This window comes from Stegodyphus dumicola, chromosome 4 (genome assembly GCF_044657685.1).
Source record: "Stegodyphus dumicola isolate Sdum_Otavi_A_Nest chromosome 4, ASM4465768v1".
Lineage (NCBI taxonomy): Eukaryota > Metazoa > Arthropoda > Arachnida > Araneae > Eresidae > Stegodyphus > Stegodyphus dumicola.
This window is the reverse complement of record NC_140771.1, coordinates 104,523,091-105,628,204: the sequence shown is the minus strand read 5'-3', so window position 1 is coordinate 105,628,204 and position 1,105,114 is coordinate 104,523,091. Positions and strand designations below refer to the sequence as shown.

Here is a 1,105,114-nt window from a genome sequence, read left to right as displayed (position 1 = left end):
GTACTAAGCGTTGTTCTGATTATCTGCTTTAAATTCTGAACATAATATTATGCACGGTTGTTTCTGCTTACGCAATATATTGAGATGTTCTCTATTTTACCAGGGGCTACTCTGTTTTTGAGTGTGTTAGACGTCCACATTGCCCAGGTACAGTCCGCTGGTTTCTTTAAGTGCCAGGTTCTTGTATGTATATAATGAAAATAATAATGGTCCATGTCGCCTTTTTCTCCGCATTCGCCGAATCCTGAATCTGTTGGAAGATCTATGACCTGTCAAGATTCATGTTTGGCTAGCACGGTGGGTCTTTATTTCCATGTTCACGTTCGGAAGTAAGAGAAATTTCCTTCGTCCTACCTCAGCCTCTGTCTATCTACTTTGCCAATTTTGTAGCAAACTTGTCAGTGTAATGTGAGACTAAGGAAGTTTAGTCGGTTGTTTTAGTAAATCCGTTCAATTGGCTGCTTGCTTAGCCAGTAGGTCAGCAGCTTCATTGCCTTGAATCCCTGTATGAGCGGCAACTCATTTTAAATGGGTCTTTGTGAGACAGGCATTGCCAGAAGCTATTTTTGAATTCGGTATACCAAGGGACTCCGGCTGTTTGACCTGCGATAGTCTCCAGACTTGATGCCGAATCGCTGAGTACGGAGAATTTCTGCTGTTGACATGAGTTCACATACCAAATTGCAGCACTAATAGTTAGAAGCTCTGCTTGGAATACCGAGTTGTTCAAGACTAGTTTCCTCTTCCATTCAAATATTACAATGCCGATTTTCCAGTCTGCGGAAAGCGCTGTCCGTGCCGTCTCCGCTTTAGAGCCACTTGTAAAAATATTATTGTCGCTTTGAATTGGCTCGTCGTTTATGCTGACATCGTCGGAGAGATTAAAAGCAGCTGGATGAAAGTTATTGCAGATGGTTTGCTCCTCATAGTCAGTCCTATTGGTGTTAACTATGACCCCAGAGTGTTGAAGTTTGATGAATAATCAAAATGTCCAGAGGAACGAGGGGGCGAGACACATAACTCACGCTAGCAGATGCTAATACATATCCCTACATATTCCAGCTGGCAAAATATTCGCACCAAGCAAATACTGATTTCTACATGCTATTTTTCAGCTGTTCTTTAAATAGGACAGTGGGATAAAATGGGTTAAATCCAGTGTCATGTACAGTGGTGATATAACAACACATTTCTGGAAATGTGCTACTTCTACCTGGCACTTGTGAATATCTGTCCACTGTCCACCTTCTAGTAGTGTGCCTTGAAGTTTGCTTCTAAGAATATAGAGAAGAAGCAAGGTTTGTGAAAGCACTCTGAAGTCTCATCAGAAATGCCATCAGTTCAAAATCTCTAGACACTTTTAATTGTATGCAAGATCCCTAATGGATATATCAGAGCAGGACTGTGGATTCCTTTTAATATGTATCTTTTTAATTTATCTGGTATCTTCTTTCTTACGGCAGCTGCCTCCCTTTCAACTATCAAACCTAGGGAAGGAATTCCTGCCAGTTGCTGTAGGGCTAGTGTTGACGTGGTGCGGTAGGCTCTGCATATTTGAAGTAGCTGCTGTTTCTGAATACAGAGTAGGGATCTTCTCATGTGAGAGGTACGTTCACCACCCCAGATTGCCGCTATGTAAGTGATGATTCTTTCTGTAATGATTCTATGCCAAATTTTTAGTAGCTTAGATGAGATATTCCATTTATGTGAAGTCATGCGTCTCATGCTGTTGCTTAAGATGCTCATTCGCGTCTTAATCATACACTCTTACTTAAACTTAACACATGAAACATTCTTAAGCTAAGCATTTGGAGTAAGCAAATTAATTTAAGAATGAATCACCAAGAAATTAAGAAGTAGTATATAAAGCCTGTCCTGCGGAGATCTGCATACTTATGTAATAAATAATATGTACAAATGTTATGTAACATTTTACATAAGATTTACACATATAATATTATGTAATTTGTTTCATACGATTTGTATACTTATGTAACAAGTCTTAATTATGCAATAGATAGATATGCATTTATTTCGTTCGCTCGTTTGTGCACAAAGCTTGAAAAAAATATTTCTCCCAGATGGAAATAATTTCTCTTTTGCGGGGATGGGAAACCCGCAAACTGAAAATAAATGTCGCATCCCATACAAGAGGTTTTCTTTGAGTTGTTTAATAAAAGAGGTATGTCAAATGCTGTATTTAAAAGGTATTTATTCTATTTTATCATTTACTAAAGAATATATGCAATTTAAGTTTTTAAAAAATTAATTTTTACGCCTGGCATTAGTAATACATATAATTCGCGAACCCCTTCTTTCATTTAAGGTAATATTAAATAGTTATAATTCACTATGTGTAATCTATTTAATGCAAAATGTATGACAAAGAGATTATACGTTATGCAAACAAACAGCATACAGTTAATTATCAATATTTATATATATTTATTATAAAAACTCCTTGACTTCTTTTTGATTTTCTTATTTTCTTTTTCTAGGGTTTCTTTCTTTTTAGTAATGCATTATCTGGTATAAAAAATGTGCTAATTGTGTTTTGATTCAGAGTACTATTTTAAAATGGGTCTATTGATTGCAACATTTTAAAAGATCGCATTTGTCATTTAAATTCTTTCTTTCGTATTTTTTCGTATAAGGAACAAAGCATGAGAACAAGGTATTAGCATGTCGTGGAAACTAAGTATGCTATTAAATCACACTGTAAAAATATGGATACTATAGCATATTCTTTTATTATATTAAATATCAATTAATTTTAAATAAAAATAAATTATAAAAATATAATATTTATTATAAATAGTATAAGTTATTCCTATGTACACGCTTTGTCAAGAACAGAAACAGTATTTTTTAAGAACAGCGTCATTTATGCAAGATGACTGGCTGCCGTATAAATTTAAACGAGATATAGTTCCTAGTAATTCACATTGCTGATGAGGAGGTGACATTTTCACAGTTCCTTCAAACACAGCATTACCTGGTTTTGTATGTATGACCACAGTGAAAATATTATCTTCAGCCGAATGCCCCTCATGTTCAGATGGTGGCTGCCAGAGACGAGCATCGGATATTGATTCCAGTTTCAAAACCGCACATTTCTTTTTAACTGCTCTGAGCAAATTATTAAGATGGGAGACTAGATATTTCGCAGCTTTTTTAACATTACGATTGTCCGTATCCACAGGAAGCGAAGCTTCACATGTGCACCAGTGTTCCTCAATAAATGCGTCATCACATGATCTATCTAGTGGTACAGGTTGGAACAACGATTTGGAGCGCATTGTGAAGTTGACTGCTAACTCTTCACTGACTTTGTCAGGATTCACTAGGGTCCATTTTTCCTGAAGATGAAGTATATGAACCAAAGTAGCATGTAGATCAAAAGGTGTCACAAGTCTATGAGAATTTATGTTTAGCACCCGGGTTTCTGCTGGGTATTCGCGCTTGAAATCCTGTGGTAAAGCTATCAGTAACATAGGCAGTCTTTCCTCTAATCTGCCAATATAAGTTTTCCTGATCTCACCCCATCTCATTCCATGATCTCCCATGACTATGACAATGGTTCTGTTTAAAGAACCAGATTCGTAAAGAGAACGGAAGAAGCGTTCATACATATGATCTCCAGAAGATCCCATGTTTAAAAAGTCGTGTGTTAAGCTATTAATCCAAGAAAAAGCAAAATAAGAACGATCTCGAAAATGAGAGGCGAATTGCTCTGTCCAATGCAGCACCGCTTCAGTTTCGGATACAGAACCCACACACAAATGGCAGTTGAGTGGCTTTATACGGCCTAATGCATCTTCATAAGCTAAGATGAAAGGCCGAAAGTAATAATCTGTTGGTTGATGGTAAAAACCTCTTTTTACGTAATTAAAGGAAGAAATATAGGGAGCATCTTCTGCATAAAATGTTCTGTACCCTCGTTTCGCAAAACGTTTCCACAAGAAGTTACATTTATCCAAAGGCTCTTTTTTAGAAGACTCCCAGCAAACTTGAGATAATTCTCTTTCATCGTAACCTAAAAGAAGCGGAACAAGATTTGGAAATGTGTTATCTCCAACTTTGTTGAATCCAAACATTTCAGTTGCTCCCATGTTGTTCAGCAAGTAATGGTATGTTTTATTTAACTGACGATGCATATTCAATCTCGAAACAGCGTCAATTCCGATAATAAGCACACTGTAACGTGACTCTTTACTTTTTCTGCAACGCGTCTCTACATTTTGCTTATCGTGAACGAAGCTATGAAATTCTTGATAGAATTCAGTTTCATTATGGTATCTGCAAGTGACTTTTATGAATTCTTCTCCTATTTCTGCTTTTTCTTTGAATGGGGTACATTTCTCACTAAAACTGCAAAGAAAAGAGAGATTTGTATTAAATTACAAAAACTGCGTTACAAAAATATGTACAGTACTTTGCTATATTTATAGAATACTTGCATCTTTTCTACTGTAAAAAATAAATAGCATCAAAAGTTTCAGTATTGTAATATCGGATTAATACAAGGTAATTTAAAGACACCAAACTGTTTTAAATGATTACAGCAAACAATTTGCTTGGAGTAACCTACGATACATCAAACTTTGACTATCCAAGTTTAGTGCTGCACATTACAAATGCACTACGCGAGATCTTTTTGTCACACAACACTTACCTATTTGCAGTCCATTTGTGACACGACTGGAAAATTCAAAATGTCAAAAACTATCTCTCATGGAGCATATGTAATGTGTTGCAAGAAACTTGGATAAACAAAATTTATATGGTGCATATCACAGGTATCATTGGTTCTTACATACACTGCAGATTACATTGCCTGCTATAATTATTTGTAACACAACGGCTCGTTTAGGTTTACCTCGTAATACACGCAAATTTATCTCAACCTTAAATATTGTTTTAGGTTTCTTCCGAGTGCCAGAAATATCAGTATCCATTGTACATTTAAGTAACGGAATTTAAGTTAACGGAATCTAAGGTAACTAATACAGATGCTACATTGACTAGCATTTGTATTAGTTATCTTAAATTCCATTAGCAAAAACCAAACATAAAGTTTGCATTTTTAATAGAAACAGATAAATATAATATAAAATTTTATAAATAGCTTAACTTTAGAAATGCAGTATTGCAAATAATGTAATTTGAAATGTTATTTATCTCACATACTTCTTCATAGTGAAGTAAAAGCAGTATTTTCTGCAGCTCTTGATTCTACATGCGTAGCTTTTCTTTCTCAGAGGCTTTACTTAAAACTGGGAATATATATTGAAATCCTTTTTCTGAGATATACTTTTAATGTTTAGAAACTGTATTATTGCTACTACTATTTATATTAGATACTATAATTTTCCTTTTAACGAGGTAATTTTGTAAGGAATAAAATGCATTAAAAATATATGGCAAAATGTAGACGAACTCAAACGCAATTTCTAAAAATAATATTCTAAATACTGCTTCAAAGTATGTTATTTGAAATCCCAAATAAGCATAGATGACAGAAACAGTGTTTCAGCAGTTGAAACATAAATTTAATCCTCATAAATTACAATATAGAGTACCGTAAGTCAAATATGTAAGACAAATTATTTCTGAGTGCTGTGTAAAAGCCGATCCTAGTCATATTAAAGCAATTATTAACATGCCAACACCAAAATCAAAAGCTGAAGTAAGGAGGTTGTTAGGAATGTTAAATTTTCTGTCAAAATTCATATCTAATGTATCTAAAGTGTTACTGCTCCTTTAAGAGAAATCATTCAAGAAAAGGTAGAATTTAATTGGGGAGAGACTCAGGAAGAGTCATTTAGCAACATCAAACAACTGCTAACCAAAGCTCCAATTTTAAAAGTTTTCAGTGGTAATGAGGATATAATTATACAATGTGATAGTTCGAAGGATGGCCTAGGATCGTGTCTAATTCAAAAGGGAAAGCCTGTATCATTTGCGTCTCGCAGCCTGACTAACAGCGAAAAAAAAACTATGCACAGATCGAAAAAGAGCTGTTGGCCATAGTATTTTCTTTTGATAAGTACCACAATTTTGTTTATGGACGAAAAGTCACAGTACAGAGTGATCATATACCTTTAATGGCAATATTTAAGAAAGCATTGCATAAAATCTCTTCTAGAATGCAAAGGATGATCTTAAAATTACTAAAGTATGATTTTGAGATAAATTATGTTCCAGGAAATTAAATGCTTCTTGCTGACACTTTGTCACGTGCATATCCTGTGAAGGAAACTATTAATGATGATCCTGAAATGTTAAATGTTGTTTACATTATTTCAAAATATTTGCCTATGAGTGAAAGAAGAGTGGTGCAATTTAGGAAAGAAACTGAATCAGATCCAGATTTGCAAATAGTTATGAAATATATTTAAGAGGGTTGGCCTAAATGTTACAAAAAAGTAGACAGCAGTGTAAAAACATACTTTAAAGTTAAAAATGATCTTTATATTAATGACTATTTGTTATTTATTAATGAAAAATTATGGTTTGAGAAAATATATGTTGCAGTTAATTCATGAAGCGCATTTTGGAATAGAGAAATGTAAAATTAGAGGCCGTGAAATATAGTGGTTAATTACATTTATTCAATTACAGTACCTAATATTAATACGGTGATACAGGGACAGTACCAAAATGTCGCTAAATGGTCTCCAAGTTTGGCGATTTTAGGCGATTTCCCAACATATCGTTATCAGCTTGGCGAAATCTTGTGAGAAATTATCCGTACACCCATTAACTCAATGTAAAATGCACTTGCCTCTGTATTCTTACGTTTCCGGCATAGTTTGTCTTATTTAGATTTTTCATGTTACATTATAAAGCAAAATTCAACAATTTCACAAAATGATTTCATTAGAATCATCTACCCTATGTACAAAATTCGTAACAATACGTTACTACAAAAAAATTGATGATGATTCGGTTCTTCTCTCCATGTACAATTACTTAAGCTATAATTTACTTTCTCTAAAATACTTTTTAATGACTAAATTAATTGCATCAAATAATACATTCCAATATAATTACGCTTTAGTTACTGAAACCTCGCTCATAACATATCCTGGATTATTAAAAAGTAATTGTATCACTTGATGATTACTCCAGGTTTACTATACATTATTTGGTTTATTTCAGCAAACTTTCTTCAAGCTAAATCTCAACATTTTCGAGCAAAATTCTTGTAATAGGAAATGCACTGCGATACTAGCCGAATGCTGCTGCTTTACCTACAAATAAGCCCATTAGCTGCAGACGTATCTCCATAAATAATATAACACATAATTTTCTAACTAAAAGCTGACATTTCTCAATATCTGAAAACTTGATATTTAGTAGCGATTAATATTTAATAGTAATATTAATATTTAGTAGTAATAATTTAATATTTAGTAGTAATATTCAGTAGTGATCGGTCTTTATGCACGTTTAAACATGTATCTTTTACTGCGAAGTCTACGTTCAGTGATGAATATTACTTCCAATTTCGAAGATAATATTTCTTTTGTGCTATGTACAATAAAATCTTCTTTTGGTAAAATGCTGTAAATCACACTATAATTTTATAAAGAATTAGGTCTCATGGAACAGAGTTTCAGAAGAACAAGTTTACAGCACGAGTGATTAAGTACTAGTGCAGCAAAAAAATATGGATTTTGGAGCAAAAAGTTAGTTTACTAAGATAAAGGTATTCGTATAAACACGCTACTCGTGCTAAATGCTATTTGTAGTGAAACAAGCGAAAATAAGCATAAAGCTACAGTATACTGCGTTCTGTGTTAGTTATTGTATAAAACACTCAAAAAAAAAAAAAAAAATGGTACAGCTCCATATCTCCTGTTCTACTGGGCCGATTGACGAAATTCAACTTGCGTTTTTCATGTCACGAAAGCGCGACTTAGGATATATATTAGATTTATATATAAAATTGTTCTAATATAGGTATTTTGGCACAAAATAGAACTTTCTTTTTGAAATGCGAATAATTTTTATAATTTTTTCGAAGAAATATTGAATTATAACTTATAAAAGTTTTGCCTTCATCTTAAAGTAGATATATTTTTAAGCATACTTGCAAAAAATTAGAGTTTTTAATTCAAAATTTCCTAAGATGTACGTGAATTTACATTTTTGGTGCGTTTTGAAATTTGGCGTATTTATTATAAGCGATAATAACGAAAATGTGGTTTACGCACTTTGTTAAAATTACTTGAAAGTATGAATGATGACTTTTTTTTTCCGCTCGTGGACCATGAAGAAAAAGTAAAGGAAAATAGGTTGCTATAAATTTAGAAGTTCGCCAAACGAATTATTCTTGGCGCAAACTGGAAAAAGTTCGGCAAGATAAATTTTTAAATTTCTCCATAAAGTTTTCACCAAAAATTATATAATTTAATATCTAGGCATAATTTGAGTCGTAGAATCGAAATATGGAAAAAAAATTGATATGTTGTTTCAGAAAAAGTCCGATGTTGTGTTAAAACACTTATGTTAGAACTACATATAAATCTAATATGTATCCTAAGTCGCACTTTCGAGACACGGAAAACGCAATTTGAATTTCATCAATCGGCCTAGTAGAACGGGAGATATAGAGCTGTCCTTTTCTTTCTTTCTTTTTCCTCCCCCCCCCCGCAGTGTACATATTCTTTGTGTTTACTGCCAAAGCTTTCTATTCACAATGGGGTGAGGGCAGCGAGTATCGGGCTGAATATCTAATCGTGAACGGTTCATCAGTCCATTTAAATGAGGAATGCAATAAAACATGATTATACGCGGTTTTTAGTTATTTTTTATTGTGTTCAGAGCAGTAGTTTGAATTTTAAATTAAAGAGATTTTTCTATTTAAAAAACGACTAGTTATATTGGAATAGTTGATAGAACGTAGAGAAAAGTTATGACATCTAAAAATAAGTTAAAATTATTGAGATGCAATGTAGACGTTTCTAATCGTTCCAGTATTCAATTATGAATTTGACTATAATGCTATATATCATGCGAGTTTCATGAGGATACTTTCATCAATGTATACACTGTCGAGACAGATTTTCTTTCTGCCATATAAGCGACGTCATCATTTTAAGTACAGTGGCAAAACCACTGTAAATTCTTAGTTTTGTGGATAGGTTGAAGTGAAGTTTTCCTTAGTTTGTGAAGAGGATGGCTTCCTCTGGAATGATCTAAGAAGAAGGATTTCTTCTTGCTGCATGACAATGCATCCGCTGAAACGGCTTCAGTTCTGGTGCAGTTTCTAACGGAAAAAAGCATGTGCCTTTTCTCAACCATCCTCCATATTCCCCCGATCTAGCGCCGAGTGATTTTTTTTTATTCCGGAAAATCAGTAAAAACCTGAAGAGTAAGCGCTATGACGACGTAACCGATATTCAAGCCGCTATTACGCGCAAGTTGGATAACAACACAAACAAGGCCTGAGTTTCATTTGGTTTCATGAACATTCTATGCATTTTACTCAAGTAGCATAAGACTGTGTTATATAACATTCGCTCTAATTTTCTTAACAAACATTAATGAACTACTTTATTATTGAGAAGGCTACTGTAAACAGGAATGAGTATACAGGATATTAGGACTTAGTCATTAGTATAGCAAATGCAGTATTGTATAGCAGCATTGTATTGCAAAGCACAATGTAGGGCAAGAGACAAGTGTATAGATCTCCTGCACTGTACTGTATTTCAAACTGCATGCTTAAATAAGTTCTTGATGTTTGCAGATTTTACAGCTCATAGGAACCTAATGATTCCGTGCAAACTGCGACGTATCAGATGTCATCAGCTGCATAATTAGTGCGTAGCATATCATAGGTTTCTGTCCCATTTTGTCACGCATCAGAATTATAGATACGCTTCTTTATTATTGTATGAACCGTTTCGGCTTATTATTGTGGTAACATATTATCCACAGGGTATGTTAAAGATGTTTACATGTCGTTAAATTACGAAACGTAAAATCTCATTTCTAAACCTTAATACAAATGAGAACACCCTTCAACTGTGGGCACTATAATAATGCAGAGAGGTGTGTAACCGCGATGAAATAGTGATGTATCATTAATAAAACTAAATTTTGCGTTGTGTAATTCACCAGACAACCCAAAAAAGTTTAGCTGGAGAGAAATCATAGAAAGTGAATAAAGCAAGCCAAGAGATAAGACATACATTCTAACTTAAATAACGCAGAATTTATTTCCATGTTAGCTAAATATGATTTGACAATTAACAAATTAATAACCTATAATCTCCCTAAAATAGGAATCTAACATTCTAAAAAAAACATAATACCAAGGCTATGTTGCATTACAATTTAGCTGTTCAGATACCAATTATTCAATATACATTTTTATCTTTAAAATAACTGGACATATGTATATATATATATAATTTCTTAAAAATAAAATAAATGTTGCACATTTTTGTCCCAGTTCCTTTAAACTCATCAAATATTCACCGAAAATAAAAAAAAAAAAATTCTTTATCAACCATAAAGCTAATGCAAGCTGATATTGCACCAATTCACTAAAAGACCGCATACGGTAAATTTAACATGAACAACTTCAGGTATTACAGTGGTCAGTTCAGTTGAACATAAATTTAACTAACATCCCTTACTATGTAATTATTGAACTAAACCGGGAATGAGGTACGCATCTAAAACCGGGATTCAGAAAATTAATAATAAGATAGGCTACCTCAAAAATGCTAAATTAATTCTGGTAAAGAGAAGAGAATTAATTTCAAGCTTATAACCTTTTTTCTAACTATTACGAATTTACTATAGGAAAGAATTTAAATGACTTTTCCTTGTAATCTTATCAAATTAATTAAGTTTAATACAAAAAGTATTGGCTTGTCTGAGTCTACAGGAATACAGGGCTCCCAACCGCGAAGGAATGGAAGATGCCAGGTTCCTTCGGAGCAATGCGCTCATCACAGTCGTCTCCGCAAGTAGAAAAGAAAACTGAAACTCTGGGGATGACGTACTATTTCCCTCGAATTTCAAGGATGGAAGTTGAAGCGTCTCTAAAGATGTAGGATTAATTTTAGCCGTCTCGACATCTTTGCTGGTCCAGGGCTACTCCAGCCAAGGCAGCAAGTGAAGTCGACCAGTGATATGGGCATTCCACACTACTTTCTAACCGCAGCCTTCCCTGCACGAAAAGGGGCTCGCTAGTCGCAAGGCGAAGAGAAGTCAGATAATTTCATTTCGTTAGTGATGTCTATGGATTAGTGTCTAAGGAATACTGAAGAAACTGCATGTCTATGTCGACCAGGAAAAAATTTCTGTAGATCTTATATCAATAAGTTATTGCAGAAAAGATATTGCAAAAACCTAGTTAAGTAAAATCAAGCATTTTCATGCTAATGCTTGAGGGAGCAAAAATCTGCCCCTCTTCGCTACTACGAAGTTATTGCACAACAAAACCAGAGAAAGAGAGAGGGCGAACGGAGGGCTGCAACTGGTTTCTAATCTGAAGGGCTCTGATATTCCTAAAAATTCTCCAATTTGGGGAGCAATACCGCTCAAAAACGTCACGAAAAAAATAGCGCAAAAATTTCCACTTTTTTCCCCTCAAAAGTTCAAACAACTTCCCCCCCTTAATCGCCAATCAGCCAAAGAATGTAGTAAACCCTTTTTCGTGCAAATCACCCCACCCCAAAACAGGGAACGTGGAAGTGACCTTGTCCTTCTACCGCCATCCAAACTGACTAATTTAAATACTCTAAAGAACCTAACCGGATTTACAAAATTTAGATAATTAATCGGGCATAACTCTAATTCTATTGAACATATCTTAATTTTTCTTCTTAAGTAATTTAGGTTCTATATATAAATAATTATATTAAGTAATTTTAAACCTCAATATTACGTGGAAATTTGACCAGCTGCCAAATGTCTCATTCGCTCTAGCTCAGAAAATAAATGAAAAATAGAATTCAACTTAACTTACAGGAACCTCAAGTAGAAAAATGGAGCAATTAATTCTTTGACTAAATAAAATAAGCGTTATGTAGTATAAATTTAGAATAATTGATAAATTGATTTTGAATGAGTTCTAAGTGATACACAATAGCGTTAATTAATTAGAACACTTAAATTCACTACGCAGCAGCCCTCCGCCGATTTCAGGGAGAAAATAGCAAAAGATTTCAGGGAGACAATAGCAATTCTGCCGAAATACAAAATCAAAAAAATAGACACCGGTTAGCAAAGTGAAACCAAAAATAAATAAGGCTTATGGATACAACTATGTCTGAAAAAGTTCACGGTGATCATTGATAAAATAGGCACTTTATAATCAAATTACACACACACACACACATACACACACACACACACACACAAAAAAAAAAAAAAAAAAAAAAAAAAAAAGATGAGTTTAAAAAAAAAAAAAAACTAAAATCATTAAATACAACTAAACTTATCCAGAATACACAACTGATTACATTTAAATTATAAAAAGGAGCAGTGACTGATTCCCAAAGCTTTATTCTTCCAAATGTAGCCCAGACAGTATAGTGGTTAGGGGAGGTAAACCGCTGAGTTGGCTTCCGACCCAAGCATAGATATATCCATGCCATGCAATTGGTTACCAACTTGGCGGGAGTCAACCACTAGCTACCAGGCCGCAGCCCTGGGCAGCCCCGGCTGAGCAGACGACTTTTATAAAATGCAAAAATGAGATATACATGTGCATACAAGACACTTGAAGAAATATATACATGTGTATACAAGGCACTTGAAGAAGAGTACAATCAAAATATGTGTACATACATATAAATACAAACTCATATACAGATATATACACACTTACATACATAGATATTACGAAACAAATAAAAGTATACATACTCTCTTTCATATTGATATATACACCCATACATATGCGTTATCATGATAGTTAAAGTTTACAAGAAGCATGCCATTGAGGTACGCGAGATCCTTAGTATAAATTAGATATCATAAATAAAAGATATAAACATGTACAGATACATTATCATAAATAAAAGATATAAACATGTACAGATACATTACAGCATTCAGATACAGTACGAACTTTATGTATGAGAACCTGGCACAGCATAAATACAAAATTACATATTGAACATACATATTACATACTCTGTTGCTGACATATTGAACTATCTTTATATAGATTTTTATGACTATTATCTTCCAGTGTCAGAAGAGTAACAGAAGAGATTCACGAAAAGTTAACATCGACTCAGAAGACTGCATCACCATGTACGATATCCCTGTTCAGTGGACTAGGCAAGCCCGATACCTAGGCATTACTTTAGATAGGCGACTCACATGGACCCCACACATTACACAGCTTATTGCCATGTTCCGTGCTCGTAAACGAACATTTACCCCTTAATTGGCCGGAACTCCGTTCTCTCTATAGATAACAAATTGCTCATTTACAAAACCCTTTTGCGTCCCATACTTTCTTACGCCTGCCCTGTTTGGGGATATACCAGCTGTATAAGAAAATCCAAGTGTTACAGAATGTAACACTTAGGCAAGCTACTAATAGCCGATGGTTCATTCGGAACACGGCAATACATGAGGAATTAGAAATTCCTACTATTTATACTTACTTTGCCCTTCTGGCTGAGAAATTCTTCAATAATATTCCAAGTATAAACAATAGCACAATACCTGTCATGCAGTACGACTTCACAAATGATACAAACAGTAAACGGCCGCTTGCGGTCTTAAGATATTTATTGTAATTTAATATATAAATTATTTATGTACACTCTCCCTACTATTCTGTGCTTTGATTTGGATTACTGTCTGATGTATATATTGTATATAGTGGTCTCTTGTATATTTTATTATTTCTTATTACTATATATATTGATATTTATTTATGTAAACATGTGGTCACCACTTGGACTCTGAATCTCAGCGAGAAATAGGCAATTTCTTTTTATCTAATTATGCCATAGCCATGCGTACTTATCTTCGCCAAGGCCTAGAGTTACTGGAGTATGTTTTTTCGGACTCACACATCGTTTCTCCCCAGACATTTTTTTGTTATGAACTCAAATTTGAATCTTCGAATTTTTTCTCCAACTATTCGTAACCACATAGATTCGAAAATCGTAAAACATCTACGCCGGGATAGCGTCATAACGCGGGTACCCGTACAGCGATAAACTCGTCGAGTTTGCCTGAGCCGAAGAGTAATTGCTAGTACAATAGTCAATTATTGTTTTTAGTTTCCGCTGGGCAACTCTGTTACTTTGTAGATTCTGGAACCAATTTGGCCAGAATCTGACTCCTGGTTGCTTGAGACTGTTAAGTGCTGTGTGTGAGCAGGAGAACACAAAATGATAGTGGTTAGGGGAGCCTATTACGGTACCGAAAGGCCCGAGTTCGAATCCCGGAGAAGACATGGATGTTTGTATATGTTTAGTGTCGGTACGGCATTGCGGCACTCTAACTATGAGGTGAGCCGAAAGTTCTCTCTGTCGATTCGTCAAAGGAAAGGGGGGTGAGAGACCCCATATCCTTCCCCGGTGTGCTGTCCTTCAAAACTGGGGGTGGAAAATAGAAGTCCAACCTTTCTTCGGAGTAGGCTTTGGCAACCATTGTTCCATGTAATATGAAAAAGACAACACCAATCCTTCAAATTAAATTCTCTGAATTACATTACTTTAATTATTAAAGTCCTTAAACAAGGGCTTTAAAGAAAAAAATGCAGAGCTGCAACAAATTTGGATGAAAGATTACTAGAAAAAGCTTTATTTACATTTATATTATATTTACATTTTATTAACGAAATAGTGAGAGAGAACAGAGAATTAATTTGAAATACAATAAATGTCTTATTCGTAGTAAGTACGAGGTAGCATTTTTGCACAAAACCTGATGCATTTGTATCCAATTTAAACTTAATTTTTAAACGCATACGTGATTTTAATCTCTGATTTTCAGAACAAACACAAAACATATTGCGGTATGTATTAAAGCAGACAGGTCCAGTAGATATCGTTAGCATCATTTTCGATGAAGCATGAAAGAGAAGAGCTGCAATCACGAGATTAAGAACTCCATCAAGTAGAAATTTTAAGTACAACGAATGCTTTAAAAATGAGGTCAGTAGTTTAAGAAACCTTGTAAGGTTTATCCTAATTTTATAACAGTTATTTTAAGTTTATCACACTTTCCTGTCTCTTAGTTTCAGCTTACGATTCCTTGCCGGAATGAGTTTTTAGAATCGCGTTATATGCAAATGAGTAGTAGAGAGTATTTAAGTCGAAGTTCCACTGACTTCGAGAGAGATTAGATTTCCTGAAAAGCGCGCGTTTGCCTTTTGGCTACGTCTCTCTAAGTTGGCACTACGCTCGGCCGTATCACGTGCCCTTGATATTATAGCTTCGCTAGCTGATTTAATATTAGGTTTAATATTTAATATTAGGCCAACTAGTTTAGAAATTGTGTTAGCTTCGGTTAAATCTCTTTAATTAGTCAGTCATTAGTTAAATTCTTATTTCTTACATTTTGAGTTCAATCCCAAGTGAAGGCTTTGTTGTGCGTCCTGAGAAAGGGACCATCTGTCAACTTTATTTTGAGAAATAAAAGGTAATTAATCCTTCTTGAGTCTACGTTTCTGTTTTCGGACTTAAGCGATTATTCGCTTAGTAGTTCATTAGGCTCCTCAGCACTTAGTTAATAGATAAATGGGAGGATTCCTACAACCTAGTCACTCTTTCCTGGATTTTGCCACGTCCATAAAATGTAATTCTTATTCTCTGTGAGAAATTTACTGCTCGCATCTACCCATTTCATTTGATCGAAACTTCGCTCCAAAGTTTTGGAAACATGTTAACATTTTTTTGGCATTATTTTCAAGCTTTAAGCAACTGTTTTTAGAATAATCATATATAAGAAATGTTCTTGGGATGCAAGTTTAGCTTGCGTTTCTTACTCAGTTTATAGACTCCTATGTAATAATAATAAAATGCCCTTTAGACGTTACTAGACTACTAAGTGAGAATGAACGACAAAATGTTTCGATAGTTTTAAATAGACTTTTTTATTTAAGCTTGAACTTAACAGAAGGCACTACTTGTGCATACTCCGTTATTTGCGTGTATTAAAGTAACATACAGTTAAATTCAAAATTTAAAACTCCACCCTTAAATAGAAGTGAACCAACTTTAATCCAGGTGAGCGCTAACGAAGGAAGAAGTTACATTATAGATCAATAGTGTTTAAACTTTATCGACTCACGCAATTCTTAAAACTTTTCTGCGAACAAAATCACAACCTTAAAAAATATATCTTTAAATATATTTAAAGTAATTCAGTATGTTATAGGTATTTTATGTAAAGACAGTTAAAGAAAAGTATTGTACTTTTTATCAAAACATTTTAACATAGCAATGTAATTTACCTATTAGTAGCAATAACTCGCGTTCCAGGTGTCACCTACTCTTGCATTATATTTAGTGCCATGGCTGTGCTTGCACCTTTTACAAAAACTCTCGAAGTCTAGTTCTGTTAATGTTATCTGCGATTGTATTTCATTTTCAGTATTTAATTTGTTTTCATATTTTGTATTTGTTGCCACGTACGTTGAGAAAGATTTTTTATATAAATTCGTTGTTCCGAATGGCATTAAAATGTTTATAATTGTGGCGGGAGAACCTTCTATGTATTCTGCATGAATCTACAGCCAAAAATTTAGTAGCTGATCTTGCTTAAATTTGGATTTTAACTTCAAATTTGTTGATATACAAATAAGTTGTTCCCTTCCTTTCACTGATAAGACTTATGATTTATCTTAGTACTGGAATAGAATTTTTATCCAGTCATACTTAGTTACTTTTCTCTGGGAAATAATCTTTCATAATTTTTTTTCAATTGAAAATGATGCTTCATTGCATAATTTTTAACGCTGTGGTCTAAATTTAATTCATTTTCTATTAAAAAATACTATAGTTTTGCAAATCATTGCACGTCGTTCTCTTTAACACGTGATGACTACCTGTTAAGTTTTAAAACAAGCTGTAAAACGATAGTCAACTAGTGTCAGTGCTTTAAAATTTTCTTATCGAATTATTATTTTGACTGGGGGTTGAATTGCTGAACCGCGAGATTTCGCCGAGAAGTAATTATAATGGAATTATCGAAATGTAAATTACAATTGAGCATCTCGCTTCTTATAATCATGTAATTTCATCTATCTAATAATCATGTAGAAAAGCAGGGGTCAATTTCGGCTTCTCAAAGGGCCAATTTAAGTTGTACCTTCAGAAATTATAATAAATTTTGCTAATTTAGCCGTCGGTCGCAGAAAGAACTTCAAGGATCGCATGAGATCCCCCACAGCACCAGTTGGCTATGACTGATTGAAAAAGTCAAATGATCAGTGACAATGATCAGATTTTTACGGTAATGCAGAATGGCCAGACTTTTACAGCGAGTAGTATTTGAAAAACAAGTATTTGATTATTCCTTTCCTCTCGCAGCGACAGGATTCACTCCATTGTTAGCCATATTTCCGTCTTGGACCCAGTTTGCTTGCTTCTGGAGAATTGAGGGCAACGATTGAAGACCATATTCTTACAATGTAGGGATTTCGTCACTGTGAGATGTTCCTAATCCTTCCAGAAAGGAATACATCAATGCAGAAGTTTCTTTATCACCAAAGTAAAGGCAGAAATGGACTTATAGTGCCATGTGAAACCGAGAGAATTTTCCTTAGAATGTCGTTTGCGAAAATATTCCTTCCGTTAGGCAGGTAGCTTTCGCATGCTTAGTTACAATAGATTAAGCAAATAAAGTTTCGCATCCAATGGTTATCCAAAATATAAGAGATCTATTCATTAAAATTATATATAAAACTGTTAATAAAAAAACTAATAAAAATGCACACCAAAACTGTCTGAATATTTTTAAAAACTTCATTAACTTCCTGAAAAAAAAAAAAAAAAAAAACTTAAAAGATGAGCAAGCTGGTTTTCATAAAATCTTGTCCATATAATTAGGAGGAATTACTTTAAATCATTTATAACTAATTTTAAAACGTACCAAATGAAATATTCAAAGGGTTTTTTTTTGTAAGCAGATGTAATTTAAGATAGTACTTTATAATTTTTCCTCTTTTACCTGTATAATTTTATGTCCTTTACACCCATAAAACATACATAATTTTTATAGTAGTTTCTACTATTTTAAAAAGCACCGGTGCGTTATTCAAATTAGTCGCTTTACTTTTTCATATAAAACATGCGAGATTTTTTGAGGAAGCTTACTTTTTTTAAATGGAATTTTCATTCAAATTTTATTAATAAAAATTAATAGTAATGAAATTTTTCAAACATTTTCCCTGCTAATGAAATATAAAAACGTATCCTGTTTCCTTAAAAGACATATGCTTCGAAATAAGGAAAAAGCTGTGGTAAAACGTTCAAAAATGTTTTATATTCTTAATAGTCCTTAAAAAAAAAAAAAAAAAAAAAAAAGTTCAAAATAATTTGTGTCTTTCCTGTGATTCACTTTGCTATTTCAGTTTGGGCAAAGAGAAGATGATGCTTGACATCTGATCACGCAAAACTATACATCATTGAGTGCGAAGGTAGTCAGACAGATGTCTTCAATTGTTGAGATAAGTCTACAGGAAACATATTATGCCAGAAAAAATACTTTTCTGTATGCTCTTATTCATTTTTTAACAAAGGAAGGCTTCAGATGACTCAAAGAAAATTATTTACAAAGCGAACCAAGAAGGAAAATGCAGATGGAAAAGGGCTGGGGAATTAGTAAAACTGCATTAAAATGACCCAAATTTAATTGGAGTAAAAGTAAATTTAATTGGAGGCGGAAAATCTTACACAGCTTAATGAATCATTAATTGAATCATTAATTGTTATTTAACTGACCTGCTAGTTAAGACATAACCGTAGAAGTTTGCATGTCTTATCCGGGAATATATGTAGTACAAGATTTTCATTATGATGCATTCAGGCTTTAACCGTTCGATTAAAAAATTAGTTTAATATACTAATTTAATATATTATCACATAAATCGATAAGTAAATAAGTCAGTATGTCTGGTACTTGCGATTTCACACTGTTACGGTCAAAAGAAATGCACCAATGTATAACATGCATAACATGTACAATGTACCCAATGTAACATGTACCCAATGCATAACATGTACTAAATAATGCAAAAAATTAATTAAAGGCGTGTTTGAAATTGAACAATTCTCCTAATAGCAATCATATAAAGGAATTAAGAGCTAAAGCATCTTTCAGGTAATAAATAATAGGAATTCTGATATCACGAATTTTTCATTCACAGAAATACAGAAAATCACAAATGTTGCCCAGCAGAACATTTTTTATTTGGATGAAAGCCATTAAGTAAATTAAAAAAATATTTCGAAGAAAAACATACTAACTCACATCTAGATATATAAAATTTAATTCAGATAATCAAGTAAATATCTTTAATGCAGTACTGTTTCTAAATTAATGGCCTTCGTGCCAAGAAAGTTCGACTTAGATAAGTGCAACGTATGGTTGTTCGAATTTCGAAAAAGGAAAAGACACAAGCTTATTATTTCAACTAGTGGTGAAGCTGTTTCAAGATGTTGATAACAGGTAAGAGATTTAGAAATTGCTGCGAAATATTTGCAGAGATATTGAACCAAATAAAGCAGAATATAAAGAATGTTTGAAATTAAGACTAAATAATGGTGTATGATTAGAATTATAGCTTGATAATATACACTGTCCTTCGAAAGTTAACAAGCAGCATATTTTTTGTGTCTAACTTGAAAATGAAGCAACATAGAAACAAGAAATTTACCGGATATGTTCACTAAACAATTCTTTAATGAATGCAACATAGAATGACTCTTAAGTTCAACACAAATATGAATCACAACAAAAAATTGCACTCTTGGCAGAGAAATCCAGTCTTGGAGAAACAGCATATCATAGTTTTTTGAGGAAAAATGGGGTTGTAACATTACAAAAATGCGTTATAATAAGGAATGTGTATACTCCTAGCTGCAATACATTGGAGACAGCGACGTTCCATGCTATCAATTAAGTTGTCGGTCAGTGAAATGGGAACCAATGACCAGACACGGAGTAATCATTGTTCAAGCTCATCTAACGACCTTGGTGGAGGACTTAAAGCAGCGACCTCTCTTCCAAGCTAGACCCAAAGCTGCTCTATCCGATCCATATCTGGGAAGTGAGCTGGCCATTCCATCCGCTCCATACCGCGACCCTCAAGATATTCTTCATTAACCCGAGCTCGGGCACCGGTCAAAGTTCCTTCATGGAACACATGCAGGTAAGTGGGACTACTGAGAGAGATCCTAGCCCAAACCATCACTTCACCACCTCTGTAACTGTGTCTTTACACAATGTGGGATTGATTGTAACTAGTGCGTTAGATCAGTCTACCTGTAACATGCCTTCTAAACACAGAATCCTCGGATTCAAACTAATCAAGGGTGCTCCGCAACCTGTGTGCCGCGTCACACTGGTGTGCCATGAGTAGGATATAGGTGTGCCGCAATCAAATACATGTATTTGACATTTTGCAATTTTTTTATCATGTATTTAATACACAATGACAATTTTTTCCCTTAATAATGTCTATTTTAAATGTTTTTATATATTTCACTGTTGTGTGGTTGTGTGTGTGATTGTAAGTGTGTCAGCATTTGAATTTTTTCGGCACTTCCTTGATAACTCGGAACTCTTTGGTGTGCCACGAAATTGCAGAAAGATTTTTTGTGCGTCGCAGGTGAGAAAAGGTTGCGGAGCACTGCCATAGTCGGTGGACAACACTACGAGAGACATTGAGACGTCTAGCAGCATCAGCTTGTGACATCCCCATTTCCATCCATCCGATCGTCTGCCACCTCAACGAATCAGGCAAACGACTTCTCCTGGACATTGATAGACTGTCGTCGATATGGTTCACGAAATTGTAATAACAATTGAAGATCAGCACTTGTGAACAAAAGTTAAACTCCTATATAAGTATTTATTTCTATAAAATAAAAGTGGTAGCTATTGTTTTTGCATATATTTTCGTAAACTTCGTTTGCTGTCATGCATATGAACTGTGAATTTAAACGTTACTGACATTTTTGTAATGGTGAGCTTTGAAAAACATGCTGTTCATTAACTTTTGGAGGGCAGTGTAGTTTTAATCAAATCTTTCTTCATGCAACAATATCTAAGATCAAACAGAATAGTTTCATTTTTGAAAACGAATTGGAATATCGTATTGACCAGAACATAAGACTCACCACATGTAAGACGACTCTGCTTTGATGATGGTTTATACTGATACGAAGGGAAGAGTTTGCATATGAAACTAGTCTTACATGAGCTTGATGCTTAAAACGCGCTCTGAAGAACAAGATAGTTAAATTATTGAACTATTATATTTTGTGCTGAAGCTAAAAATATATTTATAAATATACTCCCTTCCGCGTGCATTGGGAGCTATCTTTAACTATGAATTTACGGAAAGCAATATTTCTGCAGTGAATAGGTATATTTTAAAATAAACTGCACAGAAAAAGCCATCTATTAAAAAGTATATGCACCATTAAGATATTCTTGAGAAGAGAGATTTCTTACACGTTTGGACCTATTATATGACATACAGGAAGGGAATGCAGGAATTGTGTATAAAACAGCCATAACCAAATTTTGACTCATTAGGCTATTATGAGGCACAAGTAGTATTATCTCATTAGGTTCATAAAATGAGGCAATTCATGAAATGCCGTAATAGAAAATAGTTTTATTTTGGAAGTAACATCCCGACTTCCGATCATAGGAGTAGTGCTATGAAGAGCTTTAACACTCGATAATTTCAATTTTAAATTATGCGCACAGCAATTTTAACAGTTTCAAACTATGTGCTATTTCTGCGATGTATCACCGTGACAATACTAGTTTTAGAGCAAGTAACAGCTATCAGAACAGCGGAATAGACTAGTCTTTTCCCAGCTGAGTTAAAAATATACCTCCAATCTTACTGAATGGCACTACAAAAATGTTGAATTGTAACTTGCGCTGAAAAAAATACTCTACTTCTTTTCATATTTTCTCCTCCTCGCGTATTTTTTCCCGCATATTTAGTGCTAGGTTCTGAAAATAATAATAATAATAATAAAATTGCGTAATTTTCTCCTTTCTCCATGGTATAAAAGTTTTTCTTCTATCGCCCAGTTTATTGGTAAATTGTATTCCTTTGATTATTTTTATATTTGTTCAGTGTATTCAATTTGTATTTGAATAGTGATATTGACTATTTTATTTTACCTTGCATTTATTATTTGAAATGTATTTTATGTAAATTTTTCATTAAGTTAACCGGAAGTGGAAGGTGTTCTTCCCACACATAAGAAACTTTCCTAACGTGCTATTTCACCTTACTTCTATTACTTACGTTCCAGCTCATTGTAGCCTTGTCTCCTGTTGATGCCTTCAATCTTTCGAAATCCTAGTGTTTTATTCTTTTCACATTCTCTTTTTCTTCACTAATGTCCCTCTTGTGAACTGCGATCAGGTTTCATTCATGTGAGATTCCGTGGGACTTTACAAGGTAATTGAGTGGCGTGACGTGCCCGGTTCAGTTACTGTCATCAACTATATTACAATAGTTGATGATATCGGCTCAATATCATCAACTATTGTAATATTAATATTGTTGCGTGCGTACGGGTTCGTTATGAAATGAATGCACAAGTCCGATGAAAAATGAACAAAAATTTATTATTATCACAACAAAAATGCTTAAATTTTCTCAAATTATCATGCAGTATTACAATATCTCACAGTAGTTATCTTTTAACTATTCAAATGTCCAATAGAACTTAATTCAAAACAGCTAAAGAAAGCTAATCCGCGAATTCGCTACAATCAACAAGAGCAGTTTTCTAAACAATAACAAACTAAGCAACTCCTACAAACTGAGATGTTTTCCTCCTTTTATAAGATTTTAAAATCACGCGCTAGTACTTTCCAGTACTTTCTCGAAATCAAAAAGAGATATTTATTAAATGTTTAATGCACGCGCTCTTGTATTTTCAATTTTCCGGCTTAGCTTTCTTTTAATATTCGTCACGCGCTGCACAGCGCGAGAAATAAGACCATTTAATTTATAATTGAACTAACATTAGCTTTTTAAATACCAAATTCGTAACACTGCCCCCTTCCCAAGGACTGCACGTCCCGGGCAGTACAATCCCTGGACAGGAAGCCAAACTTACAACTAAGGCATGAATACAATAATAAACATTACATTAGAATAATAAACAACATGAACAATAAATAAAACAAATCAAATGCTATCAAATACAAATCAAATACAAAATACAAATCAAATACTAAATACACATTTAGAAACAAAAAGAACCATGGTCTTACACTATTTACAATTATTTATATTACGTACTATGGCCATAGTAATTAGCTAACCTGTCGTAATGAACGACTTTAGGTTTAGAGTTCGAAGACTTACGAATCCGAACTACGAGGTCATTCAGCCTGTTTAGGACTGTGTGCGGACCATCCCAAGGTAACTGTAATTCAGGCCTGACTCCTTTTCGTCGAATCGGGTTCCACAACCACACCTTGTCTTTGTTGAATCTATGTCCAGTAGCTCTTGCGCTGTATCTGGTCTTCACTTTCTCCGTCGCTAAGTTCACTCGCTTTCGTGCGGAACGGTGCATCACTTCAAAACGCTCCTGGACATCTTGGATGTGTTCCTCAGGCGATGAAGGCGCATCCGTATGGCGATCAAACAGGCGGTCACAAGGCAGACGAAGGTCTCGACCGGAGAGCATCTGTGATGGTGAATACCCGGTAGTCTGGTGTTTCTCTCCGACCCTAGTAGGATTTCGGCAGCTTTTTGAATAGGGTCTTTCATATGAGACGTCGGCATTTCCAGGCGATGATTCCTTTTGAAGATGGATCGTCATGTCTTCAGATGCTGAGAACAGCTTATTGTTTTTGAAGTCTAAGGAAAAATTGTATTTCCTTAAGAAGTCCAATCCGAGTATGCATGGATCTGTGATATCCGCCACATAAGCCGTGTGATGGTAGGCGGCACTTCCAAACGTGATGTTTACGTTTAACTTCCCAGTTATGTCGATCTTATCACCAGAAGCAGTCTGAAGGGTAACACAGGATGGCGTCTAAATAAGTTTATCTTTAAACTGTTCAGCTAAATCTTTCCTAATGATGGTAACATTAGCTCCTGTGTCAACGATCATATTGCAAGGAACTCCATCGATATTCCCATTAATGGACAGTCCGTTACGGTTGCCACTCACTGTATAAATTTTTAGCGCTTTAAAACAAGATTTTTCATTATCTGGCAACCTCCGTTCCTCGATATGGTCACTAATTTGTTTACTGCGTCGTTGCTGGGAAATGGTCTTATTTTCCGTACCTCGGGGTGTTCTGCAGTTTCTTCGTATGTGGCCTTCAACTCCGCAGTTCCAGCACTTTAGAACTACTTTCTTCTCAAGCCACTGACTTGTCTGGTAAAATCATCTGCTTTATATTCCGTACCCTGGGGTGTTCTGCAATTCAGTCTTAGGTGACCTTCACTACCACATCTTCAACACCTTAGAGCCACTTTCTTCTCGCTCCTACTCCGTATTAAAGCGTCGACTTGTCTGGCTAAATCATCTAAACGAGCCATCAGTTGATCCACTGCCTCATGAACTCGCACAGCTCTAACTGGGTAGCGGTCTCTACTAGTTGCTTGCTGGGCTGCCTCGAACTTCATGGCGTACAACAGAGCGCTTTTTATGTCCTTTACATCTGCCATTCGAAGAGCTTTCTGTATTTCAGGATCCCGGATGCCATCGATGAAATATTGCAGCGACAGGATTTCTCTTGTTTCTGTCGGGCACTCCGAAAAGGCGTGATGTGACAGCCTTTCAACATCCGTGGCGAGTTCCTGGAGTAATTCGGTGGGCTTCTGTTGACGGAATTTTAATTGAAGCCTGATGTAGTCTTTTAAACATTTCTCTCTCGCCGAAGCGCAGCTCCAAAGCGCCGGATAGAGCTTCGAAATCTAGCCTTTGATTTTCGGGAAGCGTCTGCAGGATATCCGCTGCGTCTTCTCTCAGAGAAGCGGCGAGATGGCAGGCCTTAGCTTGGGAGTCCCATCCATTCGCATCCGCAACGATAGAACACTGGGTCCTATACACTTGCCAGGATGTCTTCCCATCATATGTGGATAGCTTCAGAGATGGACGAGCAGGTATCGGTAAGAATTTAAAATCATCACATCCGCTCCCTGCCGACGCTACGAAGTATCCATTTCTTTGGCAACTGCAGAAACTCTCTCATCAATTTGTTGTTCGATTTGTTGTTTAACGGAACAAACTTTTCCTTCGATTTCTTCTTTGACTGAATCAACTCTGTAACCTATTCGTTGTTCCACGGCCGAAACTCTGTCTTCTATTTGCGCTTTCACAAAAGAAACGTTTTCTTCAATTTGTCCAACTTTAATTTCAACCGCATCTATTCTGCCTTCCATAGCCTCAAATTTATTTTCTATTACGCAGGTAATTTCTCTTTTCATTTCGTCCTGACCTGCTTTCATCTCGTCTTTAAGGGATTTCATCTCTTCCTTAACGCATTCCTGGCCCAATTTCATTTCTTCCTTAACGGATATTTGACCAGCATCCATTTTCTCTTTAATTTCTTCTTTAAAAGATGTTTGGCCAGCTTCCATCTTTTCTTGTACAGCTTTTATATCTTCCTTAACGGAGTTGACGGCTCCTTCCATCTTTTCTTGGAAAGCAGCAAATGCAGTCATCATTTGCCTGAATTGTTCTTCCATCGCTCTTGTTATTGGCATTCAAATCCCACTTCTGACATAAAAAATTGTTGCGTGCGTACGGGTTCGTTATGAAATGAATGCACAAGTCCGATGAAAAATGAACAAAAATTTATTATTATCACAACAAAAATGCTTAAATTTTCTCAAATTATCATGCAGTATTACAATATCTCACAGTAGTTATCTTTTAACTACTCAAATGTCCAATAGAACTTAATTCAAAACAGCTAAAGAAAGCTAATCCGCGAATTCGCTACAATCAAGAAGAGCAGTTTTCTAAACAACAACAAACTAAGCAACTCCTACAAACTGAGATGTTTTCCTCCTTTTATAAGATTTTAAAATCACGCGCTAGAATTTTCCAGTACTTTCTCGAAATCAAAAAGAGATATTTATTAAATGTTTAATGCGCGCTCTTGTATTTTCAATTTTCCGGCTTAGCTTTCTTTTAATATTCGTCACGCGCTGCACAGGCGAGAAATAAGACCATTTAATTTATCATTGAACTAACATTAGCTTTTTAAATACCAAATTCGTAACAATATTATTATGTATTTTTGTTGGAATGTAGGTTTCTCTTAAAGATGTAATATTGTGACAGTTATCAGTATTTTATCCTTGACTACTTTTGACTTGCTATGCTCTTACTGTAACCCTGTTCTTCGAAATTAAATTACTCGTACAATTTTCCCCTTTCAATTTTAGCACGATAAAATTAGTTAAAAAAGAGAAACTGAATACACGAGAGAATAAAGTATGTGGCCATCTAGTTTTATATTTAGTAAATTAATTAGATGATGCACACGTTTTTATCTCCGCATGTTGGTCCTTATACTAACTGTGCATGAAAAATAACCAATTATATTCCTTTAAGTAAAAATAAACTATTATTTTTTATGGAAAAAATCGTGATTAATTGCCAGCCCTTTTAAAAAAACGTTTCGCACATCGAATTGCAATTTCTTCGCAGAGTGCACTGCTCTTCTTACTTATCAGTCTAGTTCATAGTGACAAAATATTGCTAGTTCTGTTTTTCAAATCAGTTCGTTGTTCCTCACTCGAAGAAAGATTATTTTAAATTACTGTAAATGCATGCTTCATTCTTTTTCCATTCACTTTTATGAAAAAGAATAACAATATACTCAGAAACTGAAAATCTAAAAAAGAGAAAACAGTGTTTGGTTTTCTGTCTGCAAAAATAGGTGCATTTCATTGTTATCGAAGTAAAGTTTAAAATTTTGGTTTCATAGTAATAGAATATATTTTCCAGAATGCAGTTCAAGAGCAAAAATATTAAATAATAATTAATTGTTTTTAAGTATGTATGCTAAATAAACACATTCTTTATTAAATCAAATATCGTATGGAAACCGTCCGGATCCTGAGATAATTCAAGTGATTTTGCCGAGGTTACTTCCCCAAGTACAAGACTTTATTGAATTAAGGAATCCGACTACACTGGAAAAGTTATTTGAGCTAGCAATCCAGTTTGAAAGTCGAAGAACGGCGGACATTGAAAGAAGACGCCAATATCAACAACGAAACCAATTTGGTGAGCCAAGACCACAGCAAAGTCAAGTACACGGCTACGGAAGCAAAGCGAATCAGTGGGCAAGGAAACCCGAGCATCCAAAAACAGCCGGCGAACGTCGACAGTTCAATAGCAATCCAGGAAAAAAAGTCTCAAGGCCAGTGGAAAAAGAAAGAAAGCATGGAAATGAAAAATGATTTAAACTAAAACGGATTTCTGCTGACGGGAGGGTGCGGAAATCCGAAGGCCAAGAAAACCCCTCTTCCTTCAAGTTAAATACAGTAATGGTGAAAAATTTGACTTTTCCAAAGATTGAAGTGTTGGTGAATAATATCCCAGCCACCGCACTCCTGGATACAGGCGCGCAGTGTTCCTGTGTGGCAGAAGATTTTTTTAGGAAGTATTTTCGTAAATATCGCATATATAATTCGGATAATACGACAGTGTTAGCTGCGCAAGGAGAAAGATGTAAGTGCATAGGTAAATTACCGCTATACGTTCGTATCAAGGACGAACAAGTAAAGGTTACGTTTTTCATAGTAAAGAATCTTCAAGCACATATTATCTTAGGAATAGATTTTCTTTCAGAGGCAGAAGCAACGCTGGATTTTAATGAAGCGTCCCTTAAGCTGACGATGAAACCAGTTCGAGAAGAAAAAACGGAACCGCCGATGTTAAACCTTGATCACCTGCCTAAGGAAGAGCAACAAAGAATCCGACAAGTGGTAAGTGAATTTGCTTCGTTATTTAGTGATATTCCAGGATTTACTCAAGTTACTAACCATAGTATCGACACCGGGGATTCAAAGCCAGTTCGCCACAAAGCATACCGGTATGATAAGAATAAAGAAAAAATTATAGAATGGTACATTAGCGATATGCTGCGTAAAAAGATCATAACACCCATCTCAAGTAGTTATGCTAGCCCGGTGGTTTTATGTAAGAAAAACAATGACTATCCATTAACACATCCAAAAAGGTGGCGTTTCGCGATTGACTATCGTAAATTAAACTCCATAACTAAATATCCGGTATATCCGTTACCTATCATTGAAGAAATTCTAAGGAACATAACATCTACCAAATATATGACGACTTTAGACTTAACGACTGGTTATTTTCAAATAGGGGTTAGACCGGAGGACGTGCCTAAGACTGCTTTTATAACCAAGTCTGGCACTTATGCATTCCTGCGTATGCCGTTTGGCCTTTCAGAGGCACCGGCAACATTTCAGCGATGTATGGACATTGTGCTAAGGCCTGTTCTTGGAAAGTCCACATTTATCTATTTAGACGATATCATTATTACTAGTGATAATCTGGACCAACATGTACAGGATTTAAGACAGGTGTTTTCATTATTAAATTAGGCCGGTCTAAAAGTTAATGTCGAAAAGTGCAAATTTGCAGCCCTTGAATTAAAATACTTAGGTTACAAAATATCTCAGGAATCGAGACAGACGAATCAAAAATAATCGCTGTGCAAAAATATCCGCAGCCAAATACGGCGAAGAAGCTCTCTTCTTTTCTAGGACTTTGTTCATATTATAGGTCCTTTATAAAAGATTTTGCAGCTATTGCTGAACCATTGTTAAAATTAAAAAGGAAAAAGGCAAGATTCTCGTGGACGGCCGAAGCCAATAGTGCTTTCGAAAAATTAAAGCAAGCATTAACGCAAGCCCCTGTGTTGAAATGTCCTGAAAAGGATGAGAATTTAGAAATTTCAGCGCATGCTTCGGATTATGCGGTAGGAGCGGTACTTTCGCAAAATCAGCAGCCCGTGGGATTTTTTAGTCGAACTTTAAATCAAACACAAAGAAATTATTCCGCGACTGAGAGAGAGGCACTTGCAGTTCTGTTAGCAGTGCAAAAGTTCCGAGTCTATTTTGGAAGAGCGCCAATAACAGTGTATTCTGATAATGCGGCGGTAACTAGATTGTACTCAGGGAAAAAATTATCCCTAAGGTTAATAAGATGGGCACTCAAGCTACAAGAATATAATCTGGTAATCAAGCATACCCTCCGGAAAGGAAAATATCGTAGCAGATGCCCTATCCAGAATAAAAATAGATGAAGAAGGTAATACTGTAAAGGTGGCAATGCTCACAGCATGTACAATAAATTCCCGAGAAACTGTAATAACCGAACTAGGTAAGGATCCTGAGTTTGGAAACATTTATGAGTATTTAAAGGATCCTGAAAATTTTAGCCACCAAGATATTGTGGCGATAAGAAATAGGGCGGCCCATTACGAACTAATAGATGGTCTATTATTTTATACAAAAACTACAAATTCCAACAACGAATTTCGACCTGTTATCCCAGCTAGTCTTAGATTAAATATCCTGCAGGAGTTACATGACAGCCCTTTAGCTTCTCATGCTGGTATTCGAAAAACTATCCAACGCGTACGCGAGGCAGTCTATTTTCCTGAACTGCAAAAGTTAACAAGGGCGTATGTCCAGTCCTGCCCAACATGTCAAGCAGTTAATTATATTAATTTCCGCCCGGCCGGGTTTCTAAATAGTATTAAATCCGATTTTCCAAATGAAATAATTGGCATCGATTTATTGGGCCCTTTCCCAAAAAAGTCAGTTAAATAAAAGTCGGTATCTCCTTGTTATGGTTGATCATTTTAGTAAGTGGACCGAAATTGTTCCCTTAAAACGAGCCTCCGCGAAATTAGTTACTGATTCTATTTTAAATAAATATATTTTAAAATACGGGGCGCCCCTAAAAGTTATATCGGATAATGGTCCTCAATTTGTAAGTAATATATTTGAAGACATGTGCCAAAAACTGGGCATACGTCATTTAAAAATGGTCCCGTATCGGCCGCAATCAAATATAGCGGAACGGGTCAATAGAAATATAGTGAAAATTATCCGTAGTTATGTTAAAAATTTTCATAAAAGCTGGGATAACTATGTCAATGAATTTGCTTTCGCCCTTAGGACCGCAAAACATGATACAACGGGCAAAACTCCTGCTGAGTTATTTTTAGGCAGAAAGATTATAACGCCGTTAGATAAATTATTTTATGTTCAACAAAGAGCCCCAGAATTTAAAATGGGTGACATAGAAAAATTAATTAAAGAAGCAAAAAAGAACACTGAAGTAGCACAAAGAAAACAGAAGCTGTATTATGACATGAAACGACGGGGAGTAACTTATAAAGTAGGAGATGAAGTATTAAAAATTAAGCATTCACTTTCTTCAGCACCAGAAGATAAAACCGCCAAATTTTTTCCACGATTTGAAGGACCATATGTCATAGAAAAAATAACTCACGTTGTAGTGGTGTTAAAAGCAAGGAATGGTGAAACATGCTCCGCAAACATTGACCAAATAAAACCATACTATGACCGTAATAAAATGCAAATATTTAAAGATCTTTTGAAGGATCCGGCATGGCAGGCACTGCAGGCACAAGCTCCAGAGGTGGAACAACGACAAGCACAACGGCAAGCCATTAGGAGGCAGGAGCAACTGAAAAGAAAATTTCTCCGTAGGAAAATTGAAGGTAACAAGAAAAAGAAGCCGTTCCACCGACCAGAAAAGAGAGCTCACGACCACCCCCAGAATAAAGAAGGGAGAAGTACGACGAATGCAAAGAAAGCCAGGAGAAATAACGGCAACTATAACCCGGCTCCCAAACGGAAGATCTACTCATCGGACAGGACTCTACGCAGCAAATGTCGCCGAATTGCGGAAGGACCACCAGCGGCGGAGGAAAAGATACAAGGAAAATTTGAACGGCCAGCAACGAGATCCAAGCAGGAACGAGAGAGAAGTGTCCCGGTTCCGCCAAGACCAGCGGCCATCAAACGGCCAAGACCACAGGCAGAGGCGAAAAAGAAGGTATTCAAGGGTGACCGAACTGGAGGGAAAAGAAAACTCCTAGAGGAAGGAACTGAAGGGCGAGCCCGCACAAGAAGGAGGATAAATCAAACACGAATCTTTGCTACCTTCCAGGACTGGGCAGAGAAAAGAATGTCCGAATACCACAAAGATAAGTAAAATTTTATGTTACTTTGCAAACTTAAGTTAATCTTTCATTCTTACTGCAAGTGGCAGATTTCAAGACGTTTTACCTCATGTGAGGTCTACCTTTATCGCCAAAAAGGCGAGAAATGAGTTGTTACCTATTTTGGTATTATGTTTTTCAATTACTCGCGAGTAAAACTAAAGTTGATGTATAATAGGAATGTGTAAATACTTGAATATTGTAAGAGTTATTGTATAAATTTTATTTAAAACATTCTGGCAAGAAAGTTTTAGTCTGAAAGACTTTTGAAATGTAGTATTTCAATGTAGAAGAATTGGCACTTGCTTGGAAAAGAATAGAAGTTAACAATGTACTACTAATGTATGTTTTAAAATGCGTAAAATTAACGGCATGTTAATATGTTCTTATATACAATGTGAACTGTTATTTTAAATGTTAAGAAATACTGTGATATGGTAAAAGTGAAAGAAATGCCAAAAATTTTAAACTTATTCGTGTTACTGAAAAAAAAAAAAAAAAAAAAAAAAAAAAAAAAAAAGAGAGAGAGAAAAGTATTGTGAAAAAAAAAGAGAAAAGTAAGGTTGAATGAATGTAGTTAGGCTCTCTGACGCTACACTTCAGAGTTAGCCACTTTCAGAATATTACCTCAGGGTTTAGAGTTGAAGATAAGGTGTGTTACGAGGTCTTGTTATGTTGAATTTTAACACGTTAGTGTTTTGATTGTAGGCGGCAGTGTTGCACACGTATACATAAACACATTCGTGTTTGGTGTTTTCTTTTACAACACATGTCAGAGAGCACGGGGAGAGATAATTAAAATAAAGTCATGAATGAAATAAGAATGTTAAGAGAAATATAAATATTCATGTTACTTGCCATTTCATTGTGTAACATTTCATTAAACTAGTTTTCCTTCCAGAGAACCAGATTTCAACTAAAAGCTCCTGTTTAGATGCAGTACAGATGAAAAGTAATAATCCATGGAGCTGATAATGTAAAAACAAATTTTTTTAAAATTTCTAGTTTCTAGAGAGGAATGTTTGTAAAAGATTGGCCTCGTGTTAGATTCTAGAGCTAAAAGTTTTCAACAAGGTCGTTTTAGACCTGAGTTTCAAACTATTAACTCTGGCGGGAAGTATGTAAGGATCTTATGTTTTACGAACGTTTATTTTATTTTAAATCTTTACTATCACTTCTTATTTTCTACTTCCGGCCAGAATTAAAAGCTTTAACTTATTTATGCAAATTTGTCTGGCGAACGCCAAGTACTACTTAAGTTGTGGCTTTTTGCCAAGCAAGAGAGAGGAAGGAGTTAATAGAAGCAGGCCGCTTGCCTTAGCAGTTTTACTCGGTTGCTGGTTGCCTTCCAGGCCAGAGATTTAATCCTTTTAATAATTTTAAACGTATTGTAGTGTTAACAGTTCTCTGTACTACATACGGCTTCCTGTTAATATACGGCCAATCTTCCACGTAGGCCCTTGTTTATTATTCCAAAGTTAAGTTAGAGTTTAGTTAATATTTTTATATTCTTACGTTCAGACCACAAGTGGTTGGTCTCTGTATTCCGAAGTCCGGAAATTATTGTAAAGAGTGAAAAATAAAGGGTTTCGTATACCCTTCCTGTGTATCTTGTCTACTTCCCACATTTATTGAACATAGCTTTAGTAAGCTCCCTGTTCCGAGTCAGGTTCTTGAATGTTGCCCAAGCAAGTAAGGCGGAACACTGAACCTGATAGTATTACAGGAAGATAAAAAGAATGAAGTCATTTTCAGCCAAACGAACTACGCCAAACTGCTTATCTATTTATTTATATACATTATTTTTGCAAAACATTGCTTTTTCTAATCATATAAATCAGTACTACAATAACAGCACTTATTAATATAATTGTTTTTAAAAATTCGTTATAAAGGTTATTTTTTAAAAATATCAATAGTCGCAGTAAAACTTACCTGTCCTCCTCAACAATATGAATCTATTCAGATCTAAATGTAAATGAGGCTGAACTGATTTCTGAGAAAAACACATACTTAATTAAAAAGTATGAAACATTAAACTAATTAATTTTGATATAAAATCCACATAAATTTCACTTTCACTCTTCCTGTAGCTACGTGTAGTACGTAACTATAATATTAAAAGTTACATAATAAAATGTAAAGGAATTACTAAATACGCACCCGACATCATTATCTGTAGAACCGTCGTTTTCTCTGAAAACCGTTTGATAGCAACATGAGTAGTTGTCCTTAACAAATTTTTCAATAGCTTTTACATCCAAAATCAGTAGATTACCTTCTGTTTTCGTCAAAGGTTCATAATCTTCCTAATAAAGTAAGATGATTAATTTACATGTAGTTAGGAGCAAATATATAATGTATAAATAAAGTAAATATTGTTTGTTTTCGTATTTTTTCTTCGAACTCTTTTACATATCACAAAGAAGAAAAAAAAAAAAAAAAAAAAAACCTTTTACGAACGAAATGCAACAATATAAAATAAAAATTGGTATTAAATTAAGATTTATCTTTGGAAGTTAACAGCATATTCTAAAGTGACTCTGGGAATAGGTGAAAACCAGTTAGTCCTTTTTCTTGTAAAAGAGACGCAAATATCATAATGTGAAGACAATCCAACTATACTCAAGGTGCTCTCGTTTTCAAAAGAGATAGAATGAGGTTCTTTTGTGAATGTTAAATACAACTTCATTTGAAGCGTTGTCACCTAGAATGTAAGGGGAATATCTTAGTCTCTCTAGTCCAACGGCAGCACTTACTGATCTGTACCACAGCCGCGGAAGCTCTAAGGTTAGGTGATCTCACGTCACGAACTCCGTCTGCTCAAAGAACGTGTATACGACATCATGCCTAGAACCTGTATGTTGGCTGTCGATACTGTCGATGAAGTTCTTTATACGTATAAATCGTTAAAATGGAACTTTGAAATTGTTTTATTTCTCATTAGCATTTGCCTTTCAATAAAGCCAAATCGATGCTGAGTTTCAGGATGTCAAATTATGACACAGGTGATGCAGACATTTCCGTACGCAAATTATCTAAATGCGCTGGTAAGAAGTGAACTGGTGCAAGAAAACTCCACAGAAAAAATTGGTTGCTATCTGCAAGAAGTGTATTTATTGCGTTTGAATCGGATACGATAAAAATTGATGAAATACTAGAAAGAGATCTCACTATGTTAAAAATACCAAGAAGATGCCCGAAACTTTAAAAAAAAATCCATTTATATTTTCTAACTGGCCCAAATATATGACAGAAAAAAAAAACCTATTGCAAAAGCAAGTAGATACAGAAATCTACCAAAATTAGACAACCTCTCTTTTCAGCAATTTATAGATAAAGATCAAATCAAACGTTTTATTGATTTTTATCAAAACTTAGAACAGCAGGTAAAATCATTCAAGTTGATTTCAAAACCAAATGTAATTAAAAATAAAGAGCATGTATTTTTTGTGAATTTAAATTTATTATTAGCACCAAGCACAGAATAATAATATCAGTTCAAATATTTTTTTCAGTGATACATCTTACTGTTGCTACATCTTACTTCAAAAATATTCTACATAATTCACAAAATAATCCTTTATGATGAATTGAAATGGGAAATATATTAAGTTTCATTAAAAGTATACAGAAAGATAATTTCAATGAAGCGCTTTCTAGTGAAAGTCTTGCGTATTATTGGAAAAAAAAATATTTCTCCAGATGAAGATATATATGATAGAAAATTCATTTTATAGCAAATAATCTTGTGTGATAAATTTAAAAATGGCTCAAAGGTATGTACAGCAGTGAACTTTAAGTTTTTGCATATTTTTTATAAGTGATATTATTTGCAAGTTATTCTTGACTATATGGTATTAGTTTATTGTCAATGCCTTTGATCGACCATTTAATTAAAATGACGAATATTCTGAATCTTGTTGTGTCGCAAATTTTAATTGTACTTATGTAATTTAAATAATCACTATTTAGGCTTTTATTTTACTGAAGTTGTTGTGAACAGAGTAGTGGATATTTTTTTTAGCAGCTAAAATCTTTAGCTGTATTTATTTTTCGATGCTTAGACTTTCTCACAAAACAGGGACCGGTTTTTCGGAAACTGTCAAGTAGAAAAAACAGAAAGGTAAATTTTAAAGTTGCTTTTGCAAATTTTTAATTTAATCTTATTGTGAATCATTGATAACACTGAGACTACTGCTGCCGAATACATAAATTAAAATAAACATTTGTTCTATCTGAAATCTCGACACTGGTGAGACAGAATGAGAAATTATCACAGAATTATTACAGAAATGAGATAATATCCTTCATCACCTTTATATAATAAATAAAAGGGAAGAAACAACTCCATTTTCAAAATCAAAAGCACTATCTCTCTTTAAAATAAAACTATATCCTCTGAAGTTCCTGAAAACACATGAATCTCAATACGATGATTCCTAAACTCAAGAGTAGCCAGAAACTACAAACACGGAAGACTTCAAAACACTATCGAAGGATTAACCAAAGAAGTAAGAGTTCAATCACCAGTTGAAATAAAATTATTCATCCGATCGTATAGTTCAAATACATATAAAATTAATTTCGCTACTACACATCCTCAATAAAATTACCCAGGTTCGTTTTGAAAGAATCCATGCTTTCCTTAATGATCACATAGGGGACATGAGTAGACTATTAAAATAAACATAAGCAAAAATTACAAATAAAACACATTTACTAATGAAGGATCAGTATATATTAAGATAGCTGGCCAGACTACCCCTACATTAAATTGGTTAAATAACATTTCCAATTATTCCTAAAATTCATGGGAAAAGAGAATTGCCTACATAAGCATAATACATTAGTGTACAATATTTTGTTTGATGCTTGAAAGATATTCGCTTTTCTTAACTAAACTTCATTTGAATTTAACCCTTAAAATCTCACATATTCAAATGTTTCTACAGGATACCAATGCTGAAGATCATTTGATCATTTTCAATGCTTACAAATCATTTTCAAATATTGCAAGAAATTACAAGTAACCAAATTATCTTTTCATTCATAAATTTTAAAATAACCTAGTACAAACAAGTTCTCTGTATTTAAAATTTTTAAATACCATTTCTACCAATTAACTTAAGATAAAATAAAATGATCATAACAAGATAAACAGATACACTAGAAAGTAGTGGAAAGAAAACTCACATACTGGGTCGTATAAAAAGTCTCCGCCGTTTTTGGCCAGTAGATGGTGTTGATGCCTATATATCCGGCAACACTCACCCGATTGTTTCAAATGAGCATGTGCTTAAAAGGTGACATTCAGCTTCCATTGTTTGTGAAGATAATTTTCTAATTCGTTGTTTGTGTAAAAAGTTACAGTGATTTGAAGATGGGTGAAATATCTTAAGAAATACGCTATGTGATGCTTTTTTACTATAAAAAAGGTAAAAACGCTGCAAAAACATCCAGAAAAATTTAGAAAGTCTACGGTGAGAATGTTGCGAGTGAACGAAAGCCCCATAAATGGTTTGCTCGATTCCGTTCGGAAAATTTTGATGTCAAAGGTACACCTTGCTTTGGTCAAATACTGGCGAAACCATCAATTCGGCCCTGTACTGTGCACAACTCGACCGTTTGAACGACGCAATCCGGAAAGAGCGACCAGAATTGGCCAACAAAACGGAAGTTGTATTCGATGTATTATAACTGTTCGCGCCTGCGCATCTGTAATGTAATCCACGCATGCGCATCTGTAATGTGATGATCAAAGGAGTTTGAGAATCGCCATCGACGGTGTAAGAGGGATGGTCACACCTATGAGTTAATGAGTGATTGTAATTAATTATGAGAATTAATAAAGAATCGAACCAGCGAATTTATTTAGTGTGTGTTATTTGGGACGAGACCCAAACATATCTGGTCGTAGTCGACCGGAGCGTGAGTAAATAGTGTTTCGTTTTTGAGAACACAGGAGTGTTTGTGTTTGCCAATATTCCCAGCTTGTTCTTTTCAACGAATATCGCTGATTTTGGATACGGATATTCATCAAAAGTGAATCACTGCAGAGGTAAGTGATTCCTCTCTTGTTAATTCTGTACTTTCTGTGCTTGTTCTGTTATAAATAACAATGTTATTTAAGGGTGCTAAAAAAGAAAATTTAAGGCTTATTGCCTTAGAAATAAATCTAAATGTTGACGAAAAAATGACTATAGCAGATTTGACTGATATTGAGAATAGTGAAATTTTTAAAACTAAACAAGATTTAGTAAAAGAGATAGCAAACTCTATTATCGAAAATAGAAAACAGGAAGAGCAAAAACTTGTCGAGTTAGAAAAAATAAAACTTGAGAGATCAAAGAATGAGTTAGAGTTGGCTAAACTTAAAGCAGAAACTAAACTTGATGGTGTAAGCGAAACCGAAACAAAATCAGAGTCATTAGATAAATTAATAAAAAGTATCAGAACCTTAACTGTAAAAATTCCTATACGGCCTGAGAGTTGGGGATTTTTCTTTTCGTCATTAGAACGAGCGTTTATTACAAAAAATGTTTCGGAGGACTATAAAGCAGAAATTCTGTTAAATCTGTTAGGAGACAAAGCTTCGAATATAATAACCTATTTACATGATAAGGATATCGCGAATTATGAAAAAGTAAAAGAAGTAGTTCTGAAGGAGTTTCAGCCAACACCATATTCCTGTTTAGAAAACTTTAGAAAAACTGTTAAACAACCACATGAAACTCATGTGCAGTTTGCTTCTCGCTTAATAACTGCCTGGGATTATTATTTAAAATTAAGGAAGGTAACTGACTTCGAGACCCTCAAACAACTAATAGTTTCAGATAGGTTATACCAATCTTTAGATACGGGAACAGCTTCTCACATTACTGTGAGGCAAGGTGATTCATGGTTTTCACCTAGTGAGTTAGGTAAAGAAATAGATTTATATTTCACGTCACGAGGAAAACCTCTTACTGAGAATTCTCATGTTAATCGTAAGTATAATAGCTCAAAAAGTGTAGCTAAAGTGTTTTTATCAGACGTTAAAACAGAGAACTGTATTTTATGCCACGAGAATCACGGATTGGAAAAATGCCCATCGTATTTAAAATTACCGGTACAAGAAAGAGTACAGGTTGTGAAATCTAATAAATTATGTTTTAACTGTCTACACATGCATTCAGTATCAAATTGCCCATCGAAATATTCTTGTTTTTGTCAAAAACGGCACCACAAAACTATTCACTTTCCGAAAGCAAATAATTTCGTAAAGGAGAAAGAATGTTCTTCATCGGAACAAAATAAAAACAAAACAAATGTATCTGACTGCAACGTTCCCAAACGAGATGACTCATCGACCTTGTATGTTAATGCGCAGGAGTTCGTTCAAAAGGCATTTATTAGCAATTATTCGAATAAACAGAGTACAGTTCTGCTTTCAACAGCCGTATGTTTTCTAATTGATAACGAGGGAAGGAAACACAGAGTGAAGTGTCTATTGGACGGGAGCAGTATGTCGAACTTTTTGACACGGAATCTTATTGAACTTTTGCAGTTAGAGAAAGAAAAAACAAAAATTTCCGTTTCGGGAATAAATGATGCTACTTTAACAATAAAGCATAAAATTAATGCTCCGATATGCAATAAAGAAGGAACTTTTATAAAGAATTTGGACTTTTTAGTAATTCCAAAAATAACTGCTGATTTAACACCTTCGCGCAAAGTTAAAATTTCAGTGCAAGATCTTCCTAATTTAAAATTAGCAGATGAAGGATTTAATGTTCCAGAAAGGGTAGATATGTTGTTGGGAGCGGGAGTTTTTTATGAACTTTTGAAACCGAGTCAAATTCGAATGAATAATCCTGATCTTATTTTTCAAGATACAGTTTTTGGTTTTATCGTGTCTGGAAGTATTCCAACAGAGACTGAAAACAGGGTTCATTGTGGGTTGATAAAGGAAGAAGACAACTTAGATAAAGCTCTTAGAAAATTTTGGGAATTAGAAAATATTGAAACTGATAAACCCAAAAACAAAGAATTTTTAATTTGTGAGAAACATTTCGTAGAAACTTATACACGAGATAAAACCGGTAGGTACGTTGTTAAAATGCCATTAAAGGAGAATCCGGACACTTTAGGAAGTTCTAAACAAATTACAACGAGTAAATTAAATTCCTTATGGAAACGCTTAATAAAGAATCCCGAATATTTAAAATTATATTCAGATTTTTTAAAAGAATATCAACAGTTAGGACATATGGTTGAGGTGAGTGAAAGCGAGGAGGAACGAGGTTCATATTACATTCCTTATATTGGAGTATATAGGGGAGAAGAGAAAAGTAAGTCGACTCCCTTGAGGGTAATATTTAACGCTTCTTCTTTGACAAACAAAGGAAACTCTCTAAATTCTATACAGTATAATGGAGGTGTGATACAAGATGATTTATTCTCAATTATGCTGAGATTCAGGAAATATATTTTTGCTTTCACTGCTGATATACAAAAGATGTATCGAGCTATTTCTATCCATCCAGATCAGTGGAAGTTGCAAAGGATTTTATGGAAAGAAGGCATTGATAAGCCAGTTAAAAACTTTGAGCTAACTACTGTTACCTATGGAACTGTGAGTGCACCATTTTTAGCAATGAGAACACTTGTACAGCTGTCAAAGGACGAAGGAGATAAATTTCCTTTAGCAGCACCTGTACTGAGAGAAGACATGTACATGGACGATATTTTATCTGGAGCTGAGTCACTAAGTTCTGCGTTAGAACTTCAAAATCAATTAATAGGCATTTTGAAGAGTGGAGGCATGTTACTCCATAAGTGGTGTAGTAATGCTACTGAACTGTGTCAAACAAACGACAAAACATATCCCTTTGGTAAATCAGAAGAATCTAAAGCATTAGATATTTTATGGAAGTCAAAAGGAGATTGTTTGAGCTTCAACGTTAAAATCGAAGACAACGTAAAGGTTACGAAACGGCAAGTGTTATCCGTCATATCTCGCATCTTTGACCCATTGGGTATAATTTCCCCAGTTATAATTGTAGCAAAAATATTTATGCAGAAATTATGGCTGTTAAAATTGAGCTGGAATGATGTTTTGCCAGAAAAGGAGGCTAAAGAATGGAAAGAATTCTCCAGTACCTTGCAGCTAATTAACAACATTGAAGTCCCTAGATGTATTTTGTTACCAGATAGAATCAAGATTGAATTACATGGTTTCTATGATGCCTCAGAGGCCGCCTATGGAGCATTTATCTACTGTAAAGCAACATCAGCAACAAACCATACATCAATGAGGTTGGTGTGCAGTAAATCGCGTGTCTCACCCCTAAAGAAGACTACAATCCCAAGACTTGAGCTTTGCGCAGCAGTGCTATTAGCTAAACTAATGCATCGAGTGAAATCATCGTTAAAATTGTTTACTACTATCCACCTTTCGACCGATTCTATGATTGTGCTGTCATGGATCAACAAAGAGCCACACCTGCTCAAGACATTTGTCGCAAACCAGATTTCAAAGATACAGGATCTGACTGAAATAGCACAGTGGCATCATATAGCTTCTGAAGAAAACCCATCAGATCTCGTATCTAGAGGTATGTCTGCCAAAAAACTGCAACTAAGTCAACTGTGGTGGAACGGGCCTGACTTCTTAATGAAGGATGAGTACCCTATAAGAGTTATACCTGAAGCAATTGCTGAAAAGGACAGTAATGAACTTAAAAACTTTGCTGATTCTGAACTATCTACATGTTTAAATCTGAATGTGAATAATTTTGTTAATGATTTATTGAATTGCAGTAATAAGTATTTAAAATTAATTCGTATTATAAGTTTTTGTTTTAGGTTTTACAAGAATTGTAAGCAAGAACAAAAGCAGGTAGGTAATTTACAAGTGGGAGAATTGAGAGCAGCTGAAGAAACTTTAATAAAATTAGTACAGGGTGAGTATTTTATAAATGAGATAAATTATCTTAAAAAATCAGGTATTGTTCCAAGAAATAGTTCTGTAAAAGGTCTTAACCCTTTCATTGACAGTAATGGACTGTTGAGAGTTGGAGGTAGATTAAAAAATAGCAATTTAACTTATGAGAAAAAATTTCCTATTATTCTGCCTTCTAAACATAAATTAACAGAGTTAATAGTTAATTACTATCATTTAAAATATTTGCATGTGGGTCCTCAATCTTTGTTATATCATATAAGACAAAAATTTTGGATTGTAAGTGGTAGAAATGTTTGTAGAAAAATTGTAAAATATTGCATAATATGTTTTAAAGCTAATCCCATTGTAGCTCAGCAAATCATGGGTGATTTACCCAAGCAAAGAATCACAGCTAATCTTACATTCAATTGTACTGGAGTTGACCTCTGTGGCCCATTCTTAATTAAGTACAAAAACCAGAGAAAAGGTACATATCTAAAAGTTTATGTGTGTATATTCATTTGTATGGTTACTAAGGCCATTCATTTAGAGCTGGTAACAGACCTAACATCTGAAGCATTAATAGCTACCTTGAAACGTTTCTTTGCACGAAGAGGTAAAAGTTTAACACTATTTAGTGATAACGCTACGAATTTTGTAGGTGCAAATGCAGAATTAAAGAGATTAAACAAAGTTTCAAACGACCAATTAGCAAATTATGTGTCTTACGAATACAAAAATGAGTATTGTCTTTATAGTTATTGTACAGTATTGAATGTGTTTCACATAAAATGTCATTATGTAACTGAAATGTTATATTGTATTGCTTTGAGTTGTACGCTGATGTATATGGTAAATGTCTAATTATAATAATGATTTTATGTAATAGTACTTATTCAAAATTGTTTATGATATACTTGTTTAATTTTTTATGCTATATCTTAATTACAATAGTTGAATGCCAAGCATTGCAACGCGGGGCGGCATGTTCGCGCCCGCGCATCTGTAATGTAATCCACGCATGCGCATCTGTAATGTGATGATCAAAGGAGTTTGAGAATCGCCATCGACGGTGTAAGAGGGCTGGTCACACCTATGAGTTAATGAGTGATTGTAATTAATTATGAGAATTAATAAAGAATCGAACCAGCGAATTTATTTAGTGTGTGTTATTTGGGACGAGACCCAAACAATAACAATACGCGGCCACACACATCTTTGATAACTCGGAACAAATTGATGGAACTTGATTGGGAAGTTTTGATACACCCACCGTATATCCCGGACCCTTGCGCCCTCTGACTACCATTTGTTTCAGTCTCTGCAAAACTCTCTTGAAGGTAAAAAGTTGGCCGACTGAAGTGGCACGGAAAATCACTTGGCCAAGTTTTTAGACGGTAAACCACAGACGTTCTACCCCCATGAAATTATGAAGCTACCTGAAAAATGGCAAAATGTCATAGATAATAAGGGTTAATATATACTTGATTAAAATTGATTTTCAAAAAAGAAAACTTTTGTTGAAAATGTAACAAAAAAACCGCAGAGACTTTTTATATGACCCAATATAATACCCAATTTGATAACCCTGGTAAGAAAAATAAAATAATCCGACTTGATAAGCCTGGAAAGAGTCTGATGTATATCAGTCCCTAAAAGAGGGAACGTTTTTGCTTGTTGCTCTGCCAAAATCAAATATACCTCACCATTGGTTCTCTTTGCGAAATTCCATTATGTCCATCAATCTCTGAAGGAAGAAATGTAGTTGCATGGTTTACTGTTCAAATCGCATATTCTTCACCCTTATTCTCATGTCAGCGACACTCTAAATTTTGCTTCAAAAGAGGTACATATTAGTAGCTGGAAAGGCCATGAAAAAAACCTATATTTCTAGCACAAAATTCTCAGCGGCTAGCGAAAATTTTCTGGACCGTCGAAAAGAATTCATCTTGTCGGCTACTGGAACTCATTATTCTCATACTACTATTCATACGTGGCCGGGACGGCTGTGAAGAAACGCGCCCATCAAATTCCTTATCGCCGAATAAACTGGACTCACAGACGGCGGTCGGGCCGTAGGCCACAGGGCTTCGGTCGAAACCTTATTTCTCTCTCCCGCTCTCTGCCATTTTTTTTAATTCTTTTTATCATTTTCAATAAGGTGGGAAATTATGCTTCTGCTTTTCGTGCAGCAATATTTAAAATCTCGGTATTTCTAAACTACGGACGCCTCTAAACTCACTATTGACTCAAATTAGCTATAAATTAATATTTATCCAATCAAACACTTATCTTGAACTCTCTCCAACCAGCGAGAAAAAGAGTAAAAATTTACCTCCAAATTTCCGAGAAAAGTCTAACCGCGTTTTAAAAGTGACATTTCCCGTTCTCACGCTAAACTTCAAGGAATGCTTTTAACTGTATTTCTGTAAGACGCGACGCCAGTAGTGATAAACAGATCACAAAGCTCTTTTGGAAAAGTCGAAAAATTTCTCGCCTCCAACGAGCGAAACATGTGTGCAGCCCAGAAGGGGAAGGAAGCAGCTGTTTGCCGAACTTTGACCCCCAAAACGGATAGCCTGGAAAGAAAATCCCATTCTTTTTAGCTGTACAAAATTCATTTCTAGCTTATTAAGAGCTTTACTGCATTCAAATGAAAAAGCGAGTTTAAATAAGAATATATTCAGAATTAGTTCACAAACATTCGTAAGCACTGTAAATTAATACACAACACGTTTATAGTGATTCAACGCAAAATTCCGTTTTGAGACTAATAGCCCTTCTAGGCTAACACCCCTTTCGGCTAGAAGGTACATTCTATCTGGAAAAATAGATGTTTAAATGTAATTTTATACAAAATTACAAACATATTCACATGTTTTTGACCATTTGATTTAATTTAGTGCTTTAATCATATTCACCTTAGTCAAACTTTACTTGTAATTGCAACAATTCTGCAATGTAAGAGTGTTAATACATTTTTCATTCAACATTTTCATTTATTTGATGGAATAATTCTTTTTCGGCTAGCCTTCTATACCTGTGCCGACACTATGTACTATTTATCCGCAGTGCTACTTAGCTGTTCTTGAGACCTTTTGATATACCCCTCCCCTTTTAAAATGAAGGAGTAAAGTCTGTGATTTTTGCGTGGTATTTTATTTTACTCTGTAGAATCTAAGAAATAACATATTCGCTAGTCTTATTTTCACCAGCCAAATCCCTCATCAAAGTTATTTTATTTTTGTGAATTAGTTTACAAATAACATGATCAATAAATAGTTAACATCGTAGCAAAGAATGAAAAAAATATAAGAATTAAAATTAAATCTGGAACTTACAAATGATAAAAATTCAAGTTTTAATTGAAAGATTTATTTAGAATTCTATTTATGTTCTAAACCTGTATAAATACAAACGGTAATCATATAGTTACGAAATACCTAGCCGCGGTAAGATAGTTTAGAGGGTTTAGGGTTGTCAGTAATTGGCAAGGAGAGGAGGGTTGACATATTTGACACGAAGTCGCCCATTTGGTGATATTTGGAGACAAAATTGGTGATAGCCATAGACGGAGCCAGAACATTCTGAAATGAATTCTTACCGGTTTACCCCAGAATGTTCTCAAAGGCAGGTCAAGAGCTATATAAACCCTGCCTGTACGCGGAATAGCAGTGCATCGTGAGAGAGTAGCAGAGTACGCTGAGTTCAGTAGTAGTGTCTTGAGCTCCGAGAGCGATCGGCCAAATCCGCAGCTGTACCAAAGAATGTACTTTAGTGCTTTGCCGCCAAGCTCTCTTCACCGTTATAGCCTGAAGGCTGTGTTGCTGACTGTTTCAGCGTACTTATCGCAGTTTTTCGACGACTGTAAACATATTTTTGGAACTGTCCTGATTAATTTTCATCAAGTGTTGTCGTCAATCACTCCAAATCCGCGAACCCGTAGAACGCAACACTGTATATTCAGAATAAAATATAAAGCCTTCTGTTAAGTATTGATTAGTCAACACTAATTGCTGTTGCGAAGGAAGGGGACTTTCCTATGATTTGCTGCCGAGTTAGTCACTAGCTAACAGGACTTTCTATCTCATATACCAGAGAAGTAATTACTCATGCCTGCGTCATTTACACAGTGTGATGTAATTTCATGATGCCGTTGGCGAACAACATAGTAACATCGATATTTCAGAAAGCCTTTTTTTTTTTTTTTTCATTTGGTTTTGTATCTTAATTTCTTTGCTACTGACTTTTAAAATTATATGTCGTATTATTTTAATATTTTGTATTTATTTTGCTTTTCCAAGATGGCAACACAATAAAAAGATAGTGAAAAAAGGATCCTTCATTAAAAAAGGCGAAGCGAGAGAACAGGGCATGATGTGGACGCAGTCAGGTCATCAATGTTCACGGTTATTAAGTATTAAGTGACATCATATTTTTTTAAAACTCATTATACTATTTATATTTGGGGTATAAAGTGGCAAATGTACCCAAATGCTGAAAATTTCCTTTACTTTGGATTCCTTTGTTTTGGATGTCTTAGCCTGTAAAAATTCTTATTGCTTGGACTTGTAAAATACGTTCCAGATGTTTGGTATATATTTTTTTCCTCTTCTGACACATTTATTGACAAAGTTTACAGAAACTATTAACAAATAAAAATACTGACTTTATTTGAAAACTAAAAATGTTTCATTTAATTTATCTCGAAGCTGTGTTTGACAACAATTTATAAATAAATTTAAAATGGAGTCGTAAGTTTTAAAACTTTTATTTTAGAAAAAAGATAAAATATTATTTATAAATATTTAAAATTGTGAATTTTCAGATTTCAATAATAGAATAGATAGGATGTCTTATTATCATGATCTAACTCTGTAATTTGCATTCTGCGAACAGTTTCGATGTTAGTTTTAAGATGTTACCAGATGAATGAGTTTTGAGGCATGAATTGCCTATTTATTATATTATTGCCTGCTTCAGTTACTATTTATTGTTATTATTACTTTAGTTATTATTTTCAATGTTAGCGGTAACATCAGCATCTTGCTGAATACGATTCGAAAAGGCGAAGAAAAAAAGAAGGGTGAAGAGAAAAAAAAAGAGTGTAGACTGGGATTCACTCGACGGACCAATGTATACGTTTACAAGAAATATTTTCAAAAAGAGAGTAATCAAAAACAGTTTGAGAGAGATCATTGAACTTTCAAAATATTTTACTTCTTTACGTGCGTTCAACGAGTTAATATTAACACATCAAAAAATTATTCTACACAGATCACTAGGGATTCAAAACAAAACTTGAAATTTAGACAAGACGCAGGTACGTCGGTGAGTCATTTTATGTTAACACATAATTGAGTTCGTTAGAGAATCCCAAATTTATTAGTAGATAACTAAAACTTCATGAAAGCATTTTTTAGTAAATAACTAATGCTTCATGAATATGAAGAAAGGAAATAAAAAAAATTTTAAAGATATTAATGAAAAGTCTTAAGGTCAGGTGAATCTAAGTATGAAAAAGAGTACATGTATGTAATAGGGATGTGCTCATTAGCATTAAAAACATTTTCATTAGTATTAAAACCTTTTCTATATCTCTTTGTAGATAATATAAAATTATTCAAGTTTTTGAAAGAAATAACCAAAGAAATATTTTTATAGAACCTTAACATATTAATATAAAACATTTCTAATTAAAAATGCCCTCTGAGTGACGCAGCATTTTAGATCCGTCATGAAAACCGGCATTTAAACAGCATTTATTAATTGAGTTTGTATAATTACTTATTTTAGTCTGTATTTTCATAAACTTACATTCATTAAGATGATATTTACATTATTAAAGAAAGTAAGAAAGCAAAATATCTTAAATTATAAGCTAATATATTCCAAGTAGCAAAACTTCTGATGACCGGATAAACCGATCATAACGCTCAAAGCGTTAACTCCTTGTTTTACACGAGAGACACAGTAATCTTGAACCTAAATTATTCTAAACCAAACGATTTTCTACACAAATTTTAAAAAGACAAAAAAAAAAAAAAAAAAAACTACCTCAGACCTTTAACGAATAATTCTTATTTTAATTTAAATATATTCGCAAAGCAAACTTTATTCATTTGTTAAGTTTATATTATAATACGTTTTAGCCTGGACAACTGAATAAAATTCAAAATATGAGTGAATTGCAAAAACAGCCAATATTAAAAATCCGAATGAGTAAATTATCTTACTTCGGTGAGCCATATATTTAATACTAGAAAGCCCGGCGGTCATAAATGACCGCTGTTCTAGATATAAATTGTAATTAAAAGGATTTGTGTAAAGGTGTCTGCTAATTCAAACTGAATTACCCAGAGCAGGCGGAGAGGACGTCCCTTTGCTTACTGTCCCACGGAGTTTCTCCCTTTTACTTGCTTAATTGCTTAAAGTAGAGTGCAATGAAGGAAACCACTGGCGGTATATTTTTTAAGAGCCACCGCTAGCTCAATAAATGAAGGTGATTTAAATAATAAAATGCTAATTCACATGTCAAAGATCTCTTGTACACAACATTTCTTGTGTAGATCTTTCCATCGTTCTTAAGCTCACCTTGCAGAGGAACATCCATTATTTTTAATCTTACGTCCTTTCTTTCAGAAACTCTTGAACAGGCAGCACAAAGTTGAGCGTGTCCAAATGCAGGCTCAGGTAAAAAAATGGCTGAGTGTTTGGCCCTGAGACTTATGGATGGTCATAGCAAATGCAAGTTTTACAGGAAACTGTCAACGTCTCAATTGAAATAAGGACAGAATAAAAAAATTCTTTTCCTTCAAAAAAATTATAAAACTGCTTTAAAATTAATTCTGAAGAGAATTTTTCGTGGCGTCTGTACGAACGTATGTACGTACGTGCGTACGTACGTATCTCGCATAGCTCAAAAACGAGTAGCCTCAGAACGTTGAAATTTTGTATATAGGACTGCTATAACATGTAGATGTGCACCTCGTATTTTGGTTGCAATCGGCCGCACCAAACGTATATTATATATATATACTTTCTATTACCCGGCTCAGTGATCTCAGTTTCTTTACTCTTATATGTTTGTAAATTGTACATTTTTTGCTTTAAAAATGATTGTATTATGTTGTTTTTATCTTCCGGTTAAGGTTTTTATGCCTTTAGTAAATCTAAATGCAATATTTTTAGAATTATCAACAATTTTAAAGTTGTCTAAGTGCCGCTAAGCCTTTTTTTAATGGCGGCCATTGATGTTTACATTTGAAACAGGAGACTAATGGATTTGTTGCCAATCTAGAGAAACTTAGCTTCGCAACAACAAAGATAACGCATTCATTTATTATTGCCAATTAAATCATGCTTAATTCTTTCTGGAATTTTTTCGAGGAAATAAGTGTTTGAGATTTACTTCGTAATTTTTAATATAGATATTTTGAGTTTTTATGTATTTTTGCCTTCTCGCGAAGTGAGAACTGAATTAATGAAACGAGAAATACTCAATCGTCTGTGAAAAACTGTTTCTTTTTTGTTTTGTTTGCTTAATTTCTTTTATACATCATTCTAGCTTTATTATAGTATTTGAATAGAACATGTGGCAACGATTAGATAATTCTATTCTTTAAATGATATAAATTTTGTTCATTATGAGTTATAATATCAACGAAATATATAATTTAATTGTTATATAATTATTGGATTATATCACAGTTAACTTAGTTTCCGTTATATAATTATTATATAAGTTAACTGTTATATAATTATTAATACTGTTAAGTGAATCTAGCGCCAGAGTGTCGCTATGGTAAACAAGTACTAGAGTGAATTTTAAAGAATGCATTTATTCTATTTTGGTTTATGTGATTTCGGCGAAGTAGATTTAATTCAATCCAATAAGTTTAAATGAAATGCAAGAAAAAATGCGTATAATTTAATATTCCGTACAAGGAAGTCATGTGGTGTACATATCAGAATTTTTTAAAAAAAATAGAAAGTATATAATCGAAAGATAAAAAAGAATTTAGTGAAAAAGAAAAGAATAAAAAGGAAATAAAATAAAAAAAGAGAAAAAGTGATAAATAAAAAATAATTTTCTTGTAGTGAAAGAGAAAATAAAAAATTGATCGTAAAAGCAGCGCGACATGTAACAAAAGGTTAACGGAAAGTAATCGTTTGCAGATGCACATTGTGAGATAAGAATTCTTTGCGTTTCAGCAGACTTTACACGATGTCACTGCGCTTGTTTAGGCCGTTTTTAGAAAAGGAGTACTTCGTATAAATAAACACTATCTCAGCAAATGAAGAACAGCAGGCTTAGCAGTACAGTATGCTTTTCTCTTCTATTAACATTTAAAAGCATTGTTACAGGCAAACATATAGGCATATAGTCAAATATTTTAGATTAGCTTTCATGTCTAACGAATTCATCTAAATTAAATAATTTCTCTTAAACATATGCATTTAGTTCTCATTTCGTATCATTTAAATCGTCAAAAATGTTAAAACATGTAAATAAATTAACAATAAATTTTATTTTATAAGACAGGAGAATAAGAAATCCAGATAATTTTGCTTTCAGGTATAAGCAGTTGGGATAATTTTCAGTTTACTTAGTCTAAATAATATGGATCCTTCCCCGAAAATTGTATTACAAGACCTTATTTTTAGGGTTTTTGACTAAGGAGCGGTTTTCTGTCAAGGCAATAATTGTAGAGGCATTAGGTATTTTGAAGCAGGAGAGATGAAAAATGCGCAGTGCCCTCGGCGGAACTCGAACCACGGATCTCTCGAATACGCGCCGAGTGTGCTGACCACTACACCACGAAGGCATGCTAAGAAGGCGGGAGAAATATCTTATACACGCCCCATTTTAAAGAGAGACTGGGGATTAGGGGAACAATCGCCAAATCCTGGTGGTGGAGAATCATCATCCACTACCTTTCTTAGTTCGAGTGCCACTGTAGAGACACTAGGTTATTTCCAAGCAGAAATCGTGAAAAATGAGCAATGCCCTCGCTGGGAATCGAACTGCGGACCTCTCGAATACGCGCCGTGTGTGCTGAGCACTACACCACGAACACATGCTAAGAAGGCGAGAGAAATACCTTATACAATAAGCGAAAATAATTCACGTGGTATTTTAATATTAAAACTGTGTATTCGGCAACAAATGTAAATACAAAAGTGTGAACAGTGCACTCTAATATTTCAACTTAATAAAATCATGCAATAAATTAACAGTTTCATTTAATTTTTATATTATATTAAGCTTTTCAAAAACATTCTCCTACTGTAAATCTACATTTTTTTTTTATCGCAGTCATGCTGCATGTATCTCAAAAGTGAAAACATTATAAAGTATGGCATTTCCTCAAGCATAAAGTATGTTACCTCGACCATGACGTCAGAATTTCCAGGACCTTGACAATGAGTCACCATTAGCAAATTTAATAACTTGATTCTTTCTTGGAGAAATGATAGTAGAGGAAGTTATTTTTAGCAGCGACGCGCGGGAGTGGTGTTGCAGAACTAGAAAAAAATTTAAAAAATAAAAACAAACTACCTTCTTTATCCCTCCGTCATATTAGCGCTTGACATGCAGAAATGCTGACAATACAAAATAAATGATGATGCAAACAATGAACGAGGAAAGATGTTTGCGAAATATTTAGCATATGTTTAAAAGGAAAATTATCAGCTCTGCAGTTTATCGAAAAGCTTCTTTGAAACCTGATGGCGCAATAACAAGCTGTGAAGTCCGTACTTACCTTTTTTGTTAGTTTTTAAGGGTACAAAGAATACATACAGCATGCCAGATAAAATTTTTAATCTGCTGAAGACCTGGAGACATGTTATTACGCTATCATCAAAATAAGCAGAGCTGCTACGTTAAAAGCAAATAAATTAAACGTATATTCAACTTCTACTAGAATGCATGTGTTATAAGATGTAGTAGCTAAAGTTCTAATACTTTTAATTTAAGAAAATGTTTTCAAATTTTTGAAAATTGTTTTGACCATGCTGTTTTTAATAAAAAATTTTGAAAATAATTTAAAATTATACTTAAGTTAATTTTTTATAGCTTAAAAACTCGTCAGATTTTAATATTTACAAATGTTCCAAGTAAAATTACTAAACTACATTGTTCTCGACTTTTGGATCCTGTAATAAAATTGAATTGTTTGTTCATTTTTCCAATTCGTGGTAAATATTTCACATTTTCCTCATTCAACGAATGGATTTGATTCGGAAACCGAGATAATAAATATTATATTTTCTCCTTAAGAAGTGGAATAAATATTTAGATCATAGAGTGCCCAAGGTTCTGCTGCGTTTTGCAGTATATTATTGAGTAAAGTCATTAACTAATACCGCTGAGAAGCCGAATTATCCTTTCAAACATTCTAAAAATACTGTTGCGTGCGTACGGGTTCGTAATACATTGAATGCATACAGAATCATTGATAGTTTGATAAAAATAATTTTATTCCCCCCTCCCGAAAAAAGTGCACAGCTCTGGAAATGTCCACAAATATACTCGTACAGCTCTTCGCAGAATCACAGAGTACAATGAGTTGTTATATTTCACATTACTAGGAACGTTAAACACAAGGCAATGCAAAACGCTCCTAAACAGCGAAGGTCACACAGAGAGATCTTAATACTCCAAACTCAAGATGAACTAATAAAACACTACTCAGAAACAGATCCTCTCGGCGTACAGTACAATCCCTGGACAGGAAGCCATACTTACAACTAAGGCAAAATCAGCGCAATATTAAGATAATAATTTTAATATCTGGTTGTAATGAAAGTCTTCTGCCAAAAAACGTTCTTAAGAAAGTCGGGGAAAAAAAAACATGAAAGTAAATACCTTTAGTGAGTAGTAGCGGGTAGTAATCACCACCCAAATCTATAATTTTCCGCAAACGCTTTGGTAGTTTTTTCAAAGCCTTCGGCCCAGAAACTTGGTGGCCGCGAGTCCAAAAACAGATCAACCTCATTTCGGACATCTTGTGCAGAATAGAAGATAGCACCAACAAGATGTAGCTGCAGGTGTGAAAAAGTAGAAGTCCAAAGTAGCGATGTCGGGGCTATACAGTATTGTGGATAAAGATCCCAATTTCGAGTCTGCACAGAGACCAACCAGTGAATGCAGACACATGTGGTCTTGTATTATCTTGATGGAAAATTCCCTTTTCGTTCCGGAACTCCGTTCGACGTTTTTCCTTGAAGCAGCGTCAACATGGACTAGCATCTCGCTGTACACCTTACTGTCAAAGGTTTTACTTTTCTTCCAGATACTCTTTGTGAATAATATCATGGCAATCCCACCAGATACAAAGCATGATCTTTTTATTAGTCAAATTGCGCTTTGCGATGCTGCCGACGGGCTCACCGAGTGAAGACCAACCTCCTTTCCGTCCTGTGTTGTTAATGTAAATCGACTCTTCATCACAAATGACGATCCGATCCAGAATGTAATCCTTGCGTTGATATTCGAGCAGATTACTGCAGGCCTGAACACGTCTGTCCTTATCTTCTTGAGTCAGCTCATGCGGGAGTGCTCTGCTTTGTGAATGTCATTGTACTTGTTTTTGAACTTTTTGTACCGAATATTCACAGTGTCATATGATACAACATTAATATCTAAAATTGTACACATAATTTGGTAACATTTTGTAGCTGACGTTTTGCATCAGAAATGGAAGTAAATGATGATTCTAATCTGGTAGCAGGATAGTTCCATTGCAGACACTTTGTTCTTAATAATAGCAATATTTAAAAACCGCGTCGAAATCTAGTGGCAGCAAAGTAATAGCTGTTACGCCACGTAAACCGGCAATGACTACAGAAATAGAAGCTCGCGCTACAGAGGTGACGACGATTGCCCACACTCTCTCACTTTACTTCGAGAACTCGTATTTAAACTTTTTCTTCTCAAGGTAGAATTTGCATTACTTCAAGCGCGCCACCTACTTTTAATAATTCTGACACTGATAATTAGGGAAATGAAGGCTTATAAGAAAGAACATAAATTAAATCGGTTATTTAAAATGAATGTTACCCTGAATTCCCTACAAGTTAATTGGAAACAATTGGCAATAGGTCTTTAAATTCATAATGTTTAATTAAACACGTCCCGTCTTGAGGGATACGTTTTGCGCTGTTTGGCGTCATTCTGCAGCATGTTACGTCACTTTTCTCTACAATTTCTCTGCACTGTGAAACGCTTTTTTAAATCACCGTTCAGGATTTAAAGGACTTTACGAGCTGATAAATACTACTGCAGTTATTACATATCATTTTTCGCCTGCTTGCTCTGCCTAGAAAAGTCCCTTCGATAATTTTTTTTCTGTTATCTAAAATGTAATCTGCGTACATAGAAATTGTGTGTGGGGGGGGGCTGAGCTTAGCATCCCTAATGTTGTACGAATTTAAGCAGAAATGTGTTTCGCTCCTGTTCAAAATGAAAGTGATGTTTTAACGATCAAGCCAGTTGTGATGTTGCCTTCCAGTCATACCTATGCAGCGGTTTTCTCAGCCATGGCTAAAAAGGCAACTGGTTTCATCTTCATTAGTGAGCTCTCTACTGAATTCTATCAACTTACCACCACTGCGAGCCTCTGAAATATCACATATATATCTAGGAGCTTGAGAATAAGGACATAACAGAGGGGCTTGAATTATATGCATAGGTGTATGTAATTAAGTAATTGTTATTTACTTCCGCCCCATTCATGATAGGACATTGATGATATTTATTATGAACGTTGTCGCAAAGCTTGAGATTTTAATGCATGTATTTTATATGCATTAATATCTGTTAATGGTAGACTCGTATATTTTGAATACAACGTGTTTTTGAAACACAATGTAATATTTTCTACTCATTGCATTAAATGCTGTAATATAAAGAAATATATGCAAAAAAGTTACAGCAGAACATTTTTAATAAGTATACTGAGTTTTTTAATATCAGAGCATCTTTGTTCATTTGATAAATGAGGCAATAACTGCAAAGAATATGTTCCAGTTATTTGTCTGGAATTTTTGTTCTAATTTTCTTTCTTACGTACTCCATAAAGGGAAAAAATTTGTTTGCGATGTATATATGCTTTCAAAATGAGTCACCATGAACAGCGAATGATCAAATTCTTCTTGAATAAATGTAATTTAGGCTATTTACATAAGTTTACTTTATGTAAGTGTATCCGACTGTAAATCTAGATACTTCATTTTTTTAAGTTGGCAAATAAATTTAGTGTCAAATGAAAATGTAAGAAATAACAAATATGGTAAAATAGAGTTAGTGTTTTCTAAAAAATCTCTATATAAAATTTTCTGATAAAATAGTAATTAGTGTCTCAAGAATTTTGCTGTTTAGATGACTTTTAAGACAGAGTTCCAGAATAAATTAATTTTATGTCACACTGCCGTAATTTGTTATCAGTTGTTTTTGGTTTAAAAGACACATATTAATTTTGCTTATACAATCAATCAATATGCATACAAAATCCTTCAACAGTATTTTATTGCTTGTGTTTAATTTGCCTCAAGTTGTATTCGCCTGTCTTAAATGAAAGAAAATAATTTCTGTTTGTTACACGAATAACTTTAGAAGCTGTTTTTAAAGACTGAATAATTTACTTCAGCCAAGTAAATTAAATATAAAGAAATTTTCTTCGGCGCGTACACTGTGCTTGTTGTCAAAGAACGTAACATATTTTTACTACTGTAGAATTGTTATTATTAGTCCAAGGGAGCGTTACACCTAAACGGAATGGCTATTAGTCTCAAAACGGCATTTGCATCGTTTCACTTTCTGCGTTGATTCACTTTTCAAACTGTTGCCACTAGATATTATTACCCTGTATTATATTTAAAGAAACTAAATAATGAAGAAGCTGCATGAATGTTTCTCGCATTGTTAAAAAACAACGGTACCTAGAGCCATCAAATTTTGAATAACTAGTTGTTCTCCAATCGAAAAAAAGCACTTGGAAGCCCGAAGTTTGAATTTTGAATTTGTTTTATTATTTATTTCATATTTTGTAAAAACTTTAACAAATGTTTAATTAAAAAACTCAGCGAGTTCAAAGCTAGCAATGGCAATACTGTGCGGAAAAAAACAATTTTATCTCCAGCGCGCAAGACTGTGTATCGGAAATTCTAAAAATATGCTGTTTTTTTAAATATTTTATGATATTGCTGTTGAACTGAATTTTATGTGGTTTAAGTACGAAGAACATGATATTTAATAAATAAAGGTAACATACAAAACATTAAAAAACCGCTCTTTCGGGGGTAATATAAAATCTGAAAACTTTCATATTTTCCTTTTCCTTTCTTCTTTTCTTCTTAATATTTGCATCTTATTTTTCTCTAAAACTTTTTTTTCGCACTAATTCGTTTCTGTTCTTTCTTACATGAATTTGTTTTGATATGAGTTTTAACTAATCCTACGGGCAAAGAAATTTAAACCTTGCATATTTTTGAATCATAACTAAATCTGAAAGGAATTAAGTTATAATTAAAATCTATTAAATTACAATAAAAGCGCATTCTTGCCAAACTCATTTATTGTTATGAAGCAAGAGCAAGTGTGATTTTGAAATGAAAACTTATTTGAAATTCATACTTGATTAAATAAAATTTGTAATTATTGAACTAACACTTCTTTTGGTCACATTTCTCATAAACCAGAAATGCTTTATCGAAAATTACATTCGAAAGTCACTAGAAAGCATGATCATTATGTCAAAGTGAGAACAACTGATATTTGGTGATGCAAACTTCATGTTATGCATTGTAACGCAGAGAATGGAATGTGTGAAAAGTCTAAACAATGACAGGATTTCTAAGCAGAAAAAAATTCAGAAAGACTATGATAGCTAGAAAAATAAATATGTATAAATGTATAGTAATGGATGAAACAATATTCATTCTTTCATCCATTACTATGGACTATGAATAAGCATTGAACGCATAGAAAAAAGTGTTGCTTATGCCCATCAGCATTATTTACAAATTAGTAAGGACTGCACACATTGCAGTGGTTCTCAACATTTTTTGTCCCGTGCCCCCTTTCACCGTTGCTAGACGATCATACTCCTTTCTTTCCAAAGCTCCGAAAATAAGTAGATAATTATTTTAATTTAGATTTTTTTTAATGCGTTTTATAAATTAAACAAGAAAAGGTGTAGAAAATTTTGATAAATAATAATACAGGCTGGCATTTCCCCTCTGAAACAAATCGCCCTCAAAGGGGATTTTCCCCGATTGTAAGCCCTTGGTATGTTATATGGTTAAATAGTTCATAAGCAGTTGGTATTTGAAAAAATAAACATGAACAGCGTGTTGTAGAACCAATGATTCCAATTTAAGAACTGTATTTTTTAGTTTACGACGGTTTTGGTGAAGTAGCCTATTTTGGTAAAAATGTGCAAAATTTGAATTCCTATTCGTTATTTCTACAAAGAAAATGTAGATCACTGTATATCATCTTATCCTGCTGAAGAGCATGAAATTGACCCTAAATTTCTATATTTAGGCGATGTGAACCACATTTTCCAGTTAGACAAACAGTCAAGCACAGAGATTTTAGAATCTATGTAAGAATCATATTTTGTAAGATTAGAAATTTTTGGATTTTAAGCATTTCTATAAATGACAATTTGAATCCCATATTTACATATTTCTTTTAAATTACCATCTAAAAATTTGTATTCTAAGTTAGCAGTATTGGTATATGACTCACTTTTAATTAGAGATATCTTAGTTAATTTTGACTACATGAGTTTCGCCCTATCCGAAATATTTTATCTTGTTCGCATTCTTTTCTGAACGAGCTCTGTATGAACTTAAGCTTCACATATTTTTCTAAACAATATCTTAAGAACAAAACTGTCCTACAGCGAAAGCATACAAAGCATACTTTGGGTCAGTACTCTCAAACTCAAATAGTATGAGGACCAGTTGCACGATCTAAAAACAGTTGATGAGCCAGAACGATTTTTTTAACAGTTAAAATTATTTATTAATGAAAGATAAAATATTTCATACAAATTTTAAATTTCGCTAACTAAATATTTAATCCAAAAAACAATAACATTAATATAAAAAATCATACATAAACTATAATATTAATAAAAAAAAGTGAAAAAAATTCAAATTTATATTTATTTTCTGAAATATAAAGATTGGTACCCGCAAAACACTTTTTTTTTGGGGGGGGGTTAAAATTTGTAATTTAAATCGTTTTGCAGTTAAATGTTAATATTAATAATTAAATATATTAATATTATTAAAGCATTAATATTATAATTTCATAAAGCTAATCAATTGCTACAAACTAAAGTTATAACAGTTATTTTCATGTTTTTAAACTTATATTCATATACTCTCTAGCGCAACAAAGTTAATCAGAAACCTACAATATTTTGTAAAATCAATCTAAATCAAATGGCAGATAAACAGCTCATCAGTTTTAAAATAAAATGAAATTCCACTCAGAAATAAATTATTCGTTGAATTTTAAGCATATTTTTATTTAATTTGCCATTATTTTGCGGAAAGCCTAAAAATTCCCTGTAAAGTTTATGAATACTAAAATGTGTGCTTAGTTATTTTATGAATAGTATCATGATCATAAATAAATTAAGAAAACACTTCAATAAAAATTAAAACGCAAGGCACAGGTGAAAACTCCAGAAGTTAAAAAAAAAATTAATTATCTAACACAAAAGCGATTATCTAACACCAGTCTGTAACAAAAATTCTTTATAAAAAACGCTTAAAAGTAAAAGACGCAGTTGAGAAACTCGTTTTGTACGTGTCTCTTACAATATTTTATTTTTTTAGGGGTGGGGGTAATAAAAAAGGAAATTTAGAATTTTTAAATGAAATTGTATAATTTGGATATCTTTTGTCCGTCTTAAGAATGTTATATAAAATTTCTGCCAGCAGAACTTACCAGTTTCAGTAAAACTCATCGAGCATCAATAAAGGGAGTGCACGCGTTATTATTACTTTTTTTAATAGATCGATTTAAAAGTCGAAAACCTTGATACGTTTAGCTGAATTGCTGGAAGAGTTCAATAAACTAGTTTCTGAGCATGATTAAGAAAAAGGAAATAAGTAAAGGCATGCGTGACGAAAATCATTCAACTTCTCCCCAAACGAGACCTTTCATAGCGCTGTCGACACGGAAGTACTCATACGTATGTACGTTTCAACGTACGGATCCATAATTGAAATTACCTTCACTCATCATAATTTCATTGATTATGTTCACGGCCAAAAAAGGCAAAGTCATAATGAGCGTTCTGTTCTAAAGCTACAGTTTCCCGTCCTTCAAAGGTCTTGTTCCCATAGCATAAATTTTTAATTAATTAATTCATTAAAACATTGTCTGCTTGACGTTCGGCATTCTCAAAATACTTTTTGGCTGTGTTTTTGTATTTTGAGCAAACATAATGAAGCAAAACTTCCGCATTTAAAGCAAATTTTTCTGCGGTAACTGCTTATGCATATGTAGGTTTTTAATACAGTTTTGAAAGTCATTGATATACGATATCGATTTTTAGTTTTACAAAACTGCTTTCGATATATTTATGAATAGTTAAGGAATGAAGCTTTATGGATGATTTTGTCAATTTACATGTATTAATTGTGCTAATAACTTTAAGACGAAGTAAGCGAGTCTATCTGAGTAAAGAGAAGAGTGCCTTCATGAAAGACTTTCTAAGAAAAACAAGCTTTCATTTGCAAGGTTCTGCTATGTATGTAAGTTATGTCAATATCCTGCAGATCCCACTAGACTAGAAGCGAGTTATCGCTTTAGTATGAAAAAATAATTAAGTCTTAAGAAGGTTAAAATAATCTTTACATTTAACTCTTAAATGAACCTCTGCTACTTTCGGTATTTAAATTAGCATAAGAAAAGTTAAATTCAAATGTAGGTAATGCAATCTGAGACTACATATACAACAGACTACTTAATTTGGCTCAAGATAATTAATGCGCGTGTTTAAAATGTTGGCTAGCAAGACGTTAAAGCCGGAATAAAATTTCTGCAAAACTGCTATAATATGTAACTGGCAGTAACTCTAACCTAAAACATTCAAATCCTCGACTTAAGTACACAACAACTAATTCGCATTCCAATGAGGACTGCGGCATAATAAAAGAGTCATCTTGCTAAGAATCTTTACTAAGTAAAGATTCAACTCGTAATAACTACTTAATTAACATAAAATGCTACACATTCACATTACATATGTTCAAAACAATAAAAAAGACACATACAGCTAGTCCGCTTGTCGGAATTTGAGGCTGAGTGGAACTACCAATATTAGAGATTTTAATTCTCGGCCACTAATGGGCTCTATGTTTGAATGGAACGCAGTACCAGTTTGACCAATGTTACATTAATATTTTTTATTAATAAATTAATTGATCTATTTTTAAATTTGAAAAAAGAAAAAATTATTGCGAATTTAAAAAAAAGTGAAAATATTTTTCTATACTCGTGTAATAATTTTTAATCTGCGATCATTTTATGAAGTATAAATTACTTTTTGCTTTAAAAACTGTATTATTGTACTCTACAGAGAGAAGTCGTGGATTCACAGATTTTAATTTTAGAAACAAGTTTTAATGCTTGATGCTTAAAATTCTTCAATGCATTTTTTAAAGGCAAGTCTTCAATGATTTTTTCAATGCATTTATTTTTTTCAAACCCTAAATTTATACATTAGATAGAAATTGTATATAACGTCATAAAATAGTACTTCATTCGATTTGCTATTGAGCTTTTGCACTAAAAAAAATCAGTGAAGAAATTTAATTTGAATCATAAATTTAAATTTGGGATTTAAACCTCATATATTTGTTATTTTGGTGACAGCTAAGACGTTAATAAATCTCAACAATTATATTTAAATACACATTTATATATGAAAGACAATTTAAAACAATAAAGTAAATCAAATCTATAGACCATTACAACGGATTGCAAATCCATAGAAACTGCAAATTTATTGCTTGGATGAAAAGGAAATATATTTTGAGAATAAAATAATTTTCTTTAAAAGAAAAATTGTACGAATCAGAGTTCCAAATTTATTATCTTTAAGAAACTGAAATCTAGAAAGTAGATTTCTTATTTTTATGCATTTTTTTATTTTGCTAAGAAAAATACACTTGTGAGATGCCAAAAATTCCTTTTGTCTTCGCAGATGTCCAACTACTCAGAATAATGCAAAATAAACTGAGAAACTTAAAATCTGTGGCTCGAGAAGTAATGCACGTTAACTAATGAACCATTTTGGAAGCTAAATAAATCGTTGTAAGAAGAAATACTTGATATATTTTTACGAATATAATTAGTCGACTGAATACACAACTTATTCATTTTTATACTTATTATTAGTGAAATGATTTTGCTTAATCATTGAGTGGATAATTTAATTATCCACTCAATAATTATAACAGGTGATAATTTAATTATCACCTGTTATGCACTGCATCGTCGCCCAGACGGTACACTGGTTAGGGGAGTAAACCGCTGAGTTGGCTTCCGACCCAGGTATAGATATATCCATGCAGAATTGGTTACCAACAGGCCGCAGCCCTGGACAGCAGAGCACACGACATTTATAAAACGCAAAAAGGAAACATACATGTCCATACAAGGCACTTGAAGAAGAATACAAGAATGTACAAAGAAATATACATGTGCATACAAGGTACTTGAAGAAGAGTAAAATCAAAATATATGTATATACATATAAATACCAACACATATAGATATGTACACACTTACATACATATACATTCCGAAACAAATAAAAGTATACATACTCCCATTCATATTCATATATACATCTATATATATAAGTTATCATGATAGTTAAAGTTTACATGAAGCATGTCATTGAGGTACGCGTGATCCTTAGTATGAATTCGGTACCATAAATAAAAGATATAAACATGTACAGATACATTACAGCATTCAGATACAGTACGAAGTTTGTGTATGAAAACCTGGCACAGCTTAAATACAAAATTACATAATGAACATATATATCACATTGCTGACATATTGAATTAGCTTATATAGACTTTTATGGCTACTATCTTCTAGCGTCAGAAGAGTAATTGCTAGTGCAGTAGTCAATTATTGTTTTCAGTTTCCGTTGGGCAACTCTGTTACTTTGTAGATTCTGGACCCAATTTGGCCAGAATCTGGCTCCCGGTTGTTTGAGGCTGTTAAGCGTTGTGTGTGGGCAGGATAACACAAAATGGTCTGGATGGCCCTTCTTCCCACATTCACAGTTACCATTCTCTCTCAAGCCAACACAGTTACCATTCTCTCTCAAGCCAAAGCGGCAGAGGTATGAAGGGAAGAGCCCATGACCAATGAAGAAATACGTTATGTAATTGCTTTTAGTTTGGATTGTTGTCTTGACCTTGGGAATGAGATTGTAAACACGTCTCCCTGTGGAGACTTGATCTCAACGTTCTTGCCATATTCTTAGGAGCTGATGGAATGTCCGACTCTTTACGTCCGAGACTGGCCTAAGGGTCGGGACTTCTCGCAAAGTGGATGAATCCGCTGCTTCCTTTGCGACAAGATCTGCTCTCTCATTTCCTTCTATTCCCGTATGAACGGACACCCAGATAAGTGAGTGTCTTTGCGAAGACTGGTTAGGGGAGGTAAACCGCTGAGTTGGTTCCGACCCAGGTATAGATAAATCCATGCAGAATTGGTTACCAACTCGGCGGGAGTCAACCTCTAGCTACCAGGCCGCAGCCCTGGGCATAAAATGCAAAATTGAGATATACATATGCATACAAGGCACTTGAGTACAACAATGTACAAAGAAATATATACATGTGCATACAAGGCACTTGAAGAAGAGTGCAACAATGTACAAAGAAATATATACATGTGCATACAAGGCACTTGAAGAAGAGTACAATCAAAATATATGTATATACATATAAATACAAACTCATATACAGATATATACAAACTTACATACATAGATATTCCGAAACAAATAGAAGTATACATACTCTCAATATTGATATATACACCAATACATATACGTTATCATGATAGTTAAAGTTTACAAGAAACATGACATTGAGGTACGCGTGATGCTTAGTATAAATTAGGTACCATAAATAAAAGATATAAACATGTACAGATACAGTACAACATTCAGGTACAGTACAAACTTTGTGTATGAAAACCTGGCATAGCATAAATACAAAATTACATATTGAACATACATACTCTGTTGTTAACACATTGAACTAGCTTATATATTTCTAACGCGCATACTGCTAGGCTTTGCAGAGCAATTATTCTGTTTTCAGGTTAATAAATGTCCCATTTCAAGAAGAGTTAATGCCATACTGAAGATGCAATGTCTGTTTCTAAGAGAACTGTGCTTAGAAATATCATTGTTAGAACTTAATGTGTATTAGATACGACTCAAGTATGTACTATATGGCTACTATCTTCCAGCGTCAGAAGAGTAATTGCTAGTACAGTAGTCAATTATTATTTTCAGTTGCCGCTGGGCAACTCTGTTACTTTGTAGATTCTGGAACCAATTTAGCCAGAATCTGGCTCCTGGTTACTTGAGGCTGTTAAGTGCTGTGTGTAGGCAAAATGATCTGGATGGCCCTCCTCCGCACATTCGCAGTTACCATTCTCTCTAAAGCCAAAGCGGCAGAGGTATGAAGGAAAGGTCCCATGACCAGTGAGGAAATACGTCATGTAATTACTATTAGTTTGGATTGTTGTCTTGACCTTGGGAATGAGGTTGTAAACACGTCTCCCTGTGGAGGCTTGATCCCAACGTTCTTGCCATGTTCTTAGGAGCTGATGGAATGTCCGACTCTTTAGGTCCGGGACTGGTCTAAGGGTCGGGACTTCTCGCAAAGTGGATGAATCTGCTGCTTCCTTTGCGAGAACATCTGCTCTCTCATTTCCTTTTATTCCCGTATGAGCGGGCACCCAGATGAGTGAGGGTCTTTGCGATGCAGGCATGTGTGTTAGAATGACTCTAATGCTGATGACAATAGGACTGCGAGAACGAATTCCAGCTATCGCAGCGAGGCTTGAGGCTGAGTTTGTGAAGATGGTATTGGGCACTGTGGGATTATTATTCAGGTGGAGAAGAGCTGCTCTGATTGCTATGAGTTCCGCCTGAAAGACGGAGTTTTCAGAAGCGAGCTTTCTTTTCCACTCATACGTTAAAGCTCCTCCAGATAGTATACAAAATCCGCTTCCCGTGCCCCCTGGAGTTTTAGAGCCATCAGTGAAAACACCATTTGCAAATCCCAAGTCTCGTGTTCTATTAAAGTAGATATTGTCCACAAGGTTATTTTTAGCAGGGTGGCAGGTAGCTTGCGGTGTGTGATAATCAGTATGGATATAAATTTGTCCCCAGAGACTCATGGTGTGTCGTAGTCTGCTTACGTTAACCTCTCGTTCAATTAACAAGTCCAGTGGCGGCGTGCCTGCGATAATTTGTAAGGCTGCCGTGGACGTGGTACGATAAGCCTTGCAAATGAGAAGAAGCTGGTTTCGCTGTATGGAGAGTAGTGAACGTCTCATTTGGGAAGAGATGTTAGTTCCCCAAATAGCAGCGGCATATAGAATAATTCTTTCCACTACTGTCTTGTACCATATTCTAAGCAAGTGACATGGGATACCCCATCTTAACGAGGTTGTTGATCGCATGGAAGTAGTCAGTATATTGATTCTTAACTTTAAAGAAGAGATGTGTGGTTGCCAGGAAAGTCTATTATCTATTACTACTCCTAAGTACTTAAGTTGTTTAACACATTTAATGGAGGACCCCAAGAGTTTTAGACAGGGATTTCTACGTAATGGAGAGCCTCGACTAATTATGAGTGCTTGTGTTTTAGGCACCGAGAGTTTCAGTTTATGTTCTCTCACCCAGTCAGCAAATAAATTAAGGCTATCCTGAGTTCGCATTTCAAGGTCGCTTCGGCCTGCTACAATGAGTAAACATTCGTCTGCGTATGCTAAAAGCCTTACTCCTTCTTTGTTTTCAAAGACTGAAAAAACTGAGTTAACAACTATGTTCCAAAGAACGGGTCCAAAACAGGAACCTTGCGGACATCCTCCCTTAAGACCCTCCTTACCAATTCCCTGTATAACGTCATTAAAACTTGTCTTTTGTCAAGATAGCTGCGAATCAGGTGTGTTATGGAAGCAGAGCATTTGAGGGTATCCAAACTGTTCATGATGTCGGGCCACCACAACGAGTCGAAAGCTCCTTGAATATCGAGGGATACGACTGCTGTGTGCCTATCTTCCATTTTGTTAGTGAGTATTATATCCAACAGCTGACTCAATGCGTGCTCCGTGGACATACCTGGTTTGAAACCGAATTGATTCTGGTGAAGGCTTTTAGATCGTTCAATGAAGTACACGAGTCTGCCGAGTACAACTCGCTCAAGTAGTTTACCCAGAGCAGGCAGGAGACAAACTGGCCTATATGAGGATGGAAGGAAAGAGTCTTTTCCTGGTTTTAGAAAAAGGGCCAGTTCAGCCGTCTTCGTACCAGCGGGAAAAAACCGGAGAAGCCAGCATGCAGTCAGAAAAGCCAAGATTAAGACTGGGAATTTTTGGAAGATGATTTTAATCACTTGATTATCGACTCCATCCGGACCTGGGGCTTTACGAGGTGAGAGTGCTTTTATTATGCGGTCAACTTCTGCTCTAGATGGAGGATGTTCTGTGTCTTGCATACGAAATGTAGAGTAATTCTCAAAATTTTGGCGTAGGGAACGATGTTTTTCTAGGTCTTCATCCGGATCGTCATCAGGAAAGATACTGTCAAGGAGAAATTTGGCTACCTTTGCTGTTGAATTGGCAGTGGGACGGATACTCCGTGGAACTGAGGTAGGCCTGAACACTTTATTCATCGAGATTTTGTAAGCTTGTCCGTAAGAATGCGTAGTTTCTGTACAAAAATTTCTCCATGAAGAGAGCTTCGCTTGGTATATGTGTTTTTATAGATGGCACGCGCCCTCCTAAAGTCCTGCATACGTAAGTTTCTAAGAGCTTGTTCTTGGGTGACCTGCGCACGCCTTCGTAGAGCTCTTAGACGGCTTCGTTCTTTGTGTAGGTCTTGGGTCCACCAGTATGTTCTAAGGTTGCTCTTATACGCTTTGGTTTTGTAAGCTGTACGACAAGCTACGTCAATCGCCTGGATGAGTTGATCATAAGCTTCATCGAGGGTTTGCTGATTGTAGCTGTTATTGAGCAATACAGTAATGTACGGGACTCTCGGTGCAAGACAATCTAGGAACTTTTTGTGACCTCCATATATAGTCTTGTAACGTTTTCTCACCAAATAGTTGATTGGTATATCTATGCTATAAGTAATTAGGCGATGGTCACTTGCTGTGGGGATATCTTCGACCCTCCAGTTCTGAATTTAAGGGGCCATGAGGGCCATAGTGATGATAAGATCAGGCCAACCTTCTGATCTGGTTGTCCAAAAGGTTGGTGGAGAGTCTGAATCGTTAATTTGGATCAAATTGTTAGTGGCCATGAAGTCAATCATGTGGGTGGCTCTGGCATCCTCTCTCCTGCCTCCCCATAGAGGGCTCGTGGCGTTGTAGTCTCCCGCAAAAATACCGTATGATGCTGGAAATGGTAGTCTTTCCTCAAGTTCTCTGATTGGTACCTCAATATCCACACTCGGAGAGAAATACGATGAAGTGGCTGAGAGTTTTTGATTGCAAGTCTCCAGGATAATGGTGACTGAATGTTCAGTGCTCAGGAGTAATGTTGGAGAAAGAGGACCTTCGTATATGATGCCTGCTAAGGAGTTTCCAGACAAAAAGCAATTGCTTGTGTTGGGCAAACCTATGATCTTGCCGTAGGTGGTATAAGGTTCTTGAACCATGAGGAGATCTGCCTTCATCTGTCCCATAATCTGAATAATATTCAGTGTAGCCGCACGTGATCGCATTTCAATCCTCGTAAGAGACGAGGGAGAACAAATCCCTGCTGGTGCTGGTCTATGAATAGACTCGAAGTTGTTGAAGAATTTCTTTGTACGTGTGGCATGTTTTTGCGTTTGCCTGGTGATTTAAACTGTAATTTGTGCTCTTGAGAGCGTTTGAGTCAGAGCAGTTGTTACAATGCTCTGCCTCCGCAGTACACTTCTCAGTCGAGTGCCCTGGCGCACACCGGATTGGACTTGCACGTTCTAGTGATATGTCCAAATTCCTGACAATTATAGCACCTGGTAATATTAAAGAATTTTTTAATCCGGCAGGAATTAAAACCCAAGTAGATTCTACGTAGAGAAAGGATAATTTCCTCTAGAGCTGGATCTATATCAAGAATCCAATTTTGGCTCTCTGAGTCTCTACTCTTGACAGACTTACGAGAAACAATAGCGTCTTTCTCCGTGTTATGTACCAGTTGAGAAATCGCGTCTGCTACTTGATCTCCCGTGATTTCTTTTGGAGCTCCAAATAGTATAAGAGCACGCCGCTTTGGACGTGGAAACCTGAGAGAAATGGAACCTTTAAGTAGAGGTTGTTCCTCTATGGCGTTCTTGATAGAGATAATATCAGAAATGGAATTGCACCTAATGAGCAGTTCCCTGCTGTGCGTAGGGCGTATTTGAACAATTTTAGTTCCGAGCTGCGCTGCCTTAAGTTCAGTTGCCAACTGGATCCTAACGCTTTCAGGCGTTCTGGAGGAATCCTTAGGTCGAAGAAGGAGAACGTGCTCTGGTAAATTAAGTTTAGGATCTGTGCGTAAGATATTATTGGAGGAGGAGGGAGCAGAAATCAGGTTAGACTGCTATATTGCCTTTTTCCTTCCTCGTCGAACTACTTCAGTGAATGGCGTAGAGTCTTCTTCAATAAGATCAGGCTCCTTATCTTTGGCTGTTATTGTCCTAGTGGAGGGGGTTTGAACAAAGATGTTGTTGCGTGAAGCTGCAAGCTGCCCTTCCAAATTAGCTATGTAAAGTTCTTGCTCTGTGAGCAAAGATCTAATGTTGCTGAGGCAGATTTTAAGGGTGTTGCAATCAGCTTTGTTTAGCCTGTGAGTCGCGTTCTTGGCAGTAAGAAATGTAATTACTCTATCGCAGATCTTATTGAATGCGTCAGCTCTCTTTGGGGCTTCTGAGTTTGATGTTGCTGGTTGTTCAGATGAGGGGGAAGTAATCAGAGAGGTGTTAGTAAGAAGCGAGGTAGTCGATTTTACCGGCGATATTGACTCATTTGCCATTTTGAACCCGGTACATGCAATAGAGAATTGCGGCTCTAAACCGTGAAGTGAAACTATATTGTGCTATTAGATGCTTTGTCTAGTGATGACGAAAAAGAATTACATATAGGTAAATACAAGCATAGGTAGTCAGTAAATATAATTACTAATTATTTCAGAAAACAGCTAGTCTGATAAAGACAACAATAGAAATAATAATAATAAAATTCACGAGTACAGTATCTCATCTGAATGGGGCTAGAAAACTGTTAAGTTAGTTACTACAGTATTAACATAAGTTGCAGACAATGACAGTTAATATACAGAATTACAATAAAAAGCGAACAGCTACATAATCTAAGGCAGTACAATTAAATATAAGTGCGTGCAATGGAAGCGCTGCCAACAATTAGCGTGCACGGATACAAGGTGACAAGTAAATGAGAAGTGCATGGAAGTTACAGAAAACTCATTAATTTCCGTCACAAATGCCAAATGTATGGAACTGAATGCTGTGAACAGAACCTATTACTTATACAATGCATACAATACACAGAATAATTCCATATACAGAAATAAATCCTAAACGAACATAACAAGGTATGGAAACAGAGTACAATAGATGGCTATCAGTAAATGAGCACAAACAAAAATTTACAGGAAAATGAAATTAAATAAGTATAAAAATTATAATAATAATGAAAATGTACTAAAAAAGTAAATATAATAGAATAAAAGTTAAATGCACAGTGAAAAACTAGATCAATGTTAAAAAATTTGGGTGTACTAAAGGCTGGCTAAGTACCGTGCAGCTAAGTTCAAAATGTAAACAAAAGCACGTGCAAGACTTCTAACAACTGCACTCTATTATGCGCGCATGTGCATTATTTCGTATCTAATAGGACTTTACGCAAGAATTTGAAAATTGAAACTGTAATAGAGCATCTTCATCGCTTAAACTCCAGCTTTTTCCAGAAAGCAGTTACATGCCCTCACATGCCAAAATTACATGTATTTGACTACATTCCACCACTGGAAGATAAAGAGTTACGACCGCTGGCAGCCCACCTAGCCAGAGATCTGAACTTTCCTACATAATGTAGAATATTTCTGTATATAGTTGTATATATTGTGTATAGCTTTTATGAATACTTTTTTTTCATTATTTCATCGAAACTTTTATATGATATCTGATCTTGCAAACTGCACTTTTCTCACTATAACTCTATGTCTGCAAATGGATGCTTTTGAGAGTTTGTATTCCTACAAACTCGTTCTGTCATGTAGTATATTCTCACAGTAGCTTATCATAAAAACTCATGATTGCTTTACCTTGTACTGCTCCGTCTGCGGGGCGTCTTCTTGTCTGGCCTAGGCTTGCGGCATCTTGCTCGCCCCCCATCTGCCTCACCTCATTCTCTTAACTCCTACCACGTCAGACTTCCTACCGTCATGTGCCTACTGGCTCTCCTCATGAGCTGGAAACAGCGCGCTTCGCGCGCTGCTCCAGCCATACTTGTTCGGATCGGATCGGATTGCGCTTGAAGAGGTTGACAAAAACGCTGTGTCGTAAAAACGAGCCGAGTGAGTAATACCGGGGAAAGAACAAGGTCACACAGAAAAAATGCAATTAAACCTTACGGCGCTCAGTCACTAATTAAGCTAGCCGGACAAATGATACACTAAAAAAAAGGTAATCTAAAGGCCTACCTTATCGTCTAAGAATGGTGTCGATATTCCTACTTAGACCGGAGATAATTGTAAATTAATCCAGAAGTAAGGCACTTTTATGTCGCACTATAAAAACACTATAATAAATCGCACAATCACTTCACGATCACAGCACTGGTATCAATGAAGAGATCATATCTTCCACTTTCCAATGGTACTAGGATTGAAATTGGATGCCTGTAGGTACCAGAGAAATCTTAATAGATGTAAACACCACAAAACGGCACTTCACGGGGTCACGGTAACCCTCAGCAGATATCACGAGGTCGCGATACGAACAATGACTTTTACCATAAAGACTTAATTAATCCACCACTAATAAACGGAATCGCTTCAGATGTATATCAAATTGCTCAGCTTTTGAAGAACTTTAAATTGATATAACTCTTGTGTAAACTATATCAAAACTAACTTAAAATAAAAAGACGAAAAGCGAGCTCGCGAAAACACGTCGTACAGCGTTGACGAGCCTGACTCCCGTACTGGTTAGGGGAGCCTACTACTGTACCGAAAGACCCGGGTTCGAATCTCGGAGTAGAAACGGATGTTTGTAAATGTATAGTGTCGGTGCTGCATGGCGGCACTCTAAATTGCGTCTAGCCAAAAGTCCTCTCGTGTGAACTGGTGGAAGAGAAGAGGGGTAGGAGACTCCCGGATCGCCTTTCGGGTGCTCTCCCTCGAATTTTGGGGGTGAAAAAATAGAAGTCCAACCTCTGTTCGGAGTTGGCTCTGGCAACCTTTATTCCATTTAATGTGGACAAGATAACTACAATAACATGCACTGCATTACCTCAATTGCGAAACTGTTGAGACACCTAAGGGTAATAACTAATCTTTTAGAAGGCAGAATATTATAATTTATTAAATCAAGGAATAATCAAGATGTGTATTACAGAACCACCACCTCAACAATATAAATAATGTTATTTAATTGGCTTCCTTAATAAAAGAGTTTTACTCACTATTTTGAAAGATTTTTCTGAAGTGAACGACACTAGAAGATTTCACGAATTTGAAGATGTCAAGATTAAAATTAATATAGAAAATATAAAAGCATAACTGGGAAATAGCTCCAGATACTATAGAATTTTGATACTACATGCGCTAGGCAAAGTGAGACTGAACATTAAAAGACGATGTAAGTTGATGCCTAAGCAGTGAAATGTTCTCTTCCATTAAGTACATTTGTTATAACGCTACCTTTTATTTTCACGTTTTCTTCATAGTGTTTGAGTTAGAATTTTTTTTTATTTCAGATTAGTTTTGAGATATAATGGTACCGAAATAGTAACCTGTAATGCCATGCTTGGTACTGAATAGAATGCTTTAGAGATGCTTAATATTAGAGATGCTTTAAACTTTTTGCAATTTATCAGAGACCTTAATTGTATGGTTTCATTTTCACAAAATGGTATATTCGAGTAGTGCCAATATTTCTGCTACTTTTAAATTGAAGATTTTTTTATTATTTTACCTCTTACCCGAAATAAATACGGCATAGTTCTATTAAGATTAAAATCTGTACTGTATTTCTTATCTCCATCAGATGAAGATCCAAGATATTTATCAGACATAAATCCTAGATACATTAATGTGCCGTATGTTTGATTTCTTGAATTATTCCATTTCATCCGAGGTGAATTTCCTATTAGTTTACCGCAATTGCAGAAAAGAATAATTTTTGTCAATGTATAGAACAGAGTCAAAGAATTCAAGCAGAGAAAAAAAATCCAGAAAATGCAGATTATTTTTTAAAAGATTCCTTTGAATTAATGCTTTCATTGGCATCAAAATTAAAGCGAAAAAGCAGAAAATGCAAGATTTTTCATATAAGTCAAAAATCGAATTAAAAATTATAAAAAATCGTTTTGCATTATAAAAGTAGAAAAATTTGGTTATAAAGTTTAAAGGTTGTAAGCAAAATTCCGAAAATAAATTCTGTAAGTACTGAAGGACTGCATTGAATACACTTTTTACATCGCCTAGACGAAATTACATGAAATATTGTACTGAAATTAATTTTTCAAACCAAAATTCTATTTAATTGGAAGAGACGCAGCGCACTGTAAATTTTAAAATAATTCTCAAGCCCCAAGTAAAAGGTAACATTAAATTGGCTTATATTTTTAATAAAAACTATCGATTTCGAGGACCCTCTTCTTCAGCGCCTGAAGCTTTTTGAAGCCTCTCAGAAAAATTTCAGAAAAATGTTACTGTGCCATTTTTAAAATGTTTCTTAAAAGGAGTATAATATTTTTCATGTTGTTGTTACCGTAAAATCTAACGGGCATTACTTCTTGTAGCCTACTTTATTTTTTAAGTACAGGTATTCCTATTATTTCACGGTGGTTAGGTTCCTAGAAAATACCGTGGTACAAGAGACTAAAAACTAATATAAAATGGAAAAAGGGGTTCTAAATCTTTAAAGAATAAAATATGTTTTAATGCTTCTGACTGTTTCCTCGTTTAAATCTAGACTTTTTTCGATGTCAGATGACTTTTCTCTTTTTTAAAGAAAGACTTAAATTTTGTATTTTTATCTCCAGAAAAATAAATTTCCTTTCAAAGTCACTTTCAGACATAGTTTGGAACTTAAACATAGTTTCGAAATAATTGCTCCTGAAAAGGAGAAAGCTAATTAGTAACGCACACCCGAAAAAATTTTAAAAAGTGTGTCTCAAAATCACAATTATGTATTTTATGGAATCTAACAAATGCGCATTGAAAGCACAAGATAGTTATTGTTTTAATGATGGAAAGGATTCAACTTCAAAAGAATTTCGATGGGAGAGAATGCGGATTTTCTGGAATTTATTTTATTTTTCATGTATAAAGTTCGTTATTGCGTGCTGCATAAGCTAGCATAGCAAGTAATTTAATTTTGTAAATGCTTAAAACAAAATCGGTTTTAAAAGTAATTTCTTCACAATATCATATATTAAAATGCTTAGTTGCATTACTTTTCAGAATATAAATTCAAACTAAAATATTTTTTCTGTGCTTGCGAATATCAATAAACTTTCGTCTGCATTCGTTCCCTGGTTAATGCTTTTTTCACTTGACAACTTTTACAGCCGTGTCGCTAACAGGTAGGTAATCATTCCTATGTCATTATATGAACTTTAACTAACTCAACTTTGAAAGTTTAACCTATAAAAGGCTGTTTACTCTTATAAATTGCACAGTTGTTTTACGTTGATATGATTATCTTTCTTTAATAATTGGCTTGAGACAAATTTGCATTTTACTTTTTTTACACGACAATTTACAGAGTATTTTGAGATTTTAGAACAGGAAAATGAGACAATCAACTATGTCTTCTCTGGGATTCGAACTGCGGACATCCCAACTACTGGTTGGACGGGCTCCCAATTAAGTGCAAAGTTCACGAAAAGGATGGAGAAAATTCCTTAAAAATTTTATCAAGAATTTTCACGTATTTTCTATGAAATCTTGGGAAGAGACTCACTGAGAAAGTTGAGAAATCATAATTTTTGTGTAATTGTAAAATAATAATGTGTATGTACTTTCACTGAACACAGTCACATATATGTGACCCATTACTTCCATTATTTATGTAAGATATACTTTTAAGCGTAATATGTGCATCTTAAAATTCATGACATGTATCAACGTGAAATAAACTAAAATGTTTAATTATTCAGTTGCTGAATACAAACCTCTACAGAGAAAATTGTAACTGTGTGGTAGTTATAAGTTAATTTTTCCAAAATTTCAGTTATTTATGTCTCAGTAAAAGAATCTGATGTAATAAGTACATAATTTGCACTACTTGGAACGGATATAAAAAGAAACATATCGTGCAAAAACTGTTAACGATTACAGAATTCCGTGACATAATGGACTGAAAATAGCAGCGTGATTTTCATTCATTCGATAAACTGCGTAGACGAAGATTTCGCTTTGAACATTTGTAGGATTGGAAAAATGATCTTCAGTAATCTCAGTTTTGTGTGTGTATAGATCTTTCAAAGATATACGTATCATTTGCTACCAATTTCAGTGCAAAGTGAACTGAGGCGTCTTTTTGCCTCTTAAAAAGAGTTTTAAAAATTTCTCTAAATTTTGAGAATGTGATGATCCTCTATAGTTGTGATTCTTATGTTGAGTTTGCTAATTAAAGTAAAATAATTTCTGATTTTATAATTTGCTGCTATGATATTGTCCAGTTAGGTGATATATCAGAGGTTCCGTACAAGTTGGAATGGATCCTTGGGGGCAACGAAGTCAATGATGATCAAGAGTTCGAATGGGTTGACAGCCGAATGCATATTCATTGGCAACTGATAGGCATAGTCAAGATTCCACTGATTACAAAAAAGTGTATTAATAAAACTGATAATCAGTTGTTTATTGATACAAAACTCTATCATACAAACAATTCTTATTCAGAACACATGAGTACGCTAAGTTTTGGAATTTAAAAGTTATTTGAGAGAAATATTCCAAAATTGAAGTTATTACAGAACCAAAGTTATTCATATTTTCTCTTCTGACCCAGTGAAAGCAGGCTTTAAAGTCAAGTCAACGACTTATTACGAAAAAAAAAAAAAAAAAAAAAAAAAAAAAAAAAGGAAGAGGCTGAATATTTCTGAATGAGTTAATTTAAGAACTAAGTTAAGCAATTTTTTAAAGCATAGCCATCGTATTCATTGGAATCGTAATTTTGGGCAATTAGAATCTGTTATTTTGTATCTAATTACTTACATGTATTTGTTAAATTAAAAACAATAAGAATACAAACCCTGATTGTTGTTGTTTGATTTCTAAATTAACATTATTTCGTTAAACACTTTAACAGACAAACTTTAAGAATTTACTCAAGTACTTTCTCATCTTCTTTTATTTTGTACTCGGAGCTGTAATTGATATTATATAGCATCTTTGAGGATTTTGAAGAAGGAAAAGAAACAAAACGCGTTTTTTAGTAGGCATGAAAAGTTCTTTATCATTTCATATTGCGATGCAGTGTCTTTTGAACGAATGTTCACATGTTTGAGTCAATCCCAAGACAAGCTTTTTTATTTATAGATCTGGATATATTCTGAAACAAATGAGTGTTTTGTACGGATTACGATATTAAGTAAGTTTATTTTAAAGGTCATACTGAACGCGTAGAATTTCTTAGATGCCGTGGAACTTCAATAGTAACACACAAAAGTTCACACAGCAGAACTTGAATATAATATATTGCAGTGCGAGATACGTTATTTCCAGAGTAAAATAGCAAAGGACGGATCCTTGTGAGATACAAAAATCTTTTGTTTGCGATGGAAGGTCCTGTTTGTATGAGGACAGAATAACTCTTTAAATGGACGAAAGATTCTTAATATAAATAAAACATTGATTCTGTTCACATGAGTACCAATTTGATTTGCCTATGAAAGAGCTCATATAATATAGGGAATGAGACAACTATCTTGAGAATAAATAAGTATTACAAAATGCAGTAGACTAATTATTCTTTTACCTGAATTTTGTGTTATACTTTGAGAGTGAGTTGCGGATTTCAGCAATATGACTGCACTGTTTCCAAAGGCTCATTTTGGAAAGTGTGATAAAATAGAAAATTGCATTCACCATGCGTGTAGTATAGAATTAGGTAAAAAAGTATCTTAGTTCAGCTCAAATGCTTTTTCTGTTTAAAAAAAGCCCTCAGAATCGATGGAAATTAACTCTAAATCTATGAAAAATTAAAGCAGCATTTTTGTCTAATTTTAAATTTTATATTGGTGTTGTCTCTTCCAACCTGATGCGTGTACTGCCCAGATCTTTTTAATAATCAGAATTACTTAAAGATAATTTTCCTAAAAATAAGCTTTTAACAAATTTCATAGGAAACAGAAATAATATAAATAAGATTGTTAGACTGTGCTGAATTTTGCAAATGAAAACGAATTTCTCACACTTTCCGTGTACTGGAAAACAAATTCAGTAAGAAATTGTCAGAGTAGCTTAAAATGTTTGTCGAAAATGCTTAGCATTTCATGTAGAACTACATAACATTTATAAATATAAAGAAAATAATCATAATGGTATTTGAAAAAGTAAAAATTATAAGCAACAGCTTACCGAACAATTCAACGGAGGAGTATAATCCACTAGATGTCGAATACTTGGATGCATCGGGTCAAGATCTGGAATCCTACATTTTTCGGAAAACACCAAGAATCCTTTTTGGACTGGTGCTTCTTCGTCTACCAACAGACTTTCTTTTGACGCAGAAGAACTTACTTCTTCCTTTATCGAAGAACCGTTTATCCTACTTGTATTTAAATCGTACTTAGCTGTAGAAGAAACTGTGGATGAACTGTTTATCACAGAAATTCTTTGAAGCGGTGCTTCTGAATATACAGCTGGATTGGAGGATATCAGTTGTATTGAAATTGGTAAGCTATTTGTTTCTTGTGTTGAATTCAATTGCTCAACCCTTGTAATAAAATATTCAGAGTAATTCCCTTTATGGGGTACTGTAATTGGCCTATGTGAACTAGTTAACAAGTGGGCTGGCGAAACTGCTGTTGTCTCTCGTAATTTTGCATCCGCTAGCTTTATATTCTCTTCCTTTGAATAATAAGAGTTTTTCTGATCAGTTGATGATATTGCCCGATCTTTATTATTTTCTGGACTGATAAAATTCCATTTTTGAGTTAGAGGGTATGAATAGAAATAGATGAATACTCCAGTGCATAGTATGAGAGAAACGTACAAATAAATCTTCTGTCTAGGACCTTTCTCCGATTTTAAAGGACCTGCAAATATAAATTTCTTTATTATGAAGATTATAATGCAATAGCGTCTTGATATATTTTGCCTGTTTGCTTTAAACAGACGACAAGAAAAACATTATGAATAATAAAATTAACGTTATTCAAGACGACAGGTTCTCTGAATTAGTTTTAACACTTCAGCTTACAGAGACATTAGGTATTTTTTCAAAGCAGGCAAGATGAAAAATGAGCACTCGCCTTCGCCGGGAATCGAACCACGGATCTCGGGATACCGACCCAACGTGCAGAACCACTACACCCCGAAAGCACGCTAGGAAAGCGGGAAAAATACCTTATAAGCTTTTTTAAAGACTCTGATTTTCAGTCAAAAATTTTAGGTAAAAGCTAAGTAACTAATTATTATTTAATATTTACAGAAAATTATGAAAACTTATAAATTCCAACTTCACTTAAAAGTTAAAACAAAATAAATTTTATATATTAACACAAAATTAAACACATAGCACAGGTTTAAAATTAAAAGGATGGACGTATTGTAGATCAAACTACATTATGAAAGCTTCGAAAAACTATTATATCCCATATTTAAAATGAAATAATAATCACAGACTAAAACAAAGATGATATACCTTACCTTCGAATCTCAACACGATGAATGAAAATCTATAGACTTGAAGAAGGATCATTTGAAAACAATGAGATACGCAAAACAACATCAGTTTGACTGTGCAGAATATTAAGATATTAACAGTCATTAACAATACACTATGCAATAAGTGCTTAAAGTGAGCCACAAGTAACTGCATATTATCCTACTGTAAAACGGTCTCAGTGTTTCTTGGATTTTTGGCGATAACGTAGGATCCGTAATCAAAATGATATATCATCGTGCCATCAAATTGTCTGTAATATCTGCTAGATATATCCATTGACGATTTGAAATGCCATACCACTCATTTAGGTCTAATGCTTGTGCGCTTTTATTCCTGATTAATATATTATTACTGCAGCACTGTCTTCGAAGTCACCAAATCGTTCTGCTACCAAATGTTTGTTGAAAGCAGAAGCGGGGGATGTTAGTATAGAAAACTTGTCTATATTGAGATATTCAGTTCTTTCATATTTGCCCCGCCGTCCAGACGATATAGTGGATAGGGAAGCCTACTGTGATACCGAAGGGTCCAGGTTCGAATCTCGGAGAAGACATGGGTGTTCGTAAATGTATAGTGCTTGTGCGGCATACTTTAAATATGCGGCGAGTAGAAAGTCCTCTGGAGAGGCTGTGGTAGGGGAAGATGAGTGGCAAACTTGCATGAGATCCGCGTTTTATCTCTATCTCGGAATAATTAATTGCTGATTGTCGAACATTTATGACTTTCTAAGAATAGTTCATTTCGAAATATCACGTGAAGCACAAATAAGCAATACATCGCAAGATAGAAGAAACACATTTGGTAGGAACACATCATGAGTCCGACGGAGAGCATGAGACACTACACCTAACTGCAACTTATGCTTGATGACGGTAGTAGACAGTGCACAATTATATGTAAAAGAAATGCCGGAATCACAAAAAAAAAACTGTTCTTAATAATGTGTTAGTGTAATGTGAGCTTAGAAACTGAAGCAGTAATGTATAAACAGGTGTAAAAGAAAAGACATAATTAAAATGCAGTAAACAATGCAACAGATGAAGATTTACATTTTTAGGCCGCGGAGGACCGCAGGCTGCCTTCTCCTATTTTTAGGACTATTGACATCATAATTTAGTACTGGTATGGTGCTATTTTGCACATCAGGAATTTTATCATAGAGTATATCGGCTAACATAGCACATGTGTTTCACTAATTTTAAGCTCACTGTGGATTGCCGAGTTGGACATTTATCTTTGGATTGCTCTCCATCAAAACTGAGGGTGGAACTGAGCAAAGTAGTAGTGTCATCTGTATGGTGCTTAAGGTTTGATACAATACAAGGCTGCGCCAACGACAGGCGAAATCTTGCACTCCTTGCCCCGATGAATTTCGTGGACTTATTTTGATGTTACTCTCAGACAAGTGAGATAAGTCCCAACAACATATTTGCTCCAGTTAAAGCACCATTGTCGGATAGTTAAAGAACATTTGCTGATTTTGAGTTCGTAATTCTATCTTTTACAACGATATCTGATAGTGACGTCGTTTGAGTATGCTTTCATGTGATTATATTTTCATTCATTTATTGTCAAATAATGTTTTACTAAGATTTGATTTTTGAAGATAGATCTCACACAGTCTAATGCAAAAGTCAGTTCATTGAATAGTGCCTTTTTGAGTTTCGTCTTGCTGTGTTCTTTTTGATGATTACTCTATAGTAGTAAGCAAAGCTATATTGCATATATATTTTTCTTCAAATGATAATAACCACGCGGTTGTGTTAACTTGTATCATATAGCTTGATAGCATTTATCTTTCTAAGTAGTACTAAAGTCTAGGTAATGACTTCCTGTACCATGTATGTTCACGGCGCCAATGTCTTCCGAGACCTTCCATTTCCATTGAATATTTCTTTTCAAACAACTCCTAAAACTCTAAAACTGCTTTTAAAATCCGACAAGTTTTCTCTTCTTTAATATAATACCAGCTGTGATCTATGAGTCTCAAATTTATCATCTGCATATATCACTCATTTCTACCATTTCCGTTATCTGCATAAGTCTACGGAACGTTTTTTTCATGCATTGCTCCTCATTTGTTGAGTAGTGTATTGGTGATATTTTATATTAGAAACTAGTCGGTAGACTAGTTTCTAATATAAAAATCTGATGTGTACACCCCATGACTTCCTTGTATTGGAATATTAAATTATACGCATTTTTTCTTGCATTTTATTTAAACTTATTGGATTGAATTAAATCTACTTCGCCGACAGCGCATAAACCACAATAGAATAAATGCATTCTTTAAAATTCACTCTAGTATTTGTTTACCATAGCGACACTCTGGCGCTAGATTCACTTAACAGTATTAATAATTGTATAACAGTTAACTTATATAATAATTATATAACGGAAACTAAGTTAACTGTTATATAATCCAATAATTATATAACAATTAAATTATATATTTCGTTCATATTATAACTCATAATGCACAAAATTTATACCATTTAAAGAATAGAATTTTCTAATCGTTGCCACATGTTCTATTTAAATACTATAATAAAGCTAGAATGATGTATAAAAGAAATTAAGCAAACAAAACAAAAAAGAAACAGTTTTTCACAGACGATTGAGTATTTCTCATTTAATTAATTCAGTTCTCACTTCGCGAGAAGGCAAAAATACATAAAAACTCAAAATATCTATATTAAAAATTACGAGATAAATCTTAAACGCTTATTTCCTCGAAAAAATTCCAGAAAGAATTAAGCATGATTTAATTGGCAATAATAAATGAATGCGTTATCTTTGTTGTTGCGAAGCTAAGTTTCTCTAGATTGGCAACAAATCCACTAGTCTCCTGTTTCAAATGTAAACATCAATGGCCGCCATTAAAAAAAGGCTTAGCGGCACTTAGACAACTTTAAAATTGTTGATAATTCTAAAAATATTGCATACAGATTTACTAAAGGCATAAAAACCTTAACCGGAAAATAAAAACAACATAATACAATCATTTTTAAAGCAAAAAATGTACAATTTACAAACATATAAGAGTAAAGAAACTGAGATTACTGAGCCGGGTAACAGAGTGGATATATATATATATATAAATATATTTATATACGTTTGGTGCGGTCGATTGCAACCAAAATACGAGGTGCACATCTGCATGTTATAGTAGTCCTATATACAAAATTTCAACGTTCTGAGGCTACTCGTTTTTGAGTTATGCGAGATACGTTCGTACGTACGTACGCACGTAAGTACATACTTTCGTACAGACGCCACGAAAAGTTCTCTTCAGAATTAATTTTAAAGCAGTTTTATAATTTTTTTGAAGGAAAAGAGTATTTTATTCTGTCCTTAGGAACAGATATCACGCAAAAACATCGTTAAATTGCATTCGGTAGCGGTCAAAATGGATATTTTCGCCATTAAAATACTTCCTTTTTACTTCGTACAAGGAAGTAAAAAAGAAATTAAATTAATTAATGCAGAAATTTATTTAAACTAATTAACAAATTTGTGCAAAGGTTTCAGAAATAAATTCAAGAAAAAGAATCAAAATTACTTAAAATTACTTTTGAGAAAAATTCTACTGATGAATATTTTATTCCAGCTGTTTTATATCAAATTCATATTTTATTGCTTCAAGTGGGTCACACGCAGAAGAGATTCACTATACCTTATATAACAATGATTTTCAAAAACAGTGACCACCAAAGATATATTTATTTCAGTCTTTGTTGAGAAGGGATGAAATAATATTACTTTGAATTTGCTCATTAAAGTCTCTAAACCAGGGGTCGGCAACGCAGTACCCGCGAAACTATTTTAAAGTCGCCGAAGTTGAAATATATAAATTACGAATTTAAATATTTGGAAAAAAAGCACTAGCAATTGTTATGAATAATGAAAGAAAAAATTCTTATTTTATCTGCGGCACATTAACAATTATACGAATTGTACAATTAAACTTGACTCTTAGCGACATCTAGCTAATATTACAGGACTAAATAAATCAATTTTAGATCGTCAGAGAAATCTGATTCCGCAGACAGTAAGATATTTTCTGTTCCCATTGTTGTTGTATATTCTGTCCAACCACGAAGTTTCTTCGGTCAACTGGTCGGAAACTGGTCATTTCATGAATTTGTATTTGGGTTCAAAACAGAGTACCGCCATAGGAAAAGAAATAAAAAGCAGAAGACATATCATATGATTGTTGAGATTTGAAGAATTGTCTAAATTGCTAGCCAATGCTGCGAAAACTGTGTTTTCCAAACCAAAACTTAACAGAAGTTAGTGAAGAAAAAGCCAAGATAACTACTAAGATGGATATCTAGGAGCCAGGAAAAATGTACGATGCACTCTCCGAGATTCGAACACTGGACTCTAGACGTTAAATAGATGTACTATCCAATTAAGCCATGAAGGCACGCGATAATAAGGGAGAAAATACCTTAGAGCTGAATTTATATTAGGTGTAATGCTAGAGCAAAACAAAAGTAAACTGATTTATCTCGTTAAAGAATGCATTAAAAATGTCGAGTTCTTCATAAAAGCCTTTTTACGATTCTCTTTTAATACTCTGCTTAAATAGCTTTTGTCGTTCTGTACACTGCCTTTCTTTCTTTTCGCCATTGAGAGAACAGCTGGTCCACTGGGTTAAGTGTTCTTATATGCTTCTCTGTCTCTGCTTAGCTGACTGTTGCTTGCTGCAGTCTTCCCATTGCAGTTATATACCAAAAATGTAAGTGCTATGTTTTAGAGCTTGCAAGATTAATGTGTCAAGATATTTGCAGCCACAAATGACAATAAAAATAAAATGAAAATTTAAAATTTGCTCATTTTCTTATATTTAAGTTTATTCTTCATTACGAATCTTTTCTATATGATTCAATAGTTATATACGCAATCAACATTCCCAAATCATCATATGTATATATACATATGATGAGTTTAGAGGGTGTGATGAGAGAACCAATTGTCGCAGCCGTGGTGGGGACGACTATGATGTTACAATATAATAACGACGCAGCTGCAATCCGTTATAGTCATCATGAAGGTATAACATCCACTTTTATTTTCTGGAAGCTAACAATTCTTTGGAAGCGCATTCTGCAGACATCAAATAGCACAATGAGTGCAATATGCACCTCCCAAGTCCATACACTCATGAAATCCATATACAAGTCCATACACTAATGAGGAAAGCATTTCTTTAAAAATAAAGAATTTAAAGGGCTATTGTCAAGTTAGAAAATTGTTCCAATAAAATTTAATTTGTTAATAACTTTATTCCATATTTTCGTTTTTCACTCACACACATTTCAACTGCATTTAATTTATTAATAATTTTTTTTCATATTTTTATATTCAAAAACACGCAATATGTGTGTATCTTATTAAATATGAGGATATATATAAAATATATATCCTCGTATTTAATAAGATATATTTTAATATTACATAGTATTTAATTTAACAATATGTAAGTTATTTATAAGATAAAAAACGTATAAATAATAAACAGAATAAAATGTTTTATAAGGAAAATAAATTTATATTCAATTTAAACTCTCAATTTCAAGTTCTGTGAGTTATGAAAGTCACAAACGCTATTTATGCAATGCTATTTATTGAGTTGCAATGCTATTTATTAAATTTAAATTGTATTGCTTTAAAACTCTCTAAACCCCATGAAAAAATATTAAAAGTAAAAAAGTGACGTTAAAATCAATATAAAAATATAGTTTAAAAATTATAATACTTCACTATTAGCACTGAAATTTTTACTTCATTTAGTCCATATTAGCTTTATTCATTAAAAATTTTATAACATTTATTTCGTAAATGCCATATAATATCTTTAAAGTTTTTATTACATATATTTAAAGCAAAGAATTTATATATAATTCATAATTCAGTTTATAAATGAATTATCATAAAAAGAGTTATTTTCTACTGAATCTATTTTTATGAAATTGATAATTATTAGCATCTGTCTGCTCTTTATATCAATTGGCACAGTATGTGGGAAATATACAATTAGAATAACGAAAACTAATTTTAGACAATTCTTTCTTGCCCAAATCAAAAAGAAGAAATACAGTAAAGTGAAAGCAAATTTTGATAAAATCATTAATAGAAGATAAAAAAATAATAAAATAAATATTGAAAAGTAATTCATATGGTGGTTTAAATTGTTTAATGTTGAAAACTATATGAAAGGAAATTTTAATTTGCTAAATATTTTAATAGTAGCTGTATAACGATTTAACAAAATAGTCAGTGTTAACGTATAAGTCGAATCAACAAGAATGTATTTCACTTACTGCTATAGTTGCCTGAGTAACGTTTTTTGTTGAGATTACATGACATACTTGATTTTCTTCCTTTTACAATATTATACAGCTGCTCATTAAAATAATGAAGTTTCATTTCCATTGTAGGCGAAACATTCTCCGCCTTTAAATATTTATAACAATGATAGAATGATCTCGTTTCAGTCTTTTAAGCTAAGCAATCTTTATTTTTGAGCTAGTTGATTATTCAGTTCGGATGAAGTTTCTAGGAACTTCAAATCTAACTTTTATTTCTCTCAATTACCGATTTCGAATTTCTTCTTCAGCACCTTACATTTTTTTGAATCAGAGAGATTTCAAGTACTTTAAAACATAAATAATTATGTAGTATTGTTAATTTTACTAGAAGTAACAAATACATCTGCCGTTAGATAAAACTTTTGCAAATAACAGGAGCAGCAGTATGAGCACTTCGATTATGATAATTACCTTTCTATTCTAGTTTCTTTCTTACGGAATGTCTGATGGCAAAAAGCCTAAGCAGCATCTTATCTTCTCTTATCTATTCTTCAAATTGCACAGCTGTCGTTTTCATGTTCAATTTCATGTTTTATTTGCTTAAACTGAGAACGACATTGTTATTAGCGTGACTACATCTTCAAATGATGATAAAATGCCTAATTATTGCGAAATTTAAAGTAATAGTTTACTCTTCTTACGAATAAAGTTATAGAATAATATAAGAGAAATTTTGGAGATGCATATCTAAATTCAGAATTCCTATGAGCTTTATTTTTCACACTTCAATTTCTGCTGTTTTGTTTTTTAAAAAACCTTTTGTGGATTTCGAAATAGACAATACCATCTTAGCAATCTGTTTGGTTATGGAAATATGATTTGCATTGCTGAGATGGTAAGACTGGCCTAACTCCAATGATGGTAAGACTAAAGCCTAACTCCAATGATAAGAGATTAATAAAATTCTGATATTAATATTATTTGCTTCAAATAATGTAATATACCATGCTAGACTAGGTATTGATATTAATATTATTTGCTTCAAATAATGTAATATACCATGCTAGACTAGGTATTAAAAAAGTATGTGTTTTCATATCCGAATATCTTAGAATATACAAATTCTATTTGATTAATTTGCTGTTTAATTATGACGAAATATTTCACGGCTGTGCGTCTAAGAGCGGGTGATTTTTTAAAGCTCTTCTTTTTTGGAAGCGGGGGGGGGGGTTCTCATATTCCTATCACTTTTAGAGAAAAGTGTAAAATTTTCATGCAAACTGCAACTTGATTTGCGGGGAACCGAGTGAAGAATTAATATCGATGCTTCTGTACTTAACTTTTTAACTCCCAATTTATTTAACTTTTTGGAATATATACGTTCCATTAGCAATCTAATGGTTAAGACACTTATCTTTGATATTCTAAGCACAGTACCCTATGCACCCAGTTACTATTGAAGTAACGCAAATTGTTTTCCCAGATTAATCATTTGACATTAGATAATAAAATATATAAAACTGAATTTAGTTGTTGTACTTATTTTTAGCTTAAAATAACTTTAATAAAAAATGAAGTATATGTTATAAACATGTCTTACTTAAATTTCACTTATTAGGTTCTTTTGATATTCACTCAAAATGAGTTATACAGTTAGCATTTTAATGCATTCTTTAAAACAAAAGAAAGAGTTTGGAGAAAATAAGTCTCTTTGATTAGGTTTCTGTACTTTTTCTCTTTCTTTCAGTATCCAAAAAGCAATAATTTAGGCAAAAAGAAGTTGTTCTATTTCAGCAAATGTATGAATGTTCTAAGATGCATGTACAATAACTATGCATATACATATGAAGAATGATATACAATGTACCATGAAACTGCAACAATTTCATGCAACACCATAGTGCAGCTGAATTATGTAGTATATAATAGGTAATCTAATATATTTTTCGTTTTGTTATTAATAGGAAATTAAAGTACATTGTAAATTATTAATATAAGTTTATTACAGAACTATGACCCAGATATAGCAGTACATATGAATAAATGAAAATGCAAATTTTAAAACACATTTTAGAATTTTTCTCTTCCTTTTTGCATAAAAAACGCAAAAAATCAATTTTTAACATAAAAATTTAAAAAATATAGAGCTTACTTAATTTCCTGTATATAGATGTAATAATATATAAAATAACAATGTATTTATTTTAAGGAAAAGTTCCTTAGAGCTGAAAGAGAGACGAAAAGCTAAATTATAAATTCAAATTAAAAAAATAAACTTGTACAAGATACAGGAGACAGAGATTAGATGTAAGAATAATAAAATATGATATTACTATAAAAAATCCCAAAAATGTTTTTATTCTCCTTAGATTTTTATTTAAAAGAACTGAACTGAGATTTCTTCTTTTAATAAACTTCAAAATGAATTAATCATCTAACAAATTATATCAGATCATTTATTTTATATATAACTTCAAACAAATCTTAACTGTATTCATGTGCTTTATATTCACTTAAATCTATCTGTAAGTATGAGGAATTGGAATTTGAATTTTAATAATAGAATATCTATTACTATCTCAGAAAGATTGCCTTTTCATGCATATAAAGAAATTTTTTTTTCTAATTAATCAAGCCGCACCCTGGGGAAAAGAAGTAATTTTATTAATTAATCACGTTAACTAATCCATATTTAAATAACAACAAAAATCAGCAGACATTTTAAATATATATATCTCTAAATGTTATTCTAGTAATCTGTAAAACATCCGAGATTACCTTGATCAAAAGTTATAGATTTCTGATCTTTATTTGACAGTAAAAATTGAACAGCTCTTATAGTTTTCCCACACTATACCTGTAAATAGCAATAATATGCGTAGAAAATACTGTACATATACCTATTGTGATGTATATTTATTTACATGTGAAAGTTTTTTGACTTTGTGCAACTCAGGTGGCATTTCGTGAGTAGAACTTCTTATATCTACGGTTCAAAACAGTTCTTAAATTCACGACTACCCTCAAAGTCTGTGGAAATAATTTGACATCCAAATCATCCAAGTTGTTGACCATTCCATTACAAAACTTCATAAATTACGGATGAGTACCGCGTTGTCATATGACACAATAGATTTAAAAGAAAATATTAATGTTAGAAGAAGAAGCGCGTATATTTATTACTAAAATGCATGTCTGCATCTAAACACGCGCACATACTTTATGACCAAATCTACTGGTCTTTTGTCTTTGCAGTTACAGTGCAGTCAAGATCGTAATTCTACTTAACGAACTCTAGATGATGTACATCTATATCAGAATAGGTGAACAGAGAGATCATTCTCATTGATCTGCTATTGTATTACTGCTATTGAGGACAAATAAGTTTTCGGTTTTATCCCACATTATTTGTAAAATGTTTGAAACTGATATCTTGTTGTCACTTTCCATTTATGGTATTGTTTTATTCCTCCATTTTCTCTGAATACATAGCTCAGTTTTCCAGCTGTAGAAAACTTAATTTGAATTATTCTAAGTATCTTTTTAATGCCGATCTTCAGCTTCATTGAAACATTCTAACATTGAAATAATGAGCAAATATCCGAATTTGTAAACGTATCTTAATAATATTAAGCAAAAACTTACATCAATAATTTTATTGCAGTGTGAAAGGCCTCCTTATTGGATGCTATGTAAACACAATTGACGGGAAAAAAGGATGTTTTTCCCTTCAAATATATGTTTATATTAGCATATTTGGTTATATACAGGAAAACAGTTCTTAAACATTTCGTACGAGGTGAACAGGTACTTTTCCAGATCAGTATTTAACTTTAGTACTTTAATCTGTAACGTTCATTTGAGCCAACATCTTTTCTTATGTTAATTCATGTCTGTATCTTCAATCTCTTATCACCAGAATGCAAATTAGATCAAGCAAACTTTCGTTAAAAAGCAAGCAAAATAAATAGCGAGAAAATTTGTATTTGATCGAGACTTGGCAACTTGTAAGAAAATTGTTTATTCCTCAGATGTTGACCTGCAGGCCGATCTTGATCTTGTGAGTGATTTTGTAATTTTGTAGCGCGCATTTTACGAGCTGCGGTAATTAGAGCTGGATTAATGAATAACTGAAAGTAACTTTTGTGTTTTAAATATTTGAATTTCTGTGACCCCACAATCAGCAATGGTTAGGTTTTCCTAAATTTTAATTGTACTACAAAACGTACGTTTCATAAAACTTTTAGTCAAGTTTTGCCTCTTCTCTATCTTCTTGGAGTTTTAGAAGTACAAAAATCTGAATTCTCCTAACCATAGGAAGGTTAACAGGTATATTTTAATAGTTTATTAGATTTAACCTTTCAAATCAATTTAAAAAATTACAAATTTTCACATCAGAAATTCATATTTACATATGTGTGTATGGTGTGTTAGTGTTTACGGGAAAACAAATTAACTAGCATCATATGTATGCATCTAAAACCTGCTTTAACGTAGATTAGGAAACATCGTTACTATAAATCATAAAAATAATTTTATTTATTTTTTAATATATTTCTGACAATGAGTAGACAATTTCCTAAACTGAAACCTCAACTCATTACTGTACTTAAGGAGATGTTTGCCACTATTGGATTTTTGTATACAAAGAATGAAGACTAATGAGTACAATAATAGTGAAAAACGTTCTGATGGATTTATAAAAGCTGGATAAAAACAGGAAGTCAAATTAATTTTACTATAATAAATAAATAGTGCTTTTAATCTGGTGGATGTCGAAGAAAAATAAATAATTAGTTAAAAACATTTTATCTCAAAAAGAGTACTATACCAGCAAGACAGATTACCTTTTATTAAAATCGCATTTCATTTTAAAATTAGTATTTCACTTTGGCAGAATGTGTATAATGTTTCAAGTTTACACTGATGAGAACTTGGGAAATAGATCTATCTTTTCTCATTATTTTTGTATCTTTAGATAATATATTGTCTCCCTAAAATACGATACACAAACAATCTAGGCCATAGGACTGTGCTTACTCACAATTCATGAGCGTGTTGTTATAAAACGCTGCCAGAGGTTTTCAGTTCATGCTCTGAAATGACTTCTTGTGCGTGGCCTAGCTTTTCATACACCTTCCCTTTCATCGTTTAAACTCGGAATATTTCGTCAATAAACTTTATTTTACATTATTTCACACATCATAAACACACTTTCTCGAAGACGAACTAAGTGTTGAATGAATTTTGCTTGTAAGAGTCACGAGAAAATTATAGCATATCTAAAGCACTAAGGGGAACAGGTGAAAGCTAGCTATTACTTTCTCGCATAGAAGTGGCAAGACTCAAGCTTATGCCAGGCCCGCAAAACACGATTGCAATCGAATGACGCGTGTTTTCATAATAATAATAATAATAATAATAATAATAATAATAATAATAATAATAATGTTCTTTTAATGCTGTTATAATAAATTAGGTGAAAATTTAAGTGTTAATGCATATAATATTGGGGCACTAGCATAATCCATTTAGTCCATTGACGGCACACCACTGATTGTGACTTATATGTTCCCAAACTGTAGTATATTTCATAGTCAAGCAAAATGTAATTTTACTTACTTAATGTTACTTTGGTTGGTTTGTTTCTTTATTTTCAAAACCCACATGTCATGAGAATAGTTTCTAGACTATCGAAAGATAAAGAAGAGAAAAATACTTTTTTTGAACGTTGTGCTAAACATGAAATACAGGTTGGTGGAGGAGGCATAGCTTATTTTACTCATTATGCTCGAGTATGTATTGCGAGTTTCTCATACATTTTCAACGAAGATACTTAATTATGTATGTATCAAAATAAACTATAAAAGTGTAATTATTATTTTTTTAATTAATTGCAAATAAATAATAATTTGATTAAATTAAATGATGTAAATTAATTAAAAATAAATAATAATTGAAAAGTTTTTAAGTTACATAATATATTTTATTTAGTTTATAAAATAAAAGTTAAAAAAAGGGATTTATTGGATCTAAAATTGCTAATCTAAAAATCGTTATCAGATTGTTATTCGTTAAAATTTCCTGATGCGATATTAATTATGTATTTTTTATGTGAATTCCTTTAAATACATAAGGAAGTAAACTGTTATACAAAACTAAGTTGTTAAAAAGGTATTGCTATAGACATCTATTTGTTTAAAATTTGAACTTAGAGTTCCTGTTATTAAAGTTTTAAAAAATAGAGAATTTTATGAACACAGTTTCAAAATGATGTATATCATGATTCTACAAATTAAAGCCTAATTTCTTACATGGCCTTCGTAGGCAGAAGTTACCAATTGGCGAATAGAGTTATAGAGTTTGACTTTGTTTGAGAGCATAAACTGGATCTAAACTCTTAACAGAGTAAATTATTGCTGTGTCTTAAGTAACAGTAAAGACTTGAAAAGGTTTAAAGCAAACCTTTTTATTAAAACAGAACTTGAAAATGAAGGCACCTCTTGTGTTTGACAAAATCAACCACCAATTTTGCCGATGTAATTAAAGTAACAATCAAATTTAAACTTAAAACGTAAACTTATAGTCAAAGGCTTCACAATTAAATTTTGAACTAAGTTGACTCAAAACTTCTAATCGGAGTATCAGATTTAAACGTCGGTAGCAAATAACGCAAAGCCGAATAATTTCCAAACTTATCACAGCTGGTAGTAACTACGTAACGTGGCCATGAGGAGCAGAAACACGTTGTCTTACAATCCAAAAAGCTCAGCTTAAAAACTCTCTAATTCAATTTGCATTCTGTTACAGAAACGGAAAAGAGGAGTTATAGTAAAGATCTAAATCATAACTCGTTAGTTTCAAATAAAATCGCTACAACTCTACGTAGTATTCATATCCTATGACTTAGTACAAGCGGTTTAACTTAACCGCGGTTCAGAGCGGCAGACTGGAGAAAAAAAGTGATTTCCGTAAGTTTTGAAATGCAAGCGAAGTTACAAAGGTCGGTAATGTAAGAAAGTACATTCAGTTCTTTCTTCCCGGGTATTTGCATGCTCATTTCCGCTCAACTAAATAAGGGGAATGTAAATAAAACTGTGAAATCTTATGAGTATTTTTATAAACTCTTATTTAGCTAACTTATAATCCCTGTAGTCAAATATTATCATCGATTTTAAAATTAGTTTCTGATAAAGTTATCGAGCTCAAATTTTGTGCACACGCTTTTTTTAATGGTAATAAAATATGATAAAGAGACAAATTTTCAAAAATTGCTCGATTTTTTAGGCTGTATTCGACCATAATTATTTTTAAATTTCAACTTCTAAATGTGTATCTCTTATAAATTTTTGATTTTTATAGATTAGAAAATCAACTTTTTGCCATCTTTTAAAACGAAAATGATTAAAAGATATTAAATGGGAAATCTTTCAGAAGTTTTTAAAGATATACTGCACTAAGATTTTAAGCACAAGGGAAATATTTCGCTCTTCCTTCAGCATTACAGGATTTCCTTCGCCAGCACCGTTTCGAAGTTATGATGTCTGTGAATGAAAATGCAGTGCGATGCAATAATATTCCGTTAACATTTTAGTACATTTTTTGCAATACATATGTGATTTTGCTGCGTATACTTGATCAACTTTACTTGCATATCAAAGTACTCAGATTCATCCTGAAGGTGTTTAAATTATGAAACCCACGTATAAGATCTCCATTCTCTGGAGAGAGGGAATATGGCATCTAATCCATTCTGTTTCGTAAATATTAAATAGGTTCAAACTTGAATGCGTGTTCGTACTCATAGCTTCGCCTCTTGTACAAAACTATAGCAGAGTCTTCAAATTCGATCGAGGCTGATTATTTACAAACGTTTAGCAGGACTTCCTTTTTCCGATAATTAGTGTCAATATATAATTAGTGTCAATAAATAATTTTTATATTAAAGTTTTAAAAAATAATAAAATTTCTGGAAGTAAAAAGCAAGATTGTTTTCTGTTAGAAAAACGTTTTTTTTTTAATTGTATAATTTGACTGAGAGCTAGTAAAAACTAAAAAGAAGAAAATTTAGAAGGAAAAAATCTGAAAGCTTTCGGATTTTATATTAAGCCCAAATGAGCATTTTGGTTTTCATTTCCAGACACATACGGTGTTTCGAGAGCATTTGGGCTAATGCCACCTTGGGCTAAAAATATTTAAAAAGGGAGCATACCTTTAGAATTTCTGTTACACAGTCTCGTGCACTGGAGATAAAAATGTTTTATTCCCTACAGTGTTGACACTGCTGTCTTTGAAACTGTTGAGGTTTTTAATCAAAAATTCCTTAAAGGTTTACAAAATATGAAATAAACAATAAAACAAGTTCTAAATTCCAAATTTGGAATTCCAGGTTTCCGAATGAAAAATTTGATAACTGTAAGTACTGTTGTTTTTCCAGTATGAGAGAAATATATATACATTCATGTAAATTCTTCATTATTTAGTTTCTTTAAATATAACACGGGGCGATAATATTTGGTGACAACAATCTGAAAAGTGATTCGACGCAAAATGCCGTTTCGAGACTAATAGTCCTTCTGGGCCATTTCGGCTAAAAATAAACGCTTTCGTAAAATAAGCTTTTATTTAAAACTATAAAATAATTAAACGAACCAAAGAGAGAAAGGTAATTTATCATGTAGTTTAATAGGACAAGATATTAGATAGCTTTCTTTACAACATTCCTATGCATTTTTATATCGCGAATAATAAAAGCGTGGGCGTCTGATGAAATCTAATAACTTAATTGAATTGTCAAAAGTATAAAAGCTATTATCTTTCTAAGTTTATCAAGGGTATCCCATGCTTTTATTATTCGTGATATGAAATTAAAATGAATGTTTTCGTAAAAATAATTACCCTCATTTTTACTGACAACAGAAGTTCTTTGATTATAGAAAACATCAAGAAGCACTTAAAAATTGAGTCCCATCGTAATACGTTTGTGTAATTTTCAAAGTTAAGAATAAAAATAAAATTCATTTGGCAGGTATATATATATATATTGTATGATCTTAAATTCACTTAGCTCGAAAACAAGTTTTTCTAATACTTGCGCAATAGCTGCAAAGTGAGATAATAATAATTTATTTACTAAAGAAATATTGATATATTATCTCCTAATATAAATTTAGTAGAAGTATCAAAAAAGAGTGAACCTATATGTAGTTTAATTCCGAAAATTGTGTTTTAAAGTAACTTGAATATAAATTATTAAAAATGTTTTACGGGGACTTGAATTAAATCATGAATAACAAAATTTCAAACTTTGAAAAAGAAATTAAATTAAAAGCAAGTAATTATCGCTATTGATCGGAAATTAGTTGACTTTTCAAGGGGAACAAACCAACTCCCGTTCAATGAACAATAATTAATAAATACGAAGGTGTTTCGTCTTTTACTCAAGTAAGAATGGTTATGCCAAACTGGCAAATTAAGTTAGACCAAATAGTTATGTGAAGTGATGGGATTTAGAACCAAAGTAGAGTACCAAAGAACTCATTCTGAATTAAGCATTTTCGCTAATACAGATTTTGAGTGAAAAACAATTTATGTAGTAATATTTATAAAATACTTGAGTAAATGTCCCCCGATACCTTCGCTTTTATGCATGTTAATTCAAAACTATTTGTATAAAAATTAAGCAGTGGTGATCTTAATTGGAGTTATGAAATAGAACTCAAAGTAATTGAAATAAACATTAGAAAATTAAGAAACATATGCTATATTTGCAAAAACAAATCAAATAATAAAAATGGAAAAATTAATATCTATATAATAAGAAAAAAATATGAAATGTATATGAAGATATAAAAGGCCAGAAAATGTATTAATTAACTTACGTTCTTTCTAGTGGGATGTTGGCAAAGTGTTGTCTTCGGTGTCTTACTCAGAAGGGGTGTGTGTCCGAAATTCCGTTATCGGCAGCGGGGATACTTTGAAATATTTCAGGCGGCGAAACTTGTGAGAAGCAATTTATGGGACATGGGAGGGACTAGGAATGCTTGAGGGATGGTTGTTGCTGAGTTCTTATGTGAATGAAACGTCTGTTAAAATTTTGAATATACTAACTAGTGAATGGAAATTAATTAATTTCTGGCTAATTTTCGTGTCGGAACGAGGAAGAAATTTAGAAAAGGAAAAAAGTAATTTTCACTGTCAACGAGCTATTTGACAGACTAAAGATTATGAAATAGGCTCGTTTTTTTTTAGTAATAGCATAAGAAAAGTCTGAAAACAATTAGCTTTTTACATTATATACTATTTCCTAATTACAACTATGTACAAATCCTCCAACTGATAGTCATCCAACTTATACCGCCTTCTCAGGTTTAGGAACAAATTATCATATCCCTATCAGTTAAATGATTTAGAGTGAGTATTTAACGCCTGCTCTTTTAAGACAATGGTTAATAAATCGATTAGGTATTAGATTATTTTTGAGAATTTTAATAAGGAGCAACATTTCGCGTTGTAGATCTATCGTATCTGTGCAAATATTTTTAATATGTTGTATTTGATTTATTATTGTATTACTAATAACATTTTTTGGAGATGTTGGAAGTCCAATTTATTAATTTGTTAGTATTGAAACTGAAGTTTCTTGTTTTGTCAAACAGTAAAAGTTTTTTGTAGTTAATGATTTGAAGATCGAGATAATCGATGTTATTTTGCGAATTATTACTTTTATTAAGTGTAAGGCATTCTGGATAAATCTCGGAGTATTCAATCTTATTAAAATTATTAAATGTAATAAGATCATCTATATATCTGTAAGTGTGCTTGTAGTAATTTAATTCTTGCTGTTGTAAACTTTTTTTGGAAGTTAAATTCTTTGATAAATAAAAAGAGATTACAGATGGGGGTACTGGAATGGGAGCCCATTGGAAGTCCTCTGACTTGTTTAAAAAGTTGATTTTGAAATTTAATGTAGTTATGAAAAAGTGTGCATTTTAGGTAGGTTTTCCATTTACTAAGATTCATAATCGTGAGCACAGCAGGGAAGAGTTTAGGCATATCTAGTAGACTAGTATAAATATCTTCTAAAGGAAGTGAGGTATATAAGTTTCTGAAGTCATAGCAGTTATTGTTTTGGGTGTACTCCAACTGCGCTGATGAAAATCCCCCCCCTCGTCCTGCTATAGTCCAACTGCGCCGATCAAAATTTCTTTCCCCCGTTGCCTACAGGTTTACAGTTTTATTTTTCGAAGCCAACTGTAGCCAAGAGGAAAATCAAAATAAAGAAATATATTTTTTATAAATGAATAGTGGATTTGTTGCCAATCTAAAGAAACTAAGCTTCGGTAACAACAAAGATAACGCCTTCTTTTATTATTATTGCGAATTAAGTCATGCTTAATCCTTTCTGGAATTTATTCCAGGAAATAAGTGTTTAAGATTTACTTCGTAATTTTTAATACAAATATTTTGAGTTTTTATGTATTTTTGCCTTGTCGTGAAGTAAGAACTGAATTAATTGAGGAGAAACACTGAATTGTCTGTGAAAAATGTTTTCTTTTTTGTTTGTTTAATTTCTTTTATACATCGTTTTAGATTTACTTTTGTTAATTGCTCTTTAACACAAAAGAAATTTTCAGAGGCCTTGCAGACGGTTTCGTAAAACTCTTGCAGACAATAAATTCATCTTTGTAACAACATGTGGGGCTACAAGGCATTCTTCATGAGCAAAACTATTGGCTCTGACCTTTTTCACCCCTACAACCGGAAGTCCGTGTATATTCCTTAAATAGCTAAATTTTCAATCAGTTCCGAACGATTCTTTGACTATCTTGGTGAAAAATATATTTGCTTCTGTTATAAATTCAACCTTAAATTGAAATTGGCGTTATTTAAGCATATTTACCTATGATGGAGTTTATTCGCAGTCAGAGAGGAAATATTCTCGTTCTTTTTTCAGGACATAAATTTTATAAGGACTGTGGAAAAGCAGAGTACCAAAAATGGCATCGTACAGGTAAAAAATGCAAAGCAACACTTTATCTTGATAAGACAAATAACGTGTTATCAAAATCTTATCTGTGTCACAATCATGAGCGTTGCAAGACTATTTCTAGGCAAGTTGTTTCAAACGGTATTAAACAGAAAGCAGCGAAAGATACATCTGAAAAACCTCAGAAATTAATCAGGAAAGAACTGACTAGTGTTGCAGCTCATCATTCAGATATTGTTAGCAGCCATGATGTCCACTGTATTCGGAGAAATATGTACCAATAGAGAAGGAAAGTCCTGTCTCCACTTCCAAAATGTATTTCTGATGTGCATTCTGCATTAAATGTAATGCAAGTGATATCTTATCGACATGAAAATCTTCTTCAGATTAATAACGATAGAAATAATGTAGTTTGTTTCTCAACAGATTCAAATTTAAGGATCTTATGTGACAAAAAAATTTTCTTTGTTGATGGCACTTTCACATTTTGCCCAAAATTTTTCTTTCAGATGTTTACGTTTCATACAGTGGAAAATGGACATTATACCCCACTTGTATTTTTTTTTTTTTTTTTTTTTTTTTTTTTTGCTACCAGGAAAGTCTACGGCAATATACGAAACTATGTTTCAAAAACTGAAAGAACTGTATTCTAACTTGCATTTGAATTTTCAGCCAGAAATTGTGGTGGCAGATTTTGCATATGCAATCCATGAAGCTGTGAGAAAAATGTGGCCTGAATGTTCTATTACAGGATGTAGATTCCACTTGACTCAAGCTTGGTGGCGAAAACTTCAACAGTGCGAATTGCAGCAACAATATAGGAATGGTAATTCAGAAATTGGCAGATGGCTTCGACTGGTATTTGGATTACCCTTTTTGGATGCTGCTGAAGTTTCGGATAGCTTCGTTGAAGATCTGATGTCAGAGCAACCACGGGATGCAAACATCACACGCTTTACTGATTACATAACCGAGAACTACCTAGATGAGGATGCAAAATTTCCCCCGATACTCTGATATTTCATAACAACTAATGCATGTGAAGCATTTCATTCAAAATTCAGAGCGAATTTTTATCATTCCCATCCTAATATATTTGTTTTCACAGATGTAATTCGTCAAATTCAGATAGATATATACGCTGCAATAAATGGTGTGAAGCAGCATAAAAAAATAACAAACAGGAATTACGCAAACAGGAAGGAAAGAATCGAGGATTTACTTAACAAGCGCAGGTATGGAATGATTTCACGATTAGAATTCCTAAGACTTGTTTCATGTTACCCAAAAATTGTAAGTTAATTATTGCAATCCATTGTATTCAAACAAATTAATGTGAAATATCATAATAAATGTAATAATTTTAAATTACAAAAGTATTGAGAAAAATATTTAAGTTAGCATGATAAAGAATAAACTTAAAGAAAATGCTAAAGTATGAATAAAATAAATAAATAAGTATAAAATATTAAATCATGAAAACGATTTCTAGAGTAAATTTCTTAGGGGTTGAAATTTAAAAAATACAGTAGAAATGAGAAGAGAATTTAGATCTCTTTCATATCATAAGTTTATTAAGCATTATATACCCTACACGGAGCACGCATTCCTTGAAACTGAAATACGGACATAGCGGCACAGAAAAATATTTTTTGAAAAGAACTATGTAGTAATGCATAAATGAAAGAAATTAAATAAAAACTATCAAAGAAAATATATAAGAATTATTACATCAAACACTCTCTTGACCGCAAGTGATAGAATTTTGTTTTCTCGTTTATCTTTCAGCAAAGCTTATGCAATTAAATAATCCCTTTCATTCGCGTAAAATTATAAACAAATGTAAATTATTATAGAAAAGGCATAAAGTTAAACACTACAGTGTGAATGGAAAATTCTGGAATAAAGAGAGAATTAGATGGGAAATTAGATGGGAAATTAAGAAAATTAGATGGGAAATAATCCATAATTTATTGACATCCATATAAACTCTATGCTTTTGGAAAAAGTTACACATAATTTGCACTGAGTTATCAATCACCGAAACCAAGTTAATTTCTTTCCTTACTTTTTCTTATCAGAGGGATTTGTAAAAAGATACGCTAAAGTGAAATATTTTGCAATATTTTTAAAGAATAAATTTTAAAAGTATTTTTACTTCATGAACTGAAATTTTTACTATAAATTTTTACACAGTAAATAAGTTCGAAAAAAGAAAGAGCTAGGGGATCACTGGGACTAGAAACTCGTGTCGAACTACTAATGTTTAGTGACTTTTCCGCTTGATCATAAGACCTTTTGATATTAAGCTGAACAATATATTAAAGAAAATAGAAGATACAGCACACGTAAGAACAAAAGTGGGATGAATTAGAGATTTACATGTTTAATGAATAAATTAAACTTACCTGATTGCCATTTTGAAATATTAGGAAGTAGCATAAAAGCATGAGTGAAGAAGGCAATGGCAATCTAAATCATTGTAATCTAAATGTTTAAAATTATCTGCATCTGCTATTAATTTCAATACTGCTGAAAAAATTATAAATGAAATTTATTATAATTCGTATGAACTCGTTGCATTATAAATTACAATAGTTAGAAATATTATTAGCGTGATTTAGCGACCATCTTTGTTAACAAATAATTTCAAGTAACTAATTTTACAAATAATTCAGCCTGAAACTAGGTTAGCAAATAAGCTACATGCTGAAGATTAAGCTTTGCCAAGGTGTTAGAAACATCTTCTGTTAACTAGAGTTATGAAGCAAGAATTTGTAAAAATTATCATTTAAATATAAATTGGCATAAACACAATACAAATTATATAAATTTTACATACATGAAAACTTGAGTACAGTGCAACAATATGTAAAAAAGGAATGGATTAAAAGGGAGACTGAAAATCCCAGGATATGAAATATAAGGGAGTTTTTTTTTTTTTTTTTGGTTAATGATAAAAATTCTGATGACGCTCATAATTATCAATTTATTAATTAAATGTGTATTAGAAATTAAATGTATGCCAAAGTACATCAGGTGGAAAACAGAATAAATATTTAAACGTTTCTAGTATTAAAATATGGAATTTGTAACAAAGTTAAATAACTTTAAAATAACTTCAATGATTAAAAATGGAAAGCTTAATACGGAAATATATTGCAATAATATTAGTGTGAATTTAGAACGACTTAAGAAGTCCAATTTTTAGAATTAATAAAGATAATTTTTATAATTAAATTAGAACTGTTTACCTAAAATGGTAAATTTGAAAGTTAAAACCATTCTGCTATCTAAGAAAATTTGTTAATATTTATCTAGACAAGAAACTTCTTTAAGGTGAGCTACAAATCCGATATTTGATACGTTGATTATGTATCAGTTTTGTGTATGTCATTAATCTATCAATTTTACTATTCAAAACTGATATATATATATGTGTGTGTAATGTTTTCAGTTATTCTAACACATCGTGGGTGAATGGTGAGGCTATTCCATTTCACGTTTTGGCAGATGATTGAAGCACGGAGAGAAATGACGACTCAGGACTTTTCACTTTTAACAGCAAGCATATCTTTATTTTAATTTAGAGCAGATGACTTTTTCTAGATGAAGTTAATCAAATAACATATTCAGTAATTGAACTATTAGATACGACTGACTTTAATACGTCATAACGTTCTAACAAAGAAGAGCATAGCGGAAGCGTTAGCAGGCCGAAGGCGAGAAGGCATCTGTGTAGGAGACTTTGACTTAGACTTAGACTCTATAATTGACCGAGCTATTGCGAAGAGCAATGTTGCCGGTTCCAAAATTAAAGCCCAAGGGCATTTGACATAAATAAATCCGGACGTGGAGAAAATCTCAGATGAGAAAACGGAGATAAGGGGAAGAAGAGAAGTATCAAAAGGAGCAAGACAATCCAATCGGACAAGTTCGCAAAAGGTGACGAGCGATCATAGCTTTCAAGGAGGACCCAAGACAATGGAAATCAATGACAACAATACGAGAAGATACACTACAGCAATAGTTCCAATGACAAATTCAAATATAATTAAACAACATCAATCAGTAGTGCTAAATACAACACAATACAAAACAACTATACAACACAATTTAAATACAATTATTCAACGAAGCAACAGAAGAACTTCAATCAAAATCAGATGCATTGGAAGTGTAAATAGCTAACAATTGAGGATCTAAGTGAAAAAGTTGTCGTCTCCTCCCATGAAGGTGTGGGCTGCAAGTGGTCTGACGCTTCTATCTTCGAAGAGAATTTCATAATTAAAAACTTGGGAGTAATTAACAAAGTCACATTGCACAGCTTTGTTGAAGAATTTTTCATTAGATCTTCTGATGTAATCTGGAATCGTCTCAAGTTTTAAGTCTCTATGTAAAAGTTTATTGCGGATAAGATAGTGAGAATCAGTAATAATGCGCAGAAATTTGTTTTGCACACTTGTAATTGATGCAGTTGAGTTTGAGTGACCGTGTTCCAAGCAGGAGCAGCATAACAAAGTATCGGTCGAATGCAAGTGGTATATATATGTTTTTTGGTACGCAAGCTAAGATTTGAATATTTTCCAATGACCGGGAGAAATCTGCATATTATGCCCATGGCTTTGCTCTTGACACTATTAATGTGATTAGACCATGTGAGCCTTTGGTTCAAAATAATTCCTAAGTATTTGGCCTTTGTGACCAGAGGAACAGCTTCCTGAAAAAGGTAGAGGTCATTAAAAGCAATGTTTTTCTTAGTTTTGCTAAGAATTAAAAGTTGTGACTTGCTCGCATTGATTTTTACTCGCCAATTTGTGCACCAGTCTTCTACGGCATAGAGGTAATTTTGCATTTTGTCTATTGCATGATTAGCTTGAATGGATTTAATTGCAATCGCCGTATCGTCGGCATAACATGCTAACAGAGAGTAATTGTCCAAACCAGGGTGAGGAAAATCTGATATGTAGAAAAGATATAGTACTGGACCGAGAATACTTCCTTGTGGGACGTTGGATCTTATAGGTCTTGAATTGGATTTTTCATTTCCTTGAGCGACGAAGAAAGTGCGGTTTTGCAAAAAGGAGAAGATCAGAAGAATGAGCTCTCTAGGAAGTCCCAAGTTGATAAGCTTGAAGACGAGCCCCTCATGCCAGACGCGGTCAAAGGCTTTTGCCACGTCCAGCATAAGGAGCGCAACACTTTGCTTGTTATGGAATGCAGATCCCACAAATTCTACAATTCTTACTAGTTGTCGAGTAGTACTGAGGTTTTTTCTGAATCCGTACTGATCATTAGGTAGCAGGTGAAGAAAAGGTTCCAATCTAGTGAGAACTTATGACGCAGCATTTATATGAGGAGGTTATGTAATAGGTGCGAATGTTCTAGAAGGTACTGGGTTAGGGGACGATCCTGAATTGCAGAAAATTAATTAAAGGTTGCTGGTTCGCAAAGAGCAAAGCCATCGTATTTTTTTTATATTTTACATCTTCCTCCCCCCCCCCGTCAAAAGGAGAGGCCGGGGTGAGAAAAGCATTAGTACAGGAGTGAAGCAAAAGTATGAGAAAAGACATGAAAACATCCAGAACATAGCGTACAAGCTTTAAGTATGGCCTATCATAGTTCATGACTTTCTCATATAAAATTTTGACTTTATAGCATATGAAATTTTGAACATTAAAACTATGAGTTATAAATAAATATACAATATATGACTAATTTTAAAACTATAACATAATAAATATGGAATACTGATAAATAAATAAGTTATAATTACAAAAGTCCTCAATTTTGTTAAAAATGTCCATTTTGTTTTTTGAAAGTCCTTTTCATAAAAAGAGTTCGAATAGAATGAAAATATCTGGTAAAATCTCGAAATGCCAGATAGTCTACAAATATGATGCATGTTGATAGTTCACAAATATGATGCATTTTTTTGCGCTGAATATGTTTTCATAATAATAAGCTTTGATTAGAAAATATGCTAAATTTTTCTTCCTTCAGATAAAATTTATGAATAATATGTGCATTTTTTCCTCTCATCGTAGGCAATTAAAGATTGACATATTTTACAGTTCAATACAAAATATTATAATTATTCAAAAAACAATTCAATATAAATAATACGATTACACACTGGAACATGACCACTCTCACTTTAAAACTATGGCATGTCCTCGCCAACAGATCAGCGTGATTACTTGCTGATGGTTGGGGGGTGCTAGGTACAAGCCTAATACAAGGTAACTGGTTTTTGGCATTGTACATTACCTCAAAGTGGTTTTAGAAAAATAAAAGATCATATAAAATCAAAATTATAAGACAGATAACTTGTATAATCAAGTTAAAGTCTTTTTTATAATTTTGTAAATTAGAAACAAATATTATCCTACAATAAGAAGAAAATTTTTGCTACAAAATAATTCAAATTATGTGAAAAATATAAAAGGTCAAGATCGGGAGAATAATTTGTCATAGTCGGGAAAATAACTTGTCATAATTAGGGTTTAAGTTTAAATCAGGTATTAAAAGTCATAATCAGGAAAATGTTTAAAAGAGAATTTTGAAAAAATTAATTTTAATTTTGAACAAAGATAGGAATTCTACTATTTCTGACAGTTAACTTAAACTCACTTGCTGGATTAAAAGCTCTTAATCTAGTTGAATGAACAATTTCTGATTTCTTTTTAGTTAAAGGATTAGGTTTATCTATTTCATAAGTAACTTCAGAATATTGTTTTAAAATTTTATAAGGTCCTGAGAATGGAGGAGATAATTTACGTGTATTAGGGTATTGAAATTCTTCATACATTACTAAATCACCAATTTTAAAATTACTAGGTTTAAAATGAATATCATATCTTTCTTTATTTACATTATGATAATCATCAGATCTCTTTTGAGCTATTTTTCTAGCTTCTTCTATTGACGGATACAATTCTTGATTTTGAATTAAGGAATCATAAGGTAATTTTCCATACATTAAATATGATGGAGGGAATTTTGTTACAGAATGAGGGGTATTATTATACTCTTCAGTTACTTGGGGTAATAATTTTGTCCATGCTATATTACCTTGATAAAAATTTAGTTTACATTTTAATCTAGTTATAATAGTTTGATTAACACGTTCAATTTTACCATTAGTTTGGGGTCTATTTTCAGTAGTTAGCAATTGTTTTACATTATGATTCCTTAAAAAGTGCTTAAATTTTGAAGATGTAAAAGCAGCGTTCCTATCACTTAAAATCTTTTTAGGGACCTGAATTTGGAAAATTTGTTTTAAGCAATTTATATAAGTATCTGTAGTTACACTTTTGGAAGCAAAAGTCCAGATATATCTAGTTGCATGATCAATAATTATGTGAATATACTTTTTAGTAGAATTATAATAATTTAAACCACCTACAGTATCAATAGATAATATTTCAAAAGGTTCACTAACTGATGGTAAATTTTGCATTAAACAAAATTTCTTTTGTTTACTTTTCTTATTAAACTGACATACTTAATACAATGTTTACAATAATACTCAATACAATGTTTACAATAATTTCTAACATCTTGAACAATTCCTGGCCAATAATATTGTGGAGATAACAAATTTAGCATAGATGATACACCAATATGACCAAATTGTATATGGGACTTTTCAAGTAATTTCGTACGTAGAGACATGGGTATCACAATTTTGTACAATCCCTGTTTTTTAACAGTTAAGACATCATTCATTTTCCTATACTTAGTATTACAAACATTATCTAAATTTTGATATTCTTTTATTTCTTCTAATGATAATAAATTAACTTGCAGTCTTAAATGTTGACACATAGGATTTCTAGAAAGCATGTCAGCTTCAACATTAGTAGATCCTTTTTTATATTTTATATCAAAATCATACATAGATAATTTTAAAGACCACCTAAATAGACGACCTGTAGGGTGTTTTATATTTTTAAGCCAAACTAAAGCAGCATGATCAGTATGTACAGTAAAATGGTTACCATGTAAATAATAATAAAATTTATCAATTGCATCAATAATAGATAAACATTCCAGCTCAGTAATGGCATAATTTTGTTCATAAGATCTTAATTTTCTAGAATGAAAAGCAATTGGATGTAAACTACCATCAAGATGTTCTTGTTTTAAAACAGCACCAGCAGCATTTTTGGACGCATCAACAAATACACGACAGGGATATTTAGGATTAAACAAAGTTAAAATAGGTCTAGAAATCAATGCATCTTTTAGTTTTTGAAAAGCATTTTGACATTCATCAGTCCAATTATAAGGAGTATCTTTCTTAAGTAAATTTGTTAATGGGGCTACCGGCTAATTAATAACTGTAATGTTTTCAGTTATTCTAACACATCGTGGGTGAATGGTGAGGCTATTCCATTTCACGTTTTGGTAGATGATTGAAGCACGGAGAGAAATGACGACTCAGAACTTTTCACTTTTAACAGCAAGCATATCTTTATTTTAATTTAGAGCAGATGACATTTTCCAGATGAAGTTAATCAAATAACTTATTCAGTAATTGAACTATTAGATACGACTGACTTTAAACTTTAATACGTCATAACGTTCTAACAAAGAGGAGCATAGAGGAAGCGTTAGCAGGACGAAGGCGAGAAGGCATCTGTGTATGAGAACTTATGACGCAGCATTTATATGAGGAGGTTATGTAATAGGTGCGAATGTTCTAGAAGGTACTGGGTTAGGGGACGATCCTGAATTGCAGAAAATTAATTAAAGGTTGCTGGTTCGCAAAGAGCAAAGCCATCGTATTTTTTTTTATATTTTACATATATATATATCAGCGACTAAAATGTACAATTTGGAAATTTTTTAATTCTTACAGAGAATAAAAAAGATCTGGCTCATCATTCCTCTAAGCATCATAAAACTTCAAAATGAGTGTAAAAGAAATTTATTTTTTAGCACACGCCAGACTTTAAATTAATATTTGTTTTACATGCACAATTTTTACAATATTGATAAACGAAAATAAAGGCTTGCAGTCTCAATAGAATGTCCCATTAATGGCGATAAACGACTTTTTGTAGCACCCAATCTTCTTGGAAAGAAATGGGAGACAGTTCGTGGATTAAAAAAGAGGGGGACGGGGATTTTCGATCAAATTTGGCGCAGTTCGTTCCCTACCAATGTTTTATATGTCAATTGTTTGAATGGCATTAATGACAGGGGTGTTATTATGAATGATCCAGCAATAGTTATGATTAGTGTTACAATCGTTGAAAATAAATTTACAATTTTTTTTAAGTTGAATTAAAAAATAATAGTCTACATTTTTCTTGTAGTTATTAGTTCCATTTGCTATAAATCTGAATTTTAATGGTGTTTTATGGAATTTGGAAACTGCATAGAGGTTAGTAAATCTGTTGTAGCTTGGATTTAAAGAGATATTTAGTTTTTTATGAAAAGTATTAATTCTGTTTATTATAGATGTTTCTGTAAGGTTTGCTAATTGATAAGTAGTTGCGTTGAAAAGCTCTTTATGAATAATTGCTGCGTAGAATTGTTTTCATATAATGCTAAATTTATTATTTGCTTTATCTATTTTTGTAATAGTAAAAAGTTTTTTTAATTTTTTATATCAGACAGAAGTTGTGACCAAATTAATGTACTTTTAAACTTGAGGTGATTGAGTGCGGTGGATATGCGTTTAAGTATTGCATCTTTCCATTTTAAAAAGGTATCTATAGGTAAATTCAGTTGATAGCTTGCTTTAACTATAAATTCGTTGATGCTGTTTTCGAAAATCTAGTAACAGAAATTTTTATTTGTGTGTCTTATGTCTGACTTGTCTAAATTTTACTCCATAACTCATTAGTGTTTTTAGTTGATCGTTTTGTATGGTATTCAGGTTGCCAGTAATTATGTGCTGGTGATGAGTACTGTAAATTGAGTACATAAGTACTGTAAATTGTTAATTTGCAGTGTCATTCTGCTGACTCATCTATTTCATGGAGGTTAGTAAGCAAATTGCTTAACGTCTTTTGATATTTAAATGCTACTATTGGTATGGTGTCTACAGCTGGGAAGTAAATTTTACAATCGTTGAAGATTCTAGAGAATCGAATATTGTCAACTGCAGGTGCAGAAAATTGACTTAATAAATTTTGCGTTGAGCCAGACAATCAGAAAGTCTGAATTTACAAAAATCGAAAACCATGTCTTTAATAATTTGTATTTCGTTGTAGTTTTCATGAATGACCTTTTTTTAGTTTCATAAGGAATTTATTAGTATACAAGTCTCTAGTATACTTTTGTATACAAGAGTGTAACCAGTTGAGAAGTTTCTTGGGGAAGTTTTCAGAATCAAAAAAGCATTTCAATTGTTTTTTCAATGTAATTGTATCCAAAGTGGGTAAAAATCTCGTATTATTTAATTTGCTTCCTCTTTTGCCTCTTCGCGTTTTGTTGCTGTAAAGCTTAAATTGTCTGAAAATAGATTTATTGGAAGGATCTCTGTGACTATGTATATAAGTGTTAAGTCCATAGGGATAAAGTGGTTTGCAATTGTGTCCTTTTTATGCTGTTTTTTTTTATTATTTTGGGGAGAACATTTCGTTTATTTATTTTTAAAGGCATATTTTCCATTTTAAGAGCATTCTCAATGAATTTTTAAATTATTAAAATACGAGCTGTATTTATAATTTTACACATAAAATTTTCTTAACATAAAAGTACTGATGAGACCCTCACTTTCTATTCCACATTTCCTTCTAAAATACGCATTTATTGTTATGAATAAGCATCAGCTGCGATATCTGACAGCTCAGTTAAAGAAGGGAACTCTAATGAAGGAACTAATTCAAACTCTTTATTTCAATGGATAGATGATTTTTTGTCTCTCTGCGTGACACAATAGAATCTCCTGAGACATGTTTATTGCGTGTCTTGGTTTTTCAAAAACTTAGTGTTATACCTGCCTCAGATATTGCTTTCTTTAGAACGCAGAAAAACTTAAGGGAGGATATAAAAAAACAATAACCTAAAAAGCGTTGTAAGGTATTTCTCCCGCCTTCCTAGCGTGCCTTCGTGGTGTAGTGGTCAGCACACTGAGTCGGTATTTCAGAGGTCCGTGGTTCGATTCCCGGCGAAAGCGGTCGCTAATTTTTCATTTCTTCTACTTTCAAAAATTACCTAATGTCTCTACAACGTAATTAACCTAAAGGCGGACGCCTCAGGCCTTTTAGAATGGATTTAAGGATAAGCTTTTTTTTTTTTTTTTTTTGAAAATTGACTTAATTCTGGAAAAACGTTTGAAAAATGTAAAATATCTTTAATCCAGGATGCCCACAAAGTTCGCTATATCTGGTTCTCGTACATTTGGAAGTTCGCTGTAGCTGTATAAAATAACATTATGTGTATGGGAAGTTGGAGGGGCTAAAATGTCCTTTCGTTATTTTCGAGGGTTCATTTTAAACCTTGTTCGCCATAGCAGGTACTAGTAGAACTATTGTACTCAGAAACTACGATGTGCTACGAACAGAAAAAGTGCTAAGTATGAGTATGTTGCACTGCATTGAACAAGAACTTAATTTACCACCTTTTGACGTTTGAATTAAAATATGATATCAAATCCCTTACTTTTATAAGTGTGAGACATTATACTCCAGTGTACATTTACTTTGCTTTATTTAGTAGTCAATATGCACTGTAGTGTACACAATAATTTATTACTATTCTAGTGTTAATAATGTCTTAGTTTCATACTTTATCAGTGAAGTTTAAACGTATTAATATATGCTACTCTAACATGGTGTTTTAAATAGGGTTCTCTATTTCCACAGTAGCCTACCAGTGGCGAAGTAGTAAAATCGCTGAATACTGGTAGTTTAATCTAGGTTCAATTCCATGCAAAAGGTCTGGCTGTGTGGGCATTTTCGGCGTTTTTCCCATGTGTAACTTGGATAGGAGCAACTTCCCCTTAGATAGTCCTCCATGAAGGCATCCCTTCCCTGAAGCAGATAGCCCTGGCGTGTTTTACCATAATCAAATAAACCAAACCAACTATTTCTGAGGAAAGTCCTGGAACGTAATTCCCGAAGATTCCAGGCAATATATTACGTTCATTATGTTTTAATAAGTTAAGTAAAAATATTTTACACTTTTATAGAAAACATTTCTGAAGATATTTCAGATATTAATATTGTATTGTCCATTACAGATAAATTTTATCGGTGTAGTGGTTATTGCTCTTGGCTGCTGCAATCACTGGGCTCGGGTTCGAATGCTGGAGAAGACGTATGTGATTGCAAATATATAATTTTGTAAAGTTTTGCATATTTTGCATAACAAAGTTATTTTAAGTTGATACCTTTAACTAAACTTCTCAACTTCCCCTCACATTCTCTCACCAGGATGTAAATTTAAAGAGGTGAAGTATTTTGTAAGGATTATGCTAATTTTATTAACGGTTAAATTTTGAGTTAAATTTCCTTTCTTATCGATTCTTAATTTCAACTTACCACTTACGGCCAGAACGTAGTTTTAGAATCACGTCTGAATGCTAATGAGGAAGAGCGGTATTTAACCGCGAAGTTCTACAGTCTTAGAGAGAGAGATACCAGATATTCTGGCTGCACGCATCCGCCTTTTTAGGCTACTCTCTCGTAAGCTATTATTACGCTCGGCCGTACTTTAGACCCTTGATAGCTTCGCAGTTAATTATCGTTAAGGGGCCAACTCTGTTAGAATTTTGATAGCTTCGGCTATATCTCTCTAGTTAAGATTATTTTAGTTTAATTCTTAGTCTCTTAAGTTCAAGCCCAAGTGTCGGCTTTATTGTACAACTCCAAGACCGAGTTTCGTTAAACTTTAATTGGAATAATTAAAGGGTTATTTCACCCTTGTTGTTTCCTGTACACAAACTCAAGCGATTATTCGCTTACTAGTTCTTAAGATTCTTCACTTTTAACTGTAACTTAGAATTACACAGTGGGGAATCTTACAACTTATTTAAACGGGGGAATCTGTGAATTTATTCAGAGCGTGGTTTCGCTAGCCAACGCATGTTACGTTGTTGTTTCGCTGTTACGCTAGTAAGCCTCTTGGCCATATCAGAATTATCATCACGCCTGTTAGGTTTTTGTGACTCCACCTGTTAGGCGTAACTTAAGTGCTATTTAGCACTACTTACTGTAGGTTTGACTTGAATTATTTTCTACGTTTTTAATTTCACTGCAAATTTGACGGTGCCTTTGTAACGAAGACAGTGGCCTTCTGTTAACTATTTTGAATTAATAAAGGGTTATTTTTAAATCTTCTTCTGCGTTGGTAGTTTCTTCACGCCTATGCGAGAATTCGCCAGGTCATTGTAGGAGCTAACCTAGTTTATGTGGAACAAGAGAGAACGACCCTACAAGTGACATCCGAATTTTTCTGAACTCTTGGGTGACAACAAAGCTGCAGCTGAGCTAGCTCCACGACTTCGCAAACTCCACCGGCTTCTGGCAACATTATGGAAGGCTTTGGTTATCTCGTTGACACAATGAGGGCCTCCATGAAACCCGCAGTGATATTTAACGGAAGAACGTCGGTCACTTTAGTTTCCTATGAAATTTAGATAACCATTTTTTGCTTTATTCCGTTCCCGAAGTCCAGAAGATTACGATAGCAACGACCGTCTTAGGATGGCAGAGATGACAGGCATTAAACTGGTTTAAAGGCATCGGTAAATTTCGTCTGGGAGAGATAGCAAGCCTCACATATACGTTCGGAAATTTTAAAGCTGCTCTGGTAAAAGCTTTCCCCGTAGTTAAGGACAGAACTAGGCTAGTGGCCAAATTATACGCCATGTACCAACTTAAAATTGAAGAGTAGTCTAACTTCATCTTACGCAAGGTTCAAGTCGCTAATTTGTTATATGGTAAGAAGCCCGACGAAGAACTAATACAAATTACCTTGCCTCGACTCTTGCCGCAAGTTCAGGATTATACTGAATTGAGAAACACCCCATCACTCTAGAACAAATGTTCAAGCTGGCGGTGAAATACGAGAGTAGAATGGTAGCAGAAACTACGCATACGAGAAGTTTTGGTCAAAGACCAAACGGACAGTTTTCTACGACATATGCGGATCAATCAAAGGAATTCTATACCAGGAATAAATTTCAAGATAAAAAGAAAGGCAATTGCTAAAGTAGATCTCCAAAAAATTTTATTTCTGGATAAAATAATTCCTGAAACCCATATTCTGATCACATCATTATGGACTTAATAATGCCCCCAACATTTTTTAAGTTTAATAAGACATACAATAAATAACTTAATAAGTACAGTAAATAACTGACAGAATTGATTCCTACTTGCTAGAGGCAAGCAACCGAAAAACTGCAACGCATTCAGAAGAAAGCCGGGAAGAGTATCGGAAGATTATGGTTCTGAAAAAGTTTTGATTTCAATTGAAATCATTTTTGCTGATTGCATTTCAGCTTTATGTAAAACCATTTAATAGGGATTAATTTGAAAATTATGCAGTTTATATTGGACGCAGAATCCTTTTTAGGACGAAAGAGAGAAATACCCGAATTAAAATAAAGAATAAAAGGAGCTACAGTCAATTAAATTCAGAAGTTTGCTTTACATACTTTTATATTGCATATATATATATAGGATCGGTATTAACACTTCACAAGCGGAAGACTGTAATCGCAGTCTATAGAACAAACTTTGGAAACGAGAGATTTAATCTTAGTAGCATTCTCTGAGTCTAGTGAAGAAAAAGCGGAAATCTTTAATCTCAGTTGCACGACAAGCAGTCGTGACAAGCAGTTTTCATCTCCTCTGCTCCTAAAAATACCTAATGTCTCTACAGTGGCGCCCGAACTAAAAGGGTGGTGGATGATCATACTTCACACCCAGGATTTGGCGATTGGGTTCCCTAAAATCCCAGTCGCCCTTTAAAAAAGGGAGTATATAAGGTATTTCTCCCGCCTTCTTAGCGTGCCTTCTTTGTGTAATGGTCTGCAAGTCCGTGGTTCGATTTTCGGCGAGGGAGTTGCTCATTTTTCATCTCTCCGGCTTCCAATAATAAATCTTAATGTTTCTACAACATTAGGCCTGAGTTACTGCATACAGTCGTCGAAAGCTGGGTTCATAGAATTCGCTTATTTGCACTATGTCGAAATGGATAGTTAAATAATGTTTTATTCAGATCATTATGTCATAAATTGTATTTCCAAATAATATAAAATGTTTGGTTATTCTGAAATATTGTTTCTATTTTATTTTATTTAAAAATCATATTCTTGTCCGAGTGCTATTTACAATCTGAACGCAATTTTTTTTTTAGACAATCGTACTTTCCATCAAGACACTTTTTCTTTAAATGAAATTTCCATTGCTACTTCTAGGGAAAAGTTCAGTGTCCCGCACTCACAAGCACCATACAATAAAGTTGAGTAAGAACACAGCTTAGCGGGTTTTATTTACACCTTTTTAGAGCATAATAGCTTATTGGGTATATTCCTCCTCAAACTTTGTACTTTTTTATTTACATTAATTTAAAATTAAATAAATAGATTTTTAAAAAATATTTATGTACAACATATACACACACTTTTTAAATCTCATTATTCTTTTTCGGCCTAACCAGCCGTTCATTTATCGTTTTAAAATCTTTACCTATAAAGCCAGATGAAACAGAAAAACACTCCATCTTTCAATTCAGATTTCTTATTATTAGCCCACAGTGCGTTAGCCCAGAATGGCTATTAATTTTTTTTTTTTCATTTTGCATTGAAAATTTTAAATGTCACTCAATTTTCAAATTGTTGCCACCAAATATATTGTTACATTTAAAGAAATTAAATAATGAAGAACTGGACAAATGTATGTATGTTTCTCGTATTGAGGCAAAACAACAGTACCTAGAGCCATCAAATTTTGAATAACGTAATCTTCCACCGAATATAGGCATCTGAAAGCCCTAATTTGGAATTTGAAATTTGAAGCCATGAAAAATTTTTTGTGCAATATTATATTTTTATACATTTAGAATATTAATATTTTTTGCACTTTATATTCACTTAGTATCAACTGTTGTATTTATCCATATTGCATTTAATATGAATGATTTTTTTTGCATAATAAATTATTATAATGTGATTTAGTGTCCTTCAGTCAGACGAACAAAATTAGGAAAATATATTTTAAATTATCTAGGATTATCGAAAGGTTCGAACGTTAAATTTATAAAATGAATTTCTTTAAAAGGGAGTGAGGAAAATTGTAAAAAGAAGGGAAAAGTCTAGAAAAGATTTGGAAACTCGAGTAAAACAACTTTAAAGTTATAAAAGAATACTCCACCTACGTATGAGATACCGTCAGCTCCACTAGATGTAGAACCATTAACTTATGTTCTGCTGAAAGCTTTTTGCTTTATTTTGAGAAACAATGATTGCGGGGTATATTCGCTTGGGTAATTTTTATGAACCGTACCATCAGTGGGGTTAACCACCTACAAACATAGAACTTTCTAAATATAACACCACTGAAGAGGGTTCCAGATATAGCAAATCTGAAGCTAGCGGATATTGTTATCAACGTCAGTAGAAACCCGTCACATCTCCGCTCACAACCATTTTGCTTTAGCAAACTTCAGAGAAAACACAATTCTGATTTATTGCACCAGTTACATTTATTAATGTTAAAGGACAACTGTGCATAAAAAGCTGGCAAATCCTTGTTTTAGAGTACATCATACCAGAATAGGTTATTTGGTTTGAATAGATTTATTTCGTCTTTCAATGAAGTAAATTCAGTAAAAGTTTTTTTATTAATATCTTAGAAGTCTGTTATTTTTTTAGAAAAGTAATAATGGTATTACATAACGATTAAATTTTATTTGACTATTAATCGTTATGCAGCGTTTTAGTATTCATCAAAATGCAGTAATTGTAATTTAAAAAAAAATACCGAACTCTTCATAAACTTTTATCAGAGTTAATTACGGAAACATTTGAAACATGCATCAACTATCCAGAAATAAGTTCAAATTTTAAGCTGATAAATTTGAAAGGAATAGAACGTTTTATCTTAGAGCACTCCTTCAAGCTCATGTTTCACATGAAAAGCTACGAAGAATTTAAAAAACAAATATATAATAAGGAACTCTTTTACGCGCGATATTATCTGCATTTTCATAAATTTAAATGGGATACATAAATTCAAATTCATTTAAATTTGATTATAATTTTTAAAAAATTACCTCTAATTGTTAAAAAATTGTAAACAGTAAATATGGAATACAAATTTCATTCGATTCGACTTTGGCAGATGGGAAATCTAAATGCTGATTGGTGAATATTTTATATTTCACCAAACAGCATTTGTTTCGAAATAAATGTAAAATTGAGAAGCGAGTTATCACTTTAGTCTGAAGTAAAATGGCAGAATCTTACGAAGGTTAAAATAACTTTCACGAATGTTAAAATAACTTTTAAAGTCGGAATAAACGGCAGAGCTAACGGCAGAACGAACTTCCAGAAGCTGTGAAGCAAGGATAACAAACTCGCGGCCCGCGGGCCGCATGCGGCCTACAACAAATATTTTTGCGGCCCGGCCAATATATCGGCAAATAATAATATATAATAATAAAATAACATGTCGACGAAGAAAAAAATGAAATGTTTACTGCTAAGTAATTAACGATAATATATTCAGTGTTGTTAGATTACTCACAGCGAGCTGACACACACACTACTTAAATTACAAATGCGTGTGAGTAGCTTGCGTTCAGCTACCTTCGGCTTTTGGTGGACACGTGCTCTCAGAACTTGTACGCATCCCTCGATAGCCGAATGTGGCCGAAGTCATGGTCTCAGTTTTCCAATCATAGTTTTGTACGATATATTGGTACATGCATGTGCATGCACTTTGCTTTATTATTAATTATTACTTAATTCATATTGTTACGGATTTCATAGTTATTTATTTATTTAGTTTATTTTATTTAGAATTGTAATTAGATTTGCTTCATGTTGCCTTAGCAACGCAGACGATTTTTGAAAAGACAGCTGCGTTGGAAGGTTAAAAATAGAACAGCGCGTGCATTTAATACCTAATAAATAACCAAACACTTAACCGATTTAAATTTATCGTTACAAGGAAAAGATCATATCTTTACGAACATGTTTGACATAATTAAAGCATTCAAATGTCAACTAGTTGTTTAGGAAAAACAACTTAAAAATGAAGATTTGACGCACTTCTCGACGTGCAGCATGAACAAATCAAGTTTAGATGATACTTGTTCTTATCAAAAATACGCAGAAAAAATTACAAATTTAACAACTGAATTTGAAACGAGGTTTAATGATTTTAGTTCCCTCGAAGACAATTTTTTTTTCCTTCGATTTTTTTTTTTCAATAAGTATTGACTCAGTACCCAGCCATATGCAAATGGAGGTGATCGAGATTCATTGCAACTCAAATTTGAAAGCAAAATTCATTGAATTGGGCGTGCCTGAATTTTACAAATATTTACCAGCCAGGTTTGAAAATACTCGAAAATTCGCATATGAAATTATTTCCATGTTTGGTAGCACTTATCGGTGCGAGCAGTTATTTTCAGTCATGAAAGGTAAGAAGTCTCCTATTAGAAACCGTAATAATGATGCTCACCTTGGGTCAGGGTTGAAAGTTATCACTGCAAACAAAATTTCTCCCGAAATAGGAAAGATAATAGCAGAGAAGAGATGTCAAGTATCAGGACGCAAACATTAAATTTTTCTTGTTCTTTTCTATATATATATATATATATTGTTGTATTATTCGAAATAAATCTACGTTTCTATGAATATTGATTTTTTTTTTTTTTTTTTTTTTTTTTTTTTTTTTTTTTGCCCGCCTAAAGTTAAACCTTGTTTGTTTGACCCAAGTGTACATATGACTTTGACATCCCTGCTGTAAAGCACTCAAACCCTCGGTTTAAATACTCTACAACTAATTTGTACTTTCGTGAAGACTACGGAACGAAGAAGTTATAGTTTAGTGTAAGATCATAATATTGAGTTAATTAACATAAAATCCTACAACTTCACTTATCTTCTAAATATCGAGGTAATAACTAACCTCCAAAAGAATCAAAGCCAATACTATTTTGAAGATAATCTTTTGATATGTCATACAAATTTCAGGTATTAAAAGGAATTTATTAAAGGTATTAAAAGGCCTGAAATTATAAATTAAAAGGCCTGAAGAATGCTGAAACATAAAATAAAATATAAATTCTTCATCGAATTCTTATGTATTTTAAGAGACATTTATTTAAAACTTATCTTTACTCAAGAAATTATTTTGTAATTGCCTGATCTTTTTCAAAAAGTTCTATTTGGTCACTATATAGTAAAGAAAAGCTTCACAATTTTTCGTGGTCAAATAATTCTTTATGCTATGCTTCTGTTATTAAAAAAAAGGGAACTTATTTGCTCATTTTTCAAAAGATAATATTATTTATTATCGTTATTCTAAAAAATATTTCATGAAAATGTCTGAACAAGTGTATTTAATAATAATACTATGGATACTTATGATGGTATGGACAAAATGAAAAAAAAATAAATTATTTAACTGCAACTTGATTAAATGATCCTAAATTTAACATTAAAAGAATGAGTTGATCTCTATACGTTTTCAGAGACTATAATGATGAAATTGTGAAATTTTAGAAATACAGTGGTACCTCGATACACGTTATTAATTCGCTTCAGATTTTTGGTTTTATACCAAACTAAACATATACCGAACAAACTTTTCCAGTAAGAAATAAAAAGAAAACAATTAATCTATTCTTTGAAAAATTTCTGTTGCTATTATTATAACACTGTCAAATATTAAATACAAATTCTGTAGGTGAAATACATACTGTACATGAATGAAAATTTATTAAATTTACCATCCCATTTCTGTATCTTTTCTTCTTTCAGATCCCTTTGGATCTTGTTGAGAATTACCAGGTATAACCTTTACTAAACATCTGTTCAAAGAATTTTGCTTTTGCTTTCCTCTCATAATGTTTCAGAAATATGATATTATCTGACAGTGCTGTTAGACCTAGACACTATTGCTACGATTTATTTAAGCTTTGTTGAACTCATTTATTTGGCAACATCACACTAACATCAGAAGTTACCGCATATTTACTATCTCGCTTTGTCGCCCAAACGGGAGAGCGGTTAGTAAGTCTGACTGCTCTACCGAAGGCCCGGGCTTGGGTCTCGGAGAAGTCATGGATGTAAATTGTTTGTCCCTTCATAGAAGGTAACGGTGGCCGCCCATTAGGTGCCTTCTTAATAAATAACCACCGCTTCTGACCTTAATAGCGGCAAAAGTTTAAAATAGCTAGTGTTCGCCATAAAAAAAAAAAAAAAAAAAAAAAAAAAAAAAAAAAAAAAATCTGAAAGGTAGATTTTAAATTACGTTCAAAAAGGCGTTTTTTTAACATTTTATCTGTTACCTCTATTTATTAAATATCGCGTTCTTCGCACTGAAAACATAAAATTCAGTTGAAGAGCAATATCGCAAAGTAGTTTTAAATTGAGCACATCTTTAGAATTTCCGATACAGAGTCTCACGCGCTGGAGATCAAAAGGCTTTTTCTGTACAACGTTGCTATTGCTCGCTTTGAAATCCTTGAGTTTGTTAACCAAAAATTCGTTAAAGTTTTACAAAATATGAAATCGATAAGAAAACAAATTTCAAATTTGGGCTTCCACATGCCCTTATTCGCAGTCATGGACCTTATAAGAAATAGACAAACCCAAATGGGTTTTCTTCCTCGTCTGGGGCGTTCCCGGTTGTCACCTTGATCACATCCGGAGGAGTAGGGACGACTTGCAGAAATTTAACAGTGGTTGTCTATTGCAGCGTGTATAATTGTCAAGAAAAAGTCTGTTTGTAGTGCCTCATTTCATAAATTCGAATTTCTACATATGTTTATTTTTTAAATTGAGATTGATTTTTAAAAATTTAGCATATTTATCGAGCATAATTAACGTTCCAAATAGTTACAAAGCTATTGCATGCTTTCAGGGCTGGATACGTTTTAGCTTTTCCTATGCTGTAAGGAAATTTGTAACTACTTCTTTTAGAAAATAATATTTTAAATCTGATCTAACAGAAAATTTCAAACAAGCAATTTTCTCTTGCAATTTTTATGCTTTTTATTGGTGTAAATAAGTAAATATTTAAAAACGAATTTTTGAAAGTTTCGTTTAAAATTCTAAATTATGTTGCTTTTTTAAAACTATATATGAGTATTATAGCCCAATTTCTATAAAGGAATTTTATTTTTTTGCGCTGTTTTACTATAAATGTCCGTGTCTCCTTGCACCTTGTTGTTACCAAATATTCTCGCTCTGTATTATATGTAAAGAAATTAAATAATGAAGAATATGTATGTTTCTCGCACTGCGACAAAAACGACAGTATCTAGAGCCATAACATTTTGAATAATGTAATCCTCCACCTGGACATGGGCATCTGGACGGCCGAATTTCGAATTTGTCTTAATCTATTTCATATTTTGTAAAACTTTAATTTTGTAAAACTTTAAATTTGAAAATGGTCATTATTTTTTTTAAAAAGTTATCAGGTCTTGTTTAATTTTACCTTATTTATTTCAAAGCATCACGTACTATCAATCTTATTTAATTCTACGTTATTTGTACGCAAAATTAAGTTCATAAATTTTGTGCCCAGAGTTTTACCGTTTTACCAGAGTAAATATGTTTGTAGAAGAATTATGCGTGAAAAAAATGCGCGAAATGCAGTAAAAAGTGCTTTAATGAAATATATTAAATCCTATTTGGAAAAAACTGTCGCTTTCATAATCTGATCACTATACAACACATCACATTTAATAATTAAAAAGAGTTATGTGATACAAACGCCATAGGTTTCAGTGTTAAAGTAAACCAGATCGTCCCTACTCTTTCTTGCCGACATGTCAGTGACGCGCGCCCCACCCACTGGGTTAGACTATCTCTTATAAGGTCCATGTTCGCAGTAGGATTACGTCATTCAAAATTCGATGGCTCTATGTACCGTTGTTTTATCACAATGCGAGAAATATAAATACATTTATGCAGATTTTTCATGATTTAATTTCTTGAAATATAATGCAGGACTCTAACATTTGGTGGCAACAGTTTGAAAAGTGAAACGGACATTTATAGTGAACCAACGCAAAATCACAAAACCAAAACAATAGTCCTTCGGGGACAAAGCCCCTTTGGACCTTAAAAAAAAAAATAAATAAATAAAAATAACTACCGCGCTTTTGTGCAGAATTGGTCGCAACATTGTTTTTAAAGAGGTTAACAAGGGTAGTTCGCGCAGTGAATCCTATTTCAAACAGATGTCGTATATGAACAAAAATTTTCACTTCCAGACAGAACGTATACCAAGTTAAACTTATTCTAAAACGGACGTACACCGAGGTATCACTGCATTACTAAACTTGCTATATTGCAATTAGGAATTTAAAGCTAAAGCACTAAAATTGCTATTTGATTCCAGTTTTTGACTCTCAGGTTTTGAACATGGATACATTCAATTTTAAAGTATCCCCAAATAATCAAATTTTAATTTACTTTTTAATAAAATGCAATACAACACTCTTCCTCTTCAGAAATTTATTTTCCTAAAAACCCTTTTAATTGTTTAAATTTTCATTTCAAACTATAAGACAGATTATAAAATTTTACTACTTCGCTGTTTCTACGTGACAAAAGATAAGGGAAAAGCAGTTCTGTTTACCTCAGCACACCTGCTCTTAAGGAGCTGTACAAACTTTCACATGTGCTTTTTAGCTTAATACGTACTATCTTCCAAAAACGATATGGGAAACAGGTGTTCAGTTCCAATTGCATTAATTAAACAAGCTTCTGAAATGCATTTTAGAGAAATCCAATTCTAAAATGGCATTTTTGTTGGAATGGAATTTAAACATTCTTCTAAAATGCAGACGACATCATTAAAAAAAATTATGACCTTTTAATTGATTGAGATTTTATGAAAAAAAATGTATTAAATTAACTCTCGTTATTATTTAGGGGTAAAATCATAACTACCACATGTCAGAAGGCCCTTCGCATTGTGATAAAGTTGATCTCAAGGAAGTAAAATCAAAATCAAAATTTAATATTTATTTTAGAATTCACGTAGATATCCTCTTTATAATATTCTAAAATATTTTTATGCATGCCAGTCAGCAAGTTATAAACTAAAAATATTTTTAATAAAGCTAATTTTTGATGCACGTCAGAACCAGTTTTGAATCAGTTATTTTTGCATAATCTTCCTATATAATTATATTCTTATTTCTGCATTGCTTCAAATAAAATTTGCACTTGCATTATCACAAGAAGAACAGTCTGAACCATCATCATTATCATACTTACACAATATTAATATATTTGCTTAATTTTCAATTAGTATGTTTCTAAAAGGTATCAATTTTAAGCCTCTCTCCCTTTCTTATTGAAACTTTAAACACATGTAAAAACTAAATGTTTTACACATTTTCTACGTTTTATGTCTTATTTAAAGATAAAACATGCATATAAATATAAATTTCAAGTGCCTTCAAAAAACTTCCTCCTGAAATGTGCAAGGGCTCCAAGAGTATGAGACAAATAAAAGCGGATCTGAAATAGACTGCTATCTAGTTATGACCTTGAGATAACGATGGCTGCTCAGTACGCAAAAATTTCCTGGTTTCGAGATATATTCTTACGCTTATGATTATTTAACAGGTTATTAAAATCATAATGCATCAATTTATTATCGGCAAATTCATTTAAAAAATTCGTGTGGGGTATTTAACAAATTAAAGAACTATATTATGTTGCAACGGTTTTTCAGTTTTGACGTTTAAAACTGTGTTATTAGGAGGGTCTATCTAAGTTTTTCTGCTCTGCTACATTACATTACTCGAACTAGAGTATTCATCACCGCCGCCTCGTTAAGTAGAGCCGTAACAACAGAATCAGGGTCTTTAGTTAATTTTATATGCAGTTCGAGAAATAGCGATCTATCAGAGTAGCCATTCGATGTGGCAGAAGATCTTTGATTTATGTTTTAAATTTTAAGTGTAGTTACTAAACAAACTCTGTAATTTAAATGCAATAAACGAGTTTTTCTGTAACTTGTATTGCTATTTTAGTATTTAAAACATAATGATATTTTTAATTCTATAATTTGTAGCATTTAACTAGCAAAATTTACAGCATAATCAAGTGATAATTTTCACAAGTATTTACACCATTATTAAAATCAATAGCAGATGCTTCTAGCGCAACATACAGTGCGTTCGCTTTAAAACAGGTGCGAAGCAGAACTGTTACTTTTAGAATCTTGTATTTCTGTTATTTAATTTAATAACTCAGCTCTGTCCATTGTTACATTTGTTTTAGATACTCTCCACTCTGTTTTGTTTTCTACTTTTTGCTCTTTCCCTAAAACAACTGTAGTAATGAACAGAACTAAACAATAAAATCAAATAATAGAAATATAAGACTCAAATAATGATCCTGTTTCTTACTTGTTTTAAAAGAAACGCACTGCATTACGTGCTTTGGTGCAAAATAATTACTGTTTGCGTAGTTTCATAGTGGAATTAACATTATTCTAAATACAAAAATAATTTAACATTTTTTTAACAAATTTATTTTCAACCTTTTGCAGACTTTATTTTCGATGAAGCAGCAAGACGAACGAACGATTTAAAGTTCCGAAACTTCATCACCATAGCAACACGGGATTGTGAACAATTATTATGGTAGATTGCGCAGAACAATTTTCCGTGCTTCTAGTAGTTAATGGGGAAATGCAAATGCAATCTGAGGTACAATTTTTTTTTCGGCATAACATTTATGTAAAAAACAGGATCCAGAGGAATCTTTTACAAAGCTTCATAAATAAAAAAAAGACTAAAAATAAAACCCATTACATCAATCCAAGTATTATACAAAATATTTATGCTCTTATATATATCATTTAAAGTAATTCCTCGGTAAATAATATTTAAGTATGTTTATTGATGGTTAAATACGTATTTTATCTAATTTTCGTAATCAAGAACGAGTTACTCCTATAGAATGATGAATGCTATATACGTTTCCAGGAAAGCCTTCGTTTAAAGTTGCTTATCATTTTATTCAATTAAAAATTAACTAGATAATATAAAAAATTATTTTTATTAGAAAAAACAAGGAATCTTCACTAGACACATTTTAGGAATTCAAGATATTAATTAATTGTAGAACTCACTTAGTTAGCTGACTAATTATTACGATTCATATTTTAATTTTTAATAAAAACAGAAAACGAATCCTGTCGAAAAAAAGCTTCTAATTCTAAATTTATTCCGCACATGGTTTTTTGAACTTATTTAATTCTTTAAGGATTTAATATAGTGCTTCTGTTCACATTTTGTATTTACTAATCTCATGTAATCTTCAGAAAAAATTAATTTCTTCGAGCTATTCGTCTTCAGTCATCTCAAGAAATATCTTTTTAAAAAGTAGTCTAGCAATTAATTTATCCATTAATTGACGATTTAATTTATTAAGTTTCCGAAAAAGACATTCTTCTTTAGAATTCGAGAAAACAATAAAAATCTTGTCGCCAGAATGTTCTCGTAGCTTCTGCTGTAAGGGCTTTCTACAAAAGTATATGAAGCTGCCCCAAAAAGGCAGTCTACTTAAACTCATCTTTTAAGCCTGAATTCTGCAAAATCATTTCTTCAAGACAGTCTGCTTTTACAGCTTCAAATTTTCACTGCGTGTTCCTGCATCTGGTTGCTGTGATGATAGCGTATTCGGAAAGCATCTAAGAGAAGACTGAGATATAAACTATTAGTTCATACAAATCGAGATGGCAGTAGTGAGTTTTTTGGGCCTCATTTAGGACGGCATTTAGCTGTGGTTCCGTAGCAGATACACGTAAAATTCTGAATGAGCCTTTCACAAATTTTACAGTTATGCACTGTATTAATGATTGCTAGCATGTCCTTAGCTTTGGAAGAAACCTAAAGCAATGGGATGTTTTATACATTTTCAAGTCGGCCAGCAAAAGCCACTGCTTCTTTAGTCTTACCTCCAAACCGAAACTTGACTGGATTCTGTCTTCATGGTTATAAAAGAAGAGAATTCATGAATGTGAAGACCATGTGAATGTAAAAGAAGACGCTAGACGTTAATGTGCTGCTAACTCATTAACTGAAACAAAGAATGCATTTGTATAAAGTGATGCGGTATTTTCGTTCGATTTATATGGCGTAATATTTGAAATTCCACTCTTAAAATCGAGCACCATCTCCATTCTTTACTGTTAGCAGCTACAGCCTACCACTGACAAACTTGTTGCACCTGCGTCTGCGAAATAAGCCTTTAAGATTTCTTCAAGGTGATTCTATAGCTCCCTGCGGCTTGAGCGACCCTTACCTATATTTCAGAAGTTACTGAGACTCCACTGGGAAATTTTGCATAGTTATGCTGCGTAACCCAAACCTTGCATTAATAGGCGGCAACACTCCACAGTCACTAAACTAAGGAATATATATGTTAAGAATGAAAGCTTCGTGAAAGCAGGGAGGGGGGGGGGCTCCGGCAGACCGCAGAAGGAAGATAAAAAGCTCTAAGTTTAATTTACAGAGGCTATCCATCCAGTCTTAATACTTATTTTTGCTTGCGCGAAATAACTGTCGAACCGATGTGGATTCAGAACCAGCCTTTATGCGCACGTGGGAAATAGCTGTCGAGCCGGTCTCTAAAGTCGAAGGTCATTTTTTCAAGAGTTCAAAGCTCTGCGATACCATTTTCTTTCCTGCCGTATCGACATATATTAAATCAGTGATCCTCGCTAATGGATAATTTATTTTCAGTTATAAAATGTACTAAAATCGGAATTTAAATTGTCGAAAAAAAATTTGTCAAAGAACGAATCCAGTAAGTTCTTTTTCCTCAATTTCCTGTGGAGTTGGGGATTTGGCAATAAGAATTTGTCTCTCAGCGATAAAGCAATAGTCAAACTGGTTTACATTACGTCTATGGAAGCTTTCCTTCTTTATATATGCATTCTTTGACTAAATGCCACTATTGAAAGACAGGTACATTGTCAGCGAAACAAAGGTTAATGAGGAAATGTCAGTCGTCAGGCTACTAAGCTATTATATTCTACAGGAATGAAATAAGAAATCTTCCTAGACAATGAGAGAAGTTCAGTGAGTATAACACCTAATTTCTGCAATTTGAATTTCTGCAAAATAAGTGTTCATCGTTTGCTTAGAAGCAAACGATTCCCTGCAATTTGATGTTAAGGATTTTTTCCCTCGGTTAACAATAAAAGGAATCCAGTGTATTCTGGATAGTTTCATATCTAAATTTTGATTAATATCGGCATTTAGACGGAAGAGTTTCCCACCCTTTCCTCTATCAAAGCTCTCCCAAGAACTTTCGTCTCCCCTCTCCACACAGACACTATACGCTTACAAATATCCATGCTTTTTCCGAGATTCGAACCCGAGCCCGTCGGTACGGCAGTTAGCCTTACTAGCTACTGTACCTGTTGGGCGGCCTTCGATAGGCTCTTGTTGTTACGATAAAGAAATGCATCTCTAGAATAAGCATGGAGACGTATATTTACTATTTTCTCTACAAATAAAAGCTGAGGACTTATGGGTAAATGTGTCAGGACAGATTCTATTTTCATTGTAGTGTTTGTGAGTTCCTGTTGTTCTTGACTTACTGTGTCGTACTGTGAAATCAGCACTTATAAATTTTCCATATGCACGTAAATATTTATTTTATTATTGCATTAGTAATAATTTACATATATAAAACAATAATGATTATTTGAATGTATATGTTTAATATTATGCTGTATATCTTAGATATATATATATAACTAAGAATGCATATATTTAGTACTATTTAAATAATTTTAATAATTTATTGACTAGTTTTGTTAATTTAGAAAATTTATAAATGTATGCTATGATGAAATTTTGCCACCTTCCGAGGGATATTTATGTAGAGCCAACAACATACTGTTATTTTGCGATGTGCAAATAAATCTTTTTTCTCATTTCTTTATTTAAGAACTAAAGATAATGTTTTAGATTTCTACATATTTGTCAAATAGCTCTTTTGAAAGGGTTAAGAACCTTTTCTAGGCAATTCCTAAATTAAGGAACATGCATTCACTCTCCATATTCATCTCAGACCATATCAAGAACGGAAATATATTTCGATAGATGCAGTTTAAAATTGTTCACATTATCTCCTAATTACAAAAAATTGCAGCTTGCAGTTGCAGTTTTCATACTGACTAATAAAACTTCGTGTAATATGACAAGCGACTGCCCTAGGTTTTTAAAATTATCAGTAGTAAAATATTCCGATACATGCAGCATGGCTTTTTTCAAAGAAAAAAGCGAGTATCAATATGAAAGATGTAAGCACTGCCTTATCATTATTGTGAAGGCAGAAAATATATTTAAAAAAATTAATTTTAGCGATATGCGCATTTACTGGCACTCGTTATTGCAAATTTTGGATATTTTTAGCGTGTTTCCTCGCATACTTTCCCTCTTTTTACTTCCTTGTGAGAAGTAAAACAAGTGTTATGTCGTGGAGCAAAAACAATTTTACTTTACACCTGACTGCCACTGGCTCCGACATAGCAAAGTGAATACTCTACATCTAAAATTTTAAAACACCATTTCAGAATTTTAAATGTTTACTTAATAGAATTCTATTCATATATTTGCAAGTTATACACTATAAATACAATAAACAAAATTTGAACTTATCTGCACCAGCGTGAATAAGCCTGGCATAATATTCTGAACTCGACGCAACTTTAGGAAGAAAAATACTGCAAATTCAAACACAAGGTTTCATCCTTTCCAACGCAGCTAATTTTCTAAATATATTTTAATAATATCCGCAGCGGGGCAGCGGAATCATTTCATTCACCCAAAACTCAAATGTTTTTAACGCAATAGTATAGCAAAGGAAAACATCGACTCAAAATCAAAAAAAATTATTAAAATCTATAGAATATCATCCGCTGTTGCCATTCCAGCACTGCCAAGTTTTTCTTCCTGTAGCTATTGCCAGACTTATCCTCGCTGTATGATGAGAGGTACAACATCCTCCCACCCTGATTTTCTCAAAATCAGACATTGCACAAAGTTTTCTAACATTACGAATAAAACAAAACAGTACTATGCATTAGTTTAGAAAACACATAAAAGAAACTCGGTTAACATACAATATATATGACAGATCATACTAAAATGAGATCAATAAAGAATAAACTTCTAATTAAAGTCATTGATAAAGAAAAGAGGATATAAGTTCAAAACGTCTATATTGTACATTATTTCTATGAGCATGTCCTTGATTTTAAGAGTCTACCGTATCTAGATCTGTTTTCGGTTGCCAGAGTTAGCACAGGATCACTGGTAGTTGAAACTTCTAGTGGATACAGTTTTTTGATTGGTCTTACCAAATATCCACTGCTTGTTTTTACCTGTACCACTCTGGTAGCCCCATCTCTGCTACTGAATACTTTTACAATTTTGCCCATTGGCCACATTACACGTTTTTTATTGTCTAGTTCTATGAGGACTACATCCCCCACCTTTAGGTTTTGACATGAAGCGCTTGCCTTCTGCACTAGTTGAGCCAGATATTCCTTGCGGAAGCGACTTCTCAGTTCTTGTCTCAACGTATTGCAGTAATTTACACGCACATTCAGTTTCTGGGAATCGATGTAATCCAGATCTGGTACCCCCACTTGTTTTATGTCTTGCAAAAACAGGGAAGGTGTCAGAAGTACGAGCTCTTCCGAATCATCATACATGTATGTTAAAGGACGGTTGTTTAATGTGGATTCAACATCACACAGGACGGTCAGTAACTCCTCGAAATTCACCGACGATCTCCCTAGAATTCGCACGAGAAGAGTCTTGATAGAACGAACTAAGCGCTCCCCCCACCACCACCACGCAGCCGTAGGGGGGTGAATTTCCATTTTATTAGAAAACACTCGTTTTCTGTGATTATTCTCCAATCCAGGCATCTCAGAGCATTGTTTGCTCCGGTAAAATTGGTTCCGTTATCTGAATACACTGTCGCAGGACAGCCTCGTCTGGCAATGAACCGTCTCAGAGCCTGTAGAAACGTTTCGGTACTCAGAGAGGTGATAGGCTCCAGGTGAATTGCCCGGTATACGGTGCAGGTGAACAAGACGATCCAAGCTTTACTCTTTGGTCTCAGAAGTAAGGGTCCACAAAGATCGACTCCAGTTGTTTCAAAGACTGCCGAATCTCTTATTCTGTCAAGGGGTAACTGGATCGAAGGGGTAGATAAAGTCTTAGCGGTAAATCTCCTGCATACTACACATCGACTTACGTACATTACGTTTCGACGAAATGATCCAGTATCGCTCTCTTAACTTAGCAGCTAATATCTGCACTCCCGCATGACAGTTCTTTTCATGATACTCTCTTATGAGGCATTCAGTTAAATAATGCTTGGCCTGAAACAACATGGGATAAAGGAAGCAAAATTCATCATCACGTTCAATGATTTTAGTTTTAACTCTGAGGACTCCGTCGTTGTCTCTCACTACCAATAATTCCATGGACGGAATCTCCTTTCTCTTGAAAGTGCTTCCCTTGCTCTAAACTACACAAAAATGTTTCGGCGTTAGTTTTTTTCTTCTACTGTTAAGGTATCCGAAGAATACGAGGGCTTCTTTAGGAGTTTATTAGTAAAGCGTAGAACCCAGCAGAATACTCGAACTATTTTAGAAAAACTCGAAAAACGTTTGTACCACTCAGAATATTCTAATTTTATACTCAAATTGACAATTACTCCCTTCGTAATTTCTGCTGCAACAGAATTTTCGTCTGGAGTAAACTCAAAGTCTGGCCATTCTTTCGGAGAGCTTTTCAGAAATTCGGGGCCCTCCCACCAATTGCATTGCCGCAAATGTTCAGGCGTACAATCACGAGATTCCACATCTGCCAGATTCAATTTTCCAGGGATATGTCTCCAACATTCCTGCTTCGAGAGTTTCCGAATCTCCTTTACTCTATTATTCACAAATACTCCCCAGTTTTCCTCTCGTTGTATCCAGCTAAGAGCCACAGTAGCGTCTGTCCAGTAATATATCGGGACATCGACTAAGCACAGGGTTTTAACAGTATACCTTGCCAAGCGTGCACCTAGAACACAGGCTAGCAACTCCAAACGCGGAATAGTTATTTTCTTTAAGAGCGATACCCGTGATTTTGCTATGACGAATTTTACGAAAACTTTGTCTTCTTCCTTACTTCGTAAGTAAATGACAGTTGCATAAGCAGCTTGACTGGCATCGCAAAAGACGTGTAAAGTCCATGAATCCTTAATTACATGACCCATGCGACGAGGTAATTTAAGACTGGAAAGACTGGCAACCTTTCGTACCATCTCTGAAATCTTGTTTGAAGTTCATCCGGTACAGAAAGAGGCGCAGCCTCCCATCCACCTAATCAATTTGATTTTATGACTTTTCCAGGGGGGCGCCACGTTAAAGTTCGTCGCCAAGTAAAGTTCATCCGGTAATGGCTTATCCCAGGTCGATTTTGTTGCCCAAGCCTCTTGAAGAATTAATTTCGCAGGTAATATGAAGGGCACAAAGAAACATAGCGGGTCAAAAACAGCATGGATTAGAGACAATAGTCTTCTTTTTGATAAGTCTCTTTTAACGATTTCTCTTTGAACGGATATTGTAAGGCTGTCATCTCGTCGGTCCCACTGCAAGCCTAGAACTGCGGAGACTGGATCACTATCTTCAGCTGCTAGCTCTTGATCACCATATTGATTAAAAGTCCACATTGGAAGATCCATTTTGGCTTCTGCCGTAATAGTAATCGACTGGCTCATAAAAACCTGACACAATTGTCAACATAAAAGGATTTGGCAAGTTTATTCACAACATCTTTGAATTCAGGTGAAACGTGGGACAAATGAAATGAAATCACAGCTGCCAATAAATAGGGGCCACTAGTTAACCCAAAAACAACCTTCTTGTGACGAAACACTTCAATTCTATTATTTACCCACCACAAAAACTAAGTAATTTTGATCCTCACGCTCTACCTCAATCTGTAAAAAGGCCCGCCTAATATCGGATGTTACACCAATTGCCTTTTCCCTAAACCGCATTAGAATGGCTGAGATTTCTTCTACAAGGTTTGGACCTTTTATCAAGCAATCATTTAGCGAAAATGAACCAACGACTTTGCTCGACGCATCGAATACAGCCCTAATCTTGGTAGTGAGGCTACCTAATTTTATTACTAGATGGTGTGGTAAATAATGCCCTCCGTCATCCTTTACTGATTTTGGGACAATTTCTATGACATCTTCCGCTACCAATTCGTTAAATACTGTACTATACTCATCAAATTTATTTAATTTTCTCAAATTTCTCGTAGTATCAAAGAGCCTCTTTTCTGCAATATGCCAGTTAGAGGGAATATCAGGAGGGAATTTTAGAGCCCAAGGTAAACTCACGCAATATCTACCATCTTCGGTTCTGCAAAGGCCCCTAAGAAACTGCTCTTTCGCTGCTTGATCTTCTGCGACCCTGGAAATGCTTTCCGCATCATCTGCAATGCCGATAGTTTCTAACTTCCACATAAAGGAAGGTTCCATGTCTTGAATAAGATTAGTTACTAACATAGATGGGGTACCCTCAAAACTTTGGATAATCGTTCCTTTCGATTCGCCGCATAGCGTCCATCCCAGTTTAGTATTTATGGCAGTCAAACCACCCTCAAGCTGAATTACTTCACCAGTAAGTATTTGCCCATAAATATCACTCCCTATGAGGATTTCTATTTCCGGGTGACCCTCACCGACATCTGAAATCCAAATTCTGTGTCTTTTTAATTCCTTCAATAACGGTCCTTTAGGTATGCGTGGTATGCCTCCACAAATGGTATTTTGATCCAGAAAACTAAATTGGCACACTTTGTTTTTCCCAACCGGGCTTAGACCTATAGAATATCTCTTGTGAATTTTTGACTCAGTCCTTGTTCCGCCAAATAACGCGTGAGTTAAAGTTTCAGAGGAAGTGCTTTTCAGATTTAAAGCTTCAGCTGTGGATTGTAAAACGTAAGATCGTTGGGATCCACAATCCAAGAGGCACCTGACCACCTTCTTTACAGTGCCTACAACTATTTCAACCATTAACGTCATAAGAGTGACTTCATTCATACATAAGGGAGAGGACATTGTACTTTGTACCATTACTGACTCGTTTCGTTTTTCCTTATTGTCAGCATTGTTTTCTGATACCTCCGGGCATAAAATTATAGGGTGAGATCGCCTACACAAATAGCATTGAATAAACTGTGGACACTTCTTCGCAAAATGCCCTGATTTAAGACAGCGGAGGCAGCATTTTAATTCTCTTAATTTTTCCAATCTTTCCTTTAAGCTCATCGATCGAGCTGTAAAACATTCTTTGCTTTCGTGAGATTTTCCGCAAAAAACACATTTTTGTTCTTTGGCAGCAACTAGACTTGCTGCGCTAGCGATTGGTTTTTTGGTCTTAACTTTTACATCTTTAGAATGTTCATTGCGCGAAGTAGAAGAAATTTCAAATCCAGACCTAGCTAGTTTAACTCTCTGCTCTCCTTCGACCTCTTTACGCAAAAATTCCAGGAGATTTGTGAGACGTGATCCTTCTTTACTGAACAAAACGCTTCTCTGCCATACTCGAAGCATCTCAGCAGACAGACAAGACTCGACCATGGGATATAACCAGGAAACATTAGTATCCAGGGCTAAGCCTAAAGACTCTAGAGATCTTAGATGGGATTCGATTTTGTCAAACAGTGACACTAGCGGCAACCGATCCTTCCCTTGTGAGCGTACATTTTGGATAATTAATTTTAACAATTCCCTCACATATATCTCAGTTAAAATTTCCTTGTTTCCAAAACGCTCCTCAAACGCAGAAATAGCTTTCGGGTAATTTTCAGCCGTTAAAAGATAACTATCTATCAACTCACTAGCCCGAGTTCCGGGTAACATTGATTGAGCTAAATAATGGAATTTGTCAACGTCATTAAGCTCTTTATCCTCATGGATCTTCTTAAATTGACCCCAAAATGTAAGGTAACTTAATAATTGTCCATCGAATTTTTTAATTTGAATTTTCGGCAACTTGTACCGTTTTCCATTAGAAGCACTTATGCTACTATCCGTGTTAGAACTCGTATTGACACTACAGTCAACCGCATTATCTATATTCTCTTTCACCCGACGATTAATTGTGATAAACTCATCTGAATATTCTTCGCAGCCTATGACCTCTGTTTCCAGATCATCTTCAGTGGCTTTTCCCTTAATCATTGAATCTAGTATTTCTGAATCGCAAGATCTCAACTCAGCAATTATCATCTGCAACTTCAAAATTTTGTCTTTCAATACATCTCTATCCGCTTGAACATCTTTACAAAGTTCGGTTTTTAGAATCTTAGCCGTCCTAGTAAAGGCACTGCGTGCCGTTGCACGCTTTTTCTTCAACATATCCACGTCCATTTTATCTTTAAATGCAGACCCACTTAAAACTCAAAATCTGTAATGTTATCATCAATCCGACAAATCCTTAAAAACGTCTTTACTCAGCAATTCCAAAAATATAACTCAGTATAATAAAAATGAACAACAATATGTCATAACATTCATAATACAACAAAACAAAATTATTTTGAATATCACAGCAGAAGATTTAACGCATAACCTTTTCTACGTTTACGCTGCAGACGATTTAACGCATGGCATTTCGATTGAAAATTGAAACTACTTCGAATACAAATGCGAAATTCAACATTGCAGACGATAAAACGCATTGCGTTTCCAAATAACACTTAAATTAATATTTACTTCTACAATAATATAATATAGCAAACACAATACTGTCTCAACTATATTAATATAATAATCCCAACACATTCGAATCAGGATCGCAATCCTGGCTGGCTCGCCATTTTGTTATGTCGCGGAGAAAAAACAATTTTACTTTACACCTGACTGCCACTGGCTCCGACATAGCAATGTGAATACTCTACATCTAAAATTTTAAAACACCATTCCAGAATTTTAAATTTTTATTTAATAGAATTCTATTCATATATTTGTAAGTTATACACTATAAATACAATAAACAAAATTTGAACTTATCTGCACCAGCGTGAATAAGCCTGGCATAATATTCTGAACTCAACGCAACTTTAAGAGGAAAAATACTGCAAATTCAAACACAAGGTTTCATCCTTTCCAACGCAGCTAATTTTCTAAATATATTTTACTAATATCCGCAGCAGCGCAGCGGAATCATTTCATTCACACAAAACTCAAATGTTTTAACGCAATAGTATCGCAAAGAAAACCATCGACTCAAAATAAAAAATTATTAAAATCTATAGAATATCATCCGCTGTTGCCATTCTAGTACTGCCAAGTTTTTCTTCCTGCAGCTGTTGCCAGACTTATCCTCGCTGTAAGATGAGAGGTACAACAACAAGTACGGTAATCGCGAAAAATTTCGGTTTTCAGATTTATACGGAAATATAAATTTTGATTGTTCCCGAACCCAATTTTAGTATTTTTGTGTGCGTGTGTGTGACAGAGAGACAGAGAGACATCTGCACGTAACGACAGAATAAAGGACTCTTATTCCAAAAAAAGATTGCAAAATTGATTTCTTTCTAACGTCTGTATATACGTATGTATCTCGTATAACACAAAAACGATTAGCCGCAGAATGTTGAAATTTTATACAGAGGCTTACTATAACATCTAGTTGTCCACCTCTCTTTTTTATTGCGATCGGCAATACCAAAGTATATATATATGTATATATGTATATACACACACACCTTATTCTTCTTTTACACACACACACCTTATTCTTCTTTTATTTTCTCAGTCTCTGGTTGTAGACTTCCAAATAGAAAAGTGTTTTTAAATGACGAAAATATTCGTTTTGGTAATTTCAAATAAATTTTAAAAAAATAATTTTAGGCAAATAACGAAATGCAGTTTTTAGTGCGATCGCCCGATTCTTTTATTTATATTTGGGAGAGATTTATACTCGTTATGAAAAAATAAAAGGGCAAAAAGTTTGACTCGCATGGAACAAAAATTGACCGGGAAATTTATTTTCAAAATTTGCAATTTTTGATGTCTTTCTCAAACTGGCTTGAGGAATCAGTTAATTAAATTAGAATAATTACAAAAAATAAGTTTAAATGAAATGCAGCAAAAAATCTTATAAATTAATAGGCTTGCAAGGAAGTCATGTAGTGTCCACATCAGATTGATTACAAATTTTATCGTCCAAAAATCGAGAAGGAAAAATTATGTGTATAACTTAATTTCCGAAGAATGCCGTTACAGTACGAACATAATAAATGAAAAGCAGTCATAGCTAAAATACAGGTAACTATTAGAATGTTGTGTCTTTAAAATAAACTTGTATTACGTTAAGAAGGCATAATACGAGTAATATTAACATTACCTTGTCCAATAAGCTGCCTTCTTTCTAATTTCCTTAACTCGAATGTCAGCCGATCTTATTCTTGCGTTTGCTATTCCTTAGGATTCAAATCATACATAAATAATTAAAGAAAGTAAATGTGCAGCTGACTTAGTGAAATTGTAGACCGAATGTCAGTTCGTGTTTGCTTCTGTATGATGGGACTGTTCTTGTATTAGACTGTCATAGAATTTAGTAGTTCAAAAAGAAAGTTTCGGCGTGACCTTTGAAGGCATTTTTCGAGATTTGTCTCTGTTAGTAAGACAAAAACAATCACTACGTGGACAAATCCATTTTAAAATTTAGAAAAGCTCTTTCTCTGAACCCATTGTAAAATTTTGCTAATATATTAAAAATTTTTAGAACTTAACTAAAAGGTTAGAACGAAAAGATGAGCGAGGAAATTCAATATTTCGGGGTCTACAGCTTGCACTGTAAAAGATTTTACATTTGTTTCGAAAGTGTGTTGTTCAAAAATTGGTTTCTGAGATTTATTCAGGGATATATTGATAGAGGGAATACCCGCTGTGTATGTCGAACATTATAAGTGATAAATGTTATATTAATATAACATTTTCGAATATATGCATGTACGTAATAGTAGAGTTTTAAAAATGAATTCATAAAAAGTAGAAAACTGAAACAAATTAGTTTGATAATTATACTTAGGCTTTTATATATATATCCTTATACTAGTACTGCACGTTTTCGGTACACGAAGTTTCTAGTTTCGTTACATCATAAGTGTGAACTATAAGGTACGATTTTCCATTAGGGAACAGAAAACAGATACATCGTGATAAATCTGACGAGTAAAAGGATAATAAAAAAATAATTATAGTTTAGTTTTTGAAAAGCTGATTGATAATTATTTCATAATACAAAGAAAACTTTCTTGCTTCTATCGATTCAACTACTGAAAGTGACAGAAATCTGCTGCATAAAATCAAACAAAAATTTCTATTCAAATTTTCCTCCCTATCAGAAATTGTAATGGAAACAAGTTGATGTATTTTATTTCCATTGTCACTAGTTATCATTTGACAGGTTCACTGAGACTCATCGAAAGGTTTAGTTTAAAACTTTGAGGCCATGAGTAATGATGTAACACATGGTATCGTTGAATAGGAGTTATCGTTGTTATCTTCATAAATAAAACTGCGTATTCTTCGTTTACTTTTTAGGCATTTATCATTGTTTTTCAGTGATATCTAAAATTTTAATTCACTAAATTCATATTGTTGTAATTGCTCATTCGATCATAGTAAATTATGGGAGGCTGTGATATAACATATTACAATAAAGAAGTTAGTCGCACTGATTTTTTCTGGAATTTTTCCTTGAATTTCTTTTACAGTAGAAGCCGCTTACTGTGATCGCAATTAATGTTATCAGTCGGATATTGTTATCGAATTACTGAAGTCCCACTCGTTTGTATACGAAAACACATAGTATGGAAACAGTATGGAAAACACACAGTGTATTGTGATCAAGAAATCGGTTAATATAAGCAAAATATTATAGAATGAATTTTTAAAATTAAACTAAAGTCGCAAAGCAAAGTCGAAATAGAATAAAAATTTTCCCAGTGATACAGAATGTCACCAAGTAAAGAATTAAATCACCAAACAGTTTAGTTTTGATTTCAGTAAACAATATAAAATTACGGAAAAAAGAAAACTCAGGAGGGCGCAGATTTTGAATTCGGGTTGCAACATTCATGATAGAAGAAGATATTTGCAAGTCGTTTTCTGAAACAAATCCAAGCACATCACGTAATAATCTTTTTGAAGAAGAAAATGACCAAGACGTTGAAATCCCTACAAATGCTGAGATAAGAGATGCCCTCTGAATGCTATGAGTAATGGTGTATCATTGGACAAATAATTTCCAGGAACATTTTGTTCACAATTAAAATTATGGAGTTCAGATTGCCACCAGGCTGTGCCATGCCCTAGAGCAGGGGCCCTCAAGCCTATGCCCACCATGGCGCCCGCCGCTGTGCGATCACAATAAAAATGTTTTAGTTTTCAATAAATATGTGAAAGTTTTCTCATTTTTAATGAAATAGAAATTGCGTCCAACACAGATACCAGCACAAAGCGAAATGTGACATATCTCTTTTTTATATGCATGAATTATTAATGCTATCAAACTATAAATTCACCTTGAAAAAGTAAATGATGCCCGCAGTCCAACAGATATTCTAGAATGTACTCTTGTAGACAAAGAGGTTGAGGACCCCTGCACTAGAGGACACATGGATTTTAGCAATTTATATAGCATGTATCCACTACTGGATGCATGGAATGCAAAGGGTTAAGAAGTAAAAAATTAAGGGCATCATCCTGCTTCGCTCTGATAATGCATCCTCTCATTTAGCAAGACTGACAGTTCAATTTCTTGAACAAAAGCACATTAAAGTGATAGTACATCCACCTATTTTCTTGATCTTGACGTGTATGACTTTTGGCTAATTTTTAATCTAAAATTATGTGGCCTCTGTTTTCATTCCGTGGATGTGAATGGTGAGGCTATGAAAGCCCATTCTTCAGCAGTTTAAAAAAATGGGTGACTTAAAGCCATCCTTTTCTTAGATCATTGGAAAATTCGGTCTCTGGGAATTTTTCCAATCTTCGGAAATTTTGCTTACAAAATTGCATCGATGTTGGAAGATACTACTTTGAATACTCCTAAAATTTGGTAAGTTTAATTTGCACCATTTAACTGTTTGTCGGTATAAATACTTTGCACTTCAAATTTGAACAAAACATTAAACTACAAAAACATAGTAACAGTTTTAAGTTTTCAATAAAACGAGAAAAAAATCAGTTTAATTAATGCATAATTATTTAGCGTTTCATATCCCTTTTATAAAAACCTTGTCCTTGATCTCTGTTCTGAAATATCAGCTTTATTATCATTACCTGTCTTAATAGAATTGGAAAGATAAGCACAAAAATTATTATACGTTGTAAACATGGGATAGCAGAGATAAAGAAATTTAAGTCACATTTGGCAGTGGTCTATTCTTTTATAGTTCGTTTTAAAGTGTCGGTAAGTTCGCTTTCATATCATATCATTAAATTATTGTATTTAAAAGAAATGGAAGTAAATATTTTGTTACAAATCATCTATTTACAGCTTCTCATGAGCATTTTTTCAGAGTAAACAAAATAGCTTCCATCTAATGGATTTAGGGAGAATGAAGGAAATTTCAAAAGATTTTCTAAGCTTTCAATTTTCCCCCATGATATATTAATTAAATAATTTCTTAAAATTCTATATGTTGAGTTTGCTAAGACACTTGGGTATTAAATTACATTTTTTTAAATTTAAAATTTTTCTTTCTTACATTGTCTTTTATAAACATCAAAACAAGTGCACTTTTAATTAAAGCATTTTAGACATCAAAATAAGTGCACTTGTAATTTAAAAACTTTGGTTAATTTAAGTATTTCTTAAAATATGTTTCTCTACCTTCGATGGCCCTAAATTATACTTGCAAAACAATTTGAAAAGGATTTGCGTGACTCGGCCAGTGAACTTATCTCTTTTCGTTAAGTCCATGCTTCTGTTGTTTGTTTTTGTTCGTTTAATTTAAGGATGTAATATTTAATGTTTTAATTAACTTACTTTGTAAATGCCATGATGAATATTTGTAGTGCAAGGGGAGATTGTATGTGTTCAAAATATTTAATAAATGAATAGGGGTATTTTAAAGCATTTTAGTGATGTTATGAAATATTTTTAATAAATTTAAGATACAGTTGCAGATCTACGAAAAAGGCTTTATTATATGAGTTTATTATCTTTTTTCTCTTTTCAAATATTTAACAATTTTTTTAGATGTATGTTATTTTTACAAACCGGATCTTATGTTCTAACAAAATAAAAAATTTTGCAACTGGAGGGAAGTATTTTTAATGCAAGTCTCGTGCGCAAGAGATCCAGTGAAATATATGCAGAGCTACATTCTGAGTAATGAAGGCCCAAATCTTTATTAATCTTTATTAAATAAGTGCCCAAATCTGCACGCGGTGCTAATTTAAGATGAAATAATATAATTTCAGATATCTTTCTACTACTCGGCCTTTGTCTCTTGAACAGCTAGTTTTAAATAGGAGATTCTATGTTCTTACATCTTTAATTTCTGGAACCCGGAATTGATTCTTAAATTAGTAGACCTATCATAACTTTTTCAAGTGCATTTTTTCAACTTTTTAAAAGTGTTTCAAGGTGTTAAACTGTAATCTAATATTTTCAGTTTGTAATTTTTCTCCTGTCTTTTTCTAGGGAGTAAGCAGTTTCTTAACTATTAATCTGATAGTGTGAGAAAACTATGACCTTGTAAGGGTTATGTTAATTTTATTAACAGTTAAGTCTTAAGTTAAAGTTCCTTTCCTGGCAAATTCTTAACTTCAACTTACTACTTTCGGCCAGAACGTAGTTTTGGAATCATTCTAAATACTTAATGAGGAGGAGCGGTATTTAAACCGCGAAGTTACTTGCAGAGTTAAAGAGAATCAGAGTTTCTGATTTGGGCGCGTCTGCCTTTTGGCTAATCTCTCTCTCAAAGCTGTTATTACGCTCGGCCTTACTCAGGCCTTTGATAAGCTTCGTAGTCAAATAGAGTTAAGGGGCCAACTCGATTAGAATCTTGATAGCTTCGGCTATATTTCTCTAGTTAATCTTAGTTTTAGTTTAATTTTTAGTCTCTTACGTTCAAGCTTAAGTGTCGGCTTTGATTGTACACTCCAAAACGGAGTTTTGTTAAATCTTATTGGGATAATAAAGAGTTATTTACACTTCCATCTTGTTGTTTCTTGTTACACAAACTTAAGCGATTATTCGCTAACTAGTTCTTAAGATTCATCACCTTCTACAGTAACTGAGAAATACACTAGTGAGAATCTTACAACCTATATTAATAACTCTTTCTACTTACGTTGCACAGAAGTGTAAGAGCCCGTAACCGATTTAGTTTAATCATAGGCTTGTTAAAACTTCAATTATTTTTGGACAGATAAATAATTGGAACAATTCATTCTTTTTAAAATTATATACGCTTTTATCAGAGGTTTTCGAAGCTTTACGATCTGCATTAAAATTATATTTAACAGGAATAAGATAATTTCATAATAATATGCGAAGAAAAATAATTTAACAGATGTTACGGATCAGCTCTATTGATGAATTATCTTTAGTTTGAATTCGATTCTAAAATTAAATTTTTTTATTACAAACCTACAATTGATTTACTATTTATTATTTTTTGTTAAAACTGCAAGCTTAAATTAAATATTGTAATTTAGAAAATAAATAAAAACAATAAGGCACGAAGCAAGATTTTTAATATTTACAAAAATTTATAATTTTTTGGTAATTTAAATAGATTTCTTTTCGTGTGTATTAAAAGCTAACAGAAAATTTTAAAATGATGAATTAATTTTCTTTATGAATGTAGGTAAATTTTTTGAAAAAATGCTTAGTAGCATTCACTGTAATAGCTTACTGTTTGTGCTATATAACTCTACAGTTGAGGTTAAAGCTATAAAGCAGTTTTTTATTTAATTGCATAAACATAAACATAGTTTACTGTACTTTAGAAAGACCAGCTTTTAGACAATCTTAATAATCAATAATTTTTGCTAAATTCAAAATTCTATTCATTCTGTTGGATTCAGAAGTGCATCTTCTTTAAGTGACTTTAAAATTCTAATTTTTTCAGAATATGAAGGAAGTGATGAGAAATGATGATTATATTATACAAAGTTTTTCTAGAAACATTTGCTATTTGAATGCATAGCATTCTGCTATAGGTGTTACAGCTAACATTCATAATTAGATAAAAGGTCGTATTTATTTACAATAAATACATGAATTAGAAAAAAAAATGGACAAAAGATCTCAGAAAAAATGGACAAAACATTTATGATGACAGTTTAAATATGACGGAATTATAACTAAAACAAAGTCTTTTTTAAGATTAACAGTTTTAGAAAAGTAGCTGTATCGTTTTAATTGGCAGTATTATTCGGTAATATCAGTGACATCAAGGGAATCAAACAGTTCTATATATCTAATTCATAGTATCCTCAATAATACTTGATGATATCAAGAGACTCATAAAATTTTTATTGCAATATTAGTACTAAATTTTCCCAAACTAAAGTTGTGCTCTAAATGTTTAATAGAAAACTCTGAGTTTAAGCATTTTTGAATTTATAAAATTTTTTCCATTTAATAAAACATATAACAGATCGATCTAAGACTGAAATAAAACAGTTGAGAAGAGCAGTAAATATTAATTTTTAAACGATTCGGCATTTTATTCAACAAAAAATATTAAAAGAAGCACTAATACAAAAATTGGGCCCAAAAGTTTAAAATTTTTAAAACATTAAGTAGCATATTAATGGTACTTACTCTCTGATATCATGATGTCTGCTGTCTCATATTTTAATAACTTCTCTTATCTTATTTCTATCTGTCAATATTTCTATAATAACATTCCGGAGAATAAGATATTTTACACTGTCTTGAGTTATGGCTTTGAACAGTAAAATACCTTCACAAAACAAGAAAAAAAGGTAGGAAAGGGAAGAAGAAAAGAAAAAAGCTGAATACACACAACCTACTTTACCCAAACACAGTTTCACAAGTTTCAGCTTCAGAATCTACAGCCATTGCGAGAGCCGTTTCTTATCTTACACTCCTTGAAAACTGATACATAAAATCTATGACGACACAAAGGTGAAATGAGAGAGAGAAAAAACATTGATAAAAGGAATTGTCCTATCATTTATAAAATGCTAAAAATAAAGCGTTCGATATTTGATGGCGTGGCAGGATTAATACTTCATGAGATGATAATTCATACCCAGTGATATTAATTAGGAGGATTGGTATGGATATGGTTGACAAGTTTTTACGCACTTTTCTTCTTAGCAATGATCCAGTCATCGAAAAACAATTTTCAGTCCTAACCAAATTAAACTTTTAGCATAACTGATGTTTAATGGACATTGCTAAATTTGCTGAAACATTCGGCTGTAGCTTAATAAAATTTTTTATACCTTTGGATGTTCTATAATGTTTTATACGACACTGCTTAAAAGAAGAAATCGGTCTCCATCTTACATCTACTGATTAAAGACAATAATTGCACAGCTAGACTTAAAAATTCTTGTCTTTCTCGTCATTTAGTTGCATTTGACAAGAACTTGCTTTAATTCATTTTGATTTATTATAAGTATTTTATAAAAGTGATGCAATCAATATCTTTCACTTACGTTTTTAATGGAATATCTTCAGTAGATTGCTTCCCAAATAACGACTGTTGTATCGCCATTGAAACAGAAGTAAATTACTGTTTGAAACAGTGATAAAAACCATGTTTAAATTAAAAAATAATGCAATTATTGGCTTTAATTAAGTATTTCTTTAACGAATTTTCATCGAAACCTACATTTGTTCTTGCCTGTAACTGATCTCTGTACTAAAGCTGTTACTGCTCCAAAATATCGCTGTCATTGAGTTTAAAATGGTTTCCAATGTACTGCCTATTACACTACAATAGCGAACGATAAGAAATTTTGAGTTCCTTGCATTCTTTTCTACTTTCATGGTAACGGAGAGAAACCAGACGACGACCAGTCGGTCTGATGTTTAGCGATGGGTTAACTTCAACTGTTTTAGTTCCAAAGCTAGTATAAGGATGTGTCTGAAATATTATCATCGGGAAACAGACCGCATTTGTTCCAGGAACTGAACTCGAAATCTTTGAATTGCAAGATCAATTTGTTAACTTTTACGCCGTAAGAACATGCAGAAGTAATGTATTTAATTCTTTACAGGATGCCCATATCTAAATGGGATTACCGCAATTTTTAAAACGTTTTTCGAAACTTCATAATAAGAATTATGTCCAACAGGTATAATAATCTGCAACAGTGCAATTGAACTCAAAATATCCGGACTAACTGATAAAAGACTAGATATTAAAAAAATTATCTCTTTTTTTCTTTTTCTTTTTTTACAAGCCAAATGTGCATTTATTAAAGTACAGATGAAGACATTTTATTTTTCACTTTATGATTATATCATATTTCATACAACAATTTATGCAGATGTCAATGCTTTTATTTCAGTAAAACAAACTTTTTTGGCTTCTTCTCGGTGCGATTCAATTTGCTTTCTCTTCGGTGACATTTTAACCAAAAAAAAAAAAAAAAAAAAAGTTTTTATAATCAAGCAAACAAAATACAATAAGCTCAAAATAAAATATTACGTATAAACAGGTGAGAAGAAAAGGGATATACTATATATAAACAATTAACTGCCTCTACTTATGCTGCGGAATTACGTTGCGTAGTGATAAAAATTCTAATAGACTAAATCGACTTAACAAACAACAAAAGAAAGAAGATGTCACCACGTTTTTTTGGTCTATTTTTCAAAACATATTTTCTCATGGTTAAGCAGTGTTTCTGTACGAAAAAAAACAACAATAAATATTTATGAATGAACTCTTCTTACGGCGTAAATGGATACATGGAATCCAAACAGTGGAAATTCTAATTCTTTTTTTTTTTTTTTTTAGTCCAAAGGGATTTGAATCCCGAAGGACTATTAGTTTCGTTTTGGCATTTTGCGTCGGACTCATAAATGTCGGTTCACTTTTCAAACTGTTGCCACAAAATGTTAGAGTCCTGCATTATATTTGAAGAAATTAAATAATGAAAAATCTGCATAAATGTATGTATATTTCTCGTATTGTGATAAAACAACGGTACATAGAGTCATCGAATTTTGAATAACGTAATCCTCCAACGAATATGAGCATGTGGAAGACCAAATTTGAAATTTGAAATTTGTTTTATGATCGATTTCCTATTTTTTAAAACTTTGACGAATTTTTGATTAACAAACTCAAGGATTTCAAAGCGAGCAATGGCAACGTTGTGCAGAAAAAACATTTTTATCTCCAGCGCGTGAGTCTCTGTATCGGAAATTCTAAAGATATGCTCGTTTTAAAACTATTTTGCGATATTGCTGTTGCACTGGATCTTATGGTTTAAGTGCGAGGAACATGATATTTAATAAAGAAAGGTAACACACAAAATGTTAAAAAACGCCCCTTTGGACGTAATTTAAAATCTAAAACATTTCAGAATTTTTTTTTTTTTTTATTTTATTTTTTTTTTTTTTTCAAAATCAGATATTGCATTGCAGTATTTAACAAAATTTTTAACTTCGCCACCCATTTGCGGTTAGTTGCGATTTCTCACCGTCCTCAAATTCATGGCTAGATTTAGTAGCCAACAGTTGTTCGAAGATGATAACTCCAGTGTTAGCATCTTGATGATATAATACTGTTCTGAACTTAATGTAACGATATGTTATTTTACAAGGAATTAAGTTATATCCTTCTTTTTACATTAGATACCTATTGATGCATCAAAGTATTTAGTCGAAAATAACACGTTCCATTTCTTGGAAATGCACGGAGATTTTTTTCAGCATTCCTCACTTTTAAAGTCTTTCCTTTACTATGGAATTACAAATTTATCTTATTTACAAAAAAGGTAATAAAAACAAAACTGTATTAAAGTATTTGATCTCTGCTCTAAGTGATTTATTCAGTAATGTCCATTCTTTTGCTATAATCCTTTCAAGAAATGATTTAATATAAATGACATATTTTTTACAAATACTTAATCTTTTAAATTAGAAAATTTTAGGGATTGCATTAGGAGCAATACAATTAACTATTTTTTAGTAAAAATCTGTTTTTGTATAGTTATTTTTTTTTTACTTTAGTATTTTCATTTTAAAGGGTAAATGATTTCTATTATCGAAGTAACTTATTTTTCCGAACTTTGTTCTTTTCAATATCCACTTTTCCCTGACTAATACTCAAGAATTACCTAATTTCCTTCGTTATAGAACCATGATCTTAAAACAATGTTTTTCTTTACGCAAGGGTGCTCGTCGTGATGAAATTCGGAACATTGCGAAATCATCGTCTTAAAAAATTAAACTCTTTTTTTTTTCTAATCTATTTAAAGCATATTTTCACAAAGTAGCTTGAATTATTGAAAATCCTATTCCAGCCTTCTTAACGAAATAAACTACACATGATTTTGCAGCTCCTTCCTAATTCAATTTAAAGGCTGACTATAGTTATAGAACCATGGTGGAAGCGTGGTTCTATAACCTTTACCTATCCTTGTAAAGCGTTTCTTTCATAAGAAATGAAGATTTTTCAGAACATATCATAATTTATTTAGTGTTAAATTCATTCAAGTGAAATTTCCTTTCTATAAAGTTGCGGCTCCTTTTAAGTGAATTCAAAGATTTCACAAAGAGTACAGGAAATTTTATGCTCTTTCAGCGTTTCATACAAAGGTGAAGTCATTCTTTACGCAAATCTCTTTGTTTTCATAAAAGTGCCTTCGCCTTTATGCAAATGAAATAATTTTTATGGCTGCTCATTTGTAAGAAATGCTTTTTGCCATTTAGAAGCCTATCTACATAAGAATGCGAAAACTTTCGGGCCAAGAATCCTTATGAGGATTTCTGTCTTTTCGACCAGTGGTTGATTTGCATTGAAGTCCGCATAATTTTTCTGTGGCAATACTTTGAAGGAAAGAGCTATAGAGATAATTCGCATGTATCATAGAACTTAAAGGAGAACATTATAAAGATGATTAAGAATATCAATTTGTACAAGAGATGATCCATAAAGTAGCCTCAGGCATTATAAAATGAAGGAAAAATTGCATTATTGAAGAAAATTACCATTTCAATCATGAAGTTGTATACATGTGGTTTCATGTTGCATTGGTCTGGCGTAAGGAAGTAAAAATTAGTAATAAATACGTATTTCACACATTGCAGTTTGTGCGTTTAAGCAGCATAAAGTTACCAAGTCTGATGAGCGTGACAATAGATAGCTGTCCGATCCTAAAGTAAAATTAATTAAATCATTGAAATGGATTCAAAATATCATAATGTACAATCCAGACTGAAGTGGATAAATAAATAATTAAAGGAAATTTAATATACATTTTAACAAAAGTAACGCAAAAGTAAGTTTCGTAATCCTTACTGTCTTTTAAAAGAAATAACCGAAGAAATGTCAACGGAGGGGAGTTTCTGATATGATAGCTGGATGAATTGCTTATTCAAAAAAAAAAAAAAAAAAAAAAAAAAAAAAGTTAATAGTTAATTTTAATATTTTTACGTATTAAACGATAATAATTTTTTAAATATATAGTATTTATTAAGCTGCAGAAAAGCTCTGAAGCGAAGCTAATTGACAATATTGTTTTAGATTTCTAAACAAAAATATTTAAAAAATAAAATAAATAATGTTATGCTTGTTATAGGTGAAAATATTGAAAATCGTGAAGAATTTAAGCTTTACTAATTCAATGCGCAAACAGATCCGAAGCTAAATTTAAAATTCTGTATTCCATTTCCATTCAAACGCGCCACAATAATTTTAAAAGCTGTTAAGAAAATCGTGAATGTTTAAAACACGCAATTTTTGTATATAAAAATATTATACCATGGAAAAAGTGAAAAGTAGCGAAATTTTTATGATAACTGTTTATTTCTTGAAATGGATTTAAAAACGGCGCAAAGTATCACTATGTGGAATTCAATGACGTAATTAATACTAAACCGAAAATGCTAATTTTTTTTTTAATTTATTTATTTTATATGATACAACAAGATTGCCAATGGCCGCTGCGTCGAGCACTTTTGGGCCTTATTGAGTTCTGCATTTTAAAAATTTTAAAGTGCGAATTTCGTAATTTTTTAAAATTTTATCATAAAATATTTTTATGGAAATTAGAAATTTATCCAGTTATAAGATCAGCAACGCGGTTGTACTGATAATTTTTTAGCTGCTTTTTCAAAAGATATTAAGAATTTGGAATTTAAAATTTCAACTAAATTTTTTTAATTATTTATTTATTTACTTTCTAATGATTAATATCTAAGCATTATTATGTTTTCAGCCTTTTTCAGTATTTTTCGTAATTGTTCTTTAAATTAGAGAACTATTAGCTACTTACTGTGTAAAGGATAAAAATTCACAGGTAATTTATGAACCCAAAGGGACAATTTGCCCAGAAGAGCTATTAATTTCGTTTTGGCATTTTGCATCGTCGTCTAAAAAACGGCGTTTCACTTTTCAGATGATTCCACCAAATACTAGAGCCCTGCATCATATATAAAAAATTTAAATAATGAAGAATCTGCATGAGTGTATGTACGCTTCTCGCAATGTGGAAAACAATGGTACCTAGAAACATCAGATTTCGAATAACGTAGTCCTCCACTCGAATATGGGCAACTGAAAGCCCAAATTAGAAATTTTGAAATTGTTTTATTACCTTTTTCATATTTTGTAAAACTTTAATGAATTTTTTTATTAATAAACTCAACGATTTCAAAGGGAGCAGTAACAATACTGTACGAGAAGGAAAAAAATATATATATATATCTCCAGCGCGCGAGACTATGTATCGGAAATTCTAAACGTATTCTCTTTTTTAACATTTTGTGATATTGCTGTTGAAATGAATTTAGTGGGAAGAACATGATATTTAACATGATAAATAAGGGTAATATACGAAACGCTAAAAAAAAAAATTAAAAAAAAATAAATAAATAAATAAATAAATAAAAAAGAAGAAGAAGAAGAAAACGCCCCTTTGGGCGTAATTTTATAAAATCTGAAAACAAATTAGAATTTTGAAAATTAGAACTAATGAGAATATTGAAATTCTGCAGTATGATAGAGATTCAAGCTCCTATGTATTTTCTTTGTTGCTTCATTATTTTCTTTTAATTTTAGTACAAATGGGGCTATTAGTCTGGAAATGTAAATTTGCGCTGGTTCATTATAAACGGCGTATTTTCATATTGTTGTCATCAAATATTATTGTCCTGTATTATATTTAAAGAAATTAAATGATGAAGAATCTGCATGTATGTACGTTAAGTTCCTTGCAATGAGAAAAAAACGATGGTCCCTAGAGCCATGAAATTTGAATAACATAACCCTCCACCCAAACATGTGCACCTGGAAGCTCGAATTTTGTATTTCGAAGTTACTTTGTTATTTATTTCATATTTTGTAAAACTTTGTTAATGAATTTTTGATTAAAAGACTCAACGACTTTGAAAGGGAGCAATGGCAATATTGTTGGAAATAAAACATTTTTATATGCAGCACGCAAGAGTAATGTCATTCAGAAAAATGTAAGATATTATATTCCAGTTTTAATTTACAAACTCGGATTTATGAAAACAATGTGTTGTCGTGGCCGGAAATAAAATACATTTATCTTCCCCGCGCCAGCTTGTTGTCATCCAGTAAAGCCTAAGATACTTTCAAATTTAGTGAACATTATTGAGTTATAAATTAAGCGTTTTAAAAGCAATAAACACAGTTTTTTGACACAATTTCTATTTCTTAATGCGATTGACTTAAATAAACATGTATTAAAATCATGAGATTAGAAATATTCAATAATTTTATGAAATTACACTACCCGGACTCATCGTTACATACTTTTTCTTTTTTATAATAGCTACTTTAGACCGCTGGCAGAGCTAGCGGCTAGTTTTTAAAGGAATAATATAACAAATGTAAAAATATGTATGGATACCTCTAATACACAAGCAGGAATTCTAAAGATATGCTGTTTTTAAATATTTTGAAATTTTGCTGTCGAATTAAATTTTATATGGCGTAAGTTTGAAGAACGTGATATTAAAGAAATAAAGTTAACACATAAAACTTTAGTAATGAAGAGAAAAAAAATTGTTAGACGTCTTACTAAGAAAATTTATTATTGATCAGGTGAACTGAGAAAAGGCGAAAAAAAATTGTATATATATATGTATGCCATTCAACACTGAATGCTATGTAGCATTTAAAAATATTGTGATTTTACTGTTGAACTGTATGCTTAATGGTAAAGCTAAGACAACAACAAAACAAAAAAAAAAAAAAAAAAAAAAAAAAAAAAAAAAAAAAAAGTAGCAGGAGTAAGGTAAGTGCGACGATAGACTATTAGACTACGAGATCAGAGGCAGCATAAAAAACCTTAACGAATCCTTTTGTTTGACAGTTAAAATCTGAAATCTTTCAGAATTTTATTCACATTAATTTCGCAACTAGTTGCCTGACTTTAATAGATTATATTTTTATTTTTATTTATTTATTTATTTATTTTGCTTTCTTATCGATCTGCGCACATACATACACACACACATATATATATTTCCAACTTTTTTAAACATTACAGCATTATATCTTCTGCATTGTTTCTTATAAGTTTTATTTTGCATTATGAGCTATATATGTACAGAAAGTTAGATATCATTTAAAGTGTACTTCAGAAGCAGTATAAATTAAACGTACATGAACAATTTTATTCTTCTAGGAGTGTTTTTAATGACATGAAGAACAGGAACTTAGTGAACCACATAAGATGCTAAGCTACTGAATGAAGAAAACAAAGCAAAAAAATAAATAAATAAACTTTTTACTACATTTGTAAATTTTAGATTTCCATAAATCTGTAAATGCATTTGAATATATGAATTTCTGTACTTTTATTTACTGAAGTGTGGATTTCAAATTTATTGCAGAAGTACACTATTCCTTATGATAGTATCGTAAGATAATTAAAATCTAATAAATATGAAATCAGAAAAATATGTTTTCAAATTTTTCGAAAATTCTTTTCTAAATGATAATTGTCTGTGTGAAATACTAATTTGGGGTTGTGTTGCAAGAAGATGGTAAATTAACAGCTCTAGTATTTCCCAATAATCAAGTCTAAGCTCTGGATTTACTGCAATTTTGGTGACTGAAAATTTACACAGAGTTGCAGCTGATCAATGGGTTATAAACATAGGCACTAATTCAACTTGCTTTTTAGTCCAAAGGGGCTTTACTTAAGGACTATTGTTTTCGTTTTGAGATTTTGCGTCTAATCACTATAAACGGTATATCACTTTTCAAATTATTGCCATAAAATGTTAGAGTCCTGCATTATATTTGAAAAAATTAAATAATGAAGAATCTGCATAAATGTATGTATGTTTCTCGTATTATGATAAAACAACGGTACCTAGTGTCATCTAGTTTTGAATGACGTAATCTTACTGCGAATATGGGCATCTGAAAGACAAAATTTGAAATTTGGTTTATTATTGATTTCATATTTTGTAAAACTTTAACGAATTTTTGATTAACAAATTCAACGATTTAAAAGGGAGCAATGGCAACACTCTAAGGAGGAAAAGAACCTTTTTATCTCCAGCGCGCAGAACTGTGTATTGGAAATTCTGAAGATATGTTCATTTAAAATTTATTTTACCGCATTGCTGTTGAACTGAATTTTACGGTTTAAGTGCAAAGAACATGATATTTAATAAATAAAGGTAACACACAAAACGTTAAAAAAACTCCCCTTTGAACGAAATTTAAAATCTGAAACCTTCAGATTTTTTCTTTTTTATATTTCTGTCTCCTAAACCTTCCTTTACAAAACAAGTAAATGGAATTATCATATGTGTGTTATAATTACATCGCTCAAAGATAAAAACGCTTTTAAGTTACATAAGTAAATCCAAGCTTACCTGTAAAAAGCGAAGAGTAAGTGCTGAACATGGTGTGAAGGGCTAAATTCGAAGTATTTTTAGATTAATAAGAAGTCAACTTTCATCAGTTTGGGCCTTCTATCTTAGAATAAATACTATTTGAAGAATGAAGAGCTTTTTAAACACATTATGAAAGATTTCCATTGTAAAATAAAAATATCCTCTTCTAAAGCAAATTAATCGAAATACGAGAAATCAGGAGCCGGATGTAAGATTTAACAAGAATTTTCAATTTCCTCTATCACTTTGTTTTCCAAAATATTGCTCTCCAATGTATTTGTACTAGTATGTACAAGTAATATTATCTAGAATTTTATTTGGTACTACTTACAAAATTGATTTGAAACTGTATAGCAACGGTCTTCAAACAGTGTTTAATGTAGTTTAGTGTTGTTTATTAACTAAAAAATATAAAGACGCATTTAGTTATAGACTAGTTTCAAAACTGAGTATGTGGTCATCATATGCCAAAGAAAATAATGTGCAAAACTGAGTATGTGGTCATCATATGTCAAAGAAAATATTGTGCAATGCTTTGGAAAATTAGACAGCGTTCTGATGAAAAATGCACTGAATTTAGATGACTGTGTTAAAAACTAACAACGAAGCACTTTTTTTTTAATTCAACAAAACTATAAAAGGGAGTTTCCCAGAAGAAAAAGAACTAAATATGAAAATTCGTTCGTGTACAACGATAAATCAAACGGTCTGCCGATAAAGTAAAGGGAAAACATTTATCGACATATCAACAGATTTTACGTTCAAATCATATGTGTGTTATAATTACGTAGTTTAAACAAGAGTAGCTCCTAAATTTTTGGCTGAAAACACAGAAGTTTCTCACACAGCTATAAACATTTTAATGCCATTCGAAACAACGAATTTAAGTGAGAACTCATTCTCAACGTACATGGCAACAAAAACAAATTATAGAAAGAAATTAAATGCAGAATTTAAAATGCGATTGCAAATAACATCACTAGATTTAGACTTGGACAGTTTGTGTAAAGCAAGCAAGCACAAAATCTCACAAAATATAATGCAAGGGTATGTGGCTCCTGGAGGACGAGTTAATGTTATTAATGAGTAAATTACATTAATTTTATATTAAAACTTTTTTAATGAAAAATACAAATTTTTCTTGTCTTTACATAAAATGCCTATGACATATTGACCCACTTTAAATATTATCTTAAGATATATTTTTCTTAGGATGGGATGGGATTTCCCGAAAAAAACCTTAGGGTTCTAAGGGTTTCAAGAGTCAACAATGTTTGAAGACCACTGCTTTACATTAAATATAAAGCAAGTATCAAATGAATAATATACATCTAGAGACTTCTTCATAATGGTGCCTGAAGCTTTATGCAATCAATTATTGTTCAGTAAAGCAGACCATCAACCGCAGTAAATCAACTATTGTTCAGTAAGGCAGAAATTTTCATAAGGATGCCCAGCGTAGTTTTTAAATTGTCCCGCACCTTAGTGAACATCAGTTTGTAATAGGTAAAAAACAGTCTTCATAAAAATGTAGGCATAGTAAAGACCGCTATGCAAGTGGATTTTAGTTTACTATTCTGAAAAATAAAAGAAAGTGAATGAAGTAAATTAATACAGTACTTGCATATTGCTGTGCCAACATAAAACTGTTCGCCCCTTTACGAAATTAGCTTTGTATAAATTAGAAACTGATCTTCATGACACGACGAGCACTTTTATGCTGAGGTACTTTTATGGAGGTTTTTCCCTTCGAACAGTGGAATATTTGCGTTAAAAGTATCAACATCTTTATGAATGAGTCTTATACACAGAATAGAAATTTATTGGGAATTATAAACTTATTGTGCTTCATTTTTTTAATAATTACTCAAACAACGTTCTCTTTACTGTTTTTTAGAATTTTATTATTTTCTTTCTTTATCATTCAAATAAGCTCTTTTTTATTTTTAAAAGAAAAATTGTATTGCAGGAGTTTGGCCCAGTTTAAATTTATTCTGAATGCATAAGTAGAGAATGATAATTTCATAAATAATCAGCCGGACTGCAAAAATGTCTGAAAGAAATAGATTATTTATCTATTAAATGGTATCGTCATAGAGAAATAAAAACATAAAATAAATAAATTTCCGTTAAAAGCTACATTTATATAAGCTAACAAAGAACTTATAATTATGACAGTGACTTTACCGCAAAGAGAACTTCCGCGATTTTTTGAAGAGGGGGGGAATGTTCTTTGGCACTGCGAGTACTAAATCGTTTCAGCATGCCGAATAAATTCTTGAACTTCGAATTTTTTCCCTATTATATTAAAATTTTTACTGTAATTGCTAGATTAGAATTTCCGCAAAAGTATACAGCAGATTAAACTTATTCCGAAAGTCCAATTAGAAGAATGAATTACCATTATAATTAATACGTCTATAAAGTTTAAAGGCTTACTTTTCGGTCGATCTAACTCTAACAAATTAGTGATTACCAGCGCTCATAATGTTGTTGTAGAATTCTGCAATGCCTAGAATCTTATAACAATGTCCTGCAGACCTATTAGACTGCAAAGTCAGTTATCGCTTTCGTCTAAAGCAAATAACCAGGTCTTAAGAAGGCTAAAATAACATTTTATTTAACTCTTAAGTGAGCTTGGGCTATAGACTTATATATAAGTGAGCTTGGGTCACTACTTGGGCTATAGACAAACCCCCGCTACTTGCGTTAATTTAACACAATATAATATGAAATTAATTTCTAACGTAATCTGAAACTACACACTAAATAGACTACTTAATTTGGATCAAGATAATTAACGGCATATATTTACATGTTGAATAATAAGGTGCTAAAGCTGTAATAAAACTTTGGAAAAGCTGGAGATAGTACGTAATTGAAAGGCGAGGCTGCCAGATACTGGTAATTTTAAAATATCCAAACCCTCGGCTTAAGTACACAGCAACTAATTAGTGACAACGGAAATAAGAAGTAAAAGTTCAAATCATAATAACTGGTTAATTAACATGAAATTCTAGATTGTTTCTCATAAAATATTACTGTTTACTTAAAAAAGTTTCTGGAGAATTTGATAATTGATCTTATGTTCTACATACTTGATACTATGGATGCAAAGCTTAGAAAATAGGAAGTTTCTTCGTACAATGCAATTAACGTTCAGCAGTTTATTTCGAAGAAAAGAGCAAATGTTCTTATTAGCCTCTAAATGAAACTTCGTCTGGAACAGCAGCTTTCTGAGAGTATTTTTGAAATTTAGGAAAATGCAATGAGTATAGCTGATTTCGAAGAACGCATCCAAAATCTTTATGACTATTCCAAACAGAAGGTAGTATCTATGAAAAATTTGACAAGTTCAGTAGATATAATTAGATGACTAAACAAATGTAAAGTTGTTTCTTTCAAAGCTAGCTTTTTTTTTTATCATTTCTGTCTTAAAACGCTGAATGTAGACTATTGTGCATAATAATAAATCTCTTTGAAATATAGTATTACTTAATCACCTTAGTCTTGCTGAATATAGAAGAAAAAAGGCTAATGTAAAAAACCACATTTGCCCTTTTCTTTTCTGTATGGTTATACCTGACTCATAGTATAAATTTATTAAACATGAAACTCTACGTAACTCTACATAACAAATATGTAATAAGTTTTAAAAAATTATTTTTTTTTAATATGCTGTAACTAAATTTTTAAACAAAGTCGAGGAAAAGCCTTTTTAATTAATTTTGTAGGAAAGGATACGTAAATGTTTTTCGCATCAAAAGAATAATATGTTTTCTTTCCTTTCTTCTTTATTTAACCAACATTTCAGTTATATAGTGCAAAATCGGGAAAATAGTTGAGACAATTCGCAACGTTTTCAAGAACCGGGTGCCAGAGGAACATTTTGAATTGTAGATTGCCCCGTTCAAAATTTCGACACCCCTCCTACTTGTTTTAAACACTTTGAAGATGCATTATTGATTTCTGTAAACAAGAAAATGTTTTTTGTTATTAATCAAAATAAGAAGCGAGAGAACTCGTTGTTACCAGTCGATGAAGAAAAACATATTTTATTTACTTTAGGATATTGTAAAAGCGCTTTGCTCATCAGAGTAGGAAACTTAAAAATTAAAATGTTACCTAATTTGCATTTCCGAATAACATTTCAATAAAAGTTATTTTATACCATAAGTGTGATAAATATGTTTTAATGCCTTACAATTATTGTCATCGTTTGCAAAGTTTCTGTCTCCATTTTTTCGACACTAACGTCTCATCCAAAATAAAACCGATTGGTGATGACTTAATTTTGTTATAATGAACAGTTCGCAATACCCTCAATCTCTCTCGCTCTCTATATGTAATACATGTATCATGTATTTTTTTAATTTAACTCAAAGAGGATTTTTAAAGAATATTTTGATATTATTCAGTTTCTACCATTTCACATGGCAAAAAACAACAGATATTTTAAATCAGAAATTCTTTTAGAGCTTATTTCACTCAATAGGAAATATTTAGTTTTATGAATTGGCGAAAGTAGATATTATTATTTAAGAAGAAAAACATTAAATAATTGTAATTTTTCATGTTTTTAGCCTAAAAAGGCTATTATTCTCGAAGCACTATTTTCCGCTGTTTCATTATAACACGTTACTTCACTTTTCATTCGAATCTGCTGTTATTTGGAAAAGTTTACGACGTTGTTATTCTTCCGTACTTAATCTGTCGGTTATTAATTAACAAACTGAACTATTTTTTAAATGATTTTACTGATTGATTTAGATAAAAATGTATTTAATTTGTGATATATCTAATTAAAAACATTAAATATTTTTATAAAACTGCGTTACATAGTTTTGCACTTTTTAAATATACAGAAGGTATATAACATTAAAGTGTCTAAATACAGTTACACATAATATACCTACATAAATTAGTTAAATACATAAATCAGTCTAAATACATTTTCATTTAATATTCTATGAAAAACTTCACTATTCCACCTGAACCATTTCTATCAATGATCTATGCTGATAAACCATATTAAACTTTATCATATTTTGTCAAAGGATTCTTGGCATATGAAAGGAAGAGACTTGCTTTAGAACACTGTGTTGTGAAATATTAAAAAATATATATTTATCATTAAGTGCAAGGTATTTGAATTGGAAGTATTACGTTACCAGATTAGAACCAACATTTACTTCCAGTTCTGTTGCAAAAAGTCTGCTACAGAATGCCATCAACTCGTGTGTACAGCTTTAGGTGCTAATGTTACATTATATGACACTATGAAGGTTTAGCACCGGAAATTCAAGAACAAGGACTAAGACATTCAAGAAGCACAGCACTCTGGTCGGCTTACTGATGTTGATGAGGCCCGCTTGCGAGAACTTGTGGAAGAAGACCAACGTGCAACCAGTCGAGAGCTTGCTAAGGAGTTAAACGTTAGTGCCATGCCCATTAGTCGCGCTATGCACCGCATAAACTTGACGTGCAGTTTCAATTGCTGGGTGCCGCATGAGCTGATTCAAGCAGATCAAGCAAACGTGTTCGGGCCTGCGCTAATCTGCTCGAATATCAACGAAAGGACCAAATTCTGGACCGCATCGTAACTTGTGAGATAAGTGGATTTATTTCAACATTACAGGTTGAAAAGGGGTTGGTCTGCGCCCGCTGAGTTAGTCAGCAGCGTCACAAAGCGCAATTTAACTAATAAAAAGATCATGCTTTGTATCTGGTAGCATTGTCGTGGCATTATCCACGAAGAGTATCTGGAGAAACATGAAACTATCGACAGTAAAATGTACAGCGAGATGCTAGTCCGTGTTAACCCTGCTATTAAGGAAAAATGTCGAGCTGAGTTCCGGTGCAAAAAAGGTAATGTTTCATCAAGATAATGCAAGACCACATGTGTCTACATGCACAACTGGACTCTGAATGGACTCGAAGGGGATCTTTTGCCACATCCACCATATAGCCCCGACATCACTCCTTGGGACTTTTACCTTTTATCACACCTCAATTGCATCCTGCTGGTGCTATCTTCCATTCTGCACTGAATGTCCAAAATGAGGTTGATCTGTGTTTGGACTCGCGGGTATCAAGTTTCTGGGCCGAAGGCTTTAAAAAACTATTAAAACGTTGGCAGAAAATCATTGGATTAGGGTAGTGATTACTACTTGCACTAAAGATACTGCTTTATTTTTTTTCTAATTCTATTAAGAATGTTTATTGCAGGAAAAATTTCCTTGCAACCAGATATATACTGCTTCTTTCGCAAGCGATTATATGAAAAAAAATTAAGCAGTTAAGTCTTGAATGATTAATTATTTTCTTTAATATAATGTTAAATAAATTATTTGCATCTTAAGTAGTCCCCATTTAGTTATAATTTATTATGTAATAATATAATAGTAAGTTTTTTCGCCTTACAGTTTTGCATTACTACTTTTAATAACTAGTCTAAATATAGGATTTCATATTCTATATCTTGGGACTGATTCTTAAACTAATTATTTATCATAGTTATTTAACTTTAAATTATTTCAAAACTTAAACTGGAATCTAAACCCGATGGTCACTTTCCAAATTTGTCGACTGTATGAAATTTTTAAAGGTTAATTCTTTGAATGGTTAGACTGCAAGCTGAATTGTTTTAAAATTACACTTTAATTTTTCCTTAATGTCCCTTAAATAAGTTTATCTAAGGATGCAGTTTGCTGCATGCCTTTTTTTTTTTTTTTTTTTTTTTTTTTTTTTTTGTGTGTGTGTGTGTGTGTGTATAAATGTTTTGCAGTTGTTCTTTTCACTACATTTTTTATAATTTGTTTTCTCTTACTTGTTTTTCCATTTCAAGTGCAATTTATAAGTATTATAAAACTTCTAATAATTACGCATTTCTGTTAGCAGAGTCCAGTTCTGCTATCTAAATCTCTACAGCACGGGGAAAAATTCCCGAAAAATGTTTACTAGAAGATACGGTTTTCGAAATGATTTCGTAACTGCAAAGTTACAAAATAAAATCCCATTATTTTGACAATACTGAGTAAAAGAATATAAAAAGAATCCTCTTGTTATCTCTTTTGCCTTTTCCTTTTCTTCCATTAGCCAAGAAAGTGGGGATGGGGGTGAACGAAATTCCTTTATTTTTTCCGATGTTATAAAAATGCTAGATTATTTGATTGCAAAAGCCTATCACGTACCTCCAAAAGTTCTTACGTAGTCTAAAGATGCTCACGTCGATTCATTGGGGTTAAATGAAGTAATGAATCTTTCTTAATGGGAGAAGAATATAAGAATCTAATTTAAGAAAGGTATACTTAGGACAGGATTTACCATGTGTTCTACAAAAGATATGAAAGATTTCTACTCAATACATAGTACCGTATTTACTCGCGTACTTCACCCACTTTTTTTTTTTTTTTTTTTTACATATTTTAACATACGAAATTAATGAGGGGAAATATGCGAATGATTTCTTTTCCGAAGAACAAAGTTACAGTAATAATATAACAGATGAAGAGTATTCGTGGATAAACTACTAGTAACTATCCTAAAATTATTAATTTAAAAAAATTAAGGGAAACTTACTTTCCAATACGAATATTAACATTATAATACCAAATAAATAACTTTTTCTATTTCTCAATATCTCGCTCCCTCTTATTGGCGCCTACTGATATTACTCAAGCCTCATATCACTTATGCTGATAGACCTGCGGTATGCACCGTCTGCTACAGCTTACGTGTCGTCGATGTCATCACTATTGTCGTCGCCTTCGTCATCATTCAGTCTGTCTTGTCCCGTGTATTGATCTTCAGAACGATCAAGAGCGTTAGATATCCCCGCTTTCTTAAAACTTTTCACGATTATTGCTTCATCATTCACAGCCCACACGTCCAAAATCCACGAGCAAATAAATCAATTATGAAGTGAAAATTACGAGGACGAACTTTTTTTTAAATTTAAGAGAGCTCTCTTCTTGAAAGTCTTGACGAAATGGATGTAGGGATTTATATTAATTTTAACTAATAATTTAAAGTTTTATTTTAAACTTTCCTATAAGCCTTCATTCCCCTAGTTGTCAGTGCCAGAATAGGTAAATGTTGTAGCGCGCGTGAAACGATTGCAAATTTTCTACTTTGAAGGAAGAAGTTAAAAGCCGAGTTTCGGTAGGAGAAAAGAAGAGTTAGGCTCTAGCCGCCGTCTCTGCCGTAGGTACGTTTGCTTATTTCTGGTTCAAGTGGCTTAACTGCATTTATCTGCTGCCACTAGCTTCGAAGGTGGTTTAAGTTACGGGATCTCGCTGAGCTCTGTAGTCGAGTTCTATCGCTTGTTAATATCTTCAAATTTTTAGTTTAATTACGTCATTTTCAATTACCGCCCAAGCAGAGGCGAAGTTTGTTAGCATCGAGTTGACGCATTGTAAATTTTCAAAAGGTTTAATAAAGGGTATTTTAACCCTTCTCTTGTGTAGTTTCCTGCTACTCCAGTTTCAGATAGAAGTTCACCCACCTGGACTCTACAGGGGAAATTACGTGAATGTTTTTTAAATGTTATGTGGAAAATCACGCGAAAGGAAAAAATAAGCGAGTAAATATGGTAAATTGTCAGCAATGTATTGTAATAAAATCATGAACGCGTGTATGCTTTCTTCATCTAAATTCGTTTTCTGCGTTACTTATAGTTTTTTACACACTATTAAAATAGATATAAGAGAGAGATGCATACTCTCTGACGTTCACGCAAAAATAATTATTATTATGTGCTTTTCTTGCTTGCACGACAGACCTCATGAGCTCATATTTGCACCACCCTTGATTATTTCTAAATGTCAGTTTATGGTCAAAATTATACGGTCGCCTGACGATTTAACTTGTGCACTAGGGACAACAGTGCCCATCCACCCTTTCAAGGTCGTGATGGAGGAGAACATGGATCAGGAAAAACAAATATTTTTTAATGAAATTTACTTAGAAAACTTTCAAATTACGATGCGTTATACATGTGTGCTAAAAATAATCATGAAGGTAAATTTTATGATGCAACTGAAAATTTTAAACGAGAAGATATTGAAAGAGAAGATATAAATTTTAGAACCGATAAAAAGTTTAAAAAAAATTGTTATGAAAATAAAATGAATATAACAAACCATTCTTTGCAGCTGATGTCTTAGTAGAATTTGTACAATTAGAAGATTTAGATCTGAATAAAAAGAATATAATTGTATACCATGATTGCCTTGCTGAAATCAGACAAATATTAAACAATCATACTTTCGCGGTAAACCGGGAAAATAAAAAAAAAAAAAAAAAAAAAAAAAAAAAAAAAGGCGCCCATCATTTATTTAACTCAAGCCTATAATAGCGTTCCTAAAAAATAAGAATCAACTGTAATTATCATATTTTTTTATGTACAACCGAAAGGAATGCAACAGACCATGGAAGAAATTGATGGAAAATTAACAAGAGAAAAATTTAATGAAATGTATAATAGGTGTATTAAAGAATCCATGGTTTCATTGCTGTGATTTAAAAAATCCTTTATGGAACAGAGGAAAAATTGTAATACTATATAGATGAAAAAAAATTGTATTTATCCTAAGAGCTACGAAGTTTAATAATGGTAGCTTATCGTTCTCACTCTCTGAATTATTGTTTAGTTCAAGTTCGTTGTCCGCATTCGAGTTTTTGCCTGTTGCTGCATTACGGGGAGAGAAGAATTTTCCCCGGCAGTCAAGTGGAACTACTTCAACGAATGTGTGCGTCTCTGCTTCGCCGAGATATGTGAATTTGTGTACTCGCATCTGTACTGTGCTCTGAATTTCATAAGCCGTTATAATGTACCCGGCAACTGTTACTTTTCCTTATTAAATTTGATTATTAATTGTAACATGTCTATCTTAACTAAGATTTCGGCTTTCCTAGTTAATGTTAGGGATATTTTCGTATGCACGTGTTACTCACACGTACATCATTGGTGACCCTGTCCCTCGCTCCTTCTGTTTCGATCCCTAATGACTATCTGTCTCAATCTTTGTTAAAAAACTAAAAATATGCCTTATTTTGATGCCAATGCTCTTCCTTATGACTGATAAAGGCTCCACCCTATTTATTTCCTCCTCATTTTATCGTACGGATTACACGTGGTTTATCACACTTAAGGAGGATTTACAGGTATGTGGTCAAAAATTTTTTTAATTATCTGTGATTGGTCTTAATTATGTTTTTGTGATATGTTTTGCTCTAAAATTATAGTTTTAATTTAATTATTGATTGTTTAAAATTGATCTTTGGGTAATATTTGTGCTCACACTTTTGTTGAGATATTGAATGTCTTCATTATTTTATTCTAAATTGATACTGTTTTGATAAGGTATAGTGCAAAACATTAAGTTTACGATTTACGATATATTTATAATTGGTAACCATGCCAGGATCGGAAGGCCAAACCAACGTAGAATCGAATATGGCGGTTCAGGAGCCACAAATCTCACACTTGGCAGTTAAAATTCCCCCTTTATGGAAAAAAAATGTTAAACTTTGGTTTATTCAAGTTGAAAGTAACTTTGCTTTAGCAAAGATTAGTAGCGATAGTACAAAATACAACCACGTGGTTTCTTCGATAGACCCTGAAACTCTTTCCGCAGTATCAGATATTTTATTTAATCCCCCAGCGACGGCTAAATATGATGCCCTTAAAGCTAGGTTAATAGTAGAATTCTCAGATTCGGAAAGCGAGCAAATACGCAGACTTATTTCTGAATTGCATTTAGGGGACGACAAACCATCTCACTTATTGAGAAAAATGAGAGAATTAGGTGGAAACTGTATAACTGACGAATTTTTAAAATTATTATGGCTGCAAAGGTTACCTTCCGAGGTGCATGCCATTTTATCAATAAGTTCGGAATCCTTAGACAATTTAGCAAAAATGGCTGATAAGATAGCTAAGTGCGCACGCCAACGAACAACAGTGTGTTCGCGGTCCAGGCAGCTTCGGCGAGTTCCCCCAGAAACCCTAACGATTCTGGTGCCCCCCCCCGAGGAGCTTAAGGCCTTAAGGAGTGAAATCTCTGCCCTAAGTAAACAAGTCGAGCGACTCTCCCCGTGGCCTTCGAGATTAGATGGCCTGGTCAGCTGCAGATTCACGTGATTTGACGTCACGTAAGGCGTCTGAACTTTCACCCTTCGCACTGCATTGTGTGGACACTGCAAGCGAAGACTTCTTATTACGTTGATTGCGTGCTGTATATTTTTATTATTCGTGTCTTTTTTATTGCTAAATTTAAGTAATGTTGTTAAGGATATTTCGTTTTTAAATTGACATTACTAGTTAACTTATTTGTTAACAAGAATAACGATCGACGTCTACGTAGAGCTGTCTTCATCATGCCTGCACGATGTTGCGTTCCAGCATGCAAATCCAATTACGATGGCACTAATGAATATGTATCAGTATTCAAATTTCCAAAAGATACAGTAAAATGGGATTTATGGATCAAAAACATTCCAAGGAAAAATTTTATTTCAAGTGATCGCAGCGTTGTCTGTGAAAAACATTTCGAAAAGATGATATTATTCGCTATGATTATTTACCAACAAACGAAGGTACTTTTATTCAGATGTGTAGAGAGCATCCTAAATTAAATAATGATGCTTACCCATGCATTTTTTCTGGTTGTCCAAAATACTTATCTGAAAGTCCAACCCCTCAGAGGATGAGCAGGGAGGAAAAAAGAGCTAAGATGGAGAAGCATATTTTTAATGAATTTTTGAGAAAGGACAAAATAACATCATTTGAGGATTTTTCTTCTATATTACCAAATAAATTAAATATTTCAGATACTTCAAATATTATTTTACACAAATCTGCTGCTGGTATTTATATTTTATTGCTCAGTTTTCATACATATCCTAAAATTGAGAAAAGTATCTTTGTATCGCTTCATATAGATATAGCAGTTTATCTAAAAGATAAAGTTGTTCCAGTTGAAAGTAAAGAAGAACCAGTAAAGAAGTTGAACAGCATTCTTTACTGGTCAAACTTACCGAGATATATGTACAAAACATTAACATGTTTGATGTTCATGCAACTTGTTTAATGTGTGGAATTCCCTTTTCTAGCAGATTTAAAAAAATAATGAGCACCATTTCAAATATTTGTTTAAACAATTATACTAAAGTTCTTCAAAATAATATGCATACAAAAATCGATGAAAGGAAACTTAAAAAAGTCAAGAATACGTGATGAAAAGATATGAGTATGTAAATGACATTGTTTTACTTTTTAAAAATAGTATACTAAATATGATGCAGTTCAAATATATTTTCAATAATGTATCTTTTACATTTAAATTTATTAATCCTTTTGCTGTTTCCTTATTTGATAATACTTCATGATTTTTCAAAATGAATTATCAATTGCGATTAATTATTGCTTCAGTATACTAGTGCAACTTGCACAGTATTTGCTAATTAGACAGAAATGATGGTTTGTTCTATGTATAGTTGTTTTGAGGTTTTCGTTGGCAAATTTATTGATTTTACGCTTTTGTGAAACATTATATGGATAGCTTTTATTTGTAAATATATTATTTATTATGCATCTACGTATAACTAATAATGTAAATATTATTAAATGATGTAAATATTCTTATAATTATTGCTATAGATAACATATAAATATTTGAAAATTATTCGTTTTCTCTAATGTTGCAGCAAAATAGTAATTTATTTAATTTACAAAGTTTTGAGATTTAAATTTTTTCTGTGGCTTTTCTGTTCATTTTATTAGATAGTAATTTAAATGAATTAAAAATACATTTGCATAATGTTTGGAAGCTCTGAAATATTTATAGTTTTAAGGAAAAATTATTTTTTATGTCTTTTAATTTGCTAAATTATATTTACTTTTGTTAGTGAATTATTTATGTTTCTAAATCTTTTCATTCCTTTCATTCCTCTCCTTCTCAAACTGTAAAGACATTTTTATGTTAATAAATAACAGCCTTTTTATTTATTTATTTCAAAACTTTCTTTTTTGAGTGTATCCTAACAAATTATTACAAGACAGTGTAAAAAAAAATGCACAAGATAACCTAAAACATGGCATAGAAAATTTCGTGAATATTTCTTAAAAAATAATATTTATTAAGTTATTAATCTTAACTGCAAATGAATATACGACCTTTTATATACGTTTTCAAGTCTCTGGAAGTTTAATTATTATGCATTATTAAAAACAAAACACTCTAAACATCGAACGAAAGCTCGCATTCAAATCTGAAGCAAAGAAAGTCACGGAAGGATCGGACGCCTTTCGTGACGTCACTCGTAGCTAACCAGGCCATGTTATCTCGAAGGCCACGCTCTCCCGCGGAAAAACGAGGAATAATTTCCCCCGGGATCAACATAACAAAGTACGTAGTTTTTCGCGTGGGCATTCCCGAGAGCGTGTGAACAATTATTGTTATTTTCATTCGCGATTCGGTAATAATGCACGAAAATGTCGAGCACCTTGTTCCTTTTCTCAGAACACTACGGCCCAGGAAAACTAGTAGTAGCGGCTGTCGATCGAAATTCATCGGCAGTCGCGCATTCATGTCGTTTACATGTTTACGATAACAGATTAAATTTAAACTTTTTGATTGATTCGGGCTCGGATGTTTCATGTGTGACACCGACTTCTAAGTTTAAGAAAATGCATCCTGATTCGCTTCAATTATTTGCCGCGAATAATTCCAGAATTTCTACGTTTGGAACAAAATTGTTAACTGTGAATTTAGGACTTAGACGAAACTTTTCTTGGAAGTTTTTAATCGCCGATGTACCAGTGCCTATAATAGGAGCCGACTTTTTAAGGCATTTTGATCTTTTAATCGATTTAAAACGAGGTAGGCTTATCGATAATACTACGAAATTAACTCGTATTGGTTCTCTTTCCGATTCTAAAACTTATTTTTCGGTAAAGTTAATATCTGGTGATTCACCATATCACAGAATCTTGAAAGACTTTCCGGAAGTACTGAAGTTAAAATCCGATTCGGGTAGAGTAAAGCATAGTACGGTTCATTACATCGAAACAAACGGTCCTCCTGTGCACAGTAAACCGCGTAGGTTAAGCCCTAAGTTATACGAAGCAGTAAAAAAAGAATTTCAATTTATGATAGATCAAGGTATTTGTAGACCATCAAAATCAGCATGGTCATCACCTCTTCATGTAGTTTCTAAAAGTTCAGGCGACATACGGCCAGTAGGAGACTACCGAAAACTAAACGCGTGCACCGAACCCGACAGATACCCTATCCCGCATTTACAAGACTTTAATAATACGCTTAGCGGAAAGACAATTTTTTCAAAAATTGATATCGTTCGGGCATATCATCATATACCAGTCCATCCAGATCATATACCGAAAACTGCAGTTTGCACCCCATTTGGTCTTTTCGAATTTCCGTTTTTAAATTTCGGACTGTGCGGAGCAGCTCAAACCTTTCAAAGGTTTATGAACGAAATTCTTGGAGATCTAAAATTCGCCTACGTCTACTTAGATGATATTTTGATATTTAGTGATACGGAAGATGAGCATAAATCTCACCTACGTACTGTTTTTGAAAGATTAACTTCATATGGATTGACAATTAACGCTTCGAAATGTGTTTTCGGCGTTCCGGAAATATCTTTTTTAGGCCATATAATCAATAAAGATGGTACCAAGCCTCTGACGAACAAAGTGGAAACGATACTTAACTACCCACTTCCTAAAACGGTAAAAGATTTGCAGAGATTTTTAGGATTTTTAAATTTTTACCGTCGATTTTTACCCAACGTAGCCCAGAATCAAATACATTTAACTTCGTATTTAAGAGGGGCTAAGAAAAATGATAAGACAATCCTGAATTTGTCTGAGGAAGCGCGGAGTGAATTTCAAAAGTGCAAACAGCTAATCGCTAATGCTGTTCTTTTGGCACACCCGAAGAAAGATGCCCAGTTGGTTTTACAGGTTGATGCGTCAGACTTCGCGATCGGTGGAACGCTATCACAAATAGTTGATAGAAATTTACAGCCTCTCGCATTTTTCTCACGAAAGCTTTCGCAGGCGGAAAGGAACTATAGTGCGTATGATCGAGAGCTATTGGCAGCTTATGCTGCTATTAGGCATTTTAAGCATATGTTGGAAGCACGGAACTTTTCTTTAATCACCGATCACAAACCGCTCACGTATGCATTCCGACAGCGTTTGGATAAGTGTTCACCTCGTCAGGCTAGGCAGTTAGACTTTATCTCACAATTCACCACTGAAATTCGCCATATAAAAGGTTCGGAGAATATCGCTGCCGACGTACTTTCGCGTATAGAAGCAATAAGCATGCCTAACCCTATCGACTATGAGGAAATCGCTAAAACGCAAGAAATCGACCCAGAATTACAAACATTGCTTAAAGAGTCAAAAGTTCTACATCTCAAAAATGTTACCTTACCGAATTGTAGCTTACCGATATATTGCGATGTGTCAACAGGTAACGCCCGTCCTTACATTCCTCCGGCATTCCGTGAGAAAGTTTTTACCACCTTGCACAAATTGTCTCACCCCGGCATTCGCGCATCAACAAAGTTAGTATGTTCATGGTTTGTTTGGTCTTCCATCCGCAAAGATTGCGCGAAATGGGCACGGCAGTGCATTCCGTGCCAGAAAGCAAAAGTAAGCAGGCATACTAGAACCCCGTTAATGAAGTTTCCAGACCAATCACAGAGGTTTGATCACGTCCACCTTGACCTTGTTGGTCCCCTACCTCCTTCTCAAAATAACTATTACTGTCTAACTATGATAGATAGATTTACTAGATGGCCCGAAGCAGTACCCATACCAGACATAACAGCACGCACAGTAGCACAGGCTTTCTATGACCACTGAATTACTCGATTTGGTTGTCCGACTGTTATTACTACCGACCAAGGGCGACAGTTTGAAAGCGGCTTATTTCGAGCCCTTTCCCAATTATTGGGAATCAAGAGGATCAGGACGTCTCCGTACCACCCACAGGCGAATGGACTGATCGAGGAATTCCACCGTCCTTTGAAAGCTGCCTTAAAAGCGTACGATACCGGTGACTGGGTGGCTGCCTTTCCAACGCTGCTGATGGGTTTCCGCGCCGCTCTCAAAGAGGACATAGGAGCAACCACTTCTGAACTGGTGTATGGAAAGACTATCCGTCTCCCAGGAGAATTTTTCAATCCGACACCTCCGGATGCGTCCCCCAAACAGTTTGTGGAGGATTTAAAATCTCACTTTGCCAGTGTCCGCCCGACCACGACTTCTAGCCACGGCCAGCGAACATGTTTCATTCATCCACGCCTTCACGAGTCCACATATGTGTTTGTTCGACACGACAGAGTTAGAAAACCACTTCAAACTCCTTATGATGGACCATTTAAGGTGCTAGAAAGACAAGATAAAACGTTTGATCTCGAAATAAAAGGGACTAAGCAAACGATCTCCATAGATAGACTGAAACCCGCTTTTGTAACCATGGACTCTTCTCAAGTTGCTTCCAAGAGTGTGAAAAAAACTTCGGACATTTGTATCACCCGTTCTGGACGATTAATCCGACCCCCGCATCGGTATGTCACATTTCGTTGACACTGCGGAGGGAGTATGCAGCGGCAGCGCCAAACACGGACTTAAAAACTGTACAGAAAAGCGCCAATTGGCGAAACAGTAAACCCGTTTGGCAAACCTACAGGCTGACGGGGAGAGAAGAATTTTCCCCGGCAGTCAAGTGGAACTACTTCAACGAATGTGTGCGTCTCTGCTTCGCCGAGATATGTGAATTTGTGTACTCGCATCTGTACTGTGCTCTGAATTTCATAAGCCGTTATAATGTACCCGGCAACTGTTAATTCCCCTTATTAAATTTGATTATTAATTGTAACATGTCTATCTTAACTAAGATTTCGGCTTTCCTAGTTAATGTTAGGGATATTTTCGTATGCACGTGTTACTCACACGTACATCATGTCTATTTCGTTTACAGGAATTTGAGAAGGAAAATATCTGCCAGGTTGACAGTTTACAGTGTCTCAAAAAAGTGGTGGGACACTTGTGCTTTACAAAAGGAAACTGCAATAAAATAAATTTAAAAAACATGTAAAATTTTTTGTGGGTGTGTTTCATACTTAAATTTAGTAACAATTATTACATAACATACATTTTCTCAAAATATTAAAATATTAATTTAATAAAAATACAATTGTTTAGAACGGAGCAGAAAATGGCTCACTTAAGTGATGGGACACTTACTTTTCCATCAAATATTTATGCAAAAATTTTACTTTTTAAAAGGTTTTAATATTTTGTCGGATTTCCTTTTACTTTTATAACATGATTTAATCTTCTTCGGATGGATTCGACTAATTTTTTTGTGATTTCTGGAATGATTTTACTCCATTCTTCTTGAAGCACCGATTTTAATTGTTGTTTTGAAGAAATGGTGTGTTTGCAAATTCTTGATTCCATTTCTTGCCGAATATTCTCTATGGGATTTAATTGTGGAGATTGTGGGGGTGTTTTTATTATTTCAGGACAGTTATACAGCAGCCAGAGTCTAACGTTCAAAGCCCTGTGCTTGGGGTCATTGTCCTGGTAGAATTTAAAATCGTTATGGAGGTTCAATTTTCGTGCTGAAGATTTCAAATTTTGATTTAAAATGTCAATATACTTGTACTGATCCATTATACTATGGGTAACTATGGGTTTCGGCTTCCCTGTTCCGAGTAACTAAATCTCACTACAGGTCGACTCTGCCTTCGGGCACGTCGTGGAGGTTCAACCTCCACTATTACCCTCCAGCAGAGCCGCGCACCACCTGGATACGTCACCAGGCAGCACCGGTCGTCAATTGCTCCTGCCAGTCGCAGCGGGACATTACCCAGCGACCCCGGGGGAAAACCCCACGGGTTACTAGCACCACGCCGCGCTAGGACGTGCCAGACTCCGAGGCCGGCCAATAAGTGACCTTTCCCAGAGCCTTCAGAACCACCAAGTTCATAAATTTTATACCCCCGTGGCCGAGACTGCCTAGGTACAGATCCTAGCCAGTAGCTTCGCAGAGTTCTCTACGTCGACCCCCGGGGGGTGATCCATTATACTGTCAATAAAAACAAGATTACCAACTCCAGCGGACGACATACACTCCCATACCATAACTCCTCCTCCAGCATGTTTTACTGTTGGCACGAAGTTCTGTTTGCGAAATTCTTCCCAGGGTTTTCTCCACACCAAGATTCTACCGTCAGAATCAAATATATTAAATTTACTCTCATCAGCAGATATAACTTTATTCCAGTAATCAGAATTCTTATTTATGTTGGATTTTGCGAAAGCCAGTCTGAGTTTTCTTTCGTTTCACTTACGAAGAATTTTTTTCCTGGCTGCTCTACCGTGATATCCAGTAGCCAGTACCGTGATATCCAGTAGCGAAAGCCAGTCTGAGTTTTCTTTCGTTTCACTTACGAAGAATTTTTTCCAGGCTGCTCTACCGTGATGTCCAGTAGATGGAATTACTCTTCTATTAGTTTCAGGATTAACAATTACTCCATATAATTCTTGTAAATCAGCAGCAACTTTAGGAGCACTCATTCTTGGATTTTTTTAAATATTTCGAACAATAATTCGCTTTATTCCATTGGATAGCTTTGATGGTCGGCCAGGTCTTTTTTCATCCTGAATCATATGATTCTTTTTATATCGTTTAATGATATTGTAAACTGTTGAATGACTCGAGTTAACTGTTTCAGGAGTTTCTCTAACAGATTTTCCACGTTCAATATTGTACGTATCCAAATGATCAGAAGGTTGTTGATGCTTGTTCCTTGATCTATTGCACCAAGATATTTTACTGTACATTTATTTACAATTTATTTACAAGTCGTATGCCACCTGGCGTATTTACAAGCGTTATGCCTCCTGGCATGTACATGATAGACATATTCTGCCACCTGGCATGTGACTTGATATATCATACTAGTTTTCTGCCACCTGACAGATACGATGCAATTACCTCAATTAGCGGTAATACGCCCGACATTTTGGCGTGTCCACTTCCCTTACGTTCTGTAACGCAACTAACTTTTTGTGCGGTGCGCCCTCTGGGCACAAATCACCGCAATCACCGAAAAGGCCCAAAACATCCTCCCCCCCCGATGAATTACATTCATCTTAATACAATCTTCAATATATGCAAACAAGTAAATGCAAAATATAGAAACTGAAAACATACAAAGACCTTCAAAAAGTATAAAATTACATGTTACACTTACCAATCTTCTAGCAAAACATCTTATATATTACTATATTGAAACGTTAACTATGAGGGTTAAACTAGAACAAACAAATAAAATTATTAGTACAATAAGAAATAAAAATAATAATAAAACATATTCAATATAAACCAAACACTTAAGTTAATGTTCTTCAACTGGTAAAAGACACAGTTTGGTAATAGGACGTTTAATGTCCCCGTGCACAGTTTTTAGTCTAACCACTCGGACATTATTGTCTCTTCCAGGAAACACTTCTATTACTCGCCCGAGTTTCCAACGTAATGAAGGCATATTATCTTCTTTAATGAGAACCAAGTCATTTAGACGAATATTTTTGCTAGGCTGTCTCCATTTGCTACTCTGCTGTAGTTGGCACAGGTACTCTTTAGACCACCGCTTCCAAAACCCTTGGAACATCTGCTGTGTTAGTTGCCATCTTTGCAATGGAGACACTCGTACTTCGGTTAAATCTTGTTCCGGAACAGCTGTTAAAGAAGTCCCTGTAATAAAGTGTCCAGGAGTCAAAGCTGTCAAATCATTGGGATCACTGGAGACCGGTGTTATTGGCCTCGAATTTAAGCATGCTTCAATTTGTGCAATTAGAGTTAGAAACTCTTCATAAGTCAAAATTTGAGTTCCAACACATTTCTTTAGATGCAGCTTCATAGATCTAACAGCTGCCTCCTATATACCACCATGATGTGGAGCAGCTGGCGGGTTGAATATCCACCTTATGTTTTCATTTGCTAACCACCTTTGAAATTCTGAAGCCTTCCGTAACTCATAGGCGGTAAGCATACCAGATTGCTTTTCACGAACGGATTTACAGTTGTTCACGAAGCGCAGAACATAAGCCATTATTCCCAGTATTTTGTTTAAATTTCCGTACAGTTCAAGATTTAGTAACGGTTCTGTAGATTCCACAAGTGTTTTCAAAGTAACACATTTACGTTCTTCACTAACGTTTTGCAAGTCAGCTTCGGTATTCATTTCGTTTATGTGATGTCGAATATCTACTTCTGAAAGTCAGGGTGGCCCAGAAAACCAATCACTATCATTAATTAGAGCTTCAGCATCCATGCCCCTCGTAAGTTTATCAGCAGGGTTTGTCTTCCCACTGCAAAAGTACCAGTTGTTTAAAATTGTTTTCTCTTTGATTTCTACCACACGATTTCTAACAAATTGTTTCCACTCGTTGGCAGATCCCTTGATCCAGTGAATGCAAATTTGGGAATCAGTCCAGTAAAATATATTTCCTTTATCCAACTGCGGAAATATCGATTGCAAATACGAACCTAATCCTTGCAGAAATTAATGTTCCCAAAAGTTCAAGCCTAGGGAGTGTTACCCTTTTTAATGGAGCCAAACGGGATTCGATACTATGAAACTTGTTTTACATTTATTTTTCTTCTTAAATCTAAAATATGCTACGGCACCATAACACTTGGGACTGGCATCAGAAAATATGTGAACTTCTATTAACTTCCAACACATATCACTGAAGTACTGTCTGGGAATTTCGAAAAACTTTATTTTTTCAACTTCTTTTAACCATTCCTGAAATATGAATTCTGTATCAAGGGGAACATTTTCGTCCCATTGAATACCCTTTTCCCACATAGTTTGCATTAAGAGTTTAATTCGAACAGTAAATGGATTCATAATTCCTAAGGGATCAAACAGCATACCACATGCTGCTAAAATGATGCGTTTAGTTACTTTGAGATTTTGTAATTTCTCAAAGTGAGATACATCTATTTTCAAATTATCGTTGACATTGTCCCAGATAAGACCTAAAACTTTCAACGGTACCAAAGAGTCTTCAGATGTTTCACGAGAGTCAATTCCATTAAGTTTCCATAGTTCATTCAGCTCAGGTGAGTTTGAAACCCATCTACGTAAATTCATACTGGCCTCGCTAAGAATGAAAATCATGTCCTTGCTTACATTAACTGTCCCAGAAATTAAATCATCTACGTAAAGCTCTTTTAACATACTGCATGCCTCTTCGTAGGCATCTTCATACTTTTCTAATGCAGTCTTACTGTAGCTGTTAATAAATAAGGTGAGCACTTGACCCCGAAAGGAACTCGATTGTGTTGAAGAACTTGTAAGTTGGGATTAGTGTGATCGAGATTTGACCCTTATTCATTTATCCACAAAAACTTTAAAAAATCCCTATCTTCTTTAGCTAAGCCTACCTCTAAAAATGCACGCTGAATGTCGGCACAAAACGCAATTGAATGTACCCTGAATTTAATTAATAATATTTAGCAAATCAGGATTTAAATTAGGTCCGCTTTCCAAACAATCATTAAGTGATAAATTTCCCTTACTTTTAGAAGAAGCGTCAAAAACTATTCGAACCTTTGTAGAATCCTTCTGCTCGCGCACTACCGCGTGATGAGGCATGTAATACCCCGTTTTCAAACTACTATTTAAATATGTATCTACCCGTTCCACTATACCATCTCTCAAGTGTTCATTAATTATCTCATTATATTTTAAATATAGCTCGCTATTTTTCTGAAACTTATTATTTAAAAATTGTAAACGCTGTTTCGCGATTTCATAATTGTTATTTAAACCTTCAACACCCTCTTTCCACAATAATCGAGTTTCATACCTTTTATTCTTGTAAGTTGTATTTCATTCAAATGACTCTAAAATTTCTTTATCTGATAGAGATATTTTTTTATCCGAACTTATCCCAATTGCTTCTAATTCCCATAATTTTTTAACTCTTTCATAATCTAAGTCCTCATTTACAACGGTTATATGATTAACTCTTGCGTCCTTACACTTTAATCCTTCGTCCTTGCCTTGAATCACAAAACCGAAAGTGCTTTTTGTTGCGACTAATTTTTTACAAATCTTCACGTTTCGTTCTCCTAAAATTTCCCAAATATAATCCGAACCTATTAATACTTGAATTTCGTCACTCGTACCAGCATCTGCTAATTCTATTCCCTTCTCAAACGCCATCTTTCGTATCCACCGAGAAGGAACATTTACTTGCCCTAGTGTTATAGAATCAATGACTATTGCGTTAATTTTTATCTTTTTACTGGGATGGTTTACATTTTGCAATACGATTTCTACGATATCATACAAGCGCTCTTTTGCATCTTTGCATCCAAATGTGAAAATAATAAGCGCTTCTTTATTAATAATTTTCAACCCCAGTAAATCAACCACTTCTCGTAAGATGAATGACTTTGTTGACCCTGAATCTAGCATACAACGTAATACCTTTTCGTTCTCCCCTTTACACCTAACTGCTGCCGAAAACGTCTGTAAAAGAACGGAAGTCGGTGGTTTAATTTTGTTATTATTTTCATTACATAAGAGCGAAAGAGAAGGTTCAGGGATTGGCGTTTGTTTTGTCTGATTGGAAGTATCCGTCTCTAAATCTTTCGATGCGGCGTCACATATTAACGAATTATGTAAACCTTGGACATTGCACAGTCTGCATTTTTCATCTTTATGAGCACAGAAACGTCTTGGATGCCCTTTCGAAAAGCAAATAAAACATAAACCTCGATCCATTAATGCCTTTCGGCGAGCCTTTAAATCAAGTGCGCAATCATGATTCATATGACAAGCAGATAAACAAAATATGCAGACATTTTGATTCTCTTTCTTAGGCGGGGTAGAGAACTTTCGATTTGGATTAAAATGCGATTTTTGAAAGTGTTTAGAGGGAGTTTCGCTTCGACTAGTTAATACTGAAGCATCTTGCTTATTCGTACTGTAAATATTTCTTTTAGAATGCATGTAAGATTTATTTTGATAACCTTGATGGGAACTTTTGTTTCGTATTGATGCTTCATTTACATCAAGATTCTTAGAACGCGCTAACATCATTGATGTTTCCCTACATTCCACTTCCGTTTTCAAGAACGTTAGTAGTTCATTAACATCGAAATTTTGTTTATCACTTCTTTTCCTAGTGAATTCTAGAGTTAAATTCTCGGGTATTAACTTTAACAAAATAGGGGATAATAAATGTCCATAAGAACCACTAGTAACATTTAAAGAATTTAAATTCCTTATTTGTATTTCTATATCGTCATAAAGCTTCCTCAAAGAAGCCGTATTTCCGGAATATTTTACAGGTTCTAAACTCAACAATTTATTCATATGCGCATTAATTAGCAGGTCATCTCTGCCGAAACGGTTTTTTAGTATATCAACAGCCACCGTATAGTTTTCACTAGTAAATGTTAATCCACTAATAGCATTTAAAGCTAAACCTCCCAAAAGCGATTTTAAATAACAAAACTTGTCAACCGAACTGAGACTTTCGTTTTGGTGAATGGAATTACTAAACTGATTCCAGAATTCAAGCCAAGAACAAGGATCACCGTAATATTTTGTAATCGTTAGTTTTGGCAATTTTAAAGTATTAACTTCACAAGTTTTCAACTTCGGAGATATAGTTTCCTCACTAGAATTTCTAGATTCAACTTTACACGCGTTTTTTCTTAATTTTTCCTGAATTTTACATTTAAAACTTATAATTCTTTCCTGATATTCCTGCGCGGAAATTACTTCTGTTTCCAACTCCTGTTCCGTAATTATAAGTTTTTCAATCTCATAATCGTATTGTTTCAACAACTGCGATTTTTCAAGTAACATTTCGAGTAATTCTTTTAATTTCTCATCCGCGGTTTCACCCTCTTCTAACAATGCAGAATCTATTTTACTCATCAACTTAGTAGTTAAGCTACGCGTCACCGTACGCAACTTCTTTGCCTTATTCATAGCCTCCATTTTACCATTAGATTCTATCAACTATAATAATCACCAAGATTTTTATTCAACAATTCTATTCAAAACTGGAAAAATGAAAAAGGGCCTACCTCGAATTTCTTCGCGTTAAATCCTGGCTTTTCAGTCATGAACTCACTAATTTTCTTCGTCCATTCTTCATCTCCACAAATCAAGTCCGGTGTCACCAGAAAAAGTGTGTACGTATCCAAATGATCAGAAGGTTGTTGATGCTTGTTCCTTGGTCTATTGCACCAAGATATTTTACTGTACATTTATTTACAATTTATTTACAAGTCGTATGCCACCTGGCATATTTACAAGCGTTATGCCTCCTGGCATGTACATGATAGACATATTCTGCCACCTGGCATGTGAATTGATATATCATACTAGTTTTCTGCCACCTGACAGATACGATGCAATTACCTCAATTAGCGGTAATACGCCCGACATTTTGGCGTGTCCGCTTCCCTTACGTTCTGCAACGCAACTAACTTTTTGTGCGGTGCGCCCTCTGGGCACAAATCACCGCAATCACCGAGGAGGCCAAAACAAATACGCAAATTAATAACTAATTTTCGAATTTTAGGCAAAGTTTCTTTTCGTTTAGCAATCATGGCTGCACAGAGCTAAAAAAACACAAAAATTCCAAAACAAACTGGAGAGAAATACTGCAGACGATTTTATAAATTATTGCCAATTGCTTTTGAGTAAAAATAAAAAAAAACCAAAAATATTTTTATTGTAGTACGTAGCGCAGTGGCTAATCGCACCGACGGTGCGAATAGCTAACAGGCTATTCACACCTCCTACGTTTGCGCATGCGCACAAGCAGCCCAGCTACCAGCATTTTACTCCGATTTCCGTAAGGCAGGCGGTAGTGAGAGAAAAGGTTGTTAAACCTAACTCAGCAATAAGTAAATGGTTGTTAATAGTTCATCATCAAGAGAATAATTTGCAAGTAATAATTATCAGTTACAAAGACGAGGTCAATCTATATACATCATAATGTTCAGAAAATGATTAGATAAAATAGGGATTTAATGATGGTTGTAATTGTAAGCGAGGACGAGTAATTAGTTAAAAAAATCTTTAGTGTATTGACAAAAAGGCTACAGAAATTACTTAAATTCTTTTATTTAACAGAGGAATTTTTATGCAAACTTAGACCCTATTCTTATAGCATAGGACTATCAGAATTTATTATTAAATAAGAAAACTTACTGAAAATGATAATATTCTTATATATTCATCTTTTTCAGTATCCACACAGGTTTATAGGTTCAAATGCCATATTTCAAAATCAAAGTTATTTATGAAATAAAACCATGCAAAATATGATAAATCATTTGTGTGTGCACATTTTTAAATCAAAATCTCTTACATTAAATTATTTCTGTCTTTTAAATTACATCCCATTATTTATTTCAATTTAATTGATTAATGTGTTTGTTCTAATATTTCAAAGTTCTTTAAAGCACTTTTTGTGTTCTGAAAATGCCAAGTATTTCCATCAAAAAAATAAGCAGGCATACAGAATAATTAATTTAATAGTTGATATAATCGCTTTTAACTTATTTCATGTCTAAATTTTCTACACAGAAATCCGCTGTCTAATTTTTAGTATCTTTTATCGGACGAAATTTTTCAAAGACGAATGAATTAAAGTCTTGTTTGCGCAAAACACATCTTTAAAGCTAAATGTATTGTAAGAAGTAAAAAAATGTAAACAAGATTTTGTCCCCCCCCCAAATCAGTCATTTAAACTATTCAAACCGTTCAGGAAAGGGATAAACATTGCGAACATAAAAATCTGCCCCTTTTTATATACATTTTAATAAAAGGAAAGGTGTTCCTTCTTTTTATAAGAAAAGGAACCCATTTTCCTTTGTCAACTTTTGAAAGTCGCCAACGTTTAAAAAATGATAAACTACGCCAAGGTAGAAACCCGCCTTTGACAACTTAATGCGCGTGCGTGCTTAATATTGGTGCGAATAGTTTAAGCGGCTAATCGCACTGGTGGTGCGAATAGCATCGGCCTAGTACGTAGTAGTATCTAATGGTGTCCCATCACTTATGTGAGCCATTTTTTGCTCCGTTCTAAACAATTGTATTTTTATTAAATTAATATTTTGAGAAAATGTATGTTATGTAATAATTGTTACTAAATTTAAGTATAAAACACACCCACAAAAAATTTTACATGTTTTTTAAATTTATTTTATTGCATTATCCTTTTGTGAAGCGCAAGTGTCCCATCACTTTTTTGAGACACTGTACTTCATCCATAGCAAAGAAGCTTCCTTGCTTGGGCAAATTGGAACTATGGTTGTTTCGAACGACAATCATAAAATCATATTTACCTCCGAAAATTAAAGAAAGGGGGGATTTGCAGGTTTATTAAAATTTTTGTTCAAGAGTACCAACATAAGAATTTGGTTTAATTTCAAATAGAAAGGAAACTTATCTGTTTTGGAATTTGGCAACGAACCGGAAGTTTACCCTTTGCGGACGAAATGAGTACCTTTCTCAGCTGGTTTGAGAACGTTAGATGTGTCCTCTAAATTTTTGAAAGAATTAATGCTAATTCCGAAATTTGGAATTCTAAGTAAAGATTTCTCATCCAATTTCAGCTTTTGAGGTATTTTATATCTTAGTGAAACACATGGAGATTGCGTTTGCAAGTATGTTACATGTTTTTCACGTAATGTTTTGAGTTACTTATAATTAACGTTTACTTATAATTATTACTGAAATTTATTTTTATTGTTATGATTGCAACATATAAATTGTAAATATATCTGAATAAAATAAACTGAGTTATGGAAATGCAGGAAAACATTGTATCGTCTCATTTCCTTACAAATCGAATTTTCTCTTAAATAATACATTGCATGCTGTTATAAGTACTTTTATTTAGTTGAGATATCGACTACCCCTTCTCACCTCTGTGAATTTATTTCAGTTTATACATATATTAGTTTAATAAATGAACTGCTAGATCAGATTAGGTTTTTATCTTAAAAGCGTGTTAATGATTTATGTAAATATGCCTTTATATTTTCTCTTTATTTTCATTGAGCATGAGTTAGAAACAATCTGAAAATGTTATTCACGTGAAACTTAAAGTAATTTGTGTAATTTTTTAATTGTTTGAAAATTTTATTTGCTTTTTTTTACATTGAATATATATATATTTTTAATATAATATCTTTCTGTGGTAAAAAGATCCAGATTATTATATATATATTTGGGATTCAATTACATAGACCTATAATGAACATTGTCTAAGAATTATTTTATTTTTTAAATCTTTTTATTTATTTATTTTATATTATTATTATTATTATTATTATTATTATTATCTTTTTACTTTGAGTATATTTTTATAAACATCTTTCTTTGGTAAAAAGATCCTGCTTAGTGTGTATATATATATTTGGAATTTAATTACATAGGCCTATAACGAACATTGTCTAATAATTAAGTATTTTATTTAATTAAATGCCATTGTTCTTAGGTTAAGGCCTTTGAATCTGAACAAAATTTCGCAGAAAAAATTCACTTTTTTTTTAGCTGAATTTCTTTTTGTGTCATATAATTCTGTTTAATATCAGTTTTTGGCATCATATTATTATAACAAAACAAAAAAAATTCTTTCTTCCTTTCATGAAAAATTTGAAATATTAAGCAAAATAAATTTTTGTAAGTGTGATTAAGTTTTTAAAGAATATGTTAAAGTTCATACAGTAAATGCTATTTCTTTTCAAAATTACACAGCGAGTTTTTAGCTGCTTATTTAGGAATAATTATGACTTTTTTTATGATTTAATAAGTATTTTAGGTTAGCAGAATTTCCTTGATATTTTGGATTAAAGATGACTAATTTCTATTTTCAAATGATTTTCTAGAGTAATAAAATACATATGGAAATTTCAAAATAGTAATTTTTATTAATTTTGAATGATTTACATCACGTCTATAAATTATTATGTAGGAAAAATTATATGAAGTAGTAGTTATTTTTTATACATTTTTGAAGCCAGTGTTTTATTTTCAGTCAGTCTACTTAATGCGAAGAAATATAAAAGATTATTTCTCTACCAAATAATCTGGAGAAGATAATTTTGAATGTCTAAACTGAATACTGTAGAAATATTAATGACTAACCTTTGTTGAAATAGCTTTATGAGCCTTTGAATGACTAAACTAAACATTGTAGAATTATTAATCCTGTGATGAAACAGCTTTATGTTCTGAGGATATTGCCATTACAATAGATAATAGATATAACTTTAAACTGTGTGGTTTCTCTATATTTTATAATGTTTTCATTTGAAAAACAGATTTTTTTTACACCGTAAAATTATTTATTCCTCTGTGTTGAAAATTTATGTCCGAGACTATTTTCCTTTTTTTTTTTTAATGTAAACTCATAATTCTGTAATTAAAATCTCAAGATTTTTAAAAACAAGATCTTTTTTAATTTAATTTTTCCATGAAGTTTATTACACAGAATGCAAGATTAGGAATCCGATTATAAAAAAAAAGTAGCATTTTTATGCAAATAGCATCAACACTGCTCTTTATGCTAACTATATAATTTTGCTACATAATCTCTCATATTTTCTACCAAGCAAAATTTGATGCAAGTAGTTTTGCATTTTTTGTTATTCAAGAGAAATACCATTGTTAATGCATATGTTTATTTTTTGCTATATTATTTTATATAGCAAAAATGTATACTGAATTAGTTTATTTAATATTGCTGTTTGAACTTGTCATGTGGGAACATTTATTTGTGAATATTCACAAAACATTGGTTAACTGGATTTCAAGTTTATTCCTAGCAGCTCAAAGCTTGCCTAAGTTGATAGTTTCTGGTTTCCCACATGTACACTGTAATTATAAATCAGTTTTTCTTAAAATGTCTTTCATGTGTGTTTTCCTTTTTGAATAAAATTTTTCGTATTTTAAATCTCTCTTCTTATTTTCTTTTCCTTTTGTAATTTAAATGTGTTTCTTCTTCATTAGTAGACTTATGTAGTTCATTAGCAGACTTATAGCTGATTTAAATAGTGAAAATTAATAAAATAAAATAAATTTGGATTTTAGAAACTTCTTTTTATCTATAAAATCTAACATTTGAATGAAGCATCCTGCAAGATCCAGTCATGGCCAGTGTCGTGTCTTGTACACAACTGATGACACTCAGATTAACTTTCTCATTTATTTGTAACACACCATGTGGCTTATATATACTTTGTACAAATAGAAAATATATTAATTAGGGTAGAATTGCTTGCACTGAACATCTGCCTTCTCCCACTGAAAGCTAATTTCCAACTGTTTTCTTCTACCTAGAGATACTTACTTTCAGGATTGAAGTTTTCAAGCACTATACATAAATTAGATTCAGATAGCAAGATTATTTTCTAAAAAGCATTGTGGATACTTTATTATTTGATAGAACAGTTTAATAACTTTGAAATTTCAAAACCATCATTCGAATAAAAAATTTTTAAGCAAATATTTTACAACATTTGATAATTTTTAAAGATTGTAACAAATTCATGATGCTTCTTAAGTGAGGCAAGTAGTCTTGTGTAAAACAATACTTTGTAACAGTAACTGTGTAAAGCAGTACTTAAGTGTAAAAGCTGTTGCAGATATATGTGTAATACCAATTTAAACTTTGTTACGTATATGTATTCTATCAGGAATTCATAACAAATATAAGATGTTACCATCTGGCTTCACAGAAGTAAGAAGATATGTATTTCAGCTGTCCAAGAAATATGATTTATTTGCATATTTAGATAGAAAATATAGTTTTTCCTAGGTATCAGATACCATAGCTGTATGTATTCTATCAGGAATTCATAATAAATATAAGATGTTAGCATCCGGCTTCACAGAAGTAAGAAGATATGAATTCCAGCTCTCCAAGAAATATGATTTATTTGCATATTTAGATGGAAAGTATAGTTATTTCCTAGGTATAAGTTACCTTAATTGTTTGTCTGAAATTGAAAGCTTATTTGCAAGATACTGAACAAGCACATAAAATAACATTCAAAACTTTGGATAATGAAATATAAAACTTTTGTTGTTTTTATTGGCTTGCAACTAATCCATGCAGTTAATACTGAAAAATTATCCATCTGTTGGTATGTAGAAACAATATTTTAAATGCCACATGTTGTTAAAGGATGGTTTTATGTAAGTTTCTGATTTTTGGATATTAGGCATATAATGCTGATGGCTGTCATTTTATTATAATCTGATCAAATACTTATAAAATTATTATAGAAATGAGAAGATATGAAAGCTGTTATCTGATAATTTTTAAGCATCATGTGGAATTTTAAAGGGTTACTTATTTTTGTTATTTTATTTATTACTTATTTTTGTTAAAAGGAAATGGAAGTCATAATATTCAGACTTCCTAAATGAGCTATGAATTCAAGCCAGGTAATTAAAAAATATTGCTGACAATATGAAGAAAAATTCCCATTCATTTTATATATATTTAAGCTAATTTAAGCATTAAGCATCGTTTAAAAAATAACTGAATGTCTACCAATTTCCAAAAGGATAAGACTCCCGAGCTCTGGTAGTTTGATTTGGGTTCAAACCTGGTTAATGGACTGGCTGCATGTTTTTTTTCCTTTTGTTTTTGTTTCCCACGTTGATATAAACTGGATATAAATATGAGCCAAATTTTCCAAGAACATTCTTTATAAAGACTTCTGTTCCTGTAAGTCATTACCTGTATACATTACTAACAATAATCATAATTTTTAAATGATTACAAGTCACTTAAATAATTATATATTTTAATTAAAAATATTCACATTGATTATCATTAAATCTCTTCAGTAATATACTAATTTTTGTAGCTGCTGGTTTAGAAAGTTTTAGATTTATTACATTGCATTTAGGTTTCTCACATTCCCTTAAAATGATATCTGTTTGAGTGTGTGGATGTCTCAGGGTAGTTTAACCGAGGCCCCAAGCTGGAACCCCATGTGGAAGCTACAATCTTTCATAGTTCCGAGACTAGTGAGACGCTTTCGGAAGTTTATAAAAACAATCTTCAAGATGAGATGACTGAACAGCCAGTCACACAGTTTAGTAACTCATCAACACTTACAGGTAAAATGAATTCTTTACTTCAGTAATTTACATCTGTAACATGCATGTAATTAGCTTTTGATTTTCAACACACCCATCTGTTGAGATACTGTTGGTAACCATGTCTGAATCATTAGCGGGGCAGCTTTAAAAATAATTATCTTTGTGCGTGTTCTTTAATGAGCAGTCAGGCTGTTGGGAGGGGGTAAATGACTGCTACATGCATGAACACAAGATTGAATATACTTGCATTGTAGCTATAATTCACTCCCATGTTTTATCTTTCAGCTGAGTGGTATGAGAGTTCTAAGCTTAGCCTTTTAAAAATGTTGCAATTATTTTCTCGTATTGTAATTTTTTTAAATTTAGCATTTTGATGATTTGTCATTTTTGAATGAAATGTTAATATTAAAACATTTCATTAAAAAGAAAGTGTCATTGTGTTAGATATATAATTTAAATTTCTGGAAAAGTTTTGTTTATCAAAGTATATTTTATATCAGAATATAAATTTTAAATATATTTGTATGAACATAGCATGTGTATGTCTATATATTCTTAACAAAATTGCAGAATACTTCATTATAAGTTTATCCAAAAACCTTTAACTTTAAATATAATAACTGACATTAAGTAATTATTGCTATGTATAGTTTTTACTCAGGACTTATAGAAGAACGGTTAACTCACTTGGGTAAATAAATGAAAAGCCAAAGGCTCATTCACCTGTGACGTCACTGAAGTTTTCTCTAGCCCCTTCCTTGTAATGATGATTTCATGTTTCCGTTTAAGATATATTTTGCTATTTATTGGCAAAATCAAAATTTGAATATTTGGAGTTGAAATGTATCTAATGTATTGTTGACTATGAAGAATAAGTCTTAATTATGGATATCTCGTCCAGTAATTTATTATTTCACCAAAAATCTCTCAGACATAGTACAGAATTTGCCATTTAAGATTTAGCTACTTCTAAAGGTACTCATTTTTAGTTGTAAAAGTAAATTTTAGAAGAATTGGAAAATATGTAGTATAGTAATATTTAAATGTTGAAATAAAAGAATTTCAAATTAAGGCTATTTATTCTTTACCTAACTCTCTGTCTGACTATACTGGTACTGAAAGCTGCACCAGCTTGTCCCTAATCTTTGGAATCTAATTTGGTAAGATCCAAATTTATTTATTTGCTAGAGCCCTACAGATGGATTGCTTCTGCAGTACTCGTTTCACACAGAAATCTTAATGAGTGTCTTGTGTGTTTATTTAGATGAAATCCCAACATTTCGTCCTGTTTATGTGTAAATAATTTAATAGTAGCTCAAAACAGAAATGGCATAAAATTTTGAGTCGCTAGTTTTTAAATATGTTTGTAGTTTCTTAGTGTAATCAGTAAAGCAGTAATAGCATTAAAGTATTTAAATAGTAGGGCTGATCTTTAGAATATGGTAACTGGTAGTTTGGCGACATTTTGGAGGCGATAAAGGTTACTACCCGGGACTTTGGTAATAATGTGAGCAGTACTCAGTTCCGATTACGCATTATTTTGTGTGAGGGAAATGAGAGATCATGGGATATGTCATTTGATATTAATGGACGAATTACAGTTCTTTAATCGGAAAAGGGGGGGGGAATCGGGAAAAAATCTGGAAATTTTGTATTTAGCTTTATTCTGTGTTGTGTGAAACAGTGTTCGTTAATTTTTGGATTCCATGGCCCTAACTAAAGTGAATTCGAAATGGGTATTTAGTGGGATTGAAAGGGGTAGTAATAAGTGTTTCTTTAAAGTTGTGCGAGATAGAAGTAAAGATGTTTTATTAAGTTATTTATTTTACCTGGTACCTTGCTGTGAACTGTAAGTATGATTTTAAAGATCCTGAAACAGGCGCACATACGCTTGCTTTTTATTTAGCAGAGGAAATAAGAAAAGTTTATCGGACACGTAATCAAGATTCTGAAGAAGATTAGGTAAGTTAGTATTTTTAATTATTTGAGGATATTATTTTTATGCATTGTTCTAAATGTAAGGAGTAAATAAAATAATATGGTATTATTGGAAAATTGTTATTAGCAATGATTTTTATATTTTAAGTAGTGTTTTTGAATTTAATTATATTTTAATTAAATGATAGTTATTTTGTGAATTTTATGTTTGTAGCAATTTGGTATACGTTTCAGTTGAAGTAAACGTGCATGGAAATAATTTAAATATTTGACACTAAGTATTTGTAACCATTTGTAATGTTTGCGGTATGAATTAGTTGGTGACGTTTGTAATATAATAGATAATGTAGAGGTAAAAGTTTTTGGATATTTTATTTATTTTATACAGGGAAATGTTCATATTTGGAAAATATTTAAATATTTGCAACCATTTTTAATGTTTGCGTTATAAATTCGCAGGTGACGTTTATAATAGATAATTTAGAGGGAAAAGTTTTTGGATATTTTATTTATTTTGTACGTGGAAATGTTCATCCTTGGAAAGGGTATATACTTTTTCGCGATCAGGTAATTTCATATATGTTCTTTTTACCGGGTTTAAAGATTTAGAAAATTGTCATGCATTTTCGTGAAATTTTTCTAATTTATGAGAAAATAGCAGTGTACATGGATATAGTGAAGAGTGTGCGCAATGCCATTTTTGTGCAATTCTGGGATGTTTTTTTAAGTAAAAATAAGTCGACGTGTACATGGTTTATGTGTATGTGTTATTTTGAAAAACGCGCAAGGAGTTTGCTATTGTGCACTTTTCCCAATTTTGCAGTGAATATTTGTCATGATTAAGCAGTTTTGTTAGATAAAATTTCTAGCATAAGTGTAATTCGGCTAGTAGATTGTTGGAAGAAGTGTTCAGTAGATAAGAAGAAAAGAAACATGTCTTTACTTCATGAAGAGAAAATGGCGGCGGGAAAAAAAAAAAAAATAGAAAGTTGCTGTAGGAGAGTTGGTCGCCAAATTTTCGCCAAAAAATCGCCAAGTTACCATAATCTAAAGATCAACCAATAGTAGTGCTATGTATGATAGAAAAGTATTTTATATTTATGGTCTTAATGCATGTTTTATGTATTAATCTTTGCATGTATTCCCTGTACTTGAAATATTATGTCATTGGCATTTACTGTAAGAGTATTTAATGTTTTAAGGTTTTATATGTATGTTTCATAAAAATAGTAAGTATTTATATATCGAATATTTTATGTAATAGTGTCAAGTTTAAATGCATGCTGTGTATTCCTTTATTTGGTGAATAATATAAAAGAAAAAAAAAAGCATTAATAATAAAAATTCGGATTCCAGAAGAAATTGCTTACTACCTCTTCTAAATTATTGTAGCTAAGTTATCCACAGCTGATAACTTTAATTATAATAATGCAATTGAATGATTTAGCAAGGTGAATTATGGATTTTTGACATGTTGCTTTCTGTATAGTGTACTATTTTTATTTTCTTTTATTGCTTACACATACCACATATGCTATTGATATAATATTTCTGGTATGTGTAGTGCTAATAATTCAACAGGTTCCTTTTCTTAGTAGTTAATGGTGTCCACCAGCGACTTATTTCCCACCACTTTCCTCACCATTAACTTTGACGTTTTCTTTTAACCAGTTTTAAGTTAGTTAATTTTAATTTTTTAATTTGTATTTATTATATAGTTTATATGGAACTACACTGATATGCACCCTCAAGTCGCCAAATTTCTCGCCAAACATTTTTGGCGAGAAAATTCACGCTGCCATATTACTATCTAAATTTTTTGTCTATATTTCGAACTTTAAGCCTAAAATGTCTCCAAAAACACGGTTTTCGTACATGCAAAAACAACATTTTGAACACACGATTTAAGCTAAAAATCCGAAACAAAAACAAAAAATTTAGATGGCAAAAACGTAAAGTTTCTTAACAACAATAAATTTCAAATTAATTAACGTGACAATAAATTTCAAAGAATACCATGTACACAGCATCCTGTTTAAACTTAAAAAAACATCTACGAATTGCACAATTTAGGCAAGGAACGAATCTACGATCTACGCACACCTTGCTTTAGTAAAATAACATAATAACAATAAATTTCATATAATACCCTGTACACAGCGTTCTGTTTCAAAAACAACAATAACGACAGAAATTCATACTAAATAACCAATGAACATAACATTCTACAAAATAAGGGCAAGAATAAAATAAAATGCACTTACCATGAATTAATGCTTTTTCGAGCAGCAGAAATACCAATTTCATACCGCCTTTAACATGCCGCCACGTAATCACTATCATATTTACATGACAGCCAGACACACTCCAGAAAATTAATACTATGGTTCACAAATAAATAAAATCAGAAATCCCTACTTCTATCATTCACAGCCATTAAAAATAATCTCCCAGACCCTCTTTCCACACCTCCAAATACCCACTACCCCTCAACAGGATGGCCACAATGATATTTCCTTTTGCCGAACTTCAATTCAACAACTTCTACCATTTTATCTGTCCCTCCCATCTTCTTAGACACAGACGCGAATCAATGAGCTCCAGCGAAAGATTGTTCAACGTCAACAGGGTTGCCATAGAACACGCAACCGCGCTAAAACCCAGCACAGAACACATATCGCCACATTTGGTGAAATTAGAGCATATATCAGAGTTGTACCATTTATATATATACAGTCAAAAGTCGTTAATCTGGACTCGTTGGGACTTCGGCGATTCCGGATTATAGATCATCAGTTTAAATCTGGTAAGATGGTATGCAGAAATTATAAAATTAAAAATATGAAACAGTAATTTATGAAATAAAGAACAATTATGATCTAAAGGGTATCAAAATTTACAAAAAAAAGCTTAATATTTATTTGTTTACTTTACTTTCTTTGCTATCGGAAGCCAATTATAATGACGAGAAATTTAATTTAAATCATATCAAAGACGGAGTACATCGAGATGAAATACTACATTTAGTAAGGAATTATAAGCCAAATAAAATAAAAACATCTGCTCTGAAGATAAGGATAGTGCTGACAGATCAACTTCCAATTCATCGCGCGCCGCGGCGTCCCCCCGCCGCAGAGCAGCGTGAAATTGATAAACAGATTTCGGAATGGTTAGATAAACAAAGGATATGCCTTTATCCATTTTTTGCAGCAATTCCACTTTTTGTTTAATGGACTTCGAAACATACTTTCGTTTTGTAGATCCTTTACATATTAGTAAATATATATCGGAAATTCTATTTGACATAATCGAAAGTTCAAGCTTACTTTTATAAAATTGCTCTAACAGTCTGCAAAAAATAATAAGCCGGATCCAATTCAAAGATTAAGGAACAATGCAATCTGCAACATTAACTGAATTAGATAATTTTAGCTTAGCTTATACCTTCCGTTATACATTAAATGCGCATGCGTAAACGTATTTTGGGCCTGCACACATGCATATTCGCAGCCGTAAAGGTCTTAAGCCTCGTTTCCACTACTGCGTATTAATGCGTTGCGTCAAATGAAGACACGCCTACGGCATCCATACAAGTGTTTCCACTGCCGCGTATCCATTAAATATTTTCATTTTCCGCCACTAGGTGTCACTGTAATATTTTGGCGCCAAACAAGCAGTTCGCAAATTACGACGCTGAACATCAGCACTTTTCCCGCTTAGGCGAGTATTGTTTGTTTTGGATTTGATATGGATCCTGACGTAAACGCATAAAAGTTTTGTTTACTAAATTTCATGTTACTGGAAATTTTTATTTCTGCTTATGAACTGCGAAAGTAAAGTACGCTAGCAATTTTTAGATAAGTAAGGTTAGAATGCATATTATGAACATTACTAATTCCATAGAAGCTGAAGTAAATTTAAAAAAAAAAAAATGTGTTTCTAGAAACCTTAAACATTAATGAAATAATATATATATTATTAAAAGTAAAATGTACTGTTAGTGAAAAAATAAACAAATAAATAAATAAAATAAAAAAGTTAAAGGAATTAAAAAATAGTTGGTACGTTAAAAATACAGAGCAACTGTAAAGAAAGGTTCACAATATTTACACAAAATTTGCTATGCTACTAAACCACTGACTTCAGGGTCATAGCTGGACAATTTGTTAGAAATCTCGTTTGTTTTAAAATGCACTATGGGCAGTTATATTTTATGCATAATCCATAAAATATTATTTTTAATTTAAACATTTTTAATTCATATCTCTTTTTATAGAAGAAGTTATAAAAATAAGATTTTTCTCTTTATATAATACACACATTAGGTAAAGAAAATGGAAATATTTCATTAATTCCTGCGCTTCTGCTGGAGAGGATTGAATTTAAAAGCAATTATTATAGTAATTTTTTGTTAAAAAAATGTTTAGGGCATTAATAGTGTCTCATGTTAATTGGAATGAAAGTTTAGAGACACAAACATCCCAAAGTCTGAGCACATGTATATACATTCACATAAAAATGAAACGAAGATATATATATATATATATATATCTACAGGGTTTCAAAATAAATTAAATTTAAACAATTCTCTTGCGCCATTGCTGCAAGGAATGAAATTTGAATTTAACAAACATTTTCTGTTCGTAAAAAGCACATTTAAAGTTAATTAAATTTAAATGAAATTTAATGCAAACAAATAAATGATTAATTATTGCTGCGAACTAATATACAATATCATTTAAATTATTCATGGATTTTGATACTTGCACTTGATTTACATATGCTCTCAGAATTTAAATGATATTGTAGATTAGTTAGTTCACAGCAATAATTAATCTTTTATTTATTTGCATTAAATTTCATTTAAATTTAATTAACTTTAAATTTGCTTTTTACGAATAGAGACTACTTGTTAAATTCAAATATATATGTACTGGGTATACTTTAAATTAGTATTATAAAATTTTCAAACATTTTTGCGTGGGGAAATTTAAATAAATAAGCATAAATAAAACAATATATTTAACGCATATAATAATAGAAATAAATTATAAAACACGAATATAGATCAAATTGGAACAAAAAGCTGAGAAAGTTGCAGACAGGGTGCAAAAAGCGTACGGGATTCTAACTCACGACCCCCAAAACTAAACATTATTACTGTCAGCTTTACCACTAAGCTAGCATCACATGGGAATCATGTATATTTTGGCTTATATACATAATTAAGTAAATCAATTCTTAAAACTAAATTTTTTGGTCCTATTTCAGTGTGCTATTGTCTGAAAAATTCCCCAGTTTGTTCTTCAGCTTCTAGTACATTTTTTACAAAAAACATTATCTTTTAAAGTGGCGTTCCGATTGAAGTTAAACAGGCTGCTAAAAATATATTTCATGTGCTTACAAATATATGTTAACCAAAAAGATATATTTATAAAGGAAAATACAAATTTAACATACTCTTTAATGCAGTGGAATATTTAAAAGGCTATCAAATTTAATTTGTAATTAACGTTTTTAGATTTTACCTGTTTCAAAAGAAAAAAATAACAAATCTTTTAATCATATCTAATTTGTTACAGCAGTTTGATATAGTCAGACATTCATTTTCATTAAAGGTAAATGAGTATGCAGAAATAGGAAATAATTGTCAGGACAAATTTTGCTATTTCATGGACTTGAAATTATAAGTTTTGGCTGCTGATTTTCTTGAAGTGAATTTCTTGGCCGCCTGATTTTATCTGCGAACAAGTACTGTAGTTGCAGTTGTCTTATTTTTCTTATCTTTTTTTAACTGAATTCAGCTGATTGCTGACTTTTTCAGTACGCAAATTTCTCTTTATAATGTTAATTCAGCTATAATGTATTTTTTAGTAAAACATTCTTTCTCTAAGCCAGCGTACATCGCTACTTCTGCCGCCATTAATTGTTGGTGACAACACCTGATTGCTCCTTTTTTACCACGTGACCACAACGCATCCGCAGACATACAGATAGAAGTTGAACATTGTTGAACTCGGGTCCGGATTATAGATCATTCCGGATTATGGGTGTCTGAATTAACGACTTTTGACCGTATATGTTTATTTATAATATATATATATATATTTGGGATTTTTGGTTTTTAAGTTTTTGTTCCTTTATAATTAGGGCTTTTATTTTATAAAGAATTTTTAAACATAAACCAAATAATGGCAATAAAGATTTTTATCGGCAAGTGTTGCCAAGGTAGTCCTCATAGTATGTAAGTACTATAAGAAAGGCCAAAGCATAAAGAATTATGATAGCCTGGCATTACATTAATCATACACAATATTTATAATTCTATTTTTTAACACTCATTGCATTTTATATGGATTGCATAACTTTTATTTAGTACATTCGGACTCATGTGTAATGTTTTTATACATGTAGCAATGCTGTTTGCATTATACAAACAATGCATAGTATAACTTACCTGCATTTACTGTACTGAAGGAACTGTATCAGTTATTTTCATTTTTATTACATATAATAATACTTGTTGTATTTTATGTAAAGAGTGTTTTTGAATATAATTTATTTGTAAGTTTGCACATCAGTTAACCAATGCCCACCAGTGGCGAGTTGTTGAACGCTGATGGTTCAGCCCAGTTTCAATTCCTGTTGAATGGGTTGGCTACATGGGAGTTTTCATGGTTTTCTTTATGTATCATATGGATACAAGGCAGTTTCTCTTAGAGAATCCTTCATTAAGGCATCTTCCTCTACTTGGTGATACCTTTGTGTGCATATACAAAAATTACCAATACTCTGTGCATCTTTAATAGTTTTGTACTTATAAACCATAGAACTCACTCCATATCTCTGGTGAATTTAAATTTTAGCCTTGAATGCAATTCTAATCAGCATGTTACTGTATTTTTAATATCACATAAGCTGAATTTGATCAAATGTGATATAGATTTGATTATCAAATGTGATATAGCTGATATAGATTCAAATTTCAGGGTCACTCATGATATAGAGTTTTTTATGCATTACCATGTTTATGGTATTGTGTATATTAGATTACTTCAAGTATATGTAATATTATATGATTGTATTCTACCATATTTCTTGCATGATGTGTTTTGATGCTTTTTATTTTTATAAAAACTGATGCGAGTTCTAAAATTATATGCAGAACGACTGGAACTTGTAGCTGATGTAACTTTTTAAAATGATTCAATAACTGCTATCTGGACTACCATCTCAGCCCCTGGCCATAACTTTGACTGAAACAGAATAATCCACTGAAAAGCACCAAAGCTTTTTGGTTCACTTTATGGAGTCATGACCTGGAGTTTCTTCAATGGCGAAAATGATATTTGATAATTAGTGCTTTATAATGCCAATTATTCAACATGTTTCAAAATCCACAGCTGTATTCAGAATGTTATTCTGTCCATTACCGTGCAATTTGAAATTTTACTGTGCAGTTTTTAAAGCCAAATCCTTTTGCATTAGCAAAACAGTAATATGAGAGACAGAGTGCAGTAAGTTAGAGGAATTATTTGATTGCTTTTCCTCTGTATTACATTACCATCTTTCTAAAGATGTAATCTGGATATTCAATAAAATTATTTTAAGATGAAAATGTTCAAAAATATGTAATGGTAGTTATAAAACTCTGAAACACTTCTATTGCTATTTTTTTTTACAAAACATCTCTTAGAATTTATAAATATAATAAAAATAATTACGTGAATAGCTGTATTGTTGATGTATTACATATAATGTTCTATGATGAATAAGTAACTGAAATGGATAGAAATGACATTTTTAATAATTTGTGCTATTTTGTGTTTTAAGAAGTAATTAAATTATTTAAATAAAATTTGCATAAAATTAAAGCATATATATGTATTTTATGTATGATAATTTAAATATCCTTGCAGAGAAGACACCTAAAATTCCATCCATAAAAAATATGAATGAAATTTAATGCTATAATATATTATTTCATTCCAAGTTATTTTCACATCTATCTGTCCATCATTCTCATTTAAATGTGAATGATGCAATTGAATGCATAGAAATTTGTACATGTATTAATTAATTCAGCATCTGTAAAATTAAGTAAACTGAAAATTCAAAATTAGTTGTGCCATTGCTATTTAAGCATTAAATCAAAGCAATATGCATTATAGAGTTCTGTATCTGTGAAATGATATGATTTGCTGATTATTTTATGGTTTTGCCTACGTTATTGGGACGGATCAACCTATTATAGGGCCCTAGACATTTTTTTCTGCCTGGCCTCCTACGTCTGGGGTGTTATATAATTTTTAAGAGAACTTTCTAACAGAATAATAAATGATAGGTGTATAATAATAATTAACTAAAGTAGTCAGTTTTTCAAAAATCTTTAATACAGTTTCCATTGTTAGTATAATTATAAACATGCATTTGAATATGTATAAATACAATCAATAGAATTGGAAGCTTTTGTTTGTATGTCATAACTTAAGAAAACAAAATGTATTCTGTTAAATGTCAGAACCATAGTTTTGAAAAAAAATAATTATGAAATTAATTCAAAAACCTTTTTTTCTGGCTTTCAGTTCTGCAAATTTATCAATTATTTCTTCATAATTAATGTTCTCCAATGCATTTTGTTCTTTGTTTAGTATAACTGAAGAAATTGTTTGACTTGATGAGTTTTGTAAATAGTTTTTTACATGTTTCAACACCGAAAACGATATTTCACCAGATGCATTCGATGCAGGCAAAGTTAAAAATATATGTCATATGATTTCAATATTTGGAAGTGTCGATACAGTTTTTTGTAGTCTTTGTAAATCGTAGCATATCAGATGGCAAAGTTAAGTTTCGGCTTTTATAAAGTAATAGAAATTGTAACAGTTCCTCATCCAATTCTTTTGCATTAATATTTTCACTGTACCATTTTTTTAGTAATGTGGTATCTTCAGATTCAATTGATACATTTTCATTTGAATTTATATGAAATATTTTGAAAATCTCATTAATGTCTTTGTAACTTTTGCTACATAGTTTTAGTTCAAAAGATATTTTGTCACATATTATGTAAAAGCAATTTCGTTAAAAGGCTTCTTGACCCTGATTGCATGAATTTTTGTCGTCCTTATCATGATGAACTGTATCAAAAAAATTCTTTCCATTTTCCCGACATTTAATGAGTATTGGAAAAAGCTTTTATTTCTGACGCATGTAATGTCCCCATTCCTATTTCCAAAAATAAGTTTCTTAAATCATTAATGTAATTAAATAAATTGTCAAAAATACTTGCTGCAAACAAGATTGGCATAATAGCGTCTTATAAGGATATACTGCTTGCATTTATTGTGGACATATTTTTATCCCAAATAGCTGTTCAAAAAATGAATTCTAAATTATTAATTTTGTTTGCTATTTCTCGTTATTCCAGTTTTACAGAACATTTCTGAGATTCATCTTAAGATATATCAAGTAGAGCATTTTTTTTCATTGAACCCAGATCTAACTGCTGTAACTGTATCAGCTCTAAGAGACCACCTTGTAGTCCATATTTTTTTTTTTATTGTAAAATGTTTATTATTTGCTGCAAAACATTTTTTTAAAGTACTGCAACTAGGAGTAGATGCCGAAAAAAATGTATAAACTTTCTCCAATAAATTAAAATATGTTATTGCTTGCAAACATGATTCATTAGCTCTACTTACTATCAGATTTAACGAATGTGAATATTTATGAACAGTAGAATTTTCGTGTTCTTGCATTTTTCCAGTTCGCATTTCCTTCTGTAAAAGTTCTTCATTTGATCGAAAACATCTTGCAGGGGGAGAAACGCTGTGGCATGCAATGAATTGTAAGTTGATCTGTCAGCACTATCCTTATCTTCAGGGCAGATGTTTTTATTTTATTTGGCTTATAATTCCTTACTGAATGTAGTATTTCATCTCGATGTACTCCATCTTTGATATGATTTAAATCAAATTCCTCGTCATTATAATTCGCTTCCGATAGTGAAGAAAGTGACACGGAGGTTATTGAAAACGAAAAAATTTCGATTGACAAATTAGTCGGTATTCTCGACACAGCAATTATAGGACTTGAACAGCGGAACTTTGTAACTGAACAAGAAATTATGTCTGTTTATAGAATTAAGGAGAAAGTATTATCATATAAAACGAAGCAACTTAAAAAACTTACATTGAAAGAAATGTTTAATAAAGTAAACAAATAAATATTAAGCTTTTTTTTTTGTAAATTTTGATACCCTTTAGATCATAATTGTTCTTTATTTCATAAATTACGGTTTCGTATTTTTAATTTTATAATTTCTGCATGCCATCTTACCAGATTTAAACTGATGATCTATAATCCGGAAAAATCGATAATCCGGAATCGCCAAAGTCCCGACGAGTCCGGATTAATGACTTTTGACTGTAGATACTTTATGCATATTTATGGAATTATGATTCATTTAAATAAATGTATTTAAAACATAAATTATTTGATTTTATGCAGTTAAATTCATATAAAAATATGATTATTTTCTTCGTTTTAAGGAACAAAGTTTTTAAAGAACAAAGATTTTATTAAACATGCATGAAAATATGTGACTTAATTAATTATTACTGTCAATTAAACAATAATTCTACAACAGTGAATTTAATTATTAATAAGTATATCTTTGTTTACAAGGATGAATCATAAGATGATATATAGTCAAAACACATTTTTTTTGAGAGCACGGAAGACGCACTGGTTCCTTGCATTCCAAGCATTTGTATGCTGTTTTTCTCTCCTTACAAGGTGGGCATACACTACATGTGTTTCTTTCTTTTAATTTGTCTTCTTGATTTGATAAATCCATTCTCTTAATTTCCTTCTGTCCATGGATTCTTCTAATTGTTATTTTCAGTTCTCTTGGCAAAAAAAAGCTGGAGTTATCGCAACTTTCAGATGCGGTTTAATAAATTGATTAGCTAATAAAAGGATACAAGTTTCTTCTTTTCAGTTTTGTAGCATCAGGATATGACTCAAACAATATGTATGAACATAAATTGCAAGTATCTTAGGGCTCTGCTCTAGAGCCTATTTTTGCAGGATGCTTCAGACCAGGGGGCTGAACTATTATGGTATGTTTTTGTGTTCGTATCGTCCGACTTGGATCTTTCTTGCTGCATTTGAAGTGCTTTTTTCCATAAAAATTATCATTTTGTTCACAGTCATTAGAAAAATTATGATATTCATCTGCAGAAACTTTTGCTTTTGCTGTGAATACTACATGATTCTTCAGAATCAGAGTATTCTATGTCAAAAATACTAACAAGATATTCAATTTCTTTTTGAGTGAGATATACGGGATGTTTTCTTGTGAAATCTGAAGCCATATCTATCACTTTTACAAAAAACAAGTATCCGATAAATAACATCTGTCGTCACTAAAACTGGTACGCATCTGCTGTGAGCGATCTCCCAGACACCTTAAAAAGTAAAAAACGTGATAACTGAAACCATAATAAAGCTAGTAGTGTGAAACTGGATATGTGACCTTGTGGGATGGGTTTGGGAGGTAGAAGGAAGGACAGTCACCATTCACCAATTTAGGGGTAGAAACGACATTAGAAAATCCTCAGCGGTCTCTCAGACCACTCACAGCAGTTAGAGGGTTAATCAAATAATGTTGCATGTCGGTTGATGTCGGTTGTTAAATTTCAAGGCCGCAAAGAAATGTCCAAATTTTCCAAAACTAAAGTATCATTAATGGTGTGAGGTAATCTATTCTATGTTTTGAATTTCTTCTTCGTCACTTGCATTTTGGTTTTCGTGTACAATATCTGGTATGCCTTCTATGTTTTTCAATTCTATTACTGCAGTTTTGGTTTCATTGCTTTCTGTCATTTCTCCGTGTACTTCCTGGTTTCCAGAATATTCACCAACTTGTAATCTTTGCTTCAGACTTAACTTTCACATCAATGATATCTCTTTTTGTATTTACTGTTAAACAAAGCATTTTTCTTTTGTTTGTTTATTTGTTTCTTCCTGCATTTTCTTTTTATGCTTTGTTTTTTCGTCACTGGAAGCATGACGATAATTCATTTTGTATAAAATATTGATACAATTTATTATATAAAAAGCTACTTCAACTAACTAATCACTTCCAGAAATTTAATATTTAGAGCCAAAAATCGTCTCTCTACCAAAGAACATCTATGTTCATATTCAATACATATTCCTTGTCTTTTACTGTTGCTGTGTTTAATATTTTTACAAGACTTCTGCTTTTGACGTGTGATATTGGGTGTAATACACATCCAATATCACGTGTCACACCTCACCTACAGATCATCTAGTTAGCGAAATGTTGTTCATGTACAGTGGACCATTTATATCAGTGCATCTTTCAAAAAAAAAAAAAAAGAAACCAGTAAATTTAGATTAAATTAAAATTGAGCATATGGATAAACTTTTATTTATTTTGTGAAATAAAAGGAAACTTTTATTTTATGTTTACATTTTTTTTTTTTTCAAAGTGGACGGTTTTGACTGGGCCCTCTAAAATCTGGGCTCTAGATATTTGTCTATGCTATGGTCCGGCCCTGGTTATTGGTGCATAATTCTATTTCAAAATGTGCATCAACTATTATGCTATTACACTAATAATATTTGTTACTGAAAAAGACAGTTTTGCCACACCTATGAAAGTGTTGCATTCAGCTCAAATCAGTGAAGATTCCTATGCTATTCTGAGAAGAAAGATCTTCACTGATGTCAATCAATAGATACATTTTCATTTGTTTTACCATAGTGAGCTAATGATACTCATGTGAACTGTTCTTAACCTTGGTTTTTACTGACTGTGTAAATTTGCCTTTTGTATCTGTTGTAATTTGGAGAAAATTACTTTTAATTTTGGCACTATGCGGCTTGTTAAAGAGTCTGAGGGAAGTTCATTATTTATCACTAAATGCTCATTTTAATCATTGACAGAAATCTACAGAAGTGTTATAAGATTCTTGGTGAAAATACAGCAGATTGCTTTAAAACTTTGACGCGCGGTGGTCGCACAGTGAAACCACCATTCTCTGAATTTTTTTTCTCCTCTTTTTTCCGAAATTTTTGAGTGAAAAGGAATTGATTACTGATCTTTTACATCTAAATAACACAAAATGACTGTACAATCATATATGTTTTAGGTACAGTCAAAAGAGGTTAATCCGGACTCGTCGGGACTTCGGCAATTCCAGATTATCAATTTTTCCGGATTATAGATCATCAGTTTAAATCTGGTAAGATGGCATGCAGAAATTATAAAATTAAAAATATGAAACAGTAATTTATGAAATAAAGAACAATTATGATCTAAAGGGTATTAAAATTTACAAAAAAGAAAGCTTAATATTTATTTGCTTACATTATTAAACATTTCTTTCAATGTAAGTTGTTTAAGTTGCTTCGTTTTTTATGTGATAATACATTCTCTTTAATTCTATAAACAGACATAATTTCTTGTTCAGTTACAAAGTTCCACTGTTAAGTCCTATAATCGCTGTGTCGAGAATACTGACTAATTTATCAATCGAAATTTTTTCGTTTTCAATAACCTCTGTATCACTTTCTTCTTTATTGGAAGCGAATTATAATGACGAGGAATTTGATTTAAATCATATCAAAGACGGAGTACATTGAGTTTAAATACTACATTTAGTAAGGAATTATAAGCGAAATAAAATAAAAACATTTGCCTGAAGATGAGGATAGTGCTGACAGATACAATTCCAATTGATTGCGCGCCGCGGCGTTTCGGCGTTTACCCGCCTGGGCCGTAGAGCAGCGTGAAATTGATAAACAGATTTCGGAATGGTTTGAGAAACGAAGGATATGCCTTTATCCATTTTTTGCAGCAATTCCACTTTTTGTTTAATGGACTTCTAAACATACTTTCGCTTTGTAGATCTTTTACATATTAGTAAATACATATCGGAAATTCTGTTTGACATAATTGAAAGTTCAAACTTACTTTTATAAAATTGCTCTAACAGTCTGCAAAAAATAATAAGCCAGATCCAATTCAAAGATTAAGGAACAACGCAATCTGCAACATTAACTGAATTAGATAATTTTAGCTTAGCTTATACCGTCCGTTATACATTAAACGCGCAAGCGTAAATGTATTACGCACATGCGCACGCGCATATTCGCAGCTGTAAATGTCTTACGCGCATGCGTCAATGCGACGCATGCGCAGAAAGTTTGTAGCTTTGAAATCCGGATTATAGATCATTCCGGATTATGCGTGTTCGAATTAACGACTTTTGACTGTATTAATACTTCAAATCAGATGCCTTATAAAACTCGTTTTCGATGAGAGAAAATAACTTCCTTTTATTAATATAAACAACTTTAAATTTTAAAAGTTAGTCATCGCACATGATGATTTCTATCATAAACAATAAAAAATTGCAATAATTAAACTGCATATATAGAAAAAACCTCTCTATATATGGCATTTGCTATGTGGTTTCAGGGCGCGACCATTGTTCCACTAGAGCATTGTGTCACAATGCTTACAATCCTCTAGAGGCTCGGTGGTCGCGCCTTGAAACCACTGGCATTTGCTTCTCAATGGCATTCGCTTGCTTTTCAAATAGGAATGTTTATTTTTACCCAGATATAGATAAAGAGCTTTGAAACCACAGAGTTATTTTATTACTAAACAATACATGCACCTGCTCAGTGAGAAGGTCTTTCTTTTCCAAATACTTTTCTATGGCTTCAACACACTTGCTCCCCAAGCTAGTATTGTGATTTTATAAATTATTTCCTGTGGTTTAAATTTAATACAAATATACTTTGCTATAGTTAAAAATAGAAATTGCGTAAAAATTTCATTTAAATTAAAAATATTTTCTGAATATTTTGGGACGAAATACGAATAAAATAAGTATGAATGGGAAACGAACGATCTGTACAAAGCCAAAAAGATCAAGACCCCCCCCCCCCCATTAACATAAAAAACCACAAATTTCATGTGCCAGATGAAAAGAAACTAAATAACGCTGGACATATACCAGTGAAATTTAAATCCAGGCAGTGTACATTTTGTAGCACAAGGAAGAAACCTCATAGAACAAGATGTATGTGTGAAACGTGCAGTGTGGGTCTATGCATGTGCCAAAAAGACAAAGCATGCTTTGAACGGTGTCACACAAAAAATATGTTCTTTGAAATTAAAAAAAGAAAACACTGAGTTCTTTTTTTATCCTTATTTTATTTTTTCAATCCATTTATCCAAATGTCCTTATTATGTAGGTACTTATATTTTCACTGTTATAGAAAAATTACATAAATGTTTATTTTTTAATTTTTTCTGACGATTTACTTTGTAAAATAATGTAAAAAAATTATATATAATGCAATTCTTACATACATTTTTTTTTTTTTTAAATCCGTAAATTTCGTCTTTTATTGGAAACACGTGTGGAAAATGGTAAGTTTTTTCCTCCTACTACATCAGTAAGTTTCAAAGTCCTAGACGCGCGGTGGTTTCCCAGTGCGACCACCACTCACAGAACAATGGGCAAGAGTAGATTTTTTTAAATTCATATATTATTTGTCTCTAGGATCATAATATTCAATTTCTAGAGTTTTTAGTTAAAAAAAATTATAAAAATAATATCGTGCGCGTCAAAGGGTTAACATAACACTATTTCTGCCCATCTTGAAAGAGAAATTTGCAGTAACTTAAACAGATTTAGTTTGATGGAGAAAAATTCTGGTTAGAATAAGCATTGATTTTGGTTGTTTTGAAATCCTTCACTGAAAATAATAAAAATCCAGGAAATAAAAATGTACCCCTTATCTTTATTGTATCTTATATTGTTACAATCTGTAATTATTCTTTTGTTATAGAAAATAATACACATTTACAAAAAGCAGAGTTGATGACAAATACACGAAAAGTGGATATGAATGGCATGAGCTGAACATTAATTAAAATTTGAATGAAAATGCTTAAAATGTGATTAAAAAACACATGGTTGGCTGCCAACCATCTCTGCATAATTCTGCTGAGTTGTAAGATTTGCGAAAAAATGAATACAGTCATCATGAGAACCTATGGATGATTTAATCTTATATATGCCAAACAAGTGTTTTATGATTAATATTGCTCACGTGCATTCTATGTATTAACTGCTAGAAATGTGTGATTTATTTTTGACATTATAAATTTTTAACTTATTCTTGTAAAGTAAAAATTTCAGATAAACTGAGTAAAATCATTAATACTAAGGCATTTGTTTTTCTTTTCTTATATCTGACACTGATTTTTCTCGGAGAAACTTTAGTTGTCTTTTATCCATTTTTATTACATATTGGTTTATCCAATAATTTTGTTAAAGATGCATATGTATATGAAATGAAAGTATTTTTAGATCATGATGATGTTGTTGTATGGAGAAGTAGATGCAGATCATCTTTTATAAAAGCATATTTCATTGAATGACCCACAGTAAAATGGTAAACAATACTTGCCATTTTTGCTGCTGATCAGAGCACCTAGGGGAAGAGTTCTTCAAGTTTAAGTAAGATACACCCCCTGGGGGAAAAAAAAAAGAAAAAAAAATACACCTTTAATTAATAAAACTAAAATTCTTAGAATACAAATTACTATACAAAGAAAAAAAGCTGTAATTTATATTGTAAATGGCCATAAACTAGTAGTAACAGCTTAATGATGTCAAGAATATGATTTCTAAAGGAGCAAACCAGTTTTCAATGCAAAGGCCTTTCCAGTACTTTTTTATTAACCCTTTGAGGGGCGGTGGTCGCGCCCTGAAACCACCAATTTTCGAAATTTTTTCCGCTCTTGTTTCCAAACTGTTTGAGTGAAAACCGATTGATTACTTATCTTTTACCTCTAAATAACGCAAAATTACTGCAGAACTATACATTTTTTAGGTCTTAGTATTTTAAATCAGATGCCTTTTAAAATTCATTTTCAGTGAGGCAAAATAACTTCCTTTTATTTATATTAATAACTTAAAATTTTAAAATTTTTTTATCGCACATCATTATTTCTATCATAAACAATAAAAATACAGCAATAATTAAACTGCATATATAAACAACCTGTGTATATTTATGGTATTTCCTTTGTGGTTTCAGGGCGCGACCACTGCCCCACTAGAGCATTGCGTTACAATGCTCACATTCCCCTAGAGGCTCGGTGGTCGCGCCCTGAAACCACTGCTCTTTATAGTAATGTTTGCTGCTTTGAAATAGAAGTGTTTATTTTCACAAGGATATAGATAAGGGGTTTTGAAATCACAGAGTTATTGTATTACCAAACAATACATGCACCTGCCCCCATAAAATATTTTTCGTTCCAGAGATTTTTCTCTGCTTTCAACATGCTTGCTCTCTATGCTAGTACTGTGATTTTCTAAATTATTTTGTGGGGTTCCAAAAAATTGCAAATATATTTTTGAATAATTAAAAATAGAAATCGCCAAAAATTTAATTAAATTTAAAATATTTTGCCAATATTTTATTTTCTACTGTTGAGATTCAAAATGCCTCACAAAGGGTTAGAAATAACTGATGCATTAGCGTTACTTGAAGAATTACCTTCATATCCAGAATCAGTGGTCTCTGAGGATGAAAGTGAAGGAGAAGGAAATACTCCTTTACCCCCTTCCCTCCTGCTAATGGAAATATAGAAGATGAAAGTGATGATCAGTCAGAAAATGATGATATAAATTTACCAGGTCTTTCCAGAATTGCAGATGTAACATGGAATAAAATGCAGAATGTAGTGAAATCCATTCCCGAATTTTCTGAGGATTATGGCCGAACTGGCGAAATTACCTCTATGGAAGATGCAAAACCCATGGATATATTTATGGCTTTTATCCATCTATTTATCCCAATTTCCTTATTCTGTACGTTCTTATCTTTTCACTGCTTCAAAAAAATTACATAAATTATAATTTTTTTCCTGATGATATACTTTGTAAAATAAAGTAAAAAATTTATATTTGATGCAATTTTTAAATGCATTTTTTTTTTTTTATTCGCAAATTTCGTCATTCATTGGAAATGCGTACGGAAAAAGGTAAGTTATTTTTTCCTACTAACTCAGTAAGTTTCAAAGTCCTAGACGCGCGCTGATTTCACAGCGAAACCACCACCCACAGATTAATGGGCAGAAGTAGATTTTTTTAAATTCGTATATTATTTGTCTCTAGGATCATAATATTCGATTTCTAGTGTTTTTAGTTAAAAAAATTTTTTAAATAATATAGCGCAAGTCAAAGGGTTAAAGGGGTGCCAGTCACCAAATGTGACAGCCTGTGCATATTGCATCATGAATAGTTGCGCAGTATTTAATGTGCACGATGATGAATTTGTCCAGTTCTCTGAAGTGGTTTTCAGGTGGAAACAGATGATTGTGTTCATGGAGAGAACTGTCCTCCCCATGTCTGCAGCTATCTATTTATGCTAAAAAAAATGAGAGAAATGTACAAAAACAACATTGTTTACATTGAACATTATTATGATATACGGTACAAAGACCATAATCCGGATTCGTCAGGACTTCTGCGATTCCTGATTAGGGGTTTTTCCAGATTATAGATAATCAATTTAAATCTGGTAAGATGGCATGCAGAAATTATACAATTAAAAATATGAAACAGTAATTTATGAAATAAAGAGCAATTATGATCTAAAGGGTATCAAAATTTACAAAAAAAAAAAAAAAAAAAAAAGGCTTAATATTTATTTGTTTACTTTATTAAGCATTTCTTTCAATGTAAGTTGTTTAAGTTGCTTCATTTTTTATGGTAATACTTTCTCTTTAATTCTATAAACAGACATAATTTCTTGTTCAGTTACAAAGTTCCACTATTCAAGTCCTGTAATTGCTCTGTCGAGAATACCGACTAACTTGTCAATTGAAATTTTTTCGTTTTCAATAACCTCTCTGTCACTTTCTTCACTATCGGAAGTGCACACTGGTAAACACTTTACGTGCATGCATAGCGGACAAGCGCATTAAACGCACATGCGTAAGTTTGTGGCTTTGAGGTCCGGATTATAGATCATTCCGGATAATGGACTTTGTTCTGTATTATTGTTATTATAATTTTTTTCATGAAGCTTTATGTACTCTTATGGTTGCCGCCATCTAGTAAGATTTAACACTAATACTTATGTTAGGTTCTAAGTTGCACCATGTTTGCAGAAAATAACTGCCTTTTTTTCAATCAGTTTTTCATATTGTGTCTCCATACGGCTTCTACCATATGTAACTTCATTTCATAGCGGTTTTTACTAATTTAGATGGAGGATAAAATATCTTTCCTTAGAAGAATGCAGTGACTTTATTTTAATTTTATGGTAAATTTTAAATTGTCATAATTTTAATTTCTGATTTCTCACGAATGAAAAATTATTTCACAATCCTTGTTATTTGAATTAGGTTAAGGTTTTGGTTTCAATATATCATTCGATAATAAATGCCACCAAAAACTTTTTAATAGTAGGGAAAAATAAGTCATGGTTCTACTTTATTTCTTGGCTAAAAGTGCTTATTGCCATTGTGTAAGTAAGGTCAGTCAGAAAGTTTGTTGCACTACTGCGTAAATATGTTGCGTCTAAGACTATTTGGATGACACTGTGTGGCAACACTTCAGACGTGTAACTTTATCCCGTGACATAGTGGCTTTCCCGAGGCAAGTTTAGTTTTTCTGATAATCAGTCGCAAACATGTCTCGACAACTGCAAATAGCGTCTGTTGTGTAATTTGAAGAAAAAGGCTAGAGGGCGCTGTTGCTCGCTTAGTTGTAAGAGAATAAAGTTTGTTCATGTTGAAGGCGGCGGCCTAAGAATACGCTCTGTATATAGTAATTAAAATATTGTTTTAAAATGTAAAAGTGTTAAAATTAGTAAACCCACTGAACCACCATCATCTGATCTGGAGATGCACAAAATTATTAGATGGTGCATCGGCGTAAGGAATTAAGGCTTTGTGAAGATTTTAGGTGTTCGATCCAAGTGTTTCGATTTCAATGGATATTTCATATTCAAGTGACAATGGAATTCCAAATAAAGGTAGGGAAATCTTAAATTAATTATTTAGTGATTATTTGTAGTACATTAGTAAGTATTTATTATTGCTGTCGTGGGTGTATTTAAATTAAATAAAATGGAAGAGAAGTTAGATAGATTGAAACGTAAACGTTCCACATTGAGATCGTCTGTTACTAGGTTAATTAAAGTGATTGAAGATAAATTAAAAATTGAAGGGGAGGAAAATTTGATTAAAGAATTACGAGAATTGTTTGAATTATTAACCGAAAAGAAAAATAATCTAAGAACGCTTGATGATGAAATACAAGAGTTAATTGATGTTAACTTAATTGAAGAAGATTGTAGTATAAGCGAAGAATACAATGACAAATGTATAATTGCTTGTAGTCAAATTAAGCAGTTTCTAGGTGCGGTTACCGCAGTACCGCCAGCGAGGAATCCCCAAAGTTCTGATTTAAACCAGTCTAGTGGTAATGGAATTTTGCATGTAAGTTCCAGTTCTAGTGGGAGTAGTACGCTGAAATTACCAAAATTAATGAGTGATAAATTTTGGGGAGACCCCAAACAATGGAATGAATTTTGGAATAGTTTCGAAAATTCGATACATAAAAACGAAACTCTTTCAAAAATACAAAAATTTGTATACTTAAAAACATTCTTAACGGGACAAGCTTCGAATGTTGTGTCAGGCTTTGAGTTAACAGAAAGTAATTATGATAGTTGTGTAGCATTACTAAAGGACAGATATGGTCGAAAAGACCTGATCATTAATTCATTCATGAATAAAATTCTCAATTTGGAAGCCGTTAAAAATTCTGCTAACGTAAAGGCTTTACGTAAATTATATGACGAATTAGAAGTTTCGATTCGTAATTTGGAAACTTTAGAAGTAACTTCTGGCTCATATGGACATTTATTAATTCCAATATTATTAAAATTAATTCCGGACGATTTAGTTTTGGAATTTAATCGGCAAAGAGGATCGAAAGATAAAGTTGAAGTTTCGGAATTAACACAATTTATTAAAACGGAAATAGAATGCAGGGAAGTTTCAAATCTAGTATTAAGCGAAAGGAAAAATCCTGTGCCTCCGCGAGTCGATCAATCAAAATATGAAACTAGAAAATATGTAAAAAATACACCCACGGCTGCATTTCATACTGCAGTTAACCGAAAATGCATCTTTTGTGATAATTTGCACGAGTCATTTAAATGCAAAGTGAATGTTTCTGATAAATTAAAGAAACTAAGATCCGAAAACCGCTGCTTTTCTTGTTTTAAAAAATTCCATACTTCAAAAAGGTGCAGAAATAAAACTAAATGTAATAAATGTGGCGGTATGTATCACAATGAATCGATTTGTACTAATAAATCCCTTGTAAACAAAAAGTTGGAACAAGGTTATTCCAAAAATGAAACTGAATCTCTGACTTTGAATTCTGAGGAAAGAAATAAAGTTCAAAACTTAAAATTGATTGCTTCTGTTCCTCAAGGTGATAATAATAATGACTGTAATGCCAGGGAAATATTATTACAAACTTGTACAGTTTATGCTTGTTCTAAGTATAAATCAAAATTAACTAGATTAATTCTTTATCAAGGCAGTCACAGATCCTTTATAACGAAAAAATTGGCCGACCATTTAAAACTTACTCCAATCCGTTATGAAAGACTTTCTGTTTATTCATTTGGTGCGACGAAGGCAATGAATCATTCCTATCCGGTCGTTGAAATCGAAATTCAGAATTGGAAACAAAATAATAAAATAAAAATTGAATGTTTGATCTCGGATGTTATTTCCTCGGTGTCCATCAGTGTGCCTAGTAAACAAATTGCAGACTTCATGGAGCATATGGGGTTGCAGATCGCCGATTGCGCAAGAAAAAATAACATAGATGTTGAGATATTAATTGGAGGGGATGAATTCTGGAATGTAGTTTATTCTGAAAGAATTAAAATATCTGAAGGGTTGTACGCAGTCAGTTCTGTGTTTGGTTGGGTTGCCGCAGGAATCGAGAAAAATAAAACAAACAAAAATTGTTCTGAAAATTTAGCGGTAATGACAAACACTGTTGTGTTGAAAGATTTAAAAGGGTTTTGGGAATTAGAACATATGGGAATTAATGATTCTGATGATTATTCCGATATTGACTGCGAAATAGTAGACCAGTTTGAAAGAAATTTGCAGTTTAAAAACGGAAGATATGAAGCAAATTTAATCTGGAAATACAGTCCGAATAATTTAGGAAATAATTTTGAGGTAGCTAAGAAACGATTCGCAAACCTTCACAATAAACTAAGTAAAACTCCGGAGATTTTTTGGGAATATAAAAATATAATTGAGAACCAGATATTAGAAGGAATTGTGGAGGAATGTCCAAATAATGATACAAATTTGGGATATTTTATGCCGCACCGAGCAGTAATACGACCTAGTGAAACTACTAAGGTAAGAATTGTGTACGATGCTAGCTCAAGGACAGAGGACAGGAATTCGTTAAATGACTGCCTTGAATCGGGACCTAATCTAAATCCAAATATACTAGACATTATGTTAAATTTTCGTAAGTTTAAGATAGCGTTTTGTGGAGATGTTGAAAAAGCCTTTTTGATGATAGGAATTGCTGAAGGTGATAGAAAATTTCTAAAATTTCTTTGGTTTAATGAAAATAATGACTCCTTTAAGATTATGCAAATGTGTCGTGTAGCTTTCGGTTTGACTATATCTCCTTTCATTTTGGCCGCCACTATAAAATATCACATTCGAAAATATAAAGATAAAATGCCGGACAGTTTCCAAATGTTAAATTCTTCTGTCTATGTCGATGACCTATATTTTGGAGCAGGAACGGTTGAAGATGCATATCGGTTATCTGTAGATGCGGTTAATATATTTAAGGATGCTGGGATGAATTTCAGAAAATTAAGAACTAATTCTAAAGCATTAAACGATTTATGGGTCTCAGATGGGATTAAGGAATCAGACAACAAATTAACTAGTGAATCGAATTTCTTAGGCATGATTTGGAATTCCATTGAAGACGATATAAAATTAAATTTAAAAAATTTAATTGACTTTTCTACTGGAAACGATTTTGCTACAAAAAGGAAACTTTTGCAAAGCATCGCCCAAATATACGATCCATTTGGATTTATTGCACCCTTTGTTATTCGGGCAAAAATTATTATGCAAGAAATCTGGTGTTCCGGTTCTGACTGGGATGAGGTCCTTCCTGCAGAGATTAAGGACAAATTCAACATTTGGCGGGAGGAACTTAATGATTTAACTGAAATATCGATACAGAGAAATTTCTTTGATGACGATCCAATGAATATAAGCCTTCACCTATTTTCGGACGCTAGTCCTAAAGCATATGGGGCCATCGCATATTTCAGATATTGTACGAGTGATTCTAAAATTAAAACTTCCTTTATCATGTCGAAATGCAGAGTTGCACCTTTAAGAGCAATCATGAGGATGTTTATTTTTGGAGTGATTCCGAAATCGCCATTACTTGGATTAAAGGTTCGCCAAATAATTGGAAACTATTTATCGCCAATCGTGTTACAGAAATACAGAGTATATGCAACAAAAAATAGTGGAACCACTGCGAAGGAAAACAAAATCCTTCCGATTTACTAACTCGAGGAATTAGTGCTCAGTCACTAGTTAAGAATGATCTGTGGTGGCATGGGCCACACTGGTTACGTTTTCCTATTGAAAACTTTCCAAAGCAAAAGAAATTAAAACCAAATTCAGAATCGTTGGAGTTAAGAAAAAGTATTATTTTGACTGCACCTGTAATTAACAATGAATCCCCAATTTTGCATATAGAAAAATTCAGTTCTTTAGGAAAATTACTTCGAATTACTGCCTATGTATTTAGATTTATTGGGAGGCTTCGGAAAAGGTCTACAGAGAATGGACCTTTAAGTGCTTTTGAGATTAAAGCAGCTGAACATTATTGGGTAAAAATTACGCAACAAGAATCGTATCAAGCGGAAATAATTAAGTTATCAAATAAAAAATCAATTCTCGATTCTTCCATCTACTCCCTTAATCCAAGGCTTGATGAGGAGGGAATTCTTCGGTTGAAAGGTCGCATTCAATTTGCAGACTGTCACGAGAATTTAAAACATCCTATTCTATTACCCTCAAAATGCAAATTTACCGAGTTGATCATCATGGACTCGCATGAAAGGGTATTCCATGCTGGAGTTAATTCGACACTAACTCAGATCAGAGACAAATATTGGATCATTAAGGGAAGACAGCGTGTTAAGACTATCATCAGAAAATGTGTGATATGCAAACGATATAGTGCTCGTCCTGGGGTACAGGATATCGCTTCACTTCCTCCAGACAGAATTCAAGAGTCGCCTCCATTTGCTGTGACCGGGTTGGACTTCGCCGGTCCATTTTTTACGAAAGACAGGCAAGGTAAAGTTTACATGCTGTTGTTAACGTGTGCGGTCACTCGTGCCTTACATATAGAGATAGTAACTGATCTCAGCACTGAAAGTTTTTTGCTAGCTTTCCGAAGATTTTTAGCTCGCCGAGGACTGTGTACCACCGTGTACTCCGATAATGCCAAGACTTTTAAAAGAGCTTATAAAGAACTAAAACATATTTTTAAAACTTTGAGTGACTCATCTGTGAAAGAATTATTTTCTGCTAGAGGCATAAATTGGAAATTTATTATTGAGAGAGGTCCATGGTGGGGAGGGTTTTGGGAGCGTATGGTACGAACCATAAAATCCAGCTTGCGAAAAATTATTGGTCGATCATCCCTTACTGTGAAAGAGCTTGAAACAGTGCTCATTGAAATCGAAGCAATGATTAATTGTAGACCAATTACCTACGTGTTTACCGATCCCAATGAACCTTCTCCACTAACGCCCTCTCAATTTCTGGTTGGTAGATGATTACTATCTCTGCCCTGCTAATCAATTAACATCCCAGAAATCTCTGGACAATAGGGCAAATTTTGGAATTAATGCCAGGCAGAGATGGTAAAATAAGATCTTGCATAATTAAAACACCTACTGGTACCTTAAAAAGGCCTATACAATTGTTATATAATATGGATCTTAACTAATGTTTGTATTTTGTATTTTTAGGTTTGATTCTCCTGACCTTGCTGATAGGTATTATTTAATGTTTTGTAAAATTTTATGTGCTTATAATTATGTATGCATGTTTGTTATATCTAACCATTTCTCCAGGATTTATTGTCGAAATATTAATTGAATATTCTAGAATATATTATTGAAAGATGAACTCTCCACTGAGTTCAGGTGGGGAGTGTTGTGTAATTTGAAGAAAAAGGCTAGAGGGCGCTGTTGCTCGCTTAGTTGTAAGAGAATAAAGTTTGTTCATGTTGAAGGCGGCGGCCTAAGAATACGCTCTGTATATAGTAATTAAAATATTGTTTTAAAATGTAAAAGTGTTAAAATTAGTAAACCCACTGAACCACCATCATCTGATCTGGAGATGCACAAAATTATTAGAGCGTCCAAATTGGAAATGCGTGCAGTGATTTGTTTTTTGTGGGCAAAAAGGTGCATGAAGTGTATGGTGAAAATGCAATGTCATGTCAAGCTATCACGAAATGGTGCAACATGTTTGAGAATGGCCGTACGGATATTGACGACGTTGAGTGTGATGGAAGACCATCAATCGCAACAAATTTGGAAATCGCTGCTCACATGAATGAACGCATTCTTGCAAACAGACGCATAACAATAGACAAAATCTCAAATGAACTGGATATTTCTCATCGAAGTGTGCATAAAATTATTGCCGATCACCTTAAATTTCATAAAGTTTGTGCTCGATGGGTGCCACGTCTATTGATGGAGGAACATAAAGGGAAGCGTTTTGAAATTGCATTTGCAATTCTGCAACATTACCAAATGGAAGGAAATGGAGGAATAATGGAGGAGTTTTTGGACAAAATTGTGACTGGAGATGAAACTTGGATTCACCACTTCTCACCCAAAATAAAACGCAGCTCGCTCGAGTGGAAACATTGCAGTTCCCTGACATGAACGGTGTTGAACTGTTCCACCTGCTGGAAAGGTGATGTTGATGCTGGATTTTGACAGAGAAGGCGTGGTGCATACAAAATTTATGCCGAAGGGTGCCACAATTAATGCATCTTCTTATTGTGAAACACTAACACGATTGTGACAATCACTTAAAAATCTACGGCCAGGTAAACTGTCGAATGGCATTGTGCTCCTGCATGATAATGCAAGATCATATGCAGCAAAACAAATGTGTGACCTTCTGAAAAAGTTAAGGTGGGAACTGGGGAATCACCCTTCTTATAGCCCAGACCTTTCACTTCCGGACTTCCATACGTTTGGTTCCATGAAACAAGAACTTTCAAAGCGACAGCACTATTTGGACGCCGAAGTGAAAGCTGCAGCCGAACAATGTTTATCGAACATTGGATGGGATTTCTTTGCAGAAGACATCAAAAAACGAGTACCATGCCTCAACAAATGCTTTAATAATGGAGGTAATTACGTTCGAAAAGTAGATTTTGAATGGAACTTTAAGATATAATAAAGTTATTGGAAAATTGTGCTCCTGTTTTGTTTTCTTACACAGTGCAACTAACTTTTTGACTGATTCTCATACATCTATCATAAGCAGTATATAAGAAGCATAAAAAAGAGATTAATTATGAAATGATGCACTCAAGATATATTTATTATAAGAATATTGTTATTCAGAGGATAAAAAGGGAAATAACCTAATTAAAAAAAATTATCAGGTTATTACTAATTGAAGACAGAATTTTATTTCATATTGTTACAAATTTGGTATTTAAAAAGCTAAAGTTAGTTCAATTATAAATTAAATGGTTTTATTTCTCGCGCAGTGCAGCGCGGGATGAATATTAAAAGAAAGCTAAGCTGGAAAATTGAAAATACAAGAGCGCGTGCATTAAATAAATAAATATCTCTTTTTGATTTCGAGAAAGTACTGGAAAATTCTAGCGCGTGATTTTAAAATCTTATAAAAGGAGGAAAACATCTCAGTTCGTAGTAGTTGCTTAGTTTGTTGTTGTTTAGAAAACAGCTCTTGTTGATTGTAGCAAATTCGCGGATTAGCTTTCTTTAGCTGTTTTGAATTACGTTCTATTGGACATTTGAGTAGTTAAAAGATAACTACTGTGAGATATTGTAATACTGCATGATAATTTGAAAAAATTTAAGCAATAATAAATTTAATAATAATAAATTTTTGTTCATTTTTCATCGGACTTGTGCATTCATTTCATAACGAACCTGTACGCACGCAACAATATCTTCTTCATCTAATGTACGTACATATTTGAATTAAAGTAGCATGCCAAATAATGATTATTGGAGGAGTTAAAGCAACAAGAATCAGCGTAACATTCATAAATTTTCAGAACTAGTTCTGAAAAAATAAATATAGAACCTTCTTCAGCTGCAGAAGTGCAAATGGTGAAAGAGAAGCCAGAAAGAATGAGATAAGGCAGTAAAAATGGGAGGAAGGAAATCAAGCTACTGGTGTCATCTATTGATAAAAAATGAAAAGAAAAACTACGAAATAATTTTCTTAAAAGCTCAGGGTAAATATGGATTGGAGTTGGGATTGTTAATGAAAACTAAAAGATTTTTATGAATGCAAAATTCCTCTAGAAAATCTAATTCACCAACAGAAGATTTTTTTAAAAATAATTTTGGCCACAGAATGATGGAAAATGTGATTTTCTAACCAACAGTTTTGGGCAACAGCAGATTTATGTACTTCTTTTATACCAACATAGGCACCTAACATTCACTTTTCACCTAACATTTTTGACCAAATGTGAATACATTATACATTTATACATAAGGATCCAAATATTTTGATAAAAATGTATTTTATAGGGAATATATTTGCAGGAATTTTTTTTCTGGAAGGGGGTATGTCAGGTTTAATAGCCAAACAAACAAACAAACAAACAAACAAACAAAAAAAAAAAAAAAAAAAAAAGCCTTTGGATATACCAAAGTGGTATTTTACACTTCAAGATCTTTATATGGTGATTAGTGTCATTCATGGAGCAGGAAGTTTTGAAAATTCAGTGGTCTCTGGTCTCTGGTCTTGATTTGAGAGGATCTTAGGTCCATCATGGCCTAGGCATAGTGAGTGCTTTTCATTTACTGGAATCTTGGGCATCTTATAAGTGACACATCAGCTTTTGCCATATTATACCCAGTTGCATTTCAGTTTTGATGATGAACACCAAAAGTATGGATCCAAGAGTGGCCATCTTATAAGTGACAGTTCGGCTTTTGCTTAGCTACATCCCAGTTTTGATGATGAGCACTAAGGGTATAGATCCAAGTGTATCCTATCCCTTTTCCCATACCAATAGTCTTTCAAGAAGACTTTTAGCCATATATTATTTTAAATGCACTTATGATGCAAAAGCATCATATAATTTGCTCAGAAAGTATTTAGCGAAAATGAAAAGGCAGATAGTGGAGGCCAAAACAGTGGATTTGGTTATGGAATGTGTGTGCTAAAATTATTGCTTTGAAGTGGTACAGAGTGCTGTTGAGTGGAAGATAAAATCATTCAACTGGTGATGTCATTCCCCATGCAGATTTCAAGTAGTATACATTGCTTTACAAACACAGAGGTGGCTGGCATGTATCTGGTTGTAATGAAAGTTTTCCAGTAAATGTAATGAAAGTAAGTTAGGAAAAAAAAAAAAAAAAAAAAAAAAAAAACATGAAAGCAGTACCTTTAGTGCAGATAGTAATCACCACCAAAATCTATGATTTTCTGCCAAAGTTTAGGTAGTTTTTCTGCCAATGTTTCTTCAGCCCAGAAACTTGGTGGCTCCGAGTCCAAAACATAGATCAACCTCATTTCAGACATCCTGTGCTGAATGGAAGACAGCACCAGCAAGATTAACTTGCAGGTGTGAAAAAAAGGTAGAGGTTCGAAGGAGCAATGTCGGAACTATGTGGGGAAAGGACCCCATTCAAGTTCGTGCAGAATCCAGCCAGTGATGGAGACACACTTTGTCTTACATTATCTTGATGGAACGTTACCTTTTTGTGCAGGAACTCGGAAGTTTTTCCTTGATAGCAGCATCAAAATGGCTTCTTGCTGTGCACCTTACTGTTGGAAGTTTTACCTTTTTCCAGATACTCTTTGTGGATAGTACCACGGGAATCCCACCAGATCCAAAGTATGCACTTTTTGTTAGTCAAATTGTACTTTGTGATGCTGCCGACAGGCTCACCGGGTGGAGACCAATCCCTTTGTCAGCCTGTATTGTTGAAGTAAATTCACTTATCATCACAAGTGACGATCCGGTCCAGAATTTTGTCTTTACATTGATATTTGAGCACATTAGTGCAAGCCCGAACATGCCTGTCTTTATCTGCTTGAGCTCATGTGGCACCCAGCGATTGAACCTGTATATCAAGTTTATGCTATGCATAGTGCAACTAATGGACATGGCACTAACATCTAACTCCGTAGCAAGCTCTCGTGTGGTTGCATACTGACCTTCTTCCACAAGTTCTCACTGGCGGGCCTGATCAACATCAGTAGGCCAGCCGAAACGCTCTGCTTCTTGAATGTCATATTTCTTGGTTTTAAACTTTCGGTACCAAACTTTCACTGTGTCATATGATACAGTGTTAGTATTTAAAGCTGTACACATGATTTGGTGACATTCTGTAGCTGAGTTTTGCAACAGAATTGGAAGTAAATGGTGGTTCTAATTTGGTAGCATTATAGTTCCATTTCAGACACCTTGTACTTAATGATAGATAAGGATATCTTTTTACAAATTTTACCACACAGTGTTCTAATGCAAGTCTCTTTCTTTCAAATGCCAAAAATCGTTTTGACAAAATATAATTAAACATGCCAACGTGAACTGTTTGCGTAGACGGTATTTGCGGTGGCATAAAACTTTCATTAAGTTGCTAAAACAAAGCAACAACTAAAAAGGAGACGCAATAAACGATTCCACTGTACATCTTTTTAGCAACTGCTTTATCTCCATATGTAGCCTTACAAGTAAAATGCATGTTAGTGAGCTGTGCTTTTAGGTAATGATGCATAGCATTTGAAATTTGTGTTGGAAATGGTAATTCATGCCAGTACAGCACTTTTTTATGACACATTTCATTAGAAAATCTGTTTATTCTACCCTTCCTGATTTTAAAGATTTTTTTTTTCACATATTTTCAGATGTTTTCTTTCTTCTAGATATTTTCTAAGCACCATGTATACTTACAAATATCCATACCTTCTCTGAGATGTGAATTGGGGTCCAAAACTATGGAAGCCTGCTCCTTTATTATCATGACAACAGGAATAATAAATCTCAGTGATATTTTTGATGGGAATTAATTTGAGTCTTCTAATTTACTAGTTGAATGTGCTGGCAACTATATCCCCAAAACACATGGGAGGAATGTCTGCCTTTCTTCCTACTTAAAATGTGACTGGAAGAAAAAGAAGGAATCTAAATGAAATAGATATTGAACTATGATTTACCATTCTCCTATGCCATTCTAGTCGTTAGGAATTTTGGAGCTGAAAATCTTAAATGCTGCTGGTTCCCTGCTTTGAGAATTGAATTGGAAGTTTGCCAAATTGCTAGCTGAATATGCTGACAACTGTACCATAAGAGCATATTCAGAAAATGCTTTAGTTCTTCATGGTGTGTGAAAGTTGACTGTAGTTTCAGAATTGCTGAACATTTTAATTTAAGGCATGATCTTATTGTGTATAAGTTCAAATCTAGTTTAAAGTTGCATAACATAAGATTGTTTTACAAGAACTTTTGATGTTTTAGTCTTTATCAGATTGAATGAAAGTGCATGATGAATGTATGATGCTCTTGTTTAGTATTTGAAGTGAAATAATTTTGTTTCCCCTATCTCTTTTACAGATATATGTTGTAGAGCTGATACAGCTGAAGTTGAATTAGTTAGTTTAATAGAAGAGCACATCCCTCATTATAAACTTAGAGCTGACACTCTTACAGAGTTTTGTGGTATTTTCTTTTATATATATGAAATATTGAAATTAAGTTACATTTGTTGATGATTGTGTATAATATTTTATTATTTTTTTAAATTTCCTTTATCATTTTTGATTTAGTGTCATAGAGATATTATCATGTATCTTTTTTTAATCACTTGCAAAATGCATAATGTGTTAATTTTTATGCAGAATGTTAAATTATTGATATGTAGAAAATCTTATGAATAGAAATTTGCTTTGTAAAAAAGTTCTGCAAGTAACAAATAATTTTTATAAAATTTGCAAAGTATAGTGTTTTGTGTCTATGTTATTGTGTAAAATAAGACGTAGAAATCTTTAATACTTTTTCTGAATAAGATGTCTTAAGCCATGTGGGAACTAAATATGTCACTTCTTAGTGATAATAAAGCAGAAAACTCAGTATCAGCTAATTGTACTAACAGTACTTGCAACAGTTAATTTCCCTTGCTACTGCTGATTTCTCCCCCCCCCTTGTATTCCTATTGTTTTTCTAGCATTTACTAAATTTTCATTATGACTCATTTTTATTTTGTTTATTTATTTTTAGCTCTTTTTTTTCCTTTTAAGTTGTTTACACCTGCTTATGTTCTTTACCATTAATTCATTAATTTAAGACTGAATTTGAACTGATTTCATTGGTCAGAAGTAGTAATGAATTTTGTATTAAGAAACTCAACAATTTCAAAGCAAGCCATGGTAACACATTGTATGAAATAAAATATTTTTATCTCCAGTGTGCGAGACTGTTTCTCCAGCATGCGAGACTGTTTATTAGAAATTTTAAATGGTATGCTGTTTTTAAATATTTCTAGCCCATATGCTCTTGAAACGTATATGCATGTGTAAATGAAAGTAAGGAAAAAAGTCCCTTTGGCCATAATATAAAATCTGAAAGTTTCGTTTTCAGTTTTGGGGGGGGGTGAGGGATGATATCATTTTAAATAATAATTATTATGTTGACAAGAAAGTAATTTCGGTTTTTTAGTGTGAAATAAAATTCAATTATTTCTATACAAAAGATGAACTCTAATTAGTCAAATAACTTTATAATATAATTAGTTATTCTGTTGAATGACTTTTTGTCATCTTTCTGGTACATGATTTTGTGCTAATAGAACTTCTGATATTTAGTGCTATTTGAAGTCATTGTTATTGCTGAAATTCTCACCATCAAGAAGTTTCATAAACTATGAAATAAATGATAATCCAATCATGTAAGGTTTAGGCTAGAAGGGGGTTGCGACATCATTTCCCATCCAAGCTCCAGTAATTTTGTATAGTTGTTAAAGATGTGTGATTGTCGTGGTGGAACACAATTCTTTTGCGATTAGCAAATTCTGGCCTTTTCTGTCTGATTGCTTCCTCTAGCTTTGTTTGTTATTGGCAGTAAAGATTTGAGTTAATCATTTGGTTGTTTGGAAGCAGCTCAAAATACACAATACTTTTTTAATCTCACAAAACTTACAGCATGATCTTTTACTGATGCAATTTAGCTTTTGATATGATTTGTGCTGATTCATCATGCTTTTAGACTATGATTTTTTTCAATTAATGTTTTTGTAGACATTTACATTTTAAATTACCAGTGATAATTCATTTAAATAAAGAGTCGGTACATTTGAAATGCATATCGCAAATATTGAGTCATTATGTTAAGTGAATTTCTTTCAGTTTATATGAAACTCAAATATCAAGGCTCTTAACACGTCCAAGATATTTTATGTGATTTTCAACTGTTGTGTGTGATACATTTGACCTTTTTGTAATCTCTCATGGAACTATATACCGATTTGATTCAATTGTGGCTTTAATTTTGTCATCATCTTGGTCATCTTCAAGTGAAAAATCTCCCAAAATTTTTTTTTAAAATTAACTCTGACACATGTGTTCTGGTAATCAATTCAGTACTATAAACTTCACATATTTCTTTGTGAGCCTCAGCCACTTTCTTGCCTTTATGAAAATAAAAAAGTAAAATTCATTGAAAATATTAATTTTTGCACCCCATGCTAATTCATCGTAAATTAACAGTTGTAAACAAAAATACATGGAATTCATTTCTGTAGCAACTTAAAAGTGTCAGCTGCCAAATCTTAAAAGAATATATATATAAGATTGACAGAAGACTAGCAAAATGAACATGTTATCTATTTCCGCACACTGAAATTACTTCCAGTAATACATCAATTTTTTTTAAAAATTTTTTCAATTGATTTGAGGTGTTAGCAAATAGGTTATATAGTATTGCAGATGCACATTTTTCACTTGATTCTGGTGCGAAGTGCCTTGTTTACTCATTCTGAATTGGATGCCTATCTTCAAGATCTATGATGTCATCATAGAAGCATATAAACAGTATTGTGCAGTGTGTCTGAACTGTTTACTGCTAATGAGCATATGAATTTATTCGCCCAAATATATACAAAAAGTGCCACTAAAGGGCTGTGGTGTGTAGGTAATGATGTAACATACACCCCTCCCCCCACTGAAATCTCAATTTCAATTTTACATTTACATTACAGTTCAAAATTTGTACAATTTACAAAGAAATGTTCTTTTTTTTTAAAAAAAAAGTAAATAAGGAGATTAAGTAAATAAAATTCAAGTATGTATAAAAAAACATATACAGATTCAAATACACTATTTACAATCTATGCAAAATGGAAATTCAATCTGTTCTTCCAAACTAATTGCACTGATTTGGTTGTTCTTTGCCATCTAGATAAATAAGTATCTTATGTGTAAGTTATATTGGGCTGAGGAATAGACAGTAATTAATGACCTATTAAGAAATATCCATGTGTTAAAACTGAATAATCATTGGTATCTGTTGACATTGGTACAAGGGATCTACTATTTAGTATGCCCTCTATTCCTGTGGTTACAGTTAAAGATTCTTCTAACATATGTCTGGCTGAGCCTACAGCACATTTTAAATGGTGTTTAAAAGATTTCCCCCCATATTCCCATAGTCCACTGAAATTTGGAAATATCAAGGAAATAAACTTCCAACTAATTTTTTCTTAGCTTAGATAATTAGCTAAACTATCATGGATATAGCTCATTAGATTAAGCAACCTCTTTAATTCTAAATTTTTTGCCAGCAAAGTTATGAGCATTATCAGAGTATAATCAAGAAGATTTTCGTGATGTGAAGAAACATTTTAAAGCTGCAGTTAATGTGGCTGTAGATAAGTCTGTTATTAACTCTAAATAATTCACTGTAGTGGTAAAGCGTACAAATATTGAAACATTTTTTTTTAATTGTACCTTTGTATTTAATCAAAAAATGGGCCATAGAAGTGGAATTCACAGTTATAAAATGGGGAACTAGGGTTAACTCTCTGTGTGGGCAAATTTCCCTAAAGTTGCTTAGAGGATGTGGGTTTATTTTTAAAGCATTTTATAAATTCATTTATAATTTTTTGAGCTAAATTTCTTCCTCCTATTAGTAAAAATTCTGGCCTGATGCAATGTAACAATGTTTGAGGACCTATATGTAAATATCTCTTATGGAAGGATTCCATAGTAAGTTTGTGCTAAGGAGGCAAATGCTTGAGATGTTTTTTATTTTGATAAAAGTCTGTAAATGTCCACCTGCATGGAGGACTTCATTCTCATCTAAAAAGGAGTTCGGATTACTTAATTTACAATTCTTAATATCTTTGTTCCGTTTTAAACAAGAAATTTCTTCACAAAATTCATTCATTTGTACTAATTTTGCCAATACATCTGAAGCTTGGTTCAATTGTATGCTTAATTTGCCCTTTTTGGGTTACGTAAGGTGTTTCGTATTATGGAAAAATCTGAAATTAAAGCTTAGTATTCAACAAAGTTTAGTGAAATTATTATTTATAGTTAAAAAATTGTCAATAAAGTCACAGTATGAATTTAGTAGAATTGGTAAGCTACAAAGTTTTAGTTCTTTTTCAAAGTTCTCATCCACAGGTGTTGCACAAGCACCTGGTGCAGGAAGATCAAAAGTCAACCAAGCCGTTCCAATTCACCATTAGGAATTTTTCAACAATTCTGTAGCTGAGGTACCTCTCAATTTGATGTCAGCAACGTTATCGTTTGTTGGAACTTATTTCCAGTCAAAATTTGGGTGCAAAGAATTGGATCATCATAACCCAGTGAGACACAAAAGTTTCCAGCCGTTCAAGAAGAGACTTGATCCATGCTAACATAATTGTTTAATCACTTCACAGATAAATGTGGTTGAATTAGACGTGAAGAACCGGAATTACCTTTGTTACAAGGCGGGCTAAAAAGCAAAGCAGCTCACATCTGGGGAGGGTTAAAGATTTGAGGGGAGCTATTCTACTTTTTGCCATTATGAAACGGGTTTTAATTTCCTTATTTTCATCCGTGTGTCTAAAATATGCCACTGCTCCAAAAGCTCTAGGTGTCGCATCACAAAATATATGAGCACTCAGCTGCGTGTAATTAATTTTACAAAATAATTTTCTAGGGCATTAAGGAGTTTTTAAGCATTTCATTTCTGCACACCAGTTCATCCACCTTTTCTTGATATCTGTGCGAAGTGCAGCATCCCACTCTAAACCTAGAAGACAAATGTCTTGTAAAATGATCTTAACCCGAACTATAAATGGTTGCAGATATCCAATAGGGTCAAATATTTTGGTGACAGTTTTCAATATCAGTCTTTTTGTGTTGCCTTCACCATTTCCAATTGACTCCTGGTTTCATGTTCAAATTTATTACATTGTTACTAGGATCCCAAATCATGCCCCAAAATTTTGTTTCTTTATTGAAATTATCTTGCCCTTTAATATTTGACTTCATCCATAATGTATTTAATTCCTCTGAATTCGATTTCAGTTTTCTCAAATTCATACCCGCTTTGTGAAAAATATTTACAGCATCTGCAGACAATCGGTATGCATCTTCTACAGTTTTACCTCCATAAAATAAGTCATCAATGTAAATTGAAGAATTAAGCATTTTAAAACTCTTGGGATGGTCCTCATTATACCCTTTGATGTGATATTTTACTGTAGCAGCCAACAGGAAAGGACTAACCGCTGTTCCGAAAGGAACCCGACACATGCGCATAATGTAACATGATTTCTCATCTTTTCCAAACCAAGGAAATCTCAAGTAATCCCTATCTTCTTCTGCAGTGCTAATCATTAAAAATGCCTTTTCTGTGTCCGCACAAAATGCTATTTCAGATTCACGAAACCTCAGGATCATGTCAAGAAAATTCAAATTTGGACCGGTGTCTAGGCATTCATTTAAGGATTTGAAGTTTCCAGGTCTTCGAAGAAGCATCAAAAGCTACACGGACACTAGTAGTCTCAAAATCGCGAATTACAGCATGGTGCGATGTATAATACTGTGAAAGTTTAATTTCATTAGGGCATTCTTCAACTATATTTTCCCTTAACTGCTCTTCAATAATCCCCCTATATTTTTGCAATATTTATTAGGGGTTTTCTGTAATTTTTCCTTTAAAAATTCCAATCGCTTTTTTGCGATATCAAAATTATTTCCTAATTCTTCCGTAGTAGATTTTCACAATAATTTACATTCGTATCACCCATTTTTAAAATTTATATCTCTTTCAAAACGGCTGATTAGATCGTTATCAGTTTTATTGAATTCATTTTGCCCTTCATTTATTATTCCCATTGAATCGAGTTGCCAAAACACGCTTAAATCATCTGACGAGGCATTCCCTACCATTACTGCTAGGTGCTTTGAATCCTTTCCTTCCTTCCTTTCGTTTATTTTTTTCATTTCCCTCTAACAGCCATCCAAAAATGGAATTTACAGCTTGGATGTGTTTATTTATGCATGACTTGTAAGTACTACATCCCAGAATCGGTCAGCTCGGCGCCAATTAATATTCCCACATGTTGTAATTCTTCATTGTTGTTTACACTTAAATCTGCTGAATGTAAACCAAACGTTTCATTTTTTCGAGTGTGTTATGTCTGGGACTTTTTATGGGACAAATATGGTGATATCGTGTTAGTCACTAGGCATTCCAATTTTATTTTATTCTTTTGATTTCTATCTCTTAATTCAATTAAGACCACAGGATAATTCTGAATTATTGGTTTCTTAGTTCCAAATGAAAAAGCAGACAATTTTTCATTTCGGATAGGTTCTAATTTTAAAGATCTCGCTAAGGTTATCTTTAATAAACAATCTTTCGCTACCTTGATCAAGAAGGATACGAACAACTTGAGTTTCGTTTCCGTTGCAAGCTAAACCATTACATGTTTGTAGTAAAGTATTTTTTTAAACAGAAATATTACACTGAGAAACCAAAGTGTTATTACTAACATTTGACACTAAAGGTTCCTTTTTTTGAACTCGTGGCAATTGATTCATTTTTAGATAAATTACATGAATTTGATTTTTCCTCATTACCTTTCAAACAGATAGATTCCTGATGATTTCTGCCATTACATTTACTACATACATTTTTATCTCTACAAAAATGACACAAATGAAATTTCTTAAAATATTTAAAACATCGATTATGCACTTTGAGAATATTTATTTTCTCAGTAACCCCTTTACAGCATTTAAAAGAATCATGATGTATCTCACAGAAGACGCATGCTCGCTGTACTGTAGTGTTAAATGCACTAGCTGTGGGTGTATTTCTGTTGTGTCTTTTATTTACAGCTTTTTGATTATAATAATTAGTAAACGTTTTATTTTCACCGGAAGCCAATAAAGTACTTTCGTGACATTCGACCTCTTTCTTTAAGAATAAAATGAATTTAGAAATGTCAACTTCGCCCTCATCTCTTTGCCTGTTAAACTCTAAAATTAGATCGTGGGGCAAGATTTTTTGCAAAATAGGCATTAACAAATGTCCAAAAGAGCCTGATGTAACATTTGTTGCTTCTAAATTTCAAATAGATGTCTCAAGCTCATCTACTTCTTCCAAATTTAGTATTTTATTCATAAAGGAATTTATAATCATATTTCTTTTCCTGCACCTATCTTTCAGAATTTTTACGCAGTTGTCATAATTATCGTTAGATAATTCGAATCCTGAAACAACATTGGCAGCTTGACCAGTTAAAAAGGTTTTAAGATACGCGAATTTTTCACCTTTAGAAATGCTTTTGTTTTTATCAATCATACTTTCAAAGCTATTCCAAAAATTTTGCCAGTGTTTCAGATCTCCAGAAAATTTTTCAATTGCTAACTTTGGCAATTTATTTGAACATTGATTTTTTAAATTTTCACTTAAAGAAACATTTGTACTTTGATTATGCAAATCACTTGAAGCTGACTCAATCTTAGTTTAGCTTTCAAGGTAACGTAATATTCTACTTGAGTATTTCAAGCATTTCGCTTTATATTCCTGACTCTCCGTAACCTCTTTTTCCATTTGATCAACTTCAAAGGAAGTTTTGATTTCACTGTTGAGAGCTTTCAGTTTGTTACTTCTTTCTGTTAAGAGCTCGTAATCGTCTCTTAAATCTTGTTCATCAAGCTCCTCTCCTGACTTTAACCTCTCGAAGCCGGCTGGTACAGCAGTTGTACCAGGAGAATGACTTTCTCAGACGCCGGCATTGGTACAACTGTTGTACCATCCATGCTTTCCCCATTTTTAGAGAATCGCCTATCTGTAGATCTTTGGGTGGTCCATTCTCGCTGCTCAGAGTAGCCGCTGGCTACGCATTATTTCCCTCTTCTTATCAGTTTGGGTACATTTTGGCAAAAACCGCAGGTTTCGTCTCGCGCCAATATACTTAAATTAAATAGAGGCCATCTCTTTCTCAATCTGTCTCATAATTTTAATGCTAATTTTTTTAGTACTGACTTTTGCTATGATTAAAACGTCAGCAATTTTGCATGCTCTTTAAGCATATTTAACATATTTAATGTTTTTTAATCGTAATAAATAAGAATATTGCTTTCAATGATTTTCATTGATTGTAAATTAAATAAAATCAATTTATCTTTAGACTCTCTTTTAGGATGAGATCTGCCAAAAAATATTTAAATATCAGTAAAGCTCACGTTACTTCTAAATTGAATCAAAACATCAATTACATTTTATAAAATTTCAACCAGTTTTATTTGCTGAAATTCTTATACTCCTCAAGAGATAAAGGGAATTCAGACAAGTTGATAAAAAAATATCTTTAAAAAAGGTTGTTATTTTGTCTGTAATAAGGTGTATGTCAACTTACTATTAAATGTATGAAAATTATGATTGGATTACGAAAAAGCACACGAACGCTATCTGCTTAAGGGGATGGATGCTTTCGTGTAAACCTTTTTAAGAGAAAATTACTCGCATTTACGTTCCTGGTGGAAAACTCCACATGTAATCAACCCGCTCTTCGGTATTGATTGGATTAATTTTGCTCACTTACTGAATTACATCAAAGCTCACAACAATTACCTGTATATGTGGAGTTATGCCTTCGCGGAGGACTTTCTAAGAGAAGCTGGCTTGCATTAACTTTACACAAAAACCGTGAATCCAACTATTTAGCCAGGATTCAAACCCAAGCGAGCTACAAGTGTTCAGCCACCTGTACCGCTCTACTGAAGAGCCCGTAAAAATATTGATAAAGGAAAAGTACTGAAATAACCGGTTTAATTTACTAACCTACAGTGTCTCACAAAAGTGATGGGACACTTGTACTTTACAAAAGGAAACTGTAATAAAAGAAATTAAAAAAACATGTAAAAATTTTTTGTGGGTGTGTTTCATACTTAAATTTAGTAACAATTATTACATAACATACATTTTCTCAAAATATTAAAATATTAATTTAATAAAAATACAATTGTTTAGAACGGAGCAAAAAATGGCTCACATAAGTGATGGGACACCATTAGATACTACTACGTACTACAATAAAAATATTTTTTGGTTTTTTTATTTTTACTCGAAAGCAATTGGCAATAATTTATAAAATCGTCTGCAGTATTTCTCTCCAGTTTGTTTTGGAATTTTTGTGTTTTTTTAGCTCTGTGCAGCCATGAATGCTAAATGAAAAGAAACTTTGCCTGAAAATCGAAAATTAGTTATTAATTTGCATATTGAACGTGAAAATGTATTAGAGAAACTCCTGAAACAGTTAACTCGAGTCATTCAACAGTTTACAATATCATTAAACGATATAAAAAGAATCATATGATTCAGGATAAAAAAAGACCTGGCCGACCATCAAAGCTATCCAATGGAATAAAGCGAATATTTAAAAAATATTTAAAATTTCGAAATATTTAAAAAAATCCAAGAATGAGTGCTCCTAAAGTTGCTGCTGATTTACAAGAATTATATGGAGTAATTGTTAATCCTGAAACTAATAGAAAAGTAATTCCATCTACTGGATATCACGGTAGAGCATCCAGAAAAAATTCTTCGTAATTGAAACGAAAGAAAACTCAGACTGGCTTTCGCAAAATCCAACATAAATAAGAATTCTGATTACTGGAATAAAGTTATATCTGCTGATGAGAGTAAATTTAATATATTTGATTCTGACGGTAGAATCTTGGTGTGGAGAAAACCCTGGGAAAAATTTCGCAAACAGAACTTCATGCCAACAGTAAAACATGCTGGAGGAGGAGTTATGGTATGGGGGTGTATGTCGTCCGCTGGAGTTGGTAATCTTGTTTTTATTGACAGTATAATGGATAATTACAAGTATATTGGCATTTTAAATCAAAATTTGAAATCATCAGCACGAAAATTGAACGTTCATAACGATTTTAAATTCTACCAGGACAATGACCCCAAGTACACTGCTTTGAACTTTAGACCCTGGCTGCTGTATAACTGTCCTGAAATAATAAAAACACTACAATCTCCAGACTTAAATCCCATACAGAATATTTGGCAAGAATTGGAATCAAGAATTCGCAAACACACCATTTTTTCAAAACAACCATTAAAATCGGTGCTTCAAGAAGAATGGGGTAAAAGCACTCCAGAAATCACAAAAAAATTAGTCAAATCCATCCCAAGAAGATTAAATCATGTTTTTAAAGTGAAAGGAAATCCAACAAAATATTAAAACCTTTTAAAAAGTAAAATTTTTGGATAAATATTTGATGGAAAAGTAAGTGTCCCATCACTTATTTGAGCCATTTTTTGCTCCGTTCTAAACAACTGTATTTTTATTAAATTAATATTTTAATATTTTGAGAAAATGTATGTGATGTAATAATTGTTACTAAATTTAAGTATGAAACACACCCACAAAAAATTTTTACATGTTTTTTTAACTTATTTTACCATAGTTTCCTTTTGTAAAGCACAAGTGTCCCATCACTTTTGTAAGATACTGTATATTTCTCAATCGACAGTACATAAATTACGCATATGAGGGGGATTATTTGTGAATAAATAAACTGTATTGCACTTTTCTCCACTATTTCATATTATGATGGAATTATTGCATTTCAAAGTTATTTCTCATGAATTAATTTTGCTCTTCATAATTTTTGATATTTTCAAAGAGAAAATTCCACACTTTAAATAAAAAAATACACAAGAAGATACTTTATGCAAAATTTGGCGTAAACGGTTTTCTTAATTTTGCTCTGAAAATATTCCAGGGTAATCGTTTTCATTACTGGAAGAAATATGAAAAACAGATTTACTACATTTTGTCAACATCCAGTATTTCCTTATTCTTTTGAAAATGTGAAAGATTACTCTTTCTAAAATAAATTAGAAAATATATTATGTGCAAATAGAATATTCGTTGAAAATGAAGTAGACTTCAACTTTTGGATATAACGATGGTTTTAGACGAAATTTCTACCTATGAAAAGAAATTGACGTATAATTAAGTCTTCATGAACATTTAAAACTGTTCTCAAAATTCTTTTGATGATTGCATGTATAGGTCACGGATTTTTTTCTCTGCTAACATAAACAAAAGCCAATTTTACAAAGAAAAATTCTCATTAAAGATATACCTTCTTTGCCTGATAGTCCAATGTAATATTTGTTAAAGTTAAATGATTAAACACAACCAGTGTATCTCAGATTTTGATTTTTATATTATAATAACAAAATTATCGAAAAAAGCAGATTTAAATCTTTGTTATTGTTATGTAAAGCTTTATTATTGCTGTAAGTTCATCTCAAAATCTAATTGTATTGAATCTCATTCTAATCATCTAATGGTAATAAATATTATTATTATTATTTCATTAAATTAGTCATTACCAGTATTTTATTAATGAAAATATGTTATTAAAAATCGCATTCCAGCCTGCAGACTTACAAATCTAGTCCGTATTTACTATATTTTGTTAAATTTTGTTCTCGCTTTCTAATTTCTAATACGAAAATAGGCGAATATAAATGAAGAGTGAAAACAAAGTTAAAAAATTCACAAATTATTTACGAGATTGATTAGAAATAGTGAGTGAAATATAAACATTGCATACATTTTGTTCTAAATAAAGTGTGCACTGGATATGCGTCCAGTACTGCATATTTCTTCTTTAGAACTTCATTTAAATGAAAGCAAAATAATCATCGAAAAAATTGCAAATCTAGCAACCCCTCTACTATGGGACGTAAGCGTCCGACAAACATGTAAATTTTATTTCATCCATGGAGGGGAACTGACGACTTTTCTCATTAGGAAAATGTCAAAGAGGGGGCAAAACTGTTTCGGATCGTGCCGGTCTGAAGGCTATATTATGAGAATTTCGGCCCGATTTTAGAAGGTTAATTTAGCATCAATTTGATTAATTAACTGGGTTGTTAATTTTTGAACTGTTATTCTTTTAGCTTTTGCTAGTTCTAATGCTGCCATTTTCTTAACTACAGTACAACAGAAATACATCCAAGGATAAAAAATAAATGCAAAATGAGATCCTACCTTTTATTTCCTCCCGGGCATGATTTAGTAATCCAAAATATAATGGCCTAATAGTCCCGGAATTCTTTCACTGACGATGCACCTTGTGGCGTTTTTACTAATCCAAAACTTGTAACTATCTTGGTGGTTCAGTTTGTACGTCATGGGCGATGAAAGGCTCAGTTTTGAACACAACAACAATGATATTTACTTACATGATTGCTGAAATAAAGTGTAATATTAATTGTGCCGCGGTGACTCCTTAACAAGCATTCTTACTCATAGTTAAGGAATTCTACACTAAAGAAACAGGCGGGGTACAGCGCCCTCTATAGGCGTTTCTCAACACACAGAATTCAGTAGCCTTTTTCTATGAATATCTGGAACTGTGGTGCATGAAATCATCATGAAATATCTGTTGTTCTGGAAATTGTACACCAGGTGGATGGCAAAGAACCTTGCACCCAAATAGCGAATGAAACGCATAGGTGCAGCAATGACTTTTCTGCAACAATACCAAGATGAAGGCCATGAATAGCTGAACAAGATTGTTACGGGTGATGAAACATGGGTCGCTCACTTCACCTCAGAAAACCTGCAAAATTTGATGCATTGGCATCACAGTGAACCTCCTTGTTGGACCAAATTCAAACAGACTGTATCTGCATGGAAATTGATATGCATGGTCTTTCGGGACAGGAAAGGCATTCTGCTCGTTGACTTCTTGTCAAGGGATGCTCAATCTTACTGTCCAACAATAAAAAATTTACAATGAACCATTCAGAACCTGGTGTTACTTTGCTCCAGCATACACAAAAAATCAGCTGTAGAAGTTTTTCTGGGAGGTATTTGTCATGATCGTGCTCCACTCGACTCTGCAGCTGGAATTCCTGTCTGGGCATTACTTTCCCACAGATGAAGACTTGCAGACAACTGTAACACACTGGCTCCATTCCCAGGCACCATATTTTTGTAATACTGGACTACAAAAACTTATCCCACTGTATGATAAGTGTTACAATTCCAGTGGTTATTGTGTGGAGAACTGAAATTTTGCTGTACACTGTGCAAAAAAGGGGGAACAGTTCTATATCTCCCATTCACTGGGCCGGTTGACGAAATTCAAATTGATTTTCTCATATCTTGAAAGCACGACTTAGGATGTGTATTAGATTTTTATATAGCATTACTCTAAAATAGGTATGCTGACACAAAATCTGACTTTTTCTAAAATGACATGCCAATTTTTTTCCATATTTCGATTCTATAAGTCAAATTATGCCTAAATATTAAATTTTGTGCGAAATTTATGGAGAAATTGAAAAATTTATTTTAGAACTTCGTTTTTAGTTTGAGCCAAGAATAACTTCTTAATTTATAGCAACCTATTTTCCTTTTCTTTTTTTTCATTGTAGATGAGCGAATAAAAAGTCATCGTTCATACTTTAAGATAATTTTAACAAAAGACGTAAACCACATTTAGCATTATTATCCCTCAAAAATAAGACACCAAATTTCAAAACACGCCAATATATAAATTCACGTATATCTTAGAAAATTCTGAATAAAAAAACTCTTAATTTTTTGCAGGTGTGCCTAGAAATGCATCTACTTTAAGGTATAGTTAAAAATTTTAAAGGTACAAAAATTTTTTTAAAAAAAAATTTATTAGTTTGTTAATTTAGTTTGGCTTAATTTGAGTTGTAGAATTGAAATATGAAAAACAATTGGCATGTCATTTCAGAAAATGTCCGATTTTGTGTCAAAATACCTATATTATGATCTAGTATGAAGGCTGACCAAAAAAGGTTTTGGTTGCTTATTAAGAGAAAGTTTCAGTTCTCGAAATTTTGAGTTCAGGTTTTGAATTAGTTACATCATCAGCGTTATGCAAGACAGGTCCATGTGACATATATTGATATAGAAATTATGCATTGCAGAAAAGTTTTTACTGTTTTTAATTAAGGAGGGGAAATTAAGAGCTATTGCTAGTTTAAATTATAATTTCAAGATTTAAATATTTTTATCTTATATATATGTATATATATCTTACATTATATATGTATAAGTATATATATGTATAGACAGGACAAAATGAAAACATGTATATATACATGTTATATATATATATACAGGGTGTACCGTCAATGTTGCAACAAACTTCTAGGGAAGTTGGGCACATCATAAGGATTAAGAATTTCATAGGAACCTATACTTGGAAATGTCAGGGGTAAGTGGTAGCAAAGGTAGAAGATGGGAAAAGAAGCAAAAGTGATTAATTTTAAACATTTATGAATACAAATGGTGTACGACAGCTTGAATGTTACAACAGAAGCTTGAAGTTTGTACCATCTGATGTCAAAAATGCCTGACACCGACAGACCATTTGAATGCCAAAAATTATGTGATCTTTCTGGAGCAGGTTCTTCCCGAGTTGCTTGACCAAATGTAAGGCACAACATGTGATTCCAACATGATGGGGCTCCTGCTCATTTTGGACTGGATGTTCATAGCTATTCGAATAGATCATTCCTGCATCGATGGATTGGATGTGGTGGACCAGTTCCCTGGCCCTCATGCTCACCGGATTTATCGAGCCTTGATTTCTTTTTTGTGGGAAGCCATCAAAAGTGCCGTGTATCACAATTCTGTTGTGTCTGAAATAGATCTTGTGGCAAGACTCGCCTGTGCAGTTGATGCAGTCAAAGAAACTCCTGGTGTGTTTGAACATGTCTGGCAATATATGATCTGTCTGTCACAGGCATGTTTGGCATCTGATGGTGCAAACTTCGAGGATCTGTTGTAACATTCAAGCTGTTGTACACCATTTATATTCATGTCCAATAAATGTTTCAAATTAATCACTCTTGTTTCATTTGCCATCTTCTACCTCTGCTACCACTTACCCTTGACATTTCTGGGCATGCGTTTCAGTGCAAATCTTTATGATGTGCCCTACCTTCCCTAGAAATTTGTCGCAACATTTACGGTACACCCTCTCTCTATATATATCTAGCAGTAATAAATGAAAACATACATATGTATAGGCAGTATAAATTCTTTTATAATTCTCAAAACAAATTTTTATGAGGCAGATTTAAATAAATAAAAATTTAAATAAATTATTAGATTAATACATGTAATAATAATATAAAACACAAATGCACAACGGGTTGGAACACTGAACTGGGGAATTGCAGACAGGATGGGAAAAGAGTTTGGGATTCAAACTCATACCCCAAAACTCTACTATCATTATCTCGATGCTATCATCACAAAGATGCAGATTAGTGCATTTCTTATGTTTAAACTAAAAAATGTGTTTATAAATATAAAAATACAAATTTAGCATACTTTTAATGAAATTTGTTATATGCTTTTTTAGGAAAGACACATAACTCAATAATTAAATTTTCCTCACTACCAACCTAATTCAAATTATAAAAATCATTCATTCCTTCATTGCGTTGTGTTTAACCGAACAACTCCCAATTCTAATTTAAGGGTGTACTGGTGAAAAGTCATGTGTAAGGTAAAATAAAACAGACAAATAATTATTCCAATGAGACATAACATTTATTTTTAAAGAGGAAAAAAAAATCATGTTAATTTAAAAATCATTAAAATGATACTGAGAAAATTTTCAACAAAAAACATATTGATATGTACTCTGGAAAATTTAAAAAAAAACCATCATAGGATATATATTGCACATTCCATTTCTATTAAGTTTAACATTTTATCACCGAAATTTCTTCTTATTTCACTTTCTCAATCCTAAAGTCGAATTATCATTATACAGGTTATTTGATAACTTTTGTAAAACAAATTAGTTTTCAACATATTGCACATATACATCAATAAAAAGAAAACAACTTTTAATGAAATTCCTAGCTAGGAGACTTCACTAATAATTAATTTTAACAAAATATTATAGTTCATGGAGTTGAATGAAACAACAGCAACAACAACAACAACAAAAAATCTCCTTAACATTCTTAACTCTTAAGCATTAAAACAAATTGGGTAGTTATTAAGATTTGGGATTAAGAAACTATTTAGTTTTGGATCCACCTACAGCTCTATTATCATAGCAACCATTTGGTTTATAAGCCTTTTCTAAAAGGAAATTACATTAATACTTCCTACATAATAATTTTAAGCCTTTTCAGAAAGGAAATTACATTAATACTTCGTACATGATAATTTTCTGAATGTGCACAAGAGTTGAGAACCAACCTAATGTGACTAAATTTTTATGGAAATCAAATTGTTCAGAAGAAAATTAAGATGAGAATTAATTAAGATTTAACAAACTAGAATTTTCATAAAAGTGAACTTAGCTGATTACTTGAAATGAAGCCTGGGTTATCCTGAAACTAGATCAACGTTAAGCCAAGAGCAGAAACAACTGGACCGAATCCTGATGAGAAGAACCGAAAGTTCTAGAGTTACACTTAGATGACATGCAGCCTCAATGATAACTTCGATGACCAGTATCTTTCAGGACATCTTAGATGACAGACATCTTTGATGACAAGTGACTTCAAGACAACTTCAATGACAAGTATCCTGCACGGTTCTACCTCAGCTATTGAAGATGCTCAGATAATTGAAAGAACTCTTAGGAGCACAAACAGAATTTAGAAGACATTTAACTGTAAATCGGCCCATAATAGCTGTACGTTGATCGGAAAGTGAATCTGCAACCAGTAGATGAATTCATTATGCAGGGACTTACTATCGGCCATGATTTGAGTGGTCGAGTAGATTAAAATTTTAAGTCCGTGAAGAACTGCAATGCCACTGGGCTGAACGGCCTCGTAGATTTGGCGGGAAGAACCACCACCATTTCGTAAGTCAATTTGAGCAGGCAAGAGCACACGACAAAATCAAGCAGCAGTCGTAGAGTAATGGAAAAAGTGAAAAAAAGTCCCCCTCCACCCCGAAATCCACCCATTTCGAAGTTACGAGCGGGTTCACCAACTCTGCATCAATCACGTTCCGCCAAGGGGAAAACCAGTTATAACACCCACCTTCCTGCATGCGAAACTTCCACCAAAACCAACCAGTTTGAAATTACAACGGATCTCCCAACTCGCCAAAATGCACCAGCAAGGCCACGCCTAGACAAGGGGAGAACATGGGAATTTTGACAACCCTGGACTTTGTCCCAGAGAAACTACATTGAAGAACCCAAAAAGTAAGCATTTTGCCGGAAAAGGGAAATTTGAAATCCCTCCCCCAAAGTTGAAATCACAAAGGCTGTTGCAAAAATCCGTTAATTAAAAGACCATAACTGAACTTTAATTGAAGTTAGAAAAATGAAAGTAATCTCAAATTAAAGATCTAATTTTTTTACGTCTAATGATATAAAACTAATGACAGAGCTTAAGATGATGTGTTTTAACCAAAAGCCCTTTTCTATTCAATAGAATTCTCCATTTCCATGCTCTGCAGTAGACCTTTCAGGAAGGTACTAGCAAAGAGATTTTTCGTCATGTGCAAGAATGTTAGAAGTTTTCTAGCAGTTTAATAATTATTTCTATTAGGTAAAATTACTAAATAATTTAGTGACAGATTGCAATTGCTAAACATTATTTAATCACAATTTGAACTCTGGTTCTAACCACTATTCTAAATGGGGTTTTAAACATTTGAAGTGCGTTTTCTAATTTTAATATGACGTAAAATATTAGTATTCCTTTCCTTTCCCATTAAAGCCATTACTTTAAAATCAGAACATTGCTCTTTATATTTCATCATTGTTTCTTTTGATTATATTGTTATTGCTGATGCAGAGTGACCTTGATTGATGCAGGTGTTTAAATATGGTCTTTTCTACTCCTATTGCATAATTTTAGCATACACTATATCAGAATTTTTGTTTTGGTTCAGTGCTAGGAATGGAGAATCCAAAAGTTTGTTGTTGTGATATAATGCTCATTTATTTTTAAAAAGTGGAAAATTTGCTGGTTAGACTGCTTGTAAAATTCGAGCTATATGTTGAAAAGATCTATTTCTACTGGCACCGTGTGAAAGGGATTTAAAAAGTTTAAGAATAAAAATTTCAGCCTTGAAGATGTCCGCTTAAGAGGACTATCCTCTGTAAACAAGGACCTATTAAAATAAGTTATTGCTGAAAATCCACCATATACATTTCAGGAACAATCAGACAGACTAAATATTTCAAAAAGTACAGTACATGATCATTTGAAGATGATTTGGTATGCAAGCTGCTTTGATGTATGAGCAACCCATATTTTTAAAGAGCAGAATATGTTTCCTTTTGGCATACTATTATTTGCTTGGGAAAAAAGGGCTTTTTTTAACAAATCATTAGTGGAGATGAGAAGTGGCTACTATACAATAATGTTACAAGGAAAATATCATGGGATAAGCCAAAAGAATTTCTTTAGCTGCTGCATTCACAAAAAGTGATTCTTTGTATATGTTGGAACTGCAAAGGAAATATATACTGTTAACTGTTGTCACTTAATCAGACAAATTTGGAGGGGGAAAAAAAAATTCAAAATGGCAATTTTAAAAGCAGAAATCAGAACAAAGCACCTAGAATTGACCAATTTTCGAGGTGTTGCTTTCCAATCATGACAAATCTCAGCCTCACATTTCAGTGAATATCAGATAAAAATTCAGTTATAGCTGAGATGTTTTGTGTCATCCCCTATATTCACTAGGCTTGCCCTCTCAGATTTTCATCTCTTTAGGTCCCTTAAAAATTCTCTGAATGGCCTGGAGTTCACTTCTTTGGAGACTGTCAAATAGCAGGTCAATAACTTCGTTATGAATAAATTTTTTTTTTTTTTTTTTTTAAAGGAAATTTCCCGTTGTTTGAGAAATGATAAAAAGTCATAGAATAAAGTAGTGCTTGGGATTCTGTGAAATGTTTTTGTACCACTTCATTTGCATTTACTTCAGAAACCACAAAATTTTTTTAATGGCCCAATATTCTACAATTGCAATTTTTTTGTTCATATTATTCTTTCATATTTAATTGCGTTGCTTATATTTTCTGTTATTACATCTTGTTGCCATTTACGTTAAATTATAGTGTTTTTTTAACTGCTTTTGTTACAAGATCGGCAAAATTCTATTTTCAACACTTTTCCTATCATTCAAAATCTCAAAGCTTGGTTTTTTAACATATATTTACATAATTAAGACACAATAACACGCCGAATAAATACTAATTCAGAAGTCAAACAACAAAAATCAGCGTTAATTTACAAAATTTTCACAGGACTAGTTTCGATGGTTTTACCAAACCATCATCTTCAGCTGCAAAACCGCAAAAGAACAAGATAGGAAATAATGTTTAGATAAGATAAGAAAGCCTGGACAAGAATAGGCAAGGCCAAACCAGAACTAAAACATAATTTCTCTAAAAGCCGAAGGCAAATTTGGATTGGAATTAGGATCGTTAACTAGAACAGAAAGATTTTTATGAATGTGAAATGCCTCTAGAAAATCCAGTTCTCCAATGGAAGATGTTTTTTGAGTAATTTTGGCAGCAGAAAAATTGAAAGTGTGATTTTCGGACCAACAATGTTGAGCAACAGAAGACTTCTGTGTTTCCTTTTTTCTAACATATGCCTCATGTTCTTTGACGCGAAATTTTAAGGCTCTCTTAGTTTGGCCAATGTAAATTAAACCGCACTGGCAAGGAATCCTATAAATACCCCAGGAATTCATATCCGGAATGGGGTCCTTGAGTATAGAAGTTGGAATTTTATTGATGGGAGAGTAAACAACCCGAAAGTTAAATTTCTGCAAAATATGTGCAACTTTATAGCTAATTGATGGAAAGAAGGGAATGACAACAGAATTTTTATAATCTCCTAAAATAAGAGTGTGGCTTTTAGTGTGTTGAGATGAGAATTTTTTAACTGCTTGATTAATAATGTTGGGTGAAAAGCCCCTGTCAATAGCTATTGCTTTTAAATAATTTAGTTCTTCATCAAGGGCTAGTTTGGAGGAGCAAACTTGAAGAGCACGGAAAACATAGGAATAAAATGAAGCTAACTTTTGTTTAGTCGGATGACATGATTTAAAGTGTGGTGGAAGGCAAACCGATGAAGGTTTACGGTAAACTGTAGTACTGAAGTTGGATGTGTTACGTGTGACCAGAATGTCGAGAAACAGAAGAGAATTGCAAGTCTCAAGTTCAAAAGTGAACTGAATAGCAGGATCAATAGAATTCATTGTTGAAAGAACTCTATTTAAATCATCTTTACTACCTTCAAACAGGGTAAAAGTATCGTCTACGTAGCGGAACCATGCCGGGAAGTTTAAAGTTTCAAATAATTTTGATTCATAAAAATGCATGTAGATATCAGCCAGGATGGGACTGAGGGGGCTTCCCATGGCTAATCCCTCAGTTTGCTTGTAATATTTATTTTGGAAAACAAAATGTGTTTGTTTCAAACAGAGTTGAGTGAGAGAAATTAGCTCATCAATTTCGATGCAAGTTCTTTTGCGGTTTTGCAGCTGAAGATGATGGTTCGGTAAAACCATCGAAACTAGTCCTGTGAAAATTTTGTAAATTAACGCTGATTTTTGTTGTTTGACTTCTGAATTAGTATTTATTCGGCGTGTTATTGTGTCTTAATTATAGAAGCCCCAAACAGGCTTACATTTTGCTTTCTTTTTTGCACGTGGTGTGGCCGCCATTTTGTGATTGTAGGAGTTTCGGTGAGTACATTTTTGCAATTTTCAAGTTATGTTTATGTTTTGTACATTTGGATATTGTGCTTTGCTTGTCTGATTTCATGCATTTTGCTTACAAACATTTTGTTTTCTATTCATTTCAGTGAGGGATTTTTCTGCTATTTTGTGTGTACTTTATTATTGCTCAGTTAATTTAGTTTGATTTTCTGCATTGTTTATCATGCCTTCATCCGTTAATCGTTTCACTAAATTACGCCTGAAACGGCAAAAATTCCTGAATCATCTTCACTTTTTACTTAAATGTAAATGTAAAAAATTGATCCCCAATTTTATTCAAATCAAATCTAATCAAAAACCTTCGAGTCGCGTTTCAAGAATTCTGTTAAATTGCAAACTTGCCTTACTTCAGTCCGTGATAAGGGATACACGTCAACAATTGTCCAAAATTGAACATGAACTCTATAAGCTTCACCTGGAACTCGCTAAAACATATCCAAAATTCACTGCCCTTGAACAAAAGTCTTGGTCTAGAACGGAGAATGCAGTTAACCGTCATAAAAACACCCTTGCGGTTAAATTCGAAAAACTTCTTTTACAGTCTTCCAGTCCAAGTAGTTCAAAAAAATCTTCCCATTGTAAACATCAAGCCAATAGTTAATATTTCTAATGTTAGTCTTTCAGAAGAACAAGAGAGAATTCTAAAATATAATTTTAACTTCTCACAAACCTGTAAACCCTCGATTCCAAAGATTTTGGCTCCTATTGAAAAAGCTTTCAAGTTCAGTAAAGTTTCAGATTCACAGAAAGAAATGATTAGGCATCTTATCGCTCATAATGTGAAATTCAATAATAAACCTTTGAAACCAAATCTAACTGCGAGAGAAAGAGCTACAATGCGCGAGATTCATTCTAACCCGGATATTGTCATTTCAAAGGCCGACAAAGGTGGCCAGATAGTCGTCATGGATAAGAACACTTACATCGATGGTGTCACTAAACTCTTAAACGAAGGACCATATAATCCGATCCCTAAAGATCCTTCACCTTCGGACTTATCCAAAATAAAAACTGCGATCAAATCTTCGCAAATCATTTCAAGCAACTTAAAACATTCGCTTATCCCATCTGTTGCGAATTGTGCCAGATTATATGCTCTTCCCAAAATTCATAAAAGTGGTATTCCTTTCTGCCCTATTGTATCAAATTTAGGTACTGCCTCGTATCCATTAGCTAAATATTTAGTTTCTAGATTTTCCACTCTATTAGACAATAACATTTACACCATAAAAAATTCAATAGAGTTTGTAAAAAAGGTTAAAAACATTTCTCCTCGTAATTTACTCATGGTTTCTTTTGATGTAAAATCATTATTCACCAATGTCCCAGTGGAGGGTGCATTAAGATGTCTAGAAACCAGACTTCACGAATTTCATTTCTCTTGCATCGAAATTGATGAGCTAATTTCTCTCACTCAACTCTGTTTGAAACAAACACATTTTGTTTTCCAAAATAAATATTACAAGCAAACTGAGGGATTAGCCATGGGAAGCCCCCTCAGTCCCATCCTGGCTGATATCTACATGCATTTTTATGAATCAAAATTATTTGAAACTTTAAACTTCCCGGCATGGTTCCGCTACGTAGACGATACTTTTACCCTGTTTGAAGGTAGTAAAGATGATTTAAATAGAGTTCTTTCAACAATGAATTCTATTGATCCTGCTATTCAGTTCACTTTTGAACTTGAGACTTGCAATTCTCTTCTGTTTCTCGACATTCTGGTCACACGTAACACATCCAACTTCAGTACTACAGTTTACCGTAAACCTTCATCGGTTTGCCTTCCACCACACTTTAAATCATGTCATCCGACTAAACAAAAGTTAGCTTCATTTTATTCCTATGTTTTCCGTGCTCTTCAAGTTTGCTCCTCCAAACTAGCCCTTGATGAAGAACTAAATTATTTAAAAGCAATAGCTATTGACAGGGGCTTTTCACCCAACATTATTAATCAAGCAGTTAAAAAATTCTCATCTCAACACACTAAAAGCCACACTCTTATTTTAGGAGATTATAAAAATTCTGTTGTCATTCCCTTCTTTCCATCAATTAGCTATAAAGTTGCACATATTTTGCAGAAATTTAACTTTCGAGTTGTTTACTCTCCCATCAATAAAATTCCAACTTCTATACTCAAGGAGCCCATTCCGGATATGAATTCCTGGGGTATTTATAGGATTCCTTGCCAGTGCGGTTTAATTTACATTGGCCAAACTATGAGAGCCTTAAAATTTCGCGTCAAAGAACATGAGGCATATGTTAGAAAAAAGGAAACACAGAAGTCTTCTGTTGCTCAACATTGTTGGTCCGAAAATCACACTTTCAATTTTTCTGCTGCCAAAATTATTCAAAAAACATCTTCCATTGGAGAACTGGATTTTCTAGAGGCATTTCACATTCATAAAAATCTTTCTGTTCTAGTTAACGATCCTAATTCCAATCCAAATTTGCCTTCGCCTTTTAGAGAAATTATGTTTTAGTTCTGGTTTCGCCAACAGATGGCGCCACTTGCCTATTCTTGTCCAGGCTTTCTTATCTTATCTAAACATTATTTCCTATCTTGTTCTTTTGCGGTTTTGCAGCTGAAGATGATGGTTCGGTAAAACCATCGAAACTAGTCCTGTGAAAATTTTGTAAATTAACGCTGATTTTTGTTGTTTGACTTCTGAATTAGAATATATTTACATTTTTAAAGTCTTTTAAATAAGAATGCTGATAGCCTCAAAGTTTAAGACATAAAGCTTTTATGTATAATATGGAAAAATTTCAAATTTGTCATTTTTGTATATTACACAAAATGTCAATTTAATGTCAAAGTTATTTGGAAAGTTAATAAATCTATATATTTGTATTCTGTCTTAAATTTCATATTTAAGAATAAAATAAAAATAAATGCTAGTTATTTCGATTACCTAATATCAATATAAATTTCTGTTAGTAAATGATTTTGTTGTTGAAAAGACTAATGTGTTGAATATATTTTATATTTTCTTAATTTTTATAGCAAAAATTTGAATGTCTTTAAGGATGTATTATTTAAGAAATATGAAGATAACAATTTGCATTATATTTGTGCTTATTATTATCTTTGCTTTTGTAAAAAAAATAATGTGTGCTATAATGGAAATTATTTTTAATGTTCTTAAAACTTGAGCTCTAATGTAACAAACTAATTAAATTAAAAATACCTGTGATTTTAAAGCTTAATCCAGTATCTTAATAATATTTGTTATAGTGCTTATTTTTATGTTGCTGAAGAGCTATTATCGGCATTTTGTTACAGGCTACGAAAACGAAGATTGGTATATTCAGACACCTGTTTTAAGCCCTGGCGCTGATATCCCACTCAGTCCAGAGGTTGTTGAAGAAACACTGAAATATTTTGGTAACCAATGAATTACTGCATTTTCTGGCATGCTTCCTTTTTTCGCATGGAATTATTTACACTGGTATTATTACTATTATTACTGAAAATCCATTTATGACCTCCCTAAAGAACGTATGTAGTTGCTTCCTTCCTTAGCAAAAAATGAAGGATTATTTTAAAAATGTTTTATACATTTTTTATTAAATTATCATAATCTTCCTTAGAATTCCCCTGTCTACATACAAAAAGAAAAAAAAAAAAAGTATAATTTTAATGCTCATGGTGTATTTCTAACACTCCATGTCTCTAAATGAATCTTGTTGTAGAATTGCAAACCTAATTAGCCATCTAAGTTCATCTGTTTAACCTTTACTTGCTCTGGCAAATTTCGATCTTTTCTTTAAGTAGTGGTCTAAACTTTATAGAACAGGTAGAAGGATAAAAGTTTATCTGAAAGTTTTATAAAAAAAAATTCTGCCTTACAACAAAACTAATAAATTGTGTCTTATAGTGTAACTAAATACTAGTCACTGTTACTTGGATTTCAGTAATTTAAATATATACAACACAGAAACTACCTTTTAACAATTAAATAACTTGACACCAGAAAGCATGGTTGCTAATCTTGTGACAAATACAAAACTAATAAGTACAAAATTCGCTCACCAGATACACAGATTGGCTCTACATGAGCATCTCATATTAAATAGTTTTAAGTTTCTTACCAAGCATTCTTCTAAATTGCGAATTTGCTCACTAATTAACTATACCTTATTTGCATTCTGGTGGTGGCTTATTAAAGAAAGGCAAATAGAAAGGAATTAACATGTAACTAAAGCATTATAATATGTATTCAAAATCTTATATTTCCCTCCTTCTAGATTTATTTCTAAATGAAGGCTTCCTACTAATGAATAGGAGGTATTATCTTGCTGAAAGAAAATCAACTGTAGATATCAGTTTTATAACATTTTAGAATAATTTATCACATTTCTTCTGCAAACTGACTAGTGTGATAATTTGAGGGTGCTTGTAAATCTTAGTTCAATCTTCTGTCTTTTATAATTTAGTAGTGCAAAGGAAGATAATAAGATATTATGATTAACTCATAGGAATCAATATTAAAAGAAGTGGTTATTTCTCTGTGGCTTTATGATTTTTTTTTTTTTTTTTCAACTGTGTAATGTACAATGAAACAAACTGTACCATGATGTTAATGCATATGTTTAAGAAGAGAGTGAATTACAGTTGCATATCAGTGAAACATAAAAACTTTTTATGATGAAGCTAAATTTATTACAATGGCAAATATTATGCCCATATTTTTCTATTAATTTAAAACCATAAATAAAAATAATTAAGACTATTATCTTCATTTATGATTATGTAATTCTGAATTTTTCAAATGTAGGATAAAGTTTTTAAGCATATAGACTAAACATCAGGTAGAGTAGTACATGTTCTAGCTACAAACTTCTAGATATTCTCAGCAAGTAGTTTTGCAGCTATGCACTATTCAGAGAAGAAAAAATTACAGACAGTGCCATAACCTTTTTAATTTTTCATTTAAAATAAATGGAAGTTTTGTTGAATTACCATATAGCTGAAATAGAAAATTAAAGATCAGTAAAAATGTACTAATGCATAGACAATTTTGAGATAGCTCAGAATAGATTACAGTGTTTTAATAGCAGAGAGAATATTCATTTTATGTATTCAGTGTTTTATCATTGTCTTTAAATTCCTAGTTAATCTCTTCCATCATTGAAAATACATTTATTAATTCATAATTTTATTAATATAATGATATTAATAAACCAATATGTTGCATTTATACTGTTTGTAATAAATACAGTTTTTACTATTTTTCTGTAATTTTCATTCATGTAAGAAGTATATATTCCCTGCAAGTCCAGATGAATAACTTTGCAGTATTTTACTGCTTATATTACTGTTATGTAAATGATAATGATTATAATAATAGTAATATAATATATAAATATAGCAATAATGTAGAGTAACAACTTTTCTATTTTACTTATTGTAGAAATAATCCTCCCTAAAAAAAAATAATTCTTTCTAAGATGGCCATTCGTAGTTTCAGAAAGTTTTGGTCTATTGTGGAGAGAAAATTGCTCTTAGGGTAATTGATAATTAGATGGAAGAGGAATCCATTGCAAACTGATAATTGGCAGTTATCAATCTATGCAAATTACCATGTTCAAAACTTGTGGAACTTGTAAAAAAGTTATGAAATACAAATGTGGGATATTGGTTTATGAATACCATTACATTAATATTATTATAATTAATTGAAGTGATAAAAAATTAATAATATAGAGGGGACTTCAGAAAAAAAATCTTGCATGTAATTTTCTGAAATGAATAATTAGCTGAATAATATTTTAAAGCATGAAAAACAGATCTTATATTTAAATAAATAATCACATTGTAATTGGCAATTCACTTTTTCACTTGTAATTACAGTAGAAACCTGTTGATGGTAAGCTATTTGTAATATTTGAAGCTTTCAATATCTATATTGCACATTAAATTTTTTAAAAAAAATTTATTGGTAGAACATATTTAGTTTAAAATAATAAAGTATTCTGATTTCACCTTTATATATGTTACATGAGTATTTCTTAAATTTTCTTTTTAACACAACTTGTTTTTCTAATATGGCAGTTTAAATGAAGTGAATTTTTTTCTAGTGCTATGTGCTGATCGCCTCAGCCAGATGACAAAGACATACAATGATATTGATGCAGTAACAAGATTATTGGAAGAAGTAAGTTTTGCTTAGAAAATGTTAGGGTATTATCAGTTTTACCAGCAACCAAAACATCAAGTTTAGGTGCCATACCTGAGGAGGAAAAAAAAAAAAAGAGGGGGGAATTGTAATTTGTTATTTAAATTCCCAAAAATCAGGAATAGCAGCTTCCTGCTATTGGACATGGGATTTTTGATGTGAAAAATCAGTTGTCAATGCCAAGGGCTTTCTTTTTCTGGCAATTTTTCACATCCATGTTCATACATAACTTTATTTCATTACCAGTTTCCGTGATGTATTTAGTAGAGGGTTAAATCTTTCACATTCAGAGGGGCCAAAATCTCTTAACCTCAAACATCTAAAATGTCTGTGTATACGAATTTCTTTTGGAATGGTTCCCCACCCTGTATATTGAGAAATTATTGACTATACATATCTGATTGTTTTAAAACTCCTGTTTCAAAAGAAATATATTCTTTCATAAGTGCATTTTAAATGGTTTTAACATAAGAATTATAGTTACGTTTCCTTGAAATTTCAACTGTAAGATACAAAAGGTTACTAAGAAAAAGACAAACAGTTTATTAAGTATATTTTTTTTCACATAAGTAGGAATATTGGAGTTATGTGTGAAATAAAAAAAAAATCATTCTTTTTACATTTTCTGTTATTTTTGTACCAGAAACATGTTTTTACTTCAAATATATTTAGGTAGCAGACAAAAGCTTTCTTTTTATGTTATGAAGGGTCTATTTTCATTTTCATATAGTAAAAGAGACTGGAATATCTATTCATCAAAGCAGCCTTTGCAAAGGCACATCTTGCAGATTTCGCATTCCCATGCACTTTGAATGGAATTGTTTGCTGACTTTTTATCTCTTTGCTGCCAACATCTATCACAAGTTCTTTTATAGCCTTCGATTTTTCTTTATTTATGAAAATGACTAAAAATGTGTTCAAATGATGCTGAAGAGCACTTTCTATGTGAGTATGCATTTGCTAATCATTGTATGAGTTCAAGCTTGAAATCCAACAAAGTTTTTGATAATTTGTAGTAATCTGGATTTTATAGACATTTTTTATGGTGATGTTCATAAGGAACCAAAATAGATACATCCACCATTTGGACGATTTCTGGTAGCTGTATAATATTTACATCTCTGGTCTTCTTTACTCCTTCCTCCTGTTTTTTCCTGTTCATATGACACATCTCTTCAGGTATATTGGTTGATAGCATAAAAATTTGCTTTTTGTTTATCCAAGATGTGCACCACAAATTTGGAAAGTTTTGATTTTGGAAAGTCTGATTTTTCAGTTGGGATTTTAAATTGTAATATTTTAATTTCAGTTGGCAAGTGCTTTCAGGTCAACATAATAGTTCAGCAAGAATAAAATTCAAATTTGAGTCAATCAATCATCAGCTGAGCGCAAGTAAAATATCAGTCAAAACAGAATTCATGCCCCTTGCTACTTAAGGGTTTTATCATATATATGACAACACTGTACTCCAATCTTTTGCCTGATCTCAAGATTTTATCTTGTTTTCTCCCATACAATTCAGAGTTTATTGTATAACCCAAATGAGATATGCATAACATCCAGATTGGATGACATCTGCGTTTATCTGGTTTTAAAGCCATATAGTCTATAATTCCTAAATGCCCTTTGAATTTTACCATAGCTTTATCAACTGAAAGATATTTATATGGTTTAAAACAATCTGAAAAACCTCCCTTATGAAATAATAGGCTCCAATTTTTGCAAAATTGGAATAATTAGTTTTCATTGTTTTTTTACATCCTTTACTCTGTTAGAGTATGAAAATAATGCTTAGTTTTTTAAAATATATCTCTACACATTAATTTCTTTGTCACTTCATTGCCAAGTATAGGATTCTGGGACCAGTAATCATTCATTCTAGTTAAACGCATAATGCTCATTACGGGGGGGGGGGGAAGCAGTTATAAAAGCCCATGTCTCATTTATGGATAGTATAGCTGCCAACTTCCATCTTCAACACCACTTTTTTTTTTTTTCCCCCAAAACTCTGCATATTTATTCTGTCTGGTTACTTTACAGTATTCATCAGGCACAGATAATTTGAAATAATCTAAAGGCAGACAATCCAATTGGCAAATCATGAGATGGTCCAGGTGCAGAAAAGAAAGATACAGATTTCATGTACTTGTTATATATGTTGTTCCTGCAGTCTAATTTGAAGTTATAATATGAAGAGCCCAAATTTTCGTCACTTTCTAAAACAGATTGTTCTAAATGATAATTGTGTTCGATTTCATCATCCCCATTATCAGTCAATATATGTTTTGCATGACCATTATCTTCATCAGATTTGGTGGAATCGGATTCGTCTGTTACTCCAAATAATATGACATTTTTATCTTCTTTCATTAATATCTTATGTCTTCTTAACATTTTAAGATGAAGCTGCTGATTAGCATCCAAATGTTTGAACTGTCTAAGAAGGGAGTAAAATGAGCAATCTAGATGTAAGCCACCTCCCCTGGAAGTATTGGTGCTTAACAAAGAAGAGGAAAGGTGCATTCAGATAAGAAACCTACTTTAGTTGCTTCAAAAGAATGATTGGCATGTCATTTAACAACTCAGAAACCAATGAGCCATGCACTATTGTGATGGGGGAAAGCATCAGGTAGAAAATGGATGAGACATTCGGGCAACCTGTTGATGTCTGAATGTACAGATGTTCTGGGTGACTTTGAAGCAAAATAATTAAATACACCTTTTTTGGAAGAAGCAATAGCATCATTTCCATTTAATGGTAAATTTAGGTAGTAGGTTTAATTGTAAATTGAAAATTGTCACCATTTTGAATTTGGAGCAGAGGAGAATTCTTACAAATGAAAAAATAATTTTACATTTCTTATTACTTGGTTATGGTTGATAAACTTGGTAATTAATTACTGGTCATCAGTAAAACCAACAAGTACAAATATTAGTATATATTATTAATGCTATATATTTAATATTATATCAGTATTTTGATATTTTTGGAACTTTTGAAGCATAACTGATCTGAATAATTTGCTTTAAATGTTTGTAGAAAGAACGTGATCTGGAACTTGCAGCTCGTATTGGACAATCTTTATTGGATCAAAATAAGGATCTTAGAATTCGAAATGATCAACTTGAACAAGAGTTAGCTACATCGACTGAAACGGTACTCTTCTCGAACTTATTTATCAGAATTGTTTCACATATGTAAGCCTTTGAGTTCCGCTACGTATACACTATTTATATGCCCTTGAGTTACCAAGTAATGTAAGTCCCATTATTAAAAACACAGGTACTTTCTACTTTAAAAATTTGCTTTTTTGAAAGAACTAAGTAATTGCTTATTTCAATTTTTGAAAGACACCCAAAGATTATTATTATTATTTAAGAAGGATGAAAATATGGTTCACCATATGTTTTATTTAATGAGTGCACAAAGGCCTATAACAACGGTTCTCAACCTTTTGACTAACGTGTTTTATCTAAACAAAAACTGAAAAATTTTAGTACCACTGCTACATTTTACAATGATTATTTTAAAATTTCTCAATAGACATATTAAAAAAAGTATATTTTGCCATTTGCACAATCTATTGGCGATTTGTATTCAATATGCACACATAAAAATATTAGATTAAAAATTGGTTACCATTTCAATTGTCAAAATTAAGTTTATAATACTTTAATTCAAAAATTTAGTGGGAAATTTGGGTTTGTTTAAGAGAGATCAGTTTTCTTATGTGTGATCTTATTTCACTTAGTTTTAACTGTAAATTAGGATCCACTTTTAATTTTTTGTGTATTTATTTTTCAAATATAATATGGAAGAAAATCCTTGTTTCCAGAAATAGGTTCTTCATAAAGGCAATAAAAATTTAATAGCTTTATATAAAATGTCTTTAAATTCCTTTTTTTGGGGGGGGAGGGGGTTCAGCCAAAAGTTAACAAGTCTGTTATTTTTTAAATCTTCAGTTAGAGTGTGATAACAGGAAATTTTTATCAATTGTTCTTTTTCTTCACTGATAAAATTTCAGGTACATTTGAGCAAAATGTAATCCAATTTTCTTTTCCATAGTTCTCAGGAAAAGATGCAGTGAAATGAAAAACAATGATTTTTAATGTTGGATGCTAATTCTTTTTTTATTTTCAAATTATTTTCGGTTAGAAAACTTTCTAAAGTTATAAAAAGCTTAAAATATTATTATCCAGTTCTTTGAATATTAGTTCGATTTTCTTATCATTGCATTTATTTTATCTTTAAATGGTAGTTAACCACTTTTTTGTTGAACAATTTAAAATGGTATTTTTAGCTGCTGCTATTATAATGTTTTCCCCAATAGTATTAGCCTGCCTAGCCTTGACAATCAGGCAATTGTTAGCTTTACTAAAACTTGACGGTTGTTAGGCTTACTAGGTAACTAGCTTCCAAAGCTTTTTCATTTGACATAACAAAACCATTCATTGTTTGTTTATATTTTTGAACTTCAATAATTTCCTGTTAAAATATTCTTCAAATTTATCCTTTAAGTTGGCATGCTTAATCTTTTAAGAAAGGACGGTTACATACTTTGATTGGATTATAGTTCACTGCAAACAATACCCTGAGTTTGAGGGTCCGTTTCATCTCCATTCGAAGTAAACCCAAATGATAAGTAACTTTCATTATGTTTTCTATAAAGATTTTTTTTTCCAGTATTCTTAGTATCAGTAGATTGTCCTGGATCCATCACCTGTGAATCACCACTTATCGACTTAGTCAGTCTTACCCATTTTTTTCCATTTTGTGAATCTAGGTTTGTTTTATTATTTTTCCACAGATATTTAAATGCATAATATTTAGCAAAATATTAATAGACAGCAAATAGATAGAAAAATTGATTCTAATTGTGTATAGAACAATATGAGCCCACAAATGGGGGTGGCATAAAGTGCAGACTAGCTAATAAATCTATCAACTCTAAAAGAATGAATGAGACAATATTATCTTTTTATAGGAACTTATTTTTATTTCCTATTAAATACAACATCTATTTCTTTGTCTCCGTTAAAAAGCATCATTTATGACAAATTTTGTTAAGTCTATGGCTAAAAGAATATTTGTAAAAATAAAAGCGGATTATTTTGTTAAAGTCTCTAAGCGGCTATTAACCTTCAACAAAGCTCAGATCATGTAAATTTACAAGTGTTAGAGAAAAAATGTTAATTACTGGGTGTTTAATTTTTGAATATAATAGTTTAAAATACTTTTTTTCTTTGCATACCATGTACTTTTATCGTGCATACCACCATTTGAGAAGCATTGGTCTAGAGAGCTGTAACATTATGTATGGATTTAAGGTAGTTATTGCAAAAAATTTTGATTGCATGGGAGGGAAAAAAATGTGCTTATCCATATTATTTTCTCAAATAAAAATAACAATACATATTTGCTACAATTTTAAAATGTGGTTTATTACATAACTGTTAGCTTTTAAAATACAATTTAAATTTAACTTTTTTTATTTTTAGACAAATGTTTTGTTTTGAGAAAGTGTTTTGAGTATTTTTGGACTAAGTTAAAGATGTTTATTCATAACAGCATGCTTATGGTCATTGTCTCGGTAGAAATTATTGATAGGTATTTAAAATAACTTTGATGATCATTTTAGATTTTGTTTAAAAATATCGGGGTTTAATGAAAATTTCCCACCACTGTAAGTATTGTCTGTTGAAACAACTCACGTTGGTGTGTTTAATCAAATTTTGTCAATTTTTCTCATTTGAAAGAAAGAGATTGCTTTAAAACACTGTGTTGTGAAATTTGTAAAAAAAATATTGCTGTCATTAAGTACAAGGCGCTTGAAGTTGAACTATCACACTCCCAGATTAGAACCATCATTTACTTCAGTTCTCTTCCAAAAAGTCAGCAACAGAACATAGGTACTAATGTTGTATCATATGACACTGTGAACGTTTGGTACCGGAAGTTCAAAAACGAGTTCTATCACATTCAAGAAGCAGAGTGCTTTTGCTGGCCTACTGATGTTGATGAGGCCTGCCTGCAAGAACTTGGAAGAACATCAGTATACAACCATTCGAGAGTTCATTAAGCAGTTAGACATTAGTACCATGTCCATTGGCCATGCTATGCATTGCATAAAGTAGCTGAACATCCAAGTTCAATCCCTGGATGCTGCATGAGCTGACTCAAACAGATAAGGACAGACTTGTTCATGCTTGCACTAATTTGCTTGGATATCAAGCAAGGACAAAATTCTGGACCAGATTGTCACTTGTGATGAAAAGGCGATTTACTTCAACAGCAGTGGCTGAAAAGTGAGTCGGTCTGCACCTGGTGAGTTTGTTGGCAACGTCGCTGAGAGCAATTTGACTAACAAAAAGATCATGCTTTTTGTCTGGTGGGATTGCTGTGGTATTATCCACAAAGAGTATCTGGAAAGAGGTAAAACCTGTGAGAGTAAGGTGTATACAGCAAGATGCTAGTCTGTGTTGATGCTGATATCAAGGAAAAATGTTGATCTGAGTTCTGTTACAAAAGGGAAATGTTCTATCAAGATAATGCAAGGCCACTTGTGTCTGCATTCACTGGTTGGATGGACTTGATTGGGATCTTTTACCGCACCAACCATATAGCCTAGACATAGTTCCTTTGGGTTTCTACCTTTTTTTCACACCTGTAGCTACATCTTGCTGGTGCTGTCTTCCATTCTGCACCGGATGTCCAAAATGAAGTTGATCTGTTTCTGGGCTGAAGGCTTTGAAAGACTACCAAAACTTTGGCAGATAATCTTAGATTTGAGTGGTGATTACTACCTGCACTAAAGATATACTGCTTTCATGTTTTTTCCCCTAATTTTATTAGAAGTGTTTTGTGGTGGAAAACTTTTACAACCAGATATGAATGCTTTTGCTGTGGTACTTTATCCCATTTAGCAATTTAAGATTATTGTTTCAGAGGGCAACATACGAGTACATGATCATAACTCCTTCTTGGCCATGTTTTACTGCTGGAACTAAGTTTCATTTTTGAGTTGCTGTTCATAGTTAAATTGACCATTTTAAACTGAAGATATTAAATTAATGTCTTGGCAAATATATCTTGTTATGTATGTAGAATTCATATTTCTGATAGATTTTGAGAGGGGGAACTGTAGTTTCTTGTTCTTTAACTGATGTAGAGTCTTTCCATGCCACTGGCTGCTGTATTTTGCAGATTTAAATTTCTGTTGTTAACTCCCAGATTAACAAACACTCCACCTACTAAAATTCTCTTGCAAGTTTGATCTTCAGTTCCATGAATATCTTGAACGAAATTGCTTATCCTCTATTGGACAGTTCTGTTTACTTTGTAAGTTATCTTTTATTTTCAGTTTTGTTATGCTTGAATAGCATATTATTTTAGAAACTGTTAAATGCTTAAATTTAATCATTTTATTATCTTTTGTGACAGTTTCTCTTTTTCTAGTTGCAGATTAAAAATTAGTTTATGAATTTCTTATTGCCTATGCTTTTTCGAAGCAGCCATAATAACAAAATGTCAAAATAGCACAAATTATGAGATTTCATCATTTGAAGAATTCAAGGAGACAATTTTTTTATCTAATTTTGTATTTATTGTGGATAATTTTATTTTTAGGTTCAGTGTTGTGTAAAGATATTTAACCTTTTCCCGTGGACTTGAAAATCAGTTTTGTACCTTCACTGGGGGCTCTTGGCTCAGCAGTTATGATAAGGGGGGAAAATTATCGAATCAAGTCTTGATGACTAGGTGATTAGTGCTCTTTCGTTGGGCAGACCAGGAAACGGTCAGGATTATTTCCGTTCAATCCAGTTCCAATGCTCTAGGCGTTAGAATGCGGGATGCACTCTAATCGCTTTCACACTGCAGGTAGATGAATGCAGTTTTCCCGAGGACAAAAAAATATTATTTTATCTAAAAAGTGTTCTATTTTATGATTAAAATAGTTTTTTAAACTTGCACATAGATTATGTACTAAAAAATAAGCGAAGCAATCAGAGTTAAATATATTTACTGTCATTGTATCGAAAATTCATCGAGTTAAAATATTCAAACATTTCCTGCAAACAATATATACATTTTCATTTTTAATAGTATTATTATTCTGATGTTGAAGAGCAAATTAAAAAGAGTTTATTTACTACAAAGAAACTAAAAAACATTTCTGGATTCCAAAATGAATATTATTACTTTTACTCCTTTGCTAATATTCAATTCTGGAAAAATAGAAATTGGTCACTGCACTAAAAGTTTACAATGCATGAGCCAAGAAATTTTTTATTTCTTTTTCTTCCATGTGGCGTTGCAAATAGCGGTCCCAGAGATGATCTGCCTTTACATCAGGCATATAAGGTGTATAATTTTTTTTAACTGTTCCATAGTTTTTGGTTCAAGAAAGAAATGCAGATGCAAAACCTGGAGCTTTAGAAAACAAAATCCTTGTTGAGTTTTAATGTATTCAATAACAAAAATTTAGTTTTATAACATAGCGATGTAAGGTATTACTTTGTTGAAAGATATTACTTTGTATGATAGTTGTTCGATGATTTATATTGCTACACCATTTTTTGTTTGAATGCAAAATTGCATATACAGGAACGCCTTGATATTTCAGAAAGTAAACATCTTTGTCGATTAGCGTAATATTTCTTCAGTTTTTTATTATCTACATTTTCAGAATGCTAAAATCATCTTTGAGGTATCAAACTGTTATGCGAAATTTTCAGATCTCAAGCTATTTACAGTTGCTTTCTTTGGGAGTAATGAAGTTTAGTTACAAAAGAAGTTAGTTCTTTGGGAGAAGAAGATTCGTACTGAGTTGATGAATATTAATGAAGATTCGCTCTTAGGATTAAATTCAGGGAATTAAAAAGTGGTACACATCTGAACTCCTGTATACATGCTTAGTATTCCAATATCTTATTTGATTCCCTCCAAAACACAATTCTCATGTAACATTAATTACTTTCTGAACCCTTTTAGCAACTGAGTGGCTAAGGCCACTGAATGGTGTTAGTGTGACGTTAGGTGATCGAGCTGGCCGCGAGGTCGGTTTTCGTTGTTTCCCCCATGTGAAACGTGAATACGAGCCAATTCCTCTGAAAGATCTCCACGAAGGCATCTTTTTCTTTAGGTATGCAGCCTTCGTGTACTTTCCCATATTCAATTAACCTAAACGGTGTCTAATTTCTGAACGAATATATAGAATTGATATTGATATGACATTATGAATGCAAACATATAACAACTGATAAATTAATAAGTTTTGAAACTTTTTAAATTTTGAATTAGAGAATGTTCCATAATAATTGCTTTAGTAAAAATTTGTATTTCATTTGTCGCACAATTAAAATTCATTTTCAAAATTATTCATAATTATTCATAAAAGGAAGGGTTTCTAGACATAGTAATGAAACACACATAAGTTTAGCTTTCTTATTTTGAATATAATTTTATTTTTATTTGTCAGATTAAAGAAAGTGTTATCTACCTAAGCGAAAGGGGCTATCGCGGAGCGCTTCAAAGGAAATTGGCTGATATACCCTTTATGTATGTGAGAGAACAAGAAAAATTCATGCAGTCAATCCGTTCATCGGAATTTGAATCCAGGTTAAATTATCAGAGTTAAAGAAATATTACCCGCTCGGCCGCTAGTTATCATTTAGAACATAACAAACCAAAATTTCACTCAAGTAAGCAGTAGTCGTGAAATGTATGTCATTTAGAAATAACATTAAAATTAATTTTCATCACCTGAAACATTTATGTTTATTACATTGCCTTAATATGCACATTAAAAATTGGAATAAAGTGATAAAAACACTTCTGAAAAGAATGAAAGACAAATTCGAATTGAAACCAAATAAAAAAGAATTTAATCAGAAATAACTGAAAAAATTATGCATTTTTAAATACATCCAAGCCGAACTTCTGAAAATAAAATTTCTTTGATATTTGACCTCCAAAGCCGTATTTGCACAGGAAAAAACCTGAAAATGCAAACGCGTGTGAATTGAAGTAACAATTATTCTTTTTATTTTCTCCTCTCAACAAAGTATTTCTTAGAAGATACCAAATTTGCTCACAAGACATGTGAATTCAAACGTGACCTTCGAGAAACAAAACACAGACAATTTTCCCCAATCCAGTAGCGGATACCCACAAAAGAATGCACTCTATGGGGTGTCATGAAATAGTCATCAAGCCTCAAGCGCTAGAATTCCTACTCCTGCCACCAACGACAAACTGTCCCAAACCCCCAGTTGCTGTATACTTAGTTCGAGACACATATGTCCCAGCCCCTGGGGAAAAGTTAATGATTTTTCCATTGTTCAGAGACATAATTTTTAAGCTCAGTTTTTTATTAAGAGTAACAACCTTCTCATCTTAAAAGATTAAAGCATTTAAAAAAATTGACAATGCTAAAGTTGCTCTACTGATTTTTATCCTAAAGGAACATTTGCTATGCCGAGCTTCTTCAAAGGAATTTGTTAAAATTTAATAAGATATGCTGTTTTATAGTTGCAGTGTTGAATGCCAAGTTATGTGTCTTCATTTAGTATAATTATTTCTCTAGATAACCCAGCTGAGACATGATTTATCAGTAAAAAATGGCTTACTGCAAATTTACACCCAAGATTTGGACACTGACTCTGAAACTGGTTCACCTGTGTAAGTTTTATGCCTATTTGTATGTTATTTTTTAAACATAATATAGATAGCGAGCAATTATTTGTAAGAGTATATTATAGCAATTTCATATTTGATAGAAATACGTTGTACATAGTATGTTCAGTGGCACTTGAAAGCACAGTAGAACTTTATTAGTGTGGATTGTATATTTTTTAAGTCTGCTGTTAATTAATTGATGTGCTTTTATTTTTTCATTTTTTTAAGTAAAAGGTTAATATCGTCATTGTCAAACCAATATCTCCTATGTGCACTTTTTTGGAAATTTCAACATTTTTACTATTATGACTAGTTTACTAACCAAATTTTCATATAAAAAGGCTGCTGTGTGATTGTAAACATTATACGATGAACTGTGATTGCTAAAAAAGATATGCTATTTCATCAGCAAGAAAGAATATTGTCAAATAAAATCTGCTGTATGACAAACGTGCGCATAGCATATTTTATTTGACCAAAATCATCTCTAATGGTTAGTAAAACATCTGCTATGTGGTTAGTCATAGCACCCCTCCTATACATATAGTTATGTTATGTACAACACAAATAAAATCGTCTTGACATTCTGCCAAGCATGGTAGATTCAATTCATTACTCTTAAACTGTCAGTGAATTAGCTGCATGAGCTTGTAAAGTATGTTTTGTCAAGTTATAAAGTATAGTGCAGTGGTTCTCAGAAAACCTTTAATACCACCACTACAAAGTACTACTACCACCACCACTCTTGAACGAAGCTCAGATCACATAAATTTACGAGTGTTAGAGAAAAAACTCAATCGGGATGTTTGGGTTTTAGTTTTTGAATTTAATTGATAAAAATACTTTGCTTCTTTGCGTACCACCTACTTTTCTCTTGCATACTACCAATAGTATACATACCACCAGTTGAGAACCCCTGGTGTAGTGCATAACTTTAATTTTGAACCCTAAAATGAACAGAATAAAGAAAATAAGAAAATAGTTGATTTAGTTTTAATAGCCAGTGACAATAAGTATTCAAAAGAGGAGAATCAGAATGTATTATGTCAAGAACTAACTACTATTGGAATCATTTCTCTGAATCAAGATCTGTTGAATTACATTGAGAGCGGTCAACCATCCATATCTTCTGTCATATGTGTTGAGAACATGTCAGTTAGTTCATTCTCTGAAAGAGAGCGTAGCTTACAACCTCAAAGAAGAAATGCTACATTATTTATAGTAAGTGATGATGATGGCAGTTCATCAAATGATGAGTTACCAGTACCGGAATTGTTTGTGAAGGACGATATGCCAAGCAGCTCTCAAGGCCCTCTTTTTGATCAATTTAGAACTAAATGTCACCATTTACTGGGTAAAAAATACAGGGGCTGTAAGAAAATAGATGCAAAATAGAATAAAGAAGCCAGGGATGTGAAAGTTTGTTGTAATCACACTGTAATTTTTCATCTGTGGGTTGATTTTGGAAGAAGAAAGAGCTGTTTTGCATTCAAAGTTTTGGAATATAAAGTCATGGGGTGGAAAAAAAGCTTTTGTACAAGGATTAGTCTCTAAGAGAAATTTACGAAAGATGCAAATGTGATAATCGTATTACTTCCAGGAAACAAACTGGTTTTGAAACTGGTGCCGAAGTCGGATTCTCAAAATTAACAGAATAAAAGAAATGTGCAGTTTTTTTTAAACACATTTGATCTTGGACACCATTCATACACTGGGTTAAGGACAGGCCAACAATAGCAGGTACAGCAGATGATTATGAAACCCCTACTTTAATTGCATGTCATCGTAGTATCATCACAAATAGAAATGTAGGAGGAACTGTGTTTGAATGGTTGAATTTACTTCCAAAAGTGCCTAGTCACTATTGCTGAGCATCATCAAAGCACATTTACGTTTTTTCAATTACACTTGCACATGCATGCAGTTTACAAAATGAAGTGCATTGAACAATATAAAAAACCAGTGTTGAGAAATACCTTTTTAAGTGTTCTTAGCACAGAGAACATTTCAATCACAAACTGAGAAAGGATCAATGCGATGTGTGCTCCAGTTTTCAGTTAAAAAATGTTTTGCAAGATGAGTATGAGGCAAATGTCCAGAAAAAAGATGAAGCACATAGCACTAAGAACAAAGCTATAGAAAATTTGAAGGATAGTCACATGGTGATATCTGTTGTCATGCAAAGTGTTCTTTTAGCACCAAACTTGCTTGCAGAAACACTGTATTATAAACAGAAACTGCATTGTCATAATTTTAGGATTTATAACTCTCGTTCTGGAGATGTTACTATTTCAGCACAAAGTAGATGAAGGGGTTACTTCAAATGAATTTACAAGCTGTGTCATTAATTACCTTAAAACTACATGCAGTTCTTATAAACACATTACCATGATTAGTGATGGATGTAGCTATCAAAATAGAAATTAGGTTTTGATGAGTGCATTGAGTGATTCTGCTTATTTTTGCAAAGGAGAACAAATTATACTAGAAAAGAGACTCACAATGATGAAGGTAGATAGTGATGGAAGTTTGATATAATGTTCTGAGTATAGGACATTATATCAAACCTCCTATTTATGCACTACAAGATTATATAACAAGAATGCTCCAGGCTCAACCCAAGCAACCATATGATATCAGAGTGTGTCATTACGATTTTTTCGAAGCTTACAAGTATCTAACCACCAATTTTCAGTCTATCAGACTTGGTAAAAAAAGGGTGATCCCTCAGTGAATGATATCAGAGGATTTTTATATAGGTCTAATGATGAAATGGGCTTCAAACTACCATCCACATGATTATATAATACTTCCTCAATGAAACGTCTTCCTGAAGAGTATCCTGAAACTTCAACATTGTATGCTGTCCCACTGAAAATATCTCAATCAAAATGCAATCAGTTACAGGAAAGTAAAACGTTTATTGACTGTGACTATCATTCATTTTATGATTTTTTAAAGCATAGCAGATTATGAATTGTCAATTATTGGTACACAGCAGGTATCAGTAAAAAAAGTCTAATTTACATCAGTATTTTATTATTTAGTATAAGTGTTTTTGTCTGTTTTTTTTTTCACTCAGCAATAATAAAATACTGATGTAAATTAGACTTTTTTTACTGATACCTGCTGTGTACCAATAATTGACAATTCATAATCTGCTATGTGAACAAATAACTTTAATTTGGTACTTATAAATAAATTATTACATTTGAATACCTAAAAATCAACTAAAGTAACATACAGTAAGACCCCGCTTAATGCTGTTTCGGTTTAGCGCTCTTTTATTTCAACCCGGGGATTCCACGAAATCGCTCGCAGCATACGGGGATTCCCCGAAATATTATGCAGCGATAGGTTTCAAATACATATCCGAAAGAGTGTACTTGTATTTCTTGTTTGGTGCGGTATTGTACAGACATATTTTGAAGGGGTAAATGTGGAAGATGTCGAAGAAATAATTCAAGAAGCAACGGCTAGTCTTTCTAATGATGAACTCAAGGAATTAACTGAACAAGAAGAAAACAAAAATGTTGACAGCAGTGATTCAGAAGAAGAGCAAAAAGAACTTTCGATGGCGTTTGTAAAAAGGAGTTTGTCTACGATAACTGAAATAATGGATCAATTCATTGAAAATGATCCGAATTTTGACAGGAGCTCAAAAGTAAGGCGTGGTGTTAGAGATGCTCTATCCGTTTTCGAAGAACTTTTAAGAGAACAACGCAAAAGAATAAGGCAAAACAACATTAGATGCTTTTGTCACAAAAAGGCAGAACACTAAAAACGCAGAAGGCTAACTAAATATGACTGACTGAGAATTTTATTTGTTTTTTTTAAGAATATTCATTTTGTTATTTATATTTTGTTTTTATTTTTGCAAGAAATAATAATGTGGTATTAATTTGGGCTTTAAGAAATAAATGTTTGGTTTTATTTTTATTAAAAAAACATACTTTTTAAATTTAATACCTAACCAATTTCCTAGCCATCTTCCCCTAACCCCAATATTTACATGTAAAGATAGCCTCGTTTGGCGCTGTTTCGCATTACGCTCTACTTTGATGGAACGTATCCCCTGCGTTAAGCGGGGTCTTACTGTATAACACATATAACTTTAAATTAGTTTTCGAAAATCTGTTTCGTATAAAATTTTACAGCATAAAATTTTTATTCAGTATCCCAGAGTTATACTTTTTCACATAGAAGATATTGATTTGACAACAACGATATGTAGTACTTATGTTTTTAAGGAACTATTAATCTTGTATGTGTAGTACAAATTAACTTAGTGTTTGGCAAATATGAATGGAAAAGCAATTATAACTGTTATATGTTTAGTGCTCACTATTTACTCAGTAACTCATTACCTAATCATAATAAATGCCTTTTTTTCTAAAAATAGACTAAATAAATATGGTATATTATTTCCCTCTTAATAGAATTTTTGTCTGCATTATAACATGCAGCTTAACTGCAGTCAGTTACTTTCTGTTAACCTTTTAAAGTATGTCATTTCCCCCCGCCCCTCTTGTGTTTGATATGCAGCCTGTATTGATGATAAGATGTCTGTCTTTTTTTTTTTTTCAAAAAATGCATTTTTTTTCTCCCAAGCTGAAAGAATTGGTGATGATTGTTTTGACTTATTGTTATTGTTTCATTGTACATTCTTTAAGTGGCTGATCATAAATTCATTAAGTTATTGCATTATAGAGTTTAAAAAAATCATGTAAATTTATAACTTTGGCATTCTTAAAATTGTTTAATGTGATTTTATACTTATCACTTTTATGTATAATGCATAATTTAACAGTATTTTTTAATTTTTATCAGTAATTTTTTTTATACTTCTATTAATTTTCTTGTTTATAATCATTCTGGTTTAAGATTTTCTTATAAAGAAATATCCTCTCTTCCCCCACCTTAAAGTTGAAAATTAGCATTGATTTGTATTTGGAAGGGATGTTTATAATGTTTCTTGTGCTGTAGAAATATTTATCTAGAAATCTAACATATCTACTATTGTCTGGATTTAAAATTCACTATTGTCTTATAACTGGAGGTATAATGAAAAAGGGGAAATAGTAAGGCAGTTGTAAATATTATTACTATTTATTAGTTATGTAAATATTGTTTACTGTGTGATTTAAAGGTAATTCATTAAAGTTTTGAATTCGAGGATTTAAATAAAAGAGTTTAAAAAATTATCTGTCAGATACAACCAGGTTTAACATTTCTAAAAGAAGGTTCTAAGATATAAAGCAGTGATGGAAATAACTTTTACATAACAAAATAAAGATTATGCATTTTTAAATGATGTATGTAATGAGCTAATTGAGTACTGCAAGATTTTCATTTAACTGTATAGTGTTTTGCTTCTTTGTGTTGCACACAGATAGGCTTTGTTTTTGATTAACATGTTAAAACTTACTGTAACAAATATTTTAGTCTGAAAAAAGTAATTCAGAATTAACAGCACTGCTTGGAGTTCTGATGTAGCAGATGGTGTCTTTTTGTTTCTTAAGAAACTGTTGCTGTATTCTATAAAAGTAGCAAATCTTCATTAGCATGAAACTGTTTTGCAGTTGTCCATATGTTTTTTGAAATTCATATTTAATTTGTCCACATCTTTGGACATAGGAAAGTAGTGTTAAAGTTATTAAAAACTGAAAATAATATAGGGGTTAAAATAGATATTAGAAAATCTAAATTTTTAAAGGATCTGTTTGTTACCTTGAGAAAAAAGCATAATATTCATGAACTGAAAATTTCTTATAGTGCTTTTTTATATACCACATACATGTAAATTCATGCTTTGATAAATGTATTATCCTGCACATTTCCCTTAAAGAACTATAACCTTACACATCAGAATCTATGTCTTATGCGAATAACTTTTGTTATATGTTGTATATATTTAAATAAGCTTTAACATTGTTTCTTTGAAATGTCTATGATTATTCATTGAGACCTAGAATGATATAATACTATTTGTATAAAAACAAGATAAATAAATTTAAAAAAATGAACACAAAATCAGTTTTTAAACAATGATATTCATTAAATCTACATAAATATTATTTACTGTGTGATTTAAAGGTAAGTATAAAATACTCATGTGAATTTTTTTAAAGAAATCTTTTGGATCTGAATTCACTTATCATAAGCTAATGTACTGCTAATTGCGTCCAATGCTTAATTAGCGCATTTATTAACACTTTTATTAAGTGTTAATAAATATTGTTATTATTTTAAGTGTTAATAAAGCGCATTTATTAACACTTTTATTATCTATAAAGATAAGTAACATACATCCAACACAATTACATTTTGCAAATGGATTGAAGAGGTAGAATTTGCAAATTTCCACAAGGTAAAAGCAAAAGTATGTGGAATAAAAACTTAATTGCTAGAGGCAAGATACTACAAAAAAAAAAATTGTATGTGTGTGTGTTTTTATGCGTGAAAATTTGCTTCTCAGTAAAAACATGTTACAAGGAAAATTCTGTGCCCTCTTATTATGCATATAATAATTTTACTAATTAATTAAATTTTACTTCTTTTCATAGGTTTAGGTTGTCATATATGCAATTTACTTTTTAATTGTCCATTTTTATGTTCAAGTTCTTCTGAGTTTTGTTATTTGCAAAATAAAAGATGATTTTTTATTATACTTTTCTAGTCTTTTTTTTATTATATGTGTTTGCTGGTTTTATTACACATGTACACAAAACTATACAAGCTTTTTTATTACTATTATTATTCAGTAAAGAAAAGGGCTTCTCTGTCAGCTGGGAGGTACTCAATAAAAAAATCAGTTGCTTGCAAGAGGAGAATAGCCAACTTCGATCTGAGGTAAATTAGTTACTAAAAGCTGACTTCTGTAGAATATTATAAGATGCTATTTCATTTACAATATTCTGTATAAATTTTAATTCTCTGTAAACTCTGTTTGAATTGTATATTTAGGCTTTTTCAAGAACGGCTGATATTGAAAACGAAGAAAAGAAAGAAATGCAGCTAATATCTGATTGTGTGAAGCAGCTGAGTAAGTAGTCTTGGAATTTAAAATTTTTCAAATTATCTAACTGTTTTTATTTTAAAACAAATATTTATAATGATAATTCTATTAGCTGAAGCGAATAAACAGTTGTCATACTTACAAGAAGAAATAGGCAAAAAGACTGAAGATAATATTCGTCAGCAAGAAGAAATCACTCAGCTGCTTTCACAGATAGTTGATCTTCAACGGAAACTACGAGATGTAAGAAATAAACCTTTTAATATTTTTTATTAAAAAATACACAGTAATATCTAGTAGTTACATACTTAATATTTGCATAAAAGGTAATTTTATTGTTTAACGTAGTGCTGCTTTAAAAGGAACTTGGTTTGTGGTGGGAAATGTTTGATAGTTTATGTAGTTTTTTCATTTAATATTTTTCTGCTATATATAACTTATTTAAAACATTTTGTTGTATTTTTTATTTAAGCATCATACCAAATATTTTGATGGGTCTCTTTCTTAGTAGGCAATTTGAAAACATGATTAAATGAGTTATGATTTCAAACACTAATAAATATCATCACTATTGTAATAAGTAAGTCCTCTGTCTTCTCTTTGCGTATTTAAAAAATCAGGTTTGTAATAATGGCCCCCCAAAATTTTTTTAACACATTTTTTTCCCTCAAAACTGTTCTTTTAAAAATATTTCATGCTTTTACAAGAGAGGAAGTTGTACATTTTTATCAGTTATTGATTTTTTAGTTGGAAACTTTTTAGACTATTTTAGTGACTACTAGTAAACCCTTGATTCCCTAATGAATTGACTAAGCAAAAGTATGAAACTCAGTAGATAAGAATTACATTTAAATGAGATTGGAAGAATTAAAAAGTAGAGAATATGTCTAGATTTAAAGTTAGATATATATTTTGAGACTTGGTGATAAGGATTAAATGAAATTAAGTAATAAATAAATAATATTAAATGAAGGTGGATGAATTGTTTTATTCTTTTATTTTCCAATGTAGCTTAAACCTTGTGTAACAGTGCAAAGTTAATGAAATAACAGTGTAACAGTGAAATTAATTAAAAAAACTTCACTGCACATGATGTTTTGGGTATAAACATTATTAAGCATTATAAGCTGAGTGCATCCATCCCACACATCTTCCCTCTCTACTTTTTCTAATATATGTGTGAAAAGTTACATTTTTTGAAGCTGTTATTTATTAAAAAAAGTTACTTAGCTTAAACTATCTTCTGATGCCTGATGGAATTAATGAAGAAGACATGTCTCAGATGTTAGTGATTTATTATATTTAGGTGAAAATTTTTTACTGATTTGAACAATAATATTTGAACAAAAAATGTTTTGTTTTCAAAATTGATGTCATTAAAATATGTGTGTGATGGTGGTGAGAATGAAAGGACATGCTTTCTCACTATGGTTAATACAGTGCTGGTGAGGTTTGATGGTACTTCCATGCGCGGAAGTGGGAACACTTCTGCATAAAAGAGAGAAAAAAAAAAAAAAATTCGAGATAGGTAAAACAATTTGTATAGTTTAGTGGCATTTCCACACAATTACATCTTGGTTATCTTTCAATAACTTGAAACAGCAATTTTGATGATGAATGAATTTCGTTATGAATTTGTCTTGTAAAATTCTAAGCTACTGGATTACAAAAACATAGATTTTAGCAAAATGTTTATGTTATATGTAAAGAGTAATAAGTAACTTAGGGCACATTTAAAATGTCGGAATTGCAAAAATAAATGCCCTTTAGAGCTCAGTTTTCTTATAACTAACTGGTGTAAGTGTGAAAATTTGTATACTTCTTTCGATGCCCCTGTTAACTATATCTGCTTTTTTTTATTTTATGTTCCAAATATCAAAATTATATAAATATCAAATTATTTATTAAATATATATATATATATATTTATAATGATTATAAATATTATCTAATTATATAATGACCTTAACATTTAATTGTAAACATAAATTGAAGTTTTGTAAATTTATAAAACTATTTAAGCAAGAATTCTTTTTACTGGAAAAAGGTGTGATACACACAGTGTATGAGATGTGTACTTAAGCAAGTAGTAAAGTAGAATTTTAGAATGTGTATTGTTGAAATCAAGGGAAATTTTTTTTTAAGTATTAAAAGAATTATTTTCTTACATATTATAATAACCAGACAGAGCATTAATTATAGAGTGACTATGATGTTTGATTTAAAAGATTCCTTAGAAGCTGAAAATCATCTCAGATTTGAGAAAGTATTTCAGATAGAAGCTCTGTAAGTAGAAAAGATATAATACTTTATTTTAATATTAACAATAAAATAAATTTTCACTTTAATTTTTGTAGTTATTAACTGAATAGTTGAATTACCTTAAAATTTCTTTCTAATGTAATGAACAGAAAATGGTGAAAACATTAAATTCAAATTGAAATTGTTCTTAGAAAAATATAGCATTTAATTCCATTCAGAATGAAATACTGCTTAAAAATGTATTCTTTCACTTACTCTGAAATATTTTAGAAAAAGAAAAATATGCATTTATACTTATACAGCATTTATGCAAAATATTTACCTCTGATCATGTTAAAACCTCTTCATCTTAATGGCAAGTCACTGAATATATTGGTCATCAAGAGAGGTGTTTGACTGCTGTAAAGAAATGTATGGGAAAAATCAGTTTGGGTCTCTCCTCTATTTCCCATCTCCATGGTGCATATATGCGCAAACATAAAATATGAAACAAAATTATTTAATTGGAACCACTTTGCAACAGACCATCGGATTTAAAAATTTTAATTAAACGCATCTGCACTTCAGTGATACGCTTTACACCATTTTTTGTCTCCCTGCAGCATGTTATGTCACTCTTTCCCTACAGTTTCTCTGCACTGTGAAATCTTTAGCCCAATCACTGCTCAGGATTGAAATAAAGATCTTTTTGCTTATAGACTGCAGTTAATACGCATTACTTTTCTTACCTTCTGCTGCTGTAAAAAACTATGTCTCTTGCTTCACATTATTTCTCTATTGTTTAAAAAATGTGAGTGCGTATTTAAAAATTTTGGGAAACAGATTACCCCATTATGCTGTGCTACTCAATATGATGTTTGAGCAGCATAATCATCAAGTAATAACGATATATTGTGCTTACCCTAAGATTTTATGGTTTTCCTAAGAGTTCATGACATCTATCATGCTGTCTGCATCACATCTGTTACCTCTTCGACCCTGACTTAATTGAAATGTACTATGGCTGCGAACCTCTGAAATACACTATGATAAATGTGTGTAAGTAAAATATCAAAGTATGAAGAAAAATTTATTGCCAAATTAAATTTAATTGGAATGGTTGTTTGAATTCTTAATTTTAATTGCATGCATCCCCTCATTTAGACTGCATGTAGCAACATTTTCTTCATGCTTTCCTTGCAGTAAGCACAATGCAAAATATTTTAGCCAGTTGCTGCTCAGGATTAAAACAAAAGCTTTCCAAGCTCATAAACACTACTGCTGTTATTATGCACCACTTCTTTTGTTGCTTGCTTTGCCTTGGAAAATCATGTCTCTTCGCTAAGCTTCTTTTTCTATTACGTAAAATAGAAATTATGGGCATGTTTAATACCAGTAGTGTTGCACCAATTTAAACTAAAATCTATTTCTGAATAATTGTTCCTGTTAAAAATAAAAATGATGTTTTAAACATCAAGCAAGTTGTAATTTTCACTTCAGTAATATCTACCCGATATTCTTCTTGGCATGACTAAATGAAGAATTGTTTTATTCTTCTGCAAAAAACTGTGGCATCATATTTTATAAACGTAAGCTATATTGCTTACTTATATGTATGTATGTTCACAAACAGACCATGTCCAGTAAGCAATTTTGCTTACTTATATATATGTGTATTCACAAACAAACCTTGTCCACAAAATGTCCTTACCTGACCTTTATTTTCACAATCATTGATTGTAAACTTAAACTTCCAGTTACAAACATGTTTTAATTGGGGTAAATATTCATGTCATAGCATTTTAATTTTTCCTAAATCAGTTTTGTAAAAGTTATGAAATCTTAACTTTTTATATACTCTTAAAGTCGCTACACATATTTTTAGGAAAATGCAATGTTTATTGAAAAAATTGATGGAGATATTTAATTTCAAAATTTTCAATTTGCATTGAGGGGTCAGTTAAGGAATAAATTAAAATTCTTTGAGGCTGATTTTTTTTTCCCTTTTAATAATATTTTTTCTGATTTACTCTGTTGTCTTTATAATTCTCTTCACATTTGGTATGGCAAAAGAATTTTCACACTAGTAATTTATGAGTTTTCAGTTTAAAAGTATGTTATTAAGTTTTATTAATATAAAATCCTAATCTGGTAGTCATACAAAAAATTTATTAAACTACCAATATTTTTCATTTTTAAATTAATACAAAAAATATTACATGTTGGCTACATGCCAGTACTGAAACCTGTCAGTCTTTACTAGAGCACAGTTTCTGTAAGATTTTATGAATAAGATCTTCTGTTTTTTAAAAAAATTATACTGATCAATACTTTTTATAATAATCTGCACAGAATTGCTTGTCGTTTAATCTCTTACCATCATAAACATTTTTCTAAACTGAAATTTTATTTTTAATAATATTTTGCTCTTCATTTTATGCATGATCCCTGATTATGATCTTCAAGTTTAATATTAAATATTTCAGTCAATTTTTATTGTACCTAAACCATCTTTTATTAATTTTGTTTTTTGTAACAAGTATAACATTTCCTAAATAAAAAAAAAACTGGGAGAATGTATAAAAAGTTAGATTTGGTAATTTTTATAAAATTGATTTCTTAGGATTTAAGAATGCCAAAACATGAATATTTGTATCATTTAAAACATTTTTGTAATAGGAAGTGTATGGGTTGACTAATGGCTTCAGAAATAAAGGTTGGGTGGCCAGATAGACTTTTGTGCACACAGTGTATAAGGAAACCTACCTATATGTAAGCTAATTTTTTTTTATTAAAATTGTAAAATTATATTTTACACTTTATTAAATGCAAGCTTAAATGGTAAAAAAAAAATAAAAATAAAATAAAAATAAAAAGAGCCAACATTTAAATAATTTAGAGATGTAATGAGAAAGAACTGAGAGAATATGATAAATGTTTCTTCAATAGGGAACTGATAGCAATTGTAACCTAACCTGCCACTTTCATATATTTCCGGATAAGATTTTAATTAATTTTGAGAACAATTATTTTATATAAAATTTAAGGCTATAAAAATTCACAATCAGAAATGATCTGTTTGGAAATAATTCCTTTACACTGCCCACTCAGAAGCCAAGGTGAGAATGACACTTCAGCTGGTCAAAAACTTCTGAAAAATAAAACTAAAACAATTAAAATAATTGGCAGCAATAATAATTAAAAATACTGAATGCAACCTTTAGTTCGCTATATTTTCCATCTGCTATAAATAAATTGTGTTTGTAATAAAGATTTTGGGAAACATTAACATTTATATGCTGAATAAAAAGGCTTATAATTTTGTTTAAAAAATTAAGTTAATGAATAGCTTTAACCTAATTAAGAGCGGCAAAGTATGATGTAGTTGTGTCTGCTGCCTGATGATGAACAGCAGCTTATCATAATTGCTTTATCTCTTTCTTATATTAACCAATTATTTGAAATAACCCTATCCCCACCTTGCTTTTCATGAGATATAAATAACAATTTGGCAAAAAATTTGTTTGCTTACTTTTTTTTAGCAACTATTAGGCTGCAATTAATGAAATTGAATTATTTGATTTCATTACTCACGTTTACTTAATTATAGCATTTGTATATGTAAATATGTATTGGGGTGTTGGAAAATTCATGATGCTTTTGTACAGCAAATGATGCTAGTTCATTTTTGAGAATATTAGTCATTCATTTTTATGTTATTACTTTGTCATTTGACAGCTGACAATTGTAGCTTTAGTGACTTGGTTGAATTTTTGGAGATTTTGTTATAAATTGATAATGGAATACCAAGGTGGTCATTTTTGCAATATTTTATTGTTTTACTTACGTAAAAGGAAGAATATGTGTTGAGCTTGTAAAGAAGTTGTGTGAAGTTTATGGTGGCTGTGTTCTGCAAAAGTGTTTCTTGAAATTCTGAATTTTTAGTGGTGATTTTTTGATCTGGATGCTTCTGGGTCAGGAAGACCCCCCCTGGCATTGGTAATGACAAAATAAAAGCATTATTCAAGTCAAATACATGACATGAGAGATTGCAGAAGCATCGTACTTCCATCATTCAAGTATTTATGACCATTTGAAAAAGCTGGATACACAGGCAAATTTGATGTTTGGATTCCTTCTGAATTCAAAGATGTTAATCTGAGAGTACTTTTAAACCTCTGTGATATGTTCATTAAATGGAAGAAAAGTTAACCTTTTTTGAAGTGATTGATAACTGATGAAGAGAAGTGAATTGTTTACAATAATGTGCTGCACAAACTTTCTAGTGTAGTTCCGGTGTATTTATTTTCCTGAAACAAAATCATATGCTAATACTCATCAAAGGAAGATAGAGAAACTCTTTGGGGTGGAAAATTGAAGATGTCACCTTTTTTTTTTAAGCCCATGCTTAAGAAATTAGACAATCATTTTGAATGTCCTATTGACAAATGGATATTTAAATAAGTCCGTCATTCAGAAACATTCAAAGCTTGTTGATATAAAGGAGTTGTGTTCCATCACAGCAGCATAAGACTACAGCCAATTTTGATCATCTGTCAAAAGTTATTGAGCCTTGGATAGAATGTATTGCTGTAACGACTACATTTGCCTGACCTTGAGCTGTCAGATTTCCTTTGTTTTGTTCAGTTTAAAACTTCCTGTATGGTATAATGTTTGATTCATATGAAGCTGCAGGTCAGCACTTTTTCAGTTTTCCGCCTACTGTGAACAAGGAAAAGCTCACTAAAAGATGGAAGGTAGGGATTATAAAGAAATGGAAGATTTATTAAAAGATGGAAGGATTTTAGACAAAATGAGCAGTATATCATTGATTGATCTTTGTTCTTTATATAAATAAATGACCTTTGAAAGTTAGGCATAACCATGTAGGTGAAAGTTAGGTATGGTCCTTAAGAGTCCTTAAAAGTCCTTAAGTTTTTTGGAATCGATTTTTGGTCCTTAAAAGTCCTTAATTTTGGCCAAAATCGGCAAAAGGTCCTTAATTTTAATCATCGGAAATAGCTGTCTGTTTTTACGACTGCCATTTTGAGTGTGAATTAGCATTTTGGAGGAATATTTTTGGCGATTCAACTGACAGATATGGTTGTCTTTGAATGGGTTATAATTCGTTCCTATTTCTAATATAAATCGTGGGATTTTCAAGTTTTATAGTAAAAGAAGTGCAGCATAAGTATTTTTAAATGATTTCATTTTTTCTAATGAAGAACTCTTAAACAACTTTTGGCTTTTCGGGATGTGAATTATTTTATTAAACGGCTCTGAATTCGGGGACTTATAAGCATTGTGGCGATTTTAAGATCAGTTTCTGTAAAAAATTTTTTATTTCGAGATCTGGGAATTTTTCGACATTTTTTTAAAACATTGTAACATGGATAATTTTCATTAAAATAGTGGTAAAATATTGAAATTATGTTTAAAAAATAACATTAAAATAAAACGTTTTTAATTTTTACTGTCATGTTATAAAGTTCCATTTTGGCCACTTATTATACAATATTTTGAATCTGCAAAATAAGCAAGGTATACGAAACAGTTTTAGCAAAAGCAAAATAGCTATGTAAATAATTTAAAATGCCTTTTTAAATTTTTTCATGGTAAGAGTTTTTCCAATGTAATTATCTCAGAGTATTCAGAACATTCAGTTTTCTCTATAAAATTAATTTTATGCCTTTTCCCTCTGATATTTTTTCTCAAAATATTTCTGGCTTTTTACTGTTACAGAATTTTTCTTTAAGATTTTAGACATTGCAACTTGGAAAGTTTAGAAGGATTTGAAGGCAAAATTTATAGACCCAAGATTCTAGAAAATTACAGAAAAATGTCTCCATGCTAGTAACACGTAACGATTGTATTTTGCAGAAAGTTTATGATGTATTTCTTACTTTTTGGAGAAGGTCTGGAAGAACAAAGAAAACATATTTGAATGTTTTACTTCTGATACTAGAATCTTTTTCTTAACATGTTTATCTTTCCTTTATTTTCTCTAATTTTCACTAGACACACACATGGAAAATATCAAAAATGCTTTTATTCTTATCAGAAAGACAGGCATTATAGAAAGAAATTTTTTTCTTAGTAAAGAAATTGAAAACTAACAATTTAAATGATTCATATTATATGTCTGAATGCATCATACACAGGACTGGCGCTAGGCATTTTCCCACCTGATGCAATCTCTGCGGATCCTAAATTCTGCTTCCAATGCGTGCTCTAAATTCTAAAAGTTTTGCCATTTCTAGATTTTGTTGCTTGGTGTGTCACTAAATTTTAAAAATTCTGCCACACCGTCTCTGTTCTGTAACCAGCCCTTACCATATATATTTTATATTGCTTCTGAATGTTCATATTACTAAAGATATAAAATAGCAGCTTTTTCTATGCTAAATTTAGTGTTTTTAGAATAATAGAAATCTTTAATTTAAATTCTAAAAGGAAACATACTGAAGAAAGATTCTTCAAAGATATGTACTGCTATTAGTATGTACAGTTATTATTATGTAAATTACCCAGTTGTTTATAATTTCAGCCTTTACTATAATTTCCCATTTATGTTTTCTCCCCAGAATGCAATTCGCATGGATAGTTTTTAAACTGAGGTGTATGGAGTGTAAGACAGAGTGTGTTTTTATTCTCCACATACTTGCTGCATTAGTTCCTGTCCAAAATGAGACACAAAAAAATCAACATAAAGCTAACTATTAATTTAGAAGTAAAACAACAAATCTTAATAAATCTAACTGTTAGTAAAACGTAAATAAAATGTCACTTATCGTCTTTCTAATATGTCCAACTATTATAAGTGTAAAATATTTAATGCTACTTGATAAATTTCATAAGTTTTATTCTATAACTTATTAATAATTATGTTAATTAAGTTATGTTTAATAGTAATGCATCCTACTTTTATGTTTAGGACGGTATTACAAAAGTGAAGTTCAGGCACAGATAGTATTTTTAATTGAATTTGTTCAGTTCTCATTTGCTGATAGGTCCTTAATTTTTTCATTAATGGTCCTTAAAAGTCCTTAATTTCCGTGTGCAGAAAAGCGTACGAACCCTGATAAATGTCATGATTTACTGCAACCTATTATATATATGATATTTTTTTATTTCTAGTTCTTTAAAACCTTAGTTGTCTAAAATGAAATAAAAATGCCTTTTGAAATTTTTAATTTCAAAAGGCATTTCATACATTGAAATACATTTTCAAAAGGCATCATTTCTTACATTAATACATTGAAAGCATCAAAGCTTTTGATTAATGTTGTATTACTTATTTCACAGTGCTTAGTTATAATTCATTTTAAATATTTAAAAATTTAAAGAATGTGAAGTTATGAAATTTAAATTTCATAGTTGCACTGGCATCGGCATTAAATATAACTGCTTTCAGTATGTTTTTAATTTTAAAAAAAGCATTCAATTTATAGTTTAAGCGGAACAAAGATGAAAATATAAATATAAAATTGTGCACATATTTGGTTTTTTCTCAAGTCATTGATTGGCTCATGAAACCCTGCAGTAAACAGACTGTAGACCCATACTTAATACTTTTAATTATCAAGGCAGTATTTTATCAAGAAGTTTTTGAATTAGAAAGCTATTCAAAGTTTGCAATGTAGTATTTTTTTAGCAAGAAATATGTCTACTAATAAGTAAAAGCATTATGACCATCTGTCCAGTTTAATTATAGTCTTTCATATACAGCCAAAGCAATTTGTACCAGGAGGCATGAATATAATAAGAGTTTTGGCTTATAATATCAGGATATGCTGAATTTTATGAAGGATTCAAAGTGGGAAATTGTTAAAAATGTAATGCTTTTTTCAATAGTTTATTATTATTGTTCTGCATCTTTTCTCAATAATTCTACAGGTAAATTCCCATAACAAATCCTGTTATGCCACGTTTTATAAATTATTAACTTATGTTATTCATTCAAGAACACCAATAAGGAAAGGAAATAATTACTTGCAGAAAAAAGAGTAAATTTGTTATTTCTTTGGCCTCCTTCTTTATGAATTAACAAAAAGAATTAAATCTTTAACAGAATGCATTTTATATTTTTATTTATAAAACTCATTTGTATTAAATTGTTCGCCTAATTGGTAGTTTTATAATAATCAGTCTTATGCCATTATAGCCCATTAATGCACAATATCATATAAAGCTACAAAGAAATTCAGTATTTTCCCCCTTCTTTCTTTTCCTCTCCTCTTTTCTGATAATCATTAGCTAGAGAAAACTTTTGAATGATGCATGCATAACAGTCTCTAGATATTTATGTGAATGATTTTGAAATATGTATTCATATATATTTATCTTTTTATGTAAAAAATATTTTTAGATTGTAAAGCAGAAAGTATTTTATCTTTGCTGACTTTTCATGAGTTATATTGGTAAATAAGAAATTTTAAAATCTTTGTATAAAAATCACTAAATTGCATAATTTTTTTTTCTTTCTCCTTTATGAAAGGTTACAGCCGACAATGAATGTTTAGCTAGTAAGCTGGAGATTGCTGAAGAATGTCAACATGAACTTTCAGAGGAGCTTATAGATATGAAGGAAAAATATGGAGAGCTTATGGCTGCCTTTCAAGAGATGCAAGCCGAAGTTAAACAAGCTCAAAGAAATCGTCTGCCTAGTGCTAATACATGGCAGAATTTTGGAATGTACAGTCCTTATATAAATCCTGATTCTCTTGCAAACGAACTTGAACAGTCATTAGGAAGAGATAGTGATGGTTATTCTTCTGATGAAAGGCCGTAAGTTTTCTTTTATGACCAAAATTATTGGTATTTTTATCATAATACATATTTTCAGTAACCCATGGAAAAAGTAAATGAATTAATTCTTTGAAGTTCTTAACATCTGATTCTCAGTTTTAAAATTATCTAAAGAATATTTTTTTTATTTTTTAATGCTGAGCTATTTAGGTGGTGATTCTTTTTCATATAAAAAATTTAAACAGATTAACTATTTGATTCTGAAATGCACATATTTTTAATTTGGAGGATGTCTTAGAACACTGGTTTGCTATGTGGGTTTTTGTGAAGGCACTAGGAATGACTGCAATGTCTTAATTGCTCATTTGACTAAAGTTCCTCAGATTCTTATACCTTAACATTTATATATTTAATATTTTATTTATATATATATGTATTTATATATATATTATTTTTATTTATTTATGTATCTCATTTTGAAGAAGCTAAATCCTTAATGAATTATTCATGCATATGTAGCAGATCTGCTGTGTGATTCTAAAGTAGAATTATAGTCCAGTTCCTTTACATGGAAGCAGTGTCTCCCAATTAAATTGGCTAATCCCTCAAGTGAGTCAGGGTATTTTAAGTCACATACATTATAGTTGGCAGTGCATGAAGTTAAGGATTTGTTGTGCAGTGTAAGTTCACTAAGTTTTGTGTAAATGTTCATCAGAAACATGAGATATGTCAAAGCAGTTTTATGGCAAAAATTCTTTGTGCCATTCAGAAATCTTTGAATGGCATCAACATTTTTAGTCATCTTCAGGAATGGTATCAAAGTCACTAAGTGTGGGAGCTAGCAAATTCTCTATATAATCAAAAATCTGCAGATTGTAGAAAGACAGGATTGTGCTAGAGGTCTTTTTAGACATCAGATGAGTTTCGTTATTACTATTTTGAACCTCAGTTTGCAGCAGATGCTGTTATGTAATAATACTTTCAACTACAGCTATTTCTGATTTCCAAATTTTTTCCAAAACAAAAGCTCTAGTTCTTTCACACTTACCATTCAGTGACATTTAATGGCAATGCTCAATTTAACGGTTTTGATTAACAGATTGGTAAATTGTTGAAACAGAAATGACCAGCATCACTAAATGTGTTAAACAAACAATTATAACACTAGAGCCAGCAACAAAACACCATAATACCAGCAACAAAAGCTGGTTGTGAAATTATTGCAATAAATGTGTGTGTATTACAGTTAATTTGAAGTAGAAATAGTTTAATACTAGACATTTGCTTTTCTTTCCAATTTCTCTTCTTGTGAGTGATGCCATATGCATAAAGGATCATTCAAGAGTCTTTAATCAAGTTTATTTCTATTATTTAGGCTTTGTGATTCATAATTATTGAATTTTATTGTAGTAAACAGTTACTTGACTTCCTTGGTTTTCCAGTTTGGGAAAATTAAAAAATATATTAAGTTTTGAAGGAAATCTAGAGTAAGTTCTGTAAAAGAGCTTCAAAAATCATTTCAAATGCTGGTACAGAAGGACATAGTGGTAAAACGTTCTCACTTTGAAGATAGATGTGTTTGTGCTACTGAAAATTGATAATATCTGTACTTTTTTCATAATATTGTTGGGAATATTTGTTTTAACAAATGTGTAAGTCTAATTATCTTTTCTATGTTATAAAGCAATTTTAAAATTTTAAATTGCATTTTATGTTGAAATACATGCTTGTTTTTAGGTCTCATAGTCGTAAAGTGTTTGATACAGTTCGTTATGCTAATCATGGTTTTCCAACACGAAACCGCTTCAGTTCCTCTCGTTCTCATTATACAATAAGTGGTTCCACAGGTCGTCCTGGTGGTTTAACTTCAACTTGTTTTTCTTCACTTAGTCAACTATCATCATTATCATCAGGTTTCAATGATCTGGCATCTGATTCAGAGTCAGCATATGCTGAAAGCTACAGCACAGATGATGAAAACCCATATACGTAAGTATTTTGAAAAAAATTAATACGCATATTTGTTTTTAATTTGTTGTTAAATTTTAAAAATACAGTGAAAAGTCGTTAATCCGGACTCGTCGGGACTTCGGCGAATCCGGATTATCGATTTTTCTGGATTATAGATCATCAGTTTAAATCTGGTAAAATGGCATGCGGAAATTATAAAATTAAAAATACGAAACCGTAATTTATGAAATAAAGAACAATTATGATCTAAAGGGTATCAAAATTTACAAAAAAAAAAAAAAAAAAAAAAAAAAAAAAAGCTTAATATTTATTTGTTTACTTTATTAAACATTTCTTTCAATGCAAGTTGTTTAAGTTGCTTCGTTTTATGTGATAATACTTTCTCTTTAATTTTGTAAACAGACATAATTTCTTCTTCAGTTACAAAGTTCCCCTGTTCAAGTCCTATAATTGCTGTGTCGAGAATACCGACTAATTTGTCAATCGAAATTTTTTCGTTTTCAATAACCTCTGTGTCACTTTCTTCTTTATCGGAAGCGAATTATAATGATGAGGAATTTGATTTAAATCATATCAAAGACAGAGTACATCGAGATGAAATACTACATTTAGTAAGGAATTATAAGCCAAATAAAATAAAAACATTAACTTCCAATTCATTGCGCACCGCAGCGTTTCGCCCCCCCCCTCCCAGAGCAGCATGAAATTGATAAACAGATTTCGGAATGGTTAGAGAAATGAAGGATATGCCTTTATCCATTTTTTGCAGCAATTTCACTTTTTGTTTAATGGACTTCGAAACATACTTTCGCTTTGTAGATCTTTTACATATTAGTAAATATATATCGGAAATTCTATTTGACATAATCGAAAGTTCAAGCTTACTTTTATAAAATTGCTCTAACAGTCTGCAAAAAATAATAAGCCGGATCCAAATCAAAGATTAAGGAACAATGCAATCTGCAACATTAACTGAATTAGATAATTTTAGCTTAGCTTATACCGTCCGTTATACATTAAACACGCAAGCGTAAACGTATTATGCGCATGCGCACACGCATTTTCGCAGCTGTGAAGGTGTTACGCTCATGTGTCAATGCGACGCATGCGCAGAAAGTTTGTAGCTTTTTGGTCCGGATTATAGATCATTCCGGATTATGGGTGTCCAAATTAACGACTTTTGACTGTACTAGATTTTATAATTTGTTAATCATTTTTAAAATTAATTTAAAGCTTTATTTTTACCATAAAAATTATAATTTTTCTGAACTATCCACCAAGATTTAATAATTTATATTGAAGTTGAAAACTTTATGCGGTAAATTTGTATTACATTTTAACATTGTAATAGCAGTTAAATGTTTTATTGGTCAACTAAACACATGCAAATGCTATAAAAAGTACTGCTGAGATCCAAATAAAATTGGGTCTAGAATACTGTGACTAACAAATGCTTCTGTAAATGATCAGTATTTTTAAGAACAAAAATAAATATCCTTATTCGTGTAATTATTTTTTGCTAAAGCCCATGAAACTGTGTATCGGAAATTCTAAAGATAGGCTCATTTTAAATACCTTGCGACATTGCTGTTGAACTGAAATTTATGGTTTAAGTGCGAAGAACATTATATTTAATAAATAAAGGTAACACACAAAATGTTAAAAAAATGCCTTTTTGGACATAATTTAGAATCTGAAATTTTTAAGTTTTTTTTAATTCTATTGTGATATTGCTGTTGAATTTAATTGTATGGTTTAAGTGCAAAGAGCATCATGATATTTAATAAATAAAGTTAACACACAAAACATTAAAAAAGGCCACTTTGGGTGTAATATATAAAATCTGAAAGCTTTCAGATTTTTTAAAAATTTATTTATTTTTTTTTTATAGAATATCTATTAAGTTTTCTTAAATATAGAAACCAAGGAACTGTTTTTTAAAGTGCCATTTGGCTTATAATGCAGATAACATGAGTTTTCATTTAGGGTGCCAGATGGCATGCTTTGTTCGTAGAGTATTAGGTTATAACGAATGTTTTCCCCACCACCAAAAATATCATCTGCACAAACAGTTTGCATTAGCATGTTTATTTATATTTTGTCAAATGATTTTTGGCATTTGAAAAAAAGAAAATTTCTTTAGAACACTGTGTTGTGAAATTTCTAAAAAAATGTTGTTAGCTTTAAGTACAAGGTATCTGAAATGGAGCTATCACTCTACCATATTAGAACCATTACTTACTTCTAGTTCTGTTCCAAAAAGCCAGCAACAGAATGCCATCAAATCATGTATGCAGCTTTTAGGTGCTAATGTATCATATGATACTGTGAATGTTTATTACTGAAAGTTCAAAAACAAGGACTATGACAGTCAAGAAACAGAGCGCTCTGGTCAGCCTACTGATGTCAATGAGGCCTTCCTGCAAGAACTTGCAGAAGATTAGTATGCAACCCTCGGGAGCTTGCTAAGGAGTTAGGTGTTAGTGCCATATCTATTAAGACATGCTATGCATTGTACGTACAAGTTCTGTGGCTGGGTGCTGCATGAGCAGACTCGAGGAGATAAAGACAGACATGTTCGGGCCTGCACTAATCTGCTCAAATATCAATGCAAGGACAAAATTCTGGACATTTTTCCTTGTGATGAAAAGTGGATTTACTTCAACAACACAGGCAGAAAAAAAGGTTGATCTGTGCCCGGTGAGCTCATTGGGCCCATCGGCACCATTGCAGAGTGCAATTTGACTAACCCATCATGCTTTGTATCTGGTTTAATAGCTGTGGTAAGTATCTGGTAAGTATCCACAAAAATGTATCTATTAAAAGGTAAAACCCTTGACGGTAAGGTGTACAGCAAGATGCTATTCCGTATTGACGCTGCTATGAAGAGAAAATGGCAAACGGTGTTCCAGCGCAAAAAGGTAATGTTCCATCAAGATAATGCATTCATCGGCTGGACTTTGTATGGGCTTGAATGGTATCTTTCGACACACCCACCATATAGCATCGACATCACTCCTTTGGACTTCTTTTTTCACACCTGCAGCTACATCTTGCTGGTACTATTTTCCATTCTGCACAGGATGTCCAAAACGAAGTTGATGTGTTTTTGGTCTCGCAACCAGCAGGTTTCTGAGCTGAAGTCTTAGACTGCCAAAACATTGGCAGAAAATCATAGATTTGGGTAGTTATTATTACTCGCACTAAAGGTACCGCTTTCATGTTTTTTCCTAACTTTATTAAGAACGTTTTTGGTGGAAGACTTTCATTGCAGCGAGATATTAATAAACCTGCTTATTTTTTGCAAATAAAAAATATGTTGTGTATGATGAATAAGATATAAAGAATGTTTTATTTAAGGAGGGAGGATGGAGACTTGAGGTGAACCAGTTAGCATATTTATAGTACAAATTCTGAGATCTGGATGTCCAATATCCGGAGTGATCTAAAATCCAGACCTCAAAGCCACCACCAACCAATTTTTTTAGGATATTTTTCTGGGGGGGGGTATGCTTTACACATGCACATTTGATTCCCCTTGCTAATAATAAAACATGCAGAGAGTCCTGATTCTTAATCTCACTTCAGCACTAAATACTAAAATACCTCATTATTGAAGAAATAATCATTTTAGCAGAAATTTGTGTGATCAATAATTTGACTCCGTAGCTGCATATCTGCCAGGCACACGTCTCAAACTGAAACATTCTACATTGTTGATTTGCACCAACAAATATTTTATATCCTTGGTGCCAACCTGGCAAATCGTTATTTATTATATTTTGCTTTCATCACTGCGTGTTTATCAACACATGACAACTTGAGTGATGACTCATGCAGCAATGCCTAAACAATTTTTTTTGTATTAGTAATTGAATAACAAAGAGTATGGTAACCTTTTCTGTTGACATATGCTTGGAGCCAATTATAGGTTTAAGTCAAATGAGCTAAAAAATGTTGCTGAAGAAAGATTTAACAAAAATTTCTTTCCATATGCTAAAAATATATTTTGTTAATTATACTCATAGAGGAAAAGATTACAATTATTACTATTTACTATTTGAATTAATAATAACTGGTTTGTTATTCACATAAAACCAGAACCAGCACTAGTGCTCGCATGGCTGCAACGGGTGGCAAAATTTAGGGAAGAAAAGGAGTTAACAGAAGTTTTTCATTGCAATGACAATGCCCCCAATCATCAATAAATTAATGGATGGCGAAATCTGTAGTATGGTTCTAGATCCAGAAAATACCACTACCAATAGTGAAGAAAGTGACAGAGAAGTTACTGAAAAAGAAGAAATTTCGATTAACAAGTTAGTCGGAATTCTCAACAAAGCAGTAGTAACTCAACAAGAAATTACATCTGTTTATAGAATTAAAGAGAAAGTATTAGCACAGAAAACAAAGCAACTTAAACAATATACATTGAAAGAAATGTGTAATAAAGTAAACATTTAAATATTAAGCTCTTTAATTTGTAAATTTTTGATACCCTTTAGCTCATAAAAACTTCATTATTTTATATTTTTAATTTTATAATTTCTACATGCTATCTTACTAGATTTAAACTGTTCTAATATCTGGAAAAATCCCAAATCCGGGATCGCCAAACTCCTGACGAGTCTGTATCTCGGACTTTGTACTGTGTATAAATTCTTACAAAACATGCTAGACATATAAAAAGAAAAGTCTATGAAAGTAGCTAAAATTTTCTTTTCTATTGATATAAAATAAGAATAGAGATATTTTTGAATTTCATTGATTATTTAAACATTTGAATTGAATTTATTTTCACATGTCTAAGCATTTCCAGGATTGGCATGCCTTTGAAACATCCTAATATTCTAATGTTATCTAAAACAGTGGTATCAAACTGAGATTGCTCTTGGATTATATGCAAGATCTATAAATAGCTGGCGAGCTGAAATTTTTTTTTAAAAAAAGTATAATTTTTTATTAACAAATAAAAAATACTCTAAATTTCAATTTTTCACTAATTAAGTATTTTTGAAAACTTACATAAACAATAATAATAATATAGCAAAGAGAAAAAATTCAAATTTATTTAAATATATTTTCTGTCTAAAGTTCAGTAACTGCTAGATATTATATTGATTGCTTTGTAATGGTGTTTATTTAAAATAGTTCTGATATGTTTAATTAATAACTAAATAGTTTTAATTTAAACAGAAAGAAATTATGAAAACTTCTCTAGCTTTTTAGAGAAAATTTTTCTAGTGGGACAAAATTTGAAAATAAATAATGACAACTTAGTCTCTTTCTTTTATTTATTAAATTTTTCTTTGGCCCATAAATAAAAGTGTATATATTTGTATTTAAATAATAAATAAACTTTTTATTTCTTGCTACAGCTTGATACTTGATGATGTTTTGGTTTTGATAACGTTTGTTGCTTGGAGAGAAATTACTAGAAATTATCTTCATCACGGTTTGTAGATGTTCATCGGTCAATCCGGTTTTTTGATAATTTTCAGCTGTGAGAAAAAGCTGTTCACATATAAATGTATTCATGAACAAAATGATTATTCTTAGTGCAAAGATTTGTAACTGAATGTGTTTATTTTGTGACAAGTGTGAATACAAGTTATAAAATCTGTATCTTCAAATCTTTAATAAGATTTATACTGCACTGTAAATTATTTAACTCCATTTAACGAATTTCTGATGTGTTATTCATGTTGGTTTTTAATCATAATAAAAATAATGTAAACCTCAGACTTAAAATAATTAAAATCATGAAATCTTTTTTATAAGTTCATTATTTGTAACAATGAATTACATAAGTGGAATGTCTTTTGTGGGCTGCATAAACTGTTTTGGGGGCCGACAGTTTGAAAGTACTGATCCAAAAGTTTTAAATTACCATTTACATCAAGTAAGCAGTAATTGTACTAGAAATAATTATATTAGAAAGCACAAAAAATTATAAGTACAATCTGAACATGTGCTAACATATTGTCAGTTCTTGTTGTTAATTTTTGTATGCTTTCAGATTAAGCAGTAATTATATTTTCCTGAAGGATGCCTGTTAATAAGATGATGATTCACAATAAGTAAATAAATAAAATAAAATGTAATTAGTGGTTTTGAATATGTAACTTGAAGCAAAAACTTGCATTTCGACTGGTTTCATAATTTTATTTCATAGATAATTGAAGATAGACAAGCTTGTAAGCTCTTGTGTTACTGAATATGTTTTAGGTATTATTTAAATATTCTAATTTAGTAATTTTTGATTCAAATATAGATGTTTAAAATTATGAAATAGGAGTTATTCCTATTCTTTTTCTCTTAAACTGTATTATTTTAGTAATTTAATTAATTTATTCATTATATAGCTATGTTAGTGGCAAAACTGAAAAAGGAAGGCCCAACAAGTTAGATGTGGGATTGCACACTCTGAGCAGTGGCTTTGGCACATGTAATGACCTTAGTCATGAACTTGATAAAGCCAGTGGAGGTTCTTGGCCTTCGAATATCAAGAAAAGTCTTTATGGGCGCACAGTACGAAGATATCAACTGCCAGAAAAATTGCAGATTATTAAGCCTTTAGAAGGTGAAATTTGATATACTATAAAGGAATATTTTTGTTTGAAATTAATATTTTGTATTCAGTTTTTGATTTAGTATGCAACATATGCTGATACTTAGGTTGAAACACAAAATTTTAAATTTAAATACTATCTGACAGCATTATGGAAAAGTTTTTGATAAACTTTTAGAGTATAACATAATTTTAAAATTTTCGTATGCATATTTTAAGTTTCAAATTTTATTTTTGTGATATTCTGGAATTTAAGGTAGAATATACTGAAAGCAGTTTGAAAGTCTGAAATTTTTTCACACTTTTATTATATTCATTAAACTTATTTGGAAAATAAAACACTTTTTTCCACAAGTGAAAGCCAGAAAGCCATCATAAATCTCTCACACTTTTCCATCTTTTTGTAAAGGAACTGGGATTTTACATTTTTATAGTGTCTGGTGTCTTTTCAATGCAAAAATGATAGTATTTATATTTCATCACCTTTTATCTCTGATTATGCATTATCTTTGTGTGTAAAGTTATAATCACATTATGTTTCGGCTACGCGGGACCGAATGTCGAAAGGGACAATTCTCAGAACCCGCACATTTTCAGGAAACCTACGTAGCTAGGTTACCATTTTCATTTACTACAAAGACTTGAATGTCAAACAGTAATCTATTATTGCTCAGATTGGGATCGCATGATCATTCAGAAGCAGAACTTTCGTTTGATTGGTTGACTCTACTCAGGACAGAGCTCCAATGGAGACATTTTCAGTGAGGTTTGAAAAAAATCCCATGTAGCCATGACATTGTTTCCGTAGCTAGGCAGGACTTTGTTTCCAGTGGGTCTCTTTATTCTAGGAATCCTCTCATTTAAACCAGTGGTACCAGAATCTCGTTTCTCAGAAAAGTCCCATTTAGCAGGAACTGTTGATAGAAGTGATAACCCCTGAAAGTGGGGACTCTGCCTTACCAAGGGAAAACTATTAAAATGCATGGCTTCTTTTGTTTTCTACATGAATTTAATTTATGTGATGGAAATGAAGAATAAAAATTACAGGACGGGTATGTGATAAAGTTCTCAAACTTTCTGATTTTCTACCTACTTTTGGTCATAGTAAATCTTTGATGATGATCCAAAGACTCTGTTTATAACAAAATAACTCATAAATAATAATAATGTATAAAGGTGAATGCTTTTTTGAATTCTAGTTCTTAGTCATACAAACAACAGCAGACAAATTGACTAAGAACTAACAGATAGATTATAGATTAGTTCTGCTGGTAGCATTTCTGCTGGACATTTGAAAACTGTGATAGCAATGCTACTGCAAATATTTAATATGTCTGTGAATATTTAATAATGACAGTAATGCCGCATATTCTTTATATCATTGCAGAATAAGGTTAGTGTAAAGCCTGAATAATTTAATTGATATATAATAAAAGTTAAATCAACAAAATATAAAATACACATTTTCAATTTTTCTGGGATTTACTTAGGCTAAGAATTAGAAAAAAATCTGGCAGTAGTTAGAAGCCAAATAGGTTTAAAATTTTAAGATTTAGGTGGTCAGTGAGTGGTAGTTACAAAAACCATAAAGAAATTTAAATATATTTTGATTTTGTTTTTGGAACTTTTGCCTTTACTGGTGCTACTATAACTACCTAAACACAGCTGGGTAACACAGCTAGTAATATTATATTTTGTAGTGCACAAAACTGAACATAGCAAACTGTGTAATAAAAATAAATAAAAGTATAATAAATATAAAGTGAAATAAAATATTCTAGTTTGCTAAGCTAAAAACCATGTTTAAACATTAGTAGATAGGAGTTTTCGCAGGTGACCTATCTGCTTCATTAGTTAGAATCAGAATAAACAGTCCAGTCAAGTTCTCCCTTCTTTCATTGCTGTGTCTTGTGAGGTTATTTAACATAAGATTGCTGTATTTTTAAGTGCTGACATACAGATATGTGGCAGATTGAAGGAGATGTCTCTATTGCAATGCAGTATGGAGGCAGTTTCTAATGCTTTAAATTTTAAAGCTGCCATTTTGCCTGGTTTGTTCTTGATTTTTGTTTTTCCCCATTCATTTACCAAATTTGAATGCTCTAAGAACGCTTTACCAGAGATGTTCTAATTTTGTTGCTATATTAGTTGGCAGTAAATTCATAGATCAATAGACAGATGTCTGCAATTTTTGAGAAATAAAGTTGGTGTCAACTCAGAAACTATATGGAAGTAAATTCATTGGAACATTCCTTAACTCTTTCATTATACCATGCATTGATCTGGTTTTAAAAATAAACGGAGGCAGTCTTGTCTTAGCAATAGCCCCATCCTTCTAGAAGTTGTTAAGAATGGACTAATCTGGTCTCAGCACAACAGACACATCAGATATGCATACTATGCTTCTCCTTGATGAAGATGCAAGTTGTAAAACTCAATGCATCAGTTTGACATCTAGAAAATTATTAGTAGAACTGTTAAGCACAAGAAAGTTATTTACAAACTCTTTGCCAATCAGTACAGCATTAAAGATATTGCACCTTTTGCAAAATAATCCTTGGAGCATCAAAGCTCAGTAACTGAAGGGGACAAAGCTAAAATCATCAACAAACCTTAAGATTACAAAAGCCTTAGAAATCACCACAAGATCATAGTTCATCAGCATACAATGGTTCATCAGTTGTCATTGTTTGCCGCATAATGAACAGTATCTTTTATTTATTTATTGCTGCTAGAATCTATAATTGATAATAAATGTTATTAACTGTAATAGTAAAAAGATTACAAATGCATTTTATTTGTAGGTTCTCAAACATTGCATCACTGGCAGAGGCTAGCAACTCCTCATCTAGGAGGCATATTTGAGCACAGACCAGGAGTTAAAATAAAAGGTGAAACAAGATTGCAAGATTTGGATGAAAAAGTCAGCTTAGGAGATTTTGAGGAAGATGATGGTATGTGTCTTCTTACAGAATCAATAATTTTTCTTTGGAATTTATTTTTTGGTTAAATATTTGTGAAGTTTAATATTTTAACTGCATAATATTTCATAATTTTATTAAGGGAATATAGTGATATATATATTTTTTTTTTCTTTTTGAATCAGTGTTTAAAAGAATTTACAAAAGACTAAAATGGTTTTTTTTAAATTTATTTCAGATTATTCAAATCCTGGAAAAAGCTTTATGAATACCTCATCAATTTATACCATAACAACATCTGCATTAAGGCATTCTAGTGATTTAACAAATGTGACACCAAGGTGAATAGACAATATTCTGTTATATTTGATTGTAATTTAAATTTTCTATTGGTGTTTGATATCAGTTATTTAATTAGTTGTTTAAAATCATTAATTCAGGTCATGATTTTAATTAACTGATTTAAAAAAAAACACTGATTCAGAACTTTGTATGTTCAAAAGTAACATATTTTTTGTTACTTATAAATTAGTGAGATGATAATGAGTATTAGAATGTTTACAATAAAAGAATGCTGATAGCAGTTTATTAACTATATTAACCCTTAACTGCCGCGGGCGTATATATACGCCTTGCTCAGCCGATGCGTTAACTGCCCCAGGCGTATATATACGTCCTTCCAAACTGCTATCATTTGCTTTGCGCTGCTACACCTAAAATTATTCATAAAGTTAACGCATCGGCTGAGCAAGGCGTATATATACGCCCGCGGCAGTTAAGGGGTTAAGTTCATATCTTTGTCCCGAGTAGAGTCATATCTCAATTACCATTTTTCAGTGGTACATTGTTTGATGGAAAAACTATATAAACAGTGACTATTAGAATTGAGAAAAATGCACAACTGCGTGAAAAAATATAGTATTGAAAGAATCTAATCTATCAAAAGTGCATCTGGGAATATCGCACTTAAACTATCGGACCAAATTTTTATGACTTCAAAAGACTTTGTATTTTTGTTTATCTAATAAAGAATATCTGTAATAAGCACCTGATGTGAAATAATCGTAATAAAATGTTGGAAATAGGAATGATTAGGAAATTAACACAGGGAGTGGGGGAATATGGATCTCCCCTCTCCCCATGTTAATTTTTTTTGCAAATGCTATTTTAATTATTTTTAATTTGGCATTGGACAAAGCTGGTTATCTAATGTGGTATTAATCTATCTCGTTTCTGGTAAAACAAATTTTAATAATAATTTTAGTGTAACTGGAAGCTACTTCATTAATTAGTACTAACCTAAACTCTAAGCTTGTGTTAAAAAAAAATTGAAAACAAAATTCTAATACAAAATTATTTTTATGAAGCCCCCTTCCCCCCCCCCCCCTCTTATGCAGTTTGTACTTCCTGAATTTGTATCTTTCAAACTTTAAAAATAATGATTTTGCCACTTATGTTTTATTTTGTATCTTGTATAATGCTAATTTTATGTTCTGTTTCTGTTTTAGTTTATTTATGTTTATTGACTTTTTCACAGCATTCTGTTAAGAGCACAATTAAATACTTCACAGCACTTATGTCTTGCTGACAACTAAACATTCACAGTAAGCTTCCTTAGTTGCTTTGCTTGAAATTGATTTGTTCTTTATTTAAATTTTTTTGGTTCATTCTAACAAGATCAAATATCTTTTCTTTATTTTAACCTTTTTTTTTTTTTCTTTCCTTTTTTGAAACTGTAATATCTAGTCTTCTTGGCTAACATACACACACTGCTTCTAGACCTACTTGAAAGTTTGTGTAATGACTTAAACTAGAAGATGAATGCATAAGGGTAAGGGTGTAAAAAACCTTTTATTGAACTCAGTTATGTACAGATGGCATGGTCTTTTATGTGTACAATTTCACCAAACACTTGTGATAAGGAGCTTAATGATAGCAAACTGAATTTAAGAGAAAAGCTAGTATTTCAAGACTGCACAAATTAATTTAACCTTGCAGATTAACTCAGAAACCTACACCAGCAGCAAAAACACTAACATCAGCAACAAGAATGCTAAACTGGGATTCAAAATTCAAACAGTTGGTAAAAATAACAGCATGTGCACTCAATAGCAAAAACACATTCTGACTAATCTTTTCTCTACTTCCGTTTAAATGCACTCTCATTCATCCTAACTCATTTACATCCTGATGAAGAAATGCAAAGGAAAAAAGGTGTGATAGATAGGCTAACAAATTAAAGTGACTGTTAGTAAAAGTAATATAACCCTACAAAATTTTCAATCCCCTTCATTAACTTTTTGTTTGCAATGTTTTTAATTACTAAATTTGCATTCAGGTATAGATAAAATGTGTAAAAGAGTCTGGTAGTTTACTGGAATAAAGATAATAGCATACTTTTAAGTATTTTTGTAGTGTCAAGTAATTATTGCACTTTTTTCCTCAAGATTATATGCATATACAGTAGTGCTTCTGTATCCATTGATTCAATATATATATAGCTTCCTATCCATATTGTAAAGCAGCAGAAGGAGAGGGTAGAAGGAAAAAATAAGCATAAGTTGCAAAGACTTCAAGTTTCAAAATTAAATAGAAGGGATAACAGTCTATATAGCTTAAATATAACAGCTCAAATCCTCAATACTATTTACTCATGCATGTGCATGCTATTCAGATCAATGTAACTAAATAGCCAGGAACAGAAGTACCCATTCCCAGGTTACAGAAAATTCTTCAAATATTGAATGCGTACCACAGTTTGATGTTCATAAATAGGTTAGTAAGGAATCTGGCTTATAAATTTTCAGACAATATTTGACTTATCTTTTCCCTTCTCCTCTTGTTTCTAGCATTAGTAACATGTTAACTTTTTCCCTCTTGTTTAGCATAATAAATGTCCATAAATTATAGTTGTGATACTGTAAAGTGCTTGGAAGGTATGAGCATACAATTAATGCTGGTAAAATGAATAATTCTTATTTCTGCCATCTTTAGAAACGACAATTGATACTCTAAAATACAAGTATGGCATTTCGCTCTTGTTTTTTGAGTTAAGTTACCAGGTCAGAATGTATACAATTAATACAGAAAACAAAAGTTAGAGACAGAGTTCAGTTAATCCACCAAAAATTCAAGAATTTTGCCTCTGTAATCTTTAAACTGTCAAAAGGGCAATCAGGGGTGTTTTCTTGATTTTAATTCCTGAATGACTTCTGCTGCCTTTCAGTATACTGCTTTAATAGTGTGGGCGTATATCAAGATCAGTGTATATATATACTTATTTAAAGGTATTAGGTCAAATATTTTATATATATATTATATCAAATATTTTTATATATACACACACATGCACACGGAGGGCTCGGCTGTTTGGAAAGATAATGTGGTAAAGAAATTTGATATGTCTTTTTGAATCACATGCTAGTTTAATCTTAACTTCAATTTCATGTGTGCATGATGATTGGATTCAGTGATTTTCCTGCAGAACATTTGTAAACCTGGCATGCATGCACTTTACTTAATAAGATGTGGCACGGCTAGAGATATTTTCACCAAGATGGTCTCTCTGTTTGTTGCCTTTCTGATATATAGATAATGTAGCATAGATTTAAGTACAATAGTAGAATACATCAAATTGTAAGTCTACAAAATACCAGATGTGCAGTGAAATAAATTAAAATACAATTTGTATTTTTAAATTGAAACATTAACCCTTTAAAGATTCCTTCCTTTGCTAGTGAAATAGTCTGTGACATATTGTAAGTTTGTTTTATTGCTCAGCAGCGTAGCAAGACACTCATTAAATAACAAGGTACTCATTAAATAATTTTAACCAGCTTTTACTTAAAAACTCCTCTGTTGACTTTTAAAAAAAAAAATTGGCAATCGCAAGGAAATTCTGAAGCTGTATTGCAGTAGAGTGAGCACTGTCTATAAAAACAACGTCTATGCTTCCAGATGATTTTGGAACTGGAATTTCAGAGGTATAAGCAATATAGAAATAGTTTAGCCATGCATTTTATTCTATTTTATTTATTTATTTATTTTTGACTCTAAGAATTTGGGTTGAATATGCTTAATTTATTAACTGAGCTCAGGAGGTTTATCTCTTTATTGGTAGGAATGTTATAAAAATTATTAAATTAATATAAATAAAAAAGTCATCCAGACATTGAGAGATTATGTTCTGTACCTCAAAAGCCCACCAGCGGCCGAGCGGTAAAGTCGCTGAACACTGGTTGTTCGGTCCGAGGTTCGAATCCCACGGACGGGCTGGCTACATGGGTGTTTTTGTGGTTTTCCCCATGTGTAACGTGTATACGAGCCAGTTTACCTTAGAAAGTCCTCCACGAAAGCATCCCTCCCCCATAGGCAGATAGCCCTAGTGTGCTTTGCCATAATTAAATACACACTGTACCTCAAAATTAAATTATTTGTGATGTTTTATATGTGTTTTAGGATTCTATGCTCAGGCAGTTTGCTAATGATACCTTGGTGTGCTATTCTTTTTTAACTAACATTAAACCAGAAATCTAATAGATTAGATTGAGATTTGGTGAATAGGAAAGAAGAGGGATATTCACTGGAAAGGGCACAGAGTACAAATATCAAGTAATCCCTTAAAGCTATTCTGAATCATGGGCATGCAATCAAGAAAGACTGCCTGATTATGCTTTCTGCTGTAAAATTAACTTTATTAATTGTTGAAGAGGATTCAGTCGAGGAAGGGACTTGTTGCTAAGATCAGCATCTTTGATGAAATTATGGGGTGACAAAGTTCTGTTACCATTTCTTACAGTAATTTACATTTATTATGTGAGTCACAAGCCTTTTTTGCAGAATTTTCTTTAGTGGAAATGAACAGGCTAGAAATGTGGTGTTAACTTGATCCATACTGTAACTGAAAATTATTAAAAGTATAAACCTATGGTTTTCAAACTTTTCCAAGTTCGTGGTGCCTTTCTTCAATTTAAAATTTTCCATGGGTTATGCCCTAAGTAAAAGTATGAGTAATCGTAAGTAAGAGATAACAGTTTTTTTTTTACTTCATTAACATTAAATTAATCATTAATGTGATGGATGAGCTTGCAAATTGTGCTATTGGATTAAGGCACATTTTCTCAAATCGTGGAATTAAATGGGCACAGCTACTGTCATTTCCATGTTGATTTTTGCTGTATACTTGCTTTCAACTACATCAACCACCAAAAACTTTCCATAAATACAACGTTGAAAATGGAATTAAAATTCCTTGAGCCTTAACACTTAAAAGGGGATGTTCATCTTTTATTGAAATCCAAAATTTTGTCAATTCTATGCTGCCAGATTTTGCTTTCAAACTTTTGTCTCAAGATAACTCTATAAGATTGTCTTCTTGCTCCCCCTGAACTTTTTTCGATGGAAATAAATTCAGGCAGAGCACTAGTGTTAAATGGATCTTGAATCTATGCAAACTATCAAAATTTTCATTTTGGAAGTATTTCTGAAACCAGATAAGTAGCTGCGATAAGTGCCTTTCAAACATGATCTTTTTATATTGAGAAAGATCAATTTGACATAAAAAGCTGCTGCATGTTAAAAAGCAATCTTTGCCTGCATCTTCATTCAGTTTTCTTCTCCATACTTTGAGTTCTTTTATAAAAGCTGGCATTTTTTCCATTGACATGATAAGGTTAATGATTCTTCCGTGCAGAAAGAGGTTAAGGGCATTTAGCTTTTCATAAATGTCATATAAATATGCCAATTTTATTAAAAAGGACAACATTAGCAAAATTTTCTGCATCTTTGTATCATTTCTCTTTAAGGAAAGTAAAAATCTCTTGCTGCAGTTTAAAGATTAGGGATAAAACATAACCACATGAGAGCCATCATCCACAGTACAGCAAAGACGAGTGTTCGGCTCCCATATCCTCACACAGTATTATAAATTGACTACTTTCACCACACATTCTAACACCTGATTCAGTTCAGGACTTGGATGCTTTGATGGAAGTGCTTCTCTATGAATAATGCAATGAGTTTACAGTGCCAGTTGGTGATTTACTTCGAATAAGTGCTTATAATCCTCAATAGCAGCCAGACATAGAGTTGTTATAAGCTGGCATTGCTTATAAGTCTACTACAAGATCTTCCAGAACATAAAAAATTAGCCTGTTCAAGCCCATGCGAAAAGGATATTCTGTGCAGGTGACTTACTTATATACAGGGTGAAGTAAAAACAAGCTGCACAAAAAATATAGATATTTTTAGTGTCTCGCTTTTTCTTTTAGTTAAGTCAATTTCTTGGCTCAGCTAATTATTAAGCTTTTACAGTATTTCGCAGTGCCCTGGTGAAGAGGCTGCAGCTCCCTGGGCACCACGCCGCACAGTTTGGGAACCACTGGTGTAAACAGTAGTGATATAACAGTATTAAAATAGCCTTTTTACTTCCTTGTACGAAGTGGAAAGGAAGTATTGTAATTGCAAAAAATTCCGGGTATCGTATTTCAACGAAAATATCGATTTGGACCGCTATCCAATGCAATTTAATGATGTTTTTGCATGACATCTGCAAGTAAGGACAGAATAAAAGACTCTTTTCCCCCAAAATGAATTCTGAAGAGAATTTTTTGTGGTGTCTGTGCTTATGTATGTATCTTTCATAACTCAAAAACGATTAGCCGCAGAACGTTGAAATTTTGTATGTAAGGACTGCTATAACATGTAAATGTGCATCTCATATTTTGGTTGCAATCGGCCGCACCAAAAGTATATATGTGTATACACTCTGTTACTCGGCTCAGTGAGCTCAGTTTCTTTATTCTTATATGTTTGTAAATTGTACATTTTTTCCTTTAAAAATGATTGAATTATGTTGTTCTTATCTCCCAGGCAAGTTTTTTGTGCCTTTAGTAAATCTGCATGCAATATTTTTAGGATTATCATTAGTTTAAAAGTTGTTTAAGTGCCACTAAGCCTAATTATTTTTGCCATGGCGGTCATGTTTGCTTCTAAGTAAGCTTCCCGATACCAAAGATAACATTTTGATTTTGACATTTTGTTAACTTAAACAATGCATCTCTTCAACCTATTGGGTAAGACTATTAAATATATATATCATTTAATATAATGTTCTTGCCACAACTAATGGAAGGATATATCCCAACTCTTTAACCTGAACAGGATTTGAACTAGTAGCATGGGCAGAAACAGTTTTATTTAACAATTTTTAAGATGAAGCTGAGAATTTTGTTTAGGCATCTTAGATTGTACTATGATTGTGAAAGCAATCTTGAAATCTTCCTCAGTGTGTATATGGCCTAACAAAAGTAATTAAAGACTTGTTCAGATATTAACTCACAAAAGAGTATTTTTTTAAATTAATTTTGGACAACCAGGATGTCATAGAGTGAAAAGAATTTGCATAATGATAAAAATGTCATAGCTTTAGACATCCTATGATTGTGTACTGCTACTGAGGTATGTGCAATAATGCACAGATTCTGACCCAGATTTTGAATGCAGTAGTCACATTTATGAGAAACAGGAAAAAACTATTTCTTAGAAATATGTGATGAGAAGAAGAGCATATATATCAAACAATGCTTTTTAATTCTGATATCTGGTACATCACCCAAAGCTAATGAGGAAGGATGGGAGGGATTAGGCCAGTTTGACATATATTCTGCCAATTCTCATTACTACTTTTAATCTGTTTTCTAAATTACCTTCGTTTGGCTTTGCATATATTCTATTAATATTCTTTCAATTAGTGTAATACTTTTGTTAGGCACACTAAGTGTAGTAATCAATATCCATTAAATTTTTCATGAAATGAAAAGTTTTTGTGAAATTTTAATGAATTATAAAGTAATATTGAAGCGTATATCAGTTTATATATAATATTGTCAAGCAGCAACTTGTATTTGTTGGTAAAATAAGCTTGTATTTTCTACAGAAGAATTTTTATAGTATGCTCTAGATTAGGGGTCTTCCACCTTTCACGGCCAAAGGTCACATTAACAAATTCACAAAGCTCCGCAGGTCACATGTCTGTCAAAAAAATAGTGTAGTCAGAAAATTTATATGAAAAATGTAGGTTTGTTTTGCAAGACTACAATTGATTCTAAGTGAAGAGATAGCATTACAGATTTATATATATATATATATATATATACATCTGTTTCAAAAAGTCAACTAGAAATTGAATTAAAATGTTTTGCAACTTTTTCAAACTACGAAAAAAAGTATAAAGATGATTTTTCAGTCAGAACGATGTTACAAAATGCATTTACAATAAAAAAAGAGGGGGAAAACTTACATTACTGACAGGAGATGATAGTTACTTTAGTTTCAGTGTGAAATTTTGACATTGTTTTTGCTTGATTAAAGCTTTAATATCCGGTTTAATATGCATTGCAATTCGTAAAGTTTCCTCCAAATGTCTGTCTGTCAGCCGTGTTCTGTTTTTGATTTTCAGATTTTCATTTTACTAAAAAGCTATTCACATATGTAGGTATTGCCAAGGATAGAAGACATGAAGAGAGCATGTTTACGAATTCCTGGTTACTTGTCTTTGGTCATGTACTTTGAATAAAAATAACTTAATATAGAATTTTCAAGAAACTTGCATTTTACTACAGAGTCACACTGTAAATCTATAAATTCTAATTGAAGTTCAGGTAGAACACTTCAACGTCTACTGAAAATGGCGAAGAGAACATTCTCATTAAAATTTCATTTTCACAAAAATCAGAAAATCTGCTTCCTCTTTCAAATTTGAAATTCCTTTTTTCAAATTTAAAATTCATTGTACATAATTATTTGAATTTCATGTTGTAGAGTTCTTCACACATTCCATCAGTTTTGGAAAGTGGGTGGAATTCTTATTTAGCAAATGACTTTCTCACAGGATTAATTTTGTCTCAAAAGCTTTCACAAAGTAATAAAGATTATGAACAAGTAGATCTTTTCCCAGTAAACAGTAGTTCAAATCATTGAGATGACCAGTAATACAACAAGAAATGCAAAGTCTCTCAACCATTTCTCATCACTGAACTTGTGAATAGATTTCCCCTTAGATTTCGTCAATTGTTCAACTTCACTCTTCAAAGAAAACAGGCAATGAAACATCTCTCTTTGGCTCAACCAGCGTACTTCCGTGTAATACACAATATCATCATATTCAGCTTATAAATCACTAAAGAACTGTTGAAATTGGCCGTGATTAAGTCCTTTAGACCAAATGAAATTAACCACTTTTACAACAACATTCATCACATGCTCAAAGTTTGAGAAGGACTTCTTGCACAAATTTTCTTGGTGGATGATGCAGTGGAAATTCATCATAGTATTATTTCCACTTGCCTACACTTCAGACTTGAGTAATGTTGTTACTCCTGTTTTCTCTGCAGTCCTAGATTTAGCATCATCCGTGGTAATAGCAGATATATTACTGAATTCTTAACTCACATTTATCCAAAGTTTGTGTCGGACTCGAATACAAAGCCATTTCTCATGTTGTACCTTTAAATTCAATGACACTGGCTAATTCCTTTATAATTGTGAAGTCTCTATCAACATCATGAATAAAAATGGCTAGTTGTGTAGTATGTGTTGCATATCTTGATTCATTAGAGAACTTGATTCATCTACAGAGTAAAACTCAATTTCTTTTGCATTTGGATTTTAATTTACTGAATATATCTGTTGAGAGATCCTCTATGCGTCTCGCTACTGTCACACCAGACAAGCTATTATTCGGATATGACTTGAACCTGTGATAGACATCAACTGTTTAAATACTGTTTCTGTTTAAATTTGGTTGGTAATAGGCATTTAAAAGTGATTTAAGTTACTGGATTAATTCTTGAATATACTGCAACTTTTGCACATAAGAGTGTGTTAATACATTTTCTGTGTTACTTATTTAATTGTAATGGATATTTTACTGAATGAAATATTTGCTTAATGTGTATTTTATTTATTTTTTTGTTTGTTTGTTTTCAAAACCCTTTTATTTTGAGATCATAATTTGGAATATATTTGTCAAATAAATATTTAAGGAAACAAATTTTATAGCTAACTTTTACGGGCATCGCGAATGTGTATTTCAAAAGTGTGATTACAACTATGCGATTACTATTGTATAATTTGTTGAAAATTTATATACTCTTTCAAATAAATATACTGGGTTATTAAAAATGATGTACATTATTTTAAAAGACTGTAAAAATTCGTTTTTAAATAGGAACATGCCAGAATGGGCTTAAAAGGAAGGAAAACTCAAATATGTTCTTTTGCCCGTGGCCTGTGTTGGGTATGGAAGGTGTGGTAGCATTGTTATCACTAGAATGAAAAGTGTTGCCTCAGGCAGAGAAGGCATTTTGCTTCTTACAGCATTCAAAATTAGAATCTGTAATTTTGGTCTAATGTGCATTCCATAGACAATTTTGAAAAGACAGTCCGACTAGCAAAAGCATCCAAAAGTGATTTCACCAATTTGAACAAACAAGCTGTCTTTGTAAAGGCAAAAGCATAGAAAGCCATGTTTAGTAGTGAAAATATGGAAAAGATGGAAGTGGCATTTCAGTGCAGCACAGAGAAATCAATGACTCAAGTTATGAACATGTACTTCCACAAACAGCAGTGTGGGTTGCCATTGAGGAAATGAAAATTCGTAGACTACTGCTGGAGCTTCACTTCCCAGAGACAAGGATCAAAGAAAGGAGTTTTGCATGAATATGTAGGGCTGGTCACCGATGCAATGTGCGAATCTAGAGAACGGAAAATCTTCACTGTGCTATGGAGCATGGGTGAGATTCATCTGAAGTAAATATGTTTTGTGCAATTTCGGAGACCAAATCATATGAGCCATTATTTTTCATGGAAGAAACTGAATAGTAATACAGTCAAAAGTCGTTAATCCGGACTCATTGGGACTTCGGCGATTCCGGATTATCGATTTTTCCAGATTATAGATCATCAGTTTAAATCTCGTAAGATGGCATGCAGAAATTCTAAAATTAAAAATATGAAACCGTAATTTATGAAATAAAAAACAATTATAATCTAAAGGGTATCAAAATTTACAAAAAAAAAAAAAAGCTTAATATTTATTTGTTTATTAAACATTTCTCTCAATGTAAGTTGTTTAAGTTGCTTCATTTTATGTGATAATACTTTATCTTTAATTCTATAAAAAGACATAATTTCTTGTTCAGTTACGAAGTTCCGCTGTTCAAGTCCCGTTAATTGCTGTGCCGAGAATACCGACTAACTTGTCAATCAAAATTTTTTCGTTTTCACTAACCTCTCTGTCACATTCTTCATGTCTTTATCCATTTTTTGCAGCAATTCCACTTTTTGTTTGTTGGACATTGAAACATACTTTCGTTTTGTAGATCCTTTGGAAGTTCCAGCATCGGAAATTCTATTTGACATAATCGAAAGTTCAAGTTTACTTTTATAAAATTGCTCTTACAGTCTGCAAAAAATAATAAGCAGGATCCAATTCGAAGATTAAGGAATGCAATCAGTAACATTAACTGAAATAGATAATTAGATAATTTTAGCTTACACCGTCCGTTATACATTAAACGCGCAGGCAAAAACGTATTCTGCACTTGCACACACGCATATGCGCAGTAGTCAAGGTCTTACGAGCGCACGTAAAACGCCTGTGCGCATGTTCCAATGCGGCACATGCGCAGAAAGTTTTTAGCTTTGAGGTCCGGATTATGGGTGTCCGAATTAACGACTTTTGACTGTATATATTTTGTCATGTTGCAGATCTGGGTTTTCCCACAATTACGAGAAAGCTCAAATAATTCTCCTTCAGCAGAACTGTGCACATCAGCACTGGAAGTTGAAAGTGTGCAAGTTCCTCAACAAAGTGATTCCTAATGGCTGGATTGGCTATCCCAGAACAAATAACAAAGTGATGTTTCCTTCGACCCTTCCCCAGGTCACCAGGCAGAGACCCATGTGACTTTTTTTTTTTTTTTTTTTTTTTTCGAGACTGCATGAAAGACAATGTATGCCACCACTACCATGCAACTTAGAGGACCTACAAATACACATAAGTGATGCTGTGTCAGGCATGCACAAATGACTGTGGGAAGAAATTGATTATTGTCTGGACGTATGCCATATGACTTGATGAAGTCATATCGAATACTAATAATGTCATCAAATAAAAATATTTGAGTTGTCCTTTCCTTTAAATTTGTTCTGCTAAGTATTTATTTATAATTGACTCTTATCATAGTATGTTAAAATACTGTACATTATTTTGTCTGCATGTGTCTAGTTTATGTGAATAACTTATAAAGTGTAAAATGTTATAGTTCCATAAATTTCCCGTTTTTCTAATATGTTAAATAAACAAGCATGTAAATTTATATGCTGAAAGGTTTTAATATTTATTAATCTGAAGGGGAGGAGAATTGTGTTCTCTGAGAAAATTATTTAGTTTTTACATTAATTTGAAATTTTATTTTTTATTCAGCAAGAAGACATTGTACTGGATCAGCCTTCTTTATTATTCATACCATTGTTTTAAATATTTAATATATTAATTGCCTGTTTCAAAGTAATATGTGGATTCATGTTTTCTGTTGCTTATAACTTGCTTTCAAACTGTTGTGCTTTTTTAGTTATCCTACCCTGCAGTTGTGTACAAGAGTAACATCACAGCCCCCATCTACTCTGAACAGTCCCCAGCAGAAAACTTCATCCTTGTTAGGTAGTCAAAGCTTAGCAAAGCTCCTGACTGAACGTGGAATCCATGGCATGGTACCGTCTGCTATAAGCCCTTCGGTAAAGGTTAGAGAAAGCTTTTGCTTTGCTGCGTTAGATTGAGATGAACCTTTCTGTAGTAAATAAAATATTGAATACATTTGTTGAAAAAAAAATTATTAGTAGTTTGCACTTTTTTAATGAATGTGAACGATTAGGATAGATTTTCTTTTAATCTTCCGAGTCACAAGATTTTATGTTCACTAAGTGTGAAATACTGTGACTGCTTTAATGCAGAGGAAATAAAATTTAAATGCTTTTTTGTTGCTTGTTGTGAGATCCTGTTTTAGGCTTGTTTCTTTCACTTTGCCTTTTAGCATCACTGCTTTGCTTTATTTTTATTTTATTATTTTTTTCGCATGCAGTATTTGACAAATGCTTAGAATAATGTTTTGATCTCAGTGTTGAAAGAATTTTGGGGTTGTATTTTCTGTATATGAAAGTTACTTTTGAAATATGTATTGACATTAAAAAATAGTTTTTTTTATTATGTTGAATAAATATATTTCATTGATCTCTGTTTATTAAGATGAAATTATACGATTTTTTTTTCAATCTGTCTGATTTTCATCTTGATGAAATAATGCTGATTTAATTCAAAGACATGTATTTTTTATTATGGCCAAAGTACAAGCTGTCCATACTTAGATTCCCTAATCAGAGCTGCCTGCAACCAGAAACATTCATTAGTAAAGTATGAAGTGTTGTGTATGAAGTAATAAAAAGATGGGAAAGCCATTTAGCAAAGCAGCAAATTAGTTACAAACTTCAAACCTAGAAGGAGTATTATTCTGAAACATACTTCACATAAAGTATTTTTCAGTACCATACAGCAGTTGTTACAAGAAACTTCAAATGTTCACAGAGAACTTGCTTTCATCGTGGTCGCCACTCATATTGATCTTAAGTTTGCAAGATTGTGTACTGTTAGTTAAATTATTTTATCTTTGGCTTCAAAACATTCATGTGAATTATCAGTGTTTCACAGTAATTCAGTAATATGCCCTCCTAGGCAACATTGTTACATATATATATATATGTGTGTGTTTTCTATCTCTTTATTACACCATACACAAAATTTGACACTTTTTTTGATGAACAGTTACAACTGTAGGAAATTCAGATTAAGGGAACTTAGCTATGGACATCCTATAAATTTATTTACATTTTTAAATTCCTGTTGGTATTGATTCAGTTCTATGCTGTTGAAGAAATAGTAGTATCTAAACGAGGTTACAGATATTAGCTAAAACTGTATTTTTAATGTTACTAGTACAGTTTACCATTTATTACTTTTCTGGAACAAGGTTGAATTTACTATGATTTAAGCACGTGTAAATGTATTATAGCATAAGGTACATATTTTTTAGCTATAAATTATGGTTTTGAATAGATTGTATTTCATTACATTCATTCAGACTCTCAAGTCTAAATTAATATATGATTCTTTTTTGAATAAAATATGCATGGCACCAAATTTAAGAGCAAAAAATTATTTAAAAAAATTCGGTTACTTGTTGCAAAAATCAGATTAGAAGCAGCTGTTCAAATGTCTACTTGAAGTAAAAAGCAACTGGTGGATGAAGTTTTCAAAGTGATTTTGTCTATAGACTGTAGTATGATGAAGACCCATGATATAGTTATTAATGAGCTTAAGCAAAATATCACAGTGAAAGATGTCAAAAAATTAACAATGGCTAGGTTGAAGTGTTCACTTGATTTGATAGCCTTGTGGCAAACCTTTACTTAAATGTGGTTGGTCCAAAGGAAAAATAAATCAACCTAACCCCCAAATCTATAAATGCCCTTGTTTGTTGGAATAACTGTTTTGATAACATAAGGCTATGATTTTTATCCTGAATGTTGAATGTATTGTGTCAGAAATGATGCTCAATTTGTGATTGAGAGCTCCATCTTGATGAAATTAATAATTTATGACTATATCTAATTTTTGAGTCTTTGGAAAGAAGAATCTTGTTTTATGTTATAATATGTGGTCTTTCTTCAAAAGGTATATTCAAAACATTTGACTATATAAGGTACATCAAACTGAGACTTTCTAAGGACAAAGACATATTTTATTGAGAAATGTGGTTTCTTCGAGTTATGAAATTAATCATTTTAGTGATTGACATAATCATCAAGCAAGACATGAGGCTCATTGCTGACATAATCATCAAGGAAGACATGAGCCTCATTGCTGAAACAAAGCTGAGATCGATCGAAGTGGTTAGCTAATTTAGGATATGTTATGAATGAATTTTTTTTATTATGGCTTTTATTTTCTCACTATTTTTTTCTATCTTTGCATTAACTTTTGGGGTATGGATTTAATGCTTTTACTCTTATGAGCATCAGAAACAGAACAAGCTTCATCTTATTTTTATATTAAATTAGTGATTGTACTTCCAGGCGATTTTTGTAGGGTTTTTTTAATGCTGTGAAACAAATGTGGAATAAATCTGTGAGTTTTTCCCCTCCATTTTGCAATAAAAACTATCTAGTTCTTAATGGAGTATTGCTGTTTGCATATCATAGTTAAAATAAGGCTGATCTATGTTTAGTATTTCCCTTTTATATGCCTATCGTGTTTGCAAAGAAGCAGCAACCCCGCCAAATTCTGCAAATATAATTCAACTTTTCCTTTCTCCATCGAAATGATTATTGTCACCCTCTAAATTAACTGTATATATTGTGAACAGTAAAGCCTCGTTTCCACTACTGCGCACGAACGCGTTGCGTCAATTGAAGACACGCCTACGGCATCCGTACAAGCGTTTCCACTGCCGCGATCCGTAGAATATTTTCATTTTACGCCGCTAGGTGTCGCTGTAATATTTTGGCGCCAAACAAGTAGTTCGCGAGTTACAACACTGAACATCTGAATTTTTCCCGCTTAAGCGAATATTGTTTGTTTTGGATTTGATATGGATCCTGACGTAAAACGCAGAAAAGTTTTGTTTACTAAATTCCATGTTATTGGAAATTTTTATTTCTGCTTATGAACTGAAAGTAAAGTACGCTAGCAATCTTTAGATAAGTAAGGTTGTAATGCATATTATGAGCATCACTAATTCCATAGAAGCTGAAGTAAATTCAAAAAATTTGTTTGCGTTTCTAGAAGCCTTAAATATTAATGAAATAATATATATATATTATTAAAACTAAAATGTACTGTTAGTGGAAAAATAAACAAATAAATAAATAAAATAAAAAAGTTAAAGGAATTAAAAATAGTTGGTACTTTAAAAATACACAACAACTGTAAAGAAAGGTTCACAATATTTACACAAAATTTGCTATGCTTGTATACCATTGACTTCAGGGTCATAGCTGGATAATTTATTAGAAATCTCGTTTGTTTTAAAATGCACTATGGGCAGTTATATTTTATGCATAATCCATAAAATATTATTTTTAATTTAAACATTTTTAATTCATATCTCTTTTTATAGAAGTAGTTATAAAAATAAGATTTTTCTCTTTATATATACACACATTAGGTAAAGAAAATGGAAATATTTAATTAATTCCTGTGCTTCTGCTGGAGAGGACTGAATTTAAAAGCAATTATTATAGTAATTTTTTGTTAAAAAAATGTTTAGGGCATTAATACTGTCTCATGTTAATTGGTAATGAAAGTTTAGAGCCGTAAACATCCCAAAGTCTGAGCACATGTAATATACATTCACATAAAAGTGAAACGAATATATATATATATATATCTACAGGGTTTCAAAATAAATTAAATTTAAGTAATTCTCTTGCGCCATTCCTGCAAGGAATGAAATTTGAATTTAACAAACATTTTCTATTCGTAAAAAGCAAATTTAAAGTTAATTAAATTTAAATGAAATTTAATACAAACAAATAAATGATTAATTATTGCTGCAAACTAATATACAATATCATTTAAATTCTGAGAGCATATGTAAATCAAGTGCAAGTATCATAATCCATGAATAAATATATAATTCCAAAAATTTATTTATCCTATTATTCACTTATGCATTTTTATAAATTTTTCAGGATTAAATCTATCCTATTATTCATTTATGCATTTTTATAATTTTTTAGGATTAATAATCTATCCTATTATTCACTTATGCATTTTTATAAATTTTTTAGGATTAATAAATTTTTGGAATTATATATTTATTCATGAATTTTGATACTTGCATTTGAATTACAAATGCTCTCAGACTTTAAATGATATTGTAGATTAGTTCTCAGCAATAATTAATCATTTATTTATTTGCATTAAATTTTATTTAAATTTGCTTTTTTTGAATAGAGAATGTTTGTTAAATTCAAACATATATGTACAGGGTATGCTTTAAATTAATATTATATAATTTTCAAACTTTTTTTTGTGTGTGTGTGGGGGGGGAACTTAAATAAATAAGAGCATAAATAAAACAATATATTTAACACATATAATAATAGAAATAAATTATAAAACACGAATATAGATCAAATTGGAACAATAAGCTGAGAAAGTTGCAGACAGGGTGCAAAAAGCGTATGGGATTCGAACTCACGAACCCCAGAAGTAAGCATTATTACCGTCAGCTTTACCACTAAGCTAGTATCACACGGGAGTCGTATGCATATTTTGGCTTATATATACATCATCAAGTAAATCAATTCTTAAAACTTAATTTTTTGGTCCTATTTCAGTGTGCTATCGTCTGAAAAATTCCCCAGAGTTTGTTCTTCGACTTTTAGTACATTTTTTACAAAAAGCGTTATCTTTTAAAGTGGCATTTCGCTTGAAGTTAAACGGGCTGCTAAAAATATATTTCATGTGCTTACAAATATATGTTAGCCAAAAAGATATATTTATAAAGAGAAATACAAATTTAACATACTCTTTAATGCAGTGGAATATTTAAAAGGCTATCAAATTTAATTTATAATTAACGTTTTTAGTTTTTACCTGTTTCAAAAGAAAAAAATAACAAATCTTTTAATCATATCTAATTTTCTATAGCAGTTTGATATAGTCAGACATTCATTTTCATTAAAGGTAAATGAGTATGCAGAAATAGGAAATAATTGTCAGGACAAATTTTGCTATTTCATGGACTTGAAATTATAAGTTTTGGCCGCTGATTTTCTTGAACTGAATTTCTTGGCCGTCTGATTTTATCTGCGAACAAGTACTGTAGTTGCAGTTATCTTAATTTTCTTATCTTTTTTTAACTAAATTCAGCTGATTGTCTTTTTCAGTATGCAAATTTCTCGCTATAATGTATTTTTTAGCAAAACATTCTTTCCCTAAGCCAGCATTCCTCGCTACTTCTGCCGCCATTAATTGTTGGTGACAACACCTGATTGCTCCTTTTTTACCACGTGACCACAACGCATCCGCAGACATACGGATAGAAGTTGAACATTGTTGAACTCCATCTGTATGTCATCCGTCACCGCACATCGACCGGATTGCAGATATCAATCAAAGTGAATTCGCTCGCTGATTAGAGAAACGCATAGACACCGCAACGCACACGCAGCAGTGGAAACGGTCCTTAAGTCTTCCAGTTTATTCAGATTTCATTTCTGGTGGGGGATGAAAAAAATACCTGTTTAAGTAAATTTTCTAAACACAATTATGAGGCAGTTTCTTAGAATGCAAAACCCTGTCCAATATTTTATGTAAATTCTTAAATTTATGCCATTTATCATTATACTAATTTTTATTGTATAGTTTTATTTTAATACAGATAAGTACAAATTCATTTGAAAATAGTTTTAATTTACATTTTATTTATTATATCTTCATTGTTTCTTTTTCTACTATCTCTACTTGATTTAACTAGCTGTGCACTTTAAGGAGCATAAGGTTCTTTTTGTTATTGAATTTTTTTTATTGAAGTGAAAATGTAGCATTCTGAAATCTTTCAAACCTTTCCGGAACTGCCTTTTCGAGTTATGGTAGACTGATGTATGTACAAGAAAATTTCTAAATCTCTATCTCTTTAAAGATTTAGTTGTAGATTGTTTTGTGTATAAAATTTAATCGGGTATGATTTATCTATGTATAATTTCTGCTCAGAAGTTTTTTAAATATCACAATATATTATTTTTCCATTGCTTTATTTGATGCTTTCACTTTTTGGATATTTTGCTTGCATTTTCATGTAATAATTTTTTGCTTTCAGAATATCTTGTAAATTGAGTTGTATCAGGTATTTAAATTCTAAAATTATATTCGTATGTTAAATTTTATAATCGTGATTTTATTTTAGAGTGTATCCCCTACACCTACGCCTGCTCCATCGCCTGAAGGCTCTCCACCTCCAACGCCTTTGCCATTCAGTGCAGTTAGGATTCCAGATCTAGTTGGTAGTGCTTCAATTGCCAAAGGATTTCATTTGCTTCGAAAACCACGGAGGTCACGGTCACAGCCACCTCCAAAACGAAGTACCAGGGAAGCATCAGCTGGGCTGAATTTGGACCTTATGGGACGTATACAAGGAATTGGACTAAAAACGTTATTGCCTTTTGATGATTGTGCATTGACAAAGAAAACTGTGAGTTCTGAAACTTTGTCAGATAGTGCTTCCCGCACAGTTATCTCTAGGCCTGCAACTCCTGCTGAAAATAAAGTTTGCCAAGCAACAATATCTTTACCAAAGAGTAAAGCAAGCACATCACAATTAAATGAATCTAGAAAAAAGTTTATTAGTCCTGAAACAGCCCTTGATAAGCCCTGGGGTTATGTTCCACCTTCAGTTACAATTATGAAAAGTCCAGCTGCAATTGGTCTCTCTCCTACTGTTGCCCCACCTTTGTCTCGAATGCCTAATCCTGTTTTACAGCTAAACAGTCTTCGCAACATACGGCCAAACTGCTCAGATGTAGGAACAGTTGGAACACTACGGACATTAAGGAAAGGTGGCTACATTTGAACCATGTACAAAAAAAAGAATTAGATTTAACAGATTGAACTTTCTCTTGTGTGTAGATATATATACATAAAACAGATGCATAGTCCTCCGTGTGCAATACTGCAAAGTGTTGGATGGATTTAAAGATATAAAAAGGCAGCATGTTCACCTACAAATTAAATGTATATTCAAGCATGCTGTTACATTAAATTATTTTATTTGAAAAGTGCTTTCCAGGGGAATATTAAATTTTCTTGTATTTACATTCTACTATGTGCATAGTAAACACTTTGGAATTTTTTGTTACTTGCCATAGTTTTTACATCTTTTGACTTTGTTTAATAGCTTTTGAAATGGAAAAGTATTCATTTATTACATTTATAGTATTTAAAAATCCATTCATCACATAGAAGAAATGACTAAAAATCTCTTCTGAGTATTTTGACATGAGAGCTATACATGCTTGCTCTTTGCTGTTTTTGTCAGACGATGAAAGACATTTCAAGATGTGTTGTGTTAATATTAGGTACTTTGTGGTAATGAAGTAGTAGGCATATAGAATTTCATTCCATTTTTTTTTGTTTTGTTATTATTTTATTAGTTTTGCTGCAATAGTGAGATTTTTTTCAAATAAATTTAAGCTTCTGCATTGAGAACATAAAATTTTGAGAGGTAAAAAAAAAAAAAAAAAAAGGTTAACTGAGCATGCAGAACTAATTTCCTAAAGCTTTTGATACTGACAATCTAAAATATGGTCTGCAGAATTGTTTCTTTCAAATGCATTTTTAAAGCACACTGTCTAATTTTTAGTCTGTAGGTGGTATAGTGGTAATGAGATGTCTTACTTTTCCTATGATGTTATTCTCTTAGTTTTGTCCAGTTTAATTCAGTTTGACTTTAATGGATATGTTAATGGTGAGTTTTTGCTGATTTACTGAATTAGTTGTAAGAGTTAAGTACATTTGTGTAGAATAAATTCTATATTGAACTGCAGAAATATCTTCAAATCATGATAAAATATGTCAGTTTTTTTCATATTATATTATGGAAACAAAAACATGAACATTTATAATATGTAGATGTTTGAATTAAACAGAACAGTAATTTTCCATTCTTTTAAAAAATGAAACAATCGAATTATAAATCAAATTTTGTCATGTAAACCAATTAAAGAAAAGTAAAAGAAAACCTGCAAATTATGTTCACGAGTAAGTGAATTATTATAATTTTCGTTACTAAAAAATCTTAGACTTTATTTAATAATTTTTGCATTGAAAATTTAATTTATAATTTTTGCATTGTGTATTTAATCAAAAGTTTTTAGGTATTCAATTATTTTAGTTTATTCCTACATCAAAATTTCTATGTTTATTTCATTTAAAATACTCTATAGACTTGTAAAAATTTTACTGTTTAATTGTAAATTCATTTCTCTGTTTTCAACTATTGTAATACTATTCTCCAGTTTAAGATTTGATTTATATTAATTAAATTGATGCTGATGAATTTAATCAGCCATATCAAAATAAATTTATTACTATTATTTTTGGCAAATAATATATTATATTTAGATTTGTGCCACTAAAAAATTGTTATCTGCTTTCCTGAATCTGGGAACTTGCTTCCGAATGTTTAATTTATGATTAATTCTTAAATTATGGTAGTCTGTTGGAGTTTTTTCTAACAACACAAAAAATGTCTATGCATAAAAATGTAAACAAAATGCTGTTTGTTACTTTGCATCAAGAAGTAGTATTTATAAAATTTATCATTTGCTCATTAATAAATTTATTACATGAAGAAAATGAATGGTACTTCTTTAAATTGAGGGTTCCCCCCCTTCCCCCAAAGGTGTGTGAACTTTTTATATAACAAGAACAATAAAATTTTTCAGTGATGTCAATATTATTCTAAAACTAGCATACAATCTGAATCCATATTCAGATTTAAAAGTAAAAAGTGCATGACATAAAAATTTATTTTTTATTAATTATAATGCATATATTATAAATTATATGAATCAAATGCTTAAGTTATTTCAGTTAATTAAATTATTGCAAAATATAAATTATTAACAAGTACATTTGTTGATTTGATTTTGCATTGATGTCTATAATATGAAAGATAAAGATTTTATGTCATGTCAAATGGCAGTAGTCCAAGAAATTACTGCAGTACAAAGTCCGTAATCCGGACCTCCATTATTCAGAATGATATCTAATCCGGACCTCAAAACCACAAACTTTTTTTTGTATGCTTTACGCATGCACTTAATGTGTTTACGGTATAACGGATGGTACTAATTCTAAGGCATTTCAGTTAACGTCACAGATTGCACTGTTCCTTAAACTTCTAATTGAATCCGGTTTATTATATTTTGCAGACTGTTGGAGCAATTTTATAAAAATTAAGCTTGAAGAGTTTCCAATTCTGGAGCTGCCAAAGGATTTACAAAGCAAAACCATGTTTCGATGTCCATTAAACAAAAAGTGGAATTGCTGCAAAAAATGGATAAAGGCATATCCGTCTCAAAATTATGCGAGGAGTATGACATTGGAAAGTCAACTGTATATGACATAAGCAAAAAGAAAAAGGAACTTTCTGAATTTTTTGGGGATTCCAACACCCCACTTGCAATGAATTACAGAAAAAGGATTCATATTGCTAAAAGTGACGATCATTACAAAGTGATAATTGAATGGGTCAGACAGCGTCGCTGCGAGGGCGTGCCATTGATGGGTCCATTGCTAACAGCTCAAGCCAAAAATTTTCTTAAATAAATTAACTTAAACACTGAGTGCACATATTTGACAGGTTGGTTAACAAAATTTAAAAATCGGCATGTTATAAGACAATTAAAATTTTATGTGAAATAGCTTCAGCTGATACTGAAGCTGCAGAACAATTTAACACACAAAAAACGAAGCAACTTAAACAACTTACATTGAAAAAAATGTTTAATAAAGTAAAAAAATAAATATTAAGTTTTTTTTTTTTTTTTTTTTTTTGTGTGTGTGCGTGCGTGTGTGTAAATTTTGATACCCTTGTATCATAATTGCTCTTTATTTCATAAATTATGGTTTCATATTTTTAATTGTATAATTTCTGCATGCCATATTACCAGATTTAAATTGATGATCTATAATCCGGGTCCGGGTAAACCCCTAATTGCCAAAATCCCAACGAGTCCGGATTACAGACTTTGTACTGTTACTATTGTTGTTACTATTCTATGTTGCATAGATCATAAATGCCCTGGCAGCATAATATGATGAGCATAAATACTTTTAAATCTCAAACAAAAAATCTGGTACAAGTTTCTCTTTTGCTTTTGAACTCATCTGTTTTCTTATTTGCTACTTTTCTATTAATATGCAATTCTTAAGAAATGCATGTGCTTATTTTCATTCTTTTTGTGCAGTATGCTAATAGGTTTTGTAAAAAAAAATATATTTAAAAGTATTTGTTACCTTTTGTAACATGCCCCCATCTGGTAATATTTGCTTATTATTGCTAGGCATAGAGATTTTGTTTAATATTTAATAGTCAATATAGTGCTAAAGATCAGTTTATTTATTCATAATTTGTTGTTCTGCATAAATTAATATAGGATGTAGGATTTTGTTCCTATCATAGCCATTCCTATATGTTATAGGACCAAATATTAAATGAAACTTTTATTTTCTTTCCTTGTTAGTTTCCCAGTTGCTTTGCGTATTCATATGCACAAAATTTGTTATCAGTTATATAAAAGAATATATGTAAAGAATGAAATCATATTGCATCTTTTCATACATAAATGTAGTTTAATTTAGTTTTAAAAAAAATGCATTGCGTGAGTTTCAACTTATTGAAAATATTTAATGTTTTGCTAGTGCAGTTATAATGAATATAAAAATATTAAAGATTTAAAAAATTAATAATTGTAATAAAATTGATTATAGATATTATAATTTAAAAGCAAAATAATATCCATAGTCATTTTTCTTATAATTATTCAATTTCTTTCATCTTGAGTAATTTTTATATTCAATGTAACAATATCTGCTAGTAAAACATTAAATACTTTCTATATTATAACTTATGTTGAACTCGAAGGGGAAAAAGCAGCTGATTTTTGAACTTAATACTCACAAAGAAAATATTTGTATATGCAAATATGTATGTGTGAATAGATTTCAGACTTTTTTTCTTTAATTGCATTTTGGGGTTGAAATGCAATGTACTTGTATAATATAAAAGGTTAAATTACTTGTGTATCAGTTTAACATCATTAAATTTGTAAGACTGATTTCTTTGAGAAGGGCACCTTTACTCTTGCATTTCAAGTGACATGTGGATAAAATTACACTTATCTGTGCTATTTTTTCTCTATTTCTTAGAGAAACAAAATAATCTTTTTTGCATATGCAGAAAAGTAATATAAATGCCTTGCGCTATGGTTATTTGCCTCTGTTAAAAGAGGTATGTTCTGTACACATTACCATTGGACTGTATCTCATACTTCTGATGAAATACTTAAATTATAGAAAAAGATTTAAAGATATAAATATATGTAAATAGTAGGTAAATAATTGTAACTGTATGTAGTAAAACTGTGGTCTTCTGATGAATAATATATGTTTTAAAGTTGTATTTTTTGCATTTTGTGCAATACTCTTATTTTATGAAGTGTTATTTTTAAAGTTAAAAATGATATTTTAATTAAACCAGATTGTAGAATTCCATATAAAGAAAGGGGACTGCATGAATTCAGCTCAATTTCTTTTTTTGTTATATATGTTATGAAGCCTATGGACCAAGAAAGGGTTTCAGTAAAAATTTTATCTGGGTAGGGTGAAAAATTACTCTTTTGAACAGAAGTTTGAACTAATTATTATATTGTGAATATCTATTAATTTTTTTTTTAATTTTGAATGTTTAAATTTGACACTTTGGAAAATGTAGCTATAATTTTGTATTATATTTTATTTTGTGTACTTATTATACAAATTAAATTAAAGTATTTAAATAGAATGAATGATTGATATGTTCTCAGTCTTCAAGTATTAAATAATAACGGTTCACTGAACCTAGGGAAATATGAAAAATTGCTCTATTAATGTAATTTTAAGCAATTATTATACTGTAAATCTTATTAATGGCCTCTTTCTCACTTGTGAACATTTTACTTTGGTACTTTAAAAAAATGCAGCTGTAATTTTGTATTACGTTTTATCTATGGGGTTATCTGTGAAAGTACTTGTGAATATGTATGAAGAATGTGCTTAAGAAATGAATCTACCAGCCAATTAAATGATAGATTTTTAGGTGTGGCTAATATTCATTGCTGGAAGCCTAGTGTTAGTTACTTAAAATTAAGAGATTATAAATATAACAGTTTAAAGTAAATAATTAAGAATTAATTGAACATTGAGATCTTGCAATTATTTAAAATGAGTAGTATATTTGCTGTTTTATATCTTTTGCTAATGTGCTATTTAGAAGTATAATTCAATTTTAAAGATTTTTTAAATATTCACAGATACAGAATTGAGCCACACAGTATTAATAAGTACATAAATATTTGCATGTAAACTGTAGGAAGTGCATGTATATGTTATCCTTTGGAAAGTAGGGGGAAAATATTAAAATGAGAATTTTTTTTTTTTTTTTTTTTTTTTTTTTTTTTTTTGGTCATGCATGTAAGAAATATAAGATATTTTATTTCAAGCTGTTCTTTATTAGATAAAAAAAAAAAAGTGACACTAAGAAAAATATTTAATTAATACATAAGGAGTATAAAATTTAAGTGATTAGCAGAAATTATTAATAATTTGCATCCCCCCACTTTTCAAAAAAAAAAAAAAAAAAAAAGAGTTTTCAGATCTGTAAGTTTTAATAACTTTTTAACTGGAGATTAAGCATGATATTGTGACAAGTATCAATTTTTTAAGCAGTTAATGTGTCACATTTTTATATGCATGGGAAAAAAAATCTTATATTAAAATTTTTAAAAAATCTTGTATTAAAAATCAATCTTAGTGACCTACATGTTGTATATTAATTTTAACATTTATTGATTAAGAATTACACATTTTACTTGTTAAAGTAAAATCTCTGGAAGACAAAGTTTATAAATGAGTTTTTTTTTCCAAATTATGCATTAAATAATGCCAACTGTATTGATTAACTGAAAAGAATGCTAAAATTTGTATACGAAAAGTTTTTAAGTTTATAAATTGTTCACATAGATTAAAAAATAATTAGTTATAAAATCATTTTGTTATGAAAAGACTAGATTTTTAATATTCCTTTATATAAAAATACTACTTAGAAAACTATTTCCATATACTTTTTCAGTCTAAGTGACGTGTGTTATCCAAGAGTTTAATCTTTTTATTGCATATCAGATTATATTAACTTGGCATTTTTATTAAGTATATTTTAAACATTAATTAATCATAATTTATTTTCTCATAGAATCATACTAAGCATAAGCATTTTAATGAAATTTGAATATTTTGCTTTAGAATATATATTCCTTCTGTATGTAATTAACTGAACTACAAATTTCATTATGTTGAGCAGGTATCATAAAAGAGAAAAATATTTCTAACTATTTAATTTTTGAAAAAAAAAAAAAAAAAATCCATTCTCAAAATAAGGGTAACCAAAAAAATTGAAATAGTGTCCAGGTAATGTACAATGTGTAGTCAAATATATTTTTTAAGTCTTGTTTCTAAAAATATTTCCATCATGAAAATTGAGATTTATAAGACTGAATAATTTATGAATATTTGAGGTTGAAATAAATGCAATGATAAATGTTCCTTATGTTATAAGCATTATTTTATTTTTGAAGAATGTATTTCTTTTGCAGATTTGTAGAAAGCAATTTCTGTGAATTTGTAGACAGTTTTATAGAATATATTGTTAAAATATATGTTATTTATTGACTTTTATTTTAATGTAGATATTGATATAAATTTTTGTTTTCATTTTGTGCTAAATGTGCTTTGAGTTTGATAAGGACCAAAGATTTATTTATCCCTGAGATATTGCAGTGAAAATAAATATGTAAAAGTTTTCAGTCTCTTTCATATTCTTTAATAATAATTAAGATATATATATATATATATAACAATATCAGCATAAAATTTGGAGAAATTTCCATTATTACCACCAGTTTTGCCTTGTTGCAGCACATGATAGAGCATTATCCTGATATAAAAATACACATATAAGTGCTCTAAAATATATTTTTTAAGTGAGGGGATGTTTTTAGAGACATTCATTGTAGTAGCATAGTTGTTTTGTGTTTCTAATTAATGATAAAATTTAAGAATTATTCTACATCAGATTGCAACAATATAAATCGGCATATATATTAGTTTACTGGAATTTAAGATTCAGAGCGATCTTGTTTCTTTAGTTATCCATATATTAGAATCATAATTGCTGAATTATTCGTTTAGGTACGAGATTTGTGAAAAATTCTCACCTTAGTGTGTATGCATATGTACTCAAAAGTTCTCATTGTGAAAGGAAAATTTGCATATTTTAAATTATTATTATTATTTATAAACTGCCAGATGTATTACTGCCTTCCAAAAGTTAAGGAATAAACAGTTTTTAATCAGATGTTTTAAAGAATACGAAAAATGGCACAAGTATAATCCCTTGTTGCATGTTATAGAGATTGTGCATCTTGTATTCTGAACAATATGAAACATGATTATCATAATATTCATGATTGATGAGAGATGGAGTAATTGCTTTTTGTTCAAATAAATGAGAATAGTATTAATGTGAAATATGTCCTCTGGTATAAATGCAAGTTTGATCCTTCATCTCTATGCTATCAATTCAAGGTTTATGCACCTTATTTGAAAGTTATTATCTCTGCGCAAATAAATTACAATTCCCATTGCAGATAATTTAAGGATTTTGCTGGAAGAGACATAATAAACTTTTCCTGCTGTGGTCCCATACGCGAACGATTGAACGGAGATATGAGAATTAGAAATGGCTAATCCGTTTCGACTAAGTGTTGACCATTATGTAAACTGTGACCTGCGGCGCGCGAGGTTTTTCCGCATGAAGCAGGTTTTTTTTTTCGTATTTTGATTTATTTTTAGAATAAATATGAAGTAGTATAAATAAGTAAGTAATGTGACTAATTTTTATTTATTGAATTAGCGATTGTCTGCATGCATATTTGAAATAAATATATGTGTAAAAGTGTTCTCTCCTTTTTTTTTTTTTTTTTTTTTTCACAGATTAGTGAGAAACCCACTCGCCAACGTCAAGGCCCCGGGACATGAGGGAGGTTTTTTTTTTTTTATTTATTTATTTCACAAAACAGCATCAAAAAGGCAAAATACAGAAATGGTAAATAAACATATGGTTACAAAGAAGTTATATTGCAGACAAATATAATTACAGATAAGTAAGATTGCATCACAGAACTGTTATCCTACTAATCCATTGCAAAATTATGCTCCAAACCTTTCAGGTATTCCATTATTTCTCGATTTTCAACTGTTACTTTCTCATATCAGCTCGCAGATACCTATTCCGCTTGTGCGGCGGTTCATCTCCACGTACAAATTGTTCATAACATTGATCAATTGATTTTTGAACACGTCTGAGACCATCTATGAATTTCCATAACGTGGGGTGTGAAACACCAAATTCGGGCTGTAGACGCCTGTGCACTGCTTCCGCGAAATTACTGGTGCGTCCTTCGTTATTTAAGGTTCTAGCATAACATGACCACATAAGTAGGACGACGGCGACGATTATTTCTCTGAATCCTTCCAGCGTAATAATCTTCAATGCAATCTAAAATTGGGGTTAATTCATTAGGTAAATTCTCACTCAAAACTTCTAAAGCATTTTCAAGTTCTTCGATAAGCACAAAACTTAACGCAGGAATCATACGTGCATAGAGAGCAAAATCAGCATCGGTATTATATCGTTGCATTAAATGGAATTCTGCTAATTTGCGCTTCATATTTTTCACAAGGTGGAACAGGCACCCTTGAATTTCCGCGTTTGGAAATTTGCTTGAAAATGTGTTAATTAAGGCAATTTCAAAATCTAAGAAATTTTTTTCCGGCTTAAAAAGCGGTCTTGAATCATTTCAATCATGCGTGCATATGTTTTTTCCGCCTTGTCGGATAAGAGGGCATAAATGATTGGCAATACAAAATCTCCACGTTCGGCCATATTAACAAAAACCTGGGAAAAAAGTTGTGGTGCTAGACTAAAAGTTCCATCAACGTAAATTGTTGTTACGCGGCGAATCCAAACGCTGACATTGCTGAATTAAAATTCGATCTTGATCACCCGATCCCGAATCGCCGATAACAAAATTTTCGTTATTTTTTCCGTATTATTTATAATTTTCTGGCAGTTCAATGAAAGCCCTGTCAATTGTTTGCGACGGGGAGCATTTATGTCTTTTCTACATCGTTTAATAACTAATCTTGCAGCTTCTCTACTTGGAGACTGTCCTAATGCTCCAAAAGACAGCTCTTGCGTTTCTTCAATGCGAATTACTGCAGTTTCTTGTGTTTTAAGGGGACACAGGACCTTTAAATCTTAAAAAAATCGATTTTCAGATTTTTACATTTTATGAATATTTGGACATTTCTAAACAAAATGCAAAAAACTGCTTTCTAAAATTCGTATTAGTTCTTGAGTTATGAAAGTTTATATCGGATAGTAAACCAGCGACGCTCGGGACAACTATGGTGGTTGTTTACATTTTGGTTACGCTGTATACGAGCTCATATTTTTATTATTATACACAGAAATATTTAATACTGTTTTTTGTTAAATTTCCTTTTGGTGTAGGGCAAGAAGGATGGCAACTACTCAACTTCACTGCTGGTAGTTTGTTTTGTTTCTATTTCGGTCTTTCGTATCAATTTTTTTTTTTTTTTTTTTTTTTTTTTTTTTTTTTTTTTGTGCTGAGTAAACGTTTATGTAAAGATATTTGTTTTGAAATTTAAAAATGAATAATAATATGAAAAGAGCTTCAGGTCAAAGACCGAAGAAAAGGAATAATTTTTTTGGAAATCAGTGCACAAGAAGTAATGATAAAGATGCAAATTTCTCTGCATCAGCAAAAAAACTTCTAGATCATTTAGTAGTTTTTGGTGACAGCGAATTTAAAGTATATGCAATTATTAAAAGTTTATTATTTTCTGTATTAGAAGAATACTTATGCTGTCATATTTGCCATAATAAAATTAGTATTATTTCTGAAGTAGTATATGGTTTAACCATAAAAATAAATATTTCATGCTGCTCTTGTGGAGTACTAACATCTATAATAAATTCCAAACTTGTAGTGAAAAACAAACTGCTTCTGATTTAAACAGAAGATTTACTTTAGCAATGAGGTGTATTGGAAAATGATTGACAGAATCCAGAACATTTTGTGGAATTAGGGATCTACCACCAGCAGTAACACAGAAGTCATACGACAAAATTTATATGCATGCATTCATATGCATTATACGACAAAAGTCATATGCATGCTGCTACACGTAATATTCTGGAAAATAGTATGAAGATAGCAGCTGACGAAGAAATAAAAATGACTGGTTCTTCAGATTTGACCATTAGCGGAAATAGCACATGAAAACAGAGGACATTCGGTCCACATTTCACATTTCGGTTAACTTCCGTTATTGGTGGTAAAACGGGTAAAGTTATTCATCGTTATGTTTCACGTTCCTACTGCAAAGGTTGTAAGACTGGAAAAAATATATCCTCAAAAGAAAGCTATTTGAAATGGAAAATAGAACATAACAAAGTATGCAATAAGAATCATTCAGGCTCATCTGCACAATTGGAAGCGAATGGTATGTTGAGTATATTTTCACAATTCGAAGAAAAGTATGGTCTTCGTTACGTTAATTATATTGGTGATGGAGATTGTAAAACTTTCTTAGCCCTTACAAAAGATAACCCGCATTATGTTCCGATTTCGAAGATAGGATGTGTGAGCCACATTCAAAAATGAATAGGTGCCCGTTTGGGGGGAACTAAACCAGAAATTCCGTGCCAAGAAACTGTATGACAATTAACCTCTTATCGACTTACAGATGTGTTGATAGGTCAACTTACAACATATTGTGGTAATGCCATTAGGAAGCATTTTCACAACTACCACATTATGCAAAAAGCTATATGGGCTGTTTAGTACCATAAACGTTCAAACGATAATGAAGTTACTCATAACTTTTGCCCCGATGGTGTTGATTCTTGGTGAGCGCATACAAAAGAGCAGTTGTAAGTGGCACAAATAAAAACTTTAAACATACAAATTCAGTTCCTGCACTGTAAAAAAAAAAAAAAAAAAAAAAAAAAATCTGTAAAGTTACTAAGAAAACTCATGGAAACTGGGATGCCATGGGTTATTTGAGTAACAGAAACAGGTGTTTTCTTTGTAACATTACAAGAGTTTTGCCTGTAATGGTTACAGATCTTTTACTTGTAATATCACAGCATATAGTTATGTAAGTAGAACATATTTTTCTCATGTAAAATCCCAAACGATATATCTGTAATGGTTACAGATTATTTGCGTGTAATATTACAGCAAATAATTATGTAAAAAGAACATGTTTTTTTCATGTAAAATCTCAACAGATATATCTGTAACCGTTACAGGTATATGCATATTATTAACCGGTACAAGCATATGATTAACCTGTAACGGTTAATCATATGCTTTTGACCTAAGAATTGTCAATTTGACCTAAGAATAGTATTATTATAGCAAGTTATTATGTGAGTAGAAGATACTTTTCTTATGTAAAATTCCAATGGTTGTATCTGTAAAAGTTTCAGATTCTTTCTTTCTAATATCCCATTAAGTAATTATGTATGTAGAATATATTTTTCATAGATAATACTAAAGGATATGTCTATAAAAGTAATAGATTTTTTTTTTCTAAAGTGATGCTTATTATAATAAAATATATTGAAATCAAGATGTTTTGAGTAAAACAATATCTGCATGTGTATATCATTATACAGATATATGCAAGTGAAGCATAATAGGTTGGCTTTTTAAATTAGTCAATTTGACCTAAGAATAGCATTAATTTAAAAGATGTGCTTTCAACAGCAATGTTCTTTTTTCAAAAAGTAACATTAGTCTGTTGCAGACTATTTTTGTTTTATGAAGAGAAACTTCTGTCTGATATTATTGAAAGACCTTTCATATTATCATTTTGATTAATTTAAAAGTTCAAATTGATATGCTACTCCTTATATTTGCCCTGTAAAATAGCTGAAAAAAATAGTATGTTTTATTTGCATGTTTTAGTGTCAGTTAATAAGATATGTTCTAGAACTTTCTTTTTAGTAATTTTAGCTAAAATAGACACATGTTGCTTTAGATTTAACTTATATGAGTAAACGTGTTGCATGTTGATATGATCATATTATTACAGTAAAAGACATTTTGTGAAGTATTTCTATGAAGAACTCAGAACAGCTGTTCTTCATATTTCAAAAATATATTCTCTCCTTCTAAAAAATGACATTTTCAGTAAATTAAAGAATTCAACATAGCAATGAATTTCATTTTGTTACTACAAGGAATTCAAATTTTGTTCATATGCTTGAATTACAACGTCTAACTAATTTTTTTATTCTTATCTGCACTCAGTGTTTGTCAACAGTCTGCTATTGTTTGAAATAATGCATAACTTTTTTACTTACCTTCAAATAATTTCCTTTGAATTAACAGATAGAAGTCTTTCATTAAAAACCTAATGTCATGCTTTTTGAATAAGCATAAAACTTCACCAACTGATCTTTATTTTTAAAGCCTTGCTTCCATTAAAATTCTTGATGCTTAATACAATTATGCCTTTAACAAATTTGTTTCAAAAATTAATACTTCAGTTTAGCTTAAAATTTAATGTATTTTAATTTTACCTATAATTTTTTACAAACGTGACATGTAATAAAACTTTAAGCTTAATAATTACCATTTAGAAAATGATACTAAAATGTATTCTTAGTTATTATAAATTTCGAGATTTGCATACAAAATTGTGAAATATACATGTGACAACAGAAAACAAACTTTATGCTCTCTCTCTATATATATATTACAGCGTGTTAATTAAGAAGTTTATTGAATTCATAATATAATTGTGAAACATTATGAAGCAAATAATATGCTAATTAAAATACAGAAGTAAAAATAATTTATTACTTAATTCATAAACTTTACATAAAACCTGAAAAAAAGAATTAATTAAAAAATAACATAATATAATTTAATAAACATTTCATAAAAATTCGTTTCGACTGCTTGGAAAAAATGAATGGTTTTCCCCCTCTTTGTAAACCATGTCTCCTAAATAAAGAAAAAAACATTTCTTTTAAAATCATAATCATGCTCTTAAAAAGCTTATAAAAATTATTTTAATAGATGTATATAACACTTTTAATCATATTTCTTTATAATATCTTAATTAATTAAGAACAGCTTAAATTCTTTAAAAAAATTGGATTACAGTGAACCGTCTCATTACGACAAGCTACCTCAGTCAATCACTTTTTAAATTTAACCAGCATTCCTCATAAAATAACTAATTAGTAAACATAACTTCTCTAGGATGCCCACTATCATTTAAAGATCAAAATTTTCAGGAATCACGTATAGCTAGCTTAGAGAAGGTTCATTGTACAAAAACAGCCAATATTCAAATATTTTCATAAATGAAGCCACCATAGTTATTAAATATAATATACAGTATACTTATATTCAGAATTCAGAACTTGAATAAATTTCTCGAACTGTTTTAGCATTCGAAAAATATTATATTTATTACCTTAAATTTCTAAAACAATATTACATATTCTTCCAAAGGAATCACTGGGACTCGGACAACATTTTCCCCTTAGCTTTCTTTCAGCACAGGATTCTGAATATGTTTTAATGATTTAGGTAATGTTTGTCTTCCTTAAGGCGCTCACAAAACAAGTTACCCTAAATGTTTTGTCCGCATAGTGGTCATTTTCATCTTACTAACTGATTTGCTAGTGGATTTTGGGTGCATGGCCTATCATTGATGAAGCAATAATAGTGAACAGCTTCAAGAAAATGGGGATATCTAATGCTTTTGATGCCATATTCCCACTTAATTTTACATTTTTACTAATTTTATCTTCCGAAAATTAAGAGGGGAAAAATTAAACGAATAACTTAATTTCCAAAGGACACAGTCAGAGTATTAATATAACAAATGAAAAGTAATCATGGATAAACTACTACTATCACAATATTATTTATTTAAAAGAAACATCTATTTCAATAAGAATACACATAATTGCAACATCTAATAAGTTATCTCATTTCTTCTTTATAATTTGAACTTCTGTCATTCTCATTGTAGTTCTTGCAAATCCTTAGGCCTCAGATCATACATAAATAATTAGAGAAGGTTGTGGTACGATGCTTGCTAGGGTGAACATTCAGCTGATATGGCAAAATTGCACAGTGAATGGCAGTTGGTATTTGCTTTCACTATCATAGATCATTGTTTGTATTAGGCTGACATAATATTCAGGAGTTAGAAGAGAAAGATTCAACGGGGCCTTAAGTGTGCAAAAGTTTGCCTTTGTTAGTATGACGAAAACAAACATTATGTTGATAAATCCATTTTAAAATCTTGGGATATTCATTTTCTGAATGCATTAAAAGGGGGAAAATTATGTAAATATTTTTTTAATTTTCAGAATCTGGTTCTAAAGCTGGGTGGGGTGGAATATGCAACGCAATACGGTAATTCTGAAGATCATTGCTCGTGGCAGTACAAACTAAACGGTGATAACTTGCATGCTGTAGAAGAAGACACAAATTGCAGTTCCAGATGCATTAAATGCTTTGAGGTCTTGGGAGTAGCAGTGGGCAATACTAAGAGTGAAATTCAAGGTATAGGGAAGTAGGAATGAAAATTACTTTTATCAGATAACTTAAATGGTTATGTTACTAAGCGTTCTTATTGGAATGTAGGTTTCTTTTAAATAATAATACTATGATAGTTACCAGTAGTACATTCATGAATATTTTTGATTGGTTATGATCTTATTGTAATCACATCCTTCAAAATTAAATTGATTGCTTAATTTCCCCCTTGATTTTCATACTATAATATAAAAGGAGGAAAAATGTCTGCAAGTAAACATAACTCCTCTTTCTCTCTCTATATATAGACGTGTATCTTCGTGTGCAACTAAGCAAAACAAATGTGACTTTTTCTTCTTTAAAAAAATTGTGTAAATAAATAGGATGAGAATTAAGTTCATTTCAAAGACTTATGCCACATGAAATATACATGATCAAAATAAATTAGAAAATTAAGTTCAAATAAATTTTAAGCTAAATTACGTGTTGCAATGTAAGTTGCAATAATTCAGTTGTAATAATTAATACTAACAAAACATCATATTCCCATTCTGCAAAGTATAAAAATTCTTCTGCAAAATTGAAAAAATGCCCAACACTTTGGCTTATTTGATAACTTTCAAATTCACTCCTTTGTTTGCATTTAGAATTTATAACTTTAATTTTCCACAGAAATTTGTTTTTGATTTTAAAAAAATTCACTGGCATAATTTCATTCACTTCAGCATATTTTAATAGATGCAGAAGGTTTTTGTACCTTACATAATTTTAAATTTTATGTAAACTAACGTAATTAATAACAAAATCAAAACATAGATCAGAAACTACTAGTGTCACACGAAATGCTATGAAATTAATTAATAAAATAAGAATGAGATAAAATATATAGAATTAATATTCCACATGTGTGAAGTTTGGAAGTTTTACGTTAAATATTTTTTTTAAATTAAGTCTTTTTAAAAATGACCCTTTAAAGCATGGGACCTTTCGTAATTAGAACTTGCAAATCCACTTCGCTAGTCTTTCATAACATTGCTTTTCTTTTATTAACAAGAAATATTGCATTCAGTTATTTAATTTAAGATATCAAAAATAATGCTACTGAAAAGCATGAATACTTACTTAAATTTGAAATTAATTTGGTTGACTTAAAATAATATTTAAAAAAATAAATCTTCATATATACGTCTAAAAATCAGACCTTATTAATTTTCTTTTATTTTAACGATATCTGAATTTTGCCTTAGTTTGGACTAGTAAATCATTGGGCAATTAAATGCCAAGCTATAAGAGAACTAATGTAGTTTACAAATGCACTGAATTTTATTTGCGGTATTAACTTTCAAAGAAAGTAAAATTTTCTGCATATTTGCATCATTATGATTGATAGAATATGGCAAAGCATGCAAAGGCTATCAGCCTAAAGGGAAGTATATATTCATAGGCGGTTTTGTAAGGAAAAGTAGCTTGCATTTCCATTTATTCATGTGTGTATATATATATATTGTTAATGCTAAAATCAATGCTTCATTAAAAATTCATTATTATTTTATTTTTAATACAACATACAGATACAGAATTGTTTTAAATTCCAATAAACAATAATAATTTATTTTTAAGAAAACTTATTTTATGATTTATATATTATATTACATGAATACGAGAAACATTTGTCAAGAAATGTATTAAACTTGTATTAGCAGATTCATGCTATCCTAGTAACAAGACTATCATACTTCAAAACTGTATTAAAATTGGGCAAAACAAAATCAACATAAATCCTACATTAAATGTTTAAAAACTTATAAGTATGCAATGGTAGTTATATATACAATATAATATATGTTGTCATTTATAAAATATTAATGAAATGATATTTTTGGAAATAATGCACAAAATTTTAGTTTTGTTTTATAATTAGTTTAACGAATTGTTAGAAAAATATTTTAGGTCATTTCCATTTTTCCCCTGTTGATATTGGTATATTAAAATATATGGAATAATTAAGTTACATCTAGTTAGTAAAACAAAACATTACGAAAAGTATGATACGGCATATTTTTAATCAATATAATTACTTCATTTTGGAATTATAATATTTTCGTAAGAAATTAATACCACTGAAAAAATTATTATTACACTAAAGGAATAAACGAGATTCTCGACCGCGTTGTTCAAGTTTTTGTAATTTTACTTTCATAACACACTCGTACATAAACATATTAGACTGAATTATAAACCAGGTATAACTAATTAGATAATCCTAGAAAAAGAATAAACTAAACCTAGTAAGCAAAAAATATATACATTACATTGACTTATGACTTATGACTTACTTTTTTCTGGTCATTAACTACTAAAGAGTTTTTGCCAGTAGATCGCATTAAAGTGCACTAGGCAAAGATATTTTCAAATAAATGGTACTAGGGAAGTACCAACACCCGTGGGCGAAGAAAATTCAGCTGCGTGAGCAGGCATATCTTAATACTTACGAAAGTAGGCGTTTATCATAAAAATTGTGCAGTGGTAAGCAATGGCATTAAATTGAAGCATGTAGGCAGGTTCAGTGAGTTGTATGGCAAATGCAGGTGGTGAGCTCTATATAGCTAGTAAGAGTGCAGGATAAGCAATAGTGAGACATCATGAAAATGGCGCGAAGACAGTTTGAAGCTGTGAATGGCATAAGAGTTCAAAGTCCTTCAGAAGTATGCAGTAGTTAGATAGGCCGTAAAAAGTTCAAAAGTTCGTAGAATCATACGATAAAGTAAAAATTCATACAAAATAATTTTAAAAAATGAAATAGTAACATAAAAATCTTGAATAAAAAATTTTCTTGATTAACATTAGTATAAGATGCAACACAAATAAAAGGATAGAGTCCAATTAGAGTTCAAGTAAATTTTAAAATTAAATTTTACAAGTTACCACCATAACGAATTGTGATGAATTGTCCTTGGGCGTTTGACAGTATATTCAATTGTTGGATCATAATCCAACATTTGTTTAATTGCGTTATACTGACTATGCTTCATCTTCTCGAAGAAGTGAGCTGTCATGAGTATAAAGTTATGCACAGATGGAATATCCAGGTCGTTATGAATTATAGAGTTTCTCACGTACCAAGGTGCATTCACAATGCTACGTAGAATTTTATTTTGAAGTATATCCAATTTTTTGCGCTCAGTTTTATTGGCGATTGCCCATGCCGGCACTGCATATAGCATGATCGGTCGAATTAGAGATATGTAAAGCATTTTCTTTATTTTTAGACTGAGCTTCGATTTTTTGCCGATAATAGGATAAATTGCCATGTAGGCTGCATTTGCTTTGTTTAAGATATAAGAAATATGATCTTTGAAGTTGAGAGATTTATCTATGTAAACACCTAAATATTTATAGGAATTAGCTACAGGGATTAGAGTTCTATCTAAGTAGATATCAGTATTAACTCTTAATCTTGTTTTGTATCTCCGATAGAGCACAATACAACATTTAGAGGCGTTGAGCTTAATTTTCCAAGTCTTGCACCAGTGATTGATCATATTGAGATGCATTTGTAAATTACTTAGAGCGAGCTGGGGACTTCTGGATTCAGTCAGTACTACAGTGTCGTCAGCATATTTGAGTATTTTCGTGTTGAATGGGTGCGGGAAATCATTGATATAAACATTATAGAGCCGGGGGGAAAGAACGGATCCTTGCGGCACCCCGCTATGAATTCTTTTTCTGACAGATAAGGCGTCACCGCAGCGAACTTGAAAAGTCCTGTTTTTCAGATAGGAACTAATGAGTTTTACGAAACTGTTTGGAAGCATAAAATTATTCAATTTATGCAGGAGGCCTGCATGCCACACTCTATCAAAGGCCTTTTCGAAATCGAGATAGCATGCAGCCACCCCGTTTTTCTTAGTAAAGGCTTGCGAAACAAATTCCACCAAATTGAGAATTTGATGAGTCGTGCAGTGTCCACTGCGGAAGCCGAATTGCAGATCATCTATTAAATTGAGTCTTTCGAGATGGTTAGTGAGCCTTGAGCAGAGGATTTTCTCAAATACTTTTCCTAATGAAGGTAAAAGACTGATAGGTCTGTAGGAAGTGACGAGTTTAGGATCTTTCTTTGGTTTTAAGATATTGACTATTATGGAGTGTTTTCATTGCTGAGGGAAATAATTATTTCGGATGCAGGCATTAAAAATATTGACTATGTTAGTAATACAACGTCTAGGAAGAGCTTTAAGTGCTTCATTGCTAATCTGATCATAGCCTTTGGCTTTCCTTGGCTTGAGTTTGTGAATAATTTCTCTTACTTCTTTTGGTGAAGTAAAGGGAATGAAATTTGTTATAGGATAACTGTTAATACTGTCAATAGTAAAATTAACTTCTTCTTCTTGGGAGTTATTCTCAGGCGGGTGAGGTTGAAATATTTTCTCTAATTCATTAGCCATTATATTAGCAATCTCGTCCTCAGATTGATAGGAGATTCCCATGTGATGAATTGCATGAGTTTGATTTGGTCTGCTATTTCTTAGAGATTTAGCAATTTTCCATACTGCTTGATCTTGAGGATCCAGGTTTGATAGGAGAAAATCCCATTTTTTGTTTCTGAATTCCATAATTTCCTGCTTGATTTTCCTGTTTAAAAAGTTGATGTGCCTTTTGGCACGAGGGTCTGCGGACCGCTGCCATTCCTTATGTTTTCTATTCTTCTCTGTAATAATATCTTTTATATATTTAGGAAGGGAGAGAAAATTAGTGCTTTTGCAGGGATAAGTCGCATTATTGATTGAATCTTTCATTTTAGTGGTGAATTTATAAATTTCATCTTCGATATCACCGCAATGATTATAATTATTTCTGCAATTATAGTCTTTCATAGTATCAGAGAATTGGGTCCAATTTATCTTAGTTCTGTGTTTCTTTAACGGGGGATAAAAGCCATAAAAGTCGAAGTTCACTGGAAGATGATCAGAATTTAAGTCCGTTATTACTTCTAAGAGAGGGGTATGAGGAATATTTTTAAGAAGTACAATGTCCAAAACTTCGCCGTTTCCGTTAGCACCAAATCTTGTTGGAGAAGTGGGAGCAGCAAAATTGAGGTCGTTGCTAATTAAATAGTTATGTAAAATGTTTCCATTGCTATTAGATCCTCTAGAATTCCAAGCATTATGCTTTGCATTCAAGTCCCCTGCGATGATAGTCGGGAAGTTGGTGGAGGTTAAGATATCCAGGTCATTATTAGTCATCAGATTATTAGGAGGATTGTAAATAGAAATAAATAGGTAGGCTTCATTTAAAGCAGTATAAATGATAGCTGAAGTAAATTCGAGCAGACTATTGTGAGGAAGATCATATTCAGTATGCTTCAAGTGATTTTTAATGATAATTGCAGTACCACCCCATCTACTTCGGGTTCTGTCTTTCCTTATAATATTGTAGCCGTTTATTTTAAATTTATCGCAAGCTTTAAGGTGAGTTTCACCTATCATCATGACATCAATGTTGTACTTATCCAAGTAATCTTTAATTTCTTGATATTGTTTTATGACACCGTTCGCATTGAAATAGGAAATTTTTAAGAAGCTATTGGTAGCTGAAATCATCGCGTTTATATTGCTATGAGGTCTAAAAGTCATAGTCTAAAGAAGTGAAATATTCAATTGCGGCCATTCCGACCTCGAGTTTACCCATGATGTTTTTTGCTTTTTTAAATTCTGTAAAGAATTCTTTCGCTTTTAGGAGTTGTGTTTTTATCCACTCAAAAAATGAAACTTCTTTAGCTTCGCTTTCTTGTTTATTTTTGTTTTCCTTTTGAGTTGTCCAGCTTGGTTGATTTTTAGTATTTTCGTTTTCCGTAGCTCCAGGGAGAGAAGGAAAATCTTCTTTATTTAATTGAAATTGTTTCTGTTCATGCTTTCTCTCGTTTTGATTGCTCTTATTGAAGACTCTTTTGGGTAGGTTATCCGGATGGTATTTACATTCCTTCGAGTTGCTCGGGTGGCAATCGCCGCACAGAACGCAGAGCGCTGGTAGTTTGTCCTTGTTCTTCTTACAGGTGTAAGTTTCGTGCGGTTCGGCGCATTTAAGACACCTAGGTTTGTAATGACATAGATCTCGAGTGTGTCCGTATCTCTGGCACCTGTGGCATTGCACAGGGCCAGGTCTGGATTTGTAAGCACGGACTATGACGTCTAATCCACGAAGTTGCTTTATTTGGTAGATTTGTTTACCCTTTTCGTTTCTTTTGACCTCGACTAAGAATATAGGTAGTTTAACAATTTTTCCTTCTCGGAATCTTTCGAGCTGACGTATCTTTTCTACAGGAATTCCGTGTTCAGTGAGTTCTTTGTGAATTATTTCCACGTTTGAGTTTCTAGGCAGTTTCTTAATTACTACTTTGATTGGTTTTTCGGAATTAATTTTGTATGTGTGGAATTGCACACCTCGTTTGGCCAGAAACTCCGTGATTGCGCGATAGTCATCTTTATCCCAGACTTTGATGTTGAGTGTATCTCCTGTGAGATTGCCTTTGACTTTTTTTACTCCTAAATTTTCGATTTCCTCTTTTAACGTATCCCAGTTGGCTGTAAAATCTGAGAGAATAATTGGGGGAATATGTCCAGTGCTTTTTTTGGCGAGAGTAAATCCTGCAGACTCTGAGTTCGATTCCTGCTCCATGCGGTCATCGTCCTTTAGGTCATTGAACTTATTTTTCTGTACGGGTAGTTCAGCTTCCGATGAATTTGAATGCGTTCGTTTATGCGTGATGCGGGGGGTTTTAAACCCGTCGCTGTCAGTAGTAATTTTCTTTTTCTTATTCTTAGATATAGTCGAACGCTCTATATTTTTTGCATCGCTTTTTTTGTGTTTTATTAGATGCTTTTGCCTTTAACATAGCATCGCTTTCGTTGTTATTTTCCATAATGGAATTGTTTGTTTGATTTTTATGCATGACGGCCAGATTTAAGAATGCGTCGTAATCTTGAATGATGCGTTCAAGTTCCGCTATACGTTTGAGATCATCGCTAGTTTTGTTTTCAACTGAGTTGAATTTAAGGAGATCAGCAATAGCTTGCTTTTTTAGGGTTGTGTAAGAGCTAACATTGGGTGGGAGATTAGCTCTCTCTAAGTGTATATTAATTCTACCGAAGGCTTGTTCGGCGGCTGAGATTTCATTATCTAAATTTGCGGATGGCTGACACTCACTCATATTTCACCGAGGTAAAGCATAGCGAGGGAATCAAAAAGCAAAAATATCTTACCTAAATCCAGAGCAGCAGCTTCGGTGAAATACCGGAAGGCTTACTCCAAAGAAAAGCAAAAATATCCAAATGGATGCGCAGACGATGCGTTGAAAAACCCGATCTGGACGCGATTAAAAAGGCAACCAGCTCAAAGCAAATTCCAACTCAGAATGTACATTACATTCAGAATTCTAAATGCTTATATAAACGTTTATCGCAAGGCCTGCCGGAAAAAAGATGTCAAACGTTCTTTGGTCAGACGATTGGAAAAGAACGCTAACATGATTAATTTTGTTTTCAACAACCACATTACCATTTCAATTAAATACCACAAACAGTGATTAAGTTTTGGAATAATTAGTTTTAAATAATAATACGGGTAATTTAAGGCGTAATTTATCGGATGCACAATGACAAAATACTACTATTAGATCTGCATTTGGAATAAATATTTTGCCCTCTTTCAACTCATTAGACATTACGAACACTGATATTAATTAATCGCAAAGCTTAAACGTTTAAATACTTACTCACTACATATAACAGTGCAAAGTGCATGAGAATAATCTGCATAAAATGAACAAAAAATATTTCAAGCAGTAATTGTAAACATTTTCTTACGTACCTGCGCTGTACAACCAACATGCATTCAGCCATGTTTTTTTCTGCAACTAGCTTTCAGACACTTTTCTCCTGATTGGCTAATTTCCAGTCAGTCACGTGATTCTTCCGCGCGGCTACTGAAACATTATCTGTAATGCTACAAGAAAATCAGCTGTTACCGCTACAGTTTGCTTTCAACCTGTTACCATTACAGGAAATTCTTCTGCAACTTTTTGATTTCTGTAACTTTACAAAACTTTTGCCTGTAAAGAGCGAACTTTTTTTTTACCGTGTGTAGCAATTATGGATGCTATAAAATCCGTATTTAAAAATTTGTCCTACCCAGCCTTTTTAAAGAGATGCATTGGTGGTCGAACACAAAATGTGAACGAGTCGCTAAATTCGTCGATCTGGACGTTTTGTCCGAAAACAGCAAACAATAGTAGGAAAATTGTAGAAATTTCTGCAAATTAAGCAGTAGCCAACTTTAATGATGGAAAACAGGCAACGCTGTTCATCATGAAAGAATTAGAATGTATACTTGGAACTAACTGTGTAACATTTGCGGAAGAAGCAAATAGAATTCATATTAAATTCACACAGAAACGAGCTCAGGACAGTACTTTAGAGGCTCGAATTACCAAAAGTAGGGGAAAAAGGAAGCTGACGAGCTTCATAATTGTTTATGAAGAAGTAGTTTAAGCTTCTGGTGCATTTTAAGTGTTTTGAAAAATATAAATTAGAGAAAAGTGATATTGTATCTTTAAATTGGATTTTCTCAAATTGATCATTTTCAAGTTTGCGCGCAGTGTTATTATCAAACCATATATGCTATGCCCATAAAAATTTAACTGTGTATGCTACTGTTGCTACTCTGCATGCTAAAACCAAAAAAATACATATATCAATATACATACATATATTTACCTTGAAAAAATTATAAAAAAATTGCATATTTTTAGATTTAAAACTTTTTTTAAAATTTTTCAAATTTAATATTCATTTTATAATATATTTTGGTTTTACATTAGAGGTGAATGTATTTCGAATACATTTTTACCAAACTTTGTCTTCTATATGCAATGTTTTCAAATTTATGATACGCGCAACATTTGATAATTTTTTTTTTACATGTCTCTTACGTACATTTTAAAAATTTTAATTTACAAATTATTTATTTATTTAAAATTTTCATTTCATATACAGTCTAATAAGACATATCTATTTAAGGTATAAAGTAAAAAAAAAAAGTGTAACCTTTTATTCATATAATATGAGTTTTTGGGTTTCGAGTTTGAGGATATTTATGATTGTTTCGACGAGCCCAAAGGTACTGTGCCCCCTTAACAGCCCTTCGCTTTATTGATGTTAAAGTGCGGACAACTTCCACGCGTGCTGCATTTCCTTCATGAGCATGATTGCGAACAAGTTTAAAAATTCACCCGTAGCTGCATCAGTGTAAATTCTTTCTTTACATTTATTGTTTTTGGAAAATTCAACTTCAGAACGATGCAATTCTTTTGCTCTATTTTCTATATATATATATATATATATATATATATATCGAAACAGTATAAATATCCATCGTGCTCATACTTTTCTTTACCTCTCTTAGTCATATATTTTCTGCTTCCAGACATTTCTACGGCTGCAAGTGCTAACATTGAATTAAAAAATGTCAACTGGCGTCCAAATAGATTACGGAGCTCTTTAAAGAAGATAAGAAATGCGCATGCGTTGATAATCGGCAATAGATAACGACAAATCTGAAGCGATTTCATACCTCTCCCCAATCTGACACATACAGGTATCAGTACTCTGACACATACGAGTCGGTCCATGGGGAGGGTCAGTTAACAATAGCTTTATACTCAGAGTGAGGGATTATATACTTAAGATGACAAATGTTTACTTACAAGTTAGGGAATGCAATATCGTCAAGCACATTTCCAATTCTGGAGTATGGTTTAGCAGGGAAAATGAATTCTGTGTCTTTCTCAAAAAAATCTATTATAATATATATTATATCAGGCATATCGCATTTATTTGAATGCTGATGCAAACTTATTCTAAAAATAAACCAAAATACGAAAAGTATGGCGTCGAACTGACCCCGCGACGAAACGACCTGGTGTCGAATTGACCACGCGTCGAAACGTTTGCGTCGAACTGACCTGTAACGCTTTCGGCAACCCGCGATTAAGTTAACAAAATTTATTGTTAGTGGACTGAATATGCTTAGGATTATCTTCATGCACAGACTGCAATAGAACTCCGACTATGCGAGTTTTGATTAACTGAGATTTCGTATTATCGGAGCCCAATGCAATAAATGAAAATAGCCTCGCTTAAAAGGTAAAAATCTGTACACTTGGGTTTTAGCAATAATTTAAAACGTTAATGATAATAACCCCATCGTTACCACACTTGAGCTCGGCAGCTTCGATTCTTGCGCGCTTTTAGTGAAAATCAGCTGGTTTTTAGTTTTTTCAGCGGAGTCGGAGTATTTAACTAGTCGTGGAACAACAGAGAAGTGTGAGCGATTTTTCTTTTCTGCGGGCGGGGGGGGGGTTGTTCTAGTGTCTGATTGTTTAAAAATGACTGGTAGAAACATGTGGTTTTATCAAAAGCTTATTGCTGTTAGCAAGCTAGATCGTGGTTAAACGACTAAAAAGTTATCCAATGGTTTAGGCTACTGGATAAGGAAGAGAGAGGAAAATGTAGGACTTGGGCACACGCGCAACTGAAGATGATGACCCCTGCAAAGAAAACAAAAGCAATAAAAGACAGCGATTATGAATAGGCATCAGAAGCATTGTATTTGTGGTTTCCGTAGATGAGAAAAGAGATGTCGGATATTACAAGCTAAGACTGGACTTTTCAGCATTGCAAAGACGTCTTAGCTTAGCCAGTCTTAGCTTGTGAAGAAGAATTCGCTGCCAGCATGGGTTGGCGACTTGATCTTTGCTGGCGTGCGACAGTTAAAACATTGCATGGAAGATCTTTTTAGCTAATTCAGGTTCAGTGACTTTTTTATTAACAAGTTGTATAATATCATTTACGAAAAGTAATGGCCTATAGCAAATTTACCGCTTTTGACTAAACGAGTCTGAATTTTAAAACATTGCCGAGCATCAAAACAAAAACAGCTGTTGGATACAGACGAAGTAAAGAAAAGGTTCTGGTATGAGTGAACAAATCTGGCGATAACAAGCTTAAGCTTTTTTGCCGATAAAAGGAAAAAATCCAAGGTCATTTAAAAAAGGTGAATGTGTAAAATCTTCCTGTTACTTATGCAAACCAAAAAAAAAAAAAAAAAAAAGCACTTGGATAGATTCAACAATATTCAAGTGATGGTTCCACGAAGAGTTTGTGCTAAGTGTTAAGCAATTTTCTGATGAAAATAATTTGATCCATAAGGCGGTCTTAATTTGGACAATGCTGCCAGTCATCCTGATGAACGTCAGCTGGTTAGGAGAGAGATCCAGGCTATTTTATTGCCCCTTAACGTTACACCCGATTCAGCCTTTGAATCAAGGAGTTTTAAGAATCCAAAAACAAAATTACCGAAACAGGCTCTTAACACATTTATTAGAAGATCTAGAAAGTAACAAAACAATTGTTGAAAACCTAAAAACAGGTTAATCTGAAAGATTTCATTTACTGGCTGGGAGAACCGGGGGCCGACGTAAAACAATTTACCATTCTGAAAAGTTAGAAAAGTATTTCGCCGCATGTTGATGACACAAACTCAAGAAGCAGGTGGTGAATTAATGGCTGTCTTAAAACAGCTGCAAATTAGGAAGACTGTAACGAATGAAGATGTCAATAATTGGATGCAAGATGATGAACATTTAAACTGTGTGATGAGGCCATTGTAAATTTAGTCACACACGATGAAAATTCTGGTCAGGAAAACGTGGGAATTGTTCAAACCGACATTATCAGAGATAGCTTAAACGTAATCGAAAAGACATCGAAAGACAGCGCATCACCAACTGGCATTATAATGCTGCGATACGATATCTGCGCAATACTGCTGCCAAAAATTGAGGCGGCACAATGAAACAAAAAGCTGTTATTAATTATTTTTTAATGTGTAATATGTAATGCACAGCACTTCATTTGTATTACAGGTACATGTTTTCAAGTTTGTAGTACGTAACATATTTAGTACTGCGTGTATATCTGTACAATTGAATAGATGAAAAGTAAGAAATTTAGAACCAAATCCACTGTTGGTTGATTTTTAGCATATTTATAGGGAATTTTGGATTCTGCTGGTTTTGAAATTAATTTCTTTCGGGTCTTTGTGGATTTAGTTCTAAATTTGTTACTTTTTGCGTATAATTGATAAATTTTCAGAAGCATATTGCGCGGAAATAATATTGGGGTAATATTATTTTAAAACAAAAATCTGGGATTATGTACATCTGAAAGTACATACTGTCGCTATGGCTGAAGCCAGATTGTGGAAAGAGTCAAAAACTTTTTTTTCTAAAGTTTTAGAGACATTAGGTATATTTTTGGAAGCAGAAAAGATGAAGAATTAACAACCGCTTTCGCCGGGAATCGAACCCTGGACCTCTGAAATACCGGCCCAGCGTGCAGAACCACTACACCACGAAGGCACGCTAGGAAGGTGGAAGAAATACTTTATAAAGTGATACATAAAATGCAGTAAGTTGTAATGACTAAAATTTCGATTAGCAGTTTGGGTCTGCACTGAAACGTAATCTGCGGCTTGAGAATGAGAAATAAGGGTGAAATTCAATGGTGCATTCATATCAATATTTTGAATGTGGGAGAGAGTATCTGCCACTATGTTGCTAGAGCCAGATACATGCCGGATGTCTGTGCTGAATTGAGCTATGGAATTTAAATGCCTGATTTGACGCGGTGATACAGAATTTGATTTTGATGTGAATGCATAAGTTAGCGGTCGATGATCAGTAAATATAGCGAAATGTTGATCCTCGAGGTTATATCTAAAATATTTCATACCTGCAGCATAAGTGGCGACCAATTCTTTGTCATACGTGCTGTAATTTTGTTCAGTGGGAGAGAACTTTCGCAAGAAAAACGCTAATAGTTCATAGCTGTTAGTGCGTCAAACGTTTAAGACATCTCCGATGGAATTGTCAGAAACTTCGACCATTATACACAGCTTTTGACCAGGAGAATGATAACTGGGAGTTTCAGCGTTAATAAGGTCGTGCTCACATTTTTCAAATGCCTTATAAAATTGGTAGTTCCAAGGAACGGGGCGCTATCGTTTTTCTTTTGAATCTTTTAAGACATCGTGCAAAGGAGCCTTTGGTACGAAGCTCCTTTGCATTCAGCTGCCTTTTCGTAAGAAGTGAAGACAGAAGTTTTTTATGTCTAAAAACATTTAACCTCGACTATTGTGGAGAGTTTTAGGAAGTCGGCGATTGTTTTTATTTCCTCGGGCAGGGGTCTTGCACCTTAGGCAGTGATAAGGCAACCTAAAAGGGAAGCATTGGTTTTCCGAGTACGCATTTGTGAGGTTTAAAGTCAAACCGTGTTTATTTTAAACGATCGAATATCTGACGGAGATGATTGAGATGTTTGTCTTCGTTAGCTGACGCAATAAGGATGTCGTCAAAATGCGGAACGCAAAAATCCAATCCAAATAAAACTCTTGTATAAAACGTTGAAAGGTCTGGCCTGAGTTACGCAAACCAAATAGTATGGCCTGGAATTCAAAAAGGACCAAAAGGGGTGGTTAAAGCAGTTTTTGGACGTTATCAGGTATCTCGTAATAGCCGCCGCTTACATCAAGGGTTCAAAATGTGGTTTGTTCAATGTATATGTATGTGCATTCTTGAATGTGGAGGTACTAACTAAACTTTATACCCAACCCGTGAACTAAATCACATTTTGGAAACTGATACAAAGCGTCAGTCAGTGTCACTCATATGATGACAATTGACACTCTTGCTGGGCTCAGGGTCCCACATTTCCGAGGCACCAACAATTTTTAGACTTCCCACCGCTAAACACGGGCCAGTCAGAACCACCGTCCCGGCCAGACCGAGACCACGGTGGGGTGGGCATGAGAACTCAGAGCGATGACTGGCTGTTCATTATGGCTACCTGCCAGCACTAGGCGGGATTCCCCTCTTCTTAGGCTTAACAATGAATACCAAGGACAGCACCATACGGTCAACGATAAGAAGCACCGGACGCTCAATGGCCCAAGTGCTATTTGGCTACCAATACCCTGGTAGAGGGGACTGACACCTCCCGGCCCATGAAGAGTGAGTATGAGATCCACCCCATGGACTATCAGGAACCGCCAAGTTCATAAATTTTATACCCCGTGGCCGAGACTGCCTAGGTACAGATCCTAGCCAATACTTCGCAGAGTATTCTACGTCGACCTCCGGGGGAGAAATGTGGGGGTACAGGCTACCGATGGGTATCTTGAGTGCGTTTAAGAGATGATAATCGTCACACTAGTCACCATTCGCTTTCCGAACCATTTGCAAGAACTTGCCCAAGGATTTTTTGAAGACCGATTGATGCCTTTTGACATGAGAAAATCAAACTCTTGAGGTGCGGTGGGAAATAATTCCGAAGATAATCTCCTACGTTTTGAAAAAAATAGATAGGAGAAATAGATAAAAAATAGGACCTTTAGTTTCGATGTAATGTCTGTTTCCTATCAAAATCTTGCGACGAGTTCGTCAATTCAGGGTAATTGGCAAGAGTTTAATCAAATTTTGAGCTACCGACCTGAATATGAATGTTGGTATTGACCGGATTACCATTGGGTTAGTCTGCCACAGGAATATAATCATATTTATCCACCAATTGAAGGATTATTTTTAACATCAGTTATTTAAGTTGAATTTTGTGAGAAAGTCAACATCTATGATGGGTTGATTGACGTTTACAATGACGAAAGGCTAGGTAAATGAGTGACGTAATATTAAATTGATGGTGAAACGTTTTCTGCGATTAATTAGCCGCGAAGCGGAATAATAAGGTAGGGTAATTTGCATACCGACAGTTGCTCTTGGGTATGATAAATTGGTGCCAGTATCGAGTGAAAAGGGTATTTTTGAAGATGGACTGACCCGAAGAATTCCCTTAATTTGGCGGTCTCCTATCTAGTTTTCCCACTCTCAGAAATTGCATGGAGAAACACATTTTTGTGCCCTGGTACCAAAGTTTGTGTGGATAGAAGCAAATGTTATTGATCTGCTACGTCTTCTGCTGTTTTAAAGTCAAAAGCTTTGAAAAAATTTGTCTTTACGTTCACGGAAGCGTTTTAATTTGTTTTTTTAATGGCTAGTGAGAGTTTATTTACTTGCTTCGTCAGCTCCGCAATTTGCTGTTTGAGGAGAGAGGGAGGGAAGGAGGTAATATGGCAGGACTGTTTGTTGTTAGGGAGACTGACTGGTGAGATCCTTAATTTTGTCAGCCCAGGCCGCGAGGTTTGGGAGTTCATCACTTAAAGCAGCCAGAATATTCTGTGTGTATTTCGTAAGGCGATATATACATAGGGCTTTTAGTAAGGTTATTGCTACAATCTTTGCCTTGAAGTTTCGCTTGTGAAAAAGTAGTTGTGAAGGGCGTTGATCGCCAAGTTGTAGCCGTTGAAGTAGGGTATGAATTTTCGACTCCTCTCAGAATGGAACTGAATTAAATGTGTTTTTAGGACATCTTATTTACGAGACAATGCAGGATGTAAAATGTTGTCACAAACACTATTAAGAATATCGAATGCAACTGCAAATAACCCGTGGTTGAATTTTATGGAATCAACAGCAATTTTGGCGATGTCAAAGTAGGCCTAAAGTTGAGCGACGCATAAAGTGGGATCTACTTTCCAGATTGGGAAAGGTTTGGCAGAAACACGGAAGACATTGTGTACATTCATGATTAAAAAGTATCAAATACAAGACAAATAAATATCCAATAATTATTTACTAATAAATTCATATAACGCGATACGAGTGCAAGTGAAGTAGATGAGGTTAATGCAAACTTTTGAAAGCTACTAATATTATCTGAATAAGAGGGAAACATAATAAACAACACGGGAGAAATAAACATTTAAGGTAAGTTTAAATGTATGCAGCATTAAAAAGAAAAAAATTCTGCATGTATGGCATTCAAGAGATAAGCCTTAGTTTAGTACTAATAACTAAAAATTGGTGAGGGCTACTTTTAAGTTATGCATGAAAGATGAGCTCATTCAGCAGCAAATTCGACGTTAGAAAAAGCGCTTGTTGGAAAAACAATTATAATTTTTTTCATGTATATAGCGCATGTCGTAGAGTTTACGTACAGAACTACGATATACAGTGTACTTTCGATTATCCGGGCTAATGCAGGGAAAACAGATCATGAATAATTGAAAAACAAAAGTAATACAAATCATCAATTTTCATGCAGATTCTGTGCTTATTTCTTTAAAAATCAGTAATTTTATTTTGAGAACGTTTAAATATTTGTCATATTTCATTGCGCATATTTGGATCCCTTCTAGTTGATGAAGTCCATAGAGTTTCAACGGAAGTCATTGCTGTCTTGGAACTAGTGTAACTGATTGTCAGTATCTTCTTATCTTGTATTTTCAGCCGCTCAATTTGACATTTCAAACGATATCTGCATCACTCGAACACTGAAAGCGCCACTCAATCGAATCGCCTTCAATGTTTTTCCGATCAACATTTTCAAAGAACTTTAGATTTTCAATTTTTTGGCATACGAGTTCTTCATAATTAGATATATCTCCGATTTCTGTATTAGGAAAAATCTTTTTTCCAGGATTGAACCAGTGTTATTGGATTTATTTTCGACCAAACTTTTGCTAATCACGCGCATGCGTGGGTAATTACCCAAATCCACACTCGGATAATACAGTGTATTCACTTCGAAGATAATGAATACTTTTTCCTTCTTGCATGGACCACATGTTTTTTGTAACTTTTGCAGGCACATTTTGATGAAGTATACACAACGACTTGTCGAAGTCGCAAAAATTATGATGAATTTAAATGCTAATTCTGTTTAGAAGATGGTTTTAGCAGTTCACAGCACATTTTAGGCACGGAATGAAGGATTTTCAGCAGGCACGCGGTCATAGAATCCAGTTCACCAATGAACACGCCTTATCTTAGTCGAGAACAGAGTCATCAATCAAAACATTAACTAATGCAAGGATGAAGATGATATGCCTGGTTTTACAACTATTACTTAGATTAAAAGAATATACTAGCTTAGTACATACGCACAAATAACAAAGATATACATCACATGTAAGTTATTCAACAAATCCATACGAGTGCAAGAATCTTAAGCGGAATCCCACATGGTAGCAAGTATGCTAGTTAGAAATTCACATTTTCCGGGACTCGTTTTTTGGATCCTTTCTGGGCAGTTTTAAAACCTGAACTAGAGAGTTTGTCATCTAAACACTTAATGCCATTAATAACCATTTTCGAAAGCAAAGCAGCACGTATCACGCGTCATGAGCAAAGTCGGAGTTCGACGTTGCCGTTCGTAAAATGTGGATGCTTTTCCTAGAACCCTGATAAGACCGTGTTTCTATCTACTGGCGTGAAGGAGAATTTCCCCCTCCCTACCGCGTATTCTCTCAATTTTTCGTTGGATTTTCGGTGCTGGAACTGTGTTTTATGATTATCTTCGATGACTTCTAATTTTCTGTGCCATTCTGACAGCAACTCGGGTGAGGAATAGGATTTTTGACTAAGGAATTAATTGATGGATTACTTCGCAAAGATAATTTCGAGGAGATGGACTTTGTGCATGCATTGAAATTTTTATCAAATCTTAAAGGACGTAATGCTAATCTACGGGATTTATCTGAGAGATTTATAAAGGTAAACCTTCACGTGGGCCTAGAGGCTGACCGTCCAGTTGTTGAGAAACAGATTGCTTCAGCTGAAAATATCAAGATTTTAAGTGGTAAGTGCTAGATTTTAAGTGGTAAGATTTTGGGCTAAAAATGCTTTTTTTTTTTTTTTTTTTTTTTTTTTTTTTTTTTTTGTTAATTCATGTACTTCGGCTGCTCAGTCTTTTGGTAATAGTTTAGTTGACAAACCTGCTGCAGAAAGCAGCACTTCTCTAGTTCAAGTTTTAAAACAGTCAAGAAAGGATTCAAAAAATGAGTCCCGGAAAATGTTGTAAATAATTATGATTTTGTGTGTCCCAGGAAAACTGCGCTGGCTAATAAAATGTTAAAAAGTAATGTAGATATATCAAGTTTAGTGTTCTTAATCCAAATAATGTTGAAAATATGGATTCGAATGTTGTACAAATGTTGATAACGTTATTAATAATGGTGAAGGTATTCCTCTGAATGCCACCTCTATCTTGCAACCTGAAAAGGTCATCAAACCAATAACAATTATTCGCCCCCCTTGAAATTCCCAAAGAAACTGAATGATGATGTTGCCTGTGTGTTTAAAACTCGTATTTCAGAACAATTTCTAGCAATCATGCGCCTGTGTCCTGATGGCCACAAAGAATTACTAGATATTTAGAAGATAATATGATTCAATATTATATAATACATATTACTTCAGTTAAGCCGATTAAGGTTATTTTAGGAGTCTTGCCTTCTGATTGCGATGTTGACGAAATTAAACATTACCTGACTGGGGAAAAATTTAATGTTATAATCAGTTGTTGTATAAAAGTATGTCCGTATGCCCTATGCATACATGTAGAACATGTGTCGCTATACCGCATTTTCAGGCACAACTGGCAAACTAAATTGGTATTAAAGACATTTACAACCTTACCAATGTATTAAACTTCGAAATTAAAGTGGAACCTCATAAGTTCAAGGGTGGTGTGGGCTCAGTGCGAAAATTACCTGTATTGCTATCACTCTTTCGATGAATGTAAGCTTCTGCCCAGATGTGTTAAATGTGGATTTGGTCATAAGTGTTCGGATTGCAGTGCTAAGTGAATTGAAAACCTTCATTGTTGTAACTGTGGACAAATAATACTACCAGCTTTAGATCTTGCCCGACGAAACCGATAAACATGAAGAAGTCACAATCTATTAAACCTAAGATATATAGTTCAACTAATTTGAACTAATCTGACGCTCCCGCAGAGGACAAGAAATCTGAAGTTCCCCTCAGAAATAGAAACCAGCCATTTGCCAAGATACCCATAAATTCTAACACTGAAGCTAATGGAAATAATAATAATAATAATATTACAAGTGCCATTACGAACTTTTTTCAAATTGTCTGACAGGTAAAGAATATTTTCGAAGATTTTTCAATTCTGGATGTGTTTAAGACTTTTGCTGGGTGAGTAAATGAAATTCAATAAGCCCTCATCCTCATTAATAAATTCTTCGTTGCATTTAACATTTTTGAAGAAATGTTTTAGTAGTACTGGAAATTAGTAGTGTTGTTTCGTATCTATTTTCCACCTTCTTTCTTTAATAATTTCGTATGATTTGTTTTATTTTTATTACTGATTGTTTTATTTGGTGATGCGTATTATTTCGTTTGAACCTGTGCTTGTTTTCTATGTATTTGTGCCCGAAAAGTTTCGTTTTCCCTTTTACTTGCATTTTCTGTAATCATGTTTACCAGACAGCTTTTCGCTGAGCCACCATTTGCTTTCGGCATTTAGAGTCTACGTTGTTAGCCCTTTTATCATTATTTTTCGCCAAGACGTTAACATCTTCTGTATTGATTGCCTATCTGTTCTGATTCTTTCTACTTCGTAGCGATACATTCGGAAGAAATGGTCCTCGATGAAGTTATTGTTTCCGTTAGGTACTTACCGTTACCGTTCCAGTTAGTACTTCTCCCAGATAAAGTTTCGCTGTCTCACTTAGATGTTTCGCTGACTGCTAGAGAGAGACTATCCTGTTCAGCCACAAACTCGCCACACCGGACGAGAGCAGAAAGCTGGTAGCATCATCTTTTGGATCTTTATGCTATTTAAGAGTTCTTCTCAATAGCAATTATTATGGCTAGCATGAGATAGTAGTGATTCTAGAGTAAAAAACTTACTCCAGATGAAGAGGGAAACATTAAGTCAGGTGTGATAAGTGAATGATAAGAGGAAGTTAATGATGGCGAGCTCCGGCCATAAAACCGCTGAGAATCTTGTTGGGAGAAGCTGTGGTGGCGTAGCAGTAACGTCAAGAGCAGGAGTTTCCAACTGGTTAAGAGTAAGGAATTAGCAAAATACTACTACTTGTCTTTTCTTGTTTTGGAGTTTTTTGGCTTAGGAAATGCTGGGCAATCACGGTAGAAAGCGAGGTGACATGTACTATTACAGTTTAGGTTCTTCTATTTTACCTTTGTTGGGATAGTCAATAGCTCTATGTAGATGCACTATGCACATTTGTAGATTTTCTATGCACATTTTACACATTTTACAAGCAACAATTATCAGAGGAATGGTGCTACTTTTGACAGTTGCGGTAGTGAAATATTTAATTTTTTTAGACGTATTTCACCATCGAGACTGAAAATAGCATGAGATCTGCAGTGCTTAAATCTTTTATGCTATTTCGTTTTGATTGATATGCATTAAAACAGAGGCATAGACGGCTTGTTTTTTCTGCGTGTGAGTTTCGCTGTTTTATGTATGGAAGTACCTCGCTTAGTGAGCGCATCTGGAATTTTGTTTTTGTCCGCGATGGTGAATAATCCTCAAACTACGACCTTGACTGGTTTATTATATTTAGCATTTAACACATAATACTCTGTGAGTTTTTCTTTGAATAGTTCATTGATATCTGTGATCTTCCGCGCTGAAAGGTAACATTTTAAAGATTTTAGCCATTTAGTGTGCCAAGAAATTTAGTTTGTCTGGTTTGTCTGGTTTGATAGGTTGACTGAGGAAATCCTCAAAGGTTAGTATGCCTGGGTTTACCATGATAGGGTGAAATCTGGATTTTTTTGTAACCTGTTGTTGCTGCACAAATTGTACTCCTGAGGTTACGTTATCATTATTTTCAGTGCTATTATATAATGCATCGAATTCATTTTAAACATGGCAGAGACTGCTTAATTTTCTAGACTTTGGGTTGTTTGTTTTATTCGGCAGCTTACAACCTTCCCTGGCAATGGTCAGATCTGTACATATGTCAGCATGTGAGAAATAGCTTTTCGTTTGTTAGTGATCCTATTGGAACAGATCCAGAGGTATCCAATTTTAACTTACATCGTTACCCTTGTTTCGCTAGTCTTCTTCTGTAGAGCTGCAAGTTATTGAACAAACATCTGTAACTCTGGTATCCGTGTCGATGATGGAGCGTCTTTCTGGAGTCCGAATAGGGAGACCTTAATGTGTTTGTGTTCTAAATTCAGATCTTCCAGTTTATCGCAGTAATATTTCTTAGTATCATTGATAGGATCAATCTGCATATTTGATTGCGTCATTTGCGGTAAGTCATCACTTGATGCGGATATATCGATCTGCGTCCTACTGTCAGAATTTCGTAGTGATGACACTGTTCAAGCTTCTCTTTCAATTGGCAGGGGGCGGGAACGTCTGTTTTCTTCGGGGCTTCTCTTCCAAGGGAGAAAAGGACGAAAATTAATGGTTTTCCCTACTGTTACCCATCAACGCTCGATACTCAGATAAAATACTCGAGCTAATAAATTATTAAAGTGTTATGAGAATGCTATTATATTCAGTGTAATAAGAATTACATCGAAATGTAGGAAATCCGATTCCACGTACTAGGATATAAAAACAACATACGGAGATATGACAGAGCTGGTGCTTTCTTTTGTTTTAACAGGAGAACACAAAAAGGCGATTACACTGCACAGCACATAATAGTAAAATATACATTAATATTTTTTAGAGACAGCTAAAATATTAAGCTTATATCTTACAACATAGCATTGCTTTCGATCTTCTTCAGGTTAACGTATTTTAATTTGCTGCCTTTACAGATGGCTCTCGAAACATTTCGGGGGAAATTACTAATCAACTGTGAACTGAAGTTTATTTCAGCAATAGCTGCATCAGTATGCCATACGATTTATGCCGTATAAACTGCATAGGTATCGTCAGCTGTAATAAGAGTAGCTTTCCCTCTTCTGCGAGTCTTAGAGCTTTTCATACAATGAATGACAGAATGATGTCACAAACAGCGTTGTAAACTCGTTTATTGTGCTTTTATGTCAGCATGTGTGAGTAACGCTTAATAACTCTACTGAACTTGAGACAAAGAAAAATTAATTGTCAAATCATTGTTGTTAATCAGCCGAATTTGCACTGCATGTGATCACGCATTATTCTTGTGATTTAGTGTGTGCACGCAACAGCATTCCTGAAGTACCAAGTTACCATCATATTTGTAGACCATCATATCCCTAAATGAGATTGAGAAACAATATGCTTGTACTATTCATAGCTGCTGAATTATGTTTAACGAACTGCTCATACTACGCGGAAAAACAAGCGGGCTTGTCTTACACGTCCTCTCACTTTCAGCGTCCAAACAGAAATTGGAAATTTCTACTGAAAATAATTCAATATTTAATAAGATTTATTTGTAAGAACTTTCAGCATGCTTATGCCGCCATTATACTGACACCACTTTAGCACATGCGCCGCTATATATTATTTAGTCAATTGCCAGATCAACGGATGCTCTTATTTTGACATCAGCTGATCGGCTACAGTACTTTCTATTGTTGCGATATGTTTACTGATGCATTGCGTCGTTCATTTTGTATGAGATACAAGATTTCACTCTGTAAATATTATCGGTTAAAAAATTATTGTTCAGTGCTTTGCGACTAAAGATGGCAATACTTTCTACCCCTGCACTTGCATTTGCAGTGAAGATAGGCATATTTGAGTGAGGAAATAACACTTATCCTTTTATATGTAATCTAAATTTTTAGGAGCTACGTTATTACATTATCTTGGTATAAATCAATCTAACAACAGAACGATGATTTACATTTTCCTGTATTTCCTCTGTTCAGGTTGCTGGGATATCAGGTACTGTAGAGCATAAATTCATGTGTGAAAAGAATTAACTTTGAAGTTCGGATTTATATATACAGAATTTATTACGTGAGAGTTTATCGGTACATAATCGCCTTCTCTTTTGTATTTTCAAAATTAATATAGCAATGCAGTTTTGTACTGTAATGTATTATTGGTGTAAATGTATTGTTACAAATGATGTACACTTACAACTTAAATCATTCGTTGAGAATAGCCAAAACTCTTCGGTCAATTAGCCGTCTCATCACCAAGAAATTTGTCCAGGAGGAAGATAAAAGAGAAATTTCCTTCAACATTTGAAGGTAAACACCCCTTTTTACTACACTGGCAGGGAAACTAACGAGCGTCTGAGCCAACTTACTTCTCCAGCAGTGGAATTTCTTAACTTCTAAATTTTGGCCAAGATAACGGTTTAGGCAGGCATTAAATTAGCCCAAGAACGTGGTCAGCGATTACTATGCTGCAAAGTAAGTATATGTATGTAGTTCAAGACACATAACTGTTCTAAAGTACAAACAATTTTAAAAGCAACAATGTGTATACAATGCACGTAAAATAACAAAATAAAATATACAGGTTACAGGTTACGGAGGACGGGGACGCCTGGTGTTTAACATAGGTAAACAGGCGTATGTCCCACGCCCTCCACTATCTAGAAACAACAACTCCCTGGAGCCCCAGGAGGCTGCACCGGGAGTTCATTTGGATCTTAAATAAATTTGTTACATGGCCATAAAGGGGCTACAACTGATGTAAGACATTGTGTGGGAACGTAGTACATATGTTATATATAAAAATTACAAACAGCAGTTACGTAAACGCATTAATATACACATTAAAATTAATTAAAAATATGACATGGAACACATAATGCACAAATTACACAAAAATAAATAAATAAATAAATAAATAAATAAAATAAATGAACACAAAGAGAGGGAGAAAAAACATATTATTACATATAAACAAAGACCATTAAAAATTCAAAATACATAATGCACTGTGCATAATGCAATACAGGAATGCGTTTAAGTGATATGTAACAAATTGATATGCATATAGTACGGGTTACCTATGTTAAAGGTTGTGCATTATGCAAGTACATAGTTTATGCGAAATGCATAGTACAAAAGAGAAAATTCAATACATGCAGAGTACATGGTGTACATAATACAGATTGCAAGTACATAATGCAGATAATACAGATAAACAACATACATACAGAATACATAGTACTTTGTGCGTAGGACAATACTGTTACATGATACGCGGGATTACTTAAAACTAATTAATATACTATACATGATACATATCTTATTGAGGTGCATAATGCGCAATACAAATAAACTACATACATACAAGATACATAGTGCACTGTGAGTAGGACAGTACTGGTACATAATACTTAGGATTATTTAATACTGATTAATATACCATACACAATACTGATTGTTATGGAGATATTACGCTTAATTTGATATGCAGATAGTGATTGACATAGATTATGCACAGTACATAATACAAATTGTTAGACATAATACAGATCTTACATAATACATGATACAGATCGCAGATACATTATAGTCACCTACACTGTGTGTGATACAGGTGCATACTCCATAATACAAATTGCGGGTTATGCGCATTACATAATACAGATTGTTATAGAATTAATATGCTTGATTTGAAATGCAGATATTGATTGACTTATATGGTATGTATACCGAATCAATTGCATGTACTACAAACTGGATATACGTTTGGGTCGCATATGTTGCAGTTGCAACTTGATACGCAATTGGTACATAATACATAATACAGATTGCAGGTACATAATGCATACAAGTACGTAGTACAGATTATACATAAAACATAATGCAGATTATACACAATACATTACAGGCACCTGAATCACACACAGTACAGGTACATATTACATAATATAGATTGCAGATTATAAATAAAATACAGATTGCAAGTACATAATACTGGTACATAATGCATACGGGTACATATAACATAGATTGCAGATTATACATAAAATATAGTACATAAAATACAGATTGCAAGTACATAATGCTGGTACATAATGCATACAGGTACATAGTACATATTATACATAAAACATAATACAAATTGCAGATTATACACAATACAGTACATATTATATAATATAGATTGCAGATTATACATAAAATATAGTATATAAAATACAGATTGCAAGTACATAATACAGGTACTTACTGGTACATAGTACAGATACATAATACATAATACAGGTTGCAGATTATACACTGTACATAATGCAGATTGTCGTACATATTACAGTTTAGACATAATACTTAATATAGTTTGCAGATTATATACAATACATCATAGGCAATTGAATTACATATAGTACAGGTACATAATACAAAATGGAGATTATACATAATACATAATACAGATTGTGATGAAATTAATTTGCTTAATTTGAAATGCAGATAGTAGTTGACACATATGATATGTGTATTTCATCTAATGCATGTACTTCAGATTGTACATTTGAGTCACATATGTTACAGTTGCAAAGAGATTTGCAATATGAGACGCGATTGGTACAAAATACATAATACGGATTTCAAGTACATAATACATGCATATAAGGCGTACTGGTACATAATACATGTACGTAATACGTAATGCAGGTTGCTGATTATACACGACACGTAATGCAGATTGTTGTACATAGTACAGATTATACATAATACAGTTTGCAGATTATACATAATACATTACAGGCACTTGAATTACACATAGTTCTGGTACGTAATACATATTACTGATTGAAGATTATATGTATAATACTTAATACAGATTGTTATAGAAGTAATACGCTCACTTTGTAGTGCAGATAGTGATTGGCATATAGGATATGTATATTTGTACTATTGCATGTATTACAAATTCGATATACATTTGAGTCACATATGTTGCAGATGCAAAGAGATTTGCAATTTGGTACACAGCTGATCCATAGATTGCTAATGTGAAGAAATACTTTTAGTTGAGTACGTAAGATTTGGTACGGAAGGAGATAAGTAAGTACTTATCTATTAAGTGGCATGACATATGTCTTGACCCAATGCCGTTATTTGATCTATAACTTTGCAGATCTTATTGATGGAAGGCTTGTGTTGTATTATGAACCGATGATATGGCTCGGAATTGCTTACAGATATGGGCAGATGGTGATTGACTGTAAGCGGGCAAGTAGTGATCCGGTGTCCCGTCTTCACCACAGACACATATATACGTATTTGTGATACGGTGACGGTGGAAATATGACGGGAACGGTCCATGCCCTGTAATAAAATTAACTAGTGGTGGGATGGCTATAAGCCGATTTGTGGTTACTTTAGGAAGATATTTGTATGTTCTTCTTCCAATTAAATAAAATATACAGTAAAAATTTATAATGAGCAGTTCAGAACGTATTTTCTGCCGCTTTCCAGCATGCCTGCGTGGTGTAATGGTAGCACACTCGGCGCGTATTCGAGACTCCTAGGTTCGATTCCAGCTAGGGCATGCCTTTTTTTCACGTTTACTGCTTCAAATAACTTAATGACTCTACAAGTTTGACCTGAGCGTAAGTTAACATTATAGAATACCAATTCAATATATAGTGCATGAAAATAATGATGCTGTGAATAACAGAAGCGGTACTTAAAAAGCAATAAGTTACAATCGTATTATAATTGTTATACCGGGTGATTTGTTGTCGCGTGTGCAAACTTCTGAAAGGGGTAGGTTACTCAAGAACAAATCAAGATCAGATATCATTGCAGAGTCTGAAGCTCCATCGCCATGTGCAAGAGAGCAGAAAATACGAAAAATCAAAGAGCGACCCATTAGTGAGGTATATTATTTATTAATCAAAATGTAATAATTGCGATGTAAGAGAGAGCAATAGCTGCAATACAAGGATGACGTCGACGCCACATAGAATTATGAACATTTTGAAAGATTGCAGGCATTTCTTGGAAGTCCGCGACAGTTACGCAGATGCGTGCCATGAGATCCTTATAACTATCTACATGTGTATCTTACACAAAACCTTTCATTGTGACCCCAGGGGAAAATATCTAAGGAGGATAGTTCTGGCAAAGATGCAGCAATTGATTGGGATCACCAAACGCGATTCTTTTGTGGTTCAAATGTCGTATTTAAATGCTCCCGAACATCAGAGCTGAAGTACAGCTGAAGTAGGCTGGGATTCACAATTCTGGAACCATGTATCATGCCTGCTCGATTTGTTGGTTGTTCAATAGTTCCGTCAAGACTTCCTCTAAAACATTCTATAACACCATCCGTCGAAACATGCATGCAAGAGATTTGTACCTATTCAGCTGTCCGACACAGTGCTGGACCAAACACTGATATCAAACTGGTGTTGTGCTACATATGTTAGTGTAGCATAAAGATTCTCCTCCTCTCATGTATGTGACTTATGTGCATTGTAGTAGCTTGCCTTACGGAATTATGCTTCCTGTGAGTATTACACGTTAACCCTGAAAGGAAAACCGACCGCCCTATTTTGGGTTTTCTGCAGATACCATTGAGGAAAAACAAACTTTTGTGAGTAATCTTCAGGCTGCAGTGCCTGTACGCGGTGCTCATGGTATGCTGCAACTGATTCCAGTTTAAGATCATCCAGATGGAGGCTTGGATAAGGCCAGTTGCTCATGTACTGGCACCTGGATTGTCTTCTGCACGACGAAGCAACATCTCTCAGATTTCAGGGGTCCGCGCTGTTTGCCCCGATCGAGCAGCGCTTCTGGTGTGGGTCACAACGTCTCAACCTTTACAATCAGCTAGATAATATACACTACATCTGCTACCTCTCCATTTGCAAAATCTTCTATCCTACTACCTCTGCTGACGGGTGTCGAATGATGAGTTTTCTGCATAGATGTGTCTCCAGTTCTCAGTAAAACTCTCTGTCGGGTTTCCAATCCTTCATTACCACCTGATCCCGATTTGTCTTTTATCATCCCGGTTTGTCACTTACCCTTCCCAGAAGTTGGGTTACTCAGTAGGAAATCACCCTATATAAATAAGGAAGTGTCAATGCAAAAAGAAATATTATATATGTTTTAAACAGCTACATTTACAGCTAAGACTTTACATTTCATTTCATAGCACCATCAGGAAAATGTCACCTGTTTTAACCGTCAAAGGTGAAAAGTATGTCATCTCTTTCATCCGTTTCTCTCTTCAGCTTTCTCCAACTCTCAGATTTCTCTTCCAAACGAAAGGTAATAGAATATTTGTACGCTTTTTAGCTACAGTTAAATTAATTCTTTTATTGGCTTAATTATATTTTTTATTGTTAAGTACTTATGTATGGAAAGGTATTAAATATGACTTATTGTATCATTAGCTCATTAACTTAGAATCTGGAATAATGCTGATGCTAAACAACCATGGACTGGTCACATGGTGATGAGATACTGAACCTCTTTATCTTCCTCGCTATATTGTTGAAGTTTGCTTCACGTGAAAAATAGTAAAAAGTGCTGTATATGCGCTTTTCTTTAACTTCACTAGATTTCCTCATTATCTTAATATTATGGTGGTTATTTTACTGTCTACCTGCATTTGTATATTTCGAGTGAAAGAAAAGTTCTTACGTAATACATTTTCTTGCATCTTTTTTATCTACATTTAAGTTTAATTATACTGCGTCTTCTTTTCTTCATTCCTTCATTCGCTCCAGCTTTCAATTTTTATTTTTATATTTATAATATACTACCTTCTATATGATTCCATGGTCCGTACAGTTACAGCTAGCAAAGGTTTATACCCATTCTTAAAAAAATGTAGAAAATGTTTGACTCTTATTATAACAAAAATTGACCGATATATTTAAAGTGAAACTTTTTAATGTTCGCAGTTTTCCAAGCCTCAGGAAATCAAATTTATCGATCCCCTTTAGAGGTGACTGAAAAATAATTAGAATAATTCCAGGGTTTTTTTCCCCTTCTCTTTAATGTCATTCAATGACATTCCTTTACTGATTTATTAGCGTGTTACATTCTTTAGTATATAATCTTTTCATTTAGTGATTCGAAAGCAATTTATTACAAGTAATTTATAAATTTCCAAATGTTAAAATACGTCATTGATATTAACATGCAATTTTTTTTTTAAATTTTAGAGCTGTAATCAACCTTGAGCCGCAGAAAAAGTTCATTGAATTCATGTAAATTATGTTATAAGTTGGCGTGGCAATATTTAAAGCCGGCCGTTATTTTCTAGAACACGAATTATACAAGAGTCTGAAATAAGATATCTTTTCAGAAACGATTTTAATAGATCAAAACGTTTCAGCCAGTCTGCTTGCTAGAGCACGAAGAAATGACCCGAAAATTATGCAAATTTCAGGGTAGACGCACGTCACCAAGTTATGCGAATGATGTGAAATGCGCAGCTCTCCAGCGCACGTTGAAGAAGATATAAGGGAAGGAACCTGCACAATGTTCAATTTTCGTGCCGTTAACTCTACTAGGAGATTTATCGCAGAAAATTTGTTCTTGTCTCAGAGGGCGCAGGTAATAGCAGAGAATGCCAGGCCATCGTCAAAAGAGGCAGTTCCAGCAGACAGACGATTTTACGAGGGACATGGTGATCGGACTGAGAAGGGCAGGTTAGTCCATACAGCAAATATCAGCTGACACACACCTGGACGCGTCCACAGTGCACCGGCTATGGTGACGATATCTGGAACAAGGAAACGTGGCGAGTTAGAGGGGTGTCGGTGCTGCCAGAGTGACATCAGTACGCACTGATAGACGCATCCACCGACAAGCGTACTCGCAAGCCACCTCTGCCTCCATTCTGCAAGATGGTTCCATTCTGAAAGACACCCTGAATGTTCCCATATTGGTCAGTACCATTTGCCGTCGATTGGTGACTAGTGGCCTTCACTCGTCGGGTCCATTAAGGAGATGCCATTGACCCCACATCATAGACGCCGACATCTGTAATGGTGTCGGGCTCGAGCGATGTGGACGACGGAATGTCACAGGATCGTATTCTCAGATGAGTCACGCTTCTGTTTCTTCATTGATAGTCGCCGCGTATGACTGTGGCGTCGATGTGGAGACAGGTCCAATCCGGCAGCTATTGTGGAACGCCCCACCGCGTGATAACGCGGCATCATGGTTTGGGGCGCAATTGCGTACGATTCCAGGTCACCTCTACTTTCTACTTCGTATTCAGGGCAGACCCGTATGCTTGGCTGACCTTCGCATGCAGAGTATTCAGAAGTCCGTATTGGGGTGGCGAGGTCAGATGAATGGCTCAAAATGTCACTTGGGCAAAATTTTTTTTTCTTTTTTAAAGCCATTGGTAGCCGGTTATTTTTGGCTCGCTGGTGCATAACCCTCCCGCGATGCAGTAGCTGCTGCACAACTGAATGGCACTAAACATGTTCAATATATCGTTGAGGTATAAGGGGTGGTTGTCAGTACCACTGGCGCAAAGGGATGGTTTATTACCGTTTGCTGGTCAGTTTTGATGATACGTGGATGAAGTGCTGTGGCAGGTGACACTCACCTACTTTCAGAAAGTGCCCAATGCCCTTTATCAGCAGGATAACGGCCGATCACACACTGCTCGCAACAGCCATCGTGCTCTACGAGGTGTACAGATGCTTCCATGGCCACTGTTCTCTCCTGATCTATCATTAATCGAACACATTTGGGATGTAATTGGACGCCATTTGCAGACCCTGCCATTGCCGCGTTCAGAAGACGAACTGTGGCAAATGGTTACAGGGAATGGAGAGCCATTCCTCAGGACACCATGAGTAGTTTCATCGACTCTGTACCTAGACGTTTTGCTTCGTGTATCGCCGTCCATTGTGGTGCTACAACCTAGTCAGCCGACGCTGTTCTCACTCTGTGTTATGCATATTATTTCGAAAATAAAGGTCACTTATTGTTTCTTGCTGTCTCTCTCTGTTTGCGGACTTTCATCACTTTCTGGCATCTCCTTTTTGACGCTGCATTTTTAATGTTGGGTAGTGTATATCAGAAGGTGAGAATAAGACCTGCTCTGAGAGACAATTTTAATCGGTGAAAGCTTTTCATACATACTACATAGTTGCCATATCAGTATTTTTTGTTTAAATCTATTAACATCAGAAACCTTTTCCCGAAACTGATGTTTCGTTTTGTTACTTACATTTGTTATACAGAAAATATTTTTCAGTGTTTAATTTCAGTACAACTCTGACTCTTCATAAAACACAAAGTGAAACCTTAATTATGTTAGTCAATTTCTGTGGCACGGATGTCATTTTTTTTGTTTTGTTTTGTTTTGTTTTGTTTTTAGAATGAGTATAAACTTTTTCTAAATTTTACTATATGGACAGAGGGACAGTATAAAAAATTAGATTTCATATTTTTTTTTAAAAAATGGCTTTTTAAATTTAAAAAGGTTAAAAGAGGAACATTTTCTTTATTTAAAACATTTTTATATTTGAGAATGCAATTTTACGATCAACAGTTGCGAAAATAAAGGCGGCATGAGGACTATCGAGAACATGTTGTAAGTATATGTAATAAAGCAGTCAAAAATGCCTTTTAAAAAACGAAAGTTCAAATTAGACAGAAAATTTGCTCCATGTGTTGCTAAATTTTAAAATTAACATTCGAGTATGCAAAACTAAAAAAACAATTAGTATATTGGTTTTATCTGTAATTTTTCCTTTTTTTCCAATGGTAATGTAATTTAGTTTATAACTTGTCCTTTTCTTTTGTCTTTCACTTTTGCAACTTGTTTGACGAAGATGATAGGAAGCTTTCAAATATTTAAGCCGCATTTAGTTTGGTTAAAGTTTTAGATATTCGAATTTTAGGTACATGTAAGATATAAAACCTTCCTCATTTTAATTTGGTTAGATCCCCTTTCTGTTCTGAACTGTTTATAATAAATTTTTTGAATTGCATCTTTCCAAATTAATTCGGTTATGCTTACTTATGTAATCCTCTTGCATTGAGAATAGCTCTCCAATCGCAGAACTTGAAATTTAAATAAAGGCACCAAGCCTATAAATACCGCTGTTACTATTGCGCAGCCTTTTTTATCTGCTTCAGCTTGTTGCTAGCCACGAATAGCTTGTTTTCTTTTTCCACGAATAGCTTGCTGTTTGTCTAAGAAGATGTAATCTTTACAGAATTGAGGGGTGCATGGCTCACCCATAAATGATACTGTTTGAGTCTGTTCATGCGTATTAAGGCTTTCTCTATTATGAAGAAAAAATTATATTTTTAAATCAACGACCACGTCGGAAAGCTTTTTTTCCTCCAATCTTTTTTTCTGAAAAGCTTTTTATTTCTCTTTTTTAGTGTCCACGCACCTGTTTCTCTAATGCCAAGATATGTCTATCAAATTTTGTGTTTCTGATATGTAAAAGTAAAATATTTCATAAGGAATTACTGTGCCAGTGTAGTGTATTGTAGCAAATATGAGGGTACACCATTATTGGTTTTTGTTGCTCCAGAATGCTTACGTTTGTATGAATGATACTTATTGCACATAATGTCTGAATTTGTAAAGCACATAAGTATGTACTTTTCAATGATCCTCACTACTTGATCCTGTATTTGTATGATCCTATATTTCACATTTTGCTCCTAATATGCAAAATATTATGTGCAAAATAATTACTTGTAAAATATTGACTGGTATAAGTGTATGTGTATTATTTTGTATGGCATATTCTATGTATATTTATATATACAGCGCATTATTTATTTTTTATTTATTTATTTATTTATTTGAAGTTGTTTATGTATGAATAATATAATATTATTTAATCATGTAATTTAATTGATACTTAGTATTTTGCATTTTAACTGTATAAGCACCAGCATCATGATTTAGTAATCCTGTTTGATTATGTACTGTATCATGCATATGTAGGATACTGTATTTTTTTTCTTTTTTTCTTTTATTTAATTTTATTATTATTATTATTATTATTAATTTTTTTTGTTGAAGGTTTTTTTTATGTATGAATAATATAATATTATTTAATCATATAACTTAATTGATACTTAGTATTTTGCATTTTAACTTTTGCATTTTAACCTTTTGCATTTTAACTTTTGCACTTTAACCTTTTGCGTTTTAACTGTATACGCACCAGCATTATGTTTTAATAATCCTGTTTGATTATATACTGTATCATGCATATGTAGGATATTGTATGGTTTATTTATATAGTACGATATCGTAAGTACTGTAATGTATGACCTGTAGTCCCACTAGTCTCTATATAAGGGTGGACGTGGTACTATTACCAATTAACCATAACGGTAAAGGGATGGTGCCCACATCCTCCGTCACTAAACTAAACTATTGCCAAGATATGTAGAGAATTTATATCTCACACACACAGGCACACACGCACACACACGCATAACTTACTTGGCAGCTATTGCGCAAGTAGTAGAATAACTTGATTTCGCACTAAGTGAATTTAATATCATGCAACATTATATATATATAGATATTAAATATAAAAAATACGATGGCTTTGCTCTATGCGGAAAAGCAATCTCTAATTAAATTTCCGGAATTTCAGGATCTTCCCCCTATATAGGCCCGCACAAAGTCTAATCGGCGTGGTCGTGCAAATGTCTAGCGAGAGCCTTTATGTAGTGACGATATTAAAGGGTCATTGTTTATGGTTAACATTTAAAATGAAGCATTTTAACATAATAATATGAAAAACCAAAAACATTACATTTTATCTTTTGTCTAAATATGCAAACATTTGTGTTTTGTTAAAACCCACACTCAAACATATTTATTGAAGAACTACACATACATTTATGTTATAAAAAGCCACCCAATCGATATAGTGGTTAGCGTTGCTAACTGCCGTGCCGAAGGCCCGGGTTCGAATTCCGGAGAAGACATGGATGTTTGTAAATGTATAGTGTCCGTGAGGCATGGGATCACTCCAAATATGCGAGGTGAAAGTCCTCTCGAAAGGTTGATGGTAGGGGAAGAGGGGTGCTAGACGCTCGGACCCGTCTTCCCCCAAAGTGCTCTGCATCAAAATTGGGGGGCGAAATTGAGCTAAATCGCTCTGTCATCCGTAAGGTGCTCAAGGCTGTTGCGTGTATCTTGCTCTCCTTGCCACGAGGAATTTCGTGGGCTTGGGGCTGACTATAGGTCAAACAAGTGAGCAATAGTCAACAACAATAACATGTTCTAAAAAAGTAACCCTGCAAGCGAAGCGAAATAATATACTAAACGCCAAATATATTGTTGAAGATTATTTAGTATCTTAAAATTAAAAACAAATGAATATACATACCTAATAATTTTGGACTGAATAAATTGTTGTTCACAGCGTAGTTCACGTCAAGGTTCAAACTGTGATTACAACAGGGCACAAAAAGTGCTTTAGGGCTGATATCTAGGGATAAATCCAAAATTCTTTTCTGCAGACCGCTATGTTGTTGACAGCGATATAGCGTAGAATTTCAACCGGCGATGCTAAATTTTCTCCAAAAGTTTGCAAAAACTGCAGTTCACGCATAAGATTTATACTAATTATATCACTTTGATTTTTATCAATTAATGCTTTTTGCAGTTTTTGACTTGAGCTGATATTGTAAATAGTATATATGAATGAAAATACGTGATGCCGATGCGTATATTAGGGTACAGAGGTGCCGTAGACGCTTTCGACAAGTTGCTTAGCCCTTATTTTGTCCCTACAGTTGTAATCGTAGTAATTTGTGCACCATTAATCTTTTTTGTGATTGCTTGTTATTATTGTTATTATACATAAAAAAAAAGGAAGGGCAGTTACATATTATGCTAAACTTAGGTTAGCTTTTTAATTCAGAAAAGCGAAGATTTGAGCAAAATTACTCGAATTTTTTTTTTTTTTTCCACGAACCATTTGTTTATGAAACTAGACATCATTCATTATCTTTCGAGTAGAAATGATTGGCATATTTACGGAGTACCCCTGAATTTAAAGCATACCTGTCTGAGATTTGAAGTGAAGTAAAAATATACAAGGTAATTTGAAATAAAAAATTGGCCATTTTTCGATTTTACCTAAACGGAAAACCGAAGGAAAAAGGAAAATGTTTCGCTATTTCATTACGTTTTAAATACATACTTTAAATTTGACTTATTTACTTTAATAAATAAAAGAGTACCACCACCTCCTTGAATTATTTGGTATTGATCTAATAGTTCATATATTTTCCAAGCAATGGTATACGATATACTCACTTTCTCAGAAGTAAGGTAAAATATTTCAAACAGTAACTTACCGAGTGTTTTTAAGAAGAAGTGATTCACGCAATAGTCCTTATAATAGTTATTTTCTACTTTTATTTCTACTTCCCCTTTTTTGTTTTCATTTTTCCCCAGATATCCCAAGAAAAACGAAAAAAATTGTCTAAGTATCAGAATGTAATGAAGAAAAAGAAAGTGAGAGGAAGACTTAATAAATTAACCAGTTTCTACAAAACCCTCAGAATACCCAAGCTGACGCTACTAGCACTAGTTGTCCATCAACATCTTAGCTACCATTAAAATTACCAAAAGAACCTAATAATCAAAAAGAGTTAGAAAGTGTTTTCACCCGGGAATTACCTTTAACGTCAATGCAGCCAGTCGAAAAAAACAGCAGAAATATTATTGAAATCTACAATTTCTGCAGTAGATACGCTTTTGCCTGTGCCTGATGATTCCGGATTATACCCAAGTCCATTACTGCCATCCCAAGTTCAAGTCTTAATAGAAAACGGTCCTGATTATTGCCAAAGCTTGGTTTCGAGTTTCAGTTTTCCAAAAGACAAAAATGGCGTAAATATTTTTAGATGTACTTTTGTCGAATCTTGCCATACAACGAAGGATTTTAGTTCAGTTTAGTGACGGATGATGTGGGCACCATCCCTTTAACGGTATGGTTAATTGGTAATAGCACCACGTCCACATTTATCCAGAGACTAGTGGGACTACAGTCATACATTACAACACTTCCCATATGGTACTATATAAATAAACCATACAATATCCTACATATGCATGATACAGTATATAATCAAACAGGATTATTAAAACATAATGCTGGTGCGTATACAGTTAAAATGCAAAAGGCTTTATACTAAGAATCAATTAAGTTGTATGATTAATTAATATTATATTGTACATACATAAAAAACTTCATAAAATAATGCACTATATATATATATAGAGAGAGAGAGAGAGAGAGAATATGCCATACAAAATAATACAGATACACTTATACCAGTCAATATTTTACAAGTAATTATTTTGCATATTAGGAGCAGAATGTGAAGTATAAGGTCATACAAATATACGATCGAATGTCTCTACAATCTAAGTTTAACATAATATGTAACTGCACTTACCTGTTTTTATGTAGAAAAACAATAACAACAAGCAATCACAGATAAATAAATAAATAAATAGATAAAAAGTAAAAATAAAATAAATGTTGCACAAATTACTACTATTGCAACAGTAGACACAAAATAAGGATTTCGAATGCGTCTACCCTTACATACGCATCGGCATCACGTATTTTCACGTTCAAATAAGACGTAAGAAAACACAAGAGGCTAACTCCTGCCCTGGTTAAATATTTCGGTCAAATAAGACAGTGTACTAGGAGGAAGCGGTACTCTGAGCTGGCAAGCTCGAAGCTGCCTTAACACAGTTAAACGCCTCAACCCCTAAAGGCGATCCAAGAGGCTGCTAACCTTTCGGTCGAGCCGACGAGCTAAGACTAGGCTGATTCGACAGGAATATTCAGCAATTCACATTCCACGTCCACGAGGGATGGTAAAAAACATCTGCCATCAACAGGGGCCCTAACCCCGGGCACCAGAACGAAGTCACTTAAACACTGACAGATAGACCGGACCACCAATCCGGCCTGCTAACACTACGTCATGGTATACAGATGTCGGCTTAAAGGCAGTTTAAAAGTTTACTGAATTCGCCAATTCCATCGACGGGGGTGTTTCGCTCCAGACAACCATGAATATCTGACAATATAGCTCCACCACAACCAATGGAACGGACAAGACAGTGCCATACGGTTTCTGCCGAGCCTGAAACAGCCATTGCCAGCGATGACTGTGAAGACTGATTTTAACGTCAATGCAGGCCGAGACTGCCTAGGTACTGATACTAATCAGTAGCTTCCCAAATTTTACCTGAGTCGATCCTCGGAGGGGTATTCAAATAAGCCAAGAATTTTTCTGTTCAGACAGGCAGCGAGATGAACTGCTTGTTTTAATAATCGGCCGGCGCCTTTTTAACTCGGCGCCGCACGACCTTGCACCTATTGTCGGCGCGGGCCTGCCCCTAGGCCAGTACTTTCCAGAACATTCGAGCAAATTACGTAACCGCTTCTATAAATGAAGAATTCGCGCCATTTTGCGTCAGATATTGCTTTTCTCCTCCTGCTGTTAAGACATATGCTGCTGCTCTTCTCATCTGCCTTGATTTGTTCGAAGACTATGGCGCAGTGAATTTAAAGTTAATTTTATTTAGTGCAGAATAATGATTTGCCACTTAAATTTAATAAAGATATGGAGCAACAATTTTAAATCCTTCTGTGTCATCATTGGATGCCGCCTTACACTTAGCACAACAATGTCCGGAATTCTGATGCGACCAATTGCCAATTTTCACTGATGTGCCCGACTGCCACAATATTACATATACATTATATATATGTGTGTAAAAAAAATAAAGAATATGTAAAAGATTAAATTAGCAGCGTAAATTCATTTCCATTCTCCATTCTAAAAATAGGAACCTCTATTTGCACTGCGTCATTTCGAGACTAATCTATGTCATATGATTCTTACGTAATTACGTAATTCTGATGATGTAAATGGAACTAAAACAGCCAATAGTAATTTTACAGCAGTATTAACTATCCAATCAAAATGTATTGAGAACCAAAACTAACTCAGTCTGAATTAAATTTCCGATCGTAAAGAGTAGCCTAACTGGAGAATAAATTTTGAAGCTTTGAAAATGGGAGCAGAAAACGCAGTCTTGCATGAATTCACTTTAATTTGCTTTTTGGAAGATTCTGACAGAGGACGCATTATTGACATGAGAAAATTCAACGCTTCTTTTCGTGTGCTACGCTAGTTTCGTGGCTAAAAGAATTTGTAAAGGCTGGCTTTAAAAGAGAGTGTAAGAGACGAAGAGAAGGTGCTGGCAGTGCAGGATTTACGTATAAGCTATATAAGCTTAGGCCCCCCCACTGTTTTAGGGACCCCAAAAAATTAAAATATAGTATAAATAAAGTATAATAGACTTATAAACGGCCCTATATCTCAAATAACTTAGCGCCTTATCAAGTCTAAATCGGCTCTGGCTGCTGGACATGGTATTCAGATAAAAATTATCTTTTCATCAGCATATCTTTGCCTGCCTTTTTGCATCATCGGAAATACCGCACAGCAATGCCGAATGTGATCTTTCGTAACGTAATGATTCGCTTCTGTCATCTTTCGTAGAACGATACTATTAAAGCTCATAAACCTAGTAAGAAATGCATACTAAATCTTGGACGCTCATGAAAACCTTATAAAAAATATGTACTAGGTATCGTACCAACTTCTTTTCCTCATTTCTCGGGGAAAATAATTTTTGACGATTAACTTTACTTCGCAAATGTACAGCATTCATGTCACAAATGTAGTTATATAATTTTAAAAACAGTGGTTTCATATATTATGCAAATATGAAATTCACGACTTCGGTAAACTATAATATTTCTCATCATTTTCCTTTTATCGTGTTATGTACATTTATTCATTTGAAATTTTTGCTTTAGTATAAATGTAACGCGAACGCTAAATAAAGCATTAAATTAATTTTGCTTATAAGTAAGATAAAAAAATTAATATTTCATTCATAAATATTCTTAAATGTTTTATTAAATACATTTAAACGTTATAAAATATTCATAAATATTTCATTTAATTTTGTCTGAAGATATTTAGCACTTTAAGTGTAAATAGTAATCAAATTACTTCATATATTCGGACTTTTCCAGTTGGTATATCATTATTCTCAAAATATGGTCTAAAAAATTACATTATTCTTAAAAAATTGAATATTAACAGCAAAATTAACAATCGAAAAAAATTCAGTGTTTGTTGCGCATCGATTTCATCATGAAATAAGTTATACTGCATACAACTTGCTGTGGTAGAAAGACGTTTTCTCCAAAATTAATTGATAAATTTCTTTTGAAGAAATATTTTCAGTTACACCAATCATTTGAAATGACTTTCAAAATTTTATTTAAATTTCTGTTTACTTCGATTGTTCTCTATAGAAAATGAAGCTGATCATTTTCATAGCGATTTATTATTTCTTTTAATTTGCATATATTTTTATAAATTATTTATGCTTATTTGAACACCATTTTCTTGCAAATAAATTTTGATACAGTTTTGAACATTAGTAAAAATATAATCCACCGCAACAAACTATAAGATTGCCTATTTTTATGTTAATAATATTACATCTAAAGCATTTTGGATAGAAATATTTATTATCCTATTAAATGATTAATAATTCTCCTATTAAATGATTTTCTTTAAAAGCAAAATCCTAAAAAATTGTCATCTAAACGAATTCCAAGTCTCCCTTACATGTGACCTGCTTGGAATTCGATCGTTGTTTCCATTTTAAGAGAAGATAAAACCTCGGCGAACAACCCAAGCTTTTACGCTTGCTCAGCAAAATTATTAAAGCACCCGTTTATTCGCAAATGCAACGCGGCCTCTTTTGTGATCTATGCTCGGCCTCTTCGATCGAACCCAGCCGAGACTCCGTTCAACCGCCCCCCACCTTCTTTCCTAACCCCCTTTCTTTTCTATTAATCAAAAGTACGACACTGTAATGATAGTTTGACCTATCGATGTCTACTTTTGTTTGATTCAGTTGAGTTCTGTCTGGAAGACAGAAATCTCACCTTCCAGTTTAACTGTTCATTTTCAGGAACAAAGAACAATCTATTGATTCTTATGAAAGTGTAATCCGACTAGAAGAACGAATAGTGAAATGAAAGGAAGTATTTATCTCTGTTATTTTTTTTCAGGGGCTGAGTGGCAGGACCGCTGAGCACTAGTAGTTCGACTCGTGTTAGAACCTAGGCGAACATGGGTGCTATATAGGAGATTTTGTTTTTCCCTATGTGTAATGTCAATATGATTCAGCTAGCACAGGAAAATGTTCTTCGAAAGCATTATAACTATGCAGAAATTAAATCAAAATCTTTAAGATTCTATTAGACTAAAAAACGACTTTTCACTCTGTCTGTAATATTATGATAAAATCTTAAAAAGGTTGTAAATAAGCTTTTAATTTAATCCATGATATTAAACAGAAGGTACCACTTGTGTTTACAATGGAAACACCGGCATTTGCGGGTATTTAAAATACGCAGATTTCAGATTCCAAGTAACGTAGTTGGAGACTACACAAAGTGGGTTACACAAATTGGGCTACACAAGGAAATTACACAAAACAGGCGAGCTAACTATGGCGTGTTTTAACGTCAGCTAGCAAAATGCCTAAAGCCGGGAGATTCACTGTCAGAAATGGGGAATATAAAGTAAATTGCAGGTGACGCTGCTAAAAACTCTATCAGAACCCTTGACTTAAATAGTCGACTAACTAATTTGCATCCTGGTGACGGTTAAAGAAAAGCAGAAGTTATAGCAAATGTTTAAATCATAATAATTGGTTAATTAGCATAAAATACTCTACAGCATCCCTTTTCTTAGACAGCTAGCTGTCATGTGTTTTTCCTAAATCAACTAAAACAACTGCACTGTCTCTCAACTGTTATGGAATCTAGCGTATTGATCCAAATTAAATAATAATAATAATGCGTAAAATGAGAAATTACGTAAAATAACGTAATTTTCCGCTTGTTCATTTTGTTGCATATCAAACTGAAGTTGCAAATTTAATTTAAAAAAAATCAAATGAATCAATCACTCTTAGTTTCTGAAATGAAATATGTGTTAATCTGTTAATTACAGCTTTCGACAATTCAGGAAGGAGAAATTTCCAGCTTATAGTATTAAATTCCTGGGAGCGCAAACATTAAAATTCATTGACTACTTAAATTCAATAACCCATCAATTTAAGCAGACTAATTCCCAGTTTGCTCGTTGCTCCTCGTGACTTCCTGTTTATGCCCTAGCTAAAAAGACGGATGTAGGTAACAGAACCTTCTAGGAAAGCCATGCTTCGAAAAGTGCTTTCTGATAATTTTGAACGTACCAACATAGCGAGAAACTGCCAAGTATCGCAAACGAAGGGTGAGAAATCAAGGCCCACGTCAGCAGTCTATATCTAAGGTTCTGTGAATTTATTTTCGCAGTTACACTTCTATTTATACAGAATAACAAATACTTAAAATAATACAGCAATTTAACGGATATAAATAAAATAAGTAACAGAAAATTAAGGGTTACATAGAAAACACCGTAAATAACCATAAAATTATTATAATAAAAAATAAGTAATAAATAGAGTTATTTCGTTATTTGCACAAAAATTTCCACTATATTCAATAAATTATAAGAATTTTTCCTCAAGAAATTACTGCACCTTTATTTAATGATTGCTTTCATCCGAAAAGCATTTATACTGAAAAATAACAAATCTAACTACTAATAGTCTGTATTTTATGCTGTATCGAAAACTGAAACTATTAGAAACTAATAAATGTTGCCTTGGTTTCCAAAATTTACTTTTCATTATTTATTTTATGTTAGCCTTGAATTTATTGTTAGCCTAAAAGGGCTATTCTCGAAACGTGATTTTGCGTTGTTTCACTTTTCATTTGAGCCTATTGCCATTCAGCAAAACGAAAGCTGTTCTTTCAAATTTAACTGTCTGCTATTGATGAACAAAGTTATTTAGGAGCAATCAATGCAGTTCTTAAGAATATCATTTTTTTACTTTTGAACCTGATTCAGTTAAATTAAAATTCACTTCATTTGCAATATAACGAATTAAAAACATTAAATATTTTTATAGGATTAAGTTATATATATATTTTCACTTTTCAAATATACGAAAGATAATATAACATTCTCATGTTAATTCTAAATGTAAATTCATCTAGTGTCCTATACAATGTTTCGCTATGCCACTTGTACCATCTCTGCTGATAAAACATATTACACATTAAAAATTCCCTTTTGGACAAACGTTAAAATCTGAGCACTTTCAGATTTTTTCCCCCTTATACAACAAAAAGTAAAAATTCCTTCTCCTTTTTCTTTTTCTGGTGGTGAGGGGCATGATTATGATATAATTTTAACTGTAATTATTTTGTTATATTATTCATAAGCTCCCTTTTTCAACATATATTTTCAAAATATCCTCAGCTGAAATAAATTTTGAAAACTTCGTGATTTTCTTATTTTTGAAAATGGAAAAAAGATAATTAGTATTTTGGAAATTACTATATAATGTTTGTGGAAAATGCAATACCATGAAAGAACTGTCAGAATGAATGAAATTTATTCCACATATTACTGATAGTAGTACAAATAAACGATCAAATTTACAATACACACATAAAAAAAAATAAACGTCGGAAATCAGTACTTTGTGTGTCCACCACGTTGATCGATGAGAGCCTGTACAAATCGTGGCATTGAATCATACAGGTTCTGAATGTAATTCTGGGAAATGGCATTCAATATGGCTTTGACCTGACGCCAGAGTTCAGTCTCAGTGCGTTCCCACTAGTTGTACAAGCCAATCACCGATCGATGAAATTCCAGGTATGCTCAATGGGTGTCATATCAGCCCATGGAGGAAGTGAAACCTGTTGTGCCCTAAAGAAGGCTTTTTCAGTCTGAGAAACATGTGCACGGGCATTATCCTGCTAAAATACAGCAATCGGAATGTGCCGAAGAATGGGAAGGACCTCTGGCTGCACATCTTTCTTTATGTAACGATCACTGTTGAGGTTGAACGGAATTTGCACTAGATGAGATCGACAGTTATAGCCAATGGCTCCCCACACCACGGTGGCAGGTGTTTCTGCGGTATGACGCTGGATAACACACTGTGGGAGCAAAAGTCAAAGTCTATAACGTCTGACACGTACTCTTCTGTCTTCGTACTCCAGACTGTAGCGAGATTGATCGGAGAAAACAACTTGTTGCAACAGAGCATGCGACGCACTGTGTTGCCGTATTGAAGTCGGAGGCGTCTGTAATTCAGCGACAAGGGAATCTTGCATAGAGGAACCCTTACACGCAGTTCATTTTGCAGCAGACGGCGACGAACCGCGCTCCAACGTTGTACTAACACACGAGAGGACGCTGTACGATCCGTCACAGCCATGCGGATGATGTGTCTGTCGTCTCGTGCCGCTGTGCTATGCCGTGTAAAACAAAACACGAGTGCCCTTGTTTGGCCATGTACAGCCTTTTTCATGTCTCAATAAACTCCCGTTGCAGCGTCTTGGGGTTCCAGGAAGTTGTTGCCGCTAGATAGGGGAGGGTGTGGGACATACGCCTGTTTATTTATGTTAGACACCAGGCGTCCCCATCCTCCGTAAACTGTAACCTGCGCTATGCCAGGATTTCGTCTTGTTTGGTTCTCCTCTGCCCATTTTTTATAAACACGCATCAATGTTGCGGCATTACGCTGCGTGCGGGCTGCGGTTGCTCGCTACGAATGTCCACCCTCTCTCATACCGACGATGCGGTCTCATTGAACTCCGTTAATTGTTGATATGACAGCCTCCGCTGTTGACGAGGCATGTTGACCACTAATTAAACGGTCACCGCAGACAGAGGACAATAAACAGATTTAAAGGCAACTTTACAGTCCTTTATATACATGGAAGTAGCGGCCGGTTCTGACTCCACTAATGCGCAATCGCTTTGTAATTCTAATCATATGCATGTCTTACCTCCCTTTACATTTCCTGTATTGCTTGGTTGGATTTTCATGATTCCTACATGGTATTGCAATTTTCCCAAACATTAGTGCATGTCGTTTAAGCTTCAGAGAGAATAATAATTCTGATATATGTGTGTGAGTTTTTGACATTAATGGTCATGAATGAACTTATCCAGTTACTACCATTATATTGCATAGAAATATCGATGAGCATTAAACATTTTCAAAAAATGTGTTAGATTCTAATTTTCATGATTCTAAAGAAAAAATGAAGAAAATATTTTTTATAAACTTTAAAATTTTTATGATTTATAAAAAACTGGTATGATTTTTTAAAAGGTAAGTTCCATAACGTTTTAACTAAATCTCAGTAGTCTTTCTGAAAACCTGCATCATTGGTATGAATAAATGGCATTTCTGAACAGCCGATATTTCGAATAAGATCGCTGAAAATAAAAAACTTAAGTTATTGGCTCTGCATTTTATTTTTGCTTTTTCTATTTGGAGTAGACCTGTCTTCGTCCTTTTATTCTTCATATGTAAGTTTGAAAGCGTTGGTAACTCTCACGCTTTTGGCAGACATCCTCCAGGATTTTGCATAAGAATTAAGCGGAATGTCACAAAGAATTCATCATTGGAATGCGTTCGTAAGAATCTCTGAGGAATCCCAGTCCGAGAATCAATACATACTCAGAACCTGGATCTTTTTTTTCGGCTGGATCTGAGTCACAAGACGGACTGGAGAGAAAATCAGATTTTTTGGAACAGAGCCCAGTGTCTCCTAACAAACAGAACATCCGACTGTTTCTTTTTACCCACATTATTATTATTATACGAACTTTTATTTTTCGTTTTTCATGCTTTTTATTCCTTGGTTTTTAGCTCCAAGACAGGAAAGGGATAGATAACAATGTGATGCAGGATTTTAGAAAAGAACTGGGAAAAGAGAAAACAGAGCATATGTACTAAGAAAGTGTATCGGGATCACGAGGAAGGTAGTCTTTTAAAGACATAAAAAAGGTAACTGATTTAAAAACTAGTTTTTTTCGTCGGATGTCTTTAGAATCAAAATCTGATTTTGTGATTTTTTAAAAGCCACTCTAAGAAGCAATATATTTTCGAAATCGGCAGTCAATTGAAGGAATTGGTTTCCTGAGCATCATAAAAAATTATATTTCTTGCGACCTCTAAAAATAAATGTCATGGGTAAGAGTTAATAAAATGATTTTATTTTAAAAAATTTTATATCTGGAAGTAAATAGGTAGAAAATAGATAAATATGCATTTTAAATAACATTTCTGAGTATTTCTTTATAGGAAATAATTTGGCAATTTTTGAATGGTACAAGTATAATCTTAAAAGCACTAGAAAATTTATTTTAGAGTCATCGTCAAAACACTAATTAGTTTTTAATTTGATTCCCTTTTACAGAATTGCTACTAATTCAATAATAGAGTAAAAAGTACTACTAAATAAGTAGAAACTATTTATTGATTTTTGTTTTTTTGTGCTAAGTAAAAGGGAAAAATAGCTCAATTCATTAAGTAAATCTTCGGGCATTTTATTAAGAAAATGTTAATTTTTTCAGTTGTAATCGAATTTGTAGCTACTTAGCGCTAACTTAAAAGCAAGATCCATTAAAATTTGGCGGCACACATGACCAGATTCTGTTGAAAATAATTGCATTATAACTTACTAAAGATTGGAATTAAATTTTCAAACTGGAACACTTTATAAAAAATGTGTAAGATTTATTCTACTTATAAAAGTAAAGTTTTCGTATAGTATAAATAAAATAATTAAAATATGTGTTAGACATTCAAAAATATTGTGCTGGTGTATTTGAAACAGACGATAGGTGACCCATGTTCAAAATTTTAACAAAAGAGAGGAATACCCTCTCTGAAGTTGGGTGGCAAAAATTTTAGTCATCCGGTGGAAATAGGTCTAGGATTAAACTTTTTCTTGCACCGACCCCTTTTAAAGGAATTGATTTCTTCATCGACCCTCGTCACTATTTTTTCTCTAATATACTCAATATCATAATATAAATAATTTCCTATAAATCACTCAAAGGTAATTTAGCTTAAGAATATGAATAAAAGTTTTGAAGAAAATGGTTGAGTTTTCAAGAAACAAAATCACGGATTCTAATTGCATGGAGGTTCGATTTTAATTAATATGATGGCTGTACTTGATGTAATGACGCAATTTTTTTCAACATTTCGCATAAAGTTGCTTAATTTAGTTCTTAAATCAATTCGCTCAAAAATATTTAGCTTGTTTTGTGTTCGTAATTTTTGTTTTAATTATGTTTACCTGTATTCTTACGTTTTACTTTTTTATATTGCACCTACCGCATGAAAAATTTATGTATTTTTAAACAAATATTATTGTTTTTAAAACATATTAAATAATTTTAGGGTACATTTTCTCTTATATTTATTTTATTTGTTTTCTTCCTTTCTATATGATACAATTTTATATCAATAGACAATAAATTACCAATTTAATTAATTAATTTTTTGTAATAATAATTGATTTCACTGATCAGATTCTGGTACTTATTTTACTATCGACCGCTCGATCATCATTGATCTCTATAAAATTTCATCGATTCTCAGGGGATTAATTCTTCCGGTGATGAAGATACACACCCCATTGGAAGCCTCTGATATAGGGAGTATAGTGGGGCAGGAAGAGCCTTGCAACCCAATTCATGAAATATGAGTTAATTTTCTGTGACAGTTGGAAACAACTGTTGTCATGCAACACAAGGACATTATGTCTATTCATGGGTGTTGGTGGTAGCTTATTTTACGCAATTCGGCACAGCAAAGGTCCGCTTTCATACTCTTACCTTGTCTGAGAAAAACATGGTGAATATTCCAACTACTACACATGTAAGGATCTTAAGTTTTACTAACGTTTATTTTATTTTAAAACTTTACTGTCATCTCTTATTTTTCACTTCCAGTCAGAATAAACGCGTTAAATTGGTTATGCAAATTGTACTCGCTAACGCTTAAGTTGTGGCTTTTTGCCAAGAGTAGAGTTAGATGGAGAAAAAGTGAGCCGCTTTGCCGATGCATTCCACGCGAGCTTTCAAGCAGTTGCTGTCCGCAACTGAGCGGACGTGAAGGCCAGAGGTTTAGTCCTTTAGATTTTTAAAACGTATTGTAGTTTTCCCCAGTTTGCGCTCTACATAGGTAATCAACTAAAAGGCCAACCTTAGCGTTTGTCATCTGTATCAAGTATAGCTTTTATTTAGATTTAGTTAATTAGTCGTTCTTATATTTTTACATTCAGACCACAAATATCCCGAAGTGCGGGATATTTGTGGTCTCGAAGTGCCCGAAGTGTATCCCGAAGTGCGGGAGCACCTGTAATATCGTGAAGAATAAAGGGTAATTAAACCGTTCCAATCTTGTCGTCTCTTATACACTCCATAAGGCATAGTATGTAGTCAGACTAACTGACTAGTCAGGACACTTCATGTTCGCAGGCAGATTAGGAAAAATACAAGTCCTGATATACAAGGAAGCGTAACATTTAAGAATGAAGAGGTAGCTTTGGCAAGGGCCCTGAATTCTCGTCTCCATCCAGTCACTAAAACGGAATCAAGGATTAATGTCTTAGCAAACCGACTTTTCATAACCGGTAACAGTTCGATAAAAGTCCCCTCTTTATTCTTTCTTAGGATTAGAGATGATCTATCTGGCGTGCCTTATTCGTATGTGGGGTACCCACATATCCAAAGCCTTCTTTTTTCCTAACAGCCAGATGTCGAATTACAACGGAGTGGTAGATAAGATTATCAATTATCGTAGGGATACTTTGTCGAGATCATCTTCCACAGACTGTCTCAGAAAATCGTATGAAACAGTAATGGTCGATAACCGACGACACGGTGCATCTTCCAACAAATTCAAAGTTTTCGCTCCCAAAGGATATAAATGAAACAAATTAAATCTAATTTGACTAGAGACTACAAAATTGCTTAGACCGCAAGAGAATTTCATACACTTTGAAAACAGGGTGTCACTTCAATATAAAGTATTCTAAAAAAGATTAGCATTAACATGGCCAACAATCTGCTTTCTTCGGTTTTCAAGACAGCAGAACATAGGCCAAACTCTTACACTCTTATTCGTAAATCTCTGTAAATCTCTTAACTTTATAGCAAAACTTTGCCACTTAAACCTATATAAATTCTGGAATGAGCGGATTCTAATAGCGGGAAGAGGCTGAAAGGAAAGAATCAGACTAAATAATGTTTCGTTAGAAACACTTACAAAATGTCTCAAGTGCGTTCTTGGAATGCATCGCATTCAGTCTTCAAAACACGAGCAAAAAGAACTTCTTATTTCCTCTCCTTCACTCCCACAATGCGAGGAAAGAGGTGAATTGCATACTGTCGCCTTACAGTTATAAGGAGAGAATTTTCATTGTTTACCAATGAATTTAGAACAATTTAGTATTATTTCTTAGGACTCTAAAGGCGATATTTCTGCACTGAGGCTTACACTATACCATATGTTTAATTTAGGATTAGCTAATCTTTGTTTCTGAACATCTTTTGATTCCACATTGTCAAGTATTCTATATGTAGGACTAAGTACCTTTTTCAGAAATTTAAAAAAGGCTGAAAATGAATTCTAGATACTTTTAAAGGACATAATTAAACAGCTATTTAATTTTTTTTTTTAAATTTCTGTGGTGGAAAAAGTGTAAAACAAATGATAACCATTGTTCTCCTCTAATGATAAATATAAAAATAAGCAGTAAATAATATAAAAATAGGAACACAACACAAGACATTCTCAAAATACAGTGCAAAAATGCACTCTTAGACAAAATAAATAAATAAATAAATAAATGAATAAATAAAATAAAATAAAAAGGCGCACTAAGAAGGAGTTATCCGAATGGGACGAAAATCGGTATAAGTGATGTACATGTACAGAAAAACAAATGATTACAGTTTCAGAAAAATTGGATGATTTATTGAAGTGATAGAGCTTTACGAAGTGAAAAAGCCAGTAATGCGTTTGTCCACCTCTGGCCCTTATGCAAGCAGTTATTCGGCTTGTCATCTATTAATAGAGGTTGCGGATGTCCTCCTGAGGGATATCGTGCCTAATTCTGTCCAACTGCACTGCGTGTTAGATTCTCAACATCTCGAGCTGGTTGGAGGGTCCTGCCCATAATGCTCCAAACGTGCTCAATAGGAGAGAGATCCGGGGACCTTGTTTGCCAAGGTATTGTTCGGCAACCACTAGAAACATGTGTAGTGTGGGGGGCGGGCATTATCTTGCTGAAATATAAGCCTAGGTTGGCGTGACATGAAGGGCAACACAACGGGCCTTAGAACTTCGTCGACGTACCGCTGTGCTGTCAAGGGTGCGACGGATGACAACCAAAGATGTCCTACTATGAAATAAAATGGCACCTCAGACCATCACTCCTGGTTGTCGGCCTGTCTTCCGGAAGACAGTCAGGTTGATATCACACCGCTGTCCGGGGCGTCTCCAGACTCGCCTTCGCTGGCCATCGGGGCTCAGTTTAAAAGCGGGACTCATCACTGAAGACTATTCTACTCCAGTCAGTGACATTCCAGTGCGAATGAGTCCGACATCATTGCAAATGGGCTTGACGTTGTACAGAGGTCAATGGTAGTCGGCGTAAGAGGCACCGTGTCCTCAACCCCCTTTCTGTGAGCCGTCTATGAATGGCCCTTGCGGTCACTGAAGCACTAATTGCACGTACAGTCGATGATAATGATGCATCTGGGGCTGTGAGTGCCGCTCTGACAATTGCTCGGTCTTCACGTTCTGTTGCTTCTCTAGGCCTACCGCTTCCTTCTTGACGCTGTGTGCGGCCATGATTCACCCATTCCTGCCAACATCGTCTAATAGTGTTATTGCTCCTGCTCAAATGTCAAGCTATTCGCCGATAAGACCAACCGGCTTCTTTGAGCCCAACTACACGACCGCTCTCAAATTCTGACAACTGCGCATATCGTTCGCGCACCTGTATGCGAGGCATAGTTATTGTCTACCAGAGTACACGGAATGAAATTCGTGAAGAATTTATGACCTGGAAGACTTAGACTCTATAATTGACCGAGCTATTGCGAGGAGCAATGTTGCCGGTTCCAGAATTAAAGCCCAAGGGCACTTGACATAAATAAATCCGGACGTGAAGAAAATCTCAGATGAGAAAACAAAGATAAGGGGAAGAAGAGAAGTACCAAAAGGAGCAAGACAATCCAATCGGACAAGTTCGCAAAACGTGACGAGCGATCATAGCTTTCAAGGAGGACCCAAGACAATGGAAATCAATGACAACAATACGAGAAGATACACTACAGCAATAGTTCCAATGACAAATTCAAATACAATTAAACAACATCGATCAGTAGTGCTAAATACAACACAATACAAAACAACTATACAACACAATTTAAATACAACTATTCAACGAAACTACAGAAGAACTTCAATCAAAATCAGATGCATTGGAAGTATAAACAGCTAACAATTGAGGATCTAAGTGAGAAAGTTGTCATCTCCTCCCATGAAGGTGTGAGCTGCAAGTGGTCTGACGCTTCTATCTTCGAAAAGAATTTCATAATTAAAGACTTGGGAGTAATTAACAAAGTCACATTGCACAGCTTTGTTGAAGAATTTTTCATTAGATCTTCTGATGTAATCTGGAATCGTCTCAAGTTTTAAGTCTCTGTGTAAAAGTTTATTGCGGATAAGATAGTGTGAATCAGTAATAATGCGCAGAAATTTGTTTTGCAATACTTGTAATTGATGCAGTTGAGTTTGAGTGACCGTGTTCCCAGCAGGAGCAGCATAGCAAAGTATCGGTCGAATGCAAGTGGAATATATATGTTTTTTGGTACGCAAGCTAAGATTTGAATATTTTCCAATGACCGGGAGAAATCTGCATATTATGCCCATGGCTTTGCTCTTGACACTATTAATGCGATTAGACCATGTGAGCTTTTGGTTCAAAATAATTCCTAAGTATTTGGCCTTTGTGACCAGAGGAACAGCTTCCTGAAAAAGGTAGAGATCTTTAAAAGCAATATTTTTCTTAGTTTTGCTAAGAATTAAAAGTTGTGACTTGCTAGCATTGATTTTTACGCGCCAATTTGTGCACCAGTTTTCTACGGCATAGAGGCAATTTTGCATTTTATCTATTGCATGATTAGCTTGGATGGATTTAATTGCAATCGCCGTATTGTCGGCATAACATGCTAACAGAGAGTAATTGTCCAAACCAGGGTGAGGAAAATCTGATATGTAGAAAAGATATAGTACTGGACCGAGAATACTTCCTTATGGGACGCTGGATCTTATAGGTCTTGAATTGGATTTTTCATTTCCTTGAGCGACGAAGAAAGTATGACCTGGAATCGCAATTTCTTCTCTTAAATATCCTGTCAGCTGCGCAGATCAGATGCGATGTAGCGACAACTGTTCATTCATTGGCAGCCAAAATGTAAAATTTTGCCTTTTCCGTGAAACCTGTATGCATATCAATTTGTGTCGAATTTGCTTTATATCTTCTCGGTGCGTCATGGTGCGTCTTTTTTTTTTTTTTTTTTTTTTTGCCTAAGAGTGTATTAGATTTTTTGGTCTTTTCAGCTGCTTGATAATGACAGAATGAATGCTTAGGCCCAAGATGCAGTTAGCAACTTCGTTGTGTTATTAGTACATATTTTAAAATACAAAAATTCTCTTTGTTATATTAGAACAAGTTTGAAGCCTTTTCACAAATGATCGATCTAGAAAAGATTTTCATTTGAATCAGCAAACGAAATACATGCAAAACGTTTTATAAAGAGGCAACAATAAATATAATGGAATTTTAACTCGACTCATAAGTTATACAATTTTTTCGAAACCCAAAACTGCCATTTAGAGATTTTGATAAGTCTGCTGATAACACGATCTGGTAAAATTATATAAAATTGCGAAATCTAAATTAGATTTAGAAAAAGAGTAAAAGTTAAGACACAATAACACGCCGAACAAATACTAATTCAGAAGTCAAACAACAAAAATCAGCGTTATATTTTCAAATTGAATATATAACGCTGATTTTTGTTATTTGACTTCTGAATTAGAGTAAAAGTTGTTTGTGGTTATTTTATATTGTTCAAAAATTTCAAAAGTTTGCATGAACACAATGTTACACAATGTAAGTTATAATAAATCCAAGCAGAAATGCCAAAGATTTAGTTCTTCTAATGATTTGAATTCGTGAGCTTTCTAAACGAAAAATAAACTTTCTTATTGAACTCTAATTTTCCAAAAATGTTTTTAATAAAATTTTGAGAAAATTGGACTTTAAGCAATTATTAAATAAACTTGGCACTAGTCTGTACTACGAAGTGTTTGAATTCATTGTTCTTTACTTTCCTCTTTAAGTAAAAAAATAACTTTTGCATGAAGTAATATATAAGTAATAACCAACACATTGTGAGTGAAACATTTGCTTCACTAATTCTGCCAACATCAGTGTCAACTATAACAGTCGAACGACTTTTTTTACCACTAAGTTAAATCTATAAAGTTTCCTATTCTTTGGTAACATCAACTAACGAGCTCTAGAAAGACTGTAGAGGAATTATCCTTAAGTCTTGACAGCAGACAAGGTCAAAAGCAGGGCGTAAATGACTCTTTATTCAATCAAAAAGAGTTTTACAGACGGTTCCACTCGGGCTTACATAAGCCAACACTTCTAGCTTAACTTAAACGAAATGTATTTAATTAGCCTAACGGCTCACAGTATAATTTAATCGAGCAGGAAGGCTCAGTAGAAATGCCTAGAAGCACTCAACGCCATAGAATTAAATCCTTCGTAAGTAACAACGTAGCCTTTAAGCAGGCATATCATGCTCTAGAATCAACTTCCGAAACCTTCGCTTAAATAGCACTTTTCCTCCTTTAATTTGAATAAACGCGCGCTAATTAAAATTCTGGCAGGAAAGCGTGAGTGAAAATGAGTGAAAAGGAAGGTTACTTTAACTAAAAATTAACAATTAGTCAAAATAAATTAATAAACCCTCACAAATCAACAACTAAATAATTTTATTGGCTAGTTGATTATAGCTGGACATATACTATAATAATAATAATTTATAAATCAAGCGAAAGTGAATTCTGACAACGGGTATAAACTGCTTAAGTATCTTAACTAATTTTAAAGTTTTATAAAGATTTCCACTTCAATTAAGACACAATAACACGCCGAATAAATACTAATTCAGAAGTCAAGCAACAAAAATCAGCGTTATATTTACAAAATTTTCACAGCAAATTCACTGTGAAAATTTTGTAAATGTTGTAAGCCGTCCGGGTGTCCGGACCTGCTCTCACCTGTCACCTGTAAATATAACGCTGATTTTTGTTGTTTGACTTCTGAATTAGTATTTCCACTTCAGTTCTCGAAACTGATGAATTTTCAACTTTTACCCTGTTTATTTAAATATTTTATAAGCTATCTAATATTCAAGAGAGTTAATAAATAAATAATGCAGCTAACTTTGAAATGTACATAAAAGTACTGCGACACATTAGTACAATTTTTCTTTTAAATTTTGCTGTTAAGGTAGCTTGCTGTTTGTGGAAATTCAGAATATCTCCCTGGCTAAAAATGTGTTGTGAGTTTAATATTATATTTAAATATTATTGCTGAAGTTCTAGATCGCAAGTAACTAAGTAAAATACTAGTTAATAGTACATAAATGCAAATTATGTTAGTAATTTAGGTACTGATCTGAAAGTTAAATCCACATTTCGTTTTTTGCAGTTCCAATGCAGTCTAGTAATCCTCAATATTTTGGGCATTATCCAAATTTACGATTACATTGCAAAGAAAGATATTTTAGGAAGATTTTTCAAAAGTTTTTGGCTCAGATGATACCCCGTGATTAATAGCAGCAGTTTCTCACTATCATCAGTATTGTCATGAAAAGTTCCTTCTCTCTTTATTAATATATTCTTTGCGAAAAAAAAAATGTGGCTTCTGAGAGAATTTTCTTAAAATTCAAACAGGATGTGGAAGGATATGGTAGAGATATAAATCGTATATAAAGCTAATGCTACCTCTAAATTTATGCAAATTTCTAGACAACTTTGTAAGTAATGTCAATGTTATTTTGAAATTTCCAAATTCCCAGATTATAATTTGCATGAAGTTCTATTATCAAGATATATTATTTGACCAACTTTTACACTTGCCTCTTGTCAAAAATGTTATTTGAGGCGAAATGTATGAAATTCGCTTAAAGTGCTTATATTGAACATAATCAACAAATATTCCAATCTGAATTTAGTTTAGAATTCACATTACATTAGACAAGCCATTCTCGTATTAAGCCCTTGAATACAAAATTGTTTAACAGAAGAATGCAATGAGGTGTTTTAACTGATCGAGATTCACATAAAATTATTGAGCTTAATTATTTAAAACCATTAAATTTTAATAACTTTTTTGAATCATTAGATTTTAATTGTTTAATCTTTTATTATGTAGTTTGAAGTTATAAAATATTTTCTCCCTCTTTGCAGCATGCCTTCATGGTGTGACGGTTAGCCCACTTGGCGCGTATTTCCAGAGGTCCAGATTCGAGTCCCGGGGAAGGCTTTGTTTATCTTCATGTACTCCTGCTTCAAAAATATCTATTGTATTATTTCTCCTGCTCCATAATGAATGCTCCTGCTTCAAAAATACCTAGTGTCTTCCTATACAGTGGCGCCCGAACTAAAAAGGTGGTAGATGATGATCCTTCACCACCAGGATTTCGCGATTGGGTCCCCTAATCCCCAGTCGCCCTTTTAAAGGGGTTGTATATAAGGTACTTTCTCCCTCTTTCCAGCATGCCTTCGTGGTGTAACGGTTGGCACACTCGGTACGTATTTCGAGAAGTCCAGGTTCGAGTCCTGGCAAGGGCAATGCTTATTTTTCATGTACTACTGCTTTAAAAATACCTAATGTCTCTACAAAGTAATTATCTTATTTCCTCGATCATCTTTCGTTATTTTTTAACTAATTTTGTCGTCCGAATGTCTAGAGGTGAAAATGACAGACTTGATTCTTGAAGAATACTTTTACAGTATGACCAAAACAAATAAAAAGTAGTCATGGATAAACTACTGGTAACTATCATAATATTATTTCTGTAAAATAAACCTGCATTCCAGCAAGAATACATAGTAATATTAACATCACAATATCTGATGGATATTGAGCCGATATCTGACGTGAGCTGGTGTCCGGCTCATTTATCTTGCAAAGCCCCATGGGGGGGGCTTCACATGAACGAGTCTTCGACGAGTTCTTCGACGAGCACATGAACAAGTCTTCGACGAACGAGTCTTCACATGAACGGGCCGTAGTTCCCGAGAGCGACACTGGAAAACAAAGAAGAGGGAAGATCCGGATTTCGAAACATCGAGCACATCAACAGTAGATTAGGCTACAGTGAGCTGGAACGTAAAAATAATAGAAGTAAGTGGAAATCACATGTTTATTGATGAAATGTAATATAAAAATACAAGTACAAATTGAATTTATTAAAATATAATGAAGGGAATACAATTTACGAATAAACTAACGGTCAGAAGGAAAAACTATGTACAATAAGAGAAAAGGAAAAATTATGCGAATATTTAAAAAAATTTCCCTAAAGCTAAAAATGTGGGGGGGGGGGAATACACAAGGAAATAACGTGTTTTAAAAATATTCATATTTAATTTTTATACATTGTTTTGTTCTTATTTGCTTGAAATCTAATTTTATTATGAAGAAAAAATTAATATTTATCTTTTATTTCTATGCAATTAATTATTGATATTTTAGCAATTATTATTAAGAAAGTAAAAACTTTTATTCTCACCCCAATGAAGTAAAATATATCTTGATTAAATGCAGTTTAGTACAGTGCAGTTATCATTAAAAAAATGAAGCATTAAATATTATCCAGAAAATTATATAGAAAAGTTACGGATAATAAAATACGACTGTTGTTTCAAGATCTATCAGAATATACAGCCATTTTATGGGCACTTAAACGTTGGTTCTAAATTGCACTAAATAATGAAATAAATGTCTGCTTAAGAAAGAGCTTTCTGTAAATTTCATCTCGGAATTTTATATATCTAAAAAGAAAACTGTTTTTTCATCATCCGAGATTCTCTTATGTATTTCTGAAATGTCATAGCATAGTGGACATTTCAAGGACTATTGTTAACTTCAGTTCTAACGCTTTTCCTCTTTAATGCTAAATGAAGGAAATGGATTATGAAATAGAAGTGTTATGTCTGAATTGAAAAATGGCACATAAATTTAAAAACTAAAAGGGTAATCTTGAAATAAGTTGATTCAACGATTATATCGTAATACTGAAATAAAAATGGTTTTCAACAACAATTTTTTTTTTTTGAATTTAAGATAAAAGCTAACTTCTTCACAGTTTCTTATTATTCGCATTTTCTTTCTTAGTTAAAGAAAAGAGATAGTTATTCAGTTTAGTTCCTTAGCGCTATTTAATTTTATTAAATATGTTACTAAAATAATAATAGACATGTAAGAAGCACTGCAATTCCCAATCATGTTTTTATTAAATAATTTAATTTTTAAAATCCTAATTACGAAATCTGTTAACAATTTATAGATAAAAATATATGCATTTTTCATCAGACTACCAAGAAAAGAAAGGCGTTTTAAATTAAATTTCAATTTATTTAATTGAAACATAAAGAAAAACTTAAAATCTAATTGGAATCATTAAAGTTCTAAGCACCTTAAGTATATGTTTGATAAATTACAGGTGTTTTAAATTAGGGCTCCTTGTATCATCTAGATAACAGATCTAATGGGTATCAAAAATGCGTTTGCTAAGTTCTCTGTATTAGTTCAGTTAACTGTTAAAATAAGAGTATAAGTAAATCAATACGAGAAAAGAATCAAAACCGCTACAAAATGTAATATATTTTATTAAAGTTTCTGAAATGCAATTTAACAGTTTCATTTTTTTATAAAAGTATTCAAAACTTTCTAGACGGAAGCAGCATTTTAATTAAGTTTTCCACACCATATAACTTAGTTTTTAATCTAAGATAGATTCATATATTTTTGCCTTTTCTGATGATGCAATGTTGAAACAAAACGGGAAAAAAATATTCTTTACTGCCTTGTCCGCTTTTCTGTTGAAAGAAAGCTGAGTATGGGATGACAGCAGATAGCAAATACAGAAACGGATAGCCAAACATTAGCCACTTGTGCCTGTACTGTAAATACAGAAGAAAGCTGGAAAACATGGAACTGTAAATGCTGTCAAAAAATCGAGGGATAATTGAAGAATCTGGAACAATTCATCCTCCCTAAAAAGATTAGGTTATAAAGATTCAGTTACATTACTGTGCAAAAGTTAAGCAAAAAATTCACTTTTAAACATACAACTATGAAATTGTTGAAAAGGGCTTTTTGCGATCAATACAAAGAAAAGCCAATTTAGTAGGAAGGTGATATGCAAATATCAGCATCGTCACGCCAGAGTGTACGCCAGAGCACGTAAAACTCAAGGAGTAAGCGCGCATATTGCAAAACAACTTAAAAAGAAGAGAGAAGAGGCATTTCCAGGCATTCTTCTGCAAGTGAAAGTGTGATTGTACTTGCAAGTATGGCTGCAAAAAAACATCAGGACGCCTTTACTCGTGGCGGAATGACTAGCAAGCTTGAGGAGGGGCGTAGTTTGACGTCTGCCGCCAAGATTTTGGAATTGATAACAATTTTCTTTCACGAGATTAGAAAGCCTTTTGAATGACATTTAAGGTTATAAGAAAAGTTAGTAGTGGTTGATCAAGTAAAGCAACGGTAATTGTGATCAATATTTCTCCACGCAGGATTAAAGAAATCGAAACCAGACAGCGGTAGCATTTCTCAGCAACTGCGCACCGCAACGTCACGACAAGTGTCCCGGTTTACAGTGTCCAGACTACTTCATAAAGGTGGCCTATTCCCTGGCCGTCTTAAACGCTGTATACCATTGAAAGCAACCATCGACGACCGCGTTTACAGTGGTGTAAAGAAAACAAAGACTAGACACCTCATCTGTGGAGTCATGACCTCTTTACCGATGAGAGTAGTTTCAGCCTGACAGTTACAGTTACATAGCAAAAAGAGGACTGCTGGCCCTGTAGCTATAATTAATTAGCCTTACAGCATTATCATCCTCTCTGCAGTTGCCATCTGTTACGCCACAGAACAAATAGCATTGAAGATATGAAAAAGAAAAAAAAAAAAAAAAAAAAAGGAAAAGAAAGAGCAAGGACATAAAAGTAACGTCATAACTAAAGGAGTCACCGTCTTGTGCACACTACAGAAACTAAATGTGAAATCTAAGTTAAAAATGTAATTAAAAACAATTGCTGAGGAGAAAAATGTAAAAATTGCTTAAAAAAATGTGACAAACGATTCTCGGTTCCATTTCATACGGGTACATGTTTTCATCTCACTAACATCAGAGAAAGGGACTGTTGGGGTGCCCCTGGAGTGATTGTGTGGGGAAAGCATTATGATGAAAGAATGGAAACAACTTCGCATTTTCTATCGAGATTCTCTTGCCGGAGATCGTTACTGCGGTAAAGTTACCTTATCTCACGCGCGTTTTTTCCGGGGGACGACTTTACTTTTATGGATAACAGTGCATGGTCACACAGGATTCATGTTGTTAAGGAGCTTTTGAAAAGAGAAGATATCGACAGAATGGATTGGTCAGTGTGCTTGATTAAAATCCCCTTGAACATGTGTGTGATATTTTAAGGAGACGCTTGGCGGTATGATCTCCCTTTCCGCAGAACACCTGACAGATGCTCTTTGAAGAGCGGTAACACTTACTCTTCAAGAATGAAAGAATGATTAGATGATTTGGTGTTGAATATCGACAGACGGTCCACCTCAACCATTGAAATTAGGGGAGGTAATCCCTTACTAAAGCTCTCTGATTTGTTGTTCTGCCATTTAGTCAGACAGTTTTTATACCAACATCATTCTGTGAATAAAGCCTTTTCCTATTCGTTCCGTATTGTATGCGTCGTGGGTTTTTTTTTTAACTACAATTTTTTCATCCTTGAATTTCACTGCGCCTCTGTAGTATGAATTGCATGTCTCCCAGTAGACTTTTTGCGGAATTATGGCCAAAATCAGGAAAGCGGGTTAAGTTTTGCATACTAGTGCATATACCAAGTCTTGGAAGCTCACGGACCTTGTAAATAATATATATTAAAAAGCGTATAACCGGCATAGGAGGAAACTAGCGGTTTTGAATGTGCATCACTTAATTTTCATCTGCCAACGTACATGGAACCCACTGGGTATAGGTTTACACTGATAGAAAACATCGACGCAAGTTCTTTGGTAATGATGCGCCCATTCTCATGAATAACTGCATTCACAGAATCAATTTTATTCGGGAAGACGGAGCTTACATACATGCATGCAGATTCTTCACTATTTAATTTCTTTAAAAATAACACAGGGCGATAATCTTTGGTGAGAACAATTTGAAAAGCGATTCGTTGTCTATAATAAACAGACGCAAAATCCCATTCCAAGATTAAAAGCCTCTTTTGGGCTAAAAAAAAGATAATAATAAAATAAATAATTCTAAAACAATTAAAGCCGAAAAGTTTCAGATTTTAATGATCGCCCAAAAGGATTTGTTAAGGTTTCTTACTCCCTCGCTGGGTTCGCAGTCGACCAGTCTGCTGTTGCAGTCACTCCTGCTAACCCATTTCTTTTTGTCTTTTTAGTTTTATTATTAAGTATAATTTTCTTCGCATTTACGCCATATACAATTCATAAGAAAAAGTACAAAAATTTTAAAAGCATCATAGCAGCATATGTTTAGAATTCCCGATGCAGTGTTAAGTGTTGGTATACATTTTTCTATTTTTCACAGCCCTTTTTCGGTTCATCACATCAGTGTTCAGTTTTCTCAACAAGATGGCTTGAAAAACTTTTTTTGTCTTTTTCTTATTAACGATTTATGTGCTAACTTATTAAATATCACGTTCTTCGCACTTCCGCCACATAAAATTCAGTTCAATAGCAAAATACTTGGAAAGCATATCTTTAGAACTTCCGACAGATAAAGATTCCGCTAGAGATAAAAATGTTTTATTCCGTACAGTGTTGCTACTGCTTTCAGATCGTTGAATTTGTTAGTCAAAAATTCATTAAAATTTACAAAATAAGAAATATAAATCTCGAAATTCGAGATACTGGTTCCCCGGTGTTGATGTTCGTGTTGAGGACTATATTATTCAAAATTGGATAGCCGCCGTTACCATCGTTTTTTTATAGTTAGAGGAACATATATATACATGCATGCAGATTCTTCATTACTAATTTCTTTAAACATAATGCAAGGCGATATATTTAGTGGCAATAACTTGAAAAGTGAAAGGCCCACCCATTTAGACTCAAAATCCCGTTTCGAGAGTAAAAGCTAACGCCGTCTTAAGCTTTCTTTTTTTTTTTTCTTGTAAGGAACCTTGTCTAAATCGCTAAAATCGTCTCTCTTGTACCTCCACGAATTTTCCAAGTAATGAAATATATGAACACTCTTATTTTCTATTAAATCTTGATGAATATGAAGTGTTCTAAAATAATGTTCGAACTTGTTAAGCGTTAATAGCAGGAATACTATTGATGACAAACATTAATCTTTTTGTTGCCACACATCTTGAATGTTAGATGTTAAAAATGACGCCCATTGACAGCGATACTTCATTTTCAAAACTGCAGAATACATCATAAAACAGCTGTCAAATTGTCGAGAAGGAAAGCATAGGTAATCTGCATCACATATTTCATACCAACCAGTGACCGTGGGTTTATGACCCACATAATAAATAGTCTGTAACACCATCCTCACACTTTATTGATTCTTGTTCTGTTGCTGTAGCACCGTTATTTCTTCATATTAGACACAATTAATTTTCCTAAAATTTTTAAGTAATCACGTAACTTTTATACATACTTGTGGCGGAATATCACATTTAGCTTCCACGCATTTGCATCTGGCATATAGTCTTGATTTTTTGACAAAACATGTTGCTTGAACGGAAATCTGGTCACTTCTGCTATTTCATGTACGTATATACTGATGTCTGCTGTCTAGCAAGTTGTGATAGAATTAAAAACAACAAAAAGCCTACATGCGCTCACGCACGCTCAATACCGATTTTGCAGCTTCATGCGACCAATCAGAGGTAATTTTTAATAGTTTCTCTGTCATTAACGTTCAAAAACTATGAGCACCATCTGGGGATATTCTATATTTAAGAAATTCAAGCTGTTATTCAATAGGAACGGTAAGAAACGTAAGGCCGTTTTAGACTAATTCTCTCCATCTGCAATTTTGAGACAGTTTTCCTGAAATTATGCACTTTACTTTAAAACATTTTACTAAAGGAAGTATGTGTCTCGGATCAATATTTAGAGAAACGCAATCCGTAGCCGATGTTTAAGCATCAACTGGAGTAACGAAACAATTTTTTTTTCATTGTATGGTACGAAAATGAGGTAGACAAGAATTCTGAATATTTTCAGATCCCAATAATTTATTCAAACAACAATGAATTTCCATCGGAATGATTTCAAAAAATTTTGCCAAATTAACCTAAAACACAGAGTCTAAGTCTAAGAAGTCATCTCTAAAATATAGCCTGCATCTATTATTTTCCCTGTAGCACATTTGTATGAAAATCTTTCTTCAGAAATAAAGAAATATTTTGGGACTGAAAACATTTGTATATATATTATATTTGATTGCTTAATACGAAATTTCTCAAGAATTCAAATTCCTAAAACTGAATTTTAAAAATAGGACTAAAACTAAAACAATTTTTCAGACAAAAATGTTTAAGGAAATAACCGATAGGAGAATAGATAGATGAAGATACATGCTGTAAATTATACTAACTTCTACATTATTCGTGCAATAATTCATATTTATTAGACTATTAAAATAAAGTTATTCATCTTGAGACAGAAATAATTTGTTTTTAGAAGAAGCTATAAAACTTGCAGCATAGCAGGGATAAGTTACGCAGCAGCATAGCAGGCATAACGTAGGAGGAATAAGTTACATAACATAGCAGAGTTAAATTAATAATTAAGAATATTTATGTTAACCATATTGTTTAAGTTAAGTAAGTATTGTTCAAGTTACATAACATAGCACAGATAAATTAAAAATTAAGAATATTTACTTAATTAATTGTGTAATTATAATATTGCAACAGATTTGTATGTTAATTACTTTGCAATTTGCAATTCATTTACCTATTACATAACAGTTTTTATTAAAACTGTTGAATGTTTTATATACTTCGCAAATTCAGTGGAATATTGGGAAATGTTCCTATAATATAATAAATGGACTATTCATAGTTGCTGTAATACGAGACAAGCATGGAAATACAGGATGATTCAAAGAACTTCAGGATTAAGAAGGTAAAGAACCAGAAAACGGTGACTCATAGTTTAAGAAATGAATCATGGCAGTTAAACTTTCAACCATATTTTTTATTGCATGGTATTTTTAGTAAAATTATAAAGAAATTAAATTTTCATATAATTCTTACAGAAAAAATGTGAATAAAGAATGTTTTTCATGGCTGAATAACTCCCTCTGACTCCTAAAAAAGGTCTTCCAAAAATGACAAAATTAAAATATAATTAATTAAAATTGTGGGCGACCATAAGTAAGCATTGTTAAAGACAACTATTCAAATGACCTTTCTGAATGTAATGTTCTTAAAGATACTTCTAACATCGTATTAAAGCATCATGTTAGAAGTACTGGCATCCAATTATCATATGTAGAAGGAAGGAAATTTGAAATTTGGTGTTTAATAAAATTCAGTTTCATGTGGTGGTCAACATATGTTAGTGGCTTAAGTTAAATAACTTCGGTTTTTTTTTCAGGTAATTTGAGTATCGCCTGAAAAAATATTCAAAGTCCTGACTGTCCCTCTTCCCAAAATTCATAATAAGATAAACGATAAGCGACGGAGGACGTGGGCACTGTCCCTTTACTATTTGGGTTAATCAGTACAGCACCACGTCCATCTTTATCTTACATTTCATATTACATTATATATTACGATACATGATTTACATATTGCATTATATACTACATATCAAATTAATATCTTACCCTAACATTACATTTACTTCACATCAACTTATTACATTAAAATTCTTTCCTAATAAACCCTATATTGGTAGATTATAAAAGGGTTATTTTGCACAGGATTCGCATTAGACACAGGATACGCATTACATTATCATTATGCACTGGGTACGCATTACATTACACACGGAGAAATTAATGATACACAGGAACATTATACGCAATAGGGGGTTATAAGCACGATACAGGTTAAATTATTCACAGGAAATTAGTTATACACAGGTATTGCATTATACAGGATAAATTATACACATGATAAATACACATGAAGATTATTACACATGATAAATACACATGATAAATTATACACATGATTATACACATGATAAATTATACATGATAACTTATACACATGATCCAGTCCTTTATACACTGGATGCATATTGAGTTGTCCTCAGCACCATGCCAATTGTACTCTATACACTGCCTACATCGTTATACATAATACTATTATACAGTTTGCATTCTCATTGTTTCAGTTGAGCTTTGCATTGTGTGTCATGTTGCTTATTAATCAGTACATACTACATTACATATTACATTATATATTATGATACATATGACACTATTACGATTACATTATATATTACGATACTTGGCTTATGCAATGTAGATTATGTAGATTATGTACTACATATCAAATTAACAAGATAGTGCATACTTCGTTTATCAGTACATACTACACTACATATTTATTACATTATATATTGCGATACATGGTTTACACATTACATTATATTCTACACATCAGACTGACAAGACGAAATAACGCCTTACCTTAACATTACATTAACTTCGCAACTACTTATTACATTAATTTTCTTTCCTAATATGCCGTATACTGGTAACAGATACATTATCATCAGATTGTAATAATGTTGTTTTGCACTGGCTGCGCATTTAAATTATACATAAGGAAATTAGTGATACATAGGAAAAACATTATGCACAGAAGGGGATATATACATGATGCGTGTTAAGTTATATGCAGGAGAATTTGTTATGCACAGGTGAAACATTATGCAGGATAAATTATACTGATTAACTTATACGAATGTGCATATTACATTACTCCTTATACTTAAACCAGTAAGCTTTACAATGCCATTCTGTACCGAAGTGCTTTACGCTTATAATACATTGCTTAATCATTACATTAACATATTTACTGCGTACAAAAAACATATAATGGATTACATTGCCATTCCTAATATATATAGATTACTTTTGCATTTACAATTAGCATATTACTGCAGAATTTTACATCTGTGCATTTCTTCATTATTTACATTTCGCACCTTAGAATAGGTTGCGTTATATGCATGTGATTGTATTAGTACGCGTAGGACATGAACTGTCTTGCATTGCTTAATTTACCAGTATTGACATATTGCTGTTCTGTTGAAGGCAGTTTACGCGCTGCAAAGTGCATAGTTATATATGCGATTACTGATCTCAGTGCGTAATGTTCATTACTGACTCAGTTCATTTGCAATATTTACAGTTTTAGTTTATGAGCTGTTCGTAGCACATCATGCTGATATTGTAGTTACATACATATGGAGTTTGTATGACGTGGTTTTTAAATTACATGATACCATGCGTACCCAGTGTATAATGATACCATGCAAATGCAAGGTGGAGTGTGCACATGGCATCGCACACTCCACCTTGCATTTGCATATCATTCCTTATCACGCTTGCTTTAGATTAGACATAAGTATGTGCCCAAGTTCCTGAGTTTATCAACTATCTTGTTGATTTTTCGGGCAGTACGTGTGTCTTTAACTATAAATCTGCAAAAAGCTGCGTAGCTGCATAATAAGATAAGCTAATACTAATTAATTGTAATTTTTTTCATCTTGGGGACCTCTTATAAAAATTTAAACTTATTTCTAGCAAAAAGTATCAGTGGACAAAACTATAATCATTTAAAATGCTTTTAATTTGTTTAGTTTTTCAAAATGCAATCGCCTATGATAAACGCTCAAATATATAGTCCCACGGTATTACTCCTCGTGTAATTTAATTCCTGCATTAATAAAATTAATTTAAATGGTTTCGAACTTTATGTCTTCTAAGACTCTGAAGACGCAAATGATGGAAATTTTAATTGGGATAAATTTTAAATTTATGACAATTGCCAGCTAAATTGGGAAATAGTGTGAACAATAACCAGTGTATGGTTGTTTAATCACAAAGAAAGAATGCTCATGTCATTAAAAATATTTCGAGTTGATAGATTTTTAACCCCTAATGCTAACTTAAAAAGAGACATCCGTTTCACATAAATATTTTATTTTTTATACTTTAAATTTACGCGCATTTATATTTTTCATCTTATAAAATTGCCACATTCACTTTACCACTGGAATTGTCATGCTAAGAATATTCTGGTTTTCATTGATAAAACTAAGAACACATTTTACCTTTGAAAGAATATCTTTTAAAAGCTTAAACAGATGGAACAGATGAAATATTAAAATATTGTATAAATCCTTAAATGAATTTCTGTTGCAGATGATACTGGGCCTGTTATAAAGCGAGTTTATTTCGTGATTTGAAATATTAGCAAATATCAAATAAGAGCTAGAAGAAGGTTTTGAAGAAATATTTTGATGATCTAGGAACAAAATATTTTGGCAGTGCGAATCTGCAAAGATTTGTGAATGGAATTAAAATTTTTAGATATCAAAGTAAAATGTTCAACAACGTAAATAAGGTATTGTTTGTTACAATTTCATAAACTATTCTAAAATAGAATAAAAGTCATCCTGTCTTCATATTCAAACTGCGCACAAAATACTTTTAAACTTTGCTTTCAAATTTATAAAATTTCCTACTGCACAGTAAAATTCCTAAATAAGAGAACGTGAAATTAGTGTAACACTAGATTAATGGAGAAGAAAATATTGTTGCGTGCATACGGTTTCGTAATGGATTGAAGGCCCACAGAACCGATGATAGCTTGATACAAATTTATTTTACCAAAAGAAACACTTTACAGTTCTGAAAATTTCCACAAAAGTACTCTCTTTTTTTCAGTAAGATACAGCACAATTAGTACTTATCACTTCAAAGTACTAAAAACGTTAAACACAACTTACAGCTAATTTAACTAATGAAACTAGCACGAAGATCTCACAATACTCCGAACTCAACTCTGAACCGAAACTGATAACTGATGCTCTTTCCGATCTTATATAGTTTTTACCTGCTTGGTGGGAAATCTCCAGCAGCTCCATTCCTCAAAATTACTGGAAGGCATATTTTACATATAAGGGTCGGATACGGTTGCAATTACATATAGGAATTACTTATAGTTACTCAATTACAGTAGCAACTACAGTTATACAGGGACCGGACCAAAATGTCATCAAACGGACGCCAGGTTTGGCGACTTTGGCTGTTTCTACACAAATTTGGTGACTATAATTTGTCGCCAAAACCATCGCCAGCTTGGCGATATCTCACCACTTTAGCGAAATGCCATTTAACTCTATGTTAAGTAGACTTACCCCTGTAATCTTATTTTTTTGCAGAGCTTCCTTCTATCCAATCTTTACATGTTATATTATACGATAAAGATACTACAATTTCACATGTAATTTCACTAAAATTATTTACACATATACAGATATATATATAAATTCGTAACAGCATCAATTCAGAGGTTTCAACCAGTAACGTGATCTTCAACAGGCAGAACACGCTTTTTCTAAGCATTCGAAAACCTTTCTTTAAATACTACCTTTTTCTACCTTTGAATACACGCGAACTAAAATTAGCACGGTGGCAGGAAAACGGAAAGGGAGAAATGAAAGTATAGATTCTGAACATAAAATAACTGGTCAGAAAAAATAAATTCCTTACAAACTAAGCAATCAATGATTAAATGTCTACTATAAAAAAAGTATTAAATATATAACTCTTTTAAAGGTGAACTTTAATTCCTATTTTGTTTCTGTTTGAAAGGAGGAATTCAAATTTTATGTCTTTCCATTTGACAGTGTCAAATTCTATTTTTATGGACTGTATTCAATTATTAATTTGTGAAATTACAGATGAATAGACATCGTAATTTCTCTGTTTTCGAATCGCGTTTGTTTAATTTAGTAGTTTTCTTGCAAATTTAATAGTTCGAAATCTTTGGGTGATGTTCTATCAAAAGAATAACTTGCATACTTTGGATAGAAATAGTTTAGGGTGAAAACAGATGGATGTTTATAATAAACTGAAAAACAATATCATTTTGATTCTAGACTTTAATTTGATATTGCAATCAGGGATTTTATATATTTTAATGAATCTGAATAGATTTTAATGAATCTATGAAAGTTTAGCTTTAAGTAGAATTGCACGAAAAACTGTTTTAAATAAGAAGTATATCTTTCTTAGTAATGATTATTAAAAGTAGCCTCTTAAAATTTACTGTTTTAATCTTATATTTACTTGAACATATTAAGCTGAATATTGGATGCCACAGCTTTCCATTCAATTTGTATTCGATTTTACTATCGGATCAATAATGCAATAGCGGTTTCCAACGCAGTTTAGTGGATGAAAAGCTTAATAGGATGAAAAAAAAATTCAAATCCCTTAGAAATCATTGTTAACGCTAAAACATTTGTTTTCCTAGCAAAGACATTAGGATCTTAAAACAAAATGATGAGTATTTAAAACATTAATATTAAAATTCTGTTTTTTGTTTCTTGCGAAAGAAAAAGAGTTTACGTAAGAAGCACTGAATCGACATCCTTTTAATATTCAGTTAATGATTAGAATATATTACCATCTAAATTTCGGTAAACACGGTATCCAGGTACGGTCTTATGTTATTTTTAATTTGAAAATAACAATTTATCTTCCAGAATGCTCTTCTTATTTTTTTGAAACTTTCTTTCATGGTTCCACATATCTTCAGTGGAGGAGTGCAAATAATGGCAAAAGTTTCTGCCACGAAACTAAATGGCCTAGTGGCTAAGATTTCAAGAAACTTAACGCACCTAAAGAATTACAATAGTTTGGCTCTTTGCACTGGTGAATTGGAGCGATTTATCTCTGTTTTTTTAAGAGTGTACTGCTCAGGAGAGGGATGAGGGTCCAAACTAATGTAATTGAATTATAAATATATGTTCTGTAAGTATGTGTATAATTAATTAAAAAGCAGTTTCACTTTCTGTGTATATACAGAAATTATGCTCAATTATGACTTGAGATATTGCTGAAGAAATTTTCATTTGACAATAATTTAAACATTCTTAGGACTTTAATAAAATAAACAGTATCTCAGTAAAAAAAACTAGATCTCGAAGTTTTTTAGACAAGCTCATCCATCGGCTTGCAGTAAACGAAAGTAAATGGTAAGTTCTGTTGAACATTCCTGCTTTCTGAGATTTCTTCAAGTTTTCAATCAATGATTAATTTTAAAGCCTGCTTCCATAAATTTTTTTTGTAAATATTTCAAATACTTTTGACTTCTGAATTATTGGCTTTTATATTATGTTTTCTATTAGATACATACAACATAAAAACAAACAGCAAAATAATACAACATACAAAATTTCAACGTTCTGAGGATATTCGTTTTTGAGTTATGCGAGATACATACCCAAATACGTACAGACGCCCCGAAAAAAATCACTTTTGCATCCATTTTAAACCAGTTTTATAATTCGTTTGGGGAAAAAGAGTCTTTTATTCTGTCCTTACCTACAGATATCGCGCAAAAAACATCGTAAAATTGCATTCGATAGCGATCAAAATGGATATTTTCGTTGAAATATGGTACCTGGAATTTTTCGTGATTAGATTACTTCCTTTACTTCGTACAAGGAAGTAAAAAGTATCGGTCTGAGAATTTAATCTGGCTGTCAATATATTTGAATTACAAAATGTAACGAACAGAAATATTTTAGGGATCTTTGGGGACTTTAAATGTCAGATAAAAAATAAACTAAACATTTTTCCTTTGCGATAGAATTATTATTGTTTATGTATGTTTCAATAAATATTTAATAAGCGAAATTTAAAATTTATTGAAAATATTTTTTATTTTATTAATAAAATTTTTCATTTCCTGAAAAAATTTTGGTCCGTCAGCTGTTTCCACATCATGCATTTGGCTAGCATGCAATTTGAATTTGAGATCACTTTCGTGAGGTCTAAGGCATTCATTCCGTGTGTTCTTTTGATGCAATTGTCAGCAAGATCAGCCAGCAGATAGAACTGAAAGTACAAATACCAGATGAGGGTGTGTTTCCGTCAAGATTCCTGATTGTTAATAATATGATGGCTTTTCAAAGTTACTTTAAAAAATAATGACATGTATTTCAGATATGCTAATATTATTTTAAGTATGTAATAACATTATTTTTGGAAGCAAGAGAGATTGAAAAATTAGCAACGCCTTCTCCGGGAATTGAACCGCGGACTTCTGGAATACGCGCCGAGCGTGCAGACCACCACAGCACGAAGGCATGCCGAGAAGGTGGGAGAAATACCTTATAAGTAAAAACTTAAAGTCATTGCAAGTAAGTATTTAATTATTCAGACTATTTGGCAGTTTTTATTTCGTAGACATCAAAATACAGGTTTACCTATTACATATCAATAATGCAAATATATTTTCAATATCGGTAATCTCATAATTCTTCGGCAGGTTATTTCATAATCCTTCCAAATTTTTGAAAAAGAATTTTGTTAAAGCTATTAATTTATTGCTTTAATATCTTCATTAGCACTAAAATGTCATAGCATATTACCACTAAAATATCATAGCATATTACGTAGGATGAATCTGATGTAACGTAGTACTGTTTTAAGTTTCTGTTTCGTGGTAAATCGAGTTGTTATTAGCAGAGTATATAAAAGAATTAAAAGTTAAAAGCAGAAAGATTATATTTATCAGAAGGAGGTTTGAAGTTTTTCAGTATTTTTTAAAGTGGCTTATGTTTTTCTTCATTCAAAACACCTTATATTGTTTCTGCTCATACGAGTACAGTTTTCGCATTCATTTCGCAGTTCATTCGCATTCATTTTGCAGAGTAGTTCGTTTCGCAAACTTAAGAGCACAAGAAGAGAAATTTTGCTTATTGAGGTCAAAATCTATGTATTAAACACTAGGAAGCATTAAAATTTGCTTACTCAAATTGCGAATTAAATTCAGTAAAAGATTTTATTCAACGTTTCTCATTTTCAGCTGCCATGTCTACACACACAGCAGTGTCATTCAAAGTTATTATAAAGTTTTTAAATTGCGATTCTTTGTTTAAATTTCATTTTGAAAGCTTGTAAATAATAAAAGTGAAAAGTTCTGTTAATTAAACTTTGGAGATAACTTCTGACACTTATCCAGAAAAACTGACATAATAAAATAAGCAACGAACTACAATTTAGAGAGAAAATTTCAATACAATCATCGAATTGCAAAAATCAAATGTAGAGAGGATTTCAGTTTGAAGTGAGCAAAGGAATATAAACAAAAATTCTTCTTCTAGTAATAAAAGATGTAAATAAGTTTTACAATAATCACAAAGTTTACTTTCGTCAGCCGTCTAGACAAAATAAATAAGAAATGCAAGAGCAGAATTTCTCCTCTTCTAGCTCTCATTTTAAATATTGGCTGAAATGCAAAGGGTGTGCATTATTTAATTACCGAATAGCAAAATTAAATTGAAACTTAATTTTACGAAGTTTGAATAATAATAAATAAATTTTTACCGATATAAATAAAATAAATATCGATATAATTAGTTCAAAGAATTTCATTTGTTCTAATTTTGAGAATGGTCGCAGAGAAACTGTTTGTTTACAGACGAAATGGTGTCATGCAGTGAAAAATCAATGTGTTGAATCCTCTGGTTATGGCAAACGCAGTCTCAAAAAACAGTTCAGAAGCAATTCCAACATAAATTCAATAAACTTCCGCCAACGGAGCAGTCAATTAAAAGATGGTTAAAGTTTCGAGAGATCGGACATGTTTTGCGTAAAGGCCAAACGTCAGTGATGAAAATGTTTCCGCCATTCGATATGTGATGTGCGCAGTTCCAGTAAATCCATTTGCCATTCGAGCCTACAAACAGGAATTCACAGGTCGGTTGTTTAAGAAGTTATTCATGAATAATTGAAACTGATTGCGTACGTATTGTAGATTTGTCAAAAAATCCAAACATAATGATCGAGACGTTTGCAAAAACTTTTCTGTAGATATACTTGACCTTATTGATCAGTTTCTTCATAAACTCGTATTTAGTGACAAAGCAACACTTTTCATGTTTCAGAAGACGTTAATCGACGTAACTGCAGGATTTAGCGGTCAGAAACCCGCAATGTCTAAGGTAAATTAGGTTAAAGTTAACATTTGGGAAACAAAAACTCATAACAAAGTGACTGGTCATTTATTTTTCTCGGAGCCATCAACTGATTTGGTCGATATGCTGAGATTGTTTCCTACACCAAAATTAGAAGTTGTTTCCTACACCAAAGTTGAAAAGGAAACTCTTTTTTACAAACAAGATGGGGGACTCCTGTCATTGGGCTATATATGTACGGGATTTCCTTGGTGAAACATTTCCAGATCGTTGGATTAGTAGGGGTAAAGCAATTTCATAACCGTCACGTTCTCTGGACGTCACACTACTCTACTTTTGTTGAGGATACTTATGAACCGAGTTTATGCTACAGAAATTGGCAGCAATTGAAGAATTAAAAAATCGAATTACCGCAGAAATACCGATTGTGACTTCGCAGGTGTTTAAATACGTCTGGAGAGCAATCGAGAACAGACCTGATTTCTCCTAGGAACTAATCATGCTCATATTGAAGTGTATTAACATAAAATTCTTTGAAGTGCTAAATAAAATTCAGTCAGTCTTTGTTCTCTATCTCTTATTCTATATTATTTAAATCATATCTTTAACCAGTCAATAAATTATAGACACACCCTATAGAAAACAAGAAATAGTAATTATGGATACTGGCATAACCTAGATTATGCCAGCTTGGATAATTTATCAGAGGGCAAAAAAGAAAGAAAAGAGAGTTTTGCAGAGAAAACATTTTCCACGGTTCTTGGTTAATAGTATCACCCTGTAAAACTTTATTACTGGCATTTCAAGAAAAGTTTGCTTTCTTTGATATGCACTCAAGATTTTTAATGCAACAGTGTTTATACATTTCTGTTAACGAAGATGAATGTAATCCTTTAATGGCTTAAAGATATCTATGGCAATTATAATCATTCATAAATGTCTATAAATCAGTGTAAAATAGAAAGAGAGAGAGAGAGAATGAAAGGGGGGAAGAAAACCAAAAATGGCGAAGTTCGCCACCTGCGGATGGATGCTGGAGCGGAGGTGCGGAAACAACTTTGTACACTGCTCAAAAAAAAGAATGGGACAGTCCTATATCTCCCGATCTACTGGGCCAATTGACAAAATTCAAATTGCGTTCTTCATGTCTTGAAAGCGCGACTTAGGATATATATTAGATTTATATATAGCACTAATCTAACATAGGTATTTTGACACAAAATCGGACTTTTTCTGAAATAACATACCAATTTTTTTACATATTTCGATTCTACGACTCAAATTACGCCTAAATACGAAATTTTGTAAAATTTGGAGCGAAATTTACGGAGAAATTCACAAATTTATGTTGGCACTTTTTTGTCAGATTGCGCCAAGAATACTTTACTTGGCGAACTTCTTAATAAATGGCAACCTAGTTTCCTTTCCCGTGAGAGGAAAAAAAGTCACCATCGTTCCTTTTTTCCAAATAATATTCTTTATATTATATTTTTAATTATAACTTATTATTTTAAGTAATTTTTTCTTTTTCGAATATCATTTTAATTGTTTAAGTTGAACTTTTTTTTTTTTTTTTCGAATAACTGTTTTAAAAATTTCTATTTACCTATTCGAACTGCGTAAATAATGGTGCAACGTTTATTTTTATTTATTTTTTTTCAAATAGTTTTCTTTATATATATATTTCGTCATAGTTAGTATTTTAGGTAATTTTTAAATTTTTATACTTTTATTTTAATTGTTTGTGTTGCATTGTCTCTTCAGATAATTGTTTTAAAATTTTCTATTTATTCCTTCGAACTGAGCATTTTAAATATATTTATTAATATCAATTTTCCAGAATTTTATTTTATTTATTTGAACTGCGTTTCTTTCGGAAGAATACTTTGTAACCCAGACTACGATGCGTTTGAAAACTGCATACTATATTAAAAGAGAAAATACAATAAAGCACAGTTTTACACGCCTTTCAATGTTTCGTTCAGAAAAGATATATATAAATAAGAGAGACGTATAACCGACATTTTAACTTAGGATGCCTTGCATACACTGCTTTAAACAGTTTTATCATTGCGGCCATTGCTTTACACAATTTTATCCTACATTTGGTTTCTTAAAATGTTATTCATATTTTAGTCAAATATTTTATTTTTGAAATCGCAAGAATCAAATATCATAAGATTGAAAAGTTTAAAATTTAAAAAAATACGAATACTAAATTTTACGAAAAAATTTATTTTTCTTCTCTTTTTCTTTAAGCATTCTGAAAGTATATTAAAAAGTATCCAACTTTTCGAAACATTTTGGTATTTCTGACAATCATTTTAAATAAAGTTGTCGCCTTCCATTTCATAAAGGCCCACAAACGGCCGAGCGGTATAGTCGCTGAACACTGGTAGTTCACTGCGGGATTCGAACCCCGGTAAACGAGCTGGTTGCATGGGCGTTTTCGTGGATTTTCTGATGTGTACCGCGTATGACAGCTGGTTTCCCTTAGAAAGTTCTTCACGAAGTATTTCGTCAGAGCCTTTATCAGTCTTTAGAGGCTAAACATTTTGAAGGTATGAGATGAAAGGAAAGACTGGTTTCATCAAAAGGTTTTGGTTTATTTAATTATGACAAAGCACACTACGGCTATCTGCCTAAGGGGAGGGATGCCTCCCTGGAGGACTTTCTAAGGGAAACTGGCTCGCATACACGTTACACATGGGGAAAACCACGAAAACGCCCGTTCGCGGGATTCGCGGGTTGCAGCCAGCCCGTTCGCGGGATTCGAACCGAAGACCGAACTACCAGTGTTCAGCGACTTTACCGCTCGACCACTGTTTCATCAGGAAGGGAAAAAAAACATCTTTAGGTGACATCCACATACATCACTAGATAAACTCCTGAATCTTCAAATAATTCGACTGAGAAAATCATGGGATTCTCCATTTATGATACGATATGATGTTCTATAACGTAATTTACACAACCATATAGTTTAAAACCAGTCGCTCTTCACTTTAATCTGCAATGATATCGTTTTTGTCTTTTCTGTTAACACAAGCTCAATTGATGGTATTTGCTGGTGTACACGTCCAAGTGTTTTCTCTTTGAACACCTAAATTCTTTGAAGTATCCTGAAAGTATATTCGAAAGCGTCCAACTTTTTGAACATCTTGGTATGTCTGACAGCCAAATTTCCCTGCAAATTTTTGCTTACTTTTCTCCCTAATTTTCTTCTTTCCTTCTACAGTTATTTTCAGTGCTCAGACAAGAAAATTAAGATTTTTCGACTGCTAGACTTCCATACATTTTGCATTCTTGTCAATTTTTTAAAATATCAATTATATGAATTGCGTTTCAGCTAAAGACAGCTTTTCATTTTCTAGTCATTTTAACTATAAATAAAGTTTAAAGCGAAGTCCAAAGGATAAATATTTTAATTAAAAGATTTTTGCTAAATGACAAAGAAATAAAACAGTCCAGCAGGGTTTGTTCTGTACCACCGAGTGATCCGATTCTTATATCGGCTGAAACAATCTAAATCATATTAAAGATCATGTTCTTTTATACAATCTATAAGAAAGAAAAATTAGCTTTTCGAGAGAAAAATTAGCTTCTTAAAACATTCTTTCTAAGAGGATTAATATAAAAGATTATATTTATATATATATTTTTAAAGCTGGGACTTGAACCAAACTGTCAATCATTTAAAGCTTTAAAATCTTTAATCTTTTAAAAACTTTAAAATCTTTTAAAACTTTTTTACATGGTGGTTATTATTAAAATTTCAATTTGAAATTGTCATGAAAGGAAAACTGCCAGACCAAATGTTATCAAACTTGGGAATCGTGTAAAGGAGTTTATGAGAATTTATTTTCCGCGGAAAAAAAAAAAAGAGTTCAAAAACTCACCACCAGGGTAAAAATGGCGTTGTCTACAATATTGTTAAATGAAATAAGACACAAAAACATCTGTTTAAAATGTGTTTAATATTTTCCGAAACGTGTTACAAAGCATGTTCAATGTAGCGTCCAGCATTTTCCGAAAGCAAGTTAAATCCTGTAACTGCATTCTCAACAGCAGCTTTTAGCATATCAGGAGGAATGTTACGGACATGTCAGTGTATCACATTTTTCATTTCTGCCAAATTGTTTAGATTATCACCATAAACAGTGCTTTTGAGATAACCCCATAGCCAAAAGTCACAGAGGATGAGGTCTGGTGGGAAAAGGGGAAGTGTCGGCTTATAAGACGTTCATTCGTGAAATGTTGCCTAAGTAACTGTGCGATACATGTGAGGTGCGGCCCAGCCCTGCATTAAAATCCTAGTATCTAAAATGCCACGTTAGTGCAGTCCGTGTATCACGAAACATTTTAACATTGACTCTAAGCGAGGTGCAATCACAGTGATCCAGCTGCCGACTTCTTTTCAGAGAAAAATGGTTCAGTTATGAAACCAGACGGTGTGGAATGACTGCTATGCAATCGAATGCAGTAGGAGAATGCAATGGAACTAGGCAGATAACATGAGGGATTTCTTTGGCACAAAACGATTAAAAGCGTTTTTAAATCTTCATGTTTTAGGGCCGAATTCAGGCTTCAAAAATTACAAATTAGCGATCTGTAAGAAAACGATTTCCAGATTGTACGCACTTGTGCGAGTGATTTGTGATCTCACACTTTCTAATCGCTAATTCATGTTTTTCACGGACGAATTTCTCACTTACACGGATGACGCACTCGACCTTTATCGAATTTAACGCTTTTAAATGGTAATTTGCCAACTTCAAAGTTTCTTAAGGGTATACAACATATTAAACCCGTGTAACAAAAGGTTAAGTTAGATTCCGGCCCATATTTCGTTTAACAATATTGCATACAGCGCCATTTCCCCCCTGGTGGTGAGGTTTCGAACTTCCTTTTTTTCGCGGAAAATAAATTCTCATGACCTCCTTTACACCATTACCAAGTTTGATAACATTTGATCCAGTAGTTTTCCTTTTACGACCGTTTCAATGTGGAACTTTAATTATAACCACTCTGTATATTATCAAATTTTAATTTGAAGCTATGCGTTATATGTATACCAAGCATAAATTTTTCGCTTTTATTGAAAATAAAGAATCGAAGCAAATATACTTAGGATAATGAACCAAAACTGAAAAAATTTCCCCCTCCCTCTAAAAATAAAATATTGAACTTCGACCTTGAATTTATTGGGTTATCGAAATATTTAATTTGACTATCTTCTAAGTCCTAGTTCCGACAACAATTCCGTCAAAAATTCCGAATTACTTAAGCTAAAGTAAAAGATTTAGTATATATTCATTGTATGTTTATAAAGTAATCAGAGTGTAATAAAAATAGATTATAGAATGTACGCTGATGCAACGTTTTGTTTGACTGCACAACATGTAATGAAAGGAAGGGCTTGTAGAGATCTGTTTTTGACAAGCCTCTAAAAGTAGATGTCATACTCCTTTTGTCTCTTCAATGTCAAAAAACTTTCCTTTGAGAGGCAACTTTAGTTTTTGGGAAAGAAAAAAAAAACCACAAAAAGACAAATTTGAAGAACATGCAGGACGATTAAATACACATACTTATTTTCGGAACACAAGCGGTTCTCCGACTGGTTATTGAATAATAAAAAGATGCATTGCCATGCAATACAAAATACTTTTTTTTGGGGGGGGATACGTTTTCTGACTGAAAACGTAAGATTAAAAGTCATCTGCTTAATTCACAGCCATTTACAAGTCAACTACTCGGGCAATTGCAGAATCGTTTTGATCCTGAGCTTGTAAGGCAAACCTAATATCACTGAATTTAAACACTTCTTTAAATCTTCCGAGAACGTTCCTTCTTTACCTCATATTCCAAGAATATTATGTGAATACAATTATTGCAAAAGAAATTGAATATTCATTTACACTACGGCTTGGTAGTTTACTAACGAGTTAACAAAACTTAAATTCTGCTTTTTGTGTCTAAGAATACAACCATATTTTAAATATTTACAAATAAAATATTAAATTGGAGATTTAATTGGAGCCTCACCAGTTACCTAGCATTTGAAGCTTGTTAAATACTAATTGTTTGTTGCGAAGTCTAACCTAGGCTGCATAGTTGGTTTTCGTAGTTTTCTAGGTTCTCTTTACAAAGGTTCTCTATGAAAGCATCTTAATCAAATAGCTCCCATGTTCTTTCTATGTTCAAATAACCAACTAACCTAGTTTAAGCGCGATTTCCAAGTGAAGTTACTAGCAAAACCCGAATACTCATTAAAAATCATGTAGGTTGCCAATCGGGAGTAACATGAAAGATACGGCGCAGATAATTGAATTGCTGTTACGGTACGCTGTTTCTAAACTTAGATGGTCATTCCTTAATTAAATAGCCCACCAGCGGCCGAGCGGTAAAGACGCTGATCACTGGTAGTTGGGTCCGAGGTTCGAATCCCGCGAACGGGCTGGTTGCATGGGTGTTTTCGTGGTTTTCCCCATATGTAACGTGTATACGAGCCAGTTTCCCTTAGAAAGTCCTCCACGAAGGCATCCCTCCCTTTAGGCAGATAGCCCTCGTGTGCTTTGCCATAATTAAATAATCCAATCCAATCCAATCTTTAATTAAATATAATTGATTTGTAACTTCTACTAGAACTGACGTTAAGAACTGAAGTGCAAATAAATAATATCGTGTGCAATCTTGATTAATATAAAATTAAAAATATTTTCACAGAAAAATATTTGCATTCAGACAGAAAGTTTTTTGAAATATTTGCAATTACTTTATAAGAAGGATTTATTAATAACTGTAATAATTACTTATTATATTACTGATGATTAGGATTCAGTTCTTGACAATTACATTCTAAAGTAGAATTTTAAGAATTATTAGAATTTTAAATTAGAATAATGAAAATACACTACGCACAAAAATACATTTTAGGATAAAAAATGAGTTGATTTTTTATGTTTTAAAACTTCTTGAATTCATTTAATAAACATCGTATCCACGTTGTTAATTGAATTCAGAATGTTGGGTGTCGTTTATATAATTATTCTTACTTGTCCACAGCATCTGCTGACTTATCCAGCGATTAAGTAGCTGCAGATCATTTCTGCATAACCATTGAACTTCCATTAATTCAGTCTCTAGAGGGCTGTATGTTTATATCATAATTTGACTTTTATACAAATGATTATTCTAAATCTTATGTTTCTATAAAAATATACTCTGCTTTAAAAATATGGATGATAGTACCAGCCGCTCTTTCAGCCACTTCAAAAGCATCAGTTTGTTTAGAAATAAATTGTGCAGTTAATGTCATAAAATTCAAATAAACATCAAACGAAAATTCTCAGTTTTAGACAATTCGATTTAAACGAAGTAAAGTAGCAGACGATAAAACGCCGAAGGTAAAAATTTACTCTTATTTATTAAAAAAAAAAAAAAAAAAAAAAAGATAAGAGAGAAATTTAAAAAAATATTAAAAAATTTATTTAAAAAATAGCTTTTCATATAGTACTAATAAATATTTATTACGCATCATTGAGGGAAAAAATGTCATATAATTAATTCTCCGTAAAATTTTACTTGAAATTTAAGGTTAAAAATAGCTGTGTCAATATAGTGTAACAAAATCCATAGACCACATTTGGCGTTATTATCGCTCAAAAAAAAGATGCCAAATTTCAAAACGCGAAAATATGTAAATTTGTGTATATCTTAGAAAATTTTGAATAAAAAAGTCTAATTTTTTGCAGATATATTTCAAATTATACCTACTTTAACATTATGGTAAAAATTTTATAGGTTATAATTCAAAATTTTTTTCGAAAAATTTATAAAAATTATTTAAAAATAGAAATTTAAAAAAGAAAACACAAAAAATGGGTAAATTTTATTTGGAATGAACATAAATTTCGAAATGTGAGAGAAAAAATCAAAAAAGTTTAATAAAAAAAAAAGAGATATAAATAAATATTTGCCAAATTCAATTAATATTGAGGAGGTAAAATTTTGAGAGCTAATATTTTAAAAACTACTCGTACGATTTTTACAAAACTTGGTATTCTGGCATAATTTGAGTCGTAGAATCGAATTATGTAAAAAAATTGGTATGTTATTTCAGAAAAAGTCCGATTTTGTGTCAAAATACTTATGTTAGAATAGTGTTATATATAAATCTAATATTTATCCTAAGTCGCGCTTTCGAGACATGAAGAACGCAATTTGAATTTCGTGAGTCGCCCCAGTAGAACACGGGAGATATAGCACTGTCCCATTTTTTTTTTTTTTTTTTTTTTTTTTTTAGCAGTGTACTTGTTTTTCACATTCTTTGGTGAGGGAATTTGCTAAATGACTTTTACTTTGGCAGGGTCTAGTTCAATTGCAGAATTTGTGATATAATGTCCAAAATATTTCACTTTAGAACAAGAAAAATGACATTTTTTTCGATTAGCATGAATTTTGAATTTTAAGAGTCGTTCAAACACTAAGCGCAAGTCTTCGAGATGCTCTTTAAAAGTAGAACACTTCACAATAATATCATTGAGATAAGTAAGAGTATTAACTTTTGATCTAATCCGGAAAATATCCATTAATCTTTGGAAAGTGGCTGGTGCCGTCTTCAATCCAAACGGTATCCTGGTGAATCTATAGACTCCAAACTGACATGCAAAGACATTTTTGTCTTTTTCTGGACGGTACATTTTAACTTGGTGATACCCTGATTTTAATTCTATGGTAGACATGTATCTAGTTTGCTTTGCATTATGAAGAAGTTCATCCATACTAGGCAGCGGGTATGGATGAGACTTAGTTATAGAATTCAGTTTCCTGTAGTCAATACATAATCGAAAGTCACCGTTCAGCTTGGGAACTAAAACAACGGATGCTGCACTAACGGTGACTCGCACTCTTCCACTTTGCTTGATGCAAGAAGTGCATCGATTTCTTATTTGCATCGATTTTATAAAAGTTAAATACTTTTCTCTTTCTTCTTTGTAGAATCTTCCTGTAAGAATTAAATTCTCCATTTTCATACGTAGCCTCCATATTCTTCTTTTAAGGAACAGTTGAAAGATCTGCGCTTTAGATTTACTTTTACTCTTAAATCGTATTGCTTCTTTATAAATTTCTTCTTCTGCATTGTAAATGCCTATTTTAAAATTCAATTCCTTTATGAATGCATTGTATTTCCCTGAATAAATAAATTTATTTATTATTATAATTTTTTATTTGACATATCTTAATATCACGATTTATTACAAATGTTCCATATGTATATTTAGAGGTAATTTTGAAAGTAGAATCCTTTAAATGATATTTATTTTTTAGCATTTGAATAAATTATATAACTTGACATAGATCTGTTCTTAGTCTTCCTAGTATTTGCATTGTTTTCGTGATTTTTTGTACTATATATTTTTGTTTAACTAAGAATTTTTTAAATGCCTTTGTAGAAGGCATGTTTATATGAAAATCTTTGGTTAACGGAGAGTTCGTGATACAGTGTTGAGGCGTTCCTGTTTGACCGCAAGTGCATGTATTGGTGTGTGAAATACCAAATCTTTCGAAATAGGTTGGAAATGGTCCGTGGTCTTTCGAGTTGGTGAGATTGCAGCTTTGCTTTGATTATTGTGTAAACAATCGTAAGTGTCCAACTTTTCTGCTAATTCTGCAGGCGAGTTTAAGTTCGGCCAAATGTCCAAAAAGTGATGTCTTATTTCTTGAGAAACTCTCTTTTTCATTTGGTCAGCTATAGTGAGCTGCTTCAAATCATCAAATTTTGTAATATTTAATTCTCTAAGCCAATTTTCAAAATAACTGATCAGTTCAAAGTAGAAATCAGGCCAAGTCCTTGTTGTTGCTTAAACTTATACAGAAACTTTAAATACTGATTAAGTACTGTTGTGGCTTGAACTTATACAGAAACTTTAAATACTGATTAAGTACTGTTGTGGCTTGAACTTATACAGAAACTTTAAATACTGATTAATATTTGTTGTTTTCAGAATTTTTTTGTTTTCAGAATGGCAACAAAAATATTATTCAATTTTTGTTGTTTTCAGAATGGCAACAAAAAGATTATTCAATTTTTGTTGTTCTTGGAATGGCAACAAAAGATTACTAATGATATTGTTCTAAAGAGGTGTTTACATTTGCTAAAAACGAAACAAAGATTACTTTTGATTTAAAACATGGATTGACGTTATTTGATGAAACGGAGTTGTAAAAATAAAGATTAATTTGGAGTCAGAGCCCATATACTTTCTGGTTTCTTTCGATGTAGAGCGAACAGTTGTCGGAATTTATCAGCGGTGAGCTCATATCTCTTTAGAAGCATTGCCTTCATCTTTTGGTAATCTCTTGACTCTTCTTTTGGCTCCCGAGCAATCAATTTTTCAATTTCAGTTGGCAACAGTACCACTAAATACGGAACCTAAGTTTCTTCTGGAACCTTTAAAAACTTCAGTTGTCTCTCGAAAAGATTTAGGAGCAAGGTCATGTCATTATCCTTAGGATCATATTCAAGTAAAATTCTCTTAAGATCTTAGTGGAGAAGGGTGTCTTCTGAACTTCACGTTGAAGTTTCAAGCGTTCGAATTCATAAGTTCGCTCTTCTTCTTTTTCTTTGGCTAATTCTTGAGCTATTCTTGTTCTTTTCTTTGGCTAATTTTAATTTAGCTTGTTTCTCTTTCTCAAGTCTTTGTTCTATTATATTAGTCAACATATTTTTCATACAAGTCTTTATCATAATTATCGGATTTCGTTATGAGTTCTTTTAATGTATCACTTTTAGATTGTCGGCCACGACTAAATCCAGTTCAAGGGCAAGAAGTTTTAAATTCCCTTTTCTCCCTCTAACCGAAAAGGACATTTTGCCTTTTGCGAAAATTAAACAATGTCGTAAAGTCTCAGTTAAAGTTCACACTATGACTGTTAAAGCTTAATATTCTGATTTTATACTTGTTTGAATTTTAAGTGCCTTTAAATTCGTCCTTCAGTCCTTAGGTATCATTGCTAATTTTTAGCACTTAGGTTATACAAGAGAAATCAACTTCGCAATAACTGGAAATAAACACTACTGGTTCACAATACTTCAAAACTTAGTAGCAATTATAATTCTAATACTACAAATAATCAAATATAATTCAATAGTTTTAAGTCAAGATTACTTATCTTAATTATACACATCCGGGTAGATGTTAGCAATGCATCTCTGGGGTAAGAAGGTCCATTCCTTTCATACAAGACAACAAAATGGCTATCATAGCACAAAAATAAATTCAACGCGTTCTGAAACTCTATACTGCTGCCGCGAGTTAGGCGCCAATTTTCTTTGTATTATATCCGCAGAAAATCAGTTAATCAATTAACAGAAAATGGAATTATATCAAACAGTTTAGAGTGTGACTTCAAACAATAACATCTCACTTCTGCAATTTGCGCGCGTTGAGCTAAGTATTTTCTCGATATCGTCGGTAGGGAGTGTTACCAACGATATTCATTTCTTGCAATGCAAGTTAACTAAATGAATAAAAAACTTAGTCGGAAGATAAAAACAACATAATTAAATCATTTTTAAAGCAAAAAATGCACAATTTACTAACATATAAAAAAAATTGAGCTCACGGAGACGAGCAACAGAGTGTATATTTACATTTGGTGTGGCTGATTGCCACCAAAAAAAAAAAAAAAAAAAAAAAAAAAAAAACAGAGGTGCACAACTACATCATATAGCTGTTCTATATACAAAATGTTAACGTTCTAAGGCTATTTGTTTTTGAGATATGCGAGATACATACATACATAAGCACGTACGTACGTACAGACGCCAGGAAGAAATCTTTTCTGAATCCATTTTAAATCAGTTTTATAATTTTTTTGGGAAAAACAGTCCTTTATTTTGTCTATACGCAGAGACGTCCCGCAAAAACATCGTTAAAGTGCATTCGATAGCTGTAAAAATGGATATTTTTTTTTAAATACGGTACCTGGAATTTTTCGCGACTACAATGCTTGCTTTATTTCGTACAAGGAAGTAAAAAACTTTTATTCGAAGCCAGTTACTTTCATTGAATTCTATGTATTATCTGACTTTATTCTACGGCCTATTCTGCGTTCTTCAACAACTAATGAAGAAATCAGCAAATCCAAAGGCATTCTATGTGTCAAGAAATCATTCTTCAAAATATAAGTGAGCATCATTCCAGTTCATATTACTAGGTACCGCGAAACAATAATATCAGTTGTATTTACCTTGTTATAATAAAGCAATAAGATTGTCTCTGTTTGGTTATCAGTGAATTATCAGTGAATGAGCCTTTCAACTTTTATCTGTACGTAAGGACAGAATAAAAGACTCTTTTCCTCCAAAAAAATTATAAAATTGCTTTAAAATGAATTCTGAAGAGAATTTTTCGTGGCGTCTGTACCGTACGTACGTATTTATGTATGTATCTCGCATAACTTAAAAAATAATAGCTTTAGAATGTTGGAATTTTGTATGTGGGATTGCTATAACATGTAGATGTGCACCTCCCATTTTAGTTTCAATCGTCCTCACCAAAAGTATATGATATACGAGGCATATTCGGAAACTAAATACCGTTTTGAAAAAAAAAAAAAAAGTAAAACAATTTTTTCGAATCCAATTTTATTTTTACATGAAAATACATGTCTTAAACTATTTTTCAACATAGTTACTGCCAATGATCAAATACTTGTCATAGCGAGTGACCAGTTTTTGTATACCATCGTCAAAGAAACTTCCCGCCAGTTTCGATAACCACGACTCCACAGCATTTTTCGTGTCATCGTCAGATCCAAAGTGCTTGCCTCCAAGCTCGCGCTTCATGTGCAGGAACAAGTGATAGTCGGACGGCGCCAAGTCCGGGCTGTACGGCGGGTGATCGAACTGCTCCCAATGAAACTGTCGAATTAACGATTGAGTGACACCAGCAGTATGGGGCCGAGCATTGTCATGGAGCAACACAATTCCTTTACTGAGCATTCCTCTTCGTTTGCTTTGAATGACACGCCTTAGTTTTGTTAAAGTCTCATAATATCGTGCCGCATTAATGGTTTCACCTCTGGGAAGAAATTCAGTAAGCAAAACGCCTTTCCTATCCCAGAAGACAGTTCACATGATTTTTTGTGATGACATTGTCACTTTGAACTTATGTTTTTTCAGAGAATGAGTGTGTCTCCACTCCATCGATTGTTGTTTCGATTTTGGTGTGAAATGCACACCCAAATTTCATCACCTGTCACAATTTGGTTTAAAAAGTTTTCTCCCTCATCACTGTACCGCGTGAGAAATGTCAGGGCACTACCAAGTCGCTTTGTTTTGTGAACATCAGTGAGCATTTTTGGAACCCATCGGGAACACAGTTTGCGATAATTCAAGCGGTCAGACACAATTTCGAACAAAACAGTACGTGAAATTTGTGGAAATGCCTCTTCCTTACCAAATCATCGGTGACAACAGAAGGCCGACCACTCCGAGCCTCGGCGTGGACATTTGTTCGACCTGCATTAAACATTCTTACCTACTTTCTCACCATTCCATCACTTATCGCGTATTCACCGTAAACTTCTGTCACTTGACGATAAATTTCGGCCGGTTTAACATTCCTCGCGTTCAATTATTTAATCACGGTACGAATCTCACAGTCAGCGGGAGAACTAATTGTCTTAAACATTTTGAATGTGCACAGCAAACTGAAAAGACAACTTAGAGCAACCAAAATGGCGACAATTGAAAGTCAGTGAACTAGTGCGCATGCGCGGGACGCCTACCACAGCGCTGCGACGGTGCTAGAATGAAACGGTACTTAGTTTCCGAATACGCTACGTAATTTACAATTTGTGCCAACAAGTGGTGTAAAGTAATGTTTTTTTTATCTTTCTAAGCAAGACAGAAAGTAAATATGGCTTCTTTCATTGCGAACTGTACCTGAAAATCACGAACACTACCTTCAAAGCTTAAGCATCGATTCAGAAAAGGGATCAGTAGTTCATTTTCATATTCCAGATAATTCTTTAGCCTACTGGCGTAAGGCTTACTGCCTTGGAAGTAGAAACAAAATAGATGTTTTTCACATTTAAATCTTCTTAAGAAATGAGCCCTTGAGTGTAGTTGTCAAACTTGGTCTCCATTTGGATGCATTTTTGTCCTCGCTATATATATCTCTTTCTGTTCTATACCTGTGTAATTGTAACTGTATCGGACCTATGTAACTGTAACTGTACATGATTTCCAGCAATTTCGAGATATCGAAGGCACTGAAAGCTTCTCGGCAAACGGGGGAAAATTATATTAGACTGGAGAGAACATCAGGTTTGAGTTTAGTTCAGAAATGAGTTCAGAGTTTAGCTCAGAGTATTGAGAGATCACTATGCTAACTCACGCATTGAGGCTTTTTATGCTGCTTTGTATCTAACGTTTTCAGTAGTTTGAAGTGTGAACTAAATTGTGCTCTACCATACGTAGAACAGCTATACGAGTACTTTTTAAAAAAAAGTTTCAGAATTGTAAAGTCTTTTATTTGGAGAAAATAAATTTTATCAAGCTATCATCGGTTCTGTGTGCATTCAACCCATTACTAATCCGTACGCACATAACAATATTATGCCGCTGGCCAAAATATTTTGCATGAATTGGATTGCAAAGTATGTGACGAAATGAGATATAAGGAAAAGATTTATATAAACTTTAAACTGTTAGTTATAGTCAAATAAAAAAACTGTCAGGAGGTAATGTATTATACAAGGTTTGGGTTTGATTTATTACTTTATCTGATAATGGCAAAGTACGATAGGGCTGTCTGCCTGAGAGGAGGGATACCTTCATGGAGGACTTCTTAGACTTCATGGAGAACTTCTTCATTTTAGAGCTCAGTGTAAGGTGTTGCATTTTCTATTCTATTATATTGCATTTTTACATTGTATTACACTGCGTCTGTTAACTGAGGCCCACCGTACTGCCCAAATAGTTGATAATTTCATTTAATTTTCTTTTAATTTTGCCGCTTCGAATAAGTTTGTCTTCCCATTTTGGCCAAAATTGCTCTGCCAGTGATCGAAGATGATTATTGGCTGCTAAGCTGCAAGTAAATACAAGATGTTTGGGGTCGCCGACTTTGCCACACTGATAGTATTCCGAATCTCCTAGCTCAAATCTTTTAAGATAATTTGGAAATGGGCTGTGACCAGTAAAGTATTGTGCTTCAAAGCTATTATAAGCTTTAAGTTGTAAGTTCACTTTCAGAAGAAAACCTATGAGTTCGTCTTCCCATTGCTATGTTATTCCCTCTGTCTTGCCACTCTTGCATCATTTTATTTTTTGTTTTACTCTTTAGCTTTGAAATCGGAAATTGTTTCCGGAATTTCTAATAAGTTTAAATCATTTGCTGCCAATTTATCCAGCTGATTATGCTTTCTCATTTCCTTGCAATCTTCTGTGCGCTGGAACACAGCGAAGTATTGGATGTTTATTTTGATGTAGGCTTAAAAGAATTTTTTTAGTATTATGATCTTGTTGGCTTTTACTTTTCAATCCCTTAATGGTTTTTAAACTAGATGCAGAATCATTGTAAATCACAACTTTTTTAAATGTTATTACTTACATAAATAATTGCTACTTTTAATGCGTCAAGCTCAGCTTGAAAGATTGTGTTGCTTTCTTCCTTCTTTTCCAAGTACATATATTACTTCTTCACTTCCCTAATGAGCAGAAGACACTGCCACCTTTTTCAGTTCCGTATACAGGGAGACATTATTTCTCTTTGGGGCTACATATTGCATTTTAATATCATTTAAAAGACCAATGGTCGCTGGATTATATAATGATGTTACCTTACAGGTTTTTCATAATTAGTTTGGAGCAAATTAAGATCTTTTAGAACTGGATCCATGTGAAACTGTTATCGCAGCTGTTTTGGACTTCCTCTCCATTACTAGGTCAAAAGGAGGCAACCCAGCCAACACTTGAAGTGTTGATGTTGATAGTGTTCTGTACCCTTAGGTTCATATCACGCACGCATTTGTTTCCCACGAACAACTGTTTCAGACAATTTTTCTGCCTGGTTTACTATTGAAAGAAAGGCGTACGATTTTTTCTTTCTTTTCGAAAAAAATTCAAGTTGTTCGTTTTCATCCAATCAGCTATCAGCTTGTCTGTAAACCAGGTTCCCCTGCGATCTATGGTGATTGGCTATTGTGAGAAAACAGGAAAATTCTTCCAAACAGTTGTTCTTCTGAAACAAACGGATGTGTGATAGCAGCCTTACAGATCATCAGCAACTGTGATCTTTGTTTGGCTAGCAGCAATTTTGTCATATCTGGTGTCTGTCATCCTGGATCTTCTAATTGCTACACCATGGAGTATGATTTTCTCTGTTATAACTGTGTACTATGTTTTTAAGAGATAGGACTGTACTCGCTAGCTCAAGGCGTAGCACTGAGTTGTTAAGCGCTACTACTTTTTTAAAATTTCTGTTAGATGTGGAATCAATGAAATCCTATCATAATTACAAAATCTAAGTATCTGAAGTCTGCAATGCCTTTAATAGGTGTACTAGAAAGTCGTACTGATCGGCTCCTTCTCAGAAACCCTTTTTTTTTCAAATTTGTAACAAATTTGTCGTGGCTGGTGAAATCTGAAGTTTATGTTCTTTTGCGCATTTTTCAAAAATGTCAAGATAATACTGTGTTCTTGTTTCAGCATCTTTTCTTTCAACTACAGCCAGCAGAAAATCATCAGCAAATGCTTTCAGATTGACAAGTTAAAATACAGGAAGGCTGTGTTTTCAACTAAACTGCCTAGAGTGGGCCCAATTCATGAACTCCGTGGACACTCTGTTTTAGGATTATGTCCCTTATCGTTTGTGATTTGGGCAACTTTATCCTGTAAATAACTTCTAATGATTTTTGTTATCTCTAGGGGACTGTTGTGATTATTAAGTCATCCAAGAGTATCCGGCTATCAGGTAGAATCAAATACCCCTTTAATATCTGTCGATTCTATTATAGTGTGACGAGCAGCCTTTCGGTTAGCAACTATAGTGTTCAGGCCATTTTTTTAATGCATGCTTCGTTGATCTTCCAGTTCGAAAGCCATAATGTTAAGGATGGATGTGCCCTTTTCCAGAAAGAAACTGAGGTTGGAAAAGATAACTTTTCTCAGAACTTTGCTAATAGTAGGAAGTAGACTAACTGGTTTGGAAGGTAATGGATCAAACGTATATCCAACGTTAGTTTTATGAAAAATCACCGTCTCTGCTATTTGCATTCCTTCAGGAAAATGTTCGAGTTTGCAGCAAGTTTGACAAAGAATTAATGCAAGCTTCGCAATATCTCTGTTAATGACCTTCGTGATCATACTTTCAAGGTCATCTGGGACGGAGCATTTTTATTAATTATTTTCTTATTATTCTTTCCATTTCTTTAATTGTTGGAGATATGATATCATGGGTGCTACTAATCCATTATGGGTTACAAAATATGTTTCGTAAAACTGCTTGTTGATGATCATCCTCTTCAGCCTCATCTGTTGCAAATATAGCAGTGAGAAATGTTTTGAATATGTAACTGCCATTATTTGCTGTTGGAGTTAAGTTCTCAATTATTGCAATGGTCCAAATGTTTTATTACATGCAACTTTTTGAGTTTGACCAAACGTTTTCTTGAGTAAAGCTATTTCTGTTCTATACATTATTTTTTTTTGCTGCTTTATTCATCTTGTTCCTCCGCCTGGGCTCTCTCGCGGAGAGTTCTAACTTTGTTCCGAAGAGTTAGAAGCTTTGAATTCCATTAGGTAGTGAAGTTATTCGGATTAGTAGTAGGAAGCTAGGAAGCAGATTAGAATTTATTTCCAGTTTTATTACCAATATTAAAACTGCTTTCGCTCTTAATATCTATTGTTGCTAAATTGTGTGCATGTTTTTTGCTCACCTTTATTACTATATAACAGACATGGCCAAACTGCAGCTCTCCGATACCTTAACTGCGGTTCGCGAGTTACCTGCGATCTTTTGCTATCTGAAACCCGATTTGTTTTGAATAAATATACACTGGTGTACAAAAATTAAGGACGAGACGGTTTCTTCAATATAACTTTGTACAAAAGCTTTCCAAATCAACACATTTAATACCGTAAGATCCCCAATACATAAGGACATGAGTAATGTAAGCAACACTTACTAAAAGAGAAATCAGAGGGATAAAAAGAAGCTTTATTGAAAAAGTAGCATGGAGCGCAATGCGACTGAAGGCCGAAACATAACTGTGATGGGTGTCCAGCAAGAAACATCCGCTCTTTAATAGGGGATATGATCTCCCCTGACTGCTTGTAGGTTTCACAGCGTCTGCCCATGCTGAGAACGAGGGTGTCAATGAGTTATTGAGGCATTGCTGCCCATTCGTCTTGTAGCGCCAATCGAAGCTCCGGAATCGTTACTGGTGGTACGGTACGAGCAGCCAAGCGTCTGACTAGAAAATCTCATACATGCTCGATGGGATTGAGATCCGGAGATCGTGCTGGCCAATCCATACGTTCAATATCCTCACTCTCTAAGAGCTGTTCGGCAGCTACTGTGCGATGACATGGTGCATTGTCGTCCATGAAAAGGAACTGCGGACCCATAGCGCCTCTAAAAAGACGCACATATTAAAGAAGAATCTCGTTACAATAACGGGTCCCGTTGACTGAACCTGCGTCGAAGATGTGAATGTCTGTACGACTACCAAGCATGATGCCTCCCCAAACGAAAACACCGCCACCTCCCTACCTGTTCCTTTCAATGATAACCGGTAACAGTTGAGGGATGATTGCGCTTCCCCGCTCTCTCCAGATGAGTATGCGATGAGAATCGCTACTCAGACTGAATCTGCTCTCATCTGTAAAGAGTACTTGTCCCCATTCATTGTCTCTCCAATTCCGGTGTTCCCGGCACCACAGAGAACGCCTTCTCCGATGGGCAGGCGTTAGAGGTACACACCGTACAGGGCGTCGTGCAAACAGACCACCACCGTGCAGTCTTCTGGCCACGGTAAAACGCGATATCGGTCGTCCAGTCGCCTGTGTCATGTGTCTAGCGATTTCTCCCGCTGTCTGCCGCCTGTTTCTTTTGGCCTGTAAGGCAATATACCGGTCATCTGCGGGTGTAGTTCCTCGTGGACGACTACTACTAAACCTCCGGATAGCTGTTCCTGTAGTTTGAAATTGTCTCCAAAGTCGTGAAACTATGCCTTGAGCAATTCCGAACTCTGCAGCCACACTTGTCACACTGCGGCCTTCCTCCAACTTCCCAATGATTCGACCTCGGGTAAAAGCATCCAGATGTCGTCTAACAGATTGATTATTCGCCATTTCTCGCTGAGGCAGCAACTCGGTGTGATTTTAACTGCTATACGGCGTGCAATCTCTTTGCCAGAAATACTGATCTTACACCGACAACATGCTCTATACTACTCAGACACTCTCCCATTATGTCTACCTGCATATCTGCGCATGTGCTACCGTACATCACCTTACTTAATCTCCTGATTGGTCTTTCTGTCCGCTCTGCTTCTTCGTTCAGCTGATATGCTAATTTTTCGACTTCGTCCTTAATTTTTGCACACCAGTGTAGTTCAATTTTTTAATGCAAATAGAATTTGAAATAGAAATCATGCAGTGCCCCATTTCTTTATTAATCGCTAATTTAATTTCTGATATTATTTATGTAAAAATTTGATAGATTTCAAACTATCCACTGTTAGCTTATCGGCAGAGCAATAAATACGTAAAACTACAAATAATTCCATTTCTGGTAATTACCATTCCGGTTATGTTACTTTTCGAACAGGTAATGGTCATAGGAAAACATTAATACGAAATTAATCTGAAACGCAATGCTAATATTTTTATTTAATTATTCGCATTAATATTTTTATTTTAATTTTACATCAGGCAGTATCTGCTTACATTCCTGTGTGATCCCAGTAATACAACAGCTGTGATCTACCTAGAAGATTTGCTATTCGTTGTAAGAAACTACTTTTATTCAGTCCTTGAATGGCGTGAGTAACTGCTGAAGAACCTTGTTTCGCCTTGCAATCCGTATAGAGCTCTTTTAATCTGTGGAAGAATTTTATGAAAATTTAATTTTTGGTGGAGTGAACCTTCAGCTTCTTCAGTGGTTAGGAGACTTGTCTCAATTTTCTTCAGAACTACTTCAAAATTAATTTCCTATCCCTAAGCATGCCAGGCATTTTTATGAAACTGCTTCATAGATTTCGCAACCATTCATAATAATATGCTTAATGAAAACTTTTCCCACATGAAGCTCTATCTTTCGTTATAATTTCTTGGTAATCCTAGGCAGAGATCATAATTTATTTCACATATGGTTGTGCATGATGAAATACTATTTGGAGTCGTGGCAAAAATCGGTGGTTTGACAAAGATTTAAATTTTAGTCAAAATATTTAATTTCCATTGTATCAAATATTATTATTCCAGATACTTTCACCTTAATCATCAAATGTTCATATCAGTAACGTTGCATCATCAAACAATGAGGAATCAAAAGAACGCAAATATCTCCCTTCTCCAAAGTTTTTGTCAAAATCGGCAAATTGATGTTGTGGAAATCTCTTTAGCTTGTGATATTTTCTTGTATTTTGGGATTTCATTTCTTATTCGATGAGCTTCTTTTTTTTTTTCTACCTATCACTAGGTTAGAGGCATTTCGCTGCTTTGCTGCCCGGCATATCTAAAATTTTCACCCCTTAATACTGCTGCTCTGCAGTTGCACCGGTTGCCCCGACTCTGATGCCAGATTCTAAACATTTCTTTTAATCTGTTGATGTTTTTTGTCTTTCTAATTTTCGATCAACATGTACGTCTGACACGTCCTTCATAAAAGCTTAGTAGCGAAATGAAATGTACAATGATCCATTGCTTGATCACTACAATTTTAAACAATAATTTGAAATTTTGCTCACGTAAACGTTTAAAGTCTGATCTTTTATTTTCTAAAGTATCCTCTGCTTAGAGCAGGGGTTCTCAACTCTATGCCCGCGGGTACCATGGCTCCCGCCGATCGTTTAACGTGTTCCCGACGCTGTGCAATTACAATAAAAATGTCTTAGTTTTCAATAAATTTCTATGTTAAAGTTTTCTCATTTTTAATGAAATGGAAATTGCGTCCAACACAGATACTATCACAAAGCGAAATGCGACCGATCTCTTTTTTTATATGCATGTGTTTTTAACTCTATCCAACTATAATTCACCTTGAAAAGTAAGCGGTGCCCGTCATCCAACAGATATTCTAGAATGTGCTCTCAGGGACACAAAGGTTGAGAACCCTTGGCCTAGAGACTCCATTTGAGATTTAGTTTCTGTACGCAGGTTAGATAACCCAATGGAAAGCTGTACTATGTAACCGTTAGGTTGGCAATATTTTATTTTAAACTTCCTTCTGGGTTATTTTATTTAGAAATTCAAGACGAGATAAGTCATATGACCGCCTCTATGGGTCCAACAGTTAGAATATGGTGGATCCGTACACTTATTTGGCAAGAGCGTAGGAACTAAACCATTGCGCAGACGTCTGCCGTGTTAGAAAAGGCCTCTTGAACGAACATCTGTGCATGCATGTCAATAGAAATATGAAGAGTTTCGAGTTCATGTTACATCTGCATTTATTTCCGAAATAAATTCATTATAGTAGTGACAGGTATGTTTTCTTTCTGTAACATTAGTTTTGATTTTTAAACATCTCAAAATTAAGCAACTAGATTGAAGAGTTCGGCTGGTAGATAGATGAAATATGTGCTTGACGAAGCGTTTGTATAGCCCGGCATGAACTACTAGATTTATTAGCAATAGATTATGTATGTCCAGAATTATCGTAACGATTCAAGAGGTGGTTTCGGGAATTTTCAATGATGCAACATGAACTTCGTTATCTATGTCCAAAATTGTCAGGAAAATTCGAGAGATAGTTTCAAGAATTTTCAATGATGATTCGTTATGCGTGTCTAAAATTATCGGGACGATTCGAGAGATAACTTCAAGAATTTTCAATGATGCGCAGTGAACTGATTACTAAAAAAATCTGGCAGATTCCGCTGGATGCCACGCTGAAATACCGTATCAGTCAGAGCCATCATGAGAGATACTGATTATTCAAATACCACTGAAATTGCAATCATGTTCCCTTTTTGGGTACATTCTTCTACACGGGGCATCAGGAAAAGTAGTTATTTTCCGAAGTTTTGGGAAAAATGTTTAACGATTTCTTCGGTTAGGATCCTAATATTCGAATGATCTCAGTATGTTCGTCCTTATGCTAATTGTGTGGCGAAATAAAATTACTTTTCAAGCAAAAGACTAAACAACTTAATAGCTTATTTTTAAATAAATATTCTCTCTGGAATAACAGTTTCTCTGCAGTGTGCGTTGACGTGCATCATTTAATTTATCCTTTCTAAAAGACTGCTCATGAGTTAAAAAAAACACTCAATTTTCTTTTAAATAATTTTTTATGTGATAGTAGACCAATGAATATGCTTCCGCTTCATTTTACTTCTATTAAAATAAAACAACAATAATTATAAATTTAAAGGTGTAAAGGAAATCAGAAGAAAATATTTGGTTTTTATTACCTGAAGAAAAATACGCTCAGTTGCCTAGTACAAGAGTTACAAATTTTTATTTTCCTGGGACTTAACTTTTCTAAACACAAAACAGTATATATAAGATGTATTTATTAATATTTATATGTAATCATGTCAATCACATATTCACTAATTTACTTCAAAAGTTTCTTTATATTCAAACGTCTTATTATTTTTGAAACGATATAAATTTGGACTTGCAGATTTCGAAAGTTCATAAAACCTATCATGAGGCTCCCATCGCCTTGAAGCTTGGCTATCCCTGCTACATAACATATATAAAATTTTACTCCAACATAATTCCTTCTTTGTAATATTTGGGAAGCTTCACTCTATTTGCATGAAAAGGTTTATGTTATGATTAGAATTTTTTTTCTTACTAAATTTTAGTCACGAATAACCTAATTATGAATTACGCCTAGTTAGCCATTACGACTAGTTTTGAAACAAAGCAATTCCACTTCTACTTTCTTTATCTTGGTGAGAGAGAAAGATTTGGAAAAATTACTGTGCATAAAGTAACGCAACTATATATATGATGCATATATATGATTTCTAGAGCAAAATTCGTTAAAAATATTAAAAACTCACTAAAAAGTTTAAAAATATTAAAAACACACTATATGCATTATTATCTATATTAATGTAAACATTTGTGCAATTGCACTTGTAAAAGTCTAACTTAAACTTTATACATTGGTAACACTGAAATGTTTTAGAGAGTGGCAGACAATAGGCGCCAAAAAGCAATTATTTTTTAGATATGTAAATTTGAATTATTTTATTTCCTTAGACGATAATTTGTGGCAATAATTGCAATTTAGCAAACGTAGAAAATTTTTGAAAGAAAGGAAAATGAAGTTGAGTCAAGAGCATTATCGCGCTTAGATTTTCTATGATTTTAAAGTGGGGCTAAATTAAATTAAAATTAAATGCATTCAATGTCTACAATTAGCACATGGAAATGAAGCTTCATTTCGCACCACTACACTCAGATAGTTTCAGAATTTAGTAGAGGTTGAAACTCCTCCGCTGATTGAAAAACGTCCAAGAAATGTCCAGAACATGCGTCCGTTGTACGAATTCATGAAGAACTGCATATGAAAAAAATCAATTTGTCATTAAGTTCTCCATAAATTAACACCTAAAACAGGAGAAGGCCGTCATAAGTGAGGTGAAATTTATAAAAACATATTTCTTATCGATTCCAAAGCATTTCCAATTTTGAAGCATTAAAGTTTTGGGAAATTCGCGTACAAAAGTGTATTGGTGTTGGAGGAAACTATTATTAACACACATGACTTGGTAAGTTTAGCTTGTATTATTCTGCTGTATCTAAAAAAAAAAAAAAAAAAAAAAAAAACGTGTAAAAATTTCTTTATTAAATAAAAATAATGTAAAAAACTTGCTTTCTTTAATTATCGGGAAATCACTGATAAAGTCTTACGTAAATGATTCTTATGCAGTCCTTATGCATGCGAAATAAGTGCAGACAAGAAACTTAATTGCGTTCTTTGAGAAGGAAAGAGAAAGCAGAGAAAATACATCGTACTTTTAATCTCCTTTAATAATTCTCTCTGCGTACAACTTATCATACGTAAATTTTTCCCATGGTTTATTGCTGTTGTAAGTGAATTCATTTCACATGTGATGTTAAACACAAATGAATAATTGTGCTTAACATTAAAATCTCTCTTCCATTACAAAAATCTATTCTAATCTCTCTTCCATTATAAATTTCTTTAAGAAGGGGATTTTTCTAGATTTAAGTAATGTATGTTTATTTCAAGAAAATATAATTGCCAGCACACAATGCCTAGCTTGTAAAACGCCTTGGCACCAGTCTAATTTGTGTCGCAAATGATGACGAACCCGAGTGTGTCGAATTTTCTTTGCCCTCCCCCCAAAAAATGTTTAATTTAATTCTTTGTGATACGCGGGAGCTTACAACTGAATTTTTATAGCCAATTTTTTAGCCAATACAACGGAACTTTTTTTAATTCTTTAAAAATAAAGAATATTTTATCATTGTGAAAAGTTGTGCACTTTTATTTATTTTCTGGACAGAAATTCCAGTGAAAGAAGAAGCAGTTTTGAAAGTATTTCGCATTTATATCTTCTCAAAAACATTAGACAGCTATAGGTCAGTGCTATGATATTTGTTATCCACTTGTGAATACAATTATCAATACTAATACAATAGTTGCGATTACAATTGTCGGCTGTTGGGTTATTCAGTTGTCAATACTAAAATGAATAAACAAATAAATAAAAACATGAGAGCAGCTAACTGTAAGTGTGCTTCTGTTAATTTTTTAAGTCAAGCATGATAAAAATTAATCTGAAAAAATGTTTCATATGAAAATTTAAGATTACAGTTTAACACCTTGAAAAATTTATTACCAAAGTTGAAAAAAAATTTTAAAAAAACATTTTTTATTAAAAATATAAAAAGTTTAAGATTTAAAAGAAATTACAATTTGATCTTTGTATTTCGGTTTAATACCTGAAGTTATTTAAAGCTAATAGGCCTATCAGTTAAAGAATTAAACTCTTGAGAAATAAGACATATAAAATGAAAAATCTTGTATTTAAAATCAGCTGCCGAAATTTGCAGAACCAAATTGTATGGAATAAAATTACTGTGATATCCATTGTAAATAAACTTCTCGTGGAGATTTAGGCACTTAACAAAGAAAAGACTTAATTATTCAAGATGCAGCTGTGCTTACATCGCTTACAAATATTTCCCTCGACAGACAATTACTTTTTAAATAACCATAGCACGAAATCCGCTAATTGAATACAATAAACAGTTCTTGAAAGAATTTAATGAAACCTTTAAACATTCTCATCGAAATACTTACCGTGATAAACTATGTAAAAGGATTGCGAATGTTAAGGTATTAAAGGAGATCATGTAAGATGTATTTTTTTTTTTTTTTTTTTTTGCTACCTCTTCTTCCTCAAAAAACGCAACCAAGTTTCTTCCTCTCCACTTTATGGAATTTTTGAGTCGTCTGCGTTTGTGGTTTTCCTCACATCTTTTGGAATTAAACACCCGATAAGTTTCTTACTCCCCCGCGTGTCATCTGAAAAGGGGTCGTTCTGCTACCCCCTGTTCCGGGGGATACGAAACACCCTATTTCGAACAAAAACGTATCACCTTGCGCTTGCGCGCAACGCCGCTGCCGGACAGTCTGTGACTTAGTCTCGGCTGGCGGGAAAAGTTGCGCTGTGATCGTGCGCGTCAACCCTTCAGAAAATTCGTCTGCGACCCAAGTGAAGTGTGTGTGTGTGTATTTTTTTTACCGCCCCCCTGCTTTTCGTAGTACTCGAGTGTTTCAGTGTAGTGTGTGCAGCGTGCGCGATCGTGAGCCTGAGGAGATAACGGAGCGTTCCGAATACGCAAATCTTTTATGCACTCAATGAGGTGAGTAGCGGTGAGTATTTGGCCCCCTGTGTTCCAAATGTTTAATTTTGATGCGGAGAAACCTAGAGCTGTTTGCGAAAAATTACAAGAAATGTAGGTCATTCTTTTGCATAATAATGAGCTCAAGAAAGGCGGCAAGGAAAAAAATTGAGTTAAGTTAGAAAAGTCATGCAAATGCAATATTATGTAACTGTTGTGAACATGGAAAGAATTTTCTAGCACTTAATCTAGAGCTCATTGCATTTTTGCTGGTAGAATTGTACTGTGCCTTCGTTTTGATATGAAAGATTCGTACCATCAAGCGGACGTTCTGTGTCACTTGAAATTCAGAGAATTCCTAAACCGTTCCCCCGCTTCAATAAAAATTCTCTACCATTTTCCAGTATGTAAATGCATTATATCCAATATGAAAGCATTGAAAATATGTAAATATTGTTGATAAATTAAAATAAACTGTATTTTAATCTTTTATTGAGCAATTTGAACAAAGCTACATAAAAGTAATAATTAATTCTTTATTTAGTAGAATAATAATTTATTAATGCAACAAAACTATAACAGAAATATTCAGTAATCATTTTAGATATTTAACTATGCTGTTTATATTATATTAAAAAATTCTTTCAGATTTTAATTTTGACTTACAGGAATCACATGGAACTCCAGGGTTCCTCAGAATGCAGTTTGAAGACCACTCTTTTAACCACAAGCACATTTTTACTCGAAAGGAATGATTACCATTTTAAATATATTCACTTACGATTCTGAAAAGCAAAATTCCTTGGATTATATAGTTCCTTGTAATTAGAGTTTAAGCAAAATAATTTGTAAAAACTTCTATTTATAGTAGAACTTCATTAACCGGATTCCAGAGTTTAAGCAAAATAATTTGTAAAAACTTTTATTTGTTGTAGAACTTCATTAACCGGATTCCAATCATCTGGAACTCCTGATATCTGGACTGCCTTTTTTTACCGTTGCCGTTCTAAATTGAATAAAACTAAGTTTATATTAATTTATTTACGAATTTTAAACTGTTTATGTAAATAATATAAAAAGATAGTTGATATAAAAATAAAAGATTTAGCTGCCGAAAATATTCTTTTCGAAACAAAAGATTACTTTTTCATTAAAATAGTAAATTTATTAATTGGTAACAGTATTTAAAAAAATTATAGTATAATAAAAACAAAAAAGGAGGCTATTATTTCGACATTTTTTTTTAAGTTTGGATCTATAGAAATAAAAATTAATATTCTATTTTATTGAAATACAAATGGTTTGTGCATTTAGGCAAAAAAGAGTAATTCCATTGTTTAATTTTTTTTTTTTTTTTTTTCTTTTTTTTGTGGAAAGGCTGCCTTTTATGTGTTACTTCATGGAAATAAATGAATTATTTGGTGAGATAAAAAAGCATAAACGAAAAAAATGAAATTCTCTTCCATGCATTATAGTATATATCTCTTTCACCCACAGAAAAGTACAACGCAACTATCTAAATTTTCCGGCTTTTCGAATGGGTTTAGTCGCAATCAGTATAGAAATCTGCAGCTCTATTATACTGCATGCTATCAAAAAAGCAATTTATGATAGAAACAATCTCTCAAATTAGAAAGCGCCATTTACTTTAATGAGCCGGGTACGTAAAGTATGCATCCGCCCACAATATTTAATGATGAAATATTTTTAAAAGGCTGGAATTTTTATATTGTAAATTATTTAAGTTAAAATACAGTGCAGAAGTAAAATAAAATAATCTAAGAAAATAGTAATGAAAAGACGAAAAGAAAATTCTCCCTTTTTGCAAAATATTAAAAAGGGATTATAAAATTTTTAGAAATATATTTCTTTTTGTTATGTTTTACGAATGCGAGGCACTAGTTTACATTTACGCAAATAAAAAAAATTCCTCCCAAAAAAGTTATATAATTATTTATTTTGATTCCCCTATAATATAATAAAAATGTGTTACTTTTTCCCTTGAGTCATTTCTTTTTAGTTTTGAAACTTATAATTTTTTAAACTGAATGGATTTGGAGTGAGAGTAAATTTTGAAAAATAATTAAAACTTTCGAGTCTTAAATACTTATTTATTATCATTTTATTGTTTTTATTATTTATGAATGCAAGTTTAATGTTCAGTTTCTTTTATTTCTCCTAGTTAAGGCACATAGTTTTACTGAAAGATACCACTTTATAAACTCATTTAATTATATTAAATAATAACTATATTAGATAGTTAATTCCATTTAATACCCTAAAAAATTGAACAATTTGTTAAAATTATTGTTTTTGATTTTTTTTAAATTTAAAGAAGTGATAAGGATTGTCTGTTGAAAATAGACATGATTGTCTGCAAATGAGTGTATCTTTTAGTAGCATTAAACAATCATTCATTCCTTTACTTTATTAGTCCAAAGGGGCGATTTGCCTAGAAGGACTATTGATTTCGTTTTGGCATTTTGCCTTGGTTCACTATAAATGTCGATTAACGTTTCAAATTGTTGCCACCAAATATTAAAGCCCTGTATCATATTTAGAGAAATTAAATAATGAAGAATCTGCGTAAATATATGTAAGTTTCTCGCATTGTGATAAACAACGGTATCTAGAGTACATTTTCATTGAGAAAAAGCGGGACAAATGGAATAAAATGAAAAATTGTAATTTAGTTATGAAAGCAGATCAATAATTAAAAAAAAAGACTATATTTTATTGTATACATTCATATACTTGTCTATAAATATACAGAAATATATTTATTATTAACTATTGGTAACTATAAAAATATTTGTAGAAAACTATAATTTGAATACTATGCTTTTTAATTAATTTAAAATTTTATTTAAAAATTATGATTTTCTTTCACAGTCCTACTTTTTATTCGAGTGAATACTTTGAAATAGATTCGGATGATTTATTAAAATGTGGTAAAATTCCTCAAATGAATTGATGAAATTATATTTTACCTTAATACAGATTCTAAAGTTTTAACGTTCAACTGCGTTTTTTTCAATTGTCCATATTTTATTGATACTAGAAAAAACACGTCTTGTTGCTGCATTTGTTCCTGGAAGGGAGAGTGCGTGTTCTACAATTTTCAAAATATTTTCATAAGGAATTATTATATTACTGTATAAAATAGAGGAATAACTTCGCCTATTTTTTTGTCTGTTTCCACATTTGCAGACAACCAACATTTAATTTTTTTTCTTCAGTAACATATCTTTTTACCAATGACACCTTATCAAAAAGATATCGGAAAATGGTTATTAATACATTAAAAAGATTTTTCCACATATTCCAATAAAATCTCCCTTTTTAATGTCACCCAATTCTTTTATATATGATTTCTGCGCTTTCACATAAATCCTTCAAACTTTCAACACGCACAATATATATATAAAAATACGAATAAAATTTTGCAATAATAATATTTTCAAGATCCACTGGAAGTAAGTCAGATGCTGTTTGAATAGTATTATGTAGAATGTGCGCTGCACAACCTACTCCAATAATTTTTTGGTTCAAATGTTCGTTAAGTTTCGTAATAACTTTACTGATGCCTCTTTCTAGCTTTTCCACCAAAATTTTCGTTAGTGTTATCCTCACAATAGGCAATAATTTTATTGTTCAATTTTTTTTAAAATAGTCCGTATTGAATCAAAAATTATTTATGAAATTTTACCTGGCAATAAAATAAAATCTAATCTTCTAATTCCTGTTTCTAGATCAAAAAGTCTAACAATCATGGGAAATAATTTTAAATATTTGTGGTTGGAAGCATCATAATATATGGATATAAATGTGCATTTAAATCTAATTCTTTCTGCAGTTGTGAAAACGAATATAGTGAAAAAACATTACAAATAATTGCTTCGGTTTTTGTCCTTGCACATGCAAATGTTTTGTCGTACAATGTTTTGATCACTTGCGACGTACAATCACTTGAAACTTTGATTGTGGTTTATGGTGTGGAAAGCAAATAGCCCTTCAGCTAATGCTAGCTGCTCCTCCGTTAACAATACATATTCCTTGATGAGATGTAACGACAATGATCGAACACAACCGGGAAAATCTAACTCGTTATATCGCCTAATTTAGTTTACTCTGCATGCATTTTATGTGTTTTTTTATTTATATATTTTTTATTTATTTATATTTACTATAATAATTAATAAATAATAGGTAATATATTTTTACAGTACATTTAAAATAAGAAATGATAATTTTTCTAAAAAGCGGGACATTTTTAAAAATCTGCGTGACGCGGGACAGTCCTCCAAAAATCGGGACTGTCCCGCCAAAATTGGGACGTGTGGTCACTTTAACCTAGAGCCATCAAATTCGGAATAACGTACGTTTCCACCCTAATATGGGCATCTGAAAGCCCAAATTTGGAATTTGTTTCATTACCTATTTCATATATTGTAAAACTTTAATGAATTTTTGATTAACAAACTCAACGATTTAAAAGCGAGCAATGGTAACTAACACTGTACGGGGGAAAAAAAACCTTTTTATCTTCAGCGCGCCAGACTGTGTATTAGAAATTCTAAAGGGTATGCTCATTTTAAAATTATTTTGCGATATTGCTATTGAACTGAATTTTATGGTTTAAGTACTAAGAACATGATATTTAATAAATAAGGGCCTTAAAAAGCCTTAAAAAACCTTAAAAAACGCCTCTTTGGGTGTATATTTTATTTCATAAATTCACTTAAATTTAAACAAATGGTCACAAAGAAGGCAAATATTATAGCATTCTTTGAATATTAATAAAATAGAAGATCTCTCTTATTTGTTGTAATGATACTCATAAAAGTGTTGATTCATCAGAATGAAACATCTTTTTGGTTATTCAGCTGCCATAATTAAAGCAAGCAAGCTGAAGAGCTTTATATTTCAGAAGAGAAACTTCCAAAATAATTTTCAATAAATTGTCAATAGTTCTTTTAACTTCGTAAATAAAAAGTGGTATCTTTGATAACGACTTTTGTAAAAATGTGTTGAAAATAATGACTAGAATTTGTTAAATATTTATATACTTAAGAGTTATTAAATATAACAGAAATTAATAAATGTATACATTTAGAGATTTCTCAATCAGTAAGTCAAAAGTACCAATAATTTATTTCTAATCATGAAAGTATGTTATTTGTTAATTTAAGTACGCTGTTCATAGGTAAAAATAACTGTAATCTTAGTAGATAATTCTTGACTTGTATAGCAGAAAAAAGGAATGAGAAACAATAGCATTCCTTTAAAATTTAGATATGATTAATATTTATAAACTACAAGGTCATACGTAATTATTGTAATAATTACGGATTGAATAATTGTAATAATTACGGATTAGTCATTATATTTCTTATTGTTGTAAATAGTGTATGTGTTTTCTGAAATAATTTTAATTGTTAGTTTTAATTTTATTCTTCCAGAAGAATGAAGTAATTTGAATGACTATTTTCAAATCTGAGCTATTATTTTTAATTAGTAAAGACTTCTTAAACTAAAAGTGTTATAAGTCTCGAAACACGATTTTGTGTTCTTTCACTTTTCATTTGAGTCTGTTGCCATTCGGAAAAATGTAAAATATTATTCTTTCATATCTAATCTATCTGTTATTAATTAACAAACTAAACTTTTTTTTACTTTTGAATTTGTTTGATTTAAATAAAAATGCATTTCATTTGTGATATATCTAATTAAAAACATTACATATTTTTATAGACTTACGTTACATATCTTTCCATTTTTTTTTCTTCTTTTTAGTTTTATATTTTCGTGAAATTGAAATCTACAATTATCGGATACATTTTACATTTATTAATAAATATTGCCTATTCTAATGACTTCATATTAACCACGGGCTTCGTAGCAGTTGGTGAAATTAAAGTTAAAAGTTAAAAAATTATATATGATAATAAATTACATTTGAAAATTAACAATAATAAAAACAGAATATTTTGGCAAAAGTATTACTATTTTTAACTTCATTGCCAGAAATTATTAGGTGAGTTGCTATAGATGCTTAATTCTAAATTACAATCTGAAAAAATTAGAATGGTAGTTAAAAATTATTATAAGTTTACAAAATGAAGCAGGGAAAATGCTATATTGAAATAGTTTTTTGTAAATTTCAGGTGAATAATTAATTAAATAAGAAATTTGCTATGCTAGTTGTAAGTTAAATTAAGTAAATTCAAAGCATAAAAATTAATAAATACAGGATAATTCTATAAAACAAATTCTAAGATATGAAGTTTTGTATCACTAAAATTAAAATTTCCTCGTGCGTCTGAGTGTAGATTCATTTTATGGCGGAAGCAGTGACACGTATATTGATAATAAGTTGTTTCTTTAAAGTATATTAGAATTCTACATTTATTTCTTGTATTGATAATTTCTTGAAATATTACAAGGCTTTATATTTTCTTGCCTGCACAAATATTTGTATCTATATTCCAGAAATATTTATGTTTATTATTTGATATATGTTTGTAAAATTGCTTAATGAGATGTAGCAAATAAGAAATTCGATTTGAAATTAAATTAATATCGATAGAAATATTAAAATCGATACAGTTTTATTGATAATATACGCCAATCAAATGTTGCCTTTTTGCATAATTTTAAATTTTACATTGACATTAGTGTCTGTTCTGATTATAAGTTGAATATCCTTCATAAGATACTAAAAAAAACCTATTCTTGAATAAAGATAAGTGTGTGGGTAATAGAACAAATTTTAACCAAAATTTCAATTTCTTTGAAAATGGAGGTATTACTAGTATAATGCTTCACTATAATCTTAAGCCATTTGTAATATTTTTGAAGAGGCAGAAGATTTTATTTCATGTGATAATTTTTCACCTTTGAATAAATAATATATGCTAATAACAATGAAGTTATGTTAAGTAAATATTTTACTACTTTATGTTAATAAGTTTTACACCTGACTTTTATTTTAATATTTGGCTTCAGATAACCATTCGATCTGCTTGATGCGGTCTCATCTTGCTGATAAACCGAACTTTTTGTGAGCATGACTTGCTTTTACATTGTACGTAAAAAAACTCATATTTACCTCTTAAATTAAAAATTATCAATCTATAACGTAACTAAGAAACCTTGCTTATTTTAAGCACTCATAAATTGGATTTGATTTATTGATTCATAATGATTTTATAATAATGTGTCATGTTCAGATTCTGTTTTACTATTTGGAATTTTAAAGTGATTCCAAGGGACGACAGCAATACCTGCCTTCCTCATGAGCAAAGAAAAATGTTCTTGAATTTTTAATTCTAGAAAAATATTTAATCTGATAATAAGTAAATGCTTTTGAATATTATAAATAATTATACTTAGTATTTTAAAATTCACCATAAATGTGCAAGCTAACTAGTTACATTTTCAGTGTTTTTGTGTTAATGATTTTTGAATGCTTGTAATAATATTGCCTCTATAAATGTATATAGCTGTCATGCATGTGCATATATGTAAGACAAAATTTAATTTAAATTTTAGTATCTTTAATCGTCTTCTTAGTTATGGAATTATCCATTTAACTTAGTTGACTCAGCAAATTAAACGTTGTGTCTCTAAAATAAAAAGATTGTTCCAAGAAAATATACGAATGCTTATTATCAAAGAAAAACTGCTAATTGATTGGTCATATCTTCTATCTTCGTCGCATCATCACAAAAGTATTATATAAATATACATACAGTGAAACGTAAAGATGGTTCTCCCCATGGTTCCAGACGGTTTTAGTGTTCTATGGATGTGGTTGCCTTACAGAGGTAAAGCTCAATTCGGATATTTATTTATTTCCTAAGAAATGCTGGTACTTCAGAGGTTGTCGCCTACGGGAGGTTTTCATGAGAGGTACATATGCAGATAATGTATGCGGGAGCCTAAATTTTCTTTGTCGAGGAGAATTGCATAATCTATTATATGACTATACATAATCTCTTATATGATTATGCATAATCGCTTATAATGCATAATCTTTTATAACGACTCTAATCATGAATTAGATCACACTAGTCATGCGTGTCTACGTGCGCATTCTGCATACAAATTGCATAAAAATTTCAGACTGTTTATTGCTTAAAAAAATTATTAATTTATCTGTTCTTAAATCTGGAATTTAATATTTAATTATTTATATTTCTGTAATAAAATAACAGTACACTTTTGTTCTGAACTTTATGACATTTACTGGACAACGTTAACGCTTACATACAGATAACGATGACGTATTGCAACACAAATACTTTTTTCGATGCCTTCCGAACATTTTTGGTAGTTATATTGTTTTGTTTATTACCACAGATTTGTGTAAGTATTAGTATAAACCTTTTTAGTATAAACATAAAATCAGGCTAACAATATGCAAACCTTTTCCTACATAAAAGTGACCATCTGCTTTTCCTGGCATCAGCTGCGTGTTTAGATGAAGGTACCGTTATCTTTCTGATACTTATCCTTCTGATTTCGTCGTATCAGTCGAGGCAAAACTATTTATTTGATAGCTAACGTCTGTGAGTCAGAGATGATATAAACACATATACACTACATGTAGACGTGCGTGTGATATACGGGATGAAAACAATCTTTTTCTTTTTATGTAGTTAAGCAGAAACTCTGCTGTGTGGCGTAAGTATGATTAGACATTCTCGAAATCGGCCATGTGTTTTTTATTTGAACTCCATTGTTTATGGCTGGATGTTGAGGGATGAAAAAAAGAGCTACTTTCTTAGTCTTCCCTTTCGTTGCGTTCTTCAAAGAAAGCAAGTGTGTGTGTGTGGGGGGGGGGAAGTACCCGTCTCTCGTACATATTCCGTAAAATATCTGGCAACTACAGAAATGTTTTCTGATTTGATGCTGTAACACAATGTGATAACAGAAAAAAGTTGTGTTCTGAAATCTTCAGTTTAATTAGTCGTATCTCCTCGCGCTTTAAAATTCGGCAAATTTAAAGGATTAGGATTGAAAAGGATTATTATGGATGAAAACTGAAGTTTAGTTTCTGGAAGAGGAGCCGCAGCTGAATTTAAAGTAAAGGCACAGTTCTATAGCCTTAAAATTTCTGTTTTTTTTTTTTTATTATTATTATTATTTCTTCAATAAAAGTACATACTTTTGGGCAAAAGAACAATTGGATTTGTGCGTAGAACTCACCGAAATGTCATTTTATCACTTACTTTGCGAAGCACGCAAGAAAGCGTTAAGAGCTTTGCAAAATTCTTGTTAAGTTCTGATGACGAATTTTACAAATTGCTTTCGTACAGTACAGATTTGTACTTACCAGTATATCTTAATTTTGTACGAGGTTCATAGTAATAACTTACTGTAATTGAGGTGTTTATATATTTAAAGATTTTAAATGAGTTATAATCATTATTTAAATATATTTCTGATTTCGCGAATAAAATGCAGTGTGTTGAAAACAAGACATTATCAGAAAAATTTCGTAAATTGCCTTAAAACAATAGTAATAAAGCAATAGTTGTAAGGATCTTAAGTTTTACTAACGTTTATTTTATTTTAAATCTTTACTATCACTTCTTATTTTCTACTTCCGGCCAGAATTATAAGCGTGAAGGAGTTTATGCAAAGTTGTCTGGCGAACGCCAAGTATTTAAGTGTGGCCTTTTTGCCAAGCAGAAGAGAGGAAGCCGTGAGTTCGAAGCAGGCCGCTTACCTTAGAAGTTACGCAGTTGCTACTTTGCCTTCCAGGCCAGAGGTTTTAATCCTCTTGATAAATTAAACGTATTGTAGTGTTCACAGTCTCTGTGCTACATACGCTTTCTGTTATTATAAGGCCAATCTTATTCTAAAGTTAAATTAGAGTTTAGTTTTATTTTGATATCTTTTAAGTTAGACCCCGAGTGGAGGGTCATTGTATTCCGAAGTACGGAAGTCATTGTATATAAAGAAAAAAATAAAGGGTTTTGTATACCCTTCGTCTGTATCCTGTCCACTTACTACAATTAGTGAACATAGCTTTAGTAAGCTCTCTGTTCTAGTCAGGTCATTGTATGTTTCCGAAGAAAGTTAGAAGAAACATTGAACCTGATATAGTAACTTAATTATAAATGTTTACATTTGTGACCGAATTTGAATCACGAATAAGTATAGAGGTCAATTAAAGAACTCACTTGCAGTTATTTAGTGAAGAATATATACTAAATTAAGAATCCTAACCAGAACTTATTTTATTTTAACCATGAAGATACTTGATTGAAAAAAGAAGAAAATCAAATACCATCCATTAAAACCACTGTAAGACAGACACTTTTAAAAAATTAAGAAACGAAAACATAAGACAGTAAAATGAAATAAAACCAATAGGTCAAAGGTAAAGCATAAGAAAAATAAAGAAGGGACAATGGTGCAGATATTCAGTGATTCAGATAAAATAACGTCTTCTAAAAGGATATTGCGAACTGCAGAACAGATATACTTGTGTTGAAAATTAAGAGAATTTTCATACTTGGTTGATTATCTCCAGAACTAATGGACAGATTGCACTGAAATTTGATACGGACGTAAGCTGATATAATATAAGAAGTTTACCATGCAACAGTTCATGATGTATATGCATTATAGTGAAACGGCTCTTCGGTTCAGGAAGGTCTAAAACAGAAATAGCAAGATCGAACAAAAAAAGTGAATAATAGGGATTTAACAGCCATACAGCCCTCACAACAAGAATTTCGTACAGGAAATTCGTACTTGAAGTGGATGGCCTCTTCATCACACTAAACGGGCTCTCTTGTACGCAGAATTAAGTGGGAAGCAAAACGCATATCTTCTTGCAAACAAGCGAGATCTTAGAAATCTTAAGGGGAGCGATTGGCCCTTAGTTCATTTTTATAGTTAATTACTCTCCTACGTATAGAGCTAATCTTGCAGATGATTTTCTCCAAGGGAAAGATATTAGTCGGATAGATTGGTCAGCTATATCTCCAGGCCGAAATCCTATTGTATACGTTTGGGAATCTCTTATGAGAGCAATATCAACTCACACTGCTACTTCCAGAACTTTCCAGGACCCGACAACAGGTTGCTACAGAAGTGGGACCGACAGCCATAGGGACTCATAAACTGCCTTATTTCCAATATAAGAGAGTTGTATTATATTGAAGAGTCCATTATGAAAGCTGTATGACTGTTAAAGAGACCATACTCTCTATTAGCCCTCTTTTTGGTTGATCTTGCAAGCTCTATTTTAGACCTTTCTTCGCCGGTAAGTGGAGCGCACGATTATGCATATGTACGATGTCTGTCATATTCTTTTTGCATTATACCAACTTACGTCTATACCAAATGTCATTATAATGTGATTATCATTTCTGGAGATAATCCAGCAAATGTGAAAATTCTCTTAATTTTGAACATCAGTGAAGTTTAATTCAAATAATCTGGTATGCTAGTAAGCTCCAGACTCTCTAACGAATCGAATAAGCGGAAGCCTGAAACTCGCTACGCTATGAATTTCATGGTAATGAGAATGAGAGAATTCCCAACTAGAGAATAAATCCAACTTTGAAGTTGTACATATATTTTGAGACTTGGCGATAAAATTAAGCGAAATTAAATAATAAATAAATTATCTATATCTATATATATATATATAAAGAAGAAAGTCTGTGTTTTTGTTTGTTCGCTATTAAGTCAGTCACTACTACAGCTATCGTCATCAAACTTCCTACACTTCTTTTCTGGGTCCTGGAAAAAAATGGTGTCCACAAAAAAAAAAAAAAAAAAAAAAAAAGCTAAAATCAGAGAGTATTAATTAAAACCGCTTAAAACGCTAATTTTAGCCCTCGTTTTTCCGAGTGGCAACAATGCTGACATCAGCAACAATGGCAACTGTGATATATCAGGAGCTATTGTTGCTGATTTAATGAGAGAGAATTAGTTTATTTTTCTATTGAAATTTTTATGTATTTTATGGTTTTTATGATTTCCATATCGCATTAGACTGAAAAACGTATGACTATGAATCGTAGTTTTTGCTCAAAATAATGATTTTTTTTAAATTTTATTTTTGCTGACCCAAATGGCAATTCTATACGTCATATGAGTAAATATCCCATATGATTCTGTGATTACGAAGTCAGTTGTGGTACATTTATTGAATATTACTTTGTATTGGCATTTTTTATGCATTACACTGACGCATCATATTCTTTATGACGTGTAATATGCTATTATACAAATTTTTAAATGATGTCATGAGTAAAATAATACATTACTCTCAACCTAACTTAACAGGCATCGGGTATTTCCGCTAGTACTAAATAAAGAAAGGATCAATTATTTTATTGTTTTATTTTATAACATAACTCAAACTTTGCGGAACAATGAGCAGTAAAGTTAACAAAATAAATCAATTCATTAAATTAAAGAAAAACTTCACTGTATACAGTGCTTCCGGTAAAAACATTGTTAAACATTAATAAATGTTGATCTGCTGTATGCGCTTACGCCACACACATTTTTTTTCTCTCTGCCTTTTCTAATATAAGATGTCAATACATATATGAAATATGTTCAATATATGTATATGTACGAGTGTTTATGAGTAATTCATGCACTTAAGCGTAGAAGTTACGTATAAAGAAGACTTAAAAACTTGTTGAAAGCTTCTACATTTACATGAATATAGCAGTCTGTTAGTGAATATATAAGAATCAAGAAAGTACAGTCATTATAAGGTACCCTCAATATCAAAACAAAAGTATTTTGCGCAGAGAGAAAAAAAATAATGTGAATAAAATGCTATGAAGATCCTAACATTATTCGTGCATTTAAAGGACATTATAGTGTGGAGTTGGAAAAGTTAATACCTCCTAGCGCTTTCTCATGACAACATGAACAGACGCTCTTTAAAAAATTTTATGGAGAATTTACTTATTTGAATAGCATAAATAAATAAATATGCATTATGTATTACACATATGCAAAACGTAAATTTTATTTCAAACCACGCATTGCTCTTCAAATTGCTAAAACAAATGTCTTCTTCCGGGTATAAGTTCCGATTTCCGCTGACCATTGTGTAATTGTAAAGAAATATGTAGCCTTTTCCAGTTAACAGTTTTAACTTACTTCATTTAATTAACCAGTTATTATGATTTTGATCTTTACTACAGCTTTTTTTCTCCCGCATTCATCACCGGAATGTAATTAGCTTGTGAAAATATAAGCTGGGTTTTTGAATCTTAGAGAGAGACAGTTTCTGGCACTATCGCTCAGTTAGAAATCCTCGCCAACTCTATTTAAAAGTGATTATTCTTGCTTCTGCTTTCTCTCAGTAACCGATGTTTCAGACCTATGCGCCGGTAAAATATTGTGCCAGCTTATAGCTTATTTTTCTGAATATGTAGTCACAGACTACGTTACCCGAATTTGAATTTAAACGACTGTTACTGCTTAATTTACATAGCCACAAGTGGTGGTTTGTCTGCAGCACAATCCGTGCCTTTTATTTTCAGAGTTCAGACTAAATGAAAAGGTTATTTCAAAACCTTATCCTGTATTTGTCAGTTTTAAGACGTAGTGGTAACTCATTAACTTGTCTAGTAAGGTCAGTTTCCAGATTAATAGCAACCCTACACAGTTACTCAGATTTCAAAATCGAACATCATATTTTTTACACACTACAGAACAAAAGACATACAGAAGTTAAAGAGGATAAAAATGTTAATTAAGTCAGTTTAAATTAAGTGAATATCATAATAACGTGCTTTTGAATTACAAATATTATTTAGTACTTGTCTTATAACCAAAATTAAGAGGTTGGTGTAACCATATGTTTCAGCCTGTGACAATACTGAAAATAAGATAGCTGTTATTGAAAAGAAACAAGAAAATCGTAATCATTAGTTTGAGATTTATAGATAATGTCGAGTCAAAATTTAAATTGTCCAGGTAAGCTTTCACGAATATTAGCTTTGCAAAAGCCTCTTTATCCTCTGCTTCCCCCACTTCTGTTTTTTCCGCCTTTACGTCTTATATTGTGAAATATATTTAGTAATGTTTTATATCGCTTTTCTGTATTTAATTTTTTTTTCAAATCTACATTCTGCACAGACCTAGAAACGAATAAAAATAATTTTTGTCTCGGTCACCAGACATCGTATTTTAGTAAATATTACTGCATTTTATTGAATTCGCAATAAACTTTCAGAGAATTTTTTATACTTGTTCTGGGTTAAGCAATGATTTTATGTTTAACTTGACGTTATCGGGAAAAATGGAATCTATAAAACTCCACATCTTTGCTACATAAGTATTCATTGCTATTTGCAACAGGAAGTTAACATCTTTTTTAATGTTTTCATATTTCTTACGTTTTCGAAATAATGAGATGGCAATGGAATGAAGTCGAGACATACAGCTAGCTCTCAAAGAATGATCTTAGCTTTTAGATTCTATAATTTAAACTTACCTCTAAATAAAACATATTTCTGTATGAACTGCCTCTTACATTATAATCTTTGTTACTGTTTATTTACATTTCTTTTTCATGATACAAAAAGTACCATTTGATATCATACCAAGTGCGATACTTTTTGAACAGCTGGAATCTGTTCATTCTGCATTCTCATCCTAGTGTAAACGCTTCATGAAACCACATAATATCTGTGAAACAATTTACAGAAACATTTTGAATCTGCATAATATTTAGTGCATCTAACTACATAAATATATATATCGTTTCGTGATTTACCTTACTTACCTCAGATCAAATCCACGAATTACATTCTGGCCAAGCTACAAGAGTTACACTCCTGTCGTAAGCCTAGGTCTTGACACCGTACAGGTGACCGAACGAATTTGCCTACGTTGTCGAATTTTTGAAGGAAAATTCCTCCGAGGACGGATTCCCAGGATCTCTCACCATTCTTTCTCTACCACTAGCTACTCAGGAGATTTTCAGATCAGCAATGTTTTAAGTGCCCTCATTCCGTAAAGGGATTATACGCTTATAAACTTCCTTACTTTCTCCAAGTTTCGAACTCGAGTTCGAGGATAGGGCAGTACCACCTTGTCAACAGTGCGGCAAAGCTATATCATAATTACTGCTTAAATCTCAATCTATAATATAATACTTACTTAAATCTCAATCTATAATTAGTTTATTAAAATTAATTTAATAAACTAATTAATGTTTAACTACGTTGAACTTCATTAAACTGAGCCTTGGAAAGAAAGAATGAACTCTTTTTGTTGTAGTTGTTGTGCTTACGTAAAATGCGTTTAATTTTGATTCAAATTTCTAAAATCTATATCGTCTGATAATTGTATCTTTCTTTGAAATATATAGTATTAGATCAGAGTAAAGCTTTTAATGCAACAGATTGAAAGGAGAAGCTCATATAGTACGAGGTTAAATAAAGTTATTTGTTCAACATACCTTATTTATTTTTATTTAAAAATAAAAACATTTGCTTTGATTGTATTTTCCGGTAAGCAACTGCAATTTTTTATTTGATCTAAAGGAAATTAGCTTTGCCAAATAAATGATTAGTGCGATTTGATGATGTTGAATTATTTGAATTGAAGTCGAATGAAACACAAATTAGTAAGCAATAAAATCAGCATGAATATAAAAAGCAACGGTTTTCAGTTCTTTGATGTCTTGCTGATTAGTCTTTGAATTTTATTTTCTGCATCTTTCAGTTACAGATAAAAATGCTTTCTCAAACACCCATTCAATTAGATGAATTAAATTTTGTTTCAAAAAAGGAAAGAAAAATTAATAACTAATTATACATTTTTATGACATTCAGTTTATTTTAGATAAAACAATTTTAAATTTAGTAGAAATGTCTAAAATAAGCCTCATCTGCGTATTTTTTCGCTCTGTCTTCTGTTCTAAAATCTGTATCTAAAGTTTACTGTTTCTTTCAGATTCAAAATAAGTTCGAAAAGCAATTTTCGTATGTTCACCAGCGGTTCTCATTTACATATTCTTAAACTATATGCATTATCCATTCCTCCTCCACTAGCTCATATTATAAGATGTTTTTCTTTTAACAGTTCGGTGTTTTAGACTGTTTTGCATCTTACAGATTTATATAAATATCTGTACCATTTGCTTTCACCTGGTGATTTTAGAAAAAGTATAAAGTAAATTTTATCGTTAGCAGAAGAAAGTAAATAATACTTTTTAAGAGGGCATTTTGAATTTTAAGTTAGTTAATACATGTTTTAAACGTATGATTTTAGCAGTTGTAGAAATACGAGAAATTTAGGACTGAGCAAAACTGAAAAACTCTTTTCGCCCTCTCTCAGAATGAAACTTGGAATCTCCGAATTGCATTACTCTAACTTAATATTCGTGTAATATACTTTTAAAACATAATGTGTCTTTATTTTAATTTTTTTACTTCACCGGGAATTTATTTGACTTCAGATATTCTTTTTGTTATGAGTTTCACATTTCAGCATGTAGAATTATAGAAACAGGAGGCATTTAGGAGCGAGCAGTCTCGAAAATTTCTTTGCGCCCTGTCTTGCATGGGATCTTTGAATGGCGTTACTATAATGTAATATTGATGAATAAAAACGAAACAAAAAAATGTAAATACAAGAAATACAGGCATAAGAAAAATAATAACATATGGAATTTTAAAACTATATACGGGCGGAATAAAAAATTTCAAAATTATAGCATTAATATCATAAACAAGCTAAAAGAGGCTTAAAAATCTAATAAAATTACTTTCTGTTTAAGCAGACCGAGTTAAAAGAAACAAAACAAGTAAACAGAGCAATCCAACATATAAAAAAATAATAACAAATTTGATAAAAAAATTAAAATAAAAAAAGTCTGAAAGGTTGTCAGTTTTTTTAACGGTTGCCCAAAAGGATTTGTTAAAGTTTTTTGTACTCTCTCGCTGAGCTCGCAGTCTGCTGTTGCATTCACTCCTTCTAACCCATTTGTTCTGCCTTTTTAGCTTCATTATTAAGCATAATTTTCTTCACACTCATGCCAAATACAATTCAATAGTAAAATCACAATATTTATAATGAATTTAACAAAATTTAGAGTTCCCGATGTCTTGGCATACATTTTGATATTTTTTCCTTTCTTTTTCTCAGTTTATCATATCAGTGTTGAGTTTTCTTAGTAAGATGGGGAGCAAAAATGATTTTTTGTCCTTTTATTATTAACGTTTTGTTTGTTAAAATTATCAAATATCACAATCTTTGCTCTTACGCCACCTAAACTTCAATTCAAGAGCCAGCTCTCCAGATATTTATAAACAACATATCTTCAGAATTTTCGATGGACACTCTCGCGTGCTAGAGATTAAAATGTTTTATTCCGTACAGTGTTGCCACTGCTCGCTTTCAAATCTCGAAGTTTTTAATCAAAAATTCATTAAAGTTTTACAAAATATGAAACAGATAATAAAACCAATTCAAAATTCGGGATTCCAGATGCACATCTTGGGGTGAAGGATTGCGCTACTCAAAATTTGATGGTTGTAGGTATCCTCGTTAATTCACACTGCAAAAAAACAATCATGTGTTTATTCAGATTCTTCATTTAATTTCTTAAAAAAAATACAGGACGATTACATTTGATGGAAACAATTTGAAAAGTGATACGTCGTTTATAGTAATTCAGTGCAAAATCTTCGACTCACGCCCTTTTGGTACTAGTAAGAGTAAACAACAAGAAGAGTTAATTCTTGAAACCTGTAACATTAGAGCAACAGAAGTTTTGAATGAAAAAATATTAATTCCATAATGACCAGTATACATATATTTACTCTGCAGTAGAAATCTTTAAACAAAAAGATATTAAAATTATTTCTGCGCAAAATGCTGCCGAAAAATTAATTTATTGTAGACTAAAAAAGTAAGTAATTTTGAACTAACTGTTCAAAGTCTTGAAAGAAAATAAGTTTAAAATTAGTTCTAATTTGAAATTTTTAATAAAATGTTGTTGTTGTAAACGAATGTTTTTTAAAATTTCAGCATTTTTAAATTCGAAGAAAGTTTGGAAATAATAATAATAAAAAACATAGAAAACGGAAAAGGAATACAATTAAAATCTGACTGAACTTTGTCAAGAGGAGGTAGATCCTACTTTATGAATGAATGACCTATTAGTTTCGAACTCCATTTCCTAGGCAAACCATTGTGTTTCTCTTCATCGAAAATTAGCAAAGGAACTACTTTAAATTATTTTATTACTAGCTAGGGTACCTGGCTTCGCTCAGGGAGTTGATAGAGATTGTGTGGTTAGTTGGAATAAAAGGATAAACTTTAAAATATAAGAGGTAAAATTTTTTTATTGAAAATATATTCTAACTATTTACAATACTTATTTATAAACAACATTTTTCATTTTGTTATTCGGGATATATATGTACAGAATTTTCGAATTTCCTACTCGAGAGCAAGCTACGTATAGCTGACTATGAGAAATGCAGGAGTCTTTGAGGTCGATGCCGAAATATTTTAAAGTTTGTCCTTGCGCTTTGTTAGATGCAAAACTATAGGCTAATTTGTTTGGAAATTGCACTCTTTTAAATTAGAATGGCAGTTCAGTAATTATCAGTGGTATTCTGAGGATAAATACTGTGTCCTTTGTCCTTTTTAGTCGATAAATACTGCGTTCTCTGTCCTTTCCAGTTCGGCTTCGATGAAGTTATTCGATAGTTGTTTGACGGTCATCCTTGTTCCACAGTTTTGGTGAGTTGAGATTTCTGAGTAGTATCATCGGAGATCAAATTTTCAGTCGAAGGCAATGTAATGGAATTCCTGCTGCTTGCAAAGAGTTTAAAAATTCTGTAGGGAAGTTAATTACAATCGTGTCAGTCGATTTGTATATTCTCTCTTCACCGTGAATTTTCTTTTAAATATTAAAGTTGATATCGTCAACAATATTACTTTTAGATGCCAAAGTTGCTCTTTGAAATAGCCACTGCAAACTGGTATAGTTGTGGTGTTTGGATAAATTTGGTCGATGAGTTCATTTTCAGTAGTGGTTATGTTGCAGAAATCACTGTTGAGTTCAATGAAGTCGGTCGTCTGGTCAGTAGGATATGTATAGTTCGACCGTCTCAAGTGCAACCGTGGTTGGCATTCTGCCAAAACACATAGATTCGTTCAAAAAGGGGCGGTATTACATGCTGCGACGTGAAAGGTCTTCTCTTCTCCGGAAAGAGCTACGCTGGAGGGAAAGAAAGACCCCATCCTTCCACCCTATTTTGAGAATAATTCGGTCTGAAAGGCGCAGGCGTGTTTGCATTCATGGTCGCGGATGAGGCGGTCGAACTATACCTTCGCCTATTTGTAAAAGTTTTCGAGCAAAATGTGCTGTTTGTTTCGTCTTTCGATAGTTTAACTCTCATGTTTTTTGTTAGTCGCAGTATTTACTATATTGTAGCCAGAGATGTGATATTTTTGTCGAAAATCTCCTGAGAGTATCAGTAGAGCTCATCCCATCATTTCAGAGTTTCCTCGCAAGTCTTATAATGTTCTGACCACGGCTACGAGTGATTTTTTATGTGCCATTGTGCATTCGTCCCAGAAGATAATTTAGCTTGTTTTAGAAGTTCACCCCGTGCGTATGCTCTTGAGATTTTACATACAGGGAATTGTTCTTCGGCTACATTCAACGGCAGATGTCGGGTGGAATAGGCAGTTCGTCCTCCTTCCATTAAGGTGTGGCGGCAATGCCGGATGATGTCAGTGCAAGTGCGATGTGCTGTTTAGCACGTATTTCTGCCAACAATAGATTTATTAGAAACTTTCTTCCGGTGCCGCCTGGTTCGTCGAAGTAAATAATTCCGAAAGTGTTGATTTTTGTTACAATATTCTTCTCATGGGACATCGGGAGGGCTTTGTTCTGGACAGTTGCGGGATTCGGACAATACCCGAATAGTCTGTGTAAGCCGCCAGGGTGTCCGGATCCTGCTCTCACTTGTCACCTGTTATGAGATTTTGTCGAAATTCTTGATTCTTCAATTCGTTCATTTAGTTGTTCTTCGGTTACTCTGCTACTCACGGTGCTCATTATCCTTCGTTGGGAATGTAAACATTCTTTGCGCTCTTCGGCTATTTCTTTTTTTCGCTGTTCTTTTTGTTTTCGCCGATTTGCTTCAGAACTGGCAAGATCTCATCCTCTTTTACATTTGGGCATTCTACAAAATACAAATCAAATCAACTTTTTATTAAGAAATACACTAAGTACACTTTACACACTTTTCACTTATTTTAGATTTATTTTCAGTCACTGTATCAGTTTGATTACTCACACTTCATTGTTTGTTTTTATTCACTCACTGCACTTCACTGATAAGAAACTGACGTTCGAACCCATGACGGATCTTGCTCTATGTACCCCTACCAACGGGTAGCCCCACATATACAAAAAAGTCTTCGAATGGTCAACAATGTTCCAGAACATTCCACAACAATCGAGAGTGTCCTGAAATGTTCCACAATGATCTGGGATGTTCCCGAACGTTTCAGACTATTCCTGAACAATCCACAACATTCCAGAATGTTCCGGAATGCTTTCGAATGTTCTGGACTGTTCTGGAAATTTCTAGAAGGCGAAACTTTCAGCCCTTATATCTTCAAAAGCACGCACTTCAGGTAAAAATGGGAACCTTCTGAATGGATGGGGCATAGAGGGCTACCATGCCATATAACTCCCTTGATCTTACCGGGACTCGCTTCTGAGGTTTAGCGGCATACACATTGTACACTTACTTTTTTAATATATATTGATTATTATTCACCTGAAAATTATTTTTATTGTTTTCAAACATTCTTTAAATTTAAAAATACTGAAATTAAAAAAAAATTCTTTTAACAGCAATGCAAATAAATAAATAATAAATAAAAAATTTTAAAATGGAACTAATTTTAAATTTATTTTCTATCAAAAGTTTGAAAGGTTAAGGTTAGTTCAAAATTACTTACCTTTTTAGTCTAATTATATATATATATATATGCTATTATGGTTATCATTTTAATGACTGTTACGAATTTGGAGTATAACAGTTTAAAGTCTCAAATGGTCCAGAGGAATGAAACATGCATCCGGAACTCATTAATTAGCCAAATTTAAAGTTTTAAACACCCTTCTCTTGACATGTTCTGTTTAAAAACGTTAAACATGGGGGATCAGTACTCTTTTATCAACCTTGGGCAAATTGCAAGAGTATTTTCACTGTTGCTCTAAAGATTCTAATTGTTAATGTTTAATACACTTTTAAGTTGTTACAATTCATTTTCTGCCGTACAATATGATTTATTCTGTTACTTCCCCACTTTTTCATTGAATAGGATAATAAGGTTCCATCTCACAAATGACCTTAATTTTTATTTACCATTATTTTCCTTCACCTAGAAATTTTTTATATATTAGGAGATAATATAATTAATATTTAATTAATATTTCTTTAGTAAATATATATATATATATATTCCGTATTTAATCGCATGTATTGCTCAGATTTCCTACTAATTTTACACCTTGAAAATCGGCAGAGAAAGATACGTGGTGTATACCATTTCTGAAACGATTGCTTAAATGATAAACATGGCATATTAAAAAGCATGTCTAAAGGCGTAGTAATATTATTATATTATGTATTTCGGAGGACACAAATTTCAATAATATTCTTTTTACTTATATAATACACTTTTCTATTTGTGCATACATTTTAGATTATTACCCTAAATCAGAAATTTCTAATTCATATATTGTTGCGATGTAATGTGAATTAACTCCTCGTTTTTAAACACAAACTTACATTAAATAATTGCACAATACAAGTATAAACAAGAAAATGACATATAAAACGTATAAACACAAGAACACAACAAAAATTGTGAAAAATAGACAGCATTCCAGCTGCCTTGCGAATGCGTTCGTCTGAGTCTGACTGTTCAACTGATTTCAATGTTCTTTGGCATAGTTCCAAATGCGAAAGAGTCAGGTTGAGTTGTTCTGTTCCGGCGCACCGGAACATACTCCCACCCTATCAAGCATTAGTCCTGATATATGGGCAAAAAAGCTAATTTATGGATGTTTCTTTTAAAAATAGTCTAGTTCTAGTCTTAACCGTGGCCACACGAACCAGTCCGTCAGCACTATGATGAGGTTCGACCACATGTCCTAGTGGCCAAGAACCTGGAAGATGACCATCATCTAGTAACAGGACAATGTCTCCAATTTTCATATTCGGCTTAGTGTCCTTCCATTTCTTTCTGGTTTGAAGAGAAGATAGATATGCTTTGGTCCATGATTTACAGAAGTCTTTCCGCATCTTTTGAAGGAGATCCTACCTATTCCGTATATTAGCAGGACTAGTAAGAGGTAGTTCAGGAGGGGATAGGATCAAGTCTCCTGTAAGAAAATGTGAAGGAGTGAGAATATTAATGCAATCAATGTCAGTATTGTTTACACTACATAACGGACGAGAATTTAAAATGACTTCTATCTGATCCAATAGAGTTGTCAATTCTTCGAAAGTAAGTAGAGTTTCACCGATTACTCTTTTACAGTGATATTTAGTTGATTTAATTGCGGCCTCCCAAATTCCTCCGAAATGATTAGATGCTGGAGGTATAAAGTGCCATTCTATTGATGCTTGAATTAAATGACGAGCAACGGCTTCGTTCTTAGGAAGTTAAGCCCACAATCGTTGTATTTCGCTGAGCTTTCGATTAGCCCTAGTGAAGTTCGTTGCATTGTCGCTGTAAATGGGACTTGGAGCTCCTCGTCTAGCACTGAAGCGACGCAAAGCAGCTAAAAATGCATCAGCGGTCAAATCGCTGACTGCCTCGATGTGTAATGCCTTAGTAGCGAGACAAATAAATAGAGCAATATAACCCTTGGTTGATTTTGCTCCACGACCCTTGTTGAATTTGATTGAAATAGGGCCGCCATAGCCCACTCCGCAGTTGAAGAAAGGCCTCTCGAGTGTTACACAATGCTTAGGTAGATTACTCATAAGCTGAGATGCGGTGGATGCTTTAAATTTGAAGCATTTGATGCATTTGTAAACACATTTATTAATGAGCTTTTTTCCACCTATTATCCAATATGATTGTTTGATAATGTGGGACAGCAATGAAGCACCAGCATGTAAATAAGTCACATGCTTTTCTTTTACGATGAGCTCACTTATCTTGTGTTTAGCAGGTAGAACTACTGGGTGCTTTTGATTGAAAGACAATTATGAATTTTCTAAACACCCTCCCACCCGTAAAAGACTGTTTTCATCTATAAACGCATGGAGGGGGTGTAGCTGACTTTTCTTAGGCAACGATCTTTGATTTTTAATGCATTTTAGGTCTTCATTAAAATAATCGTTCTGAACCCATCGAATTATGATTATTTCTGCATTTTTAGTTTCCGTGTACGTGAGTGGAGAAAAGGAATCAGTTATAAGTGTTTGACATTTGTTATTGGGTTTGCACTTATTGATGAATCTTAAACAATATGCTAAAATGCGTATAATCTTAGAAAATGATGAATATTTTTCAAATAAATCACTATATAATTCACTTGACATAGCACTATGAAATGAAAATATAGGATCAAATCTTTGTTCAGCTTTAATTAGATCCTTGATTTCTTTGCAAGCGGATTCCTCTTTCGGCCAGTGAGACGAATCCAAAAAAAGCCAACTTGGGCCATTCCACCACAAGTTGCAATTAGGAAGATATTTGGGATCAATACTACACGAAGCGACATCTGCTGGGTTCTCTTTGGAAGGGACATGCCTTCAGTATTTTTTTGGAAGTACTTCGTTTATTTGAGACGTCCGGTTTGCTACAAAGGTCTTCCATTTACGGGGATGCGTGGAAAGCCAGGAAAGTACGACTTTGGAGTCAGTCCAAGCGTAAACATCAAACTTGTATTTTTTGAGAGTGTCCATGACTACACAATATAACTTTGAAAGCAAATGAGCACTGCATAATTCCAATTTAGGAACAGATACGTGTTTGATAGGTGCGACTTTAGTTTTAGAAACTAAGAGAGAAACTTTGATTTCATTTCCGTGTATTTGTTTGCAATATTGCAGCAGCGTAAGCAAGTGTTGAAGCGTGGCAAAAGCCGTGCAATTCAAATGTGTCAGAGGAAATAAGCGTGACACCTCTAGGAACGGTAATATGTTCATATGCATTGAAAGATTACTGAAATTTAAACAAATCTTCAGCAAGACTTTGTGGAATAGGAGAATCCCAGTCCCCTTTTGTAAGCCAGAGCTTTTGATAAAACATTTTCAATACAACAGTACATGGTGAAATTAATCCTAATGGATCAAAAATGCGTGCCGATTGGGACAAAATGTGTCTTTTTGTCAGCGGTGAGGTGAGTGCAAGTGCGGGTTTGAAAATGAATGTGTCTGTTGAAGAGTTTCAAAATAATCCTGAGACTTTCGTGCTTTCCTTATCATTAGGAATTATTTCTAAATTAGTGTCCGTTGAACAATGTTCTTGAAATTCTGCAAGAAATGCATTTGAATTAGAATTCCACTTTCGTAGGTGGAAACCGTGCGTTTGTAAAATATTGGTAATTTCCTTACAAAGTGATATTGCATCACTATCGGTACTTGAACCCGATAGCAAATCATCCATGTATACATCGTGTAGTAAAGTATGAGAAACAGCAATATTTTGTGAATAATCTAGTGCAATTTGCTTAATGCACCTAGTGGCTAGGAAAGAAGCTGGAGCTAAACCATATGTTACGGTGTTTAACTTGTATGTGCGTATTTCTTCGTTAGGATTAAACCTCCAAAGAATTTGTTGGTAGTTCCGATCTTCATCGGATACTAAAACTTGACGGTACATTTTCTCTATGTCTGCTGAAAATACTATTTCCGAAAATCGAAAATTAAGTAAAATTTCGAAAATGTCTCGTTGCAATTTAGGACCAACACCCAAGATTGAATTCAATGATTTACCGTTGGAAGTTTTACATGAAGCGTCGAAAACGTCTCTTAATTTGGTAGTTGTATTAGACGGCTTGATCACTGCATGATGGGGAAGGAAATATTGCTCATTCTGAAATATATTTAAACAGTTTTGTGTGACCAATTCCATATGACCTAAATTTTCATATTCATGCATAAAATCCTTGTATTGGTTTTCAAATTCCGAGTTTTCGGCTAATCTTTGGAATATGGTAACAGGTAGTTTGGCGACATTTTGGAGGCGATAAAGGTTACTACCTAGGACTTTGGGAATAATGTGAGAAGTACTCTGAGATTACGCATTATTTTGTGTGAGGGAAATGAGAGATCATGAGATATGTCATGTGACAATAATGGACAAATTAAGGAATTGTTCTTTAATCGGAAAAGGGGGAAATCTGGAAAAATATCTGCAGTATAGTATTTTGTATTTAGCTTCATTCTGTGTTGTGTGAAACAGTGTTGGTTAATTTTTGGATCCCATGGCCCTATGTAAAGTGAATTCGAAATGGGTATTTAGTGGGATTGAAAGGGGGAGTAATAAGTGTTTTTTTAAGGTTGTGCGAGATAGAAGTAAAGATTGCTTATTAAGTTTTATTAAACAGTATATTCTACCTGGTACAATAATCATATCTGATTGCTGGAAATCATATGCATGTTTGGAGGATGAAGGTTTTCAACATCTTGCTGTGAACCATAAGTATCATTTTAAAGATCCTGAAAAAGGCGCACATGCGAATACAATAGAGGGCACGTGGAGAGCTATAAAAAGCGCCATTCCGAAGCATTATGATAAAGAGAATTTTGCTTTTTATTTAGCGGAGGAAGTATGGAGGAAAAATTTGCAGAAAAAAATCATTCAAGAATTTTAATTAATCGATTAGAAAAGTTTATCCGCCACGTAATCAAGATTCTGAAGAAGATTAGGTAAGTTAGTATTTTTAATTATTTGAGGATATTATTTTTATGCATTGTTCTAAATGTAAGAAGTAAATAAAGTAATATGGTATTATTGGAAAATTGTTATTAGCAATGATTTAGTTTAAAGTAATTAGGATTGTAAGCTAATTTTTATTAATTTAATGTATGTGCTTATTTATATTTTAAGTAGTGTTTTTTAATTTAATTATATTTTAATTAAATGATAGTTATTATATATATTTTGTGAATTATATGTTTGTAGGAATTTGGTATACGTTTCAGTGGAAGTAAACGTACATGGCAATAATTTAAGTATTTGACACTAAGTATTTGCAACCATTTTTAATGTTTGCGTTATGAATTTGTTGGTGACGTTTATAATAGATAATTTAGAGGTAAAAGTTTTTGGATATTTTATTTATTTTATACGTGCAAATGTTCATCCTTGGAAAGGGTATATACTTTTTCGCGATCATGTGCTTTTTACCGGGTTTAAAGATTCACAAAATTTTCCTGCGTTTTCGTGCAAATTTTTGTAATTTATTAGAAAATAGCAGTGTAGATGGATAAAGTTAAGAGTGTGTGCAATGCCATTTTTGTGCAATACTGAGATGTTCTTTTAAGTAAAAATAAGTCGACGTGTACATGGTTTAGTTATATTTTAATTAAATGATAGTTATTTTGTGAATTTTATGTTTGTAGCAATTTGGAATACGTTTCAGTTGAAGTAAACGTGCATGGAAATAATTTAAATATTTGACACTAAGTATTTGTAACCATTTTTAATGTTTGCGGTATAAATTCGTTGGTGACGTTTATAATATAATAGATAATTTAGAGGTAAAAGTTTTTGGATATTTTATTTATTTTATACGTGGAAATGTTCATCCTTGGAAAGGTTATATACTTTTTCGCGATCAGGTAATTTCATATATGTGCTTTTTACCGGGTTTAAAGATTCACAAAATTTTCCTGCGTTTTCGTGCAAATCTTTGTAATTTATGAGAAAATAGCAGTGTAGATGGATAAAGTTAAGAGTGTGTGCAATGCCATTTTTGTGCAATACTGGGATGTTTTTTTTAAGTAAAACTAACTCGACGTGTACATGGTTTATGTGTATGTGCGATTCTGAAAAACGCGGCAAGGAGTTTGCGATTCTGCACTTTTTCCCAATTTTGCAGTTAATATTTGTCATGATTAAGCAGTTTTTTCCATAAAATTTCTAGCATAAGTGTAATTCGGATAGCAGATTGTTGGAAAAAATGTTCAGTAAATAAAAAGAAAAGAAACATGTCTTTACTTCCTGAAGACAAAATGGCGGCGGAAAAAAAAAAAAAAAAATAGATGGTTGCTGTAGCAGAGTTGGTCGCCAAATTTTCGCCAAAAAATCGCCAAGTTACCATAATCCAAAGATTAACCGAGTTTTCTTTAAATTTACGTTCCATAGCATGTAATCGAGAAAGTGCAGCTGGTTTTGAATTACCTAATTCAGATTTAGATTTTAAAAATGGCAACTTCACCACAAAACGACCATCTGAATTAATTGAGTAATATTCCTGAAAATGCGTTTCAACAAATTGTTCTTCAGGTGAGAATACAGTGTCAGTTGAATTCAGTACCTCTTCTAACTCACAAAACCTTTTCAATTCGCTATCAATATTTATTTCATAACTATGCAAGTTTGAAAGTGAATTTGATTTCGTTTGAGATTTCGGTAGTTTTCCGGATATGAGGAAACCAAAAATTGAGTTTTGAGCAATTAAATCACTTTGAGAACAAGTTATTTGTCCAGGAAGTAAAATAGAAAACAAGTAGTCAGATCCTAGAATAATATCTATCTTATCCGGAATGTGAAAATATGGATCAGCTAACTTTACATTTTTCAAATGCGAGAAGTCTTTCTCATTTATTTTTTGGCTTGGAAGCGCAGCAGTTATTTCATCTAATACAAATGCCTTAATTGGCATCCTCACTGATGTATCATGGATTGACATCAACTCAATTTCGACGCAACCTTTTGTAACTGCGACTTCTGACTCAGCTAAACCCTTGACAGGAAAACGCATTTTTTCTTTTAAATCCCAATAAATTAATACAAGATTCAGATAATAATGTTGATTCGGAACCACTATCACAAAGCATTCTAATATTACGTTTTTGACCCATCGAATCAATTACATTTACATACGCAGTTGGCAATAAGCCAAAAGTTGTTTGAACGCTATTATTTTGAATTACAGTTCCGTTTTTGTTTTCATTCGTAGACGCAATGTCTGGTATTTCATTCGCGGTTAGATTCTTTCTTTGCTGTTCTGACTGAAAACTGCTCTCAGAAAGAGACGCAGATGTGGAATAACGTTTTAACTGATTTTCACACAGAGTACTATGATGCAATAACTGGCAATAATGACAACGATGTTGAGACATACATTCAGGTTTTTTGTGCTGACTAGACAAACAATTTAAACAAAGATTATTTTTCCTAACAAATTGATTTCTTTCTTTGACAGTTAATGCTTTAAATTTGGAGCTTTTGAAAAGAAAATGATCTGATTTACACATAATATATTTGATATTTTTGTTCACAGAAAATCTTTTAACACTAGGTTGAGTTTTTTCCCTTTCTTTTTCGTGGAAAATTTCTATAGAGGAACGTCTATCATTTATAAATTGAATAAACATTTCAAAAGTAGGAAATTCCACATTTGCTGAAAACTCGGACCATTGCTTACATGTTTCTTTGTCAACCTTCTGTAATAAAATATAAATTAGCCAGACATCCCTTTCATTAGCTTGTAGGGTTTAGATTTATTTTAACTAACATTTATTTTAAGTTTAAACTATCTTTCCTGTCAAGCCTTACTTTCCCCTGGAACTGCCAATGCCAGAATATGTAAATTTTAGTAGAACGCGCAAGGATTCAAATTATCTGCGGAAGTATTATGATTTAAATAGGAAGGAAACGAGTTCGGTGTGATATTCTTACTTCACGAGCGCGGAGGTAGTTTGCGAGAAATTGAAGAACCCCGCGTTTCGGCCTATGTGCTTGGCGGGAAGTAGTGTTAATCGTTCAAGTGAGCTTCAAGTCTGCTGAATTAGCAGCGGTGTTGTAAAACGCGGTGAGTTAGTTATTTTAGAGAGCCTCGTAGTTACAGTCTTGTCTTTCAGTTCTTTTCAGGTTATTATTTTTATTTGACCGCCGAGTTGGCGCCGTCTGTAAGCGTCAAGAGCACGCAATTGTAATTTATTACGTTGAATAAAAAGGGACTTAAACCCTTTACAAGACTCTGTGTTTTATCCTGTTTTCACAGTCACCCCTTGGTTGCGTGCAAGTTGGAGGCGCACAACGTTACATTGGCGCCCGAACAATTATCGAACTGAAATGGCCGAAAATTGGATGAAAGCCGTTGGACAACACCAAGAAATGACAAGCCAGTTAGAAGGATTTGGATACCTGGTCCAGACTTTGAGAGCATCAATCAAGCCAAACGTCCATTTCGACGGAAAAAATTCGGTGGCGGTATTTCTAGAAGGTCTAGAAAACCACTTTCAGCTCTACCCTGTGCCTGAAAGACAAAAAGTTGCCATTGCCACATCAGCACTAAGAGGACAGGCCGCGCTATGGTGGAAAAACATAGGCAAATTTTTACTAGGTGAATTTGGAAGCCAGACATATACATTTGAAAATTTCAAAAAATCGTTAGTAAAGGCCTTCCCCATAGTGAAAGATCGCGCACGGCTGGAAGCCGAGCTATATAGTTTCTATCAACGGGATATAGCAGAATTGACGGACTTTATTCTACGAAAAATCAAGCTAACGGATATGCTGTATGGGAAGAAACCCGACGCGGAGATTATTGAAATAATATTACCAAGATTGTTACCCGCTGTTCAAGACTACTTTGAAATTAGAAACCCAAGAACATTTTAGGAACTCTTCGAATTGGCGGTGAAGTTTCAAAATCGCAGAATAGCGGAAAAAGCGAGAGGGGAAACATATTCTCAAAGTACCCGAAGGAAATCTTCAAAGGAGGAAACCAGAAATGGAAATCGCTCTTATGGGGGAAAAAGCTATCAAGCTAACGCATCGAAACTCGAAGGTCAAGGCCCAAAAAGAAAATTTGAAAATAAGCATCCGCGTACCCAGAAGACACAGATTGAAAGGAAAGCTTTAAACGAGTAGAGGGGCCTGTGAAAGGGAGGGTCCAGACCCCGGAAGTTTTAAAAAAAAACCCTCAAATAGACATTTAAATACGGTCATCGTAAAAAACTCACAGCTACCAATTATACAAGTCCTGGTTGGCGATGTACCAGTAGAAGCCCTCATCGATACAGGAGCAGAAGGAAATTTTATGAGTGAAAATTTCTTCAAAAAGAATTTTTATAGGATACGATTATTTAAAACCAGAAATACGGAAATTATAGCGGCGCAAGGAAAAACATGTCACTGCATCGGGAAATTATCATTAAACTTACAGGTAAAAGAGGAAAGTCTCAAAGTATTAATTTTTGTCGTGAAAGATCTGCAACATTCTCTTATTTTAGGCATGGACTTTTTAAGGGCCGCGAGGGCCAAATTAAATTTTCAAGATAGTTCCGTGGTGTTGGAGATGGACCAGAGGGTGGTGGAACCTGTGGAGACACCTGAATTGGACCTTAGCCATCTGAATGACCATGAAAGTAAAGCAATACAGCAAGTGGTGAGTAATTTTTCTCATTTGTTTTCAGAAAAACCAGGAAACTGCCAAATAATAACTCACAAGATTCAATTAAATGCCGAAAAACCGTGTAGGACTAAACTGTATCGTTATGATAAAAAAAAGACCTAATCATCGAAGAACATATTCAGGAGATGTTAAAGAATAAAATAATAACGCCCATAAATAGTGAGTACGCGAGTCCAGTCGTACTATGTAGGAAAAAGAACGAGTTTCCTCCTTCGGATAAAAGGGCTTGGAGGTTTGCTATTGATTACAGAAAACTAAATAGTATTACCAAATTTCCAGTTTACCCTTTGCCGGTTATAGACGAGATCATTAGACAGATCAAATCGACAAGATATATGTCTACTTTGGACTTAACGTCTGGCTACTATCAAATAGCTATGAGACCCGAAGATATACATAAAACCGCGTTTATAACAAAATCGGGCACTTATGCATTTTTACGCATGCCTTTTGGGTTGTGTGGGGCCCCATCAACATTCCAGAGAGCTATGGACATTGTTCTAAAGCCTGTCCTAGGAAAATCAACTTTAATTTATCTAGATGATATAATTATAAAGAGTAGTACGTTGGAACAACACATTAATGACCTCGAACAAGTTTTTAAATTATTAAAAGAGGCCGGTCTTACAATTAACGCCTCAAAATGCAAGTTCGCAACTAAAGAACTTAAATATCTCGGTTATAAAATTTCGCAAAAGGGTATAGAAACGCAAGATTCAAAAATAAAAGCTATTAAGAATTTCCCACCGCCCAACACCGCCAAGAAACTTTCTTCGTTCCTTGGGTTATGTTCTTACTATCGATCTTTCATAAAAGATTTCGCTAATATTGTTGAACCACTCTTAGTAATCAAAAGAAAAAGGGCTAAATTTACGTGGACAGCGGAAGCTAACACAGCTTTTGAAAGATTAAAAGAAGCGCTTATTAATGCCCCTGTTTTAAAATTCCCGGAGGGGGACGAAAACCTGGAAATTGCAGCAGATGCATCAGACTATGCGGTGGGTGCGGTTCTTATGCAAAATAACCATCCGCTGGCATTTTTTAGTAAAACGTTGAATCAGACACAAAGGAATTATACAGCTACAGAAAGAGAAACATTAGCCGTATTAATGGCTGTACACAAATTTCGAGTTTATTTCGGCAAATCGCCAGTAACAGTCTTTTCGGATCATGCGGCTGTTGGTAGACTTTACTCGGGGAAAAACCTAACGCCCAGGTTAATAAGATGGGCTTTAAAACTCCAAGAATATAATATCACAATAAAATATAAACCGGGTAAGGAAAACAATGTAGCTGACGCACTTTCTCGTATAAAACTGGACGATGAAGGAAATGAACTTAAATGCGCTGTGTTGACTTCAAAAATTTTAGATTCTAGAGATACGGTTATTACTGAACTGAAAGCTGATCCTGAATTTGGAAATATCTATGCTTATTTGAAAGACCCCGAAAGCTTTGAGCACACAGATATCGATGCGATAAGAAATAGAGCAAAAAACTATGAAATAATAGATAATTTATTATTCTATACGAAAACAACAAACGAAAATCTTGAGTATAAGCCAGTCATCCCAGCCTCGCTTCGATTAAGCATTTTGAAGGAGTTGCACGAAGCAAAAACAGCCGGCCAACTAGGGGTCAGAAAGACTTTAAAAAGGGTACGCAAGGCGGTATATTTCCCACAATTATACAAAATAGTAACGGCGTATGTCAGGTCCTGCAATCAATGTCAGTTAATAAATGATATTAATTACAGCCCGGCCGGGTATTTAAATAGCATTCGCGCTACATTTCCGAATGAAATTTTAGGCATAGATCTCCTTGGTCCCTTCCCCCAGAGCGAGTTAAATAAAAATCGTTTTCTTTTAGTAATAGTAGATCATTTTTCAAAATGGACAGAAATTGTTCCACTTAAACGCGCCTCAGCCAAAACAGTCGCAGATGCATTCTTACACAGATACATTTTAAAATACGGTGCACCGATAAAAGTCATTAGCGATAACGGAAAACAATTCATTAGTCAAATATTTGAAAACATATGCAATGGACTTGGCATACGCCATATCAAAATGGTTCCGTATAGACCACAGGCTAACATAGCAGAAAGAGTTAATAAAAATATAGTAAAAATAATTCGCAGTTACGTGAGCACACATCACAAGCGCTGGAATGGCTACATAAATGAATTAGCTTATGCTTTAAGAACGGCACATCATGATACTACGGGAAAAACTCCAGCAGAATTATTTTTAGGCAGAAAGTTAATTACGCCTTTAGATAAATTATTCTTTGTGCAACAAAGAGAGCAGGAGTTTAAACAAAAAGATGTGCAAAAGTTGATTGATCAGGCGCTTAAAACCTCGGATACGGCAAGAAATAGGCAGAAACTATATTACGATAGAAAACGCCGTGAAGCAGATTTTAAAGTTGGGGATAAAGTATTGAAGCGGAAATTTTCTTTATCAAGTGCCCCAGACAATTTTATGGCAAAGCTAGCTCCAAAGTTTGAAGGCCCCTATGTAATTCAGGAAATCAAAGGAGTAGTCTTATATCTTAAGAACGAGAGAGGGGAAATCTGTAAAGCAAGTCCCGACCAGGTGAAAAAATACTATAATCCAAATGATTTTGAAATCCTTAAAAGTTTCTTGCAGGACTCAAGTCTAAACGAAGTAGAAGGTCCAGAGACTACAACAACTATTTCACCACCCAAGAAACAGAGAACTGAAGAGAGACCTAGCCCTTCTACAACCCGGACGTCGGTATCAAAAAGGAAAAATAATTTTCAAACTCCTGCGTTTAAGAAAAACAAAAATACAGATGCACCGGGTAAAGAAACCGTGGTAAAGAGAAAAACACCACCTACAAAGGATGGCAGGAGAAATTTCACATCAAGGAGAACGCGCACACGGCCACAGAGTCAGGTGCCAGCAAGGCCGCCGTTCCGGAAACTGAAACGCCAACAGGAGGCACAAAAATACGACGAACAGAAGAAATTCAAGAAGGACTCCAGACCGGAGGACGTCAAGACCAGCCGTCCAGGGAGAAACGGAAAGGCCAACAACCAGACGATTACTCCGCCAATAGGCCAGCATGTAGAGGACGCAAAAGAAAAAGTCAGGTGGACGACACTCGGAGGGCAGTAAGGAGAAGATTAACATCCATGAAACCTCTAACTTGGGACCAATTCTGCCAAAAACGAATGACGGAGTTTCAAGCATCGAAAACTCAAAGATAAGTTAAAACCTTCTATAATTTTTTTTTTTTTTCTCTTTTGTTCCGAAATGTTATGCATAAGTACGAAGTTCTATGTTTTGACGAAAGTCAATATGTCTCGGTTGAGACTTAGTTTTGTTTTACTTTATTTAGCTAAGGCAAAAGTATTATTTTCTATAAGTGTAAAAGCTAAAAACAAGCATTTTCTGTTGGTCGAAAGACTAATTCTGTTATGTTAAAGCCAAAATTTGGCCGAAGATAAAAATAACTTCGTATTCTTGTATTAATAAGAATTTTTCTTTCAGTGCCGCCAGCTTGGCGAAGAATGAGTAAAGTAAAAATTTATTTTCTCTTATTCATTTTATGGTAAATTGTAAAAATCATATGTATTAAAATTTTGTAAATGTACGTAAATACTTGAAAGTTATGTAAAAGTAGAATTTAGTCTAGAAGCATAAAATTGTAGATGCTAAAAGTGAATGCTTAAAAGCAATGAAGTCAAAATTTAAGTATTAAATTGTAGATAAAGTCATGCTTTAGAGCGAAAGCCTGCATGTTTAAAGATGAATGAGGGGGAAGTTAGAATGAATGTGTTTTGTAGGGTTCTCCACCTACATTTGAATTTTTAAGAATATTAAAGTAAGCTCATTGAGTTGTAGAATGTCGAGTAAGGTGTGTCTATTTGGTCGTTGAATTCTAACAAATCATGGTGGTTAGGGGAAGTGTTGTAAGACTAAAACACGAATATTCCCGTTTGACACCACACACGGTGGAGAGCCAGGGTAAAGTTAAATTAATGCTTGAAAAATTGAATGAATGTGAAGTAAGCAATAACTAAGAAAAACGAATCGTTTAAAAACAAAAATTTATTGTGTCAAGAAAGTGTAAATTATAATGTATGTAGAAAGATACTGATACTTATTCCTTCCAGATGCTGGAAGGAAAGACCAAGATTGATTGATGAAGTCCAGGAAAAGTTGCTGTAAGAAGAGAGCTTTATAACGATCAACAGAATTGTAGTATACAATTTGTTACATAAGATTTTTTTTTTTTTTTTTTGTGTAAACGAGGTTCTCGCCAGTTAGTTCAGAATTAGAGAAACTTACAACAGGTCGTTTGTAGGACCTGCTTCCAAGTTTTCCAAATTCTGGCAGCGGCAAATGTAGGGTTTAGATTTATTTTAACTAACATTTATTTTAAGTTTAAACTATCTTTCCTGTCAAGCCTTACTTTCCCCTGGAACTGCCAATGCCAGAATATGTAAATTTTAGTAGAACGCGCAAGGATTCAAATTATCTGCGGAAGTATTATGATTTAAATAGGAAGGAAACGAGTTCGGTGTGATATTCTTACTTCACGAGCGCGGAGGTAGTTTGCGAGAAATTGAAGAACCCCGCGTTTCGGCCTATGTGCTTGGCGGGAAGTAGTGTTAATCGTTCAAGTGAGCTTCAAGTCTGCTGAATTAGCAGCGGTGTTGTAAAACGCAGTTAGTTATTTTAGAGAGCCTCGTAGTTACAGTCTTGTCTTTCAGTTCTTTTCAGGTTATTATTTTTATTTGACCGCCGAGTTGGCGCCGTCTGTAAGCGTCAAGAGCACGCAATTGTAATTTATTACGTTGAATAAAAAGGGACTTAAACCCTTTACAAGACTCTGTGTTTTATCCTGTTTTCACAGTCACCCCTTGGTTGCGTGCAAGTTGGAGGCGCGCAACGTTACAAGCTTTTGGATCAATAGATTTTAAACCCCTGATAATCTCATCAGATGTATCGGCAGTTTTTCGTAAATTAATTGCATTTTCATTAATTACACAAGCTTGATCCATGAAAGTTTTTATTAGTGATGTGACAATTTGTTTTTTCTTATCATACCTAGATAATAATTTTCCCCAGGCTTCCATATAACTATTTTCTGAAATGGGAATATGTTTAATAATAGAAGCCGGTTCATCAGTTAATAAACCCTTTAGATATTGAAATTTCATTAATGATGATAAGTAATTATTCGATATTTAGATATTGAAATTTTTGAATGTTGCTTAAATTTTCATTGTTATGCACTAATGATACTTATAAGTCCTTGAAAGACATCCAGTTTCTGTAATTACCGTTAAAAGACTGCATATTTATTCTCGGTAATTTAAAATTATTAGCAGTATTTGAAGTACTATAACCTGGGATTTGACGTTCATTAACATTAGTCACTTGCATATTAACAGTAACATTTAATTTCTCAAGTTCTTGTTGTAGTCTGGCTTTGGTTTCATAATATTTTTTCTCAAATTCTTCCATTTCAGAACTTTCCGGCGGAAGTTCTGCGTCTGCATTGTCAAAATCAGAATAAATGCTTTCAATTTTTTGAAGTTCATTCATCAAATCATGTTTTTCGAATAGTTGCTTATCATCATTAATGAAATCTGAAATTCTAGTAAGAGCAGCTTTCGCTCTACCTCTACTATTTATTGCAATCTTAACCTTGTCTTCCATTACGACGTAATGGTGCAATGAGGAAAACCAAACTTGTAAAAAATAAAAAATAAAAAAAATACTTATCTTGCTTGGTCTTTAAATGAAGTTCCAAGCTAAAAGTATCCAGTAATATCCAGTACTGCATCGAATGTAGAGTTGCAGTGCTGACGTACCCGAAATCAAAATTCCTTTAATCTCGCCGGTGCCTCCAAAAATTTATGTTGCGATGTAATGTGAATTAACTCCTCGTTTTTAAACACAAACTTATATTAAATCATTGCACAATACAAGTATAAACAAGAAAATGACATATAAAAAGTATAAAGACAAGAACACAACAAAAATTGTGAAAAATAGACAGCATTCCAGCTGCCTTTCGAATGCGTTCGTCTGAGTCTGACTGTTCAACTGATTTCAATGTTCTTTGAGTCAGGTTGAGTTGTTCTGTTCCGGCGCACCGGAACATATATATATAATACATATTACATACATAGAATATATATAGAATTTATATTATATATATATATCAATTCTAAATAAAATGAACACGCGCAAATTTGTATTAGCTTACTTATTTCATTACGCACGTAGTAAATGTTCTTTACTTAATATGTTTCACAAACAATAAATACGTAACACATGGACTGTATTCCTTCACTTTTATTTCATTACACTAATTATAAATAGGATGTCAGCGATGCGAAATAATTGATACAAAATAAGCGAGCCATTCTACATAGCTGTCACAAACACAATTCTATAAATCAATTATCTTGTTGCCACACATAAATTTCAAAACTAAACGAAGAAAAACAAAAGAAATTTACGCTGTTTGCAACAATAAAATGAAGCAAACGATACTCACATAAACATCCTGGCCCTCGTTGAAGTCCCAGGGTATTTTTAACAGTTGGAGCATTTTAAAACTTCTTAGTCTGTAATAAAAGATAAACATAAGAAAAATAATACAAAATATTATATGCGAAGCAGTTTATAGTTTTTAGTCTGAATAGGAAGAGGACACAATTTCACGACTGGTCGTTTTATGACACCATGACCAGTTTTAATACTAACAACTCTGACTCTATGATCTGAGCCCGGATGAACAGCAATTATTCTCCCTAACCTCCATTTAAGAGGCGGAAGATTGTCTTCTTTGATGAGGACTAAGTCATTGACTTCTAAATTGTTTTGACTTTTTTTTGCCATTTAGGTCTTTGCTGAAGCTAAGACAGGTATTCTCGACTCCATCTTTTCCAGAAGTGCTGAAAAATAAACTGTCTCACATGCCATCTGTCAACGTGATTGAAAGAACTATAATTTAGGTCTGGTTCAGGTATGGCAGTTAAAGACGTTCCTATTAGGAAATGACCAGGTGTTAATGAATTAAATCATTTGGAGTGTTAATGCAATCAATCATTTGGATTGGAGCCGATGTTGGACACAATGGCCTAGAGTTGAGACAAGCCTCAACCTGCGTTATCAAGGTCTGAAATTCCGGATAGGTCAGCACAGTATCACCAACTGTCCTTTTTAGATGTAATTTCATTGACTTTACTGCCGATTCCCATAGTCCACCAAAATGGGGAGATGATGGCGGGTTGAATATCCATTTTATTTCCTCTAACGACAAAAATTTGTGAATTTCTTGATTTTGCTTACATTGCAAAAAAACATTTTCTGATTTCTTTTCTGCACCTTTAAAGTTAGTACCGCAGTCACTGTAAATCTCAAATGGTTTCCCTCTTCTTGCAATAAATCGTTTCAATGCACTTAAAAATGCCTTTGTTGACAAATCTTCTACCACTTCAAGATGTACTGCCTTGATTACAAAACACACAAATAAGCACACGTACCATTTAAATTATTTTTGTTCACGTCCTGCACGAAACGGTCCAGAAAAATCTATTCCAGTTCGATGAAATGGTCGCGATCGTGTTACTCTAGATACCGGTAGATCAGCCATTATTTGACTTGCAGTTTTAGCTCTAAGTTTGCAACACGTGATACAAGATCTTACTACTTTTCGGATAGCAGATATAGCAGCTATGATCCAAAATTGCTGTATAATTAAAGATAGAAGAAGTTCCGGTGCTGCATGCAGATATTTGACATGAAAGTGACTAATTATGATTTCTGTCAGATTGTGTTTTGAAGGTAATAAGATTGGATGTTTTTCATTTTCTGATAGTTGCGCATTTTTCAGTCTTCCTCCTACACGTAACACTTTGTTGTCATCTAAAATTGGACACAAGCTAAGGAGGTTGCTGTTTGTAGGTAAGTCCTTTCCCAACTTCAAACATTGAATTTCTTTAAAAAAGTGAAATCACTGTATTATTCGGATAATACAGAAAGTTGCAGCTCGAATTTCATTACTAGATAAAAAGACGTATTTCTTTCTAGATATGCTACTTTAGAATTCGATATGAATCTTAATATCCAAGCAAATATGCGTTGTAACTTTGGAAATGAAGATATATTTGATATAATAGCAAGTTCCTGTACAGGTTCAGAAACTACAAATGAGACTGTTTTACGTGCATCTGGTAATGCCTCTTCCTCTATAAGAATATTTTTAGAGAAGGCAATCTCACTGCACTTTAACCAAGAAGGACCATTCCACCAAAATTGATGAGATAATAGTTCTCCAGGAAATAACCCATGTGAAGCACAATCAGCTGGATTTTCTTTTCCATCAACATGACTCCAGTTCTCAGGTGGTAAGATGGATTGTATTTCAGAAACTCTATTGGATACGAATACTTGCCATTTTTTAGGATCTGACCTTAGCCATGACAACACGATTTGCGAATCACTCCAAGCTTGCACTAAATCAAAATTTATAACTAATGCAGCTTTCACAGACTGAATCAAGCGTGCTAATAACACTGCTGTACATAATTCCAGTCTTGGAATCGTAATAGATTTTAATGGTGCTACACGAGTTTTAGCTGTTACAAGTTTAACATTAATGTCAGAGTTATTGTAAGTTTTGATATAAATAACTGCTGCATAACCCCTTTCAGACGCATCACAAAATCCGTGAAGTTTACATCGAAAATAATCAGGTAGCAGAAGTTTCCTAGGTATATTTATAGAATTCAAAAGTTTAACTTCTCTACATAGATTTCTCCAATTTCGATCAATCTCTTCTGTTACATTACCATCCCATGATAATTGTAATTTCCACAATTGCTGAAGGATCATTTTAGCGAGAATTACAAACGGAGCTATCCACCCCAATGGATCGAATAGCTTTGCTACGAATGACAAAAAAATTCCTTTTAGTCGGAACACTTTGATACTCTATTACACCGACATTACATTTGAATTCATCATTGTCCGTATGCCATTTCAATCCCAGAACTTTCAATGTTTTGTCTTCTATTACACGATGAATATTGTCACTATCTGTTTTTGTTAAGCCAGAGGTTCTTAACAATGACGGTTCACTTGTCGACCATTTGTGAAGCTCAAAGCCACCACTTTTTAGCAGTTGTTGCAATTCATGTAAGAACGATTGTAAATTATTTAATTGTTATTAGACATATTATCTATTGAGAAAATGGCAACAGCTAATTTCTGGATGTCGTTCTATTTATAATTTTAAAAATATACTTTCAGATGATGTACGCTTCAAATGTTTAACGGTACGATGCAGTAAGTACGTTTGTTATGTTATGTACGTTTACGAATACGTTACGTATAGGTTATTAAGATACGTTTACGAATACGTTACGTATAGGTTATTAAGATTTATCTTCAAATAAATGTTTGTCTTTTACAACCATTTTACGAGTGATTAATTTAACTACAAAAGGAAGTTAACATTCAGCTATCAATGCAATACCTTCCGAACTATCTTTTACACCAGTTAACATATCATCAACATAAAAATCTCTTAAAACTATATTCTTTGCCTTTGGAAAGTTCAATCCTTCATCAATTGCTAACTGACTCAAAACTTTGGTTGCAAGATATGGAGCAGCTGCAGTTCCATATGTAACTGTTTTCCCAAACGACAAACTTGTATTTGTTTATACGGGCTATCTCTCCATAATATTCTCTGAAAAATCTCTATCTTTTTCATGAAAATCTGTCTGTACATCATTTTAATATCAGCAGTTATTGCAATGTTATGAAGTCTAAATCATAGTAAAATACAAATTAAGTCATCTTGTATTTTTGGGCCTATTATTAGCGTATCATTTAAAGAAACATCTGTGGTTGGTTTAGCACTCGCATCGAAAACAACTCTCAATTTTGTTGTTAAGCTGGAGTCCTTCAACACGAATTGATGTGGGATATAATACTGTTTATTCTCTCATTCACATTCTGTGTCTGTCACTAATTCTACGTGTTCATTAGTATTGTCAACTAAATTTAAAATAGCAAATGCTGATTCATTTTGAATAGCTGGTAAGCTTAGAAAACGTTTAGTGAAAATTACTCTTTCATAAACTGAATATACTGTTTGTAAATTTCTTTCATAGATAACAGCCTCTTCTCCAAGTATTGAAATCTTCTGGGCGCCATTTCACGGGATTCACCTAGAATATCTCTATTAATGAATTTAATATTTGAATGGTAACGCAACTGAATTTGAATGGTAACGCAACTGAATAACGACCTGATGTGTCTCTAAAATGCGAGTTTTTAAAATGTTCTTCACAAAGTTTTTCTTCATTTGTTAAAGGTTGTACATTTGGAAACTTTTCTAACTCCCAGAAGGAATTTACTAACTCTGTGTTTGTATTCAAATGATTTACATATACTGGCTCAAAATTTGTAGATTCAAAATTTGTAGTACCCGAAATTATCCATCCCAACATGGCAAAGATACATAGGGAATGTTATCTGTCACCTTGTCCAGTACAAACGCTGATGTTGATACACGAATATCACTTTTAAAATGAGAAGTGAATACTAAATCGACTTCCCATTACTTATAGTATTAAATTCTCCTAGACATGATACAGAAATGGAATTATCTTTCACTCGTAATCCTAATTTCTTCATACAATCCCTTGAAATAAATGATCTCTGAGATCCAGTGTCACATAAACATCTACACTTCACAAATTGTTCAGAATTTTGAACTTTTATTAAAGCAGTACACAATAAAATGTGACTGGTTTGATTACTTTTTGCATTCGAATCATAATGAGAGGCATAAACTGTGGATGAAACATCCTTAGGACTCGTTAATTCATCTCTTTTAGGGATAGATTGCGTAGGCGGAGATATACTGTTTAACTGAGTTTTATTCTTTGAATTATTTACAATGTGCAAAATACTGTGATGCTTCTTAAAGCAATGTTGACATGTATTTAAACTCTTGCATTTTTTGAGCAAGTGCATATTAGATAAACAATTAAAACAGTAACGATTTGATTTTACAAATTAAATTCTTTGCTGAACCGATAAATTTAGAAATTTCGAACATTTGGCTAAACTATGATCTTCTTTAAAATAACCACAACCCAAAGTAGCAACCAGAACATTATTCTTATTTGAAACACAGATTTAGGTACCTTATTACTTGTTGATTTGGTATTTTGAAGTGTTCTTGATTAGTTTTTTAGGAATTCAATTAAAGTCGTAAGTTTTGCAATCTCATTACATTTTAACTGACGTTCCCACCATAATTTTGTAGAAGGATCTAATTTTTGCAAAATTAAATAAGTCATTAAAGTGTCACCAAAATTATCAATGGTTTGATTCAATACCTCTAAAGAACGAATTGCTTCATTAGTATTGTCAACTAAACTTAAAATAGCAAATGCTGATTCATTTTGAATAGCTGGTAAGCTTAGAAAACGTTTCATATATGCAAAATTTGTTCTCTCTTATTTGAATATCTTTCGTCTAACAGATTCCATGCTATTTCAAAATTACAATCCGAAATTTGAATGGTTTGAATAATGCGATATGCTTCACCTTTCAACGAAGCCTTCAAATACTGCAATTTTTGAGCATTAGATAAATTTGCATTATTTCTTACACAAGCACTGAAAAGATCTTTAAAAGCCATCCATTCTATAATATTACCACCAAAAGTCGGTAATGTTGACTTGGGTAATTTAATATTGTCAAGAACCTGTTCTGAAATTACACTATTAGAATTGTTTTTACTGTTTTGATTTTTTAATATTTTTTCACCTTTAAATTTCCACAAATAAATTTTATCTGTGTACTCCTGAACATTATCTATTTCGTTTTCTAATTCTTTAGTATCTGTAATTAAACTTTCAATTTCAGAATCAAGCTTCCTTAACTCAGTTTCTTTTTGTTTCAATAATTCGAAACATTCCTCTAGTTCTATTAAATTAATTTCATCTACAGTTAAAATAGTTTCAATTTTCTTTACATAATTAGTAACATTCTTGTGTAAAACTGCTCTTTTTGTTTTAAAAGTTCACTTATAATTGATCAATTCAAAAACAGAAATTGTTCTTAAATCACTTAACACTATTATTAAAATGAAATCGAAACACTTTTCTATGCTATATTACAACATTGTTCTTAAAATCAGTTATAAACGAATTTTTAGTAGAACATACATGTTCAAAATCCACTTACCTCACACAATGGAGTAATTTTTCACCAACCATATACATATTTGCGTTGTTACAATGTGCTTAGAACAGTCACTATCTTCACTCCGGCTAGACTTTTGACCAATAATAATAAATGATCTGTACTTAATATGTTTCACAAACAATAAATACGTAACACATGGACTGTATTCCTTCACTTTTATTTCATTTCACTAATTATAAATAAGATGTCAGCGATGCGAAATGATTGATACAAAATAAACAAGCCATTCTACATGGTGGCTTGACAAATGCGGTCAAGAGCTGGAGACTGACGTTAATTACGGAAGGGGAAAGTAAACGGCTGTGTCAGGGATCATAAGGGGAGATATATTTAAAAAAAAAGTGTTTTTAGGTCTCATTCAGTATCAGTAGATCAGGAATAAAATCTTAAATGGAGCTCTCCTCTGTTTTTCACTGTAAGTCAGTAACGCGTACAAGGATGCACACGGTACCGGAATGGAGACAAATTACATAGGATACGAAAAGTTTTGAAGTGCTCTTTTTTGGTTTATTAATAAATAAATAATTAATATTAATAAATTATAAAAAATTATTAATAAATTAATAAATACGTTTTTTAATAAAATAGTACATAAACATATCAGTAATAAAGTATTTACAACTATTTTAGTAATAGTAATAATCAGTATATATCCATATCATTAATGTAATTAATGAAAGGCATTTGAAACCAAAATAGGATTTGCATTAATAAATTATAGTTAAGAATAGTGGCCCCCATTGTTCTGATTATTATTGGAATAATTTAAAGATTAAATCCGATAGTAGCTTAAGATGGTTTTGCAATTGTAAAAACAAGAATATAACTCATTTTGATTTACCTTTCTTTTCTTTATGATTGACGAATATCCGTTTGCCATACACGTGATCAAATAGGGAGTAAGTGTTTAAATCCATAAGATAATAAGTATTGATTAACATTTCCTATAACTACTTCTAATTAAGGCTTCCTAAGAGCAACCCCCTTAATTTTGACTCGCAGCTTTTAATCGTAGACTAGGATATGAGCATAGGATCTACCTTTAAAGAATGGGAGTTTTTTTAAACACTGTGCAATGACAATGCCTAGTAATAATAGTTTTAGAGTCACTAAGAATCATTTTCTGGATTCCCATACTGATTTTTTTTTCCAAAAGATATTAAAAGTTGCAATTGACGAGTATGAGCAATGCATAATACATACATATATAACATAAGCATACCATAAAGAAAAATGAACCCCAACAAAAGCTGATCGGCTGTTACTGAACTCTAAAGAGGGAAAATGGCAATTAAAATTCCATTTAATTGATTTTAATTATTTATTTACTGTATCGATTTATTACTAATTGTAATGGATTGGAGTATTTGAATATGAATTAGCTGAATATTTAAGAAAAATATTATGACTGCGAGAATAGAAAAAACATTTTTTGAATATCTGCTTTCTTATAGAATGCAGATTAATTCATTTTTACTCAATGAAAATCAAAATTTAGTAGCTGATTAATCTGTCTTGTATCGAGTACCTTAGTTCAGTGATCCGTATTAATGAGCCCTTTTTAAAAAAATTAAATGGTTCAAGAATAATTAGAAAAGGACATAATTCTCTTCTTACCCTTAAATTCTTCAATAAAAAAATGCATTTTCAGCTATAACCAGGTGAAATAATTCTCTAAATATAATTCAAAGCATAAAAAGTAAGGTACATAAACGGCTTGGAAATGGAACTAGCACTGAGATTCTCTTTAAGAAATATGGTGAAGCTTACAAAACGTTTACGAAGTGAAGTAATTCCGTACAATATTTTCTAACTCTTTATGATTAAATTGCATTCAATTATACTTAATAAACGACATGTAAATATAATTTAATGTATACGTGTGGATGTGTGTGTGTGGCTTACTAGCGGCTGAGCGGTAAAGTCGTTGAACTCTGGCAGGTCGATCCGGGGTTCGAATCCCGGTGAACGGGATGGCTGTACTGACGTTTTCGAGGTTTTCCCCACGTGTAACGTGCGTAAGAGTCAGTTTTGCTTAGAAAGTTCTCCGCGAGGCACCCTTACCCTTAGGCAAATAGCCGTCGAATGCTTTGCTATAATCAAACAAACCAGACCAAACAATAGATATATAAATAAGTAGCTTAAAAAACTGCTATATTTTATGTATACTTATAAAGTAGTATTTAAATATATATAATGATTAAAAGACAGGAAAAGTCGGATCTTAACTGATTGCATATAATGTAATCCCTATAAATGCCCTAACAATTCTTTCTCACTTAAAGTCGTAACCCAAAAGGAGAACAAGTAAAATTAAACTTCAGACATGTATAATACAAAAAATACAAAATAGAAAAATAAATTATATGTTTACGAAACCTAACTAACCATTTATATTGATATTACGTAAACATACGTATGGTAATGAACATTGTATAATAAAGATATTTTTCTTTGATATTTTATACCTTGTTCTATATTTTGTTCCGTTTATATATACCTATACATAGATATATATAATTTAAGGATTCCATATTAACTACTACATATAAAACCCAAAAGTGCACCAATAATGTATTTTTAGGTATTATTTAACTTCATATTTTGTTCCGTTTATATATACCTATACATAGATATATATATAATTTAAGGATTCCATATTAACTATTACATATAAAACCTAAAAGGCACCAATAATGTATTTTTAGGTATTATTTATCTTCATTCTGAAGAATTTTTTGAAGTCTAGTTTGCGTTATTTTATTCTTAAGTCTCAAATAAAAAAAATTATTATTTATATGTCATTAGAAAATTAACCAAAAAGCAGCGACCACAATGTAATTAAAAAACAGTCCTTTAGACGTGAAAAGGTTGAAGGCCATTTGAATGAAGACTATTTTTTCAGATACTCAGCTACTTCGCATACATGTAACATAGCATTAGAAATGAAAAACTCAATATTTACTACAAATTCATTTATGTAACAAATATCTGTCTTTCTACTCCTATGGCTTTAAAAAAAGATGTTATTTGCCTTACAGTTTATCGTTCAATAATAAATTTTCATTGTACAAAATTCCATTCATTAGAAAAATTCAATTCGTATTTTCCTCTGTATAAAACTGAATGTAGAAAAGTAACATGTTTAAACGCCCCCCCCCCACATTTTCTCATGACCCCGTGCAAGATTATCCCCTCCTCGTCAGCTCTCCCCCTGAAAAAAGGGATGGTAAATTTAAGACCAGACCGCATATGAGGTAATTTCATTCTACATGGCTGTCACAAACACAATTCGATAAATCAATTATCTTGTTGCCACACATAAAGTTCAAAACTAAAGGAAGAAAAATAAAAGAAATTTACGCTGTTTTCAACAATAAAATGAAGCAAAGGATACTCACATAAACAGCACGTTTTAAGCTGACAAATGTGAAAAAAGGAAAGCACAGAAATAAATGTGTTTGCTGGGAGGTAGAGAAACACGATTCGAAGTTTCTTATCACTGCATTTATCACACATATGTGATCATTTTAAACAAGGAACTTATTGAGTAAGTCTAAATATTACAGAAACGACCCCTACTAACCGTTACTTGAACCTATATCGCTCGTGTGGTGCAAGGAAACAAAACAGTGTTATTCTCTACTGCAGAAAAATTATAGATATGTCACATAAGTGAGGCTCAAATAATTGTGAAGAATAATTCCGAAAGGTTGCCCTCTAAATTCATGTCACATATTAAATAAAACATTAAAATAACAACATCTAAATGTTTTGCTACGCTACATTCAGATATCCTTGATTGTAAGATTTAGTCCTACATTGTAAGCCATTTTAATTTTAATTAACCAATTATTATGATTTAAGTCTGTTCTATAACTTCTTTCCGTACTTCTCACCAGAATGCAAATCAGTTGTGTGCATATAAACTGAGATTTTGGAATGTTTAGATTACAGCTTCTGGTAGCTGCGACTTGCTGTTACATATTTTCGCGAGCTTTGCCTAAAGTTATATCCCGGGTTTAGTGTTTTGCTAATCGATGTTCTAAAATAAACGCCGGTAAATATTTTAGACAGTCTAAATAGGTTATTTTATTCGTAGTCTCTGACTACGTTACCTGCATCTGAATTAAATGAATCAAATCGAAATCAGTTAATCATGTAAGTAGTTTTCGACATGAGAGGCATATTACTACTATAATTCTTGTATCCCATAGGGCCATCTATTGGTTCTTGAAAATCCGGAGAAGACCGAAATGACATCTTTGGCATCTTTAGAGTCGTGAAAGCAATCATAGTAGTCATATCATATGGCAAAGTCATACGTCGTACAAGGCAAGTCCTAGGAAACAGTCTCTAGGTCTCTAGATCTTGGATAAATACGAAGTGAAAATAAAAATAGAATAAAGTATTATAAAATTACACATAGTAGTTAAAAAATATTAAAAAAATCTTCTGAGTAAATAGCATAAGGTGAAATCAAAATATTAACAAGTGCTAGTGAAATTTACGTAATGAGTTCGAGCTGGGATTGAACTCGCGATCTCTTCAAAACTGAATTAAACTTGTGTTACGCTAATTTAAATACCCGCATGTTAATGGAAGTTCGTTGTTGACAAGTTGTGCTCTTTTGTTCAATTTTATGTTTAAATAAAAAAATATATTTTAACCTTCTGCAATATTTCTGATATATTTAAAACTGAGCGATATATCGCTAGCATTCTAGTAGGGTCTGCAGAATTTAAACGCACTTTTGTTTCCATTTACAGTAGAACCTGCAACATGAATTCATAAATTTCCTACTAAGATTAAAAATTATTATCATTATGAGAAGCCGGACTGATTTTTTCTTATTGGTTTGAATATCCTTATTTTCCAACATTGTTTTAATAAAAATGAAGGAAAATTCAAGTTCTAGACTAATCTCAATAAGTGTCTAGAGACATTAGGTACTTTATGGAAGCAGGCAAGATGAAAAATTAGCAAACGCCTTTGCCGGGAATCGAACCACGGACCTCTGGAATACCGGCCCAGCATGATGACCACTACACCATGAAGGCACGCTAGGAAAGTGGGAGAAATATCTTATATATACTTCCTTTTTAAAGAGCGACTGGGTTTTTTAGAGGACTCAATCGCCAAATCCTGGATGCGGAGAATCCTCATCCAACACCCTTTTACTTCGGGCGCCACTGTAGAGACATTATATTTTTGGAAGCAGGCAAGACGAAAAATTAGCAAACGCCTTCGCCGGGAATCGAACCACGGAACTCTGGAATACGGCCCAGTGTGCTGACCACTACACCACGAAGGCTCGCTAGGAAAGCGAGAGAAATACCTTATAAGTGGTTTTCTTAAATTTTAAAATTTACGAAGGCTTTTATATGGATTTAAAGATCCAAAATAGTTGCTTTATTTGGGTTAATTATCCTTTTACAATCGATCATCTCTCGAAATTTCAAATAATGTTCAGCAGGGTCAAAGAGTTTTAGGGAAATTATCAATAATTTTCGTCGTATTTAAAGTAAATGAGCATAGATATAAAATATTAGTAAAATATATTGACTTAAATTTAAGTTTATTTAATGCAAAACCTGTTTATGATATTAAGAATTATTAATTGGTCACAAATCGTTGCGGCAGTCGCTGCTCGAAAAGGCAGAAATCTTCATAATGGTGTCGCAGCATAAGGAAGCGGGTGCAAACTAAAAATCAATTTCTTGCTTGAAACTGATCTTCAGCGTCCGGCAAGTCAATCTGGCATTTTCCATTAAAGTACACATTTGAGATTCTTTGCAGGAACAATCGGCCCTGCCTCCACGAAACGCAGATTTCAGACATTGAACAAACTAGAATAATGATTCTCAAAGCATGGACTGCATGGAATAATTTTGATTGAGGAGTGAAAAGATATTTGAATTTTTTTTTGTTTTGTTTTGCAATTACGTATAGTTATTTAAAGTATGAATTGATTTATAATTGTTTATTGATTTAATTGATTGCTGATTTATATTTATTAGTCCAAAGGGGCTTTTTCCCTGAAAGCCTATTGTTTTCGTTTTGCGATTTTGCATTGAATCACCATAAACGGCGAATCACTTTTCAAACTGTTACCATCAAACGTTAGAGTCATGCATTACATTTGAAGAAATTAAATAATGAAAAATCTGTATAAATGTGTGTATATTTCTCGCATTGTAATGAAACAACGTTACATAGAGCCATCGAATTTTGAATGACGTAATCCTCCTACGAATATGGGCATGTGGAAGACCAAATTTGAAATTTGGAATTTGTTTTCTTATCGATTTCATATTTTGTAAAACTTTAACGAATTTTTGAGTAACAAACTCAACGATTTAAAAGCGAGCAACGGCAACACTCTACGGGGATAAAAGAAAACCTTTGTATCTGTAGCGCGCGGAACTGTGTATCGGAAATTTTAAAGATATGCTCATTTTAAAATTATTTTGCGACATTACTACTGAACTGAATTTTATGGTTTAAGTGCGAACATGATATTTAATAAATAAAGGTAACACACAAAACGTTAAAAAAAAAGCCCCTTTGGACGTAATTTAAAATCTGAAACCATTTTGATTTTATTATTATTATTAAATCGTTATAATATTATTTTCATCTCTATTCCTTCTTTGTCTTCCTCAGAAAGCAACATTTCTTAGATAATTTCTAGAAAGCAATTTTCTTTTTTTTCTAGAGCTCATGAGTTGCGATGCTAAAGTATTTAGGAACCACTAGAAAAAAAAAAAAAAAAAAAAGAAAATATTAAGTGGTTGGATGGGGGAGATTCGAAACATTTCATTACTAGCAGTAAAAATGGTTTTTATATTTGAATTCGTTCCACCAGTGGCCAAATGGTTAAGATCTCTAAATACTGGGAGTTCTACCTCTTTTCGATCCCAGGTAAAAGGATTGGCTGCATGTTTACTTTTCCCCGTGTGTAACTTTAACCCTTTGCAGCACAGGGTGTCCGGTATGGACACACCTAAAAATTTCCTTCTGTACGCACAGAAAAATTGAATAAAAAAGGATTTATAGGTTACTATAGGTTACTCTGAACCTTCCTTGTTTATAGTAGATGGCAGCTCAACACAAACTAGTCCGTATATTTTAGCCTTTTAGTTTTTAAGACCCTCATCTTTCAAAGAAATCTTCCAGACGTTTTTTAAGGTACAAAGGAAATTTGTTTGAAAAGATATTTCTATGTTATATTTTTGGCTGTATGCTAATCTCCTTATTCTATATTAGTTTTAAATTCTTACCTTGAAATTTTGTTTAAAATCAAACGCGAACCCTAGCTGTGCCCAGACCGGGCTCACCGATAATCTAGGACAACTGAGAGTCTGTATTCTTTGTTTCTCCGCATCTCATCGGTCAGTTCATTGACAACAATGCTCGTTTCAGCACTCTTTTCGAAGCTCTATTCAATCAGTGTGCCCTCTTCGGGCACACCCACAGAAACAAACGATAAGTGCTATCTTCACAAAATTTTACTTGTGTACTCCTTTAGGCCTAATTTGACTGCCTATCTTTTTTTTTTAAATCAAAACTCCGACTTTAAAAGGTAGCGTGCCGGAAAGGGTTAATACCAGCCTGTTATCCTTAGGAAATCTTCAGCGACGGCCTGCCTTGTGCCTCATATAGACCTCGCGTGCTTTGTGGTGTTCAAATAACCTAAAGTGTATTTGAAATCGCCATCTAGTACATTGGTAGCCTAAAGTAAATCGGATAGTATATTTAAACTATTCGAAAATTTTAATATTTGATAGAATATTAAAAATATAGTATAAAACATTCACCGTATTTGCCGGCCTACAAGACACATCCCCCTTTTTATACACATTTTTGAAGGATAAAACTTTATTACTGATCATTATAATGAATTTATAGCATTTTAAATATAAAGTAATACAAATACAAGGTAATACTTTCTGCAAATACCCAAACTATGAGTTTTTCAGATCCTCTTCCTGATTCCACGAAGTTCTTATCATTTTTTGAGTTGGAGGTGGGCATAAATGCCTTTCTGCAGGCCTGTTTCCAATATTCTTTAGTATACGCAATCACACGTAGCTTGTATGCTATGTTATAGCAATGCCTACTTTGTTTTTGAGCCACAACTTGGTAACATTTTAAAGAAAATTGAACAGTAGAAATTTCACACACTTAAAAGTCGTTCACAAAAATTGGAAATTTTAAACGAACCCAGCTGTGATCATTGATAATGGCGCATGCGCATTCACTGAACTCTACCAAACTGAAATATTCCCACAATCCGCGAGGAAGCACAAAAAAAAAAAAAAAAAAAAAAAAAAAAAACATAACTCAATAGACGAAATTTCCAGAAACGAATGCAATCAAAAACTATAAGACGCACCCTGTTTTTCAGACCTAAAGAAACAAAGTGCGTCTTACACGCCGGCAAATAAGTTAATTAAGTTTACGGTTTATATTCATTTCAGATCCCCCAAAAATAATAACATAAAATAAAGATTTGTAAGGTTTCTGCCTTTGAGTTACAACTAAGAATGAGAAACCTTAAGAACTGGTAAGCGAATAATCGCTTAGTTCAGAGAGATAGAAACGTAAACGTGCGAAGGGCTAATTACCATTTATTATTCAAAATAAATTTAACAGACGACTCCTTGGAGTTTGCAATGAAGCCTCCACTTAGGCTTGAACTCATGAGTACTAAGAAATGAAACTTAAGTAAACTAAAAAAGTATAGCCGAAGCTATCAAGATTCTAGCAGAGTTGGCCTCTTAACGCTAACTAACGGCGAAGCTATCAAGGGCCTAAAGTACAGCCGAGCGTAATAATAGCTTAAGAGAGAGAGTAGTCTAAAAGGCGAACGCGCGCTGCTCAGAATGTCTCGCTCTCTAACGAAGTCAGTAGAACTTCAAAGTTAAATACTTCTCCTCATTTGCATTTGACCGCGATTCTGAAAATACGTTCTGGCCGGAAGTTGTTAGCTAAAATTAAGAATGGACAGGAAAGTAACTTTAACTAAAAATTAACTACTAGATAGTGTAGGATAAACCCTTACAGATTAAGAAAAAAACAAAAAACAAAAAGAGGTTGGGGGAAGAAAAAGAAAAAAAAAAAAGGAAAAGAGCTTTTTCTGCCTTTTCCACCTTATGCGTATAGCACAGGGGTTCTCAACCAGGGGGAATTTCGAAGCTTAGGAGGAAAAATGCGCTCAGCCTCTTATTTACCTGTAAAGTATTTAGCTGGTTTGCATAAAAAATTACTGCAAGGTTTGGTATTTATTATTACTGTATATACCTTATCTTGTTTAATTTATAAAATACATTAAAAACCTAACTTTAATTTTAAAATCTGGAATTAATTGCAATATTAAAAATTAAATTAAAAAATTTTAATTAAACAAATTCCCGCTTCAGAGATATGCTTTGTATCATTTTGGGTCACTCTGGAACATGTTACCTCACTCTTTCCATTCAATTTCTCGGCAATACGAAATCTTTACTCCAATCACTACTCAGCATAACACAAAAACTTCCCGACTATAAATATGACTGCCTAGCCACAACCTCAAAAGTTGCTCTGATTCGCGAAACTTTCGCCCCCCATATGCATTTTGTATAAATGTTATCGTAAAGTCAATAACCTCGGGAACAAAAGAAATGGAATTAACATAGGTGGGGAAAAGTATGCTTTGGATAAATGTTCATTGTAATGCAAATTTAAGATTATTTTTGAGTTTTGTGCTTCTAATTAAATTCGTATATTCCCCGCAGGCAAAGAGCATTGCATATGCAAAGTAGAGACTGTCTCGATATTTTACCGCCAGTCACTTTTAGTCGCTAAATTTCTATTTGTATAATTTTTCTCGGCTAATTTATAGGAAATGGTAGATTACTGATTAAGGTATAAATCTAAGAATTTGGAGATTTTTGTGTAATTTAATAAGAGGGCTCTTCTGCTTCTCTAATATGAATAAACAATGAAAATATTATTTAATTGGAAATGTCTTTTTATTATTCCGCTGGAAGTTCAATTGGGTTTTAGGCAGATGTTAATTTATTTTAGGAAAAATTTGCATCAAAGCGAGAAATTAAATTAGACGAGAATCCAACCATAGATTGCCTTTATGGAAGACTCCGTCGATTTCTCGCGAATCTGGCAATTAAACTCTTTTCAAAATTTATAACAGATTTAGTTAGAAATTATAGTATACCTAAGGCGTATTTTTATACATAAAAAAATATATATATATGTATATATACATACATAGGGTGGGCTCCAACTGCGCGAATGAAGATCCTCCCCTCGTCCTGCTGTAGTCCAACTGCGCGAATAAAAATTTCTTTCCTCCGTTGCCTACAAGGTTGCAATTTAACCTTTCGAAGCCAATTGTAGCCAAGAGGAAAATAAAAATAAATAAATAGAATTACATATCACAAGACCAAGTAAAAAACTATCTAACAAGCAGGCTAATTACTTGAATAATAGTTATAAATGCGAGAGCTAACAAAGAAAATAAAAGGTATTGGTAAACATACATATTAGCATTACAAACATCTTCCATTTATTATAATAATATCATAAATTAAATAATTAGAAAGCATACAAATTATATTTTTAATAAATTACATCAATAATTGTCAAGATGTCTGAACTAGACTGGAAAATTTAATAGAGTTCACTAGCGTGCAAAAAATTATTTCATATCAAAGTGTGTTAAAGTGTGCTAAAAATATTTTTCGTTAATTAAAGTAATTATGTAAATGTTTGCAGAAATTAATAGTTAAATTAAAAAAAGCTTAGCATAAAATCTATTATAACAACATTACTGACGTATAAATTGTAAATAAATTAAAATTATTATGCTAAGAAGTTTTTTTCTAAAATTGATCTAGAAGAAAAGAATTAGATAAACAGTGCTAAGGTAAAGGTGAAAATTTTTGCAGTATTTTTACAGAATAAATTTTAAAAATATTTTTGCTTCATATACTAAAATTTTTATGATACATTTTTACACAGTAAATAAGTACAAAAAAAGAAAAAGCTGGGGGATTTCTGGGATTAAGAAACTCGGGTCGAACTACCAATGTTTAGTGACTTTTCCGCTTGATCATAAGACCTTTTAAAATTAGGCTGAACAATGTATTAAAGAAAATAGAAGATACAGCGCACGTAAGAATAAAGGTGGGCTGAATTAGAGATTTACATGTTTGATGAATGAGTTAAACTTATCTGTATGCCATTATGAAACATTAGAAATGTAGCATAAAAGCATCAGCGAAGAAGGCAATGGCAATCTAAATAATTGTAATCTAAATGTATAACATTATCAATATCGGCTATTAATTTCAATACTGCTGAAAAAAATATAAATGAATTCTATTATAAATCACATGAACTTCTTGCATTAAAAGTTACAACAGTTAGAAATATTATTAACGTGATTTAGCGACCGTCTTTGTTAACAAATAATTAATTTTACAAATAATTCAGCCGGAAACTAGGTAAGAAAATAAGCTGCATACTGAAGATAAACCTTTACTCTTCTCTTAAATAGAGTTATGATGCAAGAATTTGTAAAAATTATCATTTAAATATAAATTGGCATAAATACGATATAAAATATATAAATTCTACGTACATGAAAAATTGAATACAGTGCAACAATATGTGAAAAAGGAATAGATAAAAATCCCAAGATACCTAACTCAAAATCCCAAGATATGAATATAAGGGAGTTCGAATTTTTTTTGTTAATTATGAAAATTCTGAAAACTCTCATAATTATCAATTTATTAATTATATGTCAATTAGAAATTAAATGGATGCCAAAGTACATCTGGTAGAGTAACTGGAAAACAGAATAAATATTTAAACTTTTCTAGTATTAAAATATGGACTTTGTAAGGAAGTTAAATAACCTTAAAATAACTTCAATAACTAAAAATGGAAAGCTTAATACGACAATATGTTGCAATAATATAAGTGTGAATTTAGAACCATTCAAGAAATCCAATTTTTAGATTTAATAAAGAGAATTGTTTAAATTAAATTAGAACTGTTTACCTAAAATGGTAAATTTGAAAGTTAAAACCAATCTGCTATCTAAGAAGAGATTTTTTAATATTTATCTAGACAAGAAACTTATTTCAGGTGCGCTACAAATCCGATATTTGATAGGTAGATTATGTATCGGTTTTGTGTATGTCATTAATCTATCAATTTTTATCAGCGACTAAAATCTACAACTTGGAAAGTTTTTAGTTCCTACAGAGAAGAAAAAGATCTGGCCCATCATTCTTTTAAGCATCATAAAACTTTAAAATGAGTGTGAAAAAAATTCATTTTTACTTTAGCACACGCCAGACTTTAAATTAATATTTTTGTTTGCACAATTTTTTACAATATTGATAAACGAAAATAGAGGCTTGCAGTCTCAATAAAATGCCCCGTTAATGGTGGTAAATGACTTTTTGTAGCACCCAATCTTCTTGGGAATTCAAGTTCTTAGAAAGAGGGAACAGGAAAATGTCGCGCAGTTCGTCTATTAGATAAGAGGGGGGAGGATCTTCGATCAAATTTTGCGCAGTTCGTACCCTACCCATACATATACGTATTAAGGTATTATACATAAAAGGGATGTGGGTATCAGTTATTATTTAACAATAATTTTTTTTAATGACTAATAACCACATCCCATTTCTCACTGCCGATAGTAATAATACAGCGATTCTTGAACATGTTCAACTACACGATTTCGAAGAAATTAATATTTCTATTTTGGATATTATTCCCAAAACCAAAATAAGGTATTTTACGGAATCCAATTTACGTATTACAAAATAAAACAGTTTACTCTTACGGGCTCAATTATTATTTATAGAATAATTTAAGAGATAAAGACAATTCAGTTTATAGTCAATTTGGAAGATTCTGTACAAAAACAATAAGAGGACTAAGAGGAGGAGATAAAAATAAAAGAAATTTTTTTTGCTTAAGATTTTGAAAAATTGATTACAAAATTTCTTAACTTTTTTCAAGAGCATTTTTTTCACCAAAAGTATGATCAATTTACTCCACAGTTTCATACACAAAATCCTTAAGCAATTGCTATACCACTTTCAATTTAAATATGAAGGCCTCCAATTACTAAAAGACATTATAAACTTTTGTAAATACAAACTACATACTATTATTACAGGGAATTTAGAAATTATAGAAGACAAAACATAAAGGCGATTAATGAATCTCGGCACCAAATTTCGACCCTCTGTCAAAGTTAGCAAAAAATTCTGCATCCAACAATTAGAAAAAAATCTAGAAACTTTCATAGTCTTCTCCAGCTACAAAATAAACTTACCGACTACTTTTGCAAGAAACACAGTTTGGTCGTCTTAAGAATTCATTACGTTTACTTTAAGATGGTCGTATTAAGAATTCAGTGTGTTTGCGTTTTTCTCAATTTTTGTTTCAAATAGGTTTTCAGTCTTTAGCTGTTTAAGGCTCAGATTAGATTTTATTATTTATAGAAATCTCTATCAAAAGTTTTTTGTTTTCTTGGTATTAAAAGTTTAGGTTAGCATAATCGTGGACCGCACAATTTTTGGCGGTCCACGATTTATTTACAGCATATTTGTTTTCCTCTTTATTTGTAATTGCTTTTGACTATCGAATTTACATATAATGTTTTTAGACCAATTTTTTTTTAATGGTCTATTTGCATAATGTAAAGTTTTATGATTTCCTTGAGTAGTCAATTTGACACAATGCAATGTTTTATTCTTTTTTCCAAGTGTTTTGAAAGCGTGTAGGTAAAATTCTGGATATATTTGAGATTCGAATTTTTGGTTTTTTATGAAATTTAATGTTTTAAAGGAAAATTTAATTGAATCTTTCTTCGGTTGATTTCAAATGTACCAGGAGAACGAAACACGATTTCGAAACATATTAATCAACTTTTATGAAACTTTGATTTATTTTTCCCTGGGGATTTCTGAATTGGAGTTTCAGTAAAAGGAGATTATTTTTTATGTTTTTATAATTTTGTATATTTTGCCTTTTCGCAATTTTATTTTCCGAGTTTGTTCAACTAATGAATTCTTATTTAATTTTAACATATTTAGATATTTTGTTGAACCTCTTATATGCCATTGCAATTATTAATATTATTGAAGAATTGCGTTGCTTTGATTCCAGTTTAATTTTTTAAGTTTATTTTACTTCAATCCTGCAGCTACAGCGCAAAACGAGTTAAAAATTTTTGTTTTTAATTTTTAGCCTATTATTATGTTTCTTTATCTAAACATAGGGCCTACCAGCGGCCGAGCGGTAAAATCGCTGAACACTGGTAGTTCGGTCCGAGGTTCGAATCCCGCGAACGGGCTGGCTGCATGGGCGTTTTCGTGGTTTTCCCCATGTGCAACGTGTATATGAGCCAGTTTCTCTTAGAAAGTCCTCCACGAAGGCATCCCTCCACTTGGGCAGATAGCCCTAGTGTGCTTTGCCGTAATTAAATAAACCAGGCCGAAAACCTTTATCTAAATATATATATATACAGTGTATCATGTAAATGTTATGACAAATTTCTGGGGGAGGTAGATAGAGTACATTGTAAGGATTAAGAATTGCATAGGAAACCACGCCCGGAAATGTCAAGGGTAAGTGGTAGCAGAGGTAGAAGATGGGAAAGGAAACAAGAGAGTGATTAATTTGAAACATTTATTGGGCATGAATACAAATGATGTTTCAACAGCTTGAATGTTAAAACAGATGCTCGAAGGTTACACCATCAGACGCCAAACACGCCTGATACCAATGGATCATTGATTGTCGGACGTGTACAAACACACCGGGAGTTTCTTTGATTGTAGCAGCTGCGCAGGCGAGTCTTGCCACGAAATCCATTTCAGACAAAACAGGATCGTTATACACGACACTTTTGATGGCTCCCCACAAAAAGAAATCAAGACTCAATAAATTCGGTGAGCGTGGGGCCAGGGAATCGGTCCACCAGACCCAATCCATCGATTCGGAAATGATCTGTTTAAATGGCTACGAACATCCAGTCCAAAATGAGCAGGCGCCCACATATTAACTCGCCCACACAGTAACTGCGTTGTTGTGTCTCACACCGTAGGGTTTTTCTTGAGCACACAAATGCTGATTGTGGTGATTGAATACGCCATCCTTATTGAGTATAGCCGCATCCGTGAACAACACATAAGCTGGGAAGTTAACATCACTGGCACTTTCTAGAAGAAACCACTGTGCGAAACGCACACGTTCAGGATGGTCATCCGAGAGCAGTACCTGAACTCTTTGAAGATGAAAGGTGGGGAAGGACTCGGCGTCCAAGGTACGCTGGACACTGGTACGAGACAACTAGGACTAGAACTACACCCCCATTGTGCAAAATTACTTGTTTATTAGGGATCTGCGATGTAGTCTAGGGGGTATTTACTACTACCGTTACGAGCGCGCAGCCGCGAGGCCGGGGGATCGACCGATCCCTGGCAGAGCCTTATAGCTTATGCCACTAACTCTATTGACACCGTACATTAAAACGAGGAGCAGGCCAGACGGGGGACCCTGTGGAGTAATCTTGCGGTAATCCCTTCGGATAAAACGCGTCCTAACGCGTAGAACGCATGCAAACTTTTATTTATTATGTGTCCAAGACCATAATTTCTCTATCTCTGAAGAGACGTATAATAACGCTCAGAGGTTCTCGGAGACGGTTGTAACGTCATTAAAATGATGAACCACTAATAGTAACCTTCATAATGCCCTCCCGTGAGACGGGTGTTCTCTCAAGTGGAATAGCTGCACGAATGCAGTCTACCACCCAAATATTAACGTGAGCCACAAGTGAAACTCACGTCCGTTCAGACATAGGGCTCAATACAAAGGTTTCATACCACTCGCGTCATCATCACGGAACTTGGCTCAGATACGGGCGTGTCATCAGTAATCAGATGACCCTGTTCTTCATCGCCAGCTGGTACGAGACATTCTTAATTGAGAAGCAATGGCACGTATGCTGGTCCTTGGATTACTCTCCACCTTGTCCAACACACTTTCTTCCTTAACGACCGAGCGAGTCTACCGTGGCCTGCCCTCACTTGTCCTGCCATTTCTTAATGACCCGTAGTCGCACAAATTTTGATGCAGACATGCAAAAAAATTGTGATGTGGTTGATGTTTGTCGGGGAAATGTCCTCGATAAATGCCTGCAGTGGCTCGTCTATTACTCTACCTCTCCCCGAAGTTTGTCGCAATGTTTACGAAACATCCTGTATATATATATATATATATATATATATATATATGTAAAATATAAAAAAATACGATGGCTTCGCTCTTCGCGAACACGCAACCTTTAATTAATTTTCTGCAATTTAGGATCTTTCCCCTAGACCAGTACCTTCTAGAATTTGCTAGACTATTACGTAACCACTACTATAAATACTGAGTACGCGCCATTTTTGAGTCAGATTGCTTCCTAATCCCGCTGCTACAAGACTCTGCGCTGCCCTGTCCATTTTTTCTTCTTCTGTTAGAATTAGTTATGACGCATAAAGTTTAAATTCAATAATACTTAGTTAAAACTGCTATGGATATGTAATTTAAAGAGTGTTATCTAAAAGGAAAATGATCTGCTAATTGGAGTGAATAAAAATGTGCTATTGAAAACTAAATCAATTTGTGTCGTCTTTGGATATCCTCCTTACCACTCTGCATAAAGCCATGCCTGAACTTTGATGCCAAGATTCGTCACGTCTGCCAAAATATCATATATATATTTATATATAAGATGAAAAATATGTAAATCAGCTTTATAATTCAGTTTAACAACAGGGATTTAATTCCTCATTTTTAATTTTAGTATTTCCCCCGTGTATTCTGAAAACTGCAATAACTTTCCTGGACTACATCATTTCTAGATCAATCCATGATACATGGCTTGGGTTACGCAGATGCAACAAACCCTATAATGACTAAAGAGTACTATGCAGTGTGTTAGATTAGAAAAGTTTCAGTTCTCAAAATCTTGAGTTCAGGTTCCCAGTTAACTACGTAAAGCAAGACATGCAAGATGGATTGATCTAAAGGATTATGCGAAAGATGTTTAAATAAAATTATGAAGTAAAGAAATAAATACTTTTAACAGTTAGTAGACGGTAATGTCGCTGAACATTCTAGTTCGACATTCTAGTTCGGTTCCAGCAAACGGGCTGGCTGCATAGGCCTTTTCGTGGTTATCTGTATGTGTAACGTAAATACAAGCCATTTTCTCTTAGAAAATCATCTGCGAAAATATTCCTCCCATATCAGACAGATAATCAAGCGTGCTTTGCCATAATCAAACAAACCAATTAGTAGAACATGTAACTAAGAAAAGTGAAATCCTTAGTTTGCTACTTTACTTATATGTTAGATATTTTAAATGAATCAATTTACTTTTAATTTTAAGCATATCATTTACTTATATACAAATGTATGTATCCCACATTCCATTATATGGGTTTTTGATTTACAGCAGTTTTATTTTTGTTGCCTTTCGATATAAGTTTAAAGCCTAAAACAGCAGCTTTTACATTTGCGTTTATCAGCATTTCTTTCTCATAAAGTCAAACCGTAAACCACTTCTTAAAACATTCCTGTGCACTGATCCAAAAGTGTTACGTAATTTCCATACCTTAAAAAGGAAAAAAAAAAGTTATTGAAAGCGAAAGATAGGTACAAAAATAGAATTTCATGTATTACTGTTTTTTTAAGCTCTTTTTTAGTAAACTTGTGAATCTTATACATTTTATGCTCTGAGTTTATACATATTCTTCTTCAAATTAAATGGAGTTAGAAATGCGGTTCAGAATAAAAAGAAAACAAAAAGAGAAAAAAAAAAGTTTAATTGAATGCAAATCTCAATACTCAGGACTGAACTGTAAATCGAAATTTATATGCGGAAAAATTCAATGAAATATGAAAGGGGTGGACGATTTAATTCACTTGTGTAAATTTCGTTGGATATAAAAGCTAGAAACAAGCCCTATAGATGTAGAATCACTAAAAATATTGGACGTTTTCCAAAGACGTTGAACTCCTCTTTTCTATTGGGTATTAAATTTTTCTTCATTAAACTAGATTGGGAGAAATGAAAAATAATTTATTCTTGTTCAGCTACCGTTGTTTTCTTTTTTGGGTTATGTTTTTATTGTTCATAAGGTTTAAAATTATTACAATAGAAAGTAATGCAAAATTTTTAATAAATTCTGTAATAATATGATAAGATTAAAACATAATGGATTATAAGATATTTTTCCCGCCTTCTTAGCATACCTTCGTAGTAGAGTGTGGTCTGCACGCTGGACGCGTATTCCAGAGGTCCGTGGTTCAATCCCCGGCGAAAACGTTTTTCACTTCTTCTGCTTCCAAAAAATACCTAATGTCTCTACAGTGGCACCCGAACTAAAAGGTTGGTGGATGATGATTCTCCACACCCAGGATTTGGCAACTGGGTCTTCTAAAAACCCCAGTCGCCCTTTAAAAGGGAGAGTATATAAGGCATTTCTCCTGCCTTCTTAGCATGTCTTCGCAGTGTAGTGATCTGCAAGTTGGGAGCGTATTCCAGATGTCCATAGTTCGATTCCCGCCAAGGCGTTGCTCATTTTTCACTTCTCCTGCTTTGTCCAATGGGTCCCCTAAACCCCAGTCGCCCTTTAAGAAAAAGGGAAAGTATATAAGGTATTTCTCTCGACTTCTTAGCATGCCTTCGTAGTGTTGTGGTCTGCACGCTGGGCGCGTATTTCAGAGGTTCGCGGTTCGATTCCCGGGAAGGCCTTGCTCATTTTCAAGTTTCCTGCTACCAAAAAAAAAAAAAAAAAAAATGCTAATGTCTCTACAGACCGACAATTCATCGAAGTTATAAATCAATGAATCTAACTGGGAAAAAAGTTTTTGTTTGCTTAATGCTTGCAGTGGATGTTAAAACTTTCTGTAATAGCAAATGAGAAAGTTTAAGGTTGGAAATTTTACTACGCAGGAAGTTGGAGGCGTTAAAAGTATAGAAGAAAAGTGAAAATATTAAAATCTAATTAAAACATCTGAGATATGATAGAAAACTTAAAACAAGACTTTTTAAAATAATACGGGAGAAAAGAGGAGATCATCTTATTTCTTGCATTTTATTTTTAATACTGAAATCTTTCTATAAATAAAATGTTACGTTCTGAATTATGGAAGCTCTTTAGAAAGAGAAATTTTAACAATTACAATTCTTTTTGGAATCAAAGACTGCATGCTTATGAAATTAAAACGCAAGGGATCACAGCAGTTAGTCTCTTTTTAAAATATAGACGAGAATTATTATTTTAATCTGATTTCAGCTTTTATATTTTAAAATTCATTCTAACATTCTAATTATTCTGTAGACCAAGTTTGTACAACCAATCTAGCCAAGTTGGAATGGGGAAAAAAAAAAAAAAAAAAAAAAAAAAAAACTGGAAATAATAGTAGCTAAAGAATTAAATGAAACATTTCAAATGTTAGCAAAACGGCTGTTTAAATTTAATCCCGAAAAACAATGAAGTTCTTCTAATAGGTGGTTGGTTACTTGAATATGGCAAAGCTCACGAATGCGATCTGGCTAAAGGGAGAGGGAGGAACTATCGAGTAACCACTCAGCCAGGTGGACCGTCTTTTCCTTATAGTAAAAGAAAGCAAACAACAAATAGCTTCATTGTCAACTAAGTGAAACTTTATTGCTAATTATGGTTCAAAAGCCATTAATTTACATTTTTCGTATTAAACAATTTTGTTTATTGTCTTGCTATTAGATATGAATTTTATTATAGAAACAAGCGATCTCAAATCATTAGCGACCATGTAATCTTTACTGAGGAGATAACTTTTCGGTATCTAATTTTGACAAATGAAATTTGCTTTGTGTCAAAATAGATTCCTAAAAGTGAATAAACTATCCAAAGTGAAATCACCAATGTTTCCAAAAAAAATGAAAGAATTTTCAAGTTTATTATAAGATTTAAGTTTCTCTATGAATTCATATATTCAAATTGACGATATTTCAGGTGAGGATTTCTGACACTGAAAGTATTCGGTGGGATTTTTAAATCCATATTTTTTTAATACTTATGTATTTAAATTGAAATACCATTAAATTCCCCAAATACATTTTCAGCCTTACATAGGGAACATTATTCTAATATTTATTACTAATAGGAGTTTGATGGCATTTTCTTAAATTACAGGTGCACATTCATCTGTACGTGCTTTAAATAAAAGTAATAAAGCTTAATATTTTTTTTAATTTTACGCAACATTTAGGAAGTTTGGTATTTATTTTACCATTCAAAATGAAAGTTGCTGTTGAAAATATGCATTGCGCATGCAAAATCCGCATGCAAAAATTTGCATTCCGCACGCACTTTTTTTTGTGTGTGTGAATACAAGTCTGACTTTTGTTCTTACGTAAAAAAATAACTACCTAAAATGATACATTTTAATTATTTTGAACAAACAGGATTCTACTGAAGCTTCTTCCTGCTTTAAACGATATCCGTAATTAAACAGTTTCTATGATTTGATAACATATACGGAACTTTTCATATGCATCGTATCTTACACCGATGCAGTTTAAATGTATTTTCCATTTTATGTTAAAAATTTTAAATATTATATGAATCAAAAGCTATGATATATTCTTATTATTTGTTTAACTTATTATCGTAAAATGCGCTCTAACGGCAGAGATGACTTCGTGCAGGATTTTAAAGAAAACTAGAGGGCATCTCAGAAGACTTACAACATTCTGACTCAGAACTTCTCGGTTTCGGGAGCTGTCGCCGTTTGATAATCTTACTGTATATTTCATATTTTTCATTTCAGTTTACATAATGATGTACACACGTGTGTATCTAATATTTTTTTTAACATTTTAACATAACAGGTTTGCAACTATATGAAGTGTTTTGAAAAGCAGGGTGTTTTGCTACAGCATTCAAAACTTAATGGCCGCAGTAGAAAGTGCTATTAGTAACTTATATTGCATAATTAAAGCTGATAGTTTTCCCCTTCCATGTAATAAGTAATGTAATCGAGAAAATTTTCGGGTATCATATTTCAATTGAAATATCCTTTTTGACCGTTGCTGAATCCATTTTGACGATTTTTTTTTTTTTTTTTAATTTTTTTTTTTTTTTTTGCGTGACTTCTATACGTATGGATAAAATAAAAGACTTTTTTTCCGAAACGGATTTAAAATAGATTCAAAAGCGAATTTCTCGTGACGTCTGAACGTACGTATGTATGTATGTGTGTATCTAGCATAATTCAAAAACTATTAGCCATAGAGTGTTAAAATTTTGTAAGTGAGACTGCTATGACATCTACTTGTGTACCGTCTTTTTCTACTGCAGTCGGTAGAACCAAGCATATACAGGGTGATTCTAAATTGTTTTTACAAATTAAGAGGGGTGATAGTACCCACCCAGACGAGCAATAATTACCACAGAACATAGGGTCGCATTCTACTCTGAGAGGCAGAAATGAGAAAAGTACAAACGCATCGAGGAAGAACAAGAAGACTATCTCCTAAGGATTATCAAGAATTAACCGTATGCAAATTTGCACTGTGAAGAAGCAGCATTTTGCTCTTACTTGGTACCGAGGAAAGAGAATCAGATCAAATGGATGCGAAGCACGAAAAGATTGTACGAACAGGGGTTTTCACTCGTCAGATTCCAAGTCATCCAACCTTTTCCAGTGTTGATCGAAGAATGCGAGAAACCAGGCATTTTGAGCACTTTCTGTGAGTTTTTCACTAAACAATAAATCGGATTGCGCAACTTTTTGCCTCCTTTATTCGCTTTCCCAACACATTTAAGGTTCAGGTTGGAATTCTAATCTTCCTGTTTTCTGCCTCTCAGAGTGGAATGCGAACCTATGTTCTATGGTAATTATTGCTCGTCTGGATGGGTACTATCAACCCTCTTAATTTGTAAAAACAATTTAGAATCACCCTGTATATGTATACTCACCTCCTTACGCGGCTTAAAAGTTCTTACCTGGCCTTTATTTCCGTCATCGTTGGTCATAATCCTATTCTTCCAATTGCAAAAGTGTTTTAAATGACGAAAATATTTTAGCAATGTTAAAAAAAAAAGAGAGAGAGAGAGAGAAAAGTTAGATAAATAACGATATCTAACTTTTAATGCGATTTCTCAGTTCCTATAGTTACATTTCGGAAAGTTTTATACTTGTTTTGAACAAGTATAAAACTTTCCGAGTTTGACTCCCGTACGATAACTGATTGAGCCGAATATTTAATTTTAAAATTTAAAATTTTTTATATCATTTTCGACTTGCCTCAAAGTATCGGTTAATTAAATTAGAATAATTCGAGGAGATAAGTTTAAATAAAGTATAGCAAAATATTTTAATAATTTAATAGGCCGTATAAGGAAGCCATGTCATGTCCACATCAAATTTTTTAAAATATGCAAAACTGGACCTTAAATTGTCCACCGACTTCAAATAAGAGGGCGCTGTGAATATCAGACATAATCTAGTATGGGTCCGCTTTTATCCAGAGGTACAATTTTCTTCAAAACATTCATTATTCAAGAAATCGTAAGAAATCGAAAATCGAATCTAAACTCAAATTAAATTTTCCTGCTCTAAATTTTGGTTAGCGAACTATTATATTTCTGAATGTTAATAAATACTCATAAATCTGTAATCGCAGTCATGACTTCCAATAACTATGCATGCATTATCAAAAGCTTGTATACTTCATTATAACTAAATTAACCAGCGATAATAAAAAATAAATTCTTCTATTAACTTTTAAATGGAGTCTGTTGCAGGTAGAGTACCGCCGCTTATTAAAACCCTTTCTGTTTCAAATATATTTGAATGTATCAAGCAACTGAGCTGAATAGATGGCGATTTGTGTCTGCAAACTGTGAAACATATTTAGTAAAACAATAGTTAAAAACTAATCCAATAACAGTTAAAGCAATAATTACAAATTATTGCTAAAATGAAACAATTTACGTTATTCTGAAATATATTTTTAAATTTTATATAAAATCATTTTTATAATAACGTACTTGATGAAATTTGTAACTTTTAGATATAATTGTTCAATCCGTGTTTGTTTCACGCCGTTCATCAACATTTTTTTTTTTTGAATTACATACTCAATCTCATAAAACCGCTGGTAGCTTTTTTGATTAATACTTTCGAGTCTAAGAGTTTTTCTTAGAATTTAGAGTGCTTTTCACGATTTGATTGATGTTAGAATGTTATCATGTTTTTCTGTATTACTTTCGTTGCCAGTTTCTTCTAATATATTCTATCATACCGCATTTTTAATAACTAATATCATACCGCAGTCAGTTTTTTATAGTCGTTGTCTCAATACTGTCGTCAATTGACACATATTCTAATACTGATGAGTCTTCCTTTATTGACACATATTCTAATACTGATGACGTCTTTCACTGAGTTCAATTCCTCTGCGGCTTCTTCAACATAAAATTCACATTTTTGAGAACAGTTTATAGCTATGTTTTTCGAAGATCAACAACTTCCCAGTATTGATTATATCATGCGCGGCTTTTAGCAAAGATACCGGACGTACCTATATCTCCTTCGAAGTATCATTTTCATAAGATTCAGTTCTGTTCATCGTTTACTCAACTTTTTTTTTTTTCTAATGACAGAGGAAATTTTTATAATAAAGGTGGAAATATTAGAAGGTATATTTCCAGGAAGAGATCAGATGTGTGTGTGTGTGTGTTTATCTAATTAATAAGACTGTATTTTTCATTTTTCACTTCGATGTCCCATTATTAAATCGGAAAAGAAAATATTTATCATGAATGAATTCTTGTTGCTGCGGTGTCTTTGAAGTAAATTCTTGACTCCTTTCAAACATTGGAGTTTTCTGCTTTTGTCAATAATCAGTTGTCTCTTCTTACTGCACGTTAATAACTCAGTAACTTGTTCCTTCCAGTTACAGTTTCACTTTTAAACAACAATGTACTGCTAATGATCTGTAACACAGTCTAGTTTACTTCTGTATTATAAACTTTGTATGGCTTGTATTTATTTAGCAGCCCAAGTAAAACATCGTTTATCCAGTTATGCCGCGTAACCGCTTCCTTCTCACCATGCAGCTTCTGATGACAATGTTGTTTCTCTCTTTTATCTTATAAGTCATCTGTCAACTGCTACAAATTTCTGTCCTAAAATTTTAACAATTTCTATAAGTAATGGGAAGAGCTTTAGAAATAAGAACATGTTTTAGTTGACGAACATGATGAAACCACTTTAAAAGACGAATTTCGATGTCTCTCCATTTCCCGTCTTTTTTTAGCTTCCTTGCATTCTGGTGAGGAATACGGAAAGAAGTTAAAATAAAGATCAAAATCATAATGACTAGTTAATAACCATAAGAAGCTTAAAAAATGTCTATACATCATATTTATACTGACTCAAAATACTCTATATAATAGGTATGTGAATTGTCGAGAAGGCCATGCTTAGTAACTAAACGCATGGATTCTGTATTATATTACGTGTAATGTCTGTGTGAATTAATTTTTTACCGTTTTCGAACACATTATAGATACATGTAGATACATTATAAAAATACTTGTAGATATGAAACATGTAGTAATTATGTTACAGTTCAGTCGAAATTTTTAAAAATGTAATGCTTTTAAAATCACTGCTTTTTTATTTTACTTACCGTAATGTCAAAACAGAAACCGAAATTACTTGCCAGTAACTGTACGCGACTTAACCAAAAGAATTTTGTGGAGATATTCCCTGATTAAATTGGATGATATTCGACTTCAGTCAGCTTTCTTTCTTTGTTCAGAATTATTTTATTTTTATTGCTCATTTGATTTATGTCTTTGTGTTTATTTTGGATTCTTTGAAAAGTGATGAACTTGGCGAAACTGCACTTGTGATTACTCAGAGTTTTTGTATTCGATATAAAAACAGTTTATGAGCGTTTCTGCTTATCTTATTAGGATCGATTTTGCCACTGAAACAAACCTACAACGGTTTTGTTCCTCCCAGTTAAGGACTTTTACGAAGAAATACATTATAAGAGAATTTATACATATAATGCATTTAGTAGATATATTTGAACAAATAAATTAATTCGTAACGTTATACTTTAAAATATATTTAAAAATGGATATATTCTATCGATATAAACTTACTTTTGTTTTTATTATTATTATTATTATTTTAAAAGGGTTACTAGTTTCTAAATGGGATTTTGCATTTTTTCATATTATAAGGTATTTCTCCCGCCTTCCTAGCGTGCCTTCGTGGTGCAGTGGTTCTGCACGCTGGGCCGGTATTCCAGAATCCCGTGGTTCGATTCCTGGCGAAGGCGATCGCTCATTCTTCATCTCTCCGGCTTTTATAATTAACCTAATGTCTCTACAATGGCGCCCGAACTAAAAGAGTGTTGGATGAGGTTTCTCCACACCCAGGATTTGGCGATTGGGTCCCCTGAAAACCCCCAATCGTCCTTTAAAAGGGGGAGTATATAATCGCCTTCCTAGCGTGCCTTCGTGGTGTATTGTTTCTGCACGCTGGGTTGGTATTACAAAGGTCCGTGGTTCGATTCCCGGCGAAGGCGATCGCTCATTTGTCATCTCTCCGGTATTTCCAATTAACCTAATCTCTCTAAAATATTAACACTTTTGAATTGAAAACGTGAGATATTTATTATTCTTTCATATTAATCTACCTGTTATTAATTAACAAACTAAACTATTTAAAAGCAATAGATGCAGTTCTTAAGAATAGTTTTTTTAAACTTTTTAATCTAATTGATCTAAATAAAAGTGCGATTAATTTGTGATATATCTAAATAAAAATATTAAACATTTTTATAAAATTACATTACATATTTTTTCACTTTTTTAAATACACTGAAGATATATAACGTTCCCATGTTAGTCTAAATGCATATTCATCGAATATCCTATAAAATGTTTTGCTGATCCACCTGGACTTTCTTCATTAATAATCTCTACTGATAAACCACATTAAACTTTAAAAGTTTAAAAAAAAATCTGAAAGGTTTCGGACTTTAAATTACGTCCAAAGGGGTGTTTTTTTTAACATTCTGTGTGTTACCTTTATTTATTAAATATCACGCTCTTTGCACTTAAGCCATAAAATTAAGTTCAATAGCAATGTCTCAAAATAATTTTAAAATGAGCATATCTTTAGAATTTCCGTATACACAGTTCCGCGCGCTGGAGATAAAAAGGTTTCCGCCCCCCCTCGTAGAGTGTTGTCATTTCTCGCTTTTAAGACGTTGAGTTTGTTACTGAAAAATTCGTTAAAGTTTCACAATTATGAAATTGATACTAAACCAAATTTCAGATTTCAAATTTGGTCTTCCACCTGCCCATATTCGTAAGAGGATTATGTCATTCAAAATTCGATGGCTGTATGTACCGTTGTTTTATCACAATTCGAGAAATATGCATACATTTATGAAGATTTTTCATTATTTAATTTCTTCAAATATAATGCAGGATTCTAACATTTGGTGGTAACAATTTGAAAAGTGATTCGCGGTTTATAGCGATTCAAAGCAAAACCGCAAAACGAAAACAATAGTCCTTCAGAGACAAAGCCCGTTTGGACTAAAAACTGAGCCCTTTCAGGTTTTTTTTAATACGTATTTATTTAAGATCTGTGCTCATCTTAGATAAAAGCGAAAACATTATTTAGAAAGTTATATTAGACTATTTTTACCGACGTTTTGAAATATCAAAATGCCAGTAAAATGTCATTATCTTATTTTGTAAACTGCTTATCGATGTTTAGTCCAATCGGTTATGTAAAATAATTGTGTGTGAAGTATATTCAAAAGGGAAAATACTCGATATTAATAGTGTAGGTGTCATCAACGTTTCGCTACAGTTTAGTTCTGACAAATATGCTTTTGGTTAAAATGTGTATTGTGTATCTAGCTAACCTATAGAACATTTGCTTAGCTTTTTTTTAATCAGATGTGCTCAGAAGACGTTAATTAGCTTATAAATGGTTCAAAATAATTTATAAATAGCATAAAACCCATTTTATTGCAAGTTTTGAATATCACGTATTCCTGTACTTGGAAAAAAGTACAGGTACATGTGATATTCAAAATAAGCTTATATTCCAAGAAATCTAATGACTAATGCTTGGATATAATATGGAACAAAAGTTACAGATTTTAAAAGCGAATGAATGGTTTATGACACTTCTTCAAGAAGATGATAAATATGAAACTGTAACATGAAATACGAAAAAAAAAGGTATACATACGTCGTAAAAATTACACATTTAATTTAAGCCAACATTCTCCTTCAACGTTTACAGAAGTTAGTCAATTTCTGAAACTAAACAAAGCAAAAATAAATAATCTTGAGTGGGATGTGTGATGCTTCTGACACCCAATCGTAACCATCTGTCAGATGTAGTTTAAATATAATTACCCAGAAATTTGCATCTTCTAGCTTATCTGTAATTATCAGTGCTTTCTTTAGATGCGCTTTCCTTCATAATAACGACAGAATTTCTGGCTTCAGTAATATAACGAAAGAATATCAGAGGTTCTATTTTGCATTTTTATTGTCTTCAATGAATAATTTCTGATTTCGAAACGGTCAGTACAGAAATACCACAAGACTCCCATTCCGCTTGCTGCAGTTCTTTGGCACAGGAAATCTTTGACATGCTGTTTATGATTAAAATGAATGTTTGGTTTCAAATAATGACATTTCCTTAATGCTGTTTTCCATCTACGAGCTTATAACTGCCATTATTGATTGTTCATGTACTTTTAGAAAAACTGTACTTTTCCTGATGTACAGTATACCTGTGAACCTTTGAAAACGTCCGGGTCTAGAGCCACCTGTTGGCTACTTGTCAAATTGTCTATCCGATTTCAATTGCGAAGCTTGTGATAAACTCAACTTTATTACTGAAATAGTTTACAACATATGCATAGTATTACAATGTAATGTATAGGATTATAATTATATCTAAAGCTGATGGGTTTTCTGTGTAATTTTATACTGATAATTCATTACCCCTTAATTTTATTAATAATATCATCTCAAGTTCTGTAACCCACAATTTGACTTCTATCGGCCTAGGGAAATATAAAACTTGTCCAGCAATTCTCAAGTGAATAAAGCATTTGTATTTTGAAGTTCTTCATAACTGGGTAAGTTAATTTCTTTTATGTTGTATGTACTGTAACTGTGGGAATCTTCGCTATTAAACAGATTAACTTCACTGTAAAAAAAAATTCTGTAAGGTTACTAAGAAAACTCATGGAAACTGGGATGCCATGGGTTATTTGAGTAACAGCAACAGGTGTTTTCTTTGTAATTTTACAAGAGTTTTGTCTGTAATGGTTACAGATCTTTTTCTTGTAATATCACAGCATATAGATATGTAAGTAGAACATATTTTTCTCATGTAAAATCCCAAACGATATATCTGTAATGGTTAGATTATTTGCATGTAATATTACAGCAAATAATTATGTAAAAAGAACATGTTTTTCTCATGTAAAATCCCAAACGATATATCTGTAATGTTTGCAGATTATTTGCGTGTAATACTACATCAAATAATTATGTAAAAAGAACATGTTTTTCTCATGTAAGATCTCAACAGATATATCTGTAACCGTTACAGGTTATTTGCTAATATTATTACAGCACGTTATTATGTGAGTAGAAGATACTTTTCTTACGTAAAATTCCAATGGTTGTAAAGGTAAAGGTTTAAGATTATTTCCTTCTAATATCTCATTAAGTAATTATATGTGTGTAGAATATATTTTTCATAGATGAAATACTAAAGGATATGTCTATAAACGTAATAGATTTTTGGTCTAAAATAATGCTTATTATAATAAAATGCATATAAAGCAATGATATCTGTAGGTATATATATCATTTTGATTAATAATCGATTTGAGCTTAATTTGATAATTAAGTTCAAATTGATATGCTACTCCTTACATTAAATTACATGTATATCCTTTACATAAAATAATGGAAAGTCATCTGGAATTTATATTTGGCCTGTAAAATAGCTGAAAAAAAAAAAAAACAGTATGCTTTATTTGCATGTTTTAGTGTCAATTATTAAGATATGTTCTAGAACTTTCTTTTTAGTAATTTTAGCTAAAATAGACACATGTTCCTTTAGATTTAACTTATATGAGTAAACGTGTTGCATGTTGATATGATCATATTATTACAATAAAAGACATTTTGTGAAATATTTCTATGAAGAACTCAGAACAGCTGTTCTTCATGTTTCAAAAATATTATATTCTCTCCTTCTAAAAAATGACATTTTCAGTAAATTAAAGAATTCAACATAGCAATGAACTTTATTTTGTTACTACAAGGAATTCAAAATTTTGTTCATAAGCTTGAATTACAACGTCCAACTAACCTTTTTATTCTTATCTGCACTCAGTGTTTGACAACAGTCTGCTACTGTTTGAAGTAATAGATGGCAACTGCATAACGTTTTTACCCTACCTTCAAATAATTTCCTTTGAATTAACAGATAGACGTCTTTCATTAAAAACCTAATATCATGCTTTTTGAATAAGCATAAAACTTCACCAACTGATCTTTATTTTTAAAGCCTTGCTTCCATTAAAATTCTTGATGCTTAATACAATTATGCCTTTAACAAATTTGTTTCAAAAATTAATACTTCAGTTTAGCTTAAAATTTAATGTATTTTAATTTTACCTATAATTTTTTACAAACGTGACATGTAATAAAACTTTAAGCTTAATAATTACCATTTAGAAAATGATACTAAAATGTATTCTTAGTTATTATAAATTTCGAGATTTGCATACAAAATTGTGAAATATACATGTGACAACAGAAAACAAACTTTATGCTCTCTCTCTATATATATATTACAGCGTGTTAATTAAGAAGTTTATTGAATTCATAATATAATTGTGAAACATTATGAAGCAAATAATATGCTAATTAAAATACAGAAGTAAAAATAATTTATTACTTAATTCATAAACTTTACATAAAACCTTAAAAAAAGAATTAATTAAAAAATAACACAATATAACATTTCATAAAAATTCGCTTCGACTGCTTGGAAAAAATGAATGGTTTTTCCCCTTCTTTGTAAACCATGTCTCCTAAATAAAGAAAAAAACATTTCTTTTAAAATCATAATCATGCTCTTAAAAAGCTTATAAAAATTATTTTAATAGATGTTTTAAACATGTCCTTATATAACACTTTTAATCATATTTCTTTATAATATCTTAAGTAATCAGGAACAGCTTAAATACTTTAAAAAATTGCATTACAGTGAACCGTCTCATTACTACAAGCTACCTCAGTCAATCACTTTCTAAATTTAACCAGCATTCCTCATAAAATAACTAATTAGTAAACATAACTTCTCTAAGATGCCCAATATCATTAAAGATCAAAATTTTCAGGAATCACGCATAGCTAGCTTAGAGAAGGTTCATTGTACAAAAACAGCCAATATGCAAATCTTTCATAAATGAAGCCACCATAGTTATTAAATATAATATACAGTATATTTATATTCAGAATTCAGAATTCAGAACTTGAATAAATTTCTCGAACTGTTTTAGCATTCGAAAAATATTATATTTATTATTACTTTCAATTTCTAAAACAATATTACATATTGGTCCAAATGAATCACTGGGACTCGGACAACATTTTCCCCAAGCTTTCTTTTAGCAACAGGATTCTGAAATTGTTTTAATGATTTGGTTTGGTTTTGGTTTTATTAGATTACAGCAAAGCACTCGAGCGCTATCTGCCTTAAGGGAGGGATGCCTTCGTGGAGGACTTTCTAAGGGAAACTGGCTCGTATACACGTTACACATGAGGAAAACCACGAAAACGCCCATGCAGCCAGCCGTTCGCGGGATTCGAACCTCGGACCGAACTACCAGTGTTCAGCGACGCTACCGCTCGGCCGCTGGTGTGCGTTTTAATGATTTAGGTAATGTTTGTCTTCCTTAAGGCGCTCACAAAACAAGTTACCCTAAATTTTTTCGTCTGCATAGTGGTCGTTTTCATCTTACTAACTGATTTGCTAGTGGATTTTGGGTACATGGCCTATTATTTATGAAACAATAATAGTGAACAGCTTCAAGAAAATGGGGATATCTAATCTTTGATATCTAATGATCTAATATTCCCACTTATTTTTACTAATTTTATCTTCCGAAAATTGAGAGGGAAAAATTAAACGAATAATTTAATTTCCAAAGGACACAGTCACAGTAGGAATATAACAAATGAAAAGTAATCATGTATAAACTACTACTATCACAATATTATTTCTTTAAAAGAAACCTCTATTTCAGTAAGAATACACATAATTGCAACATCTAATAAGTTATCTCATTTCTTTATAATTTGAATTTCTCTCATTCTCATTGTTGTTCTTGCAATTCCTTAAGCCTCAGATCATACATAAATAATTAGAGAAGATGAATATGCAGCTGATATGGCAAAATTGCACAGTGAATGGCAGTTGGTATTTCCTTTCACTATCATAGATCATTTTTTGTATTAGGCTGACATAATATTCAACAGTTAGAAGAGAAAGATTCAACGGGGCCTTTAGTGTACAAAAGTTTGCCTTTGTTAGTATGACGAAAACAATCAGTATGTCGATAAATCCATTTTAAAATCTTGGGATATTCATTTTCTAAATGCATTAAAAGGGGGAAAATTATGCAAATATTTTTTTTTAATTTTCAAAATCTGGTTCTAAAGCTGGGTGGGCTGGAATATGCAACGCAATACGGTAATTCTCAGGGGGGGGCCCACGAGCGATGCGTAGTGCAGGGAGAAAATTTTGCCACCTGCGCATGACCTCATGTGGGTGACAGTCGTTAGTTCTCGGCGTTTGTTTACATTCGTTGCATTTGATCTGTGATACATTTGATTTGTGTTGTTAATTTGCTTTTATAAGTAGTCGGAAATGGCAAGTTGTGCTATAGCGTTGTGTCAGAATTATAGAAGGAAAACTAAAAGTCAAGGCATCACATACCATCGTTTTCCAAGTGATCCAGAACTTCATAAGTTATGGACTAATCGCTGCAAAAGAGCAGATAATTTCAACATCGAAAATGCCAGAGTATGTGCTCTGCATTTTACACCTGATGACTACGTACGAGATCTAAAGGCAGAATTGCTTGGTTCAACTCCTAAAAGGGTGCTGAAAGCCAATGCTGTTCCCACTTTACATCTTCCGTCATCATCATGTGAAAATAACTCATCAATAAAGTATATATGTTGTGCTTCAAAAACTGAACCTAATCTGGAGAGAACGTTTTCTAACAGGAATGAGTCATCTAAATTTATGCTAAAAAGGGATAGAGCAAGCAGGTGTCAGGCTCGGGGAAACGAGCATTGGAAAATTTAGCTTCCCTTTCCCCCAAAAAGAAAAAACTACAAGCTGATAAGATAGACTGTGCAACTCAGTTTACATCCAGTGACACATCTCATTTAGTTGAGCGTGTGCAAATCTTAGAAAAGGAAAATAAGAGATTAAATGTGTTGTGCAGTCAATTGAAAATGCAAAAGAAAATTATTTTTACTGAACTTACTGCTTCTCGTAGAAAATTGCGTAGCTATCAGAAAATGAGCAGGAAAGTAACAAGCAAACAAGTACATAGTGCAGTTAAAAAAATTTTAGGGACAATTTTTACGGACAATCAAATTCACTTTCTCATGTCAAATAAAAAATATGTTAAGTGGAATGCAGATGACATTTGCAAATCTGCAACACTTAGGGCAGTATCCAAAAGATGCTATAACTATCTCAGACAAAAAATGGGATTTCCATTTCCTAGCATTTCGACTTTGAAGAGATGGGTATCTTGTTCATTTCGCTGTTCTCCTGGTTTGCTACACGATGTAATTCATGTTATGCGTGCTGGGGCATTACAGATGACAGACAAAGAATGTATGTGTGTTCTTTCATTCGATGAAATGAACGTGGATAGTAGAATATGTTATGACCAAGCAGAAGATAAGATTGTTGGCCCACATAGAAATGTTCAAGTAGTAATGGTGCGAGGACTTCTTGCAAGCTGGAAGCAGCCAATATATTTCGACTTTGATACGCAAATGACGGCAGAAATATTGAAAGATATAATAATAACATTAGCAGAAATTGGATATTATGTAGTTGCAGCTGTAGCTGACTTGGGTGGTAGAAATCGTGCTGTGTGGACAAAACTTCAGATTACTCATCTGAACAGCAGCTTTTCACATCCCCAGGACTCTAGTAAACGTGTGTGGGTGTTTGCTGATGTGCCACACCTTTTGAAACTTCTTCGTAATCACTTTTTGGATGACGGATTAATGCTTCCGGGAAATAAATTAATTACAAAAGAACCTATCGAAAGATTGATATCGATGGATTGCAAAGAAGTGAAAATTTGCCCAAAGTTGTCCGTAAGTCACATTTCTGTTAAAGGTAATGAACGCCAGCGTGTGCAGTTATTTTCAAACCATACTGCACAAGGTATCCGCTATCTTATACCAGAAGAAGAGGAAACTGCAATTTTTTTTGAATCAGTGAATAATTCATTTGATATTCTTAACTCCAGGAAACCTGTCTCTGATACAGTGTTATCTTGTGCGTATGGGATACATGAAGAAATCCAGGAGAGAACCTTAAAGAAATTTTATGCTTTTTGTGAAGACATGAGAGTGGGCAAGGCAAAGCACCTATTACCATTTCAGAAAGGATTTATGATGTCGATTACATCACTGCTGGGGTTATTTTCTGATTTGAAACAATTAGGAGTTAAATACCTTTTAACTTCCAGACTAAATCAAGATTGCCTGGAAAAATTTTTTTCCCGAATCCGCGGTCTTGGCCATTTCTATGATCATCCACTGCCCGTAGACGTGAAGTATCGAATGCGTCTTTTATTGTTAACTAATAATTCCTACCAGATTTCACTTTCTAACACATCTTCTGTTGCTCCTGATGAGGAGGAAGATGCATACATTACTTCCAACTTTTTTGGTAATATTTTACCTGACATGACTGAAGCTCTGAAGATGTTAAACGGTGAAACTGAGATGAGGGATATTGTTTTTGATAATTCTAGATTGACCCTTGCAAGTGAACTTGCAGCTGACTGCTCTGTAGAGGGTTTTCGGTACCTTGCAGGCTACATAGCCTACCGTGGAAGAAAATATGACCATTCTTTGGGAACACCTACAGAACAATTGCTCCATCTGCCTTCAGATGAACACGTTGGTTGGATAGAAACGCTTTCTCGTGGTGGTTTACTTGTTCCATCTGAGGAATGGTTAAAAAAAATAAGTCAATTTGAAGTAGTGTTTGTAAGTGAACATGGGAAAGATGGTCTTTCAAGAAATAATAACATTATGCAAACTATGTGTAAAAAAATTGCACAAAAGTTTCCTGATGTGCATAATGAAATCATTAAAATATATGTTAAGACACGAACATTTATACGCTTGAGGTATTTGAATACAGAAATGAAAAAGAAGAAAAGAAATAAGGCTGATATGAAAAAGGCACAGAAGTGGATTGCATCATCTTTATAACTCCTCCTCATATTACATCCTACTCATATATGAAGATACTTTTCAATAGCAGCCAGGACAGCGATTGATGATGATGAAGAAGTTCAAAATGTTAATGAAAATGAGTGTAAAAAATCATTGCCAGTTAAGTCAAATGCATATGATTCTTTACTACACAGTGTCGAGTTTGAAGATAGTGTACCAGAAAACATTTCCCATGCATTTACAAAGATGTGAGGCTTCTTATGACATGATCCCAACAATCAAAACAAGCTTTCGTGTTTTAGGGAAAGTATTCTGCCACTGCAAATATCCTCTTCGCAAACATTTCACATTGGCAAATTTAATAATATTTTGTCAAACAATTTTTGGCATTTTAAAGAAAGAAACTTGCTTTAGAAGACTGTGTTGTAAAATTTATAAGTGAATACCATTAACATTAAGTACAAGATGTCTGAAATGGAACTGTAATGCTACCAGATTAGAACCATCATTTACTTCCAGATATGTTACAAAAAGGGAGCTACAGAATGTCAACAAAACATGCATACAACTTTAGGTACTAATGTTGCATCATATGAGACTGTGAATGTTTGATATTGAAAGTTCAAAAACAAGGGCTATGGCTCAAACAAGGACTCAAAACAAGGATTACTAATATTTTCTCAAACAATTTTTGGCAAAGAAAGAGATTTGCTTTAGAACAGTGTGTTGTGAATTGTATTAAAATATCATTGTGTACAAGGTATCAGAAAGAGAACTATCACACTACCGGATTAGAACCACCACTTACTTCCAGATATGTAGCAAAAAGTAAGCTACAGAATGTGAACAAATCATATGTACAGCTTTAGGTACTAATGTTATATCATATGACACTGTGAAGGTTTGGTACCGAAAATTCAAAAATAAGGACTATTACACTCAAGAAGCATAGTACTAGAAAATAGTGTACCAAAAAACATTTTCTATGCATTACAAAGATGTGAGACTTCTTACGACATGAAATGTCTTTCCCAACAATCAAAACAAGCTTTCGTGTTTTAATGAAAGTATCCTACCACTGCAAAAATCTTCTTCGCAAACATGTCACATTGACATATTTAATCATATTTTGTCAAACAATTTTGGTGTTTGAAAGAAACTTGCTTTAAAACACTGTGTTGTGAAATGTGTAAAAGAAATATCATTTATCATTGAGTACAAGGTGTCTGAAATGAAACTATTTCTACTATAGTTGTGTTACAAAAAGTCAGCTACAGTATGTCACCAAATCATGTGTACAACTTTAGGTACTACTGTTATGTCATATGAAACTGTGAGAGTTTTGTATTGTGAAATGTATAAAACAAATATGTTATCGAATACAAGGTGTCTGAAATGAAACTATTTCTACTACAGATTAGAATCATCTACTTAACTACTCCAAAATAGAATCATTTACTTAACTACTACATCTATTTTAACTACTACAGAATAGAATCATCATTTACTTCCATTTGTGTTGCAAAAAGTCAGTTACAGAATGTCACCAAATCGCGTGTAAAACTTTAGGTATTAATGTAATGTCATATGAAACTGTGAAGGTTTAGTACCGAAAATGCAAAAACAAGGATTATGACATTCAAGGAGCAGAGAACCAGAAAATATTTTTCATGCATTAAAAAGATGTGTGTTTTCTTATGACATGAAATGTCTTTCCCAACAATTAAAGTAAGCTTTCGAGTTTTAATGAAAGTATCCTGCCACTTCAAATATCCTCTTCGCGAAATTTCACGTTGGCATATTTAATCATATTCCGTATATAGGATTAAAGAAAGATTTGAAATTCGAATCATATTTTGTATATATGATTAAAGATTATGCATTTTAAAGAAAGAAACGTGCTTTAGAACATTGCAAAATGTATTTGAAAAAGAGAGACTTGCTTTAGAACGGTGTGCTCTTAAATTTATAAAAAAATACCATTAAGTACAAGGTGTGTGAAATGGAACTATCACACTACCAGATTAGAACTATAATTTTCTTCCAGTTCTTTTGCAAAAAGTCAGCTACAAAATTTCGCCAAATAATGTGTACAACTTTATGTGCTAATGTTATATCAAATGACACTGAAGGTTTGGTACCTAAAGTTCAAAAACAAGGCTTATGATACTGAAGAAGCAGATCACTCTGGCCAACCTACTGATGTTGATGAGGCCCACCTACGAGAACTTGTTGAATATCAATATGTAACCACTCAAGGGCTTGCGTATGGTCTCGAGAGAGTGAAAGCTGAAGAGTTAGACATTAGTGCCATGTCCATTAGTTGCGCTGAGTATCTCGTAGATTTGACGCACAAGTTCAATTACTGGGTACTGCATGAGATTACTTAATCACACCTGCAGCCACATCTTGCTGGTGCTATCTTCCATTCTGCGCAGGATGTCCAAAATGTAGTTGATCTGCTTTTGAACTCGTGGCCACCAAGTTTATGTGTCGATGATTTTGAAAAACTACCAAAATGTTGACAGAAAATCATAGATTTGTCTGGTGATTTGTACCCGTGCTATATATACTACCTTCATGTTGTTGTTTTTTTCTAGTTTTATGAAGAATGTTTTTGGTGGAAAACTTTCTTTACAACCAGATAAAATAACTGACTATTTTTTAAATGAATTTATGTAGTTTTCATACATAACTTTTATGTAATTTTACATTTATTTTTCATTTTACTTCTATTTTAATTTTTTATCATAATTTTCCTTTTATGAAGTAGACTTATAGCGAGATATTTAATCTCAATGTCGTGTTTACCAATAGTGACTACCTGAATGATTAGTTGATAAATTTGCTTATCTAAGTTAATTCACATGCTTTGGTTACTTTCTTTACATCCCAAAAGTAATTCTATGTATTGAAGCAATGTCTGGGTTAAGCATTGAGACATAGTAAACTGATACATGCTTCAGAAGAAAGAACAATTTATCGGCCACACTATGATGCAAACATCGATGAGCGAGCGACATATTTCCTTCAATGTTGTTTAACTGATGCATATGCCTGATGTAATTTAATTGATATAACTAAGTGAACTTACACATACCTGACCCTGAAGGAAAACAAATCTGTGTATAATGCTGGAATACAAATAGCGAAAGAGTAAGTAAGATATTCTGTTCAGTGTTATTTAACTGCTGCATATGTTTTAATTTTGATTCCATATAACTAGTTTTTAATTATAAGAGAAAGAAAAATAATTCAATATTGAACACATATTTTGAGTATAACAAAAGTATTTTAAGAAACAACCTGTTAAAAATACATTAGTCATTAAAAAATATTTAATTTGTGTACAGGCTGAATTGAAACTAACATGTGGTGGTGTATTTAATTATGGCAAAGCACACTAGGGCTATCTGCGTAATAGGTGTGATGCCTTCGTGGAGGACTTTCTCAGGGAAACGGGCTCGTATACACACTAAGGTGTAGGGCAAGTTTATTATTGTGCGTATATGTGTAAGAAAATGTATTTTAATTGTTCCATTTTTATCGTATGGAAGGAAGAATAGGATGCCAATATCGAAGATTATTTACCATAGCAAATAATCACGGTCAGGATAAATGTTATATAGAAATCTTGGGAGTGTAAGGGATTATAAGAGTACTTTTAGATTATACTGAAAATATATGCACTTGTGCTAAAATCTGAAGTGAATCAGTATGAAGTGACTTTAAAAATAATGTGATAAGTATACTATTTAAAAGTATAAATGATGAATATTAAGAAATTTGTAGAATTTTATGGTATTTAAATATGAATTTGTTATGTCAAATCCTTTTATATATATTTTTGCTTGAGATATGTAAATTAAACTGAAAATCACGATCATATATTTCTCATGGAATGTCAAAGTTCATTTGTATTAAAAAAAATGCATGAGCAATGAAATTAAATAGAATAATACTTTTTGATTATGTTTTTACCATGGTCTTAGGAATTATGCCATCATGTGTTCTGTTCAACAAAATTTCTTTAGTGCAAACAATACTACGAAAAATATTGAAAAATAGCTTGTTTTACAATATTTATTTCCCTCAATTAACTTAAATATCGTTTTTCATTTCCTAATGCTTTCCTTTATGATAAGAATTTAATGTTTACAATTATTTTCAGCATTCGTACGAATTCTGTGCATAAAATAAACATTGCTTTAACAAAATACTTTATCGGAAAGTATATACCCGGTATTTCCGGTGTATCTACCACATTTAAAATGATTATTTTGCTTTAGTTTACATTACTTCCATTACGAAAATCATGTAGCAGACGCGTCGGCCGATGCGTCTTGTCTCCCGGGTGACGTCACTACCAGCAACCAATGGCACGCTTTTTCCGTTCCTGGCCTAACCTTAGTATATTAAAGAACCTTGGGTAATTCTGAAGATCATTGCTCGTGGTAGTACAAACTGAGTGGTGATTACATGCTGTAGAAGACGGCACAAACTGCAGTTCCAGATGCATTAAATGCTTTGAGGTCTAGGGAATAGCATTGGGCAATAATAAGAATAAAATTCAAGGTATAGGGAAGTAGGAATGAAGATTATTATTATCAGATACTGAAATGTTAATGTTACTAAACATTCTTATTGGAATGTAGGTTTCTTTTATATAATAATACTATGATAGTTACCAGTAGTTCATTCATGAATATTTTTGATTGGTTATGGTCTTACTTAATCACATCCTTCAAAATTAAATTATTGCTTAATTTCCCCCTTGATTTTCATACTATAATATTAGTAAAAAGGAGGAAAAAAGTCTGCAAGTAAACATAACTCCTCTCTATATATCACTATGTCGATAAATCCATTTTAAAATCTTGGGATATTCATTTCCTAAATGCATTAAAAGGGGGATAATTATGCAAATATATATATTTTTTTTTTAATTTTCGTGGGCAACTAAGCAAAACAAATGTGATTTTTTCTTCTTTAAAAAATTTGTGTTAATAAAAAGTATGAGAATTAAGTTCATTTTAAAGACTTATGACACATGAAATATACATGATCAAAATAAATTAGAAAATTAAGTTCAAATAAATTTTAAGCTAAATTACTTGTTTAAGTTGCAATACTTCAGTTTGATCTATAATCCGGACCTCAAAGCTACAAACTTTCTGCGCATGCGTCGCGTTGAGGCATGCACGTAAGACCTTTACGGCTGCGAATATGCTTGTGCGCATGCGCATAATACGTTTACACATGTGCTTTTAATGTATAACGGACGGTATAAGCTAAGCTAAAATTATCTAATTCAGTTAATGTTACAGATTGCATTGTTCCTTAATCTTCGAACTGGATCCGGCTTATTATTTTTTGAAGACTGTTAGAGCAATTTTATAAAAGTAAGCTTGAACTTTCAATTATGTCAAATAGAATTTCCGATATATATTTACTAATGTGTAAAGGATCTATAAAGCGAAAGTATGTTTCGAAGTCCATTAAGCAAAAAGTGGAATTGCTGCAAAAAAATGGATAAAGGCATAATCCTTTGTTTATCTAACCATTCAGAAATCTGCTGTTTATCAATTTCACGCTACTCTGCGGCGGGGAGGGGAAACGCCGCGGCGCGCAATGTATTGGATGTTCATCTGTCAGCAATCCTTATCTTCAGGGCAGATGTTTTTATTTTATTTGGCTTATAATTCCTTACTAAATGTAGTATTTCATCTCGATGTACTCCGTCTTGTTTTTGATTTAAATCAAATTCCTCGTCAATATAATTCGCTTCTGATAGTGAAGAAAGTGATACAGAGGTTATTGAAAACGAAAAAATTTCGATTGACAAATTAGTCGGCATTCTCGACACAGCAATTATAGGACTTCAACAGCGGAACTTTGTAACTGAAGAAGAAATTATGGCTGTTTATAGAATTAAAGAGAAAGTATTATCACATAAAACGAAGCAACTTAAACAACTTACATTGAAAAAAATGTTTAATAAAGAAAAGAAATAAATATTAAGCTTTTTTTTTGATACCCTTTAGATCATAATTGTTCTTTATTTCATAAATTACGGTTTCATATTTTTAATTTTATAATTTCTGCATGCCATCTTACCCGATTTAAACTGATGATCTGTAATCCGGAAAAATCGATAATTTGGAATCGCCGAAGTCCCGACGAGTCCGGATTAACGACTTTTGACTGTACTAAGAAAACCAAACATCATATTCCCATTCTGCACAGTATAAAAATTCTTCTGCAAAAATTACCAACACTTTGGCTTATTTGATAACTTTCAAATTCACTTCTTTGTTTGCAATTAGAATTTATATCTTTAATTTTCCACAGAAATTTGTTTTTGATTTTAAAAAATTTCACTGACACAACTTCATTCACTTCAGCATATATTAATAGATGCAGAAGGTTTTTGTACCTTACATAATTTTAAATCTTATGTAACCTAACGTAATTAATAACAAAATCAAAACGTAGATCAGAAACTGCATAAAATTTAATAAATAATTTCTACTAGTGTCACACGAAATGCTATGAAATTAATCAATAAAATGAGATAAAATATATAGAATTAATATTCCACATGTGTGAAGCTGGAAGTTTTACGTTAAATACTTTTTTTTAATTAAGTATTTTTAAAAATGACCCCTTAGAGCATGGGACCTTTCGTAATTAGAACTTGCAAATCCACTTCGCTAGTCTTTCATAACATTGCTTTTCTTTTATTAACAAGAAATATTGCATTCAGTTATTTAATTTAAGATTTCCAAAAATAATGCTACTGAAAGGCATGAATACTTACTTAAATTTGAAATTAATTTAGTTGACTTAAAATAATATTTAAAAAAATAAATCTTCATATATACGTCTAACAATCAGACCTTATTAATTCTCTTTTATTTGAACAATATCTGAATTCTGCATTAGTTTGGACTAGTAAATCATTGGACAATTAAATACCAAGCTATAAGAGAACTAATGTAGTATACAAATGCACTGAATTTTATTTCCTGTATTAACTTTCAAAGAAAGTAAAATTTTCTGCATATTTGCATCATTTGGATTGATAGAATATGGCAAAGCATGCAAAGGCTATCAGTCTAAAGGGAAGTATATATTCATGAACGGCTTTGTAAAGAAAAGTAACTTGCATTTCCATTTATTCATGTGTGAGTATATATATATATTTACAATTGTTAATGCTAAAATCAATGCTTCATTAAAAATTTATTATTATTTTATTTTTAATACTAACATACAGATACAGAATTGTTTTAAATTCCAATACACAATCATAATTTATTTTTAAGAAAACTTATTTTATAATTTATATATTATATTACATGAATAAGAGAAACATTTGTCAAGAAATATATTAAACTTGTATTAGCAGATTCATGCTATCCTAGTAACAAGACTATCATACTTCAAAACTGTATTAAAATTGGGCAAAACAAAATCAACATAAATTCTACATTAAATGTTTAAAAACTTATAAGTATGCAATGGTAGTTATATATACAATATAATAAATTTTGTAATTTATAAAATAGTAATGGAATATTTTTGGAAATAATGTACAAAATTTAAGTTTTCTTTTATAACTAGTTTAACGAATTTTTAGAAAAATATTTTAGGTCATTTCCATCTTTTCCCTGTTGATATTGGTATATTAAAATATATGAAATAATTAAGTTGCATCTAGTTAGTAAACCAAAACATTACGAAAAGTATGATGCGACATATTTTTAATCAATATAATTACTTCATTTTGGAATTATAACATATTCGTAAGAAATTAATACCATTGAAAAAATAATATTATTACACTAAAGAATAAACGAGATTCTCGACCGCATTGTTCAAGTTTTTGTAATTTTACTTCATAACACACTCGTATATAAACATATTAGACTGAATTATAAACCAAGTATAATTAATTAGGTAATCCTAGAAAAAGAATAAACTAAACCTAGTAAGCAAAAAATATATACATTACATTCAGAATTCTAAATGTTTACATAAACTTTTCTCGCAAGGCCTGCCGGGAAAAAGATGTCAAACGTTCTTTGGTCAGACGATTGCAAACGAACGCTAACATGATTAATTTTGTTTTCAACAACCACATTACCGTTTCAATTAAATACCACAACAGCGATTAAATTTTGGAATAATTAGTTATAAATAATACGGGCAATTTAAGGCATAATTTATCGGACGCACAATGACAAAATACTACTATTAGATCTGCATTTGGAATAAATATTCTGCACTCTTTCAACTCATTAGACATTACGAACACTGATATTAATTAATCACAAAGCTTAAACGTTTAAATACTTACTCACTACATATAACAGTGCAAAGTGCATGAGAATAATCTGCATAAAATGAACAAAAAATATTTCAAACGTAATTGTAAACATTTTCTTACTTACCTGCGCTATACAACCAACATGCATTCAGCCATGTTTTTTTCTGCAACTAGCTTTCAAACACTTTTCTTCTGATTGGCTGATTTCCAGTCAGTCACGTGATTCTTCCGCGCGGCTACTGAAACATTATCTGTAATGTTACAGACAAATTACCTGTACCAGCCACAGTTTGCTTTCAACCTGTTACCATTACAGGAAATTCTTGTGTAACTTTTTGATTTCTGTAACTTTACAAAACTTTTGCCAGTAAAGAGCGAACTTTTTTTTTACAGTGTTGCAGATCCTGTAAAAATAAATCATCATCATTGTGTTCTAAAAAGCAGATAATAGAAGTGTATTAAATCAAAGAATCCTTGCAATAAATTAGCTTTAGATGCGTTTGCAAGTAGGTGTTTGATTTTTTCTTGAAATTAAAAAGAATCAGGAATCCTCAGGTAGATCCCTGGACGCAACTCAACTTCTCACTAGGAAAATATCCGCTTTGTTAAATAAAAATCCCTGTGTGATTGAAAAGTTTTTCATTACATGATATGACCAAATTTGCCGTGATAGGTGAAAACAATTTTTATTTTTATTTTAATAAATCTCTGCAATTTAAACAGAGGAATTCCGATAAGCCACCAACAGCTAAACTTAGGAGCTGTTGTCTTTTATACCTAATGCACCTATTTATTTTTCGCTTTATACTTTTCAGTCTTCAGTCAAATTTTTAGGTGAATTTCAAATTTTTAAATATCTTAATTCAATCTGGGCAAGCTACGAATTTTGAAGGCTAGGCATGAAACAACTACAAATGTTTAAATTTTGCTTCCTCTTCTGTCGGATTTTCTGACAATGCTAAAATTTAAAGGGATAAATTAAGCAAAGATATCAGTTTGATTTCTATCGAGCTTGCTAGAAGTGGATCGAAACATGATTTCCTTGTCCCCGCTAATTGCATGTACCGGAGTTTTGTTCATATAAGTTTTCACAAATGTAATGACATCCACACTTTCAGAAACATTTTGAATTGCAATGTTCTGAATCTAGTTGAAATCTATTTAACATGGTATTTTAAAAGAATAATCAAATAAAACTCATACTGTATACTTCGAACTAGAAAGACGTATGAGATTCTTTAAAACATGTAGATGTTTGATAACATCAAAGTTATGGAATGATAAGTAACTGGGATCTGAAATGCTTGCAAACAGACGATTAACTTGATATTTACTTCCCGCCAACCTGTCTACATACGTAAGGGAGGTTTTTGGTCCAAAATTTTGATACTGAGTACAAATTAGGGTCATCACAACACATTTTTGCGACTTTTAGAATGAGCGTCTGTTTATTTGTGACGATTTTGCAGCAGAGGTAACTCTGAAAATTCTTATTTTCTGTATAGAAATACATATGAATATAATATTTACATGAAGGCTTTTCTGAATTCATGTAAAGAGCTGATTGGATTTTGTGTAAACTGGACAGCCGCAAGTGGTACTTAAAGCCCATAACGGTTTTTAATGGACAATTGGAAGTGGTACTTTTACTTGCACATAACAGTTTTGGATAACAGGTTTGCAGCAATCAACATATCAACCGCAATGATATTCGTTTAAAGTATTTATGATACTATATAATTCGTTTTAAAGTATTTATGATAAACATATTTTAAACACTTAATTAAATTATTTTTACTGAACTACCCAATAAAATACAATTTTTACAAAAAGAAATAAAGCTGCGGACATTTGATTATGCTGGTATAAATTTAGAAAACCAAGTGTTACGCATAGCCAATTATACTTAATAAAAATATATAATCTAAAACTTCGTATTACAGACCTTTCTGTTTATTGGTAGATTTTGTTTACAAGCAATTAACCTGAAGTGATAAAGCATGTTTCTTTTTAAAACATCGAACTGGCGACAGGTCATGTGTTGACTGTATCAGATTTTTATGCATGGCTTAAACTTCTGCAATCATTCCATATTCATAGTGATTTTCTGAATATGGTTACGCACTGATATGTGCGTGACCATATTCGATAACCCATTTCGATAGACGAAATTTTGACTGGCTGTCAGAAAATCGTCCCATTTAGGTTGTGATATCACAGAAGAGTTTGATTTAGTTTTTACAGTTCTTTCTTTTTACTAATTCAATGAACAGATATAAAAAAAAATTAGTGTTATTTTTAAAAAATATAAAAAATTCATTATTTTATATCTAATAAAAAACTTCACATAATATTTTATATTCTCGGAAAAATGCTTCTTCTCAGCGAGAGGGGGGGAAGGGTGAGAAGAGGAAAGAAAACGGTTCTTCGAACACAAATCGACAATCCGTTTCCTTTCGTTTTGCAACATGATCCTGTCCCTCTTTCCTCTTTCTAAATTGCATTTTTCGTCTGGTTGGCGAAGGGTAGTGAATTCTGTTCTTCTCTCCACATATGTTCCTTCTGGGGGTGGACTAAAATAATACATTATCTGTCGAGAGATTCCCCGACAAGTTTTGTGGCTGATAGTTGATCAAAGACAGCCGCGTTCTGCATGAAGGAAAAGTATGATTTCAGAGACATCAATAATAAAGGGTCGCTAGCATCGCAGAAAATATTTTTTTTTATGACAATGTACAGGAATTTTCAGAATACGCTACTGATCGAACAAAATGGAAACTAATGTTGCAGCCTACTTTAAATGGACATGAAAGCATATTTCTAGTTTTATAGTGAGATACATATTCAGTAATACACTTCGCGTTTTGTTTTAGACAGGCTTAATTTTTCACTTTGATGTGTAAAGTAAAATAAAAATATTAATGGAGCATGGCGTAATAGACATAGGCTCTCCAATGGCAAGGTGGAAACACTGATAGTTTATCCCCTGCTCGGTTCCCGACAAACGAGGTGGCTGCAAGGACCTTTCGCGTTTTTCTACGTGTAATCTGAATGTAAGTCTGTTCTCTTAGAAAATTTCTGAAATCAAAGGGGCCTCATACTGCAGTTATGTAGAGCAATACAAACAATACATGTTTCGTGTGATAATCTATTCACTGACTGTTCGAATGCTTGGATTTGTAGAGGTACAGATCATATCTGTATTTATGAATGGTATTTATGAGTTTTAAATCTTATTTTCTGTGCTAGACTAAATTCATTTCAAAATTTAGCTATTAAAAATGTATTCAGGAATGAAATTAAAAAAGCTTTTGAATGCTTATTGTCTGCTCCCTGATAATGAAAGTAAATATATCAAAATACACTTTTTTATTGTTTTTTTCCGCTGTTGCCAAGTTGTAAGGTATATAATAGTAATTAACCCATTATTTTATTATGTCATCCGTACTTTCACTTCTACTTTCCTCAGCCCTTACCACTATGCAAATTAGATAGAGCACATAAAAATAAAGACCTTGGACGTTAAGAAGAGAGCTTTGGCAGCGACACTAAGCGGTGTGATATTTCTTCATCCAGTTCTATGAATTACCTTCGATCGATGTTAGCCTTTTGCTAGTCAAGTTTTACTCGCTCAATTAGATTAGCTTGAGCCAATGTTTACTAGGATTTTGCTTTGTGAAACTGTAGCTTTTTTTTTTAACTAAATTTTAATTTACATTTTATGTCAGTGTAACTTCCGCAAGTTACAAAATTTGTTCTGTAAAGCTCGAGCCAAGTTTTAAATATAAAATATATTAAAACCTTCTTCTGAGTTGTATTACTTTGACAGACACGGTGAAATTCTTCTGATTGTCTCACTAGGGACCCATGCTAAGCTGAATGAAACTTACAATGTAAAAGTTTCTTTGTGTGTGTGTGTTTTCTATTCATGATGTAGAGAGTTTGATTAAAATCCTCTTTTAGTATTGTTATTTTTACTTAATATTTGCATTATTTGCTGTAGCAAAAGGCTAGACATTAATGAATTATTTTTATTTTTATTTCGTTTTCTATTATATCTTAGTTATATAAATATGCACATATCAGATATAACTGCTTTTTGCGACTAAGAATTTAGCTTAAACTGAAAACCATAAAACTTGAGCCCCTAAATTTCTTAAATTCTTCAGTAAATTTTATTTTACTTTTTAATACAAACTCTCCGTATATTTAACATTAGCAATGTAGTGTGGAAATCTCTAATAATTTTTAAATAAAGTGAGAAATAATATTTCAGTGGTCACAGTAAAATTCTTTCGTCTATTAGAAAATATTTGCAAAAGGAAGAGATGAAGTACTCGACGGTTGTTTTTATTACGTTATTAATATTCAAGAGCTCTGATATTGATTTCACACCGTTACAAAATTGGACGGCGTAGAAACAAATGAAACTCTCAAAAGGCTACAGAATAATCAGTCGAAATAAAAGTTTAAATAAATCACATTTTCATTAGACTAGCTAAGCGGGACAAAAAGGATTCAGAAAACTTTACATGCAATTTTGTTTCATTAAATACTGTCTGTAATCTTTCTTAGTTTTATAAATAGCAACTATTTTCTTCGTAAGCCTGCAGACAAAAGTAATGTTATTTGATTATATTCAAGCACTCCTCCTATCTTTGTTCGGAATCAGGCATACGAGTTTAGCAGCAGCACTTCACCTCTCCAGGGAATTAAAAAAGGAATGTGGACTTAAAATGCTATTCAAGTAAACATTTTTAGGACATTTTAAAGCTTTTAAATCTGTAGCTAGTAAAGTTTTAACATAATAAACGCGCTGTAGCCCAATGAAAATCAATAAAAATTTTTAAATAAAATTTTTTGTAACCTACTTTTGTTCTTCGCTAAAACTAGAGCAAAACCTAGTTCCTGATAAATTGGGTATTGTACACTCATGTCCATAAATTAAGGATAATGCGAAATCAGGCAGAGTTAGAAGCAAAACAAATTTGACTTATTTGTAAAGCTTATTTATTAAACAAAAGGTAAAGAGCAAAAAAAGATGCTATATGTTTGATATTATTAAAAAAATTAGCGATTTTTTTCTCCCTGGACCAAATTACAAGAAACACCTATTTACAAAAAACCAATATTACATGGTTGATATGATTGCTAATACATTGTATGTCTCCCAGACGATGCAATACAGTCCGTACAACGCCTAGGCATGCTGAGTATCAAATTATCGATCTGATCTTGGGGGATATTACACCACTCAAAAGGAAATGCTCTCCAAAGTTCCGGTAGACATGTAGGAGGAGGTTGACGGGCTGCAACTCGTCGTCCAAGCATGTCCCACACGTGCTCTACTGGATTCAAGTCCGGTGAGAATGTTGGCCAGACCATACGGGTGATATCCTCCGGCTGAAGGCATTCGCTTACGATGTTTGCACGGTGAGGTCGAGCGTTGTCATCCATAAACACAAACTGTGCGCCTATGGTGCCCCGAAACAAACGTACATGTTGTTACAGAATGAAGTCCCGATAGATATGGCTTGTCATGGTTCCTATCTGAACATGCAGATCTGTTCTGGAGCCCAGTATAATTCCACCCTAAACGAGCAGTCCTGCAACACTGTAAAGGTGTCGTTCAATGATGTTGTCTTGGCGGTAGTGAAAGCCTGGAGTTCTCCATATGAAAGTCCGACGTGAAGCAGACTGCAAGTTAAACCTGACCTCGTCGGAAAGCATCACACAAGCCCGCTTTGACGATGTCCACATTGCATGTTCTCTACTCCACGTTAACTACTGGCGACAGCGAGTTGCCGTCAGCGGAATACATCTTAAAACCCCTCCAGCATATAGACCAGTCTGTCCCAAACGTCTGTACACGGTTTGCCTTGAAATTGTCGCACCAGTGGCTGAAGAGAGCTGACGAGACAGGTCTGAGGCTATGCTCCGCCTGTTTCTTTTGGCAGTAACAGCCAAATACCGGTCCTCATTCGGCATTGTAACTCTGAGGCGACCTGTGCTGTAATGTCTACTCACATTACCATCAACTTGGAATCGTTGCCAAAGCCTGGAGATGACACTCTGGGCAATTCCAAGTTCGTCTGATACTTCCAGTTGGGTACGCCCACATTCCAGACGGCCGATAATTCTACCACGTAAGAAATCATGCAAATGCGTCCTTTGTGTCATAACTATTCGGTTATTGCACTGAAATGCTTATAAAGCGCCTGCGAACAATATTACTTCTTTGCCTGTATTCCTTATATATCACTCTCTAACACTCTCGTCATTGTGACGTACCATCGGTGTCATCTGGTTACTTCCTGAAATTTGCATATGATTCTTGAAGATGTGTGTAGTGATTTTACAGGTGATATATTTATTTTAGAGTTCGATTTCCGCATGACTCCGAATTATCCTTAATTTATGGACATGAGTGTATTTTACAGGCCTTATCTAAAAAAATGTAACGTTTGTTTATTGCAGAATGATGGAAAACTAATATCACAGGTCATCAGAATGCCATGCTTCGTAAAGTCTAACTCAAACTCTAATCTTTTCTTTCTTAAGAAACAGCGTCCATGACATAGTACAAAAGCTCAAAATTTATGCAGCAGAGCAACATACTTTCCTAAATACAGAACATGAATTATAATATTTATTTATTTATGGTTATAAAATACTACATAAAGTAAGAAAATGAGATGTTCCTTTGTTTTACTTCAAATCTTTCTATTCGAGAACAGTTTTACTAATCTTAAAATCATCTATCTATATACATCATTCGGGTCTAATGTTTTAAATAGTAACCCGTTGAAAAGTTCTGTTTAAAGGATTAAAAAGATGGTGATTAATAGCTTTTATTTGTTTCTTCCATTAATATTTTTCCCAACTTTAATTTTCCTTTTTCGAGCTTTAACATTTAACTATGAATTAACAAAAGGCAATATTAATACCCTAAACAATTTTTCCTAGAATGAGATAATTTTTAATAGCAAATTTTTAAAAAATTCTTATTATCTTTCTCTCTTTCTATATATATATTTCTCTCTCTCTATGTATATACAATGGTCGTGATTCTTGGAAAATCTACTCAAGTGTCTTGAATACTTTTGAATTTTAACTTCCGGCTTTTAATGACATGAAGTTATATCAGCCCTGGAATATATTATTTTCTTCTTACTTACTAATTACTTTGATATTTGAGAAAGACTGAGTGTTTCTTAAACATTTTTGATGCAGAAACTAGGAAATCTTAAATTTTTAATTATTTCCTCTGAAAAATGCATAATTGTATTGTAAGGTACCTCACTTTGGAATTCTAAATTAATGTTGGAAATGAGGAACCTAAGAACTGATAAGCGAATAATCGCTAGAGTTCGATAACAGGAAACAACAAGAGAGAAGGGTAACTAACCCTTTATTATTTCGATAAGATTTAACAAAACTCCGCCTGGGAGTGTACAAGTAAAGCCCGCACGTTGGACTTGAACTTAAAAGACTAAGAATTAAACTAAAATTAAGATTAACTAAATAAGTATAGCCAAAGCTATCAAGGTTCAATTAGAGTTGGCCCCTTAACTTATTTTACTACGAAGCTTAGCAAGGGCCTGAGTACGGCCGAGCGTAAAAACAGCTTTGAGAGAGAGAACGGCCAAAAAGGCAGACGCGCGTAGTTCAGAAACTCTGATTCTCTCTCTGTCTCGGTAAGTAACTTCGTGGTTTAAATACCGCTCCTTCTCATTAAATATTCAGCAAATTCCAAAACTATGTTCTGGCCGGAAGTAGTAAGTTGAAGTTAAGAATTTGACAGGAAAGGAATTTAAAATTTAACTGTTAATAAAATTAACATAATCCTTACAGTATGAAATAAAAATTTACAGCTACACTGTCATATGGATGTGGCTTTAAATTTCATTATTGAATGTTATTCAATTTCCATTTATAGAAATTATAAATAAAAAGGCTTTCGTTGTTAATTGCCATTCATTATCGTAAAATGAAATTTTTTTTTAAAGAGCAAATCATTACTGAAATAAAATTTTAAGTGGAAAGGAACTTTCCCTCCCTTTCCACTTAAAATTTTACTTCTGAAAAGCATTTCTGAAACAAAAAGGAAGGAATTCTTTTGTTGGTTTCCAACTCTAAGCATCGAGAAGGGTTGCCACGAACAGAGCAAGCAGAAACAATTCGGTTTGTTCTGGAAAGAAGTTCCCCTAACATAGTTTACGGTGAGTGATTAGGCCTCGTTAGGCAAGGGACATGAGTCTAGGGATCCTCAAATATCCTCGTCACGTTCCCAATCCTCGTTTACCTTAAATTTCTTACCACCCCTGCAATTAGGCTCTGTTCTTCTTTGACAAACTTCAGCGCCTCTTTACGCTTTACTTCGTCTTCCGGAAGCCATTTGAGCTAAGCAGAGATTGTTGCAATGGCAAGCAAACTGTTCTCTCATTACTACACAAGAACAGCCTGTTTGCAAAGCTACAGTTATTTCCTGTTATGACTTAAGTTTGTCCAAGATATATAGGTTAAGGGGGAGAAAAATGTCTAAGGTATGCATTTATGCAGATGGAGTTAAAAACGGTAGAACAGTAGCCTTGTAATTTAAGTGATGAATAGCATAATCTAGCTGAGTGGTTTATTTTTATCACCTCTGGTATTTAAATATTAATTTGCAAGGTAAATTTTACAGCTGTTAATCGACAATGTAAAGAATTAGCATCTCATGTAGTTTCATCAGAATTACAATCCTGGTAAAAATATTATAATTTAAAATAATAGTAGAATTTTTTTCTGAATGACTGGATTTTGCTTACATTGCACACCCTTAATACACCGATAAAAATTCAGAAAATGGTCTTTTTGCAGACAAATTTTTTATTCTTTATTTTAACTCAACCTCTTTTTTTATTTGAGATTAGTACTGTAGCGGATATATTCCATTGTATTTATATTTGAGGAAAAAAACTTGAACGTATTTACTCGGGTGCGCAGAAATAATTTAGTTAGCTGTACCCGAGTTAACTCCGTTGAGTGCATTAAGAGGTTAAATCACAATAACGGCTCTCCCAATCGAAATAAAAAGAAAACACCTGTGAATTAAACGAAAAGAAACTGGTTATAATGTTCTTCGGTATTTTAAATTTTGTTTCAAAAGTTTAAACCTTAAAAAATTATGTTTAAACAAAATTTAGCGTTTGTGTGTTTCATTCAAATGAAACTCAACTTCAGTAATTCAATGCTTGGCGTTTCGCAGTATGACTTATTTCAGTTAATATTAATACCCGAACAATAAGTACAATGAATACGGTTCCCCTAGTTACGGAATTAATTAATGTCTTAATAGAAAAATCCTTAAATAATTTGGTAAAACTAATATTAAATTATACATATTATTGAACATTATTTTATGATGACATTTGAGGCACTCATTTTAATCAGATATTTTGTATTAAAAGATGAAACTGATATTTATCTTCCTTCTTGGCAGCAAAAGAAAATTCCTTAAGATGACTAATTTTATATTAAATTAAAAGTTAAATTAATAAATACATGCTCAGAAAGCCTCTGGACCCCATTTTGTCATTTTTATTAAAACATCTGCTTCTGCCAGTTCACAATAATTAAAAAACACGTACTTAGATGTGAATTTTTTTATATAAAATTTAATAACAGTTTTGAATTTCATAAAGAAAATGTAGCACAGACAATTTTTAGAATATGCTTATCAAGTTCGCAGTTAAAACAGAACAACATGACTTTTGGTAATTCTGATAACACTTAGTAATTTATTTATTAATACTAGAGCCGCCGCTAGGTTTTTTATTCCCCCCGACCGCTAGGCTTTTTGCCGCTGATGACGGAGCAGCGGAATTTAGTACTCTTGCGTGTACTAAATTTCGCTTCCCGGCCCCTCCCTAAATTCTAAAAATTTTGCGCCTAAATTCTGGTGCTTGCTGCTGCTTTTAAATTCTAAAAATTTTTCCATCCCTGAATTTTTTTCCTGTTGTGTACTTTAAATTCCAAAAATTATGCTACTCCGGCTCTTGTACCAGCCCTGATAGAAATTAATCTGAAGTGCTTTTCTTCTGCCTTAGGTTAAATGCATTAGGCTCACCAAAATTTCATAAGTTTTAAACTTGTCCTGTTGATAATTGATACTTCATGATTATTAAGTTAGAGGTGAGAAAGAGAACTTTTGGCGTTAATTATTTTTTTATTAATTAATATTTATTTACCTCGTGAAAAAATCAGAATGAAACTTCTTTTTCACTTTCGTATATTCTGTTATTTAACTAATGAAATTGATGTTTTAACTGTAGAGTATTTGTAGTAAATACTTAAAATACTTTAAAAATCATTTTTCGTAGTGAATGAATTTATTTCTTCCTAGCATGCTGATTTTTAAAACTGCTTTAAAGCAATAGTAAAATTCATTTTTGTCATTCCCGATTTCCTTGTTTTAGGATCTTCCAACAGTGCCTAATTCTCACGGTGACATTTGGAATAGTAGCTATTTCTGCTAAAAGATGGCGCAACAAACAAGGCCGTCCTAAACAACCCAAATCTCCAGCAGCTCGCGGTAAGCATTCAAATTTTCAATGCTAAGTACTCAGATTTATAAGAGTTTCTTTAATATCTTGTTTCTGATTATGTTTTTGACTCGGGGCTTAAATCTCACCGGAGTCTTCCTCCAATAATTTCAGTTATCAGAAATCTTAATTACAGCCACAGCGAAATTCCTAAATAAGCTGTGCTCTTGTAAGTCGCAGTAGTGAGTAGCTCGAGAGAGTAAGGGGGCATAAGGTCTTCGGGTGCAGCAACCATGGGGCACCAAATTGATGTTACGAAATTTTGGAATGAAATGTTTTCCATTCTTAGCAAATAGGCAGAGCTTAAATTGCGCCGGAGCCCACCGGAGGCCGGCTCCGGTACTTCTTAGTTTTGGAAATATATTCTAATACTAGTCGGAACGCACCGGCGCCCTAAATCAGAAGGCTCCGGCACATTTTTATGTAACGGAACAATTATTTTAGTAGAAATTTAATCTAGAAAATTTTATTTTTAGCAATAAAATTATATAAAAAATAGCTTATTAAATTTTAATTTATCTCTTTACATTTTATTTAATTGTAATTATTTAATTACTTTAATTATTTTAATAAATTAATAATAAATTGTGAATTAATTAAACAATAATTACAAGTTAAATATTAATATTATTTTACAAGTTAAATAATAATTAATAAATATGAATTATTAATATCAATTAAATAATTATTAATTAATTTGATGCTCATTTTAACTATTTAATTTTAAAATTATTAATGATTTTAATAGTCATTTTGTTTATTTATTTACTTTTGTTCCTCTTTCGTGATGGTCTTTCATAGGGCTCCGGCACTTCTACTTTTAGAAATTAAGCCCTGCAAATAGGAGGGGGTGCGAAAACCCTAGCTACGGTTCTCAATTGCAGTAACTGTCGTATAACTGAATCCTAATTATTAGCAGAGGCGTAGCTAGACGGGGGGGGGGGCGTTTTGCGCCAGGCGGCGCATATTTTAGGGGCGGCATTTTCTGCGTAAAACATTATTTTATACGGGTTAATCAGGTGGACCGCCGAGACAGATGAAAATAAAGTACATTCTAAATTACCATATGGAATTAAATTTAGAAGGAAAGAATTTTACTCTGATAAATTATTCAAAGAAATCACATCGTCATTTCAACAGCCGCATGTATGTGCTATACATTTTTGATTACGTGGAAGGGTTTGAATGCATATTACGAATCTTACATTAGAAAAGGCAAATATGTGTGCAGTGGACGCAGTCACATCATCAATGTTCACGTCTAGAGTATTAAATGTTTCCATACATGTTTTTTTATATTCTTTATACTATTTACATTTGGGATGAAAACTGATGAAAATATCCGAATGATTTATTCCGGATACTTTTTCCTGTAAAAATTGTTACTGTTCGGAGTTCTGAAAAAGGTTCCGCCAGATTTTTGTTTAATATTTGGCTCTTCTGGCATGCTTATTCACAAAGTTTATTAGAACTGTTAATATGCAAAAATATAGTTCAGTATTTGAAAACATTGGAAAATATCAAAATTGAATTATTCTTTGTTTCGAAGCTCTGGATGGCAACGATTTGTAAAGCAATATAAAATAGCATCCTAATTTAAAAAAAAAAAAAAAAAGTTTTCGAAAATAAGTAAGATGTTATTTTTACATATTTTAAACTCTGAATTTTAAAGTTCCAATAACACAATCCTTAGGAATAAAACTAATTATTATGATCTAATTTTATGATTTGCATTATGTGAACTGTTTTTATTTTATTTTGAAGATACTTTGAGATGAATGAGTTTCAAGATAACAGTTTGAGAGAGATGATATCATTTATTCTTTTTTAACTTCTCAGTATTTATTATTTTGGTTATTATTATATTAATAATTACTCCTGACTTTGTTCCACGACGTTTTAACACTTTAAAACTTATGATATTTGTTAAAAAATTCGAAATGTTGACAAAATTTTGAATTGCGTTAGAAATATAACTTTTAATTCTGAATCGAGTATTTAACAGAAAGCGGCTGTAACTTCAAATGCGAACATAATTACTAATTTTAATACATAGTGCGTTTATAAATTATAAGATACATACGTATAAAATAATAGCAGTATTAATAAAATAAATTCCTCGAACTTGCGCATGCATCAAAAAGCATCAAAACTACTTTGTTTCGTAACTAACTACAAAATAACATTATTTAGAAAATGCCAGTGACAATTTTTATTCGTTCAAGTAACTCTGTCATATTGGTATGTAAACATTGGAGGCGGGTAACTTGTCAGTTGTTATGATGAACTTTCAATTATCACAGGGATTTAGGAGCAATCATTAATAGAATGAATCGTTTTGTGTTGTCTGCGACAACTTATGGAAATCTGGAATACTAGAGGGACAGAAAGACAAATTGATGGCTACAGATACCAAAGATAAACTTTCTCACCCCTTTCTTATAATTCAGTATCACTGGTATTATTGCTTACTTATAAAATTCAATATCATTGGCACGAATAAAAAAGGTGACAATTAGTTAGCTTGTGTAATCATTCAGTCAGATTATATTTTGAAGCGAATGTGTGTTATAGAAGTTTTGTCATAAAAAATTTACCTGTTTACACTTTTAAAGGAGTCTTTTTAAACACGAATATGTCAATCGGCTTATGATCGACCATTATTTTCAGTCAGCTATGCATCATAAGTATAATGTATCATAACTTCTGAATTTATAGATGTACATTTAATTATAGTTGCTTGTGATATTTTCCATTGCAGATGGTATTTTGTATTTGAACCAAACTTACAGGACTTTTCCTGTACACTTATTATATTATAGTTTCGGAATATTCTGAAAGGTTTGTGGAGGTTCATTTAAATTCTAATACGAAGTATTTATGGCTTTCGTAGGCTAAGTTTTGATGATATTCTTGCTCCTATGGATAAAAGAAGGCGAAGGGTGAGTAATGAACTCTAGTGTGCTGTCGCAGGCACTGAAACAGGACAGTCAATCAAAGATGTTGCTCTTTTTTTTTTTTTTTTTTGGAGTTGATCATTCGGTAATTTCTCAAATGCGAAAACAATTCCAAACAAGTCAAACAGTTGTGGGGAGACTTGTGCCTTGTCAATCAAGGATTACCATACCTTCTGGAGATCGTCATATTGCCAAGCAGAATCGACGAACGACCTCTACAGTTGTTACATCCATAATTGCAACATCACTTGTAAGACAATCATATGGCAATACTGTGCGCCGAAGGCTTAATAGAAAGAGACTTTAGGCCCTAGTATCAAGAGATTTATGTTTCACTAACCGCGCAGTCTAAAAGAGCAAGATTAAAATAGTGTCGCAAACATCTCAATTAATTATCTCAAGTTAGCGCAATGTCCTTTTCGCGGACCAGTCCAGATTTGCCTTGGAATCAAATGATAATTATGTAACGGTCTAGAGGAAACGAGGTACAAGACATTAGCTCTAGAATATCATTGGATATCACTCATTCAGATTCATATGCTTTGGGCTGAAATTTCTATGGGATATCGCAACCAGATGGGCAACTTTAAAGATGTTTCTGTGAAGGTTGCGCGGTATCAAAATGAAATCCTGATATGCCCATTGTGAGGCCGAATGACAGTATTGCTTTCGGATGATAATACTGACCTTCATTGAGCCAACATTGTTAACGAGTACCTGGAGAATAATGGCATTTCTAATTGGCATGGCATTTTTTCCCGCTTAACGCCATTGAAATTCTTAGGGATGCTCTTGAGCGTGTTGGTTTCGCTCATTTACATCCTTTAGCTACTTTTTAAGCAATTTAAAGCTTTGCTTATGAAGGAATGGCTACTGCTAACATCTGCGATAGCTATTCACTTCACTGAAAGCAAGGACAAGCGCTGTAAAGATTTTATGAATATCCGCAATATCGCATACCTTATTGATGTAATTTTTTTTCGGCTTTTAACATCAGTTTATTAATGATCCAAAAGTGTGTGCAGAAAAGCTTTATGTTTCCATTTCTGTTGATTTCACCGTCGTGTGGTTAATTTTTGGAAGCCAGTGTACTTGACTGAATAAGTGCTGATGATTACTTCCTCCTGTTTGTAACATTTGCTTTTCTTTTCTATCCACATGTTTGATCACAAATTAGTTGCAGATTTTAATAACTTCTTCAGTGTCGACCTTTATTGTACAAATATTACTGAGTCTGTCAGAATTTACCTAACATATAACTTGATTTTGCATGATTTGGCTGTTTAAATTGATAAAGTTACATGATACACTTTTAAATATGAAATTCTACATGCCTCATAACAGTATCTGGTATATATATTTACAGACGGGGAAATCCATTAAATAAAAACTATCCAAATTCATAAATGTTCACAAAAAATTCAAATGCCTGAGCTATTACGCTGAATGAACCGTTTTCCAGTAAAGCTTAATAACTAAAAAGTTTAATGTTATAATATGGAATGTAATGTTTTGTTTCGAATTTATCATACATCCATATGCGATAGCATGCTTGAACACATTTTCTTTCTTTCTTTTTTTTTTTTCTTTCTTTTTTTTTTTTTTTTTTAATTTTCAGAGCCTGGCATTAGAATTTATAGGCGTTGGCCACTATTAGGGCCGGAATCTGTGGTCACTTTATTATGGAGGCACCTAATAGGTTTGCCACTATTCCCTCCTGTGAAGGGAGAGACAATTTACCTCATGGTAGATTGTCTGTCCCTTCACAAGAGGTAATGGTGTACAGCGGTCAGCGTCACTGACCACTTTCCCGTCAGGGTGGCTGTTTGAAAACATATGAAAGACGTATCGAAAACACATGCATAAATAAATACGCATTTACATAAAAATGAGGAGAACGCAGTAAATCAGGTGTAGTAAATAAGTAGACCAAATGCTTCCGAAATGTGAAAAAAAAAAGTATATGAACACTCGGAATATAATAATATATTCATGGACATATATTCGGTTAAAGAGGTTTGATTGCACGGAAGTATTCAGTGTTTTAGTGTTCAGAGTATTTAGTGTCAAGTAGAAGAGCCATTTTCCTATAGAAAGTCTTCGAAACAAATGCATAGGGCAGGTAGTGAGTACTTTACTAAAACTCATACGATGATGTCTAAAAACTAATCATCAGAAAGATAAAAGAAAAGATTGATATGTCTGATGAAAGAAACAACATGCAGCTATAAAATCTGCCTACATAATATGTGCAATCTCGTGGAGATCAACCCGCAGAAACAATTTCGCATATAAACCTTTTTTAAGAAAACGTATTAAAATAGCCTGTTTTGTACACAGCCAGTATCTCTACGTTACGAATTTCAAAATGAAAACTGAAACTGAAAAATAAATAGACAAAAATAAGATGATGGGAAACAACAGGGCTTCTCAAAAGAGGCCAGTTGCTGTCGGCAGTTGCCAAAGCCTTAAATATCAGTCCATTTGCTTTTTTTTTTAGAACGGATATCAGAAGGAAATTGCTATCGCGAAGACTAGTAAGTGGATAAGACTCATAAGTACTGATACAGGGTCAAAATTTCTCAAGATTATCGATTTCTGTGATGCCAAGAGTTAATCACTGCACATCAGATTCCTTCAACAAGCTTCGAATGAGCTTGCGGAAGCAAGAAGGTGTGGTGGTGTGGTGTATTTAATTATGGTAAAGCACACTAGGGTTATCTGCCTAAAGAGAGGGATGCCTTCGTGGAGGACTTCCTAAGGGAAACTGGCTAATATACACGTTACACATACAGAAAACCAGAAAACACCCATGCAGCCAGCCCGTTCGCGGGATTCGAACCTCGGACCGAACTACCAGTGTTCAGCGACTTTACCGCTTGGCCGCTGGTGGGCTCGGAAGCAACAAGCTTCCGCAAGATGTTTGCAGACGACTATATTTAAGGTCATATCACACATAGAAAACATTTTGGAAGAACAGCTCTTTAGAACAATTATTTTGCTTTATCACATGATATGAAACACCTAGTCACTGCAGATCGTTTTAGAGTCACCATGTAAAGGGGAAGTTACTTCTCCAATACAAATGATGGTTGCCAACGAGGGATACGATGCTCCTAGCTGAGTGGTTGTTGAAAACGAACAACTTACAATTATTTTGCAAAAGGAAGAAAAAAAGCGACCTCTTTTTTCAGTGGTAAAGCAGGTAGAAAAATGCATGTGTGACACCAGCCTTGAAATAAGCTGTATGTAAGACGACTACAGTAGTTTTCATCAATATGGTATCGAGTGGAACGCACAACAATATCAAATTATGTTCTTTAGGGATGAAAAAGGATTTGTCCTGTAGATTGAGTCCCATCAATTATTGGCCTGAAGAATGCTTAGACTTTGTTATTATGCTAGTGACACTCATGAAATGCACAAAAACAAAGAGATTGTTATGATAATTTGGGGCAGAAATTGCTGTCGGCTCCGCATTGATCTCCAGTAAAGTATAAAGATCATAGCCTTGCTCAATATGTTCGTCCATTTCTTGCTGCCGTAGGTACTGATGCCATTTTTATGGACAATAGCACCTAATTTGACACAAATCGTAACATCGGCCAGTTCGCAGACCTCGGAAGCATTGCTTCGTATGGAAAGGCCGCCAAGGTCATCAAGCTTGAATCTCATCGAAAGTATATGGAACATACTTGGAAGACTTAATTTCTCTTAACGACTGTTCCAGAACCTGTATATGCGAATAATATTTCCCCCATGAATGGGCGCAGGTAGTCCAACCCACCAGAAATGGTCACGCTAGGTGAATTGAGTATCACAAATTACATGAGGGCTATTTGCCTAAGAGGAAGGATGCCTTTGCGAAAATCTTTCTGAGGGGAATTGGCTTGTATTCACGTTTTATATGGGGAAAATTGCGACACATCGCAGGCAGTCAGTTCGATCGCTTGGTTTTGAAACCCGCCGCCAGCTATAATCGTATTCTTTCCACGAGTCGATGCTGTTGAGCATGTGTCTTCAATATTGATCATTACATTCCATATCAACAGATCTTTAAAGCAAAGAACTTTTCTAACATAAAAAAAATCTAATGATTTTTTTTAATTAGACAGAAAAAGCAATCTTAGTTTGGCCTAGCTTTTTGAATAAAACTCTCGAATAAATTAAATTCTGAACTCTTCAGTAAAAATTAAAACTGATTTCTAAAACAACCAGATCCAAGTTCATCTTCATTAAAAGTAAAAAAAAATTAATCAAATTATCAAAATACACCTCAAAACTAAGACAACTTTTTTTTTTTTTCCGTAGCTTTGGATTTTATATGAGAGTGTTTCTTTTCCAACTCCTAGTTTTTTGTTTACTTCTATTATTGAATTATTTATTGGTCATTTTCTTCTTACATACAAACCCTTAAAAATGTCTTTTGTATATTTAAATTTTTGGCCTGTGAAATTTTCAGTGAATCCGAAAACATATTCATTTCTTTTAAAATTTTAATGGATTTTTTTAACTGTGTTATTTAGTTTTTGGATGTGAGTGTAGTTACTTACATGAAGGAATTGAAAACTATAATGAATTTTTTGTGAACTGACACCTAGCTCGAAAAGACAAAAGCAGTATTTCTTTGTATCCTAAGATGAATTTAAACATAGATGAGTTAAATTTCTAGAACAACCAATCTTTCGCAGCGTATATCATTAATTTCATCGTTATTTAGCACTTACGGTTTCTAACGAGTTTTGCATTTAAGAGAACTTTGTATAGATTAAGCATTGTGCAGATTTACAACAAAGTATTTTATAATATGATACATCCCGATGGCCTCAGAGATCACGTGACTTATGCAAAACAGCTAATGCAAACAAACAATGTAGATGATCTTAGAAATCACATGACTTATGTATAGCTCATGTAAACACACAAAGTAGTTCTTCCTTTTCTTCTCTTGCGGAATGTATCTCATTAAGCTGAAACATGACATTTTAAAGATGTCTAAAATTAGAATTCATTACATACCTGGCACGAACAGACATACCAGTTGTAGCTATTAACTGTTTCAGAGCATTTTTTTAGCTTGGGCAGATGCTTTATTCAGTTATCGCCATCTTAACTAAAAATTAGTTAAATACAGTTTCCTGACCTTTAATTTGTAATTCAATAATTTACTCTCTAATTCTAATTCAGTGCATGATGGCAACGATAAATAATTAACAATGTCTCGCTAATGGCAACGAAGAATAATCACTGAATCTATCACACTTCATCCGCTCTTCTTTCCCATTTTATTTCGAATTAATTTTCATCTTCTGGGTAGAACTAACGTATTCTAGAAATAGGAAAATAAATTGGGCAATGTAACTAAAATAAATTCTTCTAATTAAAAATGAAACAAAACAAAGCAAACATTCAACTATAGATCATTTGATTATTCAAGTGCTTAATCTTTTGAATTGTTCAGTTTCTGTAAAACACCGAACAATACTGTCTTGACTAATTTTTCATTCGAATAACAAAGATATTCAATCATAAGTCCAGCTATTCTGGATTTCAACCAAAGAGTTACAGCGTTGATGACATAAATAAAAGTTACCTCTTTATTAAAAGAAACCTTGTTTTAGCAATTTAAAATTATATTCTTTCTGTTATCACTTGTATGTTTTGGGACTCAATAAACATAAAATGTTAGTTGTTACTACTAAGCCTACCTAGAAAGAAACTATAAAATGTTGTATATGTGTCCCTTACATTAATCATTATGTTGCAATCAATCAATTTTAAGAACGACTTGTCTTGAAATTTGCTATGCGAATCTGCATATTTGACTACATAATTGTTTGACTAGCATCGAAAGTATAATTTGTGACTTAATCATTCATAAATAATTAAATTTTCAAAAATAAATTATTTTTATCATGAAATCACTCTGTTGGCTTTCGTCATGAAATCATTTTAAGCTGTCGGCCAAGCTTCAAACCCTAGTTCTACTTAAAAAAAACCATTCAGAGTGTTATTATTTTCCAATCTAAACTTTCAAAAAAAATTTAAATACTTAGTACCCATAATTGATCCTTGTATTAAAGCTCTGATGTCCGTGACAACCGTGACTTAACCTGAGCGAATTTCTAATTTCAGATTTCATTGTTTATTAAATACCTAAGGGGAATTCTAATAATACATTATAGAACAGATGGAGGTAAAATTTACTATCTAGTCTTTTTAATTAGAAATTTCACAGGTTTAATTTTCATACGAAGTTTTAGATGCTACAAAATAGGGTGGATTTATTCTCATGATATATTTAAGTATAAGTGAAAGTACTTTTTTTAATGGTAAGATGAAAGCCTCCTGTGAAATTATGTTTTTAGCCTATGATTTCAAGATGAAATTTAAAAAAGAAAACAAGAAAAGAAGAGGAAAAATAAAAAAGAGAAGGGGGGAGAAAAAGAAAAATCAGACCTTTGACTTCTGTTATGTAGATCTTTGGCCTAAGTTGATGGAACATGACCATAGAGAAATACTATCAAATTTGTTTACTTAAAACTGCATACGTGGAAATAATATGTTTCTTAAAAGAAAATGCGATTACTCTTCCACAAAATTAAACAAAGCATTACAAAAATATTTTTCTCAAATCTAATTTTAGTGTTCATTAAATTTATATGTAGCAGCTGGTTACTTGATAAGTTACTGTATCATTATTTGAATTTTATTTAGTAAATAAATGTTCCCGCATTTTTGATACGAAAAAAAATTAAAAAAAAAAGTATATATACTAAATATATATATTTCAAAATCTTGTATTTTTTTCCGTTAATTACTGTTGTACGTTACTATTATACAGCCTGGAGGCGTTGCTTAAGAGAGAAATATTTTACAGTTTAGGAAGGTTAAAAACGTGTAAAAGGCTTAGTGATTTCCAATTTATTGCCAGCCTGCTCGCCATATGTGCAATTCTGATGCATTCACTGTTTGAAAATAAATTATCTTTAACCTTATGTATTTCTTTCTGAAGTTTATTTTATCTGTTTCTTGCATGCCACCCAAGTTTTGTCCATAAGTTAACAGACGCCCTTATTCAAGGAAGAATTTCACACACGAATGTTTTAACACAATTCCCTGCCTTTCCATTTGGTCTGCAAAATTAATACTTGCAAAGGTAGTTTTTATTAAAGAAACTCTAAAACTTAATTCTATAAGTTAGGCAATTTTAATATATAGATTTGGTCCTTCAGATTCCATTGTTTATTAGTTTGTTTGCTTATTATTGGTATTCAAGTCCTACCCAATATGTATATGTAATTATTAAGAAGGTGCGAATATTTTTGCTTTCAAATTACTAGGCCACCAACAAATTTAATTCGTAACATTTCTGTTTTATATTTTTTTTGTATGAACTTATTTCAAATATTTCTTTCAGATATGTTTATGTATCGGAATGCTGTGAAAATGTAAAGTAAATAGGACATTTAAAAATTTTATTTGGAGTAAAGGTGTTTAAAAAGTCTGTAAGATTTCTTCTCTTATCAGGAAATTTCAAAAGTTTTTTACATTTTCAGAGAAACTGCAGTTATCTACAGAGGTAAAACTTTTTGAAGTTACTGAAGATATCATCATTGCTTGCTTAGTAGGGAATTTCTTTCTTTCTTTCTTTTATTTATGATTATCAGGGAACTTCTTTGAAAAGTGTAACATTTTATAATGATACATATTTCTCTTAGGAATATTTCTTTCTAGGCATTTACAAGAACATTCAGTTTATTAACACTGTTCTGAAAATCTGGTCTTTGCTCATTGCCCGATATAAGATGGTAAATATTTCGTATTGTTGCCAGAATACAGTACATATATAGAATCTGAGTTAAAACAACAAGCCTAATAATGATTATTAGAAGTGTCAAGGCAATAAGAATCAGCGAATATTCATAAATTTGCGGGACTATTTACGAAGGTTTAAATATAGAACCTTCTTCTGTTGCTTCAGAAGCCATGGACCTTATAAGAGAAGATCCTTTCTTATAAGGTCCATGGCAGAAGTGCAATGACGAAAGAGAAGCCTGCGCTCAAACTCCGGCAATGACAGGATGGAAGCTGCTGGCGTCATCTATGGATAAAAAATAAAAACAACTGTGAAATAATTTTCTTAAAAGCTGAATACGTAAGTTGAGGGTAATTCGTTTTTTTACCTTTTCTTAGTTGTTTTCATTTTTTATCATAGATGCTTGACTTCCTTCTTCTCATTATATAGCCTGAGCACATGCTTCTCTTTCGTCATTTGCATTTCTGCAGCTGATGCAAATTTCCAGCACGCGCGATATTCATATTAGGTAGAAAGAAGAAAGTACTTGAAGGAAGGTTTTGGAGGGCGTGCTCTGCCTGCATGATGATCACGTTGCTAACTTTGATTCTCTAGAGTTTAGAATTTTGCGTCGTTGAATTACTCTTGCCATTAAGCTTCTTTACGCCGACTTCGAGTCAGAGCATCTTGTGCGATAGTTAAACTGTCAAGCATAGACTAAGGCTATACTTAAACTTCATCAATTCATTACCTTTATTTTAGTTAAGCGAAAAGCGTTGGCTTTTGTAAGCGCAAGTTTTACTGACTATTAAACTTTATCTGAGTTAATAAAGGGTTCTATAACCCTTTGCCTGACTTTGTAGTACTTAAAAAACTTGGTGATAATTTACCAGTCTTCAACGTTGGATATATTCTGTAATAGCTAAGAATGAACAACGTTACAAACCTTCAAAACTTGTCTTGCAAATTTAGGAATATTATGCTGATTCTTGTTGCCTTGATATCAACAATAATATATAGGGTATATGAATTATTCTAGATATCATTTTGATCATAATATAAGAGTGTCTTATATATTTGAAGGAGCTTGTCTGTAAGGTATATGGTAGCCTTACCTATATAAGCTTGACATATATGGAACGTGTTTTCTTAAAAAGATAATAAATAATCTAAATATCAAATCCTTGGGTGGAACTGTACAAAAAAGGTATCTTTTCTTTCAACATAAAAAATAAAAAAAAAAGGGGGGGGGGAAGAAACGAAAGAAAAAGAATAAACAATAAACTATCTTCATATTTTTAGTGTCGGTCAGCATGTAAAATATATTTCTAATTTTAGTCTGCATATGAGGTTGGTTTGGGCTGTACGAAGATATTTAAGCGAACGAATAACTTCTGGCCAGCACCAACAGGAACAATGTTAATGATATTCTGTCCAGCATGAACAGAAACAATGTTAATGATATGAAGTTATGTATAGGTAGCAGTTACAAGGCCACCAAAATGTTTAATTCATAACATTTTTTAAAACATTAATCCAGTAATACCAACATTGATCCAGTAATGAAAACGACCCCTTTAAAATGTCTGACGTTCTAAAACAACGTTCTTTAGGAGCCCTAATTGTTCTTTAGGGGCCCTAATTGTTTTCCTGTTTTTATTACAACAAAAGCAACACTGTTGTAGTAGGATGATTTTAACCCCATGTAATTATAAGTCGTAGATCTACGCCCTTGGGACATAAACACTTATTAGGCCTTTGTTGTAGACTTTCTGGACTGCGGCTGCTAAAAATTGGAACTGCTGACTTTGGAAGCTTTTTTCAACCCACTCGGGTTAATGCATTGGTAAAAAACATAAGAGTGGTTATGTTTAATATGTTTAGAAAACCATATTGAGTCTTCCATCTTTAACCGTTTAAGTTCGCAATGACCGTTACTAGGCCAGTTTCTATTACATCTGTATTTATAATCTCTGCTTTTTTTTTTTTTTTTTTTTTTGTTTTGTTTTTTTCATGAAATCTTAATTGTAGGAATTTAAGTTCTGGCTTTTACTTACTCCAATAGTTCCTCCAACAGTGGGTGGTATAAGTTATTTTAGAAGTCAAAGCTCGGTTTGCATTCGGATTCATTTACATCCAGCTTGCATTTCTAAATGTCCAATAAAATATGGACATTTGCAAAATATTATTCAGGGAAAAATGCCAATTTATATAGTGTTGTTAGGGACTAAAATTTCTTATAATGTGTGATATCGGTGTACACTGAAATTCGATATATTTATTCTTCCTTCTAAACGCATATTTGCGCAGTTACAGTAAGAAAATTAATAAACATAAATAAATTTAGCATCTTCCCCTTAGGTTTTTGTCAGTGAATGTCAGAGGTTGTTTGAGGAAAAAAAAGACATTGCATATTATTCAAAATTTTTCTTCTATTTAAAGGATCGTTAATTTTTTTCATGTTGTTGTTAGGAAGCTCAAAAATTAATTGTACTCTTACTATTAATCAAACTTGAGACCTTCTAATTGCAAGGTAAGTGTACTGAATATGACATCAAGTGATCATAGGAAGAATGCTTTTAAATCCTTACAAATTGTTTCTAGCTGGGCTACTGCAGTATTTTATTTATATCTTAAGACATATAAATTAACATTCTCTTCATTTAGACACAAACAAAATGTCGGAAATTGAAATTTTTACAATGATTTTCTGTACTTTATTAATTTCAGCTTAGAGACAAAAAGAGAAAGAACTAAATATTAATTTGATATTTTACTAATATTGTAGAGTGCTTTTATTGTGCTATTATTTATTTATTATTTAGTGTGCTTTGATATCATCAGCTGTAAAGACCCTACTGAAAGACTAAGTAGTGAATTCTCTCTAGGTCTTGAAAGAAGAGATGACTGCAGAATAAGGTTTAAATAACTTTTGAACTAAATTAACCAGAAGCGCATTCACTCGGTGCTCACAGTCTGCCACCACTTGTGGCTAAGTAACTTAACAGAAAAATAAAATGTTCAGTCACAATACAGTAAGACTGGCTACACGACTATCTCCTTTTTTTTATTTAAAACGCTAAATCGGCTGCACACAGCAAAGCCGAATCCAGAATATCAATACTATCTAAAAAGAGTGGCTAAGCACCAACTATTCACGTACAAAGCTACTGCATCACGCGGCACAAATTCGGAACTAACTCTCCTACTATCACGTACTCTTTGAACCGCTGCTTAAATACTGCTTCCGAATTCACTTCGAATTTGCATACACGTCATTAAAATCTGCATTCTGGCAGCAAACTGAAATCAGAAAGGAAAGAAAAGTGTCTAAAACTAAAAATAATTGGTTAGAATAAAATAAGGTCTTTACGATATCTTTCGGTACTTTTGAAATTCGTCTAATGACGTGAAAGAAAACTGCTAATTTGATAATTTTCGTATGAGCAATTACACAATAAGATTAGATCTACTAAAATCCAGCCCTTATCAAGTTCAAGCGATTTATCGCCGTTTTCACAAATTATTTGCATTCTAGACAGCAACTAACTCAGAATTAATTAAAACTCAAAAGTTTATTTTGCATTCTATAGGAGACTGCTAACAAAAATTACAATTAATTTTCTTACTGCTACAGGCTGGAAATAATTTAAGTAAACTGAAGAGTTGAAATGGACACGAAATTTAATCCTAGCTCGAACCTGCTGCCAGGTTAATTATCTGTAAATTAAGATTATATATAACAAGCAATTCACAGTCATATCAAACCACCTGCAGTTTCATCCCAGTAGCCGATTTCACTAAGCGCAAGTATAAGTTCATCGCTAATAAACAAATAGCGATAGTTATCAAGTTAACTGAATCATCCAAAAAAGTATTTTCGCATTTCTTGTTATGACTAATCTCGTTGGTCTGATATCAGATCAAGCCCACAAAATTTCTCCTGGCAAGAAGACAAGATTGCGTCTGTCGTTAGAAAGAGCCTTGAGCACCATACAGGTCACAGTACGACTTTGGTTAGTTCCATCCGCTGTTTTGAAAAAGAGCGCATTGGGGGCGACGGGTCCGAGAGTCTTACACCTATTCCTCTACCACCAACCTCTCGAGCGGACTTTCTTCTCGCCGCATATTATTTGAGGACCCCCATGCGGCACAGACACTATACATTCAAAAATATCCATGCTTTTTCTCGTATTCAAACCCGGGCCCTTCGGTGCGGCAGTCAGAGTCACTAACCACTATCCCGGATGGGCGGCTTTCGCATTTATGGTTTACTTAATTTACATTCTGTGGAAAGCTGACGAAAGAAAACTGAGAGGTGGAACAGAGTTAACGTAAAAGTAATTTTAATCAAACCTTTCAGCATCTTCCCCCTTCCCAGAGGACATGTTTTGATTTTTGTTATACTCATGATGATAATTTTGTCATTATTCTTCATCAGAACGTTTTGACTCGAATACTGTGAACTAGAAATCACTTTTAATATTAGACAGCTGAGAACTTGATCAAACCTTATACCTAAATTCTAGAAACCAAATGGCGGCAATTAATTATAGATGGATGCAGAACCAAAATAATTACAAAGTAGCGATATTTCAAAAATCTCAAACTTCCTCTTAATTTAAGAAACAACTGAAATATCATAGGAATTTAAATTTTATGTTATATGTAAGAGTATGTAATAATCAAGTGAAGATATTTAAAAAGAAAAAGCGCATGATCAATGATAACAATATTGTTCTTGAAAAGATGCTGCTTTAAAAAGCGTTTCCTAGATACTGGATTTCTAGTTCAAGTAAACTTACGTGAAATATTTTTTCCACTTACATTACAGTTTATATTTATTTGAATTTTTCAATTCGAAATGAAGATACCCTTCAGTCATTGAAGGACCTAGATAATAAATAGAATTTACATTAACCAGATAGAGTATAAATATAGTGTTTCCATGAACTATATCTGATTTTTTCCAGATAATAACTGTGCAAAATTCTAAACTGCTGTTCGAAATCCTTTCTCCTTTCATGTAGTAGAAAAATGTTAAGATCTACGGAGTATACGTGATGAGTTCAAGCTGGGCACTCAATAAAACTCTCCGGAGGCGAACCAATCTCAACTCTCATTCCTGTGTGATGAAATACACTTTCCTAAAAGCCACCCTTATGATTCTCACCTCTGGGAAAATTGGAAATAAGGAACTACCTCGATAAAGACAAGCATATAAATAGTTCTTCCTCAGATGAAATTGGACGCGCCGTCTAGTGGATCAAAGAAGAAATATGTCGCTGTATAAAACTACAAGACATCGCTGATAAGGTAACAGTGTATCTAAGAGAATGGTTTTGTTCTAGATTTTCTTGCCCCCTTCTACGACTTAGCAATTGCGTTTACCCAATAAAATGTTGGCCCCCCAAATGAGCGGAAACCCTTGGGCCAAAACTTTATTTCTCCCATGTGCACGATATACCGAAACGAGTTGATCGAATCCGCACTGCCCTTGTCGAAGAGAAAGGAGGAAAAATACTAGATAGTGATATTTCTGTATATAAAGCTGGCCCCCTATGGCCAGTGCGTTAAATCGAGTGAATTGTTCTCGATGATTAAACGCTGAAAAAGTTACTGTAATAATCCACTCCCACACCTTCTCAAGAGAAGCATAATCCAATTACTGTATCTTTTGAATTTCTAAAAAACTTTATTTATAAAACTTACAGTTGATTTTGAATGCGTTTTTTAAAATAAAAAAGTAAGGGGGACAGACCATGATTTCTATTTTCTTATTTTTGAGAATTTAATTATGACTTGCGTTAGAGGACTTAATGTATTTTATTTTATATTGATTATAATGATTTTACTCATGATGAAATATTTGTTTCAAAATTTTAACATTTTTGGTAAAACAGTTTGTTGCTAATCCATTCCAGGACGGCATAATTACTTACAGTAGGGCACCGCTCAAAGTGATCACGTTTGTCCAGGCCATTTTTGATAGCATTAACCGAATTATAACATTAAACGACGCGAAACATTTTTCTTGAAAACAGCAAAGGGTATTAAAATAATATAATTTAATGTAAAATACAATAAGAAATATATGAATAAGTATTTTCACAGACCTTTAACTAAAAAAAATGCAAAAATTTGTTTATGATATGTTTATAGTGCTTTTAATGAAATAGTTCATTTATGAATTGTTTGTAACATTTTCTGGAAATAATTTGACCGATGCTCTATCCCTAATCTTAATACTCGGAGGAAGCCCCTCATTTGCTGGAAGAGGACATGCAAATATAAGTTTCAAAATTAGGCAAAAATGCAATCTTAGTTTGGCGTGGATTTATGTATATTATATATTCTTATTTTATTTTAAAAGGTGTAGGGAGGGAATCTGCAGAATTTTTTTAACCCCTAATAGAGAGGGAGGGACCTTTATCTGATCATCCTCAAAATGGACACTGATATTAAAAATCTTCGCGAAACTAATCTTACTCTTTTGCCTAATTTGTATTTTTAAATGGTTGACTAAAATTGATAACAAGCTGTTGGGCGACATTTCTCTGACACTTGACAATTTTTATAATCTATTTTGACCTTACTCGGAGACTTTACTTCAGTTAAAAGAACGTTCTCTTATACAAACGGTCGGGGCTTGAGTAATTCGGTAACGATATCCGAATGATAACTTTAACCGCGATTACATGCGGCGTCTACTGTATTGTGAATCTCAAAAATATTAATCTTGGTTTGGTTTAATTTATTGGGATTACGGCAAAGCACACTAGGGCTATCTGCCTAAGGGAAAGGATGCCTTCGTGGAGAACTTTTAAAGAGAAATTGGCTCGTAGGCACGTTACACATGGGAAAAAGCGCGAAAACGTCCGTGCAAGCCAACCTGTTCACCTGTTACCGCTCGGCCGCTGGTGGGTAAATATTAATGTTTGAGTTTACTGTTGGTCTTTCACTATCATCATTGGTGATAGATCCCACCAGTAAACCAGAAGTTGAAGGCTGCTTAATACTGCAGTGTAGCTCAAGCTCGAACCCAAATAAGCGGACTGGCTACATGGTTAGGTTTCATGGTTTTCGTCATGTGTATATAACCTGAACACAAGCCCATTTTCTCTAGAAAGTCCTCAAGAAGGCGTTACTCTCCTTAGGCAGATAGCCTTAAAGTGCTTTCCCATATTCAAATAGCCTAACCTAACCTAACCGGTGGTGATTAACACTACCGTGACGAACATAATTTCCTAATAAAAACTGAGTATAATCGTATCAATATTATTTAAAGGAATACATAATAGTAACTAAGCTTTCACATGTTAAACAAAAGTAAATTATACTTAAACAAACAAGAATTCATAGTAGGATTCTTAAATATGTTTAACTTAACATTCAAAAATTGTATAAATTTATTTATTTAAAAATGTGAAAATATCACATTTCACGTAACAGATTTTTAACAACAAATACCCTAGTTACTTGCATGTTTCCCGCGTCTTTTATTTTTCTTAGAGTGTGGTTTAAGTATCTTTTATTTTTCTCTTATAACTTTCCTACCCAAAAGAACGGCAGTTTCCTGTAATTCCATATAAATCCGTGACATTCTTTACGATAGATCCATAATAAAATCTTTGCACACACATTTCGAGATATTTTATTCAAAACCGCGAAGTCCTAAACAAACTAGAATTTCCCTTGCTTGAATGTATAAATTCGCCTTTTATAATACAACAGGAACTTAAATTGGTAGATCATTTTACCTCCTTCAGTCCTAAGTATATATCCGGTAGCTTACTCACTAGCAATTCTTTTCCTTTTTGAAGCGATGTTTCACTTTTACAAAGGGTATCGTAAAATTCCTAATTTCATCAAAAATTTTAAATATGAGAGTTTTCATAGCACAGTCTTGATGGGAGAATCTTTCGTCAGTCTGAAGTTCAGTGTTTTCACTAATTATAGGATTGATTTCACTGTTAGGCACGGTTACGAAAATTCGTCGCCTTAGAATTTAATTTAATAAGGTGGATGCGCAGGACTCTACCAATTTAATACTGAATCATTACGGAAGTGTAAATGTATTTCTAGAGTCATTCCTTTTAACCTCAGGTCTAAAGGAAATTACAGGAGGTATTTGTTCTCTTTTGCTGATTTCTTGGAATTTTCAGAGGCGATGCTCATTTCAGAAATATATTCTTTAAAAATAGAACTTAAGAGTTTCTTTGTAGAATATTATGTGTAGCATAATTTTCAGGAGCTTGTTTTACCATTTTTGATGTGGAAGACCTGTCATCATAAACGGTTTGCTCCGAAATCTTCACTAAGAAATAGGTTTCATTTTAGTCTTCGCTCATTCCAAACTGCCGTTTTTTACTCAGGGAAATTAACGACATCAAATCGCCTTGTCTTCATTTAGTCTCAGAATGAGCTTTGCAAATCATGAATGAGCAAAAATCCTTTGTAGCTTAACAAGCGAAAATTCACAGCTGGCTAATTCTTCATAAATGTGTATGTTAGTATCGCCAACAGCCTTGCGAGATCTTTTATCTAAAATTCTAGGAATTATCCTAGCTAATTTTTAGAATCAAGGTCATCGCACCGTGTTTGCTTTTTCAATATTATATTTTTCAATACCTTAATAATCTTATTCATGCAATGAGTAAAAGGTGCTAGATGAAAGTACGCATCAGTAGAAATGAAACGTAGCAATAAGTTGGCAGAAATATGCAACCAGAATCTTATAAGAACTTAACCAATGGAAATGAGATTATAAAAATAATTTCACAGTTTGAGATACGAAATAGCACGTTACGCACATAGATAACACAGACTCTTACTTCCAGATTTGACGGATGATGATTATTCTTCTCTAATAACAATCATTTGCACTGCGTTTTCGAAGTATTCCATCAATGCATTCTTTTTGCTGTTGTTATTCCTATTTTGGAAGGTTAGACTTTTAAGATTATTTTTCATGTTCTGTTTCTAGAAATAATATTACGTTATTAGCACATAATTTCAAAACTTTCTGAAAAAATTTCATTTTGCATTGTACAGATTTAGAACAGAGATATAATCTATTTACCTGTCTGTGTTGCCGAAGATGTTTCTAAATTATGCCCCAAATTTCGGTAAAAAATTTTAGAATCAGTTGTTCCATGTTTTTAGAGATGAATGCTTTACTATTTCAGATAAAGCAGTTTTCCTTTTGACTTACTTTCTTTTTATTTCTGTTCAAAGGCTTCTAAAATCTACAAGTAAGATAGTCACGAGACTTGAAGTATGGAGCTATTAAGACCAATAAAATGAATTCTGCTTGAAATTATTATAATATATTCCTTTTTATATCGAGTGAAAATAAACCAATATGGTGGTGCATTTAGTTTATGGAGAATATTTATATAATAAATTTTACATTAATAAACCTCTGAGATCAAAGATGGATTAAACATTTCTTAAGGAAAGTTATATATGAATTGTTGATGCAAATATTGAAGTCAAGAGTACGGTCTCAGATAAATGTATTTGTTAATCTTATGTATGGCTGAATGATTCAACTCTTGTAATGGCAACATATTAAGATAAAGCACAGAGAAGCATTTTTCACTGTACAAGCTTTAAAATTTTTTTAAGCATGTGCAGTGATTTTTTTGCAATAATGTAACCTGATTGCCCAGTTTCAAAATTTTTTTTTGAGAAATTTTTTTGAGTTCTATATTTTTATTGGCATTAAAAGTGTACTCCAATAAAAATATAGAACTCAATCTGGTTGATATACTAAAAGATATAAATTCAAATCTTCGAGTTCGGATTAATAGTCAGCCTCTGCTAACCATTATGCCTTGCAGAGGGGACTCGAAAAATGCCTCTCATTGTACATGCGTTCGTAAATGAGTAATTGTTATTTATACATATTTTAAGGTTTTCCTAAATCTTTTAACATTTCAGACATAACATGGAAAATATTTTGCATAATAATAATATAAGAATAATTAAGGTCTATACATTTAAGAGTATATTTCAAAATAAACTAAAAAGTGTGTTTAAAAACAAGAAAATAATGGGAAACTTCTCCGTTTTGCGGTTTATGACGAAATAAGGAAATTGACATCGTTTACATTACAAGAACCTGAATTCTTATTCACAATGTTTTTAGTATAGAACTATATAATTCAATACCAGAATTTCTTGGTTAAATACTACTTCTGTATTGAAATGATATCCTATACGAATACATTATTTATATCGAAATTAATGTTCCATTTTAAAAAAACAATATGTTTTCTTTCTTTTGTCACTAATTTCAAGATGTAAGTAGAATTTATTAAATACGATGGAACTGTATACGTATAATAAGAATTTATTTAACTTTTCATTTTATATATATTACATGCTATTTAATTTTATAAATTATCTATTTCCTCATGGGCTACATTAATGGATTCTCTGGCACAAGAAATGAACTCCGAAAGAGTTTTTTGAGATCGAAGCATTGCATTTTTCGGTGTCTGCCGAAAACTTCGCGGACAAAAACGTCGCTGAGAAAACAACGCAAGGCGAACTCGTCGTGGTACTGTTGTATCATAAATTATAATACGACGTTTAGCTTAAGAGAGCTTCTCCTGACGCATGCGCCGTTCGCGTTTATCCGCGCGGTGATGATGACGTAAGTGTTTATTACGTATGTATGTATATGTGTATATCATTCTTACTTCTTCGCCCTTTTTCTCTGCTGTACGCAACTATGTTTAAGTTAATCTCTGTCATTAAAAATGTTCATTGATATTACAATCTATTTAGGCTCATTTATTTCTTCAATGGTTATGGGCCCAGGAACGTTTCAACTGTGCCTAATTAGCAAAATACTTATTTTAAAATGAACATTTTGAAGTTTTCGAGCATTGAACTCTTAAGCCTAATTCAGTGCAAGAACTGTTACGTCTAATCAACGGTAAGAACTGATCAGCTTTCAGTTAAGCCTATTTTTATAGCGCTCAATCTTGGTTTTTGGCTGTGAGAGACTGTATTACATTATGTCGCATTTGACTACTATAGAAAAGCTCGGAAAAGATAATTTTGACAGCTGGAAATTACAAATAGAAGCAGTATTGAGTAAAAACAACCATTAGAATTATGCAACCGTTAAAGCGCTAAAACCTGCTGAAGGAACCGAAGACGAAATGAAATGGCTCCAAGCTGATCAATAAGCTCGCGCAGATATAATTCTTGCTATTAATCCTAGTGAACTGTGTCATATAAAGCACTGTGTGACATCAAATGCTTTGTGGAATAAACTCAAAGCCGTATATGAATCGAAAGGACCTGCGAAGAAGGCTACATTATTAAAACAGCTTTTATTTAGAAAAATGGAGGAAAGCGAAACGATGTCTGAACATTTGAAAAATTTCTTCGAAATAGTTGATAAGCTTAAACAAATGGAAATTGACATAGCTGATGATTTATTATCGATTCTTCTGCTCTATAGTATTCCAGAAAATTTTGAAAATTTTAGATGCGCCATCGAATCAAGAGATCAGTTACCTAGTCCCAAATCTTTGAAAATCAAAATGTTAGAAGAATGGGAAGCAAGAAAAGGGAAAACGTCTCAAGATTCGCAAAATGCATACTATACTGATTATAAAAGAAGAAATCAAGAACAGAAGAAAAATGAAAAATGGAAGGTAAATTCAAACAAAAATTTTCCTGCTGAAAGAAATTTTCGAAATTTGAAGTGTAATTACTGTTCGAAAATTGGGCACAAGGCATCTGAATGCGGAAAGAAAATAACTGATAGAAAATATGCGCAATCAAATAAGGGAAATCAAGGTTCTATGATGGCTTCTAATTATGAAGAGCAGATTAGTTTAGCTGTAAACAATGCTTATCAGAAGACCTTCTTATGGTGCTTAGATAGTGGCTGTACATCTCACATGTGCAATGACAGAAGGTTATTTTCAGAATTTCACCCTCGAACGAATTCAACCATAAAGTTAGCAGTTGACAAAACATCAAAAATTACAGGAATTGGAACTGTCCTTATCACAGTACCTAACGGAAATGAGACAATTAAACTTACGCTCAAAAATGTGTTGTGTGTTCCGGAATTAAAATGTAATTTGCTGTCAACATCTAAAGCTACTGCAAATAATCGTTCAGTAATTTTTACAGAACGACATGCTAGAATAATAGAACTAAATGGATCTATACTAGTGCAGGCTATTCGTCATGGTGATCTTTATTATATACATCCAAGCACTGAAACAGCTGCAATAGCACAGGAAAGTGATTTTGTAAAGTGGCATCTTAAATTAGGTCATTTAAATGAGTCTGATTTGAAAAGACTTAAGTCTGATAACATGGTTAGAAATTTAAATTTTAATAACACTGAATCTCTAAAAGACTGCAAAGTCTGTATCCGAGGTAAACAAACTGTGCAACCTTTTTAAAAAAAATCAAAATTTCAAAGTGATGAATTACTGAACTTGATTCACTCAGATTTGTGTGGACCTATGAGAGCCCCATCCCATGCTGGTTCACGTTATTTTGTTACTTTCATAGACGACAAATCGCGTTATGTCGAAGTCAGTTTTCTTAAAACTAAAGATGAAGTGAAAAATGCATTCATTAAATACAAAGCTGCGGTTGAAAATCATCTAGGAAAGAAAATAAAAATCCTTCGTACTGATAACGGTCTCGAATATCGCGGAGAAGAATTTAATAAATATATTCAAGAATGCGGGATTAAACGAGAATTCTCTACACCAATGACTCCTCAACAGAATTCGAGAGCTGAACGCATGAACCGCACTTTAACTGAAATGGCCAGATGTTTGTTACTACAAAATAATCTTCCCCAATCCTTTTGGGCTGAAGCCTTGAACTGTGCTGTTTATATTCGTAATCGTTGCCCGAATCGAAGCCTGGGAATAAACAAAACACCTTATGAATTATTTTTTGGCATCAAGCCAACTGTATCTCACTTCAAAGTATTCGGACAGAAATGTTTTGTACTTAATAAAAGGTCTAAAGGGAAATTCGATCCTCGATCAGAAGAACATATATTTGTAGGATACTCAAATAAATCGAAAGCATACAGGCTGTGGAATAAAAATTCCTGAACAATCGTTATAAGCCGAGATGTTAGATTCATTGATGAATTTGAAAACTGTACTAATTATGATAAAGATTTAGAAGTTTTATTACTCGAAAATATTCCTGATAAAAAGAAGGAAGAACCTCTGAATGTAAAGCAAATATCGGCTGATGAAATAACTGAAGACCCCTCAAATATGGCAGAAGCATTTGCTGAATCATCTGATAATGAAGATTCTGATTCCGAATCAATACCTGAAATGCAGATTAAAAGGGGGCCAGGTCGTCCAAAGAAAGTCAAGACTGGGAAGCCAGGAAGACCAAAAAAGGAGTACCACAATAGAAATATAGAAAAGGAAGAAGCACAAATTGCTGAAGAAGATACAAATCCGACATTAGAAGAAGCATTAAATGGAAGTTATGCTGAAGAATGGCATAAGGCTATGCAAAGTGAGTATGAAGCACTTGTTAAAAATGGTGCATGGAAATTAGTAAAGCGACCACAGAACGAAAAGGTAATAGGATGTCGCTGGGTTCTTAGAACGAAATATAATGCAGATGGAATAGTTCAAAAGAGAAAAGCTCGATTGGTTGCTAGAGGATTTGCACAGGAACCTGGAATTGATTTTAATGAAACCTTTGCTCCAGTAGCCAGAGCAAGTTGTATAAGAACTGTGATTGCATACAGTGCTGAACAAGACCTTATGTTATATCAACTAGATTTTGTTATGGCTTATGTTAATGGAGATTTAAAAGAAGAAATTTTCATGGAACAAGCTAAAGACCAAAATAATCCTAATTAAGGAATTATATTGAAGACCAAAATAATCCTGATTATGTTTGTGCTTTGCAAAAGTCTCTTTATGGTTTGAAACAAAGTGGACGACAGTCGTATGAAAAATTAGACAAAAAACTCAAAAACTTTGGATTACAACCATTACAATCAGATAAGTGTGTATACAGGATGAAAACATCTCAAGGTGAGTTAATTCTAATTTTATATGTTGATTGATGACTTAATAATAGCAACAAATAGCTGTGATTTATATGCTGAACTTAAAGGTTATCTTTCTAAAGAATTTCATTTTATTTATTTCAATTTAGGCAAACTTCATTATTGTCTTGGAATGGAATTTAATCAAGATGTAAATAATAATTCTATTAGTTTATCTCAGCAGAAATATGTTGATAATATCCTACGAAGGTTTAATATGCAAGATGCAAAACCAGTAGCAACTCCTTTAGATCCTAGTGTAAAATTAAGTAAAGAAATGTGTCCTTCTGAAACTGAAAAGGAAGAAATGAACAATGCACCTTATCGCCGTCTAATTGGTTCGCTTATGTATTTTTCTGTGTTTACTAGGCCGGATATTGCATATGCCGTCAGTCACCTGAGCCAATTTAATAACAATCCTGGAAAACTACACTGGTTGGCTGCAAAGCGCGTTCTTCGATACTTAAAAGGAACTAAAAATTATTGTTTAAAATTTCGAAAGACTGGAAAAGCACTTATTGGATATACTGATGCCGACTGGGCGTCTGATGTTAATACTAGAAAATTGTATACAGGTTACCTATTCAAGTTTGCTGGAAATCCAATAACATGGGAATCACGAAAGCAACAAACTGTCGCATTATCAAGTACTGAGGCAGAGTACATCAGTCTTTCAGAAAGTGCCAAAGAAGCAGTTTATTTACATCGTTTCCTTAAAGAATTAAATTTTACTGCTGATTATCCAACCATTATATATTGTGTTAATCAAGGTGCACAAAAGCTTATGAAAAATGCTGTTTATCACTCACGCACTAAACACATAGATATTAGACATCATTTCATTCGTTAAATTTATGAAAGAAATGAAACAGACGTTAAATATGTGCCAACAGAGAAAATGCCTGCTGATGTACTGACAAAAAACATTGACTGCTTCGAAACATTCTAAGTGCTGTAAATTAATTGGAATAACTGTAAATGATTAATGTTTATTTTTTTTTTCAGCCGCCAAACGTCGAAAGGGGGATTGTTGTATCATAAATTATAATACGACGTTTAGCTTAAGAGAGCTTCTCGTGACGCATGCGCCGTTCGCGTTTATCCGCGCGGTGATGATGACGTAAGTGTTTATTTCTTATGTATGTATATGTGTATACCATTCTTACTTCTTCGCCCTTTTTCTCTGCTGTACGCAACTATGTTTAAGTTAATCTCTGTCATTAAAAATGTTCATTGATATTACAATCTATTTAGGCTCATTTATTTCTTCAGGTACAAAACATCGTGGGAGAAAAGAAAGCAAAGAGAAAACATATCAGTTCTAAAAACACCGTAGTACAAAACGTCATCGAAAATAAAGCAGTTCAAAAACTTTGCAGTTTAAAAACATCGTCATAAAAAATATCGTAGTAGAAAATAAAGCACCTACAAATCATCTCACACATGCGTTTTTCAGGTTTTAAAAGTTGTAAATGCCTTTTCGAATAATGATTTGGGAGCATAAATGATCTGGATGAGGAAGGAAAGAGGGATATTTTTACTTTTATTGTTAATTCTTCCACAAATTTGTGTTTTGCAAAATATATATAAAGCTGATTATGTATTATGAAGCTGAAAAATTCTATTTTTTCAGACATAAATTAAAGTGAAGATGAAAGGAAAGTAATAACTTTTTAATCTTTCTATGTGCTGTTTACCTTTTTCTACTCCCTTTTTAAAATTTCTTACTAGAACTGTACTGAACGCTGATAACACTAGTTCCAATAAACATGCAAATTTTTTGTTCTTCGTTACCGCAATTTTGTACGCTTTTTGTTTCGAAAATAATACCTTTTTAAAATTTTCTAATACTAGGGCGATACATTTTCTCTCCTGGTTATTCTTGTTTGGAAAAAAAAGTCCTTCCCTGAATAGCCTCTCGAACCTACTCTAGGTCAAGAACAGAATTTCATTGTTTTTTTAGCATCAATGTTTTATTATCTAGATTTTCGTAGCGTCAGCTATTTTTATTTCAATGTAGGGAGTCCAATGGATGTACGTGTTTAAGAGCAATTTTTCTCCCTCAAATCCGAATTTCGTGCAAGAATTTCTTTTCCCACATACAATGAGCTTGAAGTTTTTTCTTTCCAGTAGATAATAGTTTAAGCAAAATTTATATAGAACTTTATTTGTGCTTGAGATTTTTACTTCCTACTGTTTTTAGAATCAATTGAGTTCAAAACGATATTTCTTACATAAAATATTATTCCTTATCAAACTTACATTTTAACTAAAATGTATATTTACTAAACATTTAACTAAAATTATAAATAATTTAATTAAATTAGTATGTAGTACTTTATAGTTGAGAGTAAGTATTCTTTGAACGAATATCTGTAGATGTATACTTTATGCCGTAAATCGTTTTATTATTTTGTCCATCTGACTTTTACTTACATGTACAAAGTAAAGGATGTATCGAATCGCAAAAAATTTCGGGTATTATATTTTAACGGAAACATTCATTTTGACCGTGCCCGAATTCATTTTGAATATTTTTTTGCGTAATTTGTGTACGTACGAATAGAATAAAGGACTCTTTTCCTCGAACGGATTGTAAAATGGATTTAAAAGGATTTTTTTGTGACGTCCGTACGTACGTATATATCTCGCATATTTGAAAAACAATTAGCCGTAGAACGTTAAATTTTGTGTATGGGATTCTACAGCATCTAGTTATGCACTTCGCTTTCTTATTGCCATCGGCAGTATATATATGTAAAAGTAGCAAGACAACATGAATTAGAGAGATCTTAGTGGTCAAGAATTTTGCGCATTGAGCTGCAAATTTTTTTAAAATTTTATAAGTAAGAGGAAAGTTTAAAAGCTAATGCTAAAAAGTACATTTGACACTATAGTTCTTAGCAAAAATGTAAAATCATGTAACAAGTAGAAAGAATATTAAAGTAGTAAAAGTTATCTCGTAAAAATTAAATGTAAAAATTACAAATCGAGATGACTTCAAAATCAAAAAGGGTGAGAAAAAATTAAGAAATTTTAACGCACAAATAATTTTAAAAATAACTCTTATAAAAATTAAATACATTTTAAATACACAGTAAATGTGTACGCAAAATTGCAATAAATGGTAAATAGCTCAACTCGAGGTGTGAGCCGGATTTATCAAGGGAAAAGCAGCTCAAAACTCGTATTAAGTTAATACCTATAGCGCGTTTCCTCAAACGATAATAATTGAGACTATAAACTTAATTTCACTAATAGAACAGTCCAACTTAATAATCTAAAAAAGTTTAGTAAGTCTTCAATTATATCGCTCGTTTTCTCGACGCGCTGTACTTTAAATTGTAAATGTAAAACTTATTATTAAACAACAAAAAGCTCTACAAGAAAGCCTAGTTAGGCAAACCTACAATTAAAATAAATAGCTAAAAAGCTGTTAGTCCAAAAATTACACAATTTTAAGGGATACAACCTGTAGCCTGAAAATTATGTACTTTTTAAGTGGAAGAATCAAAAGAAGCATAATAAAAACGTGTCGAAATGGGTCTTGAAAAGACCAAAGAAGGATACAAAAAAAGGACGAAACATACTTTATATATAAAGTATGTCCTTATAAAAGGACGAAACATACAATCATTTTATGTTGAACAGACCAGAGCGGTGGTCTGTTCAACATAAAATGATCGAAATTGCTGCAAAGGTTTGCCGTAAAAAGAAGCATTCTAAATGAGTGCTACTAGAAAAGTAAAATAGTTAAAAGTTCTTCAATATGGTGAAGCTTCGTAGAAGGAGGAAACTAACGTAAAGAAGAAATAGCCAATGGAAAGCAATGGCCAAATGGGAAAAAAAACTTGTATTTTTAGATGAGGGTGTAAGAAGTGAATGACATTGGCTATTTTTAACAAAATGGCGTCTTGTTCAAAACTGTGTCGTGAAAAAATGTGAAGCTAAAAACAAAATGGCTGACTTCTAAGAAAGTGCTTATCTGGCCGAAAGAAGTTGAAATTGGAAAAATTAGCAATTTATTAATAAAAAGTCGTAATTCTTCGCGCTAGAGGGCGGACAAGCGTTTTTGAAATGAAAATAGCCCTTAAATTAATAAAAGAATAGGTATGGCCAGAAAACAGCAATCATAAATAATAAATTTAATAATGTAACTGAATGTATGTGCCAATTAAGAGAAAAATTGAAGCAATAGAAGAAAACTATGTTACATTTTTACATTAGATCAATTAAATTAGCCATCCATCAGTTACCTTCCCTTGGGATTTAAGTAAAAATTTCAGTATCTAATTAAAATATCTAAAATAAGAGGTAAATGCCAGCTTTCTTTAAAGAAAGAATTTTTAATGATAGCTTTTGGAATAAGATTGCTTTGTAAGTGTTTCTTCTTGAAGGAGGTCTGCGTTATACAGATTCTTTTAATTCTAAGATATTGTGCATTAATTGTATTGATAATGACTTTTTTAGAAATATTAGAAAAACAGTTAGTAAGTTTTAGTGTATGAAAATTGAAGTCTTTGCGTTTGTCAAATATTTTAATAAGATTGTAATTAAGAATTTGAAGATCTAGGTAAACAATATCATTTTGAATAGTATTAGTGGCATTAAGTTTGAGGCAAGTAGGGTAAATATTTGCATTTTCTGGTTTGTTAAAGTTGTTAAGGGCAATAACATCATCAATATATCGAAAAATGTGTTGGTAATATTTTCGTTCTTCAAGATTAAGTAAACGTACAAACTTAAATTCTTGCGTGAAAATGAATAGCCCACAGAATGCAATTGAGCAGTTTCCGCCCATAGGTATTCTCTGTACTTGCTTAAAGAGTGTGCTATCAAATTGAAAATAATTGTTAAAAAGTACACTTTTGAGGAAAAGTTTTCTTCTTCCAGAGAAATTATTGTAAGAATCTGCGCAAAGGAACTGGAGAGAATAAGTAGGCTACTATGAATTTCTTCTAAAGGTAAAGTGGTATAAAGGTTTTCGAAGTCGTAACACTGAATATATTCTATTTCAAGCAAATTTAAAATCTCGAGAATTTTTTCGTTGTTACTAATCATCCAATCGCAATGTAGATCTTGAAAATCGTAATTATTAACAACATCCAGAATTAGAGTAAGTTTCCGGGCAAAGAATCTCAGATATAGATACTTTTATATATTTTGTATATACCTGTATACATATTTAAATGTTAGTCCCTAACAGATATTTTCAATTAAATTGTCTATTGAAAATATATCTTACAAGGCAAAATTATTTTTTAAAAAAATTCTGTAGTAATTTTTTTCCTTCCGCCCTTTTTTTGTTTGTTTTGTAGTCCAGCCTCGCGTTTTGGACCTCCTGCAAGCAATCCGAATACCATTCGCCTCTCAGGGAGTGGATTTTTTGATCGGTCCCGATGGATTTCCTGCCTTTCGACTGGACCAAGAAGCTGACGTTAAAGCGCCTTACAGACTTCATTTGCCACCCACCTTATTCCGAGATTTTACTATTGGGGTTACTCTGCTTCCCAGTAATTTCAGTGGAGGATACGTCTTCGCAGGTTTGTTTGACCAATAAAGTTGGAAATTTTCCCAAAATTATTTTATTTGCAGAAATTATACCTGGAAATGAAGAATAAAGTTACAAATAGCTGTAGGAGAATATATAGGTTATTTATTATATGGAATAATGAAGATCTTATACGTTTTTAGAATGATTTCAGGCTAATTAATTCATTTTTAAAATGTAAAAAATATTTTCTTTTATGTTTGATCTAATAGCTTTTTTTCTGCACTATAAGTTAGCACTGTCATTTTTATGATAGAAGACCTTTTCGTAATATTTCGAAGGGTATCAGATTGTATAATTTTCTCCCTTCATTTTCGATAATAAGCAGGCATTTTTTTTTTTTTTTTTTTTTGTTGCAGTCATTTAGGTTGCAGTCTGTAACAATGTATTTCCTGCAAAATAGTTTTTCATATAGGTTATACAAACTATCTAGCGTTGAGCCGCATGCCTCGAGAAAAGCTGGTGAATATTATGTTTTTTAAAGTTTTGTTTCTTCTTTCTTCGTAAATCTTTGTTGATTATTTTATTTATTATTCTTACAGATGTATTTAAAGATTTTGCAATTGATTTTTGCGTCGGCGTATTTTTAATTGTTACCAAAGATTTAACTTTATGAACATCAGAAACAGTACATACTTTTCTCAAGTATTCTTTTGGAGCCTTCTTTTCATGTAGAAAACGATTTTCGCCTTCCATTTAATAACATTGCTTATTTTGTACATGGAAATTTTAATATCACGCATTTTAATATGATTTTGATTTATGAAGTAGGAAAATTTCTCTTCGGAAAGCGCTGAAAACATATCCTTAAATCCACAGCTTGTTTACATGAGACATTTTGAAAGAAGAATGAATTTAAAATTAGCAGAGCGTATTTCTTGTTTCAAATAATAAGCTTTTGCCAAAAATTTGTCAAAACATTTGCTTTGTATTTATTCTTTATTGAAATCGTTCTTAAAATGTATAAACACCCTCTGTACGATAGCCACTTTCACTTTCTATTTTGCTTTGTGTTCTTTTTTATCATTTTATTCCACTTTTAAAATATTCTGAGGATATAAAGGTTCTGAGGATTGTTATCGTGACATTTTTTAGAAATATTTATGCTGATAATAAATAGTTAAAACGAATGACGAAACGATCATATTAATGCACAGATTAGATTAGTTAGCTAATTGGAATTAACAGGTTTTTCCTTTCTTGAAATTTAGAAAGCAAGAAATTGTTCAGTTTGCAACATTTTCTATGGCTCTTAGAAATTCATTCAAGTAGAGTTGATTGTTTAGTTTCTGAGAAGCTCTCAAATTTGTAAAACAGGAGCATGGCACAAATAGTCGTCACCATACTCAACAAATGTTTTGAGTGATATATTTGTAATACAAAATCTTTCGAATAACTCGCAGAAAGATTGTTGGTTTTCAAGTGTTACATTAGGAGTCTGCTAATTTTATGTGATCCTCTTTCCTCTATACTTATTAGCAGCTGAGCGGTACACTATTCCGACTTGGGTTGGATTCTAAATGAACAGGCTGTCTGCATGAGCGTTTTCCTGGTTTTTCCGATGTATAACATGTATACGAGCCAGTTTTCCTTCGAAAGTTTTCCATGGAGGCATACCTTTCCTTAGGCAAATAGATTTAATAATTAACTAAACCAAACCATCCTCTATCCTTATTAGCACAGTTCTTTTAAACACGTTCTTCCTTATTAGAAACAGTTTCTTGTTGTCGAAATAAAGAGATGTTTCCAGATTGTTAGCCCCCAAAACTGCCGATTGTAGGTAAATCAGTTTGCAAGAAATTTTTTCCTTCCTTACCGCATGCCTTCATTGTAGAATAAGAAGCACACCTATCTGGCAGTCGGAAAGCCTGAATCCCGAGGAGGTCACTGACAAATTTTCGTGTTTCCTCATTTGAAATGACTGAAAAAGTGGCGTTTGAACTAAAATTTGGTGGATTGTAATTCATCTACACCTAAATTTGGTGCCTGGATCCCACCTTCCGACTGGCAGTTTTAAGTATGGAGATTATAAAGAGTTTTCTCTTTCCTTACCGCTTATCGTGGTGATATAATTAGACGCATCTCCGGGTGGCAATCGGAAGTTCCGGAGTTCGAATCCCGAAGAGGACATGGCTGATATTTCGTGTTTCCTGCTTAGAAAACTCAAAACTTCTATTCTGAATATGAAAGTAATTAGTTTTCGATGAATAATAAAATCTTCTGTTGCATACGCTATAAAATTTAAAGATCAAATAGCGAAATATTTTCAAATATGCATCCTACATCCGAGACGAAACTGAAATGTGTGTAACATAATATGTATTCGAGACATAAAGAAGATTCATATAACAATGGAGACACAATGTTTTGAATTTCTTTACTTAATATCACACTGTTTTTGCATGAGTCCCTAGAGCGGTATGGAGGATGTCTAATGGATGCTGGATTTCTCTCCAGGTATCTTTTAGCATCTGAGATCCTTTTAGGCCGTTCCCACTGGAGTTTATCTTAGCTAACGGAGTCAGTTCCATGTATCGTCTAGCTCCGCTATGCCTGCAGTTCAGATTTTTCAACTTGCTGTCATATGGGGAAAAAATCGTTTTGGAAATGGGTCGGCTACATCAGTTGTGTTCGTTAGCTCAGATAAACCCCAGTGGGAACGTTTCTTTAGAGCTGAAGAATGTCTTTGGCAAACATTGCTCTTTTGGGTTTATTGTCAGGCTTCACCTCAAGTAACAGTTTCAATTTGTAAGCATGAAGCTTTAGGCGCTTGTGTAGAATCATCGTTGATATTTGATTTAGGGACACCAAGCTCACATGACGCCATACGAATGGATTTCTTAGGACTTCTAGCAAACGTATCTGAAATGCAATTAACAAATGTTTTATTAATGTTTAACAAATGTTTATTACTCAACAAATGTTTTATTAATGTTTAACAAATGTTTATTACTCAACAAATGTTTTGAGTGATATATTTGTAATACAAAAATCTTACGAATAACTCGCAGAAAGATTGTTGGTTTTCAAGTGTTATATTTTTGATGGTCCACCAGCATGTCTCTCAGCAACAGATAATGCCTCTAGAAACGCTGCTTTCCACGCCTTGGTTGTCTAGGTATCGGGAGGTTTCCTATGGTATTCTGCTAGCAAACTTTTTTAAACTGCAATAATGGTACCTAGTTCTGCATACCACCACATGGTTTATGCGTTTTCAGCATCTACTGCCATTTTTCAGTTTTTTTGGGGGGAGGGGGTAAAATTTTTCACATTCTTCGGTTTTAGCATATCCAATAAAAATGAATTTAATTATAAATATAAATTTCCACAGCTAATCTTCCATTTCACACCTGACAAAATTGTCTGAGATGTTTAAAATATTCATAAAAAATGTTGCAAATCAAGATGTTTCGTTTCGCACACCCTGTGTTTTTAGTTGAATGTTTTAACAAAAATTTATACTTATTTTTCTTACAGTTGTGAATCCAACTGAAACGGTTATTCAGTTGGGACTTAAAGTAGCCGGATTCAATGAATCAACATTCAATGTGACGTTGTACTACACTGATGTGGATATGCACCTCACACCTCAAGTATTAGTCACTTTTGCAGTGCCTGATTTTGTGGGAGTGTGGACAAGGTCAGAAGCCATTTTATATTATACCTCTCGTATGGAATACTTTTAATTTTTGATGCGATTTCTCTATGATCTACCTTTTTTTAATTGCTTACTAGCAGAATTTCTGAGGTTTCATTGAAGAAATTTAACTGTATTATAAATGTCAAGTATTCAAAAGTTATGCATTCCTCCCTAATTTTTACATTTTAGTTTATTTTTAACTACGACCTATGATATTATGAGTATAATCAAAATATTATGAAAGTAGCCAGATTAGATTTGACCGTAATGTTCAAGCGAGGAATATTTCATTTGAATTTATTTGCTCTCTCTTTGTAAAAGTAGTTATCAAATAAAGAAACTCCGATCAGTATCAATGTTTCTTAAGGTTGCGTTTCATAGTCGTAACATAACAAATAAAGGCGTAGCCTTTTCCCTCTGAAAACCTTTTTATAGTGCAGTACTAGTTAATACTAATTAGACTATAGGCGTTGTCATGTTTTGTGAATAGTGTAACGATTTTAATTGTTGAAACTTTTTAGAGAGACTGAATTGTTTGCTTGTCCATTTAAAGCATCTGTCTTAGTAATTTTGTGATACTAGGTTTTTTTATAAATAAACTAGTGGCATATGACACTGTACAAAATACACGATTAAGCCTTTATGGACGACCGTGTTGAAAGAATCAGCGGGCTGACTAAAAGAAACCGATGGACATTGTAATGGTTGTAACCTCGAAAAGAAGATATACAGTTAAAGTGACTACGCAGCTCCAGTTTGTGTCCGCAGGCGTTCAGCAATTACAGCTAGAAGAAACTACACGAATGGAACATTTCCACGTACCGCAGCACTTGTAACAGATTTGAATGATAAATGCTATCTCTGTGGTAAGCTAGCACAAATATTGATTGAGTGATATATATAATAGGTTAAATTAATTTACTTTCACATTGTTCCCCACGGAAGGACTAAGCAGTTCTGCAGAATATCTGAAGTCGGGTATGGAGGAGGATCTGTCTTAATTTGGACTGCCATCTATGGTTTTATGTAAGAAATAACTTTCCAGGATTATGTAGAAAGTTTAGCCAGTTAGGTCTATCGGATATGCAAATACTACCTCGTGCAACAAAAACATTTTCAGGATTCCTTTCATTCATACAACTAGACAAGTTCAGTCATAAGGACCATGAAAACGAAATAAAACATTTTCTTTGGACCATGCGATCCCAAAATATTAATGTCGTCTGTGATCTATTTTGGAGAATAAAGTGAGGAATCAATATCTGTCATCAAGATCTCTTCAAAAGCTTGTTTCTGATAATAGTAATGATTTCTATCATCTGCGTTTTTGACGAACAGTTGCAAATCTACTATTTAGAACTTGCCGATTCTTAGTCGAGTTCAGGTTATATTACATAGCAAATATAGGTCTACGCCTTATTGATGAAATATTTGTGTAGATATTTAATGTTTCTATCCTTTTGATAACCACATGTATAATTTGTTGCGCCGTCCAAGCGGGATTGGTTAGCGATACTGACTGCCTTATCGAAGGGCCCGGGTTCGAATCCCGGAGAAGGCATGGATGTTTGTAAATGTAAAATGTCTGTGCGAATTGGGGGCACTCTAAATATGCGGTGAGCCGAAAGTCCTCTTGAGAGGTTTTGGTACGAGAAGAGATGTGACAAACCCTCAGACCCATCCCCCCGGGGTTTTCGTCATCAAAATTAGGGGCTGAACTGAGCAAAGTCGTACTGTCACCTGTATGATGCTCAAGGCTTTTGCCAACGACAGACGCAATCTTGCACTTCTTGCCACGATGAATTTCGTGGGCTTGTTCTGATGCTATTGTCAGACAAGTGAGATAAGTCAAAACAACAACAGTAATAATTTGTTACACTTTACAGCTAAAGACCGGAGGGAGAAAACGATTTATATCCATTGACAATAATTTCGAGAAAAATAAATCTTTCGTATGTGCAACTTCAATAATAAAGAAAATATTTGTATTGTAAGCAAAAAAAAAAAAAAATTATATATGCAAAATCTGAAAGAATCGGATTAATTTTTTTTTCAATGTGTTTGAAATTCTTTTTCATCCAATTTCTTCTGTTAATCTTAGAAAACAAAGATTCTTCGTTTCATGATTTTTTCTTTTTCTTCAAATGAAGTTCTTTTTCCGTACTTTTATTTTTCAGGTCTTAAATCAGTTTTGCATTTTCTTGTCCTTAGAGAATTTTTTCGATTTTTAGGCAAGCATATCAATTTCTACTTTAATATATCACAACTGTTCTTTCTTGGGTAATCTAATTCGATGTTGAACTTATAAATAAAAATATCTCTGAATTTATTGTATGACAAACTGTTCGTTTTAAATGTCGTTTAATCACTAGGTCACTAGGTGTCGCGTAATTTTATGATAATTAACAATTCTTTTTTAAGGAATAATGGTACTTTTTCCCTTGAAGGAGTTGTTAAATTCGATTAATTTAGAAGTAGTTTCCTCAGGAATAGTTTGTTTTCGGTTTGTATGTTTTCCTCTGTGGTCTACGGTGTTTCCTGTCAACACTTCAATGCTTCTCTTATTTTTTATTTCGAACTTTTGTAATGCCGTGGAATGAAGCAAAGGCGTTTAAACCAACTTAACTCATTGTTACATTGCCCGTCTTGGGAAAAACGTGCTCAATAACAGTAAGAGGCAATGGGTGATGATCCCTCATTTCCCAAACGAGAGCATCGAAGGCAAAAGAGTTCTGTGTCCGGCGAGATGATGATTTTGAGTATTATTATTCCTAAATTCATTAAGAGCTTTGAAAATTCTTTGTTTTTGACTCTCACAAAAGGAAAACACTGAAAAAGTTGGTGCTCACAGTCAGGTCCAAATTCAAGTGTGGTTGCTCATAAAAGTTTTATAAAATCATGGATTCTAGCTGTTTTCGTTCTCTTCTTGGTAGCTAATTCCGCCATTGAACGGAGCCTGCACTGGAATCCTCACTTTGCACGTTAATAGGAATTGCTGGACGAAATGAACAGGTCATCGTTGCAAGAGACAACAATGAACATCAGTAAGCCTGATAAAGGAAGTTGTACATGAATGCTTCTTTCTTCCGCGTGGACAAACTTTTCTAGGTTACAGTTACAGAGTATACTTTTTATTCTAAACCGATTTATAACATAAAAGCTATTCCTATTTCCCACTAGATGGCATTATTACTTAAGTTTTCAAAAAAAAAAAAAAAAAAAAAAATTATAAATGCTTTCCCCCTTCCCGGTTTATTTTTCTGTTCTGTTTATTTTTTAACAAATTTGTTTCTGTTCAAATGTTTCTGTTCATTTGTTTTGTTCTTGTTTCTGTTTAACAAATTTATTTCTGTTGTTTTATGTTAACTGTTTATTTTTCTGTTCTATAATATATAGCATAGTTTTATATTTAGTGCAGAATTTCATTTTTTCATTTCAATAAAAACAACCATTTTTCTTTTGTAGATTAGCTCTGAGGGTTGCAAAAAACAATATAACTTTATATTACAACTGTGAAGAATTTTCCACTGCCGTAGTTAAAAGGATACCTAAAAAATTAGTTTTCGATACAGCATCTACTTTATATATCGGGCAAGCCGGTCCTTTGCTCACTGGCCATTTTCAGGTTCGTATTTTTTCTATTCTTGTTCATTAATTTTTCTGATTTAATCACATATTGTCATACGAATAACAAGTGATGATTTAGTCGAAAGGTATAGCTCCATTCGTTCTTAAGTTTTCTTTTATTTCACTAAAGTCTGCTGAACAGCATCGTGATACTAACATACGCAAAATCACCAATTCTTTGTAAGACTAAAAGAGGCAAGGAGATAGGTCGGCATTTTAGCTTCTGAAGATTATAATAATTTCATTCAAGTTATTGATGGAAAGCAAGAGAAAAAATTTCTTATAGCTGCACCGATCTCGAAAAGCTTTATAGCTTTTTTAAATGCATTTTGCTTTATTATTTGGCTTAATAATATAATTTTTTAGAATTACTTATCTACTTAAATAAATTACAGAACAAAGTTTTATATAAAATGAAATGTTATATGCGTCATAAGGCAATTTGATAACAATATGTACATGATTTCATTCTTTGAAAAATTAAACATTGCACAGATTGGCCCAATAATCCCTAGACCGTTTTAAACTGAAACAATATTTTTATTTATTAATAATATACATTTATTCTTTTATATACAAAGAACACATTTCTCGGAAATAAATTTTATTTTATTTTGAAAATTAGCTCTTTTAAATGACCACCATTTTGCTCTTCCTATTGAAGCGCTCTTTCTAAAGAATAAACCATGACATGTCGTAACGTATCTTGGCTTATTTCTGCAATTTCTTTACGGATGTTGGTCTCCAGTCACTGAACGGTTTGAGGATCGCCAAGAGATACTCTTTTTTTCAAATTACGTCCACAGGAAGCTGTCAGAAGCAGGTGAGCCTGGCGGCCATTTCATTTCAGAGTTCCGCGAAATTACATTTCTTTCAAAAATTTGTCTTAAGAATCCAAAACTTCCAAAAATTTGTTCGACCACTGAAGTTTTTCCTATGGGAGTAATTTGAAAGAAAGAGTATATAGTAACAATTTTTGAACAATTCAAGTAACTGAAAGCCAAAAAAGGGTGTTGGTTTACTCTATGGAGAACTATAAGATATCAGCCAGATCCAAGAGATGGCACTACCAGCTTTCTCTCTCTCTTGTCTAGTTGGGAAGAAAATTTCAGATTGATCCCGGACATCAGAGTCCCGCTTTAGCAGAACTTATGCTTCATGAATGCATAGTAGCCATTTTTTCAGCATGGTAACCTTCGTCGCTTGGCGACGAAAACAAATTTCAGCCACGCATAATCAACTGCTGAGGTATGTGTGTTCTGTGTTGACGATGAGAATAATCTGTTTCAATTACAGTTGCCAATACTGGAATTTACAGTTGAATTAAACTAGTTTTCTGAGTCAGAATTTACAAATTTCGAGTCTTTAACAAATAATCGTAGAAACAAAGATGCAGAGAAAAATATAATTATTGACTAATGATGCAGACCAGAAACTGGATGATGCAAAAATGACCTTTTATGAGCGGGAACGGAAAAAATATAAAACTGCCATCAAAATAAGTTCGAACCGTTTATCTGTAACCATACAATACCCAGCACTGCTCCTTGCGATAACGTCTGCACAAAAGAAGTGAGGTAAAATTGAAGACACCTACAATGGAGAAGAAAATGTTCCTATATTTAGAAACTGTGCTGGAGAGACGATGATGTGAAAAAGCAATTATATATATGGTAGATCTAACACATAGAATAGATGTGCTGCGTAGAGTTTAGAAAAGTAATCTTCTGAAAGAATTTCATAGTTTCAGATTTCAGCAAAATTTGGTGCATAATTTGTTTTGCCATTACGGTAGAAATTTTCATTTAGCTTACTGAGATGGTCCTTAAAGTAATCAATCGTACGTCTTTTGCAGATTCTTGTTTCTGAGAAATCAAAGGCCTCCGGTATAATAAGATACAGAAATTTATACCGAAAAATTTAGAACTTATTAATTTCCTTTTCCTCTCCCATAGTATCTTTAGTCGCCAATCTCATGATACATCGCCAACAGAGTATATTATTTCTAGAAAGGACTTAAATGATAAACATAGCACATTAAAAACATACATAAAGACATACTAATGTTATTATATTATGTATTTTAAAACACTTGTATAACTCAATAATATTCCTTTTACTTACACAGAATAATTTCCTATTTGTGTGTATATTTTACATTGTTGCTATAAATCAGAAGTTTCTAAATCATACGCTGTGAAAACTAAGGGGGAAAATATACGGGTAAAGATGCTATATCCGAAATCAAAGTGACATAGTGAATAAATACATTATGATTTACACTTTTGGAAATGGGAAATAAAAGTCTTTGATCGTTGGAAAAACCCGTGTGGAGTGGACTTGATATTTTAGAATTTGCGTAACCGAATTATGGAGACGATATGTTTAAGTCGTATCAGTGATGTTTTCAAACGTGTAGAAGGGCATTGATGAAAGGTTCTATTTTGGGTTAAGATTATTTTGAAATTTCAAAGATTTTTTTTCACTGTATGATTTTATTTTTTTCTACATTTTAAGATTAAGTTTGCATTTTTATTAAAGATTCTTTTCATGTTAGAAAAATCTTTTTAAATTGGAAGATATTTTTAATGATTTTACTTTGTACTTTTGCCATTTTTATTTAGAACTAATTTTACAAAGACCAAAGTTTGTAATTCATAAGTAATAAATTACATAAAATCCAATAAATGTAAAAAAGAATTTAATCAATGTTAACACCAAAACTTTTAAACAAGTAATACCCTAATTTTAAAAAAAATCAATGAAATTTAAAGAAACGAACATAATAGAATAGAAATTCTACCAACTTCAATGCTACTATGTCAGGAGGAGGAACACTGAAATCAATTGAAATCTCTCTTCCACAAAAAATTCTTGCTTTTTATATCCGGAATCCGCTGAACCATTCCAATGTATTTCAATTATTCAACCGAATATTTTGGATTTGACATTGTTTTACATGTAATATCAGGAATTAGATAGGATGTTCAAATGTTCTTTACGGCCCTTGCTAGGTTTCTAACCTGCCTTTTTCTTATACATCTCTCTCTATATATATATATAATAAAAAGTATGAAAGCAAATTTCTAATTTTAATTGGCTATAATCTCTTTTATTTTTTATTTGATTTGGGGACTTCCTCTTTCTATCTTAAAAATAGCTCTATAGTCTAATCTGCGTCATTCAAATTAATCATGCGATCCTTCGTAGCGCTTAATGCAGAAACCTCTTGCTCAATCATCAAATAATTATAAACCAAAACATTTTAACTCAAACTGAAACTTTTTTACTCTCTCCCTTCTTCCTCTGAATTGCTGCAACACTTTCGCGTATACTTCCTTCCTGGCAAAACGCCTTGCGGCTACCTTCTTTGTTCACTGAATATGTGCTGAGCTAACAAAAATGTTGAGCGCATAAGGCGCACGTCTGTACGTGAACCATATACAGGGTGCGTCAGAAAAAATGTATACGCAGTTTAAACTGTCAGAGAAAATTTACTTTCCAATTGACAAGGTTAAATTTCTGGGAAAAGTTGGGCTACAGTCCAATATGAAAGGTCTGGAGAGCGCGCAGGAAACTTGATTGCTCATCTGCGTTATATCCACTGGCCTGGTACATTTTGATCCAGGTATTGCACATGCCTGTGATAGTGCGAAGAGGCGCCATCTTGTTGGTAATAAAACATAGTAATACCGTACATTACAGAATATCAGAGAAAATGGAACTAGCAAGCATTGTTAGGTACTTTTCTCCAATTGCATAACCTTCAAAATTAAAAGGTCGATTGATTACCCTTTACGATAAACCACACTACACTTTTGCACCAGGCAAATTTACAGCCTTTTTAACAGTAATGTGGGGATTATCTTCAATACAGTACACACAATTATGCCTATTGACAATTCGATTAAGTTTAAATTACGCTTCAGCCGGCGAAACAATATTACCCATAAATCCCGGGGTACCCATGAATCCTCCTGAACCCAGATGTAAATATCTCCTGAATCCATTTACAAAATTGGACCCGACCGCCATCGAAATGTGTCGTAAACCACGTAACCTTGTAGAGATATTAGGTATTTTTTAGAAGCAGGAAAGATGAAAAATTAGCAAATGCTTTCGTCGGGAATCGAACCACGGACCTCTGGAATACCGGCCCAGCGTGCAGAACCAATACACCACGAAGGCAAGCTAGGAAGGCTGGAGAAATACCTTATATACTCCCCCTTTTAAAAAGTGATGTTTTTAGGGGACCCAATCGCCAAATCCTGGGTGAGGAGAATCATCATCCAACACCCTTTTAGTTCGGGCGCCACTGTAGAGACATTAGGTTAATTGAAAAAGCCGGAGAGATGAAAAATGAGCAATCGCCTTCGTTGGGAATCGAACCACGGACCTCTCGAATACGCGTTGAGCGTGCTGACCGTTACACCACGAAGGAACGCTAGGAAGGCGGGAGAAATACCTTATAACCTTTACACACTTTGGGATGAGATTCAATCGATGTGCATTGAAATACCATTGGACATTTTGGTGCAAAGTATGAAATCAGTCCTGATTCGAATTCAGAAATGTATCGATGCTGAAGATTACCGTTTGAACATTTACTTTAAATACCATCTACAACATTAAGTTTGTCCAGAAAGTACACTTATTTTTCAAATTGGAACATAACTTTACCATTCCGAGAAATTTAACCTTGTAGGTAGGAAAATAAATTTTCTATGAGAGTTCAAAGTGTGTATACATTTTTCTGACGCACCCTGTATTGCGAATCCAGAATTGCTTTCCTGATTAATAAAGTATTCTTGAATCCGGTCAGGTCTACCCTGCCAAGTTTTTTTCGCTGGGCATCTATTACGCCACCACCAAGTTCCTAATCATTCACCATCATGACATATATACAGATGGAGGACAAAATAATGCGAAAATCTGTGAAAAAGTATGATGTATTTTACACCTGCAGTACAGCCGAGCCACCTGCAACAGAAGTCTGCCAACTAGTGAGCGTGAAGGGGAAGGTATCAGTCTCTCAACAGCAGTCACCTGCGTTTCATGCTTCGATTGAACTGTCTGTGAGAAGTTGAAATGTCAGACCTGTCAGAGTTCCTAAGAGGAATGATACTTGGAGCGCATTTAAGTGAAGCATCGGTTACGGAAACAGCAAACCTTGTGGGTTGTGCAAGGAGTATGGTATCAGCCGTTATGACAGCGTACACGAAAGAGGGTAAGACGACGTCTTCAAAGCACAACAGTGGCCGAAAGTCAAAGCTGGCTGATAGGGATAGACGGGTCTTGAAGCGCATAGTAGCCCGAAAGCACAAGCAATTGTTATCCGAGATAACATCCGAAATGAACAGTCATCTCCAGGACCCCATTTCAACAAAAACTGTCAAAAGGGAACTCCATGCTGCGAACATTTATGGCAGAGTGGCAATGCGTAAACCTTCGTGACAGCAACTAATGCTTTCAAGCGACGCCAGTGATGCAGAGATCACAAAGGCTAGCCGCCACAGCAGTGGGAACAGGTAATATGGTCAGATGAATCGTCATTCTCCCCATTTCAGATGACCGGACGCGTTTATGTCTGGAGAATGCCCAAAAAAGCGTTTCATCCTGACTGCCTCTTGCCGACTGTGAAGCATGGGGGTGGCGCCATTATTGTATGGGGTGCGATATCTTGGCACGGTCTTGGACCACTTGTTATTCTGCATGGGAGGATTACATCCAATCACTATCTAAGCATTCCAGGGGATCATGTCCATCCTTTTGTCCAGACTGTATTCCCTGGAGAGCGACCGCTTTTTCAACACGACAACGCCCCTATCCCCACTGCTAGGTCTATTAAAGAATGGTTCGAAGAGCATGACGATGCAATCGAACATCTCGCTTGGTCCCTCTCAGTCTCCGGACTTGAATATTATTGAAGATTTATGGGCATATTTGGAATCCAAACTTCGTTCCCGATTTCCACCTCTATCCTAACTGTCGGAATGAGAGACCGCTCTGCGGTAGGAATGGCTTAATATTCCTTTAAATATTGTCTATGACTTTATGCATCTATCCCACGTCGCATTCAATCTGTACTTCAGTCAAAGGGTGGTCCAACCCCCTATTAATAAAAATTTTCCATTATTTCACATGTGTTCTATTATTTTGTCCTCCATCTGTATATGTCCAAACACCGTTCCACCGAGTGAGATGGAAAATGAAATCGACGAAATGCTAATACAAAAAAGCAAATTCAAATTGAATGCATTGAATAAAAGAAAATAATCAGAGGAACAAAATTTACCAATAAACTAGCCCTCAGAGGAAAACATTGCGCATAATAGAAGAAAGGGAAAATTATGCGGATATTTAAAAAAATTTCGGAGCCTAGCACTGAAAAACTACGGCGAAAAAATTCGTAAAGAAATACGCTATTATTCTTTTTCATCACATCTTACCCGGATACTCTGTATTATTATTTCTCTCAATTCGCATGGTACTCTATGTGTTGATTTAATTATGTGAACTGGAATATTCAGTGGCTCTATCAAAAAATTGTTTATTTATTCTAATAAATTACTTCTAATATAATTTAAGTCTTTAAAAAAAGTTTGCTTTTGAACATGAATCTTGTGGAGCTCGAATCAATTATTGCTTAATGATAAAGCACAGTATCAATTATCTAGTATCCAAGTGGGATATTATATCTAATTAATAAACGCAGAAGAATATCTGAACAGTTCAGCATGATATAGGACACAAAACAAAGTAGTAGTTAGAATATATAAACCACAAACATATAGCTACTGACATTTTAATAAATTGTTTAGAAATATTAATAACGTGCTATGTAGTAATCATGTAAGTTAGGCATGAAAAAGTTACATATTTTGCATTGCCCTATTAAAAGCATATCTGATGAGAAGAATTAATCGATCATAAATTACCAGGCTTGCTTACCATGAAAACGTGAGATCAAATAATCTGGTTCTGCGAAGTATAATAATGAAGTGTAGCAGAAAGGAACCAAATTTTCTTCGCGAATGCTGCAATAATTTATTTATTTTTAAATTTATAAAAGAATTGATCGCAATTGATTTGAAGTAAACCAGAACCAAGAAATGTCTAATATTACAAGAAAAGATATCATTTGTTAAGCTATTTTATAACATAAATTTATCTTTTATTTGTGACCAAAAAACAACAAAAACAAACAAAATGTAAGCTAATTGATGAATGAATCAGAAGTAACCGAGGGCTTCTTTAACTTGTAGGGTTTATATTTATTTTAACTAACATTTATTTTAAGTTATCTTTCTTGTCTAGCCTTTACTTTCCCCTAGAATTGCCAATATTAGAGTATGTAAATTGTAGTAGCGCGCAGTATATTCAAATTTTAGCGGAAGTAAGTTGAGTTTAAATAGAAGGGAAACGAGATTGTGGGTGTGCTACTTGAATCGCGAACGTGAAGGTTGCTCGGTAGAAATTTTAGAACAGCGCGTGTCGGTCTGTGTGCCTAGCTCCGCAGATTTTGCTAGATCTTTCAACTGCTTAATCAGTAAGCTCGCTGGATCTCAGCGGTAATTTTAGAACGCGGTTAGGTTAGTTTAAGATCTCAGAGCCTCGTGGATAGTGATTTCGCTATTTATTCATCCAGTCATTTTTTTTTTTCAGTTCTACGTTCTGTTTTAGTTAAACCGCCGGGTCGTCGTAGTTTGTGGGCGTCAAGTGGACGCATCTGTTATTTTAAAAGTTGAATAAAAAGGGCTTTAAACCCTTCTTACGTTTCTGTGTACATTCACACTTAGTAGCAGTCACTACCACAGTTTGCTGACAAGTTGGGGCCTCTAGATCTTACAAACTAGTTAGCGCTATATATATTTAAATCTTTCGAATTAATTTTTATTAATTCGAAAGATTCGAAATTTTCCACATTTTGGGATTATCATCCACCCATCATACATGAAACTTGTTTTATCAATATTTGTCACTGAGAAAGTTTTGAGATGTGAAGCATTCTGTAATACTGTGTAGAGACAGTAGGTTTTCTTGAAGAAAGAAACGGTGAAAAATGTGCAATGCCTTTACCGAGACTCGAACCTTCACCTCTTGAATACGCGCCGAGTGTGCTATTACACCACGAAGGCATGCTGGAAAAAATAATTTATAACTTATACTCTATGCTAGAGCTTCATACATATATGGTGTAGCCAGTCGAGACTTTTTATAAAATAAATCAATTAAAAGCTATGAAATATAAATGTATTATGTCACATATTAAAGACGTAACAGCGTATTCTTAGCTTTATATTTTAAGGAAAAAATTAATTATTTTCATCAATAATTTTTTATTACTAATTAAAACGCTTGTAATATCTAATTTGAATCCAAACAGTTAATATAAATGAAAAGATTAATTTTTAGTAAATTAGGAATGCAGTTAAAACAATTATAAAAAATCTGATGATGTAGCCAGCACCTGACCTCCTTGCAATTCCATGTTAAAACACGGAATTGGTGGTAAAGCAAGGAGCTTTAACTAAATTATCACTTTCCACTGAGCGTTTGTAAATAAAATATAATTTATTTATAAACTTCGTGGCTCAGTGTTAATTCTATACAGTAGGCATTTTTTTTTATTTTATTTTCCTATACAATAAAAAGATCGGTTACGGTTATACGGTTCCATGTACACATTCTTTGTCATGCTTTAATATGAAAATTTTGCATCGCTTATCTTGTTATATAGTGTTTTCGATTCACGAGTCGATGACTTAACAATTACAAAATTTTTAAAAACAGCATATTTTAAAATTCGTGATAAAGTTATATAGTGTTTCCGATTTACGAGTCGATGATTTAACAATCACAAAATTTTTAAGAACAGCATATTTTAAAATTCGTGATAGAGTTACCACGCATTTCGTTTTCAGTCTTTTCTCAGTTTATGATATGTGTTCAGTTCTCTTAATTTAAGATGACCAACTTAATAATTTGCCGTTTTAGCTGTATTTATTAAACATCACTTTCTTCACATTTAGCCACATAAGATTCAACAGCAAAATCACAAAATCATTGCAATCAGCACATCTTTAGAATTCCCAATATAATGTTAATTGTTGCCATACATTTTTTATAGTCACTACGTATTTATTTGCTGTATTATTTCTTTAAAAATAATACACAGTGGTAACAGTTGGTGGCGTCTGAAATATGAAAAATTCGACAGAAAAGTGAAACGAACCAAAAAATTGAGGATTGAGGCTAATGTTTTTAATTCGGAACGAGAGCTCAACTTCATGATTAGCTTATTCTCTTTGCATTAGTGATTGCCCTTCTCCCGTTTTCGTGGAGCCATGAAATTCATGTGGTAATAAACACACAAATCTAATGCAACTTTCATTTTAATATGCCTTTTACACAAAAACGTAAATTTGCATGTCAAAATGTATTGGCAAAGTTTTAACTGCTACGGAAATTTTGTTATGTTGAGGTCACGTGTTTAGAGTAAAAAGAAAACCTGTTCGTATAAATTCTGCAGTGCTAATCCAAAACTTTTAAAACGTTATTTTATTAATACTGTGATATAATAGCTTCGAAGTCAAAGGAATTGGATGTTAATGTTATAAACATGATTTTTTTCAGCTCAGAAATGAGGGTTTAACTTATCATGTTATAGAAATACAACTAAATGTAAGTTTATTTACTTTTAGAAGTGTTGTAAAAAAGTTCAACGAGACAAGAATGACGAAAAATAATATTACAGGGGGACGGCCCCCGAATATTTTCTGTAAGGGAAAACGTGGCATTATCAAAGAGGTTAAGAAACACCCTCAAATAAGTGCACCCTATTTACCCAAAGATCTTCCCAATAGTTCGCATAAAACGTTTGTAATGTTTTACATGAAGGAAGTTGTTATGAAAGGGCAGCTAGAAAAAAAAAAAAAAAAAAACCATTCATTTCAGAAATAAGCAGGAGAAAGAGATTAGATTTTGCAAAATCTCGTGTTAATTTATCAGACGAGGTTTGGAACACTGTTATTTAATCCGCCGAATCAAAGTTTAACATTTTCAGGAATGATGGAGGACAATATGTGTGGAAAAAGCCAAACACCGAACTGGAAAAACAACATTTAAGACCGATTGGGAAACATGATGGAGGGAGCGTCTTAGTTTGGAGCTGTATGGCAGAAAACAGAGTTGCTTACCTGTGCTTATTGATGGTATTATGACAGCACATACGTACGTTGACATATTGCGCCGTAATTCGAAATTCAGTGCCCAAAAACTTGGCTTAGGAATACAACTAAATGTAACATCTTAACAGGGCAATGAACCTAGGGATATCGAGAACCTCACCCTTGAGTAATTACTCTATAACACTCCTCGCCAGTTAAAGACACCGCCTCAATCGCCTGACATAAATTCTATTGAAATTTTATGGCACAAATTGGATTTGGATTGGACCAAGGACAAAACTTCTTGTAAACAGGAACTTAAGCGTATACTCCTGCAAGAATGACACAAAATTCCCAAAAGTACAAACAAGACTTTGGTTTTCTGTATGAGAAATAGATTACAAGCTGTTATAAATGCAAAAGGTGTGTATACGAATTATTAAATTTTGTTCCCACATTTTGCTGTATGATTTTGCTAATACATTTTTGACATGCAAATTTACATCTCTGCTGTACATTTTGTGTAAAAGGCATATTAAAATGAAAGTTTCATTACATTTGTGTATTTATTACCTCCCCTGTTCGCTATGTCCAATTAAAATTTTCAAGCATTTCCTTTCTTAGCTCATATAATCCATTATAGGCAATTGCCAATACTTTTTTTACCCACTGTACATAAATCGTCAGACGCACAGACAGACCGACACGATCGTAGAAATAGTAAAAATATGTTATGGGAACCTAATTCATGCTTATTCACTGAAAAATCATGATCGAATTTTTGGGTCGAAACCATTACATATATATATAGGCTGGCAGAAGGTAAAAATGAAATACTGTTAACAAAGAATCAGTGTTCTACAGCTTTTCGGGACAACAATAAATGCAATACTTTACAATTATCGCATAATTTTCGCAAAGATATCTATTTCCAATTTGGTATCCATTTGCCTTTTTGGTCTTATAACGTCAATAACTCCTTTTAAAATAAGAACTCCGAAATACCATTATTTGTCGAATAGTTGAAACCACTGGATACTATTGAGAGTTCGACACGAGTTTCAATCCCACAAGAACATCTTGGCTGCATGATTGGCCATCTGGGTTTCTCCATGTGTAACGTGAATACAAGCCAGTTTCCCTTAGAATGTCCTCCATGAAGGGATTTCTTAGGCAGACAGCCCTTGTATGCCATATTTAAGTAACCTAACAATGAAATAAAACCTTGAATGATGCTGATTCCATATCAATTTTGGAAAAAGATTTTGCTTTGAAGTTCTGTAAAAATGATTTGCTTATGAATGAAATTACTGCTTTAGCTTAACTGTGTTCTCCATATCCATTTTTGATTCCGTACCCAAAAATAAATCAGAAAGTCAGAAACAGAAGCTATTCGTCAAAAATAAGAAAAAAGTTCACCTTTAAATTTATCGACTTCGTTAGTGAAGTAGGGTTTCAGAATACTCCAGCAAGCACGAAAACATGCCTGAACTCTGAGAAAATAGTAGAAGTATAAAATGAAATGACGGAATTTTGTTGCGATTTTTTCCAAGAAAATACAGGAGAGCCAGAAATAAGGCTAAGGATTTGATTACAGTATAATAGCTAGAAGAAGTGAAATAGTGCCATTGGAAAATCAGGTCTCTGAAATGAGGACCAGTGTACAGCAATATTAATTAGACCTAGGTTATTGCCTCAAACCCACTCACCATTTGGAAAGCTTCCTAATTTTTGTGATGAATACTGCATCAGTATGCAGTCGAAATCGCTGTATGCAATTGTTTTCTTCACTTTTTCACAGATGACGGCAATAATGTAGCATTAAAATCGTATCTCTCAGTCTCATAACTTCATAATTATTTTTGTATGCAATCTCCCAGTTTACAACTATAACTTACTACTACGTATTCAGAGCCATTTGGGGTAGTATTATATGAGCTTGGACACATAATTCGTAATTTAAATGAAAAAATAAAGTTTTAAGCTTGATGTTCACTATTTTTCTTAATATATTACTTTTAGTTCAGACTCGTAGCCATATTTCTTATTTACCCTGCACATATCGCTCTGAGTAGAAAATTAGCTGAACTCAAGAATTTTCGGTATTTTTTTTAAGTACAAATACTGCAAAAAGATTAAATTTTTACGTTTAAGAATGTAAAAACATATACTTGCACGACTGGGTTCAGTGGACTGTGATTTGACAGTGAAAAAATGTAAAATATAGTAGACACGCCGCTTCATGTAATCGCGATTAATATTATCATTCGAATATTGTTACCGATTTGAAGACGTTCCGTACTTTTGTATCCGACAACATAGATAAAAATTGTTATCAGCCATTCAGTTAATATGATCGAATTGTTATAGAATACGTTTTTTACACTTAGTCACCAAGTAAAAGACATTCACCAAATGAGTTCAAAATAGATTACAAAAATTGCCAAATGATAGGGAAATGTCTCCAAATGTGGAGTTAAGTCGCCAAACAACTTGGTTTCGATTTCAGTCAACCATTTAAAATTGAGCAAAAAAGCAACTTTAATTTAACCAAATTTTGAATAATTTTGTCGGTTTTGAGGGCTATCTAATACAAATCTTTGTTTTTCGAAAGGGGGGAAAAACTTTTGCAGAATTTCTTTTTCTTTTCCTTTAAAAAAATTGCTAGAAAATGTCTACGACGAACTAAGGTTACTTTTTTTGCTTAATTTAAAATTTTGTCTTGGCATGCTCTTCCAATGAGGGATGCCTTCGGAATATTAAGATTAAGTATACATCATCGGGCAAATAATTTCCAAAAACGTTAAAAATTAAACATTAAAAATATTATTGAATAATTCATTAACAAACTTTTGCAATTTCCTAATTAAAATACTTATTCATATGCTTTTTGATATTTTTATAATAAATTAGTTAAATTACATTGCTATTTTGAAGGATGTTTTTTATCATCGTTTAGCATTATTATTGGGTTAATGTTACCAAAAAATAGCCGTGGACGAACGCGATCACATTAAACGGTGCCTTACCGTAGAATCTTCAACGGTATTTTTCTAAACTTATCTTTTTAAGCTATGCCAATACCCTTTCAAGTAGCCATATGTATCTTTACAAAAGGCATGTTCTCTAGGTTGCGACACTTACAAGAATATGTTGCTATCTTCAGTACGTGCTTATAAATAAACGCATAAGTACGCTGAAACAGCATATTTCCTTGATGCAGGTTAAATTAAAAATTATTCCCTGCACATAATATTTCTGGTTTGAAACAGAGATTGGCGAGAGGTAAAAAAATGCACCATCTTTTTTAATTTTGATAAACTCAGTATTGTTGGTATCTCTAAAGTACCTAGCTGTTTTGCTCACAAAAATATGTCTAATTCAGCAAATAGTCTAGGTAAGGACAATCATATAATCTAGGTAGCAAAAATGCCTAGATGGCTGTATTTACTAGAAAAAGAAACATGAAGCTGGGTTCTTTATGGCTTAGCTTTTGTAATACTTTTAATACGCTCACGGTTTAATAAGTATAAAAAAGAGCAAACTTTATATGGCACGATTTTTAAACTACGGACCACCTGCATGAAGTTTAACCCTGAGGCGATGTTTAAAGTAGAGAACTAGTTGTCTATCAAGAGCTGTAACGGAGTTTTAAACGCAAATTATGTCCTTAACTAAGATGGATGGTAAAAGATAATCCATGAGATGCAATTAGCGGGCTTCTTGAGAAAAACGAAATCTCTTAAAAATGATTGCAACTCTTATGCTACTTCATTTTACCTCTAATGAAAACTGCATTGGATGTACGATGTTGATGGGTAATTTAAGCCCATGAAGCATAATATTAATAATGCTAATTGAGCCGTGCAAAGTATTCGTATTGTGAATGCAAACAGTATTTATCATGGTTTAGCAGGTACGTACACGATACTAATTTCTTTATTTCTTCGATCATTTGGAATTTATCTTCGTATCGTCCAGAAGTTAAGGAAAAGAAGGTACATAAAAAATGGTTCTGTTTACTTTCGTTGTCAATAACTAGTTTATATACGTTTAACTTCATTATATATACGATTAGTATCAGAGAATTTTATGGAGACCTTAATCCAAATTCTCATAATTTATATTATAACCAAAAAGTCGGGGCCCACCAGCGGCCGAGCGGTAAAGACGCTGAACACTGGTAGTTCGGTCTGAGGTTCGAATCCCGCGAACGGGCTGGCTGCATGGGCGTTTTCGTGGTTTTCCCCATGTGTAACGTGTATACGAGCCAGTTTCCCTTAGAAAGTCCTCCACGAAAGGCATCCCTCCCTTTAGGCAGATAGCCCTCGTGTGCTTTGCCATAATTAAATACACCAACACCAAAAAGTCGGTAATTCTGTAACCTTTGAAGATGGAAATTATTTATTTATTTTTTTTTTATTTAAGTGTAACAAAGGTTTTGGTACCTGGTAAACTTTCGAAATTTTAAAGCTTTACGAATATCTGTTTCTTAAATCCTTTACTGCTATTCTTCGTTCAAAAGGATATTATAGACAGCAGTAATCTTTTCTGGAAATTTATTTTACTGTTGTAGCTTAATTTTGAAAAGATGACTGCTGATGTATTATCGTATGATCAAAACTGCGCGATTTTTGGTCAACTATTCCTTAGCTGTTTTTCTTGTCACTTATCCCTCTATGTAGTTCTGGCTCAATAGATAAATTCCCAGTCTTGCGTAGTTCTTATTTCTTCTTCAAAGATTAACAAATATTTAAATTAAATACACTATTAAATAAAAGAATAAAAAAATTAAAAATTAAAATTAAATAAAATCTGAGACGTTTCAGATTTTAAATTGCGTCCAAAGGGGCTTTTTTTTTAACGTTTTGTGTGTTATCTTTATTTATTTAATATCATATTGTACGTACTCAAACCATAAAATTCAGCTCAACAGCAATATCGAAAAATAATTTTAAAGTGAGCCTATCTTTAGAAGTTCCGATACAAAGTCTCGCGCGCTGGAGCTTAAAAGGTGGTTTTTTTTTTTTTTTTTTTTTTTTTTTTTTGTATAGTGCTGCCATTTCTCACTTTGAAATCGTTTAGTTTTTTAATCAAAAATTCGTTGAATTGTTACAAAATACGAAATCGATAATAAAACAAATTTCAAATTTAAATTAGGGATTTCACATGCCCATATTCTATGGAAGATTACAGTATTTAAATTTTTATGGCTCTAGGTACCGTTGTTTTATCACAATGCCAGAAACATACATACATTCATGCAGATTCTTCAATATTTAATTTTTTTAAAATATAATGCAGCGTGATAATATTTCGTGACAACAATTTGAAAAGTGATTCGCCATTTATTGTTTTCTACGCAAAATGCCAAAACGAAATTAATAGTCCTTCAGGGCAAATTGGCCCTTTAGACTAAAGGAAAAAAAAAAAAAAATCTGAAAGGTTTCAGATTTTAAATTGCATCTAAAGAGCGTTTTTTTAACATTTTTATGTTATTTTTATTTATTAAATATCATGTTCTTCGCACTTAAATCATAAAATTTTGTTCAACAGCAATATCGCAAAATAATTTTAAAACGAGCATCTCTCTAGAATTTCCGATACACAGTCTCGCGGGCCAGAGATAAAAATGTTTTTTTCTACACAACATTGCGATTTCTAGCTTTGAAATCCTTGAGTTTTTAATCGAAAATGCGTTAAAGGTTTTCAAAATATTAAACCGATAAAAAAAAATTTCTAAATTTAAATTTTGGGTTTCCAGATGCCCATATTCGAAGAAGGATTACGTTATTCAAAATTTGATGACTCTAGGTACCGTTGTTTTTTATCACAATGCGAGAACATACATACATTTATGTAAATTCTTCATTATTTAATTTCTTTAAATATAATACAGGGCAATAATATTTGGTGGCAACAATCTGAAAAGCGGACCGACGCGTGTAGTGAATCAACGCAAAATGCCGAAACGAAATTAATAGTCCTTCTGGGAAAATTGCCCCTTTGGACTAAAAATTAAAAATGATGATCTCAGCCTATAAACATTAACTGCACGTCTTCATGCAGTATTAGGTTAGTAATTCAAAATATATTGCGTTTCCTAAAGTTTATCACAGCCATTTATTTATTCTTCCTCATAACACAATTGATCACTAATGAAGTACTTGGTATAGTAAACACGTGACTATAAATAAAATTTTAATTTGTAAGTAAAGAATAAGCAAAAATTTGGGAGGTTTATGAGAAGTGTAAATTATTGTGTTTTGGGTTCATCTTATATTTTCAAACGTTCTCAAAGAGAGTACATAGAGCAAAATGTCTTTTGTATTTCAGAAGAATGTGAATTATTAAAAATAAGATATTTAACATGCCAAAGGAAACCTTTTCGAAATATTTATTATTTTCAGATCCTGGTTTTGGACCTTGGTGAAATAGAAAATATTATCGCTTAAAGAAAAATTTTATTTCAGTCCTTTTGCAAGCAGTCATTGAAATGCAAAAAGTGTTGAATAGTTACGTCTTTTCTTTATTTAAAAGTGCACACATTTTCACCTGGAATTTATTTAAGGTACAATAATAATAGCATTGCAATTTTCTTTCTGCCACTTTACCATTTTGAGCAGCTAATTTTAAATACGAGATATTTATGCTCTATGTCTTTAACTTCAGGTGGATTACTTTCTTAACTATCGTAAATGCTCAGCTTAAAATTATTTGTGGTGTTAAACTCACATCTGCACACCGAAACGATTTCAAAATGATGGAAATGTCAGTAGACGTTAGAGTACAGGTCGCCTCCGAGATACAACGCCAAATGATGACCGATATTTCGCAGTAATTGCCAAATGAAGCAGATGAAGCATAGCATCAGACCTGTCTCCTCAGCTATCTTCACCCACGGGTACAACAACAACAACAACAATATAGGGTTTCCCTGCCTCGCGAGACTTAACCGCGTTACAAGTTCCCTCACCCCTCAGAGCAGCCGCAGTGCGGGTACGACAGTTTCAAGGCAAACCGTGCACAGACGTTTGGGACAGACTGGTCTATATGCTGGAAGGGTTTTAAGATGTATTCCGCTCACGGCAACACTGTCGCCAGTGGTTAACGTGGAGTAGAGAACATGCAATATGGACATCATCAAAGTGGGTTTGTGTGATGTTTTCCGATTTCCGACGAGGTCATGTTTAGCTTGCAGCCTGGTTCACGTCGAACTTTCATATGGAGAACTCCAAGTTCCCGCTACCGCCAAGACAACATCACTGAACGACACCGTTACAGTGTTGCAGAACTGCTCGTTTGTGTTGGAATTATACTGGGCTCCAGAGCAGATCTGCATGTTCAGATGGGAACCATGACTGGCAAAATTTATTGGGACATCATTCTGGAACAACATGTACGTTTGTTTAGGGTTGCCATGGGCGCAGAATTTGTGTTTATGGTTGACAATACTCATCCTCATCGTGCAAACACTGTAAAGGAATGCCTTCAATCTAAAGATATCACCCATATGGACATGGTTAGTATTCTCACCTGACTGAAATCCGACAGAGCGTGTGTAGGATATACTTGGCCGACGAATTGCAGCCCGTCAAATAGCTCCTACATGTGTACCGAATTTCGAAGAGCATTTTGCTGAGTGGAGTAATCTTCCCCAAGATCAGCCCGATAATTTGATACTCAGCATGCCTAGGCGTTGTACCGACTGTATTTCATCATTTGGGAGACATACAATTTATTAACCTCATAACCAATCACGTAATATTAAGCTTTTTTGAGGGAGATATTTTTCGGAATCAAAAATCGTAGTTTTTATGAATGGTATCATACATACACCATATTTTTTCTTTAATAAATGGACTATGAATAAGTTACTTTTGTTTTATTTCTGAACCTTTATTTGCCGGAACTGGCATTATCCTTAATTTATGCACATGAGTGTATTTGACACTCGATAGAGGAGGTAAACGAGCATTAACAACAAGCACGACGTCATGCCAAATATTTCCAATGGGATTAAAATTGGAGGAATACGTCAGCCACTAAATACTCTCTCTCTCCATGTACCAGTTAGGCATTATCATTCATAAGGAGCAAAACATAGCTAGCTGCTGCCAGTAGAGTCTCACAATGGATCCGTCACAGAACCTTCTTTAGAAATGTGAGGCTGTTTGCAATATCGCATTGAAATTTGAGCTCGCATCATAATGCTTCCGCCGCTGAATGCGTAATGTCCGACGACACTTTGGGCCTGATCGTGTACCTCGTCCTCTCCAAACTCTTACGCACATATTATTCGATTCCAGGCCAAGTCTAGACTCATTTGTCAATTAGGTTAGTGGAACGCTTGATGCTCGTGCGTACAGTCTCTTCATGTGAAACCTTCGGCGCGCAGTATTGGCAGATATTGTCTTAACAAGTGATGTTGCAAACATGAATTTAATATCTGTGGAGGTCGTCTGTTGATTCTGCTTGGTAGTATCTTCAAAAAAGTGGGTAACGTTTGATCGACTTCGCACAGGTCTCCAAACAACTGTTTGACATTTTTTTTAATCGTCTGCACATTCGAAAAGATACCGGAATGATCAGGGCCAAAGAAGACAGCTTACATATTTGAGTGAAAGTCTGCGAATATCATTAACGATTATCCTTTGAAAGTTATAAAAGCTTCGTATTAGCATTTTAAAGAAACCTTCTCAAGACTTTCTGAAATCTGATTTTTTTCAGCGACTGCTGAATTAGCCTATGTTTGACTGTAATGTTTGATATTTACATACTGCCATTTGCATCTGTAGTGCTTTTCAACCACTCAAATTCAACTAAGCTGTTGAAAATTGCTAATTTGCATTATAGGCTCAAATTTTGTAATACAGTTTGAGGGATCCAGTCAATGGCCGAGTGTATAAAACCACTGAATACTAGTAGCAAGAGTCTGAATTTCGCCGAAACGGCAGGCTGACTGTGCTTTTTATCTGCCATATTCAACAAAAAACGGGAATTAGTTTCCTTTAGAAAGTCCTTCACGAACGCATCCTTTGCTTTAAGCATATAACTTTTGCATATTTTAACGCTGTCAAAACAGTCTATTGCTAAACAATTTGGGGCTTTGAAATGCGAAAATAATGCTCAATACTGATGTTTACTTATGCTCTCAGAAATAGTGATCTCTTCAAGAGATGGTGCATTTGGTCATCTCGACAAGATTCACTGCATTAAAATGTATTAACATTCTTGGTCGTTGAAAGAGAATAATACTGGTTGGCAATTTCTAATTCTTCCATTAAAGGTTTTCATTACTCGAGAAAATCGGCTGTCAATTTATATAAGAATTTTTTGGATAAATTCTGCTACAGGAACTCTGTTTAAAAACATGAAAATGTTATCGGGATACAAAATCCATTAAGCTTTCATTTAGGTCGTTTTCTACGAAGTGACTCATGGAAACGTCAATTATACTATTTTGATAACAATTTAGCCAAGTGGTAGAAATTCATTACGTGCATCACTACGATGACCGAAGGAAACAATCAGCAGTACTTTGATGTACTTCGATTTTTGCCGGACTTCAATCTTTTTTTTTTTTTTTTTTTTCAGCCATGTTTCACTTTTCGAACACCATACACGTAACTGTTGAGTTGCTTTTGTATCAAAAGTGCAAATGTATTTTCATCATCAATAACAATGCATTCGAAGAACATCTTCCCTTGGGAATGTATCCCCTGGGCCAACTGAATACGTTGCTGCTTTTGGAAAAAATTCAATATTTTTTTAACTCGAGAAGTGGTGTGCTTCAAGCTCAAATAATCTTCCAAAATTTCTTGAAAAGTTCTAAATAATATAGGAACTTGTTCAGTAAAGTTACTAATTGTTAAATAAGGACCGATTGGTGCCACATCTCTCACTTAAGCGCCTATCACCCCTTAGTTGAAGTTCGTAGTCTATGAAATTGTGATTATTCTTTGACACATTTTCTGACCTCGTTCAACATCTTGCATTACTATAAAACTTTTGTTTTTGATAAAGTGTTATCTTCAAAGGTTCATTTTAATAATTCAAATGTTTTTGTAGCAGAAATTATGTTGCGAAAACAAAATTTAATTAATATTCTGTGCTCAGTTTTCTTCATTTTGGGAATACGAAAACAATAAATTTTGTTATTCATCAAAGACGGATTTATTTAAAAACAAAAAAAGCAAAACTAAATACAGATTTTTGCCAGATTTCGACAGAAGTCGTAACAGTTTCTGAAATAACTTTACAAGCGATTTCTTATACGCGCATATTTAAAATGAATCATTTCGATGCTTTTTCATTACAACAGTGCTTAAAAAAAATTATTCTACGACTGCGAAGCAACTGAACCAGTTTCTCAAATTAAATTGTTCTAAGGATAACTAAGGAAGTTCGAAAAAAATTTCAATAATAGCAAAACAGGTTTTCCACTGTCAAAGTTCCACGAATTTCCTCTGTGTTAATAAGGGAATTTGCTTTTAATATTTAAACTATTGTTTGAATGAATATCAGATTATGAGTATTCGATAATAGTTACAAGTTTTTTAGCCATATCTATTCTGATACAAGCATGCTATATTTAAAGGATGCGCAACGTGTAATAATAGAATTTTCTAGAAAAAATAAACCTATAATGAGTTCCTTGAAAATTATCATATAGGTAAACAGAATGCAGAAATAAAAAATGGAGTATTTTTATAATCTGCAAATAACCCCTCCCCAAAAATATTAATCGAAAAGACCTGGGAAGTAGATATACACCTCAGCACTATACGTTCAACGAACTATTCATTTAAAAGTACCATTCGAAAACACACACAATTGCTATTTATCAAGAAAACACTAAAGTACAATTAGCAATTCAAATTGAAAATGCCATAAAGATGACATTTAAATTAATCATTATGTTGGTGGGCTGTTGCAACTTAAGTAATTATTTCAAGTGGAAGTGGAAAATGATTAAATGCCTTTCAGACGGCCAGATCTTTCTGTAATAAGCAAAGCATGACAGAGATGTTAACTACACTTAGATTTGCAGCAAAATTTTTTGTATAGCTGCATGAAGATTAGTTATTTAATTGCTTCCTTAAAGATTTATGAGAAAAAGTTAATTTAATATGTATGGCAAAATAAGATTTGTGAACAAATATATCATCGTCAATGAGAGACAGAAGTCCTCATGTTCTAATAAATATGAGCTATAGTTCATTTCATAATAATATGGGATATGATCCCATTCCCTTGCCTAGATCTTAAAAATATCTCTTGACATCCTCACTAAAACAATGGCTAGAAGAATGGACTTTAGTAAATAGGGCAGAAGCACCTTTAATTTTGATGCTGCAGTTACCAAGATGCATAGCAGGGCATTATGCCTTCACAACCCCTTTTACTATAAACATTTACTTCGCCATTTTCTAATCATTGTGTCTGTGGGGACTCTAGATCATTATATAATAGAATGTCCCTTAACGAAACAATACCATATTGGATTTTCTGGAATTAATGTATTTTCTTTTAAAAGATTCTTTATATGGTATGGTAAAGACATCTTGTTCTTAAAATTTGAAAAATTATGAGCCTACTTGCTGCATTGGGAAAAAAATGTTTGTGTTCCCGTTTAAATATATGAAGATAATAGTAGCATTTTTATTTCTTCTTTAAAATTTCATTATTTTATTTATAAGCTAACACACAATGATTTATTTTATGAGAGTAAAGGTGCAAAGGCTTAATTAAGACATCATGATTACGTGTATGATCGAACGTCTGATCAAACATCATGGACTCCATGAGCTGGGAACTTTATTAACTTTATTGTTAATGCAACGGCATTTTATTTTTATTTTATTATTTCTTTTTCATGCAAATGTGTTCCAAAATCTATACTTTTAAATTTTGTATTGTAATAAGAAAAATGTAATTAATTTGGTTGTTATTATTTAAAACTAAAATAAATATAATTAATGAGAAATATGAGACAATACCTGTTAACCATTGGTAAAGATCAGGCGTTCCCATTCATCTCAATTGAACTGACCTGTAGTTAATTGATTTGAAGGTAACGTAATTTCTAGTTTGTTGACTTTATTTCGAATACACAGCATTCTTTTACACTTTTATAGACCCACTGGTGAAACATGCACCACTTAGATTAAATGATGTCCTATGTGACATACGACGTATTAGAAAGCAATTTCTTTAAATAAAGTTAAGCAAAAGTAACTTATCGGCGGTCCTAGATCATTGGTATTGATGGCACATGAATGTATACCCTTAAATCTTTAAAGGATGTTTTTATCTCAAACATTTGAAGCCCCTTTTAAGAATCTTTTTTCTTTTTTTTTAAATTCTTTTATAGCTCGCAAACTGAGAGTTCTTTTTACTTTACCATAGTAATTCTTTTTTCCTTTCCCATGTACTTTTTGGCCTGTCTCAATTTTTAATATTTTTCTAATTTCTCTTAAATAGGAACAAATTCAGTTTTACGTAATATTCTAAGTCCCATTAAATGTAAAACTACTTTTCCAAATGATACATTTTTAAGTGGCATTGCTTAACTATTAATATAACTTTCATATGAGGAAACTTCAATTTTACGTGACATAAGTGCGAAGGAGGTGATATTAAATAAAATAAGTTACCACATAAAAAGCTGATAATAATAATAAAAATGAAATTGTTACCTATCTTACTAAAACACTTGAATACTGATAGGATAAACTGATGAAAAGGACTGAAAAAGATATTAAAATGTATGCCAATATTTGGCACTGTATCTTGAATTTTAAACATACGCTGCAGTGCAAATTTTTAAAAAATTGTGATTTTTTGTTGTTGTTGAACTTTATGCGGCGCGTGGCGCAAGTACGATGAAAACCATGCTATTAATAATAAAGCTAAAAAGGCTGAAAAAAAAGGATTAGCAAAAATGAGTGCAAAAGCTAGACTAGTAGACTGCGAACTCAGCAAGAACGTATAAAGCTCTAACAAACCCTTTTGGGCGACCATTAAAATATAAATCCTTTAAGATTATATATATATATATATATACATATTATATATTATTATTACTTTTTTTTTTTGTTCCAAATGTTTTGTTCAAACTTTTAATTTCTCGTCACAAATACTCAATTTTCTGCGTAACTTTTGCGTATAAAATCGTCATATTGAATAAGTGTGTGTGATAAGTGTGAAGAAAACGTAACTAAGATTTAATCGTTACGTAAGAGACAAGATTCCAAGTTTTAATCCTTCCGTTGTCGCAGCGTAAACATTCATTTCGACATCAAGGAAAACGTTCTAATCCTAAATTTTTATTTCTTTTTTCTCTTGAAAGTCGCAAATTCTGTGCCAATGGAACGTGGTCTTAGACCAAAATCATTCTATCAGGTCTTAATTTGCATGCATTTCAGCTCTTCGCTAATCCACCCATTTCATTTAATGTCAATTAACTCGCTCCACGTGCCGCCATTCTTAAGACCCTGCGATTAGTTTTTTTGTCTTATTGTTTTAACTTTTGCTGTCGCAAAACTTTGCGGAAAAGGTTGTCGTTTTTGGCGAGAAAGCCGGATTGTGCGATTAAATATTTAATCAAAAAACCGAAGGTTTCAATTTTTAGAATACGGAAACAAGAAGCGAATATGTATAAATTTCTCATTTCAGAATTAAAATACATAAAATGTAACCTTTTTAAATTATAAAAATAATGAATAGAGATGAAGTTATTTAAAACTCCTCATGGAGAAAATATATGAAAACCAGAAACCAAACCGTATGATATAATAGATTTCATCACGTACGTTGAAAACAGCGAGATTTTAGATTAAATAATTGTACGAAATTTCAACAGTATAATACAAAGTCTGTTATTTTATATATTCACCCAGTTCACGACTATATATAGCAGCGATCTCAAACACAGATTGCATGCGGGCTGAAAGTGAAAATTCTTTGTTAATAAAATAAAAATATTTTAAATAAATAAAAAACTTTTCTTACTAAATAGTTATAAAAACATACATAAACAATAATAATAACAAAAGAAAAAATTCAAATTCATATATTTATTTTCTATCTGAAATCTGAAGTTTAGTACCTACAAGACATTTCTGTTGGTGTCACTTTATTACTGAAATATATATTGATAACTAAGTATTAAATTTTCAGACTGACATTTATTTAAAAGAGTTCTAACATGATTAACCAATTATTGAATAACGTACTTATATATATCAGACTATTAATTAATTCCGTATGAGTCTGATATAATTATAAGATTTATATCAGACTATTAATTAATTACATTCTTGATGCATTATTCACGTTCGTTTCTGATGGTAATGAAAATAAAGCAAACTCGGGTTTCAAATATCTAAATTCTTTAAATCTTGACAATACCGTATTTTCAACAAATACATAATTCAAATGTATTCGCGAGCCGTCAGTTAGACCACTGACATCTAGAATATGTAATACAAAATAGCGAAAAATAATGTTCCCAATTTAGCTACCACTCGATTTGCAGAAATAGAAGGTAAAATGAAAAATCTGAATTATTCAAGAAAAATAAAGCAAGCTGTTTCATGTCTCATAATATAGCTTAGGGATTTGTCACTGCAAGATAATGTGCAACAAGATAGCCGTGTTTCTGAAGTGCGTAACAGACAATGCAATAAAGTCAATAATTAAATAAAAAATGTCTTAATTTTATAATTTTGCAAATCAAGTAGCTAATTGTTGATTAATATAGCCTAACCTCTACATAACTAAAGAATTATTTACATAGATTTCATAAAATTTCTCCTTTTAGACAGGAATTCAATTCAGAATCCTGAATTTTACTTGTATCCATAACCTCGCTGAATATTATTATGTTAACTTTATGTTTTTTTTTCCTTCATACTGCGAATGATGTAAATATCCTCAGTAGCTGAATCTGTGAAGTTTTAGATGCTAGATTACCAAATAATAATGCACTATTAATTTATTGAGAATGTGTGAATGCGACACCTAACTAAAATATTTTAATCCAAGTTATTGCACAAAGAAAAAATAAATATCATTTTTGCAAATGAAAGCTGATTTCTGTTAACGAAGGATTAAAACTTCATAATTTGAGCAAAGGAAACTCGAAACCTATAACAGTTTTAAAATGTTTATGTTATTCATGAAAAAAAATCAAGGAAGCTACTTATGTGAATTGATGACCATTCATTCTCGTTATTTTTTAGAATTCGATAAGAGAATTTTGAGAATTTGATTTTAGAATTCTAGGATGATTGTTAATGTTCTAGAACAGGAGTTATCAACGAGGAAAGAATTCTTTCCCAGGGAGGAATTTCATAGTTTTGTAGGGGGGTGCGATCAGCCGTTCATTTAGCTGTTAAGTATTTAGTTTTAGTTTATGAATATAAAAACTACTTTTATTAAAGTTTTGGTATTTATCAACATTTTCTATAAATTATATTTAAATAATAATTTAATTTTAATCACGTTAAAAAACATACTTGAATAACGTACTTGAATACTTGAATAACTGTTTAAATTATAAATCACGTTAAAAAACAATCTAAATAAATAAATATATATGTATGTATTTTCAAGTTTTGGAAAGGAGAGCGGCTGATCTAATAATAGTGAAAGGAGTGCATGGAAAGAAAAGGTTGAGAATCACTGTTTCTGAAATTTTTCTAATTTAAGAAACATGCGTAGGGAAGTTTGTATAGAATGTGTGCAAAGAAATGTTTGTGCAACAATTTCAGAAACATTTAAATTTCAAATTCAAATGTTAGGATAATCATTTCCTCGGAGGGAAGAAATTAGCAAAATATGATAAAGCATAGAATAGTGTGCAGTAAAAAGAATGAAGTAGCATAGAATTTTGTTTCTAAGTGTTATTATGTTAAACTTGTTGATATCTTTTTCCATAGCCCTATAATTTGGACAAATGCAAAAAATATCACTTTTTTCCCCATTAATTGGACGAAATGTCAAGTTTTACTTTCCGTTTTCATATAGCCAATTATGAAATTTAAGATAGGTAAAAAAGCAAATAAAATACCTACAGAAAATGACTATCCAAAACAAGACTGATATCTATTATGGGTTCATTTACAACGTTGTATTTGGAATTTTGATTAGAAGAACAAATTTTGTATTTTGGCCGCGATTTGTACATGAACCATAAAGAAATAACTTTTGTATTTATTTTTAGAAATACTGCTTTTTATTCCGTTTCAATTTTTTTAGCCTTCTTTTTCTTGTGCTTGAATAAATTGTTTTCATTCTATTGTAAATATAAGCAAGGAAAGCATGTGAATAATATCACATTTCCGACATATATACAGTGCATACTAGGATACATACAATGTTTCTGCTGGAATAGATCATATTTTCTACCCAAATATATTTTCTTGAACCTTTGCTGTTGCATAAATCTATACTTTTGGCGCTGCTGTCCAAGCAAATTTATGGACACGTCTTCAGATACTGAGTCAAGAAGCCGAAGTTAAATAGAATTTATGCAGGTAGGAATGTAACATATATTTTGCATAAATCTCGAACATCGACTTATATATACAGTTAGTCACAAAAGTCTGCGTACAGACTAAATTTGAAATTAAAATAAAAACACTTAAAGCATAGAAAAATGTATTTTAATCAATGCATTTTTTTCTTCCATCAACTAAAATTGTAAGCTTAAATAAAAAGTAAATAATATCAGTGTAATACTTTTTACATTTTTTCAAAAATATATTTCGTCAAAAAAACTCAGAAATTCCCTCCAATAAGTCTGCGTACACTTTCAAAAAAAAAAAAAAAAAAAAAAAAAAAAAAAGCAAAATATAAGTTTTTTACATTACTTCAATACTTTGTAGGATATCCTTTATTCTTCAAAACAGCTTGCAGACGTCTGGGCATTGACTGAACTAGTTTTTCAGTGTCATCCGACGCCCATTCTTCCTGCAATTTACTAATTAGCTCATTTCCCGACGTAATATTGTGTTTTTGAATTCGTTTCTCCAATTTTGCCCACAAATGTTCGATTGGATTGAGGTCTGGTGACTGTGGAGGAGTACGCAACTGTCTTGGAGTGTGATAGAGGAGATATTCTTTCACAATTTTAAGCTGTATGTTTCGGGTCGTGGTCTTGGTGGAAAATAAAGGTATTAGAAAGGTTTAAATTTCGGGCACTGTCTTGTAGATGTTTCTTCAAAATATCCAGATAAACATACTTATCCATGACTTTATCAATAATGTGAAAATTTCAACTCCTTTCGACGACATACACCCCCATTCCATCACACCGCCAGCTCCATGTTTGACAGTTGGATTTAAATTTCTCAGAATCAGTTCTGTTCCTGGTTTTCTCTATACAATACGGTGGCCATTAACATTGAATATTGTAAATTTACTTTCATCTGACCAAATTACAATGTTCCAGAAGTCCTGAGAGGAGTTTAAATATGTTTTGGCAAAAGCAATTCTTTTCTTTCTATTTGTCTCGGAAATGTATGGCTTAGACCTAGGTTTGCGTCCATGATAATCGGCCTTTCGCAGCAATTTTCGTACAGTTTCAGGAGAAATTTCCTTGTTGCTAGTTAAAAAAATGTCTTTTGCAATGCTTGCAGCAGAAAGTTTAGGATTTTGTTTAATTCGTAAAAAAAAAATTTCCTTCTTCTCTCTGCGTTAGCTTCTTCGGTCTCCCACATCTTTGTTTTACAGCAAGACTACCAGTGTCTAGATAGTTTTGAATAACTCTTTGCACCCTAGAAAATGGTTTTCCAATGGTTTTATCAATATAACGAAGAGTTTTACTTTCATCTCTCAATCTGATAATTAGTTGTCTCGTAACTAAAGGAATTTCTTTATTGGTTGTCATTTTCGTCAAAGAAAATAGAAATAACAACTTCCAATCAACGTGAAATTTGCTTCGTCAATGACCTTGAAAGTGTAACCGTTTTTGCATTCTCAAGTTCGAAGTTTGAAAGTTAGATAAGAAATCCCCCCGCCTCCTTCGCGATGTACGCAAACTTTATTGGCTTTGATTTCTGGCCACTTATCTTTTAAAAATTAGTGTGCATAAATTATTAGATATGAAAATATTACAGTTAAATAATTTCAAAGTCCCTTATTGAAACTAAATATTTAAAAAATAAAACTTTAAGAAACTACCCTTTTCGCACCTTCAAATTTGGATTTGATTTTACTTTTCTTGATGTTCGCAGACTTTATTGACTAACTGTAAGTACTGGATTTTCCCCCCGAAACAGATGGAAAATGAACGGAGAGAATATACGAAAGAATTATTGTATTTTCTCTTGAATGAAATAAGTACTTTATCAGTTGTATTTCTTTAAATCCAAACCTGTGTTATTGAAGTACAACAAATGCAATAATCAGTAGACAAGATAAGCAATACTGGATATTATTGTCTTGCAGGTTATAAACTAAAAATTACAAATCTTATCCTCTTCTACTTATGCAAAACAATTTAAAAGGAAATTAAGATCTGCCTCAACCATCCTTGTCCAAAGTTCAAACAAATAATTAATGCAGCCATCAGACTTACCAAATAATATCTACACTACAAAGTGCTTGGCGACAGAAACTTATTTTATAACCATAGGTGGCGACAAAACTTGGATGTGCTTCTAAAATAAGGTAACCCTAAATTCCATTCTCCATTCATAAGAATGACAGTTGCAAGCCCTCTCCTTCTAAGCTCTTGATCCCGTGAAAATTGGCCCTACTTATCAATGCTCCTCGACCGGGCCCCACTACATTTATCTAATTTTTAGTCAAATATTCACTCCACTAACTTTTCTTTGATCTAGATTTTATTTAACCTCGCGCGTGAGTAGATTGTTTGCAGCGATCTCATCTTTAGTAGCATGGAATGGATAGTCACTGAAAATGGCGAGTGCAGTAAGTAAGATGGCCCTCGAGTGCTTAGTATCGCTAGCTTTGTTTAGAAATGAGGTATGGCTGAGTGATCAGTTAAGAAAGTGAATGACGAGCGATTGGAAATTAATGCTACTACTTTACTTTTCAGGAATGGCTGATATTCAAATACGAATCCAGTGTTTCAGTTGGCCGGAAACAGATGATCTTATAAAAGGAGTTAAAAGAAAATTTATTAAGTGTTTTAAAAATTAACTACGTAGAAGTGAGGGAAGTGAATTAACGCATCAGCTCTGGATAATAAATGAAATTAGCATGTGATAAATAAATTTTCCTTAGCATGATATGTTTAAAGCAATCTTTACCCTCTGTAGTTCCCAAAAGTTCTATGTATTCTTGTTAAATTTTCGTTACTTCTTTAAATACTGAAAATATACTAAAATGTTAGTAACTTTTTTACTGATGTCCGTTTTGAAATTTAGGGCAATCCACTATAGAACTATTCTAATTTATAGCTCAGTTTAGATTTTCATCTATTCTAACTTACTAATTTATAGGAGTTAAAGTACTAATTTATAGCTCAACAACGATATCCTAATATAAACTACAGGTGGGATATTCGATTCCTTAAGTCCGACGAATTTTACGGAATTCGAGATTCGAAAACTCGTATCTTAGAGATTTTTTTCGGTATTCGTTTCTTTCGAATCTTAGATGTTTCAACTTAAAGCCTTAGTTATTTAAAAGATAGTTTTTAGTTGTTAGAAACTTAGAAGAGTAATTTTCTTGACATCCAGTCGAAGCACTTTTTTGTGGGGGGAGGGAGGAACATGAATGTTGTAATTTCGGTACATTTGGATTATTCGTATTGCTTCTTGACGTCACTGACAACCATGTTCTCATTTTTTGGAGGGAATTTAGCTCTTCTCGTTTAGTATTTATTGATATTTACTCTTCAAGTAATTCTTCAGGTACTCTTTGTTTGATTTAAAATAACTCTGGAACCGACCTCTTTCACACTCATTGCAACTAATATATTGTGCGAATGAAATCGCCCCTTGTCGACATCAGGAATAGGAACTCGCATAGTAGCTCCCAAAAAAGCAGTGAGAATTTTTTCCGAATTTATTTTCAATTTTTTGGCTATTTCATACTTTTCTGGTTTGTCATTAGTATTTTTAACTGAAAAATTGAAATATCAGAAATGTGAATCCGTCAATTAAGGAGTTGAAACGAAAAAAAAAAAAAAAAAAAAAAAAAAACAGTATATTTCTTAACTTCTGAGAAAACAAACATATCAAAAGCAAAAGATATGCGAGAAAATTACATGTTTTCTTTTGTTAAACAGTTTAAGAACTCGAAAAGAACACGACTAGTGCAGATAATTCCTAATTTCATAGAAGTAAATGGTCATTCATCAATCGTTATTAAGCCTCAATTAGGAGCAAAGTCTGCGGATTAGCAGAAAACAACGCCGGAGAAACGCTGTGTGGCATGGGTAAGAAAATTCGCCTATTTGTTGAATTCTTGGTGGGGAATCTTGATTATATTTTATTTGAGAGCAGTCATGCTTTTCTGCATTCTTGCTTCTGTTAACATTAACAAAACGAAGAATGCGAAGAATAGAGATTATAGGAAAGTTAGAGCATGTATGGTTTCTTTCTTTTTTTTTATTGTTTATTTTTTTACCTAGATATAAAAATAAAGCCTTTTCTAATAAAAAACTTCAAATTTGAAAATTTTACGGAGGTGAATATTTTAATCATTTAAGATTTCATTTGGGGTTATTAGAAGTTACTTTTACGTATGTATTTTTTCACTATGCTTTACACTTGCACACGTGCTTTACTAGACACACGTTGATAATTAAAGGAGTATGTGAAAGATATGCTGGCTGAAATTTATAAAAAATATTACATTTTTGTAAAACTAAGTTTTCCAAGTTTCTGATTTTATAGCTTACATGTTTCTTCTAAAAAATCATATGTATTTATAGTTCATCATTACATTCCTGAAGAAATTAGTCGAAAGTTTGCAAGAAACAACCCAATATACGAATATTGTAATTCTTAACTGTCCAATTTGAAATTTTTGTGATGTTTCTTTGAGGTTGCTGATTTTTACGAAACAGTTCAGGATATCAAGATTGTAAAAAATTCTTTAAATTACTTTTGAAGCAAAAATTACAGGGATTTGAGGCAAATGAATACGTACTGTAAATTTGCAAGACTTTTCGAAAGTTTAAACATAGAACCTTATTCACCTACAGGAGCCCACCAGCGGCCGAGCGGTAACGTCGCTGAGCACTGGTAGTTCGGTCCGAGGTTCGAATCCCGCGAACGGGCTGGCTGCATGGGCGTTTTCGTGGTTTTCCCCATGTGTAACGTGTATACGAGCCAGTTTCCTTTAAAAAGTCCTCCACGAAGGCATCCTTCCCTTAAGGCAGATAGTCCTCGAGTTCTTTGCCATAATCTAATAAACCAAACCAAACCAAATCACCTACAGGAAGTACAAATGATGAAACGGAAGTCTGTAATAAAGAAAAACCTGAGTGAAGAAGTGAGAAGAAGGAAATCAAACTACTGGCTCAATTTATTGATGAAAAATGAAAACAACTATGAAATAACTTCCTTAAAAGCTGAGAAGAAAGACGGATTGGAATTGAGATCGTTAACTAGAACTGAAAATTTGTATGAATGTGATTGCTTCTAGAAAATCTAATTTGCTAATGGAAGACATTTTTTGAGTAATTTTAGCTGCTGCAAACCAGTTGGATCTTTCTAACTGCTGTTAGGTCAGAGAAATCATTTATTTCTTTATAGTGTTCCCCTTGTATAAAAGCTTAACTCAGTATCTTCAGACCCTAGTAGATTCATAAGCGAGTTATCGCTTCAGCCTGAATTCGAATGACAGACTTAAAAATGTTAAAGTAATCTTTTTATGGAACTCTTTAAATTAACAGAACTTAAATTAACAGTACTACTTATGTTACAGAATATAATTCCGGTACTTGCGGGAATTTAAAATAGCATAAGTTGAATATAGAATAGCATAAGTTGAACATAGAATTGAATAGTTAATTTCAGGTAACTTTGTAGGAGACTACACGAAGTGATCTATTTATGATCTATTTAAGCTGGCTTAATTAATTAATGGCGCATATTTAAACGTAGGCTAGCACAATGGCTGAACCCAGGATAACTTTAGTAAGGCTGTCGATAGTACGTTATCGCATTGCCATAAAAAGGCAATGCGAGGCTGCCAGACATTCTAAGTCTAAAACATTCCAAACCTCGCTTTAAATGCACATCAACTTATTTGCATTTTAGTGAGGACTACAGAAAGCAGAAGTAAAGGTTCAAATTATAATAACTGGTTAATTAACATAAAACCCCAAACACCGCTTTTAGTTTATGTGAAATTTCGCGCAACTACATGCTCTAAACATTTCGTGTTAATAGTCTGAGGGTCTTCATGGTGAAAAAGTACCTTTACGGAATCTCTTCTTCATTTGTTCAACATGGTATGCCATGCGAGGTGAAGCTTATAAAACTATAGCATATTCTTATGTTATTTTATATAGTTATTCTAATAGTTCATACTTAGGATGGAAATTGCTCATGCACTTAATTACTAAGCAATTTGTAACGTACATGAATATTTAAGGATGCTTCTTAGCATTTTCAAAATAATTTTCAGGAATGAACAAGTTCAAAGTATATGATAATGTATATCTAGCATAGTCGAGAGCTAATATTAGTAAAAGAATATTGCTGATTTTTAGTTCTTAAAAGAGTTATCAAAGTACATAGAAGAATTTCGTTTTTGATACTGAATACTGAAACTGTACATAAAAAGAATACGTATTCTTAAAAGAAATGGTGTGTTGGTTATACAAGCTAATTTATTTCAGCTTAAATTTAAATTCCTGTTGTAGACCTTGTACTAAAATGTTAAATGCATCTATAAACGTGAGCAACTGACATGGAAAATTGTCTCGAACTATTCATTGCACCGTGATGCAATCAAAAATCCTTTTGTGAAGTATTTCGGCAGACTCAGAGAAGGAAACATGTGAATGCTTGAGGACACTTGCACTGCTCAGAATCGTAAATCGGACGATATTAAAAAATACGCACTTGAAGTTAGTTATAAAAGGATTCTTCGCATAGGCTGACAGAAAACTCTTAGTCTGGTATGAGGATACTATTTTGTATAATCACATAACCATTTTATTGAGGGCCCACCAGCGGCCGAGCGGTAAAATCGCTGAACACTGGTAGTTCGGTCCGAGGTTCGAATCCTGCGAACGGGCTGGCTGCATGGGCGTTTTCGTGGTTTTCCCCATGTGTAACGTGTATACGAGCCAGTTTCCCTTAGAAAGTCCTCCACGAAGGCATCCCTCCTCTTAGGCAGATAGCCCTCGAGGCTTTGCCATATTCACACACACACACATTTTATTGAGATTAGACTGCTTTCATCCACCGTTAAATATTATGAGATTATGCTAATAAAATACAAAATGATAGATAAAGTTTAGATGGGGAATATGATAATGCTACGACTGTCTAGTAATATCATAGTATGTTACATGAAGGTTATGGAAAGCAACGAGCTATTTATATAATTCTAAATGTTCTGAAAATAAAACCCTTGGGAAGCTTTTTTTCTTATTTTGTTTTCCACTAAGATTTAGATTTGAAAAATTTATGAAAATCGTTTTTTAAAAGGCAGTATTTATATTTCAGTTTTTTATTTTGATGCATATTGATTGAGAATATAATATAAAGCAATTAAAAAGGGTTTTATATAAGACATAGGAATTTAAAAAAAATAAGAGATGATGTTTTAAAAGCATATTATTTTGGCTGTCAACATTCTAAATAAAGCTATCTCATTTCATGTATTAAAAGCTTATTTCTGAAATTATAAATTTAATATGTGTGGTCATGGAATAAAATATAGTGAAACTTGTGTGAGACGAGCATAGATGCTTTTAGATGATTTTCGTTTTCTGCGTAGATTGATCGCCAAAGAGAGCCCGGATATCGATGATGTTCGTGATGCTTAATCAATCACTTTCTCGAGAAAGGTTCATCACTTTCAAAACTGATTAACTTTAGGATGATTTTCATAGTAATTCAATAAGATGCTGTGCACAATATAACATATTAAATTAGCATTTATTTTTAGTTCATTCTCGTACACAACAGAAGAGCTAAAATAAAATAATTCATTTGCTAGAAAAAATCAAAGTGCGTTACATTCAGTAACTTTAGTAACATATTCAAAAGTAAAGAAAAGGCTTTTCTAAATTCCAAGACTTGACTTTGAAGAGATTTCCGCTGACTGAGCAGATATTTATTGGTTTTTGTATTACGAATAATGCTGAAATGGGTTTTCAGATAACTGATACGTAGCTAGAGTATTTCAGGAATATAAAGAATATATAAATATAAATGATTTCCACTGTTCTGTTAACTACGTGGAAAGATGACCAGAGCCTGTATTATAGAGGCATCAGTAAAGAAGCTTATGAAAAGACGTCTGTTGTATCTATTTTATTTAATACTAACGGAAGTACCCGATGCGAGTTAAGTTAGATTGAGAGTAAAGTATCTAACAACAGAGAGAACGATACCGCTGTAATCCTTCTCTAATACCATGCAAAAAATACGATTCATATTCATACATTTTTCAATCTGATGGGATATGGAACCCACATAGAAAATTTCGTTAGAAAAATAAACTAATTCTCTCTCGTTATATCAGAAACAATGGTACGCAGTTTTTAATGATTTTCGTTTTTCTAATCAAATGGTCGTAAGAGCTCCAGTTCCATCCAATATTTCACCTCTATTCAATTTTAGTCGATTAAATGTGGAAAAGGTGGAACATAATTGATCAGCAATCTTTTTGATTAACAGACTCTACGATTTGGAAAGGAACAGTAGCAACACTTTTTGAAATGAAGTATTTTTATCTCCAGCACGCGAGATAGTTACCACTCGGCAAAATGAGTGCAAAAATTAGTGTTTTTAGAGTTTTTAATTTATATCTCGGCTGATTAAAGTCGTACGAAGATTGGGAATAGTCGAAATGGCTTCCCACGGAATTTTGGATTCGAAAATAATGTATTTAAAGTTTGGCAATGGTATTTTTATTTTGTTGTAAAACTTCGAAATTTTTTATTAACAAACTCTGCAATTTGAAAGCGAGCAGTGGCAACACTTTTCGAAATAAAGCATATTTTTATTTCCAGCGTCGAGACTATTGGCACTCGGAAAAATTGAGGGCGAAATTAGCGTTTTTAGTTAATTTAGTTTGCAGTTACTGCCTCTGATTTTAGGTTTTTAGTCCAAAAAGGCTTTGTCCCTGAAGGACTATTGTTTTCGTTTTGCGATTTTGCGTTGGTTTACTATAAATGTCCGTTTCACTTTTCAAACTGTTGCCACCAAATGTTAGAGTCCTGCATTATATTTAAGGAAATTAAATAATGAAAAATTTTCATAAATGTATGTGTATTTCTCGCATTGTGATAAAACAACGGTACATAGAGCCATCGAATTTTGAATGACGTAATCCTACTGCGAATATGGGCATGTGGAAGACCAAATTTGAAATTTGTTTTATTATCGATTTCAAATTTTGAAAACCTTTAACGAATTTTTGATTAACAAACTGAAGGATTTCAAAGCGATCAATGCAATGTTGCACAGAAAAAACATTTTTATCTCCAGCGCGCTAGACTCTGTATCAGAAATTCTAAAGGATAGGCTCAATTTAAAACTATTTTGTGATATTGCTCTTGAACTGAATTTTATGGTTTAAATGCGAAGAACCTGATATTTAATAAATAAAGGTAACAGACAAAATGTTAAAAAAAGCCTCTTAGGTCGTAAATCTTTAAAATCTGAAAATTTTCAGATTTTTTTTTTTTTTTTTTTCTTTTTTCTTTCTTTTCTTTTTTTTTTTTTTTAAACATTGGACGTCGGCCTTTCCCAAGACCCAGAGAGGAATTCTAGAAAGTTTGGTGACGATAGCTATAGAAGTGACAGAGTTTAATTGCGAACAAACATTCTTCGTCATATAATATAGATACCTTATTTCAGTAATAACACCTTTAAAAATATGATGTGGACACCGTATGACTTCCTTCTGCAGCCTATTTAAATTATACGCGCTTTTAGATGCACTTCATTTCAATTTATTTCCTCGGGTTATTCTAGCTTAATTATTCGATCCCTCAAAAGCAAGTTGAAAATGATACAAAGAATTTCAAATTTTGAAATTAAATATCCGGTTAATTTTTATCATACGTGATATAAACTTCTTCTAATTTTATTTTTCCATAACGAATTATGAATCTTTTCAAATATAAGTACAGGGATCAGGAGACCGCATTAAAAGTTATATTTCGTTATTTGTCGAAAATGACTTTTTTAAATTTTACATTGCCAAAAAATGCTTTTATCATTTGAAACACTTCGGTGATTTTAATATATGACTACGACCAACGACTGCGAAAAGCATAATTTCTTTTTTATACATTTTTAGACTAATAACAGTAGGTAGTGTAAAACTTGGTCTATATGATATAAGCTCATTATTTTCACTTAGAATGCTTTAGGAACCTAATTCGTAATATGATTTTATTGCAAGTTAGTAAAAGGATTCCTATACGTCCTTGTGATGTACTCAGTACATCCGGTTAATAGTTCGAAGATCTTGCTTTCGACTATCAACGAGGTTACGGTTGAATATTCAAAATTACCACTCGCGATCAACATCGAAACTTTATAATGACGCCCGAATAAATTATGATGAATAATAACTCATCATCACTTCGATCTAAACAATTAGGTATCACTTCTTTTTCCCATCACTCTTTAATTTTTTTTGTCTGTAAGAAATTTTTGTCTGTTACACTTCATAATTCAAATATATTGGGAACTAAATATTAAATTCTTAGACTAGCATTTTTTTAAAATATTTTTTCTATGTTTAAAATAATCATTTAAATAACTTATTTTAAAACTGAAAATACACAAATTATGGAAACTTTTTAAGTAAATAAGGAATTATAGGCTTTCCTTCTACGTGTTCTTATAATGATCATCATATCGGATAGCAATTGGAAAGATGTCGAGTTCGATTTCTGGAAAGAACAGAATTTTCCAAATTCCTGCTCTCAATTAATCTGTATAAATTTATTTTAAAAACTCATTATATTATAATTCTTTTTTACTATTGTGTGATTTCTTCAGAAATCGTGATTAACAGTAAATATTTCTTAAATATTAATCATTCTTTCACCAAAAGAATTTTTAATGTCCGATACTTTGTCTGTAGGCAACATAAAGAAAAAAAAAGTCATCATGCACACATAAAGAAATAACACACATAAAGAAATCATAACACACATAAAGAAAAAAAAAGTCATCATGCTTATGTACGAAATATAAGAAAGAGCAACGATTATTTACCGCTCATTTTGTGCAATCATTTTGAAAACCTCTGCAACTGTGTATAAGCTTAAAAAAATCTAGTGTAATACCTTAAAAAATATGTGATATACTTAAATGTGACGTATTGTTGTTACTCAAGCCCAAAGACAATTGGAAACGCATTTCTAATCAGCTTTAGATTTTTGAATAATTTAAATTTATATTGCAACTGAAAAGACAATTAATTTAATTTTTAAATATTTGGAACTTTGTTATTCGGAATTTTAAAATAAAGAAACGAGGAACTCCAGGGCAGTGGTGTCAAACTCAAATTGCATGCGGACCAAATGCACGACATGAAAACAGCTAATGCGACAGAATATGTTTTTCAACAAAATGAAAACTTTGCTTGCAAAATAAAGAAAATATTTTACATAATTCTAAATTTCTTTCACTAAATATTTACCAAAACATAGTTAATGTAATAACAATAATATTGCAAAGGAAAAAAAATTAATGTTTGACGTCTAATGTTGATTGGTATCTGTAAGAAATTTTTGTCTGTTACACTTCATAATTCAAATATATTGGCAACTAAATATTAAATTCTTAGACTAGTATTTTTTAAAAATATCTTTCTATGTTTAAAATAATCATTTAAATAACTTATTTTAAAACTGAAAATACACAAATTATGGAAACTTTTTAAGTTTTCAGAAAAAATTTACCAAATGGGACAAAAAAATAAAATATAACAACATATCTGTTTCTCTTATTTATTAAATTTTTATTCGATACTTAAATAGCAATATATATCTTTAAATGTAAATTATTAATAAACATTTTTATTTCTTAATATAGCTTGGCACTTGATAGCGTTTCGATTCTGATAAAGTTTGTAGCCTTGTACAGAAATTGCTGGAAATCATCTTTATTACGGGTTGTAAATCCTCATGGGTCAATCGGGTTCTTTTGTTATTAATATTTAACTCTTGAAAAAAGGTGTTGGCATAGAAATATGTTTCGCAACAAAGCTGTTATTTTTAGTTCAAAAATTCGTAACTGAGTTTATTTAATTTTGACGAGGACGAATAAAAGTTAATAAAATGTGAATTTTTCAAATTGTTGAATAAGATTTATATCACATTGTAAATCAATAAATTCTATCTGTGGATCTTTTAGTGAGCTTTTCATATTCGTTTTTAATAGGAATGAGAAAAAACTGGGTCTTCAAATAACTAAAATCTTAAAATCTTCGCAGAATCGTATTTACAATAAATACATAATTGAAATGTCTTTGTCGTGGGCCGTAGAAATTCACTACGAGGCCTCCAATCTGAGACCATTTCTTCATAGCTTGATAATAATAAAAATCATGGATAGAAAGCTCCTATAAATATATACATGCCGTACATACTGTATTTCGATGTAAGCTTTGAAATAATTGCGCTGAGAAACAGATGATGGACGCTAAATGTAAATGGGGAGATATTATGCTTTCTACTAAATTCTGATTACTATCGGACCACACAGCGTGGCATAAACATATTGCTTTGTGTGCAGTTGTTCTAGACGTAAGTTTTATATTTTATTTTGATGCCGCTCCTAGGCACACGTCTGATATGCTTTGTCGTAAATCCAGCTTCGCATAGGACTTACCTTATTCCGTTTCTATAAATCTGCATTATTTCCACTTGTTGTTTTGAAGTTATGCTGTTGCTGGTTCAAAGAGTTGAAGCATTCCGTATAAATAAACTTAAGTTGAGAGTTATGTGAAACAAATTCCCTATTTTTCGTTATATGTGCTGAAGAGAGAATTATGCTTAGAAAGCCAGTAAGCTGATGCAAAATGTTAGAAGCTTTGTTTCACCATCATTTAAAGAACGGGTAATTTTGACACTACATATTTTTAAGGGACTCTTTTTTTTAAATCTCCGGGTTATTTCTAATTTAAATGTGTTCCTTAAAAGGTAATGCATTTCCTCCTAAAATGCTTGAGTGGAAACTAATAAAAAGTATTGTAAAAAAAGGAATGATGAATGACATTTGGCCAAGGATAAAGACAACGCTTTAATGTGGTATTTAAGCCAATGATCCACTACCTCTATTTTAAATTGCCAGATGAAAATGTAAAAAGTTCCTAAATCCCCTCTTAGAAAAGAAACTTACATAGAATATAAAAGGGGAAAATAGTAAATAGTGTTATGGAGTTCTCTTTGCCTGAAACTGATAATTAGTTCAGTAACCCCAACTGACATAAAGCGACTTATCGCAATATCTGAAGTAACTACAGTCTGGAGAAGGTTTAAAAAATCGTTTTATATAAAATTTGGAACATTAGCACAGTGTGCTAACAATATCAGCCACAGCCCGTGGTAATGCAATTTAACAGAACAGTCAAATTTAAGTTAAATGTGGAACAGTAGTCAAAGACTACACAGTTAAATATTACTCAACGCTGGTTCAGTAATTGTACCGGAGCTTCAAAATCAAAGTGTAAGCAGCGATATAACGCAAAACCGAATAGTTACAGCTATCAGAGTTGACAGAAAACTAGCACATAGTGCGCACGCGAAGCCAGATCACTACCAGATTTGAACACATTTGCATTCTGTTCAAGAAAACGGAAAGGAAAAGTTCTAATAAAAAAATCAAAATCATAACAACTGGTTAATTTAAATAATAACCTACAGAGATATCGCATAAAAAAAGGGTACTTTTTCGTTTCGCCGGCGCAAATCTCCCCAAGCAGACTTTGTTGGCGACAACACAGAGTATACACATAAAAATGTTAACAAATGTTAATTCTAAGAATTTTTTATTTTGAAGGCATAAACATTTTAATATGGTTTAAAATTTTGTAAAAAGACAATAAATAAAGACAAAAAATTTGTAAAAAGACATTAATTTAAGAATTTACTATGCTTTCATGGTTCAACATCCTAATTTTCCGGTTCGTATCACGTAATCCCAAGTGATCTCATCTCACGTAAACTACGCTACAAAAATCTAATTCTCTCAGTAATTATCTATTTTAATTTCAAGTTAAATCTTAATTTGGAATACAAGTTTAAATGCAAGAAGAACTTCAATTCGTACGAATAGCTTACTCAGAAAGTATGTAAAACCGCAGTGCTTTACTTCGCTAGTGCATTCTCATTAGAATTTAACACTTGATTTTGTCCTTTCTATATTTTCGCTTTCGGGTGAGCTGTGTGATATCTTTCTAATTGACTTAATTACCGCGAATTGTCTTGGGCATAAAATTTAACTATCTTGTAAAAATTCTATGTAATTGTATGTAAGTATTGAAAGAAACAATGAATCTGAAAAGAAATGGCTGCGACTTGTTTAGAAAATGAGGCGTAAAAGGTTTCCAGCCAAGATATTCCGTTTGGCATTAGTTGTACCATTGTTGGCGACTTTATCGTTTGCGCCGGCAAAACGGAAAAGTACCAAAAAAAGTTCAGGGCTTAGGATATCAAAGAGGAATTTAATATTCTTCTCATACAGTTAATGAAAATGTTTCAGCAAAGTCAGTAAAGAACATTTGGGAATAACTAAATGCAAATAAACTTGTAGAATATCGAATGTTTGAGATGGTAAACTAAAGTAACAGCGAATGACGTGAACCAATGAAGCAGAATATTAGAATGATCTGTGTATAAAATAAGGGGTCCAAAATCTCAAAACCGAATATGTCAGAGCCCCAGGGTCAAACTGATGTTTACCAAAGAAATGCTGTACAGAAATAATCAATCTGTTCTTTTTCATACAGCATCCAGTAAATTGAGTCTGAAGTTTATTTGGAACTAATCGCAAGTCCGAAATGCTTAAATGATTAGGGTTTTGTTCCTCATATTTGGGATCCAAGTCAAATTAACTGGAACATCCTCCAGATTGAGGAATTGCTTGAGGACAGCTTTATAGCTTTATTTTCTAAGTTCAGCGCTTCAAAAAAATTATAATATCTAAATGAAAATAAGTTGATTTTTCATTAATCTAATATTAGCAAAAGCTAAAAGAGTACATCTTAGAGCTTTTATTTCGCGAAGGCTTTTTCTTTAAACTTCATCATGAAGTAATGATGATGTGTATTTGGTCGTATTTGTCCTCGCGTAATTTTCCCCTAGCTTTTTACTGCTAAGTTCTGAAACTTTTTAAAATATTCGCCTAGTTTAAATCTTCCTCTGCTTTACATAGTTTTCCTTTCTGAGAACTTGTTTGTTCATTAACTGTATTTCCTTGTTCATTTTTATTCAAAGAATTCAATTTGTATTTGCATTTTTGTATTAGCACTTCATCCATTTTATTTTCCCTTGAATTTATTATTTGAAACGTGTTTTAGGCACATTCTCCATTAAGCTACCTGGATGTGGCAGGTGTTCTCACACCTGCTCACACACTTTTTTTTTTTTTTTACCTTGCTTCTGTTGTTTGTGTTCCAGATAATTGTAGCCTCATCTATGGCTGATGTGTTTGGTCTTTCGAAATCTAGGTCTTATGGTTCCCCTCCCCCCCATTCTCTTGCAGTGTCTCTGCTGGAAATTACAATCAAGACTCATTCATATGAGGTCTCCTGGGGCTGTGCAATGTAACTGAGCCGAATACTTTGCGCCACGTGTCCGGCTCAGTCTTCTTTAGATATAGGCCGGATATCCACTCAATATCCGTCATATATTATAATGTTAATACTACTATGTATTCTTATTGGAAGGAGGATTTCTTTTAAAGAACTAATATTGACTGTTTATCCATGATGACTTTTCTTTTGTTATGTTCTTTCTGTAACCGCGTGCTCTGGAAATTTAATTACTCACTTATTTTTTCTCCTCTCGATTTTTGGACGATAAAATTAGTTAAAAAATACGCTACGAAATACCGAATATTTTACGCAGAAAGTATCGAAGGAAGCTATTTCCCATATTTTATGTAACCATTTAGATTTTACTCATTTAAAATCAATTAATTAAAAAGTCACCAGAGATCATATAGTACAAAAATTTCTTGCAATAAAACCTTAGAGGCCACATCCACAAGTACATACGTATTTTCATCATAAAAACTCATCGTTTAAATGCTATTGAATAGCTTTTATTATTATTATTTTGTTTAAAGTGGATTTAAATATCCTATAAGAAACAAGCACATATTTTGTAAAAGCTGTTGAAAATACATTTAGATTAACTGATTTGAAAGATTATTTTAAAAATATATTCAAATACTGCTGAAAAACTTTGTTAAGGTTAAATATATACTTCGCTGTTCTTTGATTAATTTGAAGAAACACAGTTTTGTAAAATATCAAATACAATTTTTTATAATATTTGCAAATTACAGGCACCCATTTAATTATTCCCACTTACAGCTGGGTACCTATTTAATTGGTTCCGTGGTTTCCGACAGAACGGACTCAAATGCAGTGCACGTTTTTACTGCATGTTGTACATTTTATATAAATATATATTTTTACTATATGTAGTACATTTTTAAAATAAGTGACTATATGTAGGGCATTTTTAAAATAAGTTACTAAGAATTTTTAAAATAAATTACTATATGTAGTTTTTATTGCTCTACTACACTCACATACAAATCTAGCAGTTTCTTCTTTTCATAAGTTGAACCTTACAGCTGCTAGTCGGATGTGCTTTCAATTACATTACGAAGGCACACGATAAAGAGAGAGGAAATTCCTTACACACTAAAATGTAAATAAATAATTTGATAAGTTTGTAAGCGAAATATTAATCTGAGTTAAAATAACATGCTTAATAACGATTATTGGATACATTAAGGTAACATTTACATTGGAGCATTAACAGCTCAAGTAACCTCCAATAATAATACAATAATACCTTAAAAAGTAAATTTGCATACCTTTAATCGTGCATTCTTTGAATCGGTACCGATTTTTCCTTTCATAATTTCTTCTTTGATGGAGATTACAAAACTGTTTCCGTGTTTCATTTTACTTGCTTCAGTTTAACATATTTAGAAATCCTTCAAAGGAACTAGTCAATTAAGAATTTCGATTAACATTATTACTCGGAAGAATGCCGTTTTCGATGCTGACCTTTAATAATCCACACTGTTTTGCTCCTTGTTAAAGTAGGATTAACAATGACGGTCAAATTTTAACAGCAATAAAGAACTATGCGAAAAAAGGACTTTGTTTGACTCAGTTGGATTTATAAGCTATCAGCTGTCTTATATTTTCCAAAAGAACAGCTGTAAGGCTTATGCTGAAAGCTGATAGGATCATTATTTAGGGATTACAGAATCAGCCTTTCCTAATCTTGACGCATAATCGGGCACTGGGGACAAATTCCGGTTTAAGGCAGAGGTGAACTAGATTTTGAAGATTAAGATGTAAGATCAAATGGATGGCTATACAAAAGCAGTAGCAAGGGGCTGCAGGTAAAAGATATAATACTAGAATTTATCGAAATGCATTGTAACTCTATAACTTAATTTGTTCTTAAAAGTATGTTTACTTTGTGGTACTTCATATGTAAGGATCCTAAGTTTTACTAACGTTTATTTTATTTTAAATCTTTACTATCACTTTTTATTTTCTACTTCCAGCCAGAATTAAAAGCTTTAACTTATTTATGCAAATTTGTCTTGCGAACGCCAAGTACTTAAGTTGTGGCTTTTTGCCAAGCAAGAGAGAGGAAGGAGTGATTAGAAGCAGGCCGCTTGCCATAGTAGTTTTACTCGGTTGCTGGTTGCCTTCAAGGCCAGAGGTTTAATCCTCTTGATAATTTTAAACGTATCGTAGTGTTAGCAGTTCTCTGTACTACATACGTCTTTTTTGCTAATATACGGCCAATCTTGGAGTAGGCACTTGTTTGATTAATCCAAAGTTTAGTTTAGTTAATATTTTTATATTCTTACGTTCAGACCACAAGTGATTGGTCTCTGTATTCCGAAGTCCGGAAATCATTGTAAAGAGAGAAAAATAAAGGGTTTCGTATAACCTTCCTGTGTGTATTGTCTACTTCCCAAATTTATTGAACATAGCTTTAGTAAGCTCCCTGTTCCGAGTCAGGACATTTAATGTTCCCAAAGCAAGTAAGGAGGAACACAGAACCTGATACATACTTCACTATAAATTTCTTTCGAAATGGCGCCGAATCATTACTCTGATTGCAATCACTTTACACACGTAGGGACTAAAACTTCAAGAAACATTCTTTGCCCATTTCTATTGCCTTAAAACTAAAGCAAGAATTTACAGCAACAAAGAATTGATTACTTATCGGCAATAACTGGTAGCTATTAAATGATCTGCCTTGAAATGTCCACATATCAGTATCATTTTCTCTAAAACACGATACTTGTCTTTATCCAAAGTCAATAGAAGACAAGGTTAGACTTAAAATTTACATATATCAGTACCATTTTCTCTAAAACATGATACCTGGTTTTATCCAAGGCGTATGGACAGACAAGGTTAGAAAAATGATACTTGAGATGTATACACATCAGTGCCATTTTCTTCAAAACATGATACCTTGTCTTATCCAAGGTGAGTAAACAGACAAAGTTAGAATCGAGTTCGGTCACATCATTTACAGACATAAGAAAAACGAGAACACAGTTTAAGAGCAGACGATGTCACAATGGCGTCACACAAAGCCAGAGAGGTGAAATATTTCTGGTCGGAAAGAGCTATCCGTGTTGTATAAACCTATAGTAGCTGGAGATAAAAAAAAAATAAGATTTTATCCTTAGCTAATCATTATTGGATGGGCACTGCCAATATCGGATACTAAACTCTTTTCAGCGAAGAAAAACTGGATCAGTGCTAGTAATTAGGCGGCGTTTCGTTTGCTAAAGCTTCAGTTGCACTTAATCTTAAGTAGCTTTTATGTTTTCTTGTGCGTGTTTAAATCTGCATAACCATCTGGTCTAAGCGAATGACATGAATCAAAAGGAATACTAGCAATGTTTGAATTCTGTTAACTATTAGTAAGATTTAAAGAAACTGTCACAACATTTGTTAATCAGTTATCATTTATACATTATTTCCCTTGTGTATTATTTTATAAGAATCACAAAAAAGGGATTTTGATTCTATTTTAGATAATAAAATACCAACTATTAGGTGATCTGAAATTCTTGGTTTAACCAGAACTTTTAGTTGTGGATATCTATTGATAATATTAGATATAAAAGCCTGTGTGCTTTTAATGCGCTTTTAATGCAGTTAAAATATATTTTTAACCACATAGCATACTATGCTTTACATCAGGGAAATACAAAGAGAATAAAGAACTTCTAGCCAGAAGATAGATACCTACAGTTTCTTTTTCGCTACTTGATATCTTTTTTCTTGTAGCTGTCGGATGTCTGAAGATATGCTACTCGCACTAGCGATTTTCAGAACAGAGGTCGGATCTGTGTCTATTAACTAGGATCTCTTTGGGGACTTGTTCTTTTTTCATAACTGAGAAAAACTGTTCACACAGATAAGCACTATCGAAGGAAAGAACAGGGAAGTATTTGTAAAATTATGGGATACCTATTTCACAAACCTTAGTTGTGATGTTAGTGTGTCACAAATGTTATTGGAAATCTCACCAAATGTTAGTTGTTTCTCCGAGATATATCGAATAAATTTAAAAAGTTGTACAGGATTCTAAAACTACACTTTAAATAATATTTTGCCAGAAATGAGGGAGTGTTCAGCTTTGATGTTGATGATTTTGTTCAGATGATGTTGTATTTTGATTCGATTTATTTGTTTATGGCAAAGCACTCGAGGACATCTGTCTAAGGGAAGGGATCCGTACGTAAATCCGTACACTAAATTTATTACAATTTCATATTGTTTAAATAGTTCATCGGCTTTTAATATGCAGTGCTATGCAGATATTATACAGCTAGAAATAAAATCTTTATTCTCTTGTGCTCGTCCCTCAAAAGAATACTCGTATTATACTGCTTGGAAGATGGCATCTTTAGAATCAGCATCTTTTTGGGCATAATTTAAACGATATTTTGAATCCATACGTTTTGATTTATGCGATTTTTAGATCAAGCTATGGTGACAATTCAAGTATTTTATCGTACTACATCAATTTTATTGAATTCAGTTAAAACTTAGAAGACTTTTGTTCTACTGAAAGCATCCGCGGCTGTTCAAAAGATATTGGCAGTGGTAGCAAAATAAATATAATACCTAAATAGCTAACAAAAAGTCGTCCCCCGTGCATGATGTCATGACCCATATTCGCATAAATAATGATTGGTGCAATGCTGGATTACTGATCCGTAAAATTCCTCTTCTTTCTACAATAAAGTTCTTTCCTATATTTTGTTATTCAGTTGAAATACTTGTACTTACTTACAATGAATCAAATATTTCAGAGTGTAAAATAACCTCAGGTGACTTTCTTCTATCTGTATCCAGACTTTATTGCTGAAAGGAAATAACTTTTTCACTTGTTACCATTGTGATATGAGCTGGTTTTTCTGATCATCGTCCGGAATATAGTAAAGAATTGATTTCATTTTGATTCTGTATCAGTCCTACATTATGCCTTTATTATAAGCACATTTTTTATAAGGGCAAAAAAAGAAATATTATAGAAGACATCTATTGTCACTATTTTTTAAACATGTTATTTGAATTTTCTGAGGGTTGTGTTATAGTCTGGGATCTCAAATGCAATGTGTAAGTGACTGTTCGTTTTTATGCGTACATGAAGTTATCAGAAGTCTAGAATTTATTTGTGGCGCTATTGAAAAAGTTATTTATTTCATATCATACATGTTATTAAGTACATATTTTATTTTTAGTTCGATATTTATCTTGGAAAACAATTTATAAAATTACTTACAAATGAGATCTCCCGTATGTAATTATTCCAGTCTACCATAGTTTTACCGGCCACTTCTAACTCTTCCAAGCAAAATTTAACTCTTGTTAATTCTTTACTCCAATATTATATAAATCTGATTGATATAGTAAATGGCAGACGACTATTCTCGAATCAATTACCGCTTCCAGTGCCGACGTGCTCGTTACACTTCTTCACGTTGCATTTTCAAAAAGGTTGTTTTCCAAAATACAAAGCACAACAGGCCCCACTCAGCGTTTGAATGGTAAAGTCGCTGAACACTGGTAGTTCGGTCCGAGGTTCGAATCCCGCGAACGGGCTGGCGTTTTCGTGGTTTATCCCATATGTAGTATACGAGCCAGTTTCCCATAGAAAGTCCTCCACGTACGGGTTCCTTCCCGTCCTCGAGTGCTTTGCCATAAACAACTAAACCGAATCAAAATACAACATAATCTGAACAAAATCATCAATATCAAATCTGAACATTCCCTCATTTGCAGCAAAATATTATTTATATTCCTGCAAAAATTTCACAGAACATTCTTCGTTTGCAGGTTAATCAAAGGCCCTATCTCAAAATTCAGCTGAAGACCCAAAATAATTTGCTTTTAGAGCTAATACAATCAAAACAGCTTATACGAAAATGCTTATGCTCCTTCAAACTTACAGTTATTGACACGGTTACCTGAAGAATTGTTATGCGCTTGGTTGCTACAGTTTGGAGACTTCTACCAAGGTAGTGCGATAATACCAAAGTACTATATTTTCGTGCATGTTTGATACACTTATATAAATATTACTTCAGCATACACAGTGTCATCATTAAATTCTATTAAATGTTCGCACAGGTTGTAAGGCATTTTCTTCCTCCTTACTAGGCGTCTTCGAGGTGTAAGTGTAAGTACTTCTGGCTAGCAGTTTTGAGGTCCGAAGTTCAAATCTCGGGGAGAGCGCTGCTCATTTTTCACGTTTCCTGCTCCGATATAAAGTACCTAATGATCTGTACAAAATAAAGGAATGACGTTTCTTTAATGTTTTAATAACTCCTGCATTTAATAAAATTTGATTACAAAATAACAACGAATTGAAAAAATAATTTTAGACGTTTATTGTAGGCATCATAAAAATATAATTTAGTAAAATTAATACTGATAGTGTTAACATGAGCCAGATTCCCTTAAAAATCCTTTATAAAGGCCTATCTTTAATAGACAGCATCACTTGCCTCTTTGATTAAAAAATGTTGAAATGCATCTATTCGGCTCAGTTTTCCATTTTGAAAACTTTATGAGTTGTTAAAGAATAAATATTACTGTAATAGGATGCCATTACCACGATTGAATTTTGTCCGTTTTAAAGTTGGCGTGTGTCTATTACATCTTTTATATTATGCAATTAAAATTAATATTATTTTCATCTCGGTAATGGCACTTTATTAAGATGCAATAGTTTTGCTTTTAATTTCATAAAAAAAACTGCCCGATTAAACGTTATAATAAAACACATTTGCTGATTTCAGAAAAAAAAGTAGAAAATTTAAAATGGAAAAATGGGTATTCTATTATAAATACTTTTACAATCTTGCTTTCTCTACCCACTGATTCAATACCTGCAATTTCAGTTATCCGCTGTTTATCACGGCCTCAAAAAATTTCTAATCTATTTCTGTTATATTTGCAACATTACAGATATTATTAATATATTATTAGTATGTGCTGCTGTATATAATCATATATAATTATTCTATATCATTAAAAATTCTAGTGTATTCTACTATGTATACTTTCAATGTGTGTGCTTTCCCCCGCTTGCACAAATTACGTTTGTATAGAACACATAATAAAAAGCATACTTGGAAATTGAACGGCCCGCATTGCCGATTCAGTAAAATAGATTAACACTGGTTAAAATTACAGCAATCAAGCTGGTTGTATGAGCATTTTCTTCATGTGTAACTTGAATACCATCCAGTTTCTCTAAAAGAGTCCTATAGTCGGCATCTCTTTCCTCAAATAGCTTTAGTATGCTTTTCCGTTGAGAAATTAGCAGTAAAATTTAACATTAAATGATGAAATTATAAATCTGCACTTGCTATTTCTTAAGTTTTCCAGTGCAAACACAGATTTATTGAATGCCGGATATCTCAAATTTATATTAGATTGTCACGAGTACAATTTGAGAAATTAAAAATGTGTCTCATTTTTTTATTTCCAAATCTATATTCGCGAGAAATACGTTTTCATGAAATTTATATTTATTGCAGTCACTTAGATAGAAATATGAACATAAATTAAATTTCTCAAATGGCTAAAATGGAGTTATACATAATGCATGTAAACCAAATGCTTTTAATCACATATTTTGTCGTTATATCATTTTAAATTCTAGACTTGGAGAAAATCAATCTTTTATTAATTTAATAAAAAAATATAATAAGCTTTTCCGTAGTTTCTTACTAATAATTATGTTAATTGTTTTTAGCCCGAAGGACATTTACCCTTAGTCTCGAAACGGCATTTTGCGTCGGTTCACTATAAACATCTGTTTCGTTTCTCAAGTTGTTGCCATCAAATATTATCACCCTGTATGATATTTAAAAAATTTAAATAATGAAGAATCTGCATGAATGTATATAAGTTTCTCGCACTGTATAAAAACAGCGGTACCAAGAATCATTATATTTTAAATAACGTTGTCTTCCATCCGAATAGGGGCACCTGGAAGTCCGAATTAGGAATTTGTTTTATTGTCTGTTTCATATTTTGTTAAAGTTTAACGAACTCAACGTTTTAAAAGTGAGCAATGGCAACATTGTACGGAATAAAATGTTTTTAACTCCATCCTGCGAGGCTCTGTATTGGAAATTTTAAAGATATGCTTGTTGTTAAATATTTTGTGACTTTGGTGTTGAATCGAATTGTATGTGACATAAACGCAAAGAGCGTGATATTTAATAAATAAAGTAAACACATTAACGTTAATAATAAAAAGATAAAAGTTTTGTAAAGTCGAATACGGAGATGATGAACTTCGAAAAGACATAAAAACAGAAAACTAAATGCGAATAATAAAGCTAAAAAGACCCCAGAAAAAGGGGCGTTAGAGTAGGAGTGGGTGTAAATAGCAGACTGGTAGACTGCGAGCTTAGCTAGATCGTGAATCAGTGCCGATATTATTTTATAAATATTTGTTTGGCACATTGCCTTTGGTTGATCCAATGGTTTTCCAGGTTTCTTACTCGAAAATTATTTTTATGATCTTTTTTATTTTGAAATAATGTTTTTTATTTTTATTTTGGGTGTCATGTCGGAGCAGATTATATCTTGTTGATTAATTAAATTATAAAAGAAATTACTTTATTGTAATCTTGAGCTCCTTGCTTATTTTATTAATTCATTTAAATTAAATTATCTTAATTGGCTGTATCTTATTGTGAAAAGTTTTCATTATTCACAACCATCTAGATATATTTTAGCTGATCCTTGAAAAATTTATGTTGTTTGATGCTATGTTTTGTTTGATGCTTCAAACAACATAAATTCAAGCAATTTTGAATAATTTTATAAATTTCATTTCAGTTTTATTAATATTTTATATTCATTTTGAAATGTTTTCGTTTTAATTTTGATATGCGTATTTCCTGCTGGAAACTTGCCCTCCTTTGTTGATCTAATTTTGATTTAATTATTGTGTCTTGATTATTTGATTAATCTCTCAGCATACTGCGAGACTTTCATATTATGTATCATCTTAATTTAAAGTCTCTCATTATTTCGATTCAAATGTTATATATCATCTTAATTTCAACTTTTGTTTATACAATGACACAAGAAAGTATTGGAAGTATTTAGCATGAAAGCGCAAGAGACTTTCATATCCCCAAAAGTAAAACTTCAGATAATATTCAAACACAATTTGTAACGCAAAACAAGGTGGAAAATGTTTTATATCATCGAAGCATCAAACAGCATAAAAGAGCAATTCTGGCAGATCTTTCTTGTCAAGTAAAGTTCAAGCTTGAGGAGCTGCTTTTCTCACCAACCCAAGCACTGTTCGAAAACTCTTTATGGTTTCTTTTCATACGAGAAAAGGGTTTTCATTCTAGTGGAAAATTTGAAATAAAAATAGGTGAACTGTTGAATGTAAGTAAATCTACTCTTTAAAATATACCATATTCAAAATACCATGAAAACAAATTTGATTGATACCAAAGTACAAGCAGGGCATTCAAGGCGGGTCACGAAACGCAAAGAAAGGTAAATTGTTAAAAATATTATTTGTAGTTCTAAAAACATTTATAATCTTAAATCGGTACAATCAAATTGATTTTAAAAGACTAATGAATGTTTAAAATGTGTGCTAATAAAAATGGTTTGAAATATTTAAAGGAAATGTAACTTTCATGGCCAAATAGTTAAAACAAACACATTTCACTGTAAAATAAATCAAACGCCATAATTACAATTCATTAAAGTCTGTATTAAAACCCTCTGACCGGCGAGGCCGTATTTACGGCCTAGAATATTTTTTGTTATATCTGTAAGAACGTGTATATATGTGCATCTTAAAATATGTCTTAAAAATAAGGGTACTGCATTAAAAGCACATAAAACTACGTATAAAGTACCAGGAACATTTTGATATTGAAATCAAGAAAATAATTCTTATGGTAGCTTCGGGAAATTTGTGCTTTCTTTACGAAAACCAGTATCAGTCAGAGAGTTAAAAAACATCATGATTTTTGGAATTCAATTTATTTGTAAATGAATGTAAATTCAGAGAATGATGGAAAACAAATGGCAATCCGAAAGCTCAGTATTGAAATGAAAATGTATTTCCTTCAATAAAACATACCGGACTTAGTTAAATGATATAGGATTGTGTGAGGTTTGGAAATTTCCAATTTTTTTAAATTAGAATAATTAGATAATTTTTATATTTAAATCTTTTAAACAAAACTTAAAAACTGAGCCCTAAAAAATGGGTGTATTCTCGTATTACAAGCTTTATCAGGACAATTATCCCAAGATAATTTTCAAATTCAAAGGAAAGATAATATTTGCAAACTGTGGGCTTTGTATAACTATTCACATGTAGTCAAAACTCTCGTTCAGAGTCTGGATCAGAGCCTACTTGGGATTATTTAAAAGACAGAATCAATAAATTTAAAATTTCCAACAGACCTGAATTAAAGAAAAATTTACCACAGAATGGTAAAAAGTAGAAACGAACTCTGTCAAAATTTTGTAAAATTCATACCTAGGATTGGATTGCATTATTTATTTATAGCAAAGCACTCAAGGGCTATCTGCCTAAAGGGAGGGATGCCTTCATGGAGGACTTTCCAAGGGAAACTGACTCGTATACACGTTACACATGGGGAAAACCACGTGTGTTTATTTAATTATGGAAAAGCACACTAGGGCTATCTGCCTAAGGGGGGATGCCTTCGTGGAGGACTTTCTAAGGAAAACTGGCTCGTATACACGTTACACATGGGGAAAACCACGAAAACACCCATGTAGCCAGCCCGTTCGTGGGATTCGAACCTCGGACCGAACTACCAGTGTTCAGCGACTTTACCGCTCGGCCGCTGGTGGGTCTTTATTTTATTTATTTTATTTTGTTTTTGCATTGTTTTACTATGAGAAAGTATTGGGGAATACTTTTTTCATATGCAAGAAAATTTACCTCTTTACTCAATCTTTATTTCAAAATGGTTTTTAACTTGTAGTGTAAATCAGATAGATAAGCTCATTAATAGTTACTTTTATGTCCTCTTCAGACTTGTTCTTAACTAGTACTATGAATCAGTTTTGGATCAGCATGTTGACTTTGTATTTTACCATTGGTTCTTGTATAGTAAAGACAACGGAAGACTTTCACTTCTATTTATTGTTTAATTAATTGGAAATTGGTTTGTTCTCCTTGAAAAGTCAATCAGTTTCCGTTTAATGGCAATACTTGATTCGTTTTTCATTGGCATGACGTAGCGGCTATTTGTTTGCAACTGAAGCTGTAGTGAACAAATCACCCCCCAGCTGGTGCACTAACGTGTACTGTCTTCTTGCTAAAGTGAAACCAAAAGTTAACGTAAATCTTTTGTGCTGGGAAAATTTTGTCTCTCTGTCAATTGGCCGAATTTCTTGTTTTCGCGTGAAAACTGTCATTTTTAATTGCAAAAATAGTTTTTTACTGTTTTGGTGTATTAGGTTTTTTTGTTTTTTACTGTTTTGGTGTATTAGGTTTTTTGTATTTTACAATTTTTAATGAAGGTTTGAGTTTTTATATATTTTTACCTTGCCGCGAAGTGAAAATAATTAAATGAATGAGAAATATATCCCTAATGAAATTCGAGGAAATAAGTTAAAAAAAAATTATCAAAAAATGTGTCTTTTGTAATAGGCCATACAAAGAAGTCATATGGTGTCCACACCAGAATTTTTTTTTTTTTTTTTTTTTTTTTGCTTTGTGAATTTAACATGCCAATTAATAGCTTTTGCTTTGTGAATTTAGTATGGTGTGTGTGTGTTTTACAATTTTGTTATTCAATACTTTAAATTTCTTTGATTGCAGTCTAAATGTGTAGAGGTGGTATCCTTAATTTTTCAGACAAGCACACAAATTATTTATTAAAAATGATCACTTCTGATTAATTAAGATAAACAGGAATGTATCTGAAGCACCAGGGGATGCTAGTTGAAGTATTAAGTCCAGATTGATCCACCTCCTTAAGTCGTTTTAATCTGAAAATGATAAATCACCTACATCAATTATGAATTAATTTATTTTTGGTGTAATGTAAATTTTATGGTTTGAATTTTCTTTCTACATATTATCATTGTTAGCCAAAGGTTGTTCACAGATGTGCATTCCAGTTTTAATTAAAATAAAAAAATTATTTTTACTTTCATTTTAAATTAAAAAATTGGCTGATAATTGAAATTTATTTTTTCAATTTTACGGTTTATTATATGAATAGTGATAATAAATTCTTTAAGTCAGTTCTTGTGTTTAAAAGCACCATCTTGAAATACAGCATGTGCAACGCATAATTCGAGCCTCTAGCCTAATACTGTTTAAGTTTGGCGTTTGTAATCCCTAATCACATGTAAAACTTTCTGAAACATTTGACATTCACTGCTATAAAATTACATGGCTTTTCAGGAGCACATAATAATCCTAACTTCCAATTCGCTTCTCGTATCTGACCTTTTTTAACCCCCTGCGAAGACCTCGTTTGAGGGGAGGGGAAGTCTAAAAAATAGCAGGAGTTCCAACAATGATTAGAATGCACGTGTGAAACAGAGTAATATCCGCTTGATCGAAAACAAGAGTTTGCATTGTATTGTTTTGTTGAGCAAGAAATAGTTCGGTTGCCGAAGAAGTTAACGTGCTCTATATGTCCCCCCCCTATTTATTTTATTCCTCATTGTCAAGGCTTAGTACTCCCATGAAGAAACAAAATCGGTTTTATTTTATCGCCAACCTTCGCCAAATAAATAAAAAAAAATTAATTTCCGGAAAATAATTCTCCATTAAATATTTTTAAAAACAAATAAAGAGAAGTTTTGCAGTTTATTCGTGACTTAGTTGCTAAAACAATTGAATGTGTGGAATTTTTTTCATATCGATTCAATTTCCAATAACGAAACCGTGTAACGTGAATGTGAGCCAGTTTCCTTTAGAAAGTCTCCGTCTAGGCAGATGGTCCATGTGCTCTTTGTCGTAATCAGCTAAACAAATCGAATGAATTTCTAAGTGTAGCGTAGGCAATTAATTTCCTACAAAATATTCTAGACAAAAGCATATCGCAAATGTGTTTTCTATAAATAATTAAATCAAATTATTAAATACTTAAATAAATACCTAATTTAATCATTATTATTAATATTAACCATTATTTAATAATTATTAATAATAATATCATTACTGTTATTTGTAAAAGCGTCTTCACCAAACTGTCGTTTATTTAATTCTGCAAATTTTACTCAAAATATGAGTATGATGTTTAATAGCTCAAATCTGGTATTCTATAGAATGTTTAGATAATTTTAGGCAAAGCATAAAACAGTTAATGTTTCACACATTTTCTACGCATTCCCTATAAAGTCAAATGGCGAATCGACAAAGAATGAAATATGCTGATGCAAATTATGTGCATTGATGAAAATTTAATGCAATTTAAAGGCTTTGAGGCATCAAGTTGGTTTATATTTGTCTTTTTCTTTAATAAGAAGCGGATAAACTTTGTTTTGTATTATTTTATTTTCCTTTACAAATTTTGAATAAAAGGTTTTTAATGGCAGTCTCTTACTGTTTTCTCTAAATAACATTTGCATTTTCATAGAATGCATATCTTTTAAGTAAAAGCTTTAACATGACCTTCTCACACTTTACCTAATTAGCTTTCGCATTCTATATGGCTAAATTTATTCTTATTGTTGAAATAATTCGCTAGGGGCATAAAATTTATTTATTTTCATAACTTAAATACAGTGAAACATACATCAGAAACAAAGGCACCCAAAACTGCTTGTGCTACTATTACGTAAAAATACTTCCTTTTTACTTCGTTCAAGGAAGTAAAAAGAAAAGCAATCTAATTTAGTTACATTCTGTAAACTTTTATTGGAACAAGTGAGAGTTTCAAGTTAAACTTTCTTCGTTAATATATTTACAGCATTTTGTAATTGAATTATTTTCATAACTATTTCTAAGGAACATCTCAGGAGGAACTTCTAAAAAGCTAAGACACTATAAGAAGTAAGAAATAGCTACATGAATCGAAACAGTCATTTATTATTTGAAGGTAATAATAATAATAATTGTTTTTTCCCGACGCTGAAAATTCTGCAACTTTATTACGTATTGCATACAAGCCATAAAAACCGCACACAAGGAAAGACTATCATTATGAATATTGATTATATTTTAATTATAGTGTTTGGATAATGTAGGTATTTGCTTCATCTTCGGCAGTTAATCATTGCATTTTGAATAATATGACTCTTTTTGAGATACACCATGAGATGAGTAAGTCAAAATGTTTTCTTGTTTCTTTGTAATGAAATATGTTTACATCCCGCTTTTTATTATTTCATTGTTGCAGCATTATGGAAAAGCTTCTGTGCATTTAGAAATTAGAAATGTTTTCATTTGCTTAAGTATTTTGTCAAAGAGTAACTCCAGATCGTATTTGTTACATCTGTCTCTAATAAAATAATTATGCACCCTCGCATTATGATGGTTGCAATTATTACTACAAATTTTCGCTGATGATTATCTATTAACGCAATCAAGCAATTTTTTATAGATGGAAAAGATAAAAATTACTTATCTGATATAAGTGTGGTATTTTCGTGACTTTCCATTAAAAAAAAATATCGATAATTATCATAAGTCTGAAAACATTATCAGCTTATCAAAAGAAAACATTTTTAACAATTTAAAATACATGTTTTAATCATTTACTAAGGATTATATGATAGATTTTAAAATAAAAGATTTTTCATAAAATCCTTCTATAATTTTATTTTTGTTCTTCTCATTCCCGTATACGCAGCGATCTATTTTCACTTAACAAAATCAGAAAACTCGGCAGAGCGCATCGGCCATCTACCAGAATTTCATCATTATTCTCTTTAGCGATTTTGCGAAAAAATACTGCAGAAATTTCTTCTTTCTTATTTTCCAATTACTTCCACTGCTGGCAAATTCTACAAGAGCATATTTTAAAAATGAATTTAAGGCAAAAATATCGCGATATATGTATAAAAAGTGTTAGAACTTGGAATAAAATAAAAAGAAAGCACATGGCGACATCGCTTGACTAAAAGGATTGTAATCAGCATGGTTGCCTGAAGAATAGTGCACATGATTGCCAGAGTTTGGCTCATTCTAAAAATTTGGCGACTTCTAGTTAGGTGTTGCGATAATACGTAAGTACCCTTTCGCCAAAGTGAGATAAAAAAAAGATAGTTAAAATGCAAAGTTACGAAGCATTATCTACAGCTATGAATCGATATCTAGGCATGCTTTAAAAGGGAAAAATTATCAGTTACATGTCATAGAATTCCGCTATAAAATGCTTTAATTTAATACAAATATGATTATAGACGCATTTATTGGATATTTGGTGATACTTTTGCCTTGTGATAAATGCATGGTTGCTCCAAATTTGTCATATCACCTAAGGGCTTTATCTACGACTCTTGCTCATCGACTAGGCTGTGCGTTGGAATTGGAAAGGCATATCCGAAGACCAAATCTAAGAACTTAACATGGAATAGATATATCATAAAATATAGTTAAGATTTTTCTAAGGGTATGGATATGAAGCAATGCTGTCTGATTAGATTTATATCCAAAGACATATGGGTTGTAATTATTACACATTAATGGTTTCTACATGCAAATTCATAGTAATTTAGCTAACACTTCATTTCTGTCTCTTGTGTCGATTCACTGCTTATTTGATTTCCCTAAAATTTAAAACGAGCGCTGCAATTACCTATAATCGATCCGGGATATCTACATGTGTCTTTGTATAAACAGTACTGCGTCTAGTCTGCAGTATTTCATTCGGGTATAAAAAGGCTAAATACAAATTTTTCTTTGGATCCTGCGTACATATTTTCGTAAGCATGTGCATATATGTAGATATACATATCAAAATTTCAGTAAGTAAACTTTTGGGGAGCTATGGATTTTATCGGATAACCGTAGTGCACCGCAGCAGCTAAGTGGCTTGTCCTCTGCAAACCATGAAACCAGCGTATCTGTTCTGCTCAAACTGAGAAGATTCCACGACGTCCACCTCCAGTGGTTGCCATCATATGTTAACATTGAGGTAATGAGGTCTCTAGTAAACTGGCCAGAAAGGGTAGTGAGAATAAAACGGCCACTGGCTCTTCGCTTATTTATCAAGACCTCAAACGAAAGATCTAAATTAAATTTAATATGGCGTATTCCACATACACACCAATGGTACATAAGGATATCCCCTGGCTCTCTCCTGGAAATTAAATGTGACCGTGGCTCCCAGACTGCTCTGGCTATACTAACAAATGGCCACCTTAAATGTCTTTCTTTTGATAATGGCAGAAAATCTACCTCACTTGTAAAAAATGCTGTGTCCATTCACCGGATCACATTCTGAGCTGCATCGGACTTTCTAAAGGGGACTTCTCCAATCCCTTTATTATTGTAAAATTTTCTTTACAAGGGATCTTTATTCATTAGGTCCTCAAAGATTTCGTAAATAATTAATTTAAATCGAGAAGATTTCTCATTCATGAATTTAAGCTCAATTTATTTATACGGATTATTAATGTAATATATTGTTGCATGCGTGCATGTTCGTTATCGATAAAATCCACAACTCCGATAAAAAAAAATAATAAAGTTTATTCTTATCACAAGAAATGTAACAAAACGCTAGATTTATTTCAAAGATATTTGTAAAATATCACACAATAGTTATATTTTAAACTACTAAAACAATAATAAGAACTCAAGCCAAAGCGCAGAGAAAGCTAATCCGATCTAACCGCGAATTTACTATAATCAATAACAACAACTTAGTAAACAACTGAACTGAGATGTTTCTTTCCGGCTTTTTAATGCTTTTTAATCATGCACGAGAATGTTCTGGTAATTTCCGTTTTCTCGAGATTTCTGGAACGCAAAAGACTAGAATAAAGGTCACAGCTAACACAATAGTCAATTACATTTATTCAGTTTAAATATAAATTATGAGATATCTGTTTATTAAATGCGCGTGCTCCTGTATTTTACTTTTCGGCGTAGTTTTCTCTTAAAACTCGTCATGCGCTGCATTGCACGGAGAAATAAAAAAAATTTAATTACAATTCTACTAAAAATAGCTAACTAAGTACATAATCCGTAACACTGCTCCCTTGTCAAGGACTGCACGTCCCGAGCAGCACAGTCTCTGACAGGAAGTCGAATTTACAACTAAGGCATCAATGCAATAATAAACATTACATTACAATTACAAACAACATAAACAATAATCTCAATAAGTAACTTAAAAACAAATCAAATACAAATTTAGAAACAAAAAGGATCATTGTCTTATACTATTTGCAATTATATACTTATACTATTTACAATTATATGCTTATACTATTTACAATTATATACTCTACGTACTATGGCCATAGTAAGGAGCTAACTGGTCGTAATGAACGACTTCAGTCTTAGAGTTCGATGACTTACGGATCCGAACCACGACTTCATTCAGCCTGTTTAGGACTGTGTACGGACCATTCCAAGGTGACTGTAGTTTCGGACAGAGACTTTTATGTCGAGTTGTATTCCATACACCTTGTGTCCTTCGTTAAATCGATGTCCAGTAGCTCTGGTGTCGTATCGGGTCTTCATCTTCTCCGTCGCCAATTTGACTCTCTCTCGTGCAAAAATGTGCATCACTTCAAACCGGGCCTGGAGAACTTGGATGTATTTCCTCAGGCGATGAAGCCGCATCCGGAGGGCGGCTAAACAAGAGATCACAAGGCAGACAAAGGACATGACCGAAGAGCATCTGAGGTGGAGAATAGCCGGTAGTATCGTGTTTCTGTTCGATTTTAGTACGATTTCGAGAGCCCTCTGAGCAGGGTTTTTCAGACAAGGCGTCGGCGTTTCCAGGTGAGGATCCCTTCTTATAATGGATAGTTTATTCCATGATGCTGAAAGCAGTTTGTTGTTTTTGAAATACAAGGAAAAATTGTACTTCCTTAAAAAGTCCAATCCGATTATGCAAGGATCTGTAATATCTGTCGTATATGCCATGTGATAGTGGGTGGCACTTCCAAACGTGACATTCACGTTTAACATCTATGTCGATTTTATCATCAGACGCATTCCGGAGGGTAACACAGGATGGCGCCCAAAGACGTTTATCTTTAAATTGTTGAGCTAAATCTTTCCAAATGATGGTAGCATTAGCTCCTGTATCAATGATCATATTGCAAGAAACTCCATCGTTATGTCCATTGGTAGATAGTCCATTAGTGTTGTCACTCACTGCAGAAAATGTGAGCGCTCTAAAAACGGGGTTTTTCATTATCTGGCAACCTCCACTCTTCTATATAGTCATTAATTTGTTTCCCGTGGCGTTGCTGAGAAATGATCTTAATTTCCGTTCCCTGTGGTGTTTTGCAGTTCCTTCGAACGTGGCCTTCAGCTCCGCAGTTACAGCACTTTGGTTTCTTGTCACTCGATTTCCGTTTCATGGCATTTAATTGTCTGTTTAAATCGTCTGTCTTATTTTCCGTGCTCTGGGGCGTTCTTCAGTTTCTTCGTATGTGGCCTTCAACGTCGCAGTTCCAGCACTTTAGAATTGGTTTCTTTTCACTCCTGTTTCGTCTTAAGCACTGACTTGTCTGGTAAAATCATCTGTTTTATATCCGTGCTCTGGGGTGTTCTGCAATTCCGTAATATTTGGCCTTCAATACCACATTTCCAACACTTTAGATCCAGTTTGTTCTCACACATACACCATATCAAAGCATTGACTTGTCAGGATAAATCATCTAAACGAGCCATTACTTGATCCACTGGCTCGTAGACTTGCTCAGCTCTGACTGGTCGTCAGTCTCTACGAGTTGCTTGCTGGGCTGCCTCGAATTTCATGGCGTAAACTAGAGCGCTTTTTAAATCGTTCATATCCACCATTCTCAGAGCTTTCTGTATTTCGGGATCACGAATGCCATCGATAAAATACTGCAGGGACAGGATTTCTCTTGTTTCTGTCGGGCATTCCGAAAAGGCGAGATGAGATAACCTTTCTACATACTTGGCGAAAACATCCAGAAACATCTATTTCTACATCCAAAAATGTCCTGGAATGTTTCGGTGGGCTTCTCTTGACGCGATTTTAACTGGAGCCTGCTGTAGTCTTTTGAACACTTATCCCCCAAGCGCCGGACAGAGCTTTGAAATCTAGCCCTTTATTTTCGGGACGAGTCTGAAGGATATCAGCTGAGTCTTTTCTCAGAGAAGCGGGGAGATGACATGTCTTAGCATTGGAATCCCATCCATTCGCTTCCGCCACTGTAGAAAACTGTGTTTTATACACTTGGCCAAGAGGACTTTCCATCATATGTGGATAGCTTCAGAGAGAGGCGAGAAGGTATAGGTAGAAATTTTAAACCTCCAGAATTGTTTCTTGCTGTCGCTATGCACTTCTTTAAGATGTCAACTTCTTTGGCAACTGCAGCAACCCTGTCACCAATTTGTTATTGGACGGCAGAATCTCTTCCTTCCATTTGTTCTTTCACAGAAGAAATTCTTTCTTCAGTGTGCCCAACTCTGTTTTCAGCAGCATCTATTCTGCCTTCCATAGCCTCAAATTTGTGTTCAGGTAATGTCATTTTTTATTTCCACTTGACCTGCTTCAATCTTTTCTAGATCAGCTTTTATCTCTTCTTTGACGGTTTTTTCCACCTTTTCTTGAAGGGCTGTCATCTCTAACGAATTCTTCCATCTTTTTTTAAACGGAATCTTCATCTCCTCTTTAACAGCTTTCCTCTCCTTTTTAACGGATTCTTGGCCAGCTTTTATTTCCTCTTTAACGGAATTTTGGCCAGCTTTCATCTTTGCTTTAATAGCTTCATCCATTCTTTAGCCGAATCTTTCATCTCTTCTTTAAATGTAACAAAGGCTGCCATGAACTGGCTTAATTGCTCCTCCATCGCTCTTTTTATTGGCATTCGAGCCCCACTTCTGACACCAAAAAGTGTTTCATGCGGATGGGTTCATAATATATTGAATGCTCAAGTCTGATAAAAAAAATTAATAAAATTTATCGTTATCACAAAAAAATGTAAAAAACGCTAGGTTTTTCCTCGAAGATATTCGTACAATATCACACAGTAGTTATATTTTAAACTGCTAAAACATTGAATAGAACGCAATCCAAGACGCAGAGAAAGCTAATCCGATCTCACCGAGAATTCGCTACAATCAGTAACAATAACTTGGTAAGCAACTGAATTGAGATGTTTCTCTCCGGCCTTTTTAGAGCTTTTTACACGTGTACGAGAATTTTCTGGTATTTCCGTTTTCTCGAGATTTCTGAAAAACAAAAGAGTATAATTACGGTTACAGCTAACACAGTAGTCAATTTTATTTATTCAGTTTAAATATAAATTACGAGATAGCTACGTATTTATTAAATGCGCTTGCTCCAGTATTTTGAATTTTTCGACGTAGCTTTCTCTTAAAACTCGTCACGCGCTGCATTGCACGAGGAATTAAAATAATTTTAATTACAATTGTACTAAAAGTAGCTAACTAAATACAAAATCCATAACAATATGTAGCACAATGTACAGAATGTATATGGAGAATGTTTATTTACCTGCTTATTTACTTCAGGAATGTTCTTTAAATAAACATTTGCAGTACATCACTTTCTGAGAAAATAATTTACTCAATAATTTTTGTTAAAATCAGAAATGTACTTTTATTTTAGTGGGAAAATAAGCTGATTTTTAATATAATGTTCAATAATAAGGAAAGAGCTTTAGTTTAGGTGAGCAGCAACTAAATAAAATAACTGAGATACTATTTTTGACATGATGAGACTGTAGCTTTTTCTTGCAGGAAATAATTTATATGTAAGCTATAATTAGCTTAAAATTTTTAAAGATTTATTATTTGCTTTAATATAAAAATGTGCTTGTAATGCATCTTGAATTTAATTCAGTTATGCGAACTAACTTCAATTTTAACTTTTAAGTCAAACGTTCGCTAGGGAATGCGAAGAACAATTTTATCACCATTCTATAAAGTGCAGTCTTTTTCTGCAAATTGGAATTATTTTATCTACTAAACGGGATTACTATATCTACAAACTGGAATTGTTTAATTAAGGATGAAACTCTAAAAGCATAAAAAACAAGCAACGAGGGAAAAAGGTAACTGATTAACTGAATTTCTTGTTAACTTTCCTTAGGTGGATTCCTCCCGAGTGTATTGTTTACCCCTACTCTCTAGTCCTCAAATCATATAGCGATTGCTAGACTCTATGCATTATCTGAGGTTTATATTTTAATGCAAATACATCGAATTTTAGCTTAACAAAAAGACAATGTCAGATAAGAGAAAACATTTTTGTTATTAAGTTTGAAAGAAAGGAATTTTTTTTGTGCTTAATTCAGAAAAGTAACAAAATAAATTAATAAAAAATAAATTAATTAAATAATAAATTAGCTAATGAATATGAACATTAGCTCTAGTCCTAAAAGGATGATTAAGTTATAATAAGAGAATGCGATATCGTATTTAAATCTGAATTTTTTTAGTAAAAAAGCATAATTATTTCTCTCATTAATCATAGTAATAAGTTCGTATTCATTAGCTACCCTATTTTTTTTTCAGAAATTTTCTTAACACTTAAAAGAGCTGTAATTTTTTTCACTTTGCTAAGAAAATCTTATTTTTGGTTTTAATAGTTTTTCTTTTCTCCCCTGGCTTAGTGATTTGAAGCACTTGTATGTTGAAAGACTTTAGTAATGGCACCTCGCAAGTGCTGAGCTACAGTCTGTAGAGTTAGATTACATAAGTTTTATTAAATTGTTTACTTATTTTTAATATAAAAATTATGGGAGGAGTTATACAGAGAATTTCTATCTGCATTAATAAAACTGAGTGGACACTCTTCTTAGCATAAGAAACTACCCAGGCTTTTGCAAAATTTCCAGGGTGTTGATTTCCACTCCTCTTTCACTACTTTACAGTACTTTTAATGGTTTAATGTTTTTTATTTATTTATTGTTGTTAAAGATGCATTTAAGGCATGGTTTCTTATAGATCTGGCAACTTGTTTCTTGCGTCGGCGGATTTTCTCTTGCTACCACTGATTTAGCTTCAGGATTAGAAGCAGTACTTTCCTTTTCTGATATTTGTTTGGAGACTGCGTTCCATGTAGAAGTAATAATTGACGGTTTTTTTGCTTTCCGACTAATAATGCTGCTTATTTTGAACTTTTAAATTTCTACCATTTATTTCACCACGATTCTGAATTATGAAATAGGTTTCTTTCTCTTCGGAAAACGTAAAACATATCTTTCAATCCACAACTTGTTTACATTCTTAAAAAATCAGATGTGTACACCACATGACTTCCTTGTACGAAATATTAAATTATACGCATTTTTTCTTGCATTTCATTTAAACTTATTGGATTGATTTAAATCTATTTCGCCGACGGCGCATAAACCACAATAGAATAAATGCATTCTTTAAAATTCACTCTATTTGTTTACCTTTCACTTAACAGTATCATATTTCATTCATAACTCAGAATGCACAAAATTTATATCATTGAAAGAATTATCTAATCGTTGCCACATGTTCTATTCAAATACTATAATAAAACTAGAATGATGTATAAAAAAAATTAAGCAAACAAAACAAAAAAGAAACAGTTTTTCACAGATGATTGAGTATTTCTCATTCAATTAATTCAGTTCTCACTTCGCGACAAGGCAAAAATACATAAAAACACAAAATATCTGTATTAAAAATTACGAAGTAAATCTTACTCAGTAAATCAACACTTATTTCCTCGAAAAAATTCCCGAAAGGATTAAGCATGATTTAATTCGCAATAATAAATGAAGGCGTTATCTTTGTTGTTGCGAAGCTAAGTTTCTCTACATTGGCAACAAATCCACTATCCTGCTGTTTCAAATTTAAACAAGTAATGGCCGCCATCCAAAAAATGATTAGGCTTAGCGGCACTTAAACAACTTTAAAATTGTTGATAATTTTAAAATTATTGCATACATATTCACTAAAGGGAAAACCTTAACCGGAAGATAAGAACAACATAATTCAATCATTTTTAAAGCAAAAAATGTACACTTTACAAACATATAAGAGTAAAGAAACTGAGATCACTGAGCCGGGTAACAGAGTGGATCTATATATAAATATATTTATATACGTTTGGTGCGTCCGATTGCAACCAAAATACGAGGTGCACATCTACATGTTATAGCAGCTCTATATACAAAATTTCAACTTTCTAAGGCTACTCGTTTTTGAGTTATGCGAGATACGTACATACGTACATACGTTCGTACAGGCGCCACGAAAAATTCTCTTCAGAATTCATTTTAAAGAAGTTTTATAATTTTTTTGGAGGAAAAGAGTATTTTATTCTGTCCTTACGTACAAATATCACGCAAAAACATCGTTAAATTGCATTCGATAGCGGTCAAAATGGATATTTTCGTTGAAATATGCTGCCTGAATAATAGCTAATAGCCCTTGGGAGTTCTACCTTCCTTGAAACTTGAAATTTCCAAGAAACTGCATTCAGATGTGTAAGAAAATTGAAGACAGCGGTCTTTCACCTTTAATGTAAGGATAGAAAGCTTCAGAATCCTGAAAAACTGGGAAACCATGTACTAATATAGTATGCTTAAATCACTTTGATAATTGTGTAGACAAATACCCTTTTTTTTTCCCCCGGAAAGGATAATTTATGAAAATTCAACTATTGTAAACTTTCGCTGAACTCGAAGGTCACGTTATTAAAACTTAGCGCGTACGGCAAAACCCGCTCCATAATTACGGCAAAATTAGTTTATTTTATTACGGCAAAGCACTCCTGGGCTATCTTCCTAAAGGTAGAGATGCCTTCGTGGAAGACTTTCTGAAGGAAACCACGAAAACGCCCATGGAGTCAGCCCGTTCGCTGGATTCGAATCCCGGTCAGAAATAACAGTGTTCAGGGACTTTACCGCTCGATTGCTGGTGGGCTAATAACTTCCTATGGTAAAAAATTATTAGGTATAGTTCAGGTTAAGAAATTATGCATGATTTAAACAAACCTAAATATTGTTGTAGTTAAAAGGAAAAAAAAAATTAAACAAATGCTAATTGGAAGGATTTTTATTAGTGCTTAATAAATAGGTATACAATACAACTTTTTTTTTTTTAATTAACGATTTTTTTTTTTTTTTTTTTTTTTTGCGTTGGGCAATGACTGACACAACTTCAAAAAGTTTCGCGGTAAGGAACTCTGAGATTTTCAATTCCTCTCATAAAATGTCTTCTTTCTTAATCTGGGTCAATCTGTACCGTAAAATTAAATAGTTCCTGGTCCTTTTTTTTAACAATTGGTTTATTTTCTTTTAAGTTAAAGGCGCTTTATGTTGCTCTTTATTATGGCTGCTTTCACACTCGGCTGGGGATATTAGATCATATAATTCTTCGTTCCTCATTTCTGGATTAATTCTTCCATATCTAAAAATCTTTCTCCGCGAACTGCTTTTGCGTTTTGTACGGTTTCTTTTTCTCACGAGTGGCCGAGCCGTACAAGCTGCTAAACACTGTTAGTTCCGTCCGGGGGCTTCGAGTCCCAGCGAACGGGCTGACTGCATGGGCGTTTCTTGGTTCTTCGCATGTGTAACGTCGATATGAATCAGTTTCGCTTAAAACGTTGCCCACGGCACATCTCTTCCTTTCCGTGTAGTGCCTAACGGCAGAGCGCTTAAATAAATAAAATAAAAATAGATAAAATACAGTTTATTTTTTTTTTAATTTTAAATTGATGAAATCTTTTAAAACTTGACAACTTCTGTCCGCAACTGATGCCAACAAGTATTCAGAACTGATGAATTCATCTGTTCCTATCCGAGTTTAATCATTTTTGTGCAATGGCTTTTGTTGAATTGCTTCTAAAATGTCAATAGCGCAGAGGTTAAACATGCCTAACATAATAGGATTTGAATGTTTCTATTGGTGTTAAATGAGAGCAATAAAACCTTTAAATTTGGATGTAATGTCGTGAGGCCGATAGACCTTTCTTTAAACTCTCAGCGTGTAAATCCGCGCTCGACGATGGTTTACCGTACAATGTCGCTGGGAATCGAACTACTAGACCTTCCAGTGTTAGGCGAATATTCTAACCTTTTCTCTACAATAGCTGGGAGAATGGTATAATTGCTTGTATCTCATAAATTAATAAATTTCTGTCACTTACAATACAAAAGGAATCCTTAATAGATTTTTAAAGGAGAGTGGAAAAAAACGATGTCTAGTATTTTTGGGCTATGTTTAAGAACTATATAAAGCTATTTCCGTAGAGACTTATGGGTAATCATCGTCTTGCAAAATGAATGTCTCCTGGAAAGGACTGCGTTCGTTACTCTAGGATCACTGTAATTGAAACGAATATCATATAACATTTAATTCTGTTTCAGAGTCACTAAAGGTCCTGGGGGTGTTGTTTCCATACATGTAGCAGTTCTCTAGATATAGCACTACATGGAAAGATAGTATGATTTGATTTCAGGAAGCATTAGACAATTAAAGCTTTCATATGTATGCTGGAAAGCTGATTTATTTCCTTTAAATAATTTAATGATAGTAATAGAAAAGAAACAAGAGTTAACATTATTTGACTTACTTGATTCATTTGCAAAAGTATTTCTCATCGAAACCGTTTCTTAATGATTCCTGAAATAAATTCTCAAACCATTGCCTTCATTTTACTCTTAAACTGATTTAGCGCAGATTAATTATCAAAGAGGGCAAAGTGCAGGGCATAATTCAGTGTTAAATTAAAACATCAAGTGTTGAGCACAAAATCACCATAAAAGCGCTTACTTGCCATTTATAGCAACCTTACTCACTTCAGCCAATTTGTCGCTTGCTGACGAGCGACGCGCGTGACAAGAGTGAAATAAAAGCGAATCCGTCAGCCAAAATCTCGCTGGGGCAGAGGCCACGTACTTGGGGGGAGTGAAGCGGGGAGAATTCAGTTCAGAGAGAAGTTCGCAATCATCCCCGAGTTACCTACGATGACTGAAAGAGCTTAAGTATTAGAGTAGTTCGCAGGCTGTGATACCAGGTAAATACGATAACATCTACAGATTACTGTTAGTTCGCAGAAATAGAGTTAACTTATATGTCTTCAACGAATACATGCGTAGAATGATAAAAAAGGGCTAAAAAAATAATAATAAAATCGCATAAAAGCTTTCTTTCTTCCAAGTTCAGCTAAATGTTGTTGATTTTGTTTATTTATTCTGGTGGTGTTTTTAATTATTAAAATTAAATGCAAACGAACCTAAATTTTAATTTTCTAAAGAAAAAAAAAAAAAAAAAGTCTAGAAGCCTTTATAGAAAGTTTAAAAAAGTTGTAGGGTTATTATATGAAATTAACCAATTATTTTGATTTGGATCAGTATTTTAAATTCTTTCCTTTTTTCTCGCTAGAATTTAAATGAAATATATAGAATTTAAACTGAGGTTTTGGGATTTTAAGACTGAATGTGTTTCTGACTGCACGCCGCACCTCACATTTAGTTCCTGGCAGCTCGGATAGTTGCAATTATTCAGTTTTGCGGTATGTTGTTGCCGATACCTTTATTTTGACACTCCGGTTATAGTTACTGAGCCAGCTTGAAATAGGTTTAAATTGTCTGTCTTTGATGACTATTTCCTGTTTTATCTTGAATAGAACTGTTCTGTTTGGTGATGTAACCACAAGCAGTGGCTGATACTGGTAGCACAAGAGAGTGCATTTATGTTTTGAATTCTGTTTAAATAAAAACGTTGCTTAAACCTTTCCACAATTTTGTAGTTACTTTCAAACATACCGATAATTCGCTTCACGCCTGTTAGGGAGCTTTTTGGGACTCATTTACAGGTCAAGTAAAACCCCAAAGAGTAGTTAAATCAATAGTAATAGCGAAATAAAGTATGCAAAATGATAGTAAAATTTAAATTGAATCAAATTAGCAGGAAAAAAATGATCAAAACTTATGATAAAATCTGTACGTAGGAGCTAAAAATGTATTAATATTCTTGAACAATCACAAGATAAACGATTTCAATAGGAATTTCTCTCATATTTAAATTATTTAAATTTTAGCATCAACTTTAAAATAGAATCAAATGACAATTTAATAATAAATAATTTAAACTCGTTTCTATATTAAAACCCATGGTATTATTTACCCTTTGTTAAGTCTTTATTAAACTTGCTCCTATAATAAAGTCGATGGCATTGCTTACCTCAGTTCTTTAAATTCGGACCTATCTATGACTAGTTATGTGTGACGCTGAACTCTTATTGGTGATAGGCCTGGGGCACCAGTGGTGACATATGTCTATTGCACTTTGAAGCGAGAAAATTTAAAAAGATAAGATCAGAAGCCTATCTCCCTTCCATTACCTTGTCCGAATTATTTATAACTGGTAGTTTTTTAAATGCCTATACTCCACATAGCTACCCTTCACTACATTTGCTCACATATCTGACTTAGAATTTCGAACATCATCCTTTAAATTAATAATAATATCCTTTAAATTAACAATAATTAATTCGAGCATCGTACTTTAATAACGAACATCATCCTTAGGCGTAAACGCAGCACTCCTTGACCTTCATCCGAATGGGAGCATATTTAGTATAAATTAAATTTTCTTTCACCTATATCTTCAACGGAATATTTGACTTAATACAATTTTATTACTCTGATCTACCTAGTAATAATATTTTCTTGAAAGTTACATGGGGACTTAAATTACACTAATCGTTTGCTTTATTTATAATATTGGATAACAGTACACAAATCTTTTTAAGTTCTGCAGTTTACATGTAGTTTTGTTTAATGTGAAAGAGTTTAAGCATAAACCAGCTTATTAAATTCGTTATACATCTCATAAATAATTATTTCTGCCAGCAAAAAACAAACACCAGAAGCTTCAGTACATTTCAGTTGAAATTAAATTCTGGTCAAAAATTAGGAAATGGAGAAACATTTTTTGTCATTTTTGATTGATGGAGCATGTGCCATTTGTGCTATAAATGATGCTAAAAACAATATGAAATATTAGTAAGCCGTCGATTCTCTTGTGAATCATAATATCTTAAAACTAACATCAAAACCGTTTGTAAAATGGAAATCATAAAATTAGATCATAATAATAAGGCTTGTAATACCCTGTTGATTGTTGTATTAGTGGAATCTTAAAATTCATAAACTTAAATGTATGAGAACAGCATCTTACCTGATTTCCAGTCTTAAAACTTAGGATTCCATTTTAACTTGCTTAACAAATCTTTGCTGTCCTTAGCTTAAAAATAAAGAATATTTAAACTAAATATTTTAGTAATTTCCTGTGTTTTCAAATACTTAAGTTTTTTTTGTTTGTTTTTTATGTTAAACATAAGCACTGGTCAGCAGAGTAAGTCCATGCCACGCATTTTTTTCTTTTCCTTTTGACCATAAGATAGATGGTATAAGTGAAAACTTGGAGATGTAATGTACTAATCTAAATTTCTAAAATCAGGAAGAACGTTTAATGATTCAAGAAGGAAAGATTATTATTCATTCTTCTCTTTTCCTCGCTAGAAGTTGCGTAGTAAGTGATGCAATGAAATGCAATGCAAGTACGTTAAAATTATGAGCTTGGGAACATTGTTTCATACAAAATGTTTCCAATTAAGTAGATGAGTATTAAACTTTGCTTATTTAGAAATTATAGTTAAAAGTACCATTTTTAAATAGAGGAAACGTTGTTATTGAAGTAAAGTTTTTCTTCTGGGCTAATTAAAAATATACTATATTATAATATACTATATATTGTGTTGCATAATTTTACGGATTATATTATATTACTAATGGTGTCCGTATGACATCATGATTTAAATTTAATGTAATAAAGAAAACTTTTTCTTAAAACCAATAAAAGAACTAACGTGGCAGTAACATATCGTGTCAATTACCCTATCCTGAAACAAAAAAATTTTCCTACAGCAGCTATTTATTTTATAATTTATTTCTCCCGCTTTCTTAGCATGCCTTCTTAGTGCAGTGTTCAGCACGTTTATCGCGTATTCCAGAGGTCCGTGGTTCGATTCCCGACGAAAGCGTTGCTCATTTTTCACTTCTCGTACTTTCAAAAAAAAAAAAAAAAAAAAAAAAAAAAAAATATCTAATGCTCTACAATTTAAAATGCTAACATTCACGAAATATTTTTGCCATACAATGATGTCGTATGCAATCGCGTGCTTTCTTTAACGTTAGAATATGACCTTATATGATAATAATCTGTTTAATGTTTGGCAGTGCTATTTTTATTTCATATTTTGTAAAACTTAGAAATTTTTTATTAACAAACTCTAGGATTTGAAAGTGAGCAATGGCAACACTTTTCGAAATAAAGCAGATTTTTATTTCCAGCGTGCGAGATTGTTGTCACCCGAAAAAAAGAGGGGGAAAATTAGTTCAGTGTTTTTAAATAATATCTTATGATTAAAGTCGTATGAAGATGAGAATGCTCGAAATGGCTTCCCACGAATTTTTGGAATCAGGGGATACCCCTCTCGAATCTCAGCTCTCCGCCTTTCTGGATGAGATGCCACAAACAGACAGATAGAGGAGCGCAGATTTTAATAGTATAGATAATAAGTTTTACAAGTATCATAAAATACGCCAGCCACATCATGTAGAAAAGAAAGGGGAATGGCAGAAATATTGTTGCCATTATGATATTATGATCAAGGCTTGATGATTGAACATGGAAAACAGAACGTTTAAATTTAGTTTAAAAAGATTAAAAACAGTTTTAATTTTTAATACGAATAAATTTCTCTCCATTCATATAGCTTATTTTGTAAATATGAAAGCACATAAATGCCAATATTATGCTATGTGAACTTTATTTCAAAATATTTTCTTCAGGAAGCCTCATAGAATCTATATCTAAACGGTGTGAAATTACTGAATGAGTATTGTAACAGCTTTAAATATTGCTGGTAAAATCTTTAAATAGATTAAGTCTTGAAGCAGAAACATTCCTTTTTTTATAGAAGAAAAGATAAACGGAATGAGTATGTACAAATGAATTAAATATGCTTAGGAGAGTAATCACACTGTTCCACTATGGAGATGTTAAAGTCTTAGCTGACCACCTACGTGCGGTCACTTTAGGTAAGTTAAAAGTCCTATCGCCTACGCGCGACCAGTAAGCGTCTAGTTGTAGCTCCTGCGCGAGCGTTCTGTTAGACCGCTTCTCTCGGACTTCTCGAACCAACTGAAGATCCTGGAACCTGGAGAGTTCGTACAGAGTAGAGGTAGAGAGCGACATCTGGTGCTTCGTTGAGGCACGATTCCCACACGCTCGGCCATCGACAGGTGAGAACCTCCGAACAATGGAATACATCTGTAAAACACAAAATAGGAAAAAAAAAAAAAATAGTTTGCAAAATGATCTCAAGTCGCGATGTAATCAGACCAAAGCTTCATGTGGTCTGCCGAAGTGGAAGTTGCTTCAGGTCCTTCATGAGATCCTACTTTGGCTACATCGTATCGATCATGTGGTTTAATCTTGATCACTTTATGAGGTCCTAAGAATTTAGGTCTTAGCTTGAGACCTCCTCCTAACTGGGTTCTTTTAATGGCTACTAGGTCGTTGACTTTGTAGAGTGGAGCGGTTCTACGACGTCGATTGTATTGTCGTCGGTTCTCCTCCTGCAGTTTGAAGCAGAGACAAAGTCGAAAACTACAGGGCAGTTCCGGCCGAAAACGGAGCTGTCTCGCCTTATGCAGAAATCCGATGACAAGAAAGGAGGTATCATACTATATTTGCTAATGCTTGAAAAGCAAGCAGAATGGGCTCAAATTGATAAAGGATTTGTATCTAATTTACTAAGATTACTTGCTTATGAAGTAACACAGCCAGAGCATCCTCCGATAAAGCTAAAGACTATGAACACGTGAAAATTTTATTGTTAAGACGATTTAAGCTAAGCCCGGAAAAGTTTAGGCAGAAATTCATAAAACATCAAAAAGACTACTGAATCATATGGATGGATTTCAACTACGAAATAGAAAATTGTTGCAAAAAACATGTGATTGGCTTAGGTATTGAGACTTTTGATCAGTTGCTAGACTTGATGATGATTGACCAACTTAAACATCGAGTTCCTCCGGAAATTCGAGATCATTTTCTTGACAAGAGGGTAGAGATGATTTCATCCAAGAAATTAGCTGAAAAACTTGATGCCTATGATTATATATAAAAACGTTCTATAAAACGTTCGCGGAAACTTTCAAAAACGGTCTTTAGTGGATCGCCAGAAAGGAAAATACAATGCACAAACTCAAAGTAAAGTGAGTTTAGATAATAAAAATAAAACTGAAAATAAATGGTCATCAGGGTTTAATTCGCAAAGCTGGTTCCATCGACCTAGAAGCCCACGTTCGGATGATAAACATGAAAAACGAAAGACGCTATTATGTTATCAATATGGATCCTATCAACATTTAAGACCTCAATGTCCAAAACTTAAGAATAGTACTGAATCCCGTGCTAATCTTAACAGAATTAATGGAAAACCAGAGGATAAATTTCTGTTGCCTTATACTAACATTTGTTACGTTAAATGGTTATAAAATTCCTGTATTAAGAGATTCTGGTGCTCGCATTGATATCGTTTGTCGCAAATACATCAGGCCGGAAATGCTGACAGATGAAAACGTGTTGGTGCAACAGCCATTAGATTTGAATCCAACCTGTTTACCATTGGCTGAGGTCGGATCCCGGGCGACTAATAACCAAGTCTACCATTATTAGAAATAAACTCGACAAAGGAAAGCATTTATTAGGCAATCGAACTTTTGAGCTGTTGAATGAACAAATAAACGAACCTGATAGACATCCTCACTAGGTTAATGCCGTCTCTACTAGAATTCAAAGGAAAAGAGAAATAGCTGAACGCTATGAATAGAAGATCTTGAAATCGATGAAGAAAGAAAATGAAGCATCCAGAGATGCCTTTGATGAAGTTAAATTACGGAATTAAACACGGAAGATGAAGCTTTCGTGAAATTATTAAGCACTGACTCAAACTGCACCACTTCCGCATACTAATAACGAACTAACTAAAATCATCCAAGAAGTTAAGGAAGGTACATGCAAAAATGAGAACTATCATCTGACAGAATAACACCTTTTAGTTAGAAAAAGGCAGATAAAACGGGCTTTGAAAGACAGCTTGTAGTTATACCGGAAAAACTCAAGTCGTCAATTATAAAGACGTGACACGAAGGAACTTCTGTTCATTTGATTGTCAAAAGTACCAAAGAAAGGCTGTCCAGACACTTTTTATTGGACGAGGGGTTACAAAGAAACCGAAGATTTTGTAAAAACCCGTGATGCTTGTCAGCGAGCTGGGAAAGAAATGGCAAAAATAAGGCTAAAATGACGTCAGTGCCAATCATTTGCGAAATATTCACTAAAATAAATGTTAATGATTTTGGTCCGCTGCTTACTTTAAGGACTGGAAAAAATATATTATTGCAGCTTTGTATATGTCGTCCAAATATCCTGATACTGTTGTGGTGACAGATATTTCTTTGCATTCTCTTAAAGTAAATGAGAAAGCTGAATTCATAAACTTTCGAATTTTACAGAACTTTTCCCTTCAGAAAAAGTCTCTCCTTTGAGGAAGAGGTTGTAACAGCTTTGAATATTGTTGTTAAAAATTTGTACAATTTAAATAGATGAATATATACGTAATAAATATATACATAATGAATATATACATAATAAATATACACATAATGAATATATACATAATAAATATACACATAATAAATATACACATAATGAATATATACATAATAAATATACACATAATGAATATACACATAATGAATATATACATAATAAATATACACATAATGAATATACACATAATGAATATACACATAATGAATATATACATAATGAATATACACATAATGAATATATACATAATGAATATATACATAATGAATATACACATAATGAATATACACATAATGAATATACACATAATGAATATATACATAATGAATATACACATAATAAATATACACATAATGAATATACACATAATAAATATACACATAATGAATATACACATAATGAATATACACATAATGAATATACACATAATGAATATACACATAATGAATATACACATAATGAATATACACATAATGAATATATACATAATGAATATACACATAATGAATATATACATAATGAATATATACATAATAAATATATACATAATAAATATATACATAATAAATATATACATAATAAATATATACATAATAAATATATACATAATAAATATATACATAATAAATATATACATAATAAATATATACATAATAAATATATACATAATAAATATATACATAATAAATATATACATAATAAATATATACATAATAAATATATACATAATAAATATATACATAATGAATATATACATAAGAATAATATATACAGGGTGCGGCAGGGTAACTTTCTTATTTGAAACGCGCGCTATCTAGCGACATTTATTCCGAAAAGGGTGGGGTGGCACTCATTGAAAAGAGCGGTGTCTAACGCTTTATATTATGTAGGTTTAGTACCGATCATGCAGTGGACGAGAGAGGAGCGCGCGTTAGCAGTGGAGTAGTAAGCACTTTAATATCGCCTCCGTAGGTCGTGTTCCTGATCGGAAATCGATTTTTTCTATGGGTGGATACCTTTAAAGAAACCGGTAACCTTTAGAGGAAAAAACCCCGGAGGTTTAAGAACCATCAGGATACCCGAAGACATCGAGCATGTTAGGCAGTCAATTTTGCGATCTACGCGCCAATATGCAGCTGCCATTGAGATGTCTGATCGCTCTGTAAGGCGAATTCATGAAAGAACTGCATTTTCATCCATCGCGCCATCCATCTTTCTAGCGCGCTCGCCTGATTTAGCCCTGCGTGATTCCTTTTTATGAGACTGTTCACAACGAAACTCTAAAGACCCTGGCTCAACTGAAGAACAATGTTCAAGCTGCTATCGACAACATACCCGTTGATATGCTGGTAAAAGTGGAAAGAAACTTCAAACCTCGAATACCTCAATGCATTGGCATGTTCTATTCAAATATTATAATACATCTAAAACGATGTATAAAATAAATTTAAAGAAAACTTGTTTACAGACGATTTAGTATTTCTCGTTCAATTAATTCAGTTCTCACTTCACGACAAGTCAAAAATACATGAAAACTCAAAATATCTATATTAAAAATTGCGAACTAAATCTTAAACACTTTTTTCTCGAATAAATTCCAGAATGGATTAAGCATGATTTAATTCACAATAATGAAAAAAGGCGTCATCATTGTTGTTGCGAAGTTTAGTTTCGCTAGATTGGCAACAAATCCACTGTTCTGCTAAGTTTCAAATGTAAACAAATATGGCTACTATAATAAAAATAATTAGGCTTAGCCTCAATTAAACAACTTTTTAATTGTTTATAATTCTACAAATATTGCATGCAGATTTGCAGATTTACCAAAGACATAAAAACCTTAACCGGAAGATAAGAACAACATAATTCAATCATTTTTAAAGCAAAAAAAAAAAAAAAAAAAAAAAAAAAAAAAAAAAAAAACGTATGCACAATTTTCAAACATATACGAGTAAAGAAACAGATCACTGAGCGGGGTAACAGAGGGAATATATAAATACATATATTTATATACTTTTGGTGCAGCCGATTGCAACCAAAATACGAGGTGCACATCTACATGTTATAGCAGTCCTATATACAAAATTTCAACGTTCTGAGGCTACTCGTTTTTGAGTTATGCGAAATACGTACGTACGCACAGACGCCACGAAATATTCTCTTTAGAATTCATTTTAAAAAAGTTTTATAATTTTTTTTCAGCGAAAAGAAATTTTTATTCTGTCTTTACGTACAGATGTCACGCAAAAACATCCTTAAATTGCATTCGATAGCAGTCAAAATGGATATTTTCGTTGAAATATGTTGCCTGAAATATATCTCTAATGAAATTCGAGGAACTAAATGTTTCGTATTAGCAGCAAATATTGTCGCCAATCTGTCTCGGACAGAGGAGAATGTTTACGAGTAGCGCATGCGCATTAGGTAAGCGGCGCTGAAACGTCTGTGAAAACTGCTTCTTTTTTATTCGTTTAATTTCTTTTATACTTCGTTTTAGATTTATTATAGCATTTGAATACAACATGCGGCAACGATTAGATAATTCTTCAAATGATATAAATTTTGTGCATTCTGAGTAACGCTGTTAAATGAACCTAGCGTCATAATGTCACTATGGTAAACAAATATAGTGAATTTTAAAGAGTGCATTTATTCTATTGTGTGTTTATGCGCTATCGACGAAGTAAATTTAATGCAATCCAATAGGTTTAAATGAAATGCAAGAAAAATTGCTTATATTTTAATATTCCCTACAAGGAAGTCATATAGTGTACGCATCAGCTTTTTTTTCTATGCTAATGGTATTTCGAATAAGAAACAACCACTGCATAGTGTAAAATTAGTCTACATGTGAAAATCCAAGATCCCAAGTCGAATGTTCCCTACACCACTGCAAACGTGCCTGGCGTTACGCAACGGCTGTCAAAGGTTAATTCATTTGCATATTCTATAGTAAGGTGTGAGTATACTTGCAGCATACGCTTTTGCATGAATAATCATACAAGTAGAAATCAAACTTCAAATCCCAAAAAGTTTCCACAGTTTTATACACATTCTTCGTATGCAGTTTTGGTAATTAAGAATAAATCAATTACTGAACATCAGGGGTACGACAAATTTAAAAAAAAAATGTTTTCTCTTTACTTGCCAATTTAAAAGTTATTTAGCTCAGGCTTATAAATTGTTAAAATTAATTATTCTATACAAATTAAGGGATTTGATTTAACAACCTGGACTGAGACATTAAGATTTCTCCCAAAATTTTCTCATCTTTTCAAGAATTTTTCAGTAATTAAAGTAATTTTTCAGTAATTTCAGTAATAATTTTCAGTAATCAGTATTTCAGTAATTTCGAAACCGCACACCCACATAACGGACCGTTAGTCAGGAATGGGCATGTTTCCAGCACGCCCAGTATCCGCTCGTACGGTACGTCGACCTTTGCAACAGCTTAAACTATCAGCAGGGCGACCGTTACTTCGGCTTCCCTTGACAGTGCAGCATAGAAGGAGACAGCGATTCTGTTGCGTCCCGAGCGACAAAGCTTGATACAGAAGTGGCACACTGTCTTCTCTTCAGACGACTCCCGGTTATACGTAACAGTATTCTGATGACCGTGTACGTGTCTGGCAGCTCCGAGGAGACTGCACGTTGCCTGCTTGCATTCAATATTGGCATAGGGACCATGCACTTGGTGTGATGGTTTAGGTAGCTATTGGGTACACGACACGTCTGTAGTTCGGATCGACGGTAATTGGAACGCAGATCGGTACAGATATGAAATTTTACGTCCAGTGGGTTGTGCCCTATCTTGGAAGCTTGCCAAACGCCATCTTTCAACATGATAATGCAAGACCACATGTTGAACTTCGTGTTCTGACTGCACGTTTGTTCATTGCTGTCTTGGCCTGCATGTTCTCCAGGTCTGTCGCCCATTAAAAACACCTGGTAATGGATTTCTGAGAGACTGGCTCGCCTATCTCTCTCCAGCTAATACGGTTGATGAAATGTAGCATAGACTTGAAACAGCATGGAATGAGTTTCCCGTTTCTATCATAGAAGCCCAGTTTAACTTCATGCCTGGTAAGGGTCGTTTTAGCTACCAGGGGTGGAAGACGTTTCTACTGATTTTGCACCCATGTAAACACCAAAACTGCTTACAAATTAAATCATTTTGTCTTCATGCTATACTGTTTTTGCGAACAATAAATATCTTTTTTGTATTTGCTTTCCTTCATGGCGTTGCAATTTTAGGGCTTAAGATCTGCGGACGATACTGCAAAATAATAATCACAAAATTTTCAACATTAAGTATATTTTGTTAAAAACATTTCATTCAATTTTTTTTTCTGAAATCATCTAAAATTTATGCAAATTTTATTGATTTTCATTTAATGATTAATTAATTAAAAAATAAAATTAAAAACGTATTTTAGCCACCAAATTTTTAAGAGAATCGTTAGAAAACATTTTTATCATGAATAGGCTTAAAAACAATAACATAATGTTATAAAAAATCACTGATGTAAATAAGTTTTATTCAACATTATTATCACTGTGTCATTCACACAGAACAGCAAATAAGTTGTATATTTTTTTATTAAAATCGCATTTCTCAGAAAAGTCCCCAAATTTAAATACTAAACAAGGTAATAAATACCTCGTAAGAGAAATTCTAAAACAATTTTATCATATGAGACATTTACAAAAGATCATGTCATGGATATTTCACAATATTTATTATATGCTTCCATTTTTATGAAGATTGAATTTCCTTACTTAATTAAGCATTTCATATGTAATTTAATTAATGTTGCTAGATATTACCATATGTATGATAATTTCCTTTTCGAAAGGAATTCTTAAGAATGTGTTCTAGTACCCCACCTAAAATATCATCAATTGGACACTAAAGTAGTAGCGCTGTGAAAATGTCCACTTGTTTTCGCTTATTTTAATAGACAAATTGAGGATTCAATTGAAATTTCATCATAATTAGCAAGTAATTATGATGAAAAAGTTTTACATTCATTCGTCAAGTAATTATAATTAAAACATTTTACATTAATTCGATTACAAAATATTACTTCCATCAATAAATAATGTACAACTTTTGATTAAATTAAGTGTTTAACATATTTAAGTGTGGCTTCCCATTAAGTATAATCTACAATTGCTGCCTACTGTACCGTGTTCCTCCATCTGTTGTTTCCAGTTTCTTTTTATTTGTATAATTTCTTCAATTGTTTTTGTTATTAAAATTTATTTTCTCCAAAAAAACACTTTACAGTTCTAGAACTTTCCACAAAAGCACTTGTCCCCGCACTTTCCACGAAAACATACAGCTCTTCTCAACATAACAAAGCGTTATTAATAATAACACTTCATATTACTAAGAACGTGAATTACAACACAATACAAAGCACATCTAAAAATCCTTCTCACAAATGTCTCAATATTCCGAAGTCAGCTCTGAACTGAGAAACAAAGAGCAGATGCTCACTCGGCCGCCGAGAAATCCCTAGTATCTTCCATTTCCCGAAACTACTGGAAGGCATAATACGGTTAAAGTTACATGTAAGGGCCGGATACGGTTACAGTTACATATAGATAAATTACAGTTATACAGGGACCGAACCCAAGTGTCGCCATGTTTGGCGACTTTTGACGGTCTCTGGTCAAATTTGGCGATAAAAATTAGATGTCAAATCTATTTCCAGCTTGACGATATCTTGCCAATTTATCGATAGATAGCCTTTTACTTCAATGTTAAATAATCTTATTTTTCTGCAGAGCTTCGTCGCTTCAACATTTCATGTTACATTATATAAAAGATACTACAATGTCGCATATAATTTCATTAATATTATTCACATATATACAAAATTCGAAACATTATTAGTTAGCTCACAAATTGCTTATTTTTTATTTCAACATTTTTTGGAAATATACATTTTAATTTAAATGTAATTTAATTCAAAAATCCCAGCGACAAATATATTATTTACAGCATAATTCGAATACTTAAACATTAGGAGTAGTGCTGTAATTTTATCGTGGGGAAATAGACAAAATTCATGGGTTTGTTGTAAGGTTATTAGTGAAAATTCGCCGAACTTTATGGTCTGGAGTTTTTCGCTTACAAGAATATTGCAAAACATTTGCCTGCGCGGATTTAATGTTTCGGAAAGGGTGAGGACTGCCAGAAGCAAATCAATAAATCAATAGCGAAATTGACTGTGGTATTTAATTTAATAAAAATTACATTATACAGTTTTAATGGAAATTTACATTTATAAATCAGTCATATTCGAAAACGTATTCCGTGCCATTATCTTAAATAAAGGTTATCATAGAATTGGAAAATGGAATCGGTTACAGAGTACTTAGGCACGAAGCCCTTACCTCCACATCATCAAAGAATTAGAAATTTACTTGTAAAGAAGGGTTTATCAAATAGGGTAAAAATTTTGAAAGCCAAATTTAACGGTTTAAGGAGTATAATAAGGAATCACTATAGGTCTTCTATAGTGAGGAAAGGTAAAACACTAAAGGAAATTTTTCTTAAATTTTGTTAACGATGTTAGTGCTCCGATGAGATGTCTTCCTTTGCATTCCTAAAGTCCATCAAAAATTAGGGTAATTCGAAATTCAATCGTCTAGTTTGGATTTTAGAGCAGGACTAGTCTGAAGGGTAGTTTTGCGAAAATTCGAACCGGAAACAGGAATTAAAATTATTTTAATATAAAAATAATCTACGAAATATAAAAGTCCCGAACTTTCCAAATATCTTAGATTATCGGAATATTTAGATTTAGATTTAGAATATCTTATTCCGAATATTCCGAGAGTAAACACTGGTTATCATAAATTAAAGAAAAATCACAAAAATAGCGATAACTCCCTCAACAATAAGCCAAACCGTGTAAAATTTAAATATGTTGCCAAGTAAGAGTAGCTGAGTAAAACTGCAATATGCAAATTAATGGCGCTGCACTCGGAATACGTCATCTGCGAGGAGAATAAAAGTCCATGTTTGAGAGCAACCCCACATATTTCACTGTGATAGTGACACCAGAAATCTGAGATAGCCAATTCGTAACAATGACCTCCAGGCATCATTTGCCTGCAGAACTACGATGGAGAACCATTGGGAAACTAGAGGCAAGATAAAGTGAAACAGAAGTGGCCAGATGGCTAAATGTGAGTCCTACTGTGGTTCATAGACTTTGGAGGCGATTTCAAACCACGGATTCGGCCTCTAGGAGGTTCAGCCAAGGACGGCCAACTGCTACGACGAGCGCTGATGACCTATATTTGACATTATGTGCATGCAGGAATAGAACCGCTACTTTTTTTAGATCCTCCCTTGCTGCAGCCACCGGAAGGTTGGTGTCAACGTCAACTGTGCGTAGAACGCTTCACGAAGGTAGTCTGTATGCGAGACGACCAGCCATTTGCGTGCCGCTCACGTCACGCCATAGGAGGGACCGTTTGCAGTAGGCACGGCAATATGTCCACTGGAGCTTGATCAGTGGAGAGCTGTTTTCTTTACGGATGAGTCCAGGTTTAGTCTAGAAAGCGATAGTAGGCGTTATTTGATATGGAGAGAACCTGGAACCCGTTATCATCCGTCAAACATCCGTTGAAGAGATGCATACGGAAGAGGCAATGTCTGTGTTTGGGGTGGCATCTCTTTGGGTGGACGCACAGACCTCTATATCTTTCCAAAGGAAACCGTGAATGCTCTGGTTTATAGAGATGACATCCTTGATGCTTATGTGCGCCCATGTAGCGGGGCAATAGGTGATGCTTTCCCGTTACAGGACGATAACTCAAGACCACACAGGGCTCGCATCGTAGATGATTATCTTCAACGGGAAACAATATTGCGCATGGAGTGGCCAGCTCGATCCCCGGACTTGAATCCTATCGAGCACGTTTAGGATGATTTAGAGAGACGCGTAGCTGCTCTCAGTCTGCCCCCTCAAATCTTTTCGCGCTTGCAACTGCTTTGCAAGAGCAATGGCCCTCGCTTCCTATGGAACTGATAGTCCGCATAATTGAAAGCATCACGCATCACTGTATGTGCTGTATTGCTTTTAGAGCCGACCATATTCCCTATTGAAGGTACTTTTGCTATAGCAATTTGACACCTTCGATTTGTTCATTTAATACATGTGCTAATTTCTATACTACCATAATTGTCTGGTAATTTATTTTTATGTTATTTGATACCTTACTATCTGTTGTATATGTTTGATACCTTACTATGTGTTTTTAATTAGTGCTTAGTTAAATAACATTTAATGCATAAAATATGCTGTTATCTTTTACGGCTCCCAATGCATGCAAGAAATTCGTATTGCAAATTTATGTGTAAATGAGTGTTTTATTGAGAAATTTATTATTTTTAATTCATATTGTAGACACCAAATACTTCAGCATCTTATACCATATATCAAATAATGGCATGTACTACTGTTATATCAGGTGACTTTTTCCATTCGTATCGAAATTGCTTAACGAGGAGCCATTAATTTTTTTTTCTCCTAATGGCAGCGAAATTGCGATGACACGTTAATTGTCATTGCAGGAATTACCAACATTTTATACGTCAACAGAAAGAACAACCATCTGCTTATTACTGAAGTGATAATAGATCGCATTTCATGAAGCGAAAATGATACAGGAGTTTACAATATTATGTACCTGTTATTATCTTAGAAGCATTAGTAACTCCCGTGTATAAAAATGACCCTTCATATCTTTACAAGTTCAAACAAGTAGTCAATTTGAGGGATGGATAAATTTACTATTTTTGCTTTCTAGATCTCTTTTTGAAGAGAAATATTTTCGAGTACATTGAATGTTTCTCAATTTTTAAGTTTTAAAAGTTCTCACCATTTTGAGCATAAGAATAAAATTTCATTCAGATGAAACAAATTAACTATCCCAAAGTCACACTGCACGAGATCCTTAATTTATAATCCAAGTCATAGCAAGGCAGAATTTACGACTGAAACAAAGGGATTTATTTAGAAACAGTATTCCTAATTAGTCCGAATATAAAACGAAAATGAGCCCGGTATTATTACTTTATATAACCGGTTTCGCCTAATAAGACTAAGAGAACAGTGTGTGGCACATGTATATAAACTAAAGTAACTGTGTATAACAAAAGTCACATTGTAACTGTGCGTGAGTCCCAACGAGTATCGAAATGGTCCTTGTCACGAGTTTTCGTGAAGGAAATGGAGTGCAATTCATTCAGAATAGAAACACTGAATAAAAATAAATTAGCTTTAATGGACCTCTACTTGACGTCTTAACTTAAAAGCATTACAATCAGCTTGGCTTTTAGAATATAATTTAAGTTCGATGAATCGGCAAGTCAGTTTAAACTAATAGGAATCGCAATTTCGTAGCAGATAATCAGGCGTTTAAATTTTAATTACAGCTTACCATTGGCCAGCTGTTCTACTTTTCTCTCCTTCGAGATGACATTCGACCTAAAATCTTTACATAGACCAGTCGGATTAATTACATAATATATATATTTATGACCAAAAAGTATTTAGTAAGATGAGTTGTGTATAAGTGAGATGACTTGGAGTAAAATTGCTAATTAGAATGAAGTAAGAAATTGGCTCTACAGTCACGTTTTAAAATCGACCTTAAAATCATGATATATTTTTATAAGAGTGAGTTTTATTTCCTTACTTGAGAAAATTGTACCCCGACACTTTTGCCTTTAATCATATTAACTCAATATAAACTTTGTAAAAATTGTGAACACAATGCAATCTTTGTAAAAACAATTAAACAAGGAAGAAAAGGTGACTAAAAATATATTCACATAAAACTAAAAAGAAATATGAAAAATTTATGAAAAGGAAATTTACGTAATGTACATTAAAGGCTAGAAGATTATTTAACTTACGGGTTTGCTAATTGTTAAAGAAACACATTTCCGTTACTTTCTGCGTAATCAAAATGGAATTTGGAATTCGAATCAGGATGTGGATAATGGAGGGGTAGAGACAGAGAGTGCGTACGCGGAGACTTGTCGGAATCTATTTTTAGAATGCGGGAAAGAATTATCTTGGAACTTTGGTTAAATTTTGACCCTAAGATGCGTCTGTAGAAATTTCGATTTTAAACTGACCAAACAAAAGAAAGTAATTAATTTCTTGCTAATTGTTGTCGTGGAAAGAGGAAAAACGGGTACAATGAATCTTCACCGCTCAGCAGCTGTTGAGCAGACTTAGAAAATTTTGAAGTAGGCCCATTTTTTTTACTAAGAACAATAAAGAAAGTGCCATAAATAATGATGTTTACATATTCCTGATGCTTCATTCTTTAATTTGAGAGCTCTGCAATATAAAATTTATCCATCTTTCCAACGACCACACTTGGATGAAGACTGCAATCATAACTAACATCGTAATATCAAGATTTAAATTAGCGTGCAGTGTTCTTCTGGATCGAGCAATATGTACTCGAACGTTTTCCAGTCTTGCTTCCCGTTGCTCGTCTGTTTCAGATGAACGGTCTTGAGCAGTTCGTATTCGAACCTTTCCAAGTCTTTCTTTCCGTTACTCGTTTGTTGCATACAAACGGCTTGAACAGTGCGTACTGGAACGTTTTCCAGTCTTGCTTACCATTGCTGTCTTGTTTCTGAAGCTCGTCATGACTTTTTCTTTCGTGCTTGGGGAGTATATCGAGTATGCATTTTTTCAACATATTTAGAAATGCTTATGCTATTATAAAATTAATTAACCAAAAAATATAACATCAGTAAAGTTGATAGTAAGGCGATTTCGGAATTTAATTTTAAATGAAAATGTTTATATCAAAATGTTTGAAAAATCAAATCGAAAAGGTTTGAAATCTTAAATACATACATGTAAGAATAAATATAAAAGGGTATTTTCATCTACTTGAATGAGCATATAATACAGAGTACTTTTTTGTGGGGGAAGGAACGCCCCTTTTTTAATTTTAAATATTTACAATCTATAGTCATAAAATAATAAATTTCCATTTCATAACTATAATTTTTTTGTTCTACCTAGTTTATTATAAACAATAAACTGGGGGAATTGTTTAATTTTTAAAATTTCAAATGCGTCTTTTCTCCTAGTGTAGCCTTAACAACTATAACAATTTCTCTTTCGGAAACTAAAAATAATTCTTAATTGTGCGCCGTTTTAAGATTAATGATATGTTAAAAGACAGACTTGATTCTTGAAATGACATAAGCAAAATCTGAACATTAAAAGAAGAAAATCTTGAAAAGTTAGAGAAATAAATATAGATATCATGAAAAAAGATACTTAAGAAATGTAAAAGTAATGGTCCGAAATGCTATGCCTTTTCAACATAAATTGTTTCACCTCTCCAACGAGATGAAAATTTAAAATTAGCATATGAATGATTATGATTGCATGATTTAGGGAGTAATTACTTTGTTATGTAGATATTTGCTTTCTTTTTTATAAATTTTTTATTTAGTTTACTCACGGTGTTTCACTGTGGATGGAATTTTGTCATCGATTTTTAACCTACTGCCTAATGTGGTAAAGAGCATTTTGCGCACACACTGTTTGTCGATCGATGGTAATGCAAACTAGTAAATCAATTTTTTTTCCAAATTCAATTTACATTTTAAAATTTTTTTGTTTAATGGATTTTCGCGCGTGGCTTCTTTCAATGAACAAACTAAGCACATCAGAATTCTGGTCTTCTCCCCATCGAATACAACGAAAAAATTATCTTTTCAATGAGTCTTGTATGAAAGTTGTAACTTAATTTCTGAATTTTTAGCGAATTTTTTTAAATCGCTTAATTTTTTATACTATTTGAGGTTAATGATTTTAAAATTTCAACATCTAAAAATGTATCGGATACAAAGTTTTGAAATTTTCATGGATTATAAAATAAAATTTTCGCTCGCTTTTAAAATAAGAATGATAACAAAATCTTGATTAAGAGACTTTCTACATTTTTTAAATGCGTTGCAGTCTGAAGTAAACGGGATGAAAAAAACGTTTTGAGTTTACCAACTTGGCGCACTTAATGACGGAGTTGGCATCTCGGTGCACTAAAATTCGAAATATTCGTTTCCTCATTTTAGCCTCAAGTAAAATGCTCGTTAAGTAATACTGTTATTACGTCCATTTTCCGAAATGGAATATTCAAAGCAGTTTTCTTTTAATTTTTTGGATGACGTTCAGTTATTTTACTTTATTTCATAATTTTCTTATTATTTGTTGCTTGTGTTTTAAAAGCGATTAAATATTTCGTCATTCATAACGTATAATCGACAGAGAGAATAAAATGCAATGTGAAAAAACGTTTTTATGCAAATAAGCTTTTATTTAAAATGCATATGCTAACTACTGCAGTAAAAGGGAAAAATAATTTTATGCGAATAATAAATTAAATGATTCAATTTACAGAATCCATCCACAATTTTAAATTGCGGATAATAAAAGCGTGGGACGCCTAAATAGCAAAATCGTTAATTCGACTGCATTGTCAAATATATAAGCCATTATCTATTTAAATTTATCAGGGTCTTTTCATGATTTTATTATTCGCGATATAAAAGCGTGAGTTCTGTAAATATAACCATTTAATCTATTAGTACTAAAATTAAACAGTGTTATACATTATTTTTATCCTTTTAATGCATTAATTTGCATATCTATTTTAAATAAAAGCTTATTGTATGAAAACGTTTTTATAACTGTATTTTATTTCAAGCTTTACGCACTCCATAACAAAATGAAAAGAAAGAGAGTGCGTATAGTTCTAAGACGATACTCTAGTAACTACTTATGTATCCGAATTCTCATATTTTGCTTTGTAAGTCTTTTGTAAATAGTTTCTTTTTTCGGTTTCAGTATCAGATGTGACGTAATAGAGAAGCCTTTATTTTACTTTAAAGCGAAAAAATGATGAATGTGTGTTTTTATCAGGCTACGAGAAAATGTTAGTCATCTAAGAGCATCAGAGTGGAAAGTACTACATCGAGAGGATCAAAAGAGTAACCGCTCTGGCTGGAGTTCAAAAGTTTATCTCGAGAAGAGCAAAAGAATTAATTGAAGACTCTTACCTTAGTCATCAACATTTTTTTAATGCAGATGATGTATTTTATTTACATTTTATAAAGTATTTTTAGCTTTGAAACGTTAGAAGGGAAAGGTGTGATGATATTTTTAAATTCAAATCGGTCACAAAAGACAGTTTCTTGTTATACTCAACGATTATTTAACCAATTAAAATTTATTATTTTATGATCTTTGAACTTCCAAAATTGTAATTTATACAAATAACGCATACAAGGGATAAAATATAAGCAATTTTGGAAACGTGTACAAGAATTTATTCAATATTCTATGAGATATGTAGCGTGCTTTCCACTTTTTTGAGCGAAGTAAAGGAAATATTGTAATCGCGAAAAATTTCGGGTATCATATTTCAACGGAAATTTACATTTTGACGATTCTCGAATGCATATGACCATTTCGAATTCATCATTTGATTTTTTTGTATGGCTTCTATACGTACGGACAGAATAAATGATTGATGTAATGATTTATGCTCCGATTAATAATGCTGCTTATTTTGCTTATTCATTAATGTTGCAGAATAAAGGACTCTTTTTCCGAAAACGGATTATAAAATGAATTTAATTCCTGATTTATTATTTTATTTGTTATTGCTAAAAATGTATTTATAGACTTTTCAAGTGAACCCTGCGTCGGCGGACTTTCCCTTGTTATTAACGATTTCACTTTAGAAACAATACGTACTTTTTTCGGGTATTCGTATGGAATCTTATTTCTGCGTAAAAATAATGATTGATGCTCCGATTAATAATGTTGCTTATTTTCCTTATTTATTAATTTGCTTATTTTGCTTATTTATTAATGTTGCAGAATAAAGGACTCTTTTTCCGAAAACAGATTGTAAAATGGATTTAAAATAAATTCAATGGTGAAAATAGATATATGCGTGTATCTCGCATAACTGAAAAACGATTAGCCATATAACTTTCAAATTTTTCATATGAGACTGCTTAACGTCTAGTTATGTATCTTCTCTTTTATTTCAATAGGGCAATACCAAATATATATACACCCATCCATCACCTGGCTTAAAACTCCTAACCCGGACTTTACTTTCGCAGTCGTTGGTCGTAGACATACACTTCCAATTACAGAAGTATTTTAAATGATGGAATTATTCATGTTTTAGCAATGTCAGATTTAAAAATAAATTAATTTTCAACAAAAAACGATATCTAACTTTTAGTACGGTCTCCGGTTCTTATATTTAAAAAAGTTTTATTCTCGTTATGAAAAAGAAAATTCACTCTCGTAAGAAAACATTTGATCAGGATATTTAATTTTAAAAATCTGCAGTTTCTGACATCATTCTCAAATTGCCTTGAGAGATTGATTATCCAGGTTCGTATAATTTGAGGAAATAAGGGTAAATGAAGTGCAGCAAAAGATGCATATAATTTAATAGACCGGTTCGAGGAAGTCATGTGGTGTTCACATAAGTTTTTTATAACTGTTAAACATGCGCATCTGTCCGTTGCCAAATAACTTACTTATATATAATTTTTATTCTAATTATTTCTGCTAATTTTGCACAAAAATAATATGATCTCCTTTCTGCTTTCGTGACAAGTTACTTCCTAGCTGCAAGTACTTTTAATTAAAAAAGTTCTTCGATAAGCAAAATATCTAAGAATTACGTCTAAAAACTTCGATTGTTACTTTTTAGTCAAATCTGTGAACATTATTCAACAATTAAGTAAGTAAATTTTTTATTCTCTAATGAGTATTTCTGCCTTATTAAAAAACAAGCAGTAGTTGTTTATGGCTGCACTATTTAATTGGAAAAGAATCTCACGTTTCATCTCATTTCTATCTTTTGAAATTATAAAGGGCACGAAAATGGAATTTGAGGCAAGTAAAATTTAAGATATCAGAATTATAACTTAGAAAGCCTGAATCTATACAAATTAGGAAAACCTCAAGTTTCAATATTTACCAGATTAATATGTAAAAAATAAACACGAATAGAATTACGATTTCAAATGCTTCATATGCTTAGTTTCTTTTTCGTACTAAATAGAAAAATGATAAAAGTTTAAATAAATTTTAATTAACATAATTTTCTATCCAGATTTATTTATAAATAAAATCAATCTATTCTCTTCCTTTCTCTATTGTTAACATAGATATTTATGATAATTCCGTAAAATGTAACAACTTGTTTATTATCAAAAATCACTAGATAATTTAGTGAAACTCGACTAATTAATTAAAATAGTTATATGTATTTTTTCTTTTTTTCGCATAAATATATTAGGTGACTGACCACATAAATCAGCTAGTTATCTAAAAAATAAAGCCTTTTTCTAATAACTGCTAATTAATGCATATACATTGTTAATATGTTTTGGGTATTTTTCATTTAATGTAATTCAAAATAGTTTATATTCTCCGAAATCTCGAGGATATTCTTAATTTCTTATGCATTAAATATTCATAAAATGTATTTTGTAACTGAAAAGGGTATGCAATAAGAAACTTATTGTCACGTTCTTTTGTATTTTTATATGAATATAATTCATTTTTGACTAAATTGCACTATTAAATTGTATTTTCCCTCTAATATTATGGTTCATAAAAAGATTCATTTTATTAGCATATTAAGCGTTCAAGATATTCCGAAATATATCTCACGTGATAAAAACTATTAAATAGTAAACTTACCAGAAATCATAGAAAACTTTAACATTATAGGAAAGTGGAAAAGAAATTTCTGATACATTAACTCTTCGGAATGATTTTATAAGTAAAAAATCTGATGTGTACACCACATAACTTCCTTGTATTGGAATATTAAATTATACGCATTTTTTCTTGCATTTCATTTAAACTTATTGGATTGAATTAAATCTACTTCACCGACAGCGCATAAACCACAATAGAATAAATGCATTCTTTAAAATTCACTCCAGTATTTGTTTACCATAGCGACACTCTGGCGCTAGATTCACTTAACAGTATTAATAATTATATAGCAGTTAACTTATATAATAATTATATAACGGAAACTAAGTTAACTGTTATATAATTCAATAATTATATGACAGTTAGCGTATATATTTCGTTCATATTATAACTCATAATGCACAAAATTTATATCATTTAAAGAATAGAATTATCTAATCGTCGCCACATGTTCTATTCAAATACTATAATAAAGCTAGAATGATGTATAAAAGAAATTAAGCAAACAAAACAAAAAAGAAACAGTTTTTCATAGACGTATGAGTATTTCTCATTCAATTAATTCAGTTCTCACTTCGCGAGAAGGCAAAAATACATAAAAACTCAAAATATCTATATTAAAAATTACGAAGTAAATCTCAAACACTTATTTCCTCAAAAAAATTCCAGAAAGAATTAAGCATGATTTAATTGGCAATAATAAATGAATGCGTTATCTTTGTTGTTGCGAAGCTAAGTTTCTCTAGATTGGCAACGAATCCACCAGTCTCCTCTTCCAAATGTAAACATCAATGGCCTCCATTAAAAACAGGCTTAGCGGCAATTAAACAACTTTAAAATTGCTGATAATTCTAAAAATATTGCACACAGATTTACTAAAGGCATAAAATCCTTAACCGGAAAATAAAAACAACATAATTCAATTTAATCATAATCATTTTTAAAGCAAAAAATGTACAATTTACAAACATGTAAGAGTAAAGAAACTGAGACCACTGAGCCGGGTAACAGAGTCGATATATACGAGACTATATATGTCGATATATGAGTCATATATATATGAGTCGATATATATGTGACTCGTATATAAATATATTTATATACTGTTGCGTGCTTACGGGTTCGTTTCGAAATGAATGCACAAGTCCGATGAAAAAAATGCCCAAAATTTTATTATTATCAAAATAAAAATGGTTAAATGTCCTCAAATAATCGTGCAGTATCACAATATACAACAGTAGTTATCTTCTAACTACTCAAACGTTCAATAGAACTTGATTCAAAACATCTAAAGAAAGCTAATCCGCGAATTCGCTACTATCAACAAGAGCAGTTCTCTAAACAACAACAAACTAAGCAATTACAAACTGAGATGTTTTCCTCCTTTTATAAGATTTTAAAATCACGCGCTAGAATTTTCCAGTACTTTCTCGAAATCAAAAAGAGATATTTATTTATTTAATGCACGCGCTCTTGTATTTTAAATTTTCCGGCTTAGCTTTCTTTTAATATTCGTCACGCGCTGCTCTGCGCGAGAAATAAAACCATTTAATTTATAATTGAACTAACATTAGCTTTTTAAATACCAAATTCGTAACACTGCCCCCTTCCCAAGGACTGCACGTCCCGGGCAGTACAATCCCTGGACAGTAAGCTAAACTTACAACTGTGGCATAAATGCATTAATAAGCATTACATTACAATAATAAACAACATGAACAATGCAATAAATAAAACAAATCAAATGCTATCAAATACAAATCAAATACTAAATGCAAATCCAATCAAATACACATTTAAAAACAAAAAGGACCACGGTCTTATACTATTTACAATTATTTACATTACGTACTATGGCCGTAGTAATGAGCTAACCTGTCGTAATGAACGACTTTAGGCTTAGAGGTTGTTAAGTCATTAAGACTATATAACTGTAAGATTACGTCATTTTTTCTCTTCTTGGCGCCTTGCATGGCGCAGATCTTCATTACAGCAACCCTGTAAACGCTTACTCAGTTTTATTTTTTATTGCTGTTGTTGTTAGTAGTAAGTCATCGCTTGAAAGATGACACGCATTTGATTAAAGTTGTCGAATAAAATATTTAGTACAGTCCACTTCTAGTTAATTTGAAATTGTTGTATAACAACGCACGCATCGCATAAACAGAGGTCGAAGACTTACGAATCCGAACACGACGTCATTCAGCCTGTTTAGGACTGTGTACGGGCCATCCCAAAGTGACTGTAATTTCGGACAAAGTCCTTTCCGTCGAGTCGGATTCCATAACCACACCTTGTCTCCTTCGTGGAATTGATGTTCAGTAGCTCTTGTGTCGTATCGGGTCTTCATCTTCTCCGTCGCCAAGTTGACTCGTTCTCGTACAAAGTTGTGCATCACTTCAAACCGGGCCTGGAGATCTTCAATATATTCCTCAGACGATGAAGGAGCATCCGGAGGACGCCCAAACAATAGATCACAAGGCAGACGAAGGTCACGACCGAAGAGCATCTGTGATGGATAATAACCGGTAGTCTCGTGGACAGCACTGCGGTAAGCCAGTAAAAAGAGTGGTAATTTCTTGTCCCAGTCCTGTTAGTTTCTGAAAACCACTAATGAGAGGTTATTAAGGATGGTTCGATTGAACCTCTCTACCATGCCGTCCGACTGGGGATGCAATGGCGTCGTTTGAGTTTTGTCAATGCCGAGTAGTTTGCATAGTTGATTACTGCCGAGGCAAAATTCCTTCCCTGATCGGAATGTAACTGAAGAGGCACTCCGAACCTGGAAATCCAGTGCTGTATCATTACCTCAGCTACTGTGACAGCCTCTTGATCAGGAATAGGATAAGCTTCAGGCCACTTGGTGAAGTAATCAATGACAACGAGTAGTATTTTTTGCCATCAGCAGTTCGTGGCAGAGGTCAGCAGTTCGTGGCAGGATGTCAAAGGCGATACGTTCAAAAGGCGCCCCTACGTTGTAACGTTGCAGCTTGCCTCGGCTGCGTCTCCTCGGTCCTTTTCGACCTGCACAGGCATCGCAAGATCGGCACCACTTTTGCACGTCATCCTTTGCATTATTCCAGTAAAAGCGCTCACGAACTGTCTGCAAGGTCTTCATTATTCCAAAGTGACCTCCTGTAGGGCTGCTATGTAATTCTTTAAGGACATCAGGAATCCGGGATCTTGGAAGTATAAGTTGCTATCGGAACGTCTTCCCATCATCCGATTCGAATTTCCGGTATAAGACGCCGTTTCGAATGTGAAGTGAATCCCAGAGTGCCCAATATTGTTTGGTTGTAGGACTACAGATAGAAATGTCCTGCCAGCTAGGTTTTCTGTTTGATGACTCCATTAAATCAATTATGGGTTTAATGTCGCGGTCTTCCAGCTGGTCTTTCTTGACTTCATCATCACTCCACGGTTCTCGATCAGCCGATGTTGATGTTGTAATTGTCTTGCGACCGGAGTCAGCAGCTCGTATTTCGCTTCCACCCTGGAACAATATCGGCAGCTTTCTTGGCAAGGTCTTCTAGACAGGGCGTCGGCGTTTCCGTGTGATGATCCGTTACGATGACGGATAGTAATGTCGTATTCTTGGAGTCTCTGTATCCACCTGGCTATTTGACCCTCAGGATTCTTGAAATTTAAAAGCTAGGTCAATGATGCATGATCGGTGCGGAGGAGGAATTTTCTGCCGTATAGATAGTGATGGAACTGTTCTACGGCTTTGACTGTGGCGAGCAACTATTTCCTGGTAACACAATGACTCCTCTCCGGTTTAGACAGGCACTTGCTCCAGTACGCCACTACACGTTCTTGGCCGTCTATTTTTTGGGACAAAACAGCACCGACACTTTCATTGCTCGCGTCGGTGTCGAGAATAAATGGTCGGTCGAGCTGAGGATACGTCAGGATTGGAGCAGATGTTAAAGCCTCCTTTAAGTTGTTAAATGCATCCTCGCATTTTTTTGTCCACAAGAACTTTTGGTTGCTCTCTGTCAGCTTGTATAGGGGTCTTGCGATGGAAGAAAAGTCCTTCACGAATCTCCTATAGTAGGTGCAAAGCTCTAGGAAGCTTCTCAGCTGATGGACATTTTCGGGACGTTTCCAGGATTTAACCGCTGATACCTTTTTAGGATCCGTGCGCACACCTTCTGCAAAGATGACATGTCCCAGGTAAGTCATTTCCTTTCGGAACAATTTGCATTTAGCGGGACTCAGCTTCAGATTGGCTTCTTTTAGTTTCTGAAGCACCTTCCTAAGATTTTCTAAATGTTCTTCAAAACTCTTTCCGACGATGATGATGTCGTCCAGGTATATCAGGCAGGCTTCGTAGGAAAGGCCTTTCAAAACAGTCTCCATAAGACGTTCGAATGTTGCCGGCGCATTACACAGTCCAAACGGCATCACCTTGAATTGCCAAAGCCCTTGTCCCGTAGTAAATGCCGTCTTTTCTCGGTCTTCGGGCTGTATTTCTACCTGCCAATACCCACTCTTTAAATCAAGTGTTGAGAACCACTTGCTTCCAGAAAGAGTGTCTAGAATGTCGTCAATTCTAGGAAGAGGGTAACTGTCTTTCTTCGTAACCTCATTCAACCGGCGATAGTAGACGCAAAATCTTGTTCAGCCGTCTTTCTTTCTGACTAGGACGATGGGAGATGCCCATGGACTTACTGAAGGCTCGATGACATCGCCTTCTTCCATATCTTTTAACAGTGTTCGCACCTCTTCCTGTTTAGCAAACGGTAGACGTCTTGGATGTTGCTTGATCGGGGGATGATCGCCGGTATCTATTCTATGTTGTGTCAAACTACTTTGACCCACGTCAGAAGACGAGCGGGAGAAAACAACTTGAAGATCTTTAATGACGCGATCGGCAGCATTCCTCTCTTTATCATTTAATTTCGCATTCTGCAATAACTCCGATGTAATGCTCTCTGAGGACATGAATTCTGGAATGTTACTCTTTCTTTCAACGCTGGTTACTGGAGTACATGTTGCAACCACTTCACCTTTCTTAATAACTCTCGACTTCTCAGTTACATTGGCGACTCTCACCGGGATAACCGTTCTGGATAGGTCGACGAGTGTTGAGGCTACTAGTACTCCTTTTGGGCTATTACAGTTATCGGGATATTCTATGATGCCGTAGCGGAAATTTCTATTTTCAGCTATGGATCCAGGAAGTAAAAACTCGGTTCTTGCGGGTATTGTGATATCATCTTGAGCTATAATTTTGTGGATAGATTTCACTCCATCATTAATTCCGAATAGGGCTATGTCCTCAGATGTGGAGTGCAATTCGTTATTTTTAAAGTCCAAAGAAAAATTGTATTTCCTTAGAAAGTCCAATCCGAGTATACAAGAATCAGTGATCTCTGCTACATATGCTGTGTGATGGTAAGCGGCATTTCCAAACGTGATCTTAACGTTTATTTTTCCATCGATGTCGATCTTCTCACCGGACACAGTCTGGAGGGTAACGCAGGGCGGCGTCCAGATAAGTTTGTTTCCCAGTTGTTGAGCCAAATCTTTTCGGATGATGGTAACGTTGGCTCCTGTATCTATCGTCATATTGCAGGGAACTCCATTAATATGTCCTATTATGAAAAGTCCATTACTGCCGCCTTTCACTGCAGAAATCTGAAGCGCTTTAAACTGGATCTTTTCATTATCTGGCAACCTTCGCCTCGGGAGATAGCCACTAATTAGTTTCCCTGCTGCTTGCTAGGAGCGGTCTTAACATCCGTGCCCTGGGATGTTCTGCAGTTCCGCCGTATGTGTCCTTCAGCTCCACAGTTCCAACATTTTAAGGTCGGTTTCTTTTCACTGATATTTCTTCTCAAGTCATTGAGTTGTCTGGTTATATCGTCTAGACGAACAGTGACTTGATCCCTTGGCTCCTGGACATGAGCAGCTCTGATTGGGTGGCGGTCTCTACGAGTTGCTTGCTGGGCTGCCTCAAATTTCATGGCGTACACTAAAGCGCTTTTTAAATCTTTTACATCCGCCATTCGTAGAGCTTTCTGTATTTCAGTATCCCGGATGCCGTCGATAAAGTATTGCAAGGACAGAATTTCCCTTGTTTCTGTCGGGCATTCCGAAAAGGCGAAATGGGACAGCCTTTCAACATCCGTGGTGAGCTCCTGGAGTGTTTCGGTAGGCTTCTGTTGGCGAGATTTTAATTGGAGCCTGCTGTAGTCTTTTAAACACTTCTCCCCAAAGCGCAGCTCCAAGGCGGCGGACAGAGCTTCGAAATCTAACCTTTTGTTATCGGGAAGAGTCTGAAGGATATCCGCTGCGTCTGCTCTTAAAGAAGCGGCGAGATGACAGGCCTTAGCTTGGGAATCCCATCCATTCGCATCCGAAACGATAGAAAATTGTGTTTTATATACTTGCCAGGATGTGTTCCCATCATATGTGGATAGCTTCAGAGACGGACGAGCAGGCATCGGTAAGAATTTAAAACCCTCAGAATTGCTTCTTTCTGTCGCTATGCTCTTCTTTAAAGTGTCAACTTCTTTGGCAACAGCAGCAGAAACCCTTTCCTCAATTTGTTGTTGGACGGCAGAAACTCTTTGTTCAATTTGTTGCTCTACCGCAGAAACTCTTTCTTGAATTTCTCCAACTTTGTCTTCAACTGTATCTATTCTTCCTTCCATAGCTTCGAACTTGTTTTCTGTTATGCAAGTAATTTCTCTCTTCAATTCCTCTTGTCCCCTGCCCTAATTTCATTTCTTCTTTAACGGATTCCTGGCCCAATTTCATTTCTTCCTTAACGGAGTTGACGGCCCCTTCCATCTTTTCTTGGAAAGCAGTAAATGCAGTCATCATTTGCCTGAATTGTTCTTCCATCGCTCTTGTAATTGGCATTCAAAATCCCACTTCTGACACCAAAAATTGTTGCGTGCGTACGGGTTCGTTACGAAATGAATGCACAAGTCCGATGAAAAAAATGCACACAATTTTATTATTATCACAATAAAAATGATTAAATGTCCTCAAATAATCGTGCAGTATCACAATATACAACAGTAGTTATCTTCTAACTACTCAAATGTTCAATAGAACTTAATTCAAAACAGCTAAAGAAAGCTAATCCGCGAATTCGCTACAATCAACAAGAGCAGTTCTCTAAACAACAACAAACTAAGCAACTACAAACTGAGATGTTTTCCTCCTTTTATAAGATTTTAAAATCACGCGCTAGAATTTTCCAGTACTTTCTCGAAATCAAAAAGAGATATTTATTTATTTAATGCACGCGCTCTTGTATTTTAAATTTTCCGGCTTAGCTTTCTTTTAATATTCGTCACGCGCTGCTCTGCGCGAGAAATAAAATCATTTAATTTATAATTGAACTAACATTAGCTTTTTAAATACCAAATTCGTAACAATACGTTTGGTGCGGCCGATTGCAACGAATATACGAGGTACATATCTACATGTTATAGCAGTCCTATACACAAAATTTCAACGTTCTGAGGCTACTCGTTTTTGAGTTATGCGAGATACGTACTTACTTACGCACGCATGTACGTACATACGTTCGTACAGACGCCACGAAAAATTCTCTTCAGAATTAATTTTAAATTAATTTTTTTAATTTTTTTGGTGGAAACGAGTCTTTTTTTCTGTCCTTACGTACAGATATCACGCAAAAACATCTTTAAATTGCATTTGATAGCGGTCAAAATGGATATTTTCGTTGAAATAAGCTGCCTGAAACTTTTCGCGATTACAATACTTCCTTTTTAGTTCGTACAAGGAAGTAAAAACGTTTTAAGTATATTTAAGTATAAGTATTGTATAAGTATATTTTAGAAAATTTTAAAAGTGTTTATTAAATTAAAAAATTTCGTAATTTCAAAGAATTGATTTAAGTTTACGTGAGTTTAATGAATATAATAAATATTTCCTTCACTTAATACATGAAATTAAAATCAAGTATTTTTATGCATTTTCGCGAATACATACAAAACATACTATTCTGTTCAAATTACTTTACATATGGAAGTATTACTTTAATATAATTCTATATTAAAAGCTATCAAATTTTCATTTAAAAATATAAAGAGTATTTTTTAAACTTTGATCTCAGAGCCTTTTTTCTGAAGTCTGTGAGCCTTATGTCCGGATTATTATAAGAGCGTTTCATTAAATTTCCAGGGGTACTGATTTCCATTCCTCTTCCACTACTTTTCAGACTCCATAAATCGTGGAGTATTTGCGCTCAAAAAGTACTCTTTTCAGGAGACTAAAAGCACAACAGTTCATAGAGGAAATTTCAGGAAACTTCGCAGGAACAAGATAAAAAAATTATATATATGCAGTACTTATATCACTCTTCATTTTTTCAAGGAATGTGGTTTCAGTTTTCGAAGTATGACTTCTTGCTTTATCTTGATGAAGTTTCCCTCTTTGAAAATCATTTGGATGGAGAACTGGAAATTTTCATTACATATCGGACGTAAAACGTTCTCTTGATGGTATTTTGAGTTGATTTTCACATTTTCTCCAATTTTCTTATTTTTAATTTCCCACTGTAAGAGAATCCGCCGACAGTCATACACTCCTTACTGAAACTTTTCTTTGCATTGATGGAACAAGTGTGTAATTTTTTTCTCTTCATTTTCGGTTATATACAGACCATTTTGTTGCACTCATTTAGGCAAATCTATATTCATCAAGGGCCACAATGTATTTAAATAAATCCATTCTATTTAGCAACTTCTGCTAAACAGTTTTCATACAGGTTTCTACAAACTGTTCTGCATTGAGCCACATACCTCGGGAAAAGCTTGTGAACATTTATGTTTTTTAACCTCTTTAAGTTACGACTCCTGGTTTAGTATTTTGCGACTGGACCTTGCATCAGCTGACTTTCTCTTCTTACTAACGATTTCACTTAAAAACATTAGAAACAATACGTACTTTTTTAGGATATTCGTATGGAATCGTCTTTCTGTGTAAAAGTAATGACTGATGCTCCGATTAATAATATTGCTTATTTTGCACTTCGAAATTTTAAAACCATGAGTTTTACAACTTTTTTTTTAATTATGGGATAAGAATATTTCTCTTCGGAAAGCTCTAAAGCATAGCCTTCAATCCACATGTGACATTAAAAAGAAAAGAATAAATTTAAAAGGAGCAGACGTTATTTATTCCAGATAGTAAGCTTTTGTCAGAAATGTTTCATCAAAATACTTTTTTTTAAATTATTTATGGAAATCATTGTAAAAGTGCGTAATCACACGCTACATTTTAAAAGTTTTTCTCTTTATCCAATTTAAATGCCTTATTGAAACATAAAAAGAAAGCATCTTCATAAATTTCGACAGTATCAATTTTTTAATTGTAATCACGATCATATGAAATGTCCAAACGATCATTGACAGTATTGTAAAAAATATATAAATTTTGTTTCTGCTGCAATTAGGAAAGAACATGACAGATAATTATTGCAAAAACTGACTTGTTAGTTCAAAGAGTACAAGTCACGAATCTTCATCGAATTGCATGTAGTTATGTTTCAGAAGCCGTTGTAACGTTGATAAAACTGGTGATAGAAAAATTATATTCATCACCAATCCTGATCATGCTACTGATGAAGTTATGTTTAGGGTAACCTGGGGCAATATTTCTGAACATAATCTGTGAAATCAGTGCTAGCTTCTGAAGTGCTTTAGAACTACAACGAAGAAAGAGTCATGAAAGTTGCTTTCAATCTTCGATAGCGTTCGCACGTTTAAAACCTGTTTATCTTGACTCAGTAGCCTAAAAGAGATGACTGCAATTCCACTGCTTATAATTTATGAATATATATTTGGGAGATATAATTAAAACACACGAATAAGTATATCTCTCTCTTATTTAGTTCGCTCTGTAACCTTTGTAAAGCAAAGCAGAATAATAGCATACTTGTATGAAATAAATATTTCATTTATATTTCCCGGCTAATGGAAGAAGATAATTTACTGGTTTATATTAGTTTCACTGCTATTAATTTAACTGGAATTCAAATGATTTCGAAGCAAAAGTATTACATATAAATATAATTATTGGTTCAAATATTCGCATTTAAGAGTTATAATATACTTTATCAACATTTAAAAGGGCAATACAGTAAACTTTCGTCGAACGTGGACTGGCGGTCGCGATTTTGCATATACGCGTTATTTTAGTTGTTTCCATTTAAATTGTCCAACGTTAGAATTTCAGTTATACGCAGTTCGCTGTAGAGCGCCAGCTGCTTTGCGATAGTCCTTTTTATTGACTTATTTAACAATTCATCCATTAAAAAAGTGAAACATTGCTTAGAAAAACAAAATATGAGCTTTAAAGCTTTCCTAATTCTCGGTAATGCTTCAGGAGACGTTACAGAAGCCCTCACAACATTGAATCCAAATGTACAGGTTTTATTCCTTCCACCGAACACCATTTAATCCAACCAATGGATCAAGAAGCATAAAATCATTCGAAGTTTGTTATGTCAGACATGTTTACTGCAAATAAAGCATTATATGAAAGAAAGCACGCCTATACTAATTGCATTTTGGAAACAATCAACATAAGGCACGACATGGAAATGATTAAACTCACATGAGAATAAATGAATTCATCAACGATAAATGCATAGCATCAGTGTTCGCGAGAATATGTCCAAAATTTTAAAGGATTTTCATCGATTTTAAATGAAGCCAAGGAAATCGTAGAGATTGCAAAAGCAACAGGCGGTGAAGGTTTTCAGGATATGGAAGAAGGAGATATCGAAGAATTAGTCGAGAATAACGATCGTAAAATAACAAGTGAAGAGTTGGATGAATTTATAATACCAACCGACGATGAAAGCAGCAATAGTAAAGAAGATAAAGAGCATTTAAAGTACAAGAAGTTACTGTCTAATTATGTAATGGAGGTGGACACAAATGAAGAAAATTGAGGACATTTTATGAGAGGTATGGAAAAACTTTGCGCTCCTTGCCGTTGACGTTGTCCCAGGCAAAAATTACCAACTAGTTAAAAAAAATAATTATTATATCATATAACTTATTGAGCTATAATAGAAATCCTTTCATTTAACATTTGTTTCGTTTTTCCTTTTAATTACAATAATATTTAGTTTGCATAGTTTATACATGTTTTCTTAATCTCAACTACACCTGTTTTTTTCCATAGAAAGTGAACTTTGTGAAACGCGGTTTTGCTATTTTGCCATAAGCCTAATGTATTACTGACGTAACTTCAGCGTTCAGCAAGAGTTTACTGTAATTTGTCATGGATTTCAAACACACACATTTTACATAACAATGCGAAATATAATAAGTATCTTGTTTAACTGATTTATGAATATTACAACTAGCTCTAAAATTTATTTAACACAGCATTTTATTTTGTTGGTTAAAGACACTTATTCTTTGAGCTATTGTTAGTCAACTGAACAACAGACTTGTCAGTGTAGGGTTCATTGAGATGCCCAATGATTTCTTGGTTGATCGTCAGTAGTATGGAAGACCGGAATAGTGTTAGTTTAGATCTAACTTGCAAAAGTATCTTAAACTGCGAAATCGGGGTAAGATACGTGTGCAAAGTACAAATCCAATGTTAGGATCTTGAATCTTTTGCAGCGCAAGTGCTGAGCAAAGGCCAGCTTGTATTAATTTTTAGCTCTAGTCTTTCGCCTTATGATAGTCGTAATATATGTATTTTTTGTATATCTTTGCTTTATTGTTTGCTATGTGGTCTAGCATCTTTGGGATCCACAGCACTCTTTGGGATCAGTTTCACGCATATACTTTAAATAGTTTTTGTTTTATTGCGTGTTTTGCCTTTGTTGCTTATATTTTTTAGCAGGAATGTATTATTGTTTCTCCTGTGCTTCTATTTTGCCTTAAGTTTCTATCACTTAAAAGTTATAAATCTTTTTCTCATGAGAATTAATTTGAAAACTTTAAGGTGTCGACTTCATTGATCAAAAATCAAAATCTCTAGTGCATGCTGTTTTTTAGTTTCCATCATATTAATTTTTCAAGTAGTCTTATTACACATAGTAATATAACAAATAAAAATCATCTTAATTCCACCAAAATTTTACTTAGGATCAAGATAAGGCAATTCGTATGAAAGCGTGTTTTTTTAGCTGACGGTTAAAGACAGCTGAAGGTTCGTTGAAGATTAAAGTTATTCGTTTATTCAGCTGAAGGTTCGCTGAAAATTAAAGATAGACTATTAAGAGAAGATCTGAAAAACAAAGATAAAGTATGGTTGCAAAGATTTTTCATGCAGTGGAAGATACTTAAAAAAATTTTCTTTCGTGTGAGAAAACTATTCTCAATAAAGAAAAAGAACTGCGGCTTTTTCATCCAAAAGATTTTACTTTATTTGTTCACCATTCACGCCAACAGCCCCTTAATAGTTGCAATCATCTCACCACGTAATTGGCTGAGGTGCGTGTTTAGCCTGAAGTGAAATATATGAACAGAAATACACGATTTTATTGTTAGTTTTATGGGTGTCTGGACCTTTTGAAAACCACACGTCTGTTCATGGATTTCCTTTCACTGCTTATCCCTCGAATGGATGAAAGGCATTATAATCGCGCTGAATTCTGGTTCTGTTATTTGATTGATCAGTTCGACAAATTGATTTAGAGAGGTGAATGAAACTAATAAGGTAGTTTCGTCCTATTATACCGTCTTTGGATCTCGAAAAGAAAATTATATCTCGGGTCATAGGTTATCATGAACGTTATAGTGTTTAGGAAAGGTGTCACGAAGTATGATATCTTCCCTACAAAAAGGGAGATACGAGTTATAAAAGTTATAAAATGAAGTTAATGTGTTTAGAATAGAGAACTCACTTAGATGTAGCATTCACATAATCTGAAACGAGATTTTAAACATGTGCCGAGAACTTTAAATTATACTGATAAAAAGTTTTTGAAGCATTTTCTGCTTTGTAATTCATGGCGCGTAACTCCTGGATAACGAATGCTCTATTATTATCGCTTGTGATAGAGAACAAATGCAAGTTCACGTGAAAAAAAATCTGATGTGTACACCACATGACTTCCTTGTACGGAATATTAAATTATATGCATTTTTTCTTGCATTTCATTTAAATTTATTGGATTGAATTAAATCTACTTCGCCGACAGCGCATAAACCACAACAGAATAAATGCAGTCTTTAAAATTCACTCTATTTGTTTACCATAACGACACTCTGGCGCTAGATTCACTTAAAAGTATTATGTTTCGTTCATATTATAATTCAGAATGCACAAAATTTATATCATTTAAAGAATTATCTAATCATTGCCACATGTTCTATTCAAATACTATAATAAAGCTAGAATTATATATAAAAGAAATTAAGCAAACAAAACAAAAAAGAAACAGTTTTGCACAGACGATTGAGTATTTCTCATTTAATTAATTCAGTTCTCACTTCGCGAGAAGGCAAAAATACATAAAAACTCAAAATATCTATATTAAAAATTAAAGTAAATCTCAAACGCTTATTTCCTCGAAAAAATTCCAGAAAGAATTAAGCATGATTTAATTGAAAATAATGAATGAATGCGTTATCTTTGTTGTTGCGAAGCTAAGTTTCTCTAGATTGGCAACAAATCCACTAGTCTCCTGTTTCAAATGTAAACATCAATGACCGCCATTAAAAACAGGCTTAGCGGCAATTAAACATTTTTAAAATTGCTGATAATTCTAAAAATATTGCACACAGATTTACTGAAGGCATAAAATCCTTAACCGGAAGATAAAAACAACATAATTCAATCATTTTTAAAGCAAAAACTGTACAATTTACAAACATATAAGAGTAAAGAAACTGAGATCACTGAGCCGGGTAATAGAGTGGATATATATATATATATATATATTTATATACTTTTGGTGCGGCCGATTGCAACCAAAATACGAGGTGCACATTTACATGTTATAGCAGTCCTATATACAAAATTTCAACGTTCTGAGGCTACTCGTTTTTGAGTTATGCGAGATACGTACATACGTTCGTACAGACGCCACGAAAAATTCTCTTCAGAATTCATTTAAAACAGTTTTATAATTTTTTTTGAAGGAAAAGAGTATTTTATCATGTCCTTACTTACAGATATCATGCAAAAACATCGTTAAATTGCATTCGATAGCGGTCAAAATGGATATTTTCGTTGAAATATGCTGCCTGAAACTTTTCGCGATTACAATACTTCCTTTTTACTTCGTACAAGGAAATAAAAACTTCCGTAACCCCCTTCCCCAAGTATATAAAATAAGCGAATAATATACAGATAGTTTCAAAATTTGAAAATATAATATTCCGGATATTTTTCTAACTATCAGGATTACGCAGATGAGTTAAAAATGCGTATTCCCTGTTATTAAAAAGAGTTTAATGGTTTAGTTCATGCAAAAGAACGTAGACATGCTTATTGTAGTCTGAATGGACTAATCGGAATAAAATATTATACACATAATTTACACTATCCAAAATGTATTTACAACATAACTGGCTAAAAATAATACAAATTTTGCTTTAATGTTTCAAAATATTTATCATACTAAAAGACAGCAAACTATTTCATACCAAGTACATATTTTTGGAAAAAGGTTTGAAAAAAAAGAATAACAAAAATGTGGGCACTGTTTATTTTATTTAAGTTGTAGAAAACTGCTGAATATAAATAAAAAATATTTCGTATCTATAGTTTAAAAGTTATTTGCATAATATGTCATACCTTTATTAATATTTTTAACGTGTTTAAATGTTATATTCATGCACAGAGATGTGGTTCTCAAAGAGAAAATTGTGACTCACGAATTGCATTCAGAGCGAATTTTTGGTTGTTCGCGAAAGAGTCTGAAGTTTTATTACTATTTAATTATGCCTATTTAGCTATAACTACTAATTAATTTTAACCACTGACGATTTAAAGTAACTATTTGCGTGTAGGAGGAATAAGTGTTTTTACCTCCGAAGGTGCTATTAATCTCGACCATAATATTTTTTTGTCCATATCACATTTCATATAAAAGGATATTGCAACCAAATGTTATTGCCATGTGGTTTTTTTAAAGAAATAATATAGCGAATATAAAAAAGAAATGTACGCTTAACGTTTTATTGGGAATTCTAAACGTATGCTGTTCCTTTTAAATATCTTGGAATTTTTCTGTTGAATTTTGCGTGGCGTAAGGGCGAAGAAAGTGATGTTTAATAAATAAAGTTCAAGAAGTTAATAATAAAAAGGAAAAGAGAGTTGTATAAGTCATCTTACTGAGAAAACAGAACATAGAACATTAATATAATAAATTGAGTAAAGACTAAAAAAAATTTTTTTAATTAAAAAAAAAAAAAAAAAGGCACGACAATATTGAGCACTATATCAGAATATAGTGCTTTTAAAAATTATGTTATTTTACTGTTAACTTTATGTAATATAAGTGTAAAGAAAATTATATTTAATAATAAAGTTAAAAAGACAAAAAAGTTATGTTTGCATGAGTAAGTCCAAGAGCAGATTAGTAAACTGCGAACTCAGCAAGAGTATAAAAACGTAACATATTCTCTGGTGAGATGCTGAACTCTGAATACGTCGGAATGCAGAAATGTTTGCTTTTCAGCTGGTATGGCCAGCCGACCGAACGCTGTGCAGTTTTCGATCGTTCGCTGCTGTCAAGAAATATATTTTACAGATCAACATAAGCATCATACTGGAACAAAATATGCATTATTTTATTGTTAATATGATTTAATATTTTATATTTCATCTTAACCTCCATTCCCATCTCAACTATACCAAGAGGGCACAAGTCAAATTCTGCCAATAATGGTAGGTAGGTCGCAATCTTTTTATTTTGAAAACTGCTCATGACTGTAAACAAGACAGCTATCCTACTGTAGAACACTTATATCATTTAATACATATATCAACATCATTTCTTTTGTAAGGTTTTGTTGGAATAAAAAAAAATTTGCTGTTTATATTTTGAATATATAGTTGTCTTTCTTACGGTGTTACAGCGATAATTAGTCTGTGATTGTTTTGAGTCTTCCATAATAAGCATTAATTTTACTATTATCATCAATAGAACTATTTATTTTTTTTATTTTATCATTTTAGATGCATCGTTACTTATTCATCATATATTTTACGTTTATTTTAGAAGTCTTCTTAACAAACTTAAAAAAATAATAATTTGTTGTCATAAAGAACGAAGGAAACATTATTGTGCCTAAATGATCAGTATCTGCAATTAAGCCTAGCAATTTCGCCCAGCTGAAACTCACGAAAACTGTAAGAAATATGTTCATTGTGTTTCTGCTTTAACACTCAGGAAGAAAATGAAAAACGACCGGAAATCTTGTCATTCGCTCGATACAGTCTCCAGCCATTTCCGCTTCTAAAATCTTTATTTTCATTCTCTACTCTTAACACGATTTAAAACGCCTGTGGTAGATGATGTAGAATTTTTTCCCTTTTAAATACTTATATATAGATGAACGTCTATATCAGGAAAGGAGATGATTTTCTTTGTTTACTTCATGTGATATAAAATTTAATTTCTTTAGCTAAACAATTGAATATGATACCCATGGAGATTTCTAATACAAAATTTCGGAAAAGTGTTATTATTTTTGAATGTTTCTTTATAATAAGGAAGGTATTTACTCTGGTGAAGAAGCTGCAATTCATGTATAGCGTCTAATTCATAAGCTACGATCAAAATTACTGCTTTGAAACTTTCATAATTTATTACTAAAAATATTTCTACACTTACGGTAAAAAAATTCCTTGAAACTTAACAGCAATTTTTTCACTAATATTTTCGTTAGTATTTTTGACTGTGTAAAACTTTACACACAGAAATACTGTTTATGAAGTACTGTTTTGTTCTACTTGCTCTCATAACATGTTATTGCATAATTACATCCACCTAATGCATAATTCAGCATACTTTTACAAATAAGGAAAAAATTGATATGGTCGAACTTCCTTGTACAGCCTATTAAATTATCCACAGTTGTTGCTGCTCTTTCATTTAAAAATATTTCCTCGAATTTCATTAAAGATACATTTCTCATTCAATCAAGTCATTTCTCACTCCGGGACAAGATACATAAAATCTTAAAACATCTTCATTAAAAATTGTAAAATACAGAAAAACCTGAAATACCATGTACAGTTAAAATAATTTTTACAAGTAAAATTAGAATTTCCGCGCAAAAACAAGCAACTCAGCCCGCTGGCAGGAAGAAAAAATTTTCGGAGCACAAAATTGAAAGTTAATTTTTGTTTCCACTGGGCAAAAACACACTGAAGTTAGTCCACCAATTGATTTAATTCAATATTCTAGTAAGAGTTTCAAATGTGAATAAATGGCGGCCTCGTTAGGCTTAGCGCCGCTTAAACTATTCAAATATTTGATAATTCTGCAACTATTGTATGCAGATTAACCAAATGCATTAAAAACCTTAACCAGAACATAAGAACAGCATAATTCAATCAATTTTAAAGAGCAAAATATAAAATTTACCAACATATAAGAATAAAAATATTGAGTTCACTGAGCCGGGTAGCAGAGTGCGAAAAAAAATATACTATGTATATATATATATACGTCTCGTGGGGCCGATTTCCGTTACAGCAGTCCCATATACAAAATTACATATACAAAATAAATTACATATACAAAATAATCCCATATACAAAATAAATGTTACAGCATTCCCATATACAAAATTTCAACGTATGTACGTACGTAAACATCACGAGGGAAAAAAAATCTCTTCTGAGTACGTTTTAAATCCATTTTACAATCCGTTTTGGAAAAATGAGCGCTTCGTTCATACGAGTTCCACAGGGGTCAAAATAGATATTTTCGTTGAAATACGATACTCAAAAATTTTCGTTATTACAGTACTTCTTTTAGTGCGTAAAAGGAAGCAAAAATATCTTTTAAACCAGAAAATCCTCATTTCCATGTAGTTAATTTTGAAAAGGAAAACATTTTTTCCGAAAAAAAGTCAATATATATCCATTACTAGAAGTTTTTAATGACAGATTTAAATGTTTTAACATTTATTATATAGTTTTCACAATATCTTGGTAGCTAAAAAGGTTTTAGTTTGCAATGAAAATATCATATTGTTGTAACCTGTTTAATCCTTAATTAAAGATGTTACATAATATCATTCATTCTTATGACAGATACTCGATACATTTTTAAATGTTTCTGATTTTTACTGTAGTTTGTAATTTTGTTTCGTTAATTGTATGTGCGTGTACAGGATGTACGTGTTTGAAGTAATTCTGAATTTCACATGTGGATGTTTTATCATTTATTTTATTATTTTTATTTATTGCTATTTCTCAAGGTTTCATACATGTTTAGGGATTTTTTGTCGTATATTGCTATTTTATATTTAAAGTATTTCATTAGGTTAAATATATATACATATATAAACTCATTTTAATTTTGAATGTAAGCAAATTTAAATATAAAATGTGTTTTAAATATTTTCTTTTATTCAAATGATAAATTAAAAGATTGATCTTTAACCCTTTTTGAATATCACGTTTTACGATAATAGCAGTTTTTGGTTTACTTGAGGTATTTTGGGATCTTTAGGTATTACTTTGAGGTATATATCATCTTAAATTACTATTGCGGACCATCAAGAAGTTCTTTGCGTATTTTATTTTATTCTGAAAAAGTTTTGACAGAAAGTAATGTGTATGGGTCCTTTTCGTCTTTTCAATGAAAAATTAATGGCATAGTAACACTTTAAGTAGTTACTCGTGCATATTTCATGATATGAACTAAAGTTTAAACCATAAATCTTATTATTGTAACTGAAGTTTTAAAATGCTTTTTCTTTTTGTAATCCTTGGCTCTAAATTTTTATTTTGTTTTTACACAATCAATGTTATTTTTAATGTTGTTATTGTTGTTTACAAATCATATATGTTACAAAATGTGTATTTTGAATAAGAAGATTTATTATTCTTAATATAAGTAACTTTTGTTCTACGGTATAATGCAAATAAATGTTAAAAAAGTGTATTTTATATAAATTCTGGCGAACGCCGTAATCAGAATCAAGATACGAATTCTCCGTTTGGCGCAGATTGTCTTGACTTTTGGCGTCGAAAGTAACTTTAAACCGGCAACCTAATGCAGCGGACTTCCGAAACACTTTCTCCTCAAATTCAGTTTCGCATCTGTCCTGTTAGCGCATCGTTGCTGACAATTCATGGGTTGTGTGCTATTCAGCACGTGCTTAGCGAGAAAAATAAAATCTCTCCCTGATATCGCAACTTTTCTAAACTGATTTGGATTGTTTTATTTATTTATTTTTATAAATATTACCAATAAAAAACTTAAGTTTAAAGCAGCTTGATTGAAACACAAGTATTTTATCGAAAAGAACTGAAAGAGTTTTATTGTCGCAACTGTGATGTATCCTTTTTTGTTACATAGAATTTTCTGATTACTTATCAAAAGAAAAATGCATGACCATTGAAGAAGTTGTGAAATTCTTAGTAGATGTGTAAGAGAAAAGTACTAGTGAAGGGTTCAATGTGTAAGCGTAAGAACTCTGATTTCTTCAAGAACCCGGAACACTCATTGAAAGGTTTTCATTCTTGTTGCAAATTGGAATACAAGCGCTTGAATAGCTCTCAGATTACGGGTCTAAGAATTTGCTTCATTAATCAATCACTGAAAATGTTTCCTTGCCTGTAACCTGAACTACTGACGTTCGAGCGTATTGGATATTAAGTTGTTTGAATTCACTCTTTTGCGCCTCGGAATATTTCAAAAGCAGTTATTCATAATATTTGTTCGTAGCTTCTATTCATAACTTTGCTTTCGATTAATTAGATTTCTTGTTTTAAAGTCAAGTTGAGCAAGAAAATACGGAAGAAGAAATAACGTGGAAAAATTTGTTTTTCAAAAAATGAATCACTTTAATGACAACCACATCGTTCTATAAATTTCAAAACCATTAACTAATAGCTACTGAAAAATTGTAAAGACGCGCTTGACACTTTCATTATATATAAACTACATTTATGGCTTGACATTTTAGTGTGTCAACGTTTGTAATGGCAGCAAAAAAATAAACCAAAAAGTTACATACTTGAAAGTGACAGCCATTAGTTTTGTGTCTAAAAAGCCACGTGCGTTTGTTCCTGTGGATCTGGCAATGGGCCCTCAATTTTTCATTCCGCGCTTTTATTTTATGCGGAACTTATTTTTTGTATTTGTTCTACAGGGAGGATTGCAAGAACTGAAAATCTACAACAAACCCGGCGTCGCCGAAATTTACTGCGATGCAGCTTTCCAGGTAAGATTTCATATTATCCTTTCAAATTCAGTTTTGTGATAAAAATAATTTCCATGTTTATGCATGATTTTATTTATTTGGATGTACTTCTCTTTCAGCATAAAATAAAAAAGCAGAAAATATTCACAATATAAATGATAAAGTAAGGTTTGTAACTTTATATTTGTAAAGCAATTCATTTTTAATTATTTGACAAATACGAGTCCTTTAATGAAAGTACCAGTGATGAACACACCTTCCGCTTTATTAGGCATCAAAAATTTTATTTCTACTTTACTATATTTTTAATGCAAAGAATTAAAATGTATTTTTATAACTTGAGACGAAGTAATCAATTTACAGTTTTTATCATTTGAAAAAGTTTAGTAATTTTCAGTTTCGTAAACGGAGAAAGTATTTAAGTGTATTAAAGTAAATGAATAAGTATATTAAAGTATAAGTAAGTTATGTAAGTGTTAAGAATATTAAGTATTTACTGATGAGAGTATAGTTTTATTTCTTCCAGAAGTTTCATAGAAAACCCGCATGTCATGCCTTATGTCACAGTTGTGCTTTCTATTTTAGTTATATTTGTAAAATTGTGAAAATTTCGCTTGTGTTTACAACTACTTATATTTAAAAGATTGTCATTTTTCTACAATCAAAATATCGATAAATGGTATGAAATTTTCTCTTTTAATAAGCATTATGGTTTTGGCTTCTTTCCATTCGAGGTTTGTCACAATAAAAATTGTAATTATATTTTAATGCACAATTTAGTAGATCTCTTTGGCTGTGAAATTCAGGGCATAATATCAGAACTAAAGAGGGCCGTATAAAAATGTTTCTAAGACGTTCAAAGCTGATGTGATAGATTTCTTTAAAAAGAAGGGGGGAGAAGAAAGAAAAATTTATCTTTTAATTCTATAAATTCTGTTAACTTTTGCTGTAAATGAAATATGCCAGTGAAGTTTTTAGAGTCATGCGAAATGTTTCTATAAATTATTACTATTTTAAATTAATAAAAGAAAGAAATTTTTACATTATGAATTTCTCTTATTATTTTTATTAGTTATATGAATAGCCTGAGATCAATGATTTTTTAACTGTAAAATGCTGCTTTCGATTTGAAACATGTTCATTATGTGCGTCCTGAATTCATGTTTATATAGTTCGACATTGTTAAGTCTGAAAGGAAAATTTGCGTTTTTTCTATAATTATCAGAATTGAAGGAACAAATTAATTCTAAACTTCTTTTAATGATTACTTAATTATTATGTTGACTTTCATTTGCGTTTTTATTACTTTTTTCTCTTATGTAAGAAAAGAACTGAATATGTGCTTAATTTTCTTCTTTTCATAATTTATGTACTCATTTCTTTTTTAAGTACCATGACATGCTTTCCTTACTTTGAGTACATGTATTTATAATATAAAATTTAAACAATACTCGTTATGCTAGACAACAAACGAAATGCAGAAGAGGAAAAGTATGTACGTTATTTACCCTCTCGCGCGTTTTCCCGTAATGTAAATGTATATAAAATAGGAAAATGTTGTGTGTATGTAAAAAGAGAATTATTGAAATCGGTAAGTTCTTTGAAATACATAATAATCATATAAGTTTGTCTTTGCTTGTGCTTTTTAATGAGTTTGTATTTTAAGTCGTCTTTTCTTAACCATTATACATTGCGTATTTTCTCCTCCTGGTTTTCAAACAGGAAATTAAATGTGAGAGTAAATACGGGGTAATTTTGCTATAAAACCTTAAGATGAACATATGACGAAATAACAAACGGCCAGTTTATTACAATATTTCTATTGTCTGGCCTTTATAAATGGCAAATATAAAATTCCCATGTACTGTAACATTCTGGCTAAAATTATGTGAAAACTAGAATACGGAAGAACTGTATAGCAATTATTCGCCGAGTTCCTGTGCGTAAATAACAACTCCGGAGAAGGGTTAAATTACCCTTTTATTTCAACTCAAAATATATTTACTGATGGGACTACAGGGACTACAAGAAGCCTCTACTTGGGCTTTAACAAAATAGATAATATTTAAAACTAATACTAGATAAATTTAATCAACCGAAGCTGCACAGAATCAAACTGGCCCTTAATTAAGGATAACCAGCTTATACTAGCAGGCACGTATTAAGTACGGCCGTAGAATAGCAGTCTTTAACAAACAGGAACAACGTGCCCGAAAGTAAAACCGTTCGGTAAATAAAACCGCTGAATAACACGTTACAAAGACTCAAGTTATTGCGATTTAACACATCACATATGCATTATCGATACATTACTGGTATATTACTGATGCAAATATGACTGATACACTACTGATGTTACTGATACAAGACTGATATAATACTGATACATCGATACAATACTTTACTCATATACGACTGCTAGATTACTGATCCAACTATGCATATACAATATTTAACTGTTACAGTACTGATACAATACTTTACTGGTATTAATACTGACACAATACTGATTAACTCTGGTACAAAACTTTGCTGATGTAAGTTGTTATTGGAGAAGTCAAACAACAAGAATCAGAATAGTATTTGTAAATTTCGCAAAACTAATTTGGATGGTTTAACTATAGAACCATCTCCCTCAGCCGCCTAAGTGCAAATGAACCAGATAAGCTTCAGTGATAAAATAAGAGATAAGAATATCTATCTTATATGGTTAAGGTATATTGTCTTATTTGGTATTCTTATCTGATCTTATATAATATCTTATATTGTTAATGTCCAGCCATTCTTATCTTATCACCATATCTTATCTCGCCCATTTGCACTTAAGCAGCTGAGGAAGTTAGTTATATAGTTAAACCATGGAAACTAGTTCTGCAAAATTTACAAATATTATACTGATTCTTGTTGTTTGACTTCTCCAATAATCATTATTCAGGGTGTTATTTTAACATAAACCTTATAGATTATCGGAGGAGAGATGTTTTCTGTAACACATTTTAGCACCTCTTTGAAAAGATATCAGTAGCGCAAATGGGAAAAAAAGAGAGATAGAAATAGGGTTATATCCTATCTTTTCCATTGTCATTAATGATAACCAAAATCGAATATACTAAAATTTAACTTATATATACTGCTATCGTGTTGTAATATTTTAAACAATGCTTATCTTCTGTGAATATTTGGTCCTGTTTCGTTATGAACCTGCACACTTTCGTCGCCTGTGAAAGAGACACCAAATACACGCCGAGACCCAATTATAGCATCCTGTGGGGGAATCAAACCATTTGTGTGTGTGTTGTTTAATTTGTTTGCGTTTAATTTAACGCTGGTACAAATTATAAACTTGCCAAAATGCAGGGCAGGTGCACAACAGAAAATTATCAATGCTTTATGAGCTGAATATTCAACTAATTAATAAAGTTCTATTCTAAAGTCCCGCAAAATAAAATACTTCAGACCTTTAATTTCACAAATAATTATTTGCATTCAAAACATTCTGTCTTCTTGAAGAGTGAATAATAACTGCACTTTATAAAATAATTACCTTAATTTGTTACTGCGATAGCAACACGTATGCAATAGTATGCCGGATTAATTAGTTGCGACTGCAGGAGCACATACCATAAGTAACACTTATCATAGGCAAATGTTCACAGTATGATGTCATTAAATTATTAAAATACATTTTACGAAAATATTCGGATGTCTCTGAATCCGACCCAAAGCTATATTTCCCGTTTCCAAACTCAAATATTTGCAGTATTTGCTCTTACAAATAGAGACGCATAGTTCAATATATATAGACCCTCATATTTGACTGATGAACAGAAAATCCAGATTTGTTTTAGAGATTCATTTGATGCCGCGCAAGTTGGGCTATGGAGTTTCCACGTATTAGGTGAATCTGCTAATCGCGTAAGTCACAACAGCAAGCACGGTGAGGTGGGATGATTTCTTACAATATATTCCGTCACTGCAAAAGTATAAAAATTTTGCAGAATCCTAGTAGTGGAAGTTAGATACTTGTACAAAAACGACCTTTATCAAGTTTAAATGCTATTAAATTATTTCTATCAAAATGGAACTGCACGTATGAGATGAATTCATTAAAACGAATGTTTCTTAAACTACGAAAGGATAAAAGCTTAGATAGGATAAGCTTAGGATAAAAGCTTAAGAAAGGATAAAATATGGGGGATATTTAACAAATGTATGAGAATGAAAAAAAAAATAACACTTTGTGTGGCATTTGTTTCTGAAGTAAGTATCCAGATAGCTGGATACATTTACTTTGTAGTTAGTAATTATATTGACGCATAAAATAGGAGAGGAAAAAGGGTCTAAAAATCATCGCTTGTAGAATTTGTTGCAGCTTGCTTTTAACAAATTTTTTAACTTTTTGATATAGCTCCTCATAAAACTTTTTTCTGTTTCGAAAGCGATCCCGCACAGGTCCATCTTTTTTCTCCTCTCAAATAAGAGAAGCATATGTATATCATATTTATATCGAAAACAATGGGCTGGGAGCCTCCTATAGAGGGAAATACACTGGTGTGCAAAAATTAAGGACGAAGTCGAAAAATTAGCATATCAGCTGAACGAAGAGGCAGAGCGGACAGAAAGACCAATCCGGAGATTAAGTAAGGTGATGTACGGTAGCACATGTGCAGATATGCAGGTAGACGTAATGGGGGAGTGTCTGAGTAGTATAAAGCATGTTGTCGGTGTAAGATCAGTATTTCTGGCAAAGAGATTGCACGCCGTATAGCAGTTAAAATCACACCGAGTTGCTGCCTCAGCGAGAAATGGCGAATAATCAATCTGTTAGACGACATCTGGATGCTTTTACCCGAGGTCGAATCATTGGGAAGTTGGAGGAAGGCCGCAGTGTGACAAGTGTGGCTGCAGAGTTCGGAATTGCTCACAGCATCCTTTCACGACTTTAGAGACAATTTCAAACAACAGGAATAGCTATCCGAGGGTTTAGTAGTGGTCGTCCACGAGGAATCACACCCGCAGATGACCGGTATATTGCCTTACAGGCCAGAAGAAACAGGCGGCAGACAGCGGGAGAAATCGCTAGACACACGACGCAGGCGACTGGACGACCGATATCGCGTTTTACCGTGGCCAGAAGACTGCACGGTGGTGGTCTGTTTGCACGACGCCCTGTACGGTGTGTACCTCTAACGCCTGCCCATCGGAGAAGGCGTTCTCTGTGGTGCCGGGAATTGGAGAGACAATGAATGGGGACGAGTACTCTTTACAGATGAGAGCAGATTCAGTCTGAGTAGCGATTCTCATCGCATACTCATCTGGAGAGAGCGGGGAAGCCGCAATCATCCCTCGAACATCATTGAAAGGGACGGGTATGGAGGTGGCGGTGTTCTCGTTTGGGGAGGCATCATGCTTGGTAGTCGTACAGACCTTCACATCTTCGACGCAGGTTCAGTCAACGGGACCCGTTATTGTAACGAGATTCTTCTTCAATATGTGCGTCTTTTTAGAGGCGCTATGGGTCTGCAGTTCCTTTTCATGGACGACAATGCACCATGTCATCGCACAGTAGCTGCCGAACAGCTCTTAGAGAGTGAGGATATTGAACGTATGGATTGGCCGGCACGATCTCCAGATCTCAATCCCATCGAGCATGTATGGGATTTTCTAGGCAGACTCTTAGCAGCTCGTACTTTACTACCAGTAACGATTCCGGAGCTTGGATTGGCGCTGCAAGACGAATGGGAAGCAATGCCTCAACAACTCATTGACACCCTCATTCTCAGCATGGGCAGACGCTGTGAAACCTGCCTAGCAATCAGGGGAGATCATATCCCCTATTAAAGACCGGATGTTTCTTGCTGGACACCCATCACAGGTATGTTTCGGCCTTTAGTCGCATTGCGCTCCATGCTACTTTTTCAATAAAGCTTCTTTTTATCCCTCTGATTTCTCTTTTAGTAAGTGTTGCTTACATTACTCATGTCCTTACGTATTGGGGATTTTACGGTATTAAATGTGTTGATTTGGAAAGCTTTTGTACAAAGTTATATTGAAAAAAACCATCTCGTCTTTAATTTTTGCACACCAGTGTAGTCATGAAACGTAAAATACTAGGATAACAGAATTCTAAAAACGATAGGATGACTGTATTGAAATTATTAAATTATTAGTCACAAATTTAAACAAATAAAAAAACTATAAGCAATTTCCCTATTGCGTTTCAAGGAAATCCAATTCGCATGCTGGTTATGAATAATTTTTGCAGAACCAAAATGAAAAATTGTGATTAATGTCCAAACATGATTTTCTGCCGTAGATTTGTTTTATTTCTTTTTTGAACATAAGATTCATATTACTTCACGCGAAATTTCAGTGCTGTTATATTCTGACAAATGTATATCAAACCAGTGTGACAAGATAGGCTATAAATTCCCCAAGAATTATATAAAATCAGAGATGAGATCTTTAAAAACTGAACAACGAATTTTATTGATAGGTTGGAAAATGATCAGAAGGTGAACGTCTGGAGAATCCAAGCGATTTTATAACCCACAAAAGTATGAAAGAGAATAGCAAATTCTCCTATGGCTATTTCTAATATCATAATGTTATGTTTTTTTGGGGGGGGGCAAGACGAAAGTTTTTTGTTTTCTCAATAACTGTTGCTCTGTCAATACTCCGTCAATGAAATTAATTCTAATCAAGTCCTTCCTAACTCTTTTTTTGAATTTTGATAATTAAATGTATGTTTCATTACTGTTACTGTTAATAATATATGTTTCATTACTGTTTTCCTCGACAGATGGTACTATATTAAAGTGACCACATTTTCATTGAGAGAGAAAGCGGGGCAAATGGAAAGAAATGAGAATTATAATTTAGTTATGAAAGCAGTCCAATAATTCAAAAAATATATTTTATTATATACAGTCATATACTTGTCTATAAATATACAAAAATATATTTATTATTAACTATTGGTAACTATAAAAATATTTGTAAAAAACAATAATTCGAATATTATATTTTTAAATTAATTTAATATTTTATTTAAAAAAATTATGATTTTCTTTCACGGTCATATTTTTTATCCGAGTGAATATTTTGCAATAAATTCGGATCATTTATTAAAATGTGAAATTTCTCACATGAATTGGTCAAATTATATTTTAGACTTAATACAGATTTTAAAGTTTTAATGTTCAACTGCTTTTTATTCAATTGTCCATATTTACTCATACTAGAAAAAACACGGTCTGTTGCTGCATTTGTTTCTCGAAGGGAGGACGTGTGTTCTACAATTTTCAAAATATTTTTATAAGGAATATTATTCTGTTTAAAATGAAGGAATAACTCCATCCATTTTTTTGTCTGTTTCCACATTTGCAGACAACCAACATTTAATTTTTTTTATCAGTAACGTATATTTTATCAATAACACCTCATCAGAAAGATCATTTTCGCAAATATTATTTTTCGCAAAATGTTTACTAATATATTAAAAAGATTTTTCCACAGATTCCCATAAAATCTCCTTTTTTAATGTCACCCAATGAAAGTTTTTAATATCCTCGAATTGAACTATCCATTCTTCAAGATATTCCAAGCAGTTATTATAAAAATTTCTGACTTCTCTCAGAAAATCAGGCCGTTTAATATGGCACCTTGTTCTTCCAACCTAGTGATGTCCTTCCGAATAACTAAAGGAATGTAATCGTTATCAATTCTTTCTCTATTGTTTTTAAATTATTGATTTCATATGACACTTCCGTAATTGAAATTTTTTCCCTTTCAATAATTTTCACAGCATTCTGAAATAATGTAGCTTGGTTGTTTATGAACTGAAGACAAATTTATGATGTGACATTTTAGAAAATTTTTTCTTGGGCATTTATTTATCTTGTGATAAAAAGTATGATTTTAATGCTCCGTATATTTTTAAAATATGTTCTACAGCTGGTAAAAGAGTTAGCTATCGTGCTTTGCTGTAACCAATAATTCTTTTATATTTGATTTCTGCGCTTTCACAAAAATCCTTCAAACTTTTGACACGCGCAGTATATATATATAAATATGAATAAAGTTTTGCAATAATATTTTCAACATCCACTGGAAGTAAGTCAGATGCTGTTTGAATAATATTGTGTAGAATGTGCGCTGCACAACCTACTCGAATAATGTTTTGGTTCAAACGGTTCGTTAAGTTTCGGAGAAACGTTATTGATGCCTCTTTTAGCTTTTCCACCAAATTTGCGTTAGTGTCAACAGTAAAATTATTGCCTCACAATAGGCAATAATTTTATTGTTCAAATTATTCTTTCTTAAAATAGTACTTATTGAATCAAAAATTATTTATGCAATTTCGTTCGGCAGCGGCGCAGATGGTACAGTGGCTAAGGGAGCCTGACTGCGATACCAAAGGGCCTGGGTTCGAATCCCGGAGAAGGCATGGTTGTAACTGTCTGTCCTCTTCATAGGAGGCAATGGTGGCCCACCTATTAGGTGCCTCCATAATAAAGAGACCACCACGTCTGGCCTTAGTATAGATTAATGGACTCTTGTTACAAAACTTTAACTGTTCACAATCTATCATTGGGAAAAAAAAAGTTTCACCCGGCAATGAAACAAAATCTAATATTCTAATTTTAATTTCTGTTTCTGCATCAAAACGTCTAACAATTGTGGGAAATAATTTTAAATCTTTATGGTTGGAAGCATCATAATATAGGGACATAAATGTGCATTTAATCTAATTCTTTCTGCAATTGTGAAAACGAGTATGGTAGAAAAAATTACAAATAATTGCTTCGGTTTTTGTCTTTGCACGTGCAAATTTTTTATTGTACAATGTTTTGATCATTTGCGACGTACAATCAATTGATCTGAAACTTTGATTCTGGTTGAAGGTGTGGAAAGCAAATAGCCCTTCAGCTAATGCTAGCTGTTTCTCCATTAACAATGCATATTCCTTGACAAGACGTAACGACAATGATCGAACACCACCGAGTAAATCTAACTCATTACATCGCTTAATTTAGTTTACTTTGCATGCATTTTATGCGTTTTTATTAATAAATAATACGTAATATATTTTTGCAGTGCATTTAAAATAAGAAATGCAGATGTTTTCTAAATAGCGGGACATTTTAAAAAATCGGCAGGACAGTCCTCCAAAGAGCGGGACTGTCCCGCCAAAATCGGGACCGTGTGGTCACTTTATACTATATTCATGTTCGCTTTTCTCTGCTATTGGCTATGTACCGTTGTCTTCAACTGCAATACGGTCATCGTTCCTTTCAATTATGCAAAACACTTTTCCTTCGTTTGCTTCTGAAGAAGATGGATCGGTGTATGACTACCCTTGAAATCTCTGAAGTTTTATTCGAAATCCACTCTAAACTAAGCTTGCTTTTTTGCCTAATTTTAAACTAGCCAGTTTGTTCTAAAAATTTCTTGTGTGTGTGTTTTTTTTTTTTTTTTTTTTTTTGTTTCTAATGTATTAATCAACCAGTCAATCTTTAATTTGCGCACTGAAATATAGCAGGCAATTTTTGCTCCTTTCATCTTCCAAATGCTTAAAGTATGCTCAGCTTCATTAAGCATTTCGTCATCTCGGGATGATGGCATTAATGGGCGTTCAAATGCTTTGGTGAAATTCGCCGACTTTACCACTAATTGCTGCGTAAACGTAAATGTACATGGGCGTTTTTGTTGTGATGATAATGGTACTTATTCTACAATGTAGATGGTGTAAAGCGTATTATTTTGAAGCTGTTTAATAAAATTAGAAAAGGTAGCTTGAGTTGACTCAAATGCGTCACTAAAATATGATGTAAATAGGTTGGTATGCTTTTACATCTGACGGATTGTAAAGAAGGACTCAGTTCAGTTTATGAAAACCATATTTTTCAGATGCTGAATCAAGAATTTTACGAGCATAGTAAAACAGTTTCTTCGTTTGGTTTAAGACCTAAACGTTAATACGGTGGAATTTGCATTTAACAGCAATGCAAAAAAGTATGAGTTTAATTTTTTCTTATGCCTTCACACTGTTGACATTCTTGATGAATATTATGCATCTATATTTTTACTTGGTCCTTAAAAACAATTTCTATCATTATTTTCATGAGTTCTGCTTTAAAAACACTGCCAGCTTATCAAGAATGTCTATATCTGAGGTACAACTTCATAGCTATGTTTCGCTGAATTACATCGTTACTAAAACTTGTATCTTATTTGGTCCATTTGCTCTTCGTACTATGTGTTTAAAACTTTATTTTTTTCCCATTTTAATATAGTGCTTTTTAAATTATTTTAGGTTGGTAAAGTTATGTTTTAACCTTAAAACAAAAGTTAAAAAAATCTTGTGCAAAAAATTCTCTTTTTCATATTAATGCATAAACGAAATCAAATGAGGTTTGGTGGTTAAGAGTAAAATTTACAAAAGTTTAAAAATGAAAAGATTTGAGTTCAGAGTCTCGTTGAACAAGAATCGGACACATAGATTTGAAATTTGACCGAAGCAGTCGATAACTTTAACAACACTTACATTTTTATTCTTTAGCTAATAACTGTGTGACAGACTTCGACTAATGACAGAAATTGCCAGTTAATATCCTCATCTAATAACTGGAATGCCTGTACGAAAGACCGTATTATTGCTTGCGCAACCATGTATTTATCTTCGTCAAGAAATTTCGTCAGAAAGCTTATTAAATATAGTAGTTTGTTAAATGTCTGCTTCTAGTTTCAAGTGGTTGACTTCGCTGAAATTCTCTAAGAGCATAAAAGACAAATTCTCTCGCTGGTGGTCTTTCCAGCAGTTACCATTCGTAAAGAAAGTATCTTCATATTTTAACATAACGATTTATCAAACGATACTTCAGTTCTAAAGTCATTAATGTGGTAAAGTCATTAGTGTGGATTTGTTTTAAATTTAGACTTATTTGTTGTAACATCAAAAGAACTTATTTTTAAATTTGTACGAATTTGGAAAATATTTCCATTGTCACTATTAGGTTTATTTCATAAAGTGACGGCTATTGTGTTTATACGAATGAAAATTATTTCTGTTAAATTTTTTGTTTATTTCTTTTTACAGTGGATTACTATGTAAAGATTTGTTCCAAACAGAAACTGAATTGTCTATGTCTACAAGTTGTAAACCACATTTTTCCTAAATTTTGCTTCAGCTTTTTTTAAGGGAGACAATATAATTCTAAACTACGCCTTCTATTTCAGTATGACTTGTCGTAGTATATACAGCATAAGAAAAGAGCATCATCTATCGTTTTATTTTAAGGCACTGTTTTATTTTAGACGTCAGTTTAAATGTTCGTTTTGTTGAGAAAAATCGAATCTGAAGCTCTTAGTTCTCAAAATCAGTGCGAATATTTCAATGAACTATCGCTGTTAACTCTTTTCTCCAATTTTACATGAAGTTCAGAGATTTAATGCCCGTATGAGCTTATTATCGTCATTACGTTTGCAAGTTATTATTAATTATCAGGACTAATTAGAGATATATCGCATAAGGTAAATGCCCTTTTGAAACGGTTTGCCGTTAAGATTTCGAGACTTGGCGAATAATGGCTGGTGTGAAAATTTTACTTTTCAAATTAATTGTATTTCAAATTAATTGAGCTGGAAATTTTTATGAGTCCAGATTTGCTCTGAGGTATGTATATGTAACAAAGAACATCTAAAAATTAACTTGAAATGCTCCTACATGTATTTTAATATGAAGAAATCCTATGTGTCGTAAATTTCCGCACAAGAGCACCAATGAAAAATTTAAAAGGTACATAACTATAAATTATCTAATTTTCTGTCTCTAATTACGCGATATTTATATTTAAAAATATTATAGTCAACTTACGATAATTCTAAGTATTCATTCCGTTGTAAAATCTTATGGCTAATTGTAACTGAGATTACAACAAAAGTCTAATGGCTGTTTTAGTAATCTTAGGGAGGCCGCCGAGCTCTTAACTAGAGTCAGTTGATTACAAAACATCTCAACTTATTTTCTATAAAAATTTGCTATTTATGGAAAGAAAAGACTTCTTGATTGATTTTATATGTGTTGTTTTGGTACTTTGAAAAAACAAATAACGTTTTCTTCACGCAGTCAATATTTTTCATCTATTTGTTGCAGATAAAAGTGTGACTGCTCTTATCTATCCATTTGTTTATTTGCCATTTTAGACATCCGTCTACTCGTCTTCTCCTGCAGCGAAATCTTACCAAATCTTAATTTATCAGGAATTCCTAAAAATATTTTTTTTTTATTTCTTAGCTAATAATTGTGTATGCATTTTAGAATTGGTGAGGGCTAAAGTTATTAATTTTAATATTAGAATGTTAAGAAAAGGAATTAAAAAATGATGGCGTTACATGAAAACCGCTAAATTCCTAATAATTTTCATCATTTTTATTACCTGTATTCCCAAAAGCTGAATAACATGTGACTTTTAAACTCATTCTCACTATCTTCAAAGAAATGGCAGTGTACCAAATACTTAAATTAATTTATTGAAAAAAATCATGCTATACGATGCAGTTAATTGTAATGCAAAAAGGGCTCTAAAGCTATAACTTTCATTAAAAAAAGACATATATTATGAATAAAAAATTAAAGAACGATCATGTTATGTAATCTTCAAATCTAACTGTACTATGTCTCCTGCCTATATACATATATACATAAATTAAAAATAAAGTAATTAAAAGTAATTAAATGTAAATTAAAAAGCCGATATATAACGAAGAGTAATTCTGATAATATACGAACGAAGAATAATTCTGATGTCCATTATGGCGCATAGTTTCTTTTGGGAGGGGTATTAACTGATACTGGCTTGATCTAATTGAGGTATTTGCCTTATAACTGTGCCTCAACTTGATTTATTAGCATTCTTTAGTGCAAACGTCACTGACGAAATATATGAAATTCGTGTATACTTCTTAAAACTGTTTTAGTTAGATTACTTTAAGAGTATTTTAGTTGATATTTTTAATTTATATTAATTATATCCTTTAGACACATATTATCAGCAATGATATATTTTAAATTTATCTACTTATATGAGTAACTGGTAATGATTGCTTGCAGACTTGATTTCTCTAATACCTTCTTTGCTGTACATTTTATTTTCCCAGAAACAGATAAATACACTTGCTGAAAGTAACGGTCTGCAAAGTAATCATAATGTACTTGTTAGATTCTGTCATGATAGTTAAGCATTATGCGGTAAAAGTTCAACAAATGAACAGTGAATACTCGCCTTGATGTTCTAGCGAAAGTTCCAATTCGCCATCTTAATAAGTCCACAGACAGCGAATATCGTCAGAATTCACGGCAGTGATCTAATATTTCGAAAACATATAATAAAACATTAAAGTTACAAGCCTATTTGAGAGCGTTTTACAAAATATACTTCGCATTCAGAATCCACGAGGCTACAATTCCACATCCAAACTTAACAGTTCGTTAAAGTTACAGTCACAGCTATAGAGGCATGACTCGCAATATTATGCAATTTCTTAAACATCTGTCTTTTTATCAACATGAAAACAGTAATATGAAATCTTTCAACTTTTCTAAATATTTGATATGAAAATTTTGGATTAGAAAAATGTAGAATTTGATATAGTTCTGGTAATTTGCTTTTTTATTGATCACTATTATTTTTAGTTTTATTATTCCGTATTCCATTGTATTTGTAGCATTTGTAGAGTCATTTGTTCAACAATTTGAAACGTTAATTTGGTTGAAAGTTGCTTTCTGATAGCTTCCGCTTGGAATCCTGTCCGTTTTTTTTTTTTTTTTTTTTTTTTTTTGCTTGGCAACCTTTCTAAAATGTATTTGAAAACACTCGCATAATGCTTAAGCATTAGGGGAAAAAATTTAGTATTTATGCGGGCTTGAGAGAGAGAGAACTCTGTAGCAGGGACGAAAATATGGTACCACTCTTTTTTTTTTTTTTTTTTTTTTTTTTATGTAAGTTCAAGAGGGTTGAGAATTTCTAAAAATGAAATATTTTCACACCGTTTCACCCCTGAATGGTTCTATTATGGTAGTGTAAGAGGGAAGGGAATTTCTAAAAACGAAGTGTTATTACAAGGTTTTAACCTCAAAGATCACTGGCATTTTGTAACGGATCCGACCTCTCGAAACCTATTTTAAAAATATGAAGTCTTCCATAGAAGGTTTCAAAATTAGTTTTTGGTTAAGTTTTTTGAATAATATCATAACGTATATTTACTGGAATATGCACGAGGTATTAAGAAAAATGCATTATTAACAAGTCACAAAAGGGCTTGATATTCTTTTGCCGAAAATAAGTATTGCAGGATTCTAACTGTCACTTAAACTTCTGATAAAATGTTTTAGAAACAAATGAGTTCTCTAACAAAGTTTAAATGCAAAGGATTTTTTTCTATCATCTGAATATTTTCTCAGTATAGTGTATTCAACTAGCGTAGATTAAATTTCGATATAATTATCTTCGTTGTAGTTATAAATATAGTACTCCTTTTTAAATGAACTCTGTTAAATAACTCCACAGAAGAGAGAAATTTCCTTTTTAAAATCAATGTGTAAGTATTAAAAATAATATGATATATTTCATTACTTGAAATTTTAAAAGGCTCATTAGTTTTACAATAAAATTCGTAGCGTGAGACGTCAAAAATCCGCATTTTCCAATTATTCAATTCATCAACCTTTTCAACTCAACAGAACAAGCGTTTACTTAACTAATTCGCGAATTCTAAGAATTTTTTAAGCAAAGTTTTATCCTATAGGCTGAATTAAAGTCCTGTAGTTCGAAAGACTTACTTGTGTTTTTGGTAAAATATTAAAAGAAATTGTGAATGTAAAGAGCATTAAAAATATAGTAGGAGTCTAATCCATAATCTTCAAACTTCGTCGAGCTCACGCAGCCTGTAAAATTATATATATATAAATTCAAAAGTCATCAGTCAAAGATTCTTGAAAAGATTTCAAAATCTAAGTTTAAAACTAAGAGACGAACTGCGCAATTGCTGCAGGTTCGAAAAAAATGCTATATTTTTAAAAAAGAAGAGAAAATAGTAGAAGCTGAAAAGCAAGTTTACTAGTCCTATCGTATGAAGGTCCCAACCATTTTTAGCCAAGGGTAGCACATGAAAATTTAAAAATTAAAATATGGAAAGCACTATACATTAAAATAAGCAACGAAATTAAAAATTAAATATTGATCTCCTGTGTTCAACGCTTCAAAGAGAACTTATCAAGGGAAAAGTGTTTTGAAGCCCGGAACCAAGTTGATCAATGAGTTCCGAATGCAAGTTTCGTTCCTCTGAGATATTTGGAAAACAGGACCGTAATTTTTGAAATAAATATTAAATTTGAATAAATTTGAAATAAATTTCAACCATTACATGTTACATTTTAGATAATAGAAAAAACGAAGAAACATGACTTCCTCAAGCAGACCAAGCAGGCTATTAATCTATCTTGGCTAATAAAAATGTATCTCAAACATAAATTTAAAAAAAATTAATTCAGTTATTTCTGCTGGTTTCATCATTCTATTATACATCTACAACGCATGGACATGACACAGCTGCAAATTTCTTCTATTATGTATCAAAATCTGTCTGCAATATTTCTAAATAATCATACACACATACACCCACACGCATATATATATATATATGTATTAGTTATTTTTTTATAAAATGTTTCAATATTTTCATGAAACAATAAAAGTACAAACGTAAAGTAAATTGCATTTACATAGTAAGTATATATATATACTTTTGGTGCGGCCGATTGCAACCAGAAAGGGAGGTACACAACTGCATGTGATAGCAGTCCTATATACAAAATTTCAAGATTCTGAAGCTACTCGTTTTTGAGTTATGCTTGATACGTAGATACATACGTACAGACGACACGAAAAAAATCTCTTCTGAATCCATTTTTAATCAGTTTTATAATTCGTTTTGGGAAAAAAAGAGTCCTTTATTCTGTTCTTACGTACACACGTCACGCAAAAACATCGTTAAATTGCATTCGATAGTTGTCAAAATGGATATTTCCTTTGAAATATAAAGCCCACCAGCGGCCGAGCGGTAAAGTCGCTGAACACTGGTAGTTCGGTCCGAGGTTCGAATCCCGCGAACGGGCTGGATGTATGGGCGTTTTCGTGGTTTTCCCCATGTGTAACGTGTATACGAGCCAGTTACCCTTAGAAAGTCCTCCACGAAGGCATCCCTCCCCATAGGCAGATAGCCCTGGTGTGCTTTGCCATAATTTAAATACACACACACACACACACACACCTTTGAAATATGATATCCGGAATTTTGAAATATGATATCCGGATATATTCCTTTACTTCGTACAAAAAAGTAAAAATGGACAAATATAAAAGCATTTACAAGAGAAGTAGTTGCAGTATTCTACTATAATGTGAGTTACAGTATTCTACTACTAGACTATAAATCATGGTACACGTCAGAGAAAGTTATAATTCTTTGTTGTAATATGATTTGAGTATCATATAATACTAAATGTATTAATGTTTGGAAATTTCACAGATATCATGACTGAATTGAAAAGAGGACTCACATAACTAAAATAGGTAATTTTTAAGCCGTAAAATTTAGAATTTAATCCACATACTGGAAGCTTCATTTTAAAAGTTTAAATTATCTACTGAAACTCGACTAAAATTTCCCATATATTGCATAGAGCAAGTTGAAGAAAATATTTCTAATAAGAAGAAAAATTTATTAAATCTTAATCCTGTATTTTTAGTTCACAGATGGGAATTCAGAATTTTCGCTTATAGACTGTGCACGTTTCGGAGATTACCTAAGAGACTGTTGATGATTAATTACTTTCGTTCATATATCAAAATAATCCATTTTTAGAGAAAACACGATTTACTTTAATTTTTTTTTTACATAATATTCTATGCTTTGGCATACAATGTTACGTTCTTTTTTTTTTCTAGCTTCTTAATTTTCTGGTAGTCGTGTTTCATGGATTTTTGTAATTACATCAAGAGCGGAGAGGGCGAAAAGATAGAGACGTGATTGACTGCCCCCTTATAAAACTATGAACCATTTAGCTGCTTTAATGTTTAATCCAGTTTGCAGAGGAATTCCTTATTACCTAATAAGATTCCAATAGAATTATTTGAAGAGTTTTTGTGTGAAAAGTTTATCGATATCTTGTTTGCATGTGGAAAAATATTTTGCTAGCATTAACCTGTATTAACTTCACACTTTCTATTACCTAGCTGTCTTTTAAATGTATATTATATCTAGTGACTACCGATTTGGTATTGTTTAATATGTTCTTTCTCTAAAGAACCATATTTATAGAGATGAAGAAGAGAATTAGCGAGATCCTGTCAAGGTTTTCAAATACGCGACTTGTAACAGATTTCCAGTGCCATTGCTTGTACTTGTAGAATGTTATTCTTCAGTTCTGACAACACTTAAACCATTATCGGCTCTCAATTTCTAAATTAAATACTCTGTAATTGTGATATTTTCCTGTTAGTGAAGGCGTTAGGATTATATTGAAAACTAATTCTTAGAATTATTTACAATATATTTTCGTTATTAGTATCATATTTATTATTCCCTTCTGTCCCAAATTAGTTCCTTACATTTGAATGCTTTTGTACTGATAATTTCATGATTTTGTTTAAACATTTTTCAGACATTTCTGGGTGCTATGCTATCAATCAACATTTACTTACTAAGTATTCCCTCCTTACATCAGTAACAAATTAGTTAAAAAAAATCCAGGGTTTGCACACTCTTAAGCCATGCCCAGTTTTATAAGGTCTCTTCCATCAGCAATGAAAGTAAACTTTACAAATTTTGCTGAATGAAATTTAGTAGTAAATTAATTGCATAGTTAAAATTCATGAATTCTGAGTTTAACATTTTCCCAAGTTTTAAACATATCAACGTATTGTAGTGGAGAGATGTTCAATATTTAACAGTTATGTCAGTATTTAACAGCGATTAACACGAAACATGGAATTCCAAATTCTTTCCAAAAAATAACTAGTGTAGTATCCAGGACAGTTATGAGCTGACATTGAGGTTCAGGTCCAGTTAAGTTGTATTTTTTTTTTTGTTGTTGTTTTTTTAAAACTGGTATTGAATTCAATAAATGTAGCCTTTTCAAATTTTTTAAGTTAAAATATTAACCGATTTTTTAAATAAAATTCAAAAGATTCGAATGAAAAAAATGCGCCAAAATTCAAGTTTTCAAATGAATTCTCTTTTCAGGTTTCGAAGATTCACATCTTCAATCTCTAAAAAATATTCATTATTAGAAAATGAAAATGAGTTTTCTCATTCCTTGTCAGAGTGTAAAGAGAAATTCCCAAAAATTACTTTCTTACTGAACGAAAACTTTCAGTCAACTTCCCAAATGCTTTTTCTCTAAAATTTGCTCTAAAATATTACTCCAACCTTCTGTTATGTTTAATTTTATAGTTATTCCAATTTTTTATTTGCAGTCATCTTGTTGCCGATTTGTTAGTAAATTTGTTCTAGAACAATACCTCTTTCATATAAATAACAGATTTCGTATAATACATTCGACATCTTAACAAATTTCTTAGGAAGAGAAACAAAGATATTTTTTGTTATTATGTATCTCACGCTTTGACCTTCTTTTCTAGCTGAATGGGGGAAAAGTCCCTTTTTGTGTGTGATCGTAAATCACGTCAACAGCAGGAGATAACCATTTGTCAACATCGCTTTCTGATCGACTGCCAAAACATAACACCCGATAGTATCTCCAGCTTTCATTCATTGCGTCCATTTCCCCATCTTAAGTTCATGGTGCACTCAACATTGAAAACTCTTAATTTGGTATAGCAGAATTCACCTGCGTACGCTATAAAGTTAATCCATAACAGCAAAGGCATCGCTACACTTAGCGATTAACTACCTGTATAATTCCTAATTCATTTGCATGGTAATAAGAGTAATTTTAAAGTAAGAGAGCAAAAATACCAGCCTAATACAAGTAATAAGTGCACATTCTCTTTCTCTAATTAATTGTCGATTTGAGGCTTAAGGAATAGGAAAGACTTGCTATAACCACGTTCTTCGGAAATTAAATTATTGGCGAAATTTCCCATCACTCTCGATTTTCGGACGATAAAATGAGTAAACGAAAAAGGAAAATACGCGAGGAAATTTGATGATCGGTTGCTTTTCAAATCATTTTATGTTTATCGTATTACTTTAAAGTGACCATATTTTTCCATGTGGGCAAGATAATGTCGGCGGCTATATGTAAACATCATAAAAAATGGAACTTGGTTTGAAGTATAATATTATTATTTCCATTGCATATATTATTGGAAATACGCTGTGTTTTTTCATTGAAGAAGAATTCGATTATTAATTTTACAGGTTTGAAAGAAACACGATTGTCCTGATCATAGGAAATATCTTTTTCCTTTTCGCAAAATTTCAGTTTGATATTCGGATAGTTATTTAATTTTTCAAGTATTTCATATACTTTTAAATACAGTATTTAATTGCATATTATGCAATAGAATATCTATCTATATTCTTTCGAAAGTTAGTGCTTTCATCCACCTTTTTCACGTCTTACAATATTTTTTTTCAAAGGGAGATCCATATCAACTTCTTTGGATGATTTAATTTCTTTGCCCGTTTTCCAAGTATGAAACGCTTTTGGAATGCAAATCGAGGAAGCGTAAATTTAAAAAGCATGATTAGTGGATTATTGAATATATTTCTGATCCATAATAATACCTTTAAAATCGGAGCGGTAGTACTAAATTTCATGTTCACTATACTTAGAAAATCTGAGATTGCAGAATGCGAAGCATTTTTCGGGACTTATTTTGAAATAAGACACCTTACTGAAGTACGGAATTGTCCGTCATCGCCAGAAGAGGAGAATTTTGTTGAGAGAGAAAGAACTTCTTTAAAAATAAATTTGGTTCGTCCAAGGCTTCGAAAGGATGCTTTACCTTCACAACTGCCTGACCGCGCAAAGTATTAATCAAGCAAATCGTCAGCTTCTGAAGAAAGTGCAGATGAAAGCAGAGACAAAATTGATATAAATAACGTACAGTTTGCACTTGCTGCAAATTTTACTAGTAAAACGACTTAATGATGAGAAAAAAATGCTTTTACACATTTTCAATTTCTATTGCTCATAAAACCTGAGCGACACCTAATACTTGGGCAATCATTTTCAAAGAAGACAAAGTCTCTTTTTTTAGCTGATATTCACTGTACATCTACTATTATCAAAGCTTTTGTAGTATTGTAAAATAAAATAATAGTTGCATAAGATTTAAAGTGTGGATTTCTGATCGGCAACTCGGAATTAAAAATAATTTATAAGCAATTATCCTAAAGTAATATCTGATTAAATAATTTTTATGAAATTTTAGATACTTTATTATTATTTCTAAGCCACAAATGAAGACTTATTTTTAAGTGTTATAAAAGGCGTTATTTCTATATTCAAAACTGCTAATAATGATGACAGATAAAAAGAAAGCATTCATTAACTTTCAAATCTTATTTGCTATTCATCACATACTTTTTTTTCTTTGCTAATTTTATTCTGTTTGTCCCTATGCATAAGAAGCTTTAGAAGTATAAGCAGTACAGATTGTGAATGATTCTAAAACACCTAAAAGTTTTGAAAGTAATTTTGCAGTTTTTTTTTCTTCCTTGTACGAAGTAAAGGAAGTATTGTACTCCCCAAAAATTTCAGGTATCGTATGTCAGTGAAAATATCCCTTTTAACCACTCTCGAATCCATTGAGACGACTTTTTTTTTGGCATGACATCTGTCCGTACAGACAGAATAAAGAGCTATTTTTTCAAAAAGTGATTGTAAATATGATTTAAAATGGATTCAGAAGGGATTTTTTCGTGACATCTATACGTACCTACGCATGTATGTATCTTGCATAACTCAAAAACGATTAGCCGTAGGACGCTGAAATTTTGTATATTGAATTTCTATAGCATCTAGTTGTGCATCTCTCTCTCTCTCTCTTTTGTTGTTATAATCGGCCGCACGTAACGTGTATATATCTACTCTCTAAACAAGTATTGTAATTGCCAAAAGGTTCGGGTATCACATTTCAACGAAAATATCCATTTTGACCGCTATCGAATGCAATTTAAAGATGTTTTCGCGTGACAACTGTACGTAAGAACAGAATAAAGGACTCTTTTCCCCCAAAAAATTATAAAACTGATTTAAAATGAATTCTAAAGAGATTTTTTTCGTGGCGTCTGTATGTATGTATCTCGCATAACTCAAAAACGAGTAGCCTCAGAACTTTTAAATTCTGTATATAGGACTGCTATAACATGTAGATGTGCACCTCCCATTTTGGTTGCAGTCGGCCGCACCAAAAGTATCTAAATATAGGCATATATATATATATATATCCACTCTGTTACTCCGTTCAGTTAGCTCAGTTTCTTCATTCTTATATGTTTGTAAATTGTGCATTTTTTGCTTTAAAAATTATTGAATTTTGCTGTTCTTATTTTCTGGTTAAGGCTTTTATGCATTTACTAGTTAACCTGCATGCAATAAATATAGAATTATCAATAATTTAAAAATTGTTTAGGTGACGCTAAGCCTAATTACTTTTGTCATGGAGGCCATGTTTGTTTACATTTGAAACAACAGAATAGTAGATTTATTGCCAATCTAGAGAAAGTAAGCTTCGCAACAACAAAGATAACGCCTTCTTTTATTATTGCAAATTAAATTATGGTTAATTCATTCTGGAATTGTCATTTAAGTTATTAGCTTGCTTTTGCGTAGAAACTGTAATTTTAAGTGTAAAAATTGTTTTAACTGTACTTGGTGTTTTATGTTCTCCTATATCTTTCAATTTTCAATGAAAATATTTTGATTTTTTATGTATTTTTGCCTTGCGATGTGAGAACTGAAATAATTAGTAGCGCATGCGCATTAGGTAAGCGGCGCTGGATTGTGTGTGATAAACTGTTTCTTTTTTATTTGTTTAATATCTTTTATGTATCGTTTTTGATTTATATATAGTATTTGACTAGAACATATGATAATTCTTCAGATTATATAATTTTTGTGCACTCTGAGTTATAAAATGAAGGTTAATGCTGTTAAGTGAACCTAGTGCCGAAGTGTCGCTATGGTAAATAAATATAGTGAACTTTAAAAAGTGCATTTATTCTATTGTGGTTTATGCACTATCGACGAAGCAGATTTAATTCAAAATTCGTTAAATTTTAATTCAGTATGTTTAAATGAAATGCAAGAAAATTGCGTACAATTTAATATTCCATACAAGGAAGTCGTGGTGTACACATCAGATTTTTTTTTATATGTTGCCAGATTATGCATTTTTCGCTTTAAAATTGATTGAATTATATTGTTATAATGTTCCGGTTAAGGTTTTTATACCTTTAGTTAACTTGCTTGCAATAGTTGTAGAATTATCGACAATTGTAAAGTGGCACTAAACCTAACGAGGCGGCCATTTATTTACATTTGAAACTCTAAGCAGAATAGTGAAGTAATCTGGTTGATGCACCAATTTCAGTGTATTTTTGCTCAGTTGGACCAAAAGTTTACTTTCAAATCAGTGCACCAAGATTTCTTGCCCGATGTCCTAATTTCTTGTTTTGACTTAGAAACTCTAATTGAAAAATTTGTTTTTTTTTTTTTTTTTTTTTTTTTTTAGCTGTTTTTAAATGTATTTGCGGTTTTAGGTTTTTTATATTTTACAATTTTTAATGAAGATGTTCTGAATTTTTACGCGTTTTTGCGAAATGAGAATTGAATTGCTTGAATGAGAAATATATCTCTAATAAAATTCGAGGAAATAAGCTTAAATGAAGTGCAGCAAAAAATGTATATAATTATAGGCCGTACAACGAAGTCTTATAGTGTTATCATCAGACTTTTGTTTTAGTGTATGACTGTGTATTATATTTGATTGACCTAATAATGTCATGATTTTGAAGTTAGTACTTAAAGTTTAAAATTGCATAAATTATATTACATTTTTCAAGTCTAATTACTATTTATTATGCTGAAACACTGCAGTGTTTTGAATAAATAATGTTTGACGAAAACAAATCTTTAAATATCAAACTGTAATTTTTTATACGAATCACATAATATATGCTATGCTATAGATAGATTTGTTTATCAAGTACATGAAATATTTTAAAACAACCTAAAATTTAAAAGCTAACTTACAATAATTCAGTAGAAAAAAACTCCAGTACATGTATTAAATTCGATACTATAAAGGGAAACATGCTCAGTTAATAGACTAATCGTGTCGATATTGAGGAGAAGGGGATTTTTAATTAGTGAAACAATCTCATTTCTAAGTTATAGGCATTAACTAGGTGCGAGCGCGTTCTTTTTTTTTACCTGCTACTAGCGAAGTCACGATCCCAGTACCTAATGCCTTGTTGTTCGGTGGTGACGAGCTGTGTCGCCTAATCCTGGACGTTTCGTAACTTTAAATTATCAAAAAGATGTTATCTGATACTTAAAACATAGAGACCATTACGTATTTCAGACTTGGAAACATGGAAAATCAAGTACACCCTCCCCAGGATTCCTAGCTGTACATTCTAACCGCATACATCCCGAGAGCACGTACCGGAGAAAGGGATAATTGATTGTATTCTCGCTCACTTAGTGTAAAACTACACCATGTTGTCTAGAAATTATATAGATGTTTACAAAACATACATTTATATATATATATATGTATAAGAAAATGTTATTAAATAAATATAAAAATTGCTTTTTTTTCACTTTTGCATTAAAAATAGCATTATAAGGTTTCTTACAGATTGTCTTCCACTGTAAGAAGTCATTGTGTGAATATCATCAATGTGAATTAATTTTTTCGTTGGCGCCGAGAACATTGTCATTACAAGAAAGGAAAGTGCAGTTAAAAATTTCAGTAAAACATCAAAAAATGGTGAAAAATATTTATGTATTAAAACAAACAGCCATAATTCGCTTTCATTTTAATTTATTTATTTACGTTTATTTTGCTAAATTGTTTATGCGATTTGTGTATAGTTCAATTTCTGTTTAGCTCAGTGTGGAAGTAAATATTTGTAAATTTAAAATTAAACTTTTATCAAAAATTATTTCAGTTAGGTAAAATAACCAGAATAAAAAACAAAACGGGAAATCCCGTGGGGTATTATTTGCTACATTTTTCATGACCTTCGAAAAATATTACTTCTGTTAAGTCATTTTTTTTAGAAAATACTTTTATGAATTATTTTGTTCTTAGGAGTCTTCCAATAGTGACAGGTTAAATGGTGACATTACGGTAGCTTCTCTGTCTTTGAAATGGATGCCCGCTAGCGCTTCATATAAGAAGCTGAATACTGGTAGTTCGACCCGAAATCAAATTCCGATGAACGGGCTGACTGCATGGATATTTTCGTGGTTTTCTGCATGTATAACATAAATATCAGCTAGCTTCTCTTGCAAAGTCCTCCACGAAAGGCATTCCTCTTTTCAAGCAGATAGACCTCGTATGATTTGTCGTATTTGAATAACATTTCAAATGAGTAAACTGCACATCTGATATATAAGAAATACTTCCCACAGACAGCTCAGCACTGACGCGATAGTCTTAAATGACTGCAATGAAGAGCTAATAAACATGAAATGTTGGCTGTGAAAGCTGATTTATCTTACGTATCATATGGTTTTATTTCTGATGATGGTAGGGAAACTGAAAGTGTTGTTCGTTTCAGCATGCAATTGCAAATTTTCGTCGGAATAACCTTATAGAGATCATTAGATGCTTTAGATCGGAAAACAATTTTTGTATAGCTTCATAGAAATTCGTGTTTTTAGTTACTGTATTTTCAATGTAAAGAATTTCCAAAATGTTCTCAGCACCAGTCATTGTTGGTTCAAGTGTTCATCTCACTCGGCTCATTGCTGATTGAAGGTAACTCTTAATGAACTTTGAAAAACTTCGTAATTATGTAGTATGTAACCAACTTACGAAAAATGATTCTTGTTGCCGTTATATGTAAGATGGAATGAGTACTATCACAAGTTAGAAAATATTTATAAAGTTTGATTCAAAAGTACTAGTGCAGACTAAAATCTTATTTATTATATATGCAATAAAAGCAAACACATTGTAGCAATTTTGTTTAGAGCTGAAAAAACAGTTATCTAACTCTCTCACCTCATCAATCATTTGTTTCATGTGGGCACTTGTTGATGAAATGGCAATGATTAAGTTGGTATTAAAGCTGTATCCAAACATGTCTCTTTATATCTTCAGAAATCCACTTTTCTGCTTCGCAAATGTCTGCCATGCCACCAACAGCATTCACATCCAACAATTATAAAGATGACTTATGTATTTTTTTTTTCATTTTATGTCACTACGGTTAGCTAGGGTGGGGCAAGGGGGGACATCTGTCCCCGGGCGCAGTACCCAGGAGGCGCCAAACTCATGTTAAGGAATTTTAAAATGAAATATTTTCCATTCTTAGCAAACAGAAAAGGGACACAAAATCTTTAGTTGTCCTCAGGATTTGAAAACAATTAGTTACGGCTCTGGGTTGCAGTGAGTCATTTCATATAGTGATGCAGCAAACGCCGCTTAATGTTTTCATTGGGATATTATTATCACATTTCCGAAATTCTATACGAAAACATAGAGAATACTTCGATTATTATGATCAATAATTCGGTCAGTGTGATAAAAATATTACAGAAAAAAATTTTTTTAAATGAAATAAAGTGGCCAGATAAGGTCAAAATAGACTACAAAAATTGTTAAATGACAGGGAAACATTGCCAAAAAGGGATTAAGTCACCAAACAGCTTATTTTCTGATAATTCAGTTTTATTTCGTAGTCAAGAAAAAGGAGGACAATCTCTTCGCGTTATTTCAAATGTTAAATTCGTTCGAGGCATTTCTTCAGTATGTTTATGGTTACTACGTAGTAATTAACAAGAGTACAATTGCTAATTTTTCGATTAAAATGTAATGTCTTCCATAAGTTTTTAAATGTCCCCCATTTATGAAAATGTTCATGCAATATAAAAGTACTGTTTCACAATACTTTTATGCTGCATGAACACTTGGAATGCAAACTCATTCCAAGTGTTCATGCAGATGGATACAGGAAAAAATGCAAAAATGGATGCAGGAAAAAAGTATTGTGAAACAGTACTTTTATGCTGCTATCATATATATTTGTACTATGAATATACTATTTTTACGCACGAACATAAAAATAATATGTTCATACTATTTTTATATTCGTGCGCAACATGAGTCGCCCCGAGTTATTCACACGTGTGAAAAATTGTACGACCAATTTTGCAACCTGCTGCCATACCTCAAATCTGAAGACAAAGGTATTAAGTCGTTGCTGAACCCTGGTAGTTCGGTCCGAGGTTCGAATCCCGCCGAAAACGCTGGCTGCATAAGCGTTTTCTTGGTTTTCTCCATGTGTAATGTAGATATGAGACAGTTTCTCTTACAAGACTTCCACAGGACATACCTTCCTTTGGTGAAGAGCATTGGGAGCTACGCTGTAATAAAAAAAAGGGGGATTAAGTCCGTTAAATGTTATAAGCTGAAGTGGGCGGTTTTTAAATCTTGACCCAATACTGATTGCTTTCGGAGAGTTAATGAAAATTTGTGAACTTTATTTTGCATTCTAGCTCATAACATAAACATTGACAGGGCCTTTTTCACTGATAAACTTGCAATGGGCCAAGGAGCAGAATACACTTAACGTGGAGTACAAAGGTGATATCATGATGCAATTTTACGTGTATATGCTCCTACTTTACAGTTATTTATTAAGAAATAAAGAACTTTTGAACAATAAGTAACTCTGAGAAGTATGTTTAAATGTCTAACTGGTATGTGCACTATGCTGTAAAAATTATTTTAATGTTGACGTAATTTTTTTCACAATAAAAGTTTGTATGTCTTAAATTTATTTAGAAATGTCTCCATTTCAAAATAGATGTCCTCCTTTTCCAATTTTGCATCTAGTAAACTTAAAAGTAGATTTAGATTTAATTTATCTGATTTCACTTCGGGCTAATTGGCTGTCGATGTTTTATACTTGTACACTTCTATGCACAAACTACGCATAAAACATGCACAGTATGATACGCATAAAACATGCAAGTATGTTTAATACCTTTTAAAAACACTATTCTCGTCATTTTCATATTCATGGGTTTTGTTTAACAGCCAGAACTTTCCTGCTTACTATTACGTCAGCTGCGTTAAAGTGGCATTCATCACAGTAAATAGTCGCGACAGTCAAGGCACGCTAAATTCTTCCGCCACTTACGAACTAATGCCCCAGTTTACGGGCAAAGGCCAAAATTATCCACTCACGCTCTCGTCGAAGACATTTTCGACTGAGCTCATGAGGGGAATGAATTTACGAGTTGGCCAACTGAAAGCTGTAACAGAAGAGCAAATTATGCTTTTTTTTATTTCAATTTATTTCTTGCATTTTTTTTTCTACTATCATTTTGGTTTGCGTGTGTGTGATTCTTTATGTGTTTGTCGCCACTTTAGATAACTGGATACAAACAAGTCTTTTCTGCTTGTGTCACTGCCGTGACATTTGTAAGAGAATGAGAAGTTATGTCAACGTTTCAACCACCTTTAAGAATCATTCATTTTGTAATAAACTTACCTTTGTTCATCATTTAGATTGCATTCGCGGTTTGAAACACAAAGACACAAAAGGTTATGTTTAGGCCAATATATAAGTATAATTTATTACCAGAAGTTGATGCCGTTGTTGAATTAGCGTAAGTTCAGGCCATGTCTGATTTAGAAACATAACTCAAGAAATTATCCGTACACCATACTTTTTGCATAAACTGATATATATGTGAAATATCACCTTAAAATAATATACTTAAAAAACGGATTTATGTGATTTTCAGCCATCAAAATTTGCGATATTTGAATACTGTTACAAAAGCATTAGATAAGTTTGAGAAAACAAATGTGTAGAATGCTTGAAAAGAATCTGAGAAATTTTCCCCTCAAATTAAAAGTTATTTCTTCCATAAATTCAAAAATAATGCTGCTTATTAGAAAAACTTGCAAAAATTCAAATGCAATTGCTGCAAAAATTCTTGCATTTGCATTTGATAAATTTAAAAAGTACTTAAAACGAAAAAAAAACTTTCTTTGCATCCCTCAAACAAAAATAACATTTTCTTCTCATTACGCTTTTAGAGATTTTTTATTTTGTTTTGTTATCAATAGCTTTTTAATGATACTATTTCCCACTTATAAATTATTAATTAGAAACACATTATATAAAAGTATACATGCGAAATTTAACTGAGAAAAGTAAAAAGTGAACCTTCTATCCTTTTCCTCTGAAGATTGTATTTAAATGCAGTGTAATCTCGATTATCCGGGCTAATGATGGTCATGGATAACTTAAAAACAAGCATAATCCGAACTATCAATTGTCATGCTTATTGTATGGATTTATTTTAAAATGTCAGTAATTTTACTTTGTTTTTAAAAATGTTTAAGTATTTGTGAAATTTTGAAAGTGCTATTTTATCATTGTTATCTAATTCCCTTTAGTTTTCGTATTCATCGGCGAACTTTATTGTCGATTCGTCATGTTCAAATCCTTCAATTAATGTTAAGTTTTTGTTTTAATGTTAAACCAACTTTCTTGCGCTTAGTACCTGAAAAGTATTCTGTATTCATATTTTAGTTTTAAATTTTTAAACCAATTTTTGGAATATTAAAAAGACATTATTCACTTAAATTCGCATGAAAAAAAAAAAAAAAAAAAAAAAAAAAAACCTCACTGATCAGCCGAAACAATGCTTTCGATTATACACATTTAGAACGAATTGGCTCAAGGTAATCTTTTAAATTGAACCTAAAGATGCAATTAGCGGGTTTTTTAGAGCATACTCGTACATGTTTTTTAGACACTCTCACGCATAGCGTTGAGGATCCCTTCCTGGGCACAACCACGCACAAATAATTCGCACCCGGGTAATCAACAATCTACCGTATATGATTTATACGGACATTTTCATTAGAACATATAAAGATACTTAGATAAAAAGTCTCCGGAAAGTAATTATTACTAATTTGTAAGCTGCGCATTTGCTTGTTTGGCGAGGAGGATTCAATTTCCTGAAGCTCTACTAGAAACCGCTTATTACTTACATTATTAGTCTTGTACTGTCCGGAAAGGTTAGTGAAGATAGTCATTTTATTTTGAGGAAATCCACCGACGTGCACATCATTACAGGAGCTAGTATGATACATGAAATAGTAGCGTGTCGTCAGTGAAATAGCGGGAATAAGCTAATCCTGTAACATTTAAAGTCATAAAACTTTCAAGTAAATTTTTACCTATCATTCAAAACGTAACGTTAGAAAGTGCATCATTTTACTTCTCTTGAGAACGAGTGCCATCCAAGTGCATTCGGATTTCCACGCGAATCGGATGCTCTCAGATTGCTGTTTTCTACGCATGGGTACTCATACTATTTAGTTTTCACGTGCTGGCTAAACGATTGGAAATTTGTTTTCCAAGGTAGGAAACCACATTAAGCGTAATAAGCGGAAAAATATGCCTCAATATCCATGCTTAAATCAATTCATATCTGGACATGGAACCATTTCCCACTTGCTACTGCGAGAAAAATCTCTCTTCGTTTGAAGAACTGTGTTTGCGGCGAAAGAAGATCTCTAAAACACTGCTTCTCGTGTCCACTGACACAAGCACATCACAACATTAAATCAACTACAAAAGAACTCGAGTGTCGAATCCAGAGTTTCACCATAAGATCAACAATATTTTCAAGTACCTTTCGGACTTTAGTCTTTATTAGTATAACTAAAGTCTTTATATTGGTATACGTATATATCTAAATAATAATTACATGAAAATGCCTTGGAAAGTTTGCACAGAGCTTCTGCTGGATGCCTTATTGCATCAGTAGTATTACGGGACAGTATTTATAGCACCATATGGTAAAGTTCTGGTGTTCCGTATACTTATTCCTGTCCTATTTAGTGTTCCCATAACTGATTTGGATATGCTATTAAGTGCTAGTCTTAGGAAATTTTAACTTTCGTGATTCTTGAAAACGAAATTAATCTAACTGAAACGAAATGAAAATGCTCTTGTGGTACGGGAAAGAATTTGAAGTTAAAGGTATTTAATCAATAATTCCGAGTTTAAAATTTGAAGAGAGAAGCGATGGGTCACATCTGAGATCATTACGCAGCATGGGCACGAAGGCTGTGAAACCACTTTGCGATAGGGAGCTGACTAGCTGTGAGTATCACAGTTGTACAGACTGCATAGCTTGTCTCCAGCCATGTCAAACTCAGTAACTCAAGTATGCCAAATAGTCATCAGTATACAACAGAGTAGGCTGTAAGGGGAAAAATTACTATTTTTATACGTAATGATGTATTTGAAAAATGAGTAAATAGGTAAATATATTGTAGTTTTATAAAAACTAGAAAGAACATTAACTTGATGTGAAATTTTTAGTCGGTCAAAGCCTTTAGTTTATCCAATTGTGTTGAATTTACAGTAGCCAGCTTAACTTTTAGAAAGAGGGATATTGACCTAATAAAGTGAATGGTAGTCTTCGCATGCAATAAAAAAATCTGAATATATATTTAATATTAAAAAAAATCAAGAATACGGTATTACTCGTATGTTTCTACGCGTACCATAATGTACAGTTCATTCTGATTTACGTGAAATTTTGTAATTTAGCATTGTATATATTCGGTCAGTTGTCTGTTGTAAAATTTGTTGCATTTGAAACAGTTTGAAAAGTAGCAATAAAAATTCAAATCGAACTGAGATCAAAATAGTTGGTTTTGTAAAATTTTTTTAATGTCACCTGACTGTAAATTTATTTTATTCTGTGTCATACTTTAAAGCAGTACTTTAAGCAATTCTGTATTTAACCCCCTTCCTCAAAGAAAAGCAATTAATTATGTATTAAAGAGAGGATGCTTAATTTTATGTAATTTACCATAAAATTAAGCATCCTCTTTGCGGTGTGAGGAAATATAAATAAAAATTGACTCATTTAAAGTGTCATTCAGTTGCCTAATTTGAATTAAATGCTCATTAATATTTTAAAGTCGTTTCATTTAAGCATTGAATTTTGTTGGAATTATAAATATACTAGTTGACGAACGCGCTTTTGCTTTCCTTTTTTTAACCATACTTCAACTGAATGAGTTTGAATAAAAATAACGCGGTAATAAATTCAATAATTAACGGAGGGAAGCGACATTAATCTGCTGCCAATTAGGAAAATACCGGCACATTATATAAATAACATTTCCAGTGTTAATGAATCAGCAACCTGTTCGCGGTTCTAATCGAAAAGCATACTGAAAATAACTTTCTTGAGCGCTCGTAAACACTTTGCACATGGCTTCTACAGAATGTCTGCTCCATACATTACATTAACAGCGAGAAGTTCAGCACGGGATTTATTTTTACAACCAGGGTCAGTGATTCGCATCACTCGACGCCTGTTGTAACGAACACGTCTTCCAATTGACGAGGAACCAAAATAGTAAATCGCGTCTCGAAGTTTCATCCGTTTGAGTGTTGCTGCTTCTGTTACTCACATGTGTAGATGGGGTTATTTTTGTAAGATTTTATAGATGAGAGGAGACACTTTTTTTACTGTATGAATGAGGTCTTTTAAGCATGCGAGAAACGTTCCAGCGTTGCAAAGATGCTGGAAAGTTTTTGTTCTCGTTATCTGAAATTTCCAGTTAAAATTTTGAAAAGGAATATGAAACCTATAAAATCTGCCATTTAGGTTTTAATATTGCTATATACCTTAAATTATTTGTTCTTTTTGAAGACCAATCTAAAGTTTGCTATTTTAGGCACCGTTTTCGAAATGAATGCACAGTTTTTTCAAACAAAACTTCTCTGTATTTATCTTGTCGTCAAGTGGATCAAGGATAATGGGACAGCATCTTAAAGGTAGCTTATATGTTCTGATTCTTCTCTTCACCAGTATTACCAGCAGTGCCAAACTAGTAATAGAAACTCTGTTAGCTAATAGTTTGCTCAGAAATAAGGGAATTGATGTCCGTTTTACTTATTTGCGTGTTCATCATGGATTCTTTAGAATTGAAAGAGCTGGTATGCATAATAGAGTAAAATTAGTTCATTGTTTAAATATCAGTGTAAAATTTCAATGTTAAATGTTAATGTATACGCAGCAGTGCAAAATAGAAGTTTCCGTATCAGTGTAACCTCAGTGTCATAATCTATGTGCACATAAAATACACTAGGATAATTTATGTTTATAACGTAGAATTTATATGTGTAATAGCAAAATCATTGAAAAATGTTTAAGTAACAGTGAAAAATATAAGTTTAATATATTTATATAAATGTAGTAGTGTACGCATCAATGCAAAATGGACGTATCAATGTATCCCCAGTTTTGAAACATAAGTGCTCATAAAACGCACCGGGTTATTTTATGTTTATATACCACGTATTTATGTAAAAGCTACAATGTATGCATCAGTATAAAATTACTGTATTGTGTAAAAATATTCCTTGTAACCCGCTCTAACCCGTCTACCTAATAGCGTCATAGCAGAGCCATTACCGGAACAGTAAATGCAGACGTCGCTGGCTTTAGTTAGTGGCAAGACAAGAGACAAGCTGCAGACAAATGCAACTAAGTCATGTTCACAGTTCTATTCTCAATGCAGTGAGTTTAAACTGAAAGTAGCAGAATATAAATCACAAATACTTCTGATTCCAAAAAAAAGGGAGTTACTTATACGACAGCTCTCATCACAATAAATGGAGAAAGAATACGTATAGTAAAACCACTTAAAAAACCCTAGGACTTATATTTGATATCAAATTAACATGGATACCACATCTGCTCGACTTTAAAAAACAAACCATGATCATCGATAAGCATCTAAGGCAAATGCAAGGATATAAAAGGAACCTAAATTCGCATATACAAAAGACCCTATTCCTCACAGTCATAGAAAAAATGGCAACATATAGTGCAGCAGTTTGGACTCAACCTATGCAAGGATGACACCTTAAGCATATGCAGGCCCTTTGCATTAAATGTAACAAAAACCTATAGCACGAACTCCACACATGCAATAAACGTCCTTGCAGGGCTTTTGCTACTTCACATAAGTACAGAGAAAGAAACAATACAACAATTGGTTTGGCAACTATGTAGAACAGCTTGTTGCGGAGATTCACACTACCTACTATCAGAATCTCTTCAAGGCATAGGGATAGCTGTAAAATTAAAGGAACAGAACCCATCACTATTAAATGCAAATACAGTAATTTATACAGATGGCTCAAAAATAGAAAACAGTGTAGAATGTGCATATAGAGCTCTGAAATATCATCAGATAGTTTATGAATGGAAAGGCCATCTTGTAAGATCGTTTTCGCTATCATGCAAGTGTCAAGATCTTAATATAAAGCCTCTCGCACAGACGTGAAGAATTAACAGCACAGATGAAGGGTGTAAAGATCCCTTTATTCTCAAAATCTTTAACAAAAGGCACGTACTTCATGCTCACAATAACACCGACTATTAATTCAAAAGGGTAAATAGTAGTGGGACACTACGCAATTTACTTAAAGCTAACAAGCTGACTTAGCAACTTCCACCGACGATAGACTTAAAAAAACTGCCAGAATGCGTAGCCGTAACTAAGATTAATAGCTGAAGGGGGGGAAAGCAAACGTGCGCTACACTAGCAAAATCACACTGTGTCTAACCTTCTCATTTCTCCTGTTTAAATACTCTCTTACTCAACTTAATTTGAATCCTGGCAAGGAAATGCGAGCGGAAATAAGAAGTTCAAAAAAGATACCCATTAAAATAATTCGTTATTCAAACTAAGGGAAACCCTACAATCTACGTAGTCACAACATCATTTTTCAAGGAAGGCCAAAGTAATAGTTCAAGCTATTAGATACATGCACAAACATAGCCTGAGTAATAGCATAATCAAAACGGACAGCTTATCATCACTTCCCCACCAGCGGCCGAGCGGTAAAGTCGCTGAACACTGGTAGTTCGGTCCGAGGTTCGAATCCCGCAAACGGGCTGGTTGCATGGGCGTTTTCGTGGTTTTCCCCATGTGTAAAGTGTATACGAGCCAATTTCCCTTAGAAAGTCCTCAACGAAGGCATCCCTCCCCTTAGGCAGATAGCCCTAGTGTGCTTTGCCATAATTAAATACACACATACACATACTTATCATCACTTTATGCTATATTGAGTCAACACACTTCACCCATCATCAAAATAGCACAAGAAGATTTACGGGAACATAGCCTGAGTAATACCATAATCAAAATGGACAGCTTTTCATTACTTTATGCTATATTGAGTCCGGAATACTCTTCATCCATCATCAAAATAGCACGTAATTTACGTCAGTATCACAGCCTTGGAACCAAACTAAAAAGGAAAAAAGCACATACAGAAAACTTTGGAAATGAAACAGTAAATCATCTTGCTAAAGAAGAAGCAATGGATATCGATTTGGAAATCAAAATAATATCTTGGCCAACTACACATTTAAAAAGAGCACTCAAATTACAAGCTACCTCAGTGTGGCAAGAGAAATGAGACAATAGCAATACAGACTTTGTACACGTTACCACTTTGCATAAGTAGACACAGCTAAAAATAATTAACAATCCCCTTTTAGTCAGATGCGTCACAGGGCCTGGCCCCTTCCCATCATACTTTGCCAAACATGCAATTGCAACTACAGACCAGTGCAGTAAGACTACCTATGCTACAATAAGACTATATTACAATAATATTGCAATAAGACGATAAACATAAATATATGACTCTGACTACAATACGACTTAAAAAAAAACTGCCAAGCATCAGATATTTTTATTTTATGTTTATTTATATTTTAGTTTTTAATATATTATGCTTATGCTATCTGCTACAACTGGAAGCATAAGGAGACACTGGGCGCTTGGTTTCGGCGTGCTGTGCGGAATGCTCATTGTGGCTTCAGTTTATCATCCATGGGTTTTGCATTAGATATAGGTGGATGTGGTGGACTACTGATTACCTAAAATAGTTAAGGCATGGTGTCCCCGTCCTCCGTCACTCTCTTACTCTAATCTCATTCACCTGACAGAATATAGGACTTTGTTTTTTCAAAACGTATTTTAAAATGGATTTAAAGTGAATTCAAATGGGTTTTTTTCCATGGCGTCGATACGTACGTACTTATGTAGTATTTATATATACAGTAGACTCCCGATTATCCGCGGGCGGATTATGTGCGGAGCCGATTGTCCGCGCCTACCGCACAAAGTTTTTTTTTTTTTTTTTTTTTTTTTTTTTTTTTTTTTTACAAGCGTAAAGCAAAGAAAGTAAAAATGTTCGCAAAACTGAGCGAAACGTTAAATTTGCTAAACATCGTGCTTATTTATAGCAAAAATATCCCAGGCCTTCTCGGAACCTTCCCCTCTGATGAGTGATTTCTTACTCACCCTTGCAGTGCCCGCTACACGGCCCTCTCTCGTCTTAATCTTACTGATACGTCTTACTTAATCTTACTGATTTTACAGTTATGCTTTTGTAATTACATAATACATTACAGTATTAAAACAGTACATATGTTTTAATTTTTCTGTGTATCCTTGACGCCTCTCGTAAGCACTTCTCTGTTTTCATTAACAAAATGCATTTTAGGTTAGTTTTGAGTGATGTACTAAAATATTAAGCGTTAGTTAAACATTTCCTGCTGTTTATCTTACGTTTTATTGTACATATACATTTTTCAGAGTTGGAATAACTGTTTTCTCTTTTGCTATACCCGTTTTTAGCATTTTTCGGATTATCCGCGATTTTTGTTATCCGCGGCGGTTGCCGCGGATAATCGGGAGTGTACTGTATGTCTCTTGCGTAATTCAAAAGCGATTGGCCGTAGAACTTTGAAATTTTGTCTGTGGGTCTGCTATAACATCTAGTTGTGCACCAGCTTTTTTTTATTGCAATCGGTAGAACCAAACATGTATTTATGTTAAGAAAGATAAATATTGCGTTATTTCGAGACTAATCCACATCATATGACTCTTATGTAACGCTGGTGATATAAATGAAACTAAAACTCAAGCAGCTAATAAATTTCGCCAGCATTATTAATTATCCAATCAAATGTATTGAGAACTGAAACTAACTCATTCTGAATTAAGATTTCAACCTGAATGCAACTTACTTGCTTTCTGCAGTTCGGCCTAGATACACTGTTGCTTGCTGGTTATCTTTTTACCGAAGAACTATCAAAAATATAAACGTATTGAAATATGCACGAATTAGAATGCCAAGTTGTTTGCTGCCCTCAACTGTTTACTGAAATAAAAATTAATTAGAATTAGATGAATAGAAATGAATTAGAATATTTAACCTACCTCGGCAGCCAAGTTGCTCTTCATTATCGATCAACGTTCTACGCCATCAGTTTTTCTTCTGTGTCATTACATTTAAGTCTGCTTCATTACAATGAGTCAAATCTGTGCAAATTAATACATCTACAATATCATTACAGCTAAGTTTGTTGCATCATTACATATATATGCCCAACTCCTTATCCGGCTTAGAAGTCCTTACTCGGCCTTTATTTTCGTTAACGTTGGCCATATATACTTCCAATTACAGAAGCGCTTTAAATGACAAAAATATTCATGTTTGGAAATGCCAAATTTAAAAATAAATTAATTTTCGACGAATAACGACAACTAATTTTTAATGCTGTTTCCCGATCCCTATTCTTATATTTGGGAAAGTTTTATACTCTTAACGAAAAAATAAAGTTATAAGAATTTTGACTCCCGTACGACAAAAATTGGCCAACATATTTATTTAATTTTAAAATTTGCAGTTTTTGATGTCATTATGAATTTGCCCTGAGATGTTATAATAATAATAAATCTAAGTTACAATAATTCGAAGAAATCAATTTAAATAAAGGGCAGCAAAAAGTATGTATAATTTAAAATAACGCACAAGGAAGTCACATGCTGTCTATATGAGACGTTTTCGAACTTTTGAAAAGGGAACACGTGCCAAGTTCCAACGAGATCCAAGTTATCAGTCATTCATATGATCTATGTTCTGAAAATCTCCAGGCATCCAAAAAATTATTGCAGGAGAAAGGTGCAAAGTGTCGGGGGTAAAACAATAGGTATCCATTTAACTACCAGGATTTTCTTATGTTCCTTTTATTTTTGAGGAACAACAGTAACAAAGATTTTATTTTATTTACTCAGATTTTAAATACAGTATGAAAATGACCTTCCTTTTTCCTTGCGGACTTCAATATCATACACGGACGATTATTTGGACCAACTTAGTTTGACATGACTGGTCTAATCAATAATGCAAGTTGATGAAAACATACCAAGAATTCTTCATTTAAAATTAAATGACTCCGCGAAATTGTTTTCTCTATTTTTTCCCGTTTAATTGCATTGCACTTTTTGGAGCGTTTTGTGAACTGCTCAAGAACGTGAAATTGACTGCATAAATAAGTTTCTAGGTTTTAGTTCTCTAGGTTTTATTGTGAGACTTTTGCGAATCGTGGTTTCCGAATAGGTCACCATATCTCCCGATTTTTAATTTTTAGCCATTACTGTTGTTTCCCAGCAATAAATGAAATTCATTGAATTAATTAAATTTAAATTGTGTAAGTTACATTCTTTCACCTCTAGTGATTTTCAGCTTAGTATCTCCTCCTTAATTTTATCTCTTCCGAACTGTCTTTAGCCTGCTGTATACATTTCTAAAACTTTTTATGAAGATCAACTGATGTTTAATAAGTTAATATTTATACTTAATTTTGCTTTATAAGTAATGATACATTTCTAAGTTTATTCACAGAATGGTATGTGTATAATATATGAGTTTTATTTTTATCACATTTACTAGGACAAGTAAAAATTGTACCCTACTGAGGATCTTTTCGGTATAAAAGTGTAAAAAAATTATAAAATTAAATAAGCCAAAGAGTGTAAAATCTGATTAAATATTGATATATTTTATGTCAAAATCACATTACGAAGAGTTCAGTAATTTGAATCATTCGTTATATAGTAATTTTTAGTTAGTTAGACATTCTTTTGAAATAGCGTCGCCGCGTACCGCGTAACCATCCTAGAAATTACTGATTTTCGTGCAAAATCTTCTTGGTTTTATCCATTTCAAAGTTGGCAGCTATATGGCTGTTTTGTGATATCTCTTTCAATATTGAGAAGATGGAATCTTTTTCTTTCCTTATATGAAGAGAACCTCTTTCACTTCTGTTGTCTTTTAAGCTTTCGAAATTCTCCCAAATCATTTGAGCTATATCTGGCTATATGGAAGTTATTTTAGCGTTGTCCCAACGAATTCAGACAATGCTGCTAATGCCACAATAGCATAATGCGGCTGGGCATTTTCCTGCAACGAAAAATATTCTTTCTTGAGCAGATTCAGAGTTTCTTCATGATGGTTCCACACAAATATATTTTCTAGTAGTTTGCATAATGGCATCGTTCACTGTCAATTGATACGTTGGCAATGCTGACATCCGTAACCTCAGTGGATAGTCTTGCTAAAATGTGCTTTCTCAATAACTCGCATGTTACTGCTTTGGAAGTGCTTCCACCATTAAAGTACTGAAGCATTGTTAAAGGTTTCACCACCATATGCATGTCTTAACATTTCGAGTGCTTCATTGCCACTTTTACAAGCTTAGCACAGTCTAATCACACGTTCGCCATAATGTCTCAGAAGCGTATTTCTTACCCTCCACTACAAACCTTAATAAGGTATTCAATCCGCTGTCATAGAATATTCAAGATCTTAGCCTTCAAACAGCAAATTCAGTATTTAGTAGACACATTTGTATATGATCACCAAGAAAACAAACAATAGGATTATAAAATCTAATATCAGAAAAGAAATATTGAAGCAATCTTAAAACGTTTTAGTTAGCGTTTGTACAAACGTATATGGATTGCCTTAGTTTATTGTTTTTAATTAAGGACGCAGGTGTATCAGTTGAAAAAATGTGTCTGAGGTGGACATCGAATGGCTTCCTTATACGGCCTATTAAATTATATACATTTTTGCTGCACTATTTAAACTTTTATACTCGAATTTCATTAGAAATATATTTCTCATTCAATTAAATCAGTTTTCACTTCGCGGCATGGCAAAAATACATAAAATCTCAAAACATCTTTTTTAAAAATTGTTAAGTACAGAAAAACCTTAAACACCAAATACAACTAAAACAGTTTTATTAATTTAACTCTAATTTTTGTAATTAAAATTAGAGTTCCTATGCAAAAAACATGCAATTTTGCCAGCTAGCAGGAAGACGCAGATTTCGTTGAACAAAACTTGAAAGTTAACTTTTAGTTCCACTGGCAAGATGACACTGAAGTTGGTGCACCAATTGACTTAATTCAAAGTAATGACGGCCTCGTTAGGCCTAATGCCACTTAAGCATTTAAATTGTTTATAATTCTGCAACTATTACATTAAGTACATACATTAAGTACCTACAGACATCAAGAAAAGGCTCTTCTGAATCCATTTTGCAAACTTTTTTGACAAAAAGAGTTCTTTTGTTCTGTCCGTACGTACAGGTATCACACAAAATCCTCGTTCAAATGGATTCGAGTGTGGGCAAAATGAATAATTTCGTTGAAATATGATACCCAAAATGTTTCGCTATTACATTATTTCCTTTACTTCATACAAGGAAGTAAAAAATAGTCTTAAAAATAGCTTAACTTTGAGTTCTTTATTTGTTCTCATTTTCAGTTTTATAACATGAGTGTCTTCTTAAAATTGTTTTCTGCAACGATTAATCAAATCTATTGAAAGCTACTAAATAAAGAACTAAAGTAATAATTTGTTCTCTTTTTTCCTTTGGAAACTGACGAATGATGAGTAAATTTTCTAAAAGAAAATGCAAAACAAAAAAGTGTAAAATTTGGCATTTATTTTTATCGGAGCAGGAAAGAATTCTAATATAGTACTTGTTATTTACATAAACAAAATGATGGGAGGCATAAATGTCAAGAAAAACATTTTTATGATTGTATTTGCAGTTTCCGGCTTAACAAACAGCATCAGTCAGCAAACTGTGACCGTGAGATTGTGGATCTCCTAGATAATTCAGTATGAAAAATCATGCACGCTTGACCTATACAAACAAAACCTTGTTATTTCTTTACTACTGTGCATTTCGTTTATGAATGTTATGTATGTATACAAACACTGCCATTAGAGTTACTGAAGCGGAAAAGTATGCTGAAAAGATCTTAGAACGAAGCTGGCATTTTTCTTATGGTGTAATCTATTTTTTTTTTTTTTTTTTTTTTTTTTTTTTTTTTTGTTGGTACCCATGGTACTTATATGCAATAAATTGTAACTTCCATGTTTGAATGTATTGCAATTTTCAAACTGTTAGTGTCGTTCGTTTTAACAGTAGAATATGCACAAACGTAATGTGTTATTTTTTATCTTTTTGATTTGTATTTTTAATATAAGAAGATTTTATATTCTGCACTGGATAGCACAGAATTATTATTTATAAATTGAAAGGATGAAAGATATTAATTTGAATACCAATCAAAAAATCAGGAGGGCAATAAAAATGAAGTTATGAAATGAAGTCACCAGTTAGTATGAAGTCTCTAGTTATCATGGCCACTGCCTTCTGGTTGGTTTTGTTTATATTTTAATCGGCGTTATCTGCATGTTAGCTATTCACCATTGCACATTTATGTCTCCTGTTCTAATTTTAATACTTAATATAAAAGATTTTCAATTTAGAATAACTCTTTCAAATTTTATAAACTAAGTATATGCAAATATGTAAATGCTAACTATAACACAAATGTGTAAATGGTAAAGTCGGGAAGATCATTGGAAGTTTAAATGGTATTTTATGCAAATTATGCTTAAAACCACTTTTCTGAGGCTGCATATGTTGACATTTGCTCTTAAATTTAGTGTAATTTTATTCAAAAATGTATTTCGTAGTCTTACCCGTACGCTGTATGGCTGATAAGGCTTGATGTCACGTTGCTAACATTTCCCTGGTTTCACGTTTGTGACGTCATTCTTACTCCAGCTATTCTAACTTCCTTGTAAAACATTTTTATCTCCAGTGCGCGAAACTGTTGCCATTCGAGAAAATGTAGGATACTGATCTCTCAATTTTAATTAACAAATCATTTTGGATGGCCATTAAAATATGAAGCTTTTCAGATTTTATTTTTAATTATTTTTATTTATATTTATTTATTTTATTTTTTATTTTATTTATTTATTTTATTTTTTGTAAAAATATTTCAATTATGCCTCTGTAACATAACAAGAAGCCAAAGACTAATTGACAAAAGAAGATAAAATTTGATTTAAAACTTGGGAAATTAAAAGTTTAAGAGCAACTGAGAAACATTACAGTAAAGTATGCTGAATCATCATATTATATATGACCTTCTTCCTCGGTATCTACGTTTTCTCGCTTTATAATTTCTTTTCTAGCACTTCTTTTTCTAAAGTATGCTGCCTCGTCTGTATTTTATTTCAATTCCTGAAATCAGTGTTATCAAATTTGCAGTGAAACTGCGAGAAATCACTTGAATGGCAAAAGAGGTTTTGAACACACATGCTTCAAAGACGCTAACTAAAAGCTGGAGTAAAATTTCAAAAAAAAGATCTAGCGAACATGCAAATTATAAAACAAGTTAAGACGTTCAAAAATAAGTTTACAGTCCCCTAAAAAAGCGTGATAATAATTGTAGCCCAAACAATAAACACTTTGACAGCTTACTGCTAAGTGAGTCATTTCAGTAATTTAAAGGGCTGAACCCATTAAACTAGTGAAATGACACCTGACTGACTGGTTATATTTGATCACGGAACAAAACCTACTGCAGCTATGTCGATGAGAGTTTCAAAAGAAGAGAAAAAAATAGCATTATTTAAAAAGTATAAGATCTCTTAATGCTGGATGGATAGTCCCTGTAAAATGAACTTCGTGTATATTTTTCCCTCTTCTGCCTGCCGGATCTACTGGAATAACGAAGCTTTCGTCATTGATGCTTCGATTTATGCTTCTTAATTCTAGAAGTTTTTTGGCTGGATGGCTTTGGTCGCCTAAAGAAGGTCTCAAAAGTTTTAATTCCGAAAAAAGCATGGATGTTTAAATGTGTGTGCAGCATTGAGGAACTCCAAACATACGGTGAACCGAAAGCCTTCTCTACTAGCTTGGTGGTAGAGAAAGGCTGGGAGACTCTCAGACCCGTCCTATCCTTCAAAATTGTGGCGAAAGCGGAAAACATCGTACTGTCACCTGTATTGTGCTCAAGGCTGATGACTTAAGACGCAGTCTTATACGCCTTGCTACGATAAAACTCGTGGGATAATCTGATTAGGTCAGAGAAGTGGCATTACCAACAATAAATTGTAATGATGTTCCAACGCTGTAAAAAAGAATTTCTACTTTAAATGTGCAGCGGTTTACTACTTAAATTTATGACTATTTAATTAACTGCGGCAGTTTGAAGCAGGATTCGTGAAAAACGTGCCATGCCCTCGCCGGGAAGCGAAACTGGATCTCTCGAATACACGTTGAGTGTGCTACCGTTATACTATGAAGGCATGCATAAAGGAAAATACCTTATATACTCCCCCTTTTAAAGGGCGATTGGTTATTAGGGGACCCAGATGCCAAATCCTGATGATGAAAATTCATAATCCACCACCTAATAGTTCTCGTGCCAGTGTAGAGTCTAGGTTATTTTGATGCTGAAGACGTGAAAAATGAGCAATGCCCTCGCCGGGACTCGAACCTGGACCTCTCGACTACGCGCCGAGTGTGCTACCGTTACACCACGAAAGCTTGCAGAAAGGAGGAAGAAAATACCTAATACAATGAATTGGGCGTGCCCTATTATGACCATAAGACCAACTTCTTTTGGTTAAGTGGGTCGAGCTGCGCCCACTTCTGGAACCTTTTTCACTGATTCTATTTACATTGTACGAGGGCAATCCCAAAAAAAAGGTCTCCTAGATTTTTAGATATACAAAGAACCGTTTATTTTCTATAATTGCTACAACACTTTAAAGATTGCAGAATGCTTTATTTTTCAACATAATGGCCATTTCGGTCGATGCATCTTTGTAGACGCTGTGGCAATGTCATGCCACAGCGTCTACAAATGCCCATGTCATACCAGCTTGCCGCCATGCCCTTCAGGAAGCGTTGAGGAGCTTCAGGAGCATCCAGATGATCCTCCGATCTTTACGCATTTTACGAACTCAACAATCGCGAAACTCAACGAATACGAACTCAACAATCGCGAAAGTTGAACTCAACTTTCGCGATTGTCTCGTTGGCAATTGACGGCCTCCCGCTCCTCTTCGTCATGAATTTCAGTACGACCGGCTGTAAACTCTCTACACCACTTGCAAACGTTTTTGACATCCATGCACGACTGTCCATACACTTCTGTCAATAGGCGGTGAATTTCAACCGGTTTAACGCCTTTTGCGTTCAAAAATTGAATAACTGCGCGCACTTCGCACTTGGCGGTAATGTTTATCGGGAGCTCCATTTCGAATGGCTGCCAAGCCAAGACTGAGCATCCGAGCGAAGCGCCTGCGTGCTTATGTGGTAGCGGAGAAGGCACCACTCACAACAGTGTTGCCATTAACCGTATTAAAACTTTCTCTACGTCCCCAAAAAATAGGAGACCTTTTTTTTGGGATTGCCCTCGTATATGAGAAAATAACGAAACCGCTATATCATTCTGATAACAGAAATCAAAGGTAGAACGTAGCTATTTTTGTTAGAGGGCTAAAGCCACGGCAGTGACAGTGTTAAGTTTTTGGTTGCTTATGCAAAATGTTAGGAGGATTTTTGATATTGTTTTTCTTAATTTGTTTACTTAGCTGCACATCTGTAAGAAAAAGAAATAAATCTGAAATTTACTCTTAGACAGTAATCTTTAATAAAGAACAAATTTTAGTACATGTAACGTTCTTTATAAATTTATTTATTTATTTATTGTTTAAAAAAAGCTAGTTGAAAATTAAAAATCTGCATATAAATTAAGTACAATAAATTTACTAAACATAAATTCTTTTGATTGATGATCTTTTATTATAGATTAAGAGTTATTTTGTCCAGAAATTTATCAATAAAAAGCTGAAAGTGCTGAACAGGAAAGATAAAAGTTTTTAATATGTTAGAGAACAGTATAAAAAACTGTGATCCTGACGGCAAGGTAACTATAAAGTTTCTGTATAGAAAAAGTAACATATGTTGCTTTATTAGAAGTGCCATATCAAGTGATAAATCTTAAAATTATTCAGAAAAAGATTGTGAAAATAAAACTTGCTAAAGTTGCTTAATGAATATTTGAACATTATAAGTAAACATCTCAAAACTCTTAACATTTACCAAATTACTTTTAAATGGGAGTCATGTGCTCAAAGTTGATGGTCCGGTTACATTTTTCTTGGCAAAACTGAGAATCCCTTACATTTTCCTTGATAAATTTTAGGTTCCTTTATTAGCTGCTAAAAGGAGACTAAAGACATTAAGACTGCTAAAAGGAGATGTCGAAAGGTTTCCCTCAAAAGAAAAAAGTTTTCTGTATAGATGTTCCGTCTTAAGATACATAAGCTTCGAATGAGTGTTTTGCCATAATCGCTTAACAAAAGAACATTAACAAAAGAGAGATAATCTTGAGAAAACTGTCTTGATGGTTAACCATTCAAATAGATTATTTTATTCCTTACTGAACTGCATTCTCTCTTCCGTGGCCTCGCCGTACTATGAATGTCATTAAACTATCAACTGAAAGATCCGTGGTTCGAATCCTGGTGAGGATACAGTAAATTTTCACGTTTTCTGCGTTAAAAACCGATAACAAATGAAAACGGGTTGACTGCATATTGTGCCGGAACTAGAAATGTTACAGAGATTAATTTATATTCACCTGGATTTGGCAGACTGGATATCTCTTGCCTTTACCCTGTCACCTTTTGTAAAGAATGCGAAGAATTACAGCCTTCTCCCTTGCAAACTTTCTGAATGTAAATGGTTAACATTTCTAACTTGAAATTTTAAGAACCATGGTTTGATTCCGAGTAAGAACAGAGTTCAATTTTCACCTTTCTTTCACCGAAAAAGCTTAAAAATCTCTGCACATGTGAAATGAGTGTTTATAGCATCAAAGTATAATTATGTTTGATGTATAAAATACGTAATATCAGTAATTATGGTTAATTTATAATTTTTATTGCGGAACACATATTCAAATCTTCTGAAGCTATTGGTTTCAGTCATAATCAGTTATGCATAAATTCGTGCTTAGTAACTTCCTTTATAGTATGAGATGGATAAATCATTTTGATTTTTATATGCTCAAAAAAGTTTTTCTAAATATTATTGACTCTATGAAATAATTATGTATACATTTAAGGAATTCAAATGTTTTTATTTGCTGTGCAATATTTTCTAGTGTAGTGTCAAATTTGATTCTTGCAAAGAATGACTTGCTTTATTATGTACATGCTTATAAATACTATGTGTGACAAGCGTAGGCAAACATTCTCTTGAAAGTTAAAAAAGGTGCAAGATAAAATGCAAGAAAATCGTATATGTTTTAATTCCATTTACGATCGCGCAAACTATAATTAGGCAATGAAATTTGCAACCTTTATTTTGAACATATATGAATAAACTCTGAACAGTAATGAAACTGACAAAAAATTTGCACCTGCTACTCCATTTCATTTAATTTCTCCGAAATTCTATTAGAGGAATTCATTCGCGAGAATGAAGAGAACCAAAAATTTAGAATTATAAAAGAACGGGTGCCGCTTCTTGCAATTACAATGATAAATGTGCTGAAGCCGAAAATTATTTTAACTTCACACCAGCAAATACTGAGCTTACAGAAGTGTGTGAACTTTAAAAGCTATTAATGTGACAAGAAACCTTCAATTAAAATAGAAAACTATTGTTATGTTCTTAGAGCGGTTTTTTTCTCTCTAACATTGCATCAAAAAGTGAGACGAATGAGAACAGAAAGGGAGGTCTTCAATTATAGCGTTAATTACAGACTTACACTTCCAGAGAAGAAACCAGCGAAACAAGTTTTACACTCCTTTAAGTAAGTAAGCACTTCTACCTCTGACGCCAACGAAAAATTTAGATTACTACTGTTATAAAATGTTTAGTTCACTTTGGTTTCTAATTTAAAGACCATTTCGATTTTGAATATGATTAATGATGCGAAAGAGAATTTTATACTCATTCCCCCCTTTTTTCTGTTTTCTTTTTTAAATAAATACGAAATTTCAGAAGTGTAGCTTTTATATAAGATAGATTATCTTCATGTAAAATAATACCTATTCCATTCTCTCGCTCTTTTTTTTTTTTTTTTTTTTGTAAACCAAATATTTTGCGATGCAGATGAATCTTCTGAAATATTTTTTTTTCTTTTCAATTGTTTGTAAAACTTATGCGTATGCCTAATGCAATAATAATTCGAAAATAATTCTGAGAAAATTTTTAAAACACTTGGTTTGTCAATTTTTAAGCATTGAATATTTGCTAATTGTCTACACGTTGCTAGATTTGATCTTTTTTAAGTGAAAAAGATCCAAAGATGATTGGATGAGATAAGAATTTTTTAAATACTTTAGGTTAAAAGAAAAATCGCTAAACTGTTGCGAATGGAAAAAAATAACAATAATTGAATTAAATTGCCAATGGAACTAAATTATAGATAGAACTAAATTATAGAATGGAACTAAATTATAGGTATAGTAGAGTTTAATAATTTAATATTTTACGACTGTAACATTTATTTTTAATAGGGATAAAGATGAGACAGGAAGTAGAGTTAGAATTCTGTAATCGACTCATATGTTATAAATGTTAGAAAATATTTGATCAATGGTCTAAACCAGCGGTTCTCAACCTTTTAACTAAAGCGTGCCATCTAAACAAAAATTGAAAAACCTTTAGTACCACCACTACAAAGTACTACTACCACCAATACTCTTGAACAAAGCTCAGATCGCATAAATTTACGAGTGTTAGAGAAAAAACTCAATCAGGATGTTGAGGTTTTAATTTTTGAATTTAATAGCAAAAATACTTTGCTTCTTTGTGCTCCGCCCATTTTTCTCTTGCGTACCACTGGCTGGGAACCCCTGAAACGATAATAAAATGTTTTGCAAATGTTTTTAATAGTGCTGGGTTGATTTTGATTGGTTAACTAGTTGTTTATAATTTGGAAGTTGTTTATAATTTGGAAAGTTGTTTATAATTTGGAAAGTATTTAGAAAATCTTACGTCTTGTCAACTGGAAGCAACTTCCTTTCCTGTCAAAATAGAATTTCTACATCTCGTATTCATAAAACAATAACACTTCATTTCATTTTGATTATCTTTTTTGCATGGGATAATTAATGAAATCACATGCAACATTCGGTCTTTAACTGATATGTGAGGTCACTTAACATAATGCTCGATTATTTTGCCTAAGAATTAAACATTTTAAAATGCAGTATACGTTATGATCTATTCATTAAATTGTCCATAGCATATATAATTTTCCCGAAAGTTAGAAGAATGATTATTAATTCGTCAATGATGTTCTGATTCTGTATATACTATGAATATTTGTTTCTGTATATATTTAAGGAACGATATAACTAATGAATTACTTAAATGTTGTATGTTCCGATTAGAGTTGGAGCCGCTTTATGTGATCACGTTTGTATCCAGCTATTTTTTTATAATATTAACCGAATAACAACTTTAAATTATGAGAAAAATATCCTTCAAATTATGAAATGGAATTTAACTAATTTTATACAAATATAACTAGAGACATACTATAAATTTTTGTTTTCACAACATTTTAACTGGGAGAAGAGCTCATCAATAGTTGACAGTTTGAAATTGTCAAGTTCATTTATGTTCATTTATGAATTGTGTATATTCAAAATGTTTCTGGAAAATCTTTGATCGATGTTTCACCTCTAATTTTAATACTCACTGGGCATTTTTCACATCATTAATGGGAAATTCATTGTCAACTTTAAATTCGTCTCTTAAAATTTGTTCCTTATCGTCTTCTTCAAACAGTTTATTATATAATGTGCTTGAGTTTGCTTCAGAAAGCGACAGGCAGATTTATTCTTCTGTCAGTGATGCTGCAATTTGAGTTTTGTCATCCAAGCGTTAAATTCCTTACATTTCATATTAGTCGGAGAGAGTTTTAGTTCTTCAGCTTCCTTTCTATCATCATTTATCAAATGAATAGCATGCTTAAATTAGTTTTTTATTGTTTTTTGATTTTCGGAGGTGGTTCTAACACATAAATGTTATCATGCCGCCCGACTGGCTGGCGCATCGAAGGGCCTGGGTTCGAATCTTGGAGAAGGCATGGATGTTTATAAATGCATAGTGTCTGTGTGGCATGGGGGGCACTCACAATATTTGCAAAGCCAAAAGTCCTCTCGAGAAGTTGGTTTTAGGGACAGAGGGGTGGGAGACCCTCATACTCCACCTCCCCCGGAGTGCTCCTCTTCAAAATTGGAGGCGGAACTGAGCAAAGTCGTGCTGTCACTTGTATATTGCCCAAGGCTCTTGTCAAGGGCAGGCGCAATCTTACCTCCTTGCTACAATGAATTGCGTGGGCTTGTTCAGACAAGCGAAATTAGTCACAACAACAAAAACGAAAAATGTCTATTTAAATCAAAATCAAGCTAACTGGCTGTTTAATACTTTACCTGGTGACCTGTCTCTGTCGTTTGTCAATTTCTATACTCTATTTCGACCTTATCTGGCGATTTTATATTTTGTTTGGAATTTTACTATATTTATATTACTTCAGTTTAAAAATTCATTCTATAAAATTTTGTAACATTAGCCGACTAATTGAGCGCAATAAGCGATGCATTTCCCATGTTTTCGTATATAAATGAGCGGGATTTCGACTATTCAGTAACAATATCCGAGTAACCGTGATCACATTAAGCGGCGCCTATAAGTTTTAAACTGTTTAAAAATGGTTATTACTTTAGCATCATTTCGATATTTCTATGAAAGTAAAATTCTTTTATTAAGTAAAGTAAACTTATTTTACCAGAAAGTAAACTTTTAATTCTTTTTCATAGAATGTTATAAACTGCACACTGGCTGTTTCCCTTTCTGAAATTTTAAAAGCGTGCAATTCTAGAAGCATTCATGCACTTATCCTGAATATATTCAAAGATGAGCAAAAGGGTGGTCAGATAAAAGCATAGGCAGTTTTAGAAACAGTTTATTGATATTTTTTTTTTCGACGAAAGTGAGAGGGCGCCGGTTTACTCCAGTAAAAGTAAACATTGCAGAGTAAGGGGAGACCTAAAACACTTCTGAAAAGCTCTATCTAGTAAGAGTGTCATTGTCTGTTTGAAACACATTCTGTTTAGATACTACTTTGGAGCCAGTATTCAAGAAGTAGCTGAAGTTTTGATAATCAACTAGCTTAGTTAGTCATTTTCCCCCTTTTATTCTGAACTGGTGAAAAAACAGTAATAGATAAATTTCAGTGATAGAATAAAAATGTTTGAATACGTATTTTGTCAAAGTAATATGAGAACACATTTTATGTTTTATAAGGTAAAAAGCTTATAAATTCTTGTATGCAAATGCGTTCTAAATACGAGTTCTCGTAAATTCTAACATTTTGCTTACTCAGGAAGTTAACCGATATACATTTGTCATATATGCCTTCTCATTGACTTTTAAATGTGACTTAGAGGTCTCTAAACTGTGTTCATTGGAACTCATGGGGATCCATGCTAATCTTCCGTGACATTCTGCAAGTACAAATAAAAATTAGGAAGGCATTTTGGCAACAAAACTGAACCTCTGAAATGGCTTATGTTACTTTTTATTCCTAGTTTAATTCCCTAGACTAATACGAAGTAAAATATTTTTCGTGAGAAAAATTGTAATGAAGTAACGATTTTCTTTTTATTTTTAATACATTTTCAATGCTTTTCACATTTTGTTTTTCAATGTAGTAAAGGATCAACCAAAAAATTACAGTTTTATCCAGTGAATTTAATTAATTAGTGAATTAATGTAAGTCCATTTAATCTGAAAATTTGAGAGCCCTTCATTTTAAAACACAGGGAGTTTATTATTTTTTAAATAAATTAACAATTTAGGGGCTTCTTTAAACGTGCTCCCTACACAGATCTGCAATTTGAGGATCCCTTGAAATGACAAAATAGTTTTATGGTCTCCTCGAGTTTGAAAAACCATTCCCTTAACTAAGAGAAATTAAGATGCTCTAAAATGTGCAGTGAGGTTACTTGTTTTCTGAAACTATATTATATACTGCTTACAAGAGGATCATGGCCCAACAGCGGCCGAGCGGTAAAATTGCTGAACACTTGTAGTTCGGTGCGGGACTCGAATCCCAGCGAACAGGCTGGCTCCATAAACATTTTCTTGGTTCTCCCAACAGGTAACGTGTGTGTACGAGTCAATTTCCCTCAGAAAGTCCTCCGCGAATCCTTCCCTTATCGAAATAGCCCTTGAGTATTTTGCCATAATAAACCGAACAAGAGGATCATATTCGAAACATAATTACAAAAGGATTTGCTTTAATTTCCCACGTCCTTGCAATATCTAGAAGAAATTTTAAAATAAAGGTGGAATATTGGAATTCTCGAATACTACGAATCTTGCGAAAGATTCGAAATTCGAAAACTGGAATATCTTTGTGCTTATTTCATTACTCTAATCTAAAAAAAATTATAAAATATCGCTTTTGTTGACGTCTAATAGAAGCGTTTATTATTAAATAAAAGAATGCTACCGTTATACTTTTGATGGCTATAAATCGTCAGTGTCACCTCTCTGCAAACCTGAATATTATATTTTTAATTTTGTGGAGAGATGATTTAGCATTCAATGTTTTGTGTTTATCTATGTTAATTAAATCTATGTTTTAAAAAAGGTTCTGGAAAATGTAAAAAAAATTGAAGTTATTCAAATATTTTCTTAGGATATAGTTCTGAGAAAGATATACAAAGTTCAAAAGATTTTCAAGATCCATGAGTTTGAAGATGCGCACTTTATTTACTACATTTGGTTTATATCTAGTTATTTAAATTTTGGTGTTATCTAAATTTTTTATCTAATTTTTTTCAAATCTGCTTTAATAAGCACATTTGAAAGTTTGCTTTAATCAATTTATTCGAAAAATTCGAGAATTTTGTGTATCTTTCAGAATTCGGATTTAGATTGAGGATTTGGAAGTCACACAGATCATCTGCATAGTGCACAAGCACAGTCGTGTCAGCAAGATTTAATACTTGTGGCATATATGAAAACTGTACCTTGTTTATAGTTTTACCACAGTGATATTAATATATATAAATTCTAATTTTATGTCATCTTTCATTTTTTACCTGAAGTAAATGTCTTGGCTCGGCTATTCTGTATACAGAGCTCATGGAATTTTTGTTTTTAAGTCGATATTATCCGTAGAAGTTTTGCCATATAAGTTTGTTTTCTATTAAGGTTTGGTAATTTACAGTAACATAATCTAAATTAGTTTTCTCAAACTGATATTGTATGCCAGCCTAATGCAAGATCTAAAAATAGCTGGCAGGCCTGATGTCTTTCTTGACAAAATGAAAATTTTTTAACATAATAAAAAAGTAATAAATTTAAAATTTTGCTTATTAAATTTTATAAAAACACACATAAGCAATAACAATAATATCAAAAAAGGGAAAAATTCAAATTTATGTTAGTGTTTGACTGAAATATAAAGTCTTGGAACTTGCAAGACATTTTTAATGGTTACACTTCGTAATTCAAAGATGTTCATCGGTCAATTGGTATTTTTCTGATTGATTTTCAACTCTGAAAAAAGGCTGCTCTCGTATAAATGTATTCCCAAACAAAGCGATTATTCGTAGCTGAGCGTTTTCTGACAAGTAAGAATAAAAATTAATAAAGTCCGTATTTTCAAATCTTTTGAATAAGATTTATATTGTACCGTAAATGAATTTAGCACTTTTTATAGATTTGGTGGTGCGTTATTTGTTTTCGTTTTAAATGGAAATGAAAATAATGTAAACTGTGACTTTAAAAATCTAAAATCTTGCAATCTTTGCAGCGCTGTATGTGCAACAAATGCATAACTGAAAGGATTTCTCCGGCCGGCATAAAATGCATCGGGGACCCCCATACTGCTCGCAGGCCACCAGTTTGAGATCACTGATCTAACTAACATTAAATAAATTAATTTCAAATGCCTTTTATGCAGCTGATATATCCTTTTATCATTTTCTTGTATGAATGACTGAGCTATGCTTTACTATGAAAACTAAAGTGGTCCTTTTCGCTGTTACTTCAACCTCTGCTCGTGTATTCGTCGCCTACTTATTCAGAATCACTTCCTCGAAATAACATTTTTGTTTCTTTTTCTTTTCTTTTTTCTTTCTTTTTCTTTTTTAATGTTTGTACTCCTTTCCGAAAGAACAGCGTAGACATGGGGAAAAGACGCGAGGGAAGAGAAGTTTCAAGTTTCCGTCTGCGGTCAACAGTTCATAAATCGAAAGGAGGGAAAAAAAGTCTGAAAAATAACAATATTAATAAAGAATCTCTTCTAATTTTATATTTAAGTTTCTCTTCAAAGGTGACCATCTTATGATATTTATGTTTTCTCTTCCATCCCCTCATGAAGCGACTAGCATTTTCAGTATTGTTTAGAAATTGTCTCACAGATTTTGCCAGAAAATAATGTGTACTTTTCAATGTAATATATTTATGAGTTGAACATCCCAATTCTTAAAGGGTTGAATATTAAAGGGTATTGCCACTGTTTATAAACTGATTAATGTTAAGCTTAAAAATTGATTAAATTAATCGCTCATTTTTAGCTTACTCTACATTTTTATAAACATATCTTGGAACCTTATTATATGTATGTGTTAAATCCAAAAGTAAGAAGAAATACTGCTTGGGTTTCTGTTTCATACGAAATACCGAAGTTTCTCACGTATTCCCCTTTTTAACTAGTTTTATGATTCAGAAATCAAGAGGGAAATATTATTCCATAATTTAATTTCCCAAGAGCGCGGTTACAGTAAGAATATAAAATATGATAAGTAGTCATGGATAAAATTACTGGTAACTATCACAGTATTATTTCTTTAAAAAACACCTATAATCTAATGAGAATTCGTAGTAATATTCGCATTCGACATCGGCCACTCCTAAGGCCAGAAGTGGTGGCCATTTTATTGTGTAGAGACCTAACAGGCGGCCACCGTCGCCTCCTTTGAAGTGACGAACAGTTATAACCATGCCTTCTTGTATGATTCTAACTCGGCCCCTTCGATATTTGACGACTCTAATTGAGCCGTTCCGGCTCAGTAAGAAAGGTAGGTGAAAATACATGCTAAGTGAGAAAGTAAAGCGAAAACGTTCAAGATATGACATAGCCCACCAGCAACCGGACGGTAAAAGCCGCTGAACACTGGTAGCTCGCTGCAGGGCTCGAGTACCGGTGAGCGGGCTGGCTGCTGGGGTGTTTTCGTTGTATTCCACATGTGTAACGTGGTTACGAATCAGTTTCCTTAAAAGAAGTCCTCCACGAGACACCCCTTCCTTTCCGTGTTGTGCGTAAGGGCACAGCAGGTAATAAATAACACAAAATGAAAAAAAAAAAAAAAAAAAAAAAAAAAAAAAACTAAAAGTTTCAGATTTTATATTATGCCAAAAGGGGCTTTTTTTGACGTTTTGTGTGTTGCCGTCATTTATTAAATATCATGTTTTTCTCACTTAAACCATAAAATTCATCTGAACAGCAATGTCACAAAATAATTTAAAAAGAGTGCATCGTTATAATTTCCGATACGCAGCCAGCCTTGCGCGAAGGAGATAATTTTTTTTTCGTACAGTGTTGCCATTGCTCGCTTTGAAATCGCTGAGTTTGTTAAAGAAAAAATTTTACAAAATATGAAATCGATCATAAACCAAATTCCCAATTTCAAATTTGGGCTTTCAGATGCCCATATTCGCAGTAGGATTACGTCATTCAAAATTGGATGGCTCTTCATCAACCTCTCGAGAGGACTTTAGACTCGCCGCATATTTAAAGTACATCCATGCCGCGCAGACACTACATATTAACAAACATCCATGCCTTCTCCGGGATTCGAACGCTGGCCTTTCGTTACGGCCGTCAGCTTCGTTAACCACTATCCCAGTTGGGCGGCGAATTTAACAATGTAAAATTTAAAATTAAGCAAACAAGTAACATAATTTTTTTTTAAAGTCAATTCCTACTTAGGTCAACAACCCAAAATACTTAAAAATACAAAAACAATTTTTTTCATTAAAAATTAAAAAAAATTTTTAATGTGTGAAAATACTGTATTAACATCAAGATGTCATCCACTACAAGTTTAAAAAATGTATTTGAACTTGAGTAGATGAACAAAAAGTATTTTATTAACGATTGAAAATTAATTAATAATTAATTAAATAAAATGTTTTTAAAGTTAATTCCTACTTAGGTCAGCAAAGAAAAATTTTAAAAATACAAAAAAATTTTAAACATACAAAAAAAATATAATTAAAAATTTAGAAAAATTTATTATGTGAAAAACAGTATCAACATCAAGTGTCATCCACTACAAGTTTTAAAAAAGTATTTGAACTTGAGTGGATAAATAAAAAGTATTTTATTAACAATTGAAAATTTGAACAAGATATAGGGAGAGTGTGAGCTAATAGCAGGAATTAAAAAAAAAAAAAAAAAAAAAAAAAACTCAGTTTGGGGTAGATGTTTTCAGAGAATTTTTATTTAAGAGGAGAGGGAATTCTGTATAATTATGTTTTATTCCTGAAAAAGAGGGACCAGTATCATAACTGTCAAATCTACCTCAAACCAGGGTATTTTTCCCCTGCCTAATATGAAATGGTTGATTAAAATCGGAACCAGGCTATTTGGCGACCTAATCTCTTGGCGATATTCTGTCATTTGTTACTTTTTTTATCCAATTTAACCTCTGGCCACTTCAGTTTTCATTCTGTAACATTTTGATCATATTAATGCAATTGTTTTTGACAATAAGCGATGTATTTCCCATGCTTTCATGTACAAAGCAGGTGAGACTTTACAAATTAGATAACAATATCCGAATAATAACATTAACCGTGATAATATTAAGCCACGTCTACTGCAACTCAGTAAGCTTAGTGGAAGAAAACCAACTTTTTTATATCCTTATTCTGAGTGCAGAGTATCAAACCACACTTTTCAATACAATCTTTATCTCTTTGTCTCATCGCTGTTAATCCTCTTCGTCGGTTAAGTCTTCTCCAACATGTCTTTTCGCAAGAAAAAATAAAGCTTTTCACCTGCCTCATAGTTCTATTCCCTTAATACATGTGGCAACTCTGATTTCCTACTTCTAAAGTTATGTATGTACTCAATTTGTTCTTCATTTTCAGAAAATTACCTGTATCTGAGATATATATTTTGAATCAAATGACATTTCAGAATATTTAATAATTTACGAATGACTTGTAAGTAATTTGTTTTCAATATGACAACCTTTTACAGAAGCTAAAACATATATTTATTTCACCCCTATACATGCAATCATAGCTCAAAATTTTGCATATTTTGAATAAATCTATGCGTATTTTATTTGATAGCTATCCATATAAGGATATATAAATTCGCAAAAAATATTATTTTTTCCCTCTGGCGGAAAAGATTACGATTGTTTTTGGTTTATGATTCATAAAAATATATATGAATTGAAGTATAAATCTCATGATTAATGAACAATATAAATATTTATGATGATTTCTTATTGGTAAAAATGAGATGTTTAAAACATCAAATACAAATAAATGCAATAATTCTCAGGAACATATGATGTTAAGGATAACATTTTCCATATCTCATCCGCAATGAATTATTTATAGCATTAAATTACTACATTAACTGCCATAATTTTTTATGGCTATCATGAATTAATTTTAGTCACACATGTCATTACAAATCACTGTGTATCATGAACTATATTTAATTATTATTCGGTCCTTTATGATGGGTAGTTTCATAGATAATAAAAATGTGTTATTTTTGATGAATTCTGCAAATGGCTAAAATTGGTAAGCCGTACTGAAACTTGTTCTGCCTTTCTAATGTTTTCTTTCGCTGTCTTTGAAAATAATTCATTTTCCTTGCTCTTTTTTTTACAAAACTTCTACAATACAAAGTAACAAGTGAAGTGGTAATTTAGAGTTCCCTCTAAATTACCACTTTTCTACTTGCCCGTAGTCGCTAATTTAAAAAAGATTTGGGTGTGCCGGTACCGTCTTTTCAACAGACCTTAAATTAGTCCGAACTCTCTCTCGTTAGGAGAAGACATCACTATACGCATCATCCCTTGAGGTACAAAATATGATTGTTTTTGTAGCATTAATTGTGCTCAACCTCTGCAATTATCTATCAGCTAATGTAACTTGTTAAAAGTCTGATTACATGGTTTTTCGGGCTGTGAACTTCATTTTATCTACGGTTAGGCGCTGCGTTGGAAAGAACAAAATGAAAACGTTTACACATTTACTTAGAGATTATTATTTGGTTAGTATATTTGACTCTGTGGGGCCCAATGATGTTCATTATTTTTCTATGCTAATGTCTATAATATGGTAATAATGAATACAGTTTCGCAGAATGAATTAAGCGCTGCGCTCAAACCTAAAGAAAAACGAATGCATCATGGTGTGCTTCTGCAAGTGGAAATAAGGTTTCTTCAATTTTCTAAGTAAATTGTGCGATTTAGGTAATTGATGTGTAATTCGGTATTTGAATTGCAATTTAATTAGAATTACACATTCCTGTAGATGATTTAGGTAAATTATTCATTCGAAGCAAAAATAGCACAGAATCCAGTCGTATTCTAGTTAATATCTTGTAGCATTTTCAAATGTATTGATTAATTTTGTGTCCGTGGTAAACGTTTATTAGGTGCTGTTTTATAATTATTATTTTTAATTAGAATATATTATTTCCTAACCTATGATAATTTTTAAATTAAAGAGTATTAACGTTAACAAAATAAGCTTTTCATAATATCTGTTTTAATTATTTTATTAGATTTTAAATGAAAATAGCACGCAATTTGGGTTGAATTTTAGTATATAATAGTGAAATAATATTTCCTTAAGTGTATTTATATTTTATCTTTATTAGAAAATTTTTAGTATATAAATTCCTGTGAAAAATATTGACAGCATTAGAAAATCAAAGTACAGTGAAGCGAAGAAGTATACATACAGTGAAGAAGTATGCAGTGATATAGTGAAGAAGTATAGATACTGATTATAAGTTATGTTCCTCAGATCACCGAATATAAAGATTCAGCAGCTTATTCAGCAAATACAAAATATTGGATGAATTTTAATACATAATTTATTATATCTATTTAAAATAAACGGAAAAGAATTAAAATGTAATATAGAAATTTCTTTTCGCAAGCCCTCCTCAAACTTCACAATCATCATCATAGAAGTATTAGCATGGAATATCTAATGAAATCCTATTAGATTTCAAATAACTTTAGAAAATCATAATTTCGAATTTCTGTATAATTATCAAACAGCTTTTCGTGTGCTAATATAATAAACATAGGTTTTTCTAGCTTAATTTGCAAACTGTCTGCATAGGTTTCTTAATACGTTTTTTGACATAACTTAGATGGTGTTTTGTTGAATGTGATTAAAATTAACCGCATACTTTTACATATTAATTTTTGAAGTGAATAAAAATAGGAGAAAAAAGATAAGTTCTTTAAATGGGCATATAACGCAACGTACGCATAAAACAGCAGTGAAGAATCATATTTCAGATATACTGTAATTTATTAGGGTTGCTTCTATTTGTATTGTACCGGAAACATGTTTAAACATACTTAAAGTATACTGTAACTCATTAATCTGCTACTTTATTGTACCAGAAATAAGCTTTATTGCGAAGGGGTGGGAAATAATAACAGCATATTAATATGAAATATTCGTTCATAGAGCATAGTAAGTTTATATATATGCAGTGTATTGTCCTCTAACATTAAATAATATTTTTGAAAAACTCTGAATTTACAAACCAAACGTTTTGGGTGATGTTATAGATATCATTATACCTTTGGATGAAACATGAACAACAAATTTATCCTAGCCGGGATTCGAACCAAAGATCTTTCAAGTGGTAGCAGGACATGCAAACCACTTCAGCACTCAAGGACACTCGAGAGAGTGATGCGAAAATTCACTTATAAATGCTGACTCAGAAGCATCCTAATTCCAAAGATTTCTTTTATTCCAAAACGCTTTCTTTCTCTTTGTGAGTCTTTCAGTTTTGAATGTCAAAATTGCTGCATTAAACAGAACTGAAACAAGAGTCCAGTGAATTACAGCATACAAAGTCGTATTATGGAAAAAAAATCCGCCCCAAATCTAGGATCTCAGAGTGATGTTGAAATGGTGAATAAGTATTTAAGATGAAATATGCCATGATACAGTTACTAGTAAAAACTTTGTTGAACAAAATGTGATTAGCATTTACCTAGAACATTACTTTCCCACAATTCTGCAAAGAAAATGCCAGTATTTTCAAATGAGTGTCGCGCTGTCTTGCTTGAGGATGTGCGATATCACTCTGCTGCTATTGCGAGCATTGATTGACACGATTATAAAAAAACGCACCCGAAAATCAGCTCTGATATCCAGGTGTGAACCCATGCATCTTTGAACTCTTCTTAAAGTTGAAAGAACCACCGAAGGCAAAGAGTTTTTTTACAAAAGAAGTAACTACGAGTTTTTAGACGCTTGTGCGCTGACATCCTCAAAACATTCTAATGGAGGCATCCACTGCTTTTCTAGAGTCATGGCCTGAAATAAATAAATAAAATAATAATAAAGCGAGGACTGTGTTTGAACGCATGAACATACTAAATTCAAAGAATAAAAAACCTTTCACAAAAAGTAAAATATCAAGATGTCACTGTTTTGAATCCAACTTTAGTATTTTAGCATAGTTTTTTTTTTTTTTTTTAGTTTTGTTTTTAGGAGCCTCCAAAATGGATTGATTGAAAAATAATTGTTTTATTTATCGATGACGTATTTGTAAGAAAATAGACATTTTACATTTTCAGTGATTCCTGCGTTATTTTCAAAAAATGCACATTCCTTTTGTAAGGAATATATTTTACCTTTGCTTCATTTACTCAGCAGTGTGAAATGACTATAATTTTTTAAGCATGATTACGTGGATGTTTTTTTTTTTGGTTTTTTTTAAGAATATTGGGACTTTTTATTTCCTTATAATTTTTGCTTGTTTGTTTGTCAAAGCATGCTGATCCAAAATAAAAGTTAAAATCTTTTTTTAAATAAATAAGCAGAAGATATTTTTAACAAAATTAATATTGGATTTAAAACATTTTGGGGTACTTGCCAATAGCTTTAAACATTATTTCGACATTCTACGCATTTCATTCGTACATTCTATGTTGTTAATCTCAGATAATTTTCTAAATTACTTCTTGCATCTTTCTATGCATTATTTATATTATAACCAATAACTGCTTATGAAAATATTTCTCAAGGTATTTGATTATCCGGAATCTGGAGCATCGATTCTCAGAAGTTCGAAATAGTAGAGCTATGCCCAGAATGAAACAAAGGTACTTTTGTTATAATTAGAAACTTAGGTGAATTAGAAATAGCTATTCTTAATGCAAAATGTACGATTCAAAATATTACAGGATTGAAAAAATATTTTTTTTAATCAAACTAAGTATTGAGTTATGCCTTAAAAATTAATGCAGTCATTCTTTGGCGCTTCTGCCTTAACTGCTAATTGACTTTTTTGATTTGTGACAGCGTAGTGTGACGCAAGATAGCAAATGTTTGAGAATTCCTGATCTAGAAGATTAGAATGTTACATTTTTTTAAATTGGCCTCATATTTCATCGCTCACTTAAAAAAGCGTGAACTGCCTGCATGTCAGATTCCTTGTGGATATCATTACAAAAATATTCCTCTTGCATGTCGTACATCGTAGAAGTTGAGAAAATCGCCATGTACTCAATTTCAGAAACGCAGCGGGGTTTCCGAATGAGAGAATATCGCTGTTATCTTTCTCTACAAGCTTACTTATTCGAAAAAGCAATTTACTGCATTCTGTAGTATACTCTGTTGTGATATGTCTTCAAAAAATCAAAAACAGGTTCTGTCACTTTTCAACAACCGCGACTAGTGAGTCCATAATAAATTTGTCTCACCGACCACACCCTTTTGGGTCCTAATGAAGGGAGATTCGGGAGGCTACGCTTAAGTAATAGCTCTGAGAATTAGATATCGTCTTCGCCGCAAAGGCTGGGTCTTGGTCAATGTCATGTAAGAGATGAACAAAATCGTGACAGTAATTGCTTCATGTAGTTATGAGCATTTTTCACATGAGCAGCTGAATCACATGAACTAATTGAAATTTAGAAGACAACAGTTTTTTCATTACTGTCAAAGCGTATTCAGTTGGGTTTGTAACTTTGTAATATAAGGCCCAAGACAATTTTGCATTGTCTAAAACAGGGATTCCCAACCTTTTTCTTGCATCCGCACATTTTAATAGAATGGTTTTCTTCATCGACCTTCCTTACATATGGTGGGCCAAATAAGACCTACTAACGTTAAACACCGATAACTCTTGTAATAATAATTTATTTTGATTAATTTTTTTATACATTAAATATATTTTATGGAAATTATGTATGAAATATGACATTAGACAAATGTCCACCATTTTTCTTGATACAGAGATTGACTCTTTTTAACGCGTTTTCCATTTCACCACGTAATGTTTCTGGTTGAAGGCTCAGTATTTCGTCTCCAATATTTTGCTCCAGCTGTCTAATAGTCTGTTATTAACATACACTTTGTCTTTTAAATATCCCCATAAAAAAAGGATTCTGCTTCGTCATTGGCCGCAAAAAGGTTTCAATCATTGTTCCGTAAGAAGCTCCGGAAATCGTTTCCAGCCTTCCATTCTCATCCTCGAAGAAATATGAGCCGATAACTCTATTGGCCATAACACCGCACCAAGCAGTACACTTGAATTAAAATATTGTCGATATTTAAGCTGCGTCATAACAATTTATCGTTGACAAGAATAGAATAAATCGATAATTTTAACGCGTTGTTTTGTACTGTATGGTTCCATAATAAATTTCCAAGAATTCAATTATAACCTACAAAAAGAAAAAATAATTATATCAAAAAATAAAAAAAGTTATTTGTGTTTAACATTGGTAGGTCTTATTTCGCCCACCCTACAGTTTTCTCTGTTTCAGCATAGCGTAATCATAATGCAAATAATTGCACATAAGGAACTTAAACATACCGATCATATTAAGAAGATGAACAAAAGTTTAAAAACAAAGGTTTATTAAATTAATGTTTTATTATTTTTATATTATTATTAATAACATTTTTACAAATATAAACGAGTTTTTAGAAATAAAATCACAGCTTCGCATTGCACAAAATTTCGATTATTAGTATAATAATCGAATTGTTATTGCTGCGAATCAAGTGTTATTTTATGGTAATTATCAAGATTAGCATCAAGCGAATTGCTGCGCTTGATGTATTGATGCAATTATTTAATACTTGGCATAAAACTGCTTAACTTTATCGTTAATTGGCTTGCTCAAAAATATTCAAACTATTTTTTGTTTTCTGTAGTAAATTATTTACTTTACTAAAGCCTATTTTCGCTAGGTAAGAATAGGAAGAAAGTCAGTGATGTTAGTTCGGTAACAACTATTATTCTGCGATATTTCTCTCGGATAACTTTTACATTTCAAAAATTAGGATACTCATGAGTTCTTGATAAGATACGTGCTTGAAAATCTTCCTACAGTGCAATCAACTCTTTTTACATCATAATTTTAGTATTCTTTTCCGTTACATTTGCTTTATTTATTTCTTCTTTGCTAAATTATATAGCTTTATGTTAGTAAACAATAAATTATCAATTGTATTAATACTTGTTTTAATCGAGATCTTATGTCAGTGCATATTCGGTTATTGACTCTTAATCGACTTCCTTGATCACCCCCCTTTAAAATTTCATCAATTACAAGAAGGTCAATACCGACCCTACTGGTAACTTCTAAGATCTAAAATTTTAACCGATAGCGATTTAAGATTTAAGACATTTACAGATATGACAATCATTTAAAATTTGATTGAAGTTGTAAATACGACTTATTATTTTCATTATATTACCCTGCAATTGAAAGAGACTTTTCAAATACTTGCTTTTGGAATTATTTTCAGTGATCTCTGTAAGCTGATAAGAATTGTTAATCGGAATATCATCTATATCCATGATATGGTAAAGAATACTTAAGCACTGTAAGCCATATTTAACCAATTTTTATAAAACATTCAAAAGTAATGGTATTACATTTGTAATGACTTTTAAGGCAGATATGAGATATTTTATTTTGAGTTTTTCAAAATATTATAAAACTAATCATTTTTAAAATCAAACTAGTTATTCAGCTACGCTTGTAATCGTCTGAATTCGGAGCGTCAGAATTCACTCTTGATAATTGCGTAAGATTTGCATTCTCTCTCGACGAATAGCTTCTGAGTTATCTTACTGAATTCTGATAAAGAGTAAGCTGTTTGTATAAAAATTCAGTCCCCATTTTCATTTTTGGCAATTAAATGACACAAACAGTTACGCACATAAATGTTTAACGATGTTAAGTTAATCTGCATAGCTCTTAACTGCATTATATTTATGCCACCATCCAGACGATAAAGTTATTAGTGATTCTGACTGCCACATTGATGAACTTGGGTTCAAATCTCAGAGAAGGCATGGGTGTTTTTAAATGTGCGAAGATAGTAGGTAGGAGACCCTTGGACAGTTCCTTGTAGTGCTCTTTAAAAGTGAGGCAGAGATCGACAAAGTCGTACTGCCATCTATATGGGGTTCAAGGCCTATGCCAATGTCTTGCCATGATAAAATTCGTGGACTTGCCATGATAAAAGTGAGATTCGTCACAACAGCAACGTATTTATGCCAGATACCTCCAGGTGAGCAAAACTGTTGAATTTTTGTTTATTTAACCAAATACGGCAGAACACATGAGGATTATTTTCTTAGTTAGTCAGAGCTGTTCATGAGCTAAATGTTTGCTGTATTTTACATATGTGATACATCTTTTTTTAAGTGAACAAATGCATTCACCAAATGAGGTTATCAAATTGGGTTAGTAATTATGGCAAAAGCTATAGGATACTCTTTGCCTAAACTGATGTTATACTTTGGATATGAAATCGGAAAAACGCAGCTAGTCCATTATAACGACGGGCCAGTGTTTTTCCCTATACTTGTTATCTCACTGAGGATGAGGACGAACATCCAGCAGTTAGGGACTCTGCTCCCATAGCTATCTAATGAGTTTCCCAAACTCGGAAATAATATTTTTCACGGTTAAGCTGCAAAAGGCCTTTGCAGCTTAAGCCTTAATTATTTCCTTTCATTTCTTCTTGTGCACAATTTGCAAATTTAAGATATTGAAAACCGTAACTTAAAAGTTTTATTTATTTTTGATTTTTACTTAATTTTTAAATTTATTGCGGTGTTATTATTTCTCCCTTTGATAACATTAATTTGACGATTTAAAAATTAAAGACTTTTATGAAAAACCTTTCAAACAGATATGTTTGTTCATTATTTTTGCTTAATTATTTTAAAATTTCTCATGGCATCGGTAAACCTTAATTTAGATTTTGAAAATTAAACTTAACTTCGATGTATTTTATGGATTTTATTTATTCATCAATTTTATTTAATTTCAGATTGCTTCTGAAACTGCCAGTTCTTTTCTCGTGAGCATTTTTATAAATCAGTTTCTGCAAGAATCGGATAAAATGTTACATTCTTCACGCTGAACTTCACAAAGTTGTATGACATTTGAACCGCTTGGCCATGATCTCTAGATTAGAAAGTGGTTTTAAATTTGAAATATATCATGGTAATCCATCACGGATCTATCATAATCATTTAACTGCTTAACTCTAATCGACGGACGTGTAACAAAAAAAGAAACTGACTTTTCTAAACTAATCTTTCACCTGTGTTTGCTGATAGCGTAGAGGTAGTTTGAAGATGGAATGAAAGTAAGCACTTAAAAAATGAAAGGGTGGATAAGAGAGGGATAGAGTGTCACGTGATTTCTTTTGTTCTTGAAAAGTCGGCAAAGTAAGCGAAAACTAGCCTGTTTCTGTTCATACTATTGTCTTAGTATCGTACTAGAATGTAGAAAATGAGCTTGAAAAATTGGATCAACATATCCTTATATTTTCGCTATTTGCTTTCATCTCTCCTTTCACGCATTACGATAAATATATAGGATGTTTAGAAATAAGATCGGAATAAATATCTGTTGAACCATAGTCCATTTGGTTTAAGTAAAGAATAAAATAAAATTCTCTTTCAACTATGATAATTTTTATGCGTGATACTTTCATAGCTTTCATATTCAATAGTCACAAAAATAAGGTTCCTTCGTATAGTGTCAAAGCTATTCGAGTCATCATTTACTTCAAATTACCACGCACAAATGCTGAAATCCTAAATAATATTATATGTAATCAAATTTGATTCGACACAATCCCTAGAACCGTAAATTTTTCATAGACTGAAATTAGTTTCAGTGGTATAATTCAGACAGTTTCTTCAAAGCCAGTTTTGCGTAATTATGGACTAGTTGCTCTTTCTCCTCACCCGAAGTCTTAAATATTTTCCATATTTAAGACTTCGGAACTTTACTAACTGGAAAGTTTTACGTAGTCAGTCGAAATAAAAATTTAAATTCGGCTTTTTCGTTTTTTTTTTTTTTTTTCTAAAACTAAATTGGGTCGTTTTGCCTGAATTCCCTCTATTTTACCCCCTTCCTTAAATAGAACCTTGTGTTGTAGAAATTTGTAGTCAATAGTTCTAGTTATTTGAGCAATTTTTCAAACACCAATTATAGAAATGTAAATTCTCATTTCTCGTTTGTAATTAATATGATCATTAACTGCATATTAATAAAGCATAATACATATAAAAGTAATTAATTTTAAGAACTAGAATAGGCATATAGTATGGTTTCTGTAATTAAATATGTCATTAGCTTTTATAGAATTCTTAGTTATTAAAAGTAAACATTGCAAAGTTATACGTTCTAAAGCAGAATACTGCAGTTCAGAAATTTCAACTTTATCTCTGGGACTGGAGTATAAAGCACTTTTTTTTTTTTTTTTTTTTTTTTTTTGATATATGAAGTTACTAAACCTATTCTGAATCGCAGTAAAAATCAATTCAGCACCTCAATCACCGTTCCAGAATAAGCGGCTTAGACGAGAAACTATGTAATTTAGAATAAGTAACAACCAGAAAATTATGCGAAAACTAAAATTTTTTTTAATAGTCAGGAATCAAGTTTCCCATCTCAACGTATCACATACAAGTATATACATATACTAGCCATATCTAAGTCCAATTGTGTGATTGAATTCAAAGTTCAAGAAATTTGCCCTAATACAATATATAATCCAAGTGATTTATAAAAAATTGTGAATGAAAAAATGATGTACAGTGCAATTTTGTTAACAAATTTGGAGGCAGGTGCTATTAATAAGTAAATTACGGTAATTTGATAAAGATGCTTTTCATGTTATCCAATCAATTTAGTAAGTGAAACTCACTACATTAATTTCGGTAAGTGTAGTTTAATCAGTTTTACAGGAGCATTATTTCTTTTTTTTATTTTTTTCATATCAGGTGCAATTTTATTGATGCTTATGCAAGAGAAACGTCACTGAATGGTTGTTTTATATACTGTCTCAATTTGGCAAGTTCTGTTAAAGATTCAAGTATCTTTTGAGAGTTTAAAGGCTGGTAGAAGCTAGAGCAGCGCCTCTTTAGTCCGATTGAAACTAGCTGACTTCCTAAGCTTCCACCCCTATTTGAAATTTTGAGAGGGAACATCCCAGAGGCAGTTCACAAGGTCTTCTTTCTTTCCTTCCCTACCAGCATCCTCACTGGAGGACTTCGGATTGCTGTTTATATTGGGTGCCTCCTTTTGTACAGTCACTGTACGTTTACATACATCCGTGCCTTCTTTGGGATTTGAACCCTGGCCTCAATAACTAGTATCCTATGTGAGCGACGAGTTTGGAAGTAGTTAAATAAGCTTTATGTGCGATAAAAGGATTATTTCCACCAATGCTAAGTAACTTCTACGTAGCAGCAACTTCATTAGTGATAGGCCTTTCATTATTTTCGTTGTTATTGAATTCATTGCTATTAGTGATGCCAATTATGTGATTACTATTCATAGTTTAATTTCCTTTTGATTTTTCCAAGTTTTATAAAACTTACAGTACTTTTTTTTACTTTTCTTATATCAAGAACAATTTTCATGACTTGCAGGGTGGGATTATTCAAAACTTATGTATTTAGGAGGGGCTTTCTTATTTTGGGGACAAAGATTCGTGTAGCATGCTGAAGTGTATTTTACGTTATCTGGTAGGAAATTGCAAAATTTGTCTGGCTGTTAGATTGAAGATTGTAATACTGCATTACTTATACCCTTTTGTTTATTTTTCACTCGGCACCTTGAAGAGAAGTTATAGATAAAAACAACGTTTACATGTTCTCACTCACAGGAGTAATCTTTTCTACTGCAGTATAGAAAAGAGCAAAGTAGAAACTCAACTAACTAATAGTTAGTTGTCCTATTAGTCCAAAATTACTTTTATTGTCGTAAAAACTTGGACTTTGACTAGGGTCTCCTTTACCTGCGGCTGATGTGCTGTGATCCACTAACCACTCCGCTTGGTCAAATTCAAAACACGCGGACAACTTCGGATAGTTCACGATGAGAATCGAAGAATTTTTCCATCGGCCCTAAATCTGACTTGAAATGAACAATTTCGTTCTTACAGCACAGCTGCTTACTTCTGATGGCCCACCAGTGGCCGAGCGGTAAAGTTGCTGAACACTGGTAGTTCGGTCCGAGGTTCAAATCCCGCGAACGGGCTGGCTGCTTGGGTGCTTTCGTGGTTTTCCCCATGTGTAACGTGTATACGAGCCAGTTTCCCTTAGAAAGTCCTCCACAAAGGCATCCCTACCCTTAGACAGATAGCCCCAGTGTGCTTTGCCATAATTAAATAAACCAAACCAAGCCTACTTCTGATACCGCAAGGCAGGTTTGTCGAAACTAAGTCGTCGAGAAAAAAAGAATTTACATTCATGTAGTAATCTAAATATTTTGCCATCCTACTCACTTCTAATGTAACATTTCTGTTTGACACAAATCCATGTTTCTTGCTATTAATTTAACGTGAGTATGCCATTCTCATTTCTGGTAGCTTCTCGGGGAAAAGGGTAAGAAAAACATTTAATTTAAAGTAATATATATACAGTCCATACCCTTTCACTGTGGCAGTATGAAGAACATGGTTTTGACGTTGCTGTTTATATTTGTAGTTCATTCCTAAATACATTGCTTATGGTGTTTAAAGATCCACAGAAGACAAAAGATTTTTTAGAGTAACCATACTTGAGCGTATGAGAAAAGAATTCAAATATTTAGCAGTAACACGTTTTGTTTTCATTTTTTATAATATGATGAATCGAATTAGTTAGGTGAAACATTATCTGAATAAAATTTAAACCAACTGCAAAAATATATATATATATTATTCAACATAATTAATTACTTTTTCAAAAAAGAAATTGTTTAACATAATTAATTACTTTAAAAATATTATTTAACAATTTTTTTTATTATTTAACATAATTAATTACTTTTTCAAAAAAATATTATTTAACATAATTAATTACTTTGTAAATAAATATGAAGAAAAAAGGGAAGCCTTTAAAAAATATCACGAAGTGGCATGTTCAGAATGGAGGAAAAAGTGATAGTTCTGATGTCTTTTTTTTTTTTTTTTTTTTTTTTTTTTTTCTGAGCTAAGGGTTCCTGAGTCTGCGAATTTTAATTCGCGGATTCAGTTGTCTAGACCTGAACCAATGAAGCACATTTTTGAACTGTGAACATTTTCTAAGGAGTCCCTGAGTATTCCTATTGATAATATTTACTTTTTTTTTCAGTATATCCTGCATGCAGTTTGTAAGAATGAAACTTCTGTGTTTTCTGATTGCTAAGTGGTAACTAATATTGAAGAAAATAAAAATAATGACGTTTTAAATCTTTGTAGTAATTTAACTTTTAACTCCTCATTTTATTAACATATTGGTGTAAAGTCTTCAAATTAAAACAGTTCTGTGAGATCAATCTCGTAACAAAATTACGCATCACTGCCCTCGTCTCAACTCGAACAAGTTGCAAAACTGAAAGAGTAAACTGCGCTATCTTCTCTATGATTAAGTTGTTCAGGAAAAAAGTTTTATATTGCTTGTTTTCGTATAACTGTCATATTGAGTGACAGATATCATTTATTGTTATTACTTTATGGACTGAATTGGGAACAAAATTCGAGTTACCCATTCATTTTTTTTAATTTTAAGGTCGTTAGTTTAACTCTCAAGAGGCGAACATCACGCCTTGGGAACCTCTTTAGAGTGCAAATGAGCCATTCGATAGTCTAACAGATAACCTTTTTTTAGCTGGAACTCAAGTTTTCAAGTTGCATTACTTTTTCCCGGCAAGGCCCTGAGAAAGGGATTCGGAACGATACTAAAACATGTTAATCATGAACTCAAAATTATTGAAGGTTCATAAAATAGTATCTGATCTGGAATTAAGATAATATTTGTGTACCGCTTGCTTCAATTTTTTTTCGATTACTTTTAACTCTGCTAGTTTATTTTTACAAAAAGTAACAAGATTCAAAATATTTTAAAACGGACCCTGTTATTTACCATTATTTGAGATTACAAATTAATTGGTTTAAATTTGTTTATGTAATTGTCTCATTTTCTTTTCCTCTCAGGTAAATTAACTAATTACTAGAAAGAATATTTAACATCTAAATGTTGTGCATGGAATCTCTTACAGAAATTAACTTTTAAACTTAAAGAATTCGCTACGAATCATAAAAATGAAATTTCAGTGCAGCGTAAAAGCCCCCAAAATTTAAGGATTTATTTTTCAGAGAAACAGTTATCATGAAAAGAAGATAATTAATATTTATTGTACTCGTAGCTTTTATTCAGTATCATACCTTAAAGCGGCTCTTAGCTTTTATAAAAGCTAAAAATCCCTGAAGTGTAACAAAAGTACTTTTTTTTTTTTTTTTTCGGAATGGAGGTAATCGCTTAAATGCGCTTTTTAATCGGTTCCTTAAAGCCGTGGTCTCAAATTGCATGCGGGCTGAATGCACACTCTGAAAGTAGCTGAGGGGGTGAATTATTTCCTGAACAAAATGTAAAATTACTATAACAAAAATCGTTTAACTAAATTTTAAATTTTATTTACCGAATATTTGTTACAAAACAGAGAAACAGTAATGTAATGATACAAAGAGAAAACGTTCAAATTTATATTTATTTTCTGTTGAAATGTAAAGATTGGTATCGTCAAGAAATTTTTATTGGTTGCACTTTGTAATTCAAATGTAGTGACTTTTAAATATCAAATTTTCAGGCTGAAATTTATTTCAGATATTTTCAGTTTATTGCATTAACCGTTAAATAACTTACTTAAAGTAAAAATAAAAAAATTACGATAGTGTAAGTTACGTTGTAAGTGGGAGAAAGTTTGAAACAAAATAAAAGCAACTTATTCTGTTTCTTTTATTTATAAAACTTCGCATTCAGAAAAAAAAATTAATATGGAAATAATAATATACCTTTTTATTTCTTGCTATAACTTTCAGCTACAACATCTAATAGAATTTCGATTTTTATAAAGCTAGTAAACTTTAAAAAAAAATACTGTGAAGTAGCTTTGTCAAGAATTGTAGATTTTCATAGATCAGTCTGTTCATTTCTTAACCTTGTTAATTTTCATCTGCGAAAGAAAAAAAAAAACTGTTCACAAATAAATAATGCAATTCCAATCAAAACGATTACTGTTATCGCAAAAATTTTTAACTCAATGTATTTATCTTTCGACAACAGGAAGAAAAATTAATCAAATCTTCCTTTTCAAATCTTTGAATATGATTTATAATATAGTGTAAATTTTTTAGCTCTATTTTTACATATTTTGGAGTTTTACACACATTTGTTTTTAACTGTAATGAAAATAATGTAAAATTGGATGCCAAATCATAAAATTCTTGAAAATTTTCTTCAGATTCTTGTCATAATAATGCGGTAATTAGTTTGCGGGAAATGTATTTGAATGCCATCTAAAATTGCTTCTGGGGCCTAATGCGGACTGCAGGTTTTGAGTTTGAGACCATTGACTGAACGGAAGGGGGTGGAAATTACATCTAAATCAAGTTCCTTTTCTCTCTACCTATTTATTAAAACCTTCGCTGCTATCTACAAGAATACTCGTAGTTTGCAGCTGCAAGAATATTCGTAGTTGATTGCTTTACCTAAATCACTGAGTACGAGTATTGTTGTTGGAAATGCGTGCAATGTTTAGGTGTCTGACATACAGGAAATAATACACTTTGTTGAACTGAAATAGATCAAACATATCTATTCGTAGCAGATTTATTACTATTAATCATTATCGGAAGGGGGTGGAAATTACATCTAAATCAAGTTCCTTTTCTCTCTACCTATTTATTAAAACCTTCGCTGCTATCTACAAGAATACTCGTAGTTTGCAGCTGCAAGAATATTCGTAGTTGATTGCTTTACCTAAATCACTGAGTACGAGTATTGTCGTTGGAAATGCGTGCAATGTTTAGGTGTCTGACATACAGGAAATAATACACTTTGTTGAACTGAAATAGATCAAACATATCTATTCGTAGCAGATTTATTACTATTAATCATTATCGGAAGGGGGTGGAAATTACATCTAAATCAAGTTCCTTTTCTCTCTACCTATTTATTAAAACCTTCGCTGCTATCTACAAGAATACTCGTAGTTTGCAGCTGCAAGAATATTCGTAGTTGATTGCTTTACCTAAATCACTGAGTACGAGTATTGTTGTTGGAAATGCGTGCAATGTTTAGGTGTCTGACATACAGGAAATAATACACTTTGTTGAACTGAAATAGATCAAACATATCTATTCGTAGCAGATTTATTACTATTAATCATTATCGGAAGGGGGTGGAAATTACATCTAAATCAAGTTCCTTTTCTCTCTACCTATTTATTAAAACCTTCGCTGCTATCTACAAGAATACTCGTAGTTTGCAGCTGCAAGAATATTCGTAGTTGATTGCTTTACCTAAATCACTGAGTACGAGTATTGTCGTTGGAAATGCGTGCAATGTTTAGGTGTCTGACATACAGGAAATAATACACTTTGTTGAACTGAAATAGATCAAACATATCTATTCGTAGCAGATTTATTACTATTAATCATTATCGGAAGGGGGTGGAAATTACATCTAAATCAAGTTCCTTTTCTCTCTACCTATTTATTAAAACCTTCGCTGCTATCTACAAGAATACTCGTAGTTTGCAGCTGCAAGAATATTCGTAGTTGATTGCTTTACCTAAATCACTGAGTACGAGTATTGTCGTTGGAAATGCGTGCAATGTTTAGGTGTCTGACATACAGGAAATAATACACTTTGTTGAACTGAAATAGATCAAACATATCTATTCGTAGCAGATTTATTACTATTAATCATTATCGGAAGGGGGTGGAAATTACATCTAAATCAAGTTCCTTTTCTCTCTACCTATTTATTAAAACCTTCGCTGCTATCTACAAGAATACTCGTAGTTTGCAGCTGCAAGAATATTCGTAGTTGATTGCTTTACCTAAATCACTGAGTACGAGTATTGTTGTTGGAAATGCGTGCAATGTTTAGGTGTCTGACATACAGGAAATAATACACTTTGTTGAACTGAAATAGATCAAACATATCTATTCGTAGCAGATTTATTACTATTAATCATTATCGGAAGGGGGTGGAAATTACATCTAAATCAAGTTCCTTTTCTCTCTACCTATTTATTAAAACCTTCGCTGCTATCTACAAGAATACTCGTAGTTTGCAGCTGCAAGAATATTCGTAGTTGATTGCTTTACCTAAATCACTGAGTACGAGTATTGTCGTTGGAAATGCGTGCAATGTTTAGGTGTCTGACATACAGGAAATAATACACTTTGTTGAACTGAAATAGATCAAACATATCTATTCGTAGCAGATTTATTACTATTAATCATTATCGGAAGGGGGTGGAAATTACATCTAAATCAAGTTCCTTTTCTCTCTACCTATTTATTAAAACCTTCGCTGCTATCTACAAGAATACTCGTAGTTTGCAGCTGCAAGAATATTCGTAGTTGATTGCTTTACCTAAATCACTGAGTACGAGTATTGTCGTTGGAAATGCGTGCAATGTTTAGGTGTCTGACATACAGGAAATAATACACTTTGTTGAACTGAAATAGATCAAACATATCTATTCGTAGCAGATTTTGAAGATCATACAAATAAAATATATTTTTATTATATTATGTTGAAAATCTGTCAATTTATTTACTGCTAAAAGGGATTTGTTATATTTATATTCAAATAATAAAGCAACATAAAATAGTTTAAAAGCATAAAAATGCAGACAGGATCTTGACGCACGATATCATCTTTGATAGCGAACGTGTTAATCTTGTTCTTTAAGACGTTTATATAATTTTGAAGTAGATCGAAAAGAAAGCTATTCCTAGGATTATAATGATTATATTGACTTAATTAGCTTTTGTTTTTATTCGAGTTAAGTTTTGGAGCGGTGGACTTTATTAAGATATTTAAGAAAGAAACGAATATATAGAAATTTCTATGTTTAATTATTTCGGTGTAAAAAAAAAATCTTATCGATTAAAAAAATTAATTTTAGATCGATAAATTTTGTAACATTATAAAAGTTACAAATAGATCGACAAAATTTATCGATTTTTTTAGATTTATCTATTTTTTTGTAAGACCTTTAACTAAATACAGTTATATTGAACTTTAGTAAATTGAAATTATATTTTCAAATTTTTTAAATGAATTAACTTGAATGACTTTTTGAAACTTTAAATGGGCAATAAATGTATGAAATCCGCTTTAAGAACACATAAATATTACGTCATGATCATAAAAACCTCGAAAGAGCAATCAAGGATTAAAAAAGTGCCGAGATTTACATATACTATAGCTGAAGAAAGGAGAGAATTTAAGAGTAACTAATTTTGAAGTACTTACCTATCTATCTCATAGTTCTAAATAATATGGCTATATTTTAAGGAAAACATTATATTACATTATGTACAGATTTTGTTAGGTGGCAGCGTTCAAAAAGCTTAAAAAAGAAGTGATGTTTAATCTTTTTTAATAGTCATAATATCTATCCATGCTCAAAATTTGTTTCCTGCATTTGTCCTGAGAGATGTAATGAATTTTCAACTTCAAACGTTTGTACTGTAAATTTAATAAATTGCGCATACCACAGAACACAAGAGGGGAAAATGAGACAAGGTATTTAAAACTAACTTATCTGTTCTACTCTACATAGGAAGTTCCATGGATATTCTTATAACGAACTACTTGGAGAACAGCATTTTTAGCGTATGATTTAATACTTTAACATTAACTAGGCCCTTGAGATCCATTATTTGTTCTAATTCCGGATGCTCTTCAACGAAAAAAGCGGTTCAGTGGGCGGTCCCCGTGTTGAAGATGCTTTCATTCAATGTTTCTGTTTGTGAATCCTTGAACGAGGTCGTTGGATCTTCATCAACGATTTAAGGCGAGAGAAAAAAAATCTTTTAAAGTACTTAATGTAATTTTTGTTGATTAAGTAAACAAAAGATTTTATTTCTTAAATGAATAAAATAAATTCCTATTTGAAAGAGTTTTATTCATGGAAAATTTCTAATTTTTCTAGTTACAATGCATCGAAAATGTTATTTTTCACCTTCATTGCACATATTTCTTAATGACAATTTTCCTTTTCTTAAATAATTTTCCTTTTGTGGAAAGAGGGTGTGAAACTCCAGAAACTGGTTGAAGTTCAAGGTATGAAAATTTCAATGTCTGCGAGGAGTATTCTGTTCCCATATTTGAAAAAATCTTTACGGAGTGTTCGATTTTTTAAGGACGGCTTAAAAAATTAATTTTGCGTTGGGATAAGTATAATCAATTAAGTGGGGATTATTTTGAAAACATGCATTGTAATATTGATGGAAATTGGACAAATTAAAAAAGAAATATATACTTAAATTCCTAGAACTTTTCGAATATCCCTCGCATGTCTTTGATCTAGTATTATATACGATAATATAAGCTAAATTAGGTATTTCCTTCTTCATTCCAGTTTAGATCTCCAATAAATGTATCTTTAATATCTATTTCTACATATATTTGAAAATTAAATTAGGTGTTTCTTTCCCTCCCTCCTGTCCAGTTAAGAATTATTGCCTGAAGCATCTCTAAGCTAAACAATTTTTTTTACCGTAAAAAAGACGTAAAGTGAATATAGAATTTTTAGGAATAAAAACAATGCTTGAATTTTCTAAATTGAATTAAAGTTATTGTTTAAAATATAAAGTTATCATGCAATATTGTGTTCGTTTTCATTCTAAGTTGTTTATTTGATCCCTAAGCTATAAATGTAAATAATTCGGTGATCAACGGAATTTAAATGTATATGTGATTTTATAAATTGTTCTTCAAGAGTGGAAAAGAAATCGGAATGCGTTTAACACTAAATTTGGAACTTAGTAACAAAATGTATATGGCTTTAGTATAGCCAACGTGAATGATATGGAAGGTTAGGAAACGTTGAGGGGGGTTAGCAAACACTCGCCATGCCACTAGTTCTCACATTTGAAATTCGCAAAGCATGGACATTTGTGAATGTAGTTTCTTTCTAGAACGGAGCATGGGCTCCCAACGAGGTCGGTATTGCTCCCTTGGTGATCGATGGAATTTTAAAAGGGATCAGTTGTGATCAAGTGGTCGATAGCCGAATATGCGCAGGCAATTGAACGGCATGAATAAGATCTCATTAATTACCAAAAACGTATATATGCATTATGTAGCAAAACAATTGACACACCAAGAAGGAACCATCCGAATTTGGTGTCCAATGAATGAATGAATGGTGCGATCTTCAGCGCATCGGAACTGCGCATCCAGCAGATATGTGTAAGTAGCTGTTCTTGAACTGTTGTTAAAAATTTCTGTAGCATTGCAATTTAGGATACCTTTCAACGACTGAAAAAATGCCTCGCCTCAGGATTCGACGTCATTACGAGCAACTGTCAGGGTTGGAAAGAGGTCCTATCATTGGATTGAAAGAGGAAGGTTGGGCAAGTCGAAGAGTCGCTCGTTATATGAGTCAAAGCGATGCGGCGATTAGAAGATGCTGTCAAGAATGGGTGGACAATGGCAGATTTCAGCGTCATGATGATACCGGTCGACCTAGGGCCACAACAGATCGGGAAGACAGAGTGACTGTTAGATCAGCTGTCGCAGCGCCTTATTCATCGCTTTCAACCATCAGACGTGCGACCCGCGCACGAGTATCCACCATGACTATTCACAGACGGTTGATAGAGCGAAATCTACGCTCGGACCGACCGTTATTCCATCTGTCACTCAGGCCTGCACTTTCGATACAGATTACAGTAGTGCTTGGCTTGATCAGGTTGGAATGATGATGACTTTAGAGACGAATCCCGCTTTCAACACCGTCGTGACGATAATCGAAGACGTGTCTGGAGACGCCCAGAGCAGCGTGCCGATTCTGCTTTCGCTATTGCACGCCACACAGGCCCTCAACCAGGAGTTATGGGTGCCTTTTCCCTTGATAGCTGGACCCCTTTAGTCTGCATTAGAGGCACACTTACAGCCCAGCGGTACGTCGACGACATTCTGAGACCTGTTTTGCTACCGTTCCTTTGGCAGTAACCTGGCCTTATTTTGCAGCAAGATAATGCCAGACCACATACGGCACGTGTTGCTATGAACTGTCTTGCAGCTTGTCAAACACTTCCTTGACCAACCAGATATCTCTTCTATCGAGCATGTCTGAGATATGATGGGAATCTTAAAAGAAAAAGTAAGTCTTTAAACAAAGCATTTCGAAGCTACCAAGAAAAGAAGTCAATGTAATTAACAGATTTCATTTATGCCTATATTTGATGTAATTATCATCCACTTTTCGGGAGTCCTCTCTTTCAGTTTGCTTAATTTATGATCAGATCCCCCATATTTGACTTGAAATTTCGTTTTTTTATCTTATTTAGTTATGATTTGCCAAATTAACACTAAACTATTGTTCTTTTGCAGTTCATTTATATTCATTGAGTATGTTCCTTAAGTAAGCTGTCCATTTAGATTGTTTACATATTTCCAAGTGATTTGTAATACCTTATCAACGATACCCTGTGAGAAAAATTCATTTTTAAGATGAAAAAAAATGTGTACATGCTTTTTGACAATTTCCAATTTCGGTAGCACTTTTGTCCTTGGTCGCATTTTTGTCCCTAGCTTAAAGAGTGCCCATTAAATATAAATATATCATATCAAATGAAACCTATTGCTTTAAAATAACATATATTATCTCTCCTTCTTTTGTCTGCCTAGTTCAGGAAATCTGTTAGATTTTTTTCATTGTATACCATATATCCTCATGTAATCCCCCCTTTTCTTTCTCTTTCTTTCTTTTTTTATATTATTCGAAAATCGAGAGGGGAAAATAATGCGAATTCTTTAATTTTCGAAGATCATGGTTTAGTAAAGACCTAAAAAATGAAATATAGTCATGGATTAACTACTGGCATTATCACAATATTATTTCTTTAAAAGAAACCTATATTCCTATATGAATACATAGCTAATGGTAATATACGAATGCTTAGCTAATGGTTATCTGACGGTAAGTGAACCCCGGACACATCTCGCTGAAGTGTCTGGCTCAGTTATCTTGCAAAGCCCTAGGACCCCCTCACATGAATGCATCTTTACCAATGTTCCCAAGAAGGACATTGGAGGAATGAAGGAGAAGAGACACGAACAAAAGCATTAGCAACATATAAGGCTACAGTAAACTGGAACGTAAAAAATAGAAATAAAATATTGTCACATTTTTGGAAAGTTTCTTAAGTGCGAACACCTGCCACGTCCGAGTAGCTTAACGAAGATGCTCCTTAGAATGGTTTCAAAGAGCAAATGCAAGTGAAAATAAAATGGCTGAAATGATAATACGAAAGTGTAAATACAAATTAAATCCATTGAAATTTACGAATACACTAGCCCTCAGAGAGAATGCGCAATACAGAAAGAAAAATGTTATGCAAATATTTTTTAAATTTTCAGAAATTAATGCTAAAAGGCTAGAAAGAAAATACACAAGGAAATACGGTTAAGTGCACTAATTTTTATTTTGAAACTTTGATTCACGGCTGTTCCGTGTATTTGTCTATAGCTGCAATATCATTCAGTTAAAAAATGTATTTTTCACATCTTTATCACCAGAAACAATAACTTCTTTTGTCTACCTTGCTGCTTTTCCAGCATGGGGTCCATTATCCTTTAAGAGGACCGGTTGCCTGACATCTACGATGTAACCATCTTCTGCGTAAGCTTAACATAATGACAGATCTTAAGAATTTTTTTATCCTTGCCAGTTTTTTCCTCTGCACCTTGGTGCACATTTCTCCGCCTTCAACTCTTCGTCCTGTTCTTCGTTATTGTGTTTTCTTTCTTTAATGAGGCGGGTGGTCTGGCAATTTGAAATGGTTTGAGAAAAATATGGATGAAAGAAAAAAGTTTTAAAGGATTTTTTTTTTTTTTTTTTTTTTTTTTTTTTTTTTTTTTTTGATCGGGTCCTTATCCTCGTGTACAACTGCGGATGTTTTTTTTTTTTATACTCTATGAACTTCATGTTCAGCCCGATATATAAATATATCATATCATGTATGCTATGTAAAAAAAGATCAGAAATTAAGTAGCACAGTTTCTAATTTTAAGTAAAAAAAGAAAAAGAACAGGGTTTGACTTGATTCATGTGTCGGGTTTCTTCTGTCATGCATTTAATGACGTAAAACGTTACACATACGCTTTGCATAAAAGCGCAACAAACCAGCTCAGGGGTAGTGAGAAATACACGTTTTATCCTGTGAGTTATTCAAACTTCCCTTTTCAGTATAATTTGGTAGTGAGGCCGTGATGAATGAAAATATAATAGAATCATTTTACGTAATTTTGAATTTTGCCTCATTCTGATATATCAAAGTGGTTTGAAGGATTATCGCACATAACTGGCATCAAATTCTGAATCCGACTACGAATGTGATTGCTCCATTTCATCTGCTTTATTCGATTTTTAGACGTCTTATGTAAACAAGACTCTTCAGAAACTCTCTTTAATAAAAGATGAATACATGTCCATCACAACTTGTCATCGGTCATATAGCCAGCAAAGTTTAAGAGATTAATCTAAAATTCATATGCTTTTCTTCTGTTCATTTGCTGAACTACGAGTATTAGAATTAAAACTGATGTAAGTGCACCTTAAATTATATATTATAAAGTATTTATATAATAATGCATGTAACATGAATATGATGTAACGCACCTTAAATTATACATTAGATAAAAGAACAGTTATTATATTTGCACAATAATCGGCGCTTAAAATATGTTAACAATAAGCTGGAAAGATTCCATGTATTATCTGATTTTCTTTTTATTGGAATTAACATTAAGATGAGTTTTTTAAATATTTGAATGTTATTAACCGCAGAAAAATTCCTTGCATGAAAGTTTCGGTGATACATCGTCAAGAAAACGGTTATTTTTTTATTATTTTCAAAACTAAGTGCTATGTTGGTAACATCTAACCACAGTAGTATCATTTTGTTGAGTAAAGAATTTCTTTTTCTTGTTTATATAATGGTAATTCTGGTTCATTAAAATCTATATGGTTATTACTAATGAATATATCGGCTACTGACTTTTACTGAGAATGTGTACATTTCTTAGTAATGACGTATTACAGACAGTATTATAATCCTTCGGATTTTCGTGCATTGAAATAAAAATTATTTAAACTTAAGTGGTGGCTTCTCTAAATTGAAATCTTTATATTATTTTTAGAAACATTTTTTTTTTTTTTTTTTTTCTGAAAAATAACAGCTTTTTCCAAATGTTTTATTTTATAAGGAAATTTAGAAAACAACAAGTCGCAGAAATCATATAATACCGTAAGTGTTATAAAATTAGTGAATTTTTAATTAGTAATTTTAGCAAAATGAAGTATTCCAAGTATGAAACATATATGCGGCAAATTCATATTCATTCTACAGGAAGTACAGCTTAAAACCACGTAATAAGTAGTGAAATTACGAATACAGGAGATTCTAAAGTGTGAGAGAATTCCGGTAAGCAGTTGAATAGCCAAAGCCAATTAGAATTGTTTTAATAACTTGATCAACTGTTTCCACATATCCTTTCTCGTTTATAATACTAATTAGAATTTTTAATGCTCTGCTACCCATAGTATGGCATGTGAAAACGTCGTGTGAGGTATATTATGCAAATAATACACCAGGAATAATGTGCACACAGCACCAGGAATAATGCGCACTCATTACCAGGAATAATGTGTCAACGTTTTACTGTGGATTTTTTTTATACCTAGTTAATTTTCTATCCTTTATTATTTCAGGTAAATATTTAAAGCTTTTTTAATTTTTTTTGTTATTAAAAGGAAGATAATTAGAGTAGAAACTTTAAGAGGAGCGCTCATATAGTTAAAATGTAGAGTATTAAAAATCAGGTATTGATTCTTTGACAGCGAAAGTAAGACTGAATGACATCAGTTAAGTGTCTGTTCATTGTTAAAATTCTTCTACACAGTGCTGTTATCTCATTATACTATAATGTATAATACTTCAGAAGTAATCAATGTATGGAAACAGTGAAAATGATTGGTTAACGAATGGGATGAATAGGATGGTTTAAAATGTTTATTTGAAGTACGCAGTTGAAAATTTATCATGATGTCATCCAGTACTTAATTTCTAAATTTACGAGTGCCGGAGACTTGTGGAAAACCTTCAGAATAGATCAACAAAATAAATAAAATACCTAATAAAATAATGAAATAACTAGTAATTAAATAACTGTAATTAATCATAATTAATTTTATTTAATTAAAATTCAATAAAATGTAAACAAGTAAATAAAAATTAAGAAATTAAAATTAATAAATGATAACTAATTAAGTAATAAAATTTAAAAAAACGGATGTTTTTGTGTTTGGGCCTCCGGATGGAATTACAATTTACTCGAAAACTGAGAAATAGCTGAATCAGGCGTTGGCTAAATTTAAGCCCTGAATAAACAGTATAATGTACTAATACGAGCGATGATAAAATCAAAGGTTTTTTTCTTTTTATAGCACACCAGTGGGAAAAGGTAAAATGCACTAATGAGATTAGAGCGAGTGCGACAAACAGAAAGGAAGTATGGAAGAAAATTTCAACGGAGTAATGTAATCATGATAACAAAAAGATCTTATCGTTCAATCTAAATCAGCTGCTTAACCAATTAAATGCTTAAGATTCTACTCCACTTTTAATTTCCTATATTAATGTAATTTGTTTGTGTAAAAATTATTTATTATTTATTTTTTATAATTAGTATTTAATTTTTTTATTAGTTTTCAGATATCAATTTTAGTTTAAATTCTTCCATAGCGTTTAAACAATTTAACGTTATTTATCTGGTCAACGGATAAAAAGCTATATTTTTTTAATAATACTTTCAAATTTCCTTAACGGAACAGTTCTACGAGTTTTGATCTTCTATGAAAGTGATCGTCTTATAGAATATTCAGAATTGATATTTATTTATGTTCTCAAAATAATGTTCACTTTCAGAGGTAGTAACGTATGCACAGTGAATGATCTTGTAATTTGAGGAGTTTGGTGTAGTTCATAAGTTTTATGAATATTAGAAGTTTAGTGTGTTTTATAAGTTTTATGAATATTAGAATTTTGATGTATTTTATGAGTTTTGAGAAGTTTGGTGCATTTTTTATATCACATTCTAGATAAATCATGTTCCTTTATTTCCAGTGAAACTGTTTCACCATTAAACTGTAGTTTTTTGAAAAGTATTTGAAATATTAATAACTGTCTTTGATAAAAAAAATATTTTTTTTTTCATTTATATTTTAGAAAAAAATGTTGTATTATTTGTTAAGTTTACGCCCTTACTCTTTAATTTTTGAAATTTTTCCTTCTTATTATTCATTCATTCATTCATTCATTTAATATTTTCTAATGTGCGACATTATTGTCTGTTTTATTTAATTTCCTTATCATTTTGTAATATGCTAAAAATAGATGCAATAGTCGTTAAATAATGATTATGTATAATAATGTCTAACGCTTGCAGCTTTACAGGTCACCTGGCTGTCGAAAAATACAGCTATTAAATTACTATATATTAATCTATACAAAACGGGTGGATCATTAAATTATGAATTAGGTATACACGCCTCATGATTCATGCCGATACTTACGATGAGAGCAGTGTAATGATGAGCACTGTAATCAATCATGTAAAACACACAGCTCGTCTGTCGGACTCAAAATACGCGTTCTTATTAGATTCCCGTGGTTAACTGTAACCTGTCTATGTATTCTATGCAAATGATTCACATTAGCTTTGTGTTATCTGCCGGTAAGGAGGATAAAAAAATGAAGTTCTTAAATTCCATCTGTATGGCAAAGGTTGGGTTTTAAGATCCATTCATAATCTTGCCTTTCCCTTGCTTAAGTACCCTTTTTTTCTTCTGGAGCTTCATCGGCTTTGTCGATTGTGCAACGCACATCTTTGTCTATTACAAAACATGGGAGTGATCTCCGTCAGATTCTCCCACCATAAATTTCATCTGTAACGAATCGTTTCTAAAGTTAAAAAATAAATAAATAAAATAAAATAAAAAGAAAAAAGAACGCAAATTTGGAACGCTATGTTGCGGGTTCAGCCGTCACTGACCCTCTCGAAGGCGGTAAAGGGGTGGGCCTTCTGAAATGGATTTTAGACGAACCCATTTGATCGATGGTTGTCTTTCGGATTCGTGTTTTGCTATGAATAGATGATCCTTTTAAATCTTCTTTGCAGACGAAACTATTAATTCAAAGGTAGATTATCGCATCTTTGAGAAGCGTTTACCTGAACGGAACAAATTACAAATGTTTATTTTGCCACTGAAGTATATTATATATTTTTAACTATTTAACTGTATGGCTTAAAATGATGTCTTATATTTTTTAACTAAGAGAAAATAGTAGTTCATGTACTACATAAATATCTTCTTAAGTAGAACAGTAATACTATAGTGATCAAAAGAAGTCGAGAATTTAATATTCACATGTACGAAAATCTGTTTTCGAGGATGTACAGAGATGATACTACTTTCATCAACATTTAGTGTCTTCGCAATTCATTTGCATTTATCGTTTGCAAGTCAAGTAAATTCTTTTTTTAAACAAAGAGTTTTTGTTTTTTTGCTTTAGCGAATTCCCCAAATGATGATAGTAACTAAGCAAAGAACAAGCATTAAATTTTGTTTTGTCAACGAAATCTCTGATCAAAATCACTTGAAATATTACAGAGCATTTTTGAGGATAACACTTTATCAAAAAGAGGAGTTTTTAAGGGCATATGAATTTTAAAATCTAGTGCTTAACGATTAATGATTAGAGCTATTAGTTCATCAAGTTCTTAACTTCTGGATCCAATCAAGTAGTTTTGGATGATCACTAGGTTTGCGGCACGTCGCTTCTCGAGTTGTTCCAAAAATGTTGAATGTTTTCCGGGAACACTAGCATACTAAAACGACACAAGAGATGTTTTTTCAAGGTAAGCCCTCTTTAAACGTATTATTACCGATGATGAAGCATGGATCTATACTTTTGATGCAAAAACAGTTAAACAATCAAATGGACGGAGCTTGAAAGATGAAGCAAGACACGTCAATGTGTGTTAAAAATCAAGATAGTGTTGTACGTTGTCTTTGATTTTCGGGATGTTGTCTATCATGAATCTGTACCAACTAGCCTGACAATTCCCAAAGAATGTAATTCGGAATTTTTTGGCATTAGAGTAAAGCAGTATAATAGGAAATAATCTGAATTGCAGTGAAATGATTCATGGATTTTGACTCACGCTTATATACTTGCGCACAATGTTCATCTTCACGAATTCTTCACGAAGCTTATAAACTTGCTCACAATGTTCTTCTTCGCGAAGCAAAAAATTCAACAAATAAGGCACAGGTACAGCACCACAAGCTCTGCATTTACCTGATATAGCTTCCTTTGATATTTTTTTCCAAGTTTAAAATAAACGCTGTCTGGTCACCGTTTTTAGTACGTATATGAAAAAAAAAAAAAAAAAAAGTCACGGCTCAAGAACATTGTGAGCAAGTTTTTGAAAGAGTTGCGCAAAACGACTTTTCTTCAAACAAGTTTTGAAGTGTGGGAAAAAAATTGGTCTAAGTACCTTGCAAGTTGAAGGGGATTATTTTGAAAACAATATGACAAACATCGACCTATAAATTGACATCTTGCATTTTATGAAATTATTATGTATGTTTTTTGATGGCTTGTATAGTATTGCGGTATAGAAAAATGCAAACTAACGGTTTCTGCATGCATTATTAATCCGCACAGATTCTTTCTAAAATGATATCTGACTAACTAAAATCATATATGTGTTATAATATGCAATAAAATGTTAGAAAGCAATATTTGATAAAGTGGGAGCTAACCAGAAAACCAAGTGTGATTTTTGGAAGCCATATTCCTTCACCCTTTATATAATAAAGAAATGTCTACATATGTGTAGATTACATAATAATTTATTTACATTTCTATGTTTGTTTATGAAATAGTGAACCCCCTCTCAAAAAAAATTTTTTTACCTGAAATTAAATTCAAATAATCATGTTCAAAATTTAGTTGGAAACTTCACATTGTCCAGCGTTCTGTGTCCACTTCTGTGATCAAAATTAGTGAATTCATTAATACAGTTCATTGAAAAATCAGTTAAGGTAATCGAATCGGATAATACAAGCATGTAAGTCCAAAATTATTAAATATTAAAACGTGTAAAGTATTAAAATGTTGTAAAATAATATGAACTTTTATGAACATTACTAAAGATTGGAATGAGAAGTGGAACAATTAAAATCATGTATCTTTTTGTTTCGCTAAGACATTTCAGTTTCAGAAAATTTTCTGTTACCTGATGAACGTTTTTTGCTGAAATACGACAAAAATAATGGGTAATGGTGAAACTATCTCGGGTCTCCAACACTTGCTCTATACGGAAACGGCAGATATAGCAGCTATAATGGATTTGAAAAAGTTAATAATATAGTGAGAGACTAAGAACATACTAAGGTTGTGTGATAAATAAGCAAAATTCGGAATCTCCTAAGACAGCACAAAAAGTCGTAATACCTTAATATTTGAATTATTTCGAGATATATAAAAACTTTTAGTAGTAAGTTTATAAACTGCCGGAGACTTTTTCGAAATTTTTTACATCAGAATGATAAAAATGTTTTTATTTAAACTGCAAAAGGAAGCCCTGTCAGTTAGGTAATGCTTTCTATTTTTACAGTTGTAGAAAATATTTGAAAACTTTCATTATTAAAAAACCCGCATGACTGTAAGCTTTTTTTATGTATGTACATGTCATTGTTATATCCAAACATGACTGTGACTGAAACATTTCTTATGTATTTCCAAACATGATTGTGACTGAAACGTTTGTTATGTATGTCCAAACATGACTGTGACTGAAACGTTTGTTACGTATGTCCAAACATGACTGACTGAAACATTTTTTATGTATGTCCAAATACGACTGTGTGTTTTGTTCTCCAAACACGTATGCTTTTTATGCTTGCGTTTTTCTGGACATATACATATATGTTTGTGTGTATACATTCTGTATAGTGTAATCAAAATGACATTCACCTTTGGAATTTAAATTAAGAAACAGATTTTATCAAAATCTTACTTAGAGTCAAAAAGGACCAGTTATGAAATCAAGTAAATTTAATGTCTGTATATTTAATATCTCTTCCGATATAATGGCGTATTGTTGTGTGAAAAATAAATAAATACAGGAATTTCCCGACTTATGAAAACACGAAGTTACTCCGAATGATAACTTCTATTTTTAAGGACTGGTGTCGCCATCTTTTTATACAGGAAGTCAATAATTTTGCCAATTTCATTAAATTCAATTTAAAGTGATACTTCTTATAATGCATATGGTCGAGTACGCTACGTAACTGATTTCAATTCATATAACGAAAGTTATTTTTTTTGGTCGGGAAATATAGCCATCTTACTTATGCGATAGACCAGAGAGACATCAAAATATTCAAAGTTTATTATACGAGACGGTCTTTTGCATATATGAGGAACTTAATGAGGCAAAACAATCAGTTGTTTATTAAAGACGTCTGGGCACAATTCGATGTTTATGATACCATAAGAATCGTTAGAGAACCTTGGAAATAAATTTCTTCCAAAACCTTGAATAGTACCTGCAAGAACATTTATGCATTCGTTTTTAAATACGGTACGAAATCATACCCAAAAACTGATTAGATCACTTATGCAATAGAGAAAGTTGTCAATCTCGTTGAAGCAATCATATTTGGAAGTCAATAACGTAATCATATTTGGAAGTCAACGAGCTATTGGACTCGTATAGCAAAGAGTTGACAATCATTGAACGTAACAGAGATGCGTGAGCAAAATCGCCACTGAAGAAATCGACGCTTTAGTCCCAGATTCTCCAGAAAAGCATATAACATTTGCAAACTTGACAGGAGGTCTGGGCTCAGTCGAGAAAGTTTTACATTGAAAATGTATATACTAACGAAGAACACTTTCTAGCTTCAAGGCAAGAAATAAACGATGATTAGCTTGTCATGAAGAAATTTTGCATGTTAGAAAATATCATTTTGCCATCAGATGTATTTGTTATATTTTGTGAACCTATAATTTATCAAAATATCTCCATTTTACATATAACATTTATCTTAATGTTATTTTTATTGGTGTGTATGAAAACTACATTCTTCATTACGTACATTTCTTCTAAATAATTGTCTTTTTAGCCCTTGCTTCCATATAATTGAATTTCATTGTATACAGTTGTATTTCTAGGCAGTTTGTATACAATTAAGCCCTGTCTTATGCGCTTTCTGTCGGTCCTACCAGTCGCGTAACTTAAGATATTACTGTTTATTTATAAAACACAATATGATGGTAGCCTTGAAAAATAAAAAAAAAAAAAAGAAATATTGCACTACAGAAGTTTCACGGTTTTAATTCTTCTAATATAATATTGTTAAAATGTTCTCCAAATTTGTGAATTTTTTTTTATTTGCGGAGTTAAACTTTATTCATTATGTACTTGATTCTCTAATAACAGAAACTTTAGTTAGTTAAATGTAATCAGTATATAAGCAATGGTACTGAATTCTTTCATGGACCGATATTCCTCTGAATATCATCACGAATAGGTATATAATGTCGACAGTTTAAAGAATTTTTTAGCTGCTATATATTTCGCTTGACCATCTATGGCATCAAATGAGAGAAAATTCATATTTTGATTAATCGCATCATGTGACATATATGGGAATATCTTGCGAGTGTGTGGAGTGCATTTTTCTGGCTGAAGATCAGCAAGAACATTTCTGAAACCTTGCCAATTTTTCCAGTAATAAATGTTACATATTTGATTACGAAGAGTTGAAGTGACTGGCATTTAACAGAAAATAATTTATCAGAGGAAAGAAAAACACTTTAAATGAGTTTAATTGATTTTAACATTTTATATTAGTATTAATTTAACACTAAATTAATTCAAACGATTTTAAAATTTTATACATCGGTTTTTCTTTCGCCACCATCTGAATATTTTCATTGCCAGTGAACTAACAGTCTTTCATATTTAAACAGTGCAGAGAATTAATGGAATTGAAGAAAGTTTAACGGTACTGTGGATGCACCACTACGTATGTGAACAAGCTTAAATATGTTACAACAAATGATACATACGTAGATGCAATATATTGTATGTGTTGTTATCGAATGTAGTTCTACTTATGAGAAATCAGTTTTTTGCGGAAAGAAAATTTAGCAGGTACAGGTAGAAGCTAGGCCAACATCTCTGTAGTACAATAGGTGACTGAAGTATTGCTGAACCTAACTAGCTGTTGAACTTCCGCCGAAATTTTAAGGAAGAAAGCCCTGGGGAACTATGAGAGTCGCTCACACCTTTCTCTCTACTATCAACCACTCGTGACGAATTTCGACGTGCTGTGCATTTTGAGTGCCCTGTTTCTTCGCAGACACTACATGTTTACAAACATGTTACAAACATGTTTACAAACAACCATGCCTTCTGCTGGATTCAAGCCGATAAGCGGCCAAGCGTAAAGGCGCTGAACACAGTTTCCTCCCGGGGTTCGATTCCAGGCGAACGGGGGAACGAGCAGGCTTGAAGTATGGGCGTTTTCGTGGTTTTCCCCATGTGTAACCTATATACGAACCAGTTCTCTTAGAAAGCCCTCCACGAAGGCATAACTTCCCGTAAGCAGATAATACTAGAGTGCTTTTCCGTGATCAGATAAATCAAACCAAACCATCGAGGCGAACGGGCTGGCTGCACAGGCGTTTTCGTTATTTTCCCATTGCGTAACGTGCATACGAGCCAGTAGCCAGTTTCTCTTAGAAAGTCAAACACGAAGGCATTCCTCCCTCAACGCAGAATAATTTTTAGAACCATTTATGAAAGCTATGTAGCAGGAGATAAATGGAAATACATTGTGACCCTTCATGACGCTTTAGCTAAATGACTGCAGCAAAAAGAAGACGAAAGATTAAACATAAGAAGAATGGGAAAAAACGTTCAAATCAACGAACGTACTATCAAGAAAAAATTTTTACATTTATTTTTATAGAAAAAATTTAGTTACTTTATCCCAATGATTTTCAAAGAGTGAAACTTCATCAAGACAAAGCAACTTCCATACTTCGAAAAGTACCACTGCAATTCCTAGAAAAATGAAGACTGACACACGAATTGCTTATATACATTTTTAACCTATTCCTGAAAATTTTTGTGAAGTTTCTTGCAAGAACCTTTGGTCTCTTGAAATGAGATCTTTCTACGTACAAACCGATTGATGGACTCTGGAAAGTAGTAGAAGAGAAATGGAAATCAATACCTCTAATAATTTTACGAAAAGCCCTTCTGTCATGGAAATTACGATGCAGACTACAATCCAGAAAAATCGAACATTTAAAAACGTATTCTTAGCATTTTAAACATTAATTAAACTTCCCTATATCTTTCTAAAAGTGTATAGTTTCTAAAGCATTCTCTGTATTTCTGTTGAACCTTTTCTTAATTTTTCTATTTATGAGAAAACGAAAAATGAGTCATTTAATTTATATATCATATTTAAATATAATATTTTTGTGATGGAAAATTAAAGAAAAGCCTCTTTTGATATTATGTTTCATTTAAATGATCTGCGAATCTGTTTTCGGATTTAAAATAGGCGTAAAAAAATTGTTCCAGGCAGCGTGATGTAATGTGATAAAACAGGGACACATGACTTATACGCGAGCTTGACGGCAGTATAGTCAGAAGAACGCGGAAGGACGAGTATCAAATGTTTGTTTACGAATCATTCGGAAAAAAAAGGAAAAAGATATCTAGCTGCTCAATGCAATTATATATATATATATATATACATATATATGTTCATTTGGTTTCTACGGGAGATTTCCTATTATTCATGTACTGCTTTCTGTATGCAGAAGGGTTACTGTACATGCCGCTTAGTGTGATCACAGTTAATGCTATTGTTCGGAAATTATTATGGATTTGCCGAAGTCCCGCGCGTTTAAAGGCTGCTTTTCCTCATCATTTGGTTAATTTTATCAAAATAGCCAGCCGCTTACTAGCCGCCTTTATACCCAACCGCTTATTTCGCCTCTTAATGTAATCACATTAAGTGGAGCCAACTCCAGTACTAAATTATTCTAAATATTCGTGTAATAAATTACTGTTATTAATACTTGCAAGGTTTATTATTATTTTAAATAGATTCAGTTTTAAACAGTGCGTAAGGCTATTTTGGTTGCAAGCCCAGTCCGCAAGCGATCCGGAGAAATAGATATACAGTTTTATTTTTAACTACTAGGTCTTTATTCATTTATAATTTTATTTTATTTAATTACGAATTCTTTTCGATAGATTTTATAAGTGCATTGTTAAATATGGTAACCGAAAATTAAGAAACAAATTTAAATTAGATGCCAATTTGAGATGTAAAAAGTTTATCTTTCGAGAAAAAATAAAAGAAGCAATTTTTTTTCAATTCCATAGAACAGTGAAGCGGTTAAGACATGCTATTTTAACAAAATGGATACAATAACTTTGAAATAATTCACTGCTTACTCTTCTACAGGAAACAGGTCTCAATTATATTTTTTTTTTTCAAAATGCATTAAAATAATACAGGAGTAACACTTTTTTTGTTCGTAATAACATAACGTAGCTTGTCAAGAATCAATGATGGTTATTCAAATGAAAGCAGATCATATATGTGTGTTGATATGTTACGCCATAAATGAAGCTAAATTATTCTGTTTCCCGACAGTTTTCCGACGGGCAGGATAATCCGTTAGTACCTTTTTTCTCTGAAAAGCGTGTTTGTTCTAAAGATAATTTTATTTGTGTAATTTTACTTTTTGTCTCAGTTTTATTCTATTTGCCTAGCTGTTTAAAAAGATTTTAAAACTACCACTACAAAAATATTGAAACAACCTTTCTTCGTGAAAAAAATTATAAGGAATAATCCAGCGAAAGAAACACTGTAAACGCAAAATAACTTTTCATTAAACAGAACATAACATAACGTAAAGGAAAAGAAAAGAAAGAAGGTGGTCAACAGCTTTGTGCGTCCCAGTCTAAGCTATCATGAATACAGCAAAACAGCTGTATATTTGCTGGCTATTTGTAACACCAGTCAGGGGCGTAGCGAAGAAGGGGGGCAGACAGCCCCTGGTCTCTGATCAGAGAATGTCCGAAGAATTTGTAGTTTTTAAGTGAGTGTACTTGTATGTAGGAATATAAAAAAAAGGACAAAGCTAGTTGTCTGCATTGGAAATGTTAAAGTATATTGTGAAAATGGACTTCCGAGAATCAAGCCTTAATTTCTGTTTGGCACTAAAGACTTTTTATTAGTGTATGTTTGAGTTGTTTCTTGCGAAAGACGCTATTCAAAGTTGAAGTTGATTAAAAGCTGTCTTCGTTCAACAATGAGACAAGTAAGATGAAGAGACAGGAGAAGATGGAGATGACGTGTCACTTGAGGATTTAAGAAACATTCTTTTGAAACTTCCTGGATGTTCAGAAGTTAATGATGAGGATACAGTAGAATGGATGGTGTGTGATTCGTTATACCCTGGGTTTCAAATTCTAAATGATGATGAACTTATTGGAATTGTGAGAGAAGAAAGTATCGAGGAAGAAGATGACTTTAATGTCGAAGTTGAAGCAGATACGGGACCATCAGCTAGCGAAGCGTTTGCCGACCTTGAAATTGCGTTGAAGTGGATGGAGCGTCTTACTACGTGCAACTTCTCATTGTCAAGCGGATATGCGAATTGGCTGTCCGAAAACATATGAAGATAGTCAAACAGCTTACTTTGAACGAGATGTTCTGCAAGCAATGACTTTCAGCACTTGTAAGTACTGTACAGTGCTACGTAACATGAACGTAAAAGTGTTGCCTTTTCATTTTAATTAAAAACCTCTTTTTTCTTAATAAAAAGTCCTTTTCTCCCATTTTCAACATGGAGTACATACAGTAATTAATTAAATTGTACATACACGCTTTCTTCGGAAAAATCCAATCATCCGAATTTTTGATTATCCGATTGGGGTCCGATTCCAATTGATTCGGATAACTAGAGTTCTATTATATATTTAGTTGGTTTACATATAGAGTTATCTAATTATTAAAATATTTCTATAAGAAGCGAAGTTCATTTATAATATTCAAAATTTTTAAATTTTAAATGAGAGATATTTAATTTACAGTTACTTAAGAAAGCTTAACTTGAAGATTCTTAATATCTTTAAGTCCGTACTTTAATTTTTTTTCTAATGTTTAACCTCGAATAAAATTAGATTATTATGCTCTAAATTTCTTAATTTTTGAAATTAAAACTTTTTAATTAATTAATAATGAAAAATGCAACGTATAAAAAAGCAACTAAATCAGTGGATTGTATAATTTGTTAATTAGTTTTTTTCTTTATGAAGTACCTAAATTAAATAACTTAATTATGAGCAACTCGAACTCATGACATTTTTAACATCATGTAATAGAATCAGAGGCGTTGAAAGCTATCTTATACTTGTATTTAGTACATTTCTTCGAAGAACAACTAATTAATTTAAATATCTAAAATATTTTCTTTTGATCCAAATAACATGCCCAAGAAAATGTACAAAGACGCTCAGAGCATTTATACTATGCTTCTGTCTTCTAGGCAACATGTATGTTATTAATGTTTCAATTCTAAGCCTAACTTGTAATCAATAAAAATTTGGTTTTATTAAAGTATTTGATTAAGAAAAATTAGGTTTTATTAGAACAGTGTTTATCAAACAGGGATTCGTGGGCCCATAAATCTTCCTCGAAGCCTTTTAGTTTGCGGAAATGTTTCCCTGTCATTCATAAGCGAAGTTTACAAGATTTTACATCATTTCTTGTTGATGATATGTCGCTAACTATACTCAAAGCTCAGTGAACTCAGTCACAATGTATTCTCAAAACTAAATGAGTTAAATCTTAATTGTTGACTAATTGTCAAACAAAGTTAATTGTTTGACTTTTGTCGTTGCCCATCCGAAAATAAAAGAATTTTTTTGTGGGGGGGGCGGGAGGGGGAACTTCGTTTTCTGTGTTAAGCAGAAACATTTTTCATCATTTTCAATCTTAGAAAATTATGTCGTTAATGGGAAAGAAATATGCAATAATATATGCTTGCATCTCAAAAGTCTGAGGTCACGATTTATTTTCCAAGTAGTGAATAATATGATTTTTCATGAGTTCCTGATGCTTTCCATTGCGATTTTTTAAATAACAAACTGTCATTGTATAAAAGAAAATATAATTGAATTCTGTACTGGCACTGGATTTAAACTGATATTCCAAGCCAACGGTGTGGCTAATTTCTGGACCTCACTACCAATGGCAAAGAAAGTTGTTCAATTGTGCTTTAAAATTTCGATTCAATTAGCTTCTACGTATTTGTGTAAGAAATGGTTCTCATCATTAACTCAACTCTGTAGAATTTAATATGCTTTGAGTTTATGCTTGGCTGTCATTCAAAATGTCTAAACTCTTGGTAAATATTAAACGCATTATCGCTAAGTTTAAAGTAACAACTGAAACTTGGGAAGGGTATAAAAGACCCTTTATTAAAATTAAATAGCAACACAAGACACACTGTTACTCGAGTTTATATTGGTATGAGTTCATACTGGCAGCACAATTTTAAATTTTCCCCTGATTAATTTCTTGTAACATAGTCTCCAAAATCTTTATTCACTGCGTCGTAATAAGATTCTAACATGGAAGCAATAAAATTGAAGCCCTTTATTTTATTTTCTTGATTGATAATGTCATTATTATAGAGGATTAACAAGATGCAATTATGAAAATGCTTTTTATTTTCATCATAAGTCATATTTTGACATAACTGTCTAGCGTGTAATTCTTGGCAATCATAACTCGTGTCCGCACGTATTTACGCGCGTAGATTTATATACTGAAGATTATGCCTGAGCTAAACATCCGAGTCATCAATAAAAAGGTATCCTTGTTCTTTTGCTAGCCTTTCGCAATTATCTGATCTCGGAGGTTAAAAGTGCGACAAGAAAACAAGGGATGCCTTATATGATGAGATGAAAGAAGAAAACATTATCTGGAATTAACGATCATGAGGTAAGGAAAATATACTGTGATCCAGACAGTATTTGCTTCGGGGGACTGTCTCATCGTAACTTATAACAGCAATTCCTCATGAGCTGAAATTTTTAGAGGCTTTGCATAGATTAATTGACCAGATAAAAGCAATCCTTAAATCCTTGTATCTTTAATACGCTAATATAAAATTTGATTTCTGTTGATACTATCACTTTTGAAAAATAAGTCGGAAGTTAATATATTAATCGCTTTTGAGAGCTCAGAGGATTTTCTTTTCCTTTTTTTTTTTCTTTCTTTTTATTGAGCACGTTTTATGATTTCTTTTTCAGGAGTGTTTGTAGCTAGTTGAAAGTGCAGAGAATGATAATGCTGCGCCACTTCCTGTCTTTGGAGCACATGGTTTCATGATTACATTTATTTTCTGCCTTTTTTTTTTTTTTTTTTTTTTTTTTTTTAATATTCGTGACTGAAATTAGACGTTAGAAAAGTTATGGTGCTCTTCCACCGAGCAAGTTGTAGGTTAGTTTCGTTTGTAATCTGTTAGCTTCCCTTAATTTATAAGATGTGTAAAACGGTAAATCTATCAAAGAGTCCCCCTTCTTATTTATAGATTTCTATACTAGAGTAATAAAACATATGACTATAAAAACGATAGATGTTGAATGTAATTTGTTTCAATTGTCTTGAACCTTTTCATGAACATAATATTTTTTTTTCTTTCAGCATGTAAAATAACTAACTTGACAAGCGAAGGGGTTTAAATTAGGAACTTGCTATTCATCACTCAAACAAAACTCTATATCACTCATATAAAATTAAAGTTTCTGATGCATGATTTTGGTTTACAACAACTATAAGAAAGGTATTGATAGTAGGTAAAGGGTAACGAGCCTTTACGAGTCTAGTCAGTATTCTCTCCACATATAATCCTAATATGGTTAGGATTTATACGAACGAATTTAACTCCGTTTGAAGCAATTTTAGCATGATGGTGAATATTTCTGTATTTTAGCGAAGTTGGAATCATTTTTAAAAGCCTGTACTCTTATTTTTTAAATATTTCGCAGAACAGTAAAAAAATAATATAGTTCGTTAAATTTTTCCAGTTTGAATTCTGTTTCTAAATGCTAAGAACTAAATACAAAGTTAGGGTTTAAAATATTATGATAGTTTAAATTGTAATATTATTGTTTTATAATATTTACTTCTCTTGATTGTAAAACAGTTTGCTTAAATGTTGTATTTAACATTCTTATTGAAATTTTGCTAATTTAGACTTATCAAACATTTTATTCGTGAAAAAACAGTTCATCCTTTAAGAAATTGCTAACCGGAAAATTAGGCTTTGTTTACATTAAGGAGTAGTATGCCCGTCTTTCTCTTGGTCATTCATATTTACATATATATATATGTATACATATGTATGTTTAAGAAAAAATATTAAAGTGAAATTTCAACATTATTTTGCAGTATTTTCGTAACTCTCTATTTTAATTTGGGTATTTCCCCTTTCTATCCTAAAATAGTATCTGCTTATAATGAATCTCCCTAAACTGCTTCCTTTGAAAATTAATTCATGTCATATTATTTTTGCATAACGCTAATAACGCCGGCACTTATATAATGGGCTTCAGCCAATACTGATTTCAATTCGGGACAGAATTTTTTTTTAAATATGAACCAAAACCAACTCATTATACATTTCCATCTTAGACGAGTTGCATTCCTACTTTTTCTCGCTGTTCTGTTAATATATCGCCGCTTACCTGTCTTTGGTGAATCATGATATAATCATAACGATGTAAAGAGGCACATATGTAGTCAAAAACGGGAGCACAGTTTGCGCTCATTACACTGTGTGATTCATGAATCGATGTTTGAGCACGATTGTTGTTCTCAAGAATTAAAACAAATGTTAAATCGGCATGAGTACTGTCATCTTTAATGCAACTACTTTTTTGAATCTACACGTCACTAACATCCATATTATTCCATATGTATGTAATATTTTAGGAGACTGGAAGAGAAGACACTAATTAACTTTTAGTTATGGCCGAAATGGTTATATAGATGTTGCTGGAATACAGACATAATGCGTTGTAGAGTCATTAGACTTTTTTCCGAGCAGAAAGACGTGAAAAATGTGCAATGCTTTTGCTGGGATATATTTAGATAACGTAAACGTGAATGTATAATTTCTTATTATAATTAAATAGAAATTTCAACTAACTCAATAAAGGGATCTGTGTCTCTTTTCTGGAAACTAATAAAAAATAACTAATAATAATAAACTAATGTCAATAATATGACTTTGCTTTTCTCACGCTGCCTTGCTACAGATATCTTTTTCGCTGCTGTTCTTAATAAAATTGTATTGCTATTAATACGTTGTAATGCTATTAATATGTGAAAAAACAGCTTATAATTATCGAATATTTGGCGCTTTCTTGCGCAAATTTAGCTATGCGCTTATCTTTTCAAGAATGTTATACGAAGAAGTATGAAGTGTATAACTGGACATGATTGCAATCCTCATCATTGCGATTTACAACAGACACAAAATTTCGCAATAAACATATGCAGATACGCATAAAAATATGGCTACGAATATGCACTACAAAAATTTTATATCAGAAGAGATGAAAATGTCGAATCGTCGGCTGAAATGAAATCTCCTATATCTGTGGTTGTCATGAGTTCAATGCAATGGGTTGGTATTGTCGCCTGGAGCATCAAAGTTTCAACTTTTACAGTAAGCACTTTAGATCCTGTAGCTGTATTTGGCAATCTCAGGTTGCAGGTTGTGGCTAATTTCCATATTTTATGTATCTAGATGTCTTATAAATATTCAGATAGCCTAAGGATGTAACAAGAGAAGAAATAAAATTATAAAAGTCGCTATAAATCTTTATATAAGTATTAAAATATAATCGGAAGTCTTACATAAGCAGTTGCTCAGATGATTAAAAGATATTATTCAACGATTTATTAGAAAGTTATTTTATGACAATTTCGAGTGGCTATTGAGCAGTTTGTGATGCCAGCTTCTGTTAATTGTCTTCTTTTTAGCTTCAGGAACATTCATTGTCCGATGCAATTGTTATCCGCTTCCAATAGTTTATTATTTAATAATGAAATGCAATTTTTCTTCATTAGTCTCTTCATTTTGAATTTATAAGTGGTGGTGGAAGAGGATTTGGCGTATAACCTGAAAGGTTTATATGCGCCAAAAACAAATTAGATATTTCCAGACACAATTTACATAAAAAAACTTTGCTAACACAATTTCAAAGCCACACCAGATTTATAAAATCGCATGAAGTAATAAAATGATGAATGCTGAGATGAAGAAGTATATAAAACTCCAGATGATTTCAGATGTGAAACATAAATATAGTCAAAAACATGAGACACGTTAAAATACATAGTATTAAAATACCAAGAACAACTTCCAGATTGAATTAAATTACATAATAAAAAGTCTTTTAGATACTGAAATAAATTGCTATCGACCTCTTTCTAATTATGTTGACAAGAGGTAAGTCACTGTTACTAAAATGCTTCAATCGAAGTCTCTACAAACGTTCAGTAAGAAGTGGCGAAATGATAAAACGGCATTGCAATTAGAACGAACGGGTTTACACTGCTTTTAAAAGATAATAATGGGTAAATGAACTTATAAGAACTAAACTATATTTTGTTTGATTGCAGTCGCAGTGCTGTGAGAAATTAAAGGCATTCCTTTCATGTACTCTTGCAATGTAACGATCAGTAAATCATTCCTATAGTTCGATGTTTTACTTCGGTCAAGTCATCTCTTAACAGTTGTTAGCTCAAAACCATCTTAGTTCTACAAATAAACGAAAAAATTAATAAAAAAATAATAAGTGAATAAAATAAATGTAATATGGAAAATTCAAACAATAGTTCAACACCTCCCGGAGTCTACATATAAAATTTCAAGAATTAAAAATATATGATTTCAATTTCCTTTTATCTTTTTTAAAGATAAAACGAAATTGAAATTTTATCTTGGTATGCATAATTCCAGTTGAACACATTCAAAAAATAGTTAATGGTCTTCCTACTAATTTAGTAATTATTTTTCCAGAAATTAAATATGTAAAACATAGAAACGTGCATTTAAGAAAATCTATTCGAAATAACAAAGCCAAATAGTAGGAAACAAATATGTTCCATGATGTTATTTCATTGTAAATTGATTTCACGTTGAAACTAATGCACTTATTTAAACTTTTGATCTCAGATGGAACTGCCTTCATAGACACTTTATAGACCGAGATTTTCTCCTTTCTGTGTAATTCTGCAAGCAAAATCTACATGTGGTTTAAAAAATTAGGACTCATTATTATTCTCTTTATGCCTTTTAATCTATCATTAAAAAACCAGGATTAAAAGATTTCACTTTATTAGTCTGCGATTAAATTTTCTCAAAACATGTTTTATTATGCGAAATTGAAAAATGAGGACAGTAATAAAAATACATCTGACACACATCATGTACTTGTTGATAATATCTTGGAAGGTTCAAGAAGAAACCTCAATAGATGTAATGCATGTCAAAAACCGCTAACATTTTTAACAATGTGATGAAAACTTAATAACACAGCCTAGAGAATATATATATTGGAATCTAACAATTCTTAATAACACAGCCTAGAGAATATATATATTGGAATCTAAGAATTCTTAATAACACAGCCTAGAGAATATATATATGCATTTTAATCCGAATATAGTGAATCACAGTGTTTGATGTCTCCTTGTGTGGTTATCTGTGGTTTTATATCATTATATCGGGTTGGCAAGAAAGTTATTTCGGATTTTAGTGTGAAATAAAACTCGAGATTTTTTTCTGTATAAAAAATTAACTTTGATCCGTCAAATAGCTTCCATTCTATTTGATGGCCTTTTGTTCTCTGTCTGATAACTTCATGATTCTACATTCACAGAACTTCTAGTCTAGCAAAAACCTCAACCAAGTGGGATTGGAGATCATCGTCATTACTGAAATTTTTAACCATTGTAAACTTCGAAATAAATGACAATCCGATGATGCAAAGTCATTGCTATATGGGAGCAACATCACTTCTCAGCCAAGCCCCAATACTTTTTGGTGCGTGTTGCTAAAGATGGGTGAGGCCCCTCATTGTCGTGGTGGAACACGATTCCTTTGCGATTTGCAATTTTGGCCTTCTCTCTTTGATTGTTTCCTCCAACTGAATAAGCTGTTGGCAGTAAACATCTGAGTTAATCATCATGCTGTTGTTATCACCTGAGTTGGCTGTTTGGAAAGCAGCTCAAAACACACAATTTTGTAATCCTACAAACTGATAGCATGATCTTTTTCTGATGCAATTTAGCTTTCGATATGATGTGTTGTTTCGCTATGATCTTTTTCGATTAATATTATGGTAGACGACCTATTTTCCATCACCAGAGATACTTCATTTAGAAAAAACGGTAGACTGCATTACGTTTGAAATGCATATCGCAAGTATTGATTCATTGTATCAAGTAAATTTCTTTCAGTTCAAGCGGAACCCAAATACAGAGCTTCTTCACGAATCCAAGACATCTTATCTGATTTTCAATTATTGTATATGATTCATGTAACGCTTTTGCAAGCTCTCGCACAGTTATCTGACAATTTTATTCAATTAGGGCTGCAATTTTGTCGTCACCAACTTCAGCCAGTACGTTAGTCATCTTCAAATAAAAAATCTCTAGAACGAAATTTTTAAACCAATTCTGACACATACGTTCTGTTAAGCAATTAACACCACGAATTTCACGTATCTCTATGTGAGCCTCAGATGCTTTCTTACCTTTAGGAAAATAAAAATGTTAAATATGTCGAAAATATAAATTTTGATACCTCATGTTAAAATTGTCCCTACACTAACATTTATAAACAAAAATACAGGAAATTTGTTTCTATAGCAACCTAAAAGTGTCAGCTGCGAAATTTCTAAAGAAGAAATTATGAGATTGGCAGAAGAATAAAAAAACGAATATAAAGCTATTGTAATATTTTGTGCACACGGAAATTAATTTTTTGCCAATCCTATAGATCCAATAGAGGATATATGGATTTTAGGAATTTGCATAGCATCAACTTTACATGAGGAATACATGAAGTGCAAAGGTTTGATAAAGAAGAGACCTCATTATTCAAAACCTAGTTGTAGATCATAATCATCTGTCGTCATCACTGGATTGTTTGCGCACGAGTGTTGCAATCAGTATATCCCTCAAATGATATTTTATCAGAATGCCAAATGCGTTTACTGATTACAAGAATCAAAGCTCAAACATTTTAATATTCTATGTTAGCACCACTTCTATAATCTTCTAAATTATTTAACGTATTAGAGCGTAAACGAAATTAGAGATCGATATCATAATCTTTTTACATCCACTGTAAATACTATTATATTGTTTATAATCTGCAACCATAAAACATTTGGAACCAAACATAGTGAGCTACACAGACTTGTTAATTTGAAACGTAACAAAGCGACTGATGAAGCAAGAAAATCACGGAAATTACAGCTATTACGGAAATTAAGCGTAGAAAATTAAGAGACGTGCTAAGGGTAATAATTGAGGACAACTTCTTTTGGAGCTCCCAAAATCATTAAGACGTGCTGAGGAAATCAACTAGCTAATTAATTCGGAACTTCTATCAATTAAATTAACTAATACAACAAATTTCTTCCACATATATATGATGCTGTATTGGAACCACTTTGCCTGAGGTTATCGTTCAAATTTTTTAGCTAAAATTTCGTTCACAGGTTCTTTGTATTTCATTTCTAGTAAGTTGTTTTCCTTTTGGTGTTCTTCATTCAGAAAAGAATTGGAATATAAGTTATAATAATAATGTATTTTAAAAGCTCAAGTTGTAACAGAAATCTTATCTTTCAATAGGTAAATTTTTATATGGATTTTAGCTTTGCAAATTATGGTTAATTGAAAGGCGTTTCCAGTTTTCCTATTTGCATTTTAAATTTAGTAATACAATTGCATCTGAAACGGTATGACAGTCAACTTTTAATTTTCCAGGTGCGGATTATCCGATTTGCAGATTACCCATGAGAGGCGGTGCCCACGCAAGTACACTCAACTCTGCGCGCGAGGGTATGCAAAAACCAAACGCTCCTAAGTGCGAGCATGGATTTATCCTGATACAGAATAATTGCGGAGATTTATCTAATTGTAAAGATGCCCAGGCGATAATTGAAAATGTATGCCAAAAACTGAAAATATAAAATTCTTTAAAAATATCGATTGCCGTCTTTGAGCCACACTTTTAATGCTTGAGTGATGCGGATATCGTTTCAAAAGTCATAAGAAAAGAAGAGGCAGTTCCGAAAATACAAGCGATGAAGATACTGACATGAGTACCGAAACAGGAATGACTTCTGTTGAAATTTTGTTGGACTTCGTCGACCAAAAGGAATTCGAATACAGTGACAAAATACGAAACATACGCAAACCAAAAACGCAGTAAAATACGAAAAATGTGCAGATTGAAGCGCAATAAACTACGAAAAATACGCAATAAAATTCGACAAATATTTAAATTTTCGTAAAAAAATTAATTATTGAATTTCTTAAGAAATAAACATACACAATATTCATGAAAATTCATAATTTGGATTTTTGTGTTTTGCAATTATCTGTAGCAATATCACTGAGTTTGTTAATCGTGGAGTTTGTTAATCAAAAATTCGTTAAAGTTTTACAAAATGTTAAATAGATAATAAAACAAATTTGAAACTCAAAATTCGGGCTTCCAGGAGTCCATGTTCGGGTGAAAGATTACGTTATTTAAAATCTGATATCTGTAGGTACCGTCGTTTTTTTACAATGCGAGAAACGTACCCGCATTCATGCACATTCTCTTTTATTTAGGTTCTTCCAAATAATACAGGGGATAGATAATATTTGGTAGCAATAATTTGAAAAGTGATTCAGAATCTCATTTCGAGACCCTTCTGAGCTAACGCTCGTCTGGGCTTCCTTAAAAAAAATTTTTTTTTTAATATCCGTGAAAGGCCTATTAATCTCGAGGCGCGATTTTGCGTTTTTTCACTTTTTGTTGAAATCTGTTGCCGTTCGGCAGAAGTAAAGTATTTATCTTTTGTCCGTTGTTAAAAGAAAATTAAGCTATCTAAAAGCAATAGATGCAGGTCGTAAAACTAGTATTTTTGTACTCTTGAATCTGATTCAGTAATAAAAATGCTTATATCTTGGTATATCTAAGTAAAAGCAGTAAATACTTTTAATAGAATAACGTTATATATTTTTTCACTTTTCAAAAATATTTTCAACTGAAAAGGGCTATGAGTCTCTGAACACAGTTTTGTGTTGACTAACTGTAAGTGCGTTATTTCACTTTTCCTTCGAATCTGTTGCCATTCCGCAAAATATATGATTCAAATTCAAATTCTTTCAAATTTAATCTGTCTGTTATTAATTAAGAAACTAAGTTATATAAAAGTAGTAGATGCAGCTCTTACATATGTTGTTGTTAACTTTTCAATCTGATTGATTTAAATAAAAATGCATTTAATTCATGATAAATCTAATTAAAAATATTATTTTTATAGAATGCTATTAGTACACATTTTTAATATAAACGTTTTCCTGTTAGTCTAAATTTATATTTATGTAATATACTATAAAATGTTTCTCTATTCCACCTTGGCCATCTATCTCTTTTGAAAATCTCTTCTTATAAACTATTAAATTTTAAAATAGCCCTTTTGGACAACGGTTAAAATCGAACCAGTTTCAGCCCAAAAGACGCAATTAGTCTCAAAACGGGATTTTGCATCGTTTCACCATAAACAGCGTAATCACTTTCAAATTGTTGCCACCAGATATTATCTTCCTGTATTATTATAAAGAAATGAAATAGTGAAGAATCTGCTGGTATGTATGTATGTTCCTCGCATTGTGGAAAAGCGACGGTACGTAGAACTGTCAAATTTTGAATAACGTAATCTTCCACCTGAACATGTGTGCATGGAAGCCCGAATTTTAAATTTCGACTTTGTTAGCGCAAAGGGGCAATTTGCCCAGAAGGGCTATTAATTTTGTTTTGGCATTTTGAGTCTTCCACTATAAAACAGCGTTTCACTTTTTAAATTGTTGCCACCAAATATTAGATCCTTGCATTATGTTTAAAGAAATTAAATAATGAAGAATCTGCAGGAATGTATGTATGTTTCTCGCATTGTGAAAAAACAAAGGCACCTAGAGAAAACAAATTTTAAATAACGTAGGCCACTACTCCAGTATGGACATCTGGAAGCCCAAATTTGGAGTTTGTTTTATTACTTTTTTCACATTTTGTAAACCCTGAACGAATTTTTGATTAACAAACTCAACGATTTCAAACCAGGCAATGGAAACACTGCATGAAAAAAAAAACATTCTTATCTCCAGCGCGCGAGACTGTGTATTGAAAGTTCTAAAGATATGCTATTATTAAGTATTTTGTGATATTGCTGTTGAATTGAAATTTTTGTGGTTTAAGAGCGAAAATCATGATATTGAATACATACAGGTACATACAAAATTACATACAAATACATACAAAACGTAAAAAAAAAAAAAAAAAAAAAAAAAAAAAAAATTCTTCTTTGGGCGTAATATAAAATTTTAAAGCTTTCAGATTTATGTAAAATTTTAATGAATTTTCTAATAACAAACTCAGCGATTTGAAAGCGAGCAGCGGCAACACTGTTCAAACTAAAACATTTTATCTCCAGCTCGCGAGACTGTTACTATTCGGAAAAATGTAAGTTATCTTATAGTTTAAATGAACAAATCCTTTTGGACGACTGTTAAAATCTGAAGCTTTTGAGATTTTACTTTATTGATTTTTTTTTCCACATTTCGATCCTAAGACTCAAATTATGAAGAAGTGCCAAGTTTTGTAAAACTCGCTCTAGTAGTTCTTAAAAAAGTAGCTCTCAAAAGTTTAGTTCCTCAGTGTTAATTAAATTTGGTATATATTTATTAACATTTTTTATTAGTAAACTTACTTGATTCCTTCTTTCACAGTTTTAAATTTAGGTTCAATCCAGATAAAATTTGCAAGTATTTTCTGATTAATTTAAAAATTTGTATTTTTTAGTAACTTCTATAAATTTTTTAAAACATTTTTGTATCGTAACCTATAAAAATTATGCCATCACCTTGAAGTAAATGTATTTTTAGGCATACCTGCAAAAAATTAGAGTTTTAATTCAAAATTTTCCAAGATACGTGAATTTATATATTGGCCTGTTTTGAAATTTAGCATATCCTTATATATATAAGCGGCTAAAGTGTGTGTCGCCGATAATTTATTGTTGCCACACATTACACATTAATTGTGTAAATTTATTCTTAAAAATGCATGACAAAAGCACTTCAAAATGACTGAGATGAATTTTAATGACAAAAAATTAATATAAAATTTCAAAAAATCCGTTTCTGTAAAAGAATTTTTTAACTGCTTCATTAATAATGTTGGGTGAAAAGCCTCTGTCAATAGCTATTGCTTTTAAATAATTTAGTTCTTCATCAAAAGATAGTTTGGAGGAGCAAACTCACCCAACATTATTAATCAAGCAGTTAAAAAATTCTCATCTCAACACACTAAAAGGCACACTCTTGTTTTAGGAGATTATAAAAATTCTGTTGTCATTCCCTTCTTTCCATCAATTAGCTATAAAGTTGCACATATTTTGCAGAAATTTAACTTTCGGGTCGTTTATTCTCCCATCAATAAAATTCCGAGTTCCATACTCAAGGACCCCATTCCGGATATGAATTCTTGGGGTATTTATAGGATTCCTTGCCAGTGTGGTTTCATTTACATTGGCTACACTAAGAGAGCCTTAAAATTTCGCGTCAAGGAACATGAGGCATATGTTAGAAAAAAGGAAACACAGAAGTCTTCTGTTGCTCAACATTGTTGGTCCGAAAACCACACTTTCAGTTTTTCTGCTGCCAAAATTATTCAAAAAACATCTTCCATTGGAGAACTGGATTTTCTAGAGGCATTTCACATTCATAAAAATCTTTCTGTTCTAGTTAACGATCCTAATTCCAATCCAAATTTGCCTTCGGCCTTTAAAGAAATTATGTTTTAGTTCTGTTTTCACCAACAGATGGCGCCACTTGCTTATTCTTGTCCAGGCTTTCTTATCTTATCTAATCATTATTTCCTATCTGGTTTATTTGCGGTTTTGCAGCTGAAGATGGTGGTTCGGTAAAACCATCGAAACTAGTCCTGTGAAAATTTTGTGGATTGACGCTGATTTTTGTTGTTTGACTTCTGAATTAGTATTTATTCGGCGTGTTATTGTGTCTTGAATAGGTTGTTGCTTAGAAAAGATGAAAAAATTTCATTCATACTGATATGATTTTATACATTTGCCTTTCAGGAGTATATAGAACTTATAAATTTTGCTTTGGCTGCAGCCCACTAGTGCGTTATAAAAATTATCAAGTTACACAGCGATGTCGCCAAGTAAAAGATAAATGGCGGTATATCTTGGTTTCAATTTCAATCAACCATTTAAAAACTAGGTAAAAAACACAACTTCAGTCTGACGTACATTTTTGATAACTTTGTTGATTTTGAAAGGATTAGATATAGGTTCTCTTCTTTAGAAACACACACACAAAAAAAAAAAAAAAAAAAAAAAAAAAAACTGAAAGGTTTCAGATTTTAAATGATGTCCAAAGGGGCGTTTTTTTAACGTTTTGTGTGTTACCTTTATTTATTAAATATCGCGTCATTTAAAATTCAGTTCAACAGCAATATCGCAAAATAATTTTAAAATGAGCATATGCTTAGAATTTTCGATGCACAGTTCTACATACTGGAGATAAAGAAGGTTTTTTCTTACCCGTAGAGTTTTGCCATTGCTCGCTTTTAAATCGTTGAGTTTGTTAATCAAAAATTCGTTAAAGGTTTACAAAATATGATATAGATGAGAAAACGAATTCCAAATTTGGGATTCCAGATGCCCATATTCGAGTGGAAACGTACGTTATTCAAAATTGGATGGCTCTATGTACCATTGTTTTATCACAATGCGAGAAACATACATAGATTTATGCAGATTTTTCATTAACTTCTTTAAATATAATACAGGGCGATCAAGTTTGGTGACAAAAATTTTTAAAGTGAACTGGACATTTATAGTGAACCAACGCAAAATGACAAAACCAAAATAATAGTCCTTCAGTGCAAAAAAAAAAAAAAAAAAAAAAAAAAAAAAAAGTTTGAAAAAATTTATGCCAAACAAAAGTTGCTTTTTGCCAAATTTTAAATTTTACAATGCCAAGTTCACTTCCAGTGAAGGTTTGGTTTGGTTTATTAGATTATGGCAAAGCACTCGAGGGCTATCTGCCTTAAGGGAGGGATGCCTTCGTGGAGGACTTTTTAAGGGTAACTGGCTCATATACACGTTACACATGGGAAAAACCACGAAAACACCCATGCAGCCACCCCTTTCGCGGGATTCGAACCTCGGACCTATCTGCCAGTGTTCAGCGACGTTACCGCTCGGCCGCTGGTGGCCTCCAGTGACGGATGCCTTGCGAGTATTAAGATTAGGGGTACTCTATCGGCCAAATAATTTCTAGAAACTTTATGAATCCTTTATAAATGAATTTCTTTAAATATAAAGACATCATGCACATTTCATAAATAAATTTCTGCATTTTCCTAATTAAAATGCTGTGAAAGTAGCTATCAATGTTTTTTTATAATTTCATATTAAATTAGTTAAACTCCGTTGTGGTTTTTAAGGGCAATTTTTTTCTCAATGTTTAATGTTATTAAAGCAGCCATGGATAAACGTGATCACGTTAAGCGGCGCCCTCTGTAGATAGGTTTGATTTATATTATTTCATTACGGCAAAGCGCAAGAGGGCTATCTGCCTAAGGGTATGCCTTCGTGAAGGATTTTCTAAGTGAAAATGTCTCGTATACATGTTATCCATGAGATACCACGAAAACGACCATGCAGCCAACCCGTTCGCTAGGATTTGAACCTCTAACCGAACTACCAGTGCTTAGCAACTTTACGCTCGGCTGCTGTTGGGCCCCACTGTAGATAACATTTTGGTTTGGTTTATTTGATTATGGCAAAGCACTCGAGAACTATCTGCTCAAGGGGAGGAATGCCTTCGTGGAGGAAACCACGAAAGCATCTATGACGTCAGCCCGTTCGCGGGGTTCGAAACATCGAACCGAACTAGCAGCGTTCAGCGACTTTACCGCTCGGCTGCTGGTGGGCCCAAGTAATGCATAAGAATTGGAGTAATCCACGCATGTTAGGATTCCTAAGGCTTGAATCATTCCTTTAAAGCGAAGTAACCTTCTGCAATGCGGAAAAAGTTATTCGCAATGATAATTTTTATTATGAATTGATAAAATAAAAGTAATTGCTGGATTTTTGTTTTTAACATTAATACTAAGATCAATTGATTTTATTGTGAAGTATTCAATTTGCCTCTTACCTGTGAGAAAAATCGGAACATTATACGTAACTCGGAAGTTGCGAAACATGAGCTGAATTTTCCAGTTACCACGTAAATGTACTGTATGAATGAAGAAGATTTATCTCTGTTAGAGATAATAGATCTGCCGACTTGTTGAATCGAATAGGCTGGATTTTGCTTTTTGAGTTCAACTGTCCATCTGAGAAGTTTAGCAGAAGTAAAAAATTAAGCTTTATTTGCTTGTCATTGCGAATGTAATTTAAATACGTTTTCCTTGTGATTTTTTCTAAGCTGAGAAAGAAAATATTAACAGCCGAAGGCGAAGTTATTTTCTAGTTTTTGTGTTTGGATTCAAAGCATTAATTAAACATGGCAGAATTGTATATTTATTTCAATACGACATTTTTTTTAATTATGTAGAACTACTTTTATTAGATTTAGCTTATTGTTCGCAATATTGCTTTTGAAATTCAACAAAAAGGATAGTTGGTGTTATGGATAACAGATTCTAGACTAAAAAGAAACGATGAAAGGCGAAGTACCTATAAGCTACTGTGCTTCCGCCCGCCATGAATAATAATAATAAAAAAATAAAAAGTTGATTACAACTCATTGTGTGTTTTAATTTTTTCCTTATTTTACATTACTCAAATACGACCATAAATATCACAGCGAAACCTCCTTTAAGAAATTCTACTCTCAAACAAACGCAGTAATTACGATGTTATAAAATCGACATCGAAGCACGTTGTGATGGACCCTCTCTTCCTTTTAATCTGAAATTAATGTTTCCCATTTCTTCTCTGAATACACAAGCAGGGCGTTTCACTCTTGAAGAAAATACCACGTGACGTGACGTGACATAGTAACAAAAGCCAAGTGAATCTGGAGGTTAAAGGGCATATGGCAGAGTTGCGGAACATTATCAAGTGCCTCAGATTTTCAAGATATTGGCGGCCGTTCATCAAATGTAACGGTTACGGAAGGTGTGTGTTTTGATTGAAGCTGAAGACTAGTATACTTTTCTTTGTCACGGTTGGAGCTGAAGAGAAAGAATTTCATTTGATAATCTGTTATAGTTTTTATTAAAGTACAAACGAATTTAAAATTAAAGTATTGCAGCGATTACATTCGAAAATAAAATTTCATGCATTTCCTGTTTACCTGCATGTTTCTAAGAAGCGTGTTAATTTAATTTGTATTGTAATTTTTATTTCTGAAGGTAGGATTATGCTGTCTTAATTTCACAGTCTTTTATTAAGTAATACCCTTTTTAATTTGTATGGCAGAGACATAAAGGGTAACAAATTATAATTCTATTATAATATTTCGTGTACTGAGTAAGATGAGTAATCCGGGTACGGTGAATTACTCTGATTTAAAAAAAATCTTTATTTTATCTTTTTTTTGTTCTCTTTTCCCTTCTTTCTTTTTTGTCCCTCCCCAAGCAAATATTTAGCTAATTCTATAGCTTTTATTTTACTCTTTATTTAACACTTATCTTGTCAATTTCAAACTCCATTTGTTCCTTTTAAATTTTGCAGTTTTTCATGTTTTCGATGCATTTGCTATCTTGAAAAACCTGTCATGAGTAACAGATCATGGTTATGCTCTCAACACATAAGCCAATTTTCGACCGGTCACAATTGTCTTCATGTGCATTTCTAACAATCTGGGCGAACGGTAAGTCGCTGAACAGTGATATTTCGACAGGGGTTCGAATTCCGGCGAACAGACTGGCTGCATGGGAATTAGGTTTTCCCCATGTTTAACGCGTATACAAGTCGGTTTCCCTTAAAAGGTACTCCACGAAGGCATCCATTCTTTTAAGTAAATAGCCTTAGTGTGTTTCACCATACATAAATCATCTATCATTAAGATAATATAACACACCGAACAAGTATTAATTTAGAAGTCAAATAAGTTATATTTGCAAATTTTCGCAGGACTATTTTCGATGGTTTTACCGAACCATCACCCTCAGCTGCCAAAACGGAACTTTGGCAGTTGCGCTGATTGCATTGATAAATTGCAAATAAAACGTTGAATTTTGTTGTTTGACTTCTAAATTAATTAATCATTTATCATTCTGGCATTTCTGTTTCTCTCATGTATGTTTAATTTTTTTTCCGGGCAGCCTATGACGGCTGATCATTTATACGTTTACTGTGCATTACCTGATTATAAATGTAAAGTTTAAAAGCTTTAGAGATCTTGTAATCTGATAGCTTAAACGACTAACAAACTGGCCGTTTGTAAAACAAATGTTAATTTAATTATACTTCTTTAACACTCTCTATAGCTGACATTTCAGAGTGAAAATTCTTTATACTTTTGAAGAAAGTATCATCTGTGTCTTTCAACAGGTAATTATGTTAAATTTAGAGTTACCCGTTTGCTGTTTCTGTTTAATAAAATTTCAAGGTTACTGATTTTATCATGTTTTACCATGACTCTGCCGTTATCAGCGCTAAGCGATAGGAAGAGCTTGACTCTTCAAGAAGGGGAGAAAAAGCCTTTCACAAAATATTAAATATAGAGATGGATTATTTAACTACGTCACGCTTTCATGTCTGTCTTCCTCTGGTGAGCGATGTTTTGGTTCTTATTTCTCTCCATCAGAAAAATTCGAAAATTTTCTGCGGCCATCCCAATTAACAGCCAAGATCAAAAGTTCGTTTTTTTTTTTTTTTTTTTTTTTTTTTTTTTTTTTTTGTTTTTGTTTAATCAGCTAATTGAGAAAATTATGAAGATATTCATATTTTTTTTATTTGCGATAAAATGTTTTAAAATGCGGGATGATTCATGGTCGAGAATAAATCAGTTTTATTTCAGGTATCATAGTTTTTAGTTTCTTTTCTGCATTTGCGATAAATGCTAACGTGTGCATACTAAAGGTGGACAAACCCATCCTTTTATAGGATTAGAATTTTAGCGTTCACTCACTGAATTGAATCGATTCTTTTTCATAACTACGCCGCTCATTAGAAATAAAACCAGGTACGGAGAGTGAATTAAGAAAGATGAGCGGGGATGGAGCGAACAGCGGAAAGAATGGAACCAACAACGGAATCGGAAGAATCGACTAAACTAACAGCCAACGCTCAAGACTGATTTCTTACTGTAGCTCTGAGATTCTCTAAAACCTCTTTTCTACACACAATTAATAATAAAATTCTAGAATAAAAAAAGTTAAAAAATTTGGAAAATGATAAAAATATTAAACTCATCTTTAACATGGGAGGATTAATATTCTTTTATGTCCTGACATGGGAATCGAAATTTTTTGGCACATTTCCAATAAGAACTCTCGATGGATGAATTCGAAAAGCTCTACTGCTCTTTTTTTTTTTTTTTTTTACGAATCAGTATTCAATAGATCGGTAAAGTGAATCAGTTCGGAATTGAATATCACATCTGTAGTGCTACGTGAAATATAATTAAAATTTATAAAGTAAAATACATGTAAACCAAACTTACGAAGTAATGCAAATGCATACATTATATATATTTAGAAAAATATTGACATTATTTTTAATTTGAATAAATTGAAAGAAATTGTCATTAATAATATTAAAAAGAAGTTAGAAAGAGGCTGTTATTTCTACCTATAAATAAAAAAAATGTTATATACATTAATTTATTAAATTTATTTTTCCTGTATTATTTATTAGTCCAAAGGGACTTGAGTCCCGAAGGACTATTACTTTCGTTTTGGCATTTTGAGTCGGATTTTGTGGATATTTTTTTTATTTGATTTTATTATATTCCTCTTTTTCTTCTTTATATATATATATATAAATATATATTGTCATTTAGAAAACATCGTCAGCTTTTATATTAGCGATAAATTTATATCCGTAGAATCCCATTTTTACTATCTTTTCGAATCGGTTTGGATAACTCTTCTTCGAAATGTTGAAGGAATGATTTATGATCCGAGCCTTGTAATCCATACTGCAATAAACGAGTCCATTTTACACCGACAATAAAATGTAGAACGCTTTATTGTTTTCTTCAAATGCATTCTTAGATCTTGTAAGTTCAAGCTTAATCGGTTGTGCTCTGCAGACATTAAATGCAGTGACCTTCCTCATGACAATGAAATAAGTTTTTTTGAAAGTAAATTATAACTAAGCCTTTAGGATTTACTGCTCTAAAACGCAGATATGTAGTTTACATTCTCAGTCCACCAGTAACTCTGTACGTGGACAGATAATTTTTTTAGTTGAATAGACAGATAAGTTTTTTTAATTTTATATCTTTGATTTTTTTTTACTTTCAGAATGTTATGGGAGCTGTATATCTCATTTGACATGGATTTAAAAAGGATTTGCAGTATTTTATTCTTCGAGATTTTAATTTTGGCATCGCAGTATTTCATTATTTCACGAGCTTTTCATCTTTTAAAATGCCATAAATTCTAATATTAAGTGTGTATTTTACTTATTTCGTTTTTATCCTCAAGTCGTCTTCCGGCAAATTTCTAAAGTATTTTAGCATTTTTAATGCTTAGGTAGTGAAAAGGAAGTTCAAAAAATATTTTAGGATTAGAAAAGTGAAAATATGTGTGAAAAAAATCTTGCAAATCAAGCATACAATAAATCGAGATGGATGGGTTCCGCGAGTCAAATTTCGAGGTTCTCAACAGCATAAAGATACAGTTCAGTTATCTTTGAAAAGTAATCAGAAGCTTTTTACGTGGGCTGCCGATTTCCGTAACGTGATATTGGCAGTGATATACGTGCGAGAGTAGCTCTGTTTTTTCGATTGTTCAGTGGATGTGTATGCAAAAATGTTTTTTATAGAGCTATAAGCATTTCAATGTCATTCAGAACAATATATTTAAGCGAAAACCTTTTCTCAATGTATGTAGCAACAAAAACAAAATATAGAAACAAATCAAATGCAGAATATGAAATGCAACTGCAAATGACATCAATGAAAATATATTTAGACAGTTTGTGTAAAAAAGTGTAAGTACACCCTGTCACTAAATATAATGCAAGTGTAGGTCACACTTGAAATGCAAGTTGCTATTAATTATTAAATTACATTTATTTTATGCTATCATTTTTTAATAAAAAATGCAATTTAATTGTCTTTACTTAAAGTAACTATGACATATTGATCTACTTTAAATATTGTTTTAAGGTATAATTTTGCAAGGGTTGACTGGAGGTTTCCCGAAAAAAACCATGGAGTTATAAAGGTTTCGTGAGTCGATAAAATTTGAAGATCGCTGGTCTATGAGAACCATTACCGTGCGAAAATATTAATATTTACCAGTATCACCTTCAACAGCACGTTCATTATAGTTTATCATCAATGAATATCATCTATAATTTGATTTTATCTTTCTCGCTGACTATCCTGAGAATAGAAGTAAAACGAATTCAAACCATTTTTTTGAACGAGAAATAATAGAAAAGGTTGTCAGTTATTAATGTCCTTATTCTCCTAGTCAAACTGCGCCTCGTTAATAAGTATATAATAGAAAAACTCTGAGTGTAAAATAGATTCCTAACGTTTCTCGAAGCAACATCTGTTAGCAAAAAAATACCTTGACCTACATATTTTACAATGAAGTCAGAACATTTTATAAATAGGTATGTCTAAATGTAATCCAAAAGAATTTCACAAGCTCCTCCTACACCTATTTATTAGCTTGGTGAATGAACCTCTTCTTAAAATTGATGTGCCTGTCATACATTTTTCTTATCGTAAGCCATCTCTTTATTGCAACATTCGTCATTAAGATTTTATTGATTGCTGAAATATGACAATTCTTTTTTTATTGTGTAAAAACGAATTCTTAGTTTGGTATAACCAACATACCGAATTCTGAAATCATATTCAAATTATCTGTAGTTATATAGTGAATTCTCCTCAAGCCCCAATAAAAATAACTGAACTTAAAACAAATTTCTTTCGTGTGTTATGCCAGTATAATTCTAAATTACGACTATAAGAAATATTCTGCGTAAAACTATGCTAAGCTGAATTAATACTAAATTATTATATGACAGTTTGGTAATTAGATGCATTTAAGGAAAATCTTCCAAAGACACAACTTCAACAAACAACATTTTTGTAACCAATAGAAATTGTTGTCAATGTTTCATTCCTAGCATTGAAAAATATGCATTAAAATCGGCAATTCAAAGGTAAGAATCACTTCCTATACTTGATTAAAAACACTGCATGCGAAATATGTTTTTTTTTTTTTTTCTAAAATATATATTCACGATTTGGTTCTTAAGGAATTATTTTATTGCTGTTGGAGCAACTGGAGTTAGTATTTCACTGAGTTAGTATCTCTTCTTTGCAAATAGAAAATTTATTTGTTAATGTAGGTAAAACCCAAAGATCGAATGATCATTTTGTAAAGTTATTAGGTTATTTTTGAATCAGGAAATGTTAAAAATGTGCCCTGCCCTTCCCGGGACTCGAACCTGGACCTTTCGAATATACGCCGAGTGTGCTACCGTTACACCACGAAGGCATGCTGGCAGGAGGGAGAAAATACCTTATAATTTTATCTACGACAAGAGTCGCATCTAAATTTATTGTTCAGGTAAGTTGTAATATTCTTAATTCAATAACATCTAGAGATTCAAATAATATAATTTAAAATTGCTTGGCCTTTTTTTCCTGCCCTGGCCGATAGATCTTATCTTATTAGTTCTGCTGCCAATTTAAGTAAGACAAAATTATGTTTCTTTAAGACGCTTAAATAAATTAAATTTCTTCCTAATTTCTATTTCTTTATTTACTCTAAATCTAACATTAACATGCTGTTATATAAGCCTAAAATGCATTTACATAAATAAAGATATCAATGCGTGTTTATATCACAGTAGCTTTATTCAGTTAGTGTCACACCGTAGTCTAGTCCACATCTGAATTTAATCTTTCAATCTGGCGTCTCTCCTGCCGTTTATGTCCCTCTGAGCAAAGTTTCAGTACCTATGTGGATCATTCTGCTGCCCGAAAGCACGTGATGAAGTCCTTTCCGACTCTAGTCTAGTGGATAAAAATTCTAGATAGCCCTAGTCCCGCTGCCTACTTTCATGGCACATATACGCACCTTTCTGTCATGACCTTCATGTAATTACAGGGTTTTTCCCAACTTCAAAAATCAGGGTGCTTTATCGTCATGTATCAGAATCGCTGCATCTGTATAAATCTCATTCCCAGAAGATACGACTGTTGCCGGGTGCTTTTCCCTATTTTTTGTCTGTGTTTGCAACGTCTGGTCAGGTCTTCTTTCGTTGATACTATACTATTGTTTCCACTGGTAATGTAAGCAAGTAGTTGGCGTCCTACCAAAAAGTGTGCTGGTGTAAGAGAACCAGGTTCAGTATAGCCGTCTTACAGGTTGGTAAGCGATCGACAATTTTTCATTGTATCCACTTTTAAGTACAACTTTAAGGAACGCACAAATTGTTTCTAGAAACTACTTCACCAACCAGCTCTTTAACTTCCAAGACATGCAGTTTGAGTTTGAGACAACTTTGTCTACACCTTGTTTCATATCCTAACTTGTGCTTTTATTGTGTTTATTGTAAATTTGTCTTCTGCTGTTATTCTATTATTGTTTAAACATAATGAAAAAGAATCTGATAAATTTTATTACTAGGTCTTTCCAAATGTCTCAGTATTGTGACTTGTGCAAAGCACAAAAAAAGTGCTGATTAAATTTTTTCTTTTTTTTTCTTAAATAATTTCTTGATGGTCTGTTCTTTTTTCACACTTCAATGCTCTTTAATTGAAGTTCCTTTTAAACAATAATAATGAAAAATGTTGAGTAATGAAATGCTTTTTATGGCAGAAGTTCGATTTTCTTTTCCGATTCTATTCTTTCCCCTTTTATAGTCTTTAGGTATAGTAAAATTAACGTGCAGGAAATGTTCTCAAAAACGTCTGTCAGATTAAATGCTATTTTTCTCGTTAACAACAAGGTGAATGCTATTATTCCAGATCTAAATTTAAAAACAAAAGTGGTGTCAGAAATATAATAAAAATGTATTATTTTTGCCATCGGTGAACACAAAATAAATTGTAAATTGTATAGCAAAACATTTTATGCCAGTGTACAGCAAAATATTTTATTTAGTACGTACAATCTTTCAACTTCGCATTGATTAGGAATTCGTAAATGAATCATTTAGTAGACATTTATTGAAACTGTAAAACCGTGTTAACATAAGCTTAAGTATTTTGTTTTACATTTACTAAAAGTTAGATTATAGTTATATTATATATTACAACTGGAATAGACATAAAAAAGACACTGAGTGAAATCAATTGAAAAGTTTGCCTTTTTATACGAAAATTAAAGCTGATAATTATTTCAAATTCCTGTAGCGAAAAACATAATAATTTTCAAAATAGCTATCACCACTCAACGTTAATATAATTAAAACAAGAAAATTGCTTTAAGAAGCTCTACAATTAATTTAACTGAGAGTAAAAATAACATTAATTAATTTTCTTTGTTTATTTAGCTAATTTAAACTTTTTCCTTACATTTTCTAATACAGGAATTTCAAACTGCCTGTCAATGGACCGGATACGGCCCGCGAAGCAATTTTATGCTCCCCGCATGCACAATTCAGTTATGTATTTGTTGCAAATACAGTGTTGCAAAGATTTTAAGAATTTAAATACTTGAAGTCTGATTTTACATTATTTTGATTATAATTTAAAAGTAATACGGATAATTTATCAGGTAGTCTAAAAATTGAGCTAATAAATTTGTAATGTTATATGAATGTTATTCAAAGATCTGAAGGTACAGATTTGATTAACTTTTATTTGTATCTGTCGAAAATGTCTTGTTCCTCAGTTTTTAAATTTTACAATAATAAAAATCGTATTTACAGTGATCTTTTTTTTAGTAATTTTTCTCTAGTGCACTGTAAAAACATACTGTATTTACATGCAAAATTTATAATTATTTACATACAAATATGTATTTTAATTTATCCTTTGCAGAAAAATTTAATAAATGAGAGAGAAATATTACTTATTCTCCAGTTTTGTCCCCCTAGGAACGTTTTCCCTGAACATTTACAAAGTTTTCATAATTCGTTTATTTTTAATTTAAATTAAAATAAGTTACCTAATGATTAATTAAAACATATCAGATTTATTTGAGTGTCTGTCTGAAATTTAATATTTAGCTGTCAATATGTTTGAATTATATGATGTAACTAACAAAAATATCTTGCAAATACAAAATTTTAGATTTCAATAGAAAATAAACATAAATGTGAAATTTTTTTTCTTTGCTTTATTATTATTGTTATTATATATGTGTGCTTTAAGAAACATTTAGGAAGCGAAATTTAAAATTTTGTTAAAATATTTTTTAATTTGTTATTAAAATTTTTCAATGTGCTAAAAAAAATTTGACCCATCGGCTGTTTTTAAATCGCGCGTTCGGCCCGCATGATTATTGGAATTTCAATCCACTCTTTCAGTATATTGAAAAACTTGCATATTATATATAAAATTCTGATGGAAATTTATTATCACATTAAATGTAATTGCAAAAAATTGGCAATAGACCATTAAATTATAATTTTCAATTAAAGTGCAACATCTTCAGGGCATCTGCATTTTCCCTGCAATAACCGCATTGCGAAAACGCTTGCTCAATCGATATGCAGGATTAAAACTGTTGAGTTCCTAGGGATTGAATGCACACAGAAGAGATGATAGCTTGCTAAAATTTATTTTTGTCAAATGCAGATTTATTTTTGCCAATGCCAGAGCACAATAAATAGTTACACTCCAAACTGCTAAGAACGTTAAACACATTGCATGCAAAGCGCACCTAAAAGGCGAAATTCTCACGAATATCTCAATCCTCCGAAGTCGCTCTGAATTAACAAGTACTGAGAGCACATGCTCTCTCTCGTCTTATATAGTTTTCACCCGGCCGCAGAGAAAGCTCTAGTAAATTACATTTCTAGAAATTACTGGTAGGCATATACGGTTAAAGTTACATAAGGGCCGGATACGATTACAGTTGCATATATAAATTAATTACAGTTATTTAGTTGCAAAACCCATTACAATTGTACAGGGACGGACAAAAATGTTGCCAAATAGTCGCGAAGTTTGGCGACTTTTGGTGATTTGTCGCAAAACAATTACCAGCTTGGCGATGATTCGCCAATTTAGGAAGATAGCTCTTTTTTTTTTTTTTTTTTTTTTTCTCCCCTCGACAGAGCATCTTTTCGTTAGATTTTCATGTTACGTTATACAAAAAATACTACTATTTCACACATAATTTCACTAAAATTATCTACATATGTACAAACGTACATATGTAAATTTGTAACAAAACAGAGCGCTCTTAGATTATAAATACAGCTGCAACTATTACGCCCTCACATTTGCTACCTGCGCTTGCTAGCTAAAGCACGTCTGTTGCTTGGCTGCTTTTATTCATTATTAAAAATGTAATGTGTCAGAATTAAAATTGTGGAGTTCAGATTGTCACCAGGCTGTGCCATGCCCTAGAGCAGGGGCTCCCAAGCCTATGCCCACCATGGCGCCCGCCGCTGTGCGATCACAATAAAAATGTTTTAGTTTTCAATAAATATGTGAAAGTTTTCTCATTTTTAATGAAATAGAAATTGCGTCCAACACAGATACCAGCACAAAGCGAAATGTGACATATCTCTTTTTTATATGCATGAATTATTAACTCTATCCAAATATAAATTCACCTTGAAAAGTAAACGGTGTCCACTGCCCAACAGATAGAATGTGCTCTTAGGGACAAAAAGGTTAGGGACCCCTAACCTAGAGTACTCAATAAATAATAAAGATATGTTTGGATTATCAAATGATTGCGTAATTCTTCAAAACTTCCCACATCTTCTACTACGTAATCGATATTTCAGTGATCTTCTAACTTCAGTCCACGCGCGATTGCAAAATAATTGGTGTCTTCCCTAGTCAAGCACTCATCTAATATGGCATTACCTGCAACGAACTAAATTATCATCGCATGTTATAGATATATAGATATATTTTAATGAATGAATGCAGAGAAGCAAGAGATGAATTATATTTCCAACTTAAAATTTTATTTGGCTTTTATACATGCTTAATGTAATATGTTTTACAAAGGACTGTACGTATAATACTGCACGTATAATGAGGATGAAGAGGAAAAAGAAGAAAATATACAATTACCTAGAGATTTAGCTTATACTTACCGAAGACGAGTATTATGTACAGTTGTGCATAAAAGGAAAATCGCGAAATATAAAGGAAAATAATTTTTAAAAAAATTTAAAATTGATACTCAGCATAAATGAAAATTAACCAGTCTTATTATTGTATATGACATAATAAGTCTTATATTATTATGTCATATACAATAAAAGGATAAAAGGAAAACAACTTAGAAGACATTTATAAATGAAAATGAAGGAGTTTTTGTCTTATTTTTGTCTATTTTTAACTTAGTTTGATAATTTTTATATTTACACCTGGTTCTTGGCGAGATAAATTTTACAGGATTACATATTATTGTGTCATATAATAAAAAAAATATTATATTCATGTAATGAAACGGAAGGACCTTAAAAAAGAAGAAATTTTTAAAGAAAAATGAACAGTTCTTCTCTTATTTTTCTCTGTTTTCAGTGACTCAGTTCAATAATTTTTATTATTAGATCTGATGCGTGTTGATATGAATTTTATATGATTTTTAAGGAAGAAGTTTACAAGATTCATGCAAGATTTTGTATTTTCAGCGTTTAGTAACTTTATTTTTATATATCTGATTCGTGTTGAGATGAATTTTACAAGATTCGTATGCCATAAATTATTGTGTCATATTTATTGGGACTAGCATTTTTAAAATCATTTATACATCTCTCTCTATATTTATATATAAGCAAATTAAACAGATGTAAGAAAGGACTATTAAGAATCCTTCAATGATTTAATTAAGCGTAATAGGAAATAAAGAGGTATTATATTTTTCAAAGTAAAATTAAGAAAGCCAATAAAGAAAACTAAGAATTACAATTCGAAGTCTACATAAATTCCAATTTACAAAGTCGTAATTTTTAATTAATATTTAAAAGAAATATAAAAATTAAAATTAAGTTTTTGAAAAAAAAATTAATTTAAAAAATACTTGAAATAGGAAAAAGAGAAGCAGCAGTTGAAAACACTGTTTACAAGCAATGCCCAACAGTAGTGTATATGCATAAAACTATGATGCAAAATTTGCTAATAATAATTATAACCATATAAAGAAAGTTACCTAAAGATGAACAACTGAAAAGCTAGCGAAACAATACTGACATTTCAGGCAGAATTAGCTTATTTCACCCATTTTTTTTCAAGACGTCGTGTTTCATCCTTGCTATGCGTATGCAAATCGCAAATAGAAATGAAATTGAAACATAAATATTTAATTTCCCAAATTTAGCAAACTCATATTCTTATCAAGAATCCCCTACACGATGTAAATAAATTGAAAAACGATTTGGAACATTATATAAAATGGAAAATATTTTAAATGCTAAAAAAACCCTTGGACCAAAACTCAAGCATCGAATCAACAATGCGAGAATTTGTAAATAAAACATTATACACTCATGTCCATAAATTAAGGATAATGCAAAATCAGGCAAAGGAAGAGTTAGAAGCAAAACATATTTGACTTATTTGTAAAGCTTATTTATTAAACAAAAGTTAAAGAGCAAAAAAAGATGCTATATGTTTGATATTTTTAAAAAAATTAGCGATTTTTTCTCCCTGTAGCAAATTACAAAAAACATTTATTTACAAAAAAAAAAAATATTGCATGGTTGGTATGATTATTAATACGTTGCATTGTCTCCCAGACGATGCAATATAGTCCGTACAAACGCCTAGGCATGCTGAGTATCAAATTATCGATCTGATCTTGGGGGATATTACACCACTCAAAAAGCAATGCTCTCCGAAGTTCCGGTAGACGTGTAGGAGGAGGTTGACGGGCTGCAATTCGTCGGCCAAGCATGTCACACACGTGCTCTACTGGATTCAAGTCCTCTGAGAATGCTGGCGAGTCCATTCGGATGAAATCCTCCGATTGAAGGCATTCGCTTACGATGTTTGCACGGTGAGGACGGGCGTTGTCATCCATAAACACAAATTGTGCCCCCATTGCGCCCCGAAGCAAACGTACATGTTCTTCCAGAATGACGTCTCGATAGATTTGACTTGTCATGGTTCCAATTTGAACATGCGGGTCAGTTCTGGAACCCAGAATAATTCCACCCCTAACGAGCACTCCTGCACCACCGTAAGGTGTCGTTCAATGATGTTTTCTTGGTGGTACCAGTCCTCATTCGGCGCCAAATACCGGTCCTCATTCGGCGTTGTAACTCTGGGGCGACGTGTGCTGTAACGTCTACTCACATTACCATTATCTTGAAATCGTTGCCAAAGCCTGGAGATGACACTCTGGGCAATCCCAATTTCGCCTGATACTTCCAGTTGGGTACGCCGACATTCTCGACGGCCGATAATTCTACCACGTAAAAAGTCATCCAAATGCGTCCTTTCTGTCATAACTATTCGGTTATTGCACTGAAATGCTTATAAAGCGCCTGCGAACAATTTTACTTCTTTGCCTGTATTCCTTATATATCACTCTCTTACACTCTCGTCATTGTGACGTACCATCGGTGTCATCTGGTTACTTCCTGAAATTTGCATATGATTCTTGAAGATGTGCGTAGTGATTTTACAGGTGATATATTTATTTTAGAGTTCGATTTCCGCGTGACTCCAAATTATCCTTAATTTATGAACATGAGTGTAATTATTATAAACAAAAGAAGTACACGTTTTACTATAAAAATATTTAATTAAATTGTCATATTTATAAAAAAGAGTTAGGCCAGAATAATTTTAAAAGGCAAAAACGTACTCGTACCAGTAACAATAACGAGCGGGGTTTTTTTTCTTTAATACAAGGGCAGATATTTTGCCGGCAGCTGCCAGGTTTATGAGAACAACAAAAATACTTGAAATAGTATTGTTCCGCTATTTTTCAGTTGTTCATGTTTAGGTAGTTTTCTGTATATGGCTGTAATTATTATTAGCAAATTTTGCATCATAGTATTATGTATATCCTGTATTACTGGCTATTGCCTGTAAAGCAGTTTTTCAAACTGCTGCTTTTCCTTTAACTATTTCAAGTATTTTAAATTTTTTTTCAAAAACTTTTAATTGTAATTTTTCTATTGCTTTTAAGTATTACTTCAAAATTATGACTTTGTAAATGGGAATTATGTATACTTCAAACTGTAATTCTTAGTTTTTTTTATTGGCTTTCTTAATTTTACTCTGAAATATAAGAATTATAATAGGAGTATTACCCCTTTCGTTCTTATTATATATGTATATTTTATTACATATATATATTTGCCTCTCAATTGATTATATTTTTTGGCTAAGTGAAAAAAAAAGTTTTCCTTTATTTTGCTACCCATCTTCTTTCAATACGTTTTTTTTTTAAAATTTTGTAGCGTTCACGATAAACCTTCAACGAGTAAAAAAGGAAACTTATCTGACACCAGGATTCGTGATCACTTCACTCAACATTAGCGGTTAAGTCACGATTAAGAAATTGAAAACTAAGCATATTATGTACTTAAATTTGATTATCCTCATTAATCAAAAGAAACTGTCAAGTTAGCTGCAATTATATTTTTCTTTCGATGATATTATCATTGGAGGTATAGAATACAGATGCGATACACAACACAAATATAGGGCACATGCTGTTATACGTAAAAATCTGATATTTAAATAAACGCTTCTCTAGTAGTCGAATGATTTTCTGACGACTGAATAACATTAGCATTTTCGGAATTTCGATTCCTCGCCAAGTCGGTATTGCTGCAGTTGCGTTTACATGGCCCTCTTGTGCAATTTTCCATGTTTTTCGAAACTTTGTATCAATTTCCTGCTTTGATGGTATTGGAAAATATGTCACTACAGGAACTATGTGATGACAGTCAGCGGGGATGAATCATGTTAAAATAGAGGGCATTTAAAGGGAAATTATCTTGTATTTATTTTGTATTTATTTAAAAAAAGGTACGTATGTAGTACGCCGAGCTGCTGAAACTACGATACGTCTGCAAATATCAAGAGGGCTAAACCTCTGGCCTTAAAGGCAACCAGCAACCGAGTGAAAACTCGTAAAACTACAATGGCAAGCGGCTTGCTTCCTAAAACTCCTTCTCTCTGCCACTTGGCAAAAAGCCACAACTTAAGTACTTAGGCGTTAGCAAGACAATTTGCATAAACAAGTTAAATCATTTAATTCTGGCCGGAAGTAGAAAATAAGAAGTGATAGTACAGTTTTAAAATAAAATAAACGTTAGTAAAACTTAGGATCCTTACACCAGTAGCCAAGTGGTTTAAGACCGCTGAATACTGGTAGCTCTTCTCCCAGGTTCCATCATCCAGGAAAATAATCTTCGAATCCAGGCAAATAATCTGGTTGCATCGTTGGGTTTTGTTGTTTTCTCTATGCGTAAAGTAATTGCAGATCATTTGTCCTTAGAAATTCCTTCCCGAAGGCCTCTCTTGCATTAAGCAGATAGCTCTTGTATGGTTTGTCATATTTAAATAACCTATCTAGATCTTAAAATTGTAAAGTTAAAAGCAGGAACAAAATTTTGAACATCACATCTTAGTTTTTATACCTGTTTCCAAAATACTAGCTCATTGTGTCGGCAAACGATATCGTTAAGTTACTGCATATTGTTTAAAATTTGAATATAGCAAAGCATAAAAGGATTTTCTGTTTAAGGAAAGGCATGACTTCGTGAAGGACTCTCTAAAAGAAACTGGCTTAAACTCGCTCTACACATGGGGAAAAAATTGGAAAAACAAGCATGAATCTAGCCCGTTGGCCTGAGTTCGAATGTGGTACGAACTATCAGCATTCAGAAATCTTTATCCGATCGGCCCCAGAAGGAGAAGATACATTTTGTACAATTTTTAAAGAAGAAATGTAAGTTTCTCTTCTGCGATAGTTGAAATCATCAGATGAATTTTTTTTCTTTTTCCATGATGGCAAGAAATTAATTTTTCAAGTACACATGTTATTTATTTATTTAGTTATTGACAACTTAATTTGATCAAATTTATACATCTGATAAACAATTTAATTGTATTAATTTTGATTTATTTTTCTAATTTAATTGACTAAAATACACATTTTAGTCAATTAATATCAGTAACATTTCTTTGGGTTCTTCCTTTTGACAAAAGCAATGTCTTGTTTAAAAATGTATAACTTTATATTTTTACAACGTTTAGTAAACTAAGAGTATAGAACTGAATTATATTTATAATCTTAGTTACTAAGTGTTCTTGGTTTTTTCCTAGCTCAGCATTAAAGCGTTAAAATTTCGTATTTGCGATAAACATCGCTTATAATAATCTCTTATATATAGACTGTACACGTAAACTTTTATTAATCATTTTGAATGCTGCGATAACATAAAAATTCGGAAACATAGCATTAGTACATAATAATACAGTTTAAGTTATGCTAATAATCATTAAAATCTATATTTTGTTTTTAAAGTATCAAAAGTCAAACAACTGTAGAGTTTGTATTATTTAAATGCGTTAATTTTTAGTAGTATTCTGAACCTGTTTCTAAAGAACGTGCTCGCTGAGTGATAAAGTTTAATTTTATTATGTTTTCCTTTCTGCTAAAAGACTGTTTTCCATTCTTTGAGTTAGTGGAAGTAAAATAATTATAGTAGCAAATAAAGGGAAGGGGGAAACGTATGCTCTTACAATATTATAAAAAGAAAGTTTAGGAATGAAGAAACGTATTGCAGTTGCTTGGAGAAACATTTGTCTAGAATCTTCTTTTATCGGAGAACGTGGAGGAATTTTTAAACTAGTCTTCGCAAACTAGTAAAGCAATGCTCTCACAGAGTAAAGGAAGATAAATAAATAAAAATTAAGTAAAAATTACATTATATTTCACTTTCACAGTTATGCGTTTGATGTTAATGTTCTTACTTCTCATTCAAACGAAATGCTAACTTTCTATAAAAAAAAGGCTGTGATTAGGCAGCTTTCTCAGCATTAATTCTTGAATGCACTTATAAAATGTGAAAGCAGGTTAATTTCAATTTTACTTAAGGGTCACTAAAATTTCGTATAATTAAAATGGCGGGCTCTTGAAGAAACATTTGAGTAGTTTTGGTGTAAATAATTGTTTGCGTAACTTCGTACAGTAACGCATAAGTAATTTCAATAAAAGTAGATAGTAATACAATGAAGAAACAAGAATGCAAGCAAATTAAAATATTTAGAAATCAGAGACGGACAAAACCGCTCTTTTGTGGGATCGGATGACAATCATTCGCTCACTGAAATGAATCAATGCTTTTCTATGACTCATTGCTCGCTAAACATAACTTTGATGAAAAAAGATCCCAAACGAGGGATGAATCGAGCGGTTAGCGAGGATGGAGTGAAGAATGAATAGAATTGAACGATCAATAAGATCTAAAAAATCGACTCAGTCCAATGGCCTAAAAACGACACAGTCCCTCAACTTATTTCGTTCAAATGCAGTTTTAAGATTCCCTAAAACCTCCTATCTACGCAAAACTAACAATGTAATTGTAGAATAAAAATTTAGGAAATGATAAAAATTTAACTCGTTTTTAATATGGAAGAATAATTATTCTTTTCTTTCCCAATGAGTGTCGAACTTTCCTGACATGATTTTCACAAGATGTCCGCACTTTTTTCGCGAATCACATTGCACTTGCTTATTCCTGGCCAGCTTCCAACAAGAGCTGTCCATAAACTATAAAAGAACTGCAACTCCGTTTTCTGGCATCGGAGTAAATACGCTCAGCAAAGCAAATCGTCTGCTGCTTTGCTGAGCAACAGACGAATCAGTTCCGAAGCGGATCGTCCAACTCTTATTGAAATCTGTACACGAATGTATAAAGAAAAAGTTATTTTTGTTTAATTCCTATAATTCGTAGATTGAAGGGATAATTAAATAATAATTAAATTTAAATTTAAACTTGAGTTTGTTAAACATAATTTTAAACTTGAGTTTGTTACTGGTTTGAATGAAATGAAGTTTTTATTTATTATTACTGAAAGCATTCAATGAGTTTTCGAAAAAAAAAAAAAGAAAGAAAGAAAGAGAAAAGAAGAAACTCAAGAATATTTTTTTTTTTTTTTGATTTAAAAAGAAAATAGCCCAGTTCGCTTCATAAAACTAACTATATGAAATCTGTACCCGAATGTATAAAAAAGTTATTTTTGTCTAATTCCTATAATTCGTAGAATAGAGGGATAATTAAGTTATAATTTTAAACTTGAGTTTGTTACTGGTTTGAATAAAATGAAGTTTTTACTTATTATTACTGAAAGCATTCAATGAGTTTTTGTAAAAAATAGAAAAAAAAAAACTCAAGAATTTTCTTTTGATTTAAAAAGAAAGTAGCCCAGTTCGCTTCATAAAACTAACTAGTTGATTAATTAACTACAGGAGGACTGTCTACCTAAAGTGCAATATACATTTTAGGTATATTTTAGGTATACTACATTAACATAAATTCTCTTGATTTCTTTTTGAAATTTTCTCAAATAAAGACTTCGTATATATTTGTAGTTATGCATATAAGTTCTAAGGAGATTACAGCTTAGATAAATAGTTAAAAATCAACGCTATAGTTTCATAAGTATTAACTTATGAAACTTGTTACCATCAGATTAGTCATTCCAATCATTAGTAGAATTAAATCATTAGAAAATATAAACATGTTTCAAGGCAAGAAAATTCCAAATGAGTTCCACCGTCAGGGGAGGGACAGGGGTTACCTTGGATTTTGACACAGACCTTTTCTATTTGTTTATATTTGAATCGGCGGGCGTGCCTGCATTTAAGGATCTTCTGTAAAAATAATTAATGGTTATTTTTCTGTTCCTTTTTTAAAAAGGTTGTGATTTTATTATTATTGCTATTATTATCTGAGAATCTTCTTAGTTTTCACTGAATCGTTTAAACTTAAATCTTTTTTTATTTAATTTACTTATGTATTTTCCATTTCGAAAAGTTCTGAAAATATTCTTTTTCATTTTCTCAGAATTTATTTATTTATTACCCTGAATTACTTTTATTATTACAGAGCTTTCTCTTTTGACGCCTAACTGGATGTGATAAAAATCGTAGTTAAAAACGATTCACGTAGTCGATATTGAATAGCACATTATAATCTTGCGTTAAGAGATAACGCCCGTATTTCAACGTAAATCTTGAAATCTTTGTGAAATTAGGGATTAGAAAAAGCGGAACCTAACTTAATTGTAGAAAACTTGCTACACAGTGTAACCTTTCAACTTGACCTGATTCACCAATGGTTTTGTATTGTCTCTACACCCTTCGTATCTGAAATTTGTGGCACAGTGGTGTAAGTACTTAATAGTTTGCTTTGAAATACTTTGGTACAGTGATACTTTAAAAACACTCTTAAGTACTGTATTTATTCTTTGATAAGCCTCTTTTTTAGACTGAATTTTTGAGAAAATTTAGGGTGCGGCCTTACTCGAGAAAATTAATAATTTTGGAGCAGTATATTACAGATATCTCTTAATTTACCGGAAGTTAATTAATTGGGCTGCAGTTTAATCGGTCTATATCTAAAAAACTTAAGTTTGTTTCTTGCGAAACGATGAAAATATTACTCTCATAAATCACTAGTGTGAAACAAAATTATCTCCGGAAAGTACGAAAAGGGCGAAATGCATTAGGACAACAGCAGCGATAGCAGATGATGTTATAGTATTTGGACGTTATTTTTGTTGATAACATAACGTAAATGTATGTAATTCGAAATATTAAGAAATTGACGCTCGTTAATATAAATTGAATAATTGGGAAAATAAACCAATTGGTTGAAGGTATTTTTTGTTAATTATAATTTGCGTTATTCCTTTTTTCTCTGTTTCCCTTACTAGTTTGGCATTAATTATTAAGATAACGAATTAGCCATGATTTTGAATTAGCCGTGAACGTTGTGTTATTCCTAGGAGGGGACTGTATCGATACCCGCCGAAAATATCACGGATGAAAACGTTGCGGAGAAAACAACGGAAGGAGAAAGCAAAACGTTGGTCATACAAAACATCATGGAAGAAAATTAAACAAGGACAAAACATTGTAGTTGAAAATAAAGCGTTGAAAAAACCTCGTAGGTTTAAAGCATCATCGTACAAAATCATGTGGTAAGGAATAAAGCAAAATAGGTTGTTCTGAGTAAGTTTTGAGTGAATTTTCGCATCACAATTTGTAGGTTAAAAAAAAGCATTCTTTTTTAACATTTTAATTTTAAACCGATGTTACTGACTCTTAAAAATCATAATTTAATTAATCTGTTTTCTAAAGACATATGCATTTTCATGAAGAAATACGATATGAAAAAGATTAGAAAAGTGAAGTTCCAAATTCTATTAATTTCTGTTATTCCATAAATTCAAAATTCTACTAACTGTTATACGTACCATTAGTTTTTACTGTTTTCCAGAATTTTTTGCTTAATTTTCTTTCTCGAATCTTGAATAAAAATATTAGTTAATACAAAAATAAGAAATATAGAGCTTGAAATGTAACAGATCTTCTTGTGCTCCGAAATCACGAAAATACGCAAAAGTGTTTTTAATTTTTCAGTCAGAAAATCCATGCCTGCGATGATTTCTAGGTACTTTTATTTTTTTACCGCGATACTTTATACAACGATATTTTAAAACAGGGAAGTTTTTGCACCCCTATATTTTTTACCTCGATGTTTTATACCACGATGTTTTAGAACTGTGACGTTTTCTTGCTTTCTTTTCTTCCATGATGACAACGTTTACCTCCTAGATTTGATTTCTGCACGACGTCTTAAACCGCGATACTCCTACTAGTAACCACTATATCATTAATTGTCTTTAAACATACCTTAGGACTATGGAATTGTTAACTCGGTACCTTAATTTTAAAATGACAGCTGTTACGTTTTGTTCCCTCTTCTCTTGAAAATTCAATCTCACTACTAATATTGCTTGAATCTTCATTTTCAGTTGACTTTTGGCCCTTCCATCGCATTGGAAATGAACATGAGTTTAAACATTTAATACAAAATTTCTTCTGGTAGCTTCCATGAAGCCATTTTTCATTCACACATCTGAGATAAAGCGTTTGACAAAGCTTAGGCTTAACAATATGCATCAACTATATATAAAGTGTTTCATTGTTGGAAACTGTAATCAACTCTTGGTAGACGTTAAGCGACTTATCGTTAAATAACAATTGAAAATTGGAAAGGGTGAAAAAAAACCTTTGTTTAAAACTAAATAAGATTAATAGAAGGCACTCCTGGTGCTTATAACTCCGCCAGGATTTATGGCGAGAAACTCAATGCAATAAGTCAAATGTGAAGCTTAAATTAAATAAAGTAATGGCCGAAGGCTACACAGACCAATTTAACGCGAAGATGACTCAGAACTTCCGTCGTGAATTTCAGCTATCGGCAATTACAAAGCCAAAGATAAGAACTCTTATTTAGTTTATAGCAGTTTAGTAACGTGGCCACTATGGCAGAACACGTTTTGTATAACAATTTCAAAACCCCACTTTAAATATACGCCAACTAAATTTGCATTCTGCTAGCAAAACCGAAAGAGAACGTGATAGTATAGATCCAAACCATAAAATAACTGGTAATAAAATTAAAGGAACTTCGCAACTATTACTTCACCCTTTTGTTTAAAATTTGCAACATTGCTATAGTTCTGTAAATTCTTGTCTTACTCTGCCGAAATTCTAAATTTTTCTTCTTTCTCCAGGTATGTGATTTCAGAAATGTAATGAAATGTAGTCATTCACGCATACAGCGTATACACGCGTAAATGTGGTATTTATAAAAAAAAATGCTTAGGTATTTATTCTTATGCTTACCACTTTCATTATATTACAATCGAATAATCTAAAATATTTCAGTGTTAGATGTTAGTTGTGTACATTAGAAAAACATTCTTCATGAAAATTGCATCTACCTCCTGACAGTAATGTTTTTAAATAAGACTTACTTTAAAAGTGTTATTAGGATTTAAATGTTTCGAACCAAAAGCAATTTTCAAAAATATCTTATAAGAAAAAGTTCAATAAATTACTTTCAAGTCATTCAAATCTGTTTATGATTAAAAATGACACAGAAATTGTAAGTTTCCTAAGTTCAGTTGATAGTGCCTGCTCTTAAAGAAGAGGCATCTACGTCTGATTGTCCTCAAAATCGACAGAGTTATATTCAAAATATATGATAATATAATGGTGCATTTTTAGGTACTTTTAAAGTGTACATTTTCATATTCCTCTTCCCATTATAGGTCTAGTATTTTTAATTTTCTTCTGCAGTATTAATATGAAGGAATAAATACATTAATGCGTCATACCATAGCATGCAATAAAAATACGAAAGTTTTGCACTTAATGAATGTTTTCAGCAACCGCCTTTTAAGGGCAGTTCGGAGTGTGGTTTATCTAAGCTAACGAAGTCTGGTTCCATACATCAACTAGCTCGCCTATACGTGAAGTTCATATTTTTCAACTAAGAAAAGATTTTCTTTTCGACACCGAACGGAGCGCCGTCAGCAAGTGTGAACGGTCCTTTATGTTTCTTTTGATGTTTTTCTTATACAGCAGTCAAAAACGTAATAAATCACTAAGTTTCAAAACTTTTTTAAATGACAAGCTAATTGCTATGTAAATTTTGAAAAGAAAGCTTAATGGAAAAAGCATTTTATATAACCTGTGAGAAATACAGTCTATTGTTATTGGCATTAAATTCACAGTAATGTAATACTATATTTTTGAACAAAGTTGAAAAAAATATTTCAATGTTGTTCACTATATCTGTCAATAATATTGCAAAAAATTAAGTAATTTAAAATGTTTAATGTTTTTATTTCCCGGATATCGCATTCTGGAAAAATAGTAAATATTTTCATTTAACCGAGGAAAAATATTATTTGTAGGTCTCCAGCAAACATCCACTGAGAACGTGTACAGCTTGGTCTAGGTTTAGGAACCATTTCTATTAAACTTAAATACCCAATATACACGAGACGTTCATTTGTGATATAATAGTATCATAGCAAGTTTCTTTAAACCTTCTGGCGTTGCTGTTTTAAACACCTTATTTTAAATATGGGTTTTATATTTTGTACCTTCAGTTTCTGAGAGATTAAGTCTCTCCTGATTGCTTAGCTTAAAATGTTTTCAGATGTTGAATTGGAATTTGTATGGAGATCGGATTACACTGTTAGATTTTATTATTTTTGAGTTTTTTGTTTAAATTTTTCTAAATGTTTTTTTAATTTTTCGAAATTGTAATGGTAAACCTTTCGATGTATGTAATATGAAGTCTTTAGATCGCAATTCAGGTTTTCAAACTCTTTTCACAGAATTATGAAAGTAGCTGACAAGTAGCCTTTGTAAATTTGAAATTCTAAAAAATTGAAAAAGTTTCAAGATGAAAGTTAATGTTTTTCAGAATCCCTAAGTGCTCCATTAAATAGCTGAGAAGATGATGCCTCAATATTTCTACTCTGGAAGGCTAATTAACCGATTCGGTTTTCTTCAAATTTTCGATCTTAATTGATCTGTTGGAAGTGACGAAAAACATTACGAGAATCAAATGCTACTGTATTTGTGTATTTTGACTGTCAGGATAATATATTAACTGTGTGAGAGAGAAATAATTATCTATTTTGAGAGGCATAATATATTTTCTCTTTTAATACTAACAAGCTTACACCCAAAGAGTAAAGACTTCGTAGAGTTATTTATTATCAAAAAAATTCTATTCAGAAAATAAGAAATGTTCCTTTTGGTCTATCTTGTTTATATAATTGGAAACTGGATTATCATGAACGAGTACTAAAACACATTAACGAGCTGTAATAGTCACTTACAACTAGTTTATGGTGCATTGACTTTCTCCATTCTGCCTCTGAAGTGTGATTCGAGCAAAGGCGCATGCACCTTCGAAGGGCGGTTCGACACACTCACAGTAAACTCCGAATTTGGGGTTAAATCTTTTGTTGCGCCAGGCGTTGAGTACCTTTCGTTGTCCCGCATATGGGTGCAGAAGGAAAAAAAAAAAGAGTGGTTAAATTCCCTCTTTTACATTCTACCCCCTTCTTTCATAATTTTCCGAGCCTTGAGAAACCCTAATGATGTCGGAGGCCTTGTGTGGTTCATCTATTTCGCACACTTCCTAACGCAGCAGACAGTTTAATGGATAGTTGAATGGCCTTCACTATTGTATGAATTATTTGTATCATGCTTTTGTGTCATGTGCGTGACGAACATGTGGCAGTCACTAATAATAATATGCATAAATGGTTTCGCATTTCTCAGAAGAGTAATTCCAAGTGCACGTATTCAGCTGGTTAAAGTCACACTCTCTCTCTCTCTCAAAGTATAGTAGTAGAAATACGCTTTAAAGAGAAAAAAAAAAAAAAAAAAAGAAAAAAAGAAAGAAAGAAAGAATTATTATTTCGGAAGATTTCCTAAGATTCCTTAATTTATTATACAAATTAGTTAAAAGGATACTATCAGGTACCGATTATATTTAATTGGTCATGGCCTTACGACAGTTCAAAATAGGAAATAAAATTACATTTATGGTAATTAGTTTTTTTCAGAATAAGATGTATAAGAACAGAAGTAGTCTTTTGCTTAAATTTAACGTAATTAGACTAAAATGGGAGGATAGGAATTTTATCAGAGGAGAAAACAAGCGATTACGCAGTAAATAGTAAAAATTCGAGAAATATTCCGGCCTGAGATTTACACTGAGAATTTCGGGAAAAGACAGTGGAGGATTCACGTTAACATTTGGAAATGGGGAATGTCTATTAGAAACAAAGCGAAGCATACGTAAACAGTAGGTAAATAAATAGACATTATGTTATGCATACATTATTTAAATTTACATTTATAAAACAGTTATATCATGGAAATTTATTCAATACATATATTTTATTTACGATATATATTTTTTATCAAGTTTGCCACTTAATTGGATGGTATTTTTCGCATTATGAGACTTTCTTCAATAGGCAGCTCATTTTTTTTTTAAAAAAATAATCTTTTAAGAAATGAAGTTTTTACAGCATTGACCGACAGCGAAGACTGATTTTATGTAACTTCAACAACTTTTATTTGTGTTCCGGAATTCTAGCGAAAGTTTAAGATCATTCAGAATTCTGCTTTGGATTTTAATGTATGATTACCGCTCAGTATGCTTTTTGCGTAAATTCTGATGGAATGTTATATAAAAATTGTTTAAATATAAAATTAATAAGGAAAGTTATTTAAATTTATACTTAATCTAATAATTTTAATAGAGGTAAAAATAATAGGAAAACATAAAAAATTTTCGGATTAATTCCACATTCGCGAAAATATCTGACATTTGAGAATTCTTAGAAAATCCTGCAAAATCAGCAAAAGTAATTTTATAAATTCGTGGTGTGATAATGTTACTACATTATGTATTAATTTATACATTATGTACATTTAGCTTTTATTACGCGTTTTTATAAAAAAAAAGTGTCTGGAGGTCTGAGCATATTAATATCAGTGAATTTTAACTTTTGATGAATTTAACTTATCAAAAGTTAAAATTCCCAAAAATACAAAGTATAATTCAAAATGAAGAGTTAAATACTCCAAAGAAACACACTAAATGAGCAAATGCTAAATAATCCCAGCGGGAATTAAGATGACATAAGTAAACGCGCAGTTCTGTAGTTTCGAAGATGAAGGACCTTGATGAGCTGAGAATGTGAAAAAGAAACGAAAAGAAAAGAAACATATGTTTCCATGAGAACATTCGTTTAACTTTTAAAATTATTAGATTTTACCAGTTACTTAAATTACGCCAGTTTCCGTTGCTGATAGTGGTTGCTTTTCATATTTGTGTTTGTTTTATGATAGTAAACAAAAAGTGACTTTGTATTTATTACTAATATTATCAACATATATTTTACATTACTACTACCAATTATAGTATTTTTTCTCCTTGACTGCGCATTGCTACATGGCTGATCAGCTTGCTGCTTCTAACTAGTGTAAATCTCGATATGCATCTCAAATATATTTATTGATAAAAATTCTTTGTGTTAGCTATTCAAACCAGCGTTATTTGAATAATCAACCGCAATTCGTAAATATATTATTATAGGGGTTAGCTATTTTTCTGAGTGTAATTGCGGTAGTAATATTTGCTACTTTTCTTTTCTCATTAATATATTTATTTTTATTTGGAATAATTATATCCTTGAAATACAGCAGTATTTAGTTATTGTCTATCTTCAAGTACATCCAACTTGGACATTTGTTTGAAATCTGACTGGAGTTCGATGAGTCTCGACTGCGCTCTTTACTCGCGCAAAATTGTAGAAGGTAGCATCAAACATTGCACCTAACCGAAAGGGGGTAAAAATGCAAATACATCTGGAGCTGCCCTTCATAGTATATAAGTGCAAGAGGCACCAACTGTGAAAGCATCAATTTAAAAACGGGTAATTGTTTGTTTCCAGTTCTGACAGACACTTGGTCAAGTGCTAGAGAGATCAAATACCCGTCGGAAGGGGCAGAGCCCGCAGTGTGGAACACACCAAATACAAAGCATTGCATGCAACGCCTGCCAGCTTCTATGTGGGCACTGTGAAGTGTAGTTCTGTGGATAATTAGTGCAACTGGACAATATCTAAATTGCCAATGATTAAACAATGTCCATACTTCATCATATCCATGTCCATATACTTGTTTACATCTTTCGAGACAATGCTACGATTGTCCATAAGCAAACTATTCAGTATAAATAATCTGAGCTATAACTCTGAATTTTCCAAATAATTCTGTGCTTTTTCCCGTAATTTTTTGTAAATTCATTAATTATGAGTCAGTAAAGTTATTACAAAGAAATAAGCAACGAAGAAAACTGCTAGGGTCTCTAGGAAGGTGAATACAGCAATTGCTCAGAACTATGTAGGCATGCGTATCCGGGACCAAAGCAATGAAATCCAAATCCAAAGCAATGAAATTGCTTTGGATTTGGATAGCAGGAAAACATTTATGCATAGTATTTCATTCATGGACAGTATACACTTCACCCACAGCATTTGTATTTTAATATTAAGCTATAGTAATAACTACAGGATTTTTTATAAGAACGGGTTAACTATTTTCTCTCTATTTCTAACTGGAAAAGATTGTTTAATATACGTCTAAGAATCTGGAACCGTGGTATTATCGTAATCTCGCGCAGCAGAGAAAGAAATAAAATCATACAATCGACGCAGGTTATTGCGGTAATGGTTAATGTTATCATTCGGATACTTTTATGGAACTGATGAAAACTCGCCCGTTTATATATGAAAACATGAAAATTCCATCTCTTATTATGATCAACAGGTCGGTTAATATTATTAAAAAAAATGGCAAGTGATTAAGAAATATCGCAAGTAAGGGATTAAGTCACCAAACAGTTTGTTTTCGATTTTAATCAATATTTTAAAATTTAGTAGGAAAAAAAAGCAAACTGATTTTTGCATAGATTTTGAATAACTATATCGATTTTGAAGGCGGTCAAAAAAAATCCGCCATTTTTCTTTTTCTGAAAAAAATTAAGAAAACAATCCAAAGCATTAATCTCATGAGGTTGCTTTTTTTGCCTAATTTTAAATTGGCATATTTCCTTTCAACGAGAGATGCCCAAGTATTAAAATTAGGAGTTTAGCATTCGATCTAATAATTTTAGTGACATTATGAACATTTCTTAAACAAAATTTTACTTTTTCCTAATTAAAATGCTTCGAAAGAACCTATTTTACTTATATGGTTCTGGTTATATTAATATTAAATTACTTTCTTTCAATTTTTGTTTTGAAGGCATTTTTATTCGCATAGTTTATCGTTATTATTTGGTTAATGTTATCAAAATAGTGATCAAACGTGATCACATTATGCAGGGCTCACTGCAGCTCGAATATACCAGGGCTGCCATAGCAGGTTAGGGGAAATGCACTGAAGAAGTTTGCAAAAAATTTTGTTCTTAAAGAGAAACTAAAGAAATTAATGCGTATAACGCACAAAACTTAATTTAATTGTCTTGGAAATTTGAAGATAGCACAGCTCCGATATTAATGACAGACCGAACTGTAAATATCCATAAAGCATCAAACGAATTCAAGTGTTGCCTTTTGACCTTCGTGATGAATTATAGGCCATAATGTTAAGTATTTGTATTTAATTCCTTTTTATAGACGGACTGAACTTCAGGGTTCAGTCGATTGGAAAAGGTTATATGGAAATGAAAAGTCATTTGGTTTTATTATTATTTTTCCGTCTGGGACAGTTGCTTTCACGGTACAGTGAGAGGAATAATTGGGTACATCGTCTTTTTTATATATATATTCAACTGCCACTCTTGCTTTTAATGAAAATTCAGCGATGAGTAAGTACATGACGTCGTTCTTTTATTCAAAATATTAAACGAATTTCGTTAAGATTTCATTTGCTTTATATTCGCATTTAAATTCTAATAGTCAAGTTTATATTCAGAAGAAAATGAGCATCTTCTTCCGAATTCATCAATTATAGTTAGAAATGAATAACTCTCGCTTATGTGTAATATAAAAATTAATTGAATAAAGCGTAAGAGCTGAAGCGATGCAGTATACGTGTTCAGTAATAATTTTGTATTATGGGAATATTTTAAGTGTAAAGAGGAGAGTTAAATATAACTGCTATAAAATGTATATTACTAAAGCTATTCCTTTGGTAAATTTATTGCATCAGCTATATTTTCGAAGCGTTTAAGTTTTATTAAATCAATTGATATTATACACCCTGTAAATAAAATGATGTGCAATCATGTATATATAGTGTGTGTGTGTGCGTGTGTGAAACTGGTTTTCAAAAATTAAGCATAATTCGTAAAATGTCGAAGAACGTGAGTTTAATGAAATTGTTCAAAGCACTTGTGAAGAATCATTGTTTGAAGGAGAAAAGAGTATGCTTATGCAAAAAGCTTCAGTTGACGTCGGCATGCGCAAAAGTTGTGCGCGCGTCGGAAAAAGTATAAAACTGATTCACGTGCCATACGGAGATCAAGCATGTTATGTGCAATTGCTGTGCTGAGGAGAGAGTTAAAAAATCCGAAGGATGGTGCGAAGACATCAAATAGACATATGTTTAAAAAGGAAAATTTATTGTAATGCTGGAATATGGAGGATTCTCGAAGTGTCTCAAATTCTGAATGGTCCTCAGTGTGTGACCTTAAAACTGTGGCAGATGTTTCACAGTACGGGAGATGTTACCCGACGACCAGTACAAGGTCGACCAAGAGTAACAACAATTCGTCAAGACCGATATTTGGCAATAACTGCGCGACTTCAAAGACGCAGTTGCGCCAGAGAACTCGGCTCAGCGCTGACAACCGCCACACGAGTACGAATTTCGAGGGAAACAGTTTATAGGAGACTCCATCATTCTGAGCTGCATAGCAGACGAGCAGCAGTTTGCATTTCTCTTAGACCTGCGCATGAACACCCTGGTTCAAACTGGAGTTTGAAACATCAGCACTGAAGTTTGCAAGAGTGGGACAATATGATGATCAGTGACAAGTCCCGGTTTACTCTGAACTCTGATTTTCGTTGAATAGTGATATGGAGAGATCGTGAAACTCGTGTTCACCCAAGAAACATCACGAAAGACATAATTTTTCTCCAAAGGGAGTCATGGTGTGGGCAAGTATAATGCTGGATGGCAACACAAATCTCCACTTTTTGAAACGAAGTGTGTCACTGCTAAAAGGTACACAGACGAAGTCTTTGATCCTTGTGTTCGCCTGTTTCGAGGTGCTGTTGGTCCTGAATTCATATTCATCGATGATAACGCTGCTTGTTTCCGTGAGATCCTGGTCGATAGCTTTCTTGAAAGTGAAATTATCTAGCGCATGCAGTGGCTCCCCTCACTCTTCTGATCTTAATTCCATTAAGCATGTGTGGGATGAGCTCGGGAGATAAATTGCAACCCTTCCGCACCCACCAAATTCCGTTCCAAGAGCTTATTAAAAGGCTTTCCTTAATGCTTCGAATTGTTTGAGGCCACAACTTATCCACACACTCGCATGACATATTGGCAATCGTTGCGCAGAATGCGTGGCTATCAGAGGTAACTTAGTTAAACTGCCAAATAACCTTTTTATTTTAATATTTTTCACTAAAGTACAAACTTTTAGTTTTCGTTTTTTCCTTTCATACTGTTTCTTTGGATAATTATAAGTGATTAATATCTTTTGCATTGTTTTCTTATGATATAACTGTATTGCATTCGCATATCACGTTTCTCGCCATTCTGACTTCGATTTCCGTAAATATTCACATAAACATGAATTATGCTTAACTTGTGGACACCAGTGTATATTGGTGGGGTTTATTGCGTAGGTAAAATGATAAAACTAGCAGGCAAACGTAGCTGTAGCTTCATCACATTTTATTACTGAATTAAACAATTTTTGGTGCATATTCTGATTAACATGTCATTATAGGTGCAATATGCACCCAACGTTTTTGGAAGCTTAACACATCTGAAGGCAGGGATGATAAGGGAGCTGGTTGGAAAGAAGCAAGCGAAAAAGTGCGTCGCACTCAGAAGAAGCCTAGCAGAGTGTCAAAAGATTTGGGTTCCGAAAAAAGTTTCATTTTCAATTCGGATATTATTCGCTGATTGTCTGAAACATATCTGCACTACAGCATTATGCATGTCGTACAATACAGATTAATTTGAAATGACACAGTTTAGCTTGGTATATTATAAATAGTTAATATTTTTAGAACAGAAAGAAGAAATACTCAAATTAAATTGAAGAATAAAAGGGTCTGTTGCCAGTTAAAATCAAAAGTTTGTTTTACATATTTTTATCTTAATACATAAGTATATTTTAGAACTTGAAGGGGGCTTCCAGATGTAACACTGCTGGCTGTAGATCCTTTTTATATATAACAATATTTTTAACAATGATTTAAGGGACTAACTATAATGTTATCTTACTACAATTTCATTTATTTATTTATTTCGTTAAATATTAAAATTCGTTCTTCATAATTGCTGGACTGCTTTTGAATAGTTTATATCTGATTATTAAAAGAACATACTTGTCTGCGTTTAATACACTACGACTGGTTAAAATATGCATTTTTAAGATTATGTCACTTGATAGTATATGGTTTCAATACATGCCTGTCGTTTTCAGTGCCACCGTTGCAAGAAAAGTTTTAGAAATTTCATCTTTAAATTAGTTCTTTTATGCCACACATGTAAGCAAACATTTACATAATCATGCATGCAGCACATACACAGGCATGGTCATAAATGGAATCAACTGTAACTCTTTCTAAATATATCCTATGTCTAATTACTGAAATTAGAGTTTCTGATCAAATTCAAGTCAAATTTTTTTATTTGAATTTGATCAAAAAGAATCAAATTTTGATACTTCTTGAGCTCGGTTTTAATTTACACCTTGTTTTTATGTAATGTCCTCTTTTCGCATTCCTGCGCGCAACATAAATATATAATTTAGTAAAGTTTTAAGATGCATCATGTCGTAATTTTAAAGATTTTGCATATTTTAACTGAAAAAATCTTATTTTGCATTGTTATCGAAGACTGTATTTTAATTAATAACAAGTACTGCATATGTTATTTGTCTAAACTTTTATATCAAGAAAACATTTGACTTATGATATTGTCTCTCTCATATGAAAAACGGAAACGCTATGAGATGCTCGCCGTGCTATTTTTTTAACTAGGAAACGGTATTAATATCATTTTTATTGTTTATTTAAAAAAAGGGAGCAATTAAATTGTAACTTAAATTATTAACCATGATGAAGTTTTGCTGATCGAAATTAAGAATCATGGTTCAATATTTCATTATTGAATTTATTGTAAATTATAAATTTTTAAGCTCTATAGTAAATTTAGGTATTTTAAGACATTATCTACATCAGAGTTTCTTATTATCGCATCAAGTATTTTTCTGTTATTTTGAATCGTGAATAAGTAGTTCCATTGCTTTTCAAATTTGTCATGATTATTCTTTAAGCATAACAAGTTTGACAAGCAGCGTAATTTTATTTTTATTTATCTTTTTATTTCTTATTAAATAATCTTTTTATTTCTTATTGAAGCTCTCTTCTAAAAATTAGCAAATACATTATGCTTTGGAACAGAAAACAATATTGTTACTAGTAAATAATTACACAATAATAAACTATTCAACATTCAGTACTATTCTAGAGCTTAATAATATCGTACAAATCATATATGGCCATACGTTAGGCTATCTGAGTGTAGCAAAGCACACAAGGTCTATCTACTTAAAGAAAAGGATTGCCTTCGTAAAAGTCCTTTTAAAGGAAGTTGACTTGTAATCACTTTATTGATGAGGAAAACCGCAAAAATCAACCATATAACATGGCCATTCGACGTGGTTCAAAAGCCCGGGTGGAAATACGTTTTGTTTAACCAATGCTTAGAAATACATCCTGAGATGATAAACATTGGTTATTTCAAGGTAAGCCATCCTCTTCCAAGGTTCTGCTTGTAAATCATTTTCTTGGCTGGGTGAGACCCAATGCAATATTACAAAGAAATGAAATTGAATTTTTAATTAAATTAAATCATTTTAAATACACTTTTCAGATTTATGTATTTAAAATTAAAACAGTAACGCGAATTATCGAATTGTTAATATCAAATGTTCGTGTGAAGCAACTTATTCAGTAAAGTCATGGCTTAGTGAGATTATTGATATTTTCAACAAGATGATTTTTTACGATTCTCCCACTGCTTTTAATGACGAAAATTGTGCATTCACACATGTATGTTTTTTCGAAAATGGATCCAGTTCTCTTGTTAAAATCATTTAGTTCCGAGACATTTTTTATCATGGATTCATTTCCCAAAAATGCATTCGTATTTTCTTTACTGAATTGCTTTGCGGGTTGCCAACTTTATTTGCGCAGTGTGTTGTTGCTGTGAAACGTCAACTTCATCATACCATCAGAATAAAATTTAAAGCTATACTCACATTAGTTCGGTAATTCATAGAAAGAAGGTATTTTGTTAACTTCGTGCAGGCTGCAGAGAACGACCTCATAGGCTGCAGTCGGCTTAATTTGGTATGGAAGAGGTGGGAAAACGTAAATTGCGATGATTTGACAGATTTGAGAGTTAATCAATAAATTAATCAAGCAATCAGTTTTAAGTTTAAATTGGTAATACTAGCCGAAATTTAAAGAAACTTAGACAAACAAAAGTAGTATGACCAGCGTTCTGTATTACCTTTATTTTTTTCATCGCGTCACATATATTTTATGTTACTCACATTTATTACATTCAAATGAAGCTTCCAGCTATTATTTTTGTTTCGTTTTTAAATACATTTGCGGAAAATATTTTACCTGTTTTTTAGTTAGCATGTTATTTTTGTTTTCATTGTTTTCTCTACCTCCTTTATTATTATTTGTCACTAGAACTTCAGATAGAAAGGGAGTTAGTAGTTGAAAGAATTATGGCAGCTTTGCTAGTAAGTAGCCGCCAGCTTGTAGCCGATCGGCATTTTTATGAGTGATATGTGCATTTTGTCAATATTTAGGGTTGAGTCCTTGCTAGTTGGGTTTAGATGTTGAAAGTAACTTGAGGGTTACATATGTGTTTAAATACCTGAATTGCTGAGACATCGCAAATATTCATGGTTCCCTTTGTCCAGTTTTAGTTTTACCACAACACGTAGCTTTTAATAAAATATTTAGTTTCATCTGTTTTTTGTGTTCTTGTATTTTCTTAGATGCCTACGTTCTTGGAGTTAGGTTAATGTGAATACAAGAATTAATAGTAAGATTAAAAAGGTAGTAGTTTAACAGCTAATCAAGTGTAACTTTATTCTTGTTGCTTATATATCATCTCTCATTTATAATAAATATATTCTACTGATCGCCAGTCTGTCGCAGTGTTCTGAAGCTATGCTGAAAAACAGTAAAGTATCTGGACCAAATATTTTAATGTTTTCTCCCAAGATATTCCTCATCTTCGAATTCAAAATTAAATGTACAGAGTTTGTGAAATCAGGTTATTCATAGATATTAATAGAAACAACTATTAGAGTTAGAAAGGGAAAAAATCTGCGTATATCCTTAAAAATTTACGTTTAAACTAAATATTCCTTAGCTGAATTCAAAGAATAAAAGTTTGAAGAATTTGCATGCCACTGAGATCCAACCGCCATTTTTGATAATTAGACTCTTCAGAAAATTTTCAGCCATCATTTACTCTGATTTACGCCATTAGTCTGACTCTGCCATTTACTTTGACCATAAGCTGCCATTTACTCTGATAGTAACAATATTCCAAGTCCAAGTTAACTCCAAGTTAAATTAAAGATGATTCAAATTTAACCAAACAAGAAAAATGAACTATAGAAAGAAACAGGGGCAGTTAAAAACAAGCTCATAGTTGTTTGAACTAAAATATTTCCTTCGGCTAAAGCTTAGGTAGGAAAAGAAATAACAGTGATACGAAATACAGTAATTAAATAATGATTAGTGCATTCATTTACCTTTAATATGGTGGGAATGACAGTTTAACCCTAGCCTTCACGTGATTATGCCAGCATAACATCTTACTGAAAAACGTGCGTATTTCAAATAATTCCTCTCCGCTGTTTCTGTTGGTGTTTAGAAATTCTGAACAGCTGGCTTCCCAGACAGGTGCTTGTGTCAATAACACACACACTCTGGTAATTGGCAAGAAACGAGGAAAGCGCGGAAAAAGCCCCTTGTTTTGCATTAATAACCCGAAACAAGATATGACAGGTGTCTGGTTTTAAGGTATACATCATCTGTGTGGAGTCTTGGACTTTCCCACTACGGTATTCTTCCGACACGTTCCTCCGGAGCGGGTTTGAGAGGCATGAATGTATTTTGGAAATTCACTCACGCCGGCAAGACAAATCACGATCACGCACACTGTGCATACAAAATGTTTTCTTATTTTCACGATTAAATTGAGGGATGGGATTTGAGAAGCAAGAACACGTTGAACATTAAAGTCTCGGACTGTGCCTTTACATCCTTAGACTTTCCATGTTCCTTTATATATTTAGTAAACGCACGCGAGCGTTTCGATTTTTATCCAGTGTACATTAAAACCCGTTTAACTGATCTTCTTTAACCCAAGCGAAATAATCCTCGAAAATGGTTACTTTGTAGTGCATCTTAGAGAAAGTTTTACTATTTTATGAAGAAACTTGAGCTTGTCTTTGACCGCCCAATTATACTGATAATATTCCAAGAGAAAAATTGTCTATAGGAGTATAATTAATTTTTAAAAGACATGTTTTTATTATTTTTGAAATTTTGTTTAATGTTCATGTGAACTTGAATTACAATCATCAGAGATTTCGCCATCTACATTCATGGGACAATGAAAAATTAAAAATTTGAAAATGTAAAAAAATGAAATTTAAGCTCTTGATTGCGTAGCTCTACTATTTCTTTTATGTTGCTTGATTAAATATACAAAGTTTGAAAGAAAAATTTTGAAATATTTTTTATACAAAATGTACTCTAATACAGCGCTATTATCGAAACAAATGAATACAAAAATATATTGCTTAGAAAAACTAACTTTATCTATTATATTATAGTGAGACATATTATATGTCAATATATCAAGAATTGATGTCATAATATGATATAATTTGAAACAAAACATGTATTCAGAACATGTTTTATCATTTTAAATAATATAAGTATGTAAATACTAAAAGTATAGAGTGTTGTATATTGTTACGAAATGTCCAGATGCAGTAAGATAGCTTCCCGTAAAGCGGGTTTAGGGTTGCCAGAAAATGACAAGGAAAGGCAGGGTTACCAGATTCGGTAAGAAATCGCCCCATTTGGGCGATATTTGGCTACTCAAATTCGCGATATACCATAGACGGATCGAGAATATTCTGGAACGAATTTGTACCGGTTTGCCCCAGAATGTTCTCGAAGGCAGGCCAAATGCTATACCCTGCCTGTACGCGGAATGCAGTGCATCGCGAGTTTATCGTGGTGTGTATCATCGAGTTTTACCTTGAGTGTGTTGGGCTCCGAGAGCGATCGAACGAGTCGGGAGCTGTAGTTTAGTGCTTTGCCGTGAAGCTGTCTTCACTACTGTTGTAGCCTGAAAGCTGTACTGCCGATTATTTCAGCGTGTTTGTCGTAGTTTTTCGACATTCATGATTCGACATTGTTCATGATTATAATTAATTTTGACAGCCTTAATCAATTATTAGTTATTTTAATTTAACGTAGTTTTATACCTGCTGTTGCTTTTTGTTCATACCGAATGCAGATTTCCATAGTGCATACCATACCATTGGTATCAAACGCAGATTTCAATAAATTAAATCAATAGATTCAAAATCGTAATTAGCGCAAAAGTGTATAGGATAAATATTTACTACTGTTCTAAGAATTATATTTCATTCAGTTCATAATTTACGCACATCTGTATCTGTAACCGTCTTCGAAATCCCATTATTGTGGTATTTGGATTTTGATTGGCATTGGTTTCAGTATTTAGATATTTGAAATTTTACTGATTTAGGCATTTGTGCATTAGCGTATTAGACAGTTTCTGAAGTTATGCGTATTAGACAGTCGCTGATTACGTCAGCATTCTGAAAAGTTTTAGGAGCTTTATTTAAATGCTGATGCGAAGAATTTATAACTTTCGTAAAATAAGTTTTGGAGGCATTCGTATTTTTAAGGCTGAAAAAACATGCATAGTAGATAATGAGCTTCTGGAGTCCTGTCGGAAGCATTGAAGCAGGACAGTCAATCAGAGATGTCACTCTTAACTTTGGTGTTGTTGATTAGGTAATTTCTTGGATAGGAGAACAATTCCATGCAAGTCAAACAGAAATTCGGAGACTTTTGCCTAACTAAGGGTTACCACCGCTTCTAAATATTGGTGCATTTCTATAGTAACGAAGCGGAAATGACGAGTGACCTCCACAACTGTTATGGTTGCAGTGTGTATTGGTAAAACAAATATCTGTTAGTATTTGTACTCGGATAGCTTCACGTGAAGACAGACTGTACACCCCCAACTAACAAGTGTTGGTATTCCACTAACTACCCCAGTCCAGAAGGGCAAGATTAAAGTAGTGTCGTCAGCATCTCAGTTAAACTGTCTTAGATTTGTGCAACGTCGTGCTCACGGACGAGTTCAAATTTGCCTTGGAACCAGATGACAAGAAGCATGTAAGAGGCCGCCGTATTTTTGCGACCATAATCCCAAAGGAAGGGATTTTGCCCTCGAGCATACTGTTTTTGCACATTTGTCGCCTGCAGCCTGTCTCAGACAGTTTTAAATATCAGTGTAAAATGTCTGTCTGTGGAAAATTTTCAAATATCAATGTGCAGTATCAGTATAACAGCATTATCAGGATACAATATGAGTGTAACAGCACCTTGTATCTTTTTTGAAACTTAATCTTTGCCCCTGTATGGCCATGTACAGTCAAAAGTTCCTATTAAACTCTCCACGTCGCTGCCCTGGGACGGTAGAGAATCATCGTCCTGGGGCGGCAGATAAGTTGCGGATTCCGGACGACACCCGAACAGTCCTTATAAGCCGCCCGGATATCCACACTCGCTCTCACCTGTTACCTGTCTCAGACAAGTGGAAACTGCGTTAATGGAGGAATGATCATTGCTAGCATCTGCGATGGTCGATCAACTCATTGAAAGCATTGCAGTAAGTAAGTGTAAATTTTGTATAAAGGTCTGATGTGATCACATACCTTAGTAATGTAAGTTTTTTTCGTTTGTTTTCAGGCTTTTAACATTAATTTCTTAATAATACAAACAAGACGTCGTCACATAGTTTACAAAAATTAAATATTTTTTCCATCTTTGTACATAATACTTATTTTCATTCATACATAAACACATTTGCTACTTTCCTGCGCATTTTGGTGATAATCAAAGCTTTACTTATCCATTTTTCTTGATTTTATCGGTCGCGTGCTTACCGTTAGAAATCCAGTGTATTTGAGAGTATAATATCATTTCGCAAATTAACAAATTAAAATTGATGTACACTGCTCAAAAAAAAAAAAAAAAAAAAAAAAAAAAAAAAAAAAAAAAAATGGGACAGTCCTATATCTCCCGATCTACTCGGCCGATTGACAAAATTCAAATTGCGTTCTTCATGTCTCGAAAGCGCGACTTAGGATATATATTAGATTTATATATAGCACTATTCTAACATAGGTATTTTGACACAAAATCGGACTTTTTCTGAAATAACATACCAATTTTTTTACATATTTCGATTCTACGATTCAAATTACGCCTAAATATGAAATTTTGTAAAATTTGGAGCGAAATTTACGGAGAAATTCACAAATTTATGTTGGCACTTTTTTGTCAGTTTGCGCCAAGAATACTTCACTTGGCGAACTTCTTAATATATGGCAACCTAGTTTCCTTAGGAAAAAAAGTCACCATCGTTCCTTTTTTCCAAATAATATTCTTTATATTATATTTTTAATTATAACTTATTATTTTAAGTAATTTTTTCTTTTCGAATTTCATTTTAATTGTTTAAGTTGCACGTTTTTTTTTTTTTTTTTTTTTTTTTTTTCGAATAACTGTTTTAAAAATTTCTATTTACCTATTCGAACTGCGTAAATAAAGGTGCAGCGTTTATTTATTTATTTTTTTTTTCAAATAGTTTTCTTTATATATATTTTTCGTCATAGCTATTATTTTAGGTCATTTTAAAATTTTTATACTTTTATTTTAATGTTTGTGTTGCATTGTCTCTTCAGATAATTGTTTTAAAATTTTCTATTTATTCCTTCGAACTGAGCATTTTAAATATATTTATTAATATCAATTTTCCAGAATTTGATTTTATTTATTTGAACTGCGTTTTTTTCGGAAGAATACTTTGTAACCCAGACTACGATGCGTTTGAAAACTGCATACTATATTAAAAGAGAAAATACAGTAAAGCACAGTTTTACACGCCTTTCAATGTTCCGTTCAGAAAAAATATATATAAATAAGAGAAATGTATAACCGATGTTTTAACTTAGGATGACTTGCATACACTGCTTTAAACAGTTTTATCATTGTGCCCATTGCTTTACACAATTTTATTCTACATTTGGTTTCTTAAAATGTTATTCACATTTTAGTCAAATATTTTATTTTTGAAATCGCAAGAATCAAATATCATAAGATTGAAAAGTTTTAAATTTAAAAAAATACGAATACTAAATTTTACGAAAAAATTTATTTTTCTTCTCTGTTTCTTTAAGCATTCTGAAAGTATATTGAAAAGTATCTAACTTTTCGAAACATTTTGGTATTTCTGACAATCATTTTAAATAAAGTTATCGCCTTCCATTTCATAAAGGCCCACAAACGGCCGAGCGGTAAAGTTGCTGAACACTGGTAGTTCACTCCGGGGTTCGAACCCCGGTAAACGGGCTGGTTGCATGGGCGTTTTCGTGGATTTTCTCATGTGTACCGCGTATGACAGCTGGTTTCCCTTAGAAAGTTCTTCACGAAGTATTTCGTCAGAGCCTTTATCAGTCTTTAGAGGCTAAACATTTTGAAGGTATGAGATGAAAGGAAAGACTGGTTTCATCAAAAGGTTTTGGTTTATTTAATTATGACAAAGCACACTACGGCTATCTGCCTAAGGGGAGGGATGCCTCCCTGGAGGACTTTCTAAGGGAAACTGGCTCGCATACACGTTACACATGGGGAAAACCACGAAAACGCCCATGCAGCCAGCCCGTTCGCGAGATTCGAACCTCGGACCGAACTACCAGTGTTCAGCGACTTTACCGCTCGGCCGCTGTTTCATCAGGAAGGGAAAAAAACATCTTTAAGTGACATCCACATACATCACTGGATAAACTCATGAATCTTCAAATAATTCGACTGAGGAAATCATGGGATTCACCATTTATGATACGATATGATGTTCTATAACGTAATTTACACAATCATATAGTTTAAAACCAGTCGCTCTTCACTTTAATCTGCAATGATATCGTTTTGTCTTTTCTGTTAACACAAGCTCAATTGATGGTATTTGCTGGTGTACTCGTCCAAGTGTTTTCTCTTTGAACACCTAAATTCTTTGAAGTATCCTGATAGTATATTCGAAAGCGTCCAACTTTTTGAACATCTTGGTACGTCTGACAGCCAAATTTCCCTGCAAATTTTTGCTTACTTTTCTCCCTAATTTTCTTCTTTCCTTCTACAGTTATTTTCAGTGCTCACACAAGAAAATTAAGATTTTTCGACTGCTAGACTTCCATACATTTTGCATTCTTGTCAATTTTTTAAAATATCAATTATATGAATTGCGTTTCAGCTAAAGACAGCTTTTCATTTTCTAGTCATTTTAGCTATAAATAAAGTTTAAAGCGAAGTCCAAAGGATAAATATTTTAATTAAAAGATTTTTGCTAAATGACAAAGAAATAAAACAGTCCAGCAGGGTTTATTCTATACCACAGAGTAACCCGATTCTTATATCGGCTGAAACAATCTAAATCATATTAAAGATCATGTTTTTTTATACAATCTATAACGCGAGAGAAAAATTAGCTTCTTAAAACATGCTTTCTAAGAGAATTAATATAAAAATTTATATTTATATATATATTTTTTAAAGTTGGGACTTGAACCAAACTGTCATACCTTTAAAGCTTATTTTACATGGTGGTTATTATTAAAGTTCCAATTTGAAATGGTCATAAAAGGAAAACTACCGGACCAAATGTTATCAAACTTGGGAATCGTGTAAAGGAGGTTATGAGAATTTATTTTCGGCGGAAAAAAAAAGAGTTCAAAAACTCACCATCAGGGGAAAAATGGCGCTGTATACAATATTGTTAAATGAAATAAGACACGAAAACATCTGTTTAAAATGTGTTTAATATTTTCCGAAACGTGTTACAAAGCATGTTCAATGTAGCGTCCAGCATTTTCCGAAAGCAAGTTAAATCATGTTACTGCATTCTCAACAGCAGCTCTTAGCATATCAGGTTTGGTTTTGGTTTGGTTTATTAGATTACGGAAAAGCACTCGAGGGCTATCTGCCTTAAGGGAGGGATGCCTTCGTGGAGGACTTTTTAAGGGGAACTGGCTCGTATACACGTTACACATAGCATATCAGGAGGAATGTTATCAGTGTATTACATTTTTCATTTCTGCCAAATTGTTTAGATTATCACCATAAACAGTGCTTTTGAGATAACCTCATAGACAAAAGTCACAGAGGTTGAGGTCTGGTGGGAAGAGGGGAAGTGTTGGCCTATAAGACGTTCATTCGTGAAATGTTGCCTAAGTAACTATGCGACACTCTTGAGGTGGTGCCCAGCCCTGCATAAAAATCGTAGTATCTAAAATGCCACGTTACTGCAGTTCATGTATCACGAAACATTTTAATATTGGCTCTAAGTGAGCTGCAATCGCAATGGTCCAGCTGTCGACTGCTCTTCAGAAAAAAATGGTTCAGTTATAAAACTAGCTGTCATTCAACAGTAAACGGTGAGAAATGACTGTTATGTAATCGAATGCAGTAGAAGAATGCAATGGAACTAGATAGATAACATGAGAGATTTCTTTGGCCCAAATCGATTAAAAGCGTTTTGAATCAGTATCTTCATGTTTTAGTGCCGAATTCAGGCTTAAAAAATTACAAATTAGCGATCTGTAAGAAAACGATTTCCAGATTGTACACGCTTGTGAGAGTGATTTGCGATCTCACATTTTCTAATCGCTAATTCGTGGTTTTCACGGACGAAATTCTCACTTACAGGGATGGCGCACTCGACATTTATCGAATTTAACGTCTTTAAATGGTAATTTGCCTACTTCAAAGTTTCTCAAGGGTATACAACATATTAAACCCGTTTAACAAAAGGTTAAGTTAGATTCCGACCCATATTTCGTTTAACAATATTGCATACAGCGCCATTTCCCCCCTGGTGGTGAGGTTTCGAACTTCCTTTTTTTCGCGGAAAATAAATTCCCATGACCTCCTTTACATGATTTCCAAGTTTGATAACATTTGATCCAGTAGTTTTCCTTTTATGACCGTTTCAATGTGGATCTTTAATTATAACCACTCTGTATATTATTAAATTTTAATTTGAAGCTATGCGTTATATGTATACCATGCGCAAAATTTTCGCTTTTATGGAAAAATAAAAAATCGAAGCAAATATACTTAGTATAATGGACCAAAACTGAAAACATTTCCCCTCCCTCCGAAAATAAAATATTGAAATTTCGAACTTGAATTTATTGGGTTATCGAAATATTTAATTTGACTTATCTTCTAAGTCCTAGTTCCGACAACAATTCCGTCAAAAATTCCGAATTACTTAAGCTAAAGTAAAAGATTTAGTATATATTCACTGTATGTTAATAAAGTAATCAAAGTGTAATAAAAATAGATTATAGAATTTACGCTGATGTAACTTTTTGTCTGACTGCACAACATGTAATGGAAGAGAAGGTTTGTAGAGATCTGTTTTGACATGCCTCTAAAAGTAGATGTCATACTCCTTTTGTCTCTTCAATGTCAAAAAACTTTCCTTTGAGAGGCAACTTTAGTTTTTGGGAAAGAAAAAAAATCACAAGAAGACAAATTTGAAGAACATGCAGGACGATTGAGTACACATACTTATTTTCGGAACACAAGCGGTTCTCCGACTGGTTATTGAATAATGAAAAGATGCATTGTCATGCAATACAAAACATTTGGAATACGTTTTCTGGCTGAATAACGTAAGATTAAAAGTCATTGTTTAATTCACATCCATTTACAAGTCAACTACTCGGGCAATTGCAGAATCGTTTTGATCCTGAGCTTGTAAGACAAACGTAATATCACTGGATTTAAACACTTCTTTAATCTTCCGAGAACGTTCCTTCTTTAGCTCATATTCCAAGAATGTTAAGTGAATGCAATTATTGCCAAAGAAATTGAATATTCATTTGCACTGCGGCTTGGTAGTTTACTAACGAGTTAACAAAACTTAAATTCTGCTTTTTGTGTCTAAGAATACAACAATATTTTAAATATTTACAAATAAAATATTAAATTGGAGCCTCATCAGTTGCCTAGCATTTGGAAAAAAAAAAAAAAAAAAAAAAGATTGTTAAATACTAATTGTTTGCTGCTCAGTCTAACCCAGGCTGCATGGTTGGTTTTCGTAGTTTTTTAGGTTCTCTTTACAAAGATTCTCTATGAAAGCATCTTAATCAAATAGCTCCCATGTTCTTTCTATGTTCCAATAACCAACTAACCTAGTTTAAGCGCGATTTCCAAGTGAAGTTACTAGTAAAATCCGAATACTCATTAAAAATCATGTAGCTAGCCAATCGGGAGTAACATGAAAGATACGGCGCCAATAATTGAAATGTTGTTACGGTACGCTGTTTCTTAACTTCTTAACTTAGATGGTCATTCCTTAATTAAATAGCCCACCAACGGCCGAGCGGTAAAGACGCTGAACACTGGTAGTTCAGTCCGAGGTTCGAATCCCGCGAACGGGCTGGCCGCATGGGCGGTTTCGTCGTTTCCCCATGTGTAACGTGTATACGAGCCAGTTTCCCTTAGAAAGTCCTCCACGAAGGCATCCCTCCCTTTAGGCAGATAGCCCTCATGTGCTTTGCCATAATTAAATAATCCAATCCAATCCTTAATTAAATATAATTGATTTGTAAATTCTACTAGAACTGACGGTAAGAATTGAAGTGGAAATAAGTAATATGGTGTGCAATCTTGATTAATATAAAATTAAAAATATTTGCATAGAAAAATGTTTGCATTCAGACAGAAAGTTTTTTGAAATATTTGCAATTACTTTATAAGAAGGATTTATTAATAACCGTAATAATTACTTATTATATTACTGATGATTAGGATTCAGTTCTTGACAATTACATTCTAAATTAGAATTTTAAGGGTATAATGAAAATACGCTACGCACAAAAATACATTTTAGGAAAAAAAATGAGTTGATTTTTTTATGTTTTAAAACTTCTTAAATTCATTTAGTAAACATCGTATCCTCGTTGTTTATTGAATCCAGAATGTTGGGTGTCGTTTATATAATTATTCTTACTTGTCCACAGAATCTGCTGACTTATCCAGCCATTAAGTAACTGCAGATCATTTCTACATAACCATTGAACTTCCATTAATTCATTCTCTAGAGGGTTGTATGTTTATATCATAATTTGACTTTTATAAAAAATGATTATTCTAAATATTATGTTTCTATAAAAATATATTGTGCTTTAAAAATATGGATGATAATATCAGCCGCTCTTTCAGCCACTTCAAAAGCAACAGTTTGTTTAGAAATATATTATGCAGTTAATGTCATAAAATTCAAATAAATATCAAACGAAAATTCTCAGTTTTAGACAATTCGATTTAAACGAAGTAAAGTAGCAGACGATAAAACGCCGAAGGTAAAAATTTACTCTTACAAAAACTTACTCTTAATTTTTTTAAAAAAAGAAAAGATACGAGAGAAATTTAAAAAGATAATTAAAAATTTGAATAATATCATCTATAATTTAAAAAATAGCCTTTCATATAGTATTAATAAATATTTATTACGCATCATTGAGAGAAAAAATGTCATATAATTAATTCTTCGTAAAATTTTACTTGAAGTTTAAGGTTAAAAATAGCTGTGGCAATTCAGTGTAACAAAAATCCATAGACCACATTTGGCGTTATTATCGCTCAAAAAAAAGGTGCCAAATTTCAAAACGCGAAATTATGTAAATTCGTGTATATTTTAGAAAATTTTGAATAAAAAAGTCTAATTTTTTGCAGATATGCTTAAAAATACACCTACTTTAAGATGATGGTAAAAATTTTATAGGTTATAATTCAAAATTTTTTTCAAAAAATCTATAGAAATTATTTAAAAATAAAAATTTAAAAAATAAAACGCAAAAAATGGGTAAATTTTATTTGGAATGAACCAAAATTTCGAAATGTGAGAGAAAAAATCAAAAAAGTTTAATAAAAAAAGAGATATTAATAAATATTTGCCAAATTCAATTAACATTGAGGAGCTAAAATTTTGAGAGCTAATATTTTAAAAACTATTCGTACGATTTTTACAAAACTTGGTATTCTGGCATAATTTGAGTCGTAGAAACGAAATATGTAAAAAAATTGGTATGTTATTTCAGAAAAAGTCCGATTTTGTGTCAAAATACCTATGTTAGAATAGTGCTATATATAAATCTAATATATATCCTAAGTCGCGCTTTCGAGACATGAAAAACGCAGTTTGAATTTTGTCAATCGGCCCAATAGAACGGGAGATATAGCACTGTCCCTTTTTTTTTTTTTTTTGAGCAGTGTACATTTTTCCTTACACAATCATCAGTGGTTCATAGTTACAATTTTCTTCTTTGTTGCGACTGTATTTTATGTACAACTGCATTTGCATATCTGTTCTACTGTCTAATATGTAACCATATATATTAGATTTTATGTTTAAATTGTTTTAGAATAGTATATTTTTATGATACTTGCAGAGCATTATTATTCAGTTAAAGTAAAGTAGGAAAATGTAGGAAAGTTAGTGCTCGTTCTCTAACAATTTCAAAATTATATTCGCCATGAAGTGCTGATTTCTTCAACTCTACACAGCATCATTCTTACATGTAAGCGTGAACAGACAAGGTGAGGCAATTTATGTTCCTACATTAACACAGCGGTGACTTACTGAATGCAAATGAGTCACAGCAGGAATTTTTCTGTCGGGTTATGATAGAGAGACCTGAATAAATTCTTGAAGGAAGAAAAAATATTCTTCACTTCTTCTTCCATTATTAGCGCTTGTGCTTCTTTCATTTGATTGCAGTCCTTTGCTAATTGTCTTATTTGATGCTATCTGTATTGTTTTAAAACATAAAAATTTGTTAACTTTATTTTGAGACAAATAGAAATATATTTTTCTAATGTACGACTTTATGCTTTTCCATTTAAATTTGCTGACTGAATTTACTTAATCTAAATGGGAACGATTTAATTTTTTTTTCAGTATATTTGATGAGAACTTGAGCCAAGTCTTCAGTTATCTGTTTAAAGTTGTAATTTTGATGAAATGTGTTGCCATTTTTCATTACGCACCTGTTCCTTGACAAATATTTCTCTGAAAAGTTTATTTCATTAAACCTAACTGTTTGGTAAGAATTTTTTCACTGAAAAGCTAACTTTGTTGAATTGGCGTTTAATACATATTCATAGTGCGTATTCATATTAGTAATTCATATTCATAGTTATAAAAACGTATTTAAAAAATTTAATTTATTAAATATTAATTCTAAAGACATTTTTATTTGAATATTTTTCTTCAAAATAAGACAGACAATTTTATGAAAACAGGTAAAACCAATTCCAACCCTGCGGATGGAAGGACTCTGTAGACATGAGATTGGCCCCTTTTCAGCAAACATTTCAATTAGTAATATACTCATTAGAAAACTTGAAAATAAACCATGCCTACATTTATTATATTTGCAACGATGTATGTAATTATTATTTTCTCAGAGTTAGCTGCAAGTTAAATGGATAATGCAGTTTTATCCCGTATGGTTTTTAAACTGTCTAAATAGGAAACTTATGTTTTTTAGTTATTCCTTACACTTGATCGGAGAAATTTAAATGTTGATTGGTAATACACACTGAAAAGTATTCTCAAACTGTAAATTCATTCTCATATAACTTTGCGAATTACGTATTTAATGTATAAAACATTTTGCATTTAATACGTAATAATAAAATATCGTCATATTTAATATTACATATCTAACTTACGTTATATATTACATGTTATATATCTAACTGATTTTAAGAAATTTTACAGCAAGCGTGCATGCTTTGTACAATATGTAAATAATTAAAGCCGGCAGACATTTTCATGAATTTTTTTAAAATGAATATTATCGGGATCTTTTTACTACGAGTGTAATTGTTATTTATGATGTAATGTTATGTAATTGTTATTTATATGTACAAGGGTAATTGTTATTTATGATGATAATGTTTAGTATCGATATTTTTATTACGTAACACTAATTTCACATGTTTAAATGCTACGAAAAAATAATTTTAAATTGTCTGTTTTATTTAAACATTTTCACTTGCATCAAATGAGGTGAATTCTGCAACATCTACACTGCTGGCCATTAAAATTGCAACACCAGGAAGGAATGATCTGACGAATGTCAAATTAACAAGATAATGCAAGACCACATGTTGCACGTCGTGTTCTGACCTTCCTCGATACACAGGGTATTCGATTGATGCCCTGGCCTACACGGTCACCAGATCTGTCACCCATTGAAAACATCTGCTCATGGGTTGCTGAGAGACTGTCCCGCCACCCATCTCCAGCTAATATGATTGATGAAGTGTGGCATAGACTTGAAGCAGCATTGATAGAATTGCCCATTTCTGTCATCCAAGCCCAGTTTGGCTTAATGCCTATTGGGGTAAGGGCCGTTTTAGCTGCTAGGAGTGGCAGATGTTTCTGCTAATTTCGCACCTCTGTAAATCTCCAAAGTGCTTACAAATTTAATCATTTTGTCTTCATGCCATATTGTTTACGTACAATAAATATCTTTTTTGTATTTTCTTTTCTTCATGGTGTTGCAATTTTAATGGCCAGTGTATTTTGCATAATCAGGAAGTTTTGATATTTTCATCATCTCTAGTTATTGTCTTCTAATAACCGTATTTGTAACTTGGCTGCTAAAAAATTATCTGAGATCCAACAGATACACTGTCACGTCTTTTTGATAAGTTGCCAGGACTGCTAACACTTATTTCTAGATCAGTGATAGCAGACGTGTGACAGGCATATCAACACTGACATCACCAGCATTGTGTCAACGGTGATGCGTCATGCCGCATTTTCACCCAGTTTTGAATTCAGTTCAGTGTCTAGTTGATGTGTTGTACTAAGCTATTTTTAATAATGAAAATGTTTGACTAAATTATTTTTCTTTCTTTCTTTCTTTTCTTTTTCTTTTTTGCATGCATCCGAGTTTGTTTTACTTGTACTTCATTTTTTAAAATATTTAACGTTTTAGTACGTACATAATGAGTGCATAAACAGAATAAAATTTAATACGTTTCTGGTAAACTTAATTTCAAAATTTTCAATTTAAATTAAGTGCTCTAGTGAAACTTCGAGAATAATTCGTTTTTCGACGACTGGACATGTTTGACATTAGATATAATTTAATGGGATGTTTCTTTTATATAGATGCCAACTTTAGTCAAATTAGGCGTTCTCCAAATTGCAAAATCTTAAGGTTCGCCATCAATATCATATATGCGTACATTTTAAAAACGAACACCATTGCTGAAGGGCTAAACTTGAACTCTGCTTATCCACTCAATAATCAACAGCATATTTTTGTGCTCCTAGCTTCGAAAAATGTAATCAAAGTATATTTTCTAAATTATTAATTTTACGATCAAAAGTTTAAACTCGGAATTTCCTATTATTATTACTGAAGGAAAATCTGTGTGCACATTTGGTTGATACTAACTTACATTTCCACGATTTATTTTCCGATTTGATTGCAACTGCCATGAACTACAAGGGTTTAAATTTTTTTTAAATATTACATGCAATAGAACTCCGCTTAAGGAAAAAAGGGCGGGAAAAAGTAACTTTGTATCATTGATTAAAAAAATTAATCGTTGGACTGGACTAACTTATCTCATTGTATTGTATGTAAAAACAGTAAAGCTTGAAACGGGTTTCTGTTGAAAAGATACCTGTATATTACTGCATAAAAGGTGGATTGAATGGATTAAATTTTATGTTGTACTGACAGAAATATCTGGAAACTGCTAAGCAATCGAAAATATAAAAATCAAAAATCAAACAAAAAAAAAAAAAAAAAAAAAACCCATTTAATCAAGATATGAGAAATCTTGATTAAAAAAAATGGGAAATGTAAAATGCTCTAGCATATCATGCATGGGATAAAGTTAATGCGATAACAATGTACTTGTATATGTATTTAACTGTTGTGAGATTTATCTATAGGTTATTAGATTTTAGGTAGATTTTAGGTTATTAGATTTTCCGCTAGGACACAGAGTGCTATTTCTTTTTATAATCTAAAAGCCGAAAATTTAGGTTTGAATTTTAGATAGGATTTTTGGTTGAAATGTATGAGTAGAATGTACCTTTCTTTCTATTCTTAGGATCTGAAATTTCAGATTCCTTTTTTGCATCAAAAAGGTTCTTTTTTCTTCAATTTAAATTGTTTCGATTTAGTAAAAAACGCATCTAATTTTGTGTTAGTATGTGAAGTGGGATGTCTGTGTTCTCACGGAGAAACAGTGGCCTTTGATAAAAGAAAGACATGAATTTACTCCACTTTTCTAACAATAGCTTCTGAAGGAAAAACCCTCAGAAACATGGTATATAGATTGAGTATGTTACTTCATTACTGGGTTTTTTTTCTGTCTTTCTCTTTTCCCACAATCAAAATTTGCTTACAGAATGTTAATCTTTTCTTCTTTCATTTGCAAATCCTTCCCTAAAAATAACCCACTTAACAGTTCCGGTTGGATGTCCAAATGAATTTCCGTTTCTGTGGGAGACCTCATAGCAGAGAAATCCGGAAATTGCGTTATTTAAAAATTAGATTTTTATTCTATCTGCTGGGGAAATAAAAAGGCGTAGCCTTTTAACCCAAATATAGAAGAAAAGATCTTTTTTCAGCATGAAGGATTATCAGTTATAAGACCCATGGCAGAACCATTAGTGAGCAAGTATTTTAAGCTGTAGATAAATCCCTCCAATAGCTAAGTGTTTGTCGTCCCTAACCCTATCAAGTTACAAATGATGTGTTCGGTTAAGGTGAAAATTTTTGCAGTTGGTTCATTATTTATATAAACTTTTCGTAGTCTATTCAAACTTAATTTACATCTAGAATATAAATTGTAAAACAAAAAAGAAAATCTATTTCTAAATCAGAAAAGCTCATTTACTAATATTTTTCATCTAAGTTTTAATAATGAGAGTTACTCATAGTATTGCAGTATCTGTTTAATCAAAAATTTTACATTTATTATTTTTATTAGCAGCCGTAATCACTAAAGACGATGTTATGTGAAAGGGAACTAAAATTGAAGACTCTTAATGCTCATCGCCATATTTAACAACTTTTAAAGCTAGGTGTCAAATTATAGTGAATAAATTTTGAAGGAAAAAAAAGAATTTTAAATTAATATTTTAAAGACTTTACAAAATGACATTATTTTATTAAATATTGTTTTTTGAAATACTTTTAATATTATTTGATAGGTACAACAGTTTAGTTTCTTTTACTTCCATGGTTTTAAAACTTTGCGCGTTATATTTTGTTGTTGTTTCTATTGCTGAATCTGGCATTAATTACACCGACAGATTTATGAATTATCATCCGTATTTGCGTCCGTTAATTGTCATAAACTTTGAGCACCAGTAATGTTCTTATACAATTTAAGCCCTGTCTATACATTTTACCGCAAACTCTTCGTGGGGAAATTCCTAACATCTCTCTTTACCACCAGTCTCTCCAGAGGGTTTTTCATATGACGCATTTTAGGTGCCCTAATGCATAAAATACTAAAGTCACAGATGTCCATATTTACTTAGACTCCGGCTTCTCGGCAGCAGTTTCCGCTATCCACCATATCTATCCAGCAGCACAATTAATTTTATTACTATCTTTTTAGAAATTAAAATACTAGGCAATTTGTTATGCACGCTTCTCTGAAAAGCTCTTCTGATCTGAAATGTAAACAATAATGAGAACAGGAAAACATGATGCCCTTTTACTTCAAGATTACTGCATATACTATGCAATTTTATCGTTATCAGTGCCGAACTTCCTATGTTAATATGTTGCGATAATACCTGTAACACTACTCAACAAAAGCATCTTGCAACTCTTGAGAAAATTCATTACACCATGAATCATTCCAAATATTTTGTGTCATAACCTGGTGACAACCCTTGTATAGCATGCTTACTGTATGTTACAATTTGAGAATTCCTGCTTTGAAAACTGAAGTCTTCAAGCATTCCCGGCATTCAACGGTCTTAACCACTCGGCCCCTGGTGGAGCCAGTATTTATTTTAATAAAATTTGTTTATAGAGAAAACATTTATTTTTATTATATTAAAACTATTCTTCCAAAATAATATTAATTTAATACTCCCTCTATCATCGAAATTCTCAGGTATTAGGCAGGTTTTTTTTTTTTCCGGTGTGACCAGTGTTGGAGAATATCTGAGTTTTTTGAGATCTTTAATATTTGTTATCTTATAATTAGCAGTTTGTTTTTATCCTTCCACAGCACAATTCAGAATCTTAAACATTTTTATTTCTTTAATATTAGACAATTCATTTTAGCGTCATGTTGTAAATAATAGAAAGCTCAGTAAAAAAGAATCATGCCTAACCTGAACTCTTTAAAAACTTTTTGACAGAAAGTAAAAGGAGGTGCAATTAGTTTAACCTACCTAGCAATAACTATAGCTATTACAGGAGTAACCGTAAATGAAAAAATAGTGCAGTTTTTGAGAGAAATTAAATACGGACAAGAAAGGAAGATACTCGAAGTATAAGGCTCGTTTAACGGCAAACTTCATTATGAAAAATCTATGAAGAGATTAATAATGAGATCTATATGATTTTCAGAAAACCTCATTTGTTCTGTCGATGCAGTTCCAACGGATTTTAATGCGTTAGGTCTCACAGAAATGTCACTGTAATTCACGTCATTCCAAGTTCATTTCGTCAACCTTAGAAAACATGTTTTGGCAAAGAGGCACCTTTACTTAATGGGAATTCTTATAGCAGAAATTGCTACAGCTATAATAAAAAGGGGGGCATAGCTGATATGGGGGGCATAGCTTTCTTAGGCAATTCAGTCTGCGTAGTTCATTAAACATAAATGAATGTTAATACGCTTGTTCCACTAATAAAACGTAATATTAGAAAATAGGATATACAGTTCTTTAAGACCGCAATTCATTTGAGAATAAATTAAAACCATGAATTCTTTAAAACTTCAACTGCGCTGAATGCGTTTATATGTGAATACTTTTTTTTCCATAGCTGAAAATTAATATGAAAGGAAACAGACTGACCCACGGAACATCTTCAATCCATGATGATAATAATTAGCCTAGAAAGTCTGTTAATTTCGTTTTGGCATTTTGCGTCGAAAATTCTGATGACTTTTCAAATTGTTGCCACCAAATATTAGAGCCGTGTATTATATTTAAAGAAATGAAATAATGAAAAATTTGCATAAATGTATGTATGTTTCTCGCACTATGTGATAAAACAACGGTACCTAGAGCCATCAAATTTTGAATAACGTACGTCTCCACTCGAATATGGGCATTTGGAAGCCGGAATTTATTTTATTAACTGTTTCCTATTTTGTAAAGCATTTATGAGTTTTTGATTAAGAAACACAACGATTTCAAACCGAGCAATGGCAACACTGTACGGAAAAAAAAATTATCTCCAGCGCGCGAGACTGTGTAACGGAATTTCTAAAGATATGCTCTTTTGAATATTTTGTGATATTGCTGTTAAATTGAATTTTATGATTTAAGCGCGAAGAACATGATATTTATTAAATAAAGGTAACACCCAAAACGTTAAAAAAAACTTTAGGCATAATATAAAATCTTTATTTTATTTTTTTTATTTTATTTTTAATTAATTTATTTATTTTTTATGAACAAATTTATTTTTCAAAATTTCTCTTCAAGGTTAAAATTTTATTAGAATCGGAACGCCATCAAGTCATAAGCTGTAATAAGAAATAAGGAAATTTATAATTATTTTCATACAAATTTATACACTTTTAATTATGCATCCAAACTAAATTTAATAAATACGAGAAAGAAACTATTATTTAGTTTTAAGTTTTGTTCCACTCAGTAAATTTTCCCTGAAAACTTTTAGTTTTAAATTAAAATGAATTTTTTTATATTAAATTAAAATAAATTACTTATATATAATGATTATATAAACATGTTATTATGATTATATAAACATGTTATTATGATTATATAAACATGTTAGAATTATATGAAAGAAATATCAGTCTAAGAATTTAATATTTAATTGTTAGTTTATTTGAATTACAAAGTGTAACCAATAAAAATTTGTTACCAATACTACCAAGTATAAATATAATACTAAAGGTACCTAACTTTCAATTTCTGATAGGAAATGAATATGAATTTGATTTTTTTCGGATATCATTATGATTGTTTATATATGTGTGGAGTCATTAAATTTTTTTTGAAGCAGGAGTCTGAAAAATGAGCAATGTCCTCGCTGGGACTCGAATCACAGACCTTTCGAATACGTGCCGAGCGTGCTGACCACTACATCACGAAGGCATACTAAGAAGGTGGGAGAAATACCTTATACATGTTTTGATAAATATTTAGTAAGCGAACTTAAAAATTTATTTAAAATATGTTTTATTTCGGTATTAACATTTTTCATTTTGTTAAAAAAAAAACCCTCACGTGTTAGCTGATATTAGTTTATGTATTATAATACAATAATTTTCTTGATCTCTTGTCCTGAATTAATAGAGACCATGGATTAAAAATATGCATTATAGAAACCAACTTGCAGGGAAGTAGTACAGTAAATAAATGATATTTAAAGAATTTTGATGCACATTATGGTAACATTTTGCTGTGCCAAATAAACTGAGTGCGCCATCCTTAATAGGAATACGGCTACGAAAAATGAGTACAGGAATCAGAATTTGGCTACGTAGCATCGGAAATGAATTAAGTGCTTTTAAAGTACGGTAAAAAGTATTCATAAAAGTTTCTTACTTAAAATCTGTTATTTTAAGATTGTATCTCTTAAATTGTTTCAAAGCTTATATCTTATGCTTTACAATTTTTTAAGCATTTCTAACGTTCTGTGGCTAATATTCCCTTTCTAGTAATTCAGCTTAGGCAAGTTAAATATGCTTAAAGGGAATTAAAGCCAAATATATATATGCATACATATATCGAAATTAATATATATATATGTGTGTGTGTGTGTGTGTGTGGCTAGATTGCCAAGCTTCTCTCATGTGCCCGAAAATATTACTGTTTATTATTTAAAGAGGCAGTCGTTTAACTTACCGAGGAGAAGAATGAATACAAACACAAGTACCGCAAGAAAGTCTTACGTCCTTCAATGCGGAGGCGGAGAGGGAAATTATTGGACAGCCTCTTTAAATAATAAACTGTAATATTTTGGCAGTCGGGCACATGAGTGAAGCTTGGCAATCTAGCCACAACAATGTCCGGATTATGATGTGACCAGATTGCCAAGCTTCACTTATGTGCCCGACTGCCAAATTATTACATATATATGTTAGCTTCGGTACAGAAAAGTACGTTCATCAAAAATGAACACGAGTAAAAATCTACAGATGATCTTAATACATTTACAATATGATACACATCTTATGCAAAGATTTGAAAATAAAGATTTTTTAACGTATAATTCATACTTATCAAAAATTAATAAGCTGAAACATTCCTTGCTATAGAGCTCACAAGAACGACCGGAGCTTGATAACATTTCTGTTTTACTAAAAATATTTCACAAAAATCCAAGACATTTGTAAGTTTTTAGGCAGTTAATTCATCTGCTGCCATTTGGGGCCAAGGAACTTAAAATTCTATTTCCTGCTTGATCTTCTTGAATGTTCATACCTGTAGAAACAGAGAAGAAAAATTGTTCAGCCTCCGTGGAAATGACTGCTTTGGAGAAAGTCCAGTATTGTTTGCGCTTTTTTCTAACTTTGTGTCAAACGGATGATCCGAGTTCGAAAAACTAAAACTAAGGTCACGTTTAATCAGAGTGAAGAATTGGCGCTTTGTTCTGTCTGGATGTTTAATTTCCGCTATATGTCCTTACACATTACTGGTTAAGTTATTTAAAATGGTTCACACATTAGTTCCAGAGCTTAAAAGTATCATTTAGTCTTCCTCATCATGAAATACATTTTTTTTTCTTTTGAATTTGAAGTTATCTTTTAAATGCGCTTGACTGTCCCTAAAATATATTCTTAAAGATTTAGTTAAAATATTTCCATTGTTTATTTAAAATTTCGCCCTGTACAAGCTAAGGGGAATCAATTATAGTAGTTTTATGAGGAAATGCATAAATTATTTTAGCAAAATAACTTGTTTTTGCATGCTATATAATTAAATAAACAATAATTACATTTTAATTTTAATTAAAAATTGGTGACATTTTAGATTCTTTTGTTTTAATTTACTTATTCATTTATACTTCCTTATTATACGTGCATATTACTTTAACTTTTAATTAGTCAGTTTATTTATTTAAAAAATTGTGATAGCATCAAGACAATTTTTATTTGCAGAAAGAAATTTTTTTTTATGCTAAACGCTTTGTACTCCAAGAATTTATTGCATTTGCCTAGTTCCAAAGTGATTTATTATTGCTGTGACTGTTAAGTGCTTCTATATTTTTAGTTGTGAATGACTGTTATCATATCTAATATAACTAAAACTGGTCATGAATTAAAAAAATGAAAAAAAAAATTTATATCCCTGGATTTTTAAAAAATTTAGAGCTAATCCAAAAACAAAATTTTCCAGAGTGACGTGTAAACATGAAAAGCCCGAGTTACCTTAGCTATTTTATATATGAGCTGTTGCCATTAAATTATTTAAAAGTTATCGCATTAAATAGAAATTTTAGGAAGAACAGCTTAAAAGCAAAACATTTTGTAGGTGAATTAAGGATAAAATGTATTTTTGCGAAGTCTAAAAACTTCATTGGACATTCTCATTAGGGTAAAATACTGTTCATGAGATTAAAAACTTCAACTATTTTATTTAAAAATTCATTTTAAACACCTCTAGGTTAGAGTGACTCTGACTTAAATCTATAAATGAATTTCTAAGGTATTTTTTCAGCCTTCTTAGCATGCCTTCGAAGTGTGGTGGTCTGCATGCTGGGCGCGTACTCCAGAGGTCCGTGGTTCGATTCCCGGCGAAGGCGTTGCTCATTTTTCATGTCTCCTGCTCCCAAAAAATACCTAATGTCTCTACAGTGGTGCCCGAGCTAAAAGGGTGGTGGTTGATGATTTTCCACACCCAGGATTTGGCGACTCGGTCTCCTAAAAAATACCAGTCACCCTTTAAAAAGGAGGAAGTATATAAGGTATTTCTTCCGCCTTCTTAGCATGACTTCGTAGCGTACTGGTCTGCACATTGGGCGCATATTCCATAGATCCGTAATTCGATACCCGGCGAAGGCGTTGCTCATTTTTCAAGTCTCTTACTTCCAAATAACCTAATGTCTCTACAAATTGGGAAAATAATATATATTTCTGAAAAATTCTTGAGTGTTAAGTTATCAGCCAAAATCACTTTAATGGGTCAGAATTTCTCCAGCTTAATTTAAGTTGTTCACTGATTAAATATGCATTTCGCATGTATAATATTGCATTTATATATGATGCAGTAGCCGTACCATAAATAAAATGTTTCTGTTTGAAAACATGCTTCGAATATATAGCGCTTAATATTCTTTATTAATTTTATTGCTAAATGAAAATTCTTGAATATTTTGGCTGAAAATGATGAAGGTACCGTGATTTTCTATAGCTAAGTGGAGAAGTGCCGCCTAACCGGTATAGTGGTTAGCGTCGCTGACTGCGTGCCGAGGGCCCGTGTTCGAATGACGGAAAAGGCATGGATGTTTGTAAATGTATAGTGTCGGTGCGGTGCACTCTAAGTATCCGTTGAGCCGAATGTCCTCTCGTGTGGTTTGGTGGAAGGGGAGAGGGGTGGGAGACCTTCGGACCCGTCCCCCTGGGGTGCTCTCCATCAAAATTGAGGGCGGAACTGAGCCAAATCGCACTGTCACCTGTTAGATGCTCAAAGCTGTTGCCAACGGCAGGCGTATTCTTGCACTCCTTGCCACGAAGAAATTCGTGGGCTTGGACTGACTAGTCAGACAAGTGAGCCTAAACAACAACAACTAGTGGAGAAGTTAACAGATATAGCAGGATAGTTCGTTTATTTAATTAAATTACGCCAAAGCACACAAAGGCTATTTGCCTAAGGGAGGAGATGCCTTCGTGGAGGCCTATCTAAGGAAAACTGGCTCGTATACACGTTACACATGGAGAAATGGGGAAAATCACGAAACCACCCATGCGGCCAGCCCTTTCGCCGAGATTCTAACCCCGGACCGAATTACTAGTGTTCAGCGATTTCTCCCCTCCGCTGATGGTTTCTTTTGATTAGGAGTGGATAAGGCTATCGGAAATTTGGGAAATTTCCCTAGGCGTTGGTAGACTTAGCTCTGCTTCTTCATCTGGTATGGATAGCTTAAAAACACGGATGAAACATCAATTTTAATTGTAGAATTCATGCAGAAAGAAAAATAAAAACTCATTTGAAGAAAAATATGTATTGGTAGCTTCCCCCGCCCGAAAAAAAAAAAACACACAGGGAAAGAAAAACGAAACATAAACTGATGATAAACGTACAAAATTGGATGATCTTAAATCCTTCGTCCCTATCTCATCGGAAATTTATAAATTTGCCATTTCATAAAAGCAAGAAATTTTTCATATCTCCAAACCCCGACCATTTCATATCTGTAGTAGCCTTGTTAATGAGATGGCAGCACCTTCATACAAGTCGGTATCTCTTCCTCCAAGATAAATACCTTTTCCCAAGAAGAACGTCCCCCCATCTTGATAAAACTTGCATGCTTCGTAATACAAGCTGAACTTTTTATGGGTGCTGTGTATTTTAGTGTGTTAATATTGGGGCACCCTTGCGTCTTGGCGAACAATGGCCAATTTGCAAGAAATTGCCGGCACCATTTTTCAGATTTAACGTGCTTGTCCGACTAGCGCGATATTTCTGTTACCGTGCCGCAGCATTATACCATGTTCCATTTAATTCAGCATTTCATTGTAAGATATCTTTCTTCCAAGATTAGACATCAAAAGAAACCAAATACCTATTGTGATAATTCTCCCAAAAAATCATTCCTTTTTCCAAGTCTAAACTTCATTACACTCCATAAAAGCGACCACCTAAGTTGAAAAGTCCAGTATCTTTCGTTTCATCTGTCGATATGTCTAAATAAACGTGGAAAAACAATATTTATAATCGACGATAAACATCAGAATATAAGATGGAGGCGAAATCCTTGTTCGGACATAAGCTACACGGACCCTCCAGAGGGGCAGACTGAGCCATTAATATTGCTGACGAAGCAGGGGGCCTGAAAAACCTAATCGCCCCCTTCGGCTTCCGATGATGCTTCGAATTTACCCCCTGTTATGGGACTCCCTCGGTTTCCTTTGCCCCCTACACCTATTGACGCAACCAACGTCCGTAGGATTACGTCAGGTTGCTATTAAAACAAACGCTCAAGGCACCAGTTCAAAGCAAAAGTTCGCCAATGTGGATGACAGTTTTGGATTAATATTTTATCTTAAGTAATTAATGTAATAAATTATCTGGAAGAATATTGTCTGTTACTGAATTTTTTTCACCTCATGTAGCATGACCCTATCGAATGCTATCTCATTTAAAGACTGCATCATAATTTGATTCATTGTAAGTCAGAAATTGCTTTTTCACATTTGCTTAATTTTTATATTCTTTTCTTTTGAATGCAATTGCTCTTTTTGTACGGTAATTAAAAGTTCCCCCTTCTGTTAAAGAAACATTAATTTTTGTATGGTTGATGAAAGCGAAAAACTAAAAAGTAAGGACCTCCTTTGAATTAATATCTTTTCCAAGAAGGTTTTTGATACGAAGTATCATGTCTCTTCCGTCGAGACCTGAAAAGTAATGCTGTTTGCCTAGTAATAATTAACCTTTCTGCAATTAAATGTAATTTATCTTTTTTAAAGAAATGTAACTATTGAGCTAAGTAATTTTTGTAATACGTAGTCATATAATAAATTATGGTTGCTAATCCATATTCTTCAAATCTATATGAAGAAATCAAATTGACTTCCACTAGTTTATAACCAACTATGCGACTTCATAATTTGCTGTTTCTGAGAATTGACGCTCATAATTAGTAATTTACTAAGTTTTTAACGTATAGATTAAATTATAACAGTACTTCTTCACAAAGGATCTCTAGGCATTCCAAAGGTTTCTATAATTAAAGATAAACATCAGTATCCAAAGTTTAAAAAAATTATGCAACGACTCTCTTCCTGTGGCGTAGATCTTTGTCAAGTATAAGTTCTTCATGCTGCATAAATTTAATGAACATATATTTAATTATATTCGCATCCTGTGAATATGTTCAAAAGGATTCCACTTATGAACTTTATAAAGAAACTTTATAACCTGTTCCAATATATCATTTTAAACATTTTTTTAAACAAGTCTGTTGGTTTCTTGCCATAATTAAATTTTGTGTTCCCAGTTTTTGCATTCTCAAATCCCTGAGCTATCAGGTTCTTATGCACAGTGTTTTTTATATTATTCTCAAATTATTTGGCACTGTGAATACCTCTTCAGTATTATTATTAGAGTTTATTTAACATAGTGTTCCCAGTTCATATATTATCTCATTATGTTTATCTGTTATTTTTAGTTACATCCAAACCGATGTTCTCAGTTTAATGTGTGAATTTCAAATTGTATTAAAACTAGAATGTAATCTCATTATTTTCTAAATCATTATTTTTAATAAATAGTGAATGCGAGGTGTATGGTGGAATTGCACAATGTACCATAATAAGTAAACTCTAGCTCCTTTGGAAAACTTCAGTTGCTGCTTTCCTCAACCTTTTTTAATAAACTTTTTTAATAAACTAAAACTTTTTTTATAAAGTGTGCAATTCCTTTAAAGTTGGTCAATATGGGAAAGCATCACCAGTTGACCCCATGGTACATCGCTGATGTCCTCCATACATTTACCTGTACCTGTGCTTGTATTTAGTAAATTCTCCAATTTAAGACGAATGCACCTAATTTTTAATGCTATTAGCATTTATGTCAATAATGTAATTAATCAAAAATGCATTATTGCCATTTGTTATGCGTTTTCGCCATAGAAAGCCATGTGTGCATCACTTCCACAGAAATGTTATATCTTCTTCTCAAATGGATTTATTGAGTCATATTAACATTTTTAAATCCGTGTCATTATGTAGACCAGATGAGAAAGAAGCTATTAACCTTATCACATATCAAAGCATTAATGTTAACATATGTGTGCATATCTTTTAAATCTGAAATGAATTAAATGATAACTTTCACAAATCATTGACTAATCTCCCTTTTACCCAGTATTTTTCATAAAGTCCACTATTATCTAGACTTTCGATAAAATCATTCTCTAATCTTTATTTATCAAAGCGTTCATATGTGTATTTTATTCAGATTTGGGATAAAAGTAAATTATATTCATAAATCATTGTCCAGTCTCTGCAATTTAAGGAATTTTCCTCCGCTTTAATTTTTTCCCCAGTTGAATAATTCAATGATTTTTCATATCGTTGTTATTACACGTTTTAGGATACAGGATTTTGAAAAACCGCACATATGCTCGTGTTATTGAAATTTAGGCAAAAAATTAAACTTTAGAAAAATGTTGCTATTTTTTTTTTCTTCTTAAGAAGACAGACCTGTTTCTAATCGCTCTCAAAATCAATAGTTTTATTCAAAATCTACACTAAACAAAGATGGAGTCTCTGTCAACTTTAAATTTTACTTTCGTCTGTCTTTCCATTTTGATGCTCGTATTTTTAAATTTAGTAGTGTTACATGTGCAAAGGAAATACTCCTTAATGTTGCTAAATTGCATTTTGCGCCCTATTTTACTTTTTCAAATGATATTTTGGCCAATAAAATTTCAGCAAGTGGTACACCCAACTGTTAGTAATTGATATTCTGCATCCTCTTTTTATTTTTACAGCTAAGTTTTGGCAATAAAATATTCGTACTGTATTCAAAAATTAATAGCATATTAAAAATTGTAAGGGTATCTTAATAATTAATGCCAGGCAATACAAATCATAGCTGAATTCGTTATTACTCGCTTTCGTGATAAATCTTGTTGTTGTTTCAACTAATTTTCGGATTACTTTCAACGTGGCCGTTTTATGACCATGGCGACAAGATTTTAAGAAAAGTTACTCGTAAAATCTGTAACCCGGCACCTATGTGCCTATAAACTGTGAGTGATGTGAAAGAAAATGGGAGAGATGAAAAGAACAACCGGATCGTACATAGACGTTGAACTATATAAAAACAGACCTTTGTGTCGCCAGTTGGTCTACATAGTGCTGCAAAATGGTCCATTTTTTTGTGTGTGATGTGTTACAGTATGTGCTGTATTCACACTGCATCCATTATGATGCTCTCTAAAATGTTTGAAGTAATTCATAAGCTCATTTATTATTCAGCAATAATTAAATGCTAGATTTTTTTGTTTGCACGCTGCTCAGAAGTTTATGAGTTGCACTTAGCCTTCAAATGCAACATTAAACGTTGCGAATAAAATTTACTATCTTTTAAATTAATTTAAAGGGGTCCTGTGATACAAAGCAAATAAATCGTCTTATACGATCACATCTGACAATTTGCCAGAAACATTTGGCTTTGGGCAATGCACTATCAGGACTATGTTTCTTTTCTTGGTGTGTAGGTTTAATTGTAATGTTGCTTCAAGGATTAATGAAGCTTCTACTTTATTTTGAAATTTCTTATTTTTCAGCATATGAGTAAATAAGATGGTATTTACGTATTCACAACCGCCTTTACACAATCTTGCAGTATTTTACAGATGAAAATGTAAGCATTACTTATCGGGTGCGGGTTGGCGAATTTTTAAACAAATTCAAAACGTATCGATATTTATTGCAAGTTGGTAAATATTGCCAACATATCAAAAGAAAGCACATTTCAAGAATTTTAAATTCAAATTTCAGTTATTAAGTGAAGATTATACAATGCATTAAAAAGCATATATATTTTGCAAGAAATTTTCTCTAATTTTAGCACTGTTGTTCTTCCCATGTACACAGCAATCTCTTTCGGCTTAAAACAAATTAGAGAATTACACAAACTCTACACTGCGCACGGTTATCCACCAAACTCATTTATCACTCGCCCGTCTAGTGATTTTGCGGCTCCATTCCTGAAGAAATATTAATATAGTTTGCTAGCAAATTGCACAAGCGATATTCTAAAATTAAACTGAAGGCAAAAAATATGATGCTTTGTCTCTATACACCATTTGGAAAGCAACAAAAGGAAAACATGAGAAAATGGCGAAGTTGCTTGACTGAAGGATTGTTAGAAGCATGGGTACTTGAAGAATGTTTGTGTTTATAGTTTCCAAAGTTTAGTGTATTCTTGATATTTGGCAAATTTTACAGTGTGTCTGCGATAATATGCGAGAACCTGTAAAATTTGCTTTGAACTTTGATCTATGTTATATTTTTCTAATACTTCTAGCAGCTTAATATTTTTCTTTTTTTTTTTTTACGTTACATGTTTAATCTCAAAATGAAATCTACCCAGAAAACTTTACTTTAATTTCTTTATTTACTGTAAATTTTTTGGGATAAAAAAATTCCAAAACTTTACTGTGAGTTGCAGCAACATTTGCAGGCCAAGGCATATCTCTAAGTATGGACTGGTAAACACATAGCCATATTTGCGAAGAAGAATCAGTAAATTTATGCAACAGTAGTAGTTTTGACATAAACGTTTTCTTAGGCGAATGGAAAATGATACAACAGTAGAAAGTAAGTTACTACAATTTTAATGATCAAGAAACTTTCATACACCTTATTACAAAAAATTAAATGTCGTAATATACCTTATTACGTGTATACGTTGCGTATGAGACATGTTCTGAGCATGGGATCAGCAAGCTATTTTAGATTGTGCATTTAACATGAATCCTTTTTTTGTAAGCTATCAGCTGTTGATGGTAAGTTATTTAAATTAATTATTTAAAGGAAGATATTTTCAATAGATACGACGGAAAATTGTTTCATTAAGATTTTCTGATAAGAATGAAAATATAATGACATATTTATATGCAGATATAATATTTAGATTTCGTTATTTAACATACAATTAGTACGAAGTCTAAGGCAATATTTTTTTATTTCAAAAATCATTTCATTCATTTCCTCCATTAGACGCAGTTATTTTACAAATATATAAGCTGCTGCCCTGCTGTTCGTTCAATATGGAATCAATTTATTAAATATCGTAAAGTTTTCGAATAGAAATATATGCATTTTGCCTCTGGATGGGCATAGGATAGCGAACTATAATGCATTTATAATATGAGCACTGCTTGTTGAAAAACATCGTAATAAAATGAAATAGTTTATTTAAGCAAATACTGCCTATCTTCTGAAAGCCTAGCCAGAGTGAAGGATTTCCAAAAGGAAGCTTATTGATATTGTTACATGTGGGGGGAAGACCTCCAAGCCTTACAGCTAACGGTTTCGTAGCGTACAAGCCGGGAATGAACTTAACTTGCAGATGGACTGAAAAGAGACATAGTAAAATAATTTAGTGCAGATTAAAGCTCAATTAAAATACTTTGGATAAAACATCCTTTAAATTGTTTGCATATTTTAATTTTTAGTATACTTTAATTTAATTCAGTCTCCAATACCATGTTATTGATATCATCTAAGAAGATGAATAAGAATGCTATTTAGAGCAAGGGTCTCAAACTTGTAAAGACATTATTTTGCACTAATCAATCATTTTCATTTTAAGAAACTTTTCTTTCCCTTCTCATTTCAATTTCCTGCCAGAATGTAAATTTAAATGACGTATATGCAAGTATCAATGAGTCCGGAAATAGTATTTAAGTATCAGCATTCAAGAGCTCGCAGTAAAAGAGTTACTCGTAGTTACGATTTTATGCTGCGAGTTTGCAAGTATCTCTGTTGCTGAATATTCTGTACTAGACACTTACTTTATTGTTTGAATAAATATTTAGCAATTAAAATATCTTTCTTGTTCTGAAATTTTCATTTTTTTACTCCAATGTTTTATTGTATTTATTAAAATGTTCTCAATTTTAAGGATCGATTTTGGTATTAATGAATAGTTTCTCAAAAAAATTAAATACGATATTTACATGTAAAAACTGTGAAAAAAATACAAGTAATTTTATTGAGTAAAAGGATTTATTGGGAAAATGCAAACAGAGAAAACGCAGTTTAAGGAATGTAAACTGTTAAATAGTCATTAAAACATTTCCAATTTTTAAGCACTTTTTTTTATTGAATTTCAATATATAATACTAAACATATTACTATTCAATTGGTTAATATCAATGTAAGTTACAAGCTGTATTTGAAAACTTATGTGACCGGATATATTGCAGGAAAAATCATAAAATGTGAGTAAAAGTTTTCTTTACCTATTTTTGTTTTGTAAAACACGTTCAAAACAATTTTAATGCATAAATTAATTATAATTATTATTTCCACAACATTTATAATCAATATTAATATTAGTAATTTTTCGTTTAATTAATTTTTTGCGAAGTATAATTTGAACAGACATAGTAACGTTTTATCTAAAACTGCTCAGAAGTATAAGTGATTTCTTCTTTAGCCATTTTTTCCTCTCACGTAAATTACTTTTTAAATTAATTTAGTATAATTTAAGTTAATTAAACAGTTTAATTTTTTGTTCCAGCACTATTATCAATAATGCTACAATCAGGAATTTGATAACTTTCTTTATGCCGCCTCTTCGTATTCCTGTCCATCACAAATAAATTCTGCTGTTTTTGAAAAGGCATAACAAAATTAATTGATAATACACATAGAAGAAATAATTTAAAATAATCTAAGCTGACGTAGACACAATGAAATAATCTGAACTGACTAAAAAGAAAAGAAAAAAAAAGCTGCCTGCAATTTCCAAAGTGGGAAAAAAAATTCTTGTCGAACTTACTCAGAACTTAAAATCAGTCAGATTACTCATATAAATACAGTCAATCATATTATGGTTTCAACCAAGATAATTACATTCCTCTTCTTCTGCACTGTTGTATACATTGCAAATATTGAATATTGAAAAATCGGTAATTTCATCGATTTGTGGGTACTAGCTCCCCTTGAATAAAATAAAGTACTTTTATGTGATTTGCAATGATAGAAAATATAGTAAAACTAATTTAGTGTAAAAAATAATTCACTAAAAATAAACTAACAGGTTCAGGAAGAAATATTATACGGCTCTTAAAGTTACTAAAGATGATACTCCAATCTATAATTTCCTTTGAATAAGTAAAAATAAATATAAAATAAAAAATAAGGCCTTTATTTTCCTTAAAGTAATAAGGGTTTTACATCCAGATCACAGCTTTTTACCTTAGGCGTCTCAAATAAATTCCAAAACCAAAGGTCACTAAAGGTAACAAACTTTTTTCAGTAAAGGATACTGAGCCAAATGTAGCAACCTTTCTGATCCCTTGAAATAAAACGTTTTCTGCCGAGACCAGAATTTCTAGTGATCATCATCTGATCTTTTCAATCATTTGAGGGGCTTAAAGCTATTAAAGCTCTCCGACGGAAGCAAGCACCACGATGGGACACTGCTTCTACAAGACACCCTCCATTGCTCAGATAAATTGTACTGGAGCATCTGAATCATCGCACCATTTGTTTTCATGGATGCCTACATCTAGTCAAACGGTATTGATAGTTCCAGCAGTGTTGCAAGTGGTAAAATACCGCTCACTCCTTCTGGGCAGTAATTATTTCTGTAAACGGCTTTCGTACATGACGGGTGACTAAAATTAATGACAGTGTCTGTGTTTAGGTTTTACGGGACAGCAGGCAACACATCATTAATCTATATTTGTTCACTGTATCTTGTAAACAACGGGATGTTGTAAGAGAACGATTAACTTTGTGCTTCCTGACACTGTGATAAAAGTGGTAGTTGAAAGAAATTTATTAATTTTTCACCCGTTGTTTCGTCACTTTTAAACATTTTAAATAATAACTTTATTGAAAACCTAAGCTGGATTGAATACAATTAAAAAAATTACAAAAAAAAAAAAAAATTCTGAAAGGTTTCAGATTTTAACTGTCGCCCAAAAGGGTTTGTTAGAGCTCCAGTCTACCAGTCTGCTGTTGTGCTTACTCCTGGTAACTCATTTCTTTTTGTTTTTTAGCGTTATTATTAAGCATCGTTTTCTTCGCACTTACGTCATACACAAAGACTCTCGAGCGCTTGGGAGAAAAATATTTAATTCCGTGTAGTGTTGCTCGCTTTCATATCGTTAAGTTTGTTAATCAAAAATTCATTACGTTTCACAGAATATGAAATATAAATTTCTAATTTCTAAATTCGGGTTTCTAGGTGCACACATTCGGGTGCAGGGGTACGTTATTCAATACCCTCGTTTTTGGATACTGCGAAGAACCATACATGCAGATTCCTTATTATTTAATTTCTTTAAAAATAATACAGGACGATAGTACTCGTATTTAGCGGCAATAATTTGAAAAGTGATACAACCAATTATAGTGAACGACGCAAAATTTTGTTAATAGCTCATTCGGGCTAAACCCCTTTTGGGCTAAAAAGTATTTCTAAGTACTCTAAGTAAATTATCTGACTTTTCTGAATTCTAGGAAGTATAGCTACTTTTATACAGTGTAAGGTATTTGCTTCGCCTTCGGCCCAGCAGCTATCGAGCGGTAAAGTCTCTGAACGCTGATAGTTAGACCTGAGCTCGATTCTAGGCAAATGGGCTGTGTGTATGGCCATTTTCATGTTTTTGCTCATGTTTAGCGTGGATGCGAGCCACTTTCCCGTAGGAAATCGGAAAGTATCCCTGCTTTTAAGCAGATAATCATAGCTTGCTGTAGAGTATTCTGTTTTGAAATATTAGTGATACAAACGCCAGTGGGAACAGAACTAAAATATGCGGTTATTATTGTAATACAAAATTATTATTTAAGTGTTTGGCATTAATTTTTATTAGTGTCTTAGTCTGAATTTAAATACCATTTGAAAATGAATATCAAACAGAAATCTTGATGTAGGTGTTGGAGTGTGCGCAAATGACTATTCTGTTTCGAAGAATATAATATATAGCGTTAAAAACATCGTTTATTAATTAAAGTAATGATGCAGATATTTATAAAAATTATAAATTCATTATACTATCAATCACATTAGTTTCGTACATTATTCATTATATTTATCTGAGGTAAGATATACGTTATTTATCTGAGATAAGATATACGTGACGAATATAAGTCAGATATACATTAATCTGAAGTAATATATTAATGTGCTACAAATATATTAAAAAATGAAATACAAATATGAATTATTTAAAAAATTATATGTTACTTTTAAATCGCTCAGTCTACTAAATTGTTTTAATTTAAAAAATAAAAATCCTATGGCATATCGAATGACAATACCTATGAGAAAGGATTTGCAAGAACTGTAGGTGATAAATGCGGTGCAAAAGTAGCGTAATGAGATTCGAAAAATGGAAAGGCTAAGCTGTAGACGTTTCTGACATCAAAATTAAAGGTAATTTGTAATCATGCTAATTTATGCAAAGATTTGCTGTAATTACGTTAATCTTAAAGGGAGTAGGCAAACGGTAAACAATTCCAAACATCGAAATTGTTTAAGAATTTTGATTTAACAGTTCCAAACGTCAAAATTGTTTGGAATGGTATTATCATCGCCTAATTTCATCGCCTATTTTGGCGTGTTTTGTTCCTTTTTTTTAACTAATTTTATCGCCCGAAAATTAGGAGAGGAAAACTATGCAGATAATTTAATTTAAAAAAAAGGTTACAGTAAGAACATAACAAATAAAAAGTAATTATGAAATAAACTACTGATTAACAGAATTCTGTATCCACCCAGTAAGAATACTCAGTAGTATTATCATTACAATAACTGAGCCCGACACAACGCGCTTTTGGCTCATTACCTTATAAATTCTACCGCTCAAACGGGAACGTGATTAGTGTTTCTGACTGCTGTACAGAAGTGCCCGGGTTCGAACCCTGGAGAAGGCATGGATGTAAATTACAGTCTGTCTGTCATAAGAAAAGCTCTCATCGGTTAGTCTGCAGCTTTCTGTCGCCGTAGAAACGAGCCTTGACCCATTTTCCGTAGGGGTGTCATTAAGATGAATGACAAACTTTTTTCCTCTCAGCCAACAGGCCCACCAGCGGCCGAGCGGTAAATTCGCTGAATACTGGTAGTTCAGTCCGAGGTTCAAATGAATCCCGCGAACGGGCTGGCTGCATGGGTGTTTTCGTGGTTTTCCCCATGTGTAACGTGTATACAAGTCAGTTTCCCTTAGAAAGTCCTCCACGAAGGCATCCCCTCCCCTTAGGCAGATAGCCCTAGTGTCTTTGCCATAATTAAATACACCACACCACATCCTCTCAGGCAACAGTCGCCAAAAGCAAAATAACAATATAATAACTATTGGTTCTCCCCAATTTGAAATATACTGTTGCTATAACGACAACCACCGGCCAGACATTGGGGCGGGAGCCGTTCTCCTCGTAGACAGACAGTATCTGTTTCTTCATAGTAGGCAAAAATGACCCACTTATTAGACGCCTCCATAATTAAAGTGACCACCGCTCCCGCCCTTAGTGGCCAACGCTTATAATGGCTAATGCCCGTCATTGGAAAGGAAAAAAAATACCTTATAAAGCCCCAGGGGCAGCTCACATGAATAAATCGTGACTGTAGTTCCCGACAGGTACATCGAAGGAAAGGAAGAGAACGTTGGCGAACAAAAGATCCGGATTTCGAAAGATTGAACACATCGATAGTAGATATGGCTACAATGAGCTGGAACGTAATAACAAAAGTAAGGTGAAACCACATATTTGGAAAATTTCTTATGTGTGAGAACGCCTGATAAATCCGGGTAGCTTAACAAAGAATCTGCAGAAATGCATTTCAAATAGCAAATGCAAGGGAAAATAAAATGGATGAAATGCTAATACAAAAATGCCAATACGAATTGAGTACACTAAATGAAAATGAAAATAATCAAGGGAATACTATTTATCAATAAACTAGCCCTTAGAAGGAATAACTATATAAAATAAAGGAAGGTAAAATATTCATTTTCAGAACGCAGCAGTGCTGAAAAGCTAGACGGAAAAATACGCAAGGAAATGCGGTAATTATTAAGATAATCACATTAATTCGTAACGTTTAATATTACAATAATTAATAAAATTGCTTACAATAAATTAATGCCATGTTTATGCTAATTATTACAACAACTAAGATAGTTTTATTTAGGAGCAAGTTGACATTCTGGCGTCCTCTGCGGTGAAGTGCTAATGATGAAATGAAACTAATCACAAAATCCTGAAATCGAACTTCGAAAAGAGCCCTTTTTATTTGCATAAAATGTAGGAACGAATAACTTTGTCATGCTGAGTGAGTTGCATAAGATGTTGTTCATTTGACAAAAAGCCATAAAGAAAGTTAGATCGGCAGTATCTGTTCGGTTCTATCCCAAGCTGAGTTCCAAGCTGAGTTCCAAGCTAACCTCCAAGCTGAGTTCGCCCTTCCTCGCTTTGCTTTCGCAGGGTAAACAAAATAGAGAAACTCCGTTTAGCATAAATTGGATATATGTGATAATCAGTTAGCCTGAATTGATAGTATTTCCAGCCAATCAAGAGCCATTAATCAAATTTTTATTGGCGATCTGCGAAGATCTGTTTGTTTTAATTCCAGCAATGTTGTTAAAATGCATATGTAAGCAGCGGTGAATATAATTGTTGTGTTGAAAAATACAAGCATTGTATTCGTGATATATAATAAAAAATTTTCAACACTTAGTTATTATCTCGTTTACCGGCCAAGTAGCGCCAATTATGGATGACCACTTCTTTCGAATTCTGCAATAACGATTGGTGACTGGCGACCGTTGCCGAAATTTCCGTCAGCGGTCGACGAGATAATACGTAATAACCAGTTTTCAATAAAATACAAAAGCACTATTTCGAACTCCAATACAATCTTATGGATTAATAGATTTTATCATCAAGATTAATTAAACGTTTTGTGAGATATAAAAATTGAAACTCTCCTTTTTTGCAGCAATTTCACTAAATATTACCTATGCAATTTTCAATAAATATTAGTAATATAATAATTATAATTTCAATAAATGCTAGTGTTATTATATTAAGAAGGAACTTTTTTGTCTAGAAGAAATATTTATTCTGACCTTGATGCTGTATCCCCAATCAATTTGCTTATTTCATGAGCTAATTTATACTCAGAAGTCCAATTATACGTCCATTTGCAAATAATTAACGTAAATAATTGCACTACTATAGAACAATAGTTGAAAATTTAACCGGTGATCATATATTTGTTTCCCAAATTAATCTTTAATTTTGACGAGCAGTTTATTTTACCAATAAAAAAAATAAGATTTAATACTTTTCAGTACATCATAACGATGTATTATTTTAATCTTTATTTTGCTTGCCTAATTGATCGCTCTTTGGAAGCTCTAATATCTGATTCGATAAACCTGTAATGAAACTCAAATAAAAATGCCGAGTATATCTGACTTTTCACCTATCTCTTCTCACCTCTCACCCCACCTCGATGATTTATATCCTGACCAAAAATGTGAGAATCCGCCTCCGAACAAATATTTCCTCTGAACCTTCTACGGCACGTACAACGTACGTCTCTGTGCGATAATGCGTACATATATATTCGAGGGAGCCGCTCCCACGGGTCGGCGACTATCACTTGATATATTTTATGGGCCGGCCCAGTGCTGTAAATATCAAATCTCCAGTGCCCCTGGAATTTTATTTTGTATTTTTAGAAGATTCAGAACATGGATCACGCTGGGCCGAACAAGGGGCGCGTGTTAATAATTGCATTAGGGGTTGTGCCAATTCTGCCGTTTGCTCTCGATTATAAAGTTTGTGGTTTACGACACCTTAAATAAAATAAAGACCATCGGCTAGCGACGTTTTTTCTCATAAATTTGAAAATGCAATTTTTTCCTCAATTCGACAGCATATTGTATGTTCAAATATAATTCAAATTACTGAAATTTTTGCATAGAGTCAGGCAGTCTCTTGAAAATTTAAACAAATACAGTTCTCCGATACAGCTCTTCAGATTGTTTATCATGTCAGTTAGTATACTTGCGTCGTCATTAGTACTTACTACCAATTTTTTATTATTATCACAATCACTATTCTTCTTACATTAAAGTAATCAATTTCTTTAAAAGCTCAATTTCGAAGCATTGTAATTTCTTGTAATAAGGTTATAATGACGAAAAGAATTTTCCCTTTTAAAAGCAATTTTTAGTGTTTTTCTTCCTATGTCGAGTAAGTGAACTGAAGCTTCGACGCTTGATTTCTTAAACGCTAGAAATTCCATTGTCATTGTGCAGTCAATGCTCGTAATTACGTACGGTCTGGATAAATATCGCGACTGATGGAACTATTTTCGTAACACCAGATCTCTGTACTTTTTATATCATAAGTTTTCTATACTTTGCATATCATAAGTTTTCGCAATGTTAGTAATCCTTATGAATGTCTCGACGGTATCTGACTTCATTGTGAAATTTTTGGGCTTCCGTTATTAAAACAATGCAACCGCTCTATCTTATTAATATCAGATATGCAATTGAATTCATCAGATATGCAATTAAATTCACCAGATATGCAATTGAATTCATCAGATATGCAATTCAATTCTGTTCTTTTTTATATTCTTTGTGTGTCTTTTTTTCATTCTGATAGTTAACGTGATTCCAGATTTTTATTTTGTAGGCGAAAGTTCGCTCTTCTGCTGACTAGAAATTATTTATGACAGAAAACTCGAATCTGATTATACTGATAAAATTTGATGCTTATTTCTTAGGTATATTAGATCAGATTTTGATGAATCGTTCTGTAAACCACTTCACGAAGCTTAATAGCATTTTATTGTTATCGCTATGTTACCGGCAATGCATAAAAGCCGGCATTCTATAGAATACTTAGGCATTAAAACAATTAACATTTCATATTTCATAAGCATTATATAGAATTCCTAATGATAAACCGGCAAAGTATGAATTACATCTTCAAATTTTAGTGGTAAGGCACGTGACTTTTAACTCTCACTTCGGGCTCAGAATTTGCTATTTGAATTTGTTCCGAAGTGTCAAAACACGCAGTTTTACTTAAATTTGTTAAACAAAATTAGCTTTATACTATGAAAAGGGAAGAGAAAGGTATAGTATTGGAGAATTATTCATGTTCAATAGACATATAGACAAGGATTCTAGGATAAACTCTCCGAAGGTCGTGTTAATGCTGCAAAACGCAGTTTGTTTTAAGCCGAAACTACTAACCAGAAGTTAATAAATGATGAAAAAAATGCCAAAATGACTACTAAGAAGGAACTCTGGAACTATTGGTTTCTGAATCTCTATGATATGATGCTTTTTAAAAATTAAAAGTTAACGCGTTTATCCTGTTAAAGAAGGTCTCAAAACTATACAGTATTATGTGAAGACTGAGTTATTTTACAGTATTTTGCCAAGTACTTCATAAAAGTCATTTAGCTATAGGACACGGAGGAAGTGATAGAATGTTAGAAAACTTTAGCCAAATACAAAAAAAAAAAAAAAAAAAAAAAAAAAAAAAAGGAAAAAGAAAAAAAAAAAAAAGAAAGAGATTTTTTTAATGGCATTTTCATTATTTTTTCAAAATAACTTTTGCATTATTGAGGAATGCATGTGTTATCATAAACTTTTATATCATTTGCCATTCTATAGAATATCTAAGTATTATATACAATGTCTAGGGAAAGTACGTAATAATTCTCATATTTTAGCTCTTCGCCAAAAAACGCCAGGCATTCCATAAAATGCTTAGGTATTCTGTAGAATGCCAGAGTTTCATATATTGCCGGTAACAGATATAAAACAAATATATATATATATATATATATATATATATATATAATTATTGTGTATATATATATATATATATACATAATAATTATTCCACGGTAAATAAATAATGAAAAAAAGAGTTTGTAGTAGAGAAAAGAGAAAGAGGAAAATTAGATTATTGTTGTAGTTAGTTAAACTGTTTACATAGAATTTCCTTGTTTTAATAACCTAATAATTTAATATCTTCATCACGGATTGTAGCTACTCATTGGTCGCTTGGGTTCCTTTCCGATTAATTTTTTGCACTGTGAAAAAAATCTGTTCGCGTATAAATGTAAACAAAGCGATTATTCCTAGCGCAAAATTTGTGATTGAGCTTATTTACTTTTTGTCAAGTACGCGTAAAATTAATAAAATCTATATCTTCAACTTTTTGAATAAAATTTGTATCACATATTAAATTAGGTACTTAACGTATTATCGCAATTATCTTAGTAGATATCGTCAAAATTTTGTCGATGTCAGCTGGCGATTACAATAATGTAGACCAGTGGGTCTCAACCTTTTCTGCCCTATGCACCCTTTTATCATTGTTAAAAGATCATTCCTCCTCCCTTCTTTCCAAAATTTGAAAAATACATATGTATATTTAGATTTAGATTAATTTTCAACGCGTTTTATAAATTAAACAACAAAAAATATAGAGAATTTGATAAATATTAAAACTTGAATAAAATTTTTTATATCCATAAGCTAAAACTAAAGGCTTAACATATTTAACAGAAGTCTGACTGCTTCCTCCCAATAAAGGTACGAAATTTCCACCTGGTTTGAGTGCCACTGATTGCGAAGAACTTCTGCGGAAGCTCATTATAGCTTATTTTAGTTTAATACTTAACAGATACTTATTATGGATGTTTAGTAAACCAAAGATGTTTTATAAACATATTATTTATTTTTAAACATTCAAAATTTAATTTTTAATTTGCGGAACTTTTACCGCTATTAACTATCAGAAGTGTTCTGACAGGTTGGGCCTCCGAAAAACGTTTTTACGTATGTATAGGGATATGAGAAAAGACTAAGCTAAAAAGTGGTCTGCGTTTGAAATGTTAAAGCTTGTAATGGAAGTGGACTTCTAGGAAACAGTCCCTAACTTATATTTTACACTAAGATTTTTTTGACAGTGAGTGCATTGATGAAATTATATAAAAATTTACAGAACAGAATAGCTTTTGATATTGTCAGAAAAATTAAAAACATTTTTTAAATAATCATAAATGGCAAATTAATAAACTTTTTCAAATATATGTTTGTTTGACAGAGTGAAGTTGCTTTTTCTTTAGTCTTAAGTTTTTTTTTTTTTTCAAATTATTTTAGCTATTCAATTTTAATTGAATACATATTTGTGCAGGCATTGTGCCTGCTGATCATTCCAATAAAGAGTGCCCCAGGGAGATTTTCGCCCTGGACCTCGATAGCTGTAGGTCCAGCTACTGATGAAAGTAATTATTATCTTTCAATTTAAATGCATTGTATGGGCAACTAGGACCTTTTTTAAGAGGGAATGCCATATTTCTCCCGAAGAATTCACTTAGCATCTGGAACTGCCTGCTACTGTTCCTAAGAAAAATTTATTATCCTTATTCTTAACTCTGATATCTTTCCCCGTATGCTTCTTCGTTGTAACATCTACACAATATGTGTCGCATTCCAGTGGAGGCCCATTACCTCATCGTATCTTTATATGATTGATCAGCATTGCCTCTTCATTTATCCTGCTGTCCACCCAGTTCAGAAAGGGGATGCCTCCATATGCGTCTGTCAAAAAGGATCATGAAGTAAGAGAATGTACCTCCACTATCCCTAAACTGCTGGTTGCTTTTAGCCCGGATGAGCCTGTGAGGTCACCGACGATGATGGAAAGGTTTCAAAAATTGTAGTCAGGAGCACTATGTGAAATCGGCTTAGAATAGCTATTGTTTTGTTTTATATTTATATGCTATAACTTTATTTTTTGAAATAACAAAGAAATTATAAGCGAAAATAAGCAAGCATAAAAAAGTGCTGATAATGCTGGATGTTAGCATTTATCATGATAGAAAGCTGATGAATTCTTTGCTAAATTTGAATAAATATTTCTTTATATTATGTAACCTAGTAAGCCCACGATTCTGCGACGAATTGAGAAAGCTAACGCATAGTCGCTATGGAATGAAATGCATGGGAATGAGAATGAAAGAGTTAGTTAAATCCAACTTTAAAGTTGTATAGGCATGTTGAAATTTGGCGAAGATAGTAAACAAAATTTTAAAAATAAATAAATAATATTAAGTAAAGATTAAACGATGGTAGATCAATTATTTTATTGTTTCATTTTACAACATAGCTGAAACTTTGTGCAACAATGAGCAGTTAAGTTACCAAAATAAATCAACTCATGAAATTAATAAAACACTTATTGTACGCAATGTTTTAAGTTAGAAACTTTGTTAAACATTAATAAATATTAAAAGATAAGTGCGTCAACGCCTTGCAAATCGACTAACACAGTGATTGAAATATCAACTGCTAAGTCTCAATTTTCAGTTACGTAGCATGACACACGTACACGTAGACAGCGGTTCACAGGCGTAAGATGTATTGATTTTCTAGTTATTAGATTTTTGGATGCCTAAAAAAATCCATCTAATGTTTTATTTGCACATACTTACAACTTACAAAATTAAAAAAAAATGAAAATATCCTTATAATTACAATTTTTATGATTGCTATTCGTCAACAGATTTACCTTCGAATATTCTGTGTTTACGCTTAGATGAATATCTATCATGTATTCCACCATAGTATTTCATACCAGTCTTGCCCTTAGATTAAATGTGAAATACGATCAATGCGATAAATACAGTATTTGTTATATTTTTTTCTCATTTACCGGATTATTATAAATTCATTGTTTCAAGTGGTCCAGTTTTTCGAACAGCCACAGGAATAGAGTTGCAATAATGATTGTGTGGTGATTTATGTCTTAATTCAACTTGTTGCCTACCTTAATTAAAATACTGAATCGATCCGTCTTGTGGAGTTTGCTTTATTGACTAAAAGAAACAGAGTCAGTGTTTCGTTTTTATATATTGGTAGGTATTTGGTATGTAGGCAAGTCCAATGGTTTCAGGCCTCGCGTAAAAATATCGTTTGGCAACAAATTCCTTCTGCAGACGTGTAGTAGAAATACTAGAATGTATTTGAAAAGTTTCATTAGAGAAAGCGTGTGCGTACTTATTGACTTCTTAACTGAATGAAGTAATGTGCTAGGTTTCTTTGACGTGCCTAAATTTGAGAATCATTCCGTCCAATTGAGTTGGTTGACGAAATCCAGTAGAGTTTCAATAGAAGTTATTGCTGTGCATGTCTAATGTAACTGTCAGTATATTTTTCGCTTGTGTGTTCAGTATCATTTTCTGTCCCTTCCGTTCTTGTGACATTTAAAACGATATCCGCATTACTCAAACTTTGAAAGCCCGTCTCAGTCTAACCGTCATTTCGTTTTTTATCTATACTAAACAGAAAATCATTTAGGTTAAGCATAAAAATTAGAAAGTGAGTTATATAAACGTCAATGATAGATAACTGACGCATAAATAACACATTAGAATGTAAAGAGAATCAAAGAGGTGTCAGATAATACTACGACACGCGGCCATGATAAGTCGTGACGTCATATCGTGACGTTTCATGACTCCACGTTCATAACACAGAAGACTTATTCTGTTTATTCTAACCTTCTTGGTTGTGCGCGGATAATTCGCACCTGAAAAATCGAAAGTACACTGTGGAAAGTTTTTTTTTTTTTTTTTTTTTTTTTTTTAACTGCAAAGACGTAAAATAACTCTTGGATCGTGTATATGCTGCTGCTTCTCCTGCCTATTTTGCAATGAAAGAATGGACGAACCAATTTTCTGTGGACCGAGAATCCGTAGAAGATGATTTTAGTGAAGCTCAAGCATTGGAAGCATAGACATCAGAAAATACCGGTTGTGTCCATGTGGAAATGTTAGGTGACAGGAAATTTAAAGTCCAGGAGACAGCAACAAGGTTGGATCAGTCTAAAATAACTATTTTGCGCATCCTAAAGGAAACATCTTTCCATGAAAAAAGTCTGTGGAAGATGATTTCAGCAATTCAGAAACAACTGTGTCTAAATGCAGTTCAGAAATAACAATGTGGATTTAAGACGTTTGACCTTGAAACCGAGATTTAGCTCCAAGTGATTGTTATTTTTTTCTTCGATAATGAAATCTAATCTTCCTAAGAGATTTAATGATGGTCATGGTGTAAAAAGAGCAGTCAGGGAATATTTTGAGGACAAAAAATCTTATTTTAGGAGCACATAGTTACTCATTAAATTAAATTATTTGGAACGTGCATTCAGTCATAAAGAGACTGGGGTGATCTCTAGTGCGCTAATGTGGTTACTTCATGTTTTGTTTACAGAACTGCATATACAACTAAAAACACATTTATTATATATCTGCAAAAGCTCTACTAACAATATAATAATGACAATTCACAATAAAGATTGAATCGATAGGAACAAATCATTTTCAAGAAAAGTTATTTTCCTCATTATGTGATAATTTTGCTAGTTGCAAGTGTCTGAGAGTTTTCGAGCTTTGTGTGGCCTTGCTCTGTCTGGAACAGTTTGCAGATTGAATTAATCACGCCCTTTTAGTTTTTCGGTTCTTCTTCCAATTCGTTGTAGTTGAAACCATATCAGAAGAGCAACAGGATCATTGGTTCATCAGCCCCCTGAAATCGAGAGGCTTTGATGACAGATGCAGCGCAAATCGCTAAACTCTCTTGACAATGGTCGTAAAGTTATGACTCTTGTAATGCAAATTGGAGGCGTTACTGTAATGCAAATTGGAGGCGTTACTGTAATGCAAATTGGAGGCATTGCTTCTGAAATGCCAGAGCGTGTCGTCTCACACCTCGTAACAACTCGAAGGCTGCTACATGTGAGAGAACCGCACACACGAATTTCTGCCCCCCCCCTGTGTGATCGCTGCGTAGGGCTTCCGCAAAAGCCACTCAGGGCTCGGAATTCTGAATGAGTTGGAATTCTTGAAATCGTCACATAGGAGCTCTTTTGGGACGATGGTAGAGCATTTCACTCCCGTGACATAGATTCAGGTTCTGGCTTCGGCAGAAACTTGCTACCAAAGGGCGCAATACTTTCGCATCGCATTTCCATTTCAAGCTTTCAAGCTTCGCAGCTTGAAGAGAGAAAGCACTGCAAGCTGTCAATCAACAACTGCCTCACGGACCGCCACAAAAGCATATCGAAAAATTGATTATTAAAAATTTCTTAATTTCTTTTTAACGTGCATCAGACTAGAAACTTTCGGATTTACGTACGTAGTCGGTAACCGTGCTCTATGAATGAAAAAATACTTCTCTTTGAAAGAATTGACATCTAAACACAGCATTTCAACCTTATCTTACTCAGATTCTGGAATATCATTTACGGCTATTATTCTTAACTTTTCATTTGCTAGGAATCAGATAACCTTTATAATATATTTTCTGTTTGTGTTTGTGATAAGCGGAATTATATCTGAAACTGATTTTTTTCATCATTAATTACAAATTATTATTACCTGATCAAATTATTTTGCATCAGAATCATTTTCTCACAAAAAAAAATAATTATAATAACATTGTATTTTGTTTTAAAATTTTTAGCTGTCATGCATTTATTTATGGAAAGAAAATTCTCTGTATATAGAGTATTTCTTGTGTGTATCAGCTAAGCAAATAAAAATAATATTATCATTTTATGTTTTGTTTTTTGAATATGCATATACTTGGAATGCAGAATAAGCTCTGACATTGAAACTTGAAATTGACTCGTAATAGCATATGCATTTATAGATATTAATGCAAAATAAATATAAATAAAAAAATTATAAATGTCCAGATTAATGGGACCACAGACCAATCGGATATTCTAAAAATCCAGATAATTAGATTGTTTCTTTTCCTGTAAGCCAGGTGCATATTTTTCTTGTAATCTAAATAAGGGGATTTTATGGTGTCGGTTATCGTATTTTAGAAAGATTAATATCATACAGTTAAAAAAATTCATTTCGTAAAAAAGTAAAACTTTCATGACACTATTAAACAAAGCATTTTTTTTATTTTGATGCACGATAAGACTAACGGTAAATAACTATTTGAAATTAGCTATATGTTGTAAATATAGGAACTACTTTCTTGTGGGAAACTGAGATAGCGTAAGCTCGCTTGTTTTATTCGCTCTTATAAAAGTAATACTTGTTTGTCTTATATTTATTTTTATATACACTGGTGAAATAAATTAAGAGAATTTTCATACTTGATCTACGATCTCCAGAACTACTGGACAGATTTTAATAAAATTTGGTGTGAACATAGGTTGATATACTACAAACAAAATAAACATTCAACGGTTATAATAGACACACATGTTCGTGTTTAACACTCATGGGAGTCTGAAAGTCTAAAACAGCGGTTGCAGAAGACACAAAAGAAATGGGTTAGTACGGGGTACACTCCCCTCTTACAGCCATACAGGCCTCGCAGCGTGATGCCATACTATAAATAAGGCAGTTTATCAGTGCCTGTGGCAACTGGTCCCACTCATTCAGCAGCGCTGTTTTCAGTTTCTGGATGATTTTCGGAGGGGGTTGCGAGTTGCGATTGCCCTCCTCAGAACGTCCCAGATATGCTCTATAGGGTTGAGGTCTGGAGATCTGGCTGGGCAATCCATCCGGCGAATATCCTCACTCTCGAGAAATTCGTCGACCAGAAGAGCTCTATGTGGCCTCACGTTATCGTCCTGTAAGATGAACTCGGGGCCCACTGCACCCCGGAAAAAGCAAAAATAGGGCTCCAAGACCTCATCCCTATACCTCATACCAGTCACAGAGCCTCTGTCAAAGACGTGGAGATCCAACATGACGCCTGCCCAGATCATTACTCCGCCACCGCCATAATTGTTGATTTCGCGGACATTGGAGGATAGGTAGCGGGTCCCTGGCTCTCTCCATATGAAAGTACGGCGAGAATCGGTGTTTAGGCTAAAACGGGACTCATCGGTGAACAGAAAGATCACCCATTGCTCCGTACTCCAATCTCTATGCTGCGTGCACCATGCTAATCGGACTCTCCTGTACAACCAGTCTCAACCACGGGGGTATAAAAACAGACTTCACAGAAGGCCTGAGAGCTTTCGGGACAGAGTAAGGCTCGGCAGGGACCGTACGGGTACTGCCTTGTCTGCCCTTGCTCTGTGCGGTCGCAACATGGTGGATTGTAAGAGCGGTGGGGCGGCACTTCATTCCGTTTGGCCGTTAGCCTGAGGTCGGAAGCTGCCGTATCCGCAAGAGTTGCCCGTAGACGTGAGCGGGACGTAAACAGCCGATCTTCTGGTAAACAACCCTCTCTCATTCAGTCTTTTGGAAGCAGTCACCCTTGTTACACGGGCTCCTGTGTCTGCATACAGGTCCCGAGGGAGCTGAGAAATAGAGAGAGAAAACCCGAGAGAGCTAAAATGGACAACAGCGATCTTCTCTGGCCGTCGTGGCTCTTGGACGACCTTGCCCAGGCTTTCTCTCGATGGTATCCAGTATCCTGGAACTGTTTCCATAGGTTACACACTACGCTGGGCGTTAAATTAAACTCTCTGCATATCTGAGGCCCACCAGCGGCCGAGCGGTAAAGTCGCTGAACACTGGTAGTTCGGTCCGAGGTTCGAATCCCGCGAACGGGCTGGCTGCATGGGCGTTTTCGTGGTTTTCCCCATGTGTAACGTGTATACGATCCAGTTTTCCTTAGAAAGTCCTCCACGAAAGGCATCCCTTCCCTTAGGCAGATAGCCCTCGTGTGCTTTGCCATAATTAAATACACACACTCTGCATATCTGAACTTGCGATTGACCTACCTCTAGCCTCTCCATAACTCGCCACCTCATTCCATCATCTAAACATTGATGGTTACTCATTTTTATTGTTCCGATGTAACTTTAACCGATTGCTGCAGGATAACACCAAGAAATTCGCCAATGTGTGCTATCGAACGCAATTCGTCTTACCCTCCTCGCGGTTATAAAGCATGTTTTTCTGCTGGCTTCGCCTACACGCACGTGTACGCTTACGTATTTGCCGTACAAGATATGCATTTTTATCTAGAAGCAGTGGTTTTCCTTCAGTTCCGTTCTTTTCATGCAATTCGATAAAATATGCAAATTCTCTTATTTCACCAGTGTATTTATTTGTATTGTTATATATTTTTCGTGCGTTTCAAATCGATTTGTTTGTTGTACACATTTATCTAACTTAAAATAACAATTTCTTGGAAATTTTGCATATAATTTAAGAAACAGAAATTTTAAGTACGCAAATTATAGAACAACAAATTTAATTTTGCGTTGCCTAAAAATATCGGATAATTCAGATAATTAAAGTTCTAGATTCTAAAGTTCTGATACTTTGAAGTTTACTTTAGCGATGTAAATAAATAAATTATGCTAACAGTATCAGAAACGAAAGATGCAGATTCGTGTATGAGTTTTTCTTATCTATTTTAATGTTTAATACTGAGTTTTTTACAAAATCATTGCAGACATTGATCAGACCTCATCGAAGCCTCACGGCGTGATTTTAAGCTCGACTTTCATTTCTCTCAAACTATAAATTGTTTTACTACGGTGCAAACAGATATAATTTATTATTTAATGCGAATATTCACAAAAGATAAATTTCTGAATCTCAAATGTAGGATTTTATGATTTCAGAAAATGCTTACTAATCTAATATTTATGTAGTACAAGGTGAGTAAAATTTAAGTGAAATATTATACGAATTTCCTTGCTAATAGAGACTGTAATTTCCTTGCTAATAGAGACTGTTTCCATTCGCAGAAGAATAGAAAATTTTCAATAGTTATAATGAATTCTGTTTAATCCGATTCCTAAAAGATAGCTTTATTGTTGTCTGGAATACTTTGTTGCTATTTATTAAAAACATTTCTTTGTTCTCAGTTTCGCAAAAGAATAATTGTTCTTTCTACGGTAAAACACATATTAATCTTCTCAAATTTCTCATTTAACTAAGAAAAAAGAATTATCCAACTATCTCTTGCCCCTAAACCGCCTTCCTCAGCATCTCTGTCCTGATATTTACGGCTCCCTCTTCAGAACTACACTTCCGTTGAGAAGAGCGCTTCTATAGCCCAGGTTTAAACACAGAGATAAGTAGACTCTCTAAAATTCCCTGCTTCTGCAGGGACTTCTTGGCTGGTTCACTTCCACGTGCGTCTCTATTATCTTTAGTTTGAGCAGCAAGATATGGCGTATAAGAGACCTGAGGGATGTTTTGGGGATATTATTCGATTCTGTGTGGTCCATAATGCAATGCATTTTACTTGAGGGAAGTAGATGATTAAGCTGGCATGCTGCTGAAAATCCTATTATGGAAACCTGGGTTGTTAAAACTGAGACTCTGGAACAATTTTAGTATCATAAAGCAACAAATTTCTGCATGTCAGTTTTCTTCAGCCTATTTAAATTTTTGTATCAAGGTTGATTTGTTTAGCGTTTTCCACACCCACTCCTCGAGTCTCTGAATGTGTAATTGGTCCCTAAAGTTCAATCTTTTCACAGGCATTTTAATCGTGTTCTATATCGTGTATAATTCAGCAAGTTTGAATACTTGATTTAAGTCATTACAGTAGCTTACATTTTCTTTAGAACACTTTTATTTTTGAAGAGTATTTGCATAGATCTTGTATTAAATATTAAAACATATACACCAAAAAGATTATTTTTTCTTTATTTTAAGCCCTATTCGTTACAAAATAAATATCACCAAAATATTTTTTTGTAATAAAGTAAATTTATTTCAAAAGTGTTAATCAGTAACTCGATAATAATTTGGTCACTCGAAAGTTTTGTTAAGGTGTTTTACAAGACGATGCTTCTTGTCATATTTTTATGTTTCAAATAAAATACATCACAAAATTTATTGCCTGCATTTGGAAATCATTACTTGTTTAACAAAATGTATTAACAGTTTCATGTATGAAGTGAACATGACAAGGAGCTACAAAGTAATGATAATTTCTGTTCGAAATTTAACGATTTTAAAGATGATAAAAGCATTAAACATTTTCTTGACGCAAAGAGCTCAACTACCTTTGATATATTACAACGATAGAAATTGCTTGTAATTCAAATTGAGCTGAAGTCTGGACTACCTTCCAAGCTAACACGAAGAAATCGGATATTTATTTTACGAAAAAACAAATGAAGCCCCAAAATTAGTGTAACTTACAGCAGATTTAAAAGAACGGTTTGGAATGATAGTTAACCTTGCAACTATTGTTAAAGACATATATCATTTTAATCAGTGGGCTTATTATGAAGTGGAATTTTTTATCTTTTTTAGATGGCGGTTCCTCATAGAAATTGTAGAAAATTTTAAAAGATCTCAAGTCGATGCTTATCTTTCTGTTTAATCCATTTAATTTATTCAGTAAAAGTTAACAAATATTTTACTCCATTAACTAAACTTAAAGTAGTAAATTTTTCATTTGACATTTTGTGATGCATTTAACTGCTAGTACTTATGAAAAGGAACCTAAAATAGAAAGAAAAGTTTGCTATTGCCACAAAAAAGTAAAGGAGTTCTAATTTTAATGGTGTTTATTAATTTGTATTTATGAATAAAAGAACGCGTGTTGTTAGTGCTTGATTTAAAAGCCAAAAAGGGGAATTTAATTCCATAAACCGAATTAAGGCTTTTGTTACGAGCAGATATTCACATTGGCCAATGCTGTAATCTTTGCTTTTGCTTTACTGTAATGTTCTTTTGCTGTAATCTTATGCGACAGAATTATTAAAGGACATCTATTGAAGTGCAAAATCGAGTTTGAATCAAAATTATGAGCTTCATCCTTCTCTTAAGATCTACAGCTTATGTTCGAAATAATTGCGAACCTCGGCGGGTGTTCCTTTTATTTTCATTTACAAAATTTCTTATCCATAATACGCAACATAAAAGGTTGGAATATAAGCCGTTGTTCCTAAATTACTACTGCGTGTCGAAGCTCTTGTCAAGTTAAAGCGAGCAATGTTTTCATAATAACAATTTTTAATCCCTTCCCTTTTCATTTGCATGGCGTCTTATTCATATACACAGTATAAGAATTTAGAATATCGGTCCTTGTTCCTAAATCATTTACTACTACGTACTGAAGCTCTTGACAAGTCAAATCAATAGGAGCATTGTTTGTTTAGAATAATAATTTTTAGTTCCTCCCCTTTCTATTTACAAGGTTTCTAATCCATAACACGCAGTATAAAAAGAGTTCAGAATATTGGTCCTTGTTCCTAAATTAATTATTGCTACATATTGAAGCCCTTGTCAAATCAAAGCAATAATAGCAATTTTTAAATGCTTGTCAATATGATCAGGAATTATATCAAATACAGTTCACACTTTTTTATGGATTGTTTTAAATTACAGAGGTTTAGGAAACGCAGCTTAAAAATGCTTTGTTTAGTAAAAACTATCTAACTGCCCTATGCAGTTTTACAATAAATCGGTATCCTAATTCCTGCAGCTGGTGATGAGTTACTATGCAGACACACAAATCTCAAATTCTCATCATTTATCTGCTCTGGAAAACATTACATGCGTGAGAATTGCTTCACACTCTGCTAATCTCCTAAACATGGTTCCGCTCATCTTGATGAGGACGCCTCCGCTGTCTCTACCGGTCTTTTGCCAGCACGTGTCTGTCTCCTTGAAGACGTAGGCCGAAGCAGCTGCATTCCTGTAACGATAGGCGTATGTCCGATTCCGGTTTCCCATGAAGCGTATGCAGTGACACTTTTTGGACACTTCTAATAAATAGCAAAGATTTCCGCTGCTTCATCCGTCTTTCGACTCGTCATGCGGTTGAACGAACTCTAGACACGGACACTTTCAAAAATGGTAAAGAGGTAGAAAATTGATTGAGTCTGGTCATAGTGGTTTCTAGAGATATCAGGATGCAGGGAAGGCAGTTACTGTGATTAAAATGATACTTCTTCTTCAGAGTTCAATTTGTGAATCATCCTGTTATAATATATAGTTCATACATTGTTGTGATTGATATCCTATTCACAGTTTAATAGTAATTGTTGAACTAAGATGTATGATAAATCAGATGATGTATGTTTATTTAATATTAAACATGTCTTCATATTTCAACTACTCTGAGAAGGTAACTGTTCACTGGAGTACTTTCCATATCTGTCTAATCAGTTCATTTGTTTTCCCATTCATGTCACTATTTGAACGTTAAACGTCTATTTACGTATTTTCTCTTGTTTTCTTTCACATTTCTAATCTCTTTTTTCCTGTTTCTTTGTTCTGTTCGCTAGAGATATATATGTATATAATTTGCTTATGTATAACGCAATCGCTTATTAATTACCAGCAAGCATTTTAAAGTCTTTAGTTTTCACGAATCTTTTATAGGAGGAATTCTGTCTTTTGATAGATGCTATCACTAAATGGGTATCCAAATCTGTGTTTCTTAGTATTATCATTTATATGGAGAGAAAGAATAAAACTAAATAGTAGCTTAAGAGATTAACGAACCTTAATTTTATCTTTCATCTAAAGGTGATAGGTGATATAATTCTGAACTCTGTTCTGGGTAAAATAAATGTGGAGAGTATGATGAATTCTATATTCATTTAAGAATAAATACAAGTATTTTATTTTTCTTTCTTAATTCTCAGAAGAAATATTTCTTTCCAGCTTACAGGCACTGAAATATAAATATCTCATTTATCCATTGGAATAAATTGACGTTTTACTGGCACAAAATATTTGATGCACCTAATGAGCTGCATCCAAGAGTTCAGCGTTGAGTGTGCTTGCTTGGCACCGTCACACGGATAATTCGCAAACTGAATAATCCGCAACCAGATAATCGAGAATACATTGTATTGCAATTTCTTTAAAACTATTTTTTTCCGTTTCTGATATTTTATTGTTTATTTTAGATCTAGCTTTTTAAAAAATTCTATGAAAATACAAATTTGGAAAGAAATCTTCAAGCTATTTATATATGCCGCTTTTGCTTAAATTAAAAATTTTTTGCATCTTTCAGTGGTAATCTCACTTGTTTTTGCAATTAACTCATTCATGACGATCGTAGTTTAATGCCATTTTACCTGAGACCATGTGTGCTGTACCTTTCTAAACAGAAAGACAACAACAAAATTAAACTTAAATCTTTCTTAAATTTAAGTGAGAATGTTTTATGGTAGAAAATGTGATTGCCTTTTTTCAATTACTTAAGAAATTGTTATAGATTGATTGACTCCAAATTATTCTTACAGTTTTGGAGATGGTAATTTGTGGTTCACAAAGAGAAAAGTGAAAGTTTTTTGAACTTTTTGTGAGAAAAGGGTTATAAATTGGTGTGACGAAAGATTATGTGTTTAAATTATTTTTGGTATAAGAAATTTGTTGACCCTAAATACATTAAACGCATATTGGTAGCAGAATAACTTACAAACATGTAATTAAATTGGAAAAAATGATTTCCGAAAAGGAGGGTAAAATTGTGTCGAAACTCATTTCATAAACCACTTCTTGTATAGTTAATCATTATAAACATGTATTTTACAATGTTTCGTTTAACCTTCAAATTTCATAGCTGTATATCTTTACGAAGTGATTTAATTGATTCGGTTTTAAAAGAAAATAAGTCAGGATTTAAAATTTCTATCGCTGTTTGTTATTTTCTTATTATTTTGTGTTGTTTAATAAACTCTGTAATGAACATTTCAGAACAGAAAATTTTTAATTTAATTTTCACAAATTTACAATCCTTGTGTTTAATTATGATTTTATGCAATAAAATAATTTCTTTATAATAGATTGGAAACTTATCTTTATACTGGCACATAATTTATCTTTCCATAGTGATTTGTCGGTTTCATAAAAGTTCAAAGTCTAAGAACTCTGTTTTAAAAGAAAAGACAGCAAGTTTTGCTTTCATTCTTTTGTCTTTTAATTATTTAATCAGGTCAGTATACATTTTGAAATACAATATTCCTGTCAAAGAAATGGAGCTGATGGGTATGAAGGTTGCCAGTTTTCGTTGACATAATTTTGCCACGGAAATGGTTTTTTCCTCTATTGAGCATTTTTCTGTTTTCTTTTGATCAGTTATTTGTATACATTCTGAATGTACTCAGATGGGATGTTTTCTTCCTGTTTCTCATCAGACTTATTTAAAGTGAAATATGTTTTCCGAACTATTCTATATTTTCCTTTAAAGATGTCCTTGAAGTTCATATTCGTTACATCAATTTCTATTATACGAAGTTGAATATGCAAGAAAGGACAATTTTAGTTTTATAAGTCTACTTGTATTTGATCAAAATGAAGTTTACCTTGAAATCTGAGACACAAATATAAATAATATTCACTATAATAACTTCCTCCAACAGAAGTTCCTATTGATAACATGGTGACTAAGTATGTCAAATTTCATTGTATCCGTGACATTTTCTTTATTTACAAAGAAACGTTTCTTCAGAGGCTTTTGTGACCAGTTTTTTTAAACTGTTAAGTTTATAAAGTATGATAATAATTCATATCCATAATAGCTTTAAATACTTTCCTCGTGTCATCGAGTTAGACGGATAGCCTTTATCACGCCTATTTTGATACAGTTAATTCAGTAATTATTAGAGGAGAAAAGCTCATGTCGATAAATCAAAGGCTATTTTTGAGTTGAAGCATCATAGCTGACTTAGGGAAATTATTTTGATGAGATAACTTTGACTGACGACCTCATGTTGTCAAAATCTTGTCGCCGAATAGATGCAGCACATTAAATATTATCATAATTATGAGTAATACCACTGTAACTCTGTCCATGTAAACGTGACCTGAAAAAAAAGAGTCTCAAGGTTTGGAGTGTATCTTGAATTATACAAATCGCAATAATGTCATCTTCACTGTGACCACAACTGACTGATATTCTACCATTCAGTGAATATCTCACATATGAGCGATTTTATAGTTCGGTAACTTTAGTTTAAATTTGCAAATATCATTTACGTAAAGAACATTAAAAAATAGGGGTTGAAATTATTTTTAAATTTTCGAGAGCCTGTTACTAAGAGACTCTAATATCAGAATGCAAATTAGTATTTTTAGCTGAATAATAATACATGACTTTATTGAAGTTTTCAGTTATACACATTATTATACCATGTCATAGTTATACACATTAATATGCATAATTATATTCGTAATATTAATTATACACATTATTATGTATGAAATATACTAAACTAGGTATATACCTATCCTTTGTAGGAAATGAAAAAGAAAACTACTTCCATGCGAAGCACAAAGTATTTAAAAATATTCAAATACTAGAAAAAATTTAATTTTTAAAGAAAAATAAAATGCGCACAAGAAAAAATTTTATTCACAGATAAATTAGAGTTCAGATAAATTACAATGGATAATAAAAAAAACCTTTAGTTATCACAATCTATTTGGTCAAAATAGATCTATTACATTTGAAAAATAAATTAAAGATCTTATGCTTTCCTGAACATGAACATTCTGAGAACCTGCTGTACGTAAAAGGTAAATTAATTAAGCACATAAAAGGTAAATTAATGTTTTTTAACTGTTATGAAATTGCAATACCTACCAAAAGGAATTGATAATGAATATTGATTTAAAAATCTTTCCATTCTTCTTCCAAGTTTTATTTTGCTAGGAGGAAATTTCACATATACTGAAAATAATGCTGCACTTGAAAAAAAAAAGAGAGAAAGACTTAAATAATAACGAAGAACGTGATATTTCTCCATATACCAAACAGATCATTTTTGTAATGCCCTTTAGTTCCTGTTTAAAAACGCAAAATTAAATTAAATGTATTGAGGAAGATTCTTTGATGTTAATGTCGGCACGATTACCGACAGCAGTTATAATAACTTATTTGTCTGGTTATAGTTAATATTAGCATAACGCTGTATAACATAACTTGACAGGAAAACTAAAAGGAATTGATTATAGATGTTTGCAACCCCAAAACTAGGAAGTTTTTAGCCCAGAAGAGCTATTAGCCACGAAACCGCATTTTGCGTCGAATCCCTAAAAGCGTTGAATCACTTTTCAAATTGCTGCCACCAAATATTATCGTCTGCGTTATATTTAAATGAATTAAATAATGAAAAATCTACATGTATGTATTTATGTTTTCCACATTCTGAAAACACAACGGTACCTAGAGCCATCAAGCTTTGAATAACGTAGTCCTCCAACCGAATATGGGCACCTAGAAGCCCGAGTTTCGAATGTTTTTATTATCTACTTCAGACTTTATAAAACTTTTATGAATTATTGATTAGAAAACGATATCAAAGCGAGCAGTAGCACCACTATAGGGAATAAAACACTTTTATCTCCAGCGTGCTAGACTGTCTGTAGGAATTTTTAAAGATATGCTGTTTTCAAATATTTTTTATCTCACAGAGGAGTTAACCTAAATGCTCTTGAAATGGCTTTCGTAGCGTGTACGAATATGTAAATGAAAAAAAAAAAAAAAAAAACCCACCCCTTTGGGCGTAATACAAAATGTGAAAGCTTTCAGAATTTTTATAAATACTGTTTTTGAAGGTCACATTTGTTTAAGTCATGATAAGTAATTTGTTAAGTATGTTAAGTAATGAAATTTAAACGTGTTTAAACAGTTAAATTTCATTAGAAGGGAAAATTATCTGTGGATATATTTAATAGTGATATGCTCATTATTAATGAATATAGCATCAGTATTATGATATACATTATGGTGCTGCTCTTCCGCAATTTGTTGATATAATATTTTAGCAAGAAAATTCTACCTGCCTGAGTTTCAAGGTTCATTTTAAATCGTTTATGTAGTAAGAAAAGGAGAAATGCAAACGAAAGGATATTTTTATCCCTAAAAATTTCCTTATTGTGAAAAATTAACCTGACAAAAAATTTCGTAATTATATAACATAATTCATTTTCATCTGGAGAATGAAAATATTAACTGATTATGGCATTGATATTAGGTGGTTTATTAGTGCGTCTGGTGATTTAAGAGTTGTATGCAATTACATTTAAATAAATTCTTTCTGCAAATGGTAATATGAATTAGGATTTCAAATTTATTAGCCAAAGTACCTATAAGGACTATCTACGTAAGGAGAAGGATGACTTCATAAAGGATTTTCTGAAGGAAACTGGCTTATATTCACTTTACACATGGGAAAAACTACAATACCTCTCATGCAGCCTATTCGCAGAGATTTAACCTGACCTGAATTATCAGTGTTCAGTGATCTTCTCCGCTCGACCGGTTAACGGGAAACCAGTGCACCTAAATTCATCTCTTTATGGACATAAAATAAAACAGACATTAAAATAGTAGTGTTTTCCTATACAAACTTTTAAAACAAAATCTGACCAATATTTGTTTTATATGTGCATTTAAAAATTACATTATTTTTTAAAAGTATTCCTTAAATTTTACGCTAAAATAAAACATAGCTACATACATGAAAAGTTTGAAATTTAGACTAATTAATTATTTCTTTCAGAACACTTTCAAGTCTGGCTAATATATGGGAAGTTATAATAAACTTTTTATGAACTTGGCGTGCGGGAAACGTCGTCATAAATGCATTATTGTTTTATATGCGAAATCATTTCATATACGTACCAATACAGCATATGTTCTATAAGCATTTGCGCTTTCAGGCAAATTTTCTGATTTTCTGATGCTCAGTAAAAAAAAAAAAAAAAAAAAAAAAAAAAAAAAAAGAAGATTGATTTCTTCTCTTTATGTTATCTTTATCTAAATTCCACGGAAATTACAAGCTGTTTTAAAAAAAATATGTGAAAGTTAATTGATTTCGTGTTAATTTCATTTAGAAAAGACGTACAACATCTCCTTCCAACAGTTATTTTGTTTTGAAACATTTTATACAATCGCAAACCCTGTTTTTTAAGCTTAAAATTTATTTTTCCTAAAGTAACATGCTGATGCAATTTTTAAAGGTAAAGACGTCAAGAAAAAAGACCTTCGTGATGAATGGAAAAATTATAAAAACCGATTAAATATCCTTTGTGGCCCCTGTTCAAACAACCGCTTTTGATAAATTGAGGTCTAAATGCCCTAATGAATATATTTGTTCCTTAGTTTCATTACCTATGCGTCCATCTCTCTAACAATCCTGTTTTCCTCATCCGAAGGCGGCGAGTGCTTATATCTCTTAAGCTGCCAGTTTGGCTTCGAAATCTATCGTTGGCGATCTATATATGAACTTCAAAAGTGAAATCTTCAGTAACTGTTATAAGTACTTGCAAGTTAAAAAAATCAAAAGATACTCAGTTAAAAATGAGTTTAAAGTTAAAATTGAGCTTCAAATATGTCAGTAGTTAGGAAGGTTTCAGTTTGTGTCTGCTATGTAATAGTATTACAGATTTTTATTGGCTTAGTTAAATTACTGGCATTCGTAATAGTATTTATTGGTCATAAATACATTATTCATGATAATTGGAAGATGTGATGTTAGTATCGTGTAATAATTTATATCTATGAACCTCTGCTTGATTTATTTAGATTTGTATTAAATGTAAAACAGCCTTTCATTATCATAAAAACAAAATTTTCATTCCAAATTGTATTGTTTTGAGATAAACTTTTAAAGAAAGACTGTTTTCAAGACCATGAAGCTGGAATCAATTTCAAGTTAGCAATTCTTATTGCATATCTGATTTTTAAACATGTACAGTTTGATTCTGGAAGTACATACACCAGCTGTTCTCAACTTTTTTGGGGCCATGCCCGCTTTAACCATTGCTAGAAGATCATCTTTGCCCTTTCCAAAACTTGAAATATACATATATATATAGATTTAGATTTAGAGTATTTCTTAACGGGTTTTAAAAATTAAGCAACAAAAAGTATTGAAAATGTTGGTAAATACCAAAACTTGGATAAAAATAGTTTTTTGTATTCATTAATTAAAACTAAATGCAAAACAGTTAAGTAAAAAGGCTGACCGTATCTATGAAATTTCCTCTGGTTAAGGCCCACCAGCGGCCGAGCGGTAAAGTCGCTGAACACTGTTAGTTCGGTCCGAGGTCTGAATCCCGCGAACGGGCTGGCTGCATGGGCGTTTTCGTGGTTTGTGTAACGTGTATACGAGCCAGTTTCCCTTAAAACGTCCTCCACGAAGGTATCCCTCCCCTTAGACAGATAGCCCTAGTGTGCTTTGCCATAATTAAATACACACCAACACATGCACACCTCTGATTAAGATCCACTGCTCTAAATCGTAGGCGCGATTTAATGTGATCACATTTGTTCATGGCTATTTTGATAACATTAACCGATAACATTAAATGGTGAGAAAACATATCCTTCAAAATAGTAATGAAATTTAACTAATTTAATATTAAGTACAACCAGTATAACCAAAAAGATATAAATAAGTATTTTCAGAGCATTTTAATTAGGAAGTTTGTTTATGAACTGTTCATAACATTTCTAGAAATTATTTGACCCCTAATCTTAAGTGTTCGGAAGGCATTCCTCATTGGAAGGGAACATGCCAATGTAAAATTTTAAATTAAAGAAAAAAGCGACTTTGGTTTTGTGTAAATGTTTCCAGAAAAAAAATTCAAGGGAAAAGAAAATATTCTGCAGAATATTTTTAGCCCCTGAGGAAGAAGGACTTCTTTTTGATTGCTCTCAAAATCGATATAAACGTTCAAAAATCTACTTCAAACTAATGCTGCTTGTTTAAAACAGTTTACAGAAATCGAAATCAAGCTGTTTGGCAACTTAGTCCTTCTCTAGACGATATTTCTGTGTCACTTGGCAAAATTTTTAACCTATTTTGACCTTATTTGGCAAATTTATCTTTTATTTGGCGACTTTAGTGAAATAATATTTTATAATAGTTTGATTGAATTAACTGAATTGTTCGAGTTGTAGTAACTGAATTGTTAAATTCGAGGCTTTCGTATAAAAATGGCCTAGACTTGGGAAAATTGATAACAATAACGAATGATAAGTTTAACCACGATCACATTAAGCCGCGTCTACTGTACTTACTTTGTTTAACCTCATCTTACTTTGTTGAATTTTTGTCTTGGCATTGTCTTAATAAACATGAACAGACACACAAGAGTTAAAATGGAACTAAAAGATTTATTTGTTATTACTTGTAATTAACAACACTAGCCATCATTCTTTCGTGGTTTCAAATTAACATAAGTATTTCAATGATAATTAAAATTTGCCTAACAAACCTATTCCTGTTATTTTCTTCCATCTAACTATATTTAAAAGAAAGCGAAATCTCATCAGTGGACAGCGGCTTGCTATAGCATGCCTCTAAACATAAGTTGGCGTTGCGAAGTATGCTGATATAAGTACTGATTTTCTTTCAATTTAAATTTAGTTTTGCGCTTCGGTAAAGGTTGGTGGAGAAATGATAGATACCAAATAAAATTATTCCTGAATAACCTTTAACCTAAATGAATCTTACAAACTCACCACTCCACTAACATAGTATCCTACAGAACACAGCGCTGGAGGATTTTATTAATAACTTAACTCGCATTTGTTCTTCGCAAAATGTATAAATAAAATGTTTTTAGGATTGTCAGAAAGACAAAACCTATTTTGCAGATACGAAAACAGTAGTTTTGGCCCAAAATCTGCATTATTGCAAAAGGTTAAAAATATGTCCATGTGTTTAAAATCAAGCCTTACTCAATTTAAAATGTTTCTGTGTACGAAATTGCGCGCTGATTTGAATAGATTTTTCCCTGTCCGTTTTCAAGACCTAATTTATAGATGATTCTCTCAAAAATTCTGGATTTTATTTTTTAAATACCTGACATGAAATTATTAGAATTTAAATTTTTAAGCTCTGAAATATGCTTTTAATGAACTATTTTGACATTCTACTGGTTTCATATGCAAATCGAAAGAAATCTACATTAAAAACAGTGCCCCTTGCTTCAGCTTACCTTAAATTACGTTCATCATAAATCACATTATCTAAATAAGATGCTCTGTTACAACATCACTTTACACTGAACATAAATAATTTTATAATTTATTAGTACTAATATATGTGATATGCTATAATATATTCAAGACGGCTTATATCGTAGATGTAACTTGGAAAGGCTTTACTGAGTAGATAGAAGGATGCCACTTGCAGAAGGCGTAGCCATCGATTCAAGATAATTGTGTTACCAAATAACACAATTCCTTAGACGCACTATCAGATCATTATGGGCACAATATACACTCCACATTTTTGGAAGTTTAGCTCATCTTAAGGTAACACACAAAAGCGAGCAGCAACGCTTGCTAGCCAGAACGAAGCAAAGCGGAAGGGACTAGGCTTTCAGAAGAAATGAAAAATTAAGTTTTAAGACTTTGTTTTAGAAAACAGGCAAAATGTTTTGAGATTTTATATATATATAATTTTGAAATGTTATGATTTGTATTCTGCAAACTGTTTTAATGTTAGTTTTAATGCTTGAGTTACCTACTTTAATTGTTGTTTACTTTAGTTATTATTTCCAGCGTTTGCAATAAATAATATCAGCATCTTGGTTGAGTTGTAAAATAAAACAATAAAATAATTGATACATCATCGTTTAATCTGTTCATGTTGTAATTCTCATACCAAGTCTCAAAATATATATACAGCTTTAAACTTGTATTTATTCTTTACTTTTTAATTCTCCCATTCTCATTCCTTCGCAATTCATACCATAGAGTTTCACGCGTAGGCTTATTCAGTTCGTTAGAGAAATGGAGAGCTCACTAGCTAAATACTGTTATACGTGTGAATATAAAAATCTAAGGACTTCTAACAATCGATTAGAATGAATAATTTGCTTATAAACTTCGGAAAGTGACTTATTTCGGGTAATCAATAAGGAGAGAAATATTCTAAAAAATTTTGTATTCGAATCCATTAAAAATGCAGATCTTCCGTTTATCTGACATGAAATACGAGCTATTCTTTCTTGCAGTGATAGCATCTACCCATCATCAATTAATTCTGTCCTTTTAGATTGGTTTTACTAAAGTGTAAAGAATTTAATGTGTTTTATATGAATTGCGTTTCCCGTAATTTGCATTTAGATTGGCTGCATTAACTTTACAAATTAAAAATACTTGCGTTGGAAATTTAACTGGGAAATTATGAATTAAAGGTATGTCTATTGGCAGGAAAATACTATTTTGAAATCATCACGTGGCGTTTATTCGAATTCTTTTCTTGTTGGACAATGTTCTTTAATTTCTTTTTACCGCGTCGGTGATGAATATGTTGTATATGGCAGCATACCAAACTACCAAGTATTTTAGCATTCGAAAGCAATTAAACCATAAAATTAGAAAGATTTTATATTATCTCAAGATTGCACATACTTATTCTGTAATACACTCATGTCCATAAATTAAGGATAATTCGGAGTCACGCGGAAATCGAACTCTAAAATAAATATATCACCTGTAAAATCACTACATACATCTTGAAGAATCATATGCAAATTTCAGGAAGTAACCAGATGACACTGATGGTACGTCACAATGACCAGAGTGTAAGAGAGTGATACATAAGAATACAGGCAAAGAAGTAAAATTGTTCGCAGGCGCTTTATAAGCATTTTAGTGCAATAACCGAATAGTTATGACACAAAGGACGCCTTTGGATGATTTTTTACGTGGTAGAATTATCGGCCGTCTGGAATGTGGGCGTACCCAACTGGAAGTATCAGACGAACTTGGAATTGCACAGAGTGTCATCTCCAGGCTTTGGCAACGATTCCAAGATGATGGTAATGTGAGTAGACGTTACAGCACAGGTCGCCCCAGAGAGTCAACGCTGAATGAGGACCGGTATTTGGCAGTTACTGCCAAAAGAAACAGGCGGAGCACAGCCTCAGACCTGTCTCGTCAGCTTTCTTCAGCCACTGGTACGACAATTTCAAGGCAAACCATGTACAGACGCTTAGGGCAGATTGGTCTATATGTTCGTAGACCTGTCAGATGCGTTCCACTTACTGCAACTCACTGTCGCCTGCGGTTAGTCTGGAGTAGAGAGCATACATTGTGAACACCGCAACAGTGGGCTTGTGTGATGTTTTCCGACGAGTCCAGGTTTAGCTTGCACTCTGATTCTCGCCGGGCTTTCATATGGAGAGCTTCAGGTACCCGCTACCACCAAGAAAACATCATTAAACGACACCGTTACGGTGGTGCAGGAGTTCTCGTTTGGGGTGGAATTATTCTGGATTCCAGAAGTGACCTGCATGTTTAACTTGGATCCATGACAAACCAAATCTATCGGGACGTCATTCTGGAACAACATGTACGTTTGTTTCGGGGCGCCATGGGCGCACAATTTGTGTTTATAAATGACAACGCCCGTCCTCACCGTGCAAACATCGTAAGCGAATGCCTTCAATCGGAGGATATCACCCGTATGGACTGGCCAGCATTCTCACCGGACTTGAATCCAGTACATCACGTGTGAGACATGCTTAGCCGACGAGTTGCAGCCCGTCAACCTCCTCCTACACGTCTACCGGAACTTCGGAGAGCATTGCTTTTTGAGTGGTGTAATATCCCCCAAGATCAGATCGATAATTTGATACTCAGCCTGCCTAGGCGTTGTACGGACTGTATTGCATCGTCTGGGAGACATACAATATATTAACAATCATACCAACCATGTAATATTGATTTTTTGTAAATAGGGTTTTTTTGTAATTTGCTCCAACGAGAAAAAATCGCTAATATTTTAATAATATCAAGCATATAGCATCTTTTTTTGCTCTTTACCTTTTGTTCAATAAATATGCTTTACAAATAAGTCAAATTTGTTTTGCTTCTAACTCTTCCTTTTCCTGATTTTGCATTAACCTTAATTTATGGACATGAGTGTATTTTAGCGTTATAAAAACAAGATACGAACTATGCACAGTAAACTACAAATACCTTAACAATCTTGCATGCAATTTAAATGTACAGGTGGTTGTCGACTTTCACATATAATTGAATGTGAAAATATGTGCGGATGTTGAATATTCGAAAGTAGAGGGATGTACAAAAATTAAAAATTGTATTTTAAAATACTTATTTATCAATTATATTATTTATTCATGTATTAACATGTATATAATTAAGTTAATGAGACGTGTGTAAGCACTTTCGATGGTTTTCTTTATAAACTTAACACGAACTAGTTGAATACAACCCATCAGCTTTTTCTTTGTGTATTTAATTTAACTCTTGTTGCTGAATTAAGTTGTCAGTTTACAGTAATGAATGAGATTTAATCAAATTATTAACATCTTCGTTGTTGACATCCAAGTTTAGTTCATTTATTAGGTTTTCATCAATTATACGTTCTAGAGTTTCTTCTGAATTTATAAAATTTCGTATCCTTTTTGGGATCATTGTTTTCAAAAATAGTCATTGTTGACTCTTATGCCAGCCTACGAATTTTCATTGTTTTTTATTGCGTTCTGTATGTTATAGTCTTCAAAATTCTCTTAACGTAGAGCACATTCCTCCCAGTGGCCTTGATGGCCTCTTTCATGTTGTCCTCATGTAATGCCGTTTAAACATACCTATCACTGTGTGATCCATAGGCTGTATGAAGAAGGTAGTATTGGGATAAAGAAACACAAGAATGGTTTCCTGGTATAAATTCTGCAGAGATTTTGTGTGTTCTGGAGCGCTGTATAAGATTAATGATGTCTTAATTTGTAAATTTTTATCTCTACAGTATTGCTTAACTGCCGTTACGAAATAAAAAGTGAACTAATCTTTAAATATTAACGCAACAACCAGCTCGACAGCTTCTCTTTCTACTGTCTGGAAACTCCGGTGATGCACCATTATTAGTGGTGGGAGTGAGCAATTTTTGCAATATCGACAAAAGTCTGTAGAAAATTTGTAAGGTATTTCTCCCGCCTTCTTAGCATGTCCTTGTGGTGTAGTGTTCAGCACGCTCGGCGAGTAATCGAGAGGACCGTGGTTCCAATCCCGGCGAGAGCACTGCATATTTTTAATCTCTCCTGCTTCCAAAAAAAAAAAAAAAAAACCCTAATGTTTCTACAGTGGCGCCCGAACCAAAAAAGGTGGTGGATGATGATTCTCCACCACCAGAATTTTGGCGATTGGATCCCCTAATCCCCAGTCGCCCTTTAAAGAGGAAGTATATAAAGTATTTCTCCCGCCTTCTTAGCATGCCTTCGTGGTGTGGTGGTCAGCACGCTCGGCGCGTATTCGAGAGGTCCGTGTTTCGAATCCCCGCGAGGACATTGCTTATTTTTCATCTCTGCTTCCAAAAAAACCTAATGACTCTACACAGTGTAACAGCTTTACATATTATTAAAATCTTGTAGTTTAAATAACTTAAATAGATGAACATTAAGGTATTTGTGAATGGCAATATTTGAAACCAGACTCGAGTGCCACGTGCGACTCTCGCACGAAGAATGTAATTTATTTTTAAATGTTAGAATATGTTTTCTCTTCTTGTTTGTATGTCGCCATTTTTTTTAGTGTTAAATAAAAGTTATTGGTTATTGCTGTGTTCCATCATTGGAGTTGCTTCATATCGCCAAAGAAGTATTACAACAGTTAGGCGAGCAGTTAAACATTCAGACAATGAAAAAAACCCCACAGTGAAAACAACCAATTGTAAAATTCCTCATACTTTTCAGACGAAATGATCTGAAATGAATTCTTGTCTGATGACATTGCTTGCTTTTTAAGAAACAAGTTGGCGAAGAACCCTGTCGTCAGTGGAATCTGATGAAATTTCTTAGCTGATGTTTTCATAATAATTGTAATAATTTAAAAACCTCCAGATTTATTTCAATTTAACATAACCTTGTCGCACAGGTCTTCAGCTTGCTTCCTTCGCTATGCTTTGTATTTTTATGGCATTTTGGAGTAAAGTTGAAAAGTTAGATTATTTAGATAAAATCCGAACTTTCCATGATATAGCAAAATCTAGTTGCTTATCTGTTAAGTTTTATTTATACCAGCTGTGACCATTAAAACGTGGTATGAACAGACTTTTATCGGATAAGACGCGGCAAATAATTTTCTCTGGAAAGTTATTTGTTCTGAGTTGATACTTCCAGCGAAAACACATTTTCATCATTAGGTCATTTTAACGGTGGGTTAATTTTTTTAAACACAGATATGTATATCCTATTGCAAATTACTGTTTTTATTGATAGTTACATTTTCGTCAAAGTAATCTGAAAATATATTTTTTTAAACATCGAAAATCAAATTTACACATACATTATTGTTTTAAAGCATATTCTACTTAAATAGGTGAAAACATCAATAGCGTCAAATGTAGCGTACACAATCCATTTGCACCGTAGGGCATTGTAAACGCTGCGTTTGTATATGCTACGGCTAACTATATTGATAATATAATTCATTTGATAAATAAATTACTAAATAAATTGAAGGACTAGCATTACAGACGCCGTTTATTTAAGTATCTAATCCTCAAGACATGAATGTCAACTAATTATCGGCATTCATATCTACTGATCCTCGTGTGAGTCGGACTATAGTTGCTATTAATATCTAGGGACCACTCCATGAATGCCTGCTATAATTGGTTTTCAATGGATCTTAATAATGCTGGATAGAATTAGCATTAAAGAAGAAAGGATTAAAAGAAAATGTTCGGTTTTAGCTGAGAGCAAATAACATTAACCGTCACTGGTTGGATATCATGAAAAGAAATTAGGTATTAAGTTTTATAGGCACATCTGAATTTAAAGACATGCTAAGTTTAATGATAAAGCCTACATCGTCATCTTTTACGTAGGATAAATCACACAATTGTACTCAAATACTCATTTCGTACAATCAAACAATTGTACGAAAAATTTAGATTTTCGAAGATTTTTGCTGATAATAAAAAAAAAAGAGTTCGAATTAGTTACTGTGGAGATATTTTTGAATGTGAAAAGCATGCAAGAAATTCTTACTGTACTTTTATCCAACTGAATCAGTCTCAGAGTTGTATGAATTTGAGCGTCCCCCAGTAGAAGGGAAAACTGTCTCACTGTCATTTGAAGTACATCATCCAGTGTCTTTTTTAGGGTTTTATTGGTCCTCTAACTTTGCTTCTTCTGTTGGTATGCAAGGACGTGTTGCTACAGTTTTTGAGTATTCAATATTAAACAGCTTACTAAATGTTTTAAATGTTTTTTACCTAAATGTTTTGTGAGTATGACACAGAATTCGTTTCGCCTTTATCCTTTATGTTTTTAATAATGGCTGGACGCTTTATTTAATAACCATTACCCTAGCGCCACTACAAGGGCTGAAAGTGGTGGCCATTCCATCATGGAAGCACCTCATAGGTAGCCACCGTTGCCTCCTATGAAGGGAAGGACAGTTACAACTATGCCCTCTCCGGCATTCGATCCCGGGCGCGTAATGGCAGACCGCACATTGAGTTGAAGAGTGTTAAGCGAATTTCGCTTACTGCGCATGCTTGATGGTGTACCTTTGACGCGGGGAGAAATATTGGCGACTAAGCAACCCTACGCTAGCTTTTTGTGATCTCCACGGCTGTCGATTGTGTTCGAGTGATGTTTACAACTACAGTGTTGTGGAACTTTGTTTATTACTTATTTTAACGTCCATACTGATTGCACTTGCTTATTTTTCTAATATATATTTCATTTTAATTTGTCAATAACAATGCATTTAATATTTGTTAACATATGTTGTCCGCAATAATTCGTTATTTAGATGTAATTTGTTTACATGTTATAATTCAGTAATGTAAACTGGATTTTCTCGCTTAGTTTGTTAGCGTATATTCGCGCTTTTATTTTCTCATTTCAAAGAATTTAATAAACAGCATTAAAGAATTGTAAAATTTCTTCACTGATATTTACAAGCACTTGCTATATTCCTCAGTGTTTCTTTATGTATGTACGAATGGAAAGTATGGTAAATCCTAAATTGTTTCTATTGCTTAAAAGTACAATGAATAAATTTTCAACTAAATCCTAAATTTCATTTTCTGGACGAAAATAGCCCACCAGCGGCCTAGCGGTAAAGTCGCTGAACACTGGTAGTTCGGTCCGAGGTTCGAATCCCGCGAACGGGCTGGCTGCATGGGCGTTTTCGTGGTTTTCCCCATGTGTAACGTGTATACGAGCCAGTTTCCCTTAGAAAGTCCTCCACGAAGGCATCCCTCCTCTTAGGCAGATAGCCCTCGAGGCTTTGCCATAATCACACACACACACACACACACACACACTGGACGAAAATATGTACAGTTACAAAGGAATGTGCGAAATTTCATAAGTATTACATCTTGCATTTTGAATGCAAACACTGCTTCACATTATTTTGTAATAATGATTTACATCTTATCTCTCTATGCCTGTATCAATTGATTCATCGGATTATTTATCAATAACTCCTGTTAGAATAAGAAATATATATATATATTATTAGAAAAGGTTTTTCCTGTATCATCTCCAAGGAACAGGAATTTTTGGAATGAATTTTAGTTAGTATTTGAAGTTATTTAGAATTTTACTGCAGTGGAAAATATGTTATTTAGATTTCTGTTGCATTAAAAATTATTTTAAAGCTGTGTAGAAATATTATTTTGAAATGTAAAAATTTTAAGAAGCAGAATTAAAAGTATTTAAAAGGTAGCTTTTGTCATTGATCATAGATTTATTGACTTGGTTTGTTTCCCGTCAGTACATAAACAATATATTTTTTATTCTGGGGAGTTAACATTGTTATTAATGGTGATATAATCAAATAAATAACAAAGAATCTTTGCAAGTGAAACATATTTTACCGTTTCTTTGAATTTAGATATTTTTTCAAATATTCCAAGCATTTAAAAGAAATATATTTTACATATTATGTAACTGTGGATGTATTTCTATTTCCTGAAGTTCTGAATATCTGCAGAAACACATTTTGGTCTATGATTTAGATGGCTTAGAAAGTTAAAAAATATTTTTTAAAAAAATATTTTGAAATTATCAACAAATGATTTTATATTAATAAGAAATTGATACATTTGCAATTCCCCCCCCAAAAAAAAAATTCTTTAAGACTGCCAAATACTTACAGAAATTTTAGTTGTACATAAATTTGATTTCTCCCCCCCCCCGAACTACATGTGACGAAATTGGACGTACGTGTGATGAGTACGTTCCATTAGACTTTGTGATTATTTTGTGACAACTATACTTGTTGCCAAAATTTGGTATTTATGCATATATATAATGTATACAACATGCATGCAAATTTATGATGTGTGTGATTATGGGAAAGGCTCGATGGCTATCTGCCTAACGGAAGGGATGCCTCCATGGAGGACTTTCAAAGGAAAACTGGCTCATATACACGTTACACACGGGGAAAACCACGAAAAAACCCATTCAGCCAGCCCATTCGCGGAATTCGAACCTCAGACTAAACCTACCAGTGTTCAGGGACTTTACCGCTCGGCCGCTGGAGGGCCTGTGCAAAGTTATGATAGCTGTTAATTTATCATAATTGACCAAACATTACGAATACTGTTTCTCTTTCAAGATACGTACTTTTAGTTATTTCATAACAACTTCTGTATTTATTTAGAAAAAATTCTGCTGATAAAATACTGCACATAGAAATATTTTTAAAATGGTGTTTAAGAATGCTGTTGATTTTTCAGAGACACAGTAATAATTTAACTGGTTATAAACTTAACAGAGCACAGATGTTGAACAGAAAACAAAATGCCATTAGAAATGCTCAAATGCCAAATTAAAATATTTGATCATAAAACAAATGTAATAACAGTTAACTGATTTTTGAACTTGAAGACTGATTATCAAATATAAGTTAATGTTTAATAAAAGAATTTCATGAAAACAATCTACTCGTAATTTTGAAAACAGTAGATTTTACTTTACCAAAATAGCTTAGTACGATGATTTTGTCATTGTATTCTTTATGTTTATTTATGGAAAATTCACAGAATGTAACATATATTATGAATATAAAGGTGATTTTTTTCTTTTAAACTATCGCTAATTAAATATAAGATACTTTACAAAAGTTTGAATATTTGGTGTAAAATTCGACTTTTCATAATTAAGATTAAAGCCCTTTCCACTGATTACTTTTCTTGATTTAATGAATCTCCTTTTGGCCTTTCTTACACCTTATAAGAGTTTCACCCACTTTGGCAATATATACTGTGCTAGAATTCCGGAAAACTTAAGCGACTTCTCGTTGTGTTTTGGAAATTAAAACAGAGGTTTGGAATAGGTGTAAAAAACCCTTTTATAAACTCAGACAAATTAACATAGTGCACAGCTTATTCATACATAATAAGCCAGCATTTGTGGTGTAAATCAAAAGTAACGAAATGAATTTAACTAAGTAAATTTTAGTTAGCCCAAAGGCTACACAGACAGAAAATGCACAAATTGTCTCAGATCTAATATTGGCATGATAAGCTAATGGGGAGAAAAATGCAATGCTGTAGATAACCTGCTCCCAAGAGAACCCAACTAATATTGTGGTCTTCAAGTAGATTCTTCATTCTGATTCTACCACCTAAAACCTCTTCTTTTAAATACTACTGCTTTCTATCTCGTTCGAATATACTCAAAATTAGTATTCTGGCAGTAAAATGGAAAGCGAGAAAAAAAAGCTTAATAACATAAAATAACTGGTTAATAAAAAAAACTCTACAACCTCAATTCACCACTTTAATTTAGCCATTTTCATTTTTATGTAGCCTCTATGTCGAAATATACATTTTTTTTGGTGATAATAAACTTAATTCTTTCATTTTTTACCCAATTACATAACATCACATGCAACAGCTGTAAATATGAAAAACACATGCATATATCCAGCAGTATGTTAATTTCTTTTGAATATATGGTGTCTGTCATCTACAAAAGAAAACTGTAAACTTAAAATATAAGATGTGAACACAGGTCTCCTGTTGGATAATATAAGAAAGTCACACTTTCTGGTATTATTATTTGTAGGACCTAAGGTCCTACAAATAATAAAAAATAATAATTAAAACCAAATACTGTGTGGAAAGTAAAAAGCATAACGCAGAAACATGGTGAAAAATTAACATGAATATCACTTTGTCCTAGTGTAATAATCAGAATCCCATTCTGTATAATAATATACGCATTTGACATTATTAGGTATTACTAATTAAATTAACATTTTAATACTTCAATGAAATATCAATAAAATAAGAAAAATTATGAATACTACTTACTGTATGATATGAATTTTTTGAAAGTGAGCTAATTAATAAACAAAGACCAAAATATATAATTCTATATTCCTAATGCTGAAGTCTACTTCATGCTATTATATCAGCATTAGTTATAAGGGAATAACATTGTAGTCTTCACCTTGCAAAATCCATGAGCAACATTTTAATAATATAGGAAAAGTTCATATAATGGCCAGTAGCTGAATTGAATGAAATGAGTATTTTGAATTTATAATTAAACATATTTTATATTTCCTAGAAATTTAGGGACATATAATGTTTAAATATTTAAAGTTTCTGAGGAAACTATATAAAATGTCTTCTTTTTTTGGGGGGGTTGCTTTAACTGCTTATGGGTTACAGATTTCAGCCATATAATCTCATAAATAGCATTTAAAGATTATATTTCCTCGTATGAAGTTATTATTCAAAATGTATTCACTGCCTTACTTATTCATTACACACAATATATTCAAATACTAATTAATCATATAATAATATAATATTCAAATACTAATAATTAAATCCTTAAAAAATTTTCCTATTAAAAGGAAGAACATTTTAAAATGCCCAATTGAGCAGTATTTTTTAAATCTCAAAATACATCACAGTTGTATTATTTTTTAAATTCTTTACTAGTATATGAATTAAGTAAACTCAAGTGTTATTTAGAATCAAGGATTAGTGATGTGAGTGTTTTGAATGTTCAGGGTTTTATGGAAAAGTACTACTGAATGTTAAAAAAAGGTTTATTAAAATTCAAATACAGTAATTCAATGATGTAATATACACATATAATTAATATGTACAACAAAAAATTATTATATGAAATACATAACAGAACAAAAAATGAAAACATATACATGAATTTACAATAAATAACATAAGCTGCAAAATAAACAGAATACAGGAATATTCGCATAAATTTACAATAATATGAAACAATTAAGTGTTATGACTAATAACATTACTCAGATTTTTCCTTATAGTTAAATCTTAATTGTCATTGTTCTTTTAATATCTTGTGTTGGTGGTTGGCCTGCACCCATTCTTTGAGTGATAATCTCTGTGGCACTTTCTTTGAGGGATAATCTTAAGCCTATATTATTGAAACAAACATTACCAAGTGCTAATTTGTAATGACATTAATACATGCATCATAACAAATACACAATGAAAATTAAGATAATGTTAATGTACTAATATTTCTTGTTTCAGTAGTATTCATTCTTGAAATATCATAAAAGAGGAATTATACATTTTTTTATTAAACATTCAATTATACATGCACCAATTTCAGTGTTATAGTGTGGCACCAGGATAACTATGCGAGACACACTAATCCCCTCGAAGATTTCCGATATACAAAATAATTTTGGCAGTAACTTGTAAAGGCTAAAAAAAATATTATCAAAAAGATACAATTCTTAAGTAATTACATATATTTTGCAGAAATACTTCGGAAATGTTTGAGCTGGTATTCGTGAGAATCCTCGAGTAATTTTGAAATCAGAATAATTGAACTGAGAAACAACAGAATGCAACCAAATTATATCCCTAAGTATTCTTTCATTTCACTTTCTAATGCATGCATAATACCATTAATTTAGAATTTAATAAAAAACATTAAAAATAATTACATGAAGCAAGATCTCTAAAATTTCAAAATTGCATATAATTAAAATCTAGTTTAATATCCGCAATACATTTATAACTCGTTATATTTTCATAAATTTTACTTTACAATCTAAGCCGAATTACAATAAAACATACTTTTGACAAAAGAACATAAACTTCCAGACTAAATATAATGCGCATCATTTAGTCTGAGATTAAAAACTTTACTAGGAAACATTCTGGAAAACCATATTTAACACGATGGCTGCCGCGTGCATTTTACGTGGTTTGCCCATGACGCCCATACGATTTTTTTATTATGCGATGTATATTATGTTGAAATATTATCTACGGAAGATAAGATGAGTTATATAAATGTGTTTAATGTATTTTTCATGGTGGGGGGTCACCAGTGACCCTCGAGGCGCTGTAGATAATTTTTGCAATTTATTTTTCTTCAAACCATTATAGTAACAATGGCGTTATTTAAAAATTTATCAGTATCAATATTTACTCCAATTATGTATTTTTACTATTGGTCGCATCGTCGGTCATCAGTGGCCCCCACAGCGCTGTAGCCAAATCGAGTGCCGGCCACCGGTGACACCCATGGCAATCAACGTGTTAATACGTTTTAAACTACAGTCAAAAGTCGTTAATCCGGACTCGTCGGGACTTCGGTGATTCCGGATTATAGATCATCAGTTTAAATCTGGTAAGATGGCATGCAGAAATTACAAAATTAAAAATATGAAACCGTAATTTATGAAATAAAGAACAATTAAGATCTAAAGGGTATCAAAATTTACAAAAAGAAAAAGCTTAATATTTAGTTATTTACTTTATTAAACATTTCTTTCAATGTAAGTTGCTTCGTTTCATGTGATAATACTTTCTCTTTAATTCTATTAAACAGACATAATTTCTTGTTTAGTTACAAAGTTCCGCTGTTCAAGTCCTATAATTGCTGTGTTGAGAATACCGTCTAATTTGTCAATCGAAATGTTTTCGTTTTCAATAACCTCTGGGTCACTTTCTTCACTATTGGAAGCGAATTATAATGACGAGGAACTTGATTTAAATCATATCAAAGACGGAGTACATCGAGATGAAATACTACACTTAGTAAGGAATTATAAGCCAAATAAAATAAAAACATCTGCCCGGAAGATAAGGATAGTGCTGACAGATCAACTTCCAATCGGTGGCGTGAAATTGATAAACAGATTTCGGATTTCAAAACATACTTACGCTTTGTAGATACAAATTACATATTAGTAAATATATATCAGAAATTCTATTTGACATAATCGAAAGTTCAAGCTTACTTTTATGAAATTGCTCTAACAGTCTGCAAAAAAGAACAAGTCGGATCCAATTCGAAGATTAAGGAACAACGCAATCTGCAACATTAACTGAATTAAATAATTTTAGCTTAGCTTATACCGTCCGTTACACATTAAACGCGCATGCGCACAAGCATATTCGCAGCCGTGAACGCGACGCATGCGCAGAAAGTTTGTAGCTTTGAGGTCCGGATTATAGGTCATTCCGGATTATGGGTGTCCGAATTAACGACTTTTGACTGTAGTTTACTTTCAGAGATAAAGTTTCATCCATCTCATCAAAATTATTAAATATTCATCAATCTTTTGATCGTCAGTTTCTATTACCTGCTAGTGAGGCAGAATATATTCACCAAGACACAAAGAATATGTATTACATACATGTAAAATATAAAAAATACGATGGCTTTGTTCTATGCGAGCATGCAACCTATAATTAACTTTCCGCAATTTCAGGATCTTTCCCCGAGACCAGTACTTTGGAGAACATTCTGGCATGTTATATAACCGCTAGTATAAGTACTGAGTACATGCCATTTTTTGTCAGACTTCTTTATTCTACCGCTGCTACAAGACCTTGCAGCTGCTCATCCCATCTTGTTCTTTCCTTTGTTAAAACAGTTATGACTTAAAATCTAAATTCAATCTTACTTAGTTTAAATCAATATTGAACATGTAATTTTGAGAATTTCATCTAAAGGCAAAGTGATCTGCTGTAATTAAAGATGTGGGATCTAAAAAGCTAAATCCTTCTTTGTCGTCATTTTGCAGTCTTCTACTCAGCCATAACAATGCCCGGATTATGATGTAGTTATATCGTCAAGCTTTGTCCTTCCTGCCAAAATATTACATACGTACGTATGAAAGCTATTACTATAAGCTACATAATGTAATCTACTACAATTGTTTTGTCACAGTATTTAGAATAAAAGTCTGAAATATTGCCATGTCTTGCAAAATAGCAACTAAATCTGTACGCAAGATACGAAATATCAACTAAATCTATAAACAAGAATTTTCCATTTAAAATTTCTGTGCAGACCTGATAATCATTATATATACTGTTCTTTGTATAATGTACTGAACAGTAAAGCTCCATGTATACAAAAAATTTTAATACACGTGATATTTATTCTGTTGCAGAAGCACACTGTTTATTTTCAATGTATATAATAATAAGCAAAGATGATGTGTGTCAAATTTTCAATTCTATAATTTTTATATCTAATATACAGTGCACTATTATGCTAATAAGCAATCTTTATTTTCAAATTCTTGCATTATATGTTGGTGATTATGGGTAGTATTTTATTCATCTGTTTTCTTATCCGTCATGGCGACTACACTGACTGTTAATCAAGGCTCAAATGTATCCCTGCCTTCCGTAATTTTGAAGAAATATTTGAAGGAAAGATAGTTAAATTACATAATAATTATATGTACTTTGCTTGTGTGTTTACAGTCAGACATAATACTCAACAGCTAGTATGCTTGAAAATGCCCAAGTGGGATTTGAATGGCTTCTATAACATATACTGGAAAAGTAAATAAAAGTATTATAAAAATATTGCCTCCATTTTAAATAATAGTTGTGTAATAAAAGAACATTCTAGATATGATATTAACTAATTTTTTTTTTTCATTTTATCTCTTTGACCTTTAAAATGGAGGTAATTTTTCTGGTTGATATTATGCGAAAACTTGAAAAGCAAACAACTACACTAAATCTAAAAATGTTCCCAAATTTCACACATCTGCAAGAAACTAATAAGGTCAACAATGCCTGATTAACTGAATTTGTCGGCAGATGATGATTCAAATCTGAATATAAGAGACATGTAAATAGTATAAAAGCACACCAAATTTATATCAGCGTGCGAGTCATCGTATGTGTGAATGAGTGCTTACTATAAATTAAGTATAAATTTTGCTCTGAACTACTTAGTATGCTTATGCGCTAATTTTTGTATTTTCTTAATTCGTATATTTAATTAGCATTATTACAAAATTAAATAATGTCTGTAATAATTGTAATTGAAACAATTGTATTTGAAATTTCACCTCTTTCATTAACTATATTAGCAAAGCATACAATTAAGTGCTTCACAGTATTATTAACTATAACTCAGACATTTACTTACATCTTAACATTCCAATTCCAGAAACAACGGTCAAAATTTTTCAGCTGCCATTCACTGTGCCAATGCCTGAAATTAAAATCATTTTATAAAAATCTTTAAAATGATGATTCAAGTATTGAAAAATCTTAGATCACAACATGGTCATACACACAAAATATTTTATTATTTTTATACCAATAAAATGATATGCTGTTCTGTGCTGAATGACTTATTTAACACGAGAGTGTCAATGGTTGTGAAATCACATCATAATAATAAGAAAATTTATAAAAAATGAAATAAGGGGTTATTGTATTTAAATTTTACTATTTAGTTAAGAATGATTATCTACTAACTGTAATTCATATATTCTCATCTCTGGTACACACTTTCTACAAATTATCATTGGCTACTATAGTCTGTATAGTCAGCTTGACAGGTACAAGCAAATGATGATTGACAGTCATAATTATCATCTTGCCTTCCTGCTACATGTGCGGTACATGTACATGTTTCCCTATAACTTTCATAATGGCATACATACTTTTCACTGCAGAAACATACAATTTTATGAAGAACTAATTTGCAATAATATATAGCACACATGAAAACAATTTAAGCATACTTTATAATATTAAAGTGCAATGTTATGTAATCATTGACGAAAAATTACATACATCAAAATATACTTTATTGTTGACTTTAATATTACTTTAGGATTATTAAAAATCATCATCAATTCCTACATGCTGTACAATCAATCTGCCTTTTAAAAATAGAACTTGTTACATTTAATATTTCATCAGATTTTTCTATTCAATAGATATTTGATAATATAAGAGTTAAGTAAATTTAAACCAATTATATTTTATTTTTACCAATTCTTTACAGTTGTACCACATTTTATTTCATTACGAGTTCATTACATTACTTTATATCATATTAACTTCAATTAAAACATTTCAACATATTTGGAGATAAAAGACCCAAGTACCTTGCATCAGTTTTACCTGTGATAAAATTACGCTGTAAATACTAATAGTTTTCTTCTTGAAGTTTCTTGAAAATGATGTTTCTTTTCGAAAAAATTAGAACAGTAAGGAAACAAATCATTCCTTAAAACGTTTTTCTTAATGTTGCATTATAAAGAAATTTAGGAAATGTTAAGAAAAGTTATTGAACTGTATGTGTGTTAAGAAAGATGATACTGTGACATAATACATAAACATACTTGCACTTATAACATATCAAATTTACTGAAATAGGAAAATATATACATACCTGAAAGCGATCTTGCAATAGCATTTGGTTTGGAGCTCTTGCGCTATCCGCTGGGGCATTTGTATTTACGCTGATTTCCTTTACCCATTTTTGCACTCTTCAATCGAATTTATACTTGATCGTATCATTCAGCTTTCCAGTTGTTGAAGCAGCATAGCAAAAAATTGTATTTTAATACAGTAATTACTATACATTTACAGTATACTCTACGAAGATTTAAACGCCAGATTTGTTTATAATCAGATGGCGGTACAACTACCATATACCGTATTTATCCTCTTTTCAAATCGCGCCAACATAGTAATTACGCCAAATTTTTTTCTGGGCATGCGCAGTATGCGACATTCGTTTAACACTGTTCAACTCAATATGCGGTCTGCCATTACGCATCCCGGGCCCATCGCTACGACAGTCAGGAATAATAGTAAAACAGTGTACATATTACTGTGAACTTCCCAACTGCAATTTCTTGATTGCTTTTTTTTATATAACTGCGACATAGTGTGCAAACTGCTATGGACACGAAGTTATGATGTATCGAAGTGGACAATTGTTTACGTGAACAATGAACTTAACAAATGTGCACTTCGAATTTATCAAAAATTAACTTCTTTGAATCCAGTTTGTATCAACATAGAATAGTCTACACAATATCATAAACTTTGGGCTATGGAATTATTAAATGCCTGAACTGATGTGACTGGCCTACTTCGTGGATAAGTGCAACAATAGTGTGAAAATTACTAAGGACACACATCATTAGGTGCATAACTGATAAGAACAAGAAGTTATGACGTATTGAAGTAGACAGGGGTTTAGAGACTAGTTAATGCAAGTTCCACTTTCCACAGCATAGATCCTATCCATGACAATGTAACGATTAATTGATTGTATATTTTTCATGCAGATTATTATGTAAAAGTTATTTTAAAGGTGACATTGTCAACTTAGCATTGTAATATTACTATCATTCAATGAATGCCGCTGGTCTGTTGAGCTCGCCTTGGCGGTGGACGGTAGATTCTCTTTCCATTGCATGTACATAACTCTGCTTGGTGTAGAACCTTAGGTCAGAAGTCCATACGATGGTGTTTCGAACACTAACCACTACACTGGCTGGGCGGCATATATCGTTTATGTTGCTGACGCAAGTGTAAACAACTTCAAATTTAATCATATTATCTCTAAGTTTCAATTTAACACAACATTTCAAGATTTTTAAAGCCAAAAATATAAAAATCTAAATTGTAAGATAAACAAATTGTCTAGTTTAGGTCAAGAAAGAACGCGATTAATGTCATTTTAAAATTTATGCTTCTATGAATTTTAGTAGCCTTTAATTTAGCTTCTGATTTATTATTAATTTTATTGCAAGCATAAATACTTATATTTAACCGTCTTATTGTCTTTTTTCACAATTATAATCAATGGACCGAATTCGCCTGTAAAATAATTGTTATTGTTCGTGCTTTTCGAAAGTAATTTTGCTCTTGAAGTATGATAATTTTGTTCTAAATTGCTTGAGGGAATTTCATTCATCTTCCAAATTTATTTTTGAAACCTTCTTAAAGTTAAAATGTTCTACATGAATTTGATGTCAGCCATTAACCTTTTCAACCGGATTACATAATTGAACTAACTTCTCTACTCTTTTGTGTATGACAAATCTTAATTGTGTTGGCTTTTTCTTGTACTGTATAATTTGGAAGTATTAGTTATTGCTTCGAAGTGAACATCTCTGGTAATAAATATTTTTAAAATGCGGAGTGGTTGCGCATTTATACCTCCCTAATGGCAAGGGCAATTATACATTCACCATTTAGATAATACTAACTCAGAGTTGCTGTTGTACAGGCGGACTTTAAATGCTTTCCTTTCCAGACATTTTTATGAGGATACAGAAAAATATAGTTTAAAGACTCGGTGATGTTGATAATGAAGAGATGTTCATAACTGTTTTCCCGAAAGATATAGTCCCTTGACAACAATTGCAAACGCCGTCCGTGTTTGATTTGTGACGTTTTAATGTAGTTCTTTGATCTCTTTGTTAACACCGCGAGTAAAGACAGGCTGCTCATAATTTGGAAGATATCCGGAATCTACACTTCTACCAATTAATTATAACCATTAAGTGAGAAAATTATGTTTCTGAAGTTCAAGTTTTAATTGGTGTGCGAAACTTGTGTTAAAATAGATGATTTATTCTGATATTATTATTTTTTAACCCTCATTGGAATTTTATTTATATGTCCGTCGTTGATTAAGTTTTTGGGGAGGATTACAGGTATTGTATTTAGAAAAGCGAAAACCGAGATGCTGCTAAAAATAATCGTTTTCAGTTAAGAATAAACAAACTTTGTTTTTTCTTATAGTGGATATAGACTTGAATCTTGTATTATTTTCGAAAGTACATAGTTTTCGTTTTAAAATAAATGTTTCTATTTAAAGTGGACGGGGACTGCGTACATACATATATTTTAATATATATATAATGTCAATAAATTCTTTACCGGGCTTTATTTTTACACCCATTAGTCGTAGACACATAGCATTTCCTATTACAAAAGTGTTGTAAATGACCTAGACATTTATATTTTCCTATTCTAAAATTAAAGCGTCAATAATTAATATTGTTTAAAGTATGAAATTTAACTTTTTGCATGTTCTTTTGGTCCCTATGCTTATATTTAGGAAAATTTTCCCGTCATTATAAAAAAATGAAAAAAAGAGAAAATTTAACTCACGTATGACAGAAATTGACCTAGTTTCAAATTAATTAATTCAATTTATTTCAAAATTTGCGAGATTTGACGCCATTTTGAATTTTCCTTGAGGGGTTGATTAAGAAATAAATCAAAATAATTCGAGTTTGGTATTTCCTCCTTAAATGCCATTCAGTGATATTCTTTGGTCATTTACTAGTGTCTTTATGTATAATTTCGTTGCATTTGGTATGTCGAAAGAAAGTCTAAAAATATTTTGATAATGTTCTGATATTATCAAAATATTTTTAGTTTTATTACTTTAGAATCATAATCTGGTAATATCAGAAAAAAAAGTATTAAACTACTAATGTCTTTCACTTTTAATCAATGCAAATAATATTACCACTACTAGTCGTACTGGTCGCGTAACGATATTTTATTTTTATATTTACTACGTACAATGCAAACATTTCGCTCTTCAGTTTGTATACGGCCCCTGAATACGATTCCCGATTTTAATATTAAATAGCTTGGTCAGTTTTTATCGTGCGGGTATCAAACATTGTTTGTTTTAATTTTTATAAGTTGAACATTTCTTTAAATAAATTTTATTAAATAAAAGTATAGTGATCGAAGAAACGTGTAAAAAATAGATTTTGTATTTTATGTTTTTGTTTGGTTTTAATAGATTACGGCAAAGCATTCGAGGGCTATCTGCCTTAATGCAGGGATGCCTTCGTGGAGGACTTTCTAAGGAAAATTGGCTCGTATACACGTTTCACATGGGGAAAACCACGAAAACGCCCATGCAGCCACCCCGTTCGCGGGATTCGAACCTCAGACCGAACTACCAGTGTTCAGCGACGTTACCGCTCGGCCGCTGGTGGGCGATTTTGTATTTTTATGCAAAATTTGTTTTTTAAAATTTAAAAATATATATAAACATTAGCGTCATTTAAAACCTTTTTTGTAACTGAAAATATATATGCATATGACCAACGGATATCATGAAAATAAATTAGGTATTGATTTTATATTCCAGGTTTACATTCCCAACAATATGGAAAATAAAGGCCAGATAAGGACTTTCGTGGACATTTTGTATAATAATAAATATAATTGATTTTTCCCAATTTTTCAGAAATTTATACGCAATTTATTTGTATTATGATTATGTTGTTTACTGTACCTTACAGAGAAAAATGTAAGAGGGTCAATGAAGAAAACCATTCATTTAAAACGGTTCGAAACAAGAAAAACGTTGGGAATCTCTAGTCTAAATACTTTGCTTAGATTAAAGAAATGCACATAAATTACAAGCTACTCAGTCCATAATTCAGAACAAAACAATTAGGATTTTCTCAAATAATGGTGAATTGATTAAACTATTCTAGCTCTAACCAAGGCACTTATAGGTTTAACTTAACGTACTTCTAAGTATTTTTATCATATTTCAAGAAAAGTATTATTCATTAACGACTGAACTGAAATATGAGGCAATATTTTCTAATCTTATTTCTTCAGAGAGAAAATAAAAACTGGATATCTCGTTGAGACTTAACAGCACTAGAAACGTATAACTTAAAAACTTAGTTAGCTTTCTGGGAGGGGCAACTTCTGAAAAACTAAATTGCAAAAACACTTTCCATGGTTGTCTATTCTCTCCCAACGTGGAGCGAGCTTGGAAGGCGGGAGGAAAAATAAGAGTTCAAATTGAAGTTTAACGTGGCTAATAGTAATAATAAGTACTTTAAACGTGGCGTATCTTCTTTTCTGAACCACCCAGGAATAATAGCCTCATTTTGTATGAGAGATGAGTAACGTTTAATGCGTTTAAAGCATGTTTAAAGAGCTACAGAAAGGGAAGAATTGATGTAATAACAAATTAATAATAGCTGAGTTGTAATACCAGCTATTATGTACTTGCTATTACGTAATTATTCACTTACTATGGAAAGTAATTTTCTCATATTTGTCATGCATTAATTAAGTAAAGCGTTCTGATTAGGTGAATTTCCGGCTTACATCTTGTGTCGGAACATAAGCTGTCTGCGAGTACTCCGCGAAATTTTTAATGCAATTTTCTCAGCAAATTTAACTGTACAAATATTGCTCCTTATTTTTTTTTTAAGTTTCGAAATAACTTACTTTTTTTAAGTTTCGAAATAACTTACAACCGAGAATATACATGGACGAAAAAAAATACCGTAGGAACATTTAAAAAAAAAAAAGATCTAATTTTGGAATGAACACCTCATGCAGTGCACTGTGCACACTAGGTCTAAGTAAATAAACTCGTTCCCAGCGTAAAATCATAAAAGTTATCAGATTTAAGTCAGCAAGGAAGATAAAAGAAGAAAAGGGCTAGTTATAGAATTATATCTAAGTACTATGAATACCAGAAAGTTATTGCCAGAAAGGCAATAACACTCTATTTAATTACCAGATAAGCATCATCGAATATAAATATATTACAGAATACTTTAACCTTAACATAATTCTAGAAGAATATTTCTCGTTACTATATCTACGATATGTAATGAACACGATGTGTTTTTTTTTAATATACCGTATGCACTAAGGTGTTAGTAAAAGTGTCTCGCTCAACGCCTTCGTGTTCATACTTGGAATGGCAAAGTTCTTCAGACTTATGTTAAATATATGTCCTTGGATGGATCATTTAATGCACAAATACCTACAACTGTAAGCTATAGTTATTTCTTTGGTGAATCGTATTGGATACATTAATTTAGTCATCTCATAATACTGCTAAGATAATTTTCATGTTATATATCGTAAGTAATGTGCTTTACTGCAGCAATAACTAGTAATGTTTTTAATTTGCACGCTTTAACATATTCAAGTAACTCCAGACACACTGGTCTGCAAAATCCTTGGTGCCACGCAGCTCATCTCTTTGAGGCTTCTAACTGTGTTGAAAATGCTTTAATCATATGTAGAAAAGGAGAACATTGGATGTACCGCTCAAAACCATTGCTGACATTATTACATTTGCATTAAGTATCGTCACAGTGTACTTCTTGAACAAGTAGCACTTATTAAACAAGCTTTATCCCATACTTCAAGTTTATATGGGAAGTTTATATCGCATAAAAGAGTTTATCGAAGTTTATATCGCATAAAAAGTTACACGGTAAACAGTAAATATTGCACAGTTACATTTCTCTTGGCTTCCTTATACAGGACGATGACACCATCGTATATGGGGGTCCTTAGTAAGATGAAGCAAGTGGGACACCACCTTTTAGTTTTCTCGCATGATGACCAACCTCATGAAGCCTTCGTGCAGCAGTAGAATGCCTGATTCGAGTTCCCTCAAACCCAACTCTTTTGTAGTCATTCTGCAGTTTCTTCGAACAGATGGTGATTAAAAAAACACTCTTCGGATGTAGTTCTCGCTCTTGGCTGCCCTTAATCTGGCTGTCTATTAATGGATACGTTATCTGAAGATCGAAGTTCTTGAATATTCAGATCTAGGTGATATAGGTAAAAGAATATTCAGATCTAGGTGGACCTCCATTTCTGTTTTCTTCCCTTTTTCGAGTCTTCTAGTTAGCCGCCATTTATGCCTTTCACTTAAATGTTACCTTTCAGTTTTAACTAATGTATACCAATATCATAAAACGGAAGAGAAACTCTCCTTTTTTGCTCCTGAAGAAGATGGACATTTGTCTGATAACCCTCCAAATCAATCTAGTTTTAATCCAAACCTTCTCCAAATTAAGGTTTCTCTTTTCCTCAGATATTAAGTGAATGGTGATCACGCTCAGAAGCTTTGTTGACTTTAAACAACAGTACAAATTCGAATTTCTGCCTGCGCCCTTTGTTCAGCTGCTTCATTTTAATATTTCATTCTCTAACAAATATCTAGAAGTCCAATTTTGCTTTCATATGCAGATAATTAATCATTTTGGGCATTGGTTAAAACTATGAGTGAACATTATCGAATGGTTTTCAGATTAAACTAGGAGGAGCCATTCACTTCGATAAACTCTTTTATGCGATATAATTTTCACAGGCAGTATTGTAGAACAATAATACAAGTTGAAATTCCGTTAGTTCTCAGTGGTTACTTTAGTATTTTTCTAACGATCGTATACGCTTTAATATTTACTTTGTATCCATTTCATTCGGTTACTTTTTCTATTATTTTTAACTGCAGTAAAAATATTTGCATAAAGGTTGGAGAAGTATTTAAATTATTTTTTACGAAGAACCAAGAACTTTGTGGAAAGTTTATTTTATTTCTGTATACATTAATATCGTTAATATGTATTTCTTACGTAATAATATAGATATAAAGTTATTACTTTTATAAACTGCTGAGATACTTCTTCATTACTCAACTAACTGTTTACGTTTTCGAAAAAAAATATATACCCGTTGTGAATTAGAAGCATACAGTTTTACAAAAATTTTTATAAGGTAACTGAATAAAAAGACAGAAATAAAGTCAATCTTCAAATTCAGGTTAGTTCAGAAAGAATCTCCGAATTTAAATTTTTGTAATTTTTAAAGAAAGATAATGATACGTATTTTGTGAAAGTAAAAGAAAATGCCTGAAATTTTAGTATATAGATAACAGAAATTGTTTTAAAAGTTTTTTTTTTTTTTTTTTTTTTTGATGAAAAGTTAAAATGGCCTCTACTGAGCAGAAAAATTTTACGTGTTATCGTTTTCGTAAAGTAAGTCGAATTTCACGAAGCAGATGATTTAATTTCAACAACTGGCCTTCTAGGTTTCCAGACTTTACGCCGTGCAACTTCTTCATTTTGCAGACATTTTAAAATATTGATGCTTCTATCACCCTAAGATCCAAAACACATATAAACTTTAAAAATGCTTAACATTTAATAATAATGCATATAAATGCTAAAAATGCGTATAAATTTTAGAAGTACTTACCTTTGGCACATTAATTTGTTTGGCTGAATTTCCATTCCCTTTACATTATGCATGTAATTAGAGGAAGTCATATTAAACATTTGTAAGTAAAACTTTAAACATTTTTTCTTTACGTTCATGGATTATTTATTATTTTGTGTTGTTTATTTTTTAAACTATAAAAATTTTAAACTATAAAAATTATACTACAAATAAATTCAATATTAATAACATTATATGAAATGTAAAATTGCTATTATAGGTCGTTTGCATGAAATTCATTTCATCACATTCTTTTCATTATTTTTTTAAATTCTCATGAAGACCTTTAAATTCTTTGTTTTTTTACTTGTCGGTGATTTACTTATTCAAAGGACTTTCTAATTTTGTGAAATTTTTATGTTTTTAAACTTAAAATTATTCACTGCTTTTGATAATTAATTTGAAGTTGATAACAAGCGTTTACTTCCCAGTATTCTACATGTATCGTGCTGCATGATATTCATTTAGTAACTACAGCTTCTCAAATGGTATTTAAAAAAGAAAAAAAAAAAAAAAACTTTCAAATTCTATTTCTAGCTAAATGTTTTTTTTTTCCTTTTTCTGATTAAATTCCTGAACTTTAATTTAAAAAATATACTAAGCCTATGGTCAAGGACACTTTAGCAAGAATGTGCCCTTCAGTGTCTAGAGATCCTTATTTAATATTAGAGTGAGCACACCAGAAACCTGCTATCAAATACAAATAGACCAACAAATGGAATATCACGTGGAGCTCTGTAACTGTAGCGGTGAATTAAAGGCTTGTTTTTTAACCTTCGATAAATTCATGCTCGTTCGCCGACCTCCCAAGTAAGGTAGATTAGAGCATACCTTATAAAAAATTTAGCTGAAACAATTTGTTTCGCTGTGCGTGGCATAATTGAAACCATGTCTGCAATGGAAGAACATGTGTAGTAATCTTTTATGCATAAGATATAGAACTAATGTTTTCTTCCTATAATAGAAAAAAAGTAAATAGAACATTATTGTGAGTATTATTTGTAAATGTTGTTGTGGCAAGTAGATGGTTGAATAATTATAATAATTTTATGCTCTGAGCTAAATTTAAAATGTAATGATAACAGTATGTTGTTACGTTACTTTTCATTAACTATGAACATTTGTTGTAAAAGGTTTTTTAGTTTGGTTAACTTACTTGCTCTCAAATCATTAATTTTAGGTGCAATAATTTTTTAAGAATTATTCTACTAAACATTTATTATTAAAAATTTCACACGAGGCTCTTCCTGGCAGTTAAGAACAGTTCATCAATGCGACCTTTGATGAATAACCTGTACATCAGGGGTGGGTAAAAACCGGTTCGCACTCCGGTCTGCGGACCAAGTGCAGCCCTTCTAATTGCTTAATTCTGCCCGTTATGATGTCCTGTATAAAAAGATTTTCATTTCTTTCCTACAGGATTTCGTATTCAAACTACCGAAATCAGCAGGACGAGTGCGCATATATTGTTACAGTATACATGCATATACAGGCAGGATTTACTGACAATCAATTTAAATTGAGGATTCTAGATACTCATGTGAATCCGTCGAAGAATATATTCCTATCATTTGTAACAGACTGAGCAATGAAATGTGAATATTGTGAAGATAAAAAAATAATCAGTAAAGCTTAGAAGAAGAACATTTCACCACTAAATTTCTATTTGAAAATGAAGCAGTATAGTATACAGGCCAATAATTAGATGACCAATAGGAACAGATCCCGCTTTTGGCGTATTTGTATTTTTTTAAATACTAATTTTTATAATTATATTTTTTATTGTTTCTACTAGGCAGCGGTTTCTACTACTGGGTGCTTCCCTCACTCAAGTAGTCCTGCAAACAATAGGGGCACCTCAAAAAATCGTCATGGCCGTGCCCGCATGATGCACTAAAAAGGAGCCTTATGGCCCGCGGTTGAAAGGGAACTTAAAAAAGTAACTAAAGAAAAATCAAGTCAATAAATCATAAGACTGACTGATTGCTTCTGGTAGGCTGTGCGAAAGTGTCAGTTATTGTCCATAACTAGTTACACTTCTAAGAAAACTTCATGTTTCCGCAGAGATGGTGAACGAAAATGCCATTTATGGGGAACTACCATGTGCGCAAGTGTCACATCGCCATTAAAAGTAAATTGCTCATCTTTGCTTTACAGTAAGTTTAAGTCAAGTTTCCTTCTCTTAGTTAATTTGCTATCAGGTAAATCTTTTATCTACGGGATGTTTCTCGAAGTGTCCATCAATGTTAGATGTCTTATAGTGATGAGTTTTGCTTTCAAACTGATTTAAAGGTAAATTAATCTTTTATGAATACTAAATAAAAATAAATTAATAATTCCTTTGCTCTTTCGGCTTTGTAAAATATCCATACGAATCTTTAAACTTTTATTAAAAAAGAATTTCCAGGATATTTTTATTTAATCAACTAACAATCATATGTTAGACTTTAGTATTATCAAATTATACATTTTGCACATTTAATTAAATTTTACTTGAACATATTCTGGAGGACATAGCTGTATGGGTTCTATCGTCACGTTTGCTCTTGTTTTTCATAGCCTAAATAAAAATTTTATCGTCCAGAATTTTTTTAAACATGTTGAAGGGATGTTTATTATTTTTGGCTCCCTGATTTCACATTCTAGCGAAACAGAAAATACTTTCGCAGGATGGAAAATTTTTCGTAATTCTTAAATTATTAGATTAATCGTTATTGTTTAACTTAAAATTGCTTTAAGCGTTTACCTGAAATCAAGTATATACAGATTATGTGGCATTTTACAAATGATTTTATTTTTATATTTTTAGTATTCTGTCAATTTTAAAAATAAATTTTTAGAAATTCGTCATTAATATTAAATTTTCAGATAGCAATTTAATTTCAAGACAGGGGAGAAACTCGCCAAAGTAAAACAGAAAATTAGCAAATCAACAGGGGTAGGTTTTATTCTTGACTAAAATCTGTGCCAAACATTAGGCTTTTGCTTTCTTATTTTAAGCAATTTAAATTATTTTCATTCGTTAGTACTTGGGAAGTCTGACTAAACTTTTCTTGAAAATAATATCATCTTGGACCTACGAGTATTTTCGAATGTTAATTTTGTTCTCTGTATTTATATATTTTGAAATAAAAATTTTTAATGCTAGTCTTTCAATTATGTTTTCCAATTACCATCTGTATTTTTGAGAAATGAACTTCTTTTAAATAGTAGCCTCATCGTTAACTTTTTTCATACTTTACATAAAGAGCATTTGTATTTCTAAAGACGCATAGGTATTACATACCATGCCTAGGTAAAATATATAATAATTCTCATATTTTATATGCCTAAAAATGCCAGGCATTCCATGAATTGCCTAGATATTATATAGAGTGCTTAAGTAAAGTATATAATAATTCTCATGTTTCATACTTTGCCTAAAAACGCGATGCATTCTATGAAATGCCTAGGTATTCTATAGAATGCCGGCGTTCCATACTTTCCCGGTAACATATATACAGAATAATAGGGCCTATGCTACCCTTGAAAGCAGAAATATCTCTGTAAATATCTGGTTTTCCTTTTAATAATTTTTTAATATGCAACATAAAAAATACGGAAATAAAAATACTATCTTTAATTTTCAATAATCCTTTAATTCTCTATTTTTTTCCATCCTTAATAACATTGGTGACGCAGCTAATTTGTAAACTGAAATGCAAACAACCAATATCCAAAGTTTTAGTAGCTAATGACAGTTGCGTAGCCAGGGTGGGGCAAGAGGGAACATCTGTCCCTGGGCGCAGCATCCAGGCGGCGCCCTATTGATGCTACGAAATTTTTTAATGAAATGTTTTCCATCCTTGCCACACAGAAAGAGGCGCAAATTCTTCACTTGTCCCCGGGCGCTGGAATCCTAGCTAAGCCACTAGCTGATGAGATTATAACAAATCAAAACCTTTCTTTTTTTCAATTAAGTTTCCATTTTGGAATATGTCATATTACGCTATCTGCCTCGTTTCTGGCGATTGGCTTCAGCCTGTTGTCTTCAAAAATACAATAAATTTTGTGGCAAGAGTACTTTTAGCAACTTTCATTTATATTGACTTAACGAAATGTGTGTCAACCATGAAGATGCAGCGAATATGAAAGCGGTTGTTGATTAATGTCTCACTTGTGGTGATTTGGTGTTTTAGTTTAGGCTACCTTGGCGACATCTATGGACATGCAGTGAAAATACGAGGCGAGAGTCCCAAGTTTCCAATGAGTACAAACGTGAGGCTGTGTCATGGAAGTGAAATACTTTATCATCGTCACAAAGTATCTCTTGGACGACAATTTCAAGAATTCCAACTCTTTCAAATTTGCGAGCGTTGAGTGGCTGACGCGGCCGCCCTAAATAAAAATAAATATCATTAATAGGGCTACGTCTGGCAGCTACTTCTTCATGCTTAAAAACTATGTCTGCTGCATTCCCAGGTCATCAATCCTATCGAGCACCTCTGGGATGTTTTGGAAGAAAGGCGTGAAAGCACAACACCAGCGACCCTTCCTGAATTAAGGACAGCTGTAGCCGATGTTTAGCAAGCTATTCCCGTTGAAAGCTTCCGCAAACGTGTTGAATCTATGCCTCGTCGTGTGGCAGCCGTTATCAAGGCCATAGGGGTTCCCAACTCGTTATTGACTTGCTATCTGTAATTTAATGCCACTTCTGTTACATAGTGTTTCATTTTCGTTTACATGGAATAAGAATTAATGAAAGGTTATTGTTGTCCACATTATTCACTGAATGAGCACTCACTTCAGATCATATTTTAATATGTGCATTTTCTTATCTTGAAACTACAGCAGTGTGTCACCTACAAACGAATTAAGTGAAAATACTAAGAATTTGTTTCATTTGTAATAAATATACAGTAAAATCGTTTACATTTCTGTAAAAAAATTATATTCTATATTTAAAGAATTTATATTACCGTATATACTCGCGTATAAGTCGAGATATTTTGGACAAAAAAAAAGAGACTTCAAAGTGGGGGTTCGACTTATACGCGGGGCCATAAAAAATTAAAAGAATCGGAAGTTCAAAAATTTCTTTATATAATGCAGTTGTTTTCTTCCCGCACTCGAATTGGACGACTTATCAAATAAGTCACTTACTTGAAGTAATTTCATGACTTAAATTATGTGACGAACTACAGTGGTGGCCAAAATTGTGAACACTTTTGGAAATTTTTATGTTTTTTCCCCTGAAAAATGCGAATGCCTGCGAAATACCCTCTGAATGATTATAAAATCATTTAAAAAATGTTGTATTAGCAACAAACTAGACGGCACGGAAGATGATGCTGTTTTTGAAAGTGAAAATGACGACGAAGGCTGTAGTAGTGATTGTAACAATACAGAGTTCGAGACTGAAAATATGTATAATGACGAGCCAATGACGACAGAAGAGTTCTATGAAATGTTTGGCGAATCTGACCATGAATCAGACGTTGAAGGATTTTGATTTTGTTTATTTACCAAAGTATTTTTTATCATATATTTACTTTTTTTCTCAAATGATTTTGAATAAATGTAGTACTTAAAAATCTTTTTTCGAAGTTTCTCGATCGATTTCGGAAGTGGGGGGTCGACCTTATATGTGGGTTTCTTATTTTCTACGAATTCTTTATGTCGAAGTGGGGGGTCGACTTATACGCGGTATCGACTTATACGCGAGTATATACGGTAAATATAAGCTTTTAATTTTAATGCAATTAATAGTAGGTTGAAATTTTACCACGGGATACTTTCAGTTTAACTCTTGTTAAACACTCGGCTTTAATAACATGATAAAAACCTCTGACTTATGCTCCTTTGTTAATTATTACAGTAGTTTTATATACCAGACTCTAAATGTTGCTTATTTTTGTCATTTTTTAGTATATTTATAAGATTGAGAAAATTGCGAAAAGACACAGTAGAACAACTTCCTTGATGAAGACGTATCACATTGAAAAAAAAATCATTTTAACCAGTTAAAGTTCTTGTTGTTAGTTATGTTATCAGTTGCTTATGTCATTTAATGAGAAAAATACAACTTGTAGTTCTGTTTAAGCCGCACCCTAAAATGTAAAGTGATTTTGTGGGTAGGTCGGAAGATGTTATGATAAGTTTAAACTGACTGAAGATATTTATGCATGGGTAGGGCCAATCAATAAAAAATTAAAACTTATCTGTCAAACATGATTTTCATGCATATTATGACGATTCGGATCATATTATGGTTATCTCACTCTGGAGCAAATTCTGTAGTCATTAGATTCACGTTACCTTCCAATTTGTTTACGTAATCTTCCGTTGGAATCTTATATAATTTCATCGTCAGTCTACTCATCGGGTAAATTGTTAATGAATTAGAAATGCTATTTAAAAGTTTCACGCTTTTTTTCTAATATTATTCTCGCATTTAGGGGGCTTGCAATTACAATCTGACTTTTTTTTGTCTGAGTCCAGAATTATTTTAGTTAATTTTCCGAAATCTCTGCTACTTCAGTTTTGTTTCTTCGCTTAATTTTTGATCCAGGCGCTCGTTATTATCATATTTTTTTCTCCTAATACGCCTTTCGTAGTCTTTACCGTTTAAAACTTTAGTAACTAAGCAATATTCTCCTTGAGTTCGATTATTTTTTGAATGTGAATCATTGTGAAATATTTCTAGATAATTTCATTGCCCTAATTTATATCGAATGCTACACATTCTGTTTTAAATTCAATTCAGTAAATTAAATTCAATTTTAATTCAGTTTTCGTGATCGATTCAGTCATTAGGAATGCTGACTGCTGTATCTTTAAGCCCGAGTTCAAATTCCGGAGAAGGCATAGTTAATGTGCAAGTATCTGTGTGGCATGGAGCACATAAAATATTGGCGACTCGAAAGTTCTTCGGAGTGGTTTGGTACTAGGGGATGAGGGGTGGAAAACTCTCAGATTCGTCTGCACCCAAGATCGGGAGAAGCCAATGATCAATTTTTAAAAGACAACAATTTATACATTTGACAGTGCAATTAAATTAATAGAAAATTTTAAATGATAATGGCTTATGCATATGACAACGCAATTAAAGCAATAGATTTCCATTATTCCTATTAAACTATACGATAACCTATTTTTCTCCTTTTAGTGCATTAATTATCATGCCCATTTTAAATAAAAGCTTATTGTACAAAAGCGTTTCTTTAATTGTATTTTTATTTCTTTTGTTAATTTTTTTGCGAAGGTTTTTGAGGGGTATAAATAATTACAATATTGATATTTATATGTAACAATAAAACTCCAAGACAGAGTCTACTTTTCAAGTGACATATATTTAATTATCAATATTGTAGCCATTGGGAAACAATGAAATATTATAAAGTATACTCTGTTGTACTGATAAATAATAGATTGCTTCATAGAAGTTGAAGTATTTTTATAAAGAGATTAAATAATTATACTGTTACTTGATTTATGCGAATTAAGTAACACACGTCAAAAGCAAGCGTACATAGCTTCGAAAGTGTCTAATCAAGTAATTTAATACAAACAAAAACTAGTGTTAAAAAAATTAACAGATAAATAGAAAAGAAGAATTGTCTACGAAATTTAAATTTTCCTGTTACAATCTTATTTCATTAGCAACTAATTTATCTTGTATAGCCTTCGACTGTATTTTAATGAGTTTTGTTTGTGTTTTAGGGTAGCGGAGATGGAAGGGGAGATGTGGGAATAGAAGAAATTGACGTAAGTTGTTGTTTATTTTACTTTGCTCTCTTACTTTGCATTTAAAATGGTCTTTAGATCTTGGAAAGTACGGCTAATGTAAGGAAAACTTGATTTATTGCGAATTTCTCAAAACAATAGGAGGGCTAGTTCACAATTAATCTTGCATGCAGTAGCCATCTACTTCAGTTGCCTGGAGATTTGGGATAAGGCAATCCGTTTGTGAGTTCAGTCCTTTTATTGTAGCACAGAATTCTTTATGTATTAAATTTAATCTTCTGCCTTGTGGGAAATGGACGCTTTATGTATATGAATTCTTTTTAACCTTGGCATAATAATGAACCATTCAATTCAATGAATATTACTTTGTTCTTAATCATTCTATAAACACAGTGCATTTTTTAACCCACATCCTGCTTCTTTGCATATAAGAAAATCAAAACTCCTAATATCTGATGAATTTTGAAGCGACTTTAACAATATGCTAAATATTTATCGTAATGTATTGTTTTATCAGGTTTGTTTGCAGTCTCAAATTCTCATCTCGCATGCTGCGTACGGCTCCAGAAGCAATTTCATGTGGCCCCTAAATACATTTCATTTATGCATTTGTCGCAATTACGTTCGGTTCTTATAGTTTTAGAACAGCGTTTCTTAAACTGTGGGTCGCGAGTCCAAATGAGTCATAAAATGAAATGTTGGGTCGCAAAAATTTAATTCAGATACTCGAATTTAAAAAATACGTTAATGAGACCTTTAAAAAATAGCATTAAATAACATTTTTGAGATTAATCACCTGCGACACAAAGTCCAAAAGGAATTTGTTGAATTATGGAGTGATTCGAATTTAAAACTTTAGTTTTCAGAAAAACCTTGACTGAAATTCTGAATCTAGCTAGAATTGAATTTTCCACAATTTCGTAAATGGTATTAGGTATTCTTATGCCAGTCTAGCTTACTTATCATACTCAAGTGAAGCGACTTTTTCAGCTTTAACGCTTATTAAATGCGAATTTCGGTTAAGGCTGAAAAACGTGTAATCCAGCGGTGTCGAATATTGCGCCAAAATTTAATTTATTATGCAGAAAAAAACAAGTATATGTGTCTCATTGAAACGTGAGTTTCTTTCATTAATTTCTGATTACTTGAAACAAATCCAAGAAATATTCTCTTCATATGTATACTTTTTATCAAAGAAATAAATTACTTATGGGAGAATATTTGTTTTTATATCTTTATTTTATATTTAATATTTGGGGGTTGCAAAAGAATCTCGATTATAAAAAGAGATTATAAATGGAAAGTTTTAAGAGGCACTGTTTTAGAAACATGTATGGACTGAGTTCGTGTGAGCGACTGCTACTGGGAAACGAAAAAAAAAGAGTTATACCCAGAATTACTGCGGCTTTGTCACTGTATGCTTGTACACCAACCCACGTGACTAAGATAAGGTAGGAGCATTTCCCACGTTGGTACGCTCAGTAAATTTAGTTAATTTTGACTTACCTTCTACATTCCAAATATTTCAAATTAATGTGTGTTTGGATCTTTCAAATTATGTTACTAACATTACTTAGTAAAACAATTTAACATAAACTATGGTCTTTGATTTGGAACGTCCATGATATTTATATTATATACATTTCGATGCCAGTGGCTGTATAAATTTTAACAACCCCTTCGACGACTCAATTCATAATTATGAAGCGAGGAAAAAGAAGAAGTAAATATTATTAAACTACAATCTTTGCTTTTTCTGTACCAAACATTAGAATAGTGGCTGCTCTGTGTATATAAATGTAGAACAACTGCATTGTATGTGAACACCGCAGCTTTTGAAAAGGGATACGGAGCTTCAGAGCATTTAGCATATATTATTATGCTTTGATGCGTATTATTTCTTTAATGCTGATTTTAAAATATATATAGGTAGAATAATGCTTTGTTTATCAGTTCGATTCAGTAAACGATAAATGGGGAACCTGGTCTTTACCAACAAGCATTGTCACACATTCATTATTATCAAGATTTACTTTAGCTTCAAATAATAATAACCAAATTAATTACGTTTTTCATGTTACAATGCATAATTTAAAAGTACACATTTTGAAGCATATTTACATGCAAAGGAAATAAAGAAGTAAAAATGAAATGCAATTGCATTAAAAATAAGTCCATAAAGTTCGATGACGTAGTTAAAAAATGATCATACAAATAATTAAAATGTCTTAATTAGCTTTAACACCTTATGCTCATAATGTAAAGTTACTGTGTGAATTTATAAATAAAATAAGGAAATTTTAAAGAAAGAGTAAGTGTGTTACTATTATATTCATTTTATGACACTTTCAGATGCAAGTTAGTTACAAATTAGTTAACTGTGTTAAATAAAATACAGAAAATGAAGAACCAGATAGCTTCGAGTTACTACAATATATTTAAACTTTATTTATATTATACCGTACTATCGATTAAAATATAAAACTTCGGTTATAATTAATCGCAAAATAAAAAGATTCTAAGCCAGCTTTCTTTAGACCTTTTATCAAAAAATTATGTGTTTAGGTTTTATGGAATTTCTATCATCCTCAAAAAAATAAATTTTAGAAATGCAATCAAAATATATCAAAGTTGAAAACTATTTAAATGTGAAATGGGAAGAATTTCGTTATTTCATTATAATTTTTGTTGACGCATTCAGACACGAGTTTTGTAATTGTTATTAATTTATCAATTAATTGAATAATAATTTATTTATACAACTGAAACAAAAAGCACATTTTATTAATTAGTGTAGGCGTTTAGAATTTCTGTTAGTCTGGTATTAAAAAATCCTTTCAGTTTTGATTTCGACTCTCGGAACCCCTAAAGGAATAGCACGGAGCCCTAAAGTTCCAAGATCTTATGGTTTTGGACATAGTTTAGTTTAGTTTGAAAATAACTGTTTTAACATGTAATTTTTATATTTATTAAAATTAAATTTTATGTGTTATCTCCTACTTATGTATCTTATTTCCTATGAAATCATATATTCTTTAAAAGAAATATTCTTCATGAATTATTTTCTATTTGTGTCTTTTCCTACATTGAATTTGAATATATGACTATCATTTGAATTACAAAATAGATGGTAATGTCTTTGTTTTCCATTTTTTGGCAAAAAGTTTTGAAACTACTGATTTAGAAAATAGTTTCAAAATGTAAGTCTTAATATGCACACAGTCTTATGTACACATTTTTATTAAGTATAAAAGAAAGGAGGAAGTATGGTGCTCAAGGCTGTTGCCAACGACAAGCGCAATCTTGCACGCCTCCTGTTTAATTGATGAATTTCTTGGGCTTGTTCTGAAGGTGCTGTCAGACAAGTGAAAAAAGTCACAACAACAGAAAACGAAATCAATTATTTCAACCAATTTTCCAAATCCTGATATAAACTAAATCTCTGTTTGGAAAGTAATGATACGAAGTAAAATTTCAACATTTTTTTTTAATTCATGGAAATAAAATAATGTTAAAAAATAACAAGAACAATACAGGGTGTATCAGTACAGCGTTAACAAACTTAGGAGACAGAGTACACTTAAGCGATGGGAAATCACATAGAAATGCATGGTCAGAAACGCTTTCCTGGGGCGATAGTGATGACCCAAAAGTCAAGAAAGAAAGGACAAAAACAGTGAGAGAAAATATGTTTTATTATTTTTAGTACAGCAGAAATGTACAAAGAAGAACAAACACAAACAACAATCGTCATTAAAGAAGATGTTCGAAATTAAGACTCCGGACTGTAATGCAAGCCTCACTTCTCGGGCGCATGGAAGATCTGCATCACGAATGGAAGATGCATGACGCACGATTCCTGCATTACGGTCCGGGTCGGAATTTCGAACACCTTCTTTGATGATGATCATTGTCTCTTTATGTTGTTTTCCTTTGTTTTTGTTGTACTCCGAATAATATACATTTATTTCTCACCCCGTTCGTGTCCTTTCTTTCCTGACTTTTTTGTCGTCACTACCGCCTCAGGAAAGCGTTTTCGATCATTCATTCCTATGTGATTTCCCATCGTCTAGGTGTACTCTATCTTTCCTGGAAGTTTGTCAACGCTGTACTGATACACCCTGTATATATGTATGTAAGATATAACAAAACATGATAGCTGTTTCAGAAAAGTAATTGGCGACCTCAAAATTAACATTCTAAATTCTGTGATCTGCTCGTAAATTCATCTCTTCTCACAGGTTCCAGATTTTTCCATCTTACGTAAAGTTTTAATGCAGATACCTCTTGTCCAATCAAATTAATTGTAAACCAAAACTTTGAACTGAAACTTTTACGACTCCCACCCTTCTTCCTCTGAAGTTCTATGACACTTTTCCCTTTTTCCGCATAGCTCTGCTGCTGGCAAGACGCTTTTAAACCATGCTGCTGCTTACTTGCTTAAAACTACGTCGTACTTCAAAATGCAATTTACTGTATTCAAGTACAATTAGGAAACATCTTATCTGCAAAAGGATAATTTGATATGCGTGGAAAAAAATAATAAAGATCGTGATTTTTCAAGATACGTTGTGCTAAATTGCGTCATCATGCTTTACACTCTGCCACTACCGTCTTCTCGGTCATCTACGTAATATCGAAAGCTGTTAAAGTTCCACTGTCTTCATCTAAATCATTTTTAAATCATGACATATTTATAAAAGGTCAAGACAGGATTAACCTGGTGCAAGTTTCCCCAGTGGTCTTCGAACTCTGCTGCCTCAAACTTCCAATGAATCATCAGATTCGTTTCCGGTGTGTGATTTAACGGCATATTCAAGAAGTGTTTTGAAATCATCGAGTACCTATAAATTCAAAAACGAAAAGTGTCATAGAACTTCAGAGGAAGAAGGGTGGGAGTCGAAAAGGTTTCAGTTCAAAGTTTTGGTTTACAAATAATTTGATTGGACAAGAGGCATCTGCATTAAAACGCTACGTAATATAGGAAAATCTGGAACCTGTGAGAAGAGATGAATTTACGGTCAGATCATCAATTTAGAATGTTAATTTTGAGGTCGCCAATTACTTTTTTGAAATAGCTATCATATTTTGTTATATCTTACATATATATATGTAATAATAGAATTCCATAGTCAAGAATACACTTAAAATTCTAACTGTATGTTCTTTTCATTTTTAATGGCGACGTTCTCTTATTTGAAAGTACGTGGAATTAAATCCACAGCCCCGTAGTCAAGTTGTTTTTCCCGCCTTTCCTACACGTACAGTTATAGAATGTTCTCGAAATATTTAAAGCGAACTGGATTGGCTGACGTCATTTCTTGGAAGCTCCGCCTTTCCAGAGGCTATAAAAAGACTCGCAGAAGAATATCGGGGCTTTTTTCTTAAATGTCACGATGCAGTAAACTTCATACAAAAAGTTATTAGTAATTCTTTTTATTTACTCCGGAGATATGAATTTTGTAACTGATTTCTCCTGAATAATAATAAATGGATCCTGTTTTTTAAACTTATCATCTGATTATTTAAGCTACAACTAAATTTATGATTCTCCAACAATCTATTTATTCCTGGCTAAAGCTGATACATCACATATATATATTTCCAAATCTTTTTCTATTAATCGCAAATGCAATAGTGAACCAGAAACAAGGTATAATTTTGACCGCCAGGCTAAATTCCTAAAATATATCTGTTCTATATCCATATGTATGATTTGCATTTATGTATCATAGATAGATATATGATTATATATCCACATAAAGAAAGATACTGATATATTTCTGTAGATTAACAAAATGATAAGTTTTTGTAAGTGCTTCTTCTCTTTTATTTGTAATTATTCTCGTAAACTAGCCTCACGAAAATTACAGCGTGGCTTTAAAAAAACCAAGCTCAAAATGTATTAGTACTTTTAATGTTCATCCTATTTCATTGAGAAATGAAATCTCTAATCGTTAAAGGCATCTAAGCAACCCCAAAGGTTCTTACCCATCATCTCATCTTGAATGAATTATACAGATTACTTCAGTGCGATTACAAAGGGCACTTATCAAATGCAACCGCACCCTGCAAACAGAGAAAGTCTAGAATAAATACACAATGATTGCAACCGAATCCGCATCCCGTATTGGAAAGTTTCCCATTGCACCTATTAATCCGTGTATGTGTCTAATGATAGAGCACCATAACGATACCAGTTCCGCTATCATGTATTGAAAAAAATTAGACAATAATTGGCTCTAATTGCTGAAACAATGTCTCTGCTTATGAAACGATTTCGGATTGGATGGAACAATGGGTCATTCAAAATGTGATTTTGCTCTTAGACATGCCTTGTTGCTTTGTCCAGATTTATGAAGGAACTCTTTTGTAGAAAGTTCTTTATTGTTCTATTAAGAGGCGACATTAAGATCCTTATTTGTATGATTTTTGTCTATAATGACAAGAACAACAGTCAACTTAGATTAGCTATGTAACTGAAGTATGGGTTTTACTAATATGTATTTGTAGATATTAAGCAGCAATTTTGAAATATATGTGACATTTTTTAAAGTATCGCTTGAAACACTTTGGTAATTTTTGGTTCACACCCTGCCTTTGATATCTATAATTTTAAGCAATGATTTAGAAACCATATGAAATGAAATTAAAAAAAGAACATTGAACGAAATTTATTGATTTTGTTAAATGTGGAAAGCCTGTAGGAAAGTTAAGTTACCTACAATAAAATCTTTTGCAAACTTTTAAGAGTAGAAAACTTGAAAATATAGTTGAGAGACTAACAATGATTCATGACTGAAAATTTACCTATTTTCATTGCTAATTTTAAATTAGCATTCTTTTATTTGAATTTTCTGAAGTGTCTTATATTAGCCGATAGACACTGGAAGGACAAAGAACTATTATCATTCCATTGCAGCGCAAAACAAAACAACACTTAAAAAATGACAAAATGTGTCTAATTTCATGGAATATGTCACTGAACTATGTTAATTAGCATTATTAGTGTTCAATATATCGAAAAGATGCTGGAATGAGGCTGTTTTAGTAAAGTTAAAATTGTGAATACAAAAATTCCTTGATAATTCAGTCCGAAACTTTCCGTAATATCAAAGCTAATAATAAATATAGATTAAATTGTAGTAAATACAGAGGAAGTTTACACATTTTTAGACTGATTTAGGGTATATTTAATTGATGTTTAAAATGTAAGTATTTTTTAAACGTTCCATCTAGTCTTTTTTGGACTATAAGTCTGCATTCTAATTAAAAGAGTATAATTTCGAGGATTATTGATTTTCATGCCTTCTCCACTACTTTTCATAGTTCATTAATCGTGGTCGGTTTTCATTTAGAAAGAGGGATTTTCAAAACAGAAAAGTCACAATATTCCATGGGTGAAACATCAAGATACTTTTCAGTAATACGTGAGAAAATGTTTATGCGCAATATCTGTATCAGTCTTCACTTTTTCAAAGAATGCGGTGGTTCTTTTCGAAGTATGAGTTGTTGAATTTTCTGGATAAAATGTCATTCTTTGAAAGTCATTGAGGTAAAGAAATGGAATTTCTTCTGTGAGTATCAGACATAAAATTTTCTCGCGATCTTTCGTTGAATTGATTTTAACCTTTTTTCTCTCTTCTTACTTTTAATTTCCCACTGAAAGAGAATCTTGCGACAATAATGAACCCTTTATTGAAACTTTCTTTGCATTCACGGAACCAGGTTTGTACACTTTTTTCTAATAACTAGACCTTTTTTCGTTACAGTCGTTTAGGTAAACCCTTGCTTCATCAAGGGTCGCAATATATTTCCATTTATATCCTGCTAAATAGTTTTCATACATGGTATCACAAATTATTCAGCGTTGAGCCACATGCCTCGACAAAATTTGATGAACATTGTTTCTTAAATTTTTTGAGTTGTAAATTTTGGTTTCTTATTTTATTTATTTGTAATACAGATGTATTTAAAGACTTGCAGTTGAATCAATCATTAGCTTGTTTACATGCAACATTTTGAAAGAAGAATAAATTTAAAAGTAGCAGGGAATATTTCTCATTTGAAATACTGAGATGCTGCCGGGTACTTTTGTTCCAAATCATTTGCTTTTTTAAAAAATTTCTTTATCGAAATCGTTCTAAAAATGTGTGAATACTCTTTGTGCTTATAAAAATTATCCAAGGAAGAAAGACCTATCAAAGGTGGTCCAACCGTTACTTATGTTAGAAATGGCTGCGGCCGGTTTTCTTTGGTATGTGCTACAATAGTGCTGTGGTCGAACTCAGCAAATTTTTAATATTAGTAGCGGAAATAAAATGAGTAAATATCTACAAAATGTTATTCAAGGAGGGGGAAAAGCGTATGAATGCTGACAATAAGGTGGTCTAGCCGCGACTTATGTTAGAAGTTAGTGAGGTGTGTTTCAGTTGCTATACCCAACTAATGTACTGTGGTCGAAGTCATCAAGGATTTTAATGTTGATAACTAAGGTAATACGGGAGCTATTTTTAAAGTAAGGCCCATTTTGCATTTTGCAGTAAAAAGAAGACATAAAAATTTTTCAAAAAAACATTTATTTTCTGAATTTGTATATAATTCTATGTTTCTACGTAATTACCTTGTCAGATTAAACATTTATTGTTACAAACAAAGAATGCTTGCATACTCTTCTTATAGGACTCTACCGCTTGTGATGACAGCCATTTAACATGGTTATTTTTGCTGCTTCCTCAGTATAACAGTCGCACGTATTTTCGCACTTTACTGTGAATCATTGCGTTTTCACCTAACACTTTACGTGTTCAGAGCTTTCGCGTTTCCTGCTATTCGGAACTGGATGACTGACTGTATTTCTCCTGTCGGTGGATTTGCTCTATTTTCTTTACATTTTATTCTGTACATTACTAAGCCTACAGGCAGCACTCTAAATGGTGTCACATTCTTCGCGACGAATGCTGGGAACCTGCGCGCTCGCTTAATCTCACTCACATTCGAAATTTCAAATGGAATTCACAAACGGGCATTACTTTAAAAATAATCTAGATAAATCATAATGTGGAATCATGAAAATTGTGGAAAATTAGGCTATATACCACGTTTTGTTCATCAAAACGATTAAAAACCATGGGGTATCAAGCTTTAGTTATTTAACTAAAATGCCAGAATTTTTAAAATATCGCCTTGTCTTTCGGTTAAGCCGCATGGATGGATAGCTATTTGTTTATGGTTTGCCTGACAAGAATTACCATTACAGGTATGATAAACGTTAAGGCAAAAAGAAGTTTCACGAGTATAATGTTTTATGCGATATTCTGTTGTGAAAATTGTACATCCATTCTTGTGATTTCGCTTATCATCTTGCTTAAGCAATATTACAGATTAGGTGCATCTTCTCGAGAGAGTGCTGTTTCTATCTGGAACTACTTGTTTGCAAGATGCACAATTACAAAGAAGAGCCTAGATCAAACATGGAAACTTAGAGTATTATATTAAGAGTTTTAAACAGATCTAATTTGTTTTGATTAGTTTTATCTTTCCACTGATAATAACAATATGATTATACTTTATTCCTGTTTTCTTCACAGATACGAGATGATGAAGAGTTACCTTCCTTTCCGTTGACTACGCCTGGAAAATCTGATCAAGGTAGGAGTTTTCTCAAAATGTGACTAACCTTGTTTCGTATTTTTAAATGAATTCAGTTTATTTCTTTCGTCTAGGGTAGCAAAGATCAGTTAATTTTTTTTTCAATACCTATACAGAACTCTTGATTTCGCGATCTTGATACACGTATTATGTAACAATTTGGCATCTTTTTCAAATATTTTCCCCAAACTAAACTTTCTGCGTAATTTGGATGTTTCTGTCTTTACACATCTTATAAATAATGCGTTTATACGCTACCCAATACCCAATTTAGCAAATTAAAGATAGAATTTTCAAGAATCTCAGCTCAAAAAAGCAGAAGTAACCCAGACGACTAAATAGGGCGCCTGTTTTCGGGAGCCAAGGTTTATCAAGAAGGACGATGCCCGGTAGACTGACAAGAATAATATTCGAAAATAGTGTACAGTCATTCTTGCATAAATATAGGTTGGAAAATTTGTTTATCTGTATTATTATATCTGTAACTATTTATATCTTTGTGTTCTAACGTCTTAATCACTTTGTACATAGACTGCACAAAATAGTTTCTGGCAGCAGGCATCTTCAAGATGCCTGCTGGAAGATGCCTGCTGCTAGAAACTATTTATTTTTATTTTTATAGAAACCTGCTGCTAGAAACTATTTATTTTTATTGCTAGAAACTTTTTATTTTTATTTTTATATACTGATATTATACACTGATTTTTATTTATTTTTTTTCACTTCAAAGAGTCTTGTACCAGTAGGAGTATTAGGAAAATTATTTTGTTAATTTTGTGTAATTTAACAAAATAAGACTCTGAAAACATTTATTCGAAAGAATTAGATAAAGTATTGCCGTATGACTGCAGGTCTCACCCTGAGTCTTAATTGTGAAATTAGTAGATGACTAGTGTTGAAACAATATTTTTAAACAGTGTCGCACAGCATGGCAGCCATCGAACCAATTTTTGAACATCTTTATGTAAAACCTGAAACTTTCGAAAGGTGTAGAAGCGTTCTTGACTTATTATAGAGATCATAAACTTAAAAGTTGTGATGTCTGATATTTGACAGAAATGTTAGATATTGAAACTATATGCCCCAACAGATCTAGAATAGCTCTTTCTATAAATTTCTTGAGTATTGAACACTTTCTTTAAATAAAGCAACGATATGACCAGCTCGACAAGGTAAGTATGTACTTCTCATTTCTTTATGGTCTTTAAAAATTGGATAGGAAATGCTTAGCTGAAAACTGGAAAAATTTGGCAATTGCTTTAACACAAAGAAAAGCTGAGGATGTAATAAACAGATATCCGTCTGGTATTCATTCTAAAATTATGGTCATAAAGTTGTACAGTTTACAGAATGTCATTTCCAAAATGGCCAAAATCACTAAATAAAGTTGCTTTCTACATTCAAAACAAGTTTTTACGAGATACTTATCATAGTGTATGGGATTCTATGGAATTTTTTGACAATCAGTAATTCTGGCAAAAAGTATAGTCAGTAATTCTGGCAAAAAGGATTTTCAATGCGTTTAAATTTTCAAAAGTGTATTTGAAATAGTTTTAAGTCAAGAAAAATGGAACTGTTTTACGTTTCTATATATATATATATAATGATACTGCTCAAGAATTGCAATACGATGACATCATTACGACTATATCTAACGAAGAAAATAACTGGCATTTATAATAGACGGCAAATATTAAAATTTTTCGTATTTTTAATTAGTTAAATAAAGTTATATTAGGTTTTAAAATATTAATACATTTAATTTATGCTGTGCGATAACTATACTAATAACCTAGGATGCCAAAAATGCTAACACCGGTTCCGGTGAAGGACTGTTTAATTGAATAACAAGTGAATATGAAATCTTGCGTGAAAATAAAGAAGCCTTCTTGCACGTATGGGGACAGTTGTTAAAAATTTTGATTGGTTGATACAGTTGTGATTGGATCTTGTTTCACTTTCCATCGACAAATTTTACGTGATAATTTCTATGTGAGATAAGTGTATTCGAAAATGGTTCTGACAGTCCTAATTTTTGAACAAAAAGGAATTAAGTAAACTGACACTGACCAAGCAAAAAAATATTATAACTTGTGATGAATCACAGTTTTCTTCAATATGACTCTGACTAAGTCCTAATTTCACCAAGTGCAAGGAAAGCATATCAAAGAAACTTCAAATTTAAACCAACAATCACCTTTTTTACCGATATCAGAGGAATTTTTCACATGGAATGTTTAGCTGAAAGACAGCTGATGAAGGTAATTCGACTTCGATGTGGTCCTCAAATTCTTCATAAATGAGTAATAGAATGGGTGTTTCATTAGGAAACGCGCCTATCCGTAATTCTCTCCTCTTCAAGTAGTGTTTGGGCTAGTAACTTGCTTCTAGTCTTGGAACATCTACGTTACATTCCTGAATCCATGTAATTTTCTCTTGTTTCAAGAAATCAATTTGGCATCAAAAGAAATAAGATTTAAATCTGTCAAATCAATTTAAAAAAAAAAGATGCATCTCGTAAATAAAGTATCAAAAAATGACTTGCAGCACTGCTTCCACCAATGGAAAATTTACACAGAGCGGTGAAGACGATCATTAGGTGATTATATTGAAGAGACTATTATTTGTACTGTGTAATTTTACGAACAAAAAATAACACCTTAACAGTGCTCTGGCTATTTCGTAGCTTTAACGGTCTTCAGATCCACCCGAAGCCCTTTTCAACAAATAACTCTTCTAATGCTAAAGGATAGACGTTTCTTCTTAAAATCACATTTTGCAGAATAATCATGTCGTTGAAGACGCCCGACTGTGACTAGCCAGCTTACGGCTTAGCAATTACTCTCCATCTCTGACGTTCATGTATATCACCCTCTGACACATATTTTAGGACATTTGAATGCTTACAAACTTAGTTGGAGCTAAAATATGCATTCGAATATTAACAAGCATTCGTACTTATTCGTCTGCACTCTTCTTACTTCGATAGTGTGGGCACCGATGAGGTGCAGGTACAACAACTCCAACTTCTCTAATCTGATTTCCAACTTCATTAATCTGAAATTATCACATAAACTTACTAAATCCTTAATCAATAATTGTGTTATGTGCTACTTCCTAAATTACCTTTTAATTCTGTGGGGAATATACTTATGAAAAGAAATTATTGATTATAGGAATACGTTTGTCGTATAATCGCCAGATTATTATTAGCCCAAAAGAGATATTAGTTTCGAAATATGATTTTGCGTTGTTTCACTTTTCATTCGAATCTGTTGCTATTCGGAAAAATGCAAGATATTATTCTTTAATATTTAATGGGTCTGTTATTAATTAACAAACTAACCTATTCAAAACTTCCCATGTTATTCTAGATGTATATTCATCTAATATCTTATAAAATGTCTCGCTATTCCACCATTTCTGTATATAATCTCTACTGAAATTTTGAAAGAGCCCTTTTGGCGGATCATTAAAATCTGAAACCTTCCAGATTTTTTTATTATTATTTTTGTATTGATTATTAGTTTTCTTGATCTCTGAAATTCGTAGTTCAAAAATTGTCACAAACTTTATATTTCAAAATTTTGTTTTGATTTTAAATATCAAATGATTTAAAATAAATAAAATATTTTCCCATACTAAAATGTAAGGGTAATCACTGATTTATACAGTGACTACCAAGTTCTCTTAAAGAAAACTTTTATTATTTATTTTCACTGTGCTTCATTTTATTTCTTAAATTTTGTAGTCAGTAAGGAATCGTAAATAAAATATGATTTGGGTGATATGAAATAATGCTAAAAATCGAATATCTGCGCAAAGTACAGACTCGCACTATAATAGTGATCTAATCAATCATAAAATCACCCTTAAAAAAATTATTTGATACTGCTATTGAACTTTTTGCTGTAAACCAGTTTCTACCCCCTCCCAAATGACTCGTAACTAACGTTTTTTATTTGTTAATGGGTTTAATGCAGATTAAGTAAATTGCTTTAAAAATGCATAATTAGATGGGTCATATTTATGCTTTTAATTTAAAGAAGTTGTATGCTAATTATTCAATATGAAATTTGTTTAGTGATACAAAATTTTATCAGTTCTAAGGCTGAACTCGGTGCGAAAAACATATATTTTAAGTTATAATTCAAATCTAACAAATAACAAATTTATTCATGCTGCTAAATTGTACTGTATTTGTTATCGAGAGTCTAAATTCATTCCTGCGGCTTAACGTGCGGCCGTATGAAGTTTTCCATTTTTTTTTCCTTTTATGATGTAAAAACTCTCCTTAGCATCTTCTCTTCCTAATTTATCCTTCCTAATTAAACCCTAAAGAAGTCTTGTACTATGGCACCATCCCCTAGGCAGGAAGCCGAGTTTTGCTATAAATAAACAATCCCTTCCAGTCTATCCATCCTGCTTAAATAAATTACTTTAAAATTGTTTGAGCCAATCGTTTAATACTTTAACACGCTATATCATGGAACGTAGCTTAGGTTTTGCTTAAATCAAATTTTTAGTTTTATACTTCTCGTACATAGTTCGAATAGCATTATGAGAAATGTAAAATAGTGTTTATATATGGGAATATTTGATGTTACCCTCTGCGAACACTTTTCTCTTTTTACTCATTTATTTTAAATGAAAGCAAATTACTTAGACAACCTTTAAACTAATTGCGTTACCAGAAAAAATAAATGAAAGGGTTAAAGCACTAAGAACGGAAATTACAAGTAAAAGGAGGAAGAATAAGAGAAATAAAGGACGAAAAAACTAAAAGAATGAATTGTGACCTACGGTTTGGTAACAATTTATGCGACTGACGCATAAAATGCCTTCAGTTTAAACAATTATGCGGGAAGCATTTATTCATTAATGAGCTTCATTCAAACGCTTTGAAAGCTATTTTGATGACTGGTTTTTGCAGGAGTTTATTTTATTTTACTTTGCTTTTTTTTGTACGCGGATAGATTTCGAGATGTTTTTGAAATCGCAAAAGTATCATATTTCAACGGAAATATTCGTTTTGATTTTTCCAGAATCCATTTAGACGATTTTTGAGTGACATCTGCACGTTTGCACAGAATAAAGACTCTTTTTTCCAAAAAGGATTGTGAAAAGGATTTTAAATGGATTTAAAATAGATTTCTTTCGTTGTGTCTACGTACGTATTAACGTAGGAACGAAAAATGCATTACTCATAAAGAATTTGCCATAGAGCTTTGAAATTTTGTGCATGGGGCTGTTTTAACATCTAGTTGTGTGCCTCCATTTTTTATTCCAATCAGCAGCACTGAACATGTACAAGTATGTATATATTTGTATATATTTACCCACCCCTTTAACCGGCCTTTATTTTCGTAACCGTTGGTCATAGCCATATATACTTCCAATTACAGAAGTATTTTAAATGACGAAAATATTCAAGTTTTCGCAATATCAAATTTAAAAATAAAATGTTTCAACAAATAACGAAATCTAACTTTCAGTGTGTTCTTCCGGTTCCTGTATTTATATCTGAGAACGCTTTATATCCGTTATGAAAAAATAAAAAAAGTTTGACACCCATATGATGAAAATTAACCGGAATATCTCACATCAAAATTAGAAATTTTTTATGTCATTTTCAACATGCCTTGAGAGTCGGTTATTCAAGTTAGAATAACTCGAGGAAATAAGTTTAAATAAAGTGCAGCAAAAAATGTGTACAATAAGCTGTGCAAGGAAGTCATGTGGTTTCCACATCAGATTTTTACTTCCTTGTACGAAGTAAAAAAGAAGGGTACTTTTCCGTTTTGCCGGCGGCGGCGATAAAGTCGCCAATAATGGTAGGAATATCTTTGCTGGTAACCTTTTACGCCTCATCTTCAAAACAAGTCGTAGCCATTTCTTATCAAATTGGTTGTTTCTTTCAATACTGGCATACAATTACATAGAATGTTTACAAAGGTAGTTAAATTTTATGCTCTAAGGCCATTAGCGGTAATTAATTTAATTAGGATGCAATCACACCACTCACACATAGGCGAAAATATAGAAAAGGCAAAGTAAAGGGTTAAATTCATCAATTCTAATGGTTTGGTTTATTTAATTATGGCAAAGCACACTAAGGCTATCTGCCTAAGGGGAGGACTTTCTAAGGAAAACTGACTCGTATACACGTTACACATAAGGAAAACCACGAAAACGCCCATGCAGCCAGCCCGTTCGCGGGATTCGAACCTCGGACCGAACTACCAGTGTTCAGCGACTTTACCGCTCGGCCGCTGGTGCGCCCATCAATTCTAATGAGAATGCACTATCGAAATACTGCACTGCGGTTTTACATAATTTTTGAGTAAGCTATTCGTATGAATTGAAATAATTCCTGCATTTAAACTTGTATTCCATATTAAGATTTAACATAAAATTAATATAGATAATTAATGAGAGAATTAGATTTTTTTGTAGCGTAGTTTACGTGAGATGAGATCAGTTGGGGTCACGTGATATGAACCAGCGAATTAGGATGTTGAATCATAAAAGCATAGCAAATTCTTAAATTAAAATCTTTTTACAAATTTATTGTCTTTATTTATTGGCTTTTTACAAAATTTTAAACGGTATTAAAATGCTTATGCCTTCAAAATAAAAAAGGCTTAGAACTAATATTTGTTAACATTTTTTACGGGCATACTTGTATACGGTTTGTTGTCGCCAATAAAGTCTGCTTGGAGAGATTTGCGCCGGCGAAACAGAAAGTATCAAAAGAAGTATTGCAATCGCGAAAAGTTTCAGGCAGCATATTTCAACTAAAATATCCATTTCGACCGCTATCGAATGCAATTTAACGATGCTTTTGCGTGACATCTGTACGTAAGTAAAGAATAAAAGACTCTTTTCCTCCAACAAAATTATAAAACTGCTTCAAAATGAATTCTGAAGAGAATTTTTCGTGGTGTCTATACGTACGTACGCACGAATGTATCTCGCATAATTCAAAAAAAGAGTAGCCTCAAAACGTTGAACTTTTTGTATATAGGGTTGCTATAACATGTAGATGTGCACCTAGTATTTTGGTTGCAATCGGCCGCACCAACTGTTAAACGGCTCAGTGATCTCAGTTTCTTTACTCTTATATGTTTGTAAATTGTGCATTTTTTGCTTTAAAAATGGTTGAATTATGTTGTTCTTATCTTCCGGTTAAGGTTTTTATGCCTTTAGGAAATCTGCAAGCAATATTTTTAGAATTATCAACAATTTAAAGACTGTTTAAGTGCGGTTAAGCCTAATTTTTAAATAACATTGCGGACATATTTGTTTACATTTGAAACAGCAGAATAGTAGATTTGTTGCCAATCTAGAGAGACTAAGCTTCGCAACATCAAAGGTAACGCCTTCATTTATTATTGCGAATTAAATCATGCTTAATCTTTTCTGGAATTTTTTGGAGGAAATATGTGGTTAAGATTTTCTTCGTAATTTTTAATATAGATATTTTGAGTTTTTATGTATTTTTGCCTTGTCGCGAAGTAAGAACTGAATTAATTGAATGAGAAATACTGAATTGTCTGTGAAAAACTGTTTCTTTTTTGATTTGTTTGCTTAGTTACTTTTATACATCTTTCTAGATTTATTAAAGTATTTGAATAGAACATATGGCAACGATTAGATAAGTCTTCAATTATAAAAACTTTTGTGCATTCTGAGTTATAATATGAACGAAATATAACGCTGTTAAGTGAACCTAGCTCCAGAGTGTCACTATGGTAAACAAATATAGTGAATTTTAAAAAGTGCATTTATTCTGTTGTGGTTTGTGCGCTATCGAAGAAGTAAATTTAATTCAATCCAATAAGTTTAAATGAAATGCAAGAAAAATGCGTATAATTTAATATTCCGTACAAGGAAGTCATGTGATGTACACATCAGATTTTTTTATATCACGAGAAGGAACAAGTCTTATACAAACTATTTTACAGAGAAATATAATTTGAAAATTTCTTAAATACCCTATTATTTTTACGTGCTTTTACTTGCTGCTATTGTTACGATTTTGATCTTTTATTTTTTTAATTTTTTTATTTTTATTTATTTATTTATTTATTTATTTATTTTTTTATTTTTTTATTTTTTTTTTTTTGTTTGTTTTTTCGTTTTTCGCTAATGATAATACCTATTGTAGATTTTTAATGATAGCATATAAGAGATATTAAAACGCTATTGCTATCATCCATATGTGATGATCTTGCTTTCCTTCGTTTGCTCTAATTTGTTTCATTTTTGCAAATTAAAACGGATTCAGACACAAGTTTCCTCCCTTGATGGTTTGAAGTTAACATAGACATAACTACTTTCGTTGAATTTTTAATTGATTATTGCGTAAAAAGTATCATTACCAAAATTATCCCTTATTTTTATATTTCTGTGTAATACCCGGTACTAAAATAGAAATCATCGCAACTTCAATATGTTAGAAATATTTTGTATGTAATCAGCATGACTTAATAATGCTCAAAAGACTGAATAGAAGGAAAAGTAATGAAATACAAGTGAAGGGCAGATGATAGCCTCCAACTGTTATTTTTGTCACAAAATAAAGTGGTCGTGTAACTTATACTACTACACTGAAATTTCCAAATATGCTGAAGCATTTAGAGGAAAAATAGTTTATCCTCCTTTATTCTCAGTCAGATGTAAGTGCATATTTATTTAAGTATGATATAAAATGCAAAATAACAGGAAAAATGCATATGAGTGTCTACAATTATCTGACGTTTTTAGAGGCAGAAATGGTGAAACACCAATTAAACTAAGCACTTTTCCCCGATAAAATCTTTTGGCATTCTTCGTCAGCTGATTCTAAACCTCCATTCAAATATTTTCAATCGTTTTCGAAATCAAATAAAGAATCTGAAAGTAGAATAAGATGTAATCCGTCATCCTGTCATGCACTTTACCTCGTAACGCGTTGAAATTTCCTCTTGATGGTTGTCTGTATTTCTGGCTGTGGAGATGTTTATTTCAACATTTATCCTCCAGTGTATTGTGTCAGCAGAAAGCAGCTTTTCTTCGTTCAAACTGAACATCTAATGAAGCAAAACAAAAAGAACAGAAAAGCTATGAACATGAGGTCATGCATTTTAAGTGGAGTTTTCCGTTACCTCATAACTACATAGAAACATTTGTTATTGTTGATAATTCTATTCACACAGTGACAGAAATTTAAATCAATGAACTAAATGGATAAGTAATACAAGTGGATCCAATTTGTTGTATAAATAAAGAGCTTTTCATAAAAGAATAAATTTAGCAACCTCGAAAAAATAAATATGTAACGTAGAATCTCTCTTAACCGGCAATAACAGGACCTTACCGATTCCGGATGAGAGATTTTTCTGCCTAATTGATTATATATTTATAGAATTTATCTATTTAGCTATTCATGCTTTGTGATGCCATCTGCAGAAATTGCAGCAGGCAATCCGTTTTCGATACATTGGCTACTATTAAATCAATAATCGAGCAGATTATATAAAATTATGCATGATTTTAAATGTAATAAAAAAAAATCTGATGTGGGTACCACATGATTGCCTTGTACGGCTTATTAAATTATACATGTTTTTGCTGCACTTCATTTAAACTTATTTCCTCGAATTTTTCTAACCTTAATAATGTATACCTCAAGGCAAATCCAAAATGACATCAAAAATCGCAAATTTTGAAATTAAATATCGGCTCAAGTTTTGTCGCACGGGAGTCGAATTTCTTATAATTTTATTTTTTCATAAAACTTTTACAAATGTAAGTATAGGAGAGCCCATTAAAAGTTATATTTCGTTATTTGTCGAAAATATTTTTTTTAAAATTTGACATGAAAATTTTCATCATTTAAAACACTTCTGTAAGTGGAAATTAATGACTATGACTAGCGAGTGCGAAACAAGGTGACAGAATAACGACTTTTCAGCTGGATAAGGAGGTGGATATATAGGCGGATATATCTTAGGCCTAAATTTCGAATTTAAATTTAGACCTTCAAAAGTGCCCTTTATTTCAATATTGCCTGTCAACTGGATGCTGATTACGAGGGGTTTTAAAGTAGACGGTTTCGAAACTTCTTATTTTCAGATTGTAGTTTTCATGTTAAAAAAGCAGGAATTTTCCACTTTGCGTTTTGCTTTCGATAAGGCGATGATGGTTAAGCCTAATTTAAGATTTTGATTTGATAAATACTTAATTAAAAATAATATGCGAAATTTCAAAAAAAAAAAAAAAAAGAAGTGAGGTATATGGCAGAAGCTTTCGAAGTATATTATAAAAGCTCACAAAGGTACAAAATTTGGGCAATAAAACGAAAACTAAAATCAGCAACGAAAGACGAAGATCACAACAAAATATTTTGCCAATTCCGTAAAAAGCGTGCTCACTGGAGACTTTGATTTATATCACAGCGTGGATGCAACAAGGACATTAGTACAAAAATTCTAAATAGTATATTCCTCAATGACACTGAAGAAGAAGACACAGACTGTCATCTGAGAATATGCGACTACTCCTCAGTTCCATATCCAAAGAAATTAATTTAATAATACACAACTTAAATGAAGAAAAAGCGCCAGAACTTGAAATCAGTCGATAATATATTAATTAGATTTATCCATAAAGGCTGCCATATTTTTTCAGAAAATTCTAGGACAAATACCTACAACTTTCATTTGGCTGGATTGCCTAAAAGTTGACCAAACAGAGCTTTTGTTAAAGAAGAACAGAGAGCCTTCCAATATCAACGCATATCGTTCCATAAACCTCCTACCATCAATAGGGAAACTTCTTGAAAAACTTAATAACAAGATTAAATAAAATATCATATTTATACGACTTTATAAGCCCGAACCAATTCGGATTTCGCCCACAATACTCCACTCTGCATGCGGTTCAGCTTTCCAAAGAAACTGTTAAAAAGAACAAAGATAATAAATTCATTTCCGCAGTTCTCTGCTTAGACTTGCAAAGAATACTAGTTATTGTATTTTAGCCGCAATTAGGAAATGCATTAAGCTTATACTGTTTAAATTTATTTAAAAAAAAATAGCTGATTTCTTGCAGTGCAGTATCATGTCCATAAAACAAAAGTAACAAAGAGGATGCTGTCAAGGCTCATATGCATGAACACAGACTTTTGACCATCACACGCAACAACGATTGTATTCTCAGATTATATTGCATTTGTTGGCAGTGATCGCACTTCTCCAGCGCATACCTTCAAATAATATCTGAAATTTTGTGTCGATTGATTGAGCGGATTGACCGCTAGTAGTTCATATATCTGGGAAGAGTTTTTATGACCACCTTGTAGAATTCTATATAAGAAATAAGTACTTAAAAGCAGATTGCCATAAATTCTATTAAACGCAAAACAAACCCTAAAAGTATCATCCTAAAAGCAACAAATAAATAAATAAGTTAACAATATAAAAAAACAATAAAAAAGGATTACATATTTACACATATTAACATCATTCTTAAAAAAACATGCCACTTACGTGTACTGGATATCACTGCAAGTAAGGACTTGTGGTCATTTTTAGAACTTTAAATTGTTTGTTAATTTTTAGAACTTTAAACAGTTTGTTACTCCTATTCCTGTGGAATAAAAACATGAACCTACCTACAACTTGAACTAATGAGTGAAGGGTCGACTGATATGATTTGGTATGGTTTTTGTAAAAGGTGCGTGATTGCCATGTTTGCGTAATCAACAGAATATTTAAATATTTGTCTGAAAAGTTTTCAGGCAACCAAATTTTAAGCTTGGGTTTAAAAAAAATTCTTTAATTATTTCCCCCCTGTGTTTATTTGAATGGGAGAGAAGAATTTTTGTATAGCAAAAAAGAACAGAAGCATTTTTCGTGTTGCATTATAAAAGAGAATATGCTGCGTTCTTACCTCTTATCATTTGATATTCTTTAAAACGATACATCAGCTTTCACTTCAGTCGCAGACAATAAATATTATTAGGACTGAAGTTTAAATTATATATAATTATCTACTGTCCTATCGTTAAAAGTTATTTCTTCAAGATGTTGCAGGTATTGTGGTTAAAAACTGCTTTGCATTTTATTCCAGAACGGCGTAAATCTATCAATTAGAAATGGACCGGCAACTTTAACGTTAGTGGCAAAATAATGAGGAGGAAGAAAGTCGGGAAAAAAGAATCAAAGTGACGGCTGTCACTATTCCGGGAATGTGTCACCCAAAGATGACAGACGAGGTATCTTTTCCTGCTTGACGTCTGTTCGATTTGAATCATGCGTTCTTCCAAAGCATATGGAAAGTATAAGTGGTAGGAAGCGGATTTCCAAGATGTGAACTTACGTGGTGATGTCCTCTATCACTCTCAAGAAGTAAAGCTATCAATTTGATGTCGAAAGTTCAGCTTTAATTCTCGGTGTAAGGCATATTCGTCACAAAACGACAGTTCCATTTTAATAGAAATTGAGCGTACGAAGCTTCTTTAAAATATTGCTAACAGTGAACTTGTGAAGAAATATATTTCGTTAAAAGGAAGTTTTATATAATACGCTTTTATTTAACATTCAAAAAACAATTAAAGAACCAAAAGTAGAAAAATAATATGTCTTACAATTTGATGGTGAGCAAGAGATTAAATAGTTCTGAAGTTTTTAGTTTGTTCGTTATGTAAAGATATTTGGAGAAACCGTTTCAGCTTTAAATTTTAAAAAATATAAGTCGAATTTTGAAGGAATCGGCTAACCACGTTGCATTATCATCTATAAGCAGTTGTGTGCACTACATTTCTCACTAATTCAAGTTCAGTTTTGAAAACATTATTATTTTAGATCAACAATTTTTAGGCCTTCCAAAACTCTCAAATATAAATGCTCAGCGATGAATTTGAATTCATCCTTCTTTATTTAACAATTACTTTTGTGCAGGCCTACGTCCAATGTACAGTAGTTCGGCGGAGCAATACCTGTAAATTCACTAACGAAGTTACGGTGCTGTGTCCACTTTTCCTGTCCTTGTCTCTGTTTAGTTTTGCTTTGTACTATAAAGGAAGCTAAACAATGAAAAATTGTTTTCACTTCAAATCACTGGGATCGCCGATTTATGTCTTATATTGACTTACCCAACACCGAGCACAAAGCGAATTCATGGATTAGTGTGACGTAAGGACATAAAAACCTTGAAACTGTTACCTTCTGCGAAAGAAAGAACCAATAGTTCCAGTTCAGATGTGGAAAATCGCCCAAATATTATTCTTCTATCATTGTTGTTTTAAAAACGTGTTTATTTTATAATCTGTTGAAGTTTCAAAAACTTTGTAGCCGATATTTTTATGTGTTAAAATTTTAAAATAATGGACTTAAAATATTCGAAAAATATGGAATGATTTTCGGATATTGGTGAAAACATCAGGAAGTACGCAGAGAATTTCATACAAATTTCGTCTAAAACTTTTTTTCACTCTATTTAGCAGTGCAGACAGTAAACGAAGTTCGTTAAACAGACAGTAAACGAAGTTCGAAGTTCTGTTCGTTAAACGAAGATATGTGCGAAAAAAATTATTTCAACGTTCAATTTTAAAACATTTAGACCAAAATTCGAAACTCGCTTCACAATATTGCACTGTCATCCACAAATAGTATGTGTACAAATTTTGAACTTGATATGCTCACAGTGAGGGAACTCAATAAAAGATTAAAATAAAAAGAGGTGTGGTTTCTTTTATGGCAAAGACGAAGATAATTTTGTTCGTATTTGTTTCATGTATAAGATGAACGACTTACAAAAACATGAGTACACGATTTCTGTGTTTGTTTCTTATTGCTGTTAATGAGTCGTTAATCAAGCTATCAAAAGCACAAAACATTTACTGTTTTTTTGGGAATTAAAATTAAAGTTAATAAAAATGAATTAAAATTAATCTAGTTACATATATTAGATAATAATTACATGCAATCAATTTTGTTAATTCTTGACATCGAGTTCCTAAGTTATTATCCTCTGTGTCACTTAATGGCACCGAGCAAGATCATTAAACTCTCATTTGAAGGTCTTTCTGAGTTGCATTTTTATAGTTTTTGTCATATGTAACCTAAATATGAATCGCATTTTCTTTTAAAGCCCTCGCTAGTACTTTTAAGGCAGGTAATCATTAACGCTCTCCGTCTGAAAATATGGTAAATATTTGAATAAAATTAAAATATTAATGAGATTATTAAAGAAATATTATTAAGTGTTCTAAACTGTAAAGTCATACGCTATTCAAACAATTGTTGCACGATTGGCTGGTATTTGATTTTGTCTCTATCAAAAACATTACGTGGTATGATTGAAAAGTTGTAATGCAGTACCCACGAAGCAATTTTTTGATGAAAAATTGGGATAATGGCCCTTTTTTTATCAAAAACTGGCTAAGAGGAATTCGAGAAATATACTTAATGGAACTTTGGTGACAAAAAATGTAAAGCTCGTCAGTTTGTCAGAAAAATTATTCTTGAGAACGTAATTCGCGCGATTACGTATCCCGTAAGTCATTAGCTAAAATCGACTTAATCGTGCAATAGGATTAAGAAATCCTTCTTGCTTGTAATGATGACCAAAAACTTCAAGTAATGGCTATAAAGATGGCATCATGCTTTTTGTAGATGAGTCGAGATTCAGCCTGGACGCTAATTCATTGTATCTGGAGAGCACTATACGATCCTTCCCTCTCACGGAGAAGGATCATTACGATGGTGAAACTCTGAATGGTTTAGGCAGGCAGGGACTCTTCAACTGCATCCTGTCCAGTGGATTGTCATGTTGCGTCACCTAACTGGCTGTGAGGGGAGACCACGCTCCATATTAGATTTTCATTTCTATATTATAAAGTGGATTTTGGACATTTCTGCACTGCGAGCTTAATTAATAATCATGCGTACATAAAATGACTTTTGAATGGTGCATCTCTTTCTCTGTTATAAATACATATTCATACCAAATTTCATTAAAATCTGTCCATTCGTTTTTCAGAAATTAAGTATAACTTGCAGATTTTCTTAATTTTTCACATGAGTGTATGTTGGCTGAATTAAAAAGTTCGTATAGAACTCCTCATATTAATGTCGTGAGAACGGTTACCAGTTATACTTTTTGCGTTCACGAGAGGCCTTGGAAAGGACAGAGCCCAAATTAATTGAACTTCATTTATTTACTTACGACTCATTCATCATTAATCATAAATATTACTACCTATTCTCGGAGAAAATAATAGGGAAGCAGGTAATGGGTAATTAAACTGCACGGATAGTCCAAACTATCAGGCCCACCAGCAGCTGAGCATTTAAGTCTCTGAATACTGGTAGTTCGCTCCGGGGTTCGAATCCCGGCAAACGAACTAGCTGCACTGATATGGATATGGCGAAGTGTGGTAGACACGCATTTTTTAACCATTGCCAATGTGGGTATTATCCAGCCGCACTAATTATCCAAATAATTACACTTCTCAGGACCCACAACGAGACCGCGTATTCAAGAGGTCCGGAATTCAAATTCAGACATTGCACATTTTTAACGTTCATGCATCGATATAACCTTATGATTCTACAAGTACAGGCCATGCAACGATAAAAACTACGTTATTTCTCTTTATTATTTAACTGAGTTCAGCGCTTACTTTGGAGAAGAGTTGATAGGTCTTTCACCCTTATTTGGCACTGCCCCACCAGTTATGACATTCAGCTTTAGATTCGTTGGTTATGAGTTTCTTGAGGTGCGAGTCAAGCAACGCGGATTTTAGTTACACACTCTTGCGCATAGTGTTTAGTGTGCGAGATAATCGAGAATACAGTGTAGTTGTAAATTTTTACCGTAATTTTGAACAAAAATTAATTCTAAAATACCGTATTCTCAGACGGAGGAAACAATACTTTTCATAATATAAACTTATCCATAGTAGTACTTTACTTTTCCATAATACTAATACTTTTGCATAATAAAATGTCTGACTGTTTGAATTAGGTCATAATTCACATGAGCGAGAGAATAGTTGTAAAGAAACCCGTGAGCTTATATCTGTTCTCAAAATGGAAGACATAACGATTGGAAGAAAAACGTAATCGGAAAAAATTATCGTAGCATTCGTAGTAGTGAAACTACTTCTTCAGTGAAGCCATTTTAAACCTGGTCTTAAAATCAGATGCAATAGCACCATAAAGCTGAGATATTGTCCTCAAATAAAAGAAGTGGTAAATAGCAAGTTTTGAGTGATGACTGTAAATGAACATCGCGTTTTTTTGTTTACTGAAGTTTGTGGAATATTAGATAATTCATTGCGAAGTGTTGGAATTCAAAAGGAACAAAGTTTTAGTCTTTAAGTTTCAGACAGATTTCGTATCTTCCTAATCTGCATTGTTCATGAATCTAACTATTATATTGTATTATTTTCGCTACACAATTTCATAATTCTGAGATTTTCTTGGTTAGTGTGTACTTCAGTCCTGTTAAGAAAACATGCATAACATTAAAGTACTAAAAGATAAACTGAGTAAAAAATTAAATAAGTAACGAATGAATTTTATCTTTAATATTTAATGAAGTAGGAATACTAAACCTGTTAATTCATTCAAACCAAATGATTTAACATGTAATCTATAAAGCGAGGGATAAAGTCAATTTCAGTATCAGAATATTATTAAGAAATGTTAGAAAGTAAATAAAAATGCAGATAAGGTAAGTAAAATTTTTGTTTACGCTATTAACAGAGAAATATATAGTCTAGAAATTATGAGCCCATATTGTAACAAAGCTGTTCCTTGAAACAGTATATCACAAGGACTATGTAAATAAACGATATGAGAAAAACCAGTTAATATTAAGGATTTTGGGTTAAATGAATATACCAAAGCACACTAGGGTCTTAGGTATGGTTTGGTTTGTTTGAGTACGGCAAAACACGCAAGGATTATCTGCTTAAGGGGATGAATATCTTCATGGAGGATTTTCAAACGGAATCTCCTGGTATCCACCTTTCACATGGAGAAAATTACGAAAACGCTCATATAGATAGCCTGTTCACCTGGATTTGAACCTAGTTCGAACTACCGGTGTTCAGCCTCTTTACCGCTCGGCCGCTAATGGGCCTGAGGCTCTTATGGAAAGTCTTTTTATAGATGACCTTCTTAGGCTGCTCTCACACGTCCGTTTGTTTCGGATGAACAACTGTTTGGAACAATTTTTCTGCTTTGTCACAACAGCCAATCACCATACATCGCTATGGGGTTAACACAGGGGAAACTGGTTTCCCATTACAAACAAGCTGATAGCATTCGAAGCTGATAGCTGACTGGTTGAAAACGAACAACTTGCAATTTTTTTAAAAGGAAGGAAAAAGTTGCACGTCTTTCTTTCAATAGTAAACCAGGCAGAAAAATTGTCCGAAACAGTTGTTCGTGTGAAACAAACGCCGTGTGATATGGTCCTTAGGGAACTAGCTCGTTTCTGGCTTATACAAGAAGCCATTTCATCCTTCAGCCTCCCCCCCCAAAAAAAACGAAAATATCTCCCTTTTTTTTTCCTTCACTACTGAATAAATGCAATATTAATTTTAGTAAAGATTTTATTAAACAAAACAACTTCAAGGCCAATCATCAAAATTTATTGTGTCCATTTCAATAAAAAAACAGAAACTTTGTAATTATTGGAAATAAAAACAAGCTTTTATTTAATTTCTCACTGTATTTTGTATAGATATAGGTATCCATAATGCATATTTTCCGGGAATATATCTTTCACATGTAAGACATATTTTGTGGCTTTATGGCTTTTATAATATGGCTTGTTTGACATGTTTTACATTTATAAGAAACTGTAGTAGAGTTGATCTTTGTTTGTACTGTATTTTTTTAAGCTTCTCGATAATCAGCTGTACGTATTTTTGCCAAATGAAATTAAAAACCTTGACTCAATGTATTTTCTTCTCTCATTTCCTCAACTGAACTCATTATGCAGTGGCCCTTGTAGAAATGGGCAGGAAACTGATACAATATGAGAAATGTGCAGTTAATCAGATTTTCTAATCGGATATTTTAGAAGGCAATAGCAACTATTTCCCAGTTACATGACGAGACATGCTAGATAACGATAGTATCTTTATTAAAATCTTTATTAAAATCGTATCAACATATCTTTATCAAAATGAGCAAACGAAAACGAAATGAAAAAAAATATATATATAATATATGTTTATAAGAAAAATTGCGAAGCCAAATGAGAAAAAATAATAATAGTATATGAGAATATTCTAGTCAAAAATTTGCAACTGGTTATTTGGAATCATGGTATGTTTCGCTCTCTCTAGAAAGTCTGTTCCTTTTTATAAGAATTTGAAATACTTTGCTGTCTGTCACCCAACCGGGAAAGTGGTAGCGACTCTAACTACATACCGAAGGGCCCGTGTTCCAATTACGGAGAAGGCATAGATTTTTGTAAATGTGCAGTGTCTGTGCGGCATGGAGGCACTCTAAATATGCTCGAGCCGATAGTCCTCTCGAGAGGTTGATGGTAGAGGAAGAGGCATAGGTGCCTCTCGGACCAGTCGCGTGCTTTCCATCAAAATTGGAGGCAGAACTGAAAAAAGTCGCACTGTCACCATTATGCTGCTCAAGACAATTGACGACGACACTTATACCCTCTTCACAATCGCAGCGCTGCAAATAAACACTTGTACGCTTAGGTATTCGAATCTGAATATTTTCATAATACTTCTGTGTCATAATTAGTACCTTTGATTCAATACTTTTCATAACAATAGATATAATTTGGAAATTATCTTAATTTTGCACTTGAGTGTATGTATTTAAATCTAGCTAATCTGCTAATCTCCTTGAGCAGAGTTTTTCATGAGCGGATACTAAAGGTAATTTTATCTTAATTTCTTAACTGCAAAAATGCCCAGTAATTGTTGACAAGAAACGCATCAGGAAGAATAATGCGGGATTACAGCTGAAATTAACTAAATAATTGCTCTTTTTCATTGGCAATCTGAGAATACTCCTCGCGAAAAGATTTGATCTTTGAGTGTTAAAATTTAATTAATTTGTAACTGAAATAAACAATATGCTCAATACCTACAACATTAAAATATAGTAATTGAAAAATAAATTGTATTATATATATCAATGTCCATTACCAATATTTACCACATGCTCGATGTTTAACTAATTGCTTGGATTTGACTCCATGAAAATACTTCTTCTTGAACCTTGAAAGCTCTGATGTGAAATAGGTATGCCATATGATGTCGTTTCGTGAGAAACGAATCATTAAAAATATCGGAAAAAAATAATCAAAAATTCTGCACTTTTATTTCAGATGCACCAGTGAAAAATAATGAATTTGACAAGAACTGATAGCGATCAGATTAACATGCATATTCATTTTTTTACTTTTAAGACGGAGATCATCGTGTTAGTGAATGAACCTAAAAGCACACACCCTTACGTACGTGCATCTCAGTACCGTGCACAAACTTGTCCATTTTTTGGTGATTGCAATTAGTATGCATCCAAGCCGTAAAAAATAAGTTTGCTTGTACTAACATTAACATACTACGTGGCAATTTTATTAAAGTGCGTAGTGATGGATAAATAGTATCTTTTTGCCATGTAAAACCGTTGTGTGTAGCCTATCATTTTTCTTTCGCTTGTATAATCATTGATATGATTCGTTTCAATAATTCAATTCGCTACTGGATTTAGTCTCACGAATCCGTTTATGGTCTGCTTAATGCTCAACATTAAAGATTTGTAGTAATTCATATATTCTGCGTATTGCAGTGTTTTTAGATGTTCATTATATGTGTGGACGACATGGACGACAAATATTATGTATCAATTAAACCTTTTTAATTATATTCATATACTTTATTCTTATTCAACAAACTAGTAATAGTCAAATGAAGCCACTATCATGATGGTGATTTTTTTAAAGTAGAGGAACTAAGGCCTAGTTCTAAAAAATTGTTTTGAAAAATCTTTATATTTTAAAATATATTTACGATTCCTTGATTATAACTGATGTTTTTTAGCATAAATATTCTTTCATATTCACAAAACGAACATTTGGCAGTTTTATTGATTTTAGTATAAAATATTTTACCGAAACTCTTCGTCTGTTACAATTCCCCCCCCCTTGTGGCAAGAAGTAACAATAGAACAGTATTTTAAAAAAATTGGCGTTTATTATTACTTGATATAGAGACACTGAATGACAATCAGGTTTATAGTAAAACAAAGATAAAATTATTTAGCCAATCAACATAATCAGTCTTCATCAGAATTACAGTTAACACAAACAGATTGTTTCCTCTCACATATTTAACGTGTGCCGACATTTTGCAAACTAAGCTTTGCACCTATTCTTCATCAGAGTTGCTGGTAAGTCTCTTTGAAAGTTAAGCAAAACCGCTTTTCGGTTTCAGAATTTGTATCTGATTTTAAAATCCTGTTCTTCACCCATTTTAATCTTTTCATTTTCTTTTTGAATTGTTTTCTTTCGCTTTGCTTTTTGTTTAGCTTTTTTTTTTTTTTTTTTTTTTTTTTTTTAATTAAGTATCTGGTCATATTCTTTTTCCATTGCTTCTTTTTCGGATGTGTCAGTCACGATGGCAGATTTCCTTTTGTGTTGCCCTATGTTAGACTACTTCCAAGGTGAAGCCTTAGGTAATTTGCATATTAGCACTTAAAGAAGAAAGGTCGAGTACATAAAACAAAATCTCGGGGCAAGTTGTAACATGCTACAGTTTGCCCTATCGTATGATTCCGCGAATTTTTTTTATTTATTTAAAAAAAGTAAACTAATATTTTAAAATTGTATATAAAAAAATAAATAATTAAAACTATGTTAAAAAAGATCAATTAACTTACTTTAAATAAAAAGTTATGAAAGATTTCTTTCTGATAATAGGCTAAAACGTAGCACGTGCATGTAGCCCTTCATTATCCATCTCGGTGGGGCATTGTCTGTGCTTACGTAATAGAGCCCACCATAAAAATCATGTTTAGGGAAAATTCTGGTAAAAAATTTTAAAAACCCTCTGAGTAACATGCGTGTTATTGCTTACCCCTGTTACAACTAGTCCCTAGCTGCCCTACTGTAATTTAATTTGACGGTAGAAGCCTTGCATAGAAGTATTTTAAATCGTGTGTTGTCAAGCACTTCCTCCAAGTTAATCTATGAAGAAATGTTTTGATTAGTTTTGGCTTATCGAATATTTTATGGAATTGAAATATCGCGCCTGCTTACTACATCAGACAAAAACTGAACGCATTAACTTTTTCATTGAACTTCTTATTGTGTTCTGAAAACTTATTTTAGTGAGTGAATGTAAACAACTTTCATATCATGAATAAATAACAATCGAGAGTCATGTTTAGGAAACAGAATTTGCTTTTTTTTTTTTTTCGTATCAGTCAAGTGAAGAATACAGTTGTTGCGGAAGAAAATAGATATGAAAGTTCATAGTATACCCCCTTCCTTTTAAGACACGACGTGTAAAGCTGGAAAAGAGTTCTTTGTTGACTTGAATGAAATGACGTATCAAGGCTTCATGTTCTTCAGTCTTTTTTCCTTACAATTATCGGATGTCAAAAATTATAAACTACTATAAAATTGATCGATTTGTGTTTCTAAAATTATTTCGGTTAGTAAGAGATTTATTTATTTATTAACATGCGAAAAGTTACTTCGGTATTTCTATTTTTCTGTGTCACAGAACTTATTTTCAATGTCCTATTACATACGAGAAATAAATGCCATGAACGTTTACTAACCCCTTTTTGGAATAAAGTAGTAAGCATGAAATACCATTGCAGCATTGATAAAAATTCACTAGACCATGCTTATATATTATCATATTCGTTTTCTTTCTTTTTTTATCTTTTAAGGATAGCGTTTAGGTGAAGACTGATATGTAAATCGAAATAATATTTCTGAGATTTTTCTCTTAATTTTAATTGGATTGGTTGTTTAACACAAATATAAATTTCGCAAACCATAAGACACTATTCTGTCATTTCATCTTTAGGTCAGCCCACCAGCGGCCGAGCGGTAAAGTCGCTGAACACTGGTAGTTCGGTCTGAGGTTCGAATCCCGCGAACGGGCTGGCTGCATGGGCGTTTTCGTGGTTTTCCCCATGTGTAACGTGTATACGAGCCAGTTTCCCTTAGAAAGTCCTCCACGAAAGGCATCCCTCCCCTTAGGCAGATAGCCCTAGTGTGCTTTGCCGTAATTAAATACACCACTACACACCACACCTTCATCTTTAGGTCAGAGATGGATTTACGTATAAGTTATACTAGCTATAGCTTAGGGCGTCCACTTTTTGGGAGGGGGAGCCAAAAATTAAAATATAGTACAAATAGTATTAAAATATATTAAACAGACTTATAAAGGCTCCATATCTCAAATAGCTTAGGGCCTTATCAAGTCTAAATCTGATTCTGCTTTAGGTCGCCATTAAATTTTAAATATATAAGCAAAATCTGTTCATACTTCTTGTACTAAAAATCAGTTTTGAAACAGCAACGCTTTAGGTGAATCATTTTAACTTTTTCCTGCATTATATTTAACATGCTTTTGCTGTTTATTAAATAGTCATTCGACATTTGAAACACAAATGTTGTTCAGATTTGTGTAAATTTTACGAAAACGTAAACACAGTGTCTTTCATATATTTACTCGATAAGTATTGTAATATATAATTTTTTTTAATGTTTCACACGGTTTGTTGTTCTTGTTGACATCTATGGAAAACATTTCACCAAAAGAAAATTAAAAATTAAGATCTTAAATATTTCGTACACATTTTTTCCGCTTTATTCGATGGTGTAAACTAAAAAAATTCTGCGATTTTTATTTTGTTCGTCAAATGAAGATACGCGCAAAAAAAATTATTTTAACACTTCATTTCAAAACTCCAAATTGAATTTTGAAAATGTCGCTTCACTTAATTGTAATTTTATTCATAAACAGTGTGTACAAAATTTGAAATGGATAGCTTATGAGGAAGTGGTTTAAAAATCGATGAAAAACCTTTAAGTGATTTTTTTCCATTCCAAGTTTAAATTATAATCTATTTTAAATACGAACAAATTCACATGAATTGCATTTCACCATTGTTGAGTAATTTCGTTTAAGGCAAAATGAAGGAAATATAGATCAACTGCTGTATCAGAGAAAGAAGTACTCTCAGTTAATATGCTATGTTTAGCAAATTATCGCCAAATGTGCAACCAGACTGAAGAAACAGGGCATTAGGAGACAGTTAGGATAACTTGAAGAAGAGAAAACCTGCAAAGTCCAAACCGAAATTGCTAGGTGTCCTGTTACTTGAACCTGTTACCTTAAGTGGGCTGGTTAGAGAATTTTTGGCTGGAAAGCTATTTTTCTTTCGGTTGAACTTCCGCCGACTGAAAACGGATATCATCGCGACCATGACAGACACCATGAGCGACCTAAATAAAATTTTATATAAATACCGAAAAATCTTCGTTGTACTCAATATTGTAAACTTTCTTAAGATGGATTTTAGATACTGAGTTTAACATTATGGAAGAACCGCATGGAAAGATGACCAAATAGGAAGCAAATATACTTTTTTTGCTTTCTTCTTGGCTAAACAGTCGAGCTCCAAAGCTAGGAACTGAAATTTGATCCGAACTTTGGCAGAATTGCAGCATATTTATCTAGTCCAGGTTTATTAATTATGATTGTACTAAATGCCAGAATAACTCCTTCAATTAAAGAAGGAAGTTATCTTCTAAATTATGTGACTTTTTTTTTTTTTTCATTTTTAGAGAATATATTTGTTACCAGTAATGCATGAAGCGCCTACATTCTATAGAATATCTAGAAATTGTACAGAATGCCTGACATTTTTGGATAAAGTATGAAATTTGAGAATTATTTTATACCTTCCCTAGATATTGTATATAACGCATAGGCATTATATAGAATGACAAATACTGTTTACTAAGCAAAGTTACGTAGAACTGTCATGATAAGGCTATTATTTAATAGGTATGCGTTCCTCAAAAATAGAAATATTCTTCGAAAAGAATAATGAAAGAGTGCTATTAAAAAACTTTTATTCAAAATACGTAAAGAAAAATGAAAGTTCTATAAAGAAAAATTTATTATTAAAGAAAGAAAAATAAAACACATATAACATAAATAAAGAAAACAATTTATTATTAAGGAAATGTATAAATTATGTAATGAATGTATTAAATGTATGGATTATGTATGACTGTATTAAATGTACGGATATTCGATTCGAACCGAATCGGAGATGTAATTTATACGTTGGCGCTTTGTCATTTGGCGTTCCGTAGAGTGCCTATGAAATGTTAATCGTTTAATACACTGCTGGCCAGTTTTCGGCATCCTATAAAGTGCCTAGGTATTCTGTAGAATGTGGGCTTCCTTACATTGCTGGTAACATATTAATTTACATCCTTATTGCCTCATCTTGCATACGCAAAGCCCAGAGGCGTGTAATGATTAAACTCAAAAAATTTTGGGAATAAAACTGTGTAATTACCAAGCTCAGAACCAAAGCTTAAAGAAAAGAAAAAGACTCACATATTTTGCATGACGCATCCCTCAAAGTAGCGATAGTTTATTACTCTCAAAGTAGCACATCTCTCAGAGCGAATATTTTTCTTGGGCTATATTCAAGTCAGAATGAGATTAAATTTCAAAAGTTCAATTCTGTTACAATATTAGGTCATTGTAACTCTTTGGCAAAACGACCAACTTTGACAACTAGCCCATTTGTCAAACAGCCGAATTTCTTAATTTTGTTGGCTAAAAATTGCTAATAATTTTTATGAATATCTTTTATTACCTAAAAACAACTAAAATGAAAAATAAATATATCTTGCCGTAGTAATTTGTATCTCTCTTCAAACATCTGTACAGTGAATTCTGCTGAATGACGTAATATTGTTTTTATTACTGTTTTTAAAGCATCATTCTGTATATTGGCTACCAATTTTTTCTGAACTTTTTTTGACTAAAGATATAATTTCTGCTTTTCGAAATTTCACTCTCAAGTTATATTATTAAATTCTCTTTATTTTGTTGCCTTATTTTATTTTATTTTTTACCTATTTTTATTTATTTATTGTTTTTTAATAATTTTTACTCATTTGCAGTGCTATTGTACATTTGTTTATTTTGTTACTGCTATAACTTATTTTTGTAAGCCTCGTGGTACAGTTTGTGGAATAGAACGAGTTAAAAGTAAAGTTAACACACACGCACATACACCCCCAAAAAATACTTTTTAGTCCAAAGACGCTTTGTCCCTGAAGGACTATTGTTTTCGTTTTGCGTTTAATCACTATAAATGGCGAATCACTTTTCAAACTGTTGCCACCAAACTATATTTGAATTACAAAAAAAATTACAGTTACAAATTTTCAAACTATATTTGAAGAAAATAAATAATGAAAAATCTGCATAAATATATGTATATTTCTCGCATTGTGATAAAAGAACGGTACATAGAGCCGTTGAATTTTGAATGACGTAATCCTCCTATGAATATGGGCATGTGGAAGACCAAATTTGAAATTTGGAATTTGTTTTATTATCGATTTCATATTTTGTAAAACTTCAACGAATTTTTGAGTAATAAACTCCACGATTTAAAAGCGAACAATGGCAACACTCTGCGGGTGGAAAAATATCTTTTTATCTCCAGCGCGCGGAACTGTGTATCGGAAATTCTAAAGATAGGCTCATTTTAAAATTATTTTGCGACATTGCTATTGAACTGAGTTTTATGGTTTAAGTGTAAAAAACATGATATATAATAAATAAAGGTAACACACAAAACGTTAAAAAACGCCCCTTAGGACGTAATTTAAAATCTAAAACCTTTCAGTTTTGTTTAATACATTTGATCATGGATGGAATTAAACATTGTTTAGATAATGCACTGTGTACATTATACAGAATTTTGTTTACATTGTTAGACGAAAAGTTTGCGTATGGGGGCATTTTCGTAGCTTTTGTCCTTGTGTAACGTTGTAGAGCGATTGGGCATTTAATTTGGAGCTGGATACATGAAAAGTTAGGGCTACCCTCGACAGGATTCGATTCGAATATCAGACCTTGTGAACGTAGGACATAATTCCTTAACCTTCACATTTTAGTCGGATTCTACAGTACAGCGATTTTTGAATTTTTGGAGAGAGAAACATGAGATAATCAGTGACACCCTGGCCAGGATTCGAACTCCTGACCTTCGGATTACTATCCGGGCGTACATCTAATTACACCACGAAGACACACAATAAGAAAGAAAAACAATTATTATGCTCTCGCCACTTCAAAAGCGACTGAAAAGGATTGGGACCTAGTGGCCAAATCCAGATGCTGACTAACTATAGTCTCCCACATTTTAGTTCAGACGCCTCTTGTTTGGTTTCGTCTTTTTTTCGGAATCAAGAAAAGTGAAAAACTTTGGTACGCTTTCCAGAATTTAAATTCCGAACCTTCCTATTGCTAGCGGGGTATGCTGTCATTTACACTGTGAAAGGCACACATTGAGACAGGGCAAAATTCCCTGTAATATGAATACGAGATATTTCCCTTGGAAAAGCCTCCCCGAAGGCATCCTTTCTCTTAGGTAAATAACTTTTGTGTGCTTTGCCCTAATCAAATAATCCATTTCTCCTGACCGAAGAATTTTTTTATCCACTTTTTTATGAAAGCTGTGTGTTTGAAAACCAGAGCTGTCGATCTGCGGTTATATACTATTTTATATTCCCTTTTTCCTACATCATTCTGATAATAGTTATACTTGCTTCTTCTCTTTTTAGCCCAAAGAGGCAATTTGCCCAGAAGGACTATTAATTTGATTTTGGCATTTTGCGTTGATCCACTATAAACGGCAAATCACTTTTTAAATTGTTGCCACCGCCATATTAGAGTCCTGTATTATATTTAAAGAAAATAAATAATGAATAATCTGCATAAATCTATGTATGTTTTTTGCATTTTGATTAAAAAAAAAAGGTACTTAGAGCCATCAAATTTTGAATAATATACGTCTCCCCAAATATGGGCATCTGGAAGCCCAAATTTGGAGTTTGTTTTATCATCTAGTTCCTATTACGTAAAGCATTTATGAGTTTCTGTTTAAGAAACTCAACGATTTCAAAGCGAGTAGTGGCAACACTGTACGAAAAAAAGCAAAACATTTTTATCTCCAGCGTACGAGACTCTGTATCAGGAATTCTAAAGAAGATTCTTCGTGAAAGTTTTCTCTTATAAATATTTTGTGATATTGCTGTTGAATTGAGTTTTATGGTTTAAGTGCGAAGAACATGATATTTAATAAATAAAGATAACACGCAAACCGTTAAAAAAACGCCCCTTTGGGCGTAATATGAAACCTGAAAGCTTTCAGATTTCTTTTATTGTTTTTTGTTTAATGTCTGGAAGAATTTGAATGTTTATAATTTAAGAAGTAAACATTTGTTTAAAAAAAAGTGTTCTGCGGCAGATCCCGCCAGCAGCCAAGCAGTATAGCCGCTGAACACTGGTAGTTCAACTTGGGTTACAACTCTGGAGAATGAGCTGCCTTCGTGGAAGTTTTCGCGGTTTCTTGCATGCGTAACGTGGATACGAACCCAACTAACGTTTTCTACTTAAGTTCCTGATAACGGAAGCATAGTAGCATTCAGCGGGGTTTGAGACCTCATCGAACCTATAATTTATATCTTAAATCTTAATTGTTGAAGCCGAAGAATTTCATTCATTATTAATATTTTAACTACCAGTTTTTCCTCAGAGATTCCTGCTCGATCACTCCTCGCCGCACCTTCTCCAGTGCCTTGATAAACACAAAAGAACTTCAACACAAAATACCATCCTCATTCTCTTATCGCAGAAGTTTGGCGCCAGTTTAAGAAAGCGGCTCTGCTGAAATGTGAGTGGGCCCACTAATTCTGTGTTATCACCTATTATCACAGCGTGCATTCAATATGCTGCAAAGGTGGTTCACTTTTTTTCGGGGGAGGGGGTAAAGGAACAGTAAAATGTAAATAACAAAAAGTAATTAGAAAATTTTCTGCTGCATGTAGGTTTCTATGCGCCACCACCCACAGTGAAACACGCAACGAACATTCGCTTTTTTGTTTTTGTTGCTGTTATTTGTTTGCTTTTTTTATGCTAATTTTTTTTCTTTTGCAGCAGCTGTTTTATTTGGTTTGCTTTTACAGGTCCACCCCCATTGATTACGCCTCCACCACCCGGTCCAGGGTCTTTAGGTGCTGAAAGTAAGTCGAGAGAAGGCGGTGGAACGTTATTTTATTTACATTATACCATTATTATAATTTATTTATTATTTGTTTGCTTTTATTTGAAACGCTTTTTATGTTAATCGTTATGTTAATTATTTTTTAAAGATTAAAACTGTAGCCACTAATTTTATTTAGAATTAATTCATAGTTAACAGTAACATAATGAAGGGAGAAAATTATTCGAATTTTGTAGTGTTAGAAAAGGCGGTAAAGTAAAATAATTTTGCCCATTTTACTTTGTCTGTTAAACATTTTCCATCTAATTATTTTTTCAGAAGTTTGTTGATTTTATTTTATTTTTTGAATTATTTTTTATGACGGGAAATAAAGAATAAGAAAGTGCATAGCAGAACTTAAGACTTATTTAGCTTGTTTTGGTTTATTGTTTACCATGCTTTGACTAATTAAACCTTTTCGTATTATCAAATGAATTGAAGTTTATATGAATGGAAATTAGTGAAGTACATTTCTTTGCTAATATAAATTTTCGCGGAAGCTAGTTTAGAATGTACAAGTTCCGTTGTTTATCTACTAATATAGCTGATATTATAGCAATCGAGGTTAAGAAAAATTTTCCAAATGTAAGTATACATATTTATATAACATGACTGACTCGCATACAAATGACTTCATAGTCAAACCTGTGTTTAACGAGCACTGCAGTTTAAGAATTCCGCTATTCAGCGAAGTTTTTCAGGAAATTCTGTCAGAGATGAGAATTTCTTTGTATCAAAAACTCCAAATAACTAAGTTTACTCTCTATTTAACGAAGTTTTTGAACGGATAATATTTAGAAATTTTTTTCCTGGTTTAAAATTATTTTTTCATATGCTGTGACATGTACGTGCCTGCAGCTGTGATTCTGTGTGTGTAAAGAAAATCAGGTGGTTCATTATCTGCTTCACATTCCATTCTACATGCAGGATGAAGTGGGGTGAGGGAGATTCTCGAATGAGAAGGCCTGTTGTTAAGAATTCACATATCAGTCCGGTTTCACCAACTAGTTAAGCACAGTTGCACAGTTGCACGTTATTTTTATTCCTGATGTTCGTGGTTTTATACTGCAAATCTTTTTTAAGTTATTTGTGTATTAAATGATAAAAAGGTTGAAATAGAAGTCTCTAACACTTAATGAAAAAGTACGTATTCTTGACGACGTGGATAAAGGTGTAAAGAAGAAAGACATTATCATAAAATTCGGTATTTTGCAAAATAATTTCCTGATAATCCTGAAAAATCGTTTTGTCAAGATTTTCGATTCCACCAATCCAAATGCCAAAGGTAAAAAAGGCGTGCGTTCGTGACGGCGTTAAAGCTGCGGTGTTTGCCAAAGCTTTAGGGTTTGGGAAAAATTTAATATGATTGAATGTGATATTCAATCATATTCGATGGATGCTCTATTTTTAGATGCAATCTTAAAATGTATGCACTATTTTTAGATGCAAAATTAAGCTCATCTGGAAAGGTGCTCTCTTTAAATGAGGAGAACATAAGGAATATATAATTCCTTACATTTTTTTTTAAATCTAAAGGGTAACTAAATATAGGTACCGCAGCCAATCGACCAAATCCCTACGGCAACGAACTGTATTCGCAAGAACTGTTAAAAACTGCGACCATCAACAAAATACATGCTTAGTAACGTCGTAGAAGGGATCGGCGAACACTGAAAAAGAACGGGCTTTCGCTCACGCTTGCAGACGCAATGGGTAGTCGTGCTACGAAGTCATCCAGTGAGTCAACGGGAGTCTCATAAATGAAGTCATTCAGATTCCTCCATAAAAAGAAATCCACGCTGGATAAATCTGTCGAACGGGCTGGCCACCGGAATAGTACACCATGCCCAAGCCATCGCCCGGCAAAATTCGCGTCCTAGTAATTCCGAATGACAAGGTCGTAATGGGATAGCTCACCAATTATGCTGGAACCACATGGGATCACGAATGACAGCCGGAACATCCTGAAGCAATTCCGGTAAAACCTCTTCAGATAAATACGATAACTTGGGCCATTGAAACGTGCAGATAGGGAGTATGGGTCAGTGAGATACTCATTAACTATACCCATCCACACATTCACAGATAAGCGGATTTGGAATGCAATGCAGACATGTGATGTTCCGCATTATCAGTTGCCCACACGTTACTGTTATATATATTGAAGACGCTTTCTTGGGTGAAAGTTGCCTCGTCCTTGAATAGCATATCTGTTGGAAATCCGCCTGCATCGCACACTGCTGCAAGAATGAACAACAGAAGTCAACGCGCAGAGCGCAATCTCTCGCTTGTAAAATTACGATTCTCTGCAAATGGTATGGGTCCAAACACTTTTCATGCAATACTCTCCAAACGATGGGCTGGCTCACTTGCACACTACGTGCAGTAGCTCTTGTACACGTGTTGGGTGTTTCATCCACAGTGTTCAAGATGGATTCTTCTATGCGAGGTTGTACAATTCTTGTTCCACTCCTACTGTATGCTTCGGCATACACCTGTTCGGAAACCGTTCTTGGTACAACCATAACGCTGCTCTTCGTTCCAATTCATAGCGCCTACGTTAGAATCATGTCAGCATTTTCAATTGTGAGTAAACTCTTGCATTAAAAAATGATACGGGAAAACACATTTTTCTTCCCGTATCATTTTTCATGTTCGTGCCTTAACTTCTTTAGACTCTATATTCCTACACAAAAAATACAAGTTTTAGTACGCCTAACCACCAATCTTTGCAATTTGGGGTACAAATTTATGCCTTGGCAGAACACCAAAATATTTGCCACATCATTTCAAAGCTAAAACAAATATTTGATCAATCTGGCTTTATATGGAATTTACAAGTTGCTTGCTTCTGTAGAAATCTGACTAAATTCTGATGACGAGCAGGATGTAGTCATCCTTTTTCGTGATTGTCTTCCTTTTAGCTTGCTTGAAAATAGTTCATCAGTAAGCATTAGTAGCAAGCAGGGGTAATCGGAGAGATGATGGATGAATATGATGAAGATTTTGATAAAACTTCAAAATATTCATCCATCACCATACGCACACTGCAGTTAGTGTGTCAATTACTTCCAAAAGAGATATGAATGTAAAATGACAGTGATGAAGAATCTAGTGATTTGAGATGATGCTCAGATTTTTGGGGAGTTGATGGCTTCTGTTCGTTTGTTTAGTCCTTTACTAAGAATAATTACCTTCCGTATTTTATTAAATGTGTGCATTAAAACCTAAGGTGTACATAGTAATTATAAGTTATTAAGTAGCATTAAATTTTAATTTTTTTACGATTACAAATTTCTATAATGTGGTAATTATATGTATCGAGGATATCAACTACTTTCCATTAAACTTATAATCAAGGACCAGATTTTGATGACATATGCAATTTGCGATTTAGGGCATTTTTGGTCATATAAAAACTTATATACTGACATCACAAGATCTTTCATTTTCGAAAATATAAAGCATTTAATAAGTCAATGCAATAGTAATACATTAGTGTTCGGTTGAAAATTCGGAAGAAAAAATTAAATTCAAGTGACATGTATGTGTAATTGTTTGCGTTTTAATCTATTTGTCAGTTGTGCAATTTTGTGTCATTTTTTTAAGACTTTTAATTTTTAAGGGCATTTTTTCCATTTTAAGTGCATTTTCTGGACATTTTTAAGGGCATTTTCAGTGAATCTCTAGGTCATCAAAATCTAAGCTCTGCTTATAATGCTTTAAAAATGCTAAGAACTCTATGATTATAGTCTACTTAATTCTAATTTAAGTTACAATATATTACGAAGGAAGTAGTTGTAAGTATTAAGTAGGTCATTAAGTCATAAAAAGTAGGTCACAAATTAGTATGATATATATGAAAACAGCAGTGAATACTTTCCATGTTTGTTAATAGGTAGCAGAACCTTTCTAGTTCATGATATTCATTTTGTTAGTTATTAAGTACCAGTTGTAATGCGTAGTTCAGCTTTCAAAAGCCGATGACACTTGATGACTGCACACGAGAAGAGCAGCATTCTGTATCCAACTTTTTTGGGGGGAGCAAGGAGAATTCATGCGAAAGATATTCATAGAGAAATATTTCCTGTTTATGAAAAGAAGTGTTTGTCATGTAAAGCCGCGCACAAGCGGTCGAGAAATTATTTCAAGGCTGATCCAAATTCTGCAATGAAAAATGGTCATTCTGTTTATAGACAGACTGAACAGTAGAGAGATAACTCAGCAGAGGGAGAAATAATTGATTCGAGAAATGTACTGGGCACTAGTGGTGTCAAACTTGAGGCCTTCAAAGCAATTATATGAGGCCCGCGAAGACGTTTCGCTTTTGTATCTTTAGTAAATACCATATTTCAAAGATCTGAAGATTTTAATTATTGAGGGCAGAATTTGCATTTCTATTAACAACAAACATGAATAATATAGTAGAAATCTATAAATGGAAGTAATTAATTTAAAATATGATATAGATTTTATTCAAAGATTTGAAAATATAGATTTCATCAACTTTCATTTGATTTATCAAAAAATAAATAAGCGCAGTTTCAAAATTTTTTAAATAAGAACAATCGCTTCGTTTGGGAATACATTGATGCATGAATAGCACATTTTATCATAGCTGAAAATTAATAAGAAAAGAATCCGATTGACCGATGAGCATGTAAATAGTGTGACGAAAATAATTTTTAGTAATTTCTCTCCAAGGCTGAAAACTTTATCAGAATCGAATCGCCGTCAAGTGTCAGTCTATAGTTAGAAATAAAGACATTTAGTATTATTTACGTACAAACATGTATCTTCATGTACGGAAAAAAAATTTAATCAATAAGAGAAAAGTTTTTCTTATATATTTTTAAGTCTTATCCCACTCAGTAAATTTTCTCTGAAAACTTTGAAAGTTTTCATAATTTGTTTAATTTTTGTTTAAATTAAAATTATTTAATGATTAATTAAACACGTTACGATTTTTTGAAAGAAATGTCTATGTACGGATTTAATATTTAGCTCTCAGTATAGCTGAATTAAAAAATATCACTGGTTTTTCATCTTTGGATTCTCACAGCTTATGGAAATTAATTAAATTTCTATTATGGTATTTTGCGTTGTATTTATCGTGCACAGACTTGAAGCATTTTCTTTAAACAGAGATTAACGACCTTCAAATGCCCTGGGAAAACGTAATTGAAATGGTTTAGAACAGCGATTTTCAACCAGTGGTACGCAAGAGAAAAATAGGTGGTACGCAAAAAAAAAAACAAAGTATTTTTAACTATTAAATTCAAAATACCTTAACATCCTGTTTAAGATTTTTCTTTAACGCCCGTAAATTTATGCGATCTGATTTTTGTTCAACTGTCGCTCATAGACTTAATAATCAATAATAATCAGTTTTTATTTTCACAAATATTTTTTTAGCCATAGACATAACAAAATTTATGATAGATGATGTTTTTAAAACGAGTAATAAATAAGTTTCTATAAAAAAATAATAGTATCTTATTAATTCTTTTAGAGTTAATCGATTTATTTGCATGTCTGCACTTCATGTTGCCACCATTTCCAAGCTTATATTGCTCTATTTTCAATTAGAATAATTTTTCTGTTTCTATTTGCTGTCTTTACAGCAGGTATTTTGTCTTCTTGTTGCTTTGTATTCCTTACTTTTCCACGCGATTTCAGAATATCGTCGTTTGCTTTTGAAGAACTCGTAATATATTGTGCATTTAAATACTTGTGAAAAAATAATAAAACAAACCTAGATTTTCAAAAGGGAAAAATGGCTAGGATTAACTAAGCCGAAAAGTGATGATTCGCAGGTGATGGATCCAGGACAATTTACTAGCACTAAGAATATTGGGAAAAAATTGTTTTTATAAAATATAATGAAAAAAATTTAACGTTTGGCTTTACTTGGAATGGAGATGAAATCGACCGTCAACCTCAATGTGTTGTTTGCGGTGAATTATTATCCAATCAAAGTATGAAATCGTTTCTTAAAAGATATTTCTAATCTAAGCATGCCAGTTTAAAGGATAAAAATCTGAAGAATATTTGAAGAGAAAATTATCGGATTTCAAAAATAGTAAACAATGAAAGGTTTTCATTACTTCAAGCGAAAAAGCTTCGGAAGCTAGCTAGCTAGGAAGCCTAAAAATTGCCAAGAATGGGCAGGCTCACGCTGCTGTAGAAAATCTTATATTACCAGCAGCGAAAGATATTGTTTTAATATTATTCAACAAAAAGGTGGTTAATGAACTTAATAATAATCAATTATCAAATGCTACAGTAAGTCGTCGAATTCATGAAATGGCAAATTAAAATAGATAATTATTCAAAAAATAAAACACAGTGAGTATTTGGCATTGCAATTGGATTCATAGTACCGATATAAGGAACTTTTTCCAATTATTAGTTTGCATACGTTTCGAAGAAGATAAACAAATTCCTGTAAAATATTTATTTTTTGAGTCTTATCATGATTAGAGCAACTGCAAATGAAATTATCAAAGTAGCTGACAGTTTTATGTCTGAGAATGATATTCCTTGGAATAACTGTATTGTCATATAGAGTGACGGAGCTTTGGCCTTAACAAGAAAAAAAATAAAGAATAAAGAAATTCGCACCTGAAACTAAATTTACTCACTGCTCCATTCATCGTGAAGCTTAGTAGCCAAAACAATCCCCGAAAACCTGAAAATCGTTTTGAATTAAGTTGTGAAAATTGTTAATTTTATTAACAGCGGAATTTTAAATTCAAAAATATTTACGATTTTATGCCAAGAGATGGACAGTGAGCATTATATGGAGGCAAAGTTTTATTTTTTTTTTATTTTTTTTTTTTTTTAAACTTTGATCAGAAATTCAAATTTTCCTGTGGGATTCAAAATCTGAATAGCTAAATTGTTTAATTAGTTAATTAAAATTGGCGTGTTTAGCAAATTTGGCTGGTATTTGGGGAAGTTAAATGAAATAAATTTTGGACTTAAGGACAAAATGTTAATTTGTTTCCCATTAGAGATAAAATAAAAGCAATGATAAAAAAGTTGGAGCTATTAATCAAAGAACTGAATAAAAATATTTTAAGCTTTTAGTCATATTTAGAAGGTTTTCTAACCGAAAATAATTTTAAAATAAAAGAATTAGCATCCGACGTTAAAAATCATTGGTTTTTATTGAAAAATAATTTCAACATGTATTTTTCTGAGTCTTATGAAAAGAAAAATTGGATTAGAAGTCCATTTCGTTCAAATGTATCTGAAATTTTATGCCGTGAAAAAAAGAATTAATAGAAATTTTCTGTAATCGAACATTAACTGACTATTTCAAAAATAACACACTCGTTAACTTTTGGCTGAACCGAAAAAAAAAAAAAAAAAAAAAAAAAAAAAAATTTAAAGGAATTTTAAATAAAGCTATTAATTTATTATTGCCTTTTTATGGTCTTTAGAATTCTATAGATCAGGGTTGGCCAAACTTTATGTCAGTAAGAGCCGCACGTTTGAATTCAGGAAAGTTCGAGAGCCGCATCTAGACTTTCTAAAAGCCACAATTCATATTTACATCATTATACAAGTAGTTGAGGAGGTTTTCAATAGAAAGAAATCACTTATAACTTTGTAAAAAGAACCTAAACTAATTAATTACTTCCTTTTGGACACTGAATAGTTTTCATTTACCATGTTTCATACATATATTTTATATGCATGAGCCGCACAAATTGCCTGCGAGAGCCGTATCAGGCGGTGTCCACCGATAACATCGCGGCAAAAACATCGCGGATGAAAACGTCGCGGAGAAAACAACGCAAGGCGAAAACGTCGTGCTACAAAACATCGTTGGAGAAAACATCGCAAAGAGAAAACATCGCAGTTCTAAAACATCGTGGTACAAAATATCGTCGTCGAAAATAAAGCAGTTCAAAAACTTCGCAGTTTAAAAACATCGTCATCGAAAATATCGTGGTAAAAAATAAAGTATCTACAAATCATCGCATGACGATATAACATCGCAGTTATGCTTTTTTCAGGTTTTAATAATTGTAAATGGATATTCCCATAATCATTTATGAGCGCAAGATGTAAAGAAGGATAGTTTTTACTTTCACATTTTTTTATTAACTAATAAATTTTTGATGAAATAGTAAGAAGGAAACTTAAGCATAGAAAACTAAATGCTACTTATAGATTATACTTTTCGTGAAAAATTACCAGTAAAAACTTTATAAAAAATTATTTATTAATGGCCTTTGTTAGTTAGCTATGTCGGTTTAAAATTCTATTAAGTGCTATAAGTTGCATTAATTTTCTATGCTTAAGTTTCCTTTTTATTTTCTCAGCAAAAATGTATTTATTAATAAAAATATGAAAGTATAAATTATCCTTCTTTCCATCTTGTGCTCACAAATCATTACGGAATATCCATGTATAGTTATTAAAGCCTGAAAAAAGCATGTTTGCGATGTTATCGTCATGCGATAATTTGTAGGTACTTTATTTTTTACCACGATATTTTCGACGACGATGTTTTTAAACTGCGAAGTTTTTGAACCGCTTTATTTTCGACGACGATGTTTTGTACCACGATGTTTTAGAACTGCGATGTTTTCTCTTTGCGATGTTTTCTCCCACGATATTTTGTAGCACGACGTTTTCGCCTTACGTTGTTTTTTCCACGACGTTTTCGTCTGCGATGTTTTTGCCGCGATGTTTTCGGCTGTAACCGATCAGGCTCGTGAGCCGCACTTTGGCCACCCTATAGATGATTTTCCATTGATGTACCTACATCGTCCGTTGATGTACTGAGGTAGAGAAATGAAATGCGTAGTTATTCAATATGGAAGCTTAGTTTAAGAGAAAGGTTTTGGTTCGAATCACTTACGTATCGTCGTGGTTATGTAAAGAAAACGTCATACGATATAGATTAATCTAGAAATGGCACAGTCCATAAAAAGTTATTAAGAAATTTCTATTTTTAGAATTGAAAAGTGAAATGCCCAAATTGAAGTAAACAATTAAGGGGCTATTACTGATGTAGGTTATAGTTTTGATTCATATGTTTTTATCTTACGCATATGAAAAAAAATATTAGTAAATTAAGGAAACAGAGCTGTCATTATTTATTCTCAAGCTTTGCCAAGCTTCTAAATTTTTCTTTGAAACATTTTCGTATTTTTTTTAAACTTTTACCTTAAGTAAATTATTTATTGTTCAATTCAATATATTACAATTATTTGAAATAAATGACAGTCTGAAAATTTAACATATAGCTGTCAATATATTTGAATTGCGAAGTGTAACCGAGAAATATTCCTTGCAACATTTAGATTTCAGGTCAGAAATAAATATAAATTTGAACTTTTTCTTTTGCGTTATATAATTATATTTTGATAACTATCTGTAAGCTATTTTAAACACCTAAAAAAGTCAGAAAAAAATTGAACTGAAAGGAAGAATCTCATAATTTTATCTAGATAGAGAAGGAAACAATTTATAAGTTTCAGAAATAAACATCAAATGTAGAGACAAAGATTGTAGAAAACACAATAGAGTATTATTGAAATAAAGAAATTTTCAATTAAATCATGTTCAAGACAATTAAATTTTTAATTTCCAAATTTACACGCAATACACCCTACACACACGTCGCGCGTAACATCAGGTAGTAAAGGAGTTATGTCCATACATTAAGGGTCCATACATAAATAATCAAGACATTAAGGGTCCATACATAAATAATCAAGAGGTAATATTATTTGGTACATATACATAAGTAATTGAGAGATAATAATATCCCTGGTATATACATAATTAATCAAGAAGTAATAAGCTTTTGGGTATATACATAAATAATCAATAAAGATTAATTTCTTGCGTCTATAATAAACAGGAGTTATAATTAAATCGAAAAAGGGTTAACAGTCTAACAGGAAGTACATACATCAAACTGGAAACAAAAACTAAACAAATCAATAAAATGAAGTAATAAAAATAATATAACTAATTGTTGAAAATCCCTTGATCTTTTTCAAGGAGCAGCCAAAGAATTTTCAATAGAGCCACATTCTTTATTCATTATAATCATACAGATATAAGATATTGCTTTGATTTTGATATCCCTGCTGTAAAGCATCGCATAAAATTTTGTTATAAATTAACAGTGTTTGAATTCAACCTTCCACCACCACCCCAAAAAAAATTCGAATATGCTCCATGTAAGTGCCTCTGTAGTTACGTGGCCTGCTACTATATATTCATACTCTGCCTTTGTATATAATAAATTTTACAGGTCCTTACCTACATTTCATATGCCTATCTTAGATTAACTTTACAGTAATACTCTCCTTTGTTGGCCCTTCTATTTAGTTTATACTCACCGCTTTAATCAAGGCATCTTGCTTGTCTTACGGTGGCTTCTGTTTCGAGAAGATTGCTGTTATAGAAGAAAAATATTGCACCCCCTGCAGCCAAAAACTTAACTTTTTTGACCCATCCCGAACTATTCACTATAATTTTCTACCCACGTGCCTTCTTGGTGCAATTTTCCTGCCATATTAATATTAAATATAGAGATTTTTCATCGGGAACTAGTATATGTTTTCCTCATAAATCTTTAGTGCTTAAAAAAATTGAAAATACAGCTTTCTAAACCTGAAATCGCTCTTTTTAATGTTGCCAAAAACTTTCCTTTTTATGATTTTGTCTCTTTTTCCTTTGCCTCTGGTCTTTTGTTCTAATTTTATGAAACTGAAAGTGATTGAGCTGAGAATCTGAATAGACCACAGGTAAAAATTGACTAAAAAAGCAAATATTTGACAACTTGAAAAGCTTCTGTTCTCTTGTCTCTGTTTAAACGCCAAAAATATTGAATATTATATATTATTTATGCATATATATGCTATGGAAATTTGTATTTGTTAAAACTCCTAACGTAGCACATTGCAAATAAACACATGTTTGAATTCTTTGGGCGTTTTAGATTTTGTAGCACATTGCAAATAAACACATGTTTGAATTCTTTAGGCATTTTAGATTTTGTATCTGCTCAAATTCCAAGATATATTCTAATAGAAAATTGTAAAGTAGACATAAATTAAAAGTTATTATAAAGTGCTGATATTTCTTTGTTCTGATCAAGTTCCTAAAACAAGTAAACAAAAGCGAAAGGATGAACTATCTATTTTATCACATATATTTTTTTTAACTTTTTCGAACCAGAAAATAGAAATAGGGATAAAAATTCTTTTTTAACATTCTTTCTCGCTATGCGATCGTTATTTAATTAATACATATTACATTTTCTTCTTTATTTACAAAAATGGAATATTTTGAAGGGATATAATATTTAAGATTATTTACAAAAAAAGATAGCGATAGCGGAAACCCTAATTTTAATGTTCTAATTATGCAAAATATTAATGTTTAGAGGAAATAATACTTTACTAAATATTATTTAGTATTTTAAAAGGGAATAAAAAAAGTGATGTGTTAAGAAAAGGATGCATCTCAAAAAGTAATATGAAGTGGAAGAATTTATCATTTTTGAAAGGATTTTACTACAGTTTAAAATTAAATGCTGCTGGTATCCAAACGTTCTCAAATGACTAGCATGCCAACAAATGGCAGCACAATGTTCAGTAGCAGATATAGTAACTCAATAAGCTAGAGTGTATTCTTAATAAAATAGAGTGTGTAGATATGTACTATTCCTTCGTGAACTGATTCAAAGAACCGGTTCACTTTACTGAGAGAGCGTGCTCTTTTGTTTCACAAAAAAAGAGCGGTTGCTCATTTAGAGTTTACCACCTGGAGTTCTTGTTGGAGGAAAGTTCGATTTCCATTTTATGGGAGCAACGAAATTTATACTCCCATATTAAACTTGAATTTAATTTATATAATTTCCCAACTTTTTGAATTTTTTTTATTCTCTAATTTTGTTGGTACTTCTTTGCAGCGAGGAGCTTTTAAGGAATCTCAAAACCACTGTTGAAAGAAATATATCCAGGCAGTTAGAATTTGACTGAATCGATTCTTCTGAACCCATTGCTCATTCGATATTTTCTACTCTTCGTTCCATATACGCTAACCATTCTTATGCACCCTTCGTTTTCGATCTTTTTCTTTAAATTTATTGTTGTTGGTGAGCGATGAGTTAAAAAAAAAGCAGTTCAGTGAGCCAAAGCTTTTAATCTGTTGCTCATCTTAACGTGTCAAGAAATATAGTAGCGTTTTTGCGACCGTTTGTGGTGGTAGTCGTCGATTACATCATAAATAGAAAGATGAAGCATTTTAATGGTAGTAGGAGCATTGGGACATGTGCAATGCTCCTCGAAGTGACTATTTCGAAAAAGATTGTGTTCAAATTTAGTCAAATAATGTGTTCTCAAGAAAACTTGTCTGGGATTTTTTTTATCCATGGTGTAGGAAATCGCATATATGGTACAGAAAAGTGTGAATGCTAATAGTGTGAACGCTACAGGAAGCAACTGAACGCTAACAAACCTTTGCCTTCAGATAATAAAAGGAATCTAAAAAGGCTTTAGCCTGTGAAAATTTTCGGACGTGATACCTTTTAGTAAAATTTAACTATTGTTTTTATGTATATATCCGTCAAAAAGGCTTTGAGAAACGTAATTTTATAGCCGGATTGGGGGTGAACAGTTCCTATGATTGTCCTATGATTAAGATTACCTGAAAAAATATTAATAAAACTGTTATGTTTACGGGAAAATTGGCTATATGATCCATATATTTATGTTTTAAATGTCTGTTTTATCTGATTCAGTTTTTAAATTGGTACCAATATGCGACCAATCGTTCAAGGGATACTTAACTATGCAAACTTTTTTGAAATACCCGTTATATCTTTGTAATCACTATTATTATTTCTGTCATGCTTATTTTCTGAATGTTTATAATATTCCATTAAAAACTTCCCGTATTTCATTCAGAAGGGACCAGATTCAGTGATGCATTGTAATATATAAAACATTATGAGTTAATCATTTTAATGTAAATTTAATAAAAAGAATAAACACTTTTTTAAACTAAAAGTGTGCTATGAAATCATTTCATTGCAAAACCGTTGTGACCATGTACCACTAACAGTTTTTCAGACTTTTTTTTTGAAGATCATGCTTTCTTTTTAATGCGTTTTAAATTTTAAAAAATTTTATTTATTATTGTCCGCATTTATTTCGTTTCTCAATTTCTAAACTTTTTATTTCCGATTTTCAAGAAATTCCGGGACCAAAGGGTCAAAAAGGACGACCTGGTAGACATGGAAAACCTGGACTAAAGGTATATCTGAAACTTGTATTAATCATGACTGGCAAAATTCTGACATAGTTAATGTTTCTTTTTAATCAGTAAACTTTTCTGCTCATTTCATTTTCATTATTTGGGCTTTATTTTCTTTATTAGCTAAAAATACATTTTTTCAAACTTTTTTCTGTTGCTGTATATATTATAAAATCACCGGCATTTTATTGATTGATTCTGCTTAAACTAGGGCGATTCTGCACACATTACAGAAAAGGATTTGTTGAAACTTCAGCCAAAGTTAAAAGGAGACAAAGGGGATCCCGGGTCTCCAGGACTACCTGGTCCTATGGGACCTCAAGGACCTAAGGTTTGTATTGCAAATCTTTTGATTTACATAGTTCATTAATTTCTACGTGTGTGTGCTAAGAGATTTGATCCAATACTTTCTAAAATATGATATATGGTAGATTTCATAATTCTGTTTATTTTAAACTAAGCAACCGTGAAAATTTAATTTCTTATTAAGTATGTTTTATTTGAAGTATACCTGTACGTTTATATTGAGTATTGACCAACCTGAGCCGCCTAACATGATCTAAAGGTAGATCAGGGGTGGTCATCTTTTGTACCCTCGGAGGGCCAGCTTAAAGTGCGCCTTGAGCAGTGACGTACCTATATGAGGGCCTTCACGGCTTGGATGACCATACCAGAATACCCTCCAGACGTACTTCACCCATTCCACCCAGAGTCATCCTCTCGTCACGATGAGGCAAAATACAGGACTAGAAGGGGAGGGTATTCGTTTAATTTATTACATAATTTAAACTCTAATTTTTAATGTGTGATGATAATTATGGCATGATCAAAGATCCTGTTTCCGAAATGTTATAGTAAATGAAAAAAATGTATGATTCCTTTTTTCTCCACTTATTCCTTTGTATTATAGTTAGTGCTGAGTAATTTATATTTCTTCTCCTGTAGGGACATTAAGTTTATTTTGAAAGCAGGAGAGATGAAAAATGAGCAATGCCGTCGTCGGGACTCGAACCACGGACCTCTCAATACGTGCCGAGCGTGCTGACCCTTACACCATAAAGCCATGCTTAGAAGACGGAAGAAATACCATATACTCCTTCTTAAGATTTGCTAAAATCAATATGCTTCTTAATTTTTCTGAAAATAGATTTAATGCATTTTCCCTTTGTAATCAAGCTCTTATAATAATTATCTAAATAATTAAATAACCATGAAAGTATTATCGTTTATCAATGAAAATGTTAGCATTTCACGAAATTATATTCTAATTATTTATGTTCGCAATTAGGTTGCAATTTTGAAAAAAATTAATTTCATGCGTAACCACAAAACCACTGGTGAGTTAAATTAAATATTCGAGGTTTCTTAAAATAAGATGCTAAATTTGTAAAATTATCCGATTATATTGCTTGCTTTTGAGGAACCGAAGAAATGAATACCCAGCAGAATCAACACATATTGTGCACTCATATATGTAACTTCAAACAGCATAAAATTAGCGTAGCAGGCACTCGTAAACAACATTTGAGCAGTTTTATTTGCAGTAAAGAAATAGTATTTTTCCCTTAATTTATTTCTTGAACTATTAGAAACGAAAAGAAGTGTGAAAGTTTAAAACTTATAAGCCCAATAATTTAAGCAAATGTGTGAAAATTATGTCCCTAATCCTGAGCTACGTAACAATTATTCTGAGACTACTTATTATAGTAAATTGAGACCACATATAAAATAAGATGATTCTCTTCACTTAGAAATTATACTATTCATAGTTCTTTAAAGAATAATTCTGTTTTTTTAGGGTGAATGTATTTTTGTTCCACCCCGAGGCAACGGCGGATTTCTTGGAGGAAATTCTGAAATTTGGAATGAAGGAGATTTTGGATCCGGCGACGATCAGGTAAAAGATACTGCCAAACAGTTTTCAATGATTCACAACTTTCTCCCGCGATTTAACTATATCTGCAGAAAAGAAGAGTTTAATGTTTAATAATTAAAATTCATTTGTAAAATGATGGTTTTAGAAGAGTATAAGCAGGTAACTTTTCCTACGCAAATGTTTATTAAAAAAATAATAAAATATCTATAAAAAAACCCAGCCGCGAGTTACTCCCTTAGAGTTTTGGAGCCTCCGAGACGGGTTAGTGGATAATAACGCTGACTGTTGCACGATGGGTCTGGGCTCGAATCCCGAAGAAAGCATGGATCTTTGTAAATATATAGTGTTTGAAGAATGGGAGGATGACTCAAAATACACGGCGAACCGAAAGACCTCTTTAAGAAAACGGGGGGGGATCCTTGGACCCATCTCACGAAGAGCTCTTTTTCCAGATTGGAGCATAACTGCTGCACAGTGTCGTACTGCTACCTACCTTGAGCTTAAGGCTCATGCCATCATGCATTCCTTGTGGTAAAAAAATTAGTGGGCTTGTTCTAATTAGATCAGGCAAGTGAGATTAGCTGCAATAATAACAATGGAATTATGGCGCAATTTTCTATAAATAAAGCAGATATATTCTAGAACATTTTAGATATAGCTTAGATATAGTTATATATAGAGATTCTCTGTAGGTATTTGTAGTGATTCTATGAAATTTTTGCAGATTTTCTAAAGATTCCACCAATAGAATTCAGTATAAAAAGGTGTAGAGCCAACTAACAGGGTTCTACTTAAAATATCAGATCCAGTATATAGAAAATTGGATCATAATTCTTAAGGATTCTAAATACGTTTTCTTGCTTTAATTTTTTATAAAAGATCTTACAGAAGCTTTGTGTTTAAAAAGCATCCGAGTTAAAATAACACACCAAATAACGATTATTGGAGGAGATAAGGCTACAAGAAACGGTGTAGTATTCATAGATTTCTTCGTTTGCACTTCTTTCATTTGAAGATGAAGGTTCTGTATTTAAACCTTCGAAGTAAGTCCTGCAAATTTAGGAATAATACGCGGATTCTTGTTGCCTGTGCACTTTCGATAATATTTAAAAGCATTATAAAATCAACAAAATTTTATTTTGGGGATAAAAAGAATAAACTAAATTTTCGTTTTTGAATAAAATTTTTAATATTGTTTAAATTTTGCAATGATTTATCATATGAAAGGGGTGAATGAAAACTTCCGCAATAGATGTGATTTTTTATCAAAAATTTTAATATTATTTTGATTATATAAATATTTAAATAAAAGACAAATACATTTCAAATAAAAGTTAAGTGAATTAAAATTAAGAAATTATTACTCTATCAGAGGTATATAAATAAATATACATAAAATAATAATTAAAATCATTAATTTTAAGAATTATAATTTTATAATTAACTGCTGAAGTTTAATCTTTTAATTAATTTTATGAATAATATTATGTTTTGACAAATTGAGTTTTTTAATTATGTAAAATTTAATAGCAACTTTAAAATTTAATGATAACTTTTAAGTTTAATGTTAGATAAATTTAAACGCTGACCTTTATACTAAATATTTAATAATAATATATAATTTATGTAAATATTCTGACCTTTATACTAAATTTCGTCAATCAAATGCAAAACAAAAATAAAAATTAATGAAGACTAATTATGACGCCGCTAATTTTTCAGAAAGATAAGGAACTACTAAATGGCAGTGATTTAGTTTTTAATAAATAAAGGATAATGACTTCAAAATTTTAAATGCTTTGAGAAGTGTGGAACTGGAATTAAAACCAAAAGTTGATGAAAACTTTTAAAAGTGGAAAGCTTCAATGAAATCTAATTCACAGACTTTGCAGTATTCTTGTAGATTTTCGCGGAAGAAAATTAGAAGGGCAACAAGTGATTAACGATGAAGTATTTATAGATATCCCAAAAAAGATATCAATAAACGCGATGTGATAGGGGAAAATTTTTAGATCTGTTTTAATTTGATCAAATATCTAAAACTATGCTGACAAAAGTGTTATCAGTTCCTCAAAAATTTCAGTTTGATGTAAAATCTTTAAAGACTTGCACAGTGTGAATTTTGTTTAAAGTAAATAAATAAAATAATAATTAAACAATTGGAGCTGAGCTAGTAGAGCTATCAGAAAGAAGAAATGAATTTATTTGGTTTATTTATGGAATTTCAGAAATGGTTTTATTATTTCAAGTGCAATCTACATAAGGGGAGGGATGCTTTCCTGGAGGAGTTTCTAAGGGAACTGCCTCGTATACATGTTGAACCATGAACGCCCATGCAACCAGCTCGTTCGCCGGGATTCGAGCTGGCACCGAACCAGTGTTTCGCGACTTTACCGCTCGGTCGCTGGTGAAAGAAGAAATAAGATGACGGTGTGATTACTGCTATTTCTCTTACTATTAATTATTATTATTGACTTTTGTTCTTTATAATTCTGAGAGAAATTTATTTATATGAATTATTTATAATAGAGAGAGAAAAATTTTAAAGCAATAACTCTCAAATAACTGAGCATCTGAGAGCAAACTGTAACCTAGTGTCTTGATGCGAGCTCATGATCATACGCAAAGCCTATCCAGATTGATATATTACCCAAATAAAGGGGTCCTGTGAGCTGCTGTCTTTTTCGTGCTCTTATTTTGCTCTTTAAATTGTAATTCTTCTTAGCTTAATAAGTATTAACGTGTATTCTTTGATAATAAAAAATATGCAAAGTGCATTCGTAATAGTACAGGACACACCTTTCTAAATTAGCAAAAATTGCTTTTTGATCCCTTTAGATGCGCCCTTTTCTACCTGATACTGGTGTAAGTGCATTTTCAGAGTTCAAGCAAAGAAAGTCGCAGCGTATTAAATATACAGCATCTCTCAACAATTTATTTGATTCTCTGCTTTTGAAATGCAAAATTCAAAATGATAGAAAAATGTGAGACGAGTGTTTCTCTCTTGTCCTAAATTAATTACAGAGAAATAAAGGTAGAATTATTTCGCTCATATATTTTCTCTCATCACTCAGGAATTCAAAATGTCAATATCTGTGAAATATTCTTGGATTTATCAGTGGAGATTAAAAGAAAAGATTTCAAAATATAATAAAATTCTAATACTCTGCAACTGTCGGGAGTTTATTAGTGCCATATTGTCGGGTTATATCTGCGGGCAGTGGAAATGATTTCATAAATTTTATTTTTTACATATTTATAAGAATGAAAAGCTTATAATATGTAATAGAATAGGTAATGAAAATAGAAAACTATGTGCACAGTAATTCTACGATTGTGCTTAATGATTAAAAATATATCAAAACCGATCTGCGGAATACGCAAAATTTGGTATTTTTAATCACTTAATATTTCGGAATCTTTGACATGCTGGTTTAGCACTGGGTCACAAGTGTGGATCATTTTCAGATCACCAGTTTGGCACGCTGATTTAGAACACACACGAAAATTAAGATTGTCTTAATAAATTAATTAATCAAATCCATTAATTGATGCTAGCCATAAAGTTAAGAAATTAAAACTTGACCATTTAATAACAATTAAAATTAACAAACACATTATCGAAAAGGTCTAATAGCAGCTCACAATCTGAAGCTGGAAGAGCTAACGTGATCATGCAAGTACAGTCACTTCCCAGAGCACAGAGTCAAATCAGTCAAAGTGGAGCCGTACGGCCGCACGGACTGGTCTTTTGGGCTGTGCTCTGTAATATTGCTGTAATACTCATTCCTCGACAAATGGGGAAGTAATTCCACTGGAAAAGTTCCTTCATTGCCGCAATGGTGATTTACTGCAGCCGCAAATCTATTACGTTGCTGTCACATGAACCATACAGCAGTATCAAATTTCACTTCGTCAAATATTCATTGTGAAAAATATAGAATTTATTTCTTCTGCGCCCTACTAATTGTCTATTGATTAAGACTGCTGAATTCTAGTAGCTCAATCTGCTTTGGGTTCGAACTCAGGTAAATGGGCTGGCTGTGTGGTTGGTTTTCTTTCTTTCCCCGAGCAGCAACGTGAGAACGAGGCACTTTCTATCAGAAAGTCTTCCACGAAGGCATCCCTTAATAATGTATTTAACGGTTCTACAGATTACGCCTGCTGAAATAGCGTGCGCTATATTATATATAATTTGAAACCGCAAAGAGCAATTAAAAATTCATGCCTTATCTAAAACCTGTTATTAAAGTTGTGAACAGTAAAAAATACCGTACTTTATGGACCCTAAGACGCACTTTTTTCTTCAAAAAATTGCCTCCAAAATTCATGTGCTTCTTATATTCGAAATTAATATAAAAATGTCCTGTATTTGATTTAAAATTCCTGCCAGTCTTAAAAATGGGCATGTATTCGATGCCGTTGGAAACTTATCTGTATCTGACAACGTTGAATTCAACTGGCTGCAACTGGCAATACTGTCTCCCTCCTGCCCTGCTTTCACAAACCCAGAACATTATCTGGCCTATGATATGTCATTGATATCTACGGTGCCAGTGAACTTGAAAGTGATTTGTGTTATCGGTAACAGTACAATATTTTTGTTAGTAGCTAGCTTCACAATGGAAAAAATAAAAAGCATTCATATGATGCGGGCTATAAATTGAAAATAATAGCATATGCAGAAGAACATGGAAATAGAGCAGCTCAGCGGCATTTAGGCATTTCACTAGCAGAAAAAAAAAACATTCGCGATTGGAAAGCTAGTAAAGAACTGAAAAAAAAAAAAAAAAAAAAAAAAACGGAGAACGACTAAATGTGCAAATAGAGGGCTGAATGAAAAATAGCCAAAACTAGAAGATGATGTATTGAAATGGATTCAAGGACACCGTCAAAATGGCAGTGGAATTAATACAAAAATAATTCAAATACACACTCATAAGCTAGCGCTACAATGGAACTTAACAGACTTTAAGGGTGGAGTTGGTTGGTGCTACATGTTGCGGGTATAAGGTGGCAGTGAAGACTAGCTTGTATATGAAGATGACAACGATGACGATGAAGAGGAAGAAGAATTAAGTTCAGATGACGATTTTGTGACGATGACAGACAATAACATTCAGATGTAGATGACATTTTAAAGATCAGTTTGGTTTTATAAACTAAGAATTTTTTTTTTTAGTCTGGCTTCGCAATCTAATAATAAAAATGGTTAAAAAGTTATTTTTTAAAATAATTGCTTAAAAATAAGGGTGCGTCTTACAGTCCTTAAAATACGGTATAGACGGTGATATTTCAGAATCCGAAAGTATGAAAATCGAGCAGTAAGCCTTTTATCTAATAGTAAGACTATTTCGTGCTAAAATTGACTTCTTCAGTTGGAAATATGAAATAATTGTTTCTTTGCAGAGCCCACGAGAATGGCTTCCAGGTCTTTTACATCGTGGTTCAGCAGGAGAACCTTGCATGTGTAACATATCTTTAAAACATTTAGAATCTGTGGTAAGAGGAAATGATGGTCTTCCTGGCATAAAAGGAGATCGGGTAAGGAATTTGCTCGTTTGAAAATTTCACTTAAAATCTCGAGTCTGTGTCATTTCTGTATGTATTTATTTTGTATTTCTATGGATTTTTAGACTATTGTTGATAAATTATTTTGATCGCAATTTTTTTTCTGTATGTTTGCAGGGCCCGCCTGGACCTCCTGGGTCACCAGGGTTGGGCCTTCCTGGTTCTGTAGGTCCGAAGGTAAAAGTTATTTTTCTAGGAATGATATCTGCTCACAAAATATTATTCTGTAATTACTACTTCATTTTGAAGGAAATATTCGAATTGATTTAGTTCCTAACATCTATCTGTCTAAAATATTAGTTATTATACAAACGAAAATATGCAAACTGGATTATAATGAGTCCAGCTAGCGTCATCTGATGAGTCCAGCTAGTAATACTAACAGAAACGCAGAATTGCGTTTGTTTCCTTAAATTGCTTAGTATGCTAATCAGTAACAGGTAAATTAAAATTGAAACAAAAATTATATATGTCATATTTTGCTCAATGCGTACACACTGTGCACGTGAAGATAAAAATATTTTATTTCGGGCAGTGGCAACACAATTATTTTAGATCGTTCGTTATTTAATTTAAAAAACAAATATCTTACGCTTTGAGAGAAGCAACACGTTTCTTTTAAATCGCTGATTTTGTTAATCAGAATTTCATTAAGTTCGAACAAAACATGAAATAATTTTTTAAAAAAAAATTCGAAATTCAAAATTCAGGCTTCAGGTGCACGTGTTTGGATAGAAGACGATATGCCTGTGATGAGTTTCGCAGCTTTAGGTGCCACCAATTTTCCCCAGTGCATAAAACATATTCATCATCATCATCAGTTTCTTCATTACTTAATTTTTTTAAATAATACATCGCGCGAACATTTGGTGGCAATCATTTGAAAAGTTATTCTGACAAAAAGTTTGTTTCCAGATTTAGAGACTTTAAAATAATAATAATAAATAAATAAAAAATCTGAAAGCTTTCGGATTTTACATTTCGCCCAATGGGGCATTTTTTTAAAGTTTTGTGTCTTGCCTTTATTTATTAAATATCATGCTTTTCGCACTTAAACTATAAAATTCAGTTCAAGAGCAATATGGCAAAATAGTTTTTAAATGAGCATATCTTTAAAATTTCCAATACACAGTCTTTCGCACTAGAGACAATTTTTTTTTTTAGTCCAAAGGGATTTGAATCCCGAAGAACTATTAGTTTCGTTTTGGCATTTTGCGTCGGACGGATAAATGTCGGTTCACTTTTCAAACTGTTGCCATCAAATGTTAGAGTACTGCATTATATTTGAAGAAATTAAATAATGAAAATCTGCGTAAATGTATGTATATTTCTCACATTGTCATAAAATAACGGTACATAGAGTCATCGAATTTTGAATAACGTAATCCTCCAACGAATATGAGCATGTGGAAGACCAAATTTGAAATTTGTTTTATGATCGATTTCCTATTTTTTAAAACTTTGACGAATTTTTGATTAACAAACTCAAGGATTTCAAAGCGAGCAATGGCAACGTTGTGCAGAAAAAACATTTTTATCTCCAGCGTGTGAGTCTCTGTATCGGAAATTCTAAAGATATGCTCGTTTTAAAACTATTTTGCGATATTGCTGTTGCACTGGATCTTATGGTTTAAGTGCGAGGAACATGATATTTAATAAAGAAAGGTAACACACAAAATGTTAAAAAACGCCCCTTTGGAAGTAATTTAAAATCTGAAACATTTCAGATTTTTTTTTTTTTTTTTTTTCAGAGACAAGCCCCCAAAGGGGCTTTGTCAATGAAGGACTATTATTTTCGTTTTGCGATTTTGCGTTGAATCACTATAAATGTCCGTTTCACTTTTCAAACTGTTGCCACCAATTGTTAGAGTCCTGCATTATATTTGAAGAAATTAAATAATGGAAAGTCTGCATAAATGTGTGTATATTTCTCGCATTGTGATAAAACAACCGTACATAGAGCCATCGAATTTTGAATGACGTAATCCTACTGCGAATATGGCCATGTGGAAGACCAAATTTGAAATTTATTATCGATTTCATATTTTTTAAAACTTTAACGAATTTTTGATTAACAAACTGAAGGATTTCAAAGCGATCAAAAGCAACGTTGTACAGAAAAAAAAAAATTATCTCCAGCGCGCGGAACTGTGTATCGGAAATTCTAAAGGTAGGCTCATTTTAAAATTATTTTGCGACATTGCTATTGAACTGAAATTTATGGTTCAAGTGCGAAGAACATGGTACTTAAAAAATAAAGGTAACATACAAAGCGTTAAAAAAACTCCCCACACGGTAATTTAAAATTTAAAACCTTTCTGATTTTTTTTTTTTTTTATTTTTATTCTGTAAAACGTCGCCATTGCTCGCTTTGAAATCCTTGAGTTTGTTAATAAAAAATTCGTTAAAGATTTACAAAACATGAAATTGATAACAAAACAATTTCCAAATCGGGCTTCCAGATGCCCAAATTCGCGTTATTCAAAATTTGATGTAGGTACTGTTGTTTCATCACAATGCGAGCAGCACATACATTTATGCAGATTCTTCGTTATTTAATTTCTTTAAGATAATACAGGGTTATATTGTTTGGTGGCAACAATTTGAATAGTGAAACAATGCTTATAGTGAATAAATGCAAAATGCCAAAACGAAATTAATAATCCTTCTGGACAAATTTCCCCTTTGGACTAATAAATATAATGTTACGAAATGTCCAGGCGCGATACGATAGCTTCTCCGTAAAGCAGGTTATGGTTGCCATAAAATGGCAAGAAAAGGCAAAGTTGCCACAGTTTTCGAGAAATCGCTCATTTGGCGACAGAATTGGCGATATGCCATGGACGAATGGAGAACCTTCTAGAACGAATTCTTACCGGTTTACCCCAGCATGTTCTCGATCACAAGCCAAAAGCTATATAAACCCTGCTCGTACGCATTGAGTCAGTGTCTCCGCAAGGACTAATCTAGTTAGTCCGTGCGGAGTTCGATCGAGTTTACAGCTGAGTATGTCGTCGAGGGCATCGAAAGAGTCTCTTAGTGTATCGTGTTTAGTGCATCGTCGAGAGAGTGCGTTGATCTCCGGGAACAACTGAACAGAAGAGTCGGGAGCTGTACTCTAGTGTATCTTCGAATGCATCGCGAGTTGTAGCATGGAGAGTCTCGAGAGTACGTGGAGTTCCGAGAACGACCGAAGATAGTCGTGAACTGTACTCTGGTGCTTTTCAGTGAAGCTGTCTTCTCTGTGATAGTCTGATAATCTGAAGGCTGTGTCGCTGATTGTTCCAGCGAGTTTTATAGTAGTTCTTCGACGACTGTAAACGTGATTTTGGAGCTTTCTTGAATAATACTGGGAAATAAATTGTGTTTGGATACTTCATCAAGTGCTGTTGTCATTATTCATTCCAAATCCGCACGAACCCCGTTCGAATTGAAGGAAAAAAATAACATAACAACAGGTGTCAGAAAAAAGCGCAACAATATTATTTAAAAATTTATAAATATTGCTGTAAAAAGATTGTAGCAAAAGTTTACGCATATTTAAATGTGTGTCATTAAATACTGTGCACATTGGTGAACCGATAGACAACAACCCGTTAAATATTTCGAAGTTTGTTTCGGCTTTGTTGATGATAATGCGATTATATAATCCATAATCTATTTTTCTTCTGTTTCCTTTGCCGTAGCGTTTTGTACCGATTTTCGTACTAAATTTCATTAACAAAAAATCGTTTGAATAACAAACACATTGTGCTAATTTTTGAATACCAAAATTTATCTAAAATTGTACTAAGTAATCTAACCAAGAGGTACATTAATTTTGCAAATTGCTTTCAGTTTCAGTTTATATTTTGATCATATTTTGAGGAATCAATAATTCTCATTACTAAAAACATGTATCTCTATTTTTTTAGGGTGACCAAGGTCAACCTGGTCCTCCTGGCCTGCAAGGACAAAAGGGTGAACCTGGAGTTGATGGTACACCGGGCAGTCCAGGACCTCGCGGTATGCCTGGTCCTCCAGGACCCCCGGGTTTGGCTAACGGACATGGAAATCCCTTCGATGTAAGTTTTTTAGTTGCTAAATAATTTAACATAAGTAAAAAAATTTTAAGAATTAAAAAGATTTTCTATATTTGTCCTTAAAAAAACCTAACGAGAAATGCTTACAAACTGATACTATTTCAAACAAAATTAATTGACTTCACATATAATTCATAAAGCGCATTTCAGTTAGTTTACTTAACTTGAACTTACTTAAGAAAATGGCGAACATTTCGATTACATTTTATCATCAGCATGATGAATTTGTGTACTTTTGTAAGTTTAAACCATTTATGCAAAACTTAAATCAATGCTTTTGAAGTTATAACCTATTTTTGATTTGTATACTTAATAGCTAGACGGTGCCTACGGTTCTGGGTTATATCCTAGTTCTGGAGATGGCCCTTTTGGTCCATACGTTGGACGCCCAGGTGTGCCTGGAGTGCAGGGCCCACCCGGTTTACCGGGTCCTCCTGGTGTCAGAGGAGAAAGGGGCTATCAGGGAGAGAAAGGAGAAAGAGGAGAGCCCGGTCAAAAAGGGGAAAAAGGAGATCAAGTAAGACTCTTCTTTAAATTGTTTGTAATTATTGTTTTAATTATTTACCTATTTATTTTAAATTTACTTCAACAGACTATGGTAATGTTAGAGACTGTTAATTTTCCCATACTTGTTCAAATGATAATTCATTTCTGAACTATGAAAGAAACACAATCTTGTTTGCGAATAGCATTGCTTACAATTATAAGGTTTGATATAACTTGGCTTCCCTCATATTAAATAAACTTATCGTACTCAGGTGAATTATCATCATTGCAAACTGTTACGTGTATGCACGGAGTTTCAGCGATACAAAACATAAAAAGAATTAAAGATGTATTTGATACTATTTGCAGTTAAAATAAACGTTATTAAAATTGCCTGGTGCTACATGTGGGGCTATAATTAACTCAAATTATTTGAACTTAATTCACGTTACACATATAAGCTTTGAGATTCTGACTCGTTTTCGCCCACTTATCATTAGCTTTTAATAGTAAGCAACTCCACAGAACTATTGATTCATTTTGGTTGGTTGAGCGGATAGGCCTCTAAAAAATCATATATCGGGAAAGACCTTTTGTATTGTTTTAGGCTTTCTGCTATTATTTTAAACTTCATGAATGTGTTTTATTTCTGAAGAAATTAGTTTTTATGTTATGCAATATTTTATTTAAATTATTGTAGGGAATTACTGGATATCCAGGAGAAAAGGGTGACAACGGACTGGATGGCCGTGATGGCGTTGCAGGCTTACCAGGATTTAAAGGCGATAAAGGCGAAAAGGTAATTTACCTTTATTACCATATGCTCCTGTGTATAACGCACGCCTTTAGTACAAAATATAAGATAGAATTTCAAGGATGTGTATTATACGCCGAACATAAAAATTATATATTTAAAATAAGGAAATGATGAACATAAGTTAGATTTCTAAATTTACGTAAATGCTATTTATAAATGCTATTATTAACAATGTTATTTGCTTAAAAAGAAATGGCATACCTTATGAATTTAAAAAATTTTCACTATCGGATAACATGAAAATTTCGTTATATTCATCTTCCGTTGCATCTTCAGGCACATAATCGAATTCTGTTTCATCTTCACCATCGCTGTTACTTTGATCCATAAGCAAATAATCATCTTCAGTTCTATCTAGATTGTTAGATATACTGCATAGTTTGTATTTGTAGGTGTATTTATAACCGGAATATACGATAATTTGAGAACAAGAACCCATAATAAAAATACAGTAAGTAACTAAAGCTGCCGGAACTTGTATTCCGCGTTTTGTTCTAGATAACTAAATGGATTTGCCTCATGAGAATTTCATTGTTTTCCTGAGCATAAAATATGGACCAGTTTTCTTTTGCTTTTCTCGACGAGCATATCCTTCCTAGGACAGATGGTTCTGACTTGCTTTTCCATAATATATTAGTCAACTGACCAGTATATCAACTGGAATGGAATTTGAAATTTTTCTGCAAAATAAGAAGAGTTTGAAATTTTTGCACGTTTAGTTAGTTAAACGTGTTTTCTAAATTATGTTTTTAGAACGTCGCTTCGGAAAACCTTCTTTTTTCTTTTTCTTTTATGCTACGTTATGTAATGTTTAATAAATGTTATGTGTGTTATATAGAGATTCGTTTTACGGATTACCCTTTTAAAGATTCACAAGCGACCAGTCAATAAAAATTGAACTTCCAGAGTCTTAAAAGAATAGTCTGAAAACCTAATGCGCTTAATTCCTTTTCCCTCAATCTCATTTTATACAAGCTGAAATGCTTTTTTTGAATGCTTTTATGAAATGTTTTTCTGAATGCTGAAATGCTTTTATCCGAGCTGAAATGCTTTTAAATTTCATGCCATTAATATATACATTTCATTAAAATGATTCATGCCATAAATGTATACATATTTTATTAAAATATTTCATGTTAGAAGTAACATGTTTTATGAAAAGTTTAAAGGCCTAGACGCATCTGTTGACTAAACCACAGAACAGATGTCTTCAGTCATTGCTGAATGTAGTAAAGAAAGATGCGCTATGAATCTAAGTGACCAAGTAATTTTCTAAGTAGTATCGCAGCAGAATGATATAAAATAGAATTTATTTGTATGTATTTTTATCATAAATGCATTTGTTGCTTATCAGTTAAAAAATTTAAATTACAATATTTAGGAAATTTCTAGTTGGGAATTTCCTAAATAAATTTTCAGGAACTACTGTGTGCTCCAAATTCTAAACTAGTACTATGTAATCACTTAAAACACACAAATTAGTAGTCATAAATCAATCAATGGAACTAAAGTATATTTTTATGAAACTGTAAGCGAATGTTAAGTCAACAGAAAGAAATGAACAATATAATCAAAAAGGGTTTTACCATTTTTGATATTCCATTTGATGAAGTGCTCACAGAGAGGAAGCGAATTGACTCTTTTCCCTGAAAAGCGATGAAGGGTTAATGCTAACAAGCGCTAACAGGCACTGACTAGATCTATGAGGCACGTGGCGCATACACAGCAATCACAGTTCACCCTGTGTCGAAGAAAAATGCAAATGACTTAAACAGGGCCTTTCAGCAGCCACATTTAAGTCGTTGAATATGTCAGGCATTTGAAGAGGATGCTATGAACTAAATCACCGCCAAGCTCTAGTTGCAGGAGCCAACAAAAAATAAATAAATAAATAAAGAGTGACTGCCTGTTTGTTATCAGCGCAACATAACCATATTTGGTTGAGTTCTCAGGAGCGATGAAAAGTGAGTTCAGTGTGATACTCTCAAGAGTACAATCAGTGACAACTGATATAGTATATGATATATAGTGGGTTGTCACTGATGGTACGCTTGGGAGTACATACAGTAACTGCATGTCTCTGTATCTCACATTTCAAAACTACCTCTGCTCACATGCAAGACTATGCTGTGTGTCTGGCGGACAAGTTGCCAAGTGGTACTTTACTAGCTACTCCCATCAGACCGCATTATCACGGGACCTGTTCTTGCACCCATTGCAATAGGTGCAACATTACTACAACAGAAGAAGCCAACATTGCTTAATCACAAGGGTGTATTGTATCTCCTCGACAGTGGAGGGCAAGCGCGACAGGGCATACACACGAGGCAAAGACGATAAGTGATACCATTCAGCGATTTGCTAGAAGACGCTCTTCTCGACACACAAATTGTGTCCACAAATTACCACCCATTCCATTGCTCGGACAGCAACCTTCCTGTGAAATTTTTTGACAACGAGGCAGATCTGGGGCATGCACTTGACTTCTTTCTATCTAAGGTCGCCAAATTGTATCGCCAGAGCTCTGTATAACTATAGGCACGTTGTCTTGAATGCCGGTGGAGATTGCTGCGAGATCTAACGCTGAGTACCATAAGCTCTATTTATGTCTGTTTCTGACGATCACAAACGGAAAGAAATAGGTTAGCTTGTACGAAAATGGGATTATTTTGTCCTAACCGATTTTCAAACACAACTTTTCTTTTAATTATTTTGAAGAAAGCAGTAAAATATGTTTGTAATTTTAATTGTTAAATTATTAATAAGTAATTACGTTTAATTTTGTCTATCATTACTATTAAATATGTTTATTACTGAAACAAATCTGACTAATAATTTCTATGTAATAATTACTATAAAAAAATCACAATAGTGAATATGACGATAAAGATAACAAAATAGCTGTCACAAAAATGACGTGTATTTTAACCGTATTTGCATTATTTATATATCTGTGTATCTGTAAATATTCTTGATTGTTAAATATTATAAAATCTTATCTTATAAAACTTAACCAAAGCTATATTAATGCTGTTGGCCTTCATATTTAGAAAGCCTGAAATTGTATTGGGAATCAAGAATTTAAAATCGATGGATTCGGAAAAAATTCAGAGAGAAACAATTATTGCTAAGTACTATTTACTGATTGATTTTCTCACTATTTCTGTGAACTGAATTAGTTATACTGATATAAAGTATTCTGTGTAATCTATAAAGTGAAATTTCATAAAATAATAACATATAATTTACTAACAATTAAGTCATTCATTCAAAATATCTAGTTTGAAAAAATACCTTCCAATTGATATCATTTTAATATGTAAGGCTGCAGTTGAGCTGATACTTGAAATTTAGTCCTACAACCCTACTAGACAACTAGTGAGTTACCGCTACATCTGAAAATCGTATGTCAGAAACTTGCAAAAGGCACGATTTGTGTTAGAAATAAACCATTACTTGAGGCAATGTAAATTAATCACTAATAGGTACTTCAGTTTAAATGTTGATTAAAAAAACGTAGAATACTAAGACTACGCAGGCAATAAACTCTAAGCTGGTTCAACTAAATTTACTTGCGCTTAAGTTTTTAAAGCAATAAACTGCGACAGAAGCCAAAAGTCGGGATAATATTTTTTAGATACAGCAGGTAAAATCTAACAGAGATATGCAAGTGCCAGAAGCTCTCTGTCTAAAATCCAAAACACTAAGCTTAAGTACACTTAATGCTAATTTGCATTCTGCTGAAGAATACGAAAAGAAGAAGTTAAAGTAAAGATCAAAATCATAATAACTGGTTAAACATAAGAAACTTACAAATAAAATGATAGAAAACTGGCATCTTAATCATGAAGCTTGCAATTTGAAATAGAAATAAAATACTGAAACTTGTCCTAGTCATTTCTTCAATAAAATAAACACTGTAGCTATCATTAGATAATTAGCTCTGAAGCCCATTTGGTATATGTTCTATTCTCTGTCCAAATGGTTTCACTGATACCTATAAGTGATGTGAGTGCCTATTTTGAAAGAATTATGACTTAAGAGTGATGATTGCAGTAGCTTTGAGCATGTGTATTTTCTTCATACATGACACGAATTCTTTTTATCTGGACCAGTATTTGAATTTCATTAGAGCAGAGATTTAACTGAGAATGGGAAAAAGTTTAAGAAAGCTCTTATACCATCACATTCATTTGAAATACAATTTTGATAATGTTATGTAATATGTATTCTTGAACATTCATTCTTTGTAATTTTAAAGGCATTTAGCTTCTAATTTTGATGATGAAATTAATCAATGCAAATTTAAAGAGAAAAATTTGAGTGATGAGAAAAATTTGAGAGAAAAATTTGAGTAAATTTCTTTACTTTTTTTATGATAACTTTTTGTGTATCGGCATTTGTATCAAAGTAATGATATGGATGAAATGCTCTATTGTGTTGCTGTATGTAATATTAAGATATCAGTCGACATTTTTGTATACTTTAATTTCCATAATACTTGAAATATAATAATATGCTTTCTGAATTCTAAACCCTTGCGTTAGAAGGAAAAACTACTCTAAAACATTATACGCTGAAAGGATTTTGATCATTATCGTTTAATCCTTAAACTGTAAGGAACGTTTGTCCCAAATAATTATTTTCTTCGTTTTATAAAATTATTTATACTACCTGCTGCTAAAAAGTCTATTTATTTTTTACCTTAAGTTATGCTTAAATATTTAAATTGTGAAATTGTTCTTAATTATGAATCGGATTCCTGTTGGTTTCTTAATTTTTTCTAGTCTGTTTTTCACTGATACGTGGCTTTAGTAAGGAAATCAAAACGACATTGTAGCTAATTTATTAGAGAATTCTGGTTTTTAAATTTCTGATAAAAATCCTTCGTTCTAAAGCCAACCAGCTAGCCGAGCGGTAACGTTGCTGAACACTGGTAAGTTGGGCCGGAGTTTGAATCCAGGGAAAAGAGTTGGCTGTATGGACGCTTGCTGGTTTTTCCCATGTGTAACGTGTAAATGAGACACTTAGAACGTCCTCTCCCAAGGCAACCCTCCCTATAGGCAGATAGCCCTCGAGTGCTTTGTCCTAATCAAATAAACGAAGCTTTTATTCTAAAATTTGTATTTTAACGAAAAATAAAGCTTTTATTTCAATATTAGTTTTTTTTTTTTTTTTTTTTTTTTTTTTTGACATTTTGAATTTTATATCTTAATTTAACCAAGTTTTCCTCCAAAAGAACCCTTTTCTCACAAATATAAATAATGTGAAAAAATTTATTATTTTTCAAATGATAGTTTAAAATTTACTCATTGAAATTATATTAGCTGTAGGCAGTTTGAATACCTAGTAATTATTAAAATTGTATTGGAATCTAAAATTTAGCATAACACAATACCATGTTCGGATAGTCTTCATGAACCTATATAACGCATGCGCATAATGAAATCCGACGCACGTTCATCACTTTCGTGTTTCTCTGCTTTATCTCAGATCTTTATCTTTATGCCTAAAATGGGAGAGAGAACATAGGTTACAGACAACTCTCTTTAAAACACGTTATATTTCAGCTTAAAAACTACCTAAGCAGAGCAATTTAGATAAGGCACTCCGTTATTTTCTCCAAATTTTGAGAAACATGTGTTGTAATAACCTAAATTAATGTTTATCATCCCGTCGATGGCAAGAAGATAAAAAATATAAATAAATTTTAAAAATAGCAGAAGAAATCGTGAGATCCTTTTTATGGCGACTCAGTAGTGTTATTATTCCACTATTAGAGTTTTTTCTTCGTAAAATACTGACCAAGACCTGCGATAAAGATTTAAGTATACGTATTTCTTTTCTTTATTTAATCAGGTACTCTGAAGTAGGTGGCAAGAACCTTTAATTAGACTATTGCTAATGATAGAACAAGCTTGTGTTGCGCCCAATAGAGATATACTGATGATATTTTTTTATTTTTTTGCGTATCGGCATTAGTATCAAAGTAATGATATGGATGAAATGCTCTATTGTGTTGCTGTATGTAATATTGAGATATCAGTCGACATTTTAACATACTTTAATTTCCATAATACTATATGTAGGAGCCGCAAATGCTAAACCACTTGTCCGCCATTTTGGTCCTGTACAGCTAAGACCTAACAGACAAGAGTCTCGAAATATAGTAAGTACAATTTTAGGGAAGAAAGAGAGGAAGCGTGTTAATATTCACAAAAAATAAAAGCTGTGCTATCACAGGTAAAATATCTGCTAAAATTAACTTTTTTAGGTGCGTAATAAGTACATGGGCCTACTTATTTAACATTATCACTATTGATAGGCTGTAAAAATACCCGCAAAAAATCAGTGATACAAATGTTCAAGCATTTAAATAATATAAACGTTTATTTGGCAGTGTTTTTAATTGAGAACAATGAGATGAAAAGCTGTTTAAAATAATTATTTTTTCAGATTTTATGTGATCACTCATTTATTTTAATTATTACTAAAGTAAAAGTGACTTTTAAAATGTTGCAACCAAAAAAGTAATGTATTGTTGTATATTGCAAATAGATATCACGGGGCAGTTTTGATTTCTTTTTAAATTTCTCGGTGGATTAGAAACGACCAAAAATATAGTTAATTGAATTTAAAATTCTAAATAATTACCTGGTAGTTAATTAATAACGTTTTGGAGACTGGTTTAGTGGGCATGCAGTGAATAAATTCATTAGTACATACATATACGAGTATAATGGTTAACTATTGGTTCCCTGATGGGAATTTGTCTCTGCTGTAAAACAGTTACAGTGAAGCATCGTTTATAGTCTCATTTGACCTTTTTTTACGTTTTATGTCGTATCATCTGTGCCTCAATTCATTCTTATTCATGTTAATAATAACATATTTCATTTATACAACATGCAACTTCAGTTGTACATTATTTTTTTATCAACAATTCTTTTCGCAGCTCAAACACTTTCTCAGAATGTCATTTCTTTCATTCAGTATCATCTAGAATTTGTATGTTAGAATATGAAGGGGGGAGTATGAAAGACGTTGAATATCACAGACTGAACAAGAAGTTAAATGAGGACAGTCATTGGAAGGGGGCTTGCTTGGAGGGATAGAATAGACAATAAAGTCTCCAGACCAGACAGGTTCACTGACAGGAGACACTTAATTTTCCTCTTCTGTGGTAAATATATTTTAACAGAGTGTTAGTTGCTTTTTGCATTGTTAGTGCTTTGATTAGGCTAAAAAAAATCAAACGATATATCACATGACATTTGATCTTTTTTTTTAAGAAAAAAATGTAAATCTCTGTAGATGTAAAAATTTACAAAAAATTTTGTCATTTATTCCAGATGAACAGTTGAAATAGACATGTTGATCTCATTTTGTATTAAATATTGAATTCTTTTGATTTTATAATCGAAATATTTTAATTTTTTCCTATACAGAGCAAACACAGATCAAGAGGGAAAATGTAAATTTTTATAATATAAGTAGTGTAATAGTCGGACAGTAATTGTATTAAAACTATGCAGTTGAAATTTGTGAATATTGTTCTTAAACTGAAATTTTGACTATACATCTTTCTCATTTATTTTTCTTTTTTAAGCGGTTACTTGTAATAATTTTTATTAATAATTATATTCGTATATAATTGCTTTATTGTATATTGAATTTTTTAAGCAATATTAGTTATGCTTTTGCAACTAGATGTTAATGGAATGGAAAATACAAAATTTAATGAAAATTTATCTGTAGCTGAATGTACTGTGTAAACAATAAAATAAAAACTGCTTAGGTGGAATTTTAAGCTTAATAAATATTTTTGTCCAAATGGGAATTTTAACGGTTATTGCAACTATTAAGTCATTAAAGATAAAGTCATTAAACCTGAAATATACTAAAAATGCAGTGAGGAAAACATTATTTTATTCTTCTTTTTTAATAACAAATTCAAATTCCAAAAATTTTTTAATAACGTGAAATAATACTGCACCCTTTTCCTGATTATTTCAAGTAACCTAACATTTGAATCCCAATTAATGATGGTTGGCTGTTAAAAGGAAGAAAAATGTATAAATATATTCACTTTTTTATGTTTGACTAATTGATGTATAATGAACAAGTGAGACCATTTTTTTGTGTCTTTTTCCATATACTATTTATTTATAACTTTTATTTCGCAAGTTCTAGAATTAAATTATATATAAAATGTTAGGGGGAAATTGAAATAAATATCTGCAGCACCTATTACATCAAAAACTAATAGTTTGTTTCTTTTTATTATTATTATCATTATCACGATCGCAGTTTTTAATAAAGGGTATATACAATTTTTTTATAAAAGATCGCATTTTCAAAAACGTCTTAGTTCATGGCTTTCATCAGACCCAATATAACTAGGTCAGCAGTGGATGGCTAAATTTAAAAGCAGAGTACATGTCAGACTCTGCGCAAGAAAAAAAAAAAAAAAGAGGGGGACAATTCTATATCTCTCATTCTAATGGACTGATTGACGAAATATAATTTGCGTTTTATATACCTCAAAAGCGCGACATAGGCTGTATGTTGTTGTTTCTTATGGTTTTATTCGGAAATCAATCCATTACCAGACCACTCGCCAAAAACAAAACATTAAATTCAAAATTACATCACGAAAATATTAAAAACCCTTAAAAATGACAGCACTAAAATTCAAGTCTTTACAATACCAAAAAATTAAGACATAAAAATTTCACAGTTAAAATATTAAAAAAATCCTTAGCGATTAGAGGTGTAACAACCGTGTGCTCAGGACATGAGGTCCCTGGCCGCCCAGGTGTCCGCCGATAACATCTCGGACGAAAACGTCGCGGAGAAAACAACGTAAGGCGAAAACGTCGTGCTACAAAACATCGTGGGAGAAAACATCGCAAAGAGAAAACATCGCAGTTCTAAAACATCGCGGTACAAAACATCATGGTCGAAAATAAAGCGGTTCAAATACTTCGCAGTTTAAAAGCATCGCTGTCGAAAATATTGTGGTAAAAAATAAAGTATCTACAAATTTTCGCATGACGATAACATCGCAGACATGCTTTTTTCAGGTTTTAATAATTGTAAATGGATATTCCCAGAATGATTTGTGAGCGCAAGATGTAAAGAAGGATAGTTTTTACTTTCACATTTTTTTTATTAACTAATAAATTTTTGCTGAAAAAGTAAGAAGGAAACTTAAGCAAAGAAAATTAAATGCAACTTATAGATTACACTTTTCGTGAAAAATTACCAGTAAAAACTTTATAAAAAATGATTTATTAATGGCCTTTGTTAGTTAACTATGTCGGTTTAAAATTCTATTAAGTGCTATAAGTTACATTAATTTTCTATTCTCAAGTTTCCTTTTTATTTTCTCAGCAAAAATTTATTAGTTATAAAAAATATGAAAGTAAAAATTATCCGTCTTTCCATCTTGCGTTCGCAAATCATTATGGGAATATCCATTTACAGTTACTAAAACCTGAAAAAAAATCATGTCTGCGATGTTATCGTCATGCGATTATTTGTAGATGCTTTATTTTTTACCGCGATATTTTCGACCACGATGTTTTTAAATTGCGAAGTTTTTGAACCACTTTATTTTCGACGACGATGTTTTGTGCCACGATGTTTTAGAACTGCGATGTTTTCTCTTTGCGATGTTTTTTCCACGATGTTTTGTAGCACGACGTTTTCGCCTTGCGTTGTTTTCTCCGCGACGTTTCCGTCCGCGATGTTTTTGCCGCGATGTTTTCGGCTGTAACCGGCCGTCCAATACAGCTGGTGAACATCATTATTATGTTGTAACTTAGGGGCTTAGGCTATTCATTATATTTATATATAGCGTTACTCTAACATAGGTATTTTGACCCAAAATCGGACTTTTTCTGAAATGAAATCATGGTTTTTCTCCATATATTGATTCTACGACTCAAATTATGTCAAAATATTAAATTTGGTGAGATACTTACCGAGATATTTAAACTTTATATTTTATTTATTTATTTATTTATTAAAAAATAAAAAAAAAATCTCGGCGTATTTTTTTCAGTCTGCAATAATTCACTTGGCGAACTTCTTAATTTATGGTAACATATTTTCCTTTCCCTTTCATTTTGTACGAGCTGAAAAAAGGTGCATCGTTCATTATTTGAAATAATATTAAAAGTGTGTAAACCGCATTTAGCTTTATCATCGCTAATAAAAAATATGATGCCATGTTTCAATACGCGCCAATACATAAACTCAGGTATATCTTGATAAATTTAGACCCATATCCCATATCAAACTGTGTTGCGCCAGCTGCATGAAGGTGAACTATACGCTCGTGTGACTGGTGTGTATTCCTCTGTCTCCATCTTATGTCAAAGTGCAGTTAAATTGGGCCCGTGAATCTCTCACTTGAACAAAGCAGTAGAGCCACGTACTAATTACGGATGTGTCTCAAATATCCAGAATGATTCCTGAAGGAGAGTGAGATGACGAGAGCCAGGGACACGCTATCGGGCACCAAATATCGTTGAAAAAGATGTTACAGAGAAGCAGGCTTACTTGTTTGGGCTGGGATAGCAACGAATTGCCGCACCAACCTCTATGTGATTCCAGGTGGTTCCGTCACAGCCATCCGATATCGCGACGAAATTCTACACCCTTTTGTCCGTCCTTTTATTGCTGTAATAGGTACCGAAGCGGTATTTACGGACGATAACGCCCGCCCATATAGAGCTCGAGAGTCAAACCATTCCACAGCTGCTGCGCCGTGCTAAATCACCAGACCTGAATCCCATAGTATAGGACATATTGGAATGACGGGTAGCAAGTGGCTATGTTCCGCCAGGTATCCTCTACGACCTTCCGTCATGCATTACTACACGAATGGGCGCTACTGCCACAACAAGCGATTAACGAGCGATTGAAAGCTTGCTTTGCCATTTTCAAGCATTCTTTTCAGCTAGGAGTTTATCATACTCGTTATTAGCGTGATGTTTCCTTCCAACCCATTTGGTCTTTCTCAGTGTGATGGTCGTGATACATGTCTTTGTTTGCTATGTAGTCTAGTAATGCCACGCCAACCTCTTGGATCAATTTCACACATATCCATTAAATAGTTTTTGTTTCATTCCGTGCTTTGCCTTCGTTGTTTAATTTTTTGGGCAGGAGCGTAAATCTATAGACGCAGTTCAGCGATTTTTAGAGCATGCTTGGACTTGCGATGTTTGTTTTTATACGCTGTCTCGCAAAACGTTGAGCATGCGTACGTAGGCACCGCCACTAATGCTTAATTCACAAACCGTATAATCGATAGTACATAGTATTTATCAGAAAGACTAGGTGCATACTTATTATACCCACATAAAACGCATTATGGCCTATACGTGTTCGAATTGCATTAAGGATTTTGATACACACTAATGAAATTCACATGAAAATCATGAACTCATTCCGCGTATGATATTATATCATTATTCAAAAGTAAGAGGAGTAAGAATTTAGGTTTTAGAATTTATATGTTTTATAATTTTCATGAAAAGTAATTAGGCAAAAAAGCAACATTAGTCTTATGTAGATTTTGAATAAAATTACTCTATTTCTCAAAAGGTCGATTTTTTAGGACAATCAAACATGGGTTTCTTTTTTTGAGACGCAAAAACCATTTCTCTATCAGTGCCAAAACTATTTTAGCAAAATTTGAAACTGAAAGAGTAGAATAAGCATTTTAAATATAACATTTAGCTGTTTCGAGGTCATTACTCTTGTTCATGCATTAAAATTTAGCACCCTTAGCAAAGTTAAAAAAACTAAGAGATTTTAGTGTCCTATTTCTTTTCATTTACTTTTCACCCCAGAAAATGAGTTCATTTAAGGGACATCTGATATTCAAAATGTGGCCTGAAGGAGATAACTTCGAAATAACGTCTTCTGAATAGCTCATTTTCATATAAGTTCAATTAGATTTATAATATGAAATGACGTCATGAAGACCTGACATCAGAATATTTATTGTTTGCTGAGTAGTGTAAGTTACTTATGATTATACTTCTACGTACTGATCGATATCGGATTTCTCATTTGCCTTAAAATTTAAAGGCAAATGAGGAAATAAAAATAACCAAAAAAAAACTTAGCTTGGTGTAGATTTTAAATAGACTCAAGATATTTTGAGGGCGATCAGATATACGTCCTTCTTCAGGAGCAAAGAAATATTTTTGTTTTTGAAGAAAAAGGAATGCTGTCTAAACGCCCACGAACTCAATAGAATTTTATTCCAAATCTACTCCAAAATGAGATTTACTATTGTAGTTTCGCCTAATTTTAGTTTCTTTATTATTCCTGAGGACATGACAGCTTATTTTTCCTAACATTTTAAAAACTGTATTTTTCTTGTTATAAATGTATTCTTTATTAATTTTATGTCTAATATCCTATCTTACCTTTCGATAGGGGGATGCTGGACCTCCTGGTATCGGAATTCCAGGCCCTCCAGGACCACCAGGTTTATCTGCTGCTTTCCGAAGCTCAGATGATGATGTCGATATTGAATATGGTAGCACTGGTTCTGCTCTCCGCGTTGCTGGTCCAAAGGTAAATTCTTTATTTATCTTTTCTTACTAATGGACATTGTGAAGATATATGTTATAGTAACATTTACGCGTATCTTCCTTTTTAAAATGTTCTTTTTAATAACGTTAATGTGTTTTATAGGGTGATCCTGGTCCACCTGGAAAGCCTGGGCCTACAGGTGATCTTGGACCTAAAGTGAGTATTCTTTTCTTAGTTCATATATAGTAACACAGAATATTTAAATGTGAGCAAAATTATAACCCACTTGCTGCAAATAGTAACGTCGAAAGTACGATGCCCTCATTCTAACAATTTCGGTATGCACTGATTCAGAAGGCGCTGAATTTCTCTGAGGACATAGAAACTGAAATATGAAACTGCATGATATAAGTAAATGTGGGTATAATATTGCAGTTCCTTCAATACTGTACTTATTGCACGAACGGTTTAATTTTTAAAATTATAAGTGCCAGAGCCCTCTGAAGTCTGTCAGAAAAGATGACGAAAATTAAATAATTAAAATGAAATTTAAAACATAAATAAAATTTAAATAACGATTTAGTTCAATAAGTTTTAAATCAAAAATACCGGTGCTAATCTTATTTGGGGCTTTGGCTGGAATTACAGTTTAACTCCAAAACTGAAAACTAGCGCTATGATGGACTTCGACTGTTTAAGCCGTGAGTGTACGTTTATTTACATCAAGCCAACTAAGGTGAATGTGAAAATTCATTATTTATTCATCGCTGCAGAAGTTTTGTTTTATAAAAATGAGATTGTTTTTTGTAAGGAGCATCTTAAATTTGTATTTAAAATTTCACATTGATTTATCTCTGGATCATTAATATTTTCAAGTTGTTCTATAGAATTTTGTATCATAAATTTAGGATTCACTTTTCGCCAAGATTAGTAAACTCATTCTCTAAGGAATCGATTTAGCGAACGCGTGAAACTCGCTTAGGTATGAATTGCATGGGAGAATTCAAAAATAAGGAATAAATCCAACTTTAAAGTTTTATACACATCTGGAGATTTAACGATAAGATTACTCGAAGATTAAACAGTAAATAATAATATTAAATAAAAGTTAAACGAAGACGAATCCATTATTTTATTGCTTTATTTTACAACATAACTCAAACTTTGCGCAACAACGACCAGTAAAGGTAACAAAATAAATCATGAAATTAATCAAAAACTTACCTGTACACGATGTTTACGACACACACATTTTTTTCTCTTCTCCTTTCCTAAGAAGAGATTTCTCAGAGTTTGGAATATTTAAATGTGAGTTTATAAGTTTATAAGTTTCCAAACTATAGCAGCAAAAAAATTCATCTTTTATAATAAAATGAGCTAGGAATTCCTTTATAGAATAGAAAGAAAAATGCTAAAATGAGTGTCTTTCGTTTACTTTAATATTTTTATCAGCCCCTTGATCCATAGTTTGAATCTAGGTTGTGACCTAAAAAGGTGGCTGATAGGTCCTAAACTTGTCTAAGAGGGAAAAGCTCAAGACTTTCGAAGTTTTTTTTAATACTTATTATGCTCTAAATAAAGACTGATCTGAAGGTAAATGGCGCTGATGCGAATTAGAGATGGGTGAAACCGTTCTTTTATGGGATCGGGTCGTTCACTGAATTGAATAGGTTCCTTTGTATAACTCACCTCTCACAAATAATAATATTCATGAAAAAGATCCGGAACTACGAGTGAATGGAGAACAGTAGCGAGGATGAAGCGAAGAACAGAAAGAACCCAAAGAGCAGTGGGATCGGTTCGGTTTCCGACGTTGAAGTGAAGAGCGAAAAGAATCGAACGAGAAGTAGGATCGGAAGAATTGACTTAATCACAAACGATAACTCCCTAAACTAATTTCTTTCAAATGTATTTTTCAGATTCCCTAAAACCTCCTACGCAGAACTAACAATAAAATTCTGGAATAGTAAAGTCATGAAAAGATAACAATTAAATTCACTTTTAACATGGGAGGGTAAATAGTCTTTTCTTCTGTAAGATGGAAATCGAATTTTCTTAGCACGCTTCCAACAAAAGCTTCTCACTTTCTTCGCCTGTCAGTCTTAAATACGCTAAGTAAAGTGCATCAGTTCTTAAGCGAATAGCAGATCTCTATCTCTGACTCGCTTCTAACAAAAGCTGCCCGTAAACTTTAAAGGAGCTACCACTCCGTTTTTTTGGAATCGGAATAAATTCACTCGGTTCTTTGAATTAGTTTTAGTACGTGCAACTCTCTGGTAAACTAATTCTGAATGTTTTCAGATATTGCCGAATGATACTTTCACAGTGCTCTCAGACAGTACGCATTTAGGGGTATGTGCGCCAGACTATGCGACTTTTACAGTATTTGAATGTAGAAAGATATTAAAGGAGCATATTTACTTCGATTATAATTTTAGGAAATGTGTTCTTTTCTGTGTGATATTTCTTTAGAAATGCGTTGTCATTCTATTCTAAGTTCATCTACTTCTCTCTAGTAAATCTCATATTTTTCAGTTGCTCCGTAAACAAATAAATCTACTTTTCAAAAAGAGTGGAAAAGTTCGGTTATATATCCAGTGTGATAATTTTTATCGTGAATTTGAAAATGCTCAAACAAGGTCGTCGAGGAAATCAGCAGCAAGATGTACCTCCTGATGTAAAACGATGATGATAAACTGAAACACAAAGCGACAGCCGTCAAAATTAAGGACACATCACGAGTGGGCCACTTACATCACCCCCCGACAGTCTTAGGTTGCTTTATTAAGATGAATGGCTGAAAAGCCATGGTCCAGCGTAGGATTTAAGAAAAGACGGCGGGGAAGCGATACAATTTGTATAATTGGGAAATTATATAAAATTTTCGATCCCCGGGAAGCCCTACCCCCGGGGATCGACGCAGCAAAGCTACTGGCTAGGATCTGTACCTAGGCAGTTTCGGCCGCGGGGCTATAAAATTTATGAACTTGGTGGTTCTGAAGGCCTCGGGGTCTGGCACGTTGTAGCGCGGCGTGGTACTAGTAGCGGGGGGTAGGGTCCCCGAGTATGCTGGGTAATGCCCCACTGCGACGGGCAGCCCGAGCGACTGGTAGGTAGCAAATTAACGACCAGTGCCGTCTGGGAGATTTTTCCTGGGCGGTGCGCCTCTCTCTCTCTGAGGGGCCAGAGCGGAGGTTGAACCTCCGCGCCTGTCTCTAAGGAGTGGGAGGACCTGTAGTGCAATTAAGTTCGCGGAGCAGAGAATGCCCAAAAATTTGTTTGTAAATGTAAGTGAATTCAATAGTCCTAAAGAAGACTTTAGTAAGAATAATAAAGTTTAGAATGAGAGTTTTTATTTCATGTTTCGGTTGAACGCGATACTAAGGTTCCCGCAAGTGAAAAAATGTTATTTTTTCAAAATTATTTAAATTTTTATTGCATTAAAGGTTTTCTGAATATATGCAAAATAAAAATTTAGCTTTCTATTTTTGTTAAGAAAACTATAAAAAACTCATTTGATAGTAGCATGGAGTTACGAGTAACTTATACTTAATCATAAATGTAGGCATTTCACTTTAATACAATACATTTTTGGTTATTTTGTAGTATTTGCAATGCATAATCTTGTATAATGCTTTTTTTATCCGAAAAGAGCTGTCATTCTCGAAACTCGATTTTGCGTTGACTCGCTTTAAATGCGTTGTTTCACTTTTCATTCGAGTCTGTTGTCATTCGGAAAAAGTTAGATACTTATCTTACAAACTGAACCTTTTATGCCTTAACAAACTGAGCTATTGAAAAGCAATAAATGCGGTTCTTAAAAATATTATTGTTTGACTTATTCTGATTGACTTTATTCCGATTGATATTAAAAACATGCATTGTGTTCATGATATATCCAATTAAAAACATGAAATATGTTTATAGAATGGAGTTATATATTTTTCACTTTTCAAAATACAGAATGTATAGAACGTTCCCATGTTAGTCTAACTGTATATTCATATAGTGCCCTATAAAATGTTTCACAATCCATCTGGGCCATCTCTACCGATTGACTTTGCTGATAAACCATATTAAACTTTAAGAGAGCCGTTTTGGGAATCTTTAAAGTCTGAACCCTTTCAGATTTTGCTCTCCGTATTCCCGTATTGTTTTTAACCATAAATTTTCTATTCGTTTTAACAGTACGTTTTAAGAAACTAAAATTCTTCAGCCCTCGCACAGAAGTAAATGTGGTGGTGCTGCCATCTATTGGCAATAAAGGAACTTTCTCATAACGCAATAGCTAATTTGTTTGAAATTTAATCTAAAAATTTTCTTTAATATTGATAGTAAAATTTAAAAATAACTCTAAAATAAAAGGAAATTTTTATTCCTTCAGTAACATGAAAATTTGAACATAGATGAAAGACTCAATGGCGTTTCCCCGGAATTATACTCTACTATACATATGTTCTTCTGTTTATTATGTATGTGCTTTTCCTATTTTAGATTTTCTCAAACACTGGGACCTTTGACTAAGCTTGTATGTAATTAATATTCTAAATGCATAATTTTGATCTACACTTATATAATACAAATAAATATGATTAATGATCGTATTATGAAAAATTAATTGCTACTATTCCCTCTGCAGTTCTAATTTTCATTTTGGTTAACGAAGCTTTCAGAATGACGCTAATATACTGTAATGTATACAAATGACTAGTAAATCAAAATGTCATTACCTAATGTAGCGGTGAGAAATGTAAAAGGACAAGCTATATATCTAGATAGTTAGCTTGCATTAAGCTTACTTTTCCTTTTCTTCTTTTCTCTGTCTCTACATATAAAAGCCAGTCGCAACATTGTTATTACTGATTGTAAGACACTGATAATCCTCCTTTATATATTTATTATATTAACGAAATGTCTATTATAAATATTTGCAAATTCGAAATGTGTGGTAGCAATTTTAGATATTTTATTTGATTACATTTATGTAGATGGAAAGGGAAACATTTCTACCTCATATTATATATATGTTAGCGGCAATGTATGAAAACCGGCATTCTGTACAATACCTAGGCATTTTACAGAATGCCGAAAACTGGCCGACAGTGCATGAAACGTTTCATATTTCACACATTTTTTAGGTATTCTGACAAACCGTCAAAGTATGAAATATATCTTCGATTCATTTCGATTATCCATGAGTTTAACTCATTTATTTCATACATTTCATAAATTATTAATAAGAAAGGCATTTTTTTGCACAACTTTCACGTTTCTTTATGTATTTTGAATAAAAGTTTTGTAATGGTATTCTTTCATTATTTTTTTCAAAATAACATTTGGATTTTTGAGGAATGCTTGTCTTTCGAATGGCCTTTTTTAATACTTTGCCTAGATACCATTTATCATTTTGTAAAATGCCTAGGCAAAGTATATAATAATTCTCATGTTTCATACTTTGCCTAAAACTGCTAGGCATACTATAAAATGTCTATATGGGATAAGTCTTCTATAAAATGGCGGTACTTCATATATAGCCGGTAACATATATTCAAGGTTCGGATAATGGCCGTTATTTATAGCAACAATTCCATTTTTTGTGTAGGATGCAAGGGGTCATTATAAAGAATATCAACGGCATTTGAAATCTACATCCTTCCTTAATGTTATACCCACAATTGATCAAATGGATAAAAGCAATGAACACTAAATATCCCAGGTTCGAATTCTGATGAAGATGATGGCAGCAAAAGTGTTTTCATGGGTTTTCCCATGTGTTTGTTATGTTAATACGAGACAATTTCTCTTACAGTGATCTTCACGAACTATATTCCCTTTGGCAGACAGCCCTTATGTGCTGTGTCGCAATCAATAATCCGAATCTTCCCTAGTTAGGAGAAAAATAATGAGTCAGTTTTCTTTTTAATATCACCTGTTTTATACTGAAAGTGAAGGCTTCCCACCGAGAAAAATTCTATAGTCATGCAGTGCACTAAAATATTTTGAACATTTGTATTTAATGATGAATGTCAAAAACTGTTTTAATGCATTTCAACACACAAATTATGTTGGGCATATATAAAATAAACATGCATGATATACACGTACGTATTATGTAAATCAAAATTACATCATACGCATGCTTACTTACATTTATTTATATAATATTCGTGTAAGGTTGTATACGAATATTTTTTTAAGTTTTGGAAACTTTCAGTTTTCATTTAATTTTATACTTTAAAAAAATAAAGATTTTTGATCTGTATAAGTGTACGATTTTAATAAAAGATGAAATGGATTTTTAGACAACGCCATTTTAGTATTCGAACTGCAGTTATAACGAGCTGCATTTTAGCAAGAAAATATTGTAACGAGACCTGTATTAATTGTAACCAGACCTGATTGGTCTTCTGACGTTTTACTAGGATACGTTTTTTTTTTTTCGTATTACGTGCGTGATATTATTTAATACTTGTCAAAGTTTTTATAATACTACTTTTATTTTTGTTTTGTTTATTATTATTGATTATTTATTGTTATTGATATTCATTTTGAATACAATAATCCCTGTTTGATTTGATTTTGTTGCATTTTAGGGAGATCGAGGCTCTCGGGGCAAAGAAGGTAAAGTAGGTCCAGCTGGTCCAAAAGGAGAACCTGGAGAGCCTGGTCCCGCTGGACCACCAGGAGTTAGTAGCGTTGTTTCCAGTGATGGCGAAGTATCTTTGGTATTTTAAAAATCACCTAATTCTTCTTTAGCTTAGAATTTTTAAAAAGCTTCTTTAGCCTTCGAAAATGTCTTTAAAAATACACAAATGTAAATTATAGTTACTCATTATTCAATTTGTATGAATTATTTTATTATTTTTTCTAATTTATCATAATCTATTTTTACCTAAGGTGCTTCACATGACATCCTTTCAATAACTGACTTATATCTGAATTCATTTCTAAAATAATATCTCAGCTCGAGAAAGTCTTCAAATTTATATACGTAATAAAAGTTGCTGACTTAGATCAATTATTTCTAAATAGTTTTGGTTTTGAAAGCACGTGTTTTTTGTATTGAAATCTTAAAGCTAAAATTATATTACCTGAACTGCATAGCTCTAGAAAAATATTTAAAATTATTTCTCCCATTTTCTAAAACTTTAATTAATTAAAACACACTTAGGATAAATTTAAATTGATGTTAAATTAAATGAATGTAGTATAAATGCATTAATTTGTTCCAGAATATATTTATAAAGAAAATTGAATGTAATCTATCTCATTCATAATGATAGAGCAAAAGAGGAATAAGAATAAAATATAACTAGTGAGCATGTAAGTCATATTTTTATTCTCTATTTCTTGATGTGAAAGGTAATTTCCTTTACGAACTAATAAATATATCTGAATGAATAAAATCAAAATTAAGATTTAATTTAAAATGCTAAGATAATGTATTCGAAAGGAACTTATAACTTGTAGAGCGGTTTCATATCGACACTCGGACTTCTATTTCTCTAAATGCATAAATCTGTTATCTAGGGGTCAATTATTCATTATGTGGATTATCCTTGCATCTCAACCTGTCTACAAAAGAGGAGGGGACGGTTAAAGCTAAAATGCCGAAGTTCTATAAGTAAAATTCACCTCTTCTGTTCTCGCCTTCGTCTTATCAGTAGGGAGTTCCAAACGAAAAGCTGGGTTGTTCTTTATTTCAGGATTTTTTTCAGTCAGCAAGAAGAGTGTAGAACTCTGAATATAGTGTATGCTATAACACAGTACGCATGGAACCTGTTAGTGGTGATTAGTATTTGAAGATTTGTTTTGTGTAAAGCGTTTAATGTGTTAGTATCTGTATGAAGAAGCTCTTAGTGTAATGGTTTCTTGAACGTTTGGTTGTAAATTTTTACAAGAATGAATGGTCTTATTCACCATTTAAAGAACAAGAAAATTTTCATGATTTTTTAATAGCGTGACTTGAAATCTTAGAATGAAATTCTCAACTGATATCGCATCGCAAGAAAAGGTCCGCCTGCGAGGAGATAATAACATTGGATTATTATGGATTTTAACATTATTGAATTCTTTATGGTATTTGTATTTATAAAACAATGAACAAAGCTGAAGAAATGATTGGAGAAAAAGAATAAAGAATATAGAATTTTGTCAGAAGAAGGTAGTATTTTTGATGCACAAATTCAACAAGAATAAAAGAAAAGACATAAAATAAAGGGAAACGAAACACCACGTTTAAACATAATGTGGCTGTGTGATTTGTAAGCAAATTTTTAATTAATAAGGGTTAACAGTACGCTGCATTAGTTTGCTCAAAATTCGCTAAATTTTTGAATTAATACGGTTCTTAAATAGAGAAATGTAATGAAATATTTCAGAAGTAAAACTCCATGTAAGTTTTATTATTCCTTTAATTCCCTTCTTATTATTCCCTGCTCTAAACCATATGCTGTGTGTCATACAGTTGAAAACCTGAAAGGCTCCATTATTGTGATACAGACCTCGAGTTTTAAATAATTGTGCTTTTTTAGTTTTTCTTGCTTCTGTCTATGTTAGTTATCAGGAGTTTTATTTGTACATCAATTAGATATAAAGCCAAAAAACAGCATTAAATTTTAACAGTTGTAGTTTAAATGTCGTTTATAAATATTCTTTGTGGCTGCTAAAGAATCATACGCATTTTAGAGATTTTATTCATTCCAGATTTGTTCTTATGAATATAAGACATTTTTAATTAACCTAATTTTAATTTTGGGAAATAAACCTTGCAATCCCTTTTTCACTGATTTGCTTTTTTATATTTTTATATTCTTCTCTACTGACGGCTACTGAATTAAAGATTTAAAAACAAATATGTCCACGAAGCTGCTGATGTTACTAACATGAAAAATAAGTAATCACACACTTCGCAACGTATTGGCTGCAATTACATATACATCAGCTGTGCTGTGCACCGCTGAGATAGCTTCCGGGCACAGTGGTAAGTCAAACGGAATTGTACCATCCCACCGGAGATTTTCTATTGATCAAACTACATTTTTTTTTTTTTTTTTTATTTCAAAAGGATGTAGTTCAGCGGCAAAGAAGGCTTATTATTGTTACACTAGTGCACTGGTATGCCTTAATTAATTAAACATCTATTTATCAAATAACTTTGTAGTTACATTTAAATGTTTTGTTACAAAATTAGTGCTCATTCGTGTTATATTGCATCTATACAAAACTTCTTTTCACAGATTTGTTAATTACAGCAAGTTAAATGCAAAAATGGTGATTAAAATATACAGGTGAGCTGAGTCTGGAGTATTTATCCTAGATAGAACAGTAATTTAATGCTTCTTTTTTTTTTTTTTTTTTTTTTTTTTTTTTTTTTTTTTTTTTGCTATACAGACCTGTTTTTGAGTGTGTTAATTGTCCACAATTGGCAGGCGCATCTCACTGACTTTTTAAGATGCCAAGAGCTAGTTTTGTGCCATTGTTAGTGGTAGTGATCCATGTCATTCTCTTCTCCACAGTCACAGAGTGAAGATTCTAAAAATGTAGAGATAAAGATAGGGCTCGTGTCCTGTTAGTAGTTGGGTGAAGCTAGATCTGAGTGATTATAACTCTGTATCTACTTTAGGAAATAGACGAAATGTTTGCCCACTTACTTCTGCATCATTCCTCTTCTTTTGCAGTTGTAGATAGTTAGTTAAAGGTGTTTCTTTTAACAAACGACCTAGGACTCTTGGTAGTCTGTTCATGCATCTGTGGACTATTTGCTACCTCCTTTTCTAAATATCAGTGGCCTAATTTCCTGTGATTCCTTTATGCGCTAAAATCCATTTTAACAATCATATTTGTGATGTAATGTGCACTGTGAACTAAAATTATATTTTGCAGTCTAGAGCGCTCCTTCTATTCTGATGTGCGATTGCCCCCAGGCTTGATGCAGAGTCACGATAAATTGCAGTTGTACTGAACACTTGACAAAGACTGAAAATATTCGTCATACAAAGAGTTTCAGAACGTTATTTATCACTGTGTAGGATATTAAGAGAATAGAAATTTTGTAACCGTAGTTTCTTGTTTTCGTATGAAAGTTTATGTCTAATAAATTAATTACATTAGCATGAATAATTTTATTCAACTCTCCTTTTTACAGTTGATTAAAGGTGAGAAAGGAGACAGAGGGAGAAGGGGGAAGAAAGGTAAAATTGGGCCCCCCGGACCACCAGGACCTGTTGGACCCATAGGAGAAATCGGACTGCCTGGTTTCCCAGTGAGTTTCATGTACTTTTCCGACATCACTTGCTTTTTTGAATTTAACATAATTGAATTACACCTTTACTTCTAAGAAAAACGTTAGTACATGTTATTGATATTTTTCATATCTTCAGGGTAGACCAGGAACTCCTGGTAGACTAGGAGAAAAAGGAGAGAAAGGTAACAGCATAAAAGGTGATAAAGGAGAACCTGGTCCACCGGGACCTGGAAGTTATTTAAATCCGGTAAGTGAAACATCATCAATTTAAAGTGTATTCATGTGTTACAGATGTTAAAACTAATTTGTTTATTTTCAAGATTTTTAAATGTTTACTAAAATGCATATGCAACATACGATTAGAATTTTGCATCAAATTGCTCTGTAACTTGTTCTTTGGTAAATATCTGTGTTCATATTAACCGTTCATATTCCATATATTATAACAGTTATTATAAATGCAAAGGAATTTATTTTTACCATAATTTTTGGTATGAGAGAAATAAAAAATGAAGTTTTGGTATTAAGAAGCTGCACTGTCTTCTTAGACGATAACCCATCGAAATCCTCTTCAATGAATAAGTTCATCAAGTTATGTATGTAAACCAAATTATAACAGGCGTTTGAAACTGAGAAAATTTGTCGTATCGTAATACAAAAGATATTAAATTCTAATGAAATCTAAATATTGAATATCCTGTTTGCTTTCAGATATTTAATTTGATTTTCAATACATATTAGTCATCTGTGATTTATTATTCTTGATTATTTTAACTCCATAATTATTTTCAGACCTCTGTAACCTAAGAACTGAATTGTAAGTTTCACTGATGCTTGATGCGAATACACTTATTCACGTTTTAATATAAAAATCTGAAATTTTTATCTCTGTCTTAATATTGGCAAATTATCAGGTGTTTACTTTTTTTAATTATAAGATTTGAATAAAAAAACTTCTAAGATGAAGTTTAGATGCGGCTTCAAAAATAAATTTTCTGTTAGCTAGTAGCATTGTATTTACTAACCTAACCACACTTCTGGTAGATTCTGCAAATAGTGAAATTTATAGTATCGTTGGAGGTTATCTGTAATATTTGGAAATATATTCCTAGATAATAGTTGGAACTTACTGCTAGATAATACAATTTATGTAACAGAATTTGTAAAGTACAACAGAATGGAACTTTGACATCTCAATAACTCGAATTTTTTTTAACACTTTAATCAGAATTGCAGTTTCTACGTGGAAATTTTCTAATTTATTAAATGGTATTATTGGAGTTCATCAAACTTCTGTATGCTTAAGTAAAATATTTTAAAATAATTTTAAAATGAGACATTGTGATATTAAGTACCCTTTAAACCAAACAAATAAAACATAATTCTACAATATCACCATATATTATGTTTTGCTGTTTTGTTACTGTTAAGTACATATTGTTTGTTGTTAGAGACTATTACACAGAATGCTACTTTCTTACATATAATTGTATTTTATTTTTGTTTGGAAATATTTAGAACCCACATAAAATGACCTTTTCTTTTTAGGATGGAATAAGTGTTGTCAGCATTGGTAAGTATTAGTTTAATGCCAATCAATAATTAAAGTAAAATTTGACGTTATGAGTTGCCTAGCTTCCATAATCATACTTTCATTCTCTTAATTTTATTAAAATATGTGACGCATTTATATATATAGGCCCTAAAGGCGATAAAGGAGATCTCGGTCCTGCAGGTCCCATAGGGCCTCCAGGAGAAAGAGGTGAGATGGGACGACCTGGAAACCCTGGACAAAAGGTGAAATTTTTATAGAAAACCGTAAATTATTTATTTGTAAAAAATAAATGATTGGGTTTTTTAAAATTTGATTAATATTATTGTTACTGAAGTCTCATTGTGTCTCTATATATTATCGTAAACTTTTCTGGAAAAAAAAAAAAAAAAAGGATTTGGATATTTCACTCAAATTATTACATTCTTTCCAAAGTAATGCAAAATATTTAAACATTTGAAAATGATTAAGCGATATTTAATGTCATCTACACTGCTGGCCATTAAAATTGCAACACCAGGAAGGAATGATCTGACGAACGTCAAAATCACATGAAAGGAAGAAGAGATTAGGTTATGCAAATGATTAGTATTTCAGCTCATTTAGATGACGCAGGAGGGAGAAACGACGTCTGAAGCGCTGCGTAAAAGAAAAGTTTTGTAGTGGATTTCTCATTCGGAAAGCGCTTTGTAAGGTCGCAGTTTTCTTACAATATCGTGCTATGCCTCGAATAATAAGAAGAAATGCTTACCAGCGACTGTCGGAATTCGATAGAGGTAGGATCGTCGCCTAATCCAAACTCTCGATAGGCGACGGTCGTCCGTTCCGTGATATCGTCAGACACATCTAACCATTGTCATGCGAATATGGAATCAATGAATTGCTGAGGGTCATACTGAACGGCATGAAGGGCCTCAGCTCCCTCCCGTGACTTACACCCGAGGGGGGAAGACATATTGTGAGGTCAGCCCTATAAAACCGTTAAACCGCTTCACGAACCATTAGTCAGGAAATGGGCATGTTTGCAACACGCTCAGTATCCGCTCGTACGGTGCGTTGATGTTTGCAGCAGCGTTGGCTATCAGAACGGCGACCATTACTTCGGCTTCCCTTGACAATGTAGCACAGAGAGAGACGGCAAATCTAGTGCGCCGAACGACAAAGCTGAATACAGGAGTGACGCAACGTCGTCTTTTCATACGAGTCGCGGTTCTGCATGCAGTATTCTGCTGGCCTTATATGTGTCTGGAAGTTCCGAGGAGACTGCTTGCATTTGATATTGGCATAGGGACCCTGCACCTGGTGTGACCGTTTGGGCAGCCCCTGGATACACGACACGTACATCTCTTGTTTGGATCGACGGTAATTTGAACGCAGATCGGTATTCTTACCGGTATTATATTCAGATCGGACATCTTACTTCCAGTAGTTGTACCCTATCTTCGAAACCTGCTTAAGACCATGTTCCAACAAGATAATGCACCACATGTTGCACTTCGTTTTCTGACCTTCCTCGATACGCAGGATATTCGACTGCTGCCCTGGCCTGCACGGTCTCCAGATCTGTCACCCGTTGAAAACATCTGTTCATGGGTTGGTAAGAGACTTGCCAGCTAACCCTGTCCAGCTACTATGTTTGATGTGTGTGTGTGTGTGTGTGTGATTATGGCAAAGCTTCGAGGGCTATCTGCCTAAGGGGAGGGATGCCTTCGTGGAGGACTTTCTAAGGGAAACTGGCTCGTATACACGTTACACATGGGGAAAACCACGAAAACGCCCATGCAGCCAGCCCGTTCGCGGGATTCGAACCTCGGACCGAACTACCAGTGTTCAACGACTTTACCGCTCGGCCGCTGGTGGGCCCCACTATGTTTGATGAAGTGTGGCATAAACTTGAAGCAGCATGGAATGAGTTGCCTGTTTCTGTTTCCGAAGTCCGGTTCGACTCCATGCCTAACCGGGTAAGGGCCGTTTTAGCTGCCAGCGGTGGTAGCTGTTTCTACTGATTTCGCACCCCTGTAAACCCCAAAACTGCTTACAAATTTAATCATTTTGTCTTCATGCAATACTGTTTGTGCACAATAAATATATTTTTTGTATTTGCTTTCCTTCATGGTGTTGCAATTTTAATGGCCATCAGTGTATTAAGGGAAACAAATTTTTAAAAAATCTAATGTCTGAAACACCTGGCTAGCAATGAATGAATTAAAAATTAATTTCTGAAATGGAAATATTTCGACAGTTTATCATATCCGTCACAAAATTACCAATTTTTGCTCACATGAACTAAAGTAAAAGCATTCCAGATATAATAACTATGTTACTGTCCGGATCGGATTTCGAAATCCGATCCGGCATTCTACAGAATGCCGTAAATTTTCCGACCAATGTATGAAACGATTAAAAATTTCACACACTGCCTAGGCATTTTATATAAGGCCAAATGACAAATCGGCAAAGTATGAAACACATGTGCGATTCTTTTCGAATAACCGAAACTACTTACAAGAAGTTGTTACATGATGTAAAAAATACAAAATGGCTGCTAAAAGGGAACCATTTAACGATTGGTTTTTGAATCGCTATGATGTGATGTTTGTGGAAAGCAAAAGTAAACTCATTTAACTCATAAACTCATTCCTGTTAAAGAAGGCGTCCGTTATTTCATGTATTTCATGAAATTCATTTGGATGCTGAGCACGGAGGACACGGAGCACGGAATGTTGAAGGAACTTTACACCTAATACCACGGAATGATAGTGAACTGTATATATATATATACCTTTGGTGAACCCTGTCAGAAAAAAAAAAAGTTATTAAAAAGGGCACTATTTACGAAACCTATATTTGTTCTGAATTAAATTGCCGTTGTCAGGTAGATATTATCGATTTCCAGTGAGATAGAGAATAGAAATTTACTATGTTGTATCAAGATTATCTCACTACTTTTTTTTTTTTTTTTTTTTTTTTTTTACATATTTAGAATAAAAGTTTTTCAATGGCAGTCTTTCATTTTTTTTTTTTTTTTTTTTTTTTTCAAAATAACATTTATATTTTTAGGAATGAACGTCTTTTAAATAATAGCTTATCATGACCTTTCTTTTATACTTTGTCTAAAGCACATTTATCATTCCATAAAATGCCTAGGTAAATTATGTAAGAATTCTCATTTTTCATACTTTGCCTAAAACCTCCAGGCATTCTATAAAATGCTTAGGTGTTCTATAGAATGCCGTATTTCATGCATTGCCGGTAACAACTATATTAATTATATATGAGAAAACAGCGTGCCTAATCCATAATTCTCTTCACTAGAAATTGACATATGGTAAATACCTGACAGTGGCGCTCTGGAAATGAGCTACTTCTGTAGAAAGACAGAAATGACGTCAGAATTGACATTTTATGCTTGTTGCATGTGTTTTGAAGTTGCTCTTTTTCAAGAATATGAGTGAAATGAGGCCTTCGGATTCATTGTAAATGTTGTTCGTCTTCACGGGTACTATCAACGTTCTTACGTTTTTGAAATAGTTTACAAACATCTGTATGTGATTAAAATTTTGTATTCCTTGAACTTAATTTCATTTCAGCATTTCTATATATCAAAATAATTATCATGATCATTAAATCTGCAGCACCGCAACAGTAAAAATTTACAGTACAAAGTTTATTTGTAGGTTCCTTATAATACGAAGATGAAATCATTAAAATTTTAGGTACTTGGAAAAACGAAATGCATTATAATCCCTACTTAATGCGGCCACCATAAGCAATTATAAACGCTGCTATATGGCGATACATAGAATTGGTTGGCATTTTGGTATATTACAGCCCAGGTAGCTGTAATTCGTGGCCAAAGTTCATGTGTCGTATCCGCTGGAAGTTTTTGTCATGTCAATGTGTATGATAGCGTAGATCAAACATGTTGAGTTCGCGAAAGATCTGATGTATACGCCGGCTAAGGCAAAATCTGCTCTGTCTATAAGTGTAGGATGTTGAGAGCAACATATGATTGTACATTGTGCTATTAAAAGATGGCTCTTTGTTGCGTAGGTACAGCGAAAATCGCCTTGCAAACAGTCTGCAATTCGCAAGATGTCTGAGCCTCGTAAAGGCACTTCTTGCGGTACCTAGTGTGGTTTTACGATTCCTATGAGTCATTCGCATAAGGTATTTGTCTTCTCGGTGTTGGTGCGTGAAATCATTGTGAGTCTGCATGTTGCTGTGTCATATAGATATCGGATTTCGACCAACATGAGGATATAATAATCCAGAGACACGGTAGAGTATCATTCTTCCTCGAACAAATTGGGACACATGGATACATTCCGTCTTCTTACTCTAAGAATCTATCTACCGTGTTATAGTAGGAATACATGCACTCTCGTATAATACTTGTTCTGTATTCTCAATAACAGGATGTAGCTAATAAAATGTGCCTTTATTGTAATATGTTCTACGCCTAAAAATCTTATTGTTAACGAAAGTTGCTTACCGTATTGTAAACGTATCGTATCGTATATTGTAAATGTATCGTATTGTAAACAAAGGATTTATAATTGGGGACAACTGAAAATACGATTTTGCTGATCTAATTCGAATAAGTATATTTTCTTGATTAGAATTTCCTGACAAATTGATTATTTCTTTCTGAACATTTTTAAGTACAGTAATAGTGAACATAAGTTTCTTTAGACACAACCCAACAGAAATGTTCACTCATTATTAAAAAACATTTTCCAAGTAACTGAACAAGACCTAAAATGTTCCGTGGTTGCGTGGATATTTAACAATTTTCCAGAACCTTCTTCTAGCGAAAATATGGTGATAAATCCAGGATCTGCCTTTCATTTGTATAAGTATCTTATGTTTCAAAACAAATCAAATCCTTTTTAATAATTTTTACTCAAAATTATTTTGTTAAATTTTACAACTTTGCCAACACACATAAATTTTCAGGCTGTTCCTTCTTGAAACGACAGTTAGGCCCGGTGGCGATGAAGTGAATGAGACACTCACCTCAGATTAGTAACTAAGAAAGACGCAAAAATATCAGTTCCTTCGGTAATTATAAAATTTTGATTATTCGAAATAACGATGACAGATGTTTCCTCAGATAGTTAAAAAGTTGCATAAAATGGAGAGCCACAGGTATTTAATATATAAACTATAGGAAAATTCCGACACTTTGTATGGTAGAAGTGCAATTTTTTAAAATTTCGGTATAAATTGAGACTGACATTTTTTTACAGAACTTTTCTCTTCAGGTTTCATATTTAAAATGAATAGTGCATTTAAATTTGAATATTTTTGTATTTTAAGCTATCTGATATAATTTCAAAAGTCGCGAGTAGTTCATAATATTTACAAAAAGCTTTTCTCTTTTTCAGGGTGAACCAGGACTTCCAGGGCCCCCTGGTGGGTTAGGAGACGGGATCACAGGAAACTTTGTACCAGTTCCCGGACCTCCTGGACCACCAGGACCTAGAGTATGTATTAAAAAATAGTAAAAACAGATATATCTAAGTTTATCACTGAAACATATATCATAAAAATTATTACAGTTGTAAAATATTTTATAACTATATTTCTAAGATAATTAATTCAAATATTGCATGATTATAATTCTCTAACTATAGTTTAATATCTATATTTCTAAAATAATATTCTAAAATTTATAATAATTTCAAATTTTAGTTTCATGCAATAATTTTGAATTTTATGCTAGTTTATTTCCTTTAATGACACCCTGTTATGTAGTTTACGTGTGGAAATCATTTTACACGTTATGTTACAGTATGTTTTACAGACAAAGAAGGTGAATTTCTTTTCTTTTCTAAGCGTCATTTAAAGACTCATAAAAGCTTATTTTCTTCTAGTTAATTTAGTTTTGTGAAGCTGTTATATTTTCTTTCAATTTTCGAAACATTTTGATAAAGGTATTCCGCAATGCCTTAAGCCAGGGGTCTGAAACTCAAGTTGCATGCAAATCGCATGCACTACCTGAAAGCAGCTGGCGGTCTGCATACATAACCTGAACGCAGCTGGAGAACCATTTTTTTTTTAAATTTAAAACTAAATTTTAACTTGATTTCAAATTTTACTTTCTAAATATCGATATTTGTCAAAACATGTGTAAACGAATAAATTACAAATGTAAAGGAAAAAATTCAAATGTATTGTGTTGATTTCTATCTGTAACAAATTTCTGTTGGTTACATTTCTTAATTAAAATGTACTAGCAGCTAAATATAAAATTTTTGGATTAACATTAATTTCACATATTTCTAATATGTTGAATTAAATACTAAATCACTTAATTTTAACATAAACTTCAACAAATTGTGAAAACATACCCAATTTTCACAAAAAACTTCTCCAGTGGAATAAAACTTGAGAATAAATACCAACAACCTATTCTCTTTCCTTTATGTATTAACTTTTTTATCGACTAATGCAGAAAAATACATATTGTACATATTGTTGAATTTTGTGTATATGTGAATAATTTTAGTGAAAGTTTTGCCAGAAAAATAAGGTTACAGGGGTAAGTTCATTTAACATTGAAGTAAATCGCTGTCTCTCCAAAAGTCGTCGAACTGGGGAACCATTTAGTGACATATTGGTCTGACCCGTGTGTAACTATAACTGGTTCTATCACAATGTACTAACTGTGAGTGTATCCGGCGATATATAACTGTAACTGTGTATGCCTTCCAGAAATCGAAGGTACTGGAAATTTCACAACCACGGGGGATGGAACTATAGCTGTATAAGACCGGAGAGAGGTTCTCAGGTTTTCGTTCAGAGTATTGAGAGAATTCTGTACGAGCCTCGCTCTTTAGATGCGCTTTGCACTGCATTGTGTTTAACATTCATAGTTGTTTACAGTGTGTTTAACGTTACGAAACTACGAATTGTGATATGTTATACTAAGAAAAGCTGTACGAGTACTTTTGTGAAAAGTTCCAGAACTGTAAAGTTTTTCTTTTGGGGAAATAAATTTTATCAAGCTATCATCGGTTATGTGTGTATATAAACCATTACGAACTCGTATGCACGTAACAATATGATAATGTTAATAATTATACATTTCTCTGGTGTTTTACTATAACGTGACATCTGATGGCGTTTCTATTTTGATAACGTTTGTAGACTTAGAGAAAAATTACTGGAACTATCTTAATCCTGGATTATAGATTCTCATCGGCCAATCGGCCTCTTTTGTTAGACTTCATAATTTTCAAGCAACTATTGGCTGACTCAAGAAAAGTACCAATCATTATACTAACTTAAAAAATGGACACACCAAAATATAAAAGCTTTTCAAACTTTCGGCTGGCGAATAAACTTCTAAATTTTACTGACCTACCACCTTGTTCTAGCTATATTGTGTTGCATGCGAGTATACAAAATCTATATTTTTTTTCATTTAACTGACATCATAAACCTAACCATTCTATTTCGTTTTCATTCACTAGCAGTCTTGTATATAAACACAAAACATATATTTCTAATGGTGTTTATATTTTAAATTGACATTTCTTGAGATCCGATGATTAATGTCGTTTGTTTCTCTTAGCTTTTTTTACGAATCTGTCAGAGCATTGTAATCTATGCGTCATGTACCTTCGGCTATGAAGCCAGCACTTTGAACTCAGCTGGAATGTAAAGATTGTTGAAATGTTTGCTAGTACTTTCCAATTTTCTTAAAAAAAAACTACTGCAATCCGCTGCCCAATGAATTTACGCTATATTGAAATCTATAAGCGCTGTACTAAAACAAATACGTAACTCAAATGTATTTGCTAGCCACATAAAATTGCTTCGAGGCCCGCTTGTTTGAGACTACTGCCTTATTATGCTTCGGCCCACCTGCTTTACTGGATAATCTGTAAAATTATGTGTATTAAAACAAAAGAACTGTTTATGTTTTTCCTCCTGATCCCATTTTTTCTCAAATTTAAGTAAAATCCTCTCCGAGTGCTTGAGTATATGTTCTTGAAGCAAACAGATTTAGAATTACAGTAGGATCTTTCTTAACAGACTCAACGGGACCTCCACGATTCCAGACAAAAGATTTATCCAATTAAATATATCTTTCTAGAACTTACCTGTCCATATTTTGTGATATTATCTGTAGAAATTGCAGCATCCAAAGTCTTTTCATCATATTTGCCGATGTACAGGCCATTATTAAAGAATATAGATTATCGTATAAGTTACTTAAAATTGAAGCATATGATTTCATATCTCAGAAAAATAATATTAAGCATTTTTAAATTACCCTATGTTTATGTATTATCAAATGAAACTTGGGAATTTCTCAGTGCAAGGAGATATAACTTTGAATACTGTTTTCGAGATTGCTGCAAGAGTTTTAAAAATTCACTGTGTATACAATGAAGCTTCGTGACACCATGTGCTAACATCGATGAACTTCCTCGGTAAATCTTATGAAAGTCTATAATCTTTCTTCAACTTTCTCCCACGTAAAATCTCTGTTATTCAGCGTACAATCTTAATCTTCATTCTGCCCTTTCTCTTCATCGTCTTTCTTCTTTCCCAGTACATATCTAATTTTATCATCATCTTGAGGGAATGTAACGGGAGAAATTCTTCTACATCCATCCAACTCTGCATTTGTTCTTCAGTAACATTAATCTTCTTCGAAATTTTACATACCTGTGAGCTTAGAAAAGGTACATCGAGTATAAAAAATCATGTTTGGAGAAAATAGCGATTTTACGTAAAAATCCTCTTTTGTCAAAGCATTCGATGACAAATTAAAACTTAAACTAGAATTAAACTAAAATTAAACTAGAATTTTGAAAGTTCTAATTGTCATAAAGATTTAAGTATGGTATTTTTAGAAAACTAAAAGTGTACAGAATTTGAAAATGCAAAAATCTCAAATCATCATTTTTTAAAGATTTTTGGCTTCTAATACCTCTTAATATTGTTAGATATATATGTGTTTGGTGAGTACCAGCACATTACTGACTTTCACTGCAAATAAATGAAATTAACTAGTCAAAGTTTTTGAGATTCCATCTAGATCTATGTTGTTTTCTGACTATTTTTATATGAACTGAAACTAAATTCTGCTTTTGCGAACATAACATTTGTATGGTAATAAATTTACAAAAAACGGGCTCCAGTTTTCATGAAATTTAATCTTGTTTTGATCTAAATTTTAAGAGAAAAGGAGTAAATTCATTTCAAAAGTAAACATGACTCCTCTTGATCAGAAGTAGATCTTATTGTGGTTTACAAATACATTACTAGTCATAAAAAAGATTAGCCTTTCATTCGATGCACTTCTTTTCAACTGATATTAATTCCAAAAGAAATTTTGATTTTGCCTTGACTAATTCATTGAGGTGCCTGTGCTTTCACCGTTTTTATTTCCTGATTTATGCATGTCAGTTATTCTCTAAAGAAAATAAAGTTATTGTATTTTTATCACCCCTCCTTTCCAAACGTATTTATATCAAGGTTTAATATCTGAAGTCAATTAAATAAGTTACAGAAACTGTTACGTTACGAAAAAATACAAAATATCAAATTAATTACTTTGTACTTACGTTCAATCTGACTGCCAGGTAAATCTTCACAAATTCAATAATGTGAAGCTATTAGAACAAATTTTATTACACTCTATTTACAAAATATATACATCACCAATAATTTTGTTACAGTTCTGCATTTGTTTTTACACGGGACCATATTTTTTCGTTGCTCAGTTCTCAACTGTTTATTTTTATCTCAAAAACATCTGCATTGCTCGAGCGCTGTTACTCAGCGCTCTCTGTCTATCAGCTCGTGGTTTCGTAACAGAAAACTGTCAAGCTATCTGTTCTTTGAAATTTCTTCATAGAAGGTTTAGATTTAGAATAATCGCAGTGTATAAAAACTGTGCAGTGTGAATTATACACTAATGTTACAATAACAGTTTCAAACAATTGGATATTATCAATCATTTCCAAGCTAATTTTAAATCACTTAAATTTTGAACTGGAGAGATTATCTGAGGAGGTAGGTTTTTAGAGTATATAGCAGTACATCATCTAAAATGCTGTTTTCGTGTGTAAGTGTATAGAAAAAACGGGAAATGAAAGAATAGTACTCAAAAGAACAAAATACTTTTAATTACTCTCAAAACATTTATGAAATATATTGAGGTTGCAGGAAGATGTTCAGAGTTGCAGCCATGAACTGTAATACATGTTTGACATCGTAGGCCCATGCAGCGACATGCATTTTGGAAATTCTCGGCGTGTCTCGGACTTCAGAAATAATTCCAACAATACCTGCTGTAAGTTCCTTATCATTTTCAACGGGAATATGGAACACTAGTCTTTTGATATAACAGCAGAAGTAATCAAGGCTTCTCACATCCGACAATCTTCCAGCCAAGCTGCTTCACAAATGGCAGTATCCTGAAAGAACACATAATGACCAAAGTATACCATCTAGCCCGTGAAAGATTGCATGTTCGGCTCTGATTTGCTATAAGATTCCGATTTATCTTTATGCAAGTTAACTTATCCTGAAAATCTCTATACACTTAGCTTTGGGTCACCCTTCATAAGTAGGTGACAACAGTTTTTCAAAGTTATCTGTTTTCTTCTGGGACCTTTGGCCTATGTGTCACTATGAATGTACCCATAGTGACACATAGGCCATTCACCCAATTCACACTGGTTTCTCAAAGCAGCTTCGAAAATATTTTTAATTTGGCGAACCGGTTGTTAAAATTAAATTCTAATATTTATCCAAACAGTTTATTGTTCCTTAATTAATTGTTCATTGTCGTTTATTTTGAATGGAACTATTTATTAAATCTTTTCAATCCCACCTGAATACGTAAGCTACAAAATTCGTGTCGGCTTATACACTGAAGTGACAAAAGTCATGGGATAGCAATATGCAAATATACAGATGGCAGTAGTATCGCGTAGAAAATTTATAAATGCGAAGTGCTTTGGTAGGGCTTTCATTTGTGTTCAAGTTATTCATGTGAAGAGGCTTTGACGTGATTATGGCCGCACGACGAGAATTAACAGACTTTGAACGCGGAATGGTAGTTGGAGCTAGACGCATGGGTCATTCCATTTCGGATATCATTAGGGAATTCAACATTCCGAAATCTACAGTGTCAAGAGTATGCCGAGAGTATCTAATTTCAGGCATAACCTCCCACCATGGATAGCGCAGTGGCCGACCACCTGCACTTAACGACCGAAACCAGCGACGTCTGCATAGAGTTGTCAATGTTCACAGACAAGCAACACTGTGTCAAATAACCGCATAAATCAATGTGGGACGTACGAGGGACGTGTCCGATAGGACAGTGCGGCGAAATTTGTCTTTCTTGGGCTATGCTAGCAGAAGACAGACTCGAGTGCCTTTACTGACAGCACGACATCGCCTGCAGCGACTCTCGTACGCTCGTGAGCATATCGGTTGGTCCCTAAACGAATGGAAAACCGTGGCTTGGTCAGATGAGTCACGATTTCAGTTGGTAAGAGCTGATGGTAGGGTTCGAGTGTGGGGCAGACCCCACGAAGCCATGGACCCAAGTTGTCAACAAGGCACTGTTCAAGCTGGTGGTGGTTCCATAATGGTCTGGGCTGTTTTTACATGGCATGGACTCGGTCCTCTGGTGCAACTGAACCGATCATTGACTAGAAATGGATACCTTCAGTTACTTGGAGATCACTTACAGCCATTCATGGACTTCACGTACTCAAACAACGATGAGATTTTTATGGATGACAATGCGCCATGTCACCAGGCCACAATTGTTCGCGATTGGTTAGAAGAACATTCTGGACAATTGCAGCGAATGATCTGGCCACCTAGATCGCCCGAAATCAATCCCATCGAACATTTATGGGACATCATCGAGAGGTCAGTTCGTGCCCAAAACCCTGCACCGTAAACACTTTCACAATTAATGGACGTCTATAGAGGCAGCATGGCTCAATATTCCTGCAGGGGACTTCCAACGACTTGTTGAGTCCATGTCACTTCGAGTTGCTGCACTTCGCCGGGCAAAAGGAGGACCGACAAAATATTAGGAGTTATCCCATGACTTTTGTCACTTCAGTGTATGTCTACATATTTCAAAGCTTTAATCAGTTCTTATATCTATACTTCACGAAAGAATAAAATATAACATGAATATTTTTCTTTAGGGACCACCTGGGGAAACTATTGAAGGTCCACCTGGTCCTCCAGGCCCACCTGGCCCTCCTGGAGGCGGTCGAACAAATCCATACTGGACAGGCAGTAGTAACGTAGGACGAAGAGGTAAGAATTGCGTCAAAACTAAATACTGCATCTGCATTTTTTCACTGTATAAGGCGTGTTTGTTTAAATTTTACACCTGGAATGCTTTTGTTATTAAAAATACTTTATTGCGCTGCTGCGGTAAAATTATTTGTTGTGTATTTGCTTTTTTAATAAAAATCCTAATTTCCTAGGTTATAATTTTCGCTGCAAGTAATTTTCTTTATTCCGAAGAAACTGCAGTGCTAAAAAGTTAATCATTAAAAACTTAACGAAATGTGCATTATGATTTCTTTCGTAGATTAGTTAAAAAGTTTCATTCATGATTTTTTAAATTTTAAATTAAAAATATTTTTTATTCCAAGCATATCGCGGAATTAAGGGATTGAGATCATTTACTAGAGCGAAAGGTAAGATTTGTAGAATAGCAAATGTACTTTTAATCTTTAATATTTTCTTAACAGCCCACAGGAATGGTAAGTTTCATTTAATACATTAAAACTTAACTTTAAATCCATACAAATGCGAAATATTTTTGCATAATTAAATTTTTATCTTCGAAAATTATGATCGAAAATCTTTTAGCACTTATAATATATGTTTTTCATAGTATTTATTTTGTTCAACTTTATCGAAGAATTTTAATAATTGGCCAAATTCAGTCTTAAATTAGCGTTAATTGCTTAAGGAAGGGAGGCCAGCAACAAATTCTGAAGTTTCGTAGATCATTCCTCTGTAATCAAAAAGGTAATCTAAGTCTGAATTGAGCACGATTTTAAAATTGAAATCATTCTCTAGCGTCTGCTTTATAAAAGAACATTTACCTAGCAGAGTTTACATTTCAATGCCTTACATCATATTCCAGAGTTTCAGAAATATTTTGCAACTCTATGTTACTTATAACTAATTTTTTATATCCATAGCATTTGCTTGACAAATATATGATGTTGATTTATGACGAATATGTTCAGAGTTTCAGAAATATTTTGCAACTATACGTTACTTATAAATAATTTTTCATATCCATAGCATTTGCTTGACAAATATGTGATGTTGATTCTTTAACATTTAGGTGTGCAGATTCTTCCTGGGCCACCTGGTCCACCGGGTCCTCCAGGACCCCCTGGACCTCCAGGGAAACCTGCAATCAATCCTGCTCCCGAAGAGATCAGAAGACCTACAGTAGTTCCAGGGGTAAGATGGATTTTATGTTAATAACTTTAGAGTTGTCAGATAAGTTCTTTCGGTTTTATTCCAGCAATTATACATTTTTAAAAGAATGACAGAAATATTTCCAATTATTCTAATCTGTTTCAGTTTTTCAATAAACCTTTTTTTACGATTCAGTCAATAAAATACCCTCCTTTACTCTTCGCATGTTGTCAGCTCTCCACTGGTATGTTAATATCTCAACAGCAGAGTCCTTGAAGAAGTCCTTGAAGAATTCATCGAACCACTTTTTCAGCTTTATTTAACTGTTGAACTAAACGGATCGTAAATGATTGGATTGTGACTAAAAAAGGTTACAGTCTGAAGTTTCTAGGTAAGGATAATACAGTAGGTGTAGTAGAAATTCTCTATTCAGCTCTGGAGTCTTGGTCTGATTAGTGACTTTAGAGCGAGTGTTGGCGTGTTGAAGAACGTATCATCGGTAGCGTCGTTTAGCTGGATTGCCTCATTAAAAGCTCTGCTTTTTCTGGTTGTAAAGTTTTGCTTTGATAGTTTTCAGGTTTCTCTGAAGTTCCCGGTGCATTATACATCTTGCTACCCCCATCAACCGCATGCCATTCGCTTGTGTGTTTGCAGCTTTCTCTTGGCTCGAAAAGTTGTTAGGACTCAGCTATATTTTTTTCTTCTTCATACTTATGTAGGGACATCAGTTTTCATCGCCGTGTATAATGTGATAAAAGAGTGTATCTATGTGCCCTCCATTAGTTTATGTCAATGAATAAGTCTGCGCTGATAGTGGAGCGCTGAAGTTTTCTTCTTTTCATTTAGAGCATGTAATATTTATGCACTGAGTTTTGGACATTCCTTATAGAAAGTGACGGAAGACAAGGTAGTATGTTGAAAACTTACCTTCTGATTGGCCAATTTCCTAATTGATTAGTACAATGTCTCGAAGATGGCTCTACGTGGTCGAATTTCTCGTTCTTGAAGAGTAAAAGCACTTTTCCTGCCCTCTTACAAGTGATCTGCACATCCGGGAACCCACCAATCTAGACCTAAATTTCAAAAGACTGGTGATATCTCATCGTCAAATATATCCCAAAACCATTAAAATACACCAAACGCTAGGTCAGGACAAGTGCTAAGTCACATCTTAGGTCAGAAAAGGAAAAAAGAGGAAAGCAGATTGACTAGGCTGCACCCCAATAACAGATTCCTAGCAATATCAATAATTTCCATAATGCTTCAAAACACCAAATGTACTGAGCTGAGCCCATGAACTTTGGACTTTGGTCTGAAAGATCTAAGTTAAGTACAGTCTTACTTGTAACAAATGCCCTCACATAAGAAGAACCAAACATTCCAATATATTAGCAAAATCAAACCCCATATGTTTATCTACTTACATAAAAATATGAAAATTCCAGTGCAACGGTCTTCAATATACCAACTCTATTGTATTTACGTAATTCAATATTGTAATAAGTATACTCAACAGTTCAATATTGTAATAAGCATACCATAAAATTAGGCATGCCTAATTTTATGGTATTATCCCCCTGTGTTTAAATGTAACAACTTCAATGTATAACTCAAGTGTTCCTTAGAAAAAGCAGACTTTTCAGTTTTTCAAAGGTTAACTAGCTGGTTAGTATACTGGGACAATACCTGTTCGATTTCGTAGTAAAATCTCTGGTGCCCCAAGCACTTTCATCTGTTTACCTGTGCCTCTCTTTTAGTGACAGCACCTTTCCGTACACGGTTACAGCCGAAAACATCGCGAACGAAACCTCGCGGAGAAAACGTCGTGGTACAAAACATGGTGGGAGAAAACATCGAAGTTCTAAAATATCGTAGTCGAAAAAAAAACGGTTCAAAAACTGCAAAGTTTTAAAACATCGTCGTCGAAAATATCGTGGTAAAATAAAGTACCTACAAAATCACTGCATGACGATAACATCGCATACATGCGTGTTTCAAATCGCATCGTGACATATTATGTAACTGACTTTCGTCATAACTAACAAATCGATCTCCAAAAAAATAATTACATGCCATATATGGAAACGTTAACTAAACTTTAAGAATAAACAGAAAGAAATAATATGTAATTTTCATTAAAACAATATCACATTAACAAATGTGAAAGAAAATAACTTGATCATTAATGAATTGATTTTTATAGAGGTAACCTCATGCAGTTATTTATCTTCCTTTTTCTAAACATTTTTATATTGTATTTTTCATGAAAAATTATCACTTAAACTTTATAGAAAAAAGCTTAATTTATTAATGACCTTTGTTAATTAACTATAGAAATTTAAAATTCTATTAAGCTTTTTAAGTTGCATTAATTTTCTACTCATTTTCGATTTTTAAATGCTTAAGTTTCCTTCTTATTTTTTCAGCAAAAATTTATTATAGTTCGTTCAAATATATGAAATAGAGAAGTAAAAGAGTCCATCTTTCCTTCTTGCTCTCTATGATCTTTATACAAACATGCGTTTATAATTTTCAAAACCTGAAAGCGCATGTTTGCGATTTTATCATCATGCGATGATTTATAGATATTTTATTTTTTACCACGATATTTTTGACGACGATGTTTTTAAACTGCGAAATTTTTGAACCGCTTTATAGACCACGATGTTTTAGAACTGCGATGTTTTCTTCTTGCGTTGTTTTCTCCGCGACGTTTTCGGCGTACACCCCGTACACAGCACAAATGTCTTCAATAGCTGTAAGCACCTTCGAAACTTTGACCGAAAGGCAAAGAGAAGTAAGGACATGTTAAAAATGGTTGTCATTGTGGTCTGTGTGTGTTTCAACTTGTCGCGTAGTCTTTATATGCATGAAAAGAAAACTTTTAAACATGATGAATAAAATCGTTACAAAGAAAATAAGAGCTAAAGAAAATTATATAACATTTGAACAAAAGATTTTTCCTCTTACTTCAGATGACACTGGGAAAAATCAAAAAGATATAACTGACAGCTTATAAATATTTGTAATTTTAGTCTCTCAATGCTTAGGTAGAAAATATATTTGTAATATGAATTCCTAAAAATAATTGCTAGCATGTTGTACTGAGATCAGGGGACTCAGTCGCCAATTTCTAGGTGGGACGAATGATCGTCCACCACCCTTTTAGTTCGGGCGCCACTTTTAAAGTCATCAGGATTTCTTGAAGCAGGAGGCGTGAAAAATGTGCAGTATCCTCGCTAGGACTTGAACTCTGGTCTTGTCGAATATGCATTGAGTATGCTACCAATTACACCATGAAGGCATATGGAAAGGAGAAAATACCTTGTAATCTGTATGAAAGTTTTCTTATATTTCTATAAATATGTCATCTCTGTTGTTGTTATGACAGTAATGTATAGAAACATTTAACTGCTTTTAATGCCTCAAATATCTTTTATACGATAGCGCTGTATTGTGTAAAATTCTGCTTCTGTTTCAAAAATATTTTAATTTGATAAATTACGCCTCATAAAATAATTTTCATTGTCCGTCTAAACTTGATAATTTTTATAAAAATACTTGAAAACCAATCCTTGTACTTTGCGTGAAGTTACTTCTGTAATAACATAATGTCAATGTGACAGACGAGACGTACCAAACGTATACATGACGCAGATATTCAAACACAGTTGAGGGATCTTGGAATATTTTCGAATTCTTCCTTTATTTATTTATTTTGTATGTGAATGCTCATCTTTCTTACATCTGATAAAAAGCATTTTGATGCGTTCAAATGCTTGACAGCTCGCATGCTCCTGTTAATGTTCTACGTATTTTCTGCATTTAATTTTTGTCAAATATTAGATTCGCGTCAACAGTTTGGGGGTCAGTCAACGAAAGAAGTCAGATTTTTGTCAAACAATTCACAGAATTGAGTTATCTTTATAAAAGCCTTTATAACATAATATTAAAATAAGAAATGTGTAATTTTCGAATGGTCAGTAGAGTTAAATTTATTGGCGACTTAGAGTTTATAAACGTAAACTAGCGTGAAACGCTTCTGGCGATAACAAAAAGATTCCAAAACGCTAATACTATATTTCTAATAGCTGTAACATTCTATAGCTATTAACATGAAAAGGAGATTGAATGTTAATGTTTTGCATACAAGATATCCTCTGTTGCCTTATTCTATTCTAAAAAATTAGCCAAAATTAAGACAAAACAAAAAGCTTATTTTAATTTTCGAACTAATAAAATGTTTATAGAAACAGAAGTTTCTAACAAACATTACGACTACTCGTGAAAATGTCAAAAATATTTCTCATCTGTCATTGACTTTTCTCTTCTCTCTACTTTTACAGCGCAATACTGTTTTAAAAACTGATAAGTGATTGCGAAATCTTTCGAGTAGATTGTAAAAATGCTAAAATTCAAAAAAAAAAATTAAGGAAATAAAAATATAACTTTTAATGAAAGAAAATATCAGTGCTCCTTACATACGATTTGAAGGTGACTGAATTAAAAAATGTAACACTTAAAATGACTTAATATGAAATTAACAGTACATAAAGTTTGATCTCATTTCGTCATTTTATAATTTTAATAAAGAATCTGAAAGAATGCATGAAAAATATTTTGATTTGTAAAATTAAATTAATTTTATGTAAAAAAGAATACAGTTTAGTAATAAAACTATAATTATTAAATTTGAAAAAAAAATTGACTTTTTTCCCATTGACTTTATACATTTTAGCTTGTAAGAAATTTTCTCCTACCTGAGTCTGTACTTTTCCTAGATCAGGAGTTCGAATCCCGGCGGCGAGAGCATAGCTGGTATTTTCATATTCCAAAAATTCTACTAAGTCTGTAATATAGCACTCTGCTAAAATGTGGTATATGATAATTCATCGCCAGATTAGATGGCCATTCAATGGGAAATAATGTAATGAGTTTTCTTCTTCCTCATAACGTGCCTTAGTGGTGTAATTGGTAGCACTTCTGGCTGGCAATCGGGAGGTTCGGAATCCCAATCTTTGCGAGGGCATTGCTGGTTGATCGTGTTTCCTGCTTTTAAAAGCCTGATAGACTCTACAAGCTTCCGAATGTTTTAAATGAGAAATAATTTGCTTATTGACAAAGCGATGAAACGTATTAAAAAGGAGTTTTACGAAAGTGTCAAAAAGAATATGTAATTCGGAAGTGTAATATTTCAGTTTGTTCTTGAAGTTAAAGCATAGTTCATTCTAAGAAGATACATAAAATCTGTAACTTGGAGTTGCTGTATATATGTATGAATTTAATCTAGAGAAATTAGCCCTCAAAGATTCTAGTATCAACCCAACCACACAATTTTATTTTTATACATTTATATCTATTTTATATAATTTAGGCTGTAACTTTCAAGAGTATGGACACACTGCTTCGGATGTCAGATATAAGTCCTCTGGGCACATTGGCTTTTGTTTTAGAAGAAGAATCATTGCTTGTTCGAGTCAGCGAAGGCTGGCAATATGTTGCGGTAAGAAAACTAACACAACATTTTTATTTCATATTATACTTTATTATTGATAGCTAGTTTGTAATCTCAATTAAAATTTAGTTTCTGAACATTCTCTGTTATTATATTTGTGAAAAGTAGAAATAAATAGTTAGCTTTATTTGAATATGTGAGAAGGCTGTTGAAAATATTTTAATTTGAAGACAAATTTTATAGAAATGAATATATATAAAGAAGTATGCATTTTTTGCTTTTAATAGAAAAATATATTTAAAAAGGCATACAATGAGAGGAAAATATACAATCTTTGGCTATCGCCAAAGAAGAAACAGAGTGATACGAAACGAGAATAAAGTCTCGCAGCAAATTTTTATGTAGTATTTTTATATCCTTGAATTTGGCAGTGAATGATTAATACTGTTGATTCATACATTTAATGAGACTTAATCTTGAGGGAGGTATGGTCTCCAATTTCAGTTTCATTTCCAGTACTGTGTGATGTACTGCTTTCTTCAAACCGTTTTTCAAGACCATTTAATGCGTATTTTGCGGAAATATGCATTCTGTTTCATTCAGTTTCTTTATCTGACAGCAGATCGTTAGCGCAAAGTAAATGATGAAGTCAGCCTTATTTTTCCTAAAGATGACTAAACTTCCAACACCTGTATAAAAATTAGCTTACGCCAAGGCAGTTTAAAAATGAAATAACTTGTTCTATTGCAAATCGTAACTCTCTTATTCTAAATTCTACATTTAAGCAGTGTTTTTACATTAAACCTGGTTAAAATAAAATACAGTCAAAAGTCGTTAATCCGGACTCGTCGGGACTTCGGCGATTCCGGATTATAGATCATCAGTTTAAATCTGGTAAGATAGCATGCAGAAATTATAAAATTAAAAATATGAAACCGTAATTTATGAAATAAAGAGCAATTATGATCTAAAGGGTATCAAAATTTACAAAAAGAAAAAGCTAAATATTTATTTGTTTACTTTATTAAACATTTCTTTCAATGTAAGTTGTATAATTTGCTTCGTTTCATGTGATAATACTTTCTCTTTAATTCTATTAAACAGACATAATTTCTTGTTTAGTTACAAAGTTCCGCTGTTCAACTCCTATAATTGCTGTGTCTAGAATACCGACTAATTTGTCAATCGAAATTTTTTCGTTTTCAATAACCTCTGAGTCACTTTCTTCTCTATCGGAAGCGAATTATAATGACGAGGAACTTGATTTAAATCATATCAAAGACCGAGTACATCGAGATGAAATACTACATTTAGTAAAGAATTATAAGCCAAATAAAATAAAAACATCTGCCCTGAAGATAAGGATAGTGCTGACAGATCAACTTCCAATTCATTGCGCGCCGTGTCGTTTCCCTTCCCCCGCAGAGCAGCATTCCGAAATATGTTTATGAAATTGATAAACATATTTCGGAATGATTGGATAATCAAAGGATATGCCTTTATCCATTTTTGCAGCAATTCCACTTTCTGTTTAATGGACTTCGAAACATACTTTCGCTTTGTAGATCCTTTACATATTAGTAAATATATATCGGAAATTCTATTTGACATAATCGGAAGTTCAAGCTTACTTTTATAAAATTGCTCTAACAGCCTGCAAAAAATAATAAGCCGGATCCAATTCGAAGATTAAAGAACAACGCAATCTGCAACATTAACTGAAATAGATAATTAGATAATTTTAGCTTATACCGTCCGTTATACATTAAACGCGCATGCGTAAACGTATTATGCGCATGCGCACATGTATATTCGCAGTCGTAAAGGTCTTACGCGCACTCTTGAAAGCCTATGCGCATGCCTGAACTCGACGCATGCGCAGAAAGTTTTTAGCTTTGAGGTCCGGTTTATAGATCATTCCGGATTATGGGTGTCCGAATTAACGACTTTTGACTGTAGTTATGTATACATTGTATACAGGTTTTAATCAAATGAACATACATATATGATATCTGTAAATCAAAGGATGATAAAATATAGACCTTATTCCTGTCTAATATCTTGAATTTATCTGACCTTTCTTTCTTTCAGGTAAGGTGCTACGATCTATGTATAATATCACATTTTTTTTATTATGTGATATCAATAACACTTTGGCAATACTACTGAGAAACTATTTTCTTACATTATCCCCCCCCCCAACAACGGCTGCTCAGTTCCCTTCTAAACCATTACTCCGCCACCTTTGTAATCATTAGTTTCGTGATATTTTTAGAGGAATAAGCAATATGACGTTCAGCCTACATGTGTTACTTGTAGAACCAGAAAGCAAATAAAATCTGCTTACATCCATGAACAGAATATTATCTCTTTAATTCCAGATGAATTTCACTACACCGTCGTTAGCGACTTGCTTTATATGCTGGCAAAAATGCAACACATGCTGATTGCACACCTAAATTAACCTACGTAGCCTACGTACTGCATGCCTAATGTGTGCACAAACTTACATAATTTAAATGCCTGATTACAGTCTGGCGTTTTGTGCTAACTTGCCTACTCATGCTAACTATGAATTTCATCTGCTAACGCAGCACTTACATGGCAGTTTCGTTTCGTTGCTCCATTTATTTAGGGAGTGCACACTCCAAAATCTGATCGTTTTTCTGATTTGTTTCCACAGTGCTGCAGATGTACTTTGGACGACTGCGAACTGTTTCGCTCTGCCACGCGCTGATCATCTTTTTTCGGATTTACCTCAAGTTCTGCCATATCTTCCTAGTATTTCGCTACTACCATAACATAGCAAAATAAGTCTTCACACTCACTTATACAAATGAACTTTGTCCACATTCTTCCTTTTCAATTTTTATCATCATCATTAGAAATATCCTGCTTCCACATTTGTTTAGTCACCAATCAGTCGTCCATATCTGCATTATGCATCAGTTGATGCCGTTAGTAAATTTTTCCATAGATGGCTGCCTTTTTCAGTTGGAAAATAGTTCATATTGGCCTATAATGTTTATTTGACTTTTTATAGATGTTAATATTACATTAGATAAGTTTAGATGTAATATTTGCTTTAAAAATCTTAACTTTAGTTGATTTTTTCAGCTTGGATCATTAGTTGTACAATCTACTCCAACTCCAACGGTAGGTTCGTTTATTCTTTCTTTTCGTGATTTATTTTCATTTCACTCAGTTTGTTTTACATGAATGTACATTTTTATTTTTGATCTTAGAAACCTACAACAACGCATATCCCCTTCAGTCCTCCTGTCGACAATTTGAGACTGGATAAAGCACCACGGGTAAGTAAAGTATCTCATAAAGGTGCTATTCAGAAGCATAATATTGCTGGTTATAGAATAAAAAAGATTGATATGAGAGAAGAAAAATTAGTGAATTTATTAGTTAATGTTTTAAGAACTTACACTTGATAGCTAAGAAAACAGAAACATGTTTTTTAAACATTATTTTAATGTAAGAATCATGCCTGTTTTTAACTTTTTAAATTTATTTCTGATGTATATTATTTGGACTCTAACAATACGTACAATATGGGATATAATTTATGGATTCTGTAACTGTCATCAGTGATTTTATTTGGGTGTTTGCGTATTATAATGCAGGGATTCTCAACCAGGGGGAAATCAGTAGTATCAGAGGGGATGCGGTCAGCCTTTTTGTTTATTTGTTTAGCTATTTAGTTTTAATTTATGAAGTTTTGGAAAGGAGGAGAGCAATGATCTTCTAGCAATGGTTAAGGGCACATAAGGGGCAAAAAAAGTTGAGATCCACTGTCATAATGTTTTCATCTGAACTCTCCCAAAAATGGATTGCACAAAAATAGAAGCACTTTAAAAGGAAATTACTTATACCACTTTTAAAAAAAAATAAGTAAATTATTTATAAACTGTGTCAGTTTCTGTTTGTTTCTTAAATTTCTCAACAAATAATTATTTTTTCTTCTATGAATTTTATAGAAAAAAAAGTATGTAGAGTAAAACATTGTTATAGCTTAGAGCTACAAACTACTTTAGCAATGCTCAATAATGGACTGTTAGCCAGATCTGCTGTATATTCCTTAAAGAAGGTGTTTATGGCAATATGTGTATAAAAGTGTACCTGAACTAGGGGCAGAACTTATAACATAACTTCAAGAGAGAAACGTAATGCTTATTGTAGTGGGAAAATTTTTGTTCATTAAAAGCCTGAAAGTGAAAATAGTCTTAGGGCAAGTGAAAGAACTATTCGACTGGTAAATAAAGGGTGTACTCTCGAAGTCCAAAGAATTTTCCGTTTTTAAAGAAATTTTGTATGAAAAAGCATAACGTATTTAGTCAAATTGTAGCATATTGAAAACGATCTTGGTAAATTAAAGAAATAATGGAGAAACGTAGTGAGCAGTGAAATAAAAATGAATTTGTTTAAAATGGATGGGGAACGGTATGTTCCCCTATCTCAAGGCCAGGCATATAATCTAAAATGCAAAAGAAAAACCGTTAAAAGTAACATTCTTAATTTTTTTTGAGGGGCTGCATGACATGGGCCTAGTTATTCATATAGATGGTGTCATGGTCAAAGAGGTGTATGTGAACATCTTAGATAAGTGCGACCAGGAGCAGAAGATGCCATTGAATTGGCATTATGGACAATGTTTAATGATCCGAAGTATTTAGTAAACTCAAAAGTTAGTTCGAACCAAACATTATTAATGTTCTCACATGGCCCTCTCAGGCACTAGATCTAAATTCAATCCAGAGCATATAGCATGGTTTAAAATATAAAGTTAAATACCATAGCCATCTAATTTAAAGAGACTTTTAAGAAATGTGCAAAAATGCATGACATTCTGTTACTGTTAAAAAATGTCAAAAGTTAGTTGACTGTGTTTTGTATTGAACTACTTTTACATAGTACTATTTATTTATTTTACTACATATTTACTATTTTTACATTGTACAAATTTTATATTTTATGTCCTCTGTTTTATATTCTGGTATTGTTATGTTTCTTGCATCCTCTGTCTTCAAAAATGTCGCCACCGTACCACCACCTAGTCCTTGTATGGCCAGGTGTATGGCCCTTGTATGGCCTATCTTATCTAAATTTTTTAATTCTTCAGTACGAGAGGCATACACTTGCTTACCTATGGTAGACGCCAGGTTCTCCGTCCTCCGTTACATGTCATCTGTATCTAACAGAATTAGTGCAATCCTTAAAAATAAAAATATTTCACCTAAATATTAATGAAAAAGTTAGAACCTTTGTAATAAGCAAAGCATTTTGTTCTCAGTAAAAAAGAAAAAGTGTTTTCATTGCTGTTGTTACCATAGCTGTATGTTTCATGGGAAAACGTAATTTTATTTATGAAGACTCATCAGAGTGTACGACAAAAATAATTATTAATAAAAAATCATGTCATTAACAGTGCAGTGTCTATTAGCTCTTTCTTATCTCTTTCGATTTCTCTTTCTTGCTTTCCTTGGAGTAGATGTGGCGAAAAGTAAGTTTATTCTTTGACTTCCAAAGGGGATTTCTTTTATGACTACTTTTTTCTGTAATTTATCAAATTCTGTTGATAATATACGTGAAATTTTCCATAAAATTATTGTTTTAATTGTACAGCAATACCTCTCATAGTTCAGGTAAACTGGTCCACCAACAGCCCGTAACATTTGAAGCCCAACTAATCGCGGAATTAATGCAAACAAAGAAATGATAATAAGTGGTAAAAAAGTTCTCCTCGTTTTTCAGTGTTAAGAAGTTACGGTTAATAAATATTATTATCAGAAATAACTTTTAAAAATGCGTGTTTTGTAATTTATTTTCTAAAAACTTCGATGTATGCACATTTTCTTTGTGTTTTCTTTTCATATATATTTTGAATTTTTCATTTCATTCATATTGGCGCGCTTTGAAATTTGGCATGCTTGTTATAAGCGATAAATAACGCAAAATGTGGTTTACGCAGTTTGTTAAAACTATTTTTAAAGAACGAAAACTGCATCTTTTACCTTGCGTGCGCAATGGAAGGGAAAAGAACATAGGTAACCATAAATTAAGAATTTCGTCAAATGAATTATTCTTGGCGCAAACTGAAAGAAGTGCGCCCGGATAAATTCTTGAATTTCTAATTAAGTTTCCCACCAAATTTTATTAAATTTAATATTTAGGCATATTTGAATCGTAGAATCAAAATATGGAAAAAAATAGTTATGTCATTTCAGAAAACGTCTAATTTTGTATCATATTACCTATTTTAGAACAATGCTATACATAAATCTAATATGTATCCTAAGTCGTGTTTTGAGACATAAAAAGGCAAGTTAAATTTTGTCAATCTACCCAGTGGAATGGAAGATATAGAACTGTGCCCCTCCCTTTTGGGGAGAAAATGTGTACGTATATATACAATGGGAAAGCTTAGCAAAAACTGAAATTCGTATTGTGTCGCATAACTTTAAAACCGCCTAAAAGTAAACCGCTTAAAAAGAAACTTACTATGCAAATGGAAAAAAAACTATAAACTACTATATATGTGTTATTACTACTTTATTAGATATCATTTTTATTTTGCTCTATTAAAATTTAGTTTCTTTTGAAATTTTCAAACCAGCCTATAGTGAATACGGACTCATCGAAACCGGTCTGTATGACGTATTGCTGTTTAATATCAATTTTCTGACAGAATTTTGTTTATTTTACTCAAAACTTCTTTTAAACTCATCAGCTGTGATTTTAGTGACAATTTCTCTTTCTCTATGTACTCACCAAGGCCTTTTTATAAGATCACATATTAATCTCTACATTTAATCTTACACTCAAGAAAATCATGTTTTGTTTAATAAGAGTAGGAAATTTGAATAAAATGTAATTTACGGAATGACCAAAAAATTGTTTTTAAAAACCGTTCTTAAGTTAATAGAAGTATTATGAATAAAACAAAATAGCTGCATGAGAAGAACTGCTAGTTGAATTTAAAATATAAATTGAGCCGCAGATTATCATTTATTTTACAGTGTCATGGAATAAATTTCAAATTTCACATTCAAAACCTATCAGATTCTTTCAAAGTGCATATTGATTTTTTCTAAAATTAATGCAATATGAGGTTGAATTTCTCTAATTTTGAAACTGAAAACATTCTACAAAAATCAATTCTAACTTTGAAACTACAAATAATATACCGGCAAATTCAATTCTGCAAAAAGTAAATTCCTTCAAGCATGCGCTACTAAAGAAGGTTAAATTGAAACCTCCACTGTTCTTCCAAAAAAAAAGGTTAAATTTTATAAAAGCTTCATTGTGGAAAATATTTCAAAGCTTTTAAAAAGCATTTATTACTGAATCTTATGTGGTCAAAAAACTCCGTCGTATAAATGTTTTCAATGTGTTTGCTCAGTATGCCAAGGCAATCTTATCTTTATATATGAATCCAAACCTACGGGTGACAGCTTTCACAAATGAAGCTGTGGAATAAATCGAACATTTGATTTCGCAAGAAAACAAAAGAGGCCATTCATCATAAAAATAGGAAATGAAAGAGTTGATTGACTTTAAGAAAGGAGTTCGTAAGTCAAAATATATTACATGATTTAAAATTTAATATCTTCAGTTTTGAAGATTCTGCTATATATATAAAATCTTGTGTTGATGTTTTGCAGACCTACTAGTCTGGAAGCGAGTTGTCGCTTTAATCTGAAGCAATGAGAAGTCTTAAGAAGGTTAAAATAACCTTTCTATTCATCTCTTAAATGAATGGAAAGCGCTGCTTGTGCGACAGACGAACCATCGCTATTTTTATATTAACTTAAGGTCCGAGTCAAATTCTAATGAAAGTAACGTAGTCCGAGACTGCACACACAATAGACTATTTAAGCTGATTTAAGATAGTTAAGGGTGCGTATTTAAACTTTGGCTAGCAAGATGCTAAAGCAGGAACAACTTTCGCAGAACTAGTGATAGTAAGTAATAGCAATACGGGACTGCCAGAAACATTAAAATATCCAAACCCTCGCCTTAAGTACGCAGACAACTAATATGCATTCTGGTGAGGACTGCAGAAAGAAAATCATAATAACTGGTTAATTATCTTAAACTTCTACGAGTTTTTCAACCGCATTAAACTTCACTTGCAACATAATATTTGACAGCAGTGTTTTGACATTTAATTTTGATCTTTCAGCTTCGAATGGCAGCTCTTAACCAGCCCTTCAGTGGGGACATGCATGGCGTCCGGGGAGCAGATTATGAATGTTATCGACAGTCTAGGCGGGCTAATTTGCGGGGAACTTTCCGGGCCTTCCTAGCCTCACGGGTTCAGAACCTCGATAGCATTGTACGCTTCCAAGATGCTGGGCTACCCGTCGTAAATCTCAAGGTAAGAATTCGATTCATCTGACTGATAACAAAATCTGAGTTTTCCGTATTCAGGTTCAAATTTTATTTGTACCTCTATTTAGGGCGAAGTTATTTTCAATGCCTGGAAAGATGTTTTCACTGGGGCTGGAGCACCCTTTCCATATCCTCCTCGTATATACTCTTTTGATGGTCGAAATGTTCTCGCTGATAATAGATGGTAAGTTCTTTAATCTTCATGATTGGGGTATTTCTTTACTGTATAGAAATCATTACCTTAAATGTAAAATTATGCCATCATCATCGATGATGTATACTGAGCTCATACTAGCTAGAACTTTTGCCGCCCGAGACAGTCCATCAGTTTGCCTTCCCTCTTGATATGCACAGAACTACAAAAATTTCAAAACGGCATGTAAGGAAATAGTAAATTAAAACTACGTTGATTTTTGAAGGAAAACTTTAATTACAATATTTTAAAATTATATTCTTTTATTTCTTTTTTTGTTCGAAAACCATCCATGACATTTTAGAGAACTATTTGATTTCTCTTGCTTTTATGTAAACTGTAGAGAAAGATTTTCTAAATGTAAAATATACATCTGTAGCTTTTAAACACTTCTTATACGATTTTTATTTAGAAAATACACTGCTAGCCATTACAATTGCAACACCATGAAGGAATGATCTGACGAACGTCAAAAATCACATGAAAGGAAGAAGAAGTTGGGGTATGCAAATGATTAGTATTCCAGCGCATTTAGACGACGTATGAGGGAGAAACGACATCTGAAGCACTGCATAAAATAAAAGTTGCGTATTGGATTTCTCATTCGGAAAGTACTTTGTAAAGACTATCAGCAGGGCGACCATTCCTTCGGCTTCCCTTGACAATGCAGCATAGAGAGAAACGGCGACTCTCGTGTGCAAAATGATAAAGCTGGGTACAGGAGTGTCATGTCGCCATTTCAAACGAGTCCAGTTTTTATATGCAGTATTCTGATGGCCGTATGAGTGTCTGAGGAGACCGCACGTCGCCTGCTTGCATTCGATATCGGCATAGGGGCCCTGCACCTGGTGTAGTAGTTTTGGCAGCCATTGGGTACACGACACGCACATCTCTAGTTCGGATCGAAGGTAATTTGAACTCAGTTGGGTACATTTCTGACATCTTACGTCCGGTGGTTGTGCTTTATCTTTCAGGCCCCCAAACGCCATGTTCCAACTAGATAATGCAAGACTACATGTCGCACGTCGTGTTCCGACCTTCCTCGATACACATTGTATTACATTGCTCATTTGGCCTGCACGGTCTCCAGATCTGTCACCCATTGGAAACATCTGGCTATTGGTTGCTGAGAGACTGTCCCGCCACCCCTCTCCAGCTAATGCGGTTGATAAAGTGTGGCATAGACTTGAAGCAGCATGGAATGAGTTCCCCATTTCTGTTATCCAAGCCCAGTTTGACTGCATGGATAATAGGGTAAGGACCATCTTAGCTGCCAGGGGTGGCAGCTGTTTCTACTAATTTTGCACTTCTGTAAACCTGCAAAATGCAAATTTAATCATTTTTTTCTTTATGTCATACTGTTTACATGGAATAAATATCTTTTTTCTATTTGCTTTCCTTCGTGGTATTGCAGTTTTAAAGGCCAGCAGTGTACGCCTCACGTCTAGCAATACTTACAGCAATTTAGGGTAAAATTCACTTAAGTATTACAGTATATGGATCTTTGTTCTGTCGATTGTATTTTACAATAAACAGCAAAAATTAGAAAGAAACCTTTTTCCTCATTTAATTTCCTTAGTAGTAACGGAAATTTAATTTCCTTAGTAGTAACGGAAATTATCTCTCAAACGCTTCTTTCTTAACGAAGCATTATTCCTTATTAATGTCACTGTGGTCATAATTTAGTTGATATTCTTAATTTTAATTCGAAAATTTCGGTAAAATAAAATAGGCATAGCAAAAGTTTGTAGCTGTTGGATTCACATCGTGATTTCTTTCAGTACTGTATCTAGAGCAAAAACTCTTTTCTTCTTAGTTTAGTTCTGTACATCAATTTAGAACCTAATTATTCTTCATCTGCCTGACCAATCTATAAAACAACATTTCGTGCAAAATATGCGTCACGAGCCGGACTGCCCAGTCTGGCCACCTCTAACTATACCACTACGCATACTATTAATTAATATGAGTTAATAAAATAGCTAAAGATTATTTATACGGTTAAACGTTACTCATAGAATTTATCTAATTTTCAACGCCTAATTGCATAGTTTCTAACATGAGTACTGGAGAAATCTAGGAGGGCATTACTGGTGGAAAAAAAGCACTGAGACGAAATCGGAAAATGAAATTATGGCTGCTTAAACACATTTGGAAAAAAGTTCCAAACTTGCACTTGATTGTGCAGATATCGTAGTCATGTATCTTTCTAAGAGTCTTACTAAGCTATATCTGTCGTACCTTCAAAAAAGTTGTTCTGGAATGCATGCAGTTTCATTTTTCTCTTCGCTGGGAAAAGATATCACGAATGGATTTAAGTCCATCTATAAGATGATGGGATCTCTTAGAAGAGCCTTGCTCGAGAATAATAGCCAGACATGTTAGGTTTAATAGTGTATAAACAATCTCAAAGTTTTTAGATTAATATAAGAACAAAGGAACTATAAACTGATTTTGTATGAATTAGATGTAGAAAAATTCCCATAGTGTCATTGATTCGGTTACACACATTTGATTAAGATTAAACTTACGATGAGTAAATTTAAACTTACGATGAGTAGTAATACGATAAGTTATTATTAGTAGTCAAACTCTTTCCTTTCTTCTGAGCCTTAAGAGTATTTTTGAACCCTCCTATATCGAAGATTTTGATTTTTGAATCATACTTATGGATTGATTGTTTTTGGTTTTGTACATGTTTTCGAAGATCGATCGTGTACTATATCTTTGAATCAGAATGAATATGTGAATGAAAATCTCATTTTCTGGAATTGATGAACTTATTCATGAAATGGTAACATTGTAATGCGTTAAGTTTGTATTTTGCCGCTGATATGAGTAGTCATTAAAAATATACGTTGACGACAAAAAAAAATAGATGTATGTAAATAAAAGAGTTTAATTTAATCACTAAACGTGCATGATGTTGCAGCAGAGAAACTTACTTCTTTGTTTTTCTCTTTCTGTCTGAAAAAATATAAAGCTATTCAAATCCATGCTACATCCTTACTAAAGAAATTTATAAATTTTTGCTTAACTTTGCTAGCTACTGAATCATAGAAATATTAAATGACGAATCGACTCAGAATTCTGCTTAAAGTAAGGCAGTGATTTCAAGCAGACGACCCGCGAATGCATTTTTCATAAATTAATTAGCACTATTATGACCAGAACTAGAAGAAATATTTAAGATTTTATTGATTTCGAGTCCAATTTTCAGTTTGATTAAAAATTAACGTGAATATGCGCTCCGGAAAGAATAGAGCTATTTAATTTACACTGTGATATAAATTTTATTCAGATATTTGAAGATAAGATTTGATTATTTTTTTTATCGTACTTATTAAAAGTCCCCTCAGTTACAAATTTTTGCAATATTTTTGGAGTATATTTATATGTGCACAATCAGGAAACAGTATAGTTGAAAATTAGTAAATATAAAATGGAACCAGATTAACTGATGAGCATCCACAATTCGTAATGAAGACAGTTTCTAGTCATTTTTCTTTAATACAAACTTTAGCAAAATCGAAACGCCATGTGGTATTGTAAATGAATGTTGTAGTAAAAAAAAGGAAGTTTATAATTATTTACTGATATATAAATATTTTTCTGTATGCGTCAAAGAAAAATTTAATAGAGAAAAGAAAGCGTGTTCTTATTTATTCTCAAAACTTATCCTACTTGGAAAGTTTTTGTAATTTGTTTACTTTTAGTTTAAGTAAAAGTAAATTATTTTCGGGTTAATTAATATGGCGGTTTTAAATTATTAAGCGCATTAGAGTTGTCTGAAATAAACGTCAGTCTGAAAATTTAACATTTTGCTGTCAATAAGTTTGCATTATAGAGTCTAACTGTCCGAAATTTCTCGCAGACGCCAAGCTCAAAATTTAATAAAAAATTAATAGATTCATTAGGTTCATCGATGCAGGATGATGTGAGAAACAGCCAATGCTCTCGGCGGGTTTCGAACTTCGTACCTCCCGATTTCGAACATGCTTCCAATTACACCACGAAGGCACGTGGAAAAGAGGGAGAAAATACCTTATAAAGTTTTGCTTTGCTTTTAAAAAAAAAAATTTCTCTTTTTTTGGGGGGGAGTATTTTGGTTCGTCATTTATTTTCAGATCGTACATTGAGTCGACATGCAATTTGAGTTTGAGGCCATTATAGTAGGAAATGGAAACTTATGCATAAAGAATCCCGAATTCCAACAGAAAATGAAAAATTGGGCAGATATTGATAATTTTTTACTAGGAAAGAAAATGTTTCTAATGTTGTTTCTAATTTGCATAAAAATATAAACGGATGCGAAAGTTATTTTAACATTTGTGTTTACTAAAACAGAACTGGCAGCTATTTTTTTTTTTTTTTTTTTTTTTTTTTTTTGTATTTTCTTATTTTTAACAGTTTTATTGCTTTAGAACCGTAAGACGAGAGCACTGAAAGGGAAATTGAAAACGAATTTTGACTATAAATTAAGATATCAAGTCTGAATTAATTTCAAAAAAGGAAATGCAAAATACAAAAAGGTGATTCTCGAAAATAAATTAAAATTTTGGCGTAATTGTTGCTCAAATAGTAAACAAATGTATGGCATCTTATGTCAAATCGGCAGTAGTAAACTCCACCACAAATTCAACTTCCGTCAAATTTGCTTTCAAATTCAATAATTAGAATTAAATGTCTAACCCATTATCTTTGTCATCCTAAATTTTAAGCTTTAGCAGTGAACTTCATTGCAATACAAAAATCTTGATATCAATTTCCAGTGAAGTGAATATATATATAAAGTAACAAATAAAACATAAAGAATTTGATTATGGTAAAAATTTTATGAGGTGCGATTATTTTTTAGTACAGAAAGACAAAAATTCGTAAAATAGGGGATCTTGAGAGAAAAGTTGCCTTTGATGACTAAAATCTTCATTATTTTTTTATCATTTTTGTTTCATCTATAGCATTTGTAATTTTAATTTAATACGTAGCGTATTCGGAAACTAAGTACCGTTTCATTCTAGCGCCGTCGCAGCGCTGTGGTAGGCGTCCCGCGCATGCGCACTAGTCTTTCTTGTTCACTGACTTTCAATTGTCGCCATTTTGGTTGCTCTATGTTGTGTTTTCAGTTTGCTGTGCACATTCAAAATGTTTAAGACAATTAGTTCTCCCGCTGACTGTGAGATTCGTGCCATGATTAAATTTTTGAACGCGAGGAATGTTAAACCGCCCGAAATTTATCGTCAAGTGACAGAAGTTTACGGTGAATACGCGATAAGTGATGGAATGGTGAGAAAGTGCGTAAGAATGTTTAATGCAGGTCGAACAAATGTCCACGCCGAGACTCTGAGTGGTCGGCCTTCTGTTGTCACCGATGATTTGGTAAGGAAAGTTGATGAAGCAATTCATGAGAACAGACGCTTCACAATGACAACTCTTTCAAAGGCATTTCCACAAATTTCACGTACTGTTTTGTTCGAAATTGTGTCTGACTGCTTAAATTATCGCAAACTGTTCCCGATGGGTTCCAAAAATGCTCACTGATGTACACAAAACAAAGCGACTTGGTAGTGCCCTGACATTTCTCACGCGGTACAGTGATGAGGAAGAAAACTTTTTAAACCAAATTGTGACAGGTGATGAAACTTGGGTGTGTCATTTCACACCAGAATCGAAACAACAATCGATGGAGTGGAGACACACTCATTCTCCGAAAAAACAAAAGTTCAAAGTGACAATGTCATCACAAAAAATCATGTGCACTGTCTTCTGGGATAGGATAGGCGTTTTGCTTACTGAATTTCTTTCCAGAGGTGAAACCATTAATGCGGCACGATATTGTGAGACTTTAACATAACTAAGGCGTGCCATTCAAAAAAAAAAAGAAAAGAAATGTTCACTAAAGGAATTGTCTTGCTCCATGACAATGCTCGGCCCCATACTGCTGGTGTCACTCAATCGTTAATTCGACAGTTTCATTGGGAGCATTTCGATCACCCGCCGTACAGCCCGGACTTGGTGCCGTCCGACTATCACTTGTTCCTGCACATGAAGCGCGAGCTTGGTGGCAAGCGCTTTGGATCTGACGATGACACGAAAAGTGCTGTGGAGTCGTGGTTATCGAAACTGGCGGGAAGTTTCTTTGACGATGGTATACAAAACCTGGTCACCCTCTATGACAAGTGTTTGATCATTGGCGGAAACTATGTTGAAAAATAGTTTAAGACATGTATTTTCATGTAAAAATAAAATTGGATTCGAAAAAAAAATGTTTTACTTTTTTTTTTTTTTTTTTTTTCCAAAACGGTACTTTGTTTCCGAATACGCCTCGTAGTTTTCTTTTTGAGAGTGTAGAATCAATCATGTTTTTTTTTCTTCCCAGTCAGCTAAAATAAATGCAGGCTACAGTTTTGTTGAAAAACTGAACAAGTGTTTTCGATAAAATATTAAAATTATTGGAAATAAACTAAAACAAGAAAAACTGCAAATGCTTTTGAACATTTAGAAACACATTAAAAAAATTAACTACTTAATCGATGCAAAGAGCCCACCAGCTACCAAACGGTAAAGTCACAGAACTCTGGTACTTTGACCTGTATTCCATTTCAGGCGAATCAGTTGATTTTTACGGTTCTTACCTTATGTAATTTGGACACGAGTCTACGATAAAAACAGTTTACGGTACGGTAAAAAGTCCACTTTTAAAAGTCCAGTTACAGTATACGGTAAAAAGTCCTCTATGAAGGCATTCATTAAGCAAATAGCTCTCGTGTGCTTTACCATGATCAAATAAACCATAAAACCGGGAAATTAAAAATATACGAAGCTAGTTATATATGGGGGACGCGGGTCTATTTTTGGAACCATACGAAATTTTTAAGTTCTGCGAAATTTCTATAGAAAGTTAACCAATTGCAATCAAAATTTCCATTTTAATCCTTTTTGGATTATCTATTGAATACAGCAGCTGAATTTTTCTACTATACAGTTCTGAATGATATATAACAGGGTGGCCATAGCATAGCTCGCGAGACGCATGCGACATGCGACTCTTATGCAAATAATATATATATATATATATGGTAAATTAAAACTACTCATCGTCCAAAAAAATAATTTATTTAATTCACATCATTTTACAAAATTATTGGTAAACTTAAACTGATCAATGTCCAAATGCAATTATTTTATTTCTTGTTTGCTAAGAAACTTAATATTGTTATTCGAAAAAAATTTAAAAAATAAATAAATAAAAATATTCATAACTGCTGTTTAATATGCTGTTTGACTTTAGGAAACAGTTTTGTAAAGAAAATCTTTAGAAACTAGATTTGTTTGGGAATGCTTTATGAATGGATGGATGCTTGGGAATGCCTTACAAGAAACTGAATTTCTGAATCGTTACTACCGGTAGAAAATTTAATTGGGATGATCTGAGAGCAGAACAAAAAACTCATCTAATGCACCTGAAACATATAAAATCATACAAAGTTTGTCACAAGTTAAAAATCGTCTAATAAGCCACAAGGCCATTTGCGGTCAGCTGGGCTGTTTTTTGTCTACAAACAAACACATCTTCTAGTGAAGGGCTTCCCAACTCTATGCTCGTGGGCACCATGGCGCCCGCCGATCATTTAACGTGAACCCGCCGCTGTGTGATCACAATAAAAATGTTTTAGTTTTCAATAAAATTATATTTGAAAGTTTTCTCAGTTTTAATGAAATAGAAATTGCGTTTAAGACAGATATCGCACAAAACGAAATGCGACTGATCTCTTTTTTATGTGCATGTATTATTAACTCTATCCAACTAGAAATACGCTTTGGAAAAGTAAATGGTGCCTGCCATCCAACAGATGTTCTAGAATGTACTGTTAGGGACAAAAAGGTCGGAGACCTCTGTTCTAGTGTTTCAGATCTTGTACGTTAAAAATAAATTTTAGGTTGATTCGATATCCGAATTGATGAGAAATGTAAAGCAGTTGGAAGCTTTGGAAACTTCTAATAAATCCGATGACAGTCACAGCTTAGAAGGCTATGTTACGTTTAGAAAATTCTGAGCATCCGTAAAATTTAGGATGTTTGCTTTGGAGCGACCTTGCAGAGTAATTAATGGATAATTTTGAGGTAGCAGAAAAACTTTTTTAGTCTCTGCGTATATTTAAGAACAATCTGAAGTTTCATAAGCATTAGAAAGCTGTGAAATCGTTGTTTACTAACTGGCGTCAGCCTTTCGGCTTAAACACAGTTCGTCTTGTAAAAATTTGCCAAAGGCTCAGATGATGTAAGATGGATAAAGCACTAAGTGCCGCCAAAATACGCGAAATCATGAAACAGTCATTGGGTCGTACTAAAATCATTGAAGAGTGCAAAACATATTAGTTACATGTATACAAAACAAGGATAAACAAGTCTGAGTAAGTGCAAAGATAAGGAAACTAGAATAAGTGAAAATATGATTAAATATAAATAAGTGTAAATCAGCGGTTCTCAACCGGTGGTACGGAGAGAGGAAAAAGGAAGAAGGGAAAGAGGAAAAAGGGGGTACGCAAAGAAGTAAAGTATTTTTAACTATTAAACTCAAAAAATGAAACCTCAACATTCAGATTGAGTTTTTTTCTCTAACCCTCGTAAATTTATCCGATCTGAGTTTTGTTCAAGAGTGGTGGTGGTAGTAGTACTTTGTAGTGGTGGTACTAAAGGTTTTCAATTTTTGTTTAGATGGTACGCGTCAAAAGGTTGAGAACTGCTGGTCTAGATTAAATACGGATATAAAACATAAGCAATAAAAAAAAGGGAGCGAAGCTCTAACGACTTCCTTGAAACCTATTATGCAAATATGCACTGGTAGCTTTTGCAAAATCTAGTTACAAATCTCGAACTTCCCTGAATTTGGACATAAAGCTGTTGCTGACAGGAAGTTTGGCCACATTGGTATATTAATATGTTGGGGAAAATTAGAAATTATCGAGGTTGGAAGACCTTTGCTAGATCTAGCCCCGTTAATCATAGAGCGGACATTAACATCAACTTACTAATGGCGCTGTCTCAAAACAACTACAAACAGCATTCACAATAATAATAAATTTTTCTCTCCATCGGATAGATGGTGGCACAAGCTAAAATTTCCAGTGCAAAAATGAATGCGAAGAAAGTTTTAAATATGGATATTAAAATGACGGTTATTAAAGCTTAAGAAAAAAATAAATGTATTCTGGTGAAGTCCCACTAGAAGATCCCCTTGCTGCAGTTTCAAGGAATAGCAAAGTAATGTATGCGGCGAGCATATATTTATTAACATTAAAGTTTGTTTTACCGGTTCCATCAATTTAACTGACATACTGTTTGAGTAATTGGGAGGTGATAGTTCTGACATCACGTTACTAAAAATTTTAAGAAAATTCTAAAAGGAAAAGGGGAAAAGAAGATATACAATTGCCGCAACAGATTTTTAACGTGATTGTTATGGTATAGAATGATATAACATTCTTTTATTTACAGCGACGCCTGATTTAAAGCATTTAAAGTAACAAGAACGATATTTTTTGGAGGGGGAGGTATAGACCTTAGATATTTAAAAAGCCACAAAAAAGCCACAAATACTGATAAACACAATTTGCTTGTTTACTACAGGAGTTTTTCTGAGGTCCGGATTTATTCGAGACTGGTCTCATCTAAAAATACACATTTACTGTCTTGGGGTTGGTTGGTTGGTTTTTTAAATGGCACAAAACCTCGAGGGTTATTATGCGCCAGACAAATGATGAGTAAAATTCAAGATGCATAAACAAGTATCAACTGAATTGATGAACTGAACGTGAAATACTGATGAAGGCATGGAGAAATGACTTTAAAATGTCTAGGCAGAAATGACTGAAGAATGCTCTAACAACAGGTATAGCAGGATAAAAAGTAGTTCAAATCATATGGTAAAAGGAGATGTCTTTTAAAAAAAACTTATGAGGTTGATGTGAGGGTTTCTTCCGATTAGATCTGTTAAGTTAACATTCGTAGAGTTAAAATAAAATTCACGTTTCTGACTAAAAGCAGGACAGCAGGTTAAAATATGATTGACTGAAACGGGAACGGTGCAAGTGCCACAAATAGGCTCATTGTCTTCTTTCAAGAGGTACTGATATGTCAGTCTGCAATGACCAATTCGTAAGAGAGTCAGTAGTACATCCTCCTTCCGATTCCCTCTCGACTCCCAGTACTCCAAATTGGGTTTTACCTGCCTTAATTTGTTCAGAGTTTGGCATTCCCAAAATTCTTGCCGCCTGAACAAGACCTTTGTTCTAGTGTAATTCCGTATGTCTGTAAAAGGGACATCGTTTTCTGAGGTAATATCAGCAGATTTTGCTGCAATATCGGCGAGTTCATTGCCTTTGATGCCAACGTGTCCAGGCAGCCAGCAGTACGCGATATAATAACCTGCATTTCTCAAACGGACGTGTGCCTTTAAAATTTTCTAAGACCAAAGGGTGGCTGGTATTTGTATTTATTGATTCAAGAGCACTCAGAGAGTCAGAGTAGATGATGAACTTTCTGCTATTCTGCCTAGAGATAAAGATTAAGGCATTCAAAATGGCAAACGTTTGCGCAGTAAAGACAGATGCAGCCTTATGAAGTTTACTACTCTTTATTTCTTTATCACAAACAAAAGCTGCCCCAACCTGGTCATGATGCTTTGAGCCATCAGTAAAAATTGTTTTGTAGTTAGAATAACTGCTTCTATGCTCTAGGAAAATTTGTTGGTAATAAATATCATTGGTACTGCTGTTCTTTAGTTTTCCAAAAATGTTAAGTAGGTGAATGTTCACTTCTTGCCAGGGAGCAATACCGAAAAGGTCAACGCTTTTGGGATGCAGATCATTTATGTTAAATTCTTCAATCAGTGAGTGAATGCGAAGATCAAAAAGTGGGATACATGAAGGACGGGCATGATAAAGACGCCAGTACTCATCAGATGTCATGAACCGGACAGTTTGTTCGGCCTGTGACATTACTTTATAATGAAGATCAATGGACAAGTGCTTGCGTCTGAATTCCAAAGAAGGTTCAAAACAGATGACATATAAACTTTGGATTGGAGATGTTCTGAAGGCTCCACAGCACATCCGTACGCTTGATGGTGGACTGGATCCAATTTTAGGAGCACAGAAGGTCTTGCTGATCCGTAGATAGCACAGCCATAGTCAAGTTTGGAACGGATTAAAGCTCTATAAATGCGGAGCATAGAACAACGTTCTTCTCCCCATGAGGTATTGGCCAGGACTTTCAGTATGTTGAGAGCTTTAGCACATTTTTTCTTTAGATTTAGATATGCGGAAGGAAAGTGAGCTTTCTGTCAAAGATAACTCCTAAGAATTTTGCTTCTGGCTCAACACGGATCAAAGAACCGTTAAGATGCAGCTCTGGATCAGGATGTAGATTTCTTTTGCGACAGAAGTGCACGCAGACTGTCTTCTGGCTAGAAAATTTAAAACCATTGTTGTTAGACCACTTTATGATTCTATTTATAGCAATCTGTAGTTGTCTCTCAATGTATCTCATATCTTGATCTTGACAATAGATCATCAGATCATCAACATACAGAGAACCGTGCACTGTGGGAGGATGTTCTCTTAAAATGGAATTAATTTTCAGGCTGAAAAGAGTGACACTGAGCACTGAACCTTGTGGTACACCTTCTTGTTGTACAAATACTTGTACAAATACTTGAGAAAGCAACGAACCGATCTTGACTTAAAAAGTGCGGTCCTTCAAAAAGTTTTGAATAAAGATGGGTAGATTACCTCGCAATCCAGTGCTGTAAAAGTCATGAAGAGTTCCATGCCGCCAAGTTCTATCGTACGCCTTTTCCATGTCAAAGAAGATTGAAACCACATGATTTCTTTTCACAAATGCATTACGTACTGCGGTTTCTAAAAACAGGGCATTATCAAGTGAAGATCTTCCCTTACGGAAACCACTTTGGTAAGGCGATAGGCAATTATTAGTCTCCAGATAGTACGTGAGACGGTGATTTACCATTTTTTCCATAATCTTGCAAAGGCAGCTAGTGAGCGCGATGGGGAGATAATTTAAAGGATTTTTCGGGTCCTTGCCGGGTTGTACTATAGGGATAACAAAGGCCCTGCACCAGGCAGTAGGAAAAATTTGTTCCTTCCATATCTTTTTATACAGAGCAAGAAGGACCACTACAGATTCATAGGGCAGGTGCTTTATCATCAGATAACTTATGCCATCAGGACCAGGGCAAGCCCTATCAGTGCGAGATATTATATTTCTTAATTCAAACATGGTGAGATCTTTATTATAAGATTCTGCATTAGGATTTGAAAAGTCGATTTGAATCCTTTCCAAGCGCATCTTTGTGGGCAGAAACTCTTTTGAGTAATTGCTAGTGCTAGATACAGCAGCAAATGTATCACCTAAAGCATCGTCTATTTCTTCTCTAGTGCTAATCAACTTTCGATCTTTTTCTAGAACATAAAAGGAATAATCATTATAGAGTCCAGAGGCTTTGCGGACTCTTTCCCAAACCTGTTTGCTAGACATTGATTTTCTCTGACTTTACCGCCTCACTTTTCTTGCATTCGCCTTAGCTTTTTTAAAGGCAAGAAGATTTTCCAGTGTTGGATATCGGCGAAAGATACGCCAAGCTTTCTTTTGCTCTCTCGAAGTTTTATGATAATCATTGTTCCACCAGGGTTTAGGGAACTTTGGGAACTTTGTCGAGGACTTCGGAATACAGACTTCAACAGCTTTTACAATGGTATCAGACATCATTTTTACTGCAGTATTAATGTCCACATCGTTGACCATTTTTTCAGTCAGCACAGCACAAGATTCAAAAAGATCCCAATCAGCTTTATCGTAAAGTAAGCTTGGTTGTATTGAGATCTTTGAATTCCCTGTAATATTTACAATGACTGGGAAGTGGTCACTATCGTAGATTCTCTCCTACACTGAAAGAGCAGAAAGGTAGTAGAGATGGAGAACAAAAAACCAGATCCATTGCATGAAAGGTTCTAGTCGACTTATGAAAATGAGTGTATTCTCCATTATTAAGGAGACAAATAGAGTGATCTTCCATTAATTGTTCGATCTGCCGTTCCCTTGAATTAGTGTCCCTACTTCCCCATAATGTACTATGGGCATTGAAGTCACCTAAAAGAAATAAAGGTTCTGGGAGCTGCTCAATTATTCTGTCCAACTCTCGTTGATCAATATGCTCATGTGGGGGTAAATAAATGGCGCATACAGAGATTGAAAAGCGTAAATTAATCTGAACCGCCACAGCCTGAAGAGAGGTCGTCAAAGGGAGAGCAATGTATGAGTGATTGTGGGAGGTGATAAGGCCCACAGCACCACAGGCATGATCCCCAGATGGGTTGTCCTTTCTTACTGTTGTATATCTCCGTATCTTAGCATGTGTGCTTGGTTTTAACAAGGTCTCCTGAAGCTCAAGGCAGGCAGGTTGATACATGTTTATTAAATCTTTGATGTTATCCAGGTTTTGACGAAAACCCTGACAATCCCACGAAATAAATGTACCCATTATTGATGCTTGTTTGGGCGGTGTTGGTGTTTTGACTTTCGAGGCAAAAGGTGCTTCGGAAGGGATAACCCTTCTTCAACGTCCATTTCGTCTGAGTCGTCTAAGCGTCCTGAACTCATGCTTGCGATGGAACTTTGACTGGGGGTCCTGGGTTTTTGCTTATTTTTCTCTTTGATACCATCTCTATGCTTGTTCTGTTGGACATCCTGTTTTCCTTTGGGCGCTGTCATTGGCGTACTACTTTCAACGTCAGGTTTTTTCCCTGATTTTTGGTTTCTAGGATCTTCTGTGGTTGCTACTTCTTTTTTCTGTGCAGTTCTTGTGGTTTGCGTTGATACTGATCTGAATGATTTTGTTGCGGATGCATAAGATTTATTAGGTCTTGGCTGATTAGAGAGAACAAGTCTTTTGGCTTCTGCAAATGATATCTTTTTTTTTCTGTCTGCCATTTCGGACATGATCTTGAAAAAGCTGGATGCTCGCCTTTACAGTTTATACACAAGGGGGCAGCAGAGCAGCCTTCACTAGCGTGGCCTACGATGGAACATCGAGCGCACGGGAGGCTACCTCGACAAGAGGTCTTTCCATGTCCAAAGCGCTGACATTGAAAGCAACGCATTAGATTCGGTATATATGGCCTGATTGAACAGTTTAGGTATCCAGCTTTGATGTTTTTAGGCAGGTTAGGAAACTTGAAAGTAAGTATGACATGTTTAGTGGGAATGAGTTGATCTTCTTTCCGTATTTTGATCCTACGAGCACCACACACATTTTGATCTGCCAACTCTTTAACAAATTCCTCTTCAGTTAGTGACAGTAAGTCTATTTCAGAGATTACTTCTCGGGACGAATTTAGATTTTTATGTGGCTTAACTACAATGTCTGCTTGTCCTAATTTAGTTAATTTCAAAACATTATTAGATTGCTTTCCGGACACAGTTTCTATCAAAAGGTCTCCAGATCGAAGTCTCTTAATATTTTTCAGTTCTCCTACAGAAGACAAAAGATGTTTGTTTATTAGAAAGGGTGACATTTTTTCAATTCCTCAAAGCTGGTTATAATTAAGAAACGTGGACAAAGTACATCTAATGCAGTGCTTTCTATGTCGCTTCTTAGTCTTTTAGTCACAGTCTGTGTATCGGGTACATTGTTGGAGCAGGAAGGTATCATACTATTCATATTTAAATTCAGAAAGATTCGGGTCCGACCACCCCACCCACCATGGAGCCCAACAAGGGGACGCAGATTCCTACGCCAGGGCTAGGCGTAGGAAGTGGCTGCTCACCACAAGGACTAGTGACCAGCCGATTGGACTAGTGACCAGCCGTGAGGACGACAAGGTGCCTCCCGTTTAACTGAAGCAGAGGCCAAAGCAGTGTGTTGGGGATAGTGCCTGGCCCCTCAACTACCGGGACCCTCTTTTCCAGTGACACGGGTCTCCACGCACGGCAAACACGTGGGCGGTATTCTCGCCACTCGAAGAACAAGGGACAAGGCGGTTCCAGTTTCTTATGACGACACCAAACCTCGGAAGAGGAAACCACATGCGAGAAGGAAAACGGGAAAAGTTGCAGTGAAGAGGAGAGGAGGCAGAAAGGAGGAGAAATCACTGGGGCTCCAGGATTGTGACACCCGATCACCGAGACGGTAATCCTCTGAAGGAGCTGGACATGCTTTAGCTGGACATGTTGGAAACAGCCTTCACGCCTAGGGTGGGTGGCCCTACCAGGAGCTATGCTCCCGACGTACTTCGCCCGTTCAGCCCAGTGACACCCCCCGCCACGTTGAGGAAGCATAGCAGGACTTGGGGGGCTGTCTTGGGGAGGAAGGGAGTTTCCTTTTACAAGAGAGAAAAACTGGTATTGTTGCTTGACGGTGTTTCAGAATATCCTCTTCTTGCCAATGATTTAAATTCAACTGTAAATGTAACCGCCCAATATATTGGCTGTAGTAGAATTCAAACATTAAGATTCAGTCGTCTCCTTCAAGACTGAAGCTGCTTCATTTGGCTATTCTTGACCAATACTTGACGAAGAAAGTATCCAGCCTTTAAACAGGGGAAAAGAGCTATTGACAAATGAAACTAATTGACAAATCTAAAAGCATATTCAATATTTTTAATTTTTTTAACAATATATTTGTATGGCATGTTATGTGGCCCAACAATCACACACTGTTGTTTTTCATTAAAATATTTTTAAAAATAGTTTTTTATTTACCTTTATGTAAAGTAATATTTCAGGTTAGATAAATTAAGTACTAGGGTGTCCGCCGATAACATCGCGGCAAAAACATCGCGGACGAAAACGTCGCGGAGAAAGCAACGCAATGCGAAAACGTCGTGCTACAAAACATCGTGGGAGAAAACATCGCAAAGAGAAAACATCGCAGTTCTAAAACATCGCGGTACAAAATATCGTCATCGAAAAATAAAGCAGTTCAAAAACTTCGCAGTTTAAAAACATCGTCGTCGAAAATATCGTGGTAAAAAAATAAAGTATCTACAAATCATCGCATGACGATAACATCGCAGATATGCTTTTTTCAGGTTTTAATAATTGTAAATGGATATTCCCATAATGATTTGTGAGCGCAAGATGTAAAGAAGGATAATTTTTACTTTCACATTTTTTTTATTAACTAATAAATTTTTGCTGAAAAAGTAAGAAGGAAACTTAAGCATAGAAAACTAAATGGAACTTATAGATTATACTTTTCATGAAAAATTACCAGTGAAAACTTTACAAAAATGATTTATTAATGGCCTTTGTTAGTTAACTATGTCGGTTTAAAATTCTATTAAGTGCTATAAGTTGCATTAATTTTCTATGCTTAAGTTTCTTTTTTATTTTCTCAGCAAAAATTTATTGATTAATAAAAAATATGAAAGTAAAAATTATCCTTCTTTCCATCTTGTCCTCACAAATCATTACGGGAATATCCATGTATAGTTATTAAAGCCTGAAAAAAGCATGTTTGCGATGTTATCGTCATGCGATAATTTGTAGATACTTTATTTTTTACCACGATATTTTCGACGACGATGTTTTTAAACTGCGAAGTTTTATAAGCGCTTTATTTTCGACGACGATGTTTTGTACCACGATGTTTTAGAACTGCGATGTTTTCTCTTTGCGATGTTTTCTCCCACGATGTTTTGTAGCACGACGTTTTCGCCTTGCGTTGTTTTCTCCGCGACGTTTTCGTCTGCGATGTTTTCGGCTGTAACCAAGTACTAACCAGGCGCCGTCTGTCCTGTCACTTAAACACATTGTAATGTTGCGCGCTTCCAACCTGCACGCAACAATAGTGGTGACTGCTATGAACTGGAAAGTAAGTATGATTCATTTTCCTTAGTTACTGCTTAATTCACATTAATTCAAGTATTCCAACATGAATTTAACTTTAGCCTGGCTCTCCACCATGTGTGGTGTCAAACGGGAATATTCGTGTTTTAGTATTGCAACACTTCCCCTAACCACAATGATTTGTTAGAATTCAACGACCAAATACACACACCTTACTCGACATTCTAAAACTCGATGAGCTATTTTAACATTCTTAAAATTCAAGTGTAGGTGGAGAACCCTACAAAACACATTCATTCTAAATTCCCCCTCATTCATCTTTAGACATGCAGGCTTTCGCTCTAAAGCATGATTTTATCTACAGTTTAATACTTAAATTTGAATTCATTTCTTTTGAGCATTTACTTTCAGCATCTAAAATTTTATGCTTCCAGACTAAATTCTACTTTTACATAACTTTCAAGTATTTACGTATATTTACAAGATTCTAATACATATGATTTTTACAATTTACCATAAAATGAATAAGATAAAAATAAAGTTTTACTTCACGCTTTCTTCACCAAGCTGGCGGCACTGAAACTAAATTTTTCATTAATACAAGAATACGAAGTTATTTTACTTTCGGCCAAATTTTGGCTTTAACATAACAGAATGAGTCTTTCGACCAACAGAAACTGCTTGTTCTTAGATTTTATACTTAAAGAAAATAATACTTTTGCCTTAGCTAAATAAAGTAAAACAAAACTAAGTCTCAACCGAGACAAATTGACTTCCGTCAAAACATAGAACTTCGTATTTACGCATAACATTTCGGAACAAAAGAAAAAAAATTATAGAAGATTTTAACTTATCTTTGAGTTATCGATGATTGGAACTCCGACATCCTCTTCTGGCAGAACTGCTCCCACGATATGGACTTCATCGACGTCAGTCGTCTCCTTCGAGTGTCGTCCATGTTGATATTTCTTTTTCGCCCTCTGCATGCTGGCCTCTTGGAGTAGTAGTCGTCGGGTTGCTGTCTTTTCCGTTTTGCCCCTGGACGGCTGGTCTTGGCGTCCTCCGGTCTGGAATCATGCTTGAATTTCTTCTGTTGGTGGTGGTCTTTTCGTTCCTCCTGCTGTCTTTTCGTTCTCGGGAACGGCGGCCTTGTTTGCACCTGACACTCTGGCCCTGGAAGCGTTCTCCTCGATGCAGAATTTCTACTGCGATACGTTGTAAGTGGTGTTTTCCTCTTTACCAAAGCTCCTCTACGCGGCGGCGTTGCTTTCTTGTATTTCTTAAATGCTGGAGTCTGAACGTTTTCATTTCTTCTTTTCGGTACCGTCGCATGACTTCTAGCAGGGCTAGGTTTCTCTTCAGTTCCCTGCTTCTTGGGTGGTGGAGCGGGTGACGTTACTTATGGACTTTCTACTTCTTTTACGCTTGAGTCCTGCAAGAAACTTTTAAGGATTTCAAAATCATTTTGATTATAATATTTTTTCACCTGGTCGGGACTTGCTTTACAGATTTCCCCTCTCTAGTTCTTAAAGTACAATACGACTCCCTTTATTTCCTGAATTACATAGGGGCCTTCAAATTTTGGAGCTAACTTTGCAGTAAAATTGTCTGGGGCACTTGATAAAGAAAATTTTCGCTTCAACACTTTATCTCCAACTTTAAAATCTGCTTCACGGCGTTTTCTATCATAGTATAATTTTTGTCTATTTCTTGCCGTATCCGAGCTTTTAACCGCCTGGTCAATGAGTTTTTTGCAAATCTTTTTGTTTAAATTCTTGCTCTCTTTGTTGCACAAAGAATAATTTATCTAATGGCGTAATTAACTTTCGTCATAAAAATAATTATGCTGGAGTTTTTCCCGTAGTATAGTGATTTGCCGTTCTTAAAGCATAAGCTAACTCATTTATGTAGCCATCCCAGCGCTTGTGATGTGTGCTAACATAGCTTTTTATTTAATTATTTTTACAATATTTTTATTAACTCTTTCTGCTATGTTTGCCTGTGGTCTATACGGAACCATTTTGATATGGCCTTATTTGCCAAGTCCAGTGCAAATATTTTCAAATATTTGGCTAACGAATTGTTTACCGTTATCGCTAATGACTGTTATCGGTGCACCGTATTTTAAAATGTATCTGTGTAAGAATGCATCTGCGACTGTTTTGGCTGACGCGCGTTTAAGTGGAACAATTTCTGTCCATTATGAAAAATGATCTACAATTACTAAAAGAAAACAATTTTTATTTAACTCATTCTGGGGGAAAGGACCAAGAAGATCTATGCCTGAAATTTCATTCGGAAATGTAGCGCAAATGCTATTTAAGTACCCGGCCGGGCTGTAATTAATATCATTTATTAACTGACATTGATTGCAGGACCTGACATACGCAGCTACTATTTTGTATAATTTCGGGAAATATACCGCCTCGCGTACCCTTTTTAAAGTCTTTCTGACCCCTAAATGACCCTCTGTTTTTGTGTCGTGTAATTCCTTCAAAATGCTTAATCGAAGCGAGACTGGGATGACTGGTTTGTACTCGAGATTTTCGTTTGTTGTTTTCGTATAAAATAATAAATTATCTATTATTTCATAGTTTTTTGCTCTATTTCTTATCGCATCGATATCTGTGTGCTCAAAGCTTTCGGGGTCTTTCAAATATGCATAGATACTTCCAAATTCAGGATCAGCTTTCAATTCAGCAATAATTGTTTCTCCAGAATCTAAAATTTTTGAAGTCAACACAGCGCATTTGAGTTCATTTCCTTCATCGTCCAGTTTTATACCAGAAAGTGCGTCAGCTACATTGTTTTCCTTACCCGGTTTATATTTAATTATGAGATTATATTCTTGAAGTTTTAAAGCCCATCTTATTAACCTGGGCGTTAGGTTTTTCCCCGAGTAAAGTCTACCAACAGCCGCATGATCCGAAAAGACTGCTACTGGCGCTTTGCCGAAATAAACTCGAAATTTGTGTACAGCCATTAATACGGCTAATGTTTCTCTCTCTGTAGCTGTATAATTCCTTTGTGTAGGGTTCAACGTTTTACTAGAAAATGTCAAAGGATGGCCATTTTGGATGAGAACAGCCCCTACAGCATAGTCCGACGCATCTGCTGCAATTTCCAGGTTTTCGTCCCCCTCCGGGAATTTCAAAACAGGGGCATTGATGAGCTCTTCTTTTAACCTTTCAAATGCGGTACTTGCTTCTGCTGTCCAAGTGAATTTACTTTTCTTTCTTTTAATTACTAACAAGGGTTCAACAATATTAGCAAAATCTTTTATGAATGATCGGTAATAAGAACATAACCCAAGGAAAGAAGAAAATTTCTTGGCGGTGTTGGGAGGTGGGAAATTCTTGATGGTTTTATTTTTGAATCTTGAGTTTCATTATACCCTTTTGCGAAATTTTATAACCCAGATATTTAAGTTCTTTAGTTGCGAACTTGCATTTTGAGGCGTTAATTGTAAGACCGGCCACTTTTAATAATTTTAAAACTTCTTCTAGGTCTTTAATATGTTGTTCCAACGTACTACTCGTTATAATTATATCATCTAGATAGATTAAAGTCGATTTTCCTAGGATAGGCTTTAGAACTATGTCCATAGCTCTCTGGAATGTTGACGGGGCCCCACACAACCCAAAGGGCATGCGTAAAAATGCATAAGTGCCCGATTTTGTTATAAACGCGGTTTTATGTATGTCTTCGGGTCTCATAGCTATTTGATAGTAGCCAGACGTTAAGTCCAACGTAGTCGTGTATCTCGTAGACTTAATCTTTCTAATAATTTCCTCTATAACCGGCAAAGGGTAAACTGGGAATTTAGTAACATTATTGAGTTTCCTGTAATCGATAGCAAACCTCCAAGCCCTTTTATCCGAAGGAGGAAACTCGTTCTTTTTCCTACATAGTACAATTGGACTCGCGAACTCACTATTTATGGGCGTTATTATTTGGTTCTTTAACATTTCCTGAATATGTTCTTCTATGATTTGCTCTTTCTATTTGTCATAGCGGTAAGGTTAGTCCTACAGGGTTTGTCGGCAATTAACTGTATCTCATGCATAACTATTTGACAACTACCAGGCCGTTCTGAAAACAAGTTTGAAAAAGTACTCACCACTTGCTGGATGGCTTGGCTTTCATGGTCATTCAAATGGCTAAGGTCGACTTGCGGTTGTTCCACTGGTTCCACCACCCTCCGATCCATCTCCAGCACGATAGAACTTTCCTGAAAATTCAGTTTGGCCTTCGCGGCTTTTAAAAACTCCATACCTAAAATAAATGGACTTTGCAAGTTTTTTACTACAAAAATTAATACTTTAAGGCTTTCGTTTTGAACCTGTATTTTTAAAGATAGTTTTCCAATACAATGACAAGTTTGTCCTTGCGCTGCTATGATTTCTGTGTTTTTATTTTTAAATAATCGAAACCTATTAAAATTCTTCTTAAAAAAAAGATCACTCATAAAATTACCTTCTGCTCCTGTATCGACGAGGGCTTCTACTCGTACATCGCCAACCAAGACTTGTATAATTGGTAATTGTGAGTTTTTTACGACGACCGTATTTAAGTATCTTCTTGAGGGTTTTTTCAAAACTTCCGGGGTCTGGACCCTCGCTTTCACAGGCCCCTCTACTCGTTTAAAGCTTTCCTTTCAACTTCTGCCTTCTGGGTACGCGGACGGTTGTTTTCAAATTTCCTTTTTGGGCCTTGACCTTCGAGCTTCGATGAGTTAGCTTGATAGCTCTTTTCCCCATAAGAGCGGTTTGCATTTCTGGTCTGCTCATTTGAAGATTGCCTTCGGATACTTTGAGAATACGATGCCCCTCTAGCTTTTGCCGCTATTCTGCGATTTTGGAACTTGACCGCCAATTCGAAGAGCTACTGCAATGTGCTTGGGTTTCTAATTTCGAAGTAATCTTGAGCAGCAGGTATCAATCTTGGTAAGATTATTTCAATAATCTCCGCGTCGGGTTTCTTCCCATACAGCATATCCGTCAGCTTAATTTTTCGCAGAATAAAGTCCGTCAACTCTTCTATATTCCGTTGATAAAAACTATATAGTTCGGCTTCTAGCCTTGCTCGGTCTTTCACTATGGGGAAGGCCTTTAATAACGATTTTTTGAAATTTTGAAATGTATATGTCTGGCCTCCGAATTCCCCTAATAAAAATTTGCCTATATTCTTCCACCATAGCGAGGCCTGTCCTCTTAGTGCAGATGTGGCAATGGCAACTTTTTGTCTTTCAGGCACAGGGTAGAGCTGGAAATGATTTTCGATGCCTTCTAGAAATATCGCCACCGAATTTTTTCCGTCGAAATTGACGTTTGGCTTGATTGACGCTCTCATCGTTTGGACCAGGTATCCAAATCCTTCCAATTGGCTTGCCATTTCTTGTTGTTGTCCAGCAGCTTCCATCCAATTTTCGACCATTTCAGTTCGACAAGTGTTCGGGCGCCAATGTAATGTTGCGCGCTTCCAACCTGCACGCAACAATAGTGGTGACTGCTATGAACTGGAAAGTATACAAAGTCTTGAGAAGGGTTTAAATCCCTTTTTATTCAACTTTAGAAATTACAGATGCGTGCTCTTGACGCTCACAAACTACGTCGACCCGGCGGTAAAATAAAAATAAGAAACTCAAAAAAAGAATAATAACAAGTGACTAACTACGAGGCTCTCTAAACGTAACTAACCTCACCGCGTTCTAAAATAGCGCTGATAATTCAGCAAACTTCTGAATATTACGTTGAAAGATTAACAATCTGCCGAGGCAAGCACACAAGCCGAAATGCGTGGTTCTTCAATTTCTAACTAGCCACCTCCACGCTCGTGAAGCAAGAAAGCACACTTTCGAACTCGTTTCCCTTCTATTTAATTCAGAATACTTCCGCTGACTATTTTGAATACTTGCGAGTTCTACTAAAATTTACATACTCTGGCATTGGCAATTCCAGGGGAAAGTAAGGCTTGACAGGAAAGATAGTTTAAACTTAAAATAAATGTTAGTGAAAATAAATATAAACCCTACAACATTATTTACAATAGTCAAATACCTTTATTAATCCACTGTACTGCTATCACGTGGAATTGTAGTTATAGAAACATTTTACCAAAAATAAGTATTACTAAATCTGTGCACAGTACAATATATTATTGAAGTTTTTCAGCTCCATGTTTTCCTATTATTATCTTAGCAATCCCAGGAAAATTTTCACCAAGACTACACCCAGCCACACACACAAGGCGGTCTCTTAGAAACCGCCTCATAGTGGTGCCTTATCATGAATAGGCCTGTACCTCTATGCAGGTCGGCCAAAAGACAGAAATCAGTCCTACAAGTCTATGCAGTGAAACAAGTCTATGCAGGTGTTCCAAAAGACAGAAATCAATCCTAAGAGTGCCCTTGTATAAAGGTACGCTTCTTATAAAGATCGACTTGTAACATGTAAAAAATAACTTTCGTAGAGTGCGAACATCTTTATGACAGGGATAACTATGTAAGTAGAGTTTTGATTTGCTGCTGTAATTAACAAAAGAAATGAAAATTCTACTTTTACAAAGGTGTTCCGGCATAAAAGAGCCCGCATCTATGTGAAACTTGCTTTATATAAATCAGAAATTGACGTTCACGAGGATTTTGGCACCTTTATGCTGGGGTATTGTTACGTAGGTGTCGATCTATTTGAACAATGGCAGACTTGGTTAATGATACAAGAGCCTTATTGTCAGAGCATCAGTATAAACAGTGGCGTAGCTAGGGTAGGGTAACGGGGAACATCTGTCCCCGGGCGCAGCATCCAAAGGGCGCCAAATTGATGCTACGAAATTTTTTAATGAAATGATTTCCATTCTTGGCACAAAGAAAGGGCGCAAATTCTTCATTGCCCCCGGACGCTAGAAACTCTAGCTACGCCCCTGAATATAAAGGCATCCAATCGCTCTCCAACTGCCTTCTAATATCAGCGCCTTCTATGAAGAACTTGTTGCCTAATATCTTCATGCTCGAATACAATCGGATATGGCAGGACGCCGCCAGGAACCATCCTTAAATATCAGCGAAATGGTCACCTAATTTAATTCCACCAACTCAGGGGGCATTCACCGCGAAATGTATGTGTCTCTGCAGTGCTAAATCATTATCTCTAGGTCTAACCGAAAGGGTACAACAATGGTCTTACTTTTATAATCGAGGAATTTGGACTATATTCAATTTATTTCAGCCCGCTTTATAACTTTATTCAAATCTTCTTAAAACTATACATTAACAGCTGTCAATATATATTTTTATTCACAAAAGAAAAACAAAATATCATCTTAACAACTGCATTTCTCAATGCTCTTACCTTTCGTCCTGTGGCATTAGTTCAAGAAAGGGAGAAAGAACAAAGTTATTTGCGCACCAAACTAAACAAGAGTCAGTGCCGTCTATTAAATTAATTCTCGATTTATAATAAATGTGCTGCTTTTTTTCATCAATGTAGCGTTTTTATCAAAACAAAACGAAAAATGCTAAACTATGTATTTTAGTTCCCTTCTGATTCATGTATATTTCATATGGCAGTTTTCATCATATTTAAATACAAAACGCGTTTAACTTCAAAATGACAATAGCCCTTCCACGCTTCGTAACACATTCAGTATACTTTTATTAGTTTAGTAAAATTCTTCTTTTAGTCCTTGAGTGATAGACAATATATGCGTGAAGAATTCTGAATATATTCCACATGGCATTACTGATAATACTTTTCCTTTTTAGGTCTCAAAAACTGGTTTGGCATGGTTCAGACAAACATGGTGTGCGAGATCTAGAATCATACTGTGATGCTTGGCATTCAGCAGGACTAGGAAAAGTGGGAATGGCAAGTTCTCTTCTACGAGGACGCTTGCTGGATCAAGAGCGTTATTCTTGCAACAATTCTTTCATTGTCCTGTGTATCGAAGCAACCAGCCAAGACGACTATCGTCGAAAGAGGAAAAAGAGAGACATAGAAGATAAAGAAGTAACGTGGGAAGAATTCCTCCAGAGTATGGAAGAAGGCGACGATGGGCAAGAACACGAAATTCCTTAAAAAAACTTTAAAATAGTGAAATTTATAAAGGATTTTGTTTCTTTTGTACATGTTTGTTTCGTTCAAATTTTACTTTGTTGAAGAAAGAAATCTTCTACGTTCTTTGTGAAAATGCGGGATTTTTTTCATTGCATCAGAATATGGTGCAATTTTTCATGCGTCACTTGTGTCTCAAAAAGTGATTTATTATTTTCTAAGAAAGCATTTGATGTAATCTTTTGTAATTTAATTAGGCATCATGAATGTGCAGAAACTGTGTTTTATCAGCATTGGTAATTTTTGCCTTGAGGAAGAGTACATTAGAAAAAGTGCTTCTGGCAAGCGCTTTTAAGTGTGTTTTTGACAAAGTGGAGTATCTTAATCTGAGGCTCAAAGTAGAAAGTATATAGAATGCACATGCCAAACATAATCACGACACGACTGCTATCAGAATCCAAGTAAAGTGATACAGAATTTGAAAAATGAATGGTATATTTATAATTTCTGAATCAATATTCGAAATTGTTTCGGATCTTGCTTGTATGTAAGTTATTTCTTTTCCCTTCTGTGCCAAACGCAATTTAATGTGAACTAACATAAACTAAAATCAGTGAAAGAGGAGCACATTATGCATTTTATTTAATAAAGTTATTTTTTTCCTCATTATTTAGCATGAAATGTTATGTTAAATAAGTCCCTGTTTGAAAATTTCATTCACATTTAATTTAAAACAGTCCTTCAATAAAATTTTTTAAATTATTTTTATTTTTCATTTTTATGTTCATTAAGTTATATAGATAATGAATTTTCTAAAGTATAAAATTAGTAATAGAAAAAATGCAATTCTGCACTTTCTCTTTCCTTTGATCATTTTTTTAAGTATAAAGAGTACTAGTAATATTGCTTAAAAGATGTGAGTGAAATACTGATGAGAGTACAGCTCATGATTTTATTGGGATCTGGCTTTCGTTATTTTATTTTTGCGTCTCCAAGGAATTTATTGCCGTGTTAAAAAATTTCCTAAAAACTTGTCTTTCCATTATGATTCCTTGGCAAATGTATATATTTCAGTTTAAAGTTTATTTTGCGTGATTTTATTAATATATTTATCTGTAAAAAATTATTAAATTTGCATTATGCTACAGACATGATTATGCCATACTAGTTAAATATAAAAATACTGGTAATAACATTTTTATATCATTTCCATATTTTATGGTCATAATAGGAAACGTTTTGGAGTCATTAAGTTAATGATTAAGTTTCAAAATGAAACATACATCCTTGTAATTGTTACTTTCAAAAGTGCTGTGGATATGTTGAATGAAAACGTGTGTTCGTAAATGTTACGAATCTCATATCTGATTCTTAACGATCTGCCATCATTGTTCAATAAAAATCTAACATCGTATTTAATGTTAAATGTTCATTGCTTAGTTCATCCTATGCTAGTCACATTTGATATGTGTTCTGTAGGCATGTTTCCCAAGTGATTGCAGATACGTGATTGCCATCAGTTGATTCTAACTGATGAGAAAATCATCTTCCTCTAGGAAACGGATTTTAGAGTCATTTGATTGCTATCACGTTTAAGCTTCGCTAAAACTTGTCAAATGTATTCAATCTTCATCAATTTTATACTTCATATATTTTCTGCAGTTCTGTAACAGACATTAGTATGTGTTCCTATGTATGTCAGTATTTTATTTATTTGTGTACAGAAACTGAACCATGGCTACTTAAGTGATAGTATAGGAAATGAATGTCGTATGAAGTAAAACTGTGCAGTATTAAATGTATTGGAACTTACCTTATTAAGACCTTATTTAAGGATGCATCTCAAATTCATCAGATATCAGAGCATGTGATTGAATCATCCATAAGCTCTACTTTACCGTCTAAATGAAGATGTTGCTTTCAAAATTTTAAAGAAATATTTCAAACAAGTACTATATTTCACTGCAACTTTAAGTAAATGTTGGCAAATGTTAAGCTCAATTTTTGTATTTTCTAAGTCATCTGAAAAAGCTGAACAAGTTTCTGAAATTGATTCCAATTTTAATTTATTCTGAATAGCATACTCAAGCGGGAAAATGTTTCATACTGAATTCTATCACTTACATACAGCTTTAACTAATAAATATATTTTAAATTTCTCTTTGAATAATGTTAACTTTGTAAAGAATATGCCTTTTACTAAGTATAACTCGTGGCAAATCCTCACTAGTTTGTAAGCGACTTATCGCAATGTCTTATATGAAACAGAAACGTAAAAAGGGTTTTTTTTTAAACTAATTAAGCTGAAAAGAAGGCACACGTGGTGCTTACAAATCAGCCAGAAATTTTGGCGCGAACTCAAAAACAGAATTTTAAATTTAAAACTAAATGTAAGTATTTATTAGCCAAAGGCTATGCAGAGAAATTTAAACACGGAAATTGGCTTTTGAGCTTACATCGACGTGACAATACTATCAGTAAGAAGAAAGCAACGCTGAGTACAGGGACACTTATCTTAGAATAACAACTAGTAACGTGACCTTCAGCGGGAAAAACACGTTCTATCAGAACAATCTCAAACACCTTCTTAAATACACGCAAAGTAATTTGCATTTTGGCAAGAAAATGAAAACAGAGAAGAAAACAGTACAGAATCAGAGCATAAAATAACTGGTTACTTAACATAAATAAACCCTACAGCTTTACTTTCAAGAAGCTGTTCTGTTTGCTAAGCTCATTTAATCCAAATGCTCTGCAAGTTAGGATGATAATATGGAGAAACTGTAAATCAAATGTAATCAAATCGTATGAAAAACGATTCCAAAATTTTAAATATAAATACTTTTATGCTCCGTGCTAAGAGCATGCCTGTTGAGTTTTGTGTATTCAGTGTGTTGCTTATGAAATATTCAAGTGACATTCTAAAAATATAAATATCACAATGTAGCCATGATTTTCTTTGCGTGATATGAGTGAAGTATGGGTGCATTAAAATGGTAATAATTCAAACATAACTTGTCTTTTATAATTTGATGTTTGTCTCGAACGTCATTTTTGTCACCTAAATCTCGATTGATTTGTAAAAATAATGATTCTGTAATATTTGTTTAAAAGAGTGTTTATGTGAAATATGTATGAAGGGAATTAAATATTTGATAGAACTATTTTGTTGCACTGTATTTATTTTATAAGCCAAACTGTATCCCGGTTTAAAATAATAATAAACTTTTTCCATTTACAAAGTCAAAAATTGGATTATTTGCTTTTAATTTTCCTAATCCTTCTTCTTCTCGATTGCAGTTAGATTTTGATATTAATCTTCAGTCTTGCTGTCCTATTAGTATGCAGTCTTATCAAGTTCCCACAGTTGTTTTACGTTTTATGATAAAAATTTAGAACCTGAAGTCATTTTCAGAAACAAAATAGTATCTAAGCCGGTGGTTTTCAACCTGTTTTGTCCCATTCACGCCATTCACCATTGCTAGGAGATCATTTCCCTTCTCCTACTTTCCAAAACTCGAAAAATACTTATGCATTATTTAGATGTCGATTATTTTTAACGAGTTTTAAAATTAAACAACAAAAAATAATGAAAATGTTGATAAATACGAAAACTTGAATAAAAGTGGTTTTTGTATTCATAAACTAAAACTAAATATTTAAAAGCTAAATAAAAGGTTGACCGGATCTGCCTTTCCCTCCCGAAACTATGAAATTCTTCCCCAGGGGAAGAATTCCTTGCTGGTTAAGAACACCTGGTCTAAGCCTAAGTTTGTTATGGTCATTGGAAAATATTAAGAAGTACTCATTTTATATTTATCGCAGGTACTAATCATATTTCGAAGTACCCTCCTAACATATAGATGAATTATTCTGAATTATTCTTGTAAATCTTCTGAAGAGATAAACCCTATGTGAACCTAGGTAATTTTTAAGATCAGGAATCGGCAACCGTTCTTTGCTGCGGGTCAAAATCAACCAAAAATGTGTGCATTAAGAAAATCAGTCGGGTCAGTAATATTATCACATTAAAAAACCTTTTCTTTTTTTTTTTTTTTTTTTTTTTTTTGTGAAAAGACAAATTTTATTGAGAAAATGATTACAATACCCTTTAAACTCTATCCATAAAAATTAAAATTATAATTATTATAAAAACAAACATTACTGAATGGACTTTATTTTTCTCTTCGATATCAGTAGTTCTGATACTGAATTTCTGACGTCAATTAAGTCCGGCTTATAGTTAGTTGTATTAAGACGAATGCAAGCATTTCAATTTTCCGTACTTCCTGCTCCTGTTCTTAATTAAATGAAATTTCATGTGTGAAAATATTAGCTCTCATTTAGAAGTTGAACCGATTGCGGAAAATGCCAAAGCCGATATTTTTCGTTACTGAATTAATTTTTGCCTTGAACAAGTGCTACAACTGAGAGTGAACTAAATCAGCGTTGCCAAACTTATTGATCTATCCTTAAAATTACATATGTTCGTTATTGCAGTTTTGTAATCAAACAAAAATACTATTGTTATTACTTATTTTTAGTTTTTTTTTTTTTTTTTTTTTTTTTTTTTTTTTTTGTGTGTGTGTGTGTGTGTGTGTTTTCTTCAAGTTCTTTGTGTGTGTGTTTTCTTGAAGACTTTCACTAGTGTAAATCTCAGTTACTGTAGAAAGTGACGAATCTTAAGAAGTGAGAACTGAATTAATTGATTATTAGATTTATTATAGTATTTGAATAGATCACGTGGCAACGATTAGATAATTCTTCAAATGATATAAATTTATATGCATTCTGAGTTATAATATAGACGAAATGTGTGAACCTAGCGCCAGAGTGCCACTTTCGTAAACAAATATAGTGAATTTTAAAAAGTGCATTTATTCTATTGTGGTTTATGCGCTATCGACGATGTACATTTAATTCAATCCAATAAGTTTAAACAAAATGAAAAAAAATGCTCATAATTTAATATTCCGTGCAAGGAAGTCATGTGGTGTACACATCAGATTTTTTAATATTACTGTGTCGCAACCGCTTAAGTTCGTGTGACAAGAAACAACAAGATAGAAGGGTAACTAACCCTTTATTATTACAATAAGATTTAACAAAACTCCACCTGGGAGTGTACAATCAAAGCCGACACTTGGGCTTGAACTTAAGAGACTAAGAACTAAACTAAAACTAAGATTAACGAAAGAAATATAGCCGAAGCTATCAAGTTTCTAATGCAGTTGGCCCCTTAAACACCAGATGACTGCGAAGCTATCAAGGGGCATTAGTACGGCCGGAGCGTAATAACAGCTTTTTGAGAGAGAGTGACCAAAAGGTGAACGCGCGTAAATCAGAAACTGATTCTCTCTCGCTAAGACCATAGAACTTCGCGGTTAAATACCGCTCTCCCTCATTATGTATTCAGACGTGATTCTAAAACTACGTTCTGGCCGGAAGTAGTAAGTTGAAGTTAAGAATTTGACATGAAAGGAACTTAAAATTTAACTGTTAATAAAATTAACATAATTCTTACAAAGTGTTCGTTTCATATTTATGTTTTATAATTTTTTTTATACATTATATCTTATTTTTTCACTTTTCTTCGTGTCCCATGAAATTATCAAAATGGGTCATTCTGCGACCTGCGGGTCATAGGATGCCGGGGCCTGGTTTGAATGGTTATATTGATCTATATATTTGCTCAAACACTCTGAATGTGTTGAGATATCAGGATGAAATCCTTAATGATATCCCTGATTACGTGCTGTTGCGACTTGTTTTTTTTTTTTTTTTTTTTTTTTAATCACACGCATCTACATTTCTAAGCTTCACGAAGTACTTCAAACTTGTTTTTTTTCTTCACATCTCTACACTTTTCAGTATTCTCTAGCATTTTAAAGGGCATTCCGTGCTCTCAACCATTTGGAATGCATTATATACTATTTGAATATGGATTCGGACGTAGGCAGAGCATTGGTTAGTTGATTCTCTTAATTACGGCTTTGCAAAAGGCTATCTTCTTATGAGAAAGAATGATTTCGAGAACGGAAAAAAAAAAAAAAAAAAAAAAGTTGCTCATATTTACTTCATGCATGAAAAACACATGCAGCCACCTCGTTCACCACCTAAAAAGGACTTTAGATAAATTAACCAGTTTTTCTAGAATCTAGCTATTCAGCAATTGTTTGTGCGTAGAGGGTTAAGTTTTAGATTCTAAGACGACTGGCCTGAGAAATGGAAATTTTACTAATTAAATCCTCTATTGTTTTCGTAGCGTTGCCGCCTAGACGGCATAGTGATTGTGACGCTGAGTGCCGTACCGAAGGATCCGGGTTCTATTTCCTGGAGATGGTCTAGATGTTTATAAGCGTATAGTGTCTGTGCGGCAAAAGGGCATTCAAAATACACGGCAAACCAAATGCCTCTCGAGATGTTAATGGTAAAGGAGGAGGGTTAGGAGACCCTCGGACCAGACTTCAGGGAGTTCTACCTCGAAATTCCATCCTAGGAGTAAGCTTAGCAGTTAGCAAAGAAAATACCTAATGTGTCTACCTAGATGCACAGGTTCTGGTTTTTCTTTTAATTTGTAAGCCAGTAGTTTTTTTTTTTTTTTTTTTTTTTTTTTTTCATTGACATAGACGCATGATTTCCCAAGTATTGCTTTTATATACTTGACCATAATTCCGTTATTTTAAAATCTTTGGAAAAACTTATTTGCACGGCAACTGCTGAGTTCCTTGTTTTCTGATGATTAGCTTTAGCCCCCTTTCGATTATTCTAGTGAAGCATCATCGTTTTCTCGCCTGTTGCTTCTAATGCAAAGTTACAACAGTAGCCGCGGATTTTGATGTGAACTGGATTCTAGAGAAGCTGCAGTAAATAGGAAGTGCTTGCTACTTGCGCTACTTTTTCTTTTTTTTAACCCGCCATTTCCACCGATTTTGTATTTTTCTAATGAATGTGATATTTTTGTTTAATATTGAAATGCATGTCCCGCGCTGTGGAATAGATATAGAACATAGGATTAGGATTTTTTTTATCAATAAAAAGAATTACTTTCTAGAAAGTATAAATCACAGCGAGGTATTTTTTAAATTTTTTGTTATTATTTTATTTATTTTCGCCATACATTCAGACCTACTTTAAAGGGCCCACCAGCGGCCGAGCGATAAAGTCTCTAAACACTGGTAGTTCTGTCCGAGGTTCGAATCCCGCGAACGGGCTGGCTTCATGGGTGTTTTCGTGGTTTTCCCCATGTGTAACGTGTATACGAGCCAGTTTCCCTTAGAAAGTCCTCCACGAAGACATCCATCCCCTTAGGCAGATAGCCCTAGTGTGCTTTGCCATAATTAAATACACCACCACCACTGCCTACTTTAATTTCTATTAAGATCTACTTTAAATTCTACTTTGAAATGAAGTAATGAAGCAGTATGTTTTTCTCACTTTTCCCAAAGTAGAGGGTATAGAATCCTAAAAAAGTACTTCTTAATAAGAAAAGTTTCGTAATTTTTATTCCCTCGTCTTCAAATGATATCTTCGTGAATACTAAGGTACTTATGTGTTGTTTTCTTTACCTCAAAAACGTTCATTGTTTGCTTTATTCCCAAAATGGTAAGGTTTCCCTTAGCTATGAGTAATATTTGCTATGTACAGCGATCTCAAAATTATAAAATGTGAAAAATAAAATTTTAGTAGCAGCATAATAGGCTGTCACTCTTTACCTATGCTTCAATTATTCATTTGGCACCGCCAGTGGCCAAGTAATTAAGGCCATCTGAACTCTGGGAGTTCAATCCAGGGGAGCAGACTAGCTACATGGTTGGTGTTCGTGGTTTTTCCCATGTGTACCCCCAAGGCAGATAGTCCTCGTGGGTGTTTTGCTGTATTCAAAGAAACTGACCAATTATTTGCTTCTTTAATTTCTGCTCTTTAATTGTTCGACATATCTTTATGGCCCACTAACAGCAGAGTTCTTAAAACTGTTGAACATGGCTGTTTTACTCTGGGTGCTCGGGTTCCATTTCTATCAACTGAACAGAGATGAGAGTCTATAAAGGTAAATTCTGGTAGGTGAGTAGTTTAATTAGTTTATAATATAAAAAATTCAGCTTGCTTAACATGTTTGCAAAGATTCTGAAGTTTGCACTGCTATTTGAATAAAGTGGTTTTTTTTTTCCCTACTTCTTTGATGTTTCTTATCGATGGAAATATTTGTACAGAAAATGGCATACAAATTATAGATAACTTCGCCGAATTGGCATACAATTTTTTCTTTCAACTCTGATATGTTTTTACTGAGACCAGTGCGTTTTGATATAGCATTTTTCTTGACGAAAGGCAGTCCTTGGGAAGGGGGACTTATTTTACCACAGCAAAACAGCGTATAGAATTCATTGTACATAGTGATTATTTACATCAAAATTATAGGCAGGAATACTATAACTAGCAAAAGATTTTCCAAGCAAAACATTCGGAGTAATGTTAAGTTGTATTTCTCTGACAAATTTAACTGCCATAACTATACGCCACCAAATCCGAAATGTCCAGGATTGCTCCTTCTCTTCTGAACTTCGTTTACGTACTGAACAAACACATGGGCTGTAGCGTGGCCTTCGAGATTAGGCCACGGAGTTATCTCGAAGGCCACGGCTGTAGAGAGAAAGAGAAGCGAAGAGTATTGATCGAATACAATATTGTGTTTTCCGTTGGATAATAAAATTTGTGCTTCATCTCTCGGGATTTTTCTATATTACCTTAAAAAATGCTGGAACCACAATTATGGTTATGTCAAAGAAAAAGAAAGGAAATTTTACCGAATAATCAAAGAGGGGGAGTAAATGTGTCATCTTCACAAAGAAATGTAATAGAAAGTTTATTTTTCTGTAATTGATACTCTGACACATATACTACAACGAAACCAGGCGTACTTCTTTTACGATGCGTCACTTTGAAATCATTTTTTAAGTTGTAGGGTTTATATTTATTTTAACTAACATTTATTTTAAGTTTAAACTATCTTTCCTGTCAATCCTTACTTTCCCCTGGAACTGCCAATGCCAGAATATGTAAATTTAAGTAGAACGCGCAAGCATTCAAATTATCAGCGGAAGTAGTATGATTTAAATAGAAGGAAACAAGTTCGGTGAGAGAGAGTTATTCTTACTTAGCGAGCGCGGAGGTAGTTATAGAGATTTGAAAAACCCCGCGTTGCGGCCTATGTGCTTGGCGGGAAGTAGTTGCAATTGTTCCAGTGAGCTTCAAGTCTGCTGAATTAGCAGCCGTATTGTAAAACGCGGTGAGTTAGTTATTTGAGAGAGCCTCGTAGTTAGAATATTGTCTTTAATTTCTTTTCAGGTTTTTATTTTTATTTTGACTGCCGAGTTGGCACCGTTTGTAAGCGTCAAGAGAACGCAATTGTAAATTAGTACGTTGAATAAAAAGGGACTTAAACCCTTTATAAGACTCTGTGGTTTATACAAGCTTTCACAGTCACCTCTTGGTTGCGTGCTAGTTAGAGGCGCGCAACGTTATAAAGTCATCACAATTTACCAGTCATTCTTTAACACAGCTTATGTAACCAAGTTTGCGCACCAGCGGCCGAGCGGTAAAAGCCTCTGGTACTTCGGTCCAGGGTTCGAGTCCCGACGAACTGATTGGCTGCATGGGCGTTTTCGTGGTTTTCCTCATGGGTAATGTGGATACGAGCCACTTCTCCTTAAAAAGCCCTCCACCGGGCATCCCTCCCTTTCCGTGTAGCACCTAAAGAAGAAGATACAATTAACAGATACAATAAAGTTCGTAATGTCAGTCTATCCATATAGTGCGAGTCAGTACAGTGTTGTGCACACAGTTGTTAGGCCACACAGTTCAGTATGATACACCTGGTAATTGAACCGTAAGGTCCAGATAGTTCATGTCAGTTCAGTGCATCGCACTCGATCGGAATCAGCTCTTATAAGGTATGTTATGGAGGTATGTCACAGATATGGATGAAGACTGAAGGCACGTTAGAAGTGTGTGATGGGTAGAGATAACAATGGCACTCTGAAATTATTGCAGAATGAGAGGAATGAAGATTAAGAGTGACACATATTGAGTCCTTGTCTGTGAAGGTAGTCGATGATGTTCTTTATCTGACCGAATGTTTTTCGGTGCTTGATTAGAAATCGCCTAAATTCTAGACCTGCGTCGCTTGGATGGCGGATATGATGAATAGACTGAATTAGACAGCTGAAGATGTAGTGCTTTGGGTTCCCGCTGCTTCCACAAATACATCTGTCAGAGGAGGCTTTGTGTCTGTTGTAGAAGTAGAGTAGAGATGGGCCGTGGCTCGAGATGTACTGGGAAAGGAAGTAGGATGAAAAAGTAACGTTTTCATCTACTTTAGGGAGGAATTCATATATTCGTCTTCCTTGTTGTCCGTGGTCCCACTGATGTTGCCATTGTGCGGTTGCCAGTTGTTTCAGCTTGCATTTCAGTGCTGACTTGGGCCACAGGATAGAGACTGGAGTCCCTATTTGGTGGAGGGCTGTGTCTTTTGCTAAGAAGTCAGCGCGTTGTAATGCTAAAAGTGGACAGTATATCATAAGCTTAAAAGTTATATTGCATAAATTGTAGGATTATGTGCATCAGGTTTCATAGCAAAACAGGTACTGCGCCAGATATTATAAGAACTTTTTACAGGATATATGCAAATATCAAAATAATAATTCACAGAAAGATTTACATACTATTAACAAGACTTAGACAATGTGAAGAAAATACGCGCGTTATAGATTAAACGTTATGTGAGACTGAACAATATACTGGCGGTAGACAGTTCTGTGCTGAGAGTAATGTTCTGTGTGAAAGATCTAAATATTTTCAGAATTAGCATTAATATACGCAATTACCTTGAGAATTTTCTTTTTCCATTAGTAGAGCTCTCCAGGTCAGAAAATTACATTCACAGGGTTCTGAAGAATGCATGTCCTGTGTTGTGCATTCATGTGAGTAATGTCTCAAACTGCCCACAGGCGAATTGGTCTGAGTCCCCGAAGCTAAACCTATAACAACGATCTTTTTATTTAGCATGATTAATTTATATATGAGGGAAACTTGTAACCGCAGCAGATAAGCTATCAATTCAGTATCAAGTGCCGCTTAATGTTACTTAATATAAAGAATGTGAAGCAGTGTATGTCTTTGTAAACTGAGAAAAATGAAACAAGGCGAAAAGCATTGAATGATATTAATTTTTCTAAGAGTGTATTTGCAACTGTACTTTGATTTTTAAAAAATAATGCTCCTGATTAGAAAACTTAAAGCAGTGTATCACAGAGAGTGAATAATATAGCTTCAGGTCTGAAAGAAAAGGATCCTGATATTGGTAATTTTTTATGACCCCTTTCTTTTTCTCCCACCCCCCTAATTTTGTCAACTTGAGGAGTCGCGAATTTTATACTTTCCAGGATTAATTCTTCTTTACTATTGCTCCTACTGGCAAGGTAACACTGGAGTTCTCGGTTGTAAAAAACCATCTCCATCGAAAAATTCCGTATCTAACGGAATGGTTAGTGATTCAAATTATATTACACAAAGTTCGAAAATGTAGGTATGCAAATGGCTACTTGCATATCGAATCGAAATGGTTGGTTCGAAGTGGGTTAGTGATCAAATGATGTTACACAAAATTCGAAAATGTAGGTAGGCAATAGCATTATGGGTATGTTTCCCTCCCGAAAAGTAAAAAAGGCCGTCCAACTGGTGATGCTAGAATAAGTTACATAGTATTCAAAATGTAGTTACAACTTAAGAAAAACAAATAAAAAATTTTACAGGAAAACGGAATTTACAACCAACTTACCGAAGTACCAAAAAATATAAAATTCAAGTGTAGATCGAAAGTATAATATTACGATAGACAAACTGAAAAATATTTATAGAAAGAAAACTTAATTTCTCACGGGAAGTTTCCATTAAACCACCACTTACTCACGGGGAGTTTCCACTAAAATGCTCATAAATATATTAAATAGTACAAATATTTTATGTATGGATGTTGAGGCAGCACGAGCCTCGTTCATGCGCCTTGTGATAGTTTAAAATATGTCCAAATCGACTAATCATTAAAAATCTTGTTCACTTCGTGAAAATATTCCCGAAGTTTGCAAAAGTTGCAGAGATGTTATTTGAGGTATATTTGTGCTGAGTATACCGAGTTCTTAGTTTGTCCGCTCTATTGAGCGGTGGAAAAGAAGTTTTATCATTTATGTTCAAAGTATTATTTATAGTTCTAAGATTCTCTGATTTATCCTAAGAACTGTTACCAGTTGCGTTCTTAAAGATCTTGCGTTCTTAAAGATGGGCGATCTTCCGTGCGGAAATGAATCCGTCCGAGAAGGTGGTTTTTTTTCTTGGGTATGTTTTCTTAGATTTCGTACTTCGATAGGCATCCCCAGAAATAGTAGTGTTATCTGAAAGCTCCCTCGCCATTTTTAATCCCTTCAGAATAAAGCTCATCTTTAGTGGCGTTACTGAACAATGTTGCTCTATCGAAACTACATGCTATCACTACCTACTGCTCTGCAAAAACGAAGTAACCTGGAACAGCTCTCATCACAGTCATTCCCCAAATAGCTAAATTACTGTTTCAGCTACTGTAATAGAAGTATTTAATTTTTTTTATATATATTTTTTATTTATCTTTTTTTTACATATACGTAGTTATTTAACTCTTTTGTTATAAAAATCTTTGTTCCATCGAATCAACTTCTTGACATATACAAATATTTGTACTTATCCGGTGTAATACATTGTTCATACAGTTATCTAACTTTCGTAATATAAGTGTTCATTCCAATATAGTAAATATGCCAACCTAACACATGAAATACCAATAACAATGTTGTATAATGTCTATATATTTCTGTAGTGTAATAATATTTCTTACACATTGATTGTCTTCACTTAAAGGTATCACATTTGACTTATTTATACACCAAATGTAGTATTCATTTAATGCACTGCCAAATGCATATATGTGTATACATACAATATAATTTCACTTATATATAGTATTGGTTTATGTTATAAGAGTGTTCATAATGTAATACTGTGCTATTCAAAGTATCTTGTAACAAAAGAAAATAATATGTACTGAACAACAGGCCTTGTATGCCAATGTAACTGATTTCCGCAGAAATGATGTTCAAATTCGTACGACAAAAACTAGGACGGATGTCATCTTCACGGTGTATAGTGGCGTTACTGGAATCGTTAACACTTTTAGATACCCAATCCGATTCATTAACTTTGGAATTAAACACATTTTCCAAAACACTTGTAGAGTCCAAGTGGGTTAACTTCTATCCGTATACTGGAGTAGCAGGAAACTACACAGAAGAAGTGTTCACGTACCCTTTATTAACTCTTTAAAATTTATAATGCGTGAACTCGACGCTAACAAACTTCGCCTCTACTTGGGAGGTAACTGAAAGTCAGATAATTTAAATTAAAAGTTGAAATGCTTAACAAGTGATAAACTAGCCTACAGGGCTCAGCGAGATCCCAAACTTCAACGCCCTTCTAAACTAGTGGCAGCAGAGCAATGCAATTAAGCCACTTGAACCAGCAATAAGCAAACGTACCTACGGCAGAGAAGGCAGCTAGAGCCTAACTCTCCCTTCTCCTACCGAAACTCGGCTTTTAACTACTTCCTTCAAAATAGAAAATTTGCATTCGTTCACGCGCGCTACAACATTTAACTATTCTAGCACTGACAATTAGTAGAATGAAGGCTTCTAGGAAAGTTTCAAATAAAATTTTAAATTATTAGTTAAAATAGACTGTTAGTACCATTACTATCAGAATTACGAACATTAGAAGAATCAACCATTAAAGACTACGTGCTCTATAAAATTCGCGCTTACATTTTAGGACGTTCAACTGGGTTTCCAGTTTCCATTTCTTTAATCTGCGCTTCCAATAACATAAAGTGAGAAATGCAGTTATGATGCTTAGCAACCAATCAACAAAGAATGCACTGTCGTGAACATGCACATTTTGACAACAGAAATCAGTTAGATTTCGCGACTGCGTTAGTTTGGCCTTTGCTAATAAATGAACAGCCGCATACAGTAAATATATGTTTCAGTACTTTTACTGATGTTTTGCATATATAAGAGAGAAGATCCCTTAGAAGTTTTTCCTCAGAGACATTCCTTCATTTAGGAAAACAGCCATCGCGTGCTTTACCGTAGTTGAGAGAATGAGCATTCACTTTACAGTTTTAAAGTTTTCTTATAATTTCAGTAGAATACAACAGGAGGCACATAATAGAGATAGATACTGAATTCGATATGCAAAAAGTAAATAATACTAACGCAACAGCATCTTAATTAGCAAAGCCCATATGGTCAACATCATTAACAGCTGTAAAAATTAGACTGTGTCAATAGCAGCTATCAGTTGAAAATGTTATCAACAGTTGTTATCATATTAATAAAAACGTTCAGGACAATAGCAATAAAAATGTGTAAAATTCCGTAATCGCATAAAAAATCGAGTCACTGTGAAAAGTTAGGCTTTCTTTGGTAGCATAAACTAAACTCCAACCTCTTAACAGACTTGGAGCGAATTATCGCATGATCTGAAATAATAACAGAGTCTTGAAACTGTTTGAAACGGCTTTTTTTATTAAATCAGAACTTAGCCATAAAATGCACGTCTCGTGGTTACAAATCAGCCACTACGTGTAGTGATGTAACTTAAAGTAACAATCAAATTCAAATTTAAATTAAGTCTAGTAATCAAAGACAAACAATTGATTTTAAATTCTAGGTTCGCTCTGGGCTTCTTAAATTCTAGGTCTGTTTAGAAACATTTTCTTTCCCGGCAGAATGTTTAATTGCTTAAGTTATATTCTTGAAGTTTAAAGGCCCATCGTATGAGTCTTAGTGGTAAATTTTTCCTGGAATACAAACGGACCACAGCAGCATGATTTTTATAAATATTTATGTCTGATTTCCCAAAATAAACTCGTAATTTTGAACCGCTAAAAGAACTATTAACATTAAATTCGGAATAAAGAAAACATCAAACCTCATTTTATATTGCAATATGCGAGAAGAATTATTTTACGAACATGCTCATTTAAAAATATTAACTATTCTGGCTATTTCTACCGCCACAGAATATATAAGTCATGTTTAAGAAATAGTGCATCTGAATCTCGTTTGAATGGATTTGCTTTAGTGCTCGCATCCTCCAACTGCGTGCTTCCTTTAGCAAACAGCTCTTGAGTGCTTTGTCATAGTTAAATTAATTAGTCAAATTTGATAAAACGCACAGAAATTTTGATTTTGATTTTTAAAGGGGGAACGATTCTCTAAAGAGTCAGAAGTGATATAATTAGAACAATAAACAATTAACTAAATTCGAGCAGAAATATGCCAATGTAAAATTTAAACTAAGGCAAAAGAGCAACCTTAGTTTGATTTATTTAATTACGTCAAAGCACATTAGGGCTATCTGCCTAATGGCAAGAATACCCTCGTGAAGGATTTTCTAAGGGAAGTTAACTTATACCCAAGTTACACATAGGGAGAGCCCGTGCATAAATTATTCCGGAGTTTCTGCAAATACCGCAAGCGACGATTCAAAATATTGCTGCCAATAGTATCCAGTCATTTTCCATTGTCAATCGATCTCTGCAGTCCCAAAACACTTTGATTCAAACACTAAAAACTAAAAAAAAAAAAAAAATCTGAAAGTTTTCCAGGTTTTAAATTACGTTCAAAGGGGAGTTTTTTAAACATTTTGTGTGTCACCTTTATTTATTAAATACTAGCAGCTTCGCTGCCAGCCTTCGTCTGGCTTTTAAATGTACCGGAAAAATGACTGAAGGGAACACCAAACGTTAAATTTAAAAACTGCGTAGAATTTTACTCTGCAGAACAACTTCATAATAAAAAGTTATTACATATAATAAAATTACAATGAAATACGCAATATCCCTTAATACAAATATTAATTATCCTAATAAATAAATTAACCAACTTCCCTTTGCAAAATCTTAAGAACTCAAATAATATAAAGGAGATTAAGAACTTCGTTTCCAAAAAAAATCACTCAAAACTTTTCAGTATCTTAAAAACAGTGAAATGAGCAATAAATAACATAAAAGAATACAAAAAACAAAAAATTCTGAAAAGCAAAGTGTAATTAATGATATTTTGACTTATATTTTCAAGAGAAAAAAATTACAATGAAATAAGCTATATCCCTTAATACAAATATTAATTATCATAATAAAAAAATGAACCAACTTTCCGTTGAAGGAAAAAAATCATGCAAAACTTTTCAATATCTTACAAACAGTGAAATAAGCATAAAATAAAATGAAAGCAACTCAAAAAACGTAAAATTCCACGCAGAATTTTACTCTGCAGAACAACTTAATCAAAAAAAATCAATCAAAATGTATTATATAAATATAAAAATAACAATGAAATATGCCACTCTCTTAAAAACAGTGACATAAGAAATACGATGAAAAATTGTTGCCAAACCCATATTTCTAAAGGAAGGAAACTATTCAAAATGATGCGATTTCATCAAAAATCTTATCAACAACAATAAGACCGGAAAATTGTTGCCAAAATCATATTTTTAAAGATGTGAGATATGAGAAGTGTACTCGGAAGCTCCATTTAAAAATTTTTTTAAAAATACAAAATATTATCATTTTTCCAAAATTCTTTTTGCAAAAGCAGTCGCAATGATGAAAGTTTAAGGTATCCAAAAATCAAAGAAAAATAAACTGTACATTTTTTTAAATAAACTTTTTTAGAAAAAATCCCGTTGAAAAGGTGTTAAGCTCCCTTTGTTAAATAAATTCGTATTTAATCGATTTATTGAGACACGAAATTTATTTTAAGTTCGTAAAATAGCCTACGTTTCATGACGATGTGGAAATGGAGTGCTTTATTCATCACCTCTCTCTCTTTCAACCTAGTAAAACAGGTTGAAAGCAGAAAGAATTTATCGTCCATAGTGTGGACTCCTTATTCACTTCCTTCCCTGTAAACCCTTAATGGTCTCCTTCATTACCCTTCAGCCAGTGCTTTGTCTTAATCACCTCAGTTCTCCTTAACGAAGTTGTGGAGGTAATTGCATTAAGTTGCAAAGGTACTCCGGAAAACATCGCCTTGGGCCTTGGGAAATGGAGTGTGTAGAGTAAAATCTCGCTTTCCTATAGCCCATTATGTCTCAAAATGACGCGATGTCGTTACAAAACATAAAATTAAAAAAATTCGAATTCGAATTTCGAAAAAATCGCTTCGAGGTGCACTGGCTTTTGTCTAGATGCACCTATGTACCAAATTTCGTAGTCGTGGGTCTATTAGCTTACGCGCAGCACGAACGAAAAACACACACACAGAGAGACAGACCCTTTGTTTTATTATATGTAGAGAAGACTGGCAGCGAGTCTGGCTTTTAAATGTACTGGAAAAATGGCTGAAAGGAAAACCAAACGTTAAATTTAAAAGCTGCATAGAATTTTACTTTGCAGAACAACTTCATGAAAAAAATGTTATTACGTATAACAAAATTACAATGAAATAAGCAATATGCCTTAATACAAATATTAATTATCCTAACAAATAAATTAACCAACTTCCCTTTGCAAAATCTTAAGAACTCAAATGGTATAAAGGAGGTTAAGAACATTGTTTCCTAAACAAATCACTCAAAACTTTTAGATAGCTTAAAAACACTGAAATAAGCAATAAATAACATAAAAGAATACAAAAAACAAAAAATTCGGAAAATCAAAGTATAATTAATGATATTTTATCTTATGTTTTCAAGAGAAAAAATTACAATGAAATAAGCTATATCCCTTAATACAAATATTAACTATCCTAATAAAAAAATTAACCAACTTTCCGTTGAAGAAACCAAATCATGCAAAATTTTTTAATATCTTGCAAACAGTGAAATAAGCAAAAATTAACATGAAATAAACTAAAAAAAAAATTCCACGGAGAATTTTACTCTGCAGGGCAACTTTATTAAAAAAAATATGGATAAAAATGTATTATATATATAAAAAAATGTCAACGAAATATGCCAATCTCTTGAAAACAGCAACATAAGAAATACGATGAAAAATTGTTGCCAAACCCAAATTTCTAAAAGAATGAAACTATTCAAAATGATGCGATTTCATCAAAAATCTATCGACAACAATGAGAAAGGAAAATTGTTGCCAAAACCACATTTTTAAAGATGTGAGATGTGAGAAGTGTACTCGGAAGCTTCATTTAAAAATTTTCTTAAAAATACAAAATATTATCATTTTTCCTAAATTCTTTTTGTAAAAGCAGTCGCAAGGAGTTTAAGGTGTCCAAAAATCAAAGAAAAATAAACTGTACATTTTTTTAAATAAACTTTTTTAGAAAAGATCCCGTTGAAAAGGTGTTAAGCTCCCTTTGTTAAATAAATTTGTATTTAATCGATTTATTGAAACACGAAATTTATTTTAAGTTCGTAAAATAGCCTACGTTTCATGACGATGTGAAAATGGAGTGTGTAGAGTAAAATCTCGCTCTCCTATAGCCCATTATGTCTCAAAATGACGCGATTTCGTCACAAAGCATAAAATAAAAAAAATTCTAATTCGAATTTCGAAAAAATCGCTTCGAGGTGCATTGGCTCTTGTCTAGATGCACCTATGTACCAAATTTTGTAGCCGTGGGTCTATTAGCTTACGCGCAGCGCGAACGAAAGACACACACACACACACAGACTCTTTGTTTTATTATGTGTAGAGATAATGTTCTTTGCATTTAAATCATAAAATTTTGTTCAACAACAATATCGCAAAATAATTTTAAAATGAGCATGTCTCTAGAATTTTCTATACACAGTCTCGCGCGCTGGAGATAAAAATGTTTTTTCTGTACAACGTTGCCATTGCTCGCATCCTTGAGTTTGTTAATCAAAAATTCATTAAAGGTTTACAAATAGAAATCGATAATAAAACAAATTCCAAATTTCAAATTTGGGCTTCCAGATGCCCATATTTGCAGTAGGATTACGTCATTCAAAATTGGATGGCTCTAGGTACCGTTGTTTTATCACAATACGAGAAACATGCATACATTTATGCAGATTCTTCACTATTTAATTTCTGTAAATACAATACAGGGCGATAATATTTGGTGGCAACCATTTGAAAAGTGAAACAGCGCTTAGAATGAATCATTAGATGTGTCGAACTTCTATTGACCATGGCATTGAAGTTGGTGAACTCTTGAATTTATGCTTTTTTGCGTTTCTAAATTTATTTAAATTGTAATTAAGTGTCATATGTTAATTGAAATTTAAGTAATATTCCATCTTAGTGTATTTTTGAATTTTTTATTATAAGTGAAACTGTAAAAATAGCGTTTTCGTGTTGCATGTAGCTAAGCCTAATTAGGCTTAGTGAGTTCTTCGCTTGAACTACTTGATTCATTCTAAAGATTTACTGTTTTGATGATGCAGAGAATTACGTTTTCTGATACTGACAAGGCCTCATAGCTTAGGTGTCGTTAAGGTACATATTGTTTTCTCTTCTTTTTGCTTTCTTTGATGATGGATACGGTAAAGAACTTGGATACGAATGCTAGGATTGATATTTTTAGAGAAAATCTGGAGTTATTTGAAGCTAAATATGATTCTGCTGATTTAGGAGAACTGCTTTCAAATTAAGAATGGACTTTTCTTAAATATTGTAAACCCTTTTATGAATAATGACCCTCATATACCTGAAGATTTTGCTGTACGATCTCAAAAACTCATTCAAGGTATTGACATTAAACTCACCCATGCGCTAATCACGAAACAGCTACAGTGTCTCACAAAAGTGAAGGGACACTTGTACTTTACAAAAGGAAACTGTAATAAAATTAATTAAAAAAACATGTAAACATTTTTTGTGAGTGTGTTTCATACTTAAATTTAGTAACAATTATTATATAACATATATTTTCTCAAAATATTAAAATATTAATTTAATAAAAATACAATTGTTTAGAACGGAGCAAAAAATGGCTCACATAAGTGATGGGACCCCATTAGATACTACTACGTACTACAATAAAGATATTTTGGGGGGTTTTAATTTTTACTCAAAAGCAATTGGCAATAATTTATAAAATCGTCTGCAGTCTTTCGCTCCAGTTTGTTTTGGAATTTCTGTGTTTTTTAGCTCTGTGCAGCCATGAATGCTAAACGAAAAGAAACTTTGCCTGAAATTCGAAAATTAGTTATTAATTTGCATATTAAACGTGGAAAATCTATTACAGAAACTGCTGAAACAGTTAACTTGAGACATTTGACAGTTTTCAATATCATTAAACGATATAAAAAGAATCATATTGTAAGGATCTTAAGTTTTACTAACGTTTATTTTATTTTAAATCTTTACTATCACTTCTTATTTTCTACTTCCGGCCAGAATTATAAGCGTTAACGTATTTATGCAAAATTTGTCTGGCGAACGCCAAGTATTTAAGTTGTGGCTTTTTGCCAAGCGAAAGAGAGGAAGCAGTGAGTCGAAGCAGGCCGCTTACCTCAGAAGTTTTACGCAGTTGCTGGTTGCCTTCCAGGCCAGAGGTTTTAATGCTCTTGATAAATTTTAAACGTATTATAGTGTTCACAGTTCTCTGTACTACATACGGCTTCCTGTTAATATAAGGCCAATCTTCCACGTTTATTATTTTAAAGTTAAATTAGAGTTTAGTTTTATTTTTATATTTTTACGTTTAGACCACAAGTAGTGGGTCTTTGTATTCCGAAGTACGGAAGTTATTGTAAATAGAGAAAAATAAAGGGTTTTGTATACCCTTCTTGTGTATCCTGTCTACTTCCCACAGTTATTGAACATAGCTTTAGTAAGCTCTCTGTTCCGAGTCAGGTCCTTGCATGTTCCCGAAGAAAGTAAGACGGAACATTGAACCTGATAATATGATTCAGGATAAAAGAAGACCTGGCCGACCATCAAAGCTATCCAATGAAATAAAGCGAATTATCGTTCGAAATATTAAAAAAAATCCAAGAATGAGTGCTCCTAAAGTTGCTGCTGATTTACAAGCATTATATGGAGTAATTGTTAAACCTGTGACTATTAGAAGAGTAATTCGATCTGGTGGATATCACGATGGAGCAGCCAGGAAAAAATTCTTCGTAAGTGAAAAGAATAGAAAACTCAGACTGGCTTTCGCAAAATCCAACATAAATAAGAATTCTGATTACTGGAATGAAGTTACATTTGCTGATGAGAGTAAATTTAATATATTTGGTTCTGACGATAGAATCTTGGTGTGGAGAAAACCAAGGGAAGAATTTCGAAAACAGAACTTGGTGCCAACAGTAAAACATGGTGGAGGAGGAGTTATTGTAGGGGGGTGTATGTCGTCCGCTGGAGTTCGTACTCTTGTTTTTATTGACGGTATAATGGATCAGTACAAGTATATTGATATTTTAAATCAAAATTTGAAATCTTCAGCGCGAAAATTGAACCTTCATAACGATTTTAAATTCTACCAGGACAATGACCCCACGCACACTGCTTTGAACGTTAGACTCTGGCTGCTGTAAAACTGTCCTGAAATAATAAAAACATCACCACAATCTCCAGACTTAAATCCCATACAGAATATTTGGCAAGAATTGGAATCAAGAATTCGCAAACACACCATTTCTTCAAAACAACAATTAAACTCGGTGCTTCAAGAAGAATGGGGTAAAATCACTCCAGAAATCACAAAAAAATTAGTCGAATCCATCCCAAGAAGATTAAATCATGTTTTAAAAATAAAAGGAAATCCAACCAAATATTAAAACCTTTTAAAAAGTAAAATTTTTTGATAAATATTTGATGGAAAAGTAAGTGTCCCATCACTTATGTGAGCCATTTTTTGCTCCGTTCTAAACAATTGTATTTTTTTAAAATTAATATTTTAATATTTTGAGAAAATGTATGTTATGTAATAATTGTTACTAAGTTTAAGTATGAAACACATCCACAAAAAATTTTTACATGTTTTTTAATTTATTTTACTACAGTTTCCTTTTGTAAGTTTTGTAAGTTGTACAGTTCCACAAGTGTCCCATCACTTTTGTGAGATACTGTAAGACTAATCAATCGGAAAAACGAAAAGCATCTACCGCTATAACTGCCCCGGTTAAAAAATCAGTCTATGAACAGAATGGATTAACCCTCGAAAAACTCATAAACGGACTAAAAACTCATAAACAGATCTAAAACTGAAATTTCAGATCATGATTATGCCCATCAAAACAAATTTAGTACTGTATCTGATAACGATGAAATGGAAGTTAGTAACTCCTATGAAAATCCCAATAATGAATTTATTACACCGCGTAAAAAGGCAGGGAGTATTCCCCTTATAATTGTCGCCAACGTCGATCACTGGACACCGATCAGAGATGATATAGTACTTAAGCATGGAATAGAAAAGTTGAAGGAAATTTGAAAGGTGGAGATCTTCACATCAAAGTTTTTACTCCTGATGACAATCATAAAGTTACTGCTCTACTAGACGAGCGTCAACGCTCTTCCATACCTTTCCTCTAGCACAAGATAAACCTATTCGTGTAGTAATAAAAAACTCCCAATTCGCACTCCAGTTGCTGAAATTGAAGGAGCCCTAATAGAAAAAGTTATATCTGTTAAATAAATAAAAAAAATTACTAGGAAAATAGATGGCGAAATTAAACCTTTACCTTTCTTCTTAATGGAGGTAGCTCGAAGTGAAAAAGGCAAACAAATATTTAATTTAACCCATCTCAAGGGACTTGCTATATTCGTTGAAAAATTTAAACCAATGCCAGGACCAAAGCAGTGTCGTAAATGCCAAATATGGACATATAAATTATATGGACATTGTAAATCGCACTGCCAGCATAACACTCGCTGTTTAAAATGTGGTGAAAGTAACGAAACATCAAGTTGTAAGAAAGACAAAAAAACTTCCCGACGAGAGCTGTTTACGTAGAGGACCCCACGTTGCGTCCTATCGCGGGCGTGAGATATACCCCGAAAATATGCGCAAAAACACCAATACTTAGAGAAATATACCACTACCACCGAATGATGAAGAAAACTTTCCGTCACTACCTCGAAAGGTAACTGAAAAATCTCCAAGGCTTTCTGACTCAAGGGTCAGAAAGTAGTTCCATCAAGGATGACTTACAGTCATTCATTTCTTGGATTAGAAATACCTTTCAAGCGGCTAAAACCCTTTTTGAAAATTTTAAAAATTCCGTTTTGGACAAAATCCAAATTGTGATCGAAGCATTTGACGTATTAATGTACACAGAATGTTGATAGCAATTGGTAGTTGTGAACTGTATATTAATTCATAAAAGTCAAGTTGAGAAACTTAACAACATTTAGTTTCTTTCAATAACAATAATGCCGCTTAAACGGGCAAAGAGTGAGTAAGGAATGATTAACAATTGACTGCCGCTTTGTTCGGGCAGAGGAACGGAGACTCGATGTGGACCGAGTGCATTCCTATCGCTTACTGATTAGTACTGGGCTCTCGCCACTAACATTACGTGGCGCTGCAAACATTAATTGGTGTATTGAGAATACGGCAAAGCACACTAGGGCTATCTGCCTAAGGGGAGGGATGCCTTCGTGGAGGACGTTCTAAGAAAACTGACTCGTATACACGTTACACATGGGGAAAACCACGAAAACGCCCATGCAGCCAGCCCGTTCGCGGGATTCGAACCTCGGACCGAACTACCAATGTTCAGCGATTTTACCGCTCGGCCGCTGGTGAGCCGCTGCAAACATTAAGCCAGTACAAATCGACATAAATATTCTAACCGAGACGGAACATTCCGCCCGGCATTGAAATTTGATACAAAAATTTCAATCAATTAATTAGTGACAAATCACAATATTTCAAAACTGATAATCACATAAATAGTTGTCAGATTACTACAGATCTAAAACTGAATTATGGAGTTTAAGAACCTTAAATATTGAAAATAGTAATTATGCAAACAATATATACTAAGTTGACATAAAAAGTGTTACAATACACATACATTTCAAAATAAGCCATACAAATCCTTTAAACATATAATTATTATTAAATTCTTGTAATGTATAAACTGATTCCACAAATATATATAAAGTCAGTAGAAATTTGAGTATTACATTGTCAATAAGCAGATCTTTGATATAGATCTAGTGCAGATTCCTGAAGCAGTTTTAACTTTAGCTACACGTACTGTACCAGGGACTGTCTCTAAAATTCTACCTAAGGCCCAATGGCAAGGCGGCAAATTCTCATCTTTAAGTAAAACCATTGCACCTGTTTCTACATTGGATTTCTGAAACTGCCATTTATTGCGCTGTTGCAAGTGATTGAGGTAATCTGTTTGCCAACGCTTCCATATTAATTGAACAAATTTTGTTGTTCGCTGCCACCTGCATAACCTATTATCAGTGATTTCAATAAGTTCAGGCTCTGGTATAGACGTGATTGGACGGCCGACTAAAAAATGTCCTGGCATTAAAACTTCAAATTCATTAATATCATTAGACATAGAGGTTAACGGGCGTGAATTTAAAATTCCTTCAATCTGAGTAATGATTGTAAGAAATTCTTCCATGGTAACCTTAGTACTTTCCATAGTTCTTTTAAGATGGTGCTTAAAGGATTTAACTCCCGCTTCCCACAGTCCACCAAAATTCGGTGATCTAGGGGGAATTAATTTCCAGACTATAGATTCTGAGGTGAAATAGCTGGATAACGCCTCATTTGGTTTTCTAATCAATTTCTGTAAACGCCTTAACTCTGTATGAGCCCCCCTTAAAATTTGTGGCATTATCTGTAATGATGGAAGAGTTTTCCCTCTTCTCGAACAAAATCGCTTAAGAGCTGCTATAAAGGCTTCAGACGTCAAGTCTGTCACTACCTCCAAATGGATTGCCTTTGTGGACAAACATATAAATACAGCAACATATATTTTAGAAAAAATGCCCTTGCGTTGACCCTTGAATTGTACATGAAATGGTCCGCAAAAGTCAATGCCACAATTAAGAAAGGGTGAAGTTGGAGTTATACGCTCAGTGGGAAGATTACCCATGACCTGAATTGCTGCAATTGGTTTGTTTTTAAAACAAATCACACAAGCATGAACTATCTTACGAGCCAAGCCCTTGCCGTGAATGGGCCAATATTTCAAACGCACCTGATGAAGTAAACCCTGCGCTCCAATATGTAGGTACTTCTTATGAAAATATTCAAAAATCAATACAGTAACTCTATTAGTATGAGGCAAAATTAACTGGTGTTTACAATCAAATAATAAATTAGAGTTTTTTAATCTTCCTCCAACTCTTAAAAGAGAATTCTCATCTAGAAAAGGGTCAAGACCTTTTAACTTACTTTGTGCTGGAATAGGTTTACCTCGTCGAAGAGCTGTAATTTCCGAATTAAAGGCAGTTAATTGGGCATGCCGTATAAGAAACTCCTCAGACTTTTCATCTCATCTATAGTTAAATATCCCTGCATCTTATCCTGGGATTTACAATTTAAGATAAATCTGAAAATAAAACTGAGACTTCTGATTAACTTAGGAAAATTATTGGAAAGTTTCAAAAAAGAGTCTATAAAATGTTCATTCATTGTCAAAGTCAGAACTGGATTCGATGATTGTTTCAGTTCTTTCTCATACTCCTTGTCCGACGAATAAGAAATGCATTCTGAAAATGGAAGTTGCTGATTGAGGAACTCAGGACCTGACCACCACTAACCAAAAGTTCACTAATTTCTGTTCCTCGGGATATTATATCCGCTGGATTTTCCTTTGAGGCAACATGACCCCATTTAAATTGGTGACTCAAGTTTTGAATTTCAGCAATTCGATTGCTCACAAAAGTTTTGAGCTTGTACGCAGGCGTGTTTATCCATGCTAGAACAATAGTAGAATCACACCACAAATAAACATCATCGATACTTAGTTGCAGAGCTGTTATTACCTTTGACACAAGCCTACACAGAAGTAATGCTCCACACAATTCAAGACGTGGAATTGTAACAGGCTCTATAGGAGAAACTCTGGATTTGTTACAAAGCAGATTGGAATAATTCATTCCATCAGTGGTAATACAACGGATGTAAATAGCTGCAATATAAGCCTTTTCCGAAGCGTCCGAGAACCCATGGATCTCAGTTCTAACGGAATGTTCAGTTAAAACATATCTGGGAATATTCAATTGATCGATTAACTAAAGCTCGGAAAGGAATTTTTCCATTCACACAATTCCTTGGGAGGTAATTCCTCGTTCCAGTCCAGTTTCAGCAGCCATAGTCTCTGCATGAATATTTTTGCCCTCGTTACTACAGGTCCGATGAGACCCAATGGATCAAAAAGCTTAGCTATTTCAGATAACACATGACTTTTAGTAAAGCTATCTTAATTGTTCACAGCGGTTTTGAAAGTCAAGTGATCATCCTTCGGTTTCCAGAGCATTTATAGCGTCTTCACTACACTTTCTTGAGATTCAAAGGAATATTCCTGTGTTGAAATATCATGCAGCAGCTCAGGATGATTGGACACCCATTTATGTAGCTCCATACCTCCACGACGAAGCATTTGTACTAATTCAGACTGAAGCTTCTTTGCTTCTTCTAAAGTATTTCCTCCTGTCAGAATATCATCCATATAAAAATCCGTAGATGTGACCGCAGCCGCCCTGGGAAAATGGTCCTGTTCGTCAGCTGCCAATGCCTTTAAGGTTCTCATGGCTAAAAACGGCGCGCTAGTAGTGCCGTATGTAACCGTACGTAACCTATACACTTGAACTGGAGCCTCACGGCTTGGCTTCCAAACAATTCTCTGTAAATTTCTTTGCGATGGATGTATGAGTATTTGTCGATACATCTGCTTAATATCGGCACTAAAGGCAAAGCGATGTTTTCTAAACGTGGAAACTATAGAAAAAAGATCTTCTTGAATTGTGCCTCCGTTCAATAGAATTGAATTTAGCGAATAGTCACTGAATGATTTACACGATGCATCGAAAACAACTCTTAATCGAGTTGAAGTTTTCTCCGGGCGATAAACTGCATAATGGGGAATGTAGTAACAAGTGTCACAGTTATCCACGGGCATAACAGGTTCCATGTGATTTAAGTTTAAATATTCGTTCATAAATTCCTTATACAAATTAGCCATAGTCTTATTAGCATCAAGACGATTCCAAATTGTATTCAGTCTCTTAACAGTAATTTCTTTAGATGAACCCAGCATAGAAGTAGCATCATCCTTCATAGGTAATTTTACTATGTATCTACCTGTTTTATCACGCAAGTATGTTTCGTTAAAATGCCCTTCGCAAAATATTTCTTCTTCATTCTTTACGACTTCCTTACCATCTCCTGGGAAGGATTCTAATTGGAAAAAACTTCTTAATTGCATTATCGAGACTTGATTCCTTTATCAAATAACAATAGGATTGACTATTAACAGCAGGTAGAACCCCTGTCATTAAATAACCAAATTCTGTGTTTTGCAGTATGATGTTTCCATTCAGCTCTTGAACTCTACCTTCCTTCAAGATGTTAAAGAATAACTCATTTCCTATCAATATATTGATTTTACCAGGTGTATAGAAGTTAGGGTCTGCTAATTTAATGTCCTGCGGTATCGTTAAATTAGAAATATCCAGTTGTGTCGAAGGAATTACATCTGTTATTTTTGGAATAATACATAATTCTAAATTGTGAGAAAAAGTCTCTGTTTCGTTCGAAATATGGGCTAAAATCTTCGCTTTGATTGAATGAGCTGAACCACTTATTCCCGAAATGTGCGTTCGGATGGGTTTAGTTTTCAAACCCAAAAATTCTGCGCATTCTTTGGTGATGAGGCTCATTTGCGAACCGCAGTCCAGTAAGGCTCTTATTCTGCAGCGCTGCCCGAACACATTCGTCACATAAATAACCACCGTACTCAGTAAAACAGAATTTCCCGCACCGGAAATGGATGCAAGACTATGTACTGCTTGCTGTATATTTTCACCCGAAGCTTCTTCGGAGAGGTTTGTTTTCCCCTGGTTTGGAGGAAAGCAGGGAGTTTCCGTAGGACCCTGAGGGTCATTGTCCATATGGAGAAGGGAATGATGTTTTCGAAAACAGTGACTGCAGGAAAAGTTTGAATTGCATTCTCCCGAATGAGTTTTTAGACAATTCACACATAATTTTTTATTTTTGACGATAATGTGCCTATTTTCAACATTCATTTGTTTGAACGCACTACATTTAAAGAGGGCATGGTTTCCTTTACAATGGATACATTTTTTGAGTTGGAATGAATTGAATTTATAACAAAACCTTTTGGTTTTGCACCGATACTGGGTTTTAGGAGGAAATTTGAAAGGCATATTTTTATGAATGCTTTCTAGTACCAAACTTCGGTTTTCAAGAAATTTTTAAAATTCATCGAGTAATGGAACATCTTTAGATTTTAAGGTAAGCTCAAATTGCTTCCGCGTTTCCTTGTCGATTTTCTGAAGGAGAATATTTATTAAAATTGCATTAGATAGCCTATCAAGATTGTACTCTAACGTTTTTAAGTCGCGTAGATTGCGTTTGGTGTGATCTAATAATCGGCGAAGTTCCTTAGGTTATCAGGTTCAATGTTCCGTCTTACTTTCTTCGGGAACATGCAAGGACCTGACCTACTGGTTAATTTACCTACTGGGTTTGCTCAATAATTTCGTAATGATTTCTTCCTAAAAAAACATATCATTCAAGTTTCTTCAGAGTACATTTCAACTTCTGAGTATTATGTCTATGATAGAGGGCATAAGAATTTTAGAAAGGCTAATGTAGGGCATAGCATAAAAAAGATTGGGAAACACTGTGTTATTCGATTCTTCGGAGTATAGTACTATGTTTCTCCACATGCGCAGGTTTTGCAAATCAACTTCCTCCCGGAAATATGCATTCTAACCACAACCGTGTTGACATCGGTTTATGATAACTGACGGGCGTTGTGTGTTTCTATAAAACTATTTAAATATTATTTAATGGCTGGAAGATTACCGGCGATTGTCATAGACAATGGAACAGGGTATGTAAGAAAGTATTTTTTAAAAATTTGAATACCCTGTGGAAATACTCATGTCTGTATGAAATTTCACTTTTTCTAAATCATGTAGTGCTCCACTGTTAAATACAAGAATTATTGATTTTTGTTTCCACTGTCGTTTTAATGTATTTAAATTGAAAATGTTTCAGATAGTAAAATATTTCAAATGGAATTTATAATGTCCAAACTGTGTTTCAGTACTTAGATTTGTATTGGTGATTCTTTGTGTGTGGCTCTTTAATTTCAGTCAGATGTTGTTTCCTGAACCGGTGTTTTGTTAATTACTTAATTTCTAACTTCTGTACTGCATGAAGGTAAAATTATATTTTAAAGTATGCATTTTGTACTGAAATACTTTTAAAAAGTTAAATATGCCAGTGCATCGAAGGATTTTAAATATTTCTGATTGCAAAACAAAAAAGGAAAGAAAATTATGTTATTTTTCATTAATTGCTAATCTGTTTACAATTTAATTTTTCGTTTTCATATTATGTAAAATTATATGCTGAGAAAAGATAACTTTACCTTTTAGAGGATGAAAAGATTTGTTTTTATAAGGTGGTCAGGAAATTTGAGTATTTGTCTTAGATTTTATAAACACACACATACGTATATATGCATATACAGTCAAACTTTGAACTAGTTAAAATCGTATAAAATTAGTTAAAATCGCAACTTTATTTTAGCATAGATTTTAGATAAAATCTTATCAGTTTCAAGGGCAATCACACAATCTTGCTTCTTCAGGCATAAAAAAAAAGTTTGTAAAAGAATTTTTTGAGAATAATGGAATAAAGATCTGGTTGTAGAAGTTCTACTCTTTCTCTCTCTGTATACATATATATATATATATATCTGTGTGCATGTAAGCTATAAAATAGGAAACAAACGTCTAACTGAAATTTGGCAATATTCCTTTTTATTCCTCATTTTAATTTGTTCATTTCCCCTTCCTGCCCTAAAACTACAAGCTGTTTACAAGACAGTACAAAGTCCGAAATCCAGACGTCCATTATCTGCAATGATCTGAAATCCGAACCTCAAAGCCACAAACTTTTTTTTTTTTTTTTGTATGCTTTATGCATGCGCATTTGATTTTTCCTTCCATGAAAAAAAAAATGTGGAGATTTTCACTTAAAAATTACAATTCTTAATTTCATTTAGGCACTAAATAAAATACCTCGTTATGGAGAAACAATCATGTAAATATAAATTTGTGAGATTAATAATTTAGCTCCGTTGAATGTCTGCTTGGCATACATCTCAGACCGAAACATTCATCTATTTTATATCCCTGATGCCGAGCTGGCGAATCATTATTTGTTATATTTTGCTTTCATCACCACATGTTTATCAATACATGACAGCTTCAGTAATAACTCATGCAGTGATGTCTAAACTTTTTTTTTTATATATTAGTAATTGAATAACAAGAGTATGGCAACCTTTTATGCTCACATTATGCTTGGCGATGATTATAAATTTTTTAATACTCTAAGAAATATTGACAAGGAAAAATTCAACAAAAATTTTTCATATGCTAAAAATAGATTTTGTTATTGAAACTCATAGGCCAAAAGATTACATTTAGTGCTATTTTAATTAAGAATAACTGATATGTTATTCACCATAAACCCAGAAGCGGAAGCAGAATATGTCGGCATGGGACGGCAGAATTTAGGAAAGACAAAATTTTTGGAATTTGGGGAAGCAATTTGGGCAAAATTAAGGGATGAGACGTTTTTTATAATCCAAACTTTTTGTATTCTCGACACAGCAATTACAGCAACTTTGAACAAGAAATTATGTCTGTTTATATAATTAAAGAGAAAGTATTAGCACAAAAAAAATGAAGCAACTTAAACAACTTACTTTGAAAGAAATGTTTATGATAAAGTAAACAAATAAATATTAAGCTTTTTTTTTCTTGTAAATGTTGATACCCTTTAGATCATAATTGCTCTTTATTTCATAAATTACAATTTCATACTTTTAATTGTATAATTTCTGCATGCCATCTTACCAGATTTAAATTGATGATTTAATATCTGGAAAAATCCCAAATCCGGAATCGGATTTCGGTCTTTGTACTGTATATGAATCTGAAGTGCCACCTTATGTAAGCTTAGCAATGCGGATATCTTTTATCCAATCAAATCCAATTATTATCAAAATTCCGGTTAAAATTTACTCTACTGTACCCCTTGGCGAAGCATTTCTTTTTTGACGCCAAGATTAGCGCCACGAAGGATCGGCACCAGTTTCAAGATGGGGCCAATCCTTCCACCTGCTACACAAAACTAAAACAAGAAGTCAAACACTTATACAAACTCTGTGTCCATGTACACATCAACCTATTTTTTTTTTAACTTAAAAAAAAAAATCGGAGAACTGCACAAACTAAGCATTGCGCACTGAACTTTGTTCATGTACACATTGATCTATTTTCACGTAAACAAAATCAGGAAGCTAAAACAAAGATAAAACTATCGTGTTAACCAGAAAAAAATTCGCCACTGTCTTAACATACAGAGAAGAATAAATAACCAAAAATACTCAAACAGAGAGGAATAAATAACCCAAAATACATATTTCCTAACATAAAATCATTAAACAACAAATCCTTTAACAAAAATTAACACACAGAAATGAATAAATAAATGAAATGTCAATTTTATATACCTTTTTCTCACATGCATATGTTTAGGCTTCCCACGACCATCTCCTCCATCCTCCATGTAAGCAATTTAATTAAATTTTTTGTCGTTTCGGCTCATTCATATCTATCAAGAATTAAACCAGCTTTCATACAAAAATCAAACATCTTTCATCCATCATCTAACTGATACAAAAACCAGCTTCATACAAAAATCAAACATCTTTCATCCATCATCTAACTGATACAAAAACCTCAAATTTACAATAGTAGCAAGTAAAATAATAGGATGTTCAAAATACAGGACCATACCATGTACTTGCAACCAAATGCAGTAATTCAAAAGAATGGTAACAACCAAAAACCCGGGTCCATACAAAAGGGTTACTACAGTCAAAAGTCTTTAATCCAGGCTCGTCGGGACTTTGGCGATTCCGGATTATCGTTTTTTCCGGATTATAGATCATCAATTTAAACTGGTAAGATAGCATGCAGAAATTACAAAATTAAAAATATGAAATTGTAATTTATGAAATAAAGAGCAATTATGATCTAAAGGATATCAAAATTTACAAAAAAAAGCGTAATATTTATTTGTTTACTTTATTAAACATTTCTTTCAACGCGCGCATGTGTAAAGCATACATTACGCATAGTCGAAATTAGAAAATTGCAACCAGAAAACTATTTGATGTGTATTCGTGTTATTTATAATGACAAGGAATTTGATTTAAATCATATCAAAGATGGAGTACATCGAGATGAAATACTACATTTAGTAAAGAATTATAAGCCAAATAGAATAAAAACATCTGCCCTGAAGATAAGGATAGTGCTGACAGATCAACTTCCAGTTCATTGCACGCCACGATGTTTCTCCCCACCCCCGCAGAGCAGCGTGAAATTGATAAACAGATTTCGGAATGGTTAGAAAAAAAGGATATGCCTTTACCCATTTTTTGCAGCAATTCCACTTTTTGTTTGATGGACATCGAAACATGCTTTCGCTTTCTAGATCCTTTGGCAGCTCCAGAATCGGAAATTCTTTTTGACATAATCGAAAGTTCAAGCTTACTTTTATAAAATTGCTCTAACAGTCTGCAAAAAAATAATAAGCCGGATCCAATTTGAAGATTAAGGAACAACGCAATCAGCAACATTAACTGAAATAGATAATTAGATAAGTTTAGCTTAGCTTATACCGTCCGTTATACATTAAATGTGCATGTGTAAATGCATATGCACATGCGTAAAAGTATTATGCTCATGTGTAATAGCATATGCGCATGCATAAACGCATTAATATTTTTTTATTATACTTTCTATTAATTATAGTTTTTATTATACTTTCTATTAATTTATATTATTTTTTATTAATACTTTCTGCACATGCATAAATGCATTATGCGTTTATGCATGCGCAGAAAGTTTGTAGCTTTGAGGTCCGGATTATGGATGTCCGGATTAACGACTTTTGACTGTATTACAAAAAATATTCCAAATCTAAATTTATCACAACACGTTTGGGGATATTCGCAGAAACAGCCCCTTTTTAATGACAAAAGCTAAAAAAAAAATTTCCCCTAAGGCTAATTTCGCCAACATTATTAACATTAGGAGTACTGAGAAACCTATTTCACGCACTGGGCTTCCAGATTTCCTGAACAACTAATACCACTTGGCAATACCTTGGGAAAACCTACTATCTCTCTCCTTGCTGGCTGAATGCATATTTATTTTGCTGTTTCGCCTTGCAGCTGCTAACATGTGCTGTTCATCTCTCTACTTAATCCATTATCTAGAGATGTGCTTAGCTATACAAAATTGAGTACTTGCTTTCTGCAGTGGCCTTGGTGAGAAACAAATGGTTACCAATTTGTACATTTGTGAGAAATAGACGTAATTGCACTCTGGCAGTATAGTAGTTTTTCATTACAAAATACCCATTATGCACCTTATTTTCAAATGAAATCATAAATTTTAAAATATTTAATTTATTATAGTGCACATTTTATTACTATATTTTGAAAGAATAACATACATAAAAGAAATTCCATTTTTTACAAGCACTTCCTAGTGGCCACAATCCAGCAATTGCTGCTAGATATGCCTCTTAATACAATATCGTGGCTAACTTAGTGCCTGAACGTGAACTCTGCTAAATATTCCAGCTGATGGTGAGCTGTATATATGTGCTTTTTGTTTCACTATTTCATTGATAGCCGTAAGAAAAAATATTTGTGATCAATGAAACCAATTCTCAGCATGAAGGCTTTTCTTCTTTTTATAGCTGCTGACATTGCAATGTGAATAGTTTCTTTTCCAACATATAATGCACATTTTTACAAATTCTTTCGTTTTTCATTTCAAATTTCATCACCTTTTTCTTGTAAAAAGGTATAGCTTTCTTTTCATTTTATGGTAGATTGGAAACATAAACTGAAAAGAAAGCTATACCTTATAAGTATGATAAATATTTGCAGTGAAAAATCATTATAATTTAAAAGTGAAAATATTCGTTAGTCAATGAAATGTGAACTGTGAGCACATAGAAAAATCCTTTATATTTTGAAACCATAGGTAGAAGAAGTGCATATGCGCAGATTGATAACCTTTGAAATAATTGCTGTATTTTATAGTGAAAATTTTTACGAGCCAAGGAAATGTGAACTACAGTCAAAAGTCGTTAATCCGGATTCGTCGGGACTTCGGCGATTCCGGATTATAGATCATCAGTTTAAATCTCAAAAGATGGCATGCAGGAATTCTAAAATTAAAAATATGAAACCTTAATTTATGAAATAAAGAACAATTATAATCTAATGGGTATCAAAATTTACAAAAAAAAGCTTAATATTTATTTGTTTACTTTATTAAACATTTCTTTCAATGTAAGTTGTTTTAAGTTGCTTCGTTTTATGTGATAATACTTTCTCTTTAATTCTATAAACAGACACAATTTCTTGTTCAGTTACAAAGTTCCGCTGTTCAAGTCCCGTTAATTGTTGTGTCGAGAATACCGACTAACTTGTCAATCGAAATTTTTTCGTTTTCACTAACCTCTCTGTCACATTCTTCATGTCTTTATCCATTTTTTGCAGCAATTTCACTTTTTGTTTGATAGACATCAAAACATACTTTCGTTTTGTAGGATCCTTTGGGAGCTCCAGAATCAGAAATTCTATTTGACATAATCGAAAGTTCAGGTTTACTTTTATAAAATTGCTCTTACAGTCTGCAAAAAATAATAATCCGGATCCAATTCGAAGATTAAGGAACAACGCAATCATCAACATTAACTGAAATAGATAATTAGATAATTTTAGATTATGCCGTCCGTTATACATAAAACGTGCACGCAAAAACTTATTCTGCGCTTGCGCACACGCATATGCACAGTGGTAAAAAGTCTTACACACATGTGTCAACGCGCCGCATGCGCAGAAAGTTTTTAGCTTTAAGGTCCGGATTATAGATCATTCTGGATTATGGGTGTCCGAATTAACGACTTTTGACTGTATAAGCTTGAACAAAAAAATCATTGTATTTTAAAAGTGACACTAGAAGAAACGCATATGTACAGATTAGTAACCATAAATGTTTGCTTCTCGTTAATGCAGAAACATGCCAAATCAACATTCTCTGCAAAGCTGCTCTTGACAACAAGTACCCAAAATTGTGAGATTGCATATTATACCCATAATGATATATAATCGACAATATGTATCTCAAGAATGTCCAGCAATAAATCATGTTGTCTTCAGCCATGTCTGTCTGTGAATGTCATCATATATATCTATACAGCTGCCTTCTAATCATCAAGATATTTACAGAAATTATTACATATATATATAGATTCAAACAAATAAAATCGAGGTTTGAGAATAATGCCCAACGTTAACTTGCTTAGAAGGTAATGTTAAAATAGTAGTGATAATTTTAGCATTTGAAAAAAATACAGTTTATTAAATTTTTGAATTACTGTATTTGCTGGTGCTTTTTTTCTTCGAATATAGATCTGGAAAACGAGGTGCGTCTTGTACCTCGATATACTATGTTTTATACGTTGATACTCAATTTATTCAGAGTTAGCATTTTGCAAGTTTGTGAATGGGTCAAAGCTTCGTGGGATGCTGCGAAAACAGAGACAGTGGTTAAATCATTCAAGAAGTGTGGCATTTGTAATGCACTGGATGGTACATAAGACAATTTGTTGTATGGGGACTCGGATGCTGATTTAGAAGATGTTTCAAGTGACTCTTCACTTAGCTCTGGAGACTAGTCTAGGTCCCTTAGTCTGGGTTTTGACAAAGAAGATTCCCTTAGTCTGGGTTTTGACGAAGAAGATTAAAAGGTGTTCTTTCCCAGATAGATTAGGTATTTGCAGAAAGTATTACTTCGTATTTGTATTACTTTATATATTTAAAATACTGTAAATTAATTATAATGATCAGTAAAAGTTTTATCCTTTAAAAATGTGCATAAAAAAAGGGGTGCATCTTATATGCTGGCAAATGCGGTAATAAAATCTTACATATTGTGAAAACTTTAGCATTATTTGTAGTATGTAATTTTTTACATGTTTAACCTGTCAAAAATAGTTTTCGGCCGGCCTATATTTGACGGTGCCCTCGCCAAGTTGTTGTTTCATTTATGGGAACCTGAGTAGTTGAATGTTATGAAAACCCTATTATGATGTAATTGGTTGTGTGAATTTGACTGATGGGAAAAGATTTGTAAGGGCTTGTTTGTGTGTTGGATAGGAAGTTGCTTATTTTGTCGTTTACATTATAAAACGGCTGAATGTGGTAAGATTAATTTGAAATTTCTATAGGATTTGGAATGAAGGGGGGAGGAAGCATTAATTGACTGGTGTGTAAATGAAGGCTTACTTAGTAGCATTTATAAGTGTCCTGTTTGTACAAAGGAAATACATATGGTCGAATGTAAAGATCATTCAGATGGGTTTGTCGCGAGAAAGTATCAAATGGTCACCATATAAAGCGTTCCATTAGAAAGAGAACATGGTTTGAGGAAAATTTTTTGATGCTGTTTAGGAATATTGTGTGCCACACACTGAAGACATAAAAATTTCTGAATAAGGTAGGTGGCTATTTCCTTTGTGTAGTGCATAGTGCTTTTTTATGTTATTTCATTGTTTGATTTAAAGTGGAGTTTATTGAGATTATATATTTTTTGTGCAAGATCCCGAGTTTGCGCAATTCTGTGTTTTTTTTTTTTTTTTTTTTTTTTTGAGTGAAAATAGTTTGTGAATGTGATATACATGGATACCAAGACTTGTTATTTTGGCTTTGTTTAGCGGCGATTTTTTTGCACGAAAATCGCCGCTAAACAAAGCTAAAATAACAAATCAAAGAACTGCATAAACTCTATGTCTATGTACCGCCAAGGTGGCACCGTCAAATATAGTTTTACCTAGTTTTCTACTATGCTTATACAGTTTATTTTTGTATAATAAATCTAACAAAGTAAAGAATAGTCATTTTTCATCTTACTGCAAGAAAAATGCAACTTGAGTTATATGTCTTTTCATGTAAAACATATATTGTACTATTTTATACACAAAATATTTTGAGCTAGGAATATAATATATTAATAATAGATTCCATATTTTTTAGATATACAAAGCTTGGATTTGCTGGCAATAGGGAACCACAGTTCATTATTCCTTCTGGTAAAATGATTTTAATTACTCCCAAATGTTATCAGTTGGGTATATATAATTCAATTGTTTATATATATATATATTGTACTTTTTGATGTACAGGATGCCAATCATAATGATGCACCAAAGCACTAAATATTTGTATCTGTTTATTTCACTTTGTGAATAGCTATGAATTAGCAAGTGAGCATCAAGATTATTATGAATAATTGATTTTCTCCCAAGCCTTATATTGTTCTTTGTTGAAGTGCTGATATTTGTTAAAGAAAAATTAGTGGGGATTACTCAATTTGCCAATTGCCAGATGATGTATGATTATAATTAAGAATTCTTTCAAAAGAAAGTGTCATCCATACGGACAAAACTTCTTTGTCCACTATAAAAGGCGAATCGCTTTTCGAATTGTTACCATCAAATATTATTACTCTGTATTTTTTTAAGGAAAATTAATGATGAAGTATGCATGTATGTGTGATACTTATGCTGTGAGTACCTAGGGCCATCTAATTTTGAATAACCTAGTCCTCCATCCGAACATGTGCACCTGGAAGCCCGAATTTTGAATTTCATATTTTGTAAAACTTTCATTTATAATGCGTTTCTGATTAATGAACTTGCCAATTTGGAAGCAACCAGTGGCGACACTGTACGGAATAAAACATTTTTATCTCCAGCTTGTGAGATTATCTATCAGATATTCTAAAGATATGTTGTTTTTAAATATTTTGTAAGTTGCTGTTGAATTGAATTTTATGTGACATAAGTGCAAAGAGCTTAACTTGAAGTTAATACATAAAACGTTAACAGTAAAAAGATAAGGGAAAGTTTTGCAAGAAAACTGAATATTGATACAAGGAACTAAGAAAAGACTGAAAAAAATGTAAAAAAAATGCCAACTCTCAATGCAGGATCAGGAATTCTAAACATGTGATATTATGCTGCTTTTAAAATTTTTGTAACTTTGTTCTTGACTTGTATATGGCACAAGTGGGAAGAAAATGATGCTTAATTAATAACACAATATATTATTAATATAATTATATAATTATAAAAGAAATGGGTTAGCGGGAGTAAGTGCAACAGCAGACTAGTACATGCCAACTCAGCAAGAGCATAGAAAAACTAACGAACGCTACTCTTCCGTTAGAGTGGCATCAGTTAAAAATGAAGGAAAATATAAGAAGAAAACAACGCTACAACACACCAGCAGACTAGTACATGCCAGCTCAAGAGCATAGAAAAACTAACGAACAGTACTCTTCTATTGGAGTGGCATCAGTTAAAAATGAAGGAAAATATGAGAAGAAAACAATGCTACAACAACACACCAAATATTGTGGCTTGAGAAATTAATATTTGAAATATCAAGGCTTGAGATTTCTAGTTTTCATTCGAAATATCATCACCTTATCGCCCCTTTTTTTTTTTTTTTTTTTTTTTTTTTTTTTGTGTGTGTGTGTGTGATATTACACAGTTTGGCAGTTACTTTATGACAAAGAGGCTGCCATCCTTCAGGATAAAGGAATAATTCATAGCAATTGACTTTGTTCTCAAAATCATTTGATAAAGTTAACTTTTGACTCAAACAAAGCTCCTATATGCCGTTGTTACCATAGACCTGTTATATACTAGACGGAGCATCGCCATTCAGAACCGGGTGAAAAAGTGGCACAGGAATGAGCTGTAAGAGTTTGGGCATGAAATGGAACTGAATCCAGACTTTGGCGTACTATCGCCATGGCTGGCGATTTTTTTTCCTCTCTTTTCTCTCAGTTCGAAATGCGAACTTGGAAAGGCGTCATTTCGCAGAAGCTGCCGTTGAATTTGCAGAAGACGTTAGATCGATAAACACCAGCCAAAATTAATAATTTTCCTAAAATTGGACACTTTATTTTAAAATTTAACTTTATTTTAAATTTTAATTTTTAAAATTTAAATAATTTTCATGCTGTAGAATAATATTTTGCAATATGTCCATCGGCGTCTACAAAATTTAAAATAAAATAAGAAAAACTGGAGAGAACAAACTAAATAATAAACTAATAACTAAATAATAAACTAATAGCAAACTAAAAAATAAATAAATAAAAAAGGCCTTTTTAGTACTTAGGACAGAATAAAAAATAAAAAAATAGATAACATAAGAAGAATGAGTGAAAACAGAAAATAGTACAAAAAAGAAAATTTAATATTAATACGAAAAGGAAATTTAATGTTAATACAAAAGGGAAATTTAATATTAATGCGAAAAGGAAATTTAATGTTAATACGAAAAGGAAATTTAATGTTAATACGGTGTATTACAGAGAACAACAGAGTAGGCAAATCAAAGTGAGAAAGATATTAAATAAAATGAACTAAAAATGAATGTCAATATAGCAGATATAAGTTAAAAGGAAGAGCGAGAGTGGTAAATAATTAAATTATGAAACAAAAAGGTGGTAAATTAAGACTTCCTTTTACTAGCAAATATATATATATATTATGCACGTTGCACAATGTAGTCGCACTTATTTTAAATAATTTTAGAAAGTAGAATTTAAATAATGTTCATTATTTTTAAAAAGAAACTTAAAACTATTAAAGTTTTGAAATTTAACTGCTATATAATTGCTATTTTCTTAATACTTAACAAATTCTTAATATTTGAATAAATGCCAGAAACATGATATAAGAAAGAAAATACGTGATTGAAGGTAAACAAATTTGTTATATTTGGATGCAAGAAAAGGGGATAAAATAAAGTCATTCATGTCCCCCCCCCAAAAAAAACATAATTTTATGCAGTTCTTACACAGTGTTACATCAACATTACCAAGTATTAAATACATACATTACTACTTCGCACGTGTCCGCATGAGCAAACGCATACAAAGAATATATAAACAAACACATTCAAAGCAGTCTGTTGGCGTATAAAAAATGTCGCCAAAGCAGAATACTAGACTAATTAAAATTATATTGTATTACTAAAATTTTAACATTTTTTTCAGAAAACAGTTATTAGAAACATACATATATATTAAGATACTTTTATTTAAATGTTATTTCAAGTATGCATATATTATATAAAATTAGAAAATCTATTTTTTATTAGAAAAAGGCAAGTAGAGTGGATAAAAAAACCTCTACATTTTATAAAATTAGGTTTTAAAACATTAGAAAAAGCTCAGTTGTGAAATGTTACTCCTCCATCTTTCACATATCTGGAAGTACATCCATATGCGGAGCACGAAAGTATCATTCTTGAAGTCCGAAACAATGCACTTACACGCAAAACACTTCACAAATTCTCCATAGAACTGTAATGGTAAGGAAGATTCGCGGGAAATACGATTTGGGAAATGTTCTAAATGTCACGTGGTTCGCATTCCTGTTCCCCTTCAGGGTTGCCATTTCTATCTCTAGTACATTACAGCTCTATGGTTGTTACATATGTTCTTGCTGTGAGAAAAAAAAGGATCGAGAATCAAAACATGGTTTGAAGGCTCGTACCTTTTTCTCCTCAGTGTCATTCGTTTTATCTATGTGTGGTGTCAGGAATTGATGCCGATTGAATTTTGCCAACTTCACTTAGAAATCAGCCATAATACAATAGTAAAATTCAAATAATTATTTGAGGGAGGTATGTGCAAATAGTTTGATATCTGGTAAAAGAAATAAAATCAGTGGAGCCAACAAAATCATAGAAACAGAAGAAAGTCTTTGCACAAAAAGAAAAAAACAAAGTTGGATGTGTTCCTCCAGAATAATGGGTATTCGGAGAAGACAAAGAATGTTTTCTGGTCGCCGTTCCCGATCATTGTGCTACAACATTGATGACCGTCATTCAGGAAAATATCGCAGTTGGCAGCATTATATTTTCTGACTGCTGAAAAGGATATAAGAAAGAGGAATTAAGAAATGCTGGCACAGTTATAATTTTGTAGACCCTAAAACCGAATGCCATACCCAACCTAAGGAAATAATAAAAGTCAGTGGGGCACTACTTGTCACTATTTAGTGTCATATTTGATAGAATTTATATGGTATCTGTTATATTCAAAAACTGGAATTTTTCTATAGTATTGAATATTTAGCATTTTATACTACCTGTTTATATTAAATTTCATTTTTTTTTAAATTTATGCATAAATATTCTTTATGCCAATTGTTTAGATTAAATTTCAGTTTGTTTTGTTATTTTTTATTTGTGTACAGAATATTCTAGGTTAAAAAATTTAAAGGAACAATTTACTTTCTTTAAGAATTGTGAAATTTTAAAAATTCACTTTTTGCAGAACAATTTTTTGAGTCTTTTGAATTATTATTTCATAATTTTATACTTGGCAACAATTGATGGCCAACAAAAGTGGCGCATTTTTAACTGAGGCGGCTCTAACAGAATAGTACCTAAAAAATTCTTATAAGTGGTCATTAAAATCTGAATCCTTTCAGATTTGCCCCCCCCCTTTTTTTTTTTTTTTTTTTTTTTTTTTTTTTAAGTATATTTTGGATGTAATAACTTGACAATATATACAGCTGTATATGTTATCAAAGTTGCTATTCTTGTGTGCAGTTAAATTTTATACCAACATTTATATTTGTTTCCAAGTGTTGCTTGACAAAACGTACCAAATATTTTTGACATCAAAATTGCAAAATGTTCTTTTAGTCTTAATATTTATTTCCTTAATATATTAAAAGCAGATATTTTTCATGTAGCTACTTCATCAACCTTTAATATTTTTTTCCATTCTATTTCTGAAGCTATAGCAATAAGAGAAACTGCAAAAATAGGAGATCAAGCAATAAGGAGGTTAGGTCGTGGCATAGATGATTTAGATTTTTACATTGGAGATGAAGCTATTGATTCTACAGGATATGCAGTCAAGGTAACTTTCATAAAATTTTAAAGTTTTTTTTTAATACTTAAAAGTCTTGTGATTTTATGTACTTATGCTAGATCTTGAGTTTCAAATAAAAAATTAGTGCAGAAACTTTGATACTTTTCTGATAATGAAAATGATATATATAATTTTGATGATTTAATATAAATTTCTGATAATAAAAAATATTTGGAACTATGTGTATTGAACCTATAACATTTTTGTGCTCATTTCAATGAATTTTTCTAATTTAGTACCCTATTCGCCATGGTATTGTAGAAGACTGGGATTTAATGGAACGATTTTGGGAACAGTGTATTTTTAAATACCTTCGAGCTGAACCAGAAGATCATCATTTTTTATTGGTACCATTTTTTAAAAAAATTTTCTCATTTGTAATGCTTATTTTCACTTTTTGCAATGCTAATATTGCCTTTAGTTAAAAACATTACTGTAAATATAAATTAATACTTTCCATTGTAAATATTGAAAATATTTCGATGAGTAAATATTGAAAATTAATTCTAGAAAATGTCTGGCCTAAAATTTATGCAAATATTGGGTCATCCAAACAGTTTTTTTTTTTTTTTTTTTTAAACAAATGAAGAAATTTCATTGAATCACATCAGCACTTATGCTCGTTTTCCTGTATTATTTATACCATTTGTTTCTTGCACAAATTGGCAATTTGTATGAATGTTTTTTTAATAAAAAACTAGTAACAGTTTAACTTTATACATATACATTAACCAAATACATTTGCATTTTGATGAAATCAGATTCCTTTTTAATTTGAGTATTCTTTTTGATGTTTTCCTTTAATTATAAAAAATTATTGATTCCACCTTTCTATTGTAGTAAATATTTTATCATTCAGATTGTATCTTTTTTCGTTTTTTTCCCCCTTAAGTTTTTGTGATAACTGATTTTATTCTTCTTTTTTATTTATGTATTTTTTAAATATTCTCCTTTAGTTTAAAAAACTGTTGTTGATTATATCTTCATTGTATTGCACTGGATTCTGCATCCTTCTGATGGCAGTATTAATGCAGAATTTTAGAAAGCAAGTGAATTACATAAAATGCACTGAAAGTTTTTTGCAAAGGGCTACATTCCACTTGACACCTTCTTCCTGATTTTTTTTTTTTTTTTTTTTTTTTTTTTTTTTTTTTTTTTAAGCTTATTTCTTCTTACTTGATTTTTTATCATAGCATTCTATTGTTAAAATTTACTTTGACAGAGACTTGAACTCGGGCTCCCTAAGTCATTTGTATTTCCACTACATTTTGAAGTCATTGATCTCTTTATCTAATCTTCACATTAGCTTGCTGTTATTAAAATTTACATAGATCGAGACTTGAACAAAGGTTCTTTAATTCTGGAATAGTATTTCCACTGTATTTTAAAGCCATCAACTTCTTTTACATGCGGGTTAATGAGCATAATCAGTTCTCGACAATATGGATAAATAAAGAGTATTGTTTTAAAGATAAATATTGTATATCCTGTTACAAGTTATGCCAAGAGGACATTTTAGCAGATAAACTAGAATTTTAGTTTCTCAAACCAGGAATACAAATAATGGCCTAAGTATAAAGGCTTCTCTTAAAGCTATCTAATTGAAAGCATTTTAATTACATTTTTTCTCTCATATTTAATTCACTTTAATTACTTTTATTATAGTGTAATAAGTTTTAATACTTTTATACGGAGGCTGTTCGCACATTTTTTAGACTATTTTGGTAAGTGGTAATAAAAAATCGTTTGCTTCAAAAGAAGTAATTGCAATTGTATTATGTTTTTAAAAATCAAAATTATCGTCTGTGGCTTGAAAGTTTTGTTTTTATTCAAAATGGCGAATTTAACAAAGCAGTGGTTCGAAGGCTACATTTAAGCTGTTTCCGAAGAGAAATATGCATACTCCGTTATCCAAAAACGATGTGAGAGTCCTGGTTTTGTGATATCTAAGGCGTCAATAGGTAATATCATCAACAAGAAAGGAAAAAAACATCAAATTGGAGCCTCAAGTGGGACAAAAATTCCAAACAAGTATCCAAGGAAAAAACGGACATCTTCGACTATTGCAAAGGTTAAAGAAATGTTCTTAAAGGTTAATGTTAAAAAAAAAATTCCACTAGTCAAAGGACAGTTGCAAAATCATTAAAATGCTCGCTGTCCACTGTAAACAAATGATAAACGTTGATTTAAATCTTAAGAAAGCGAAAAAACGCAATGTGCATCGTCTTCTTCCAAAGCATATCGCTCAACGCAGGACACGCTGCAGAATTCTATATGAGAAACACTTATCCAAAGAAAAATGGAAAATGATTGTCACAATAGATGAAGCATGGGTGTATTTAAATGATTGTAACAAAAAAAGAGCCATTTATTATCATAAAAGGGGAGAAAACATTTAAGTACATGGTTCAAAGAATCGAAAGAAAGTTTTTCTAAGGGATTCATGATCGTTGCTGGTTTTTCTTATAATGGCAAGTTAGAAATAAAGAGAGTGCAAAAAGATGTCAAGATTAACTCCAAATACTATCGGGAACATATTTTATCGCCAATTTTTCTGAATGAAATACCATCGCTTTACCCACAGTGCCATCAATCTGTGAGACTCCATCAGGACAAAGCTAGCAGTCACACATCAAAATCCACTGTAAATTTCCTAAAAGAAATGGAACAAAAAACTGGTATCAAGGCCATACCCTTCACTGATATCCCTACTAAATCTCCCGATGTGTCACCTATGGATTTTTGTGCTTTCGGACTTTTAAAAACTGCATTATCCAAATGTTATCCCCAAACCCTAACAGGACTCTGGAAAGCTGTTTGTGAGGAATGGGATAGAATACCTCTTCTACCACTTCAAAAGGCATTATTATCCTGGAAATTGTGGTGTCGAAAGATATTTTAGAATGAGGGATGTCAAATAGAACATTTAAAACACAAGAATTTTATGTAATTTAGTTTTGTGAATATAATATACATCGTCTAAAAAATGTGTAATCAGCCTCTGTACAATAGCACCAATATTTCTCATTTATTCTTATATTAATTGTAAAATTTCAGATGTATTTATAGTTATTGTTGATATAACGATGCTTGGGAAAACTAAAGATTTTAATGATATTTTATTTTACAGACAGAACCTCCTTTAAATACTCCAGAAAACCGAGAGTATACTGCTGAAATAATGTTTGAATCATTTAATGTTCCTGGATTGTATATTGCTGTTCAGGTATGTTGATTTTATAATATTGAATATTATTGCATCAGGTGCTTAACATTCAAGGAAAATTTATAAGCTGCTCTTACGTTGAACATTTATGTACCATTCTCTATCTTTTCATCCAGTTTCTTATAATCAATTGCTGCATATGTAGGTGGCTAGAGTGTTATGTGTATCAGATAAACTGTGCTTTTTTCAAGAGTTGATGCCACATTTATGGCCTTATTTTACTGTTTTGATAGAAGCTTTCTATATTTCCCATTCACATTGAGAACCATGTTTTATGGTTTAATATAAAGTATAAACAGTTTAGTAGCTGCAGAAATAGAGCAGCCAGCCTTTATACCATTTACAATCTGATCAGGTTCAAATTCACTGATATTCCTGCTTTTGAACACTTACATCCGAAACTCAAGCTTTATTATTAGGAATATACATCTCTGTTTTACATTATTTTGTATTTTGAATATTTATAAAACACTGAAGAACTATATTATGTGAAAATAGAGGGTAAAGTGTTGTTCTGTAAGCTTGACTATTAAAACATGAACTTTTCAGCACAATGAAAGAAAATATTATTGCTTCACTGATACAAATATAGTAATGATCGTGATGATTTGCCAGGACTGGCATTAGGCTTGTCACCCATTTACTTCCTAAATTTTGGTGCCTTCTTTGATTGCAGCATTTCTGCATTGGCACCTGGTCTTGAGCTGAATCAAGTGTTGCATCATCCTTGAAGAATGTGTTATGCTATTGTCCTCTTCTATTCAAGATGTATGGTGACAACTCCAATATAATAATGCTTTTCTGCTCTTAATGTTCAAAGCAAATTGAAGTCAGGGCTCCTAGTTATAAAGCCTTTTTGTGTTATCTTTCTTCTTACAGTACTCTCATACAGGGGATACAGCATACTGGTGCCTAGTCCCCTCTGTGCAGTCTCTGCAAATAATAAATTTTGCTGCCTATGATTCCCTGAATTCTATAAACTTTGCTACTTCTAGGTTTTGCTGTCAAGTGACTTGAATTCCTAAAAATTTTGCCATTTCTAAATTTTGCTGCTCAGTTCTCTTAAATTCTAAAAATTTTGCCACCCACTGTGGCTATACGGCACCAGTTTTGTGGGTTGCAATTTTATAATTTATTTTATGAAATTGCCAGGCCCTGCATTACTGATGCAAATGTGTATGGGAAAATAAAAATATCATAAATTCTGCTGTGAAACTTCACCTGCCTTTACAATGAAGTTTCATTTTGAAATTCTAGTGTATTTCCTTACAAGCTATCTTCATATTTATTGCTGCAAAATCCAAATTATAATAAAATGCTTCAATAGGCCTTAATGAATCAGCGTTATGTGATACTTTTTGCTATTAAATCTTAATCATCTGCATCGCATTTTACTTTTTTTTTTTTTTTTTTTTTTTTTTTTTTTTTTTTGAAGTTGCATGTATTATGTGTTAGTTTCTATATGGAAATGTATTTCAGCTGAGGAAATACATTTTCTTTTCTTATAAAAATTATTTAAAATAATAAAATTTTCTGTATACTTTTACTATTATAATAGGACAGTTGGTTTGTCTGCTGTCACAATCCTTGTTATAGACATGTATGAATTTGAAGGTTTCTCATGTAATTATTTTAGAATATTTAAATGTGTATCAGTTTTCTCTCAAAAATTCACTTTACACTTTTCTTTTCCGAGTCCCCCCCCCCCAAAAAAAAAGTCTTCTGGTTTTTTGCTCTTTCAGATTTGGTGGGATTTCCCCCCCCCCAGATTTTTTAGACCTTAGACCTTGAAAAGTTGAGACCTACAATTTCCAGAAAAATGCGATGGAATGAAACTTGTCTTCATGATATTAACATGTTATGGATGTGTTTTATAGGAAATTTGTGATGAATTCCTTATCTTTTGGAGAATTTTGGAAAAACAGTGAAAAAAAATTATTTAAATTTTCTCGTTTTAATCCCAGAAGTATATCTCTTAACATGCTTATCTTCTCATTATTTTCTTATCTTTCCACTAGATACAAACATTGAAACTATTGAAGAAAGCAAAGAATTTTTTTTTCCTCCAATGGCGGGCCCACAGCCGACTTCAGCTTGGCCACGACTAAGGCCATAAGTCGTGGTTAGTTTATTATGGAGGCACCTAATGGGTGGTTACCTTTGCCTCTTATGAAGGGATGGACAGTTACAACCATGCTTTCTCTGGAATTCGAACCTGTGCCCTTTGGTATGACAGTCAGCTCCCCTAACTACTATACGGTCTGGGCGGCTGCAGAGAAATTGAAAACCGACAGTTTATCGAGATTTATCATATATGTCTTTGTGTCTACCCTAAATTCTAAAAATTTTGCAATCTCTAAGTTTTGTTGCTCCATGCTTCTCTAAATTCTAAAAATTCTGTCACACTGGCTGTAGTGCCAGCTCTGAACTTATATCATTTCATATTTATTCCCAATACTCATATTATTAAAGAAAGAAAATTAGCAATTTATTCTATACATTCTAAAGTACAATTTGTTCTTCAGAATGCCAGAAATTCTTTTATTTAAATATGAAAATTCTAAAATGAAGAGAGAATTATTCTGCAAAAGTCAATAGTTGAAACATTTATAAATTAGGAGATGAAGCAAAGTAGTGAGACATTGATTAGCATACTGAAACAAATAAACTTAGATGCTGAAAAGGAAGAAAATTGATGTAAATTAATTAAAATATCTGAAAAATTTTCAAATTTAAAAAGATTCCATGAACATTTTGTTATTTGTTGTTGTAACATTTTGTTTGATGTTGCTACAAAACATAAATGTTACATAAATGCAACAGAAGACTTCTGTGTTTCCTTTTTTTCTAACATATGCCTCATGTTCCTTAACGCCAAATTTTAAGGCTCTCTTAGTTTGACCAATGTAAATTAAACCACATTGGCCAAGAATCCTGTAAATATTCAGAATTATATCAGCAATTCATATCTGGAATGAATTGCTGATATAATTCTGAATTCATATCTGGAATGGGTCCTTGAGTATGAAACTTGGAATTTTATTGATGGGAGAATAAACGACCCGAAAGATAAATTTCTATAAAATATGTGCAATTTTATATTCCAGGAATTCATATCTGGAATGGGGTCTTTGAGTATGAATCTTCGATTTTATTGATGGGAGAATAAACGACCTGAAAGTTAAATTTCTGTAAAATATGTGCAATTTTATAGCTAATTGATGGAAGATAGTTTATCTTTTGATAAATTAACACTAGAAATATTAACTATTGACTTAACATTTACAATGGGAAGATTTTTTTTGAACTACTTAAATTGGAAGACTATAAAAGAAGTTTTTCAAATTTAAATGCAAGGGCATTTTTATGACAGTTGACTGCATTCTCAGTTCTAGACCAAAACTTTTGTTCAATGGCAGTAAATTTTGGATAAGAATTAGTGAGTTCCAAATGAAGCTTATATAGCTTATGTTCAATGTGCGAACCCTGAATTTAGATTATTTTCAGAAGTATTGAAAGTGTGATATTTTAGTCTATTTCTTCCTTTTATATATTCATATATTGCATTTTGCTATAGAAATTATGTTGTGCAGCATCTATAATGCTGTTGCTATTTATTAATTTGAAACAGAGTTTCTGTCCAAGGCAGTGGTGTTTTGCATAATAAATTATTACCTATCCATTTATATTTTATTTAAGATTATGCAGTAAAATTGTTTAATGATTTATAAGAGAAAATGTTGGCAAAATTTGTTAAAGTTTGTACAGTTACATTTTGTATGTAGTTTCTGCGTAGGGCAATCCAAAATATTGTATGATTTTAATTATGTCCATGGGGATATGTTTTCCCTCGTCTCTGTTTTTGCAGTTGAATTAAAGGAAATTACATTCATCCCACATTTAAAGTAAAATATATAACTTTTTCTATAAAAATTAGATTGTGTTAAAAGAAATATTTTTCTTTCAACTTTTGCATTAATATGTAATATTTTTTGGTATAGGCAGTATTAGCTTTAGCTGCATCCTGGACATCCAGGCAGATGGGAGAGCGAACTTTGAATGGCTTAGTAATTGATTCTGGTGATGGTGTTACTCATTGTATTCCAGTGGTATGTGGTAACTTTATAGAATTCAGATCAAGTAAAAAATAAACAGTATTTCATTAACTTATTTCAAATTTTTAGATTTATTATGCATTAATGCGAAAAAAAGTGTTTTGTGTCTCTTAGGCTGAAGGATATGTTATTGGAAGTTGTATAAAACACATTCCAATTGCTGGTCGCAACATTACTTACTTTATTCAGAGCCTATTGAGGGAAAGGGAAGTTGGTATTCCTCCTGAACAGTCATTAGAAACAGCAAAAGCCATTAAGGTAAATATCACTAGTCTTGATTTTTTTTTTTTTTTTTAAATTTCTTTTAGAATTTTTTAAAATAATGTGTTTGTACTTTATAATCATGTGCACTTTACATATCTATGGTTATAGCCCCTTGAGCATTATATGTGTAAAATTCTATACAGAAAGATGGTTTTCTAATTCATTACATGCAAAAATTTTTGCCAGATTCTAATGCATCCGATTTCAGCTTGGATATATATTGGAAAAAAGGAGTCAAGGTACAAAATTAAAGGGTAATTTTCAAATTATAATAAAGAAAATACATTATCTTTTTGGAAAATTTTTAAATTATAGGATAAAACCCATAATGCTAAGAGGGTTAAATTTTGAACACATGCATATGAAATTTTTAAGGTTCTTTCTGATTATTCACCCCCTTCCTCTGGAACAGTATTCATGAAGCAATACATTATGGTGCCAAAATAGTTATTTTAGTAATGTCAAAATGAGCTGCCATGACATCATCAAAATATATTTTACATGGCAACTCAGGTCTGCTTGCAGCAGGCAAGGGTTTCAATACACATTGCTCATATATCATTGAATTAGACTTATCACCTTCCAGGGCTTAATTTCTAAAATTAGAAGTGCCGGAGCCCTATGGAAGACCGTCAGCAAAGAGGAACAAGAGTAAATAAATAAATAAAATGACTATTAAACTCATTAATAATTTTAAAATTAAATAGTTAATTATTATCAAATTAATTAATAATTAGTTGATTGATGTTTATTAATGATTTTTTAACCAGTAATTATTATATAATCAATTAATTGTAATTTAATTGATAATTATTAGATAATTAATTATTATTTATTGAAATAATTAAATAATTAACATCAAATTAAATGTAAAGAGATAAATTAAAATGTAAGCAATTTTTAATATAATTTTATTGTTAAAAATAAAATTTTTGAGATAAAATTTCTACTGAAATTGTTATTCAATTACATAAAAGAAGCGCTGCAGCCTTTTTATTTAAGGCTCCGGTACTAAGAAGCACAAGAGCCGGGATCCAGTGAGCTCCAGCCCAATTTAAGCTCTGGTTTTAGGGGGGGAGTTCTTTCATCATCACAAAAATTAAATATACATAAAGTATAGCTGATGAAAATTCAGATAATGCTAAAACCAGGGGCAAAACAGAATGAGGGTATGAGTGGGTGGAAACAAAAAATGAGGGGAATCTTGGTGAGAGAGAACGTTCTCTTTGACCCTCTCTGCTGATATAATTATAGCAATCAAGCAGATGTGTGTCAGGTGTAAAATGAGTTCTAAATCTGACTCCTAAACTTGCTGCTTACACTTCCCCCCCCACACACACACACACAAATTTACATTCCTATGAGGATAACTAACTGTAACCATCGATAACAATACACTAGATAGGATGTTATGTCTAGACATTTACGCATTCCTAAAAAAATCCCCCACTTTATTGCTCTTCTTAAAGGGAAAGGTTTCCGCATGTGAGTGAGGGGACTTTAATTGAATGTTTCATGTTCATGAGTTTGTATTTCTAGGGAATTCTAGGGAGTATTGCAAGGTCTGCTTATTGTTAAATTAAAACGTTGCAAATTCTAATTTTTTTCCCCTAAAATTGTGGTTTAGTTTTAGTACTGGAGATCATCTTATTTAGGGCTCCGGTGCGCTCCGGCTAGAATTGTAATTTATCTTAAAAATTGAGAAATACCAGAGCCGGGCTCCGTTGGGCTCTGGTGCAATTTAAGCACTGCCACCTTCCAAATTCGATGGTTCTTTTTCTAATACTGTTTTTGCATTGAGTATTTTTTTCTTTATAACAAATCGTAATGGGACTCTGAAGTAGCTGGCTGATGAAAAAAATGTTGCTTTTCTTCAGAAATGTAGTATTTTTCTCAACTGTAGAAAATGCAAAAATTCACATTGTACTTCTTAAATATTCTAATTACTTAGAAGCTGGTGTATTTCTTAGGCAATCAAATTTTAAAGAACTGCTGTGTCAAAAATTGCAAGCATTGCTGTATAAATGGGGAAAACAATGCCATATGCAGTGCCATATTTATGCATTTCTCTTTGATGTTGTTTTAAATGGAAACATGCATACAATAAAGATGTAGAAAAAATTAGGTAAGGATTTATTGGAAAAAGTAAGTGCTTAGCTTCCAACTCTGCTAGTTTTACCATTTCCAAATCTTCTAGTTCTTTTGCTCCATTACAATGAATCGAGAGTGAATTAATTACCTTCGGGGGAACTCCCGTTTCAACAAAATGTTTAACAGAAGTCCGTGTCATGCCTAGTAATTTTATTTTCTGCATTCACAATCAAAGCCTTTCTCATGTTCTGCCCCGTGTCAACGAAAAGAAAAAAAATGTGATTTAATTAGTGCTTTGAGGTTAACAATAGAAGTATATTCAGATCAACTATGATCAGCATTCCATTCATTACCCTATATAAAATGTGTTTTCAACTACCATATGCGAGATGCTTTTGTGCACTTCCATTTAGATATTGAAAATTAACAGAGGTTATCAATCATAGTGTCACTTACTTCACATGTGCTGAACCATAGGAAATGCTTCTCTGTTGCTTCCAATTGCTGCATTTTTAATATGTGGCCTTTTAAATGTTTGTAATTATTTTCTTTTGGTCAGAGTGTATAAAGTCGCTGTCCCCCTCTTCTATACAAAGCTGCTACTGAGTTAGTAGGGTTTAAAAATTGCATGAAGTGTTTTAATTCAAGTTTTTTCAATTTTATTTTAATATTTTGAGAAAACATAAAACATAAGTGTTCAAAAAAATGAAAAGAAAAGTATTCTGATTTTTTCATTTGATGGTTTCATATTTATTTTGTTTGTTAATTTTATTTTATATTTTTTGCTAATAGAGTATGTTTAAATTTTTTCATAACTATGAACTTATTAATTAATTAATGTTATTTTGAGATTTAAACACATAATAACCCTTTTTTTATTATATTTCATTAAAAGATAAATGATTTTATTAATGAATAAAGATTTCATTAAAATGAAAGATTAAAAATTTTATGGTATTAGAAATATAAATTTAAATAACTATTTTTGTAAAGAATAGTAATATTAAAGAAAAGTAAATAAAGAATTTTAATATTATTTTCAGGGGAGATAATTAAATTCTAATATCATTAATTATTATACTTGTGATTTATTTAAAAAATGTTTGAATTAATATTAAGAATTTTATAATTATTCTGAGAATGAAGTAAATATAAAAAAATAAGTGAAATAATTTTGAATGCTAGCAAAGAAAATGGATGTAAAATAGTGTTAAGTGTAATAATATAGAAAATGTTTAATATTTTGATAATGAATATAAAAATATAAATAATTTTAGAAATTAAATAGTTATAATAAAATTGATTATGAGTAATGTAATTAGAAAGTGACATTAATACAGATAAATAATATGAAATTATTGTAAATGGTACTCCTGGTCAAAAGAATCAAGTAGCAAATGGGACCTTCAACAGGTGGAACATGCTCTATTTCTACCATCTAAAACCTTCCTTTAAATCCTTTTTCTATTTATTTGAATATACACAAACTAGGAATTAGGATGCTGGCAGACAAGCGAAAAAGACGGTAAAGGTAATTAATATAAAATAACTGGTTAGTAAAATTAAATGTATACTATACTACTCACTCTGAATTAAGATTACATCCTGGATGTTAGACACTTGGCTTTCTGTACTCATCCTAGCTGGACTACTGCAAGCTGCTTCCCTTTTTACTGCAAAGCTATTGAAAATATAAATGTCTTAAAGTAGACATGAATGAGGGTGCCAACTTGTTTGTGGCTGGCTTATATTATATATTTGGCTTCAAACATATCTTTTGAAAATTAAGATGAATATTTATTCTGCTTTACTATGGATAAACATTCTATGCCAATCAATATTTCTACAACATCATTACATCTAAGTTGGCTTCATTACATATATATAATATATATGTATTTATCTGTATAATAGCTATACTAATATATATATATGTATATATTAATATAGCTATGATAATATATATTAATATATTTGAATAATTAATATACCTGAATTTTTTTCAAAATTTTAAGTATTTCTAAAGCATTTAATTATAACAGTTCATCTGAAATTTTTTTTTCAAAATTATCAGGTGAACTTTTATATAATTAAATACTTTAGAATAGTTCATCAGCTGATTTTGATTTTTGATAGAGAAACACAGTGGTTTTTAAGTGGAAGGGGATTTTAATCGAGTCTGTTATCCTCCTCTTGATAATGTAGTATCAGATTTGATTGAATTCCCCTTGTTTTATGTTTTGACATATTTTTTCAGGTTTCAGGTGTTTTATGTTCAGGTCAGACATATTTTTTCTTGTTTTTATAATTTTAGGTTTTAGTTTCACATTTCTTTCTTATTTTGCATATTTATTGGATATTTTGAAATTTATTAGTATTGAATTTCACTTCTTGTAGGTGAAATTCAATACTAATAATTGTGTTGTACTTCAAATTGAACACTAGAATTGTGTTGTACTTCAAAATAAATTTATTTGGTTTTTGTAGGAAAGGTTTAGTTATATATGCCCAGATATAGCTAAAGAATTTGCAAAGTATGATCAAGAACCAAGCAAGTGGATGAAAAAGTATGAGGGTATAAATGCAATCACACAACAACCATTCTCTGTTGATGTGGGTTATGAGCGTTTCTTAGGTCCCGAGATATTTTTTCATCCTGAGGTAAATTTTATTTTATTGTCATTAATTATTCATATTATTTTTTTAGTTTTGTATAATTTCGGTATAAGAATTTTAATTGTGTACTCCCATGTTTATATTGTTTTTATTTCTATCATGTTATTTGTAGTTTTAACCAAACTTTATCTGAATAGCTTGCATTGTAGAGACATTAGGCTATTTTTTTTAGAGCAAGAGACGTGAAAAATGAGAAATGCAATCACTGGGACTCGAACCTCTTGAATTCACGTCGAGCATGCTTACCACTACACCACAAAGGCATGCTAAGAAGGCGGGAGAAATAACCTTATATACTCCCCCTTTTGAGGGGTGGCTGTGGTTTCAGGAGAAACGTTCACCACCTTTTAGTTCGGGCACCTATGTAGAGACACTAAGCTATTTTTTGAAAGCAAGAAATGTGAAAAATGAGCAATGCCCTCGCTGGGACTCGAACCACGAACCTCTCGAATTTGCATCGAGCATGCTGACCACTACACCACGAAGGCATGCTAAAAAGGTGAGAGAAATACCTTATAGCATGACCAAAATAGTATTTTCACTTTGAAAAGCTAAAATTTGTGCAAAAATGAAAAATAGAATAGTTCCTTATATAACATTTATAAAACTTGTTACATGTTGTTAGAAATTGTTGTCAAATGTGTTCAAAAATTATGCTCCATAAATACTTGATAATTGTATATTTACTTTGTTTTATAACAGAATGTTTGAAATTCTATTAATTATACCTCGACATGCTAGTTTGTACTTCTTTATTCATTACATGCATAATTTCATTTAATTTAAAATATAATGTAAATGTTTCAGATTTTCTGCATTGGGACTTAGCTTTTGTGCATTTTGTAAATGCTTTCAGAATGTGACATTTATATTTTTTAAAATACAGTACAAATTTGATCAAAAGATTAACCTGATTTCAGATGTTTATTTTTAAATTTGCAGATTAAGAGATAATACGTGCAAAGAAAACTATTCAAATTTTATTTATGATTATTCAATGTGACTGTCTTAAGTTGCATGTATATAATCAAGATAGTAATTAAATTTTTACTGTTTTACACCAACATATCATTTTTTATTGTCTTCCCAGTACACCAGAGAGAGACACCCAGATATAGATTGTCGTCACAATTAAACTGCCCAATCCTGCAGAAAGTATTTAAAAAATAATCTATCACACAGCCCAAGTCAGACTTGATAGTAATATTATGAATTTCTGTCATACCTGAGCGTCTACCAAACAGAATGGCAGTTCTAGTTCTGTGAAGGCAGCTAATCTCCCTTATACTGTCCTTTTCCACTATATAGACAGAGTAAATGACTAGCTGGGGGGGATTATTGTCTCCACAGCAAGAACAATGTGATTTTTGAGATTATGCGTGATGAATGGCAAATGTAGCATGAATGTGTCTTTAATATATACTTGAAGGAACCAGTGTTATGGTATAAGGTCTGGTGATTCAGAAAACTGTTTGTGAGTTGAGAATAGGTCAGGTTAGATTAATTGAGAATGGCAGATAACATGAGGGCTGTCTGCCTAGGAGACCTTCGTGGAAGATTTTCTAAGGAGAACTGTCTCGTATTCATGTTATGCACGGGAAAATCCATGAAAACCAGCCTGGTCACCTAAGTTTAACTTCCAGTATTTAGCAGTCTTCACCAGCTGGCCACTAGTGAGGCCTTTTAGGCTTTGAGAAATTAGGTCATTACTTCCTGTAAGATAAGAAAGTACTTCAGTAAAGAAACATAATTTTCTGCATCAATATTTAATGACATTGTAGAAGGTAGAGATTTGATTTTTCATTTCTGTGTACCAGATTAAAGCAATGTGAGATTGTATTGTATTTCAGTCTGTTTATGTGTGTTCCAGAATAACTGGAATGAATATTTAAAAAATTCTATTAAGTGATATTTATGTTTTTTTTTAATATTATTTTTAAGTTTGCAAATCCTGATTTCATGGTTCCAATATCAGAAATAGTCGACACATGTATTCAGAGCTGTCCTATCGATGTGAGGAGACCTTTGTATAAAGCAAGTATCTTTTTCTAACATTTGTTCTTGTAGTTTCATTGTCTAAAGTACTACTTTGACATTTGTTTTTTTATATTTTAGAACATTGTTTTGTCTGGTGGTTCGACAATGTTCCGTGATTTTGGTCGAAGATTACAACGTGATATTAAGAGAGTTGTGGATGCAAGATTGAAACTTAGTGAAACACTTAGTGGTGGACGAATTAAGGTGAGATTCTATTGACTACAGTTTAATAACATAAAAATTCGTACTAAGCTAATTCTTTAGTTTTTATTCATTTGACAAAGCATATAACAATGCTTAACAGATGGAAATGCATTTTTAAAAAATATTTTGAGATTACATATTGCTGGATTTATGTTTAGTCTTAGTATGTAATTATATCAAACACTAGCTGAAATTCTTATGTTTATGCTGAGTATTCAAATTGTTTTCATCTCAGCAGAGGGTATATAAGCAAAAAGAGATGTCAAAGGTATATTGTCAGATATTTAATAAATATCATTAATGGGTAATAAGATTTAAACAAAGCAGTAGTTTTCTATAGTTAGTTGGTCTTTTTATTAAATTTTGGCATATTTTCCTTCCTTCCTAGCATAGTGATCTCTAGTTGCACAAGAAAAAGGCAGCTTTTGTTGCTTGGAATTTTAAAAAAACAGTGAAACTTGCATCAAACATTATGAAACAGCATAATGGAAATTAAAATATTAATAAATTAAAATAAGAAGAAAAGTCTGTATGGATTCCGATTTCAGCGTCGCTAAAGAGGGTTTGATAAGGTTTTTATGCTGTCGTTGAGCTCACAGTTTAAAAATCAGCTCTTAGATTCACTTCTGTTAACATAACTTTTTTTGTCCTTTAAACTTATTATTTAACATCAGTTTCTTTGCATTTATGCCACACAAAATTTAAGAAGAAAATCACGAAATTGTTAAAAGCTACGTCAAGCATTGCATTAACTTTTGTCAGCTTTTTCTCAGTTAATTATATCAATGCTTTATTATTATTATTATTATTTTAAGTAAGATGATTTACTATTAAATTTTTGTCTTTATTTATTAAGCATCACTTTTTTTAACTTACACCAGATAAAATTCTACAGTAAAACGACAAAAGATTTAAAAACGGCATATCTTTAAAATTTCCTGTAGAGTGTTAAATGTTGCTCTACCCTTTTTTTTACATTTACTACAGTTAAAAGTAATACTTAGCAATAATATTTGGTGGAAAATCCTTTTATTTGTGTGTTCATACTTTTTTTTAATATTTGTTGTATCAGTTCTTTCATAATAGTAAGTAGTGATAACATTTAGTGCTAGTATCCATTTATTTGAAAAATGATTTGGACATAAAAATGATGAGTGCAAAAATGAATCAATTAAAAAGTGGGTATCAAGATCACTTCTAATGTTTAATTAAAAAAATTATAAATTCATTTTTAACTGCTAGGGTGTGGATATTCCCATGATTATATATTCAGATGTGATCACTCCCCAAAACCTTTGCCTTTTCTTTAGATATTGGCTAATTAACTATGGATATGCAAATTTGCATATACTAATAACTAAATGAGAATGCTAGATAATAAATGTAACATATTGTGCATACTTTTCGGAAACTGTATGTAGGAGGAAGTTCTGAATTTCATAGTTAATAATGAAGACGTGCCTTTGCTGTATTTTTTTAATTAGAATTTTTTTATTATAAAGGTCAGAAATTTTTAACTGAATGACTAAAATTTCATGATTTTGCATGTAACTATATTTTAGTAATGTTAAAAAATTTTTTATGCAATTTGGAAGGTTTACTTTAACAAATGTCTTTCTTTTGTAGAGTTTTCTTTTCAAAACTGCTGTTTCTTGTTTTTAGTATCTTAAATTTCTGTGTTCTGTGTGATTTTTATTTAATCACTTAATTTCTGCTCTTCTTAAAAGTAAATGTGAAAACAATTAAAGTTGTATTCAGGAAACCCTCAGTGGGGATTTGCGAAACGCAAATTCATATATACGTTATCTTCATTGTTTCCATTTAATTTGTCTAGTGCAAAAATTTCATTTATATGTGGTTTACGATGTTGTAAAACATTTTTTGTAGCAAATAATTTCACAACAAATGATCAAAGTAAAGAATATAATTAATTTCTCTTACCTTGTATCCAATGCAGTGTCAACAAGATCATAGCTAATTGAAATGTGTAATCCAAAAGAGATTGTAGATGGAAATTGGAAGATTACAAACACATTTTATTAATACATGATGATAGATACTACATAATAATAAGATTCATTAGTACTCCAAATACTTATCAATAGAGAGTTATATAAAAGAGTGTCATATCACTGTCCTATTCTGAAGGAATGAGGGAAAAAGTAAAGAAAGACCGAGTTACACAATTATCTCCTTTGCAAGGTGTCCAGATTATACTGTTTATCACACTATTGTTGACAGTCCATCACCAATTTGCAAACCAACATAAGGTTCATTCATCAACAGTAAATAATTACTGCCATCAACTCTGGCTAGATGTCATCAACAATTTTAAAGGGTTTATGTCACTTGAAAATGAAATGAAATAAAACCATACAGTTTGCAGAAGCAACTGGTGGCAAAAAATTTTCAGATATAGAACAAGACAACAAAAATTAATGAAGAAATGATGAATTGGATATTCTGTAACACCAGCCAACAGTGAAAAGTGATAATGGTTAAGGTAAAACACCTTTAACTTACAATAAATTTAAATGAATTGCTAAAAAAGATACAGGAACTGTTTAATTTTACAATGTAGTTTGACCCAAATGAAGAAAAAAGATGATATTTTATGGGAAACAAAAAAAAAAAAGAAAAAAAGAAAAAACTCTGCACTTCTTGTTTCAAAACCTTTTAGAGTTCTGTAAGTCATTGTCCGAAGCAAAAAATTCACAACGTTTTAAAGAAATAATTGTATCACATACTAATTAAACAGCAATAAAATTAATTTTAGCTTACATTTCTTTTATTTTTCCCTTTTAATTAGAACAGTATTTAGGTTTGTTTAAATTATACATATTTTCTTAATCTAAATTATACCTAATACTTTTTTTCATAGAAAGGGAACTATGTGGTCATTCATTATTGCTTATGCAATTTTGCCGTATGCACTGTGTATTAATGACATAACCTTTGTGTTTGGCAAGAGTTTACTATACAGCAATCGTTTCGTGAACTACCTATGTCAGAGTTTCTTAAACTGTATGTTCCCATCTAGGGTCGCAGAACCTGCAGCAGGGGATCACCAAAATTTTTGCAATTTTGTTTCTCTAACTTATTATAATTTTACAATTATCAAATATTTTTACATAATGTATCTGAAAATAAAGAAAAGACAATACAAAGAAAAAACGAAAATGTTTCAACACATTTTTAATAGAAACATTCATTTTATTTTAAAAATTAAAGTTAAAAGCTGAAAGTGCTTTTTTCTTTAAAGCTAAAAGAATGTTTCTCTTTGTATGAATACAGTCTTTTGGAATAGTCTACTTAAAAGAGTCAAAGTATAAGAGAAACCAGGGCTTAATTTCTAAGATTAGAAGTGCCGGAGCCCTACGGAAGACTATCAGCAAAGAGGAACAAGAGTAAATAAGTAAATAGACTATTAAACTCATTAATAATTTTTAAATTAAATAGTTAATTGTTATCAAATTAATTAACAGCTATTTAATAAATGTTTATAAATTGTTATTTAATCAATAATTGTTATATAATTAATTATAATTTAATTTATAATTATTAGATAAACAATTATAATTTAATTGATAATTATTAGATAAACAATTAATTATACTTTAATTGATAATTACTATTATTTATTGAAATAATTAAAATTAAATAAAATGTAAAGAGATAAATTGAAATTTAATAAGCAATTTTTAATATAATTTTATTGTTAAAATAAAATTCTCGAGATAAAATTTCTACTGAAATTGTTATTCGTTTACATAAAAGAAGTGCTGCAGCCTTCTTATTCAGGGCTCCAGTGTGTTCCAGCTAGAGTTATGATTTATTACAAAAACTAAGAAGCACCGGAGCAGAGATCCGGTGGGCTCCGGCCCAATTTAAGCTCTGATCGTAAGGGGGTGAAAAAGTTCTTTTATCATCACAAAAATTAAATATACTTAAAGCATAGCTGATGAAAATTCCAGGGCGAAACAGAATGAGTGTATGTATGGGTGGAAACAAAAAATGAGGGAAATCTTGGTGAGAGAGAATGCTCTTTTTGACCAGGGCTCTCTGTTGATGTAATTATAGCCATCAAACAGATGTGTATGAGGGGTAAAATGAGTCCTGAATCTGACTCCTAAGGATGGATCTAAAGTTGCTGTTTACGCTTCCCCCCCCCATTAATGGACACTGGGAAGACAATGTATAGGATGTGCTTGAGCAGTTTTTCTCAGTATATCACTCTTGTTGTACTTGCTGTCACTTGATGCATGTTTAAGAACACAATTTTTCCATCCTGCGAGGATAACTAACTCTAAGCATTGATAACAATACACTAGATACGATGGCATGGCGAGAAATTTACGTGTTCCTAAACAAACTCCCCCAAATTTATTGCCCTTCTTAAGGGGAAAGGTTTCCGCATGTGAGTGAGGGGACTTTACTTGAACGTCTCATGTTCTCATGAGTTTGTATTTCTAGGGAGACAGAGTATTGCAAGGTCTTCTTATTGTTAAACTAAAACGTTAGGAATTCTAAATTTTTTCCCCTTTAAATTGTGTTTCAGTTTTATAAAAAGAAGTACCAAAGCTCATCTTATTTAGGGCTTCGGTGCGCTCCGGCTAAAATTGTAATTTATCTTAAAAATTTACAAGTACCAGAGCAGGGCTCCGGCGCAATTTAAGCACTGAGAGAAACTTAGCAGCATATAACTAATCTTTAGTGGTTACTTGTTTCATTTTAAAATGTGATTTTAAGTTATTTGTCATTCAGAAGATGGGGGGGGGAATGACAGTAATACTTTTGAAGCATATATTTTTTTTTTTTTTTTTTTTATTTTTATTTTAAACCTATTGCTTTTAATCGGTCTCTTTTATATATATGTAAGTAATATAAATCTGTGTCATTATTGTAATAAGATGACTTGGTGGACAGTAAGTTGCAGTGGATTGGCGGTGGTTCTCGGCATTATAACTGCATAGTTAGCAAAATAACACTCTAAGAACACACATAACAATAAATTCCAATCATAATTTTATTCCTCGATAATACACATCATCATAGTGGGTGCGCTATGCATCCCCACCCCCATTTTATACAGCTTACATCTTAAACCATGGATGAAATTAGGAAAGTAAAATCTGCATAGCTAGCGGCAAGGTGACACAAGCAGAAGAGAAGAGCAAAGGAGAGGGAGTTGCGATGCAGTTTACCTTTTATACCATTTCAGATCACATGACAGTTTAATGTATAGGTGTTGGGTTCAGATTTCATTGGTAAGTGCCCCAATACATACTAAATGAGGGATCTTTTTCGTTTAGTTAGAACATTAGTGCTGTGTTATTTTTAGCATAAAGACAGGAGTTAAAGTACTATTATTAATTTATTATTTGAAAGATAGATTAGATATTTTATATTTTATATATACATATATTTTTTCATTACAGCCAAAACCTATTGAAGTTCAAGTCATTTCACATCATATGCAAAGATATGCTGTTTGGTTTGGTGGCAGTTTATTGGGATCGACAGTAAGATATTTTGAACAGTTTTATGTATTATTATTTTTTATCAGTAATCATATTTTTCCCCCTTAGCTTTTTAGCACCATGTTCTGAAAATTTTTTCATTATTCACTTAACTTAATTAAAGCTGCATTGTTTAATATTAGCAGTGATTGCTGATGATAAAAAATTTCCGCATTTTGCAATTTTTAAATGGAAGACAATGCCGAAACAAAACCTGTATTGTGATATCGTAGTTAAAGTACATCAGAAAGATTGGATGTTGTCTGAATGAAAAAAGTGTCTCAGAATTGTGTGGAACCAATCGACAGATGCTTTTCATAAGTCACTATTGAAGATTTACGTCACTTTTGCAATCACTGGACATATCAGTGAATAAATCATTCAGAAACTATCTCTAGAAGTTTTATAACCATTGGTTATCACACATATTTACTAGAACTGGAAAAATCCAGAGATCTTCCTTTGAATTGATTTGCTTGTGGATTTTAGGTACATGTACTATGACTGATGAAGCAATAATAGTGGAGAGCTTCAAGGTTATGGAGATATCTAATGCTCTTTGAAGTTCTGAAGATCATTACTCATGGGAAAAAACAGACTTAACAGTGATGACAATAATGACGACTGGTAAGCTGTAGCAGACAACAAAGGTAGAAAGGTAGTACTTCCAGAAGCACTGAATATTTGCAGTCGAAGAAGTAGCAGAGGTTTCTTTTAAAGAAATAATATTGTGATAATTATCTGTAGTTTATTCATATGTATTTTTATTTTGTTATAATCTTTTGTAACCACATTCTTTGGAAATTATTTTCATAATTCCCCGCCCCCACCTGGATTTTCAGACAGTAGAATTAGTGAGGAAAAAAGGGTGCAGGAAATATTGAAGAAAAATATGCCTTCCTTCGTAGTTTGGCAATATGCGAACTTTCTTGTGGTAAACTGCTCAAAATCGCTTTTGTCACTTGAAGATACTACCTCGCACTCTTTTAAAGTTGATTTTTTTTAGTTACCATGTTGTCGATGACCAGTTTTGGGGACGACTGTAGTTTCACTAGAGTCTTGTATATGTCTTGGTAGCTAGATATACAAGATTGAAGCCTCTTTTTTTTATTATTATTAAAAAAACATTTTTTTTATTGATAACGTCATCAGTTATGTTCCAATTTGATTGAAATTTTCATGTACCACACAAAAAAATAGTGCCAAAAAAGACCGCACAAAAACAGGTTTGAGTGTACAAATTGCATTTAATGCAGAATTGGAGTTTGATGTTTTTTGATTTTATTTATATTATTTATAGTGGATCTTTCGTTTTTATGTTGGTCAAAACCAAAAATGCAAATTCACACAAATAAGATGTGGAAAATTGTAATAAAACAATTAAAGCTTTTTGTAATATTATCAGTTAAAACATATCTGAGATTAACCCAGAATGAATTAATTGATTCTTCTGAATGTTTTGAAATTAAATCTCAATTATTACACCCCAAAATTAGTTCTTCCTCTTTTTTTAAAGTTAATTCATTGCCAATGTGTCGTTTATTGCGAATGGATTTCAAACCCAACTTTTTTTTTTTTAATTTCAGCACTCTGTTTTTTTGGAATTAAAGTATTATTTTTTAGTCCTTGCATACTTGTATTTATATTTTTAAAGATAACAAAAATATCAGATAAGTGAGCTAGCTTAGAATGTTTTGTCATCTAACAAATCAACAAAATCATTATTATCTTGTTCGAAAAATATATTTATCTCATTTTTACTTTCTTGTATAAAGGAAATGTTGTAATCATGAAAATTCTGAATATCCTATTTCAATGAAATATCAATTTTAACCGCTCTCGAATCCATCTGAATTTTTAAGTTGTGTGGTTTGGTTAAGACATTGAACAGTCTGACGTATGTTAGGACTCGTTCAGCTAATCCCGCTAGGAGGTTAGAACCAATCGAACTACTTGTCTGATGTCACTTATGTATGGGTATTCATAGTGTCATCTCATGATGTTATGCTGTAGGAAATCCATACATGTACCATATAGAAATATATATATATTATGAATTGTATTGGATGAAAACTGTCATGCTATAAATAAATTCATACATGGTAACATACTTGAAGAATCTGGTGACACAATGATTGAGGATCACCGATATGTACAGATAAATGATTAATGTGATAAAAATAAGTAGATAAATATAGCCACATATAAGCAGCGTAAGTAAGTAGCAGCAAATGATAGTTTTTAATTTTGTAGGAATTGATGAAATCATCACCAACTGTAGTTGCCAGGCTAACAACTTGTAAATAGATTATTTATCATAGATAAAACTTTTTGTATTATTCAGTTTGTGAAAGTAAATTTATATGCCATTTATTGTGCTTTTGGAATGCAGTTTCACAAGAATCCAACTTTTCTTAAATTTTGATAGAGATGAACCAAGTCTATGAACCATTTTTTTAATTTTTAGGGAATACTATAAAAATAATAAATTATCTGAGTATGCCACTAATCAAATGCATTCCTCTTTTAATAAAATAAAGCTCTTCTTCATGTTTAAGAATTTCTGTAGAATAAGTTGCAAAAACACCTTGCTCCCTGGATCTCAGTTCCTGCGACCTTTTGTATGAAGCTTCGCAAAGGATATGGTATTTTTTCTATTTCTATCATTAGATAGTGGAGATCTGAAGTTGAAGATTACAGAACCATCAAAATGATTAACAAAAGTATATCAGAAAAGTGTTATCTCTTGTATCATGAAAAAAAAGCTTGCATTGCACATTTAAAAAAAAGCCAATGACAAAGTAGCATACTTAAGACACAATAACATGCCGAATAAATACTAATTCAGAAGTCAAACAACAAAAATCAGCGTTATGTTTACAAAATTTTCACAGGACTAGTTTCGATGGTTTTACCGAACCACCATCCTCAGCTGCAAAACCGCAAAGATACATTATAATGTATAAAATTCATTGGAAAAACTGAAAAGGCACCCTGCAAAATAATCTAGATTTAAAATTCTCTCAATTTAATGGATTTTGTTTTTCATTCCCCCCCCCAATAGTTACTTTTAGTTACAGTAATTAATTTTGCTGATATTACAATGGTTAGTTTTCCAATAATTATTAGCATTTCTCAATAATTAATTCAATTAAATAAAAAAAAACTTCATTTGAACAAATTTTCAAAACTTCCCAAATTTTTCTAGAATTTAATTTTTTAACTTTTCTAAGTTAGTAATTTAGCTATTTTGAAGATTTTTTCATATGTAATAAGAATCATCCTTTCTCATTGTCTCTCTCATCTGATAAATTATGAATCTGTTAGATATTTGTTCCAGCAGAATTTTAGTATTTTGATATGGGAATAATTTAATCATTTAAAATGAAGTATGGGAAACTTTTAAAACTACAAATGTTTGATGATCTAAAAATTAAACCTAACACTGCATTACTTAGCATTCTTCATAAAATGAATTTTTTTAAAGATTGGTGAAATGAAATGACATCATATAGTATCAGTAATGCTTCATCAAGAAGGAGTGTTTTTAATGTGCATTCAAAATGTGATCTGTTTGTTTTTCTTGGAAACTGTGAAGTAGATTCACCAGCTTACCAAGTTTTAGTTACTATTTGACATTGAACATCTCCTGAAACAATTTAATGATACTGAAACAAAAGATGAGCCCAGTATTGATGGTGATTAAAAAATACACACTTTACATTTATTAATGCTTTTTCTGGTATAATAAATGCAAAATATTATTAATGAAACGTGAAACACTAGTTGGAATCATTGATACTTTCCAAAACATTTGATATAAAAAAACTAGAGACTGAAATGAACAACACACAATCACTTTGAACTTTCACACTTTGAAACAAACAAAATGCCTTTTCTAAGCAATAATTTATTATGTCAAATTTAAATAGTTTGCTGTTTGCTAGTTTAACATCCAGTCCTGAAGTTACTGTGCACTTTATATAATGCTTTATGAAAAGTAAACTGAGAACAGTCTGAAAGGTTTGACCATGTGTAGATTCACATGAAAAAATTATAGACTTGGAGCAGAATTAATGGCATCACTTGGCATTTAAAAAATATATACATATTGGAGCCCTTGAATACTCCAGTAAACATGTAATATAAGTTTTGGAGTATAGCTTGTGGAAAAAATATTTTGGACATATGAATCCGTTTTAATGAGTAATTATATTTCATGAGATTATATACAGGATTTTTGCACCTTAAGGTGGAGTTTCTTCTTTTCAGTATTTGAAAATTCATCACAATATAGCCATGAAAGAAGTGAATCTTTTTAAACTTATTCTCCTACCCATATTTTTTAACTCGCTGCTTTTTTATATTAAGCATGGTTATAAAAGGAGGGATAAAAGTGGAGTTTTAATAAAATGTAATTTATTGAAAATGCTGAAAATCTTGCTGGACATGTAATCTTTTTTCAGTAACCACTAAGCCAGTAATTGTCTTGAAATGGACATATAATTAAATGCTTTGCATATATAAAATTTACTTCTAAGTACTGTGATGTTATCGCATTGAAAACTGCAAATAAATTTGTGGAAGACATCCAAATGTGGTGTAAACATATTAACTGAAATATATGAAAGAAAACATTAATACAACACAAATGAAAAGTCAGCCAATAAATATTATTGTTTAGATCAGGGTTTCTCAAACTCTGGTACATGTACCAATAATGGTACATTACATTATTTTAGGTGGTTCATTTCTACATCAATGGAGTACAAAATTTAAAATGTTTGAGAATCTCTAATTTAGATAATTTAATTTGCATTAAGTAAAATTTCTTTCACTCTTTTTATCTGTGGTGTAATTTCTTCAAACATAGTTTATCATGCTGCTCAATAATATTAATAATATTTTATTTAACGCTTTGCAGCCAGAATTTTATCAAGTTTGCCATACCAAAGCTGCATATGAGGAGTATGGGCCAAGCATCTGTCGCCACAATCCTGTTTTTGGTGCTATGACATGAAATTTACATTGCAATATAAAGAAGAGAGAGACTTACTTGAATATGTTTTGTAATATATTTTACAGAAATATGAAGTACTGCTTCTGAGATTATTGTTAGCTTCCACTATGGACTGTGATGTGTATAACGAAAGGAACAAATTTATTTAAAAAATTCCAATTAACATTTATTGCTCACACTGTTTAATAATATGTGCATTTTAAAAAAAAAAAATTTGTAATGCTACTTTTTATAAATAGATAAGATTATTGAATATAAATCTGTTGATTCTGAAGTAATCTTGAAATCAGATAATGTTATTTTGTTTTTGTAATTTTTATTTCCTATTTATTGAAATTAATTAGAAATAAATTTTGTTTTCATTATACTTTTACCATATTTTTGTGTTTATTATTACTGCAATTAAATTATTATGCATATATATATATATATATGCTTTAAACATCATTTGCCAACTTTTACAGTATTATAGGAAAGAAATTAATTTAGAGATGAAAAATGTGCTTTAAAATATTGATGTGTTTTATTTCTTAAGTCTCATTGCAAAAATTGTATAAAATGTTACTTGAATTGTTAGAAACATGTCATGCAAGGAGTATAAAGTTATATTAATCCACATTTGTATTTAATGAATATTTTATGTTTTTTCGTGTAACATGGTTGATTTATGATAAAAGTTTAATTATATGTTTGATTCATTATTCTGAGTATTTTTTATATCATTATGCTAATGTTAGATTATTTTCTATGTCTCTGATTGTGTACAGTTAAGCACATTAATGTCCAAATCAATTTGCAAAGATATTTTGCTAAATATTTTTGACATTGTTCTTTTCAATTATTTATATTCATTTTATTAACGATTGGTGAAAAAAAGGAAATCTCATATAATTAAAAATGTGTATTTAAAATTTATGGTGTTTTTTGTATTTTATGATAAATAGATTTGCAATGCTATGCTCGTGGAATAATATGCAGAGCTAATGTATGTAGATGTGTCTAAAAAGGGAGGGAGGAATGAAAGTGTAATAACTTCAAAGGGATTAGAAGAATGCTTCATGTGTATTTACTTATATGTCAAAAGATATTTCCAAATCCTGGCAAGTGTCTGAAGCACATTTTCCTATGTAATAATTTCACACATTTCCAAATCTGAAATGTTCTTTCTAAATAATGAAGTTTTAAAATTACTAAATAATTTTAAAAGATTCCCTCCTCTCCAGAAGGAAGGTATACTCATGGTGCAATACTGTGCAGTCTAAATGGCCGAGTCGTAGAATGTTGAATTCTATAAAGCAGAAAATTAAACAAATGAATATTCTCGCATTGCTTTTATTGGTGCTGTTAATGTCTTAGAAATTAATAAATTGGTAACTAATCTTCATTAACTTCAGTTTATTATGATGATGATTAATCTCAAAAGAGTAAATGTTCTCGCACCCCCCCTTTTTTTTTCTTTTGGGAGGAGTATCTTCAAAATGTAGGCTTTTCCAAAATTTGATTAGTTTAGCTGACGATATGTTATTAAAACAATTCAGAATTATTTTTGGCCTTTATGGGCTGTCAGAGCTTTTCGCATCTAAGGCATAGCATAATTCAAGAATTCTGCAAGAGAAAGAGATTAATCAAAGTTTAAATTAAATAGGAGTGTATAATTCATGATTAATACTAACTTAAAAGAAGTATATTTATATTGCAAAATATTAAAGTGTAAAATCAATGTCGTTAGCTAAATTATATATCGTTAGCTGGAGTGAATTGTAATATGAAACAAATACTTCTAAATTTTCTGAGTACATCAGTTGAACAAGGTCAGTACCTTTTTCCATATACATGTAACTGAATGTGTTAATAATATTGATGAATAAGCATAGCACGTAATGATGCTTTTATACTTCAGAATCCCAGATCATTGGCATAAATCTAAAATACTTAGACTCAAGTATTTTTAGATTTATGTCAAAGTATTTCATTGACTATTCATTTCATTTATACAAAGTATTTCATTATTATTTAAGTATTTCATTGACTTGGATTGGTACATGATTTTTCCCTGTTACTAAATGAAAATTACACCTTCCATAACTGAAATAAAAGAATTACATATTTTTGTACAATGCATTTATAGTTATTAAATGATGCACAACTATATGATAAAGCTTGGTATTGGAATGTTTTAAATTGCTAGAAGCTAAATTTTTGGTGCATTTTGAATGAATTAATGTTGAATATTTTTTATTTTACCAGAGAGAATTGGCATTTTTTTGGTGACAAAATTAAACATACAGGTTATTTATTGATAATTGAGCTCATAGCACTTTTTTTTTTTCAGGAACAGCTGTTGAACATAAAAACATATGTGTTATGCAGTAACAACTGAATTCATATTTTCAGTGTTATGCAGTAATAGCTGAATTCATTTATATTGAAAAATGAATACTGTAAAAACTGCATGCTGATTTATAACATAGGCATAGATAAGAAAATTATGTTGAGGTTGTATTGGATGGTATAAATGTAATAAAACTGTATTCTGAACTGTATTGAAGGCAAAGGTTCTCTAGCCAGTATGACAGATTCAACAAAGCATGTCCAAATAATATTCATAATATTGAGCCAGAAAATGGTATGTTATGTCAAGTTTTATTTTGATTTCTTTGTTGCTGCTCTGAGAAATAATTGAGATTTTTCTTTCTCTCATATACGTATTCACTTAATATGAATGCAATACTACTTCATCTAAAACATAACATTTCATTGAATTTTATCTCATAGATGTATTTTATGAGATCAACAGATCATAAGTTTTATACCAGTTGCATTTCTCTCTAAAGTGATTACTTTGTTTAGAGAATTTTCTGTGTTCTGTTTTAAACTTCATAGAAAAACTCATTCTTTGTCCAAAATTATTGTGCTCATCTCATTGTCATAATTTGTATTTTATACGTATATTGCAAGAATTTTAAGAAAGGAAGTCTCTTTACTTCTGAATAAAAGGCTTTTATAAATAATATTAATCTATGAATTAAGGTTTGTTTTAAAACTAAATTTCACTTATATCCTACCATGCTATGGGCATCATTTAACATTTTCTTGAAATTTAGCTGTTAAAATGAATCCATTCTTAATCTTTACTATATGCTGCAAATATTTCATCTTCAAAATTTGGATTGTTGCATTTCAATATGGAAGGCTGTGCTCAGTCATTGAATTTTTATAATAAGGGAAATAATTTCTGGCTATGACATAGTCTATTCTTTTTCTGTTTACCCATATTATGTGCTGCCATATTTCATCTTACTCAATATTTCTACTGTAAACTTTCATGTGGTGAATTTCATCATTAAAAGATATGATTAATATTGAATATTTGATCAGTTTTTGCTAAAGATATATGAAGAGTATTCTCAGTTATCGCTAATCTAGTTAAGATAATGATGTTTTAAAAAATTTCTTACTTCTTAAAGGAAAATGAATATGCTGTTCGCATGGCAGAGATGGTGATTTGATTCAGATTATTGGTTTTATAGAAATTAATTATCCTAGATCAGAAATTAAAAAAAAAAAAAAAATTATGTTTCACTTTATTACTTTTAGAATAAAATCTTGATGTAACCTGGTTATATAATTATAATATATAATCTTGTATCCTGGTTATATAATCTTGATGTAACCTGGTTATTGCAGTTACATAACCAACTTACTTCAGGTAATATTCAACTTTTAGTAGTACATTAACTTGCATAAGTTGGTTATATAATATATTTGAGGGCTATCTGAAGGGGGGATTACCTTTGTAGAAGACTTAATAAGGAAAACTAGATTTTACTTGGGTTACATTTGGTGAAAATCTTGAAAGTACTGTGCCAACCATCCCATTTAATTGCTGGGTATTAAACAAGTACGGACTTGTAGCATTCTGCAGCTTTAGTCACTTGCCTTCTGGTGGGTCATGTGAATCTAATTTAAGCAGGATTTTTTGGAAATCAAAATGTAGGAACTATGCAAAACTGTTAAAATTTACATACATGTACAAAAATAAAGTTTATAAATATACTGAAAATATTTTCTTAGTCTTAATAGATAAATTTTTAGTATTTATTTGATATTTTTATTTTCTGTGCTATGCAAAAGAAAATCACTTAGGTACTTAAATGTGGTTCATTATTAAAACATTTCTCTTTGTCCTTTATTGTATAATTAAATTATAGAGAGTTTCTATACTTAAATTTTAAATTTGCTTTATCAGATAGAGTGTGTAATATATAGAATTTTAATTTAGACTTACAGAATTTCTGTATTGTGTAGTTAATTGCATTAATTCCAGTAAAGTTTTCGTGCTACATTTATATTATTTTTGGCTGTATTTTTATCTTATTTGTTGCAATATTATTATTAATAAGATTAATAATAAGTGCTTCTTGATTTTTATTTGCTTTGAATTTAAAATCCAAAATAAAATTTTGATAACATATTTTCTCAGTAAAATGTAATATCACTTGTAATAAATATGATTTTGTTGACAAACCAACTGAATATGTAATTTGTAATACATATTTGGTGTGCAGTATGTGTTCAAAAGTATCTTGGCATATTTATAATTTGTTTATATACCATATTAATATATTTTCTTGTGTTAAAAGGAGTTCTGTTGAGTCTACATTACTAGGATTTCACACCTGGTACTTGTACAAACAGAAGTCATCTGACACATCCTTTGAACCTAGATTCTTGTGTTAGGGAGCATTCACATGATAGTTTAACTGTCATTATTATCATAATCTTCAGGTGTAAAATTTATTAATTCCATTCACATCTCGAACAGGATTTCAGTTGTAGCCAGTCAGAGAAGGTAAATTGGCACTTGCATAAATATGCAGCTGACTCAGCAAAAACATCAACCAAATGTCAGTTCGTGATTCCTTCACTCTGATTAGAGAGTTCTTGTAGTTGAACAATAGCAAGGCTTGGTTCCCTAACACTAAGTTTGGTTCATGCCACTTGTGCATCACAAAGCCCTCATGAATCCTATATTAGATTACCAGATGATGAAGTGTGAACCACTTTTTTTAAAAACATTCGTACTGCGAAGTTCCACTGGGGCTGATCTCTAAGCAATGGTACCTGATTTTTTTAAATATTTCCTTACATATGTATGGATTCTTCATAATTATATCATGTTTACCCATTAAGTCGATGAATTTCTCCTCTGTTATGTCATACTGTAAATCCAACACGTAGACAGTATGTAGTTTTATTTTTATTCACTTGAAACGAACCTAGATCACTTGCCCTATATTTTTTTCCCCTTATGTCGTTGCTTTCACCAGACATCATAAAGCCTGGTTGTTTTATTTTATTTCTTGGTTCAGTTTTGCTACTTTGCAGCAGTTCTGTACTGTCATTTTATGTGACGTACCAGGTTGAGTTTTTCCTTTGCAAGGATTTTCTCTATTTATTTATAATATTGCATATTTTTTATCACATTACCGACAGGAAAGCAAAAATTTTCCCAACAGTCTTTGTGACCATTTTAGTTATTCTAGTGATATTACTAGTTTATGAGGCTTGGAAATTAATTTACATGCATATTATTATAACTCTCCAGGCCATGACTATGATGGCTGAACTGATTTCAAGACTGCTACTGTCTATTTTTGGACAGATAGTGCACTTGCATACACTTCCTTAACTCTTTCCATGCTGTATTCTAGCTTTATGCTAGTACCACACTCTTCTATCCAAGCTCAAACATTTAATTCCTCTGTGTATTTGTTTTTAGCTTGAACAAGAGCAATTGTAATATATTTAGTTGCCTGTTTCTTATTGTTGTGACTAATTTTCTTATTATGTGTGAATTAATTTATTCAAAACTGAATTTTTTTAATAATTTGTTTAATAAATATATGTATTTTAATGAATTTAGTGGAAAATATATAAAAACAGTTATTCAATATGATGTTTTTCTATGCCTAATTGCTTTTAGTAACAAAGCTGCTAAATTATTGTGTTTTTCTTAAAGATTGTAATATAGATGGTATTTAATTACAGTCATACATTTCATATACATTTTTAATCTGTTCCAGGTCTTAGGATGTATGCCAAACTGGACTTGCACCAAATGAACTTTTCCAACAAGAAATACAGGGAAAATAATTAATCCTTTCTTATATTAAGAAAAAAAGTCCCATTATTATTATAACACCTTTATTTTTAAAATAGAAATGAAGTGGATGAAATATATACTATACATAAATGCCTTTCTGATATCTAGATCAAAAACAATTTCTCAACATTATCCTCAGCATACAATTTGCAATAACCGAATCCTGGATATGCATGTTATCAACAGTCTCTTTTTCTTCACCTCCATGGTTATGTAAGCCTAACCATTTTCTTTATTGCTTGAGTCTGTGCATTAACTTCAGTGTTAATGAATTAGCAAAATATTTACACAAGAAAACACAGTCATTAGAAAATTCAGAGTTATAGCATGGGTTGTGTATTGAGTAGTATGAACAGGCATCCTGATGTTCATGGGCTGTCGTAGCATTGTCTTGAAAGAAGTAAACAAGAGTAGTCTACATAGTTGGGATTCATTGAATGCAAATCATATTCAAAACAAATATATGCCAAACCAAAAACTTTCACATCCAAATAGGACATATAATAAATTGGGCATATTTCATTATGGTACAAAAGTGTATGTATATCAAAGTGCCACTGTATTTGCATATTTGTAAAGAAGAAGAATTAAGCTTTTGTACCATAATATGATACTTGCAAAATTAAGTATTCTGATAAAGGAAGACTATATATAT

At 32.6% G+C, this 1,105,114-nt stretch overlaps 4 protein-coding genes and 1 long non-coding RNA gene across 11 annotated transcripts; 3 read left to right on the top strand and 2 right to left on the bottom strand.

Annotated features, from left to right (window-relative positions):
* Positions 1-2,731: 2,731 nt before the first annotated feature.
* Positions 2,732-138,460, bottom strand: LOC118191609 (uncharacterized). 2 transcript variants are annotated; one of them, XM_085815300.1, is made up of 4 exons: positions 138,213-138,460; positions 75,516-76,195; positions 33,637-33,782; positions 2,732-4,371 (listed from the first exon to the last, which is right to left on the bottom strand). In XM_085815300.1, the coding sequence occupies exons 1-4, from the start codon at positions 138,223-138,225 to the stop codon at positions 2,847-2,849; spliced, it is 2,364 nt and encodes a 787-aa protein (XP_085671426.1). In that variant the 5' UTR covers positions 138,226-138,460; the 3' UTR covers positions 2,732-2,846. The 2 variants fall into 2 exon arrangements, with proteins under 2 accessions (XP_085671426.1, XP_085671425.1); XM_085815299.1 differs by lacking the exon at positions 138,213-138,460 and adding an exon at positions 83,157-83,530.
* A 35,593-nt stretch (positions 138,461-174,053) lies between these two features.
* On the top strand, positions 174,054-305,460 carry milt (trafficking kinesin-binding protein milt). 4 transcript variants are annotated; one of them, XM_085815296.1, is made up of 17 exons: positions 174,054-174,256; positions 178,517-178,730; positions 211,691-211,795; positions 235,675-235,776; positions 238,473-238,549; positions 241,611-241,727; positions 249,157-249,251; positions 256,013-256,100; positions 256,215-256,293; positions 256,379-256,509; positions 267,005-267,294; positions 268,993-269,244; positions 275,592-275,809; positions 278,602-278,751; positions 278,957-279,059; positions 291,354-291,516; positions 297,747-305,460. In XM_085815296.1, the coding sequence occupies exons 2-17, from the start codon at positions 178,682-178,684 to the stop codon at positions 298,407-298,409; spliced, it is 2,682 nt and encodes an 893-aa protein (XP_085671422.1). In that variant the 5' UTR covers positions 174,054-174,256; positions 178,517-178,681; the 3' UTR covers positions 298,410-305,460. The 4 variants fall into 4 exon arrangements, with proteins under 4 accessions (XP_085671422.1, XP_085671423.1, XP_035226822.1 ...); XM_035370931.2 differs by having other exon boundaries at positions 174,055-174,256; positions 291,354-291,522; XM_085815297.1 differs by lacking the exon at positions 178,517-178,730 and having other exon boundaries at positions 291,354-291,522.
* A 105,296-nt stretch (positions 305,461-410,756) lies between these two features.
* Positions 410,757-1,033,911, top strand: LOC118182799 (uncharacterized). Of its 3 annotated transcripts, XM_085815293.1 has the most exons (34): positions 410,757-410,905; positions 507,298-507,413; positions 537,580-537,804; positions 541,290-541,452; positions 544,918-545,077; positions 656,165-656,236; positions 889,799-889,843; positions 899,413-899,473; positions 927,767-927,823; positions 941,078-941,139; positions 941,351-941,470; positions 942,938-943,036; positions 948,425-948,559; positions 948,704-948,763; positions 952,501-952,650; positions 952,985-953,185; positions 953,855-953,953; positions 966,431-966,571; positions 966,692-966,745; positions 973,123-973,254; positions 976,677-976,793; positions 976,912-977,022; positions 978,324-978,348; positions 978,475-978,572; positions 983,718-983,816; positions 990,531-990,645; positions 990,990-991,034; positions 991,697-991,818; positions 997,151-997,279; positions 1,000,349-1,000,387; positions 1,000,477-1,000,545; positions 1,005,426-1,005,620; positions 1,005,703-1,005,818; positions 1,030,459-1,033,911. In XM_085815293.1, the coding sequence occupies exons 1-34, from the start codon at positions 410,892-410,894 to the stop codon at positions 1,030,769-1,030,771; spliced, it is 3,759 nt and encodes a 1,252-aa protein (XP_085671419.1). In that variant the 5' UTR covers positions 410,757-410,891; the 3' UTR covers positions 1,030,772-1,033,911. The 3 variants fall into 3 exon arrangements, with proteins under 3 accessions (XP_085671419.1, XP_085671421.1, XP_085671420.1); XM_085815295.1 differs by lacking the exon at positions 927,767-927,823; XM_085815294.1 differs by lacking the exon at positions 990,990-991,034 and having other exon boundaries at positions 410,758-410,905.
* Positions 483,928-497,066, bottom strand: LOC146997629 (uncharacterized). The gene is made up of 2 exons (XR_015040732.1): positions 496,962-497,066; positions 483,928-484,088 (listed from the first exon to the last, which is right to left on the bottom strand). It is a non-coding gene; the product is annotated as an uncharacterized LOC146997629 (long non-coding RNA).
* Positions 1,033,912-1,059,747: 25,836 nt separating the features above from the next.
* Arp3 (Actin-related protein 3) lies at positions 1,059,748-1,104,214 on the top strand. The gene is made up of 12 exons (XM_035352187.2): positions 1,059,748-1,059,895; positions 1,068,209-1,068,264; positions 1,073,005-1,073,129; positions 1,073,378-1,073,488; positions 1,076,272-1,076,367; positions 1,080,369-1,080,476; positions 1,080,597-1,080,740; positions 1,085,325-1,085,498; positions 1,087,455-1,087,547; positions 1,087,629-1,087,754; positions 1,093,193-1,093,276; positions 1,098,198-1,104,214. Exons 1-12 carry the CDS (start codon positions 1,059,852-1,059,854, stop codon positions 1,098,291-1,098,293), a joined length of 1,257 nt encoding a protein of 418 aa, XP_035208078.1. The 5' UTR covers positions 1,059,748-1,059,851; the 3' UTR covers positions 1,098,294-1,104,214.
* Positions 1,104,215-1,105,114: the final 900 nt, after the last annotated feature.

Coding starts and splice junctions, on each gene's coding strand:
- LOC118182799 (XM_085815293.1), top strand. Junction 899,474..927,766: donor GCCTGGAAAATCTGATCAAG/GTAGGAGTTTTC, acceptor TTGCTTTTACAG/GTCCACCCCCATTGATTACG. Junction 941,140..941,350: donor ATGGAAAACCTGGACTAAAG/GTATATCTGAAA, acceptor TGCTTAAACTAG/GGCGATTCTGCACACATTAC.
- Arp3 (XM_035352187.2), top strand. CDS start 1,059,852: ATGGCTGGAAGATTACCGGCGATTGTCATAGACAATGGAACAGG. Junction 1,087,755..1,093,192: donor TTAGTGGTGGACGAATTAAG/GTGAGATTCTAT, acceptor TTTTCATTACAG/CCAAAACCTATTGAAGTTCA. Junction 1,093,277..1,098,197: donor GCAGTTTATTGGGATCGACA/GTAAGATATTTT, acceptor AACGCTTTGCAG/CCAGAATTTTATCAAGTTTG.
- LOC118191609 (XM_085815299.1), bottom strand. CDS start 83,268: ATGGAAATGAAACTTCATTATTTTAATGAGCAGCTGTATAATATTGTA. Junction 76,196..83,156: donor TTACTCAGGCAACTATAGCA/GTAAGTGAAATA, acceptor TTATATTTGCAG/GTCCTTTAAAATCGGAGAAA. Junction 4,372..33,636: donor TCTACAGATAATGATGTCGG/GTGCGTATTTAG, acceptor TTTTCTTTGCAG/TTTTAGTGAGAAATGTACCC.
- milt (XM_035370931.2), top strand. CDS start 178,682: ATGACTGAACAGCCAGTCACACAGTTTAGTAACTCATCAACACTTACA. Junction 235,777..238,472: donor AGAAACACTGAAATATTTTG/GTAACCAATGAA, acceptor ATTTTTTTCTAG/TGCTATGTGCTGATCGCCTC. Junction 278,752..278,956: donor AGATTTTGAGGAAGATGATG/GTATGTGTCTTC, acceptor AATTTATTTCAG/ATTATTCAAATCCTGGAAAA.